Genomic DNA, 892,500 nt, shown 5'->3' on the forward strand with positions numbered 1-892,500 from the left:
GCCTTTTATACTATTCCTTGCCATCTGCTGAGCAAATCAGAAAAAGTAAATCTAAAAAAAAAAACATCACCCTTAACATAACTGAACTGTCCCCTCAGCTGTCTCATTGGTATCCATTTTTGGAACTTGTCACAGAAGCAGGACAACTGCTTCTCCATCCACAACATAATCCTCTTCATCGCTGTTAGGGAATCCCTGCTCTAGTCATGACATAAATGTACTGACGTCTGATCCTCCAATTTGACAATCAGGGGAGTCTCTCTCTCCACTTCACTTTCATCCAGCCCTTCTGAGGTAGTTGTTATTGTGGCTCCATCACTGTGTTGACTGATGGAACTACTCAGGTGGATGTAACTATCTCTTCCTTCCTTCTCACAGGTTTAGCAGTGCTTTTCAGTCACAATCCTAAGCTCTGGACTGTGAACTTAGCAGGACTTTTACCAGGATCACACAGACAGAAACTCATCAGGAGACTGTACACCCATACTTCTTTATTCAGACATAAGGTACTTTGAAAGCAATAATTTACAATATATGATCCACTGTCCTTTATTTGATCAAGTTTAAAAAGATAGTGACTAAAAAAGATTAACATACCACTAAGCTATTCTCCATCAACAGGCACAGACACACACACACACACACACACAGACACACACAGACACACACACACACACACACACACACATGTCATCTGTCCCATTGATATTTCACATTCATTTCAAGTTAAGTTTTTTGAAATCCTTTGCCAATAACGTCTCTGTCTTTCTGCTTCAAGTTGTTCAGTTAAAATAATCTGTTCTCCCAAAAGACGAATGTTTACTTTTTTCTAATTTTGTCACTCAGTGTCTCTGATAACTCCATCATGAAGCCTCTGCTGGTCCTGCCATTGCTCCAGATGCATGCTGGCCACCGTGGCTGCTGTCAGCATCACCACTGAGAGGCCCAGCAGTGCCTTCAAACTCTTCGACATCCCTGTGCCAGCTCCAAGTCCTCTTTCTCCCACCTCTCAAGGCTGGTCAGTAGCATTTAATTTAGTTCAACAAACATCTATTGACTGTCTATTATAGGTAAGGCATCAAAAGATTTACTAACTGGTGGAGGAGATATACAAACAAAAATGATCTATTTTATAAGTCAGAGTAGAATATGTGGTGGAAATAAGTGCAATAAAAGAAATATTGGGGAAAGAGAAGGAATAATATTCTGACTTGGGGACCAGATAATGTTTCACAGAACTCTAATATAAGCTGGGCATAGAACAATGAGTAGGGTTTCAAAAGCAGGAGGAGGGGAGGTATATGCAAGGTGGGGCAGAGGAAAAAAATTTCAGACTAGAGTCAAAATATGAGAAAAATCATAGTGATAAGAAAATTTATGGCCTATTTGGGCAATGTCAAGCAGTCTAGCATGACAGAAACATTTTGTCTGCGTGTGTGTTTGTGTGTGTGTGTGTGTGTGTGAGTGACTAGACCATGAAGAGCCCTGAATGCCATGCTGAAGTGTTTAGATTTTATCTCTTAAAATAGATGCCCTAAAAGGTTGCCCAGCTAGGGAATGAGATGTGCAAACTTTTGCTTTAAGAATATATATAGCTCTTGAAACTGAATGAAGAGTGATTGATAGACTGATAGAATGACAGTTAGATCTTGTGGAACAAATTCAAGCTAGGAGATCCAGAAATAAGAATGTGAGAAAGAAAACAGGAGGGCAGAGAGAATGGAGAGGGACTGATACAGAATATTGTGGAAGTGAACTCAACTGGACTTGACAACTGCCTACATATGGATAGCAAAGGAGAGGCGGGAGTTTTTTACATGGGTGATATTCACATTTTCTCAGCATTTACTCCCCTCCCACTAGGGGGTCATGCAATGACTCCACCAAATTCAGGCAGTGTCCCTGGTCTCTTCTTTAGTTTTTCCTTCCTAAATTCATTCATATTGTCGGGCACACAGATTTTGCCTCACTGCCCATGCTTTGGGCATTGATGTACATACAGGGTCTATAATCATAGAAGCAACCTTATGAAAGAACCGTGTCCCAGTGATCTTTTAATACTGATCAGTAGGAGTAGTACTTTCCCTACCACTGGATGCAGACTTGAGCAAGCTCCATAACTCGTCCATTCATCCTCAAGTAAGAGAAAGAGTTATAACCACTTTAAATGACTTGTCTCAATTAGGTAAAAAGAATGTGTAGTCAAATAACAAAACTTAGAACGTCATTTAAAGTATAAAACCATTCTCCCACCACCCCTTCCCAAGCTGGGGTCTGCTCTGCAATGGGTGCTGGAAGCTCAACTCCTAGCATTTCTTCTCTTCCTTCAATTTGTTAGACTAATGGGAAGAGAGGAGAGAGAAGGGAGATGGAAAAGTTATCTTTGTTCTCATTGTAACATGACTTTACTCCCTTGGAGCCTGACTGATGATAAAAGCTAATTCTTTAGTGGGCACTTTGGTGGAGTCATTGGAAACCCTTGTGTATCATCTCATCTATAGTTCCCTTGAGTTCCCTTGATACAGATAAAAGTTTCCCTATTTTATCTGGTCACTTACTTCCTCTGCAGCTCTTAGCAATTCTTTGGTTCACCTTGAACTCTTGTCTGCTGAGGCCTCAGCACAGGCAGTCCGTATAGGGGAGGCTCTAATACAACTCACACGCTGGCTGACCCTCATCTGGTCCATGGGAAGCATAAACACATTCTTGACTCAGACAATAAATCAGCAGATAATAAATTAGTAGTTAATAAATCAGCAGCAACATGCTCCTAAAACTGCTAGCCAGACCATCCCAAACCCGAGATTTTCTGTGTATGAGTCAAGCAATAGGCTGCTATGTCTCCATAATACGTAAGACTCATCAAACTCTAGGCAATCCCTATAAACTCCCTCTCTCCAGTTTGCGATGAGGCACAAACAGCTGTCAACTTTCTTTTGTTCTTCAAGAGGTAGGGCTTGAGGATGGAAGCAGTAATCCACAAAGATATTTTCCATGCAAAGATAGTTTCTACTTTTGCTCTCATTACTATTTTTAAACTTCAAAAAGGCTGAGACATTTGAGAGAATCATGGAATCAGTCATTAACCAAATTCATTAAAATTTTTATATGGTTTAGCACCCCCTTTCCAATGCAGAATTTTTAATATTTTGATATTTCAGTTGAAAATTCCAAATTTAACATTGGTTTCAATCATTGCCCATTTGATTCCCAAGCCCACCTTCTTCTTGGAGGTTGTTCTACTATATTCAGGTTTCTGTTCATCCAAAACCTCCAGCCACTTTACTTTCAAATCCAGCTTATATGGGATCCTGGTGTCAACATCTATACCAGAGATACGAATGATTTTCCTGGCTGGAGGGGAGATGAGCAAGTGATGGGAATAAAGAAATGTGTTGTAACTTCAGCACTGTTAACATTGTGAGTCAGATAATTCTTCGTTGTGGGAGTCTATCCTGTACATTGTAGGTTATTTGCAGCATCAGTGGCCTCCATCCATTGGATGCCAGTAGAAACCCCATGTCCTGGTTGTGAAAACAAAACAAAACAAAAAGTCTCTAGAAATTGCCAAATGTCCCCTGGGGGTAAAATCACACACAGTTGAGAACCAGTGAATAGAATAAGATAAACAGTTTAAGTTTTGCTGTTTGTGGTGAAAGTAATGATTTTGGTTGTGTATGTTAGGAGAGAAGCTAGCAATATACTTATGTGGGGTGATTTAACAGTTGTGGTCTTGCACGGATAAGCTAAGTCAAAGCTTGACTTGTGGTTTGGGAGTCATTTGTACATAGCTGATATATGTACACCAGTGTGGGATAAGTAGTGAAAAAGACTGAGGAGAAATGAGTGGAAGACCTTTGTTCAAGGAATGGACAGGTTGTAATTAGAGATTACAGTTGACTTAGAAGGGTGTGGTGGGTCAATTATAAAGCAAGAGAATGTTTCAGAAAGGAGTAGTAAGGAAAGAATGTTAACAACTGCTGAGAGGTGAAGGAATACTTCTTTCTGTTTGACTCATTCAGGCCAGACTCCAAGTAGGGCACTTAGATGGTCTTGGCCAGTCTTTATTTTTTTTATTGGAATTGCAGAAGGCCCAGTATTGAGTCTGATTTGCTAAGTAACTAAATAATCTTAAGAAAACTCATCATCTTACACAGTAACAACATGAAAATTCTCGCATACCAAGAAGTTCTTTCTTTAACAATAAAGCTCCTAGACTTTCATGATGACATTTTTTTCAGAACAGATTCTGTGAAGTCTGTTGTGTAATAGCACCATCTGATATATCATTTCCTAGGGTGGAATTGTTGACTGAGACTAATTTGTCTGTTCACAAGTAAGAATCAGAAGACACTGCAATATCTTAGACTTTGTAAAGCAACAGAAAACCTGAAGTGGAACAACATACCAAGGATGAAAATGGTTAAATAAGCTAAGCACAAAGACTAGAAGGAGCTAGAGAAAACAGGTTATGGATATTTTACATCAGTAGTTCTCAAACATTTCGTTCTCAGGATCCCTTTATACTCCTTTTTTTTTTTTCTTTTGAGACTGAGTCTCGCTCTGTCACCCAGGCTGGAGTGCAGTGGCGCAATCTTGGCTTACTTCAAGCTCCGCCTCCTGGGTTCACACCATTCTCCTGCCTCAGCCTCCCGAGTAACTGGGACTACAGGCTCCTGCCACCACGCCCAGCTAATTTTTTTGTATTTTTAGTAGAGATGGGTTTTCACTGTGTTAGCCAGGATGGTCTCAATTTTCTGACCTCGTGATCCTCCCGCCTCGGCCTCCCAAAGTGCTGGGATTACAGGCGTGAGCCACGGTGCCCGGCCAACCCCTTTATACTCTTAAAAGAGCTTTTGTTTATGTATATAATATGTGTCTTTATTATGGTAATTGAAGTTGGGAAAATTGAATATACATGTATGTGTTTAGTAATCTAAAAAGAGCAATAAGCCCATACCTGTTAACATAAATAATACATTTTTTTAAAAAATAACTATAGTGATAAAAAGCAATTAGTGAGTATGAGGGCTTTTTAAAAACATTTTTGAAATTTTCTTTAATATCTGGCTGATAAAAGACAGCTGAATTCTCACATTACCTTCTGCACTCTGTTATGATATCACATATTATGTAGTCTCTATGAAACTTAATGTACATTTAAGGAAGGGTGAGTAAAAATACAAATGATGTTTTAGTATTATTTTGCAAGTAGTTTTAACTTCCTAGACCCCTAGACAAGGTCCTGAGAATCCCAAGACCACACTTTGAGAACCGTGGTTTTAGATGATGGCTGTAAGGTTTTAGGAGGACTAATGTTAGTTTTAGCAAAGGCATCAGATTTTTGAAACAGGGTTTTAAGAAACAAAACTGATAGGAAAATATTTCCCCATATGCTTGATCTTTAAATAAGCTTGGGTCATGGCAGGAGGCAGCTAAAACTCTTATTTACTGCTAAGTTTTAGTAGCTTTTAGTTGGCTTCTCAAATTGGTTATAATTATTATCTATCCACTAATGTAGAGTGAGTAAGTTCTTTTATTTCTGTTTCAATAAAGTTCAGTCCTGGATACGACAAAAGGAGCTTTTCTAGAATGAATATTTGGAATGCAGAATTTATATTAGGTAATATTAGGTAATAAATATAAATGAAATTAAAAGAGTTATTAACATTTCCATTTGCAGTATTAATTTTGGCCAGGTAGATAATACTCAGAACATAAAATCTTTGGTAAGGAGAAAGCCGATGTTCAATAGTTTCTGAAGTATATGATAAAATAGATAGCATGGACCTAGTATTTTCTAGGAGGTCATGGCAAGTCAGTCAAGCTCATGTATGATAGAAATATCTAAGTAAATTTAAAGGATTATGAGACTATCTATCTATCCATCAATCATCTATATATCTATGTATCGTGTATTATAAAACTACTTCACTCTATACCTTATTCAACTCTTAGGAGGAAATAATGTATTTATTAACAGTATGGGCTGTGAAGCGAGATTGCTTAGGCCAAATTTTAAGTTTACATAATCTCTGTGCCTTTTGGTTCAGTTTCTTCATCTGTAAGGCTGGGGTTGTAATTTTGCAGTATTATTTTAATAGTGTAATCAATTTAATGTAGTTCTTATAGTGTTCAAAATATGCAATTAGAGATAAAATTCATAGCACACTTCCTGGAACAGAATAAATGCACTTTACCCATTGCTTTTTAAAGCTATGGTTAAGAATTATGAATTTTATAGATATTAGGTGATGGATTTAGGGTTTAAGAATATATTTAGGGATGTAAAACACTTTCTTAAAAGATAGATCTCTAAAAAGAAGAATTTGTACCTTGCATTAAGAAAGTTTCTCCAAAACTCTGGGTTTATAAACAAGTTACTTGATGATAGAGGCATAATGGAATTCATGAAATAGACTACTATAAAAAGAGCAATCCAGATGATAGTCTTGGCTTTGAAAATTGTTTTATTTTTAATTAATTTTATAAGAGCTTAGAATTTCTCATTCAAGTCAAGTTGAAGGTGTTTAATGAGTCGAGTACCTGAGCAACATGTAGGATTGCTTCTGGCTATATGTGATGGCCAACTACCATAATCCCTTGCCTCTTCCCTCCCAGCAACACTGTGAGCTCTGGGATAGCAAGATTTATAATATAATGAGCTTAGCCCCTTGCACAGGGGTTAACCAAAGCAGGATATTTTTACTTTGATGTTTTAACCGCAAGGGTATTTGACTGTTGGGTTCTATTGAGATGATGTTTAGTCAACATCAAAGAAAATTAGAACTAACATAAAGTAATTGAAAGTATACAGAAGCATTGGTTTATAAATTCTACACATATAGTAGGCTTTCAATAAATAGTTATTGCTCTATATGTAATACTTTGTAACAAGTCAAACATACAGAAGGGATTATTCAGCAATTGTTGAAGTACATTTTAAAGAATAGGCCATTTTTAATGATTCCTTTAAATCAACAATGATGATAGATTATTCTGGAAAAATTTATTACCTCTCTAGAATAGGATGGTTATTCCTGAGGCAAAGAGGTAAAGTTGCGTGTAAAAAAACTATTGCTTCACAAGCCTTCACTAGATCCACTGGGCTGGTGGCAGTATTTTTCCTCTTTATACTGCTGTTTCCATTATTGCCTTAAATTTTTATTTATACATAACGTATTTAACTTCTCTCTTATGAATAAAAGAACTGTTGCTAATTTCCTTTCAATTTTGTCTTTTAAAGAAAATTACTCCGCTACATATTTATAAATAAAATGGATTATTTTAGCGTTCAACTCACAGGATATATTTCCTGCTTAGTTCATAATTGGTGTTCTCTTGGCACACTGTTATTATTGTCCATTATTGCAGGTAAACAATGCTATGTGCAATTCCAGTTTGCAAATATAAATACTTTCTCATTCTCTTGGCCCCACAAATATAAATACATTTAATGTCTACACTGTAGTATTAAGATTCAAGATGGAAATTCAGAGGTATAGACAATGATATAAATGATTTAACTAGAGTAAAAGGTGTGATGAGTTAGTATATAATTTTAGAGAAATTATACTTGGTAAGCATTAATTAATCACCAAGAAAGTTATAAGGAGATATTTCTGTGGCTTCAATTTACTTTTTTCCAGAGTTCAAAATTATGACATAAACTGAACACAAATATTCCATTTACTGGGAACTTACAGCTATTTTTTCTGATAAAAAAATAGCTAACAAATTAGGACTAAGCTAGGACATATGTAGAACATTAGAATTATAGCTAGAACATTGCAAATTACTTTATAATGATATCACATTTTAGTGAAACAGCCAGGGAAACACACAACATAGTAAATCTACATGGTTCTGCTTGGTAGAACGGGAGAAGTGCATAATTAATGGACCAGCGTGAAGGAGCATTTCCTTCGCGTCTACAAAATTGCTCTCAAGAAAAGGCAGGATGCATTTAGAGGAGCTCATTGGTCTGAAAATTCTCCTAGCATTCACTGGCTTCATATTTTATTCTAAACTTGATAAAATAACCTAAAACATTGATTGGTAAAAGAGGTACTGTTCTCTTCTGGTTTTCATGTAGGCAGATCTGGTGAAAAAAAAAAGGATTATAATATTGAATAATATCTCAAGCTGAAAAAGATAGTTGGATCCATTTTCTTTTATTGACAATGGTATATAAATCAGTTATTTCACATGGGGTAGAATAAATAATAACAATATGAAATGCTAAATCAGAGCTACCTTGTGGGAGAAACTGTGATACTTAAATTGGAATTGTGGCTCTATAGTTACTAGCAGTATACCTTTGAATCAGTTACTCCAACTATCTAAGTGTTTCAGTTTTTAATTCCATAAAGTTGGGATAAAATTATTGTGGATATTAGATGATATCACACATATACAGCATCTAGAATAATATCTAACTCATAGTAGATGCTCAGTAAATGGTGTATTTTATGAGAAAGATGAATAGACAGAGTATTCCATAAAAATCTTTGCTGGGGTTATAGCAACAACTCAGTCTCAGTCTCTTCTTTCAAATAGCTTATAGTTCATTAAGTGTAGATAGGTATGAAAATAAAAATAAAATACATGAAATTGCAAAACTGGAATGGTGAATTTTACCTGATGATTTAGGGGAAAAGAAAGTTTTCATCTAAATGGTAATGCTTGTGAGAATTATACAATGGACTTTGGGGACTCGGGGGAAAGGCTGGGAGGGGGTGAGGGATGAAAGGCTACACCGTGGATACAGTGTATGCTGCTCAGGTGATGAGTGCACCAAAATCTCAGAAGTCACTGCTAAAGAACTTATTTATGTAACCAAACACCACTTGTTCCCCAAAAACCTATTGAAATAAAAGGAATTTAAAAAATAAAAATCCTTGAAGGTAGGAACATGTAAAAAATGATAATGCTTGAACTGAGTGTTGAAAGATAAGATGCTTATTAAACATACTCTAGAGACAGGAAGGAGAGGATGTGATGGTGGAAATCCAGGTAGAAGGAGCAAGTTCTGTCTGAAACTATAGATAGTTTAAAATTGCTGCATCGAAGATATGAAAGGGTGGCTTGGTGAAAGGTAAGAATGACAAGTTAGGCAGGGGCCAAATCACGTAGAGTCCTACAGTTTAGTATGAACTTCATCCTGTGGGCACAAGAAAGTCATTGGAGGACTTCAACTGCAGAAGTGCCTTGACTATATTTTATTGGAAAAAAAATATACTAGTTGCAGTATGAAATATATATTAAAGAGGGACAAGAATAAAGGCTGGACCACTAGTCAGAAGTCTAATGTAGCTGTCCAGCTGAGCTGTAATGACTGCCTAAACTAACCTTTTAGAGTATAATGTGTAAGAGAAGAAGCAGATTGTAGCATTTGCAGATTTTATTCATCACTTGAAGTATAGTACTGAAGGAAATATAGTACTAAAGATAGTAAAGGAGGACTTTAAGATAACTTTTTAAAATCCCTGTCATTAAACAAGAGAAATGGGAGTTTCAAGAGAGAAATAAGAAAAGGTTCATCAAATGTTAGAAGGTGCCAAGTAGAAGGTGAACTGAAAAAAATTAGTTATGATTCGTAACTAGGTTACACACACACATATCTACACATATATGTTTGTATATGGGTAAAGTTCTAGCAGAATTAGTGGCAATTATAATAACTGTGAGAAATGAAAGTATGAAAAACTCTTATTTCCTACAGTTCTACTGAATTTCAATTATACTTTAAAAACAGACATAACAGAAATTGTTTAAAAAGAGAAAATAAATTTTATTATTATTATTATTTTTGTTTTTGTGTGTTTTAAGCACTGGAATTATGATGTGATTATCTCATGGTGAAACTAGTGTGGTCCAAATTTTGGTCAATTTAAACCCCAAATTGACTTAAACATATATAAATTTACATGTTGCATTCTCATTGCATGCCATTTTGTCAGAGATTTTAAAAGAAGGTCATATCAAATTTTACATTTTAGTTTGAACTTATGTAATGAGAATTAAAAATAGTATAACTAAACCATTGAGGAATAAAGGATATTTATGTTTACAATTTTATATTAATACAATAAAATTACACGTTTAATGTAAAGGATGCAAGGATATTGGGGATATTTGCCCAAGATGTTTCTGTGCCGTGGTGTACCATGGGGGCCCATGACGTGAGTGGGAGATGGAGATGTGGGAATGAGAATGTCGATGTTTGAGGGACTTGATGTGAAGGCTGAGAGAGAAGGTGGCAGGTAGCTGGTGGATGACCAGGTTGGAGGGGACAGGAGATTATGTATTTGTTTTTAACCCAGGATAGAGCAGAGTGTATTCACAGGCTGTGGGGAAGGAGCAGGGAAAGAGATTTGAAAATCCAGAAGAGAGAGAATAATAATGAATAAAGTTCTTACTCCCTTTGAAGCAGGAGACGGTAGTTGGAATAAAGGTCACAGGAGGAGAGACTGGCTTGAAATGAGACAAAGGGCTATTTCATCTTCTGAGACTTGAGAGAAGGAGGGAAACAAGATCCTGATGTTTGTCACTCAGAGGGCAGAAGTTGAAGACTATTCTTCCTGACAGCTTCAATTTCTCTGTGAAACAGAAACAAGGTCATTGGCAGAAAGGAAAGCTGAGAGAGGGAGGGGCTGGAGTAGCCCTTGAGAAGGATGAAGAACTCTCTGTGGCTTTTGAGGACATGGAGAAGGATCTAGCCATCAAGGGATAAAAGGTTTTGCGTCAGTCCCACCTGCACAATTGTGTGGTTTTCTCTGGCAATAGTCAGCAGTCTGGGTGCAGAAATTCTTTTGAAAGGAAAGCCTGGTTTGCTAGAAATGGAGGCTCCTTCAGTCTTCTGCTATAAATAGAGAAATAGAACATCCAAATCTGTATTCTCTCTTCTTATGTACCTTTTAACTGTTTTAGGTATATTTTAACTATTGAACATGAAGCATTTGAATCAGCTCATTTAAAAAGAAACATTTAATCACGATAGTAGCTGAAGGAGATGTAATTAGGTCTTAGGTGACTGATGCTATCTTTCTGACCTATCTGTTTCTGAACATGTCTGGTGCTTAAAATAAGTGTCCCCTGTCTCCCTCATTATCTTATAAATGACATAATTCTTGCTGGTTAACTGGATAGCAATTCTTCCTCCCATTTGCACTACTTCACTGATCTGTGCCTTGTTCATCTGCCACAACTCTGATCTTTAAATGGCTCTACTTCCCTATATTTGATTTCCCCCAAACAGCAACCATAACAACTGGAACAAAACACAGCACATTTGAGTGAATCTCCTTCAGTTTGGAATCACATCTCTCTCTTTCAAAATCTCACTATGCATAAGGAGACTGCAAGAGTAGTTTAGCATAGGAGGCAGCAAACAACTGCCTTTGTGCCAGCTCTAGACTGCTGCCTGCCTGGGTCTCAGTGTATCCAGCCCACAGCTAAGAATGATTGTTACATTCCTAATGCTTGAAAAAGTCAGAGTGAAACAATATTTCACGACCAGTGAAAATTATAGGAAATTCAAATTTTAGAGTAATAAAGTTTTATTGTGACACACCACACTCACTCATTTATGTATCGTCTATGTGTCAGAATTGAGTGGTTGTAACGAGACCTGCATGGCTTGCAAGCCTAAAATATTTACTATCTGGTCCTTTATCGAAAAACATTGCTGATGCCTGGTTTAGAGGTAGTCCTTGGAAATATTATGTTACCATATGTTTAGTTTCATTCTCATTGCTCTTTCGCAGACTTAAATTATTTAAAGCAGCAAAGTTTTGACTTTGACACTTTACATTTAAGTTTTTTTGATAGACAAACATATCTGATAAATAATTTTGTGGTCTAGATACTACCTCTGCCATTAATGTGTTCAGTTGATCTTTGAATTCCTACTAGGCTCTTTGGCAGATACTATGAATATAATGTTGAGTCAGATAAATGAATATACTATACTAGTATATTGTGCTATATAGTGTACTATACAATAGTACACACAATATACTATAGTATACTGTACTATATACTATACTATACGGTACAATATATATCATATATTGCTTGACTCTGGAGTCAGATAGCCACAGTTTAAATTCTGGCTCTAATAATTTCTTGCTATGTAAATTGAGACAAGCTCATTTGTAATCTGTAAAATGTGATACTATCCATATTTATCTCAGAGCTCTCTTGTGACCCTTTAATGAGATAATCCATGTAGTGAAGTATCTGGTACATAGTAAATACTCAATGTTGTTATTATTATTATTTTTTTATTTTTTTATTTTATTTTTTTTTTTTGAGGCGGAGTCTTGCTCTGTCGCCCAGGCTGGAGAGCAGTGGCCGGATCTCAGCTCACTGCAAGCTCCGCCTCCCGGGTTCCCGCCATTCTCCTGCCTCAGCCTCCCAAGTAGCTGGGACTACAGGCGCCCGCCTCGTCACCCTGCTAGTTTTTTGTATTTTTTAGTAAGACGGGGTTTCACTGTGTGCGCCAGGATGGTCTCGATCTCCTGACCTTGTGATCCGCCGTCGCTCGGCCTCCCAAAGTGCTGGATTACAGGCTTGAGCCACCGCGCCCGGCTTATTATTATTATTATTATTAGAGTAGATAATTTCTATAATGGGAGGGGGAACCTGATTCGATGGAAACCATGAGGGAAGGCCAGCTAAAACTTCCTAGAAGCAGTTCAACTCACACTTATAATCTGTAGGAGATTACAAATATTATTTATTTTGAACTATCAGAACACTGCATTCCTGGCCAGTGTAAGGGAGGCTCACCCATTGACTGGTCGTCTTTTTCTTTCTGCTTTGAGCTTGCTTCCTCTTATGAGGCCTCAGCATTCTTTGTGATAAAGCCTCCTAGAGCTCAATGACAATCATATGCTAGGCTCTACGGTTGGCAGAAATCCATTAGAAGGAGCACTTCTTGCAGGTGTAAATTCTTGCTGTAGTGAGAGCTATGGAGTGCCAAACAAAATGCCCATCTGCCTTATTCTATTTCTCTTGATAAAATACATGATGGGAAGCAAATAGTCCCACTGTATTAGTTTGTTTTCATGCTGCTTATAAAGACATAGTGGACTGGGAAGAAAAAAAAGTTTAATTGGACTTACAATTCCACATGACTGGGGAGGCCACAGAATAATGGTGAGAGGTGAATGACACTTCTTACATGGTGGCAGCAAGAGAAAAAAGAGGAAGAAGCAAAAGCAGAAACCCCCAATAAACCCATCAGATCTCCTGAGACATATTCACTATCACAAGAATAGCATGGGCAAGACCGGTCCCCATGATTTGATTACCTGCTCCTGGGTACCTCCCACAACACATGGTAATTCTGGGAGATACAGTTTAAGTTGAGATTTGGGTGGGACACAGTCAAACCATATCATTCCACCCCTGGCTTCTCCAAATCTCATGTCCTCACATTTCAAAACCAATTATACCTTCCCAACAGTCCCCCAAAGTCTTATTTCAGTATTAACTGAAAAGTCCACAATCCAAAGACTCATCTGAGACAAGGCAAGTTCCTTCTACCTATGAGTCTGTAAAATCAAAAGCAAGCTAGTTACTTCCTAGATACAATGTGGGTACAGGTATTGGGTAAATATAGCCATTCCAAATGGGAGAAATTGGCCAAAAAAAAAAAAAGGTTACAGGGGTCATGCAAGTCCCAAGTCCCATGGGGCAGTCAAATTTTAAAGTTCCAAAATTATCCCCTTTGACTCCAGGTCTCACATCCAGGACATGGTGATGCAAGAGGTGGGTTCCCATGGTCTTGGGCAACTCTACCCCTGTGGCTTTGCTGGGCACAGCCTCCCTCCTGGCTGCTTTCACAGACTGGTGTTGAGTGTCTGTGGCTTTTCCAGGCATACGGTGTGAGCTGCCAGTGGATCTACCATTCTGGGGTCTGGAGGACAGTGGCCTTCTTCTCACAGCTCCACTAGGCAGTGCCCCAGTAGGGACTCTGTGTTGGGCTTTGACCCCACATTTCCCTTCTGCACTGCCTTAACAGAGGTTCTCCATGAGGGCCCTGCCCCTGCAGCAAACTTTTATCTGGGAATCCAGGCATTTCCATATATTTTCTGAAATCTAGGAAAAGGTTCCCAAAACTCAAATCTTGACTTCTGTGTACCTGCAGGCTGAACACCACGTGGAAGCTACCAAGCCTTGGGATTTCCATCCTCTGAAGCCACAGCCTGAGCTGTACGCTGGCCCCTTTCAGCTATGGCTGGAGTGACTGAGACATAGGGCACCAAGTCCCTAGGCTGTGCACAGCACAGGGACCCTAGACCCAGCCCACAAAATCACTTTTTCCTCCTGGGCCTCTGGGTCTGTGATGGGAGGGGCTTTTGTGCACGACTCTGATACAGGCTGGAGACATTTTCCCCGTGGTCTTGGGATTTAACATTAGGCTCCTGGTTACTTATTCAAATTTCTGCTGCCAGCTTGAATTTCTCCTCAAAAATGGGTTTTTCTTTTCTACTGCATCATCAGGCTGAAAATGTTTCTGAACTTTTAAGCTGTTTCCCTTTTAAAATGGAATGCTTTCAACAGCACCCAAGGCACCTTTTGAGTGCTTTGCTGCTTAGAAATTTCTTCCGCCAGATATTCTAAATCATCTCTCTCAAGTTCAAAGTTTCACAGATCTCTAGGGCAGGGGCAAAATGCTGCCAGTCTCTTGTTAAAACATAACAAGAATCAACTTTGCTCCAGTTCCCAATAAGTTCCTCATCTCCATCTGAGACCACCTCAGCCTGGACCTTATTGTTCATATCACTATCAGCATTTTTGTCAAAGCCATTCAACAAGTCTCTGGGAGGTTCCAAACTTTCCCACATTTTCCTGTCTTCTTCTGAGCCCTCCAGACTGTCCCAACCTCTGCCTTTTACCCAGTTCCAAAGTCGCTTCCACATTTTCAGGTATCTTTTCAGCAATGCCCCACTCTGCTGGTACCAATGTACTGTAATAGTTCATTTTCATGCTGCTGATAAGACATACCTGAGATTGGGAAGAAAAAGAGGTTTAATTGGACTTACAGTTCCAAATGGCTGTGGAGGCCTCAGAATCATGGCAGGAGGCAGAAGACACATTTTACATGGTGGTGGCAAGAGAAAAATGAGGAAGCAGCAAAAGCAGAAACCCCTGATAAACTCATCAGATCTCATGATAGTTATTCACTAGCACAAGAATAGCACAGGAAAGACTGGCCCCCATGATTCAATTACCTCCCCTTGGGTCCCTCCCACAACATGTGAAAATTCTGGGAGATACAATTCAAGTTGAGATTTGGGTGGGGACACAGCAAAACCGTATTACCCACTGCAAATGCACTTTGCAAAGTCTAATTCTTTGATGCTACTGCAACTATCTCTGGCTTCGTAAGTGCTACAATTGGACAGAAATAGGAGAGGAAAGTACAGTCAGAAGGGAATCTTGATAGAATTCTGTCTGTGAAAAATCATATCCAATGTCTGACAGCGTCATAGTGAGGACACTATTTTTACAAATGAAGAGACTCTGCCTTTTGCAAAATATCAAAGTAGCTGATTTGAATGCTGCCCAAGTCCAGGGCTGATTTGGTTGGATCATTGGATCATGGCAGCCTCAATTTTGCAGAGCCCCGAAAATATTTTAATTAGGAGGGTTCTTTTAATCCAAATATTTTTAATAACAGCACAGTCACACAGTTTACTTTGAGTAAGTGAAGTCTGTTCTTAGCTGCTTTTGAATTGTTTATCATATTTTGACAATGAAATCAACATAATGAAGTACTTAAAGGCAATTATTTTTAAAAGAAAATGAGTTGGAATTCTGGTATCCTATCAGCTGTGTGATCTTCGCAAAGCTCATTCCTTTTGTGATTATAATGTGGGACAATTAGATCCATCTCAAAGAATATTGTGTGGGGTATATGAGTAAACATATGTGACAGTCCTGGTTTATTAAATACTACCTAAATTGTAGCCATTGTCATATTAGAAATGATTGCTCTTTGTCTCAGACTTAAGGCAAAGATACAAATGTTCTGTCCGTTTACTTAATTTAGAATCATTTATCTTGGAATAATCTTCTCGAACCTATCAATGTAAACCACAATATGATGGTTTAATTATGTGTTAAAATAGATTTTAGTAACAACTTTTAAAACAAAGTTTGCTTTTAAAAAAGGAAGTCCTTATTAAACATTAACCTATGGAAAAAGATATTTTCATTCAAATGAACCAGAAACACATATTTTGATGCTTAGATGACAACTTGGTAGAAATTTAAGTAGTTTATTTATGAATATTAGAACCAAAAAAAGTAAAGTGCATATTTAGGAGATGGCTTGGTTACTGGGAGTGCCACCATGCCAGGTTGAAAAATGATGTTACTGACAAATAAAAAAACCCCAATAGTGGTTAGTAATAAAGTATGTGGATGTTATTTTTCTTTACTGTGCCAAAACATGTATTTCACAGGACAGGAATGGGAAGCTAGCCATAATCAAACATTTATACAGATTTATTTAATGTTTGACTCCATGGGTGATTCTAGCAATACAGTCTGTGACAGATGAATTTAGTACATCCATGAGAATTAGATCCACAGCATCTAAGGCCACATATTCTCTAAGTTTCTTTGACAGAAAGCAACAGAAAACAACTCTTAGTAGCTCAAGAAATTAAAACCATTGGAAGGACAGAAACAGCCAATAACATTAACAAACGTGTATTTTAAATGTTTGTCTGTACATGTGTGTGAATAAATAGTTATAAGGGCTATTAAGAAAAACTAAGAAAGAAAACATGACGTGTATACAGGGTGATTGCAATTTTAAGTAGAGTCTAGGAAGATTTTACTGACAAGATGACCTTTGGGCAAAGAGTAGAAGGCAATTAGGAACTGCATGTAGGGAATCTAGAGGATGAATGTTTCGGGTTGTATAACCGTAGAGTCCAAAGGCCTTGAAGTGGGAGTAAGCCTGGTGTATTTGATGAATGTCAAGTTGGCAGATGTGGCTGGAGAGTATAACAGAAAATGAAGTTAGGGAGATTGTAGCTGGGAAAAGTAGATATCGTAGAGCCTGATAGGTCACCATAATGACTTTTTGACTTTTTAAGCAAGAGTGAAAACCATTGCTGTCATAGGTGAAATAGCCTAAAATATTTTGAAAGGATTGCCCTGGACACTGTGTGGGTTATATATAGTAAGGGGCAAAAAAGAAAGCAGGTTGAGGATGGTGGTGGAGATTTAGGAGCCTTTGCTATATTTCAGGTGGGTTGTCATAGTGGTGTGGACATGGGTGGTAGTAGTGGAGGTGACAGGAAGAGGTGGAGTTCTGGATATATTTTAAAAAGAGAATCAACATGATTTTCTGATAGATTACATGTGAGATGTATTTTTTATATTCTGATTTTTTGAAGAATGGAGTTGCCAATTACTGTCAGGGGACAGAATGGAGTAACAAATTTGGGATAAGGTCAATAGTTCAGTTTTATAACACTGAATTTGAGATAGTATCTGATTGAGTTTTTAGTTGGGTTTCAGGGGGATTTCAGGGGAGAAATCTAGGTTGCAGATATAGATTAATAGTCTTGGGGACACAGGAAATATTTAAAGCAGTAAAACTTTGAGATCACTAAAGGCATCATCATTGATAAAGAGAAGGCCTAAGTGTGCTCTGGTATACTACAAAATTTCAGGTAGCATTTCTCAACTTAAGATGTACATCAGAAATTACTGAAGACCCTTAAAAAATACTGATGCTGGCATCCCACTCATTGGATTTAATTGTGCACTTTGGGGTACAGACTGAGTATTTGGATTTGTTGTTGTTGTTGTTTGTTTGTTTGTTTTTGAGATGAAATCTCACTCTGTTACCCAGGCTAGAGTGCAGTGGCAGGAGTTCTGCTCACTGCAGCCTCTGCCTCCTGGGTTCAAGCAATTCTCCTGCCTCAGCCTCCCAAGTAGCTGGGACTACAGGCACCCGCCACCAGACCCAGCTGATTTTTTGTGTTTTTAGTAGAGATGGGGTTTCACCGTGTTAGCCAGGATGGTTTCGATCTCCTGAGCTCATGTTCTGCCTGCCTTGGCCTCCCAAAGTACTTGGCTGAGCACAGTGGCTCACATGTGTAATCCCAGCACTTTGGGAAGCCAAGGTGGGCAGATCACCTGAGGTGAGGAGTTCGAGACCAGCCTAGCCAACATGGTGAAGCTCCATCTCTACCAAAATACAAAAAATTAGCCAGGTGGTAAGTGCCTGTAATCCCAGCTACTAGAGAGGTTGAGGCAGGAGAGTTGCTTAAACGCAGGAGGCGGAGATTGCCATGAGCCAAGATTACACCACTGCACTCCAACCTGGGTGACAGAGCTAGACTCCCTCTCTAAATAAATAAATAAATAAATAAATAAATAAATAAATAAATGCCCCTGATGTAGTTCTAAGTTATAGGCAAGATGAAGGGTTGCACAGATGAAAGAAAACTGGCAAAAGAAGATTGGGAAGTGGGAGGAAAACCAGGAGAATGGAATGTCCTGGAAGCCAAGTGAAGGAAGCCTTCAGGGAGCCAATTTTCAACTGAAAGGGAATGATCAATTGTGTCAACTATAGCTTAGGGACCAACTAGAAAACTAGAAAGAAGACTGACACTTGACCATTGAATTTAGAAACATAGAAGTTATTGCTGACCTTAATGAAATAAATTTTGGTGGAGAATAGAGGTAAAAATCAAATGGTATTCCATCAAGAGAGAAAAGGAGACCATGAATCACAGAGAGCAGCTGTCTTTTTAGGGTTTTGCTATAAAGGGGAACAGGGTAAAGGGGTGGTAAATAGAGGAAGGAATAGGGTCAAGAGAGTTTTTAAGAAGGAATAAATAATGACATGTTTGTATACTGATGAGGTTGTTCCAATAGAAAGAAAATTATTGATGTGGAAGAGGGAAGATTCTGACGAACCAGCTTCTGTGAGTGAGTGGGATCAGTAGAGATACAGTGCTTAAATGGAGGGATTGGGCTTAGATAAAACTGTAGATTCAGAGTAATAGGAAAAAAAGGCAAAGAATAAAGGTACAGAATATTGTGTGGTGTAGAATATTGTGTACAGAATAAAGATACAGAATTTAATAGCTAAACTTCTGAAAGCTATCTTCTGATTGCTTTTATTTTCTTGGAAAAGTAAACAGCAAGGAATCAGATTATAGTGAGGGTAGGGAAAGGGTTATTGAACTTTTGTGAAAAATAAAAAGTTTGAAATATTTGTGTAGAAGAGTAGAAGAATGAGTAGATTAAGTAGATGTGATCAGATTTTTGGAGCACAGAGGACCCAATTTCTCTTAAGTTACCCTTAATAGTTTTGCATGGTGATATGGTTTGGCTCTGTGTCCCCACCCAAATCTCATCTTGTAGCTCCAATAATTCTCACCTGCTGTGGGAGGAACCCAGTGGGAGATGATTGAATCATGGGGGCAGATCTTTCCTGTGCTGGTCTCGCGATCGTGAATGGGTCTCACGAGATCTGATGGTTTTTAAAATGGGAGTTTCTCTGCACAAGTTCTCTCTCTTTGCCTGGTGCCATCCACATAAGATGTGACTTGGTCCTCCTTGCATTCAGCCATGATTGTGAGACCTCCCCAGCCATGTGGAACTGTAAGTCCAATAAACCTCTTTCTTTTGTAAATTGCCCAGTCTCAGGTATGTCTTTATCAGCAGCATGAAAATGGACTAATACACATGACTGTATGGTTTTATTTTCTAGCTACATCCAGAGCTATAGAAGCAGAGAGAATGTAAATGGAGAGTTGGATTTAACCAAGTGGGGAGTTATTCAGGCAAGTTTGAAGAAGAGAGATGGGGTAATTAAGTTCAGAGTGCTACAGGGAAATTGTTATAATGAGAGATAATGAGATTTAAATTTGGCAAGGAAGGATGTGAGAAGACAAAAGAGTATATGACAATGAAATGGTGGTAGGATCAATGTATTGTGGAGTCTCAAGGTGTTGAAAAATTATTAGAGTTGTAGTAAGGAATGGGTCACCCAGAAAGCTAGGGGGCAGTTGGAAAGAGAAAGGATTGAAATTAAGATTAGGAGACTTAGGGAATGATCATTGTTATGAACGTGTAAAAAAAATTAACAACAACCACCACAAAATAATGGAAGACAGATTTATTGGAGGAGTGGAAGTTTAAAAAAATGAAAGGCTGGGATATTAGAAGAAAACACTTCATGAATACTGAAGTTACCAGTCATTATGACATGAGTAGTATTGGATGAAGTGACGGGGGTCACAAGCTAAATTATTCAAAAAATGAGGGCATGTGCTCCCAGGAGTTCTGGAGAAGATTGTAGCAAAATGGGATGGTAGGAGGTAGAGTCTAAAGACAAATTCAAACAGAAGATAAGAATGTTCTTAAAGTAGAAATAAGGCACAGAAAGGATAGACACGCCTCTTCAAGGCCCATGAGTAGAATAGAAAACCTGGGAAAGGAAAGCAGCATTGTCAGGTAGAAGAGCAAAAGGTTAAGGGAATGATCAGAAAAGAGTTTGAGGATACAGAGGACTTTCCGTTCCCACATTGGTATGCATCAGTGGAAATCTTCCTATCCTTTCTGTCTTGTGTGGGATGTCTAGCTCTTCCTTTCTTCAGATGCTTGCCTGAACATCATTTCCTAGTACCTTCAGGGACTCGTATTTCAGTCAAACTGTTTCCTAAATTAGAAAACTTGATATTTTTATATTCTTGACTGTGAGCTTAGAGACATTTATTCCTTCTGTACACAAAGTCAGTGGAAATAGTTAGCTCTAAGAGATACAGGAGAAAAGTATTTTTGCATCATTAATTATAGGAAATATTACTTACATCTCTAGGGTTACTGGGATTACATGAGATTCTTAATTTATTTCTGGAGCAAAGACCATGTAAGTTCTATCACAGTGTCTGTTTTGCTCACTGTTCTTTCTCCAATGACTGACAAAGTAAACATTCAGTAAATATTGGTACAAAGAGTGCAATAAATGCACACATACATACATGCATTCATACCTAAATGCAAAAAAAAAGACGTACTATTATTCTTATTGGAGAGAATGGCAGTAGGAGCTGCATTCAACACTATCAATTATACCTTCCTTCTGAAACACACTCTTCCTTTGGTGTCTGGGACATCCCATGACTTGGATTATCCATCTTCTCCTATCCTACCTACTTTGCCAGTTATTCCTCTTCTGTTTATCAATTATAGGTTGGAGAAACTCAAGCTCCATCCTGGGCCTTCTCTTTTCACTGTATACTTTTTTGTCCCGTCCAGCAGGATCATTAACACAGACCTTGGAGGAGGGGGTGGGAATTTAGAGAGACAAGAGACACAAGAAATGGAGACAAGACAGTATCCTGATCAAGTCTCGTTTAATGGCGGTGGTGCAATGCCTTATATAGGCTGGCAGGGAAGAGGAAGGGCTCAGAGCAGGCGGGGAGGAGAATAATGAGAGACGTCACCAGGCGCATGCTCGGTAGACTTAGTCTTTCCCGGGCATGGGAGGTTAACTAAGCGCGGGCGGGAAAAGTTCGCGCGCGCGGGTAAAGTTAATGATGAAGAACCAGGAAGTGCGCCATCTTGTCTCCACAATGTGGAGCTTAAGCAACAGAGGCCGTGGCAATTTCCGGGCCTCACGGCTCCGGACACTTTTTCCTAGCTGATTTTGTTTTCTTGGGTAGTTAAAATTAAATAAGTGCTATGACTCAAATTACAGCTCTTCTGTGAACTTCTTTTCTGAGCATAGACCTATATTTAAGACTCTAACGTTTATCTCCACCCAGATTTCTTATAAATCCTTCAAATTTACAAGTTTTGTAACTTATTCCTCATTGCTAGTTTCCTATATTAAGCAATCTACTAAGAGAAATGGAGGCCATTCATAATACCTCCATTTCCCCCAACTCATCCCCCCCTATATTTAGTAAATTTTATCTCCTAGGTATCCATTGAATGAGATCTGTCTAATTGTCAGGAAAAAAAAAATCTCTTGACCATTTGCCTCTTATTGACCCAACCCCCTTCCTGTCTGTTCTCAATGTTACAGCACAGCCATCTTTGTAAAACCCAAGTCTGATAATATCAGTTCCTTGCTGACACCTTTTCCTGATGCTGTTGAGAAAAACTCTCAAATCCTTAACCTGCCTGCAAGACCTTGCCTGCTCTGGTTCTTACTGTCTTCATAGGCACTTGTCATTCCACTTTTTTTTATTCTAAGTGACCTAAGCTTACTGGCCCTATTGGCATGTCTTTGAGCCTGAGGTTACCCTTTCTCTTGAGGGCCCGCACCCCACACACATGCTCTTTCCTCTACTCAGATATTTTTCTATCCATACTTTGTCAATTTTCATAGCTGAGCTCAAAATTCATTAATCATCCTCTTCTACCCCATGCTAAATTATATGATTTTATTATTTAGTTTCATAGCACCCTGCTGTGGGTTGCATTTTGTACCCCCAAAATTCATATACCAAAGCCCTAACTCCCAATATGACTGTGTATAGAGAGGAATTTTAGTAGGCAGTCAAAGCTAAACGGGGTCATGAGGGTAAGGTTCTAATCGGATAGGCTTAATGACCTTATAGGAAGAGGAAGTGAGATCAGTCTTCTTCTCTCTCTGTTATGTGAGGATGCACCAAGAAGGTGGCCATCTACCAGCCAGGAAGAGATCCCTCACCAGAGTCCCGCCATACTGGGGCACCCTGATCTTAGGCTTCTAGCCTCCATAACAGTGAGTAAATAAATTTCTGTTGTTTAAACCACCTCTCGATGTCAATATTTTTTTTTTTTTTTTTTTTTTTTGAGATGGAGTCTTGCTCTATTGCCAGGCTGGAGTGCAGTGGTGCCATCTCTGCTTACTGCAACCTCTGCCTCCGGGGTTCAAGTAATTCTCCTGCCTCAGCCTCCCGAGTAGATGGGACCACAGGTGCATGCCACCACGCCCAGCTAATTTTTGTATTTTTTAGTAGACATGGGATTTTGCCATGTGGGCCAGGATGGTCTCAATCTCTTGACCTCATGATCTGCCCTCCTTGGACTCCCAAAGTGCTGGGATTACAGGCGTGAGCCACCGTGCCCAGCCAATACTTTGTTATGGGAGCCCAAGCTGACTCATAGACACCTTGTACTTATTCTTCATGCCACTTAATACCATTTTATATGATAATTGTTTGATATATGCCTCCTTCATTAGTATGCACACTCTCAAAGGGAAGAAAACCTGTTTATCTTGTTGTGATCTGTATTGCTAATGTCTAGCAAGGTGCCTTTTATATTAGTGGCACAAATTAAATATTCATTGAATTAGTGAATTTATTCATCAAAATCACATCTGTACACAGATTGCACAGTACAGTATAGAAATATTTTATTAAAAGTGGCACTAGGTAATTCACTATGTTATGACAAATAACCACAGAAGGAAGTGAGAATTATGATTTGAGTTCATTCCTAACTCTGCCCTTCTCCAAACCTTTGACTTAGGTTGTTTCATTTACTTTGTAAAAACACATTGTGTCAGGCAACATTGTAAAAGTGCAGAATACCTGATGATGATCAGTCAACACATAAGGGTGTATCATACATTTGTATAGTGTAGATTAAGATGTTAGATATTAACCCAGTAGAACAAATGGTAAGAAATGTTCTCAGACTATTAATTCATAACATAGTTTAATTAAAAATCCAGCAAACCAATTTTTTTTTTAACCACATCTCAATCCACATTTGCAATACTGTTTTTGTGTAAGAGGGAATATTATAGATTTTTTCTGATAGATTCAAGTGGGACAGTGGATGACCTGTGCCATGAAATAGTGTTTAATTCTGTTTTGTGTATTATATTTAACTTTGTTACACACATGAATGAATGTTTATTGTATCCAAAGTAGTACTGATAAAGTAATTGTTTTCATAGTATTAGGCATATGAACAGTCATCAAAATTGTCATGGTAAGCAGCTCTAAGATGGCTTCCAATAATTCCTGCCTCCTGGTATTCATGCCCTTGTGTAAAACCCTACCTTTGGGTGAAAGTTGGACCTAGTAACTTATTTCTAACAAATAGAATCACAAATATATTATCTTCACAAAAACTCCCTAAAATAGACATTAATTCTCATCCTACTCAAATACGAGCAAAATTCACCAAAAACATCACTGTGAGATTTGGTTATGGGCCAACACTGACATATACTCATCTCTCTTGCTCTCTTACTCTCTCTGGTAGAAGCCAGTTACCATGTTGTGAGCTGCCTTATGGAGAAGCCTGTGTGTCAAAAAACTGAGAAAGGCCTCTACTTAACAACCAGCGAGGACAGGAGGCCTTTATTCGTATAATCCATGAGGAACTGAATCTTGTCAGAAACCAAAAAAATTGATCTTGGAAGTAGATCCTCCCCATTCGAGCTTTCAGATGAGACTGCAGCCCTGGGTAACATCTTCATTGCAGCTTGTGAGAGAACTCGAGATGGAGGCATTCAGCTGAGCGCTGCCCAGGTTTCTGACCCATAGAAACTCTGAAATACTGAATAATTGCTGTTTGATCCCACTAAGTTTTGGGGTAGTTTGTTATGCAGCAATAGATAAATAATGTATTTGTTATTACTAATCATAACAGTTGATATTAACCTAGTAATTCATAGTTCAGGAAATACAATATTAATAGCCTCAATAATAGCCAATATTAAGTTAACAAATGTTCTGAATGCCATTTTTAATGCCAGAAACTAATAACGTATAGGTAGACCAAAAAAAATTATCTCTCTTCATAGACTTTACGTAGAATGGCTTCATAGAATTATTTAGGGAGTATTTCCTCTTTCTCTGTCTTGTGGAATAATGTCAAAAGGATTGTTACCAATTCTTCCTTAAATGTCTGATAGAATTCAGTTCTGAATCTGGCTGGTCCTGGACTTGCTTTTTGCTGGCAATTTTTAAAATCACCATTTCAATCTCACTGCTTGTTATTGGTATGTTCAGAGATTCCATATTTTCCTGGTTTAATGTAGGAGGATTATATATTTCCAGGAATTTATCCATCTCCTCTAGGTTTTCTAGTTTATGTCTATCAAGGTGTCCATAGTAGCCTTGATTGATCGTATGTATTTCTGTGGTATCAGTTGTAATAGCTCTTGTTTTGTTTCTAATGGAGCTTATTTGGATCTTCCCTCTTCTTTTCTTGGTTAATCTCACTAATGGTCTATAAATTTTATTTATCTTTTCAAAGAACCAGCTTTTTGTTTCATTTATCTTTTGTATTTTTTTGTTTCAATTTCATTTAGTTCTGCTATGTTTTCCATTATTTATTTTTTTCTGCTGGGTTTGGGTTTGGATTGTTGTTTCTCCAGTGCAATGAGGTGTGACCTTAGATTGTCTATTTGTGCTCTTTCAGACTTTTTGATGTAGGCATTTAACACTAGGAACTTCCTCTTAGTACCACTTTTGCTGTATCCCAGAGGTTTTGATAGGTTGTGACACTATTATTCAGTTCAAATAAGTTTTTTATTTCCATCTGGATTTTATTGTTGACCCAATGATGATTCAGAAGCAGGTTATTTTATTTCTATTTATTTGCATGGTTTCAAGAGTTCCTTTTGGAGTTGATTTCCAATTTTATTCCTCTGCAATCAGAGAGAGTACTTGATATAATTTGATATTCTTAAATTTACTGAGACTTGATTGGGGATAGACTATTATATGGTTTATCTTGGAGAATGTTCCATGTGCTGCTGAATAGAATGTATATTCTGTAGTTGTTGGGTAGAATGTTCTGTAAATATCTGCTAAATCCATTTGTTGTAGCATATAGTTTAAGTCCATTGTTTCTTTGTTGACTTTCTTTCTTGATGACTGGTCTAGTGCTGTCAGTGGAGTATTAAAGTCCATCACTATTATTATGTTGCTGTGGATCTCATTTCTTAGATCTAGTAGTGATTGTTTTATAAGTTTGGGAGCCTCAGTGTTGCAGTCATATATATTTAGAATTGTGATATTTTCCTGTTGGACTAGTTCTTTTAATATTATATAATATTCCTTGTTGCTCTAGGTCTTTTTAAACTGCTGTTGCTTTAAAGTTTGTTTTTCTCTGAGAATAACTACTGCTAAACACTTTTGGTGTCCATTTGCATGGAATATCTTTTTCTAACTCTTTACCTTAAGTTTATGTGAGTCCTTAGGTGTTAGGTGAGTATTCCGAAGACAGCAGAAATTTGGTGAGTTTTTATCCTTTCTGCACTTCTGTATCTTTCAAGTGGAGCATTTAGGCCATTTACATTCAATGTTAGTATGGATATCTGAGGCACTATTCCATTCATTGTGCTATTTGTTGCCTGAATACCTTGTTTGTTTTGTTGTTGTTGTTATATAGATCCTGTGAGATTTATGCTTTAAGGATGTTCTGTTTTGGTGTATTTCATGGATTTGTTTAAAGATTTAGAGCTGCTTTTAACAGTTCTTGTAGTGCTAGCTTGGTAGTGGAAAATTCTCTCAGCATTTCTTTGTCTGGAAAAGACTGTATCTTTCCTTCATTTGTGAATCTTAGTTTTGCTGGATACATAATTGTTGGCTGATAACTGTTTTGTTTACAGAGGCTAAAAATAGAACCCTAATCCCTTCGGGCTTGTAGGGTTTCTGCTGAGAAATTTACAGTTAATCAGATAGGTTTTCCTTTGTAGGTTACCTGATGTTTTTGCCTCACAGCTCTTAAGATTATTTTCCTTGTCTTGACTTTAGATAACTTGATGATTATGTGCCTAGTCAATTACATTTTTGTGACAAATTTCACAGGTGTTCTTAAACTTCTAGTATTTAGATGTCTAGATCTCCAGCAAGGCCAGGGAAGCTTTCCGTGATTATTCCCCCAAATATGTCTTTCAAACTTTGAGATTTCTCTTCTTTCTCGGGAACACCAATTATTCTTAGGTTTGGGTGCTTACCATAGTCCTAAACTTCTTCGAGGCTTTCTTCATTAAAAAAAATTTTTTTTTCTGTCTTTAATGGATCGGGTTAATTTGAAAACCTTGTCTTCGAGTTCTGAAGTTCTTTCTTCTGCTTGTTCAATTCTGTTGCTGAGATTTTCCAGTGCATTTTGCACTTCTATAAGTGTATTCTTGATTTCCAGAAGTTGTGATTTTTTTAATTTATGCTATCTATTTCACTGAAGAATTTTTCTTTCATATCCTGTATCATGTTTTTGACTTCTTTAAGTTTGACTTCACCTTTCTCTGGTGCCTCCTTGATAGCTTATTAATCAACCTCCTAAATTCTTTTGTTTGGCAATTCAGAGATTTCTTCTTGGTTTGGATCCATTGCTAGTTAGCTGGTATGATCTTTTGGGAGTATTAAAGAACATTCTTTTGTCATAGTACTAGAACTGTTGTTCTAGTTCCCTCTCATTTGGGTAGACGATGTCAGAGGGAAGATCTGGGATTCAAAGACTGCTGTTCAGATTCTTTTGTCCCACAACAGGGTGCTCTTGTGATGTAGTGTTCTCCCCTTCCTCTAGGAATGGGGCTTTCTGAGAGCCAAACTGTAGTAATTGTTTTTGCTCTTCTTGATCTAGCTACCCAGTGAAGCTACCGGGCTCTGGGCTAGTACTTGAGGGTGTCTGCGAGGAGTCCCATGATGTGATCCATCTTCAGGTCTTACAGCCATGGATACCAGCACCTACTCTGGTGGAAGTAGCATGGGGGTGAAGTGGACTCTATGAGGGTACTCGTTTGTGTTTTTGTTAAGTGTGCTGGTTTTCCATTAGTTGGCCTACAGCCAGGAGGTCATGCTTTCAAGAGAGCATCAGCTGTGGTCCTAAGGGAAGATTCAGCCTTCCCCTATGGACACCTGGTTAAGTATTCAGTTTTCTCTGGCAGTGGGCAGGGTCATAGAGTTCTCAAGAGATTATGACCTTTGTCTTCAGCTACCATGGCATGTAGAGAAAGACCACCTGGTGAGGGCAGGGATAGGCATGTCTGAGCTCAGCCTCTCCTTGGGCGGGCCTTGCTGTAGCTACTGTGGGAGTTGGCCATGTGGTTCCCATTCCAATAGAGTTATATTGCCAGGGGGATTTTGGCTGCCTCTGCTGAGTAATACAGGTTGCCAAGGAAGTGGGGAAAAACCAGCAGGCTTCGGCTTCACCCCCTCCCATGTAGCCTCCAGTCCTAAAGGCTGGTCTCACTCCCAACGTGCTCCCACAACAGCACTGAGTCTATTTCCAGGCAGCCAGTAACCCCAGCTGAGAACTTGCCCTAGACCACAAGCCTCCTTGTGGAGAAAGCAGGCAGATTCACAGTTCCTTGGCTCTTTGATGGAGCCTGCAGCAGCAATCCACCTCCTTCAAAAGGTTTGTTGATTCTCTTGGCTTTCCTGGTATGTTCCTGCAGTAGTGGCACTTCCATTTACTAACTATATAGTCTTGGGCAATTTTCTGGTCTATTTCCTCTTCAGTATTGAAGTGGCTACTTTGTTTAGGGTATATACCCAGGGTTTGTCATCTTGTGCCAGGAAAATTTAGGACACAAACACTCATGAGGAGCTTAGGAGCAGAGGTTTAATAGGCAGAAGAAAAGCAAAAGAAAAACAGTTCTCTCTCTAGAGAGAGGGGCCTTCTGAGTGAAAAAGACTGGGTGGCAGCAGATGTGCTGGATTTTACAGTCTGGCTTGAGGAGGTGGTGTCTGATTTATGCAGGGCTCACAGATTGGCTTAATCAAGTATGACATTTACATAGTGCATGGGGAAGGCTGGTCTCTCCACCCTAATCTTATTATGCAAATGAACTTCCCCCTTGGCCAGCTCCATCTTGTCTGCTTCTTACTGTACATGTGACTGGCAGAGAAGGGAAGATGAAGCCACCATCTTGAAAATGTCTAGTCCCTAGTTCCTGTCAGCATTCACCGGTGCAAGCTCCCATCTTGCTTGTCTATGTCTGCAGCTAGAAGTTACAGGCTGCTCTTTGTTAGAAAATGATTTGAGGCTGCTTTCCATTAAAAATAAAAGCCTTATTGAGGACTCCCACACCCTTACTATCTGCCTAAGTGATTTCTTCTTAACTCCTGTGTTAGTCTGTTTTCACACTACTGATAAAGACATACCCGAGACTGGGCAATTCACAAAAGAAAGAGGTTTAATTAGAATTACAGTTTCATGTGGCTGGGGATGCCTCACAATCATGGCAGAAAGCAAGGAGGAGCAAGTCACATCTTAAGTGGATGGCAGCGGGCAAAGACAGGAGCTCTTGTGCAGGTAAACTCCCTTTTTTATAACCATCAGATCTCGTTAGACATATTCACTATCATGAGAACAGCATGGAAAAGACCTGCCCCCATGATTCAGTTACTTCCCACTGGGTGCCTCCCACAACAGGTGGGAATTCAAGATGAGATATGGGTATAGATACAGCCAAACCATATCAACTTCGATATCATTCCCCCACTCAGGAGTGGTAACCCTAACTGCTGTTAGAGGGTATTGGGTGACAACTCTTTCTGGCTGCTTCCTGCTGAAAAGGGGTGTTGCGTGGGGAACAACAACTAGAGGTCCTCCTGGGGTTGATCTAAGTGTCCTTGGAAGAAAGGCGTGTTATGTGTGGTTAAGTGTGTAGCACCATTTGGAGTTTGATTGCTTCTAGGTGAGAGGAAACAATTCGAGTTATAGTATTGAGTAGACAAGGTCCAAAAATTAATATAAAACACATGAGCAAGAGGGGGCTTAATAATGGAGCTAACCAGTTGTACAAAGACTGGATGACTGAATGGTAGAGGTGGAACTGAGTAAGATGAGGAGCCCTTGCTCATTTACTTATCTCTTTTGATTTTCAGCTTAAGGTCTCTTATTTCCTCACATTGGTATCCAAGACATTCCTCTGGGCTGCCAGGGATTGCTCTCTCAGCTTTTCAGGCTTTAACTTGGATGTGATGTATCCAGGAATCAATACTTGTAACTTTTACTGCCGAGGGCATTGAAAGGAGAATGATGTAAGGCCATTCCCTGCTTGGGCTTAGAGAAGAAGAGAGAGAATGTAGAGACTTTACCAATACCAAATATCCTGGGTTAAATAAAGGTGGTCCTACTTCTTTGGGTTGGGTTTCTGCTACTTGAGTTATTTCCTGTTGAAAACGAGCCAGAGTGGTTACATGCTTGACCAATTCAGAGCTCTCTTGGTCTAATAAGAAATCATTGGTGAGAAAAGGCCATCCACACAGCATCTCAAAAGGGCTTAGACCTAACTTTGAAGGGGTGTTTCTTACCTGCAGTAAAGCCATAGGAAGAAGAGTAACCCAAGGATGGTGAATTTCTTGGGAGAGTTTCCTGAGGTGTCTTTTGATGACATCATCTGTCTTCTGCAGTTTTCCTGAGGACTGGGGTCTCCAAACTCAATGGAGATGATACTGTATACCTAGTGCCTTTGAGGCTTCCTATGTGATGGCTGCCTCAAATGAGGGGCCATTTCACTTTGGAGGCACTTAAGTAGACCAACACAGGGAATAATTTCACTAACTAACATCTTTACTACCTCGGAGGCCTTTTCTGTATGTCATGGAAATGCTTCTAGCCAGTTAGTGAATGTATATACCCATACCAGGAGGTATTGAATGTCCTTCATTTTGGCATGTCGGTGAAGTCTACCAGTCCTCCCCTGGAAAGCATCCTATCCTTTGGATTTGAGGAGGAAGGGACTGTCTGTTCACATGATTACTTTTAAGACAGACTTCACAAGCATTAACAACCTGTTTTACTGTTCTTAAGAAGTTCTCTCCTGAAAACAATCTTTGGGCACATTGATAAGTTTTACCCTTTCCCAAGTGAAAAGCTTGGTGAAGGAATTTAAAGACGTTCCACTGACTGGAGGCTGGCAAGTGGACCTTGCCATCATCTGACTGCAGCCATTCTGAGGGCTGGAAGGTGTACCCTCGAGAAGTGTCCATTCTATTTCTGCAGGGGAATACTGAGGCTGGATTTCTCTTATGGAGCCATGCCAGAGTAGAGGGGCTTGAAGTGTGTTGATGTCATGAGACTTCTTTGCTGCTGACTTGGCTGCCTGATCAGCTAGCTTGTTTCCTTAGGCTATTTCATCTACACCCTTCTGGTGTCCTTTACAATGCATCACTGCTACCTCTCATGGAGGGAAAACTGATGGTAATAACTTGTTAATTTCCTTATGGTATTCAATAGAAGATCCATTGGTGGTAAGAAAGTACCTTTCCTTCCAAATGGTAGCATGAGCGTGGAGAACTAGGAAAGCATACTTGAGTCAGTGTGAATGTTAGCTACCTTTTCCTTGCTTAACTCAAGTGCTCTTGTAAGAGCTATCAGTTCAGTTAGTTGAGCACTTGTGCCTGGAGAGACAGATGTACTTTCAGTAACATCATTCAGAGTGGCTACTGCATATCTGGCCTTATGGATTCCTTGCTCTACAAAGGAGCTTCCACCCATGAAGAGGGTCCAATCTGGATTTTCTAGGGGAGTTTCCCTGAGATCTTCCCTGGCTGCATAGGTCTGTACCACAACTTGTTCACAGTCACATTTAGGTTTCCCAGCTCCCTCGGGGAGGAAAGTGTCTGGGTTTCAGTGAGAGAAAATTTTTAACTGGATGATGGAACCCTCTAACAGTAGAGCTTCATATTTAAGGAAACTGCTGTCTGTTAAACAAAGGCTTCCCTTAGAGGACAGTAAACCCACCATATTATGTGGGGTGTAAACAGTCAAGTCATTCCCAAGTTTAATTTGGAGGTTTCTGGGACTAGTAGGGCCACCGGGGCAATGGCTCAGAGGCATGCTGGCCATCCTTTAGCCACCAAATCAAGTTCCTTACTCAAATAACCCACTGGCTGTTGAGTTTGTCCTCAGGCCTGTGTTAAGACTCCCAGGGCCATCTCCTTCCTTTCTGATACATATAGATTGAAGGCCCTTCCTATGGGAAGGCTGAGAGCTGGTGCCTTAAGGAGGGCCTGCTGTAGCTGGTTAAAGGCCTTTTGAGTTTCAGGTTCCCAGGTTAGGAGATGAGTTTTAAGCTGATGGAGTTTCTCTTATGAGGTGATACAGAGAATGAGCTATCTCACTGTACTCAGCCTGCAAAATTCTGTAATGCCCAAAAATCCTCTAGTTGCCTGAGGGTTTAGGAAGGGGGAAGGAGGAAATGGGCTTAATCCTTTCTTCCTCTAATGCTTTGGTCCCTTTGGACAGCAGTAAACCCAGATACTTCACTGAGGTTTTGCAAAGCTGGGCCTTAGATTTTGAAACCTTATATCTTCTATCAGCTAATAAATTAAAAAGAGCTTCAGTGCCTTGCTGAGAAGCTTCCTCAGTTGAGGTTCAGAGCAGTATATCATCCACATACTGCAAAATCTTGACCTGAAGATGGGAAAACTCAGTGAGGTCTTTTGATAATGCCTGTCCAGATAAATGAGGGATATCTCAAAATCCCTGAGGCAGCACCATCTATGTTAACTGGATGGTTTGGTCAGAAGGATCTTTGAAGGCAAACAGGTATTGAGAGTAAGGATGTAATGGTATAAAGAAGAAGGCATTCTTTAAATCTAGGACTGTAAACCATTTAGTTCCCTCTGGCATTTGGGTCAGCAAGGTATGGAGATTAGGTACTACTGGATGGATTGGGACTTTGGCCTCATTAAAGAGGCAGAGATCCTGAACTACTCTTTATTCCCCATTGGGTGTTTGCATTCCTAATATTAGGTTGTTGCAGGGGCTGTTACAGGTTTGAGGTGACCCTGCATCTTCAGGTTATTAATAATAGCTTCTAGCCCTTTCCTAGCCTCTGGGTTTAGGGAATATTGCTCCTGGTTAGGAAAAGAAGTGGGATCCTTAAGATATATCTGAACTGGGCTAGTGGTTAAAGCTTGACCGATTTTCCCTTGGGTTACCCACACTTATGGACTGATATTAGCTTCTACCAGTGGGAGACAAAGTGATTGTCCTGGGGCTATAAGGATGCTGGCCCCCATGCAAGCTAAAACATCTCTACCTAATAAATGAGTGGGGCTTTCTGGCATGATTGAAAAGGCATGTGTAAACATTAGGTTTCCCCATCTGCACTTAAGGAGTTGAGAAAAATATCAAATTAGAGTTTTTTTTAGAAGCCCCTGATGGTTGTGTTATAAAGAGTAGGGAGGCCTGAATTAGAGAAGAAAGGAGAGAGGCTGACTCCAGTGTTCAGAAGGAGATCTACCTTCATTCCTTCAATTTCTAGAATCATCTCAGGCTCCAGTGCTGTAATGGCAGTTTGAGCCACTGAAGCCAGAGGTTTGAACCCTGGGACCCATCAGTCTTGTTGGGCCATCTGTGAGACTGGTTCTGAACCCAGTGACCTTCATCTTCAAGGGCAGTCCGAATTCCCGTGGTCCCTGCCACATGCTGAACAGGGTCATGGTAGTTTCTTCTTGCTGCCTGGGCACTCCTTCTTAAAGTGCCCTGACTTGCCACACTCATAGCAAATAGTGGATGCACCTTGGGATCCTGGACTTTGCCAGGCTTCAAAGCAGCTACTAGAGCCTCTGTTCTTCCCTTTTCTTCCTCTCTTTCTCCTGGTTCTCCTCCTGGTCCCTATTATAAAAGACTGAGGTGGTCACCTTCAGAGGGTTCTCTAAGGTACTATCTGGTCCTATACCCTGCTTCTGCAGTTTCCTTTTAATATCGGGAGCTGCCTGTGTAATAAAATTGTATTTTAGGATGAGTTGTCCCTCCACTGACTCAGGGAATAGGGTTGTGTGCTTTATTAGTGCCTCTCTCAGTCATTCCATAAAGGCTTCAGGATTCTCTTCTTGTGGACAGTTTAGAGTATTTAAGGGGTTTGGCCCTAGTTCTTTATAGGCCCTCCTATATGTACATTAAAAAATGTTTTCTTTTCCATTCATCTGTAGCACCAGTGGGATTCCAATTAGGATTGTCAAGAGGAACTGCTTCTATTGGAATGGTGTTTCCCTTCCCTATTTTTTCTTTTCCTTTTAGACCTACTATAGGAGACATATTGCTCATCTCTGAATTTCTCTGCTGCCTTCAGAGCTGCTTGCTTCTCAGTTGTGGTTAGGATTTGGCTTAGGAGCAGCATAACATCCCTCCATGAGAGGTTAAATACCTGAATTAAATTCTGGAAGGCTTCTACATATTTATTAGGGTCATCAGGAAATTAGCCTAAGTCTCCCTTTACTTGCCCAAGGTCCTGAAATGAGAAGGGAACTTGAACCCTAGTGACATCACCTCCATTGTGCATTTCATGTAGGGGTAAGAGAGAAGGTGGGGGGATGGGAAATTTTGGAGATGGTGGAGGTAGAAGAGCTGGTGGTGTGGTTGGAAGTGGCCCGAGATAAGGGGAAGTGGAACGGCTGGGATACCCGATAGCTGCCTCAGATGGTTTCCCTGGAAGTTGCTTGTCTAGTCTTAAGGAATCATTCAATTTGGTCTGGTCAGATATGATTGCTAAAAGGGCTGGGTTGATTGTGCAGTGCTTGCAAAGGTCTGGGTTGTCTCGCAGGGTAAAGAAAGCTGTGCATAAGTTACCTTTGACCATTTTCCTCCCGTCTGCAGAAAAGATCTAATTGTTGGATAATATTAAAATTAAGACCCCCTTCCAAAGACCAGGCTGGTTCAAGAGCATAAGAAGGCCATGCCCTTGTGCAAAAGAAAATGAACTACTTTTTGTTCAAAGTCTCAGGGTCAAAGAGTCCTTGTGTTTCAGAATGCACTCCAGAGGGGGGTGCAAGCTGAAGATGGTCTGTTACCCATTTAGAAAGAGAAGTGAGAAAAAGGCATCCCTTTAGTCTTCTTCCTTTCACTGTGACCCAGAGTGAATGGGAAGACAGTGGGGGTGTCCCCCGTGCTGTTTTTTCTCCATGGTTCCTGGGTACTGGTACATTGTTGAATGTGCTGCCCATGGTTGCAGGCATGACCTCCAGCTATGGAAGCAGAGGAACTAAGAGATTGGGATTAGTCATAGTCATCCATGTGATTTTACTCCTCTTACTAATTAAATTCCCTTACTAATTAAGTACTATTCTAATTGGAGACAGAATAGGTGCCTTAACAAAACATAGGGACTAAATGACTATTTTCCTGGTGATGGGACAGTATCGAGACTAAAATTTGGCTTCGCAGGATATTTTACTCCTAGTTGTTGAAGGCAGAATTTTCCTGTTTACAGAAGCAACATGAAGTCTGATTTCTAGTAGAGAAGTGCGAAAACGAGGAGAATAGGGAAGCTAGAGTGTTTTGGTCAAGGACCTACAATGTGCCTTATGGAGAGGATCCCTATTCCACTAGGTGGTGCTGTTGACCTTGAAATGCCATGTGCTCTCCAGACCAAGGGCAGAGAGTGACACTCACTGTGGGAGGGGGACCCTCTCTTCCTAGAAAATCACAAAGACACCCTTTGAGTTATATCCCTGGTTACTACAACATTCCCTGATCTTGCCAAACAAGATTACTTCCCTGAACTGTAAAACCCCACACATTGCATACACAGAGAGTATAGGAGATATGATAGTTGCAGATAGGAAAGGAGGAAATTATGATAGGAAAGTTGGAGATCTTGTTGCTGACACCCCATTGGGTGATTGGAGACTAGGGTCAGTCCAGAAGTCTTTGGATAACACTGGGGAGTAGCCCTAGCCAGAAATCTTCAGTCACTTCAAAACCTCTTCCAGCCCCCTGCAACAGCTATGTCCTCCATGAAAGGAAGCTGGTTCAAACATGGCCAATATGCCCAGAAACTCGTGGGTACTGGAGGATTCTCCATGTTCTCCCCAGCAAACCTCACATGCAAGTCTTTAAGAATGACAGACAAGCTAACTATGTTTTTAACTAGCTAACGAATGCCCATTATTGATTTGATTTGCTTCTAAAAAAAGAGGCTGACAGCCCTGAAAAGAGAGGACAAAGTTGGAGTCTACTCCTTTACTCACTGTTCCAGTGAATGTTGTACTTTGGTATCCTAGATGAGGTCCCCCATATGAAGCAGTTACATTTTCTGGGGTATACACCCAGGGTTCATTGTCTCTCATCAGGAAAATTTAGGATACGAACACACATGAGGAGTTTAAGAGTGGAGGTTTAATAGGCAGAAGAAAAGAGAAAGAAAAACAGCTCTCTCTCTATATATAGAGAGAGGGTTCTTTGAGTTGAAAAGTGGAAAAGACCAGCTGGTGGCACATGTGCCAGATTTTATAGTCCAGCTTGAGGAGGTGGTGTCTGATTTATGTAGGGCTCATGGATTGGTTTGATCAGGTATGAGGTTTACATAGTGTGTGGGAAAGGCTGGTCTCTTCACCCTAATCCTATTATGGAAATGAAGTTTCCCCTTGGCCAGCACCATCTTGTCTGCTCCTTACTGTACATATGGCTGGCAGAGAGGGAAGATGGAGCTGCCACCTTGAACATGTCTAGTCCCTAGTTCCTGCCAGCATTCACCCGTGCAAGTGCTCAGCTTGCTTGCCTATGTCTTCATCTGGACCTTACAGGCTGCTCTTTGTTAGAAAATGGTTTGGGGCTGCTTTTCATTAAAAAGAAAGCCTTACTGAAGACTCCCATACCCTTACTACCTGCCTAAGTGATTAGGCAGAGGCAGGAGAATGGCATGAACCCGGGAGGTGGAGTTTGCAGTGAGTCAAAATTGCACCATTGCACTCCAGCCTGGGCAACAGAGCAAGACTCCATCTCAAAAAAAAAAAAAAAAGAATTAATATTTGGCTTTACTATGATTACCCGGTACCAAGATATTGAGTCAAATGTTTCAAAATGCTGAGATGCCAGGCACAGTGCCTCATGCCTGTAATCCCAGCACTTTGGGAGGCTGAGGCAGGTGAATCGCTTGAGGTCAGGAGTTTGAAACCAGCCTGGCCACATGATGAAACCCTGCCTCTACTGAAAATGCAAACATTAACCAGACTTGGTGGTGTGCTCCTGTAGACTCAGCCACTTGAGAGGCTAAGGCAGGAGAATCGCTTGAACCTGGGAGATGGAGATTGCAGTGAGCTGAGATTGCACCACTGCACTTCAGCCTGGACAACAGAGCAAGGCTCTGTCTCTAACAAAACAAAAACAAACAAACAAAAACTAAAATGCTGAAGCTCACCAGAACACAGGACAGGGTCTCCTAAGGTATTCTCTAACAAGGTAAGTAATTGGATTATGATGGAAAAATGAGGAAGGTATTATTCTCTTTCTTAAATAATTATTCAGAATGTTTACTTGGGAGCTTTCTTTTCATTTCTTTACTCCCATTGCCCCAAAGTCATGAACACATTAGTAAAACCTATGGTGTTGTGATTTCTGTTAAATTATAGGACCCAAGGAGTTACTGTTACTAAAAATGTGATCTTGACACCAAAAAGTATGCCTAATTTTAAAAAGTTCTCTGAAGAATTAAATGAAATAATACCAATATCATCTATATAATTGATTAATCATAAGTTTTCTTCTAACAATTTTTTTTATATCCTGTCTGAGTTAGCATTTCGAAAGAAAGATACTGTGAAATAATCTAACAAGACTTTATAGTATTTAATGGGGCATTTCAGAGGGCTTGACAGAACTTTGGGGAGACACATTTGGGCCCACGGAGATACTTTTGGGCCCAGGGAGGAAAAATTGCCTTTTTCCTACCAAATCATTTATTATGAAAAGGTTTCAGACATGCAGAAAAGTTGAAAAGATTGTGTGATGAACACCCATAATCCCACTACCTAAATTCTACAATTAATATTTGCTATATTTGCTTAATCACACATCTTTTCATCTATCCTCACCTCCATCAATTTATCTTGGCTTTTGAATGCATTTCAAGAATTGCCTTTTAGGAACCTCTTTAATTTATATCTCAAAGACAGTTTCTCTGCTCAAGGGTAAAGTTAACTGATATGGGTTGACTGTGTCCCCACTCAAATCTCAACTTGAATTGTATCTCCCAGAATTATGTGTTGTGAGAGGGATCCAAGTGGAGGTAATTGAAGTATGGGAGCCAGTCTTTCCCATGCTAGTCTCATGATAGTGAGTAAGTCTCACAAGATCTGATGGGTTTATCAGGGATTACTACGTTTGCTTCTCTCTCATTTTCTCTTGCTGCCACCATATAAGAAGTATCTTTTGCCTCCCACCATGATTCTGAGGCATCCTCAGCTATGTGGAACTGTAAGTCCTATTAAACCTCTTTTTCTTCCTAGCCTTGGGTATGTCTTTAGGGAGCATGAAAACAAAGTAATATAGTAAATTGGTACCAGTAGAGTGGAGGATTGCTGAAAAGATACCCTGAAATGTAGAAGTAACTTTAGAACTGGGTAACAGGCAGAAATTGGAACAGTTTGGAGGCCTCAGAAGAAGACAGGAAAATGTGGAAAAGTTTGGAACGTCCCAGAGACTTGTTGAATGGCTTTGAAATAAATGCTGATAGTGAGATGAACAATAAGGTCCAGGCTGAGGTGGTCTCAAATGAAGATAAGGAACTTATTGGGAGTTGGAGCAAAGGTAACTCTTGTTATGTTTAAGCAATGAGACTGGTGGCATTTTGCCTCTGCCCTAGAGATTTATGGAACTTTGAACTTGAGAGAGATGATTTAAGGTATCTGGTGGAATAAATTTCTAAGCAGCAAAGCATTCAAAAGGTGACTTTGGTGCTGTTAAAAGCATTCAGTTTTAAAAGGGAAACAGCATAAAAGTTCAGAAAATGTTCAGCCTGATGATTCTGTAGAAAAGAAAAAAACCATTTTTTGAGAAGAAATTCAAGCTGGCAACAGAAATTTGCATACGTTGCAAGGAGCCTAATGTTACGTCCCAAGACCATGGGGGAAAATGTCTCCAGGCCATATCAGAGACCTTCACAGAAGCCCCTCCCATCACAGACCCAGAGGCCTAGGAGGAAAATGTGGTTTTGTGGGCAGGGCCCTGGGTCCCTGTGCTGTGCACAGTCTAGGAACCTGGTGTCCTGTGTCACAGCCACTCCAGCCATGGCTGAAAGGGGCCAATGTACAGCTCAGGCTGTGGCTTCAGAAGGTGGAAGTCCCAAGCCTTGGCAGCTTCCATGCGGTATTGAGCCTGCAGGTACACAGAAGTCAAGGATTGAGATTTGGGAACCTCTGCCTAGATTTCAGAAGATGTATGGAAATGCCTGGATTCCAAGACAAAAGTTTGCTGCAGGGGCAGGGCCCTCATAGAGAACCTCTGCTAGGGTAGTGCAGAAGGGAAATATGGGGTCGGAGCCCCCACACAGAGTCCCTACTGGGGCACTGCCTGGTGGAGCTGTGAGAAGAGGGCCACTGTCCTCCAGAACCCAGAATGGTAGATCCACTGGTAGCTTATACCATATGCCTGGAAAAGCCACAGACACTCAATACCAGCCTGTGAAAGCAGCCAGGAGGGAGGCTGTACCCTACAAAGCCACAGGGGCAGAGCTGCCCAAGATGGTGGGAATCCACCTTTTATAACAGCGTGGCCTAGATGTGAGACCTGGAGTCAAAGGAGATCATTTTGGAGCTTTAAAATTTGACTGCGTCGCTGGATTTCGAACTGGCATGGGCCCTGTAACCCCTTTGTTTTGGCCAACTTCTCCCATTTGGAATGGCTGTACTTACCCAATACCTGTACCCCTATTGTATCTAGGAAGTAACCAGCTTGCTTTCAATTTTACAGGCTCATAGGAGGAAGGTACTTTCCTTGTCTCAGATAAAACTTTGAGTTGTGGACTTTTGGATTAATGCTGAAAGAGTCAAGACTTTGGGGGACTGTGGGGAATTCACGATTGGTTTTAAAATGAGATTTGGAGGGGCAGGGGTGGAATGATATGGTTTGGCTGTGTCCTCACCCAAATGTCGACTTGAATTTTATCTCCCAGAGTTACTACATGTTATGGGAAGGACCCGGGGGAGGTAATTGAATCATGGGAGCCCGTCTTTGCCGTGCTATTCTTGTGATAGTGAGTAAGTCTCATGAGATCTGATGGGTTTATCAGGGGTTTCTGCTTTTGCTTCTCTCTTATTTCTCTTGCTGCCAGCATATAAGAAGTGCCTTTTCCCTCCCACTATGTTCCTGAGGCCTCCCAGCCATGTGGAACTGTAAGTCCAATTAAACCTCTTTTTCTTCCCAGTCTCAGATATGTCTTTATTAGCAATGTGAAAATAGACTAATACACTCACCTATAACAGTTTTAAACACAATAGAAAAAAGGCTATAATCAGATTTTTAACTAAGTTTCCGTATGTCAGAAGCTGTTGTTTGAGGGTATTTTTCTAGTTTGTTAGATATCTAACTTCCAGTTGTCAACACTACAACAGGAATTTGTTCTTAAGATTAATAACTTGATTATTTCATGTGATTGAAAATAGAGAGCTTTCCTTACTTATTCTTTTTCTTTGCTCCTTGAATATTTCTGCATATCCTTATTATCCATAGACAGCTGTGGCAATGCACAGGGTGAAGAAGTAGAGAAACCTAAACATACATAACTATTTGCTTCTGTCATTAAGTTGATGTGATAGCAGAGAGACAGTATAGTTTTGTGATTGCAAGAATGTTTCCATTATTTGTAATTCTAAACCACTGAAAGCCTATGAAAAGAAAGCTTGACAAAGGCTACATTCTGCAACTGACACTCACTGAGTATGGATAAATCTATGGCGGGAATGAAAAAGAGAGATAAGCAACCAATTACTACTGTATTACCAAGGATATGAAATCGGCTCTAGTTAAGGTTAAAATATGCGTTAAATGTGCTGTTAAATATGTGCATATGTCAAAAGTTTTAAGGAAAGTTGTTGAAATAATGAACAAATGAAGTAAAGTAGAAAAAAATTGCTTCGCAGAAGACCTTGGAAGCCATGTATTTGACCCAGTGAAATCAATGCTAGAGCAAATTACTTACACTTGAAAGCAAAAGGGGAAAGAAAAAGAGGTAAAAGGAAGAAAAGATCCTCTAAGAAATTGTCTTAACCTCTATAGTAGAATTTTTGTAAAAACTTTTCCTTTATAAGTAAAAGAAAACAAAGTGAACCTCCATTTCCCCATACCTACTGTCTTTTATTTTATTTTCTATCTTTGGTGAAGGAGCATTTTAAAAAAAGAAAAACTTCCTTATGTTGCAGACAAATACATTTGTAAACTACAGTGAGAATAAATAACTAGAAAAAATGAAATTCATAAAGTTTAATAGCTCCTATTTTTTATTAAACAGGTATTAAATTGCTCTGTTAAATAGCTCTAAAGATTTAGAAACCCATCCACTCAGTTCCTCTACTTGTGTAGGCCAAGAGAAAGCAGTCATGGACAACAGTGTGCAGAGTGCTGACTTAGATAAAGTGTCATTGTGTTTTGAAGGTTAATACTCAAGAAAAAGAGAGAGAAACAAATATGAACAAATCTTTTGTTTTAAATGACATGTAATCCTTCTATTTTCAACTCCTAAATAGGCAAATGGTCATTACCAGTTTCTCTATCATAAGTCAGTAAGTGTTTAATTTAGCTATAAGGGTAAATTTACATTTTATAAAAAGCCAGTATTTTCAGTAAAGCAAACTAACCATATCTGTAAGAGAATGTCTATTAGCAAACTCACTGATTATGATACAGAATTATATTCTAAAAAATGGTTGCCCTTCACAGAACTATAAAAAGTACCGTAATCAATTGACATTAATTGACGTTAATTGACATTCTCTTACAGATATGCTTGGTTTGATTTTTCTTAATATATAGTCCATTAGAAAAAGACAAATGGAAGATTTATTACCTCTCTTCTTCTCCCCTCCCTGCTCTACTCTCTCTGTTGCTTGCCAAACTTTATCTAGTATCCCATCTTTCAGACTTCAACTGCCACATATACACCATGCCTTTGATAACATACCAAAGCAGTTGAGAACACTCAATGTTTTCACTAGTACTTGACAGAAATAAATCTCTTTATTGTTCTCAAAAGACACTTATCAAAAAGACAAAGTGCAAATACTTTGAAAGCAATGCTAACTTATCTCTAATTCTGCAAAACTTATCTTCACACCAGAAGTGTTAAAACAGACAGAAACTCCATCACTCCAAAAAGAGCCAAATTAAAAATTTAGCTTTTGAGCTCAGAGCTTAGAGCCTTCACACCCGCCAGATTCACAGTGCCCAATAAAGTTTCATCTTTCATTTCTGATAAAGTTGTTTCAATAATGTGTGTTATCTTTTTATATCTTGAACATATGATTTATTGTATTTAACTGGCTATGTAATGAGATTTTTCATGAAGATTGATTAGTGTATCACTAGGCCAATTGGCATCATAAAAAGGTAAAGAGTGAAAATATTAAAACCTGAATTGCCCGTTAAAACAGTTGAGCAGTGAAATGGTGGAAGAAACAGCTGCTGTATTTATTGTAGTGTATGATAGTTTTGGATGACATCATAAACATTTCATAAATATTATACATTCTCACCTTACTTCTTCTTGAAATAAAATAAACAGTGTTTCTTTTCCAATCATTGTACCTCTTGTGTGTTTAATGGGCCTTGCTGGGGGTAGGATGGTTTTTAGCAGAAATTCATTAAATTGTAGACATTTCTGGAATTGTGTGTAGTAGCAAAGAAAAACCCTGGAGCAGCTATACCCAGCAAGAAGGAAAAGTAGCAGAGAAAATTCCTAGAAATAAGATCTTGACCAGCCAGAAGTCAGTGGACACTGTAATCTTTGTGTCCTCAAGGAACAATGTCGTTGAAATAGTCTGACATAGATCCAGAAAGTGGCTTATCTATTTATTTTGTTTATTATCTGTTTCCCCCTACCAGGGTGTAAAAATCTATGAAAACATGGGGTTTTGTCCTTTTTAACTGACCACCAAATACCCAGTGTTTGGCACACAGTACTCGTTCAATAAATATTTGTTGCATGAATGAATGGATGTCTTATCCTCCTGAATGAGTGCGTTGGGAAACTTCCCTTCCACACCAGGAACTACTTATGAGGCTGCCATGTAACACTGGGAATGAAGGCAAGTTGACTATGGGATCTTAAACATTCTCAGTTAACCAAAAATATCTTTTCAGTCAGTAGAGATCACCAAAAAGGATATAAGTAACCAATGGATCCATTTGACTGTACCTGTATCTAAAGGGGAGCTTTCTAACTAAAACATACTCCAGACTTGTTTTGTTGTGTTCTTTGTTTTGTTTTTGTAAGCAAACCCACCCCTCACTTTACCAGGATGAAATGAATAATGAAAGCACATCGACATATTCTTGAGAGAACACAGAGATTGGGGCACAATGGGTTGCACGCAGTGTGGGGTTATTTAGGGTCAGGATGACTCTAGAGCAAGCAGATGATGTGTGAGGATTTGGAGATGTAGCAAAAGCATTTTAGGACAGTAATAGTGATATCAGGCAGGATATGAAGGTTTCATATGGTTACACGGGGATTTTGGCAGTCTGATATTCTTTAGCGACAGGCTATTTCTGATTAGAATTAGCAGCAAATAATTCTGGAAATGAAAAGTAAGTAAAAAATAATCTGGGCATCCACTGTATATCCCTTGTTTGCTAGCAGTTTGATAAAAGTTCCTTAATTGTTCTGAACTTTTTAAATTTTTGCTTAATTCTCTACTCTCCTCAAATCTTGATCAATTATGGCATTGTGTTAGGGGTATAAGCTGATTATTAGTCATGAGGTTCTTCCAGTTGAGATTGGGCCATCTTAACCTATTTTATCATCTGCCCAACCTCTAATAGCAGAACAAAACGATACAAAAAAGTAAGCATAATCTAACAATCTAGTTTCTGAATTAGACAGAAATATAATGGAGTGCATCAATGAATAAGATATATTTAATAAGGACAGGTTGGAATTAGGCTAATTTAACATGATTTTTAGTGATAGTTCAGATTTAAAATATGAACACCTATTTGGGTACAAATATGGATGCCATGAGCTTAGGTATTACTGTGAGCTTAGGTATTTTTTCTGATTAATTATTTTATGTTTAGTATTAAGTATAGTAAGTATCTAAAATTCAATATATCTCTACATAGACTCTGTATAAGCTAATCTATATCTCTATAAACTGACTTCAAACCATTTTCAGAACACACACACACACACACACACACACACAGAACCACTAAATACTACCCCTCTCCAAAACATGAGTAGACTCAATCAAATTAACAAAATTTAATTCACATACTGAATTCCTAGTATTTAGTAAGTCATGTGATTACAAATATTAACCCAAATCCATCCAGGATTATAAGTGAGGTAAAAAAAAAAAAAAAAAAAAGAGCTACTTTAAAATAGGCTCTCCATTAAAGAATATTGAGTGTCTTAATTTATTAAATTATTTGGTTACATATCTGAATTTAATTGTAGTTTTTTATATGGGTCTGTATTTAACTTTAAGTTAGGTATTTCAGTATGTTTGTCCTTGTTGTTTAAATGATTAATTTCTCATATTTTCTCTTTGTTTTTGTATGTGGAAGACACTGACTTTTTGCATAAAAGTCTTGTTCCCAATCATTTTGCAGATATTTTCCATGAAGTCTAATCATTTTTAATATATTGTCTTAGGATTTTTTTTGTAAACAGTCTTATTATGTACAAAACATAATAAATTTGACTTCTTTCTTTTTTTTTTGAAGTAAAGGGAGGACTTTAATCTTTATTTATAGGACACTGTGAGATATGAAATTCCATATAGAAATAAGAAAACCATTCAGAATACAAGCTTCATACAGTATGTACAATTTGGAACTGTTCAAGTATAGTTTCAACATAAAAAGTGGTACAATAACAAACCCCATTTAAAAAGAGTTCTTAGTAGAGAAACAGTAAAACAAGCTATTCCAAACATAGTACATGACTTTAAACTATAGCAAACATAGTGCACAATTTTAAACTATAGCAAACACAGTGCACAACTTTATAGCAAACATAGTGCACAACTTTATAGCAAACATAATGCACAACTTTAAACTATAGCAAACATAGTACACAACTTTATGCCTCAGTTACATGATCTAAATATTAAAGGTCCCAGGAGTCCCCTCCTGAACTTGGAACATACAGCCTTCAGAGGTAGTTTCTGGCCCAACAACTGATCTTCCTCTTCCTCTACCAGGAAATAGTTCTCAAATTAAGCTTCACAAAGCCTTACACACAGACCTCCACACTCTTTACTCATACTAGGTTTCTCGGTTTCACCTAGTTTCTCAGCAGCCTGAAAGATATTTGAAATGGCATCCAGGATAACCAGAATAATCTTGCTATCTCTTACTGTTAAGAGGTTTATCAGTGGTTTTATTGTGCCGCAATGAATGAGGTATACGATCTGTTCAACTGTTCCACCGCTGGAATAGTTGGTCACAGCCCCTCTAGATTCCTTTTTTGTCTTAAAATCCGCCTTAGAGAGAACACTGATGAAGAATGAAACTAATCCATGATTCACAACTTGCTGTATCTGGTCCTGGTGGCCAGCTGTGATGTTTGACTGTTAGTTTTGGGGTTGATTAGCAGCCTGGGAAAGATGGTGAGCGCTCCTGCATTGATCACAACCTGAGTCTGTTCATCTTTACCAGTGACAATATTACCAATGGCTCTTAGGGCTGAAGTCACAAATGGCAATTCAGAAGCTCCTAGAGACTTCACAAGTTGGGGCAAAACTCTTGTTTTCATGAACATGTGAATTCATTCATTTGGACCATCAGAAAGGTAGGGAATAACCCAGCAGATATCTGCTAATATTTCTGGATCATCATGACACAGGAATCAAACTAAGGTAGGAAGAATTTGCTCAACAGAATCTAAAGGGGGTGTGAGTATTCTTGTTGTGGCAAAGGTTTGAAAATGTCCAAGTAAAATTATGTAAGTAACTGCATGCTAAAGATGATGTATCAGGAACTGCAAGAAGAACCAACAGTGGGTCAACTGCACCGCAGTTGATAACCAAGGCTTGGAAAACGGAACCATCACCTGCAATGTTTCCTAGAGCCCATATAGCTTATTCACTGATGTGAACATGGGGAAATGCCAACAGAGAAATGAATGCTGGGATGGCACCTCCGTCTACCACAGCCTTGGTCTGTTCTGATGCCCCAGAAACGATGTGAGTGAGTACCCAAGCAGATTCAAACTGAACGAGACTACAATCCATTCTTCCCAAGAAGGACAGAAACTTTGGAATCAAACCAGCCTGGATTATGTTGTTTATGGGGGACTGGTTTTCTCTAGAAGGTAGTTTCTTGGCAGCTTGAGTAGCTTACAGCTAACTTTCCCACGTTGTTGTTATTTATACCTTGGACAGTGTCATCAACAGATCAATTTACATTATGCTGGTTGTTGCAGTTCTTGTGCAGTGGAGAAGTGGCATCATCAGGAAATAAGCTTACATTTCTCCTTCTTAGCTTTCCTCAGCTCCACATTGACTTCTATTCTGCGATGCCTCATTTCTCTACTGTCTTTTCTTTGTTCTTGAATCTGCTAAGTCCAGCAGTTGGTGTATTAGCATTGTCATTGGTGGGCATGAATATGAGACAAAGGGAGAAAGCTTCACAGGGGGCCCAGGTTTCCATGGGATGCAACAGAGGCCTCAGCAGCTGAGGGGTGGCTGAACTAAAACGTCTACCTCAGTGCAGCCCAAAGACCGTGTCAAATTTGACTTACATCTGATGCTAAGTGACTTTCCCTTGCCTCATGGTTTTTGAGTTGTGAGCATGTCCCTGCCTGTGACTTTAAATCTTGTGGAAGCAAAGCCAACAGACAGGTCAGGGAGATTGTTTGCTGTAGCTCAAGAGCAGTTGAGAGCCCGGTGGTATAATGATGAGTGCTTGATGAAGTTGGGGGCCTCTTCAACAGATCATGGTTAGAAAAGGATCTGAGCTTTCTTCCTTTTTAAATTTCTTTCCAAATGCAGTTCTCCAGCTTTCTAGTTGATTCTGTAAACTCTCCAATATCCTTCGAATTCATTCTTTTTCTGTGTGAATTAACTGCATTTAGTTTCAGTTGTCTACAATAAGGAATCCTGACAGGGTAGAGAGTAGGGTGGAGGATGGTGATGAAATAAAATAAAAATTTAGAAAGCAATCATTACATTTAGGGGAGCAAATAATTTTTGGATTAGCTAAGTAGAGGAAATAGACAAGGATGACTGATCAGGAAAGATAAGAGAGGGCTTTAAATTAATAATCTCAGATTTAAAAAATAGCCTATGGGCTTTATGAGTATTTGATGATTTCTTTTTAAATAAAAATATGAATTGACAAAGCTAGTCTTAAAAGACTGTAAAAATGAAACTTTTTTAAACCTTAATTTCAGTGCAAATTGAGAATGACTTGATGGGGTCAAACAACCTGCTTTGGATCCTGCAGGGCTCCCTGCACTGAGCATGCCAGAAGACTGGAAACCTACTGCTGCTAGCATTTGTGAGCTCCTACTTCCACCTTTTAAATGTGTGGAGTGGAAGAGACCAGAGAGACAGGATTTTTCTGGAAAAGGGTACCTGTGTGTTATCTGTTGCCTTCCATGAGGGAATTGCATGGAATGTGTCCTGGGAACTGCAATCGAAGGTCCTAGTAGAGAAAATCTAAAAAACAAAACAACAGAACACAAAAGTGCTTTTCAAAGGAGAAGTGAGTTGAAAAAAAACAGTACTTGTGCATTCATTGCATCCAGAAATAGGAACTCTTCTATCAGCCCTGTGACACGCTTTGTTTATCTCTAATTACCTTTTCTCCCAGTACTGTCCCTCAAGGTGTCAGTCAGAATAGCCAGGACTGGGGAAGAAGTTGAATGAGGAATAGAGGAGCAAAAAAGCTCTCACCCTCATTGCAGGCACAAGCTTTATGAGTTCCCTGTCTGGGGCATGGGACTAGAATAAGAAAAGTGAAGGTATATAAATTGTGGTTGACCATATTGAGACTGTTTGTGATCAAAAGAGCCTAGAAAATTGAGAGGAACTGCCTAAAACTTGTGGCAGATGTAGCCAAGGAATTAGTTCATGAGCTTGTTTGAAGTTGAATGGAGGAAAGAATAAAGCTGTTTTCTGCTTTTATCCTACTGAATCCAGCTGATTCAATAAAATATGACATATTGTTGTGTGAAGGGGAAAGAGTCCAGTGTGAGGAGACATGGAAAACAAGAAAGTCAGACAGGATAGAATAACAGCTAGCAAGGAATGAGTTTTAAAAACCCTAAAGCTTGTGATAAAATTGAAAGAAAAAGGACAGATGTGAGAGAGATTTAAAGAGATAAAATTTTTGGTGGGGGATGATGGCTAATAGGATGGAGTAGGAAGACAGAAGATTAAAAGATTAGTTTGAGTTTTCAAGCCTGGAATATTGGTGACACCATTTACAAAAATAGAGTAATCAAAATGATCTTAATATTGGGAAAATAAAGGAGTAAAGGAGGAAAAAATGAATGTGCTTTGGGAAGTAACACTAAAAAAAAAAAAAAAAAGAGAAATATTCAGAGGTCCTTGGGTCTCAGAAACAAAATAGGACCAGGTAGAATTTCATAGAAGATTGTGAAATAGTGAAGAGGGGAAATAGTTTACCACAGAATGTGTATTATCTCCAAAACGCTCACTCCTGAATAACAACAATCATCACAATTTATATCATTGGTGCTTGGGGGAATACTAATAGATTATTGAGGGCTTACTATGTGCCAGGCATCGTGGGAGTGCACTAAATGTACTATCTCATTTAATTTAGGACAGCATTCTTTAGTCTGCAGTGCTATTATACTTATTTTATATAAAAGGAATAGGAGACAGTGAGTTTAGGGAACTTACTGAAATTAGTTATTTATTATCAATTAAAGATGCTGGTACTGATTATGTCCCAAGGGAATTATCAGATATAGAAATGATCAATTTCCAAAAGAAATAAGCAGGTAAGATTATACACAGACATAAAGATGGAACAGAGAGACTTGGGACTACTAGTGGGGTTGGAGGTGAGGCAAGGGTAGAAAACCTACCTGTTGGTTACTATGCTCACTACCTAGATGACAGGATCATTCATTTACCCATGAAACACACCTGCACATGTACTCCCTAAACCTAAAATAAAAGTTGAATCTGAAACTTGCCTGTTAATTTCTTGTTTTTAATAATAATAATATATTGTGGTTTTGGCTCCCATATCCTGATTTCGCATGCAACTATTTTCTCTGAAATCTATCTTCCAATCTCCTTTTCTTAAAAAAAAAAAAAAAAGCTTTTAATTTTAGAATAGTTTTAAGTTTACAGAATTATCATGAAGATAGTACAGAGAGCTCCTGTAGACCCCGCACCTGCTTTCCTCTATTATTAACATCATACATTTGTATATTAGGCTTGTTACAATTAATGAGCCAATATGGGTATATTATTTGCATGTAAAGTTCATACTTCATTCACATTTTTCTACATTTTTCCTCTAATGTGATTTTTCTATTCAGGATCCCACCCAGGGTACTGTGGTACATTTAGTTGTCACAGCTTCATGAAGCTTCTATGTTGTGACAATTTCTTAGACATTCTTTGTTTTTTATCATCTTGACAGTTTTGAGGAATACTGGACTGGCCAGTTATTTTGTCAAAAGTTTCTCAATTTGGATTTGTTTGATATTTACCTCATTATTAGACTGGGATTATGAGTTCTTAGTGAGGAAGGCCACAAAGATTAGGGGCCATTCTCATCACATCATATCAAAGGTACATTCCATCTACATGACTTATCTCTGTTGACATTGACCTTGATTATCTGGCTGAGATCATGTTTGTTAGGTATCTACACTACAAAGTTACTTTTTAATTTATTCCTTTTCATATTATATGCTTTGGAAGAAAGCCAGTGCATGCAGCCCACACTAAAAGCAGTGGGGAGTTATGCTCCCTTTCCTTGAAAGCAGAGTATCTACAAACATTTTTTGGAACACTTCTGCATGAGAAATTTGTCTGGACACCTTCATTTATTTATTTGTTCAACTATTTGTTATATCAGTATGGACTAATGGTATTGTTTATATTTTGGATTATGATTTATTTATTTTATTGCTCAAATTATTCCAGGTTTGGCCGTTGGGAGATTTTCAGTTGGTTTTTGTATCTCTTTGGCTTACCACTATCATTTTTGTGTGTGAGTACTTTATTTTTCTGGCTTTGGGCTCATCTTGAATACTTTTTTTTTTTTTTTTTTTTTTACCATAGACTTAGAATTAACAATTTCTCCAAGGAGCCCTGGTTCCTTTTATTGTATAAAAGCAATTAGCAATATCTAGACACTAGGTGTGTTCCTTGCTTTCTGTGTATCATTGCTTCTGAACTCTCTTAATGAATAGAACAAGGAGATGTATGTGTATGTACTAACCCATGTATATGCCCATATCTATAATGTTTTCTATGTGTAACCATCTATAGCTATATTAATTAAGCATGAGTTTGTACTGATATCTCCACCTCAAATCTAGTACCACATTGATCATTTTAGCCTCCTTTCTTGCTCTTATCTGTAACCTTCTACTCCAATCATAAGAAATCTGACTCACCATTCACCATTCATAAATTTAATTTTTCCATTCCAGTATACATGAATAGTGGTTCAATAATTGTTAACCCATACCCTTGGGCAAAAGAAACCTATTATCCAGTAGAGTATATACAGTGCTTATGAACATTTCATTTTGCCTCTAGTCTTAAACAACCCACTCATTTCCAAAGTTACTTAGATCAACATCTCACTCTCTCACTCCCTTCAGTGGGGTTTCACACATTTGTAATAAGTTTTGATGTTTTTGCCATATTCTGCATTTCATTCTGACATCTGCCAACTTCTTGAATGATTGTTTTAAAAATTGCTTACATTATAGTTTACTTTTCATTCTGTAGAGCTCTATGGGTTTTGCTTATTGCCATATATTCACCATTACAGTATTAAAAAGAATGGCTTCACTGCCCTAAAACATCCTCTGTGCTCCACCTAATCAACCATTCCCAGTATCTTTTTTATATATCAGTCACTTCAGTTCTTTGAAAAACGTTCAAAACTTGCGATTTGTCTTTGTGTGTGTGTGTATTCAACATGCACACATATGTATGCTACTGCATGCCAGATATTTTGATAGGCCCTGGCATGAAGAAAGGATCAAGAAAGGTAGTTTTCTATCTTCATGAAGCTTACATACCAGTGGAGAAAATTGCTTTTGTGGCATGTATTATAAATAGAACAGATGTATAGCATATTATGATTTTATGTTATGAGGAAACCATGATTTAACCTTTATAAGGTACTTAAAATAATCCCAGGTATATAGTTGGTAGTCAGAAGACATGAATGTCATCTACCTTCACCACTCAAGTGGTTTATTTATTGAACTTGGATTGATTAGCACCCTCTACCTGGGAGTGGAATGTGTCTTAGCAAGCATCATGGGTTATGTTTTCCCATTTATCCCAACACTGGGTATAATACTTTCATTTCACAAGGATGTGTCCAGTACTAGGGTTAGTCCAGGCTCTGTAACATTAATCTCAGTATTATTAGAGTGAAGAATATGTAAAGAATATGTAAGGAAGCAGTTGTAAAGTTAGATTGGAGGCAAATTGTGATGGCCTTATTGCCTTACTAAGTTGTGAATTACACTCAATTACATGTGATGCAGTGGGAATGCAAAGATGATCAAGATCCAATTCTTGACCTTAAAATCATGGAATCGAGCGTGCACATAAATTATCACTCCTCGAAGCAAGTTGTGAAAGAGATGGAGGGATGTGTAATGGGGGCAGTGCTGAACCTAGGATAAGTATGGAATGAGGCAGACTTAAGTTTCCATACCAGGACATTGGTGTTATAGTGTGAACTGCTTTTTAAAAGCCCAGTCCCTATGGTGTGTTTGATTGTAGATAGTCCTGCCAAGTTTGGGGGTAGGAAAACATATTGTGCACGATGGCAGCTTTAAACTGTTACTGGAATTTATACATTAGAACATTTTATCATTTTAATTCATCTTCTTGAAATGTTTATAAAATTTATAATTTTACAGTTTTTATACAAGTAAGTATAGTTTTTATTTATATAGTTCTTATATTTTTAAAATATGAAAAACTACAGGATAATTATACCCACAGAAATTTCTAGATAGTATGTTTAAAAGCACTTGTATATATCATTCAAGTTTAACAACTTTTGTTATTTACTACATTTGTCCAGTTTAAAAATAACATTAAAATCTTCAGTGTACCCATATGTTTTTATTCACTCCTCCCTCCCCAGATATAATCATATGATCATCATCCTGAGGCTGGTGCTTATCATTCTCTCACATGCTTTTATACTTTTCTGTCATAGATATTTATATAGAGAGAATATATAGAATTGTACTGAAAATTATTGTTCTAAAAATAGTATATTGTAAGTCTCTTTCTACCTTATTCCTATGTTGTTTTTGAGATCTCTTCGTGCGGCTAATTGTGAAAGTTAATTTTATAATTCATTTCCTTATTTGTTAGATGCATTGTTGGTTGATAGATACATAGATGGTTTTCCTTTTTTAGAGAAAGAATATTTCTAGCCAATCATCTTATGTACATTTTTCTGTGGAATTTTTTCTAGACTATATATCTAGGAGTGGAATTTTCTGAGTTTTAGGCTATGCACATCTTCAAGTTTCCTGCATATGATCACATTGCTTTTCAAAATGGTTGTTCTGATTTACAATCCCACTGGTAGTGTATAAACATTCCTTTTGTTAGACAGCTTTGCCAAGATCTAAAGATTGTGACAACATATGTGTGAAATCTTATTAATTTGTAATTTCCTGATTAGTGAGTAATGTATCATTTCATGATTTTGTTGGACATTTGAGTTCTATTCTGTGAATTGCCCATTGAGATCCTTTATCCACGCCTTTGTTGGATTGATTATCTTTTAAAAATAGGCTCATGAAATGTCTTTAGGTATGCTGGATTTGAATCCTTTGCAATTTATGGTTATTGCAAATATTTCCTTTAACTTTGCTCTTTTTTGTAAAGAGTATTTTCATATTAATATAGTATTTAAATATATATTTTTTTACTCTGAGTCTTATACTTTCTCTATCTTGATAAAGAAATTATTTTCTTCATTAGTATCAAAACAATTCATCAATTTATCTATATTTTTTCTTCATTGTTTTTGGTCGACTTTTCCCTTAAACCACTGATTTATTTTTGTATAGCATGAGGTAGAAATCTAGTATTTTTTCTATGTGGATAAATAATTCCTCCAGATGAATTTCTTGAATGTTTCAGTCTTTCCCACAGATTTATGTCAAAACTATTATGTATATCTGTTTCCATATATATGTAAGTCTACAGTCTCTATTCTCATTTTATTGCTTTTTTTTCCATTCATGAGCCAATAACATGTTGTTTTAATGACTGGGACATTATAGTGATTCTTGATATCAAGTAGAAAAGTAGCTACATTATCCTATTTTTTCTTCAAAATTGTCTGATTAATCTTGGTACTTTTAGTTTTCATTTAAATTTCAGGATCAGACTGTCAAATTCCATGTACACTTTTGTTTGGATTTTATTGTTATTGTATTGATTTTGGTGATTTATTTATGAATATCAACATTTTTGATAGCCAGTCTTTCCACCAACAAATATGCTACATCCTCTAATTTATATCCTCTAATTATGTTTCACAATTAAATTTCCTTCTATAGCTACAGTCCTTGCTTCATTAACCTTAAACCTTTTACATCCTCTAATTATGTTTCACAATTTCTTTATAAAACTCTTGTGCAATATTTGTAAAATTCACTCCTAAGTCCTATATAAATTTGTTGCTATTATAAATGGAATCACTCTCTCCATTATGCTTATCTATTTGTATATCTCTGATGTATAGGCATGCTATTGATTTTTATGTTATTTATGTATATATGGTAAACTTGCTGAGCTATGTTATTAGTTCTAATAATTTTTCCATGGGTAATCTTGAATTTTCTATTCAGACAATTATATCTCCTGTGGAAAAGGGCAATTCTCATTATTTCTTTTCAATTTTTATAGTTTCATGTTTTAAAAATTTTACTGCATTGGCTAGAACTTTAAAACAAATCACAGATTTTCAAATTTTGTAATTATGGTTATAATAGAATAGTCCAAAAGTTTTAGTAAAATTAGTCTATAATAGTATATAAATACAATGGGTTTTAGAGGTAGAATTTATTATTTTTGAATGGTGTTTTGTTTATTTAGTTTTAAATTTAACTTTTATTTCTTCTTGAATCAGGTTTTGTAATTTATTTTTTTCCAGAACTTATTTCATGTTTTTCATTTCATGACAATTCATTGTTTAAACATTGATTTCTTATTCTATAATGTATCTCCATTGTCCCTTCTGATATTGCTTATTGTGCTTTTTGCTTTATCAATACTTGTAGAGATTTGTTGCTTCTTAAAATTTTCTCTAAGAAACCACCTTGTTAATATTATTCCTTTATCATTAATATGATTTGTATATTTGTTCATGTTTTTCTTCTATTTTATTTATGTATAGTATTTTTTAGTTTTTGAAAATGAGTACTTAAATTTATACTTTCGGACAGTAGGTCTTTTAGCAGTTATACTAAAACTGAAAACAATAAAGTTAAATATTCCAAGTTTAGAGGGAATATATTTGTCAATTTACAGTTTTTGTTAAGCTAAAATATATTTCCAGATGAGGGCAAAATGTGGACATTATCAGGTATGCAAAGACTGATAGAACTTAGAGCCACACACTCTCAACAAGGATATAATTAGTAAGGAAATAAACCCATTGAAAAACCATGAGTATAAGAATAATGCTATGATTCATAAATTGTCTTTTTTAAGAATTCAGTAAATTTAATTAAATATTGACATTAGGAAAACTATTTTCATACTTAGTGCTAATATATTTAAAGTCAGTTATATTTTTCTAATCTTTTAAATTTCTTTCTATAGCTACAGTCCTTGCTTCATTTCTCCTTGATTTTGTTCTGTTTTTTAATTTAAAAATGATGTTAATTTTTATCCCTCTTTGAGTGTTCTGGATAGATATTTTAATGGTGGGACTATAAATTAATTTATCTAGAATGAATCAATATTCTGATAGTTAATTTGTTTGGTTTTCTTTCTTTTCACTAACTTTATAAAAGATATTTTCCTTTGCAGATTTATTTTTGTTTAGAGGATTTTTGTTTCTCCCCTTTATTTTCCATATCTTTTGACTTTGATTTCACCCTATTTGGGCTTCAGGACTGCCAGTCCAGAGTTAGGCTCTATAATGGTGGTTGGTGGTCCTGTTTTCTGAGAGTATTTAAAATGGTAAGGCTGTGTTTCTGTGTGGTGGGGGCCATAGCTCCCTGCAAGCCACTGTGACTTCACCATTGCTTACTACTTTGGGTTTTTGTTCACAGAGATGTTTTGGGTTCACAGAGATGCTTGGCTTATTTTCGAATCAGCTATGTGCTTTTGGTTTTTCTCTATTACCATTATATATTTCAAACATGGGGTTTAAAAATATGAATTTATTGCGTCTTGTTGACTGTAAGTTTTTGTGTATGTTCAGTAGAATATACTAAGCATAACTTCAACTTTTCTTCACAAGGTACGTAATTTCTGTTTGAAAATTAATTGTTGTATCATGCGATAGCACAGTTGTATTCTCAAAACATTTTTAAAGTAATTTCCCTTTCCGCTAAATAATCTCTAGTCAAATCACTAAAAGCTGCTTATTTTACTTCCTATGTATTTTTCAAATTTGTACTCTCCTCTCTGTAGCTATTGTTTCTGCCTAATTCAGACTATCATGAGATTCCTAATTTGTCTCCCTATCTTCAGGTCTGCCTCCAAAATATATATCCCATAGGTTCCTTCAGGTCTGATCATTTTATGTCTCCTCTCTCCCAGGTAGAGGTCTAGCTTCCTACTGAGGCACACAAGCCTTACACGGCCTGATCTGTTCCCATCTCTAGTCTTCCAAATCACCTGGGTTCCCCACATGCCTCCTGCACTTCCTTCTGCCCATAATTCTGGTCACTCTTTCCTTTTCCTGAACAATCCTACATGTCTTTCAGAATTGATCTCAGGTATTCTTCATTAAACTCCCAGACTGGGCTAGTTTTAAGCTTTGTTCAGTTTTGTGCACCAACGTTTGAGTTACAAAAAAAGTTGCAAAGATAGTACAGAGAATTCCTGTAAAATCTCCACCCAATTTTAGTTTCCTTAATGTGATCATCTTACATTACTGATATATTTGTCAAAACTAAGAAACTAACATTAACACTGATACATTACCATGAACTAAGCTCCATTTTTTCCCCAGATTTCAAGAGTTTATCCGTTAATGTCTTCCTGTTCTAGAATCCAATCCAGGATACTGCATTGCAGTCCTCCTGTTACAGAATCCAATCCAGAATACCACACTGCATTTAGTTGTTATTTCTCTCTACTTTCCTCTGATCTGTGACAATTTATCAGCTTTTCATTGTTTTTCTTATTCAGATTTGTAACCCAGCAACTAAGTGACCTAAACTAAGTGAGATATAGGCAATAAATTATTCTGGTTTTGGTAGCTTTTCTGCATTCTCTTTTTGCTAGCTTTTCTGCATTCTCATTTTGCTATTTGCCCTTTATTTTCTAACTGCTACTAAAAATCGCTGCTTTGCATGGCACACAAATGATCTGGCTGCCGGTCCCAGCAACTTTACCTCTGGGCTTCATGTTAGCTATTTCTGACTCATAGGCCTTTTTCATTTCTTCTGGGTTCACAGTAATTTCCTGGATGAATTTAATTAAAAGGTTTAGGCCTTTTAATTAAATAATTATTAATAAAGTAAATAAGATTAGAGGTTACAGAACTGAGAATCTAAAACATTTCAGAGGCACCATTCGACATAACATCAAGTGGTAAGATGGGATTCCAAAATTTCATGGAGGTCTAGCAATGTAAATGCTGTAGATTTCATGTCCACAAGATGAGAAGACAGCAGACCCCTTTCAGTACTTAGTACCACCAGCTCCTTGCTGGCCATAGGATGGAATAACAATGCTAAGGAGTGTCACTTTGTACAAGACAAACTTCTTTTAGGAGTTAATGCTAATATATGGACTATGACCTTGGATCAAATAGCAGTGAGAATGTGGCCCAGTGGGGTGCATATGACACCAGGGACCAATAATTCACTACTGGATTTGAGGGAACAGCATAAAGTAGGCAAGAGAAAGAATTTTGAAAATATCTGCGTGCAGTGCTGTAGTTTTAGGCTTAGATGGTTCACTCATCTAACTACTACTTCCAAGCTCTGTAAATGATAACTTTGTCCTAACAGACACACTTTTAGACAAAGAATCTCTAGTTTGGATGTTTAACTTTTATTCCCTTGAAGTCCTCAATGATACTTAAGCCTGCCGTGAAAACAATGAATAAAAAAATTACTTGGTCTAACTGGATACAGAAAGTAATTTTATAAATTTGCTAACAATATTCCAACAGACTTTTCACATTATCCACTTTATAACCCTTTGACAAAAATACAATTTAGATAAATCACAGCTTTGGAAGTACCTGCAGCTGAGAAATACAATACCAAAGATTATAGGGTTTTTCGTGAACGTCATCCCCAAAGAATTACAGCCAAATTATTTAGAACCTGTGGGGGGAAATAAAACTCAGGGTTGCATTTATATGTAATTTTATTGTCCTGAGACCAGGCTGACTACAGAGAAACAAAGGCGTTTGCTCAAGATAGATGGTGGCCTCTTGGACAATACCTGTTAGCACAGTGATTGGTACAGTTACAACACCCTAATGATTATATAATTACATGCACACAAGTTAAAAGCCAAATCTGGAAACCTTGCACACCAACACCAGACACATAATTCACTACTAGCTCTGAAGGACAATCATTTGATTCTGTCTTTTTTCCTTGTAAATGTAAATGGCAGTCAAACCCCCCATACCTTAGTGACTAGTATAGAGCCTTTCCCAGAGGAAGTAGATGCATGGTGAGAATTTTTAATTTAAAAAATTCTGACTGGGCACAGTGACTCACTCCTATAATCCTAGCACTTTGGGAGGCTGAGGTGGGAGGACCACTTGAGGCCAGAAGTTCGAGACCAGCTTGGGCAATATAGTGAGACCCTATAAAAAATAAAAAATCAGCTGGGTGCAGTGATGCGTGCATATAGTCCTAGCTACTTGAGAGGCTAAGGCAAGAGGATTACTTGAGCCCAGGAGTTTGAGGTTGACTAATTCCATTGAGTATACATTTGTGTCCTTATTTACCATCTCAATGTCTTGTCTGGTGGACTGTCTATTCAAATCTTTTCCCCGTTTTTTGTAAGTGTTTATTGTTCTTTATACATTTAGGATATACATCTTTTATTAGATGTATGCGTTGTAAATATTTCCTTCCAGTTTGTGGCTAGTCTTTTAATACCCTTGGCAGCATTTTTCAAAGAGCAGAAATACATAATTTTGATGACGTTTGAGTGGCAAGTTTTTATTTGATGGATCATGCTTTTGGTGGTGTATCTGTATCTGTTAATATTTTTCTATCTCTAAATCAAAAAAATTTCTAATGTGTTTTTCTGTAGAAATTTTGCATTTTTCAGTTTTTTATTGTAATAAAAAGATACAACATGTGATCTACCCTATTAACACATTTTTAAGTGTACAGTACAGTGTTGTTAACTATATGTGTACTGTGGTACAACAGTTCTCTAGAACTATTTTGAGTGGGTAAAACTCTATACCTATTGCACATCAACTCCCCATCCTTTCTCAGCCTGGAAACCTCAGTTCTACTCCTATGAGTTTGACTACTTTAGATACCTCATATGAGTAGAATTATGCAGTATAATTTGTCCTTCTGTGACTGGCTTGTTTCACTTAGCATATCTTCAAGTTTAATCTATGTTGTTGCCATTTGACAGGTTTTCCTTCTTTTATAAGGCTAAACAATATTCCATTGTATGCATATACCACATTTTCTTTATTCTTCAATGGACATGTAGGTTGTTTTCACCTCTTGGCTATTGTGACTAATGCTGCAATGAACATGGAAGTGCAAATATCTCTCCAAGATTCTGTTTCAAATTCTTTTGGAGAAATACTCAGGAGTTGAATTGATAGGTCACATACATAGTACTTATATGTATATAATATAATATATATAATTTTTTTGAGGAACATACATACTGTTTTCCACAGTGGCTGAACCATTTTATTTTTCCATCAACTGTGTAAAATAGTTTCAATTTCTCCACATTTACATCACTTGTTTCTTGTTTTGCTTTTGCTTTTGATCATAGCCATCCTAATATGTTTGATTTCATATCTCATAGTAGTTTTGAATTACATTTCCCTGATGATTAGAAGTAAGAATCTTCTCATATACCCACTGGCCATTTTAATGTCTTCTTTGGAGAAATGTCTGTTCAAGTTCCTTACTCATTTTTTAATTGGGTTATTTGGAGTTTTTTGCTATTGAGCTGTAGGAGTTGCTGGTGTACTTTGCATATTAATCACTTATCAGATATATGATTTGGAAACATTTTTTCTAGTTTTGTAGGTTGCCTTTTTACTCTGTTATTTCCTTGGCTATACAGAAGCTTTTAAATTTATATAGTCCTACTTGGCTATTTTTATATTTTTTGCCTGTGCTTTTGGTGTCATATCTAGGAAATTATTGCCAAGATCAATGTTATAAAGCTTCCTCCTATGATTTCTTCTAGGAATTTTGGAGTTTCACATCTTATATTTAAGTCTTTTAGCTATTTTGAATTATGTACCTGGTATGATATAAAGGTCCAATTTAATTATTTGCATGTGGATATCCCATTTGTCCACCACAATTTGTTAAAGAGATCATCCTTCCCCCACTGTGTATTCTTGGCATCCTTGTCAAAAATAGTAGACCCTATATGCATGAATTTATTTCTGAACTCTATTCCGTTCCATTGATCTATGTGTCCAGTTTTATACCAGTACTATACTATTTTGATTACTGTAGTAGGTTTGTATTATGTTTTGAAGTCAAGAAGTATGATGCCTCCATCTTTGTATTTTTTCCTCAACATTGTTTTGTTTACTTAGGGTCCTTTGTGGTTACATCTAAATTTTAAGATTGTTTTTTCTGTAGCTGAAGAAAAAGTTATTGGGATTTTGATAGAGATTGCATTGAGTCTGTAGATTACTTTGGATATTATGGGCAGTTACACAATATTAAGTCTTCTAATTCATGAACATTGGGTACCTTTCCATTTATTTGTGTCTTCTTCATCTTTCAGAAATAATTTCTAGTTTTTAGTATATGTCTTTTATCTCCTTAGTTGAGTTTATTCCTAAGTATTTTATTCTTTTTGATGCTATTGTAATTGGCTCTGTTTTTATAACTTTTCCTTTAGATTATCTGTTCTTAGTGCATAGAAATACAATGAATTCTGTATGTTGATTTCGTGTTCTGCTACTTTAGTAAATCATTTTGTGTTCTGCTACTTTAGTTTTTTAGTGAAGTCTTCAGGATTTTCTGCAAATGAGAGCATGTCCTCTATGAACAGAGGTAATTTTACTTCTTTCTTCCTATTTTGATGCCTTTTCTTTCTTTCTCTTGACTAAATCCTCCAGCCAGGACTTCCAGCATTATGTTGAATAAAAATGGTGAGAGTAATTACGCATGCTTGCCTTAGTTCTGATTTTAGTGGAAATGCTTTCGGTTTTTCACCATTGAGTATAATGTTAGCTGTGAGCTTTTCATATATGGACTTTATTCTACTGATGTATTTCTCTTCAATACCTAGTTTGTTGAATGCTTTAAAATGAAAGGGTGTTGAACTTTGTCACACACTTTTTCTGCATCTATTGAGATGCACATGGCTAAAAAAAATTTGTTTTTTAACCTTTATTCTGTTAATGTGATATAGTACTTGATTGATTTTCATATGCTGAACTATCCTTGCATCCTTTTGATAAATCTAACTTGGTCATGGTGTATAATCCTTTCAATGTGCTGTTGAATTCAGTTTGCTAATACTTTGTTGAGGATTTTTGCATCTATATTAATCAGGGATATCAGCCTGCAGTTTCTTTTCTTGTCCCATTTATAAAATGGCGTTAAAAGTAGTGTCTCCTTTACATTTTTTTTTTGGAAAAAATTTAGAATGACTGGCATTAATTCTTATTTAAGTGTTTGGTAGAATTACCCAGTTAAACCATTTATTTAGTCCTGAATTTTTTTTTTTTTTTTTATTGGGAGGTTTTACTAATTCAATCTCCTTAACTCATTATTAGTTTGTTCATATTTTCTATTTCTTCATGGTTGAGTCTGAATGACTGAATGTGTCTAGGAATTTATCTTTCTCTAGGTTATCTAATTTGTATATAATTGTTCAAAGTAGTTTCTTAAAATTCTTTTCATTTTTGTGGCATCAGTGGTAATGTCTTCTCTTTCATTTCTGATTTTATTAATTTGAGTCTTCTGTCTTTTTTTTCAGAGTTGATCTAGCTAAGGGTATGTAAGTATTGTTGATGTGTTTTAAAAACCCAGCTCTTGGCCGGGCGCGGTGGCTCAAGCCTGTAATCCCAGCACTTTGGGAGGCCGAGACGGGCGGATCACGAGGTCAGGAGATCGAGACCATCCTGGCTAACACAGTGAAACCCCGTCTCTACTAAAAAAATACAAAAAACTAGCCGGGCGTGGTGGTGGGCGCCTGTAGTCCCAGCTACTCGGGAGGCTGAGGCAGGAGAATGGCATAAACCCAGGAGGTGGAGCTTGCAGTGAGCTGAGATCCGGCCACTGCACTCCAGCCTGGGCGACAGAGCGCGACTCCGTCTCAAAAAACAAAACAAAACAAAACAAAAAAAACCCCAGCTCTTAGTTTTATTAGTTTTTTCTGACGTTTTTCTCTATTCTCTATTTAGTTTATTTCTGCTCTAATATTGATTATTTCCTTGCTTCTGCTAACTTTGGGCTTAGTTTATTCTTCTTTTTCTAGTTCCTTGAGGTATATAGAGCTAGGTATATATTTGAGATTCTTCTTCTTTCTTAATGTATGCACTTACTTCTATAAGTTTCCTTCTTAGAGCTGCTTTTGCTGCATCTTACAAGTTTAGGAATGCTGTATTTCATTTTTATTTGTCTCAAATTATTTTCTAATTTCCCCTTTGATATCTTCTTTGACTCTTTGTTGTTCAAGAATATGTTGTTTCCACATTTTTTGAATTTTACAGTTTTCCAACTGCTATTGATTTCTAGTTTCATTTCATTATAGTCATAAAAATATGAATATTACAGTGTTCTTAAGTCTATTAAGACTTGGTTAGTGGCTGAACATGTAATCTATTATTGAAGAATGTTTAGTGTGTACTTGAGAAAAATGTATATTCTACTTTTATTGGTTAGATGTTCTGTATATGCCTTTTAGTTCCATTTGGTCTATAAGGTTGTTCAAGTCCTCTATTTACTTATTCATCTTCTGTCTGGATGTTCTATCCATTATTAAAAGTGGGATTTTGAAATATTTTACCATTGTTCTATTGCTATCTATTTCTCTCTTCAGTTTGACAATTTGATTATAATGTATTTCATTGCGGACTTCTGTGAACTCTACCAAAAGTCAATTTAGATTTGAGAACATGTGAAAGGACATAAAAGATAGTCCACACAAATAGTGACCAAAAGAGAGCAGAGACGGCCATACTTATATTAGACAAAATAGAGTATATGTCAAAAATTGTCACAAGAAATAAGAAAAGACATTTTATAATCAATAAAAGGGTCAATTTACCTGGAAGACATGACAATTTTGAGAAAAGAATCAAAGCATGTCACTACCAAAAATAAATAAATAAATAAAAATAAAAACTATGAAACATGGAAAAAGAAAGAAAGAGAAGGAAAGAGGGACAAGACATAATAAAGCTACAAGATAGACAGGAAACAACTAACAAAATGGAAATAGTAAGTCCTTCCCTATCAGTAATTACTTTATTTTTATTTTGTTTTATTTTATTTTATTTTTGAGACTGGAGTCTAACTGTGTCACCCAGGCTGGAATGCAGTGGTGTGATCTCGGCTCACTGCAACCTCTGCCTCCCACATTCAAGTGATTCTCCTGCTTCAACCTCCTGAGTAGCTGGGATTACAGGCTCCTGCCACCATGCCCAACTAATTTTTGTATTTTTAGTAGAGATGGGGTTTCACTGTGTTGGCCAGGCTGTTTTTTGAACTCCTGACCATGTGATCCACCCACCTCGGCCTCCCAAAGTGCTGGGATGACAAGCGTGAGCCGCTGCACCTGGCCAGTAATTGCTTTAAATGTGACTGACTTAAAGTACCATATAAAAGATGTAAAGTGGCTGAATGGATGAAACAACCACCAAAAGAGAAAAACGATTTAACTATATGCTGTCCACACTTTAGCATTTTAGTTTAATTTTCTTTCTCTTTCTTTCCTCTTTTCATTCATTTTGTTAATTGTCTTGTAACTTTTTGGCCTTTCATTTCCTGTTTCTGTTTTTCTTTGTTTTCTATCGATTTTTTTTCATAGTGACATATTTTGATTCCTTTTGAATTTTCTTCTCTGTATCTTCTGTAGGTATTTGATTTGTGGTTACCATGGAATTTACATAAAAATATATAAAAGGTATAATAATCTATTAAAAGATGATAAAAATGTAACTTTAATTGTATATAAAATTGTATATAAAATTGTATATAAAATATTGGGGGAGCCAGCCCCCAATATTTCAATGTAAGTTCTTTCTATTTTCCCTAAGTGTTGGCTGGTCTGAGAAATAGAGAAAGAGTACAAAGAGAGAAATTTTACTGCTGGGCCTCTGGGGGTATCATCATGTATTGATAGGACCATCATGATGACCCGGAGCTGCAAAACCAGCAAGTTTTTATTAGGGATTTTAAAAGGGGAGGGGTGTATGAACAGGGAGTAGGTCACAAGGATCACATGCTTCAAAGGGCTATAAAGATCACAAGGCATAGGCAAAATTAGAATTACTGATGAGGGTCTATGTCCAGCTGTGCATGCATTGTCTTGATAAACATCTTAACAGGAAACCAGGTTCGAGAGCAGACAACCGGTCTGACTAGAATTTACCAGGCTGGAATTTCACAATTCTAGTAAGCCTGAGGAAACTGCAGGAGACCAGGGCATATTTCAGTCCTTATCTCAACCACATAAGACAGACACTCCCAGAGCGGCCATCTATAGACCTATCCCCAGGAATACATTCCTTCTCCAGGGTTGTTCCTTGCTTGGAAAATAATTCAGCGATATTTCTCCTACTCACATATCTGTCTATAGGCTTTCTGCTAGAAGAAAAATATGGCTCTATTCTGCCCGACCCCACAGGCAGTCAGACCTTATGGTTATCTTCCCTTGTTCCCTGAAGATTGTTGTTATTCTGTTCTTTTTCAGGGTGCACTGATTTCATATTATTCAAACACACATGTCTTACAATCCACTTATACAATAGTGGTCCTGAGATGACGTACATTTTCAGCTTACAAAGATAACGTGATTAAGAGATTAAAGTAAAGACAGGCATAAGAAATTATAAGAGTTTTGATTGGGGAACTGATAAATGTCCATGAAATCTTCACACTTTATGTTCTTCTGCCTCAGCTCCAGCCAGTCCCTCTGTGCGGTGTCCCTGACTTCCTGTAACATGTGTCCATTAATATATATTTATAGTTATAATTTTTTATACTTTTGTCTTTTAACTTTTATATCATAATTAAAAGTGATTTATGAACCACTAGTATAGATAGTATTACAGTATTCTGCATTTATTTATATTTGTATGTGTTTCTATATGTGTGTACATTGTGTGTGTGCGTATATATTATACACACAACTTTACAAGTGAACTTTATATTTTCATATGCCTTTGTGTTGCTGTCTAGCATACTTTCATTTCAACTTGAAGGACTCCCTTTAGCATTTCTCATAAGGCAGGTCTAGTAGTAATAAACTCTCTTAGCTTTTGTTTGTCTGAAAAGTCTTTTTATCTCTCTTTCATTTTTGAAGGACAGTTTTGGTAGATATAGTATTCATGGCTGAACTTTTTTCTTCCAGCATTTTGACTACATCATCTCTCTTCTGGTCTGTAAGATTTCTGCTGAGAAATCCACTGATAGTGTTATGGGGGATCCATGATATGGATGAATCACTTTGCTCTTGTTGCATTCAAAACTCTTTTTGTTTTTGACATCTGACAATTTTATTATGTTTCTCAGTGATGACTTCTATTTATCACAGTTGGAATTTGTTGGACTTCTTGAATCTGGGTTAATTTTCTTACCCAGAATTGAGACATTTTCAGTCATTATTTCTACAAATAAGCTTTCTGAACTTTTTCTCTTTCTCATTCTTCTCCTTTTGAAATTCTAATATACTCCAAATGTATGCTGGTTTATTTGGTTGTATCTCTTAAGTTCTTGAGGCTTTCTTCACTCTTTTATTTTGCCCCTCTGAATGAATAATTTCAGAAGAAATTATCAATTTCTTAAACTTCTTAAAGTTCTCTGATTCTTCTACTTGATCAAGTCAGCTGTTGAAACCTTTCCAGTGAATTGAACAATTTAGTTATTGTATTCTTCAGCTTAAAAATATTTTTGTTTGGCTCTTTTAAATTTTTAAAATCTCTTTGTTGATATTCTCATTTTGTTTGCACATAATTTTCTTTGGGTCATTTATGGTTTATAATGATTAGTTTGAATTTTTTGTCAGGTAGTTAATAGACCTCTGTTTCTATAAGGCCATTTTCTGGAAATTTGTTTCTTCAATTCTACCATGTCTCTTTCTACATGTGCCTCATAACTTTGTGTTGGATCCACCCATTTTAAAAAAAACAGCCACCATTTCCATTCTCTATGGACTGGATTCATACACAAAAATACTTTCACTATTTTGCCTAGCTTCAGATTCTGGGGCTGCTCTGTACTTTTCTGTAGATTCAACTCTCTGGACTTGGACATGTAATTCCCAATTAGAGGGATTTACTATTTCCTTTGTTTTGTTTTGTTTTGTTTTTAATAAGCATGTAATCTCTTCCTTTCTCTGGTGTTTATCTCTAGTACTTTACTACAGGTTTTCCTGGACTAACAGAAGCCACTCAAATCTCTTCTATTCTCAGACCCCTAGCCTTCTAGAATATGTCAGGTCCTATCATGCTTTAAGATAGGTGAGACGAAACTAGGCCCTTGAACAGCAACCCCCCAAAAAAGCCAGAACATTGGATGCAGGTTCCAACTATTTCCCTCCTCAGGGAGAAGTCAGGATTTGGGGGTTTCTCCCATTTGTTTCATGCTGAATTGTTAGGAGGGACTGCTACAAGTGAGTGCCTGCCTATCCAAACCATTTCCTTTTGTCTCAGCAGCTTCCTACCTGCACTTTTCTTAGTGTTCAGATTCAGGCAAGACAGAAACCAGTCCCTTACCAGCCCCCTGGAAAGTCTAGTCATTGAACATATATTTCAATCTTCTCTCCCATCCTGTTCCCCCAGGGAGAAGATTGGACTTGGGAGTTTTTTCCTAATTGTGCTGAGCTGACTTGCAGGGGGCTACGGTAAGTGAGTACAAACATTTTCTGTTGACATGAATGCAGCTGTTTTCCCATCATCTGGGTTGCAAAAGTCTCTTACCTGATTTCTGGATTTACCATAAAAGGAATTGGTCCATGTGTTGTTGAATCAGTGTCTCTGTGGGGAGAGAGAGTAGTCAGAGGTTTCCTATTCTATTATCTTGCTGATATTATTGTTTTACGTTTTGCATTTATTCTTACAACCCATGAGTTAGTTTTTAAAAAATGCAATTAGATAAACAGGGAAGTTGTTGTTCTTCTTCTTTCTATGGATAGTCAGTTGTTTAAGAGATTATCAATTGTCCACTGAAAACAGCATTAAAAAAATCAGTATTTGTGTAAGAGATTGTCCTTTCTCTACTGAATTGCTGTTGTATTTTTTTCCTAAACTTAAGTATGGGTCTATTTCTGACCTCTTTGTTCCACTGATCTATTAGTATGTCTTACTACAATATGACACTCTCTTGATTACTATAGTTTCATGATATTTATTGAAGTCAAGGAATATAAATTCTATAGATTTGTTATTTTTTGTCAAAGGAGTATTAGCTTTCCTAGACCTTTTGTATTTACATGTGAATTTTAATGCCGGTATGTCAGTTTCTACTTTGATTAGGATTATGATGACTCTATAGATCCATTTTGATGAGTTGACATTTCATTACTATTGTGCCTTTGTACCATGAACACAGTGTAGCTCTCCACTTATTCAAGTCATCTTTGATTTCTCTCAAGAATTCAGTGCACATTTTAGGCACATATTTTGTCAGATTTATTCCTAAGTATTTCATATTTATTATATTATTGTAAATTTTTAAGATAATTTCTTACTGTTCCTTGCTAATATGTAGAAATACAATTGATTTGTGTTTATGATCTTATATCTTACAATTTTTTCAGCTGACTTATTAGTTCTAGGAGCTTAATTTTTGTAGATTCAATATAACTTTTTACACAGTTTTTAAAATAATGTGTTTGGTTTTGGTATCAGAGGAATACTGTCCTCATAGAAAGTTTGGAAATATTCTTTCCTCTTCAAATTTATGGAAGAGTTTTTGTAGAATAGATATTATTCCATTCACAAATTAGAATTCCCCATAAAGCTAAATAGATCTGGAGTCTTCTGTGTAGGAAAGTTTTAAACTACAAATTCAAGAATAGATATTAAGTACTCATGTTATCTATTTCGTCTTTTGTGATCTTTTATAGTTTGTGTCCTTAAATGAGTTTTTCTATTTCATCTAACTTGTCTAAATTGACATAAAGTTATTCACAATTATTCCCTTAATGACCTTTTAATATATGTGGAATTGCATATTGAGACAGTTATGTCATGTCTCTCATTCCAGATATTTGTAATTTGTGTCATATCTATGTTTTTCTAATCATTTTAGGTTTAATTTTTTCTTTTATAACTAATTTGTTTTCCAAAATAAAAACTTAGTGCTATAAATGTCTTTATCTGTATCTATAGATTTAAAATTTATTGCATTCCACAATCACAGTATTTGTGTTTTGATTTTTATTTAGCTACTTTTTCAAATTTCACTTCTATTTATTTTGACCCATTAATTGTTTAGATTTCTATTATCTAGTCTTAATATTTGGTGTTTTGCTTTAAATAGTCAATCTTTTATATACTTAAATAATAAAAAATGATATATTTTATATTTACCCTGAAGTTACCTTTTCTGATGTTCTTCATAATTTTGTGTAAATCCAGATTTCTATCTGGTATCATTTTAGTTCCACCTAAAATATTTCCTTTAGATTTCTTGTATTGTTGGTCTTCTATAATAAGTTTTTAAAGTTTTTGTATTTTGTTAAAAAAATTACATTGAGTAAAGTAAAGGTATTATTTCATTGTCCTTTTGCTAGTCTTATTTCCAACAGAAAATCTATTTTTATTTTTATCTTTATTTCTGTTAGATAATATGTCTCACCCCTGCCCCCCCTACTCCCCTTTCCCAACACACCACCAGCTTCTTTTAGAATTTTTCTTTATCACTAGGCTTCAGCAATTCGATTATTCTGTGACTTTACACAATTTTATTTATTTATTTATTTATTTATTTATTTATTTATTTATCTTTTGTACTCATTGAGCTTCTTGAAACTGTGAGTTTATATTTTTTTACCACATTTTGGAAAATTATCAGACATTATTTATTTTAAAAACTTGAATAATTTTTCCTGCTTTATCCTACTTCATATATTTCAGACACGTGGACATTAGAATTCTGAAGTTATCTGATAACTCATTCATACTCTGTTATTATATTTTTAGTCTTTTCCTTCTGTTTCATTGTGGATTATTTTTAATGTTATCTTTTCATGTTCATTAATATTTTCTTCTTCAATGTTTATCTTCTTTTAATCTCATCCATTATGTATTTTGTATCAGACATTTTAGTTTTTTATCTCTAGACATTTGATTTTGGTTATTTAAAGAAAATGATTAAATGTCATTTTGAAAAACTGTTACATCTCTAAATGTAAAACCCAAAACTATAAAAACCCTAGAAGACAACCTAGACAATACCATTCTGGATATAGGCATGGGCAAAGATTTCATGACAAAGATGCCTAAAACAATTGCAACCAAAGCAAAAATTAACAAATGGGATCTAATTAAACTAAAGAGCTTCTGCACAGCAAAGGAAACTATCAACAGAGTGAATAGACAACCTACAAAATGGGAGAATATTTTCGCAAACTATACTTCTGACAAAGGTCTAATATCCAGCATCTATAAGGAACTTAAATTTACAAGACAAAAACCAACTCCATTAAAAAGTGGGCAAAGAACATGAACAGACACTTTTCAAATGAAGACACACATGTGGAGATATATATATATATATATGCTCAACATCACTGATCATTAGAGAAACATATATCAAAACCACAGTGAGATACCATCTCACACCAGTCACAATGGCTATTATCAAAAAGTCAAAAAGTAATAGATGCTGGAGAGGTTGGAAGAAAAAGGAACACATAAACGGTTGATATGAGTGTAAATTACTTCAACCATTGTGGAAGAAAGTGTGGCAATTCCTCAAAGACCTAAAAACAGAAATACCATCTGACCCAGCAATCCCATTACTGGGTATATACCCAAAGGAATATGAATTATTCTGTGTAAAGGTGCATGCACACATATCTTAATTGAAGCACTATTCACAATAGCAAAGACATGGAATCAATGTCGATGCCCAACAATGACAGACTGGATAAAGAAAACATGTTACCTATACACCATGGAATACTATGCAGCCATAAAAAGAACAAGATCATGTCCTTTTCAGGAACATGGATGGAGCTGGAGGCCATTATCCTTAGCAAATTAATGCAGGAATGGAAAACCAAATACCACATATTCTCACTTATAAGTGGGGGCTAAGTGATGAGAACATATGGAAGCATAAAGGGAACAACACACACAGGGCTTGTTGGAGGGTACAAGGTAGAAGGAGAGGGAGCATCAGGAAAAATAACTAATAAGTACTAGGCTTAATACCTGGGTGATAAAATAATCTGTACAACAAACCCCAATGATATAAGTTTACCTATACGACAAACCTGCACATGTATCCCTGAACTTAAAATACAAGTTAAATTTAAGAAAAATGTTAAGTCTTTACTTAACTTACTCAATATTTCTTCAACCTTTGTGAATATATGGAATGTTTACTTACCTATTTCTACTAATTCTATCATCTGTAGAATTTTTGGCTACATATGTAAAGGTCATATTTTCCTCCTTCTTTGCATGCCTTATATATATTTTTTTGTTGGATCTCAGACATTGGATATTTTACCTTGTACAGTGATGGATATTTTGTGTTCCCACAGATATTCTTGAACTCTGTTCTGGAATTCAGTTACGTTACTTGAAGTTTGATCCTTTTGAATTTGGGCTTTATGCTTCTTTTTGGGGCTATAGCATTGTTTAGCACTAATCTTGCTCAATCTGTGATACAAATCTCTTCTACAATTCTCTCTGATGTTCTATGAATTATTGAGATTTCTAGTATGATTGCTATAAGCAGAAACTCTTCTTGAACTTGTTTGAGTTGTGGTTATTTTTCCCTTTATTCCTTTCAAATGGCTCTTTTTCCAGGCCTAAATAATTTGTTTACACAATTGTGCTCATTACTACTTAGCTTACAATGCAATAGCAACTCCTGCAGATCTCTGAAGCATGTGTATATTCTCTCTCCCTCTTTCAATGAATCTCTTTTTTCTCCAGTGCTCAGCCCCGGGAACTCTAGCCACCTTGACCTTCCTGGACTCCTAACTCTATCTCTTCAACTCAGAGATATTGCTGGTACCTGGGTTCCCCTCCCTTGCACTGTGGCTGGAAATCTCTCTCCAAACAGTAAAGTTACCATCCTTGGGGTCATCTTGTTTATTTTCTATCTCTTTGTGGCTACTGTTCTATGTTGCTTGACGTCCCAAATATTTACAACTATTGTTCCCTATATTTTGTCCAATTCTTTGTTTCAGGCAAGAGGTTATATCTAGGCCTTGTTACTCCATCTTTTCCAGAAGCAGAAATCAGCACAAGAACTTCCAATAATATATTTTTTCTGTAACTACTTATATGCATTTTGTAAGTGAACTTTCATACAAAAGTGTGGACATAAGAACAACTACTTTAATTGAGGTGGAAGTTGGGCTCTATGCACTCTCTCCCTTGACACATACTCTTCTCATTTTTATAAACCTTGAGACTTTTTTGTGTGATTTTTAAGCTCATAGTTAGGTCTGATTCAATAATCTGATGTGATAAAGCAGAATTCTCCATATTGTACTTCTGGCATGTTTTTCCAAACTTCTTTTTCATTATTTCCCTTTCTAAGCCTTATATTTCTGCCAATAAAACTACATTATGTTCATTGTATTATTAAGTTCTACCCTTTCGTGTGTCTGTATGCTTTTATATTGTTCCCTACACTTGAAATATTTACTACCATTTCCACATGGCAATATATTGCAACACCAAGCTCAAAGAGCGCTTCCTAACCAAATCTTTCATAAAAATGCTTGTTATAAATAATTTCTACTGTTGGAATTTCATAGTATCAGTCTATATTTTCTTATCCTACTTTACATGGCATCCGAGTGCAATTGTGAATCATCACTCTTTGTGTCTGATATCTGTAATATTTGTCATGTAGGCAGTTAATACTAAATATATTTGAATGAATACATATACTTTAATGTATAAAGTGGTTATATAATGTCTTTTTCTATACGCAATATTAGCTAATATATAGCATTCATTGCATGTCAGATAGAATCATAAATGTTTTATCTGTATTTATTTATCAAAATAGCCTTGTGATGTAGAAATTAATATTTTGATTTTGTAAATGGCAAATGTTAAGTAACTTCACCAAGTTACTTTAAGTAGTGTTGCTGGCATTGGAACCAAGGCAGTCTAATTCTAGAGGCTATTCTGTTAGTCTCTGTACTAAGTACCTCTTAGATAAAAAATTAATACTTAATTTCCTATGGTATTAATCATTAGTTATTTTATGTATGCTTATCTTTTTTACATATAATTATTAAGCTGTTTGTGGACAGAACTACATTGTATACTTTTAGATCCCTTCCAATCCATTCTGGATTGTAGTATAATTAATTGAACATAGAGATATTCAGTTTAAAAACTTTTTTATTCATTAATAATTCTTCCTCTAATCATTTATTAATAACTTTGTATCCACTTATAAAAGCAATGTAGAATTACTTATAATAACATACATATATACAACTGCTTTCCCCAGCAAAACTATAAAACAATATGTCGTAAATACTATTGAGTTTGCCTAGACTTTATTTTCTTATCTTAACTTCCTAATGGCATCCCTGTTTCAGTTCCTGGAATTATCTATTCCCCATTATATCCACACTAGAGAGATTAAATCAGGTTCCTGTAACCACAAGTCAGTCATGTGACCCAAGTTTTTGTAATTTCATTCCCCTCCGACCAAACTGTCCTTGTTCCTAGATTATTGTTGTGATTCCTATTTTCAAGGCTGTAGAGTTGCCTTGGTTCCTGCCTCCCATCAAGCTTTATTCTCTGAACCCTCGATATTTCAGATGATTTTACTTTTTGTCAAATTAGCCAATTTGCACAAAATTAGAACAGTTGTGCAAACAATTGTGTAAAAAATTGTGCAAAAATTGTGCAAACAATTGTTTGCACAAAATTGGAACAAACAATTATAACTGACCTACAAGGATACAAGGGCAGAAATTAGAGGAGGCAGTAATGACATACTTCTTAATCTCAGAAAAACTAGACTGGAACAAATTAGACAAAATTACAAAACATAAAAAAACTTAGCTTTGAATTTTCTGACTACTAACATAAAAAAGCCAAAGTTTCATAACTCTTTAAATTATAGGAAAGGGGATCAAATAAAATCATTGGGGGAGACCTCCTCCTTTTTTGCTTAGAACTTTGAGTTAAAACATGAAACGGCAGAATTTGTGTATAGACACTGAGCAATATAATGGCAGTACCTTAAGTAGCAGTTTCATCAAACTACTGCAGAGCGTTTCTTCATAGAACCATTTATTAGATCAGCCCTCAATAAATGCTGAGGACATAAGGCTAAATCAAGTGCTGTGAAGACATTTCTACAATTGATTGATTTCCAATTACAGCATAAACCTGAGGAAAACATGAGAGACTTCCATGTGTCAGAACTGACAGGTTTATCTCTGAAGTGCACACTGCAGTGAGAGAAAAACCTGGAAAAAAAAAAAAAAAACTCTTTTAAATACATTACATTGTGAAATTTTAGTCAAATATTAACATTAGGTGCCTTTTCCCATTTTCCATAACTTAATACTAAATATAATTACTTCTGTATTACTTTAAAGTAACTACAAATATTTTATTGATGCATATAGATTTATGAGGATGTTTAGGGAGAAGCCATCTCAGTTAAATGGGAAGGAGTTCTTAATCTTTAAAATCTTTGTTATAATCAGAAGGAAGCAAAAATCTTTAAGCTACTTACAATTTGTAAACTCTTGAAACTTAATTTGTCAAATTCTCTATTTCTACTTTATATCATTTTAAAAAGAAGTCTAATTAGAGATTTTTATCTAAAGCACCTTAGACTAGAATTCCCAAATGAGACGCAAACAAAAAAGTAAGCAGGAAGGTAAACTCTCATTGTAATAAGGAAACAAAATGAAAAGTATGCAAAAGTGTTAGTGAGACCACAACAGGCTTCTACAATCACACTCAGGAGGGAGATGATGGCTTATGTATTGTCTCCTTTTTTAAACAAATGAGAAGGGGAATAAAATGCAGAATAATCAAAATGGCTGACACACAGCCCTTTAAAAATAGGTTTCCAATCGCGCAACTGAAGAAATAACATTTTCTCTAAAGGCACATAAGGAAATACAAGTAATGAAGCAGTAGGCAAAATAAAATAGAAAATGTGAATGAAATAAAATGGCTTGTGTTTGGGGTACCGAAATCAACTAGGCTGATTTAATAACTTACTTGGGGGAAGCCAAATGGAATTGGAAAACAACAGTACTATTTCAAAAATTTGCCCACTTTTTAAAAGAAAGCAAGGAAGAACTATGAATTCTACCTAAATATTTATTACTAACCAATTTTGAATAAGTAATAAAATGAAATGACAGAAGAAATGTGTACTGCTGCTAATAAAGAGAAAATTAAATTAAAAATGATAATGACTGGTGGCAATTATTTATTCCAGTTTTAAACATGTCTTATACTCATGATCATATGTCATCATATGATCACACATGGTCTCCAAAGCCTAAAATATTTACTATCTGGCACTTTATAGAAAAAGTTTAGACTGTCAGTTAGTATTTGAATTATCTGCCTTTTAGTTATTTCATCCATGTGAGAAATGGAATAAAATCCATTAGAATAAATTACTGTAAAGTACTTGACAATATTGGCGTCTAATACACATTTGTCATGACAATGAACAGCTTAGTAGTAGAAAAATGTTTTTTCAATTGGTTTGTTGCTGAAGGAATGTAGATACCTCTTGTTTTATAGTTTAAGTTCCAAAGTTCAATGTAGAGTAATAGTATTTTATTCCTCTCCTTTCTCGGTGATCTCAGGAGAATTTCCAAGTATTAACTAAGCCTCATGGTGAATATCATCCCCCTTTTACAAATACAAAAAGTATAGCAGTGAGAATTTAAATTAGTTATTTAGGAAGATGTGGTAAAATGATAGAGGAACTGGGAATAAAATTATCCTCATGAGTCAGTGCATTTCTTCTTTGATTATTCTCCAGCTCTAGCACACAGATAAAGTACTTTTAGAATTGTTTCCATTTATTTTTCCTTCTCCCATGATAAGGGTGGAAAGAATATTTACTGGGAAAGTTGTGACTATTTCACCCATTACAATCAATAAAACGAATCTATGAAAGAAACTTGACTGACAATTCATTCATTCTTAATCTTCCCTAAAATGTGTGAGTCTAGTTAGGACCAATTTTTTTAAAAAATGTAGCTTTTGGGGAAATTGAAATGACTTGAAACAGAATAAAGAAAGATTTTAATAAAGCTTGAAATGTGGTAAAACTTCTCTTTCATTTCTTACTGAAATGTCAGGACCCTGGTTGAACCAAAGAAAACATCTATGTATACCGAGTTGTGAGGCAAGGAGAAAGAGTTTCATAATTTTTATTTCATTCCGTAAGAGTAGAGCAAGGCCACCAAGTCACTAGGATGACAGAAGGAAGAGCCTGGAGGATTATGTTTCTTCTTGAGCCTGAAGCACATTATCTTTCAGTTTCTGAAGTTCTGCTCCTTTGTCAAAGCACAGTTCAGAGGCTGAGTCCAGCATAAAGTGTTCTGCTTTAGAAGGCTTATTATACCTTCCTTTATGTTCCCTTAAAATTCTGTTGAACTTCTATCTCAGTGGTTCACAAAGTCTGGTTCCTGGATCAGCAACATCAGCATCACTTGAAAACTTGCTAGAAATGCAAATTCTCAAACAACCTCTTGCCCACCCCACAGTCCCCTAAGTCAGAAACTCAGGGGATGGAGTCCGGTAATCTGTTAGCAAGTCCTTCAAGTGATTCTAATGCCCACTAAAGTTTGAGAACCATGGCTATCACAACTTGTATTTCATCTTGTATTTTGTTATCGTTTGCATTTTACAGTGATTCCTCCGAGGGCTCTCCAAGACTGAAAGTGTGTCTTATTCATTTTTTAGAATGAATAAGACATTCTAAAAATGGAATGATTCAATTTTTAGAATCCTGCATTCCTCATATTGCTAAGACCATGGAGTTCATAGTATTTTGCACTCAGCAGTAACTCAATGAATGTTGTTAAACTGATATCACCCTTGGATTTCGTCCTCTGTGTTAGTATATAATATTAATTGTATTTGTGAAATATATACCATTTGATAATTTTCCTAGTATTTGAGAAAATAATATTCTATATTTTCTCTTGATCATATGAATCCTCAAAAAGTAATGCAGGTTTTCACAGTCTGGTTTTCCTTGTACAATCCAGAGAAGGTTTCTCTATGATTCTGCCCTGTGCTGCTTATCTTGGTGAAACTGTAATGATTAAGAATACAAACTCTGAAACCAGACTAATAGGAATTGTATCCCAGCCTCTGTCACTTTTTCTCTGGGCTTGTTCAAGTTACTTAACCTTTTTATGCCTGAGTTTCTGTCTGAAAAATAAGGTGTAAATGAATTTTAAAAATAAACTTAAAAATACACAATTGAAAACATGTCAATTAGTAAATGTTTGCTGTTATGTATTAGTTTTATTATTATTAACTTTAATTCTTTAATTAGTTCTTTAAGAAAGAACACATGGAAATTTATTACTGCGAATAATCATAATGAACTCAACTAGTTATTCTAAAAGTAGCACATAATTTCTATACTGTGAAAGAACATAATGTTTCTATACTAGGAAAAATATATCTGGACAACTGTTTATTTTCTAAATTGTTCAATTGAGAAAATTACTTCTTTCTAAAAAAAAACTGAGTTGTTACAAATACCCTTATAAAGAGACAGCATGCTACTAGAGGAAGAACAGTAATCTTGGAATCACAAGGACTGAGTTGGAGCCCTACTTCTATTCTGATCATGATTAGTTTTTTATTTTAGGTGAAAAGTACAAGGTATAAGTTACTTAGCAAAACTGAACTTCAATTTTCCACCTCTGTAAAAATAAAAGCAATAATACCTTATAAACCAGTTAACTTCATAGTTGTTATAAGAAACAAAAAATAATTACCATGAAAATGCATCATAAAATGTAAAGTGCTACGTAAATACAAGGTGTCTTGTTGCTGTTATTATAAAATTGAACTACTGTGCTACTCATTATTTGTTAATTTGTTCTCTTGTGTTACATGGACATGGTTTATCATTGGTGGTGCAAGTTGAGAGCAAGTGGAGTAGTATTCTTCATGATGTAGTCACATCCCTTAAGAACTAGGTTCAGAATTTTGAAACATTTCACATTGGCTAATAAAACACTATTGGGCACAAATGACTTCTGCTCTGACAGCTGACCCTGCTTGGATTTAAATTGGTGTCCATGAGGTGTAAGACATTGTAGTATATCATGCAGGGCCATCAAATGCTTTGCCTTTGAAGACAAACGTATATTCTAGCTACTGTCACTACAGTCCTAGTTAATCAGTTCCCTGGTGCTTCTCTTTATGACTCCAGGCTGTTCAGTAGTTCTGTGGTAAAACTACATTCTAGCAGGGCCTTTGATTTTATTTGAAGTTTTCATGCTTCTGCTTGAGTTTTCTATGTCTTAATATTTATGAATGGTGCCCCAAACTTGATGGTAGTTTTAGAATCAACCTAGAAATCTCCTACTATCTCTGATCTGGCTGGTTTTCTAAAAGAAATCCTTCCCTTTGATTACTTTTGAAGTTAAATTAACAGAATATAATACACACATCTCAGGTTTGGAGATTCTCTTGCTCTGTAGATGTAGAACCAGCCTGAGCTTCCATGAAGCATGGGGCCCATCTCTCCCTCCCTACATGGGGCAGCAGTGTTCCTGTAGTGGAGTGTGGGCCAGCCACAGAGCTGTCTGTTTTGGGTGAGAGAGAAGGGATTCTGCCCTGAAGTCATTTCAGTTGTAGCTGTAGGACAGGCATTTTCCAGGGACTTCAGTTGCATTGTGGTCTGGAAATAAAGGACAATGTCTATCTGAACTGAAAGTCATGAACCCTGGAAGAGGGATATGATGAGAAACAGATCACTTTCTTACCTGCCAAGGATATGGGGCTGCTGCAGCCGCCTTCCCACTCTCTGTGGAGACCTCCACTCATCTGACTATGAGATCCCCCCTGTAATGCCCATCAGGACAGGTGCTTCTGCTCCTCTTTGGGGTAGCTGAGGGCAAGGTGGCTTTTACTCATAAACATCACCTACTAGATTGGAGATCAAACCACACCACCAAATAAAAAACCTGCTGACAGAGGGCATAGGGCTGAGGAAGAAGATAAGCTTCCTGAGACCTCCATACTCCCAGACCTGAAGAAGAGAATGAACTTGCTCATATTCCAAATACACTGCTACTACAATTAATGTTTGAGAAAGCCACTACACAAAAGCTATCTATAACCAAGGAACTTATACAGAGCCTTGGCCCCCTGAAAGAATCTGTAATCAAAGCAAAACAGTCATACACAACATACATTATAGTCAAAACCTCAAGGGGGAGAAAAGAACCCCATCGAAATGAAAGTAAAATAAAAAATAAGAAGTAACAGCTTATTCAGATGAGTAGGAATCAGTGCAAGAATTCCAGCATTAGAAAAAAATAGAGTGTTTTGATACCCCCAAAGGATCGCATTTGCTCACTAGCAATTGATATTAACCAAAATGAAAATTTTGAAATGACAGATAATTCAAAATATGAATTGTAATGAATCTCAATGAGATCCAAGAGAAAGTTGAAAACTAACACAAATAAGAAAAATAATTCAGAATATAAATGAAACGTTTACTAAAGGGATACACTTAAAATAAATCTTCTGGAAATAAACTATTTATTGAAGGAATTGCAAAATATAGTTGACAGATGCTAGACTGAGCAGAAAAAAATTTCAGAGCTTGAAGACTGGTACTTTCAATTAACTCAGTCAGATGACAGTAAAGAAAAAAGAATTTAAAACTAAACAAAGGATCCAGGAAATAGGGCATATGTAAAGCAACCAAACCTATGAATTATAGATATTCTGAGGGAGAAGAAGAAAAAGTAAAAAGCTTGGAAAACATATTTGACAGAATAATTCAGGAAAGCTTCCCTGGTCTAGCCAAAGAATTGGACATTCAGATACATGAAGCTCAGAAAATGCCTGGGAGGTACTCTGAGAGAGGAACCTCATCAAAGCATATAGTCATGAGACTATCCAAAGTCAATGTGAAAATAAAAATCATAAAAGCAGCAAGAGAGACACATTTAATTACTTATAAAGGAAATCCTATCAGATTAACAGCAGACATCTCAGCAGAAACCTTATAAACTGAAAGATAGTGGAGGTCTATTTTCATCTTTCTTAAAGAAAAAATATGTCACCCATGAATTTTATATTCTGCTAAACCAAGCTTCATAAATGATGGAGAAATGAACTCTTTCCCTGCAAGTGAACACTGAGGAAATTCTTCACCACTAGACTGATCCTACAAGAAATGCTCAAAGGAGTTCTAAACATGAAAATGAAAAAATGATACTAGAAATCATAAAAGTACATGAAAGAACAAGGTTCATGGATGCCATAAAGCGATTACAAAATTAAGAGTACAAAACAAGTAGGTAACAATTCATATTATGACAGAAACAAAACCTCATATATCAGTATTAACCTTCAGTGTAAATGGTCTAAACACTCCACTTAAAAGACAAAGAATTGCAAATCAGATTAAAAAAAAAAAACAAGATCCAACCCTACACTGCCTACAGTAAACCCATCTAACAGGTAAAGACATCCACAGACTCAGAGTATAGGTGTAAAAAAAGGTATACCATAGAAATGGAAACTAAAAATGAGCAGGAATAGCTATCCTAATATCAGATAAAACAGATTTTAAATAAACAATGAAAAAAAGACAAGGTCATTATATGATAAAGAGTTCTAGTCAACAAGATCATATATAACAATCCTGAATATATACACACCCAAAACCAGAATACCAAGATTCATAAAACAAATACTACAATATCACAAAAAGAGATAGAAAGCAATACAATAATAGTGGTGGACTTCAACACTCCACTGGCAGCATGAGATAAATCACTGAGAGAGAAAATTGACAAAGAAACTCTGACTGAAATTGCACTCTAGACAAAATAAACCTAATAGACTATTACAGATCATTTTACCCAACAATTGCAGAATATACATTTTTCTAATCTACTCATGAAACATTCTCCAAAATAGACCATACACTTGGCCATAAAGCATCTTAATACATTAAAAAAATCAAAGTCATATTGCGTATCTTCTTAGACTACAATAGAATAAAATGAAAAATTAATGCTAAGAGGAACTCTCAAAACTATACAAATACATAGAAACTAAACAACCTGCTCTTGAATGATCTTTAGGTAACTGATGAAATTAAGGCAGAGATTCAAACAAAATGAAACAAATGAAAATAGGGAGACAACATACCAAAACTTCTGGGATACAGCAAAAGCAGTGCTAAGAGAAAAGTTTATAGCATTAAATGCCTATATGAGAAAGATCTCAAATTAACAACCTAATGCTACACCCAATGAACAAGAAAAACAAGAATAAACCAAACAGAAAGCTAGCACAAGAAAAAAAATAACAAAGATTAGGTCAGAGCAAAATTATATTGAGAATAAAAAATGATACAAAGGATCAATGACACAAAAGTTTGTTCTTTCAAAAGATAAGTAAAATTTGTAGATCTCTAGTTAATCTAACTAGATTACCAAGAAAAAAAAGGAAGACGTTTTAAATAAGCACAGTAAGAAATAATAAAGATGAGATTACCACTGATACCACAGAAATACAAAAGATGATCACAGACTACTATGAGCATCTCTATGTGCAGAAACTAGAAAAGCTAGAAAAAAAGGATGAATTCCTGGAAACATTCTACCTCCAAAGATTAAACCATGAAGAAATTCTTAACAGACCAATAATGAGTAATGACATTGAATCAGTAATAAAAATCTCTCAATTACAAAAAGCCCAGGGCTAAATGGATTCACAGCCATATTTTACCAGATGTACAAGGACTGGTGCCAATTTTGCTGGAGTTGTTCCAGAAAATTGAGGAAGAGGGATTCCTCCCTTATTCTATGAAACCAGTATTACACTGATATTAAAATCAAGCAAGGAGACAACAAAAAAGAAAATTACAGGCCAACATATCTGATAAACATAGACACAAAAATCCTCAACCAAATATTAGCAAACCAAATCCAACAGCACATGAAATAGATAAATCACCATGATCAGGTGGGTTTTATACTAGGGATGCAATGATAGTTCAGCATACACAAATCAATAAATGTGATTCACTACATAAATAGAATTAAAACAAAAACTATGTGATCATCTCAATAGATGCAAGAAAAACATTTGAGAAAATTCAACATCCTTTCATGATAAAAACTTTCAACAAAGTAAGCATCAAAGGAACATATCTGAAAATAATAAAAGGAATGTATGACAAACCCACAGCCAGAATCGTACTAAATGGGGAAAAGAAGAAAACTTTTCTCCTAACCGGAACAAGACAAGGATGACACTTTCACCATTCCTATTCAATATAGTACTAGAAGTCCTAGCCAGAGCAATGATTTAAGATAAAGAAATAAAAGGCATCCACACTAAGAAAGAGGAAGTAAAATTATTTCTGTTCACTAATAAGATAATCTTATACCTAGAAAATTTTAAAGACTCTGTCAGAGGACACCCAGATTTGATAAATGACTTTAGTAAAGTTGTAGGATACAAAGTCAAGGTACAAAAATCAGTAGTATTTCTGTACACCAATAAGGTGAAAGCTGTGAACTAAACCAAGAACTCAGTACCATTTACAAAAGCTACACAAAATAATAAAATACCTAGGAATACATTTAACCAAGGAGGTGAAAGATCTCTACAAGTAGAACTACAAAACAATAATAAAGAAGTCATAGATGACGTAAATGAAAAAAACATCTCATGCTCATGAATTGGAAGAATCAATATTGTTAAAATGACAATACTGCCCATAGTAATATACAGATTCAATGCAATTCCTATTAAATTACTAACAATTTTTCACAGAGTTAGACAAAAGCAATCCCAAAATTCATATGAAATCAAAACAGAGCCTGAATAGCCAAGGAAACCTTAAGCAAAAATAACAAAGCTGCAGGTGTCACATTTCCTGACTTCAAATTATACTACAAGGCTATAATCACCAAAATAGCATGGTACTGGTACAAAAGTAGACACATAGGTCAATGGAATAAAATATATACCCTAGAAATAAATCCACATACCTACAACCAAGTGATATTTAACAAAGTTGGCAAAAATATATTCTGGAGAAAGGACAACCTATTCGATAAATAATGCTGGAAAAATTGGATAGCCATGTGCAGAAGAATGAAACTGGACCTCTATCTCTCACCATATACAGAATTAACTAAGATGAATTAAAGGTTTAAATGTAAGACCTGAAACTATACAAATTCTGGAAGAAATTCTAGAAAAACCTCTTCTGAACATTGACCTATGCAAAGAATTTATGACTAAGACCTCAAAAGCAAATGCAACAAAAACAAAAATAGACAAATGGCACTTAATTAAGCTAAAAACCTTCTGCACAACAAAAGAAACTTATCAACACAGTAAACCGACAATCTACAGAATGGAAGAAGACATTTGCAAAGTATGTCATCTGACAAAGGACTAATATGCAGAATCTATAGGAAACTCAAACAACTCAACAACAACAAAAACAACTGCAAATAACCTCATTAAAAAGTGGGCAAATAACATGAACAAACACTTCTCAAAATCAGACATACAAGAAGCCCAAAAACATATGGAAGAATGTTCAACATTAGTAATCATAAGAGAAATGTACATTTAAATCACGATGAGATACCATCTCAAACCAATCAGAATGGCTTTTATTAAAAAGTCAAAAAACAACCAATGCTGATGAGAATTTGAAGAAAAGGGAATGCTTATACACTGTTAGTGACAGTGTAAATTAGTGCAACCTCTTGGAAAACAGTACAAAAATTTCTCAGATTAAACCTAAAACTGCCATTTGACCCAGCAACCCCAATTCTGAGTATATACCCAAAGGAAAAGAAATCTTTATACCAAAATTACACCTGCATTGTATGTTTATCACAGCACTATTCTCAAAAGTAAAGTCACAGAATCAACCTAAGTGTCCATCAATGGATGACTGGATAAAGAAAAGATGATATATATACATTATGTAATACTACTGAGTCATAAAAAAGGATGAAATCATGTATTTTGCAGCAACACAAATGGAGCTGGAAGCCATTATTTTACATGAGATAACTCAGAAACAGAAATCAAATACTCATTTGTAAGTGGGAGATGAAAAATGGGTACACCTGTACATACAGAGGGGAATGACAGACACTGGAGACTCCAAAGGGGAGGGCAGAAGCAGAGTAAGGACTGAAAAATTATCTGTTGGGTACATTGTTTACTAATTAAGTGATGGGTACACGAAAAGCCCGTACCTCACCCCTACACAGTATATCCATGTAATAAACCTGCCTATGTACCCCCTGAATCTATTTTTTTTTTAAAGAATGACTCTAAGTTTTTTGATGTGAGCCATAGGAACGATGATAGCACCATTTCCTAAGAAGGAGAATAGTCATGAGGAGGATGTCTGAGAAGAGAATAAATAATTAATTTTGGTTATAATACATATGAGTTGGCTATTATATATAGAACATGTGCAACTAATGCAACTGTTATTTACTGAAATCTATAGTTCAGGAGATAAATCATTGCTTAGTATACAAATATTGAGTTTTCATTGAACACATATACTTAAGTCGTGGGATTGAGTAATATAGAGATGGAGACAAGGATAGGGAGGGAGTAAGGGGAGAGAGACAGAAAGATGTAACTGGGTGAAGGTCTTAGATGCAGGAGCAAAGTCCTTGAATGAACAAGGAAAGGAGCCAGGGTATAAGGAGAGTATTTGGATTTACACAAGATAAGGGACAGTGTATTTTATTAGAATGGGAGAGAAAGGAGAACGTTTACATATACATGCAGAGAGGCCAGCAGGCAGATTAGGCTGTGAGAAGATTAAGTGAGAGGGAGGAGGGGGTGTGGATATTGGCAGTTTGAATTGAGAGAAGTTCTGAAATAACATCTTGGCTTGTGGGAGAACCAAATTACTTGAGACATGCTGAGAATTGACTTGAGATTTGTGCTTAAAAATATTAGATAAACTCAGTCAGGAGGGTTGAGTGCTTTCCTTCTGCCATTCTCTGATGCTCAGATGCAGGTGTGGATTAGCCAGACAGTTGGATTTAGCCCTAACTCACATTCTGTCAAGTGGTTATCATAGAGAAAGAAGAACAAGAAAATGGAAGGGATATGAAAAGGAGTGATTAGCAATTATAGAAAACATTCTGCTTTATTGTGTAATGCGAAAATGTATGATGTCAGTCAATATTCCTACACAGTTTATAATATACCCAAAGTGTCCCAGCAATGCATAATCATTTTTTGTTGGGTATCAAAGTCAACAGTCTCATTTTTCATTTTTTTCTTTTTTTTTTTTTTTGAGACGGAGTCTCGCTCTGTCGTCCAGGCTGGAGTGCAGTGGCCAGATCTCAGCTCACTGCAAGCTCTGCCTCCCGGGTTTACGCCATTCTCCTGCCTCAGCCTCCCGAGTAGCTGGGACTACAGGCGCCCACCACCTCGCCCGGCTAGATTTTTGTATTTTTTTAGTAGAGACGGGGTTTCACCATGTTAGCCAGGATGGTCTCGATCTCCTGACCTCGTGATCCGCCCGTCTCGGCCTCCCAAAGTGCTGGGATTACAGGCTTGAGCCACTGCGCCCGGCAACAGTCTCATTTTTCTAGTAGAACTCTTCCCACCTTCAAACATGTAGAATATACTACAATAAGATGGTATTGCTTTTTCTGTGCTTACTTCAATAAACATTTATGGACTATCTTACTAGGTACCGGGGACCTTTTCTCTACAATCAATTTAACCAGTGACTTTTAAAACTGATTGTTCTTGATCAGGACAAAGTGTTTTCCTTCAGTGCAGAATTTGGCCCTGTGAAAAATCCAGAAGGCATGCATTGAGTGGAAACCATTGAGGAAAATGCTGTTACTGTCTTGGAAAAGAAGACTGCCCCATTAGACCCACCAGAGTTCTTTTTGGATTGGTAGGTGGCCCTGCCTCTGTTTTTCCTTCTCAGGTGAATGAATACTGTTCTGTGGTTGCTGCAGGAAAGCAAATCATACTAGAAGAAATCAAATCCTTAGCAATAGATAAAGAGATTCAAATTCCCAGCATCTGATGATAGGATAATGTGTGACTGACTTCATAACATGGCTGCAGTCAGGCAGAATGTGCCAACTGTTATGAAATAAAATGTGATGAGCCAACTACAAAAATAAGTTTGAACACCTCAATGTAAGGAAAACAGGAGGTTGAGAAGGGAAAGTGGCAGGGCCATTGGAAAGCCACACATTGGAGCTTCCATTAGACTTGGTTGAGGATGGGGATGTGTTTGATGGTAGCAGTATGAATTATTTAGGATAATTTAAGTTGTCTCAGGTTTATTTAGGTGCTTTTTTCCTTTATGTACTAGCCTGCCATTATGAATAAGGATTCTAATAATTTAGAGTGTCTTTTGCTTTTATAACCAAAATTACTAACTCTTTCAGGCCACTAAGAAAACATTTAACTAATTAGCATTGTTGAGGTGGAGCAAAACAGCCTTGAATGCCTGTTGACCAAAAAGATACGGGGCTTTAGCTCCCTCTAAAAGTGGTCAGAGATGTGGACAATCATCGTATTTGCTTCAGTATTCCATTTGGCTAAGGGCACAGCATGATATTTTATAGCCTGAAGGTAGGAGGAAAAGTCTCCGCGTAAAGAAGGCAATAAACAGCCAAGGAACTAGGAAGCTCTCCTTAATCTCCCTCTGGCAAACCAAGTAAGGTGGATTGTAAAAGCCTAACTTGAAGCCACACTGTTTTGAACGTAAAGGCAAGGCTCAAATGTTCTTAATTCACTCCCAGGGAGCACTCAATCCAGCTGACTGTAACATAAGGAATTTAATAAAATAAAAGCAAGTTATCTAGTCGAACCTCCTGCTGCTTTTTTTATAATATCAAAATGAAAATAGGCTTAATTTGTTGTTGTAATCAAATTCATTACAACAGCCAAACGTGTTTTATGCTGTTCCCCCCTTGGATATTGTATTGCTGCTGAGAGTATGAATTGGAAGGGGGTAAAATTGTTCACTTGTTGAATGCAAATTAATTCATGGCACTGACGTATCGTTCACCAAACCTCACAGGAGACAATTTATAAAGCAGTCATTTCAAAATGGAAACATAATGGCTTGGCTGAGTTTTTATATTTTAATTTATTTTATTTAATAAGGAGCATTTTATTTTTTGTTTAATAAAGAGCTCACCAGACAACTTTATATGAAATCTTATAAGTCCAACATAAGGAACTGTTTATTCATGCTCTCACTCTAAGTGCAAAAGGTTAGATTCCTAATTATCAGATAATTACAATATATGATGCTTTTCTGGTGCTATGTGGGCTCACCTAGGATGATAAAAGTGTATCCACTGCCCATGAGGCTGATAAATGAGACAAAGTGAGCATACAAGCAACTGAAGCTTAAAGAACACAGTAGATAACAGAAGAGTGGCAGATAAAAAGAGTTATGAGAGTTCAGATGAGTGAATTCAAGCTGTTCCTTAGCTCTATTAGTGTTGTATTATCCGTTTTAGATAATTTAATTTTTGCCACTTCCTACATGTACTTCCTACATGGTGTATATTTCTCATCTCTCATTTGCTTTTTTGAAGATTGTAATCAGCAAGGTTTCATTAAAAATAGGTGAAGAAGAAGAATTAATTCAGGCAATTAGGCTGGCTCATTGGGGCTGTACTAAAGATAACAAACAAGCTGATACTTGTAGAAAACATAAGTGAAACTTATATACAGAATAGGAAGTGATTTGTATATGCTGTCTTCTGAAATTCCCAAATGATGACAGAGCAGGAGTCGGCTAAAAAATGTTAAGCATGAATAAGGTACTGACATACTGACAGATAGAAAATTACTTTTAGTACATAATAGAAACCATCTGTCAAGATGGAGAAGATTTAGAAGACTGAGAAAATGGGTGGGACATCCCCATAGATAGATGAATAAGTCACATTGTATGTCTATAGAATGACGTTGATGATTGTTACTTTATGTGTTAGTTGATGTCCAGTTGAGGAAAGAGCAACTTCAAAATAAAACAGATACAGACTACAGCCAGCTTAGCATTCCGTGAGGCGAGTTCTTAACTTCTCTAGTCACTTCTCTAGGCACCCTGGGGAGACATTTGTTTGGACTTGCCATATTGTAGGGTGTGTGTGTGTGTGCGTATGTATGTGTGTGTGTGTGGTGGGAGATGGAATGTGGGTATCTCTCCTTCAAGCCAATGAGTAAAATTTAAAAATCATCTGTCTGCTGCCTTCCTCTCCCTCCTTATATCCCTCTATTTTGTTTTGTGGTGTTGTTCTCTTGGTAAATAGAAAGGTAGGACACTGATTTCAGAGAAGCCTTCCTTTGTCTTTGCTCTGGTTCTTAAGTAGTCTTGGGATAAAAATAATCAATTATTTACCCTAAACGGGGCTTTTGAAAGTCAAATCTGACACAGAATTTTAGGATTTGGATTAACAGAGGAAAAAGTAACCACAGAGTTGATTTGATGAGGAGAATAGAATAGTGTCTCTCAGCCAAGATAAAATGTAGCCAAGTTATCAGCAACCCGTAGAGTACAGATGGTTGCTGACTTACCGTGCTTTGACTTAGGATTTTTTAACTTTACAATGGGTTTATTGGAATGTAACTCCATCAAAAGTCAAGGACCTCCTTAGAACTTATAATGGGGTTATTGTTTCTACTGAATGTTATTGCATTCACACCCATAAAATTGAAAAAACTAGTAAGTCAAACCATCCTAAATAGAAGATGGTTTGCTCTGTTGCCAGGATAAAGTGCATTTTCGATTTATGATATTTTTTATTTACAATGGACTTATTGGGACGAAACCCCATTGTAAATCAAGGAGCACTTATACTTTGAATGTGAAATAGAAATAATAGGTCTTTCTAGCTCAACCTCTGAGTACTGCTATTCAACTCTAAGCCATCAGCACACTGATAGAATTGCAAGCACAGTAGCCTTATCTGTTATATGGGAACATTTTCTCAGTAGCTCCTAATCTAATAATAATAATAATACCATATATATCTATGGAAATTTAAAATATAAAGCAAGTTTTCACATATTTTATTATTTTGAACTACATAGTAAATGTATATCGTAGGAAAACTACAGCCACTATCCACTGGTTACCGAAAACAACTCATAATCTGTATGAAACAATATCAGCTCATATTATATTGGACATCAATAACTCATTTATTGTCTTTGTGAATCAATACCAATATCTATGGCCCTGTATTTTGTAGGATTAGGAATGCTACATACTATTCTGAAAACCAAAGAGTAAGACAGCAATTAAATCACACAGGAAAACAAAGCAATTAGAAAGAGAGCTAAAATTAGAACTCAAAACTCTTACTGTTATTCTGATGTTCACAAGAAAGATGGTTTACACTAATTATACAATATAGAAGTATGAGCTTCTGTGTATACATGGTAGACTCTGACCATTTCCTTCTCAATTCAATATTTAAGTATACATTAGCATATGACACAAATTAAAATTATAATTAACTTCCCAGTGTGTGCATTCTTCCTTATGACTTTAAACTATTTCATTCTAAAAGAATAAAAAAGACCAGAGGCAGCAGATAGATTTAACTGGACATATTTTTAGGTCACTGATGCATTCTGTTTCAACATTTTTGTTTTGTAATCAAAACTCCGTATCAGCACTTAAAATATACAGATATTAGATGAATGACATAGAACAGATAAATTATCCTCAGGTGCCCTTTTTGGCATTACAAATGAGTCATTTTAGAAAGAACTTTTTATATCAAAGCTTTTACAAAGAGCTAGTTCAGGAAAACATTTGGTATTTACAATAACTAGTATTTCTAAAACTTCAAAGCCCACATTATATTAAAAAAAATTCTCACTTCTCAGAAATTTAAAGAACCCCTAGAATACTAAATGCAAAGCTATTTTAAATAGTGAAACAGAACAGCAGTGAGAAAAAGCTGTAGCATGTTTCAGGAGATAGGAGTGATTACAAGCTCTGGGCCTATCACTGTCTAGTTGTATAACCTTGAGCAGGAAATGATATCTCTAAACCTCAACTTCTTCATCTGAAATAAAAAGGAGTAGGGCTAGATAACATATAAACACCATTTCAGCTTTAATAATCTCTGGCCATAAAACCTATATTTTGTAGTATTACTTGGCAGATCAGAATCCTATAAAGTAATTTGATTCCCTTAGCAGCCTGTGGATATAAATAAGTTTATTTTAGCATTTCTGCTCACATTTCACTGAGCATTGTTTCTTTTACCTTTTCACAACAGACTTCAGTCCTCTGAAAAGTTCACCTTTGTATTTCTGGATGTTGCTGAGATGTCTTACATATGCCTGTGAGTAAATCTCAGCCTGCCGAAGCTCTTCAAGCTTTGCTGTTGCTCTGATGGCCGATTGCCACCCTGTCCAGTTATTGTCTCCTGCAATTCCTAACCTGGAGACCTATGAGGGGCAAAAATCATGCCGTGTTTCTTGGAGGTGGGGTATCACTGCATTAGAACTAATTTAGAAACACCTTTTCCTCAGGAGGCTTTGGATTCAGCCCATGGGGCCTGAGCTGTGAAGGCATCTTCATTTTCCTGTGTCTCTCTTTTATGGCCACAGAATCCATGCATAAATCTTCCTCACTGGCTCCCTTTCCTCTTACACAAATCAATGTAAGTAGATTCCTGAGAGGTTGCTGACCCCACAAAAGCAATCTGAATTTGGACCAAGTGAAGGCCTTCTCTAGTAGTTGTGCCTGTTGGTGGGAACTAATATTTTAAAACAGTGGATACACCCCCTACAACACATTCTCTTTAGTCCTCCTAATAAAAGGGAGAAACATCTAACACAAAGAAGCCTGCACTCAGATTAGAAGTGTCCTGTTTTGGAGTCATGTGAATTTTCCTTGTTTTAGGGTCATGTTAATGAAAGTTCTTTCATTTAAGATTTACTGTTAGGACACCCTAAATTTTATAATCATTATCTGTGTGGTATGGGGTTGCCGCCAGCAACTAGGTGCTTATAAATGTGACTTCAATTTCAAAAAAGAGAATGTAAGCTTCGATAGCAGTCAGTATGGTGTTGTGGAAAGACTGAAATTTTCAGTCAGACATGGGATCAAATCTTGTCTCCACCACTACTGTAGAGAAAATTATTTATAGCTTGACCCTCCATTTTCTCACCCATTAAATGGAGATAACAATGTATAACTTGTAGAGCTTCTTGGAAAACTAAATGAGCCAATGCATGTAAAGTGCTCAGTATGGAACATTTAACAAGTGTGCTATATCTGAAGGGACTCTCTCAATGGTTGGTGATATGGTTTGACTCTGTGTCCCCAATGAAATCTCATCTCGAATTGTAATCCCAGTATGTCAAGGAAGGGACCTGGTGGGCAGTGACTGGATCAAGGGGGCAGTTTCCCCCATGGTATTCTCATGATAGTGAGTAAGTTCTCATGAGATTTGATGGTTTTATAAGTGTTTCACGATTCCTCCTTCACACTCACACTCTGTCTTGCATGCCACCATGTAATTTGCACCTGCTTCCCCTTCTGCCATGATCATAAGTTTCCTGAGGCCTCCCCAGTCATGTGGAATTGTGAGTCACTTAAACCTCTTTTCTTTATAAATTACCCTGTCTTTGGCAGTGTTTTATAGCAATGTGAAAATGGACTAATACGCATTTTATTTATTATTATTATTATTGACTTGGTATACAGTATCTAGAAGATCTAAATGTATTATATGACTTAGACAAAGTAAATTCACCTCTGTGGGCCTTAGTTTTCTCTATGGGAAAACAGGAAGATTAGTGCCAGTGATTTCTAAAGTTTCCTTGAGCTCTAAAATGAATTATTCTACAATTTAAATGTTTAATTCCTTTATTTAATGATATTGCTTTTCTCTTTGATACCTGTCAAATTCACATTAAAACTATTATCACACTTCATTTATTTTCTAATAAATTTCTGACAACATGAATGAAACCTACAAGGATCCTATTGAGTTTTGTTAATTTAAGTCTCCGTAATTCTAAGTGGGATCTGAAGATATAAAATATTTGATTGTGGTTGCCATACATGTTATTTAATGAGTCAACATATGAAGTTTCCAGGTGCTACTCATTTTTATTAGGAGGTGATAATTAGCTTTATTATGTCTATCTGGCAACACACTATATGTTGTTTCCTCACATGGTTTCATCTCTCTGTATATTCAAAAATCAACTGAAGCTAGAATCAATCATTTTCTATATGTGCCAGTTGGGTTTAGTTGTGCCTGAAGAGTTTAATTTTGAATGTAAAAGGTGACAAAATAGCTTTGACAGCAGTAGTTTGACATACATTTTTGTGGAATAGAACCACAACTCAGTCCCCTTGAAAATCTGTATTTGTTGCAACACTAACCAATGCCATTATTTTCCATTTCATTTGAAAAATGTTGAGCAAAATATATTCCATCATGATATTTCATTATATACGCATAAACAATGTGAGGATATTTTATCCTTTTTCTTTTCTAAACAAAATATTTAATTTCTGTCTTGGACAATTGTTATCATCTTGCTCTTCTCTTTTGAAAACCTATTCATTATACTCTTGTGAGTTCTTTATGTTCTCTCCAAAGTTAATAATTTAAAATAATTTTTCTGCTTAACATTTTCTTCTGATCTCATGGTTGAAAAGCAACAATTTGAATTTTTCTGTTCAAAAAACAAGACTCATGGACTTCCCTGAAAAATAATACTTTTCATTGTTAGTACTATCTTTAAAAATCTTTAGCTATTTACGCTTATGTAAAACCACAGAAACCAGAGTGTGAGGAATTGGTAATTTGCACTATTTTTAATTATTATCATGATTGTTGTATGAACTGTTTATAGTCCATATTAATAAAAATGAATGTAGTGGCAGTAACAAATCCAATGAATCTCTGGCTGTTGAGACATGGTATTTTGGCCACAAAATTATCATCTTTATGCATTTCCAATGGACACTTCTCGTTTGAATATTCTTCTTTTTTATTGCTGTTTTTCTACCATGAGATGATTTCTTAGTACAAGTATCTACCACATGGTTTCTAGTGTTTTCATGTATATAGTGACAGTAGAAATCATGATCATGACCTGTGCCAATATTCTTATTGCGACTTCCAAATATCTCTATCATGTTGCTTATAAAAGTTACACACTAATTGTATATTTGCTTTTTACCATCTACATTCAAGAGATTATTGCTTCAAACACATGTTTTTCTGCCTTTGTTGGTAAAAATTAGAGAACTCAGAAAGTGGAAAAAATAAATATCATCCATAGCTTTAAGTCCCTAATGTAGCCACTATTAATATTCACTCTTGACCAATGTGACTTTTTGGCTTTTGTATAATTAGTGTGGTGCTTCCTTCTCTTATTTTGAAAGTAAACTGCTTAAAGCATTATATATGCCCTTTGGCATTCCTGAAAAACAAATTTTTGATAAGCAAGAATTAACCTTAGTCTAAATTTCATGTGACAATCTAAGACTGAATAATACTGATTGAAATTTAAAATGATTGACAATATAACAGAATTTTATCTTGTAAAAATCATGTAAAAGAAAAAGTATTATAATATATATATATAAAGTTTGAAACAGATGAAAATATCCTGGCATTTGAGAGCCATTCAAATCCCAGAAGTTATAACTCTTTCAAGAATGCATGTTGACCTATTCAAACAAAAAAAAAATCCTGATCCACAACCCAAATATCATATATTCCCTTCTTGTGTCCTGAAGTGCTAAAAAGAGTAATGCTCATGTTAACATAAATTTTCTTTGCCATCTCCCAAAGCTTTATGACCTTTTCCATCCTTGACCTAATTGTACAAGACAAACAGAAATTGTTTTGACTGAAGGTTTACTTATCTCCTAGTAGTGAATGGAGAGGGTGGATAATCATAAATGTAAGAATTGACGATAAGAAGTATGTAAAGGAAACAAATTAGGGAGAGTTATTTGCTTTACAAAAGTAGTCATTAAAAATTATTTAAACAAGTCTTCCCTTATTTTCTTTTAAAAAGTATGGTTTAATTTAATCACAAAAATTTTAAAAGCTAATATAAAAGATGAGGTCTATTGGATTTGGAATTATAATGCAATTCATTTATAATCTATCTGGTAAGTTGAGTTAGGTTTTATTCAAGAAATAAGTATTGAGTTTATCTCTCACTTTTAAGCAATTACACTTGCTCTGTTTTGGGGGCATTATTTAATACTAATGATATCAACATTACTGACAGGGAGCTGTTTTTAAGTAAGACTTGTTTTAACAATTATTTTCTGATGGTATGGTATTAGACACCAAATCAACAACCACAAAGATGCCAAACTGATATTATTTTTCAGAAGGTCTCTCATAGGTGAAGAAATTATCTACAAAAATAACAGCGTCTAATATACGTAGAGAAAATAATGTTATTTTATATTCTGCTTGTGATTATCTGAGTTTGGGGGTTAGAAAGAAAAGTTGATAATAGTCCTTATAAGGAATCTCTTTTTGAAATTTTATCTCTCTTGGAAAAGATAGAATAAATCATATTAATATTTAAATTGCAAGCTTATTTTGACTCAAAATGTGTTTAGGAACTAAAGATAATTTTATACTAGTTCAAAAGATCCTGGTTGGAAGACTGTTCTCATTTATTAAATCTGTCTGTTGAAGTCATTGATAAAGTTGTTGAACCAGCAGGTCATAGGAGGAAATATGTCAAAAACCAATAACCTTTTCAACGGCCACTTCTGAGATAACAATCCTGGATTGAGACACTGGTTGAGAAACCAACTATATTTTGAGGTAAAGTCATGTATTGCTTAATGACAGGGATACATTCTGAAAAATGCACTGTTAGGCTATTTTGTCATTGTGTGAACGTTATAGTATAGCCTGCTACACATCCAGGCTAGATGGTACACCTTGTTGCTCCTAGACTACGAACCAGCACAGAAGGTTACTCTACTGAATACCGTGGACAACTGTAACACAATGGCAAGTATTTATATATGTAAACATATCTAAACATAGAATAGGTACAATAAAAATACCATTATAGACCGAGCACGGTGGCTTACCCCTGTAATCTCAGCAGTTTGGGAGGCTGAGGCAGGTGGATCATGAGGTCAGAAGATCAAGACCATCTTGGCTAACATGGTGAAACCCTGTCTCCACTAAAAATACAAAAAAATTAGACAGATGTGGTGGTGGGCACCTGTAGTCCTAGCTACTCGGGAGATTGAGGCAGGAGAATGGTGTGAGTCCAGGAGGTAGAACTTGCAGTGAGCCGAGATTGCGCCACCACACTCCAGCAAAAAAAAAAAAAAAAAAAAAAAAAAACCACAAAAAACAAAAATACACCATTATAAAGGGTTAAAAAATGGCATACCTATATAGGGCACCTACCAGGAGCTTACGGGACTGGAAATTGCTCTGGGTGAGTCAGTAAGTGAGTGGTGACTGAATGAGGGCCTAGAGCATTGCTGTATACTACTGCAGACTTGATAAACACTGTACACTTAGGCTACACTAAATTTGCAAAAATTATTTTTCTTTCTTCAATAATAAATTTTGGCTTACTGTAACTTCTTAACTTTAGACATTTTTATCTTTTTAACTTTTTGACTCTTTCATAATAACATATTAAAACAGAAACATATTGTACAGCTCTACGAAGGTGTTTTCTTTCTTTGATCCTTATTCTATAAGCTTTTTTCTACTTGTAAAATTTTTATCTAATCTTTTTTTTTTACTTTTAAAACTTTTTTGTTAAAACTAAGACATAAACACACACATTAGCCCAGGCCTACCTAGGGTCAGTATCATCAATTTCACTGTCTTCCACCTTTACATCCTGTGTCAATGGATGGTCTTTGGGAGAAATAACAAGCATGGAGCTGTCATCTCCTGTCATAACAATGCCTTCTTTTGGAATAGAAGGACCTTCCTGAGACTGTTTTACAGTTAGCGCTTTTTAAGTAAGTAAAATGAGTACATTCTGAATTCAGATAAAAATACAACATAATAAATGCATAAACCAGTAACACAGTAATTTATTATTGAGTATTATGTACAGTACATAATTATATGTGTGTTACTTTTCTTTGATTGGTGGTGCAGTAGGTTTGTTTATGCCAGCATCCCCACAAACACATGAGTAATGCATTGTGCTAGGACTTTATGATGTCCATGATATCACTAGGCAATAGGAGCTTTTCAGCTCCATTATAATCTCCTGGAACCACTGTTATATATGTGGTCTGTTGTTGACTGAAACATCCTTATATAGTGCATGACTGTACAAGAGATCTGAGGGATTGTTATAAAAGTTGTCTGCCTTTAGCATTACATTTATTCCATTACAGTGATATCTATAAAATACCTACAATTTACCCTTTAACAACATGAATTTGTGCTGCAAGAGTTAACTTATACGTGCATTTTTTTCCATCTCTGCCACCCCTGAGACAGCAAGATGAACCCCTCCTCTTCCTCTCTTTCCTTGACCTACTCAAATGAAAATGATGAGGATGAAGATCTTTATGACGATACACTTCCAGTTAACAAACAGTAAATATATTTTCACTTCCTTATGGCATTTTATCTTTTCTTACTGATTCAAAGTCACCACATAGGGATACAGTCACCATTCCTGCAATTGGTGACATTTTTCCTTGGAGGAAATGGCCACTACAGATGTCTCACTTCATTTAAAAAATACAAAAATTTTCAAAGCATCTTATAGGCCAAAGAGCTGAGTAAGATCCTCACTCAAATACTCAAGAATTTCTCTGAGGAAAACTCAGGGAAGGAAACAGCTTTGAAGATTTTTCCAACAGCCACAGTAAACAACAAACCCTAAAGTCATAGAGCTTTAGTGCTGAGAACGTCAACATCTGCACGAAAAGTGGCTCCTTTGGCCAGCAGAAGGGAAGACACTGTTTGGGGGAGCCACTCTGAAGCAAGTAGAACTCTGGGGCCTAGGGGCCAATGGGTCAGCATAGGGCTGCTAAGCACGGTATGACCTCCTGTTAAGGGGGAGCAGAATATGGGGTGAAAAGTGTCAGAACAACAGCTGCAACAGACTCAGAACTGTGGGACCCAACATGCCCAGTTGGCAGTGGACAGAGGACAGTGACTGGGGCACCTGTGGCTAGGCCACTGCTCACAGTTTTAGAGGTTGTGCAGCCCTGAGAGCCCAGAGCAGCAGCAGCAGAGTGTGGGACAGGGGCCATCCCAGCAGCTAAGACCCTGCACATTGTAGGGTGCCTGCCCTGGGCATCCTCTCTCCTACCCAAGGCTGTCTCTTGTCCTTGAAGATGGACATCAAAGCTGTGTCCAGCTAGTGTGTACAAACCCAGAAAAAAGGGAGTCCCCACAAGGGGGGTCCAGGCTGTGTCCACACAGCCTTCCCTGGTCTCTGTGGTCTTCCCCAGTGCCCAAGAGGACCTCCTTGTCTGTCTGAGGGTCACTGGCATTGCACATGTCCCCTAGGACTGGAAGAGAGATGGTGACTCTGACTCAAACACCCTTGAGCTTACTCTGGCCAGTGCCTAGCCAGGCTCAGATACGGTCTTGACACTGACCCCTGGGAGTGTCTACACCAGGCCCTCCCAGAAGATACCATCATAGCAAAAAGGCTTCTGCAACCCAGTGCTGGGTGTGGGCCTTGGGCATCAATGTGACGGGGGCAAGTCTCAGGAGGCAGCCTCTCTGAGAGCCCTCGAAATACCAACTCCAGCCAGAAAATTGAGAGCAAGGTGCCAGGGCATCCTCACCACCTCCTTTCCACATGTACTGGGGCAGAGAAAATCCCAGCTCTGATGTCTGTGATGACCAAGCTGGGTAGTAGAGGCCACCCAGTCAAATTAGAGCGTTGGGTCAGGGTTGTGCTGAGTCTGAAGGCTCCGCCCATGGGACTTGCTGGGTTTTCCTGACACTGCTCTTTCTTGCTTCCCAGTCCCACTTCCAGCCTGGAGCTCTCCGTACCCCGTGGCACATGCGTCCTGCTCATCCTGGCATGCAGGCCCTGTGGGCCACCACGGGTGAGGCTAGCTTGCAGGCTGAGGCAGATCCGGGAGTCTGGGGCCCAGATTTGGTCATGATCGGAGAAGGTTCCTGAGGACCTGGTGTTCCCCGGAGGCCTGAAGTTTGTTTGCCTTCTGGGGTGTTTACGAACACATCTCAAGTTCAGGCCAGGTGATTTGTGAGAGTGGGAAGACACCTGCTTTTTCCATCACCTTAAAAACACCTGAAAGCCAGCCCTTGGGTGTCAAATCCCTCTGGCGGTCTTTGAGGTGCTGAGCTCAAGGTGTCTGGTGTCAGGCCCTGCCCCAGCACGCCTCTGAGAGCTCCAGCAGAGGCAAGTGGAGAACCTGATCCCTGACACCATCTTCCCACACTGGCCCATCCCTCTGCAGTGCGCCACAGTGCCTGCCCTTCCCTATGTGGGGAGTACAAGAGACTCTCCGGGCCTCCGGTGGTCACAGGTCCTCGTCCTCCCTGGCTGCCTCTGTGCCTTGGCACTAGTGGGTGTGCCTCGTGGGGCACCGGCATCTGATGTGGCAGGTGGTGTGAAAAGAATGCCTGCCCAGCATGGCCATGCTCAGCAGATGCAGAGCTGCAGGGAACATGGCGGGCAGCAGGCCATCTGGAAGGCCATTCCACTTTTCCACAGGAGCGCCATCCTGAGGCTCCTGCCCCTGTGGGCTGGCGGTGGTGGTTGCAGTAGGGCTGCCTCATGCCCAGGAGGGCCTCCGTCAGTGCCACCAGGAAACCCAGAGTCTCCACAAACAGGGCCAAGTCATGGACAGGTACCTGACACACCCTGCCATGCCATGAAGGCCAAGGCGCACTGCCTATAGTCCCCTAAACTTCTGGCTCCAGTGCTATAAGTGGTGGGGCCAGAAGTCTGCAAAGGAGTAAGTTTTGTTCAGCTCATTTGCCACGCGGACTTCAGTGCAGAGTTTCAACATTAGCAACATGGTCAAGATCATGATTATGCTCTGCCACAGGAGAGGTGAGTCAAAATGACTTCTGAACCAGAAGAGTATCCGTAAAACATTGGCCACTAGTGGCACTAGACACAAGCAGGTAGTGAAGCCATTGGCATTCTGAGTGTTCCCTGCAGTGTACTGCAGCATACATGGGAGCACCCCTCTAAAGACCATGGCTGCAGTTGACTCCAGGAAACCTGCAGGTGCAGCGGCACCAGAAGCCAACCCGGCCCACACACCTGTGCTGCCCTGCTGGATAACTGAGGTCTGCCTGGCAGAAGCCCCTCCATTCTCATGGGCTCCTGCAACCACACACCACAGCCACGTCCCCATTGTTGCAGCTATTCTGTACAATTCTCCACCAACAGGACCCAACACAACCTCCTCCCCCCCGGGCCAGTGCACTCTGCTCGTCTGTCAGTCCTTGCCTGCCAGCGCCCCTTATGATTTTCCAAACATTTTCTTTCCTCTAGCTTACTTTATTGTAAGAATACAGAATGTAATATATATAACATACATAATGTGTTTTAAATGACTGTTTATGTTATCAATAAGGCTTTGAGTCAATTGTAGGCTATTAGTGTCTAAGTTTACAGGGAGTCAAAAGTTATACATAGATTTGCAGCTGCACAGGGGTAGGCAGCCCTAATTCTTGCTTTGTTTAAATGTTAGCCATATATTCTCTCTTTGGTTTAAAAGGTGGGTCCTTGCACCAAGCATACACAATGGGCATCACATCTACTCTAAGTCACATCATTTCCACAGAGAGTGTTCTCAGACTCATTAGCACCTTCTAACCTGGGACCAGGGAATGACAGAAGGTGAAAGGGAGTTATACTGAAGGAGCAAAGATTGAAAAATTGCTGTGGTACAATTTCTCTCTTTTCCTATGTGAAAACATGCCTTAACTTGAACCCCATAGATTGACTGTGAAGTACTAAACCAGGCAATGAATTATTGAAATTGGCCATAAGTCATTCTGCAACAACCAAGTGCCCTATAGGACAAAGTCAAATAAAACATGATATTTGCCCTTAGATAGCTTAGTTCTACAAAGAAAAATAACTACTATGGCACGACACTATATAAGTGCCATGAAATACAGATCTCTGAGAACCATACATGAATTATACTTGGTTGATGAGGAAAGTCTTCAGGAGAAAGGTAACACTGGTAAGGGAATGAGTATGGTTTAGGTAGATTAAAAAGAAGGAAAGAATGGACTTTTCAAAAATGACATAAGAGCATGTGCCAGGGCCCTAGTTCATGAATATGACACTTGGAACTATAAATATTACATCAAAGCAGGAACTCTAATAAGTGACTGTGGAAGAGTGGTGGAGCTGACACTGAGACAGATAGTCCCAGGACCAGATCCTGGAGGGGTCTCGTTATAGATGAAGATTCTAAATTTTATCCTGAAAGTTATAAGGAGACACTGAAATCCTATTTAGACCACCATGATTAAAGATATAATCTATTTTCTATAGTAAAATGATTGACATTTCTAGGAAATTATACTTTGCCTTAAATATGAAAAAGTATCCTAAGCTAATTTTATATTTGTAAGTAATAAAACCTGAAAATTAAAAGAACAGACTGTTACTTTCAGAACCCTTGTTCAGAAGCGATTAAGAAAACATTCTTGGCCAGGCATGGTGGCTCACACCTGTAATCCCAGCACTTTGGGAGGCCGAGGCAGGTGGATCATGAGGTCAGGAGATTGAGACCATCCTGGCTAACACGGTGAAACCCCGTCTTTACTAAAAATACAAAAAGTTAGCCGGGCGTGGTTGCGGGCGCCTGTAGTCCCAGCTACTAGGGAGGCCGAGGCAGGAGAATGGCGTGAACCTGGGAGGCGGGGCTTGCAGTGAGCCGAGACTGCACTGCACTCTAGCCTGGGCGATAGCGCGAGACTCTGTCTCGGAAAAAAAAAAGAAAAAAAAAAACATTTTTTTTTTTTTATTATTAGTTCATTTTGTTGAAAATAACAATATCACACTTCAAATGCAAACACACAAAACAGTATATGCTATAAATATTTAAAATATCAAAATTTGCAAACATTCCATAATGTGCATACAGATTGTTGTGAATTTATACACATACATGCACCACAAATATATATACATAATATGAAATGCTTTCTTTCTTAAGCATTTGTTAATTTTTCCCTAACATGTGCTGGCCTATAGTTTAGTTGAATTCTTAGTAATTTATTCAATTGCACTTGATAAATGATTCATGAAACTATTCACATCTTTTATCCTTTCAACACAGAAGTGCAATATTGCCCTAGCTTAATTTACTGTATCTAGTAACTTTGAGTAGAACAATACTACTGGCTAACAAATATTTTAGCCTGCTTTCCATTTCTGTGTAACCTGCTCTGCCTTTGAATAGTCATTATATAAGAGATATATAATACACTAATCCGAACCAAGAAATTGGGAAAAACCTGCAATAAAAATGTGATGAGATGAGGTGCAGTGGCTCACGCCTGTAATCCCAGAACTTTGGGAGGCCAAGCCAGGTGGATTACTTGAGGTCAGGAGTTCAAGACCAGACTGAACAACATGGTAAAACCCCATCTCTACTAAAAATACAAAAAATTAACTGGGCATGGTGATGCGTACTTGTAATCCCAGCTACTCGGAAGGCTGAAGCAGGAGAATCGGTTGAACCTGGAGGTGGAGGTTGCAGTGAGCCGAGATTGCGCCACTGCATTCCAGACTGGGTGACAGAATGAGACTCCATCTCAAAAAAAAAAAAAAAAAAAAAGAAAAAAATTGTGATGAGTTTGCAAAGTTTGTTCTATTTGGAAAGTTCTTTCATCCAGTGTTTGATAAAGCCATTTAGTTTATTATTTTAATGTATTTTAAATATAAATAATAGCTTACATTATTGAGTACCTGTGTTTGAATCACTGCTGCATCACTTACTAGCTGTGTGAATTTGGGCAAATTTCTTAACATCTCTACATCTTAATTCCAGGATCTGCAAAAGAGATAATTAGACCGATATTTTCACAGGTTTTGTGAAGATAATATGAATTCACACGTGTAAAAATATTTTAAACAACCATTGGCAGGTAATTAGCACTTAGCATTTATTAGCTTTTATTATTTTACATTGCAGTTAAGTAACTAGGTTTCTCTATCTCGTAGGCGTTAGCACAGACACTTGAATCTGCTTTCAAATTCATGCACATGTGTGTATTAGTCCGTTCGTACACTGCTGTTAAAAAAATACCTGAAACTGGGTAATTTATAAAGAAAATAGGTTTAATTGACTTACGGTTCTGCAGACTGTACAGGAGGCATGACTGGTGAGGTCTCATGAAACTTACAATCATAAGGGAAGGTGAAGGGGGAGCAGGCAAATCTTACATGGCCAAAGCAGGAGGAAGGGGTGGGAAGGTGCTGCACACTTAAAAAAAGGAAAAACAGATCTCCTGAAAACTGTATCATGAGAGCAGCACTAGGGGGATAGTGCTAAACCATTAGAAATCACTCCATGAGCCAATCACCTCCCACCAGGCCCCACTAACAGCATTGGGGATTACATTTCAACATGAGATTTGGGTGGGGACACAGACCCAAACCATATCAGTGTGATAGATTTTTCTCCAAGCTGTAATATCATCCTTTCCCTTTGCTTCGCTAGTCTTGTATAGCCTACTGAACCTATAAGGATTAGCTCAGTCTTTTGTCTTCTGCTAAGTTTCATCTGAACACATCAGCCCACAAAGCTCCTTCTTTGTTAATATCTTTTTGACATATCTTCTTTACTAGATTATATTAAAATCAGAGATTTTTAGCTTACCCAGTCCCTTGCAAGGTATGTTCTTGGTTAGTAATTCTCTCTCTCTCTCTTCATCATCATTCTATGAATGATAAATTAGATTACCTGGATCACAGAACCATTGAGTGAATTGTTATGCAAGTAATCTAACTCCTTCTATAGTGTCAACTTTGTCAGCCATAACTCACCCATCCTTCACTTGGCATATTCAGTCACTATTTTTATTCAGGTTTTTGTTGTTTAGAATTTTTAGGTGCCTGTGCCTCTAAGGTTATATTGAAAGAATTACTGAAATAACACAATTTCTTAAAGTGCTATGAATGATATGCACTGGCCTTTTCCTAAATCACCTAGTTGTTCCAGAAAAATTCAAATTTGATTGGCACTTTTTCTTCTCTAAGAAAAAAGCAGCTTTTAACTATGGAAAGCAAAAGCTTCATTTACTGGGTATCATTACAGAACTATGGCCCAGAACAGAAGCTTCCTAAAATTCTAAGAAAGCTTAATTGGATATTATAACTTATAATTATTTATTTCATCATCAGATGAGATGAGAGAATTGGATCTTTTCTGACATTCAATCAAAGCGGTTAGCTTTCTGTTTTTCTTTAATTTAGCCTTTTGATAAGGCAAGATTTATACATTCAGAGATCAAAATATTTGAACAAAATCTCATTTTAATATATTAGTGAAATTTTAGTAGAGGTTCAGTGTTTCAAAGAACAATCTTGCTGAGTAGAATCAGATGATTCTTTTATTTTTCCATTTATGAGTTATAAAAATGTCAGATTACTTAGGAGAAATGAAAGAAAAGGATGAACTTTATCTTTCAGACAAACATGTAGAATCTACCTGCTTCTATGAATAGTTTCTGACCCTCCAGATAGTGAAATATCAAAAGAACACAGGCAGTTTGGAATGCTCTTTCCTCACAGAATGTGCTAGCGGTTATGTGGAGGGAGGTCATCTGTCTTTGGTAAAAGAAACTCCATTGTCCACTTCATCATGGTAGGATTCACTCAGAAGGCCAGGATTCATAAAGGAGAAAGCAAGAATTCAAGAGTGTTGGTGCATTTTCTCTACTCTAATTAGAAGCGATGATTTTTTTACACAACTGTGGTGCATAAGAAAAAAAAATCGATTATCTCCTGCTTCATCTTGTTTTATCTTTGTACCCCTCATGGCAATTTCCCACTCTCTGTCTCAATTTCATACCTTTTCCTAAAAGCAGACTGCCTTTTTATGATCGTTACTTATGTACTCATCTATCTTCCTAACTAGGTTATGAGTTCCTGGAGGGCAGGACCAATGTCTTACCACACTTTATATATATCACAGCTTTAGGCTCAGAGAACTGCACATAGGTTTTCAATGGATGTTTGCTGAATTGAAAACAAAATAAACCCAGAATTTTTTTTTCCTATACAGAAAGAGCTAAATAATTTTATTTTCTAGCATATTTTAAAAAGTTCTTCCCACCCACCTCTTCTTTCATTATTCTTCTAGATTTGTATGTATAGAAGGCCAAAAAAGGTGTGTGTGGGTGGGGAAAATGTGGAGGCAGAGCAATTTCTGGTTCAACAGTTTCAGATTTTCTCATTACCTCCATGTTAAGTATCACTGAAATATTTTCCTGGGGATCAGAATACTTGTGTTCTTTATATAACCTAAGTTCTGACTTGGAGTTTACAAATGAACTACCCATGGAAAAGTATTTTGATTTCACCAGCCTTTCATTTCCTAATCTGTAAATGAGGCTGCTGGATGAATTAACACCAGGCATTTTCAAGCTCTGAGATTCTATCATGTTTGATCAATGATTCAGCATTGTCTCTTTCTTTTTTCCCTTTCTCTCTTCTCTCCTTCCTTTAGATGCCAGAAACTGTTCTTGGAAGAAAACATACAACAGCTCTGTCTTTGTGGAGCTTACATTAATTATATTGATCGTATGTAGAAGCAAAATAAGCGTGAGGTTGCTTAATGGCAGGTGAGTAGGGTCAGTGCAGTATGAACAGGGTAGAGCATCGTCTGTTTCGGTCAATAATGTGTTTGAAGGGAATAAAATGGACTATTATTAAGTTCGTACTTGATTTGCAGAAAAATTGCTAACAAATTTTCGATATGACTAAGAGACCTGAGACACAGCCAGAGACTCCTATTTTATTACCAATTTTCTGAAATGAGTAGCTCTCCTTTTTGAAAAAAGAAGCTTAAGAAAATGCAGTTATAATAACACTAAAAGTATGTATAATACTGTGAAACTTGTTCCAATCTGTCTTCAGTAAGCTAATTTATTATATATCTAGAGAAAGAAATACAAAAACTTTGGGAAGACTATTGAATCCTGACTCTATACTTGCACTTACTCCTGGTGTCACAGAAGATCACTGAATTCTACCAGTAAGAAGGAGAGCTTTTGTGGGCAGGAGTAGATACATGAAAATGAACTAAGTAAGCCTAAGGACAGAATCAACAGGACATAGGACTCCAGTTTCTAGAGTTCCTGATTAATACAACTACATAGGTGTGCTGGAGCCAGCTTATATCTACTCATGGAGCCGATTGTGGGCATCTCTTTCCAACTCCATGGTTTAGTGAATTTACATTGGTAGTTTGAAGCTGGACATAGTTGAACTGATTATAGAAATCAGCAAATGCTACAAATCATGACCTTCCCTTCCCAGAATGGTATTATTAACAATTTGCCAAGCACAAAACTATGAATGAATATCCTTGGCAAATAGCAAATCACTATACTGTCTCCCTTTATTTTTTTTAATATAAACTATTATATTGGGAAGGTAAAGTGGATATTATTTGAATATTTCCAAAGGCCGAATAATTATGGTTAGTTGGGGGGTATAAGCCAGAAATTGTGTGGGCTTATAGAAAGGAAGAGTATGTGTCAAGGGATAGTTAGATCTTGGCACATACTTGTGGCATTTTTGAAGTAGAATAAGTTAATTTTTGAAGTAGAATAAATTAATTAAGGAAATGCCATCATAATCACACTAAAAGTATATATAGTATTGTGAAAATTGTTCCAGTCTATCTTTAGTGGGTTGTGTGTATGTGTATGTGTGTGTGTGTGTATGTGTGCACATATGTGTATGCGAGTGTACGTGTGTTGAGAAGCCAAGTAAAAAATAATATGGAATTGGCTCATCTAGAATGGAAGGAAAACAATATATTAGACAAAGTAGGGTGACCCTTCGTGTTCAAAGTGATGCCTATGATATAGCTCTTTCTTCTTGCCATAGCTGATTAATTCTAGGGTAGACACGAGAGCCATGTATGAATAATCAGATCTGCTGTCACTGGGATTTGAATTTGAACAGAGTCATCTGGAAGATGGAGGTCATAAGATCTGTGTAATGTTTCTGCAGGATAATAGTCAACACAATCTTAGCCACACTGAATTTGCTCCATCCCTAGCAAAAAGATGGATCGCATTTTTAGCCCAGGCTTACTCATCTGAATTATCACCCTAGTAATGCATCTTTCAAAGAAACTAGGACTTACATCATATCTACTCCTAACTGAAAAGTAGAATGAAGAGTTGTCTGAACCCTGGTAATAAAAATATGGAGGAAATGGATGGGTGAAAAGTATGGAATAAATCCAGTCTCATATTATTTTCTCCTGTAGTTTTCAAATTCTTTCTTTTACATCAGATTAATGACTTTCTGATTTTTTAATATTATCTGTCTTGGGTCACCTTTTGATGTAGTTTTGCTTCAACTAACCCAAGAAATTGCTACACTCATCATGGTAGCTGTCTAAAATCTATTGAATTCCAAATCTCCGTGTATTCACTTGTAGCAAAGAATTAACCCTGATCCCAAATCATACTCTGTTCTTTATGACTGGGTATTCTTAAAATACCCATCTAAAACTTTCATTTTTAGAAATAAGGAAATTTAAATCCATGAAACTTCTTCAGAGTGTAACTCTTACTCTCTACTCTAAGTTTGCATTTCACCATTTGGGGAAATTGTGGGAATATAAGTGGTAGGATTGGGCAGATTATTAGATTTGTGCAGCAAGAAAGGCATAGGGGGAACATTTCAGAGCAGTTTGAAGGGTTGGGATTCTCTAAATCATGTGAATACTCCTAGATATCTTTATTTCAATTACCAGAATGTTTCTAATTTCCTACTGGTATCATATCTTTCATATAAAATAATGAATTGTGAATATAGTTGATATTGTAGTTAAGCCACTGATGGAATCAATATCTGCATTTGACTTTTAGCAGCTTTGGCTCTATGACTATAAGAGATAGGAGATTTGTTTGTTTGTTTTTAGCATGGTTAACATACAGTACCCACGTATCAATTTGAGCCTTGAGGTAAGATTTTTAAAACTTGCTTTTAGGATGCTTTCACTTTAAATTACTTGATGCCATTGGATGTAGCAAAGATACTACTGTGGCTGAGAAATTTTTCATCCATTGGTGTTTCTCTGGTAGCCACAGTCAATAAATTGATTGGCTAGTTTGCTGCATTGTACCATGGGCTGGTATTTTCCCATCCTGGAAAAATGAGAGAGTATCTCAATGCTTTTTGCTTCACACCAACCTAAGAAAAATTCCAGAAAGTTAACTTTCTCTGAGGATCTGTGGCCATTGCCGTGCTCCTAGTATCTACTTCTGTATTTGTTTAGGTGTTATGGTTGCAAACAATAGACACAACTGTGGTAGTGCCTTCTGATCCTAAGTTTCTATAGATTGACCATCATTACATGGTTATGTTGCATCTAATGTGGACCCAATAATATGTATTTTCATTCTTTTACAACCTTTTGACAATATAGCAACATGGCATTGGAGGCATAATGCAAAATTATACGTAGAGCTTAGGCATTAGATCCAGGTGAGGTGGCTTGCTAAATAATTTTAGCATCATAAAAGGTCATTTTAATGTAATTTCAGGGCCATAAATTGATGGTGTTAGAAGCCTGTAAGTCCCTTCTTGTGGCTTCCTGTGACCTTTGAGAATCTGAGGCATAAGTAGAATATCTTCTCCACCATTCTGAGAATATTATCCTTGACAAACTGGAGAGTCTTGAAAAGTATCACTCATCCCAAATCTTCTACCTTGTATTTCCTAGTATTCCCTCTTGATAATAAATCTTCTGTATTTTTTATAATAAATTATAACTTCTGCAAGAATGCTATGCCAGAACTGTGTTTTTTTCCCAATCTCTATCTCGCCAACTCTTCTAAAGGACTGATTCAGAAACTTTGATTCACATGATTTAAAAAATAGATCGTTTTTTGGAAGGAAAAATGGTATAGTTTACAATCAAATAGCTGGACAACCAAGTCTCAGGAAGAGCAGAAAATACAACTTAGACAATGAGAAAATCTATTGGTTAGTGTGGATGCTATAGCAGCGCATTAGCATTGGTTTTATCCAGTGCTTCAAAACTTTCTCCAAGAAATTTGCCTCTTTCTATATCTCCTTCGTGTATCATGTCTCATTCTAAAGTTGACTTATTTTGTCATGTCATAGGATAACATTCATAAGCTCCTAAAGTTACATTCTTCCTTATTCAGAGAGAGAGAGAGAGAGAGAAAGAGAGACGGAGAGAGAGAGAGAGACAGAGAGAGAGAAATTTCTGCTTTAATCATTGAATAAAAGTCTTGAGATTTACTGTAACTGAACTAATTCAGCACTTGTTCATTCATAGAATGTGAAATACTAACTAGCTGATATAGGCATTAGTATGCTGGTGTTTAAAATAATATCTCAAAAAAGTAGTAGCCATGTATATATACACAAGTTTACTATAAATTTCACTGGTATATGTAATCAATAATAAGTTTTTTATACTTTAACATTGCTAAAAGAGTAGATTTTAAGTGTTTTCACTATAAATAAATGATAAGTATGTGAAGTAATATATATGTTAATTAAACTTGATTTAATCATTCTAAAATGTACACATGCTGCAAACCATCATGTTATATACCATAAATATATACAATATTTGTCAATTAAAACAAATAATAAAAACAAAGTCTTCCAAACATGCAAAATTTTTATTGATATAAATATATTTAGCTCTCAATTTACAAAATAATAGAATATAGTATACTTTAACTGTAAATTCCATATGATCAATTAATTTCCACAGAATACATTTGTTAAACTCTTTTTTTTTTTCTTTTTTGAGATGGAGTCTCGCTCTGTTGCCCAGGCTGGAGTGCCATGGTGTGATCTCAGCTCACTGCAATCTCCACCTTCCTCATTCAAGAGATTCTCCTGCCCCAGCCTCCCCAATAGCTGAGACTACAGGCACACACCACCACACTCAGCTAATTTTTTATATTTTTTTAGTAGAGACAGGGTTTCACCATGTTGGCCGGCTGTTCTTGAAATCCTGGCCTCAGGTGATCCTCCCATCTTGGCCTCCCAAAGGGCTGGGATTACAGGCATGAACCACTATGCCTGGCCCAGCCACCATGCCAGGTCAGCCATTTGCCAAACTCTTTGAATCTGCAGCTAAACTGTGGTTGTAATTAAACCATGATTTGAAAATATCCTAATTGTTGGGAAATCTTATTGATTCTTTCATTGGTAATGTGAGAGAATTATTTGCTCATTTGGACAATAATTTTTAAATAACAGAAAGATTTATTCTGTTTGGGTACCAATACAATGTCCCTGACTCCAGAATTAGGAAAAGATGCTCAGTAGCATACCTTTATACAGTATTTTCTTCTTCTTTTTTCACTGTTAAAGTAAATATAAATAATTTCAAGATCATAAGTACTATAAAATATAAAATATTTTAAAGATATGAATTATATATATTTGCTTTAATATATTTTAGTTATAAATTCATATAATTTATTTTTTTAATAATGGCTATGTTTAATAACTGACTTGCAAATTTTCAAGAAATTTAGCAATTGGCTCTCATGAGCTGGTATGAGCTAGCTTTAGTACACTGTAGGCTGAGGTCCAGGTTATGTCCTCACCCCAAACTCAGAAACTGTGGCTGGAGGTGGATTATGCTGTTGACTTTAGCAAATTAAGACAAATCTTGAACTAGGGATCAGATAATATCATCCAAACCACATGAATGGAACACTGGGATACTGTTAAGAAGGGGAAAACTGATTCTGGGGAGGCAAGCAAAAATGTTTGCCACCAACTGGAGCCAAGGCATCCCTAAGGACTGTTGCAGCAGGAACATGGGAGCCTTTGCTAAAGTGCTGCCACAGCATAACTCAGCTCGTGTGTGTGTGTGTGTGTGTGTGTGTGTGTGTGTGTGTGTGTGCGCGCGCGCAGAGAGAGAGAGAGAAAGAAAGAGAGAAAGGGGGAGAGAGAGAGAGAGGTTTATTGTAAGGAGTTGTCTCACATCATTGTAGAGACTGAGAAGTCCAGACTCAGGAGAGTCAGTAGTATTGTTACAAATGAAGTCTGAGTCTGAAGGCAAGAGGAGACCAATGTCTCAGTTTGATGACAGTCAGGCAGCAGGAGATTAATTCTTACTCAGCCTTCTATTCTATTCTATTTAGGTCTTCAAAACATGAAGCCCACTACATTGGGGAGGGTGATCTGCTTTACTCAGTCTACCCATTTAAATGTTAATCTCATCCAGACATACCTAAAAATGATGTTTAAAAAATATTTGGGCATCACGTGACCCAGTCAAGTTGACACATAAAACTAACTATCGCACGAAGGTTGTGTGACTCTGCTCAACTTTATAGTTCCTGGGAGAAAAATATGATTGGCAACATCAGAGTTAATGGGCAAAAGCTGGAAGTATTCTCCTTAAGAACCAGAGCAAGACAGGATGCCTTCTCTCACCACTTCTATTCAACATAGTACTAGAAGTCCTTGCCAGAGCAATTAGGCAAGAGGAAGAAATATAAGGCATGCAATAGGAAAGAAGAAGGCAAACTACCTCTTTTCACTGACAATATGATTTGATACCTAGAAAACCCTAAAGACTCCACCAAAAGGCTCCTGGAACTAACAAACAAGTTCAGTAAAGTTTCAGGATACAAAATTAGTGTAAAACTATCAGTAGCATTTCCATATACCAATAATATTCAAGCTGAGAGCCAAATCAAGAATGCAATCCCATTTACAATAGTTGCAGAAAAAATAAAATACCTAAGAGTACATCTAACCAAGGAGATGAAAGATCTTTACAAGGAGAACTACAAATCACTGTTTAAAGAAATCACAGATGACACAAACAAATGGAAAAGCATTCTATGCTCATGGGTTGAAAGAATCAATATCATTAAAATGGCCATACTGCTCAAAGCAATCTACAGTCTCAATGCTATTCCTATCAAGCCCAGCAATGTTATCTTTCACAGAAATAGAAAAACTATTCTAAATTCATATGGAACCAAAAAAGAGCCTGAACAGCTAGAACTTTCCTAACAAAAGGAACAAAGATGGGAGCATCACATTATCTGACTTCAAACTATGCTATAACACATAACCAAAACAGCATGGTACTGGTACAAAAACAGAGACACATAGACAAATGGAACAGAATAGAGAACCCAGAAACAAAGCCACACAGCTAGTCATCTGATCTTCAACAAAGTTGACAAAAACAAGCAATGGAGAAAGGACTCCCTATTGAATAAATGATGTTAGGATAGCTGGCTAGCCATAGGCAGAAGAATTAAACTGAACCACTATCTCTCACTATATACAAAATTTAACTGAAGATGGATTAAATATTTAAATGTAAGATCTCAAATTATAAGAATCCTAGAAGAAAAGCTATGAAATACTATTCTGGACATCAGTCTTGGGAAAGAATTTATGATTAAGCCCTCAAAAGCAATTGCAACAACAACAAAAAAACTTGACAAGTGGGACCTCATAAACTCAACAGCCTCTGCACAACAAAACAATCAACAGAAGAAACAGACAGCCTATATAATGGGAGAAAGTATTTGCAAACTAGGCATGTGACAAAGGTCGACTATAGAGAATCTAAAAGGAACTTAATTCAAGAAGCAAAAAGCAAATAACTGCATTAAAAATTAGGCAAAAGGCCGGGTGCGGTGGCTCAAGCCTGTAATCCCAGCACTTTGGGAGGCCGAGACGGGCGGATCACGAGGTCAGGAGATCGAGACCATCCTGGCTAACACAGCGAAACCCCGTCTCTACTAAAAAATACAGAAAAAAAAAAAAAAAAAAAAAACGAGCCGGGCGAGGTGGCGGGCACCTGTAGTCCCAGCTACTCGGGAGGCTGAGGCAGGAGAATGGCGTAAACCCGGGAGGCGGGGCTTGCAGTGAGCTGAGATCCGGCCACTGCACTCCAGCCTGGGTGACAGAGCGAGACTCCGTCTCAAAAAAAAAAAAAAAAAAAAAAAAAAAAAATTAGGCAAAAGACATGAACAGATACTTCTCAAAAGACAGACAAGTGGCCAAGAAGCATATGAAAAATGTTCAACATCACTAATCATTGGAGAAATGTAAGTCAAAACCACGGTGAGATACAGTCTCATACAAGTCAGAATGGCTATTACTAAAAAGTCAAAAAATAGCAAATGCTCGTGAGACTGCAGAGAAAAGGGAACATGATACACTGTTGGTGGGAATGTTAATTAGTGCAGCCACTGTGGAAAACTGTTTGGAGATTTTTCCAAGAATCTACGGCAGAACTATCATTTCACCCAACAATCACATTACTGGGCATATACCCAATGGAAAATAAATTCTTCTACCCAAAAGACACTTGTACTAAAATATTCATCACAGTACTATTCACAATAGTAAAGATGTGGAATCAACCTAGGCGCCCATCAGTGGCAAATTGAATAAAGAAAATGTGGTACATATATACCATGGAATACCACACAGGCACGAAAAAGAATGAAATCATATCCTTTGCAGCAACATGGATGCAACTGGAAGCCATTATTCTAAGCAAATTAGCACAGGAACAGAAAACCAAATACCTCATGTTCTCACTTATTATAAGTGGGAGCTAAACATTGGATACTCATGGACATAAAAACGGCGAAAACAGACACGGGGGACTATCAGAGGTGATGGGAAGGAAGGAGGGTAACAGTTGAAAAACTCTAATTGTTAGGTACTATGCTCACTACCTGGGTGATGAGAGCAGTCATATCCGAAACCTGAGCAGCACTCAATATGCCCAGGTAACAAACCTGCAAATATATACCCTGAATCTAAAATAAAAGTTGAGATTATATAAACAACAAAATAATATAGTTGGTCCAGCTTAGAACACTAGTAGTCAACATTCTCTTAAAATTACTAGATGCAACTGAAGTAGGCCAAAATAGTTCTAATCCATATTTGGCATAACATAATTATCTCATTTTAATTCAAATAATTGATAATATATTTCCAAATTTAAACAAAATCTAAAATAATTGTATTTTTAGCAGTCAAATAATAACTGCATCATGGGTATGAATTTAAGGGACTATTTATCACTTTTGCTCTTAGATTTACAAAGTTGTCCAAAAAAAAGAAAGAGGAAGAAAATGGATAAAGCAATCTGATTGCTTGTATATGTGTATTAATTGGATTAGATTTGACTACAGCTAACAAAAAACCCATACAACAATGGTTTTAATAAGGATGATAAGTCTATTTCTTTTTTTAAAATTTAAATATTTTATTATTACACTTTAAATTCTGAGATGAATGTGCAGAACATGCAGGTTTGTTACATAGGTATACACGTGCCATGGTGGTTTGCTGCACCCACCAACCTGTCATCTACCTTAGGTATTTCTCCTGATGCTATCCCCAACAGGCCCCAGTGTGTGATGTTCCCCTCCTTGGGTCCATGTGTTCTCATTGTTCAGCTCCTACTTATGAATGAGAACATGCAGTGTTTTGTTTTCTGTTTTTGTGTTAGTGTGCTGAGAATGATAAATGGTGTTGGAGAAACTGGCTAGCCATATGAAGAAAACTGACACTGGACCCCTTCCTTATACCTTATACAAAAATTAACTCAAGATGGATTAAAGACTTAAACGTGAGACCTAAAACCATAAAAACCCTAGAAAAAAACCTAGGCAATACCATTCAGGACATAGGCATGGGCAAAGACTTTATGACTATTTCTTTATCAAGAGTATGGAATAAGTTAGTTGAAGGATGCTATGATGCTACAACAGTGTTGGAAAGCCACATTACTTTTCTCTTTTCCCTCTGTGAAGACCAGGGTTCCCAATATGAACACATGGCAAGAAATGAATGCTTCAGTTCTAACATTGTATCCTCATTCCAGCCAGTTGAAAGGGCATATTCTAGAAATTTTATACTTTTTTCTGTTTACATTCCATTGCCAGGACTCTTAGTCTACTTCCATATTGCTACAAGGAAGGCTGAGAAATGTGGCTTCTGTTCTGGGACACCATGGTTCAACTAAATATTAGAGGGAAATCTATGAATTTGGAATAAGGGCAAATATTAAGAGAAAAGTATCCATTTCTTAAATGCCACAAAATTCCACCGGTTTCTTTTTAAACAAAACTGATTTTGCCTGGTATTAAAGATAGTCTTACTGGCCGGGCATGGGGACTCACGCCTGTAATTCCAACACTTTGAAAGACCGAGGCGGGCGGATCACTTGAGATCAGGGGTCTGAGACCAGCCTGGCCAACATGGTGAAACCCCATCTCTACTAAAAATACAAAAATTAGCCTAGCATGATGGTGTGTGCCTGTATTCCCAGCTATTCCAGTGGCTGAGGCATGAGAATCGCTTGAGCCTGGAAGGCAGAGGTTGCGGTGAGCCGAGATTGAGCGGGCCACTGCACTCCAGCCTGGGCGACAGAGAGAGACTCCATCACAAATATTTATGTATAGTCTTACTGTCAAGAGTCTGCAAGAGTCTGGCTCCTGAAAAATTTTTGTTGATATAATGGTTCTTCATTTAAAAATTTTTTTAAGGTTCAAACAACTAGCAGTTTTAAAAAATTCCCAGGGTTTAAAGTTTTTAGGTAAATATATTTATTTTAAAAGAAAATTGTGTTTTACACTAATGAATGGAAAACCCATAATCACTTCCCATAATAGAGAGTAATAACACACATGAATAAAATGTAAGCAATCATGGGTTTCTGGCTTGTTCAGATGCCAATTTTATTCTACAGAGTTTGGAAAATTCCTTTTTTTGTTTTGTGTGGTTTAATTCAATTCTTCTCTTATTTTTCTTTTACATCATCTTTCTTTTCTTCACTTTTTCAATGTTACTCAATTGTTTTCAATTTATCTATTAAATATTTAACATTTTGAGTAATAATACTCTTATTTTTGTGTTTTAAAAATAGAAAATGGCCGGGCGCGGTGGCTCACGCCTGTAATCCCAGCACTTTGGGAGGCCGAGGCGGGCGGATCACAAGGTCAGGACATCGAGACCACGGTGAAACCCCGTCTCTACTAAAAATACCAAAAAAAGTTAGCTGGGCGCCGTGGCAGGCGCCTGTAGTCCCAGCTACTCGGGAGGCTGAGGCAGGAGAATGGCGGGAACCTGGGAGGCGGAGCTTGCAGTGAGCCGAGATCGCGCCACCGCACTCCAGCCTGGTGGACAGAGCGAGACTCCATCTCAAAAAAAAAAAAATAAAAAAATAAAAATAAAAATAAAAATAAAAAATATTAAGCATCTCTGAACCCATCACACAACTAAGAACTCAGTGTTACCAATAACTTTATTCTTGTCTTGTGTCCCTCACATCCCATTGCTCTGCCACTCCCCCAGAGCAATCTCTGTACTGAATTTTCCGTTTATCCTCCCTTGAATGTTTCTGATACAATAAATCCTCACTTAACTTTGTTGGGGTAGGTTCTTTGAAACTACAACTTTAAACAAAATGATGTATAATGAAACCAATTTTATCTAGGTTAATTTGCCTGAACAAGTCGAGTTCCATGACGTATTTCTGTTCGCAAAAACGTCACCAAACTTCTTAATAAAGACCCCAAACACTTCTAATATCAAACATTGAAATAAATGAATGTAAGCTCTACATACATTTAAGAAAGATTAATAAGAAGTAAGATAATCATTTACCCAATTTTGGGAGGATAAGTGAGTGATGATGGTCATAGTGATGGCTGGTTAAATCAAGAAATAGATGTTTGCAAAGAAAAATTTTAAGGAGTGCCTCCTACAACCGCGTAGTTCAAACAGATACAATAATGAATATGGGAGGCTCACTGAACACTTTTGTACCAATCATTTGTTGTCATGCATTTGTATTTTATTGTATATCTTGCAGATTTTTATTTTATAATAATTTGTATTAATTTATTCATTCATTTCCCAACCAGCTTATTCTAGTTCAGGGTCAAGGATGGTCAGAGCCTATCCCATAAGCTCAGGGCACAGGATGGAAAGCAACCCTGGATGGGACACCATTCCATTGCAGGGTGCACACGTACACACACATACCCCTACTCATTCATATTGGGACAATTTGGACATGCTAAGTCATCTAACCGTGCACATCTTTGGGATGTGGAAATAACCTGGAGTACACAGGAAAACCTACACAGACATGGAGAAAACTTGCAAACTCCTCACGGTGCCCTGCCAAGAGTGGAATTTTTTTCTCATCAAGTTTAAAACTAACTGACATTGAACAAAACATTGTTATTTGAGGAACTGCTACAATTTCATTACATACTCAAGTATCCCTAAACAATATATTGTTTAATTTTCTTGTTTTTAGTTTTCTTATTATCTAATGTAATATATTTACACCCAACTTATTGTTTGCATTTCCTGGCCAACCCATTGTGTTTCCTCTGAAAACTTGAAAAAATATCCAATAATATGCTAGCACATTTGTATCATGGAAAAAAACATATAGGGGCTATGGCCAAAAGAAGCACAATATTTTTAAGCTGAGATTCTACAGCAATTCACATTTTCTTAAAGATTGTTCAAAGATGTCTGATAATGTTATATATAAATATTTCAACATAAGCTGTCAATGTGAGCTAGATTTAGTGATTTTAATTCACTATTCAATCGTAAAATAAATAAAACAAATAGGCATATGTCTTGTTTCACTATTATCTATTTTTATATAATTTAAGAAATTGGAACCATATTTTTTTTTTTTTTTTTTTTTTTTTTTTTTTTTTTTTTTTTTTTTTTGAGACGGAGTCTTGCTCTGTCACCCAGGCTGGAGTGCAGTGGCCGGATCTCAGCTCACTGCAAGCTCCGCCTCCCGGGTTTACGCCATTCTCCTGCCTCAGCCTCCCGAGTAGCTGGGACTACAGGCGCCCGCCACCTCGCCCGGCTAGTGTTTTTGTATTTTTTAGTAGAGACGGGGTTTCACCATGTTAGCCAGGATGGTCTCGATCTCCTGACCTCATGATCCACCCGTCTCGGCCTCCCAAAGTGCTGAGATTACAGGCTTGAACCACCGCGCCCGGCTGGAACCATATTTTAATCTAACATTATCTTCATATAATTTTGTAAGCAAAATGGACATTATTAAAGATACAGAATACTGGAACACATTGGGGGAAAATCTATAAGTGAAAGAATCTGTAGTATATGGTAGATGGAAAGAAAACCTGTATTTGAGAGTAGATACATGTTCATTCATTCATTTGTTAATTATGTAATTGTTATTTTGAATCAATGATATGCTAGACATTCTAATCTGTGTGTGAGGGGTGACCAAATACACACATGGGTTTCTAGAATTTTAATAATAGACTCTAAATAGCTTAGCCAACAAAGAAATATTTGCTTATAAACTGTGATTAAGGCTGGGAAGAAAATGAGCAGATAGCCATATCAGGTGGAAAATGACCAATAAAATGGAAGATATAAATAAATTTCTATGAGGCAAAAATAAAAAATTTATAGAGAAGATTTTGATAGTCTGATAGAATTTGCAAAGATTTTGGCTAAAGATAAGCTTAGAAAGAGAATTTAAGTGTAGGAGAATCTTAAGAAAAATCACAGGCATCCAAAAATGTGGGATTTGTTCAGAGAGTATCATGCAATTCTGTCTGTTGAATACTTAAATAGTATTGACTCTACACCAAATACTAGCCTAAATATTTATCTTAGCTCATTTACTCTTCACAGTCACTATTTCAGGGAGATTCTATTATTTTTCCCATATTCAGATGAGGAAATTGAGGCATGGAGAGGACAAGAAACTTGCTTAAATTTACAGAACCCAAAGAGGATCACTATGAACCCTGACTGGACAGATAGTAAAGCACTGAGGAAGTCATCTGAGATTCTAGTTTCCTCATCTACAGTGAATATTTAGGGTAAAATGAAATAGAAGGCAAAGTTCACAATTCTTTGCATAAGAATATGAATATTAATTATTGATCCTTTCTGCAGTGGGAGATGGGCTCCAAAGGGAGTAATAAGCATTAGTGTTTGGCAATGTTTGGTAATGTAGTAATTTTTGAGAGTCCTATTGCTCAGAATTGTCATTAAGATCAAGAATTCCTAATACATTTCTTAAAATGTGTACGTTATGTGTGATTGTGTGGCTGAGGGAATCCATTGAACCAGTGGATTTCATCACCCATTCTACTCATCTTTCCTCAGATCTGACATAGGTAGTTGGGAAAATTATTTCTGGAGAAGAATCTCATTCATTCAACATTCCTTAGAGCTACATGAGATCATTAATAAAGATTTTCTCAATTAAGTACTAAATCAGCAATTAAGGCAAAGAGGTCTACTGCAAATAAAAGAATTATTGATTTTAAAAATTTCTGTCACATCTAGTAATGATGGATATTAATCACACACAGTCTTAACTGTAAACTATGACTCTCCCTGCCAATTAAACATAACAAAAAGAGGAAAAGTTAGATGGTTTTCAAGTGGTCAAACTGCCAAGACAGTAATGAGATTGTATGGTATAGCATAACACTTTTTAAAAAAGTATACATGCTTTAAAACACAATTTTAAAATAGCTTGAAATATATTTCAGCTGAGTTAAAACTGATCAGGCATGCGATACATGAGCACATTTATTTGCAGGACCCCGTAAAATTACAGTAATGGAAAGGCAGCATGATGTACAAATAGTTACAGCTACATCCTAGACTTGCATAGAGCAGCATATATGCCAGACTACGTATTAATTATTAAATATCATGTAAGAATGCTAAAAGTAGAGTACAATAACCTAGTGAATTCCTTCATGTTTAAATTTATTAAAATAAAAATATAGAATTTTAAAATCTGGGTATGTTCATTTTAGTTTAACAGGATATTTAGTCTGACAAAAATTGAAAAAGCCTACAACCCAACACCTTTCCCTCTTTGACTAGATGACAACATTTTCTTTAGCATTTTTTAATGTTAGCAGAAGCTCCAGTTATTAGCCCTGTGATGAGTGAGTTTTGGCAGTCTAGAAAAGACAGTACTAGTTCTACAGGGCAGTGTTACCATTTTTCTTAAAATTTTTCCTTGTCCATTACTAATTATATGTAGACCTTTTGTAAATTAAGAATTTCAAGTTTCATGCTAATTTATGTGACTGATAGCAGCCTTTACTCAAAGAGTAGCTTCTGTTTATATCTTTATCAAATGTTGCTCTATCTAGTCGGCTTTTTCCTGATTGCAAATCTGAAGGAGTGTTTTTTTCTGTCCTAGAAAGCATGACTGCAAATCTGAAGAAGTATTTTGTGTGTGTGTCAATGCAAACATTGCACTGGACACAGTTAAATAAGTAAGGAAGACTTTATTCAAGGCCATTACAATAGAGGAGCAAGACCTAATACAATCTGAACTCACCTTTCCTGAAACAAGGGGTGAGAAAGTTTTAAGCACTGGAGGAAGAGGGAAAACACAGGCCATTTGTATTGGCTGATTGGCTTTACCAAAGGACAAGTAAAGTTTCTTTTATTTTTGTGACTGGAGGTAGTTTTATAATTTGGAGCAAGCCACCCACTCAGGAAGTTAGGCTCCTGTGTTCTTACAGAGACCCAGAGGTAACACTTTATCTTCCTTGATAATTACATATCAAAGGGATGGCTCCTGGATCCTTGACAAAGACAATCCTGAGTTGTGAAACTGGTAAGAGGCTTTTAGAAAGATTTACTCTCAAAGGGGCAGATAAAGGATTTACAATTAAAGTTTTCTGAAGTAAATGCTCTAAGAAAAGGTAGGTCTGGGGCCTAGCTAGAGTCAAGAAAGAGCCTGTCTAAAGCTTAATCAAGCTGGAAGTAACTTTAAGCCCATCTTGATCACAAGTATTAACAGAGGTTCAGTTGTGAACACTGATGAGAACCCTATAATAATGGCAAATGGTTGGGATGCAGAAGTTATCCCAGTGATGAATCTTACCAGAGTTTATTATGATTATGATGATGTACTCATTAGATGCATTTAAGAAATCACCATGAACGCCATTCATAAGGTGAAAGTGTATTGTGTCCATGTACATGTGAGTCAGACCTTTCATTGATTCTTACCCCTGAGTCAGACCTCTCACTGATTCTCACCGCCCGCCGACAGAAATGTGTGAGAAAAACACGGAAAATTTTTCATTGCACGTGTTTTCATAATTTTTGTTAATCTGACACAAAATGGACCATATTTATATTTCGAATCCTTGTAGCCCATCGTGGACTGTTATGATGTACAGTGGACATCTGTAACATCTGAGGCTTTCAGTTAATTCTGTAAATTACCACTGGAGTATAATGGAATTAACTTAGAATTTAGGGTGGGAAAAATAAGGTGAAATTACAGGTAGATTTATATCTTTGTCAAAAAGACTTTTCTAATTTAGAATGTTCCAAAGGTAGAATTGATTGGGTTGGGAGGTAGAGAACTCTCTGTTAATCGGAGTATTCAAACTGAAACTTCATATGAGACATAATCAAAAGAATCAATAAATCGGTTGAAAAAACAGAATTATTGACCTCCAAGGCCCTCATTTTAACTTCGCAGTAATTAGATTTGCCATCTGTCCAGCCAAAGTTATTACCACTTTCTTATTCAATTATTATTACTTGAATGCTAGTTATAATTCATCTGAATTCCCATGTTTTTGTTTCATAGATTTAGTTAGAATATTAAATGAAGTATTATGCTTGAATGTATTTATCCTAAACGTACTCAAAACAAAAACAAAAGTCTTCTAGCTCTCTGTTTGCCCAAATTAACATGTAGTTGAAAAAAGTCATAATTAGTAGGTAATGTAAAGCAATAGAAACTTTGAAGGCCCTTAGCTTCCTGAAGAAAATTTTCATAACTGAAATTATCACTGGTTTGTATATACAAAGTTTCTCCCAATAATTAGGCAGTAGTTAGTATTTTAAAATCCTATCTAAGGGTGTTGTGTTGAATTTTTAATACATTCTTTTTTGTTGGATAATTTGGCTGAATATAGATTATAGTAAAATATTCTGAAAAGGTTAAAAAATTCAGTCAATTGTCCAGTACATTGTCTTTCTAATGAAAAGCACCCTGGAGTTTCCAAACATTCACATGAGCACAAACTTCATTTTCCCATACAATTTTATTGCATAAAGACTCCTTCCAAAGATTGTAAAGGAATGGGTCTTTTTTGTTCTTTTCATTTTTTCAAGAGTAGAATTTCCATTTCCTTTACTAGCCATTTTTGGCAGATAATAATCATTTGGCATATTTTTATGATGTTTTGTATCACTTACTCTAGACATAAGCATTTCCCCTTGAGAAGTTTTCTAAAGAGAGCATTTGACAACTACTTAAAAAATAATTGGATGATATTCTCAACATTTATCCATTACCCATTTTATACTGTGCTTAACAAAGAAATGCATTGAAGAGAGACTTACAGTTCACAAGAAACTCCAGGAGAAGCAATTACTTTGGCACCAAAACTATATTTCACTTCTTGAATTAATTGATTTGGGAATCAGCAAACTGGAACCATAATGCACATGCATTACACAAGACTCTTGCCCTGAAGCTTATAGTTAATGAAATAAACTATTGAAAAAAAAATGTAGCTTTGGAAAATGTTTTAAATGTAGTATTGTGTTCCAATTCTTTTTTGGTAAACTTTTTAATCTGTCAGGTTGAGGAAAATGTGATTGATTTCAAAAGTGTCACTCTGATAGAATAAAGCCATCTCAGAAAAGAAGAGATTGTCAAGGGCAAACAGGTACCAAAGCACTAGCTGATTCCACATGCAGAGTATTTGTATCATATGTGAAGCTGTAAAGAATTCCCACACAACCTAACTAAATATATTTTGTGATTTGTAGTACTGAACAAATATTTGTTCCTGCCACTTGTTTTTATTAAATATTGTAAACTCATGACCCATAGGCTGCATTTAATAAGTTTTGTTTGGTCTGCATATTTTTGTTTTTCTTTGTTCTTTTTCTGAATTTTAAAATGTGTTAACATTTAAACATTATTTAAATATCCAGATGTCTGGTATTTCTTGAAAAATTGAAACTCCAACTGTGTTGGGCCCCCTGCCGCACATGGCTTTCATATACTCATTTATGTATTGATCTTTTCAATTAGTGAATAAATGTTTGTTGGAAACTAATTATATGCCAGGCACTGATGTAGGAATTGGAAATATAGAAGGTCCCTGCTCTCATGAAGCTCCTATATTAGATAGAGAGGGAATGCATTTTTCTGGTTCATTACAAATAGCATCTCTCTTTATTTATGTGTTTTCTTGGCTTAAAATTGTAATTCCTAGTCTATATACTTGGAATGAAAGATGACATAAAGTTAACTCTAAAGCCATTTTTAAATTAATGTTTTTATTTTGCCTTGAGGACTTTTTAAGATTAAAATCTGATACCTTAAATTGTATGAGTAAAATTGTAATTTAAGAAGTGGCAAAGATTGTAAATACTTATCATATTTAACTAAAATGTCAGTTAAGTATAATCAGCTCTGATTTTTTTCTCATTTTCTGTTTATCAAACATTTATAGAGCATTAATTATGCACTATAAAATATTTTAAGTATGAAATTACATACATGATAAGACATGACTCCTCCTCTTAATGTGAAATAAATTTAACACAATGTGATATACTCTAATAGAGTTTACATACAAAGTGTAATTCAGAATATTTAAAAAAGAAAGCCAAATTTTTCTTGGGAATTCAAGGAAAGTCTCACAGAAGAAGGGACATTTGGTTCTTTCTGAAAGAAGATGACAAAAATGAAAAATAGTCATTTTCTAGGAATATAAGACCTGAGAAACAGAATGTACAAACCATGAAAGCATAAGGTGTCATAATATAGAAAACTGATCGTCCTAAAATTTATTTAGTCAGTGGTTCTGACTTACTTTTCAACAAATCTTTCTCTGGATCTGTTAATACTGTGTTACTAAATGGTTGGACTGTCAATCTCCTCTGCCGACATCAGCTTAGCTTAAGTGTACTTGTCAAAAAGAAAGGCTTTTGGTTTCATCTGAGACCTACTGAAACAGAGTGCATTTGCATTTTTTGAAAGAGTCCTCTTTGATATTTACAACAATAGGCTGGTATAATATATTTTCCCATAGAATTAACAAGGAAACAAAAAGTGTTCTATAAAATTGTAGAGCTTTTTTCCCCCCAGTGGGTTTGCCGCCAGAAAACAAGTGTTGTGAAAAGTAACCCAAGAGCCAAATGGGAGAGGAACACACTCATATCAGCATTGTTGTCATTGGACACATAGATGGGGCAAGTCCACCACTACTGGCCATCTGATCCACAAATGAAGTGGCATCGACAAAAGAACCGTTGAAAAATTTGAGAAGGAGGCTGCTGAGATGGGAACGGGCTCATTCAAGTATGCCTGGGTCTTGGATAAACTGAAAGCTGAACGTGAATGTGGTATCATCATTGATATCTCCCTGCCAAAATTTGAGACCAGCAAGTATTATGTGACTACCATTGATTCCCCAGGACACAGATACTTTATCAAAAACATGATTATAGGGACATCTCAGGCTGACCATGCTGTCCTGATTGTTGCTGCTGGTGTTGCTGAATTTGAAGCTGGAACCTCCAAGAATGGGTGGACCCATGAGCATGCCTTTCTGGCTTACACATTGGGTGGGAAACAACTAATTGTTGATGTTAGCAAAAGGGATCCCACTGAACGACCCTACAACCAGAAGAAATATGAAGAAATCATTAAGGAAGTCAGCACATACCTTAAGAAAATTAACTACAGCCCTGACACAGTAGCATTTGTGCCAGTTTCTGGTTGGAATGGTGACAACATACTGGAGCCAAGTGCTAACATGCCTAGGTTCAAGGGATGGAAAGTCACTCGGAAAGATGGCAATGCCAGTGGAACCAAGCTGCTTGAGGCTCTGGACTGCATCCTACCACCAGCTTGTCCAACTGACAAGCCCTTGCCCCTGCCTCTCCAGGATGTCTACAAAATTGGTAGTATTGCTACTCTGCCTATTGGTGGAGTGGAGACTGGTGTTTTCAAACCTGGTTATGGTGATAACTTTTGTTCCAGTCAGTGTTACAACTGAAGTAAAGTCTGTTGAAATACACCATGAAGTTTTGAGTGACTCTCTTCCTCAGAACAATGTGGCCTTCAATGTCAAGAATGTGTCTGTCAAAATTGTTCATTGTGGCATTGTTGCTGGTGACAACAAAAATGATTCACCAACGGAAACAACTGACTTCACTGCTCAGGTGATTATCCTGAAGCATCCAGTCTAAATCAGTGCTGGCTATTCTCCTGTACTGGATTGTCACACAGCTCACATTGCATGCAAATTTGCCGAGCTAAAGGAAAAGATTGATCGCCATTCTGGTCAGAAGCTGAAAGATGGTCCTAAATTCTTGAAGTCTGATGATGTTGCCATCAGTTGATATGGTTCTTGGCAAGCCCATGTGTGTTGAGAGCTTCTCAGACTATCTTCCTTTGGGTTGCTTTGCTGTTCATGATATGAGACGGAGAGTTGCCATGGGTGTCATCAAAGCAGCAGACAAGAAGGCTGCTGGAGCTGGCAAGGTCACCAAGTCTGCCCAGAAAGTTCGAAAGGCTAAATGAATATTATCCCTAATACCTGCCACCCCAGTCTTAATCAGTGGTAGAAGAATGGTCTCAGAACTGTTTGTTTCAATTGGCCATTTAAGTTTAATAGTAAAAGACTGGTTAAGGATAACAATGCCCCATAAAACCTTCAGAAAGAGAGAAGAATGTTTTGTGGACCACTTTTTTTTTTTTTTGTAAGTGGCAGTTTTAAGTTATTAGTTTTTAAAATCTGTACTACTTTTTTTTTTGGAGACAGAATCTCACTCTGTTGCCCAGGCTGGAGTGCAGTGGTGTGACCTCGGCTCACTGCAACCTCCGCCTCCTGGGTTCAAGTGATTCTCCTGCCTCAGCCTCCCTAGTACTTGGGACTACAGGCGCTCACCACTGTGCCCGGCTAATTTTTTTTTTTTTTTTTTTTTGTATTTTTAGTATAGACGGGGTTTCTCCATGTTGGCCAGGCTAGTCTCCAATGGCTGACCTCGGTTGATCCACCAGCCTCAGTCTCCCAAAGTACTGGGATTACAGGTGTGAGCTGCTTTGTCCAGCCTAAAATCAGTACTTTTTTTTTTTTTTTTTTTTTTTTTTTTTTTTTGAGACAGAGTCTTGCTCTGTCACCCAAGCTGGAGTGAAGTGGCGCGATCTCGGTTCACTGCAAGCTCCGCCTTCTGGGTTCACGCCTTTCTCCTGCCTCAGCCTCCCAAGTAGCTGGGAATACAGGCGCCCGCCACTATGCCCGGCTAATTTTTTTGTATTTTCAGTAGAGAGAGGGTTTCACTAATATCAGTACTTTTTAATGGAAACAACTTGACCAAAAATCTGTCACATAATTTTGAGACCCATTAAAACAAAATTTAGTGAGAAAAAAAAAAATAGTAGAAACCTCAACTTATAAGTAGTTGCTTATTGTAAATTATACACAATTGATTCCTAACTTATCAGAAAGTGTGTGGCCAGTTTTTTAAGTCAACTGTTTGGAACTCAGAATTTCCAACAGAAATTACTGTGTACATAGTGCTCAATTCATAATCCATCAGAGAAATATCCATATCCTTCAATCAAGTATGAAAGTAATCCACTTGCCACACTCCTTTGATGGCAATGATTTAGAGTTTTGACTTGGTCTTGCAAAAGGACCCTGAAGCAGGATCTTAACTTGCCATTCTGTTCTGCATTTCAGTTAAAACACAAGGTAAATGGGATAGTAAGGTGTCTGAAGATACATTGGAAAGAAATGAGAGAAATGGAATCAAAGGAGATAAGAAATGACAGAAAAGGAATATGTTTTTGGAAGAGTTGGATGAACTGAGTAACTAAGGACACATCAAGTTATAGTGACCTCTATCTCATCTACTGTTTTGGATTTTTGATGATTCAGAATTTTTGGAACAGGAGAGATGGTGCTCTAAAGCTGTGCTGTCCAATTTGGTAGCCACCAGACACATGTGGCTATTTAAATTTGAATTAATTAAAATTAAATGCAACTAAAATGTATTTCCTCAGTTACACTAGTCACATTTCAACTACTCAATGCTACGTTTGTTTTATGACTACCATATTGGACTGCAGAGATACAGAACATTTTCATCACTGTATAACATGTATTAGTTAAAGAAGCCAATAGTAAGTATTTTAGGCTTAGTGGGCCATGATCTGTGTCTCATACTCCCCCTTTTTTTTCACAACCTTTACAAATGTTAAAAACATTATTAGCTCATGAATTGTACAATAAAAATGTAGAGGCTGGACACCGTTGGTTAATCTCTGCTCTAGAACATCTCATCCTTTTCCTCTAATGAAGAGCAGATTAGGAGGTCAGAGGTAGGTTCATGATTACAAAGGTTTTCTTGATCCTAAAATAGGTACTTACGCTTCACGTTGAAATTTCAGCAAGAATAGGGGCATGATCCTTTCTACCTCTGCTAAGAACTGTGATTGGGTCTATATGTTTCCTCTACCGTGCCCTCATGAGCAGGGCCATATTTTTAATCTCAGTGCTCATGGGTGGTGGTACCTGAGAAAATATATTACAATGTGATTGCTTTGGAAGCATCAGTCTTTTTGACGATGGCATTTTCAGATGAATAAATTACTAAAAATACATATTGATGAAAGATTCACATGCTCTGTTACAATATCATTATAATTAATCTAAAAAGTCATTCTCTATTTAATGTAATGAAGTGGAGCATCTTATAGAGTATTTATGCTCATTTTTAAAAAGATGTGTTATATTTATAGCGAGAGTTTAAATTTATGTATATATTTTGCATCATAAAAATGTGATCATTTACTACAATTTTTTCTATTACTAAAATTCTAAATATTTTATATTTCTTCTTTAGCTATCACCACTGGTAATAGTAAATATGAAGTTTCTAATCCTAATTTTGCTTCAAAAACAGAAAAGAAAAATCTAGAAATATTTTCTAAAATATTTATGCATTCAATTCAATGAGATTTATTAAATATTAACTATGTGACAAACTCTATGCTGATAAGTAGTTAATATTATATATATGATATATATAATAGTATTTTATATATATATATATATCAGTTTGAAGCATGAATAAAATAATTCAATTGTGATTTGACTTAATAACACATTATGTGTTTGTAAAGTGTTTAAGCCTTGTTGGGTATTTGTCATTCACTGCCTAGTTTATTCCTCACAAAAATCTCATGGAGAAGACACTATTATTACACCCATTTTAGAAATGAGGCACATTTGCTTACTTCTGTCAGGATTATCTTTTCTACTACTATATGATCCAGAAAAATGCAATGAGACATGTGAAAACCTCAAGCAGTGCCTAGTTCATGATAAAAACTCAAGTATTAAAACTCAAAGCAGTATGACAGTAGAATATAGTAGTTAGGACTATAGGCTTTGGAATCAGACTGTGGTTTCAGATGCACTCCAGCGCCAAAACCAGACAATGACATTGTAAAATAGGAAAACTACAGACCAGTATCCCATGAATACAGATGCAACTATCCTCAGCAAAATATTAGCGGATAAAATAAAAGTAATTGTACACTATGACCAAGTGGGAATTATCCTGGGTATGCAAGACTGGTTTAACATTTGAAAATTAATTAATGTAATTCATCACATTAACAGGTTAAAGAAGAAAAATCACATAATCATAACAATAGATGTAGAAAAAGTATTTGAAAAATCGAACACTCATTTATGGTTAAAACTCTCTACAAACTAGAAATATTGGCGGACTTCTTCAATTTGCTAAAGAACATTTACAGAAAAAATCTATGGCTAGCATCACACTTAACAGTGACAAGCTAGAAGCTTTTTCTCTAAGATTAGGAGTAAAGCAAGAATATCTCCTCTCACTACTCATATTCCATATTGTACTGGAAGTCCCAGCTAATGCAATAAAACAACAAAAAGAAAACAGAGAAAAAAGGAAGTAAAAAGTGCACAAATTGGGAAGGAAAAAATAATATTTTCCCTATTCACAGATATCATTATTTATATAGAAAATTCCAAAGAATCAACAAACAAGCCTTAGAACTTATAAGTGATTATAACAGATTTGCAAGATACAAGGTGGTATGGGTTAGCTGTGTCCCCACCAAATCTTAACTTGAATTGTATCTCCCCAAATTCCCACGTGTTGTGGGAGGGACCCAGGGGGAGGTAATTGAATTATGGGAACCGGTCTTTCCCATGTTATTCTTGTGATAGTGAATAAGTCTCACAAGATCTCATGGGTTTATCAGGGGTTTCTGCTTTGCTTATCTCTCATTTTCTCTTGCTGCCACCATGTAAGAAGTGCCTTTCACCTCTTGCCATGATTCTGAGGCCTTCCCAGCAAGGTGGAACTGCTAAGTCCAATTAAATCTCCTTTTGTTAACATACAAAAGTCAGTTGCTTTCCTATATACCATCAGTGAACAACTGCATTTGAAGTACAAAACACAAATTCATTTATATGAAAATTAAAAACAGCACAAAATATTTGTCCAAAAATGAAATATTTAGATATAAATTTATCAAAAACATATAAAACTGTATGAGAAAAATTATAAAACTCTGATTTAAAAAATCAGACAATTTAAATAAATGAAAACATTCCCTGTTAATGTGTAGAAAGATTCAATATTGTTAAGATATCAGTTCTTCCTACCTTAATCTACAGATTCAATGCAATCCCAATCAAAATCTTAGAAAAATTATTTTGTGGATATTGACAAACTGATTTGAAAGTTGAAACAGAAATGCAAAAGACAAGGTATAACCAAAACAATAACAAAGAAAAATAATTGACGGATTGATTCTACCTGACTTTAAGACTTACTATAATGATATAGTAAGTAATAGAGACATTGTGATATTGGTGAAATAGACAAATAGGTGAATAGCACAGAATAGAGAAACTGGATATAGACCCAGTTAATACAAATGAGGTCAACTGATCTTTGACAAAGGAGCAAACACAATTTTATGCAAAAATCAGTCTTTTTTTTTTTAAAAAATGGTAGTCTATTCACATACAGAAACTGAACATAGACTCAAACCTTATATTTTTGGCAAAAATTAGCTAATAACAGATCACAGATCTAAATGTAAAATAAACAATAAAGCTTCTAGAAGATAATATGGAATAAAATCTAGGTGATCTTGTGTTTAGTGATGACTTTTTAGATACAAACTAAAAACATAATCCAAAAAATACAAAAATAATAAGTTGGGCTTCATTAAAATTAAAGGTTTCTGATCTGCAAAATATACTGTTAAGAAAATTAAAATAAAGGCTTGGAGAAAAACTTTTGTAAAACAAATATCTGATAAAGGACTCATCCAAAATAGACAAAGAATGCTTAAAACTCAGCAATAAGAAAACTAACTGTCCGATTAAAAAAACAGGCAAACTATGAGAACAGACAACTCAACAAAGAAGATATACAGATGGCATTTAGGGTGACTTGATGCTCAATATCATACTTGATCAGGGAATTGCGAATGAAAACAGCAGTAAGATAGCACTGCACACCACTAGAATAACTAAAATCCAGTACACCAACAACACCAAATGCTGATGAGCACATGGGGCAACAGAATCTCTCATTGTTTGTGGGAATGTAATATGGTATAGCCACTTTGGAAGACAATCTGGCAGATTTCTTTTCCCCCTAAACGAAGTTAAGCATTGTCTTACCACACGGTCTAGCTATTGCATTTGTTGCAGGTTAATTTGTGTCTCCCCAGAAAGGTATGTTGAAGTGCTAAGTACCTTAGAATGTGACTTTGTTTAGAAATAAGATCTTTACTGAGGTTACCAAGCTAAAATGAGGTCATTTGGTTCAGCCCTAATCCAACATAACGAATGTCCTTATAAGAATGGAAAATTTGTACACAGACACAGACATGCACAAGGGAAAGACTATGTGATGACACAGGGGAGAACTCCATGTAAAATGAAGGCAGAGATTAGCATCTACAAGCCAAGGAACACTAAAGATTGTTGATAATTCTCTAAACACTATTAGATAAGCATGATTATGGCCATAAGAAGAAACCCATGCTGCTGACATCTTGATTTCAGACTCCTACCCTCTACAACTTGACACAATAAATTTCTATTGCTTTAAGCCTCTTAGTTTGTAATATTTTGTTATGGCAGCCATAGAAAACTAATACAGAACTCCTGGATACGTATCTTAGCAGCTTTATTCATAATTGCCACAACTTAGAAACAAGCAAGATGCCCTTTAATTGATAATAGAACAATGCAATAGAATATCATTCAATGATTTTTCAAAAAGAGATATCCAGGAAAATGTGGCAAGATGGCCGAATAGGAACAGCTCCAGTCTCCAACTCCCAGCACGAGCGACACAGAAGACCGGTGATTTCTGCATTTTCAACTGAGGTACTGGGGTCATCTCACTAGGGAGTGCTGGACAATCGGTGCTGGTCAGCTGCTGCAGCCCGACCAGCGAGAGCTGAAGCAGGGCGAGGCGTCGCTTCACCTGGGAAGTGCAAGGGGGAAGGGAATCCCTTTTCCTAGCCAGGGGAACTGAGACACACAACACCTGGAAAATCGGGTAACTCCCACCCGAATACTGCGCTTTAAGCAAACGGGCACACCAGGAGATTATACCCACACCTGGCCAGGAGGGTCCCACGACCACGGAGCCTCCCTCATTGCTTGCACAGCAGTCTGTGATCTAACCGCAAGGCAGCAGCGAGGTTGGGAGAGGGGCGCCCGCCATTGCTGAGGCTTCAGTAGGTAAACAAAGCTGCTGGGTGGAGCTCAGAGCAGCTCAAGGAAACCTGCCTGTCTCTGTAGACTCCACCTCTGGGGACAGGGCACAGCTAAACAACAACAACAAAAAAAGCAGCAGAACCCTGTGCAGACGCAAACGACTCTGTCTGACAGCTTTGAAGAGAGCAGTGGATCTCCCAACATGGAAGTTGAGATCTGAGAACGGACAGACTGCCTGCTCAAGTGGGTCCCTGACCCCTGAGGAGCCTAACTGGGAGACATCCCCCACTAGGGGCAGTCTGACACCCCACACCTCACAGGGTGGAGTACAACCCTGAGAGGAAGCTTCCAAAGTAAGAATCAGACAGGTACACTCGCTGTTCAGCAATATTCTATCTTCGGCAACCTCTGCTGCTGATACCCAGGCAAACAGGGTCTGGAGTGGACCTCAAGCAATCTCCAACAGACCTACCACTGAGGGTCCTGACTATTAGAAGGAAAACTATCAAACAGGAAGAACACCTATATCAAAACCCCATCAGTACGTCACCATCATCAAAGACCAGAGGCAGATAAAACCACAAAGATGGGGAAGAAGCAGGGCAGAAAAGCTGGAAATTCAAAAAATAAGAGCGCATCTCCCCCTGTAAAGGAGCGCAGCTCATCACCAGCAATGGATCAAAGCTGGTCAGAGAATGACTTTGACAAGATGAGAGAAGAAGGCTTCAGTCCATCAAACTTCTCAGAGCTAAAGGAGGAATTACGTACCCAGCGCAAAGAAACTAAAAATCTTGAAAAAAGAGTGGAAGAATTGATAGCTAGAATAATTAATGCAGAGAAGGTCATAAACGAAATGACAGAGATGAAAACCATGACACGAAAAATACATGACAAATGCACAAGCTTCAGTAACTGACTCGATCAACTGGAAGAAAGAGTATCAGCGATTAAGGATCAAATGAATGAAATGAAGTGAGAAGAAAAACCAAAAGAAAAAAGAAGAAAAAGAAATGAACAAAGCCTGCAAGAAGTATGGGATTATGTAAAAAGACCAAATCTATGTCTGATTGGGGTGCCTGAAAGTGAGGGGGAAAATGGAACCAAGTTGGAAAACACTCTTCAGGATATCATCCAGGAGAACTTCCCCAACCTAGTAGGGCAGGCCAACATTCAAATTCAGGAAATACAGAGAACACCACAAAGATACTCCTCGAGAAGAGCAACTCCAAGACACATAATTGCCAGATTCACCAAAGTTGAAATGAAGGAAAGAATCTTAAGGGCAGCCAGAGAGAAAGGTCGGGTTACCCTCAAAGGGAAGCCCATCAGACTAACAGCAGACCTCTCAGCAGAAACTCTACAAGCCAGAAGAGAGTGGGGGCCAATATTCAACATTCTTAAAGAAAAGAATTTTCAACCCAGAATTTCTTATCCAGCCAAACTAAGTTTCATAAGTGAAGGAGAAATAAAATCCTTTACAGATAAGCAAATGCTTAGAGATTTTGTCACCACCAGGCCTGCCTTACAAGAGACCCTGAAGGAAGCACTAAACATGGAAAGGAACAACCAGTACCAGCCATTGCAAAAACATTCCAAAATGTAAAGACCATCAAGGCTAGGAAGAAATTGCATCAACTAACGAGCAAAATAACCAGTTAATATCATAATGGCAGGATCAAGTTCACACATAACAATATTAACCTTAAATGTAAATGGACTAAATGCTCCAATTAAAAGACACAGACTGGCAAACTGGATAAAGAGTCAAGACCCATCAGTCTGCTGTATTCAGGAGACCCATCTCACATGCAGAGACATACATAGGCTCAAAATAAAGGGATGGAGGAAGATCTACCAAGCAAATGGAGAACAAAAAAAAGCAGGGGTTGCAATCCTAGTCTCTGATAAAACAGACTTTAAACCATCAAAGATCAAAAGAGACAAAGAAGGCCATTACATAATGGTAAAGGGATCAATTCAAAAGGAAGAGGTAGCTATCCTAAATATATATGCACCCAATACAGGAGCACCCAGATTCATAAAGCAAGTCCTTAGAGACTTACAAAGAGACTTAGACTCCCATACAATAATAATGGGAGACTTCAACACTCCACTGTCAACATTAGACAGATCAACGAGACAGAAAGTTAACAAGGATATCCAGGAATTGAACTCATCTCTGCACCAAGTGGACCTAATAGACATCTATAGAACTCTCCACCCTGAATCAACAGAATATACATTCTTCTCAGCACCACATCGCACTTATTCCAAAATTGACCACATAATTGGAAGTAAAGCACTCCTCAGCAAATGTAAAAGAACAGAAATTATTATTATTATTATTATTATTATTATTATTATTATAATTATTATTTTGAGACGGAGTCTTGCTCTGCCGCCCAGGCTGGAGTGCAGTGGCCGGCTCTCAGCTCACTGCAAGCTCCACCTCCCGTGGTCACGCCATTCTCCTGTCTCAGCCTCCCGAGTAGCTGGGACTACAGGTGCCCGCCTCGTCGCCCGGCTAGTTTTTTGTATTTTTTAGTAGAGACGGGGTTTCACCATATTAGCCAGGATGGTCTCAATCTCCTGACCTCGTGATCCACCCGTCTCGGCCTCCCAAAGTGCTGGGATTACAGGCTTGAGCCACCACACCCGGCCAAGAACAGAAATTATAACAAACTGTCTCTCAGACCACAGTGCAATCAAACAAGAACTCAGGACTAAGAAACTCAATCAAAACCGCTCACCTACATGGAAACTGAACAACCTGCTCCTGAATGACTACTGGGTACATAACGAAATGAAGGCAGAAATAAAGATGTTCTTTGAAACCAATGAGAACAAAGATACAACATACCGGAATCTCTGGGACACATTTAAAGCAGTGTGTAGAGGGAAATTTATAGCACTAAATGCCCACAAAAGAAAGCAGGAAAGATCTAAAATTGACACTCTAACATCACAATTAAAAGAACTGGAGAAGCAAGAGCAAACACATTCAAAAGCTAGCAGAAGGCAAGAAATAACTAAGATCAGAGCAGAACTGAAGGAGATAGAGACACAAAAAACCCTCCAAAAAATCAATGAATCCAGGAGTTGGTTTTTTGAAAAGATCAACAAAATCGACAGACTGCTAGCAAGACTAATAAAGAAGAAAAGAGAGAAGAATCAAATAGACGCAATAAAAAATGATAAAGAGGATATCACCACTGACCCCACATAAATACAAACTACCATCAGAGAATACTATAAACACCTCTACGCAAATCAACTAGAAAATCTAGAAGAAATGGATAATTTCCTGGACACTTACACTCTTCCAAGACTAAACCAGGAAGAAGTTGAATCCCTGAATAGACCAATAGCAGGCTCTGAAATTGAGGCAATAATTAATAGCCTACCCACCAAAAAAAGTCCAGGACCAGATGGATTCACAGCTGAATTCTACCAGAGGTACAAGGAGGAGCTGGTACCATTCCTTCTGAAACTATTCCAATCAATAGAAAAAGAGGGAATCCTCCCTAACTGATGATGTTATGAGGCCAACGTCATCCTGATACCAAAGCCTGGAAGAGACGCAACAAAAAAAGAAAATTTTAGACCAATATCCCTGATGAACATCGATGCAAAAATCCTCAATAAAATACTGGCAAATCAGATTCAGCAGCACATCAAAAAGCTTATCCACCATGATCAAGTGGGCTTCATCCCTGGGATGCAAGGCTGGTTCAATGTTCGCAAATCAATAAATGTAATCCAGCATATAAACAGAAGCAAAGACAAGAACCACACGATTATCTCAATAGATGCAGAAAAGGCTTTTGACAAAATTCAACAGCGCTTCATGCTAAAAATGCTCAATAAATTCGGTATTGATGGAACATACCTCAAAATAATAAGAGCTATTTATGACAAACCCACAGCCAATATCATACTGAATGGGCAAAAACTGAAAAAATTCCCTTTGAAAACTGGCACAAGACCGGGATGCCCTCTCTCACCACTCCTATTCAACACAGTGTTGGAAGTTCTGGCTAGGGCAATCAGGCAAGAGAAAGAAATCAAGGGTATCCAGTTAGGAAAAGAAGAAGTCAAATTGTCCCTGTTTGCAGATGACATGATTGTATATTTAGAAAACCCCATTGTCTCAGCCCAAAATCTCCTTAAGCTGATAAGCAACTTCAGCAAAGTCTCAGGATACAAAATTAATGTGCAAAAATCACAAGCATTCTTATACACCAGTAACAGACAAACAGAGAGCCAAATCAGGAATGAACTTCCATTCACAATTGCTTCAAAGAGAATAAAATACCTAGGAATCCAACTTACAAGGGATGTAAAGGACCTCTTCAAGGAGAACTACAAACCACTGCTCAGTGAAATAAAAGAGGACACTAACAAATGGAAGAACATACCATGCTCATGGGTTAGAAGAATCAATATCGTGAAAATGGCCATACTGCCCAAGGTAATTTATAGATTCAATGCCATCCCCATCAAGCTACCAATGAGTTTCTTCACAGGTTTGGAAAAAACGGCTTTAAAGTTCATGTGGAACCAAAAAAGAGCCCGCATTGCCAAGACAATCCTAAGTCAAAAGAACAAAGCTGGAGGCATCATGCTACTTGACTTCAAACTATACTACAAGGCTACAGTTACAAAAACAGCATGGTACTGGTACCAAAACGGAGATATAGACCAATGGAACAGAACAGAGTCCTCAGAAATAATACCACACATCTACAGCCATCTGATCTTTGACAAACCTGAGAGAAACAAGAAATGGGGAAAGGATTCCCTATTTAATAAATGGTGTTGAGGAAATTGGCTAGCCATAAGTAGAAAGCTGAAACTGGATTCTTTCCTTACTCCTTATATGAAAATTAATTCAAGATGGATTAGAGACTTAAATGTTAGACCTACTACCATAAAAACCCTAGAAGAAAACCTAGGTAGTACCATTCAGGACATAGGCATGGGCAAGGACTTCATGTCTAAAATACCAAAAGCAATGGCAGCAAAGGCCAAAATTGACAAATGGGATATGATTAAACTAAAGGGATTCTGCACAGCAAAAGAAACTACCATCAGAGTGAACAGGCAACCTACAGAATGGGAGAAAAATTTTGCAATCTACTCATCTGACAAAGGGCTAATATCCAGAACCTACAAAGAACTCAAACAAATTTACAAGAAAAAAACAAACAACCCCATCAAAAAGTGGGCAAAGGATATGAACAGACATTTCTCAAAAGAAGACATTCATACAGCCAACAGACACATGAAAAAATGCTCATCATCACTGGCCATCAGAGAAATGCAAATCAAAACCACAATGAGATACCATCTCACACCAGTTAGAATGGCAATCATTAAAAAGTCAGGAAACAACAGGTGCTGGAGAGGATGTGGAGAAATAGGAACACTTTTACACTGTTGGTGGGATTGTAAACTAGTTCAACCATTATGGAAAACAGTATGGCAATTCCTCAAGGATCTAGAACTAGATGTACCATATGACCCAGCCATCCCACTACTGGGTATATACCCAAAGGATTATAAATCATGCTGCTATAAAGACACATGCACACGTATGTTTATTGCGGCACTATTCACAATGGCAAAGACTTGGAATCCACCCAAATGTCCATCTGTGACAGACTGGATTAAGAAAATGTGACACATATACACCATGGAATACTATGCAGCCATAAAAAAAGGATGAGTTTGTGTCCTTTGTAGGGACATGGATGCAGCTGGAAACCATCATTCTTAGCAAACTATCACAAGAACAGAAAACCAAACACCACATGTTCTCACTCATAGGTGGGAACTGAACAATGAGATCACTTGGACTCGGGAAGGGAAACATCACACATCGGGGCCTATCATGGGGGGCGGGGGGAAGGATTGCATTGGGAGTTATACCTGATATAAATGATGAATTGATGGGTGCTGACGAGTTGATGGGTGCAGCACACCAACATGGCACAAGTATACATATGTAACAAACCTGCACGTTATGCACATGTACCCTAGAACTTAAAGTATAATTAAAAAATAAATAAATAAATAAATAAAAAAGAGATATCCAGCCATGAAAAGACGTGGAAGCACCTTAAATGCATATTACTTAGTGAGAGAAGCCAGTCTGAAAAGACTAAATACTGTAAAATTCCAACTATATTATATTCTGAAAAATGCAAAACTATAGAGACAGTAAAATGATCACTAGTTTCTAGGGATTTGGCATGAAGGACGAACATGTGAAGCACAGATAATTTTTAAGACAGTGAAACTATTCTGTGTAACACTTTAATAGCAGATTCATGATATTATGCATGTATTAAATCCCAGGTAACTGTACAACTCAAAAAGTAAACCCTAATGTAAACTATGCATTTTAGTTAATAGTCATGTATCATCAACTGTAACAAATGTACCATACTATTGTAAGATTGTAATAACAGGCGAAGCTATGTACAGGGGAGAAAGGAGATGTAACAAGACGTTATAATGTCATTTTCTGCACTTTCCGTTCAATTTTCTGTAAACCTTAAACTGCTCTAAAAACTGAAGTATTTTAGTTTTAAATTTTTATTTTGTTTTTAAGTGATGCATAATTGTACATATTTACGGCATACAGTGTGATGCTTCAATCGTGTATGCGTGGCATAATAATCAAATCAGGGTAATTAAAAAAACTGAAGTCTACTAATTAAAGTAAAATGTAATCCAAAATTTACTAGCTGTGTGTCCTTAAATGATTTGTCTTTCTGGTAATTTGGTTTTCTCCTCTGTAAAAAGGAACTGATAACAGAACAACAACCTTACAGAGTTGTGAGAATCAAATGCAGGTAAATACAGAATCAAATACAGGCAAACACTTAGCACAATGCCTTGTACTTATAAGTACTCAAGTGTGTTGTTAAATAAAGAGAAGGAAGAATTTTATAGGTCACATACTAGTATCTATTTTTAAAGTGGAAGTTTTTGAAATAGCTAGACACTGGCCAATTAGTAATTTAATATATAGTATGAAGTCTAATTTCATTACATTTCACACTGGGCTTGTTTGTGACTGGTGCATAGTGTTGAAACAATCATCCAAAATTAGGGAATTTACTCTTGGTAATATGCATCTTCTCAAACAAGGTTTAAATGATCTTATAGAACTCCTTACATTATGCAGCAGATGTGAACATTGTGTGAAATGTACCAAGTGGAGTTATTATGACAGACAACTATAAACACAACTTAAATGCCTTATCTTCAGTGCTGTATTCAAACAATCCTGTTTGGACAAACAGAAGTTTAGAATCATATTAGTGTACATATAAGATCTTTAGGGACATTTAATAATGGCTTATATATTCTTATTTTATTAGAAATCTTGTCTTTACTAGCAAGTGAGGTTGAAAATCAGCGTTATGTTGTCTAACTCAGTTTTCAAAGCTGGCAACATAGAGCTCATAGGCTGGTAGTGGTATTCATAAATCAAGGATTACTTTCATCTTCACTGACAGAGATTTATGTAACATTGTTTTAAATTTGTGCTTCATGTGGTAAAGCAAATTGAGTCTATTTTATAAACAAAAGCAAATTGAGGAAACCCATAGAAGACTTTGGCCACAGGAGGGTATAAATGATCTTTAACTAAATTTTGTCAGTACTATATGTTGAACTATTTAGATAAAACATGTTTTTGACATTTATTGCAAAATAATACCTTTTTCTAGACTCCTGCATTCAATGAAGTTGAGTTTAAAATGAATCATTAAGGGAATTAGTAATCCTTCTCTTGACATGAATTACATTATCTGAGGATGTGAAAATCTGAATGTTTTTTTCTAAGTAAATTATTGTGAAAAAGTATCCAAACCGATGATGATGAATTTAAGGTAGGCCAAAACATTACACGACCCACATGCATAATTGCTAGGCAAATTTACTGCCATTATTTAGGATTTTTATGTATATTCATTCCCACGGGTATAATCCCACGTAGAGTCAAGGTAAGTAAATCATTCTGATGGTGGTGCCTGCTTATAGAAATAGAACAGGTCTTACAGAGCATGAGGCTTTCTGGTGGACACCCTGCCAGCAGCATTGTTGTTATTATTCCTCTGTAGAAAAACAAAAAGGCCATCCATTATGAACAAAGCTCTGCAGTAGGAAGAAAAATATATATGTTTTTAGACTCCAAGGAATATAACATTTAATGAGAAAAAGAAGCTAATGTGTATATGTGTATAAACATTAAAACACAGACAATCAGCCACAGGACTAAATAGCAGTAGGTATGAAAGATGAAGCATGCGTAAAAGTTTTTTTTTTTTTAAACAAAAACAAAAACAAACAACACTGTAACTGTATCCAGAAAAATTATTTGATAATATTAGCAATACAATTAGTGTGACACTCAAATTTATATATATACCTGTGTATATATATGTGCATGTGTGTATACATATATATAGCAAATGCCATTTATACAATTTCAATTTACATATGAATTGTTTTAGCTACTGCTAACTGGGGAAGGGATAATAGACCTTTGATATCAGTTCTTTCATTTCTCAAAAATGTTACTCTAGATAAACCTAAACTAAAACACTGTAATATATATTTATGTTATTTACATTGAACTATAGTGGCCCTGACATACATAGTAGATAGCCTTCCCTCCTAGCTAACATAATTTAAGTAACATGCCATGTCTCTGTGTCATACCAGCAGAGATGTCAGAAAAAAAGATGTAATTAATTCAATAACTAATTATTTTTTCTACTCTGATTAAATTTATCCTTCCATGGCTCATCTTAGTTCACTTGTATTATCTTTATTACTTGTACATGTGTACTTATTTCCTCCATTTTTCCTTATTTTTTATGCTCTTTCTTAACATACTTTCAACTTCTTTTCTAACTTGTGTTAGATTAGTGATCATTTCCTAATCTAACTTTTAATTTCCTGCACTGATTTGATGAAATGGACTGAATTTTTTTAGTAGTTACCTTTGCATTCCTTTAATCCTCAGTTTAAAAAATACATGGAGTGGATGAATGAATTAGGAAACAAAACCCAGTGATCTATTGCCTACAAGAAACATGCTTCACCTATAAAGACACACATAGACTGAAAATAAAGGCATGAGAAAAGATATTCCATGCAAACAAAACCCACAAAACACAGGAGTAGTTATACTTTTATCAGAGAAAACATATTTCAAGAAATAAACTATAAGAAGAGACAGAGAAGGTCATTATATAATGATAAAAGTTTCAACTCAGCAGCAGATATAATAATTTTAAATATATACACCTAACACTTGAGCACCTAGATATACAAAGAAAATATTATTAGAGCTAAAGAGAGAGATAGATTCCAATACAAAAATAGTTGGTAACTTCAACATGCCACTTTCAGCATTTGACAGATCTTCCAGACAGAAAATCAAAAAAAGAAACATCCCGGGGGCGGAGCAAGATGGCCGAATAGGAACACTCCAGTCTCCAACTCCCAGCGCGAGCGACACAGAAGACCGGTTGATTTCAGCATTTTCAACTGAGGTACTGGGGTCATCTCACTAGGGAGTGCCGGACAATCGGTGCTGGTCAGCTGCTGCAGCCTGACCAGCGAGAGCTGAAGCAGGGCGAGGCATCGCCTCACCTGGAAGCGCAAGGGGGAAGGGGATCCGTTTTCCTAGCCAGGGGAACTGAGACACACAACACCTGGAAAATCGGGTAACTCCCACCCCAATACTGCGCTGTAAGCATACAGGCATTCCAGGAGAATATATCCCACACCTGGCCGGGAGGGTCCCACGCCCACGAAGCCTCCCTCACTGCTAACACAGCAGTCTGCCGCGATCTATCCGCAAGGCAGCAGCGAGGCTGGGGGAGGGGGCACCCGCCATTGCTGAGGCTTAAGTAGGTAAACAAAGCCGCTGGGAAGCTCGAACTGGGTGGAGCTCACAGCAGCTCAAGGAAGCCTGCCTGTCTCTGTAGTCTCCACCTCTGGGGACAGCGCACAGCTGAAGACCAACAGGGGAAGTAGCGGGAGCCGGTGCAGACGCGAACGACTCTGTCTGACAGCTTTGGGGAGAGCCGCGGATCTCCCAACGCGGAGGTTGAGATCTGAGAACGGACAGACTGCCTACTCAGGTGTGTCCCTGACCCCTGAGTAGCCTAGCTGGGAGAAATCCCCCACTAGGGGCAGTCTGACACCCCACACCTCACAGGGTGGAGTACACCCCTGAGAGGACACTTCCAAAGGAAGAATCAGACAGGTACACTCGCTGTTCAGCAATATTCTATCTTCGGCAACCTCTGCTGCTGATACCCAGGCAAACAGGGTCTGGAGTGGACCTCAAGCAATCTCCAACAGACCAACAGAGAGTCCTTCTGACTGTCAGAAGGAAAACTATCAAACAGGAAGGACACCTATACCAAAACCCCATCAGTTCGTCACCACCATCAAAGACCAGAGACAGATAAAACCACAAAGATGGGGAAGAAGCAGGGCAGAAAAGCTGGAAATTCAAAAAATAAGAGCGCATCTCCCCCTGCAAAGGAGCGCAGCCCATCACCAGCAACGGATCAAAGCTGGTCAGAGAATGACTTGGACGAGAGGAGAGAAGAAGGCTTCAGTCCATCAAACTTATCAGAGCTAAAGGAGGAATTACGTACCCAGCGCAAAGAAACTAAAAATCTTGAAAAAAGAGTGGAAGAATTGACAGCTAGACTCATTAATGCAGAGAAGATCATAAACGAAATGACAGAGATGAAAACCATGACACGAGAAATACGTGACAAATGCACAAGCTTCAGTAACCGACTCGATCAACTGGAAGAAAGAGTATCAGCGATTGAAGATCAAATGAATGAAATGAAGCGAGAAGAGAAACCAAAAGAAAAAAGAAGAAAAAGAAATGAGCAAAGCCTGCAAGAAGTATGGGATTACGTAAAAAGACCAAATCTACGTCTGATTGGGGTGCCTGAAAGTGAGGGGGAAAATGGAACCAAGTTGGAAAACACTCTTCAGGATATCATCCAGGAGAACTTCCCCAACCTAGTAGGGCAGGCCAACATTCAAATTCAGGAAATACAGAGAACGCCACAAAGATACTCCTCCAGAAGAGCAACTCCAAGACACATAATTGCCAGATTCACCAAAGTTGAAATGAAGGAAAAAATCTTAAGGGCAGCCAGAGAGAAAGGTCGGGTCACCAACAAAGGGAAGCCCATCAGACTAACAGCAGATCTCTCGGCAGAAACTCTACAAGCCAGAAGAGAGTGGGGGCCAATATTCAACGTTCTTAAAGAAAAGAATTTTAAACCCAGAATTTCATATCCAGCCAAACTAAGTTTCATAAGTGAAGGAGAAATAAAATCCTTTACAGATAAGCAAATGCTTAGAGATTTTGTCACCACCAGGCCTGCCTTACAAGAGACCCTGAAGGAAGCCCTAAACATGGAAAGGAACAACCGGTACCAGCCATTGCAAAAACTTGGCAAAATGTAAAGACCATCGAGGCTAGGAAGAAACTGCATCAACTAACGAGCAAAATAACCAGTTAATATCATAATGGCAGGATCAAGTTCACACATAACAATATTAACCTTAAATGTTAATGGACTAAATGCTCCAATTAAAAGACACAGACTGGCAAACTGGATAAAGAGTCAAGACCCATCAGTCTGCTGTATTCAGGAGACCCATCTCACATGCAGAGACATACATAGGCTCAAAATAAAGGGATGGAGGATGATCTACCAAGCATATGGAGAACAAAAAAAGCAGGGGTTGCAATCCTAGTCTCTGGTAAAAAAGACTTTAAACCATCAAAGATCTAAAGAGACAAAGAAGGTCATTACATAATGGTAAAGGGATCAATTCAACAGGAAGAGCTAACTCTCCTAAATATATATGCACCCAATACAGGAGCACCCAGATTCATAAAGCAAGTCCTTAGAGACTTACAAAGAGACTTAGACTCCCATACAATAATAATGGGGGACTTCAACACTCCGCTGTCAACATTAGACAGATCAACGAGACAGAAAGTTAACAAGGATATCCAGGAATTGAACTCATCTCTGCACCAAGCGGACCTAATAGACATCTATAGAACTCTCCACCCCAAATCAACAGAATATACATTCTTCTCAGCACCACATCGCACTTATTCCAAAATTGACCACATAATTGGAAGTAAAGTACTCCTCAGCAAATGTAAAAGAACAGAAATTATAACAAACTGTCTCTCAGACCACAGTGCAATCAAACTAGAACTCAGGACTAAGAAACTCAATCAAAACCGCTCAACTACATGGAAACTGAACAACCTGCTCCTGAATGACTACTGGGTACATAACGAAATGAAAGCGGAAATAAAGATGTTCTTTGAAATCAATGAGAACAAAGATACAACATACCAGAATCTCTGGGACACATTTAAAGCAGTGTGTAGAGGGAAATTTATAGCACTAAATGCCCACAAGAGAAAGCAGGAAAGATCTAAAATTGACACTCTAACATCACAATTAAAAGAACTAGAGAGGCAAGAGCAATCACATTCAAAAGCTAGCAGAAGGCAAGAAATAACTAAGATCAGAGCAGAACTGAAGGAGATAGAGACACAAAAAACCCTCCAAAAAATCAATGAATCCAGGAGTTGGTTTTTTGAAAAGATCAACAAAATTGACAGACCGCTAGCAAGGCTAATAAAGAAAAAAAGAGAGAGGAATCAAATAGATGCAATAAAAAATGATAAAGGGGATATCACCACTGACCCCACAGAAATACAAACTACCATCAGAGAATACTATAAACGCCTCTACGCAAATCAACTAGAAAATCTAGAAGAAATGGATAATTTCCTGGACACTTACACTCTCCCAAGGCTAAACCAGGAAGAAGTTGAATCCCTGAATAGACCAATAGCAGGCTCTGAAATTGAGGCAACAATTAATAGCCTACCCACCAAAAAAAGTCCAGGACCAGATGGATTCACAGCTGAATTCTACCAGAGGTACAAGGAGGGGCTGGTACCATTCCTTCTGAAACTATTCCAATCAATAGAAAAAGAGGGAATCCTCCCTAACTCATTTTATGAGGCCAACATCATCCTGATACCAAAGCCTGGCAGAGACACAACAAAAAAAGAGAATTTTAGACCAATATCCCTGATGAACATTGATGCAAAAATCCTCAATAAAATACTGGCAAACCGGATTCAGCAGCACATCAAAAAGCTTATCCACCATGATCAAGTGGGCTTCATCCCTGGGATGCAAGGCTGGTTCAACATTCGCAAATCAATAAACGTAATCCAGCATATAAACAGAACCAAAGACAAGAACCACATGATTGTCTCAATAGATGCAGAAAAGGCTTTTGACAAAATTCAACAGCCCTTCATGCTAAAAACGCTCAATAAATTCGGTATTGATGGAACGTACCTCAAAATAATAAGAGCTATTTATGACAAACCCACAGCCAATATCATACTGAATGGGCAAAAACTGGAAAAATTCCCTTTGAAAACTGGCACAAGACAGGGATGCCCTCTCTCACCACTCCTATTCAACATAGTGTTGGAAGTTCTGGCTAGGGCAATCAGGCAAGAGAAAGAAATCAAGGGTATCCAGTTAGGAAAAGAAGAAGTCAAATTGTCCCTGTTTGCAGATGACATGATTGTATATTTAGAAAACCCCATCGTCTCAGCCCAAAATCTCCTTAAGCTGATAAGCAACTTCAGCAAAGTCTCAGGATACAAAATTAATGTGCAAAAATCACAAGCATTCTTATACACCAGCAACAGACAAGCAGAGAGCCAAATCAGGAATGAACTTCCATTCACAATTGCTTCAAAGAGAATAAAATACCTAGGAATCCAGCTTACAAGGGATGTAAAGGACCTCTTCAAGGAGAACTACAAACCACTGCTCAGTGAAATCAAAGAGGACACAAACAAATGGAAGAACATACCATGCTCATGGATAGGAAGAATCAATATCGTGAAAATGGCCATACTCCCCAAGGTTATTTATAGATTCAATGCCATCCCCATCAAGCTACCAATGACTTTCTTCACGGAATTGGAAAAAAACTGCTTTAAAGTTCATATGGAACCAAAAAAGAGCCCGCATTGCCAAGACAATCCTAAGTCAAAAGGACAAAGCTGGAGGCGTCACGCTACCTGACTTCAAACTATACTACAAGGCTACAGTAACCAAAACAGCATGGTACTGGTACCAAAACAGAGATATAGACCAATGGAACAGAACAGAGTCCTCAGAAATAATACCGCACATCTACAGCCATCTGATCTTTGACAAACCTGAGAGAAACAAGAAATGGGGAAAGGATTCCCTATTTAATAAATGGTGCTGGGAAAATTGGCTAGCCATAAGTAGAAAGCTGAAACTGGATCCTTTCCTTACCCCTTATACGAAGATTAATTCAAGATGGATTAGAGACTTAAATGTTAGACCTAATACCATAAAAACCCTAGAAGAAAATCTAGGTAGTACCATTCAGGACATAGGCATGGGCAAGGACTTCATGTCTAAAACACCAAAAGCAACGGCAGCAAAAGCCATAATTGACAAATGGGATCTAATTAAACTAAAGAGCTTTTGCACAGCAAAAGAAACTACCATCAGAGTGAACAGGCAACCTACAGAATGGGAGAAAATTTTTGCAACCTACTCATCTGACAAAGGGCTAATATCCAGAATCTACAAAGAACTCAAACAAATATACGAGAAAAAAACAAACAACCCCATCAAAAAGTGGGGAAAGGATATGAACAGACATTTCTCAAAAGAAGATATTCATACAGCCAACAGACACATGAAAAAATGCTCATCATCACTGGCCATCAGAGAAATGCAAATCAAAACCACAATGAGATACCATCTCACACCAGTTAGAATGGCAATCATTAAGAAGTCAGGAAACAACAGGTGTTGGAGAGGATGTGGAGAAATAGGAACACTTTTATACTGTTGGTGGGATTGTAAACTAGTTCAACCATTATGGAAAACAGTATGGCAATTCCTCAAGGATCTAGAACTAGATGTACCATATGACCCAGCCATCCCACTACTGGGTATATACCCAAAGGATTATAAATTAGTCTACTACAAAGACACATGTACACGTATGTTTATTGCGGCACTATTCACAATAGCAAAGACTTGGAATCAACCCAAATGTCCATCTGTGACAGACTGGATTAAGAAAATGTGGCACATATACACCATGGAATACTATGCAGCCATAAAAAAGGATGAGTTTGCGTCCTTTGTAGGGACATGGATGCAGCTGGAAACCATCATTCTTAGCAAACTATCACAAGAAGAGAAAACCAAACACCGCATGTTCTCACTCATAGGTGGGAACTGAACAATGAGATCACTTGGACTCGGGAAGGGGAACATCACACACTGGGGTCTATCATGGGGAGGGGGGAGGGGGGAGGAGGGAGGGATTGCATTGGGGAGTTATACATGATATAAATGATGAATTGATGGGTGCTGACGAGTTGATGGGTGCAGCGCACCAACATGGCATAAGTATACATATGTAACAAACCTGCACGTTATGCACATGTACCCTAGAACTTAAAGTATAATTAAAAAAAAAAAAAAAAAAAAAAAAAAAAAAAAAAAAAAAAAAAAAAGAAACATCAGACTTAATCTGCACTTTAGACCAAGTGGACTTAGTAGATATTTATAGAGTATTTCACCCAACGGCTACAGAATACTCGTTCTTTTCCTCAGTACATGGGTCATTATCAAGGATAGACCGTATGTTTGGTCACAAAACAAATCTTAAAAAATTCAAAAAAGTTTAAATAATATCAAGCATCTTCTCGACCATGATGGAATAAAACTAGAAACCAATAACAAGAGGAATTTAGGAAGCTATACAAACAAATGGAAATTAAACAATATGCTGCTGAATGAACAATGGGTCAGTGAAGAAATTTAGAAGGAAATAAAAAAATTTCTCCAAGCAAATAATAATGAAAAGACAATATAGTAAACTCTATGGGATATAGGAAAAGCAGTATTAAGTGGGAAATTTGTAAATTTTATAAATTTATAAAACTCTTATAAAACTGTCTATAGAAGGAACAGACCTCAACATAATAAAATCCATATACAACAGAGCCACAACTAGTATCACACTGAATGGGGAAAAACTGAAAGACTTTCCTCTAAGATCAGGAACATGACATAGATGTCCAATTTCAAATTGTTATTCAATATAGTACTGGAAGTCCTAGCTAGAGCAATCAGAGAAGAGAAAAAAATAAAAGGCATCCAAATTGGAAAGAAAGAAATCAAATTGTCCTTGTTTGCAAATGATATGGTCTTATATTTTAAAAAACTTAAAGACTCCACCAAAAAAACGATTTGAACTGATAAATAAATTCAGTAAATCAATAAATTTTCAGGATACAAAATCAACTTACAACAATCAGTAGCACTTCTATCACCAACAGTAAACAATCTGAAAAAGAAATCAAGAAAGTAATTTCATTTACAATAGCTACATGTAAAATGAAATATCTAGAATTAAATTTAACCAAAGAAGTGAAAGATCTCTACAATAAAAACTATAAAACATTGATGAAAGAAATGGAAAGATATTTCATGTTCATGGGTGGGAAGAATCAATATTGTTAAAGCATTCATACTACCTAAATCAATCTATAGATTTAATACAATCCCCATCAAAATACCAATGACATTCTTCACAGAAATAGAAAAAAGAAGTCTTAAAATTTATATGGAACCACAAAAGACCCAGAATACCCAAAGCTATCCTGATCAAAAGGAACAAAACTGGAGGAATCACATTTCTGACTTTAAATTATACTACAGAGCTATAGTAACCAAAACAGTATGGTATTGGCGTAAAAACAGACACAGATCAATGGAACAGAATAGAGAACACACAGGTAAATCCATACATTTTCAGTGAACTCATTTTTGACAAAGGTGCCAAGAACATACTTTGCGAGAAAGAACAGTCTGATAAATGGTGCTGTAAAACCTGGATATTCATATGGAAAAGAATGAATGTCCACAATGTATCTCTTGCAATATACAAAAATTAAATCAAAATTGATTAAAGTCTTAAATCTAACACCTCAAACTATGAAGCTACTACAAGAAAACATTGGGGAAACTCTTCAGGACATTGGTCTGGGCAAAGAGTTTTTGGTTAATATCCCATAAGCACAGGCAGCCAAAGGAAAAATTGACAAATGGGGTCACATCAAGTTAAAGAGCTTCTGTATAGCAAGGAAAGAAACAACAAAGTGAAGAGACAATCCAAAGGATGGGAGAAAATATTTGCAAATTACTTGTCTTACAAGGAATTACTAACCAGACTATACAAGTAGCTAAAAAAAACTCTATAGGAGAAAATCTAATAATCCAATTAAAGCATGAGCAATGTATCTGAATAGCCATTTCTCAAAAGATGACATACAAATGGCAAACAGGCATAAGAAAAGTGCTCAACATCACTGATCATCAGAGAAATGCAAATCAAAACTACAGTGAAATGTCATCTCACCCTAGTTAAAATGGCTTTCATCCAAATGTCAGGCAACAACAAATGCTGATGAGGATATGGAGGAAAGGGAACCCTTCCACACTGTTGATGAGAATGTAAATTAATACAACCATTATGGAGAACAGTTTGGAGGATTCTCCAAAAAACTAATAATAGAGCTACTATATGATCTAGCAATCCCACTCCTAGATATGTGCCCAAAATAAAGGAAATCAGTATATCAAAGAGATAAATGCACTTTCATGTTTATTGCAGCATTATTCACAATAGCCATGCTTTGGAAGCAACGTAAGTGTTCATCAACAGACGAATAGATCAATAAAATTGTATATATTCATAATGAAGTACTACTTTTCAGCGATTAAAAAAGAATGAGATCCAATCATTTCAACAACATAAATGGAAGTAGAGATCACTGTGTTAATTGAAATAAGCCAGGCAAAGAAAGACAAAATTTACATATTCTCACTTATTTGTGAGAGCGAAAAATTAAGACGACTGAACTCATGGCAATAGAGAGTAGAACAATGGTTACCAGTAATGGAGGAGTCAGAGGCAAGTGGGGATGGTTAATGGTTACAAACAAATAGAAAGAATGAATAAGAACCCATAAATCTAGCACAACAGAGTGACTGTAGTAAAACATAATTTAATTGTACATTATAACAACAGTAAAAGGGTATAATTGAATTGTTTGTTACACAAAATATAAATTCTTGAGTTGATGAATACCCCATTTACCCTGGTGTGATTATTACACATTCCACGCCTATATCAAAATATCTCATGTAATCCATAAATATATATACCTATGATGTACCCACAAAAATTAAAAATGAAATTTAAAAAATAAAAATTATATTTTCTCTTCAAGTCTACATAAGATTTGTCTACAATATCATTTCATCTCCCCAGAAAGATGAGAATTTAGGTATACTTAAACTTTTCACCAAACCTTTCCATTTTCTTTATCATTTGTTTTAAAACATTAGTTCTAACTTTCCTTAGCATAACATAATCAGATGTTAATTAAATATCCCAACAAATAATATATTTATCTTTTTCTGCATTTCATTCTTGGCTTTTAGGACCTCTTTTCTTCTGACTTAAGTTCTTTCTTTTGTATCTCTTTGAGCAAACCTCTGTAATTCCTGAACTCTTCTTAACATTTGAGCATCTAGAAATGTCTTTATTTCACCATTTCTCTTTCAAGTAGCTTAGTTAGATATGGAACTCTAGGTTGGAATCCTTTTCTCTCAGCACTTTGAAAATATCTCATTGTGTTCTCCCATCTATTTTAGCTCATGTCATTCTAGTGATTGCTCCTTTGTAGTTAATCTGGCCCATCTTTTAGGTTATTTTAAAGGTATTTTTCTTTATCTCTGATATACTGAAATTTTAGCATGGCACATTTCTGCTTGTTTTTATTATTGTCCATCCTTTCTAACACTCTGTTTTCACTTTCCATCTGAGGAATCATTACTTTGTTAGTCCTGGAAATTTTCAGTTATCAATTTTTCAAATTTTGCTGCACCATCATTTTTCTTATTCTTTTCTTCTAAAACTTTTATTAGATGATCTTTCTATCCTTCAAGTTTTTAATAAACTGGTTCGTATTTTTCATCATTTTATCTCCCTCACCTGAATTCAGGCTGAATTTAACAGTGTTATTATTTAATGATTTAATGGTTGATGACCATTAAACCAAATCCTTTTAACCAGCTATGGGCACCATCCCCTACTTTCTGAATGCTTTACTGCTAACTGCTTCCTGAGTTATTTTCAGAGCCTGTATCAGGCTGAGTCTAGAATTTCATATAAAACGTTTCATTTGTTTAGCTTTCTTCCCTTGAGAATTCGGATAGACCCAACTCTTGGTTCAGTGTCTTCAGGGAGGATTCTAATTAAGACAATTACTATTTTCTCATTAATTTTCTCTTTATGATTATATCCACTTTATATTTCATCTTTTGGGTTGCTATTATATGAACTCACACACACATACACACACACATGCACACGCAAATGGATTTCAGAATTTCCATTTGGTTCTTCTTTTTTTGGCAATTAGCAGAATTTGTCTAATAATCTAATAAATAAGAGGTCCCAGACTCCAAGTGGCTCCAGGATAGACTAATTCATTCACTTACAAACACAGAAGCATCAGTGATGTAAAGCAGAAATGTGAGCCAATTTCTAAAAAGACATCAGTAGGGGAAAGGTATATTGGAAATTTACTTGTCCAGGAGACTACACTAGGCCAGATAATGGACTCTCTGATTTCATTTTTAGAAATATTTTTGTAAATTTTATTATTTAAAATTATACTGTAAAATTTGTCTTTTTGGTGTGAAGCTCTCTGAATTTTAACACATATATAGATTTGTATAACCAACACTGCAACCAGGATTTAAAACCTTACCATCATATTAGTCTCTTTACCTTCCTCCCTCTTTGTTAGAGTTGGCATGCATAACATCTACTTATGTTGAAAAGCCCAGTGGACAATGGTAAAATTTTTGCACCCAATCATCAAATATACCATACAGGACCAATGGGAGAAGAATCTATTTATTTACTCAGATGGAAACCAACCTGTGAAAATGTTGAGATGGCGGTGGTAGATAGGGCCTGGAAGGCAGTGATTTTCTGTGTCATAGTGCTACAACTGTAATACCTAGATCCCAGATATTGATCACATAAGGGGAGTGACTTTGTGTCCCTAACTATGAATGTTGAGATGACAGAGCAGAGTTGTAGGCTCAGTTTGTAATACACAATATATTTGTAATTGTGGCAGGTGAGATAGTAGTTCCCCATTTTACAGTCTATAAGCTGCACAACTTATGGACTTGTTCCCTGTCTCTGAGGGCTCTGCTGGGTCTCTCTTCAGTATCCCAGAAGGCAGTGGGAAATACCAGCACTACGTAACTTCTATTGTCCCCATCTCTGTAAGCTTTATCAGTTACACATTTCAGGTCAGGTGTATATACTTTTATTTTTAAACCATCTTTTGTTTAATATTACCTATTGATACTTACTGATATCCTTATCAAGCTGTTACAGACATCTTCTTTGCTTCAATAATATTTCTTCCTGTCATGTTATCAAAGCTTATGTTATAGTAGTAGTGTTGAAAGGCTCATTTGAAAATTTTCTTTGCCTTTTTTCATTTGTAAATATAGTTGAGAATTACCATAGAAACTGGTAAAACAAACAGTTTTCACATATGTGAGAAATTATGAATTTATTGTACTTTTTTTTCACTTTGTACCCTCCATCCATTGTCTGATCCTCTCTGTGTCCTGGGAATCTGACCCCTAGAAACTCTTTGCCTTCTGCTTGATTTCAGCCAGTCATAGGCACAGAAAGGACAACAGAAAGAGAGAGAGAGAAAGACTGTGGTATTCATCTCCTCTGCTCTTTCCTGCCTTGTGCAGTTCTGTAAGTGGCTACACAGCATGTCTTGCAAAGCTTCCCTTCAATCTCCAGCTCTCAACAGGCTCTGTAATAATCTTCAAACCTCCACCTTGTCTTGCCCCATTGATATTAAGGGTAGGCCGAGGAAACAGGTGCACAAAATGGGATTCCTTTGTTTAATGAAGGCAATTGGATTCCTCTTCACCACAGGAGAAGGGAGACAGGTCATCTTTGGCATGCAATGACACTCATTTTCATTGGTCGGAGTGTGAGATGATGGTGTGCTGATAGACTGCAAGCTGTTTCTTGTGTCCTGGGAATGCCTACTTCTGATTTTCCTAGACAGTATACACAAAGAAAAACATAATGTAAACTCTTTCAACTACCAACTCAAGACATTATAGATAATCATAAAATCTTTTGAGAGGCCTTAAAGGAATTCCCTAGACTCGTGTAGCAATAGGGAAGACATGGTTAAGAATCAAGTGCAAAGCCTGATTGTCTGGGTTGATAAGTTGCAAAAACTGTTAAATATGCAAACTCTCCAAGTCTATTATACTAATATAAATGCAACACTGGGCAAAAAGAGGGATGAAAATATGAAGCTAATCATTTTGAACATCAAATCTCTGTGAACTTTCCTTGCTAGGAAAAGCAGCCTCTTTTAGATATGATGATAGTGGAAGATGCTACTGTGGATTGAGTTCCCTGATTTTAGGGAATAATGGGCTTAATACTTATAAGATACAGAGATGGTGATTTCTAAAACATGCGTGTTTAGCTCTCCTCTGATTGGTAAAAAGGCCTGATAGGCCCTGTAGAATGCCTGTGTATTATTAATCCAGTGGTGAATACAATTATAACTGTAGTCTGTTACGGTATCTTTCTTGTGTCAAATCGACACAGCTTCTATAAACTTTATGTCTTAGCAAAAATTTCCTGTTTCATATCAGTCAGCACAATCAGAGGTACTTTGCGTTGACTAATAGGATTAATTTTATGCTTTCATTTTCTCGACTCCAGGATAAGAAAGCTCCTGGTCTTGGCCATAATATAAACATAACACTCTATGGGAACTGTGACCAACCTATAGAACCTCACTGTGGTCCATTGCATGTATAATATTATGCTAATTAGATTTGGTGACCAGTAATGAGCAAGTATCTAAATGTCTCATCAAGGAACATCTAAGCCAGAGGATAGAGGGTACAATTTTAGGGGCAGGTACATGATGATATTTCCAAGGATTGCGTGGTCTCAGAAATGTCAGGGTAACTTTTTTATGTGAGAAAGAGGTTGCTGTATTTTGTACTGCTCCACACAAAAAATTACAATAATTAGTGGACTTCTTTGAGTACTAAAGTCAACATACTTCACATTTAGAAATGCTATTTCAACCTATTTACTGACCAAACTGCAGATTTTAAAGGGGCATCAGAACAAGAGAAGGATCTGCAATAGGTCAAGGTTTTCAGGACAAACTTTCTTGACCCAGTAGATCCGATTGTACTTAAAGGATAGAAAGAGATGCTACATAGAACCTCTGCTTCATGGCAAAGAGAGAACAAGAGTGCAGACTCCTAGGAATTTGGAGTAAGTTTTTTCCTGTGCATTGCATTCTGTGGCTGATGAGAAACATAATATATCTCACATCAGAACTAAAACACTTGACTTCCTCATCAAAAATAATGTCTTCTTGTTTGTTTGGATGATATCTAGATATTCCAATGTTTGACAGAATAATATCTCCGATGCTTAAACTGTGTTGGGCTGTATTGACAGTTGGATAGGTAACCTTTCTGTGTATCAGAGGCTCCTGGCTAGTGAACCCTCAAGGGATACCCTGTTGCATAAATCAGTTTATGATCTAAATCTCACAAGGAGAAGCTACAGTTTTGACATCCTTTTTATCTCCTTTTCTGGAAAGTTCTGAGCTGGCTCCTTATATGCTCTGTATCACATGTATTAAGCAGTCTTTTGTCAACTGTAAGAAATCCCCATTCCCACCTCCCAGTATTAAAAAAAAAAACCTTTTAACAGAAAATAAAGATGGAAACATTATCAGTGTCATCATATTTGGCTTTTTCATCTAAAAATCATAATTATACAGCCTTATAAGAAGGAGATTTCTTTAAAAGTCTATCTAGGAACTTTGTCAAATTACCTTGTATCCTTAGGGGTTATTTATTTTTAGGGGGTGGGGCTGCCACACAGACCGTGAGATTTAGGTCTTTTCTCTTTTCCAAGTACAATTCTATTTACATGAGGCATGTAGCACCCTAGCAACACTATCCTGCCTTAAACTAGACTGCACAGTTTCAGAAGAAGGTTAAGGGTGGAATAAAAAAGGCATGATTTCTCTGATTAGGATTATCAAAGTATAACTCTAATCCCTCCAATGAAGTCTGTTCCCTTCCAGTAAACTCCCTGTAAGACTATTACTAATAATAAAAGAATGTTATCTTTGATCTTTGGTTCATGGTAGAGTCATCACAAGAGGTATGTATCAAATTAGTAAACTATAATTTAAATGCTTAACATTGATTGACTACACTGCCCCTAGAAGATGACTTTTTAAACTTCCCTGGATATGCTATTGATCTCTAGTTCCTTGGTTCTTTTCCTGAAGCTTAGAGTGGGTTTTGAGACCATATGTCTAGCCTACTGTACCTAATTGCAAAATAAATGAGAAAAAATGAACACATGACCTAGGTCGGGCACAGTGGCCCATGTCTGGAATCCCAGCATTTTGAGAGGCCTAGTTGTGAGGATTGCTTGAGGCCAGGAGTTCAGAGTGGGCAACATAGTGAGATTCTGTCTCTAAAAACAAACAAACAAAAACAGCCAGGCATAGAGGCCTGTGCCTGTAGTCCTAGCAATTTTGGAGGCAGAGGTACTGGAAGGATTGCTTGAGCTCAGGAATTTAAGTTTACCATGAACTATGATTGGGTTACTGTACTCCTTCACTCCAGCCTGGGTGATAGTCAGACCCTGTCTCTACAAAAAAGAAACAATCCCCCGCTCCCCTCAAAAAAAAAAACCAAAAACCAAAAAACAAAAACAAAAAAACCCAAAAAACCCAAAAACAAAAACCTAGCAGCACACACAGCAAACCTGTTGTATAAACACAGCAAACTTGTTGTATAAGCCCAGCAAATGTTTATAATGAGAAAGTTACTGAAATAAGAGGACTAGTATATTTGTGGCACTCTGGAAATCCCACAGGAATCGAACAAGGCTAGATGTTCAGCCAGCGAGGGTCTCTGACTGAAAAAGCGCCATGGCATGATTTGAATTGTAGACCAAATAATGTAGTCACAGCTGTATAATGTAACAGAACTTAGGCCATCAGTACTGATCTGTTCATTTTTTGGCTGGGAGAACACAAGGCCCTCTTCTGTGATGAAGAATTGGGGCCCACGCCTTGCCCTTATAGATACATGACAAAAAAAGCCACTGCCTTCCAACCCTGATCCACCACTACCACAGCATCCTTAATATCTTTAGTAATTGGCTATCTTTATCTTTAGTACTTGGCTGTGTCTCTTTTCCGTGGAGCAATTTGGGTTTTCAGTTGGTTCTGCCTTGTAAGCAGTCCATACCTTCTCAGAAAGACCACTTGCAGGGGATCAGCTATAGAAACAATGAACTCTTCTTACCTCTCATGCAGAATTGCTGAAGAGGCCGGGCACAGTGGCTCATGCCCATAATCCGAGCTCTTTGGAAGGCTGAGGTGGGCAGATTGCTTGAGCCCAGGAGTTTGGGACCAGCCTGAGCAACATAGTGAGATCTCTTCTCTTTTTAAAACATAAAATTTTAAAAAAGAAACTATAGAATTGCTGAAGAGATATAATGAGAAATGATTCTGTGATTTGAAAGAAACAATAAAACAACTTTTGGAGATGACATGTTTACATGGTAGATGATCCCTTTGTAAAAGAAAGAAAAGGTAGTACTGAGAATGCGTAGGTTTGTATATTGATGGTGCAGCAGCAATGATAGGCAGGTGTGAAAGCTTTACACATTAAGTTCAGTTTGAAAACTCTAAAATTGAAGAGTACATTTTTCTATTCACAGAGACTCTTTTATATGTAAAGATTTGCCTGGAATTCTGGAATCCATAATAATAATGTTGTCAAAATGATACCTCTAGTAAAATTCAAGCCTCTACACTCCAATTCTATTTTTAGTTTTATTTAAAGCGATGGGAGCAGAACACAACATTCCACTGTTTTATACTGAAGCATGCTGATAGTAAAAAGGAAGAAATTTGTCAAGAGTTTGTAAATTTAAAGAATTATGTAAGAAAGTCACTATATGTAGTCCATGCTTAAGAAGTGGGAGGTTATGGTTGACCTCCATAAAGGCAAAGTATATACATAAATTATTTAAATTTATCTACATGAACTATTCCCTTTAATTATTCAATCATTTTCTTATTAGTGTGGATTCAGGTTACTTACTTTACACTTTGAGTAAGTATCTATAATACTTTATGGGTAGCTCAAATGGATCCATCTTGGCTATGGAAAGCTCTTTCACTTGACTCTTATGTATCATTGACATACTCTCATTATTGCATTTTCTCCTTTCTTCTCTCTCTCCTTACATCCCTTCCTCTGTCCTCCCACCATTCATACACCTTCTTACTTTCTGGCATTATAGTATCTTCTAGGCTGATGTTTTATATTTCCTGCCCCAATCCTAGAATCAGCTATTGTTCTAAGAAGCCCTGGTTCACTTTATTGGAGAACGGCATTAGAAACCCAGGTCTGAGCACTAGGTGTGCTCGCTGCTGCTGGAATATCCTTGTTTCTAAGACCTGTCAATTGACAGAGCAAGGAAATATATATATATGTAAATATATATGTATATATATATATATATATTTTTGGCAATTGTGAATGAAAGCTGCTATTAACCTGGAGTGCAGATTTTTAAGTGGAAGTGTTTTCAGATCAGTTAGGTAAATAGTGAGGAACGTGATTGCTGGATTGTATGGTGAATATGTTTGGTTTTGTAAGAAACTGGTAAATGGTCTTCCAATGTGGTCATATCATTTACATTTCCACCAATAATGGCTGAGAGTTCTTGTTCTGTATCTCCTCCAGCAATTGCTATTGTCAATTTTTAGACTGTAGCTATTCTAGTACTTGTGTAGTGATATCTCATTGTTTTATGTTACATTTCTCTAATAACAAATAAGGTTGAATATCATCCTATTTGCATATTTGCCATTTGTAGATTTTCTTTGATGAGGTGTCTATTCAAACTCTTGCCTACTTTTAATAGTTTTTTTCTTATTGTTGAGTTTTAAATATTTATATATTTTGTATAAAAGTCCTTTACCACATATATTTTGCAAATATTTTTGGGTAAGATCTGTGTCTAAGTTTTTTTTTTTTTTCATTTCTTTTTTCGTTTTTACATATGAATGTCTAAAGTTTCCAATACCATTTCTTGAAAAGACTATCCTTTTTCCATTGAATTGCCTTTGCACCTTTGTCAAAATCAGTTTATGTATGTATGTGATTTTATGTCTAGACCTTCTCTTCTGTCCCACTGATTTTTGTGTCTGTTCTTTCTCTAATAACATGCTGTCTTGATTACTGTAGCTTTGTAATAAGTATTGAAATTAGGTGATATAAGTTCTTCAAATTTGTTCTTCACTATTCTGTTGGCCACTTTAGATTGTTTGCTTTTTTGTATAAATTTTAAGTCAGTTTGTCAATATCTACAGAATAACCTACCAGAATTTTAATTAGGATTGAGCTGAATCTACACGTCAAGTTAGGAAAAACTTATATCTTAATAATTTTGAGTCTTCTAACCCATAAGCACAGAATATATGATCTTTATACCAAAGTACTTCATTTTTGGGATGCTATTGTAAATGATATTGCTTTTTAAATTTCATATGCCAATTGTCCAATGCCAGTGTAAAGTAAAGCAATTGACTTCTGTATGTTGACCTTGTATCCTGTGAGTTTGCTATTTCTTGCTTATTACTTAAAGGAGGCTGTTGTAGATTCTTTGGAAATTGTTACATTGAAAATTATGCCATCTTTAAATAAAGATGGTTTTTGTTACTTCATTTCCAAACTGTGTAACTTTTATTTCATTTGGTTGCCATACTCCACAAACTAGGATTTGTCTTCCAGCAATTCCTCAAAATTATCAGCATATGGCTCTAGGGGCTTTGGTTCCAGTTAAGCAGGTCTAGCCTGTGTGTATTTAGGTACACATGTTCTCTTCATGTTTGGGGGTTTTGGTTTGTCTAGTGATGTATAGTTCTATGATGGATTCAAAAACAGTCACTGATTTTCAGTTTGTCCAGGTTTTTCTTGTTAAGGTTGGGAGTGATGACTTCTAATCTGTTTACATGTCAGAACTGAAACTGGAAGTCTCTTAAACTATTTAATGTGAAAAACTTCTAAAGGAATATAAATACATTTGAATTATGGCAAAATTTTACAATATTGTATACATCAGTGAAAGACAAGGAAGAACTATTAATATTGAAGAATAATCAAACTCTAAAGTACAATTATAAGAGATGGAACTAACCAAAATCATATTAATGGAGAAAAATAAGTGTTCATTCACAGCTAAATAAAACAAAAAAATTTCTGTAATTTTCTATCATGTGTGGAAAAATATTTCTTATCGTGGTAACTACCAAGAATTTGAAGATATTGTTATTAAGATATCTTGATCAGAAATTGTGTATAGACATCACAAATGTTGAAAAAAGTATCATCATGAAAACAAACTCAAGTTTCTCATTAAATTTGTTTTAAGATTTCCTTTGAAAGTTTTATAAGTTGTTTATAAATTATATAAATTATAAAGGTTATTTATGTTATATACACAAGTAAATGTGCCCATTAATTATTAATAATTTATTTTTGTTAGAACATGTAATTAATTTTTACACCAAATTCCCTCTATTTCAAAACTCATCCCAACTTGTCCATTATGTAGTATAGGTATCATGATTTTCTCAGTGTGCCATGAAGAAAAAACTTTCTGTGAAAGACTGCTGTAGTATGAAGTATCAGGGGAAGAAAACAGTGGTCTTTATTTTGTATAGAATGTTGGACAAACACAAAAGTTCATAACCTTTTGGCATTCTGAAAAATGTCTTTCTGCCAGAGAGACCAACATCAAGAAATACCTTTTTTCAGGGGTCAGTGAAGCAGCTCAAAAGTGTTAAAACAGAGAAGTCAGAGTATGGTGGTTTTTATAAAAAAATTATTTATTAAATCTGGGGTAAGAAAAATATGGGTTTGTGTTCCTGAGGAAACACTCATCTTTGGTCTCAGGGCCCATGTGTCTCCCTTCCCACATTTTAATTTTGGTGGATTGATAGTGAAGACTAGGAAGGAAAGAAAAGCTGGCTGAATTCAGCAGTGTTGACATCATGAGATACTGAGTAACACTGAAACTATTTCCTGGAGCAGAAGATCCTTTGTAATGTAGAAAGCTGGGTGTCCCCTTTCCACTCCTTAGCTAGCTCATGAACATGTCAAATGGCATAGGACTGCATTCCCTCCACCAGCAGGTCAACGCTCTGCAGCAAAAGCACTTCTCTCCATGGAGTAGCAATGAAGGACCAGAGGATCCTTGTGTTGTGGTCTTGCATTGCTAGTCAACCTTATGAGAGCTAACCTTGTGTGTTGTTCATAGTGTGCAGCACTGTGTATCCTGTCCCTTTTCTGAACCACAGCTGCACTGATGAGGTTAACTGAGAAGGTTCTATTGGAAGGTCCGATTTCCTATTTCCCGCTTTCCACTTGGATTCCTGATGTAGTAAAGAACTCTGTGGATGATTCTTCCCATATTATTAAAAAAAAAAATGTTACTCTGATGATTAGCCTCTCATTGAAACAAGCAACCGTATTTAGAATCCTAGAAAGCTTTGATGATACATTGGAGAATGTAAGAGATGACAAGGTACTCTGATGAGAAGTATTGAAATGTAGAATGTTTCTTGGTCTGAGATAATTTAGTAGAAGGAGGCTTGAAGACCAATTCTTTATAGGTTTGACATGGTTAACAATTGAACTATGTTTCTCTTGGGAAAATAAAATACTTGATTGATTTAGCCTTTGGAAATGTCTCTCTCATAAAGGCCTTATTTGAAGTTCACTCAAAGCCTTAACTATATTCTCACCTTGTATCTTTGGTGGGCAGTACCTTGAAAGAGCATAGGTTCAGGAGTCTTGAAAATTACAACTTTGAATGACTTAAATATTTTTCTCCTAGCCATTAATGGACACATCTACCAATGGTCTAGTTTTCTGTTATAGCTTACTCTGGACCGTTTGAATATAATGTAGTAAAGTCTCTGCATTTTGTAAGGAGCTTTGAGTAACTATCTCTCTTCAAGTTGACCTTTGAAACTGTGTATTCTTGATTTACAAGTTGTATATTAGCATCAGTTTATACAGTATATATTTACCTTCTAAAACAGGTTCCCTACTTTCTTCCCTAATTAGAGTCTGTTCTTGTTATCAGGTAATATTATGTTGAATTACACAAACGAACAAAGAGTAAGCAAGTTTTTAACAAAATAAGTCCTTTATTGGTACAAAGTTCTTTGGAAAATCTACCACAAATATTTGTAGAAAAACAAGTAAAACCAGAAAAAAAGGACCAATAATATCTACTGACATCCATAAATCTACTGAAAACACAGCACCTTTCACTACAAAATGAAAGCCAGAATTTTGTGATTTAGGATTGGCTTTTACATGCCTTGAAAACTCATGTAGGAGGTTGGCTTATCTTATTACAGCAGCTTTGAGTAGGAAGAATTAGCCAAAAATGAATCAAAAAGGGCAATGTGATGTGGATGAAAGGGCCGTTAACTTTTTTTGCTAAATTCACCAAGGGCTCTATGATGTTCCAAAAGCAATCTTTGCCTCAGCCCCGGCATTTCTCTTCTTGGCTGCCCAGAAGGAGGTTGTGCTTCTCCCTAGGGGAGGAGCCTCTAATATACCTGCAGTCATCTAGTCCCAGAGCTCCTAGGCAGCAATGGACCAGCATTCCATGTAAGCATGCATATATGTATGTGTTTATCTATCCATCTGTCTTTAATAACTGAAAGACTTGAAACAAGATTTCCATGCTCATTGTGAGATAAGCTAAAGATATGGTACTTGAAATTTATTTAGTTTAAAAATGTGAAGTTCATTAAAATATGAAGTCCAGTGGTGAGCAGCAGGTCTACATAACTCTTGAAAACCTCTGTCCTTTTCAGTGTTAATGAGTGTATGGGCTTTTAAAACAACAGCAGGTAAATGAGCTTAAATGGCTAGAAACAAAGATTAGAATCTCACAAATGCTTTGTTTGACATTGTGATATTTCTAATTGTTCTCTTTATTGTGCTATACATTAGCTAGATTATTTGAGTGGGCTTGTTAGTAACAGGCTCATGCACAAGCACACTCAGTGTATGAAGCTGTTAGCATTGCACAGATTATCCACATGCAGCAAGCACTGCAGGAGGTTCTCACACATGGCTTTCCAGCTTTAATTGGAATTTTATATTAAGAGTTCCCTGTGAAGGAAATATTTAGTCTCAATTGGACAGCAACAGAAAACCATACTAATGCAATTTTTATCTTTACTGTCAATTCAACTCAAATTTATCTATTTATTTGTTTATTCCACAATATTGCTATGAAATTGAAAATAATCTTTAAGATATAGAATTTAATTTTCTATGATGTATATATTCATGTATAAATGTGTGTGTGCATATATATATACATATCATACATTAAAACTTAATATAAGGGAAGTAATGTGACAGTGGAAATGAATGAATTTTTAAATACATGATATTGACAATATTGGTTCCAGGAAAATTCAAAGTAAAATCTCACATCATACCACATACTCAAATAATTTCCAGATAAATTAAAGAGCTGACTGTAAAATTTTAAATCATTAAATGCTGGAAAAAAATTAGAAGCAGAAAGTAATGCAAAAAAATTAACCATAAACTGATAGGTTTTACAATGTAAATTTAAGAATTTCTGTAAAATACAAAAATAATAAGTAATATTAAATTATGCATTAAGTTAGAGAAATAATTTTAATATATATGTAAAGAGTTAATCTTGATATATTAATAGTCTTCATAAATGAATAAATAAGCAAAGGACTTAAGCAGACTAATTACAAAAGAAGAAATTGAAATGATTAAGAAATGGAAAATTATTTAATTTCATTTATAATAAAAGAAATAGTTGAATATTATCACTTTTTTACTCATATTGGTAAATATTTGAAATGTTCATGCAAGATATTGAATTTTATTTTCTTCATGTTAACATCTAACATTTATATGTGCTCAGTATTTGCTAGGAACTATATTCTAAGCACTTTGCATATATTCAATTTAATTCTCTTAATAAACCTATGAGACTGGTATCATTATTATTACCTGTTTACGGATAGAAAAAGTAAGAGATGAAATATTTTCCAGGATCGCAAAGGTAACAAGTGGTGAAGCTGGTACCAGAACTTGGACAGTCTCTCTTTTGCTTTTGAGCTCTCAACCTCTCTACTACCTGCTCCTCAACTCTTAGCAAGAGTGAGGTGAGAGAGACATCACGTGTGCTCATCAAAGCATATTTTGACACACAATGTCTGAAAAACAATTTACAAACATAGACACGCATATATCACAGTCCCATAGAACTTTAATTACAGAACACGACAAAAACCTAAATATTAAGTATTGAAAATCAGAGTACACAATTTTACATACAACATGATATCTATATAAAGTTAGTCATGGATAACAGGGTAAAAATTTCTGAGCGATTTTTTAAAGCACACCTTTCTATGTTTTAGAATTTTCCTAGCATGACTAACATAACCTTTCTTGTTCAAAATCTCTGTGAAATTCTATTTAAATGTTAAAATAAAAAGTAATAATAAATGGGCTTCTTAAACATTTAGAGGGATTATAGGCAAAAGACTTACTGGGTGTAAAGGGGGGGGGCTATCTCTTTAATAGTTATCCTTTGTTTAAATGCCCATTTAGGTAGGATGAAAATAACAAAAGCCTTAAGCTCATGTCAGTTATATTTGACTCACTAATTCAACAAATACTGACTGTGGACATTCCATATGGACCAAACATTCTTCTAAAAATACTGCAGGGAACAAAAATATACTGAGTTTCTCTTCTTGAGGCATTTTTATTCCAGTATGGAGAGACAAACAATAAACAAATATATGATAAACAAGAATAAAACAGGTGACTCAAAATTGATGGGTGATGCTATTTTCTGTAGGATAGTCAGAAAAAGACGTTTACATTAAGTGATATCTATGCAGACAGAAAGAAGAGAAGAAATCTAAGGAAAAACATTCCTCACAGAGAGAAGAGGAATGGATCCCTGGGGTGAGCATATGCTTAATTTGCTGGGAAACAGCAAGGTGGCCGTATGGCACAAACGAAGTTGCAAGGGGAATGGAAAGGAGATTGGAGACAAATGCAGTCTATGCAGGGCTCTATAGGTCATTATGTGTACTTTGCTTTGCTCTCTAAAGGAGTGTAGGCTTTGACAAGAGAAGTGATGTGATCTGATTTAATTACAAAAACTCATTCTGGATGTTGGATGGAGAAGAGATCTAGAAGGCAAGGATGGAAGCAAGGCAACCAGTGAGGAGACTATTGCAGTGATTTCACATGTGAGGTAATTGGAATTTGATCTGGGTTCATAGCAAGGGAGAGTGTGATTTGGGATAGATTGTGAAGGTAGACCTAGCAGAATTTGCTGGTGGATTGAATGTTGGATATGAGAGAAAAAAGAAGTCAAAAATGACTCTAAGAGGAAAAAAGCAAAGTTAACTTCACTTAAATAATACAATACCTCTTCTTGCTCTCCCACATCAGAGTCCTATTCCTCTCCATGGTGTTGGAGGCAGCATGTATGGGGATACACCTCTGTGATTCTCTGATGTCCTGAGTGATTATTTTGACCAATCTGTACATGTCTTAAGGAAAGATATTGTCCTACTATCACTTCTACCTCTAGCAGCTGGTACAGTTCCTTACATGTAGTAGGTACTCAACATAAAATGTTTTGAATGAATATGTTATTTACTTACCTGAGTGATTAATTAAGTGCATAGTTTTTGGGTTTTGTATATAATTCATTATGACAGTTTACTCTCTTTTCCAGAGTAGACTCAAATTACCTAAATTAAATGTATTACTGTGATTAATAAGGTTTCTTTCATTCTGTATTGTTTAGTTTTTCAATTTATTTTCTTAAATTACATATACTAACCAACATATACTTATTAAATTGGTCTCTAGATCTTTTGGCAAAAGTCCCAGAATCACAAGCTCAGTCAAAATCAAAATAATAAATCATTTCAGAGAGGCATAGAGCCCGTTCAATGGTGATGACTAAGTGTTATAAATTCTGAGTGCTGGGGACTTCATAAATATTTCTGGTGACTTTATTTTGAAACCTGAGATGTCTTTTTACTTAGAAAAAGCAGCCAGGAGAACTTCCAAATATTTCTTTTTAAATAAGTAGATCCCCCCCCCCCCCCCATTCTCTATTCCTCCATTCTTATATCCAGGTCATCAGAACCTCAAACACAGATTTCTGTGACTTTCTTCTGACTGATATCTCATCAGCTGCCAGGCTCCTTTTCCCTCTTCCTAACACCTTACTTACTGATTAGTCTTCCTAACCCTCAGGATTCATTGTCATTCCTCCTAGAAAGAATATAAGATAGCCCCCTTTAGCCAAAGGACACTGCTCAGTTTCCTTATCCTGTTTGTTGGGTGCCTTCCATTCTGACCAGTGTTTATGGAATGTATCCCTGGGTAATATATTTTGCTACAAACCTTGCCTGTCTTCTGTGACTACATTTCTCATACTTCTCTGCTCTAGATAGAGAACTTCTTGCTGTTTCCCTTCCTCTCTGTTATTGCAATTATCTGCATGATTCTCATTTCTTATCTACTGATATCTTCACTTGATGAGCAAATTAGAAATTCCTTTTTGCCAATCTGAGAGCTGCATAACCTTTCAGACTGTATTAGAGAATCACCTGCTGCAAACCACCAGTCATCTCAAGCTATCCCCTATGAAGCTCTCTCCTTTGAAGTAATGCTGTATTACATTCATTTCAAACTTTTAAACAACAAATTGTAAAGTTCTTAGAATTTTCATATGTGTTTTATATTTCCAAATAAATAGTACGTTCTGGGGATAAGTAAGATATATATCTTGTTTTCATTTTATCCCCAATTTTTCACAGTTACTGTGCATAGTTTAGTATACCAAGACTTGCTCATAAGCACATATTAATTTGATTAGATTTAAGAAGTATCACAAAGGATGTTAAAACATTTTATATCAAATTCCATGTTATGCTTGGGAGCGGGCTTGTGACTTACAAGATTGAGTACTGGCAGCCACTACATATGCATTCACCCTTGTGACCTCAGTGACCATTTTTATTGAACTTCCTGACACTGATTTAATCCTGGCCCACAACCTAAATAATTAAGAACCAAACTTTATAAACTATATAAAAGTGAATTTATGAAATACATTGTCCATTCATGACATCTACTGCAATACTTTGCAGAGTCAGTATAACATGGTAATGAGAAAACAGAGACTTTGGAGTCAGTTGAACTGGAAGTAAAATACCAGATTCATATTCTAGGAACAGGCAACATCATTCCTCTAGTGCTCTCGTTTTTTATTACACAATAGTACAAATAATTATTTTAACTATTTTATAGGGTTGTAATAAGCCATACATACAAGACATGTAAAACAATGCTTGACACTTAGTGGGTTCTCAATAAGTTTTAGAAATTACTATTGCTACCATATCGTCTTTATTTTTGTTAAGTTACATTAATTCAAATATTATATTTTAATAATATCAATCATATTAAAATTGTTCTCAACTCATAAGTAAGAGAGAAAAAATTGAGGGCCATGGGCCTCCAAAGAAATAGCTATCAAAACGCTTTCATATTTTCTTACTTTCTAAAATAAAACCACCTTAGTCTTCAAAATTATTTGTGAAATAAAGTAGAATAGAAGCCACTAATTCATCTGTCAACAATGGGATATAGAAGTTTATTAAAAATAAACTGAAGAATTATAGAATATAAGTATTACATTTAAAAAAAGATAGAAATTGAGGTTATTTAAAGATAACTAGCCTCACATTTAAAAAAATAAAATCTTGAGGATATCATCTACTGTACCAAAATACTACAATTAATAAGTCAAATGACCATGAATCCTCAAAAATGATAGTTATTTTATGATAAGCACTGTCTAAGAAAATAAACAGAAGAGAATAAATGTTTCTGCCAAATAACATAAGAATATTTTATTAACTTGGAGAACATACAATATATCCAGTGAAAACTCTAACATTGAGCACACAAATTTATAACACATTCTGCTGAAATACCACTAAAATGATAGAAATGGGATTTTTAAAAATGGTGTATGGCACATGGACAAAGAGTTGGGAGCAGAGAAGCGGGATGTAAAAAATTCTTGTTAGCTGGAAAAGAGATGGACAAGTGCTTCAGCAGACTGAAGAAAGCTGGATTTTAAACCAGCTCTGGAGAAGACACCTGACTTGCAAAAAAAGTTTTCCAAAGGCTCACCAGAGATTTTGGTGGCACTTGTTACCTCTGATAATAGAGATGAAGGAAGGGTTAAAATCAAAATGATTGATTGAAACACTCTTTAAGAAACAATTGCATACCCAAGCTCCCTTCTCCCATTCCACCTAACTTGGTCACTACTCTTCTTTCATACTAGCAAAAGAGTGGTTTTACATTTCTTAAATGGTAAAACTGAGGTACTGATGATTTCTGCATAATTCAAATGAGATCTCTAGTTTTCTTTCTCTACTCCAGTCTCTAGCACTGGCAGCCAGGCTTATACCTCCCAGGCAGAGATGGCTGACTATTCTATTCATACTGAACAGACAAAGGGAAAGTGTCCCTGCAAACTGACCAAAATGAGTTACCACACGGAAAATTCCATGGTCAATAAAAAAAAGACCCCAATACGTTTTCTAGTGCTTCAAAGTTAAATGAACAATAACAACAGCTCTAAGGAAGTAAATTTGTGGAGATAAAAAAAACTCCCTCAATTACTATTATATACATAACCCATGAATTATATGTAATTGTACATTATCTAGAAAGTCTGTGAATAACACCCTGATGTTTAAAAGAAGAATTATCCAAAGATCAGAAAGAGCTATTGGAAATTTAAAATATGTAATAAAAAACTAAAAACCTCAACAAAAGAACTGCAAGATAAAAATGGAAGAAATCTTCCAGACAGTAAAACAATTTCTAAAACAGAGAAGAGAAATAGAAGAGAAAATCTAAAGAAATTAGAAGGCTATTCCAGGAAGTCCAACATCTAAAAGATAGGAGTTCTAGAAAGAAAGAAAAGTAAATGGAGGAAAAGAAATCATTAAAAAAAATTGATTTGAGTAAATGTTCTAGAACAGGGATATGAGATTCCAGAATTTTCTATCAATTTCCTGAGTGGACAAAAATAACTGACCAAGCACATCACCGATATATTTCAGAACACTGAAGAAAATGAGAAGATTCTGAAACAAAAATCAGTGTGAGATAAAGTATCTCATATTAGAATGGCATGGTATGTCTTAAAAACATTATCAGAAGCTAGAAAATACTGGAGAATGGTCTCAAAATTCTAAGGAAAATAGTGACTCAGGACACTCCTGAAGGATGTGCTCCATAAAAAAGGGAAAGTAAAACCAAGAAAGAGAAGGACAAGTGATTCATAAACTTGGGACTCAATCCAAGGGAAAAGGGGAGAAAGTTTCCTGGATGATGGTGGAGGCAAATCTCAGATTAGTTTCCCTCAAAGTAGAGCCTGCAACAAGGACTTGGGTATGGTTTACATAGGAGATAATCCCAGCAGGCAGGAATGAAGGAAGGGGTGAGTGAAAAAAAGAAAGAGGAAAAGTCGATATAAGAATACCTTTACTGGGGGAAGACATTATTGAAAATGGCAGATGAGACAGCACTAACTTGTAGTTCTCACTTGGAGTGACACAGCAGTGTGTGGAGACCCACACTGTGAACTTATTCTCCAATAACTACTGCAGGAACATACCAGGACAGCTGAGAGAATCCTCAGAACCTTTGAAGGAGGTGGATTGCTGCTGTAGGCTCCATGGGACAGCCAAAGAACTGTGAGGCCACCTGCTTTCTTACCTGGGAGGCTTGTAGGCTGGGGTGAGTTCTCAGCTCTGCTCACTGGCTGCCTGGAAATAAACTCAGTGCTGTTGCAGAGACACAGTGAGAGTGAGAGTGGCCTTTTGGACTGCAGGTTGCGTGGGAGCAGAGTGAGACCTGTGGCTGCCACTTTCCCTCACTTCCCTGGCAATCTGTGTGATGCAGCAGGGATGGCCATAATCCTTTTGGGAACATAATTCCATTGGCCTGGGAACCACATGCTGGACCCCCAAAGCAGCCACAGCCAGCCTCACCCAAGGAGAGTCTGAGCTCAGAAACAACTAACCCTGCCTCCACCGGATGGTCTTTCTCTACCCACTCTGGTAGCTGAAGACAAAGGTCATAATCTCTTAGGAGCACTATGACCCTGTCCACCACCTGAGAAACCTGAATACTTATCCAAAGGCAATGTTGGGCAGGTTTGTATCCTCCCTGTATAATCACAGATGATGTGCTCTTGAAAGTGCCACCTCCTAGATGGAGGCCAACCAACACAAAACCAGAGCACTTAACAAAAACACAACCAAGGATCTTCATAGAGTCCACTTCACTCCCTTGTACCTCCAGCAGAGTAGGTGCTGTTATCCATGGCTGAGAGATCTGAAGATGGATCACATCACAGAACTCTTTGCGGACATTTCCCAGTACCAGCCTGGAGCCTGGTGGCTCCGCTGGGTGGCTAAATCAAGAAGAGAAATAACAATCACTGCAGTTTGGCTCTCAGGAAGCCCCATTCCTGGGGAAAGGGAAGAGCACATGTCAAGGGAGAACCCCTGTGGGACAAAGAATCTGGGCAGCAGCCTTAAGTCTCAGATCTTCCTTTGACATAGTCTACTCAAATGAGAAGAAACCAGAAAAACAATTCTGGTAATATGACAAAACGATGCTCTTTAAAGCCCTCAGAAGATCACAGTAGCTCACCAACAATGAATCCAACCAAGAAGAAATTTCTGAATTTCTAGAAAAAGAATTCAGAAGGTTGATTATTAAGCCAATTAAGGAGGCACCAGAGAGACGTGAAGTCCAACTTAAAGAAATCAAAAACATGATACAGGATGTGAATGGAAAAATCTCTAGTGAAATAGATAGCATAAATTTAAAAAAATAACAACTTCTGGAAATCAAGGACACACTTAGAGAAATTAAAAACGCCCTGGAAAGTCTCAGCAGTAGAATCAAACAAGTAGAATAAATCACTTCAGAGCTTGAAGATAAGGCTTTTGAATTAACCCCATCCATCAAAGACAAAGAGAAAAGAATTTTAAAAACATGAACAAAGACTCCAAGAAGTTTGTGATTATGTTAAATAATCTAAGAATAATTGGTGTTCCTGAGGAAGAAGAGAAATCTAAAAGTTTGGAAAATATACTTGAGGGAATAATCAAGGAAACTTCTTTGGCTTTGCTAGAGATCTAGACATTCAAATACAAGAAGCTCAAAGAACACCTAGGAAATACATTGCAAAAAGATGATTGCCTAGGCACATAGTCATCAGGTTATCTAAAGTCAAGAGGAAGGAAAGAATCTTAAGAGCTGTGAGGCAAAAGCATAGGCAAGCTATAAAGGAAAACCTATCTGATTAACAGCAGATTTATCAGCAGAAACCCTACAAGCTAGAGGGATTGGGGTCCGATCTTCAGCCTCCTTAAAGCAATTATCAGTCAAGAATTTTTATCCAGTGAAACTAAGTTTCATAAATGAAGGAAAGATAGTCTTTTTATGACAAACAAATGCTGAATTTGCCACTACCAAGCCAGCACTACAAGAACTGCTAAAAGGAGCTCTAAATCTTGAAAAAAATCCTCAAAATACGCCAAAATAGAATCTCTTTAAAGCTTATATTTTATAGGACCTATAAAACAAACATACAATGGAAAAAAGGTATTCAGGCAACAAATAGCACAATGAACACAATAGTACTTCACATACCAATATTGACATTGAATGTAAATGGACTAAATGCCCCACTTGAAAGATAAAGAATGGCAGAATGATTAAGAACTCATCAACCAAGTATCTGCTGTCTTCAAAAGACTCACCTGACACATAAGGACTCACATAAACTTAAGGTAAAGGGGTGGAAAAAGGTATCCCATGCAAATTGACAGCCAAAGTGAGCAGGAGTAGCTATTCTTATATCAGAAAAAACAAACTTTAAAACAACAGCAGTTAAAAAAGTCAAAGAGGGACATATATAATGATAAACGGACTAGTCTAACAGAAAAATGTCATCATCCTAATTATATAGGCGTCTAACACTGGAGTTCCCAAATGTATACAACAATTACTAGTAGACCTAAGAAATAAGATAGATGGCAACACAATAATAGTGGGGGACTTCAATACTCTGCAGACAGCACTAGACAGTCATCAAGACAGAAAGGCAAAAAAGAAACAAGACAGAAAGTCAACAAAGAAACAAACTATACCCTAGAATAAATGGACTTAACAGATATTTACAGAACATTCTACTCAACAACTGCAGAATATACATTCTATTCATTAGCATATGGAACATTCTCCAAGATAGACCATATGATAGACCACAAAACAAGTCTCAACAAATTTAAGAATATTGAAATTATATCAAGTACTCTCTCAGACCAGAGTGGAATAAAGTTGGAAATCAACTCCAAAAGGAACCATCAAAATAATATAAATACATGGAAATTAAATAATCTGCTTCTGAATGATTGTTGGGTCAACAATGAAATCAAGATGGAAATTAAAAACTTCTTTGAACTGAACAATAATGGTGACACAACTTATCAAAACTTCTGGGATACAGCAAAAGCAGTGCCAAGAGGAAAGTTCATAGCCTTAAATACATCAAAAAGTCTGAAAGAGCACAAACAGACAATCTCAAGTCACATCTGAAGGAACAAGAGAAATAAGAACAAACCAGGCCCGGCGCGGTGGCTCACGCCTGTAATCCCAGCACTTTGGGAGGCCAAGGCGGGCGGATCATGAGGTCAGGAGATTGAGACCATCCTGGCTAACACAGTGAAACCCCATCTCTACTAAAAATACAAAAAAATTAGCCAGGCGTAGCGGCGGGCGCCTGTAGTCCCAGCCACTCGGGAGGCTGAGGCAGGAGAATGGCGTGAACCCGGGAGGCGGAGCTTGCAGTGAGCCGAGATCGCGCCACTGCACTCCAACCTGGGGGCAGAGCGAGACTTCCTCTCAAAAAAAAAAAAAAAAAGAAAAGAAAAAAGAACAAACCAAATCCAAACCCAGCAGAAGAGAAGAAATAACCAAGATCAGAGCAGAACTAAATGAAGTTGAAACAAAAAAATTCAAAAGATAAATGAAACGATAAGCTTGTTCTTTGAAAGGATAAAATTGTTAGCCCATTAGCAAGATTAACCAAGAAGACAGAAGATCCAAATAAGCTCAATTACAAATGAACTGCAAGATATTACAACCCATACCACAGAATTACAAAAGATAATTCAAGGTTACTATGAACACCTTTATGCACATAACCTAGAAAACCAAGAGGGGGTGGATAAGTTTCTGGAAATATGCAACCTTCCTAGATTGAACCAGCAGGAAACAGAAACTCCAAACAGACCAATAACAAGCAGCAAGATTGAGATGGTAATTAGAAAGTTACCAACAAAAATAGTTCAGGACCAGAAGGATTCACAGCTGACATCTATCAGACATTCAAAAAGAATTGGTACCAATGCTATTGATACTATTCCAAAAGATAGAGAAAGAGGGAATTCTCCCTAAATCATTCTATGAAGCCAGTATCACCCTAATAGCAAAACCAGGAAAGGACATAACAAAAAAACCCAACAACAATAACAACAACAAAAAGAAACAATTACACACCAATATCCCTGATGAACATAGATGCAAAAATCCTCAATAAAATACTAACTGACTGAATCCAACAGCATATCAAAAAGATAATCCACCAAGATCAAGTGGGTTTCATACCAGGGATGCAGGGATGGTTTAACATTAGCAAGTCAATAAATGTGATACACCATATAAACAACATTAAAAACAAAAATCACATAATCATCTCAATAGACACAGAAAAAAACCTTTGACAAAATCCGCATCCCTTTGTGATTAAAACCCTCAGCAAAATCAGCGTAGAAGGGATATAACTTAAGGTAATAAAAGCCATCCATGACAATCCCACAGCCAACATTATACTGAATGGGGAAAAGTTGAAAGCATTTCCCCTGAAAACTGGAACAAGACAAGAATGCCCACTTTCACCACTTCTATTCAACATAGTATTGGAAGTCCTAGCCAGAGGAATCAGACAAGAGAAAGAAATAAAGGGCATTCAAATTGGTAATGAGGAAGTCAAAGTGTTGCCATTTGCTGATGACATGACTGTATACCTAGAAAACCCTAAAGACTCAGCCAAAAAGCTCCTAGAGCTGGTAAATTAATTCAGCAAAGTTTCAGGATACAAAATTAATGTACACAAATCAGTAGCTCTGCTATAAGCCAACAGCGACCAAGCTGAGAATCAAATCATGAACCCAACCCTTTTTACAATAGCTGCAAAAAATGAAAATAAAAATAAAATACTTAGAAATATACTTAACCAAGGAGGTGAAAGACATCTCCAAAATAAAATACAAAACACTGCTGAAAGAAATCATAGATGACACAAACAAACGGAAACACATGAATGGGTAGAATCAATATTGTGAAAATGATCATACTGCCAAAAGCAATCTACGAATTCAATGCAATTCCCATCAAAATACCACCATCATTCTTCACAGAACTAGAAGAAAACGATCCTAAAATTTATATGGAACCAAAAAAGAGCCTACATTGCCAAAGCAAGACTAAGCAAAATTAAAAAAAAAAAAAGCAACAACTAAAAATGTGGAGGCATTACATCACCTGACTTCAAACTATACTATAAAGCATAGTCACCAAAACAGCATGGTACTGGTATAAAAATAGGCATATAAACCAATGGAACAGAATCCAGAATCCAGAAATAAAGCCAAATATAGTCAACTGATCTTTGACAAAGCATACAAAAACATAAACTGGGGAAAAGACACCCTATTCAACAAATGGTTCTGGGATAATTGGCAAGTCACATGTAGAAGAATGAAACTAGATCTTCATCTCTCATCCTATATGAAAACCAACTTAAGGTAGATCAAAGACTTAAGTCTAAGTCCAGAAACCATAAAAATTCTAGAAGATAACATTGGAAAAAACTTTTTAGACATTAGCTTAGTCAAAGACTTCACGATCAAGAACCAAAAGCAAATGCAACAAATACCTTAAGATAAATAGATAAGACTTAATTAAACTGAAATACTTTTGCACAGCAAAAGAAATAATTAGCAGAGTAAACAGACATTCCTCAGAGTGGGAGAAAATCTTTGCAATCTATGCATCCAACAAAGGACTAATACTCAGAATCTACAAGGAACTCAAACAAATCAGGAAGAACAAAACAAACAATCTAATCAAAAAGTGAGCTGAGGACATGATTAGACCATCCTCAAAAAAAGATATACAAGTGGCAAAAAAACATGAAAAAATGCTCAACATCACTAATTATTAGGGAAATGCAAATCAAAACTACAAAGCAATACCACCTCATTCCTGTGAGAATGGCTATAATTTAAAAATTTAAAAAAAACAAACATAGATGTTGGCATGGATGTGGTGAAAAGGAATACTTTTTTTTTTTTTTTTTCTTCGAGACAGAGTGTTGCTCTGTTGCCAGGCTGAAGTGTAGTGGTGCGATCTTGGCTCACTGCAACCTCCTCCTCCCTGGTTCAAGCGATTCTCCTGCCTCAGCCTCCTGAGTAGCTGGGATTACAGGCATGTGCCACCACACCCAGCTATTTTTTTGTATAGATAGGGTTTCTCCATGTTGGCCAGGAGGGTCTCGGTGCCCTGACCTCATGATCCACCCACCTTGGCCTCCCAAAGTGCTGGGATTACAGGTGTGAAAGGGAACACTTTTACACTAATGGTGGGAATATACCACCATAGAAAACAGTGTGGAGATTCTTTAAAGAGCTAAAAGTAGTTCAACCATTTGATCCAGCAATCCCACTCCTGGGTATCTACCCAGAGGAAAATAAGTCATTATATGAAAAAAAAAAAAAAAATACTCGCTCATGCATGTTTATAGCAACACAATTTGCAACTGCAAAAATATGGAACCAGCCCAAATGCTCATCAATCAACAAGTGGGTAAAGAAAATATGGTATATATATATTTACCATGGAAGACTGCTCAGCCATAAAAAGGAACAAAATAACGTCATTCACAACAACCTAGATGGAATTGGAGACCATTACTCCAAGTGAAGTAACTCAGGAATGGAAAATCAAACATTGTATGTTCTCACTCATAAGTGAGAAGTGTGCAATGAGGACACAAAGGCATAAGAATGATACAATGGACTTTGGGGACTCGGGGGAAAGGGTGGGAAGGGGTTGTGGGTTAAAATACTAGACATTGGGCACAGTGTACATTGCTCGGGTGATGGGTGCACCAAAATCTCAGAAATCATCACTAAATAACTTATTCAGCTAACCAAACACCACCTGTTCCCCAAAAACCTATTGAAATAAATTTTAAAAAATTTAAAAAGAATACATCTACTGGTCTCACATTGTAAGCTACTGTGGTTCAATTAGAGAGGACCTCTGTGAGAAGCATCTGTAATGACCCCAAGAATTGTTACCTTGTAAGAGAGGAGGCTGAAATATTAATCCAGTGGTTACCTTCCCCATTGTTCAACATTAATACTGAATTGTTGGCTCTTCCTTACTTCTTGGCCTTATTCTGGAGTAGTTGAGGCAGAGAGTAGAAAGCCCTACCAAGAGAACTTGAGGTGGGGTGATGGCGTTAGTCTGAGATCTCAGGGCACCTTCTACCCCAGTGGCAGCTGAAATCAGAGATGTGAGAGAATATGAGGTGAGACAGCAAGGGTGGCTGCTATAGGCCCATAGATTCAGGCCCACCAAGCTGCCATCTGTGACAGAAGCAAGTCATAATTCTTCAAAAGAGCACTTCAGATTGAAATGGATGAACTATCTTGACTTTTTAATATAGTAAGTGAAGTTACACACAACTGAGGGGAAAGTGTGGGCATGAATTAGTGATAAGTAAATAGAATACGAAGTAATAAGGAAAAAAGAAAATTATTAATTCTGAGGAAAAAATTTATTAAGCAATAATGAAAAATTGTCATAGTTTCTTACATACCTCATTAGTGAATATCATTTACAAGGCAATAATGATATAAATTTTGAATACTGAGCTAAAAAATTATGATACACTGAGTATGCAATTGGGGTGGAGGGTGAAAGAGTGAGGTGTCAATAGACAATGACTAAAAAATTTAAAGTTAAGAAGTGACAAAATAAATGTATCATTTAGAAATGTTGAATACATCAGGAATATTTTCATGTTTCTGCATGGTCAAGGCTTTCTGAACAATGGAAATTGACATGCGATAAAGATGATGTCTTTTTTTCCCCTGCCCTCTCCATTTGCTCTTTACACCCTAACCACTTGTCTGCTTCATTGTGAAGTCATCTGCTCCCACTCAAAGGGTAACAGGGTAACAAAACCTTTCTTTTTTTCTTGTCCTCCCCAGCGCCTAATGCTTACATTTGAGAGTAGAGATCTTTTCTTAAACCTGCCAAAAACGCATGCTCTTGTGCTCTCTCTCTTTCTGGAGAAGAGGAGGAATGAACATGACAGCTCCTATATAATAGCCCATTTTCATAATTTCAGGGGTCCTCTACTGTAATACAGATCTCCTGGATGTGCAAGTGACATTCTCCATCTTCTTTTTAACTAGTGTGTGAATAATGGGGTGTGAAGAAAGAAAGCAAGATATTCTGTAAGTAAATAATAGGTTTGCCTCTGATGCAGAAAACTAATATTTACTGTTACAATAAATACATATAGATATATAAAAGGTTATCAGAATTATATACTGAAGTATCACCTGAAATGATTGAATTTGGTTGTTTCAAGATTGGGAAACAGATGAAGTAATTCAGAAAATGGTTTCTTATGATAAGCCTTACATATCTATTTGACTCTGGAGACTATGTACCTGTGTAACTTTGATAAAAATAAACATTAATTTAAATGTTTAAATGACTACCAATAAACTCCATTATCACAAAAGAAAAGTAACTCTTTAGTATTATCTAGCCGACTTTGCAATTTGCAGTAGTGTAATATTTCTGTGTTACAGTTTGATTTTACTTTTACTGCATTGTTTGCTATACTCTCACTAAAAAGGTATTAGCCTACATTACGCACTGGTTGCTTCACAAATGAAATCAAGAGTTATATGGTTAAAGGAGCTGGGCTCACACTGTAATTATTTAAGTTTGGCCACAAATGGCCTTCAAAGAATGCCTTGGGATTTTTTCATTTTCTCTGGGTCAATACCTTTCCTCTCTAGGACCTTTTGCTATAAATGTAATTGCAGTTTATCAAGGCAGTTAGTCATACACAAAAGGTTTCTGGGCTATCAGTATGAGAAGGTCTGCACAGTAGTTTTCTAGCTGCTATCAGCCATATAACTTGGTGACACAAAGATTTTATCCTTGTCCCACATTTTTTCTCCTTAACCTTGAACAGTATTTCTTTGTGTATTGCATTTATCTCAATAGCTTTTGTGGAAAAATAGATGAAAATGGTCTACGAAGCTGTTAATATATTTTGATATTAACATGAAGTTTGCCATTTCAAAGATGGAGAATGCTAAATAATAATGAGTAATATACATTTCCAAAATTTGTTACATTACATCTGAACTTATTACCCATACAAAATCTCTTGCTTCTTGCATAAATGCTATTTTTTCTGTAATAAAGATATTTGATTGACTATTTTGGAGATTTTGAAGGCTAAAGTTTTGGAAAGTTCCCTTTAGTGATAGATTATTAACTCTGCATAATTTAATAATATTTTGGTTTATTTTTCAACAAATTTAGCTGACTTTTATTTGAAATTCATGAATTGGTGCAGGTCCATTCTACAAAATAGAATGAGAGTTTCCACTGGGCGATGGCAGAACAGTGGGTTTTGTAAGGTGGGAACAGGGGAGGAGAACAACAGAAAACAAAAGCTGGCCTGGTGTGGTGGCTCATGCCTGTAATCCTAGCACTTTGGGAGGCTGAGGTGGGTGGATTGCCTCAGCTCGGGAGTTCAAGACCAGCCTGGGCAACACAGTGAAACCCCATCTCTACTAAAATACAAAAAATTAGCCGGGCGTGGTGGTATGTGCCTGTAGTCCCAGCTACTTGGGAGACTGAGGCAGAGAATTGCTTGAATCTGGGAGGCGGAGGTTGCAGTGAGCCCAGATGGTGCCACTGCACTCCAGCCTGGGCGACAGAGCAAGACGCCTTCTCCAAAAAAAAAAAAAAAAAAAAAAAAAAAAAGCTGACTTGTTATCTCAGGTCAGGTTACTTCAGATTAGTTTTTTGTAAGAGCTAAAGCAGAGGAATCTTCTACATTATGCTGACTCATGTAGCCTGGAATACCCTGTTTTCAAAGAAAAATTGGTATTTTGGGGGTTTATCTGCTTTTCCAGTTTGATTATGTGGCATTTAGCTTGAGTGACTCCATATCAATTTGGTTTGGTCTGCTGGGGTCCAGTTCAGGAGCTCAGACTAAAACAATTGCTTCTCAGGACTTTTGTTTAACAATCCTTATATGAACTTACTAATTTGTCTGCCATTGTAAATGTTCTAATTCTTTTTTCCAGCTTGTCATTTGCCTTTGTAGTTCTGTTTGTCCTATCTTCCCTACGTTAACAGCAGAGTTGGCTCTTTTCTATTGTTTTTATTTTTATGTTTTTCTCTTTTCATGTATTTCTTTATTTTATTGCTCCCTGACTGGGCTGGGCACTCACAGACCACTTTGTAGTTAAGAAACCAGGATCCATGAGAGAAGAAAGGTTGCCCAGGTCCCTACATTAAGAGTGTGGGAGCCAGAATTGAAACCCAGTCCCAGGTGGGGAAGAGCCTGCAAGGGTCTTTCTCAGGTCAGCTGCCTAGGCCAGAGACAATCCAGAAGAGGCTTGGGAAGTGAAGAGGAGGGTTCAAGTGACTGTGAAAATTCACAAGGGTCATGGAAGAGCAAGCCAACAGAAAACTACTGCCCACTCCCGCTGCCGGGCAGCTCTGTTCTCATACCTTCTTGTGGCATTGGCAATGGGACATCCAGAAGCTCCCCTCACTCAACAGATCCCTCACAGTGACCGTGGTACACTGGACTGTGGGCCTTTGCCTTCCAGGAGCTCACAGGTTGGTGGAAAATCCTATAGCCCCCTTCAGTTTAGACTGTCATTTTAAGAAGGTAAGTGGCAATGGGTGTGCAGGAACTGCAGTTTTAGGCCCCAAATAAGTCTGCTGATGAATGCTGGAGACTTTTGGCATCAGAGCCTGAAGCACTGATGTAGTCTGGTGTTGGATTTCAGGCTGTGTGGCCAGGGCATAAGAACTAGGAGCCCACCTCCACCCCCATCCCACTACCAATTCTTGTATCAGACAAATGGGAAGAACAGATAGATTACATGCTCAATTCCATGTCAGTTACATACTCAACAGTCACATGCCCAATTTCTAAATGTGTCGGCTCTTTCCTAACTTTCCAGATTGATAAGGTGATGCAGACGATGAAACATGTGACAAGCTATATTAATCAGGGTTCTCTTAGAGGGACAGAACTCTCTCTCTCTCTCTCTCTCTCTCTCTCTCTATATATATATATATATATATATATATATATAAATCTATAAATCTATATGTAAATATATATAAATACATATATAAATCTATAGATAAATCTATATATAAATACATATATAAATACATATATATACATACATATATATATATGGGGAGTTTGTCTGGGCATGGTGGTCACACCTATAATCCCAGCATTTTGGGAGGCCAAGGTGGGCAGATCACCCGAGGTTGGGAGTTCGAGACCAGCCTGACCAACATGGAGAAACCCTGTCTCTATTAAAAATACTAAATTATTCAAGCATGGTGGCGCATGCCTGTAATCCCAGCTACTCGGGAGGCTGAGAATGGCTTGAACCCGGGAGGCAGAGGTTGTGGTAGCTGAGATGGTGCCATTGCACTCTAGCCTGGGCGACAGAGTGAAATTCAGTCCAAAAAGAAAAAAAAAAAAAAAGAAAGAAAGAGCTGGGCGCGGTGCCTCACCCCTGTAATCCAGCACTTTGGGAGGCTGAGGTGGGCAGATCACAAGATCAGGAGTTCGAAACCAGCCTGGCAAACATGGTGAAACCCCCTCTCTACTAAAAAACAAACAAACAAACAAAAATGAGCAGGGCGTGATGGAGCGCACCTGTAGTCCCAGCTACTCAGGAGGCTGAGGCAGGTGAATCGCTTGAATCCGGGAGGTGGAGGTTGCAGTGAGCCAAGATTGCACCATTGCACTCTAGCTTGGGTGACAGAGTGAGACTCCCCCTCAAAAAAAAAAAAAAAAAAGTCGAGAGTTTATTATTAACTTACACAATCACAAGGTCCCACAATAGGCTTTCTGCAAGCTGAGGAGCACAGAGAGCCAGTCCAAGTCCCCAAACTGAAAAACTTGGAGTCTGATGTTCGAAGGCAGGAAGCATCCAGCACGGGAGAAAGATGTAGGCTGGGTAGCTAGGCCCGTCTCTCCTTTTCACATTTTCTGCCTGCTTTATATTTGCTGGCAGCTGATTAGATTGATCCCACCAGATTAAAGGTGGATCTGCCTTCCCCAGACCACTGACTCAAATGTTAATCTCTTTTGGCAACACCGTCACAGACACACCCAGGATCAATACTTTGTATCCTTCAATCCAGTCGTTGACACTCAGTATTAACCATCAGGCAAGCACTTCTGTGGACAAGCAGCACTGCGCTTTGATTCTGGTTTTGGACTGTGCTGGGCCATTTGTCTCCCCAGTTTCATCTCTAACTTACACCACAAACTTATTCAGTAACCCTAAAGGTGTAGTATCCCCCCAAAATGAGAGGGGTCTTTATTTCTGGGACCTTGAGGGATCACTGTCGGTCTTCCCTCCTTGAGTGAATCACCTCTGTGCTGGCGCACCCGCTTCCTCCGTCCTCCTTTTTTCTTTCCATCTACCTCTCTCTCAGTATGGCTGGGCAAATGATGGAGCGGGGAGAAACAGTGTGCTAGACCCTGTCAACCCTTAGACAGAAGACATGAATTTCTTTCTTTCGAAGGCAGGAAGCATCCAGCACGGGAGCAAGATGTAGGCTGGGTAGGAATTTTACCGTGGAGTTTGCTACTAGGCCCCTGCAAGGCGAGTTGCAAGGATGGGATTGTTTCAGGAAACTGCTCAGGGGCAGGTGGGCTTCCATGAAGAACCCCATTTAGCTAGACAAATGGAAAAGAAGGCTGGATAAAGCTGGAGATGCAAGGTCGGATCAGGGAGCAGCACAAAAGCCTGGCCAGGAGAAGTCACCACTATGCACAGAGAAGAATCCATTATGGGAACACAGAAATGACCAGAATAGAAATGATTGTGCTTTACTGATTACAAAATAATACATTTCTACGAAACAGTCCTCATCCTGACAAATTCCTCTCTCTGGTAGACTTTGTACATTGTAGCGCCATGTTTATTTGGTTAGTAAACGGAAGGACACACGAATTTTATAAAGTCGATCCTTTTTTCTCCCATCTAAGAAAAACCCCAAAGTTGGGTGCACCCTGAGGCCCTTCCATTCTGACAACTTTATTTCCCTGGAAAGTATGTCTGGAGGCCATTCCACGACAAAGTGTACAAATCTTGATATTCCTCTTCAGTTTTCATAATGTGAACGCTACTGAGGAGTGCAGGACACAGGCTTAGGTCATTTCCATGGGTTTGCCTTGCAGCTCCCCCAGAGGTTCAGACCCTGCAGCAGGTGCTCTGGGGCCTCCCGCGCGGGTTGGGTTAGAGAGGAAGAGAAGGAAAACGCTCGTAGCGCTTAGCAGGGCCCTGCACAACAGCGGCGGCTGTGCAGGGGCCAGGAAAGAGGCCAAGAGGCAGGATGCGGTCAGAGCTTCTGGGGCGGTGGCTGAGAGGGCTGCTTTCAGGTCGCCGCGCACCCCCCTACCCCCTCTCCCGGGCGCCTCTCCTGGCTGCCAGAACCATAATGGCTGCAGCTCCACGGTGACAGGTCCTGGGTCCCCGCAGGGGCCTGCCTCATGCTGGGAGCAGGCCAGGTGCCCTGGGACGAACTTGAGGCCCAGCACTGACAGCTTTCAACTGTGGGAAGGGCTGGTGGCAAGCGGTACCTGGAAGCAGCGTTGAGCCCAAGGACGGAGAGAAAGGGACGTCTCGCTAAAGCTGGCCTGGCACACTGGCTGCCATCTCCAGGTCAGGGTGGTGATGGCCGGAGCATTCGGCCCTGGGACACCAGCGTGCCCTCAGAGGAGAGTTTGGCCCCAAGCCTCCTCTGATTCCCAGGAGAAGTTGCCCATATTCCTCTGAACCCCTGGGAAGCTCTGCTGGCAGGAGTAGTCAGGGGCCCGCACCCCAGGCTGACCGGGGTGAGCAATTGGGGCCTGTGCCCAGACGGCCTCCACGCTGGAGCTTCCCTGGCTTCTCTTCGGTATTCAAGCTCTCTGGTTCTGAAACCAAACCTGGATTCATGGCTTGGGAATCTGTGTTTTCTGGCCAATTCTTCTATGACACTAATACCAGGATAAGCGTCCCTTTCAAAGGCCTCAATTAGAATGTGTTTCGATATTTGTCAGATTCGGTCCTCTTGCCCCTCTGGCCTTGCTCAGGTCTGTCAAGCCATGACCTGAGCTCACTGTCCACTGGGAGCCTCAGTGGAAATCAGTATTTTAAATATTTGCCTGGCACGGTGGCTCACGCCTGTAATCCCAGCACTTTGGGAGGCCGAGGCAGGTGGATTACCTGAGGTCAGGAGTTCAAGACCAGCTTGGTCCAACATGGTGAAACGCAGTCTCTACTAAAAAATACAAAAATTAGCCTGGCGTGGTGGTGGGCGGCTTTAATCCCAGCTACTGGGGAGGCTGAAGCAGAATAGCTTGAACCTGGGAGGCAGAGATTGCAGTGAGTCGAGACAGCACCACTGCGCTACAGCCTGAGCAACACAGTGAGATTCCCGTCTTAAAAAAAAAAAATTAAACATTTATAACTATACTTTTTTTAGTAGCTTAGTTGCCATTAAAATTCTGGCAGTTCATTTTAAAAGACAAGGTCATTACTACTATCACTAGTTGAGGGTAGTTGTCCAGGTGCTTGGCATTTTCAGCAAAGAATTGGACAAAATGCACAAGCAAGGCAGCGAAGGCAAAGATTTCTTTTAAATGAGCCTACACTCCACAAGGTGGGAGCCAGCTCTAGCAAGAGGCTCAGGAGTACTAACTATAGAATTTTCTGGTGTTTACATACCCTCTGGATTTATATACCCTCTAGAGGTTTCTCATCGGTTCCCCCTAGTGGTCCGTGACCAGTCTGGTTGGTTGAAGAGTAGGCCTGCAACCAGTCTGCTTGGTTGCTAGAGGGGACCAGTCAGAGGTATTTTCATTTTCCAACTTCCAGGCAGCAACTGTCACACATAAAAAGGAGGGGTTGAAAAGGGAGTAGTTCCTGATATCCAGTCAGCATGAGTCAGCCTTAGGTTTCCTGCCCCCAGACCCTTATTGCTTCTCTCACTACGACTATGTATTTGCCAGATGGAGAGAGGGAATAATAGTTGCAGGGTGGGGAGTGGCGGGGGGGAGGGGTGTGAGTAAGATAACATAACTTCTAAAAATAAACTTTTTATTTTCTGAATAATTTAAGATTTACAGAATTGCATGGATAGTATATTGGGCTGCTACATAGCCTTCATCTAGTTTCAGTTTCCTCTGTTATAAACTTAGATTACCATGTACATTTGTCAACACTAAGAAACCAGCATTGGTATATTACTATCAGCTAAATACTTCACTTTATTTGGATTTTACTGGTTTTTCTATGAACGTTCTTTTTCTCTTCCGGGAGCCAATCTGGGCTATCACATTCCATTTAGTCAACACATCTCCTTAGTCTCTTCTGATGTGTGACAGTTTTTCAACCTTTCCTTGTATATACTGACCTTCTTACTTTTGAGGATTGCCGGTCGTGTACTTTTGCTTCAATTTGAGTTTATCTGACATATTCCTCATGATTAGATCGGGTTATGAGTTTTTGGAAAGAATACTACAGGGATGATGTGCCTTTTTCATCACTTTATACCAGGGAGTACATGGAATCCACATGACGTCATTGGTCATGTTAACCTTGGTCACTTGGCTAAGGTAATGTTTTCCAGGCTTTTTCACTGTAAAGTTACTGTTTTTTCCTTTCCTGATTCTTTTCTTTGAAGTCAATTACCAAATCTGCCACACTTAATGGGAGTGGGGATGGGGAACTTAAGCTTCACCTTTGGAGAGAAGAGTATCTATCTATCTATCTATCTATCTATCTATCTATCTATCTATCTATCTATCTATATTTGTGTGTGTGTGTGTGTGTGTGTGTGTGTGTGTGTGTGTGAGATTTGGAATCCTCTTATAAGGAAACTTTGTCTCTTTTCTCTATTTAATCAATCAATACAGACTTACGCATATTTGTTTTAGACTTTAGATTATACTCTAACACTACATGATTTATTTTATTTTCCAGCTTTGGACATTAGGAGCTCCTTCAGGTTGATGTCTGTGTCCTTCTGAGATTGCTTTATGAGATTTTTTTTTTAGTGCTTTTTAATTTCTGATACTTCAAGATACTTCTTGTATTTTCCCTGTTCATTCCTAAATCAACCGAGAAGCTCTGGTTCTTTTAAAGGGAGAATTGTATTAGAAACCAAAATCTGGGCACTGGATGTAAAGTGGTTTTTTAAACGTGGGAAGTCTGTGCATATGTGGTTGGTTGAGTGAAAAGTTCCAGTAGAGGAGACAGAAATAAGAAAGGAGAATGATATAACTGGAACACAAATGATTGGCAGGGATTAACAGCACAAGTAATCAGGCAGTCACATTCATATTTCTGTTATTTACAGGAAGAAAGATAGAATAGAGTCATAGAAAGTTTAATTAATGTCAAAAACTAAAATGTATGTCATCTCTCTCTCCCTCTCTTTTTTTTTTTTTTTTTTTTGAAACAGTCTCGCTCTGTCTCCCGGGCTGGAGTGCAGTGGTGCCATCTCAGCTCACTGAAATGGCAGCCTCCCGTGTTCAAGCGATTCTCCTGCCTCAGCCTCCTGAGTAGCTGGGACTACAAGAGCCCACCACCATGCCCAGCTAATTTGTTGCTGTTGTTGTTATTTTTAGTAGAGACGGAATTTCACCATGTTAGCCAGGATGGTCTCGATCTCCTGACCTTGTGATCTGCCCACCTTGACCTCCCAAAGTGCTGGGATGACAGGCATGAGCCACTGCGCCTGGCCCTCATCTCTCTTTTTAAATAGAGGTGAAGTTATCATCCAAAACCAGTGGTATTAAATGTGGGGGTGAAGGCTTGACTTGGTTAGAAACACTTTGGAATTTGCTGAATGAACTAAAGCGAATCATTAGAGATGAGTAAAATTAGACTGCATAGCAGGGAAAGGAAGGTCCAGTTGAAATTAGAAAAGCTAGTAATGATCAAGTTAGTTTCTTGTTTCTCCAGGAACGCTCTGTAGAATGAAAGAAAAAGGACAAAAAGGTGAAGTTACTTGCCCCAGTAATTGTGTGATTTTGGTAAAAATCGATAATGAATATTTGCAAACAAAGTGAAATATTTTCCAACACAGAATTTTTAAAACATCTTCACTGTTACGTCTTCAGAAATTTTGTGACCTATTTAACATCATTTGGTGACTTGAAATTGGTTATGGTGGGAGTTTTATACCACAGACACTGGAAACACAACAAAGCAGGGCTCCCATTTCCCTGAGAGACAGTTGTTGAAAAGCTATCAAAACACCACTGCTCCTTCTCACTCACCTTACTTTTAGAGAAGGATGTATGAATTTTTTAAATCATTTTTTCCAATACAAACTATGAAGGAACAGCAAATGGGTACTTTCATGACACAAATGGGCAATATGCATTCTTTGATTTAATGTTCCCTTGCATGTGAACAAACTTGTAAGTCAGCCTGAAAGTAGTTATGCTTGTAAGACCAGATGGAACAAGGTTTTGGTAGAAAAGGAAGGAAAATGCAAGATTCTGGTAACATCACACTTCTAAAGCTCCTCAGTCAAAGGTCATAGTCCTGGGCCTCTGGCAGACATGTGGGGGTGAAGATAGTTCTAAGCAGCAGTGGGAAGCAGTTGTGTGTACACATGGTAAGAATCACATGTGTACTTGATAAGTCACAGCCCAAGTGTGCCAGCAACAATGTGAAGTTCCTTAAACTGCAGCTTCTCACAGAAAATTCCCACACACAGTGGCCTGGATAAATATATATTACAGAGTATCAAGACAGAACGGACCTTTACATGATACACTTTCACTCTTCCTTGACATGAGAATGCAATTTGGACATTTCTGTGTACATTATTCACCCATTATTTGGTGAAAGCCCAGCTAATCCTATTGATTTCAGGTTCCCTTTCTAGATACTTATAGGCAATGTAGAATATAATAAAAATGTCTCAATAATATTGATTTATAGTATATATTATTTAATTAGTATTCATTCAAATAGCAATTTATCAAAATTTTGTGTGAGAAGTGACAGGAGCACTTCCCTGGTAGAAGGGATGGCATCATGTATTCCTTGAAGGTATGTCATAAGGCTGAAGGGACAGCTGACTTGGGAGTAGAGATGACTTCATAGGCACACGACCTAAGAAGCCGCACAGAGCTCCACAGTCAGAAAGGCCCCATGCTTGGCTTGTCTTGGCTTAATTCTTTACTATTGCCATCTTGAAATTCTTAATTTATCTTTGACTTTGTTATTTTTAAAATTTTTAACTTCTATTTTTTCTTTTAAATTTTTTAATTTTAAATTTTGTAGGTAGATTATAAGTATATGAATTGATGTGATATATGGGATATTTTGATACAAGCATACAATGTGTAATAATCACATCAGGGTAAATGGGGTATCCATCACCTTAAGCCTTTAGCCTCTGCATTACAAACAATCCAATTACACTCTTTTAGTTATTTTAAAATGTACAGTTAAATTATTATTGACTGTAGTCACCCTGTTGTGCTATCAAATACTAGATTTTATTCATTCTTTGTAACTATTTTTTGTACCCACTAACCATCCCCACTTCCCTCCTATTCTCTACTATCCTTCCAAGCTTTTGGTAACCATCATTTCTACTCCTTATCTCTGTGAGTTCAACTGTTTTAATTTTTAGTTCCCACAAATAAGTTAGAACTTGTGAAGTTTGTCTTTCTGCACCTGGCTTGTTTCACTTAACATAATGACTTTCAGTTCCATCCATGTTGTTGCTAGTGACAGGATCTCATTCTTTTTTATGACTAAATAGTACTCTGTTGTATATACGTACCACATTTTCTTTATCCATTCTTCTTTTAATGGACACTTAGGTTGCTTCCAAATCTTGGGTATTGTGAATAGTGCTGCAGTGAACATGGGAGTGCAGATACCTGTCTGATACCCTGAGTTCCTTTTTTGGGGGGTGTATATCTAGCAGTGGGATTGCTGGATCCTACAGTATCCTTATTTTTAGTTTTCTGAAAAACCTCCAAGCTATTCTCCATAGTGGAATTTTAATTTTTAAAATTTTCCACATGACACTGATGCATGAACTTATGATTTTTACAAGAAGAACTATGGAACAATAGAACATATGTATAAGTAAAGGAAATACAAGAATTATAGCATGTTCAGCATTCCTTGTGTCTTAATTTACATGCAGTATTTACTATGCCTGGTAAGCACAGAATTCCAGTGGAAAAACAATGTGTGGGGGCTCAGTGAGACTAAAAGGGAATACAAGGCAAGCATAGCATGTTACATCTACAATTGAGTAAGCAGGGTTGCTAAGAGGCCACACTTTCTGTCTGTACAAGTTTGAAACTTGTCTCAAACACAGATAAAAAGCAATGGCATTCTATTATGATGTAAATGGACAGATGGCCAAGGGACTCCATCATATCCTTTTTTGCTTTTGCTATTCCCATGTATACAACCAACCACTTTTAGAGGGGAGATGCTTCATAACTAACCCTTCCACACATGTGTCACTTTTGAGATAGGAGAACATAAGGTGAATAATTTGCATCCTGACTTTTTACCTACATAAGAAACAGTGGCCTGGATAAGTATATATTACAGAGTATCAAGACAGAACAGACCTTTACATGATACAACTTCACTCTTCCTTGACATGAGAATGCAATTTGGACATTTCTATGTACATTATTCACCCATTATTTGGTGAAAGCCCAGCTAATCCTATTGATTTTCAGGTCCCCTTTCTAGGTAATTATAGGCAATGTAGAATATAATAAAAATGTCTCAACAATATTGATTTATAGTATGTATTATTTAATTGTATTCATTCAAATAACAATTTACCAAAATTTAATATTAATTCAATTTAATTCCATGTACTATGGTTTATCTGATATTTATGTTCAAGTGATATTTATATTACAATTAAAACTTAGTAATATGTACTTAATACTTATTTTTAATTTAGGATGCCTGGTTGGGTGTTATGTATGTCTTTGATGAGAATATATTCTAAGTAAAGCTAAACCTTAAACCTTATCTCTGTATTTCCAAAATCATGAGTGCAAATCAATGTATTATTATAAGGTTTATGAATCAAGTTGATCCCTTAATTTTAGAATTTAAATATTTTCAAGCTAAAAAATAACAGAATGTACTCCCAAGTTTAATTTCTCGTTAATAAAGAACTAAAACTGCTAACTGATGGATGTAAAAACAAATTTACGTCCGTCAGTTAGCAATCATCCTGCAAGTAATATATTTGGTAAAACTTCAACAAAACTGTTCTAAATGGAAAATGGAAACAGTTTTGTCATAGGTTCATATGTTTCAGCTCTAATCCCAATATCTCTGAATCTAAACTTATTTGGAAATAGGGTTTTTAAAGATGTAATTAGTTAAGTTTGGATAAGGGTATACTAGTGAGATGTGCTCCTAATTCAATACAACCACCATTCTTACAAAAAAAGGGGACAATTTGGACACAGACAAGCACATAGAGAAAGTGCCATGTGAAGATAGACAGAGACTGGGGATGCTAAAGATTGCCAACCTACCACCAGAAGCCCTCAGAAGGAACCAATCCTTCTGACTTCTTGATCTCACACTTCTAGTCCTCAGAACTGTAAAATAATGCATTTCTGTTGTGTAAACCACTCAGTTTGTAGTATTTTTGTTACGGTAGCTCTAGTAAATATATATAGCCTTTTATAAAATTGTAGTTTAGAAGGCATATGGTTTTCCTCAGTTAAATGTAGAAAAACTTTATTTTCATATATAAAATTAGGTTTGAGGCTATTAGTGAAATAAATTCATCTCTAATTTCCAAAGTCTTTTTTAGTGATACCAAAAGCCAAAACTAATGCCAAGCAAAATTCTTTGTAGTTCAGCTTTTCTGAGGGTCCTCCCTGTCTTTCTACTCATTATTTGTTTGTGACCTATTCTGATCTTTATTTCCCTATCGTAGTTTCAGGTGCCTAGTACTACATTTTATTCTTAATCTAAAAAGAGATCACAACATAAACCCTCAGTTTGTCAACAAATTTTGCAAGAACATATATTAGAATAGATATTCAATTGTGTTTCCTCTCTTAAAATTTAGGACTTAAAAATTATTTTTACCTCTTTGTGGAAAGGAAAACTTTGTTCCCACTTCATGTAGATTCAGTCGTGTTAGGGAAGTTAATAAAAAAAGAAAACTAGATATTAGGATATTGTAAGATCCTGAAATCACACCTACACTATTTGCAGCTCTGAAATATGAGGTTAGAGGTAATGATACAAGTATTGTTTTTCTAGCATGTTATAAATCATTGTACAAAGAGTAGTCATATGTGATAATCAAATGAATACTTTCTAGTGAAAATTGTATTTTTTTTGTTCTCAATATATGATTTAATTCTTTTTAAATCTCTTTCACATACATGCCCTTCTAGAATATCCAAAATCATTCCTTATTATTACAGTTTTTTAGTTTAGGGTGCAATCTGTTATTAGATTGTATCTTTGAGCAGAGAAAAATTAAAAAATATCTTGAACTCTAAAGGGATCCTTCATTCTTAATATTGTCAAGTAAAATGCTACCATAGCTATGAAAATCTTCATATTATTTTTAAATTAAAGTAATCAATTTTATTCTCAGACTTAATATACTTACTAGAAATTAAGATATTTCTAATACACATATTTTAGGGTAAATATTATGTAGAAACTTATCTGCAAAGAGTACTTTGTAATTTTTCACTATGCCTGATTTATAACAGCTGAAAAGCAAAGATAAAGCAGAATCACTAAAGGCAGCTAGGGAAAAAGAAACACTACACAGAAAGAATGAAAGATAAGAATTGTAGCAGAGTTATTGTCAAAAACTGCACAATTCAGAAAAGCAATGAAGTGACATCTTTAAAGTATCAAAAAAAAAAAAAAAAAAAAAAAGTAAACCGAGAAATCTATTCACAGTGAAAATATCTTTCAAGAGTAAAGTCTAAATGAAGATTTGCTTTTCAGAAAAAAACCAACAGGTAAGTGCATTTATTGCCAATGGGCCAATGCTACAAGGTATGATCAAGCAAGTTTTTCAGGCAAAAGGATTATGAGACCAGATACAAACTTGAATTTACCCACAAAAATAAAGAGCTCTAGAAATGGTAAAAATGAATATAAACATTTTCCCTAATTTTCAGTATCTAAACTATAAATAAGTATTTAAAGCAACAATAATAATCGTGTATTGTGATATTTATAGGTAAAATAAAATGCATAATAATAGTACAATGAATTTGAGGCAAGAATTGAAAGGATACAGTTGTAAAGTTCTAACATTATTCATATTAAAAGATAGATTGTGATAAAACCGAGATATAAATTGTAAACTTTAATGCAACTGTTTTAACAATGAAGTATTATTAATAAGACAGAAGTAAAAATTAAATAGCATCATAACAAACATTCAATTAACACAAAAGCAGGCAGTAAAAAGAAAAAAGTGAACAAAGAATATACAAGTATAGAACAACAAACAATATAATAGATTTTAACCCTGCCATGTTATTAATTATATTAAATATAAATGACATAAAATCAATAAAAATACAGAGATTGTCATAATGTGTTAAAAAAGCAAAACCTAACTATAGTCTGTCTACAAAATACATATTTTATTTTATTTTTTGTTTTTGAGATGAAGTCTCTCTCTGTCACCCAGACTGGAGTGCAGTGATGCGATCTCGGTTCACTGCAACTTCTGCCTCCCAGTTCAAGTGATTCTCCTGCCTCAGCCTCTTGAGTAACTGGGATTACAGGCACCCACCACCATGCCCAGCTAATTTTTGTATTTTTAGTAGAGATGGGGTTTCACCATGTTGGCCAGGCTGGTCTCGAACTCCTAACCTCAAGTGATCTGCTGATCTCAGCTTTCCAGAGTGCTGAGATTACAGGTGAGTGCCACTGCACGTGGCCTAAAAGCCATATTTTAAATATAAATATATTGCTAGGTTAAAAATCATAAGTATGCACAAAAACAATGGTCACTTTTGCCTATATTCTTGTCTTTCAGTATTTCATTCCAACATTTTCTATATATTAAAAATATAGAAAATAAGAGGAACAAATTAAGTTATGGAAAAAAAACTACTTCTAAGGCCTAATTTGCATACAGAGAATGCCTACATTCTTAAGAGCTGTAAGATGTTTTAGAGTGTTGTCTCTTACACAGTTGTCCAACTCCAATCCCACTGCAAGACATTTCTGGAAAGAAAACACAGACCTAGAAAAACTACAGGAAGGAGATAAAGAAATAAACAATGAGGCATAAGGTCTAAAATCTCTGCCAGAAAAATTAAGTCAATTCTTGCCTAAAAATACTAAAATAATGTCCAGGTAAGGCAGACCATGGGCCACAGAAAAGATTTTAAAGAGTTTCACAATTTAAAGAAGGAGAATTTAAAACACATAATTTCTTTGGAGGAGGAATAAACCGTAAAGGAGGTGCCTCTGGCCAATGGGATAGTGAATTAAATGAAAGAGGACATTTTTGAATCCTGCAAGACAAAGGGGGAACACCAAACTAGATAATTCACAATCCCATTGCCTATCATAAAAGCAAACAAACAAAACCATTAAAGTTTTTGAGTTTTGAAATACTGTAAGACAAGAGTACCATTACATTAAAAATCCTGTAAAACACAGTAATACCATACATAAAAAAAATAGACAAGAGAAGATCAATAGATTCAAAATGAACTTTTGAAAGAAATCTGAAAACAAAATTCAACACATATTAACTGAGGAAATTTTCCCTCAGACTAACAACCATGAAGCAGAAGAAAACTCCAAGTCAACACTATAAATGGAATGAGATAGTCTCACAAATAAATGAAGAATTGAAAAAATAATCTGAATCAGAAATTAAAAATCTAAGACTAGAAATGGACAAAAACAATAAAAATTAAAAGAAAGTTTATTGAACTCAAAAAAGAAATGGAATTAAAAGACAGAATTAACATAGCAATGAAGAATGGATTTTAAGATGTCTAGGAGAGAATTGATTTAAAACTATTAAATAAGGAGCATTGAAGAAAAACAGAAAAATACTTGAGAATAAAAATGAGTAAAGCAATGAATATGATACAAAGATAGAAAGAGAAGGAATAATATATGTATTATTGCAATCCCCAAACAAAACAAAGAATGAAAAGCAAAACTTTAGGACATTAGACATTAGAAAATAAGTATTAAGGAAAACATTGGAAAATAATATTTGAAATTATAATCACAGAAAACTTCCCAGACATTTAATAAAAAGTTTGAAACTAAAAATTGGAAGACCTCACTGGGTACTTGGGAAAATACCGTTTATGAGAAAATTTAGTTTATCATTAACCCAGACTAATAAACTTTAAGACATATTCTAATAACCATTAGGTTTCAGAGTTAAAAGAAAAATTCTCATGACCTCATGACCTAAATAAACAAATATATAACTTGCAATGACAGATATATTGGACTGACATCAGTCTTTTGATAATCAAATTTTAAAGCAGTACTTTAAAAAAAATGCTCAATGAGAAAAAATAGTGTAAATTGTGTATTTGATATTCAGTCAAACTGTCCCTCCAGAACCAAGCAAGACTACAGGAAAACAGATAATAATAAACAAGAACTTAGGTAAATCTGTATGCAGTAACCTTCTTGGGTAATCTATTAGAATATGAACTTTATATTTTTAATAACATCATTTAAAAGAAGCCTGGGACCATTTCTAAAAAATTCTTTTTAATTGAAACGTTCCAAGCATATTGAACTAATGGAAAATTTAATTTCCTGAGAAGTGTGTGCACCAATATTGGTGGATGTACTTGAGAGAAATAATTAACACAATATTCCCAATAGGGTTTTTTTTTTCTCTATTTGAGAAACATTAATAAATTAATAAATTTATTCTGGGGACTAAGGGGACTTGAAACATTCAAAGGGAAATTCACCAAGAATTTTGAAAATTATTGAAGTATAAATCAGTATGGAGGGGAAAATTATGAGGCACAAAACTTCTGTCCTCAACAGGTAAAACCAATCAGATAAGAAGTTTAAATATTTCCTATTTGGAAAACAGTAACTTGGCATCAAATCGGTATGACTAAAGGATTAACCGAGGAAATCTCTATAAAACAAAGAAAAACTCTTAAACAAAAATAGTACCTCTTTCCCCATTTCTTGTTTCTCTCAGGTTTGTCAAAGATCAGATGGCTGTAGATGTGCGGTATTATTTCTGAGGACTCTGTTCTGTTCCATTGGTCTATATCTCTGTTTTGGTACCAGTACCATGCTGTTTTGGTTACTGTAGCCTTGTAGTATAGTTTGAAGTCAGGTAGCGTGACGCCTCCAGCTTTGTCCTTTTGACTTAGGATTGTCTTGGCAATGCGGGCTCTTTTTTGGTTCCATATGAACTTTAAAGCAGTTTTTTCCAATTCTGTGAAGAATAAATGGTGCTGGGAAAATTGGCTAGCCATAAGTAGAAAGCTGAAACTGGATCCTTTCCTTACCCCTTATACGAAGATTAATTCAAGATGGATTAGAGACTTAAATGTTAGACCTAATACCATAAAAACCCTAGAAGAAAATCTAGGTAGTACCATTCAGGACATAGGCATGGGCAAGGACTTCATGTCTAAAACACCAAAAGCAACGGCAGCAAAAGCCAAAATTGACAAATGGGATCTAATTAAACTAAAGAGCTTTTGCACAGCAAAAGAATCTACCATCAGAGTGAACAGGCAACCTACAGAATGGGAGAAAATTTTTGCAACCTACTCATCTGACAAAGGGCTAATATCCAGAATCTACAAAGAACTCAAACAAATATACGAGAAAAAAACAAACAACCCCATCAAAAAGTGGGGAAAGGATATGAACAGACATTTCTCAAAAGAAGATATTCATACAGCCAACAGACACATGAAAAAATGCTCATCATCACTGGCCATCAGAGAAATGCAAATCAAAACCACAATGAGATACCATCTCACACCAGTTAGAATGGCAATCATTAAGAAGTCAGGAAACAACAGGTGTTGGAGAGGATGTGGAGAAATAGGAACACTTTTACACTGTTGGTGGGATTGTAAACTAGTTCAACCATTATGGAAAACAGTATGGCAATTCCTCAAGGATCTAGAACTAGATGTACCATATGACCCAGCCATCCCACTACTGGGTATATACCCAAAGGATTATAAATTAGTCTACTACAAAGACACATGTACACGTATGTTTATTGCGGCACTATTCACAATAGCAAAGACTTGGAATCAACCCAAATGTCCATCTGTGACAGACTGGATTAAGAAAATGTGGCACATATACACCATGGAATACTATGCAGCCATAAAAAAGGATGAGTTTGCGTCCTTTGTAGGGACATGGATGCAGCTGGAAACCATCATTCTTAGCAAACTATCACAAGAAGAGAAAACCAAACACCGCATGTTCTCACTCATAGGTGGGAACTGAACAATGAGATCACTTGGACTCGGGAAGGGGAACATCACACACTGGGGTCTATCATGGGGAGGGGGGAGGGGGGAGGAGGGAGGGATTGCATTGGGGAGTTATACATGATATAAATGATGAATTGATGGGTGCTGACGAGTTGATGGGTGCAGCACACCAACATGGCATAAGTATACATATGTAACAAACCTGCACGTTATGCACATGTACCCTAGAACTTAAAGTATAATAAAAAAAAAATAAAAAAAATAAAAAATAGTACCTCTTGAAGAACAAAACTACAATATTCAGACCAAATTTGATTTGTACCTCCTCCAAGCTTTAAGGTTTGTAAAGAAAGCTGGTGCCTTATGTCATTCCAGATTTGCAACCAGGCAGCAGCATGAAAACATGCTGACTTAGTAGTTAAAACTTCTTCTTCATCAAATGGTGGCAGTAATTCCACGCCCCTGAAAATACAAAGGAGTATTATCTTTATTAATTTGCAGCTATTAATCTGGCTTATTAACCCATGTGCAATCATTTCATTGTGAACCAGACTACCCTGACTTTCCAGAATGCTTTCAGGTTCAATTCTGTTGTTCAACTAGGGGCATTTTTCACTTTTCAGTATCTGGTTAATTTCTAATCTTTGTTCTTTCCCCCGTAAGAAAAAAATGCAGTTTATTGAAAATTAGAGCCAATTACGTTACTGCATTTTTCAAAAATATATCTAAGAGACCTTGGAATTATTATAAATGTTTTTGTCCCTTAACCTAGAAACATTTTTGATTAGCCTATGAGGTGGTGATACTTTTCCTATAACTGAATACATTTCTGTTGGTTTACATATTTTAAAAATTCAATTAGATCCCTGTCTATCCACACTTGTATATTTAGCATTGGTATTACTTCATTGAGGAGGAACAATTTATCTGTTCCCCAGCTTGTTAGCTTGCCATACCTTAGGGAACCCCCTCAATATTATTTTCCTATATCTGTGTCTGAAGTTGAAAATCCCAAGCAATTTTATGTCCTTACATACTCCTAACTATCCACCTCTTCCCAACACAATGACATCTGTATTGTCCCACATCTCTAATTTTCCTTCAAAGACATTTCTATGACCAGGGTATATGGGAGAAGTGGCTTGAATAGGGGAGAGAACAATATTGAGCATCTAAGAGTCAGATGTTTTGATGGACATTTTAAACCTGCCATCTAATTTCATCTTATTATTTCACAAAAGAGAACATTGTGTCTCAAAGAGGTTAGGTAAGCTTTCCAAGACAAACTCAAGCTTATCTTAACCCAAAGTCCAGTAGTGCAAGAACATGATATGAAAAAAAGCAAGAAAATTCTGAATGCTCTTCTAAATGATTTTTAAATCTAGTTAACCCAGACTTTCATATCCTTGTGATCTTTGACATTAGAGACTTTGAGAGAGTGTTGAGGGTGGTGGGTAACTAGGTTTAGAATTATCAGTTCCATTTGGAAGATTACAAAATAACAAAATTACTCATTACAAAGTGAGAAAGGAAAAGAGTCTTTGTGAACACTCATCTTTCCTTCAGAAATATAGTATCCTAACCACATTGAATTTTTCCTTCCTAACCACCTCTAACAACTATTATCTGAACAAAAAATCTCAGCACTAATCTAGTTAAAATGTGTATTTGTCTTGTTTTACCAGAAAAGTTCTTTGAAGGCAGCAGTCTTGATATATACAGTCATGCACCATACAGCAATGTTTTAATCAACGACAGACTGCATATCTGACAGTGGTCCCATAAGATTATGTTGTATTTTTACTATACATTTTCCATGTTCAGATATGTTTAGATACACAAATACCATTGTGTTTTAATTGCCTATAGTATTCACTAGAATGATATGTTGTACAGGTTTTTAGCCTAGGAGCAATAGGCTATAGCATATATCCAACGTATGTAGTAGGCTATACCATCTAGGTTTTGAGAAGTACACTCTAGTTACCTGTGTAATAATGAAATTGCTTAAGGATGCATTTCTCAGAACCTATACATGTTGTTAAGTGACACACAACTGTGTATTTCTTTAGTATGCTCCAATTCCCAAATGGAGGTTAATCTAATAGAATTGAGTTTTGTTGAACTAAGCTGTCCCACGTTTCAACCTTTGTTGTGATTTTGCTCACCTTCTACCTTCTCTGTTGTGAGCTGCAGCAACATTTTATAGAGTTGTTATTTTACTAAGCTGTTTCTCTGGAAGCAGTTGTAATGTCTGTGGGGATAATGTACCACTTTGTTTTTTACAGGAGCACTGAGAAATCTGGAGAAGCTTTTGGAAGGTATTGACACCGCTCAAAACGAAACATTTTAAAATGAAAACTAGACACTTGACAATTAAAGTTCTTTATGATATGACTCTGTTTTCTCATGAACCTTGAGGTTTCTGAGATGTTACCCATCTCATTCATGTATGTCTGTACCTACTTATCTATCTGAATACTGCAGAAGCACGAAGCATTTGGGTAGAGAAAAGTATTCTGTATTGATGCTCACAACCACATCAACAGTAACACTGCTGCATTGGGCTGTAACACCCAGACCTATAGGCAACATGATGAGCTCTAATGAAAACTTTCAAGGCAAGTGATTAAGTTTCATTGGTAGAGGAGAGATGATAACAGAAACAACAATGGATTTATCATCTGTCACTCGTCCCTTCTGAAAGATAGGATAGATATGATCCTGGACTGCACTCACTGTTTTTGATATGTAAATACACCTTTCCAAGGAAAAAGTAAGCGCTAGTGTCTATGGCTTTTATGACCTAAACATATCGCCAAGGTTTGGGCTTCATCTTTTTTGAAATGTAAATTCCTAGTAAGACAGTCTTCTTGACATCTTGGTTGCTTAACCTAAGGGCCTAATCTAGGCTGTAACAAATTGTTCCTTTAGGAGAAAGAAGAGAAGTTTTATCATACTCTGGGATCAGTATCATTAACCCACAAATGACTGCAGATCTAATCCTCATAATATGTGGATAGTTAAATGTTTCTAGGGGAAAGGAAAGCAAACATTATTTTTATGTTGTATACATTTATGTGTCTCAGGTGACTCAAAATTTTTACAGGAGAAATCTAGGGAAGTTTTATTTCCCCACATGCTCTCACCATCCTCTCAATATTATCACTCAGGGCTGCCCTTCATATACAGCGTGTTTGACCAGTGGGACTATTCTCTGGACATTTTATATATTTCAGGAATTTTCACTCCAACTTTGCTTATGATATTTCCTCTATCCAGAATATCCTTCTCAGTTCCAGGGGTCCTAATCCTACCAGATAGTTCAACATGCAACTCAAATACTTTCTCTTCAATGGATTATGCCAGATTATTCAGCTGGATACCTTCTCTTCCTTCTTTGAAATATAACTCATAGTCTGGTACTCTTCTATTGTATTTAATTATATTTTATTTTGGATTATTGTTATTTAGATATTATATACTTTCCCTGATAGATTTTATACTGACTTGAAGCCAGGTTTATGATTCTGATTTAAGATGGTATTGAATATTATATATATATATTTTCCAGATGAAGATGTCTCATTTATTTATTCATTTTTTCCCATGGCCTAGCATGTTTGTCCTTAACTTCATAGGAACCTGATCTTTCTATTGGAAGGTAAGTTGTTTAATTTGGGAAGACATGTTAATTTAGGTAACAAATTCTTACTTTATCACAGGCTAAGAGCTACACCTCACAGAAGTACGTACATAGCATCTGCACTCATAGAATGGTGTCTGTGACCACCAACATGCATGTACTTTTAATAATATTTCTTATGTCAAAATCTTCTTGAAGCCATTTTAGAAACTTATGTCCCATACTTAATACAATGCAAGTATACTAATTGATATGATATTAATATAATTGCTGACATACTGAATTATGTAGTTGCATGAATATTGCATGAATAAATAAAGTTTGGCTTATTGCTATTATTACCTTATGAATCATTTGTAACAACATTATCAATCATTTTTAGGGGAACTAAACATTTGGTGAATTCCAATTAAGTGTTAAGAGTATAACAAGAGTAAGGATCTGAAAATAATTATTTGTATTATTTTGATTCTTAGCTGTTAATTTTGAATATTGCTAAAGTTAGTAGGCTGATATTAATATCCAATATTCAATTTTATCATAGAATATAGGCTGAGTTTCAACTTCAAACTTTCATACCCTTAATAGAAACTTTTAATTTGGTGTGACTTTTGAGGGAGAATTAGTACTTTCTTGTTGGTATCTGCATTTGGCACTCCCCTCTAATTCTGTTCTAACCTTATTGCAATGACACTCTTCAAGTGTTGGATTATAGACTATCCGGAAAATATGAGACTGGATTTCCAATTATGAGGCAATGAAAGAACAATATTTTTTAGCGAAACCATGAGGAGAATGTAAAAGTGAATGCAAGGCCTGATCATTTTGGGGTTGTGAACATCATTGCTTTATACCATCCAACGAAATGTGTGGTATTAGGCAAACTGTTTTCCTTTTAGAACTTCCATAAAGAAAATTTCAAAGTTCAACTCCATGACTGTTTTGGAGATTTTTGGAAAAGACTTTGATCTCCTTTGAATTATAGGGATAAAAATGTGTTAATGAGATCAATAAGAGTTCAAAAATTTGAACTAAGGTTAATTATATCATAAAACATGATTATATTTCTTTTGAAATAAATGAATTTGAAAATTAGAGAACAATGCCTACAAAATTGTTTTATGATATGCCAAAACTATCAAATGTTTTAAAAATAAATGACTGCAATTACTTCACGAGTTCTAAAAGATTCAATTATGTTAATGATAATACTTATTTTTAATAGAAATAAAAATTATTCCTATTGCAGATTATCCATGGTTATAAAGTTTAAGGAAAAATTACACATATGTCTGACTAATTTGAAAAATTCAACACCTTGTGCAAGGCATATTTCATTTATATAAATAAATCTTACGACTTTATTTCATTTCTTTTTATTCCTTTGTTGGTTCATGCATCAGCAATTGCGACGGTAGAGCAATAATACTAAGCACTACATGTGAACCTGTTGGAAGATAAGGTCTTTTGTGATTTGCTGCTTTGAATAGGCTGAATTATATTGTTAGTTTGTATTATATTCAAGAGGAAAGAGTGCTTTAAAGTGTTCTGTTGTGTGAAGAGCTCAAGATACTGCAACAATCTTAGATGAAACTTTTTTATATTGAGACTTTCAAATACTTGCATACATATCCTATCTTTTACTTTTAGAAATACTCTTGGAGACAATGTGACTCTTCATTGTCTAATAAATATTTACTTTAGATTATGAGTAAGCTATCTTCTTTTGTGCTTACAAAAAAAAAAAAAGTAGAAACTTTTCTTTTTACTCCTCCTCATTTTCCTCCTCCTCTTTCCTCTTTTGGTGGTATTACAGTCTACCCAGATTCCTTGACATGGAAAGCCTTGATGGATTCCCTTGAAGTGTTTCCCTCCAGATTATATTTTGTAGAAAGTCTGAGGAGACCAAACCTAGCTATTTCTAAGGAGGAGTATTCACAGCTGAAAGATGGTAATATTAGTTTGTGCACAGTCTTCCTATCATATGACTTTTGTCTTGACATGCTTTTAGGATTTTCTCTGTCCTCTCCATTTCAACTTCATTTATTCTAGGTTGTTTCTCATTCCCTCTAACGGGATTACCACAAGCCATTCTTAATTTATTTCTCTGAACCTATGATTCTTTTCATTTATCCCATCCTTTATAATTTACCATTCTTAAATAGTTGATCCATTTACATACTTATTTGTTCATTGTTTATTCATTTGTTTAATCATTCACTATTTTTTCATACATCAAACTTTTGTCAAATATCTTCTATATGCCATAAATTCTGGTACAGAACTGAAACTCAGTTGCCATTTTCATGAGACTTAGTAATTCATTTTTCTACTCAAATCTTAAGTAGCTCCCATTTATCCTAATGCCTCAAGTCAATTTGACTGCTTACATTTCAATAAAGGCTCTCCACATTATAGCCCTTGAGTCTACCAACTCATTCAGTTATTATAGTATTAGATATATATTTATTAAACACTGATGACATTTAAGGTACTGCTCTCTGATATTCTCTTTCACTATCATTCAAAAATTTTTTTTTTTACAATTGCCAAATAAAATACAACAAACAAATTTTTAGTGTAAGAGTGTTTATAAAATGTTTGGGATATATTTATACTAAAATTGTTTGTCAATAACATTTAACTGGAAAGTCTGTATTTTCATTTTTAAATCTGACAAGGAACATTTTGGAACTTTGCTTCTTTCTATGAAGTTGTGTGATTCACTCAGAATTTCTTGGTAATAATACAATATTCTTAGCACTTTATATATCTTAACTCAAGTAATCCTCAAATATATCCAAAGCTGTAAGAGTAGTATTATCTCACTTTAAACATGAGTGTGTTGAGATGCAGATATCAAGGAACTTGCCCATTCACCAAGCTAGTAACTGTCAGTACTGGGTACAAGCCAATGACTTCGTATCCAGTGTTTTAACCATTACATATGATAGCTTCTGCGGAGCAACACACCTTTTACAGATGCCTGAAATTGCTCTAGAAAACAGTACTTGATAGTCACATTTCATATGGCACTTCCATAAATATGAACTCTTAGGAATGTAAGCACGTTTTAAAGGTATTGACATATTCATTTTGCCCAGGTATTCATAGACCCTGAGTGCATGGACACCAGAAAATTTATTAGGCCCCCTCTTCTCTGTGTCCCGACTGCTCTGGGAAGAAATCAGTGTTCCACAAAGCTGGCCTGTAAGCTGCAGACTGGCTTGTTCCAATGACCACTCTCCAGAGTTCGAGCTATTAAAGCATGTGCTCATTCTGTGTCCTGCAGTCACACCTTCTGAGACCCGCTGAAGGAGATTCCATCCTTCTTTCGCACTTGAAATCAAACTAAGTCCACAGATCAGTCCACCCCTCTGTATTTTTGACATGTGCCAGGTTATTCTGCAATGATCAGAGATTGTTCCCTTATCTCTCTCATTTGAATAAGGATCCTTTCCCTTGTTTTCCACTGGAGTCCTTGAACTAGGCATTGCTAAAGCTTATTGTACTCAACCAATCTCTGCGCATCTGCGTCTCCAGAAAAGGTGTTATTGGCTGACTTATGTCCCCACCAAATTTATATTGAAGTCCTTACCCCTAGAAATATAGAGTATAGTCATATTTGGATATAAAGTCTTTTAGGAGGTGTTTAAGATTAAGATGAGGTCTAGGGTGGACCATCATTTAATATGATAGAGGTGCCCTTATCAGAAGAGAAAATTTGTTCATAAAGAGAAATAGCAGACATGCACTCACAGAGAGATGACCAAGTGAATACTTAGTGAGAAGGGAGTCATCTGCAAGCCAGTGAGAGGGTCCTGAGAAGAAATCAAACCTGCTAATCCCTCGATCTCAAATTTTTAACCTCCGGAACTATGAGAAAATAAACGTATGTTGTCTGAACCACCCAGTCTGTGGCATTTTGTTTTGGCAACCCTAGAAAACTAATACATGAGGCTCATTGGTTTAGGCAAAAGAATAATAATAATAATCTGATTCTGACTCTACCTCTGAAAACAGACGTGAAACTAATGCAAACTAATATGCCCATGAACATGTCATTCTGCTTTGAACCCATAAAGTTCAAATTATTCAAATTTTAGCTATCCTCCACCACCACAGATATTGCTCTTACTGGCTATTACCCATGCCACTAGTTTACTATTTTTTGAACCCCTGTTATGCGCTAAATGATGAGCTAGTGATTTTCATGTGATATCTCAACTAATCCTCACAACAACTCTGGAAGTTAGAGATTATGACACATCATACTTTCAGTCAAGACACAAAAGCATAAGAACCATTATTCATTGTTGTTTCATAGGTAGAACATTGTCATTCAATTCCATTTCAGATTACATAAGGTCAGGCTTAGTATCTTAATTTACCCACAACCTGAGAATGTGCTTGGTCCTTCATACATACTGCTGAGTGATTACTTGATTGAATTGGGAGAGGAAGCTAGAACAGGTAGAAATCCACTATCTTCTTGACAATGCATCTGCCCACATCATACTTCCTGTGGACTCTGTGCTATCTTGATAGAGAGGTTGCACCATCCATGCATTCAAATATATGATATCAGAATAATCATTTAGCTCATTTAAACTTGACTCAGGAGATAAGTTTTTTCCTCCATTTGTATAAATTTAAGGGGCACAAGTGTAGTTTTGTTATGCTGATATATTGCATAGTGATGAAGTTTTAGACTTTTAGTATAACCATCACCCAATAATGTATATTGTACCCATTAAGTCATTTCTCATCCTTCACCCACCTGCCAACCTCTCACCATTCCAAGTCTTCAAAGTCTATTATTCTACACCCTATGTCCATGGATACACATCATTTAGCTCCTACTTATAAATTATTGCTTATAAGTGAGAACGTAGTATTTGCCTTTCTGTTTCTGAGTTTTCACTTAAGATAATGGCCTCTAATTCCATCCATGTTTCTGCAAAATATACGATTTCATTTCATTCTTTTCATGGCTGAATGGTATTCCATTGTGTGTGTGTGTGTGTGTGTGTATACACACACACCTGATATATATATGCCTGATATATATATATATATATATATATATATGTGTGTGTGTGTGTGTGTGTGTGTGTGTCTATATATATAGACACACACATATATACACACCTGATCATCTATTGATGGACATTTAGATTGATTCCATTTGTTTGCTATTGTGAATAGTGTTGCAATGATTTTAGTATAATCTCTATGAAAATCAGTATAGAGATTTCTCAAATAACTGAAAATGGAACCACAATTTGGTCCAGCAATCCTACTACTGGGTATTTACCCAAAGGAAAATAAATCATTACATTAAAAACATAACTGCATTCATAGGAAAAAAACATTTTGAAGTTTTGATCTAAAATTCCATACCCATATGTGAGAAGTTTGGGTAGTAGAAAGAACATTTGGCAAGAGGCCATATAATCTGGTTTATAGCACTGGTCCTATTCTGTAATAAAAGGAGCAATGTAATGTTTTCAATTTGAATATTCAGAGTCATAATAAGGGCAATCATGGAAGCTTTACTTGCTTCATAGGACTGCTGAAAGAACCAGAAAAGCAATAGGGGGCTGCTTTGAAACATTTGCTTCCTGAAACCTAGAAAAATTTAGGCTCTCTTCCTTTGCTCCTTTCCAAATTTTACTATTTTTCCCATTCCTTCCAAAACCTTGGAGTGATTGCTGAATTAGGTGGCAGACTAGACCGATTGACAATTCTCTATTTTATTGCATATACTAGATAATATTTTATTTTTTTATTATGGCAAGAACAAAACATGAGATAAACAATCTTAACAAATTTTTAAGTGTACAATACATTACTGTTGACTATAGGTACAATGTTGTACAGCAGTTCTATAGAGCTTATTAATCTTTTAAAAAATTATAATGAATGAAATTGATTGGCTCACAGTTCTGAAGGCTGGGAAGTCCCAATACAAAGGTACCAGCATCTGGCAAAGGCCTTCTTCTGCATCATTCCAGGGCAGCAAACAACAGGACAATGGAGATAGCAAGAGGGGATTGAACCTACCCTTTCATAATGCACAAATCCCACTCATAAGGGTGGAGTTCTTATGGCCTAATCACCTCCTGACAGTCCTACCTCTTAATACTTTCACAAAGGAAATTAAATTTCAACATGAGTTTTGGAGGGGACAAACATGCAAACCATAGCAATGTATAATCAGCATGGAAATAAATTTCCAGTAAACTGTTAGAAGCAGTCGATTGAGACCTGAAAATAATTCCTTCCTAGGAATAAAGGAAGACCAAGAAAAAAACATATTCTCCATCTACTACATATAAAATAAACAGAAAATTATCCAAGATATCACTTTGGGGTAGGGGGAATCTATCCCCTCAAATATTTGTTCTTTGAATTATGAACAATCTAATTACACTCTTTAAGTCACTTTTAAATATACAATTAAGTTTATTATTGACTATAGTCACCTGCTGTGCTATGAAATAGTAGGTCTTACTTATTCTTTTTATTTTTGTAGCCATTAACCATCTCTACCTCCCCCCAACTCTCCCACTCTGATAACTATCCTTCTACTCTCAACATCCACGAGTTCAATTGTTTTGATTTTTAGATTCTACAAATAAGTAAGAACATGTTTGTCTTTCTGTGCCTGGCTTACACTTCCATCAAAGTTGTTGCAAATGACTGGATGTCATTTTGTATACACAGGTGCTCCCTTGTGTATACGTACCACTTTTACTTTATCCATTAATCTGTTGATGGACACTTACGTTGCTTCCAAATCTTGGCTATTGTAAACAGTGCTGCAACAAACATAAAAGTGCAGTTATTGTTTCGATATAGTTATTTCCTTTCTTTCGAGTATGTCCCTTGCGGTGGGATTGCTAGATCATAAGGTAGCTTAATTTTTAGTTTTTTTTTTTTTGAGGAACCTCCACACTGTTCTCCATAGTGGATATACTAATTTACATTCCCACCAACAGTGTATGAGGGTTATCTTTTCTCCAAATCCTCGCCAGCATTTGTTATTGCCTGTCTTTTAGATTTAAGACATTTTAACTGGGGTGAGAGGATATCTCATTGTAGTTTTGATTTGCATTTTGCCGATGATCAATGGTCTTGAACATGTTTTCTTATCCCTGTTTGCCATTTTATGTCTTCATTTGAGAAATGTCTATTATCCATTTTAAAATTGGATTATTAGTTTTTTTCCTGTAGAGTTGTTCAAGCTCTTTATATATTCTGGTTATTAATCTCTTGTCAGATTGGTGGTTTACAAATATTTTCTCCTATTCTGTAGGTTGTATCTTCACTTTGTTGTTTCCTTTGCTTTTCAAATTGATGTCATCCCATTTTCCCATTTGTCCTTTTCTTTTCTTTTTTTTTTTTTTTGAGACAGAGCCTCACTCTGTGGGCCAGGCTGGAATGCAATGACACCATCTCGGCTCACTGCAACCTCTGCCTCCCAGGTTCAAGTGATTCTCCTGTTTCAGCCTCCCAAGTAGCTGGGATTACAGGCACATGCCACCACATCCAGTCCAGATTTTTTTTTTGTATTTTTAGTAGAGACTGGATTTTGCCATGTTGGCCAGGCTGGTCTTGAACTTTTGACCTCAGGTAATAACCCCACCTCGGCCTCCCAAAGTGCTGAGATCACAGGCATGAGCCACCCCACTGGGCCGCATTTGTCCATTTTTGCTTTGGTTGTCTATGCTTGTAGAATATTGCTCAAGAAATTTTCGCTCAGATCAATGTCCTGGAGATTTTCCCCAATGTTTTCTTTTAGTAGTTACGTAGCTTGAGTCCTTAGATTTACTTATTTAATTCATTTTGATTTGATTTTTGCATATGGCAAGAGATAGAGGTCTAGTTTTATTCTTCTGCATATGACTATCCAAGTTTCCCAGCTCCATTTATTGAAGAGATTGTCTTTTCAATCTTGTTCTTGGCACTTTTGTCAAAAATTAATTCAGTGTATGTGTGTGGATTTGTTTCTGGGTTCTCCATTCTGTTCCCTTGGTTTATGTGTCTCTTTTTATCCCGGTACCATGCTGTAGAATGATTCAAAATCAGTTAATCTGATTCCTCCAGTTTTGTTCTTTTTGCTTAGGATAGCTTTGTTTATTCTGGGACTTTTGTGGATACATATACATTTTAGATTTTTTTTTCTACTTCTTTGAAGCATGTCATTGTTATTTTGATGGGAATTGCATTCAATCTGTAGATTTCTTTTTGTAGTATGGACATTTTAACAATATTGATTCTTCTAATATATGAACATGGAATATCCATTTTTTGGTGTCATTTTCAATTTCCTGCATAAATATTTATAGTTTTCATTGTAGAGAACTTTTACTTCTTTGTTTAATTTCTAGGTATTTATTTTTATGTGTGAATATCTTAATGGGATTACTTTTTAAATTTGTTTTTCACATTGTTCACTGTTGGTATATAGAAATGCTATTGATTTTTGTACGTTGATTTTGTTTCCTACAACTTTAAAGAATTTATCAGTTCTAATAGCTTTTTGGTGGAGTCTTTAATTTTTTCCAAATATAAAATCATATCATCTGCAAACAAGAATAATTTGACATCTTCCTTTCTAATTTTGATGCCCTTTATATCTTTCTCTTTTCTGGTTGCTCTAGCTAGAGCCTCAGTTACTATGTTTAATAACAGTGGTGACAATGGGCATTTTCATCTTGTTCTATATCATAGAGGAATGGCTTTCAGTGTTTCCCTTTACAGCTAGGATACTAAGATCTGGAACAAGACAAGGATGCCCATGTGGATCTGTCATATGTGGCTTCTACCACATATGTCATATATGTTCCTTCCATCCCCAGCTTTCTTTAGGATTTTTATTCTGAAGGGATGTTGAATTTTGTCAAATTATTTTTCAGCATCAATTGAAATGATCATATGTTTTTTATCCTTCATTCTGTTGATATCATCACCCTGATTGATTTGGATATGCTAAACCATCCTTGAATCCCTGGGACAAATCCCACTTTGTCATGATGAATGATCTTTCTAATGTATTGTTAAATTTGGTTTGCTAGTATTCTGTTGAGGATTTTTGCATCAATGCTTATCAAGGATATTGGCCTGTAGTTTCCTTTTCTTGATGGGTCTTTAGGATAATACTGGCCTTATAAATTTAGTTTAGATATATTCCCTCCTCCTCCAATCATTGGGATAGTTTTAGTAGGATTGGTATTAATTCTTTAAATGGGTGGTAGAATTCAATAGTGAAACCATTGGGTTCCAGAGTTTTCTTTATTAGGAAACTTTTTATTATGGATTTGCTCTCGTTACTTGTTATTGGTCTGTTCAGATTTTGGATTTCTTCCTGTTTCAATCTTAGTAGGTTGTCTGTATCTAGGAATTTGTCCATTTCATCTAGATTTTCCAATTTATTGTCATATAGTTGCTTACAGTAGCCACTAATGATGCTGTGACTTTCTGTGGTATCAGTTATAATAGCTCCTTTATAATTTCTGATTTATTTATGTGAATTTTCTCTCTTTTTTCTTAGTCTAGCTGAAGGTTTGTCAATTTTGTTTAACTTTTCAAAAAACAACTTTTTATTTCATTGATCTTTTGTATTTTTACATTTTTATTTTTGTATTTCTGCTCTGTTCTTTATTTTCTTCTACTAATTTTTGGTTTCATTCATTCTTGCTTTTTTAGTTCTTTAAGATGCATCATTAGGTTGTCTATTTGAAGTTTCTCTTTTGTGATGTAGGGACTTATAGCTATAAACTTTCCTCTTAGTACTGCCTTTGCTATATTCCATAGGTTTTGGTATGTTGTGTCTCCATTACCATTTGTTTCAATAAATTTTTAAAGTTTCTTCTTAATTTCTTCATTGACCCACTGGTCTTTCAGTAACATATCATTTAATTTCCATGCATTTGGGTAGTTTCCAAAATTCCTCTTGTTATCTAGTTTTATTGCGCTATGGTCAGAGAAGATGCTTGATATTATTTCAACTTTTATGAATTTTTTAAGACTTGTTTTGTGACCTAACATATGGTCTATACTTAAGAATGATTCATGTATGTAGGAAAGGAACGTGAATTCTGCAGCTCTTGGATGAAATGTTCTGTAAATATCTATCAGATCCGTTTAATCTATAGTGCAGATTTAGTTCAACTATTCTTTTTATTTTTTATTTTTTTTGATTTTCTGGCCAATGCTGAAAGTGGGGTCTGTTGAAGTCACCAGTTATTATTGTGTTATGGTCTATCTCTCTCTTTAGCTCTAATAATACTTCCTTTATATATCTGGGTGCTCCAGAGTTGGGTGCATATATGTTCAAAATTGTTATAACCTCTTCCTGAATTCACCCTTTTATCACTATATAGTGACCTTCCTTTTCTCTTCGTATAATTTTTGTCTTGAAATTTATTTTGTCTAAGTACAGCTACTCCTGCTCTTTTGTGGCTTCCATTGGCATAGGATAACTTTTTCCTTCTCTTTATTTTCAGTCTGTATGCCTTTATAAGTGAAGTGTGCTTATTGTAGGCAAGAGATCATTGAGTCTTGTTTTTTTGTCCATTTGGCCACTCAATGTCTTTTGATTGGAGAGTTCAGTTCATTTACATTCAATGTTATTATTGATAAGTAAGGACTTCTGCCATTTTGTGATTTGTTTTCTGGTTGTTTTGTGGTCTTCTCTTCCTTCTTTCTTTCCTTCCTGTTTTCCTCTAGTGAAGGTGATTTTCTCAGGTGATATAATTTAGTTTCTTGCTTTATATTTTTTCGTGTAGCCATTGTATGTTTTCTGGTTTGATGGTACTACAAAGCTTGCAAATCCCATTTTGTAACTCATTATTTAAACTGATAAGAACTTAACAGTATTTGCATAAACAAAGAAGCAAAAAGAAAACTAATAAAAGCACTATGTCTTAACTTCATCTCCCCACTTTTTAACTTTCTGTTGTTTCTATTTATTTCTTATTGTACTGACTGTCTTAAAAAGCTGTTGTAGTTATTATTTTTAGTTGGTTCATTGTTTAGTCTTTCTACTTAGGATAAGAGTAGTTTACACACCACAGTTATGTGTTATAATGTTACATGTTTCTCTGTGTACTATTACCAGTGATTTTTCTACTTTTAGGTGATTATTTATTGCCTGTTTTGTACCTTCAGATGATTTTGTATTGCTCATTAACGTCCTTTTCTTTCTTTCTTTCTTTATTTCTTTTCTTTCTTTTTTTTTTTTTTAATAGAGTCTCGCTCTGTCGCCCAGGCTGGAGTGCAGTGGCCGGATCTCAGCTCACTGCAAGCTCTGCCTCCCGGGTTTATGCCACTCTCCTGCCTCAGCCTCCCCAGTAGCTGGGACTGCAGGCTCCCGCCACCTTGCCTGGCTAGTTTTTTGAATTTTTTATTAGAGACGGGGTTTCACCGTGTTAGCCAGGATGGTCTCGATCTCCTGACCTCGTGATCCACCCGTCTTGGCCTCCCAAAGTGCTGGTCCTTTTCTTTCTAATTGAAGTTTTTTCTTTAATATTTCTTGTAAGATAGGTCTGGTATTGATGAAAACCCTCAGTTTTTGTTTGTCTCGGAAAGTCTATTTCTCCTTCATGTTTGAAGGATATTTTCATCAGATATACCATTCTAGCATGGATTTGTTTTTCCTTAAGCCCTTTAAATATGCCATGCCACTCTCTTTTAGCTTTTAAGGCTTCCACGGAAAAGCCTGCTGCCAGATGTATTGGAGCTCCATTGTATGTTATTTGCTTTTTTTATTTTGTTGCTTTTAGGATTCTGTCTTTATCCTTGACCTTTGGGAGGTTGATTATTAAATGCCTTGAGGTAGCTTTTGGGTTAAATCTGCTTGGTGTTCTATAACCTTCATGTGCTTGGATATTGATATCTTTCTCTAGGTTTGGGAAGTTATCTGTTATATCTTTTTGAATAAACTTTCTACCTTTATTTCTTTCTCTTTCTCCTCTTTAAGGCCAGCAACTCAGATTTGCCCTTTGGTGCCTCTTTTCTATATTCTATAGCTGTGCTTCATTTTATTTTATTCTTTGTTCTTTTGTTTCCTCTGTGTATTTTCAAATAGCCTGTCTTCAACCTCACTAATTCTTTCTTCTACTTGACAAATTCCACTATTAACGGACTCTGATGAACTGTTTAGTATGTCAATTGCATTTTTTCAGCTCCAGAATTTCAGTTTAATTTTTTAAAAAAATTATTTCAATCCCTTCATTAAATTTATCTGATAGGATTCTAAATTCTATCTCTGTGTTATTTTGAATTTCTTTGTGTTTCCTTTAAATAGCTATTTTGAATTCTCTGAAAGGTTTCATATTTCTATTTCTTCAAAGTTGGTTCCTAGTGCCTTATTTAGTTCATCTGGTGAGGTCATGCTTTCCTGTATGGTATTTATGCTAGCAGATGTTCTTCATTGTCTGGGCAATGAAGAGCTAGGTATTTATTATAGTCTTCATTGTCTGGGCTTATTTGTAGATGTCCTTCTTGGGAAGATTTTCCAGATATTTGAAAGAACTTGGGTGTTGTGATCTAAGCAGTCTCTACTTTAGGGAGGCACAAAAAGCCCAGTAACACACTGTGGTTCTTGAAGACTTGCAGAGGTACTGTCTTGATAATTTTTGACAAGATATTGGATAATTCTCTGGATTATCAAGCAGAGGTTCTTGTTCTCTTCCCTTACTTTTTCCCAAACAGAGTCTCTCTCTTGGTTCTGAGCCACCTAAAGTTGGGGATGGAGTGACACAAGCACCCTTGTGGCCACTACCACTATGACTGCACTGGGTCAGACCTGAAGCCAGCATAGCACTGGGTCTCACACAAGGCCTGCTGTAACCACTCCTGGCTACTGCTTATGTTCACTCAAGGCCCTGGGGCTCTACAACCAGCAGGTGGCAAAGCCAGCCCTGTCTGTGTCTTTCCTTTCAGGATGGTATGGTGCCCCAGGCTCCAGTTGGGTCCAGAGGTGCCGTCCAGGAGTCAAGGACTAGAATCAAGAATGTTAGAAGTCTACCTGGTGTTCTATTGTATTGGGCTGAGCTGGAACTTAAACCACAAGATGCAGTCCTTCCCACTCTTGTCTTCCATTTCCAAAGGCAGAGAGCCTCATTCTGTAGCTACCACCACCCCAGACCATGACGAATACTGCCAGATCACCAGTCAATGTTTCCTTAAGGCCTGTGGGCTCTTAAGTTAGCTTGTGGTGAATTCTTTCTGGCCTGGGACTCACCTTTTAGGGCAGTGGGCTCCCCTCTGGCCCAGAGCCAGTACAGAAATGCCATCCAAAAATCAAGTCCTAGAGTTGAGGACCCCAAGAGACTGCTTCGTACTCTGCCCCACTGTGGTCATGCTGTTACCTATGGAACAAGACAAAGTCTCCTTTACTTTTTCCTATCCTTATCTCAAGCACAAGGATTTTTGCCCCATAACCACAAGAGCTGGTAATGTGCTGAGTCTCACCTGAAGCCAGCAAGTCCCAGAGGCTCACCCCAGGCCCTTGATATAGCACCTGGGTATCAAAGCTGGTTATTCAGGGCACAGTGGCTCTTTAGTTAGCAGGTGATGAATGCTCTCAGAACTGGGTCCTTTCCTTCAAGGCGGTGGGTTCCCTTCTGGCCAGGGTGTGTCTAGAAATGTCTGGAGCTAGGTCCTGGAATGGGGGCCTCAGGACTCTGACCCTGTCCTGCTGTGACTGAGCTGATATCCAACATGCAAGACAAAGTCCTCCCAACTCTCCCCTCTCCTCTCTTCATGCAGAAGGAAGGGATCTCTTTTGGAGCTGTGGGATGTGCTGCCTGAGGTTAGAGGAGGGGTGATCCCGGCACTTCCTTGGCTGCCAAAGCTTGTGTCTCAGTATGTTGTCTGCCCACTCAGTCTAATGTCAATGGGACTAGTTCAAGACCAAGACTGGCCTAAGAGTTGCAGTTCTCATGGCCTAGACTACCTCTCCAATTTACTTGGAGATTCAGAGTACTGTAGCCCATGGTGGTGAGGTTTGCAAACACTCAAGTTTTGACCACTGGGATCCTTGATTCCCCTCTGGCTAGGGCTGTCTTTTGCTCCCTCTGTGAGTAGACATTAGCTAATTTGGTTTGGTTTTTCTTTCTGCTTTAACAGGACACCACTGAGTTCAATGCCTTGCAATTGCTGTGCTCTCCCTCCCTGAGCACCCAAAAATGCCCTCTGCACCAAGCCACTACTGCCAGGGTAGGGGTGGGGTGGCAATGGCTATTCAGGATTGATTTTTCTATCTCTCCTAGTGCCTCTTTCAGTGAATATAAAGTTAAAACCAGGTACTATGAATGCTCACCTGGTTTTTGGTTCTTATGAAGGTGTTGTTTTCTATGTAGATATTTGTTAACTTGGTGTCTTTGCTGGGGGAAATGATCGGCAGCATCTTCTTTTTTTTTTTTTTTTTTTTTTTGAGACGGAGTCTCGCTGTGTCGCCCAGGCTGGAGTGCAGTGGCCGGATCTCAGCTCACTGCAAGCTCCGCCTCCCGGGTTCACGCCATTCTCCTGCCTCAGCCTCCCGAGCATCTTCTATTCTGCCATCTTGCTTCACTTCTTATTTATCTTTCTTGACTGAAACTTTATGCCCATTAATGAGTAACTCCCCATTTTCCCCTCCTTCCAGCCCCCAGTAACCAACATTTCACTCTAATTCTAAAGAGTGGAATTAGTCTTTCTAATTCTGAAGAGTGGAATACTTAAATTATAACAACTTAAGCATTTTAGATACCTCATATAAGTGGGATCATGCAGTATTTGTCTTCCTGTGACTGGCTTACTTCACTTAGCATAATGTCCTTAAGGAAATAAACTAAATGTTTATTGACAGGAAAATGTATAAAGAAAACATAATTTATACATACTATAGAATATTATTTAACCTTTAAAAAAGAAGGAAATTCTGCAACATGCATCAACATGGACAATATTTTATTTTTAATAGAACCTTTAAGTTTTCTATTAAAAATAGTGAATAAAAGGGCTTTTTAAATATACTAAAGTCATCCTATTTTGGTGGTAGCTGTTATATCTTGGAATTTGTTGTCAGGATTTAACTGTTTTTCTAACAGCAGGGCGTAGTGATGCTGGAATAATAGCTAACGATTATTGAACAAGTATGTACTGGGCATTAAGCTGAGACTTTTACATACATTTTAATTGCTTAATTCTGACATCAGCTGTATGAGGTAGATACCATTCCAAATATGAGAAAATGGAAAATTCACAGGCTAAGAAACTTGCCCAAAGTTATATAACTAGTAACTGTGGAGCCGGGATTTGAACACTGGCAGTCTGACTCTGTGCCCTTCTTACATATGGCTTTATTTTGGAGAAATAGAAGTTTGCCAGAAAATAAACATAATAAAGCATCCCAAGCAGAGAGGAGAATGTGAAAAACAATAGAATGCATTTAAAGCATCTGTTCTCTTACTTCATGTACATTACTATACCCTCAGCATCTGGCATGCTGCTTGGCACAAAGTAGGTATTTAATAAGTGCCTATGAATTTAATAAATGGAAAGCGGAGACTTGGAATGCTCAGGAGGCCATAAGGAAACTGATATATACAGAACTTAGAACATGACTGGAAAAATATAAAGAAGTCAGTATACAATATTAAATGAATAAAGATTTCTGGATAAAATATTATATAAAGCAAGCTCATTCATTCTTTTATTTATTCATACATTCTTTTTTTTTTTTTTTTTTTATTATACTTTAAGTTCTAGGGTACATGTGCATAACGTGCAGGTTTGTTACATATGTATACTTATGCCATGTTGGTGTGCTGCACCCATCAACTCGTCAGCACCCATCAATTCATCATTTATATCTTGTATAACTCCCCAATGCAAGCCCTCCCTCCTCCCCCCTCCCCCCTCCCCATGATAGGCCCCAGTGCGTGATGTTCCCCTTCCCGAGTCCAAGTGATCTCATTGTTCAGTTCCCACCTATGAGTGAGAACATGCGGTGTTTGGTTTTCTGTTCTTGTGATAGTTTGCTAAGAATGATGGTTTCCAGCTGCATCCATGTCCCTACAAAGGACGCAAACTCATATTGACCATTTGCCTTATACAAAATATTTAAGAATCACAGATATATAAATAATGGAGCTAGACTCTGCTTTAGAGGTGTAGACCTTAAATATTTTAAGCAAGACCTTTGAAGAATAAAGTCACAGAAATTATTGCATTTACTGACAGCATTTATAAAAATAAAAGTTATTAAGCTGTTACCTAGATAATAAAATAAAACAGTTATTTCTGTTGACATACATTAGCATTAAAAATTAAGGGAATTTTAGCATTTTTTACACCAATAAAATCACCATTATTTATTATGATATTTGCATGCCAGAAATCATTATATTTTTAATAAGATAGGTAAATAGAATTCACTATCATTTGGTGAGAAAGTAACATACATGCATAGAAATCAATAGAAAAGTGGTTTTTTGGCTGGTCAGTGACACTATCTTGCCATGATATGAGCAATGATGAGATTGAAGTGTATGTACATTAGAAAGGAAGCACAGCAATAAACAAGTAGCAATATTTTGTGTATATGCAAAAGCAACATAAAATTTTGTGTTAAAGGCTAGATATTGAGTAGAAAGCTATCCATCCTTGACAAAAATACAAATTTAAGAAAACAACAAAGTGGAATTAAATAAAGAGGAAATTATATTAATAAAAAGTGAAAGTGAATTTTATTGCCACATGAATTCTTTGTTTTACTAATTATTCCTGTTTTCTGCATAACATGGAATAAATCATCACTGACACTGTTCTAGCATTTAAACTTATATTAATCAATGTAATACTTGTAAGCAGTATTTATTGTTAGTGAGAAAATTGTGGGATTACTGAGAAATTGTGGAATTAACAACTAATGAGGGAGAAATTGTGGGATCAACCCTTTGAAAAGGAATGGAAGAAAGCAGAAATGGAGAAGAAGTCAGGCACAGGTCCAATGACAGTGTCTGCTGACCCCAAGGAGTGCTCAGGAGCTAGAATGGCCCTTAAGAGTCATCTGTTCCAAGTTGAGTTGAGATGGCCAAGCCCATCTTCAGCGTCGGTTGTTCATTAAATGTGAGCTGCCTGGAAAACTGCTTTACTTTGGGAGAAATGGCTTTCTGCATCTGAAACAATTTCCAAAGGGACTGACAGTCAAAGGCAGTCTGACAACAGCACTTCCAGCAGCCAGGGCAACAAGTTTATCACTGAAGGGGCCACACATCCATTCCTACCATACTCGCCTATCAGATAACAGAAAGAACATTTCAGAAAAAGGAATAATCTCCTTCTCCATCCTTCTGTATTACCAGTGCTGCTACCCATAACTAATCTTATTCTATGGTTTCTGTTTTGATATTTTCTAGTGGTTAGTCCTTAAGTACTAGATTACGTATCTTTACCTCTATTTCTTCAGTATTTCTTCAGTCATGATCATGTTCCATGCTTATAAGCATGGGTTTTTGTTGGAGGAATGAAAGTTTACCAGAAAATCAAAATCATAAAACATTCTAGGAAAGAGAGGGTGAATGATATGGTTTGGTTCTGTGTCCCCATCCAAATCTCATCTCATAGCTCCCATAAGTCCAATGTATTGTGGCAGGGACCCCGTGGGAGATGATTGAATCATGAGCGCGGGTCTTTCTCATGTTGGTCTCGTGATAGTGAACGGGTCTCATGAAATCTGATGGCTTTATAAAGCAGAGTTTCCCTGCACAAGCTCTCCCTTTGCCTGCCATCATCCACGTAAGATGTGACTTGCTCCTGCTTACCTTCTGCCATGATTGTGAGGCTTCCCCAGCCATGTGGAATTCTGTGAGTTCTCCATTAAACCTCTTTCCTTTGTAAATTGCCCAGTCTCAGGTATGTCTTTATCAGCAGTGTGAAAATCGGCTAATACGGTGAACAACAATGAGATGCATTTTAAGCATCAGTTCTCCCCTTCTTTTATCTGCATTATTACATCCTCAGCGCTTGAATACTGCCAGGCACAGGAGAAGGTATTTAATAAACATTTATTGACTTCTTCAGTGAAAGACGAGGATTTGGCTTACTTTTTTTACCCCTGCTCTCAAATATTTATAGCTTAATTATTATTTTTAATTTGTCTATTGATCTCTTCTCTAATTTGAATGCTATGTTTACACCATTTTTTAAAAATTGTATGTGCCCTCAACTGCTAACAGCATCCATCACTCACCTCCTGGCTCATATAATAAAGACTCCCATGACTTTCCTTTACCTTTTCCTGTTTTCTGCTTCCCAGCATCTATCTTCTATAGCTTTACTTTTATATTATTAAATTTGTTGACATTTATATTCTATTTCTGAAACCACAACCATGCTTTTCCTTCCTTGCATCTCAGGATCAAATGTGATAATGGCTACAAACGGTTCAAATAAATGAAACTTTGGAAACCACTGGTTTAAGACTACCATCTCAGAGGTTCTTACAGCTAGATAGCATCTGCTGAGTTGTCAGCTGAGGACTGTGGCCTGGACTTACCCTGTAGTTTTGTTTTATTTGGCATAGGTAATGTTTTATACATTTGAACCAGTATTTAAAAACTAGATGATTTTAGGTTGACTCTTAAAGTAAAGAGCAAGTGAACAGTATTTATCCTGTTTTTTCATTGTCAAAGAATGTGCTAGAATTAGGTTTTATTTCTATAGGAACAATGTCACCATACTTGGGTTGCTCCTAGGAGGAACGTTTCTAGCATCTTTGTACCCTTTGCATCATAATGCTGGCATGTAAAGTTCCCCTTGTCCCAGAATTTTTCCCCCTGGAGGTCGTCTATTTCCTGCTCTTGTCTGGATTAGATACTCTCCAGGTCTGCTGCATTTGAGGATGCTCCTTTTCTTCTGGAACTCCTGCTATTCTGAGGCTGTATCTCCTGGAATGTTCTTTTATCTGCCTCTTTTCATTCATATTTTCTGCCCACACTTTCTTTCCTACACTGTAAAATATATTATTGCTTTTTCATTCTAGCAATAATATTATAAATCCGTAAGAATGCTTTGACATTCCCTAGTTGATACTTTTGTCAAAAATCCTAGCTTTATTTGATCTCTCTGATCATATCAAAGGTTTCTCTTCTACTTCCTGAGTGATCTGTTTTTCTCTGATGTTAAATTTTCTATTTTCTTGTTTTGGTCATTATTGTCTTTCATGATTTGATTCTTCTCTTACACCTAATGATCCTTGGTTGTCCTTAAAGATGATTAGGTGAAGGGGTGAGTAGGTGCTTTGGGGTGTTCTTTACTATTGTGTAAATAAGTGTGTTTTTCTTTCAGGTCCCTGCCTTAATTAGTATTCTGACTAGGAGCTCTCTATGGAATGAGGCCTGGGAGTGCCAACGCATGATTTTTTATTCCTTAGTGGGAGAGTTTGGTGGATGTAGTCTAATTGCTCTCAGCATCAGGATTCACTTCTTTCTAGTAAGTCTTATTTATTTATTTACTTATTTATTTATGTACTGGCTGAAAATCTAGCAACTATGTATTCCCTAGACTCCACAGCAGACATGATTTTGGGAGTAAAGTAGGTTCTGTGCACTACATACAATTGTATCAGATTTGTAAAGTAGGAGAGAGATAAAACCATCTTCCTACTGTCTTGTGGCTCTTTTTCTGCTAGCAATAAAGGTGTTAGAGATGTATCTCTGCAGGAATGTTCCAATCTCCAATCTCCAGCTTTCTGTTTGTCAGAGCGTAGGCAGGCACTCTTTACTGAGTCCTGTTTTTTGATCTGTGAGTTCATGAGCTCAATAGTTTTCATAGTTCTGCTTGTTACAGAAGTAGCAATTGCTCTTGTAGATCAGTTCTGTACTGCTCTGGAAATCATTTCTGAAAGCCAGTTGTAGATCCTGCTGCTTCATCACTTCCATAGATTTTATAATCACCTAATTCCCTTTATTTAATCTTGAGTTGCTTTAAAAAAAAAAAGCCCAGAGTTGTTTTTATTTCAGTACTGACATCAGACAGACAGAAAAAGCAGGTAGGGAACTAGTGACACTCCACAAGCATATTCCTGATGGTTATGTCTATTCTTTCATTTCGTTAGAATGTATGGAGACAGATGCTTTTTTCCAGTCTAGACCTTCAGCCCGGGTCTTACTTGAATTACCTGGTCTGCAAGTTTCAGAAGCCGAAGCTGAAGAAGAAATGCTGTCTGTCATAAAATTGATATATTTGGCCATTTAATATGTTAAAGACTTTTCTAAATGTTAATAATTGTGAAGTTTTTAAAAGCAATCTTTTTAAAGCTTATACCTTTTTTCTCCTTAGAGGAAAAATATTTTAAACTCTTGAATGTTTTATTCCTGGCAGACAAGCAAACATCATCATTTTCTATTTAAACCTACATATCAAAATTGGAAAAATGTAAGGTTTTTTTAGTTGGAAGAAAACTTGTATGCAAATTTTGATGCTGCCACTTATAACTTTGGAAGGTGAAGCAAATTACTCCCTCTGAGCTTCAGTTTTTGAAATATTTTTAAATGTGGGTATGAATATTTACTATGCAATAGTCAAGTAAGAATTAAATATTATGAGGTAGACAAATGAAGATGACTACTATAGTGCCTACTATACAGTACTTGTATACATACATAAAGATGTCCATGAAGCATAGGAAAATCAAGTACCAAGAAAAATCTGCTAAAAACATGAAGAGTGAAGTTTACTGTTTTGCCCCAAGAGGCATCATGATAATATATACAGAAGATAAAATGGTTTAATATCTTCAAATTGTGATAGATAATAGAGACAACAATGGATTAAAAGTTCTAAGATGCATTGCAAACCTCATCTGAAATTTTTTAAAGGAAAATTGTAATCAAGCTAATAAAGTATACTGAAACTCAAAGAGATCTCTAGCTTATCTTCTAATGCATTATCCTGAGCACTGATTGAATTGTCATAGCTTCTGAAAGCTGTATAAAATCCATAATTTTGGACATAAAATTGTGGAAAGGATGATATAAACAAATATCTAGCATAAAAGATCTATGTGGTCTTCTTTTATAATTTTACTCTGAGTTTTCTTTAAAAAGTATTTAAAAAATATTTCTCTTTGGGAAAAGTGGCACTGAAAGTCGTCATCAGCATATGGTGATTATAATGACTAGAAGATAAGTTTTTATTTTTCACCATGACCTGGCCATCTAAATAAAATATTAGTTTCCCATATTATTAAGCTTAATATCTTCAGGCATAATGAAATGTTCAGCCACCAACAAATAGACCTCTACTCCCTGATTGGATCTTAAATGAGCCAATGAAAATGAAGTCCCTACTCCCGAGGTAACAGCCTAGTAAAAGGTAGACCAAGAAAGAATATGACCTGGTTTTAGTAGTTAGGAGAACTGGTACAAACTTATTAGATCTCTGATCAGGAAATACTGCTTCTGAGATCACTGCTTTTCTTCAAATGTGATATTTAAGGTACGAATGAACTCCTTTGACTTCTCCCTTAAGTACACAATTTGAGCAGGGCAATATGGGCAGATCATGAGCTAGAGACCATTGATAAAAGATAAGGCCAAAGCAGGAATACCTGAGCCCCGAGGAGATTGTACAAGTTTCCAGAGAGAGAGAAAGAGAAAAAATTTGCTTTAAAAGATCAAGAATTAGAATAGAATTTTTAGCAGTACTGAAAGCTAGAAGGCTGTTCTGAAAATGTGCAGTGAAAATGATTTCCAATCTAGAATTCTATACTATCAATCAAATGTAAACATAAAAATAAACATTTTCAGACACACAAGATGTGGAAAAAACCTCACATGTATCCTTTTCTAGGAAACTACTGAAGCATATGCTCCTCCAAAACAGAGTAAACCAATAAAAGAGAATATATGGGATCCAGGAACTGGAAGATCTAGCACAACAGAAAGATAAAGAGAATTCCTAGGATGATGGCAAAGGAGAATATGAGGAAGATATAGAGTGCAGCTTGACCAGGCTAAGCAAATAAGAGGTATCTGGAAGAGATGTCTCTGTGAAGATGGAATTGTTAGGATTCCTGATGTGTTGGGATATATTGAATAAATATTTATACAACTGGGATATTTTTTAGGGATGTAGAATAATAATTACATAAAAATTAAGCCAATAGAATAATATTTTGTGTAGGAAAGGAAAAGTATATATAGTATACTACATGGATCAGTCATAAATAGCATTTACTTAGCTATAATAAATAAATGTCCGCCCAAAGATCCAAGAAACAGCAATGTGCATCAACCTGTCATACTTTGACTTCTTAGTACATCAAAGTTTACTACTAACGGTTTGTAAATGTTGAGCATATTTCTATCAGCTATTTATAATATTTGCATAAGTAATTACTCATCAATTATTATTATTATTTTTAAAGACAGGGTCTCATTCTGTTGCCCAGGCTGAAGTGCAGTGGCATAATCATAGCTCTTGAAAATCCTGGGCTCAAGGGATGTCCCCACCTCAGCTTCCTGATGTGGCTAGAACTATGGGCTTGCACTACCACACCCAATTAATGTAAAATTTTTTTAGAGACTGGATCTCACTATCTTGTCCAGGTTGGTCTAGAACTGTTGGCCTCCAGTGATTATCTCGCCTTGGCCTCCTAAAATGCTGGGATTACCGGCCTGAGACATTATACCTGGCCAATTATTTCTTATGATCTAAGCATGATTTTAGAGAGATCAAGTCAATGACCAAATTTTTGAGGATCTATGTTACATATTCAAGATGGAAATCATAAATATCTGTATATAATGAATAATTGATGGTAATTTAAAATACATTTTAAGTGGATACTCATAAATACAACAACAATGCATGGTTTTATTATATACTTTGATGAAAATGATTTTTCTTTGAAAAGAGTCAGTGCATTTCCATTTTTGCCTGTCAATAAAATATTGTCATTCACTACAACAGAGAGGATAAAAAATTGCAAATAATTTTCATCAAGATACTAATTAAAAGAGAAAATGCCATAATGGGATGCTGTACCAAATACTGCATTAAAGGATAGCAATCATAAATATTTGTGGTTGGTAGATGGAGGTAATGGGGATATACTCCTGATTTTATGCCTAAAATAATATGATAATTTAAGACAATGCCGCTACTATAGTATAATAAAGTTATTTTTCCTTTTTTTTTTTTTTTTTTTTCCCTGAAACATAGTCTTGCCCTGTTGCCCAAGCTGGAGTGCAGTGGTGCAGTTGGCTCACTGCAACCTCCACCTCCTGGGTTCAAGCGATTCTCCTCTCAGCCCCACAAGTAGCTGGGACTACAGGTGCACACCACCATGCCCAGCTACATTTTTTTTTTTTTTTTTTTTTGGTATTTTTAGGAGAGATGGGATTTTTCACCATGTTGGACGGGCTGGTCTCGAACTCCTTACCTCTGCCTGCCTTGGCCTCCCAAAGTGCTGGGATTACAGGCATGAGCCACTGCGCCTGGCCTTTTCCTTATGTTTTCTAATCAGATCTCTTTTGGCTACCTTGTTTTAAAAACATAGTGAATTAAAGCAACATAAAAAAAAGGGAATTTACAGGGTTAGAATAGTATAATCCAGTTATAAATCTAAGTGGTTTGACCATTTTTATTTTATAGGCAAAAGACTATTGGTTAACTTTCTAAAAGCAAAACCATTTCTTTCATTTGTGAAATATAAAATGCTATATTAAGCCTTTTGTCAAGCAACTATTAAGAGAGCACTTACCGGAGAATGTATAAAAACTGTATTTTTGAGTAATTACATACCTAATGCCACTTGAACTAAAGCATGTGAGAAAAATGTGTGCGTTTTTCTTCATTTAAGGACTCATCGATGATAAAAATGTATGACTATTTTTCAAAACAAAGGCAGTGGGAACATGGGAGAAAAATGCCTTCTTTATTGCTGAAATATATATTTTCAGTGGTTATACTCTTAAGGAAATCCTAAGGCTGTAATGCATTTGGTGTATTTTTTTTTCTCCTGTGACACAATAAGAATAAAGTGGCAGCTCAGCATGAGACAACTATTATATACAATATCAGATGTATTTCAGGTATTTGAAAGCTGGAAATTTTCTCTACCATGGGTTATGGTTTTAGCTTTATAACTGCCTTGCTGTGTGAAATTGGACAAGTCATTTAACCTTTCTTCATTTTCTTCCACCAAATCGTAAATGGCAATTATAAAACTCCATAGTATTTTATCTATGCATACACTTTGCTCTTGTATACAGAAATATCCCTACTAATGGTACTTCCTGCAGGTCTGTCTAAAATGCTCAGTGAGTGACCTATAATCCAGCTCTCCACTTACTGAATGTACTTTTACCTGTGGAGTCCCTTATTAACAACGTGCTGACTCTGCCCTTCAAGTTGCCTGATATTTACACTCAAACACAACTTCCCTGTCTATGCTTTCCCCTTGTCAGTGTGGTCTATAGGTGCCACGTATAGGACACTTTTAGCAGCTATGTCAATCAGATCAAATGATTCTTTTGTGGACTTTTAACCTCAAGCAGAAATATAAGTTTTCTCACATTTACCACATTTAGGACAATCCTCTTTGATGTACCAGTCGGCAGGTAAGTGGCAACCCATTATGGTCCTTTTGCCTTCCATTAATATTTCTAAGACATTTTGCATTTTTTTAATTCCATATTTTATTTTAGATATAGTGGGAAACGTGTAGGTTTGTTACATGGGTATATTGTGTGATGCTGAAGTTTGCTGTATGGATTCTGCCACCCAAGTAGTAAGCATAGTACCCAATAGGGAGCTTTTCAATGCCTTCCCCCGAACAAAGCCCCCCCGCCATAGTCTGCAGTGTCTATTGTTCCTGTGTTATGTCCATGAGTGCCCAACGTTTAGCTCATACTTGTAAGTGAGAACATGAGATATTTGAGTTTCTGTTTCTGAATTAATTCACTTAGGACAATAGCCTCCAGCTTCATCCATTTTGCTGCAAAAAATCCTTTTTATGGCTGTGTAATATTCTATGGTATATATGTACAATCATGGTGGCCTATATGTATATTAAGAATTAAATAATAATATATATGTATAGTAAAATTATTTATGGTAGAATCATAATTTTCTAAATGAATGAGTAACTCTAATTCACGAAAAAGTTGTCATGGCTTGATTTCCTGCAAAGTCATAGGTTAGAGCCTGAATTATTACTGAAGCTAATGTTATTTTATACTTATATAGCAGGTTGTAATATGCTCACCATTTTGCAAAACATTGGGAATGAAATTTGACCTATCAAGAAATCGAAGTATGACAGTTTGATGCATGTGTTTCTTTCTTGAGGTCTTTCAGAGGTTGCATGTATGTCAGGTAATTATCTTTTATATAGCAAAATAAAGATTGCTTTATAAAGGTTTTAAGTTTCTGGAAACATGAGGAAATTTTGGTTTATTTGTAAACCTTAGTGTCTTGTCCTTAATGCTAAATTTTCATAATTCAACTCAAGTAGGCAATATCAGACATGACTCTGGAATAGGAACATACAGCCTTGTGTTAGCAATATCCTTTTTAGAAAATGCAGTTGGCATATGTAGCACCCCCAGAAAGAAAGAAACATTGTGAAGATGCTCCATTCTGTTCCTGACCACTCTGAGTATCAGACCGCTATCTACTGTTTTAAGGATTTAGATTTTTGCCAGAGCCAAATATCCAGCTATATCTATAGTAGGCTGGATTTTCTATCTTGGAGATTTAATAGCAGAATAAAAATAGTAATTGGGAATAAACATGTATTTAGGAATAAAACTATAAAATTTTTAGTATTCATTGATACATATGTAAACATATATAAAATCTATGAATATAATGGAATGATTTCTGACATCACTACCTAGTTGTCTTCTTATCTTTCAAATATGGTACTCCCAGGGCAGTAAACTCATTTTGTATTTAGATGGCACATCTTGCATTATTCTGTTCTCTTCATTTCCACTTATATATATCCCATGTAATTTTTTTTTGTACTACATTTTGATACTGGGATAGTCATTATGTATATTATTAGTTGCTCCAAATTTTCAATCTTTACATCAACAAGTACTCAAAGTTGAGTCTAATACTGTAGCTTAGGTAAGTTCTGCAGTGATTTTGCTTCTTGCTAATATGCTCTGCAAAATGCTGGCTCCCTGGTTTGTCTATTAATCCCAGCACTGACTTCTGTCTGTCAGGCTCTGCAGCCTTCATTTGATCTTGAATGTATGCTCTTGTGTTGACTTTTGATACACAGACGTGACAAGGAAAACCTTTTCTTGGGAAGAATCCCTTTTGAGTTGGAATTTTAGCTGAGGAATAGATGCAAAGGGCCATATTGCTTCCTAAATAATAATATTAAAGATGACCATTATTTTCTGCTTATCATACTACTTACTGTTTATCAAGTATTCATTTCTCACCTGGGTTTAGGCAGTCATAAGAATAGTAAAAATTCTGGCCCAAAAAATGTAATAAACATTTCTTAAATTCCATTTGGGTACTAAACACTATTCTGGGTCTTCCAACTTTTATTATCTTCCAGTCCTCAGAACAAACATGGCTGATAGATAGTAATGTTATCTGTTAAGATTAATAAACTACTTCCCTGAGAGATAATGTGAACTTCCCAAGGTCATTCAGGTGGTAAATGGCTGCATTCATGTGTTCTGACTGCCACTTCAATGATTCATCATTGATAGAGTTTGGCTGTGTCCCCACTGAAATCTCATCTTGAATTGTAGCTCCCATAATTCTTAAATGTCATGGGAGGGACCAAGTGGGAGGTAATTGAGTCATGCTGGTGGGTCTTTCCCATGCTGTTCTTGTGATGGTGAATAAGTCTCACGAGATCTGATGATTTTATAAAGGGAAGTTTCCTTGCACATGGTCTCTTGTCTGCTGCCATGTAAGATGTGACTCTGCTCCTCTTTCGCCTTCCACCACGAATGTGAGGCCTCCCCAGCAATGTGAAAATGTGAGTCAGTGAAACCTCTTTCCTTTACAAATTACCTAGTCTTGGGTATGCCTTTATTAGCAGTGTGAGAACAGACTAATACAATCATTTTGCAAAATTTGAGACGTTTTAAAATGGCGCAGAATAGGGCTCATCTCAATGAATATTCTATGTGCACTTGAAAAGAATGTAAACTTTGCAGGGTAAGTTAGGTGTTGTAACCTATACATAAAAATTATGTTAAAGTAGTTGATAGTGTTTTTCAGACTATGAATTTAGTTTTATTATAATATCAGTTGCTGAGAGAGGGGTGGTAAAATTACTATGATTGTGGAATTGTATATTTCTCCCTTGAGTTTTGTCTATTCTTTTGACTTCATGTATTTTGAAGCTCTGTTACTAGGCACATACATATTTATGATTATTATATCTTCAGATATAATAATCAGATGAATTGACCTGACCATTGTTATGAAATGTGCCACTTTATTGCTAGTAATACTCTAGCTGGTAGTCTACTTTTTTTCTGATATCTGTATAACCACACAAGCTTTCTTACCCTTACTGTTTGCATTATCTTTTACAATTTATTTACTTTCATCCTAGTTGTATTTTTATATTCAAATATGTCTCTTCTAGCTAATATATACTTGGGTCTTGCTCTTTTTTAAACCAATTTTTGATAATATCTTTCTTAATATTGGCATATTTAGTTTATTAACAATTAATTACCACTGAAAGGATTGACTTTGGGCTTCTGTACCAGTTTTTTATTTGGTTCTGTTTGTCCCATCTGTTTCTGTTCCTTTGTTTTTTTCCTGCCATCTCTTAGATTACTTTAGTAATTTTTGCATATGATTTTAATGTAACTATTGACTTTTTAGCTATATCTCTTGCACTCTTTTTTTTTGTGCTTTTTCTACAAATTACCATAGGCATCTACAAAATACCATAAGTATTTGTCAGTTAATGTAATGGGGAATAAAATTGCAACTATATAGATCTCATTCTTCTTCCTGTAATTCTCTGTGCTAGGCTGTCATATTTATTACATTTACATACATTTTACAACCCCACAGGATGATGCTACAATATTTTCTTTAAAAGGTCCTATGGATTTTAATGAAATTAAAAGGAAATGTAGCTTTTTATATTTGGCTCTCTACTTTTATAAAAACATTTTTAAGGCTTTTTATTTCTTCCTAAAGATCTAGATTTTTATATGGTATATCTTCAGCCTGTGGAATCCCCTTTATCACTTATTTTTATTTTTCCCCATTCGTATTTCTATTTTTATTGTTTCTGGGCCACTGGTTTTAAGTGTATAGTTTTTCTATAAACAACATACATCTGCATTTACTTTGTAATCTAATTCAAGACTTTAAAAAGTAATTTCAACTTCTATTTTAGATTCAGGTGGTACACGTACAGGTTTGTTACGTGGGTTTAGTATGTGATTCTGAGATTTGGGAAATGAATGATCCCTTCACCCAGGTAGTGAGCATAATACCCAATAGGTAGTTTTCTGGCCCTTCCCCTCCTCTAGTAGTCCTCAGTGTCTATTGTTCTCATCTTTATATTCATGTGTACCCAATGGTTAGCTACCACTTATAAGTGAGAACATGCAATATTTGTTTTTTTTTTTTATTTGTTTGTTTGTTTCTCCAATGATTTACCTAGGATAATAACCTCCAGCTGCATCCATGTTGCTGCAAAGGACATGATTTTATTCCTTGTTACGGGTGTATAGTATTTCTTAGTGTTCTATGTACCACATATTTAAAATCCAATGGCCTGTTGATGGGCACCTAGGTTGCTTCCATGTCTTTGCTATTGTGAATGATGCTGTGATAAACATATGAATATCTATTGTCTTTGGGTAGAATGATTTACTTTTTAAATACCCAGTAATGGGATTGCTGGGTCAATTGGTAGTTCTGTTTTAAGTTCTTTGAGAAATTTCCAAACTGCTTTCCACATCATTTGTTACAGTAATGAATTTCTGTTGACAATGAATTCTCTTAGTTTTACTTTTAGAATAAAATATTTTTACTTTTATTCTTAGAGAATATTTTCACTGAGTATAAAAATTTTTTAAATTTTTTTTTAGTGTCAGTACTTCAAATAATGCTTTTCCACTATTTTTTTGGACTTAGCCATTTCTAATGAAGAGTTATTGACCATTCAAGTTGTTCCCTTTTCATTTTTCTCTGACTGCTTTCATGATTTTATCACTCAGAAATTTGACTATGATGTGTTTAGCAATTGTTCTCTTCATATTTATTCTGCTTGGGGTTCACTGAGCTTCTTGAATATGCACATTTATTTTTGCCAAATATGGGAAAGTTTTAGTCACTATTTGTTCAAATATTTTTGTGCTTTAAAAAATTACTTCTTCTGGAACTGCAATTATGTACATTAGCACTTTTGCTTTTGTCCAAAAGTTCCCTGAGTTACTCTTCACCTTTTATCTATCTTTTTTAGTTCTGGCTTGGTAGTAGGTAACTTGCATTGATCCATTTTAAGGCTTGTTTATTTTTCTGTCATCTCCATTCTCTTTTTAAGTAAATTCAATTTAAGAAATCTCAGATATTGTCCTTTTCAGTTCTAAAATTTGCATTTGGGGTTTAAAAATTGCTTTTTAATTTGTCTCCAAGATTTTCTTTTTGAAACAATTTCTCATTGTGTTGCTATTTTTATTGAGAATAATTATGATAATTCTTTAAAAATCCATTTGTGATAATTTTACTACTTGGTTTTTCTTTTGATATGTCAGTTGATTGTATTTTCTCTAGATTTGGGCTAGACATTTCTGGTTCTTCATGTGTCAAGTAATTTAGAATTGTGTCTGGGGCATTTTGAATGTTATAGAGACTGAATTTTGCTGTATTTCTCTGAAGTATATTGTTTGTTTTACTATGTTATTAATTGGTTGGAATCAAATTGTAAACTCTGACTCTTAACTGGCAGCTCAGATCTTGGTTCAGTTTCTTCATCTTTAGCCTGTACTGCTCTGAGTTTGCCTAGTGCATTTGTAGTTTCAGGGGTCAAATACATGGAAAGAGTTTCTGAAGAGAATTTGGGGCTCAAATATGTGACTTTTCATTTCCCTGATTCCTCCCTTATTTGTGAATATTTATAATTTACTTGAACTTTTCTCTGATTTTCTAGGATAGAAAGACTGGATTTTTCCATCGAAATGTTAGCAAATTTTATGATTCCAACTTCAGTTTGCCCATAGGGAAAAAGCCATAAAAACTGAAAATGCACCCCATTCTAGTCTCTTTTGGCCCTGTAGAATCTTAGCCTTACTGGAAGCCTTATTTTGCATTATTATCTAAACTGTTGTGGGCTTTTAAAATATTTTAATATCATAACTTAAGTTTCAGAATATCATAATTTCATTTTATATTCAAATACGAACTATTTCATGACAGTTAAATCTTTCCAAAGATTCCTTTAGACACTTTCCAAAATTGAATTTTTGTAAATTATGCTCAAATACTGATAGAGTGATTTCACAAGTAGCAAAAAAGAATATTTTTTCATTTTGGACATTTAAATTAACCAACTGTATTATCACACTCCATTAGGATGCTAAACATTATGAAGCAAAGTTAAAGTTTATAAAGCAACTTTTTCAGTATTCAGAAGCTCCAATGGGAATTTTGTTTCTGTGAAGACCAAAGGTTTGTGATCTATGTTGGTGGTGATCATAGAAGAAGAATCAAGGGAATAAATTATTGTGTCAGAATTACCTGTATAGGCAGTGTTTTTGATGTCATAGAGCAATCTTGGCTTCCCTTTCTCTTGTAATTGTATCAGATTCTCATTGTTAAAGAATTCCTCATCCCCAGCTACTCTATTACTTCTGGAATTTGTAGAAAGGTCAGTGAGTCTCAGGAGTTGTGATTACTTTTTCTAGCTGACATTTATTGATCTCATTACCTTCATGCTCATATTTCAAAAAAGTTTTTTTCTTTCTGTTACCATTTCAAAGATGACAGAAATGCTGCAGTGCTCACTGTATTAGAACTGTATGTAATTAAAATTTGTACTCTGTGTTTCATCACAATCCCACTGTCGGAACCACAGTATGTGTTGTTTATCAATTAGATTGTTATAATTAGAACACACAATGTGCATAAAAGAAGGCTGAATTTATATGCTAACATATATTTTGTATCTTTTCATGAAAAATGAATGTTGTAGAATCTTTGGGAATAAAACATTTTACTAGTACTGGATGGCTCACTTGACTCTCGCCATTGCCAGTGCTTTGTCTTAAATGATTGCTTTTGCAAAATCATTTCTAAAAATGATTCTAAAGATAAGGAATATTAAAGAGATGTGAATAAAGATGATTAAATAAAATATACATAACCATGTTTTAATTTTCCTAAGACTGAGTCATAATTAGATAGGTTTATTATAAATATATAATTTATTATATATATCTATAAATACTTTCAAATATTTAACCTCACAGTTCTAGCCCAATTTTCCTTGTCTACATTTAAAAGAAAACTTTAAAAGGATAGTGAAATCATTTTTAAAAAGGTTTATTTGCATAAGGCAGATTTAGGAGCAGTTTTTCTTTTGTCTGCTTAAGCCAAAATTGTACATATTGAATTCCTTCTTCCTATTTGCCAAGAGACCATCCAACCAGAAAGATTTAAAAATTCTCTCTATGAAAGTCAAGAATAGGCGCAGGACATTCAGCTGTCATGATGAATCAGAAAACTAATCTGTGAAGCATTTCTTGGATGTTATTTTAGATGGATTAATTTACAGAGCACCCTAATTTACGGAGGCTAATAAATTATAGTTGATAGTTATGATCAAAACCGTTATTAGATAGGTATGCCATTGTTTATGTATACATCTTAATCCTTTGGACCATAGATTTGGCCTCTATTCACTTCTGAGGATTATTTATTTCTGTATTCTCATTTCTAATTTGAGAGATAAAATTCAGAGAAGCATGGTTCACCTCTCACTGACGGTTCATCAGTTTTAAGGACCTGCTGATACTCTGTAACCTAAAGTTTGTTCATATTTCTGATAAATTTGCAATCTCTTTCTTTACTCGTATTTATTTAAAGATTACTGACACATGACATTCATCAGTCTCAGGCAAAGGCTAACCTCACTGTCAAACACAAAGACATAATCATTTTTGACTTCCGCATTAGGCTCAAAAAAATTCTGGATTGAAATATTCACTAACCATAATAGAATATGCTAATTCCAAGAAATAAGTGTATTCATGTGCCATTTTATAAGGTCAGCCTAATGTTCCTGAAGAAAACACCCCTATGTTCTTTCTTATAAAGTGACTTCTTATTATTTTTAATGACAAGCATGTTTTATAACATATGGATAATATATGTGAAGTTCAGAGATTCTCTGTGTAATTAATGAATTAATCTAGGTGGGATATAAACTAGTTTACAAAAGAAAATGAGTCTATTTTAATAACATTCATGTCTTCAGATGTTGGTCAGAGACCAGAACTGTCTTTGTCAACCTAAGACATTTTTTTTCCAACAGGCATTATCATGGATAAATCAGATTATTTGAAATCAAATAAACAAATTTACTGACTAGTACCATAGGTTAGGTACTATGCTGGCTGTAGTAGAAAATATGAAGATGCTGGCACCAAGTACTGGGCCAGTAAGTTATAGATATTATTTTATTTATTCCCAACAACGTTGAAGGGGGTATTAGTTGCATTTTATAGCTGATGATGTAAGCTGATGGTTAAGAAATAGTAGGCCGGGCGCGGTGGCTCAAGCCTGTAATCCCAGCACTTTGGGAGGCCGAGATGGGCGGATCACGAGGTCAGGAGATCGAGACCATCCTGGCTAACATGGTGAAACCCCGTCTCTACTAAAAATACAAAAAACTAGCCGGGCGAGATGGCGGGCGCCTGTAGTCCCAGCTGCTCCGGAGGCTGAGGCGGAGCTTGCAGTGAGCTGAGATCTGGCCACTGCACTCCAGCCCCGTCTCAAAAAAAAAAAAAAAAAAAGAAATTTGGCCGGGCGCGGTGGCTCAAGCCTGTAATCCCAGCACTTTGGGAGGCCGAGACGGGCGGATCACGAGGTCAGGAGATCGAGACCATCCTGGCTAACATGGTGAAACCCCGTCTCTACTAAAAATACAAAAAAAAACTAGCCGGGCGACCTGGCGGGCGCCTGTAGTCCCAGCTACTCGGGAGGCTGAGGCAGGAGAATGGCGTGAACCCGGGAGGCGGAGCTTGCAGTGAGCTGAGATCCGGCCACTGCACTCCAGCCTGGGCGACAGAGTGAGACTCCGTCTCAAAAAAAAAAAAAAAAAAAAAAAAAAAAAAAAAAAAAAAAGAAATAGTAGACAAATTATTAGATGCCAGCAATGCCAAAATGCAAAGCCCTCTGGTTTATGGTAACTTCTTCATACTTCTTTGATCATATGTATACTCTGAATGAATTATGAAAACTATGCTCCCCCTCACACGTTTAAGTTGAAACCCAATTTTTTTCATCACAAATAAGTTATTAAAGATAATGTGCTTTTGACATATTGCAAATATTGGCATTTAAAAATTTATCTCCAGATCACTCACTTAAAAACGTACAATTGAATCTAAATATCACAATGATTTGATGCTCTTCATCATTTATTTTTTAGAAAGTACATACACATATTATTTATGTCATAGAAATGAATGGCTGTTAAAATTTGTGTCAGCTGGGGTTCTCCAGAAAAACAGCACCAACGGGATATACAGAGAGATATATAAGAGCAAATTTATTACCGGGGTTGCCTCATATTGTTATAGAAGTCCCACAATCTGCTGTCTGCAGGCTGGAGAACCAGGAAAGCAGAGAAAGCAGAGGGAGTAATTTGGTCTGAGGAGAATGCGGTTGAGGTTGGTGATGGTGTTAGAGCCGGTCTGAGTCCAAAACTCTGAGAACCAGGAGAACTGAAGTCCAAGGGCAAGAGAAAAGAGATGTCTCAGATCAGGCAGAGTGATCAAATTTGCAGTCTTTCTGCCTTTTTGTTATATACAGGCCCTTAATAAATTGAATGATGCCTGCTCACGTGGGCTGGTGTGATCTTCTTTACTCATCCTACTAGTTCAAATACTAATCCCCTATGGGAACACCCTCACAGACACACCCAGAAATAATGTTTACCCAGAGCTATATGGGAATTCCTTACCCCAGTCAAGTTGACCCATGAAATTAACCATCACGTAGTTATATGGTCAATAGAAATAACCTTTGGTTATAACATTTTGATCAATAGAAACAATCTTTGTTGCCTTGTTGCCTCTGCAATTTTTCTGTCCACTCAGTTAAAGTTGATACTTCTACCATTTATGCTGGTTTTTATTTGGCAAACTTTTATATGTTCTTACATTTTTAACATTCATGAAGAATTTTGTTTTACATATATCTCTTCTAGGCAGAATATATTTTTAAATTTTTTAAATTTTTAATTTTTGTTGGTATATAGTAGAGATATATATTTGTGAGTGTATATATTTATGTAATACATGATATATTTTGATACAGGCATTCAACGTGTAACAATCATATCAGGGTATATGGGGTATCCATTGCCTCAGGCATTTAATCTTTCTTTGTGTTACAAACAATCTAATCATACTCTTTTAGTTATTTGAAAATGTACAATAAATTATTGTTGACTGTAGCCACTCTGTTGTGTTATCAAATACCAAATATTATTCATTCTATCTAGCTATATTTTTGTGCCCATTGATCATCCCCATTTCCCTCTCCACCATTATCCTTCCCAGTCTTAGGTAACTATCATTCTGTTCTCTGTTACCATGAATTCAATTGTTTTAATTTTTAGCTTCCACAAATAAGTGATAACATTCTATGTTTGTCCTTCTGTGCCTGGCTTATTACACTTAATATAATGACCTCCAATCCCATCCATGTTTTTGCAAATGATAGAAACTCATTCTTTTTGTTGGCTTCATTGTAAATATTTACCACGTTTTCTTTTTTCATTCATCTGTTGATGGACACTTAGGTTACTTTGAAATCTTCACTGTTATGAATAATGTTGCAGTAAACATGAGAGTGGAGCTATCTCTTCAATATACTGATATCCTTTCTTTGGGGATATACCTGGCAGTGAGATGTCTGGATTATATGGTAGCTCTATTTTAACTTTTTTGAGCATCCTCCAAACTGTTCTCCATAGTGGTTGTACTAATTTACATTCCAATGTTTGAACCAACAGTGTACAAGGGTTCACTTTTCTCCACATGCTCTCCAGTGTTTTTTATTGCTTGCTTTTTCGACATAAAGCATTTTAATTGGGGTGAGATGGTATCTTATTGTAGTTTTAATTTGCATTTTTCTAGTGATCAATGATGCAGAGCACATTTTCCTATGGCTGTTTGGCATTTTTATATCATTTTTAAAGAAATATCTATTCAAATATTTTGTCCCTTTTTAATCAGATTTTTAGATCTTTTTCCTGTAAGATTGTTTGAGCTCTTATATTCTGGTTATTAATCTGTTGTCAGATGGAGAGTTTGCAAATATTTTCTCCCACTCTGTGGGTTGTCACATCACTTTGCTGACTGTTTCCTTTGCAGTGCAGAAGCTTTTTAAATTGATGTGATCCTATTTGTCAATTTTTGCTTCGGTTGCCTGTACCCATGGGGTATTACTCAACAAATCTTTGCCCAGTCCCATATAATGGAGAGGTTCCTTAATGTTTTCTTTTAGTAGTTTCATAGCTTGAGGTCTTATATTTAGGTCTTTAATCCATTTTGATTTGATTTTTGTGTATGTTGAGAGACAGGGGTCTGGTTTCATTCTTCTGCATATGGATATCCAGTTTTCCCAGCACCATTTATTGAAGAAACTGTAATTTCCCCAGTGTATGTTCTTGGCACCTTTGTCAAAAATGAGTTAACTGTAGATGATGGATTTGTTTCTGGGTTCTCTTTCCTGTTCCATTGGAACAGAAAACAGCTAGATGAATATTGGCACAAAAATCCTCAACAAAGTATTTGCAAAGCAAATTCAAAAATAAAATAAAAGGTAATTGGAACAGAAAAGAGAACCCCAAAACAAATCCATACATCTACAGTGAACATTAACCATTCTGTTGGATAATACCACGCTGTTTTCATGTTAATACCATGCTGTTTTGGTTACTATAGCTATATAGAATAATTTGAGGTCAGGTATTGTGATTCCTCCAGTTTTGTTTTTTGTTTTGCTTTGCTTTTGCTCTAGGTAGCTTTGACTATTCTGAGTCTTTTGTGTTTTCACATAAATTTTAGGAATGTTTTTTGTATTCTGTGAACAAGATAATTGATATTTTAGTAGGGATTGCATTGAATTCGTAGATTGCTTTGGATAGTATGGGCATTTTTGACAACATTGATTATTTTAATCCATGAACATGGTGTCCTGTTCAATTTCTTTTACCGATGTTTTATAGTTTTCATTGTAGATATTTTTCACTTCTTTAGTTAATTTCCAGCTGTTTTATTTTATTTGTAGCAATTGTAAATGGGATTACTTTCTTGATTTCTTTTTCAGATTGTTTGTTGTTGGCTACAGACATGCTGATGATTTGTGTATGTTGATTGTGTTTCCTGCAATTTTACTGAATTAGTTTATTAGTTCTCATAGTTTTTTGTTGGAGACTTTAGGTTTTTCCAAATATAAGACTATATCATCTGCAAACAAGGATAATTTTATGTCTTCCTTTTCAATTTGGATATTCTATTTCTTTCTCTTGTCTGATTGCTCTAACTAGGACTTCGAGAACTATGTTGAATAACAGTGGTGAAAGTGGGCATTATTGTCATATTCCAGATCTTAGAGGAGAGGCTTTCAGTTTTTCCCTATTCAGAATGATACTAGCCATGGGTCTGTTGTATATGGATTTTATTGTGTTAGGGTATGTTTTTTCTATAGCCAATTTTTTAGGGTTTTTATCCTAGAGGGATATTGGATTTTATCCAATGATTTTTCAGCATCAATTGAAATGATCATATGGTTTTTGTCCTTCATTCTGTTGATATGATGTATCACATTGATTGATTTACATATGTTAAACTATCTTTGCATCCTAGTATAAATCCCACTTGGTCATGGTGAATGATCTTTTTAATGCATTTTTTAATTTGGTTTGGAAATATTTTGTTGAGGATTTTTGTGCCAATATTCATCTAGAAGTAGTTTTTTTGTTCAATGTTCTTCCTTTGGTTTTGCTATCAGGGTAATACTGGACTCATTAAGTGAGTTTTGAAGTATTCCCTCCGCCTGTCTTTTATAAATGCTTGGTAAAATTTGTCAGTGAAGCCATCAGGCCCTGGGCTTTTCTTTCCTGTGAGTTTTTTAGTATAGATTTGATCCTGTTATTGATTCGTTCAGGTTTTGGATTTATTCGTGGTTCAATCTTTGTACATTGTTTATGTCTAGGAAATTATCCATTTCTTCTAGGTTTTCAAATTGATCGCAATATAGTTGCTCATAGAAGCCTCTAATGATACTTTGAATTTCTGCAGTATCAGTTGTATTATAATATCTCCTTTTTCATCTCTGATTGTATTTATTGTAATCTTTTTTTTTAGTCTGCCTAAAAGTTTGTCAGTTTTATTTTTTCAAAACAATTTTTTTTCATCGATCTTTTGTATTGTTTTCTTCATTTCAAATTCATTTATTTCTATTCTGATTTTTATTATTTATTCTACTAATTTTTGGTTTGGATTGCTTTTGCTTTTGTAGTTCTTTAAGGTGCATGGTTAGGTTGTTTATTCGAAGTTATTTTTCTTTTCTCATGTAGGCATTTGTAGCTATAAACTTTCCTCTTACTACTGCTTTTGCTGTATCTCATAGGTTTTGATATGTTGTGTTTCCAATATCATTGGTTTTAAGGAAATTTTCAATTTCCTTCTTAATTTCTTCATTGACCCACTGGTCATTCAGGAGCATATTGTTTAACTTCCATTTGTTTTTATAATTTCCAAAATCCTTTTGTTATTGTTTTCAGGTTTTATTCCATTGCAGTCAGAGAAGATATTGGATGTAATTTCATTTTCTTTTTTGAATTTTTAAGACTTACTTTGTGGCCTAACATATGGTCTATCCTTGAGAATGATCCATGTACTGAGGAAAGCATGTGTGCTCTGCAGGCCTTGATGAAATGTTCTGTAAGTATCTATTAGGTCCATTTGGTCTATAGTGCAGACTAAGTCTGATGTTTCCTTGTTTATTCTCTGTCTGAATGGTCTGTCTAATGCTGAAAATCTGGTGTTGAAGTTTCCAGCTATTATTGTATTGGGATCTATATCCCTCTTTAGCTCTAACAATATTTGCTTTATATATCTGGGTGTTCTAGTGTTGGGTGCATATGTATATTTACAGTTGCTATATCCTCTTGCTGAATTGATTCCTTTGTCATTATATAATGTCTTTCCTTGTCTCTTCTTACAGTGTTTTAAATCTATTTTGTCTGATATAAGTATGGCTACTACTGCTCTTTTTTTTTTTTTTTTTTTTTTTTTTTTTTTGGTTTCCTTTGGCATGGAATATCTTTTTCCATTCCATTATTTTCAGTCTTCATATGTCTTTATAGGTGAAGTGTATTTCTTTTAGGCAACAAATTGTTGGGTCTTGTGTTTGTATCCCTTCATTCATTCTATGATTTTTGATTGGAGAGTTTAGTCCATTTTCATTCAATATTGTTATTGATAAGTAAGGACTCATTCTTCCCATTTTGTTATTTGTTTTTTGGTTGCTTTGTGGTCTGCTTTTCCTTCTTTGATTCCTTCCTTTCTTTTAGTAAAAGTGATCTTCTCTGGTTGTATGTTTTAATTTTTTGCTTTTTACTTTTGTTTTTACATCTGTTGTCTGATTTTTTTATTTGAAGTTACCACGAGGTTTGCAAATAATATAAGCCATTATTTCATACTGATGACAGCAAATGATTGCATGAACAAATAAACAAACTAAAAAACAAGCAATGATACAACTAATAAAAACTTTACACTTTAACTTGGTCCCGCTGCTTTTTTAAAAACCTGTTTATTGTTTACGTTTATATTTTATTATACTATGTATTGAAGAATTGCTGTAATTATTTTTTGATAGGTTCATATTTCAGCATTTTTACTCAAGGTATAGTTTACACACTACAATTACTGTGTTATAATATTCTGTGTTTTTCTGTGTACTTACTATTACTAGTGAGTTTTATATGTTCAGATGGTTCCTTATTGTTCATTAACATCCTTTTATTTCAGATTGAACAACTCTCTTTTGCATTTCTTGTAGGACAGGTATGGTGTTGATAATGGCCCTCAGCTTTTGTTTGGAAAATACCTTATTTTTCTTTCACATTTCAAGGATATTTTTGCTGGACGTACTATTCTAGGATAACAATTTTTATTCTTCAGTGCTTTAAATATGTCACGCCTCTCTCTCTTCTGGTCTGTAAGGTTTCTACTAAAAAGCCTGCTGCCAGCCATATTAGAGCGTCATTGTACGTTATTTGTTTCTTTTTTCTTGCTGCTTCTAGGATCCTTTATTTATCCTTGGGAGTTTGATTATTAAATGTCTTGACATAGTCTTCTTTAGTTTAAATCTGCTTGTTGTTCTATAACCTTCTTGTACTTGAATGTTATATTTTTCTCTGGGTTTGGGAAGTTTTCTTGTTGTCCCTTTGAATACAATTTCTCTCTCTCTCTCTCTCTCTCTTTCTGCTCTTTAAGACTAATAACTCTCGTATTTATGCTTCACTCATTTTATCCTTTTTTTTCTTTTGTGTCTTCTGACTGTATATTTTCAAATAACCTGTCTTCAAGCTCACTGATTCTTTATTCTGTTTTCTTAATTCTGCTGTTAAGAGATTCTGATGCATTCTTCAATATGTCAATTGCACTTTCAACTTCAGAATTTCTGCTTGATTCTTCTTAATTATTTCAATCTTGTTGTTCAATTTATCCAATACCAATCTGAATGCCTTCTGTGTGTTATCTTGAACTTCTTTGAGTTTCCTTAAAACAGCTATTTTGAATTCTCTGTCTGAAAAGTCACAAATCTCTGTTTCTCCAGGACGTTCCTGGTGCCTTATTTAGTTCCTTTGGTGAGGCCATATTTTTCTTTTGGATATTCATTAGTGCCTGGGCGGCATCGAAGAGTTAAGTATTTATTGTAGCCTTTGCAGTCTGGGTTTGTTTGTAACCATCCTTCATGTCAAGACTTTCCAGGTATTTCAAGAAACCTGGGTATTGTGACCCAAGTTTTTTGTCATTGCATCCATATTTGCATGAGGGAGCACCCTAAGCCCAGTAACGCAGAGGTTCTTATAGAGGTACCACTTTGGTTGTTTTGGATAAGATGTGTAAGAATTCTCTGGATTACCAGACAGAGAGCATTGCTTTATTTTCTTACTTTCTCACAAACAAATGGAGTCTCTCTCTGTGCTGAGCTGCCTGGCGCTGTGGGAGAGGTGACACAAGCACACCTGTGGCCACCACCACTGAGAGTGTACTGGATCAGGCCTAAAGCCAATACAGCACTGGGTCTTATCCAAGGCCTGCAGTAATCACTGCTTGTTGACCACTTTTGTTCACTCAAGGTACTGGGTCTCTACAATCAACAGGTGGTGAAGCCCAGCCAGGTTTGTGTCCTTCCTTTCAGGGCAGAGAGTTCCACCAGCCCTGCACAGGTCTAGAGATGCCATCTTGGAGCTAGTGCCTGGGGTTGGAAACCTTAGGGATCTACCTGCTGCTCTAATCTACTGTGGCTCAGCTGGCATAAAAACCTCAAGATAAAATTCTTCTGACTCTTCCCTCCCATTTCCACAAACATAGGAGTCTCTCCCCATGGCTGCGATCACCCAAGGCCTGTGACAAGAACTGCCCAGCTATCACTGATGTTCACTCTTCAGTCAGCTTTTAGTGAAGCCTTCTCTGCCTGGGACTCTCCCTTCAGGGAAGTGGGCTCCCCTCTGACCCAGGGCAGGTCCAAAAATGCAATGTAAGAGCCAAGACCTGGAAATGGGGACCCCAAGAACCTGTTTGATGCCTTATACCACTGTGGCTGCACTGGGTGCAAAGTGTCCTTTACTCTTCCCTCTGTTTTTTCTCAAGCAGAAGGAGTCTCTCCACATATTCACCACAGCTGGGATTGTGCTGAGTCATATCTGAAGCTAGCACATCTCCAAGTCTCACCCAAGGCCCGTGGTGAGTATTGCCTGATTACAACTGCTGATTATTTAGAGTCGAAGGGCTCTCCAGTCATCAGGTGATTAATCCTGCCAAGACTGGATCCTTCCCTTCAAGGCAGAGGGCTCCCTTCTGATCCAGGGTGTTTCTAGAAATGTTGTCCAGGAGCAAGGGCCTGGAATGGGAGCCTCAAAATTCTGCCTGGCACCGTCTTCTACTGTGGCTGAGCTCGTATCCAAGTTGCAAGACAAAGTCCCCTTTACTGTCCCCTCTCCTTTCCTCAAGCAGAGGGAAGGAGTCTCTCTCAGAGCTGTGAGCTACTTCCCTGGGGTTAGGGGAAGGGTGATGCAAGCACTTCTTTGGCCACCCCAGTTGGTGTTTCACAGGGTCCCCCAAGTCCACGGGCTCCAAGTCCAGCCCAGTACCAGGACTTTCCCAGGAATTGCAGTCTTTGTGGCCTAGACTGCCTCTCAAGTTTGGGACTCAAGAGCACTTTCCCTGTGGTGGCAAGGCTTGCTAGAAGTGAGGTTCCTATTGATGAGAGGGGTGATTCTTCTCAGGCTAAGCTGTTCTAAATGCTCCCTCTGTGGGCACCAGCTGAGTTCTGTCTGGTGTTGCTTCCCACCCTGATAGGGCAGCACTAAGTTCCAAGGCAAAATCCCGTAATCACTACACTCTTCCTCCCCTAAGTGCACAGATTCTCTCTCTACACCACAAGGCTGCTGCCAGGGGATGGGGGAGGGGTAGCATCAGCAATTCAAGACTGTCTTTCCTGTCTTCTTCAGTGCTTCTTTTGGTGATAACAAAGTTAAAACCAGGTACTGTGATTAATCACCTGATTTTTGATTCTCATAAAGGTGATTTTTTTCTGTAGGTAGTTCTTCAGTTTGGTGTTCCTGTGGGGAGAATGATTGGTGGTATCTTCAATCTAGACATCTTGCTCCACCTCCTCCTCCTATTCCTTTAATCTTTAAACCAAATCAGACAAATCAATTTTTAAATAAATTCAAATGAATCATATACATTGAAATAATAGATTCCTGTTGTACTAGTTTTCAATCACTGAGTAACAAATTACTGCACACATAATGGCTTAAAATAATACCAATTTATGATCTCAGTATTATGCAGTTATAAGGTAAGGAATGGAATGACTGAATTCTCTGTTCACTGTCGAGCTGGCTGTGTTTTCATTTGAAGATCAGGGTGCTCCTCCAAACTCATTCGTGTTGTCGGCAGAGTTCAGTTCCTTAATGAGTATCTGCCAAGGTGTCACTCTAATCTCTTCAAGGGCCCTCTAGGTCCCTTGCCACATGGCCCTCTTCCTCTTCAAAGACAGCAATGGGGAACTTCCTGCATATCAAATACCCGTTCTCAAATTTGAAGCTCTTCTTTACGAACAGAGCTCACCTACCTAGGTTAAGCCCACTGAGGATAATCTGCCCTTATTAAGGTCAGCTGTGCCACTTATCATAACCTACTCATGGGAGACACTATTCCATCACGTTCACAAAGCCTGCCCACCCTCAATGGAAGGATTTATACAGAGTTGCACACTGAAAGGCGAGAATAATGGGGACATCTTAGAATTATGCCTACCACAGTTGTCTTTACTTTTGTAATCTTGCTTTACAAGGTATTTGGGCCTCTTAATTTGTTTCTAAAGAAATTTTACTTTATTAAAAACCTTTATATTATAAAGATAGTTTGAACAGTGGTCAAGAGTATGATGATCAAGGGCATAATTTTAGAGTCATTATTTAGATTTGAATCATAGCTCTTACTACTTATGTGAAATGGGGCAAGTTGTTTAACCTCTCTTGCCTCAGTGACTCATCTGAAGAATGAGAATAGTATTACCTGCTCCCTAGGGCTGTTTTGATGGTTAAGTGAATTAATGTGCACAAGACACACACAATACAGTCCAAAAGAATAACAGTTATTAAATGTTAGCTATTAGTATTTATCTTTCACAGTTACTTGGAAGATATTAATTCTGTTTTGTAATCTACTAGATTTCAGTTATACATTGAAGCTATGTTTATCTAGCTACCCATACATGCATTTGCTATTATGGATGTCCTACTCTTTATTAATATTCTATTGCATTCATATTAACATTTTTATTAATAGAATTAATATTAATGCTGATATTCTATTTTATATCGTGGCTGTATGACGGAAAAATTGAAGAAAGTGGAGGTACCAGGAAAATTATCTATACAGAAAGGAGAGGCAAAGGGAATACAGACTCCTGAGAGGAGAGATGGCTAGATGTGTCCTGAGCAACACCAAATTGTCAGTGTGGCTGGAAGTGAACAAGGAGGGAGTGGTAAGAGATAGGATCAGAGAGAGATCTTATTTGTCTAGATCATGTAGGGTCTTGTACTTTGGTTTTCACTCAGAGGAAGCTAGAAAGCCATTGATGGTTTTAAAGCAAACATGACATAATCTGTATTTTGGTTTAAAAAGAAAACTATCATTACTGTATCACACTACATTGAAACAAAGGTAAGAGAAGCAGCCCAGATAGTTGAAGTGGATCATGACAGTGGCTTAGACTAGAGTAATAGATATAGGGGTAGTTAAAATTAGATTGTCTTGAACTATTAGATTCTGGATATTTGAAGAAAAAGTTGAGCATATTTATAGTTAGTTGTATATAGTTATGAGGAAAAGCAAGAATTAAGTTATGCCTATAAATGCTTTGATCTCAGAAATTAGGGAAAAATGGAATTGCTATTTACTGATATATAGGACTATGAGAGGGAAAGATATGGAAGAGACCAAGAGTCAGTTTTAAACATGTTAAAGAGGCAACTAAGTTGCCTGGCTTCAGATGTTAAGAAAACAATTTGAACATATTAATTTAGAGTTCAGAAGTCAGGTTTGGCTTGGAGATGAAAGTTAGCAATTTTTCAGGAGATTGACAGTATTTGTAGTTATGAGTTTACATGAGATCTCTTAGGGAGTGAACATAGATAAAGAGGAGACCAGTACAGGAAAAGAGTCCTAAGGAATATCAGTGTTGTAGATAATGAAGGAAGAGAGAAAGAAAGGGGACAAACGCAGGAGTTGTGTCTCTGAGTAGACAGTAAGTGGATGGTATCCAGTGAATAGTGCATGATATCCAGTAAACTCAGAAACACCTGAGTTTAGATAGGAGAATTAACAGTTCATTCATTCCAACATGGGAGAATACAGAGTACAGTATTTGTGTATAGAAATTTTGCCCTGTGGTATAATACAGCCAGAGAAAACATTCTAGAGTAAAATGTTGTCCTTTTAGGTATAGTAATTAGGAGAATAATTACTATTAGACTCTGATTCCTTAATCTGGAATTGGAAGGAAATACAGAGAGAAATAAAGTTTTGCACTTTGAGGGGAGAGGGCTCAGTGGTGGTTACAGACTAAGGGGGAGGGTCCATGGAAAGAAAGGAGGGTAAGGGCTGTCTGTACCCCTGTCAAAAAATAGGAAGGCTGGGTGTGCATATCTTGTTTAGATGATACTTTAAAACTTAAACATCTTAAACATTTTACCTATAAAAATTAATATCCAAAGGGTTTCAACGTTATTATATTGCCTAACATTGTCATCTCAAACAAAACACATTTTTTATGAAAAAATATCTCATGTATTTCAAGTTTTTCATAGAAATCAGTAATAATATGCAATATTCTATGATGAATTCAAAATCCATTTTGATGGATGGACTAAAGGTATGTGAGGAAAACAGACAAGTGAAATATGTAGGCTAAATGATGTAAATATGAAGTTAGATTAGAAATTGTTAATTTTATTATTAAATACTATGGGTTATTGTGGATGAATCTACCCCATTTTTACTCCTAGATAAGAGAAATATAGTTTCCTGGGGACTAAGTATGTCTTCAGAAAATATCATACTCAAAATGAAATGATTGGCACTACACATCAAACATAAATATTTATAATTATTTCTTATTGATGAAAGAACAAATAAATTACTGATGATCATGTGAGAGATTTTTGTGTGGACAGAAATATCTGAACGTATTCCATTAAAGAAACTAAATAATCTCACACAAGACTCATCCAACTTAACAAGATGTGCAATTTTCGAAGACTCTACCTGAATATAGTAAATGTTATGTGTTTGGAAGTCTGCCTTTGTGGATATTCACTCCACCTGAACCCAAATCACGTACCATTATATAATGAAGAGAATTTTCAAAGGAAAAAAAATAGAAATGCTGATAATTTATGAAAAGAAGTGTTATTTGAATAAAATGTTATCATTCTGGGGTTAATGGTTTGGCAAAAATTAAGAACATCATTGTATTCTTTGTTGAAGAGAGTATAGAGAAAAGACTATCATTCAGTCCGAGGTAGAGTTTAAATTGATAGAATTTTTGAAAGCATTGTGGCAATATTTATTAAAATTTTAAGTGTGTCATTGATTCAGTTCTAGGAATTTATACAAACAAAACACTTTCACAAATGTGCAAAGATGAGTGTTCACGTATATTTAGTGAAGGACATTGGAAATAGTACAAATGTTCATTAATAGGATTCATTAAATAAATTAGCATGTGTCCAACAACCTCTACATAATAGTTTTAAAATATTTATTATTTTTAAAAATAATACAACATATGCAGTTATATTTTCTGTTTAAGAAACAAAAGAACAGTGGTAAAGAACAGAGGGTCAATGGTGGGAGCAGTCTCTGCCTTGGATTCAGGCGATATGGGTAAGAAAAGTGATACAGAATTTCAATGCATAATAAAACCAACTAAAGGTCAGTCTGCTTTTTATTATGATGGTAAGCTGGCAATTTAAACAATGTCGGTCACAAAATACTTCTCCTCACTGGGGTAGGTTGTTCCCATAGCACTTGAGAATAGAGTGGGCGGCGGGGGGAGAGAGAGAGATGAGATTGGAACAGAGGGTGGGAGAGAGAGATTGGGAGAGGAGGGAAAAGGAGGAGGGAGAGAGAATGTGAACAAGTAGTAAATTAGGGATGGCCCCATGTGTTTCAAATGTGAAATTATAATAGAAAATATTGTTATAGTTTGAATTTTTATGTGTTATGATACAGGATTTGGCAAATAGTAACCCATGGCCCCATTCCGGACAGCTGCCTGTTTTTTTTTATTAAAATGCAGCTGCACTCATTCTTTTATGCATTGTCTAGGGCTGCTTTCACCCTGCAACAGAATTCAGTAGTTGTAATAAAGACCTTATGCAAAAGAACAAAACTGGATCCTTGCCTTTCACCACATGCAAACATTAACTTAAGAAGGATTAAAGATGTAAATGTAAGACCTCAAACTATAAGAATCCTAGAAGAACACCTAGTGAACATCATTCTAGGCATTGGTCTTGGGAAATAATTTATGACTAAGTCCTCAAAAGCAATTGTTATAAAAATTAAAACTGACAAATGACACCTAATTAAACTCAAGAGCTTCAACACAGCAAAAGAAACTATTAACAGAGTAAAAATATACCCTACAGACTGAGAGAAAATATTCACAAACTATATATCCAACAAAGGAACAATATCCAGAGTCTGTAAAGAACTTAAGCAATTGAACAAGCAAAAAACAAATAATCCCATTAAAAATTGGGCAATAGACATGAACAAACACTTCTCAAAAGAAGACTGACAAGTAGTCAATAAACTATTAAACAGCCTAACGTCACTAATCATTAGAGACATGTATTTCAAAATCTCAGTGAGATAACCTCTCACACCAGTCAGAATGACTAGTATCAAAAAGTCAAAAAAACAACAGGTGCTGGCCAGGCTGAGGAGAAAAGGGAATGCTTATACACTGTTGGTGGGAATGTAAATTAGTTCTACCACTGTAGAAAGCAATTCGGAGACTTCTCAAAGAACTTACAACAGAATTACTCTCTGACCCAGCAATTCCGTTACTGGATATATATCCAAAAGAAAATAAATTATTCTACTAAAATGACATGTGCACTCATATGTTCATCACGCATCTTTCACAATAGTAAAGACATGGAATCAACCTAGGTGCCCATCGTTGGTGGATTGAATGAAGAAAAGGTGGTGCATATACACCATGAATTACTAAGTAGCCATAAAAAAGAACAAAATTATGTCCTTTGCAGCAACATAGATGTAGCTGGAGGTCATTATCCTAAGCAAATTAACACAGGAATAGAAAAACAAATACTGTGTCTTTTCACTTATAAGTGAGAGCTAAACATTGAGTACTTACATATATAAATATGGCAACAATAGACACTGGGGGCTTCTAGAATTGGGAGGGAGGGAGGGGTTGAGTACTATGCTCACTACCTGAGTGATGGATCATTTGTACCCCAACCCTCAGCATCATACAATATACCTACATAACAAGCCTGCATATGTATCCCTGAATCTAAAACAAAAGTTGAGAATACAATTATACATTCATCTGTTTATGGACATTTAGGTGGTTTCTACATCTTGGCTGTTATGAATATTGATGGGGCTGCAGATGTCTCTTTAAGATCATGATTTCAATTCTTTTGGATGGATATTCAGAAGTGGGATTGCTAGATCATATGGTAGTGGTAATTCTACTAATTTTTTTGAGAAAACTCCATATTTTATGTTTTCTTCTAATTTCACATTGAAATGTTTGTTGACTACTGTGATAGAAAACCAAGGCTATCAGAGTATAAGTTAATAGGAGATTGACGTTTATTAGCATATTCTCAGAGAAGAGCGAGTCCCCATAATTTTGCCAAATGTGCTCTGGGGTTAGGCCTGTCCAATCCTGATGTGTTTCACCCATTGAACAATTCATTTCATTATTCAATCATGTAAATGGAACATTAGCAAACTGGTCACTTTTTTTTTCCTTTTAAAATTATTGTCCTCCTCTCATTCATTTATTTTACAATTAACTACTGAACACTTAGCATGCAGCAGGACTCTTTATCTAACCACAAAGGAACAGTAAACTAGACAAAAATCTTCCTCCCCAGTGGACCTTATGTTCTACACCTATAGTGCTCATGTCTTCAAATTTTACAACTACTAACTTAAAACTTTTGCTAGGGGATTCTGAAGAAAATGACAGCCTGAGTGTTTATCAAGTCTTCAACTCCCAATCATTTGTCTGTCTAAAGAGATAGCACGTAATCTCTGCCACTCTTAGAGGGAATTAGCCCTTGTGTACTTGTGATTTCCCTGCTGGAGAAAAGTCATGCTAACCTGCTTGTGCAGAGTCCTGGGAAGGTTGACTATGTCTTGTTAGACCTTGAGGACTTGCAGGAAAGTTGAAAGTTGAAAGTATTGCCTCATAAGCTTGGTAAGTCCTAGGCAGATCCTCTGTAGTTGATTCCTGGTCAGCAGTTTTGTTTTATAAAAATTTTGAATATTATTTCAAAATACATGCACCAGTAAAAGACGAATGGAAGAAAAATGAGACAAGAATAGTAACATTAGAGATAAATTAGATGGTTTTTCTAATGCAGCAAGCACATATACGTAAAATATCACTTCAAACAGCACGTGTAAAGAAAGAAACTTTGGAAAGCCCAGGCAGGAGGATTGCTTGAGGCCACAAGTTTAAGACCAGTCTGAGAAACATAGCAAGACCTTTTCTTTACAAAAATTTTAAAAATTAGCTGAGTCTGTTGGTGCACACCTGTAGTCCCAGACAACTCAGAAAGCTGGGGTGGGAGGATTGCTTGAGCCCAGGAGTTTGAGACTGCAGTAAGCTAAGATCACACCACCGTGTGCCAGTGTGGGAGACAAAACAAGACTCTGTCACCACTGCCCCCTCCAAAAAAAGAAAGAAAAAGAAATAAACTAACAGATTCAAGGTGTTATTGAGAGGAACTATGTATGGAGTAGTCAGGCATATTTATGACTTGAGAAGACATATTGGAAAAGTAATTAAATTTGAATGAGATTTAGGGAGAGCAGTTTAATAAAGAATTGTGTTTAGCTGAACAGAACCTTAAAATGAGAACAATTTAATAGAGTTAAACTAAATTTCAGGATAAAAGTTTACATATTTTATGCAAGTACCTCAAATCTGGACAAAGTTGTGATGTCAGGAATTAGCCACAAACATTTCTACTTTGAAATTTAAAATACTTTCAACACACTTGCTTCACTCTTAATATTTGATTCAAATTATGTTTTTCGTAATTTTATATAATGCCAAATCAACTAAGGCAGATTTTACTCTTACAAATCATGTACACATATGTGTAATAATGAGACTGCATGGAGTCCAAATAAAAATTACATTTTCTTATGCACTCACAAAATAAGGAGGTTCGATCACTGTTTTGGAAATGTCCACCAAATAATACAATTTTCTCTGGAGACTTTGGAAACAGGCCAATCTAATGAAAAAGAAAAGACACATTGAAATGCAGAACATGTTCTTCTTGAAAAGATTGATGTATTAAATATTTATGCAAACACAGTAAACTGGCAAGTGTATGAAAACATTATTACATATTCATCACCTTCACATTTCATCTTTTTAAGAATTCTTTCCTATAAAACTAAAATGGATGACTATAAATTTTCCAAAGCCACATTTTTCAAATTAATAACATTAGATAGTTTTTCTTCAGAGATTATATTAATTCACATAAATAACAAAATTAATGCTGGAACTGGAAAAGGCTAATAATTTATTCAAAATAGAAGCACTAAAGTGCTGTTTCATCATTAACCTTTCTTCCCAAAACCGGAACTGGAGCCTCCTTTTATGAAAGATGCTCCCTTAGAGTGAATATTCTCTTTGAAAAATAAATGAGCTCTTTTAGGTCATGGAGTTATTTACCAAACAACTGGTTTTGTAACAACTCCAAATGTCATAACAGAATTAATGCATTTCCAAATTTCTAACTTCTCCCAGAGTGTCATAAATCTTTGTTGACTCTAAACTTTTATGATCTTTGGAAAGTGTCATTTAAATTAAAATTTAAATTGATTACACCTCTCATTAAAGCCAGAAAGTTGAAATGATTTAAATATGCTCTGAAAGCACTCAGATTTAATATAATCTGATTTGTTATGGTGATACTGTGTTCTGCATTCAAAGCTTTTTCTACTTCCCTTTCCTGCTAAATTCTTTCCCCAATTCTTTCATCTTTTTCTTACCTCATTATTTATTTGATTGAAACATATGCATTACTATTTTATTCTTTTATCTTCCTATCTTTTCACCCCCTGAACATTTTTCCCCGTCTTCTTTTCCCGCTTGCACCACTCTCCTTTTGTTCACCCTTGTTGATATTTTTAAATTTTATAATATTTTAGTCTTAATTTTTGTGGGTACATAGTACATGTACATATTTACGTGGTACATGAGATGTTTTGATACAGGCATGCAATGAGTAATAATCACATCAGGGTAAATGGGAGTATTCATCTCCTAAAGCATTTATCCTTTGTGTTACAAACAATATAATTATACTCTTTTATATATTTTAAAATGCACAAACAATGTAATTATACTTTTATGTATTTTTAAATGCACAATTAAATTATTATTGACTATAGTCATCCTGTTGTGCTATCAAATACTAGGCCTTATTCATTCATTCTATTTTTTTGTACCCGTTAACCTTCCCCACTTCCCCCTCAGCCCTCCACTGCCCTTTAACTATCCTTCTGATAACTATCCTTTGATAACTATCTGCCTCTGATAACTATCCTTCAGTCATTCGCAAAAACGTGGATGAAACTGGAGGTCTTTATGTTAAGTGAAATTAGCCAGACAGAAAAAGACAAACCTCTTTGATGTTTTAAAGATTGTTGTGTTAATTATTTCTTCTCACTTTGAGTCCTCATGATCTCTGTTTTAATAGTTTGTTCACATTAACAACCCTGGGGTGGGGTAGCAAGTTCTTGGTGTTGACTCTACTTAATTTAACTTAGCAATTCCTATCTTACAGCCTGGTAAGAAAAATCCATATTATGACACGGAAGAGATGGAGGAAGAAGAGAAAACAAAAGGTCAGAGATGCGGCCCTACATAGCTGATTTTAAAAGGAACTTAAAATTTTACTTTGGCTAAAATTGACCTCTCCTGTAATTCAATCCAAACCTCTATTGCTTATGTGTGGCCAAGTTCAGTAGTCTTTGGAGTCTCACTTTCCCTAATTATCCAAATGCATTTGTTGAAGCCCCATACCCTGCCTCCTCCAAATCCCTTAATAGGTTTGCTTCCGCTCACTGCTCATTGCTATTTTCATGGTGCCGCTGAGTTCTGCTCTCCTTCTCTGTTTCTACCCTTCTGGACATTGCTTTCTCTTCTCATCCCTGGCATGAAACACAGATGCTGGTTATTCAATCTCTAAAGCACTGTTCTTTTAAGAATAAACTTTTACTGAAGAATGGAGGATAAAAGATGGAGAGTAAGCTCAGAACAGCACAGCAGAGAAAATGTACAAGTAAAACTAAGTTATTTAGTTTAGAGCTTCTTGGTCAGACCCTCCTTAGTCCTGCTTGCCAATTTGTGCTAGATTGTTTTTTTCCTAGTGACTGTTTCCCACACCTCTCCTCCCCATTCAGGGACCCCAAAGCACGCTCTTGAATCACCAGGAAAATATTTTATATTCTTAATACTTCTTTATGGAGAATAGTTTATCTCATTTTGTATAACCATTCTGTGTTAGTTTCCCATGGCTGCCCTAACAACTTACTACAAACTGGGTGACTTAAAGCAACAGAAATTTATTTTTCTCAGTTTTGGAGGCCAGAAATCTGAAATCAAGGTGTCAGCAAGACGATGCTCTTTTCAGAGCCTCCAAAGCAGATTCATTTTTCTGCCTCCCTCCAGTTTCTTGTGGCTCCAGGTGTTCTTTGATTCTCCTTGGCTTGTGGCTGCATCACTGATTTCTGCTTCCGTGTTTATGTGGCTCTTCTTCCACATATCTTCTTTCTCTTACAAGGACACTTCATTGCATTCAGGGCCCACTCAGGTAATTCAGGATGATCTCATGCCAAGACCCCTAATTTAATTATATTTACAAAGACCCCTTATCCAAGTAAGGTCACATTCATGGGTTCTGGGAATTAGGATTTAGGCATATCTTTTGGGGAGCCATCATTCAACGCACTACATAGTCTATCTAAACAGACTCCAGTTTTCTCAGCTTTAACAGAGACAATCAAATAATTTTTATTATTTAATTTAAACATAAAAACAGTATTTTTGTCCCTCAGTTGCCCAGTTCTTAGAGCAAATTAGATTCAAAAGAATGCTTTTCTTCTCATTAAAAGATTTCTCTTTAAAAATTGTTAAAATGACCTAACATTTTAAAATATGGAAAAATAATTGTAATATCAAAAACTTAACACAACTACTATATTTATACAAATGCCTTTATAATATTTGTGTATATGTGTGTGTATATACATGTGAATGTATAAATACATACTTCTAATCATGGTGTACTTACAACTGCAGATTGTGTTTAATCTTAGCATATTAAATAAGTTTTTTCAACATTTTCATGGATGTTTTAATTTACCACTTTTTAATTTTTTAATCTTAATGATTTAAGAAAGTATTAGTCATTGTAGAAAATACAAATAAACTAAAGAAAAATGAATCACCTGAAATTATTTTAAAAAAGAAAACCAATCTGGAGACAGATACATCTGTTTTGTTTGTTTGTTTTTTAGAGATGGAGTGTCGCTCTGTGGCCAGCCTGGAGTACAGTGGTGCGATCTCAGTTCACTGCAAGCTCTGCCTCCCTGGTTCAAGTGATTCTCCTGCCTCAGCCTCTTGAGTAGCTGGTATTACAGGTGCATGCCACCACACCCAGCTAATTTTTGTATTTTTAGCAGAGATGGGATTTCACCATGTTGGCCAGGATGGTCTCAATCTCCTGACCTTGTGATCTGCCTGCCTCGGCCTCCCAAAGTGCTGGGATTACAGGCGTGAGCCACTGCACGCAGCGTCTGTATTTTTTAATTTAATTATATCTTCATGTTTGTATGACTCTATATCTGTAGTTGTATCTACATTTATTTATAGTTTTGGTTATAACCCCATCTCAGAAACTAGTTGATTAAAAAATAAATTTCTATTGTTTTTGAATTATTACATATTTTGTGGTCTTTTAAAAAGTACTGCAACTTGTTCTATGAATGAATACACTTGTTTTTATAAGTTTTGAAACATATTGTTAAATGACATTTCTCGAAGCCTAAGCACTGGTGATAATCCCTATTGCTTTATATATATATATAATCCCTACTGATTATAATGACAATCCTAGAATCAAATGTTACCAATTTTAATATTTATTAGAGAAAGTCCGACAACACTTTCTAGAGATTCTCTTATTTTATCATGTTGCCAATTTTCCTTCAAAGTGTTAAATGAGATTGTTAAGGCTATAATGGATGCAAATAATGTTAATGCTATAATGAATGCAAAATTATTAGTTTAAGCATTCTTCCATCATTAAACCTTACATATATTTCTAATTTTTTATTGTTATGTTTATACATATTGATTTCTCTGCAGCTAAGTTATTTTCTTACATAAATTTCCCAGAAATGTGGATATTCAGAGAAATTGTGGAAATAAATCTAGTCTTCATACAGATTGCAGTTTGCCTTTTATAAGGGTTATATGAAGACAGTTTCATCAGAGTGTAAGAGTAAACCGGTTTTACCCCAAGTTCATTATCATTGTTGTATTTTGATATTACCATCAGTATTTTCAATATGAAAGTAATAGAATTCTACCATAAGATTAGTTTAATTGCATTGCTTCCATCTCAAAATTGAAGTTAATGTAAGTTCCTAAATAGTTTTAAATTCATTTAATGTAATTTATTTATGTCTACTTATTTTTGGGGGGCTTAATTTGAATATATTGTGTTTTTATTGCAGATGGATCATCCTTCTAGTGATCTATATCTACTTAAATTTCCTATGATTTGTTTTTACTGAATTTAGTAGTCTATAAGGAATTTAAATTGACATAAGGTCAATTTCCACAGATTGCTAATTAATAATCTTTGTTTATTAGTAGTCCTTCTCTGCTACTTTATGTTGCCTATGTCTAAACAATTTTGTTATATAGTTTTGTTCAGGCATTTTCACTATGTTCTATTTATCGTCACACTTATTTTTGTCCTAATAGCATGCTGTTTTGATTATCACTGTTTTAAAATGTGACTTGATATCTGGCAGAGTTGGCAGCCCCACCTCACAGTTATGCTATTAAACATTTAAAAAATAATCTTTTTTTGCACTTTAAAAAAGTTTTGTGAATTGGCAAGAATATAATTAACGACTACTTTAATGGGTAGTGTGCCAACCCCACAGAGCAACTTATGTCAGAGTACCTTTAAAAATTATTAGTCAATAGTCAATATTTGCATTATAGAAGAATCAGAAAATATTCAAGGAGTATTTTCATACTAAAACAGGTATTTTTAAATGGGAACTAAGAAATATGTGATTATTTATTGGTTAAGATAAAATGAAAATTAATATTACTGTACTATATTAGGGGCTATTTTTTGTTTTTAAATTCAAATATACAGGTGTTTTGTAGGAATTTTGACTTACTTGAAATATCACCAGATGTCAGCATATCATCCCTGAAAATTGTATGAGTTTTATATTCTGCCATTCTTTTAACAACCTAGAACACTAGCAACCTAGAACACTAGATGAAATATCTTAGAAAGCTCAGGAGTTAAAGGGAAATGTTCTATATTGCAAGAAGTCAGGAAATGCAGCTTTGTTTTGGAGGAATGGAACTGCATTTATATCTGGAAGTTAATTAGATATTGTGACTTATAACCAATGTGATCTAATTCATAATGAAAGAATTCTGCAAAAAAAAAAAAAAGATTTAAATTTTCATATTTTCATTAGGATGTTTTTGTGTTGGCGATTTGCCTGTGCAGTTGATTTGCATGAAGCATGATTAATGATAACTAAGGAAATAGTTTTACCAGGTAGAAGGAGATGAAAAATTATCCTCATAAAATAACACTTCACAGGGTAAGCATTTCAACATTAAAAAATGATTCATTGCGATTTTGTGACATAAAACAACTATGTGAACTAGTAATAAGATAAACTTATTAGCCAGTGTTTATTAGTTTGATTTGTTTACCCCAGGCTTGAGTTTTCTAGGGCAAAAGCTTAAAGTTCCACTTTTTTCTAGAAACTGCACAAGGTCACGAGGCAAATTACCAGTTCAGGACAATTTGACAAGACAAATGCAAACATTACAAACCAGTTCATCTATAAGTAATTGAGGATATGAAACTAAACATAGTGAAAATTCATGTTATGTTGTATTAAATTGCTAGATCACAATCTCAGTTTCTTTACTTTGAAAGGGTGAATCCTTTTGAGAAAATGAAATCCATTTTACAACTCACACATAATGTTTTATGCTGCTGACAGCATAAATATTTTTATAAGTGTCCCATATAATATAAAATATAAAAGGCTTGGGTCATGGTCACGTGATATGAATAGTTAATATATGAGTTTATATTTAGAATACAAGAGATAGTATAACAAATGCTATTAACTCAAAATAATATTACTAAAAGTATAGAACTTATATATGGAATGAATGTATTATAAAGCTCATTTATTCAACTTTGGTTCTTGACACAGGTACAGTGGTTTAATACAGTCTTTATTTTGGTTGAGTGGCTATGGATTTTTTGTAATTCTAAGAAAAGAACTGTGGCATATTCAGTATTTTTACTTGTAATAAGGGTGGGCTTTATGGGCTTGCCTCCAATGTGGTTGCACAGGAATCCACACTCTGAGGGGACCCACACTTTAATGTTCTACTATTGCTTTCTTGAAATTCTTAATAATATTTGAACAAAAAACCCTCCTTTTCATTTTGCACTGGGCTCCTGAAATTATATAGCTTGTCCTTTCTGTAACCAAATACTATTTCCAAGACCCCCTTGTGTTATAATTCCCTTTAACCAAAAGACTTTAGTCCTCTGATATTTGGAGGGTTTTCTTCTTTATTTTATGTATACTTTCTTGTCCTTAAAGTTCAAGAAGAGAAATCATTTTGGGGAATACTGGCATGTGTGAATTGTTTTATTTTTCTGATCACATGACTTTTGGTTTTAGGCTATAACTCTTGCACTTTTCTTCCTCTTAGAAAATGTATTAATAAGATAATGTTGTAAATGCTGTTGCAACTGCAAGCTGCATTATGTGGCCTCATATTTCCTTCCACTGACAAAATATATATATAACATAATAAGTACTTTTATCCTCTTCACCTGGATTCAGTGATTATTAACATTTATACCATTTGCTTTGTCTCTGTATATATTCTCTTTTGCTCTCTCTCTCACACACATAGACATTTTTCTTCTGATACATTTTAAAAGAAATTACAAGTATTTTGACATTTTGCTCCAAAATATTTCAGCTTGCATCTCCTAAGAAAAAGTTCCTGCATAACCTCAGTGCCATCCAAAATATTTAAAATTGATAAAATATATCTATCTAATATTATTTCGATTTGAATTTCTCCAATTGTCCCCAAATATTTTTTGTTGATTTAAAAAAATCTAGGATCCAACCCAGAATTATGCATTACCTTTGGTTCACATGTCTCTAATTTAATAAAACACATCTATACTTGTGATTTTTCCTCAAGAGAATGTTGAGATTGATGAAGGTAGGTATATTTTCTTTTTCTCCAAAGTAGTGTGTGAAATTTAGAGAAAGACAAAAAAGAAAATTTTCTGTCTACTCATCTTAAAAACCTATATGTTTTGTATTATCTCCAAGGTAATAAGAACAGATTGTATAATAGCCCCAGTGTACTGAGATTTATTTTAAATGTGAAAAATATATTCAATTAGGTTGTTTTTTAAAATAAGTGTGGCATCTGGAAATCAGAAATGGCAAATTTGGAAAATGCACTTCATCTTTAATTGAATGGTTCCTTCCTTTGAATATGACATGGGAAGGGTCCAGGAAAAACAGAAGAGGGTCCAAGCTGCAGTGAATGACAACGCCATCCTTCCAGACTTCACTGGGATTCTCTGAGCCAGCAGACATGGTGGTGACCACGTTACTTGACATTTGCTAGGAGCTGGGCCCTCTTCTCTCTCCGTGGTTTTATCAAGCTGGCATCGTAACTTTGCAGACGGTGAAATGAGAACACATAAGTGCTGTGTAAACAGCAGGGACTCCTGTTTTTCTTTCTTATCATTCTGTCATCTGAAGTCTTTCTCTACCTCCTGTGTTTATGGAACTCTTCTTTGAGGAGAGGGAGGCATGTGGAATGGGATTGGGTGCTCTATTATTGGAGATATATAGATAGGTCTTATTTGGTTGGTTGTGAATCCTTGAATTATTGTGGAAAGGCAGTGTCTTTCTCTTGATGACTCAGAGCAACATCAGTCAGGATCAATGGCTTCTCGATGATGTAGGCTTAATGAATCCAAATCATTGAACTGAAACTTTTCTTTTTAAATTTCAAGGCATATAAACTCATGAAATCAGTTTTGCTTCTTATCATTTGCCGTGCATTCTCAGCTATCACTGTACAACTTTACCGTCTGACTTAACTGACAGCTTTTGCAAAATAAGTAATTGAAGCTAAGTCTGAGAAAACCTCATCCTAAATTCTTTTCTTGAGTTTGATTAAATCATCATCCCCATCTTTGTTACTTGATTTGCTAGGAGGCGGTACTAAAAGCATTGTACCTTTTGCTTAGGGACCTCAGGACTCTACAGTCACTCTCACTCCACTTTTTAACCCTGTTGGGTTCATTTCAGGAGTACACATCACTACCTTAAGGATTTTTAAATTGCTGCTAAAAAATGCCTTCTCTTTTTCCCGGTCCCTCCCTCTATCCCTTCTTTCTTTCTCTCCTTCCTTCCTTCCTTCCTTCCTTCCTTCCTTCCTTCCTTCCTTCCTTCCTTCCTTCCTTCCTTCCTTCCTTCGTTCTATTTGGAACCTAAACTGAGTTAGACATTAGGCAATTGCAAAACATTGCTTTTTCTTATTTCAAAGTTTTAAATCTCTGTTCAGTTAAATATTAGGGTGAAACAGAACAGATCTATAAAAAATGAAAAATGGTCAACATGAAGAAAGAATGCAATCAGTAAGCCAATAAGGCAGCCTAGAGTGAAAGAATTTAGAACTGTTAGGGAAAAACAAAATCTAGATTAAAATATGTAGTTTCTGAAGACTTTCTCAAAAAGTATTTTGTTCAATGAATTTATTTTAAAAATTTCATAGCTTTTCATAGTTACACTGTCATGATTATTTTAATGAAGGACAGAAACACAATGTATTGTAGTCTCTTTTGTAGTTACATCTGACAAAACTTTTAAAACACTGAACTGTTTTGGTTTCCAGTGCTCTGTAGTCCAGGTCAAGAATGGCAGTGGCTGGGTCCTGGGTTTCTGGCTTGCTTTCTTTGTCCCAGCTACAGCTGGGGAGATCTATGTATAGTGGTACCCCAGGGAAGAGGGCTCAGCTCATGTGGAAGAGCCTCACCTATTTATTGCACTTTCCTGGGGGAAAGTGAGCATGCTGAATACTTTCCTGAAGCAGTTCCTGGATGAGATCCAGGAACATCACCTACCCTATCTCTGCATCAGATCTAGGCTCTTTCCCTGGTGAGACTGTAACCAAATTCTCTTCCATAACCCTTATATGAATCTGCTTCTGATTGGCTGTAAAAGGGATAGCATTGATTTGGACCAAATGTATAATAATATGAAAGTGATACCATGAAGTAGAAACTGCGCTTTGAGCGTTTGTACACTTATTTTGTTTTTTTTTGTTTGTTTGTTTTCAGAACAGTATTCAATAAATTACATGATATAGCCAACACTTTCTTATAAAATAGGCATCATGTTAGATGATTTTGTCCAACTCTAGGCTAATGCAAGTGTTCCGAGCACATTTAAGGTAGGCCAGACTAGGCTATAATGTCTGGTAAGTTGGATGTGTTACATGAATTTTTCACTTACAATATTTTCAATTTAGGATGGGTTTCTCAGGCCATAACCCCATTATAAGTTAAAGAGTATCTGTACTGATCTTCCATCCTTTTGTTTGTGGCAAGAGATGGCATAAATAAATACATAAACTTAGATTGGTCATGAGGAAATAAAACCAAACAAACACCAGAGAATCAGATAATGGGAGATAAACTCTATTCTCAACTTGAATGACTCGAAGCATATTGTTAAGGTTCCCTAAGCCCTAGTTATTTTATCTTTAAAATTGGGTTAATTTTTAAAATATACTTTAAAAACTGATTTGTAACATATGTTAAAGAAATAGTAAATCATATCATGAATAATATTTGCCCTCAGACTCCACTTTTATTCCCCTTCCTTTACTTGCCACTAAAGGAAATCACTAACCTGACTCCTAACACCATAGATTAGTTTTTACATTTTTGAAATTTATATTAATGGCCTCATACATCATACAGTTCTTTGTGCCTGGTTTGTTTTGTTCAACTTGACATTAATTTTCTTTTGTGTAGCAGTTACTTACGTTTATTGTTATCTAATATTTTACCATATGAATATACCACAGTTTCTATTCGTGCTATGGTTGAGGAACATTTGGGTTGTTTCCATTTTGAGGTTTCTATGAATACTTCTTCAGTAAACATTCTTGTATGTATATTTTGGTGATCACCTGCATGCACACATGGTATAGAATTGCTGGATCATAGTGTATGTGAGTACTCAGCTCTAGGAGATGTTCTCAACAGTTTTCTGGAATACTTGCACTAATCTCAGTACATGCTATATGAAAATTTAAATTATTTTTCATCCTTGCCAACACTTGGTACTGTTAGTCTCTTTGATTGTAGCCATTCTGTTGGATGTATCTTGGTATCTCATTGACTCTTCAGTGTACCACTCAAAGAGTTTTTATGCACACACACACCCCCCCAAGATAAACATGTAGAGCATTGACAACACTCAAGAACACTCTCTTATATATCTTCCTAGTCAGTATACCCCTATCTCTTCCTAGTCAATATACCCCACCCAAGAAATAACAGCTATCACAACTTGCATCACCATAAATTATTTTTGTCTGTTCTTGAATTGGATATAAATGAAATAACAGTTTGTAGTTTACGTCCACGATATTAATATGTGTTAAGAGAAGAACATTGCAAGCAACTTTTATTTTATATTGTTGTGTAATATTCCCTTGATGGATGTATTACATTTTATTTTTCCCCTCTCTTGATCATGGACACTTGTGTTGTTCCAAATTTTGGCTATTAGGAACAAAGCAGCTGCAAATATTCTTATGTGTGCCTATGGTGGGTGTAAACACTCATTTATGTTTACTGTTTATCTAGGAAAAAGATTGCTGGTCATGAAATAGATAATGTAAGTTTAGCTTTACTAGATATTGCCAAGTAGTTTCTCAAATGAGTTTTTCCAACTTGTGTATTTTTTTCTGTGACAACAATTAATTTATTGAGAAAAGATGACTAGGAAGATTTCAGTTTATTTTTAACATTTTATTCTTAATTTTATTTTATTTAAATTTACGAAATTGTATATATTTATTGTATACAACGTAATATTTTGAAATAGAAATGCATTATGGCATGCTAAAATGAGCTAATTAATATATGCATTACCTCAGTTATCATTTTAGTGGTAAGAGTTTTTAAAACCCATTCTCAGCACTTGTCAATACTAAAATTTGAAATTAGATCCTGTGTCATATTATATACAAAAAAATCAGATTAGTAAACGTAAGACCCAAAACTATAATATAAAATTGCTGGAAGAAAACATAAGGGAAAAGCTCTATGGCACTGATCTGGGCAATGCTTTTTGTGGCTCTAACCCCCAAAGCACAGGCAGCAAGTAAATGGGCAAATGGGATTACATTAAACTAAAATGCTTCTGAACAGCAAAGGAAACAATTAGAAAGTAAAGAGACAACCTATGGAATGAGATAAAATATTTGCAAACCATATGTCTGATAAGAACTTAATATCCAAAATATATAAGGAATTCAACTTAATAGCAAAAAACCAAAAAAAAGTCCCGAATAAATTGATGAAAAATTAGCTAAGTATTTGAATAGACATTTCTCAAAAGAAGACATACAAATAACCAACAGGTAGATGAAAAAAAGGCTTTATATTACTAATCATCAGGGAAATGCAAATTAAAACCACCATGAGATATCACCTACATCTATTAGAATGACTATTAACAAAAAAAGCATAAGATAACAAGTGTTGGGGAGGATGTGAACAAAAGGTACACTGTTGGCAGGAATGGAAATTAGTACAGCCACTATAGAAAACAGTGTGGAGACTCCTCAAAGAATTAAAAATGAGCTACCATATGATGCAGCAATCCCAGTCTTGGGTATATATATCCAAAGGCAATACAATCAGTATGTTAAAGAGATAACTGCACTCACATTTTATTGCATTATTCACAATAGCCAAGAAATTGAATCAACTTAAATGTCTGTCTGTGGATGAATGGATAAAGAAAATGTGGTATACATACACAGTGGAATATTATTCAGCCATAATAAAGAAGGAAATTCTGTCATTTGTGACAACAGGGATAAATCTGGAAGACATTATATTAAGGGAAATAAGCCAGGCACAGAAGGACAAATACTACATGATGTCACTTGCATGTGGAATCTAAAAATGTTGATCTCATAAAAGTACAGAGTAGAATAGTAGTGACCAGAGGCTGGAGTGGTGGTGGTTGTGGGCAGTTGGTGAGATGTTGGTCAAAGGATACAGAGTTTTAGATAGGAGGACTAACTTCAAGAGATCTATCGTATAGCATTTTTTTTCCAATGTAAACTCCCACCAGCAATGTGAGATAATTCCAGATCCTGGTCATCATTTTGTACTTTGGTCTTTTTAATTTTAATCATTCCGAAGGGTCGGTAGAGATTTGTCATTGCTTTTTAAATTTGCATTTCTAAGTTGAAAAAATATATTGAGCATCTTTTCTTATGCTTCATATTTAGTGTTTCAATATCCTCTTTTGTGAAGTGACTTTGAAGTTCTTCTTTTTTAATGTTTTTCTTTCTTAGGGATTTGTAGGAGTTCTTTACATTTATATTCAAGATATAAGTTCTTTATATTCAAGACATAAATTTTTCACTGTATCTCTATATTGTCTGTATGTTTTCCCAGTGCAGTTTGCTTTTTCATTTGTGATCAAAAGAAAAACCACAGTATTAATAAAAAGATACTGTGTTAGTTACCAGTATTTAAATATTAGGAGGATTTATAGAAAAATCTGGATTTCTAATTTCTCTTAAAGTAGTAGGAGGATCCTGCAACATTTTGCTTGAGATCTCATATACTTTAGGCTGCATGGTAGCTACTCACATGAGATGCCTACTATGGCATCTCTATGCCTACTATGCCTACTATGGCATCTACTATGTTGCTTCCTACACCAACCTACTTCACAGGTTCATGATACCAGTCCAGTTCTATTGGTGCCTAGTGTGAGAGCCTGCTCTAAGGTCTCCCTTTTTTAAATTTATGAGCTCTACCTACCAGAGTTTTTTGCCTGACAGGTTCAATAGTTTAAGGGACAATGAAGGTCCCTTTTGGATGATACATACTTAAGAATGCCAAATCTCTGACTACCAGGTAATAAAAACTTTAATGTAATTGAATGCATAGTTTCTACAATACTTCGTTTTTCAAGTGGCAAGATATAAAGCATCATATCTGGGAGAAGTTGAGATTTTAAATAGAGAAAATGAGAATTTAATAATAGTGGAATTAGCTTTAATAGAGTTTAAATAGTAGAATCAGTGGAATTTGATTAGATGTTTCATAGGATGCAGATGTAAAAAGGCAAAACTATCATAACCCAAATTTTAGAATTTGTCATATATATGTGTGTTCATACACACATACATATCCCCATATCTCTTTAGGTGTTAGAACCATAGAAGTGGACATATTAGAGAAGGTCTCTGCTTTCATAGACTTGTAATTCAAAAATAATAAATCAATACATAAATATACAAGCAAAATATTAAAATATACAATAGTTTAAGCTGCTAAACAAATTTCTATAGTAATCAAGACAGTATGATATTTGTAAAAGAATAGACAAATAGATCAATTGAATTGAATAGACCCCAGAAATAGCTCACACAAATGCAGTCAATTGACCTTGGACAAAAGAGAAAAGGCAGTTTAATGGAGAAAGTATAGTCTTTTCAACAAATGGTACTGGATCAACATAAAAAAAAAAAAAGAAAAACAATCTAGACACAGGCTTTTCACATTTATAACATTTAACTCAAAAGGGTAATAGACTTTGCCCTTTACTTTTAAGGGCAGAATCATAAGACCCTAGAAGAAAATATAGAGAAAAATATAGTTGTCCTTGGGGTTGGTAATGACTTTTTAAATAGAGCACTGAAAACATGATTCAGGAAAGAAAAAATTGGTAAGTTGAACTCAAATTAAAAATATCTGCTCTGCAAAAGACACAGTTGAAAGAATGAAAAGATCAACCATGGACTTGGAGAAAATAATTGCAAAACATATCTGGTAAAGGATTGCCATCTAAAATATAAGAACTCTTAAGTTAACAACAGTGAAATAAACAACTTAATTAAAAATAGGCAAATGACGTTAACAGATAACTCAGCAAAAAAGATATATAGATGACAAATAAGCATATTAAGAGATGTTCAACATCATAAGTCATTAGGAAATTGTGAATTAAAACAACAGTGCTATGCTATTACATATCCATTTAAATTGTCAAAATCCAAAACATTGACAACAATATATGTTGATGAGCACATGGAGCAAAAGGAACTCTCATCCACTATTGGTGGGATTGAAATATGGCACAGCCACATTGGGAGACAATTTGTCAATATTTTACAAAACTAAGCCTAAGATTCAGCATAACTAAGATACTGTATTTCTTAGTATTTAGCCAAATAAGTTGAAAACTTATGTCCACACAAAAACTAGCATATGAATGTTTATAGCAGCTTTATTCATAATTGCCATAACTTCAAAGTGACCAAAATATTAATCAGTAGGTAAATAGATAAACTGTGGTGCATGCGTTTCTTAGGGATGCTGTAACAAAGTATCACAAATTGGGTGCCTTAAACAACAGAAATTAATTGTAACACAATTCTGGAGGCTAGAAGTCTGAAATCAAGGTATTGACAGGGTTGGTTCTTCTGAAGGATAATTTGTTCCTTGTCTCTTTCCTAACATCTGATGGTTTGCTAGCAATCTTCTGGCATTCTTTGGTTCATGGCATTGGCTCATGGCATAATAACTATAATCTTCATGACTACAATCTTCACATGACATTCTCCTTGTGCCTCTGTCTCTGCGTTCAAATCCTTCCTAAACATTTTTTTTTTTTTTGATATAAAGACAAGAGTCATATTGGATTAGGGTCCACCCCAATGACATCACTTCAATTTGATCATCTGTAAAAACTATATTTCCAAATAAAGTAACATTCACAGATGATTAGGACTTTGCCATTTTAGGTGGGGGGTGCAGAATTCAACCCCTAACATAGTGGAATATTATTCGTTAGCAAAAATTAAGGCGATATCAAGCCACTAAAAAGATATGGAAGAAACTTCAATGTCTGTTGCTGAATGAAAGAGGCCAGTCTGACAGAGCTACCTATTGTATGATTCCACCTACACAACATTCTTGAACAGGTAAAATTAAGGAAAGAATAAAAAGATCAGTGATTGCTAAGGATTCAGAGGGAGACAAGGAAAGATGAACAGATGGAGCACAGGGAATATTAGTGCTGTGAAACTATTCTATATGATATTGTGATGGTTAATACATGTTGTTATACATTTGTCAAAACCTATAGACTCTACAATACAAAGAGTGAACCCTAATGTAAACCATGAAGTTTAGTTCATAATATTATATAAACATTGGGTCTTCAATTGTAACAATGTACTACATAAATGCAAGATGTTAATAATAGAAAAAACCTGTGTGCTGGAGCAGTAAGGGGATATATAGGATCTCTCTGTACTTTCTGTTCAAATTTTCTGCAAACCTAAAATTACTCTAAAAAATAAAGTCTATTAATTTATTTCACAACAACAACAAAAAGTTCCAGGTTCTAAGTAGCTCCATTAGCTTCGATGGTCAGAAGGAAGGGCCTCTCTGAAGAGACAACCTTTACATCTGACCTGAAGGACAAGAAGATGTTTCCCTTGTGACGTGCAGATAGGAGGATTTCTAGTAAAAATAAGAGCTGGAAAAGAGACTCTGCAGTGGAAAGCTGCATGTGCCTGAGGAACACTGTGAGGAGCAGAGGGAGTTCCCAGGGCAAGGCAGAAGAAGGAGGCAGGCGGGGACCTGATCAAACAGGACTTTTAAAACAGAGTATAGTTTGGATTTTAGTGTGATATGAAATCATTAGATGGCTAAATAGGGATGTACTAGGATATAATATATTAAAATAAATATCACTATGGCCTTTGGATATAAAGAATAAATTGTGTTTGGAGGCAACACTGGAGGCAGGAAGATTGGTTAGGAAGATATTACAATGGCCCAAGCAGGAGATAATACTGGTTTGGACTAAGGTGGAGTCAGGGGATATAGAGGTGTGGGTATACTTAAGATATGTTGATAAAGGTAATGGAAGAGAGGACTTCTCACTGTGTCAATCATCTATGACACAACTACAAATCTGGAAATACATGGAAATATCAACTTGGTTACAGGCTGAAGTCCATGCCCTTTGCCATTCACATCCTCTTCCATGGAATGAGGACTCATCAGATAAAATATTGTTTTAAATAAATGGACTTTGTGAAATTGCACATGATAGTTGCTTTTCATAATGTTTGCTGTAATAGAATTTTACTTATATCTAAAACCAATTTATGGCTGAATAATATTCCACTGAAATATTTCACTTTTCACTGAAAATTTTTAATTACTGGAGTTGGAAAGAAAGTATCTCTTTTAGTAGAGAGAAAAGTTAATACAACTGAACAACTTGATATCTTTAGCAACTATGTAAATAAATATACACATCTTTCTTTTATTTACATTTGATGACCCACATCTAAAATATATGCTAGCAAAATGGGGAGCTGTGAAATACGAAGACAGCACACTGATAGATATCAGTCACAATGTGGCAAGGAAAAGAAGGGAGTTGCTTTTATTTTCTGTTTGTTTTTAGAATTATTCTTAAAACTAGATAAATGCGACAAATGTGCCAAATTTTTGCCTCAATATTTTAAGATGAATGGCAAAAAATTAGAAAGAAAAGGACAACCTAATATTTAAAATATGGCAAATGAACAAATTCTGTATTATCCATTTCTAAAGGAAAAATTCTTCAAAATTTAAAAATTTTTAAGAAATTCAGCAAAATTACAGTAGTCTCTGAAACATTACTATAAAAAGTAGATCATTTTGTTTCATCTGGAAAAAACTCAAATAGATGCAGGATGATAGTCTAATGAACAAGAATGTCAGGATGGCTAACAAATAGTTTGAATAAGATATAAAACAGAATAATGTGTTTGAATTTTATATTTTGATTACTCTTATCCATCCTTTCATTTTATAAAGTTATGGCTGATTCATAAAAATAATTAAGCAGTATTAGGAAGTATGTTTGTTCAATGAAGAAGACATAGCACCCTTGGGCTATTATTTACAGAAGTGACATCATTCATCTTTCTAATCCATTCTAAGTTGCTTATGCCTTGGCTCTCAATGCTGTTTGCTACCGACATTTATTTATCCAGAGTAAAATAGTAGCTATCAACTGAGCCACACTATCTTCTTTAAAAATTCCACTTTCTTCATTTTTTGGTCAAGATTTCACCAATTTTTGAAGTTTACTATTTGCAAATACATTATTTTCTTGCTATAAAATATATCTAATGTCTATACATGAGTAATATTACTTTTTCTCAGCTTCAGGAAACACCTGACAGCTGTAAGTTGAATAAACACTAAGTTGTTAAACATGCCATTGATGTGATGTTAAATACATCAATGAGAAAGGAGAAGATGGATCTGTTGCATCTACTGCCACTGCTCTATAAATTTATTTTTATTTCAAAAGTTCTTACCAACAATTTATTTAAAATAAACAATTCCTACAATATTTACGTTGCACTATCCCAGTTTCAGTAATTTTTATTCTGAAGGTTTGCAAGGAACTGGCATTTTTACCTTATATATTCAGAAGCTTTGCAAACACTTTAAAAGACTATCTAAAACCTTTAAAATCTATCTAAAAGTAGATGTACTTCTATGTATTTTTAAATAAAATATTAAGGATATTAAGTCATTGTAATGATGTAAACAAAAAGTCAAGCTTTTATTGGTTAGCTACAAAAGTTATAATTAGAGTCTTTTTTGTTCCTTTTTTGCTTAAGAATTTTATGAGTTGCCTGAATAGGAAAAATTAAATTAACAGTTTTTTTTTTTCTTTTAACCTGTTTCTGCTTTTGTGAGAGGTCCTCAATCTCAACCGGGATGCGAATGGGTCATTGTGGGAGACAGGAGAGGAGAATACTGGGGAGAATACTCAGAGCATTGGCAGTAATCTTTCATTTCCAGCACTGAAGCAACAGACTGAGAGGAGGTGAACCTTTTCCCTCTCCCAGGCACAGACAAGGCGACGTGAGGCAGAGATGGATTGCAGAACCCCATTAAACAACCGCGGGGTGGAGGAGAGTGCGGGGTGTCTCCAAGCTCTGGGAGGGCTATCTTCTCCTTTCAGAGCACATTTCTGCACAGGTCTTTTAATTCTCAGTGCAGCTCGCTCCCTGGTGGCTTAAATTACGGTAAACGAAATAACGTCCGTTAAAAACCACTTCTGAGGCGGGTGATTGTTGGGGGTTTTGAAAGCACAGAGGTCTTATACAGACCAAAAATATGTGCCTCGTTAAAGGTACAGAAAAACTTGTAAGTGAATCTTCATAACTCTGGGTACGTGCATGTATATGCACATATACGCATGCATGTCTCTTTTCTATACCTTATATAAGTTTTCTGCCCAAAACTTTCCTCGTCCGTGCGTTCCCTACCATGGCACATCTAATCGTCTGCCCTATTTGTGGCTGCACAGCTCATTCTTGCAGCCGGCTGGGGAGCTGTTGCTTCTGCCAACGCCGTCGTCAGCCAGAGCGCTGAAGAAATGCTGAAGGCCAGCAGGCAACGAAAGAGTAAAGAAAACGCTCTCCTCCTGCCCATCTCCTCCACCACCGCCTCCTCCGTCCTCCCAGGTGACTCCCAAACACAGCAGAAAGTTGGCTCAGAGATAGGGCAGACGAACCGGGGGCTTGGCGGCTGAGGCCGGGAGGTGGGAGAGGCGGGTCCCGCAGCCCCGAGAGCCCCCCGCGGCCGCCACGGCAGCTGTCACCTCCTGGCCTAGCCCCACAGCACACCTGAGCCTCCTGGGCAACCCCGAGCCCACAGTTCCCAGCCGCAGCGCTAACTGCCCTCCTCAAGCACAGGTCGCCGCGTCCCCAACTCCCTGTCCTCACCCCGGCCCGCCCGTCGCCTCCTCCGCCCTCTCCCGACTGCAGCGGGGGCAGCGCTTTGGCGCTCCCAAGGACTCCCAGCCACTCTCCCAGCACGGGCAGCGGCGGCGGCGGCGGCGGCTGCTGCTGGATCCCGGCACTGCAGCCCGCAGTCCAGGACACCTTCGGCCGGACGATGGGGACCCGCTCTTGAGCATCCCCGTGGCAGGCGCTAGGCGCGAAGGCAAGGGGCGGGAGGAAAGGGGCGGGGGAATTCCTGATTTCCCTGGCGGACCCTGGAAGTTGTCCTTAAATAAATACATCGCTGGCCCGCGGTTGAGCAGCCACCTCGTCAGAGCAGCATGTGGACTGGCTTGCTGGGTCCCCTCCGTGCTCTGTGCTGTCGCCGCCACCGCCTGTGTCAGAGCTGCAGCTGTCGGCAGCAGGAGCCCCACACGGGGCGCGGAGCAGGGACGCGCTGCCGCCGCCTCCCCCTGCGTCCTGCTGGCCGCTTCTTCTCGGGAGGTGGCAGTCGCTGTTGCCGCTAAGAAACCCGCCCGCTTTCCACGGCTGGTCGCCTGGTGAGGAGTTGAGACTCTGCGCCTCCGCCCAGACCCACATGGCTTGTTACCTGGTCATCAGTTCGAGACATCTCAGCAATGGGCACTACCGGGGCATTAAAGGAGTCTTCAGGGGACCCCTCTGCAAGAACGGATCTCCCTCTCCGGTAATGTGCGCGCGCACACACGTACACACACAAACGTTCCAACTCAACGCAAACGAAAAGATATTGAGAGATAGTATCCTGATACAATGAGTAGGTGGTGGATATCTAAAACGTAAACCTTATCCATAGGTGTGGAGGTACATTGTGTCCGTTTATACAATTTATTGACAGACTGTGACTCAGAAAGGGGTGTGTATTTACATGTGTATTTTCAATCCAGTCAGTAGGATCTATAGTGCTACGGATGTAAATATTTACTGAATGCAGTTAACTGCAGGGCTCTGAAGGTAGCTCCTCTGTGCTATGTCAACTTATGCATCTGCTGATTTGGGCAGTGTAGAAAGTTTGAGTGGCACGTTATAATGTGCTTTGTGAAGTCATCGGTTGAGATTAGTTTAATAATGCTACTGTTACTTTATGAGAAAAACTCAAAGATTTTCCCTCAAATCATTGGCAAAAGGAAAGGTATAGGTAGTGAAAACTTGATTATATCTAATGCTCAACTATGCACATTCTCTAAGGGGAAGTAAAAGAATTCTTTATGGAAATCTGAGTTGGATAGTTTATTGTATAATATACAAATATATTAACATGCAATTAGAGTGATTGCTTTTTAACTTAGTAAACTATTCAATTTAGTTACTATTCAGTTTATTCACATTCTTTTTATAAAATAATTTCATCCAGATTATATGAGTTAAATCCATTATTAATTTCTTGGTACATACTATAAACTAATGTTTTAAGGCTCCAAATGTGTTTCAAGAATATGTGTGTGAATGTGTGTGTGTGTGTGAGATATATATATATATATATTTTTTTTTTTTACATATATATATATTTTTTACATATATATACACACACACACACACACACACACATTTTGGACTACTAGTTACTAAGTATCCAAACTTAAAGACCAACTTTTGAGGTTTAATATAAAAAACAGTATTTAAGTCTGTCTATCAAGAGGGAAAACTGAAATTGCCCAATTTTAATTTTTGTATGTTTGTTATTTTCCATCATGGTTTAATGCTTCATTAGCATGAATTATTCAGAACTGCAACATATTATAAAAACCTTTGATTATTAATAAATGCTATATGTAATTTACATGAGAAATCTAAAATCAGAAAGTACAAGTGCCTAGAGATATCACTAGGATTCCTGATGACAAATTATTCCTTCACGTGCTTTTATGTACTACAAAAAGTGGGTTGCAACTGTTCCCCCCAACAACTGTATACAGTACTGAGTCAGAACTGTTAGATGGAAAGTACTGTTTATATGAGTACTTAACAATTAAACTCACAGGGTTAGCAGGCACTTGCAGAGTTCTAGTTGAATAAAGCCCACATTCAGTCCCTCTAAATAGCAGGTCTGAATCTTTCTCATTTCTAAAGATTCTCAGAATTGGAGTTCCTGCAGTCTCAGCAAACCACTGTAATGTGTAACAACTCACAGTGCCAGGAGAATCTTTCTTACAGCAAACTTAAATCCTTTAAATTCTTCTTTAGGTCCATTTTATCTAGAAATCCTACAGTGTTCTGCCTTTCTCACAGGTATTATTTTTCAACACTTTGGTAATCTCCGTGCCTGTCTTTTTTGCCCTCCTTTTGGTTATGGAAAACTAAATTGGATAGTGCATTGTACTGTTTGTGCCTCAAGACTTCTCAGTATAAAGGGAGAATTGCTTCATAATCTTACATGGTTTAGTTCTTTTCAAGTTGGTTAGACTATGGTGTTCATCTTCCCTAATCTGTAGGGCTTGCAGAGGAATTTCTGTTACATGGTCAAAAAGTGTCCTTTCTCTCCCACTTTGGTCAGTCATCTCCCAAGAGCCTGACTGACACTGTAGAGACTAGATGTGTGAATGTGGATGGGAGAAGACAGCCCACTGACCACATGGCTGTGCTGGTTGACCAGGGTTCATCAGGTACTCCCCACCCACAGGGCACTATTTTTATTCACTGCTGGGCTGGTTTTTACTAAAGTACAAATTAATTAACTTTGCTATCTGGGATCTACACTTTGACTCACTGGAAGGTTCTCTTCAATATTAATTTACACATTTGGATGTACTTAAATTACATATGCATCATCAAAAAATATCTAAATTAAATGATGTATGTACTTTCTCAACACTATTTGATTTACTTGGTCTTCTTTTACATTTTATTATGGAATTTGCATGGCTTTTTCAATATTTGAATAGTTTTTCATGTGAGCTGGGCACTGTGTGAAAATTTGTGTTTATTCATTCTCTGTCATTGGCAGGTTGTCGAGATGAGTCTTCCAACAAGTTGAGGTCCTCTTCCCATTACATAACACTTAACCTTTCTCCCTAAGTTGACATGGATCACTACCTTCTGGACCTTAGACCTTTACACATTTGAAAACTTTCCTAATCTAGGCAAATGTATGTTTGCCTTCTTTATTAATTAGTTGCAAAGTATGAAACTGAAAACTCTGATCATCTTTTTTTTTTTATTCAGCAATACACATTCCCCAGTTATTTTCAGGTTGGCATAACTTTATTGATTTTTTTTAGTTATGTAATGTTAAACTCAGAGATCCATAAAATATATTCATCTATTTTAAAAAAAACATAGCTACTCTGACATTATTCTTTTTTTCAAATTTAGTACCAGGAATGACCTAAAATTGACCACTACATCAATGACTTTAATTATTTCCATTCACTGGAACTCAGTTTATTTAGTATAGAGATATTCTTGGTTGACTTAACTCATTTTCACTAAGCTTTCCAGTACTTTAACTTTGGTCCTTGCCCTTTTAATCCAAGTGTCTCTCCTATTAATTTTGTTCCACATTTTTCTGTTTTATTAGAACTGTTTACATGTAGAACATGGTTTTAATATTCAATAAAAAAATTATTGGTTAAGACTACTTTCTACCTCTGCTACAGAAAGGAGAAAGCTACAATCCCTTTTTGACATAATAAGGATTTCTTCTTTTGTAGTTCTGATATAAATATACCTGGATATTATGGATAAAACATTCACTTGCCTATAGACATAATTCTTCAATTATATAGGTAAAGTAGTTGTGTACATTTATGTTCAAATCACATGTCTGTAAAATCTGAATATATGATATTAAGCTGAAAGTAAAAAAGAATGATTATATTTATTTCAAAGGATTTCATTTAGAAAACATGTTGAATCATTACAAAGAATTGTTATAATAAATTCTTAATGAGTTGTTTGAGAAATAAAGCATTTTACCCCCAAACAGTTTTCACAGATCAGTAAACTGAAAATCCCAGAGTGATATTCAGCTTCTATCTTCAAAGTGAAAACATGGTGATGTATTTTATCTATTACATCTCTCCTCTTTTTAGAGACTGTGTGTGAAAAAATAGCATACTGCTCTTTAAACCTAATTAAAATGCAAATAATTGAGTGGAGATAGTTTATACTACTTTAAATCCAGGGATATATTAAAGAAAGTAAAAGAAAAGAAAAATGAGAGGATTTTATGGTGCTTAATGATAAAAGTCTCTATTTTTAGAAATTGTGCATTTTCTAAATTCTACCACAATTTATGATGCTTATCTCCTATTCTATCTAACCTCTAAAATAATATGACTGCATGATGACTTTAAGAATCATTATAAGATACACATACACACATTATAGATAGATACACATTGCTATCTGTGCTCAAGTCAAATAAGTTATTTATATATTATACAGTCTTCTACCATCAAAGATATTAATGGTAAAACTTTGTTTTAATAATTGGGAGTACTTAGGGGACCCAGCAAGCCAGTCCACATGGTCTGCTCTGAAGTGGTGGCTGCTCAATTTAATAATTAAATTTAATAACTTAATCAATAATTAAGCTATTCATGGAGAACACAGTCTATAGATGAATTCAGTGTTCATGAACTTCTAAGTTCTATCACCATGTTTGAATTCAATAAAACAAATACCTTCTACATAACAAGAAAAATATATTTGACTTGATTTTTAGTTATGTAATCTAAAATAGCATCTCAAGTTTATATTTGAATGTAGTGTGGTTAATAGTGAGACTATCATTTGGGATACCTATTGATTATATGTTAATAATAATGGTAGATATATATTTTATCTGTGGTACATATTTAGCTTATTATTACTCTTTTGAAGTTTAGATAAGTTTACATTTCTTAAGAAGTGCTTATCTCTGGGAGCACCATAGAGACTAGAAGGATGTGGAATATATAAGTAAACAAGCATTTTAAATGGACCAAAAATCTTCTACATAATTCCCTTGATAAATTACAAATGTATATCTATAAATAAAAGAAGTTCTAGAAGAGATGAACTACCTTGAAGGTGCGTCCATCCAGAGAACTTCTTAAATAAGGAAATGAGTGCAGTTAAGCCCTTGTCCTTTTTTTTTTTAATGCCTATAGTATCTGATTGTGTATATTTTCATTATGCTTAATAAATACACATTAAAGACATTCAAAATTGTTCTCAAAGTGATGTACTTTTCAAGTGCCAAATATAATTATGAAGACATGCCCTCCTGTAGAGAAGTCACCTGCATCCTCTTCTTGAATTCATGAATATGTAATACTGCCTTTGATGTTGAAACTTTCAGATGTTTTCAATAAAGACGACTTTGTTACAATTCTTATAATACATGTTCTCTTTGTATGTCAAGTATCATATAAAGCAACCTCCTTTCTTCTCATTGCCTTTACAACCATTTCTTCTTTCCCCTAACTGATTTCAAAAACTTTGCAGTTAGCACTTATGCTAGTTGGTACTTTCCAGAACCTAAACAAATTTGTGTTTATTTGACTTCAGAAAGTTTCCATAGTAAGAAGACTCAAATAGGTATTTGAGTGCTATAATTTGTGGCTTATGTTAGATTATACTACATTTATTTCATAATTAAAATTTGAGGGCTTATATACCTTGATTAGTTTCTTTTAGATATATGATTTAAATGAACTCTATTTTAGTTTCTGCTCCATAATTTGGAACTAAAATAAAAATGAAACATGTTGGTATCATGGGTAGGCTAAATGTGCATGGCATTTAACATAGAACTTAACTATTTGTGGCTTAAAAGAAAACATTATGTTAGTTGTAACTGTGAAATTTTTCTGTATAACACATATGCACTAAAATACATATTTTTATGTGTTAGTAATAACAGAGCTTGAAATGCCAGTGGGTTTTAGGCTGTGTTGGAAGCAAAGAGCAAGAAGAATGATATATATTTCAAATAACTATCAAGTGCCTTTCAGCGTGAAGTTGATTTTTTCAAGATATACATTGTCATAATTCTTTGGTATATATGAACATACTTTGTAGAAATAATCTGAATGAAAATTGAAATAAAAATGCTACTTTGCTTGAAAATGCCTTTGGAATGTAACAAATGTAGTTTTTCATAAAAATTCAAGTAAATCATAAAATGACAGCTGAAAAAGCCTTTTGTAGATTGATTTTACAAATCAGGTTTACTTACAGAATAAGATCTGAAGAGAGAAATTAAATATTTGATATGTTTTCAAGAAAAAGTATAGTTATAGTGATAATAGCGATACACCAATTCCCAAGTTACGTAGTCTCTTGATTTGGAAGTACTTACTAAACTTGGAAGGAAATTCTGGAGAAATAAATTGCTTCCTACCTTAGACAGCATTTTCGGTTGTAGCTAAGACACTCTAAACTTATTGAAGACAAAAAATACAAAATAATATATGGTATTTAAATTGGAAAAAGATCTGTAATCCCAGCACTTTGGGAGGCAGAGGTGTGAGGATCCCTTGAAGCCAGAGCTTGAAGCCAGGTATTCTAGACCAGCTTGGGCAACAAAGCAAGACCCCATTTCTAACAACAACAACAACAAAAATTAGCTGGGCGTGGCAGCTCATGCCTATGGTCGTAGCCACTTGGAAGGCCGAAGAAGGAGGATCACTTGAGCCTAGGAGCTGAAGGCTGCAATGAACCATAATAAGGCCACTTTACTCCAGCCCCTAGGCAACAAAGGGAAACCTTGTCTCAAAAATAAATTAATAATACAGAAAAGGGGGTTTTGATTTGCTTTTTAAAATATTCGCTAAATATATTAATTTTCCTGAGATAGCACTCAGATAACATGTATTTGACTAATCTCTTATTTCATTCAAATTTGATATCTAAATTCTAAACTAATACTTCTGAAGAACTGATAATATATTTTTCTTTTCACAGAAAAGGATAAATATACTGTTGAGTCATTTTCTTTTCTTCTTTGGCTGGGAGGAAGAGACAAATCTGTGACTTAGCAAAGGGATAGGGATTGATGTTGGCCTTAAAAGCAACATGATATACCCATCTCTGCTCATCTCCTGTTCCTAGTCCAGCTCTCATTTTATTTACAATGGCTCTCGTTATGTTTACATTTATATTTTGCTGTTTTAATGTATAAAGTTTCTTTCAGATGACTTAGATCTGTTGTGAAAACAAGTTGGGTTGTAAATCAATAATAAAATATTGAATATCCAAAGTAAGGATGCTACTCAGGATTTTGCACTGGACAGCAATGAGAATGATTCATAGAGATTATTCAGTTTGTTCATTTCTAGCAAGTATAATTAGGACTGCCAGTTTTCTTTTTTTCTTTGACAATTGGCAATTTCCTTTTGGCAAATTTTATTTCACTTTTGTGTGGGTGTAAGAGGCAGAATATAGCTTATTTTGAAACGGATATTGCCAGTTTTTTCTTTTCTTAAAAAATCTTCTTCCTCTCTATTCTTCTTGCCATCAATCCTTATTCATTTCATTCACATAATTATCAAGTTTTTCAATATCTTTTTTTGGTTCACACATAAATGTTGGCATATACTTCTAACTCCAGAGATACTAGCCCTCGCAAATGGTAAGAACTACGCTATTCTGAACACTCTTTCACCCAACCTTACTAGTTTCTCCCCTGTTCACCATAAACACATAACTTTCATCTCTAGTTCAGAATTTACAGCTTTCCCCATATCTCCATTCAGAACCCACCTACCAGTGTTCTTCCCCTGCCCTTCTTCCCACAGCTATTACTCAGCACTTCACTTGTCCTGTGTACTCCTCAGCACCAGACAAATACAGTCAGCTTCCCCTCTTTCCACTCACATATGTCCCTTCCAGTTCTTTATTTTGCTGTGAATAATTATACTCTCTAACGTCTTCCTTGGCAAGCAAAGGCTATATGCATTTTCTTTTTGTGAATGAAATAAATGCCATATTCTAAACAAAAATGGCCATGGGTCCTCTTTTTTAGATGACAGAGAGGATAGAGGCATGCCTTAAATTAGACTTGTCCTATTCATTTGCTTCATCTGATATGAAACGAAGAGGCATGGAGGTGGCCATATTAGTTGCATTCACATTATTTAAAAACTTGAATAATATTTTAAGTGTAGGTGCATGATTCAGCCTGCACCTACATTTTCAGCTTTCACTGTTTATTATTCCACATGATTGTCTGCTTATACTGAAGAGTTCTTGACTATGACATGTTTGCAGACCTTTCTGCCATTGCACAGGCTGTTCCCTCTGCCCCCCAATTTTTTTTTATCCTTCATTTGTGGGGCCATATCTTGTATATTCTTATAGTCTTAACTAAGGAGTTTAGTCCTGAGTTTCCTTTCACAGGTCAAGTGCATCTCTTATAGCCTGCCATTACATCCATCAATTTCCATCACCTTCATTGAAATCCTTGGGATAAGTCTGCTGTCATCCTTATGTCTGCAAACTTCTGCTTTATTTTACTCAATAAATATCTGTTGAATGAATGAATGGATGTGTGAATAAAAATGAATGATGAACAATGTATTATTAGATTCTTCATCATTCAGGACATTGCCACTGATATATTTGACAACAGTGTAGCTGGTATGAGGAATATTGGAAATTTCCATTAAAGTCATTGACTTTAATGTTTATCTTATGATTTGAAAGCCACTTAAACTTAATGAATTGCTGTGACTACCTCTTATGCAATGTCATCGCAAGAAGCCTCCAGAAAATTGGGGCTAGCTCTACAGTTTAGCTATATATTTATTTGGAAATTAGTGAAATTTAAGGAAATCTTAAGTATATATTTAGGGATTAAGAACATTAACTTACAAATATTGGGCCGGGCGCAGTGGCTTACGCCTTTAATCCTAGCACTTTGGGAGGCCCAGGTGGGTGGATTGCCTGAGCTCAGAAGTTTGAGATCAACCTGGGCAAGATGGTGGAACCCATCTCTACTAAAAATACAATAAGTTAGCTGGGCATGGTGGCATGAGCCTGTAATTCCAGCTACTCAGGAGGCTGAGGCCGGAGAATCGCTTGAACCTGGGAGGCAGAGGTTGCAGTGAGCCGAGATCGCATCATTGCACTCCAGCCTGGACGACAGAGTGAGACTCTGTCTCAGAAAACAAACAAACAAAACTTACAAATACTGACTTTTATGTGTTCAGTTTCTATGATATATTATACCCAAATGTATTTCACTCTTTGGTTATTACTTTCGGCCACTGATAGGGGGACAATATCACATGAGGATCAAAAGTGAACGGCCTAGAGTTAAACTGCCTATTTTCAAATTCTAGTTTTACCATTGACTAGTAATTTTATAACTTCTCTTAACTTCAGTTTTAACTTCTTCACAGTGGGGAACAATGGTTCCTAGTATGGTGTTTTGAGCCTAGTGCTTGACATTCATTGAGTGTTCGGTAAACATTAACAATGATTATTACTCAGATTGTGTGTGTTGATATGTGTGCATGCATATATACACCTGATGTTGTAGTGGGGGAAAACTTCCAACAAGTTTTATCAAACTCCAATTGGGATAATTTTTCTTGTCTTAGTTAATTTAATGATTTCAATAGAAAATAAATAGATTTCAATGGAAATTTAATTAGTATAAATATTTTCCCTTTTGTCCTGGTGGTAGGTCCACAAAGAAGATATTTCCATAGAGATTTTTTCCCCCAGTTAGAAATTTTTAGAATGCAAACTGTTCTACTGATGGATTAAGTGGTCACTGTTTTCATGGCAATGTTTATCACTTTAAGATCTAGCAAGATCATTTGGTCAACTGCTTTAAGTATAATTTAGTGTCTCCTATCAATTCAATTTGCAGAGTGCCTTATTCTATGTAGCATTTCAGAACATCTTTTGCTGAAGGCCACAAGAAACTGAAGACTGGTATATATAAATTGATGTAATTAGTACATGAGCTAGTTAAGCCATATTTTTTCATTGGTGGCATATTTAATAGCTTCTGAGAAATGAATTACAAATTAGGAACTAGATCGTTTCTTTCCTATTTAGGAGTTTATAGGAGGTACATGAGAAGAAGGAAAAATAGTGTCTTTTAGTCTTTTTCTTTTTTTTGAAAGAGAGACAATAATTCCCTGACCAACGACCACTGTAGCCTTTGAGATAGCAACATCCTGGAAAAGCCACAGGATGATTGTTGCATAATTGTTAAGAATCTCCAATTGTCTGAATTTATCAGACACATACTTTTCAGCAAGGTTTTGTTGGCACTTGTCCCTTCTTGGACCAGTTAGGATGAGACGACAGTCTGTAAGAGAAGCTTGGTCTTCTTCTAAACAATAAATTTTATTTAAAATATTTAGTCAGCTAGGGTGGACATACAGAAAGATAGTGATACTCTTAGGAGTGAAGAGAAACTGTTTTTTTGGTATGGTCAGTTTCTTAATCCAAATAAACTTTTTATCAGTTATTAATAGATAGGTAATTTATTTGCCTTGTTTATAGAGTATAAACATTGGAAAGACCCTTAGCAATCTAGGTTTGCCTACCGATCTATATTTTAAATATATCACTATGGTAGGCAGATTAATGATATCCCCAAATATGTTTATATTAGAATCCCCAACACTTACAAATCCAGTATTTTACATGACAAAAGTGACTTTCCAGTTACGATTGAATTAAAGAGGATGAGATGATTATCCTGGACCACACAGTGGAGTCCAGCGTAATCACAAGGGTCATAAGAGGCAGGCATGAATGTCAGAGAGACAGCTTTGAGGATGCTATGCTTCTGGGTCTGAAGTTAGAGGAATAAGCCACAAGCCAGGGAGTGCAAGTGACTTCTTGAATCTGGAAAGGGTGAGTAAATGGATTCTCCCATAGGGGCTCAAGAAAAATCACAGCCTTACTAACATGTTGATTTGTGTCCAGTGGAGCTTCTGATATAGAGGACTATAATAAGATGATAAATTGATGTTGCATTAAGCCAGTAAGTCTGTTAGTTCAACCACACTCAACCTTCACATGGGTGAATATTTCCAATGGTGTGGGAGCTCCCTGCTTATCAAGGTGATTTCTTCTCCTGTGAGATGAATGAATTAATGCCAGTCTCCTATCTCTGCCCAAATGTCCCTTCCTCCTTCTTTCTTTTACTCACTGGACTTCAGTGTGCCTTTTTGAAGCAAGAGTGCAGGGAAACAAGAAAAGCTCTCTGTTCAACATAATATCCCGTTAAATATTCAGAGACAGCTGGTAAATTTCATTGTTAAGACATAAAAAGGACTGAAACATTTGTGAGAACAAAGAACATCCTATGCAATGTATATCACTTGCATTAGTTCCTTATACATTGAAGTGTATGCAACTCAAAATGCTTTACTACACATTTTAATGTAGTGCAGGTTTGAAATATACTGATGGTTCTTATATTCTTAATAAGGTGGTAAACTCAGTACAACACTATCATATATTAAGAAAAACACTGTTCACATTTTTAAATATTGCCTACTTTACCCAGATGTTTCCCTTTCATACCATCTACATCCTATATCCAGAGAGTAAACAGAAAAATCGAATCATTTTAAAGGGATATTTTAAGGCTTTCTCTTCTGTTTTTTTACTCTTCCACTTACAGATTTGTGAATTCCTAGGGGGAAAAAAGCTTTAGTTTTAAATAAAATGTGATATATGAATTGAAGTAATAGCTATAATTTCATAAAATAAAAAATTCTATTGTGGACAGAGTGACATATAAATGGAAAGTTATTTTTAACTTTTGTATTCAAGAATAAAATAATATATAAATTATCACTAATCACATGTGTATAGCTTTTTGATGCCACGAATGTAGACAGAGAACAGTACAGGCCCTGGAAGCTTTATTTTATTTTATTATTATTTTTTTATTTGTGTATTTTATTACATTTATACCTAAGTATTTCATTTTGGGAAATGCTAATGTACATGGTATTGCGTACTTAATTTTGGATTCCAATTGTTCTTTTCTCATAATTTTTTAGTTTTAATTTTTGGGGGTACATAAGAGGTGTGTATTTTTTATTGCTTGTATATACAAAAGTGATTGAATGGCTTTTGTACATCAACCTTGTATCATTCAATTCTGCTATAATTTCTTATTAGTTCCAGGATAGTCAACTTTGTCAATTTTTAAAAAAAATATTCTACATGTGCAATCTGTGAACAATAACAACTTTACTGCTTCCTTCTCAATCTGTTTATCTTCTACTTATTTTTTCTTGTCCTGTTGCATTCGCTAAGATTTGCAGTACAATATTGAAAAGGAATGGTGAGAGGGGCATCCTTGCCATGTTCCTGATTTTGGTGGTAAAATGTCTGGTTTATCACCATGGATTATAATCTTATCTGTAGGTATTTTTGAGATTCTTTATAAATTTTAGATAGTTTCCCTAGACTACAATACATTTTTATGCCTAGAAAACTTTGAGCCAGTCATGCATTAATAATTTGGTTTCCTTGAGTGTTCTTAGTTTTACAAGGCAATACAAAAATTCACACACACGGGGTCCTAGATGAGTTTTCTGCATTTTGAATTGATTATTCTGTACTGTAGGGCTGCCTAATCAGATACTACCACAGTCACTGAAAATGAACGCTTTCATAGATCCTTGCTCTCTCTCTCTTTTTTTTTTTTCTTTCTTTCTTTCTTTTTTTTTTTATTGTACTTTAAGTTCTAGGGTACATGTGCATAACGTGCAGGTTTGTTACATATGTATACTTGTGACATGTTGGTGTGCTGCACCCATCAACTCGTCAGCACCCATCAATTCATCATTTATATCAGGTATAACTCCCAATGCAATCCCTCCTCCCCTCCCCCTCCCCATAATAGGCCCCGGTGTGTGATGTTTCCCTTCCCGAGTCCAAGTGATCTCATTGTTCAGTTCCCACCTATAAGTGAGAACATGTGGTGTTTGGTTTTCTGTTCTTGTGATAGTTTGCTAAGAATGATGGTTTCCAGCTGCATCCATGTCCATACAAAGGACACAAACTCATCCTTTTTTATGGCTGCATAGTATTCCATGGTGTATATGTGCCACATTTTCTTAATCCAGTCTGTCACAGATGGACATTTGGGTTGATTCCAAGTCTTTGCTATTGTGAATAGTGCCAAAATAAACATACGTGTGCATGTGTCTTTATAGCAGCATGATTTATAATCCTTTGGGTATATACCCAGTAGTGGGATGGCTGGGTCATATGGTACATCTAGTTCTAGATCCTTGAGGAATTGCCATACTGTTTTCCATAATGGTTGAACTAGTTTACAATCCCACCAACAGTGTAAAAGTGTTCCTATTTCTCCACATCCTCTCCAGCACCTGTTGTTTCCTGACTTTTTAATGATTGCCATTCTAACTGGTGTGAGATGGTATCTCATTGTGGTTTTGATTTGCATTTCTCTGATGGCGAATGATGATGAGCATTTTTTCATGTGTCTGTTGGCTGTATGAATGTCTTCTTTTGAGAAATGTCTGTTCATATCCTTTGCCCACTTTTTGATGGGGTTGTTTGTTTTTTTCTTGTATATTTGTTTGAGTTCTTTGTAGATTCTGGATATTAGCCCTTTGTCAGATGAGTAGATTGCAAAAATTTTCTCCCATTCTGTAGGTTGCCTGTTCACTCTGATGGTAGTTTCTTTTGCTGTGCAGAAGCTCTTTAGTTTAATTAGATACCGTTTGTCAATTTTGGCTTTTGCTGCCGTTGCTTTTGGTGTTTTAGACATGAAGTCCTTGCCCATGCCTATGTCCTGAATGGTACTACCTAGATTTTCTTCTAGGGTTTTTATGGTATTAGATCTAACATTTAAGTCTCTAATCCATCTTGAATTAATCTTCATATAAGGAGTAAGGAAAGGATCCAGTTTCAGGTTTCTACTTATGGCTAGCCAATTTTCCCAGCACCATTTATTAAATAGGAAATCCTTTCCCCATTTCTTGTTTCTCTCAGGTTTGTCAAAGGTCAGATGGTGTAGATGTGTGGTATTATTTCTGAGGACTCTGTTCTGTTCCATTGGTCTATATGTCTGTTTTGGTACCAGTGCCATGCTGTTTTGGTTACTGTAGCCTTGTAGTGTAGTTTGAAGTCAGGTAGCGTGATGCCTCCAGCTTTGTCCTTTTGACTTAGGATTGTCTTGGCAATGCGGGCTCTTTTTTGGTTCCATATGAACTTTAAAGCCGTTTTTTCCAATTCTGTGAAGAAACTCATTGGTAGCTTGATGGGGATGGCATTGAATCTATAAATAACCTTGGGCAGTATGGCCATTTTCACGATATTGATTCTTCCTATCCACGAGCATGGTATGTTCTTCCATTTGTTTGTGTCCTCTTTGATTTCACTGAGCAGTGGTTTGTAGTTCTCCTTGAAGAGGTCCTTGACATCCCTTGTAAGTTGGATTCCTAGGTATTTTATTCTCTTTGAAGCAATTGTGAATGGAAGTTCATTCCTGACTTGGCTCTCTGCTTGTCTGTTACCGGTGTATAAGAATGCTTGTGATTTTTGCACATTGATTTTGTATCCTGAGACTTTGCTGAAGTTGCTTATCAGCTTAAGGAGATTTTGAGGTGAGATGATGGGGTTTCCTAAATATACAATCATGTCATCTGCAAACAGGGACAATTTGACTTCTTCTTTTCCTAACTGGATACCCTTGATTTCTTTCTCTTGCCTGATTGCCCTAGCCAGAACTTCCAACATTATGTTGAATAGGAGTGGTGAGAGAGGGCATCCCTGTCTTGTACCAGTTTTCAAAGGGAATTTTTCCAGTTTTTGCCCATTCAGTACGATATTAGCTGTGGGTTTGTCATAAATAGCTCTTATTATTTTGAGGTACGTTCCATCAATACCGAATTTATTGAGCATTTTTAGCATGAAGCGCTGTTGAATTTTGTCAAAAGCCTTTGCTGCATCTATTGAGATAATCATGTGGTTCTTGACTTTGGTTCTGTTTATATGCTGGATTACGTTTATTGATTTGCGAATGTTGAACCAGCCTTGCATCCCAGGGATGAAGCCCACTTGATCATGGTGGATAAGCTTTTTGATGTGCTGCTGAATCTGGTTTGCCAGTATTTTATTGAGGATTTTTGCATCGATGTTCATCAGGGATATTGGTCTAAAATTCTCTTTTTTTGTTGTGTCTCTGCCAGGCTTTGGTATCAGGATGATGTTGGCATCATAAAGTGAGTTAGGGAGGATTACCTCTTTTTCTATTGATTGGAATAGTTTCAGAAGGAATGGTACCAGCTCCTCCTTGTACCTCTGGTAGAATTCAGCTGTGAATCCATCTGGTCCTGGACTTTTTTTGGTTGGTAGGGTATTAATTATTGCCTCCATTTCAGAGCCTGCTGTTGGTCTATTCAGGGATTCAACTTCTTCCTGGTTTAGTCTTGGAAGAGTGTAACTGCCCAGGAAATTATCCATTTCTTCTAGGTTTTCTAGTTGATTTGCATAGAGGTGTTTATAGTATTCTCTGATGGTCGTTTGTATTTCTGTGGGGTCAGTGGTGATATCCCCTTTATCATTTTTTATTGCGTCTATTTGATTCCTCTCTCTTTTCTTCTTTATTAGTCTTGCTAGCGGTCTGTCAATTTTGTTGATCTTTTCAAAAAACCAACTCCTGGATTCATTGATTTTTTGGAGGGTTTTTTGTGTCTGTATCTCCTTCAGTTCTGCTCTGATATTAGGTATTTCTTGCCTTCTGCTAGCTTTTGAATGTGTTTGTTCTTGCCTCTCTAGTTCTTTTAATTGTGATGTTAGGGTGTCAATTTTAGATCTTTCCTGCTTTCTCTTGTGGACATTTAGTGCTATAAATTTCCCTCTACACACTGCTTTAAATGTGTCCCAGAGATTCCGGTATGTTGTATCTTTGTTCTCATTGGTTTCAAAGAACATCTTTATTTCTGCCTTCATTTCGTTATGTACCCAGTAGTCATTCAGGAGCAGGTTGTTCAGTTTCCATGTAGTTGAGCAGTTTTGATTGAGTTTCTTAGTCCTGAGTTCTAGTTTGATTGCACTGTGGTCTGAGAGACAGTTTGTTATAATTTCTGTTCTTTTACATTTGCTGAGGAGTGCTTTACTTCCAATTATGTGGTCAATTTTGGAATAAGTGCGATGTGGTGTTGAGAAGAATGTATATGCTGTTGATTTGGGGTGGAGAGTTCTATAGATGTCTATTAGGTCCGCTTGGTGCAGAGATGAGTTCAATTCCTGGATATCCTTGTTAACTTTCTGTCTCGTTGATCTGTCTAATGTTGACAGTGGAGTGTTGAAGTCTCCCATTATTATTGTATGGGAGTCTAAGTCTCTTTGTAAGTCTCTAAGGACTTGCTTTATGAATCTGGGTGCTCCTGTATTGGGTGCATATATATTTAAGATAGTTAGCTCTTCCTGTTGAATTGATCCCTTTACCATTATGTAATGGCCTTCTTTGTCTCTTTTGATCTTTGATGGTTTAAAGTCTGTTTTATCAGAGACTAGGATTGCAACCCCTGCTTTTTTTTTGTTCTCCATTTGCTTGGTAGATCTTCCTCCATCCCTTTATTTTGAGCCTATGTATGTCTCTGCATGTGAGATGGGTCTCCTGAATACAGCAGACTGATGGGTCTTGACTCTTTATCCAGTTTGCCAGTCTGTGTCTTTTAATTGGAGCATTTAGTCCATTTACATTTAAGGTTAATATTGTTATGTGTGAACTTGATCCTGCCATTATGATATTGACTGGTTATTTTGCTCGTTAGTTGATGCAGTTTCTTCCTAGCCTCGATGGTCTTTACATTTTGGCATGTTTTTGCAATGGCCGGTACCGGTTGTTCCTTTCCATGTTTAGGCCTTCCTTCAGGGTCTCTTGTAAGGCAGGCCTGGTAGTGACAAAATCTCTAAGCATTTGCTTATCTGTAAAGGATTTTATTTCTCCTTCACTTATGAAACTTAGTTTGGCTGGATAAGAAATTCTGGGTTGAAAATTCTTTTCTTTAAGAATGTTGAATATTGGCCCCCACTCTCTTCTGGCTTGTAGAGTTTCTGCCGAGAGATCTGCTGTTAGTCTGATGGGCTTCCCTTTGTGGGTAACCCGACCTTTCTCTCTGGCTGCCCTTAAGATTCTTTCCTTCATTTCAACTTTGGTGAATCTGGCAATTATGTGTCTTGGAGTTGCTCTTCTTGAGGAATGTCTTTGTGGCATTCTCTGTATTTCCTGAATTTGAATGTTGGCTTGCCCTATTACGTTGGGGAAGTTCTCCCGGATGATATCCTGAAGCATGTTTTCCAACTTCGTTCCATTTTCCCCCTCACTTTCAGGCACCCCAATCAGATGTAGATTTGGTCTTTTTACATAATCCCATACTTCTTGCAGGCTTTGTTCATTTCTTTTTCTTCTTTTTTCTTTTGGTGTCTCTTCTCGCTTCATTTCATTCTCAATCGCTGATACTCTTTCTTCCAGTTGATCGAGTCGGTTACTGAAGCTTGTGCATTTGTCACGTATTTCTCGTGTCATGGTTTTCATCTCTGTCATTTCATTTATGACCTTCTCTGCATTAATTAGTCTAGCTGTCAATTCTTTTTGCACTGGGTACGTAATTCCTCCTTTAGCTCTGAGAAGTTTGATGGACTGAAGCCTTCTTCTCTCATCTCGTCAAAGTCATTCTCTGACCAGCTTTGATCCGTTTGCTGGCAATGGGCTGCGCTCCTTTGCAGGGGGAGATGTGCTCTTACTTTTTGAATTTCAAGCTTTTCTGCCCTGCTTTTTCCCCATCTTTGTGGTTTTATCTGCCTCTGGTCTTTGATGATGGTGACGTACTGATGGGGTTTTGGTATAGGTGTCCTTCCTATTTGATAGTTTTCCTTCTGACAGTCAGGACCCTCAGCTGTAGGTCTGTTGGAGATTGCTTGAGGTCCACTCCAGACCCTGTTTGCCTGGGTATCAGCAGCAGAGGTTGCAGAAGATAGAATATTACTGAACAGCAAGTGTACCTGTCTGATTCTTAGTTTGGAAGCTTCCTCTCAGGGGTGTACTCCACCCTGTGAGGTGTGGGGTGTCAGACTGCCCCTAGTGGGGGATGTCTCCCAGTTAGGCTACTCAGGAGTCAGGGACCCACTTGAGCAGGCAGTGTGTCCGTTCTCAGATCTCAACCTCCATGTTGGGAGATCCACTGCTCTCTTCAAAGCTGTCAGACAGAGTCGTTTGTGTCTGCACAGGCCTCTGCTGCTTCCCCTGTTTTTTTTTTAGCTATGCCCTGTCCCCAGAGGTGGAGTCTACAGAGACAGGCAGGTTTCCTTGAGCTGCTGTGAACTCCACCCAGTTCTAGCTTCCCAGCGGCTTTGTTTACCTACTTAAGCCTCAGCAATGGCAGGCACCCCTCCCCCAGCCTCGCTGCTGCCTTGCGGTTAGATCGCAGACTGCTGTGTTAGCAATGAGGGAGGCTCCGTGGGCGTGGGACCCTCCCGGCCAGGTGTGGGATATATTCTCCTGGTGTGCCCGTTTGCTTAAAGCGCAGTATTGGGGTGAGAGTCACCCGATTTTCCAGGTGTTGTGTGTCTCAGTTCCCCTGGCTAGGAAAAGGGATTCCCTTCCCCCTTGCGCTTCCCAGGTGAGGCAATGCCTTGCCCTGCTTCAGCTCTCACTGGTCGGGCTGCAGCAGCTGACCAGCACCAATTGTCCGGCACTCCCTAGTGAGGTGACCCCAGTACCTCAGTTGAAAATGCAGAAATCACCGGTCTTCTGTGTCGCTCGCGCTGGGAGTTGGAGACTGGAGCTTTTCCTATTCGGCCATCTTGCTTTGCCCCTCTTATTTTAAAAATTAATATTAAAAGGAATTTTAGTAAATAACACACATATTTGCAGCTCAACTGACAGCAAACTATTGAAATAAAGCCCTCATTTCTTGGTGTGGATAGGTAACTGGACAATTTTTCTGTTGCTTCACTTTTCTGTTTCACTTTGGCCAAAGCAAACTTACTAACCATTTGAAACAAATAAATACCAGAATACTGATTAGGCAAAAATGAATGGATTTATGCTAATAAAACACATATATTATATGAAGGGTGACATCTGTGAAGTATTTCGTTATCTTTTCCTTAATATCACATGTCAATATTCAAAGATCTGATCATCATGTATATTTAGAACTCTTTTGCAAGTGGTTAGGAATGGCCCTTTGTTGAGTAGTCATTATTTGAGAGGACATGTGAATCATGTATGTAATGGCAAGACAGCAATAAATGATTAAAGGAAAGAAACCTGTAGCTTGGACTTTTCACAAAAATGAAATTTATGTGCAAATAATATGTGAACTTTATTACAAAAGTTGTTATACTTCCACAAGCACGCATGAAGATAAAATACAAATTTTTGTCACTATGGAAACAGGGTTATTGCCAAGAAGATTGTAGATAAAGCCCAAACAATGCTGACTTTAATGAATTTAAATAGATTTAAAGAATTGATCATGTATTTTAAACCACATTTAATGTTCTTCTTTCAATATTCATGTGCTACATACTATACATTTAGGAAGTGTGTATAATATCCCTGGAAGAATCCTTGGTGACCACCACTGATTTGCTTTCTTATCATCATTGAAAGAAGATTTGTGAAATTGTGTTTTAAAGGAAAAGTACTAAAAAACAATAAATCTTCTTTCTGTGTTTCTTCCAATAGCAGGTCACTTTACTGTGGATTTGTTGTTTTCGTTTTTGTATATCACTCTGTTTAAATCTCTATGATCATCAGGATGCATTCCACCCCTGGAGTGATAAAGCAAACCAGTCTTCCACAGGGAATACAGAAGGTGAGAAAGCACAGTTAAAGAGAAATGATAATTGGCCTAAAATATTCATAAAGAGTGGCCTTGGGTGGATTTATATAGTACATAAGCATTCCTAAGTCTGAAGGTCTTACAAGTAAACCAAATACGTAGTAACTGGAATACAACATGTGATCTCATTGTATGACAACTTTGGGTACATGAAGTTCTAAATTCTTCATTAAGTCACAAATATTAGGTTAGCCCTAGGATTTAATTTCTGATCTTGATGAGTACTGTGTTTGATGAGGCAAGGAAGGAACTGCAAACTCAAAATTTCTTACTCCCCTTTTTGGAAACAACTCACTAATACTTGACCAGTGTATTTCAGGTAGTGGTTGTTTTATTTTTAAAGCTATGATATCCTTTGTTCAAAGGAAATTCTAGGAGCCAGGCAAAATAGACATAAGCAGAACTACTTTATTTAAAGGTGGGAGAAAAGTCTTGAATGGTGAAAGTTTCTTTCTTTTCCTCTGTATCTCGGCAGGAAAGGTGCTTTTGGCATAAGCCCCGAACACTTTGATTTGAAAAACACTTAGATGGACCACGAAATGGAAGCAGCTGCTGTTTCTAGAACATGTTTAAAATTCATACGTCTTACCTGGAGTAATTAAATTAGCTATCTGATACACTGACAATTAATTCTATCTCTAGACATTCATTATGTATTAGTTTCATTCTGTTTGCAGTATTTATGAAAAATGTTAAAGTGACCTTGGGAGCTCATGCTGATATTGTAGAGAAGCAACCACTGGCCTGGTGCTGCTTCTGCCACCACTAAAATTCATGAGTGCTAAGATGCTAAGGCAGTTGGACACAGAAGCAGAAGAAAATTAATCATGGCTTCTTTCCTTCTACTAACTTCTACTCTCCCACCAGTCCTTTCCTTTGCAAGACCCAACCAGAAACCAGCTGGCAAGGGGATCTGGGATAGGTACTTTACTGGCTTCAAGCCAACAGTTTATAGGCATGCAGTCCCAGAGTAAAGTGGAAAGAGTGAGAATAGAGTTGAATGCTATCGGACAAATGCCCAGCACTGTATTTAGACCATTTAATATAAGATTGCAGAAACTGGCCGGGGGCCGTGGCTCACGCCTGTAATCCCAGCACTTTGGGAGGCCAAGGTGGGTGGATCACTTAAGGTCAGGAGTTCGAGATCAGCCTGGCCTGGCCAACATGATGAAACCCCATCTCTACTAAAATTATAAAAATTAGCCAGGTGTGGTGGCATGTGCTTGTAATCCCAGCTACTCTGGAGGCTGAGGGACGAGAATAGCTTGAGACCTGTAAGCAGAGGTTGCAGTGAGCCGAAATCGTGCCACTGCACTCCAGCATGTGTGACAGAGTGACACTCCATCTAAAAAAAAAAAAAAAAAAAATTGCAGAAACTGAGAGGAAGTGGCATTAACTAATGAAGGAAATATATCTGTTATAAAGAAATCTGAAGAATGGGTACAATATTTATGTTCAACTCACACCTCATGTATTAGTTTCCTACTGCTACTGTAATGAACTATCACAAATTTAGTGAAAACAATTACATAAATTTATTATTTTGCTATTCTGTGGGTCAGTGTCACTAGGCTAAAATCAAGTTATACATAAAGCTGCCCTGCTTTCTAGAGGTATTCTCTCAAAAGAGAATCCATTTTAATGTTTTTTTCCAGCTTCTAGATAGAAGTTCCCCACATTCTTAGGCTCATTGCAACTTATCTCCATTTTCAAGCTAGCAACTTCCTCTCATGCTGCCATCTCTATGATTCTCTGCAGTGGGAAAAACTCTTTGCTTTAAAGAACTGATGATTAGATTGAGTCCACTGGGATAAACCAGGATACTCTTCCCATTTCAAGGTCTTTAGTTTTAATCAGATCTATAATGTCCCTTTTGACCTGTAAGACAGCACTCACAGGTCCTGATCATGGACATCTATGAAAAGCATTATTCCGCTTACTGTATCTCAGAATTTTAGACTCATATACATCTGTAGTTATTCACTGGCTATCGTTTTCCTTAGAAACCTCAAACACATAATCTTTAAAACAAAATTACTCTTCCAGCAAACACGCTTCCCCCTTGGTTGGGGACACTGTCTTCATCTAGCAGCCAAGGCTTGAAGCTTGAGAATATTTTTCTGTAGTCCCTCATTAGATTGGGAAAACTGCTAATTTTCATTCCTAAATATATCTCCAATCTACCCCTGCCCTGCACTTCTCTTACCACTCCTATATCCTGCCAAGGAATGCAGGCATTACCCTGAAAGTATTTCTTGATTAATGGTGCCTCGCATTGTGCTGGCTGGTGGAGCAACCGATGTGCATAAGGTACCCATGTTGTCTGCTCCAATGGAATGTGCAGTCTAGCATGAAAAGTGCACATTAAACAAATAAATATGTGGTAAATGCCCATTTCTGATCTTTCTGCTCATGGCTCCCAGGTTCCATTTTCAAAAATCAGGATTTTAAAATTTCTGAATATTCTAGAGAGAGGACAATTTGTGTTATTTAAAAGTAATCAAAGTAAGTACTTTTTGTGTATGTGTGTCACTTTTCCCTGATTCTGAGATACAAAGATGGCAAAAAAGACTATTAAATGACATGTCAAGTATGGCAACTTAATTTTAATAAAATCAAGCTAGAATGGCTTTAGGGCTCATCTCCATCAATTGTTGTTTAAACAGGGTTAAGTTGAAGATTTTAGGCCCTCACACTAGACTTAATGAATCCAAATGTCCAGAGTGGGGCCTGGGCTATGCATTTTAAACAAGTATTCCATGGATTTTTTGTGTCCATTAACATTATGAAATTATTGAACCAGTATCAACTCATGAATAATCCCAGGATTTATAACACTGAGGCCAGAGGATGAGGAAGGTTTTATGGCTGGCTCACTGTCTGTTCTCTCCTTTTTCCATTAGTAACTCCTGTGAATATTCTCTGTGAAGCTTCCCTGGTGACTAAATATCTCCCTAGTGCCCAGTTCACAATCAGAGTAACATGCAGGAAGCACTCACTATATGCTGGACATACGGTGCTAAAGTCAGCCTTTCACATGTTGTCATATTTAATCCTTAACACAACCTTAAGCTGGAGACACTGTTATCTTTCATTTTGTAGATAAAATGAAACACTCGAACTTTAACTTTACATTTTATGACATTACATGACAGAGTGCTGGGGCTTCATTCCAGGGCTTTCAAATTACAAAGCTCAAATGTGAAACTACTTCTCTGAAAATTGACTATTATTCCCTCTCTGTGCCACCATGAAAATTTTCACATTCTTTTATTACAGAACAATGGCATTTAAATTGTTGGTTCACATATCTGTTCTCCTTTCTTTGATTCCCCCAGCAACAGGATCAGTGTCTTCTTTATCCAAGTATTTGATAGCCCTAAGGTGCTGCAGGGTCTATGGATTTAGAAGATACTCAATAAACTGTCCAACTGGTCATTCATTCATTCAATCTCAGTTGATTAGAGTGGGTTAAAATGTAAATATTAAGTAAAAGTAAAATTTGGGTATATACATAATCAACAAAATTAAAAGATAAACGTTATATGAAAACGTGTGCAACGTCATTGATCATCAGAGAAATGCAAATCAAAACTACAATGAGATGTCATCTCACCCCAGCTAAAATGACTTGTATCCAAAAGACAGGGAATACAAAATGCTGGTGAGGATGTGGAGAAAAGGGATCCCTTGTACACTGTTGGTGGGAACGTAAATTAGTACATTCACTAAAAAGAACAGTTTGGAGGTTCCTCAAAAAACTAAAAATTAGAGATATATTCATATCTTCAGCAGTTAATATGTATGTGTAATTAACTGATATTCAGACCCTATTTTTTAGTAAGAAATTAATGGTAAAGACTTTTTTGTCTTTTTTGTTGTTGTTTTTTTTTTTTTTTTTTTTTTTTTTTTGAGAGAGAGGATCTCACTCTGTCACTCAGGAGGGAGTGCAGTGGCACGATCATGGCTCATTGCAGCCTTGACTTCCCAGGACTCAGGTGATCCTTCCACCCGAGCCTCCTGAGTAGCTGGGACTATAGGTGCACCACTATGCCTGGCTAATTTTTTGATTTTTTTGTAGACAAAGGGTTTCACCATATTGCCTAGACTGGTCTCGGACACCTGGGCTCAAGCGATCCGCCCACTTCAGCCTCCCAAAATGCTAGGATTACAGGCATAAACCACTGTATGTGGCCTAATGGTAAAGACTCTAATTGGCAATTACAAAAAACTATAAAGACACTTTCTGAGAACCCAAAGACATCGAAAGTGGGTAACACTTCAAAAGTGAAGCAAATACTTTTCAACAATTTTATCTCACATAAACTGCAAATAATGATATAATTTGAAAGCTCTTAGTTATCTTCCTTCATAGGAAGAAATAAAAATGTGTATTTTGCTTCCCTTATCAGTATGCACTTTTACTTATTTTATAATATACTAATTCTGTTCATAGGTATGAATATTAGAGACTAATTTATACATCAGGCAATAAGGCACAGTAGTATTATCATCTTATTCTTCTAGGCACATATAGTTAAGCAACCAATTTCTTGTTAGAAACATATAATGGAAACAAAACCCCGTAAAACTGACACAAGTCTCTTTTAATCTTAGAATTTGAGTTCTTTAAAATAACAATAAAAAATCCTTCATATGTATATTAAGCCATTTAATTGAAATAGTGGGGTAATTTTCTGATATTCACATTATTATTGAAGAATATAAGTAGGGTTTCCATAATGCATACTAATAGAAGTTAATTAAATGATCAGGGTCTGGTTATCTGAATTGGTATTCAAGCGTTTATTGAAGTGTAGCTCATATTCTTCCTGAGGATATTAAGAGCAGCAGCAGAAGCCTGCTTAAGGACTTACCCTGGGCTTTGTCTTGCTAAGACATATTCTAGAGTATCTTCAGCCTACTGACTCCTTGTTGCAGAGACATTATGTATCAGCAGCTTAACTAATTGGACTAACATTCTTGAGGTCACCCAGGGACACTGGTCAGAATTCAAACCCTTTTATGTCCTTGTCACAAAGCTGATCATCATAACTGTATTATGGAACGTGTCAGCCAACAGACTATATGCCAAACACAACTTAATTCAACAAACATTTATGGAGTTGCTGATTATTTTCTTATATCATTTATTGTATTTAATATTTGTGTGCTCATTCAGTTTACAAAATGCTGAGACCCAGAGGCTAAATAAACTACTCAAAGTCACAGTTAGCGAGTGGAATATCTGAGATTTGAACGCAGATCCTCAAATGTGAAACCTGGGATTCTTTCTGCTATGTGTGAGTAGGTTGCTTTGAAAAAATCCTCAGGTTACTCTTATTGACTTCAAGAGACAAATAACCCCACAACACTTTACCTGACTAAAGCAAAAAAGAATTAATTGATTGAGAAGACTCAGGGGTAGAAAACGTTTCCAGGCCTTGGCCAAGATGGGAAAGGAAATTGGGAGCTGAGGTGACTCATTGTTTACAGTCTATTTCCAAATATCTCATCTCTGCTTCTTATGTTAGCTTCATAATTTGCTGCCTTACAAATGGGCTTTCTACACCCATTTGTAAGTAGTAACTATTCCAGCTTTTGTGTGTGTGTGTGTGTGTGTGTGTGTGTGTGTGTGTGTTGTGTAATAGGGCAAGAAAGGGGAGAAAAAGAGATTGGGTTGGGGAGGAGAGGGTGACAGGGTCACACATCTGTATCTCACTCAGGGAGCTATGGAAAGAGACGCTCTGAGAAAAGTTCATGGGCAGCTCTATCAGAAAGAGATCAGAGGAGGGACATTAATATTAATAGATATAATCTGCATTATTTACGCAAAGCCTTTCTTGTACAGCACTGTTAAACACTGATAGTTAAATCCCTGGTTCTTCCACTTGATTAGGAGCCATTTTATGAATTTTAATTGGTTTCTTTAGTTCAATATAGTTATATATACACATATATGTACATACATGCACATGTATTTATATACACTAATATCTCCATCTCTCTATATTTCAAATATGCAAATATATGTAATTTTATTTACACAGGCATTTTATTTCCATTAATCAACTAGGAGTCTTCTTCATCAAAGAGATATTTTGATGCTTCTAGAAACATAGTGGGAAAACATTGCCTTATTGTCATTTGTAAAGTAATTACTTATGTTTATGCAACCATCACTTGGTTAGTATTAGCAGGAAGAACAAGGTCATGTGAGAAAAAAGAAACAGTGCTTCTGTGAGTAGAACTTGCTTAGCTGTGGTTTTCCAGCTCCTCTGATATGGTACAGTACTCTGTGTAAATATCTTTATGTCTCTGAGAAAAATAAAACTGCTTTCCATTTCTATTAAGATAATGTCATACTTCTTTATTCCAGTTTAAATGTCTGCATAATCTGACCGCATACCTTGCTATCCAGCCTCATCTCTCATGACTCCCCTTTGTACTTGAGGTCCTGCCTTGTAGAAATTCTTTCAGTTCTCCCAACATGGTATGGATCTTCTTGCTTTCAGATTTTAGAATATCCCTCTGCTAGAATACATACATATATAGATATGTACATACAGTCTCCTCTGCCAGGAACACTCCCCTCCTACTCCTTGACTTTTAATTGGCTTACTTCTATTTAACTTTCAGAAATCTCTGTGTCTTTGTTCTCTTAGAGGCATCCCCTGATCTTCTAAATTAGGTGAAGTTAGAAAACCATTGAAACTTGGACTTCCAGCATGACAACAGTTATAATTTTTTAACTTCTTTATATGTCTGGGGTGAAGGCAGAAAGATCCTGCATACTCTCTAAGGTAGAAATTATGCTTATTTTGCTTATGATTGTACCCCTGCTGATGCTTGGCAACGTGCCTGACACCATTTTTCAGTTCATCCTTGCTGAATAACTAAATGCAGAGAGAAAATAAAATGTAATATTTGTCAGGTACTCCCAGTACCAATTGAGAGAAATAGTGGGCAAGCTATTTCAATATAATACCAAAGGACACCTTGGCACCTACATTTTAATTGCAAATAGAGTAGATGCTATACCAGTGAATTTGGGGAGGGCTACAGAGAGCCCTTTATGTGCTTGTGTCTTCCACAGTCCCTAGGATATGACTGTGCATATAACGGGCAATCAATAAATAATTCTTGGATTAATGTTTGAATGACTTTTATTTGATTAGGGGAAGAAATTAAGCTCAATAAGCACTGCTGATTTTTCTTCTCTTTACTAAATGCAGATATAAGATTAAGGGGAGATATCGGAGATTTCAGGCTAAGAATAATCTTTGGGGTAATTCCTCCTTTATTTTAATTTATCAAACTGCTTTTATTCTGTTTTCTTTCCTAGGAGTTGCTCACTTATATCAGAAAATACTGTTGGTACCTAGCTATTTCAACAAAGAATAAGACTTAATATAATTTATATGACCTACACCTCATCTGAAGATATCAATATGGAGATATCCAACCAGGAAGGAGCAATTTCTGTTTGATAAATCCAACAAAAATTATTTGATTTCCATTTCAATAATGAAAATATTGATAATGGCCTGTTTATGAGATTGCATAACACTTTTGATAAAAGTAAAATTAACCTTGTGGAATAATTTTTACAGATATTTTAAATGATTCCTTTTTGTGATGAAGCACTAAAGATATAAATGAAAAAAAGGCCATGGCAATTGTTTACAAGCTGCTGGCAGGAAGATGAGTGTGCACACAAACATGGCAGCAGAGTTGCTAGAATGCGGTTGAGTACCATGTCAAGTGAGAACAGAAAAAAGTTCCTTGAATTTGCCAGTCTTCACAGAGGACATAATTTGATTGATGAGCAGAATTTTGCTAAGAGAAGTGAGGAAGGGTGACAAAGGCAAAGAGCACGGAAAAATTAGGGAAATGTTGGAGAACAAAGTGTGAGAAAAGAGAATGAGAAAGGAGAAAGAGACAAGAGAAAACCATAAGGTGAGTCTGGGGAGCAAAGTAAGCATGGATCAGAGAATCAAGACTTCACAGATTATTTATTATGTAATTTTGCTTTTTATCCTGAAGGTGAAATGGAATCCATTGAAAAATTTTGATCAGGGGAATAACATTTATTGAGTGCTGACTATACACAAATTACTGTGAATTTAACTGTTAACCAAATAGTGAACTCTGTGAATAAGTGTTTATGGACACTTCTTTAAAGACGTTCCTTCCCATTGAGTTTAAAGGCCTTATATTACTAGGAGTTTACATGTATATGTAAAAGATGAATCTGAGAATATTACTTAAAAGATGAGAATATTACTTAAAAATATTACGAATTTTATTACTTAGAAAATTGCTATTAATTTACTTAATCGTAAAATATAGATCCTGTTATCACTCTCATTGTGCAGATGAGGAAACTGGGGTACAGAAAGGTAAAGAAACAAATTACGCTTCTACAAAGTTGTAGAATCCAGTTTCAATTCAGCAATTTGACACCAGAATGGCTCTCTTGATTAAACCTTATGCAATGCTGGCTTTATGTTTAAGAGAAACATGATATAACTGAGAAGAGAGAGTAGGAAGAAGAAATTGGAGCCAGAAAAATGCCTAAGCAGGGCACAGAAACAAGATCAGACAGTGGGAATACCCTGGAAAATAAATGAGGATTAAATTGATTGGCTGTCAATCATACAAAGAAATAAAGGAATCTAGGATAATTTTTGAATTTCTGACTTAGCAGCTGTTTGGAGAGTGGTTCATTTTATAGCAACAAGGAGGGGGTGGGGAGGGGTAGGTTGAAGGAATAGTGGCAGCAGGGAATGATGCATTCATCTAGTGCATGTGGAGATGCAGATGCCTGTGGAGTTCCAGTGGGACTTCTTGAGAAGGCCCTGCATGGGGCCTGGAGGCCAGGTGGAATTTGGTGTAGCAGTGAAGAAAACACATAGAATTAAATCCAGACCCCCTAATTAAGCCCACAAGTCCCTACATAGTGTATCTCTGGCCACTCTCACCAACCTCACTCCCCTCTTGCTTCCAGTACTCTGGTCTCTCTGGTATTCCTTCTGTCCTTCAACACACCAAGCTTGCTCCTTCCCCAGTGCCTTTGCACTTTTTCTGTCATATGGAATGTTCTGACCATTACCATCCCAGCTCTTTTCATTCAGATCTCAGTTTGAGAAGGCTTCACTGACCACCAAATGTAAACCAGACCCATTAGTCACTGTCAATGTTATGACATTTTTTAGAGCACATGAAATCATCTGAAATCATTTTCTCTATTTGTTTGCTTTTTTTTCCTCTTCCAGAGTATATGCTCACTGGAAACACTGGCCTTGTTTTTTTTTTTTACCATTGTATCTTCAGGGTGTAGGCAGCAATGCAGACAACATAGTTGTAGAATACATATTTGTTAAATGAATTAGTGAAGATATAAATATGTATTTGAAGTCATTATCTCTTAGATGAGAGTTGAGGTCATGGCATTAATTAGAATGCATTAGAGAAGCATGCAACTAGAGTGATCAGGGAAAGAGAAGAATGCCTTGACAACACTATTATTTTCTTCATATCCTCTTTAAGGATAAACGGTAATCTTTTCAACTGAAAATATAGGTGAACTAATTCTATAAATATTCACATTCAGTTAAAAATGGTTTCTTTTTCATTTGAAATTTATAGCTACTTATGCTTAAATAAAATATATTTGTCTAAATTATATGGAAAATCTCTTTTAAGTTTCTATCTATATGGAAACATACTAGCGAAAGCATTTTAATAAATCCAAAGTAAACCATTGTTAGAAATTAACAACAAAACAAATAACTAAAATAAAATGTATCGAACTTGGTCTTTCAAATAAATAAGAAAACACAGAGAACAGTAATAAGAACTAGTTTTTTTATATAGTAACTCAACATGAGGCCAGCCAATATAAAATTTTTCTCAGATACTATAAACTGCCCATACCAATTAAAAATTCTAAACTAATGAGAAAAAGTGAGTAGACAGGCATAATTTGCTTAAAGTTACTTACTTGTAGAGGAATAAATGTTGGCATAATTAGTGTGGTGAAGTTAATGATCACAAGACCCTAAATGGGAGAATACAGTTAACTTGCTTTTACTGTTACTGCTGTTACAGTTATACCAGTATACTGTTATACTTCCTTTTACCATTGACAAAACACCTTTATGTGTTTAGGTCTCAGAATCTTTACCTGTGGAATAAGAAGAGTCAAACAGATATTTGAAAGGTGCTTCTTGGGTTCTCTCTGTATGCTCTTAAAATCTGTGCACTGTATTTACTACATACATCCTGTCCACAATCAGGAAATTTAAGTAACTGACCACAAGGGGGAGAACTTTAATTCTGCATTAAATTATTTAGTACAATACGAAATGATTTGAAAGTACTTGGCTATGTGAGGTTGGTGATAGGCTGCTTCATTTCCACTTCCTTGTGGAAATTGGGACATTCAACTGCTAGTGATAGGTTTAACTTAATTGAAATGTGATTTTGTGTTTGTAGAGTTATGATACAGTCACTGGATGTCAAATTCTATTTGTATTAAGCAATGATGCTCCATGAAGGTATCCAGATGCCTTTTTTATTAAAGTGATGATAGTAGAATGTTAGAATTCACCCTGGAAGAGTTTTTCCTTTCAAATAATGTTTAAGTTATTCTGCAAGAAATCTATTACCTTCTTCAATGTCAACTCTGAAACAAGGATAGGATCATCAACAGGGCAGTCTATTGTCAAGTATTCATATAAAAAGAAAAGAATTAGAATGGTGCTAGCCACACCACTTGAATGTAATATGATCATTGGCTTTATATATGTTATATGTTTGTTTTTACATGAATATTAAATATTATATGTTCACACTGTTAAATATTCATTTTTCTGTTTGGGTTAAATTATGTACTTTTTATTGTATTTAAAATTTTATTGTAAGGCAATTATAGCTTTCTTTATTTTTAAAAATTGTTATTTGATTTTATTTTAAGTTCCGGATACATGTGCAGGATGTGCAAATTTGTTACATAGGTAAATGTATGCCATGGTGGTTTGCTGCACCTGTCTTCCCATCCCTTAGGTATCAAGCCCCATGTGCATTAGCTATTTACCCTGATGCTCTCCTTCCCCTCGTACCCCTGACAGGCTGCAGTGTGTATTTCTCTCCCTGTGTCTATGTGTTCTCAATATTCAGCTCCCACTAATAAGTGAGAACATGAGATATTTGGTTTTCTGTTCCTGCATTAGTTTGCTAAGGATAATAGCCCTCTGTTCCATTCATGTCCTTGTAAAGGACATGATCTTGTTCCTTTTTATGTATAGTATATATTCATAGTATTCTATGGTATGTGTGTGTGTATATATACACACATATAAATATATATACACATATACATATATATATACACACACATATATACATATATATATACACACACACATATATATATAACATTTTCTTTATCCAGTCTATGATTGATGGGCATTTGAGTTGATTCCATGTCTTTGCTATTGTAAATAGGGATGTGATGAACATATACATGCATGTATCTTCATTCCATTATTATTTCCATTAAGAATTACCTTATGAGTCATACTAAGGTTTAAAAGTTCACATTTTTAGATTTCATTAAGCTAAATTTGCAAGGCATGAAGATAAGATTTCTGGATTTTATCAAATATACCCAAACATACACAGCTAAATGAGACCAATTTAAAGACATTATATTAGTAACCTATATAAGTATCTCAGTAACTCATTTGTTACTGAAAACAATTTGTGCTTCCCCTTAGAAGCATTGTCACTCTCTTTTTAATATGTTCAGTGACAGCAGACCTGTCTTTGAGAGTGAGTATAGATTAAAAAAAAATTCTATATGGAGATCAAATCTTAAAGTTACTAATTAAGTTGGAGTGTAATGACAATTTGGAGATCAAAAATTAGATATAATTAAAATATTCAATCTCCCTTTGATTTATAAACCTGCTTTATTCAACTGCCATTGAGTCACAAAATGTTTTCAGCTGGACAAATACAAATCTTCCAGAAGTGACTCCTACACGGGGTAAATTTATTTGAATAAATTCATTCTGATGTATTCACAAAAATGAACAAATAAATAAGTAACTGAAATTATTTCTAGTCACAATGTGTTTATTTTCCAGTTATGTTCATAGTTGAGCCTTCATGAATTCTTTAAAATTACGATATACTAAGTAAATCAGCAATTTTATCATTGACAGATATCCTGTAACTTCTTCCAAAAATGATTAAGATTGTTAATAATTCTCTTTTTGGCTTAGTGAATTAGGTTTCTATTGGTATTTCTCACACCAAAAAGTATTATAGACCCATTAAAAAATCTATGCCAGGCAGTGTGGTGAATATATATCTTATTGCTACTTGTACATCCAGTGACTAGCACAGTGATTGGCCTACTAGTACATTTTTACCAGTAGCTATCCAATAAATTTTGGTACATAAATTAATGAATAATAAATGATACAAAGAGCTTATATACATGTATATTATTTTCCCAATTACATATGTATTATTTTTCCACAGTGCTGCATAATCATTCACCCAAACCTTAGTGGTTAAATAAACAATAATCACTAATGTTCACAGAACTCCAATTTGGGCAGGACTCAGTGGAAACAGCTCATCTCTTCTCCACACAATGTCAGCTGAGCTGGCTTCCCAGGTTTACTGGAGGCCTGAGATCTGGGGTCACATGTCTAGTGGATGATAGGGGCTGTTGGCTGCGACCTCAGCTCGGGATATTGTCTGAAATTGCTGGATTTCTCACAGCATAGTGTTTGAATTCCAGGAGCTAGCATTCAAGTGAGCAAGGCAAAGCGCACAACATTTTTATGACCTAGCCTTCGAGATCACACGGAATCATTTCTTTTGTATTTTATTGGTTGAGGCAGTCACTGAAGAGGTTTGCCTGTGTTCAAGGGGAGAGAGTTAGAAGCCACTACACAATGGGAGGAATATCAAGCTCATGTTGTAAGAAAGGCATGTGGGATTGGATATATTGCAGTAACCATTTCCGGAAAATACAATATGCCATTATTTCTTATTTATAAACATACAATTTTTTATCCAAAACCCAAACTTCTATTCACTAGTTAACTTTAGAAAATACTATTCCCAAACAAAATTCACCCTGCTAACGAAATTCTATCTGATCCAATAAACATTTATTATCCATTATTCTCTTATATATGCTAGTCTTCTCTCCCAAACCACTTTCACATTCATTCTAATCCTGGACCAAGGAGTATATCTTTGTTAAACATTTTCTCTATTCCTTTTTTGGCTGGGAAAATATTTACTTACGTTTCCAGTCAGTTTATCACTGATCATTTACTATTGATGGGCCCCTGTGTCTTTTTCACAGTTTAAAGAATAGATAGCATATTGCTGATTAATAGTAGGTTTTTTTTCTAAATTGATATAAATTTTGAAAGTTATATACTCTTTCTTAGCTAGAAGAATTCTCATTTTGTCTAAAACATTTTTTTTCTATTACTAACTTGAAAGAAACTTCAAGTTCAATTAAAAGTGAAAAACACCATTCTAATTAATGATGTATTACAAAATTTGGAAAACAGAATGGTCTTTCCTAAAATTTGATTCTGTTATATAACAATGATGCATCTCATTTGTGTATATTATATGCATGTTGTTTGTTACATAAAATTTGGTCAGTATTTTCATATGCAGAACAAAATTTTCTGCAAACGAAAAATTTGAGGTGCACAATGAGATTGGTTTTGTCCCCAAATAAGCTAAAAATTAAATAAATAACAAAAATTAAAACTATGATATAAGTATTTTCTTCATTAACTCCAAAGTCTGTTTCATAAGATATTAAGGTAATTTGGGACATATATCATTGCAGTATTCAAAATATTGATGTCAATTAATTGTTTAAACAAGCTAAAAACTTTTAAGCAACGCAAAAAGTACTCATCTGGATAAAAGAAGGGATCAACTTGAAATTGGTCATATAGAAATTATATATAATTAGCTACTTTCTAGAAAGTGAATTGAGAAAATAACCAGATTTTTTATTTTACATAAAATCATTTAGAAGTAAGTTTTAATAGTGGGCAGATAATGTTTTCTGTGTACCCTGCCATATCCCTTAGCGCCTGGCCAATGTTTGTAACATAGAGGGATGTTCAATAAATGATGTTGCATGGAGTAGCACAATGCCATCTGATAATGTATTTTCTTGTCATTCCAAATAGCTATTGTTTTCTGTAGCTTTATAATGGTCTCAATACTCTTGATTGTACAGGCCAGAATATGTGAGCTTTGGAAATATTTTTGATAATTAGATTTTGTTTTCTGAATGCAGGAATTTTACAGTGATTATTTCTTCACTTGTGCTCTCAAAGCCCTTCCTATATACTGCTACTATAATGATATATTATATTACATTACATATCATATCATAACTACTTCTACATGTACTTTCCTCTAACATTAGGTTGCAAGCAACTCAAGGGCGGGGTTTTTCTTCTCTATTTTGTACCCTCAGAACACTGTACTTCTGGTATGTAGTCATGATTATTCGTTAACTGTTGAGGGATTGGATGATAATCTGAATTCCATTCGTCTTTTTTCATCCATGTTTTTTGTTTTTGAAAAGTGTCAATTCATGAAAATGATGTTAATATTTGAGAACTTACGATAAACTTATTAAACCCATCTACCTAGTAAAATAATGTATTGAACTCTAATATCACAACAAATAGATACATTTTAAAGTTTAGCTTAACATACTCTGTGAAGATTAATATATTACCTCCATGTATATTGCAATGTTCTGTTTCTTTTCTTTTAAAAGGGACAAGTAACTTTAAGAATGTTTTCTTCTTTATTTAAGTAGCACAAATTCCTTAAGAGACATGAGCACATTATCCCTCTCAATCCTAGAAACGTGAAGGAGCAGGCCATACCACCTCAGAATCCAGAATGATGTGTATAGGTCTATTATACATGTTTATAAATGTTGCTGGGTCCATGAATTCTTCGGATTTACACAAGTACGTTATGATTTGTTCTGGGAGGAGTAGGTCAGGTGCAACTTGGTGTAAGTTATCGCCTGGTCCTTTAGTGCCTACTTTCATAGTCTTGCAAAGATAGAGTGACAGTTTATGAGTTTGTGTGAGAAAATCTGTGATGACCTCTTTTAGGGACTGTGATTGTGTCACATCATCGAGATACATAACTGGCACTTTTATCACTGAAACATGCCATTGCATAAAAAGCCTCATTGGAATGTTATGAGAAATGACTATAATTTTCATTTGTTGAATAAAAAATTCTGTTTCATCTTTGTCATGGCCAATATAATCTAAAAGCACTTGGTAGAGAGTGTCGCTGGAGGACTCGAGGATATGCAGAATGGAAGTAGGATAGATGAGCAGCAATCCTGTCACTGTTTCTCCCAGGTGATGTTTCAAAACTGACTGAAACACTTGTTCATAGTAGTCAGCAACATCTTTTCTTTCTGCCTTTGCTTGTATCTTGGCCACTAGAAACATCCTATGAAGAAGGAATTTCTTTAGGTGTAGTCGTTGTTTCTCCTCTTGAAAGTGCAGGTAATTGCTACGTGGGACTTGGAGCAAAAGATGAGGCCCCAGTGGCAAAGGCCTTTTGCTGCCCTTCTGGTTACGGGCCGAAAAGGACATGATGAGTCTTATTTATTTTACCAGATGATTCTAGTTTTTAGCTTTTCATGATATTTACGCTGTCAGGGTGCCTCTGTAGTGATGAACCCTTGTTTTCATTTCTTCTGACAAAAAAAAAAAGAGTAAATCACAGTTTGTCAAATGTTACTAAATAGCAAAATCACAATCTTTTGCCAGTTTTATCAGGAAACAATATCTTTGAAATGAAAGATAATGTTAAAACAATACTCAAACTATAGAGTTTTTGTAAAAGTTTACAATGAAAGAGCTAAATCATATCCTAGGAAAAAACTTTGTAAATGTCATGTAATGGTGATTACAGATTGTCCTTATAAGACAAATTTTTAAAAAAGGTATTTTTATGGTAATTCTTCCAATTTCTTTTATAAATCTAACTGGTCTATAACTCTTTTTTAAAAATCCAAAGCTTTCTAAGTCCTAATTAGCTATGTAACCTTTAGTCAGGACCCTAATAGTTAATAATATTCCTTGATTAATAACAGTAAACATTTCAAGGGAAAAGTTTTGGTTCTTTGTTTTTCCTCCTATCGACAAATCTCAGAAATGATTCTTTTTTTCCCCCCCTTTATTATTTTTTTTTCTTGTTGTTGTTGTTGTTAAGGGCTACATGAAAGTATTCTGCTACTTTAACTTACTCTGCTTACAAATCTCCTCAAATTGTTTTCCAGGTCAACTTACTATTTTTCTTTTTTTTCCTGTGCTTCTGTCATGTACCTGTCCTCCAGGCCCTGCTTGTCCTCCATCAGGCTCCCAACTGCCAGTTCTCTGGTGTTCTCAGCTGTCCTGTGTTCTGCCTTCCCTCGGGCATATGTGAGTCAGAATGTCAGCACCATTAAAGGACCAGAGCGCCAAGTTTCTTAATTTAATACGGGTATCTCGACAAACACTTCAAAGTCACTGCAGAGGAAGTGTGAATGGCTTATTCCTGAATGGTTTATTTTTAGTCAGGTGCATTTGTAAGTCAGACAGATGGTGAGAATCTGGACATCTTTTTCCTTTCTTATTTTCTTTTTGATAAATAAAAAGTGTGGTTGTAGAACTCCTCTGTTCTACTTAGACACTAACTAAAGACTTTAAGAACACATATCTGAATCTATGTAATGATGAATTTGTGATGAGAAACTTCTATAGTAAGATTTGGTTTACTTAATGTGAATTTAAGAGCTGCACCTCTTAAAATTGTATCTTAAAAGATGCACCTCTTAAAATTGTGTCTTAAGAGCTGCATCTCTTAAAATTGCATCCACGTGAGTTCTAAACAATAATTTTAAAAGAAGTTTAGAAAACACGTTTATTCAATTTTTAACAAACCTAAGAGTAATTTTTTCCCTGAGGTCTGTACTATCCAAACTAATGATCTGATTTTAATGAAAATACAATGATAAATTATCTAAGTAAATGAAGGTAGAGAGGTGACTTAATAATTATTTAATTGTGTAATACATAAAAATGGACTATTCTTCCTCATTGTGATTCACTTTGTCACTCCCTGAAGCAATACAATCTTTTCCAAGATGTAAACCATGGTGCCAAACCATGTCATTGTCCAGTCTAGTTATTATCTCACTCTCATTCTTCTTAACAGCTTTGCTGGAAGAATGTGTCCATGTTGACCGGAGCCTTCATTATGGCCTTCTCTCCTCTCCTGGTTTCTATGATACTGCACTTTCTTGGATTTCTTTCTAAATCTCTCTATGTGGCCTCACCCAGTAATACCTTCCCACTTCCAACTCTGGAAAATGCTGAGGCTCTGAGCTCATGCCTGCTCTACTTCTTTGCCCAGTTAGCTCAGTACCATCTATATGTCTCTTTTGTGAGGGCAGGTAAGTGGTCCTTACAGTCACTCTTGCCACTAGATTGCACGATTGAAATTGGAAAGTGATCATGGGACTTTCCTGCTGAGCTTAGCTGTGGACTAAAAATCTTTTACAATCTGAGGCTCAAGGTAGACACAACTAGTTGATTGTGGTTGAGAAAGAAGAAGAAACCGGGATCTCATTCTAGATTATTTTCGCACAGAAAATTCTCAAATTATTATCTCCAGTCACTTACTCACAACTCTTCTCTCCTTGGACGTAACTCTGTCTTTTCAAATTTAAAACGAAAACATTTAAACAATTATTTTCCCCATTGAACATGTTTTCCTTTACAAATACCCCACTTGTGTCTAAATTAACACTTTTTTTCCTCTCAGTTCCCAGGCCAAAATCCTTGGTATTATTTTTTCATGTTTCCCCTAAGTTATATACTCCAACTCTATTCTGTTACTAAGTCTTTTTACTCACTTTAATATGCCTTAAGAGTTCTTGATTTACAATATCTCTTTCATAGTCCTACTTCTTTATTTGGATTATAATAAGGGTCTCTATCCACAGTATTTCTAGGTTTCTCCACCCCAAAAATTCAGCTAAGAGTGTGAAACCGTAAGCCCTTTGACACATCTACTTTATAAGGTTAAAAAGATTCTGATTTTACAAAGTCCTCCCTGCTTATTTCCCCTCCATAGAATCCTGGGAGGCAAAGCCTCTGCCTTCACCACGTCCAGAGGGACTTCCGGTATTTATTTCCAATTCCCATTGATGGATTAAGCCAGAGAGAACATGGGGACATCCAACGGTGTGATTTGTTACCTAACACAGGTACTGATGAAAGTCAGTAGGAGAATTTATGAGACACTGCCACCCAGGAGCCCCTTTTCAGTGCACAAACTCAAACTAGTCTTTTATACACAGGTAAGATTCTTCCTCTTCATGAAACTGTTTTCCTTACTGACAGTCCAATTTCTTCCCAAACATGGTCAAGAACTACCCCTCAAGATAACGCTAACCCCAGGATGTACTCTTCCACCTCAACTTTCTGTTGATTTCATTTACATATTTTTATTATAATTATGTTCTCAAAATATAAAGAATTGCCACAGCAAATGGGAGTGATGTACTATAGAGTTTTGAACAAGATTGTTAACTCACCTGGTCTGATTCCCACTATCTTCTTGGATTCCCTGAATCTCAGAATAAATAATAAAAACTATTTCATAGTTCTGCTTGCTTTATCTTCTGGCTTTGCTCACTCTCCTCCAGATCTAGTTATTGTGCACTGCTTTCTCCAAATCTCTTTTTTAAGACTTCTATTTCCATGGGTATCACAACCTTGATGACTTCCCCCTTCTTCTAGATCATAGCTCACCACTCTGATCAATACTGCCAACACAATATCTCTCTGATATTGTCTTTCCCCTTTTTGCTCCTATCAAAAGAAGCTTAGTGGTAACCTTTCTTACCATGTGTGCTTTTTGTTTTCCTTTCATTTCATATATCTAGATTCCTCCAATATAAACCTAATAGAAGAATGATATTTCATTCTTCTATTATTCTCCCCTAACTCTATAGAAAATCAACTAAGCTATCTTTTCTTCAAAAGAGTGATAATATCTTAACAAAGCCTAATTGTTGTTATCTTGAAAAACATATGAACTATCATTACTGTAAGTCAAAAAAGGCAAGTAGAGACAATGTTGTGTCGTTCAAACTAATACATTCAGAAGCAATAGTTTGCAATATCCATGGATAGTTTGACATCTGTATTCAATTTTCGCAAAGTAATTTTACATTTTCAATGCTTTTTCTTTTTTTTTCTCTGTTGGGTTGCTTCCTCAAAATTTGAGCTTCGTTGTCACATGGCTACCTGAAAAGTTTAAAGGCAATTTATTTCCTTATCATTCATCAGTCACACTGAACTGTCAAGGGTAAGTTCTGACTAGATAGAAATAGAAGCAACATGCAATTCAGACAGTTTTTGAGTCATTGTCATGTGTAATTAGAATTGTATACTCTCTGCTCAATGGACATTCAGCATTTAAGTGCCCAGGTGCCACAATCCTTATGTGCCATCTATTAAGGGTAAGTTATTTACCCTCAGATGGCGACTGAAGAGAACTCTTTTATCTGTCTATGTATCTGGATAAAGAAGCATTTGTGTTATTCTACCCAGAATGATCTGTTTAGAATAGCTATCCAAATTCAAGTTCAAACAACCGATAAGTCACAGAACCTTAATAGAAGCTTAGGATGCCAAGTCTTCTTTCAATTATTCTACTTATCTACCTTTTTAATTCAACTTATCTCACATTAATACATAGCATGTACTTGTAACTCGTGTCAAACAGTACACCTTACTATTACTGATATACTTTATGCCCTGGTTTCATTTTTCAGAACAAAATGCTTCTGAATAAACAAACTTATCGTGTCCTTTTTGTTTTTGTAAGCCAGACAGAAAGGATTAAAACAGCTAAATACTATTTATTATTCATCATGTGCCATGCACTAGATACTTTTACATACAGTAACCAGGCTACTTTTAACAGTAACCCTATATGATAGATAGAAACTTTTCTACAATTTATAGAGGAGTAAACTAAAATGTAGAGTAGTTATGTATTTTGCACACAAAATCTTCTCTCAGCAGCCTCCATATTCTGTCTACCTGGATAAAGAGGAGGTAAATTATCTACTATTTCTATCCATGACCATAGTGTAATTCTTCCCCTTGTCTATGAGATGAGATGATATCCAAACCAAAAGATAGCTTATGGTTTGGATAAAGTAAATTTAAATAAAAACTTCTACATTATAGCTAGGTTTCAGCAGCATTTATCTACTGTTATTATGTACTCATTTGTCTCAGATTTATTGATGCCTTTGGTGTGCCAGGCAATATCATTAGGCACTATAAGAAATGTAAGTCTGAAAAATACCTACTCCCTAATTTCAGGAGCTTAGAGTCAGGTACAGGTGACGAAATGTACATGAATCTGAGATGTTCTTGAGACAGAACAGGGAAAAACAATAAATACCATGCAAATGATATTTAGTGCTTTAGAAACACCGATTTAGAAAGGGTAAATTTGGAGTTTTCTTAGAAACCTTAGTGAAAGAGTTTTCATTTGAGCATGGCCTTCAGAGAAACAGGATTGAGGGACAGCTTCATGAATTGGTCTCACATTCATTCCTTTAAAATGTGAGGTTGTGCATTTACTAAAGTTGATTTCCATCTGGGATACCAGACTTTAAACTCTCACCTGTGCTTGGGTCCTAGCAAAACAAAACACTCTAAATCATTTCCTTTCACTTTATATCTTATATCAAAATGACCAGCCAAAGAGAACTAATCATCTAAATAAATGGCTTACAACTTGGGTAGAGGCTTTCACTAAGATCACATATAACAAGCTATTGAGTAGACAAAAAATATACTTGATTTAGCAAAGGAAGTCTGAGTTAGCTTAGTTATCAAATCACTAGGTATTTGAATATTTATTGAAAAAGATACACCCCCTCCAAGAAAAAAAAATGAAAAACAAAAACAAAAACCCAAACTAGATTACTTTCTCTTTCATTGACTCTCCTCAATAGTATTATGGAACAGTGTTTGGTAATTACTTATCAAGGAGAGCGCAGGTTAGGAACATTTAGTTATTTGATTACAACATTTAACATAGTATTCATCTATCTACTATTTGTAGACAAATGTGCCAGACTCTATGGAAATATTCTTGTGAATCAGATATTCTATCTGCACATGAAAAATTTAATTCTGTTAGTGGATCTTAAGATCCCCACGACTATGTTAGTACAGGGCTGGATGGGCGTATACAAGAGTGCAAAGATATAAACAATGAAAGCACAAAATTCAGCAACATTTAAACCTGGCTGGAAGAATGAGCATTTAAGCTGGGATTAAAAAATAGATATGACGTGTGTGTGTGTGTATGTGTGTGTGTTTAAAGCATAAAGAGCAGAGGGCATATGTTAAAGATAGGAAGTGTGGCACATCATTAAGAAAATGGAAAAAATGTGTTTTAGCTAAGGCACTAGTCCTCAAACCACAGAATCTGCAAATTTTGTTAAACTGAAGATTCCTGGTCTCTAGGCCTAAAATGTCTAATTAGTAGTCTTAAAATGAGACCCCAAAATTTGTATTTTTGACCAGTAGTCTCCCAGTCTCTCTACATACCTCACTTTAAGAAAGAAGAGGCTAACTCACAGTGATTCAAATCATGACTGTCTATTAGAATAATCTAGTGGAGATTTTTTTGTTTATTTAATTTTATGTTCATAGGTGTTTGGGGAACAGGTGGTGTTTGGTTACATGAGTAAGTTCTTTAGTGGTGATTTGCAAGATTTTGGTGCACCCACCCAGCACTCAAAAAGCCAGTTCCCAGTCTTACTTAATTAGTCTGGAATGGAACCCTGGTGTGTATGTTTGTTAAAACCTCTCCAGGTGATTCTAAATGTAGCCAGGAGTGGAACTGCTAGAGGGTGAGTCGTGGGGAGGAGACGGGGGAAAAAAAAGTAAGTTGGAACCAGTTTGTGGAGGACTTCGATGCCACGCTCAGAAGTTTGAATTTTACTCTGTGGATAGTAGAGAATCACAAGAATTTCTTGAGTACCCATAATCATAACTGTGTTTAGGAAGTTGCCGTGAAGTGCAGAGGAATTGGAGATGGGAAATACTAGAGGCACCCAGAGTCCTTTTAAGAACTCTGCAGTTGGCAAGTGAGCACTCTTATCTTCTGCCGGCTTAACAATAAATTGTTTCAACTTTGCTGAAAACCAATTTGCAAATGTAAATCATAAGCTTAAAAATCTACTCTTTGACTAAGTAATGCCTCTTCTAGATCCCATGGTAAGTAAATAAAATTATGAGTTTCAAGTTGAGGCTAAGTGAAGAAAAAAATTAAAAAGAAATAAAATTACTGACAAACATTTGAAATATAAGGATAGTTTTTATAGAAAAAAACTTTTAAAAAATGAATATATGTATTAATGAACAACTACTATGATGCCCTTGAAATTAGTTTTGAAGAATATTTCAAGGGAAGAAAAACTAGTTATTCACTGAAACGAATGGCATAATATAAAAAAATTATAGATATTTAAAAATAAAATTGGGATCTGATGTGGTTTGGCTGTGTGGCCCCACCCAAATCTCATCTCGAATTATAATCTCCATGTGTTGAGGGAGGGATCTGATGGGAGGTGATTGGATCATGAGGCAGTTTCCCTCCTGCTGCTGTCGTGATAGCTCAGGAGTTCTCAGGAAATCTGATGGCTTTAAAAATGGCGGTATCTGCTGTGCTCTCTCCCTCTTGCCTCATATGAAGAAGCTCTTTGTTCCCCTTCACCTTCTGCCTTGACTGTAAATTTCCTGAGGCCTCCTCAATCATGCGGAACTGTGAGTCAATTAAACCTCTTTTGTTTATAAATTGCCCAGTCTCAGGTAGTACCTTTATAACAGTGCGAAAGTGAGCTAATAATATCTTTGTTCAGGCACAACTTTTTTTGTTTTTAAATCAGTAAAAGAAACTGGGTCCTAGAAGCTACAGTGGTCTAAGCAGCAGCAAGTTTATGCATTCATTTTTGTTTGTTTTTGTTAAAATATGTTAAAATTGTCACACTGCTGGCACACCTCATTTGCATGAAATTCTGTACCACACTTACTAATTGTAGTAAAGTTGCCCTCTATCTCTGGGACAAGACAAAAAAAAAAAAAAAAAAAAAAAAAAAAAAAAAGCAACAAAACTACTCTGGAATGTAATTTTCTCTGAGATCTAACCAAACTCTGTTTAGTGGATTGGGAGAAGATTATAAACGAAAATAACATTTTGACGTTTGTCCTTCAACTTTAAGAAAATGGTTTGCCTATATAATTTTTGGTAATTTTTTAAAAGATAATATTTTCTACCCTCATATGGTCCTCAGATTTAAATCATAATGAACAGGGAAAAAAAGGAAAAGAATGCAACTGAGTGCTAAGGCAGAACATTGTGGCAGAAGAAATTAATGAAGGTGGAGTATATACTGAATATTAAGGACAGAATTTCATAGGGCCAACAAGATAACCATCTGTATTTTTCACATATGCAGGCAAAGTGGATTTTGCAATTGCCAATTACATTAGATGCACTAAATAAAGCTCCTAACATTGATATGATAAGGCACCACCTTAAGTTTTCCAGGCTGCAACTGTGCATAATTTTAAAATGGTTTTCTGAAAGCCATTTTAAGTTTACATTGGATTCCCAATCTTATTTTTAAAAAGTCATAGAAACAAGAAAAGAGAGAAATCTAGCCATGTTTTGATTGGTAGAATTTGGGACTGCTATTTGTTTTGTATTTTCCAAATTTTTCAAGTGTGTCTATGTTATTATGTTCAGAAAAAAATAACATTAAAAAATAAGGCTATCCCTTTGGTTTGGTGAATGATGATACTTGTGTTGCTTTGTTTGTAAGTCTAGGATAGTCTAGCCTAAAAGCTTGCTATTGAGTAAAACTTGTAAAATGATGGATCATGAACCAAATTGAACAAAGAGAAACTTCACTCAGGGAAATCATGACCTACTAAGAGTCAAGATAGGAAAATATAAGGGTGTAAGACAGGGCAGTTACTAAGACACAGTCCAGGAATTTTAGTCCAGACACCTTGCATACTACCGAGTAAAAGGTGAGTCTTTAAAGAATTTGCTCCATTTGGATAGAGTCTGAACTAAGGCAGTTGCTAAGACTGAAAATGTGCGAGCCGTCACCAAGGTAGACAAGACTTGATCCACTGGATATGGGAGGTTAGGAATGCAAGGATTTAGAGATGACACTTCAGGTTTGAATATCAGTCACTGGGAAGACTAACATTTTTTCTTTAAATAAAGATGGAAGATACAGGAGGATGCCCAGATTTGGGAAGAAAAACAGTTTGTATAGATTATCTTGAAGTGGAATGGCCATGGAAAAATCCAGGTATAAATGTAACTGTGAATCTGAAGATCGGAGGAAATCTGGACTTATGATGCAATTTTGGTAGTTGTCTGCATTGAGGGTAGAACTGAAACCATGGGAAACAATGAAGTCATGAGATAGTGAAAGGAAAGAAGAAGGTGGAGAAGCACATTGTGGAACATACAGTTATAGGGAGCAGGCAAATAAGAAGCAGTGAAAGAGGCAACAACAAATCAGAAATAGGTAGAGAATTAAGAAAACACAGGCTTATGAAGGTCCCTGCAGGAGAAAGGTTTAAAAGTTGGTGGTTGAAGTAAAATTCTAAACAAAGATAAAAAAGCTTAAGGACTGGGGTGACCATTTAATATTGGGAATTACATTTCCTAGGGGTTTAAAGGAAAAGTAGATCTGGTAAAATAGCTGAGGGAAGCCAGGTTGTAAGCATTGAGTGGATCAAAGGAGAATAAGTGGTCAGAGGGTAGACCACTTCTCCACATTTGTCAGTAAGAAGAATGAAAGCACTCTGATAGTAAACTGTAGAGGAGGAAGATAGTAGATTAACAGTAGTATAGTAATCCTAGGTTTTTACCTATTAAAAACTAGCATGCTGGGTTTCTTTTTGTCTTTTCTATCATTGTGTCCAGGCAGGAAGGTGGAATCTGAAAATGGAATGCCGTATGGTATGCTTTGAAAATGTTTTAAGATTGTCAACTTCTATACAGAGATTTGGAGACTACAGATAACACTAAACTCTCAGTTATGTTTCTTTTACCTTCTTTTAATCAGTTTTTTTTTTTCAGCTTCTTTGCAAGACAGAATGCTAAAGCTTTATGACTTAACTAACACACAGTGCACATTATGATGGGGTGACATAAACACAACACATTTGAGTTTAGTTTTTTATGACTTAAAATCTTGGTGTAATAGCAAAGTTGCTTTACACATACAAATTTTATTATGATTTATTATGTAGCTTTACAGTTTCATTACTCAGGCCCATATAACCTATTATGCTAAAATGTGATATCAATAAGCTAATATCTATTTTAATGCTTCCTTTTGGTTTAGCTTTGAACAATTGTCACACGGAATGGAGAAAATTTGACTAGTAGAAGTTTAGAGCTGGAGGGGAACTTGGTACCACTGACATAACATACTCCGTTTGCAATTAAGAAAACCATGACAAAAAGAGATCAATATTACTGACTTCAGATTGCTTACATGTAAAATTGTCAAAAAGCATGTATACCTGAAATACTAAAACAGTGAGATAATAGTTCACACTAGAGTATTTTTTAATATATTATAAAAGTTGCAGTAGATAAAGTGGTGCTAGAGCTATTCTGAAAGAAGTTGTAGGAACCTGAATTTTATGACACTTAATATTGAGAACCATTAAATATTTTAAGCAATAAAGTTATATGATGAGTTACACATTTAATGGTGACTAGTTTTGGGAAGACAGAAATTTTATAGTCAGGTATGCCCTACTAAAACATCATTGTATTCCAAATATGCAATGAGGGTCTAGGCTAGAATTTAGAACTTTAAAATGTATTTATTTTTAAAATAACAGTAATATTAATCTAAGTCTAAATAACGTATTGTTTTTATTCTATGTAACTAGAGCAGCAGTACAGTAAAAACAACATAATAAAATATTTTTAAATATTGAGTATGTCCTAGATGCCTAAGCAGATTGCCTTTAATTTATCCAACAAGCCTTTATTATCCTGAAACTTTCCCAGCATCCACTAAATTTAAAGCCCCTTTGCCTATTTTAACTCAAGATACCTTCACATTTTCTTGGAAACTGTACCTACTAACATTAGCAGTCGTAGACAATTGAGAGGCTTATGTATCACTGTTTTAATATATGTGAACATAATGTACGGTCACTTTTTTTGTGAAGACTATTTTGTGAAAATTTAATAGAGTGATGAAGTAGAGCACCGTGTTGATGGTGCCTGCTTCATTAGGGACAGCACATTCCTAGGGGTCTAGAGTAAGAATGCAGTGGTATGGGACGTATAGGCACCTGTCCTCCATCATCATCATGAATGCCTCTCTGATCCATGTCTCACCTGTCATTATAGTTCTTTGTCTCAATGACGAGTACCTCTTGACTATATATGTACCACTGTTGGCCTCATGGAAACCATTTCAATAGTGGTATGTGTTCCAAGAGTTCCTAGGCAAAGCTGTTCTGGTCTCTGTGTGCCTTGTGTGCTGAAATATAGATAATAGCTTTGTGTGTGTGTGTGTGTGTGTGTGTGTTTTTCCCTAACTCAGGAGGTTTTAAGTGACACATTTTGTAAGATAGTGGCAGACCTAACTATGAGGACCTTATTTCTAACCCATTGATTTAGCTAGTAGAAATCATTATTTCTATGTATTTTCTATTTAAACTTTTTAAATTTTAAATTGTCTATATCCCTTCCACTGTTCAGTTGTGGTATACTCAGAAAAATCGAAACATTAATCATACAAGGTGAATAAAAGCATAACTATAAAGGCAAGTTCTCAAAATCATATAATTAGTTTCAGAGTCAAATATTAAAATTATTTGAATTGCCCAATTCTTAAAATTGTCGACTCTTTTAGCCATAGAACTTGAGTATAGATTGCAGTTGCTGTGATTATATTTGTTCCTAATTATCATTTTCATTAAAGATAGTTTGGATTTAAGAGAGGCCACACTTTTTTGGTTTGGTTCCCTGGGAAGAGTAACTTTGTTTTAATCATTAACAGAGTTGCAAGTGTAAGTTAACTTTCATATCTGGCATTTTCTCTACCTTAATATAAGGTAGAGAATAGCCTAGCCTAGTCATTGTTATATGGGTTAAATCTCTCATCTACTTCTCAAAATAATGCATCTGTCTACCATGGACCCATATTTAATGCCTATCTCATTTGAGTCTGTGTATGTGTGTGTGTGTGTGTGTGTGTGTTGTTAGAAAAGTTCTTAAAACTTTTCAGTAATAAGCCATTATCATAGTAGAAAGAAAGCATACTTTTAAGCTTTGACTCTTGACCACACTGAAGGCTGATTTTGGATCTCAGTCTCACAAGGTTCAGGCAGGTGATATTTAATAAGTTTCTAGAGGTTTAGGCCAACGGTGTGACTTGTGTTCAGTGACTCATCTTTGTTGTTAGAAATTTCCTCCAGTGATCTATTTGAGAACCAGGCTACTTTTACATTTTTTTTATAAGGTCATTCTCCAAGACCTATGCCTCTTAAAAAGAGGAAAATTCTTCATGGTCATGTTATTATATTGGAATTCAAGTGCAGGTCTCTAGCCTAGTGTGTATCTTCTCTGCCTTCAAAAAACTGTTTTCTTTGTGACTTAAAAAATAAAAATTATATATCTTTTTTGACTGAAGATGACTTTATACTTTTAACCTATATTTCAGAAAGCCAATCTTTAGAAAAAAATGAAATATTTTAAGGGAAAACTAAAGCATAGCTGTGCTCTGCAAACTTTTAAAACAGTTTCAGGCTGTAATTGCTATTTTCCATTTGACTTTCAAATTTGTTTTCATTGGCATAATTTTACTATTTTATAGTTAAGCATTTTTTTCTATAATAAAATATAAAGGTGAACAATAAAAGGAACAAAAATAAGTTTATGTTATAAAAAATAAAGAGAAAGAATTTTGTATGGGTAGGGTGATGGCAAAGTCAAATAAAATTCAACCACACCATACAGAAGAGCTAGATTAAATCTTCAATGCTTTGTGTTACGTGAGTAGAAAAGAATGATCGCTCTGAATACTTTATAACCTCTAAGAGGAGAGAATGTTGCTGCAGCAATATCTGGGAAATACAATCAGTGTGTCTGAAGCCAGCATCTATTTATCTTAAATTAATCTTTTAATTTTTTTCTGAGTAAGTGGATGATAATCCTGATGCTGGGTGCCAGTGTCTTTTTATTCATGGTATAGATAAAACTAGAGCACTCCTATGTTGGTGAGAGCTATAGAATTCAAAAGGTCTCAAGCTGTAACTCTTCCATAAGATTACAGACAGCTTTATAGATTTTCAGCATGATTTTGGGATTGAGAATCAGTAAATAATTGTATTTAAAGTAAAGTCTTTTGCATAATCAAGTCTATTTTACCTTTCTGCCCTCAGGAAAGTATAAACAAGGTGTTCAAAATATAAGGCAGCAATTTTTCTTCTTCACTGTTAAATTCTCTTGTCAAAAGAGTTCCTACAGCCGAAGTGGAAAAGGCTTCACTAAGCTGTAAACTATCTGGTTGCTGTTAGTGTGAGCCATAGGGTGAAGAGCAGCATGGTGGCTCTAATACAGTGAACCTCAAATGACACCACATTGAAGGCCTAGCAATCAGGCTTACATTCAAATATGTACTTGCTTTCTCTCTTCTGAAAAGAAAACCAGGCCAGGAACAGTGGCTTATGCCTGTAATCCCAGCACTTTGGGAGGCTGAGGAGGGCAGATCACCTGAGGTCAGGAGTTCGAGACCCATCTGGCCAACATGGTGAAACCCTGTCTCTACTAGAAATTAGCCAGGCATGGTGGCATGCACCTGTAATCCCAGCTACTCAGGAGGCTGAGGCAGGAGACTCACATGAACGCGGGAGATGGAGGTTGCAGTGAGCTGAGATTGCGCCATTGCACTCCAGTCTGGGGGACAAGAGTGAGACTTCATCTCAAAAAAAAAAAAAAAAAAAAAAAAAAAAAGGTAAACTAGAAAAGTAGTCTGGATTTTTTTTAAGTAGGTCTTCTTTCCTAGGCGTTGTCAGTAAGTATTATATTGTCATCTTGTCTAGGGTAGAGGGTAGAGTAGCAAGAAGGAAGTGAGATCTCCTCACCTCTAAGTTGAACAGTGTACTGAGATTTAAACATCTTCTAACTCTCACATTATATCTCTAGAATATATGTGAATATATAAATATTTGTCAGTAGACATTGTGATTAAAAGCTGTGAAAAATATGTAAAATACAATGAAATTTTGGTCCTCCTGGAAAAGCATCTGAAAAGACTTCAGAAAGGAATGCAGCAGTGACTCAACATGTTAGATTTAATTAAGTGGTACTGGTAGCAGGATGAAAGTTAAACAACTTAAAAATTAGGTAAGGCTATGTGGTTTATAAGAGTTATGAACTCAACGATTGGTAAGTTATGAAATCCCTTTTATAGACTATGCATAGGGCTCAAGGTGACCCTTAGTCACACTGGCAAAATACAGTCAGCAACTGGGTTGAAATCCCAGATCAATACAGATCTTCAATTGACTAAGAAGGTAACCTCAAAACTGTTTGTGGTGATATCATTATTTCCTTCTTAGATAAAATTATTTTAACCCTGGAAGATTTATAATTTACAGTAGAAATACCTAAATTAACTAAATTTGGCAACATATTTTTGTATTAAGAAATGGTGTACACACTTGATATTTTAAGGATTTCTAATGTGAAAGAGAATCTGCCTTACTAAGTAACGGGTTAGCTTTTTAATTCCATCTTAAAATGTATAACTGAATAATTGATTTAGATATGCTATTTTAAATAGAAATCTTTCCAAGTTTTACATGGCATTGAAACATTTGAGATTTTATGTATGTATACAGAATCTATTATTGTTTGTCATCTATCTATCTACCTACCTACCAATCTACCAATCTACCAACCTATCTACCTATCTACCTTCCTTCTGAGCTATTTGATTTGTCAGCCAGGCAATTTTAAAGGAATTGTCTTTAAAGGAAGGATTTTTAAAAATTGGGCCAATGATCCATTGAAATCCTCTTATAACATACTATTAAAATATACTAGACTAATAATTTGCAAATTGATTTTCAAAACTTAAGGGTAAGTCAGGTTTAGAATTTGCTAATTTGACAAATTTAATATTAAGCTTTAAAACCAAAGTGAATCGATGAAATTTTTTAGGCATAAAAGCTTCTCTCAAGGACACAGGAACACTTTTTATTGACAGTATTGATTTGTCTTCTCCCTTATGAGAATGTAAGGAGATAGAAGTCAACACATATAGTTAGTTAAGAGTGACTGCCTCCTGCCCCAAGTGTTCCCAGCCTTTCAGCACAGTTGCTTCTCTTAGCAGTGGAAGGTGGCCATCTTCAATATCAGTAACCATCCTGACCTTTCTGAGACCAAAGGCCAAGTAGCTATGGACCAACCTGAGAAATTGCTCTCATGTATTCATGCCAACTTTCCACTCCTTTATTGTTTTATATGACACAGGTAATATACATTTCTTATAGAAAATTTAAAGAACAAACATAGGCAACAAGAAGATGATGTTCACTTATATCTCATAACCTAGATAAATTAACCACTATCCATATTCCGTGATACTCCTCTGTAACTGCAATTGTGTATAGATGTGTTTAGTTTGAAACATGATGAATTGTAGTTAACATGTATCCCTGATGATGTTGCCCACTCTCACTCACACAGTCATGCTTTTTTTCTGCCTTGTATTATGATTATGGTTTTCTACTTTCCTTTTACCACTTAGTAACATATTATGAATTCCTGTTATTAGTAAAATAAATATAAGAACTAAAAGTACTTTAAAATATATTTAAAGACAATGTAAAAGTATATGAAAATCATAAAAAAGAGCTGAGCTCGGGGACTCATGCCTGTAATCCTAGCACTTCAGGAGACCAAGGTAGGTGGATTGTTTGAGCCCAGGAGTTTGAGATCAACCTGGGCAACATGGCAAAACCTCATCTCTACAAAAATCCCCCAAAAAAGTTATCAAGGTGTGGTGCTGCACACCTGTAGTCACAGCTACTTGAGAGGCTGAGATGGGAGGATCATCTGAGTCCAGGGAGATTCCAGTTTCAGTAAGCAATGTGAGACCCTGTCTCACGTTAAAAAAAAAAAAAAAAAAAAAAAAAAAAAAAAGAAGCATAAAAAAGTGGTAAAGCATAAACCATAAAGCAATAGCTTTATGTTTAATGGCTGCATAAATTCCAATGTACAAATGTACTTTATTAAATAATCTTCCAATCTTCAGCATTTTAAATTGCCTACTTTTTGTTAAAATAAGCAACAGTCTATGAACATCTTTAAATCTTAGTTAATTCAGTTTACAATTTAAGTAATTTCAGATGTAAAATATGTGGCAAAATAATTATGTGTTTTTTAAGGGTTTGACACATATTTTCAAGTTATCCTACAGAAAGATGAACCAGTTTATGTCCAGGAGTTGCTTCTTAGTTAAACCCTTGATAGGATAAACTGAGAAACCCACCAAAATTAGAATGCCACATCTCAGAATAAACAAACAAACAAACAAAAAACATTAAAAAACAAACCAAATAGATGCTAGTTTTGTTATCAGAAACAGTTGAGTTTAAGGTGTGAGGTGCTCTTACGTTAATTCTGACCAAACCTAGCAAAGATCCTGTTATTACATCAATCTGTTGCATTGGGGTCGTCAGAAATACCAACTGTATGGCTGTTAGTTTGCAGCCAACAAACATATGCAAAACTCAACATCACTCATCTTTAGAGAAAATTAAAACCACAATGAGATACAATCTCACACCAGTTAGAATGGAAATTATTAAAAAGTCAAGGAACAACAGATGGTGCGGAGAGATAAGAACACTTTTACACTGTTGGTGGGCATGTAAATTAGTTCAACTATTGTGGAAGACAGTGTGGCAATTCCTCAAAGACCAAGAACCATAAATGCCATTTGACCTAGCAATCTCATTACTGTGTGTATACCCAAAGGAATATAACCCATTACTGTGTATACACCCAAAGGAATATAAACCATTCTGTTATAAAGGTGAATGCACATATATGTTCATTGCAGCACCATTTACAGTATCGAAAATATGGAATCAACGCAGATGCCCATCAATGATAGATTGGATAAAGAAAAGGTGGTAATATATACCATGGAGTACTATGCAGCTATAAAAGGAATGAAATGATGTCAATTGCAGGGGCATAGATGGAACTGGAAGCCATTATCCTCAGCAAACTAACACAGGAACAGAAAACCAAGTGCCGTATGTTCTCATTCATAAGTGGGAGCTGAACAATGAGAACATGTAGACACAGGAAGGGGAATAACACACTGGAGCCTGTGGGACGGGGAGGGAGAGCATCAGAAAACATAGCTAACGTATGCTGGGCTTAATACTTAGGTGATGGGTTGATAGATGCAGCAAACCACCATGGTACACATTTACCTCTATAACAAACCTGCACATCCTGCACATGTACCCCAGAACTTAAATTAAAATTTAAAAACACCAATTTGAGAACTTTTTGATGATCATATACCATGTAATATCTTTTGTCGATAAATTCTCATATACACTGGAAATCTCCCCTTCTTTCCTCACTGCTGTTGTTACAGTAGCCTCTACCAGAGTAATTAAAATCATGTAGGAGTGGTACAGACTTTCTTAACACAGCCAATATAGATTTGATGGTATAACAGTTGAGTATTTAGGCACCAGCCAATAATCCATCTCTTTGAATCCAAGGAAGATTGTCCTTCATCCATTCCAAAAGAAATTGACCTTTATCGAGTCCAAAAGGCATTTAATTTTGTCTTTAATATTTCTGGTAATAGAGTGTCCATTACCCATGTAAATAAGTGTGCACTTAACATCCATTACGATGGCTACTATCAAAAAAAAAAAAAAAAAAAAAAAAAACAAGAAAAAGAAAATAACAAGTATTGACAAGAATGTGGACACTTTGGAATGCTTGTACACTGTTGGTGGGATTGTAAAATGGTGCAACCACCATGGAAAACTGTATGGAGGTTCCTCAAAGCACGAAAATAGATTTACCAGATGAGTCAACAATCCCACTTCTAGATATGTAGCCAAAAGAATCAAAAGTAGGGTCTCCAAGAAATATTTGCCCATCCATGTTTATAACAGCACTATTCACAATAGCTAAGAAGTGGAAGCAACACAACTGTACATTGATGAATGAATGGATTAAAAAATATGGTGTATGTATATATATGTATGTGTGTATATATGATATATACATATACACAATGGAATATTATTCAGCCTTAAAAAGGAAGGAAATCCTGTCACACACTACAACATGAATGAACCTTGAAGACATTATGCCAAGTGAAATAATCCAGTCACACACACACATACAACCAAATACTGTTTGAGTCCACATATGTGAGGTATCTAAATTAGTCAAATTCCTAGAAACAGAAAGTAGAATAGTGGTTACTATGGACCAAGGAGAGGGGAAAATGGGGAGTTGTTTAATGGATATAAAGTTTCTATTTTGCACAAAAATGTTCTGGAGATGTGAATATACCTCACACTATTGAACTGTAAACTTAAAAATAATTAAAATGGTAAATTTTATGTTAGGTGTTTTTTACTACAATTAAAAAATGGTGAATTACATGTAATGTCAATTATGTTTTAATTTTAAAATTGAAAAAAATTCCCATAAATCTTATGTAAAGTTTAAAAACATGTTTAATTCTCTATGTTCACTTTGCTAAATATTTTGAAGTGTTATTATATTTTCTTATCTAGACTAAGGTTTCTTACTGTAGTTGTTTTTACATGGCATCAATTTCTTCATGTTTTTGATATAAACTATTTTCTCTCTACCAATATATGATGTCTATATTATTCTATTGAAATTCAGCATAACAAAATGTATCTTGGATAAAGTCTAGACATAGGAAAGAAGTTTATTGTGTTAAATACTAAAAACTTTGGACAATTTTTAAAGTCATACCCATCCTTTTTAAAATGTAAGTTGGAGATATTCTCAAGATCCACATAAACTTATGTATTTTCTTATCTATAGGGTATTTTATCTATTAAAGATGCTAAATTAGTTATATAGTTGTTATACACTTGACTGCTCTAACACCCTTAGCAAGAGTCCATCATAATTACTTGGATTTTTAAATGCTAAAGAAAAATAGTGAATTTGCACTCACTAGGTTTTGTAGTGATTTCTTGACATGCATAGACGATGCTCCATCAAGCTAAATAGTACTCAGGCAGAAACAAAGATAAGACATTTCTGGAAGTGTGAAAATTCTGATTTGAGAGAAATATATGCAGAATTGATATTTATAGTACTTATTTTCTGGCTCTAATATGTTATATATTGTGCTCTTGGATATTGGCTAATTATCATGTCAGTAAATGATGTATCTGGAAAACATTTTGTCAAGTGATTAAGACTTTTCATATTTCTGGTAAAAGAACAGTATATATACTTTTATACATGTTTCCAAAGATCAAACAGTTTTAAAAGGGTGTACCTCTGGCTATTATTTAACCAGACTCAATAAATGCATGAAAGAATGCAGACTCTTTGGAATAATGTGTTATTTTAATTCTTACATGACTCTGTTACGGAGCAAGTTTATTTCCATTCTGAGGTTTGATGTATAATCTTTCTAGTCATAGAACCATATGAACCAGTTACTGTCTCTTATCTCCCTTCACACACACACAAAGGTTAATGATGACAGCACTTTTTCTACTCATAGATTATTATGAGACTCAGTTGAGGCAACTTAATTCTTTGAAAAGTAATGGATTTCATGTAAAGATAATTTGGGGTTTAAATTTGGCCTCTATATTTTATTATAATTGGATCATTAAGCTACGAATGAAATCTGTTAGACAATTTTCTAATTTAAAAAATAGGAATAGATGTCAATGCCTACCTAAAGTTGTTGTATAAAGCAAAATATGATAATATTAAGTGCCTAATGTAAACTCTGACATCCAATAAGAGTTTCTTCCTTCTCCTTCATTTCTTACAGAAAAACTTGAATTTTTTACTTTTGTTTCCCCTTAGTTTTCTTTCATGTTGAAAAAACACAAACATGTGAAGTTTATAAATGAAGACAGACAAGAAAAATTTTGAATAGTACCCTGTTTATCATCCTGAGCTTTTAGTGGAATGATTTCTGGGGATTAATCTTGTCCTGCAAATTTCTTGTTTTAAAAATAATATATATATATTCTTATATATATGTATGTGTATACATATATTCTTACATATATGTATATATGGGTTCATACATATATGTATTATGTATATTCTTACATATTCTCACATATATGCATGGCATAGATAAATTAGAATAAAATAATATTTTAAATGTTATATAATAAAATATATAAAATCTCTATATTTTTATATATCCTCTATATGTAACATTTAAAAATGTTATTTTATTATTTAATTGTAATCTCTTATCAATGCTATCCATATGATTCTGTAGAAACTCAGTATAACAAAAAACAACTTGGACAAAAGCTAGGCATAGAATACAATTTATTGTGTTTAATACCAGAAATCTAGTACAGTTTTTCAAGTAAGTTCTTTCCATATTAGAATATAAGTTAAAATTAGTATAAGGCTATGTTATTATTAGGATATGTATATAACTATATGTTAGGTATGTTATTAGAATATATTATATATTCTATATATTATTAGAATATATTATATGTAAACATATATATGTATATATATAATTATATATAATGTCCTTTGTATGTAACCAAAAAATATATAATATATAATTATATATAATGCCCCTTGTATGTAACCAATCTCACATTGTTGCTGTTTCTTCCCCCTTGTGGGCACCTTTTCCCACTTGGTCATGCTCTGATATCCCATGCAAGGTAGCCCCTCCTTGCTAATGTCCTCCTTCACCTTCTCAGGCTCTGACACCTTTCTGACATTTTCAGTGTGTAGTCCCACCCACTGGATAACACTTTCTCAGCCTGCTTAGGTTCCCACACACTGCACTCAGCCTTCCTCTTTTGCATATATGTACCTCCCTGCTCTTTTGGGGCTCTGTCTTCCCATGACAAGCTGACTTCCTCTCCCACTGCATGGTCACCATCTTTAACCTGCTCATGCTCAGTCAGGGCACTCTAGGACACCCATTCACATAGCCCTCTTTACCTTCATGAAGCTCCAAAATCCCATTTTGGTCATTCTTTCTCAAAATGTGGACACTCTTTCCACCCTTCTTGGTTTCTGTAACCCCGTACCAGTCCTCTTGCTGGTGAATGCTCTTGCTATCCTGCTCAGACTCTAATATTTCACACCAGGCAATTCCTCCCTCTTTAGGCGCGATATCCTCCTCACCCAACTTCAAATTGAACACTCCTCATTGAGCTTTCCTCTTGCATGAATGCTCTTATCACCCTGCTCAGACTCTGTTACCCCATGCCAAGCTGCACTCACATGCAGATGCCCTTTCTATTACACTGGGTTCCAAATCCCCTTTGCTCGCCTTCTTCCTGTGTGGATGCTTCATTCACCTTGCTTAAATTCCACCATTCCTTGAAAGGCTACTCTCTCTCTAGGCAGTTAGCACTGCCCCACCTAATGGCTTTATGATGGAATTGTCCATGAAGGGAAAGGAAGGAAAGGGAGAGGATACAGAAAAGATTATTAGTGACTTGCACTCTATTTTAAATATTTAATTGCATTTATAAAAATAAATATTTTATTCTAGAATAGCTTTAGGTTTATAGAAGGCTTGCAAAGGTTGTTCAGAGAGTTCTGTATACCCTGCACCCAGTATGCCTAAGATTTTCCATTGGTATGATATATTCATCACAACTAATAAACCAGTATTATGGTACATTTTGTATCAACATCCATAATTGACTGTGATTTCCAGTAACATTTTTAAATAGGAGAAAAGGATTTAATCTATTTTTTTCCATTTATCCTATATCTTACAATTTCCCCTCCTGAACTGAACTGTTACTCAAATAGAGGAACACTGAAATTACTGGTATGATAGGAATTCCCTAGGATATTGTTCTCCTCTTTATAGATTTTTGTGGAGGGTTGCTATTGTAACCTATAATCTGTAGCCCAGCATTCCTTTTTTACTGGACAGATAATTTTGTGAGATGAGGTCTGTAAAGGGCCTGGCACTGTGCCCAGGCCACTTGATTTATCAGGCACTGGAGCAGAGTGCTAGGGGAATATAGGTTTTTCAGTGACTGTAAAAGAAAAAAGTTTGAGATGAGGAAAAGAAATTGTCCCTGGAACCTATTTTTAAAAAGGCAAAATCTATAATAAATGAATAAATGTTTTATTAAACGTCCATGAAGCATGACATTATATCAACTTCATGATCTATTAAACTTAGTAGTCACAAAAATGTCATTGTACTTGAAAAAAAATCTGTAGGTTAGATTTTCTTCACCAAAAATCTCGAGTTGGCATAAAATCATTGCTGATAAATTATGGATTATCCTAATTTTATAAATAACATATAGCCAAAAATTTTAGAAGCAAAGGGGATACTAATAATTATGTCCATTTTTTTCTTAGAAAAATATATATTAATGAAAGATAGTCAATTTTAATATACTGTTATGATACATATGAAAGTCATAAAAATGTCCCATCTACAATTTAGTGAGTGATCAGCAAATTTTACTTCTTTTTCTTTCTTCTATTAAACAAATATTTTGTATCATGGGGAATTATGAGATAATAATATAGAAAACGCATGCACTGGCAAATTCCAACAGGAGATTTGATTATTTGAGTTCATTATGAGGGGATCCCATAGCATAGGATATGGGAAAAATAAACCTAGACTTGTAGTCAGAAGCCCTGGGTGACTTTCTCCTCTGCCACTTAGTTACTCATTAATGTCAGAAGGCTATGTGTTGCCTCTGAGCTTTGATATCATTATCTGTATAGTGGGAATGCTAATCATATCTGTGTATCAACACTAAAGTACTCATAAAATCACTCAATGAACTGTCATGCCTATCACAATGTTAGATGAAATTGCTGGTCATGATTCTTGTTGTACTACTATGTTCTTTCTTTAGATGTATGTCAGAACCAATAAGGTTGATATAATTAGAACATTTTAGGCTCTTCATATAGTTCTCAATGTCAATTTTTAGATAATTACAAGTTATTTAAATAAACAGCAGTAGGAGATAGTAGAGTGATTGACTATATTTTCTTCACTGCCCATTGTGATACCCTGTGAAAATATATCCACATTTTCATTTTGTTTTGTTTTGTTTTTTGAGACAGTCTCTTTCCGTCACCCAGGCTGGAATGCAAATGGTGCAACTATGGCTCACTGCAACCTCCACCTCTCAGGTTCAAGCAATTCTGCCTCAGCCTCTCGAGTAGCTAGGACCACTGGTGCATGCCTGCACACCAGGCTATTTTTTTTCTTGTATTTTTAGTAGAGATGAGATTTAACCAGTTGGCAAGGCTGGCCTCAAACTCCTGGCCTCAACTGGTCAGCCTACCTCAACCTCCCAAAGTGCTGGAGTTATAGGTGTGAGCCACCATGCCTGGCCAGTATGTCAACATTTTCTATGTCTCCTTGATTTATTATTGGCTCCAATGAAGAGGGGGGTACCTGAGGCATTTTGAGACAGGCACCTCATGATAGATCCCACCAACTTCTTTCTGTCTGCTGTCTTGGAAGATATATACCCATCTTGAATGTTTCCTCCTTACTGACTTGTCCTAGGGACATAAAAGTGCTTTGTCTATAAACTTTTATCTTAAGTTTTAAAAATCCACAAAGAACAGAAAAAATCTATTAAAATTTTTTGCCCTCAATAATTATATGAAGAACATGAGTTTCTAGGTAGAAAGTCATTATAAAAATATATATAAATTTAAAAGTTTCATTCTTTTCAAAAAAATTTAGCAAAGTTGTTCTGAAAAGTAAAACAAATTATGATTCCACTGCTTGAAACTCTGGCATTTATTGAAGGTTCCTCAAAGGAACTGACCTATATGTTTTGGCAAGGTCATAAAACTGCTCAAAGTTTTGCTCAGGAAGCATAGTTTGTCCTGTGAAGCTTCTTAAAGGTAGCTTTTGAACACATAATAAATATTTTAAATCAATTGGTTGAACTTAATGTCATTTAAGTTGTAATGAAAGCTCTACTCAAATGCTGTCCCCTGAAGGGACAAGATAATAAATAAAGATATATATTTTTGCCACTTCTTTTTTAGCAAGTCCTGCTGAAATGTGAGAATGTTTTAAATTACAAAACAATTTAAGAATCCTAAGGAGGGCATATAGATACATAACTTGTTACATCTCTTGTAGGATACAGCCAGCCCATACTTCATGATAAAAAAACATTCCACAAAAATACGTTTGAAAAGTCAAATGTCTAAAAAATACAATAGACTTTTTTATGAGATGGGTATAATATTTCACTTTCGGAAAGCTATCGATGAGTACTATTTCTTAAGCATCACCCTGCTGGCAGTGCCTTAATTCCTAGGGTTCAGGTGTTCCAGTGAGTGGGCTCAGACCTTCACAGGCAGCAGGAGAGGCAATTGCCTGCCCATTCTCTCCTGGGAAAAAGAGAAGTCACGTCATGAGCCTCCCTGTCTCACAGGAACGTTGTTTCTGTCTGATCCTTTCCATGGGGAATTGATCTGAACTGCGTGGCTTGCAGTTGTTAAATCACTTGAACTAGATGCCTGGAGTGTTCTGGTGCATGGTGAAGGGAAAAGTGAGTGGGATATCCCAGGCTTATGTATGTGGCCGCCTGTGGGAAACTCTGGCCGTCTTCTAAAGCAGCACTGCAAGTTGCCTTTTCTTATAGCTGTTCTCACTGCCAGCTGTTGAATGAGGACTGAGGAGGAGGGAAGGATTTGGAAAGGAAGAGATTAAGTTGGATAAAGGGATACTGGCAGCGATGGTGACAATGTGTGAACTGATAGGGGTCTGAGTGTCCTAGGAATCTGCATGGGTCCTCTCAGCATGGGAGAGAGAAGGGAGGGGAGAAAAACCTGTGAATATGCTGTGGTGAGAATCGTCAGAAAGCAGTTTGGTTTTTGGCTTGGCTGGTGCTGCTACAAATAATAGCCTAAAAATGTCACAGCTACCTCATGAGGGCTGACTTTTCTTCCCTGGCTCAAACGTCTATGTGTATCTCTAATCACTCTCAGTCAATTCTGGAATAAAATTTTGAATTTGGCCTACAGAAGGTGGTTTAGGGCATGACTTATAATATACAAACATATCTATTGTGTAAATGTCAAGAATCACCTTTTCCATGTGAGTGTATTAAAAAACCTGTTATATACCTTAATTCCCTGGTCACAAGGGAATAAGTCAAATCTCCATCAAATCCAAGTCTAGTGGGCATTGCTAAGTGCTCACATTAATTCCAAAATACAGTTTATATTTACTTAAATCCTACTTCAAATGAAAGAATTAAATAAATGACCAGATAGATAGGATGAATCTATATGTGACTGTACTCGATATTTTCCGTTGTTTTTCTGTGTGTTGCCAATAATTACAAATGGTGTTCATAAAATCCCAATATTTCTAACACAGATATGCTTTACATTTTAAATTGTGTTTCTTGTATATGCAGCACCATGGAAAGGAGGAGAATATGATATTGAATATAGTATCTTTAAATAATATCCTTTGGCCACATTCAAGGTTATTGTAAACTTGTAAAAATTATCGAATTAAAACCTTATAACCATCTCCTCACAGGTACTTCTGAAGGAGAAATACCAAAGTCAAACATTCTTTTAGAAAAATGTTGGCTTCTTTTCTTTCAAAATATCATCTCTAACTAATTATAAAAATCAAAGGAAACCACTGTAGTATCTGTTTTGGCTAGTTGAGGAAAGTCAGTTGTTACTCAGCTCATGTAACGTAATTCATCTTATATATGTAGCATTTTTATTACTGTTCTAGTACTGATTTCAGTTTGTTGCAATTTATGCTATTTGTGCTCTGTCTGAAACACTTTTTACTTCAGATAGAAGCAAAAAGTTTGAGGAATGCTGGAGCACCACTGTCTTTTGGAAACATTCTATTCTTTTATTGTAATGCAATAATTAATTTAAGGTAGAAATCCAAAATGTTCTCTATAGTATGGTGCTAGTATAAACTGACACTGACTCCTGTACAAATTAAGCTGCAATACTGTTTAGAAGGATTGTGGGACTGTAAGACCAACTAATTATATTTATCAATTTTCCTTTTACCACAGTGATTTATTTATCAGAGTTCTTAAGGCAATGTAACTATACAGAAAATACCTTTTATTAGTGCTAGTTGAAACTTCTGAAATAGCCTTGGTTGTATGAAGAACTTTTTAAAGTGAAAACCAAAGCCAGCTTTATTTTTATGGGAACTAAAAGAATGGATACTCAACCTCGATTAACCTCGTGATAGTTTAAAAACAACCAATCTTGGTTTCTTGTTTATCGAGTCATTTTCTCTGCTTAAAGTTTATTAACATTATTGTCATTACTGTTTATAGTTACCGCTAAATGTAGCCCACAGGCCAGTTGGTGCTGAAAGGGAAGACCTTTTGTCCTATAATGTTTAATTACTTCTTTCAGCCTGAGAAAGTATGGGCAGAAAGATAGTGAACTTTAGCATAAGAACAATTGAACAAAGTTCTATTTAGTTTGATGGTTTTCCTCAATTGTAAAATTGATTCTCTTGATCAATAGTGTAGAGAGAAGAAAATGTAATGCTGCAAAGAAGTGAGGTGGAAAATGGTACAATTCAATAGGACTTGACAGCAGCACCACAATCTTGTAGTGGCATAGATTCCAAGAATAGCTTTGTTCATGGCCACTTGTAAATACAAATAATATAAGCAAACACAATTTAAGTTATTTCCCACTTTGATTTAGTCACATCATTTGTTTTGTCCATTATTTTGAGTAATCAAGAGTGCTCTAATGAAGCATTTACTTGGTAGAAAGAATTGTGTAAGAGATGGCAAGATATATTGTTAGAATTTTCTATGTAAGTCTAGTTAGGAAAATGCAATAAATAGGCTGGGTGCAGTGGCTCATGCCTGTAATCCCAGCACTTTGGGAGGCTGAGGCAGGTGGATCACAAGGTCAGGAGTTGAAGACCAGCCTGGCCAATATGGTGAAACCCCTTGTCTACACAAAAATATGAAAATTAGGCTGGCGTGGTGGCAGGTGCCTATAGTCCCAGCTACTCGAGAGAGTGAGGCAGGAGAATCACTTGAACCTGGAAGGCAGAGGTTGCAGTGAGCCAAGATCACCATCACTGCACTCCAGCCTAGGCAATAGGGTGAGACTCCGTCGCAAAAACAAACACAAAAACCGCAATAAATATATAAATACACAAATACATTCAATGAAGTCATAGTGCATATATACACTAGTGAGCAAAATAGTCAAAACCCAAAATGCTCAGCTGTCTCCATGATGCCTGTTGCACAGGTGTAAACAGCCTGGACAGTGATTTTTCCTGAGAATGCAAGAATATGGACCTTACATGTACTTGAGATTCAGATGTATTATACTGACAAAGATGTTTGACAAATTATCTCCTGACTGATGCCACAATTCAAGATGGGATAAAGGATTTTCTAATAGATAAAAGTCACCAGGAGAATGTTAGGGGTCTGATAGGGGGTGCCAGACTCAGATGGTGGGCAGAAAGGCAGCAGGTATGAGATTTCAGTGGGGAATGGCAGTGGTTTCCAGTGCAATGAGCTGAGTAAAATTGGCTACCACCCTTCTCAGTCCCCAGGTACCATGAGCATGTGGCAAATTGTAAAGCACTAGTTGGACAAGGACAGTTTCTGCTGTTGGGGTCTAGGGATACACTCACTGATGGCTGGACACTAGAAAAGGAAGGTGTTTGCTTACTGGCTTGAGAGAACAATGAGAAGAAAAGGAAGAAAATGTCAGTAAAAAAGAAGCACTGATGGAAGCATAAGACCTGAAGAGGCCACAGAATGCAAGAGGTCCTATGGGGGCCACCCCAGAAAGAATGAGCAGCAGCCTGAATGCCCAGATAGAAAGGAAAATGGGACAGCTGCAGATGGCAACTCACAGATTGCAGCCTAGATGCTCCCTGGTCTGCTACTCTATCTCTGACCTCACATGTACAATAGCCTGTATCCTCTGGTCTCCACAGTGCAGAGAAGTCAAAATATACTGGTCTGGTTCAGCCTTCTCTACAATCCCGGTTTTTCTGAGAGCATTTGAAAAGACAAAAGAAATAGGAGTGCTAAGCATTTGGTATATGAGGGTGATATGGTTTGCCCTTGTTTCCACACCCAAATCTCATCTTGAATTGTAATCCCGTAATCCCCATATGTCCTGGGAGGGACGCAGATGGAAGTAATTGAATCATGGAGACAGTTAGCCTCATTCTGTTCTTGTGATATTTGATGGTTACATAAGGAGCATTTCCCCCACTTCCTTTGCATTTCTCCTTGCCGCCTCCGTGTGAAGAAGGACATGCTTGCTTTTCCTTCCACCATGATTAAAGTTTCCTGAGACCTCCCCAACCATGCAGAACTTTGAGTCAATTAAACTTCTTCCTTTTATAAATTACCCAGTCTCAGGTATTTCTTCATAGCACTGTGAGAACGGACTGATACCTAGGGCTACTAAATCAACATATATACAAACTTTACCTTATCTAGCACCTTCAAATCAATGTTGTTTAAACATCACCTCTTTACCTGTTCCTGTCCCTTTCATCTATTTCTTCACAATCTCCCATAAATGTGATGGTGAATAAAGCTCATTTTGTGTTATCTTTGACTTTCTGACTCTGTCCTTGATTTCAACATTGCATCTGATGCATTCCAGATCTTGGAACCCTATCCCAGAATGAAAGTTAAGTGTGCCTTAGCCTTTAGAATTGTGGAGTAGGCCGACAAAATAAAATGATCCAAAGACTTAACAATCAGCAGTAATGATCAAACAGGTCTATGAAGGAAGCTTAGAATAAATAGCTAATGAGTTATAAAAGTTCTTAATGGAGAAGGCAGTCTTAATCATGTATAGCTATATCACTGAGGGAAAATCCAAATGATCCTGGCCTTGAAAAGGGCCTTAGAAACTTCTAAGCCTAAACAAAGGTAATGACATATTAGAAATTTTCTGGTACATTTTTGTCCTCATCTGGTTCTGTACTCAAAGGCAGCACCATTTCAAAAAATTGGATGGAAGGGTGGATTGTGGAGTGCAGAAGGAGCTGAGTGGGATCCTTTGAGAGACGATAATAGTGTATAAGTGAATATATTTATCTCATTTTCCAGAATCACATTGCTCAAAATATCAGCTACTTTATCAGCAAAGCTAAAGGTCCTGGCAGTGGTGGTGGTAACTCCACAGCTTATGTACTATGGACTCTGTCATCTCCAAAAATCGACTAACGATGAGGATTTTCCTAGAGAAAGAAATGACTTTAATTTACAGAGTCCAAAGACCATAGACCACTAGTCTCTGAGCATCTAGTGTGTGGAGAAGCAGACATACCAACCAGACACTCTGAGACACCAGCAACACTCTCGGGTTGCAGCCTGGATGCTCCCTGGCCTGCTACTCTGTCCCTGACTTCACATGTACAATTTCCCGCAGATACCTGTGTCCTCTGGTCTCCACAGTAGAGAGAGGTCTAAGTAATCTAACAGAATCCAGAAGGCCTGGCCTTCAGCATCACTGTATCCCTGGCTAATACAAAGGTCAAGTCACTTTTCCTTGCTGGTCCTCATTTTTCTCACTTTTAAAAAAAGAGATTGAGTCTGGATGACTCCTCACATCTTTCCCAGCACTTTGAATTTTTAAATTTATAAATCATTTGAGAAAATTTCGCTCAGTTCCATCTGTACTTGTATGATGATGATGCTCACTTAAACTCTTCCTCTGTCCCATCCAATATCCGCCAAGTCCCATGTGACTCAGTTTCCTCTTTGTATCAGCGCTGGCTTGGGTGATTCCTGCCTCCTCTGAGATGGTGAAATATAGAACAAGTAGTTCCTATTTTATTTGTACATTTCCTTTTTCTACAGTCAGTTTTGACTGCAAAACCAGCAAATCTTCTGTGAATAACTCTGTTTGCTTTTTAATAACATAGGAAGATTTCTGATAACAGATGATTCAAGATTACTAAAAGGTTTAATAATATATGCACTTGAAATAATAAATGAATTATGTTGAAAAAGAATACTTAGAAGTAAATGATACAGAATTGTCTGAAAACCATTGTAATCTCAGCCATCATGAATAAATTCAACGATCTTAGTACTTTTCAAAAATGTTCTACAACTGATATTATATATTTAATTAGAGAAAATATTCCACAACATTTCAAAACCTTTTAACTCACATAATATATCCTACTCATAACAAATTTTAGTTTTGAAAACTGCTTCTAAACAAGTCACTTAACCTCCCTGCAACTCCTTTTCCTCATCTGTAAACTGCAGAGTTTGAAATAGCTAATCTCTAAAGTGCCTTCCAATTTGAAAATGTTATGATTCCATGTTGCTTGTCATTTATTGTATGCAGTGAGAACAGCTATTTTAGTCGCTATGCACAATCGAAAACCTAATGATAATGACTTCAACAGGGGTCTAATTGGAGCTTTTAGATATAAATTCAATTTATGCTAAGATATTTCTCATGGGTCTTAGTTGGATGGTGGCTTTACAGAATATTATTAGGGTTGGGTGAATTCCAAAGCATCTTTATTTTATAGCAGTATTTTTACTTTTCAATAGAGTCATACTAATTTATAAGTTCATAGTGTAGAAAGACTTTGGCAATGAGAATTATTTTTAAATGACAAATGATGAATATATTTTGCATAGGTTACATAATTTCAGAGCCAGAAGAGATCCTGGAAAATTTATGCAGTATTACCAGGACAAGAACAATGCTAAAATAAAGAAATATATAAACCTGATGCATTAATCAGAAGATTTATATGGATAATTTTCTAACAGAAAGAAATATTTTGGGATTTAATAATAAAAGTGAATATGTTTCCAAGATAAAACCATTGTCTCCATTATTCCTACCAGATGTCATGTGGAGAAATAAGCAACAAAACAGAAAATAATTTTTAAAATTGGATAGATACATATTTTTCAGATTATATTTTGTGAACATTATGTCTGCAAAAACCTATTGCTCAAAAATGGGCATTGTATTCAAATAAATTTGGGAAACACTATTTTAAACAAATTAAGTCGTATTTTAACTATAGAACTTTTAGAAGCCTTACTATTTTAGTGTGATATTTACTGTTAATTTCCAAGAGAAGGATACAGTATACACATTTTTTAAAATAAACTTTTTAACTAGGGAACTTTAAAAATTTTTGATACAGATTAAAATATAATTATAAACAGTATTACACAATTTTAAATTTTGATCCATGCTATCTTGGAAAACTTTCAGCTTAAAATATTTGTAGTTGCAGTTGTGCAACTATGTATGTCTTCACATTTACATATATGTGTTTTTTTAAACTAAAACACAACTTGGGAATATATTCAGGAAAACTTTTATGTTAATGTTTGTTTTTATGGTGCTGTTTGTCTTTATGGTGTTCCAGTCTGGGTTCCGGGTTATGTTTTTAGTTTTTGCGACTCATTTGGGCCCTAGGTGCACTTTTAACAGTTTGCTTTGTATCTTTACTTTATTATCTCACTTCACTTTCTCATGACCTAAAACTGAATTTGGCCCAATCTAAGTTATTTATCCATTGCCCACTCTCATATTCCCTCCACTCTCAAAATCACTTAAGGTTGTTCTCTCTACAGCATGCCAGATCTCCATTAGCAGTGCTGCAACACACCCTGCCAGAAGTGTAGGACCATTCTGAACTCCTTTCTCCACTGATTATTGCCTAAATATTTAATAAGTCTTGTTGATTTCACCTGCTAATGGATAGCTACCTGAAAAAGAATGAAACTGGAGGCTTTTCTTGTATCAGAAAAAAAGTATCTTCTTTTTTTCTATCTCTGCTGCACGATTGTAATTGCCTCCTAATTATTCATCACATATACTTTTCCAAGCTCTTTTTTCTTATTGTCACAATAAACATTTGAAACACAAATGTGATCATACCTTTTCTTCTCTTCATAGCTTCTCATAGCTTCTTCCTTAGTAGAAAATGCCAGAGTCCTTACTATGGCCTACAAGGTCGTCAATGACATTTGAACTCTAATGCTTTCTATTTTTTAAAAATCAACTTTATAGAGGTGTAATTAATATGCAATAAATGCAACCATTTTAAGTGCACAATTTGCCATTTTGACAAATTTATAACTTTATATAATTAGGGTATAGGACATTTCTGTCACACCAGAAAGTTCCCTTGGGCCTCTTCTCAGTCAACTCCAAACTCTACCCCAGGCCCTTACTGGTTTCTATGATTCAGTGCATTTTTTTTTTCTTCAATTTAAGTGGAAGAGTCCTTGATATGTGCGTGCAATGCTGGGTCTTCCCTAGTGTTGTTTCCTCTGCCTAGGATCCTCCTCTCTGCCTCTAATGCCAAACACATACCCAATTGCCCACCAACTCTTATCCATCCATTTTCAATTTAAGCATCATTTCCTGAGTCATTTGGAAGAGTGCCTGGCCACATATAAAGCACTAAAGAAATGTTAGTTATTTATGAATTATAAATTGGTAGCTTGAATAATAGGATTTTCCTGTAATAAAATTATAGAAAAATGGGTAACAGTTTAAAATAAAAATACTAATTTGCATCTATTGAGATGATCATATGATTTACAAAGTGTGACAGTTTTGATGCGGATATATTGTTCATTCTGACATTTGCTTGAAACCAGAAGAGCTCTCTGTTTTTCTTTAGTCTGTTATTGGTCAATACATTTTCTAAGATGCCATTAAAAGTAGAATTTAGAGAAAAAAACATTAGATCACCTTACAGATAATATCTTCTGTAGTTGTAGGGTGCCTTAACTCTGTGTTCCTAATACACAAAAAGAAGCTCTATGTTTATCCAGCTACTGAACTGTTATGTGGAAGAGAAAGAGAAAGAGAAGGAAGTAATTACTTTGTTGGGGCTTATCCCATCCATTATCCTTTATCTATTATCACATATCTATTGTTGAGATACTGTTTTCTATTTTTAAGACAAGATCTCTCTCTCTGTCACCCAGGCTGGGGTGCACTGGTGCCATAAGAGCTCACTGTAGCCTTGAACTGCTGTGCTCAAACTAGCTGGGACTACAGGTGTGTGCCACTGCACCTGAACATTTTTAATTTTTTTAAATGATCTATGATGTCACTGTGAAGGCTACATTGACCAGGTCATGGTTCTGGATTAATTCTCACAAAGCCACATAGATGTGAGCTTGTTCTATAATTAAATATCAATTATTTTAGGAAATCTTCCTTGGTGTGATATCCCTTCTGGTAACTAATAAATCATAAAGCTCAAAGAAGACAGTTGAAGGAGCAACTATTAAACCAAGGTGATCCTATTAAAGGGAAAGTGAGAAAAATCATTTTAGCCAGAATTTGACATTAAACTTTGTAAATAAATTAAAAATTTTAAAATATTTTTTCTAAGTAAATTGAAGAAAGTCTCATATAATAAAGCTGGATACTCTTCCACAATTTAAGGTAAAAAATTAAAGAGGAGAAGTTGCAAGTGTGTTTTGTTAGTGACTGATGTGATTTGTATTTATGTGCTCTCCAAAGACCTTGTGTAGCCTGGAAACATTCATTTGTTAAAATGCTAAAAAGTGAAATATTTATTGTTTCATATAAAATCTTCTATGAGATGAAAATAAAGGAAGATTATTTGTTTTAATCATAAATTGTGCTATAATATTTTACTCTGAATATTTGCTATTGTACTAATTTTGTAATAGTATCATCAATTATGTTGATTATAGTCATGTTTATTTACCTTGAATCAAATTTTTCACATCTCAAATACATTTCTAAACCATTTATTTCAGTTGTTTGAAGAAAGCTAGTTAAGCTGCTATTTTATCCCTTGGTTTATGATTTTACAATTTCATGTGTTTCTACTGATATTTTGCCACGGTGTGGCCCTGGCAAGATTTAAGGAGTGTGTTCAAATGAGAAAAAGAGGTAAAGAGAACATAGCGCAGATGCTGCTGAAGGCTTTCATACAAACCAAATCATACTCGATTACTAAAATATTAAACTGGGGCTTGTGTTGCCAAAGGGCATTTAAGAACTCAAATTGTGTAATTAAAGTGTTTATGCTGATCAAATTAGCCAGAGCACAAAGTGATCCATAACAAAAGTGAAAAGTTATTCAAGTTAATTCAAAACTTAACATGTACAAGTTAGAAATTCAGCAAAAAACAGAAACATCCACCTGCTACACATATACACACAAATACAAATCACTTTAAAACCCACCATATAAAGATAAGATTTCATGCTATTTCTTTTATTTCATTTGAAAGCCATGTTTTTCAACATATTGAGATCCTATATTCGTGCATTTTTATAACTTTCTTTTTATACTCAAAATGCTAACACACCCTTACATCTTTTTTAAACTTTTATTTTGAAATAATTTTAGACTCATATGAATGTTGTAAAAATAGCATGTTTTCAGTGTACCCAGCTTCTTTCAATGATAACATTTTACATAACCAGAATACAGTGACCAAAAATAGGAAACTGACATTGGTAAAACATTATTGGTCTACACTGTAGCCCTTATTTAGATTTCACAAGTTTTTATATATGCCCCTTTTGTGTGGGTGCATATGTGTGTGTGTTTCTTTGAAATTTTATCTTCAATATAGCTTTAATTTGCATTTCTTTTATGGTGAATGAGTTAAATATCTTTTCATAAGTTTAATTACAATTTTTATATCTTTTATGTCAATTATTTATTCATGTATTTGCCTACTTTTCTAACTGGTTTTCATATTCTTTTTCGCAAATTTTAACAATTCTTTAAGCGTTAGGAATATCAGCTCTTTATTTGTGATATATGTTGCACATATTTTAGTTTGTCAGTTGTCTTTAGATTAAAACATTTTTTTGAAAAAAAAAGCTGTGTTAAAATATAGTTCACATACCATATATTTCACACATCTATAGCACACACTTGAATGTCTTCCAGTATATTCAGAGTTGTGCAACCATCACCACAATTAATTTTGGAACTTCTTTCCTGGAAACAAACAAACCTTATAGTCATTAGCAGTCACTATTTCCTTCCCAAATTTTCCAGCTTTAGGTAAAGGCCAACCTACTTTCTATTCCTAAGGATTTGCCTATTCTTGAAATTTCTTCTTACATCCTAAGACTTAATAGGTCTACAAACATGATATTGTAAAGAGCTGCATTGTATTCTATGGTAAAATGCTGCCATATTTATTTAAGCCAGTGTGATTATTAAATATTTAGGTTGTTTCTAAATATCACCTTATAAATGATGCATTTGATTAACACTCTAATGAGTTATGACTACTTTTATGTTAATTTTCTAATGACTGTTTGGTCAAAGACAGGGCACATTTTTAAAGCTTTTGTCACATTTTGCCAAAAAAAAAAAAAAAATTGGAAGATGTTTTAATTTCAGCTCCCTTTGAAAATGGATAATTCTTGAACCTTTATCAAAAACTATAATTAGAGATTATTTTAAAAATTATCTTATTTGAAGATGCCTCTAACTCTCTGATTAACAGGAATTCCATTTTTTTTCTTAATCACATTAATTAGATATTCTTATGACAGACTGACCATGCTCTTTGACCATTTATAATTGAAATGATAGCTTCTTACTGATGCCTAAGAGCTTATATATGAAACATATTCACAAATTTTGTCAAATATATGGCCAATTTTTCTACATTTTTTGCCTTTTAAAATTTTGTTTCTGCTTTTTGTTCTGTAGATGTGAAAATATTTTATAAATATATTAATCTTTTTAATTTTTATCTTGAAAATTACACATATTATGTATACACCTAAAGGAAATCATTTTCTAATTCCTTTATTTTTATTTTATCCATTAGTATATGCGGAATTTATTGACTTGTATGAATATTAGGTGGAGCTCTGTGTTTCCCCAATTAAACAATTGTGGCATATGCATTCTGTAGAAGTCAATGGTGATGCATTTCCACAGGAACATGTACTATTCCTGCTCAGAAAAAAATCAGTGAAAATTGTCTAATGTACTCTTATGCCATAAATACAAACAATTATCATAATCATTTGCTTGTGCTTAAAGTTATTTCAGTGAGCACATTAGTAATAATTTGCTTACTTAGAATATCAAATATTAATCATTATATTTTGTATACCTTAAAACACATACCGAATTTTTTAAAGGTGCAGACAACTAGCACACCTTCCCACCCAAGGTAATTTGAAATTGATTTGCATCTGTATTTGGAAGATGCACGTGGCTCATTCTTAAGTTTTATGGAGAAATCAGAGAATTTTAGACCTGCACAACACAGTCTCCTTCTGTACCTGAGATTAAAGCGGGAGGTATTTTTTGTTTGTTTGTTTTTCCTTTCTGCTCTGGGTTTATAATTAGAATACAAATAGTCTTGGTCCTGTGGGGGGGGGGTGGAATCTAGGGAAGGATTATTGATATAAAATTGATTTGATTTTTTTGATGGCATTTCCTGAATCAGAATCAAATTGTTTGGTCAAAGATGTGTTTGGTCGCATCTTAAGTGTTACTGACTTCAGTCATTGCTGTTTGAAGTTTCCCATAGGCTGAACCTAGCCTAGCTCACTGCTTGCATTATCATCCTGTGGGGAAGCAAAACAAAACAATACTGGCACAGAAATCAACCTTCTCCCATAATAATGACCTTAGAAACAGGCCTGATAGCCAAATTGAAAAAAGCATAGTTACACCATATCTGATCTAGCCATTTCTTGCACTATGAACTCTGAGGAATTTAGGCTGGACCATCAATTTGAAAATACATCAGTGTCATTAATGCAGTGAGACCAGGGCAGTTGAATGGTCATCTTCATGCTAAAATCTGATTGTTTTTATTGAATGCTTTTATTTTTAACCTGTTGTAAATTCATGTTTGCATAATACAGATTTGCAATTTAATATTTTATATCCTCTTTCAGTGTTTCCTTTCTGCTTTTTTTTCACTATTCTATCTTACGCTTAAAAAAAAAAAAATAAGTATTGTTGACATTAATCAGTTCCAAGGATTATAGGAAAAAGCGGTTTGTTTTTTTAACTAGTTATCTCCCCCTTCTAACTTTAGAAGATTTGAGGATGCAATCTGACCTCTGTTATTTACTCTGGGAATCTGAGGAAATTACTTAACTTTTCTGATTCTACTTTTCTAATCCATAAAATGGGTTGAAAGCTGCTGTCTTGTAAGACAGTAGTGAGGGTTAACTGAGGTTCTTCAGCTATTATAAGAAAGTCAAGTGATTACATGTATCTGGCATGTTGCTAGGGAATTACAATATTAAATGAAGAAGGCAGAAACTCAGGGACTTGGCCCTCAATAAATTTTAGGACCAGTAAAAGATAGGAAAATTTAGAGTCTGCGAGTTTGAACGAGACTGGTTCTAGAAGAGCAATTCATTATTTCTGCTAATAATATAATGCAAAACATCAGTTGTCATCATACTCGAATATTTGTTTTGTTATTAACTTAATGGAGAGCCTTAATTCTATTCACCTCATGTGAGAAGGCCCAGCTTCTCAAATAATTTGATTGTGTCTTTGTGAATTGATTTCACTAGGGTGGGGAAATTGAGAACCAGAGACTTGCGGTGATTTTCTTAAGGCTTTAGTGATAAGATCAAGGCTAGATCGAAATTTCCATTAGATTTACGTAACTTAGTGCATTTTCATACTTATGCCAAAAATGCTTATTTTCTTTTTATCAGAAACACTATTCAGAAAACGAGATCAGATGTTTTTTCAGGTAGAGTACAATTAAAAAAGGAAAAACAATTACAGGGAAAGCTCTTATCCAGAAATGGGGCTAGTTTTCAGCATTCTATTTAGAATTTAAATACATTCTAGTGAACTCCAAGCAGATTAGCTTGTATTTGAAATATAAGCTCAAATGGGAGGTTATAATCAGAAAGAATTAGAACTCTGAAAATTAAACTTACCTTGAAAGTAAATGACTTTCTATGTGGAATTATTTTTTCTAAGATCAATTTTACACAAAATGCCTTTATAGATAACTATTATTTTAACCAAATGTAATAATATACAAATGACACGAAGGAATGTAGGCTATATTGTGAATTATTTTTGAATTGTGACTATTACAGCTATTATAACCAGGAATGTAGCTAAAAACCTAGAATTATGTATTCAGACAATAAACTGATCACACATATTAATTCATGCTTTAGAATTCCAATGTAGTCTATACAAGAAAAACTAGTCATCTCCAGTTGATTAAAAGACAATTCTAATAATCTTGTGAGTGCAGAATTGAAAATGCATGTGATAATGGATAATGGAGTTAAAGTAATAGAAAGTTCTTGAAGAAACTTATAAACCCCTTCTGAGATTTACTTTATAATGATTTATAGACTATCTTGATTGGGGTGATGGTTTTATGGGTTTTTACATTTGTCAAAATTTATTGAACTATACACTTACTTTGTGTATACGTTTTACTATATATAAATTATATCCCAATAAAGTAGATTGAACAAAACATCACCTTAAGTTGAACGATGCTATATTGATGTCAAATGCTCTGTTTGCCAAACTATTTTTCCTCATTCAGTCTCCTTGTTCTTTATACTTTGGTTACTAGAAGTGTAGCTTTTGGTAAAAAATAAAAATAATATATTCTTATAAAAGTATGATGAAATACTTACCTGAAAAATGTCCAGAACAACATATGACAGAATTTTGAAATATATGAAAGGCACCAGCCCTCTTTGGATTTCAGCAGCATTTTCTTTTGTACAAGGATATGATGCTCATATAGAAAAGACACCACTGAACTTTTAGTGGTCTCCTATGAATGGAACTGTAGTACTCATTGTGTTTTAATCAATTGGAGTTTTATTCTATTTTTATATTACTTTAAAATTGAAGTTTACACATTGGTAATGTTAACATTTTTTAGTGATAATAAAATGACATTCTGCAAGGAAATCAGGATACAGTAGCATACTCCATTAATTTTTAGAAGTTAGCATGAACCCAAGATCATGAAATCACATTTCTATCTCTGTTGCTGAAAGCTTCTGAAGCTGGCAACAGAAATAGCTACATCTTCACATCACCAGTACTCCTGATTGCCCCCTTGTGTTGATCTGTTGAATTTTAATCCAGTCAAAAAAGGGGAACCAGGCATTTTTAGAGATCTCATTCTGTTGTTGAAGGATAGATCATTCAGAATGAGCACAGAATTTTCTATTATTGCAAAAAGTGAAACGTCTTTTTAAATATATCAAATCTATTCCTGAATGGACAAAGAACCCCACTGAAGGAGGCTATCACTGGCCAAGGGATAAAAATGTAAGCTTGAATAAGCTTGAATTCAAATGAAAATAATTTGAATCTGTAAAAAGCCATGAGTTCAAAATATAATTTAAATGAAAACTTACAATAAAATTTGCTATGATGTAGTTATGATGCCAAGAGAGGGTAACTTCTATAGTAGATACTTGTTTTTTGTTTATTTTATCAACTATGTAGAATGTGTGTGTACAGGCATTCGATATATGCATATACATAGATCTTTTTTCAGTGTTTAAGATTGTTTCACACATATATATAGTTATTAGTTATAAGCAAAATGAAAGCAAAGAAAAAGCCAGTATAAATATTTGAGCTCATATAAGCTCTGCATATGCAGATTGTGTGCATATATATTTGTTTGGGTATCTTTGTGTAGCTCGTCTATAGGAAAGAGTAAAGAGGATTAAATTTGAGTAAGCCAAACATACTCTGTAAAGGTAAGAACTCTATCAATGGCAGGATATTGTAGCAGCTATTTTCGTACTAAGCAATCCTGGTGTATGATAACCACTTAGAAAGATACTATATCAAAGGGATAGCCAAGGCATATGCAAGGGATCAAGATGATCCTTTGATCACCTCTGGCGGTCATACACGTTAATTAGTTAACATTACATTTCGAGATAATAGGTTAGCCAGGTTCCAAAAGGAAGAATTGTTGGGGCAGACTTGAACCTTCATTTTCTAGTGGATAAATGGCCATTCTGTTGAAGTTACAGATAAATTTAACAGACGTTTTGAATCACAATAAGTGACTGGGTCACAACACAAGAAAAATAAGGTAGTATTGATCATTTCAAAAGTAGAGATCACATATTTTCTGGAAAAGATGTGAAAGGCTTAGACTTAAAAGTCCCATGGGGCAGCAAATTGAATCACTCTGGACTGCACAACAAATCACTTGGTGGTCAAGCAAGAACAACAATGACATTTACATTCAGATACAGTTCTTTCTATTTTTAAATTAAGTAAAATTATTATCGTTCTAGGAAATTGCCAAACGAAATATCTACTTCAAATACTCACCCTTTAGAGGGCATAAGACTAGAAATAATCAACAAATTATAAAAACATAAAAATGTATAAATGTACAAATGAGTAAATGAATGGTGATCAACATTCTACTGAATGCTCGAGGGGCTCTGGGCAGATTTCCGGAGCATGCTGTCTCTCTTTCTCTTTCTATGCAACTCTCTCTTTCCCAGTATTCTGTCCTGCAGACACTTGCCGCCTAGATTCCAAGTCTCTTCACCTTTGGAAGTCCATTAGCCTTATTCAGAGGAGTGAACAGGGGGCCGACGTAGGGATCACTTCATTTGTTTCCTGTCTGACAAGGAACTCTGTTCTTTGTTGGCTGATATCCAGTGTTTCGAAAAACCTTAATTCATAGGTTTTGGCTTTTCTTTTGTTTGTTTCAGGGAGGGCAAAACTATTTTCTGTTAGTCCTTCTTTGCCACAAGCAAGAAGGGACATATATGTTTAATATTATTGTAACAAAATAGGAAGTACTCATAAGGTTTTTCTGCTGCATACCAAAATAAAATTGTTGCCCTAAAAAAGTACTTGTCCACTTGTTTGAGTTGAGAGCTAAACAATCCCCTTTCTTCATGGTGCACAATATATTTTTTTTTGTAAGGAGTAACTGACAGACAAATTATGGTTATTCATACTTGGCTATATGGCATACATTTACTTTAAAATGAAAGAAGTGATCCTGTAACTTCAAGAGAAAGTAAGTGATCAGTATTGGTTGCCAGTGATAAAATTGATGCTTTTGAATGAAATCAAAATTTTGGAAAACTTGTGTGACATCCACTGTGAGTTGAGAGATTCCCAGTACTTAGATTTTTCTGATAAGGATGTGGTGATATTAACAAACATATTTTTTATTTTTTAATAAAATGTGTTTATATTGGAAGAACTGCATAACTGAGTGAAATCATATTTTTCAATGATCAATGGTAGAAAAGTATGCAAATATGAAAGACCATTTAAAGAGTGGAATATACAATTTAATATAACAGAGTATCATGTAACAGGGTATAATAATATTTATTGATTGGGTTTCAGATTGCACATTGTAATGAAGCTTTAATAAACCACCAACTGTCAAGTTTTAGTGTAGTATCAAGGAAGAATGTTCACAATTATCTGGAAACTCTATTAAAATATTCCTCTTTTTCCAACTGCCTGTCTGTGTGAGACTGAATTTTCTTCAAGTACTTCAAAATAACATATTGCAACAAATTGTACTCAGAAGTATATAAGAGGATTTAGCTGACTTTCGATGGCCATCCGTTAAAGAGATGTGCAAAAATGTAAAATACCACCGCTAATCTCCTCATTTTTTTTGAGAAATTTTATTTACTTTCTACTAAAATGTGTTATTTATTTAAAAATATAATACTGTATTATTTTGAATTAAATTAATAAGTATTCTAATTTTTCAAGTTTTTCTTTTATGAGAAATATTGATAAATATAACTGACTTAAAAAAATCTTTGGGATTTTCAATTAATTTTAGGGTATTAAGGGATTCACAGACAAAAACATTTTAAAATTGCTTCTTTCATCACTGTAATATCATATACAGATAAAGCCAACATTATTCAAGCATGTATCACGTGCCTGGTCCTATCAAAGTTCTGTTAAGATATGCTCAAGCCATTTGTTTGTAAGGAAAGTACAATAAGATAAATACTATTATAGCCTCCTTATAGATATGAAAAATGGGATACAATTTTCCCAAATCATAAGCTAATGTGAAAAAAGTCAAAATTTAAACACAGGTTGACCGTCTCTCAAGTTTGTATTCTTAAACACCATTTTATATTTTTCGGCTAAGTGTTTTGTTACATGTTACAGTGGTTTCAATATTTTAGAGTAGAACACATGGGATATCTTTGTTGAAGTATTTGGAAAATTATTTGAAGTATTTATTTGGAAGGGGTTTGAAAGTAGTTTTCTATAATTAAAAAGTATTTGCTTATTTTTTAAGTTAAAAATAGATTTATTACCTATACTAGTAAGTAGATTTTAGAATACTAAATATCTTTTATTACACATATTTTACTTTCTCCTAATTTAGAAAGTACATTATAGTGGTGAGAGCAGGGGCTCAGATTTTCTTGATTTGACATTGTAGGGCCATGGTCAAACCCTGCAAACTCTTTGTGCCTCTGTTTTGTAATCTTGAAAACTGAGAGAAATAGAACCTACCTTGTAAAGAACTTTTTTAAGTTCCTTGAACTAATAAATATAGAAGTCTCAGAAACCTGCCCTTAGCATGCTAAGCTTTCCAATAAATACTAACTGTAATTATTATAATAACTAGGTAGTGTTAGGGAGTTATGATTGTAACCTCCATAAATAAAGTCTTTTAAGTAGAATGAGAACTTGCACCCTTTGATTCATAATTTCAGTTATTAATTACATGTAACTAGACCACATACAATCACAGTTAACTTCAGTTTCCATCTTCAATGCCTGATAACTACATAGTTGGCATAATCGCAACTCTCAATTTGTTAGCTTTATAAAAATAGTTGAGCCAATAGGTTAACATATGCTTAGCTTATCCTCACTCCTTTTCCAGTAGGATTGAGACCAGTTTATGTCTACCTGCAGTTTAAACAGTTATAGAAAAACCTGGGTTCCTAGCATCTAACCTTAATCAATTCTCATTGTGGAGTCCCTTATATTTGGCACCTTGAGAAGCTGCTAAGTTGTCCACACCTTACTATTACGCACATGCTAAGTGCTTTATATACTTTTTTGTATTTAGTCAATAGAAAACCCATAAATTGGTTATGTTATACCTACATTAGGTGTAACATAAGGTATACCTCTTAGTTTCCTTAGAAGGAATACTGTAATATGTATTACAAAGTAGAGTAATATGCTCAGTGTTGCACAGCTATTAGGTGGCAAATCTGAGGTTTAAGGCTAGGCTGATCATCTCATTCTTTGAAAGCTAAAGACTTTGACTTTCTTAGCTTCAAGAAATTGAAATAATTAGATTGAAATTGAAATAATTAGTTCCATCTATAAGCTTATTTGCAGTATTAGATCCTGTGATTCTGCAACAGTTGAAACAGGAGTATGGGGAATAACACAGTCTTTGGAATCCTATAAAGTGAAGATTGAATAGTTTACCAGCCATGTTAGCAGTTTAACTGAAAGCAGGTTCTTCAACCCTTATGTACCTCATTTCTACATCTAAAAACAAAAATAGGCATAATAATTTTACCTCACAGGATACTCAGGAGGACTAAATCAAACAATCTATACTTAGCACGTGGCATATAATGAGCATTGAACATATAATATCTCACCTCCTGTTAACGGGGACTATTTTTAGTTTGGCTACTTGGGTACTAGCCTTTTTGTATTAGAAGAGAGTTTGTAAAGAAGCCATTTGTTCTCCAGGTTTCTAAAAGCTCTGGTTCTTGTGATAGTCCCTTCATGGTAGATGCCAAAGAATTTTAGATAATGCTATAGAAAAGTACCATACAAATTTATAGCCACTGAGAAGGCACATTTTAGAGAAAAATGTTCCCACAGACCAGAACAAAGTTCTGGCACAGAGGCAGAGTTCTGCAGCTTTCCACAGACACAGGCATTTTTCTTTTTCCCTGTCCATGGCAAAGCTATGCTCTGACCTCATCATCCTTCAATCAGTTGTTCATCTAAAGCATTTCCTTTCTAATGATCATCGTCATGAAGGCAATTTGTTTGATTGGCAGCTTATTATTTCCTATTACCAGGTCCTCTGCTAATGAGTATTTCCCATCTGGATAAATATGTTCTAAATGGAACTTCTTCTGGAAGAGTGACAATATCTAGCCTTTTTTATGCAACAATTGTCTGTAAAATAAGAATGCCATGAATTTTATTTACTTCAGAATAGCAATAGATAATATTAAAAGTACTATTTTGAGTAAATCTCCTTAAAATTGAGGATATTAGTAGTTGTGTTGAAACCAGCCAACTCAGTAAACAAGATTCTCAAAATATTTAACTCAGCTTCATTTGTAGGACATTAACTATTAACTCATTTTCTATCAGATTAACTTTTCAGGGATAGTTTTGAACTGAGATGAGATTGAATTGAATACATTAACTAATAAGCCACTAGATTGGACATACAGAAAACCAATAATTAGTATTGTAGTATTTGTGTTTGGGAAGATGAGATAAAGTGTGATGAACAAGGGTTCTTAATGAGTGAGAAAACAGCTCAAAGTACATATTGATCTACAAACAAAATTGACTGACTATAAAATACAGTGACTTGAGATTATAATGCTTTCATAAGTCCCAAATTTGGAAGGGTTATATATCAGAATACTTAAAATACTCATTGACTGCTAGGGAATATAATATTAAATAGCAGATTATTATACTGTCCTAGCTAAAATCACATGGGTAAAACTAAAGATATTCTAGTACATTTAACTCTTATCTATCTTCTTTAACTTCACACTTAGATATGAAATGATTGTTAATATTCATTGTGTAGCACAGAATTTCGCCTGTCCAAAGAAAGATCTGGCCTTTGCCCTAGGCTTTTGGGAGGTTATTTACATCATACATAATAGGAATGTCATTGTTTAGGATGAATCTGGATCTGGATTCACACTGGATCTTAGAGTGATGCCAGCCACACCCCATAGTCTTAGAGTGGGAGCTATTCATGCCAGGAAGACCAACAATGTGACTTAGAGTGAGGACTTTTGGTCACGTTGTATCAGTTGGTATGGAGACTGAGTCCAACCAATGGCAATCAATCTATTAAGAAAGCCCACATAATAAAGCCACAATAAAAACTATGGACGTAGAAACTGGGTGAGCGTTCTTAGTGGTAATGTGTGCATTTTGTTACACATCAATTCTGGGAAGGTAATATGTCTAGACTCCACTGGGAGAAGACAATGGAAATTTTTATTTGGAACCTTCCTAGACTCTGTAGCTCTTCCTTTGGCTGATTTCAGTTTGTGTCTTTTCTCTGTAGTAAACAGTAACCATAAGTACAAAAGCTTTCAGAGAATTGTGTAAATTCTTCTAGAAAATCATTCAACCTGAGGATGATTTGGGGACCCCTCCTTCCTGAGCTTTTAGTTGGTGTCAGAAGTAAGGACAGTTGAGGACTGTGCTCTCAAACCTCATAGTTTGGTTAACTCCAGGGATTCATAATAAACATTATAAGCATCACTAAATCCTGTATTGACTTCTGAATTTTCTCAGCCTAAATTATATTCAGTAGAATTTTGCAGTTATTTTGGGCGTATTATATTTCTCAGAAAGAGGTAATCAAACACTTATGTAATACAGAATTTATCAATTGCCTACTAGGCATGTCTAGCTAACATGTAAGATTATTTTATTAGTCCAGATATTTCATTGATTGAGATATGTCATAATCTCAGCTATGCTCTGCTTTCTGATTGGACTAAACAATATGTACTTTTTCATTAAATGATTCAGTACAAATATTTAAGTAAAATAGTCTTATTCTATTCCAGATCCATCTCAATTTTTATATTTTTAGCATGGGGCAAATCAAAGTTTGTATATTTTTCTGTCGATTTTCCTTAAGGTTGTCTTAATGACCTGTGAATAGCAAGACTAATTATTTTGTTATGTCCTCATCAATTTTACAAATAAATTGAACCAGCCAAATAAGTTGGTTCCATTTGATTAGCTCCCACTCATTCCGCTTCAGCCATTGTCATTTGTTGGGAAGTGAGATTACAGAAACCAGCTCTCCCGTGAAGTGGAACACTGCCAACTCTGTTGGGGGAACATATATCACAGTTATATCTCAAATCCATTATTAATAAAACCTTGCACTGTGGGTTTCAGCCTGCAGCAGACATTTTTGAACAGGTCAGAAAATGAAGAGTGTAAGTGGAAACACTGTACCTTTAATTACAGCTCCACAAATGGCAGCACTAGAGCTACAGAACTGTTAAAAATCAATTAAGGAAGGTTGCCACCTGATCTCTATGCACATAATCTTTTTAATTAGGTAGTCTGTTTCTGAAATCTAATGTTTCTGGAAACTAAGACTTTTCAACAGTATGCAATTTTCCTTAGAAGAAATAGTTCAGAGATTTAGTGGGCTCTGCTGCTTCAAAAGAACTAAGAATTTAAGAAATAATTGTACTCCTTTGTACAAATGGTACAACCTGACCCAAGCTTGTTAAATAAACTCACTTGGTACCCTCTTAAAATGTAGTATAACTGTTTTAAGATTCGTCCTCAAATCGTTTGGGCATTTTATAATTTTTATTTTACTTGTTCACTAATAGAAATAATATTCATGATTCTGCAGTACAGAAAATACATCTCTAGTTGAAATATGTTTATAATAATTTCTATAATCCTTAAATTGTAGGAAAAAAATTGAATTTTTATTCTGCTTTTTAATTAATAATTTGACATGTGCAATAAAGTTTGCTGTTAGAAGCAAAAGCTGAGGAATGCTTTGTAATAGAAAGTATCTTTTGGAAAATACTCTAGTAAGGGAACATTTAAAATTGTATTATTGGTGTTCATAGTATCCCTATTTACAACAGTTCAATTATTCACTTGTTATTGTTGAATTCTAGCACTATTTACTTATTAGCTCATTTATTCCTCATGTAATTATGAGGAATTTATTAATATTCTCATTTTATAGTGAAGAAATTGAAACTCAAATGATTTTGGTAACTTAAGTAAGTAGATCTATGGGCATCAAAATAAAAAATTCATTAATTTCCTGAGAATGTTTTTTAGGATGTCACTATAAATAACTTTTTAAATAAGTAGAATAAATAAATTAATAACAAAGGCTGGGTGCGGTGGCTCATGCCTGTAATCCGGGCACTTTGGGAGTTGGAGGCGGGCAGATCACGAGGTCAGGAGATCGAGCCCATCCTGGCTAACACAGTCAAACCCTGTCTCTAGTTAAAATACAAAAAATTAGCTGGGTATGGTGGCGGGTGCCTGTAGTCCCAGCTACTCGGGAGGCTGAGGCAGGAGAATCACTTGAACCCAGGAGGTGGAGGTTGCAGTGAGCCAAGATTGCGTTACTGTACTCCAGCCTAGGTGACAGAGTGAGACTCTGTCTCAAAAGAAAAAAATAATAATAAATAATAAAATAACAAATGAAGAAAATGTCAAACTTATTATATCTTACTTCTGAATCACAATGGCAATTGTAGTATTCTAAGTTAATTTAAAAACATTTTATGCAAAAAGATGCCTATTGATGCCATTCATCGATCTAGAAAAAAATAAACTCTTTTAACAATACCTGGTAAACTTCTAATTGTTTATAAAGGTTAAAAAGTCTTATTTTTTAATATAAAAATGTTCAAACATGTGGAAAACATATAGATTCTAACATGACTCCCATAAACCCTTTATGTAGAATTAACAAATGTTAATATTTTGCAAATTTGCTTCTATAACCTTTTTGCTAAATTATTTTAACATGAATTGCAGATATGATACCTCAAACCTAAATTTTTTTATCAACTTAACGTTTCTCCCATTATAATGCCAAAGAGTATCATTGCTATACCAAAAAAGGTTTACTAAATTTCCTTAATATTGTCTAATATTCTTTGCATTTTTCAATTTCACTAATTAACCATGAATGTCTTTTAAAGTTAATTTGTTTAAACCAAGATCCAATTAATAAGGCATTATTTTTAGCTAGTATGTTTCTCTGGTCTCTTTAGTTTCTGCATCACCCCCAACCCTCTTTTTTGTGACATTGACTTGTTGAAGAGAAAGTTCCACCTATTTGTCTTATTTCTTCTTTGGCTTCATAGTATCATCCAATCTGTTTCTCTACTCCCTGTATTATTGATAAACAAGAAGTTAGATTTAGCAGCTTGTTTAAATTCATATTATAGTATTTTGGAAATAATTCTTCACAAGTGATTCTGTAAACCTACTGCATTGCATCTGATGCATACAATGTCCAATTGTCCCATTATTCCTTTTGCTAAGAGTGATCTGGGAATTCAGGTGGCTGCAGCGTGATTCCTTCGTGGTAGATTTGTGCTTTTCCCTTCCCCATCTGAATATTGCTGTGAAAAATACAGTTGGAGGCTGTACATTTTAAAATTTTAGTTTTGTGTCAATCTCTGTAATACCAATACCATATTCTTATATTTCCCCTGGTTTAACACATAATTTTGAGATTTATAATAGGATATATGGGGAGTTAAATAATCCTTAATTGTTGCAGACCATTTTATCTCTTGAATAAACCTCTGTACAATGTGAAACTGCTCTTAATGTTTGTGGATCTGAGAGATGGAAGTTCTCTCATTAAAGCAAAACCATCATAGAAATCCTTTTCTGTGAGTTTATTTTTTTTTTTTTTTTTTTTTTTTTTTTGAGACGGAGTCTTGCTCTGCCGCCCAGGCTGGAGTGCAGTGGCCAGCTCTCAGCTCACTGCAAGCTCCGCCTCCCGGGTTCACGCCATTCTCCTGTCTCAGCCTCCCCAGTAGCTGGGACTACAGGCGCCCGCCTCGTCGCCCGGCTAGTTTTTTGTATTTTTTAGTAGAGACGGGGTTTCACCATATTAGCCAGGATGGTCTCGATCTCCTGACCTCGTGATCCGCCCGTCTCGGCCTCCCAAAGTGCTGGGATTACAGGCTTGAGCCACCGCGCCCGGCCTGTGAGTTTATTTTTAAAATAACTTAGTTTCCTCCTCCTTTCCAAATCCATGAAGAGCAGGATTTGCTTCTGGAAAACTTAACAAAGGGAGACATTGATGTTTTAGTAAGGCAAGGGGTGATTCAATGGAAAAGCATGTAGCAATAGCTCTTGCCTTAGCCAGATCAGTTCCATTTTCATCTATTATGTGTTGAACTTCTGATTCTGTGTAATATTTGGTTTACAAGGTAGAAAGGTATAAACAGAATAATAAAAGCACACACATATGTGCGTACCCGCACACATACACACACAATAACAACACACACTATACGAAATATGCCACCTCTTGTCCACCTGGATCTTAGTACATGGTGTAGGAGCCTTTGAATCATCCAGATGGTATTGTCCCTGGAGAAGAATCTGGAAATCCTGAACCTAGCTCCTCTCCAGATGAGGGACAATGGGTAACCATGTGTGCTTTGTATGCTTTGCTAGTGTAACCCACAGGCATGGTCCGTAAAATGTTTCTATTATTTTTCAAATGGAACTGGCTATTTCAAGCTGCTGACTTTTGCTCAGGATTTTTTTTTTTCTCTTGCTACAGTTCTTCCTTTTTTTTTTTCTGCCAGGAAAACTTTTCTTTTTTCTTTTTGAGATAGGATCTCACTTCCTTTGAAAAAATCTTAATTATCCTTCAAAAGCAGAATACAAGTCACCTCATTTCTAAAATCTTCCCTGAGCCTCTCTTTTGTCTTTTCACAAGAACTTTCCAATTTGCAATTGATTGCTGGTATAATTATTTTCCTCCCTGAAGGGAGAGGCCCTCAAAGTTGGGTGGCATGTCCTTTTCTTCTCTGTTAGTTCTTAGGTTATAATAAGCAATACGTATTTGTTTATTGGTAAAAAAATATTGTAAGCCTTCTGTAAAACTGGAAAAGAGAAGAAAGGAAAGAAAAGGGGAGAAAGAGAGAAGTCATCAACATAAAAGTCTGAGATCTTATTTAAGTCTCTGACTTTGGAATATCACCAGCTTGCAGTGCAGAAAGGCACTGGTGGTCAAAGATGTGCTGACACTGGCAGAACATTTTGCATTAAGTTGAAAATTTAATTTATTTACTTATGACATTAACTTAATAATGCCATAACTCTTGATGTCCAATAAATCTCTTATTGTTTTACATTTTCAAATAAGTATTATTTGCAATATGATTTACTGGAGCCAAGTCTAATACATTTTGCATCTGTAAAACCACCCACAGAGTCACTGGTAGGTACTAGATAGGCTTATTGAGCTGAGTAGGAAAAACTATCTGCCAAAAAAGAATATTCATGAAAAAACAATTCCAATGAGAAACCAGATAATCTCTAGCTTTCTGGAAGTTTATAGAGCCGCTACAAAAAGGAGGATTGAAAAGTGGGGGATAAGAAACACCTCAGGGCAAATGTTATATGTTATCTCCTCAGTGCCACCAGGGATGTGCTAGTCAGAGTGTGGAAGTAGACATTTATCCACACATTGACTTTAGACGCCTTGAGGCCTGGCACAATCAGATATGACCTGGGGAAAAATAACCTGGGATTGGAACTCAACTGCTCACACACAATGCTTATTTCCTAAGGCCCAGGGAGGAACAGGAAGAATGGAGGCCCATTTCCTTTTTGGTATCACATTCTTTTCAGAGGGAAGATGAAAAACAAAAAGGGTTATATGTCTATATGTGAGACTACCATATATATGTATATATGTGTGTATATATGTCTATATGTGAGACTACCATATGCGTATATACATATGTTGTTATTGTATATGTATATGAGTGTATATATACACATAAATACATATACACATTTTATATGTAATTATATACACATACATACATATATAAATGTGTATATACACACACACCAATGATTATTTAAGGATATGCAGTAATTATTGTTCTAGAAACTAAGAAGAAAATAGAAAATGGCAGCAAAGAAATGGAAAGCAATCCTTTGATTTTTGGCAAACTATTCTTAATTTGACATGGTATCTGGAATACTTGAAGATACTCTCAGTGTAAATTAGTTTATTAAATTTAGCAGAATTAACTATCTTTTAGAAAATATAAGAAAAAATATTACTATATATCAATGAAGTGAAAAAGCAAAGCACAGAAAACTCTTCAGCAAAATTCTCTTCACTCTGATAGTATTCAGTCTCATTCAGTGAGCACAGCCTTTTTCTCAGCTATGTTAGTATTCCATCAAAAAATATTTGTTTAAGAAAAACTGTGTTTCCAATGCCTTGTTAAGAAATCAAAATATTTCTTCCTTGAATAAGAGGTTCCTTTTAAAAAATATATATTTAGCTTTAGAAGCTTATTTTTAAAACCATTTCTTTAGCTACTAATTTTTTTTTTTTTTTTTTTTTGAGACGGAGTCTTGCTCTGCCGCCCAGGCTGGAGTGCAGTGGCCAGATCTCAGCTCACTGCAAGCTCCGCCTCCCGGGTTTACGCCATTCTCCTGCCTCAGCCTCCCGAGTAGCTGGGACTACAGGCGCCCGCCTCGTCGCCCGGCTAGTTTTTTTTGTATTTTTTAGTAGAGACGGGGTTTCACCGTATTAGCCAGGATGGTCTCAATCTCCTGATCTCGTGATCCGCCCGTCTCGGCCTCCCAAAGTGCTGGGATTACAGGCTTGAGCCACCGCGCCCGGCCAGCTACTAATTTTTAAGCTGAATTTTAAAACCCTCTGAATTATTAAAATATAAAATAAGAGGATGTTTTTAATAAACTTGGAATAGTGTCCACACAGGTTTGATCAGGAGAATCAGTGAAATAGGTAATATTAAATATTGTCTTCCATAAAGTTATCTAGGTGTAGGGGTACAGGGATGGTCGGGGCTCATATTATCTTCACAGTGTTTGTATTACATGAGGTGAGGTAGATTTTAATAAAATAAATTATGATAAAGTGTGATGAGTGCAGCAGTGGGGAAATATGCAAAATCTAAACGTACTTAGCATGGAGAAGAGAAAAATAAATTCTGTCTAAGGACCTGGCTATGCTTCCTGAAGTGGTGACACCTAAACTATTGTGGTTGTTCTTGTTGTGGTTGTTTTTCAGTAGTTGTTTTGGTTCTTAGTTGGTTTGTTTTTGAATATGGATACAAGTTCTTTAAGCTTTCCTATATAGGAATAATATAAAAGGGAGGAGGAACCATGTTGAAAAAGGCACAGACATGAGTCAGCATATAGCACTTGGGGAATTATTACTAATTTGGTATGGCTAGAGCAGTAGTTTCCAATCAGAAGTGATGTTACCCCCACAGGGAAATTTGGCAATGGCTAGAAACATTTTTGGCTTTCACAAAAGGAGTAGGGGAACAGTACTACAGCATCCAATAGGGAGAGACCAGGGATGCTGCAAAAACATCCTACAGTACAAACAGGACATCCTCCACAGCAAATAATTACGTAGGCCAAAATGTCAAAAATATCAAGGTTGAGAAATGCTGGGTTAGAGCATGAAAGCTTAGGTGATCAAAAGAGATGAAGCTGAACAGACAGAGAGTGTCCACATTATGGGGGCAGAAGGAGGAGTTGGGATGGCTTTGAATACTTGCTTCAGGAGCAAATGAGTAGCGTGAGTATTGTCAGTGATGAAGAAATAAAAGGAAAGATGCAGGCCCAAGCACAACTGCACAGGTGTGAATAGCACAGCTAAGGAGTGCACTCACAGAGGTTACCGTGCACCTAGTTTTTCCTGGAGTTGTGCAGTGAGCAAACCGCACCATCAGTCTCAGGGAAGAAACCTTTTTGCAGATATAAAACCTGAAGAAACTGTGAAATCCGAAATGACTGTACAGTATATTTATATTGAAATGTTTCATATGAAAATGCATTTTCGTTTTCTTTTTTTTTGAAAATAAAAGGTCAGTGTCTAATTTTAGAGATTATGGACTTGATTAGGAGAAAGGATTAAGAAGGGCATATAGATTGGTAAAAAAATGGGAAAGAGTCTCAGGGACAAGAAAGGTCAATAATTATGTCATAAAAATGGTGACACAAATAGAGGAACTAGTATGGGAGGTGCTGAGCCATGAGGCAGAAAAGTTTAACATTACTTGACAAAGAGATTTGGATACTAGTTGTTGGAAGTTTAGATTTGATGCAGTAGGTTAGAAAAAGTCCTTTAAGTTCCTGAACAGGAGAGAGATGGATGAAAATGGCCTTTGAGTAATACTGTTTTTCCAGACCTGTGTTAGATAGATCATAGCATGAAGAAAATGAGGCATGTGACAGGGTGATCAGCTAGGAGACTATTGAAGTTCTGCCCTCAATTTACAAACAAAATAGCTGCTCACTGCTCCCCATAAAATATTCCTTTATATACATGAAACATGCTATTAAGTTTCCTTTCAATTTTCTTGGGTATGTACACTTAGTCCTTTAGCCTTTTCTCATCAGGCACATTTCCCAACACTGCGGTGATTTATTTTGCTTTTGCCTTTGTACTCTCCAATTTTATTTTTCCATATCTCACTTCATTTACCATGATTCAAATTGAACAGAGTATTCTAATAAAGTTCAGATCAAAACTGAGTAGAAGGAAAGGGTCTTATCTATTCAAAATAAAATATTTTTTATTTTTATTTTTTAAAGAATTAAAGATTAAGAAAAACGAGAAGAGTGGGCTTAATCCAACATTTTATATTTTTAATCATAAATAATGAGTAACAACATATAAATAACTGATTAGTAAATGTATAAACTATTGTATTTAAAGTTTTTTTTTATTTTTATTTTTTGGGACAGAGTCTTAGTCTGTTGCCTAGGCTGGAGTGCAGCGGCACAATCTTGGCTCACTGCAACCTCCACCCCCTGAGTTCAAGTGATTCTCATGCCTCAGACTCCCAAGTAACTGGGATCACAGGTGCCCTCCACTGTGGCCAGCTAATTAAAAGTTGTTTCTTAAAATTAAAATTTCAATTTTATTAATTTATTATTTAAATTTAAATTTTCTTAAAATTTAACTTGTCTTCAGTGTTTATAGAAGGACATTTCCATTCAAGCCTCACTTTGATATGTGAACATTTAAAAAAATAATTGCAAGGTTATTTTTTAAAAATCCTTGCCTTATTTAAAAATAAGGCAAAATTATTTTAAACTTATGGAGTTAAGTTCTCCTTGTATTCAGGCCTAGAGAAAAAAAAAATTGACCTCCTTCTGCCTTTCATTATAAATATAATAAAAATGTACCAGTAAAATACCTGAGTATAAATAAATGCAAAGATTTTTTTCCACAAGCCTAGGATGGATTAAATGATTCAAACAATAGGAAGAAATTCTGTATCAGATAATAGACTAGATTTATCTTCCTATTTGAAATAAGTTTTTTAAGTCAAAATATGGGAAACAGTAATTCTCAAGACATTTTACATCAGGCAAAGAGAGCAAAGGTCCCTCTGAGGTAAAAACAAACACGGTGAGCCTTCTGTCATGTGAGTGCTTCAGTTTACTTCCTGGATAAAGTTTCCAGGCACAACATGGGGAGAGGGAACTCAGGTAGAGCCTGGCTCTTTTCTGGAGTTAAGGAGATAAAATTGGTCATCCAGGGAATATAACGTGGCTAAAGTTTGCAGAATAGAATATTAGAGGAGAGAAAGACACAGCCAGAAACCTGAAAAATCTATATACACTCTCCCGTGATTATTCAGTAGAGTTCTGATCAGTGCATGTATATGTGAAAATCATCTGAGACTTGTGGAAAAAACACCCAAAAGGATTAGCGGAAACATCTGGGAATAGTACTATTCCCATCAACCAGAGTGAAAAATCTTGTAATTTACAGGGGACGGGTTCTCAGAAATCTTTGCCCCAGTGGGGTAAAATTTGCCCTAGACAAAATGCCTAAGCAGCTTAATAGCAAGATCCAAAAAGACCAAACCGTTTCTAAGAAATTTAAACATACTATAGAACAAAGATCAAGAATATTTATAGAAAAAATATTTATTACCCAATAACTTAAACATTTACAATGATTGGCATTCAAACAAGAAGTATCAAGCATACAAAAAAGCAAAACAACAACAAAAAAAGAACGAAATCATTCAAAACTAATCCATAAATGACATAGATGAGAGAATTAGTAAAATGGTATTAAAACATTTATTATAACTATATTCCATATGTTTAGAAAGCTAGAGGAAAGGTTGAACATGTTAAATATAGTCATGAAAGATCTTTAAAAAGATTCAAATCAGACTTCCAAAGATGAAAAGTTTCAATGTCTGAGATGAAAAATACACTGGTTGAGATTAACAGAAGATTAAACATTGCAGAAGAAAATATTAGAGAACTTGGAAACAGCAGTAGAAAATATCTGATGTGAAGCATAAAGCAAAAAGCCTGGAAAAGAAAAATAAGCAGATTGTTGGTAAGTTGTGAAACAACTTCAGGTAGCCTAATATATGTATAAATGAAGTGCCTGCAGAAGGGGTAGGGCATAAAAATATCTCAAGAAGTAATAGCTGAATATTTTCTAAATTTTATACAAGCTATACATCTGCAGATCTAAGAACCTCAACAACAAACATAAGAAACATAAGAAAGCACACGAAAGCACATTACAATCAAATTGCATAAAAGAAGTGATAAAATCTTAAAAGCAGCCAAAGGAAAAAAGACACATTTTGGAAGAGAGGAACAAAGACACCAATGACAGCAGATTTCTTTGGAAACAATGCAAGCTAAAAGACAGTGGAGCAACATCTTTAAAATAATGGAACAAAGAAACCAAAATCTAGAATTCTTAACCTACCAAAAATACCATTTAAAAACAGAGATGAAATAAAGATTTTTTTTTCAGACAAGCAAGGGCTAAATGAGTATAATACTAGCAGACCTACATTATAAGAAATAGTTGAAGGAATTCTTAAATAGAAGCGAAACATTACCACATGGAATTCTGGTTCTACAGGAAGAAACAGCATGAATCAGTAACTATATGAGTAAATATAGAGAGTTTTTCTTATTATTTAATACTCTTTATAGTCACCTGTTTACAGCAACAACAATAATAACACATCATGGAATTTATATGCAGAATTGAAATGTGTGAAAATAGTGATACAAAATTTGGTAAGGGAGAAATGGGTGCATACTTGCTTCTTACATGTGAAGTGGTATAACACTGAGTACCATGTGATATGAAAAACGTCAGAGATGCAAATATCTGCTCTGAGAAAAAACATCTCTTGCTTTCCAGTGATAGCTTCTTCAAATCTAATTGGCATATGGTGGTGGTGAAAAGAGGGCAGGGAGTTTTTCCCTAGGTAGATAACATGGAAGAAATGAAGCCCAAGATGAAAAGATAAGTTTTTAAAATTTTATCTTGAAGAGGGAATGCAAAAGTCAAAAACACAATTCAGCATCTGGTTGTCCTTGCATACAAGGCAAAGTTTAAGCCTGACACCCCAAGAACATGCATCATGATGTATTATCAGAGGACTAGTCAAGTTGTATTTGATCCCTGGCTTCCAACTAGCATGTATGTTCTAGTTGCAAGGTTAGATATATTTCTTACTATGAGTCACAGTCAGAATAGTTGGAGAGCCAGTGGTCTGAGATGCATTAAAAGTCTTTGACCTTAGCTATAAAAATCAATGGATATAAGCAAATTGCAGTAGAGCACTTTCAATTTAGGCAACTAAGCTATGTAAAAATTAGTATGTGATCAACTTTTAGCTATGTTTTAAAATTTTAAATTAATTTATTTTCTGGGTAAGCAGCAAATTCTAAAAGCAGAGAATACAATAAAAATGTTACATCACACCTCTCTGTCTTAGACTTAGCTTCCCTTCCAAGAAGCAACCAAGAGACAGTTTCTTGTGTATGCTTTTGAGGATATTCTACTCAGGTGTTTTAAGACAGCTTCAGGGATTTTTCTACCTAGACTGATTAAGGCCCTAGAAGGCTGAATACCTTTGTATTGCTCAGATAGCCTGATTTATGAGTACCCAACAATCACATTGTAATTCTGCTGCCCAACCCTTGTTACCTGGCCACTCCAAATAAGACTCAGATTAAAAATGACTGACCGCATGAGGAAAAGGATCCACTGACCGACTCTCTAAGACACACACGTGACTTATGCCCTCTTCATGATGGAATCCAAGAAAACATCTGATAACAATGGCTGACATGTAATGAGTGTTTACTCTGTTCCATTATGATTTAAGCAGTGTACAAGACATCAATCCTCATATAAACATCAAATAATCCCTTTGAGGATGGTGCTAACATTTTTTTGTTACAGATGAGAAACCTGAAGCACTTAAGTAACTGCAAATTCACGCAGCTAGTAAAAGATGAGGTTTCGATTCAAGCCAGGCAGCCTGACTCCAAGGTTATGCACTTTATCCCAATACCAAACTGCCTCTTCTCTAAACTGGTAAAAACTGCTCTCTTTTCTTGCTGAAATAGAAAAGATACAGCTTTTTGAGGACCCATGTCTCCTCCAACCCATTTCTGTACCAGAGGTGTGACCCTCCCCTGCTTGGAGTGATAAGAAGCTATACCCCTGTACTCTTCTCTAGCTCAAACTAAAGAGGAATGAAAGGCAACGCTAGGTAGATATTTGTGCATGTGTGTTTTTATCCATATTCTGTGAATTGGTGTCTCTGTTAAAAGATTCAATCATCTGGAGAAAAGATAACCTGCTTTACCTTCTTCTGGAATTAAAAAGTCAGTCTTTCATCAGTCAGACAAACATATTCTGGGACAAGCTTAAGTAGTGGCCCTCAGGCAGTGTGAGATTTTCTAACAGCTGAAGGGTGAATAAGGAGGAACACAATTGGAAGCAGAGTTAATGGAGTTGGCAGAAGAGATACGTAAAGGATTTATTTAGTTTTGTGTTGAGGGTTATGTGATGTCAAGGCGCCATAAAATCTTAACTAAAATTGGCACTGCTCTCCAAGAGTTCTTGGTAAAGTGAATTTATTCTAGGAAATGTAGAGATGCCAGTTTCAAAGAGGTGGTCATTGAAAGATAGCTGGATTATGCTAACATTGATTTTTCACATTCTATTCAAAGATTTTTTTGTGCTCAGTAGTCAATATCTCTCTAAAATGCTTAACTTTAAATATGTGACATTATATCACATTAAAATGCTATATATAACTCCCAAATATAGAAAGTTAGTCCCCAAATATTGTATAAATATGTATATATATTTTCACTGAACTATCAATGTACCAAATTTCTCCAAATTTTAAATTTAAATTTTGGCTAAAAATTTCACCAATGTATTATAACTTTCATAAAGATGAGTATGCATAGAACCATAGATACTAAGATGGCATGACCTTCTTGAAAATAGATTGTGCTTATTTAATTCTAACAGAGCTTTAAACATGCATGAGGACTTAATAAATGTGTGTTTATTGGTGCTAAGGATAAGATTAAAATGTTTTGAAGGCTGTTACAATTAGATTTAGCACATTGTTTAAAAACTACAAATTCCATAAGGAAAATATTTCAAGTACGTAGTTAATAATATTTTTAATGCTGTTTTCAACTATTTTTAGTTTTTTGACTAAATGTAGGAATTAACATTTTAATATCTTGGTAGTGGTTTCCATATTTCATGGGTCTTTCAATATAATAATAATAGCGAATATTTGTTTATTTTTACTATAAGCCAGGGAAATGTGTTAGACATTTGACAAGTTATCATATTTAAACCTTAAATAACTCGATGATGAATTCCCATTTTACCTTCATTTTATATGTGCAAAACAGAAGCTTAAGTCATCATTTAGCTATTTTCACACACACAGAAAATGAGAGGAACCAGATTCAAACCAGGAAGTTTTATTCCAGAGGCTGTGCTCTTAAGTAAGTACTGCATTTCTTTCTTTCTTTTTTCTTTTTTTTCAAACAGAGTGTCACTCTGTTGCCCAGGCTGGAGGGCAGTGGCACAGTCTTGGCTCAGTGCAACCTCCACCTCCCAGGTTCAAGCAATTGCGTGCCTCATCCTTCTGAGTAGTTGGAATTACAGGCTTGTGCCATCATGCCCAGCTAAGTTTTCTATTTTTAGTAGAGAGAGGGTTTCTCCACTGTGGCCATGCTGGTCTGGAACTCCTGACCTCAGGTGATCCGCCCACCTTAGCTTCCCAAAGTGCTGGGATTGCAGGTGAGAGCCATGGTACCTGGCCTGCATTTCTTTACCTATAATTATCTATTTCTCTTGACCTCCAGTTTCACTAATTCATAAACAGCAAAAACGTCTAAATACTTCTTCTCCTCACATTAGGCTAACCTCTGACTTTGTCTTGATGGATATTACTTTCTTAGTTTCCTTTCTTCAAGGTACTTTCACCAACATAAAGCCTCTTGTAGCAATAGGAGTTAAATTTGATAAATTTTATCACTTATTGGAAGGATAGAAAGTAACTTTGGCAACAAAAAACATGAAAATAACCATGAATATTACTTGAAATCAAAGGGTAGACAGAGATGGGGTGATGATTCTTTGTTTAAAATTAAAGCCATTACTTTTTATACAGTTGGTGATTATCAGAGAGGGACAGAGAGAATGGGACATGCAATAGAATCTGATGAACATTTTATAGTTGATGAAAATAGAAAACCAGTTACTAAACGCTGCCAGATGATGTGCTACCGCAGGATCCCTGAAGTGGTAGAGCACAGCGAACACACTGGAGTACTTTGAGGCAAGTACAGACATGATAAAAAAAAAATCATTAACAGAAAGGCCATAATGAATTATAGTTATACTAATATTGAGATTAATAATATATCATTTGAAAGACTTTTGGAGAGATTATAGCATGGAGAAACATAGTTATTTTCTAGAATAATGGTTTTGAAAATAACTGTTAGCGTTATGCATTTGAGAAAACACAGCGGCAACAACTGTGAACTTAATGATGCCAATATTTTCTGGCTTTTTGTTTTTCGGGTTCTATAGCTATAAGGTAGACATATTTTCAACAGTAATTTTAGGAAATAAAGCAGCTTGAGATGGAAGATTATTAATGAGGAGGCTTATAAACATTCCCTGAATGTGTAGGAATGAATATATAAATGAACACCATTATGAACGCATTAAATATTAATATTGACATTTAAGTATATATTTTGCATATCATTGGACCTCTGTCTAATGAACAGATAGGTTTTATTGTTTTTTTTTCAGGCAACGCTTCTCACCAATCCAATTAATAAGAATGAGGAATTTTTGCTTACTTTAGGAGCTGTGGGTGTATGTGCACGTGTGTGTGTGTCTGTGTGTGGTGTTTCTGTATGGGTAATATATGGGTTTAGTGTTTTGTCTATATTTATTTAAAAACTTATGACTTAATGACAACTCATCAGATACAACCAATGAGTTTAGCAGGAAAATTGGATTAGGCCACTTTTTCATCTGTTTTACAAAAACTGATATAAGCCAGTTTAAAAAAGGGCATGAGCTTTTTTCTAAATGGTAATTTTATAAGACATTTAAAAATAATAATTAATTCAGTCTACTTTTATGTGGGTCTTGATTTATGTGAGTTATGTGAATCATGATTTAGCAAAATTTTATTTGGGGAATAAGAATATACTATTCTCTTTAATTCTCTCTTTCACTAGTTTTGAGTAACTACTTAGTACCATAATTTACAGTCATAATGTTTTCCAGTTTTGATCTGACAACTTACATCTGACAATTAATAAGATAATTTATAAATAATCAGGCCCATTAGGACAGAAATGCTTCCCATAGCAATTATGTGCAGCTCAATGTTTCCTCAAGGAAACATTTGACTCTGTGTCCATGTGCATGCATGTGGAAATATAGTGTTGTTTAGATATAAACTAATATCTATTGTTTAAACTAATATTATATAATGGATATTTGAGTATTCACAAACAATTTAAAAATGTGCTTTTAGTCAAAAGGATAATTTCTGAAATTTATTACATTCATTAAAAAACTATAAATTTCCTAATGTACTTCAAAAAGAATAAAGTTATGGAGTTGTATAAATTTCTCTATTGAGAAAAAATAAATATTTTATAAATATTTTTAAATTATAGAAAAAGTAAGATTAATATTTGATGTTTTATATCTAAACTTTCTAAAATATAATGTTCACTCGTGTCTTTTTTTTTAAAAATCTGGTTACACTGACTTCAGATATAATTAAGAACTCTGCTTTGTAATATTTGGAAAATTGAAACCAGATTTGAGCTGATAGAGAAAGAAAATGCTCTTGCTCAGAGTATTACAACATAAAATATTCTAGAGGACAATAGTATATTTGACAACTTTTTCTTTCAAGAAATAAAAAATGGGTAAAGACTTATGTTTATAGTTTTTACATGTATCTTTTAGCTGATTTAATATTTTAATTTTTCAGTTGTTTGCTTGACATTGGAGTATATTTTATCCTTCCTTTAAATTGTTACAGGTGATATATTTATTTTTGATACATTAAGTGAATTAAAATGGGATTTATTTGAATATTTTTATGTATACACTGGTGGGTAGCAAAATTATGCCTGGAAATTTCTGACTTCAGTAAGTTTTTTACTCTTCATATCCACAAATAAATAATCTCTTTAACTGGATCAAAGCAAGTTACCCAAGCTTCATGTGAATTCTTTATCAGCAGGATTATTGTGTTATGAGAATCTGAGTTTCATATTTACAATCCTGTGTCTGAGATAATTGGATTGTTTTGGTAAAGAATTGGCTAACAAAAGGAAAATGAGGCAGAGGAAGAAAAGAAGGAACTTGATACTTACAAATAGAAAGACATGAATAAAAGAAATATGTTAGGCACTGCATTAACCAATGTGAGATATAAAGGAATATGAATAATTAATTTGTTTAAAACAGTGTACCTCCAGAAAAACTTTTGGTCTGTATTTGGTATCTTCAAATGCCATTTAATAAAAATAGGACCAGGACATTGATTAAGTAATGTTGTTTTGAATGGTACAGTTTTATGCTTTTTATTCCATGGGCAAAGTAAGTTATTATTCCTGAAAGAAATAAAGTTGGGCAAAGTCTATTACAGAATCACACTAGTCAATTATGCTAAATTTCTGCCCAGGATGCTGACTGACTGCCTTGGTTTAAACTGTTAATCTTTACCTCATTTACAGTTTCTTTTCATTCAATAGATATATATTAATCTACTAGAGTGTTCCAGATATATTTTTAAGTGCTAGAGAACATAAAGATGAGTGAGATGCGGTCCTTGTCGTTATGAGGATCCCAGTGTAATAAATGAGAAGTATTGTAATTTTTAAAAATGGGCTTATAACATTAATGGCTACCATTTTAATCACTAGTCATGTGCCAGACATTGTTAAATGTTTTCACCAACTCCGTTAACATTTCCATGGAATTAAAGAAAAAGATGAAGTCAGGAGGCTTCTGAAACTAGCCAGCAATGCACAAGAAGGAAACAACCTTGCCAGCAGAGCTGCTGAGGAAAGACATTAAGACATGTTCTGGAAGGATCCAGTGGCTGGAACTGGAATAGTACAAATACCAGTTAATAGCTAAGTGATAAAGTAAGACATTTAATATAGAGTGCTTAGAATTTCATACTTTATCCTCAGCAGAGGTGGGAAGCTACCACATATTTTTGTATGGATTTTATTGATCTCTCAGCGATATGTGTCACATTTTCTACTGTGGTTCCTAAAACCTTTGATACCCACTGTCTCCAGTACAGTGTCACTGTAATAACATTTCTTCTGTCACAGGTCTGCACTTATTCTTTACACTTTCAGTATACTTTCACATAAAACATATCTTATTCTTACAAGAATCTGAGATATGTAGAATATACTTTAACCATTTTGGAGAAGGGAGAAATGCTGAGTGTTCCAGCAGCTATCATTAATAACCCTTTCATATTGTTCAGTAGCATAAGATTAGAATTATGGGAACAAGAAGGAGATGCAGCCACATGGCATGGAGGGAGAAGCAAGAGAAGTGAATGCTGTGTTGGGGGGACCCAATGCTAAGGACAACTGACAATCACTTCAACATCTCCCATCTGCCAGCCTCACTAGCAACATCACCGCTACAGTAAACTACCATCTGGCATGGCTGAGAAATGGGATGTTTTACTAAATAACTTACTCAGTTTAATAGAGCTTTTGGATTGAATTATGTGCTTTCAAATAAGTAGACTAAAGAGCATGTAGTATAGAATTATGCAGCCCATATTTTAACCTTTTTTGATCATCTAAAATCTACTTCAGGCCTACTCAGTCCCCTTGGAGCTTCATAAATTTGGGGGGAAAAACCCCTCATACTTTCAAGGCACCATGTCTGGCACTGGGAATGCAAAGATGAAATGCTAAGCCCCTACCCTAAAAAGCTCACCATTTAGCCAATAGTAGAATAATTACACTGATTATAGAGCATCTGAGTATTTATGTCAAGGTAAATGACCAGCCTAGGAATAATGATGGAGATATACAAGAAGGCAGAACGGAAAATTAAACCCAAGGAACATGGGAAACAATGTTATGAGCTGTAGCTAATACTGTAGATACACCAAAATCTAGAGTAATAGAATTTTCTAGTTGAAAATTTGTTCCATGGGTCCTAAAGTCACCCCTTTGTAGATTACTTGTAATGATACTTTTATTTTTGTGAAATATATGATCACTATGTAATTTTTGCATGGCATTGACTAAGACAAGAGAGGAATTACCCAGTCAGGAAATGTCCACTGGCCTAACCCACCCTCTTGTACTGGGCCTAACCCACCCTCTTGTACTGGATAGGTGCCAACTATGAACCCAGGTTTTGTTGCTTTGATTCATGGATGTTTACACTGTCATTTTTTTCAGCTTTTCCTGCTTCACACTAATTATACTATTCACTGTCCTGCACTCTGCTTTTCACTTTGCTTCCACTCCTCTCTCATGCTAAGAACCCAGCATTTCACACCTGTACCAATGCAGTGGTCTCTATTCATCTCCCCACATCTCACTGCAGTTAAAGTAAAATGTTTTTTTTTATATACTTTAAAGTCTAGGGTACATGTGCACAACGTGAAAGTTTGTTACATATGTATACATGTGCCATGTTGGTGTGCTGCACCGATTAATTCATCATTTACATTAGGCATATCTCCTAACGCTGTCCCTCCTCCCTCCCTCCCCACAATAGGACCTGGTGTGTGATGTTCCCCTTCATGTGTCCAAGTGATCTCATGGTTCAATTCCCACCTATGAGTGAGAACATGTGGTATTTGGTTTTCTGTTCTTGTGATAGTTTGCTGAGAATGATGGTTTCCAGCTGCATCCATGTCCCTACAAAGGACACGAACTCATCCTTTTTTATGGTTGCATAGTATTCCATGGTGTGTATGTGTCACATTTTCTTAATCCAGTCTGTCACTGATGGACATATGGGTTGATTCCAAGTCTTTGCTTTTGTGAATAGTGCCGCAATAAACATACGTGTGCATGTGTCTTTATAGATATACCTATATCTATAAAGGATCTATATATAGATATACCTATATCCTAAAGGATTATAAGTATAATCCTTTAGGTATATCCCCAGTAATGGGATTGCTGGGTCAAATGGTATTTCTAGTTCTAGATCCTTGAGGAATCACCACACTGTTTTCCACAATGGTTGAGCTAGTTTACAATCCCACCAACAGTGTGAAAGTGTTCCTATTTCTCCACATCCTCTCCAGTACCTGTTGTTTCCTGATTTTTTAATGATTGCCATTCTAACTGGTGTGAGATGGTATCTCATTGTGGTTTTGATTTGCATTTCTCTGATGGCCAGTGATGATGAGCATTTTTTCATGTGTCTTCTTTTGAGAAGTGTCTGTTCATATCCTTTGCCCACTTTTTGATGGGGTTGTTTTTTTCTTGTAAATTTGATTGAGTTCCTTGTAGGTTCTGGATGTTAGCCCTTTGTCAGATGAGTAGATTGCAAAAATTTTCTCCCATTCTGTAGGTTGTCTGTCCACTCTGATGGTAGTTTCTTTTGCTGTGGAGAAGCTCTTTAGTTTAATTAGATCCCATTTGTCAATTCTGGCTTTTGTTGCCGTTGCTTTTGGTGTTTTAGACATGAAGTCCTTGCCCATGCCTATGTCCTGAATGGTATTACCTAGGTTTTCTTCTAGGGTTTTTATGGTTTTAGGTCTAACATTTAAGTCTCTAATCCATCTTGAATTAATTTTCGTATAAGGAGTAAGGAGAGGATCCAGTTTCAGGTTTCTACTTATGGCTAGCCAATTTTCCCAGCACCATTTCTTAAATAGGGAATCCTTTCCCCATTTCGTATTTTTGTCAGGTTTGTCAAAGATCAGATGGCTGTAGATGTGTGGTATTATTTCTGAGGGCTCTGTTCTGTTCCACTGGTCTATATCGCTGTTTTGGTACCAGTACCATGCTGTTTTGGTTACTGTAGCCTTGTAGTATAGTTTGAAGTCAGGTAGCGTGAAGCTTCCAGGTTTGTTCTTTTGACTTAGGATTGTCATGTCAATGCGGGGTCTTTTTGGTTCCATATGAACTTTAAAGCAATTTTATCCAATTCTGTGAAGAAAGTCATTGGTAGCTTAATGGGGATGGCATTAAATCTATAAATTACCTTGGGCAGTATGGCCATTTTCACGATATTGATTCTTCCTATGCATGAGCATGGTATGTTCTTCCATTTGTTTGTGTCCTCTTTTATTTCACTGAGCAGCGGTTTGTAGTTCTCCTTGAAGAGGTCCTTTACATCCCTTGTAAGTTGGATTCCTAGGTATTTTATACTCTTTGAAGCTATTGTGAATGGGAGTTCATTCATGATTTGGCTCTCTGTTTGTCTGTTAGTGGTGTATAAGAATGCTTGTGATTTTTGCACATTAATTTTGTATCCTGAGACTTTGCTGAAGTTGCTTATTAGCTTAAGGAGATTTTGGGGTGAGACGATGGGGTTTCCTAAATATACAATCATGTCATCTGCAAACAGGGACAATTTGACTTCTTCTTTTCCTAACTGAATACCTTTTGTTTCTTTCTCTTGCCTGATTGCCCTAGCCAGAATTCTAACACTATGTTGAATAGGGGTGTTGAGAGAGGGCATCCCTGTCTTGTGCCAGTTTTTGAAGGGAATGCTTCCAGTTTCTGTGCATTCAGTATGATATTAGCTGTGGGTTTGTCATAAATAGCTCTTATTATTTTGAGATATGTTCCATCAATACCGAATTTATTGAGAGTTTTTAGCATGAAGGGCTGTTGAATTTTGTCAAAGGCCTTTTCCGCATCTATTGAGATAATCATGTGGTTTTTGTCTTTGGTTCTGTTTATATGCTGGATTACATTTATTGACTTGCATATGTTGAACCAACCTTGCATCCCAGGGATGAAGCCCACTTGATCATGGTGGGTAAGCTTTTTGATGTGCTGCTGGATTCGGTTTCGGTTTGCCAGTATTTTATTGAGGATTTTTGCATCGATGTTCATCAGGGATATTGGTCTAAAATTCTCTTTTTTTGTTGTATCTCTGTCAGGCTTTGGTATCAGGATGATGTTGGCCTTGTAAAATGAGTTAAGGAGGATTCCCTCTTTTTCTATTGATTGGAATAGTTTCAGAAGGAATGGTACCAACATCTCCTTGTCCCTCTGGTAGAATTCGGCTGTGAATCCATCTGGTCCTGGACTTTTTTTGGTTGGTAGACTGTTAATTATTGCCTCAATTTCAGAGCCTGCTATCGGTCTATTCAGGGATTTAGCTTCTTCCTGGTTTAGTCTTGGGAGAGTGTAAGTGCCCAGGAAATTATCCATTTCTTCTAGGTTTTCTAGTTGATTTGCGTAGAGGTGTTTATAGTATTCTCTGATGGTAGTTTGTATTTCTGCGGGGTTGGTGGTGATATCCCCTTTATCATTTTTTATTGCGTCAATTTGATTCTTCTCTCTTTTCTTCTTTATTAGTCTTGCTAGTGGTCTATCAATTTTGTTGATCTTTTCAAAAAACCAGTTCCTGGATTCATTGATTTTTTGGATGGTTTTTTTGTGTCTCTATCTCCTTCAGTTCTGCTCTGATCTTAGTTATTTCTTGCCTTCTGCTAGCTTTTGAATGTGTTTGCTCTTGCTTCTCTAATTCTTTTAATTGTGATGTTAGGGTGTCAATTTTAGAGCTTTCCTGCTTTCTCTTGTGGACATTTAGTGCTATAAATTTCCCTCTACACACTGCTTTAAATGTGTCCCAGAGATTCTGGTATGTTGTTATCTTTGTTCTCATTGGTTTCAAAGAACATCTTTATTTCTGCCTTCATTTTGTTATGTACCCAGTAGTCATTCAGGAGCAGGTTGTTCAGTTTCCATGTAGTTGAGTGGTTTTGATTGAGTTTCTTAGTCCTGAGTTCTAGTTTGATTGCACTGTGGTCTGAGAGACAGTTTGTTATAATTTCTGATCTTTTACATTTGCTGAGGAGTGCTTTACTTCCAACTATGTGGACAATTTTGGAATAAGTGTTATGTGGTGCTGAGAAGAATGTATATTTTGTTGATTTGGGGTGGAGAGTTCCGTGTCTATTAGGTCCACTTGGTGCAGAGTTGAGTTCAATTCCTGGATATCCTTGTTAACTTTCTGTCTCGTTAATCTGTCTAATGTTGACAGTGGGGTGTCAAAGTCTCCCATTATTATTGTATGGGAGTCTAAGTCTCTTTGTAAGTCTCTAAGGACTTGCTTTATGAATCTGGGTGCTCCTGTATTGGGTGCATATATATTTAAGATAGTTAGCTCTTCCTGATGAATTGATCTCTTTACCATTATGCAATGCCTTCTTTGTGTCTTTTGATCTTTGATGGTTTAAAGTCTGTTTTATCAGAGACTAGGATTACAACCCCTGCTTTGTTTTGCTTTCCATTTGCTTGGTAGATCTTCTTCCATCCCTTTATTTTGAGCCTATGTATGTCTCTGCATGTGAGATGGGTCTCCTGAATATAGTAAATTGATGGGTCTTGACTCTTTATCCAATTTGTCAGTCTGTGTCTTTTAATTGGACCATTTAGTCTGTTTACATTTAAGGTTAATATTGTTATGTGTGAACTTGATCCTGTCATTATGATATTAGCTGGTTATTTTGCCTGGTAGTTGATTCAGTTTCTTCCTAGCATCGATGGACTTTACATTTTGATGTGTTTTTGCAATGGCTGGTACCTGTTGTTCCTTTCCATGTTTAGTGCTTCCTTCAGGATCTCTTGTAGGGCAGGCGTGGTGGTGACAAAATCTCTAAGCATTTGCTTGTCTGTAAAGGATTTTATTTCTCCTTCACTCATGAAACTTAGTTTGGCTGGATATGAAATGCTGGGTTGAAAATTCTTTTCTTTAAGAATGTTGAATATTGGCCCCCACTCTTTTCTGACTTGGAGAGTTTCTGCCGAGAGATCTGTTAGTCTTATGGGCTTCCCCTTTGTGTGTAACCTGACCTTTGTCTCTGGCTGCCCTTGACATTTTTCCCTTCATTTCAACTTTGGTGAATCTGACAATTATGTGTCTTGGAGTTGCTCTTCTTGAGGAGTATCTTTGTGGCGTTCTCTGTATTTCCTGAATTTGAATGTTGACCTGCCTTACTAGGTTGGGGAATTTCTCCTGTATGATATCCTGAAGAGTGTTTCCCAACTTCGTTCCATTTTCTCTGTCACTTTCAGGGCACACCAATCTGACATAGATTTGGTCTTTTCACGTAATCCCATATTTCTTGGAGGCTTTGTTCATTTCTTTTTACTTTTTTTTCTCTACACTTCTCGCTTCATTTCATTCATTTGATCTTCAGTTGCTGATACTCTTTCTTCCAGTTGATCGAGTTGGTTACTGAAGCTTGTGCATTTGTCACGTAGTTCTCGTGTTATGGTTTTCATCTCTATCAGTTCTTTTAAGGACTTCTCTACATTGGTTATTCTAATTATCCATTCATCAAATCTTTTTTCAAGGCTTTTAGTTTCTTTGCGCTGGTTACGTAGTTCCTCCTTTAGCTCTCAGAAGTTTGATCAACTGAAGCCTTCTTCTCTCAACTCCTCAAAGTCATTCTCTGTCCAGCTTTGTTCCATTGCTGATGATGAGCTGCGTTCCTTTGGAGGGGGAGATGCAGTCTGATTTTTTGAATTTCCAGCTTTTCTGCACTGCTTTTTCCCCATCTTTGTGGTTTTATCTGCCTTTGGTCTTTGATGATGGTGACATACTGATGGGGTTTTAGTGTGGGTGTCCTGTTTGTTAGTTTTTCTTCTAACAGGACCCTAAGCTGTAGGTCTGTTGGAGTTTGCTTGAGGTCTACTCCAGACCCTGTTTGCCTGGGTATCAGCAGCAGAGGCTGCAGGAGATAGAATATTGCTGAACAGTGAGTGTTGCTGTCTGATTCTTGCTCTGGAAGCTTCGTCTCAGGGGTGTACCCCGCCATGTGAGGTGTGAGGTGTCGGTCTGTACCTAGTGGGGGATGTCTCCCAGTTAGGCTACTCAGGGGTCAGGGACCCACTTCAGCAGGCAGACTGTTCGTTCTCAGATCTCAACCTCCGTACTGGGAGATCCACTGCTCTCTTCAAAGCTATCAGACAGGGGCATTTACATCTGCAGAGGTTTCTGCTGCTTTTTGTTTAGCTATGCCCTGTCCCCAGATGTGCAGTCTACAGAGGCAGGCCAGCCTCCTTGAGCTGTGGTGGGCTCCACCCAATTCGAGCTTCCTGGTGACTTTATCTACTTAAGCCTCAGCAATGGTGGGTGCCCCTCCTCCAGCCTGGCTGCCACCTTGCTGTTAGATCTCCAACTGCTGTGCTAGCAATGTGGGAGGCTCTGTGGGCGTAGGACCCGGACCCTCTGGGCCAGGTGTGGGATATAATCTCCTGGTGTGCCATTTGCTAAGATCCTTGGTAAATCGTAGTATTAGGGTGGGAGTTACCCGATTTTCAAGGTGTTGTGTGTCTCAATTTCCTTTTGCTAGGAAAAGGAATTCCCTTCCCCCTTGTGCTTCCCAGGTGAGGCGATGCCTCACCCTGCTTCAGCTCTCGCTGGTTGGGCTGTACCCGTGGACCAGTACCAACTGTCCAACATGCCCCAGTGAGATGAACTCGGTACCTCGTGGAAAATGCAGAAATCACCCATCTTCTATGTCACTCATGCTTGGAGCTGGAGGCTGGAGTTGTTCCTATTTGGCCATCTTGGGCGCACCCTAAAGTAAAATTTTTGAATGATAAGCCTAATCATGTCACTTCCCCTCATAATATCTATTAGTGGCCATGATGATAAAAGCCTATAACATGTCTACAAGACCCTGCAGTGGTCTAATCCATGCCTGTCCTTCTAGCTTCATCTTATACTACTGTCTCCTTGCTCATGTTGCTACAGCAAAACTTGCCTGTTTTCAAACCCTGGAATACATCCTATGGCTTCTTGTCTCATAGCTTTTCACATGCTGTTCCCTCTCTCTACAATGCTCTGATACCCCTGCCCCCGAACCCTACCTCGGCTTCCTTAATACTTGTTAATCCTGATGTCCGTCCAAATGATCTTCCTATGCAAACATTTCCCTTGTCCTCCAGAAAAAGCTGGTTGTCTTTGTTGGTGTGCCATGCCCATTCATAGCTTGAATATCAATCTGTTTTGCCACTTTAATATAATTATATTTACTCATTCAACAGGTATTTATTGAACATTTACTATGTTCCAGACACTGGCGTTACATGGTCTTATGTCCATGTTACATTTAACTGGAGTTACAAAAGATAAAGAAGCCCTGTTTTGTTTTGTTTTTTCTTTTACGGAGTTTATAGTTTAATGGTGGAAAAAATGAAGTGAATAATACTTTAAAAATTGAATTTCACATGTAGTTTCTGAAGATGAAATAAAACAAAGTGATTTGGTAAAAAGTAGCACAAAGTAGAGAGGGACCAGTGGGCTATTTAGAGTGGATGTCAAGTAAGGCTTTCTGAGGAAGTGGCATTTGAACTGTGATTTTATTGCTAAGAGAATGCCAATCACAGGACTATCAGGTGGCAGAACTTTCAAGGAAAGGGAAAGACCAGTGAAAATGTCTGTCTGGAGGCAGAAACAAGCTTGGCGGTTGGAAGAGGAAGACCGGTGTGGCAGATTTAATTATAATTGGCTATCATGTGCCTGTCTCCTCCACTAGACTGTAAGTGTCTGTAGGATGGGGCTCTGTGTCCTTTATCTCTGAAGTTTATTGCACAAAATCACACTTGAAAACTCTGCTCAGCAGTTAATTCTTTTGGGAAGAATTTGATGTCTTCTCTCCTACCCCCTGCCCATCCCCACTACAAAGACACACACCTGCATTTATCCTGGGTAGAAATGACTGTTTTCTTTTTGTAATTCAATGCTACTGCCTTCATCTTTTTTTCTTAACATGTAGAACTCTTTCTCATATTTGTTTGTTTTTATACCTCTCACTTCTAACACAGTCATGAGAGTAGGGCTATTTCTGATTCAGTTACATGTTTCAAATGCCTAGTGTAATAAGCTCTTAAGCATGCAATCAAATTTTGTTGCAATGAATGAGACAATGAATGTATATATGCCTTATCTCTGCTATGGCTTCTATTTTTGTCTTGGTCAAGGTTTCTTGGAAAACAGAACCTGAGGTAAGGTACCTTAAATGGTAATGTGGTTATTGAGATGTGCAATTTCAGGGTCAGGCAAATGGAAGTGATGCTAGGAAGGATGAGAATGAGAATGTGTTACACAGCTGGCTTTCAGAGACCAAGTAGTTGCTTGGCCATATGAGATGTCTCGGGATAGGCTGTTTGGAAAATCCACCCCTAGAGGAGTATTCATCAGAGGGCTGATGGAGAGGGAATTTGTCTGCTGACTTTCTCTTGCCTCTAGTTTTCTATTATTTGTCAATGTATTGATGTTAACTCCCCTGGGTCAACTGGCCCCACAGGTATCCTCTGGAGAAGTAAGATCTCTTGCCTGTACTTCATCTGAGACCAAAAGCAATGGGAAGAACTGGAGATTCAGTGTTGGTCTCAGGCAGTTGGTCGACAGGGGCCCACAGGGTCAGTTGTGGCAATGGCAGCTATGGTGGAGCAAATGGCCAAGGACCTGAGATGGCAGGCAAATTTGAGCTGCTCTGAGAAAGTGCATAAGAAGTGACTAATAAAATCTGCAAACTTGATTTTCTTCTAGTCTCTTTCTTCTCCACCCATAAAAATGTTTAACTTGGCTGGACGTGGTGGCTCATGCCTGTTATCCCAGAACTTTGGGAGGCTGAGGTGGGTGGATCACCTGAGGTCAGGAGTTCGAGGCCATCTTGACCAACATAGAGAAACCCCATCTCTACTAAAAATACAAAATTAGCCAGGTGTGGTGGTGCATGCCTGTAATCCCAGCTACATGGGAGGCTGAGGCAGAAGAATTGCTTGAACCCAGGAGGCAAAGGTCATGGTGAGTCAAGATGGCACCATTGCACTCCAGCCTGGGCAACAAGAGCAAAACTTCATCTCAAAAAAAAAAAAAAAATAGGCCAGTTACGGTGGCTTACACTCATTATCTCAGCACTTTGGGAGGCTGAGGCAGGAGGAACACTTGGGCCTAGGAGTTCTAGATCGGCCTGGGCAACATAGGGAAGCCTTGTCTCTACAGAAAGTAAAAAAAACTAGCTGGACATGGTGGTGTGCACTTGTGGTCCCAGCTACTCCTGAGGCTGAGGTGGGAGAAATGCTTGAGCCCAGGAGGTCAAAGCTGTAGTGAGCTATGATTGCACCACTGTACTCCATCCTGAGTGACAGAGCAAGACCCTGTTTCTTCAAAAAATTTAAATAAATACATACATGAATACATACATAAAATGAAAACAAGAAACAAACTTCTGTGACCTCGAATTCCCTTTTAATTTCCACTTAGTTCTCTCTCTCCTTTCTACCAAAACTTTTGTTCCATCTATCTATGCCTCACCCTTGACACACCATGGAGGGCCAGCCCCCTTTAGGGTTTTACATCAGCTGTGCTCTTATATGGCTCCCATCTCTTTGATCTTGCTGCCATCTGTGCCTAGAGTGACCTTTTCTACTTCTTTACATCTTTGTAACTCAGACCATTTAAAATGGCATCTATGCCATTTGCTGACCCTTTTCCCAGCTTAGTCTGAATGTCATGTGCCTCCTTACTTAAAATGGCATCCTGCCCTTCCCTGAATCATAATACTTATTACATTGGTGTAATATGGTATATTTTATACATTCTTCCAAAAATATTGTGAGAGTGAATTCTCTCACTGTTTTAAATTCATCTTTATGTATCGATTTTTGGTTCAATGTCTTGTCCACAATGAATAGTAAATAAATGTTGGCTAAGCAAACAAAACTATACTAGTTAAGACTAATAGAATAGGTGACTGACCAGGAGATCATTTATCTTATTTAATTTTAACCTGGACAAAAAGGCCAGAAAATAATACATATAATTTCACCTTATAATTAATAAACTTTTGATTTAATTGTAATTTAAAATAATATTATGAAAATAAGTTAAAGCGATGATTATCTGTGGTACAGTCTTTCAAGATGGCCATGATCAATTATTTCCTTTCCTTTGTGACTTTGTTTCTTTTTCATCAAGAGGCTGTGTTTATTCCCTTCCCCTTAAATTCAGAATTCAGGCTGGGATTATAACTTACCTTGCTCAACAGAGTGTAAAAGAAGTGCCTGAGATGAGGTGAACAGCTTCCACTTTCTCTTTTGGGGCATTCAGCTGCAATATAAGTGGTGTATCTTCCCAATATCACCATGTAGTATTGTGAGCATGACTAACCTAGTCGTATGAAGAGAAGGAGGTCACATAAAAAACAAAACAAAACAAAAAGCCCTGACATGTGACCCTGACATGAAGCTTTTTGAACTTTTCTGCCCAGGTCTGCAGTCAAGTAAAATGCACCCAAATGAGTAATCCCAGCCAATGCCACCTGAAGCAGAACAACTTCTTAGCTCAGCTCATCTAACCTACAGAACCATGAAAAAGTAATAGATAATTGTTCTAATACACAAGGTTTAGGGTGATTTGTTGAATATTGATAGATAATGGACATACCCATATTTAGCTTGGCATTTCCTTTAAAAATGAATCTTAACTTTATGACTTAGTACTAAAATGGTTGGCTTCTGATAATGACCCTAGAATTGATTATAGTCAAGCCTGGTCATTTAGTTTACAAGAGTCCACCAAGTGTTTCTGTGAAAGTGGAGCATTATAGAATGCCTTATAAGATGGGCACAACAGAATTGTGCACATTGCTTTGTGACCATATGCACACAGTAGACCCTCATTAGTGGAACGATGAGTACGTAAGAAATACGAGAAAAATAATAGCTGGTGGAGAAGACTCTAAGTAAAGGAAAAACCTTGACATCATTAGGAGTAAACTTGCTATATTAGGGTTCTCCAGAGAGACAGACCAATAAGAGATATGTATATGAGAGAGGCGATTTTTTTTTTTATTTTTATTTTTTTAGGGAAATTGGCTTACAGTATTATGGAGACTGAGAAGTCTTACGATAGACAATAGGCTGTCTGCAAGCTGAAGAACCAGGGAAGCCAGTTGCTTTGCTGTCCAAGGCTGAAAGCCTTAGAAACAGGGAAGCCTGTGGTGTAACTCAGTTTGTGGCTGAAAGCCACAGAGTGCAAAGACCAGAGAACCTGGAGTTTTAATATCCGGGGGCAAGAGAAAAAGGGTGTCCCAGATTCAAGAAAGAGTAAATGAATTTGCCTTTTCTCTGCCTCTTTGTTCATCTGCACCCTTCGCTAGTTGAATGGTGCACGCCCACATTAAGGGGGGATTTTCCTCACTAAGTCTGCAGACTCACATGCCAATCTCCTCGGGAAACACTCTCAAAGACACATCTAGAAATCATGTAGTACCACTTCTCTTGGTATCTCCTCATCCGGTCAAGTTGACACCTTGCTTACTTCCAATAATGCAACATTCTAACAATATGTTTAATATAATGCTAGTAATGACAAGAACAATAAAAAATCACATTTTACTGAGTTCTTATATATGCCTAGAAAATAGTATCTCATTTAATGCTCAGAATAACCACATGAGACGGTTGCTATTATTATAGCTACTTCACAGTTAATTAAACTGAAATATAGAGAAATTAAGTAACTTGTACCAAGCCACATGACAAGTGATAGAGTCTGGCTGAAAATTGATCATCTGATACTAGACCCCTCAATATTAACTGCTGGTTTATACTAATATATAATGTCTGTTAGCATAATCACCTATTATATATATGTATATAAATGTGCAATATTCATAATTCTACTGTGTGTGTGTGTGTGTGTGAGTGTGTGTCTATTATGCTTTTCTTTAAAACAAATACTGCCATGACAAGATGTTTTGGAATGCCAAGGTCCTCTATATTTCAGTGTCAAAGGTAGTACATAGCTTTGGTAAATGACTTCCCTTTACTGATAGCCTGACTGCATCTACCTTCCCCTTCTTTCTATCCCTTATTTGGATGTTGGAACTAGAATTACCTTCTCCAGTCCTCCTCTCTGCTCACTGATCAGCTCATGAACCAACTGGGCTATGTATATCCATTACTAAAGAACAGTAACCTGATGTTAGGACAGAGTAAAGGTACTTGAGTATAATACATAATTTATTGTTTTCTCATTACTTCTACCTCAACTATTATTCCTTAGTTCTCCAAATAGGAGAAAATAATTTTTACCTCTTTTCAAATCACAAGAGGGGTTGTAGAAGTGATTTTAAGCATTCAGGCACATACTCCCATGCACACATAACAAACTCTATTCCACCCATCAGCTTAATGTTCTTGGCAATCTTTTTAACTCACACTGTGGGCAACCACTGCCAGCTTCAATTGGCTTGCTGCCTTTATTGATGTTTTCAGGACCCAAGACCTTTTTATTCATGTTTCCCATTAATCTCAGATGCTTTACAACATTTCTAAAGACAGGAAAACATATTGGGTCAAATTTACAGCTATCTTTGAACTCAGTAGTTGAATCTGCTAAGTCAAACCCAGGTTTCAGCCAGCAAAGTAGCTTTGAAATGCTGAAAAAGACTCAAAAGCTTTCTTAGGTGTCAGTTCCTCATGGGAGAAAAGAGAAGGGAATCGCATTTTAATGATTCAAGTCTAGGTATATCACAAGTGCAGCCTGTTTATTTTATTTTTAGTGGAGTGAGAAGAATCACCTATTGAAGATGCTTTCTTATATCCGCATATTTAGTCTGTTTTTTTAAAAAGTTTCAACCCACCACACACTACAGAGGCAACATATTTTTATAAATCACATGCTTTCATCTTATATATCTTAGTAATACAGTAATTCTTTAATATAAGGCTTACAAATATTTTTAAAAACTTTTCAGCATAATTCTTTGGAGAATAGGGCTAGTATAGGCCACAACTATAAAACATGGCATTTATTTTTGCTTCCCTTTCATCTTTCTTCCAGTCCTTTGTATTACCCACCAGGTATACCTACCTTGGGTCCCATCCATCAGTCCTTCAACTCTCAGCAATAACTTGTTACTTTTAAAACAAATGGTATTTTCTCTGGGCAAAATTAAGAAGTTAGTCAGCCCTCCTTTGATCTTTATGACACTTTTCAACATTTCCCACCCCTGCTTACTTTCTCTTCCTTTAGGTGTTAGAAAATCTCCTTTTTAAAATATCCCCTCTCACTCCATCAGATAGGGAAAGTAAATAGCAATATTTATTATTTTATTACCTAATCATAAGCTAAAACAAATACATTTTGACCAAATATATATCAAAAATTGTACTTTAAGTTCAATTTCTGAGTTTTAATGGTGGCAATGTTAGGTTTTAACCTCCTTTAAATGTACTTTTGAGTATGAGAATATGTGTGGGGGTATGTTTCAAAGATAAAGGACCCCTGGAGTTACATGTTTAATCCAAAGGTAGACTTGCAAGTATTACTGACTTGAGAATGAAGCAGTGTAGTGGGGAAGGGAAAATCTCCTCAAAGGAAGACAAGCAAGTGCAGGGCCAGCCAAGGCTTCTTACCTAGGCTTCTCTTGTATTTGGAAAATGTATCAGCCAGATGTCAGCCACAGATAAATCACTAAAACCAACCTAGCAATTTTAAGAAGAAATGGCTTAAATATAGGGAAATATATAATTATAAGATAGTTGGAAGTACTGAAGGACAGGCTCTGGGTTGGCCTCTGTAATTCTACCACGGACCAGGCCCTCCAGGGATGCTGCCAACTGTCACCATTAGAAAGGTGGGTGATTGGAAAACAACCACTTCCTGATTGTCTTAGATGAAATTCCAAGATCAGGAAGCTGCCACACTATCTCTTTAGAACTGCATCAGCTGACATTGAATTCCTAGAATCCACCGGCTTCCCTCTCAATCTCAATTCACTTTCAAATAAATGATTTTTCTTTAATGACAAATGATAGTCAGAACCTAAGTCACTTTCAGAGGTGTAGCTGCAAGGGAGTCTTGAAAATGCATATTTTTAGCTTTCCAGGCCCTATGGTACAGAAAAAGGTGAGAAAAGATACCAAAGGGAGTCAATCCTGATATGTTAAGAATGCAAGTGCTTGAGTCATTTTATGACCCCTGATCAAAACAGTTACGCATTGCAAAAAAAAGGCATTGCCTAGTTAAACAAAATATTCTTGAATCATTTGCTCTGAACTAGGATATTATTTCTAGGCCTGTATTCTATTTATTTGAAACACTTTTTCTGTCTATATTATTGATGACAGCAATTAGATATTAACATCTAATATGTCTGTCATAAGGAAAGATATTGTGTTAATAAGATTCAGTAATGATATAATTTAATGTCATTTGTTTTTGATATTAAGTTCTATATTTCAAAACATTTTTCTATTAAAGGATTGATAATTCGGAATTCTGCAAGGAAGGGAGAACAACATAAACTGATTTTTTATTAAACTGGAGAAACATTTAGGAATAAATGATTGATATATTGATATGTTGAATTGTCTCTTGCAGATAGGTAAAGGTACTTGAAAAATAAAACATGCTATCTTTCATTCTTAGTGAGGTGATTAAATGAGATCAAGTATGGCAATCTGAACTATCTCTGTGAACTTTAATAAGCTACTCTTAGGGAATCTGAACTGAAGACTGTGCAAGCATATAGAGGCTCCTAAGTTCAGTACAGTTAAGGGAATAGAGGAGAGAACACATCGTTATTATAATACAAGAGTAAAAGTACAATTTACCCTGGTAAAAAAAAAAAGGCACTACAAAAACCTGAAAACAGTAGGGAAAAATGTGCTTTTTAAAATTTTCAATTATTAATAACAAGTGAAAGATAATATAAAATGCATGAATTATATAGCTGAAAATATATGCTAATAAGAGAATAATTACACTATACTTTAGTGGACCTGAGCAAAATGTAAATATTGTAAAGAAACACAAACATAAAATATATATTTAAACTTCAGTACACAATATGGTGCTATTGTAGAATTTTTCCAATTGTTGAAGACAATGATAAAAGTGAAAACTGGGCTGGCTGCTGTAGCTCACACCTGTAATCCCAGCACTTTGGGAGGCCGAGGCTGGCAGATCACCTGAAGTTGGGAGTTCGAGACCAGCCTGACCAATATGGAGAAACCCCATCTCTACTATAGAAAAAATACAAAAATTAGCTGGGTGTGGTGGTGTATACCTGTAATCCCAGCTAGTAGGGAGGACTAAGGCAGGAGAATTGCTTGAACCCGGGAGGCAGAGGTTGCGGTGAGCCAAGATTGCACCATTGCACTCCAGCCTGGGCAACAAGAGCGAAACTCCGTCTCAAAAAAAAAAAAAAAAAAAAAAAAAAAAAAAAAAAAAAAAAAAAGTGAAAACTGAAGTGAAAGTGGTAACATGCAGGAAATTTTGTGTTTTTTTCCCATATATAACGGATTTCCATGGTGAACTGTGTTTTCTATTCAAACACAAGAAATTTTAAAACTTAGACAAAAATGCATTATTTCTTTAGTGTCTCAGGGGAACTTAACTGGAAATTTTGTGTATCATCTTATTTATTGAAATGCTATAAAATAGGTAAACACATTTAAGTGGGATTCAGGGCTTTAAACACAGTTCAGTATTATGCAGATAAATAATGGACCTGTGCAAAATTGAACTGGTGCTTTAAAATCCATGATCATGCCTGTAATCTGAACACTTTGGGAGGCCGAGGCAGGAAAATGGCTTTAACCTAGCGGTTTGAGGTTGCAGTGAGCTATGATTGTGCCACTTCACTCCAGCCTGAGTGACAGAGCAAGACCCTCTCCCTAAAAGAAAAAATAAAATAAAGAATCCATGATATTTCTATCATGCTTCTTGCATACCCTTTTAGGAGGAATTGATTTGCATTTAGTCTAATAAAATAATGTCCCCTCTTTACTTTCTCTCAAGGCTATTTCTTTTCCTTCTTTCCCAGCCTACCAAGACAGTTCAGTTTTAGCTTGCCATAGCAACCTCTTGGACTTGACCCAGTCTTTGCAGACCTGTCAGATCAGTGATCTCTCTTGAACAAATTCCTTAAGTGACTCTTTCCTATCACGTTAGATCTAACTTGCTCTTTCTGAATTCTCTAATATAGATTTAAGTTAGTTGAATTAATTTTCGCTGTTCTTTCTGAATGCACTCCTGTGAGTCTAATGAATCTAGGCCTCTTTAATTTAAATAAAACTATAATGCTTATTCCAGCATCTATACCTTTATTTACAATTATCCCTTTGATCAAAATATCTGTTTGTCATTTATTCAGGGACCAAAAATCCTAGACACTTCTGGAGATCCCAGGCCAAACTTTTCCTTATCTATCAATGAGTTATCTGACCACTTGGTCTATTTTAATCCACCCACTCCCTCACTTCTCTACTCTTGTTGCATTTAGAATAATTCTGTCTTGTATTGTTTGCTGTTAAGTTCATGTGTTTTAATCAATTGTCCTGCAAAAAGTTGTAAACTCCTTGAAAACCTGGGCTATGCTTTCATCATCTTCTTAATTAAAAGCAGTGTCTAGCTCATAGGTCAATTTCCAGGAGTTTTCAATGTATGCTTTAGCTCTAATAAAATCATTATAAGAGAATATAAATGACCTAGAAATGTTAATAAAATATATACCACTTAAAAAGTATGTTGATTAAAGTGAAATTTTAGAAATATGAAATAAAAATAAGTAATAAAGACAAACATATCACAGTGAGCTTTACCTTAAAAACATCATCTGAGGTAGTACAGGAAATTATACAGAGAATATTTGAAAAAATATAATATATATATATATATGTGTGTGTATATATATATATATATATTTTTTTTTTTTTTGAGACAGAGTCTCCCTCTGTCGCCCAGAATGGAGTGCAGTGACACGATCTCGGCTCACTGAAACTTCCACCACCCAGGTTCAAGCAATTCTCATGCCTCAACCTCCTGAGTAGCTGGCATTACAGGTGTGTGCTACCAGGGAAAATACAATTTTAGAAAGCAAAATGACTAATCAAGTCTTTGTAGATACTGACTGATAAGAACTAGAAAGTAGAACATTTCTCACTCTTCCTCAGCATTAGAACCCTGAGATCAACATTAGCCAGGTCATGAATTTGTGGGTATGTAGGATTAGAAAGCAGCAATTTGGAAACAATGAATTGTTAAATAATTGATTAATTTATATTAAAAGAGATGAAATCTGTAATACATATCCATCTGAAGGTATTATAATTTGAATTCCAGTCTTTCTTATTTTAGGGGTTAAATGGATATTAAGAGAATGTGAACCAGTGGTTAAAATCTCTTTGGGAGTTGGAAGTATCTGAGATAAAATCCTGTCTACTCTCTTAATTATGGTGTGATTGTGGCCTAGTTACTTAGCTTCCCCCCTCAGTTACATTCTTTATAAAATAAGCATAATAATAGTGTCTACCTCATAGAATGAGTAGAAGATTAAAAGCGAGACTGAATTTATAGCAGGGGAAAAATTCTTGGCATATCAAAAACATTAAATAAATGTTTGCTGTTATTGCTATTATTATTTTCATAAGATATATTATCTTTTACATTCACTCATAACAGAGCCTATATTTCTGTAAACCTTATTGTTTCAGAATTAAATGAAAAGTTGTGTGATAATATGTTACTCGTTTCAATACATAAGGAATTTATACTTCTTCCTTACAAAAATAGAGCTTTTGAGAATATTCCTCATTACTTGAAAGGTGAAACAACAGAATATGACAGAAAATATTGAAAAATACTATTGTAAAAGAGATGGGGTTAAATAATCATTGGCTATTGCAAGTAAAATTTTGGGATTAAGTATATTGTTAAATTAGTCAATATGTACATTTTAACTGAAATAAATAATTAGTTTAGATATTACCTCTAACTTAAGATAACTCATTAATCTCATTTGAACTTAAAATTCTTCCAGTGGTGGTAATTTGAAATGGGCTATAAACCCACTGGTACTTTTTACGTGACTTTGGGTCATACAAGGGTTTCGGTCATACTTTGGGTCAGAAGGGTTTCGGTTCCTTCTGTCAGAATTCAATTCAGATTTCAAACCAGACTCTGGTCTCACCTTCTCCGTTAGATAACACCAAAGATTTCCCTATTTCCCTTTAGAATTTATTGTTTATATCACATTTTTAAAATTTGATAATTTGAGGCCTTGTCTTGCAACTTACTACCTCGTGGATATATGTCTTAACAACTCAATTTTAATTTTATAGAAGATAGGTTGCTCAGTATTCTCATCTGTATAATGCATATAATAAGGGTGTCTGCCTGATGAGAATGGTATAGGAATCAAAAGTCAATATATGTAAAATCCTTAGAAGAGTGTCTGGCATATATTCAAACCTATTTGTTAAATAGAAACTAGACTTCTTTTGCACTTCTTTAATCACCTATACTATGCTATTTTTGGCAATGAAAACAAAATAGTACTTGAAATAATCATGAAGAAATTGGCGATTTTGGATAATAATGTACTTTTACACTGAAAGCTACTTTCAACTAATACACACACATCCAATATAGATAAATTAGTAAACTCTTATTATTATTATTATTATTATTATACTCAGAAAACAATATAAAAAGGACCAGGTGGTTTGCAAGAGATTACAAAGAAGTCTTCCTTGTAGATTGAATGTTAGTGCCAATTACTGATATAAACATCTTTGGAGGAGACATTGTTTGAGCAAAGTTAATGACTTCCGTTCTCGATGTGTACAATTTAAAGGGCCTGTAATATGTTTTACCCATGCATCCTTAGCAAGGATGATATTGCAACCAAAGGGGATAAACATTGGTTGCTGGGGAGTAAAACAATCTTACTTTTTATGCACAAAGTATGGAAAGGCATATAGTATATAAACATTTATGTGGTATATTTATATTATCAAAATTTCATGGAGGGCAATTAGAAAAATATTGTCTATAACACTTATTGGGAAGCACAGATAATAGTAAAAAAGTATGAAGTTATTCAAGAAGTATGGAATTTATGTGGGAATATGTTTGGGAGATCATATGTGTGTATGTATGCACATACACATATACATCTAAAGGGAGTCAGTGTACACACAAGAATTGAAGCCACGTGCATAGAAGAGTTTACCAGGGTCGGTAAATTCCAACTCATATTAAGAACATTAGGAGAGGATTTAATAATCTTTTTGGACTCAACCCTGTGGAAATTCAATTTTTAAAGCTTCCCAAGTTATGTCTAAAGTGTAGGTAGAATGAAAAGCCACTTAAGGGCGGGCATGGTGGCTCATGCCTGTAGTGTCAGCACTTTGGGAGGCTGAGGCTCAGAAGTTGGAGACCAGCCTGGAAAACATGGTGAACACCAGTTTCTACAAAAAATACAAAAATTAACCAGGCTTGGTGGCAGGCAACTATAATTCCAGCTACTCAGAAGGCGGAGGCAAGAGAATTGCTTGAGCCCAGGAGGTGGAGATTGCAGTGAGCTGAGATCGTGCCACTGCACTCTAGCCTCTAGCCTGGGCTACACAGTGAGACTGTCTTAAAAAAGAAAAAAGAAATCCACTTATCTGGGGAGAGGAGTATTTAACGAATAAAAGTTGTTCTGTGACAGTCTTATGGAATTTGTTCCCAGAGCAACTGGTATGAAAGATAATTTGGAACTTCAGAAAATATGGTGTTTTGCTAGCAGAGTCAAAGGAAAATTTGCTATAAAGAGGCTGAGTTGTACAGTTTGTAATCTGAATTGTACAGAATCTGCAGTTCATAATCAGTTTCAGCTTTTGGTGAGAATTTGAAGAATGCCATAAAAATATTTACTGGATTTAACAAAATGGAGATCATTGGTTTTGGCAAAGCAGATGACAAGTTGAAAACAGATTACAGTAGAAATAGTTTATTGTATATAGATGAACTAATTTCTATTTTTTCCCAGAAACACCATGGTTATAATCTTTTGTCTAATATCTGTTGGATTGTCACTTTCTTATTGATACATAACAATGTCTTGTAATTTAAAAATTACTGAATTTATTACATATTTTAAACTCTTTATAAAACTTGCTTTGTTGTTTTAATTTTATTTTTAATTTAATTTTCTTTTGGTTTTGTCATTTCAAAGTTTAAAATATTGTGCAGTAGAATTTACCAATGTGATTCAGTAAACTAAGGAAAGACACTGGGCAGGAGCAATTTATACACAATGAGACAAACCAAGGAAGAAAATTTTAATTAAATTTTTCTTAAATGTAATTGAGGATGTTGATTAAAAATTGATGACTTTCCATTTTCAATATGGTGATTATTGATTTTGCTTCTTTTGTCTTCCTTTCATGTATGAATACTTGTACTGTTCTAACATCTGTTACCTTAATTTAATGGCTAGTGAACATTATTCTAATTGAAAATTCTTTAAACATTAAGGCATTTAACGAGGTAGATTAATAGAAGCAAATAAACACTATTTAGTTAAAGATGTATATTATTATCTAACCATTACACAAAAGGCATCTCATAACTCTAACTCATAGTAAAATGAGCATATTAATCTTTCCATTTCCCAAATAGTGTTTTAAAGATAAATGAAAGAATATATCTTCATCGTTATTAAATTATTATGGAGGTATTTAAAATTATGATAGAAGGTTTATGATTCTTACTGGACTATATGTTATTTATAAAAATAAATGAATAGATTGCATTTGGAAAGAATATTTATAAAGCTAATTTTCATACAACTTTCTTTTGCTGTCCAAATAATATTTTTTGGATAATCGAAACCTAGATCTCTGAAAAAGAACTTCAGTCTGTACTCATAAAAATACTATGAGATTATATTGTTGAGTTAGGACCATGAGAACAGTGTTTCTGCAGATTTTTTCTTCTAGGTGCCCAGCCCACAGCAGATTCTTCATCAATATTTGTTAGAATTTAAATTTATCCCAATTCTTTAAATAAGAATGCAGAGATTTCATGGTATAAGAATAGAATAATCAACCCTCTTTGTGTTCTAACTATTTTACTGCTTCATAAATAAAGTTATTGAGTCCAAGACATGTGAACATGTATCAGAATATTCACTAATTATTGTGAACGTATTTTAAAATGGCTTAGGCTACAGATTCTTTCCTTATAAATCCATCCAATTGTTTGGGGAATCCAATTGTAGGGTGCTTCTTATTAGGCCAAAAAAAATTAGTAAACTTGTTCTTTTTCTAAAAACATCATAATAGATTTGCAATTTTCCATTATATATTTATTTAGCTTATTTTTGGAAGATGTTGGTGTTGGTAAGAGATCACTAAGAATACTAGATTACTATGTACAACTTATATTCTGGGAACTGTAAGTAACATTTAGCTGCTTACCCCAAATGGCCAAGTAAATGAACAACTGTTGCGTCTTATCTTAGAAATAAAGGTTCACATAATCGTCCTTCAGTGCAGAGTATTAACATTTGTTTGAGAAGAGCTCTTCAGTAGAAAAAATAGCTAATATAGATGCTATTATTTTTGTCTCAATAAAACCAAAACAAAGCTCTGAGTCTGTTCTCTTTCACCCCATTGCCTCTGTTGGAGAAAACACAACCAAAGCTCCAGTGTTCAGCACCAGCTCATGAGCACATTTGCCTCACTTAGCGTTTAAGATTGTATGCAGAAGGGCTTCATTTTTAGAGTTAACGCTGGTGCAATTCTTCATTAAAACATGTATGCCTAAAGAACATGAGCAGACACTTTTCAAAAGAAGACATACAAGTGACCAATAATATATTTAAAAATGCTCAACATCAGTAATCATCAGAGAAATACAAATTAACACCACAATGAAATACCATCTCACACCTGTTAGAATGGCCATTATTAAAAAGTACAAAATTACAGATGTTGGTGAGGCTGTGGAGAAAAGGGAATGCTTATACATGGATTGTGGGAATGTAAATTAGTTTAGCCACTGTGGAAAGCAGTTTGGAGATTTCTCAAATAACTTAAAACAGAGCTTCCGTTTGACCCAGCAATTTCATTACTGGGTATATACCCAAAGGAAAATAAATTGTTCTACCAAAAAACCACATGCATTTGTATGTTCATTGCAGCACTATTCACAATAACAAAGACAAGGAATAAACCCAGGTGCCCATCAGTGGTTGATTGGATAAAGAAAATGTGGCACATATGCATCATGGAAAAGAATGAGATCATGTCATTTGTGGCAACATGAATGCAGTTGGAGATCATAAATCTAAGTGAATTAATGCAGGAATGGAAAAACAAATATTGCATTTTCTCGCTTACAAGTGGAAGCTAAACATTTAGCATTACACATGGACATAAAGGTGGGAACAATAGATACTGTGGACTATTACAGTGGGGAAGGAGGAAGGGGACAAGGGTTGAAAAACTACATATTGAGTACTATGCTCAGCAGCTGGGTCACAGGATCATTCATATCTCAAACCTCAGTGTCACGTAATATACCCGTGTAACAAACCTGCACATGTACCCCCTGAATCTAAAATAAAAATTGAAATTAAAAAATGTCTTCTAAATAGTCTTTTAAATGACTATGCTTTATACAAAATTAGAAGAAAAAAATTAAAAAAAAAAATTCCCCCTGGGTTAAACATGGTAAAGAATTGTCACACAAAAGAAGCATTTGCCAACTACCATCATTCGCAAATTTCAAGATATCTAGGAATCTCATAAGGAAATTGTTTAAAATGATTATTTACAGGCCCCACTGCCAGAGATTTTGATCTCATCAGGTTGGGATCTAGGGAACTCCAGAGACTGCATGCACCACACTTTCACAAACATTGAAAAATAATCTTTTTTTTCTTTGTCTTCCATGTGTTTAAAATTAGACAGAGAGTTGTTTCTTCTTTGTGCGTACAACTAGACTAGACTTACAAGACACTGTTACATATAGCATGGCCATATAACTGAGCTGTAGACAACTAAAAGTGAGTGGAAGGCAATTATCAGTCCTGACTCATAAAACCTTACTCAACACACTTGTCCAAGCTCTTTTTCCCTTTCAGGCTAGCTTAAGTGGAGGTGACCACCATGGTGGCGGTGAAAGTCAACAAAATGTATAGGAGCAAGTAAGTAGTTCTCTAAGTAAGCAGTTCTCGACTTTAGCATGCATACAAATCAAATCATGTGCTCATTAAACCCACAGATTATGAAATTCTACCACCAAAAATTTTGTTTTGATAGGTCTAGAAGAAACACATGAATCCGTATTTTAAAAATCATGAGGCAATTCTGATTTGTGTGCTTCTGGCTCTATAAGTTGAGAAACTTGTGTGTTTTAGTAATAGTCAATATACTTAATGCTAGTATTGGTTACCAATTATATGTCACTTATCAAACTACATCTATTTCTGCATCTTTTTATATGTTTATTTTAGAAGACAATAGCATTATAGATTACAGAAAAAACTGGATCTCCAGAAATCACATTCTAGATTACAGAAAAAGAAAACTGGATCTCAAGAAATCATCTAGTTTAATGGAGATTCTAATGAAGGCAGATGTCTAATCTCACTTTTTCGCAAACTAAATAATACCAGCTACCTCAACTCTTCCCTTAGGGTATTATTTTATATCTCTATAATGATTTTATCTTTTTTTTTTTTTTCCTGAGCACTGTCCATATTTTTTACCTCCTTTAAAAAATAAGGAGAGCAAAGTAAATATATTGATAAATGTTATGAATGCAGAATATTACACAAAAATAATTTATAGGCTTTACATAAGTAGCCATTATTTATATTATATGTATTTTAAATACAGAGGATATCACTTAATTTCCTGAATGTATTGGAGACTTTAAAATGAAGAGTACATGTATCTTGTTCATTTTTACATGCCTGACTTATGTAGGTTATCTTTTGCTTCTTACATATTTATTTATTTTGCTTTATATCTATATATCTATTTATCATCTATATCTATCAATCTTCTATCTATCTAATTTTGGCTTTTTATCTTAATGTTTAAAAAAATCTATGGCACTATATACACCTATTTGACCTTGATTCTCCTCCAGTGGTTTCCTATTTGTATGTTGAGGTACTATTATATTTTAAACAAGAAACGTGGCATTTTATAAAAAATTTCATATTTGAAATGGCAATTTATATTACCTACTATAGGACAGATGGAGAAATGAGATTGATATATAATAACTCTCTTGTCCAATATCATTTACCTAGTAAATTGCATTGTAAGTTAACATTTTTTCATGCTCTTTTGTCTTAAAAAAATTAAATGTTGTGAGAAAAACTTGTATAATGATCATCCTTATATAGATATTCTTTATTTCATTATGAAATGAATTTTAACCAGAATTCTGTTGTCTTCGAGTGGAAGTCACCATAGTGGCAGTATACAATTATATTTATTAGTTTCATCCATTGAATCAGGGTGCACATATTTCCCTTCTAGAAGGCTACTAATAATAATTTTCTCTCAATGTTTTTCCACTTTGAGCTTAAAGTGCTCCTGAATAAATTACTACACTAAATCCTGCCATCAACCAATGCAAAAGAGGAAACATTTCAATGCATATATAATTTGTAACCCTACTTGAAATGCAGCATTAGATTTCTAGTCACCTCATATTGGATTATTCTTATTTTTGAGTAAAATTCAGTTTATGTTTATGTACTAAAGATTCCATCACCAAAGTGAAAATAGTTGGGCATCATATTATGTTATCTGCTACCTTTCTGAGAGCAGGAACTTTTATTTTGGATTAAAATGTCTTTTGTTTTTCCCTGAGTATTGAAATGTTTATGGTTTAGAGTCCAATTGTCTAAATGAGATCACTAACTTGTATTTATTATCCTAATTTATCTTTTCTCATAAAACAATACTGGGTTTTCTCTGTGACTGCTGCCTCTTCAGTGAGGTATTGATCTGATTTTGGCTAAACAATACAATATTGCTAAAATCTGGCTAATAAGAGGACCGTATCAGATAATTCAGTACAACTGCATATCATTTTCTATTAGAAAATTTATGTTTTCCCCTTGAATAGTCTATTTTTCCTCAGTTGGACCATATTAAATGTGCAGATGTACAAAGAACAACTACGAACAATTACAATATACTAGATATGAAAAATGTTGTGATAAAAAGTCTATTAGGAATTATATCTCCTTTCTGCATCTTTCAGAAATTAGGTTTTTACTTTTCATAAGCTTTCTTAAGATTAAAGAGAGAATATCTTCTTTTCATTGTGAAATCAGTAACATATAAAAGCCATCTTATATGCATCTGTTTACACCTGATGAAACATTATAATGAAATTGAAAATCACCATACATTATGTGCAATAAAATAATGCATTATTAATTAATATTAGCACTCAGATCATTAAGAAAATAAAATGCTCATTATCGAATTTTTCAAGTTAACCTTTTGCTCTGGAATTTATCACTGCAGAAAATATTTAAATGGGAAGTCTGAATTTAATACTTTTGTATCTATCTGTTCTTTTCAGGAATTTGAGGCATTTTGTTAGTTTTCCATTAACCACAGATATATATCTTACATTTCACCATAAGATATGAAAAGAATTTAGGAGATGAATTAGTCCAAAACAATGGACCATATTTATAGGATCATTAATGCAAATAAAGGGACAGTTACATATTTATTCCCAAATTTTTTTGTTTTGTTTTGTTTTGTTTTGTTTTTTTTAGGCGGAGTCTCGCTCTGTGGCCCGGGCTGGAGTGCGGTGGCCAGATCTCAGCTCGCTGCAAGCTCTGCCTCCCGGATTTACGCCATTCTCCTGCCTCAGCCTCCCGAGTAGCTGGGACTACAGGCGCCCGCCACCTCGCCCGGCTAGTTTTTTGTATTTTTTAGTAGAGACGAGGTTTCACCGTGTTAGCCAGGATGGTCTTGATATCCTGACCTCGTGATCCGCCCGTCTCGGCCTCCAAAATTTTATCTGAAATTTAGGAGGTTTTGTGGTAAAGGTAGATGGATTAGGGATGATACTCTTCCTATACAGATTTCCTGCTCTGAAAGAATGTATATTTGTAGGTGCGGTTAGGTTTTGATGTTACTCAGAGGCCCTACCTGCTAACAGACACTTCGCACTCTAAGCCATTTGGCAAGTTACCGTGAGTATTAGCTATTGTCTTCCCTGCGAAAACTCAGGAGTTAACAGGAATTGTTTTTCTTTGATAGTTGAACAAATTTTGGCTTGAACTATTGATATGGTTTGTCTCTGTGTCCCCACCCAAATCTCTCATCTTGTAGTTCCCATAATTTCCACATGTTGTGGGAGGGCCCGAGTGGGAGATGATTGAATTATGGGAATGAGTCTTTCCCATGCTGTTCTTGTGATGGTAAATGAGTCTCCTGAGATTTGATGCTTTTAAAAACTGGAGTTGCCCTGGACAAGCTCTCTTTTTGCCTGCTGCCATCCACGTAAGGTGTGACTTGCTCCTTCTTGCTTTCTGCCATGATTATGAGGCCTCCCCAGCCATGTAGAACTGTAAGTCCAATAAAACTCTGTCTTTAGTAAAATGCCCAGTCTTGGTTACGTCTTTATCAGCAGCATGAAAACAAACTAATACAGCTATATTCAATGGGGATCCCTATATTATCTTTCTAATGTTTCAGAAAGGTGTAAAGAATCCCAAGTTCCTCCTGGTATCTTCTGACTGGAACTTTCTCCTTGTTCTTATCTAACTTATGAGATGGTTAATTTTATGTGTCAACATGACTGAGCTAAAAGACGCCCAGATAGCCAGTGAAACATTATCTCTGGGTATATCCATGAGGATGTTTTTGGAACAGACTAGCATTTGAATTAGTAGACTGAGTTAAGAAGATTTGCCTTCACTCATGTTGGCAGGCATCATCTAATCCATTTATTGAGCATCTGAATAGAACTATTTGGACAAGAACAATAGGGCCAATGTTCTTTTTCTCCTCTTGAGCTGGCCATCCGTATTCTCCTGCCCTTGGACATCAGAGTGCTAGGTTCTTAGGCTTTCAGGTTTAGAGATGCACACTGGTGCCATCCTATGTTTCTTAGGACCTTAGAGTTGGAACTGCGTTACACCATTAGCTTTCCTGGTTCTCCAGCTTGCAGATGTTGTACTCATGTGCAAATTTAACATGCAAAAGCTTGAAGTTATACAATATTTTTACCGTCTTCCTTTTAAACCAAAGATCCTTGTCATGCGTTACTTCCAGCCACCCTACTGTTTACATAAATGCCTTTACTGTCCAGAAATATATTTAAATATATTAATTTTGATGCTACAAGTTAGTTATTGTTGTTGTTGAATGCAGTAAGTGTTTATTTAGATCTACATATTTTTTCTAATTTGTATGATCTCTATTATTTCCAGCATCATAGACCTTCCTTCTCAGATATTTTTCTTCATACTTCAAGTATTGAAGTTATGTGGTGCTTTAGGGAGTATTAGTTTTTTAGGTTTATTTATGATGGGTTTGTGTCTGTCTGTAGATATCTTAATTTCCACTCTAACTTGTAGAAAATAGTTTTTTTGGGGATTATCTTTCCAGCTTTATAAACAAGTTTTTTCCTTCTCTCTTATGTCTCTGGCTTCCATTATTGTTGAAGAATCACTGTTTTTTTTTTGTTGTTGTTGTTGTTGAGACAGTCTCGCTTGTCACCCAGTGTGGAGTGCAGTGGTGCAATCTCGGCTCACTACAAGCTCCGCCTCCTGGGTTCACCCCATTCTCCTGCCTCAGCCTCCGGAGTAGATGGGACTACAGGCGCCCACCACCACGCCCGGATAATTTTTTTTTTTTTTTTTTTTTTTTTTTTTTTTTTTTTTAGTAGAATCGGGGTTTCACCGTGTTGACCAGGATGGTCTCGATTTCCTGACCCCCTGATCCGCCCGTCTCGACCTCCCAAAGTGCTGGGATTACAGGCACGAGCCACACGCCCAGCCTGAAAAGTCATTGTCATTTTAAGTGTTCGTTCTTCATATAGAGTATCTTTTCTCTTTTACTCCTTTTGTAAGTTCTACAGTTTCACTACCATTTGCCTCATTGCAGACTCTTTTTAAAAAAAAGTATCCTTGGTGATCTTTGAGATTCCTAAAAAGGCAAATTCACATCATTAATCATTTCTGGAAAAATCCTAGCCATTATTGTATTTCAGTGTTAACTTCTCCCTCTCATCTTCCTCCAAAATGTTTTCTGTTTCTCTTATGTTTTTGTTAAACTTCTGTACCTTTCATCTCCTGGTCACTTTGTTTCTGGAAACACACATTAGTGGAAACACTAATTTGGGATCAATTAAAAGAGAATTTCAGATTTGAAATTTCAGATTTCAGTTCAGGCATTTTGAACTATATTGGTATTGTTACTTATAACTCTAAACTTGTTTAAATGTTGAATTATGGTCAGAAGTTCTTAGAGGAAACTTTTTAATTATTCTCCCATTGTCTTCCTATCAGAGTAACTTTTTAACTTAGTTTATTTGAAGAATGTGTTGCCTTTTGTGGGGGCTTATATGGGGTTTTAATGTGGGTTTTAAATTTAACCTGTTTGCTGAGGTCCTAGGTTTTGCTTCATATCCCTCAAGCACTTTGGTCATTATATCCCAAATCTAGGTCAGTCAACAGCTATCAAAAGATACCTCCAGGGTAAATGCCAGTTTCAGCATTTGATATGGTAAGCACATATGGATTACTATTTTATTATAGTTTCTGACCTCCAAGGAATATAGTTTGCTTTCTCACCATCTAAGCAAAAATTTAAAAAGGCATTTCAAAAATATGTCATCTACCATTTTGGGACATACTCATTTGAACATCTATCATCCATATTGCTTTATTATACACATTCAAAATTTTATTTTTGAAATATGAACCCATTATTTATATAAATTCTTTAAAAATTATTTTTAAAATATTGAGATATATATATTTAACAAATACATACTCTGCCTGTCTCCTTTAAGTTTTTAAAAATACGGTATGTAAATTATAGCATTATCAAAGTATGGATAAAATATCAAAAACTGTACAGTAGAAAGTAAATTATACTAAAGCTTATGCAAATAATACTTATTAAAATACAGTATTGAACTTAATAGATTTGACTTAAAAGTGTGGCTACCGAAGGTAATAGGCATAAGGAAACTTAATAAGGAAAAACACTCAGATACCAGCACTTCCCAGCATTTAGCTCGAAAAACTGTGTGTCATAATGTGAAGCGACATTTTGAAAGATATAACAGACAATAGCTTCCAATAACTTTATAAAACAGAGGAAACAGTAATTACATGGCTCTTTTAAACTTTTATTCTCAGTGTCCATCAGATAATTTGAAATTAACATTCATTGGGGACATTATTACAGATTAACTTAATGTGGAAAAAGGATGAAGCGTTCTGATGATTTTCTTTAAAGTAAGCAAACATCATGGAAAATTAGATATGTTTATTATTAGCATGTCTCTAAAATAAATAAAACCACCCAATCTATTCTCCAAACAGACTCTTTGTAAGTGTTGGAAAATAGTTAATTTTAGATTAAGCATTACAGTGAATTTCTCAGTTGTGGGCATCAGTGAGTTAAATTTAAAAACTAAGCAATCCTTTTTTTTTTTAAGATGGAATTTTGCTCTTGTTGTCCAAGCTGGAGTGTAATGGCATAATCTTAGCTCATTGCAAACTCCACCTCCCCTGTTGAAGTGATTCTCCTGCTTCAGCCTCCCAAGTAGCTGGGATTACAGGCATACACCACTACGTCCAGCTAATTTTGTATTTTTATTAGAAATGGGGTTTCACCATGTTGGTCTGGCTGGTCTCAAACTCCTGACCTTAAGTGATCCACCCACCTCAGCCTCCCAAAGTGCTGGGATTACAGATGTTAGCCACCACACCTGGCACAATCACATATTATTAATGGCATATTTTAGTTTGAAAATCCTAAGAAAAAACATCAGATAACATTTTATTTATCAAAGAATGGAGGCAACCAAGATATCCTTCATTAGGTAAATGGATAAACAAACTTTGGTAAATCCATATATCAAAATACTATTCAATGATAAATAGAAATGAGCTATCGAGCCTCAAAAAGACATGGAGGAAACTTAAATGCATATTGCTATGTGAAAGAAGCCAGTCTAAATAGGATATATACTGCATTGTTTTGATAATATAACATTCTAGAAAAGATAAAATTATGAAGATAAAAATAGATCAGAGGTTTGGGGAGGGGAGTGGTTATAAATATATGAAACACTGGGGATATTTTAGGTTAAACTATCCTGTATATTATTGAACTGGTGGATACGTGACCCTATGCATTTTTAAAAACTTCTAGAACTGTATAATAACACAAACAGTGAACTTTAATGTATACAATTAAAAATTAAATTAAGAAGTCAGGGTACACCTAATAAAGTGCCAAATGACAAAAAAAAAATCTGTTAAAATGTATAAAACAATCTCACTGAAGGTGGTATAAATTTTTTATTTTGTCTTGCTTTTCTTTTTAAACTGACCTAAGTAATTTTGGAAATGAATGGAGATTGTTGAGAGTAAAGCCAAAAGAAAGTGTATATAACTACTATGTTCTAGTTGACAAAGTTGGTTCTCACATTAGAAATTTAACAATTATGAAATCACTATACTTATACATGGAAATGGAACAAATAAGTAAATGGATGGCAGATGGTAGAAGCCAAGCTTCTCACTGTTGAAGTGGGAAGTTACAAATAAGCAAGGAGGAAGGCTAGAATAAACCTTGTCATACTGGATTAGAGTTGGATGCATCAATATGACTTCATGTTTGGCTTAATTAGATACTGACAGATATACCTAGCAATATTTATAGATCTCTGCTGGTATACATGTGAATTAGTGTTCATGCATATATTTCCTAGTGCTTTCCCTTCAGAAGTCCTAGAAGTAATGATACCCCATTAGCAATGAGCACATCCTTGGTTTCTAATACCATTCTCCAACAAAAGATACCAGTGTTCCTTCGAGAAATGCATGGTTATGGGACCAGGGCAGGGTATATACAAGATGAGGCTATCCTGTCTTGTCTTGTGATACCAGAAAGTAAGGATGTGCTCAGTAAAGAAAACTGTGAAGATTTGTCAAAAGGACACAGAAGACAACTGAAAGAGCTCCCAGTAGTCAAAGCTGGAACAAGTTGTGCAACAGAATAAACCATATTGGATTATAACCAAAAGTGTAAAATAAATATCTATGAGTTTGTACTTATATAAATACATTATTGAATAATTAAACAGATGGAGGAAATAGACAAGTTTTCATGCAGAAGAATGCCAAATAAATTATGTAGACATTGTTCCATCAAGACATTGGATTATAATTCTTTACTGCTTGTGTGTAGACTATACATTGTGATTTAATTTCAAAGAGTAGAGTAATGAGCTGGAGGAGAGATAGTAATTATATGGTAGAGAAACCTGACAAGCACTACCTTAGGCAGGTAGTTAGTGATAAGTCATGTTGATAACATGTACCTTTAATATGATGTGCTGAGAATGATTATCTCTCTGGTTTATGTCTCCAAAATTCACTACCCTAGTGTAACCATGTGAAAAACTTCTGAAGAAATCCAAATGAAGCATAGAGTTTAGTTCATAGTAATTTATCAAGATGGATTCATTAGCTATGTCAAATATATCATACTAATATAAGATGCCAGTAACAGTGGAAAAATGGGTGAGAAGTACAAAGGAACTCTCTGTACTGCCTCTGGAACTGTTTTGCGAATGTAAACTATTCTAAAATGGAAAGCTCATTTGCATAGAAAACAAGAAGAATAATGAAACTAAAATTCAGGATATTGATTACTTTTGGCAGGGGAGGGAAAGGAATAAGGCACATGGAGCCTTCAAAAAGGTTAGCAATATTTCATAAAGTGGGTGATGTTTACATTTTTATTTTTTATTTTTACATTCATCTATACTTCATGTATGATTTTGTATATTGATATCCCAATTATTTATAAAGTAACAATTGCCTAAAGAATACGTGATACAGAAATGGAAGAAATTCTAAGAGATAAGTTTATCAGAGAGGTTTCTCTGGGAGGTAATGCTTAATCATTTGGCCAAAGAAATAATTGGAATGCTAGAGCTATAATTGATGGGGAATTGAAGATAGAATATGACATTGCAATTATGTGTTGTGCCCAGTGCCTTTGTAAGAGGAAAGATAGGTTGTCTTTCAGAAGTGAGAAATTTATTTGGCAGGGCATTTGAAAGGGTATGCTCTGAGAATTATGCATATTAATTTTTCTCCTAAAAGTGAATAATGCTCATAGTGATAATAATAGCTATAATTCATGCCTATTATGAGTTAATCACAAGTTGACTGCTTTCCAATTCTTCTCAAAGGCTGTGCATGGATAATTGATAGTCAAGAGAGATGTTCAATAAACTTATTGCTTGTTGTTGATATTTTACTCTTACTGTACATAAACTGTGATAGACTGACTAATGCCACCACTAAAGATATCCATGCATTAACCCCAGAACCTGTGCATGTGTTACCTTATGTAGCATAAGGAACTTTGCAGAGAGGATTAAGTTAAGGATCTTAAAATGGGGAGATCATCCTGGATTATCTAAATAGGCCCAAATAATCACATGGGTTCTTATAAGAGGGATGCAGAAGGAATGGGAGTCAGCAAAAGATGTCACAGTGGAACCAGAGGTTGAAGTCATGCGTCTTAAGGACCACGGAAGGGGCTTGAATGCAGGCATGTGGGTGGCTTCTACAGACTGGAAAAGACAAGGTAACAAATTCTCTCCTAAAGTCACCAGAAGGAACACAGTCTTACTGACACCTTAATTTTGGACTTCTGAATTCCAGAAATGTAGGGGATTAAATATGTGCTGTTTCATACCACTAACTGTGGTAATTTGTTACACTACAATAGGAAACTAATACATTATGTCATGGAACCTCACCAGAACTCTATAGATTGGAACTTGGATTCCTAAATTTACAGATAAAGAATTAGAGTCTCAGCTAAATTAAGGAACGTATTTGTATTCAGCTTCTCTTCTCCGGTGAGTGACAAAGCTGAGATTTAAATCAAAGTCTCTCTTCCTCTGAAGCCTATACCCTTTCAGCTCTAATACTGCCAGATTAGTGCAGTGGTCCTGGAGTTAAGCTGTCTCTATTGGAATCCTACTTTACCACTTGCTGGTAAAGTTAGTTAACAGGTTGGGGGAAGAATAGTACGTTTTTTCTTTTTTGGCCTCAGATTCATGAACAAAATGGGTAAATAACAGTACTTAACCCGCGTTATTGTCAAAGTAATTTAACTATTTAGCAGCATACCTTCATATCTACTGAAATAGCCTGAACGTCTTTTAAACCAGAAATGTCTAAAATTGAATTTATTATCCAAACTCTCAAGCTCCCCACCTCCTTCCTATATTATTTCTCCATTCTTATGGCTGCATCATCTTAACATTCTCTGCATCTCATCTTCTCTTCTAACCTCCTACTAGATACTTTGTTATCCATGACTCCCCTGCACACACATGATAGAAATCTGCTGCACACACATGATAGAAATCTAATTGTTCACATGTAAAATTCTTCACTTGGAATCCAAATGCAGTTATGTATCATTTATATGGTCACACATCTCCCCGCTTCTCTCTCCCACAGTCTAGAGGACTCTCCCACTGTTATTAACAGTATTTCCAACATCTCAGTCTTCAGATCTTACCTTCCCCTTGATATGGTGGAAGATAATTTTCTTCAAGATGATTCAATTTACTTTTGCTTCCAAACGCTAGATGCCTCACTGCCCTCAATGTTGGTGCTGAAGAGAGGCCTAAGTGCTTGTTTGCTCTGCAGTGATGCTATTGCTGGTCTAGTCCCAACACAGGTCACACGTGCCTCTGGGCTCCTGCTCCAGGGTGATAGCTTCACTGGTTCACATCATCATGCTTGGCCATTGTTTCCTAGAACTGCACACAAAGGACAGAGTGGTGGGTCCTGAATGGTCACAGTCTTAACCCTTGTCTCTTCTAGAGCCATCCAGAGCCAACCCTTAAGTTCCAGTTCTCAGTCTAAGTAAACAATGCAGGTACACATCCCCATCCCAAATTTTTGGTGAGTTCCATTTTAGAGCCCTTTCCTTTCTTTAGATTCCATTCTGGTCCACAGTGCCAGAGCTTCTGATATTTGATCAGTGTAAAATAGATCCAATACTTAATTCCTAAGATGTTCAAGAGGTTGAATTCAGAGAAATTCTGCATTCTTTATATATGATATCTTCAACAATTTTTTTCATACACTTCTTATGCACACCAAGAGGTATTCGAGAAGAGCAGCTAAAATAAGCCAAATAAATGATCCTATCAAAACTTTCTGGGGACAGTGGTTACCTAGTCACCTTATACAAAATCCCATAAGAAAAATCTACTCTAAGGTTACATACATTTCCAAATATGGACAATAAATAGGTGACAAGGTTTCTAAAACTGAGCCTTATTAGACATTCTGTTTCACCTTGTCACTATATCGCCCAGCTCTGATCTCTATCTTCACTGTCATATTCTTCATTCAAGCCTGCATCACCTCTCACTTAAGAATTGCCTCAGCTCCTAGACAATCATCTTGCCTCCAGACTCTCCTTTTTTTTGTCTACCCACTACTTTAACAGTTCTCAAAACAAACATAATGGAGTATTTGCTTTTTTGTTTAAAAGCCCTTTTTTACTTCTCATTACTTCTGAGATCAATTTCAACTTATTTCAATCAATTCAAGACAAGGTCCTCTAGAAAGGGGCTACAACCTAACTGTCTACTGTTAGCTCCCAGTACCACCATCCTTAGATACCCATATCTCCTCCTATGTACATAAAATCCATTTTGTCCAAAGTATGTATATAGTGTAAAAATCTACTTTTGAGAAGGAAAAGAAGGCAAGTCCTTCCTTTCTACATTGCTAGTTTACATATTTTATGAGATATAATTAACATATGGATTTCATATGTAGATTAAAATGCATTCGGGTTGAAACACTGAGTTTTACTTGACAAAAGGTATTGTGAATTGGTGTTTCTAAAAATTCAAATTTCTTGAATAGTACAATGAAACAGTAAACGTGTTCTAAGGCTATGTTTAACATTGCAGGTTGGGAGTTACGATTTCTTTTGAGATTACAAAAAAGATATATATTTAAAATACTTATTTTAGAACAAGATTGGCATACTTTATGTATAAAGATTTAAAATTTTGTAAATTCATATGATACAGCAATAAGATTGTAATGAACAAAGATCCTGAGTAGACTTACTATACTATAAAAGGTCTTATAGAAAATAACCCAAGGTGCCTTCCTTACTGAGTTTTTTATTCACCCAATTAAAAATATACAGATTTTAAAATAACTTGTTATATTCTTCAATGAGAAAGCAATTAATTCAAGTTAATTCACTGAAAATAAGTCAAAGTAAACATATCTTCAGAGTAAATACGGCACTGACTTAGTTTTGTCTGTGTTATGAAACACTAACATCTCATTATAAACTCTAATGATCTCAGACAGAAAATTTTGTTTTCCTATAAAATATAAGCTATTTGAATATTAGTGACTTCAGTAAGAAAGATTGTTAAAGTCATGTTGAGTAGGCTTAGTTGAGGCAATCAACAGAAAAATATATGTATTAATATTTTCGTTGCCCACAGGAATCAGATAAGAAATTATTTTCGGTTGGGCATGGTGGCTCATGCCTGTAATCACAGCACTTTGGGAGGCTGAGGTGGGTGGATCATGAGGTCAGGAGTTCGAGACCAGCCTGACCAACATGGTGAAACCCCTTCGCTACTAAAAATACAAAAAATTAGCCAAGCATGGTGGTGGGCGCCTGTAGTATCAGCTACTCTGGAGGCTGAGGAAGGAGAATGGCATGAACCCAGGAGGTGGAGCTTGCAGTGTGTCAAGATCACTGCACTCCAGCCTGGGCGACAGAGGAAGACTCTGTCTCAAAAAAAAAAAAAAAAAAAAAAAAAGCCAAACAAATTATTTTCAGGTGATAAACTCAAATTAGACCAAACTCTATTTCTACGCTTGTAGTAATTCCTTCTCCACTAGAATTTTTAACTGAGGAACAAATAACAAATTATATAATTAGAAATAGCATTTTACAGTTTCTCTACCTAGACTTTCTTGCTCACCTTTGTGTTTAAAGACAGAAAAGAAAAAGTGGCCAAATGGCTGGCAACGATGAGAAGTAAACCAGAAGTAAAGACCTGACTGGATAAGTCAAATGCTGGATAATCAAATCTGAACTCAAGTCATGGCAAATAAAAATGCAAATAACAGAACAGCAAATCAAAATGCAAATATGAATGTGGGGAATATGTAGTTTGGATGTGTCAACCTTATTTGAGGTAAATGGCTAGAAAAAAAGTATACCTGTGAAAAGCATGATGGTATTTGGTCAGTTCAAATAGAGAATGGAACCAATAGTGTGAGCATCTTCTGTGCCTCTGCTTCTTACCTCTTCTGATCACGTTGGTCCGAATTCTACTCATATATTTTAAATTCCTGGCCCTTCGCCCTATGCCCCTCACTTCAGTGAAGTTATCTTTTAATGTTCCAAGTAGAGTTGTTAGATCACTATCATATATGTTAACATTTCATGTTAGAATTGTGACTGCTTCTTTCTCTTCCTAGCACTTTTTACATGGTTTGGACATTTTAGGGTTTCAAAAAATGTTTGTTGGATCAAAACATGCAAGAATACATTAATATTCTTGGAGATGAACAGGTAGACAAAAATCAGTGCTCTTAGTGGCACTATAAGAGGGACGTGGAGAAACTTATCTAACGTAGAAAAAAGGTGTTTATCTCTCCATATCACACCTTCTGGGAAGGCTGGATAGGTCTCAGGGAGCAGCAGGAAGCAGGGAGAGTGATAGATTGTGGCTACAGTCACTAGCAACACAAACCAGCAGACAGAAATCACCTAGAGAATGAACTGTCTCTCAGCCCAGGGATTTCATGACACAGGAGTCTGGACAAGTAGGACAGTGCAATCCATGTGGATCTGTGAGTACCTGGTTTATTTATGATGGTCAGTACCATGTTGCAGAAGAAATGATAGGCCATGCAGTGCAGAAACTCAAGGCTCAATGCAGCCCTTCCCTATAGGATCCTAAATATTGTCCTGTCCAGAGCACTTCCCAAACTCCACTCTCTCTCACCCTTTCTTGCAAACACAAACCTCTGAAGCATATCTCATTTTATTGGTTTAATTCAATTTATTTCTCCTAATAAAACTCAAAAAGAATGTACTAGTTAACATGCATGACCACAGAGAACCTGCTACCACTCGCATTCCTATACATATTAGCTTAACAACGTATTTCAATCCTTTTTTAATTCCCTTACTCTTTCACATCAAAATTTAGTCCTATCCATCGTTTGGTGATTTTGTGACAAGTGACGAAGAATCATTGAACATAATTCTATAAAAAATTATATAAAGTTGATTACACATTTAGTATATAATGTATGGAACTGTTCAATATTTTATCTGAGGTTCCCAGTAAGAATACATTTTATATTGCAAGTTATACATATACCTACATAAAATATATGGCTATTTAAAACAACTTTCAAATAATATTTAACATATATATAATAAAATCAAGCCAAACTTAATATAAAATTATTTAACTACGGTCTGGAAATATGCCATTTAAATAATTTAAAATACATGTCATGAGCCAGTAAATTGATTTTGTAACTAGTAGGTGATAGACTGTAGTTAAAAAAAAAAAAAAAGCACAGACTTTATAATGAAAAATATTGCACCTTGCCAGTCAGTGGTTTAAGAAACTGACTAGAGGCAATTGTTTCTTCCTTTTATAATTTGTTCATTTAATGATGAGTAAATTAAAAATAATTAAATGATATTGGGCCTGTATATTCTGTTAATTATGTTTCTGTGTTTCAGCTAAGACTATGTGAGTGTGCATATATTCAATTAAAAAAATTAATACTTGTGTTACTCATTCTCAAAATTAATTTTATTATTCAATGATTTATTGTTGTAAAACTTGGTCGATTGTAAATATATGTTTCAATCTTTACGACTTGATTTTATGTAAGAGAGACATAGTCAAATTTATCACATATGTAGTCTAATAACTGAGCTCACTTGCTGGTCAACAGATAAAAATTCTTCACCATCAAGAAATTTGATGAGTCCCAGCTACTTGAGATGCTGGGGTATGATCACTTGAGCCTGAGAGGTTAGGGCTGCAGTGACTGTGATTGAACCACTGCACTGTATGCTGGGTAACAGGGTGAGACACTGTTCCAAAAATAAATAAAATAAATAAATAAATAAATAAATAAATAAATAAATAAATAAATGAAATTTAATAATTCTTCCCCTTTCATAGGCATTTACTTCTAATGACTCTTTTAGCACATTTAGGAATTAGTAACTTATAACTAATACGCACATCAACCTGAAGAATCAGTAGGTGTCTAAGTCGTAAATAATTTAAAATTTTTCTTAAAAACAAAGATGAAAGAAATCTCCAAGGCAGAGTAGTTCTGGAGAAGATAGAGAAGGTAAAGATTATGAATAAGTGGAGGGAATAGAAAGAACAAAAATTAGAAAAAGTCTTCTGGGTCCTGTGGGCTTTTACTAGTATCTCCGGCTCTTTGTGACGTTTGCTCTCATTAGCTGAGCATGTTAACACAGTTAAAAGGCAGTCACACACTTTACACACTTAAACCTAGATTGTCTTACTCAAAGTCCCTCTTACCTATAGAAGATGTCAGAAGAAAGTGGTTCAAGAGAAAGCAAAAAGGAAAAGAGAACTTCATATAAAGAAGAAAAAGAAAAAGCAATGGGAAGTGTAGAGTGGACTAGGGGAAGACAAAAAGAAGAAAAAGCTGAGAGATAGAAGCCAGAAAACAAAGAAGGACATTTCACTGAAAAATTCAGAGTATTTGGACAAAGTGTACTTGAACTGTCTATGGGATTCTAGAAGCTCTTCTGCAAACTGACTCTCCTTGAAGTGCAGAGGAAAGTGTCCAGGCATTAAATGAGAGAGCTGAGTACATAGCTGTGCAACTTTAAGTGTTAATCAGATTTGAATTGCAGTCATCTCATATGTAAAGGGAGGTTAAAAATATTCAGCTTGTTGCTTTGATGCAGGGATTCTATGCACATGTAAATCACTTGGCATGCCAGGCTCTCAGAAACGTGAGTCTCTCCTTCTCTTCAGAGAGTTTTACTGGATCTTTGTTGGCATGTTGGAATGGACTCATAAGTTACCACTTGTATAATCTAATAGTGGAACCTGCTCAGGTATATGTGGACAATGGAGTGCCTTAATTAAATATTAATTTGATAAAATGGGTCCTCTGAAGTTGACTCAATCAGGTGCTTACTTCTAATGACTTATTTTTATTCCTGTAAAACGTTTTTTTTTTTTTGTAGGCAGGTTAGAATCCTATTAAAATTTGAAACTAAATAAGATCAGGCAGAGTACATTTTCTCTTAGTTATTAGTAGTTAACAATTTAACCCTTCCCCTTCTGAACTGTACAGATTTGTTACTGCTTTGAAGCACTGAGTAAACTTTACTATCAGACAACATGCCACTTGGCAATCACATAATTTTATAATGTCTTGAAAAATGCGGCCAGGTGCAGTGGCTCACACCTGTAATCCCAGCACTTTGGGAGGCCAAGGAGGGCAGATCACAAGGTCAGGAGTTCGAGACCAGCCTGACCAACATGGTGAAACCCTGTCTCTACTAAAAATACAAAAATTAGCTGGGCATGGTGGTACACACCTGTAATCCCAGCTACTCAGGAGACTGAAGCAGGAGAATCACTTGAACCCAGGAGGCAGAGGTTGCAGTGAGCCAAGATCGCACCACCGCATTCCAGTCTGGGCGACAGAGTGAGACACTCAAGAAAAAAAGAAAAAAAGAAGAAAAATGCCTGTTACATCATAGCATCTCTTCTCCTGACTGTAAGGACAGAGCCATTTTCCTTCTGTTCAACTTAATACCATGTAACTATGAGGATATGTGTACAGAGAAGACAATGATGTCTGGGATTGCTAAGAAAAAAGTTTTTTTTTTAAAGATTTAGAAAAAGATGTATTCTTTTGTAAGGCTGTATCCTCATGTTTCCTCCATTCAGTCAAAACATCCATTCCATTCTGCCTGTTGAAACTACATATGCTTTTTCTTATGTCACAAATGGACTTTGTCTCTGATTGAAATAAAATAAGAAATGTTCTTCAGAGAGGTTTGTTGAGTCACAGCACTCACTCTTCAGTTTTAAGAAATATATCAAATGACTTTGTGAGAGCCAAGCTCTAAAGCAAAGTAGCAAGAACATAAGAAGGTTGAGTACTTTTGGGAGAAGATATGGTTAAGAGAAGAAAAGGATGCAGAATAGAGAAAATTGGTGGGTATTGCAGGTACTATGTCTTTGAGACAAATTAATGGAGTGCAGTTAATCTATAAAAATAAATATACCATGCTGTTAAATATATAATCTAAATCCTAAAAATCAAAGGGTACAATTATTATATTGCATCCCAAAGGATTTTGATATAAGAATATTTCACGGGACAAGGCACATTGTATAGGACAAAAAATTACATGTGATAAGATAAAAAAAATTTCCATTCAAAGTGCTAACAACTACAGTGTTTGAACTCTCTTTCTCTGCTGTTTGTCCTACTATAGTCTATTCATAGGGAAGCAGAGTGATCCTTTAAAAATGTGTCCAGTTATGTCACTTCTCCTCAGTCGCTTCCCAGCTCTCTGGGAGTAAAAGAGCACATTCTTATAATATTTTGCCAGGCCTGCGTAGTCTGACCTCTGTTGTCTCTTTGAGGTAATTTTCCATCTCAACTCCTTCCTTCATTCTGCTTCTGCCATTCTGGTTTTCCCGGAGTTCTCAGAACAAACCAGGTCCGCTTCTGCTTCCTACTCTCTTATCTCTCTGAAATCCACTTCCCTCATCTATCTCCATAGCCAAATTTCTCATCTCTTTCCTGTCTTAATTCAGTGAAGCCTTTGCTGAACAAGTAACATAAAATAAAATAAAAAAACTCCTTTGTTTCATTTTTTAACAGTATTTATTACGTATTTAACAGTATTTAATACTGTTGTTTTCAACAGTATTTAATACTTTCCTGTCTGCTCTTACTACAATGTAAAATTAAGTAAGCTTTGTTTTGTTCAATGCTGTATCATCTAGAAAAGGCTTGACATGCAGTAGAAATTCCATAAATATTTGGTGAAAAAATAAGTGAAAGAATTAGGATGGTATTCTAGTTGACCTATTCTATATTTTTATGCTTCCTTTAAATACCTAAGGATTATCCCTATGCTAAAAATATTATTTTCACCCAACCACCATGAAAGTATAAACTTATACACGTAGGACAAAATTTTTAAGAGTTCAATATAAAGAGAGGCCTTTACTGATATTAAAACCAATATGTTTAGTAACTCAAAGCCATGTGCAAAATGATCCACGATATGATACAACAATAATGAATATTCAAGTAACTTGATCGCTTCTCTTATCTTTAGTTCAGTGCACATTTTTCTTTAGATTGCTTTATTTGATTCTAGGATTTTTAAAAATTGGCAATCGTTACACATGATGAACTATTCAGAGACCTTAAAAACATATTTAAATGGAAATGAATAAAACTATGGATATTGCATTCCTATTAGATTTTACTTGCTTTAAAAAAGTATGTAGAACAAAATATTTCCAAAGATTTACATAAGCCAGAAACTTAAGAAATAGTTTGAGATTAAAGACTATTTCAAATAGACAATATTTTTCCATTTTGAGCTATTAAATTTTCAACAATAAATTTCAATTAAATTTGGTCATTCCAAAAGCATTGGTCAAGCATCTAGTGTGTATCAGACACTGTGATCGGTGTTTGGGAAAAGAGAAGAAAATCTCTTTATTATTGAGGAGTGTGCAGTATACTCCCATGTGGGTTTAGACAGATATTTGAACAAATATTTAATATATGAACTAATAATTCCTATAATAGAATGATATAAAAAGTATTTATGCAATGTCTTTTGTACTTTAGATGGCCATCATATTTTTCTTTCTTTCCTGTTAAGTTAATGGAAATAAATTACAATGCAAAGAAGATTAGTTGTGTTATTGAATTGACCCATGAAAAAAACATTCTATAGAATTGCTCTGCTTTTTGCTTATGTTCAAGGCAAACAAAGGTAAAATATTATATTTAAAATGGCCATACTATATACCGAATGCCCAAAAAGTAATTTAATGATAAATGCTTCTAGAAGTTGTGACCTCCTATTTTCAATATAACATTTATATACTCTATTTTATTTTGCTTTTTCAAGTTATTAGTGGCTTTTTCAGCCATTATCCAGACTAATTTTGGTACATAAAAGATATAAACCCAGTGAAAATGGACTTTTTTCTTCAACAGGAAAAAAGTGTTGTGAAAGTTATTTTCCATATAATTCATTAGAATTAGAACTTAACAGTTTTCCATTTTCAATATTCTTTCAAAGTTAGCATTTCAATCTAAAATAAAAGTGAGCATATAGGACATTAACTCTACTTGCCTGAAATGTAGTTATCTAAACTGAAGGCTTTAAAATAATTATTTTCCATTCAGTATATTAAAAATTCATCTTCTCATCTCATTTAATTACTTACAATTTTCAAGGACTTTTAAATTATGTTTCTATGAAATTCAACACATCTTAGGATGAGTGTTTGTTTCTTATTCCATGAAATATCCATTATCAGCATAAACCAAGCTTCCAAATTCAAAATAGTAAAAACAACTTTACTATTTGCATTCCATTATCCTTATACATGGTTTTAGGCTTAACTAGAGAAAGTATTTGCAATTCTCTTGATAATTCTTTTTCTCTACCATCACCCATCCAGATATTTATGTGATCTTAAAGTGGTTATATTAGAGACAGAGAGAGAGAGAAAGAGAGAGAATGAGAGAGAGAGAAAAAAGAGAGAGAGAGAGTACTGATTTTGGTTAGATTTGATCCAAAGACAAATTTTTAGAAAATGAAGCTAGAAGCTAGGGGACTTGAATAAACTGGCCTCACAATATATACTCAGTTAAGCTGAAAATAGAATTTGAATTCACATATAGTATTTAGTATTATTGGAATAATTATAATAAGCACTTAGAGATATGTTTTCTTTTGATAAGCTTTGTCCATGTATCCCAATTAATGCTGGCTTGGTATGTTACTAAAACCTAAAATAACTTATTTTGAACCTATGTCCTTATTGTAATTCTAGAGGAAACCTCTTATAAAATGTGATTAGAACACAGTCATCTAAGCCTCTCAAAGCAGGGGATCATTAAAAAAATGACATATACAAAACTTAGATATTCTAACTTTAGTCATAATTGCATAGATATGACTGCATTCACTGTTCTTTTGATTTAGCTCTAAACCCGATATACTTTCTCTTGAGTTTGGGGGACTTGCAAAGACTTTCTTGGCTAAGCCACATCCCTAATACATTGTACATAAGTTTTCATTTTGATTTTTTCGAGTGGGATAAATGACTATTAGAATCAATTTCAAGATATTATTCTAAGTTTTTATTATTTCCACAAACATTTCGTAGTTGTCTTAGGCACGTCTGTTTTTCAGCAGCTCACCTCTATAGAGACTTCCCACAGCATTCGGGTTAATACCCTAGAGTTATTACTTCCATTTCTCATTCTAGTACATTTGCTCACTTTATAATTAAATTATTTAAGTACAATAAAAGAAAAATTGGTAGTTTATTTGGGGAAACACAGGCTACTGATTCTGGATGCCCAAAATTCACTTTACAGGAACAGGAGTAAGTGAGCATCAGTGAGTATATAGCAGTTTTTCTTTCCTGAATAAATACATAAAAAAGAGACATTTTTATTTTGAGCAAAAGTTAATGTGTTGAGTCCATTAAAGAGAGAATGATTATATTTTTTTTTCAGGAGCTTAGATTTTAAAATCTATGTTTATAAGAGAAAATGTAATTTCCCAACTCTTTCTACTTTAAATATAATCAATTCTGAAAGTAAATATATTTGAATAAACTATGTTATAAACGAAAGTTTATTTAAATGCATAAAACTGTGCCTACATTATTTTAAAATATAGATATGTATGTATTTCTGAGATTCAGTAAAAATAAGAAACAAATGCAGTAAATTCCAAGATGGCATTTGCTATTTTTCAGCACAAATAAAACTATGCCAATTTTCTGTTTCAAATGTAAAATGCCAGTTTGTGATTTTATTTATGTTATTTTTTTTTTAATTTCAACTTTTATTTTAGATATGGGAGTACATGTACAGGTTTGTTACATGGATATATTGCATGATGCTGAGGTTTAAGGTATGGATCCTGTCAAACAAGTAATAAGCATAGGACCCAATAGATAGTTTTTCAACCCATCACCCTTCTCCCTTCCTCCCTGCTCTAATAGTCTCCAGTGTTTATTGATTCTATCTTTATGTCCACATGTGCTCAGTGTTGCTCCCACTTACAATTGAGAAAATGTGGTAGTTGCTTTTCTGTTCCTGCATTAATTCTCTTAGGATTAGGGCCTCAAGTTCCCTCCATGTTGCTGCAAAGGACATGGTTTCATTCTTTTTAATGGCTGTATAGTATTCCTTCCATAGTGTATCTGTACCATGTTTTCTTTATCCAGTCCACCACTGATGGGCACCTAACTTGATTCTGTATCTTTGTTGTTGTGAATAGAACTGTGATGAACATGCACATGCATGTGCCTTTTTGATGTAACAATTTATTTTCCTTTGGCTATATACCCAGCACTGGGATTGCTGGGTTGAATGGTAGTTCTATTGTAAGTTATTTGACAGCTCTCCAAAACTGCTTTCCACAGTGGCCGAACTACTTTACATTCCCATCAACAGTGTAAAATCTTTCTCTTTTCTCCATAGCCTCACCAGCATGTGTTATTTTTCGGCTTTTTATTAATAACCATTCTGAGTAGTGTGGGATGGTATCTCATTGTTATTTTGATTTGCACTTCCCTGATGATTAGTGATGTTGACAATTTTTTCATGTTTGTTGGCCACTTGCATGTACTTCTTTTGAGAAGTATCTGTCCATGCCCTTTGCCCTTTTTTAATGAGTTATTTGGTCTTTTGGTTGTTGATTTAACCTCCTTATAGACTATGGATATTAGACCTTGTTGATGCATAGTTTGTGAATATATTCTGCTATTCGATAAGTTTTCTGTTTACTCTGCTGATAGTTTCTTTTGTTGTACAGAAGCTCAGAAAAAGAGCTTAACTAGGTCCCTCTTGTCAATATTTGGTTTTGTTGCAATTGCTTTTGGGGCTTAGCCAAAAATTCTTTGCCATAGCTGATGTCAAGAAGCGTATTTCTTAGGTTTTCTTCTAGGATTCTTATAGCTTGAGGTCTTACATTTAAATCTTTAATCCATCTTGACTTAATTTTTGTATATGGTAGACGATAGGGCTCCAGTTTCATTCTTCTGCATTTGGCTAGTCAGGTATCCCAACATCATTTATTCAATAGGGAGTCCTTTCCCCCTTGCTAATTTTTGTCAGCCTTGTCAAAGATCAGATAGTAGTAGGTGTGTGGACTTATTTCTGAGTTTTATATTCTGTTCCACTGGTCTGTATGTTCATTTTTGTAATGGTATCATGCTGTTTTGGTTCTTGTAGCCTTACAGCATTGTTTGAAGTTGGAGGGTGTTGCTGCTTCCAGCTTTGTTATAATATTTTTGCTTAGGATTGCTTTGGCTGTTCAGGTCCTTTTTGGTTCCACATGAATTTTAAAATAGTTTTTTTCCAATTCTGTGAAAAATTACATTAATAGCTTGATAGAAATGCAGCTGAATCTGTAAATTGCTTTGAGCATTATGGCAATTTTAATTACATTGATTCTTCCAATCCACGAGCATGGAATATTTTTTATTTATTTGTATCATCTCTGATTTATTTCAGCAGTCTTTTGTAGTTCCCTTTGTAGAGAATTTCATCTCTGGTTAGCTGCATTTCAAGGTATTTTATTTTACTTTTTGCTAGTTACAAATGGGATTGTGTTCTTAATTTAACTCTCAACCTGGATATTATTGGTATAGAAATGCTACTGATTTTTATACATTAATTTTGTATCCTGAAACATTATAGAAGGTGCCTATCAGTTCTAGGAGTCTTTGGGGAGTTTTTAGGGTTTTCCATATAAAGAATTATTTTATTGGTGAAAAGAGATAGTTTGATGTCTTTTCCTATTTGATGCCTTTTATTTCTTTCTCTTAACTTATTGCTCTGGCAAGGACTTGCAGTCCTATGTTGAATAGGAGTGGTGAGAATGGGCATTCTTGTCTTGTTCCAATTCTCAAGGGAAATGTTTTCAACTTTTGCCCCTTTAGTATGATGTTGGCTGTTGATTTGTCATAGATGGCTCTTGTTATTTTGAGTCATGATCCTTTGACACCTAGCCTGTTAAGGGATTTTATCATGAAGGGATGTTGGATTTTATCAAATGCTTTTTCTGTGTCTGTTGAGATAATCATATGGTTTTTGCTTTTAATTCTATATATGTGCTGAATCACAATTATTTATTTGCATATGTAGAACCAACCTTGCATCCCAGAGATAAAGCCTACTTGATTGTGGCAAATTAACTTTTCGTTGTGCTGTTGAATACAGTATGCTAGGTTTTGTTTTGTTTTTTATTATATGGAGTCTCACTCTATCACCCAGACTAGAGCACAGTGACACGATCTCAGCTCACTGCAACCTCAACCTCCCAGATGTCTGGGATTACAGGCATCTGCTACCATGCGTGGCTAATTTTTTGTATTTTTAGTAGAGATGGAGTTTCACCATGTTGGCCAGGCTAGCCTTGAACTGCCGACATCAAGTGATCTCTCTGCCTTGACCTCCCAGAGTTCTGGGATTACAGGCAAGAGCTACCACACCTGGCCACAGTTTGGTAGTTTTTTGGTAAGTATTTTTGTATCTACATTCATCAGGGATGTTAGCCTAAAGTTTTCATTTTCTGGTGTGTCTCTCTGCCAGATTTCGGTATTGGCTGTTGCTGGCTTCATAGAATGAGTTAGGGATTAGCTCCTTCTCCTGACAATTTGGGATAATTTCAGTAGGACTGGTACCAGTTCCTCCTCTTGGTACATCTGGTAGAATTCAGCTATTAATCCATTTGGGTTGAGGCTTTTTTTTTTTTTTTTTTTGGTTGTAGGTTTTTTTAAAATTACTGATTCAATTTCAGAATTCAATATTGGTCTATTCAGGGTTTCAATTTCTTCCTGATTAAATCTGGGAGATTTTGTGTTTCCAGGAATTTATCCATTTTATCTAGATTTTCTGATTTGTTGCACATAGAATTGTTTGTAGTAGTCTGAAGATCTTTTGTATTTGTGTAGAATGGCTTGTAATGTAATATTTTCCATTTCTGATTGTAATCATTTCTGATTATTCGTATCTTTTTTTCTTTGTTAGTCTAGTTTTCAGTCTGTCAACCATTTTTATTCTTTTGAAGAAACTAACTCTTGATTTCATTGATCTTTTGTATGAATTTTTGCATCTCAATTTTGTTCAGTTATTCTCCACTTTTAGTTATTTCTTAGCCCTGGGATTGGTTTGTTCTTTTTTTCTAGTTCCTTTAGGTACAAAGTTCAATAGTTAATTTGAGATCTTTCTAACTTCATGATGAAGACAGTTAGCACTAAAAATTCCCTTTTAGCGCTGCCCAGAGATTTTGGTAAGTTGTGTCCCTATTTTCATTTATTTCAAAGAATTTTTAAATTTCCACCTTAATTGTAATGTTCACCCAGGAGTTATTCAGGAGCAAGTTGTTTAATTTCAATATGTTTATGTAATTTGGGGAGATTCTCTTGATTATGGTTTCTATTTTTGTATTATGGTCAGAGAGTGTGCTCGGTACAAATTATATTGTGTTGAATTTATTGAGATTTGGTTTATTACAAAGCATGTGGTCAATCTTAGAATATGTTCCATGTGCAGATGAAAATAATGTATATTCTGGTTGTTCGGTGGAGTGTTCTGTAGATGTCTAGTAGTTCTAATTGGTCAGGTGTCGAGTTTAAGTCCAGAGTTTCTTTGCTATTTTTCTGCCTCAACAATGTATATAATGCTGTTAATGGCATGTTGAAGTTTTCCACTATAGTGTATGACTGTTTAGGTCTTTTCATAGGTCAAGAAGAATTCATTTTATAAATCTGAGTGCTCCAATGTTGGGTTCATTTATATTTAGGATAATTAACTCTTCTTGTTGAATTGTACCCTTTATCATTATGTAATGACTTTCTTTGTCTTTCTTGTTATTGGTTTATCTGTTTTATCTAATATGAGAAGAGTGACTCCTGTTCTTTTTTGTTTTCCATTTGCATGATAGATATTTACCTTCATGCCCAATACAAATTTGGTTTTACTCACATATTTCATATTTCTACTATTAGCTGTCTTTTAAAAAATAATTGCCTCTTTAATGCAGTTTTAGACATAATAATAGTTTAGAGAAGCCTGTGGGTGTTGTTATATGTGAGATAGGTCCCTCAAAGATAGCACAGGGTTGAGTCTTGTCTTTTTATCCAGTTTTTCACTCTGTGTTTTTTAACTGGTGTGTTTAGCCCGTTTAAATTCAGGGTTAATATTAATATGTGACTTTGATTATGTCATCATCTTGTTAGCTGATTGTTATGTAGACTTGATTTTGTAGAAGTGTGATTTTAAAAAGTCATTTAGTTTTTATATAATTAAATACATGACTGCTGCTACTACTACTAAGAAGAACAACAGAAGCTAACGTTGTTATATAGCATAGCTATGTGCTGTGAACTAATTTAATCCCTTAAGATAATTTTAGGAGTGAGGTACTATTACAATGATCGTTTTGTAGATGATGAAACTGAAGCACAGACTAACTAAGTAGCCCAAAGTTTGGGGCCTTTAACTTTGTAAGTTTAGAGGGAGCACTGAAAATGAGGGAGCATGGCTTCATCATGTTCTAAACCATTACCTATAGCACATTTTTACAAAATATGGAACCGAATTCCATGTGTTTGAATTTTAACTTCCAATTGTCTTCTACCAAACTCTTGTATTTACTAAAAAGATTAATTTACTCACCTGCTAAATAAATCCTTGCTAACTGAATTATTTCATTCACTTAGAAAAATCAGGTTGTTTAGTAAAAGAGCAGGTTTAACTTTAATTTTTTAAAACTGTATTGACTATTTGACTAAACTGGCTGGGTCTATATGCACAAACAACTTTGTTATTAGAAACTTGGGAACAAGCATTCTTTCTGAGATTCCTTAGTTAGTCAGTTAATCAATAGCATTTACCAAATGCACTCTGAGGGGTTGGGAAGGTAAAAAAGATATATTAGACATGTAGTCTCAGATGATAAAGTAATTACAATCTAGTAGGAAACTTATATTCTTGATCTCTAAACATTTGAATTTGATGCTTGATTGGTGATATTATTCTGAGATCTTAAGATACATTATACAGATCATAGCTTTGAAGATTTTTTTGCATAACTGAAACATAATGTGTAAATGTGTTGTACTCTGGTTGTTTTTCTACTCGTTTGGTCCTTTTTTTAAATGAATGATAGTTATTCCCAGAAAAATAATTAACACCTGTATATATAATTTGAAAAAGTAACACATATCATACCTTTTCTTTCACAGATGACTAAAACAATAAAATTAAACTCAGGCAAGCGCATCTTTTATTATGAATAAATGTTGAGAATAGGTTTCAAACTGACAAAAAATACTTCTATCTTCATTTACATATTCATGCATCATTTTCAAAGAATATTTGCAAGAACTTGAGAGAATCTTCCCAGTGTTGTTTTTTTTTAAGAAAAGAATGAACCACTTTTTCTTTTAATGCTGACTTAGTAATACTTTCAAACACCCCCACCCCTATTTGACTTTAGAGAAGATGTTTTAGAAGAAGGGGAACATTTTTGTTCATTGCAAGTGTCACCTGACTATTTTTAAAGATTTATTTATCATTCATTCAAGGTAGCATAATGTCATAAGAATGCCAGCTTTGAAATAAGTAATCTGTCATGTCTTCTACTGGCCACTCTCGAAGTTTGATTAGATGCAAGTTTGCTTCTCTTTGAACAATTCAATTTATTTTTTCTAAGAAATGATTATATTGTTCAAGATAAAGTATAAAATTATGTTGCTATCTGGAGTATTTATTGAGATATATACTACTGCAGATGTGAGAAATTCAAATATTTTTATGACAAGTATCCTGACCTGAAAAAGCTTACTACTTACTGAAGATAGATGGAAAAAATCAATCTTTGTTTTTAAGAAATTACTATTCAACCTAATTGACGAGTAAGCCTATGGCAGATATTGGTGCATATTAAATACAGGCATTGTCAGAAGAGTTACAGAACCAAACCAAATTCTCTCCCTGTATGTTCTTCAGTTATAGTTTTTGCTTTTCGTTAGGAAGATGATTATAATTTAAAACATGTTCATCTCATGAAAAACTATTTTTCCTCATCTACATGAGAAGATTAACAAAGGTGAAGAATACTGTTTCTCTGATACTTGTAGGTGCCTATATTCCAATTGCTAATTATTTTTCAATCTGATGGGAATGCATAAGGATGAAAGAGCTGTGTTACTAGAGTGTGTTTCATTTTGCTTCAGTAAGTGCTGAAAAGGCAGAAGATGGCAGGGTAGGTCTTTAAATAGGTGATTTAAAAAAAACTTCCTCTTTGTTTTTCTTCTTCTAAAATTACAGAGCAGACTTCATTTCCTAGTAAATATTCCAATGCCGGAGTTAGCTCATGTTTTGTTATTAACTCAAGTTGTTCACCAATTTGCTTGTTCAACTTTCTCTAATTCAGGAGATTTTATGTTGCACAGGCTTGGAGTTTTCTTGATTGCCTTGTTAATGCTCTTATTCCCTAGCAATCAATTTAGTTTGATTGATATTTGTTATGCAGTTGATTGATATGTTCCTTCACTTGAATTTCATTTACAGGTTTTTTTTTTTTTTATTTATGTCCTTAACTATCAATTTATCTTGATTGCTATTTACTTCCTGACTTGTTGATATTGCAAGACTGCATAAACATCCTAATTACCTTTATGTCCACTGCAAATTTAGTTTTACCCACATATTTCATATTTCTATTATTAGCTGTCTTTCAGTAAATAATTGCCTCTTTAATGCAGCTTTAATGCATTTGTTGTCAATATAGACAATGGTTTGAATGTATATTTGCTTTTTATTTCTAACTTAGAACATAAAACATGTATATATTATCATGAGATACCTTATAACTATTATGAAAAGTAATACTTTCAAACACCCCCACCCCCATTTGACTTTAGAGAAGATGTTTTAGAAGAAGGGGAACATTTTTGCTCATTGCAAGTGTCATTAGATTTAAAAACATAACCAGGGCAGAGTGAATAAGTAGATGGACAGACTGTGGTGACAGCCTTAGGCTCCCTTAGAACACAGCAAGCTTAACCTGCACGTCAGGTTGTTATGTCTCACCATTGTGAATTAAAAAACAAGAAATACCAAACAAAAACTAGGTCACTAATAATGTCCTCTGTCTCTGAGAGTAATTTCAGACAGCACTGATAAACTGAATAATGTCTTCAGGGAGTCTGAAGCAAAGATCTCCCAATTTAAATTGCTTCAAGGTGAAGCAGAAACTTCTTTGGAATGCCATATTTCTAATAGTTCTCTAAGAAAGGTCACTGAATATCTATTAGATTAGAAAAAATTGATTTGCTTAATTCTATGAACTGTTGTATTTATTTTAATAAATATTTTAACATCAAATAATCCTATAATGTCTTAAAAACATGAAAAATTAATTTTCTAGAGGGCTCCATTCAGTGGCTGGTAAATAGTAGATGCTCATTCAATGTAGATAAACTGTTCTCGGATCTATTTTACCGTTTAAGACACTTAAGCTGTGAATCTTTGCATGTTCCTTCTCCACAGTTAGGTGATAGAATGTTTCATCTGCTCTCTACCTTAAGCAGACTGTTGTATAATCATCCCTTCTGTTCAATATTTATGGAGACTAGATCCAATTCAAGTGTGATTGAAGAATAGTAAGGGAAGATGTTCTACAAAATGAGGGCCATGTCTCTACATCTAGTAACGTTATCAGTAGTTGTAAAACTCACAATGTTCTTCCAGCAAGCCTTTCTGCATGCCAGGGTATGCAGGTGCCATAAGAGCTAAAAAGTTTCAAATTTAAGAGTAATAAATAACTGTATCATTGAAGTAATTTTAGAATCAAGGCAATAGGTTAACTGGCATTTGTATCAGGAAGTAAGAGGGTGGTCAAATAATCAGAGAAAACTTAGAGAATGTGATTTGTGGTTTTCATTCAGGTCTTGAAGAAGCTTTGAATGATTTGGTGTTAAGGAAAGGAACAGTGAAACAATGTTAGGATAACAGTTTATCTGATGGCAGAGAGGTTAAAGTGGGCGCAAGAGCCTAAAATACAGGAATTTACCTAAGCGTGAAAGGACATTTGCAGAAAGGTTCAGAATCATATCCTAAGTAGGATTTTACCTTAATCAACAATAAAAGGATGCTTTTTTTTAATGACATGAAAAACTTTGTAGTGTATGAATGTTTCTTTCTTCTCTTGTCTTTTGAAAGAAGTATTTTTGCCTACACTCTACCATTCAAATTCTAGTCCTTCTTTAAGGCTCAGTACAAATGTATATATCATTATATAGGTAGTTATTATGTCTTACTTATATAATTTATATATATTTATATCATTCTTATGTATTTATATTTACACCAACATTATTTTTATATAATTTACATATTTTTTCAAACTTTTTTTCACCTAATATATTGTAAGGCTACACCACCAGCACAGAGTGATATCTCTTTCTGGATCACTCGGCAATTAATCATTTATTCTATTGAGGCAAGCTTTTTGTTTTGTTGTTTTTTTAATTGAGGAATACTTTACATACAAAATCAAACAAAGGTCTTAAGTGTTCAGTTCTATGAGTTTTATAAATCATACACAGCCATATAACTACATCCAGATCAAGATTCGAACATTTTCATCACCCAGAAAGTTCTTTTGTGCCCTTTTCTAGCTGATGTCCCTTCTCTGAATTTTATTTTTATAAGATTAATTTTTCTGGTTATTTATATTTATGGAATTGCATTATATATATGTTATATGTGTATATCTAGTATGTTTTAAGTGACATGTTTTTAAAGTTCATGCTTATATTTTTAAGTTTTTCCTGTGTATTTCCAAGTAGTATCTTATCCTATAAATATACAGTAATTTACTTATCCATTTTCCTTTCACACATTTGTAATGCTTTCTAATGTTTCCAATGAGAAAATGGTTGATGCATGTTAATTGTATAAGCAACCACAAACACAGTCCTCCAAAGTAACTCTACTATTTCACACTCTCATCAGAAGTACGTGAGAGTCCTTTTTGCTCCATATAGTGATCAACATTTGTTTTTGCTAGTCTTTCTTACTCATTGTAGTCTTCTGTAAAGTTTCTCTACAAGGCTTTAGTCTATTTTTAATTGGGTTGCTTATCTTTGGATTATTGACTGCTAGGAATTTATTATATAATCTGGATATAATCTTTCATTGGATAGGTATAGGAAATATATTTTTTCTAATCTATGTCATGCCTATTCATTTTCTTAAATTCTTAGGTTTCATAACATTGTTTGTTGGTGAGCAAATTTTTTAATTTAGATAAAGTACAATTTATTAATTTCTTATATAGTTAGTGTCATTGCTGACACTAAGTTCACAAATATTTTATTCATTCTTCTGAAAGCTATATGGTTTTGAATTTCACATTTTGTCTATGTTCATCATAGGTAAATTTTTGTGTACAGAGTGAGATAAAGGCCAAAGCTTATTTATCTCCAAAGTTTATGTTTTCCATGAAGCTTTGTGAGTTTTTGAAACAAATGTACTAATTCGGCTCTTCATTTTTGTTAGTCAAATTTTCACATAAAAACCTATCTTCTCAATATGTTTGTAAGTATATTGAGAACCAAAATTTTAATATTTTTCCATATATTTACAGTGTGGTTTTTTTACTTTGTTTTTAAAAAGCAAATTGTATTTGAGTCAATGATTCCAAATGCTGTGTGCATTAATATTGATTTGTGACTGATTAAATAAATCAAAAATTCTAATAGGAGTGTTAGATGGAACAACTAAAGAAAACTAGAAAAGGAAAGAGTAGTATTTACAAGATGCTTTCTTTCAGAAGCAACCTTTTGCATTTAGATTGTTTCCGATGTTATCAGAACATTAGATAAGGTTTTTCAAAATGTCAACATAGGTAGCTTCCTGGTCAACAAAGCCAGCATTACTCCTTTATTTACACAAAAGAAGTGGGTTCACAGACTGGCAAAGAGTGATATCTAGTGGGATTACCTTAATGTCTTGATGGCATATATTCTCGTTTATTTAACTTTCACTTTGCTGTATGATTCCTACCAGTTAAGACTGGAATGTAATGTGCTAATGGAATCATTGAAATAGTTAAGTATATTATATCTCTTTTTATGGAGAAATCAGATGTAGTGTATTTAGGAAACTTTATTACTTAAATTCAAATTCATTGCTTCTGCAAGTTTCTCTGGAGATAGCACAACGAGCAGTATCTTTTATATTCACAAGGAGGTTATAGTCTGATGCTTTTTTTTGGAGACAGAGTTTTGCTTTTGTTGCCCAAGCTGGAGTGCAATGGTGCAATCTCGGCTCACTGCAACCTTTGCCTTCTGGGTTCAAGCGATTCTTCTGCCTCAGCCTCTGGAGCAGCTGGGATTACAGGTGCCTGCTACCAGGCTCAGCTCATTTTTTTTTTTCCTTTTTTTTTTTTTTTTTTGTATTTTTAGTAGAGATGGGGTTTCACCATCTTGGCCAGGCTAGTCTGGAACTCCTGACCTCAGGTGATCCACCTGCCTGCCTCGGCCTCCCAAAGTGCTGAGATTACAGGCATGTGCCACCACGTCTTGCCAGATTCTGGTGTATTTTTAAGCATAATATCTACTCTTAAACAGTATGTTGTCCTCTCCTCTACACGACACAAGTGTGTTTGCTGATGAAATAATTTAGATACCTGTCGAAATGGTAATTATTTCTAGCAAAAAATAGCAAAAGAAAATCTCTTTTCCAAGAACCCCAACTTTACTTTTATGAATGCCTGAGGATTGCTAAGAGGCAATGACATTATAAGTATTGCTAAAATGGCAGGCTGTAAATAGAGCTGACTGAGCAAAGTTGCCATGGGAAACTTGTAGACTTTCCCAAAAACGGAAACTGAACCAAAAGCATTGATTGTAGTTGAAGTCTGGGTTCTGAGAGAAAGTCCTTCTGCTTCCTATTGAATGTGCCTACCAGGACTGCTAGAGAATAGGTGGGTTTGTGGACATATGCTCTGCTTATCTATCTCTTTGCAAATTCCCTTATATCAGTTTGTCTTCAAACTCAGCACATCAGGTAATGAACACTGACAAATGAAAAAGAAGTTTGGAAATGGAAATGAATCTTCTCATGGAAAATTTGTCTTGAATTTAGTCCAGTAAAGGGTAATCTAAAATAGCTTACAGAGAGGATTTTATAGGACTTTTTTTAAGTTGCCATAGGGTCCATGTTTGGCATGCTCTCTCCTGCTCCTTCATTTGTTTTTTCTTTCACAATTGCTCCTGCTAATACTCTCCCTCTAGTTACAAAGTGAAAAACACGTGACCTGAAGAGGGTTTCTTTCCTGAGGACAAATGAGCAACACTTAAGCTGGAATATCATTTTTTGGACTCTAGCTAGAAGTGCTTGATTATTCCCTCACATATTTTAGCAACTCCTCTGCCTGCTGAACCACTAACATAGTGAATAGTAGAATCCTGCTCTCAAATAATGGCCAGAAAATGTTCAATTTTGGTTTCCTTGCACAATTCACTAATACAGTATATGTTTCAATAATTATGTTTTACAATTAAGTTATATAAAAACTCCTGACAATAATTGATAAACAAAAAAATGGAAACAGTACATTCTGAAAATTAAATGTAGGAGCTAATTATTTCAAAGGACATTGTTGACAGATTTCATTTTAATGTAGAAAGGATATTTATTATTTTGGTTTATAAGCTTTGTTGAGTTTATTAAGCAATTTAAGTTGAGAAAGAAAATGTGAATCTAAAGATTTAGTTGAACAAAGTATTATCTTACTATAATAAAAATCCTTTAAGTTAAAATTTAAGGTGTTTCTAATTTGGAACCTCATTTCTGAGCTGTTTAGATTTAACCGAATCTATTTTTAAAAAACTTAAGCAGAATATAGCACATTATCTCTTCCCACCCTTTTTTAATGAGTAGTTTTTGTTTGGACGAACGGAGGCAAGATGGCACACTTCCGGGTTCTTCATCACCAACTTTTCCCACACGCGCGAAAATGCAGCGGCGTCCGGGAAGGTGCAGATCAACCCGGCATGCGCCAGGTGACGTCAATCCGAAGAGACCAAGATTTACCTGGTCGCCCCTATGGAACGCCCCCTGACACACCCGTGCCCCGCCTATTGCCCTTCCACTCCCAGAAAAGCCGCTCCTGGCAAGCGCTCCACGCGGACTTTCCTCAGCTCCCCCGTCCTGTTGGGACTGCATCAGGAACTCCGCCCGAGAGCTCCACTGGGAGACTCTCTCGGCCTCCTTTGCCGGAGGCCGACAGACCTCACCCTCCACACCTTCTTCCCTGAAAGTAGGTGACCAAAAATAAATTTGCAGTTTTGCTCCTAGCCTTGCCTACTCGCTGGTTCTTTTGTGCTCGCTCTGGTGGTCTTCGAAAAACAAATCAGTTGGTGCCCTGAAGCTAGGTGACCAAAAATAAATTTGCAGTTTTGCTCCTAGCCTTGCCTACTTGCTGGTTCTTTTGTGCTCGCTCTGGTGGTCTTAGAAAAACAAATCAGTTTTTATTTATTAATCTAACAGGAGTTGTATTAGAAATATTATATATGTACTTTTAGGTAACTGAGCATCATTTTGATATTAATCAAATTTTAAGAGAAAATAATTGCTTATCTTTAATGAGAGTTTCTTCTATTACTGATTTTTATTTTAAAAGTAAAATGTTCTGACAACACATTTTTTCAGATAACATGTACTTATACTGTACACTGCCTGCCAGTAGATTTTGCCTTTCCTGATTAATAATGTTGGCTTGTGAATTCTAAATTCCAAAGGTACATATTTTCACAAACAGAATCAGTGACATATTAAAAATAGTTGGGGGTTAACTCATGAAATGCTCTCACAAGATATTCCCAATAGATTCGATTCCAACTTAACTAGAAACTTAAAAATAAGTTCACATGATGAACAAATTAAATAGATGAACTTAATGATTGAGATGGCCTATACTTTTATAAATAGATGAAAATTAATGAAATAAATTATATTAGTTGTGTATTAATGAATTATTTAATTTTCAAAAACAGATTTTTTGCTTCATAATGACTATGTAAAATATTTTGTAGAAGTTGTACTCTAAGTGTGGGTTAATAGACACTAAATTATTTTCAGTAGACAGAACTTAGCCACATGATCCTGAAAACATATTCCAGGAAAAATTTAATTTTTTTTTTATTGGAAACAGGGAAGAATTGGAAGAATGGCAATAAAGTTATTTATTTAATGTTAAGATTCATTACTAAAAATTAAATAGATATTTGCTGACATTATAGTTTTATCATAAAAATAAGGATAGTGTAACAATATCTATGATATATTTAAAATCATATATTTAAACATGTTGTGAAGGAATTTGTTTCTCACTACAAAAGGTTTAGTTAATTCATATTAATGAAAATAATTCAAATGACTCCTATAATATATATTTCGAGTGAATACATTTATGATTATAAATCACCTTAAATTTTTTCCTGTGAAGAAAGCAAAACGTATCTGTGGGCTTAACAAAAATATTGATCACTTAAAATGAAAGCTCTTGTGAGAAATTCTTGAGCAATGTTGTTTTCAAAGGCCCTTTGACTTCAGGAGAAAGAATATGAAAGGCTATTGAATTTACATTTTTCATTATTTATTTTCAAAATTAATGAATAGAACTAGATCCCACCTTCTTTATAGTTGGGATGTATTGAATATTGGATGAATATATGGAGAGCTCAGATTCATGTACACTCACCTAGGAAATATGAATGGATAATGACCATTAACTCTCACCAACACAAAATTATTTTTTAAATAAAATTATGATTATAAGGTATTTTCTGAGATTCTTGTATATTAAAATCTGGCATAGTGGTATTGGTAATGAAAGCAATGCCTGAGGTTCCAACTGACCATAACTGCACACTCTATTGTACTGCTAGTGAACCGTTTAGCAGATTCCATGCATCTTAGAAGCCTTAGATTGATTAAAAAATTAATGATTGATGACAATTAGGACTTAAACTGTATAAAACAAGTTGGAAGTGTCATGGGTTGCTGATTATTTCATTTTACTATTTAGAAAGAGGAATGCTTATTTAATATATACAAGTTAGATTATATTAAACTTTTCTGTGCCTTTTATTTCTGTCATATGGAATTGAAATATAGAGTCTTATAGTAACACTTTAGGATATTATATTATGAAACGTAATACTCTATATTTTCAATGACATATTGTACTCTAAATCCCCAATATCTACCTGAAATTTAAGAAAATTGGTTTTGAGAGGAATATCATTTGTCTTAAGTGTATATATATATATATATATATATATATGAGTGTTAATAATACTTTATTTAGTGTTTTCAATGAAAGATGATGTGTTGAAATATGCAGGTCTAGAAGCTTCAAAATTAGCTGAAATATAATGTGTTTCAAAAAAATTAATATTGGGCTGGGCACAGTGGCTCATGCCTGTAATCCCAGCATTTTGGGAGGCCAAGGTAGGTGGGTCACCTGAAGTCAGGAGTTCGAGACCAGCCTGACCAACATGGTGAAGCCCTGTGTCGACTAATAATACAAAAATTAGCCCGACGTGGCCGGGCGCAGTGGCTCAAGCCTGTAATCTCAGCATTTTGGGAGGCCGAGACGGGTGGATCACGAGGTCAGGATATTGAGACCATCCTGGCTAACACGGTGAAACCCCGTCTCTACTAAAAACTACAAAAAACTAGCCGAGCGAGGTGGCGGCGCCTGTAGTCCCAGCTACTTGGGAGGCTGAGGCAGGAGAATGGCATGAACCCGGGAGGCGGAGCTTGCAGTGAGCTGAGATCCTGCCACAGCACTCCAGCCTGGGTGACAGAGCGAGACTCCGTCTCAAAAAAAAAAAAAAAAGAGCCCGACATGGTGGTAGATGTCTGTAATCCCAGCTACTTGGAAGGCTAAGGAAGGAGAATTGCTAGAACCTGGGAGGTGGAGGGTGCAGTGAGCCAAGATAGTACCATTGCACTCCAGCCTGGAGGACAGGGCGAGACTCCATCTCAAAAAAAAAAAAAAAAAAAAATACAAATAAAAATAATATTCAAATGGTCTGAACCATGTTGAATGCCATAGTGTCATTGTTATGGTTGGAACATGTTAAAATGTTAAGATTTTTGTCTACGCTACAGTTGTACATGTTGAAACTAATGAAGAATATGGCGATTCTACAGAAAATACAGTTGAACATTTCTGTCATGAACCTTCTGTAGTCATGTACAATATTTTGGTATGGTGTACTATTGACTCAAGTGGAAATAAGAGTGACTCAACAGCTTACTCTTTTAAGTGTGTCTTTGGAATCAGGGGCCTGAGATGCTATTCTCAGAATAGAGAGGCATCCATTATATGGCCCTCATAACACTCAACTATTTTCTGAGTAAAATAGTGATTATAAGACATTTTTCTGGGAATTTTGCAAATTACATCAAGATTGCCAGGCTAAATGTAAGAGTGAAGGACTAAATTTTGATGTTACAATACACAAAAAAGGGATGGGTTGTTCATTGCCACATTATTTTAGTGACAATAAACCCTGACGTTTCCATTCTATTTTAGTAGAAGAAGAAAAACGTGAGCAAATTGAAGGAAATCCAGAAAAGATTTAAAGATGAGAATTACTCAGAATACATAGATAGATCAGGAAATGAATAAGATAGTTAAAAATTAGTCTATATCTGAGAGGAAAGCACTATTTAAGGAAGGAAATTAATGATTTGAAATTTATTCAGAAATAATAAAAATAACATAAGAAATGTGTGGGCATTATTATCAGGAAAAACTAACTTGGTAATGAAGCTTGAATAATAAGAGAGAATAATCTCTCATGGAAAGATAATGGAGTTTCTTTTCATTTAGAGAATCTGAAACTCAGCAAGCTTATCCTTCAGCAGCAGGGCCAGTGTGGTACCAAAAGGACTAGATAAGCAGTGAGTCTTAGTTCTAGTACTCATGGTTCGATAAATACTTTCAAATAAACATAATCTGTTGGCATGTGCTGTTAAAGATGTGTATTGTATTAGAATTATTGGCACTACTTGAATTATATAAGCTATTGTATTTGTAATTTTCTGGTTCAGTTATAACTAGGGAACTTTAGATCTCTTACTGTCAAGTCAGAATTCAGGAGCATTGCCGGCTGGTTCAAGGGGCATCTGTTACATTAAATTTTATGATTTTTTGCATGAGTTATTGCTCTATCTGTTGAGAGTGTCTTGTTTCACTTGAATTTAATTTTAAACAATTGTAGAAAATGTTTATATCACAATAAAATTGTACATAAGGTTTAAAATGTCATAATGGAAAATGAATTGTATGTTGTCTCTCATGTCTCTACATAGCCAAAAGTAATGTAAATAATGGTACAATTTTGGACTGTTATATAGCAGTTTTCAGAATGCAACTTAGACTTGTTTTACACATATTGGAAAATCAAAATGAATTTTTATTTCAGTTACATACTTCCTGGCATCAGTATCCAAGGCCCAAGAGTGGGATTGAGGGGTGAGGGGGATGATAGATTCTTCCTGATTCTATAATAAAATGACTTAGCATTTCCCTGTGAGCTTGGATATATACACATATGTTTGTGATAAATTCTCTGAGTATATTTCTTACATACAGTGTGAGGAGCAATTGAAACACATCAAAGAAATATGTGTCCTTCATCAGCAACAGACAAGAAAAAGGGATGATGGACAATTTTCATTTTACTTGGGGCACGAAAATCAAGTTACTTAATTTTTTTTCTGTGGAAGGAGTGTTTATACTACTCAGTTTTCAAACTTCAATCATGTATTTTATTATGTCTGGATATGTTACATTTCACATTAAAGCTATATATTTAAATATAACCAAGGAGGCATCATTATAAACTGTATTTCTAGATGCCTTTCTTATCTGCTTGGGGTGTCTTGGATCGAGCTGAAGCTTATTCATGTAAATCGTTGATGATGCCTTAAGCCATCCTTACAAAAAAGTGTAGTGAAAATAACACATCTTAAAATATTTGTGATTGAATTGATGGGTAATATGAAACTGATTCATTCATCGCAATAAATAAGAAAAGAAGTTTTAATGACTCATGAGAAAATAGAAGTTAGGTTCGATTGTTAACCAGAAAAGGATGTTGTATTCTCAAATAAAGGCATGATGATAAAGGAGCCTATACATTGAGAGGGACAGTCTTTTTAAAGCAAGACATTTTGACATCCATTTGATCTCTTCTAGAGGAAGCACGCTCCATTAAAACAAAGAATATAATTATTTTAAGCCTATACATGTCAGGAGAATGAGATATATTTTGACTTGTTATTTTGGCTAACAAGTATACTTTCATTTCTGTGATTCCTAATTTGCAAATTGATTAAAGTGGTTTTAGTACAGTGTTTCCTGTGGTCACGTAGGACTGTCTTAGGCTGACTCAGAATCTATGATCCAGGCACATTGCTATGGTAGCATTACTTAAACTGCAAAAGTAACAGATTTCCCTACTATAGTAATTCTGATTAACAGCATGAGTTCTGAGACAGGCCTGATTCTAAATGTCAGTCATGACCTCTTATATCCTAATCATTACACAATTCAGTAGAGAAGAAAAGTAGTTGAATTTGTACTCAGACATGTGTCAAGTACAGAAGCCACCAGAGGTGAAGGTCTATCCTTCAAAGCAGTTCAAAAGAGAAAACATCCAAGAGCTCTGAGCCTGCATATTATGAGGGAGGCTTGACAGATGTACAAAGAGGAACTTTGGCTAAATACAATTCAAGTATAGTAAAGGATAACATTACTTCTCATCACTAAAATACAACCACCCCACATCCTGGAATTTGATGCACAAGGTTAAAAAAGCAAAACAAAACAAAACTTTAAAATGTAGAATTATTTTAAAGAATTATCACAAATCAGAACTCGCCTTCATAATGGCCTGATAATTTAGAGATTATCATCTATACAATTGTATTGTTATTCAAAGGAAATTAACTCCTGGCTTATAGTACAGTATTAATTTTGCATAACTGAAATCACACTAGAAACCATGTTACTGCTAGCAACATTACTACTAACACTTACTTGGCGATTTTATACTAGTTTACCTGGATAGCCTTATGAGTAAAATGCATTGTACAAATACATGTAAAGTAGAATAAACCCTTAAATTTGTGAATAATTTCTTTAATAATGTATTAAACAAATTTCAAATTTAGATTTAGAAAGCAACTTATTGAACCATCTAATTCATTTGCTTTTAAACCTGGTTTATCATTACCATATCCTGGTTCATCATCCCATATTATATTAAAAAAAAGAGTTCCAGGCTTCATTACCAATCTACTGAATCTGAATCTACTTAGTGGAAGGGGCGTGGCACATAGGAGAAAGAGGTTGGGATGGAAAATACTAGAAAATTGAAATTTGAATAAATCACTAGGAGATTTTGATGATTTTAAATATATAGAACATTAGTAAAAAACTCATAGATACAGTTATTAATTCATCCATGCATAGATTTACTCAGCATTTTGATGCAAATATGTAATTAAAATAGTTAAAATAAAAATTATATATCATCTCTATCTGCAGAGACTTTATAACGTAAAGTCATGAGTTATGTAAGTATTTGCATGATAACCCATGTCAACAAATAATAAATTATCAATTTATTGTCAGTGGTGTGGATAGCAAGAGTTGTGATATCGTGGAAAAGATCTGAACTAGATATCATGATTGTAGCTCATGCAACTTTTCTAAAAATCAATATCCTTGCTGATAAAATGAATGCACTAATTTAGATTTTTCCAAGATTCTTTTTAGCTCAATAATCTTAAAATTATGTTAGAGAAGGATGAGTGTGAGGTGGAAGGATCGTGGAATTGTGAAAAAGTAGAACGCGATACTGGTAGATGGGTAAAGCAGGAGAGATAGTTGGGAGAATGCAAAGTTGGTGGAAGGAGAGGAGTGAGTTAAGACAAAAAACTGGATGGTGAAGTATCGAGTTTTACTAATAATTTCAAAGACACAAGCGCTCGAGAGACACAGGTGAATAGGAAGACCCAGGACTCCAAAGGGAGCTCCCAAGGTCTGTCCTTCTTTCATTAAATTCACATTTTTGGCCCAGAGTAGTGGAAGAGGTTCCTCTGAAAAGTGTGTGCATTACCTCACCCAGAAGGGAATATTTTAAATTATAAAACATTTCTATTGTATGCACAAATAACTATATAGCTTATGTGACATTTATAGGGAACCATATTCCACAAATTTATAGACCCTAGATTTGTGTTGTAGAAGAAATCCAGAAATCCTAAACCATAGACCACCTAATAAAACATTTATATGCATTAGGATTCTTAATTCATTTGTTCCCCATGAGGATGATTACTAGCATGTTTACTAGAGGGTGAGACTAGGTTAACCTGCTTTCTTTCATTCTCATTAGTGTCCCCAATAACAGGTAGAAAAATAGGTCATAGACTAGCTTCTAAAATCTTTCTTTCCCAGGGAAAAATGTACATGTTTACGAATAAACACGGTATAGCAAGATGACAGGATGTAATTTGAAGATAAATCTCTATTTTAATTGTATCAACATTTAAAAAATTGATTGGGGTTAATTTCTACTGATATATAACTAACTGTCCCTCACTGAGTAAAGAAGAATTTAAAGTTTGAAAATGTAAAATATTGTAAAAGAAAAGAGATTTTATTTAAAATTGATTCTTCTAACTTTATTTCAGAATACATGCTTAGATGGCACTTTTTGGGAACAGTTGGTAGGGAGAAAGAAATGACTCAAGATTATGGCACAACTTCAGGATCAACAGAATTTGATTCTGTTCAGAATTTTCAGGTTCAGAATTTTCTCAACCTGTCTATTAGTCCCATTCTGTTACTGTCTATATTTCGTTAAAGTTAATATCCAAAGTAAAGCATGAGATGTGCATTTATTATGCATTTTATCACTATTAGCTTTTACCACTGGAAAAAGTTATCAGAAGTTTTGCTGGGAACTGTCATATTCCTGAATTTGATGTAATAATTTTAAAATATGCCTTTTTTATTAGATTTCAACTAAGAAACATCCTCTGTCCCTTTAACTTTATTGTGTGGTCACCAGAACTCACATATTGAACTAAAGTTTACATTTGAATTTTTACTTTTCACGAATTAGATTAATTTTTACTAAACTGTTGCATTCTTAAAATTATTTTAATGAAATTCCAAGAATGTTGTCTCTATAATTCATATGTATAGACATTTACATATTAAAGGATATTTATGTACCACAGCTAATTCTTGTCAACCCTTATACAAAATGGCACTTGTTTTCATTGAAGCTAAAAGCTAATTACAGCTAATATACTTTTTCTAATTAGCCTCACAGATAAATATATCACATAATCTGTAAGGAATGTATGATGTGCTCTTTACCAAAGTGACAGCAATCAATCTATTATGTAATTTTGATTTTCATAATAGTAATGATTAATTAAAAAGACCAACATCAGATGCTGCATTTAGGCATTTTTTTCAATTATGACTTCATTTTTTAAGGATAACGATTTCAATGTATAGTCTTTCAATACATCAGACAGATTCAAGTTATTCCTCTTACATCTCTAAAATTGGAAAAATATATTTGATTATCAATCAAGGAAATAAAACTGTGTAATTTTAAACCACATCCAATTCTGCTAATTAAGTAATTATTGAAGACCAAATAACTCGTAGAGAAACCCTATATATTCCATATTTTTCCTGTCTCTCCTCATTTTGCATTCTTATTTAATTATGAGGTATAGCATATTAGGATTTCATTACTGGCACCTGGAAGCAAAGATAAGATGGTTGCAGGCTTTCTGGTATGACATTGTGTGTGACATGAGCTCACTCACAGCATAAAGGGAAATGAGTAAGAGTGAGTGTTCCTTACTGAACTTAATTGTACATAAGAGCTACTCTGCAGTGTTGTTTCTGGGGTCTCTGCCATAGAACTCTCTGATAATGATTTCTCCTCAGTGGACCAAGATGCCATTAAGTCATTCTCCATGTTAAAATCTGCTTATGGATGAGTTTCACTTAAAAATTAAATTTAGGTCACTTCTGGACAATTGTCTTCTAATTTTTTGTTCTCTACATAAATGGAAAATAAGTCTATAAAGTTTGTCATCCAATTAAAACTTTTATATAATTAAGGCTGTGTTTATCAAAGACAAAGTAACTGATTCAATTTGTTCAAAATGGACCATTCATTGAAATGTTCAACCTAGTTATATGATGCTGTAGAGACAAAAATATGGTTGACAATGTTTGCCTTCTTAAATCTCTGAAAGGATATGATTTAGTGCAAATGTCTCTCAAATATGTTTTTCTTTTAGTTAAAAGTAATAATGATTAATTCTGTCATCTTTCTCATTTTCCCTGAGGTAATAGATATTATCAACTTGATATATATCTTACTACACCTTTTTCTATGCTAATAAATGTAGAAATATGTATAGACATATATAAAATAGAAGTGTCTTTAAGTTTATTTTACAAAAATAAGTTCATAGTAGATAAGTTTGCTTTCTGTTTTTAAGATACCATGATATCCCTCCAGGTCAATAGAAATAATTAAAAACATTATTTTAAGCAGCCACATAGGATTTCATAAATTGGATGTAATATAATTTGTGTGATCATTCTAGTGATACCAATTTGTGTTGTTTTTAGATTTGTTTTGGCTTTGCTGCTATAAATATACTTCAATAAACACATCTCCAACTAGTACACCTTTTTCTCCAGGGTAGAGTTCCACTAATGGAGTTTCTGGGTCAGAGGATGTATATATTTTTTTAAAATATTACTGTATTACCTTCATAAATGGCTGTAGTAATTTATATCCCCACCAGTCATGTGTGAGATTTACAATTTATATATGTTCTTATCATTCTAAATGCTGTTAATGATTTTGTTTTATTTTCCTTTTTCTTTTTGACTAACCTGATTGGTTAAAAAAAACTATCATATCTAATTATTATTTATATTTGCAATTCTTTGTCTGCATGATACCTTGAGCATGTGTTTTTGCTTTCTTTGACATATTAGGTTTCCCTGTGTCTGATTTTCCTGTTCTTATACTTTAGTTTGTACTTTTCTTATCAATGTATAGATTGTCTTTTATGAGACATTAATCATGTATCTCAAATGTGTGACAAGTATTTTTCCCTGTAAGCGTTTGTGGTAGGGGACTAGCTACCTCTCCTACATCATACCTTTACCTCTATACCCCCTGCGTTTACTTCTAGCCAATCTAATTTCCTGACTAACTGTCAAACAAGACAAGCCTTTGTATTAAGTCCTCAACCTGAGAAAGCTCTTCCACAAGAAGTTTACATGGCTCACTCATTTCATTCAAAACTAAAATAACACTGTTGTAACTCTCTCTCCTCATTCAGTGTTATTTTTACTCATAGAAGTAGTATTTCTCATTACTGTTTATTATATATCTCCTGTGTGCTGTCACTTCTGTTATACAATCTCCATGACAACAGGAATGTCTATTTTGTTCACTTTGTGCACCCCCACACCTAACATTTAAAACTCTGCCTAGTACACAGTAAATACATATTTAGATTTGATGAATAATTTGTTTTTTGTTTTTATTGATGATATCCCAATTTTAAAAAATCTAAAAATCACTGGAATCTCTCAAATAAGTTGTATTAAAACTTCTGGTCTAGCACTGTATTATACCTGTACATTTAGTTAGGGCATTTCCCTTTCCAAATCTTTGTTTGTAGTAATGTAGGCACTACTCAGTATTCTCAAATACCTATTGGTGGACTCTTCATTATTTACTAGTCCTTAGTCTCATATCGTAAAGTTTTTAGCAATAATTAGATCTTAGAGCTGAGCATAAGTACCCTAGTCACTCTCCTCTGAGGCCATCACCATTTACACATCACTTACTCTGACACTTACACATCGCAATCTCAGGCCCTGTGCCACTGCTGAGGTGACTGCTGTCTACAACTACCTGTTGTAGACAGAATCTTGTTCCCCCAAAATTCATATGTCAAAGCCCTAACCCCAGTATCTCAAAAAGTAACCCTTTTGAAGATAAGATCTCTAAATAGGTGACTACATTAACATGAGGCCACTAGGGTGGGTTCTGATTTAACCTGACTAGTGTTCTTATAAAAAGAGAAAATTTGGGTTTACAGAAAGGGACGCTAAAGATGCATGTGTGCGGTGTAAAGACCATGTGAGGACACAGAGAAAGTGGGCATCTGCAAGCCATGGAGAGAGGCCTTGGGAGAAGATAAACCTGTTGATAGCTTGAATATGATGAATGCTAGAATCTTAAAAGCCAATGATAATAGAAAATCGAAAAAAGTCTGCAGCAGCCAGCTTTGTAGGAGCAGGTGTCATTGAACATTGAGAATAGAAAGCACGGTGCTGGTTAGCTAAAGACAGTCCAGTGTCAATGTCAAAGATTCTGATCTAACAGGCAAAGGAAAGCATGGCAGAAGAGGAAGTTCTGAAAGTAGGGAAGTCTAAAATTAGATAAAGTGACAAAGTTATGATGCTAGGTGATCTTCAGAATTGTGACATGCTTCCTATGCAGGAGAGTAAAGTAGAAGGCTTGGGGAAGAAAATCTAGGCAGGATGTTGGGAGACCTGCCCATATACTGGAGTCAGGTACCAGAAAGAAATGGATTTTCTAGGTCAAAAATGTAAAACAGAAATCTTGTTCTAGACCAAGTCATCAAGGAAGGCAGCAGATTGGAAATACTGTGACTATGGAAATATGTGACAATTTAGAATTCATTTTACTGCATTCTGAATGTTAAGCTGAAGCATCTGATAAACCTTTTTAATGCAGGCACAGCTTATGGAAAAAGGTAGAATTCTTCTGTTATTTTAGTCACAAAGATCTGGGAAATCCTAGGCAGACATGTTTAATTCTGTTCTATTCTTTTATTTAAAATCAAAAGAGGCTGGGTGTGATGGCTCATGCCTGTAATCCCAGCACTTTGAGAGGCTGAGGCAGGCAGATCACTTGAGGTCAGGAGTTCGAGAGCAGCCTGGTCAACTTGGCAAAACCCCTTGTCTATTAGAAATACAAAACAAAACAAAACAAAACAAAACAAAACAAACAAACAAAAAAAAAACAGGCGTAGTGGTGCATGCCTATAGTCCCAGCTACTTGGGAGGCTAAAGTGGGAGAATTACCTGAACCTGGGAGGCAGAGGAGGTTACAAGCCACGGCACTCCAGTCTGGGTGACAGTGCGAGACTCCATCTCAAAATAAGTAAGTAAATACATAAATTAATTAATTAAAAGAAACTGTCCACATGATATGCAAAGCCCCACATGGAAGTGGGAGGGGAGTAAAATCGTGTCCCAGTTTTCTTAGCATTTCCTAATCCATCTTTCCCCATATGCAACATTGAAACATACATGACGCCAGCTGCTAGGTGATTTTCCTAAGTCCTGCTTCAGAATTACCCTTACAGCCAATGTAAGATAACAGTAACTAGCAATTGTCTAGACTTTTATTTTTTACTAAATGTTTTTTCTCATTTTAAAATAAATTATAGACCATACTTGGATGTCTGCCAAGTGATGGGGAGCTGGGGAAGCTGTTCCATAGTTTGTTGCACAAGTGCAGGGCTCCTCAAAAGAATTAAAAAGTGAATGGCAGCGCATACAATTTGAGGGCTTAGCAAAAAGAAGTGTCCTTCATGGTATTGTTGGAAATGTTCCTGTATTCCCAAGTGTGCCTTGACTATGAAAACAGTGCCAAAATTAACAGACATGTTTTTTAGCATCTATAAGCTGCATATGGTAAGTCACAGAGGAGACTTTCACAACGGCCCTATTGAAAGCAATCATTGTAAGAGTGGCATTTTAGAATAAAATGCTGTTAATTACTTCGATTAAATTAGACATATAAATAAAGATGTTGTTCAAAAGTGTTTCAGATAATCAGATACATTTCTGAGAAAAACAGTCTCATTCTAGTAAAAGCACAAATTACTAACACTTGAAATAGCAAACAATATTGTAGTTTGATATGAGAGGCATTTTTATCTAATACGTTCAAACACATGAAGAGAAACATTACGTATTGAAGGCCTAAGACACCATGTTCAGTCTGAGTTGCAATTTGAGCATGTATAGAGAACTGCTTGGATCCTAGACCCTGTATGTTACTCATCTGATAGGCAGCCTGAAAATTGCCTTATCCTGTCCTTAAGACAAGTATTGTCATAGGACTCAAGTTCATTGACATTGATTCTGCAGAATTTTTCTTTCTCTCTTGCTCTCTCTCTGTCTTGTTCTCTCTTTGATCTAGGTGTTACAGTTTCCAATAATTGGTTTCTAGCCCCTTCACCAAGTGATCAACACTTCTCTTTCAGCCACCCTTATTTCTCTAACTTTTGTTCCCTTAATTATTTCACAATTATATCCTCATTATCTTCTCACCTACAATGATATAAACTGTATTCCTACCTTGTCCTTAAATTACCATGCATTTATGTTTTTTTGGCTGTGCATGCTTAATTCTTCTTATAACTGAATTAATATGTGGACCAGTCTTCTAGGAGCCTGCACTTTCTGTCCCTGAACCCCAGTTTATCCATGACGCTATCCCCAATATCTCCTACCAAACCTCATCAGAGGAGTCATTGCCCATTTGTATATCTCCAAGTTTCTTGGTCTACTCTGGCTGCTACAGACAGGTCTACTTAACATTTTGTTGACCAGTTTTCCAGAAGCTGGTCAAATCAACCTCTTCTTTCTTGTAGAATACTGTTAACTTTTGGTACGGTCCTTTAGATTTACAGAGTCTGTTGTCTGTCCTAAAATAATCCACTCCAGACTTTATTTATCTTTAGAACAGGACCTCTTATCCTCCCCTCTTCCACTCTGAGCCATGTGTAGAGAACTGCTTGTATCCTTGACCCTATGTGTTTCTCTTGCTTCCACCTGAGCTCTAATTAGGAAAACTTATTCTGAATAAATGACACTTGGAAGAACAAACTCTGACTTACAAAGTAGCATTATACAGTTTTTTTAGCTACCAGCTGTGCAAGCAATAAGTAAGAGACTTTGAAGTGCTAAAAATATTTGAGAAGTGTCAAGTGGGAGTTGGCAAATACCCTGGAGTGAGAAAAGCCCTAGATAGGATACATCTGGCACACATTTTTAGAATGTTCTATTTTTAGTCTGTGTTTTGATTTCTGAAGAGATCCAGGGGTGTTTCCCTTAAAAAGAATCAAAAGTGACAGAAATGCCTTTAGAGAACAAGCTAATCTCTGAAGTATTCTTTCTGTCTTCCCTCTGCCCTTCAAATTAAAATTGGCATGATGCCTGGCATTATTCTTAAATCATAAATCACTCTGAAATCTTTAGGAGGAAAACGCTCTGTAATGTCCAATTATGAATAAGAAAACACTGCTTGTAACAGTAAACTATCTTGCTTTTTGGTTACAGCTCTGAGGTTATCACTGCCATTATTGTTTTCCTAGTTATTATTATTGACTAATCATTACAAAATCTTCTAGTTAATTCTTTTTAGTTGGCTCATATATGACATTTATTTTGGACAGTGTATTCAATTGAGCCCTTGTCATTGTCACTCAATACATAAAGAATATAACCAAAGGAAAAATAAAATTTAGTGATGCAAGTTTGTCTTTTGATTCAAGTTGTAATATTACCAACCCTCAGAATATTTCCTGACTTCTAGTCTCGGGAAATACAGTAACTTGAATACAGTATTGAGCTCCTAGATAAGCTCTCTTTATCATACACAGATCTCTTGCTGGAAGATCTCCTGTGGCCCTCAATGGAAATTTAACTCCCAAGCCTCCTAATTAGTATGAAAAATGGGGAGAGAGACTGGGGATGGGTGTGAGTGTGCTCATGTATTGAATTGGGGTAAGAGGCAACAGAGTCCAGTCAAAAAATCTTAGTGCATCTTACTTTTCTACTATATCCCTAAGGTTCTGAGAAAAAAAAAAAAAAAAAAAAAAAAAAAAAAAAAAAAAAGCTAATGGGTTAAGAAATGCCTGAAACTTATACACTTACCAGAACAATTTGTTAATTAATAGAGTTTTCAGATAAAAGCTTATCAGCAAGTCTTTATACAGTTATCACCTCTGATTTCCAATAATGCCATGGATTATTAATCATTTTATTTCTTGTCAGCCCCATATCACATCTCGTACAGTTTGTATGAGGACACTTGATATCCCAGACTTCCTCAAGGAATCTGTCACTTTCTCTGTATGTTCTTAAAGTTTTCAGTCTCCTCTAGTGATAGTATTGGTTTGCTGTAAACATTTCCTGATTCTATCTGACAAGAGACTGTTAGTTTTTGAACAACAACATCAAAATCTCTGTTTGGAAAATAATCTGAGAAATCCTATTGCCATACTATCACTAGTGTGATGGTGATTTAAAAATACTTTTTAGATATTACAATTTTGTGATGTCTTTTCATAGAGATTTAATTTATAAAAATATCCAACTCATTTGTAAATATCATAAACTGTTTGTTAATATATTTGTCTTTACAACCATTTCAAGTTTTTAATGACTCAGTATTTTTTCTCCAACTTTAGAAAAAAAAATGTATCTTAAAAATTTAGATTGTTTTTAAAGAAAGGTGGTTCCAAAATATATGTTTTGGTTCTACTCAGTGTAATTGTGGAGTGTCCACATAGTCTTAGATTTACATATTCAATTATTTTTTAGACAATTTGTAGAGGAGATCATTAAACAAATGTTTAGTTTTCAGAATTCACTAGGAGGTGAATTATAGGTATAGGCACCTACAATATTACCTATTTACTTTTTAGTTTCTATTTTGATATTGTGTTACAGATGTCTCAGGTTTTAAATCTCCTTTAAAAACTCAGCAGAGACAGAAGTTTTATTTGATTATCTGTTGGGATATAGTTGCAAAAATTAATCGATAATAGCAATGAATGTTGACATTTGGCCAGTGATCTGCATTAACTAAGGAGAAATGCAAAGTGTTTCTGTGTCATCACAAACAACTTGCTAAACCTCCAACAATTTAAAAGGCAACCTACTTCATCATCTTTAAGGTAGAGAGAAAGTTGGCAAGAAGTATGCATCAGCAATATTTTCTAGTTGAACAAATATCTGAATATAATTCTAGGCTTATGTTTCCAAAAAATGTCCCAGACCATATTTAAAAAGTGCTTCAAATTATGTCTCTTAAATTTTGTTTATGATTCATATATTGAACTTTCATTACCGTTAAAGAGACTTATTGAATGTGTATGCATGAGTTAATTAAGATATCATGTTTGTGGTAGTTGATAAGACAGAGAAGGAGAGTTAATGGCCTAGAATGCTGACTTTCCATGGGTTCTTCAAGACAGCGTTCACCAGGGAAAGGAAAACTTTCTATGGCATTCATCAAATTTGTCGAAGAAAATAAGAATTATAAAATCTTCCTCTCACCAACATGCAGAATCATACAGATGTTCCTTTATTTTATAGATACACTTATGATAATACTGCAAGTGCTAAAATAATGAGAGCTATCAAATGATTTTTTTCCCCTGCAAGGAAATGTCCTTCCTGTAATCAGTAGATATTATAGCCCAACCATCACTAGCCATTATATTAGCCTTCTCTTTTCGGTCAGTAGCTTAAGAATTGAACCATAGCATTTATATATAGTTTCTGCACACCTGTCTACTTTATCACTGGCTCAGGGGAATTTGATGTGCATGTTTTGCCTCCATGAGTCAGTTTTATTGATGTTCTTGCAAAAGTTGCGTACACAGTATAAACTTTCCTGAGAAAGATACTTCTTTGCCATGAGGCCTAAAACTATTCACAAATAATTCTAATTTTAATCTAAATGATCTAAATTTAAGAACAAATACCAAAGAATCAAACCCATAGTTAATTCATGCATGATAACTCAGATAAGTAAATAATTGGTATTTATATTTGAAGCAAGCTCGGTGTTTCAATGCAAAGGTTTTATGCATCTGTCTGTAAAATTGGGATTGTTGTTATTGTTTTCTGAGTTCATGAAGGTCAGTTTAACTAAAATGCAAAAGTTGTTTATAGCATTATTTACATAAGGATACAGGTGGAATGCAAAGAAAGGCTGCATCTGCCATCACGGAAATAAGTTTTATGAATCTTTAAATACTACATTAGTTGTCTATGTATATTTATTTTCCTTATTAAGAAAAATTGATAAGGGATAATGGACCTATCTCCCCAGTGTAATCTGGCATAAACATCTTATAGCTCTGACTTCAGTTTTATGTTTACTTGTGTTATCATACGATTATCTGTCTCCTCTGTTTGATTGTATGCTCCATAAAATTAGTCCAGTCAGATTTTGCTAATCATTGTATTCCTTGAACCTATCACCTTGCCTGAAATCTAGTAAATGATCAATAAATGTCTGTTGAATTAATGAGCAAATTATAAGAAAAGTGATTCAATGTTTATTTAAAAAAACTTCAAAACACCTGTTCACACTTGATCAATTGAAACTTGTTAATAAAAAAACAAAATTCGACTGTGTAATTTAATGCTAGTACTATTGGTGTTTCCCAGAAGCAGAAGTATATACAGGAGAGGAAAAATATGTTTTCTGTCTGCCCTTCTAAGTTCTTGGCAGAGGCCTCTGTAACAAAAAGCATATTAACAAGAGAAAAGCGTATAAATGCCTCTAATATAGGTTAATATGATACAGAAGTCTTCATAAACAAATGAAGAAATGATTAAACTTGAGTGCTTTTATGCTAGGCTTGATAAAGAGTGGAAAGTCACAGACAAAATGGGTATGAGCTAAGAGTATTAAGCTGACTGAAACTTGGCAAGGTCTGTTCCTTCACACCCCTCTCAGCATCCCTCTGTCACTGCACATATGAATACTCATTTCCTAGTTCATAGCATTAAATGACTACATCAAAAAGTCTGAAAGAGTACAACTAGATGACCTAATGTCATACCTCAAGGAACCAGAGAAACAGAACAAACTAAATCCAAACCCAGCTGAAGAAAAGAAATCACAAAGATCAGAACAAAAGTGAATGAAATGGAAACAAAAAAATACAAAAGATAAATGAAACAAAAAGCTGATTATTTGAAAAGATAAAATTGATTGACCATTAGTGAGATTAACCGAGAAAAGAAGACAGACAATTAAAATGAGCTCAATTAAAAATGAAACTAGAGATTTAAAAACCAACACCATAGAAATTCCGCAGATCATTCAAGGCTACTATGAACTCCTTTATGCACACAAACTAAAAAATCTAGAGGAGATGGGTAAATTCCTGAAAATATACAGCCTCCTAGATTAGGAAGAAATAGAGACACTAAGCAGACCAATAACATGCAGCAAGATGGAATCAGTAATAATAATTTTTAAATCCCCACAAAATGTCCAGAACTAGATGAATTCACAGATGAATTCTATCAGACATTCAAAGAAGAATTGGAACATTCCTACCGAAATGATTCCAAAAGATAAATGATTCCAAACGATAAAGAGGGAATCCTCCCTCAATTTTTATATGAATCTAGTATCACCCTAACACCAAAACCATGAAAGGATATAACAACAACAACAACAAAATTTACAGACCAATATCCCTGATGAACATAGATGCAAAAATTCCCCCCAAAAATTAGCTAACCCAATCCAACAGCATATTAAAAATATAATACACTATGATCAAGTGGGTTTTATATCAGGCATGCAGGGATGGTTTAATATACACATGACAATAAATGTGATATGTCACATAAAGAGAATTAAAAACAAAAACCGTATGATTATCTCAATAGATGCAGAAAAAGCATTTGATAAAATTTAATATCCTTTTATAATAAAAAAAACCTCAACAAAATAGACATAGTGGAAACTTACCTCAAAGTAATAAAAGCCATATATGACAAACTAACGTCATATTGAATCAGGAAAAGTTGAAAGCATTTCCCCTGAGAACTGGAACAAGACAAGGATGCCCACTTTCACCACTGCTATTCAACCTAGTACTGGAAGTCATAGGCAGAGCAATTAAACAAGAGAAAGAAATAAAGGGCATCCAAATTTGAAAGAGGACGTGAAACGGTCGCTAACCACCAATGATATGATTGTGTACCTAGAACACTCTAAAGATTCATCCAGAAAGCTCCTATATCTGATAAATTCAGTAAAGTCTCAAGATACAAAGTCATTGTACATGAATCAGTAGCACTGCTTTACACCAACAATGACCAAGCTGAGTGTCAAATCATGAACTCAATCCATTTTATAACAGCTTCAAAAACAAACAAACTTAGGAATATACTTAACCAAGGAGGTGAAAGATCTCTACAATGAAAACTACAAACCACTGCTGAAAGACATCATAGATGACACAAACAAAAACTCATGCCATTCTCATGGATGAGTAGAATCAATATTGTGAAAATGACCATATTGCCAAAATCAATACCTACAAATTAAATGCAATAATACCATCGTCTTTCTTCCAGAACTAGAAAAGCAATCGTAAAATTTGTGTTAAGCCAAAAAAGAGCCCACATAGCCAAAGCAATACTAAGGAAAAAGAACAAATTTGGGGGCATCACATTACTCAACTTCAAACTATACGACATGGCTATAGTTACCAAAACGACATGGTACTGGCATAAAAATAGACATGTAGACCAATAGAACAGAATAGAGAACCCAGAAATAAAGCCAAACAGAAGGCAATGAATAGACAATTCTCAGGAGAGGATTAACAACCAACAAACATATGAAAAATATGCTAAACATTACCAATTATTAGGGAAGTGCATATTAAAACCACAGTGAGATACCACCTTACTCCTGCAAAAGTGGTGATAATTAAAAAGTAAAAAACCAATAGATGTTGGTGTGGATGTGGTGAAAAGTGAACACCTTACATTCCTGATGGGAACGTAAACTATGAAAAACACTGTGGCAATTCCTTAAAGACTAAACGTAGAAGTACCATTCAATCCAGCAATCCCACTACTGGGTATCTGCCCAGAGAAAAAGACATTGTTATAAGAAAAGACACATGCACATGCATGTTTATAGCAGCACAATTAATAATTGCAAAGATATGGAACCACACTAAGTGCCCATCAAACAAAGAGTGGGTAAAAAAAGGTAATATATATATGAATACAAATATATAGATATGTGTGTGTATGTATGTGTGTGTGTATATGTGTGTGTGTATTTACACACACATATACACACACACATACACATACCATGGAATACTATTCAGCCATAAAAAGGAACAAAATAATGTCTTTTGCAGCAACTTGGATGGATTGGAGGCCATTATTCTAGGTGGAGTAACTCAGAATTGGAAAACCAAACATATCTTCTCACTTATAAGTGGAAGCTAAGCTATGAGGACGTGAAGGCATAAGAATGATATAATGGACTTTGGGGACTTGGGGAGAAAGGTGGGAGTGAAGTAGGGATATTGGATACAATGTATACAGCTCAGGTGACAGGTGCACCAAAATCTCAGAAATCACCACTAAAGAACTTATCCATGTAACCAAAAACTACCTCTATTCAAAAAACTATTGAAGTAAAAGTAATGAAAGAAAGAAAGAAAGAATACACCTTTCCTGGTCAGCCATGGTGACTCGCAGCTGTAATTTTAGCACTTTGGGAGGCTGAGGTGAGAGGATCACTTGAGGATGGGAGTTTGAGACCAGCCTGAGCAACATGGTGAGACCTCATCTCTATTTATTATTATTATTATTTTTATTAAAAGGAATGCTCCTTACTTTCAAGTGTAGGGTGGGCACCTTCCACATGAGGGTCAGAAAGTCTTTCCTACACATGATGTATCTCAAATTCCTTATTTTGAGTAGTCTGTCTAAAATCCTATCAAAGAGAAAATTAAATATATGTATTAATTCTAACTCCTCATTTTCTTAGTAGGTGCCATAAGTTTTTAGGAAAATTATTTAAAATTTTTTTTATCCTATTCGGAAGTTCATTCAACTACTAATGACAGTTAAAAGACTGAACCTCCTTAGAATCTCTTCTCTTCTTTTCTCTGCTTCTTTTTTTTTGCTTGTTTTCTTTTCTTTCTTTTTTCTTTTCTCTTCCTTTCCTTCTTTCTCTTTCCTTTTCTTTCTTTCATCTTCCCATTTCCTATTTTTTATTTTTTCTCTCTCTCTCCCTCCCTTCCTCCATTTCTTTTTTCCTTCCTCCTGCTCACCCTCCCTCTTCCTTCTCTTTCTTCCTTCCTTCCCTTTCCCCTTCTCTCTCCTTTCTTCCTTTGTCTTTCTTCCTTTTATTTTTTTAAATAAAAATAACATATGCCTGTGGTCCTAGAATACCATCGCGGAAATGGCCTTGGAAAGCACTTTAAGAATAAAAAAGTTTTCCTAACTGAATACTCTTGATTTCTTTCTCTTGCCTGATTGCCCTAGCCAGAACTTCCAACACTACGTTGAATAGGAGTGGTGAGAGAGGGCATCCCTGTCTTGTGCCAGTTTTCAAAGGGAATTTTTCCAGTTTTTGCCCATTCAGTATGATATTAGCTGTGGGTAAGGACTTCATGTCTAAAATGCCAAAAGCAATGGCAGCAAAAGCAAAAATTGACAAATGGGATCTAATTAAACTGAAGAGCTTCTGCACAGCAAAAGAAACTACCATCAGAGTGAACAGGCAACCTACAGAATGGGAGAAAATTTTTGCAATCTACTCATCTGACAAAGGGCTAATATCCAGAATCTATAAAGAACTCAAACAAATATACAAGAAAAAAACAACCCCGTCAAAAAGTGGGCAAAGGATATGAACAGACATTTCTCAAAAGAAGACATTCATACAGCCAAGAGACACATGAGAAAATGCTCATCATCACTGGCCATCAGAGAAATGCAAATCAAAACCACAATGAGATACCATCTCACACCAGTTAGAACAGCAATCATTAAAAAGTCAGGCAACAACAGGTGTTGGAGAGGATGTGGAGAAATAGGAACACTTTTACACTGTTGGTGGGATTGTAAACTAGTTCAACCATTATGGCGATTCCTCAAGGATCTAGAACTAGATGTACCATATGACCCAGCCATCCCACTACTGGGTATATACCCAAAGGATTATAAATTATTCTACTACAAAGACACATGTACACGTATGTTTATTGCGGCACTATTCACAATAGCAAAGACTTGGAATCAACCCAAATGTCCATCAGTGACAGACTGGATTAAGAAAATGTGGCACATATACACCATGGAATACTATGCAGCCATAAAAAAGGATGAGTTTGCGTCCTTTGTAGGGACATGGATGCAGCTGGAAACCATCATTCTTAGCAAACTATCACAAGAACAGAAAACCAAACACCGCATGTTCTCACTCATAGGTGGAAACTGAACAATGAGATCACTTGGACTCGGGAAGGGGAACATCACACATCGGGGCCTATCATGGGGAGGGGGAGGGGGGAGGGATTGCATTGGGAGTTATACCTGATATAAATGATGAATTGATGGGTACTGATGAGATGATGGGTGCAGCACACCAACATGGCACAAGTATACACATGTAACAAACCTGCACATTATGCACATATACCCTAGAACTTAAAGTATAATAAAAAAAATAAAAAAATAAAAAAAAATAAAGAATAAAAAAGTTAAAAGCAATGATGTTCCCAGCATTACACTATCATTTTAACATCAGAATAAAAACTTGGAAAATAGCTAATGATTCCTAATTTAAAGATATCTTTATTATGTAGGGAAGTTTATTTAGAGGAACTTTCCCTCTGAGGTTTCGATAGCAGAGTCATCCTGCCAAATTAAACTGAGAATACACAGATGATCAGAGCAAAAGGCATAGCAATTTATTAATATGCATACAAACATTGGACACCTGAAAATGTAAGACTTGAAGGGTCAGATAACTGAAGCTCAAATAACCTCTTCATAGAAGAGAGGGAAATGGGGGATGTAGGCAATTGAGAGGGGTAGTAAATGACCTTTAGGAGAAATCAGTGGGCCCAGGAGACAGAAATTAGCTTGTAAATGATTCTCTTTGGAACGTGAGAGACACTGAAAGAGACAAGGCCTTGTGACAAAGTGTGTGCAGGTGTTGGTTACACTCTTCAATCTTCCTTCTTGTGTTAGATAATGAAATTTCAGGGAGAGAATGGAAAGAAAATGCATTCCTTCAGGAAGAGCTTCCAATAAGGGAACTTCATAAATAGAGTTCTACCTTGTGCTTGGTGGGGAGAAACAGGAGAAGGTCAAAAGGTTCTTGGTGCTGAGGTTGCTTCTAAGGCCTTTTAATTTCCTTGAATTCAAAAGTGCTCAGCATGCCAAAGCACCATACTATGGAGCGTTGCTCTCTGAGCTTCAACAATGACATTTAAGCTAGACTGAAAAATGTAGCCACAAAATATAAATAAATAAAATAGATGTAATGAGAGAGAACAATGTATTTAAAGACCTGGATATAAAGATATATTGGAGAATTCTAGCAAAATAGCAGATTAGGCTGTTGGAAATAGGCCTGCTTCCTGCCTCAAACACATAAATACTTTTTAAAAAACTAGGAGAATAGCAAAAACAAAGTGTTATTGCTATCCACATAACTGAATTTGACAGAAAGAGATTTCCCAGGGTGAAGAACAAATAATTAAAAAGAAAATGACAGGGGAAGACCAAATCTCTGATGGTCTGCTGGCATTCTGGCATTAGATACAGGCAACAGTACTGTAGGCTACAGTCCCTAATGCCCATTTATAGATAAAGAAATATTTCATTTCAAACAATGGACTAGAATCTAGGCCTCTACATCAAATAAAGAGCCTAAGCTTATTCTTTGCTCTGAATAGGAAATACCTACCCATCGACCTGCAAAGTATCAGGGAAGTTATTTAATCTAGGGGTTTGAGTCAGTGTGAGGGAGAATCACTGACAAGCATCAAAACCCCAGCTTCACTATAAGTGAATGAAAGTTTTGAAGTTATCTTAACCATAGAACACAGTAATCTACAGGATAAGATATGATATAAAAATAGAGTTGGGGTAACTGTTGCTATTTGAGCTCTGGACAATAGCAAGTTTCATAAATAAATTAATTTCTTGTAAGATATCCAAAATAAAAAAAAATCAATAAGAATCAAAAGTCAATGACATAGTGGCAAACAATGTTTTCAGAAAAGAAAAACCAGTATGTGTGCACCTTTCATACTGAAGGGTCACAGTGAGTCCCAAATAGGACAGTCCAAAACCCTACCCAAGTTTAACTGCAGCATGTTAAAACCAAAGAAAAAAACTTTACATCTTTGAGAGAGAGGGATTAAGAGACGTATGTCGACAAAAAGAATTGAACTGTATAAAATATTGGAAGAGATTTATTCCGATCCAAATATGAGTGACCATGGGCTGTGACAGCCCTCAGGAGGTCCTGAGAACATGTGCTCAAGGTGGTTGGGGCGCAGCTTGGTTATGTACATTTTAGAGAGGCATGAGACATCAATCAAATACACTTAAGAAACATACTAGTTTGTTACAGAAAGGTAGGCCAATTCAAAGCAGGGTTGGCAGGGGGGTGGGGGAACTTTCCAGGCTATAGGTGAATTTAAACATTTTCTGGTTGACAATTGGTTGAGTTTGTCTAAACATCTAGGATTGATAGAAAGAGAATGTTCAGGTTAAGATAAAAGATTGTGGAGACCAAAGTTCTTTTGAAGTCTTATAATAGTTGCCCTCAGAGAAAATATATGACAAGTGTTTCCTATTCAGATCTTAATTTCTTTAGGATTGGGAGGGTCTGGAAGAAAAAGATCTAGCTATGTTAATAGAGATTCTTTATAGATGCATGATGTTCCCCACAAAGAACAACTTTGCTTGACTATTTCAAAATACGGCAAAGAAACACGTTTTGGGGTAAAATATTTTTATTTTCTTCCTTGTCTCGTAATGTTATACCAGAGTCAGTTTGGAAAATCACGATATATAAGGTTAAATAAAACCCATCTATATATATATAATGGTAGGTACATGTCAGTATGCATTTGTCAAAATCCACAAAATGTACAATACCAGGAATGAACCCTAATATAAATTGTGGACTTTAGATGATAATGTTGTGTGACTGAAGGTTGTAATAAATGTAACACTCTGGTGTGTTATAGTCATAGTGGGAAAGGCTATACCTTTGTGGGATTCAATTTTGCTATGAACCTAAAACTGTTCTAAAAAATCTATTAAAGAGTAGAGCATATCAAGAGACTAATAAAATAGGAAAACCTGGGATAAGACATCACACACAAAAAGAGAGGGAAAACATAATTTAGGTGTGAAACAGGCAACATAACCACAGATTCAGTAGTTGTCACTATATATTTCCAAATTTATTAAAGATGAGATTTTAAATGTCCTCACTTTAAAAAATTGATACATAAAGTGATAGGTTAATTAGCTTGTTAGTCATTTTGCAATGTAAACATATCAAAATGTCACATTGTACCTTATAAATATATACAATTATTATTTGTCAATTACAAATAAAATTTTAAAAAACTATAGAAAATTCATTTTGACTAGGCAAAAATTAGATGAAACTACTCATGAGAATTGACTCATGAAGAAATAAAAACCTTGCTAGTTCTATAATCATTAAGGAGAATGAACTGTTATATAGATACATAACACTTTATTATCATAAAAACTTGTTCCAAAGAAGAAAAGGAAAGGAATGTCCTCAATTCTATTTATGAAGCTACCTACCTTAATCTTGATATCAAAAGCAGATTAGTGGCAGTTTGAGAAATAAAAAATTCCTCCATTTTTGATAAAAGATTTAAAAACCTAAATAAAAATTAACTTGCTAAATTCAACAATACATGTGAACATCCATACAATTATATTTAACAATAAGAAAAAAGAGGCTTTTCTTTTGTCAGAAATATGTGTACAGAATGCTACTTGCAGACATACTTTTTCCTTACTCCCTGAACCTCTTATCTCTGACCCTCATGCTGTTAGTTTATGTCGGTGTCTAGCCGGTGCCTTTCCCTTATTTCTCAAACATCTTTGCTACTGGATCTTTGTCATTCTCTCTAATACTCTTCTTTTTCTTAGAGGACTATTAGAGGAGTTCTTAGAGACTTTAATCTACTTGTAGATGATGCTTCTGATATCTGGACTGCTCTGATCCTTAATTTCTCCTCACTTAACCTTGTCTTTTCCCCCACTACATCCACTCACTTCTATGGTCATACCCCACAGTTTTTGTTATCAATAACTTCACACCTTCATGATTTTGACTTCGTATGTCACTCACTCTCTGATCATCTACATTTTATTTATTATGTTTCTTCTTTCAGCTTCGTTCCTCTATTACCTGTTATAAGTCTGCTGCACACAAATTCTCTTAGTTTTCCTTTATCTGAAAATGTTTTCTTAACCCTTAATTCCTGAAGGACATGTTTGGTATGGGATAGAGAATATCCCACACAAAGGAGATAGTGATCTTCCTTCAGCACTTGAAAATTCTAATGCTATCTCCATAGTTGTTTGCTGAGAAATTCACCATCATTTGAGTTGTTTTTCTCCTGTAATGTATCATTTTCCTTTTGCTGCTCCCAAGATTGTTTTCTGTGTTTAGTTTTCAAATTTTGACTATCATGTGTTTTGGTATTTGACTTGTTTGGATTCATTCAGTTTCTTGAATCTGTACCTTTATGTCTTTGTCAAAATTGGGAAGTTTTTACCTATTATTATTATTATTATTTGAGATGGAGTCTTGCTTTGTTGCCCAGACATGAGTGCAGTGACACAATCTCAGCCCACTACAACCTCCACCTCCCGGGTTCAAGTGATTCTCCTGCCTCGGCCTACCGAGTAGCAGGGATTATAGGCACATGCCACCACACCGAGCCAATTTTTTGTGTTTTTAACAGAGATAGGGTTTCACCATGTTGGCCAAGCTGGTCTCAAACTCTTGACCTCAAGTGATCCGCCTGCCTCGGCCTCCCTCAGGTCTCTGACGTTGGTTTCTTTTCCTCAACCTATTTTTTATCTGTTGTTCAGCTTTGATATTAGTCATTTCTATTCTTTCGGTTCACTGACTGTTTCATCTGTCCTCCTCATTCTGCTGTTGAGCCCACAGATTGAGTTTTTTATTTTGATTATTTTAAGTTTTATAATTTCAATTTGATTTCTTTATATCTTTCATTGATCTGCTGAAACTTTCTACTTTTTCATTTATTTCAAGCATGCCCATAATTGCTTGTTGAAGCATTTTTTATGACAGTTTTAAAATTTTGAAAGATAACTCTAACATCTTTGTCATCTCAATGTTGTCATCTACTAATTGCCCATATTCATTTACTTTGAGATATTCTTGTTTCTTGCTACAATTGATATTTTCAAATGAAATCTGGACATTTGAGTATTATGAGAGTTTGGCTCATATGTAAACCTTGTATTTTGACTGCTTTTCTCTGACCCTACCCTGGCAGGAGATGGGGAAGTGACCACCTTGTTAATTCCAGGTGGGAGTAAATTCCTGGTTTCTTCCTGGCCTCCACTGATTCTTGGGATGTGGGATCCTCGTTATTGCCAGGCAGAAACTGGAGTTCTGGCTCCCAACTAGGCTTCCTCTAATACTGCTCTGGCAGGAGTGGAGAGGAATGGATACCTCTTTACTTCTTTACTGCTTTGTGGAGTTGGAAGTCTAGGCTTCCCTCTCTGCTCATATCAGGAAGAGGGGATGGTGGTGGTGAAGGTGATGAAAGTCTGGATTCCCTACTTGGCTTTTTTTGTTTTAACTACATTTTTGCATTTTCCTTTGCCTTCCTGTTATTTAGTGAAGCAAAATTGATTTTTTTTTTTGAAACTGGAATGTCCATTACTTGGCCTTTTTAATTTTATTTTATTTTACTTTTTGACACCAACAAAACTGAAGGGGTGGGTGCTTTATTATTGCCTTCAGAGGGTAGATGTCTAGTGCTCCTCACTTGGTCTTTTAAAGCCAGCTGAAACGTCTCATAGGCAGTTGCTTTTGGATAAACATAGAAATGGACACTTCTGCTGTTAAAACTTGAAACTTATACTTATTTTATCTGAGTTTCTTCCTCAGGTAAAGACCTTCAGGCCTGTCATAAAAAGCATCAAAGAACTGAAAGCAGATCACCACATCACATGCCAGACTCCTAATTTACCATGATTGGTTCCTTGCCCCTCCCAAGTTCCTATTTTCTTACACGTTGTTTTATTTATTGCCTGCTATACAGACCCTTAGTTTTAGGCAGTCGGGGAGATGGATTTGAGACTGAGCTCCCATCTCCTCAGTTGTAGCACGTGATTAAAGCCCTTTTCCTCTGCAGTACTCAGCATCTCAGTGATTGGCTTTCTGTACAGCCAGCAGCAGAACCTAGACCAAACCCCCTCTTGTTTCAATAACCCTTTGATGATGTGGGTGTGGATGGTGCTATAGTTGTTTCCTCTGATTTGGGCTGAACTGGAGTGGTTCTTTCTGCCATGGTAGTCAGCTTCTTTCTTGGTCCTTTGGCTAGAGAGGACCAAGATCTTTGATTGACTTTTTGCGGTTGTGCCCATTGGCATTTCTGGGTTGTCAACATAAATTCAAGGATATACAAGGCAAAAGGAAATCCAAGGTAACTTATCCTCATGTTATTCCTTGAGCCGTGAAGTCCCTTAGAGTTTTGTTATGTTGATTTTATAGATAATATCTAAGGTTTTTAGTTGTGCTTAGATGAAGGAAGCTCTTCCATTTTCTCTGAAATTGAAGTTCTATTTCCCACTTTACCAAGAAAATTAAAATAATCCTAAGAAAATCTACAAAATCCCATGAAATAGGTATCTACTCATAGTTATCTGTGTTAATATACTCTTATCTCATATCCTAGACTCTCTATGGTCTTGTATAAAAAAAATCCCCAAATTCATCAAGATTTTGAAAGGATCTGAGTGCTTCTACCTCCTCATTAGACTCATTCATCTTTTTCATTTTGCCATCACAGGCAACATTCTGTCACAATTGGTGCTTAGTAAATCATGACAAAAATTAACAAATCGTGCATGATAGTTTTCATAATATGTATAAGAACATTTAGGAGTTTCCTTTAAGTTTTATGAGTTGACTTTATCTGTTTAAATGAAGAGAGTTAGTGAAATAGAGATTGAAGTAGAGTAGAATAGAGTGAAGGGAGATTATGTTTTGGCATAAGCGTTTGCTTTTATTTGGTGTGTGTATGTTCCATTGAATTTTTGTAAGGTCTTCATACTATTCACTGATACATCTTTTAAGCTTGGGGAAAAAAAGCCTGGCATATTCTAGGTGCTTAATTGATCACTTTGAATGAATGCATGAATAAACAATGATATATTACACTTGAAAAAACCAATAGTATTTAGGTTAGACCAAGTGTTACCATCAAATGAAAATATAAAGTCTTTTCTAGTCTTGGGACCATATATATTATGTGTGTTGGTTCTTCTTGGCATTTATTTCTTAAACATTTCCATTCTCCTTTAAGTGATTTTATCACTGCTGCTTTTATATTCACCACTGAGTAGCCTATGGCACTAAATACAGCAGACCTCATTTATAGGAGCAATATTAACCTGTATTGATTTGCAGTCGTGTAACATTTAAATGCAATAAGGTTTATTAATGGCATTCTTTCCCAAAGAGCAGAAAAACAGTTGCATACTTAAATGTATGGGTGTGACTTGTCATGCGTGCTGATGTGTTCTACCATTGTTATGCTTGCAAGCTGCAAGCTACAATCAGAAAACCCCTAGTAATTGTAATAGAACAAATTAAAAAGAGGAAAAGCTTCTTTCTCTCTGCTTAGCGTTCATAAATACAGGAAGTCAAAAATAATTTATCAGGACTTAGTAAATTGTTGTTGTTACAGATAAGGTATTTCTCTATTTTATGTATTAATAATTGAAATTGGAAACAGTTTCCACTGGAGCTTATTACACAGCAGCTTCCCTTTCGTGCATCTCCAGACCTTGAAAGTAGTGGTGTGTAAACTACAGGAGTATGATTACCAGCATAGGTACTGAAGGAAACACACCACAATATCCTTTCCATATGATAGATTCTATTCAGACTTCTCTGTTAGCAAGCGCTTTCTTTAGTATTTCTGTAGTATTTTTCTTTGTAATTTCCAATTATGTAAAATCTCAAGCCATACAGCAGTAAATTAAATTTGTTATAAAAAGTTTTGAGTTTAACTTCCTCTGCCCTGAAGTCTTCACTTTTGTAGAGAAACAAAAGTATAGCCTTTTGTTTGCTTGCTTAGTTTAGTTCATTGAGATAATACAAAGTAAAACACATCCTTTACAGAGTACATTTCAATGAGTTCTGATAAATATAAACAATGTGACTACCACTACAATGAAGATATGGAGTATTCTCATTACCCCAAAGAGTTGCCTTGTGACTGTGTGTTTTCAGTCTCCTCCCCACAGTTAGCCCCTGGAAAACACAGGCCCGATTTCTGCATCTATAACTTTGAATTTTCTAGAATGTTATGTAAATGGAAGCCACATTTTCTTTTAAAAGAACATTTAAAGGGCTATGTACCTTTCTGTGTTTGTCTTCTATCACTTAGCATATGCTTTTCATATTCCTTCATGTTATCGTATATATCAATTCCTTTTTATAGCTGAATAGTATTGCAATGTGCAGATGTATGAAAATTTATCCATTTACAGTTTGTTAGACATTTAGGTTATTTTCAGTTTGTGATCATTATGTATAAAAGTACTATAAATATTTACAAATAAATTTGTGTGTAGAAATATATTTTCCTTTATGTTGAATAAAAATCCAGGAGATATTTATGGGATTTTGGTGAGTAAATGTTTAACATTGTACTGATATCTCAGAGTGTTTTTCAAAGCGGCTGTATCATGTTGCATTCCCACCAGTAGTCTGTGAGAGTTCAGGTTATTCCATATGGTTGTTAGGACTTGGAATTGCCATTAAAAAATTAATTTTTGCCATCGTAAAAAGTACGTAAAGGTATCACGGTTCAATTTTTGTTTGCATTTTCTAATAACTAATGATATTGAGTATAATTTATTTGTTTCACTTTTGTATCTTTGTTTGTAAAGTGTTCAAATATTTTGTCTATTTTTATTGTATTTTTAAATTTTGTAATTATTGAGTTGCAAGATTAATATTTACATTATGGATGCAAGTTCTATATACACATGCATAGGTAGCCATGGGTTCTGCATCTGGAGATTCAACCAACTGCAGATGGAAAATATTCAGGAAAAAAAAGAAAAACACTAAAAAATAATAATACAACAATAAAAAAGATAAAAATACAAAAATATTGTAAAAACTATTTACATAGTATTTACATAGTTTTAGGTAATAACAGTAACCTAGAGTGGTTTAAAATATACAAAAGGATGTGTGTTAGTTACATGCAAATATAGGTTGAGCATCCCTAATTTTAATTCAAAAATAGGAAATATGAAATACTCCAAAATCTGAAACTTTTTGAACGCTGACATGACTCAAGTAGAAAATTCTACAATTGGTACTTAATAAAAACTTTGTTTCATGAACAAAAGTATTAAATATATTGTATAAAATTACCTTTGGGTTATGCATGTAATGTATATATAAAACATAAAAGATGGGGTTGGTTTTTCTTGTAAATTTGTTTCAGTTCCTTGTAGGTTATGGATATTAACCCTTTGTCAGATGGATAGATTGCAAAATTTTTCTCCCATTCTGTAGGTTGCATGTTCACTCTGATGATAGTTTCTTTTGCTTTGCAGAAGCTCTTTAGTTTAATTAGATCCCATTTCTCAATTTTGACTTCTGTTGCCATTGCTTTGGTGTCCTAGTCATGAACTCTTTGCCCATGCCTATGTCCTGAATGATATTGCCTAGGTTTTCTTCTAGGGTTTTTATGGTTTTAGGTATTACGTTTAAGTCTTTAATCCGTCTTGAGTTAATTTTTGTATAAGGTGTAAGGAGGGGGTCCAGTTTCAGTTTTCTGTGTATGGCTAGACAGTTTTCCCAACACCATTTTTTAAATAGGGAATCCTTTCTCCATTGCTTGTTTTTGTCAGATTTGTCAAAGATCAGTTGGTTGTAGATGTGTGGCATTATTTCTCAGGACTCTGTTCTTGTTCCATTGGTCTATATATCTGTTTTGGTACCAGTACCATGCTGTTTTGTTTACTGTAGCCTTGTAGTATACTTTGAAGTCGGGTAGCATGATTCCTCCAGCTTTGTTCTTTTTGCTGAGGATTGTCTTGGCTATGTACAGCCTCTTTTTTGTCTCCATACAAAATTTAAAGTAGTTTTTTTCTAATTCTGGGAAGAAAGTCAATGGTAGCTTGATGGAAGTAGCGTTAAATCTATAAATTTGGGCAGTATGGCCATTTTCACGATATTGATTTTCCTATCCATGAGCATGAAATATTTTTCCATTTGTTTGTGTCATCTTTTATTTCCTTGAGCAGTGGTTTATAGTTCTCCTTGAAGAGATCCTTCACATCCCTTGTACGTTGTATTCCTAGGTTTTTTATTCTCTTTGTAGCAATTGTGAATGGGAGTTCACTCACGATTTGGCTCTCTGTCTATTATTGGTGTATAGGAATGCTTGTGATTTTTGCACATTTATTTTGTATCCTGAGACTTTGTTGAAGTTAATCATCCACTTAAGGAGACTTTGGGCTGAGATGACGCAGTTTTCTAAATATACAATCATGTCATCTGCTAACAGAGACTATTTGACTTCCTTTCTTACTATTTGAATACACTTTATTTATTTCTCTTGCCTTATTTCCCTGGCCAGAACTTCCAATGCTATGTTGAATAGGAGTGGTGAAAGAGGGCATCCCTGTCCTGTGCTGGTTTTCAAAGGGAATGTCCATCTTTTGCCCATTCAGTATGATATTGGCTGTTGGTTTGTCATAAATAGCTCCTATTATTTTGAGATACATTCTGTCAATACCTAGTTTATTGAGAGTTTTTAACATGAAGGGGTGTTGAATTTTATCAAAGGCCTTTTCTGCATCTATTGAGATAATTATGTGGTTTTTGTCATTGGTTCTGTTTATGTGATGGACTACGTTTATTGATTTGTGTATATTGAACCAGCCTTGCATCCCAGGGATTAAGCCAACTTGATCATGGTGGATAAGCTTTTTGAAGTGCTGATGGATTCTGTTTGCCAGTATTTTATTGAGGTTTATCACATCGATGTTCATCAGGAATATTGGGCTGAAATTTTCTTTTCTTGGTTGTGTCTCTGCCAGGTTTTGGTATCAGGATGATGCTGGCCTCATAAAATGAGTTAGGGAGGAGTCCCTCTTTTTCTATTGTTTGAAATAGTTTCAGAAGGAATTGTACAATTTCTTCTTTGTACATCTGATAGAATTCAGCTGTGAATCCATCTAGTCCTGGGCTTTTTTTTTTTTTTTTGATTGGTAGGCTATTAATTACTGCCTCAATTTCAGAACTTGCTATTGGTCTATTCAGGGATTTGATTCTTCCTGGTTTAGTCTTGGGAGGGTGTCAAAGAGTGGGCAAAGGATATGAACAGACCCTTCGCAAAAGAAGATGTTTATGTGGCCAACAAACATATGAAAAAAAGCTCATCATCACTTGTCATTAGAGAAATGCAAACCAAAACCACAATGAGATACCATCTCATGCCAGTTAGAAGGGTGGTCATTAAAAATTCAGGAAACAACAGATGCTGGAGAGGATATGGAGAAATAGGAATGCTTTTACACTTTTGGTGGGAGTGTAAATTAGTTAAACCATTGTGGAAGACAGTGTGGCAATTCCTCAAGGATCTAGAACCAGAAATACCATTTGACCCAGCAATCCCATTACTAGGTATATACCCAAAGGATTATAAATCATTCTACAATAAAGATACATGCACACGTTTGTTTACTGCAGCACTGTTCGCAAGAGCAAAGACTTGGAACCAACCCAAATGATCATCAGTGATAGACTGAATAGAGACTATGTGGCATATATACAGCATGGAATACCCTACAGCCATTAAAAAGGATGAATTCATATCTTTTGCAGGGACATGGATGAAGCTACAAACCATGATTCTCAGCCGACTAACACAGGAGCAGAAAACCAAACATTGCATGTTCTCACTCGTAAGTGGGAGTTGAACAATGAGAACACATGGAAACAGGGAAGGGAACATCAAACACCAGGGCCTGTCAGGAGCTAGGGGAAGGGAGGGATAGCATTAGGAGACATACCTAATGTAGATGACAGGTTGATGGGCGCAGCAAACTGCCATGGCACATGTATACCTAAGTAACAAACCTGCATGTTTTGCACATGTATCCCAGAACTTAAAGTATATATATAAAAGAAAAAAATAATAAAAGAATTTTGTGTTTAGACTTGGGTTCCACCCCCAGTAAATTTCATTTGTATATGAAAATATTCAAAAATCCAAAATAAATCTAAAATTCCAAACAATTCTGGTCCCAAGCATTTCAGATAAGGAGTACCCAATCTATACTGTGCCATTTCACATAAGCAATGTAAGCATCTGTGGATTTTGGTATCCGCAGGGATCCTGGAACCAATTCTAAAGGATACTGAGGGACAACCATGTGTTTTCACACATTTTATCTCTTTGTAAATTGTTTTTTAATTTTCTTAAGAATATCTGTAGTGTGCTATAAGTGATATTCCATGGTTATAAAATTAGTGATAGACAAAATATCTAATTAAGTGTCTTACACGGACAATACTATCTGCTGCTTAATGGTAGATGGTAAAAGAGCCCAGGAGACTTTCCAGATCTCCATAATAACCAGAGCTGGGGACTTCCCAGAGACCCCACCAGGGTGGGACTTTAAGACTCTCATAGCAAACATGCCGTTATCTCTGTGATAACGAGTCCTAAAAAACCCTAGTTGTCCTAGAGACAAGTCTACCTCTGCACAGAAACAACCTTCATGTACTAGCCTCCCGTCCTTTTTTTTTTTTTTTTTTTTTGAGATGGGGTCTCTGTTGTCCAGGCTGGAGTGCAGTGGCACAATCATGGGCCACCACAGCCTCAACCTCCAAGGCCATGAACCTTAAAACAAAGCTTACTCTTAAAAGAATAGCTTAAAGTCCCTTTATGGAAGAAATACCTGGTAACTGACCTAGACTGAATGCCAATATAAGAAGAGAAGAATCCCCCAAACTCTGGGAATAGCCTCCAAACAGAGATCCTCCCTGACTGACCCCCTGCCTGTACCTGGCCCATGCCACCAGCCTGCTCCTGCTATCCATCTGATAAGAGCCCTCCCTAAATAGACCTCTTGAGCATTAGATGATGTCTAAGACTCATCTTTCATGTGTAATGGATGGAAGAAGAGAAGTCACCCCAGGGAAGCTGGTTAACTAGGACCACTAGGAACCACAGAAGTGACATTATCTTTACAAAAAGGAGAGGTGTTTTTTGTTGTTGTTGTTGCTATTTCTAATGCTGATGAAGGCCTATTTACTAATTTATATTTTAGGTTTGTGCTTTTTGAGTCCTGTTTAGGAAATATTTTTCTAGTCTGCGATCACAGAAGTTTTCTCTTAACTTCTCTAGAGTTTTAGATTTAGATTTTACATTTTGATATCTGACCATTTCGAATTATTTTTTAAAATTAATTTTGTATGTGATTACTTTTGTATATTATGTGAAGTATGAGTTGAGAAAGCTTTGGTGTGTTTTTGAAAATTAATGTCATACATATTTGGATTTATTTTTGGATTGTTCCATTCTGTTCTATTAATCTTTACAACTGCTTTTACACTAATACCAGAAATCAGGTAATATGATCATGTAATGTAAGTCATCCAATCTTGTTCTTTTTCAAAATTGTTTTGGCGATTCTATCCAAGGTTTCTCAACCCTCAGGACAATTGACCATTTTCACTTGATAATTCTTTGCTGTGGGAGGGTTGCCTGGGACACTTTAAAATGTTTAGCAGCATCCCTGGCCTCTACTCACTAGATACTAATAGCATCTTTCCCAATTGTGATCACCAAAAATATCTCCAGACAATGCCAAAAATCCCTTGGGAAACAAAGCTGTCCTCTGGTTGAGAACCATTATTCCAGTTTTTTGCTATTTCATTTACATTCTAGAATTGGCTTGAAAATTTGTCAAAGAACCAACATAACATTAGTAACTTTTCTAATCCATGAACGTGGCATATCTTCCATTTACTTAGGTTTTTTATTTCCTTTAGCATGGTTTTATAGTTTTTATTATATGGAAATTACAGCTTTATTGACCAATTTATCTAAAAATACCTTATATATTTGATACTATTATAAATGGTGCTTTAAAATTTACTTTCTGATTGTTGTTTCTAATATAGTCATGTGCTACATAAAGATGTTTTCATCAACCACATATATGAAAATGGTCCTGTGAGATTATAATGTGGTATTTTTACTGTTCCTTATGTTTAGGTACAGAAATATTTACCATTATGCTACAATTGCCTACAGTATTCAGTACAGTAACATGCTGTACAGGTTTGTAGCCTAGGAGCAGTAGGCTATATCATGTGGAGTGTAGTAGGTTATGTCATCTAGATTTGTGTCAGTACACACTATCACGTACACACTATCATGTTCACGCAGGTTTGCCTAACGATGCATTTCTCAGAATGTATCCTTGTTATTAAACAATGCATGACTTATATAGACATGCAGTTTAGTTTTGTATATTAATCATTTATCCTGCAACCTTGCTAAACTCTCCTGTTAGTCCTGGTAAATCTCTGATAGGTACCTTAGGATTTTCTACTTTGACAATCATGTCATAAGTGAATAGGGATATTTTTTCTCCAACAAAAAGATTTACATTGTATCTGCAGCAGTAGAAATATTTCCATGTTGTTTGTTTAATTTTTATCTATTTATCTGTCTAAATTGTTTATCAGTTTAATTGCATTGTAATTAATTTAATTAGATTGTCTGTTTATGTAACTAAACTGTCTCTGTCATTAAGTAGTTCTAAATAAGGCATTTCAAAAAATAGATGATTCGATAAGATAGCTAACTAGAGTCTGTTTTAAGTTAGAGGTTTAGCATATTTTCTAATTATTTACTATCTCATTCTTGCCTTGAGAGATAACAGTCACATAAATTTTGAATTCATGAAAACAGACATATTATTTATTTCCTCCCAATGGCTGATGTAGACTGTACCTCAGTAGAACATATAAGATTTAATGCTCATTTTCTTCTATTTTTAAGCCTCTGTGCTATTTTGTAAGTCTTCATACACAAACAGAAGTTCAGTCAAAGAAGTAAGAGAATCATATTATATACATATAGAAAATACGTTTTTTCTCTTTATGCGTTTGCAGATTTTAAGAAATTGCTAGCCATATTTGAATTCTTACATTTGATATAAGGATCAAATTAGATTATGTATATAAAATCATATTTTAAGCTGTAAAATGAGAGGCAAGTGCTAGATATGTCTTACGCATACAGTAAATACTCCATATATACTTTTTGAATTGCTAATGCTTCTCAGATATATGGAAAATTTCCATTGGAACTTAAAAGCCTCAAGAAGAAAGAGAAGTGAGCTATTTTTTTGTGTGTGTGTGGCTCTGCTTTTACTCTAGTTACTGTTACATAACATACCTCTGAAAATATTACTAAGCAATTAGGACAGAGTTGTTTTATGAGATTAACAGTGTTCTTTTAAATGCCACCCATCCAATGGGTGTTCTTTTAAATGCCACCCATCCAATCATCCAGTTGATTTTTGCTACTTTGCAGGAATTTGTGCAATTTCTCCGAATAAGAAATATTTGGAGGACTCTAGCATAGCAGAAAACCTCAGTGGGTCTGAATTGTCTGGGACTATACATCGGAAGGATGATGCTTCTTTTCTATGCTAGTGCTTAGTCACTGCTATTCCGCATTTAATGCTTTCTCTATCTCCTTGAAAACATTTCCAAATAAAAAATTAAAGAAAATTTGATAGGTATGCACTTGTGGACCTTGCTTCAACATTTTGTATTAATATAGAACCATTGGTCAATAATTATGCTAAATATGATTTGGAGTAGAAACTGAATTTGAATTGTACCTGTTACCTTTACGTTCCTTCTTCAAAGGAAAATATGTTTTGTGTACACACACACACACACACACACACACGTGCATATGTAATGTCTATTATTTTCTGTCATTGATTCTGCAGTGAGAGCAATAATATCTTTTTTTTGATAATATCTCCAAAAAAACCTTGAAAGTTTTAACATGTACGTAACTTTCTGTTGCAAAAATTACTTTTACATTCAAGAAGTTCAACATCTGTATTACAAAAGATTTCTGGGAAAAATATAGATTTCTATAAACTATATATACACAGACACAGGAGATTGGTTTATGGAGATGAGCAAAATGACCATCAGACACTCACCAAATGTACTGAACTCAAACTTTAAAACAAAACAAAACCCATTAATGCAAATGTAGGCAGCTCCTGCATTCTTTAACATATTTCTGAATAACTTCTAAAAGGATAAGGTTTTTTTTTTTTTTCAATAAATGATGAAACTCCAAGTTTAAAATATATAAACACTAAAAAAATTGATTTCATATCCAAGGGTGAATTTCTCTTTATTTATATCTGTATCCAGCTGGTAGTGGGTGGTATCTCATTCCTGGAAATTCATACATTGGAAAGGACATGCTTAAGAGAATATTCATTTAGCTATAAAGCAATGGCATTTCAAGCACTGAAATGTCATTTGGAGGAGTCCCTGATTCCATGGGAGAGAATGCGGCTGTTCTTTGGCAGACTTGGTAAAGCTCACTTCTCAGATTGATGGGTCTTGTAAAGTCCTATTGGCTTTGTTGACTGAGCTCTACGTATCAGTATGATTTGACTGGGCTTGTGCCATATTCACATTGCAAGAATTATTGTCATTAGTATTATTAATGCGCATCATTCTCCTTGTTCTTTGCATCTGTCTGAAATTTTTAGAGAAATAGAATACTGACAGGTCCTCAAACTTATGACTGTGTGCATTTTTATTTTTAAAATGAAAGCAATTTATTAATAGCCATGCATGGGACCAAGGTGGATAAGTAGGAAATTCATACTACAATTATGTGATTCATAACAAAATCATTTTTATGTGCAAATTTGATTTGTGATAATTTTGTCTTATCTGTTAAATATCTTTTTATGTTTTAGTACTTTGATGTAGCTGATTATAATGATGTAATCAGGTTTTTATAAATCTAATATTAATGCAGGTTATAGAAGGGGAAAGACCTTCCTTTTATTGATTGATTTTTAACAGTTTTTATTCTTAATGATCAAAATAAAACAGTTCATGCCAGAAAACTTGGAAAGTACTAGAGCAGGGAACTCCAAACAAAAGACACTATAATCTATAATTCCCATAGATGCCTTTGATATTTTGATCTGTTTGTCTTTCCCAGCTTAGGCAAAAAAGTTGGGTTTCTAAAGAATAAAAGCACTCACAGTTTTCCTTGATTTTTGTTGGGCCGAGTCCATCTCACACAATGAATGGATACATAGAAGAGTGGCAACTACAGTAAGAATACTGATCACATGGTACCTGATTGGTTTGCAAGTTTTACTTCTGGGTACAGGCAATGGGAAGAATCCTGTTAACCTATTATATAAAAATACCTGCATTGGTGTAGGAAGTCCAAGCACTTCCTACCACCATAGACCAACTCTTATCTGGTGTTACGATTGAATCATTTGTCTGGTCATCTAGACTCAGTGTCTCCTAATTTTTTCTTTCCTTTATGTTTGTTGTTCCCTTGAACCTTATGGAGACCTAAAGGCCCTATGTGATTCGATTCCAGTATTCCACTCCAAATTTATGAACTTTCATTCTCTAATTTGCTCAATCAGATACAATCATACATTCCTTCTTTCTGATTTGCTCTGGAAAATGTCAAACTCATTCCTTGTTCAGAGATCTTAAGCTGTATTAACATAATCTAGGATGTCCATTTCCCTGACTTTTACCAGTCCCCAGCTCTAATGTCACTTTCTCAGATAGATCTTCCTTCACTACCCTCTCTAAATAAACCTCAAATTAACACCTATCATTTTGTTTGACCCCATTTAAAAAATAGAACACATTATTTAAAATTGCTTTGAGGTTTTTATTTATGTATCTATTGTCTGTCTTGATTTTATATCACGTTCCCTCAACCTCTGATCTTGTGATATTAGAATTGAGGTTGTTTATTTTGTACATCCTTGTATCTTCATTGTTTAGATAATTTTAGCAAAGAGGCAATGCCTAATAAGTAAATACTGAGTGAATATTGGATAATAGAGCTTGGTTATCTGTTTGCATGAATGTGATTATTAGATAAGTTCTGGATCATAGAATCTTAAGAGTCTTCTTTATACTCACTCAAGACAAAGAGGACCTAGTCTCTGAAAACAAAAAAGTTGTCTACCTTCCCCAGAGAAAATAAGAAGGATTTCCATTCCTTCATAATATAAATATATGTTTAATACTACACATAATTTTTAATGATTGCATTATATTATACAGATAAAAAATATTTTTAATCACTAATGTTTTACTGTTGATCATTTTATTTTCTTCCAGTTGTTCTGTATTATGCATGTCACCTCTGTGGATATTTTTGTGCACCTATTTGAGTAAAACTCTGATTATTTCCATAGACTACATTTGTTGAAATGAAATTGCTATATTAAAATATATGCCCCTCTTTCAATATTTTCCATACTATCATTTGAAAGTTTGATAAAATACTTATGATTTAAATACTTATAAGGAAAAATAGATATTTTCAGAAAAGTTTGAAATTCTTGGATACAATTGTTTAACTTTTCAATTTTTTTTTTTTAATTTAACTGCATTGTTAAAGTGGATAAAGATTGTTGTTTTTCCAAAGTGAGAATCAGAGAAAACTAATTTGGCTGTCTCACTCTAGCCATTTTAGCCAAAATAGGAATGTTAATTGTTTCGAGTTATCATTCCTTCTTCTGTTTACTGTTACTCTTAAAATAATTGAGGGTCAGCCAAAAATAAGGCTTGAAACATATCAGCAAGAGATTGTATTCATATTGCTCGTTGTTTTAATGAATAGAATCCTTTAAGCTAACTTTGAGGGATGAGTATTACTTCTCTTAAAAGTTAAATGTTACCTTTTATCTCCCAAAGATGTCAATTAGCATGCTATAAGAGAAACTCTTTCTAAAACATGTTTTGTTTTTTTTCCCCACCTGTTGGCATGAGCAGATATTTAATGCACCTGCTGCCTTGCAAAAATATCAATCATATTGTACTCCTAAAATGTCCAAGTAAAATAAGAGCAACATTTAAAATGTGTGGTTTTGGGGTCACCTGTTAAGTAAGGTATCTTTAGTTTTCTTTCCTAAGAAAATTATTTTCTTCACTGATAATATTTCAGCTTTGCTCTTAAGAAAAGGTAATGGGCAAAAGGTGAATTTTAAATTCTTAACAGTGGGTAATTCACTTATTTTCACTATTTGGCTTTACAATTTGAAAAATGAGCATATTTTAGAAGACACTTCCCCGCGATAAGAATTATGTGAGTCTGACAGGAATTATTAAGTATAGTGAGAGAAGATTAGAGAACAAAGTCATTTTGAATACATCTTAGAAAGGAGATTTTTGGACAGTAGTGGCTCATGCTTATAATCCTAGCTTTTTGGGTGGCTGAGGCGGGAGGATCTCTTGAGCTCAGGAGTTCGAAACCAACATGGGCAACATAGTGAGACCTTGTCACTATTAAAAAAGAAAAAAGAAAGAAAAAAAAGTTTTTTTTCTTTTTAAAATAACTATGTGGTAATGAGTTTATATAGCAACCTGATGCAATATATTTTCCATGAGGAGCCCCATATTTCTTAGTCCTTAATAGAAAAAAAAAATGAGTTTTTAAAGGATATTCCATATAAACAAGCATGTTGCTTTTCACTATAAAGAGTAGCTAAAATTTCTCCTTAAGAAAAGTATTATTTTATCTGCATGAGAGGCTTTAAGGTCTTTTTGGAACTGAATATTATCCAGAAGCCCTCAAATGTATAGAACAAATGTGAAGAATATTAAGAATTCTATCTAGCTGGAAAAGCAAGCCTTTGTCTTAGAAACCTGGTGTATATTTCAATCTCATATTCTTAACTTTTCTGTAATCCAAGTCCCAACTGATTATGATTTATAGCTTTTAAATTTTTTCCTTTTCATCATTTTACATTCTACCCAAATCTTTACTAAAAAGCCTATTTTTGGGTATTAAACTATTAACACTTAAAATTGAATTCAGACTCATTTAGTTAAAATACTAGGGAAACAGTCCAGGACATTGGTTTAAGTCAAGATTTTGTGGCTAAGACCTGAGAAATACAGACAGCATAAACAAAAATAGACAAATGAGTTAAACTAAACTAAAAGGCCTTCTGCGCAGCGAAGGAAACAATCAACAGAGTGAAAAGACAATCTGCTGAATGAGAGAAAATATTTGCAAACTATTCATACAAAAAGGGACTAATATCCAGAATATACAACGAATTCAACTCAAAGTCAAAAAAAAAATTAATTTAAAAGTAGGCAAAGGATCTGAATAGACATTTCTCAAAAGAAGACATACACATGGCAAACAGGTAGATTAAAAGATGAGCAACATCACACATCATCAGGAAAATGCAAATAAAAACCACAACGAGCTATCCTCTTACTCCAGTAAGAATGGCTATTATCAAAAAGACAAAAAATAACAAATGCTGGTGAGGATGTGGAGAAGAGAGAATTCCTATTTCCTGTTGGTGAGAATGTAAATTAGTACAGTCATTATGGAAAACAGTATGAAAGTTTGTCAAAAAACTAAAAATGGAACTACCGTATGATCCAGCAATCCCACTATTAAGTATTTGTCCAAAGGAAAGAAAATCAGTGTATCAAAGGGATGCATGCATCCTTATGTTTATTGCACCTCTATTAACAATTGCCAAGATATGGAATCAATCTAAGTGTCCTAAGTGTCTTTTACATCAACCAAATTATATCATTGTTAATTGCACACATACATAAATAAAAGAACATTTCAAAAACTTGGTTTATGTCATTGGCTTTGCTATTAGCACCTTGCTCATAACACTAAAATTAATAACATAGCAATGATAATGTTCATGGCACTCTCTATTTCCATATTTCAAAATTTTAGTTTTATATTTAAAAATAAAGAAAATTGGCTGGATGTGGTGGCTCACACCTGTAATCCCAGCACAAGGTCAGGAGATCAAGACCATCCTGGCTAACACGATGAAACCCCGTCTCTACTGAAAATACAAAAAATTAGCCGAGTGTAGTGGCGGGCGCCTGTAGTCGCAGCTACTCAGGAGGCTGAGGCAGGAGAATGGTGTGAACCTGGGAGGCAGACCTTGCAGTGAGCCAAGATTGTGCCATTGCACTCCAGTCTGGTGACAGAGTGAGACTCCATCTCAAAAAAGAAAGAAAGAAAGGAAGGAAGGAAGGAAGGAAGGAAGGAAGGAAGGAAGGAAGGAAGGAAGGAAGAAAGGAAGAAAGGAAGAAAGGAAGAAAGGAAGAAAGGAAGAAAAAGGAAGAAAAAGGAAGAAAAAGGAAGAAAAAGGAAGAAAAAGGAAGAAAAAGGAAGAAAAAGGAAGAAAAAGGAAGAAAAAGGAAGAAAAAGGAAGAAAAAGGAAGAAAAAGGAAGAAAAAGGAAGAAAAGAAAGGAAGAAAGGAAGAAAGGAAGAAAATGATATCTTATGTGTTAGAGAAATTTCTGCCATCTAAACTTTTAATTTTCTAAGCTAAATTAGTCTGAAAACAGAGAAAATTGCCCTCAACTGTACTACTTCTAACTTGGATATAGTTTTTTAATATGATGGACCAAGGAAAACAGAAAAAAATTAAATATAGTATATTTCCTTCTGGAATTAATTATGAACGTGTTAATATAAAATGTTATCTCATACTGTGAAAATCATATTGGTAAGACACCATGCCATTCTGTGCTTTTCTAAAATTCTGTATAAATGCTAACAACTCTATTTTACTTTTGTTGCATATGCTTTTCTTGTAGCATGAAGCTTCAATTTCAGATAGAGCAAACTGTACCTTGACTTATTCATGCTGCATTAATTAGAGCAACTTATTTTCTTCTTATAGATGAATACTGCCTAAAAATAGGAGTTCTGACAATCTGTCTCTTATTGATGAAAAAAAATTTTTGATACACTTTGAATTGCAAATGAATAAAATCTCAATGATTAGACTTTGAACACGTCACTCTACCATTCCTCATTTTGTGACTCAGCATTAATATTTTCTGAGTATGAAAGGAAGCCCATTTAAAGTAGAAACTTCTGGCCCCTTCGGCGCTTTATGTTCCCCCCATCTTAGAGTTTTTCCAGAATGGTATAATAAGAGAACATACTCACAGCTTGTGTTTATTGAGATGTCTTAAACCTTGCTTTCTTTCTAATTTGATACATAAGAAACCTTAGATTGACAACTATCACATTATGATTTTCTATTTGAACAATACTTCTAGCATCAGTGCATACTTACTTCAAGGCAGAATAAAGAGGCTAAAGTGAATTCATGTTGGTAACCTCAAGCACAGTTATACACTGATAGAGTATCATTGTATAAATATTACCTGAAAAGTAATCTGTGTGTGTGTGTGTATTTCTTTCATGCAGAGGTTATCAAACGCATGAATTAAGCAAATACATATTCAAGGTCTATAATAAGTAGATAAAAATATTTTCTGGTATTCTTGCATTAATTATGAAAGAAAATTGTAACTAAAGTTTTCAAATATTTTATATTATTCTCGCAATTGAGGAATTTGACCTTTAGGTGGATGAGATTTTGAGAAAAAAAAGTATTATTTTGAACTGAAATTTTTCTTAATATGTATGATTAAATTCAACTCTAAACTGTTGTTTTATTGAGTTATTTAATTGTTCTTCTTTCTCTGCGTCCATTAACTTTCTTCTTAGTCTTAAAAAAATATTTAATAGCAAAAATAAACATAAAAGGAGATGATAATTGATCATTTACTTCTAAAATACTTAGCTAGTCTCTTGATTTATATAAATACATAAGTAAATGTGTGTGCATATGTGTGTGTACACAAACATAAATGTGTATATACACACAGAGTACTGTGATATCTGTAGTTATAGATTTGCTCAATATGAAATAGAAAAACAGAAGACCATATTTTGTTAATGGCAGATTGTATCTCACAGCAGTGAATCTGAAATCAGGTGATTGCTTTCTAGATTTCTGAGCGACAAAAGTAAGTGTTCAATACAAAGTATTCATTTCTGTGAATACTTATCATGGAAAACATGAGCTAAACAATTGGAACCCACTAGAATTTTCCTTAGAAATTCAAAAGATAATGACAGTAATTTCTTTGTATGTTTTTATTTCTTTCATATGAAAATTTTATTTTATAAATTCAATGAATACAAACACATAAAATATATCCAAGAAGTTCATTACCTTGAAAATTATTTGTAAAAATGGAGACTCCTCATGCATAAGACAAATCCACAATTCAACAATAATTCCAATGCTTATGTTACATATTTTAGAACCAAAATCTTTTCATATATCTTATTTTATTTATGTAACTAATTTTGACGTGTGGCAAGTAATAATAGCTTGGGCTGAGTCACACAGAGCCATCCATAGATATCACCATGAAATCTGGCTGGTGTCTTGGCATTTGCCTTATGCTGTTGTCTCTAGTCACTATTAACTATGTATAGTACTCTTAAAATGGCTGGCCACCTTGTGGCTCACCATATGTGTGATTATAATATTTCTGACTTTGAAGTGAAGGAAGTGTCACACAGTTTGGCCTTTAATCTACTTCTGGAGACTTTCAGATTTAATGTCACATCGAAGAGTAACTTTTTGCATTTTAGATACTGATTCTCATGACGTAGGATGCTTACATTATTCATTACCCTTCACTTGCTCAAGACAAATACAGACTAATGATAATGTTGGGAGGAATTCTACAGCACTCATTTCAATTTTCATTAATCTAAAAACTGGAGAGGTGGACATTTTCTTTCTTTCATATTGTCTTCCCACTAAGGAATTATAATTCCAACTAAATCTCTGAAAGTGGAGTCTTTGTTCCTGTATAGAGATATAGTATTCTTTCAAGGTTTCACCTGTGATTGAAAAGAGTTCATTATCTTTGGTAGTGAGTATCATTCACCTGCCTGATGCATTCAGCTTTGTTGGCTGCTTTGTAAGCTCTCTCATTCTAGAGATTGTCTGACTTTTGACTTTTCATTTGTACACCAAGATCATCCTCTCTGAAGTGTTCTCCTTCAATTCGGTAAGATTCATGGATCTTTCTTGTTATATAGTACACATTTCTTATGTATTGTCTGTTTATGGCAAGTTTACCCTTACAGGTGAACTTTGTGAAGAGGACTATTCAAGTGTGTTATATTACCTTGTTACTACATTTTACACATAAGCTTAACTATTAGTTAAGTAAATTTGTGGGTTCAGATTGTTTGAGGGAATGTTTTGCTGGTTATTAACTAGATCCAAGACATTAAAACTTTCTTAGACTATAAATGTTTATGTGTTTTTAATATACATAACTGCATTCTTACTGTCCTGAAACCTTTTAGCCTCCTGGAAACTCTTATTTTTATTTCAATATTTAAATAATATGGCTGGAACCTCTATTCTACTTTCTTGAGAATATCTGAGAGCTGTCATTTCTCCTTCTCAGCTCTTCCTCTGATACCTGGTTTCTGCCAATTTCTCCATCCCCACACTGAATCTCATCTGCAAGTGTTCCCTCATAGATTTATAACATGTTTGCATACTGATAGCTGCTCTCACCTCCTCCCACCTCTATTGATACAAATTCATGATAGTTGTGTATAGTCAAAATATTAACTATTTGGAACAATGGAGTGGTTTACAGCACTGTACACTATGGACAGCAGCTTAAAATGGCATATTAGCTACCACTGAAAAATTTATCCATCCCATGCCAGGGGAAACCTCTTACAGGTCATGCTCCTTCTGTGCCCCAGTTTATTGCTATCTTCTGAGCCTCTGTGAAATTTTCCTTCTAAGTTTGGCACAAATATTCTTGACAACTCCTTGTATGCAAAAATTAGCTTGTGCTGTGCACTCTAATGAAAATTTTGACCTTTAATAATTTACCCTGAAGAAGACAAAAAAGTCATTAAAATGTTTTTTAACAAAGACTGCTTCCCTTTTTAAAAATCAAATGTGTCTATTATACAAATTATTACATAAATTTTGTTATACATTCATTCTTACAGTTGTTTATTCAATTATTTTAAAAATATATTTCAAAATATATTTTAAAAATAATTAGGTGAAGATGATGGGCTATGATCTATGCTAGGTTCTGAAAGATAGCACCAGAAACAAGACCCCACCCTGTCATCAAAATGCTCACAGTCTACTGATTGGCAGATGGAGAAGTGGTAACACAGAACTATAATGTAGCTTGACTTGAGCTATACCAAAAATAATGTGGAGCACCAGTGGTGTTATCTGGCCCGGAAAGGAAAATGTGTGTGTGCGGGAGTAGGGCTGGTGCTCACAGAAGGCTTCTAGGAGAGAACGTTATCTGAGATACTCGGGCATGAGAGGGAGGAATAAGAGAAGGTACAAAGGAGAAATGTAGAAGTAAGGAGGGATAAGAAATGAGGCAAAGTACTGTCTTAGGTGAGGGCTAAGTTAAAAATATACATAGAGTATTGTTAACTCTCTTAGAGATCCATTTATTCGACATATTATCTTTGTGTTTTTTTTAAGTTAATAGTTTCTTCTGCTTATTTCCATGACGTCAAGATACTCTTTTCCTTTCTGAAATATAGTACTGAATTCCATGAGCTTTGTGAAATGTGTTTTGTTGAAAAATTACTTACATGGTATAATTAGTGTGCCCGAGTAGATTTTCCATCTCCATCAGACATGGTGTAGCTGTTTTTTTGGAACAAATATTTAATGAAGAAAAGAAAATATTCAACTGGCAGTCAGTTTTCTGTTTAAACAGAAACAAAACAAAAAGTTTGATACTTTTTCCTTCTGTATCCACCAATGATTTTGTCATTGACAAATAACCTTGGATAATTAAGATTTATTCAGGATGAAAACCTCTGCAAGGGTAGGAACTTCAGAGAGTTTTAGTGTATGAAATATAGTTTACACATTAAAGAACTGAATGTGAATCAAAACCCCTGATTCTACCACAAGTGCTCTTAGGCATAATAAAATAATGAAAAAACACCCAATTCTATTCCAAAAAGCTTTTAACATGAAATTGAACACGTCTATTGCAGTTTAAAGGAAAGTTTTCTAAATAAACAGTAAGTATGTTGTGTATTGTATAAATATATTATCCATATATTTTTAAATTACTGTTAGAATTTTTAGTGTCTTCTTATTTTAAAGATGTCATACTTTTTCTTTGGGTGGAACCATCATTCACTAATCTTCAACGTGGTTGTTTGCTGGTGTTCTCCAATTAAGCCTCATAGGTTGTGTGATTTATGAATGTTTAGATGCTAAATGAAGATTGATTACTGTCCTGCACTTGAATTTGAGGTATCCACAAGGGAAACATCTTTAGTATTTTTTTTTCTTCATGACTATTTTTGAAGTTTTTATATCCCTATATACAGCAATGACCTCTTAATAGCTTTTAAATTGAAAAGAAAAAATTCAAGCATTGATTTGTAAAGTACCTAGCTGAAATGAAATTCCTCAAGAAGAGCTCATGAGATTGAGTTTTTCCATATCTCTTCACAGAATTTGCCCTCGTGAGCATGAGGTAAAAAAGGAGAACTCAGTGGCTCATGATTAATGTCAGAAAACTCTGATCCTGGCATGACACAAACTATATCACCAAAAGCAAAAGGTAAAGAAAAATGATGATTGCTCAGCAATTTACACCAGAGAATGAAAAGGAAAGGCATTTTAAATTAATGGTCCCAAAGCCTTGATGCCGCTCTGCCACATTTCATCAATCTTGTCTGAGACGTATCTCCTATGAAAAGGGGAGTTCATAGTCACTTAAGGAATACCAAACAGTAAATTTTTTAAACAGAGGCCCCTTTTACATTTTATGTTGGAATTTTCTCTGTAGTATACAAACTTTTAGGGTAGAATTTGATTAAAATACACTCTGCTGCCTGGAAAAGCTTTTCCTTGTGAAAGCTGTCTAGTTTTATTGTCAAAATGGTATTTGACTGCAATATATTTAATTGCATTGAAGAAACTGGTAGTGACAATTCATTGTCCTGAGGTTTTTATAGACCTGAAATGGATTATCTCTGCACTCACTTCTTTAAGGACCAGAAGTTGTCTTGTAGAATTTGTATAGAACGCTGTTGTACTGGTAAATTGTGGTTTCTCTTCACCAGCATCATAGTGCTCTTCTCGCCACTCAGGATACCATCTAATTCTACAGTTTATGTAGCAAGCAGTCAGCCACATGATGATATGTAGTTGTATCGGTGTAACAGTCATGCATTGCTGTTCAGGTTTCTGAAAAGGAGTAATATGATGGGCAGTGATCTGATTTAAACTTGCTCCTCATTGAACTCAGTATTGCTCCATTTTAGGTCATTTTTGAAAAAAACGCAGAAAGAAGAATTCCTAATGGGTGGCTGCTAATTGATAATTAGAAGGAATCATTCTCCATGAATGTCTTGCTTTAGGAAGTGTGCCTAAGAATTTGGGTCTAAGAATATATAAACCATGTTTTTGAAAATGTATTTCATTTATAGATGTGTGCACTTAATGAAGTGACCTTGTGGGATTGTCTGCTTTTCACAAAAAAAATTCTAAATGTTCTTAAACTCACATATATATAATGTATATATGAATATGTATTTATATAATTATAAATTTATGACCTTAAAAAGAGAGAAAATATTTTATCTAAACATTAGCTTAGTAGTTTTTCTGTAACAGAAATGTGTACAGTGCTATTATGAAGGTATGCACCCAGTATGTACAGCCACTTTTAATTTTATAATCTATCTTCATAACATAACACAGAAAAAACCCTAAACAATTAACATGTTTAGCTTCTGAATTACATGAATGCAGCTCAATTAGAAAGCTGCCATCTCAGACGATCTCAAAAGCAAGGAAGAGGGAAGGACATTTCCTTTTCATGTACTGGAAGATTTAATATTATGAAGATGTTAGCACTACCCAAAGTAATCTACACTTTCAATATGATTTCTACCAAAATCCCAATGATGTATATTCAGGAGTAGAAAAATAATACTAAAATTCATATGGACTCTGAAAGGGGTGCTGAATAGCCAAAACAATCTTGTGAAAAACAAAGTTGGGAGACTCATACTTCCTAATTTAAAAACATATTACAAAGGTACAGTAATCCAAACAGTGCAGTACTGGTGTGCCAGATATATACACCCATGGACTAGAACAGACAGCATGAAAATAAGTCCTCATGTATATGGTCAAATGATTTTTGATAAAAGTGCCAAAAGTTTTCAATGAGGAAAAGGCAGTACTTTCAACAGATGGTTCCGGGGAAAAATGGCTATCTACATGCAAAAAAATGAAGTTGAACCCTTTATCTTATACCTTATACACACATCATATACAGAGATTGACTCAAAATGAATGAAAAATCTAAACATATGAGTAAAATCTATGAAAGCCACAGAATAAAACATGGGACAAAATGGTTATAACCGGATTTAAGGGTTATTTCTTGGCTATGACTCCCAAGACAAAGGCAACAACAAAAAAAAAAAGAATGATAAGTTGTATTTCATCAAAATTAAAACTTTTTTTATATCAAAGAATCTTGTTAGGAGAGTTAAAAGGCAACCTATGGAATGAGAAAAAGTATTTGTAAATCATATACCTGACAAGAGAGTAACAAAATATCAAGGATTTCTACAAATTGTGAGCAAACAAATAAAAAGTAAATTAAAAAATGACAAAGAATTGAATACACTTTTCTCCAAAAAAGATAAATGGCCAACAAATGCATGAAAATATGATCAACATCATTAATCAATAGGGAAATGCAAATCAAAACCACCTTACAACTATTAAAATGGCTATTACTAAAGAAAAGCTAAACAATCCCCAAGAAAACAGAATATAAGAAGTGCTGACAAGGATGTGGAGAAATTGAAACACTTGTGCACTGTTGCTGAGAATGTAAAATGGTGCAGCTGCTGTGGATAAAAAGTATGGCAGTTCCTCAGCAAACATAGAATTGTCATATGATCCAGCAATTCCATTTTACTAGATATACACCCAAAATAATTGAAAGCAAGAACTTGAACAGATATTTTTACACCAATCTTCATAGCTGTATTATTCACAATTGCCAAAAAGGTGGAAATTACCCAAATGTCTATCAACAGATGAGTGAATAAACAAAATGTGGTATATACATACAATGAAATATTTTTTGATTTTGCAAAGAAATTCTGATCTATAATACAACATGGATGAACCTGGAAAACATTATGCTAAGTGAAATAAGCTGCACACAAAATGGGAAATATTATATGATTCCATTAAGTGAGATACCTAGAATAGTCAAATTCATAAAAACAGAAAGTAGAATAGTGGTTTACCAGAAGTTAGGAGGAAAGATAGTAAGGAGTTATTGTTTTATGTGTACAGAGTTTCAATTGGGAATGCTGAAAATTTCTGGAGATAAACAGTGGTGATGATTGTGCAGCAATGTGAATGTACTCAGTGCCCCTGAATTGTAAACTTAACAACAGTTAAATGGTGAAGTTGATGTTGTGTATATTTTACAACAAAACAAAAAGAAGAAAACTCATGTGAAACAACATGCCTGGTATTCATATAACCAGTGTTGTGAGCACTCACCTTTGCTTTCTGTACTACTGTGGGAGCAAAACAGGCTCTCAGAAACTCACCTGAAATTTGAAGAGAGCAGAGCTCCACAGCTACAAGGAAATCTTGCATACAGCAGAAACAATTATATAAAGCTTCTTAAAGAATCTACCCCTATGATTTCCATAAGTATATATTGTAGTTCAGAGAGAAATGTTGGGCAAAATTTTACTGTTGGAGAAAATTTATTTTATAGGCTATGAAGATTTATAACATATAAGGTGTCACTACTTGAATAGAATATTGTTTTAATAACCCAGGAAATAAAACATTTGAACTCTTAAATATTAAAGGGTAGAAACAACAAAACTAATAGAGATAATTTTCTTGGTAAGACAATATCTTCATTCTACCTCTACCCCATCATGATGTCTTCACAAACTTCACTTTGATTTAGTACCTTGTTTCCTTAAAAAATAACTTTTTTCCTGCATTATAATGGAGTGAAATCATGTGTTCAGAGGACTTGGAAAGAGAATAGGTTACAGAGATTCTCTCTCTTGTTTCTCTATTTGCATTGGAAGCTGGAATCAATGGAATTTCTCAACCCTGTTATGTAAAAATAGCCCTGCATGATCTTTGTAAGTCCACTCACAGAGTGGATATAGGGTTAGAAGCTATTATTTGCACTTAGAAAGTTGAATCTTCACCCATAAGGAAGTTTAACCTTGAAAGAGTGACAATCAGTGATGAGGAGCTTTATGTGAGGATTACCATTTTTCCATTTACATTTGGCTATCACAAATATGTCCGAGCTATAAAGAGATGAGAAACTTGAAAACAGATGGCCCATCTGTTTCTGTCTGTATGAATTGTGGAGCATTTGATAGAAATGCCAATCATGTAAATTGAATTCTAAGAGCACTCTACAGTTCCATAAGTTTGTCCTTACAAGCCATTGTGAATCACTGCCATATCTTTTCCTTATTGCAGTGAATTGAGAGTATTTGCTGCTTGTTAAGATTATTTTGCTATCTAATAGCTTATAATTTATCTTTAAGCAACACAAAGCAAACAAGGATTAAGATGACAATCAGTCAGAATCTTTTCACCTTTCTCAAATGTCTTTTAAAAGTGCATAATCCTGAATGACAAACAACTATGAAGTAGTAAGTATGGGTGATTAAGAGGAAAAATTTTTTGGGGAAAAAAAGCCCTAAGCTTAAATCACCTCAATTAAGTAAAATTCTTTTACTATCTATGTTATCTTCTGTTAAGTGGGAATTGTGAAATTCTAATACATATCTAATTCATAAGTCAGTTCCAGAGAAAAGATAAAAGCTTTCATAATTTTTGCATTGGCTAAACCATGCAGTAGCCCACATCTCTCTAGCATGTTTTGAAGGAACTCCTTATTAATATTATCATATAATAATAACTAGAATTATATGTGTGTACAGATATAATACTTTCCTAAACAATATAGTGTTATGTGTAATTTTTGCATATACTTTTTAAGTATTATTAACGTATGTGCAATAAAATCGGCTTTTTGGTGAGGTGTAGAAAGAGCAGATTTAATAATGGACAAAATGGGTGATTGTAGCATTCATCTACAACTTTTGCAACTAATCATAACTGTACATCAAAACCACAAGAGTAGCCTAGACGTCACTTCTTGAAATTGGTTTGATATGTTTGGACTGATGCCAAGTATGCCCTTTAGTTTTAAAAGAACTCCTGAAAATTCTCAATGCTCTTCCTCCAGTTAGTATTTATTGATATAGAAGAGTGATGGCTCAGCCTTTCTGTATTAGATAATTGCACCCTAACGTATGTGTTATTGTTGTAACCTATATGTAGAATAAGTAAGAGAAGATGAGTCATTTATTTCCCTTCCTGTCCTTCTAAACTCATACCAAGGAGCTAGTCCTTTCCTGTCTGTGTGTGAAGTTGAGGGTAGTCTACATGACTTTTAGAGTCATTTTCAAATAATAAAAGTAATCTAGACACACACATACATACCCACACACAGACACACACAATACATACACAGAGAGAGATAAAATAATTCTCAGTTCAGTTACTAATATTTTGAGACAAGTGAAATGTTGCAAGTGAGTCTGAGTCTCCCTTTGCTCCACCATGGATGTACTGATTCTATTGTAGCATGTTGCACTTCAGAGAAAGTCTGACACCTACAGGATCTAGAATTCTGACTTTTTTTTTTCAAGTATAATACACCAGTCCACTGTGACCCCCAAACTCTGGGAAACACCAAGCTTTTAAATGGTCACTTTGGAGTCCCTTTAATTTTACTTACATATGCCTTAGAGAGTTAAATAGAAACCTTTTAGTTTTTGATAGTATAAAAGGAAAGATGAAGACCATAGATTTTGGATGAACTAAGGAGACGATGCACACTGCTATGAAGAACTACCTAAGACTGGGTAATTTATAGAGAAAAGAGGTTTAATTGACTCTCAGTTCCACAGGCTGTACAGCTGACATGGCTGGGGGAGCCTCAGGAGACTTTCATTGCAGAAATGTGAAGGGGAAGCAAGAACATCTTCACATGCTGGCAGGAGTGAGAGCGCAAAGGGGGAAGTGCTACACACTTTTAAACAACCAGATCTGGTGAGAACTCACTCACAATTACAGGAACAGCGAGGGAGAAATCCACCCCCATGATCCAATCATGTCCTACCAGGTCCTTCTCCCAACACTAGGAATTACACTTTGATGTGAGATTTGGGTGGGGACACAGAGCCAAACCATACCAATGGACAAGGGAAAGACCACTTCCTGTTAATGTCTAAGGTTGATGAAATAAGCAGAAATTTAAGAATATGATTTAAATTGCAAAGGTAACCAATAGTATTACTAATACAACAGTAGTAAAACACGGTGGGGAGGCAGCAGAGAGCAGCTGATGAATAACAAAGGAATACGTTCTTATGTTTCAGGGTAGGAAGTCATGAATGACGACTAGAATTTAAAAAGCAAAAAAAAAAAAAAAAATAAAAAAAAAAGTCATGTGTAAACATGAGATTATAATTAAGAACTTTAACATGAGAAAATTTACTGTTTTTCAACCATCCTCACCCAAAAGTGTTCCTGGAGCCAGAGAAGGGTGTAACAGAGTACTGTAGGCCTTTGCTACCAGTAATTTCATTAGAGTTAATGGAAATATTCAGTCTACAGCCATACCACCCCAAATACACCTTCATCTGATCTTGGAAGCTAAGCAGGGTCTTTGGCCTGGTTAATACTTTAACCGGACACTGCCTGGGAATACAGGACACTTTTTTAAAAAAGGAAACATTTTAAAAATAATAGTGTGACTATATTCTAACCTTTCAAAAAAAAAATTCATGGGGAGAGTCTTCTAGATATTCTTAAAAATTTAGTAACAAAATTAGTCAAAGTTAACTGAATTTTTCAAGAAATAATTACAAAAAATGATGTTAGAAATTTGTCATGTTAATGATACTTAATAGGGCAGTATTAAGTTGTTAGGGACCTTATGTTGAAATTTACTAATACTGTTGTCCTTTTTTAAGCAATAACTTTTGTCAAAGTGGCAAGGAGGTTTGGATGGACAGAAATTAGTGCACATGTTGTACCTTCCTTGATGCAGAAAACCCTGATTCATCATCTTTTTCTGATTGTATCATTTTTGCTCTTGTCACTAATTTGTATTCTTTTTTCCTTCCTGAAAATGTGAATGCTTTCCAAATAGCCTTCTTAACACTTTGCTCTCTTACTATCCTGATGGATCCATCCACCTTCCTAGGTTTAAACATTTTAATTTGTTGTTGTTTCATGTCTTTCTTTGCCTGCAACATTGTGTTGAGACTGATATGGTGAGTGCCTTGAACGCAGTGCCTGGAACTGGTTGTCTAGAATGAATAAAATGAGCTAGATTATGAATGAATGAATCAGTCGATGCATTTATGGAAGAACAAGGTGCATACATTGCTTTCAAATTGTAAGGACATTTTTCAGATGGGAAATGTTACACCAAAATATTTAATTACAGCGTTAAGACTGGACTGATGAGAACTAAACTGCCTCCTTATCGAGGGTTATAAAAAAAAGTACCGTGCTACCTCAGGTAGTTCACAATATACTGTGTACATCCTTAATCCATATTCCATAGGTTAGATTTATTTTTGAATATATGTAATTCTTCTTGGACACATATCTTTTCTACATATGTTTATTATTATTTTTTTATTTTTATTTTTATTTATTTATATTTTTTGAGGCAGAGTCTCGCTCTGTCGCCCGGACTGGAGTGCAGTGGCCCGATCTCAGCTCATTGCAAGCTCTGCCTCCCGGGTTTACGCCATTCTCCTGCCTCAGCCTCCCGAGTAGCTGGGACTACAGGCGCCCGCCACCTCGCCAGGCTAGTTTTTTTATTTTTTAGTAGAGACAGGGTTTCACCGTGTTAGCCAGGATGGTCTCGATCTCCTGACCTCGTGATCCGCCCGTCTCGGCCTCCCAAAGTGCTGGGATTACAGGCTTGAGCCACCGCGCCCGGCCATGTTTATTATTAAATGCACATTTTATATATTTACAATTACAGTCTCACATACACTGTGTTTACATTAACCCTTTATCCCATCAAATAATTACTTTCTCACTGTCAACTGAAAATTGGGTTTTTGTTAAAGCAGCTAATGTTTCTCTAATTTCCTTTATCCAGGTTAGAAAGTGTCTATCTCTTGGTTTTACAGATCAAAGAACCTATAACTTCATCAAAATAAAGCATATTTGCTACTGATTACATTTAGTATATAGTGATATTAAATTCATTTTCCATGAAGACTCTATTACTGAGGCTTCATTTAGTTAATAGTAATAAAGATTCTGGTGGTCTTACCCTCCTGTTGTTATAGCAGTTCATAGCTTTTAAAAGTGAACGACTTGATGTTCAATTCCGTTTTATAAAACATCAAGGTGCATTTACTTTGCCTTGTATAAGAAACTGATGAGTATGCAAGATGAGGTTAATGCAATGGGTAAAATAAATCAATTCCATGTTACAACTAATAGCCTTAATAGTTTAGCAAACCACATAAAAGTTTGCTTTTAAATGGACACTTAGGCTAATTTGACAGCAGGCTGGCCATTAGGCAACAATTACTGTCATTAGAGTGATGACATTTTTTCTTCCATCCCCACTCAATTCTAGAAAAACAAGAGGGAGGAAGAAAGAAGGACAAACTGTTTACTTCTAACATTAAATTGTGGTGCCTGTGAGTCAAACTAATTATTCTTTTGCAGCTGAAACAACCAATAAATTTTCACAGCCAATACTTTGCACCTGAAACACTTTGCATTTATTAGCTAAAATTATTTGCTATACACATGATTGCTTAGAGAGAGGAGAATTTTTTCTAATGCTGTGTTTTATATCACACTGTAGTCATTTTCTTCCAATTTGAAACAAGATATAAACCTTCTATATAAATTGCATAAATATCAGGGGTTTAAAAATTGTTTAGCTTAGTATTGTAATAGAACATATAATGGAATTATTTCCAAAAATGAGAATCTTGACTGGCAAATACATCTGAATACAGTTATAAAACCTGAAGAGGTAACACTCAACTGGTCTCTTCCTCCTTTGCTCCTTTTCTCTTTCCCTTCATTTCTCTTTTCTCCTTCCTTTCCTTCCATTTTACTTCTCCATCCACCTTTTTTCCCCAAAGCAGTGATGGTACAATGTCTATGCTGTTTTCAATGTTAGTAGATATTTAAGTGACATTATCATATAATTATTTTATTTTATTTTATTTTATTTTATTTTATTTTGTTATAAGTTCTGGGATACATGTGCAGGATGTGTAGGCTTGTTACATAGGTAAACATGTGCCGTGGTGGTTTGCTGCACCCATCAACCCATCACCTAGGTATTAAAGCCCCACATGTATTAGCTATTTATTCTGATGCCCCCCCCCCCAGCCCCACAACCCCCTACACTGTTGTATACTAATTTTATCTATGCCTCTGGATCAAATGACACAGGAAAAGAAAAACTTTATTTTCCAAACATTTTATAACAAGTAAACCAGATATTCTAAGATTTCCTTTTGTAATTTTGAAGGTCTGATATTAATTTTTCTTTTGCAAAATCAAAGCAGATTTTACTGATATAAATTAAATATTTTAAAATTTTATTTCTTACCTATATCGTTAAGAAAATTGTACAAAATGTACAGGGTTGGGAAACTATAGCCCATGGAAGAAGTCTTGCCCACTTCCTGTTTCTGTAAATAAAGTTCTATTGGAACACAACCTTGCCTATTATTTCTTTACTTATTGCTAGGCTGTTTTCACACTTCAAACAATGGCAGAATTGAGTAGTTGCAACAGCTAGCAGATGGCCTTAAAAGCTTAAACTATTTACTGTATAGCTCTTTCAGCAAAGATTTGCCAAATGCTGCACTAGAGTGTTCACTTAGCTTGATATTTTGACCTTTTGGTCAATGACTGAAGTTTCATGTAGCATTGGTTTAAAAGTCATTGCTGCATACTATATAAGTCATCATGTAAGTATTCCTTCATCCAACCATATCAAATGTTTCTTTTACCAGGTGATAAGAAGACAAAACTTGATAAGACAGTTTTTGACAAAGAAATGTATAAATATATATCATCATGTACAAAACTCTGAGATATATTCTGTCACTCTTCTACAGTTTGTAAGGAGTACTATGGAAGTCATACTTGTTCCGTTCACCCTTCCAATTATCCAAAATAATTATCAGTGGCCTTTAACTTCTGAAATTACTGTTCTGCAAAATGTTGAGATATGGAGATAAATTTCATAGCTAATGGTCCACATACTTTAAGATAAAAATTGTGTTATTCTTTTTAGTGGCATAATTTTTCTGATTTGTGCCTGCCTCATCTACCTATATTCCACTCACACATGAAGATACATAATTTTTACAATATTACCCTTTTATTATTCTTTAAACAGAAAATGCATTGCACCAGAATTTCCTTCTAGCAGAACATGCATTCACTCTGTGAGGAGATTCTCAGTGTTCATTGAAGAAAAGGGATACTCTAGGGATCTGGAGTGGAAGAGATTAAGTAGGACTCCATTTACTGTGTCATTTGGTTTATCTTTTACCCCTTTTCCAGTTTACCAGAGCTATAGATCTAGAGCTGCAGGTTTTTCTAAAGGAGATCAAATTTGACATGGTGATATATTGAGAAATAAAAACAAGATAAGGAAACTGTATTTCATTATCCCAGTTCCTCCAGAAGTATTTGGTCGTAAAGTCTTTGTTGAGAAGCTATTACATGTCCAGCATTTTGCTAAGAGAGGACATTGAGCTCAAAGCTTCACTAAAAATGGAATTTTAATTGTGTATTTTATCTCCATTTTTCAATGACTTGTACATCACAAATGTGTTCCAGTCTACTTATGCTGTCTCATTTCTCACCGGCTTAAAATGTCTACTCTTTTAAACTGTTTCCAAATTCTCCAGGCAGTTTTTATTGTTCTAATCTGTCTTAAAGTAGCCTATTATTTATCTCTTGGTAGTAATACCCAATTTATTTTATTATAAATCACGTATTTACATGTCAGACTGTCTTCCTAAATGGCTAGCTTTCCAAGGTTAGGAAGCTGTATTTTATTCAGCCCTTTTCCCTGCCAGGTTCCAACATAATGTGTCCTAGGTGTACCTAGCATAGCCTATGTACTTAATGAAGATTAGTGTAGGATTGTGATAGAAAACAAGTCCCTTGTTAATTATCAGTTTTTCGTAAACACACATTTAATCACAAAATACAACATTCTTTTGAGAAATGGAGGAAAGTGTTGATATAAGAGGATACTTTCAGATTGAAATTCTGATCATCCTTGCAACTCATTGTCATTTAAGAAAATACGTGGTTAGGAGTGATAATCTCTACACTATTTAAAGATTACTGAGTCTGACAAAGACGTCAGAACTCCAAGGGTTCTATAATTCTTCTTACTAGCAGTTTACCTGACTTTAAGTCAAAAATAGAAGATGTATTTGGGAAAAGAAGGAAAGCAGAAATACAGGATTAAATGTAGCATTATGAGTGACAGTTAGACTTGCAGATTGAATTTCTACAAACTTCTTTGTTAACTAGGCCTTAATATGGGATTCTGCCCTCTGATACTATTCTTATTTCATAATTTCTAAGAGGTAAATATCCATATTTTCCAAACACAGTGAATGACACATAGATATCCTGCAGTAAGAGATTACTAATGCAAGTTATTGACTGAATATTGAAATAACTATTGGCATTTTAATGTTCTTCTCTTTAAGAAAATTCTGCCACTCTCCACACTCAAGCACTCAAGGTTGTTTTTTTTTTTTTTTTTTTTTTTTTTTTCATGACGCCAAGTTTTACATATTCATTAAAATAGTGTGCAAGGTTTTTCTTATGTATTGTAATCCATTACATACCTTAAGTGATATAAAGCTATTGTCTCTGGGGGGAAACTTGTATCCTTGTGAATAAGGTTTAGTTTATTATAGAAAACACAATGTTGCTTACTTCAGAGCTTGTAAGACATAGAATAATAGGTACTAAAAGCCACAAGAAGAATATTCAGGGAAAACAGGCCCATCCTGGTATGTTTTCTGTAAATCTCTCTCTCTTTTTTTAAATCTGAAGTATGATGTGTTTTGATCAAAGACAAACATGTATGAATAAAACCTAGAAACATATTTAATTGTGCTTTTTAATTTTCTAGCTAACAATATTCTCTTCTAGAACACTTCCAAGTATAATCCTTTTTTTTTTTTTAAGGCTGTTGACTCAAAGTTATAAGCTGTAGATATGCCATTAGCAGGAGATTACAAAGTGAATTATTTGCACACACTTTCATGCTTAGTGACCTACTCTCTTGATCTTGGGAGAAAAGGTGTTATTTTTTTCACTATGTATGAGACCATGATAAAGTTCATTGTTGAACTTAATAGTCAGTGGTTTCTTTTTGTGTCTAGCATTTTGCTTATTGGAGGAAAAGAAACAGGAATATGATGTGTACAGCTCTTTATGTATTAAATGATCTTGTTGAACAATAATTCATAAGATGCCATCATCCCATTGACACAACTTTTTTTTTTTTTTTTTTTTTTTTTTTAATTCCCTATGGCTCTTTTTCCTGTTCTGATGAGAAAATAGTGAGATGTTCATTACTTTTCTGGGATACCATAGAAAGTACAAAGCCCTGAGTTTAAGTCACACACTTAGTACAGTTCTGAAGTTTGAATATCTAATTTCTGACAATAATCCAAAGTTATATGATAAAGGTTGCATAGTCATTCCTCCTATAAGGGATATATAGGGATTCCCGAAGTGGCATATAGGGATTCCTGAAGTGACAGAAGTCATCTTCTCCCTGATTGCCAACTGCAGATAGTGAAGAAAAGTGTTTAAGACAGTTTCTTAGTGAAACTCTCTGGGCCTCATGAAAATATAAAAAACAGTAAACACAAATATATAAATACATGTATATGAAAATATATCAGATATAAATATAAAATCTTTAAAGATATTTAAAATACTCAAGTTGGACAGCATGTTGACTACAGCTGACAATACATTGTGTTGTGGAAAGATGTTAAGAAAGTGGATATAAAGTGTTCTTACAACACAAATGATAATTATGTGAGGTAAAGGACATATCAGTTAGACTTAATCATTCCACTAATGTATATATACTTTAAAGCATCATGTGGTACATGATAAGTATATATAATTTTATCTGGCCATTAGAAAAATAATTTTTAAAAACCTATATTGATAGTTTATCTCATGTTATAGTCTGAAATCTGAAGTTAAATCATACTTACTATGAACAAAATGTTTAAAAATTAAAATTCAAGCTGATTCTTTAAAAAGTTTTAAAATTATTTTTAATTTTTATGGGTACATAGTAGGTATACATATTTATAGGGTACAGGAGATATTTTCATACAGGCATACAGTATGTAATAATCACATCAGGGTAAATTGGGTATCCATCACCTAAAATATTTACCATTTCTTTGTTATAAACATTCCACTTATACTTTGTTATTACAAAATGTATAATAAATTACTGTTGACGGCAGTCACCCTGTTGTGTTAGCAAGTACTAGATCTTTTTCTTTCTTTCTAACAATTTTTCTGTGCCCATTAACCGTTTCCACCGCCTGACTTTTCCCAGCTTCTTTTAACCATCACTCTACTCTCTACCTCCAGCAGTTCCATTGTTTTAATTTTCAGCTCCCCAAAATAAGTGAGAATATATGAAGTTCGTCTTTCCATGCCTGTCTTATTTCATTTAAAATAATGTCTTCCAGTTCTATCCATGTTATTTCAGATGACAGAATGGCATTTTTTTAATAGCTGAATAGTACTCCACTGGGCATACGTACCACATTTTCCTTATCCATTCAGTCTGTTTATGGACACTTAGATTGCCTGTAAACTCTGGCTGTTGTGGATAGTGCTGCAGTAAACATGGGAGGGCAAATGTCTCTTCAATATACTGATTTCCCTTCTTTGGGGCATATTCCTAGCTGTGGGATTGCTAGACCATATGGCAGTTCTATTTTTAGTTTTTTGAGGAACCTTCATTCTGTTCTTCATAGTGATTATAGTAAGTTATTTTCACCAACAGGGTACTAGGGTTCCCTTTTTCCCATATCCTCAGCAATATTTGTTATTGCTGGTCTTTTAGGAGAAAAATGTCCTTTTAACAAGGATGAGATAGTATCTCATTGTTGTTTTGATTTGCATAACTCTCATGATCCTTGACACTGAGATATACCTGTTTGCCATTTGTATGTCTGCTTTTGAGAAATCTGTATTCAGATCTTTTGACTATTCTTAATCAGATTATGAAATGTTTTCTCGTTGAGTTGTTTGAACTCCTTATATATTCTGGCTATTAAGCCTTTGTTGGATGGATAGTTGGCAAGTTATTCTTCTATTCTGTGGGTTGTCTCTTCACTTTGTTGATTGTTTCCTTTGCTGTGCAGAAGCTTTTTAATTTGATGTGGTTGCACTTGTCCATTTTTGCTTTGGTTGCATACAAAGTTGAGTAATACCCGCAAAGTGCGTGCAACAAAATCCAATGTCCTGCAGAATTTCCCCCAATATTTCCTTTTAGTGGTTTAATAGTTTGGGGTCTCAGATTTAGGTTTTTAACCCATTTTGATTTGATTTTTGTATATGGTGAGAGAGAGGGGTTCATTCTTCTGCATATGCATATCCAGTTTTCACAGTGCCATTTATTGAAGAGACTGTCCTTTCTCCAGTGTATGTTCCTGTACTTTTGTTGCAAATGAGTTTACTGTGGATGTATAGGTTTATTTCTGAGTTCTCTATTCTGTTCCATTGATCTATAGTATAATTTGAAGTCAGATATTAGTTCTGTAGTATATTTTGAAGTCAGGTAATGTAATTCCTCCATTTTTGTCCTTATTGCTCAGAATGGCTTTGGATATTCTGTTTTTTATAGTCCTATAAAAATTTTAGGATTATTTTTTCTATTTCTGTGAAGAATGTCTTTGGTATTTTGATAGGGATTGAATTGAATTTGTAGATTGCTTTGGTTAGTATTGATATTTTTAACAATATTGTTTATTCTCATTTGTAAACATGGAATATTTTTCCATTTTTTGTATCCTCTTCAATTTCTTGCATCAATGTTTTAAATTTTCATTGTAGAGATTTTTTTTTTTTTGGTTAATTCCCAGATACTTGATTTTATTTGTACTTACTGTAAATGAGATTATTTTTACATTTCTTTTTCATACTGTTCATTGCTGGCATATGGAAATGCTACTGGTTTTTGTATGTTGATCTTATATCCTGCAACTCTACTGAATTTATCAGTTTTAATATTTTTTGGTGAACTCTTTCAATTTTTCCAAATATAAGATTATGTCATCTGAAAACAGGGATAGATAATTTGACTTCTTTCTTTCCAGTATGGATGCTCTTGATTTCTTTCTCTTGTCTGATTGCTCTAGCTAGGGCTTCCAGTACTATGTTAAATAACAGTGATAAGAATGGGCACACATGTCAGGTTTCATATCTTAGAGGAAAGGCTTTCAGGTTTTCCCCATTCACTGTGATACTACATGTGGGTCTGTGATACATGGCTTTTATTGTGTATGGTATGTTCCTTCTATATGCAGAGTTTGATGGTTTTTATCATGAAGAGATGTTGAAGTTTAATGGTTTTTCAGCATCAATTGAAATGATATATGGTTTTTGTACTTCATTCTGTTGATATGATGTATCACATTGATTGATTTGTGTATGTTGAACCATTCTTACATTACTGAGGTAGCTCTCACTTGGTCCTGATGAAGGACCTTTTTAATGTGTTATTGAATTTGGTTTGCTAGTGTTTTGTAAAGGATTTTTGCATCAATGTTGATCAGGGATATTGACCCGTAGATTATTTTTTTGATGTGTCTCTGTCTCTGCCTCATTTTGGTATCAGGGTAATACTGGCCTTGTAAAATGAATTTGGAAGTATTCTCTCATCCTCTATTTTTTTTTTTTTCTTTTGGAATAGTTTGGGTACCAGCAGTATTAGTTCTTTTTTAAATGTTGGATAAAATTTTACAATGAAGTCATCAGATCCTGAGCTTTTCTTTGATGTTAGACTTTTTATTACAGCCTCTATTTCATTACTTGTTTTTGGTCTGCTCACGTTTTGAATTTCTTCATGGTTCACTCTTAGTAGGTTGCAATGTCTAGGAATTTATCCGTTTCTTCTAGCTTATTCAATTTATTAGCATAGAGTTGCTCATGGTAGTCTCTAATGATCCTTTGAATTTGTGTAATATCCATAGTAATGTCTCTATTTTATCTCTGATTTTCTTCATTTGGGTCTTCTCTCCTTTTTTATCAGTCGCTGGAGTTTTGGCAATTGTGTTTTTCTTTTCAAAAAACTAACTTTTTATTCTGTTGTTATTTTTTTTATTTCAATTTCATTTATTTCTGATTCGATCTTTATTTTCTTTTTCTTCTACTAACTTTGGGTTTGGTTTGCTCCTGCTTTTCTAGTTCTTTAAGATGCATCATTAGGTTGTTTATATAAAGTTTTTTCTTTTTTTTATGTTTGCCCTTATTACTGCAAACGTTCCTCCTAATACTGCTTTCTCTGTATTCCATAATTTTTTGTGTGTTATGCTTTGATTTTCATTTGTTTGAAGAAATTTTAAAACGTTCTTCTTTATTTCTTCATTGGCCTAGTTGTCATTCAGGAACATATTGTTTAATTTTCATGTCTTTGTGTAATTTTCAAAGTTTCTCTTGTCATTGATTTCTAGTTTTATTACACTGTGGCCATAGAAGACACTTGATATTATTTTAGTATTTTTAAATGCTAAAGCCCTTTTGTGGCTTAAAGTATGGCATATCTTTGAGAATGATTCTAGTGCTGAAGAGACTAATGTGGATTCTGTAGCCATTGGGTTAAGTGTTCTGTAAATTAGGTCTATTTTTCTATAGTGAACATTAAGTCTGAGTTTTCTTTGTTGATTTTCTGCCTGGAAAATCTATCCAATGCTGAAAGTGAGGTGTTGGTCTTCAGCTATTATTGTACTGGGGTTTATCTCTCTGTAGCTCTAATAATATTTGCTTTATTTATCTGAATGTTCCAGTTTTGGGTGAATATACGTTTGCAATTGTTATATCCCTTTGCTGAATTGACACCTTTGTTATTTCTTTATCTCTTCTTACAGTTTTTGTCTTGAAATCTATTTTTTTTTTCTAATATATCTACCACTGCTCTTTTTTTGGTTTCCATTGACATGGAATATCTTTTTCCATCCCTTTATTTTCAGTCTATGTGTGTCTTTTTAGGTGAAGTGTGTTTCTTCTAGGCAACAGATCGTTTGCTCTTGTTTTTTTTTTTTTTTTAATTTATGCGTCTACTCTGTGTCATTTAATTGGAAAACTTAGTCTATTTATATTCAATATTAAGTAAAGACTACTGCCATTTTGTTATCTGTTTTCTGGTTGTTTTGTGATTCCCTCTTTCCCTGTCTCCCTCCCTCCCTCCCTATCTTTCTTCTTTTGGAGATTATTTTCTATGGTGATATTTTTAGTTTCTTGATATATGTGTTTGTGTATCCATTGTGGGTTTTAAATTTGTAGTTACAATGAGGCTTGCAAGTAACATCCTATATTCCATTATTTTATACTAATGACAACACTGATTGCAAAAACAAACAAAAAAACCAAATATGCAAGAGAAAACTAGTAAAACTGCACACTTTAATTTCATCCTCTGCTTTTAAACATTTATTGATTCTATTTATAATATATATGTCTTGAAAAGTTATTGTAGTTATTATTTTTGATCAGTTCATTTTTTAGTCTTTCGACTCAATATGTGAATAATTTTTATACCACAAATACAGTGTTGTACAAAAGACCCATGTTTTCCTTTGTATTTAATATCATCAGTAAGTTTTGTAACCTCAGATGATTTCTTTTTGCTCACTAATTCCCTTTTCCTTCTCATTGAAGTATTCTCTTTAGCGTTTCTTACAGGACATATCTGTGATGATGAAATCCCTCAGCTTTTGATTTTCTTGGAAAGTCTTTATTTCTCTTTCATGTTTGAAGAACAATTCACTGGATATACTGTATATAAAGGTTCCCCACCTCCCCGCACTTTGGCACTTTAAACATGTTATGCTACTCTCTCCTGGCCTGTAAAGTTTCCACAAAAAAGCCTGCTGACAGATGTATTAGAGCTCCTTTTTATGTTATTTGCTTTTTTTTTTCTTTCTTTCTTTCTTTCTTTCTTTTTTTTTTTTTTTTTTTTTTTGCTGTTTTTAGAATTCTTTCTTTATTCTTGAACTTTGAGAGTTTGATTATTAAGTATCTTCAGATAGTATTCTTTAGTTGTATCCACTTGGTGTTCTATAAACTTCTTGTACTTGAATATTGATATGTTTCTCTACGTTTGGAAAGATCTCTGTTAATATCCTTTTGAATAAAAATTTTCTATCCCAATCTCTCTCTCTACATCCTATTTAAGGTTAATAACTCTTAAATTTGCCCTTTTGAGGGTATTTTATAGATCTTTTAGATGTGCTTCATTCTTTTCTATTCTTTTTCTTTCTTCTTTCTCCTTTTACTGTGTATTTTTAAATATCCTGTCTTTAAGCTCACTAATTTTTTCATCTGCTTAATCACTTGTGTTGTTAAGAAATTCCTATGCATTCTTTGGTATGTAAGTTGCATTTTTCAACTTCACAATTTCTGCTTGATTCTTTTAGATTATTTTAATCTCTTTGTTACATTTATCTGGTAGCATTTGAATTCCTTCTCTGCATTTTCTTGAATTTTGTTGAGCTTCTTCAGAAAAGCTATTTTGAATTCTCTCTCTGAAAGGTCACGTATCTCTGTTGGTCATGGGTTGGTCACTGGTGCCTTATTTAGTTTGTTTTTTGAGTTCGTGTGTTCCTGGATGGTCTTGATACTTGTGTATTGTTGGTGTCTGGGCATTGAAGATTTAGATATTCATCGCAGTCTTCACAGTCTGGGCTGGTTCATACCTGTCCTTCTTAGGAAGGTTTTCCAAATATTGCAAGAGAATTGATTGTTGTGATCTAAGTCTTTGGTCACTACAGTCATATCTGCAATAGCAGGTATTCCAAGACCAGTCATGTTGTGACTCTTGCAGACTCTTAGAGTTAACCATCTTTGTTGTCTTGGATAAGATCAGGAAGAGTTCCCTGGATTTCCAGGCAGAGACTTTTGTTTCCTTCCCTTACTTTCATTCAAATGGAGTCTATCTCTTCATGCTGACCTGCATGAAGCTGGGGAAGGGGTGACACAAGCACCCCCATGGCCATCACCATTGGGACTGTGCTAGGTCAGACCTGAAAACAGTTCAGTCCTGGGTTTCACCTAAAGCCCACAGTGACCGCTGCCTGGACACTGCTGATGTTCATTCAGGGTCCAAGTGCTCCACAGTTTACAGGTGTTTATTCCAGCCAGCCTATTGTCCTTCCCTTCAGAGCAGTGAGCTTCCCCCAAGCCCAAGGCAGGTCTGTAAATGCCATCTGGAATCCAAGGCCTCGAGTGTGGAAACTTAGGAATCTACTTGGCACTCTGCTCTGCAACTGAGCTGACACCCAAACTCTAAGACAAAGTCCTTTTCACTCTTCTCTCTCCTTTCCTCAAACAGGAGTCTCTTCTCATAGCCACCACAGTAGGAATGTGCTGTGTCACACCTGAAGCCAGCATGGCACTGGGTCTTACCCAAGGTTCACAAGCACATACTGCCTGCCTACAACTGATGTTTATTCAAGGCCCAGGGGCTCTTGGTCAGAAGATGATAAATCCTGCCAGGAGTGAGTACTTCCCTTCAAGGCAGTATTTTCCATTCTGGCCCATGGTGTGTCCAGAAATGTCTGGGAGCTAGGCTCCAAAATGGGGGCCTTAGGACTCTACCTGATGCCCTATTCTACTGTGGTTGAGCTGTTATCTAACTTCCAAGGCAAAGTCTTCTTTCTCTCCCCTCTCCTCTCCTCAGGTGGAAGGAGGGAATCTCTCCCCGAGCTGTGAGCTACACTGCCTGGCGTTGAGGAAAGGGTAACATAGCACTCCCTTGACTGCCCTAGCTGGTGTCTCACTGGGTTACATGCACCCCAAGTCCACTAGCTCTGAACCCAGCATAGCACCAGGACTGCAGACCTAGTGGCCTAGACTACCTTCAAGTTTATTTAGAATGCCAGAGAACTTTAGCCCACAGTGGTGGGACTAGCCACAATTTAGGTCCTGAGTACTAGGGTGGATGATTCCCCTCTGGCTAGGCTGGTCTAAATGCTTCCTCTATGGAAGCCACCTGAATTCTGCCCTCTGTTGCTTTCCTTGTGATTGGGCAGCACTGAATTCTAATGCAAAGTCCCAAAATCACTGTGCTCTCCTCCCCCACGCATATACAGATTCTCTCTCTGGGCCAAGAGGCTGCTGCTGGGGGATCGGGGAGAGGTGGTGTAGACAATGCAAGACTGTCTTTCATACCCTCTTTAGTGCCTCTTTCCTTGATATTATGTTAAAACTAAGTACTCTGCTGACCTCATTTTTGATTCTTACAAAGGAGCTTTCTTGTGTGGGTAGTTATTCAATTTGTTTTTTATTCTGGGGAGGATGATCACTAGATGGTTCTATTTGGCTGTCTTGTTCTGCCTTCTTTCAAGCTGATTCTTTCTCTCATGTGTGCTCTCTGGGACTTGGGGGCTCCCTTGTGAGGCCTTCAGCTGCAACTCCCATATGAGGCTGGGTATCTTCCATGGTTGCCCACCCATAGCAGCCAGCAGTCTTCTATGCTCTATTGAATGCAGGCTCTGGCTGTAAAGTTGCCTTGCAACTTTAATAATGTTCTCTTGGTCAGCACTTTAATAGCCTGAGGTTGAGTTTCTTTCTTGTACAGTTCACCTTTGGACCACAAGAGACCCATGGGCATCTTTAGTTGTAATATTTTTCACTGTATTTGTTTTCTCAGTCTGCCATAACAAACTACCATAAACTGAACGGCTTAAACAACAGAAATTTATTTTCTCAATGCTTCTTGAAACTAGAAATCCATGATTAGGGCATTGGAAGTTTTATTTTTATTGAGGCCTCTCTCTTTGGCATGCAGATGGTTGCCTTCTTACTGTGCCCTCACATAGTTTTCCCTAGGTCTGTGTTGTCTGGGTCCTAATCTTTCCTTTTTATAAGGACACCAGTCATATTAGATTAGAGCCCACCCATGAGACCTTATTTTACCTTAGTTACACCCCTCTAAAGGCTCTGTGTTCAAATACAATTCTCATTCTGAGGTACTGAGGATTAGGACTTCAATTTATGAATTTAGGGAACAGTATTCAACCTGTATCACCCACATTATGACAGAATGTATTCCCAGAACTAGCACAACCCACCTTGGCTCCTCTGCCAGAGTGACTCGCCTTCAACACTTCCTGTCATGGGAAGGAATCTGACTCCAGATCACCAAGTCCTCCAAACTCCAAGAGAAACAGCTCAAGAGCTTCTAGTGATATCCATAAAGTCCTTCTTACTAAGCTTTAGGTGGAAGAAATAGCATTCTATCTTGCTATGGGAGGAGAAATGGGACTAGCAGCTCTCACTCCAAAACTCCTCCTCATAAAATTCTCTCACTCCACTCTCATATTCTAAGCCTGTGATTTTCAACCTTGGGAATGCCATTGAGACTGAGCACCATTGCTCAGACCCTCAGCACTACTACTGTGGTCTGGACCAAAAGCCTCACATTCCTGGAAGCTTGCCAGCAATGAAGATTCTCAGGTCTAGCATGAGACCTGTTGAATCAGGTTCTACATTTAACAAGATCCTCAAATGATATTTGTGCCCATTAAAATTTGAGAAGTATGCTGTTATAGACTAGTGGTTCCCAAATTTTAGTGGACATCATAATCATCTGGACAGTTTTTTAAAACACAGAATGTTAGGCCCCATCTTCAGAGTTTTCAATTCAGTGTATCTAGGATGGAGGCCGATAATTTGCACTTCTAGTCATGCTGATGCTGCTAATTTGGGAATCACTCTTTGAAACCACCCAGTGTAGATACTACACTGTCCAATACTGCAGCCACTAGTCACATGTTGTAATTATTTGAAATGTGCCTTGCATTGAGGTGTGCTATAAGTATAAAATATACATCAGATTTCAGAAAGACAGTATGACAAGGCAGCATACCACATTTATGATTTTGTATTGATTATATGCTGAAAGGCTAGTATCTTAATATTGTTGAGTTAAATACAACATTAAAATGAGTTTTACTTTTTAATTTTTATTTGTAGTGTGACTACTGGAAAATATAAAGTTACATATATGGTTCACATTATATTTCTATTGATTGGCACTGTTCATCTTGATCTCCATTTGGCTCAGGGTCCCTGAAGTGTTTCTAAAGCTGATTCTTGGTCATTTACCTTGAAAATTTATTATTTGCTCTTGTGTCTTACTTGAATAGGCTATATCTGACAAACCTTGGTACCTCAGTGAAAATTCCAGTTTTAACATTCCAGGTTACATGTAAATATCTTGGGTAATCCTCATCAAATCCCATAAAGAAGACATTATTATCTGCATTTTTCCAAATGAGAAACTTAAATGAAAATAACTTACCTAACTTTCTCTAACTAGCAAGTAAGATGCAAATATAGATTTGTCTGACTTCCACGTCCATGCTTTTCCAGTTAACCATGCAGCCTTCACTCTAGCACAGAGATATGTGGATGCTTAATTTTGTGAATTTTTTGAAAACTGTCTGCCTAAGTTTGTATAAGTGCACCTTTGTAGGAGGTTCGTATAAAAGTAGACATATCTAGCAGCAGCTTAGTGTTTAACAAGACAATCAGTTCTTCTTAATGGAGAAACCTACCTAGATTGCAAATGTTACCATCTTTAAGGGTGGTGTAATCAAGTAATTGTGTTTTTGCATGTTTTTGTTTCTTTGTTTGTTGTTTACTTAGACTGTTGCCAGCTCAGACTGTTCTCAGACCTGGGGCAATACTAGGTGTGTTATATTATTATATTTATAATAATTATTTAATAGAAGTATATTCACTCTGTGTAACTGAATGCTAACTTTGACTCTTTCCCCTTTGTTTGTGCCAGACTTCTCAGTAGCCCTTTTTTCTCTGACTTTATGAGTGGTACAGACATAAGTAATAATGCGGCACAATAGGGAGTATCAATGCAAAAATTCTTGACTTCTGCGTTCCAAGTTAGCTCTCCAGAGCAAATTGACTCAAGCCAAATATATTTTCTCTCTGACACTTTCTATAACAAGGTAGGCAGTATCTTTACTAAGATATTAGATTGTTTCTTTTTAAACTTCTAATTAAATCACTTAGAAAACCATATTGCAGTTGTCCATTGTATGTCAATATCCCTGATTCGATGGTGAGCTTGAGGAAAAAATTCGTATTTTTTTTAATCTCCAGAGACACGTAGGCATGGAATAAATGGTCTGCCTTGGACTTACCTTACACTAAAATAGTTTTAAATCAGAGAAACCCTTGACACTAGAAGTGGGTGATTTAAAAAGAAATAAAAAAATAAATAACTCACAGAAACTCTTTACCTTCATTCATAGTTTTGATTTGACTGTTCAAGAGGAATATCTAAAGTCTTATGATAGTAAAATTTTCTTATTCTTTAGAAAGTCTGAGTGTATCTATTTTAGAAGCCCTATAGTCTATAGTAGTTTTTAATAACTATATGAATTAATGGATGAATGAATTTCCAAAAAATTATTGGAAACTGGATTTTTAAATTAACATAAGAGACCAGTAAACATTTGTGTTTGTTTAACCAAAAAAAAAAAAAAAATTCCATTATCTTTGTCATTTTATAAAGGAAATTCTAAAACTAAAGTATAGAAAAGATATAAACTCAGAATAAAAATCAAATTTTGAAAGCATAAATTTATTTTTACTTTAAAATTCAAGACACTGCCCTATCACATTCATTTTTCCATGGACTCTACTTGTTAGTTGTCTGTGGACTATTAGGAGAGAACTGCTTGTTTGAGATGCAAGGTCAGAGTGTAAAGGATGTGAAGGGCCATGGGGGAGTCTCATGATTCCCTCTCCTTTGTGCGGCCTCTGTTCACTACACACAGCAGGAGTGCTTTCATTGTCAGCTCCCCTATTTGAGCTAGTTACACTTTTATCTTTGGCTTAGTGAGACTGCCATTATAGAAAAAGGGAAAAGCCACAAAAATTTAAGCTCTAAAGCATTAGCTTCTCCTTTAATGGAAAGATGTGAACCAACATACTTTGTATATAGGGCAAGGATCAGAGATACTGGAAGATTTTAATAGGCAGAATAACCATAGACTCTTTGAAAGGAGAAAAGTGGTCTATAACCACCATGGGTCACCTGTTGATCCTTCCTCATTGATAAAGTCATTATATACTTGCCAAGATTAACTGAATGGAAGCAGAAGTAAATTCAGATGTAGATAATATCATTATTGAAAGCATATACTTTCTTCTAATAGGAACTAATAAACTCTCATAGTCTTTCAAAATGATTCATCACATGCCTCAAATATTTGCACAAAACTGGAAACATAATTTACAACTAATTATTTCTCTGGGTAGACCCTCCATTTATAAAATGCTAGCAGGAGATCTGCAAATTCTGGCAAACATAGAGGCTTTGATGGCCACCAACTACATTAATATAATATTCAAAGCAACAGAGCCAAGACAGACTGCCTAATTATCTAAATTTCTTCTGCTTTTCTCTAGTTCTATCCCAATAATTGTTTTCCAACATAATTTACTTCCTCTCATACCTCACTGTATTTATTCTCATACTTCCAACCTCTTCAAAGCAAGATGGAGCTAGTGATGATTGATGATTTGTGACTCATCTTACTTTGAACAATTATGAAATTTATTTCCTATCCCACAGTATAAAAAAATACCTTGTCTATTTCCCTACTTTTGCTGTTTAGTTTTTTATCCAGAGAAGCAAAACTGAATGTCCTCCCAAAGTGCTTCATGCTCCTGCCAACACAGAAGTTAATACAGTTTTTATGTCTAAAAATTAAAAACTAAAAATTAAAAACAGTCCACTCTACCTAATACACTTGGATCTGGTGAAAATAAACTGCAGGGATCCTAGTGCATTGACAGATTTCAGCACTCTCTCACCTTGCCTTCTCTTGTAGTGGGCTTTGCTCTCTGTTCCTGACCTCGTGCAATGCTGTCCTGTTTGGCCTGGTGCCTAGTTTACCTTTTACTTGATATAGCTTCTCTAGCATTCACCTTTGATTCACCAGAGATCTAAATGTGCATTTGTCCTCTTCATGGTCTATTTCTAGATCTTTGTGTATCTTCTTTCCTATCCCCAAAACTAGTCCTGGATCTTGGGACCCCATCCCAAGCCTTTTCCATTCTACAGAAGAAGAGTGGGCTCAGAGCTGAACAAAGTTGAACAAAGCTAAACTACTCGCCAAATAAAGTGTTTTGTTTTGTTTCAACAGCACCTCATTTCCAAGTAAATCAGTGTTTGAAATAACAGTGATTATTTGAGATAACTTGAGTCATTTATTTCTTTGGAACCTATTATTGAAAATTCTCTATCAAATAGCTCTATGTAATATTGTCTGACTTTTTTGTGCCTTTCCCATAAGGATGGCTATTTACTTCTCCCTCAACTACTTGATTATTACAATTGCATGAAATTTTCTTCCTTATTAAGCTCTCTTCATCAGACAATCAAGCATACCCTCACCACAACATCCACATGACCTCAGCTGTTTCTGAGTGAATACTGTAGAGCTTGATTTGTACAGAATTTATATTATTACACCATTGTGAGGAAAATTGTTAAGACTAAGATTTCTCTCCTGAACTGGGCTCCAAGTACCAGAAAGAAAATAACTGTGTCCATTTGTCTCAGCATGGGTTAAAAACCTAACACATTTCTGGATCCTCCCTGATAGGAACATAATAAACATTGAAGTCTGGCTTTGTAAGGAATCGTTAGTCTTTCTTTGTAAAGAATCATTAGTCTCTCTTTTCATATTTAAATTGTTTTATGAGAACATATTTCTTTTTCCCTAGAACTTAAAGTACTTTAATTTCTTTTGTAATTTCTTTGAAGTATAGGCAGGGCAAGATAAAAAACACTTAAAAAAAAAAAAACACTAAATAGGCATTCTATTTTTTAGTTTTTAATTTTTAGGCATAGATAATTATACACATATTTGAGGTACATTTTATATTTTGATACAAGCATACAATGTGTAACAAATAAGCCTGAGTAATTGGGATATCCATCACCTGAAACATTTATCATTTATTTGGGTTGGGAACATTCCAAATCTTCTCTTCTAGCTTTGAAATAGACAATAAATTATTCTTAACAATAGTTGCCTTATTGTGCTACTGAATGCTGGATCTTATTCCTTCTAACTGTATTTTTGTACCTGTTAACCAAACCTTGTTAATCCCCTCCTCTACCCTTTTCTTCCCAGCCTCTAGTAACCATTATTTTACTTTTTATATCTATAAAATCACTTTTTTAGCTCCCATTTAAGAATGAGAACATGCAATATTTGTCCTTGTATGTCTGGCTTATTTCATTTGACATAATGTCCTCCAGTACCATCCATGTTCTTGTTAGTTTATTAAACAAAATTTGTTTGTAACCTAATGAGTAAGAAAACAGTAAAACACATTTTGCCACCAAGAAAAATAAAAACGTAAAGGAGCTCTCTAGATCATGAAAGTGTGGATTCAGATACAAATAAATGAAGTATGTAGTAAAAATAAAATGTCACCAAGGGAAGATCAGAATTTTATTTTCTCTTTTGAAAATGTGGAGACTTGATTTCTCAGCGTTATCATCTGACTTGTTTGTCAGCAAGAGAGAGATGTGCTGCTGTCTTTTGCATATGATGACACTTGATCAGTTGATATATCATTGTGAAAAAGGCAAAGGGCATTATGCATTCACTGACATGTATACAGCATCAACAGTTGTTAATAGCAACTATAGCAAATACTTCATAGAATAACAAAAGGAGCATAGATAACACAAGGAGCATAGATGGTCCTCAACTGCTCTTTTGAGAGGGATTATGTCTAATACAAAGAATTATTTCATTACCACTTCCAGTACTCTTGAAAAACAACAACAAAAGAATGTGAGGTTTAGAGACTGATTGATTAAACTGCTCTGAAAATGTGATTTTTAAAACTGCAGAAGAGGGGAATGACATAAAAATGAAGAAGGGTATCTCTATATGAAGAAGGAAGGTTAACATATGAGTAAGACTAAAGGAAACTTGGAGAAGTGAGAGAAGAACCTTTTAAAACCAATTCATGCAAGAAGGATTTATATAACTTGTTGTCTATGTAAACATGACTGGACCTCCCTTTAAATCAGTGGATTCCAATCTTAAATGTATCTTAAAATATCCAGGGGAAGGTTTGCAAAATACTGATGCCGAAGTCACACTCTCAGATATTCTGATTCAATTAAAATTTCCCAGGGTTTTATTTATTATTATTACTTTTTGAGATGGAGTCTTGCTCTATCACCATGTTGGAGTGTAGTGTTGTGATCTCGGCTCACTGCAACCTACGCCTCCCGGGTTCAAGGGATTCTCCTGCCTCAGCCTCCTGAGTAGCTGGGATTACAGGCGCATACCACCATGCCCAGCTAATTTTTGTATTTGTAGTAGAGACGGGGTTTCACCATGTTGGCCAGGATGGTCTTGATCTCCTGACTTCATGATCCACCCACTTTGGCTTCGCAAAGTGCTGGGATTATTCCCAGAGTTTTAAATTATCTCCAGGGTTGGCAACCATTTCAATAGGTAATTTCAAAGGAGATTTTGTTTTGTTCATACTAGGTGAGACTATTCCTCAGTCTTTATTCCTATAAGATAACAAAACACTGAGCCATGTTGGCATCTTTGCATCATACTGCCTGTCCAACAGAGACAAAACAACTATACCATTCTTCTAAAGCTAAACTCCTGTTTCTATCAAGGAATAGCCTGAGGTGCACTTCTGGTCACTCTAACCGAGGGCCGCAGAATGCTGACGCTTAGAGTTTCTACAAAAGAGTGATAAGTAATGCGACTCCTCTTCTCCCCAGGTGATTTGAGAATATGACCGTCACCATAGTCAGATGCCTCCATTGGCCATTTTCCCAATGATACCTAATGACATTCAGAGATAGCTTATAATTTTGCTCTTTTATGATAAAACACCAAAGTAGCACTGTCATGAACCATTGTAAAAATCCACTAATTAATGACCTGGCATCATGGATATTTTCATCTGAAGCCCAAATGAGTCACTAGGAAACCTAAAATTGACCTTTCCTAATTCTTTCTCATTTTTTCCTCTTGCCTAATCTTCCCTCTGAGGAAGCATTATATCATCTTTCTATTTATCTACGTACCTACCTACCTATTATTTATCCCTTCTATCATTTTTTATTATGAAGATAGCAAAGTTTATAATAGCATATTTGGAAAACTCAGAAAAATGAAAAGAATGTAAATCATCTATTGTGGTTCTAGCCAATGATAACTAATATTACATAGTTGTCCACCTGGTTAGTAATTTTAAAATAATAGGATGATACTATATATATATAATTTTATATCATATGCTTTTCATGTAACAAATGTATAAAAATATTTTTCAATGTAATAAAAACTTGATGCTTATAAGAATATCTACTGTAGAAATGTATATACTTATTGGGCATATCATGGGAAGCATGAGATTTAATTTTAGTTACATAATTAGTATGAATTAGGTCTTTGGGTATTTTTTAAAATAAGTAGATTGTGTCCTTTTCCAAATTTAGTTTTAGAAACACTTGCACAGACACACACACATGTTTTCTGTCTCTCTGGATATACAGATAAATAGATATCCATCACTGTTAAACTCGTTTGCAGATTATCTCGTTTAATCCTCCACCAACCCTTTGGGTTAAGCATTGTTATCTTTACAGAGAAAAAAATGGAGGTTCAGATCAAATAAATTTCTGAAGATCAGGTTCCTCTGACGTAACGTTCAAAACATTTTCACCACTATACCATATTGTATCCCAGATATTACTGCTAAATATATTTTATCTTAATTTTTTTCAACAGTTTCATATAAATATTTCGAAGCAAAGAGTAAAGGTGAAGAATTTTCTAGTAAGAGTGAGCACTTCCATCCTTATTATCTGTATTTTGCCATTAACACTTTCACTGTATGAGTTTTATCACATACCTGTGTTTCTACTCATTTCGATATCCATCCATTTATCCATATTTTTTTTTAGGTGTATTTTTTGAGCCCTATTATACCACTGTCTAAACTAAGCAATGGCTGTGATAAATATATTTTGGCTGTTTTAGTTTTGTTTCCTTTTTAGCCTATTGTTCTTTGGTCATAGGTAGGAATGATCAAACCCAAATAATATTAAAGATATAGAAAATCACAAAGTTATTTTGCATCAGTATCACCAGTCATTGATCTTCCAGGAATATAAAAATTAAGAAATACTATACTGGGTAAAGTAAAAAATATGCTTAAAAACACTGGAGTTGAAAATGTAGTCATTCTACTACTCTTAGGTGCAGAGGAAACAATTTTTTAAAGCTATTTAACACTGATTTGGTTTTCCTCATGATTTTAGTCAGAGCCTGGAAGCCAGTGCCACTGCTGGTCCTCATGATGCCTTTACGTATGTTTGAAAAAGTATTTCTGCCTCAAGATCTTGATTTCCCTCTGTCAGAAAATTATCGTTATGAAGGTACAAGCCTACAATGTGAACATAGCCCCTCTGGATGTGGTTCCTGTGTAGTACACTACCACTGCTGCTGACTTCAGAGATCCTCCGGGAGGTTCCTGGAGCAGATTCAGCAGATGATGTATCTGCCCCCCTGGGCTTGACTCTGTGACACTCTGGAGGGGATCCTTCCCATGAGCCTGCTGCTTAGGTACCTGGCTCTGCCCCAGCAACTTCTCTGGTGAACTTCTGAGCCGTGTTCTTCAACCAGTTTCGCATAGAATCCAGGAATCCAACCTACAACATGAGAATCAAGAATGGCTTAAGGGGCTACTCTCTGCCTATGGGGTAGCCCTCCTCTGCAGGAGCAGTCACGGAGCAGTAACACTGGCACTTCAATAAAGCTGTTTTCTTCTACCCTGCCACTAGCTTGCCCTTCAATTCTTTCCTGCGCAAACCCAAGACAAAAAACAAAGTGGGTCCATGAAGCTACATGCCAGAGCCTTTTACCTCAACATTTCACATTATGAGGCTTACATATGATATGGCCACTACCATGAGGTCTTTCATTCACTGGCCTGAAACATAGGGCTGAACACACAGAATCCCTTGAGATAATTTTCTAAAATGATGCAAAAAATTACAATATTGGCGTTTCTTTTTCTCTACATTTATTTCCTTCCTTTGCTGTACTCTTCCACAATTCTCAGGTATCATAAACTCTTGGCTATTCTTTTACTTCTTCCATATCAGCTCCTTCTTTTTTTCTGAGTCCAGTCACAGATTAAACCTGAGAATGGCAGCGATGAGAAAAAGTTTAATGTGAGAATTAGCCATTGATGGCTTAAATGGTGCTAAAGAATCTTAGAAAACCCTCAATCTCTCCCTCTTCCAAAAGTGTGGTTTAAGGCGGATTATGTTGCTTTAAAGTCCTATTTTGCATACCAGTATTAAATATTAACTCTCCTTTTTCTCTTTACATTGCTTGTCAATTTCTCCTACCTTTCTTTCTTTCTACCTTGAACTAAAGAGAGGGTCATGTGCTTGTTTAAATTTCCATGCAGGTTGAAATAAGTTACCCTTCTGGATTACATGATTATGGTTGCTTAACAAATCACTGTGCCACAAATTTAGTGGCATACAAGAACACCCAGTTATTATCTCATAGTTCTATAGACCAAAAATCAGTGTGGGTTCAACAGGGTTTTCTGCTCAGGATGTCATAAGATATCATCTGGGCTGGCCTTACATAGAGGCTCTGGTTTAAAAAATCTACTTTTAAGCTCATGTAAGAGAAAGTAACTTTTAAATGGCTGATGTGATTAGATTATACTCAATGGGATAATTTGCCTTTTCATTAACTCAAAGTCAGCTGATTAGTAACTTTAAGTACAACTACAAAATCTTTTTGTCACATAAAGTGATAAAATCAAGGTATGGTATCTCATTATATTCACGGTCCCAGATATTAGCATACAGAATCTTGGTGGACCACTTTTAGAATTCTGCCTAAAATAATTTCTTATTTTAAATCAGAAATCTAACTCTTGGGACTTCTATAACTCTTTTGTTTATAATAATCAAAATAGCCCCTCTCAGAGTTCACAGTTACTTGTGAGGAGATTATTCTAGTGATATAATTGTATTTATACTTTTTTACCTTTTATTTTAAAAATAAGAATTTTTTATTTGTATTTAATTATGAGTGATATTATAAAGATCACATTTTATTAAAAGAAGAAAGCAGCACAACATAAGAAAATGCCTAAACTACTTATAAAATACGAGCTTTTAAATATTTACTTTTTTGGTATTATTTATATATATGCTTTATCCATTATGAAATCTGGCATATAATTCTAATGCTTTTAAAATATAGAAAATATATTGATTTTCTTTCTTTGAAATACTGTTATATCCATTAGGAAGAAGGTAGGAAAGAAATAGCACTATATTTTGTGTAATTTGCTTATTAATTATTCCAAAGATCACTTGGACCACCTTCTGAGAATGTTGAAGTCTAGAAAATTTGAGCCAGATTGTGTTGATATTTTACCAAATCCTTGAGGAGCAGATTAATGTTTTGCAAAGTGAGTATAAGACTACATTGACATTTGATGACAAAAAAGTTATGAGAAATAAAAAAGTAAATTTAGAACTAGTGAATTAAATACCTTGTTTATTCACTACTTGGCTTGCATAATTTAATGAACGGGAAAAGTCAATGACCCAAAAGGAAGAGTTCCTATCTGCACCAAACAAATGCTAGAATTCTCCTCTTCCAATTACTTTCTACAAAGCTTACTATCCAACTTCCCAAGCAATGGTAACAAACAAAGCAACCAGAATTAAGCATTTGTTTATTTAAAATATGTGAAAATTCATATACATGCCAAAGCATCTATGTATTGTATAGACATAAATATAGGATCTCACTAGAGGATTTTGAGAAAAGCAATGATATTATTAGATTAAGGCTCTGCTATATTTATTAAAAATATTTATTTGATTTATTCTTAGTATAAAACTGATCAGTGTATATTCTGAACAATAGGAAAAAAATAGAAAATTTGAAAGAAACAACTAATTATACAGACTCTCCCAAAATCATTTACTGTCACTATAATATTAGATGTGTTTATTCTAAACTTTTGAAGCAGGTTTTTGAGTTTTGATCATATACATATAGGCTGATGTATTCACTTAATATTGTAACAAGTGTTTTTCTGTTATTACAATCTCTTCATAAAATCAATTTTGCTTCATTGATTCTTCATCTTACATAAATTTTATCATAAATATTATCTTACACTTAATTTTCTCTGTGCTTGAGTTAATGTCTTTATATCTGAGTGATTTAATTCTTTCATCATATGCTAACTCTTCTACATTAATTTTTTTAGTCAACTGCCTCCTGCCTAATGCTTTCAGTTCTAGAAATCATTGAACTATGATGTGGCACAGGGTGTTTATGTAAAATTGAGGGGCAATGTTTTTATAAAATAGTTTTCCCATTTATTTGTGCAAAAGCTCTTTTGTACTCATTAAACATGCAAAGATGATGGATATGCATTTATTTATGTACCTTTGACACTTTGAAACATGCAAGTGACAGTGTTTTTCAACTATTTCATGACACAATCAATTTGATTCCAGAAAACAAATGCCAAAAACTGATGAATTCTTAGAGAAAATTTAGGTTGGTGATTTTTAACTTTCTCATTGTAGCCTTTGGCTACTTAAGTCACTAGTTGCTTCAACAAAGATAATACTATTATATTTATTCAGGTTATATCCAACTCAAGTTTACACTTCAGTAGTCTTTCGTAAAAGCTATCCTATCTTTAACACCATCTTTTAGGAATAATAATTCTGTTTAGAGGTTTTCCCTACTTTGTTGGTTCATCATAGATTTCATGCTACAGTTTCTCAACATTGGTGTTTGCCTTGTTTTAATCACATTTATTTATTTTTATCTTATTCATTAATTGAATTGGGTCATGTATGAGAAGTTTATAAAAATAACTTATCCTCTTCATGAATTTCCCCTGGGTTCATTTTGCATAGAGTGGAAATCAACCATAAAAATTAATTACAGAGTATATACCAGCTTCTGGAACTGGAGTTGCATCAACACACATCAGAAACGTTAGATGGTCTGGGCTAGATTGTTTCATTTTGTTGTTATGTCATTGGCTTTTTTTTAATTCCTGGAAAAACAATGGATAAGGGATGACTACTCCTTTAAGAGCTTCAGATATTCAGAGGTCCTTGCATATCGCCTGCCTATCTATTGCCATGTCTCTGTTCTCCCTGTGCACATCACTGGTAAGCAGGAGCAGACTGAATGAAAGAGGGATAGAGGTGTTGTAGGAGGGAAGGCTCTTTGATTTGCAAATGGAAAAATAGATAGGTCAAGGATGAGAGTAAGTGGGTAGAAAGTTGAATCTATATCAGAAAACCAAAAACTTGTAAGTAGCTCTGAAACTTGTCATAAACAATATATATGTTATTTGCAGAGCATATAATAGATATACTTACAAATTGACAAGATTTTAATTTTATCAAATTATGTTTCAAAGATATCTCTAGGAATCCCTTAGGTGTAGAAATTCTAACAAAAATGATGCATGGTATTATTTCACTATCAAAAAAAATATGCATCTGACTCAAGATTGTTTTTGTACAAATAAGACAGCTATTGTACGTTTCTTCCCCAAGGCCATCCTTTCCCTAAATCCCAAGCATTCCCACCTCCAGTTGGACTGAAGGTACCAATTCCTGGCTGGAGTGTGGTATTATGACTTATGTTATAGAACATAACTCCTCACTCTCTAAGTGGGAGATGTGCTTCATGACTTCCTTCCAAAGAGTGCTGTATGGAAATGTGAGAAAGAGTAACTTCACGGTAGAGAAACCTGAAAAACACCACCCGATCAAAGTGAGAAAGTTGAGCATTAGTAGTGATAGATTATGTCTATAATATATGCCTTTGTTATTTGCGATGAGAATTTTTACCTCTGTTTTCCTCCTCCCCAAACTTTATAACCCTAGCTTAATCATGAGAAAAACATGAGACAATTCTCAATTGAAGGACATTCTGCAAAATACCTGACCAATACTCGAAGCTGTGAAGATCATCAAAAACAAGCAAAGTCTGAGAAATTGTCAGACCTTAGAGGATCTAAGAAACCATGACAGCTAAACATAGTGTGGCATTGTAGATGGGATCCTGGAACAAAAACAGAAATTAAATTAAATCTAAGGAAAGCTGAACGAAGTATGGACTTTAGGTAGATAATTTCTGTATCAATATTGATTCATTAATTTTGTTATGAATGTCCCATACTAATATAATATTAAAAATAGGAGATAAAGGAAAATTTCTCTAACTGTAGATTGTAGGCATTTTAAAAAACAATACCTTGTACTTCCTTTCTGTGTTTTCTGCATAGAAATAGTGACCTATGTTATATATTTCTGCCTAAAATAACTTGTACCATACAAAGTTAAACGTTTCATCCTTTTGGAAGAACGTTGCATTAATTTCTACCAGTCTACTCGATTGTTCTTCTCTTATGTTCTTGTTTGCTGGCTCTTGATTGCAATTCTTCCTTATATTCAGTGCTGCTGGAGTATCCCTCTGACACATCTTATTGAACAGATTTATGGTTGTCTATCTTAGGAGGTTTTCAGCTGTTAACTTTGTCTTTACTATGTGTACTTAAATCTTGAATTGTTGTGGTTTTGGATGATAACTCTAATGCAAGGTTCTGAAATAATACAGTTTAAACAGAACAATTTAAATTGGCAAGTGTTTAAACTCTGTACTAAAGAGTGATTATCACATGCTCTTTACTTTAAAGCTATATAGAGCTTTGTCTTGTATGTGAATTAAAACATTTATAAAAGAGAATAACTTAGAAAACAGTGAATCAGAGGTACTTGACTAAAAGCAGCAAAGTAGCCTCAGAAGGAATCTGAACAAACTTGACCTAGTGAGGTATAAAGTATAAAGATGGTTGAAATTGAGCTAGGAGTGAAGCCCTACCTACCAGGACATTTAGGTTGGAAGATGTCCATATCTGGAGTTTCCTTCCATCAGACTCGACAGATGGACATGGTAAAAGGTATGTGTGCATGGTGTGTATGAGACTATGTGTATGTGTGTGTAAACTGGACATGCTGTAGCATGCAAAAATTGAATTACTTCTTAGAAATATTTGCATAATGCTTTTAAGTCAATATGTTTAACTGATACACACTTGGAACGGTGAAAGTGTGAATTAGGGCCAATGTTCCAAACTATTAATAAAGTGGTGGTTTCACCCACTAGTTCCAGATTTGGGAGACACCTTGAGAATTATCTAATCAGTCATTAAGATAACATCTTTTTTTTAGAGTTTGTTGTCACTTATTTATTTAAAGTGATCACGTCATTTTGTAGTTATCATTACATCTAGACAATAAGGGATGTGGTTGAATTTCAAAAGTATTGTAACTTAACAAGTCTTATTTTTTTTTAGCTTATCCTCACTTAGGGCTTCATATAAATTTTTAACTATTTCTTCTGAAGACATGGAGTTTAATTTAAACTACTGTCTTTTTTGTTTTACCATAGAACAACAGAATTCTTATAACAGAAGTTGAAAAATTTTAATCACTATTGGATATTAACTAAAGTTCTGTTTCCAATTGTAATGATACATTTAAGTGTTTACATGTGGCATATATTTCTAGATTCCTTGAGTAAAACGTTTGTATGCCATCAACATCTGTACTGCCATCAGGAGTGTCAGTTTTAGTGGCAGGGGCATCTACCTGGAAACCTAAAGGAATCATCTACCCAGAAAAAGTGATAGGGTATATCTGTGGTACTAATTTTTGCTTTGATTTGTTTCTATTGTTCGCAGATTGGCTTATCCAGTCATTTATTCATTCAGAAGTTTTCTCTACTAAGGCACCTTCCTCTCCTAGTGCGCCACTCAAAATTTGGCCCATCTTTCGGAACTCAGTTGAAATGCCATTTTACCTTTAAGTTGATTGAAATCCTCTCAAATACTTATGATCTATCCCTTTTCAGAATGCTAGTAACTTTTTTACTCTTTTGAAAGTCTCTTATGTTGTGCTTTGTATGACAGTTGTTCCCGTACAGATCTTAGCACTCCTATTAGCCTACCACATCTGGAAAGGGCTGTCTGCCCCTTTGTCATCTTTGGCCTCATCTGGCACAGAACACTATGCCCTGCATGTGAGGTCACTGCCTGTCACCTTATGTTTCTATCCTGCTTTGTATACTCATGTTCTTCTTTCTCACTTTCCTGCTGTCTCCTGTCTTTCTTTAGAACTACATTTTCCTCTGGTCCTCCTTCTTTGAGCATGTATTATTTTTAATATGCTCCCCATCCGTATAATCTTGGCTAGCCTCTACTCACTTCGTATCCATAACCCTCATCACTTTAAGGGAAGATATCTTAAACTGAGAGGGTTTGGAATAAAGTGGGGAAATGGGATTTGTCAAACACAACGAAAGCATGCATGCAGGTGACAGTCCTGAATGTGCATAAATGACATTGGAAGAAAGCAGAAAGACAGTGGATGGAAATGTGCAAATGAAAGAAGATTCCATGGATTGGGAGATGCAGAAAAAGCCCTTGACAAAATTCAACAGCCCTTCATGCTAAAAACTCTCAATAAATTCGGTATTGATGGAACGTACCTCAAAATAATAAGAGCTGTTTATGACAAACCCACAGCCAATATCATACTAAATGGGCAAAAACTGGAAGCATTCCCCTTAAAAACTGGCACAAGACAGGGATGCCCTCTCTCACCACCCCTATTCAACATAGTGTTGGAAGTGCTGGTCAGGGCAATCAGGCAATAGAAAGAAATAAAGGTATTCAGATAGGAAAAGAAGATGTCAAATTGTCCCTGTTTGCAGATGACATGATTGTATATTTAGAAAACCCCATCGTCTCACCCCAAAATCTCCTTAAGCTGATAAGTAACTTCAGCAAAGTCTCAGGATACAAAATCGATGTGCAAAAATCACAGGCATTCTTAGACACCAGTAACAGACAAACAGAGAGCCAAATCATGAATGATCTCCCATTCACAATAGCTTCAAAGAGTATAAAATACCTAGGAATCGCCACACAGTTTTCCACAACGGTTGAGCTAGTTTACAATCCCACCAACAGTGTATAAGTGTTCCTATTTCTCCACATCCTCTCCAGTACCTGTTGTTTCCTGACTTTTTAATGACTGCCATTCTTACTGGTGTGAGATGGTGTCACATTGTGGGTTTGATTTGCATTTCTCTGATGGCAAGTGATGATGAGCATTTTTTCATGTCTCTGTTGGCTGCATAAATGTCTTCTTTTGAGAAGTGTCTGTTCATATCCTTTGCCCACTTTTTGATGGGGTTGTTTGATTTTTTTCTTGTAAATTTGTTTGAGTTATTTGTAGGTTCCGGATATTAGCCCTTTGTCAGATGAGTAGATTGCAAAATATTTCTCCCATTCTGTAGATTGCCTGTTCACTCTGATGGTAGTTTCTTTTGCTGTGCAAAGTTCTTTAGTTTAATTAGATCCCATTTGTCAAATTTGGCTTTTGTTGACATTGCTTTTGGTGTTTTAGACATGAAGTCGTTGCCCATGCCTATGTCTTGAATGGTATTACCTAGGTTTTCTTCTAGGGTTTTTATGGTTTTAGGTCTAGCATTTAAGTCTCTAATCCATCTTGAATTAATTTTCGTATAAGGAGTAAGGAGAGGATCCAGTTTCAGGTTTCTACTTATGGCTAGCCAATTTTCCCAACATCATTTATTAAATAGGGAATCCTTTCCCCATTTCTTGTTTTTGTCAGATTTGTCAAAGATCAGATGGTTGTAGATGTGTGGTATTATTTCTGAGGGCTCTGTTCTGTTCCGTTGGTCTCTATCTCTGTTTTGGTACAAGTACCATGCTGTTTTGCTTACTGTAGCCTTGTAGTATAGTTCAAAGTCAGGTAGCATGATGCCTCCAGCTTTGTTCTTTTGACTTAGGATTGTCTTGACGTTGTGGACCCTTTTTTGGTTCCACGTGAACTTTAAAGTTATTTTTTCCAATTCTGTGAAGAAAGTCATTGGTAGCTTAGTGGGGATGGCATTGAATCTATAAATTACCTTGGGCAGTATGACCATTTTCACAATATTGATTCTTCCTATCCATGAGCATGGAATGTTCTTCTATTTGGTTGTGTCCTCTTTTATTTCACTGAGAAGTGGTTTGTAGTTCTCCTTGAAGATATCCTTCACATCCCTTGTAAGTTGGATTCCTAGGTATTTTATTCTCTTTGAAGCAATTGTGAATGGGAGTTCCTTCATGATTTGGCTCTCTGTTTGTCTGTTATTGGTGTATAAGAATGCTTGTGATTTTTGCACATTGATTTTGTATCCTGAGACGTTGCTGAAGTTGCTTATCAGCTTGAGGAGATTTTGGGCTGAGATGATGGGGTTTTCTAAATATACAATCATGTCATCTGCAAACAGGGACAATTTGACATCTTCTTTTTCTAACTGAATACCCTTTATTTCTTTCTATTGCCTGATTGCCCTGACCAGCACTTCCAACACTATGTTGAATAGGAGTGGTGAGAGACGGCATCCCTGTCTTGTGCCAGTTTTTAAGGGGAATGCTTCCAGTTTTTGCCCATTTAGTATGATATTGGCTGTGGGTTTGTCATAAACAGCTCTTATTATTTTGAGGTACGTTCCATCAATACCAAATTTATTGAGCGTTTTTAGCACGAAGGGCTGTTGAATTTTGTCAAAGCCCTTTTCTGCATCTATTGAGATGCAGATCATGTGGTTTTTGTCTTTGTTTCTGTTTAATTGCTTTATTATGTTTATTGATATGCGTAGGTTGAACCAGCCTTGCATGCCAGGGATGAAGCCCAGTTGATCATGGTGGGTAAGCTTTTTGATGTGCTGCTGGATTCGGTTTGCCAATATTTTATTGAGGATTTTTGCATCAATGTTCATCAGGGATATTGGTCTAAAATTCTTTTTTTTGGTTGTTGTGTCTCTGCCAGGCTTTGGTATCAGGATGATGTTGGCCTCATAAAATGAGTTAGGGAGGATTCCCTCTTTCTGTATTGATTGGAATAATTTCAGAAGGAATGGTACCAGCTCCTCCTTATACCTCTGGTAGAATTCAGCTGTGAATCCATCTGGTCCTGGACTTTTTTGATTGGTAGGCTATTAATTATTGTCTCAATTTCAGAGCCTGATATTGGTCTATTCAGGGATTCAACTTCTTCCTGGTTTAGTCTTGGGAGAGTGTATGTGTCCAGGAATGTATCCATTTCTTCTAGGTTTTCTAGTTGATTTGCGTAGAGGTGTTTACAGTAATCTCTGATGGTCGTTTGTGTTTCTGTGGGCTCAGTGGTGATATCCCCTTTATTATTTTTTATTGCATCTATTTGATTCTTCTCTCTTTTCTTCCTTATTAGTCTTGCTAGTGGTCTATCAATTTTGTTGATCTTTTCAAAAAACCAGCTCCTGGATTCAATGATTTTTTGGAGGGTTTTTGTGTCTGTATCTCCTTCAGTTCTGCTCTGATCTTAGTTATTTCTTGCCTTCTGCTAGCTTTTGAAAGTGTTTGCTCTTGCTTCTCTAGTTCTTTTAATTGTGATGTTAGGGTGTCCATTTTAGATCTTTCCTGCCTTCTCTTGTGGGCATTTAGTGCTATAAATTTCCCTCTACACACTGCTTTAAATGTGTCCCAGAGATTCTGGTATGTTGTATCTTTGTTCTCATTGGTTTCAAAGAACATCTTTATTTCTGCCTTCATTTTGTTATGTACCCAGTAGTCATTCATGAGCAGGTTGTTCAGATTCCATGTAGTTGAGCAGTTTTGATTGAGTTTCTTAGTCCTGTGTTATACTTTGATTGCACTGTGGTCTGAGAGACAGTTTGTTATAATTTCCGTTATTTTTACATTTGCTAAGGAGTGCTTTACTTTCAACTATGTGGTCAATTTTGGAATAAGTGTGATGTGGTGCTGAGAAGAATGTATATTCTGTTGATTTGTGGTGGAGAGTTCTGCAGATGTCTATTAGGTCTGCTTGGTGCAGAGCTGAGTTCAATTCCTGGATATCCTTGTTAACTTTCTGTCTCGTTGATCTGTCTAATGTTGACAGTGGGGTGTTAAAGTCTCCCATTATTATTGTGTGGAAGTCTAAATCTCTTTGTAAGTCTCTAAGGACTTGCTTTATGAATCTAGGTGCTCCTGTTTTTGGGTGCATATATATTTAGGATAGTTAGCTCTTGTTGAATTGATCCCTTTACCATTATGTAATGGCCTTCTTTGTCTCTTTTGAACTTTCTTGGTTTAAAGTCTGTTTTGTCAGAGACTAGGATTACAACCCCTGCTTTGTTTTGCTTTCCATTTGCTTGGTAGATCTTCCTTCATCCCTTTATTTTGAGCCTATGTTTGTCTCCGCATGTGAGATGGGTCTCCTGTATACAGCAAACTGATGGGTCTTGACTGTATCCAATTTGCCGGTCTGTGTCTTTTAATTGGACCATTTAACCCATTTACATTTAACGTTAATATTGTTATGTGTGAACTTGATCCCGTCATTATGATGTTAGCTGGTTATTTTGCTTGTTAGTTGATGCAGTTTCTTCCTAGCATTGATGGTCTTTACATTTTGGCATGTTTTTGCAATGGCTGGTACCAGTTGTTCCTTTCCATATTTAGTGCTTCCTTCAGGAGCTCTTCTAAGGCAGGCCTGGTGGTGACAGGATCTCTCAGCATTTGCCTGTCTGTAAAGGATTTTATTTCTCCTTCACTTATGAAACTTAGTTTGGCTGGATATGAAATTCTGGGTTGAAAATTATTTTCTTTAAGAATGTTGAATATTGGCCCCCACTCTCTTCTGGCTTGTAGAGTTTCTGCTGAGAGATCTGCTGTTAGTCTGATGGACTTCCCTTTGTGTGTAACCCGACCTTTCTCTCTGGCTGCCCTTAAGATTTTTTCCTTCATTTCAACTTTAGTGAATCTGACAATTTTGTGTTTTGGAGTTGCTCTTCTCAAGGAGTATGTTTGTGGCATTCTCTGTATTTCCTGAATTTGAATGTTGGCCTGTCTTGCTAGGTTGGGGAAGTTCTCCTGGATAATATCCTGCAGAGTGTTTTCCAACTTGATTCCTTTCTCCCCATCACTTTCAGGTACACCAATCAGATGTAGATTTGATCTTTTCACATAATCCCATATTTCTTGGAGGCTATTCATTTCTTTTTACTCTTTTTTTCTCTAAACTTCTCTTCTTGCTTCATTTCATTCATTTGATCTGCAATCTCTGATACCTTTTCTTCCAGTTGATCGAGTCAGTTACTGACACTTGTGCATTTGTCACATAGTTCTCGTGTCATGGTTTTCATCTCTATTAGGTTGTTTATGGACTTCTCTGCATTGGTTGTTCTAGTTGTACATTTGTCAAATCTTTTTTCAAGGTTTTTAGTTTCTTTTCGCTGGGTTTGTACTTCCTCCTTTAGCTCTGAGAAGTTTGATCAACTGAAGCTTTCTTCTCTCAACTCGTCAAAGTCATTCTCTGTCCAGCTTTTTTTCTGTTGCTGGCGAGGAGCTGCATTCCTTTGGAGGTGGAGAGACACTCTGATTTTTTGAATTTTGAGCTTCTCTGCACTGCTTTTTCCCCATCTTTTTGGTTTTATCTACCTTTGGTCTTTGATGATGGTAACGTACAAATGGGGTTTTGGTGTAGGTTCCTTTCTGTTTCTTAGTTTTCCTTCTAACAGTCAGGACCCTCAGCTGCAGGTCTGTTGGAGTTTGCTTGAGGTCCACTCCAGTTAGGCTACTCCCAGTTAGGCTCTCCCAGTTAGGCTACTTGGGGGTCAGGGACCCACTTGAGCAGGCAGTCTGTCTGTTCTCAGATCTCAACCTCCGTGCTGGGAGAACCACTACTCTCTTCAAAGCTGTCAGACAGGGACATTTACATCTGCAGAGGTTTCTGCTGCTTTTTGTTTAGCTATGCCCTGTCCCTGGAGGTGGAGTCTACAGAGGCGGGGAGGCCTCCTTGAGCTGTGGTGGGCTCCACCCAGTTCAAGCTTCCTGGCTGCTTTGTTTACCTACTTAAGCCTCAGCAATGTCGGGCACCCCTCCCCGAGCCTCGCTGCAGCCTTGCAGTTTGATCTCAGACTGCTATGCTAGTAATGAGGGAGGCTCCGTGGGCGTGGGACCCTCTGAGCCAGGTGCGAGATATGATCTCCTGGTGTGCCATTTGCTAAGACCCTTGGTAAAGCGCATTATTAGGGTGGAAGTGACCCAATTTTCCAGGTGTTGTGTGTCATGTTTTCCCTTGGCTAGGAAAAGGAATTCCCTTCCCCCTTGTGCTTCCAGGTGAGGCGATGCCTTGCCCTGCTCCGGCTCTTGCTGATGGACTGCAGCCACTGTCCTGCACCGAGTGTCTGACACAACCCAGTGAGATGAACCCAGTACCTCGGTTGGAAATGCAGAAATTAGCCGTCTTCTGTGTCGCTCATGCTGGGAGCTGGAGGCTGGAGCTGTTCCTCTTCAGCCATCTTGGCACCCCCCTACCTAAATAACTTTTAAGCAACTATTGGATGAAAGATTTGTGAGTACAGTTTATAGATAGGGCACTAATGTTTGTGTTTAGTGCTTAATTTAGTTAAGCTAGAAATAAAATGTAGATTTATTGATATTCACATTGAAAAATAGTTAAAAATTTTTTTTTTTTTTTTTTTTTTTTTTTTTTTTTTTTTTTTTTTTTTTTTTTTGAGACGGAGTCTCACTCTGTCACCCAGGCTGGAGTGCAGTGGCTGGATCTCAGCTCACTGCAAGCTCCTCCTCCCGGGTTTATGCCATTCTCCTGCCTCAGCCTCCCGAGTAGCTGGGACTACAGGCGCCCGCCACCTCGCCCGGCTAGTTTTTTTTTTTTGTATTTTTTAGTAGAGACGGGGTTTCACCGTGTTAGCCAGGATGGTCTCGATCTCCTGACCTCGTGATCCGCCTGTCTCGGCCTCCCAAAGTGCTGGGATTACAGGCTTGAGCCACCGCGCCCGGCTTTAAAAATTTTTGAGAAATTCACATACAAGGCTGGGCGTGGTGGCTCAAGCCTGTAATCCTAGCACTTTGGGAGGCCGAGACAGGCCGAGACAGGTGAAACCCCGTCTCTACTAAAAAATACAAAAAACTAGCCGGGCGAGGTGGCGGGCGCCTGTAGTCCCAGCTACTCGGGAGGCTGAGGCAGGAGAATGGAGTAAACCCGGGAGGCAGAGCTTGCAGGGAGCTGAGATCCGGCCACTGCACTCCAGCCCGGGCGAGAGCGAGACTCCGTCTCAAAAAAAAAAAAAAAAAAAAAAAAAAAAAGAAATTCACATACAAAACCTAATCCTTTAAACCTCAAATATTTTCCCACAATAACATGTTTGCATTTTTCTTGCTTTTCTTATTATTGAATATTCACTATGTTTAGGCCCTGTTTTAAGCACTTTACATGTAGTGTGTATTGTCTCATTAATTTATAACAAGCCAATTAAATAGATAGCAATTTTCATGGAAATACACTCTAAATGACAAAAGTTATGTTATGAAAGGTGACATCCTTTTTTATAACTACTAGAGAAGGGGGTGGAATGTAATCATTTTATCTAGTATCGTATTATATACCTCTAATTGACAATTTTCACAGATTTAAAAGCCCTCATATGGTGTTTAGGGACTTAAATCATCTAAGCCTTCTTATCTCACGTTAAATAGTATCTTCAAGCTGGCTCTTGAAATAATAAACGAATGGATGAGAAAAAAGAAAGTGAACAAAAAATGTTAATGGAAAAAATATTACAAAAAGTTAGAGGATTAATGAATTCAACAACTTACAAAATCAACTGTTCAAATTACTTTGTGTGTCAGTACAGTTTGAGTCTATTCTGATACAGAAGTAAACTCAATTCTTGAATGTGAATTCAGTATAATTCTGAAGGAGCCTTCAATTGTGATTAAAGGCACAGTTATTGCACAAGATTACCAATTACATTTGTTTTCACACAGCTATATACGTTTTTTTTTTTTTTTTTCAAAATCCTTACCAATTTTCAGAGGCAAGGGTTTCAGTAAGCTAATGTACCACTAGATCCCTTTCAGTTTCATTTTCAGAGTGATAGTAATTATTTCTTATCTAGGAACGTTTTCTGAGACTATAATAGTACATGCGTGATTTTGTGTGATTTATTCAGAGGCTCATCAGCTTCTTTAGGAGGCAGCAATGTAACATAGTTCTCCAGAGGAGAAAGTGCCGTAGTGCAATGTGGGACTAAGGCACTGCAGTTTTAGCCCAGACCCTTGACTGTGAAAAGTCAGAATAATACCTTTAGCTGTTTTGCTGGACATTGTGTAAATATTGTGGAAGAGTATCCTTTATTTTACTAAGTTCAGAATGCACAGTGGGATAATGTGTGATCTGGAACTTGCCCAATGTTTGTAAATGCTGAGGCACATCAACAGAGAGGAGATATTGGCAAACCTTTACTTGCAGTTCCTAGAAACTGAAGAGCTATGTAACCAGAATGTAGAATTACTTTCAATCATAATACTTTAGTATGAGAATGAGTCATTTAGCATCAACTCTTTCAATTTATTGATGAAGAAACTAAGGCTCAAAGAAGTTAAGTGACTTGCTGGAAATTATTACTAAATGGATGCCAGAATCAGAATGAAATCAAAATGTTCAGATTCAAAGCCAAGTGCTCTTCTGAGTGCCTCATACTGCCTCTTACATTAGACTACCTCTGACCCACAGATTAAATTCAACTATTCGACTTATAAATAGTGTTCTCTTTTCATGGCCACAACATCAATCATACAGGTGAAAACCCATGCCTTTGTGGTACTACTTCCTTTATGTCAATTATGTTTAAAAGTGGTAAAATCTACCCTATTTGTGAGTGCCATAGTTTCAGAAAGAGTAGTTTTGTATAGGCATTCTTAAAACAAACTTTCATGCATAATTTTTTATTTAAATTAAAAAAAGTATGTAACAAGAAGAGAGGAGTTTTGCAGTATAATGTGAAAATGTGATACTGAGTAAGCAAAAAAAAAAAAAAAAAAAAAAACAGGTCAGATTTTATTTTTATGGTGGGCAAGGATTGGTGGACTTGGCATTGGTAATATCTGGTTAGAGATTTTAAAATGTATTGAAAAAAGCAAATCAATGAAAATTAAACAATCTATAAATAATACTTAGCCATCATAATTAAAACAGCTACTATTATAAGACAGACCTATTTAAGAAAGGGTGGTTTCTTTTGTTTCCCATCTGACTTTCGCTATATCTTTTCAGAAAATACTTTATAAACTTTGGAATCTCATGAATAATTTAGTTATTATTCATATAAAATATCATAAAATTAAGAGGATGCATATAGAACAGTTGAATTACATAGGGAATGTGACTTTATTTTATGAAGCTGTGGGTCTTGTTGATTTAAATAGTTTCTGGGGGTTTTTTGTATCCTGGTTGAAAGATTATGTTGTATTATGTTAGGCTATAATTGTGTTATTCATAGGAATGAATTGTATAATCATAGTGTGGTGACGGCATGCAGGTAACCATGACTACTACTATTGTTCCGTCAATTTTTGCTTCTTTATGCAATGGTGAATATTTTTAGTGGTTCTATTATTTGCTCTTTTAAAACTTGGAACCAAAATTATAAGTCATCTCTATTAAAAAAAATCTTTCATGATTTTACAGGGTCCGCCTTTTAGATACTTAGGTATGCAATATCAATAAGGAAGTTCATGGAAAGAGATTTCTAATTTAAACAAAAATGTGTATCAGTGGGGCCACCATCTTCATTTTTATGACTATAATATTTGCATTTCTGGACATTTTTTTCTAGCCTTCTCTGTGTGATCATTAATTCCTAGCTATATTTTGTGTATCAGATTTCTGAAAAGTTCTTTTGTTTCATTCACACAAACACTATTATTGTTTAGGCCTTCACCACTCATACTTGGATTATTGAAGTATCATTCTGAGTGGCCTTCATTTCATTCTTAACAGTATCTATCCTTGGCTTCATCTTTTCTTACTAATCCTTTTGGCTTGACTGCATTCTAAAGTAGTATAAAACTCATAACAACTCATCACAAAATTCTTCCAAAGCTTAACATTTCTTCTATGAGAGATTGTAGATCTCAAAGTGAATAAAAATATTTATTTATTTTGTAAGGAGCATTGTTTTCTTTACAGAGACTCCCACTGATGGGGTACAAAGCACTGAGTGTCAGAAGCCTTGGAGGCTTTTTAGGCTACACAGCAATGTATGTCACAGAGAACATCACAGATTTTTTGTTGTTGTTCTTCCTTCTATAGTTATGAAGTCTACAGCAAGCAGAATCACAAGGTCAAAGTCAAAGGTTATAGAACATTTTCAATACTACTATGTATGTAGATGGAAATACAAATAAGTTATAGCTGCTAATTTTGATGTGCCAATTTTTTATTCTCAGGTAACATAAATTACTCAAGATAATAAAATTCTTCATTATTGAAATTTCATATTGAGGTAAAATTTTTCAGTTATTGCAGATGTAGAATGTTCCCTTCATTACTTGAAAACTACTCTTACAAATCCTAGATCCACTTATTGACTCTGATAGCAGAGTTATGACAAAATCTGATAATCAAAAATTGTAGCAAATAGCTCAGTCTTTACTTGCACATCTCAAAAAGTGGAAGTGTTTCCAAACCCAATACTAATAAAATTCTCTTTCCTTCTCACCTCTTTCATTACATTGCAGACCTTCCACACTCCTCAGAGACTTATTCTTTCACCGGCTCTGAGCAATTTTTCTCCTTTTCTACCCCAGATTATTATGTAAACATAACTGGCAGTTCTCTACAAGACATAATTAGTCTTTAATTTACAGAAGAAAGGAGCAAATGGGACTAGATACTCTGTTTGGCTGGATGGAAAAGGTGGATGTCTATGAACAATTTCCAGTTAATTATTTTCAATCACAAAAATAATGGTTTTTGTGATTAGATTTTTGAAAACAGACAATTTTTATAAGAACCTATATATCATGCAACAGTATAGCTGACTGTGCTGGGATTTGGTAACAAAACCTTTACATTTAAAGAGGTCTCAAAGCAAGGGCATTTTTTTTTTTCTAGGTAAAATAATGGCTTTTATTTTCACTACAAAATCTTTTTCTAATCTCTCAGATTATAATCCAGAGAGATCTCAATTCTCTTCCTCCATTAAAAAAATCTTTTAGACCAATATTTTTCCTCTGCTTAATTCTCTGTATTTGGAAGGTAATAACAGTATCATGCCTCTTATCATAGATGGGAGAATTTATCAATCCATTTTTAAAACACCTCATGTTTTATCTGTTTACAATTGTAAATCCATTCAGAAGAATATGCAGCGACATTATACAAACTAACCTTGAAACCTCATTTATATCATGCATTGTGAAGAATGACCATGTTTTCTTTGTCTGATTTTCAATCTTGTATGGAGTAAAACTTTGAAAAATATAACAAAAATTAAAATAATAGTTACTATATGTATCATATTAATAAAGTATAGCACACTTGATGTGGTTAGATGCCATGGCCATATTAAAGTTTTTAAAGCTACTTTCGATGTCGGTAAATATTCACTTAAGAGGTAAGACATAGTTCTAATAAATAGTTCTCTCACCAGCAAACACTGTTAACAGAGACTTCACAAGGAGGCATATTTTCAGGAGAGGCTTCTCCAAACTATTGAACTCACCTGAGCTCCTCCGCAAATGTAGATTAAATTTTTTTCTCTTAACTGATCATGTTATTATTTTCTTAGGGTGCTAGCAATATCACCACAGGACATTGAGCACTTCTCTGTGTACTGACAAAAGGTGTTCCTTCTTCATGACAGGGTCAATACTGCACTGGGCAGGTGGCTTGACCAGCATATGAAGTGCGTGTCGGCCTCTCTCATCTTCCAACTGCGTGCTTCTGGGCTGGGGCACGACCTTCAGCACTGTATGCAGCAGCTGTCTTACCTGGTCCCTCTTTCTGATTTCAGTGCCTAAGTTTCCTTTAATTCATTCTCAGCCTCCACTGCAGGGGAAAGCTTGGCAGTCTTTGGGCAAAAGAAGTTGCATATAATGGATGAGGAATGATGTTTTAAAATTAGATTTTATAAAGAATCTAGAGGAGTCATCTCTTACTACCTATGCTAAATGAGACTCCATCTCTTAATTACATTTTACAAAACATGAGGCATTTTACAAAATGTTTACAAAGTATATCTTCTTGTTACGCTAGTTTATGTCTCTATTTAATCCAGCTGAAAAAGTTAGAGTGCGTATAGGATTGGGTTTTCCAGGTTCAGGAAACACTTCAAAGGAAGTCATACTTTGAACATGTTATCTAAAGCTATCCATGATTTATATATATATATAATAATTATATATATGATTATATATATTTATATATTATAATTATATATGATTATATATTTACATATATATTTGTAAAAAGCTTTGAAGAACTTATGAATAGCAGCTGTATAGAAGCAAATATTCACTGTCCTATGTTGACAGCATGGAACAAAAGGCAAAATCATGACTCGTGAAACTGTAGGATGAATATATGTCAAAGCTTTTATTTAACTCATTAATTAATAAGAGATTCAGTAAAATCTTAGGACCAGCTCGAAGGAAAAATTTAAAGAATATAGGCTGCCAGTAAGTGGAAATAAGTTTGGTAGTATATGCAAAATTAGTTAATAACCTATAGAGTAATAAAATGTCACTTTTCTAGAGAAGGAAAACCAATTATATCTCAATTTATCAGATGTAATTTATTTGCATTTCTATGAACAATAATTATTTGCATGACAATCAGTTTTGTGCAAGTTAACTTCTTTTACATTAGTCTAGTTAATAGAAAATCAGTTAAAATTATTCATCCCTATTGAATCAGATAATCCCCAGATATTCCATCTGACAGCTTCTACCACCTTGTTGAAATGATGCCCAGTAATTTCATTTGCTGATTTCCAAATCTTAGACATTTTTCTTGACACAACCAAATATATTGCATCAGACAACCAGTCTCTAAAGTTAAAAAAAAAGGATAAATCATGGTTTCTATATATTTTTTAATTACACAAAAAACAAAACAGGTTCTTGAAGTCCTACTCTGAATCATATAGTTAATCTGTGAGCACCCAAAAGAAACAGACTATCCCCAGTATGCTCGCCATTCACTGAGAATTTCACAGTTGAGCCTTGCTCTCTCCACAGATACTACATCTGCCCATGCTACTAAGTCTCAGATCAGTTCTGAGAAAGACAAAGAGCTGTATTTATCTAACAAATGCATATTATTGCCACACATTTCTTACCAAGTCTTTCCGGATGCTCATAACATTCCCCCAACCCTGCCTCTCAACCACTCACTGATTCCAGCACAGTTCATGCAGCTGGTGGCAGACTTGATTCTCTCTCATTAGCTTCCAATATCTCACACTCTCCATATTCTCACCCTTATGAGAATACCTTACCCCTACTTAAGAAGAAATATTGAGACCAGCTGGCATGATATCCTGCCTTTATTCCCATCTTTCACTCAGAGCATTGCTCATAGAATCCTACCAAAGAGGAAAGGCTTTCCTTTCACTTTCAAGTAGACCCTTACACTCTATCCACTCCCATCTTCTTGAATGTAGCCCATGTTTAGCCCCTGTGTCTTAAGTAATTTTCATTTTTCTTTTCCAATGACATTTTCCTTTTTACCTTTGAACATGTTCAGGTTTCTCTCATGTTGGATATTTTTACCTAGATTACCTCCACCTGGTCCTGCCCTTGACACATGGGAATTATTACAATTCAAGATGAGGTTTGGGTGGGGACACAGAGCCAAACCATATCATTCTGCCCCTGGCACCTTCCATATCTCATGTCCTCACATTTCAAAACACAATCATGCCCTACAAACAGTCCCCCAAAGTCTTAACTCATTCCAGCATTAACCCAAAAGTCCAGATTAAATGTCTTATCTGAGACAAGGGAAGTCTCTTCCACCTATGAGCCTGTAAAATCAAAAGCAAGTTAGTTGCTTCCTAGATATAATAAAGATACAGGCATTGGGCAAATACACCTGTTCCAAATGGGAGAAGTTGGCTAAAATAAAGGAGCTACAGGATTCATGCAAGTCTACAACCCAATCAGGCAGTCATTAAACCTTGAAGTTCCAAAATGATCTCCTTTGACTTCATGTCTCTCATCCAGGTCACACTGATGCAATAGGTGGGTTCCTATGGCCTTGGGGAGCCCTGTCCCTATGGCTTTGAGAGTGCAGTGCCCCTCACAGCTTTTATGAGCTGACTTTGAGTGTCTGTAGCTTTAACAGGTGCACAGTGCAAGCTGTTGGTGGATCTATTGTTTTGGGATCTGGATTATGGTGGACCTCTTCACACAGCTCCACTAAATAGTGCTCTAGTGAGGACACTAGGGGGTATCAAACCCCAAATTTTCCCCTGCACAGCCCTAGAAGAGGTTCTTCATGAGGGCTCCACCCCTGCAGCAAACTTCTGACTGAATATCCAAGCATTTCCATACATCCTCTGAAAGCTAGGCGGTGGCTCCCAAACCTCAATTCTTAACTGCTGTGCACTCACACTTCCAATACCATGTATAAGCCACCAAAGTTTGGGACTTGCACTCTCTGAAGCAATGGCCTGAGCTGTACCTTGGCCCTTTCAGCCATGGCTGGGATACAGGACACCAAGTCCTAAGACTGCATAAAGCTGCAAGGCCCTGGGCCCTGGCCACAAAACCATTTTTTCCTCCTAATCCTCAGGGTCTGTGATGGGAGGGCCTGCCATAAAGACTTCTGCCATATCATGGAGACATTTTCCCCATTGTCTCGGTTATCAACATTTGGCTCCTTGTCACTCATGCAAATTTCTGCAGACTGCTTGAATTTCTCCTCAGAAAATGGATTTTTCTTTTCTATTGCATCATTAGGCTACAAATTTTCTGAACTTTTTTGCTCTGCTTTCCTTTAAGCTTTCCAAGCCATCTCAAGTTCAAAGTTCCATAGATCTCTAGTACAGGGGCAAGATAGCATCAATCTTTTTGCTAAAGCGTAACAAGGGTGATCTTTGCTCCACTTCCCAAGAAGTTCTTCATCTTCTTCTCGAGACCACCTCATCCTGGACTTCATTGTCCATATCACTATCAGCATTTTGGTCAAAGCCATTCAACAAGTCTCTAGGAAGTTCCAAACTTTCCCATATTTTCTTGTCTTATTCTGAACCCTCTAAACTCTTCAGATTTCTGCCTATTACCCAGTTCTGAAGTCACTTCCACATTTTGGGGTATTTTTACAGCCAATGCCCCACTACGCCCAGTACCAATTTTCTGTATTAATCTGTTCTCATGCTGCTATGAATAAATATCCAAGACTGGGTAATTTATAAAGAAAAGAGGTTTAATTGACTCACAGTTCCACATGGCTGGGTAGCCCCCAGGAGACTTAATCATGGCAGAAGGCACTTCTTTACAGGGTGGCAGGAGAAAGAATGAATGCAAGCAGGGGAAATACCAGACACTTATAAAACCATCAGATCTCATGAGACTCACTCATTATCATGATGACAGCATGGGGGAAACCGCCCCCATGATCCAGTTACCTTCACGTGGTCCTGCCCTTAACACATGGGAATTATTACAATTCAAGGTGAGATTTGGGTGGGGACACAGAGGCAAACCATATCAAGTTATTTCAATATTTTGTACTGAAAGTGGTAAGATTTTTATCAGAGAAAGGTAATTTTAAATAAGTCATGCTCCTGAGAGCAATTAAGAGAGAAGAAACATGTGAGAATTAGAAAGCTAATATTCACCATGAAAAATCTAGTTAATGAATATGCTTCACTTAAAAATGTATCACTTAAAAACGAGATATTGAATCTACCAGCATGATCTCTACTTTTGGCATGATGGTGGAAAGGTAACATCTATATACAATGAGAATCCATTTATGTAGAACATACCTTCCTTTCTGCACTTAAGTTGGAATATCTGAGATTCTTTATTTTTATTTTTTTAATTGACACATAATAATTGTGAATATGGGGCACATAGTGATGTTTTGATACATGCAATTTATAGTGATTAAAACAGGTCAATTAATATTCACAGCATCTCAAACGTTTATCATTTCTTTGTATTGGGAACATTCAATAGTCTCTCTTTAGCTATTTTAAATTATATATAATTGATAACTCTAGTCATTAGAATGTATTTCTCCTATCTAGCTGTAATTTTGTGTCCTTTGACAAATCTCTCCCTTTCCCCTCCTTTCTCCTACCCTTCCCAGCCTTTAGTAATCTCTGTTCTACTCTTTACTTCTGTACGATCAACTCTTTTAGGTTCCACATATGAACGAGAACATACACTGTTTAACTTTCTGTTATCAGCTTATTTTATTTAACGACCTCAGGGTCATTTATGTCACTGTGAATGACAGGTTTAATTCCTTTTTGAGAGTTAAGCACTTGAATTGACTCTATATCTTGGCTTTATGAATACTGCTGCAATAAATATGGGGCTGCAGATATGTCTTTGATATTTTCATTGCCTTCCTTTGGATAAATACTTAGTAGTGGAATTGTTGTATCATATGGTAGTTCTATTTGTAGTCTTTTAGGATCCTCTATACTGTTCTTTAGAGTGGCTATAATAGTTTACATTCCCACCAACAGTATATAAAAGTTTCCTACTCTCTGCACCCTCACAAACATTTATTTTTTTCTTTTTGATAATAGCCATTCTAACTGTGGTCAGATGATATCTCATTGTGATTTTGATTTACATTTCCCTGATGATTAGTGATTGAACTTTTAAAAATATATTTCTTGACCATTTGTATGTCTTTGGAAAATGTCTGTTCAGATAATTTGCCGATTTTAAAATTAAATTGTTTATTTGCTGTTGAGATGTTTGATATCCTTGTATATTCTGGATGTTAATGATCATCAGAGGAGTAGTTTGCAAACATTTTCTCCCATTTCGTAGGTTGGCTTTCCACTCTGTTAATTGTTTGCTTTGCTGTGCAGAAGCTTTGTTACTTGATATAATCACACTTGTTTTTGTTTTTATCACCTATGCTTCTGAGACCTTATTCCTAAAACCTTTTCCCAGACCGATGTTTTGAAGCATTTCCTCTATGTTTTCCCCTAGTAATCTTACAGTATGGGGACTTACATTTAAATCTTTAACCCATTTTGAGTTGACTTTTTAATACAATAAGAAATGGAAGTCTGCTTTCATTCTTCTGCATATAGATATCAAGTTTTCCCATAACCACTTAACAGGGTATACTTTCCTCAGTGGATATACTTGATACCTTTGTCAAAAGTTAGTTGGCTTTTGCTATGTGAATTAATTCCTGGGTTCTTTATTCTGTTCCTTTAATCTGTGTTTCTGTGGTTGAAAGTGAAGAATGTTCCATACACTGATGAAAATAATGTTTTCTGCAGCTGTTGGTTGAAATGTTTTGTAAATATCTATTGAGTCCATCTGGTCTATGGTGCACTGTAACTTTGATGTTTCTTTGTGGATTTTCTGTCTAGATGAGCTATCCAATTCTGAGAGTTGTGGGTGGGTTGAAGTTCCTAACTATTACTGTATCGTGGCACAACTCTCTCTTTAGATCCAGTAGTATTTGCCTTATAAATCTGGACCCTCCAATGTTAGATACATAGATAATTGTTATATCCTCTGACTGAATTGATTCTTATTTATTATACAATGTCCTTTTTGTTTCTTTATACAGTTTTTGACTTAGACTGTTTTATCTGATATTAGTATAGCTACATTTGTGCTTGTTTGGTTTCTATTTGTGTGAAACATATTTTTCAATAACTTCACTTTATATGTTTCTATACTAGTGAGCTGAGTTTCGTGTAGACAGCATGTAATTGGGTCTTATATATTTATTCAGCCAGTGGGTATTTTTAACTGTGGAAATATAATCAATTTATATCCAAGGATATTATCGATATGTGAACACTTACTATTTTTTATTCTTTTCTCATTATTTCACTTCATATTTTCTCTCTATTTTTGAAGTTTGATGGTTTTTAGTAGTTATAAGTTGTGACAATGCTGCCACTCATGTGGGCTTGCTGTAATAAAGATAGAACTTTTTCTTTTTTGTGCATAGGCAATATTAGTGAGTTTCATAATTTAATGTGTTCTCATGATGATATTTATTGTCTTTTTGCTTCCAGATGTAGGTCTCCCTTAAGCATTTCTTGTAAGGCCAATCTAGTAATGATAAATTTGTTTAGTTTTTCCTTGTCAGGAAAATAATTAATTTACTCTTCATTTCTAAAGTTTAGTTTTCCTGGGTATAGCATTCTTCACTTTCAATTTTTTTGTTTGTCTGTTTGTTTTAGTATTTTGAATGTATCATTCCATTCTCTCCCAACCTGTAAGATTTCTGCTGAGAAATCTGTTAGTATAATGGGGATTTTCTTATATGTGACTTGATGCTTTTCTCTTCCTGTTTTTAGAATTATTTCTTTATCTTTGACTTCTGACAATTAGACTATAATCTGCCTCAGAGAGGGTCTCTTTAGGTTAAATCTATTTGGTAATCCTTGAGCTTTCTGGATATGGATATACATCTTTCCCAAGACTTTGGAAGTTTTCAGCTATTATTTCATTTAATAGGTTTTCTATACCTTTTCACTTATTTTCTTGTTTTGGAATTCCCATAATGTGAGTATTTGTTTGGTTAATGGTGTCCCATAAATCTTGTAGGTTTTCTTTGTTTTTTATTATTTTATGTTGCATATTTTAATTTTACTCATTGAATTCTTTAGCTATAAGTGTTTTGGGTTATTTTTATAATATCTATTTCTTGGCTTAATTTCTCATTCAAAACATGAATTGTTTCCCTGCTTTCATTTAATTATCTATATTATATCACACTGACTTTCCTTAAGATTATTATTTTGACATTTTTTCTGGCATTTCATCTATATGCTGATGATTATTGTCTGTTACTAGAAAATTATTGTGTTCTTTTGGATATATAATGTTTCCCTGCTTTTTCATATTTGATGCATTCCTATGCTGATATCTACACATTTGGTAGAATAATCATCTTTTCCGGTTTTATGGAGTTGGGTTCATAGAGAAAGACTTATTTCTATAGATGGCCTTAGAATATCAATTGAATGAGGTGCATGGGCTTTGGTTCTAGGTGGATGCAGTAGTGCAGTCTTTGTGCATTTTCTTCAGCAGTAATCCACTTTAGTGATGTTTTCAAATGTCTCAGTGGACTGGGCTAAGTACATGGTGGCAATGCTGTGGCTTTGCTGGAGGTGAACTCACAGGACTATGTCTCTGGCCAAGGGTACAAGCATGAACATGATGGACCAGCCAATTGAGGGTGTGATTCACTATGGTTGGGGCTGCAGGGTGGTTACTCTGGCTAGAGCCACTGTTGCTTGGTTGTCTCAAAGGTGTGTCCACTGGGCTGTTTCTCAAGTCCTAGATTTGGGCACAAGGCCACTCAGCCAACATGATGGTGCGTCTGCTGATGATGGGCATGCCAGACTGTTTGTCACATTTTGGGCACAGGTACATCACTGCTAGGCCAGTCTGGTGGCATGTTTGCTGGAAGTAGGCTGTCAGGTTATTTCTCAGGCCCTGGGTGCAGCTGCAGTGGGTACTGGTTTCCCTGCTGTGTAGGACAAGAGTCAGTCAATCTTGGACTTAGGTTTCGAGCAGCCAGAGTTACGACAATGCAGCCACCCATGTGGGCTTGCTGGGATGAAGATAGAGCCCCAGTGCTGGGGAGGTAAAGTGGCTATTGGCTCCCAGAGCATAGTACTCTCTAGAAGTAGCTCTAGTCTTAAGATTGTACCATGCTGCAGTGGATTGGGACACACAGGGTCAGTAGGGAATGGGGAGTGCACACCTTGTTCTCCTAATCAGTAGTAATGCTGCTGTGTGAATTCCTGGCAGCTCTCTAAACTGGGCTCAGGACTTTCAAGGACTGTGGGATTCTCCTGTTGTAAGGACTACAAGTGTTTGTGGTGACAGTGGAGGTTGGTGGAGTTTCTCCAGTTACTTTTTTTCCACAAGGGCAAGTCTCTCTTGACTTCAGGTTGATCTAATCAGAGGAGACAGGATAGCAGAGGCAGGGTGATTCATTAATCTCTCTACAGTGCCCTCCTGGACTTCTGAGCACAACAGGGGCCTCTCATCTCCCCTGCTGCCTTCTAGTTCTCTCTCTTCAATATTCCAGTTAAATCCTGTTTGTTCTTTGCTTTGATTCTTTTTTTGTGGGGAGGATGAGTGTCATGTGCCTCTAGTCAGCCATCTTGCTGACTTTACATGAGGAACTTTTAAATAGGTATGTTTTATATAGTTTATATGAAATCCCAGCAAAATCTGTAAACAAACAACTGGACCTTGATGAAGGTGGAGATGATCCTGATCTTTTTTTTTATTATCCGGATATGTCTTAGTTTTTGTTGTTGTTTCGTTTTGCTTTCAATTACTATATATTTTTCTTAAAATTTCAAATTGTTTATGAAAATGCGATTTACGTATGTCAGTGTGCTTTTGCTCTGAAGGATTACTAAAGGGCACATAGGTTTGTGGGACAGTGTTTTCTTTAACTCCCTAGAAAGAAGGTTTCTTCATCAGGAGTGTCATTCTATGAAAGGAGGCTTATGTGTTGCTTTCCTAATTCTTAAATAAGAGCGAGAGATCACAGAAATACTTAACTTTTGTTGACATCTACCTTTTGCTCATGATGAAAGAGAACATGAGCTATCACATGTGAGTGAAGCAAGACATAAAGATAAGTAGAAGAAAAGAATGGTTAGATAGGAAATGAAACTAGAAGGGAAAACTAAATGGGAACTCGAGTATTTTAAGTAATCTATCTTAACCCATATTTATCAATAAGAAAAATCTTACACATTAGGAGAAAAAATTAAATAGATGGATAAATACACATGCACATAAAAATTACTTTCACAGAATTTTGTCATTAAATACATTTAGAGAAGTTAGTCTGACCCATACTTCTGATTTCAAAATCCATAGATACCAACATATATAACAAAATGAGGTAGTATAGGAATTTGATAGGAATATTTGTTTCTTCATTTATTAGTGATATTCTACTTCTACCATCCTATTTCTAATATTTGAATAGATGGGTGGTGGCCACCTTAGATATTCATTTTATAAATGCAATTTCTAACAGTTAGCTGTATCATGATGAGTTCTCCTCTATAGTGCTGACTTTTTCACCAGTGAACTCAATTGGCTGTTAGTTCAAATACTCTACTGAAGAAACTAAAGACATGTATTTAAGTTCCTAGTGTAAAAACGTGGTGAGACAACAGATGAATTCATTTACTGAATATGATGGCCCGTATGACTTGACACAGATTAACATTCTCCTACTTCTGTGGAAAATACCACAAATACTTTGCTCTGTTGGTGGTATATAAATAAAATAAGACGATACATGAAGTTTGTCTAAACTATGGAGATGGCATTTTGGTCCTTAAATTGGTTAATTTTTCTCTAATAACCATTCCAGAATATTTGAGCATTTTGCTAGAGTTTATATTTTTACTGGGTATGTAGACTTGCGAAAGTCTTAAAAGTCTCTCCATATCACTAGATAAGGAAAAAATTCATTTGTTCCTAACCATAAGGTTCAGCGTTTATATAGATTTGCATGAGAAACACAGAAAATCCATGCAGAGGCAATGTTCTGTACAATGCTTTTTCATTAACCATCTTTCATCTCTGTTCTTGATTCCTATTTAGCTGCTCCTTGCTTTCAGACCTGAGCTCCTGTGCCTGGGAGTTTTTGGCTACAGCACAACATCACTCTTGCCTCATTTTTCATGTCACAATTTTCTCACAGAATAGGAAGTTTTAAAATGATAATAAATTACAATGAAACCAAGCTGACAGAGAATTCCTAGTTTGCTAAATTGTGGGCGGCACCCTGCCAAGTGGAAGGTGTCTAGAGCTGCACTTTGACCAGCACATATGTTATCCTACACTCCATGACTATATTTCTTAATGCTTCACATTTTACATTAAAACAGTGAGGACCTCTCTGCCAAACAGCTGTGATTTTGCAGAGCTCTCATGTCTAATAATATCCCACTGACTAGATGAGATATAACATAGACTATGAGTAACCACTTATTTTTGATTAAGAAAAAGCGTCCATGGCTTCTACTTCTGATAGAGTCCACTCTCTACTTTCCTTTGCAATATTAGATAGCTATTAATTTTTCAGGATAATAGGGTACAGAGAAGTGTATTTCATTGCTTAACTCATGTCAACTTATTATGGGGCTTTAGCTTCTCCCTACTCACTTGATAATTTTAGCTCACAAACTTAATGTTTCCCTTCCTTTTATATGTCATGACACATGCAGATGATAATATTTGTTTGGCATATTGGCAGTGGGGTAAAATGAGACTGTCTCTAATGTTCTGTCCACTCCAAAGTCTGGACAATCATTATATTAGTATACTTTTGGCTGTTTATTAGTGGCATATCCATTAGGAGGCTTTGTAACTACCTCTTTACTAAGAGTTCCTGAGAAATATATTACTTTTTTTTTTTTTTTTTTTTTACAAATGTTTCCAAAGTCCTCTCAGAGAAGAGTATCATTGTTAAAATTTAAAAAAAAAAAAAAAAAAAAAAAAAAAAAAAAGATGTGAAATTAAGTGTCCAATCCTTTAGGTTGTCTAGAAGTCCTGGCTGTCACATTCCATGGGCCTGCATAGTCTATGGAGCCATCAACTCCCCATTTTTCTGGTTATAAAAATGGTATTGAAGATTCTCACATGTTAAAATTTATGGAGTGTAATCTCCGATACTACTGTCCTACCTCAATCACAATTATCCCAGAATATAAGAAATGAAAAAACAAACAAAAATGTTCCCCATTTCTGTCCAGTAGTGAATGGGGACAGATGAAAGCTTTGAGTGACTATTTATACCCATACCTGTAGATGCAGCCATACAACCCACATGACCAGTATGTGATTTACTTACTTATACCACTGCACTCCTCTTCTAAAGTCTTTCCAATTTTCTTTTCAAAGCTTACTGTACATTTAAATTTGTGATATAATGATTAGTCTTAAGCATTTTATTGATTCTCAAGTACTCATAAACTGAGTTTGAATTAGCAGAACTCAGAGTCAGAGATGTTTTAAATTAACTCAATTATGGCAACAGACATAGACTCTTTGCTCTTACGTGGAATTTAAGTGGGTGAATACTGTAATTATTGAATGACATAGGTTTTGTTATTTGTAATTAGTTAAAATCTAAATGCAAACTTAAACATATTACAGTTTGAGTCATTAGCTTATTAATTTTTTATGAAGCTATTATCTATCTTAAGAGCTTGGAGTCTACCAAGTAATTAAGGCAATGTCTCTAAAAATTATATTATTATAAAAAATGAAATTTCCTTATTTTGTAATCCTTCAAAAGCAATTATGCATGTTCATCACTGTTATTTAAAACAAACTTCCTGATATTATAAACTTCCCAGAAAATCTTGTTTTTAAAAAACAGACATATTACATGTTATCTGACATTGTCCATTCTATATACTACTCTTAGCTATTGGCATATTGTCAGTACAAAGTGCCGATAGTCCATAAATAATTTGACTTGTCTTCCTCTTCCATCTTCAGATCAAAATATTCCCTAAGTTCAGTTATTATGTCTCATGTATTTTTTGAATCCATCACACTATTTAAATCCTTTTGTTTCCACATTGATTCAGTTTCTTGCCCTCTTGCTCTTGGATCATGGTGGTCATTAACTAGTGTCCAAACTATTTTTTACTCTACTGTAAGTATGATTTTTTAAAAGGCAAAGCTCATTATATTATTTACTGACTTAATTATAAATTCACTGCCAAAGTTTCCTATAATCTGCAAGATACGTTTCAAACTCCTTAGCAAATTTATTAATTAACTGGTCCCTGTCTACCCCTTGGCTGTGAAACCACAACTTCCTTCTCCTTATTACGTGGTTTACTTCTAATTACATCAACTGTATGCATGATCCATTCATTCAACAAATGTGCATTAAATCCCTGTAATGTGCCAAGTGCTATGCTAAGCATTGGTAATGTAATAGCAGATAAGTGAAATATGTCCTCAGGAAGCTACAATGTTCCAGGCATGAATATAACAAAATTGGCAATAGTAATATACCATAACAAGTGATACGATGTGCTTGGGAGTAATGTTCAATAATTAGATAGGTCAAGAGAATGGAACAGGGTTGCCCTTGTAGGAGACAGTAGCTTACACATTTATAATTATGTTTGTACTAGAAACAGCATAGAATATACAAGGAGCTGGGACACTTTGTTTTGCTAAAGCACAGGGGTACACAGAGGGGGAAGAGCACAGTGAAGTGGCATAATATGATTACATTTGTATTTTTATCAGGTTTATTTGCTTTCCTTGTAGAGAATAAATTGAAGAAAGGCCACATTAGATGCAGGAAGACAAAATGGAAACTATTCAAGAAATTTGGTTATGAGATAATGGTGACTTGACCTGGATATAACCCTGGATGTGGTGAGAAAAGGATAAATTTGGTAAACATTTCAGAGGCACAAGTGATACAATCTAAAGACTGAAATGATCTTGGGAAAAAAGGAGAATGAGATAGAGAGGATATTGTCCTGGTTTGTGGCTTAGCAAATGAGTTCCCTGATGGTATTACACAGTAGTAGAGCAAACCCAGGAGAAATGAGAAGTCTATAATGAAAGATAGAAGTTCAGATTTAGACACGATTTTAAGATTTGGTTGGATATCCAAATGGAGCTTTTGGTGAAGAGATGAATATGGTGGTCTGGCTCTTAGTAAAAAAGTCTGAACCACTGATTTATATTTAGAAATCTTTAACATAAAGATATTCTAAGAAAGTGGATAACAATATCCAAAGATAATTTAGAGTAAGAAGAAAAGTTGGCCTTAGAATAAAATTCCTGAGAAATATCAATATTTGGAACATCAATAAGAAATAAAGAGTTGACAAATGAAATAAAGGTGAGGCAAGAAGAAAGTAAGTTTAAAAAAACCTGTGAGGAAGAGTTTAGAATAATAGATCAAAGAAAATGAAACACTGACTGAAAAGTATCCTTTTGATTGTATAAAAGCAAATCATTTTTTACATGCAAGATAATGATAAAGTTGAACATGTTTAAATGCTGCAGAAAGAGAGTCAGAGAGAGAGAGAGAAATAGAGAGAGAGAGAGAGAGAGAGAGAGAGAGAGAGAGAGAGAGAGAGAGAGAGAGAGAGAGAGAGAGAGGGAATCTTCTCTGGAAGATACAGGGAATAAAAATAAGATCCCTTAAAGCTAGCTCTCTGAGGATGTTGAATAGGAAAAGGATTCTGCACAATGGTAGATGGACTAACCTTAAAATAAGAGAATTTCTTCCATTGTAATAAAACAAATAAAAAATAAAGATACAGTTGAGATTGTTAGCTTAGCATTTATAACAGAAAAACAATAACCTTAGATTTCTCAGCCCTTCTTTCCACCGTACATGAGGCTAATTACATTTTATACTTTCAACATCTATTCAGTAAATCTCTAGACCCTTTTATGAGAGTTCAGTGACCAAAATAGAGAATAATATTCTCATTCATTTTCTCTCTCTCTCTCTTTCTCTCTCTCTCTTTCTCTCTCTCTCTTTCTCTCTCTCTCTTTCTCTCTCTCTCTCTCTTTCTCTCTTTCTCTCTCTCTCTTCCTCTCTCTCACTCTCTCTTTCATTATCTGTAGGAAGAGAGGACCTCTCCAAAGTGGGTCTGCGCTGTTATATGTGAGCCTTCAATGTGAAAAAGAAGAATGTCATGAAAGAAGCTCTTCTCAGACAATACAATACTTTTTGAATGGCAAAGCCCTAAAATCTAGAGATCAGTTCAGGGAAGATGCAAATTTTGTTCTCATCTCTGAACTGGTCAGATGACTCTCCAGCCCGAGGTCCCTTATATTACTTGCTGCAAGTGCTTATGCCCTGGACGTTCTGCTTTTTCTAGTGGGTAAAATTAGGCAGTTGGGTCATCTCCTTGTTTGCCTTTTTTGCAGACAAGAAGGCTGTACTGGAATGTCAGTTTGTGTATCCTTCAACCTTTTACCATTGGAATTTGTTTGTTCTTGCTTGTCTAGCAAAGTGCTTTCTTTACATATTTACTCAACCCATGATTCCTGACCTCATCATGTTTATCTAGCATGTGACCTTTGAAACATTTGATTGGTACATAATTATAGAGTGGTTTGCTATGATAGTGATATATTTTTAAAATGTCAATATATAACATAAATAATATAAGTAGTAAGGAATACCCTGAAGTGAGCATTTTATACAACAATCTTAATCCAATATTGGCAGGAATTTGAGGTAATTACAAACAGCAACTTGATTAACTTGTGAAATAGAAAGCGGTCATATGAAAAGAGTGAGCAAGAAAGTTGTGCATTTGGAGTTTTCATGATGATAGAAAACATTAAAATGGCATTGAGGAGAAAGTTCTAGGAAGGTAAACAAGATTGCTGGGCAGCTTCAAAAGCCAGTTGAGGTTGGAAACTATGAAGATATAGTTACTTACTGTGCACAATTATAAAATATACTGTGTTGGTTGTGCATTTGTAGTGCCATTTTGTGGTTTTTGAATGCCATTTTCTACTTCATCAGTTCACGCATGTAGAGAAACTTAATCCGTTAAGAATCAACTTATGTGCTTCATTCTCTGTGAGTTCTCTAATCATCAAGCAGGGCATGCCATACAGTGGGCGTGCCATAAATGTTTGTTGAAATGATTAAAATTATGCTTTGTTTGTGCTGACCCTTTTACAGTGATTTTGGTCAACTGCTTATGTTCTTTGTTCTTCAGCTTCCTTACTTGTCAAACATGAATAATAACAATGCCTATTTCATAGGGTTGTTTTGTGGATTAAATGAGTTCACACATATAAAGAACCTGAAGTAGTATCTGGAACAATTTAAGTACTCAATTAAAATTAATCATGATGCTTATTATTATCAAACAATTATTATTATATTTAATTCTATGTCCATTATTTATTTACAGGAATTGATCTCCTACTAGCCTGCAAATTACTTAGCAAAGTTGTCCTTTTATTTTCAAGAGCTTAGTATGAGCTTCGCATAGAACCAGCACACATAAGTGCTTATTGAACAAATGAATTACAATGAATAATAACTGGATGTTTTTTGGAAAAGCTAATATTTGTTTGTTTTTTTGTTTGTATTGAGGCAGAGTCTTGCTCTGTCACTGAAGATGGAGTGCAATGATGTGATCTCTGCTCACTGTAACCTCTGCCTCCCAGGCTCAAGCAATTCTCCTGCCTCAGCCTCTCGAGTAGCTGGAATTATAGGCATGCGTCACCACACCTGGCTAATTTTTATACTTTTACTAGAAACAGGTTTCACCATGTTGGCCAGTCTGGTTTTGAACTCCTAACTCAAATGATCCACCCACCTCAGCCTCCCAAAGTGCTGGGATTACAGGTGTGAGCTACCATGCCTGACCTGGAAAAGCTAATATTAACAGAAGAAGAATATCCTGAGATGTAATATGGGATTAAGCGAAAACATACAGGCTTTGGAATCAGACTAAGTTTCTAGCTGGGAAGTCTTAAGCAAACTACTTAATTTCATTAAGCCTCAATTTGTTCATCCGTAAAATCAGTATAATTGTACTCAACTCATAGAGTAATGATGATTGCATACATTTTACACTAAAGATGTAGACGTTTGGTTATTACTCTCATCACCATCACCAACTTCATCAGCGGGGTCATTATTGTCATTGTTATGGTCATCAGATTGACCTTTTGATTACCAAACTTAACATAATGAAACAAAACACCTCAGTAACAGTGAAGTTTCTGCTTCCTAAAATGTAACTTTCATTTTAATTAGATTATCCTTCCGGGAATGTAACTGAGTGTTAGAAGCTGGAATGGGGGCTGCTGCTTGGGAATTTCAGGTGGTACCATGTTAGTAATATTCTGATATTTGTCTACTTAATGAGAACAGCAATTCGGTACAGAAAGAAAAGACTATTTTGATGTAAAAATCTGATATATAAAGAATCTTATTTTGGGAAGAAAACAACTAAATATATCAGGGTTGTGCTTAAGTTACCAGCTGCAAGCATTAGTCATGACTGTGTTATAAAAGAGTTAATTAAATTCTTTGGGTGAGGGAGGTGCAGAAGGAAGTCAACACAGTCTTCTGATGAGATGAGTCACTGTGATCATATCAGAAAAAAGCATAGGAGCTGAAGAAAGTCCTGGCTCCCAGACTGATGCCATATTGCAGGATCAGCCTGTCTGAAAAGCCACTGACCAATAGGAAGCTCAGACAAAATAGTTTAGTTTCATCTGAAGCCTCATCAGTACATAGGCAGTTTAAATGTGTATATTTAGGCCAGGCGCAGTGGCTCAAGCCTGTAATCCCAGCACTTTGGGAGGCCGAGACGGGTGGATCACGAGGTCAGGAGATCGAGCCCATCCTGGCCTACACGGTGAAACCCCGTCTCTACTAAAAAATACAAAAAACTAGCCGGGCGAGGTGGTGGGCGCCTGTAGTCCCAGCTACACGGGAGGCTGAGGCAGGAGAATGGCGTAAACCCGGGAGGCGGAGCTTGCAGTGAGCCGAGATCGCGCCACTGCACTCCAGCCTGGGCGACAGAGCGAGACTCCGTCTCAAAAAAAAAAAAAAAAAAAAAAAAAATAATAATAATAATAATAATAATAATTTGTATATTCAATTTTATTTAGCATGTTTTCAAGGACCAGGGAGAATAAACGTCCTTGGATTCATGACTATTGGTGTTGAAGAGAGGGCATTGAGTATAGTGAGTAATTTCTTACCATACTAAATAATGTTGCTAGGTCAGAGAGTATATTGATTTATTAATTAGTATGTATGCTTGATCATGACAAAGAAAACAAGATGAAAACATGTAGATTTATCAGTACTTCTGTTAGCCTCATGACTTTCCATTCTGTTGCTGTGTGTTGCCTGCTTCTCCCTCACTCATCGATCTTGAGTTTTATGATTCTAATCTGTCAAAAATCTTAACTTGTTTTGGTCCAGACTCATCTCTCAAGTAAATTTTAGAAAACGGTGCTTTCCATTTCCCTTGTCCTTTTCCTAAGTTATTTTCCACAATATGTGAGAAATATTCTGAAACCCAAATCAGCCACATAATTTCTATTCAGTTCCTCCCTTTTGTCTTATGGGTTCACTTAGCACATAATAAAGGGTCATTTGTGATCTGACCTTGACTCCCTCTCCAGTTTTATTGAAGTGTGGTTTCTCCCTCCAATATTATGCTCCAGCTATAGTGGTAGCTGCTGAAAGTATTCTTCAGTTTCTTGCTGATGTTCCTTTGTAAATGTTGTGATCTTTTCTTGGAATGCCCTTCCTTTGGCCTTCATCACTTAGCAAATGATGGTTTTCCCTTAAAAACCCTGCATCACACACCATGGCCTTTTGGGGACTGGGAGGTTGGGGGAGGGATAGTATAAGGAGAAATACTTAATGTAAATGATGAGTTGATGGGTGCAGCAAACCAACATGGCACATGTATACTTATATAACAAACCTGCATGTTGTGCATATGTACCCTAGAACTTAAAGTATAATAGTAATATATGTATGTATGTGTGTGTATGTATATATGTGTATATATATCTATATCTGATGTGTGTGTGTGTGTATCTCTCTCTCTCTCATATATATATATAAGAAATTGAGGGAAAAAAAACCCTGCTCAGACATTTTCTCCCTGTAAAACTTTCCCTGACACTACCCACACAGACTCAGTTAGCCTTTGTACATGGCCCTTGTGTCACCATGCACAATATTTCATTATGGCAGTCTTCACACACTCTTATAATCATTTGTTTGTACAACTGCCTTCTTCAATAAACCCCGAGCTATTTAAGAACAGGCAACATTTTTCTCTCAGTCTCCAAAAAGCTTGTTACAGGGTAGAAGACAAATAAAATTGTGTTGAACTTAATTTCTAAGTGATAAAATATAGATAATGAAAAACTTTTTCAATGGAGTAGTGTAAATTGAAGCAAAAACATGCATCCTATTTTTTTTTTCCTTGTTCTGCCATTAACATTTACAGGATGTGGAAAAGGCAAATATTTTCTTTAGGCTTCTGGGTTGTTGTTTTTTTTTTTTTTTTTTCCAAATTTACATTGAAAGATTTGAATAACTAATACCCAAGTCCCCTTTTTACAAACATGTATTATGACTTTGTCTATACTAAGACAGTCTCTTAAAATAGTAGCATGACCTTATTTTACAAATTAATTTATATCATTTCATGCAAATGTACAATTTCAGAGACTAATGAGTTACTCCATAAGAAAGGCTGTTGATGGTGAATTTACATCTTTAGGTAATAGGCAACCTTTTCAAAAATCAATGCCGTTCTGAGGCTGAGATTCATAAAGCAAATGGAATTGTTTAGAGTAGCTAGATTTTATTTCATATTGGCAAATGCTTATACTATTTGTGCAATAGGTTTGCTTTTTCTTAATACAACCTGTTCAGTGGCATGGAGGCAAATACTGTGTGATCTCATTTATTTGCAAGTTTTCCTTTTTGGTGAATAAATGATATATCAGCTCAAGGTCACACAGCTATTTTGTTTTGAGTTGAAATAAATCCTAAGATACTAAATATGATAGGGTTAGTTAATCATTTGCAACATTATCAGAAAGTTGATTTTTTTCCCCTCAAGTTTTATGTCATAGTGATAGGAGCATTTGAAAGTAGACCAGAAATGGTTTTAAATTTTTGTGGCTTTAGGTGTGGGAAATGTATGCCCCCCAAATTCTTTATAATACATTCTTGTGTTGGGGGCACAGGATGTGGGGTGGGGGAGAGAATGAGTCAAGGGGGAAAAATTCAGACTCAATAAATATTTAAATGTTTCTGGAAAAGATTCAACTACATTTTAAAGTAAATGTTACGTGTCAGAAACTAATAAATGAGATATAAGATTAATGAGTCTTTAATTTTATGTGAGATAGTACAGGTTTAGCTGCTTTCTTTTCTTCATTTCAGAATATTTTCAAAATTATGAGATTATCTTTACTTCAATAAAGGTGTTTACATTTAAAAGTCTGTCACATTGAGAAACATGAAAATATAAATAAAGCTAGATTTTAAGAGCAATGTAAATACCCACATCATTGGTGAAGGCACAGAGGCTTCACAAGTTGATCAGCCTTGAGGATGAAAGTCAGTTTGAAAATAAGAGAGACATCAGGGAGTAGAAGGTATGCACGTAGGAAATTGTTAGGTTTCCAAACATAACCTACCTGGGAATGAAGAAACTTTTACTTTATTTAAATTTTTTTTTTTTTTTTTTTTTTTTTTTTTTTTTTTTTGAGACGGAGTCTCGCTCTGTCGCCTGGGCTGGAGTGCAGTGGCCGGATCTCAGCTCACTGCAAGCTCCACCTCCCGGGTTTACGCCATTCTCCTGCCTCAGCCTCCGGAGTAGCTGGGACTACAGACGCCCGCCACCTCGCCCGGCTAGTTTTTTGTATTTTTTAGTAGAGACGGGGTTTCACCGTGTTAGCCAGGATGGTCGCGATCTTCTGACCTCGTGATCCACCCGTCTCGGCCTCCCAAAGTGCTGGGATTACAGGCTTGAGCCACCGCGCCCGGCCTAAAATTTTTAATTAATTATAAATACACAAATATGGTTGCATATATTTATGGCATACAAGGTGATGTTAACAATTTATGAATATAATGTGGAATAATTAAATGATTCTAATTAGCATATTCATTACCTCAAATATTTATAATGTTTTGTGATAAAAACATTTGAAATTTATTCTCCTTGTTATTTTAAATATACAATAAATTATTTATGACTATGGTCAATTCTTGTGCAATATATCTAAAAGGAAAAAAAAAGCGTATCCCTCCTGTCTAACTGAGGCTTTGTATCCTTGGACCATCGTCTTTCCATCACCACCCAACCACTTCCACTCCTACTCCCCTACCTCTGGTAACCACCATTCTACCCTCTGCTACTTTGAGTTCTATTGTTTTAGGCTCCATATGTAAGTGAGATCGTGTGGTATTTGTTTTTCTGTACCTGGCTTATTTCACTTAGCATAATGTTCTCCAACTCACCTTGCCACAAATGAAGGAATTTCTTTATAAAGGCTGAATAGTATTCAGTCAGGTATACATATTTCATATTGGTTAGCCATTCATCTGTTGATGTACACTTAGGTTGATTTCATAACTTGGTTATTGTAAATAGTGCTACAACAAACATAGTGCAGTCTTCTCTTGACAAACTGGTTTCAAATCTTTTGGATAATTACTCAAAAGTGGGAGTGCTGGATCATATGGTAATTATATTTTTAGCATTTTGTGGAACCTACACACAGTTTTCCATAACGAATGTACTAACTTAAATTCCCTCCAGGTACAAGCAGAACCCTCTATGCTAATAAAAAAATATATATATTTCCTTTCCCATTTAATGTGAAACTTAAAACATGAATTTGTAAAAAAAAAAAAAAAAAAAAAAAAGTATGTAAGTGTATTTTCAACAGAGGAAAAGAATGCCTTTCCTGATGAATGACATAATTAAATAAATATGAAAAGAAATATTGTTCCAAAAACTAATTAGGGTTAAATTTAAGAATTTAAAGAAGAAAATATTGAAAATTTTTTAATAAATAGGTGAAAGGTCTGTCTTTCTGCTTTGTGTCTCATTTTTATCAGTTATGTTATTTAGAAGATTAATCATTATCTGATTAAAGAACTAATTATGATCATTTATTGCATTATTTTTCATAACTTATTATTAGTGTAGCATCAACATTTACAATACAAGTTTCATTGTTCTTTTTTAAACACAAAGAAAACATAATGATGTGTTAATTTTTTAGGTCTAATTGATCTCTTCCTACATATTCATTTGCTGTAGTTGTATCTATTGTATTTATTTGTTATTGAATCCCAACTGAAGAATTTCAAAGTTGTTTTATGTTTAATTAACTCAATAAGCATTTATTGAGTACCGCATATATAAGGTGGAGATCACAGGTTAATAAAACAAAGTTACTGCCATATAATTAGACAGAAAACTTTTTTTTTGTAGTTTTACATTTATTTATTTATTTTTGTTATACTTTAAGTTCTGGAATACATGTACAGAACGTGCAGGCTTGTTACATAGGTATACATGTGCCATGGTGGTTTGCTGCACCTATGAACTCGCAATTTCTCCTAATGCTATCCCTCCCCTAGCCCCGTACCCCCCGACAGGCCCCGGTGTGTGGTATTCCCCTCCCTCTGTCCATGTGTTCTCATTGTTCAACTCCGACTTATGAGGGAGAACATGCGGTATTTGGTTTTCTGTTTCTGTGTTAGTTTGGTGAGAATGATGGCTTCCAGCTTCATCCATATCCCTGCAAAGGACATGAACTCATCCATTTTGATGGTTGCATAGTATTTCATGGTGTATATATGCCACATTTTCTTTATCTAGTCTTTCATTGATGGTCATCTGGGTTGGTTCCCAGTCTTTGCTATTGTGAACAGTGCTGTAATAAACATACGTGTGCATTTATCTTTATAGTGGAATGATTTATAATCCTTTGGGTATATACCCAGTAATGGGATCGCTGGGTCAAATGGTATTTCCGGTTGTAGATCCTTGAGGAATTGCCACACTGTCTTCCACAATGGTTGAACTAATTGACACTCCCACCAAAAGTGTAAAAGCGTTCCTGTTTCTCTACAGCCTCTCCAGAGTCTGTTGTTTCCTGAATTTTTAATGATCACCGTTGAGATAATAGTCTGTTATACTCTAAGTGTTCTATTGAGAAAACTGCAATATGAATTTCTACAACTGTACATTGCACATTCACATATCACCATAGACAGTTACATTTTGGGTGAAGAAATTACATTTGAATGAGCATTTTGGAAAAATATGATGGTGAGAGGAGTGTTTTAGAAGACGGGATTTTACCCAGATTTTCAATAAGTGTTCTAAACTATGTATCACATTTTTCATTAGACAGTATTTGGAAAAGACCCACCTGCCGAAAAGAAAGAACAAACATGATTACTGTTATAATTATTGCTTCATAGGGGATGTTATGTATGTAGGAAAATCACAGGCAATTCATTAAAAACGCTTTTGGTAGCTTCTGTCACCAGCAAAGAACAGAGTTTAATTTCATTTTATTATAGTTCAAAAGCCTCCCCAGGATGTAATTCTGATATTTTGTCACAGGATCCAATTGTGTTATTAGAATAAGAAAATGGTGTATTTAAAAAAAAATCACCTGCGTTGGCTTTTTATTCTGATGATAGTGAGGAAAGTATGTATATATGTTTCATGCATGATGGAAAAAAATGAGTAAGACATAAATCTTCAGAATTAAAGCCTGGAAGCAAAGTTTATGTTCCAGTGAAGACTTTAAGTGACAGCGTGACAAATTTTTGATCAGTGTTTCTTATCATGGAGTATTTTATTGATCAATTAACAATAAATTAGAATTTCAGACATGGCTTAGATGGCATGATCCAATTTCAAAAATGTAATGAGCCAAAAAAACGGGTTGGCAGATTCCAAAATCTATGAATATACTGATTTAAGAACAGTGAAAACATTCAAATGTCATATTTTTGTTAGTACATTGGACCTCTAGGGTATGGGAAAAATAATACACTGGAATATTTGCAGTCATTCCACATATATATATATATATATATATATATATATATATATATATATAATATATATAAATATATGTTACACAATATAAATATATATTATATATAATATATAAATATGTTATATAAATATATTATATATAATATATAAATATTTAATATATATATATCCAAGTAAAAGCAATAGAACAAAACATAGTATGTGTTACCTGCACTGCTCACTGCAATTGAACATTCAGTATTAACTCTTAATTCCCTTGAAACAAAACCAAATGGGTCATGTATAGAGATGTATAGTTCTTAAGCTGCCTGAGGGAAAATTCTGAATTATCCACTTATTAGTTATTTGCAAATTATTGACTTTATCCTTGGCTAAACCTTATCCATAAAAAGAGGAAAGAATATTACCTTAATCATGAGGATATTGTAAGAATTTCAGGTATTACTACACATAAGACCCTGAACACTGATGTGCACAGACAAAATGCTTAATATTAATAAATATTAGCAGTTAATAATGTTATTAATGTTAGTATTATGATAAATAAAAGTATAGTAATTTATATGAGGAGATTCCTTCTTCCTGCTTCTCCTACCCCAGCAACTAAATTTAAATAAAGCATTTATGATAAAAATAAAATGGAAAATAAATTGGTTAATATGATTTTTATTTAAGTGTGGTTTTTAAAAAAGACAAGTGAGTGTATTTTACAAAACTATGTTTCTTTTATCAACTCTATACAGAAACTGAGACCTTAGTCTTAATGTATAACTTAGAAAAGAATTTTCATGACAAAGTGCTGAAACCATATGGTGTGGACACCTGATTTCCTGGTAATCTAATTTAATACAATAGTAAAACTTGGGGAACTTGGATGTTGGACACATGATACTTTCCCTTCCAATCACTAGGATTCTGAAGTAGCCAGTGTTTGGTTGGACTCACTTCCAAGCTGAATTATTTTTAATAAAGGGCCAATATTATTTGGTGACAGTGGTAAGATCTGTATGCTTAAATTGTCAGACAATGAAGAGTCAGAATTGCTGTTTTGTTGTGAAGATGTGGAAATCAAATTTGGTTCTTGCTCTGATGTTTGATCTACTATTTCACATCAGTGAGTCTCCAAAATGCCTCTGGGTGTAGCTGACATTTTCCTGCAAAATGAACTTTAAATCTTTTTAATGACTTGCCACAATACATGAATGAGACAATTTTAACCTAAAGAAAATTTAAGGGCGGATGTTACCAGTAAATCATTCTAACCATAAAGAAAAAAATAATTCCTGTGAGTCCTATGAACAATGCTCACATTTCAGTAGAAATGTATTCAGGTTGACCCGCCAGAATGAGTTGGTTCCTTAAAATACCGATAGAAAATCAAATATAGTAATCATTTAGAATGTACAGATCACCAACATACTTAAGAATGTCCACTAAATAGCATAATTATTGCTTTTAGTTGTGTTTTACCAGTGTATATATCATCACACTAGAAAAAGCTGTTGGTTGTGGTATTTGTTGTAATCAAACCAAATCAATTTAACACATATACCAATTATTTAAATATAAACTTAAAATTTGAGGATGCACATCTAATCTATAGTATTAGTTATATACATATATACTTATTTTTACTCAGCCTTATTGACCTATAATTGACAAATAAAAATTGGATGTGTTTATAGTGCACAACATAATGCATGGACATATGTATACATTTTGAAATGATTACTACAATGAAGCTAGTTAATGTATCCATTGCCTTACATAGTTACCGATTTTTGGTGTGTGATAAGAACATTTAAGTTCTACTCTCTTTGTAAATTTCAGGTATACAATACATTATTAAGTATAGTCACCATGCTATATATTAGATCTCCAGAACTTGTTCATCCTGCCAAACTGGAACTTTCTACCCTTTGACCAACTCTTCCCACTTGCCCTATACCCCAGCCCCTGGCATCTGCCATTCTAAATGGCAAATGAACTTTTATAAGTTCAACTTGTTTAGATACCACACATGAATAAGATTATGCAGCATTGTCTTACTATGCCTGGCTTATTTCACTTAGCGTAATGTCTTACAGGTTCATTCATGTTGTCTCAAACGGCTGAAATTTCTTTTGCAAAGCTGAATAATATTAAATTCTGTACACACACACATGCATATCATATTTTCTTTATCCATTCATCCACTAATATGCACTTGCATTGATTCCATATCTTGTCTAGTGTCAATAATTGTGCACTAAACACTGGGGTGCAGGTATCTCCTTGATACGCTGATTTTACTTGCTTATTTTAGATGTATGCTCAGAAGTGGGATTGCTGGATTGTTTTAATTTGTAAGAAACCTCCATACTCTTTTCCATAATGTGTATACTAATTTACATTTCTACCAACAGTGTATGAGAGTTCCCTTCTCTCCGCATCCTTGCCAATACTTTTTGTCCTTTTGATAAAAAACATCAAAACATGAGTGAGGTGATATCTCATTGCAGTTTTAATGCATATTTCCCTAATGATTAGTGATGTTAAGCATCTTTTTACATATCTATTGGCCATCTGTATGTATTCTTTTTTTAATTTTTTTTTTCTATTATACCTTAAATTCTAGGGTATGTGTGCACAATGTGCAGGTTTGTTACATATATATACATGTGCCATGTTGGTGTGCTGCACCCTTTAGCTCATCATTTATATTAGGTATATCTCCTAATGCTATCCCTCCCCCCTCCCCCCACCCTACAACAGGCCCCAGTGGGTGATGTTCCCCACCCTGTGTCCAAGTGATCTCATTGTTCAATAACATATTTACATTTAAAGAACATTTTTTTTTATACTATATGTTCTAGGATACATGTGCACAACGTGCAGGTTTGTTACATATGTACACATGTGCCATGTTGGTATGGTGTACCCATTAACTCGTCATTTACATTAAGTATATTTCCTAATGCTATCCCTCCCCACTACCCCCACCCCACAACAGGCCCCGGTGGGTGATGTTCCCCTTCCTGTCTCCAAGTGATCTCATTGTTCAATTCCCACCTATGAATGAGAACATGTGGTGTTTGGTTCTCTGTTCTTGGTGATAGTTTGCTGAGAATGATAGTTTCCAGCTGCATCCATGTCCCTACAAAGGACATGAACTCATCCTTTTTTATGGCTGCATAGTATTCCATGGTGTATATGTGCCACATTTTCTCAATCCAGTCTGTCATTGATAAACACTTGGGTTGGTTCCAAGTCTTTGCTATTGTGAATAGTGCCACAATAAATATACGTGTGCATGTGTCTGTATAACAGCATGATTTATAATCCTTTGGGTATATACCCAGTAATGGGATGGCTGGGTCAAATGGTATTTCTAGTTCTAGATCCTTGAGGAATCACCACACTGTCTTCCACGATGGTTGAACTAGTTTGCAGTCCCACTAATAGTGTAAAAGTGTTCCTATTTCTCCACATCCTCTCCAGCACCTGTTGTTTCCTGACTTTTTAATGATTGCCATTCTAACTGGTGTGAGATGGTATCTCATTGTGGTTTTGATTTGCATTTCTCTGATGGCGAGTGATGATGAGCATTTTTTCAGGTGTCTGTTGACTGCATAAATGTCTTCTTTTGAGAAGTGTCTGTTCATATCCTTTGCCCACTTTTTGAAGGTGTTGTTTGATTTTTTCTTGAAAATTTGTTTGAGTTCTTTGTAGATTCTGGATATTAGCCCTTTGTCAGATGGGTAGATTGTAAAAACAGAGCTATAGACCAGTGGAACAGAATAGACCCCTCAGAAATAATACCACAAATCTTCAACCATCTGATCTTTGACAAACCTGACAAAAAGAAGAAATGAGGGAAAGAATTCCCTATTTAATAAATGGTCCTAGGAAAACTGGCTAGCCATATGTAGAAAGCTGAAACTGGATCCCTTCCTTACACCTTATACAAAAATTAATTCAAGATGGTTTAAAGACTTAAATGTTAGACCTAAAACCATAAAAACCCTAGAAGAAAACCTAGGCAATACCATTCAGGACATAGGCATGGGCAAGGACTTCATGACTAAAACACCAAAAGCAATGGCAACAAAAGCCAAAATAGACAAATGGGATCTAATTAAACTAAACAGCTTCTGCACAGCAAAAGAAACTACCATCAGAGTGAACAGGCAACCTACAGAATGGGTTTTTACAATTCTGTATGTGTTCTTTCGAGAAACATTTATTTAGGTCCTTTGCTCAGTTTTTATTGGGTTATTTGTTTTCTTGCTATTGGACTGTTTGAGTTCCATATGTATTTTGGTTATTAACTCCTTATCAGATATATGGTTTGCAAATATTTTTGCTCATTCTGTAGGGTGTCTCTTCACTCTATTGATTTGTTGCCTTTGCTGTGTGGAAGTTATTTAGTTTGATATAATCCCATTCACCTAGTTTTGCTTTTATTGTCTTTACTTTGGGGTTATATTCAAATCATCAGACCAATGTCAGGAAGCATTTCCCCTATGTTATCTTCTAGAATATTTAAAGTTTTAAGTCTTCCTGTTAAGTTTTTAATCCTTTTTCAGTTGATTTTTGCATGCAATGTGATACAAAGGTACAATTTAAATCTTCTGCAAGTGGAATCCAGTTTTCCCAGCACCATTTATTAATGAGACTGTCCTATCTCCACCTTGTATTTATGGCATTTTTACTGAAGACCAATTGACCATAAAAGTGATGACTTATTTTTAAGCTCTTTATTCTGTTTCACTGGCCAGTATGGCGATTTTCTATTTTTTTAAATTGCCAATATAATGACATTTTGATTACGGTACCTTTGTAGTGCATTTTAAAATAAGGTATTGTGACACCTATGGCTGTGCTCTTTTTTCTTAAGATTTGTTTGGATGTTTGCTGTCTTTTGTGGTTTTATACTACTTTTAAGAATTTTCTTACTGGTTCTGTGAAAAATGCCATTTCCATTTTAATAGGGATTTTATTGTATCTGTAGATTGCTTTGTGTAGTATAAATGTTTTACAGTATTAATTCTTCTAATCAATTAACATGGGTTATCTTTCCATTATTTTGTGTTCTTTAAATTTCTCTTATTGTGTTTTAGTTTTTAGTGTACAGATCTTTCACCTCCTTGATTAAATATATTTCTAAGTATTTGGTTTTATGCTATTATAAGTGAAATTGTTTTCATAATTTTTTAGATAGTTTACTGTTAGATGCTACTAATTCATATATGTTGATTTTGTCTTCTGCAAATTGAATTTATTTATTCTCACAGGTTTTTTTTGGTGGGAATTTTAAGGTGTTCTCTATAATCATCTAAAAACAGAAAAATTTTATTTTTTTCTCTTCAATTTAAGTGTCTTTTTTTCTTGTAGGCTCTATCTAGAATTTTCAGTACAGCATTGCAATAGAAGGAAAGAACATTCTTATCCTATGTCCTCCAGCTTTTCTGGGTATAGTTTTTTTGGTTGCCAGTTTTTTTATTGTAGCGTACTGAGTTTATCATCTCATATTCCCCTGGAGTACATGAGTACTGTTGAGAAATTCACTGATAGTTCTAATAGAGTTTCTTTCATATGTGATAAGTTGCTTTTCTCATGCTGCTTTCAAAATTCTCTTTGACTTTTGAGAATTTTGTCACCATGTGTCTTGGTGATGATCTGTTTATGTTTAATCTATTTCGGGTTTTTGATCATCATGGATCTGGAAATTCATTTTCCTCTCCAGATTTGGAGATTTTTCTGTTATTATTTATTTAAATATACTTTTATACTTTTCCTCTGCTCATTCTAGGAGTTCTATAATGCATGCATTGATTCATTTAATGATATCTCATAAATCCCATAGGCTTACTTTACTCTTTTTTATTCTTTATTTTTTTAACTCATAAATCTCTTATTTTTATCTCATAAATCCCATAGACTTTCTTTACTCTTTTTTATCCTTTATTTATTTTTATTCTTCTGGATAATTTCAAATGACCTGTCTTTGAAATCACTAGTTCTTACTTCTACTTGATTGAGTCTTGCTTCCACTTGACTGAGCTATCTGTTGGATTTTTCAGTTTAATTATCGTGTTTTTCAGCTTCAGAATTTTTGTTTGGTTCTTTTCTATGGATTCTATCCCTTTCTTAAAACTCTCATTTCATTGATATATTGTTTTCTTATTTTTGGTTAGTAGTATGTCTATGTTCTCTTGTAGCTCGCTGAGCTTCTTTAAGACAATTTTGAATTATTTGCCAGACAGTTTGTAGATCTTCATTTCTTTAGGGCCAGTTAATAGTGATTTCTTTTATTCCTTTGATGGTATTGTGTTTCTTTGATTATTTGTAATCCTGTGGACTTGCATTGGTATCTGTGGTTTTAAAGAAGTGGACACCTCTTCTAGTCTTAAACTGGCTTTACCAGGGAATGTCCTTCATCTGTCAGCCTTTCCAGTTATTATGTGCAGCTTATCTGATGGGGTCTGTGTGTGCCAGCCTGGTGCTGGGACAGGGCCTAGAGCCTGAGTCTATGGAAGCTGGCCTGATGCCAAAGTGAAACTGTTAACTGGGTCTATGGCGATGTCCTGAGTTTGTGGGAACCATCCTGTGCTGAGGTCAATTGGGGCAGGTCTGGTTGTTGGGACCATAAAGGTGTGTCTGGAGTCTGGGTCTGTGGGACCAATCTTGTGAAGATCTCCTGGGGTAAGTCTGAACCCTGGGTCTAGTGGAGCCTTGGTCCTTGGTGGCTGGCCTGTAACCTTGGTCTATAGGAACTGGCCTGAAGCATGGGTCCATGAGGACTAACCTCACACTAGTTCAGGTTTTAAGCCTGATTGGGAGGGGCTTGGCCTGACTCTGAGATGTACCTGGAAACTAGATCCAAGGAAACAGACCTGGTCCTGAGTCTGTGGAAGTCAGCCTGATACTGCAGTTTACTAGAGTGGGCATGGAGTCTGGGTCTGCCCTGGTGGGCCTCTTACCTGTATCTTTGTGGGCAGGCCTGATGCCGGGGAACCACAAGGGTAGTTCTATTCCTGGGTCCACAGTGGCCAGACTGATGCTGGGACAGGTCTTAAGCTTGAGTGTGTGAGAGTTGGCCTGGGGCCTTAGTCTGTGTTGCAGGAAGTCAGGGACCCCGAACAGAGGGACCGGCTGAAGCCGCGGCAGAAGAACATAAATTGTGAAGATTTCATGGACATTTATTAGTTTCCCAAATTTAAATTTTTATAATTTCTTGTGCCTGTATTTACTGCAATCTCTGAACATAAATTGTGAAGATTTCATGGACACTTACCACTTCCCCAATCAATATCCTTGTGATTTCCTATGCCTGTCTTTACTTTAATCTCTTAATCCCATCATCTTCTTGGTAAACTGAGGAGAATGAATGTAACCTCAGGACCTGTGATGGTTGTGTCAGCTGCACAGATTGTTTGTAGAGCATGTGTGTTTGAACAATATGAAATCTGGGCATCTTAAAAAAGAACAGGATAACAGCAATGTTCAGGGAACAAGAGACGTAACTTTGAACTGGCCGCCAGTGAGCCAGATGGAACAGAGCTATATTTCTCCTCTTTCAAAAGCAAATAGGAGAAATATCGCTGAATTCTTTTTCTCAGCAAGGATTATCCCTGAGAAAGAGAATGCGCCCTGAAGACAGGCTTATAGATGGCCCCTTTAAGGCCTCCCACCTTTTACAGTGGAAGCCTAAGGGATGAAATAAGCCCCTGTCTCCTGTAGCGCTTCCAGGCTTGTTAGGACAGGAAAATACCCACCTAATAAATTGTGGTCAGACAGGTTGTCTGCTCTTAAACCCTGTTTCCTGATAAGATATTATCAATGACAATGCGTGCCCAAAACTTCATTAGCAATTTTAATTTCACCCCATCTGGTGGTCCTGTGTTCTCAGTCCTGTGATCTCGCCCTGCCTCCATTTGCTTTGTGATATTTTATTACCTTGTGAAGCATGTGATCTCTGTGACCCACACCCTATTCACGCATTCCCTCCCCTTTTGAAAATCGCTAATAAAAACTTGCTGGTTTTACAGCTTGGAGAACATCACAGATCCTGCCGACATGTGATGTCTCCCCCGGACACCCAGCTTTAACTTTCTCTCTCTTGTGCTCTTTCCCTTTATTTCTCAAACCAGCTGAGACACCTAGGAAACAGAAAAGAACCCACGTTAAATATTGGAAGTGGGTTCTCTCGATAAGTCTGCAAGTGCCAGCCTGGAGTCTGGTGCTGAAAGAAATCAGGCACATTCCTCAGTCCTGGGCCCAGTACAAACACCATATATCTCTCAATTTCTTGGGCCCAGTACAAACACCATATATCTCTCATATCTCTCAACTTCCTGAGCCCAGTACAAACACGTCCCACCATATATCTCAACTTTAGAAAAACACCACCTGGAAAAATCCCTGATAACGACATAGCCGTTTGTAGTTTTACTGAAAGCACAGGAACCAATAGATCACCGCTAAATGTATAACTTAATATGTTAACCAATTGTAATGCTGTAACCTAAAGAATTCCCTTGTTCCTCTGTAACTTTACAAGTCCTATTTACATCGGGCTATAAAAAGCGAGCGCACGCATTGTTCGGGGCCCTCTTGTATGCTGTGGAACGGAGGGACCAAGTTCAAACTTGCAGTAAAGATCCTTGCCACTTGGCTTTGACTCTGGACTCTGGTGGTCTTCTTTGGGGAATAAACGGTCTGGGCATAACAGGGCCATGAGGGCTGACCTGGCACGGGAGTGTCCTTGGAACCTGTGCTCACGTGAGTGAGTCTGGAGCCTTGGCTTTAAGGACTGGCCTGGCACCAATCTAAGCCTAGATTCTGGGACCATGGGGCCTTGCCTAACACTGGGCCACTGGGGTTCACTAGGATGGGGCTGGTGTTGAAGTTTGTGGTAACATCAGGTATTCACTTCCCTTTTCTTTTCTCGAGCAGAAGATAACTCTTTTCACACTGTACTGTCCAGGCTTGTGGGAAGGGTTTCATGTGTAATGTGAACTGTCCTTGCTACTTTTTGCAATGTATATTTTCTTATATCTGTGCCCCACCACTTGCTATAATTTGTCAGCTAAATTTCTTAGCTTTTGTGAAGGTAATTTTATCCATAGATAGTTGTTCAAATTAATGTTTCTGTAAGGGAATCAGCACTGCGAAGTCTTATTTTACCATCTTGCAGACATCACCAGTATCATCATGTATAACTTAAAGTAAGGATTCAAAGTCATTTTTAAAATAAACTATTCCTATCAGAGGAGTCAAAGTGTTATAACAGATCAGTGAAGGCTGAGAAATGTGTTATGCTTTTTGTATTTCAGCTTAACTATAAATAGTAGCACATATTGGTAAAGAATAGATTCTAGCTCTGCAACCAGACAGAGAAGGAGATGGACATGAGTCTCAGCTTTAATATTTACTTTCTATGCACTTCGAACAAGTTATTTATTCAATGTCGATAAACTTCGTCTAACAATAAAATGAGGGATAATAATGTAACAATGTTTCAAAATGCATTCAGAAATGTTACAATATTTCTGAAACTTCTATTTGAAGTCTTCTAACTTTGGGAGATGAAAGAAACCAGTTTGTGGTGTTTCATGAGGGTTTTTCACAGAGAATATGAAAAGTGGTTCAAGTTATCTCACTTGAATACTATGTAGAACACACACTTAGTATTAGTTCAGACACTGAAAATGATTTGCCCTAAAATATTTACCAAATCTGAGATTTTTTTTCACTACTGATACTGAGCCAAATTTAAATGTTTGAATTTCTAATGATATCTAAACTTTTTTCTTATATAGTTAAGTTGTAACCTCTCTGAATAGATCTTAGGGTAAAAAGCTTTCACTGTAAAATAAGTCCTTATTTCAGCTATCATAATTTGGGACTAATGCAGAGCTAGCCCTGCTCTGAAGGATTGGATATGAATGTGTTTTACCCATTGAATTCTTCATCTTATCCAAGATTCTACCAGTGAATCAGTCACAACTTTGAAATCTAGAGTTTCTGAATGAGTTTAATCCTCTCCTGTTTCCTAGGCAAAAATAGTTCAAAACATTTTTTTTTCAGAGATCTGAATATCCTGTAGTTATATTATGGATATGAGATAGGAGCAGGTTTTTAAAATCTGGACTACAGGTAATGAAATAATGCGTATATTATGTACGCAGGACAATTTAAATAAGCTATTCTGTTTTAAAATACAATCTCATAGTCATTTCTATATACCATTTCATAAAATATGCATTTTTATTGACTTCTTTGAGCAGGAATTGTATGTGTAAAACAAATATGGAAATCAAGGACAGCTGTACAATAAATCAAAGTCACAATGCTGAAAGAAACTTGAGATGCTCCTTTAAAAAAAAATGACTTCTAAATCAACTCGTGGTTGCCTGACATTTCCACTGATTAATGCTGGTGTCCTTTGAGGCATACTAATAGGATAAACAAGGAAAAATGGAATTTCTTGCCCTAAGATGAAGATCAGTTTGAAGATATTCATGACCCAGTCACATCACTTAATCACAAATATTTGCAACCTGAAGCAGAAATTAATTCAATGTGAATTTTTTACAATTAAACACAATAGTTTTTATATTGCAGCACATAATTAACCTTCATTGTCTCAAATTTTGCAAAATAAAACTAATTTCTACTTTTAATTACAAACATGTAATTTTTGTGAGTTATAACAAAATGGAGTATTTTCTGACTAGGTTATAGAGTAAATTTAGTTACAAAAGTTCCTGGAACAATGTCATTGCCAAACATAATATAGCATCAGCCATAAAATGTCATGGTTGATAAGATGCTCACTGAAAGCTATTCAAAGGACTTCTCTATTAACTTTTGCAAATGCACACTTTGAATCCATAAATCTTTATGGGAACACATTTTAACAAATGTACTGTGATTTATATTTAAAAGCACTATGTGGTTTATAGTTAAAAGCAATTATGATTGTCTGCTGAACTGAACTGACTAAAGGGAAGGTTTTCACTGAACACAAAACACTTAAGAACAGTAAAGATTGTTGTTAAAATTCAGAGTATCAGCTCCCTCCAAAATGGGTCACGACCTCCTTTAATAAGACCAGCTTCAGTGAATATATGCTAAGAGATATCAGGAGCTAAAGTAAGTTAATAGAAAAGAAAACATCAGAAGAGTACATTCTAAAGAATGGGAGGTATATATACACAATAGAATACTATTTAGCCATAGAAAATGAAATCCTACTATTTGTAACAACATGGATTATGATATTATCACAAGTGAAATAAGCAAGACACAGAAAGGCAGATACTGCATGATCTCACTCATATGTGGAATTTAAAATAGTTCATCTTATAGAAGTAGAGAGTAGAATGATATTTACCAGGGGCTGGAGTAAGATTGGTGGGATATAAAGGGATGGGGAGAAGAATATATAATTACAATTAGATAGGAGGAATATTTAATAATATAGAGACAGAAAGTAGATAAGTGATTGGTTGGTGCCATGAGAGTGGTTGCAGGGGAAGAGCATAGATTTGTGGGGAGAGCCATGGGAAATGTCTACTAATAGTTATGGAGCTTCTTTTTTATGTGATGGAAATACTCTAAAATTTATTATGATTATGGTTTTATAACTTTGTGAACATACTAAGAACAATTTGTTCATTTTAAGAATTGTATAAGATGTGGATTTTATCTCAGTGAAGCTATTGAAAGGAAGAGGATGTATCCTGTATACACCAGCATATTCTCACAGGTGCCTCAGATTTAGAAAAATCACATTGTCTCAACCTCTTCTGAATTCTCCACATATTGTGTCTTATTTTTCCTTTTTCTGCGTCAGATAGTGGCATCATTCTATAACCAGTTGTTCAGTTAGAACATCCTGAAGGTCTTTCTCATTTTTTTCTTCTCCCATATCCAACCAAATTCAGATCTTGAATTTATCTTGTCCTTTCTGGTTTTGTTGCCTTTTCTGGTTCTCCTTCCTTTATTTCTGACTCCCTGCAATCCCTTCTCCAATTTGGAGCATGATTCTCTCGTTGCTTCCAGATCTTTACACATCTGGAGTGACCTCCTCTCTTTTGCTGCCTGGTGAAATATCTATTATTTAAATTACTTTAAACTGTTCTCATGTACATTTCATTAAGAGTTATTTGAGCTCTACTTTGTGTATTTTGTAGCTCTTTTTACATGGCAGTGTTGTATCAATTAGTTCAGACACTGAAAATGATTGTGAATGATCGTCTGAACTAATACTAAGTGTGTGTTCTACATAGTATTCAAGTGAGATAACTTGAACCACTTTTCATATTCTCTATGAAAAACCCTCATGAAACACCACAAACTGGTTTCTTTCATCTCCCAAAGTTAGAAGACTTCAAATAGAAGTTTCAGAAATATTTCTGAAAATATGTTGTATCAATTATCCCATTAATGATCACTTACTTATTTGCTTCTGAAATTCCTGTATTCTGACAAAATAAGTATCTTATCCAACATTGTATTTCAGAGGCTACGTTAGATATTGCCTGGTTTAACACATATTAATTGACTAAGAAGTTAACTGGCAATTAGGAAGCCTGGATTTTTATACTGAATCTTGCAACAAATGCAGGTTTCTCAAACCTACCCCTATATAAGGGTCAAATAAGTAAGTTTCGAGATTCCAGGATCTATGTTCTTAAGATTTTCAGGTGATTTTGATTTACAACATCTAGAGACTACTATGAAAACCCTAACACTGCATAATTTATAGGGAAACATTTAAGGTTTTCCAATGGGATCTTCTAGGATTTTCTTTAGATTTCCATTTTATATTTAAGTCTATTCATTCTGAGTTGATTTTGGTGAAAAGTGTATAGTCAGTGGGCTAGATTAAGATTTTTGCATGTGGATATCCAGTTGTTCTAGCACCATTTGTTAAAATGACTGTTTTTGCTCCATTATGTTGCCATTCCTAATCAATCAATTGGCTCTATTTATGTAGGTTTATTTCTGAGATCTCTATTCTGTTCAATTGATCTATTTGTCTATTCTTTCACTAATATCCACTACCTTGGTTACTGTAGCTTTATAGTAAGTTTGAAGTCAGGTAGTACAGCCTTCCAACTTTGTTTTTCAATATTGAATTTACTATTCTGGGTCTTTTGCTCTCTCTATAAAGTTTAGAATCAATTGGATGATATCTACAATATAACTTACTGGAATTTTGAGATCACATTGACTCTCTAGATTAAGTTGGAAAGAACTGATATCTTCACAATGTTGAGTCTTACTGTCCATGAACATGGATTATCTCTTGATTTATTTGGTTCTCCTTTGATATCTTTAATCAAACTTTTCTATTTTTCCTCATATATACCTTATGTATTTTGTTAGATTTATACCTAAGTGGTATAGTTTGGATATTTGTCCCTACCCAAATCTTGTTGAAATGTAATCCTAAGTGCTGGAGGTGGGGCCTGGTGGGAGGTGGTTGTATCATGGGGTCAGATCTCTCATGAAAGGCTTGGGCCATCCCCTTAGTGATAAGTGAGCTCTGGCTCTGAGTTCATGTAAGATCTGGTTGTTTAAAAGGGTGTGGCACTTTGCCCCCAAGCTCTCTCTGTTGCTCCTGCCATGTGAGATGCTTATTTGCACCCACTTCACCTTCTGCCATAATATTAAGCCTCCTGATGCCTCTCCAGAAGCAGATGCTGCTATGCTTCCTGTACAGCACAGTGAGCCAATTAAACATCTTTTCTTTATAAATTACCTATTCTCAGATATTCTTAATAGCTATACAACAACAGCCTAATACACTAAGAATTTCATATTGTGTGTGTGTTTATGTAAATGGCTGTCATTTAAATTTCAAATTACAGTTGTCTATTGTTGGCATATAGGAAAGCAACTGAGTTTTGTATATTAACCTTCACTCATGCAACCTTACTAAAATCACTTATTAGTTCTTGGCATATTTTTGTCAATCTTTCAGATTTTCTACCTAGATGATCATGTCATCTTTGAACAAAGAAACTTTTTATTCATCCCAAATCTGTATACCTTTTCTTTTCTTTTTCTTTCTTTTCTTTTCCTTTCTTTCTCTCTTTCTCTTTCTCCTTCCACTTTCTTTATTTTCTTTCTTTCTCTCTCTTTCTCTTTCTCCCTTCCCTCCCCTTCCCTTCCCTTCCCTTCCCTTCCCTTCCCTTCCCTTCCCTTCCCTTCCTGTCCCTTCCCTCCCCTCCCTTCCCCTCCTCTCCCCTCCCTTTCCTTTCTTTCTTTTGTACTTAAGACTTCCAGTAAAATGTTGAAAAGCAGTGGTAAGAAGGGACATCCTTACCTGTTCCTGATCTTACTGGAAAAGCTTCATGTTTCTTGCCATTAAATATGATATTAGCTATAGATGTTTATAGATGTTCTTTATCAAGTTGAATAAGTTTTTCTTTATTTGTATGATATGCTTTGGCTGTGCCCCACTCCAAATCTCACCTTGAATTGCATCTCCCAGAATTCCCAATTGCAGAAGGGACCCAGAGGGAGGTAATTGCATCATGGAGGCCAGCCTTCTTGTGCTATTCTTGTGATGGTAAATAAGTCTCATGAGATCTGATGGGTTTATCAGGGATTTCCACTTTTGCCTCTTCCTCATTTTTCTCTTGCTGCCGCCATGTAAGAAGTGCCTTTTGCCTCCTGCCGTGATTCTGAGGCCTCCCTAGCCATGTGGAATTGTAAGTCCAATTAAACCTTTTTGTTCCCAGTTTCAGGTATGTCTTTATCATCAGCATGAAAACGAACTAATACATTGTAGTTTTCTAAGAGATATTATCATAAATAGGTACTGGATTCTGTCAAACACTTTTCTATATCTGTAGATACAGTCATGTGGTTTTTATTTATTCTGTTGATATGATGGATTCCATTAATTGATTTTCAAATGCTGAACTAGGATTACCTACCTGGGATATATCCTACCTTATTGTGGTGTATGATTCTTTTTAAACATTGTTGGATTTGATTTGCTAACATGTTGAGGATTTAAAAATCTATATTCATGAGAGATATTGATTTAAGATTCTAATTTCTGGTAATGTTATTGTTGGGTGTTGATATTAGGGAACCTTCCCATGGCTCCTCTAGGCCATAGAAATAGTTCAATGTTAACCTTAAGTTGTTAGATCCATACAACTTAATAGTGGTAGTTTACATGTGCTGTCCAACATATGTTACTGTATCATTCCAAATATTTCAAATATAACAGAATAATCTGAGAGTTTACTGTGGCATCTTGGAGCACCTTAACACATAGTTTGGGAGTTGTAGGTATAAACACAACTTCCACCTATTCATTTCTACAGTATTCTATTTACATCTTTATTAGGACACGTATTTTAGACTGGCGTATGATATACTATCAATGGGTGGATCTATTTCTGAAATTATGCTGTGAACTGCTCAAGAACAGTGACTTTTCTTGTTTATCTTAATGTTTGCATGTTCCCTCAGAGTAGACAATGTAGAGTGCTTGCTTGTAAATTAGAAATGTAATTGAATGTTTAATTCAAAATTTAGGAAATAAAATCAGGTAAAAATGAAGTCACTCAAAAGATGCAAAACAGTACAAGTATGAGACACAGAAGCCAAGTGTCATGAGCAGTATGGAAGTAACAGAAAAAAGGATCATTAATAATTATAGCAACAGAAAGAAAGAAATTGAGGCAATCATTGGTATAGAGAGAAAAGTTTCTGTATTTGTGATGAGAAATATGCGAAAGAATGTGAGATCTGAAAAAAATCAGTTGTAAGAAAACACATCAATAAAATATTTCAAATCACTCTAAATAGAAATGAGTAAATCTGGGCCAGGCATGATGGCTCACACCTGTGTTCCTAGCACTTTGGGAAGCTGAGTCAGGTGGATCATGAGGTCAGGAGATCGAGACCAGTCTGGCTAACATGGTGAAGACCTGACTCTACTAAAAGTACAAAAATTAGCCAGGCATGGTGGTGCGCACCTGTAATTCCAGCTACTTGGGAGACTGAGTTAGGAGAATTGCTTGTACCCGGCAGGTGAGGGTTGCAGTGAGCCGAGATTATGCAACTATACTCCAGCCTGGGCGACAGAGCAAGACTCCATCTCAAAAAAAAAAAAAAAAAAAAAAAAAAAAAAAAAAAAGACAGAAAAAAAAGGGTAAATTTGGCAATAAAAACACATTTTTATATTGACTTACATTAGGGGGGTGAAACAGTTTGTCTGAGAACAGTTTGTCTGAGAAGTCTTAATCCTGAATTCCAGTTCCTTTCATTTCAAGGGACTGAGCATGATTAAGATTGAGGTCTGATTGGGATGCCAACATGTTGCAATTTATTCTATACTATGTGATAAATGTAAACAGGTTTTTCATTTTTTTTTTTTTTTTTCTGAGATGGAATTCTGGTGCTGGTTTGAAAAATACGAATAATTTTATAAAATAATTTTGCTTTGCCTCTTAAAAGATCTCGACTGTTGTAATTTGTTTCTCATTTTTTCATTAAAAATCAAAAGTTATAGTTATATCCATTGCTATCAAATCTATGACTTGTTTATTAAAGATTGGCTCCTTAGGACTTTTGTCTAAGCGTCATTTTGCCTCAATTAAAGACATGATTATGGTTTCTGAAAAATAATGAATTTACCTGAGCAGCCTTTATGAGATAAGTGTGTATGATATATACATATACTTAAAGCCTATTTAATTAAAGTTTCAATAGAAAAAAAAGTCATAATTTGCAAATATCCATCTACTAGTATTCATTTTATACATCTGTGGATATAATAAAGAAATAATTCTACAAATATTTAGTGAGAGACTGCTCTGTACTAGCACTTTGCAAGGTACTGGGAAAATAATGATGAGAAAAGCAAAGTCTCGTACAGCTTGAGCTTCCAGTCTACTGTGAGACCCAGACATAAATCAAATATTCATATAAGTAAATACAAAATTAAAGTCCTGTTCATGCTCAGAAGGTGAAGGATTTGACACTAAGAAATTTTGACACAGAAGGATTTGGCTTCTAGTGAAAATGTAGGAGACTTCTCTAGAGTGTCATCAATTACATTAAGTTTGCTAGGAGGTAAATGACAAATACAGTTGCCTCAAAAGAGTCTAGTGAGAAGAATGGTATGTAAAATACATTGAAAAGACGTGGGGGTGAAACTGAAGAAGGTTTTAGGAGTGGTACAATGTAGATTGTTGGATGCCATTTTAAAAGTTCATATTTGTCTTAAGAGTAATGGGAAACTATTAAAAAGCACAGAGATGACATCATCATATTTGTGTTTTGAAAAGATAGCAGAATGGAATCAAGCATGTGTATGAGTGACAGTGCGGGGTAATTGCTGGAATACCAGATAGTTGGCTACTGTAGTAAGAGCAACAGAAGATGGTGGTATGGAAGGAGTGGATAGATTTGATATAATTACGAGTTAAAATGGGCAGAACTTTTACTAAAGAAGGAATGAGCAAGAAGGAAGTAGTGATCTGTACAAACAGATGGATGATGGTTTTATTCACTGAGATAGAGAATCTTGAAAGAAAATTAGATCGGGGGTGAGGTGTAGTTGGGAGGTACGTTTTGCCTTTGCAACATCAAATAAGAGATATCAAATCAGAAATAGGGTATAGAGGTCTAAAGTGAAAAAGAAGAGTTTTTCTAGTTAGTTTGGAATAACTTCCTTTAGTGTCACTTTAACAGAATTCCTTAAATTTCTTTCTAATAAAGAATATTATATTTTTATAGAAATTAGTATAAATAAGAATTATATTTGGATCCAAAATTCACTAAAAAATATAATAATTCAAAACAAAGAAAAATATTTTTGAATAATAACTCTTCCCAACATATTGTGTTACATTTTTAAGACCATTTTCAACTGGAAAAAAAATGTATTCTCTACGACTATCAAATCAAAAGAGCAATTTTCACAGCAAATATTTAATATAAACTTTATCAGCAAATTGACCACTACTTATCAATATTGCCATTAATACATATCAAAACCACTAAGATACAATCTCATGCCAGTCAGGATTCTGATTATTAAAATATCAAGGAGCAATAGCTGCTGGTGAGAGTGTGAAGAAATAGGAATGCTTTTTACACTGTTGATGAGAATGTAAATCAGTTCAACCATTGTGGAAGACAGTGTAGGAATTCCTCAAAGACCTAGAACCAGAAATACCATTTGACCCAGCAATCCCATTACTGGTTATATACCCAAAGGAATATAAGTCATTCTATTATAAAGAAACATGCATGCGTATGTTCACTGAAGCACTATTCACAATAGCAAAGACATGGAATCAATCCAAATGCCCATCAGTGATAGAATGGATAGATAAAATGTAGTACATATACACCGTGGAATACTATGAAACCATAAAAAAGGAATGAGATCATGTTCTTTGCAGGGACATGGATGGAGATGGAAGCCATTATCCTCAGCAAACTAATGCAGGAACAAAAAACCAGACACCAAACCTTCTTACTTGTAAGTGGGAGCTGAACAATGAGAACACATGGACACAGAGAGGAGAACACACACTGGGGCCTGTTCAGTGGGGAGTGGGAAAGGGAGAACATGAAGATAAATAGCTGATGTATGCTGGGCTTAATACCTAGGTGATGGGTTAATAGGTGTGCAAACCACTATGGGATATTTTACCAATGTTACAAACCTGCACAACCTGTACATGTATCCCAGAACTTAAAACTTAAATATATATATATCTATATATATCTATAAATATATATGATATATATAAGGATATATATCCTTATACATATATAGTCATATATATATCCACTAATGAACAACAAATTATATCATCTAGTGATGCCAACTGGTTACTAAGAAAGTCTCTTATGGCTGGAATGGATGATATGATATCCAAGAACTGAGCCTTACCTTTGAACATGAAGGAAGTTGATTCTACCAGTCAATTCAGACATATTTCTGACTGGAGAAATGGATTCATATTTATAATCCTTCTCCCTGGATATGGATTGGCTTTATGTCGCTACCCAAATCACATCTTGAATTGTAGTTCCCATAATCCCCACATGTCCTGGGAGGGACCCAGTGGAAGGTAGTTGAACCATAGAGGTGGTTACCCCCATGCTACTGTTTTCCTCGTAGTGAGTTCTCATGAGATCTGATGGTTTCATAAAGGGCTTTTCCCTCTTCGCTCAACACTTTTTCCTGCCATCATGTGAAGAAGGATGTGTTTGCTTCCCCTTTTGCCATGATTGTAAGTTTCCTGAGACCTTCCCAGCCCAGTGGAACAGTGAGTCAATTAATCCTCTTTCCTTTATAAATTACCCAGTCTTGGACTGTTCTTAAAGCAGCATGAGAATGGACTAATACAGTAAACTGGTATCACAGAAAGTGGGGTGCTGCTGTAAAGATACCCAAAAATGTAGAAGCAACTTTGGAACTGGGTAACAGGCAGAGGTTGGAACTGTTTTGGGGGGGCTCAGAAGAAGATAAGAAAATGTGGGAAAGTTTGGGACTTCCTAGAGACTTGCTGAATCACCTTGATCAAAATGTTGATAGTGATATGGACAATGAAGTCCAGGCTGAGGTAGTATCAGATGTAGATGACGAACTTTTTGGAAACTGGAGTAAAAATGACTTTTGCTACGCAAAGAGACTGGTGGCATTTAGCCCCTTCCCTAGAGATCTGAGAAACTTTGAACTTCAGTTAGATGACTTAGGGCATCTGGCAGAAGAAATTTCTAAGTGGTGAAATGTTCAAAAAGAAGCAGACAATAAAAGTTTGGAAAATTTACAGCCTGACAATGTGATAGAAAAGAAAACCCCATTTTCTGGAGAGAAATTCAAGCAGGCTACAGAAATTTGCATAAGTAACGAGTTGCCGAATGTTAATCAGTAAGACAATGGGGAAAATATTTCCAGGGCATGTCAGAGACCTTCACAGTAGCCCCGTCCATCACAGGCTGGGTGACCTATGAGGGAAAAAGGTTTCCTGTGCTGGACCTAGGGGCCCCCTGCTCTCTGCAGCCTTGGGACATGGTGTCCTGTGTCCTAGCTGATTCAGCTTGAGCCATGGCTAAAAGGGACAAAGGTACATCTCAGGCCATTGCTTCAGAGGGTGTAAGTCCGAAGCCTTGGCAGCTTCCAGGAGGTGCTGGGCACCTGTGGGTGCACAGAAGACAAGAATTGATGTTTGGGAACCTCCACCTAGATTTCAGAGGATGTGTGGAAACGCCTGGATGTCCAGGCAGAAGTCTACTGCAGGGACAGAACCCTCATAGAGAACCTTTACTAGGGCAGTGTGGAGGGGAAATGTGGGGTTAGATCCCACACAGGGTCCCCACTGGGCACTGCTTAATGGAGCTGTGAGAAGAGGACCACCATTCTCCAGACCCCAGAATGGTAGATCCATCGACAGCTTGCACCATGTACCTGGAAAATCCACAGACACTCAATGTCAGTTGTGAAGGCAACCTGGAGGTGGGCCTTGTCCTGCAAAGTCACAGGGGTGGAGCTGCTGAAGGCGGTGGGAGCCCACGTCTTGCATCAGCATGACTTGAATGTGAGACATGGAGTCAAAGGAGATCATTTTGGAACTTTAAGGTTTAATGATTGCCCTAGTGTATTTCAGACTTGCATTGAGCCTGTAGTGCCTTTATTTTGGCCAATTCGTCTCATTTGGAACTGGTGTATTTACCCAATCCCTGTACCCCCATTGTATCTAGGAAGTAACCCATTCGCTTTTGATTTTATAGGCTATTAGGTGGAAGGGACTTGTCTTGCCTCAGATGAGACTTTGGACTTGGACTTTTGGGTTAATTCTGGAATTAGCTAAGACATTGTGGGACTATTGGAAAGGCCACAATTATGTTTTGAAATGTGAGGACATGAGATTTTGGAGGAACCAGGGGTGGAATGATATGGTTTGGCTCTGTGTCCCCACCCAAATCTCATCTTGAATTGTAGTTCTCATAATCCCCAGATTTCATGGGAAGGACCCCATAGGAGGTAATTGAATCATGGATAGTGTTACCCCCATGCTATTCCCATGATAAGTGAGTGAGTTCTCATGAGATTTGATTTTACAAAGGGCTTTTTCCTCTTTGCTTGGCCCTTCTCCTTCCTGCCATCATGTGAAGAAGGATGTTTTGTTCCTCTTCCACCATGATTGTAAGTTTCCTGAGGCCTCCCCAGCCATGCAGAACTGTGGGTAAATTAATCCCCTTTCCTTTATAAATTACTCAGTCTCAGGCAGTTCTTCATAGCAGCATGAGAAGGGAGTAATACACCTCTGAAAAAAGCTGTGTAAAATAGAATGCTGCTATATTTATTACAAGAGAAATAGAAGATCAAAGACATGGGACCATTTGTGTCTCTTGATAAGTTTATTCTTTCTATATTTCAAAATATCACAAATAAAAGAAATTATAAACAAAAAGTTCGTAACTTAAAGTCTGAACAATAGGGTTTTGATGGACTAAATAAAGGACTTTCTTCTCTCGTTGTCTGAAATGCTGTCTAGATAGTTGGACATTATTATGGTTTGTTATCTAACCAATTATACCGCCTTAAAACATTCAGATTTGTTAAAAACATAATGTTATTGTTATTGTCAGTGATTTAGAAGATATGTTTCTGATATGGAAAATTTTGATTTTGATTTTCCTTTTTATCCAATTCCAGAAAAGGAACTGGAAAGTTTGAGATAGTTACTCATATAGTTTCTGGTCCCCTAAACATTGTTGGAGATACCCTATTACTTACCTTTTTTTTTTTTTTTTTTTTTTTAAGAATCCATAGAGAGTGATTCTGATGCAAGTATACCCATAAATAGAATATAATCAATTATATCACTGGTGCAGTCCAGCTATTATGATCAATTATTATTTATTTCTTGTAATCATTCCTCATTTATTTTAATAGTTTTCTATAACTTTACCTGCATTACTTAAATAACTTAAATTTTGACGTTTGCTTGCAATCATCTATTTTCTGGCTATTCTTTAGGGTAGATAATTTTTATAAATAGCTGAATTTATCCTTTGAGCATTTTAAAATTGCATTCAATTCCCATGTTTGTCTGCAAGTTACAGATTATGTCACTTTACCATATCACTCCTTTCTGCAGACAAGCATTAACGTCTATGGGTGATTTTGTATCAACAGCAAACAACTTCATTTTAGTATTCTCTGCGTTGGACTTTGTAAAGTTAAGGAAGTGGTGTAGTAATATTTACTAGTTGTGTGATTTTGGATGTTAATTAATTTATCCAAATTCAAATTTCTTTCACCAGATTATAGGGAAACTTACAATTGCCTAGTTGATTGTCCATATAAAAATCGGGATAATATATATTAACATGCCAAAGATAATGATTGGCATTTGTTACATATTATCAACTGAAGGTGAAATTTGAAAGGAGTGCTTTATTACTCATAAAATGTTGCAGCCTTCAGGGTAGTCATTCTGACTGGCTGGGAAGCATAGCCTCCAGCCAGAAGTAAGAAACAGATATTTCAAGGGTGGAAATAATAAGATAGTAATTTATGCTGAATGAGGTAGCCAAGTATAAGTATTCAATAAGCTATGGGAGGAGTTGTAATTGTTCACAAATGGAGAAACAGGCACATGCGCAATTGAGCTTCATGCCTCTCCACAGGACCCATGTTCAAAAAATGGTGACAACAGCATGAACTCAGGGCACTCTCTGATGTTAAAAAGTGAAGCAGAAGGCATGAGAACCCTCACTGTGGATTCTCTCTAGACTGTCTAGAACCACTCAGTCATCAGTGGTCTCTTAGGCAAAAAAAGGAGTGGCAGCATCAGGCGATTGGTTGATCTCAGTGGCGAAGTCTTTTTTTTTCCCCCCCTTTGGATATAGAGCCTTTTGGCTTGTTTTATTTTTCTCTCCTTTTCTTTTTTTTTAATTTCCATAGATTATTTGGGAACAGGTGGTGTTTGCTTACATGAGTAGGTTCTTTAGTGGTGATTTTGGTGCACTCATCACCTGAGAAGTATACACTGCACACACTATTTGTAGTCTTTTATCCCTTACCCCTTTCCCATCCTTTCACCCTGAGTTGCCAAAGTCCATTGTGTCATTCTTATGCCTTTGCATCCTCATAGCTTAGCTCCCACTTATTAGTGAGAACATATGATGTGTATGTGTGTGTGTGTGTATGTGTGTGTGTATATATACACACACACACAATGGAATACTACTCAGCCATAAAAAGGAATGAATTAATGGCATTTGCAGCAACCTAAATAAGATAAGAGATTATTATTCTAAGTGAAGTAACTAAGGAATGGAGTCTTTTTAAAAGGTCTGATTTCTGTTTAACCTTCAGGGAAGAAAGCCTAAGAGCTGTTAGTCACCTGGGAGGGGATATAATGAGGGGTCTGTAACCTCCTATCTAGTCATGACAGGGAATTCAGCTTTCATGGTCTTTTTGTAGCCCCGTTGGCCAAGAGATGGTCTGTTCCATTGGTTGGGATGCTTAGAATTTTATTTTTATTTCTCAATATTATGATTGTTGCAATGAATGATAATATATTATCATTACAAATAATAAAAATAAGCCATTAATTCAGTTACCTTAATTAGGTAATTTTATTAGAAATACCTCTGCTACTATTTTGAAAGATGGTCTTGAAACACAGAATAAATTATGTAAAGATTATAGAGACTGTTTGATTTTAAAAACTCATTTCAATTAATTGGTTTTAATACAAGTCTTGTCATTCCTCAAGTACTGCTCTTAATTATTTCCTTACTTGGATTGGCTAATGGGTTTTCTCTTCACATGAATTTTATGAAATAAATCAAGGTCAAGTTTAAGATAGAGAAAGGATGCTTTTAGAGAAGGCAAAGTGGGGTCTTAAATATGGAATTTGTATGACAAATTATCTTGCCCTTTGCTTCTGTTTCAGGGGCATACTTCTTAAAAAATATTTGCTGACAAGGTAGAAACACAATTTTAGTTTCTTGTAAATAGCCAAGAGTATTTGTAGTCAGTTCTCCCAAGTGCATTTGCTTTATATTGTACCAAGTCGCTATTGTCTATCATTAACATATCATTAACAATCATATTATGTGAACACTTAATAATTATCTACCTTCATGCTGAGATTCCTTGACTTACTATATGTACAATGAAAATGTTGAATCAGCTTTTTTAGTACAAGGTCATTGACAGGCCATGTGGGAGACACTGACTGATAAGAATGGAATCTTCTCACTCAGCCCAATGCTCCACCAAAGGGAGATTTTCACTTTGTTTCTTATTAGCACGATTCACAATTGAGATGTGGGGATGATCTTATGGTTCACTTCTCTAATGTGCTGAGTTGGCCTTCATGGGTTTGCAAGAGCTGGCTTAAAATTTTAGAAAACTTGCTAACTGGTTTTTGAATACTTGGTACCTTGAAATTGGTCATAGTGTGAATACTTATACCACACAAATTGGAAAATGCCTCTGACCCTCTATTCCCCAAAGATCTTATTGGTAAACATTTATTAGCACATCTGGTTTACTTCCACAACTTTAGTACTCAGCTAGTACTGGAAAAGTCCCTGGTGAATATATTTGTTCTTTACTATAAAGTTTCAAGTGACAGAAATTTAAAAAAAAAAATACTGCAGAAACTACACTGCTCTGGGTATAACTTCCTTTGAACAGTTAATAATTTCCTACAGTCTGGCCAGTCACAGTGGCTCAGGCTTGTAATCCCAGCACTATGGGAGGCCAAGGCGGGCATATAATCTGAAGTCAGAAGTTCAAGACCAGCCTGGCCAACATGGCGAAGCTTCATCTCTACTAAAAATACAAAAATTAGCCATGAATGGTGGTATAAGCCTGGAGTCCCAGCTACTCGGGAGGTTGAGGCAGGAGAATTGCTTGAACCCAGGAGGTAGAGGTTGCAGTGAACTGAGATCATGCCACTGCACTCCAGACTGGACAGCAGAGTAAAACTCTGTCTCAAAACAAAAATAAAAAATTTCCCACTAGTCTATACTAGATGGAAAAAAATAGTTTTTTTTCTAGTTATGAGAAGTTTACCACAACATGGCTGTTCTAGGTCCAAAGTACTAATGCTTTCTATATAAAATCATATTTCGGAAGATAAAGTTTTAAAAAAATTTTAAAGACAATGACAAAAGAAAAGATTTTAGTATTATTACCAAGTGACTTCAATATAAAATTTTATCCATTAATGCAGCATCACGAACTTCCTGTAATTTCCTTTCTTCTCTCAGATGAAGGGATTATAGGTTATTGCCACCTAAGAAAGCATGGGATCAGAGTCTTAAAATAAATCAATATTCATGTGGTCTAAAATGATTCCTCCTGTAATAAAGTCGTACCGTTTTCAATTAAAAATATAATTCAAATGGGGAATTGGCAAAATTCCAATGCTTGCTGTATGGTTAGTGGTTTTACAACTAATTCCTTGTATCATAGTGCATGATCCTTGGATTCATGTCCCTGATGATCAGTCACTTTGTTAATTCACCTGTCCATCAGGACTCATTTGTGATACCTTATTCTTCCTTCAGATGGTTTAAATTTTAATAGAGAATACAATTCTCATCTTCTAAAAGTGCATTAGATATCATCATCTACCAGGGTCTTATTTATTAAAAGACCTTCCAAGAATATAGCTAGGAAATTTTCTTCCTCTTTCTGCTTTTAAAAAACTGTTTGTTTTCATATATCAAAACCTGCTCATTATAACAAGTGAAATGATAGAGATGAACAGAGAAAAAGCTAATAATTCCCACCTAAGTCCCTCTTAATGATTACCTTTCTGTCATAACAACCTTTTATATACATATATTATTTCATGTCATTTTCCAAGTTCATGAATACATATACAAATGGATATAACTCATTATCATTTTGTTGAGGTTTTATGAAGGTGGAGGCACAAAATAAACCTCATTTTATGACTTTTTTTTTTTTTTACATAAAATGTATTATGGATATCACTCCTGGACAATAGATACAGATCCTACGCATTCTTAATGACCAGACAATATTCCATAATATAGATGTGTCAATGTTTTCAACTATTCATTTATGTATAAACCTTCAGATTATTTTTGCATTTTATCTCTTCTACAAGAAACGCTGCATTAAAGATCTTTGCCTGTGTGTAGGTGTGTGTGCATGTATACAGTTACTTCAGTGAATAAAAAAATTCTAGAAGAGTTACTACTATACATTTTAAAATAGATATTATCAAATTGTTTTTCAAATAATTGTATCAGTTGACATTCTCAAAAGTAAATGTTTAGAAACTATTTACTTTCAATGACCAAAATAAATCGATACTATTACCAACTGATTTAAATGTAGAATTTCAACCATTAATACAGAATTATTAAAAGGATATGAGAATGAATTTCTCCACATATTATCAAGTGCTGGATTTTATTGTTCCTGTTCATTTTTGTTGGATTCAGAAGCCTGAAGTTTGCCATTTTACTGTTCATGCTTCTGAGTCCAGCAAATATCAATTTTAATATATGCCAATCTGATAAGAATCAAAATGTGGTCTTCATGCCCACTAGTGAGATTGAACATCTTTTCATATACTAAGATTCTAGTTTGAATTTTATTTTGTGAATTATGTTTCAATTAATTGCTCATTTTCCCTTTAATCTTTTAATTTTTGAGTTTTCTTTCATCTCATAAATTTATGAGTTTCCTTTATCAAATATATTAACAATTTTCAGTATACAGTCATGGTTACAAATACAGACTGATGCCATACTACCTACCTTCAAATCCTGTCTTCCACATCTCTTACCAGTATGTCTTTGGGGAAGTGTCCCGTCTTCCCTGTTTTCAGTTTCTTCATTTATAAAATGGAAAGAATACCAAGACCTCCCTCACTGGGCTGTTGTGAAGAAGAAGTGTTAGCTATTAATATATATACATTAGCTCTTTCCCCCTGTGATTTTGTTTGTCTTTGGACTTTGGGATATCTTTCATTTTACCAACTTAAAGGTTTTTTATGTTGTTAAATATGTCTATTTTGTTTTATGGATTATGCATTTTCTTTCAGTTAAACATCTCTCTCCTAACTCTTTTATTTTTCAGGTATTAACTTTTATTTTATTTTATTTTATTTTATTTTATTTTATTTTATTTTATTTTATTTTATTTTATTGAGATAAGTTCTCGCTCCGTCACCAAGGCTGGAATGCAGTGGAGTGATTATGACTCACTGCAGCCTCTAGCTCCTGGGATCAAGCGATCTGGCCACATCAGCCTCCTGAGTAGCTGGGGCTACAGCTGTGTGCCACCATGCCCAGCTAATTTTTTTTAATTGTTTACATTCAGTTTTATAATTTTTCTGTATAGTTCCTATGTTTCTAAATAGCTAGTAAATTACAGGATAACTAAAACTATGCTCAGTGATTGCTGGTGCTAGATTGCATATATGAAATAACTGTAAAACAAGAAGTAATTAAAATAATAAATAATTTTCATTATTATAGATTTTGAAGCTAAGTTAAAATTGCTACGTTGAACATTACAATTTAAAAATGCACATCAAAGAAGCATTTATTATTTTACTTATTTTGGGATCATTTTCACCAAACTAGCAACCTCATGGGTGCAAAACATTGAATGGTGTATAGTTTCTCATTTTGTGTCCTTGGTTAATGACAGGAAGCACAGAACTCAAACCTCATACACAAGCAACCCATCTTACTATGGCTTTCCTATCCAGGCATTGCCTCGACAAAACATACTCACATTTAGCCCAATTCATTCTTTTTCATGCATGTGGAATAATGATAGTCAGATTTTCTAAGAAAACTGATATTTCCCACACTCACTTCTTCACACTGCAGTTTAAGAGTGTATGAAAGCTAATTACCCTTTGGTCATCCAAGCTTGAAAGAGTTATTTGGGCTTTCACATTTTTCTCTTACCTTGTTAGTGTGAGACTTGTCTATGTTCCTCCAGCTTAATTAAGATCAACTGTGCTTATCAAAGTCATTGATTTCTTCTTTAACATTAAATCGTATTCCAAAAGAATTGCAAACTTCTCTTGATACATACAATTTAATTGAGTATAATTATAATAGTTTTATGGTATATTGTTTTTATAAAATTAAATAGAATGTTTCTTACAGAATTTTGTGAAAGACGTTCTGGTTGTGATTTCTATAATCAAGCTGTCAGAAGGCTAGTCTGTCAAATGAAGGAATAAGTGACATTATTTTAGTCAAAACTACACTTTTATTGCTTTTACCTCCTTGTTGTATTTATAGCACCTAGTCATAATTTCTAATTTGACAGACACTTGAGTCTTGTTGCTGTATTCAGTGGTGTTTCTTGTCACTTTCTTTTTACCTCAGGTGCTTTCATTTCTGCGTTTGACTCCAGTATCCAGAAAATCATACATAATGGCAATTTACACTGAATAATAAAGTAGATTTGTGTGAATTTTTTCCTGAGCTATTCATTTTGAACTTCAAGTCAATATTGAGAATAATATTAACATTAAAAGTAAACTAATTTGCAGCTGAACTTTGCAGTAGGGATCAAGGAAAAGTTTTGCATAAATGTTACTATATTATTTTTCACTATCATAACTTTTTTATTATTTTTGGCTATAGTCATAGTTTTTACTGTTTCAGATTATCACTTTTCATTTCCTTCCTCTTCTCTTTTCTTCCTTCCTTCGTTTTTTCCTTCAATCGCTTTTCTTCCTTTCATTTCTCGCTCTCTTTCTCTCTCTCTCTCTCCGGTTGAATATAATTGATTGTACACTCTTATGCACTCAGAAAAAATCTTAAAGCTTCTTATCTGAACTGATCTTTTTGTACTGAAGAGAGTAATATGAAAATTGAAGGCAGAAATGGAAGCTCTGATATAATTGGATGTTGAATGTTGGTCCTGTCTTGTCATAGATGGGGAGCATATAGGTAATAGGTTCTGTCTATGTTGAAGTGTTGTCACTCAGTATTCAAGTTCAGTACTCCTATATAGCCTTAACGTCTTTTTAACCTACACGATTACATTTTCACAACTATAGCTATGCTGCCACTTAAAATGTGGTTATTTGTCTTAAAATTGTTCACCAAATTTCATGCAGAATTCTAAGCCTGATCTCCTTGGAGATATAACTCATTTGATAGGTAGAGGCTTTCATAAGTAATTAGCCCGCTTCTGTCCTGCTGTGTTCTTCTCTTCCCTGGCATTTGCCCTGTCTTTTAGGAATTAATTGCTGCCTTATATATGCCTATTATACAAGAATAAAATAATTTATTCTTATATGTTCATTTATGTTTATTATATATAATATAAATATATATTGTTAATATATATTTATATATTATTTGAAACCTTATATATTCTTACTATATAAGAATAAAACACTTTCTGGAGAGGAAAAAAAAAAACAGACATCAGAACAGTGCCTGGGATAGCCTATTGGATAAATATTTGTTGCATTATTTCATACATGAATGAAGGCACAATAAATTTTCTTTTAAAGATTAGCATTTCAGAGAGATGCTCAGACCATATCACTTCTAAGGAAATGATTGTGGCTTAGAAAGGAAGTAAAGATGAACAAGAAGTAGTAAAGGATGGTCAAGCACTGAGTAAGCTTTTTTCATGTTTGTTATCTGGCATAAAGCATTAGGAAAAAGGAACTCTTTTTTTCCAGATGTCCCAATCTTTCATTGGACATATTTACAGCTAGAGCAGTCTTATTCATTTATTCTTTTATTTTTGGAGAGGAGGAAGAGGAGGTAGTAAGGTGATTTCCAAAATGTGGATCTCTAAGTCTCTGTAAATACAGAACAACCCTGCTGTACCTCATACTTTTTCCTCTTCCTCCCTCTCATCCTCATTTTCTTCCTTTTCTTCTCCCTTTCTTTAAAACTATGTTTTGAATGTCTACTTGAACACCTGTTCAAGGCATTGATACTTACCAGTAAATACAATGGCCAAGAACTTTGCTACCATGTAGTGATTATCTTCTACCACCTGAAGAAAGACAACTAAAATAAAGCAAACATTCAAATGCTAAAATTTAAGATAGTAATAATTACTATTACAAACAGGATAATGAATTAAAGAGAGGTGGAGTTTCAATGATGTTAAGCATTGACGTAGATTGACTGGCCATGGAAGACCTACTTGAAAAGATAAATTTTGAGGGATGACTCGACCAAGAAAGTTTGGTTATGGGGAAATCTGTAGCCGAGGGAAGAATCCTTCTGAGGAAAGACTGAGTACAGAGGAGGATCATATAACTGGAACTTGGAAAGTGAAGACAAGAATGGTAGAAAGTGAAAGTCCAGGTCTTCTAAACCTTGAAGACCTCTGTAAGTTCAATGAGAAGCCAAAGGGCTGTTATAATAGCATAACACTCAGATCTGATTTGTAGTTTGGATGCTGTGTGGAGAAGGGGTTAGATACAGGTTAAAAGAATGAGCACTGGGGTTGGGATGATTAGGTCCATCAGTAATATTTGTGGGCCTACTGCAAGAGGAAAAATGGAGGGAAATAAATGGGATGGAAGGTTAATAACATGTCGCAACAAGGTTGGATCTTACCAGTTTTGTCTAATTCCTGCTAACAACTTCACGTCTAAGCAGATAGAAGTAGGAGAAAGACTGCCCACCCCCTTCCTTTGTCCAGTGAAAAGTCTCACACATGTGAGTGAACATTGTAGCCATTTAGGCAGAAAATTCCATGGTCCTTTGCATTTGGAAAGTGGCCAGGGAAACCTTTCCCTTAGAGCTCTGGAGGTTTCCTGCAAAAAGTAATCAGAAAAAGGTGAGGGGTAGAGCTGCATAGGAACAAATGTATAATTATGCAGATTCATTCCCTTAAGTAATTTATTTGTGCTGCTCTTAGAAGAATAGATGAAGACTCTGTTTGGGTGTGGTGATAACTTCAAGTCTCTTCTCAGGTGGTTGATTTTTTCTGGTTATTTTATAAGATCACTAGGGTGAGGATTTAAGACAATTGCATTTCTTTTGGAAGGGAGCTTTCTTGGTCAGATAAGGAAATTCCACAGAGACTCTCTCCCTGTAATTGGAAGTGGGGACACAAGACAAAGTTAGAGGAGCATTGATTCTGGGGCATCTTCAAAAGCCTCTCAGAATATCAGAGTGCCAGTCTTTGGGATATTGCCTTTTGACTTCCAACAAAAGGGATGGATAAATGGCATTGTGAACTTTCAAGGATGTAAACACTCGGTCTCAAAGATTCCTTGTCCTGTAGCATAGGATAAATGCTGTAGCATAGAGGTGGGCAAAACTGGCCCAATAAAGCTGGAAGCCCGGGGGCATATACACTGGTTGCTCAACTCTGAGGGAAGTGTCATTACTGATAACATTAAATATGGAGAAAAGTAGAGAGGTGCTATGTATGTTTAGAAGTAAAATGAACCAAGTTGAAAACTGGTTTAAGGAAAATAGGCAGTATGTATCTTCTTAGAGCTTATGATGTGACAAGGAAAGGAGATGTAAGGTCAGGGGGAAACCTGTTAAAATTGAATACAGCAAAGAAAATCCCTCCTGCCTCCAGTCCCAGATGTCTTTTTCTTTCAGTATTTTTGATATGACACCGAAATAGGACTAAACTTCGTAGGAAAAGCATAATACCAACCAAATTTCAAATAGTCAACATAATACTTTTCCAGAAAATAAATGGGATTGAAGGTTAATAACCTGTCACAACAAGGTTGGATCTTCCCAGTTTTGCCTAATTCCTGAAATCACCACACCTCTAAGCAGGTAGGAATGGGGGAAACACTGTAATGGGAATAGGTTCATCGCCTGATGCACACAGCAAGTCAATACACTAAGACTCTGGGTTGCAACAGAGGAAGAGGTTTAGTCATAGTGTCACTGAATGAAGAGATGGGAAGAAACCTCAAATCTATTTCCGGGGGAATTTGGGATTAGGGTTTTAAAGGTTTTGGAGTGGGCCAAAGTGTGAAGATCATTGATTGGTCAAAGAGTGCAGGGAGAAGTCATGAGACAGGGAGAGGAAGAAGCTGTATTTTTATGCTGGTCCCATTTCTCTGAGGGTGTCCTCAAACTTGTTGCTGGAATTTGGAGTCTGAAAAACATCTTAAGTGATAGATTCTTAAACAAAAGCCTTATGATTGTAAAGTCAGAGATCCTGTCTATAGGAACAATGGGGATGAAAATCAATTCTTTTTTTTTTTTTTTTTTTTTTTTTTTTTTTTTTTTTTTTTTTTTTTTTTTTTGAGACGGAGTCTCGCTCTGTCGCCCAGGCTGGAGTGCAGTGGCCGGATCTCAGCTCACTGCAAGCTCCGCCTCCCGGGTTCACGCCATTCTCCTGCCTCAGCCTCCCGAGTAGCTGGGACTACAGGCGCCCGCCAGGTCGCCCGGCTAGTTTTTTTTTTTGTATTTTTAGTAGAGACGGGGTTTCACCATGTTAGCCAGGATGGTCTTGATCTCCTGACCTCGTGATCCGCCCGTCTCGGCCTCCCAAAATGGCTGGGATTACAGGCTTGAGCCACCGCGCCCGGCCGAAAATCAATTATTAAACAGTCTTATGACCCTAGTGTCAGAAAACCTGTGTGTAGGAACAATGGGGATGCAAATGATCAGTAACCAATGCTAACATGACTTTCAGCAGCAAGAAAATGGGTCAAAGTGCAGCCAGATTAATGCTTAATTATAACTTCATTTCTGTCCAGAAAGTGGCATGCAATTCTTATCAACCCTAGGGAGAGGGCAGTTTCAAGACTAAAGAGACAGGGAGGCCAAAAACAGTTTGTTCAGACCATCCAATGACTGGAGCTTGGAGTGAGGGCTACAGTTCTTTGATGGACTAAGAAAGAAAGAAAAAACTCTCTTCATTTATTTATTTTTTTTATTTTTTATTTTATTTTCTTTTTTTTTATTATACTTTAAGTTCTAGGGTACATGTGCATAATGTGCAGGTTTGTTACATATGTATACTTATGCCATGTTGGTGTGCTGCACCCATCAACTCGTCAGCACCCATCAATTCATCATTTATATCAGGTATAACTCCCCAATGCAATCCCTCCCTCCTCCCCCCTCCCCATGATAGGCCCCAGTGTGTGATGTTCCCCTTCCCGAGTCCAAGTGATCACATTGTTCAGTTCCCACCTATGAGTGAGAACATGCTGTGTTTGGTTTTCTCTTCTTGTGATAGTTTGCTAAGAATGATGGTTTCCAGCTGCATCCATGTCCCTACAAAGGACACAAACTCATCCTTTTTTATGGCTGCATAGTATTCCATGGTGTATATGTGCCACATTTTCTTAATCCAGTCTGTCACAGATGGACATTTGGGTTGATTCCAAGTCTTTGCTATTGTGAATAGTGCCGCAATAAACATACGTGTGCATGTGTCTTTGTAGTAGAATAATTTATAATCCTTTGTGTATATACCCAGTAGTGGGATGGCTGGGTCATATGGTACATCTAGTTCTAGATCCTTGAGGAATTGCCATACTGTTTTCCATAATGGTTGAACTAGTTTACAATCCCACCAACAGTGTAAAAGTGTTCCTATTTCTCCACATCCTCTCCAACACCTGTTGTTTCCTGACTTCTTAATGATTGCCATTCTAACTGGTGTGAGATGGTATCTCATTGTGATTTTGATTTGCATTTCTCTGATGGCCAGTGATGATGAGCATTTTTTCATGTGTCTGTTGGCTGTATGAATGTCTTCTTTTGAGAAATGTCTGTTCATATGCTTTCCCCACATTTTGATGGGGTTGTTTGTTTTTTTCTTGTATATTTGTTTGAGTTCTTTGTAGATTCTGGATATTAGCCCTTTGTCAGATGAGTAGATTGCAAAAATTTTCTCCCATTCTGTAGGTTGCCTGTTCACTCTGATGGTAGTTTCTTTTGCTGTGCAAAAGCTCTTTAGTTTAATGAGATCCCATTTGTCAATTTTGGCTTTTGCTGCCGTTGCTTTTGGTGTTTTAGACATGAAGTCCTTGCCCATGCCTATGTCCTGAATGGTACTACCTAGATTTTCTTCTAGGGTTTTTATGGTATTAGGTCTAACATTTAAGTCTCTAATCCATCTTGAATTAATCTTCGTATAAGGGGTAAGGAAAGGATCCAGTTTCAGCTTTCTACTTATGGCTAGCCAATTTTCCCAGCACCATTTATTAAATAGGGATTCCTTTCCCTATTTCTTGTTTCTCTCAGGTTTGTCAAAGATCAGATGGCTGTAGATGTGTGGTATTATTTCTGAGGACTATGTTCTGTTCTATTGGTCTATATCTCTGTTTTGGTACCAGTACCATGCTGTTTTGGTTACTGTAGCCGTGTAGTATAGTTTGAAGTCAGGTAGCGTGACGCCTCCAGCTTTGTCCTTTTGACTTAGGGTTGTCTTGGCAATGCGGGCTCTTTTTTGGTTCCATATGAACTTTAAAGCAGTTTTTTCCAATTCTGTGAAGAAACTCATTGGTAGCTTGATGGGGATGGCATTGAATCTATAAATAACCTTGAGCAGTATGGCCATTTTCACGATATTGATTCTTCCTATCCATGAGCATGGTATGTTCTTCCATTTGTTTGTGTTCTCTTTTATTTCACTGAGCAGTGGTTTGTAGTTCTCTTTGAAGAGGTCCTTGACATCCCTTGTAAGCTGGATTCCTAGGTATTTGATTCTCTTTGAAGCAATTGTGAATGGAAGTTCATTCCTGATTTGGCTCCCTGCTTGTCTTTTACTGGTGTATAAGAATGCTTGTGATTTTTGCACATTAATTTTGTATCCTGAGACTTTGCTGAAGTTGCTTATCAGCTTAAGGAGATTTTGGGCTGAGACAATGGGGTTTTCTAAATATACAATCATGTCATCTGCAAAGAGGGACAATTTGACTTCTTCTTTTCCTAACTGGATACCCTTGATTTCTTTCTCTTGCCTGATTGCCCTAGCCAGAACTTCCAACACTATGTTGAATAGGAGTGGTGAGAGAGGGCATCCCTGTCTTGTGCCAGGTTTCAAAGGGAATTTTTCCAGTTTTTGCCCATTCAGAATGATATTAGCTGTGGGTTTGTCATAAATAGCTCTTATTATTTTGAGGTACGTTCCATCAATACCGAATTTATTGAGCGTTTTTAGCATGAAGGGCTGTTGAATTTTGCCAAAAGCCTTTTCTGCATCTATTGAGATAATCATGTGGTTCTTGTCTTTGGTTCTGTTTATATGCTGGATTACGTTTATTGATTTGCGAATGTTGAACCAGCCTTGCATCCCAGGGATGAAGCCCACTTGATCATGGTGGATAAGCTTTTTGATGTGCTGCTGAATCCGGTCTGCCAGTATTTTATTGAGGATTTTTGCATCGATGTTCATCAGGGATATTGGTCTAAAATTCTCTTTTTTTGTGTGTCTCTGCCAGGATTTGGTATCAGGATGATGTTGGCCTCATAAAATGAGTTAGGGAGTATTCCCTCTTTTTCTATTGATTGGAATAGTTTCAGAAGGAATGGTACCAGCTCCTCCTTGTACCTCTGGTAGAATTCAGCTGTGAATCCATCTGGTCCTGGACTTTTTTTGGTGGGTAGGCTATTAATTGTTGCCTCAATTTCAGAGCCTGCTGTTGGTCTATTCAGGGATTCAACTTCTTCCTGGTTTAGTCTTGGGAGAGTGTAAGTGTCCAGGAAATTATCCATTTCTTCTAGATTTTCTAGTTGATTTGCGTAGAGGCGTTTATAGTATTCTCTGATGGTTGTTTGTATTTCTGTGGGGTCAGTGGTGATATCCCCTTTATCATTTTTTATTGCATCTATTTGATTCCTCTCTTTTCTTCTTCATTAGTCTTGCCAGCAGTCTATCAATTTTGTTGATCTTTTCAAAAAACCAACTCCTGGATTCATTGATTTTTTTGGAGGGTTTTTTGTGTCTCTATCTCCTTCAGTTCTGCTCTGATCTTAGGTATTTCTTGCCTTCTGCTAGCTTTTGAATGTGTTTGCTCTTGCCTCTCTAGTTCTTTTAATTGTGATGTTAGAGTGTCAATTTTAGATCTTTCCTGCTTTCTCTTGTGGGCATTTAGTGCTATAAATTTCCCTCTACACACTGCTTTAAATGTGTCCCAGAGATTCTGGTATGTTGTATCTTTGTTCTCATTGGTTTCAAAGAACATCTTTATTTCTGCTTTCATTTCGTTATGTACCCAGTAGTCATTCAGGAGCAGGTTGTTCAGTTTCCATGTAGTTGAGCAGTTTTGATTGAGTTTCTTAGTCCTGAGTTCTAGTTTGATTGCACTGTGATCTGACAGACAGTTTGTTATAATTTCTGTTCTTGTACATTTGCTGAGGAGTGCTTTACTTCCAATTACGTGGTCAATTTTGGAATAAGTGCGATGTGATGCTGAGAAGAATGTATATTCTGTTGATTTGGGGTGGAGAGTTCTATAGATGTCTATTAGGTCCGCTTGGTGCAGACATGAGTTCAATTCCTGGATATCCTTGTTAACTTTCTGTCTCGTTGATCTGTCTAATGTTGACAGTGGAGTGTTGAAGTTTCCCATTATTATTGTATGGGAGTCTAAGTCTCTTTCTAAGTCTCTAAGGACTTGCTTTATGAATCTGGGTTCTCTGTATTGGGTGCATATATATTTAGGAGAGTTAGCTCTTCCTGTTGAATTGATCCCTTTACCATTATGTAATGGCCTTCTTTGTCTCTTTTGATCTTTGATGGTTTAAAGTCTGTTTTATCAGAGACTAGGATTGCAACCCCTGCTTTTTTTTGTTCTCCATTTGCTTGGTAGATCTTCCTCCATCCCTTTATTTTGAGCCTATGTATGTCTCTGCATGTGAGATGGGTCTCCTGAATACAGCAGACTGATGGGTCTTGACTCTTCATCCAGTTTGCCAGTCTGTGTCTTTTAATTGGAGCATTTAGTCCATTTACATTTAAGGTTAATATTGTTATGTGTGAACTTGATCCTGTCATTATGATATTAACTGGTTATTTTGCTCGTTAGTTGATGCAGTTTCTTCCTAGCCTCGATGGTCTTTACATTTTGGCATGTTTTTGCAATGGCTGGTACCGGTTGTTCCTTTCCATGTTTAGGGCTTCCTTCAGGATCTCTTGTAAGGCAGGCCTGGTGGTGACAAAATCTCTAAGCATTTGCTTATCTGTAAAGGATTTTATTTCTCCTTCACTTATGAAACTTATTTTGGCTGGATATGAAATTCTGGGTTTAAAATTCTTTTCTTTAAGAACGTTGAATATTGGCCCCCACTCTCTTCTGGCTTGTAGAGTTTCTGCCGAGAGATCTGCTGTTAGTCTGATGGGCTTCCCTTTGTGGGTAACCCGACCTTTCTCTCTGGCTGCCCTTAAGATTTTTTCTTTCATTTCAACTTTGGTGAATCTGGCAATTATGTGTCTTGGAGTTGCTCTTCTCGAGGAGTATCTTTGTGGCGTTCTCTATGTTTCCTGAATTTGAATGTTGGCCTGCCCTACTAGGTTGGGGAAGTTCTCCTGGATGATATCCTGAAGAGTGTTTTCCAACTTGGTTCCATTTTCCCCCTCACTTTCAGGCACCCCAATCAGACGTAGATTTGGTCTTTCTACATAATCCCATACTTCTTGCAGGCTTTGTTCATTTCTTTTTCTTCTTTTTTCTTTTGGTTTCTCTTCTCGCTTCATTTCATTCATTTGATCCTCAATCGCTGATACTCTTTCTTCCAGTTGATCGAGTCGGTTACTGAAGCTTGTGCATTTGTCACGTATTTCTCGTGTCATGGTTTTCATCTCTGTCATTTTGTTTATGATCTTCTCTGCATTAATTAGTCTAGCTGTCAGTTCTTCCACTCTTTTTTCAAGATTTTTAGTTTCTTTGCGCTGGGTACGTAATTCCTCCTTTAGCTCTGAGAAGTTTGATGGACTGAAGCCTTCTTCTCTCATCTCGTCAAAGTCATTCTCTGACCAGCTGTGATCCGTTGCTGGCGATGGGCTGCGCTCCTTTGCAGGGGGAGATGCGCTCTTATTTTTTGAATTTCCAGCTTTTCTGCCCTGTTTCTTCCCCATCATTGTGGTTTTATCTGTCTCTGGTCTTTGATGATGGTGACGTACTGATGGGGTTTTGGTATAGGTGTCCTTCCTGTTTGATAGTTTTCCTTCTGACAGTCAGAAGGACTGTCTGTTGGTCTGTTGGAGATTGCTTGAGGTCCACTCCAGACCCTGTTTGCCTGGGTATCAGCAGCAGAGGTTGCCGAAGATAGAATATTGCTGAACAGCGAGTGTACCTGTCTGATTCTTCCTTTGGAAGTTTCCTCTCAGGGGTGTACTCCACCCTGTGAGGTGTGAGGTGTCAGACTGCCCCTAGTGGGGGGTGTCTCCCAGCTAGGCTACTCAGGGGTCAGGGACCCACCTGAGCAGGCAGTCTGTCCGTTCTCAGATCTCAACCTCCGCGTTGGGAGATCCACGGCTCTCCCCAAAGCTGTCAGACAGTTGTTCGCATCTGCACCGGCCCCCGCTGTTTCCCCTGTTGGTCTTCAGCTGTACGCTGTCCCCAGAGGTGGAGACTACAGAGACAGGCAGGCTTCCTTGAGCTGCTGTGAGCTCCACCCAGTTCGAGCTTCCCAGCAGCTTTGTTTACCTACTTAAGCCTCAGCAATGGCGGGCGCCCCTCCCCCAGCCTCGCCGCTGCCCTGGGGATAGATCGCAGCAGACTGCTGTGTTAGCAGTGAGGGAGGCTCCGTGGGCATGGGACCCTCCCGGCCAGGTGTGGGATACACTCTCCTGGTGTGCCTGTTTGCTTAAAGTGCAGTATTGGGGTGGGTGTTACCCGATTTTCTAGGTGTTGTGTGTCTCAGTTCCCCTGGCTAGGAAAACGGATTCCCTTCCCCCTTGCGCTTCCAGGTGAGGCGATGCCTCGCCCTGCTTCAGCTCTCGCTGGTCAGGCTGCAGCAGCTGACCAGCACCGATTGTCCGGCACTCCCTAGTGAGATGACCCCAGTACCTCAGTTGAAAATGCAGAACTCACCGGTCTTCTGTGTCGCTCGCGCTGGGAGTTGGAGACTGGAGCTGTTCCTATTCGGCCATCTTGCTCCGCCCCCCCATTTATTTTTTAAAATTAATTAATTAATTAATTAAAACTATAACATCCCAAGTGCACTGCTGGGCACAGAGAAGTGTAAGTGGAATTTACATTGTTTCTGACTTTATCGATGTCCAGTGTAATAATAGGGTATTCAGAGGGGGTGTGAGGGATGAAGAGAGGTGAGGCTGAGTAGAGGCAGAAAGGAGCCCAGTGGCAAAGGGCCAATGAAGGAAGCAGGCCACTGTGGAGTGTGGTTAGAGTAGAAGCAAGTGATGTGATGTGATTTCTTATTCTGTGCTATTAAATTTTTGGTTTAAACCTCCTTGATTTCCTCCCTAGATCAAGAAGTTGATTACCTGCCTTTGAGGAGCTTGGTCAAGGGATCCTAATTTCAAACATTATGAATTGCAGGCATGGACAGAGAAGTACATTATTACAAAAACTGATCTAGAAAATGACACAGATTAAGTGTGCAAGTAAAAAGAACAACTGAGGCATTTATCAATATTCTATCCCAGAAAAAGAGAAATGTTCCAGAGTCGCTTGGGGGAGGTCAATTCTCAGGCCAGTGGTTTAATAATACAAAACAACTTTAACATAGCAGCCAATTTCATCAACTTTGATTACACTCTGGATGCTTACTTGCCCTTATTGACTGTTTGTAAGATGTTTTCCCTATATTTATTAGAAAAGCAACATTTATATTAAAGATCTGCAAATAAAATAATGTGTTGAAATATGGGGATATTTTGAAACTGCTTAGGTATGGTGAAAGTTAATGATTTCAGTTACATCCTTATAATTACTGTCATCAGGTTTCTACCTTTATGGCTTCTTAATTGTTTAAAGATCATAAAACAGAAAATTTAGCATAAGCTTGAGAAAGATATTTTATGGTATAACATAATTTTATATTGATATTATCACTATAAAAAGATTAACAATGGATTTTATTTTCCACACCTTTGATTATTATTTAAACTATAATATACTATGTACTCTGTAGCATAACATTCCTACTAAATAAACATTCTGTTTTTATTTAGAAACAAGCATTTCTTAAGGTTTTAACTTTTACCAGGCTTACCCTAATGATGCAAAATAAGGAATGGGGCGTCTGGTAGTATATGAAAGGAAAAAGACAGGATGACACTTCCCACTGGGAGAACTCAAATTTACCCCTCAGAAATGTGGCAGTGAAGGATTTTCTTTGTTTGTTTGTTTTTAGATAGGGTTTCACTCTTGTCCATCTGGAGTGCAGTGGTACAATTTCAGCTCGTTGCAACCTTGACCTCCCAGGCTCAGGTGATCCTCCCACCTCAGCCTCCAGAGTAGCTAGGACTACAGGCCTGGGCCACCACATTCAGCTAATCTTTGTATTTTTTGTGGAGACAGGCTTTCGCCATGTTGTGCCCAGGCTGGTCTCTAACTCCTGAGCTCAAGTGATCTTCCAAGTTCGGCCTCCCAAAGTGCTAGTATTACAGGCGTGAGTCATCACGCCCAGCTGGAATGGTTCCTTTCAGGCTAAATAATTCTCTTTTGGTCAAATTAATTTGCCTCATTCTAGTGTATTAATACTGTAGTCATGAAACCTGATGCCTATCATAATCCCAAAAAACAAAATCCTAAATATAAATATTGAAATTCTGAAACCCGAGTTCTGGGGAAGGGATTATTGCATTTTCAGTTGTATGCAGGATAGTTGCTTCATGTTAGTTTCATCACATTAGGTGAAATCATTACTTTGTGCATTAGTCTGTCCTTTCATTGCAATAAAGAAATACCTGAGGCTGGGTAATATATAAAGAAAAGAGATGTAATTGGCTCACATTCTGCAGGCTGTAAAGGAAGCGTGGCATGGGCTTCTACTTCTGGCGAAGGCCTCAGGAAGCTTACAATCATGGTGGAAGGCAAAAGGATAGTAGGTGTGTCACATGGTAAGAGTGGAAGCCAGAGAGAGAAAAGGAGGAGATCTTAGACTCTTAAACAACCAGATCTTAGACTTTTAAACAACCAGAGCAAGAACTCATTCGTCACCAAGGAGGCTGCAATAAGCCATTCATGAGGAATTCACCATGATCTAGTACCTCCCACTAGGCCCCATCTCACCAAGGATCACATTTCAACATGAGATTTAGAAGGGGCACACATCCAGGCCATATCACTTTGTTATTGTTTTTTTTCTGGAAATAAAATATAGTTTAAAGACATATATATGGGTACCAAGTTGACAAGTGCTAAACTTGTGGGATGTTAATTTTGGATGTCAACTTGAGAGGATTAAGGAATACTTAAAAACCTGGTAAAGCATTATTTTGGGTGTGTCTGTGAGGGTGTTTCCAGAGGAGATTAGTGTGTGAGGTTGAGCAGACTAGATGGGACATGCTCCCAATGTTGGAGAGCACCATCTAATTGGCTGGGGCCTGGAGAAAATGAAAACAGAAGGTGAATTGGTCTCTCTTTGAGACTTTCTTCTGCTGCCTTGGAAATTAGAGCTCTGGACTGACTCACCAGCCTTTGGACTCCAGGACTTGCACCAGTGCTAACCTGGGTCCTCAGGCTTTCAGCGCCCTCTGACTGAGAGTTACACCATTGGCTTCCCTGGTTCTGAGGTCTTGGGACTTGGACTGATACTATTGGCATCCCAGGGTCTCCAGCTTGCAGATAGCCTGTTATGGGACTTCTCAGCCACCATAATTGCAAATGTCAATTCTGCTACTAAGTCCACTATCGTATATCTATATACTTGTCATATTGGTTCTGTCTCTCTGAAGAGCCCTAATTCAGATTTGGCATTGGGAAATCTGAATATCATTTCTTCTTACTGTATTCCTTACAATGTAATGGAAGAGATCTGTGAAATTGTTCTCTTGCAAAAAGGCTGTGATAAGTGAAGGAGTCTACTTAATGGTGAAAGATAAAAGCTTAAAAGTGAATTATTATTGGTGCCGTGAAAGCAGAAAATCACTTAATTGCAATGGCAGAGCAATAACCAGACTTTCAAGTGGACAGCATATACTTACAAAATGTGTAGATCACAACCACTCTCCCAATCTATATGCAGTGGTTTAAAGATAACAGGAGAGGAAAAAATGCAGGTGAAAAATACAAGAAATCTCCCTTGCCAGATTATTTAATCATACATTAATTCTACTCCTCCACACATAGTGCCAATTTGATGTGCTATATAGTTCATCTTTGCATCATTTCCAGTACTGAGATATATATTGTGCAAAGATTTTTAGAGTTTTAATTTATCTTATACATTTTTGCAAAATTGACTCCACAAAAGTGTGCTAACACAATATTGACTTCGTGTGTAAGCATTGTACATGTACGTAAAAACCACTGAAACTTAATAGAGGAAAAGATCCTTTATGTACATCGGCGTTTGTGAAAGACAACATTTCTCGATATCCTGGCTTTGTTGGCAACTACATATGGAGTGGTGACACAATGCAGTTTTTGGTCAATGTCGTCAAGATTTTGGTTGTCTGTCCTGGTATTTCAGATGACCACAGTTAAAAAGCTGGGTGCACACAATTACCAACCATAGTGATATGTATTTATGCATTTCACTATTTTCCTTTTTTCTTTATCACTATGGTTTGTCTGCTCATAACTATTATACCCTTATAACTGTTGTTAGTATACCTGAGTGGTTATGCTTGCAAAAATATGTATGTTATTATTGCCTATTTCATAGTTAATGTAGCCTATAAAGTGTTCTGTTGTGTTTGCATATGATTCTCAAATATCTCCCTTTTAAAATGTAAATATGTGTCTTTCAAATAATTTAAATTTTTTTTTCCAGAATTATATTTAGAAATTTTGATCTTTTGGGATTTTAGCATTTGAAATTATGGTGTTTGGAATTATGTCTTTTGTAACTCTGGCCCAAACCCCATGAAAATATGTGTGTGTGTTTGTGGTATATACGTATCAGGGAAAGGACACATTAGAAAGTGCAAATTTAAGCTTATGTTCAAAATTTCATCTACCACCTATGCACTTTATAACTCTGAAATGTATATACTCAAAACAGTCCATGCCCTCTCCTGGGACCCACATATATTTCCTAGAGGCAGCACTATTGTGGATAAGAGCAGGGATTTTGAAGTAACAGTTCTAACCATGTCATAACCCAGCTGTGTAACTTTGTGTGAGTTACTCATCCCTTTGTGCTTCACTCAGTTTCATTTCATAAGGTTGTATACAAATTAAGAGATTTATATAAAATGCTCATATCAGGGCCTGGTAATAGCACCATATAAATTATCACATTTATCATTATTTATATCATATCTTACTGTCTATTGCACATCTCCGTCATCAGGATGTCTCATAAACAACTAAACTCAGTATGTTCTCAAATTAACTTTATCTTCTTACTCTCTACCTCTCTCCCAATCTCCTCCTCTTCTGTATACTATATGTGTACTCTTGCCCAAGTCAGTTTTCTTGGTTTCCTTCAAACATTCATCACTCCCAATTCCTAGGGGGTCAGATTATTCTTCATATACTCATCAATAACATCGTCTTTGTCTTCCCAGCTGCTAGTGCTTGAGGCAGACTCAATACCATATCCAGGAGGCATCACCATGATATCTTCCTGATGACCACTACTTCCAGAAAGAAGGCCCTCCTCATCTATCCTTTACTCTGTCAATAGGATGTTTTTCTTAAATAGTAAACAGAAATATACAATCCTGCCACTCACATACTTAGAAATCATTCCGTGTATCTCCATTCTTTACAGAACATATGAACTTCTAGACATGGAGTACAAGGCACTCATAGTCACCCCTGTAATTACTTCTTCCACAGCCTCTTGCTTTTGCTCCCATCTCCAGCTGGAACTTGTTACCTCCCCTCAAACCCAATTTTTACCACTCCCAAAACTCTTGCCCTAAGCAGTATTGGCCTGACTTCTACCCAGCTTCCACCTCAAAAAGAGTCAGCACTCCTCTCTGCGTTTTCTTGGCAATCAGTCTCTCCAAAATGGCTTTTGTCATATTATTTTGTTATTTTTTTTATATATTGATATTTTTTCTTATTTTGACGATTAGCTCTTTGAAGGCAAGACTATACCATATTATTTTTGTTTCCTGGTACTTAAAATAGAGCCTGTTACACAGTAGGTGTTCAGTTAATATCTTTTCAATTAGTGAAGGGAGTAGTCTGTGGTAAGTCAGGGAATTGACTGCTGATGACTAACACATCATCTCCTGCCCATTATTTCCTATTGAGTGGACACAATCAACTCAAGTTTTTATTTTCCAGGTTCATCAAGGTGAGTATAATAACTCAAAGTGACTTGTAATTCCTAAATACTTAGTTATATTTTTATGCTTTTTTCCTACCTTCTGGTATTGTAAGGATTCACTTATGAAATAATAAATTTACATTATCAGAAGAAACTTGCTATGAATAGAAGCTTAATAGTGGATTAAAGTCAGAGTTGTTCTGAAATTTTACTTTGCCCTTACTAGCTTTTGACCTTAGGATAGCTACTTTAACCTTCTAAGATACACCTGAAAATTTGACATAATAATAATACTTTACTTCATGATTGTTGTAAGAAGTAGGATAATCTATTTACAGTACTTAGTACAATGTCAGACATGAAACTAAGTACAGTGTAAGTATTAGCAATTGTTATTAATTGTTCAACTATAGTAGAACTGTACCTCCCAGCTAGAAAGAAATGACACCAAATTGCTGGTCAAACTAAGCTACTTTTTGTTTCTTTATCATCACGAAAGTGGTTAAATTTGGGGCATTTTGAGGACCTACTGCTTGTCTGATGCTGTGCCAGACTTGGAAACATATAGCTACTTATTTATGGGAATAAATTCTTTAGTCAATTGGCTCATAGTCTATGGTTTCAAAAATGTTCATCTTTAGAATACATATTGGAAGCAAAAGAAAATAGGAACCTAGCTCAAATGTAAATCAAACTGAGGTGTCAGTAGAACAAATCACCAATCAACAGATACCTGTTAGGTATCATGCTATGCGGAACTCATAGGAAGAAGTTTCATGCCACTCAGTTAATTATTAGAGAGAAAAACTGGTAGTAATCAATATGGGAAACAGGGGGAAGCAAATATAGAGCCCCCTGTGTTTTATGATCTATAGGAAATGAGAATGTAGAATAGCTTCATGTGAAGAAAGAGGAAAACCATCACAATGTTGAAAATATTTTCCTTGCTTTCAAATTATTTAACTAAAATTGTCTGCATCAGTAGAGGAAGACCCCAATATTTCATTCAATCACCCGTTCATTTGTTCATTCATTCAATAAACGTGTACTAAGTACCCAGGCAAGTAGAATACACTGAATCACAATTGGTTGAATGAATGGGTGAATAGCTAGGACTGTCCTTGGTGTTGGTTACAGCCAGTAGAGAAATCAGACAAAGTGCCCTCAGAAAAAATATATTTTCAAATTAGTAGTATTGTGTGTTACTCTCAATAAACTACCAACTAAAATGTATTGGGTAGTTTAGAGGTGGTTGTGTCAGTGCAGCAGGTTGGGTTCTCAAGGAAGCAGACTCTGAGGCAAACTTTAGTGTTCAGAATATTTATTAGAGAAGGAGCTGAAGCAGTACTGGGCAGAGGGAGAGGTCAAGCTGCACTGCAGCATTGGCAGACCCTCCGTGGAGCTCCGGACCTTTAATGGTTACCCAGAGTTGTCCTACCTTGGGTCCAAATGACTGGGCTTTTGTAAGATTGCCTCAGCCAGCCACTGGATATTGTCTGCTCCAGAAGAATATAACTTTGAATGAGGCTGTTCTCTCTCCTGGAACAATCCCTTGAGGGCGGACAGCTGACTATCCACTCACAGCCCTCCCTGAAGCTGGGGCAACAAGTTCTTCCTTGACAAGGAAGCTGCCTGGTATAACCCATGTCTACCATAGTCGCTTAAGGTTTCAGGAGCAATAACCTAAGAACAACTCAAATTGGCTTATATAATAATTAGCTCACATAACTGAAAAGTTGAGAACTAAGTAAAGTTTAAATGTGGTTTTGATTAGAGCTCACATCTTGCTGTTTATTTCTTGGTTGATGGATTGATTGTTCCTTTATAAAAGTCCAGTCATACAATCATGGAACAAAAATCCTGATCCTTTCCCCCTTTTTAAGATTTCTAACCCTAAGGTTCCTTTCTGGTGGGACGTGCAATGTGCACATTAAGACGTTTGACAGAATTCCTATTCTCCACCCAACAGGTGCCTATAGCAAACTGGAGGCTTCTTTGTAATTATCTCTCATCCTCCCTGAATGTTGGTGGTAAATATTCTTAACTTCAGTGAAAGGTGCTCACATCATAAGTACCAGAAGCAGAATTCAATTGTCTGGTGGACACCCATGCTGATTACCTGTTCTCTGCATCACACTAGCTTCACTTAAGAGTCATCCAGAAAGGCAAGAATCAGGCTGGGCACAGATTTTCATGATTGTCTCCAGAACAGAATTAAGGAGAAGGCTAGAAGAAAAATTGCCTGGGGTGCCAGGCCACAAAAGCCACTAAAATATCACTGGAAACAGTTTAGAGGAAAAAAATGACTAGAATTTCTCTCAGGGAAGGTACTGTTTGTGGTCAGAAGAAATACTTCCATGAGCTGCCTGACAAGAGAAAGAACCCTCTGATAGGAGCTTGCCAGAGCAGCTGCCCTCTAGGTCATGTGAGCAAGTAAAGTGCAGAGCATGTGTTTGGATGAATGAGGCCTGCACTGTGAGCTAGAAGTAAATCATTCAGTGGTATTGCCACTGGCTGCCTTTATTCTCAGCCCTGAAGGCAGCCTGCTGGTGCCAGCATTGAGCTTTCTTCTTACACACAGTGGAACGAATGTATTGATTGGAGTCCCATATTACCAGCTGGGCCAAAGTAATCCTCACCCTTCCTCTCAGCCCATAGGACTTCTGCAGGGATGCATCATATGTGTTTGTTTTTCTTTTTGTATTCTGGTGATGCAATAAAGCTTAGGCTTCAGGACCCCTCACCAGTATGGGACCCCTTTAAAACACTGAAAGGGGCCAAGTAATTTATACACATGTTTATTAATTAGTCTTTTCTTACTGCTGTAACAAATTTCTACAAACACAGTGTGTTAAAACATCAATTTATTCCCTTATAGATCTGGAGGTCAGAAGTCTAAAACCAAAGTGTTAGAAGCCTGTGTTTCTTCTAAAGGCTTCTGGTGGGATTGGGGAGGGGTTTTGCTTCCTTGCTTTTTCCAGCTTCTAGAGGCTGACTGCCTGCATTCCCTGGGTTGTGACTCCTTCACATCATCTCAACCTTTTACTTCTATCCTCAGATCCTCTTTTGTCCTTCTGATCTCCTGCCTCCTTTTATAAAGACTCTTACCCTTTCATTATGTCCATCTCCTGATAACCCAGGATAATCTTCCCATTTCAAAGTGCTTAATTTAATCACATCTGCAGTCTTCTGTTGTAGATAGTGACTTGTAAATTTTGGGGATTAGAAAGTAGCCATCTTGGGGAGCCATTATTCTGCCCACTACAACACAATCATATGTTTAGGTACAATTTGTGGAAAATATTACATGCACACTCAGTTAAAATGGCCATCTCTAATAACTTCTGATGTCACACTTTACCTAAGGTTTGGTAGCGTTGGATAGTTTCCAGCATTCAGGGTTCTAAGGGGAATTTGGTTTGAGAACACATTTGGTTTGTTTTCCTGGGACATACTGATCACAGTTATAGCGTATATTTTTAAGGTGTTGCTGGCTAGCTGGTGTAGGAATGACTTCCCAGGAGTAGTCCTACTGCCTGTTATGCTAACTCATTCAACATTGTGCCCTGAAGGTCCTGGACCAAGGATCAAAATGCAATAAAATCATGTCCTATGGTGCCTGGAACTTTTTTTTTTTCTTTCTTTTTTTTTTTTTTTTTTTTTTTTTTTATTATACTTTAAGTTCTAGGGTACATGTGCATAACGTGTAGGTTTATTAAATATGTACACTTGTGCCATGTTGGTGTGCTGCACCCATCAACTCGTCAGCACCCCTCAATTCATCATTTATATCAGGTATAACTCCCAGTGCAATCCCTCCCCCCTTCCCCCTCCCCATGATAGGCCCTGGTGTGTGATATTCCCCTTCCCGAGTCCAAGTGATCTCATTGTTCAGTTCCCACCTATGAGTGAGAACATGTGGTGTTTGGTTTTCTGTTCTTGTGATAGTTTGCTAAGAATGATGGTTTCCAGCTGCATCCATGTCCCTACAAAGGACACAAACTCATCCTTTTTTATGGCTGCATAGTATTCCATGGTGTATATGTGCCACATTTTCTTAATCCAGTCTGTCACAGATGGACATTTGGGTTGATTCCAAGTCTTTGCTATTGTGAATAGTGCCACAATAAACATACGTGTGCATGTGTCTTTGTAGTAGAATAATTTATAATCCTTTGTGTATATACCCAGTAGTGGGATGGCTGGGTCATATGGTACATCTAGTTCTAGATCCTTGAGGAATTGCCATACTGTTTTCCATAATGGTTGAACTAGTTTACAATCCCACCAACAGTGTAAAAGTGTTCCTATTTCTCCACATCCTCTCCAACACCTGTTGTTTCCTGACTTCTTAATGATTGCCATTCTAACTGGTGTGAGATGGTATCTCATTGTGGTTTTTATTTGCATTTCTCTGATGGCCAGTGATGATGAGCATTTTTTCATGTGTCTGTTGGCTGTATGAATGTCTTCTTTTGAGAAATGTCTGTTCATATCCTTTCCCCACTTTTTGATGGGGTTGTTTGTTTTTTTCTTGTCTATTTGTTTGAGTTCTTTGTAGATTCTGGATATTAGCCCTTTTATCAGAGACTAGGATTGCAACCCCTGCTTTTTTTTGTTCTCCATTTGCTTGCTAGATCTTCCTCCATCCCTTTATTTTGAGTCTATGTATGTCTCTGCATGTGAGATGGGTCTCCTGAATACAGCAGACTGATGGGTCTTGACTCTTTATCCAGTTTGCCAGTCTGTGTCTTTTAATTGGAGCATTTAGTCCATTTACATTTAAGGTTAATATTGTTTTGTGTGAACTTGATCCTGTCATTATGATATTAACTGATTATTTTGCTCGTTATTTAATGCAGTTTCTTCCTAGCTTCGATGGTCTTTACATTTTGGCATGTTTTTGCAATGGCTGGTACCGGTTGTTCCTTTCCATGTTTAGGGCTTCCTTCAGGGTCTCTTGTAAGGCAGGCCTGGTGGTGACAAAATCTCTAAGCATTTGCTTATCTGTAAAGGATTTTATTTCTCCTTCATTTATGAAACTTAGTTTGGCTGGATATGAAATTCTGGGTTGAAAATTCTTTTCTTTAAGAATGTTGAATATTGGCCCCCACTCTCTTCTGGCTTGTAGAGTTTCTGCCGAGAGATCTGCTGTTAGTCTGATGGGCTTCCCTTTGTGGGTAACCCGACCTTTCTCTCTGGCTGCCCTTAAGATTTTTTCCTTCATTTCAACTTTGGTGAATCTGGCAATTATGTGTCTTGGAGTTGCTCTTCTGGAGGAGTATCTTTGTGGTGTTCTCTGTATTTCCTGAATTTGAATGTTGGCCTGCCCTACTAGGTTGGGGAAGTTCTCCTGGATGATATCCTGAAGAGTGTTTTCCAACTTGGTTCCATTTTCCCCCTCACTTTCAGGCACCCCAATCAGACGTAGATTTGGTCTTTTTACATAATCCCATACTTCTTGCAGGCTTTGTTCATTTCTTTTTCTTCTTTTTTCTTTTGGTTTCTCTTCTCGCTTCATTTCATTCATTTGATCCTCAATCACTGATACTCTTTCTTCCAGTTGATCGAGTCGGTTACTGAAGCTTGTGCATTTGTCACGTATTTCTCGTGTCATGGTTTTCATCTCTGTCATTTCATTTATGACCTTCTCTGCATTAATTATTCTAGCTATCAATTCTTCTACTCTTTTTTCAAGATTTTTAGTTTCTTTGCACTGGGTACGTAATTCCTCCTTTAGCTCTGAGAAGTTTGATGGACTGAAGCCTTCTTCTCTCATCTCGTCAAAGTCATTCTCTGACCAGCTTTGATCCATTGGTGGCGATGAGCTGCGCTCCTTTGCAGAGGGAGATGGGCTCTTATTTTTTGAATTTCCAGCTTTTCTGCCCTGCTTCTTCCCCATCTTTGTGGTTTTATCTGTCTCTGGTCTTTGATGATGGTGACGTACTGATGGGGTTTTGGTATAGGTGTTCTTCCTGTTTGATAGTTTTCCTTGTAATAGTCAGGACCCTCAGCTGTAGGTCTGTTGGAGATTGCTTGAGGTCCACTTCCGACCCTGTTTGCCTGGGTATCAGCAGCAGAGGTTGCAGAAGATAGAATATTGCTGAACAGTGAGTGTACCTGTCTGATTCTTACTTTGGGAGCTTCCTCTCAGGGGTGTACTCCACCCTGTGAGGTGTGGGGTGTCAGACTGCCCCTAGTGGGGGACGTCTCCCAGTTAGGCTACTCAGGGGTCAGGGACCCACTTGAGCAGGCAGTCTGTCCGTTCTCAGATCTCAACCTCCGTGTTGGGAGATCCATTGCTCTCTTCAAAGCTGTCAGACAGAGTCGTTCGCGTCTGCACAGGCCTCTGCTGCTTTTCCTGTTGTTTGTTTAGCTGCGCCCTGTCCCCAGAGGTGGAGTCTACAGAGACAGGCAGGTTTCCTTGAGCTGCTGTGAGCTCCACCCAGTTCAAGCTTCCCAGCGGCTTTGTTTACCTACTTAAGCCTCAGCAGTGGTGGGCACCCCTCCCCCAGTCTCACTGCTGCCTTGAGGTTAGATTGCAGACTGCTGTGCTAGCAATGAGGGAGGCTCCGTGGCCGTGGGCCCCTCCCGGCCAGGTGTGGGTATAATCTCCTGGTGTGCCCGTTTACTTAAAGCACAGTATTGGGGTGGGAGTTACCCGATTTTCCAGGTGTTGTGTGTCTCAGTTCCCCTGGCTAGGAAAAGGGATTCCCTTCCCCCTTGCGCTTCCCAGGTGAGGCAATGCCTCGCCCTGCTTCAGCTCTCGCTGGTCGGGCTGCAGCAGCTGACCAGCACCGATTGTCCGGCACTCCCCAGTGAGATGACCCCAGTACCTCAGTTGAAAATGCAGAAATCACTAGTCTTCTGTGTCGCTCGCGTCGGGAGTTGGAGACTGGAGCTGTTCCTATTCGGCCATCTTGCTCCACCCCGGTGCCTGGAACTCTTAAGTATATAGGCAGTGGAGGGGAATCAGTGCTCAAAATACCTGGGAGCCTGAAAAGAAGTCTGTAGAAAATGATGGGAACCATTAGCAGGTTAAAAATGTAAGTGAAGAAGTTGTTTTTCATTGATGGCTAGCAAAAATTATCCTTAATTAAAAACCAGTTTTAATCAAACATGCTAGAAGACAGACTGGACTTTCTTTAAAAAAATTGTCTTTATATAAAATGATATTACCAAATATTTGTCATCTGGGGTAACAATTAATGAGTATGCAGCCAAAAATTGTAGAGAAAAAATTATTTTTAAGCTATGTCAGGCAGTTCATAATAAAAAAATTACATTCTTTTGCTTGTTTGTTTTGTTTTGATTTTTTGAGATGGGATTTCGCTCTTGTTGCCCAGGCTGGAGTGCAATGGCATGATCTCAGCTCACTGCAACCTCCGCTTCCTGGGTTCAAACAATTCTCCTGCCTCAGCCTCCTGCGTGTTCTTATTCTGGTTTATGTGATGTTTGTGGTATTTTTCAATTTCTAAATATATATATATATATCTTTCTTATGGTTGTTTTATCATCCTAAATATTTAATACCTAGATATCTAACTATTTTTTCTATACCAAACTGTGTAAGCTTCACATCTCACAAAATTGGGATCCAACACTGGTTACACTTGTATCAGTCAGGGTTCAATCAGAGAAGCTGATAAGCTACCAATCAATCTATCTATCTTCCAACCTACCTACCTATAAATAAACATGTATTATAAGGACTTGGCTTGTATAATTGTGTGCAGCTGCTGATTAAGCAAGTCTGAAATGAACAGGGCAGGTGGTTACGAAGGGAAGATCCAGGAAAGGGGAGGCAATTGTAGACCAAGTTGTTGATTGGAATCTCTATCACCAGCAGGAGCCCAGGCCTTCGTAGGGCTTACTTGGTTGAGTTAGGCCCATCCAGGATAATATCCTTCATTTAGTGGCAGATACACAGAGACTTTCATTATGTATGTACAAATTTCTTGGCAGCATCTCAATTTGTGTCTGATTGAGTAACTGGCAGAAGGTGTATGCATGCTACCAAATGGTTGCTGTCTTCCCTTTCATAAGCCTAGCCTAGTCCAGCTGACACAGCAAACACCCATGGCAACACTCCTAGTGTTATTGGCCAAAGTTGTCTCTTCCTGGAACACCGAGAGTTGGAAGACTTTCGTTCTCTTGGGATTCATTCTCATTACCTTATTAGCTGCATGTGTATTTTAGCTGGTAAAATTTTACAAAGGGAAGTAGGTCAATACCAGTAGTTAGCCACAGGGGCTGTGAAGTCAAACAACCTGAATTCAGAGTCAGGCTTCATCATATTCTATCTGTGTGACTTTAGGCACATGTCCAAACTACGGTATCTTTTTTTCTTTCTTTTTTTTTTTTTTTGAGACAGAGTCTCGCTCTGTCACCCAGGTTAGAGTGCAATGGCACAATCTCGGCTCACTGCAAGCTCCGCCTCCTGGGTTCATGCCATTCTCCTGCCCCAGTCTCCCGAGTAGCTGGGACTACAGGTGCCCGCCACCACACCCAAACTATGCTATCTTTTTTTAGAGAGTGTTTATGTTAAAATATTTTTTAAAAGGTTAAACAAGATAATCCATGAAAAATGCTTAAACCAGTGTGGATGACAGTGCACTCAAATGTTAGTAGTTAAGAGTTAAATATCAACTATTTTCAACCAGAGAGCATACTAGATGCTTTTATTTATGCTAGTTCATTTGGTATTTATAATTAGTGTTGGGAAGTTTTTAAGACAGAATTGGATAAATAAGAAAAATACTGTGAGCTTTTTCCTCTTAAAGTTGTAGCAATATATTCCCATTTTGTTGCTTTCTAAAATAAGGGTACATATGTCTAGAATATTTTATATACTACTGAAGCCTGATATCATTTTTAGTATATTCTTAAGATGTTTTATTATATGAATGTTTTATGAAATAGAAACAATGTCTCTTAAAACCAAACATCTGCATCAAGTTATTACCTATTTATAAATATTTTTATTCACTGATTTTTCTGTAAGGAGAGTAAATGTGATCACAATGTTTAATGTATTACTAAAAAGAAACACATGATGTTTAAAAAGTTACCCTGACATTTTCAAAATGCTCTCTTATGCAAGGCATTGGCTGCATTCTATATTGGGAATAGAGAGCAAACTACTGGAAGAGCAAGAGATAACATTATAAACGGGAGATGCTATAGTACTGGTGTGTAATAGGGCTACCTGGAATGTTTTAAAATTTTTAATTTGCCCTTTATAAATCTACATAGTGAATGAGACTCTGTTAAGCACTATATGAATAGATTAATTCAAAAGTTATCAGAATGTATCATTGAGAAAAGAGCCAATGTTTTGTTAGCCTAGTCTAGGAAATTTGGACTGTGAGGGATCAGACACTAGAGACACTTAGAAGACTACAGATGGGTCTCCATGAGCCTGTTTAGAAACAGTCTTCAAGGCTAGAACTGAGATGAGTTTGTGCCCCAGGGGAAGGGGCCAGTGCCTCTGAAATATCAGTACTATGCTCAGGAATGGTGACTTGGAATCGTTGAGCATGGCTTGTGATTGGACAACAAAAAGCATGAGCAGGTACTCTTTTATGTCAATAAAATCAGTTGTGACTCCCGTACCCTGTAGGTAAGAGACAAAAGAGGGTGATTCTCCAGGACTGACTTACTTATTCGTAATGTGACTGTGCTTTATGAAAGAAGAAAACTTGTAAGGCCTGCCTGCCATAATTACTGTGGCCAAGATGACAAGAGAAATCTGTTACGCACCTTTACCTAGAGAGCTTCAGTTAAATGGAGTTTGATGGGGCACAAAGTGTTAAAGGGCAGGGCCCTCCCCACAGAAGGAAAACTCATGTACCATTAAAGTCTAAATGTCTCAAACGAGACTATGTATGTCAAATTAAAATCACACCATTACAGAACTAATATGAGCTTATTAAGGATAATTAGGGAATTTTTAACCAGAAAAAAGAAATATCATGTATAGTTTAATCATCCAAATACAATCACTATTTGATTTATTCCTTTAAATTTTTTAAATGTAGAATCTGTTTATTTCAATTTTGGAATTATATCACATATAAATTTTTGTACTGTTAAAAGTATGATATGCAATAAGCATTTTGAATGTTATTCTATGATATTTTATGAACATTATCTTAATGATTACACAATGTTCCATTTTGTGATTGTGTTATGTTTGGAACTTTATATACTATGGTCTATATTTACACTTCTGGAAATAGTCTGCTATATATCTTTTCAGTAGAATTTTTCCCCAGTATTTAGCAATATACTTAAAAGCCTAGATGCTAAAATTGAGTAAACTCAATTTTAAGACACTTAATATTTGAATGACTTTGAAAGATTATTTCTTTTTAAAATGTTTCAGTATCATCATCTGAAAATTAAGATAATAATACCTGCTGGCAGAATTAGAGTGAGGTTAAATGAGATATGCATGAAAGCAAGATGCCTGCTACAAATTTAGTGCTTGATAAGTGGTACCTTATTATTAAGTTTATTTCCCTAGGGAAAGGCAAAATTATTGTGTCTAAGGGGTGTAAAGGTTTTATTTAATATGTTTCTTGTTACCTACTGCCAAAGTGTGTTTTCAAACATCCAGACAATTAACAGCAAACAAATCAGTAGACAAGCTTTTTAGACTCTGTTCTGTGTTATGAAGTAAAGTGGCAAGGCACATTAGAAGGTAACCTTACTTGCAGGAGTAGATGGCAGATAGAAATTCCAAATACTATGGTCCCAAATATCAAGATTCTTATTTTTTATTTTTGAGAGAATAGCAAATGCAAAAAGCACTGGCTTGAGAATAAGCTTAGCAAGTCTGAGAAACAGAAAATTGATTCAGATGAAGGAGCACACGCAGAATGAGCTGCGGTGTGACAACGGGGGTCCAGGCTAGACCTTGAGGTGCCCCCAGGTCATGATAACAGCTTCAGGTCTGGCTCCCAGAATGATGTAATAACACTGGAGGGTTTATGCAAGATGAGGTGAATGTTAGAATCAGGCTGCTGTCTGCTGATACCATCTCAGTTACTTTTTAGCTGTGTGAGCTGAGAGCAAGTTAAGTTCTCTGAGGCATGGTTTCTTCGTCTGTAAATTGATGGTAATAATAGGATCTATGTCCTTGGTTTGTTGTGAAGACAAAATGAGATGCAGCATGTCACAATTCAAACCACTGTGCCTGGCCTACAGTAAGAATTTAGTAAGATTTAACCTCAGGCTCAGTGGCAACTTTTATAAAGTCAGTAGACCATTGACTTTTTTTCTTGAACTCAAGGAGCTCGCTGCCCCTTAATGGGCATTCAAGTCTTCATTTGTAGAGAAAGAGAAAAACTGTGTACTATCTTATAATGGTATTTCTCCATTCCTAGTTATCAAGATTTCAAAATATAGTCATCCCCCAGTATCGAGGAGTGGGGGATTGGTTCCAGGACTCCTGTGAATACCAAAATTCATAGATGCTCAAATCTCTCATATAAAATGGTATAATATTTGCATATAACCTATGCACATCCTCTTGTATAATTTAAATCATCCCTAAATTACTTATCATACTAATACTATGTACATATTTGTTAGACTGTGTTGTTTAGGGAGTATTGACAAGAAAAACTATGTATATGTTCAATATAGACACAGCTGTCCTTTTTCTGAATGTTTTTGATCTGAGGTTGCTTCAACCCATACATGTGGAACCCATTCAATTCAAGAGTTGTCTGTATTGTATTGTGAAGACCAACTCAATCCGGAAATTTCAGTACCTAAATAATGCTTTGACAAAAATATTAATTTGAAAATGTATGTGTCTGACTTAAATGTGTTTTTATTTATTTTTATTTTTAAAAGATTTCACTCAAGTATAGAAAATGTGTTTTTAATTAATTAAGAAAGTCTTTACAGGGTCATTTCATGTGATTGAGAGGTAACGGCACTCACTCAAAGGCATAGTTATAAAAACATATAAATGAAACTGTGATATCAGAAAGCAGTAATGCCCACAGAACAAACAATCCCAGGAATAATCAGTAAGTGGCCAATTCCATCACTAACTTCTAGCCTGTTTTCTGACTCATTCAATTACAATGTTCTCGTTCTCAAATTTAGTTCAATTTTGCTATTATTCCAATTTAAAATGCCAATTTTAACAAAAGGAAATATGCTTCTCTATGAGCAGAAATATTTGAAATTTTTTTAAGTAGAGATTTTTCAAGTATGTAGTAGATATTGTGCGCACACATATGTACACACACACCCGCGCCACCTGCCCCCCCCCCACACACATTTAATTTGTCTTCCAAAAACGTAACATGGCATCCTACTAAGAAATACTTACTTTTCCTACCCTAATTGTGAGATCCTTACTGTTACTTCTATAAGTTTTCTTACAAATCCTTCTTGTTCTGGCCAAGTTTTCAGAGTGGTGACCTATCTCAAGCTGAGTCAAAGACCATAATCCTTGCTGCAGGTGATGAAAATGGGAAAGAGAAGCTGATAGACGCTAGGCTGATAGAGGTCATTCTTCAGAGTTTTGACCTTGAAAGAAAGGGTCTGACTTTTAGCTCTTTTCTGTAGGTACAGATGTGAGGCTTTAGAGAAATGGTTTCCATGATCTTACCTTTGGAATAATTCAATCTGCAATAGGGAGAATGAGATCACTTGGCAAAGGAGAAAAGCCCCCACAAATGATAGAAGGAGAACACATGTCTTTCACAGTCCCAATTCCAGCTTTCTCTGAGGCCGTGGTAACATTTCTTTCTCATAGTTAGAATGATTTGACTCACTGCCACTTTAAACTTTAGGAGTCAAGACTATTTGAAATTACTATGCCTTATTTTCCTTTTGTGGTTTCTACTTGCCATAAGATTGCATAACTACTCAACAAATGCCTTTTAAATTAAAGAATGAACTCTGAACTACATTTCAACTATTCTTTGAATAACTCTTAAACATTTGGATATCTGATATAGTATGGACTTGCACTATCTCATCCAATCTGAGCTTTACCTGAAATTTGGGGCTACTGCCTCAGAGGGACCAGATCATGTACTCTCTTTTGGAGTATATGAATAAGTTATATAAAAATAACAGTATGAATAAATAATCTATACAAAATAAATAAGGGGCCTCCAAATAAAGGATGAAATTCAGGAGAGTGACGTGAGACTACGTAAATATAGCCAGGAAGGCAACACAGAATAATATGTTGTTTAAGAAGAATTATAAAGGTTATTTTTGCCCTTATTTCACCTCTATTTAGATAATTAAAAAAACACAATGAAGAAATAAGGCTACTGCTTGGGAATTGCAAATGTGAGCTCTTTTTATTTCATCTTCTCTGAAACTATATATCATAAAGAGGAAACAGAGCTCAGAAATGCACCTGGGCAATAAACCATTAGGTTTCTGAAATAAGTTCAAGCCAGGGTATCAAAGAGCTTATTCAATTAGGACATAGTTACTAGCCCTCAATCAGAGATTATGGAGAATCTAGTTTGAAATAAAGACTATTGACCCATTATTAACAACTGATAAAATAATAAATTTCAGAATAATTTCTAGTAATTTCTGTCAAAACATCTCGTGGAAATTTTTAAAAGATTAGTTATCACTACCTGAAATAAATTATTGAGCACTAGAAGTCAGCATAAGCAACCCAAGAACCCATTCAACTGAGTTTCTAATTAATTGGTAGGAATTGTTTCTTATATTCTCCACAATAGCCTTTTATTAATACAGATTGGAAAATAAATTTTCACCTTGTATTTAATTTAGAAAGTGAGTCATGTCCTACCATGGGGAAGGGTTTTCAAGTACGTTGAGTGAACAAAAATATGTTCACTCTGATAGATTTTCAGCGGAAAGAAATTATTCTATTTTTATTCTACTTAAAGTTTTTATTAGAAAAGACTGCTTATTTTTATATAATAGGTTTTCTGAATATATTGACATAATTATCTTATCATCCTATTTATTTTGCTAGATTTCCTATATCAGATCATTCTTGAAATTTTGCATTTGATATGTTGATATATTCTTATTTTTTAAGAACTTTTTCTATATTCATAAGTAAAATTCATCTATTATTTTGTTTTATACCACCTTCAATTTTGTGGTATTGGTGTCACTAGATTTATAATCAAATGTGATATTTGTAGCATCAGAATTACTTTTTCTTAGAAATTATGTAGAACTCATCTGTGAAATAATCTGTTTAGATCTTCAAATACTTTTGATATGTGTTTAATTTCGGGTCATTTAATTGTAATTAGAAAATCCTCTTTTTATTCTAAATTTTTAACTTTGTTAATAGGGGTTCAGGTAATATTCTAAATGATATCAATCTCAGAAGTTCCTCTGATTTTGAGATGATCACATAATACAAGACAGGCATTTAGCATCAACCCAGAGCTTGTCATAGTATTAAAAGAATTTTTCATTTTGTAGGACTGCCAAAGCCCACCACAAGGGAAGGATCAATTTATAGAGGGTGGGGTGGGAGGAATATTGAGGGAAGTAAAGATGAGAAATGGGGAAGGTAGAGTACTAATGATATTTGTTAAGTGTCTGGATACAGCCATTCTTGAAGCAAAAACTGCCTCCTAGAGTGTTCATTTCTGTGAGCCAATAAATTCTAATTGTTTTATGCCAAATTGAGTTGAATTTCTTGTAAAGTCAAAGGAGTTGGATTAAAATATTCTTCCATCTCTTTCTAGGAGAAAATAAATACATATTCCAGGCAAATGAAAAAATCAATAATATAGTTTGGCTGTGCCTCCACCCAAAACTCATCTTGAATTGTAACTCCCACAATTCCCACGTGTCATGAGAGGAACCCAGTGAGAGGTGATTGAATTAAGGGGCAGGTCTTTCCTGTGCTGTTCTTGTGATAGTGAATGAGGCTCATGAGATCTGATGCTCTTAAAAAGAAGAGTTTCCTTGCACAAGCTCTCTCTTTGCCTGCCTTCATCCATGTAATATGTGAATTGCTCCTCCTTGCCTTTCGCCATAATTGTGAGGCCTCCCATGCCATGAGGAACTATAAGTCCATTAAACCTCTTTTTCTTCCCAGTCTCTCGTTTGTCTTTATCAGCAGCACAAAAATGGACTAATACAGTAAAATTGATGCCAGTAGAGTGGGGTGCTGCTGAAAAGATACCTGAACATATGGAAGTGACTTGGAACCGTGTAACAGGCAGAGGTTGGAATAGTTTGGAGGGCACAGAAGAAGACAGGAAAATGTGGAAAAGTTTGGAACTTCCCAGAGACTTGTTGAATGGCTTTGACATTCAACAATCAAAATGATGATAGTGATATGAACAACAACTTCCAGGCTGAGGTGGTCTCAGATGGAGATGAGGAACTTTTTGGGAACTGAAGCAAAGGTGACTCTTCTTACATTTTTGCAAAGAGACTGGCAGCATTTTGTCATTGCCCTAGATATTTGTGAACTTTGAACTTCAGGAAGATAATTTAGGGTATCTGGCAGAAAAAATTTCTAAGCAGCAAAGCATTCAATAGGTGACTTGGGTACTGTGAAAGGCATTCAGTTTTATAAAGGAAACAGAGCCTAAAAGTTCAGAAAATTTGCAGCCTGACAATGCAATAGAGAAGAAAATACCATTTTCTAAGGACAAATTCAAGCTAACTCCAGAAATTTGCATAAGTAATGAGGAGCCAAATGTTAATCCCCAAGATAATGAGGAAAATGTCTCCAGGGCATGTCAGATGTCTTTATAGCAGCCCCTCCCATCACAGACCCAGAGGCCTAGGAGGAAAAAATGGTTTTGTAGGCCAGGCCCTGGGTCCCTGTGCTGTGTGCCATCTAGGGACTTGGTGCCCTTCATGCCAGCCACTCCAGCCATGACTTAAAGGGGCCCAGGTACAGCTCAGGCTGTGGCTTCATAGGGTGCAGGCCCCAAGCCTTGGCAGCTTCCATGTGGTGTTGAGCCTGCAGGTACACAGAAGTCAAGAATTGAGCTTTGGGAACCTCCACCTAGATTTCAGAGGATGTGTGGAAATGCCTGGATGACCAGATAGAAGTTTGCTGCAGGTGTGGAGCTCTCATAGAGAACCCCTGCTAGGGCAGTATGGAAGGGAAATGTGGAATCAAAGCCCTCACACAGAGTCCCTACTGGGGCACTGTCTAGTGGAGTGTGAGAAGAAGGTCACAATCCTCCAGACCCCAGAATGGTAGATAACACTGATGGTTTGCACTGTGTGCCTGGAAAAGCCACAGATACTCAACACCAGTCTGTGAAAGCAGCCAGGAGGGAGGCTGTACCCCTAAGAGCCACAGGGGCAAAGCTGTCCAAGACCATGGGAATCTGCCTCTTGGATCAGCATGACCTGATGTCGAAGGAGATCATTTTGAAGCTTTAAGATTTGACTGCCCTGCTAGACTTAAGATTTGCGTGGGACCTGTAGCCCTTTTGTTTTCGCCAATTACTTCCATTTGGAACACCTGTATTTACCCAGTGCCTATATCCCCATTGTATTTAGAAAGCAACTAACTTGCTTTTGATTTTACAGGCTCCTAGGTGGAGGGGCCTTACCTTGTCTCTGATGAGATGTTGGATTGTGGACTTTTGAGTTAATGCTGAAATGAGTTAAGACTTTGGGAAACTGTTGCGAAGGCCTGATTGGTTTTGAAATGTGAAGACATGGGATTTGGGAGGGGCCAGGGGTGGAATTATATGGTTTGGCTGTGTCCCCACCCAAATCTCATCTTGAATTGTAACTTCCACAATCCTCCTGTGTCATAGGAGGAACCCAGTGGGAGGCGATTGAATTATGCAGGCAGATCTTTCCTGTGCTGTTCTCATGAGAGTGAATGAGTCTCATGAGATCTGATATTTTTAAAAAGGGTAGTTTCCCTACACAAGCTCTCTCTTTGCCTACCTCCTTCCACGTAAGACATGGCTTGCTTCTCCTTGCCTTCTGCCATGATTCTGAGTCCTCCCCAGCCATGTGGAAGTGTAAGTCCGTTAAACCTCTGTTTCTTCTCAGTCTCAGGTATGTCTTTATCAGCAGCATGAAAACGGACTAATACAGTCAGTTGTAAAGAACCTCTCTTGTGTACATAAGAAAAATATTGTCAAGTAATACAACCAGTTAGATCCAAATAACTTCTGATAATATGACTGTGACATTTACAGAAATTTTTATTCAAAGATTAAGAGAAATTTTCATATAAAATAAAATATTGTAGCTAGTAGAGTGATGTTGTACCAGAACTATTGTTAAAAAATAGTAAAGGCTTAATTAAGCATACATGCAAACTGAAAGGGTGGATAACATTCAGTATTAGTGGGTGGACATACAGGAGATAGGAGGATGCTGAGAAGGTCCCTGAGAATAGGAGGGATTGACAATTAAAGCACTGCTGAGGGAATAAGCCTCAGGGCAATGGGGAGAAGAACACAGGGGTGACCCACATAGCAAGAATATGGTGTCATATGCCAATGGGAATGGCCCTGTCTAATGGCTTCAATATTAGGTGACATAATCTGCAGAGTCGGAGCATATATGTGGAGACTGAAGTTGAGGGAGAATGGAGGATCCCTGAAATGGTGATGATGAAAAGCTATCTACACAGCCAATGTTGAATGCTCCCTTGATGTTGCTTTCCCTGTCATCATGGTCACTAATCAATCCTATTGTGTAATGTTCTTCAATAAACTTAACTGCTACAAGGAAGGTACAGGGAAAGCAGGTTCTTGCGATCATCTAAAGCTGGAGTTCAGAAGTGGAGGGAAAGAGTAAGAGCATAGAGGTAAGGAATTCTAGATTTTTGGCAGAAGGGTGATTGGCTGAATAATGGGTCATGGTATGTTAGTAAATGAGGAAAGTGAAGAAAGAAGGTTGACTTTTTTCAAATGTGGACGTTTCTGATAGCTATAAGATATAAAATCACTTACAGAAATTACACATTTTTTATCAACCTTAATTGCAATCTTAATTAGAGCAACCTGTGTTTTGATTAGGTATTGTTTAGAGAAAGATAATTTAACGAGATGGTTTATTCTTGAGTAAGATTTCTGAAATAATTGAAAGAAACAGGAAGATAAACTTTGTGGTGCCTGATGCTGTAACACTTTATGTTCTGCTCAAGTTCAAAAGATAATTTTTTTAAAGTACTGAATTTGAAAATATGATTTCAAGATACTTAAAAAAAATTCTGTCTTTACAATTACATTTAAAATGTTGCTTCTTCCTAACTTTATATTTTTGAATAAAAAATACTATATTAGCTTCTCCAAGGTTCTCTCTTTCTTAAGCTAATCAGTGGGATTCAAGTGAAATTAGGTGAATAAACAATTAAAACTACTTAACTATGTCAATATAAATATAAATACCTAAAGTGCTATTCACCTTAAAAATATTTCCAGAAAAACCACAGGGGTTTTTATCATATGACCTCTAATTGAATTATTGTACTCACTCTTATTCAGGTTAACCAGTTGAAAGTTTTCTTGGGACCACTTTGTATTAAAATATTTTTGTAATATATAAATAAGGTTAATAAGAGCAATACTCTAAAGGCATTACTCTAAAATGTTCTATGGCTACTGAGAGTTAAGAAGACATAATTTTATCAATTAACATTAAATGTTTATGAACTTAGTAATGGGATAGTGAGCTCTATTTGGAATTCCTTCATGTCTAAATATTTTGCATTATTAAGGTAAGTCTCAGTGTGAAGACTAATTTTTTCAGACTTGCTCAGTACTTTACAATATATTATTGCATCAATGACTTGAGCACTGAGGGAAATCAAGTTTAATCAGTACATTCTGTGCTAGGAAAAACAAATCCTAAGCTTTATCTCCCTTTAGCGTAGCATGTGCTTATGCTTACTAGAAATGCTCAATTAACAATTCTGAAAATTGTTGGTCATGCTTCTAATTTGATGCAGCCTCTAAAGACCAGTATGCAAGAGTCTTTGAAATTAATATATTGCTGAGAAAATGAAATTCTTCTTCATTTGGGCTAGGAAAATGTGTTGTATTTGTTTTCATACCATTCTTTTACCTGGGGGAGGGTTTTCCTTTCACTGCAATATTACCTAAATATTTTGCAATCAGATAAATAAAAGGATAAAATGAGGTGTTAGGGCAATATATAAAAAAAAAAAAACACAATATTGCAATTTGTCTAACACGATTTTTTTTTTCAGTTTGTTACCTCTCTAACATATTTTCTTTCTAACTAAGATTTTTCAACTGCCTCCAAAAGTATGTCCAGTATTATTTTCTCCTCTGAAAGGGAGTAAAATGACAAATTAAGAAGAAGGAATTAGGGAGTCTGAGAAATGTCATTGGTCTTTCTGTATTCCCTTCTTCTTTCTTCCACCATTTACTCCTTAAAATATTTTAAACTTTCAAAAATTTTCACTGGATTCAGACCATGATATTATAAGATATAGCAAGGCCCACTTTATTCATTCAGGAGGTTAAAGGAGATGGAGTATGGAGCCAATTGTTTATTACGGCAATTCTGACGTAGTAGTTGTAGTTCTTGTCACTCTTCTTCCATGCTTTTATACTTCTAATTTTTAAAATCCATAACTCTTTCAGCTTTGAATGGCTCAAAATGTACCTGCCACTTTTACTTTTGAGTATATCAAATTCCCAATGATTTGTCAAAATATACGTATCCATTTAGCAAAAAATAAATTTCACAGAGGCCACAAAATATAGAGTCACCATTTGTGAATGAGAGATAAGATAAAATGAGCTTCTTGCAGTAGTTCTAGAACATGGCTATTAGATATTCTAACTGCAGTTGAAGCATTAAATATTACCTGGTCATATTTTTTTCTACCCAGGGACAGCCTCTAGGCTAAATGTTTTATATTTTGGCATTCCCTTTGCAGTTCTATGTTTAGCAGGTAAAAAGTAAAACATAAGACAGTTTGGCAAGTGTCACAAATTAATAAGTAGAATACCATTAAATAAAGATCTGATTTGAATACAGAGTCCTTCACTCTTAGCCATATAGCCCTTTGGTCAATTTTTCAATATCTGGGAACTTGACTTATTTACTCAACACATGTTAAACACTTACTTTTTCCAAAATTCTCTTATGGGTGATATAGATACTTCAGTGAATAAAACTGATAAATATCTTACTTTATGAGGCTCACATTCCAGTTGGGGCAGACAGGCATTAAAAAGGGTGAAAAATATGAAATTTAGATAATAAGTGTAAGTCAAAAAACAAAAACAACATAGGAGACAAGAACTAATATAGGAGGACTAATATTTTAGATAGTGTGTGCAAGAAAGGTCCTTCTCAGAGGTGACTTTTGTGTAAACATGACTTGCAGACTTCCAGGGGAAAAGCTTTCCAAATAAAGGAAAGAGATGTCCAACAACTCTGAGATGAGATCAATACTGGCATATCCAGGGAGCAGTAAGAGGCCTGTGTGACCATTACACTGTGAAGAGTATTAGGAGATAAAAAGATGAAAATAGAGAGTCATCAGGGAATTAGCTTATGGAGCGCCTTGGCTGTTATGAGAAATCATGAAGGCTTTGAGTATTGGTGTGACAGGATAACTTACATTTAAAATTTTTTTTTTAGAATCACACAACCTACTAGAATGAAAATAGAGTGAAGGTAAGATAGTCCTAAAGTAAGGAATCTGATTAAAAGGCATTGCAATAATCAAGGATAAAGATGGTGGCTTGGACCAGGGCAGTGGTGGTGGTGACAGGTAATCAAAGATTGGGTCTATTTTGAAGAAATCTCATTCAAATCCTGTTGAAGTTAATTAGATATGCAAGTAGACTATTGTGTTTTTGAGAGAATGAGAAAAATCATGTAGCTTCAGTCTCTTCACCTGAAACAAAATAGTATATCATTTGCTCATTTGCTTTGTGGATTGTTGTAGAAAACATATTATAAAAATTAAATAAATGGTAGTTATTATTTGGGCTATTTGTACTAGTTATATTTGGACTATGCCAAAGACTGAACATGCCATTTTATAACATACCTTTTAGGAAGTAATACTTCCTTTCTGAGTGTAGGAGAACCTCTAATTAGCTCTTTATGTTCAAGAAACATGTCTTCTTCTGTATTTATATGATTTTGATTGGTAAAGGTCCAAGTGACTCTTCATAATTGAGCCTTTTATCAATGGAAGGCGTCTCATCCAGTCATTTTCCATTTGGTTGCATGTCTTGAGGAAGAGTCCCTTTCACTAGTGAACACAGTGAACTATTCATTTCTGTCTCAGCATGCTCAATCTAGAAATCCCAAGGAACAGGAGATGACATCTCCCGTGACGAGCTGCCTTATTCCTATAAATTTTAAGTGCATTTTGTAGCAAGTTAAAGCAGGATATTTTGATGCTTTTTTGTCATAATAATGAATTTCCCACACATCCCTACATTTTTAGGGAAAAAAGTCTAAATCCTAAATATGTGCTAAAATCCATCTACAGAATCTGTCAACAGATAATGAATAGAAAATTTTCTCCACACTGAAATATGAAAATTTTGATGCATTCTGAATATTTTTGCTTGTTATATACAATTTGATAAGGAGAATCTACAGTTACTATTACAAAGCTAGGCTTTCAGAGATAAAGAAGAGTTAACCGAGGGATGTTGGAACAACAGAGATGAATTGGGCTTTGCTATCCTGTATCTAATAGACCCAAGGTTGCTCTGTATGATTGAGAAAAAAAAAAAAAAAAAAAAAAATCAGCCTTCTTCAGGGACACTAGTCAGCTCAGGGCTAGAAATTTGAAACTTATTCAGTGCCAAGAATATAGAAAATAATAATTAGAATTGAAGGGAGAACTGAGTCTAATTAGATATTAGGCAGGGTAGGAACTGAACAGGGTCAGGTGTTCTTCAGAAATATTTCTGGACCCCTCCAGTTAGATATACTACCCCGCACCCCCAACTGGGTGTTCTCATAACTTGATGTACTTGTCCTTTTTAGAGTAAGAGATTTATGTTTATTTTGTTATCTGATCAATATTGCTTACTTTCAATCCATTCTAGGTCTATAAGTTCCCCTAAGGCTGGTTTAGATCCCCATTATGAACTAAGAATAAGCACAATACATGGTATATATAACTCAATCACTTATGGAAGAAAGTGAGGAAGAGATAAAAAGAAAAACAAGTCATCAAAATTTAAGCAGATTAAATGAAGACCATTCTGAGATATAGCTGGGGATTCACATAATCTCTAACATAGACATCTTTGGAAACTGGACTTTTCTTACACCCCTTCACTATTTTAAAATCTAACTACTCTCATTCTTTACCCTTTCCTATGTCTATTGACCAAATTGTTCATCTTGTTGTATTTGGCTGTTATAGATCATGTTGTCAATGACCTATGAAAAGCAAATGACCTTATTTTCAACTTTCTATACTTTAGTTTCTTCTCTGAAACTATTCTTTTCTTCAAATCCAAGGGAACATCTTCACTTCCTTTCAATTTCATGAATTTACCTAAATTATTTCCAGGTTTCCTGGAAAAAATTCACCCATTCTAATAGTTATTTTTGATAGGATATGAAGTAAATGTCAGTTTATTTTTCTGCTTAGAAATTTTGCAACTGAGTTATGTCAATAGTTTAAGAATTATACAACACTTATCTTACCAAAATATTACCCAGCTTTGTGTGAAGAACATTGATAAAAGCTTCCTATAGATTATTGATAAATACAACTAATAATATTAAGCTGATGAAAGGGAACAAATGCCAAATGACAGCTGAACAGTCATCCTAAATTATATTAAAGTTTGAATATAAATAGATGTTCAAATGCAAAATAGATAATTTTTATCCACATACATTTCCTGGTTAGGCTTTTTAGAAATCAAAATTATAAAGTAGGCAAACTTGGTTATAAGCATTTCTTATCTGATATATTAGTGTTTTTTATTATTACTTTTTCCCACAAGCACCTATTATAGTAATGTTCTCTATTTTCCATTCAAATTTGAATTTTGGATTCAAATTCAAAGCAAAATTCAAAATTCAAGCAAAACAAAATTCAAAGCAAAATTCAAGGCAAAACAAAATACCTTTAATACAAATTACACTAAGAAGTAGAAAATTATATTACACAGTTTGTTGCATGACTCACATATAGTAAAAATAATCAAACTAATAACTCTTTTTCTTTTGAAATGCCATCTATCACCAGGTTGCAGATGAGGTAGAGGTGGACTTATTCCTGATTTCAAAATCTTACCATTATTCTCCTTCTTATTAAACTAACTTTTATGACTGATCTAAGTAGCTAAACACAAAATAAATCACCAACTCATATGTAACTCTCATTTGCATGGTACCCAGGGAATACCCAGTGTGGGATTACTACATGTGTAGTGATCTAAATAAGTGTAAGATGGTAATTCTTCTGGGAGGCAAAGGAAATGAATGACCTAAAGATAATTTTTGTTTTTCTACTGTATTACTTGTAGTTGAAAATTCTTTTAATGTTTGATATATAGATAATTACATATTATAGGCACTTTGAAGATTGATATTTACTATTAAGAGAAAAAGTATTTTAATAATAATCTGTGTTTTGTTCATGTAATATTATTTTGAGAAAAGGATTTCCAAGGGCATTTTATTTTCGGAAATTCCCTTTGAAATTTTGTAAATGCCTTTTGTAAGTGCCTCTTGAAATAAAGATCCCCTTTACAGCAAATAAGACTTTAAAGAGGAAACTATGATTGACTGCCACAAAATTTGAAATTCTGCTAATTAACCTAGAAACTGAAAATGTAGTTTACTGTTATGGAATCTATCTTTACACACACAGTATAATATTACAAGGATTTTTCGAATGACTATGTGCAATTATTTGAACTTTCTAAAACATCATGAGCTCTACAAGAAATAATGCATGTTTATAATCATATCTGTTAATAATTTCTGTTCCTTGACTGCCTTTTTTTTTCTCCAAATGCAGTCTCTTGGTTCTGGGTTTCTAATCATTTGGGGGAATGTCTATAATGTTAGTGGCTCAGCAGGAACAAAAATAAATGACTAAGGCAAGAATAAATGGCATTGATTATTATTGTACATTCCTAATAATCTTATATATTCAGAAACACATGTATTTGAGGATGTACCTAACTGTATATGTCTGAGTAATACTCATACTCAAGCAGTATTCCAAGTGTACCAAAACTATTACACTTTGGAAAGAACTGAAACCAATATAAAAACCAAATTTCCTATAACTTAAGTATAATAATAAAAGTGAAACATTTTGAGACAGTTAAACTTTGAAGATATTTTTGTTTTCAGAAATTAAAAGCTATAACCTATGGATTAAGTTTATACCTGAAAAATAGCTTATTTCTTCTATTTGTCTTTGTGTTGCATCCTAAAGGATTGGAAGATATGACCAAATGGCTCCAAATGTACTTCAGATATGAGTAGGACCCATTTAATGATGCCTGAGGCCTGGAGTCAGTATAACACTGTGATTTTAGCCACATTATTGTTTCTTCATTGGGTTCATTTACAAAGCCTCATCAGAACAGTCGAAGAAATGGCAGAAGCCAGGGATAGATGGAATAGGACAAAGATATCTAGACAGGATGTAGGTCTGGCAAGTCTTGCTGAGCTGTCAAGCTGTCTAAATCACTGTGATCAAAATCTGGGTGGACACACAAAGAAGCTTGATCTATAGGCAGAGCACAGCAAATGGATTTTCTCAACTGTAGCAATGCCCTGAGTTATGTGAGGAGTACGGTTCCAGGAGATTTGCACAGCCAGTGAGAATCTGTTGCCAGTCTCAGGGAGTGGGAGTGGGAAGCAGAATCTTAGAATCCTTAGAATCTTAGAATCAGCAAGCTGATTGAATTTCAAGAGAAAGCTCAAATCCCAGGAGGACCAACCATAGTGAAGTCAAGATATTGAAAGAGAAGTTAAATGATACAGTATAAACCGTGCTATAGGTTTAAGCAGAAGTCTACAGATCATAGCTCTCACCCCAGGCACATTGGATACCAGGTTATACCAGGTTTTTCAGGTATTGGCTGCTAATAATATTTCCCACTGTGGCAAGTGTTTACAGTAGTAAGCATGGAAAATTGGTTTCAATGACACCAGCAAATCAGCTTATTCCATTAGTATTAGAACTCTAAACAATTATATTAATACTTCCAGATCTGACTTAGATTTTTGTATCAACAAGGTCAGGTACGCAGGATACATTGCAGAAACTGATTTCTTAATGTCTATAAATGTCTTCAAATGTTTAGATAACAATAGTTATATACACACACATATATTTAACTACCTACATAGATATAAAACCATCTTCTTTAAAACAAATGAGTTCTCTAAAATAATTACTATTTATATGATTTCTATTTTTCACATTTTTATTCTATTCAGACTGGATTTTTACTTCTTCAATAAAATGTTATTTATTACTAATTTCTAATAAGTAAAAATACTATGGTGAAAAACTGCAGCATGACAATTTCTATAAATAATCATTTATACAATAATATTACTGAAAGAAAAAGACAAATATGGACTTTGAAAAATTGCCCTGAAGCTCTTTTTATTTCAAGGGGACAGACTGTTTCCGTACACAATTTCATTTTCCTTGAACTTTCTTTAGGTTAATCTTTCCAAATCAAGTAACCCTGTTCAGCATTCATTCTGTAAGTTTAGAATATGCTCGTCAAAATCAAAGCTCTTTTGAAAAATCGAAGCTGCCTTTGTTGGTGAACATTCATAAATTGACATGTTTTCTATGTTTGAGAATTTCTACTTTCTTTCCTTTCATCTGCACACTTCAAGATTTATTATAGATTGTCAAAAGAAATGATTGCCTTCCTAGTTTTATAGAACTCCAAATAAGAAATCTAATTTGTTGTTTCTCTCGGATCCCTGGTTAAAGTTTCTGAATGGTTTGGGGCAGAACTCTTTTTCCTCCATAAGTAAGCCTGTTTCAGTAGTTGAAAAATGCTCTTGGAGTTGATGAATTGAAGTACAATTATTTTTTGGCTTTTAATTGCTCTCCAAGTCTGCTATGTTCACTCTGCAAGAGTGAGTATTAATCCATGGAACCATGGTTAATTGTGAGGTTGGTGAATTCAATGATGATTGGTTATTTCACTTGGATGCATGAACACTCTATATGCCACTCAAATGACCTCATTCCAGATGCCTTACAAGTGTATCTATGACACTTTGCAGGATTTTTTTGTCTATGTGCGAAGGAGGCACACAGCTGTTAATTGACAAGGTAAGTAATTGTCTTCTGATTACAGTAGTTAAAGGCTGTTCTCTAATGGATTTTACTTGTCACTTTTAATTCTTTTTAATCTTTGTCTGCATTTCATTAGAATGACTTTATCATTTGGATTGCCCTCCTGTTGATTGGTTATTCTGATAAGATTTAATGGGCTATCTTCCAACTATGGCAATCCCTCAAAAATATAATAGAGTGATACTTAGATTCTTCCGGAATTTTTAAAACATGATTGCTTTTCCAACCCATTTTTTCTTTTTTACACTTCACATTTTTGCAAACCAAGTACTTTGCATTTTCTACATGCCCTGAGCAAGTTTCTGCTTTAATCTTCCATGACTTAATCTATTGACTAAATATGAGATAGTTGGTGAAGTAGTTAGGAAAGAGTCTGTTATCATTTTCTATTCTGCTTACCTGCTGTGATTTTATTTATTTATTTATTTAATTTACAAGCAATAGGCTTTCACTGCAGTTTTCTAAGAGATGATTCAGGTACTGACAAAAATATTTGTAAACCTTTTAGGATCTAGGGATAACAGAAAAGTAAATTTGTAAACATGGTTTATTATGCATTTCTGAGGCAGAAATATAATGTTAAGTCATCATTTATTCTATAATAGAGCATTCTTAGGTCTTGCATATGTTCCCCTACATATGAAAATGACAATTTACATACAAATGCAAATCTCTGATCATATCTCACTCCTCTATAGCTAGTGCATTTACCAAACAGCTCTTTATAAGATATACTGTAATAACTGAATTATGCAGTCAAAGTGTCCGGTTAGTGGAAATAATGTATTGATGTAATAACAACTATTGAAAATAAAAAAATGCAAACATTTGTGGGAAAGAAATAAGATAGAATATCTGGTCTTTTTAATGTTTAATAAATTGGGATAAATTGTCCTACCTTGGTTTCAAATGCAGTTGAGTCATTTAGCAATCATATCTGGCAAAGGCTATATGATGCTGAACCATGCAGCAGATGGTGGAATTACAGGATGCAAAATTTTATGGAATGCTTTTTCGAAGCTTGCTAAAGCAAGATCTAGTACATGGTTTTTATAACAAGCTAATTCTTCCTAGAAGCTTGTATGTAAGTAATTTGACAAAACAGTTATAATAAAAATTTGTCATTGTATACAATTGAATCCATGCCTAATTGTTCTTTTTAGTATTCACAGCATAGATTAAAAAAAAAAAATGAAAGGAAGCACAATTTTCAAAGGACTCAGTGCAGTCATTCATTTTTAAGATGTACCGGTGAAGTGGCAAGTCAAAATTGGTGTATGTTTGGAAGCTTAAATGGATTTCATTTTTGGTAATGTAACTAAGAGTTTTAAAGCATAAGTATGAAAATAAGTAAGACAAACAGTGATCATTTTCAATTCTTGATTTGCTCTTTTTTAAATTGTAGCTGACCAAAATGGTTGTGTGACTCTAACCTCAATTATCCTATATTTTCTGATTATAAAAAAAGGGTCCAAATGTTAAGTACTAAATGTGCTTATGAGATATTATAATGCTTCAGAGTCCCAGAAGTGACCTCAAATCATTTAAGTAATTATATAGAAGAGGAATACATAAATATTAACATGAATAACACATAAACAAATACAACATCAATATACACTAAGTAAATATTACAGTTATTCACATATGCAAGTGCTTTGCAAATTTAACTAGTTTTGATATCTATTTAAATTATTTTCATTCATAGATTCATCAGAAAATCATATATTTGATTCTATATGTTAGTGTCTGTTGAACTTTATATATTAAACTAAAATTTTGTTAAAATGTAGAACCCATTGGTAGAAGACATTGACTCTCAAGTATTTCATTTATGTTTGTCTTCTCTGTGACACATAAAACTGGTAATTCTACTTTCTACTTTCTTTCTTTCCCCAAATCTTTCATTGCTTTCTTCTACTTTCCTACCATAAGAAATATATGTACTGGCCGGGCGCGGTGGCTCAAGCCTGTAATCCCAGCACTTTGGGAGGCCGAGACGGGCGGATCATGAGGTCAGGAGATCAAGACCATCCTGGCTAATACGGTGAAACCCCGTCTCTACTAAAAAATACAAAAAAAAAACTAGCCGGGCGACGAGGCGGGCGCCTGTAGTCCCAGCTACTCGGGAGGCTGAGACAGGAGAATGGCGTGAACCCGGGAGGCGGAGCTTGCAGTGAGCTGAGAGCCGGCCACTGCACTCCAGCCTGGGCGGCAGAGCCAGACTCCGTCTCAAAAAAAAAAAAAAAAAAAAAAAAAAAAAATATATATATATATATATATATATATATATATATGTACTATGTACTGGGCAGAGTCCTCTATTCTTGGCCAAAGCTAAATTACAAGAGGTTATGGAGGAAATATCCATGTTCAATTAGAAAATCTCTGGAAATAAAGATCTCTCAACAAAATCATAGTAGTGATTATAAATATATATAAGCTTACACATATATGTATATAAATATATATATTAATTTATTTCATGTCCACCATAACCCTTCAAGAGATCATATTTGATTTTACAGACAAGAAAATTAATTTGCCCAGGATCACACAGTTTCTAAGAGGAAGTACCACAAATCCAATCCAGTCTGGCTGACTCAAGAATTGTTCCTCTCAGTGTTCTGTTCTGATTCTCTATTAAGTTTATAGTTTCTATTGTGAATAGTGCCGCAATAAACGTACGTGTGCATGTGTCTTTATAGCAGCATGATTTATAATCCTTTGGGTATATACCCAGTAATGGCATGGCTGGGTCATATGGTACTTCTAGTTCTAGATCCTTGAGGAATCGCCATACTGTTTTCCATAATGGTTGAACTAGTTTACAATCCCACCAACAGTGTAAAAGTGTTCCTATTTCTCCACATCCTCTCCAGCACCTGTTGTTTCCTGACTTTTTAATGATTGCCATTCTAACTGGTGTGAGATGGTATCTCATTGTGGTTTTGATTTGCCTTTCTCTGATGGCGAGTGATGATGAGCATTTTTTCATGTGTCTGTTGGCTGTATGAATGTCTTCTTTTGAGAAATGTCTGTTCATATCCTTTGCCCACTATACCTGATGTAAATGACGAGTTGGTGGGTGCTGACGAGTTGATGGGTGCAGCACACCAACATGGCACAAGTATACATATGTAACAAACCTGCACGTTATGCACATGTACCCTAGAACTTAAAATATAATAAAAAGGAAAAAAAAGTTTATAGTTTCATGATTATTACTGTTAAACCATGAGAAATAAGGCCCAACTGAAAGGTAGAAATATCTAGAAGCAAGAACAGACCCTCAGATAAACACCAAAAGGGAAATGACATGTAAATAAATTCCCATTTATGAAAACCTAGACAACAAAGGCAAGGTGGATATAGGAGCTGAGAATGAGATCTGGAACCCTTAAAAAGTCTGGAATATGGTAGCCACTTGAAATCTATCACAAGCTATTGCTTATTTGTGACATGCTTTTGCTCACTTTTGAAAATTATTTATAATTAATTTTCAAAAAGAGCAAAGCAATGTATTGTGAGTCAGATCTATGAGTAAAGGCCTCATGTAATGAGGATTGGATTCAGTTTATTCATCACCCTAGGTCCTTGCACTTGCCTTGCTTTGCTCTCTAGCCAGAATATCCCTGGTACTAACTTGTACCGCTCCTGTGTCTTACCTAAGAGTTACAGCAGGCCGGGTGCGGTGGCTCAAGCCTGTAATCCCAGCACTTTAGGAGGCCGAGACGGGCAGATCACGAGGTGAGGAGATCGAGACCATCCTGGCTAATATGGTGAAACCCCGTCTCTACTAAAAAATACAAAAAACTAGCCGGGCGAGGTGGCGGGCACCTGTAGTCCCAGCTACACGGGAGGCTGAGGCATGAGAATGGCGTAAACCCGGGGGGCGGAGCTTGCAGTCAGCTGAGATCCGGCCACTGCACTCTAGCCTGGGCGACAGAGTGAGACTCCGTCTCAAGAAAAAAAAAAAAAAGAGTTACAGCTGCTGAGTTACAGCTACTGCCTCTAATGTTACTCTTGTTTGGGAGCAAACCCCCGTCATGCTCCATGTCCCCTACCTCTGGACCTCCTCGTTGCCTCAGACCACCTCTGCACAATATGGACATGCTGGGAGTTAACACCTTGTGGAGGCAAACATTGAACAATGTGAAATGTGAGGCAGTTGATGTTTTCTTCCTTCTTGTTCCCCTAGCTAGACTTTTCAAAAGTGTAGTAGCTACATAAAGCCTCTCTAAAGATGTCTGGTGAGACTGAACAGTCATCTTGCTACAGAGCCATGGCCAGCCCAGCAAGGCTCTCCTTCTTTATGTTTGCTATTCCACCTCCCTTGCCACATTCCCCTTTGCTCTCATTTCTCTCCATGTGCTCCTGGGTAAAGTGTTGTCATATAAGCCTTTTTTCCTTTTTTTTTTTTTTTTTCTTTTTTTGTTTTTTTCTGGGGAGTCTAAGGAAAGCTAAAGTATAGAATACTAGCTTGAATGTAGTTTAATTTCTATGAAGATTACATGTGGTTGCCTTCAAAAGTTTTCCTTAATAACTACTTTTTATTGATTTTTATATGGTTAACTCTATTTCTCAGCTCATTGCTAATTCTTGAACAAGGAATTCTTCAGTGTTAAAATTACCAGTCTCTTGATGTAACAAGACATAATATTTAATTATGTTGTATTTGTTACCTAAAAATGTGCTGTGCTCAGATACACATAGCTATGTTTTGGGGAAAAAGTTTTTCCCATTTCTCTGAATAGGTATTATAGAACCACATGTGTAAGTATATAATGTTTATATATATATAAACCTTTGGCAGCAAATAATGTCTTAACAATTTCTTAATAGCCTCCTCTGTAAAGTGGAAATGAGTGGTAATTTAACTCAACCACTTTAAAATGCTTCATAAGAGGCAGGGAAAACCTTTTTAATTTTTTGCACCCATACATACTAATACAAATGCACACACATACCCAAACACACTTACCAATCACAAAACCAGAAACAACATCAAAGAAACCATCTAAATATATTAAAGTAGAAATATTCAAATATAATTAAAATGAAATTCAATTTATTTTTAAGTCAAAGTTATTTTAATTTGATACTACCTGAAAATGTGCAGGTGGCAAGTACATATTTAAAATACAGGTGTTGTATTTTCTGCTAACTTTACTTTTGAAAGACTTTCAACATATCGTTTCTTATGGAAAAATTATACTCAATAATTCTCAGCTACACATCATTGACTTAGAATGGATTGTAGGCGTGCTAACTGAAATATAAGGTGAAGAACCCAAAGATCTATGTGTTTGGATTGTTTAAAGAGAAACAAATAGCCTACAATTTTTTTCTCAAATTTTAAAAGTAGTTGTTACATTTAGAGACAGTAAAATAAATAGATCTGGCCATTACAACTGTGAAACACAATAGGAAAATAAGCACAAAGGATATTCTTAGTTTCCAATATCTAATTGCAATTGGGCTTTCTCTTCCCATCAGCATTAATTAATAGTAGATAACATTTATGTTGTATGTACTGAATATTTCTCATCACATCCTCAATATTTAAATACAAAGGGAATAAAAACTTCACTGGGATACCATTTTTGTCTGTTTTGTTTATTGCTACATCTTTACCTCATAGAAGGTTCCTGGAATGCAGTGATGTTCAGTGATTTTTTTGTGGCCTAAGTAAATATGAAAATATTTTTAAATGCTAGAAAAAAATATAAGAAGAAATGAAATGTATCAGGGGAGAATAAGAGAGACTTGGGATGTATTTTCAGGACATGATTAGTTAGTTCCTCTTTAGCTCCTAAATAAATAGTATAATGTTTGGCACAAAAGAGAACAATCAACATGTATTTGATAAAATAAATGTAACCCAAAATATTGTGTATAGGTATAGTTTTAGTTCGTTGACTACTTCTAGGTATTCAATAGCCTCATGATATTAGATTATAAAGATGAAAAAGTAGGAAATTCAGCATTAGTAATTGTCTACTTTATTGAAAAAACAATTCCCTTCAAAAAATACAAAAATACTATTCTGGTCTTTAAAGATTTTTGATTTGTTTTGGTAGGCTGCCTATAGGCACATGTATGCAAGTAAAAATATATACATACTCACAGAGAGTATAAAGGAAATGAAAAATATTTAAAAAGCTATTAAGAAAGACTGATACAGACTATACCAAATGCAAAAATGCTGAGAATTGCACATGTAATTAAAAATATAGAGGTGATCAGAATCAGGCAACAAATAACACATTTGGAGGAAAGTTTGGATGTAAGTATTGAGTATGTGGACGAGCTGTCCTTACATATTGCTTCATCTAAATTTATCTTTCCTATTTTCTTCTTCATTTTTTATCATCAAATTTAATGATAGATTTTATCATTGAATAACATGAAAGATTGACTTTAGCAAACCACAGCATATCTAAAAATTCACGAGTTTAGAGATGCTAATTATCTCAGGATAATAAAGCCAGTTAGGAAAAAAAAGTGAAGTCTTTCAAATTAAGTCACTTAGATGTAAATTAGATGTAAATCACACATCATTTTAAGGAGAGAAAAGCAATTTCCTTTCAAACATGGTGAGACCTAGCCAAGTCAGCAACAGAAACAAATATGTTTTTACAGGTGGCAAAAAGTTTATTATTTTACAATATTTTTCTATCAGATTTGCCTCAATTTCTTGGGTTGAGTATTTTCAGAGCTTTCAATGAATACTGGAATTTAAACAAGTTTTCTCAGTAAAAGTAGAAAGTAGATAACTAGCCTCAGTAAAGCTAAAAGTATGTGCAAAAGGGAATGAAAGCATGATATGGTGGGCTTGGTCATAATCAAAAGCAAATAAACAAGCATTTGATTCCTGAGGATTTTAAATTTTTCAAGGATAGATAATACATCCCACAAAGAGCACAAATAAAACATACTTTTATCTTTCCACTTTCCCTTGTGGCTCATTCTCCCTCTCACTGTAACCACCTACAAGGATTCAATGCCTTTCTATGGCACTTCCTACTGAGGGCTCCCCTCCTGGGGTTTCGGTGAATGAGTGACACCATGAGTTTCAGACATTTTCTTCTCTCCTTGTCTCCATCAACATGTGCCTATTCAGAGTCTTGTTTTACCTCCTTGAGAGGCAACAGCTATATAAGTTAAGGGGAATTAGGCACAGGAGTTTTTTCTATTCTTTAAATTTATTTATTCAATCATTTATTTACATCTGTTAATAAATATATCTCATATGTCTTAGTTTGTATAGGTTGTTATAACAAAATACCATAGATTGAGTGCCATATAAACAACAGACATTTATTTGCCATTGTTCTGGAGGCTGAGAAATGCAAAATCAAGGGGCCAAAACATTTGGTGTCTGATGAGGGCCCTCTTCCTGGTTATTAGATGGTGCCTTTTAGCTGTGTCCTCACATGGTGAAATAAACAAAGGATTTCTCTGGGGTCTTTCTACGGGCAGTAATCCCATATGAGGGCTCTACCTTATTACTAATCACCTCCCAAAGTCACTCCCTTCTGATACCATCACTTTAGGCTTAACATTTCAACATATGAATTTTGGGGGAACACACATTCAGACGATAGCATCATGGACACTTATGTTATACTTTGGATTTTACTCTAACATTGATTTCTTTTCTTTTTCTTTTCTTTTCTTTTTTTTTTTTTTTTGAGACTGAGTCTCACTCTGTTGCCCAGGCTAGAGTGCAGTGGCATGATCTCGGCTCACTGCAACCTCCGCCTCCCAAGTTCAAGTGATTCTCCTACCTCAGCCTCCTGAGCAACTTGGACTACAGGCACGTGCCTCCATGCCGAGCTAATTTTTGTATTTTTAGTAGAGACAGGGTTTCGCCATATTGGCCAGGATGGTCTCGAAATCCTGACCTTGTGATCCACCCGCCTCAGCCTCCCAAAGTGCATTGATTTATTTTTTTGCTCAAACTGTACCAACTGTGGCTATTGGAAGCTTTTGCAATTGTCTCCTCAGCTCCTTTGACATAATCCCATTATTGTGATTTTTGATTATTTTTGAACAGTTCTTCACTTGCTCACAGCACAAGATGGTACAGCTCATCTTATGTATTTCTAAAAAGTCCTGGTTCCTTTTACTGGAGGGTGGTATTAGAAACCAAGATCTGGGTGCTAGTTGTACTCACTGTTACTGAGGTATCATTGCTTCTAGGCCCTTTTTCCTGAAAGAGCAAGGGAATATTTATGTATATACTAAATCATACATATACATATATTCATAAATCTTTATATATGTAATCGTTTGTATTTATATGAACTAAAAATGAGTTCATGTTATTTCCATTTCTAATCCATTACTACATGGATTGTTCCAGCTACCTCCTTTCACTTATTTATATCCTGCCACTCTAACTGAGAAAACTGACTCTAACTATCTTCCACTTACTTAAAGACTAACACTGGTAAACTTGACTCTGTCTTCGGCCAAGAAAATGTTCCTTCTTGGGAATAGGAGAGGGAATTCAATCTGCAAACTTTTATGCACTGAAGTCCATGTGTCTGAAGGAACTGCCAAATTGTTTTGCAGGTCTCCTGGAGAGGACCCCCTTCAGCAGGTGTAGAAAGGTCCAATTATCCAAGGTCGGTTATTTACTAGTTCAGATGTTGAAACATATTTTAGCTTAGGCATTCAAGCAAATGACCTCAGTTTGCTTGGAAGTGAGTTAGAACTTTGTGAAACCACTCAAATTGTTGTGGGATAGCTTCCTTCACTACTGGTTGGCAACTTACTCTGAGCTCACAGGCCTCAGAAGCCCACCAGGATAGGTGACCTACTGTTAGCTAGTTAAACATCTTTAGGCAATAATTCCGTATACAAATAGACAGATTTTAGTCAAAGACCTTACAAACACTTTGTAGTATTGTCAAACATTTGGGAGGACAGAAAAATGAAGATAGGGCTAATATGTATTGCAAGCTATTGAATTGTAGATATCATTCTAGGCCATTTAGGTCACATGTTCATTCTAAAAGTTCTAAAAATCTCAAGTAACAAAGATTTTACTTTGTTGAACCAATGTCAGGATGCCTGTATAAATCATTATCTCCCATACTCCCTTCTTCTGAATCAGTAGTGTGACTTTTTTTCCAAATGTTTATTTAACCTGTGTGTGTGTGTGTGTGTGTGTGTACAGTTGCCTTTTTGAAGTTTCCTAAATGCTGAGAAAGTCCACTTTTCTTATGCCTACTAAACATTGAATTCTCTGCTTTTTCCTCTTCGAGTCATATGAAATTGCCTCCACTGCTGTCCACGAGACAAATCTTGGAGAAGATATGGGTACATTCACTTATTTAAAAAAAAATCCTGGAATTTTAGTACATTCGTCACTGAGATGCAGTAGTTTTCCTACCCTGATTGATGGAAACTCTTCTCGTTTGCTACAATGTATTTCTGATGAAAACCAAAGAGTAGCTCACACATGTTTTTTTATTTTCAGTTTGCAGACTTTTTCAAAACAAAAATGATGATTAATTTTCAGTTAAATTATTTATTTTGTTTATGCAAGTATTGATAAACCTATTCACATTAAAAAGTCATTACATGTGGAAATAGACCTAAAAAGAATAGTTGCCTTACCATGTCAGTAATTGATTCAATTAAAACTGATTGAAAAACTTTGAAGGGGAACAGCAGAAAATAATATTTGTTTTAAAGTTGAATCCCTAGCAATATCTATCATGGCCTTCATTTATATTCAATAAGTACAAAAGTTAAAATATAAGTATTACCCCCAATAATATGAGCATGTTTTAAAGTTGAATCCCTAGCAATATCTATCATGGCCTTCATTTATATTCAATAAGTACAAAAGTTAAAATATAAGTATTACCCCCAATAATATGAGCATGAAAACTCTTATAATGTGCTGTTCTCATGATACGTGTTTTTGCTATGGTTTGAATGTTTTTGTTGCCTCCAAAGTTCATGTTGAAACTTCATCCCCAATGAAATAGTACTAGGAAGTGTGGCTTTTGGGAAGTGGTAGAATCATGAACCCTCCACCCTCATTAATGAGATTAAATGCCCTTATAAAGGGGTTTGATGAAGACACTTGCCCTTTCTGTCCATTCCACCATGTGAGGACACAGCATTTCTCCCCTCTGGAGGATGCAGTCACAAAATGCCATCTTGGAAGCAGAGAACAGCCCTTGCAGACTTCCCAGCCTCTAGAACTGTGAGAAATAAAAATTTATTTTTTATGAATTACCCAGTCTGTGGTAATCAGTTGTAGCACACAAACTAAGACAATGTTCTATTTTGTGTAACTGTGCAAGAGACAATTATAACAAAATGAGAGCATGCGTTGAAAAGATATATCTGAACCTTGTCTGGCATTTAGATTAGTGATTATATAGTCATGCATAAGTCTAAAATATAACACAGGTCAATGTAAATCATCAGTATTTTTAATAATAAGTTTGTGAAGGTGTACATATATGCAATGGGAACCGTGGAAAAACTCTGTTACTAGTTTAGCGTAAAACTAAGTTATCAGATAATTGCAAAAATTAACAAATGAGAATCCCAACAAGTCAAAATTTGATATAAAACATTTACATTTACATTTGTTTCCTGTTAAGTTTTTAAACTCTTTAAAGATAGATACAAAAATATTTTTAGTCAAACCTTTGCCACTCCCGTAGAACTTCTCTATTGAACTAATCAACAGTGCATCTCTACAGAACTGAGATTGAAAATCAACTCACGCCTGTAATCCCAGCCCTTTGGGAGGCCAAGGCCAGCAGATCACAAGGTTAGGAGATTGAGACCATCCTGGCTAACATGGTGAAACCTGTCTCTACTAAAAATAAAAAATAAAATAAAAAAAAAAAAAAAAAAAAAAAAAACCGGGCATGATAGCGGGCGCCTGTTAGTCCTAGCTGCTCAGGAGACTGAGGGAGGAAAATGGTGTGAACCTGGGAGACGGAGCTTGCAGTGAGCCAAGATTGCACCACTGCACTCCAGCCTGGGCGACAGAGTGAGACTCCACCTCAAAAAAAAAAAAAAAAAAAAAAAAAAAAAGTAAAGGAAAGAAAAGAAAAATTAGTACCTCCGCAGATTAGAGATGGATCAATCTATGGTTTGACCAGGCAAGTAACTTTCAAAACTGAACACTACGATGATGCATGGCAGTTCTAACAATACAAGTAGTATCAGAATGTAAGTGTGGAAATTCAGTGTCACTAGGGAAGAATGAGCTGAGAGAAAGTTTAATAGGTAGAGAATAATCATGAAGGAAACAGTTGCCCAAGGACTGGAGGGGAAGAGCTGATCCGAGATAGATGTGACCGATGATTCTTAACAAATGCTCCTCTTTGCTGGCCTTGCTTAGACCCTTCTTTAGTTGTTTTTAGTGGTTGCTTTTGACTCAAAAGTGATCTGTTTATTGTAGTGTGAGAGACCATATATTTGCCGTCATTGCTGTCCACGTTATTAGTTGGATGGATGTTTTTCCCAGTTCCTGATTTTACGATAATCCAGTTCAAAGTATTATGCATGGAATTTCAAAAACAGATGTCATAAACTTTTCTTTGTTTTTGAAATCATTAGATTGTCTAGCTCATTGATATTTTTGAACATAGGCTTTCTATTGCACTCCTCATCAAAGTAATTTTCATTATATGTTGTTTTTTCTAAGTTTGTTTATTTTTATTGTAAGTGGCCAAATGATAGGCCCTTTCTAGGGAACTACGTTTATACAAAATAAAATAAGGTTAAAATTATGCAATGAAACTGGCACTTCAGTGAGCTATAGTCCTTCCCTGTAGACATTGTCCTTAGATCATCCTCACACCTGTAATGTTAAATTATTCCCTCCCTAGGTTTCATTCCTATTATTTCTGATCTTTAATCTCTGCTTATCCAGAAAGTCATTTTCAGTTGCAGGGCTAACTTCCTGAAATCCTCAGATTGAATTAGGCTAAATCCTGTATTCAGGTTCATGTTGAATCCCCAACTAAAATTAATAGGATACGTGTAGCTGCATCTCTGGACAGACCACACCTCCTCTCGATTTCTGCAATCCCTGTCCCTCACTTAACTTTTAAGTGCTTTGAGAACTGTTGTGACTACTTCAGAATGAACTATGTTTCTGGGACTCTTTCTTGCTGGCTCATTTCACCGGAAGCCTGAATTTACTTGTACGTGGCTCACAGATCAATTTCTGCAGTGTGCATGTTTGTAATATACATAAATGTGTTGGATGAAGGCACTGAAATAAAATTTTTGAGTCTGTGAATTAAGCTGAAATTGAAATCAAAGAAAATAATGAAAGGTAATGAAAACCAATTCAAGGAGAAGTTTTGAGTAAGAGTGCCAACAGGCACCAAATCATTTTAAATGAAGGCAAATATTAAATAATTTAAGAGTGAAGAACCAAGCTGGAGACTATCTGTTAAATAGAATAATGAATCAGCAGTTTGATCATTATATGGTTTGAAAGTTATTATGGAAAAATCACAAAAGCTATCAACTCAAAACCTAACAAGAAATTAACAGAAATATAATAATAGTCTGTATTTCAAAAGTGATAGGATACCTATCAAAACATTAAAAAATTATAATACAGGACTCTGATTATGTTACTGTAGAAATATTCTCATTTGCTTAAATTTGTAACAGTGTTTCTTCAGTTGGAAAGCCCACAAAGATGCAAACTCTGATTTATTTTATAATGAATCTTCTTTCCAGAAATTCCTTTGATTTTACTACAAATGCATCACCCACTTTTTTTCTGTAAGTTGCTTGTCTTAGTACAATTATCTACTTTGATAAGGTTGTGCTTACTATACCATATCGCTTAGCCGTCATTTACTTAGCAGGTAAAATACATATTCAGAAGCTATATAATAACGTAATAATTTTAGCAAATTTTTATAGTACACTACCTTGGATACAGACCTAAGCACTTTACATATAATTTATAAAATTTATTTAAGGTAGGAACAATTAAAATTTTATTTTATAGGTGGAGAGACTAGGAAGTTAAGTAAGTTGTATAAGGCTCTACACAATAAGAAAAAGAGCCTGGATTCAAACCCTGGCAGTTTCTGCTTCAGAATCCATGTTCTTAATGTTATTATCCTTACATGTTATCCTTACAAATTCAGTGCAAGGCAAAAAGCATCATAAGAATTTTTTTTTTTTTTTTTGAGACAGAGTCTTGTTCTGTTGCCCAGGCTGGAGTGCAGTGGTATGATCTTAGCTCACTGCAACCTCTACCTCCCGGGTTCAAGCAATTCTCCTGCCTCAGTCTCCTGAGTATCTGGGACTGCAGGTGCGTGCCACCACACCCAGTTAATTTTTGTATTTTTAGTAGAGACAGGGTTTCACCATGTTGGTCAGGCTGCTCTCGAACTCCTGACCTTGTGATCCTCCCACCTTAGCCTCCCAAAGTGCTGGGATTACAGGCGTGAGCCATTGCGCCTGGCCCATAACAACTTTTATTAATGAAGAAACTGAGATGAGGACTAGCTAAAAACAAAGAAACAAACAAAAAACAATGCTAAGGTTATAAAGTTCTTAAATAACTTTGGATTCAAATTTTATTCTAGCTTTAAACTCCATGCTCCTCCTACATGACATTTGCCTCATCTTATCTAAAACTTGTCATTCCATATTGCTTTTTAAATGGGGATGAAGGAGACGAATTAATGACTCTGAACTGTAAACTGCCAAAATAAATAATTTTATATGCATTTATTTGTTTATAAGCTCAAGTACCTGCCTAAACTTCACTAAATTTTGTATTTTTATACCTGGTCGTAAGATGAAAATTTCTTACTGAAAAGTAAATTGTATTGTTTTAACAAGCAAACTGAAACGAAATCTTGAATGAAAAGTATAATTCTACAGTGCAGTATAATTATATACATTTGAATATTTATATTATATATGTACCTATTTGAATATGTATTATATATATAATATTCACACACACACATGCACATACACACACGCACACCTTAAAGGTGGCATGGGAATGGTATGTTTAAGAAAAATTTAGGCTAATTTTAGCTGTGCTGATTTCATCCTTGAGGACACCTCCAGAAGGTGAGATTACAAGAGCTAAAACCCATGGAACTTCCAACTCACTACTGTATCGTAACTTGAAACCTACAGCTCTTTCTTTGAAAGGATGATCTAAGGACAGCTATATACAAATATATAATAAAAAGGGAAGAAAAATAATGTAAAGCAAAAATTATTTTCCCAAAAATGTTAAAATAGAAATCCAGTGTTTCACAGTTTGGGTACATGGCTTAAAATCCACCTGCTCACTGGGAAACAGCAGCCACTAAGAAATAGACGCACCTCTAGGGACTGGGAAAAGGCCCAGTTCAGGGAAAGGTATATGATATTCTGATGTGACAAACAAGAGGAGTTCGCCATTCAGGTAGATGGTGGGCTTCATGGATATCAAACCACCATAATGGAAATGTTGCAACTGATAGGCATTGTGATCAAGAGTTCAAAAGTCACGTCCATAATTTGGGGGTTTTTAGAACTCTACATAGGGGAAATTTCTCAGTAAGGGTTGGGTTGGGGTTTTGAGGTAAGCCATCATCTCATCCATGTAGACTTGTAAGAATAACTTTAGTTTTAGAAGTATTAGGCAAAACTAAAACTTTAGTTTTAGGAGTATTAGGCAAGTCATAAAGACAAAGATCAGGCTTAGAGATGTAATGCAGAAGCAGCTCATGACAATACCGGGTGACAGTGAGGACTGGACTGAACTAACTGCAAGAGTGACCTCATGTTGATACCCAGACTGGTACCCTCCTTGATCTTGAGAGGATTCAATTTTTTAGGTATTGGGTCATATGGCTCATCTGAAAGAAGAGGTAAATCTCTAAGGCTAGAACCTAGGTAGAGGTTAATAATGTGTATTTCAGAAACCTCAGATTAATTAAATGAGAGTTTCAAATACATGTATTTTATTGACAGTTTTTCCCTTGGGAAAAATGACAAGAAACCATATTTTGTAGACCAATGGAACAGAATAGATAACCCAGAAATAAATCCATACTTACACAGTGAACTCATTTTCTACAAAAGTGCCAAGAACAGACATTGGGGAAAAGAGTCTCTTCAATAAATGGTGCTGGGAAAACTGGATATCCATATGCAGAAGAATGAAACTAGACCCGTATCACTTACCCTTTATAAAAATCAAAATATATTGAAGACTTAAATCGAAGCCATCCAACTATGAAACCACTACAGTAAATCATTGGAGAACCTCTCCAGGACATTGATCTGGGCAAAGATTTCTTGAGTACTACCCCAAAAGCACAGGCAGCCAAAGCAAAAAAGAACAAATTGGATAACATCAAGTTAAAAGTCTTCTGTGCAGCAAAGGAAACAATCAACAAAGTGAAGACACAACCTATAGAAAGGGAGAAAATATTTGCAAACTATCCCTCTGACAAGAGATTGATTATGATAATATATAAGGAGTTCAAACTATTCAATAGGAAAAAATCTAATAATCTGATTAAAAATGGGTAAAAAACCTAAACAGACATTTTCTCAAAAGAAGACACACAAATGGCAACCACATTCACAATATAAATGTGGTTCATATTGTCACCCATAAAGAGACATGAATGTGTTCTATTTTAATCAGTTTTCTTCAAACTTAAACTCATTAATGCAATATTCCATTGTATGTCTGTATCAAAATATCTCACATGCTCCATAAATACATATACCTACTATGTACTCAAAAATATTAAAAATTTTAAAGGAAACCATATTATAAAGGAAGTTTCAAGGTTATGTGTGTGTGTCTGTGTCTGTGTCTGTGTGTATGTATACGTACACAGGTATGTATACATTTAACCTCTGTTCCATTGGAAAACCAAATGTGATTCATATCAAACCACCCACAAAAAAGAAATAATACATTCTATTTTCATCATTTTTCTTCAAACTGAAATTCATTAACGTAATACAAAAAGCAATGCAATTTCGAAAGAAATCACTTAATGTAGCAGTTTTAGTGCACACAGTCTGATTCAAGAGCATTTCATTTACTCATGGGCACTATGGCAAAACTCCATCATCGGTATTCATTATATGAAACAGTTCCTCTAGCAGGCATGTTTAGGTTTGAGCTATTTTCACGGTGTGCATATCACCAATTTGGCAAGGTTGGCATTCAAACAGAAGTGTCAGAAATGAATACTTTGTATACTTATCAGATATGTTCATTTATGACAATATTGCTATTTTTATAAATCTCTCAAAGTGATATTCTCTGATATAGAGTAGTTTTAATGATGAACATAAACAGCTACTCCTGTTTAAAGTATAAAATTGGATCTACTTATGATAATAAAATATCTTAATTATTTTTCACTTTTAAGACTATAAAGAAGTCTAACTCACATTTATAAAAAGTGTGAAAAATTCAATTTCTCACAACCTAAAAAGCACACAAAATTTTACTAATTTTATTATGTAAAATCAGAAATAATTGATTATAAGTAACTGATGTAAAGGTAATGTAAAAACTACCTTTCTTTTCACACTTAATTTATATATGATATTACAAATTTATTTATGTATTTATTCATTTATTTGTTTTAGATTCAGGGATACAAGTGCTTGTTTATGCATGGATATTACATGCTTAATGGTAGGGATTGGGCTTTTAGTGTACACATTATTTAAATGTTGGATATTATACCCAATAGGTTATTTTTTAATCCTCATCCCCCTTCCTTTTTCCCTCCTTTTAGAGTTTCCAGAGTCTATTCCTTCCTTCTTTATCTACATGTGTGCCCTTTGTTTAGCTCCCACTTATACGTGAGAACATGCGATATTTTATTTTCTGCTTCTGTGTTAGTTCACTTAGGATAATGGCCTCCAGCTCCGTTAATATTACTGCAAAAGATAGGATCTCATTCTTTTTTATAGCTGCATAGTATTCCATGGTATATATACATCACATTTTTTAAATCCAATCAACCATTGGGGACACAGGTTGATTCCATGACTTTGCTATTGTAAATGGTGCTGTGATAAACATATGAATGTAGGTGTCAGTTTTACATGATTTCCTTTCCTTTGGGTAGATACTCAGTAGAAGGATGGCTGGATAGAATAATAGTTCTATTGTCAGTTCTTTGAGATATTTCCAAACTGTTTTTTCCATAGAGGTTGAATTAAATTGCATTCCCACCAACAGTGTGTGAGCATTCCTTTTTCTTCACATCTGTGCCAATGTTTATTTTTCTGTTTTGTTTCGTGTTTTTACATTTTAATAAAATCCAATATGGGTGGTATTAAGATGATATCTCAATATAGTTGTTGCATTTCTCTGATTAGTAATGTTGACCGTTTTTTCATGTGTTTGTTGGTCACTTGTATTTCTTCTTTTGAGAAATGTGTGTTCATGTCCTTTGCTCAGTTTTGAATGGGGTTGTTTATTTGCATCTTTTTTTTTTTTTTTTTTGAGACAGAGTCTCGCTCTGTCGCCCGGGCTGGAGTGCAGTGGCCAGATCTCGGCTCACTGCAAGCTCCGCCTCCAGGGTTTACGCCATTCTCATGCCTCAGCCTCCCAAGTAGCTGGGACTACAGGCGCCCGCCACCTCGCCCGGCTAGTTTTTTGTATTTTTTAGTAGAGATGGGGTTTCACCGTGTTAGCCAGGATGGTCTCGATCTCCTGACCTCGTGATCTGCCCATCTCGGCCTCCCAAAGTGCTAGGATTACAGGCTTGGGCCACCGTGCCCAGCCTGTTTGCATCTTTAGTTGTTTTGGGTTCCTTGTAGATTGTGCATATTAGTCATTTGTCAGAGGCATAATTTGTAAACAGCTTCTCCCATTCTGTAGGTTGTCTGTTTATTCTGCTGGTTATTTCATTTGCTGTGCAGAAGCTTTTCAGTTTAATTAGATTTTATTTGTCTATTTTTGGTTTAGTTGGATTTGCTTTTGTAGTCTTTATCATAAATTATTTGCTTAGGCCAATGTCTAGACAATATTTTCCTAGGTTTTCTTCCAATATTTTTTATAGTTTCAGGTCCTACATTTAAGTATTTAATCCATCTTGAATTAATTTTTGTATATGGTGGGTGAGAGATAGGTGTCCAGCTTCATTCTTCTGCATATGGCTAGCCAGTTTTCACAGAACCATTTATTGAATAGGATGTCCTTTCCCAATTGTTTATTTTTGCTGCCATTATCAAAGATCAGTTGGTTATAGATAGTGGCTTTATTTCCGGGTTCTCTATTATTGCCCATTGTCTATGTGTCTATTTTGTACCAATACTGTGGTGTTTGGTTATTATAACCTTGTAGTATAATTTGAAATCAGGCAATGCAATGTGTCCAGATTTGTTCTTTCAACTTAGAAATACTTTGGTTATTCAGGCTTTTTTTTTTTCTGTTTTTTTTTTTTTTTTTTTTTTTTCTGCAATGAGCTTGAAAATTGTTTTTTCAAATTCTGAGAAAAAATGCTGTTGGTAATTTGTCAGAAATTACATTGAATCTAGACGTTGCTTTGGGTACTGTGATTCTTCCAATCAATGAACATTGGGTATTTTTCCATTTATTTGTGTCATTCATAATTTATTTCATCTGTGATTTGTAGTTCTTCTTGTAGAGCCATTCCATTTCCTTGGTTAAATGTATTTCTAGGTATTTGTGTGTGTGTGTGTGTGTGTGTGTGTGTGTGTGTGTGTGTGTGTGTTTGTGTCTATTGTAAAGGGGACCAAGTCCTTGATTTGGTTTTCACCTTGAATGCTATTGGTATACAGAAGTGCTACTGGTTTTTGTATGCTGATTTTGTATCTTGAGACTTTTTGTATCTTGAGGTCTGCGAGTCTTCTAAAGAAGTCTTTAGGGTTTTCTAGGTATATGATTATGTTATTAGTGAATAGAGAACTTTGAATTCCTCTTTTAATTTGGATTCCTTTTATTTCTTTCTCCTGCTTGATTGCTCTGGCTAGGACTTCCATTATTATATTAAATAGGAGTAGTGAGAGTGAACATAATTGTCTTGTTCTAATTCTTAGAGGAAATGCTTTCAACTACTCCTCATTCAGTATGACGTTGGTTATGGGTTTGAAATATATAGCTGTTATTATTTTGAGGTATGTTTTATGTACACCTAGTTTGTTGAAAGTTTTTAATCATGAAAGGAAGTTTAATTTTATTGAATGCTTTTTCTGCATCTAATTGAGATAATCATATGGTTTTTGTTCTCAGTATTGTTTATATAGTGGACCATGTTTATTGATTCGCATATGCTGAACCATCCTTGACTCCCTGGAATAAAGACCTCTTTATCATGGTGATCTTTTTTGATGTACTGTTGGACTCAGTTTGCTAGTATTTTGTGGAAGATTTTTACATCTATGTACATCAGGGTTATTGGCCTGTAATTGCCTTTCGTTGTTGTTGTTGTGTCCTTGCCTGATTTTACTATTAGGGTTATACTGGATTCACAGAATGAGTCAGGAAGGGATTTCTCTCCTCTTCAATTTCTCAGAAATAGTTTGAGTAAGATTAGCACCAGCTCTCCTTCATACACCTGGTAAAATTCAGCTGTGAATCTATCTGGTCCTGGACTTTTTTTGTGGGAGATATTTTTTACTACTGATTCAATGTTCTTCATTATTGGTTTGTTCAGGGTTTCTATTAATATTTCCACCTGGTTCAATCTTGGGAGTTTGTGTGTTTCCAGGAATGTACCCATTTCCCCTAGGTTTTCTAGTTTGTGTGAATAGAGGTGTTCATAGTAGTCTCTGATGATGTTTCATATTTCTTTGGTGTCAGTTGTCATGTCACCTTATTTTTCTGCTGGGACGAGTCCCATGACTCTCTCCTTTTTTCCCCTCTTAGTTTCACCTCTATCAATGTTTTCTTTATTTAACTTATTTTGAAATAACCTTTAAATTTTTTCCACCTTCCTGGGATGAGTCCTTTGACTCTCCCCTCTACCCTTCACTCTTTTCTTGTTAATTAGCCTTAATATTTGTAAGATCTGTGAGGGAAATCTGAGGCCACAAATTTGACAACGCTTCTGGAACTGTTCTTTGATTCGGCGGGAATCAAATACCCATCGGTGATTGTTCAGTAGTGAGCTGTGTGTCCTGCATCAATGCAAACACGTTCTTCTACTCTGCAGCATTAAGAACCAAAGACACTGCTGCCAAATTAGTTACTCACAATCCATTTTACTGAAGGTTTCTCAGGAAGCTGATTATGTCAATCTAAAGAATGGAACACTTCCCTTAAACTATACCTTCTGATTTCAATGGTTACTTGATTTTGCCCTTCCCCTACATTTACTACCTTCTTGGTAGCCACAGGTCTCAGAGGTAGTTTCTGTTGTCTCTGTATAATTCTGCCCTTGGGGGGTTGTCTCTGAGGCTAGCTTGGAAAGACTCATATCTGAGCATGGTCCAGTCTCAAGGCTTGACCCAGCACTCTCTTTTAATTCCATTGTAACTATTATAGATAACAATAACCAAGGAATTAAACATTTCACTTTTTCATTAGTTTGCATTTCCTTATGCATCCAGTGAATGGACTCCTTGGGAGTCAGATTTATCTCTAAATTCCTTGGGTAGCTTTTACCTTTAGTAACTGAACTAAAAGCACAGTTGCCGTTTCATACCATGGATGACCACGTGGCCACCCAGGAATTTGAGGTTTTTTATTCCCTACCCTTATATGCATTCTTTTCCCAGCCCATATGTTTCTTTAAGCCTGGGTCAGTCCAGCAAATCCAACTTCTCTGACACCAACTGGGTAGGGGAAAACTATCTCAATCCATGTTTTCCTCCACTCTCACACAACTACAACCATCATCAACACAGAAGACTTACGTAACCAGAGTTACGGGGCTTTTGTCTCACACAGCAAGCAGCAGACACGTTTTGGGTGTTTTCCAACTCAGTTTTGTCACTATTTAACTCGGAAATAGTTTCTGATCTCACAGTTCCCTAAGGATACCTCCAACATTCCCAGATACCAGTAGCAAGCCCAGCCAGGCCTCTGAAACTTCTAACCAACCAGCATCATGTTGGGGTTCCCATGACCCCTTCATTAGGTTCAATTAATTTGATGTAGTGGTTCACAGAACTCAGAGAAACACTTATATTTGTTATTTCATTATAAAGGATATTACAAAAGATACAGATGAAGAGATGCATAGGGCGTGGTCTGCGAGAAGAGTCATGGAGCTTCGATGCTTCCCCGAGTACAACCCTCTAGGGGTTGTACAACGCACCCGTGTGTTCAGCTCTCTGGAAGATCCATACATTTATTTAAAAGCATTTACAAATAAAATATAAGTTCTAAATGGCAGAAATGGTGTCAGTACTATTCCCTGTTTTACACCTAGTGTGTAGTGTGGAGCCCAGCCTCTATGGATACTCAAGAAAAACTTGTAAGATGTATGAATTCAAAGAAAATTTCAAATATTTATGATATATCACTTACTGTTATATGTTTTTGTTTTCCCAGTCAACAGGTGCTAAAGGCATAGCCATTATCCTGAGCTTGTCTATGAAACTTTATATATTTAAAGGAGTTTTTTTATACTTTAAAGGATTGGGCACCAGTGTTTATACTACAGAATTAGTAATGACTTTTAGTATTATGCGCTAGATCCTCTGTGTTTTAAACTGGATGATACAGTAATGAATGCTTTTGGAAACTAGCCCGAAATTGATGGCTTGTGTAGAGAGATTGGAGAGTGAGATGAGAAAAATGGATCCGTATTGATCTGTTACACTTCTGAATGAAGATTTGATAATACAATTAAAATCTAATGAAGAGAAATACAATTAGAAAAAGCCATTCTTTAAGAAAGCCCCTTAATTCCACCAAAAGGAACTAGAAGATAGCAAGATAACATAGAAAAATCCTATAGCAATGTAGGACTAAGGTTTAAAACAGACTGGGCTGGGAGGATGGTTAGAGAAATCTGTGAGTAAAGAGATGGGTAAGTGATATGTTTTAGAATATGAAAACAAGACCAAACTAATATGGAGGAAGAACTGGAGTGGGAGAATAGAGAATATCCCATGTTTTCAAGAAGGAGATAGATTATATCATTGAATAAACTGAGGACAGCAGGTTGTTGTAGGGAGTAAGATGATGAATTTGGTTTTGGAGCTGTAAGGATTTGACAGCTATGTGACTCACAGAAATATTTAACAGGAGTTGTAAATACAGTACTAGAACTTAGATAAAGAACATATATGGAGATGTAATTACAGTTGTTAAAGGTACAGTTATTAAAGGGAAAATGAAGTGAAGAAAATGAATGAATTCTTCAAGAACATTCCAATTGGAAATTACTCTGGTAGTTTTACATATTAGTTAATAAGTAAACCACTTTTTATTTATAATTTATTCATAAAGTTTTGGATTATAATAGTGGAATGGTTTATAATTCTTTTAATATTTAGAATAGCTTTTTGATATCATGCATGATGATATTTTAATGTGTGTGATTTGAGAATATATTGATGAATTATAAATCTAGTGATCCTTTTACATGAATTTATGTAGTCACTGCTGCTAGATACATCAGTAATAGTTTCCATATGTTTGAGATATCTATGATGGAGTGGACTGTAAAATATAAATTGATGAGTATTTTCCAGCTTTTCTATTTCAGCCACCACCCCTCCTTTCTTAGCAAATCTATAGAGGTACTCTTAGTGCCTTAGGAATTATCCATAGCTGAGAATAATCACTTCACATCTTTTTAGTATTCTAAGTTTAAAAGACAGAAATTATAAACTCATTAGGGGATACATGTGAACAGGAAAAATCAGCATTTCTCTTTGTGTCAAGAAATTTGACCCTTGAACTGGAGAGAAGCAGTTTAAGTATGTGCATTCTATTCCTTTACCTTATGAATCTGGGTGGCTTGAAAAGAATTATAATTTCCTTGAAAGTGTTTATAGAACAGTGGAGTTGTATCCTATGTCTCAGACATAATCTGTACAAAAAGGACAAGCTTAGAGAGCCAGAGACAATTGCCAAAACTTCTCCACTATTACTAAGTGGCATGGGAGGTAATCTCTGAATTTCTTTTGGGCTCTATGTGGGCTGGAGAATTGAGATGAGAGAAATAGTGGGTCCTACCCAGAAGGTCACCAGACTGCAATGAAGAGATGAGCATTAAAAAGTTGTACTGTGGGCCACAAGCCTGAAGCTAGAGAAGGAAATGTCTCAATCTCCTAAGACTGTCACAGCCAGGAAGTCAAAGAGGGGCTGAACCCCAGAGGGAAGAGAAGGCAATCATGAAACACCTGAACCGATTGGTTAGAGTGCAGTTTTACTGTATGAAAAACAGGAAATGTAGGCAGAAACAACTTAAGATTAGAACTGATGATTTTCCTCCTTTTACCTATTTGTGGACATTAGTTATGAAGTTATATAATTAGCTGTTTTTTGTTTGTTTGTTTCCTTTTCTTCCACCTGCTAGAGAGTGATGATAGGTGGCTTTTATCTGAGGCAGAAAGTACACAGAGGGAAGAACATAGGCTTAGAGGCGGCTGCTTCTGGGTATTCTCAGCTACAGAGAGAGGAAGAAGCTGTGGAGTCTGTGGCTTCTAATGAAAGACAGATAATGACTGACCATCTACATATATGAGGAGGGAAGGAAAAGTATCTTACTTTTAATATTATAGAATAGTTTTCAGATCTTAGTTCAAAAGGGCCTCACTTTTAGAAAAGTTTGATTATTCTAGAATGATTTCACTCTCTTTAAGCAATCTTACAGGTCATCTCTGGAAAGGTGATCTTATTTGGAAATATAGTAGCAATGCAACAGACACTTTTAATGTCTCTCTGACACGACAAAAGGCAAAGGAAATTGATCCTATTGGATGTGGCAAGATCTAGGTCAATGGTGACCTTTTAGAGAGACATTTCTGTAGAAGGCCTGGCAGAAGACAAATTGCAAGGGAATAAAGAAGAAATAAGTGAGAAGAGTGGAGAAGAAATGACTGAAGATCAAGAAGAGTGCCCACAAAAAAAGTGGTAAGCAAAAGGGCAAGAGGTAGAAAGGTTAACCTATATAAAATTCAGGCTAAAAAGGAGAAATACATTGCTTGAAAACACCAGAGGAAGAAAAGAAAATTAGTTTCTGAATTTCTGTTACATTTAAACTGCAGATGTGTTTAAGAAGTGTAGGCTTTCATGCAGAGCTGTGTCATTAGTATTGGAAGGGAAAAAGTCCAACTAATAGTTATAATCTATTAATAGGCATGAAGTAAATCATGTTTGGGTATAATTAGTAAGAGAACATCAATAAAGGAGAAAAATTTTAAAAATCTAATAGACCTAGAATAAATCACACATTAGGTGTAATTACCAGGAAAATACTTGGATCATGGCAAATGATTTGACAGCATGGTTATGTTTAATTTACCAACCTATTTTAAATGGAAACATAACGCTTGCAATGTATTTTACTGTCTATTTGTTATACCAGCATATTGAGATAATAATGAAAATACCATGAGATAGTAAAGAACTACTTGTTCTCTTGAAGAGTTATGAGACTAGCCAAAATGTTCAAACTTTACATTAAATTTTGTATCATGATATTAATTTATTTTGAATTTACTCTGTCATTCCAATGAGAATGGCTTTCTCTGCAAAGGTTTCTGCAAACTGTCAATTGTCCCGGTGCTGGCTGTTGATCTTCTAGGTAGATTTGGGCCATAACACAGCCCTTTGCACCCGGTTACCAGGAATAATTGAAATTTTGATTTCATTTTCATGGTAAAATCTCTTTCATAGACTCTCATTGCCACATTTTTGCTTTACTGCTGAAGTCTGGAAATTAGTCTTCATCACATTGTTCTTTCATTCTGTCTTTAATCAAATGCCTAATTAATCTTCTTTAAGCATAGCTTAAATCATTCTGCTCTCTTTTTTAAAAATCAGTAGCACCTCTGAGCTTCTATTTTGTTAGCCTTTAGTTGAATTTTTGTTTTGCTCTTTTCTGACAGATGAAATATTTTGTCACTCTACTCCTACAGTGAATTTACATGTCTTACCGGTGCATAATTAATCTCACCTGATACACCTTTAACTTATTTATATGTTGAAATTAGTGCATTATATAACTATTTGGACCAAACTCTATTCTCGATCCCAATAATATGAGGTGGATATGCAGTTGAGGGGGAAAAAAAAGACAAAAATACACAGCATTTGCCTTTGAAGAGGCCACCAGGTTGGTGTGGCAGCAGATGAGAAGACCAGTGATTCCAAAATAGAATTTAGAAAAAATGAGAGTGCAGACAGGAGAGGATAATGTTTCAGAAAATTTTCAATGGTAGGTGGGGTGCTAGGTAAAGGTGAGCCACCAGGGGGTGTACCAAGCAAATAAAATAGCACAAAACTGCCATACAATATAGTATATTCAGAAGATTAATTACAGGAGTTCAATAATGCGAATTCATGAAAAACCAGCTGGATTAGCTAGTGAGCTGATGGGAGGTCCTCACAGAGTACCATGGTAAAATTTGCAATTTAAAAACATCATTTTGGAAGCAATGTGGTATATGGGTTTGAGTTGAATGAACCAAAGGCAAGTTGACTAGGTAGATGGCTATCACAGCAATGTAGGAAAGGAATAATGTGGTTCTGGACAAAGAGAGTGTCAGCATGAACAGAGTTAAGGAGACAGATATAAGTGACAACTCAAAGACTTTAAAAATAAATATACTTTATATTTCGTAGTAATTTTACATTTACAGAAAAATTGAACAGAAAGTATAGAGGGTTCTATATGTTTTCTTAAATGCTGGCCGAGTTTCTCCTATTATTAACATATTGGATTAATGTGGTACATTTGTTACAATTAATGAACCAAAATTGATACATTATTAACTACAGTCAATAGTTTACATTAGGTTTCACTCTCTGTATTATTCAATTTTATGGGATGTAGAGTAACAAAAATGCACATTATAATATGTGCACCATTACAGTCACAGTATTGTGCAGAATAGTTTTCCTGCCCTAAATATCTACTATGATTTTTTCATTCATCTCTCCTCTCCTCCCATCACCACCACCCCAAATCTCAGGCAACCACTGATCTTTTTACTGTTTCTATAGATTTTCTTTTTCAAGGTTGTCATATAGTGGGAATCAATATATTACACAGCCTTTACAGATGGCCTTCTTTCATTTAGTAATATGATTCTAAGTTTCCTCCAAGTCTTTTTGTGGCTTGGTAGCTCATTTCTTCTCATTTTTAAATAATATTCTATTGGCTGGATACACCACAGTTTATCTCCGACCATTGAAGGATATCTTGGTTGCTTCCAAGTTTTGACAATTATGAATAAAGCTACTATAAACATTTGTGTCAAGGTTTTTGTATGGACATAGAAGTATTTTTACATTCACCTGGATAAACACCAAAGAATGAATGCTGAATCATTTGCTAAGGGTTTTATTTCACTTTGTCAGAAACTGTCAAACTATCTTCCAAAGTGACTGGTACCAATTTGCATTCCCACCAGCAACGACTGAGAGTTCTCGTAGCTCCACAACCTCTCCAGCATTTGGTGTCAATGTTCTGGATTCTAGTCATTCTAGTAGGTGTGCAGTATTGCCTTGTTGTTTTAATTTGTAACTCTGTAATGACAGATAACATTGAGTATCTTTTCATATGCTTATTTGCCACATGAATGTCTTCTTTGGTGAGTTGTCTATTGAGAGTTTTTCATACTTTTTGTTGTATTTTTATTGTTGCATTTTAAGAATTGTTTGTATAGCTTAGATAAAAGTCTTATCACATATGTGTTTTGCAAATATTTTCTCTCAGTCTGTAGCTTATCTTTCCATAATTTTAAGTTTCTTTCTCAGAGTAGAAGGTTTTCATTTTAATAAAAATCAACCTACTAATTTTTTCTTTCATGGATTGTGCTTTTAGTGTTGCATCTAAAAACTGATTGCCAACACAAAAATGTGAATATATTTAATGCTACCAAATTGTATTCTTTTTTTTTTTTAAATATGTACGCAGCTGTGTGTTGTTTTATTCAGATAGGCTTCATGCAAAATATTTATGAGGCTATAAATCAGTAATTCAAAACATGCAGCAGGAATTGCGTCCAGTAGCGAAATTCTTTTCTTCTTCTTCTTTTTTTTTTTTTATTATACTTTAAGTTCTAGGGTACATGTGCATAACGTGCAGGTTTGTTACATATGTATACTTATGCCATGTTGGTGTGCTGCACCCATCAACTCGTCAGCACCCATCAATTCATCATTTATATCATGTATAACTCCCCAATGCAATCCCTCCCTCCTCCCCCCTCCCCATGATAGGCCCCAGTGTGTGATGTTCCCCTTCCCGAGTCCAAGTGATCTCATTGTTCAGTTCCCACCTATGAGTGAGAACATGCGGTGTTTGGTTTTCTGTTCTTGTGATAGTTTGCTAAGAATGATGGTTTCCAGCTGCATCCATGTCCCTACAAAGGACGCAAACTCATCCTTTTTTATGGCTGCATAGTATTCCATGGTGTATATGTGCCACATTTTCTTAATCCAGTCTGTCACAGATGGACATCTGGGTTGATTCCAAGTCTTTGCTATTGTGAATAGTGCCGCAATAAACATACGTGTGCATGTGTCTTTGTAGTAGAATAATTTATAATCCTTTGGGTATATACCCAGTAGTGGGATGGCTGGGTCATATGGTACATCTAGTTCTAGATCCTTGAGGAATTGCCATACTGTTTTCCATAATGGTTGAACTAGTTTACAATCCCACCAACAGTGTAAAAGTGTTCCTATTTCCCCACATCCTCTCCAACACCTGTTGTTTCCTGACTTCTTAATGAGTGCCATTCTAACTGGTGTGAGATGGTATCTCATTGTGGTTTTGATTTGCATTTCTCTGATGGCGAGTGATGATGAGCATTTTTTCATGTATCTGTTGGCTGTATGAATGTCTTCTTTTGAGAAATGTCTGTTCATATCCTTTGCCCACTTTTTGATGGGGTTGTTTGTTTTTTTCTTGTATATTTGTTTGAGTTCTTTGTAGATTCTGGATATTAGCCCTTTGTCAGATGAGTAGGTTGCAAAAATTTTCTCCCATTCTGTAGGTTGCCTGTTCACTCTGATGGTAGTTTATTTTGCTGTGCAAAAGCTCTTTAGTTTAATGAGATCCCATTTGTCAATTTTGGCTTTTGCTGCTGTTGCTTTTGGTGTTTTAGACATGAAGTCCTTGCCCATGCCTATGTCCTGAATGGTATTACCTAGGTTTTCTTCTAGGGTTTTTATGGTATTAGGTCTAACATTTAAGTCTCTAATCCATCTTGAATTAATCTTCGTATAAGGGGTAAGGAAAGGATCCAGTTTCAGCTTTCTACTTATGGCTAGCCAATTTTCCCAGCACCATTTATTAAATAGGGATTCCTTTCTCCATTTCTTGTTTCTCTCAGGTTTGTCAAAGATCAGATGGCTGTAGATGTGTGGTATTATTTCTGAGGACTCTGTTCTGTTCCATTGGTCTATATCTCTGTTTTGGTACCAGTACCATGCTGTTTTGGTTACTGTAGCCTTGTAGTATAGTTTGAAGTCAGGTAGCATGACACCTCCAGCTTTGTCCTTTTGACTTAGGATTGTCTTGGCAATGCGGGCTCTTTTTTGGTTCCATATGAACTTTAAAGCAGTTTTTTCCACCAAATTGTATTCTTAAAATAGTTAAGATAGGGCTAGGTGCACTTTGGGAGGTCAAGGTGGGCAGATCACTTGAAGTCAGGAGTTTGACACCAGTCTGGCTAACATGGTGAAACTCCATGTCTACCAAAAAATAGAGAAATTAGGCAGGGTGATATGGGGTGTGCCCGTAGTCCTAGCTATTCAGGAGGCTGAGGCAGGAGAATCACTTGAACCTGGGAGACCCAGGTTGCAGTGAGCTGAGATCACACCACTGTGCTGTAGCCTAGGTGACAGAGTGAGACTCTATCTCAAAAAAAAAAAAAAAAAAAAAAAAAAAAAGAAAGAAAAGGTTAAAATGGCAACTTTTATGTCATGTACATTTTACAATGCACAGACTACACAAAAACTCATTGCCAAACTGAAGATCACATAGATTTTCTCCTAAGCTATCTTATAAAATTTTCATAGTCTTAGATATTACATTTAGGTCTATGATTTATTTTGAGATAATTTTTCTGAAAGGCATAAAGGTCAGTGGCTAGGTTCATTTTCTTGCATGTGGATGTCCAATTATTCCTGTACCATTTGTTGAAAAGGTTGTCTTTTCTCCGTTGAATAGCCTTTGCTCCTGTGTCAAAAATAAGTTGACCCTATTTATTTGGGTCTATTTCTGGGCTCTCTGTTTTGTTCAGTTGATCTGTTTGTCTGTTCTTTTGCCATTACCACATTGTCTTGATTACTGTACCTTTATAGTAGGTCTTGAAACTAGGTTTTGTCAGTCTTCCAACTTTCTTCTTTTTATGTAATTTTGTGTTTGCTATTTTGGGATTTTCGCCTTTTCATACAAGCTCTAGAATCAGTTTGTCGATAAACACGGAGTAACTTGCTGGGAGTTTGATTGTAATTGTGTTAAATCTATAGATGAAGTTGGAAAGAACTGACATCTTAATAATATTGAGGCTGCATAGTGCTTATTTTAAGTGAAGAGTGAAGAGAGAGGAATTAGGGATTACTTCTACATCTCAAATTAGGACAACTAGGTCGGTCTTGACACTCAGTTGGGTATAAAGGGAGGTACAGATTTTGAAGTGATGATGATAATTAGATATTAGATATTTAGAATTTGAATTGCCACAGGGCAACCAGATAGATATAATCACGGTGCAATTGAATAATCAGATATGGAATACAGGGGCCTGGCCTGGATATACAGATTTTAAAAATGTTCAACATACTTATAATTGATTGCCTATGGAGAAAATAGATGTGGGAGAGAATATGTGAGGATTTGTTGGGAAATATAAATTTTAACATTTTTATATAGAAAAAGTTGCTCTGGAAGGAACTATAGTGAAAATGTCAGAGGTGAAATGAAATAAAACAATCCACAGCAGGTGAGGTTATTTTGGAAGCTACATGAGAAAATGATTCCAAAAGGAACTTGTCAGTATGCCAAATTAAAATAGCATGAAGATAGTTGGCTCACTGTATCTGGGTGATGGGATCGTCGTACAATGAGCCTCAATGACATGCAATTTACCCATGTAATAAACCTGCACATGTACCCCTGAACCTAAAATCAAAGTCATAAAAGAAGAAAAAAAATAGCATAAAGAGTGAAAGTGTAAGGGCAAACCAAATTTCATGGACATGAAATAATGGAGACACGAGTATGAATAACTCTTATAAAATGAATGCTTAATTTAAGAGAGGGAGCAATATAATTAAAGGAGGATGATAAAAGGACTAGGGAGGGTCTTTTATAATCATCTCACCCTCATTTTCATCATTACCATCATTGCCATCAGTCTCATTATTTAGCTGGGACAAATTGGAGTTTATTTATATATTGAGGGCAAATAACTAGTTCAAAATGGAAAGGTAAAAAACAAGCCAAGCGCTGTGGCTCACACCTGTAATTCCAGCACTTTGGGAGGCCAAGGCGGGCGGATCACGAGGTCAGGAGATTGAGACCATCCTGGCCAACATAGTGAAACCTCATCTCTACTAAAAATACAAAAATTAGCCAGACGTGGTGGTGTGTCTGTAATCCCAGCTACTTAGGAGGCTGAGGCACGAGAATCACTTGAACCAAGGAGGCGGAGGTTGCAGTCAGCCGAGATCGTGCCACTGCACTCCAGCCAAAACCAAAAACAAACAAACAAAATAAACAGGAAACACATTTTCCCAAAGTAATGAAAAAGAATTTCCTTTCAGGGATAGGGGCAAGAATTAAGCTTAAACTGGACAAGACACCTTTCTCTTAAGCAATTAATAATAAGTAAACAGAAGTGGTTGAAGAAGGAGAACAAGCGAACAAGCTTGATGTTTAAACCATAGCCAAAAAAAAAAAAAAAAGAATATAAATTATTAGTAACTAATAATCGTTTGGATACTAATCATTTGATATTGGACACTAGTAAAAGTTAATTAAAAGTAGATTAATAAATTTTAATCAAAATATCTCTCCTCTCAACCTTGAATAAATGTTCAAGAAAATATTTAACTTACTTCCAATATATTTTACTTCAAAATTTAGCTTTGACATATCGGATATAAAGTGTGGAAATTTTCAGCTCCTTCTCCCTAAAATCATGCAAAATATGCAATGAAATTGAGCCATGGTTCAATGACACAATTCACCGGCTCTTTGTCATTACTGAGAATAATGACAATGCAGAGACGTCAGACATTGCAACACATTTGAATCTCCCAATATACTTTGTACAAATCTCACATAGATGCATGAATAAGACATTAAGTTGAGATATGGGTTTGCTCCTTGAATGATACCTGGTGCCACTAGTTTCAATCTTTCTTCTTGATGCTCTTTTTGCATTGCTCTTTGTCAGTCAGGATTCACTCATAGAGAATTTAATGCAGGTAATTGATTACACAGATGTGAAAAGGCCTGGAAAAAAACCAGAATAGAGGAAAAAGAAACATTCAAGATTTTAACTGCATAGTCATTCTTAAGGCTGAGGGAAGAATAGTAGGCTATGGGGTCACCAATGCTTAGAATCATGGAAGGTTGAGCCAGTGCTGAAACCAGGAAAGGTAAATTCATGAAGGTGTTGGAACTTCAAGAGGGTCTGAGCACTGGTGGTTAGGCTAAGATAAGTGTTCTGTGTTGTAGCTGCTAGAACTGCAAAAAACAACAAAAAAAATCTATTAAACATTTAGCTTTACATGTTTACAGAGACCATAACCAAGTATTTTTTTTCCCTCTATCTTCCTGCTTTCCTTTTTCCTGTGACTGCCTCTAATGGAAGAAACTTAACTACAAGTCAGCTGGCCAAGGAATGTGGAAAACATAGTTAACAGGGCCCTAACTCCCTTAAAATGCATAATAGAGCATAGAGGGATAGAAGAGGGAACCAAGGACAAGCAATTTTATGATTGGCAAAATGAACTCTCCACTAGGAGCATTCTTTGCCAAGATTCCTGAATGAAAGAGGGTTTTAAATGAAAATAACCATTACCTCTGTCATCCACTCAACAGTATATTTGAATTCAAGACATTCCAAACATGGGCCAGAAGACCTAATTTTTAATGACAGCTTTACCCTTAACAGGAAAATAAGGAAAACATCTACAACAAGCATATACTCAGGAGGATTCACAGAGACTGTATTTTGAACTGGATCATTGTTTGGTGTCCTGAAGGTTTTCCCACCGCAGAGAGATGCATCCTATTAAGATAGCACATAGATGAGATTAGACCAGTATTGTGTACAGTAGGAGACAGGGTGATACAGCAGAGAAGAGTAAGACATATTGAGCCCAGCTGTGTTTTTAGGCACATACATTTAGGAAAGATAACAGATGGAAATTGAGGATGTAAACATTGATTTCTATAAAAACATCACAATCCTGTACCTCTTGGAAAGTCTTATGAACTTCTACATGTATACTTCACCTTGAAAACTACTCTTATAGATGATTAAGAAATTGTGTATATTTAAATAATAATAAAGCTCTAAAAGGTTGTGCAATGAACTTTAGTATGAAATGATAGTTCTGTGTAGTGTTTAGCCTATTGTAAACATGTTCAATTTCTGAAGGGAGAATCAAGATTTTGCCTCATTAAAGTCAAGTCAATATTATTAGTGAGCATTAATTAATCATGTATTTAAAGGTCAACGGCGATTTTTTTTTTTTTTTTTTTTGACAAGAGTCTCACTCCAGTTGCCCACACTGGAGCAGTGGCATGACCTTGGCTAACTGCAGCTTTGACCTCCCGGGCTCAGGTGATTCTCCCACCTCAGCCTCCTGAGTAACTGGGACTATAGGTGTGTGTCACCACACCCGGGTAATTTTTTTTTTTTTTTTTTTTTTTTTTTTTTTTTTTTTTTTTTTTTAGTAAAAACAGTGTTTCACCATGTTCCCCAAGCTGGTCTTGAACTCCTGGACTCAGGCAATCTGCCCAACTAGGCCTCCCTGAGTCCTGGGATTACAGGCATGAGCCACCATGCCAAGACACGGTTTTTGTTTTTTTTTTGAGACAGAAAGTAAAGACTGTGATTCTTGAATAAGGCATTTGTGATATCTATGGTTCAAATTGTTTATGATTTATGACAGCTATGGCTATTAAAACACATATTACTCCTTAAAAACAGAAAATACAAGGTTGTTCAATTATAATAGTATTCTGCATTTCCTGCTCCAAATAAAAAGACGTTGAAAGAGTGGGTCTCCATTTCTATATTTATCCCTTAGAACCTCAAACAGGATGTTTTGAGTCTTCCTGAACCCTGTGAGAAAGGAAACAACCTACAACTACTTCTTGCATAGCTTTGAAATATAATGAAATCAATTGGACCTAAAATCCATTTTAAAGGTTCAAATATTAAGCTGTAGTTATAAAATTATAAAGCCTTTCTCACCAATTAGTCTGGTTTATAGTGTAGATACTCCATTTTCATAAAGGTTAATGATATACACCCATAGTCTTTATTTCTATTTTATTTACCAGCATATTTCCTTATCTGTGCTTCTTCTAGCAACTACATTTCGGCATAATTATCGGGAGATACTTTTTACAAGAATTTTAAATTACCTAGATTCCACTAGAGTGCTATATAGTAAGTTGAATAATGGCACCAGAGATATAAAGTCTATTGTCCAGAACATGTAAATATTACCTTATATGGCAAAGATATTGCAGATATGATTAAGAATTTTGAGACAGAGTTGTTATCCTGATTATCTGAGTGACCTTAAATGCAATCACATGCTGAATCCAAATTCAGTATTACCCAATAAGAGGGAGGAAGAGGCAGCTTTGACTACACAGAGAAGGCAACAGGAGAAGATGGGACTGAGAGAGGTTTGAAGATACTAACCTTGAAAATTGGTTGATGTGCTAGATGATAAACCGAGGAATTCTAGCAGCCATCACAAGCTAGAAGAGGCAAGGGACAAATTCTCCACTAGCGCTTCCAAAAGGAGTGTTGTCCTGCTGATAATTCGATTTTGTCCAAGTGATACTGTTTTAGACTTCTGGCCTCCAGACATACAACAGAATAAATTTTTGTTGTTTCAAGTCACCAAGTTTTGGTAAACTGTTACAGCAGTCATAGGAATCTAATATAGGTACAATGCATCATTTATAGAGAAAACTATAGTAGCAACTGGGTTAAGTTAGGCCAATATAATTCTCATACGTCTCTTCCAAATTCAGTATTAGCCAATAAGAAAATTTTCCTTCTAAGTTTCTATTATTCTTTTAAAAGCCTGCATTCTGTGCTATTATGCTAACTTACTCTAATTGATTAACTCTCTTGTTGTTCTTTTGAAAGACTATATCCAATCACTAATCAAAAGACAGCCATTACCCAGTATGATACCCAGTTGGATGATTTCAAGCAATTTACTCAATGGGGAGACATCTGAATCAGTTTAAATTGTGATGGCCTTTTAGCCATAATGTTGATGCTATATTGACTAAATTGTAATTGTATTATACTTATGCTATTTTTGGCAGTGAGAAAATTTTTATTCAAATTATCATACTCATTATCTACGTAACTATTGAAAAATAAGTTTTGAAGGCTTGTAATTGTGTTGTTTTATTTCATAGTTGGCAAATAAATGTAAAATCACACTTTGAAACTTTAAAACTATTCCAGAAGAGTTTCTACAGTTTGAGTTTGGTAAAAATTTTCTTAAGACTGATCATGAATACTTTGTCTTTTTTTCAACTACTCTTAAAAAATGATGGAAAATGTATCATTTGTCAGCAGACTTTTGAAAATCCTGTAGGCCTGATATACAATAGCATGAATTATTTTGTGTCTGTAAGAAGGTTTCTACATTTGAAAGCAGCAAAGTACAATCAAGGAACAACTAATCTTAGACCAGAAAGAAACTGGATGAACCTTCTTTCACATGCAAACTGAAAACTAACTCTGACTTTTTTTGAAGATCAAACTTTTTGAATATCAACTCATGCTAAACTCATAATCTTACAATTGTTTTATGACATAATTATTCATATTCCCATTTTAAACCTAAAATAACTAAGTCTCAGAGTAGTTAAATATCTTCTCCTTGGAGTACTAAGTCAGAATTAGGTACCAGGTCTGCCTATGTCTTTTCTGTCTCCATGCAGCACTATCTTAAGTAATATAGCCACTTTATCAATTAGTGAGATAATCTCCATAGTTCCTAGACCCTTTATTTACACATAAGAAATTAAATTTTGAATACCCACACCTCTTTCAAAATCCATCTTCTTTCAGAAACTACAGGGAAAATGTCATTCAACAGACAGTAAAATGGTGCCCAGTGTAGATTAAATAGATTAAGTAAAAACAAAATGTTCTGTTCTGAGTTTTACAATGTGGTATAATGAGTTTTTCACAAGAAAAAAAAAAATGGCCGTAATGTGAAATGCCCCCGGCTCTCATACTTTTAATGTTATTAAATTAAGTTCCTTTGGCTTAGAGCACACTAACAAGCTATTTGTTACTTTTTAATTATTTCAGTTGTTATCTGAAATGTGAGCAAGGTTAAATTTTTTCTTGGGAGAGTTGTAAAACTTCGAATTCTCATTAAGAACTGCAAAATTTGTCCCTTCAGTCTTCTGACCAACATTCTCCATTCATTACTTTAGAGTTTCCTCCTGGAAGAGGACTACAGAGATAAGATGAGGTCAGTGATAATGGCGATGATGATGGTGATGATGATGAGAAATCTGACGTTGAAGAAGTTCAACTGTAGAGAATTCTATTGTGCATTTCCAGTCACCTCTAGGTCAAAGTCAGATTTTTTTCATATATACTTTTTTGATCTTATGAGGCAATTGTATCAGTTAATTCATCATCATCAGACTGAATTTAATGAAAGACTAAAGGGGTATAACATTTTGAGTGTAATTATTATGTTTTAAGCACTGGGCTAGCCCCTTGACTTACCTGATCTCAAATGGCCACTGTCATCTTTAGTATCATTAATGGTGGTTTTCTGCCCTTGTTGCATGGTAGGCTTATCTAGGGACACTGAAAATTATTGATGCCTGGCTTAGGTTTTATGACAGAAAAGTTACAACAGAACATTTCAAAAGGTCAGTTACAGCCATCATTATTTTTTAAAAATTAAATTAAAATTTGAAACCAAGGGAAGGGAAGTATCATCAGCTTCAAGATAAAAATGTTATTCCCTCTTATCTATATTTGGTCAGTTTAGAAAATTCAAGAAGACTTTCTTCACTAAACTACCTTTCCGGCAAAAAATAACCCTATGAAGTTTGAGATATTGAAATATTAATTTGCTTTGCTTTGCTCCATTCTTCCTCATAGTCAAAATAAATCAATAATTATGAAATTACTCACCCAAAGGACTCTCACTTCTGACTCTGATATGCTTTTGTATGTCTTTTCTGTACTAAATTCACTGTTTGCTTCTATAAGTCAAAAGCATGTGTCTGGTCTGGGGAATTCAAGTGAAGAGAATTCAAAATTAGAGTGAGGAACATAAAACATAGCACCTGGCTGTGCCCAGTTACTTCAGTCAAGCAAGCTAATAACTCAGGCAGAACCAACTAGCCTTCTTTGATAATCCTGGCATGGAAAGTTACTAAGACACAAAAATCAATTAAAAATACATAATTTTAAACATACATGTTTTATATGAGTTTCTATAGTGTTTGTTTGTTTATCTAGCATGCTCATATGGCTAGCAAGGTTTGTTTCCAAGTAGGTTGAGTTCCTTTGACTTGTGTAGCACCTTTTTTTATCTAAACTTTTTTTAATGGAGTAGACACAAAGTTACTAGAAAAATTCAGTTAATGCTTTTCACAAAGCACAGAAGAGATCTCACAAACAGAAAACCAGCCATTGTAATACGATACTGTCAGGTGCACCTTTATCTATCTATTTTAAAATGAAGTTTACACACTCACCTGTAATCCCAGCTACTCAGAAGGCCGAGGCAGGAGAATTGCTTGCTTGAACGTAGGAGGCAGAGGTTGCAGTGAGCCAAGATCGCGCCACTGCACCACAGCCTGGGCAACAGAGCAAGAACTCTGTCTAAAAAACAAACAAAGAAAAACAAAAAAACAAAACAAAACAGAAAACACACTTACCTAAGATTTTTTAAATATTAAAAATCCAAAAATCTACTGTTAGTCATCAGCACCTTATATCCAATGAATTGGTTTTTAGCTTTATTGTTTTTAATTTCCATTTTGTTTGTGTGGCAGAATATACTCCTTTTTAATTACACTTCAAATAGTTTGCAAAAGAAAATAATAGTAACAGTAATGATTATTATTTTAAAGTGGGCTTTTCAGTAGTGGTAGATGTTCAAATATGTTAATGACTAACATGTTGAGACAGATAGTTGAGAAGCTACATTTCTTTATCCAACAAAAATATAGCCACCTTTTCTGTGACACCTACTGTCCAAGACATTTTGCATATATTAAATGACTTAGTCATCATAAAATGTGCTCCTTATTTCCATTTTGTAAGGATGATAAACGAAATCCAGAGAGGTGAAGGAACTGCCTGAGAGGTAGACCAAGTGATTCCCTGCCTGTATCACACCCCACACCAGCAGGCTTTCTGCTCCTCAAGGCTTTATGGCACATTGGTAGAGAGCTCATTGCTGGCTGCCTAGATCAACTATTTGCTTCTTTGTTTAGGAGTCATGAAACCCTCTTTTACTTTCTACTGGGTTGGACTATGTATAAGACTAATGTACTTCCTACAATTTTACCTGGGAATAAACATATTCTATAAAGACTGTAAGTTATTAAGATGTCTCTAACATGGTGAAATACCTAGCATATTTGAAAGCTCACTTTTAACATTTTTTCCCTATAATACAAAATTATTTTCATTAATAGCCGTGGAACAAAATAAATGATAATGGCCATAAAAGTAATACAGTTAAAAAATTATTGAACTTTTATGTATAATCTGCCAGAAAAATACCTAAAATAAATGATATTGTATAAAAAAAGAAAGTAACATGTTAATACTTTTAAATTCCATTAATGTATTGGATTTACAATAGATTTTTTTCAAAAACTAAGTATTATAGTAATGGATTAAAATATTGAAATTTCTGTTTCTAGTTTTAGTTTCTGAAAATTTCTATACTTTTAATCAATAAAGAATCTAAAGGTTTACACAGAGGTATAGAATTAAAGTAAATCAAGCCCTTCCTTTATTTTGATAATTGTTGTGTTATTAGTGTTTATTTCTAATTTATCATTTAAATGCAGAACCAAGTGGTACCAGAGAGACACAAAATGCACAGCAAAAACTATGATGATTACAAAATATTATGAGCTTACTCTAAAGACAATTTTTAGGTAGCTGGGTCTGTGAGTGTTGGATAGCAGCTGTATAAGTAATAGTTATTTGAATTAACTTCCAGGTACTATACAGTGTTTATTAGAAGACTAATAAAAATGTGCTAATTTAAAATGTATGAGCCCATGTATTTATAATGTATATGTAAACATGAATTATGTTATATGTTAAAGCATGTGTAAAGTAATATATATATTAAACTATTTATTTATATAGTTAAAATACAATAGTAACCACAGCAGTTTTTTAGGACTGTCCTGTCTGATATGACAGCCATTGGCCACATGTAGCTACTTATATTAAACTTAAATTTGTCAATACTTAAAGAAAATCGAGAATATTAAAATGTACTTAAAGAAAATAAAATTTGAATTCTTCAGTCACATTAGCCATGTTTCACATGCTACATAGCTCATGTGGCTAGTAACTACTGTATAGGACCTCATAGATACAAAACATTCCCATTACTGCAGAAAGTTTGTTGGGATGCATTGATTTAGAATTTATATCATCAAAGATTTTCTTGATTAGAAATACTTTATTACTAACATTGTTGAGAATTACCAGTGGAAGAAGATAAAAATCAAACTGACTTTTAGTAGGTATTATTATTATATAACATTTCTCTACAGACAATGCAACCTTTATTCCTTTCATTGGGGGCCATCCATTCCCACCACCTTGTCCTGAGGTTGCCACTGCTCCAGTGACCCATGCCTCTATGGCTTTCACATTCTTGTAGACAACTGGTGCCTTGCCACCTAATCAGACCTTATGCAGAACATTATTGGTGTAGATCTGATGCCAAGTTGTTCTACCTCCTCAGAGGACACACCCCATCAATGATTTTCCATCTTTTCTTTCTTTACTGCCAATTCACCATGAATTGAAGCAAGCTGTGTCTTACCTTTGTACAAATTCACATTATTTTGCCATGGCTTTGTTTTCTCTCTCCAGTCAACTTTGAACCATTTTCATATCCTAGTTCTCTGAAATTGAATTTTATGGTTCTGTTTGCCTCCCAGTCATTCCTAGTTCCATTATAATTTACCTTCCACCAAATCTGTCCTGGCTATTGCCATGCCAGTCTCTATAGTAACTCATCCCTGACCAAACCCTGTGGACTGAACCATTACACCATGATCCCGTGGTGTCTGTAAAACTTGTCACAGTATACTTGAAAGGTGGATTTTATCATCTCTTATGGGCAGGAAAATGTAAACTCCTAGAATACGTAAGTAATTCTGAGCCCCAGGACCAAGTTCAGCATTTGTTTTTTTAATGTAGAGATCACTAAGCAAATATTTGTAGAGGGAATTTTGATATTATTTTGAATAACCTAGTTGTGAGCTCAAGTAGGGGGCAAGAGGACAAGCAATTAAAATAAAGAGCATGCATGTCTGCTATCCTCAAGACTATGGAGTCCTCAAGAAGATATACTATGATGGCAAGCAAATTATTCTGCATGTGTGAAGATGCACCTCCTCCAATGTTCAGATGTATTACAGATGCATCAATGATGCACTGTAAATCAATACCTTGAAATTGTCCATGGCTCTATTCATTTAATGTAAAAAGCATAATAAAGAATTTGCTTTATGCAAAGCATTGTGCTAGACACTGAGGATAGCAAGATGACTAAGACATTTCACCTGCCCTTAAGAGGAACATTTATTTGTTAGGAACAATACATAAATATTTAAAATAATTATGATGATAATGATAGTTATTGTTCATTTAGCACACATAATTTTCCAGCCTTAAATGCTTCTCATATATTTTATCATATAATTTACTTAACAGTGTATGAGATAAGTATTGATGTTATTACCATTTTATAAGTGAGGAAACTGAGGCAGAGAGGATGAATAAGCTGCCAAAGATGATACAGATAGTAATTGGTTGACTTGGAATTGTATCCGGTTAGCTTGGAAATTTGGAATATTTGTAAGGACTTATAAGACTCCATGGAATATATTTATATAAGACTTTCATTTTAACCCAAATATATGATGTGGCAAGTGAAGGAGTGTACAGTCAAGCATGGGAAGTCTGAAACACAACCAAGTGCAAACTCCTCCCAGGTCCTTAGTCACACATGGATAGACTTTGCCTCCAGAAGGAATCACTGTGAACTGCGCTGTAACTCTTGGCTCCAGGTGAGTTCAGAATAGAAGTTACCAGGAGGATATGTCATTTCCCTCTGGCTTCTGGTCAAGCTGGACTGTGTAACAGGTTATGCTGGGTGCAAAGCATTGGTAAACAAACTTGTACTGCAGATAGCTAGGGAGTTCTGGACTTTAAACAGCACGTCATAAATCCCACTGTTCTTATCTTGAAAAAGATTCAAAGCCAGTCATCTAGGCTGCTCCAGAAATAAGAAATAATAATGCCCAGCCTAGCTTTGCATTTACGCTATCCTACACGGAAGAGTTAATAATGGTGATGGGGATACAAGGGAGAAAAGTTTAGGAAACAGCATACTGATGATCCATAAGTGAAAGCATATGCACCACTGCAGAAACAAAGACTGTTTTCCTAGTGCTTTGCTGGGGCAAGGGGTGGACTTGAAATAACATTAATTACTCTAAGACAGTAAATGTGTTGAGCACTTCAGGTATGTAATATTTATCCACATAACAACCCTGTGAAATCAGTTTCCCTTCATTTATAACTGAGAACATTGAGGCTTAGTGAGAAGAAGCAATTTATCAAAACTTAGATGAAGAGAAAATAGAGAAGCACTATCACCCTGTCTCAAAAATAGGTGATTATGGTTTTTACAATGTTGTCTGCAGGTAAATTTGGAAAGAATTGAAGGGTTGTAGATGAAGGTCAAAAGAGACTTGTGGTTTTATTTATGACCAAATGCAGTAAAGGATCTTGTTGGTGACTAACAGAATTTTTTTTTCAGTTCTTGATAACTTTAAAGACCTTGATGAAATATTGGGAGTAGTCTCAGCTCAGAAAGACTTGTTCTCATTCAAGAGTCCATTCTCTTTTTGTCCATCAGGAAATGTCAGGACTGGCTGGATAGTGTTATGTTTTTTATTGCTCCCATACCAATGTTTAGCATTGTGATTGACCGCCACTCTCCTGAAGAATAGGACTTTGGAGACTTTTTTTTTTTTTTAAGTTTTATCCAGCTGTATTTAATTTTGGTGTGTCAATATGACAGATGTCAAGGAAACTTCTTGGCTTTTTTTTCTTAATCTCTTAGGCTTAAGGGGGTGTCTGACAGCCTGATTTTGGTGATGAGATGGCTGTCACAGCTGTAAGTAGCACCAAGGAGAATAGATAAAAAGGTTTTTGAAACTTAAGGATATATTAGTAGAATTATTGTGAACAGAAGTAGTCCATTTTCTGAAATGGTTTCATGAATATACTCTATCATGTAGATATTGATATGAATATATGTATATTATGTATCTATGTGTTTGATATATGTAAAATAATCAAAATAATTTATGCCTGAACTAACTTTCAAACTTCTTTTTATTATTTTTCTTAATCTTATATCTCAAAGAAACCAATTTCTACCAATTTTTGCTTTCATTAAAAAAATTCTAACAGTCTTACCCATAATTGATTACTATTGTCCATTCATAAGCATTCCACTAAAAAAGGAAGAAACCAGGCCATGGGTTTTAGTTTAAATTTTCTTGGCTTAAAAAATAAAATTTAAAAATTGAGTGAATTGTTCTTCGAATGCTTAAAAAGTAAGATTTTCTTATTTCCAGTGTAATGGGTGCTATTTTTTCCTTCAGTGTCATAGTGTGTTTATTACAGAACAGAATGAGTAAACAACAACAGTGGCCTGTCTGTGCTTCCTTTGTTCAAATGACTGCAACTAACTGCAAATTTTAGAGGGCCATGCTGAAACTCCAATAATCTAAAATAATTAAAAATGAATAATACATAGTATTTATGATTACATAAAATGCATTTTATGCTGGATATATATTTCAATGCATGTCAGCTACATGCTCAAAACTGTGGAGCACTCAAGAAGTTATACTATGATGGCAAGCACATTACTCTGCATGTGCCAAGATTCCCTCTAATGATCAGATATATTACAGATGCATCAATGATGTATTATAAATCAATATCTTCAGATTGTTCATGGCAATTCAATTGGTTTGAGTTTCTGGCAAAAAAAAAAAACACTTGACTAACATATTAGTATTCTGGTTTCATGAAATGTTAATATATATATTTTTTAAGAAAATGAATTTCTTGGAGGGAATTGAGTAATTTGACATTTCAAGTTTTTTTTAACATATTCGTCTATAATACGACAATTTTCCTTATGAATATCAAAGAGAACAGCGCCATATACTGGCTTTTCCCAATATATTTTTTGAAGAAAGGTATTTTTCAAATCTCTCTTTAGGGGGAACTTCTTGATGGCTGAGCAAACCATGGCCATGGGATATACTTTGAGAAATACTGAATTACACAGTCTTGAGACTAGTGGGAAGTGCAGCTAACAATATTTTGGGTTAAAATCAGTCTCCAGTCAATAGACAAAGTAATCCCTACAGAGATTGTTGAGTTTCTGTTTTATTAATAATCTCTACTGTCTTACAAATAATATACTTTGGAACTTCTTCATGTCAAAAACTTAGAATATCCATCAAGAGAATATCATTAATTATTGAAAAAGAAGTACCAGAATTTTACATCTCATTGTTAGAACATTTTCTTCTGCTTTCTGCAGATTTTTGCATTAGGGTATTTTTTTGTGTGTGTGGCCCCCGGAACACATAAGACTCCACTAATTCACATCCTTCTGCAGATTCAGAGTACAGAGATTCTTTATTTATCAACCTTTTCTGAAACTAAGCTATTTTTCTTCTTTAAATTATACACTGTGTGATCCACATGAAGATTTGTAGGCCATAAAAGCATCATTAGTGTACTGAGATAGTAACATGATAAATACATCTCACACAGATAGATTTACCTTTTGCAACTCAGATTTCTCACAGGGAAATGATACCTGCTCTGCCTACCTCACAGGGATGTCAGAAAACAAAAATGAAAATAATGCAGTATATGTGAAAATCTTTTGTAAATTGCAAAGCAGCCTACAAAGACAAAGAACTTTAATAATGATAATGATCATGACTCCCAACTGTACCTGATCATTTCTGGAAAACAGAACAGCTTATAAATTAGTCAAAGACAAAACGTCCGCTGGCTCAAATAGAGATTGTGTCAAAGAATATGTTTACTTTAAAACATAATTCATTTTGGGAAAACACTAGAGGAGAAAAATAAATATTGATACTGATGTTCAAGGTATTTCTAAAAATTCAGAAATCAACTCTCTAAGAATCTATGAATACAAAAAGAATTGAGATGAGTACTTTTTGTTTGTTTTTGGTCTGTTTTTCAACTATTTTTCTTCTTATAACATTGGAAGAGCACAAACCCAAAACAGTTTTTTTTAACGTTATTGTGTTGTTCAAGGTAGAGTTATCTTAAGTGAAAAATCTCTGAAGCAGTAAAGAAAAGATACTGAAGGTGCCTCAGTGATCAGAATGTTTTCTTCTTGCAAAAGTTATATAGTACTTTCAAAAGTACAGGTCAGAGTATGTCTGTGCACTCAATTTTGATTTCTCTATAAATTTCTAGATGTTTCTACCACAGCTGGATCTCTAAGGAAGTAGTTAAGAAAAGAAAAATGTAAGCACAGATAACATATAGTTCTTTTTAGTCCCATAGGAAGGCCATAGTGTCATGTTACTGAATAAAATATTTTGAGGTTCACACAATTCACATATAAATCTGTCTTAAATATAATTCATATATTTTATATTTTTTCAAAATCAACATGATGGTATTAGGTTTGCCATTAAGTAATGGCAAAACAGCAATTACTTTTGCACCAACCTAATACTTTCTGATGATAAATTCAGACAATAAAAAAGGTAAAAGATTATTTAAAATCCATTTTTATCTGCAAGTATATATAATTATTATTTTGATTTAAAAACCTCATGTTTTTTTCTACCATTTTTGATCAGTTTTACTTTAGAAAAATCAAATAATACTATGTATAATCTTTTATAACTTGTTTGGCATTGAAGTACTTTTGTAGGTATTTTGTGAGCATCATAATTATGGAGCATAGAATTTATTATGTATATCTGAGTCTATTCCAATTAATAGTGTAATTTTTAATAAATTCCTATTGTTGGGCATTTGAATGTTTTGATTTGTTTTAGTATAAAACCTAATTGGTGAACATTGTTAAACTAACATCTTTGTACTTTAGACAATTATTTGTTTGGGTTAAAATCCTAGACATGTAGTTGTTAAGCAATATTAAAATTGGGCACATATAAAATTGTATACATATTGCTAGATCTTCATTAAGAAATCGTAGTAATTTCTCTCCAATGAAAGCTAGATTTAACCATTTCACAATGTATACTTTAAAACATAATATTGTACACAATAAGTTATATACAATTTTATGTGTCAATTTAAAATAAATAAATGAAGTTGAAAAGTATACGAGAATGGCCTTTAGCCCATCCTTTTATCACTATGAAAGTATTAACAAGCATGTTTTTTCCTTTCCCAGTCAGATGCATAAAACGTGAAATCTTATTAGCTCAGTGTGCATTTATTTTATTAATAACGAGGTTGAACATCTTTTTATGTTTATCAGCCATTCTTTTGCTGTGTGTGAAATATGTTAATTTCTATTTGTTCTCTTTTTCATATTAATTTGCTTATATTTTTCTAATGGATATTAACACATAACTAGTTTAACATATTTTCTCATTTCTCTGTTTTTTCTACTTCTCTGTGTAACTAAAATCACTACCTTTGCATTTGATTAAAAATTAAATACTCTTTTTATTCTGAAAATGACAGGAATCCCTAAGGGAGTAAGAACCAGTTCTGTAAAAGAGACCCTGATACACGTAAAATGAGACCCTAGTTGTATCCTGTCTGTGGCTAAGTGCCTCATGCCATGGTGAAAGCAGTGGCGCTCACATTTGGTTGAGTGTTTCTGAAAGTGTGGTCTTAGCCCTCCTTGCAGCAGAATTCATTTTGGTGACTGCTCCACAATAGATTCCTGTTCCCTCTGTATCCCTGTTATTTCCAGGGATAGGCCTAGAACCTGCATTTAATAATTAGGTATTTCTTATACCTGCTAAAGTTTGATAACCCCTAAGTTGAATAATTCTTGAGTATTAATCTTGAGATAAATTCAGGATATCATTTGAGGACTTTTTTTTTTACCTTCAGTGCTCCCTCCTCTATGCATGGATCATTATGGAAAGAGATCCACCTTATATATTCGATACATTAAAACATTTAAGTAATTCAATAAAGTGATATTATTGTTTTGTTAGATGAGAATAATATATCATCATATTTCCCTTGTCAGCATGGCTTCCATTAAGTCCACAATTAAAATTAATGCTCAGTTTTAGGAAATCTCATTGACTTACATTTCTTTAAACCACAAAGTACAACAAAACATTTGGGAAGCCAGCAAGAAATGAAAATAAATGTGCACTTCCTAAGCAACCTAACATAACAGGATATTAAAAATGGGCTCCTCTCTTTCTAGTTAGACTAAGGCTTCCAAGATTGAGAACAATACAGTAGTTGTCAGAGTCTTATAAGAGTAATAGCTAACATTTTCAGTGCTCATTACATGCAAGACACTCTGCTAAGACCTCTAAATGTATTAACCCCTCAAATGATTTGATGAAGTAGAATACTATTATTTACTGTTATTTCCATTCACGGATTAGAATATTAGGCAGAGAGTTTCAATAACTTCCTCATGGTTATTAAGCAGTTTGCTGGGAAAGCTGTGATTTAAACACAGGCCACTGGGCTCCAGAGCATGTGCTCTTAGCTACCAATCCATGCTTTATATCCTGGGAGATTGTAAAATTAGTGCCGGTGACATTAGCCCATGAAGACAAAAATATATATTTGGGTGAGTAAGAAGATTCTTAAGGCTAATAGTGAGGAATTCATTATTCAGAGAAGAATTATATTACCTTTAATTTCTCATGGTAAAATTCTGTGTAGACTTCTCCTTCATCTTAAATAAGGAAAAAGTTTAAAGTGAACCTCTTGGAAACTGAATATATATTCCCAACAGTTGGGGGGTTATACAGAGATTATTGTCAGTTTTCACCAAGAGAAATTGAAACACAAAAGACTACTGGAGTGGTTTTCCTGGCCATAGAGTGAAGAGAGAGGATCTGCATCCCAATTGAAAGGTGGCTGCGTGTCGCTTTATCCTGGAGGCTGTATGAGAGAGTTATGTTTGGAAGCTGACTGTGGCCCACTTGCCCTCCTAAAGGGGACTTGCTCCTGGAGAATGGCTGAAACAGAGGTTACCCAGGAAAGGAGTAGGAAGCCAGCGTGGAAGAAAGCAGCTTTCTGAAGGAAACGTTGACCATAGTAAGGGAATGGTAATAAGGAAGATGACCTAGAGGAAGTGTTCCTTAGAAACCCCAGATGAACCCCAAAAAGGAACTAGAGATGGGGCATCTGTCACATCTGCCTATGAGGCAACTGGCAACCAAGCCAGCTCCATGAAACTTTGCTCATCTTCGTGAATCTTCTATTTCTCCTTGTTCTGACCTCTGAGGGTTAGAAATAGCATCATGAAGAATAAAGGGGGTGAAATGAATATGAGAGAAGACACATCTTCAAATACAGCATTACGAGACTGGGACTGGCCCATGCTGAGGAGATGGGAAGGTTTAAAGAATATATTGAACATTTTTAATAAGAATGTATTTGATTCCTTCTTTTCATTTTAACTAGAAAGCAAAATGACAATATACTTTTTCAGAATGACAGGAATAACTAAGAAACATGAGGTGATTTTGTTGTTGTTGTTGTTGTTGTTGTTGTTGTTGTTGAGACGGAGTCTTGCTCTGTCGCCCAGGCTGGAGTGCAGTGGCCGGATCTCAGCTCACTGCAAGCTCCACCTCCCGGGTTTACGCCATTCTCCTGCCTCAGCCTCCTGAGTAGCTGGGACTACAGGCGCCCGCCACCTCGCCCGGCTAGATTTTTGTATTTTTAGTAGAGACGGGGTTTCACCATGTTAGCCAGGATGGTCTCGAACTCCTGACCTCGTGATCCGCCCGTCTCGGCCTCCCAAAGTGCTGGGATTACAGGCTTGAGCCACCGCGCCCGGCCGCATGAGGTGATTTTTATACCAAGATAGAGAAGATCATCCCTACAAAGCATCTAGGGGATGTCTTGTTACTAAAGAAACAATCATCTAAGCAGTCTTATCCCAATCTTCCTGTATTTTAGGAACTGAACAACCAAAGTTGATGAAATTCTTTTATTAGCTTTTGTGTAAAACTGGGATATAGCTTATACTTTTGAAGAAGTGTTACATCATCTACTTTTAATCTGACTCATTTCTATTTTCTGTATAGAAGCGGGGAGCACATTTCCTAAGTTCCCCTTCTTCAGAATCTTGTCTGCCCTCCTTATAAAGGGAAGTTCATGTATCTGAGATCTTTGATTTGTGGGAACATAAAAATCAAATTGACTTTATGCAGCATTTTTATAGAGAATTAGGTTTTTTGAAAACCCAATATCAAAGTCTGCTTTGTTCTAATTTAAAAGATAATCAAAATATCTTCAACACTGTGGGAAGTCTCCCAGTAAACATGGATTTATAATTAGCACAATTTATTTTAAAACCAGAAAGTCTGCCAAAGTGATATAAACATTAACTTATTTTGATTTTAGAAGACAGATATTAGTGAGAAGTAATAAAATATTGCCAGCCTTCATCGGCAACTAACCAGCACTGTTAAAACTAAATAAGAAAAGACCCAGTTATGCCTAACATGGGCCAATGTTGGTTGAAAGGTAGATAGACCCCATAACTGGCTAGCCACATTTGAAGGTTAAATAGAAGATAGGTGAAGGATATGCATAATACCAAAAGTTGCAACGTGGACTCATTTGATGAAGGGGAAAATATGGGACATTTTAAGGAAAATGTCAGAGGAAATTGCTTGATAGTAAGAACTACTTATGCGTGACTCTTAAGAAAATTGTCTCCTTAGGAAATTGTGTTCTCAAAATGTCTTTAATAAAAAGAGACATAATTAAATATTCTATATTATGGTCAGACATTAGAAAAATTGTTTTTACCTGTCATAGCTCCTCATTCTCCTGAGGAAGACTTAGGATTTGTCTGAGTTTGAGGGTTCTGGAGACGTACTCAACCTGTTTCCCATTCAAGCCTGATAACGTGAATCTGAGGCTAAGACCCCATTAAAACCTAATTGGATAATTTTGTACATGAATAATTAAATGCAAATTCAAATGAAATAGCATATATAAACTGCATAAAGCCAAGGTGATATTACATATATGATTATTATATGCATATAACAATCTCTAATTATTCACTGAGAGTTTATTGAAATAAACCCAATACTGTTCTCTTCATGGGAGAGATAAGGAAGTCCTAGCTTTCAATGTGCTGAAAGGCCCCTAAGGAAAAGAAAATAACAGGGATGAGAACACACGCACACACAGTTTGATGCAATGAGTAAGTGCTACATTATGGAACACAAGTCTATAGGTGTTCAGAAAAAAATAATGAGAACTGGAATACTGCAGAGGAATTTTCTGAAAAAACAAAGCGAAAAAAAAAAAACACCCCAAAATGACGCTATCTTGAAGTGTGCCTTGAAAAGTGAGTAAGTTATAGAAAACCAGAGATTGGAAGTGAGGAAATTTCAAGAAAGAGAAATAGAAGCCCACAGGTCCAATGGAGAAAATTACAAAGAAATTGGACTAGGGAAGCAGCATAGCATAGCACAGTGGCTACAAACAGAGTCATGAGCCAGATTTACCTGAGAGTCCTAGCTCCACTACCTACTGCTGTGACCTTAGGTATCATGTCATCATTCTGTACCACACTTCCATTGTCAGTAAAGTGGAGATAAACTATCATATCCATTTTTATGTGAGCATTTTGAGAATTAATGAGTTGATATATGTAATGAACTTATGCTAGGACCTAGAAAGCATTCAACAATATTGTCATTATTGTTGTGCAATGGTAGAAGATGTGATTGTCATGGCGAGAATGAAGCCAAATTATGTAACAATAGCAAATATCACTTGTTACAGACTGAGCAATAGACCCTAGGCTCAACACTTTGTGTACATTTTCTTCATTATTCCCAACCGCAGTCTCCAGAGGGAAACATCATTTCTCTCACTTTAGAGAGGAAGGGGCTGAGACTTCAAGAAACAATTTTCTTAAGGATTCCACTGCTGGTAAAATACAGCCAAAGAGTTGCAGTCAGATCTGTTGGCCTATGCACCAGTGTTTTTATCTGCTGTGTTATGATACCTTAACCTAAATCTCCCAGGGCCCCGAGATTTAGGCGGGGTGTGTGTATCTCAGACCGAAATTTACTGGATGAGTTTGAAGCAGAAAAGAGTGAGGCTGTTAGAATACTCTAGGAAGGCAGGTAAATGAGCTTCTTGTCTGTTGGCAGTGCTGAGACCTGCAAAGGCAGAACCAGGATGCTAGATTTGTTCACCACAAATTTTTCACCCTATTTTTCACACTAATTTTTCAAATAAAATTTACACTATTTTATTCTGGGCCCTGAAGATGAGACTTCAGTTAAGTGTGACTCTTGTTTGTGGAGCCCACCTGACTAACGATATGGTTGCATCTGGAAGACCAATACTGCAAGAGAGACCTAGGTTTCTTTCATATAAGGCCAGGGCTAAGGGAGTCTGGTGTTAGCCTGTATACTTTTCACAATGGTGGCTGAGTGCATCTACCATTGCCTTCATGAGACTGCTAATTAGCTTTCCTGTTACCTTGTATTGCATTTCACTTGCCCGGTGGAGGTGGGAGCTCATGTTCACATTCTCTGAGCTGCCTTCCATACATAAGTCATTTAAGAAATAACAAAGTTGTCCTGGAAGACAATGATTGCTCCTAATACAGTTGAGAATTCTATGCTTTGTAGCCTTAGACCCTTTACGAGCAAATAGTAGAAAAAAAAGTCATGGCTAATGCACTTCGGTAATATAAAAGGTTTCTACAAGGAAAATACTGCTAACAGTAAACTGTTTATAGATAGAAAAGATAAATCATAATGGAGTGGTAATTTCAGTTTATATTCTATCTCATTGTGTCTCTCCTTTGGGAACTCCAAGTGCTCTAAAGACACTATCTCACTACTATTTTGAGTACCTCTGAGAAATATGCAGGAAGCATTTTCTCCAATTTTTGTTTAAGGATCTAAGTCACAGGGAATTTATACGGCTTTTCAGTGGATGAAAGTGGATTATTCCTTTTCACAGAGAGGATTGTTTCAGTGAATGGCTGATTGTCTGGTAAGATTAGTCACTCAATTTAAGAAAAACAAAAAAGAACAATGTCCCCAACAAAAACAAATAAGCAAACAAAAAATACCCTGTTAATCTGTTTTGATACATGTTTTGGCAACATTTTGTAGACTTGTTTGAACTTAATAAATACAGCCAGGAGCAGAATGTATTTTTCTGACTTTATCTGCTAAGTAACCAACCACATTGTTAGGTGAAAGTTGTTGATAAGTAAGACGAAATTTTTAAGAAAACATTTAGGAGACTTGAGGTTTCTAGGTAAATGTGTAAAACAGTGGGAATGGAACTGCTTTTTTCTGCTTTCTACTATCTCAGTGAGGCCAACCCTAATCAATGACATGTCAACATCCCTACCAGAGCATAATCTCTTGACCCAGAAACAATGAAAGAAGAACAGTAGGTCACTTCCTTAGAGTTTCTAAAAATTGTAATGGAGTCTACTAACTCTTTTAGGCATGTGATTCCCTAAAGCACTTACCTCTTCATGCATAACTGGAGGGTTTGATGATGCTGCTTCTCTGCCCACCTTTCCCACAGCATTCCTGCTTCCCCAATTTCCTTCCTTGACTCAGTTGAATAGATTCAGAAATTTCTTAAGTTGCAGCATAGTGCTGGAGGATTCTAGTGCTTGTCTTCTTGGTTGATCCTTTTGGGTAAATTCTATATAGAACAACTTAACTAATCTTTATTCCCAGATGTAATAACCCATATTTTATTGCTCTCAAATTCATGTATAACCTAACATCCTGTTTTTTTCTTAACTGTCTTTCAAAGAGAAAATGTTTTTGAGCTACTATGTACTACTTTATGAATGCTGATCTCTGGCTAATAATTAGGAAAGGTAATGCCCCTGTTATTTTTAGTCAGTTTTATTACCTTGACCTTATCTCTTTCAATAAATATTTCAGTGGTGGAAAAAGAGGTATCTGAACTGTAAATTCTGCATTAGTGTTTTGTTAAATCATTTTACATAGGCACTAGTTTTCAGCTACAAAGTGATTAGAAAATATTGGTTGTATTTGGTACTTAATGAACTGTTTCAAAGTGAATCAAGACCAAGCTCAAGCATTCATCACCATTTCTTTTCCATGACTGACTTACAAGAGAAATCTACAGATGTTAATCACCAAGATACTTTTCCTGATTTGTAAAACCTGAGAAAGTTGGGCATTCTCTTATGCCTGCTTTAATTTGCATATTTCTGTACAGTGTAAAGCCTAATAGAAGCCAAGAAATTGCTTAATTATTTGCTGATCTTGAATACAGCCCAAATGTTGCTTGAAGTATCTGTGCAATGGTCTTCTCTGCATGATCACCCACTTAGTCTGCTCCATGACTCCTCTTTCACATCTATTGATAGTCAGATTTTCTTCTGTTTGTGTCAAGGTTTCATGTGATTTATCATATTTTTTACTTGAAAACATCATAATTGAATAACATTTGTTTTAGCTTATGTAGGTATTTCCTATCATATTACAAAGGTCTTTGTTAGGTTGTAAATTATTTTAACTACACAAGCCATTAGATGTGTAGATACTCTTACATCTTTCTTGTTCTTTCCATAAAACATGTGTCCTATCTGATACACAAGGATGATATTAAGGTGAAAGCTTTTTATTATCTAGTTTTCATTTTGCTTTCATGGTCAGACCTGATTTTCAATATATTTTTGTTATAAAAAAGTATTGCATATCTCTTATCTACTTTTGGCATCATTCCACCTATTCCAATATAACAGGAAATATGAATAGGCCTCTCACTAGCTTAGATGAATGTTCTATAAGACAGAAGACAAGATCCGTTACTTTTATATTTCTAAACATATTTGAGACTGATGAAAAGAATATAAAGCTCTCTTTTGGCTTAATATTCTTTATTGATAGATCAGATAAAGTAGAAAACTGAGAAATAGCAAAAATTTGTGTTTTTGAACGTTTTAACCTTCAAAAAATTTCAAAATTTATAAACTTTGAATTTATTTTTAGTTTGCTAACTAACATCATGTCCTGAAAAATAACGATATAGCTGTAGATAAAATATTGATTATTAGAATTTATAAGATTTTTAGTGTAACTTCAAATATTTTAAATATTCTTCTTTGCTTCCTATTGAAAACAAGCTCAGACATTAGTATCTCCTTTAGTTGAAGATCTCTTGCCTGTTTGTGTTGTGTGCAGCCTAGTTAATTCCATTTAAAAGAATACTTATCATATTCACTATATTCAGGTAAGAATGCTATTTCTTTGTGTGTGTGTGTGTGTGTGTGTGTGTGTCTGTGTTTTTTTGGGGGTGGTCTCAATTTATTTACTGTGATAAAATATATATAACATTTGTTACTTTAATAATTGTTGAAGGTACAGTTCAATGGCGTTAAGTTCATTCATATTTTTGTGCATTCATCACTACTATCTATCTCAAGAAAGTTTTCATCTTTCTAAACTGAAACTCTGGATTCATAATACAATAATCCCCCTGCCACCTTTCCCCCAGCTTTTAATAAGCACTGTTCTACTTTTTCCTGTGTAATTTGATGATTGTAGGTGCTTCACATCATCAGTGGAATTCTACAAATCATACAATTTTTTTTTTTTTTTTTTTTTTTTTTTTTTTTTTTTGGAGACGGAGTCTCGCCCTGTCGCCCCAGCTGGAGTGCAGTGGCCGGATCTCAGCTCACTGCAAGCTCCGCCTCCCGGGTTCACGCCATTCTCCTGCCTCAGCCTCCCGAGTAGCTGGGACTACAGGCGCCCGCCACCTCGCCCGGCTAGTTTTTGTTTTTTTTTTTTTTTTAGTAAAGACGGGGTTTCACCGTGTTAGCCAGGATGGTCTCGATCTCCTGACCTCGTGATCCGCCCGTCTCGGCCTCCCAAAGTGCTGGGATTACAGGCTTGAGCCACCGCGCCCGGCCCATACAATCATTTTGTATCCGGCTTATTTCACTTAGCATAATGTTTTCAAGGGTCATTTTTATTGTAGGATCTATCAGAGTTTTTTTCTTTTTAAGGCTGAATAATATTTGTGTGTGTGTGTGTGTGTGTGTGTGTGTGTGCATGCATATGTGTGATGATTTGGCTGAGTCCCCACCGATATCTCATCTTGAATTCCCACACGTTGTAGGAGGCACTGGGTGGGAGGTAATTGAATCATTGGGGGAGGGCTTTCCTGTGCTGTTCTCTTGATAGTGAATAAGTCTCATGAGACATGATTGCTTTATAAGGCAGAGTTTCCCTGCAAAAGCTCTCTCTCTCTTTTATTTTTTTTTGCCTGCTACCATCCATGTAAGAAGTGACTTGCCCTTCCTTTCCTTCTACCATGATTATGAGGCTTCCCCAGGCGCATGAAACTATAAGTCCAATTAAACCTCTTTCTTTTGTAAATTACCCAGTCTCAGGTATGTCTTTATCAGCAGCATGAAAACAGACTAATGCAATAAATTGGTACCAGTAGAATGGGGTGTTGTTGAAAAGATACACGAAAATATGGAAGAGACTATGGAAGTGGGTAACAGGTGGGGGCTGGAACAGTTTGGAGGGCTCAGAAAAAGATAGGAAAATGTGGGAAATTTTGGAACTTCCTAGAGACTTCTGGAATGGCTTTGGCAAAAATTCTAATAGTTATATGAACAATAAGGTCCAGACTGAGGTGGTCTCAGATGGAGATGAGGAACTTGTTGAGAACTGGAGTTAAAGGTTACTCTTGTTATGTTTTAGCAAAAAGACTGGCAGCATTTTGCCCCTGCCCTAAAGATTTGTGGAACTTTGAAATTTAGAGAGATGATTTAGGGTATCTGGTGGAAGAAATTTTTAAGCAACAAAGCATTCAAGAGGTGATTTGGGTGCTGTTAAAGGCATTCAGTTTTAAAAGTTTTAAAAGGGTAACAGAGCATAAAAGCTAGGAAAATTTGGAGCCTGACAATGTGAGAGAAAAGAAAATCCCATTTTCTAGGGAGAAATTTAAGCTGGCTGAAGAAATGTGTATAAATAATTAGGAACCTAATGTTAATCACCAAGGCAATGGGGCAAATGTCTCCGGGGCATGTCAGAGGTCTTCAGACAAGGCAGCCACCCTCATCACACACCCGGAGGCCTAGTGGAAAAACATGGTTTTATGGGTCAAACCATGAGTCCCCATGCTATATGCATTCTAGGGACTTGGTGCCCTGTGTCCCGGCTACTCCAGCCATGACTAAAAGGAGCCAAGGTACAGCTCAGGCCATGGCTTCAGAGGGTGCTATCTCCAGCCTTGGCAGCTTCTACGTGGTGTCGAGCCTCCAGGTACACAGAAGTCAAAATCTGAGGTTCAGGAACCTCTGCTTAGATTTCAGAGGATGTATGGAAACACCCGGACATCCAGGCAGAAGTGTGCTGTAGGGGGAGGGCTTTCATGAAGAATCTCTGCTAAGGTAGTGCAGTGGGATGAGAGCCCCCACACAGAGTCTCTACTGAGGCACTGCCTAGTGGAGGTGTGAGAAGAGGGCCATTGTCCTCCAGATCTCAGAATGGTAGATTCACCAACAGCTTGCACCGTGTGACCTCTTGCCTCAGCGTGACCTGGATATGAGATACAGATCAAAGGAGATCATTTTTGCAGCTTTACGATGTGACTGTTTTATCTAGGAAGTAACTTACTTGCCTTTTATTTACAGACTCTTAAGCAGAAGGGACTTGCCATGTCTCTCAGATGAGACTTTGTACTGTAGACTTTTGAGTTAATGCTGAAATGAGTTAAATCTTTGGGGGACTGTTGGGAAGGCATGATTCGTTTTGAAATGTGAGGACCTGAGATTTGGGAGGGGCTAGAGATGGAATGATATGGTTTGGCTGTGCGCCCACCCAAATCTCATCTCGAATTCCCACATATCATGGGAGGTACCTGTTGGGATGTAATTGAATCATGGGGTGGGGAGGTCTTTCCCGTGCTGTTCTTGTGATAGTGAATAAATCTCGTGAGATCTGATGGCTTTGTAAGGCAGAGTTTCCCTGCACAAGCTCTCTTTTTTTGCCTGCTGCCATTCACGTAAGACAAAACTTACTCTTCTTTTTCTTCCACCATGATTGTGAGGCTTCCCCAGCCACATGGAACTGAAGTGCTGTTTGATAGCATTTCATCCACAGCAGAACACCTTTAAAATGAAATGAACCCTTTCAAATCCTGCCACTGCCTTATTAACTAAATTGAGGTAATATTCCAAATCCTCTGCTGTCATTTCATCAGTGTTCACAGCATCTTCACCAGGAATAGATTACATGTCAGAAAAAAAAAAAAAAAAAAAAGAAAACTTTCTTTGCTCATCCATAAAAAAAACACTCCTCATCCATTCAAATTTTATCATGTGATTGCAGCAATTCAGTCATATCTTCAGGCTCCACTTCTAGTTCTAATTCTCTTGCTATGTCCACCACATGTGCAGTTACTTCCTCTACTGAAAGCTTGAACTGCTCAAAGTCATCCATGATGGTTCGAATCAACTTATTCTAAACTCCTATTAATGTAGATATTTTGGTCTTCTCTTATGAATCACACACGTGCTTGATAGCATCTAGAATGGTGAATCTTTTCTGGCAGGTATTCAATTTACCTTGCTCAAATCCATCAGAGGAATGGCTATCTGTAGCAACTATAACCTTACAAAATGTATTACTTCAATAAGACTTGAAAGTTCAAATTACTTTTTGATCCATGAGCTGCAGAATGAATGTTTGTGTTAGTGAGCATCAAATGGCACTAATCTTGTAGAGATCCATCAGAGAACCAGGATAACCAAACATGTTGCCAATGAGCAGAAATAGTATGAAATAAATCTCTTTTTCTGAGTACAAAAAATATCCTGGACTTAAAATTTATTAAACCATGCTATAAAAAGTTGTGCTGTCTTCCAGGATTTGTTCTTCCATACATAGAGCACAGGCAAAGCAGATTTACCATGATTCTTAGTGGCTCTAGGATTTTCAGAATGGGAAATGTGCATGGCTTCAACTTAAGGTCACCAGGTGCTTCAGCCTCTAACAAGAGAGGCAACCTGTCACTGAAAGCTTTAGAGCCAGATTTTGACTTTTACTCTCTAACTATGAAAGTCCTAGTGCTTTTTATCTTTATCCAATAAAAGGCAATAGAAGGTTCCTTATGCTACATTGAAAATGTGTTGTTTAACGTAGTCTCTCTATCAATGATCTTAACTAGATCTCCTGGATTACTTGCTGTGCTTCTACATTATCACTTTCTACTTCACCTTGCAATTTTATGTTATGTAGGTGGTTTCTAATGAACCAACCTCTGCTAGCTGCTGACTTTTCCTCTGCAGATTCCTTCTCTCTCTGTCTTCATAGAATAGAAGCGAGTCATGGCCTTGCTCTAGATTGGGCTTTTGTTTAAGGGAATTTTGTGGCTGATTGATCTTCAATGTAAAACTTTCTTGTTATCAGCAATAGGCTTTTTTTACTTTTTTGTCATTCACGTGTTCATTGTAGGAGAACTTTTAATTTTCTTCAATATTTTTTTTTTTACTCTAACACCTTGGCTAAGTGTTTGATAAAGAGACCCAGCATTCAACCTATGTCAGCTTTCAATATGCCTTCTTCAATAAGCTTAATCATTTCTAGCTTTTGATTACAAATGAGAGAAGTGCAACTCTGTTTTTCATTTGAACCCTTAGAGGACATTGTAGGATTATTAATTGGCCTAATTTCAATATTGTTATATCCCCAGGAATAGGAGGGCCAAAGGAAAGGAGGGGAGATGGGGAAACAGCCTGTCAGTGGAGCAGTGAGAACACACATGACTTATGGATTAAGTTTGCCATCTTATATGAGTATGGTTCATGTCATCCCAAAACAATTACAATAGTAACATCAAAGATCACTGATTAAAGATCACCACAACAAATATAATAATAATTAAAACACTTAAATATTGCAAGAGTTACCAAAATGTGACATAGAGAGAAGTGAGCACATGCTTTTGGAGTAATTGGGCTAATATTCTTGGTTAACACAGGATTACCACTGACCTTCCATTTGTTAAAAAAGACAGCTTCTGTGAAGTATAATAAAGTGAAGCACAATAAAATGTGGTATGCATGTTCATATATGTGTGTGTGTACTCCATTTTTTATTGATTTATTCATCAATGGACATTTGGGTAATGCTCACCTTTTGGTTATTGTATATAATGCTGTTATAAACATTAGTGCTCAAGCATCTGTTCAGTCCTTACTTTCAATTCTTTGGGGAATATGCCTAGAAGTGGTATTGCTGGATTACATGGTAATTCTATGTTTAATTTTTTTGAGGAATCACCGTATTGTCTTTTGCAATAGCTTTACCACTTTATATTCCTACCAGCAATGCTCAAGAGTCCCAATTTTTCCACATCTTGCCAACACTTATCTTCTGTTTTTCTCTTTTTAAGTAAAGAATTTTAAGTGCCAAAACAATATATGGGAGATTCGCAAGTATATTTTTTTCTAGAAATTTTGACCACAGCAAAATCTAGGAGTGGACTTCCAAAAGCTCCTGAAATAATGGAATGCAAAGATAAAAACTAATAATAATAATAATAAACTTCATTTCTCAACATAAGCTTCATCAAGTTCAAGATACTTTTGTAAACAATGATACCAGACATTTATCCTATCCCTAAAGAACTGAGGGTCCTGAGAATGTAACCATGTCAATGATATCTTTTTTTTTTTTTTTTTTTTTTTTTTTGAGACGGAGTTTTCGCTCTCTCGCCCAGGCTGGAGTGCAGTGGCCGGATCTCAGCTCACTGCAAGCTCCGCCTCCCGGGTTTACGCCATTCTCCTGCCTCAGCCTCCCGAGTAGCTGAGACTACAGGCGCCCGCCACCTCGCCCGGCTAGTTTTCTGTATTTTTTAGTAGAGACGGGGTTTCACCGTGTTAGCCAGGATTGTCTCGATCTCCTGACCCCGTGATCCGCCCGTCTCGGCCTCCCAAAGTGCTGGGATTACAGGCTTGAGCCACCGCGCCCGGCCAATGATATCTTTTTTACATTATTGATGGAAGAAAAACGAGTGCTCGTTAAAGATTTTTTTAAGATTGAGAAACAAAGCAGTAGCCAGAAGGCACCAAATCAGGACTGTAAACTGATGCCTAATGATTTCCCATCAAAACTCTTGCAAAATTGCCCTTATTAGATGATAGGACTGAGACGGAGCATTGTAAGGATTCTCTGGTGAAGGTTTCCTCAGGGTTTCTTTTTGTTTGTTTGTTTTTTGTTGTTTGTTTTGTTTTTTGTTTTTTTGGTTTTTTGGGGTTTTTGTTGTTGTTGTTTGTTTTTGCTAAAGATTTGGCTAAATTTCTCAAAGCACACTTATAATAAGCAGATGTTATTGTTCTTTGACCATCCAGAAAGTCAACAAACAAAATGCCTTGAACATTCCAAATACCATTGTCATGACCTTTGGTCTTGGCAGATGTGTTTTTGCTTCAACTGGAGCACATCCTCCTCTTGGTATCCATTGCTTTGATTGTGCTTTGTCTTCAGGATTGTACCAGTAAAGCTATATTTCATCTCTTGTTGTGATTCTTGGAGTAAATTCTCAGGATCTTGATCCCACTTGTTTAAAATTTCCGTTAAAATCTCTACTGTTGCCTGTAGCTTGCCTGGGCACAATGGTTCTGGCACCCATTCAGTGGAAAGTTAGTTCACCTTTAATTTTTCAGTCAGAATTGTGTTGAGATGTCTACGATGTTGGCTATTTTTTTCTGCTATTAATTATTAGTTCTCTTCAGTTAGAATACTGATGTTACCAGGAATTCTGAGTTGAGATGTATTCTTTAACTGAGGACATCAACAGAACTGGAGCACTGAACCAGCAATCTCAGTTCTTGTGATAGTGAACAAAGAATTGCAAACTAACACCAAAATGCAAGTTCAAAGCAGAGTTTATTGGAGCACTGTAATACACTCTCAGAGGGAGAGCAGACTGATTTCTGTGAATTGAAATCAGCCCCTCTTTACAAAACTTGGAGGACTTTCATGGAGGTTTTGTGGGGAGGAGTTGAGGTTTGGGCTATGTGTGAGTGACAAGATGAAGTCATTTGATTGGCAGTTTATGGACATATAGCTAAAATTAAACTGTGCATGTTTTTACCCATAATTTGTTAAGAAAAGAGGGTGTGGGGGGGTGGTAAAGCCACATGTAAATTTTATTATAATGATGGTATAATGAGCTTAGGACGAACTTGAGGACACAGTTCTATGTTGGGGGATTTCCACCTGTGCACTAGTTTCTCCTTCTCCAGGATATGTTGGCCACAGATTTTATCACAAGCTCCATCCTTTAGGATGGATAGAGTTAGGGCAGTTCTGGGGCTGAACTTAGGTAAGCTATGGGCTGTCTTGGTGATAACCTTTTTGTTCTCTTTTCTTACCCACTCCCAGCTTCTAACATCTATCTAACTACCTAACACTAACCAAATTATATTTTTAAAGAAATAGTTGTGGATGATCTGTCACTGTGGGATTCATCTTCAACATCTCTTATGCTTTTTAAAATGAGTTACCCATTTGTAAAGTGCTTATTTCTTTAGAACATTTTCCCCAAAAGCTTTTTTAAGACATAAGTGATTTCACATTATTCCACTAATCTTCACCATAAATTCAATGTTTGTTCTTGCTTTAATTTTAGCAGAATTCAATTTGTTCTGACAGGAACTCTCTTCAAGTTGATGTCTTATTCTTTTTAGTGTCTCAAACTATATTCTGTTCGGATATGCTATAAGAAGTAAGTATGAGTTTATTTAGGTATAAAAATGTTTAAAATGCATGCATAGTTTTTTCTAATATGCATTTTCCATGAACTTTTTGAAGACCCTTTGTACCACATTCTCTTCCCATTATTCTAACAGGGGCTGCTGGCAATAGGCTTAAATTAATGCTAGTATAAAAGTCAAACCAAGTAGCTATATTTTATCCAATAATATTAGCTACATCTTATTACACCCATCTCCTTTTCTAAAAAGTGTCTAGTCATAATTACTACTACTGAATGAAAAAAAGTAGATATTTGTGTAAAATCTTATAATGCAGTATTTATGAAACTGCCACAATTCTCCAAAAGCAGAGAATATACATTTGAATTCATTTAAAGAAACAAAACAATTTCAATTTGATTCAGATATGTCACATAAACTTAATCTCCTCTTTATAGTTTTCTTTATTTTCAATGGATCCTATAACATATACATGTCATTTCTGTTTTGAGAAAAAAGTCATACAAATAGTGGTAAGCTTTAAGATCTGGACTAATATGCATTATTTTATTTTAAAGTAATGAGTAGGTGAAAGTCAATATTACTAGCATGGAATTTGATCTCATTCTGCTCTTTCAAAAAAGAAATCACAACTGGAAGTAACATTTTTTAAGAAGACTATTAGCCAGGCATAGAAAGATAAATACTGAGTGATCTCAGCTATATAGAGAATTAGAAAAAGTGGAACTCATAGGAATGCAGACTAGAAAATTGTTATCAGAGGCGGGGAAGGGTGATGGACAGGGAAAAGGGAGATGTTGATCAAAAGGTATAAAGTTTCAGTTAGACAGGAGAAATAAGATTTAGTGATCTATTTATGCAACATGGTGACTAGAAGAAGTAATAATGTAGATTTCAAAATTGCTAAAATAATAGATTTTAAATGTTTTCACTAAAAATTAAGTATATGAGTTAATGAATTTGTTAATTAGCTTAATTTAATCATCCACCATTATAAACATATATCAATATGTCACATTGTATCCTATGAATATATACAATATTATTTGCCAGTTAAAAATAAAATTTAGGCTGGGTACAGTAGCTCATGCCTGTAATCCCAGCATGTTAGAAAGCCAGGAGTTGGAGCTCAGGAGTTATAGTCCAGCTTGGCCCAAATGGAGAAACCGCATCTCTATAGACAATATAAAAATTAGCTAGGTGTGATGGTGCATCCCTGTAGTCCCAGCTACTTGAGAGGTTGAGGTGAGAGGATTGCTTAAGCTTGGGAAGTGCAGGTTGCAGTGAGTCGTGTTTCTGTCATTGCACTCCAGCCTAAGTGACAGAGTGAGACTCTGTCTCAAATAAAATTTCATTTAATTAAAAAAAAACTAAAATAAATGACATAAACTACAAAAAATAACTGAAATCTAAAATGACAATATAATTTTAACAAACCAAATTACACATAATTATATATTTAATAGTTCAAAAAATATTGCCAATTAACTGACGACTGGAAGGCAGAGAAGGAGCCATTATTCATAGATAACAGATGGGTACATTTAAAGATTCAGGAGTAGAACTATAGCTATTTCTGATAAGACAATAATATAAACAGGGGCTTTTCCACAAATGAAGACACTATCTTAAAATAGAGATATTTTAAACATGAGGTTTTGATTGCTTTAATGACCTAATGCATTCATACATTTAAAATTTACTTAGTATCTTCCAGGTGTCCAGTACTGTGCTAGGCAAGAGCAGACTCAAACAATTCTTTGGTTTCCTAATTCAGGTATTATTCAATTATTTGCAACCATCATATTTTTATTTAATAAATGGCTTGTACTATCTAAACTAATTGTAACTTTACATGAAGTAACAACTTATAATTAATTTAATACATTCATTGATTAATTCCACAAACTATACTTATTTCCCACTGTGGACCAGACTTTATGCTCCATGTTAGTGAGCAGGGATGATGCTTTTCACTCCTTAAATAGTTCAGAGACATTCATTATAATTGATTCCAGATCAGTGTCCTAATACAGAGGATAAATCCTCTTTTTTCATTTTTGGTTAGTTATATAAGGAATTAAAAAAAAAAAAAAAAAAAAAAAAAAAAAAAAAAAAAAAAAACTTGTTTCTTAACCTTTAAAGACACAAGAGTTGGAGAGGTTTTCTATTTATTTTCTCAATTCTATGCTGCATTAGCTAATCTCAAAAACTTTCTGGCATGATACCAAAATGAACTGAGATCTTCAGCATGCTTTGAATCAGTCTCCAAATAAAGAGATCATTGAGCTTCCAAATGATGTTGAAACTCATTATCCTCCAACAGGAAAGCATTATTCCATTATCCCCTAGAAACATTATTACTATGAAACATCTGCAAACAACAGTACGTGGTCAGAGATTGATGAGATCCACTTTTTTGTAGATTTAAATATATTGTAAAGATGAAAAAAATTAATAGTAATGAGACATAAAAAAGATCTTATAGATTAAGCCCATTTTCTAGGATGTAGTAGTGTACCCATAAAACTACAGAATTACTTATAAGCCTATTAGGATGTGACGTTAATGTAAATGTGGGGATAATGAACATAGCTGTAGAAATTGACAATCAGGAATTTGCAAGAGTGAATACATTGAAATGATGAGCCATCTAAATGAAATAAATTGGAAATCAACAATGGATATAATTGACAAGCTGGAGGTAGCTTCCCTGTTAGAGGTCGCATAGACTTCTGGAAATAAGATAAAGTCATTCAGATATTAATAGTCAATTTTTCTTCCTAAAATCTTTCAGATAAATAGAAAACTCAAAATGATCAACCTTGAAATATTTCAAAGTTCTTTCAGCTTTCCTAAAACTAAGGAAATCAAAATATTCAGAATAACTGTAAATGAGATAGAACTATATTCTATGGCTCAGTTGAATTAGGATAAAATGAACTTTATGTAAATTAAATTAAGATATTAAAAATAAATAAGATAATTGGCCAGGTGTGTTGATTCATGCCTGTAATCCCAGTACTTTGGGAGGCTGGGACGGGGTAGGTTGCTTGAGCTCAGAAGTTCAAGACCAGCCTGGGCAACATGGCAAAACCCTGTATCCACAAAAATATTAAAAATCAGCTGGGCGTGATTGTGTGCACCTGTTCATTCCAGCTACTCAGGGGTTCAAGGTCACTTAAGCCTGGGAAGTGGAGGTTGCAGGGAGCCAAGATTGCGCCACTGTACCATAGTCTTATGTAGTGAGACCCTGTCTCAAAAAACAAACAAAAAACCCCAGAGTGAGACTTTGTATCAAAAAAAAGGATAATCAAAAAATATATATATATATATACATTTTAAAATGTTTAATATATTAACATTAATATACATTTAATGTTTAAAAAGTACACGACCACAAAGTGATTCTGTGAGCTGTCCGTAAAAAATATCTGTCATATTACAGGTACACTGTGAGTATGTTTCAAAATGTTGGACAATTTCACCTGAATGTCTAATGCAGATATTGGAGAGCAATGACCAGGTCCCTATTGGCTTTGTTAGCAATTAAAATGATGGCAAAGATTTCTTTCCTTATCTTAAAATTGTGTTTACTTTCCTACTAGCAAGTATTAACATAATATAAAAAGTGATCTAATATTACAGATCAAAGTGTCAAAATTATTTTCATGTGGAATTAAATCATTGTTTTAAATTATTGAATGTAGAAACTAGCAATTATTACATATTTTACATACACAGAGCAAGAAAAAATGTAGAGCATGGAGCAGTGTTCCCCATGCCCTGGGCTGCTACCAGTCTGTGGCCTGTTAGGAACTGGGCCATACAGCAGGAGATGAGCCCTGAGCGAGCAAATCTTCATCATTATTTACAGCTACTCTGCATGGCTCACATTACCACCTGAGCTCTGCCACCTGTCAGATCAGCGGCAGCATTAGATTCTTATAGGAGAACAAACCCTATTGTGAACTGTGCGTGCGAGGAACCTAGGTTGTGCTTTCCTTATGAGAATCTAATGTCTGATGAACTGTCACTGTCTCCCATCTCCCCCTGATGGGACCATCTAGTTGCAGGAAAACAAGCTCAGGGCTCCCACCGATTCTACAATATGCTGAGTTGTATAATCATTTCATTATATATTACAATCAAATATATAATAGAAATAAAGTGCACAAGACATATAATGCATTTGAATCATCCCGAAATCATCCATTGCCCTGTCTGTGGAAAAACTGTCTTTCATGAAACCAATCCCTGGTGCCAAAAAGGTTAGGGACTGCCTACATACAGGCTATGCTTAGGAGTCATTTTGATATAGATCAATATGCCAGCTCTGCTATTTTTTATACCTGTAATCTGGGACAAATCTATCAAACTTTCTAAATTTAAATGTTCTCATCTGCACAAGGTATATAATATCTATATCTTAGAATTGTTATATATGGTTAAGTTACTTCTTATAAAATACTTAGTAGACCACCTCACACATAGTACTCTTCCAAAATTATTAGCTATTATTAGTGATTATTATTTAATCATATTAGTTACTAGTGAAAGTGTTTGCAGTGTGTATGGTGTAACTGTGGCTTCTAGATGTATCATATAGATAGCAAATAAGAGTATCTGAGCAGGGAAGGAAAGAGAAATAGGCAAGGCATTCATTATCTTAGAAAATTCAATGTCATTCTATTTGCATTTTACATTAAACTATCTCTGCTTGAAACACAGAAAAATGTCACTTATATTACTTGAAGTTATTCTAAAATAATGTTATGTATTTTAAAATATTAATATAAGTAGTCAGTTGAATAAAATAAAACTAATTTGAAAATTAAATCAATATTATCTCTAAAGACATAAAAATCCTGGATTTACCCAGGAAAACTTCTGCTGTTGAAATGTAGTCTCTTAAGAGGTTTGTGAATACAATTTTTAAAAATCCCATTCCATAAACCATCATGTCAGAGAGACAATACCTAGAAAATCTAATAAATTATGTTCTATTGACTACATCTGCTGAACAGTCCCTTATGTGAATTCATTCAATCTTTTCCATTCTCTGATGAATATCCTTGTTCTAAAAAAAGTTTCAATTTTTATTTTTTTTCTTTCTGTTGTTGGCTTAAAGAAGCTAGCCATAAACAATCAGGTCGACAGCTGCCTATGAGAATTATGAGTCTTTCAGAGTTACTCCCGGAGCTTCTTTGGGAAACTCTGAGTTGCTGCCCTGCAGACTTAGGCTGATTTTTTGCTTTTGGCTCCTTATCTTGCCACTCAATAGAAGAAGGCATCAGAATGTTACCACCAAGCTGAAATTGAAATAGACTCCACTGACCCCATGGCATGAACCTTTCGTTTTGTTCTCTAGGATGGGTCACGTCTTATTTGTCCATTGTAAATTTTTAGTGTGTATTCACTGAATTCCCATTCAGTATTTTATTTTATTTTTTATTTTTATTTTATTTTATTTTATTTTTTTATTATACTTTAAGTTCTAGGGTACATGTGCATAACGTGCAGGTTTGTTACATATGTATACTTGTGCCATGTTGGTGTGCTGCACCCATCAACTCGTCAGCACCCATCAATTCGTCATTTATATCAGGTATAACTCCCAATGCAATCCCTCCCCGCTCCCCCCTACCCATGATAGGCCCTGGTGTGTGATGTTCCCCTTCCCGAGTCCAAATGATCTCATTGTTCAGTTCCCACCTATGAGTGAGAACATGCGGTATTTGGTTTTCTGTTCTTGTGATAGTTTGCTAAGAATGATGGTTTCCAGCTGCATCCATGTCCCTACAAAGGACACAAACTCATCCTTTTTTTATGGCCGCATAATATTCCATGGTGTATATGTGCCACATTTTCTTAATCCAGTCTGTCACAGATGGACATCTGGGTTGATTCCAAGTCTTTGCTATTGTGAATAGTGCCGCAATAAACATGTGTGTGCATGCGTCTTTATAGCAGCATGATTTATAATCCTTTGGGTATATACCCAGTAGTGGGATGGCTGGGTCATATGCTGCATCTAGTTCTAGATCCTTGAGGAATCGCCATACTGTTGTCCATAATGGTTGAACTAGTTTACAATCCCACCAACAGTGTAAAGGTGTTCCTATTTCTCCATATCCTCTCCAGCACCTGTTGTTTCCTGACTTTTGAATGATTGCCATTCTAACTGGTGTGAGATGGTATATCATTGTGGTTTTGATTTGCATTTCTCCGATGGCGAGTGATGATGAGCATTTTTTCATATGTCTGTTGGCTGTATGAATGTCTTCTTTTGAGAAATGTCTGTTCATATCCTTTGCCCACTTTTTGATGGAGTTGTTTGTTTTTTTCTTGTAAATTTGTTTGAGTTATTTGTAGACTCTGGATATTAGCCCTTTGTCAGATGAGTAGATTGCAAAAATTTTCTCCCATTCTGTAGGTTGCCTGTTCACTCTGATGGTAGTTTCTTTTGCTGTGCAGAAGCTCTTTAGTTTAATTAGATCCCATTTGTCAATTTTGGCTTTTGCTGCCATTGCTTTTGGTGTTTTAGACATGAAGTCCTTGCCCATGCCTATGTCCTGAATGGTACTACCTAGGTTTTCTTCTAGGGTTTTTATGGTATTAGGTCTAACATGTAAGTCTCTAATCCATCTTGAATTAATTTTCGTATAAGGAGTAAGGAAAGGATCCAGTTTCAGCTTTCTACTTATGGCTAGCCAATTTTCCCAACACCATTTATTAAATAGGGAATCCTTTCCCCATTTCTTGTTTCTCTCAGGTTTGTCAAAGATCAGATGGCTGTAGATGTGCGGTATTATTTCTGAGGACTCTGTTCTGTTCCATTGGTCTATATCTCTGTTTTGGTACCAGTACCATGCTGTTTTTGTTACTGTAGCCTTGTAGTATAGTTTGAAGTCAGGTATCGTGATGCCTCCAGCTTTGTTCTTTTGACTTAGGATTGTCTTGGCAATGCGGGCTCTTTTTTGGTTCCATATGAACTTTAAAGCAGTTTTTTCCAATCCTGTGAAGAAACTCGTTGGTAGCGTGATGGGGGTGGCATTGAATCTGTAAAACCTTGGGCAGTATGGCCATTTTCACGATATTGATTCTTCCTACCCATGAGCATGGTATGTTCTTCCATTTGTTAGTGTCCTCTTTTATTTCACTGAGCAGTGGTTTGTAGTTCTCCTTGAAGAGGTCCTTGACATCCCTTGTAAGTTGGATTCCTAGGTATTTGATTCTCTTTGAAGCAATTGTGAATGGAAGTTCATTCCTGATTTGGCTCTCTGTTTGTCTGTTACTGGTGTATAAGAATGCTTGTGATTTTTGCACATTAATTTTGTATCCTAAGACTTTGCTGAAGTTGCTTATCAGCTTAAGGAGATTTTGGGCTGAGACAATGGGGTTTTCTAAATATACAATCATGTCATCTGCAAAGAGGGACAATTTGACTTCTTCTTTTCCTAACTGGATACCCTTGATTTCTTTCTCTTGTCTGATTGCCCTAGCCAGAACTTCCAACACTATGTTGAATAGGAGTGGTGAGAGAGGGCATCCCTGTCTTGTGCCAGTTTTCAAAGGGAATTTTTCCAGTTTTTGCCCATTCAGTATGATATTGGCTGTGGGTTTGTCATAAATAGCTCTTATTATTTTGAGGTACGTTCCATCAATACCAAATTTATTGAGCATTTTTAGCATGAAGGGCTGTTGAATTTTGTCAAAAGCCTTTTCTGCATCTATTGAGATAATCATGTGGTTCTTGTCTTTGGTTCTGTTTATATGCTGGATTACGTTTATTGATTTGCGAATGTTGAACCAGCCTTGCATCCCAGGGATGAAGCCCACTTGATCATGGTGGATAAGCTTTTTGATGTGCTGCTGAATCCGGTTTGCCAGTATTTTATTGAGGATTTTTGCATCGATGTTCATCAGGGATATTGGTCTAAAATTCTCTTTTTTTGTTGTGTCTCTGCCAGGCTTTGGTATCAGGATGATGTTGGCCTCATAAAATGAGTTAGGGAGGATTCCCTCTGTTTCTATTGATTGGAATAGTTTCAGAAGGAATGGTACCAGCTCCTCCTTGTACCTCTGGTAGAATTCAGCTGTGAATCCATCTGGTCCTGGACTTCTTTTGGTTGGTAGGCTATTAATTATTGCCTCCATTTCAGAGCCTGCTATTGGTCTATTCAGGGATTCAACTTCTTCCTGGTTTAGTCTTGGAAGAGTGTAAGTGTCCAGGAAATTATCCATTTCTTCTAGATTTTCTAGTTGATTTGCGTAGAGGTGTTTATAGTATTCTCTGATGGTAGTTTGTATTTCTGTGGGGTCCGTGGTGATATCCCCTTTATCATTTTTTTTTTTTTTTTTTTTTTTTGAGATGGAGTCTCGCTTTGTCGCCCAGGCTGGAGTGCGGTGGCCGGATCTCAGCTCACTGCAAGCTCCGCCTCCTGGGTTCACGCCATTCTCCTGCCTCAGCCTCCCGAGTAGCTGGGACTACAGGCACCCGCCACCTCGCCCGGCTAATTTTTTATATTTTTTAGTAGAGACGGGGTTTCACCGTGTTAGCCAGGATGGTCTCGATCTCCTGACCTCGTGATCCGCCCGTCTTGGCCTCCCAAAGTGCTGGGATTACAGGCTTGAGCCACCGCGCCCGGCCCCCTTTATCATTTTTTATTGCGTCTATTTGATTCTTCTCTCTTTTCTTCTTTATTAGTCTTGCTAGCGGTCTGTCAATTTTGTTGATTTTTTCAAAAAACCAACTCCTGGATTCATTGATTTTTTGGAGGGTTTTTTGTGTCTCTATCTCCTTCAGTTCTGCTCTGATCTTAGTTATTTCTTGCCTTCTGCTAGCTTTTGAATGTGTTTGCTCTTGCTTCTCCAGTTCTTTTAATTGTGATGTTAGAGTGTCAATTTTAGATCTTTCCAGCTTTCTCTTGTGGGCATTTAGTGCTATAAATTTCCCTGTACACACTGCTTTAAATGTGTCCCAGAGATAGGCTCAAAATAAAGGGATGGAGGAAGATCTACCAAGCAAATGGAGAACAAAAAAAAGCACAGGTTGCAATCCTAGTCTCTGATAAAATAGACTTTAAACCATCAAAGATCAAAAGAGACAAAGAAGGCCATTACATAATGGTAAAGGGATCAATTCAACAGGAAGAGCTAACTCTCCTAAATATATATGCGCACAATACAGGAGCACCCAGATTCATAAAGCAAGTCCTTAGAGACTTACAAAGAGACTTAGACTCCCATACAATAATAATGGGAGACTTCAACACTCCACTGTCAACATTAGACAGATCAACGAGACAGAAAGTTAACAAGGATATCCAGGAATTGAACTCATCTCTGCACCAAGTGGACCTAATAGACATCTATAGAACTCTCCACCCCAAATCAACAGAATATACATTCTTCTCAGCACCACATCGCACTTATTCCAAAATTGACCACATAATTGGAAGTAAAGCACTCCTCAGCAAATGTCAAAGAACAGAAATTATAACAAACTGTCTCTCAGACCACAGTGCAATCAAACTAGAACTCAGGACTAAGAAAACAAATCAAAACCGCTCAACTACATGGAAACTGAACAACCTGCTCCTAAATGACACTGGGTACATAATGAAATGAAGGCAGAAATAAAGATGTTCTTTGAAACCAATGAGAACAAAGATACAACATACCATTCAGTATTTTAAATCAGTTTCTCAAAGGCTTCCTAGGAAAACAAGCACAAAATAACAGAATTTGAGCTGCCACTCATGAACTTATTTGTCTTGCCTTTGCAAGTAGAATCCATTCCACATAAAAGTACAAAGGCTTGGTCAAGAATTTCAGTTTTTTAAACCTTATATAAAGAAACTCACAAATCTGTCATTCCCTTAATTATAGTTAACCTATGTTTGCAAGCCTTGTAGTGTATATAAAATTGGTTATAATTTAATAATACTAATAAAGTTATTATTTTACTTCTTTGAAAGTAATTAATTGATATATAGTGAATTAATATGCACAGGCAGTTATATTTCATCAACTATTCTATTGCAAAAATACCAAGTCATTTTTCAAATCTTAATGTTAGAATAGTCATTATCTAAAACTTGAGATAAGAATTTCATTACTTAACATACAATAAAAAAGAATTCTTAATTCTGTTTTCATTGTAAGTACTTACTCTCTGAGATTTCACCCTTCCAAAAGTTCCCACATTCCTGACACAATGAAGCAAGTGGTGATCCCCACTTGGGCATACCAGATTGGCAGCAGCAAGGGGCTTGTGCAGGCGTTCCTAAAATTACATGAAGTCATTACTGATATTGGCCCAGGAGGTACTTCTTTCACATATTCACTGTTGACAGTTGAACTCAACTACTGGTCTCCTTTAGGACCAGACTTGATTCCACCCTCATTGGTCCATATCTGTGCCATGATAATTGTTAATTTTGAATGCAGTAGTCTGTCCCCCGTTATCCATGGTTTCAGTTGCTTGCAGTCAACCTTGATCCAAAAATATTAAGCAGAAAATATCAGAAATAAACAGTTCATGTTTTAAATTCCACACCATTTTCAGGAGTGTGATGAAATCTTGCACTGTCCCACTCCATCCCATTCAGGCATGAATCATTCTGTTATCTGGCATATTCAGTTGTATTTGCTATCTGCCCAGGAGTCAGTTTGGAGCCATCTAGGTTACTAGATTGAAAAAACCTAGTAGATATAGAGTTTGGTACCATCTGAGATTTTAGGTATTTACTAGGGATCTTGGAATATATGCCCCTAGGGTAAGGGGAAGCTACTGTAATGGGTATTGTTGCTCCACTAGAAAACCTGAGGCTCTGTTGAGGCCCAGGAAGCTACAAATGTATATACACACACACTATTTGTCTTTCAGGTTCTAATGAGCGCACTTAGAGAGAAAAGCTTTGTCTTGTTAGAAAAAACATGGGGTGGGGAATTTGTCATTCTGGCATCCAGACACATTTTTGCATTAATTAAATTTCTGCACTTAGGTAGATCATTTAACCCTCTCTGCATTCCATTTTATCTGGAAAGTGTGAAAGTTTTAAGTGTAGTTAAAAGATGTAGGATTTATAGAGAGGATATATGTCCCTCTAATATCCTTTTCATTTTAAAATTATATTTCCATTTTTGGTCATTACTAAGTAGAAGAGATGCAGTTGAGAAATGAAATGCTTACTCATCAGCGAACAAAATAAGAAATGTTGAAAAGAGTCAAAATGAAGAGTGAGAGGCGTTGGAGGGGAAGGAAGGACAAAGAGCTTGGCTGAGGCTTTTTAAGAGGCCAGTCCTTCCCAGAGAGCGTAGTAGGCTCTTCGCATGGTATACAAATATTGTGAGGCCTTTAATTATCATTTGGCGAGTTTCTACTTCAGTAATTAGTGCACGTTTTGAGCACTTAAAGAACTGGACTCCCGTGCTTAAGGTGTAATTAGTCTAAAGAGCAAAGGAAATATTATTAAAAATAAAGTTGACTTTGTACATCAGAACTATTAATAGTATAGCGGCTATTGCCTATGATGTAGTAGGTGCTTTAGAAAGGAAAGAAAGTTTAGATGTAAGAGATCTGGAAATCAAATGGTTAGATTATAAAATATAATTATTTTGCTCTTTTTTTCAAAGTAATTTAATTTAAAGGCAGCATAATCAATTAAATATATCTGGCCGTCACTGAATCTGAAATTTGGAATACTACAATTGATGCTCTTCTAGCAATTTAGGGAAACAAAATGTGGTATTTAATGACCATTGGACATTTATCATTATTAGTAAAGTCTGAAGAGGAGTTGTATTGCTTTTATTTTATTACAAACTTCATGATGCCATTTATTATTTATTCACTTAAAAATAATCTAATATAGCATTAACATCATTATCCACCCATCCCCATATGATTTTGAGACATATTATACAATCTAGAAATAACAGTGGTAAACATCAGAAATACCTGTAATCACTTCACGACTTAATCATCAACGTAGAATTGAACTCACAGAAAATAATTTGTTTCATTGAGAAGAGAGACCATGGATGTTGTCCATGATTATTGCCATTAAATGTCATCATTCATTATGTGTTTCTTGCTACAGAATGGTAAATGAATTTACTATGAAATGTAAAACTGCTACATATTCAGGAATATAAAACAAAATGTGGTCGAGAATAAGCAGCTAAGTAAACTTCTTCAGATCTTCTGAAAAAAAGTAATTTTCCTGAAAGTGAGTGGCACAGCCCCATAAGCCAAATTTAAAGAACCTTTTGTTAGGCTCTTTAACATGGCAATGGTATGAGGTTGGGGGAAGAGGGAATACACTCACATCATAGGCTATAATCTACCTCCTAGGCAGGAACTACTGTCTAAGGGTCACATAAGATGCCTAAGTGGGTTTGTTTGTTGGTTTCCCTGTTCTGGTCTTGTATGCGTGTGGAATGTTATTGAATGTTGGGCTTTTTTGGCATCAATTTTTATTATCGTTTGTTCCTGTCTTCTCTCTCTTTCTTTCTTTCTTTTTTTTTTTTTTTTGAGACGGAGTCTCGCTTTGTCTGTCGCCCAGGCTGGAGTGCAGTGGCGCTATCTCCACTCACTGCAAGCTCCGCCTCCTGGGTTCACGCCATTCTCCTGCCTCAGCCTCCCAAGAAGCTGGGAATACAGGCCCCCGCCACCACGCCCGGCTAATTTTTTTGTATTTTTAGTAGAGATGGGGTTTCACTGTTTTAGCCAGGATGGTCTCGATCTCCCGACCTTGTGATCCACTAGCCTTGGCCTCCCAAAGTCCTAGGATTGCAGGCATGAGCCACCTTGCCCCGCCTCTCTCTTTATCTGTCAACATATGAATGGAGATAGAAGAAATATCAATGTTAAACTACCCCAGTGTTCCTGGGATTAACCCAACTGGTACATTATGCAATACTATTTACATGGATTTGGCTTACTGTTTTTTGTTTAGAATTTTTTCCATCTATTTTAAGTGAGATAAGATAGCTAATTTTTAAAAACATTTCATAGCAAATAGTCAAGCAATGTTTCAGACTTCGGCATAGTTTTTTTTTCTTTTTGTATTTGTATGCATTTATGGGGTACAAGTATGATTTAGAGTCCCTGAAACTACCAATTTGCTTTGCAAAAATTTTCTTCTTACTTTGGAGAGATATTTTAGGAACTAATAGGTCTTTTTTCAGAAAACAGTTGTCTGAAGTTTAGAAAATTTTTCAGCTTCAGTTTTTTCTATTAAATTCAATTAAAATTAAAACATTTTTATTAAAAAATGTGTACAAATGTATCCCATTTTTCAATTCATTATGCATTCTATCTGAACATATGCAGAAAGAGGTGTCTAAATAATGTTTACACATTTTTATGACCTTTATGTTTCAGTTTTAGGTGATTCAAAATTTTATTTAGTCTTTTCTAGTGCATAAATTTATGTCATAATAATACATAGTTTTATCAGCAAAGAAAGCTGTAATTGTTTTTAAAAATATATATATAGTTACCTGTTTTCTTGCCTTTAACATCAATATTGAGTCAATTTGCCTCAATATTTTCTTTTTCCACAATTAAACCTAAATTATTATCACTGCAAATTGATATCTTTGTGTGTATATGCTGGGCTGATGTACCAGTGACAAGCACCCTTAGGGTCTGAAGGCTAGGGTCTGCTTGAGATCCATGGCCATCTGTTCTGATTGGCCTTTGCCGCTACCACCTTAGTCTTTAAACATTTTTGGTATCATCTACAGGTGTATGAAAAAAAAATTAACTAAACTTAAAATGTCATAAATCTTTGTAGATAAAGATTATAAACTATTTTACTATTATTATAAACTAAGACTCAAAAGCAAATGCTATATTTTATTTTTCACCATCAGCATGAAAGTAATGTGTGATCTAAGAGTTCATTTATCATTTGTTTGTTCGAAACCTGAGGAAAACTCTGACCAGATGACCCGGCTCATAGTTCTAGCAGAATGAGGCACAGAGGAGGAGAAAAAAAGAATCATGGGCCGGGCGCGGTGGCTCAAGCCTGTAATCCCAGCACTTTGGGAGGCCGAGACGGGCGGATCACAAGGTCAGGAGATCGAGACCATCCTGGCTAACATGGTGAAACCCCGTCTCTACTAAAAAATACAAAAAACTAGCCCGGCGAGGTGGCGGCGCCTGTAGTCCCAGCTACTCGGGAGGCTGAGGCAGGAGAATGGCGGGAACCCGGGAGGCGGAGCTTGCAGTGAGCTGAGATCCGGCCACTGCACTCCAGCCTGGGCGACAGAGCGAGACTCCGTCTCAAAAAAAAAAAAAAAAAAAAAAAAAAAAAAATCATGAGGAAAAAATGACTTGAGTTCCAGATTTGAAACCAACAGAGGTCACCAAAAGGAAAGAGGGAGAAGTTATCAATTACCGTAGCAAGATGTTGATTCTGAGTTAGCTCTCAGATCTTCCTGTCTCCCTGCTCCTTTCTTTCTTTTTTTTTTTTTATTTTTTTTTTATTTTTTTATTATTATTGTTATACTTTAAGTTCTAGGGTACATGTTCACAACATGCAGGTTTGTTACATATGTATCCATGTGCCACGTTTGTGTGCTGCACCCATTAACTAGTCATTTACATTAGGTATATCTCCTAATGGTATCCCTCTCCCCTCCTCCCACCCCTGACAGGCCCTGGTGTGTGATGTTCCCCTTCCTGTGTCCAAGTGTTCTCATTGTTCACTTCCCACCTATGAGTGAGAACATGTGGTGTTTGGTTTTCTGTCTTTGCGATTTGAGAAAAAATTCTCTCTTTGCTGAGAATGAGGGTTTCTACCTTCATCCATGTCCCTACAAAGGACATGAACTCATCCTTTTTTATGGCTACATAGTATTCCAGGGTGTATATGTGCCACATTTTCTTAATCCAGTCTATCATTGATCGACATTTGGGTTGGTTCCAAGTCTTTGGTATTGTGAATAGTGCCTCAATAAACATACATGTGCATGTGTCTTTATAGCAGCATGATTTATAATCCTTTGGGCATATGCCCAGTAATGGGATAGCTGGGTTGAATGGTATTTCTAATTGTAGATCCTTAAGGACTGGTGAATCTGCTTCTTTCTGTGATGCCAGTACTTTATTTTAACACTACTACTAACGATGATGATGATGATGATGATGATGATGATGATGATGATAATTTTTGCTCTATTTTCTTTTTCTGAATAGAGGTTTACTTTTGTACCTTACCCAAGATCAAAAAAGAATTTCTGAAGCCTGATTATTAGTCTCTACAGATATAATAAGGTTTTCCACTACTAGCAATAATAGCAAAGAAAAGTTTAACATTTCTAGCTATCATAAGACAAGTGGTTTTGATGAAAACTGGAATCGGACCTAGGACCAGTTTCACGGAAGAGTAGAATCACTTTCTCACATCAGATTTTACTTTTTAGTTCTTTGCTTGCTTCTACTTGTTATCTCTCTTCTGAGACCATTCTATTAAAAGTCTTCAGTTATATCAATGCAAGAATTAAGTATATACACCTTTCAGCTTTTGACTGAAATTATTTCATTTCTCTAGGCACTTGAGACAGTAGCCTATTCCATTATCTGTGAAAGGTTCTTCATAGATGCTGAGACACCTTCTCTCATTTTCTTCCATTTTGACCATTTACTCAGATGCTTCTTTGCTTATATGCTGCAGCCTTCCCCATCACCTTTTAAAAATTATTCTCTTTAGAGTATATAAGGAGCACAAACAGATCCATAGGAAAAAATCTAATAATCCAGTCAAAAAATGGGCAGAAGATTTAAATGGATATTCTCAAAAGAACACATACAAATGGCAAACAGGCATATGAAAATGTGCTCAACATCATTGATTATAATAAAAATGAAAGTTAAAACTACAGTGAGATGTCTTGTCACCAGTTAAAATGACTTATATCCAAAACACAGGCAATAACAAATGCTAGTAAAGATGTATAGAAAAGGGAACACTTATACACCCCTGGTGAGAATTTGAATTAGTACAACCACTATAGAGGACAGTTTGGAGTTTCCTCAAAACACTAAGATCAGAGCTACCATATGATCCAGCAATCCCTCTGCTGGGTATCAGTATATCAGAGAGATATCTGTATTCCCATGTTTGTTGCAGCACTGTTTACAATAGCCAACATTTGGAAGCAACCTGTCTCCATAAACAGATGAATGGATAAAGAAAATGTGGTACTTACACTTACACACAATGGAGTACTATTCAGCCATAAAAAACAATGAGATTCTGTCATTTGAAACAACATGGATGGAACTGGAGATCATTATGTTAAGTGAAATAAGCCACCCACAGAAAGAAAAACATCACATGTTCTCACTTATTTGTAGGATCTAAAAATCAAAGCAATTGACTTCATGGACATAATGAGTAAAAGGATGGTTACCAGAGGCTAGGAAGAGTAATGGGGGGATGGGAGGGAAGTAGGGATGGTTAATGGGTACCAAACAAATAGTAGGAGAGAATGAATAAGACCTACTATTTGATAGCACGTCAGAGTAAATATAGTCAATAATAAATATACATTTAAAAAATAATTACAATACTATAACTGGATTTTTTGTAACACAAAGGATAAATGCTTGAGAGGATGGATACCCATTTCCCATGATATGATTATTACATATTACATGCCTATATGAAAAATGTAATATGCCCCATAAATGTATATACCAACTATATACACAAAAAATTAAAAATTAAAAAATATTCTATTTTTAAAATCCATATATCTTATTATTGTATGTTTCTTCTAGAGGCACCTGCTCTACCCTTATGCCTTCAAAAACTACCTATTTGTTGATAAATTATTTCAGATTTCTCTCTTGGGGTTTATAACTGTCAATAGCTACTCATTTTTTGGTTTGATATCGCTGACTAGCTGCTGCATGTTACTTCACACTGGATAAATCCAACAGACCCATTTGATCATCCAACAAGAAAAAAGGAGTTAGCCCAGTTTTTTTCCCTTTGCTGAATGTTCCACGTTCGAACAGCCTCTAATTTTGTAAATGATATGATTTCTCATCCATAATATCTCATCTTTCACCTAAAAACCCATGCTGTTCTCTTTGCTCAATATCTCACCATCTCTCACCTGGATAATTGTAATGGACTCCTACCTGGTTTCTCAGCTTCAAGTCTTATATCCTCAGATCTGTCCTGTACTCTGCTGTCAGTAAGGCTTCTAAAATACAAAACTGATAATTTTGTTCTCTTTCATTGTTTTGGTCCATTTTCTCCTGAATCAGGTATGTATCATGGCAAATGGGGGCCCTTCATTATCTGGCTCTGTGCCTTCCTTTCACTCTGTCCCGCCTTGCGGTTTGAACTTCAAGCACCCTGAATTCTTACCAGTTTTCAGAAGATAACAAACTCTGTTGTGTTGTTGTGTCTTTACATCATTGCCAATTCTATTATCTTTCTCTAGAATGTCTTCCTCTCAATAGGAACATTTGCTTTTTTTTCTTCCCAGCACTTTGTTTAAATATTGCCTTTTCTAAAAAATTCCTTGACCACCCTTTCCTTCCTTCCTTCCTTCCTTCCTTCCTTCCTTCCTTCCTTCCTTCCTTCCTTCCTTCCTTCCTTCCTTCCTTCCTTCCTTCCTTCCTTCCTTCCTCCCTCCCTCCCTCCCTCCCTCCTTCCCTCCCTCCCTCCCTCCTTCCTTCCTTTCTTCCTTCCTTCCTTTGTCCCTCCCTCCCTCCCTTTCTTTCTTGCTTCTCTTTCTTTCTTCTCTTTCTTCCTTTCTCTCTCTCTTTCTTTTTGAGACGGAGTTTCACTCTTGTTGCCCAAGCTGGAGTGCAATGGCACAATCTCGGCTCACCACAACCTCTACCTCCCGGGTTCAAGCAATTCTCCTGCCTCAGCCTCCCAAGTAGCTGGGATTACAGCCATGAGCCATCATGCCCAGCAATTTTTTTGTATTTTTAGTAGAGACAGGGTTTCTCCATGTTGGTCCCGCTGATCTCAAATTTCTGACCTCAGTTGATCCACCCACCTTGGCCTCCCAAAGTGCTGGGATTACAGGCCTGAGCCACTGCACCCAGCCAACCACCTCCTTCTCAGAAGGAATTTACTCAGCTTTATTTCAGTATTACTTACATTGTAACATTTGTGTGCATCAATATTGCAGTCCTAATAATTCACTTTACAACTACAAAATGGGAATAACACAGACCTCTGAAAATTGCTGGGAGTATAAAATGAGATCAGTATGTGAAAATGCCAGGAACATAGCAGGTGCTCAGAAAAGCAGGAACTTTTTTTTTTTTTCTATCTGTATATTTGCAGAAACTGACTATCTCTGGAGGAATTTTTGTTATTTTTATTAGTTTCTCTAATTAAACGGTTGCTTTTGCACCATTTCTCTAATATAAAAATTAAAAAACAAATTTTATTTTGAAGTGTCTGTATGTTTGGAAGATAATGACAGAATTGTGAATGCTGGTGCCTGGATATACAAAGACCAACACCTATCAAGGTGTTTCTTACATTTCTTTTCCAAAGATAGCAATTACTGAATATTTAATTGCTGCATTAAGAATTGCTGGTTATCGGAACTTGATAACCAGTAAGAGAGGAGGGAAAAGGAAGAAGGAGTCGTGGGGTCTACCCTTTTTGCTTATCTTTTCCTTTCCAACACACCTGCCACTTCAAATCACCCTCATTTACCCGAGACTGGCACAGATGCAGGAGAAATAGTAAGAAAATCTTTTTTAGTCCAGGCTCTCTATTGGTGATACTGTTTATATTTAAGACACCAGTAAAATGAGGTTTGCTTAAAACAAATGCCTAGGGTAGCTTCCTGTGAATATGAGATACATTTAGGTTGGACATAGTTAGGTTCAATATTTCTCTTATTCTGTAAAGTCACTTTAAGTCAAAATCATGTTATCTGAAATACAAATTAATTAACACATCCTATTTAACAAAAGAAAATGTCAAGGTCTCCTAAGCTAATTAGTAATTCATCTTTCTCAACTATCACTTTTCATCCACAATTAGAGAGAAAGCTTTTGATTGTTGTAGCTGTCATTTTTCTTTTCATAAGTTGCAAAACATGTACTAGGACACATCTTTGGTGAACATATTGTCATCTACCAATATAATGGCACATTCATTTTTTTCATCAAAATGATAAAGTCTTTTGATGAACATATCCTTTGATTTTATAAAAGTGATCAGGTTTCCAGTCTAGTGACTGCAATTTTAAAGGGATTCATTAAACACAGTGGACTAATTATCTTGAGCAATCATCTTTCTCTGAGTTTTGAAAAGCCAGTCCAAAAGTGAATTTTATTATCGAGTTATTACAGAGAAAGATCTTAAAGTACAAAAGCAGTATTTGAAAGGCAGTGTATAGTGAAATAAGCATAGCTCTATAATCATGTTAGGATCACAAAAGTTTAATCCTAAATCCACCATTAAATTGACATTGACTCTTCAACATGAACGAGTTACAAGGTGATGTGCAATAAACAATGTGTAGATGAACATCAAGGGTTTTTAGACTGAACTGTGATGTACTTCAATCAACTCCCCAGGTATGCCTCACTTTGAAAACAGACTCATAAATTAACTCCATGGGAGGCAAACACAACCAAATCTTTCTCTAGCATCTGGATCAAATGTTTTTCCATCTTTTCTTTGGTTTGTGCACACTTATTTAGAGAAGGTAAAAGACAGGTCAGGCGTGTGACTGTGACCTGTACTAGAATGTACTAGAACTGTCAGGAAAGCAGTTTTGATTTGAAAAATTGCTTTCAAAAGAGTCTGAAAATAAGTAATTGAAACTAAAGTGGAAAATATACTGAAAGTTAATAGTGTAAGTTGAGTGAATAATTTCTTGCTCAAATATACTTGGTTTAATGGCTCACAGTATAAAATACAATTATTGTAAATTAATAGCCTATTCTTCTAGTGTTTTGGAATATGTATGTTAATTTCAGGAAGCCTCATAAGTGCTGTTTTTCTCATGGCAATGAAACCAACTTAACCCTAACCTTAAATTGGGACTTAACAAAAGGATGCATCTCAACAATCTCATAACACGATTCTGGTTTGAATCACTTTCTTGGCTTTGGCCTCAGACTCTCTTCAGCTCCAGACCCTGGTTCAAACATCTTCTAAATGCTCTAAAGTTCTTCAAAGAAAAAGGTTTGTCACTGACTTTCTTATCTTCTTAATGCAAATCAACAGACTGCATTCTCTTTAAATTAATGGCACTGCCCTCCGAATAATCTTCCCTGCTACAATTCTCAGAGTGCTCTTTAGTCCTCTTCCTCCCTTAGCCCTCCACACCCATTCCCTCACCTGCTAGCTTCATCTCTGAAATACCTTTCAGATCATTTTCTCTTTTCTAGTCTCAGGACCATTGTGTCAATTCCTGCTCTCACCTTCTCTGACCTTGATTATTGCTCTTGTTTTCTAACTGATGTATTTGCTTCACCCTTACCTATGTTAGTTTTTCTTTTAACTGCCACCAACTTAATGGAATAGAATACAAATCATCTTCATCTTGCTTAAATGCCTACTTTTTCTTGATGAATTATAGTTTACACTCATTAACATGTAAGTTAGTGTATGACCCCAAACTATTTTCCTAAGGGCATCTCTTGCACTTGTTACTTCTCTTTTCCAGCCCAACTTTTCATCCTCCATGTCTCTGCACAACCTTTCTTTCTATTAAAAATTCCCTTTCATGACTTTACTTATACCTTTCTCTACCTGTCACATTGATAGTCATTTTAAGACAGTTAAAATGTTCCATCTCTGTGACACATTTATTAAGATCCCAATAAAAATTGAACCTCCCTCTATATTGTGAACCTCATCAATAGTTTGAGAAAATATTTCTCATATCATATAATACAGAGATTATCCCTAAACTTGGTAATGCCCAGAATAACTTGAGGAATTTTAAACAACAGAATTTCACATATAGATTCCACTATAAATTTATGAGTTATTATTCTGAAGATGAGGTCCTAGAAGCTCCCCAATACCTTGAAAGGTATGAATTTACTAGGCCATCTCTCTATTCCCAATCTCCTGGATGATTCTTTGCACAAAAAATGTATGTTAATGAGTAGTTGTAAAATAAAAGATGAACTCATTAGTTATTTAGTTTTTCATTCAAATCTACAAGCTCATTCTTCCCTACTCTCCAACCAAAATCTGGAGGTAGGTTGGGCTAGTGTCTACTGAAACTTGACAAGGGTATTTGGAGATCCTTTGGCTAACAGACCTCTGTAGTGTCCAACAGACCCTGTTAAAGTGAATTGAGCAGGGGCTTTAGAAGTAGAACTGGATTCATGCTTGGCTCTACTTTTTTTAATACTATGATCTTGGACACATTACCTAATCAGACTGAGCCCCAGTTACTTCACATGTAAAATGGTGATTACATTAAATGCTACAGAGAAGAGAGTAGGGATAATTAAATTAAAAGAGATGGTGAAGGTAAAGCATGGAACAGGGTGGGCATGTATCATATGGAGGTTCCTGTTACAACAAATCTTTAGTCATTTTCACTAACTTCATGAGTTAATGTCTGATGATAGTCCATCAATAAACACTTTCTTCCAATATTTAACACATTAAATCTGTAACTATAGGCACAGAATTTTGCTCACCAACTTGAAATAAGATATACAGCTCTCACTCAATTATCATTCAAGAGGAAAACATCAAGGGTAGAATAACTCTGCATCTGTGGTCTACAATTCTGCTTTAGTCTAGGGAAGGTTAAAGAATGAAGACCAATTTAGGGAATATAAAATATTTGGGAAAGTCTTTAAACACCTATGCTTTGTACATGGCCGCTGGAACACTTTCTGAGCTCCCAAAGGAAAGAAAAGTCCACTCATACTAATATGTGGTTAAAGACATCTCTAGCTGAGCGATGATATAAGAACATTTGTATGATGGAATCATGTTGTAGCATTTATATCTACTCATCACTCTCCCAATCTTGATACATTTGAACAATAGTAATTCCAAGGTCAGCCATATCATTTAGAATATTCCATTGTTAAACATATTTCAGAGGAAGTTATTAATTGATAATTGTTCCATTTTAATTTGGCTAAGAAAACCTATCATTTTGGCAACTGTACTTTGAGACCATGCTTCACATATTTTTGTTTACATTCTACATGTGTGCCTGTGTGCAGTAAATCAGGCTCAATAGTGTCTTTCCTGTCACATTCCATCATGTCACACTAATAAAATTTGACATGCTCAGGGATGTGGTGATGAGTAACCATATGTGATGACACCTTGGGCAATGCTTAAAAATGATGTTCTGTGGTGGTTTCAAAACCTTATGTATACTTCCAAGTTGTCTAAGTAACCCTAACTAAATACATTGTTCCAGCCATGAAAAGATTAATTTAGTTCTTTAGCACCAATGTCACTAAAAGAAATCAACATTTAAACTGATTAGTCATCACTAAATAACACAGGATCATAAAATAGAGTATACCTAATTTTTCAAAAAAGCTATACCATATCTCATGTGAATGAGCAGACCAAAGCTGTAAGACACTGATAAGGAAAAACAAAGACATTTATCACAGGTTTAAAATAATAATCATTTGGGATTTTTGTGGTTGTTGTTAGCTTTTTTATTATAATGTCTCCTAATATAGTCATTATTTCTATAACTACTAATCTGGCTTCTGAGCTAAATCCCCTCTTCATGCTAAGAACATCATATCATCTAGTCTTTGTCAACATTCTGCATCATTATTCCCATTTACTAGTTGACGAAATAGAGGCTGAAGAAGTGAAATTGACAAGCTGAAATTCACATAGCTAATAAGCAGAATTAAAACTAGGATTCAGATATTTTGTGCTGTGTCCAAACACTGCAATTTCCAGATCCTGCCAGTCTCTTGTGCCCCTTGGAGCTGAACATTTTCCCAGGACACCATATCCTTGTGTGGGACTCTAACCACCTTTCCTGGAGAGATTGCCTTGTGGTTAGGAATCTCTTCACCAAGAGAAGAAGGGCTAGAGACCTCTATCTGAGAACTGAGAGCTGACTCCTACAACTGTGCGGAGAAACCTCCGCAGCCTGTGAAAGCACATTGGGCAAGCCTGCTCTGATTAATAGCATATTATGATTTCTGAAGTGAAGCAGTCTCTAAAACCCAGGAGGATACATCTAGAAGAAGTCCTGTTTACACTCTTCTTGAACCTATATATAGTAGATTTGGTGCTAAGCTTTGAAAATGAAGCCAACAGAACATTACCTGGGTGACATGATCTCAATAGTCTACATTTTTTTTTTTTTTTTTTTTAACCTCGCCCGGCTAGTTTTTTTTTTTTTTTTTTTTTTTTTTTTTTTTTGTATTTTTTTAGTAGAGACGGGGTTTCACCGTGTTAGCCAGGATGGTCTCCATCTCCTGACCTCGTGATCCGCCCGTCTCGGCCTCCCAAAGTGCTGGGATTACAGGCTTGAGCCACCGCACCCGGCCAATAGTCTACAGTTTTATATCAAAAACCACTTCCCCATTGGGATAAACTAATCCACATGAAACAATGACTTATAATATAAATATAAGTAATATAAACCATTCCTGATTTTACTACCATTTAACTTGGAAGTATGAAAGTGGAATATATACCGTAGACTATTGAGATCATGTCACCTAGGTAATGTTCCATTGGTTTCATTTTATACATATTCTTTTACAGAGATGGAGTTTCACTATGTTGCCCAGACTGGTCTCAAAGTCCTGGGCTCAAGCAATCTTCCCACCTTAGCCTCCCAAAATTCTGGAATTACAAGGCATGAACCACCACATCTGGCCTTAATAGGAAAGATTTTGTAAAGAACTTTTTGCTTTTTATGGATAATTGGTAAAATATCGTAATATCTGGTTCAAAGTTGACATTATATATTCCAGTTTGGAGAGATATTATCAAAACATTCACTCATATGTTTGTTATTTGTAATACTTTTTCTGATCTAGAAAATGCAATATCATGGTGATTTTTAAGGGTAATTTCTGTAGCAATATGAGATAGTAAATTTTATGCACATTATATATAATTTATCATAAAGAGCATGTTGATAATGATCTACACAGATAATGAATGGATAATGTGATGAATAAGAGGAACACATTTAGGATTTGTCATATGCTATGTAATCTTTAAAAAGCTAATAATGTTCTTCATTCTCTAGTTTCAAATTAGTATCTGTGTATTTCAGTCTGTAGCATGTGGACAACATTCCTATTTGGGGGTGGGGGGGAAGTCTTATTGAATGTGAATATAATTTACTACAACTGGTCACCATTTTGTAACAAGTATAGACACACATCTCCCTAGCCCACTTTCTTTTACTTTTTTTAAAACATTCAATTCCCCAATGAGTTCTGAAGATTTATCATGATTTCATCTCATAAACAAATGCAAAACTTCAAATATTGGCATTGAAAATGACTATGAAGATACCATCTTACCCTGTAGTTTTTCCAAGCGCATTTTATCTGTCTAACCAAAGTCAAATTCCTAAAGAGCTTTTGGCCTAAAAATAGAATCTAGAAAAATATAGTTCATTTGTTGATTCAATGCAATGTAAGGTAGATCTGAAATAAAATTCCCAGTTGTTTAGGAAAAATATCCTAATACTTTTCATTTACTACTACCTTTAATTTTGTTCCTAAAGTGAAACCACAGCTACCAGCAAAAGCATTTGTTGGGTTGAACTTTCATAGTTAAAGTCACGCATGGGAGCTCAGTATTTTTTAACTTACAAGCTTTGTTTGTTGAACGCCACTTTATGAATTGTGAAATCTTGTTTCTGTTATTCCTTTTTTCTTTTGATTTTTTTGGCGGGGATGAGAAGTAAAGGGCTTAATTTATCAATTTTTTGCCTTCAGGACAGAGAAATTATTAAAGAATCAGCCAAAGGCAATGGCTTATTATGTGTTTTATGAAAAATAGGAAAGAGAGTTAACTCTAATGTTTCCATTTCATTTAGTGTTATCTTTTTTTCTTTGCTTATCTGTTTGATTTCTATCACTTGCGGGTTATCAGTAATAAGTCTAGTCAAAAGCAGTTACAACAGAAACAGTGTTGGTCATTTTTAGCAAAAAATATATTTTTAGTAATTTATGAATTTTCAGTGACTAAAGTTGAAGTGGGTAGTAGAGCAGTGTGTTGAACCTATAACTGTTTCATAAACATTTTCTGCATAGATCTTCAATTGAAAAGAGATGATAATTCTAAATGCAGGCATCATCCTTTAAATCAATTAGATATATTTTCTTCTTTTCTTTTTTTCTTCTTATTTCCTTCCCCTATTCATTTTTTCTTCCTTTGTTTCTTTCTTCTTGCTCTTCTCCCTCCATTCCTTCCCACTAATAGGTTGGCAAATATTAGCTGATATTTTTACGCAAGGGAATGACCATTTTTACATTTTGTTAGTTTGAAAGGATTTATTAATTCTACATCTAAATTACTATCTCTCAAATAATGCTTTTTCAAGCATTCTTCAAGAGCTTTAAAATGTACCACCCAAAATACTCATTTTGTTATAAAATGAGCTTTGATAACACTACATATTCTACTATACAATAACCTCATTAGCATGCAAATGACTCCTAGAATTACTATAGTAAAAAAAACTAATTAAAAATACCCCTTTCTTGACTATTACCATCATGTGACACTGTGTTTCCAGGACAGTAATTTGAAAAACACTAAACTGAGCCAATTGTAGTTATATGTCAGGACCCATATGTTCTCACAAGTGCCCTGTTTCTTTTTACTTTGAAAGAAACTATCATGGAAAACTGGGGGGAAAGTGGGTAAATAAACTTAGGTGGATTGGTATTTTGTAAAGCAATCAAAATGCTAGACAATTCTGTGTCTGTTGCCATAGACTGAATGGTCAACTTACAGGGAGAAGAACTCAGGAGTTTACATGAAGCTCTTATTTTGGTGGTTGGCATAGAGACACAATAGGTACACAATCTTTGGTTTTGTTACTCTTGATGATGATGTTACTTACTGGTAACACTCTCCACCATGTCTTTAAACAATACTGAAAATGTGTTCCCATGTGTTTACTGTATATCAAAATTAGCTTTATCTTTACCATTTTTATTAAGAATTTTCTAAAATTTCTTCTCTTTCATGTTGTAATCATATAATTCTGATGTATTAGATATACAGTGTAACATTGTATTGCTGTCTGAAGTATTAAAATAATATCTATAAACTATTAGATATCGGTACCATTGTCTCTAGGCTAAATAATGAGATTAAGAATAATAAAAGCACAAATGTATTTAGTGTTTTTTTATTTGTCTTGCTCTATACCATATATTTTACATATGTCACATAACATATGTTATTTAATCCTCAGAACAGCCATATGAGGCACATGTTTCTGTGTTACTTCAAAATATGAAGAAAATGTGATGCATTAAGAGTTAATAACTTACCCATTGTCACAAGGCTGTTGGGTAGAACTTTCAGTATTCAAATCTTGGTCTATCATATTCAAAATTGGTGTTCTAAACTGATTATTCTGCTTCATGCTACAACTAGATGGCTAAAAACAGAAATCAGTTTGACTTTGGAGTGCTTTTCTGCCATTCTTATGGTATGAAATTTTAAGCATAATTGGGGTATTACATTTACCACTCAGCTATCTCTGAATTTCGAGTGTTCTGCTAATGAGACATAGACTATACAGATGGTGAAATGTCTCGGGTTTATACAATAGATAGAGGATACACAAAGAATGACTTCAGAAGGTGATACATGCAAGCAGGTTAAATTGAATTGAAGAATAAAATGATAAAATTGTATTTCACAAAAAAGAAAAACATAAGAAAATTGCAAAGCAGAATGGGAGAAACCAAGAACAAATGAGAAAGCTTTTTTGGCACATTTGTCAAAAAATGTATATATTTTAATTTTTTGGAAGGCAGAATCCCTTAAGACAGGAATTTTATCATGTAACTTAAGGGAAGACATATGTGCTAACCCGTGTCATGCTAAAATTAATAAACACACTATACATAAAATTAAATGTCTTTATATATACAGTCTGTAAAGAACTCTTGCACTTCAAACCGAAGATTTGGTTTAAAGAATGTGATTATGAAGTACTATATCTAGTTTAGACTCCCGGAACCAGAATTAAAAGGAAACTTCAACTTGGTTCAACTTTTCTTAGGAACCAGGAAGTAAAACAAACTAAGCATACAGTTATACTGTTAGACACTTTCAGTAAAGAAATGAGATTCTAAACAGAATCACTGTATCTCAATGTTGACCTATTGTATATCATACCATGTGTTTGTTATCAGAATGTGTTTTGGGAAAGTTTTACAAAACATTTTAATATATACCTTGAAAATGACATTTTATTTGTATATAAGTTTTATATTACTGGTGGCTATTTTCTGTTAAAAAATGATTTCAGAATGTCATCATAGTTTCCACAATTGTGAAAAAGACTTTCTAGATTGTATCCTATCCCCTGGCATCCACGAATGCAATGTCTTCAAGTTAGACTGCTTAGTGTGCAATTATTTTATTGAATATTCATTTTTGTGCATTGGGTTTCCAACATAAAGTGAATTCCTCTGCTTCAAGAAAATATAGAACTTAATCACCAAATTGTACATTTGACCTTTGAACAATGTGGGAGTTAGAGGCACCAAACCCCTGCACCGTCGAAAATCCATGTATAATTTTAAAATATAACTATTAATAACCTGCTGTTGACAGGAAGTTTTACCACTAACAATCAACACATATTTTATATGTTATGTGTATCAAATACTGTATTCTTGCAATAAAGTGAGCTGGAAAAAAAAATGTTAGTAAGAAAATCATAAGGAAAATAAATTTATAGTACTCTAGTATATTTATCGACATCTTAAGTTTGTGTTGTCTATTTGCAAGACGAATCGTCTGTCTGTAATAGTATGCAACCACAGCTGCAGATTTCAATCCATGGTACATATCAAGCAATTCAACTTTTTCTTGTAATATCATGACTTTTCTCTGATTTTTGAGAGTACTTCCAGCATCACTATTGGTGCTTTATGTAAGTCCCACAGCATGATTTAAGGTTTATGGTATTGCGCTAAACATGACAAAAAGTATGTGAAAACTGGAGAGATCACTTTTTATTTCTATACACAATTTATTGGAGAGATGAACTTCCCAAGTGGAGATGATTAGCAGATTCTTGTAATATTTGAGCTCACCATAATAGTAGTGGGAGAGGGCTATTAAATTATTACAGCAGTATATATGTACCACAGTTATTGTTTATCCAGTTATGATTTAATATTGCATCTTTACATTTGGTTATATTTCTCTGGGCTGTGAATGGTACCATGTAGGGTCGGTATTTGTGTGAATGAGTTTTCATAAATTTTAACTTTTTAAAATAGATTTGTGTATATCTTAAATGATAAAATTGCCTAATTTTTGCATGTATTTTATGCATTTATGACATACCTTTTTCCTTTTTATCTATATTCTTAGACTATGTGGTTTGTCTGCTAGTTTTTTTGAATTGCCACAAATCTCCAAAAAACTTTCCAGTATATTTCTAGAAAATAATTCATGTATGGGAGGCCGAGGCCGGTGGATCACCTGAGGTCAGGAGTTTGAGACCAGCCTGGCCAACATGGTGAAACCCTGTCTCTACTAAAAATTTAAAGAAAATAAATAAATTAGCCGGGCGTGGTGGCAGGTGCCTGTAATCTTAGCTACTGGGGAGGCTGAGGCAGGAGAATTGCTGGAACCCAGGAGGTGGAGGTTGCAGTTAGCCGAGATTGTGCCATTGCATTCCACCCCGGGTCGACAATAGCAAGACACTGTCTTAAAAATAAATAAATAAATAAATAAATAAATAAATAAATAAACAAACAGATAGATAGATAAAATAATAATAATAATAATCCATGTATAAGGGAACTCTCGCAGTTCAAACTTGTGTTGTTCAAGAGTCAACTGTATTTTGAACAAAGTAACCAATTCTTGAAAAATGAAGTTGGAATATAAGCAGGGTGTACTTTCTATAATGCTTTTAAAGGATTGTGAACAATTGGGAAAAGAGTTTCTAGAATTAAAGAATGACTTTTATGAGGAGAATAAAAGAAAAATACGGTAGTAAAAATGCCTTAGAGTTTGAACTCTGCATTTTCCAGCTCAGGTGAAACTGCAAATTATGGTAGCTATTATTGAACTAAGCTAGAATCTCAAACAGAACAATGAGAGGTTCAAATAGTGACTGCTAATTTATATAACTTGTCATAAAGTTCCTTATTATATAAGTAACCTCATCTTTTATTGTATCTTAAATACAAACTAAAGAAACCACAAAATAAGATCTTCTGTAGCAATAACAGTAAAGCAAAATAATCATTAAAGCATAGAGATGAAGATTTAACAATATCATACCGTGTCTATTTAAACAGAAATAGTACATTGTACTTGACTTGGAGTACCAATAATGTTTATTTAAGCTTGCTTCTATTCAGTGAAATGATTAGGGACACTAACTGTCTTGTTAGCAAAGAAAGCCTTATCCACAGAGAAAAGAAAATAACTATCCCAGTACTCTTTCTCAGAATGGGCATTTTTCTTCTATTTTTCTCTTTGTAGCCTTTATAGTATTTATAAACTGATTATCATAAGCTTTTTCAGTAGTAACTCCTGTTAAGAAAACACAAATCAATGGTACTAAAATAACTTAAAGCTACAGGAAATCTTTTTGGTGTGTTTGTGCATATGTGTGTGTGTGTGTGTATATATATATCTATATATGCAGATATATCTATATATGCAGATATATAGTATATATACAAACTGTTCCACTGCATTATTTTAGCATATCTGTGAGCTAAACTGAAGGAGGGAAAAAGTAAAATGATTCAGCTATAGTTCTACTAATATACTTAATTTTTATTTATTTTAGGTGTTTAGGAGCAAATTTTATATTCCTTGCTCTGTGCCTCAAAAGTCCTAGTGGGCAGAGAAAACTTTTCTAGCTAATGCTATTGGAACTTGTGGTCAGTTGGTTAATAAAAAGTAACCCCTTAAAGCTGTAAATTTTGAGATGCTATATACAGAGCTTACCATTTTAACTTAGACTATCCCTGAATCCCTTGTAGTAGAGCTGAATTTTTTTTTTTTTCCCCCACGGGCCTGCTCATGCTCAAAGTGGAGTTGCACGTTGTCTTTTCTTGCATAAAGCATATCCTTATTCATCAAAAATAACTACTAATTTGGGTTCTTCAAAGTACAATGAGAACTTAATTGATACTTGTGAAGCTATATTTTTACAGGCGGTTCTTTGTTCTTAGAACTCCCAAGATGGGGGTGGGCTGCTCCCAAGATGGCAGCAAGCCTTTTGTTCTCTGACCTGGGGTTCTTGGCCTCACGGATTCCAAGGAATGGAAACTTGGGCCATGCAGTGAGTGTTATAGCTCTATTAGAAGCCATGGGTCACAGAAGAGAACCGTGGAACCCAGTGACTAGGGTTCAGCTCAATTAGGACGAACCTGGGCACTTAGCCTTGTGGGAACAATGGTGAGCCTTTAGCCTGATTGGGAGCAGCAATGGGCGCCTCGCTGGATCAGGAGTGCAGCGGACACCCTGCCAGATCCAGGGGGGTGAAAGTCAATGATGGGTCTGCGATGGTGGCGAACAGCAGTGGTGGACAGTGAGCAAAAGCTCAGCTTGAGCCGGAACAAACACAGACCAGAAGAGTGTGCAGTTGCAAGATGTAATAGAGTGAAAACAGAATTCCCATAGGGGACCCAAAAGGGTTTCCCCCCAAGAGGGGTTGCCACTCCCAGCTCAAATGCCTGGGGTTTATATCCCAATCATTGTCCCTCCACCCGTGCTCTTAGGCAATATATGATTTGACTATTTCTTTACCTCCTGCTTTTAGCCTAATTTGTATTTTAGTGAGTCCTTTTTACTACCTGATTGGTCGGATGTGAGCTGAGTTACAAGCCCTGTGTTTAAAGGTAGGTGTGGTCACCTTCCCCAGCTAGGCTTAGGAATTCTTAGTTGGCGTAGGAAATCCAGCTAGTCCTGTCTGTCAATATGAATGTAAAATCTTTCTAGATTAATACTATTTCCTCAATATTCTAAGGTCATTGTTCTCATACGTAATTCAATAATATCTATTCCTGAGCCTTTCCAGAGCACTGAACCTAGTTTTCATAGAAATAACTCTTTCATTTCAAAAATATTTTCTCAATAAATGAAATATTCAATTAAATTATATAATTAGAAGTAACAAGTATAACTGCCACAAACAGGTTGGGGAAGAAATATATATTCTTATAAGCATACAGGCTTGGATGGTGGGAAGTCAAGTTCTCAAGTGCCCAAGGATGGTATAGTCTTCACCTCATCCAAGCTCTAGATACTGTGGTTTACAGAGAAATAAGAAGCTATTGGTAAGCCTGCAAGTCAGTTCTTTAGGGATAAGTTAAGAGAGTTTTTACTGAAAAATTTCAAAGACCTTGGATAAAATAAGTAACCAACTTTTAATACACTTCAAATATACTTTAACATTCTGTTTGGACACTTAGAACCCAGACAGAGAAGATCTGTGGAATAGTTATTTAGAAGGCATGCATTTACTGATTTTAAAATGAAGTCACTAAACACTTTATTTTCTTTATGAAATTTTGTATGAAAACACATTTCAAGTTGAAATAGGTATGACCAGAAATACAAAATTTTACTCATTTCAAAATAGGGAAAAATGGACATTTTATCTCATTTAGGCCACAGTGATATTTTAAGTTTTATGTCATGGCCCGAATTGATTTACCTAACCAATGAAAGTGTCAATCCATTGCCTTTGTAGATGCAGAAACTATGACCTTGTTCTTTGCAATAGTGAACACAAATGACAAACTACTTCTAGAACTCCCTGAGCATGGGTAAATCATTGTTATTAAGCCCATGAAATGTGAAAAGTAGAGGTTTCTTTCTTTTAGTTTTTATCTGCAGTGAGCTGGGAATATTGAAGTTGAGGAAATTGTAGGGAGAAGTGTTGGACAGTCTACCTCCTTCAGTAGAAGGACTCGTGAGTCTCCAGCAGAATCAAGCTTTGTAACACAGCCTCTTACTGAGGCTGAAGTTTTTGTTTTCTTGTTGCTTTTTATGTGCTTGTTTATTTGGTTTTCCCTGAGGTCCTTGCTGTGGTGGTAGGTTTGTAAAGAAAAAGTCACATGATCCCCATTAAACTGTTTGAAGGAAAACAGAACACTCAGCTCTGCTTCAACACTTTCTCCCCTACAGGTGCCACCAGCAGCAGCACTCTGCCAGTGGGCTTTCCCAAGTTACCTCTGTTCTTCTGCCTTCACAGTTCACAGATGGGTTTCCTCTGCTTCAACAATACTTTGCCCATTCAAAAACCAACCATTTTTTTACTCATCTTTCACCTCTCAGCCCAAAAACAAACATCTCCTGGCCTTGCATTATTTACCCAAAAAATCTGGCATGATCAAACCCTGGGCTTATTCTTGGTAGGATTAACACTATGGAATAAAATGCACCAGGAAGAAAAGTGTTTATATGAATGACCTGTGAGGCTGGTCTGCCTCTAGCCTGAACTGAACTGTGGTTTCTGGTCAATTTATAACATGTGGTTATTGTGTAAATTTCTGTTTAAAAATGCAACAGCAGCAGTAACAAATTATTTGGGGTTCAAAGTATGCAAGTCATTAGGGCATTTACATCTATTACTTTATTTGTTCCTTGTAGTAACTCAGTGAAGTAGGCACAAATAATAGCTCCTTCTTATTATTATTATTTTGAGACAGAGTATTGCTTTGTTGCCCAGGGTGGAGTGCAGTGGCGCTATCTTAGCTCACTGAAAACTCCACCTCCCGGGTTCAAACATTTCTTCTGCCTCAGCCTCCAGAGTAGCTGGGACTACAGGCTCATGCCACCACACCTGGCTAATTTTTGTAGTTTTAGTAGAAACTGGGTTTCATCATGTTGGCCACGCTGGTCTCAAACTCCTGACCTCAAGTGATCCACGCGCCTTGGCCTCCCAAAGTGCTGGGATTACGGGTATGATCCCCATGTGTGGGCAGCTCCATATTATTATAGATTAAAAGACTATGGCTTTGGGGGATTAATTTGTTCAAATTCCCAATAGCTAGTGTCGGCAAATGCGATCTGAGCCTGGGTCATCTTATTTTGAAATCAGATCTTAATCCTGAAAGACGGTTGCTTTCTCTAATTAATCATTGAGTTATTTTAGACTTGGGGGAACTCTGAGATGCCAAACAATAGGATTTTGAAATCACAGAAGGATCTATTTGAAAGACAGTCCCTGACACTTAGAGAAATGGATTTGTTGTATAATTAACCTAAAGTAAGGGGTGATTGGCAAAAGATGTCATGGTCTCATCAAACCCTATAGCTGAAAGGGCACTTTGAGTTCTTGGCACTATATAATAAAATCAGACAAAGAAAGGAAGCATGACAGGTTGTGAGTTAGTAACTATGACACTCAGAGACCAATTGAAGAGAGAACATTCTAGAATATCTGGATGAGGATTTAGAGTATGTCATTTGATTTGTAAAATATGACTTTTTGACAACATTCAAGAGAATAGTTCCAGCAAAAGATGGAAGAGGGCACCAGTTTGCAGTAGTAAAAGAGTAAATGGGAAGTGAGAAAATGACAGCAGTTAGTATAATCTACCTTTCAAAATGTTTAGCAAGATATCCCACGTATGCACTTCAGTTAAGCCAAAATCATGTTGAGAGTGATTGTGGCTATGTCAGTCAAGTCAATCTGTACATAGGAGGTCACCTACCATACTCCTTATTGATTTTTCCCTCCTATGAAATTCTGTTCTTTTGCCTTGTCAAGTGTTTTCCTAACTGCACAGCCACTTTTTCTCCTTCCTGAATACAGTAAACTAAAAATTTCTTTCTGTCATGTTTTATAGCAATGTAGCAAATTTAATGTTGTTAATATACCCTTGTAGAACTTGAAAATTGAAATATAGGTATTTATAAATAACCAGAATTTATTATGGTTAGGCAAAACTCAGGGAATTGTATCTCACTTATAATTTGAAATTTAAATCATTTGAATCTTCCTTTTTCCATCTCATTTTGAAGTAATAAAACATGATCTTAGCTTTGAAATTGGTCTTTGACTAGAATAAACATTTAAGTAAACATTTTGATGCACTAGTAGTGTATATTTCACTCTCAGCTGCCCTCAAAAGGAATAAGCTTTAATAAGCAGAGCTAATTTCATCACAGTACTTGGTGAAAATGCATTCAACAGAAGGTAAGGAGTACGTCTAGTGGTACCATAGAAAACCAGGGCTTCGAGAGATGATAATTCAGGGCAGTGATTACAAAAAAAAAAAAAAAAAAAAATGAGGCTGCTGCATGAGCCCTCCTGGGGTATGAATGAATCCTTTGAACCTTTCTGTTTCACATTATTTAACAAAGGACCTAAAATTAATGGTAATACCTCTTTGACTCAAAAAGTTAATCCCTGACTGTGTGAAACATGTGTCTGGCTCGCCTTATAAAGCTAGATTCAACATTATGAGATTTTACTTTATAATCCACCCCACACCATTCCACAGTAATTTCCTCTCTTCCCTGTATTTATTAATTATTATAGAGGTAGCTTTTTAAAATTTACTTGATTTTTAATATTTGACTAAGTTAAATTATCTTAAATTTTAGAATATCACATAAGTATGAAACTAATTATGCTAAATCTATACATCAAGTATTTAATAAAGCTGATCCTATGTATACCCTGTGACTCAGCAATCCCACTTTAGAAAACAAAGAATATTTGTTGCAGCTTTGTTCAATTTAGTTTCAAACTGGAATTAACCTGAATGTGCTTCAAGAATGAAATAGATAAACAAATAGTGCTATATTTCTAAAATAGAATACTGTATCAGAGTGAAATGAACAAAATATAATCACAGGCAGTAATATGAATGGCTTGGAAAAACCACAAATGTGAGCAAAAGAAACCAGACACATATGCTGATAAGTCCGCCTGTTATCTATCTATCTATCTATCTATCTATCTATCTATCTATCTATCTATCCATTATCTATCTATCTATCTATCAATCATCCATCCATTTCTCCATCCATCCATCCATCCATTCATCCATCCATCCATCCATCATCTAGCTATGTATCTAATCCACACAAGCAAAATTGGCCTATAGTGGAATGAAAAGTTAGAGTAGTGATTCTTACAATGCAAAGGGACTGTGACACACCATGATGGATATTACAGAACTCTAACAATGTTCTATTTCTCATTTTTTAATGTTCAAATGATATTTTTATTTATATTTTTAATTTTTACAGGTACTTAGTAGGTGTATATATATTTATGGGGTAGGTGAGATATTTTGTTACAGGCATTCAATGTGTAGTAATTACATCAGGGTAAGTGAGGATCCATCACCTCAAGCATTTGTCATTTCTTTGTGTTTCAGACATTCCGATTATACTGTTTTAGTTCTTTTAAAATGTATAAGAGATCAATGTTGACTGTATACAACTTTTTGTGCTATCAAGTACTAGGTCTTATTTATTCTATCTAACTATATACTTTTCTGCCCATTAACAATCCCCACTTCGTCCCATCACACCACCCACTACCCTTCCCACCCTCTGCTAACCATCCTACCTCCATCTCCGAGTTCAATTGTTTTAATTTTTAGCTCCCATAAATGAGTGAGAGCATGCAAAATTTGTTTTTATGTGTCTTATTTATTTCACTTAATGTATTCTACAGTTCCATCTATGTTGTTGCAAATAACAGGATCTCATCCCTTTCCTTCTTATGACTGAATAGTACTCCATTGTGCATATACCACATTTTCCTTATCCCTCTGTTGATGGACACACAAGTTAATTCCATATTTTACCTACTGTGAATAGTGCTACAATAAACATGGGAGTGTAGATATCTCTTCAGTATACTCATTTACTTCCTTTTGGGTATATACTTAAAAGTTACATTGCTGGATCTTATGGTAGTTGTATTTTTGCTTTTTTGAAGAACCTCCATAGTACTCTCCGTAGTAGCTGTACTAATTTACATACCCACCAACAGGGTATGAGGGTTCCCTTTTCCATATCCTTGCCAACATTTGTTATTGCCTGTCTTTTGTATAAAAAACCACATAACTAGGGTGATACTATAACTCATGTTAGTTTTGATTTGCATTTCTATGATGTTCAAGGATGTTGAGTGCCTTTTTATATACCTGTATGCCATGTTTATGTCTACTTTTGAGAAATGTCTATTTAGATAGTTTGCCAATTTTTAAATTGAATTATTATTTTTCTTTTTGAGTTGTTTGAGCTCCTTATATATTTTAGTTGTTAAATGCTTATCAGATGGATAGTTTGCAAATATTTTCCCTCATTTTGTGCATTGTTTCTTCACTTCATTGATTGTTTCCCTTTGCCATGAAGAAGCTTTTTAAGTTGATGTGATCTTATTTATCTATGTTCACTTTGGTTGCCTGTGTGTGTTGGGTATGACTCAATAAATCTTTGCGTAGACCAATGACCTTCTGAGTTTCCCCAAAGTTTTCTTTTCATATTTTTATTGTTGGAGGTCTTAAGTCTTTAATTCATTTTGTTTTGATTTTTGCATATTATGAGCAATAGGGGCCTAGTTTTATTCTTCTGCATATGGATATCCAATTTTCTCAGCACCATTTATTGAAGACTGTCCTTTCCCTAATGTATGTTCTTGACAACTTTGTCGAAAATGAGTTCATTGTAGATGTACGGATATTTTTTTTCTGGGTGCTCCATTCTATTTCATTGGTCTGTTTGTCTGTTATTATGTCAGTACCATGCTCTTTTGGTTACTATATCTCAGTAAGATAATTTGAAGCTAGTAATGTGATTCTTCCAATTTTGTTCTTTTTGCTCAGGATAGCTTTTGGCTATTCTAGCTCTGTGGTTCCATATACATTTTAGGATTACTGTTTCTATTTCTGCAAAGAGGTTCATTGTTATTTTGGTAGGGATGCATTCAATGTGTAGATTGCTTTTGGCATTATGCACATTTTAACAATATTAACTCTTCCAATCTATGAGCATAGAATATCTTTTCACTTTCTGTGTCCTTTTCAATATCTTCCATCAATATTTTATAATTTTTATTGTAGCGATCTTTCACTAATTTGGTTAAATGTATTCCTAGGTATTTTATTTTATTTATAGCTTTTGTAAATTGGATTACTTTCTTGATTTCTTTTTCATATTGTCCACATTTAAATGCTACCAATTTTCCTGTAATGACTTTGTATCCAGCATCTTTAATGAATCTGTTGATCAGTTCTAATAGGTTCTGGTGGAGTATTTAGATTTTTCACAAATATAAGATCATATCATCTGAAAACAAGGATAATTTGACTTCCTATCAAGTTTGGAGGCTCTTGATTTCTTTCTCATTCTAACTGCTAGGACTTCCAGTATGATGTCGAATAACAGTGCTGAAAGTGGGCCTCCTTGTTGTGCTCCAGATCTTAGAAGAAAGGCTTTCAGTTTTTCCCAATTCATGATACCAGCTGTGGGTCTGTCATATACAGCTTTTATTGTGTGGAGGTATGTTCATTCCATACCCAGTTTTTTGAGGGATTTGTTTTTCATCATGAAGGGAGGTTGAATTTTATGAAATGTCTTGTCAGTATCAATTGAAATGATCATATGATTGTATTTTTCATTCTGTTGATAGGATGTAGCACATTGACTGACTTGCATATGTTAAACCATCTTTTCATCATTGGGATAAATCTCACTTGGTTACGATGAATGATCTTTTTAATGTGTTGTTGAATTTGTTTTTTAAAAATATTTTATTGAGGATTTTTGCATCAGTGTTTATCAGAAATATTGGCCTGTGGTTCTCTTTCTTTTCTTTTCTTTTCTTTTCTTTTCCTTTTCTTTCTCTCTCTTTTTCTTCCTTCCTTCCTTCCTTCCTTCCTTCCTTCCTTCCTTCCTTCCTTCCTTCCTTCCTTCCTTCTTTCCTTCCTTCCTTCCTTCCTTCCTTCCTTCCATCCATCCTTCTTTCTTTCTTTTTTTTCTTTTCATGTTTCTTTGCCTGGTTTTGGTATTAGCATAATACTGACCTCATTGAATGAGTTTGGAAGTATTTCATTTCTCTCTATTTTTTGGAATAGTTAGAATAGGATTGGTATTAGTTCTTTAAACAATTGGTGTAATTCAGCTGTGAAGTTATCTGATCCCAAGTTTTTTATTGGTGGGAGACTTTTTATTACAGCCTCGATGTCATTATTTGTTATTAATCTTCTCAGGTTTTGAATTTGTTCATGATTCAATCTTGGTAGGTTGTATATATGTAGAATTTTGCCATTTCTTCTAGGTTTTCAAATTAACTGGCATATAATTGCTCATAGTATTTTGTAATGATCCTTTGAATTTCTGTGGCATTAGTTGTAATATCTCCTTTTTCCTCTCTGATTTTATTTACTTCAGTCTTCTCTCTTTTTTGTTAGTCTGGCTAAGCTTTTGCTTATTTTGTTTATCTTTTCAAAAAGAAACTTTTCACTTCATTGATATTTTGTATTTTTTGTTCAAATTTATTTCTGCTCTGATTTATGTTTTCTCTACTAATTTTAGGAATAGTTTGCTTTTGCTTTTTTAGTTCTGTAAGATGCATCATTAGGTTGTTTATTTGAAGTTTATCTTCTTTTTTGACATAAGCATTTATAGCTATAACATAAACTTTCCTCTTAGTACTACTTTAGCTGTATCTCATAGGTATTGGTGTGTTGTGTTTTCATTTTCATTTAAGACATTTTTAAAATTTTTCTTCTTAATTTCTTCACTGGCTCACTGGTCTTTTAGAAGCATATTGTTTACTTACCATGCATTTGTATAGTTTCTGAAGTTCCTCTTGTTAGTGATTTGTAGTTTTACTCCCTTGTGGTTAGAGTAGATACTTGATGTGATTTCAATTTCTTTGAATGTTTTAATGCTTGTTTTGTGGCCAAACATGTTATATCCTTAAGAATGATACATGTGCTGAGGAGAATGTGTATTCTGCAGCCATTGAATGACACGTTATATAGACATCTATTAGGTCCATTTGGTCAATACTGCAGAATAAGTCTTAGGTTTTTTGTTGATTATCTGTCTAGGTGATCTGTTCTGTGATGAAAATGGGGTGTTGAATTATCCAGTTATTATTGTGTTGAGGTCTCTCTCTTTAGCCCTAGTAATATTTGTTTTATATTTATAATTACTATATCCTCTTGATGAATTGACCTCTTTATCAACATTTAATGACATTTTTGTTTCCTTTTTTGTTTGTTGTCTTGAAATTTATTTTATTTGCTGTAAGTATAGTTGCTCCTGCTTTTTGGCTTCTATTTGCATGAAATATCTTTTTCTATTCTTTCATTTTTAGTCTTTGTGTGTCTTTATAGGAGAAGTATATTTCTTGTAGGCAGCAGAATGTTGGGGTTGCATTTCATCCATTTACATCTTCTATGTCTTTTGATTGGATAGCTTCATCCATTTACAGTTGAGGTTATTATTGATAAGCAAGGATTTACTCCTGCCATTTTTAATTTTTTTCTGGTGGTTTTGTGGTTTCTTTCCTTCCTTTCTTCCTTCCTCTCTGTCTTCCTTCTTATGAAAGTTATTTTTATGGTGCTATATTTTAATTTCTTGATTTTTATTTTCTGTGTATCTGTTGTAGTTTTTAAAATTTGAGAGGACTATGAAGCTTGCAAATTACTTCTTATAACCCATCATTTTAAACTGAGGGCAACACTGATTGCAAAACAAACAATAAAACATTCAAAGTGAAAACTAATAAAAACTCTACACTTTAAATTCATCTTTCCACTTTTTGACTTTTGTTTCTTTCTGCATCTTATTATACTGTTTATATCTTGAAAAGTTGTCAGTTATCATTTTTAATCATTTCATCTTTAAGTCTTCCTACTCTTTATATGAGAAGTTTAGATACAACAATTACAGTGTTATGATATTTGTATTTTCCTTTGTGCTTGCTATTCCCAGTGAGCTTTTTCATTTAGAGGATTTCTTATTGCTTATTAACATCTGTTTCTTTCATGTTGAATAGCTCTCTTTAGCGTTTCCTGCAAAACAGGTCTCCTGTTTATAAAATCCTTCACCTTTTGTTTGTCTGGGAAAGTCTTTAACTCTCCTTCATGTCTGAAGGATATTTTCCTGGAACAATTGATTCTAAAAGAAAATATTTTTTCCTTCAGCATTTAAAATATGTCATGCGATTCTCTCCTAACCTGTAAGGTTTCTATTGATAAGTCTGCTGCCAGATATTTTGGAGCTTCTTTGTATGTATTCGTTTCTTTTCTCTTGTCACTTTTAGGATTCTTTCTTTCTCCTTTGCCTTTGGGAGCTTGATTACTAAATGTTTTGAGATAGTTTTATCCGGGTTAAATCTGCATGGTATTTGATAACCTTCTTGTACTTGGATATTGATATCTTTCTCTAGGTTTGAGAAGTTCTCTGTTATTATCCCTTTGAATAAACTTTCTAGTCCAATCTCTCTACTTATGCTTTAAGGTCAGTAACTTAGATGTGCCCTTTTGAGGCTACTTCCTACATCTCATAGGCACGTTGAATTATTTTATATTCTTTTTTTGTTTTTCTCCTCTGTGTATACATTTTCAGACAGTCTTTAAGCTCACTTTTGCTTTCTTCTGTTAAAAAAAAATATGCTATTGAGAGACTCTGATGCATTCTTTGGTATAGCAATTAAATTTTTCAGCTTCAGAATGTATTTGATTTTTTTAAAGTATTTAAATCATTTTATTAAATTTATCTCATATAATTAATTCCTAATCTGTGGTATCTTGAATTTTGTTTAACTTTCTTAAAACAGCTATTTTAACTTCTCTGTCTGAAAGGTCACATATTTCTGACACTCCAGGATTAGTCACTGGTGCCTTACTTGGTTTGTTTTGTGAGGTCGTGATCTTCTGGATGATTCTGATGCTTGTGGATGTTCATCAATGTGTGGGCATTGACGACTTGGGTATTTGTTGTCGTCATCACAGTCTGGGCTTGTTGTACACGTCTTTCTTTAGAAGAGTTTCCATGTATTCAAAGGGAACTGAGTGTTGTGATCTAAGTTTGGTCCCTGCAGCCATATCTGCATTAGAGGGTGCCCCAAGCCCAGTAACACTGTGACTCTTATTGACTTGTAGAGATACTTCCCTGGTCATCTTGGCTACTATCCTGGAGAATTACCCAGAGTATCATTCAGAGTCTCTTGTTATCTTCCCTTACTTTCCTCTAAACTAACTGAGTCTCTTTCTCCATGCTGTCCTGCCTGGAGTTTGGAGAGGAGTGAAACAGTAATCCCTGTGTCCACCACACTAAGACCATGCAGGGTCAGATTTGACATTAGCACAGTACTGAGCCTCACCCAAAGCCTGTGCTGACTATTGCTTAGCTACGATTGAAATTTATTAAAGGTCCGAGGGCTCTTTAGTCAGCAGATGGTAAAGCCAGCCAGGGTTGTGTCTTTCCCAACAGGGCAACAGGTTCCTTTCTGGCCCAGGGTTGGTCTAGAAATGCTGTCTGGTAGCTAGGGCCTGAAGTGAGGAACATTAGGAATCTACTTAGTGCTTTAGTTTACTGTGGCTGAGCTTATACCCAAGTTGCAAGACTAAGTCCTTTTTACTCTTCTCTTTCCTTTCATCAAGTGGAATAAGTCTTGCCCCATGTTCACGCCCACCCCAGGCCAGTGGTGGGTAATGCCTGAATCCTGCTGATGCATATTCAAGACCCAAGAAAGAACTGGGTCCTTTCTTTCAAGGCAATGGGCTCCCTCCTGGCTCAAGGTGTGTCTAGAAAGGTTGTCCAAGAGCTAAGGCCTAGAATGGGGGCTTCAGGACTCTGCTTGGTGCTTTATTTTAACTGTGGCTAAGCTGTTATCCAAGTTGTATGACAAAGAATTCTTTACTCTCCCCCTCCTCTGCTCAAGTGGAAGAAAATAGTCTCTCCTGGAAATGTTAGCTGCACTGCCTGGGGTCAGGGGAAGGGTGGTGCAAGCACTTTCCTGGCTGCCCTGGCTGGTGTCTCACTAGGTCATGTGCCCTGTGAACCCAGGACAGCACCAAGACTTGCCCAAGAATTGCATTCCTTGTGGTCTTGAATGCTTTTTGTGTTTATTTAGGACACCAGAGTGCTTTAGCCAGTGGTGATGAGGCTTAGTGGAACTCAAGTTCTGACAACTGAGATGGGGAGCTCCACTCTGGCTAGTTCTGGCCTGAACGCTCCCTCTTGGATATTGGTCTGAAATGGGGGCCTTAAAACTCTGCCTGGTACCCTACTCTACTGTGGCTGAGCTGGTATCCAAGTTGAAAGGTAATGTCCTTCTTATTCTCCCCTATCCTTTCCTCAAGTGGAAGGAAAGAGTGTCTTCCTAAACTGTGAGCTGCACTATCTAGGGTTGGGGAAGGGGTAACATAAGCACTCCCTTGGCTGCCCCAAGCTGGTGTCTCACTAGGTTGTGTGTACACCAAGTCCACTGACTCCAAGCCCAGCATGGCACCAGGACTTGCCTAGGAATTGCATTCCTTGTGGCTTAGACTTTCTTTCAAATTTGTATAGGACCCCAGCGCACTTTAGCCCATGTTGATGGGGCTATCCATAACTTATGTTCTGACTTCGGGGATGGACAATTCCTCTCTGGCTAGGGCTGGTCTAAATGCTCCCACCATGAGTGCAGGCCATATTATGCCTTGTGTTGCTTTCTGCTGTAATAGAGCAACACTGAGTTCCAATGCAATGTCCCTGGATCCCTGAAGTTTCCCTTCCCCAAGCACACAGATTCTCTCTTCATGCTATGCAGACACTTCTGCGGGATGGGGGAAGGGTGGTCTCCACAATTCAAGACTGTCTTTCTTCAGTGGCTCTTTCCTTAATATGATGTTAAAACCAGGTACTGTGATTGCTCGCCTGGTTTTCTGGTCTTATGAAGTTATTTTTTGGTGAGGATAGTTGCTCAATTTGCTATTCCTATAGGAGTTAAAAATCACTGATGGATTCTATTTAGCTATCTTGTTATGCCTACTCCTCTAAAGTTCTATTTATTGATCAGGTTGCTGGCTATAAGGATGTGTTTACTTCATGAAAATTCATTAACCTTATGATTTGTTCCCTTATTGTGTGTAACTTATGTTTTAATAAAATATGCGCTTTAAAAAATGTATGTGCTAAGAGCAGCATCCTAAGAGATCTTTTATATGCCAGTGTATTCTCTACTATGATCTAGACCAATAGAATGCTTTAATATTTCAACCTGTAATCTTTCAGAATTGATTATTAATTGAAATGGGAACTATAACAAATTAACATTGAGCAGATGTCATTTAATGTAAACAGTATCAAATAGGAAATTACCCTTTCTTTAAGGTGCTATTATAAAGAGGTGTGCTACCTAATCATAGATACTAAATCACTAACTTTTATTCATTCTGTTTTTAAGAAGCATAGTATTATGGATAGAATTTATGCATCTAAAATTGAGATACCATGCAAAAGACACTTAGAGATATGTTAAAGCACTTAATTCCAAAGACTAAGCTAATCTGAATTTGACTTTTTCAGCAATCCAAATTCTGCTAATACAGCATATTTTACTGTTCATAAAATTATATGTGACAGTAGAACAATTTGGTTCAATATATATCAAAACATGGTAAGGGAAGACTAACACAGTTGTAGCTACTGTCCTTGACAAGCCAATAATAATAAAAGCCCCATTAACATTACCCTCTTGCGCTTGACCATCACTCTTGAGGGAATGTGTTTTGTAATTAATTATCAGAAGCACAATTTTGAAATTACATAAAAGAAAATAAGTTCACTTTTTCTTGATGACTTTGTACAAAATAAACTTGCCCATTACTCCAGAGAACTCAAAAAGAGAGCTGAGTTTCTTCTTCCCATTACTATCACAGTATGTAGTATAGAGTTGTGCAATGGTTATGGAAAATTATTATTCTCTGGAAATTATTAGAATTGGATGGTATATTTTTATTGCTGATTCACACACTCTGAGCACCAATCATCTGCTTCTGCACAGGATCATACTTTGACTACACCTAGAGTTACTTTGCCTATATCTTAGGGGAAGATATTTTTTAAAAAATACATGCAAGTACATTGCATGTCTACTCTGCACCAGAAAATTTGTTAAATTCTAGCAGGATGCTGAAACGAATGCATTATCTGCGTTTTCAATAAATTTATACTAAAGACAAGGCATAAATGCAAGGAAGAAATTAAGAAATTGATATAGGTTATATGTAAAGAATAAAATACAATGGGGGTTCATGTCTGGTAAAAATTAGTTTTGTCAAAAGTGACCAGAGAAGGCTAATAAGTTGAGCCTTTCATGTTGACTAAAATATAAACATGTGGCACTATGAGAATAGCATTCCTGGAAGAAGAGTTAGAACAAGGTGCAGAGGAGAAAAAAAAATGGGTATTAATAGTAATAATGAGTCATAAACCTTGACAGGAGCATAAGCTACGTATAGGAGCACCCTGAGGAACAGACTGAAAAGTGTACTGAAGCCAGATCCTGGAGAAATTAAACATTTGTATGTTGTTCACTAGTTAAGTGACCTAAATGGTATTTGTTTTATGGTAATTATATATAAAATAAACTAGAGGGTAAAAAAAGAAAAGGTCCTAAAAACCCCAAAAAAGTAATCCAATTTGGTCTGTTCATCTATGCAGGAGAAAAATAAGGATAAATACTGATAGTAAAAAGTCTGCAAAATCATTTTCTTTTAAAAATTATTTCTTCTTTCTCTAAGGGAGAAATGCTATAGATTTCTTTCCAATGTGCCTCAACATTTTTCCCCTTAGTTTCAAATACTGCATTCCTAAGTACATCCACAAGTTCCGGTAGAGCAAATCTTAGATGTGTATAAAAAGTTGATTGATTTCAATTTTCAAATAATACCTTCTTTTATGGTACAATGGCTGTGACAAGATTAGCCAGAATCACAGCACTTATTTTATGAAGAAAAATAAGAAGTCAGTGATAGTCATTTTATTTATGCATCTGTCTGCACATTCACATCTAAATCCTTCTGGCATTTGAATATACAGCTTCCAAATTCAGGATCTTGTTGGGAGGCATGAGTCATTCAGAATACAGCAGAAATGACAAGTACTGGAAATTCTTTTTGTGGGTCCTTAATTTCAGTCTTTTATAGAGTTAGCCTTTTTATAAGCTGATGTCACTGTGAAACCAAGCAAACACCAATAAACGGGCAAACAGCTTCTTGGCTTTCTAACATGCAAAGGCTGGTCTGGTCTAAGATTAGACAGATGGAGGCAGGCTCCAAATAAATCAGAATAGAATGATGGAATCATTTAGTTTGTGATGTAAGGAGCCCTTAGAAATGGCCTACTTGAGCATTGACAGTGTGCAGACATGTTGTGGAGTACTTTGGACAAACTTATGGAGCGGTAGGACTGCAATCTTACACACACATATTTTAATCAAAGCAATGTCCTCTGATCTGATCTAATTTAAATATATTTCTAGATTTTCATCTGATGAATAATTCAGAAATCTGCAAACCAAGTCCAGCAGCTTATGGAATACAGGTTCTAGATTCATTTTATAGATTATGCAACAGTTAGAAAAAGAATAAATGGCTTGTATAGGATCACAGCTTATTTCTCCTCAGCCTTCCCTTGGAGAAGAAAACATAGTTAACAATGTAGTCTATAGTGTTTATGATAGCGTAAGTTAACTTTAAATGTCAGTTCTTTCCCTTGTTAAGTTCTTTATCAGTTTGATGTTCATGTCATTTCATGCTTTCTATTTATTAATAATTTAGTGTGTATGTTTCTCTGGTATTTAAGGAATATTCATAATTCTCTCCCTTTACTACAGAAATGGATTTGATCGTTGATTTCTGTTGTTTCTATGAGTCCGTGTTATCTTTATGCAAGTTGTTCTATCAACTCTTTATCATGTTTAGAAAGTGACTCAAGTTCCTCTAGAGAACCATATTTGGGACAACCCACAAGTTATGTATGAACTTAGATACCAATTTAATGTCCATATTATAATTAACATATTTGCCAAACCTAACTGAAATGTACATTTTGACAAAAATGCGTATATTCCTATGGGCAACTAGACAGGATATTTGGCTATTCTAGAAAATCTGGGAGAAACTTTCAATATATTTATGTGGATTCAACAGTGACTTGGCTTAGACAGGTCTTAAGTCAACAGTGACTTAGCTAATGATTTAGGCTGAAAAGTATTGATCAATGATAAGTATCCATTATGTACTCTAAGTCTCATTTGTGGTAGAGATACAAAAGTAGCAGCAGAATCTTCTCAATTTTACAAAATAATGAGCAAAATAAGGCATATTTAAAGAAAGCAATTAGAGAATGGTACACAAATGTAATTATGGCTTACTATATATGTGAACAGATCAATTTCAGAAAGTGAAAGAGAGTTTGGGACAAAGAGTCCAGTAAACATATGGCTGAAACTATAAACTTGATTTGGACTTTGAAGGAAAAGTGTAGTTTGGATATAGTACCTAACACACAAGTCTTACACATAGAAGAAACAAAATATTTGTTGAAGTAAACATTCTTCCAGAGAAGCAGGAAAAGCATGGAGTGACCATGCAGTTTCACTGTTCCTATAAAACAGTGGGAACAGAGAGAACACTCCTGTGCCATGGTAATTCTGCACCTTTTCTGTGTACCTTAGAGTTACCCATTTATAAAACAGTTAGTCCAATAAATAGTAAAGGTGAGAGAAAGTTCCTCTTCAAGTCTCAAAATAAGTTACTAAAAAGACATATTGAAAAGAGAGGATCTGGTCGGGCATGGTGGCTCATGCCTGTAATCCTGCACTTTGGGAAGTCGAGGCAAGTGGATTACCTGAGGTTGGGAGTTCGAAAACAGCCTGGCCAACATGGTGAAAACCTGTCTTATTAAAATTACACAAGTTAGCCAGACATGGTGGCTCACACCTGTAATCCCAGCTACTTGGGAAGCTGAAGCATGAAAATCGCTTGAATCCTGGAGACGGAGGTTGCAGTGAGCCGAGATCACACCACTGCACTCCAGCCTGAGACTACTGACTGCACTCCAGCAACAGACTGAGACCCTGTCTCAAAAAAAAAAAAAAAAAAAAAAAAAAAAAAAAAAAAAAAAAGACACAATTTTAAAAAGTTAGTGCTTATACGAGACTTAGTGCATTCAAAACTGTGGAAGTCATGTAGAATAATATGGTCTTAGATTGTGGGTGCACACAGATATTGGCAGGAAAAACTGACCATTTGAAGTTGATACTTATATAGTGAAAAGTTAACTCTTGGAAAGAGAAATATGAAAAGTTAACAATCAGAAAGAATATGCACATATTATCAATTTAAATAGTGATAAAATAATTTTGTAAATAGAAATTATAAGAACACCATTTATGCATAAAAAATAAAAGTATTTATAAAACAAATTATCCCTACCACAAATGAGACTATCTTAGAAATGTTATACACAGTATAAAGGACTAATTCCTATTCTATCTAAAAAAAATTAAATAAAATGGATGCATTTTTAAAAGCATGTTTACTCTGTCCTACCTAAAAGTTAGACTTTGGGTGAAGAAGAAGATACAACAGCTTTTATATTTTATATAGGGAAAGTCTTTGCTTGTTTGATATAGTAAGATTTATATGATACTATTTTATAAGAATTAGCCCCATACTAGCAGAAAAAAGGTGAAAACAAAGAAATAAAGCAATTTCTGTCATGTGGCCAAATGTATGTAACCAAAACTAAACCCTTAAGTATGAATACTTTCAGATTTTATTTTTCCATTGCATTGCTTTTAAATGTTACTTTTTTTTCCAATCTTCTTTTGTATATAAAAGGGCAAAGAACTTTGTTCATGTCTGAAGAATAGTTCCTGGTAAACCCTCTTTCAGCCACCTGGTTTTGAAATAAATAACTTTCACTCTTTCTGCAATAGTAATCTGTTCTTGATTTAAAAAAAGATGTTTAGAAAAAGAAAACAAAATACTTGTTCACCCACATGAGCCTGGAGGAATATGATTTAGTAGTTGTGTTGTGCTTATAAATACATTTTTGGGGAACTGAGAAAATCATTTTTCTTCTGCTTACTTTGAAAATAATAAGAGCCCTTTGCAATGTAATCTCCCAGAGGAAACAATCAACACAGGGACCTCCACAGGCAAACCACTTTTCTAGCCCCTGCCTTTCTAATCTAAATTGTTCCATTAATATATGATATATTCTATCAACCTTGATGACTGTCTTAGAATGTAATTCCAAAGTTACTCTCAGCATTTTATTTGCAAAAGCACAAATATCAGAGTCCTTTTCTTTTTTAGAGATTGGCTTAATTTTTAACACTAGACTTGGAATGTTGCTATGTGGGGCTCTACATTTGAAAGCAAAACACTTGGCAGGAAATTAACTTTAGCCTGTAGTGGTTGAAATTGACTCTTTCAGTTGCCAAATCTTTTTTTGTTTGTTTGTTTGTTTCTGACATAGAAACTCATTTAAATGAAAGAGAATATATTTTCTTTTGTACAAATTTTGATGGATCATATTCTTTCTCACCAGTTGATTGCAAATGGGAAAGTACATCAGTAAAATCATTACATTTTAGTCACTTACCTTGAATGAGTAGAAACTAAGGGAGCTCCAAACAAACAAACCATCAGAAAACCAAAATAAAGTAAAAACAGTCTAAACAAGTACTTTTCACACATTGAAATTATAATTGTAAATCAGATGTCTTTTGGCACAAATTATTAGATTGAAGATATTTGGAAGATTTTAATGTGAGACATAAAATTTACTGTAATCTCTTCTTGTGCCTTGGGTTTTGTCTGCAGTGGCAAAAGTTTGGAGAAGCAAGTGAGTATTCATTTTTCTGCTGAGTAAATCGTTGTGGAAACTAGTGAGCCTGAATCTTCAGATTCCTTTCCCTCGAATTCTTGTGTCACTTTCATATTTTATTGTCAAAAATATTAACTGAGTTCTTTTTCTCCTCAAACGTAACTTGGACATGTAAGGATCCTGTTCCAAAGTAACAAAAATTAATGACACTGTTAGAGTTCAAAAGAAACTTGTCAATTAACCAAACCCCTCTTTTGGAGGTAGGAAAATTGGGAATGAAGGAAATCATACACTTCTAGCTGGTAGTAAGGCCAGATATAGACCAGAAGTCTCCTTGATCTCCTACCTGAAAACAGGACTTATACTGCATTTGCTTCTGTGGGTTGGGAAAGTAATTTGATTGTGTTTCATTTTATTGTATTTCTCAAATATTGCATTTCTTTTTTTTTCTTTTTTTTTTTTTTTTTTTTAACAAATTGAAGGTTTGTGGCAATGCTGCATCAAACAAGTCTACATGTGCCATTCTCCCGACAGCCTGTGCTCACTTCTTGTCTCTGTGTCACACTTTGGTAATTCTCACAATATTTCAAACTCTTTCATTATTATTCTATTTGTTATGGTGAGCCGTGATCAGCGATCTTTGATGTTTATATTGTAATTGCTTGGAGGCACCAAGAACCATGTTCATATAGAACTGTGAACTTAACCAATAAATGTTGTATATATTCTGACTGCTTCACTGACCAGCAGTTTCCCCATCTCTCTCCTTCTCTTTGGCCCTCCCTATTCCCTGAGACACAATAATATTGAAATTAGGTCAATTGTTAATCCTGTAATGACCTCTAAGTGTTTAAGTAATAGGAAAGTCAGACTTCTCTCACTCTAAACCAAAAGCTAGAAACTATTAAGTTTAGTGAGGAAGGCATGTCAAAAGCTGAGATAAGCTGAAAGCTTGCCCACTTGAGTCAAACAGTTAGCAAAGTTCTGAATGCAAAGGAAAAGTTTTTAAAGAAAATTAACAGTGCTACTCCTGTGAACGCATGAATGATGAGAAAGCAAAACAGCCTTATTGCTAATATGGAGAAAGTTTGAGTGGACTAAAGAGAAGATCAAATCAGTCACAACATTCCCTTAAGCGAAAGCCTAACCCAGAGCAAGGCCTTCACTCTCTTCAATTCTATGAAGGCTGGGGGAGGTGAGGAAGCTGTAGAAGAAAAGACTGAAGCTAGGAGCAGGTAGTTCATGAGGTTTAAGGAAGGGAGCCATCTCTATAACATTAGTTACAAGGTGATGATATAGAAACTGCAGCAAGTGATCCAGAAGATCTAGCTAAGGTTATTGATAAGTAAAAGGTTTTCAGTGGCATATAAAAGAGGCTTCTATTGGAAGAAGATACCATGTGCAACTTTCATAGCTAAAGAGAAAATTCCTAACAGGAATAATGTAGCTGGTGACTTTCAGTTGAAGCCAGCATTCATTCACCATTCAGAAAATCCTAGACTCTTGATAATTATGCTAAATCTGTTCTGTCTGTGCACTATAAATGCAACAACAAAGCATGGAAGACAGCACAACATTTTACATCATGCCTTACTGAATACTTTAAGCCCACTGTTGAGTCCTATTACTCAGAAAAAAAAAAGATTAATGTCAAAGTGTTTCTGCCCATTGACAACGCACCTATTCACCCAAGAGCTCTGATGAAGATGTATAAGGAGACTATTGACGTAAAGGAAGAAGCCAAGGCACAAAATATAATTTTAGGTAATTTACTTGAACCAAGATGAGGCAGCTGCTTGGAAGCCTCAACCCAAGTAACCTTGTGGTATGAGCCCGATTTGGCCTTTGTTACAAGCAGGTTTTTAGAGGCAAAAAAGACAAGGAGAGGGCTGATACAAAGTTATTTTTTAGGAATCCTAATGGTTTACAGAAATGACAATGATTAGTGATTATCTATACATTGTGAACTAGAGTGTATGGGCTATAGTGTCCAGCATGTGGCATTCTTAGGTTAATTTACAGCGATTTGTGGTGACAGTCTAGAGTACATACTGCAAGCAGCTTCAAGCGGGGAAGCAGATTGTTGACTGCTGCCTCATTCCCATTTCTCTCTGGGACTGATAATTAAGTGGTTGGAATTCCTCAGATAAATTTTTTTCTTTCTTAAAATTATTGTTTTTATGCCTGCTAACACAACATCCACTCTGGAGCCTATGAATCAAGGAGTAATTTCAAATATCAATTGAGCCCTGTTATTTAATAAAATACCTTTCATAAATTTATAATGCCATAGATAGTGATTTCTTTGATGGATCTGGGAAAGGTAAATTGAACACCTTCTCCAAAGAATTAATTATTCTAGATGCCATTAAGAACATTCATGTTTCATAGAAAGAGGTTGAAATATCAATATTAACAGAAGTTTAAATAAGTTATTTCTAGCCCTCATAAGTAACTTTGAGGGGTTCAAGACTTCAGTGGAGGAAATCACTGCAGATATAGTTTTAATAGCAAGAAAACAGCCGTGCACGGTGGCTCATGCCTGTAATCCCAGCACTTTGGAAGGCCGAGGTGGGAGGATCACCTGAGATCAGGAGTTCCAGACCAGCCTGGCCAATATAACGAAACCCTGTCTCTACTAAAAATACAAAAATTAGCTGGGCATAGTGGCACACGCCTGTACTCCCAGCTGCTCAACAGGCTGAGGCAGGAGAATCACTTGAACCCAGGAAGCAGAGGTTGCAGTGAGCGGAGATTGTGCCATTTCACTGCAGCCTGGGCAATAAGAGCAAAACTCCATCTAAAAAAAAAAAAAAGAGGCCTGAAGACATTACTGAATTATTATAATTTCTTAATAAAATTTTAACAGATGAGGAGTTGCTTCTTTTGGATGAGCAAAGAAAGTGGTTTCTTGAGATGCCTGAGATGAATCTAGTTCTGGTGAAGATGCTGTGAACATTGTTCAAATGACAACAAAGAATTTAGAGTATTACATAAACTTAGTTGATAAAGCAGCTGCAGGTTTTGAGGGGATTCACTCCAAATTCGAAAGAAGTTCTACTGTGGGCAAACTGCTATCAAACAGCACTGCATGCTTCAGAGAAACTTTTCATGAAAGGAAGAGTAAATCAAAGTGGTCAACTGTATTGTTATCTAATTTTAAGAAACTGCCACAGATACCCCAATCTTTGGCAACCACCACCCTGATCAGTCAGCAGAAATCAACATCAAGGCAAGAAGACTCTCCCTCAGGAAAAAGATTTTTACTCACTGAAGGCTCAGATGATTGTTAGCATTTTTTAGCAATAAAGTATTTTAAAATTCTGCCTGGTAGCTTGCTTTATGGACCTAATGCTATTTCACACATAATAGACTATAGGATACCATAAATATAACTTTTGTATGCACAGGAAACCAGCAAATTAATGCGACTTGCTCTATTGCAGTGTTTGCTTTATTTCCAGTGATCTGCAACTGAACCTATGATATCTCCGAGTTATGCCTGTGTTGCATTTTCTTCACATGAATACATTTTTAAAGTTATACATATGATTTAGGAAATATAAATGTTTGCTAAACACAGAATCTAAAAAAAAATAGCCAACCTAAATAGAAACAAGTCTTCAAGAACAACATAAATTAAAAATTAGCTATGCAAAATATTCACATAAAAGACAAATTTATCACATATATTTAAGAAACATAAATTTTTAAATTATAAATATTTGTCAATGTTTAATTTCCAGTATTATGAATCTATGAAATATGCAAACAAGTGATTAATTTCAATATGATTGTTGATTAGCTCAGCAGCCACTGACAAGTGGCCATAAGGTACAAGAAACTATCTCTAATAACACAAAATTGCCATCTGAATGCTTTTAAGGCCTCATAAACCCTGCTAGAGTATAAGAAATAGCACACAAATTATTGCGTTTGCTATCAACTAAATTCTGAATAACTCATCAACTCTTAAGGTTATGACTAGAGGGTATCGATTAGCTGTCTTATCCACTGAAGCAGTTGTTATAACTTTAGCAATATTTTAATCTATATAATGAATCATGAAATCTATATTTTAAAAAAGTATTTGAATGACATTCAGTGGTATTTGCATCATGAAATTAAACATTCATTACCACTCCCATGAAGTAAAAATAAAATATACCACCAGGACAAACAGCCTGTATGAAAAAGGAGAAAATTAATTGCCTGAGGACATTATGTAGAAAGCAGAAATGTCAAAGTGTTATAGTCAGGTGGCAGAGAGAGAAATCTAAACTGGATGTTTTAGCAGTTCATCCTGTAAGAATATTTTGCATGTTAAATTATACTTTGCTCACAGAAAGGTATAATTTACAAAAACTATGCATGTAATTTTCATTTTTAGAATGAAATAAGAAATAATTATAAACTCTAAGAAAATATTGATTCTGTTATGTATAAGATCATATCTGTCTAGAGCTTTTCTAAAAATGGGAGATTAAGTGTACTTATTAGCAGGATGAAAAATAGACTCATCATTAACTGTTAACAGTTTGTGGAGATATAACACACTACACATATTTAAAGGGCACAGTTTAACCAGTTGTGACATATGTATACATCGATGCATCACTAAAATCAAAATAGTTTAATGTATGTATCATCCTCGAGAGTTATCTAATGCCTTTTAAAAATTCCTTTCTTCTCTCTTTTCACCCCCTTTATCCCATACCCCTTCTTTCCCTTCCATCCCTCCCTAAGTTCAGAGTATCATCCTCGAGAGTTATCTAATGCCTTTTAAAAATTCCTTTCTTCTCTCTTTTCACCCCCTTTACCCCATACCCCTTCTTTCCCTTCCATCCCTCCCTAAGTTCAGAGTACCACTGAAAACAAGCTAATTACTCATCCACAGGGGAGTGGATAAAAAATGGTGGCATATCCATATGAGAGAATGCCATCCAACCATGGAAATGAAGAACTGATATACACAAAATGGATTAAACTAAAAAAAAAAAAAAATGCTAAGTGAAGTCAGACAAAAATAGTACATATTCTATGATTCTGTTTATATAAAGTCTTATGAAATGCAAAGTAACCTGCAGCGACTTACTGTTTTTGGAACTACCAGATGTACATTACCATTACCATTTATACTGAAACTATTCCAGAAAAATGGGAAGGAAGGACTCCTGCCCAATTCATTCTATGAGGCCATGATCATTCTGGCACCATACCTAGCAGGGACACAACAAAAAAAGAAAACTTCAAGCCAGTGTCCATGATGAACATCAATGCAAACATCCTCAACAAAATACTAGCAAACCAAATCCAGCAGCATATCAAAGAGCCTATCCGCCATGATCAAATAGGCTTTATCCCAGGATACAAGGTTAGTTCAACATTCATAAATCAATAAACATGATTAATCACATAAACAAAACCACAAACTAACCACATGATTATCTCAACAGACACATAAATGGCCTTCAAAAAATTCAACATCCCTTCATGTTAAAAACTCAATAAACTAGATATTGAAGGAATATGCCTCAAAATAATAAGAGTCATATATGACAAACCCACAGCCAATATCATACTGAATGGGCAAAAGCTAGGAACATTCACCTTGAAAACTGGCACAAGACAGAGATGCCCTCTTTCACCACTCCTATTCAGCATAGTATTGGAAGTCCTAGACAGGGAAATCAGGCAAGAGAAAGAAATAAAGGGCATCCACACAGGAAGAGAGGAAGTCAAACCATCTTTGTTTGCAAATGACATGATCCTATATCTAGGAAACCCCATCATCTCAGCCCAAAAGCTTCTTAAGCTGATAAGAAACTTCAGCAAATCTTAGGATGCAAAATCAATGTGCAAAAATTTCTAACATTTCTGTACACCTACAGTAGGCAAGCAGACAGCCAAATTATGAAATAATTGTGAATTCCATTCACAATTGCTTAAAAAAAGAAAATACCTAGAAATATAGTTTACAAGAAAAGTGAAGGACCTCTTCAAAGAGAACTATAAACCACTGCTCAAAGGAATCAGAGAGGACACAAGCAAATGGAAAAATATTCCATGTTCATGGACAAGAAGAATCAACATTGTGAAAATGGCCATACTGCCCAAAGTAATTTATAGATTTGATGCTACTCCAATTAAACTATCATGGACATTCTTCACTGAATTAGAAAAAACTATCTTAGACTTCATATGGAACCAAAAAAAGAGCCTGAATAGCCAATACAATCCTAAGCATAAAGAACAAAGCTGGAGGCACCACACTACCTGACTTGAAACTATACTTCAAGACTACAATAACCAAAAGAGCATGATACTGGTACTAAAACAGACCCATAGACCAATGAAACAGAATAGAAAACTCAGAAATAAGACCACACACCTACAACCATCTGATTTTTGACAACATGCAGACCAATGGAACAGAATAGAGAATTTGGAAATAAGACCACACCTACAACCATCGGATCTTTGACAAACCTGACAGAGACAAGCAATAAGGAAGGGACTGCTATTTAATAAATGGTGCTGGGAGAGCTGGCTAGCCATATGCAGAAAATTGTACCTGGACCCCCTGCTTACGCCTTATACAAAAATTAAGATGGATTAAAGACTTAAATGTAAAACCCAAAACTATAAAAACCCTAGGAGAAAATCTAGGCAATACCATCTGACATAGGCACAGGCAAAGATTTCATGAGAGAGATGCCAAAAGCAATTGCAACAAAATCAAAAATTGACAAATGGGATCTAATTAAACTAAAGCGCTTCTGTATAGCAAAAGAAACTATCATCAGAGTGAACAGATAACCTACAGAATGGGAGAACATTTTTGCAATCTATCCATCCAAAAAAGGGTAATATCCAGCATCTACAAGGAACTTAATCAAAATAACAGGAAAAAAAAAACCCTATTAAAAAGTGGGCAAAGGACATGAACAGACATTTCTCAAAAGAAGACATACATATGATCAACAAACATATGAGAAAAGCTCAACATCACTGATCATTAGAGAAATGCAAATCAAATCCACAATGAGAGAGCATCTCATGCCAATCAGAATGGCTACTAGTAAAAAGTCAAAAACAACAGACACTGGAAAGTTTGCGGAGAAATAAGAATGCTTTTACACTGTTGGTGGGAGTGTAAATTAGTTCTACTATTATGAGAGACAGTGTGGTGATTCCTCAAAGACCTAGTGGCAGAAATACTATTTGACCCAGCAATCTTAAAACCTAGGCCATCGATGGGATGATTTGTGCAGCAAACCACTGTGGCACATATTTACCTATGTAACAATCCTGCACATCCTGCACAGGTAGCCCTGAACTTAAAATAAAAGCTGAAGAAAAAAAAAATTTCTTTATATATTTCAACTACTAACACCTAAAACAAAACAGAACAGAACAAAAAGGCCTCAGTGCCTGACTGTAGCAGTTTTAAAAGTTTTTCCAGGGACAATATGGGTTGCCACAAAAATCTGACAGGAAGAAAACAAAACGCAGATGCAAAATATGTGAAAATAAAAGTCACACTACCAGCTCTCCCTTTGTTGATGGCTTCCTTTTGCAAATTGTCTTCCACTAAATAATGTAATCTGCATAATCCTTTCATTTTTCTTCCTCTTTTCTTCCATTGGCTATTTGATGAAAATATTTTGTATGTAAGAGTTTTCATATTATCTACTTTTTTGTCACTGCTACATGAAAATAAAGAGAGAAGTGTTTTTGAAGTTTTAATTATGAGAAAACCAGGATTCTTAGATATTGATTCAATCTACATCACTTGGTTACTCATTAGGATTTATATTTTTGTCTTAACAGCACCCTTAGATTCTTGGTTTTTCTTTTTCTTGTTATAATAGTTTACACACAGGTTAGTGGATTTAGATTTAGTTTCGTTATATAAAGCTAAAAATATCTTTAGTTGAAGATAGTTGACATTTTTGTACACTTTAGTTTTGAATACTGAAGAAGTATTTCTATGTGAATACATTATTCTTCAATTGATTAGAAAATTGGATGCTTAGACATTACTAAAAGTTATTTAAATAATGACATCTTATTAGTATGTTTCCACATACAGATCTGGCCATTAAAGATTGATGAGTAGAACACTGACTTTAGAATGTCCAAGTTTTCATGAAAATATTCACTAAATGAACAATATGATTAACAAGCAGATTACTAAACTTTGCAAATAAGTATTTTTATTGCAATACTAGCTTGATCGACTAATGAGATGATTTAAGGCATATAGGTTAAAATGGGGATCGTTTATGGAAATGCTACTCTCACACACATATAGAGACATATGTAATTTTTTAAACTTTTAATTGTTAAATAGACAAAATAATTGGTGTGAATCTAGACATTCTTTTTAGTTAGAAATGTTAAAAATTGATACCTTTCGTTTTACTATTTGTAGTAAATGCATAAAGCCCAAGGTAATTTCTGATCACTTTGCATGTTCGTGCTCATTCTGAGTATTTATCTTTACAATAATGTTAATAGCATTTTTAAGACTACATGTTTTCTTCTAATGAAAGCGTTATATAATCAATTAGATCACATTGCAATTCGTGAAAAATACTATAACCTAGTGTGTTTTATGCAAAATAAAAAAATAATGTGACCTTGAGGTTATCTGTCATTATGCAAGGACTATTTTCACTGTAAATGCAATAAAAGTTAATACATGTCATTTCAGGGTGATTAAACATTATTTATTAATCTTTGGGGTAGATTTCTCTGTTATAAATTGATAAAATTCTAAAAACTGCTTTTTTATAAACTAATAAGAATATAACAGAAAATATATAAAGCTTTCTATCAAAAACACAAGCCAAAAAAAAAAAAAAAAACCTGGTCCATCTGTACTCCAGCCAAAGGCAGAAATCCAAAAGACATAGTAGCAAAAGGTCAGGTCAGGAAGCTAGCTCACTATCTGTAGTAGAAAGCAGAGCCTGTTTTCAGTAAGGAAAATGTATGTTTAATGCAAAGAACATTATTTCTAACAAGTAACTTATCCAAAGTATGGAGCCATAGGGAGTTTAGAAATTAAAAAAAAGTCAGCAATAAAGGGCACTGGTATCCCCAGAAGGCCATGATTAAGTGTCTAGCTGAGGCTTCTGCTTGCACAGGATTTTTTCTTCCCCCTCTTAGTTTGCAACACAAAGACTGGTCCCATTGGAAGAAAAACTTGTTATCCACATAGTAGATCACTCAGTTGGGTACAGATAACTACATGTCTTCCCTGTGGGAAGAAATCCTTGTTATTAGGCTTTGTAGGCCCATTCTTTATTTACTTATATTGTTTGGGTGCCAGTTATAGGAGGCCAGGCTTTCCCTTTCCCTCTGGAGTCAGCATTCCTCAGGGCAATCGTCAAAACTTCTGCAAGACTCCATTCCCAAACCAGACTCTTCTACTCTCACCTGCAAATTTTGTTTTAACTATCAGAGTACAGCACATTCAAATCTAATGTCATGTTTTTATATTGCTGTTGAAATCTGAAAAAGACAAAATAACCCAAAACAAAACTTGGAAAATATAAACAAATTAACACCACAATAGAAATATAAGGCTTTTACTATAGTATTTATTTGAATTGTTTCTATAATCAATATATGGCCTGATAGGTTACACTTATACATTTGATTAACAGATGACAAAAAAGATCAAATTGCTGAGTGTCCCACACCCATGAGAAACAGAAGCTCTGATTTAAACTCAGGCTGACTCCAGAACAATACTCCTAACCACAAGGATGTACTGCCCCTTTCATTTTTAATAACTAGTTTCAAAACTCAGATCTTCCTAGACATTGTTCTCACTGGCATCTTTCTATTTTGGTCACTTACGCAGAATTTATGACATTTTATATACATATACACACATACATATACATATAAACATCCATATATGTGTGTATATGTATATGTGAGAATATATATAATACATGTATATATTATATATTTAGTATATTATATATCTGTATGTGTATAATATATAGGTATATATGTATATTATAAAATATATGTATATGGGGCGGAGCAAGATGGCCGAATAGGAACAACTCCAGTCTCCAACTCCCAGCGCGAGCGACACAGAAGACCGGTGATTTCTGCATTTTCAACTGAGGTACTGGGGTCATCTCACTAGGGAGTGCCGGACAATCGGTGCTGGTCAGCTGCTGCAGCCTGACCAGCGAGAGCTGAAGCAGGGCGAGGCATCGCCTCACCTGGAAGCGCAAGGGGGAAGGGGATCCGTTTTCCTAGCCAGGGGAACTGAGACACACAACACCTGGAAAATCGGGTAACTCCCACCCCAATACTGCGCTGTAAGCATACAGGCATTCCAGGAGAATATATCCCACACCTGGCCGGGAGGGTCCCACGCCCACGAAGCCTCCCTCACTGCTAACACAGCAGTCTGCCGCGATCTATCCGCAAGGCAGCAGCGAGGCTGGGGGAGGGGCGCCCGCCATTGCTGAGGCTTAAGTAGGTAAACAAAGCCGCTGGGAAGCTCGAACTGGGTGGAGCTCACAGCAGCTCAAGGAAGCCTGCCTGTCTCTGTAGTCTCCACCTCTGGGGACAGCGCACAGCTGAAGACCAACAGGGGAAGTAGCGGGAGCCGGTGCAGACGTGAACGACTCTGTCTGACAGCTTTGGGGAGAGCCGCGGATCTCCCAACGCGGAGGTTGAGATCTGAGAACGGACAGACTGCCTGCTCAGGTGTGTCCCTGACCCCTGAGTAGCCTAGCTGGGAGAAATCCCCCACTAGGGGCAGTCTGACACCCCACACCTCACAGGGTGGAGTACACCCCTGAGAGGACACTTCCAAAGGAAGAATCAGACAGGTACACTCGCTGTTCAGCAATATTCTATCTTCGGCAACCTCTGCTGCTGATACCCAGGCAAACAGGGTCTGGAGTGGACCTTAAGCAATCTCCAACAGACCAACAGAGAGTCCTTCTGACTGTCAGAAGGAAAACTATCAAACAGGAAGGACACCTATACCAAAACCCCATCAGTTCGTCACCACCATCAAAGACCAGAGACAGATAAAACCACAAAGATGGGGAAGAAGCAGGGCAGAAAAGCTGGAAATTCAAAAAATAAGAGCGCATCTCCCCCTGCAAAGGAGCGCAGCCCATCACCAGCAACGGATCAAAGCTGGTCAGAGAATGACTTGGACGAGAGGAGAGAAGAAGGCTTCAGTCCATCAAACTTATCAGAGCTAAAGGAGGAATTACGTACCCAGCGCAAAGAAACTAAAAATCTTGAAAAAAGAGTGGAAGAATTGACAGCTAGACTCATTAATGCAGAGAAGATCATAAACGAAATGACAGAGATGAAAACCATGACACGAGAAATACGTGACAAATGCACAAGCTTCAGTAACCGACTCGATCAACTGGAAGAAAGAGTATCAGCGATTGAAGATCAAATGAATGAAATGAAGCGAGAAGAGAAACCAAAAGAAAAAAGAAGAAAAAGAAATGAGCAAAGCCTGCAAGAAGTATGGGATTACGTAAAAAGACCAAATCTACGTCTGATTGGGGTGCCTGAAAGTGAGGGGGAAAATGGAACCAAGTTGGAAAACACTCTTCAGGATATCATCCAGGAGAACTTCCCCAACCTAGTAGGGCAGGCCAACATTCAAATTCAGGAAATACAGAGAACGCCACAAAGATACTCCTCCAGAAGAGCAACTCCAAGACACATAATTGCCAGATTCACCAAAGTTGAAATGAAGGAAAAAATCTTAAGGGCAGCCAGAGAGAAATGTCGGGTCACCCACAAAGGGAAGCCCATCAGACTAACAGCAGATCTCTCGGCAGAAACTCTACAAGCCAGAAGAGAGTGGGGGCCAATATTCAACGTTCTTAAAGAAAAGAATTTTAAACCCAGAATTTCATATCCAGCCAAACTAAGTTTCATAAGTGAAGGAGAAATAAAATCCTTTACAGATAAGCAAATGCTTAGAGATTTTGTCACCACCAGGCCTGCCTTACAAGAGACCCTGAAGGAAGCCCTAAACATGGAAAGGAACAACCGGTACCAGCCATCGCAAAAACTTGGCAAAATGTAAAGACCATCGAGGCTAGGAAGAAACTGCATCAACTAACGAGCAAAATAACCAGTTAATATCATAATGGCAGGATCAAGTTCACACATAACAATATTAACCTTAAATGTTAATGGACTAAATGCTCCAATTAAAAGACACAGACTGGCAAACTGGATAAAGAGTCAAGACCCATCAGTCTGCTGTATTCAGGAGACCCATCTCACATGCAGAGACATACATAGGCTCAAAATAAAGGGATGGAGGAAGATCTACCAAGCAAATGGAGAACAAAAAAAAGCAGGGGTTGCAATCCTAGTCTCTGATAAAACAGACTTTAAACCATCAAAGATCAAAAGAGACAAAGAAGGCCATTACATAATGGTAAAGGGATCAATTCAACAGGAAGAGCTAACTCTCCTAAATATATATGCACCCAATACAGGAGCACCCAGATTCATAAAGCAAGTCCTTAGAGACTTACAAAGAGACTTAGACTCCCATACAATAATAATGGGAGACTTCAACACTCCGCTGTCAACATTAGACAGATCAACGAGACAGAAAGTTAACAAGGATATCCAGGAATTGAACTCATCTCTGCACCAAGCGGACCTAATAGACATCTATAGAACTCTCCACCCCAAATCAACAGAATATACATTCTTCTCAGCACCACATCGCACTTATTCCAAAATTGACCACATAATTGGAAGTAAAGTACTCCTCAGCAAATGTAAAAGAACAGAAATTATAACAAACTGTCTCTCAGACCACAGTGCAATCAAACTAGAACTCAGGACTAAGAAACTCAATCAAAACCGCTCAACTACATGGAAACTGAACAACCTGCTCCTGAATGACTACTGGGTACATAACGAAATGAAAGCGGAAATAAAGATGTTCTTTGAAACCAATGAGAACAAAGATACAACATACCAGAATCTCTGGGACACATTTAAAGCAGTGTGTAGAGGGAAATTTATAGCACTAAATGCCCACAAGAGAAAGCAGGAAAGATCTAAAATTGACACTCTAACATCACAATTAAAAGAACTAGAGAGGCAAGAGCAATCACATTCAAAAGCTAGCAGAAGGCAAGAAATAACTAAGATCAGAGCAGAACTGAAGGAGATAGAGACACAAAAAACCCTCCAAAAAATCAATGAATCCAGGAGTTGGTTTTTTGAAAAGATCAACAAAATTGACAGACCGCTAGCAAGGCTAATAAAGAAAAAAAGAGAGAGGAATCAAATAGATGCAATAAAAAATGATAAAGGGGATATCACCACTGACCCCACAGAAATACAAACTACCATCAGAGAATACTATAAACGCCTCTACGCAAATCAACTAGAAAATCTAGAAGAAATGGATAATTTCCTGGACACTTACACTCTCCCAAGGCTAAACCAGGAAGAAGTTGAATCCCTGAATAGACCAATAGCAGGCTCTGAAATTGAGGCAACAATTAATAGCCTACCCACCAAAAAAAGTCCAGGACCAGATGGATTCACAGCTGAATTCTACCAGAGGTACAAGGAGGAGCTGGTACCATTCCTTCTGAAACTATTCCAATCAATAGAAAAAGAGGGAATCCTCCCTAACTCATTTTATGAGGCCAACATCATCCTGATACCAAAGCCTGGCAGAGACACAACAAAAAAAGAGAATTTTAGACCAATATCCCTGATGAACATTGATGCAAAAATCCTCAATAAAATACTGGCAAACCGGATTCAGCAGCACATCAAAAAGCTTATCCACCATGATCAAGTGGGCTTCATCCCTGGGATGCAAGGCTGGTTCAACATTCGCAAATCAATAAACGTAATCCAGCATATAAACAGAACCAAAGACAAGAACCACATGATTATCTCAATAGATGCAGAAAAGGCTTTTGACAAAATTCAACAGCCCTTCATGCTAAAAACGCTCAATAAATTCGGTATTGATGGAACGTACCTCAAAATAATAAGAGCTATTTATGACAAACCCACAGCTAATATCATACTGAATGGGCAAAAACTGGAAAAATTCCCTTTGAAAACTGGCACAAGACAGGGATGCCCTCTCTCACCACTCCTATTCAACATAGTGTTGGAAGTTCTGGCTAGGGCAATCAGGCAAGAGAAAGAAATCAAGGGTATCCAGTTAGGAAAAGAAGAAGTCAAATTGTCCCTGTTTGCAGATGACATGATTGTATATTTAGAAAACCCCATCGTCTCAGCCCAAAATCTCCTTAAGCTGATAAGCAACTTCAGCAAAGTCTCAGGATACAAAATTAATGTGCAAAAATCACAAGCATTCTTATACACCAGCAACAGACAAGCAGAGAGCCAAATCAGGAATGAACTTCCATTCACAATTGCCTCAAAGAGAATAAAATACCTAGGAATCCAGCTTACAAGGGATGTAAAGGACCTCTTCAAGGAGAACTACAAACCACTGCTCAGTGAAATCAAAGAGGACACAAACAAATGGAAGAACATACCATGCTCATGGATAGGAAGAATCAATATCGTGAAAATGGCCATACTCCCCAAGGTTATTTATAGATTCAATGCCATCCCCATCAAGCTACCAATGACTTTCTTCACAGAATTGGAAAAAACTGCTTTAAAGTTCATATGGAACCAAAAAAGAGCCCGCATTGCCAAGACAATCCTAAGTCAAAAGGACAAAGCTGGAGGCGTCACGCTACCTGACTTCAAACTATACTACAAGGCTACAGTAACCAAAACAGCATGGTACTGGTACCAAAACAGAGATATAGACCAATGGAACAGAACAGAGTCCTCAGAAATAATACCGCACATCTACAGCCATCTGATCTTTGACAAACCTGAGAGAAACAAGAAATGGGGAAAGGATTCCCTATTTAATAAATGGTGCTGGGAAAATTGGCTAGCCATAAGTAGAAAGCTGAAACTGGATCCTTTCCTTACCCCTTATACGAAGATTAATTCAAGATGGATTAGAGACTTAAATGTTAGACCTAATACCATCAAAACCCTAGAAGAAAATCTAGGTAGTACCATTCAGGACATAGGCATGGGCAAGGACTTCATGTCTAAAACACCAAAAGCAACGGCAGCAAAAGCCAAAATTGACAAATGGGATCTAATTAAACTAAAGAGCTTTTGCACAGCAAAAGAAACTACCATCAGAGTGAACAGGCAACCTACAGAATGGGAGAAAATTTTTGCAACCTACTCATCTGACAAAGGGCTAATATCCAGAATCTACAAAGAACTCAAACAAATATACGAGAAAAAAACAAACAACCCCATCAAAAAGTGGGGAAAGGATATGAACAGACATTTCTCAAAAGAAGATATTCATACAGCCAACAGACACATGAAAAAATGCTCATCATCACTGGCCATCAGAGAAATGCAAATCAAAACCACAATGAGATACCATCTCACACCAGTTAGAATGGCAATCATTAAGAAGTCAGGAAACAACAGGTGTTGGAGAGGATGTGGAGAAATAGGAACACTTTTACACTGTTGGTGGGATTGTAAACTAGTTCAACCATTATGGAAAACAGTATGGCAATTCCTCAAGGATCTAGAACTAGATGTACCATATGACCCAGCCATCCCACTACTGGGTATATACCCAAAGGATTATAAATTAGTCTACTACAAAGACACATGCACACGTATGTTTATTGCGGCACTATTCACAATAGCAAAGACTTGGAATCAACCCAAATGTCCATCTGTGACAGACTGGATTAAGAAAATGTGGCACATATACACCATGGAATACTATGCAGCCATAAAAAAGGATGAGTTTGCGTCCTTTGTAGGGACATGGATGCAGCTGGAAACCATCATTCTTAGCAAACTATCACAAGAAGAGAAAACCAAACACCGCATGTTCTCACTCATAGGTGGGAACTGAACAATGAGATCACTTGGACTCGGGAAGGGGAACATCACACACTGGGGTCTATCATGGGGAGGGGGGAGGAGGGAGGGATTGCATTGGGGAGTTATACATGATATAAATGATGAATTGATGGGTGCTGACGAGTTGATGGGTGCAGCACACCAACATGGCATAAGTATACATATGTAACAAACCTGCACGTTATGCACATGTACCCTAGAACTTAAAGTATAATAAAAAAAAAAAAATAAAATAAAATATATGTATATATGTTAGATATACACATAGGTATAAGTACATCTATAAGACATGTATGTATACATATTTAAAAATGTATTTGTTCACCTTCGTGTGGTGCTCAGAACTGTGTTTTGTGATTTTCACATTTGAACTTATTTAATCATTACAGCCATTCTGTGAGAGTGATCTTATTATCCTCATTTTACAGAGGTTAAATGATGCACTGAATATCATTGAGTTTGCATGTGGTTGAGTTAGGATTGAAAGATTTTTGTCCCAATCTCTGTACAACCCAAATGCTCTTACTCCTAATTAGATGTAACATGCTTCCTTCTTTTCTCAAGTTTTATCTCTATGAGCTAACTATACATTCTTTTAGTATAGGGGCAATACCTTCCAAGTCATATAAAATTCCTGTAGCCCCTAACACAGTAAGAGTTTAATACATAGTTGGTGAATATATTCCTAACCTTAGGATTCCTGTCCTGGTTTGTAAAATCTCCAACTGAGATCATAAATCTCCTCTTAAATTTACTACAAATACTTAGACTCCTGAAAAATATCTCATGACAACGAGCTTCTTACGAAGGAGCACTGATGATTTTGATCAGACCCAGAGAATGTCAAGGTCAAGATTGATACAACAAAATATTGATTCCCATAGATGTAAATATTGTTGACCTTCCTATACTCTCAAGTTTCTACCAATAAATTTCAAATCATGAACAATCTTAGAAGAGATATGTCCCCTACTCCCACACAAATAGACTTTGGCTAAAATATTATTATCTAGGACTGAGGAAATCATTTATGGTTTCTTTCTTCTGTCTCCCCCAACATATTATTTTTAAATTCTACTTTACAGCACCACAACCGTGATTCTTTCCTCCATTCATTTTCTTTTCTACCCTTTCACAAGGGAAATATGGATTCTTTTGCCCACCTGAGCCATCTGTTTTCTCTTTCTATCTCCATGTTTTCATCACACTTCTCATATATGTTTTACTTCCCCTTTTTTCTGTCACTTGGCATTCCTCCCTATATGGGCATTCCAGTGTGAAACCATAGTGATATTCAGGCATGCACTAATGAAGAGGCAGACTCTTACCTGAGCTTTTGCTGACACTCTTCGGGAAAGCTTCATGGTATTTATTTAGATTTTTAAGTTATAGTTGTTTCTTATCAATGAAAGTTATTTTTTTCATTTTATATTACAGAAGAGATTCTACTAAAAAGAGTGTAAATGTTCCCTGCCATCACTGCAGTTTCACAGAATAGAGATTTGCTTTTTAATATAACCACTAATGAGGACACAGATTCCAACTTAGAGTAGTAACAGAGCATGCAAGCTGACAAATTCCAGAATCAGAATTTTTTATAGCGTAATGGACAGAAGCAAAACATTCTATAGAAATCAATTTTTAAAATCACTTACTTGTGCTTTGACAAATTCAGAGTGAACTCAGGACATACAAAATGGAATAACAGACACTGGAGATGCCAAAACTGTCTCCACTGGGAGGAGAGTGAGGGATGAAATACTACCTATTGGATATATTGTACCCTACTTGGGCGATTGGTCCACCAAAAGCTGAGACTTCACCACTACACAATAAATCCAAGTAACACCACTGTACTTGTACCCCTAAATCTATACTTTTTTTAAAAAAAAGCACACAATGTAAGTTCAGACTTTGTGTGAAGGCTCTGAAACAAGAAGCAGAAAGTCCAAGAAAGAAGTGCTGGGAAAATAATCAAAAGGAGCACGTAGTGGAATAATATGAAAAGGATCGTAATTACTACCTAAGCTACTGGTCAGAAATAGTGACCGGCTGTAACAGAAGAGAAAATGGGGGATAGTAATAATATACTCTCTAAAGTTTGTATGACTTCCTCTTTATTAATACATGGAGTAAAATCTGTATCATTCTCATGACCAAATGTAGATTTATTATTTCTCAGGAATACTTTGGTCACCTTCTTAAGCCCCAGAATTGAAAAGCTCATCAAGTGTCATTCATTTCTTTTATATCTCAGAGTCAAATTCAAGCCTATTAATTTAGAACCATTATAAAATTGTAATTTAATGAGGCTTATTCTGCTTAGGTATGTACCTGTGTTGCAGAGCAGCATGTCTGTTTCCTTTCTCTAAATATACACAGTACTTTAAATACCTAACATATGATTTTGTACCCGTTTATCTTGTCCTTTGTATCTTACTAATTAATCCTAACCTTGCAGGTGGTCTGTGAGTTTCTTGAAAACAGGGATTGTGTATTTTTATCATGCACAGTAAAATAGCACAGTAACTCATCCAAACATTCATAACATAACTAAATCCCTACCCTACACCAAGCTCTTTCAAGAGCACTATAGAAATGTGAAGACAATTAAAAAAATAATTTTAGGTGTGAATTCTTTATCTTTTGATTTGATGTTTTCCTTTCATGTTAGATATCTCTCCTGTATCAGAGAAAGAGGTAGCTTCCTCCTTTCTAAAACCAGTTTTTAGAACTGGCTAAGTTCAGTGCTGAATTTATTTTAGCTACAACTAGTCATCTATGGACTAGCAAAACTCTAAATGCATTTTTTAAAGCTTAGGGGGATAAAGGAAAGAGGAGGTCTCTACTGGGGATGATTCTGTCTTCCTCTCTAGGAGATGGCTTGAAACAGAAAACTTTTTTCTATGGCATCCAAAGAATATTAATGTTATTTCTAAATATGTTGTTAAATAGATGCTGATTTTGATTACATGGTTTGAGAAAGAAAAATTTATACATCTATATTTTAAAGATTCCAGAGATCCATGTATATGTCTTGATTTTTAGAGACACAAAAATTCTATTCCTTAGACCAACCTCATTTTCCAGATGAGGAAATAGAGCCTCCTGAATTAATTGCTCTGCCATTGGTCTCAAAGACAGGAGTCAGGACTTGAATTCTCATTCCAGATCTGCTGTTTATCATCCTGCATAAACCTTTGACAAGCCAAAGAACTTTTCCTGGATTAATTTTCTTAAAAGATTGTTGAGATTGCTTCCAATTACCTGCCTGTGTGATTATTCTAACTTTTCTATTTTACTTTTTTCACAATAGGCCCACAACTTCTCTTCTATTGCAGCTACAATACATCTCCTTTTAGACTAGTTCTCTACACAGCACACGCACACACATACACACACATGTACATACTCACACAAATGCACATACAGAATAGACTGGAGCCCAGCTCAGTATGACTTGCTGAGTTGACACCAGTGGTAACAATAAGTGTGGATTCGCCAACTGCTGAAGCAGCTGTGACACTCTTGGACAACTGTAGGCTCTTTGCCACAGACTGGGTGGGCTACATCATCAGCACTGCCATTATGATACACATAAATATTGACCCCAGTTTCCAGCTAACTAGGCTATCTGACTCCAGCTCACAGACATTTTTAGTTAGTTCTCAGAAAAGCAGGTATATGTGCATGAGCTGATGTACAGACCTTGTTTTTGACGTTTTCTCAAGTCACTTATCCAAGTTTTGCAGTTATATGCGATGATTATTTAATAGACAAGCATAAGTATTTTAGAGCAGCTCTTTTGACCCTTGTGAATGTCTTTCTCTCAAAGTGAACTAGCATTTTTTAATGTTTTTTTTTCTTACTTTGACACATTTTCTCAGCTTAAAGTTAGTATTTAAGATTTAAGACACAGAGCTTCTGTGAACATACTTTTTTCCCAACTTCTAGTATTCTCTAAGTTTGAAATTAAATTACCCACTAGAATTTCAACAGATAGAAGCCTGGAGCAGCCAGTTTGAAATAATGGTGTGCCTTTATGAGCACAATCACTTTTTAGACATCTCTGGTACAGAACAAGTAAACCAAGCAGCAGACTTATTATTAGACATGATAGCAGACATTCATGAGAATAGAGAGAATGTCCTTGGTGTTTTGTAATTCATCTGACTTGCTTTTTCTTAAAAGCAAAGCCATTGGCTTTATACTATTTTAATACATCATCTCAGGAGTTTGCAGGCTTCTGTTTAGCACATGTAGAACATAAACACAGCAGAGATTAATACCTGAAAAATATAAGAAGTTCAGAGAAGAAAAACTTACTTGAAATTCACTGAATCTATTTGAAGGGAACATATTTGCAATCAACTTCCAAGGAAAGGTGAAGCAATGGCTAGGTCAGCATTGCTTAATGGTCATTTCTTTCTCCACAGCACATGAATACACATACACACACATGTACATACTCACACAAATGCACATACAGAATAGACTGGAGCCCAGCTCAGTATGGCTTGCTGAGTTGACACCAGTGGTAACAATAAGTATGGATTCGCCAACTGCTGAAGCAGCTGTGACACTCTTGGACAACTCTAGGCTCTTTGCCACAGACTGGGTGGGCTACATCATCAGCACTGCCATTATGATACACATAAATATTGACCCCAGTTTCCAGCTAACTAGGCTATCTGACTCCAGCTCACAGACATTTTTAGTTAGTTCTCAGAAAAGCAGGTATATGTGCATGAGCTGATGTACAGACCTTCTTTTTGACGTTTTCTCATAGAGGGCTCTCACAAATTTTAAATTAAAAGAAAAATGATTTGTAACTGAGCAGACGTCACTAGTAACTTTCCAGAAAACTTAGTTGTCTGACATTTTTCATTGCTTTTTCTTATATTAGAAAATGAAATGTCACACGCTATTAATTGCATTTTTACAATGAATAGTTCCATCAGGAGTAATGGCTAAATGAAAGTACTTCCTGTCTAATGCACAATAGATATATTCGTTTAAATGTATTCAATTTAGATGAAAGCAATATGTCTATATTCATTACAGTTATACCCACCTGTGGGCTGAATTGATGAGGTGGTAATTACTACCTTTATAAATGGAACAGCATTGTCAGTCTGGAGGAAGAAAACCCATTTTCTTATCATCATATTTCACACACCCACACAATAGACACATTCCAAAAACTTTCTTCAATCATAAAAATTTTACCCTTGACTTTCCAGTGGACCTAATGATTATAAACATGCTCACTCAGTAGGTCCTGCTTTTCTGGAGGGTTGCAAAGGGTTGGTTTCATAGGACATGATGGAGGGGAACTGAGCATCTCAAAATCTCTTCATGCAAAGTAACTCTCATGTTTGTTATTCTGCATGCCTGCAGTGCAGCTGTAGGCATCATGTGGCATGGATTTGATTATTCTTATATCATGCATTGTTTTCTGAGTTCAATGAAGGTAGGACAATTAAAATGTGACTTTGTTGAATATTTTTATTTTTAGAACATTGTTCTAAAAATAAAGTATTAATTAGAAAAAGCAAGTACACATAGTTCCTATACACTCTGCCCAGTCCTAAATAGTTTCTCTTAGTATTATTTTGTATCGTGTGGTGAGTTAGTGTATTAGTCTGTTCTTACGCTGCTAGCAAAGACATACCCAAGACTGAATAATTTATAAAGGAAATAGGCTCAACTGACTCACAAGTCCACATGGCTGGGGAGGCATCAGAATCATGGTGAAAGGGGAATGAGGAGCAAGGTCATGTCTTACATGGCAGCAGGCAAGAGGGCATGTGCAGGAGAACTCCCATTTATAAAACCATCTGATTTCATAAGATATATTCACTATCACGAGAACAGCACAGGAAAAACCCACCCTCCATGATTCAATCACCTCCCACCAGGTCCCTCTGATGATATGTGGGGATTATTATAATTCAAGGTAAGATTTGGGTGGGGACACATAGCCAAACTATATCATTCTGCCCCTGGTTCCTCCCAAATCTCATGTCCTCACATTTCAAAACCAATCATGCCTTCCACTGCCCCTCAAAGTCTTAACTGATTCCAGCATTAACCCAAAAGTTCAAGTCCAAAGTCTCATCTGAGAAAAGGCAAGTCTCTTTCACGTATGATTCTATAAAATCAAAAGCAACGTAGTTACTTCCTAGATACAAAGGGGGTGCAGGCAATGGTTAAACACATCCGCTCCAAATGGGAGAAATTGGAGAAAACAAAGGGGGTTTTAGGCCCCATGCAAGTCCAAAATCCAATGGGGCAGTCAAATCTTAAAGCTTCAAAATGATATCCTTTGAGCTCCTGTCTCGCATCCAGGTCACATATTATGTTCTCTTGACTATGTCTGGAATTGTTAAATATGTGAAAGTAAAAAAAAAAAAAAAAAAAAAAAAAAGAGAGAGATTAAAAACTCCTGAAAACTCTAATTATGCAAAGAAAATTAAATTTTCTAGCTTTATTTTTATTTTACATTCCTGGGTACATGTGCAGGTTTGTTACATAGGTAAACATGTGCCATGGTGGTTTGCTGCACCTATTAACCCATCACCTAGGTATTAAGCCCAGCATACATCGTCTATTTATCCTAATGCACTCCCTCCCTCAACCCCACCCCCAGACAAGCCCCAGTTTGTGTTGCTCTCCTCCCTGTGTCCATGTGTTCTCATCATTCAGCTCCCACTTATAAGAACATGTGACATTTGGTTTTCTGTTCCTGCATTAGTTTGCTGAGGATAATGGCTTCCAGCTCCATCCACATCCCTACAGAGGACATGATCTCATTCCTTTTTATGGCTGGATAGTATTCCATGGTGTATATGTACCACATTTTCTTTATCCAGTCTATCATTGATGGGCATTTGAGTTGATTCCATGTCTTTGCAATTGTGAACAGTGCTGCAATGAACATATGTATGCACGTATTTCTGTAACAGAATGACTTACATTCCTTTGGGTATATAACCAGTAATGGGATTGCTGGGTCAAATGGTATTTCTAGTTCTAGATCTCTGACAAATTACTACACTGTTTTCTACAATGGTTGCTAATTTACATTCTCACCAACAGTGTAAAAGCATTCCTATTTCTCTGCAACCTTGCCAGCAACTGTTGTTTCTTGACTTTTTAAGCATCTCCATTCTGACGGGTAAGAGATGATATCACATTGTGGTTTTGACTTGCATTTCTCTAATGATCAGTGATGTTGAGCTTTCATTCATATGTTTATTGGCCACATGAATGTCTTCTTTTCAGAAGTGTCTGTTCATGCCCTTTGCCCACTTTTTAATAGGGTTGTTTGCTTTTTTCTTATAAATTTGTTTAAGTTATTTGTAGATTCTGGATATTAGACTTTTGTCAGATGGATAGATTGCAAAAATTTTCTCCCACTCTTTAGGCTGCCTGTTCACTCTGATGATAGTGTTTTTGTTGTTGTTGTTGTTTTTCCTGTGCAGAAGCTCTTTAATTAGATCCCATTTGTCAATTTTTGCTTTTGTTGCAATTGTTTTTGGCAATTTCATCAACAAATCTTTGTCTGTGCCTGTGTCTTGAATGTTATTCCCTAGATTTTCTTCTAGGGTTTTTGTGGTTTTGGGTTTTATATTTAAATCTTTAATCCATCTTGAGTTAATTTTTGTATAAGGTGAAAGGAAGGCATCCAGTTTCAATTTTCTGCATATGACTGGCCAGTTCTCCCAATCCTTTCCCAATTACTTGTTTTTGTCAGGTTCATGGAAGATCAGATAGTTGTAGATTTGTGGTCTTATTTCTGATTAATCTGTTCCATTGGTCTATGTGCCTGTTTTTGTACCAGTACCATACTGTTTTGGCTACTGTAGCCTTGCAGTATACTTTGAAGTCCAGTGGCATTATGACTCCAACTTTGTTCTTTTAGCTTAGGATTGTCATTGCTATGCAAGCTCTTTTTTGAATCTATATGAATTTTATAATAGTTTCTTCTAATTCTGTGAAGGATGTCAATGGTAATTTAATGGGAACAGCACTGAATTTGTAAATTACTTTGAGCAGTATGGCCATTTCCATGATATTGATTTTTCCTATCCATGAGCGTGGAATGTTATTCCATTTGTTTGTGTCCTCTCTGATTTACCTGACCAGTGGTTTGTAGTCCTCCTTGAAGAGGTCCTTCACTTCCCTCATTAACTATATTCCTAGGTATTTTATTCTCTTTGTAAATTTGCTAGCTTTTGTATGAGACAGTGGGCTAAAGATGGTAAAAAATTCCTCTTACCTGCCCAAATTTCCATCAGGAATTTGCTTTGTAGACTCAGGGGAAAATGGTATTTTGTTGAAAATAATTTTATACTGTCACATGCATTCAGTGATACACACACACACACACACACACACAGAAACAGACCCCAGAACATCCAAACATTGAGTACCTATATAGGGGAAGAAAAATAATTTTCTTCTTCTCAAGTATTTTGCTGTGACTCCCTGTAACAAAACACAAATTAACAAGATAAGAAACAGAAGTTTGATAACATGTATACCTCCTGTGCACATGGGAGATAACCTGGAGAAATAAATAAATTTCTAGACTAAATTTCAAAGAGTTGTCTTAGACTTCAGGCTTGAATATCATCGTTCTCTGAAGCAAAGAAGTATGAGGTGAAAGGTCAGGTTAAGACCCATGAAACGTGCTACTACAAAACAGGAAAATGTTTGTTATGCAGATTTAAGTCTATGCCTTTACCATTTATTAAGAGTCTCTAGTAATTTAGAGCTAGCCTTCTTTTAGGTTGTCTTAGGTGTCTTAGGAGATACCTTTACAAGTAAAGCTTTCCTTTATAGGTGTAAATTTATCTTAGAAAAGGATAGATAACTTTTCAAAGCTTCTCCTGTGTCTATAACTTCTCAAAATAACTAGTTCAAAATTATCCTTATGCTAAGGAGGTGTACTAGAGTGGCATACTTAAGTTTCCTAGTCATATTTTGGGGTGGCATATTCTGAGCCCCATCACCTGTATTTGCCATGTGGTGTACTTAGTACTTCCATAAAAAGATTTTTTCTTCACAACAATCTTGTAAGCTGCTTATTATTATCCCCCTTAATTTATTCTGAGACAACTGAAACCTTTAGAGTTTGAACTTCTGTAAGATAGAGGCTGACATTCAAGCTAGTCAGGTTTCAAAGACTAAGATTATTTTTCCTATTATAAAAATAGAATAAATAAGTGAATGAAACCTCTAAAGCAAGTTTTCTGTTATCCAAGCTGTTACAGAAATGCAGGAAGATGAAGGGTACCAAAAGAGTTCTGACTCAGCAGCAGCCACTTGATTGGAGGAGGGGGAAATTCACTCTCTTTGAAGCAGGATTTCATTTGGGGCTAATGTAATAGAACAAGTTAGAGAATATTAGAATTCTTAAAGCAATCTCTTACACATAACAGTGAAAGGTCAAATGTGGGCCTTCATGCAAAGACTATGAATTCAATTCTCACAGCTCTGTGCTGGTATTACCCATAAGGAGCTATGAAGAACAGCAATTGATTTCTTCTCTTTCTTTTTTATGATCAGAGAACATATTTACAACCAATGCAACAAGACTACTACCTTGCATTTTCCTAGTACCCATCTCTCAGCTTGAAGAGCATTATACATTTTTAAAATTACAATTAGTTATCTCACTCTTCCTGGGAGTTAACTGCTCCATATCATCCTGAACCCACAAATGAGTTAGCAGAGACAGCCTGGACTTATGTGGCATCTGGATAAACGCTAAGTAATTGGAACAGCCTTGAGTATGTTGAATCATGCCTCTGAAGTCAGGCAGATCTGAGCTTTAATCTAGTGAATGCATTTCTAAACATGTGTGTGCCTTATTTTCCATATCTTTAAATGAGATAATAATAGAATATACTTCATAGGGTTATTATGAAGATTAAGTGAGTGAACAAGTGTCAAGTGCATGGCACATTTCTAGTTTGCAGTGTAGTTCATGAGGAGTTAATGTGTCATAATAATTACAATAATAACAATTTGATAGCAAACATTCGTACTTCTAAATGCATTACTCTAGTAAGAATACTTGGCACTTTAAAAACATACCTGTTTTATGCATTAACGTACACTTTTTCATGTGAAAAAGTACATATTCTCTCCTTGCACCCAAAACATTAAGTATAAAAAGTAGTTAATTACTACAGAATTCATACTGAATGACAACAAAAAATTCCCCTTGGTATTACTGAATGTTTTAAAAATGACTCTTGTTAAGATAATTGTCGTATTCAATTTGTAATTTATTTTCAACCTTTAATGAATCATTGAGAGTGATCAACAAGAAGGTTTCTTTTATGTTACACATTTTTATTCTGTCAGATAAGCTTTCAAAACCTCTTCCTATGCAAACTGTAAGAAGGGAAATTTAAATAACTGACAAATGAATGAATGAATTATATATCAAATCTTGTACTATAATTCTTTATTTTAAAACTTTACTGATACTGAGAATAGGTCATCATTTTTTACTCTTTCATACTTACACTCCATCTCTAAATATATTTAAAGATTGTATAATTATTTCAGAGAGTGAGTCATCTTATTTACCTTCAGGACTATTTTTTTTTCAGTAAAAGCATCGTGTCATTCAGCAAAAAGCCAAGAAATAATGTGTGCTAATAATGTGTATATAATGCTATGTAAGAGAGACATTAACTTCTAATTATTCTTGAGTAGTCTGATCTAGGTAACCCTCTATAGCAACTTGTGATTATCACTCTATCACAACTTACAGTTTTTACCTCTTTACATGTAATTCTTTCCCATTAAACTGTAAATTAATCAGTATAAGACCCAGTAAGAAATTGACATTTAGAAGTTGCTAAATAAGAGATAATTGAATGTATGAATACTTAATAAACAGTTGAATGAATGGATGGTTACATGTGTGGATAGATGGTTGGATGGATGAGGTAGCATGAGACAGTGACAAGCATGCCCTCCTTTACCGTAATTACCTAGCCATTAGACTTTATACAAAACATGAAATTACTAAATATCAGTTGCCTCTTTTGAAAAGTAATAGAGATTTCTACCTTTATAATTCAGTCTATGTCTGTATGTTTTATGGTAGGATTTATACTCCACTGGTTTACTCTTTCTCTCTTAATAAGGAGGCCAGAATATGCCCTAGAGATTGTCATTAGCACCTTAGAGGTAAGAAAGATAAGGATATCTGCATAATTTCCTGGCAAGAATAATGAAGCAAGAAATGTGATGTGTAGTTTAGTCTAACGACCTTGTAAAATAGAAGTGTTCAGAAAAAGATGGTATAAAACTTAAATTTTGGTGAAGCTGTCTTAAAATTATAAAATTTTGAATTAAAAATCATCAATATGATACTTAAAGAACAGTTTAGAAATATAGAATGTGTAGATGAAGGTAAACATTCATTCTTGACCATTGAACTATTGTCATAAAATCTTCTACATAATCTGAAAGAATATAAAATACATTTTTAGCCTCAAATCTATCCTGAATTTTCAGTTGTTCCCCTACCCCAATTCATGAGGCTAAGGTATTTTTGAGCACTAAGGTATTGTTGACCATTGTATAAGAACATGGTCAGTTTTCTAAGACTGTTGTCATAAAGAAGTAAGAAGAACTATGATCAGGCTGGGCGCAGTGGCTCACGCCTGTAATCCCAGCACTTTGGGAGGTCTAGGCGGGCAGATCACGAGGTCGGGAGATCGAGACCATCCTGGCTAACACGGTGAAACCCCGCCTCTACCCCACCTCTACTAAAAATGCAAAAAATTAGCTGGGTCTGGTGGTGGACCCCTGTAGTCCCAGCTACTTGGAAGGCTGAGGCAGGAGAATGGCATGAACCCAGGAGGCAGAGCTTGCAGTGAGCTGAGATCATTCCACTGCACTCCAGCCTGGGCAACAGAGCAAAAAAAGAACTGTGATTAAACCAAACTAATCCCTAGTGTCAATCCAGTCCCTGTGATTATACTAAGAAAGGACATGAAAAATAAATAAATAAATAAATAAATAAATAAATAAATAAATAAATAAATAAATGCCAGGTGTAGTGGCTCACACCTGTAATCCCAGAGCTTTGGGAGGCTGCAGCAGGTGGATCACCTGAGGTGAGGAGTTCGAGACCAGCCTGGCTAGCATGGTGAAAACCCATCTCTACTAAAAATACAAAGAAAGTAGCTAGGCGTGGTCGCACACACCTGTAATCCCAGCTGCTGGAGGGGCTGAGACAGGAGAATCTCTTGAACTCCAGGAGGAGGAGGTCGAGGTGAACCGAAATCGCGCCATTGCACTCCAGCCTGTGTGACAGAGTGAAACTCCACTTCAAAAAAAGAAAAATAACTTAGTGAGAAAGAGTGCAGAAATAATGGTTTCCTTTGATTCTAAGTCTACTAAATCAAGGGATTTAGCACCACTTCAATGCTGTACTCCTGTCTCACTTCTCAATAGTGACTGTATCAGCTGGCAATTATCCTAGTTCTTTCAGCAACTGGATTTTGACCTTGAAATCAGAGTCTCCATTCTCATTACTGGCTACAGCCTGTCCACTAGTTTTTTATATCAGCCATTGTTCTAGAATGGAACCGAATTCTTACTTTAACTCTCTTAGATAGGCAATCCATATACTTGGTCTAGTTGTGCTGTTAGTTAATGGTATCATGCCCTTCTTTCTTTTTGCCATGTGTTTTGCCCTCTTATATTTGGGCTTAAATCATTACGTTACACACATATCTAAATTAATTGTCCCATTACTTCACCCTACTCTGAAAATATGCCTACATTATTTCTGCTTACTTTCTTTTCTGGTCAGCTATTTGCCTATGATGTACACTTATGACCCGATTTCTTTCTATCGAGGGTAGTTGTTTTGGAGAAACAAGGATAAAATCCATTCTTTAGTTTGTTCGTTCAGTGTATATGCATATTTACTTGGTATTCTCAAAGTGCCAGTCACTCTTTTATTTGGTATTGGGATAATAGAGCAAAAGCTGTAGAATGGTATGAGGCATAAATATATAAACCATTATTATCCATTAACTTACATAATGCATATTAAGTAGCACATATTCCAGGCTAGACAACATGTTGTTTAGCATTGTGTAACAAAAATGAATAAAATAGCTTCTTCCCTCAAAAAATTGGTGGAAAAAATAGACATGAAAACAGATAATTTAATGCTGTGTGACATATCTGGTAATAGAATTAAAGAGGAAAATATAGAAGCAGGGTTTGACAAAATATGATACAGGCAAGGTAAGAAGTTTTTCTGGTATATTAAGAAGGTTGGCATTAAAGGAATATAGCAAATCACAGCTGTTTACTAACAAAGGAGCCAAGCATAGGTTGTTTAAATTCAAATTCCTTCTCCACTTGTTAACTTGGAGACCATGAGTATGTAATCTCTCTAAGCACTGGTTGATGCATCTATAATGCAGATGAAAATAGAACCTAACTCATAGAGTTGTTGTGAGGAGTGATGAGATAATTCATATACCTTGTGTATAGTTTATACTCAGTAAACATTTGCCACTATTATTCTATAATCAAAGAGAGAGTTAAAGAGGATTTTAAGCAGGAGAATTATGTATCCAAAACTGTTTTAAATGGAGCATACTAAAAATTTTAAGGAGAATATTTTGAAGAACATGGACGTAAATCCATTGGTAATGTGTAGCAGGAACTGATGCTTGCGGAGGAGGCTTAGGCAATGTTGAACATTGTGGATACATCAAGCTCTATCTACAGTGTGAATAGGGACACCCATGGAAGAGCATATGAAATGGATAAATCATTTGGCTGAAGATGGAATTGCATAGAACACTAAAATTTAAGGGATAATATCAGAAAAACAGAGGCCAATGAAGGATATAAAGAAGAATGACCAGTGATGTGCTTGGTAATAGGCACAATCACAACCTAGAAATGGGTGGCAAGAAGGATGAGTAAAAAACAGGCTTCAGGCCAGGGCTACTTTAGAACTTATTATATGTCAGTTGATAAGTTAGGGATGATGCTAAACTAAAAGTTACTTTCACAGTGTCATGAATTCCCAGAAAATAATGTGCTCCATCATATTTCTTTAAGTTAAATACCATCTTGATTAATATGAGATCTGGTTATACTATTAGAGAGAAGTCTAACCAACATTTTTGTATTTTTTCTTAAAGGATTTTGCAGAAAAGGAGAAGTCCACAGCAAAGGCCCTGGAAGATGTAAAGGCAAACTTTTACTGTGAATTATGTGACAAGCAGTATCACAAACACCAGGAGTTTGACAATCATATTAATTCTTATGATCATGCTCATAAGCAGGTAAGCCAAAGTGGGAAAAGTCCTTCATATTCCTGTATTTGTACCTTCAGAACAGAACCGTATAAATTTGACCTTATTTACTGTCATATAAGACTATGAGGTGAGAACATTTTATGTCCTTTTTTTCCCCTGGAAAGGTTGTGTTTTGTGTTTAAATGTTATCCAAAGTCATTTTTTCCTAGAAGTACTGTACTACTAGAGGTAAACTTAGAGATAATCTAAGAGTAGACTGACATATTTATTTTAGAATTATATTCAGTTAACCCTTAAACAACACAATGGTTAGGAATGTCAGTCAAAAATGCGCATGTAACTTTTGCAGTTCAAAATTCACATATAACTTTTGATTCCCTCAGAACTTTACTAACAGCCTACTGTTGACCAGGAAGAAGTTTTACTGTAACATAAACAATCCATTAATGCATGTTTTATATATGTTATATATATTATATACTGTATTCTTACAATAAAGTAAGCCAGAGAAGAGAAATTTTATTAAGAAAATAAGGTAAAGAAGGGAAAATATAGTTAGTATTCATTAACTGGAAGTGGATCATCATAAAGGTCTTCATCTTCATTGTCTTCATGATGAGTAGGTTGGGGAGGAAGAGAAAGAGAAGGAGTTGGTCTTGCTGTCTCAGGGGTGGCAGCGGTCGAAGAAAATCCACATGTAAGTGAACCCATTCAATTCAAACCTATATGTTGTTCAAGGGTCAACTGTATGTAGGGAAACCAGGACCCAGGAAAAGTAATAATGTCTTATTCAAAGTTACTTAACTAGTTAGTGACAGGTTTAGAATCCTGGACTAGTGCTAGGACAGAATCTATTACAGAATCGATTATAGTCTACATCTTTCAAGGACTCTAAGTTATAGGAAATATTAGGTCTTTGGGAAAGCAATTCTCAATAAAAGATTACATTTTCCTAAGCATACTCTCTTAAGAAAGTCAAAGTTGTTTTTTAATAAATGGAACACTGAAAACAGGCAAACAAAAAATCCAAAAGGGAAAAAGCCTGGGGTGATCACAGGTGAAAACATTTCAGTTCATTTACTTGAAAGATCATATGGGCATCTACATTATTAGTGTTGATATACTACATGTGGCTGCTTATATTACCTACTCTCCAAATGTGAAAAAAGAGGCTATTGTTCTCATCTGGTTAGATGTTATCCTTGCTGATTGAGGTATGGCGATACTGGCAATTTAGGAATGTTAAATACCACCAACTGAGAAAAACAATTTCATGTGGCCAAAGATTATTGCTAACAGCTGTAATAAGGTACACATTCCTGATGCCAAATGTACCTGGCATGTTGGAATATGTGGGTAAGTCTTGTATACTCTATCTTAAATATTTATTCAGATTAAACAAAAATAAATATTTTGTCAGACATCACTAGCATTTTATTGAGTGTATACTAAATATATATGTATGTGCATATATACACATATATATGTATGTATATGTGTGTGTGTGTATGTGTGTATATATACATAAATGTATGTATATATATCTCCTTGGGAAATGCAAGCCTGGCAAAGACACAGCCTTTATCCTTAAAAATAAGATATATGTATATAGTTGGCTTCATTTCTCTGACAAGGGCTAGATAATGAGATTAACCGTTTTAGGATTGTAATTCCCAAATCCTAGTGTGCGTAACAATGAACTCAGAATATGTTAATTGTTCAGATTCCCAGAATCTTCCTCAGATATTCTAGTTCAATAATTCTGAGATAGGGTCTAGCAATCTATATTTTAAAATGAATTAAAAATGAAAAACTTAAAACATATATAAATGTGAACTAATGGCTATCACCCAACTTCAGTGATAATCAGTCTTGCTTGATTTATACCACTCACCACACCTCCGCCATTATTTTGAATCAAGTGCCAGATGGTATATCATTTTATCTAAAAGTATTTCAAGATATATGGGGATGCTTTAAAATGGATGCTTTGGTTATTATGTAACCTAAAAATCAACAGTAAATTTTTAAATACCAGTTAGTGCTCTTGTTACCTTAACGGTCTCATAAATGATTTGTAAATTTGAATTCATTGAAATTAGTATCCCTAAATATCCACACTTTTGGTTGACATGTCTTGAAGTCTCTTTTGATATATTTTAATCTATAGGTTTTTCTGTCCCTTTTAAAATTGTACATTTTGCAATTCCTTTTCCACATTTGGGATTATGCAAAATTCTACTCACTGTTATCTTTCAACATTTTCCTTGGTTTCCTTTTGACTGGTTTTTATGGATAGGGATTTGGCCAAATTCAGACATATTTTTTCGTGGCAAGAATATATTAGAGGGTATTTTGTGTCCTTCCATAAGGAGGCATATAATTTCTGGTTGGCTCTCTTCTTTTTTTTTTTTTTTTTTTTGAGACGGAGTCTTGCTCTGTCACCCAGGCTGGAGTGCAGTGGCCGGATCTCAGCTCACTGCAAGCTCCGACTCCCAGGTTTACACCATTCTCCTGCCTCAGCCTCCCAGGTAGCTGGGGCTATAGGTGCCCGCCACCTCACCACCAGCTAGTTTTTTTGTATTTTTTAGTAGAGACGGGGTTTCACCGTGTTAGCCAGGATGGTCTCGATCTCCTGACCTCGTAATGCACCCGTCTCGGACTCCCAAAGTGCTGGGATTCCAGGCTTGAGCCACCGCGTCCGGCCTGTCTCTCTTTTTATAATCTTAAGTTTGATGAGTGAGTTGAGGTACTATCAGATTATTGATCCATTTGTCATTAAGTTTCCACTGGCTTTTTTCTCATTAATGATTTTGTAATGGTCATTTGCTCAAATATCTTTATTTGTATTTGTAAAATGATGATTCAAATTGTTTTACCCCTTCTAAATGTATTAGATGGATTATGTCTGTAAAGAGAAACTTCTTCTAAGCACCACTCCCTTTGGGATTTTATGCAGATGGTCTTCAGGCTGAATATTAAGAAAAAATTATTCGGGGATTCGGAGAAATAAAAGACCAGGAAAGGTCTTATGCAATAGTGGGATTTGATTTGTGTCTTACACATGTATAAGTAGATGTTCAAATAGAGGATCAAGATGAGATGTCATTCTTGTCAGTGGAAATATAAGAAGCTAAGGTAAGAAAATTGAAGAGCATGAGGCATCTTTTGAGAACTGTAGGAAGTATTGAACTACGTGGGGTGAATCCCCCATACCAGGTCTGCAAGCCACAGCATCTCTTGGACTCTGGAATCCTGCCTAATCAATTTCTGTTTTTTATCACTTTCTTCAATCTTATTTCTATTTGCTATCTAACATGTTGATAAACAACCTTCCTCAATCATTCTATTCTATTCTATTCTATTCTATTCTATTCTATTCTATTCTATTCTATTCTATTCTATTCTATTCTATTCTATTCTGTTTTCTATTCTATCCTATCCTATTCTATTCTATATGCACATTTCTGTCTTTCATCTATTTGCTTGTTTCATTTGTTTGTTTATTGACTTTCTGACATTCTAACTTTCCTGGTTATTCTCTTTCATCAAACAATGATTCGGTTTCTACTGTGTGCTACTGTGTTCATTGTGAAAAATTGACACATTTGGTCTCCACCTTCAGGGAGCTGGTAATCTAATTGAGGAGAAGACAAGTCAATAGATCTTGTGATACATTGTGTTGTAAAAAATTTATACCTAGGACACTTAAAAGAGAGCACAAAAAAACTGATTCTGGAAAGAAGAGAAGATAAATGAGCTGGATTTCATGAAGACTGAATAGAAGCTAACTGTGTACTCAAGAATAATAGGTCATATATGGTAGAAAACCTATTATCAAGGCATGGGGGCAGTAAAAAAGTGTAATCTATGAAGGAGCAAATGATTCACTATGACTGCTTAAGGCCATCATCACTCTCTTGGGGATCACTTTAGAAATCTTTGAAACTGCATCCTATTTACCTCATTCTCTTTTTGCAGTGCATCTTGCCCTCATTTTTCATTCTGCATTCTGATTTCCACCATCATAATTAATCTCACATCTAAATCATTGCTGAGGTCTTCAAACTGGACCCCCCACCTCCAGTATTTTTCCTGCTCCACAGCAATCCATCCACTTATGGCCAGATAAATCTTTTCATACAACCCCATTTATATGATCACTCTTTTCCTAGGAAATATTTAGTGCTTGATGACTGATTTTTGAAAGGGTCTGAACTACTTATCATGCTATTCGAATCCACAATCTAGCTCTTGCCTCCATTTCCAGATTTATCTTCTGCAAATCCAGAATTTCCTTACAGTTTCTTTAAACATGTCTTATGCTTTCCCACATGCTCATCTTGGATCATTATCTTCCCTCTCCCTGAAGTGCCCTCATGTCTTGTTTCTCTTTTTCAGCACATACTTCTGCATATTTAATGCAGAGATTGACAACTTATATGGGATATTAAAATAGCTGAGATTTCATGGTAAACTAATTTATTTTAAAAATACCTTTTGCTTGAAATCTATTAATATTATGGAGAATTTTTGTACATGCTTCCCACTTTAAAAAAACATTGGAATAATTAAATTTGCTATAAACTTTGTTAGACTGCTTTCTTGGATAATGTTGAAATGCTTCCATTTAAAAATTTATTTTAGCCCAAAATATTTTGAAAATTACCTCAATCTTGGATGAAGCTGAGTTTAACATTTTTCTTTTAAATAAAACTGAATTTTATATAAAGGAAAAGGAATTATGCACTGAAGTAAATCATGCAAAAGTATATATTTTTTTTCAAATTTCGAAGCTAAATTTGTCCATTTGGTTCTTCTTTAAGAGTTCTTCTTGATTGTGATGATGATTATAATGGTGGTGGTGGAAATTTGGCTATTTTTTGGCCTGAGTAATGTGAACAGTTGCCACAATTTTATTTTCCATGTAGGTACAGATGAACTAACTGGCTTCTTCTGTTGAACTTCCAAAAATATGCTTTTTTTGGTACACTTAGAAGTAAATCCAAACTCTCATGAAATACATTCTATTACTCATCAATAGAACATCTTAGATCTGATAACAAAATAATTTTTGAATACTCTTCTCTGCTTTTCCTTCATTCATGTATAATTACTCAGGATCCCACCACTTAATAAGTAACTTCTGAAGCATTTGTTATTGTCTTCAGTCAGCATCATGTGTTTATTTTATCACAAAGATTATATTTTTCATGGTTATATTGTAATTCTAGATGAGTAAGTCAACACACAACTTCAAGAAATAAAGTAAAAGAGTATGTGATACATATATTTAAATAAATTCCATTGGAGCTTTAAAAATATTTTTCTATAATTGAATAAAAAGTAAGATTATTTTTATTTATTTATTTATTTATTGCCTCATGGCACTCCAGTATAGGCAATCCAGAGTCAGACCTGTCTCAAAAAAAAATTTAAGATATTTTCTTAGGTATTATTTGTAGAGAAAGACAGCTCATCAATAACAAACCTAATTTTTAAAATTTCTTCCAATGAGGAAAAATCATGAATTTCTGACTTTGACAAGTCATTCTATATTTGGCTCACATTTTTTGAAACAACTCAATATCTTAGCTATTGCCTTGAACTTAAAATTCGGTGTAAATGTTGAGTATTATTCCTAATGCAATTCGAATGTGTATACAAATTATAATCAGTTAAAGACAGAACTGTAACTGTTAATATAGGTAACATGTCAATAACAACTAATTCCTTTTGAGACCACCTACAAGTCATAATCTCTTTCTCAAGATTATTAGCTGCAAATGTATTACTGGAATGAATAATACACATCCTCACATGCAGCAGCAGTCTCTCCTGCCCCAGGGACATTCTGACTCATCTCAATTTTGAAAAAACAAATGAGCCAGATCCCTGTACAATTAACCCATAAAAATATCTTTAATAATAAAAACAAAGCCAATTTGAAACCCTCCACGTGTGACACTTAATCCTTCTAATCTCCATTTACTTCACAATAGGATTTACTTTTACGCAGAAGAGCTGTTAACTTGTCAAGCCCTGGATTTGAACTCCAATGGATTCATTGTTTAAAATACTGTTTCGGATTCACTGCATCTCTACTTACTCTGGATAACATATCAAAACAGAGCTACCATTGTCATCTTGACTTTAAGAGGAAAAGACCCCAAAATTCATAAAAGAATTTAATCTAATTACCTTTTTTGTTTCTGCAATTTGATTTATATTTTCCCCAAATACTGCCCAAATGATATATAGTATGTGTAAGTTATTAGTCCTCTAAAAGTGGTAACAAAATGTCAAAGTGTAGATGATTGGTGGGGTCAGCAAGATTGAAGAAATAAAGACCAGAGTGCCTGGAATGAATACTTTCAGTAGCATGAAATAATACTATCTCCTGCTCTGTTTTGCATTCTGTAAACCAAGATTTCTGGTAAAGAGTGTGTGTGTGTGTGTGTGTGTGTGTGTGTGTGCATGTGTGTGTGTGTGTGTGCGTGTGTGTGTGCGTGTGTGTGTGTATCCTGGAATCACCCAGTAGTTTCAACCTTTATTAGCAGAGAAGTACGAGACAAAAGAACCAAAGGTGATCTTAGCTTCCTGCTCATATTTAACTCTCCCAAATTACTGTCTGTATCTTACCTAAGAGGCTTTTTGATCTCAAGATTCTCCTAACTGAAAATAAATTAAAAATTCTGCATTCTGGCTCCTTCTGACTTCCAAATATATCAAGTAATTTCCTTCTACCTTAGGGCACTGGCTATAGCGGACTTTTCTGTCTGGAAAATTATTCTATCTGACCTTCAGTGTTCTCATTCTCTTCATTTGTGTCTCAGCTTAAATGTCACCTCTTCAGTGGAACACTTCTCTTTTACCTTAAGTATTCAGTTACCAGTTTTCCAGTTCTAATATCTTGTTGCTACTATCAGTGGGGATGTACCTTGTAATGACTCTTCAGAGCCAGCTGTTCAATGTTTGAGAACTTTGTGAGCTGGTTGTTCCCACTGGTAGACTGAAATCAGCCACAATGGGATATCTACAAACACTACAAGTCAGGGTTTTCTGTGTTTTATTTGGTTTTTCTAAAGAGTTGATAATCCAGCAGAAAACTGCTTATCACTCTCTAAAAAGAAAAGAAATACTTTTTAATTTTGTCATCATACTCCACTCCCAGCTATTAACCTCATAAAGGGAAGGGCATGGATGGTTCTATTAGCCACTGTGTCTCTAGAACTTAGAGAAATTTATGGCACATAGTAACATTCAATAGATTTTTTAATGAATAAGTAGCTGAATAACTTACTTTTTAGAGTAGACCATTTCACTCTGTCCTACGTCAATATATTGACCAATCATTGACTAATCATTACTTAAGTGAACAGAGTAAATACTGTGGTAAACATATGGCATGGCTAATCTCAAGTTATTTGTGATTATTGAACAAAAGGTGTCATGAAAGCACATTTTTATAATTTAAGAAAATATTTGATCCCATATTAATGTTGACAAGGTGTGCCACCCTAATATGTTCAGACTTGACTTTGTGGAAAATTGTTAATCTTCAAGGACTTTTAAGCAAGCAAATGATATGACTAGATTTTTGATTTAGAAAAATAATCCTAAAAGCAGTTTATGTTAGTACACAAGAAGGAGAGCTTGGCTCTGTGATCAGATAAGCATTCAAGAGTTCAAGAAAGACAATAGGGGTGTTTATAACAATGACAATGAAGGGAAGAGAAAGGGATAGATTCTGAATTTGTCAATAGATTGCAAAATGTGAACACATGTTTTGCATAACTAGTAATCAACTAATACAAATTTGAGGAGATTTTAAAAGATAAATTTGTCAAGCATGAAAAGAAGAATCATACCACCCGGTGTTGACAAGGTGTGAGAAAACATTGCTTATGGGAGTGTAAATTGTCTTAATCCTTCAGTGTTCCACTTTTGATTATTATGAAAAGGCTTAAATGTCAATTTTTCCTATTAACAGTTCCATTTGGCTAGTATCCTAGGAAAATAATCAGATGAGTTTCAAATATTTATGTACAAGGGTATTTAAACTAGAAAAACACTGGAAACAATCTAAATATACAATGAAGAGAGAGTGGCTAAATTATGGTGGACTTAAACTGGAGTAATGTGCTAGAATTAAACTTATGTTTTGGGTCTATTTTTATGTAAAATTTAATTCTTAAAAGTTACTGGATAATTATATTAAAAATCAAGAAACATAGAAGTATAGAAAAATATTTAAAATTATTTAGTAATAATTTGGTTCACATCTTTTCAGATAAGTCTCTAAATGTTTACTATCCAATCACAAACTTTGATGTAACAATATAAAATGTGGTTATGCTATACATAGTATTCTGTCTTCATATATTTTCACTTAATGTTTTATCTCACAAGTCCATAGAGATCTATATTTTATTGTGTGTTAAATAAATACTCAGAATTTACATTATTGTGACTTGTAAATATTTTTCCAACTGAGCTTCATAACATACTATGATGACTCTATGAGTCTATCTTCTTTCTTGTGCAGGTATTTTTTCCTGGAGTTAGAAATTGCTTTACTAACTGGAAAGCCATCCAAAGGCAAGTCATTCTAGAATGTTAATGTGTTAGGGGTATTTAATCAATATTGCATCTTCCTCATTCTTTCCTGAATTATATACCATATATAAGAACAAAGTTTCACCACAAACATCACATAAGTTAGATAATCAATGAGTCCTTTCTCCCTCTTCCCTTACACATATACAGTAAAGGCCTCCATCTTTCTGCTCCAATCCTGACAATTTGTCCATCAGGTCAGTTGCATAGCTATTATTCTAGGACTTATTTTCACCATCATTTTGTAAATGCTTTTGCTTCTATCCTGGAATATACTTCTTGTTTCTATGATCCCATGGCTTTCTATGTTTTCTTTATTTCCTTATTTTGGTGGAACCTATCCTCTAGGATGTGTTCCTAACAAAGGATACACAAGATACAAAATGTGGGTATTCGTTTCTATCAGTAAAAGTAAATGTGTTTATTCTACACTCACAGTTGATTATTTTCAAACTGAGTTGCAGTTTTCAGTTTTATTGTTGAGAAGCTATATGCCATCTTGTATCCTAATTGTTTCTTTCAGGAAACTTTTAAACTTTCCATCATTTCTTCCTACAACAAAAATTGGTCTAGTGCCTTCTGTATGCCCAGTACCATTCCAATTGCTAGAGATTCAGTATGGAGTGAACCAATCATCTCCATCCTCATGGAGCTAACATCATAGAGAGTATATAAAAAAGAAAGTGAACATATAAAATAAGAAAAATATGTATCATATGTTCTATATGCTATGGAGAAAGGAGTGAAGTGTACAGAGAATACTGTGGGGTAAATAGCATTTTAATTAGGGGTTTTAGTAAAGACCTTAATTAAATAGCAATTATGAACAAGGGCCTAAAGGACATGAGGGAGCAACTCATAGAGCCATGTCTCTGAGAGAGAGTGTTCCACAGAGGGGATGCCAATTATCAAGTTTGGGAAGTAGGGCCATTTAGTGTTCCAAATACCCCTAACACATTAACATTCTAGAATGACTTGCCTTTGGATGGCTTTCCAGTTACTGTGCAGGGCATTCCATGAGATCTCTCAGTAGGGAAAACATGTCATTTGTTTTAGAAAAGTGGTATTTTAATATTATTTCTTTGATAATATCTTCCTCTACAATCTATTTCTGTTTCCTTTCAAAATCTGAATACACAATTAAAAGACAAAGAGTGTCATAATTCACAAAAAAGACTCAACTCTGAGATGTCTACAAGAAACCTACTTCAAATATAAAGACAGATTAAAAGAAAAGTAATAGAGAAACATACAACATGAATACTAGCTGGAAGAGCAACATTAATTTCAGGCAAAGCTGAGTTGAGAAGAAGCAAAATTTTCAGAAACTAAGAGGAACATTACATAATGATAAAGGAATTATACCTCTAAGAAGACATAACAATCTTTCATGTGTATGTATTCACCTAACAACAGAGCATCAAAATAATGTGATGCAAAACCTGATAGAAATGCAAAGAGAAATAGATGAAACCACTGTTTTACTTGGAGATACGAATACCTCTTTGTCAGTAACTGACAAATCTAGCAGGCATAAAATCAGTAAGAACATAGTTGAACTGAACAGTCCCATCAATCAATTGGATCTAACTGATACTATAGAATACTTCATCGAACAGCATAAGAGTACACATTCTTCTCCGACTCACATAAAACATTCACCAAGAAGGCTAAATTATGATTTTAAAATACACTTTAAAATTTTTAAATAAAAAAGTCATACAAAATATGCTCTCAAATCACAATGTAATTAAAGTAGACGCCTGTAATAAATAGTTGGAAACTCTCAAAACCCTTGGATATTAAAAACACATGAATTAAATAAGTATCAAAAAAGTAAAAATATTTCAAGTCAAATGAAAATGAAAATATATCTTAGTAAAATTTGTGGAGTGTGGCAAAGAGTGTTTAGAAAAAATTATAGTGTTGAATGTCATATTGAAAATATAAATATCAGAAATTGATAATCTAAGCTCTTACCAAAAAAACTGCAAAAAGAATAGCAATTAAATTCAGAGTAAACAGAAGAGATAAAAATTAGAGCAGAAATCAATAACACTAAAAATAAGAACCAATTGATAAAATCAATGAAACTAAAAGCTGGCTCTCTTAAAAAGATACAGTTGATATATCTTTAATCAGGTTAACTAAGGAGAGAGATAGACATGGGGGATGGAGAGAGAGAGAGACAGAGAGAGAGAGAGAGAGTTAGGATAATAAATAGTATAAGTGACTCTATGCCCCCAAATGTGATAACTTTGATGAAATGTCAATTTCTTAAAGGACACAATCTATCAAAACTCATACAAGAAGAAATAGATAATCTGAATATTAAAGGAGAAAACCAAAGTTGGTGAGCTAACACAATCCAGTTTCAAAATGTACTATAAAACTACAGTAAATCAGAGAGTATGGTATTGTCAAGAGAATAGATAAATAGATCAACAGAGCAGAGTAGAAATCCCAGAAATAGACGTGCACTAATATAGTCAACTCCTACTCTTTGACAAAGAAGTAAAGGTAATTCAATGGAGAAGATATTCTGTTGAACAAATGGTGCTGAAGCACCTGGACATCCACATTCATCTGATTTTCTAGAAGAAGCTACAGGCCTTTTCCTAATTGTACATTATTCAATCATCATAGTTTGTATGTAGTGGTATCTCACTGTGATTTATTTATCTTGATTCCTCCAAAAACTAATAATATGGAACATATTTTCATTTGCTTATTTGACATTTACGTATCTTCTTTGGTGAAGTTTCTATTCACAAATTGTGCTAATTTTCCTAACTTGGTTGCTTGCCTTATTGTTTAAGAATTGTTAAAGTTCTTCATATATTTTGAATGAAAATCCTTTATGAGATACAAGATGTATAAATATTTTCTCTCAAGATTGCAAAATATTTTTATATTTCTCTGAATATTGTATAATTTTAGTTTTCTAATGTAGATCTATGATCTAATTTTGAGTATTAATTTTTGTGCATGGTGTGAGGCAAGGGTCCAAGTTCAATTTTTTTCATATAGATACCCAGTTGTTCCAACATAATTTGATGGAAATGCTATTTGTGTCTCATGGATTTACTTTGGAAGCACTGTTTGAAGACTATTATTCATAAATGTATAAGTTTATTTCTAGATTCTCTATTTCATTACTTTGACTTACATGTTTATGCTTATGCCAGTACCACTCTATCTTATTTGCTGTAACTTTATAGCAAGTTTTGAAATTAGATAGTATGGGTTCTCCAAATTTGCTCTTGTTTTTAACAATTGTCTTAGCGATTCTAAGTCATTTGAATTTTGATATAACTTTTGGATTCTGTTTGCAATTTCTAAAGCAAACCTATTGGATTTTGACAGAAATTGCACTAAATTTAGATTAATTTGATGGAATTTTAATACTTAATCATATTGAGTCTCCCAATTTATACATAAATGTCTGTTTACTTAAATTTTCTTTAATTTATTGCAGAAATCTTGTGTAGATTTATTTTACACATTTTTTCTTGTTAAATATATTGCTACATATTTTAGTGATTTTTATGCTGTTTGAAAGGGAATTTTAAGTTCACTTTCTGATTGTTACCACTACATGAATATCCAATAGATTTTTTATATTAATATTACTATTTTATATTAATCCTGTAATTTTGTTCGACTTGGTTGTAAATTCTAGCATCTTTTTTGTTAGACTTTTAGGATTTTATGTATATAAGAACATGTCATCTGCAAATAAAGCCAGTCTTCTTTCTTTTTGAGCTATATGCCTGTACTTATGTTGTTGTTTCTTGCACAGAATTCCAACATGTTGTTGAACAAAAGTTGCAGAAATGGCCATTTTTGTGTTCTGAAACTTAGGTAGAGATAATTCTTTTGGCATTGAGTACGATGTTAGTTACAGGTTTTTTAATAGCTATCCTTTATGAGAATGAAAGCATTTTTTTACTCCTAGTTTATTGAGAGGGTGTTTATTTTGAAATTATAAATGGGATTCTGTTTTGCCAGATGCTTTTTTTTTTTTTTTTTTTTTTTTTTTTTGCATCTACTGAGATGAATATGTGGTGCTTGCTCTTTATTGTGTTAATGTGGTATAAGATATTAATTGATTTTTTGAATATTAATTCATCTTTGCATTTCTGGAGTAAATCTCACTCATGGTATATAATATCTTTTCACAATTTATAGGATTTAAAATTGATGACGATTTGTTAAGGATTTTTGTGTTTATGTTCATGAGAGAAATATAGTTCACTTTCTTGAGATGTGTATGGGGGGGTCTGGTATCTGAATACTAGAATTAGAAATGAGTGGGAAATGTTTCTTGCTCTCCCAATTCCTAAATTTCTGTAGAGTTCTTATTCATTCTTTAAATGTTTAATAGAATTCACCAGTGAAGCCACTTTTAGTTACTCATTTCTTTACTTAATGAAAATTTATTGAGACCCTTCTATTTCTTCTTGGCTTGTAGGTATTGTCCAGTTAATGTATGTTGTCAAAGTTTTTGGCATAAAATTTATTTATTACAATATTTTCTCGTGATACATTTAATATACCCTATCTAATATCCCCTACATTATTTGCTTTTGGTGACACGTGTCTTCTCTATTTTTCTCAGTAAGTCTAGCTAAAGGTTTATGGACATTAGTAATCTTTACAAACAAAACCTTTGTTTTCATTTCTTTTCTACTTTAAAAAAATCTACTTGAAGTTGATTTCTGATTTGTCTTCTGACATGTATAAAATACTTTGTCTTTATTTTGTGTATAATTTATTCTTTTTAAAGGTTTATTTGCTTTTAAACAATCCTGAACCCTTTTATATTATATTAATTATTGTATTAACAGTAACTGTTAATATAATAATGGATTTCTTAAAGTCATTCTGTGGGAACCAATAAAATTGTGCCAGAGCACACAGACATGTGGTTGTCTGACTTACTGAGAAAGTAACTCTGAACAGAAAAATAAATATATAGTATATTGTTTATGACATCCTCTTTTGATATTTTATAATCATGAATTTGATATTTTCTTGAGAAGTATTGATTATAGCCATTTTGTTTGCATTTTAAAGGTGTACTTACATGGTTTGGTCATATTATGAAATAAATGAAGGCCAAATAAGCCTGCCTAAATGTGGGGGTGGGCTTCTGTTTGAGGGGTAGGCTGGAGGAACACTGAAAAACAGAGCCAAGCTTTTTTTCTTTGAGATGGGGTTTCACTCTTGTTGCCTAGGCTGGAGTGCAATGGCGCGATCTTGGCTCACTGAAACCTCTGCCTCCTGGGTTCAAGTGATTCTCCTGCCTCAGCCTCCTGAGTAGCTGGAATTATGCCACCATGCCAGCTAATTTTGTATTTTTAGTAGAGACAGGGTTTCCCCATGTTGGTCGGGCTGACTTCAGGTGACCCGGCTGCCTCTGCCTCCCAGAGTGCTGGGATTACAGGTGTGGCCACCACTCCCAGTCAGTTTTTTAAGAAGTAGTTTTGTATCTACTCCAGTGCGTAGAGCAAAAGCCTCAGCATTTTCCTCAATGGAGTGTGAATCTATTAATTTTAGACATAATGTCATACCTGTTTGCAAAAGGGAGCTAATTCTTCAACTTAGCCAAAAAGCCATGTAAGTAATCATTAGGAGTTTTAACTCAATATAATTTTTTGACTTATAGTCCAAGATAAGCCTAGCTAATATAATGAGCTTGTTTTTAAACAGAAATATTAAATAGATGGCATTTAATTGTTGAAGTGTATATATGTTAAGTGATCTGTTTCTTTTGAATTATACTTCTGCGATATTCCCTTTTCTTTTTTTATTGTGATCAACTCCCTTTTCTTTCATAATAGCCAAATGGGAGGAAGTGTTTTCAATTGACTGCTACTCCATACCCAGAGTCTTTACCCACTCTTAATATCAAACTAGATTCTAACTCTAGATGTAATCTACTTAATCTCTTTGAATGGTAAATGATACCTACTATGTAAGATCTCCATGAAATTAAATACCACCTGTGATGGTTAATATTAAGTGTCAGTATGACTGGCTAGAGGGATGCTGAGATGGCTGGTGAAGCATTGTTTTGGGGTGTGTCTGTGCGGGCATTTCCAGAGGAAATGGTTGTGTCATGCAGGACCAATAGAAACAAGCAGATGAAAGCGAGGGGTTTCTGTCTCTTTCACTTTCTGTTTCCTCCTCTCTCCCCACTCCCAGTTCTCTCTCCCCACTCTCAGTTCTCTCTCCCCACTCCCATTCCTCTCTCCCCACTCCCATTCCTCTCTCCCCACTCCCATTCCTCTCTCCCCACTCCCATTTCTCTCTCCCCACTCCCATTTCTCTCTCCCCACTCCCATTTCTCTCTCCCCATTCCGTAAGGAAACATCTTTCTCCTCCTTTCCTTGGACATCAGACTCCAGGTTCTTTGGCTCTTGAACTATGTGACTTGAATTAGCAGCCTCCTAGGGTCTCTTGGGTGTTCAGCCTCAGACTGGGTGATGTACTGGTGTCTTTCCTGGTTCTAAAGCTTTCAGACTTGGACTGATCCACGCCACTGGCCTCTCTGGTTCTCTACCTTGCATATGGCCTCTCATGAAATTTCCCTGACTCTGTGAGCTCATTTCCCTAATAAACCCTCTCTCATATTGGTTCTATCTCTCTGGAGAATTTGGACTACTACACTGTCATAAACTCTCTCAATGCAGTGCTTAATCCAATAAATACTTCTATAGTAAAAATATATTTTTTAATTATTTTTTAATCTGCATGTAATTGTATCCTTATCTTTTTATTCTCTATGACAGCATCAGTTTTCCAGTTTATCCAATATCATAAAATGACAAAACAAAAAGTAAAAATATAATCAAACCTTTCCTCACTCAACTAGAAATTTCTGTTTATTTTGTCCAGAGAAATATAAAATGATCTGATTCTTAAAGAACCTTATAAAACCTTTAGGTATTAACAGAGGCAAGAGTATATTGCACTTTCACATACTAGATTATTGTCAAGTCGTCTCCATAAAGTCAAAAGCTAAATGGAAGTAAACGAAAAGAGACTTTCCCACGAAGTAATGGTGGTACACATGGACTAAATCCACATCAAAAGTCTGAGTTACCCTCCACTTTAAATAATTCCATATGTTTCAAACATAATTAAGGAAACTGGAATACATTTGAGATTCAATTTTGAACAACTAATATGTGTTAAATTTGAGCAGTATAAAAGCGGCCCTTTGCAAAAACATCCTGGATCCAGATATACATTTGAAAAAAGGAACTTAATTGGCTATAATAAAAACAGTGATGATCACTTATTCTTTAGGATAGTTTTTTAAAAAACAGTTTGAGGATGATATTTGCCTTCTGCAGGCAAAACCTGATGACCATATTAATTTGGGCCCAAACTGTTTTTTTCTGAGGAACGTAACAATTGACTAAACAAATAAAATACTCTTATTTAAATGCTTCCCACAATGCCCTTGTACTCAGAACAAATATTTAGAAATAGGTAGTAAATAAATGTATATCAAAAAATAAAGTCTATTAACATTAAAATAAAAAGATAAAAAGAAAATTTTAAACTAATTTTATATCAAAACCACCCATCAAGACCATATTCTTTATGTATTTTTTTGTGGGAGGAACCACATATCTATTTTCAAAGTTGACTCCCAATTTTTGTAGCTTCTCAAATACACATCAAGTTATAATGCTAAGTAGGTATAATAATATTTGTGAATGACCTCAGCAGGTAAATTTTTATCCTTACTTGGCCTCCATATTTGATTAAATTTAGTCAACATTTATTTAGCTCCTACCATTTGCAAAGATCTGCCTAAAGTGATTTGAGGAGAAAACCAGAGTAAGATATGCCTCTAGTCTTCAGGAAGCTTCCATATGCACAGTGACCAGATATCCAGATTTCGTTCGGGAACCAGTAGACTCTTGAGCATGTGTAATGATTCCTAGAGTGGTGAGGTGAGATGAGGAGAGCATGTAAGACAAGTATACATGTAAATCTAATATATTGAGTCAACTGTTATGAAAATTATAAAATTCCCCATGGTGATTAAAAAAAGAGAAAATAAGATCAACATGCAAATCATTAATGGACAGCAAAGTTCCATTCATACAAGTATAGAGAAAAGAATTAATTCTCAAGGTAATTAAAATTAGAACTTTCCAATTTATCTAATGCACATGTGACATTCACCTGGTCCTTTAGTATAATTAGAAATTCACATTAGTCATATTAAATTCATGGTAAAATACAAAGATTTCAGAATCCCAAACTATAGTGAGATTTAAAATTATATTTATGTTTAAGAGAACAAAGTGTAGATTAGCTTACATAATTTAAGTTTTAGTGAGATTTAAACTTCTGTTTGAGAGAATAAATTGTAGATAAGCATACAATACGTAAGTTGTATGAAATCATTTTCTTAGATTTCAGAGATGGTGCTTTTATATAAGGAAATGAACATGGCTCATCTCGCTGTATTCTTTTTGCTTTTCCATAAAAATATTCTGACCAGTAATTTTGGAATCTGGAAGTCTTGTTTTTAGGGCTAGATGATTGTTTTCTAATTAATGTAATTTTACAATTTAAATTTATTTTTCAGATTTTACGTGTGAAACATTAGGAAAGATTAATACATTGCTAATTACATGAAGGTAGTATGGAAAAGTGGGCAGAATAGCAACCCAATGTCTAAAGTTATGACTCCACCACTAATAAACACTTAGAATTTGAGAATGTCACATTGTGTTTCCTTAGTTTTAATATTCATGTGAAAATTATGATAACACCTATCTCACCCAGTAGAAACAAAATTGTGAAGAAACTTAGAAGTTCTAAAAATATAAGGTATAATGCAAACATGAATAACAATAACATTTACAGCTTGATGTTTATTTAGGCCTTGTAATTTTCAAAATATGTATATATAGTTAGCTGATTAGAAGAAAATGATTGACTCATTACTGTGGAAATAGCCTGGTACAGTGAAAAGGCCATGTTTTCAGTTAGAAGAGTTAGATTTGAGCCCTAGTCCAATCACTTTTTAGTTTTCTGGTTTCTGTCACATCGTTCATCCTTACTGAATCCCTTCAGTTCCTTAGGTGTGATCTGAGGCTCATAGATCTGTCCCATCCACTTGAAAATGTTGATGTGATGATGATGATGAGTTCAGATGAGGCATGTTAAAGTACTTCATAAGTTCCTGTACAAATATAACTTTATTTTTCTCATCATGATTTTCTAAACAAATTCATTTGTATAGTATGTTAGCTCTAGGCACAGGGTGCAGGGATAAGTACAATTCAGAGAAGCTGTAGTGGTGTAGTCAATGGCTTCCAAACCTGAGTCAGAACTGTGAATCTCAGGTTCACAGCTGGGTGTGCTCCAGAGAAACTGGACCATAGGAACTGCCTGTCATAAAGTTTTGTAACTATTCCAACTATTTGGTGCAAGATGATTGCTGCCAGCACTTCTCTATATGCTACTGGGAAGATCACACACCAAAGATCTGTCATATACAATTGCTTTATTCAAGATACTTACAACCCAGATGGAGAGATAATAAACACAAAAGTGCTCTAATAAGAATAAAGAGTTTAAAATCATTGACCAAGTTTCACAAAGAAGAAACTGTTAATTGACAAATGACAAGTTAAGAAAATATTTGCCCCTCTCACAAGTTTTAGAGATCTGCAGATGAGAAGAATCAAGTAGGAAGAAAAAGATTCAAGATGCACGAACGAATGCAGGTGAGGAGAGGGAGGATAATAGAGCAAGAGGTTTTCAGTAGGCAAAGTGAAATTAGATCAAAGCATAAGTAAAGCAGACATGGAAAGGAGGAGGGGGAAGAACTCTGAGAACAAGGGCTTTAATGAGGGAATGTTTATATGAATGTATATTTCGAAATGGAGAGAGGAAAATGAGAAAACTGATGTCTGATGTTGATTTTATGAATCATCTGATGAACATCATCGCTAAATTCATGAAACTAGTAGTTTTCTAAACTAAGGGTTGTGATCTATGAGTGGGTCATGACTCATTATGGAGTCATTGAATCATTTTAGTGGGTTGCAACTAGTAATGTTCAAAAATAAAATAGACTGAAAGAGACAATATTACATCCCACTGCATTTTGTAAGAGCAAGTTTGTTTTGTGAAAGTTTGTTGCAGTTAAATTTATATGTATGTGTATCCTGGGTCATGAAATAAAAAGGATATTTTCTGTGAGGTGCAGTTAAAAAAATCCCAAAAACCACTCAACTAGAGAATCTCTATAAACTGAACAAAAATATTGCCAAGGGGCAAATAAAGCTTGTACGTATCATGGTGGTTTAGATTTGTGTTGAGTAGTTAATACAATGTCTGCCTTTTTCCAGTGGTTCTCAGAAGGCCAGAAGCACACATAAAGGAACTAGTGATGTTGATCAAAGGTTAGAAATTGGACCCAGTGGAGTTAGGGCTGTGGGGAACTGAAGATGCCCTGGTTGTTACTGAGGCTAAGTCAAGGTGGCAGACCTGACTTTCCAGACTATTGTGGGGGGGGGGGGGGGATCCTCAATTACTAAAGCTTCAGTTGTTGGAAAATATCTTTTCCATTGGGCTTCAAGTCTATCTTATTGTAATATCTACTTTTAATATCTATGATTTTGTCTTCTGGTGCCACACACCATAAATCTAATCACTTCTCTACAATGAGCAGTTTTATGTTTTTAAAAATAGCTATTGTCATTTGGGTTCACTTGGGTCTAAATGTAACGCTAGTTCAGGGAGCCTCAGAGGCTTGGAAGCTGTAGGCATGATAGGAGACTGGTTTGTGCAGGACAGAGTCTATCAAATCTGAGGATGCTCAAATTGAATGGGACAGATGTGTGGATCAGCAGAGGCCAGACAAGTATGCATAACTGCAAATCAAGAAATGAGATGGCAACCACATCATTTCTGAACTCTTCACCCTCTCTATGAATTGACAATATGCCTTGAGAGAGGGCCTGGTACCCCAGAATTCAAGAACATGACACTCTTAAATCTTTATTCCTGTTTTTTCTTCAGCTTTTTCTTAGGGGTTTTCAGCCCTTCATATGTCCTCAGAACAGCACAGCCCTTCAACTTTTCTAAATCCAGCTATTTAGAATACCTTAACTGTGTATCACTGGCCGGTTTACTGTGCTTCTGAACATGAAAATAATTTCTCAATTGAATATATAATTAAGCTACTTAAAAATATTTGGATAAATCAACTGTTTTTGAATGACTGCTTCGGTGTTTGTTCTCATCTATAGACCCATTTGTCTATAAGGGCTCCTATATGTAGATTAGTTTATTTATATATACAAATACACCGAATGGGGAATATAAGTTTTGCCTATAATTTTACTCAATTTTAACAATGTGGACTTTCTGTCTATATTAAGTTGTTTATATATATATGGATTTAATAGACGGACATTTTTATTCCATGAGTTTTGAAATTTTCATTGAAAAATCCAATGTTTCATTGAAATAATTATATTATATATGGTCTCTTATAAATCAACTGAGTGTTTAATATTGGGCAAATACATTCTTATGTCATTAATGGTATCTAACTTCTCAATTAAAATAAATTATCTATTGTGAATTATGTATTGCACATTAAATTAGGATAAAATAATAATTCATTAATTGTAAAATATTTTGAATAAAATATCTTGATTTCTAGTTACTAGTAGTATTTTTAAAAGAGAAGCATGATTTATTTTTCAGATAATTTACAAATCATCATATTCAAACTGTCATCTTGTAAGTAGGAAACTGAGTTCTACAGATGTTTAATAATTTTCAAAGTCATTTTGCTAGTCAGTAGTAACAGAACCTAGCCTATATTTCTAGCTCGAATACGTACTTTAGCTTCCTCAAACTGTTGTGAGTTAGGTCTGAAATTCCATTAGAAGGGATATATCTATCAAATTCCCTTTTGGTTATGTGAGGTTTGGGTGGGTTTGTTCATATAAATCCCACACTGAGGTGAAAGATTTTTTCTTCTCTCTCTCTTTTTTTCTGTAAAATGAGTGTTTTGTGCTGCTAACATAATTCTTATATATTTTAAGTGAAAAATCACTACATAGTTGGCAATGTATCTCACCTCTCCCTAAATAACCTCTACTATTTATGATTTAGAACTGAATTCTCTCCTTACTTGACCTCTTGTTTGATTTATAATTGACATAGTTCCTATATTTTCTGGTTGTATTCTTCATTTTATGTTTGGTGAATCTCAATTGATTTTTCTTTTTTACCTTGCATTTTTTTCCACTTTTATATTCATCTTCCTTGGCTCTCTACACTGAGTATAAATACTAGACCATAGTCTCAACCTGTGGGAGCAGAGCATAATTTCTTGCTGAGTACTTAAAATTTTCCTATTTCATTCTATTTTATAATTGCTTTACCCACTGGTTTTCAGTAGATAGGCCTTCATTATTCCAAAGTATGCTTGGTTTATTGTTTAAAAGACAGAATAGGCTCACCCCACTTTAGTCCATTTCTAGCCATGCTTTATTCTTTGTTTAGCTTTTAATTGCTATTCCAAACTCTACAGTGTCTGTAGCAGATGCTGGCACTGCCCTGTCCGTATTACTCAAGCCGTTCAAGTGTCCTCTAACTTTCTCCCAACTGTCAGTACCTACATCTCTGTCTCTGTGTCTGAGGCATTTTTGTTTTTAACTGTTGTTTTACTTCCTAAAATCACTGAAGGCCATTCTGCTCTTATGTATCAGATATATAAGGCTGGACTTAACACAACTTTACTCCCCCAAATCCCTAACAAATAACCCTACCGAATATAAACATTCCATGCCCTTTATAAATGGGAGAATTCTGAAGCATAGGTTTTATCCCAATTTCCAGTACTTTTCCATGAGATGAAGCTTCAATTACTCACCTGAGGTAGCTGATTTCATAACACACCCTTCGTTGGCGATTTTTTCCTTCTCCGAACCACTACCCCTACTCTCTGCCAGTGTTTCCCGGCCCTCTGAAATACACTATTTTCCCTTAAATCTTTGTTTCAGAGTCTGCCTCACTAATTTTCTTGTCTGTCTCACTAATTTTCTTGAAGTTATAGTTCTATGATTTATAAAGTAGTGAAAACACTTCAGTTTTGGCAGAATTAAATAAATGTACAGAACCTGATTCATAATAGGTACTCTAATACTACTGCACCTAGTTAAAATAAATGCTATCTTTAACCTCTGAGTACTTTCTCCCAAATATAATTTTGCCCCCTCTATATCTCAATAGAATGAGCTATTTTTTTATTGCCTGGACAGAGCCATGCCAGTGGTCAACAGTGTGATAAATCTGAGGGTTGCATATGAAGAGTTCACACATTTTTCTGTCTTTTATGCCTGCAACTCCATCACTAGTCACACATTTTCATGCAGTGAGAATAGTCTTTTTTTCTTGCAGTCCTATTTTAATCACTACAAACACTACAGAGTAATGTTCAGTGAATGGTTATTGGAAGAGTCTATATTTTTCTTTTTCTTTTTTTCCCCTAAAGGAACAATATGCTATGATCTTTCACACTTTCCACCAACTTCTCTTCTCCAGGCTTTTCCTACTCATCCTGCAAAACTTCATTTACAGGTCTTCTACAAAGCTTGACCTCACCCTCCAAAGCTTTTTAGTTACCTTTACTCTAAGTTGCCATAGTTTTAACATTTATTTCAATCAAAGTGCACAATGTACTGAGCTGTTAACTTACTTATCTCATTAGCAAGATCCTTAATTGGTGAGACTGGGTTACTTATTATTGCAACTCAACACCTAGAACGATGTTTACACATACTGACACTCAACTGTTAGATGAATGGATTACATTTATAAATATTGTTGGAAAGAAGTAAGCTACTGTTAGGCCTTAAAGTGGCTTTAATTGAATCTAAATTTTAATTGAGTAAGTTGGTGCATCTCAATTGATTTTGCTTTTTTCCCTTGCTTTTTTCCCTTATATTTTAAAATTACTTTTAATTGCAAAAATTGTAATTTTTCACCAACCTAATACATAGTTATGGAATATGTATGATTCCACTGCCTCAAATAGACACTACTGACTGCCTATTTCTCATTTACCACCCCTACTTTTATGTTATCATGTAATTAAACCATATTCTTCTGTTTCCAATGTGTGGACAACATTTAACTTGCTAATGGCTGATCTGTGAATACTTTTGCTTTAGATACAAAGAAGTCTTTAGGTCATATTATACACTGAAAAAAATAAGGATAACTTAAAATAATACAGTATTTGGATTTGACTCAATTTCTGCTTAAGAAAAGGAAAGAAACTAGATATCAAAATGCATACTCTTTCCAAAGCATATATTATATAAAATTACATTTATTTAATTTTGTTATATTTGTCATAATTTATCACCAAATTTATAATGTATTGGTCTTCTAAATGTTGGAATACAAAGCATATTCATTTAATAAAAGGTTGAATAATGTGTTTTACTTACCAATTAAATGACTATATAGTATAGCAGTGCTGTAGGAGAAAAACTTAAATTATCAAATGCCATTGAACACAAGCCGGTGATTGCTTTTGTCTTATGGCAACAAATTCTAGTCTTAAATGTCAGTTTACATACTTCTTTATTTTAAACACACGCATTTATGAACACCCTTAGGCTTTACTAAGAAATGTTATACCTGCCACACTAGGGAAAGTGTTTTCTTATTAATGACAAGGAAAGTGAATAAATTAGTAGTTTTAGTATTGTAAAACAGTATGTTTAAAATGAGTTTACTTGAGGCACTAGTATCTAAAAAATATCTTAACAAAGCAATGATCTCTTTACATTTAATGGTTAGATAAAATAAGTTTGTCATTAAATGGATTTCAGAGAAATTACATTTGCCACTTTTTAAAGTGAATGCCAATCAACATGTAAATGAGCAATTCAACCCCCTTTAAATTGGAAAAAAAAATCCTAGGGACAGTTAATTTTATAGTTGTTAGTGATGGTCAGATTATTGTAAAATAATCCTTTGTATTTCATTATAAAAGAAATTATAGAAACACATAATCAGACATTCACAGTTAAAACAGAATGAATGATAATCCTGCCTGGTAGAGAATATTGTTCCATTTTGTTTGTGTACTGATGTTTTAGTTATCCTCAAAGAGTAGAAACAAAAACATTAATAGCTGAAATCTGTGTATATATTAGATGGGGAGTGGTACTAGAAGAAATGTTGTGATAATACTGTTTTGCATTACAGTGAACCACTACGATTGGGGTTAATTCAGGTATCAGAGTTATCCTAAGCACTGAGGTTTTCACTCAGACACAAAAAGCAGCTTACCCTGCTCCTTGGACTTTCAGGTTCTTGCATATACAGCTCTCACTGACAAAGCCCCATAAGATTCAGATGCCAGCATCATATTTTTCAGACTAGAAGGTGCTAGAATATCTGATACGCCAGTGAGATCCACTATGTCAATCTGTCTCTCAGGTCTTGATCTCTACTTTTATGCTGGTTTGAGAACCGTGACCTAGTCAGTTGTTCATTTGATAAATATTTCTTTCAACATGTACTCAGTATGCACTTAACAATACTGCAGATAGTTTTGGTCCCTGTAAATCCCAGATGAGAAAAGCTAACTTAAATTGATAACTAATGGAATTAACCTAAATGCCCATTACTAGTAGACTGGATAATGAAAGCGTTGTACAGACACACCATGGAATGCTATGCAGCTATAAAAAAGAATGAGATTATCTCCTTTGCAGGGACATGGATGAAGCTGGAGGCCATTATTCTTAGCAAACTAACACAGGAACAAAAAATCAAATACCATGTTCTCACTTATAAGTGGGAGCTAAATAATGAGAACAAATAGACATAGAGGGAAACAACACCCACTGTAACCTTTCGGTGGATGGAGGGTGGGAGGAGGGAGAGCATAAGGAAAAATAACTAATGTATACTAGGCTTAATACCTGGATGTAGTAGTCATGGTTCTCGCAGAGGGACAGAACAGGGTGTGTGTGTGTGTATACACACACACATATATATATACACATATACATATATATACACACATATATGTATACATATATACATATATATGTATACATATATTTCTTCTCAGCATCCATTAAAAAGAAAACAAGAATCTTCTCCCATATAATGCTGTGACAGACAACTCTTCTAATATATATGAAAATTTTTATTTTTGGAAGAACTAATGAGAACTAATAGGAGATATATATATATATATATATATATATATATATATATATATATATCTTCTCTTAGAGGGACAGGATATATATACATACATATATAATGTATAATTATATTATACATATATAATATATATATTATATATGTGCATATATATTAGTTCTGTCCCTCTAAGAGAACCCTAATACATCCAGTGAGTTTATTAAGTGTTAACTTATATGAGCACAAGGTCCCACAACAGGCTATCTGCAAGCTGAGGTGCAAGGAGAGCCAATCTAAGTCCTGAAATTGAAGAATTTGGAGTTCGGTGTTTGAGGGCAGGAAGCATCCAGCATGAGAGAAAGATGTAGGCTGGGAGGCTAGGCATGTCTCATCTTTTCACATTTTTCTGCCTGCTTCATATTCGATGGAAGCTGATTAGATTTTGCCCACCAGATTAAGGGTGGATCTGCTTTCCCCAGCCCACTGACTCAAATGTTGATCTCTTATGGGCAACACCCACACAGACACACTCAGGATTAATAATTTGTATCCCTCAATCCAATCAAGTTGATGCTCAGTATCAACCATCACACCGGGTGATGAAATAATCTGTACAACAAACCCTCACGAAAGGAATTCAGCTATATAACAACCCTGCACATGTGCCCCTGAAATTAAAATTTAAAAAACAAACAAGAATATTCTGTAGCTTTGAATCAGACACTCAGGGATGCCATATGATTGGCTAACTTACGTCTAAGGCTTTCTAGGCAGCCACTGAAATGTTATACTACCTTTTCAGCAGCCCAAGAGGCTGAGGCAGGAGAATTGCTTGAACCCGGAAGGCAGTGGTTGCAGTGAGCCGAGATCATGCCACTGCACTCCAGCCTGGGTGACAGAGCCAGGCTCCATCTCAGAACAAAAACAAAAACCCCTATTTTGTTCTCAAGTGAAAGCAACAGATAAAAAGTGGAAACCAAAAGACAAACTATTTTTATACAAATGAAATAATTTGAAAGATATGTTCTTTCTTCACAAACCTTTCTATGTTTAAATAAATTGCTTGGAAGATGTTGAGAAGCAAGCTTTGATATGATTTTGATATTTAAGTATGACCTGAATGTTGAGAAAAGATAAAGATTATGAAATTCAAATTACCCATGTTTGTATAGGGTATTTCTGCTCTACTTCCTTGTATTTCTTAGATGATATGGAAAGTTTCCATTATCCTCGATCTTTATGGCACTTATGTAGCAATAATAAAGACCATAGGTAAAATCTGTCATATATATGCATATGTATATAATTACATACATATTTGCTATTAAGATTATGACAGTAGTCTTCCAAAAATAAAATCTTCATATATATTGGAAGAGTTGGCTATCACAGTGTTACATAGGAATAGATTCTTGTTTTCTTTTTAATGGATGCTGACAAGAATGCCTGAGAATCCTACCTGCTGGCACTGGAAGATTTTACACAATACAATCTGATAGTATTTTCCCTACTTAACATTAATCTTCTTATATAAGTACCTGGTCTTCTATAAAATTGTTAATTAAAAGAAGTCATACCATTACTCTTAATATTGCAAAAAAATGGCCTTTATGGGTAAACATAAATATGTAACTAAAACATAAATGAAATCAGGCAGTTACAAATAAGAAAATTAGTCATTTGGGGCAAGCTAAAGAGTTAAGAAAACACGGGGATGTAATTTGCTGGCACTTTAGAGAAAACAGAAAGAAATAATGGGGCTCCTCTCCAGGTGTACATATTATAAAATTATAGTATGTTGGCATATTGGAAGGGTTGCTATTTTTAGCAAACCAGAATGCAGCATTCTCAGCTATATTTGAATTGAGAAGTACCAAATAGTTTTTAATATTGAATGTTCAAAATATTGCATGGGATATACTTATACTCAAAAATAATCATTATTCATCTGAAATTCATATGTGACTGGGCCTCCTGTATCTGGCAACCCTACCTAGTAGGAAATAATGTTGTATACATTTTTTGAAAACTGATTAACCTAGTAATATGATTATTTGTCATTTAAGTAAACATAAACAAAGGACTATTTCTGAGATATTTTCCAGTAAAGTTTGGAAAGCAATCTTATCCATTGTGTTAAGATAAAGAAGGGGGAAAGTCATATTTTGCTTTGTTTTATTAACTTCTATTTCTTATCACTATTGAACATAGAATATGTATTTACTTAGCAGTGAAAAGTTCATGTGGTAAATAAACACTATAAATGTAAACCAAGGATCGATGCTTCAAAAGCAAATTTATTCAGTATAAAATGTCAGAGCAGCTTTTATACTTCCAAATACATAAGATGTAAATTGGAAAGTGTTTGCATTCTAACTAGCTTTAACACATCCATTATATAATAACATGAAAGGAAAAAAGATTACAGCTTCTCTTTTATTACCCCTTTAAAATTCCTTCATTTTCATTTTCGTGTAATGTGGTTTAGAGGAGAAAAATCAGAACTGACAATATTATTTAACAAAACTGTTTTAATTATGTAGATAATGTAAATGTAACACCAAGTCTGCACATTTATAATGCTGTTTTCAACGTTGTAAAATTGTGGTATTCAACAGTTGGGAAATCCAGAGTAACGCTTGTTAGCTCTCAGAATTTGCTATACAGCTTACGACAAAGAATTCAATGTGAACCATTCTGAATTATGATGATTATATATAGATGAAATGCTTCAAAACTTACTACATGTGAAGCACATTGCCTCATGCTTTGCAAACATTGTACACTTTAATATTATACTATATATGTTTTAAAATATTAGTATATTTGAAAAATTGTAGAAACACTGCCTTTTCAGACATGTTTTGCTAGATAACCCTCTAATGATAATGCTGAATAAAAATCCATTGCTGAAATTGCACAAAAATAAAAGGTATGCAAAATCTAAAATAAGAACAAAGCTATAATTCTGAGTGAAAAGTAAGGATTGAAGATGGTCATCACTTAAAGAATTCTGTATTATCCTAGAAGACTTCACCTTTTTAAAAACAGCTTCATGTCACCTGGAGACAAAAGATAAATACTGGGGAATGCATAAGCTATAGACTCTAAGAAGATAAACCCAGGACATAAGGTTTACATCCTCAGCTTCGAAGGAGATGGTGCAAAACCAAGGTATGACAAAGTATGGACCAAAACATTACAAAGAACCTTGTCCGTCAGCCACGGTGCTAAGGGAATGTGAAAAAACAATCAATCTGAGAATTATGTTCTCAGCAGAGTTTTAGTATAATTCACAATCTTTATGATATGAAGAATCTTAAATTTACTTATTTTAAAACTGTGTCAGGCAACTTACACTGGCAAGAGTCAAATGTTTCCTAGAGGAATGGCAAATTAAACTATGACATCACATAATACGGTAAAGTTCTAAGAAAAATAAAAATCTCATGGACAAAATTCAGAAAGTGCAGCAAGAATAAGGTACCATGAATAAGTGAGATTAATACAAATATCAAAATCATACCCACAAAGATGTTAACATACTGAAAATACTATAACCCAAATTATAAACAGAACTATGATTAGGAGATTTTAATAAATGAGAAGCTTGAAAATACAAGCAAGTAAATAGAATCTCAGAAATATTTAGAAAATACAAATAAACTTCCAGGATTAAAAAATATAAATTAAAATCAGAAAGAAACCTCAATGAATAATTAGCTGTGACCTAAAAAATAGACTTGAAGAAATTTCACAGAATTTCTCACAGAGACTTTTGTTGGAAAAATATGAAAAAGGGATAATAGACATACCACTCTTAAATAGCTAAGGGAAAATAATAAAATTAAAAATTTTAACTGTTTAAATAGCAGAAGAGTTTCAAGTGGGCAGTAATTGAACACAATGAAATTAAATCAGAAACCAGTAAGTTTTAAATAGGAAATTTTACATAGTTGGAAATTATAAAAATTACATCTAAAATTTCATGAATCAAAGAAAATATCAAAAATAATGATGGAAATTAAGATATTTTATTTTTCCAAGATGGTGGATTCGAGGTTTTCAGTGTGCTTCAGCTGCTTTGAAATAGCAACAGTGCATAAAGATTAACTCTATAAGGACTGATTAAAGAGAGAAAATGAGAATCCACCAGAATAATGAAGGACACTCTAAATCCTGGAAAGGAGAACATGAGCAAAACGCCCCTGTGACAGCATCCAGCTGATAAGAGTGAGTGAAACCCTAGCACGCGAGAAAGGCAGACAGCCTCCTTCTGTGACTCAACCTTCCACTGAGGATCTAAGCAGCCCAGAGAGAGGGAGAGCCCTTTGTTTCTCTCAAGCCATGGAGCTAACTTGGGGAGAGGCTTGGAGGTGCTGTGAGGAAAAAACAGTGGGAAAAGCTGCAGACATTTTCCCAGACCTGAGACTGAGAGCAGGATGTCATTATAATCTGGGTGCACACAAAGTTAGCCATTCTGTGGTGACTCAGCAATGAGGTCACATGGGCATTTTAGTCTTGGGGCAGAGATAGAAGTACCTGCTGTGGACCAGGGTGGGAACCTCCACATCCAGAATAGAAAGTGTCTCAACAGTAGATGCTGGAATTGTGCTCCCTACTGTAGGACAAGAGGAGATATATGACAGCTGCAGTTTCTCCTGGACAATGAGACTTGCAGCCAGGGGCAGTTTGTCAACCTGGACCTGTCATTATTCAGTGTCCCAGCCGTTCCCCTGAGATCATGGTGCAGCAGGCCCCTTTCTGCTCCGTCACAAGACAGAAGTCTAGGCATTTGGAGCACCTGTGTGCCTGAACCAGCAGCCTAAGCCTCCCCATACTTCATAGACATAGACTGTGGTGCAGCAGGGCCCTCTCAGATTTCCAGACATTTGAAGCAGCTACTCATCTGGATTAGCAGTCTCACCTGCCCCACCTTTCCTATGTAGAGATCCTGGTATAGGGAGCTCCTCTGTGTTTCATGCCCAGTGAGATCTCCAGGCATTCGAGCTCCTGCTCACTTGATTCAGCAGCCTGAGCCGTTTCATTCTTCCTGGGAATAGATCATGATGCAGTAGGGTCCTCCCTGCTGCCCACCCAGGCAGATCTCCAGACATTCTGAGCAACCACTCACCTGGATAAGCAGCCTGAACTGTCCTACCCTTCCTGGGCATAGATTATGGTGAAATAGGACCCTCTCTACTCCATACTTAGGCATATCTCCAAACATTAAAAGCATATACTTGACCAGACTGGCAACCTGAGCTGCCCCTCCCTTCCTGTGCAGAGATCTATATGCATGGATGCCATCTCTGCTTCATGTCCACACAAATCTCCAGGAATTCAGACCACCCGATTGCCTGTTTCAGCAGCCTGAGTTGCCCCACCACTCCTGTGAGGAGATCTTGGTGCAGGGGGCTCCTCTCCACTACATGCCCAGACAGATCTCCAGACATCTGGAGTACCCACTTTCCAGGATTAGGAGTTTAGGCTTCCCTCATACCTGTGCAGAGAACTCAGGGATGAGGAGATTTCCAAGTTCCACACACCCAGGCACACCTCTGGGCACTTGGTGACTGCCCAGTGGATTCTCCTTTGACACTGGTGTTTATGCCTGACATCAGGAGAACAGTAAGTGGACCTGCCCGGTCTAGCCTTGCTCATCAGGGCCCCCACCCCTCCAGGGATGAGTAGGGTGTTCAGGCCACTGTGCACTCCACAAATCAAGACATTGCCTGAGGCAACAGAGACCTTCTACCATTAAACAAGGCTCAGGTGTATACCGAGCTGTTAGTCGCAGCTAGCTCTTAACTATAAGCACCATCTACTGGCTGGTAGGTCCAACCACACAGCCCAATATTCAACTGCTGACAGAAGCGCATAAGGCTATAGAAGTAAAATCAAAACACCCTACCCAACATTCTCTACAATCACATAACCAGGGATGGGTAAAGGGAAAGGGAAATAAAAAAATAATAATAATATTACAGAGAAATAAAGAAAAAGAAAAATATTCTACCCACACTACTATAATTACAAAAATTAGAAGTGCTAGTCTCCAGATGACAAGGAACCAGTGCAAAAATTATGGCACCATGAAATATCAGAATGTAGCAACACCAAAGGATCACAATAGATCCTCAGCCACATCCCTAACCAAAATGAAAACTCAGAAATGACACAAAGAATTCAAAGCGTGAATTATAAGGAAGCTCAACAAGATCCAAGACAAGGTTGAAAAGCAATACAAAGGAATTTCAAATGCAATTCAGGAAAGGAAAGAAGAGATAAGCATATTAAAGAGAAATTAATCAGATCTTCTGGAATTGAAAAACTCACTTAAAGCAATTTCAAAATACAATGGAAAGCTTTATCAACAGACTGAACCAAGACAAAGTAAGAATTTTAGAGCTTGCAGATTGGTCTTTTGGAGTAAGCCAGTTAAACAAAAATAAATAAAAAGTTTTAAAAACAATGAACAAAGTTTTTAAGAAATATGGGATGATGTAAAGTGACCAAATCTATGAATTCCTGGCATTCCTGAAAGAGATAGAGGAAAGATAAGCGACCTAGAAAACATATATAAGGGAACACTTCAAGAGAATTTTTCCTAATCCTACTACAGAGTAGACAGCAAGATACAAGAAATCCAGAGAACATCCATGAGATACTACACAAAACGAACAACACCAAGGCATATAGTCACCAGTCTGTTCACCGTGAGAGCTAAAGAAAAAATCTTAAAGGCAGCTAGAGGAAAAGTTCAGATCATGTACAAAGGGGACACAATCAGGCTAACAGTGGGAGTTCTCAGCAGAAACCTTACAAACCAGGAGAGTTTGGAGGCCTATTTTCAGCATTCTTAAAAAAAAAAAAGAAAGAAGAAAGAAAGAAGGAATGAATGAAATTCCAGCCAAGAATTTCATATTCTCCCAAACTAAGCTTCTCAAGCAAAGGAGAAATAATTTTTTTTTCAGAAAAGCAAGAAGTAAGGCAATTTATAATCACTAGATTTTTCTTACAAGTAATACATAAGGGAGTTCTAAATAGAGAAACAAAAGTATAATACCTGCTACCACAAAATACACTTAAGTACATAGCCCACAGCCCCTATAAAGCAAATACACAATTGAAACTACAAAGCAACCAGCTAAAAACTCACAACAGGATCAAAATCTCATATATCAATATTAATCTTGAATGTAGGCTAAATGCCCCACTTAAAAGTCATAGAGTGGTAGATTGAATTAAAAAAAAAAAAGCACACTACAAGATCCATGTATCTGCTGTCTTCAAGACACCCACCTCACAGTAGCAGCACTTATACTGTCCAAGTAAAGAATTGGAAAAAGAAGTATCATAAAAACAGAACACACAAAAAAAGGCAGGGTAGCTATTCTTATATGAAATAAATCAGATTTTAAACCAATAACAGTAAAAAAAAAAAAAAAAAAAAAAAAAAAGCACAAAGAAGGGCATTGCATAATAATAAAGTGTTTGATACGAGAAGACTTAACTATGCTAAATATATACGCACCTAACATTGGAATACCCAGATTCATAAAATAAGTACTTCTAGACCTACAAAAAGATATAGACAGTCACACAATAATAGTGGAGGACTTGAACACTCCACTGACAGCATTAGGCAGAGAATTAACAAATTCTCAGTTTAAATTTAACAATTGGCCAGTTGGACCTAATATATATGTACAAAAAAAACTCTACCCATCAACCACAGAATATACATTATTCTCAACCGCACATAGAACATACACCAAGGTTGACCACATGTTCAGCCAAATAGCAGGCTCAACAAATTTTTCAAAAAATCTGAACCATACCACACATACTCTTGAACCAAAGGGGAATAAAAACAGAAATCAATACCAGGAAGATCTCTCAAAACTACAAAACTCCATGGAAATTAAACACCTTGCTACTGAATGACTTTTGGGTAAATAACAAAACTAAGGCAGAAATATAAACATTATCTGAAATAAATGAAAACACAGATACAGTATACTAAAATCTCTGGGATGCAGCAAAAGCAGTATTAAGTGGAAAGTTTACAGTGCTAAATGCCTACCACAAAAAGTAAGAAATATCTCAAATTAACAATCAAACATCACACCTAGAGGAAATAAAAAACAAGAACAAACTACTAAGGTAGCTGGAGAAAAAAAAAAATAACTAAAATCACACCAGAAGTAAATGAAATTGAGACCCCAAAATCTACCCAAACTATTTATGAAACCAAAAGTTGTATCTCTGAAGAATAAGTAGGATTGGTAGACTGCTAGCTAGACTAACAAAGGTAGGTATGGTGGTTCACATCAGTAATCCCAGCACTTTGGGAGGCTGAGGCTGGTGAATCACAAGGTGAGGAGTTCAAGATCAGCCTGGCCAAGATGGTTAAACCCTATCTCTACTAAAAATACAAAAAAAAATTAGCCAGGTGTGGTGGCAGACGCCTGTAATCCCAGCTACTCAGGAAGCTGAGGGAGAAAACTGCTTGAACCCAGGAGGGGAGGTTGTAGTGAGCCGAGATCGCGCCACTGCACTCCAGCCTGGGTGACAGTGCAAGATTTTGTCTCAAAAAAAAAAAAAAAAAAAAAAAAAAAAAAAAAAAAAAGATCCAAATAAGCACAATCAGAAATGACAAAGGTGATGTTACAACTGATTCCACAGATACCAAAGACCCTAAGATATTGTTATGAACACCCCCATACACACAAATTAGGAAATCTAGAGAAAATGAATAAATTCCTGGACATACAATCTCCCTAGATTGAATTAGGAAGAAACTGAAACCCTTAATACACGAATATCATGTTCTGAAATGGAATCAGAAATAAAAAGAAAAAAATCTACCAACTAAAAAAAGCCCTGGACCAGACGGATTCACAGCAGAATTCTACCAGACATACAAATAAGAGCTGGTACTAATCTTACTGAAACTATTCCAGAAAATCAAGGAGGAGGGACTCCTCCCCAACTCATTCTACAAAACCAGCATCCCCCGATACCAAAACTTGGCAAAGACACAACAAGATAAGAAAAATACAGACCAATATCCCTGAAGAACACAGACACAAAAATTTCTCAACAAAATAATAGCAAAGTGAATCCAGCAGCACATCAAAATGTTAATTCAGCATGATCAAATAGGCTTCATTCCTGAGATTCACAACTGGTTCAATGTATGCAAATCAAAAAATGTGATTCACCACATAAACAGAATGAAAAACAAAAAAAAAATGATCATCTCAATAGACGTGAGAAAAAGCTTTTGATAAAATCTAACATCTCTTCATGTTAAGAACATTCAAGGAACTAGGCATCGAAAGAGTGTACCTCATAATAATAACAGCTATCGCCAACATCATAGTGAATGGGCAAAAACTAGAGGCATTCCCCCTTGAGAACTGGAACAAGGCAAGAATGTCCACTGTCACCACTCTTATTCAACATAGTACTAGAAGTCCTAAAGAGAAAGAAATAAAAGGCATCCAAAGAGGTAAAGAAGAAGTAAAACCATCCCTTTTTGCTGATAATATGATTCTATACTTACAAAACTCTAAAGACTCTACAAAAAGGTTCTTGGAAACACATAAATGACATCAGCAAAGTTTTAGGATACAAAATGAATGTACATAAATTAATAGCACTTCTATATGCCAATAATATTCAACGTGAGACCCAAACCAAAAACACAATTTCATTTGCCATATTCACAAAACAAAAAACAAATAAAAAACAACTAGGAATACATCTAACCAAGGAAGTGAAAGACACAAGACATCTACAAAATACAGCTGAAAGAAATAATAGGTAATACAAACAGAAAATAAATCCATGCTCATGGACTGGAAGTACCAATATCATTAAAAAGCCAAACTGCCCAAAGCAATGTAAAGATTCAATGTTATTTCTATCAAGCTATGAATGTTATTTTTCACAGAGATAGAAAAAACTATTCTAAAATTCATATGGAACCATAAAAAACCCAAATAGCTCTTCAAACCATACCATTAGGCTACAGTAACCAAAACAGTATGGTATTGGTACAAAAATAGACCAATGGAACACGATGGAGAACCCAGAAATGAAACTGCACAGCTATATCCATCTGATCTTTGACAAAGTCAACAAAAACAAGCAATGGGGAAAGGAGTCTCTAGTCAATAAATGGTGGTGAGATACGTGGCCAGCCACATGTAGAGGAATGAAACTGGACACCTACATTTTACCATACAAAAATTAAGTCAAGATGTATTAAAGATTTAAATGTAAGACTTCAAATTATAAAAATCCTAGAAGAGAACCTAAGAAATGGCATTCTGGATGCCAGCCTTCAGAAATAATCTATGACAAAGTCCTAAAATCAATTGCAACAAAAACGACATTTGACAAATGGGATCTATTTAACTCAAGAGCTTCTGCACAGCAAAAGAACCTATCAATAGAGTACACAGAAAATATACCGAATGAGAGAAAGTACTCGCAAACTATGCATCCACCAAAGGTCTAATATCAAGAATCTATAAGAAACTTAAATAATTAAAACAGCATAAACAAATAATCCCCTTAAAAAGTGTGCAAAAGACATGAACAGACAATTCCTAAAATAAGATTTATAAGCAGCCAGCAAACCTATGAAAAAGTGTTCCTCACAAATTATCACAGAAATTAAAATCAAAACCACAATGTGATACCATCTCACATCAGTTAGAATGGCTATTAAAAAGTAAAAAACAAACAAACAAAAAACAAAACAAACAAATAGATGCTTGAGAGGCTATGGAAAAAAAGGAAATGCATATACAGTGTTGGAGGGAACATAAATTAGTTCAGCTACTGTAGACAGAAGTTTGGCGATTTCCCTAGAACTTAAAACAGGACTACCATTTGATCCAGCAATCCCATTAGCGGGTGTTATGTACCAAAGAAAAGAAATCATTCTACTAAATAGACACATGCACCCATTTGTTCATCACAGCACTATTCACAATAGAGAAGACATGAAATCAATCTAGGTGTCCATCAATGGTGGATTGGATAAAGATAATGTGGTACATATACACCATAGAATACTATGCAGCCATAAAAAGAATGAAATCTTGTTCTTTGCAGCAACATGAATGCAGCTAGAGACCATTATCCTAAACAAATCAACACAGAAGCAGAAAATCAGATGCCTCATGTTCTCACTTACAATTGGGAGCTAAATACTAGTTACACATGGAGGTAAAGGTAGCAACCATAGACACTGGAAACACTGGGTAAGGAGGCAGGCAAGGTTTCCAAAACTACTGGATACTATGCTCAGTTACTGGGTGACGGGATCTATAAATCCCAAACCTCAGGTGTCAGATATTCCCAGGTAACAAACCTGCACGTGTACCCACTGTATCTAAGATGAAAGTTGAAATTATTAAAAATAAAAAGTTGACATAAGGACAGAAAAAATATCTATAATTAAATAAATATGAAAATGCTGCTTTTCAAAACTTCTGGGATATAGCTAAGGTAATACTCATAGGTATTTTAGTTTTAAGAGCTTGTTTTAGAACAGAAATAATGCTAAAAGTTATATCTAGAACTAGATGTACCATATGACCCAGCCATCCCACTACTGGGTATATACCCAAAGGATTATAAATTATTCTACTACAAAGACACATGCACACGTATGTTTATTGCGGCACTATTCACAATAGCAAAGACTTGGAATCAACCCAAATGTCCATCTGTGACAGACTGGATTAAGAAAATGTGGCACATATACACCATGGAATACTATGCAGCCATAAAAAAGGATGAGTTTGCGTCCTTTGTAGGGACATGGATGCAGCTGGAAACCATCATTCTAAGCAAACTATCACAAGAAGAGAAAACCAAACACCGCATGTTCTCACTCATAGGTGGGAACTGAACAATGAGATCACCTGGACTCGGGAAGGGGAACATCACACACCGGGGCCTATCATGGGTAGGGGGGAGGGGGGAGGGATTGCATTGGGGAGTTATACATGATATAAATGATGAATTGATGGGTGCTGACGAGTTGATGGGTGCAGCGCACCAACATGGCACAAATATACACATGTAACAAACCTGCACGTTATGGACATGTACCCTAGAACTTAAAGTATAATAAAAATAAATTAATTAATTTAAAAAAAAGCCTACAAAAGAAAAGAATGATTGTAATAAAAAAAGTTATAAGCTAAGTATTCAACTTCAAATTTGAATATTTTTACAAATGACAGTAATTTAAGCATAAAAAAGTAAAATATAAAAACTAATAATAATTGAGAGAGGATCAATAGAGTCAAAAGAAGGCAATTTGTATAAACTAAAAACATGTCTTGTTAAATAAAAAAAAATCAGCCAAAAGTATATTAATATGAAAGACAATATAGGTATAAGTAGAGATGCTATTGATGTTATGCAGCTAATAAAGAATATTAGGAAAAACTTTATTCATGTAAATGTATACATGAAATGAATACATTCTCATAAAAATTAATTTCACTGAAACTGATTCCAGAAGAAATAGTAAACCTTAATGGTTAAATCAGAATCAAAATAACTGAAATTTCTTTTGAAATCCTCTCATTTTGTAAACACCAGTTCCAGGTGGTTTCAAGGTAAGATTTTCAGGTAATTCTAATATTACACAAAATTCTCCAGACCATTTAAAAAAGAAAGACAACAAAAACAGATTATAAAACATAAAAAAATGTATATTACAGGCCCACCTAGTCATTAGTAGATACAAAAATAGTAAATACATTACTTGAATCTAAATCCATCAATTAAAAAAATAAAAATATATAGGTATAATCTAAGCTGGATTTCTCCAAAGAATGCAAACCCCATTTATACTAGAAAATGGATGAATGTCGTTCACCTCATTATTCCTACTTTAGATGGGGGAGAAAAATTAACATTCAATATCCATGCAGAATGAAAACCCTGAGGAAACTAAAAAGGAAGGGAACTCCCCTACATAGTAAATTATTTTTACTAAAAAAAATGAATATGTTATTAATGGCACATGCTGAAACCTCCTTTTAAAATTGTGAACAAGGAACAAGTCAGTGGAAAGTTTCTGCTATCACAATTTCTATTTAACACTGAATTGACGGTCCTAGCTAATGCAGTGAGATAGGACTAAAATGTTTAATAATCAGAAAGGAAGAAACAATACTGTCACTATATCTACAAAACATAAATAAACTTACTGATTATTAGAATAATTTAGTCATGTTACTGGATAAATATTAATATTCAGAAGAAAAGTGCATTTCTAGATAACAGTAAAAAATCACTTGCAGAATATAATCGTATTACAAGAAAATTACAATAACATCAAAAATATGAAATACTTAATAATTAAACTACCATAAGATGAGTAAATCCTTTAGAAAGAAGATTATATATAATTTTATCGAAGGATATTAACACCTGAATTTTTAAAAATCCAACAACATATTCTTAGAAAATTTCAGTAATATAAATGCATAGATAGTCTCATAATTTAAAATACTCCTTCAAATGAAAATCCCAAAAGGATTTCCTGTGGAATGTGGAAAATGTACTCCATATGGAGGACTGAAAACAGCCAAGACACTATTTTTTAAATTTTTATTTATTTATTTATTTATTTATTTATTTATTTTTTGAATCAGAATTTCACTCTGTCGCCCAGGCTGGAGTGTGGTGGTACAATCTCAGCTCACTGCAGTCCCCGCCTCCCAGGTTCAAGCAATTCTCCTGTCTCAGCCTCCCAAATAGCTGGGATTGCAGGTGCATGACACCATGCCCAACTAATTTTTGAATTTTTAGTAGAGACAGGGTTTCACCATGTTGGCCAGGCTGGTCTCGAACTCCTGAGCTCAGGTGATCCACCCACCTTGGCCTCCCAAAGTGCTGGGATTACAGGCGTGAGCCACCACGCCCAACCAGGACTGTTAAAGAAGAAAAATAAAGAGAAGAATTTTCATTTGAAATGTTATAGTGTATTAGTCTGTTCTTAAACTACTATGAAGAAATAACTGAGACTGGCTACTTTATAAAGGAGAGAGATTTAATTGACTCACAGTTCCGCATTGCTGGGAGGCCTCAGGAAACTTACAATCATGGAGGAAGAAAGAGGAGAAGCAGGCACCTTCTTCACAGGGATGGCAGGACAGAGTGAGTGCAAGCAGGGGAAATGTCAGACGCTTATAAAACCCTCAGATTTCATAAGACTAATTAGCTATCATGAGAACAGCATGGGAGAAACTGCCCCCACGATCCAGTCACCTTCCCCTGGTCCTGCCCTTGACACGTGGGGATTATGGGGATTACAATTTGAGGTGAGATTTGGGTGGGCACACACAGCCAAACCATATTATAGTGATTAAAACAGAATAGTGGTAAGATAGAGCTAGGCAAGTGAAAAAAAGGGACAAAACAGCAAGCCTCGAACCTATTCCATTCATGGATGCAAATTGGATTTACAGCCCAGTGGGTGTTGCTGGTTAGTGTGGAAAAAGAGAGCCCATTTCATTAATAATACTGGAAAACATGACCATTTTTTGAACAATAAAATAAAATTGGACTTCTACATCATACTCTACACAAATAAATATCATGTGGATTAAAGACTTATCTGCAAGGCTATAGGAAAATATCTTTATAATTGTGGTGGAAGAAATAATTTTTAATAAAATCATAAAAAGCAGATAGCCTAAAAAAAGATAATTTCAATGATACAAAAAAACTAAAAACTTTACAGAAAGAGAAATATAATAATCTGTAAAAAAAAAATGTTTCTAGTATTTACAACTGTCAGAGAATTAGTATTCAGACTATAAATCGGTAAAAAAAATTCACAAAAATTAGTAAAAGACAAAAATAGGCATTTTGTAGAGGGGGTAATATAAATTGCTCATAATTTTTTAATTCTTAAGCTTAATAGTAATTAGCAAACTTCAAATTAAAACTACAGCCCAATTCGAAAACATAACGACCTGATTGCAAAAATTATTAAAACCACATTAGTATTTGTTCAATAGTAATGTGCTGGGATGAGTTTAATGATTAAAAAAACACTTTATTTTTCTGAAAATGATTTAGCATGGGTCTGCTTTGTGACCAAGCAAATTCATAACCGTGAATATAGACTATAGTAACTTTTTCACATTTGTACCAAGAGACATCTACATATTACATTCTTATCAAAACTGTTTATAATAGTAAAAAATTGGAAACAATTCAAATAAGCCATTAAAAGGGTCTGGCTGCTGGGCACAGTGGCTCAAGACTGTAATCCCAGCACTTTGGAAGGCTGAGGTGAAAGGATTGCTTAAGTCCAGGAATTCAAGACCAGCCTGGGAAAAATAGCAAGGTGCTATATATATATATATATATGTAATATACACATATATATGTAATACACACACACACACACACACACACACACACACACACATTGGGCATGCTGCTATGTGCCTGTGGTCCCAGCTACATAGGAGGCTGAGATGGAAGGATTGCTTCAGCCCAGAAGATTGAGACTGCAGTGAGTTGTGTTTGGACCACTGTACTCTAGCCTGGGCAACAGAGCAAGACTTTGTCAAAAAAAACCAAAAGTGGATTAGTTATACATTGAAATACTATAAAGCGCTTAAAATAAACATTCTATCACTACCACATCCAAATAGATGAAGCTTAAAAACATAATACTCAGCAAACAAGCCATCACAAGGATGCATAGGATATTATTTCATTTGCATAAATATCCAAAACATATGAAACAACACATCTAGACTTGGTCGAAGGTGGAAAATTAATAATGAAAGTTAAGTGAGTGATTTCCATACTCCAGAATTATAATTTCCTGTGGAGGAGGAGGACGGTGCAGCTGGCTACAACAGAGGCCTTTATGGCACTAGCAGCTGGTGACTTTCATAATATCTGGTGGTGATTATTCAGGTGTGTTTACAATTATTCTCTAAAGTGCATATGTTTAATATGTTTCATTTATGATAGATATAAGAATTAAAACTTTTTTAAAAAGAGAACATATATATGAAACTTAAAATGCCATTGTGAGACAGGTGATTGAGTTTGACAAGTTGCTGCTGCTCCTAGTAAAATGGCTCATTAAAGATCAAATTTTGTGATGTTTGCTTCTCATCATCTGTGTTGAGTTTAATTAAAAACACACTTATTATACTGAGCTATAGGATGGAGTATCTCCTGTAGAGGGAGAAATGTCCCTCAGTTTTGTAGTGACTAAATACTGGAGTCAACTTCTGAAGGAAATTAGAGATTATCCTTCCATGAATTTTTTAAAATATGCTTTGAATATAGCATATTATATGTACAGTTCTGCATGGTTGTTCCTTCATAAAATACTATTATTTTATAATGCACTAGAAAGAATATTGTGATAGAAATCACAAAATTTCTGTTCTTGTTTTGCTTTTATTTCGTATAAGCTTAATCTCTGAGTCCTAATTTCATGCATTATCTATCCAATTCCCAGATCATGTTGTATTACATAAATGTTCACATGAAATTATGCTAATAGTAATGTCCTTTACATATAAAAGGAGTCACTGCTCTTTGTATTTAATCACTCTTTTAAATGAATAATTGGCATATATTTATAATTGTATATTTTTTTAACTTTTATTTTAGGTTAAGGGATACATGTGCAGGTTTGTCATAGAGGTAAATTGCATGTTGTAGGGCTTTGGTTTGCAGATTATTTCATTACTCCGGTAATGAGCATAGTACCTAATAGGTAGTTGTTTTATTCTCACCTTCCTCCAACTCTCCACGATCAAGTTGGCTCTGGTTTCTGTTATTCCCTTCTTGTGTTCCTATGTACTCTATGTTTAGCTCCCACTTCTATGTGAAAACATGTGACATTTGGTTTTCTGTTCCCATAATCACTCTTTTTTTTTTTTTTCCAGTGAGAAGTTTTACATGTTTTCAGGTGCATTATACAGATATTGATATCTCGTAAAGTCACCTCATCCAAATTTGCCAACCTTGTATAATATGTCATCAAAATATGATCGGTCCTTCATATTCATGGGTTCCACATCTGTGGATTCAACAAACTGAAGACTGAAAATATTTGGAAAAAAATACAATAAAAATAACAATACAACAATAAAAATAATATAAATAAAATACAGTATAAATATTTATATAAACTTTACATTTTGTTAGGTATTATAAACATCTGGAGATGATTTAAAGTATACAAGAGGATGTGTATAGGCTATCTGAAAATACTACACCATTTTATGTAAGGAAGTTGAGCATCTGCAGATTTTGGTAACCACAGGGATCCTGGAACTAATCCTCTGAAGATACCAGGAGCAACTGTATATATTTTTCACCCCCTTAATTGCTCAGAATCCTGCTCTGCTAGTCTAATGCATAATGAAAATTTAGCTGTGTCAGTGTGAGTATGTGTAACAATAGTATGGCAGCTTAATTTTGGTTACATAGTTGAATTATAACAAAATAATTTAGGAAAAGCCATATAAGTTGAGTAAATGGTTATTCCATAAGCTGCAATGCTCTGTAATTGTAGAATCAAAAACAGGTGAAGATGGTAGCAATAGATATACAATTGGACCTTGCACAAATGGGGGTTAGGGAAACCAGCCCCTCTCCCAGTCAGACATCCGTATATAACTTTTAACTCCCCAAAAACTTAGCCATTAAAAGTCTGCTGTTGACCACAAGCCTTACCAATAACATAAACAGTTAACACATATTTTATATATGTATTATGTATTGTATTCTTACAATAAAATAAGGTTCATCTTTCTGTCTTAGGGTGCCAGAGGTGGAAATAGTGAAGGAGGTGGAAGAGGAGGCAGGAGAGGCAAACATACTCACTGCAAGTTTACAAAAATACACTGTAATTTCTGTCTGATTTTTTTTTTTTTTGCTTTCTCGTTTCTAAAAAAAAAAAAATGTTTCTACAGTTATCAGTCCTTTCTCCACAATTTGCCCGTATCATAGAAGGGTTCATGTCATAAGATAAGTCAAAAGTAGTCTTGAATAATCAGAACCCTTCTACCAGATTGTCTAATGTCAGTTTTGTTTTCTGTCACTGCTTATTTTATGTTTTCTTCCTCATCATCTAGCTGTGGTTAATTTCCATCATTATCTTTTGTTAATTCCTTTAGTGTGGTGTCTATTAGCTCTACTTTTTCTAAGATCCATATCTTGTAACCTTGCACCCCAACTGTTTTGTTGTTGTGGTTGATTTTGTTTTGTTTTTGTTTTTTGCCACATCCACAATATCTTTCATGATTTCCTTGATTGACTCTGTTGTAAATCCTGTGATGTCACTCACAATACCTGTGTACAGTTTACTCCAGCAGTAATTTATTGTTCCAGACTTGATGACTTTCACAGTTTTTTCTATAACAATGATGGCATCCTCAATGGTATAATCCTTCCAGACTTTCATGATGTATTCTCTATCAGGGGTCTCTTCTATTGCATTGACAATCCTTTCCATAGAATGCCATATGTAATGAGCCTTAAGCGTCCTAATGACCCCCTGATTTAGCAAGCAGACTAAGTCATTGCCTTCAATGTTGAGCTTATGAAGTTCTGGGTGCTAGGGTCATTGTCCAATATCAAAAGAATTTTAGAAAGGCAGTCCTGTATTGGATCCCAGCACTTTGGGAGGTCAAGGCGGGTGGATCACCTGAAGTCAGGAGTTCAAGATCAGCCTGGTCAACATGGTGAAACCTTGTCGCTACTAAAAATACAAACATTAGCCAGGCATGGTGGCAGGTGCCTGTAATCCCAGCTACTCGGGAGCCTGAGGCAGGAGAATTGCTTGAATGCATCCCAGGAGGTGGAGATTGTAGTGAGCTGAGATCATACCACTGGACTCTGACCTGGGCGACAGAGCAAAACTCTGTCAAAATAAAATAAAAGAGGGAAGGGAAGGGAAAGGAAGGGAAGGAAAGGGAAGAGAAGGGGGAAGGGAAGCTGGAAGGGAAGGGGGAAGGGAAGGCAGAAGGGAAGGCGGAAGGGAAGGGGGAAGGGAAGAGGGAAGGGAAGGGGGAAGGGAAGGGGGAAGGGAAGGGGGAAGGGAAAGAGGAAGGGAAAAAAGAAAGGCAGCCCCTTACTGGAAAGATACTTGTGTCTTCATGGACAAAGCATCAGTGAAACCGATCCAGAATTCTCATTGTTCAGGCTTTCTTGTGCTACAACGAAGACTAGCAGCTGCTGCTTATTTTTTTCCTTTCATGATTCTGGCGTTAGCAGCTTTATAGATAAGGGCAGTCCTAATAATAAACCAAGTGCATTTGCAGGAAACAGTAAAGTTAGCCTAGCCCTTCTTGTCTTAAATACTAATGCTCACTTCTCTTCCTTACTATAAATGTCCTTTGTGGCACTTTTTTCTTTTGAATAAAGTACTTTTTTCTTTATTAAAAACCTATTTAGGTAGATATACTTTCCCCTCAATGATTTTCTTAATGAGGTCTGGGAATTTTGCTGCTGCTTGGTCTGCAGATGTTGTTTTCCCTGCTGTCATGACAGTTTTTAAAGACTAAAGCTATCTCTATAATCATCAAACCATCCTTTGCTTTATATCCTTCACCTTCCTTTTAAGTTTTCACATAATGACTTCATTTTTTCTCAAATCACATTAGAATTTATAGACATGCTTTTTGTATGCCAATCCTGAAGCTGCATAAAAGCTGTATTTTCAGTAAAAGGTAAAACAAGTATTTCACAAAAAGAGTAAGATTTTGTGTCTGCTGGTATAACTGCAATGATAACTTCATGAATTTCTTATTCTTTCTTTACCATGGTTCTTATGTTGGATTCATTTATCTTGTAAAAGTAGGCAACTGCAGATGTATCAAGCAATTCAACTTTTTCTTGCAATGTCATGAGTTTTCTCTGCTTCTTGGGAACACTTCCGGCATCACTAGTGGCACTTCATATGGGTTCAATATTGTTATTCAAGGTTTATGGCATTTGCACTAAGCACAATAAAAATATGAGAAAACCATGATAGTTTACCTTTTACTGCTATATGCAATTTACTGTAGAGAGGAATTGCTCACTTGAAATGATTACTGTTACAAGGGCATTTTAAGCAGATAAAACACTTCAGCTAAAGGCAATAGCAGCAGGAGTTGACTATAAAATTATTACAGCAATAGAGTAAGTACTATAGTTAATTTTATGCAGTTATGATTTAATATTGTATCTGTACATTTGTTTGCATTTCTCTGAACTGCAATACAGCCATGAATAATCCATTGGTATGTATAAGTTTTGATACATTTTAACTTTTTATAATAGATTTGTGATATTTTTAGTGGTAAATGATAAAGCAAACTAGTATATACATATATTTTATGCAATATGACATATATTTTTCTTTATTTTTGATATATTTTGACCTATTTTTATATATGTCTTCAAGATGTTTCAAATTGTCCAAAGTCTCCCCAAATTTTTCTTATATAGTTATTGAAAAAATGCTGTGTGTAAGTGTAGTCCAAATCCGTGTTGTTCAAGGGTCAATTGTACATATACAGTCATGCATCATTTTAAAGATATGCATATGTTTTGAGAAATGTGTTGTTAGGCAATTTCATCATTGTGGGAACACCAAAAACTGCACATAAAAAAACTTGATGGTATAGCCTACTACACACCTAATCCATATGGTATAGCCTATTATCCCTAGGCTAAAAACCTATACAACATGTTACTGCACTGAATATTGCAGGCAATTGTAACACAATGGTAAGTATTTGTGTATCTAAATGTATCTAAATGTTGTTTATCTAAACATATCTAAACATAGAAAAGGTATAGTAAAATACGGTATTATGGGACCATTGTTGTACATCCAGTGTGCATCAACATCCAGTGTGCATCAACATCCAGTGTGCATCAAGAATGTGTGAAACATTCTTATGTAGTGCCTGACTTTATTTTCCATGAGGTGTGTTATTCTATAGCTTAGTCATTTCAATCATCAGAATCGCTCTCACTTTCTAGGTTTACTATAATGCTTGTATTTATGTTTGCATGTTGATTAATAGAAATATTTGTGGAAAGTACAACTCTAGAACTCACATACTCTACCTTAATGAACTTTAATTTTAAAGAGGGAGTTTTAGAAAATCTTTTAAAGAAATGAAAATGCCTTGTGAACTTCTAACACACTCATATTTCCCCCTTTTTCAACTTTGTTGATTGGCCTGGAACTCTTAAAGTTTTATTTTTTGATACTTTTTTCTCTCAGGGAAGTTTCATGTCTTTCTTCAGTCATGGGAGTTTCTCTACTATCATTTATTCAATTATGCCTCTGGCCTATGCTCATTATTTTCATGCTCTGGCAGTTCAGCCTAATGGTTAAGAGCATGCCCTCTTGAGCCTGATTGTTCAGGTCCAATTCCTGGCTTCTCTATTTATTAGCTATGTGACCATGGGTAAGTTAATTTCTTTCTCTTCCTCAACGGCTTGCTGCAATGAGTAAGTAAATGAATATATGTAAAGTGCTTAGACAGTGCTCCATATATTTTAAGTATTATGTAAGTGCGTGCTCTTATTATAATGATTACTTTTATATAGAGTTGTAAATCTTTTTATGTTTTTTTCCATTCCTCTTTCATACTTTCTATCTGTATAACATTTGGAATTGCATTATGAGTTACTAGGCTTGGTGCTCCAGCATATTTGTGTGCCCAATAACTGTGTCCACCTTTCTTTTTTAGTCTATGTAATTAGGATTTGCTTAGATTTTTGTTTCAATTTCAATCATTATATTTTTATACTTCAAAAATCTCTAATAATTTCTTATTGTACAATTGCTTAGTCTTATATGGGTATAATATCTTCCTAATCTCTCTCCAGATATTTGGACATATTTTGGACATTTTATTAAACACACTTTTTGCTAACTCTTTCAACACCTGTAAGTGTCTCTGTCATAGTTCTGATATTTGCTGCTTTCTTGTGCAATTTGTAGCTTAGCTGTCCTGTATGATTATCTCCTCTCTTCATTCAGGGAGATGGCTATGAGCTGAAATGTGGCTTGGATTTGTTTGTGACTGTGAGAAAGTGACATCCCTTGGAAGCTGTTTTTCTGAGTATGGGCAATTGCAACCAAATGTTGTGAGCCATTCAGGACACATTATGCCTCCGTCTTCCTGATCTCCTTCAGTTAGTATTCCTACCTGGGGACTTTTCCATTGTTGTTTGCCAAGGTTAACTTACCTGACTGCTCTAGCCGTGAGACCACACTAATAATTCTGCTCATTGCTTCTTAGCCTCTTATTCACTGGTTCCATGCCCTACTAGCACAGACCAGTTAATGTTAATGCTTTATTTTAAAGCTGTGCTTTGATATGGCTTTTTCCCCCCTGCTTTTTGTTTCTCGGGATTCTCTAGAGTCTGTAGTGCATCTAGAGTGACTTTTTGTTTTTAGTGGAGCTATGTTTTTACTTTTACGTGTGACAAAATAATGTCTATGAATTTGATGCAGGAGGAGAAAATCGCATAATGTATTCAAGTCTGCTATGTTGAAACAGAATTCAATAGTGACCTTCAAAAAGATGTTCTAACCACATGAACCTGTGAATGTGACCTGTTTTTTTTTTTTTTTTAAAGGTGACTTATGCAGGTGTCATTAAGTTAAGAAACTGGAGATCAGGTCATCCTCAATTATCTGGGTGGACCCTAAAGTTAGTGATAAATGTCCTTATGGGAAACACACAGGGAGAAGGAACAGAAGATCATGTAAAGATAGAGGCAGAGATAGGAGTTATGTGGCCACAAGCCACGGAACTCCATTAACCACTGGAGCTGGAAGAGGCAGGGAAGGATTCAACTTTAAGCTTTTAGAGGAAGTATAGACCTGCTGACATTTCGATTTTGGACTTCTGGTTGCTGGGCTGTGAAATAATAAATTTCTCTTGTTTCAATTAACCAAGTTTGTGGTAATTTTTAAATGAAGTCCTAGGAAATTGATAAAGGTATTTTCTTCTATTAATACCCAATTTTAGCAGAAAGCATTGTCTCTCATTTCACAGAAAATATTAAGACAGTACATGAAAACTTCCTTAATTTCCTCTTTGTCACTTACAAACATGTTTATATCCACATCTATACCTATCTTCCAGGTCCCACTTACTGTTCAAAGTTAAGTTTGTGTTAGGGACCCTCTGCCACTTCTGCCTCTGCTTTACCGGCAAAACTCTTTGTAATCTAGTAGACATTTTCCTTTTACTTATAAACATAGCCAAGCCTCTTTGAAATAAAAAATTCCTGCGGGTTTAACAGATCACCCTTCAACTTCTGCTCTGCATTCTGTCTTCATTTTATAGCCAATCATTGAGGGAGAGTAGCCAGCACACACCGTCCTGTCGGTATCACATATCTCAAACTAATGCAGTCTTTCTCTGGAGCCTAACATGCCACTGAAAGCTAACAGTACCAAGGTCCTTCACATTGCCAAAGCCTGCATATATTTTCTATGCTTATTTCAATTGCCCTCACTTTGATATTTGACTCCCATCATTGCACACCACCCTTCAATCTTTGTTTACCCTCTTCTGTTTCTTCTGACCGGCTGTTTTCTTCCTAATCTCACACATAGGTTTCTTTCTCTCCCCAGTGCCTTTTAAATGTCAGGAGTATAATCCAAGGTTCTGCCTTTGTCCCTCACTTCTTGCTACATTGCATGATCTCAAGGTCAGCACATTCATACTCATGATTTTATCTTTATTGGATACACTGGAGAGTCTCAAATATATTCTCATAATTTAGAACTCATTTTTGGGCTTCAGTATTGAACATCCAAATGCCACCTGCACATCTCCATTAGGATGTCCCAAGGACACTTTAATCTTTGTTTTTGACATCTTCTCATCCTGACTTCAGACTTGTTACTCTGTATTACCCTGTTTACTCAACAGATTCTTCATTCAAACAACTGAAAACAGAATATTGTTATTATCGAGAAGTCGTTTTTGCGTTCTCTCATATATATCTTTATACTTGATTTAAGCAATCATTTTATTCTGCTGTATGTCATGTAAAATTGGATCTAGAATGATAAATAGTTTTTATCTCAATCACCATGTGCCATTGATTTGTAGGGGCTGCCAAGAGTACAAAGTTGAGAAAGATAGTGTGATCACCTCTAGAGTGAAAGGAAAGACTTCCACAGTTGATGATAGATGAAATGGCAAGGGTAAAGTAAAGTGAAGCATGAATGTATTATCATGATCTTAAATTATGAAGGTCACAGGTTAAGTCAGAGTGTGTGTGTGTGTGTGTGTGTGTGTGTATGCACATGCGCACACTTGATTTGGGATATTTTAGTAAATAAACAGATAAGCACAAAAAGGATGCTTTAGGCAGGAAGAACAAAGTCAGAGAGGAGTCAAGTGGAACTCAGAGAGGAGTCAAGTGGAACTGAGGGGATACTAATGAGAACTCCATAATTTAATCTGCATAGAGGGCAGTGTATAGTTAATGAGAGAAATTTAGATTGGACTCAAATTAGTTAAGGCCATTTGTGCCAAGTTAAATAACTTTTATTTAAGATAATACAAAAGGATAGTAAAATCCCATTCTTTCTGGCATTGTGGAATTTTAAAAATTCCATTTAAATTTATTTTTAAACACTTCCCTTACAGGGTAATCTGAAAATAAAATGATGCAGTTTTAAACAATAATAATTATTCAAAAAAATAGAGACATATTGTGAAAATACAGTTTTTCTATTTTAATTAAGAATGGTAGTAACAGCAGTAATATATCTTCTGCCTGCAGTGTCACCCACCATCTGTGTGTTTCTTGACCCCTGGCAATAGTCCCAGGCAGGGATAGAAATCATCCCTGGAATGGGTGCAGCCACATTGCCACATTAATTTTCACTAGGGCTTGATAGTAAGTTTCCATATTGCAGTTCTTTTAGGGAGAGACCTCTGGTCACTCGACTTCATGGCAGACATCTCAGCTAATTGAAGAAGTGATAATATTCTCTACAACCATGAGTACAATTAATGAAAGTATTCTACTATTGCCTAGGCTTAGATTTTTTTTTTTTCTTCCCATAATTTATCAGAGAATTTGAGGTTTGCAAATAGATTTTTAAGATATCATTCAGGACTTTCACTGACCTCCAGAACAGGGCCATTTCTATTCTTCTTCTGAGCAGCTTGCCTGTTTGACTTTAACAAGCCACCAGAATAGCTGCCCTAACACCCCTGCTGTTGCTATTTCTAATATTACCAGTCTAGCACCAAGGTTTACTTATTTTTTCTCTTTTCTCATCATCTGCCAGCTATGAACAAAGAACTGTTCTTCATGATAAAGGTCATATTTACATTTCAAAGTTTTGAGTGACTGTACTGCCTGACAGTAATATATATTATAAATAATATGGACTCAAATTTCCAAGTAGCAGTATTGACGATAAATAAATATATCTAAGTAGGAACAATAGGAGGCTCACCTATCAGTAATTATTTCCAGTTTTAAGGATATACATTTAATAAACTGTAATATGTTTCCTCTAAGATACAGTTTTTCACATAAACACCAAAATGTCAAGTACAGTTCAAGCAATTCCAAAGTTCCTCTTGTATGAATCACCTTCTCACATATGTTATCCTAACATTGATCTTCCATTTAACATCAAGGTATGCTCTATTTCACTCTGTGAAATCAGACTTTGTACTTCATTGGTCATTTTATTCACATATGCTTTCTCTCTCTGTTTCTTTATTTGGTTCCAAAAATATTGGCATTGTAAGAAGTAAAGTTTTTATCAGGTATACCATAAAAATAATTATTTCTCCTTTTCAGGAAATCAAAAAAGTGAGAAAATGGCTCCAAAAGCTTAGTAATACTAGTGTGTGTGTGTGTGTGTGTGTGTGTGTCTTTGGGTGTGTTGGCAATGGAAAGAAGTTAAACTAAAATTGCATACACTGAGTTGTACCAACATTTTGTGAATCAATTTAAATAATTCTGTGCTACTAAATTGGAAACATTATTTATTAGAAAAAGGACTTCCCTGAGAATTGAGGAGTTGACTGCTTGGAGTGATTTGGACAACTGGTTATTTTATCATTCTGCAGACTTTGATTTAAACCACATTTTATGTCCTTGTATTCCTTCCTTTTCATTTGTTGATATTGATCCTTTGTTTCACCTTTTTATCCTATTCCCTCAGAATATGAAATGCTTCTTTCTTCTTTCCAAGGCCATATTTCCCACCTGCTAGGACTGGATTCCCTCTCTCCTTTGTGAACTTGCTCTATCCATTGTAATTTCTCTGTTTTGTATATTCTACACCTTTTACAGTAGCTATTTGATATCAGCCTATGTTATCAGGATTCTGGTGGTTGCAAGTGACAAATCAAATTTGTAAATGTGAAAATGTATTGGTTCACAAATTTGAAAAGACCAAAGAAATAAGTAGTTTTAAACATGACTGCATCCATGGGCTCAGATGATAACATTTTCTTTTTCGTCTCTTCACTCTAATTCCCTCTATGTGTTATCAAACTTACTTCCACCAAATACAGTCTAGATACACATGAGACCTGGACTGACCATAGATATCTTCAGACCTTATCCTACAAGCCAGGCATTGCAGAAGACAGGACTTCTGGTTGTCCACAGTCAGTTAATGGTTCTTAAGTTATTGAACTGCTCAAATCGGTAGCGAGGAAGGAGTCATTTTCCAACAGAAGGATGTTTTTCTTTTTCATTTAAATAAGAAGAAATGCTGAATAGGCAAGCAATAGGTGTCCTCTAAATATGTTCGTTTCTTAACATAGAAAGCATATTGAGTAGGATAGAAACATAGAAAGAGGAAGAGATTTTGGAGTGATTATTAAAAATCTGTTTTGTGACATGTTGTGGGGTTTGTGTATGCCTGGTGATAAGTAGCTGGAAATACAGATTGCACTTTAGGATAATGAAGTTCACTGTCTTCAATATATTATTCTTTATATAATTATATCTTTTCTGGAAATAATCTCTCTTTGGTAACCTAAAGGCTGCCCACAGTTCACTTCACTCTTCCTACACGTGTTGCTGTGATGAACCTTTTGGACCAAAAGTCGAATGAATATCTTTCTCCTATGTTTATTAAAAACATCATTTTTACTAAAAGTAATGACTACTTTTCTTTCTTCACAGTACTTGATTATATTATCTTTGGCATTATTCAAGACGGTATTTCCAACTCCCTATCAAAGACACACACAAATTATAATGTATCACGAATCCAATTTTTAATAATCACTTCCAGATTCCTCTTCTTCCTATGTTTTTATTATATTCAACGATTTTATCAAATTCCTCATTAAAGTATCTAGGGAAGTCAGTCAGTATTGGCTTTTCTCTTTCTCATCTGTACATTCAGCATCTCAACAAATCCCATTTATGTTAGACTTCTTTAGTCTACTCTCTGCTTTCCAGCAACATTGGAAACATGTCATGATGAGATCTTCCTTAAACTATTTCAACAGCTTTTTAATGTGTCTGCAGTCTTCATTCTTTCCTATTCCAGGCAGCAAGGCACAATGCTATTTGATTTATTTTTCTACATGAAAAAATTTGTCTTTTAGGAAGTTAAGGATTTTTTAAAAACTTTCATTGTGTCTTTTTAGCTTACAACATAAGGGTCAAAATTCTTAGCATCAAATTTTTAAATTATTCTCATTTTTTATCAATAGACTTGCAATTCCACATTCCATATTTCAACCGCATTCAGAAATTTGCCTTTCTCCCAACATATCATCTCCTTAACGCTTCTGCATCTGCACTCATACAGTTCCTTCCACTAGGAGCACCCTTTTTTATTGAATTTGATCTCAGTCTTCTAAGCCATAGGACCAAGAAAGCACCTAGCACATAGCAAATGGTCAATAAATATGTGTTGCATGTATGAATAAATTTGATCATACTTAATTTATTTTAGCTTTACATTTTCTAAATTGGACACATAATTTATGCCATGAGTACTTCACAGGCAAAATCAAGAAGGTTTTGTTAAAATTGATTAATTAAAACGTATGTCTTCATTAGCCTGATATGGTGAAATTGTTCCATAAAACAGAGATAGAACAGGAGCCAAAAATACTGTGGGAAAATCATTAGAAGGCTGTTCTTGAAAAATCAAAACAAAACAAAGGTAATTGAAGTTAAATGCAGGGTTCTAAACAACAGATACATTCCCAAAATATGACTTTGAGTACATTTCACAAAAGAACTAAGTTTTGCAGCTACCCCTTTATGTTCCTGTCACTTTTAAAAATGATCTTTTGAGCTTTATTTGTAGCACAGCAAGTATCAGAGAGTTGGAGAAGGGAAAAAATGCTTTAATCTTCATCTTTTCCCCTCTTATAGATGTATAGGTGGAAAGTTTTCTTAAAAGAAACAATGTAGGCCGGACACGTTGGCTCAAGCCTGTAATCCCAGCACTTTGGGAGGCCGAGACGGGCGGATCACGAGGTCAGGAGATCGAGACCATCCTGGCTAACACAGTGAAACCCCGTCTCTACTAAAAAAAAATACAAAAAACGAGCCGGGCGAGGTGGCGGGCGCCTGTAGTCCCAGCTACCCGGGAGGCTGAGGCAGGAGAATGGCGTAAACCCGGGGGCGGAGCTTGCAGTGAGCTGAGATCCGGCCACTGCACTCCAGCCTGGGTGACAGAGCGAGACTCCGTCACAAAAAAAAAAAGAAACAATGTATACACCACCCACCATCAGATCAAGAAAACAAAACAAGCATTTAATTAACTGTCTTAGAACACTGGAAAGGCCAACTCCGGTTCTGTTTACCTATTCCCCAGCTTTGGGACAAATGTTGCCTTTATACTGCCCTCATGTTTTCTGACGGTGTTTGTAACGCAGGGAAAAACAAATACTATTACATTGATTTTCAAATGCTACATAGCTGCAGTTTTAAAAATAAACAGTTGTTTTTTGTAATCTTAAAGAATGCTTTAACTGATTAAAAGACTACTTCTCACATATAGATAATTATAAAAACATGTAATCGATTTTTATAACAAACCTAAGCACTGTGTCATCATAAAAATGCACAACACTTCAAAAGTATTTTTGAGGATATTTTACTAAAACCAGAACCTAAAAGAAAAAATTAAGAAGATAGACTAAAGCAGTGACCTCATGCTACTCACTACGAAGAGGCAACATTAGGCAATAGGATCATCAAAATGAAAACCATGCCAAGCTAAATGAAAGGAAGACAATAAGCTTTCTTTCTTTCAAAAAAATGGTTTCGTCAGGATTTCTAATGACGTCTCAAAGGTTATAGATGAAAGGTAAACCAAATGGCTAGGCGGAGTTGCTGGTTAAATGTTTTGTTACAATTAATTTTCAAGTTAAAATTATTTAAAGTGGTCCGGTCAAGTTCTAATTAAATATTAGAATTTTATTCAGTTGTTGCCAACTTACAAATATTTACTGCTAGAAGCTCACAAACAACATGCTCAGTTTAATATTTTCCATTTGCAAAGTATGAAATAATTGAAGAAACAAATGGGACCCAAATCATTATTTCTGGAATATTATTTTCTATTTATGAATCTTGTTTTATAAATATCACCTTGATGTCTAGCACATATTAAGAGCTCAGATACTTAATGTTTTATTAATGTGCCACTGCATGGCAGATGTTCTGAGTGGCAGATTTAAATTTGCTCCCAAACCTCAGTTTAATTCTCATTTCCTAGGCCATCAGCATTTCTAATAAACAAAACAAGGCTTTGACTTTTCTCTAAATAATAATAAAATTGTGTCCAGAATTGGTGGGTTCTTGGTCTCACTTACTTCAAGAATGAAGCCACAGACTCTCATGGTGAGTGTTACAGTTCTTAAAGATGGTGTGTCTGGAGTTTGTTCCTTCTTCCCGGTGGGCTCGTGGTCTTGCTGGCCTCAGGAGTGAAGCTGTAGACCTTCGTGATGAGTGTTACAGCTCATAAAGGCCGTGTGAACCCAAAGAGTGAGCAGCAGCAAGATTTATTGCAAACAGCAAAAGAACAAAGCTTCCACAGTGTGGAAGGAGACCTGGCTTGCCTCTGGCAGCCTGCTTTTATTCCCTTATATGGCGCCACCCACACCCTGCTGATTAGTCCATTTTACAGAGAGCTGATTGGTCCGTTTTGACAGGGTGCTGATTGGTGTGTTTACAATCCTTTAGCTAGACACAGAGTGCTAGACAGGAAAGTTCTCCAAGTTCTCACTAGGTTAGCTAGATACAGAGTACCAATTGGTGTATTTACAAACCTTTAGTTAGACACAGAGTACTGATTGGTGTATTTACAAACCCTGAGCTAGACACAGAGTGCTGATTGGTGCATTTACCATCCCTTAGCTCTACATAAAAGTTTCCCAAGTCCCCACCAGACTCAGGAGCCCAGCTGGCCTCACCTAGTGGATCCCTCAGTGGGACTCCAGGCAGAGCTGCCTACCAGTCCCGAGCCACACCTGCACTCCTCAGTCCTTGGGCAGTGGATAGGACCGGGCCTCACGGAGCAGGAGGCGGTGCCAGTTGGGGAGGCTTGGACCACATGAGAGCCCATGGCGGAGCGGGGGTGCTTGGGCATGGCGGACTGCAGGTCCTGAGCCCTGCCTTCCGGGAGGCAGCTGAGGCCCAGTGAGAATTCAAGCGCAGTGGGGGGACCCTGCGCAACCTCCGCAGCTGCCGGCCCGGGTGCTAAGCCCCTCACTGCCCTGGGCCGGCAGCCCGGGCTGGACGCTCTGAGTGTGGGGCCTGCCGAGCCTGCACCTGCGCCAATGACCCCCAGAACTCGCACTGGCCCAGCGAGCCTGGCGTGCAGCCCCAGCTCCCCCGTGCCTCTCCCTCCACACCTCCCGGCAAGCAGAGGGAGGCGGCTCTGGTCTTGGCCAGCCCAGAGAGGGGCTCCCACAGCTCGTGGGGGGCTAAAGGGCTCCTCAAAAGGGCTCGTGGGGGGCTAAAGGGCGCTGCCAGAGTGGACCTGAGGCTGAGGCCCAGAAGGCGCCGAGCGAGGGCTGCTGGCACGTTGCCACCTCTCAAAACGACTTTACATGTTTAAAACAGTTATTTTTCTGTATCAATAATGTTAAACATTAATCTCAATAAGAGATTTTTTCTTTTTCTCAAGTCAGTAGCTACATTCTGCTTTCTCTGTTTCAGATAATGGTCTTTCAAATTCACCTCTTGGCCATGAAGAGTAGACATACTAAAAATCCATTCTTTTTTTTTTTTTTTTTTTTTTTTTTTGAGACGGAGTCTCGCTCTGTCACCCAGGCTGGAGTGCAGTGGTCTGATCTCGGCTTACTGCAAGCTCCGCCTCCTGGGTTCAGGCCATTTTCCGGCCTCAGCCTCAGGAGTAGCTGGGACTACAGGCGCCTACTATCACGCCCGGCTAATTTTTTGTATTTTTGGTAGAGATGGGGTTTCACTGTGTTAGCCAGGATGGTCTCGATCTCCTGACCTTGTGATCCACCTGTCTTGGTCTCTCAAAGTGCTGGGATTACAGGTGTGAGCCACCGCGCCCGGCCTGAAAATCCATTTTTAATGCACTCTTCCCCTGTGACTGATGACTATTCCAAAACCTTTCATCTCTACCAAAACCTCCAGTACTATCTCCCTGCTTCATTCTTAACTGGTGACATTTTTCCTATTTAAGTGAGAAAATACACATAATGATCCTTAGAAGAGATGTTCCTCAGACTCCCAACACCATGTAACTGTCCTGCTTACTTTTGTACTTATCTCTTCTAACTGCACTCTAGTTATTATGAAAAAGTTTGTATATCCATCTAGAGTCTTATATCAACTCTTCCACTTGCAGTTCTTCCCTTCTCATTTACTTATTCAGGTTTCCCTTCCAGTACTTCACTGTACCCTGACTTTCCTCCATTGTTGCTAGTCACTCTTTTTCAATCTCACTGTGGATTCCTTCACATCTCCCATCCTCCAAATATTGGAGTGTTCTTGGGCTCAAGTCATGGTGTCCTCTCACTTCTATCATTATTTATCCTTAGTAATATCTTCTGGTCTCAGTGAGATAGAGAATAGAAAACTCTCAAATGTGTAGCTCTGAAATGAATTTGTCTCTTGATTCCAGACTTTTATGTAAGTGAACAGACTTGCATCTACATTTGGAAGTCTAATAGGCATCTGAAAATGATCTACATCTTACTCTTGATCTTTCTTCTCAAAAACCTGTTTTTCTTCAAGTCTTTCCATTCCAAGAAAATGGAAAGTTCAGCCTTCCAGCTTCTCTGGCCAAAAGCTCCAGTTTCGCTTTTTCTTTCTCATTACACTTCAAATCAGGAAAACATGTTTCTCTACTTTAAAGATTTAGCAATTTCCAGTCAACTTGTTAACACCCAGAAATACTATAATAGCTTTATAACCAATCTACCTGCTTCTGCCCTTGTACATCCTGCTTTTAGTCTATTCCCAAAAGAGTAGTCAACTTATTCTTATGATTGTGTCAAAACCCTCCAGCTCTTTTCCATCTCACCCAAAGTAGAAGTCAAAATGGATAATGATGTGGTGCTTCCTGATGCTTTCTTTGAATCCAGTGCTGTCTAGACACATCAACCTTCTAGCTACTCTGTCCTCCAGGCTCTTGCACTTGTAGTTCTCGTTGGCTTGAACATTCTGGTCACAGATATCTACACAGTGTATTCCCCTCTCTATTTCAGAACTCTGATCCAATTTCATCTTTCTCAATATAGTCTTTTGTACCTATTAAATTTGCAATCTATCTCTTTGCCATTTCACATTTCTCATTTCCTACCATTTTAAATAGATTTTATTGTGTTATGGTAGATATTTTACTTATGAACTTTTTATTTTCTCCCTACAAGAAAGTGAGCTATATGAAGATAAAGCTCACTTTCTTTGTCCCATTTATGAATATATCCCCATCACCTAGAAATTTTACCTGCACGTACTAGGCATTCTAAAGTACAAAACCTCTTGGATTTGCAAAGACACGGAATCAACCCAAAGGCCCATCAGTGATAGACTAGATAAAGAAAAGGTGGTACATATACACCATGGAATACTATGCAGCCATAAAAAGGAAGGACAGCATGTTATTTACAGAGACACGAATGGATCTGGAAGTCATTATCCTTAGCAAACTAACAAAGAAACAGAAAACCAAACCCCATATGTTTTCATGCATAAGTGGGAGATGAACAATGAGAACACACGAACACAGGGAGAGAATAACACGTTCTGTGTCCTGTGGCAAGGGTGTGAGGGGAGGGAGAGCATCAGGAAAAATGGGTAATACATGCTGGTCTTAATACTTAGGTGATGGGTTGATAGGTGGAGCAAACCACCATGGCACATGGTTGCCTATGGAACAGACCTGCACATCCTGCACATGTAACCTGGAACTTAAAATAAAATTAAATAAAAATTACTCCATGTACAGTTATATAGGTAAAAGACCCCTTGGATATACACACATGTAGTATATATAGGTTGAGTGTTACACTGGTTCAGAATACAAAGTCTCAGAGACTCTATTGTGTTTTTATAAGGGGTTCACTAAAATGTAAACACAAATAATTTCAAATTTACAATATAATATGTGCTTGTTTGGGGCAATACAGTGGAATTCTGAGATAAATTATGAGATAAATTGAAAATATATTTTTAAATGCTATTTTATGCATGTTTCAAAGGGAACATTTAACTATGTCTGTGACAATCAAAATAAAATCATAAAAAATTCAGTAAGTATACTTGAGTTTTACTTTCTTTGAAAGTATATTTGATAATAATCACAGTACCTCTTTAACTGGATATTTGACTATATTTTAAATAACATTAAAATTAACTTCCTAGCATTAAAATATTTGTCAACTATATCATTGTAAATGTAATCATATATTTGTACTTAGTATGACACTAGGGGTATTCTGGAGTCTTTTTATCGCTTTAATCTACTAAACAATGTAGGCAGCATACTGTACATCACCAAGAAGTGTTCATAAGTTGTTTTTTCCCTCCTTCTGAAAAATATTATGTCTGTATTTTAGTGTATATGTTTGTGTCTTTTGGGCTATAGGTATACATCTGGAATTTGCTAACATTAGCACACAGAAATATACACTCGAATGATTTGAAGCAATTTTGGTCTGTTGTCAAATTTAATAGACTTTTTCAGTTTATTATGTATACAAATATTCATTATATATAAATATATAATATATAAAAATATAAAATATATAAACACATAAATATAAAATGTTATATATAGATATAAAATTTTACATACACACAGAAGATAAATTCCTCAAATGCACAGCTAACGCACCAATAAACAAACATTTGTGAGTATATTTAGCTTATTAGTCGTTTCTGATGCTAAGATCTACCATCAAAAACATCTAAAGGAGTTTTTTTCCAAGATGTTTATATTTCAATGTCTGTAACATGATGTCTAATCTTTGTTCAACCATCAGTGTTTAGTAATAAATTTCAAAAATATGACCATCTGCACAATTCTTTCACTTCATGATTGATGTTGAAAATTTAACAGCATAATTGTATTCTGAAAAGCTAGTCGTATCATATATCCTATTGTTCATGGATTTATATTGTAGAATGCATTTCTTTAAGGGATACTTCTTTAAGACCTGTATATAATTATGATTGCTATAGATGATAAGTTGGGATGGTTATAAATTTATTATCAAAGTAAGGTTTAAAATATTAATTAATACTGTTTTATTTGGCTCCCAGGGGAGAAAAACCAATAGCTCTCTATTAATTATTTTATGAGAGAGTCTTACAAATTTTGAAGAACTGCATTTTCATCAGCATTTTCTCAAATGATGTGAAAACATTTAAAGGTTCCTAACTAGTGCTACATTACAGTGGAACACCTAAGAAAATATTTGTCTGATATTAATATTGAATTTATTTCAACCAGAATAATTTAGGATGATTTGTAAAAATTTATAATATTAGGAGTTTTTTAGATAATACAATTAAAAATGTAAAATAATAAAAACAACTAAAATTTCTGCTCTAAATGATGTTTATAAGCCTATATTACTACACAACTCTCTGCTTGAAGCATATGGCAAAGTCAAGTGTAATGTGAATATAGATAACAACAAAAAATGCCATAGCAAGGATCAAAATGAAATAAATATCTGTAGACTTTATAGACAAGGTGTTTCTGTGTTTCCCAGACTGAAGTGTAGTGGTTGGATCATAGTCTATAAACTATAAACAGATAAGAAACCCAAAGTATGGTATAGTATTAATGGGCTCTGGATCCAAGAGCAAGCAAAAGTACTTCCAGAATTGTAAAGTAAAGGATAATAAATATAATCCACTCAGACAGAGTCCAGATGTCTCTGCTTAAGGTGTGACCCTGGGGTAGGCTTTCCCACAGTAGAAATAAGAGAGCCTAAAACAATGTAACAAACAGTGGCAAAGCACAAACTCTGGTTACTGCTTTTAGCAAGTTCCCTGCCTATGGAGGCTACCTAATTCATGACTATGAAATGGCACATGTGCCTGTGATATTGCTAATATCATCATAACACAGAGAGGCTAATTACTACCTATGACATGATTTGGACAGAGGCCCCAAGGAGAGGTAATTTATAAACTTATTTTTAAGAAGTTGACAAAAATAACAAAACAACAACAGCAAAATAAAGACTTTCCACTCAATGTGAACCTCAAAATGAAAAGCCAAAACAAGGAAGAAATCAAATAATAAATGTGATGGGCTGAATAATACCCCCTCTCCTCTCAAACAGGAGGTCCTAATCTTTGCAACCTGTATACGCTCTCTTATTTGGAAAAATGGTCTTTGCTCATGTGATCAAAATGTGTGTCTTGAGATGGCACCATTAACCTGGATTTGGGGGGTTGTAAATAAACTAAAATATGTCCTTATAATAAGAAGCAGAGGGATATTTGATGATACACAGAAGAGCCTCTTTTCTGGTGTGATCATGGAGGCAGACACTGGAGTGATGCAGTCACAAGCCAGGGAATGCCAGCAGCCACCAGAAGCTCTAAGAGGCAAAACTCAGATTCTCCCCTAAACCCTCTGAAGGAAGCATGATCCTGCCAATACCTTGATTTCAGCCCAGTGAAACTAATTTTATACTCCTAGCTGCCAGAATTGTGAAAGAATAAATTTCTGTTGTTTTAAGCCACCAAGTTTGTAGTGATATGTTATATCAGCCATAGGAAATTAGTACAATAAGAGATACAGCTATGGAAACCAATCAGAACATGAAATTAAGTAAAATTTATTGTCTCCATAATGAATTCATACTCTGAAAAGACAAAAATTTGAAATATGTTCAGGATACTTTAAAAATGCGATAAATTAACAACAGAAGGTTCTGAAAGTAATCAAAATGTTGTCATACAAAATTAACGAATTTTATAAAAACAGAAAATTTAAGTATCCAAGAAGAATCTCTAAAATTGACACTACTGAAGGAAGTATTAATAAATTAAAATGTGGTATTGAGAAGCATTAAAAAAAAAGAGATGAAAGTTTTGTAAAAAGCAGGTCAACATCAAGTGGTTCCAATTATCACATAATACTTGGTAACACACATATGCTTGCAGTAAAAGACTATAAACTATATGTGTATGTGTATTAGATCCCATTAACACTGTACCTTGCTTTGTGTTTCTGATGTATTTAGAGCCTATGGGCTATAATTGAGCCACTGCACTCCAGCCTGGGTGGCACAGCAAGAACCTGTCTGTATAATCTGCAGGGCTATTTATTTCATTTGATCACTGCTATGTCACTTTTTGTTGTTATTTATATTCATATTGTACTTGGCTTTGCCATGTGTTTAAATCAGAGCGTTGTGTCATGATCTCAGCTTATAATATCATCTAGACCAGAAATTCTAATTGTTTTTCTTTTATATTTTTAATTTTATTAACTAAAAATCCCCTAATATTATGAATATATACAAATTATCCTATATACACATACATATACAGTTGACCCTAAATAGCATAGATTAGTATTTCATGGGGCCACTTAGATGTAGTTTTTTTTTCAGTAAATATATTAAAACATTTTTTGGAGACTTTTGACAGTTTAAAAATCTTAAGTCTCAGACATACTATGTAACTTAGAAATATCAAAAAGGTTAAGAAAAACTTAGATATGTCCTAAGTGCATAAAATACAAGGAGATACTAGTCTATTTTATCATTTACTGCCATAAAATATACACAAATCTGTTTTAAAATATTAAAATTTATCAAAATGTACACACACAGACCATACATAGCCCCATTCACAGTTGAGGTAAATGTAAACAAACACAAAGATGCAATATTAAATCATAACTGAATAAAAGTGACTGTAGTACATACTATATTGCTGTAATAAATTTATAGCAACTTCCTGTTGCTATTGCAGTGAGCACAAATATTGTGAGTATCCACTTAAAAATGCCTTGTGATGCCGATCATCTTCACGTGGGAAGTTTGTCTCTCCAATTGCATCTTGCAGTGAAAAATGATATCTCTCGGTTCTCACACATTTTTTATTGTGTTCAGTGTTGTACCTTGAATAACTCCATGGGACCCATATGAGGTAGCACTAGTGATGCTAAAAGTGCTCTGCAAAGGAAAAGTCATGACATTATAAGAAAAATTTAAATTGACATGTACCATAGATTGAGGTCTGCAGCTTGGTTGCCCACTATTTCAAGATAAATGAACGCAGCATAAGGACCGCTGTGAAAAAAGAAAGAAAGAAAAGGAAACTCACAAAGCCATCACTGCAGCTATCCCATCAGCTGGAAAAACCTTGCAGTTTTTGTGAACTACCACTTTTATCTCCTCTGGAAAGTGCAACTTTTATATGGGGGCAGGATTGCTATGAGAAAGACACATCTATAGACTCTAACAGGATTTGGAGAAAAAATGAAGTTATGATATGACAACTTCAAGCAAAACTAAGGTGAAGGATCTAAAGCTAGCTAATTTAATGCTAACAAAGGATGGTGTGATAATTTTAGAAACATTTTTGGTTAAAAAAAAAAAAAGTCAAGAAATCAGGACAAACGGCTTCTGGCAACCAAGTGGCAACAGATGAGTTCTGAGGGGTCATTAAGAAAATCACTGGAGGGAAGGGAGTGGCAGCTCATACCTGTAATCTCAGCAATTTAAGAGGCGGAGGCAGGAGGACTGCTTGAACCCAGGAGAGCAAGGTTAGTCTGAGTAACATGGTGAGACCCTGTCTCTACAATATAAAAAAATTAAAATTTGAATTAAAAAAAATAGCCAGGCATGATGGTGCACTCCTATAGTCCCAACTATTTGGAAGGCTGAGGCAGGAGGATAGCCTGAGTCCTGGAGGTTGAGGCTGCAGTGAGCTGTGATCATGTGACTGACTGCACTCAAGCTTGGGCAACAGAGCAAGACCCTGTCACACACACAAAAAAGAAGAGTTTCTGATCAGGACTTGACTTATCTACAATGCTTTTAACCCTCAAGTCTTGAAAGAAAAGATAGACACCAGCTACCAGTTTTTGTTTGTACAACAAGAAAGCCTGGACAAAGCCTCTACCTTTTTTGCTTCTGTTACCCTGAGACAGCAATACCAACCCCTCCTCTCCCTCCTTCTCAGCCTACTCAATATGGACATAGTGAGGATGAAGATTTTTGTGATGATCCACTTTCACTTTATAAACACTTTTTCTGGATTGGTTCAATCAGTGTTTTCTCCCTGAAGTCAGGAAAGTGTTTCCAGTAAGAGACTACATTTCTTTTTGTTTGTTTGTTTGTTTGAGACGGAGTCCCGCTCTGCAGCCCAGGCGGGAGTGCTGTGGCCGGATCTCAGCTCACTGCAAGCTCCGCCTCCCGGGTTTACGTCATTCTCCTGCCTCAGCCTCCTGAGTTGCTGGGACTACAGGCGCCCGCCACCTCGCCTGGCTAACTTTTTGTATTTTTTTTTTTTTTTAGTAGAGATGGGGTTTCACCGTGTTAGCCAGGATGGTCTCGATCTCCTGACCTCGTGATCCGCCCATCTCGGCCTCCCAAAGTGCTGGGATTACAGGCTTGAGCCACCGCGCCCGGCCCTAAGAGACTACATTTCTAAAGTCCTTTTGATCTTGAAAAATGCCCCAGGCTTCCCAGAATCCCATGAATTCAGCAACTAAGGTATTGAAGTGGTCTGCTTGTCCTCAAACACAACATCTCTTATGTAGCCTCTAAATCAGGACTTTAGGACTTTATCACTAGGACTTTAAGTCTCATTACACACGATCCTCTATGGAAAGCACAAAATGCGACTGTCTCAAAAGAAAAAGAAGAAGAAACAAACAAACAAACAAACAAACAAAAACCGCTGCCAATAGTATGAAAGATAACCCTGAAAGTGAGAACAACATGAAAGTCTGAAAGAATTATACCACTGAAGATGCCAACATTGTTACAGAAAAAGCTGTGAAAGCTAGCAAGCCTGAAACAATTAATTACTACTGGAGAAAACTGCCCAAATGTTGTGCATGACTTCATAGGATTTACGACAGAGCCAGTTAAGAAAATGACAAAATAGACTGTGGATATGGCAAAATAGGGAGTCGGTGAAGGTTTTCAAGATATCGATCCTGGGGAAATTCAATAGCTAACAGACACTTATGAGAGGAGTTAACAGAAGACAGACAACTGGCTGAAGATGAATGTTTCCAAAAGCCAATGCTGGACAATGAGGAAGAAGACATAGAAGAAGCAGTGCCAGAAAAAAAATGACATTAGACAATCTGTCTGAAGGGTTCTGATTATTTAAGACCACTTTTGTGACATGGGCCCTTCTATCATATGAGCATTGAGACTAAAGAAAATGGAAGAAATATTGATACTAAATAAAAACATTTTTTAGAGCAAATGAAAAAGCAAAATATAGGCAGAAATGCAATGTATTTCCATAAATTTACACTGGGTGTTCCGGTCTCTCCTGCCTCCCCTTGCACCTTCTCCACTTCTTTTGCCTCTGCCACCCTGAGACAGCAATGCCAACCCCTCCTTTTCCTCCTTCTCAGTTTACTCAGTATGGACACAATGAGTATGAAGATTTTTATGATGATCCACTTCTGCTTAATGAATAGTAAATATATTGTATTTTTCTTACAATTTTCTTAATAACAATTTATTTTTCCAGCTTTAAGAATATGATACATACTATGTATGACAAACAAAATATGTGTTAATGAATGTTTATATTATTTATAAGACTTCTGGTAAAGAGTAGGCTATTAGTAGTTACGTTTTTGGGGAATCGAAAGTTATACTCAGATTTTTTAGTGCATGTGGGATTGGTACCCCTAACCCCTGCATTGTTCCATGGCCAACTGTATATATACATATGTATACACACACGTGCACACACACATGTATGTGTGTTTTCAGACATTAGATAACTTAAGGCTATTGTCTTGGTGAGAAAGGAGGTAAGTAATATGAATCTCAAATTTTCTCAGATTTTCTCCCTGAGGTCATTTTTTGAGGGTTATGGTGCCTAAAAGTAAAGCTAAATCTGGCAGCAACCATCTTGCTGGGTGTCAGAGACAAATAGTAAATTTCTGGACTATTAAATAAACTAATGATTAGAGGATAAACTATTTGCTGGGGGTACCTAAAGAAAACTCTAGAAAACTGGATAGGATAGATATTTCTCTCAGGCTTTGGCTGACTTTTGAGCTGCTCACAAACATAGTGAGACTCCATAGTACTAGATAAAACAGTCAGACTAGGAGGCTGAGAAATGAGTAAAAGTTACACAATGCTGAGGAGACACTAACATGTGGATCCAGCCAAAGGGAGAAACCTCAGTGAACACTGGCCATTTATGTGCAAACTCAGAAAAAAAATCTTGAAATAAGATCAAGTATCTAGGAGTAAGAACAATGCTAAAATAAGTTTTCCCTAACAAAGCCTAAAACTAAGTCTCAACAGCATCAAAGTATTTCATATAATTTAATAGATTTCAGAAAAACAAAACACATACCACTTTGTAGCAAAAGATAAATATCCAGAGCCTATGCAATATATCATTACAATGTTCAGCACACCATCAAAATTACTAGATATGCAAAGAATACAACCAAAGATTATCCATATATTACAGTTATCAGGTAAGGACTTCAAAATAATTATGCTTAATGAGTTGAAAAAAGAAAAATATGAATAAAATCTATGTATGAAAGTGTAGCAATTTACACAGCAGAAGGTAAGAATACTTTATTTAAACAGAAAATGTTTATTGTGATGCACAAAGATAAAAGAATGGAAAGAATTGATAAGAACATGAAAATGTGGGTAAGACACAGTCAGAAGATCTAACAGATATATAACTGGAGTTCCAGAAGGAAAGAAGAGAGAGAAAGGGACAGAATTAAAATCTGAAGAAATAGTAGCTGATAATTTTTCAAATCTGATGAAATATATTATCTCATGGATTCAAGCAACTAAGTAAACCATCAAAACAATAAATCCAACAAAAACTATAACTAAGCACCAAACATAGCTGACAAGATCTAAGAAAAAGAGAAAACTTGATAAGACAGATTGCTTTTAAAGATGCGATAATCAACAATAAAGCTTTTGGCTTACTTTCTAGCAGTAAACATAAAACAATAGAAACACATCTTTAAAATGTTGAAAGAACAAATAATTGTCAACCATAATTTGACACTCAGATGAATCCTTCCAAAATATTGTAAAAATATTTACATTTCAAGAAAACAAAAAAATAAAACTGAAGGGATTTTCACCAGCCCACATGTGCATAAAAATACTAAAGGGAATGAATCACAATAAAGGTTAACGATGGCATGTAGATGCATGAACATGTAGAAAAAAGTGAAGAACATCAGAAAGGATATGTTGGTAAATATAAAAGATTATTGACTTTTGAAGAATGAACAATAAAATATATTTTTGCATCTGTAAAGTATGATAATAATAGGTCCATGTGAAGAAATACAATTTCATTATGGAAAAGCAAGTGTTATTAAAAGTTTCTTGCATTGTTTTTAGAAGTGATAAAAATGCTAACATATGATAGACCATAATAAGTTAATTGTTAAAATACTTTAATCTCTAGTTATTTACAAAGAAAAATAAAAGAAGATACTAATTAAAAGAAAATAGAGGAGGTAAAATGTAATGATAAAATGATTCGGTTAATCTTTAACAATGTAAGAAACAAAGAATGAAGAAACAAAACAGGTAGTAGAAATTTTAAATATTAGCAAAGTAGTGGCCATAAACTCAACTGCAATTGTCATTACATTAAATATAAATGCAGGAGGAGTGGAACAAGAAGGCTAAATAGAAGTCTCCGTTGATCATCTTCACCATAGGAACACTAAATTTAACAACTGTCTACACCACCCCCCCCCCCAAAAAAAAAGAAAAGAAACCTTCATAAGAAGAAAAATCAGGTGAGCACTCACGGTATCTGGTTTTAAATTCATATCCCTGAAAGAGGTACTGAAGAAGATAGAAAAGGTAGTCTTAAATTGCTAATGCCACCCCTTCCCCACCCCTAGCAGCAGCCATGTGGTGCAGAGAGAATCTGTGTACTTGAGAGAGAGACAGTACAGCCATTGAGAGACATTCCATTAAACTCAGTGCTGCTGTGTCACAGCAGAAAACAAAACCTGACTGAACTCAGCTGGTGCCCGTTCACAGAGTATTTAGATCAGCCCTACCCGAAGGGGAAACACTCTTCTCAGTGGTGGGAACTTGAGTTGCTGCAAGCCTTATCATCATGCGCTAAAGTGCTCTGGGTCATTAAATAAACTTAAAAGGCAGTCTAGGCCACAAGGACTGTAACTCTTAGGCAAGGTCTAGTGTGAGATGAGCTCAGAGCCAGTGGACTTAAGGGACATGTGACCTACTAAGATACCAGACTGGTGGCTAAGAAATTACTTGCACCACCCCTTTCCCAATCCCAGGAAGCACAGCTTGTGGCTCCAAGAGAGATTTCTTCCTTCCACTTGAGGAAGGGAGAGAGAAGAGTAAAGAGGACTTCGTCTTGCATCTTGGATACCAACTCAGCCACAGTAGGATTGGACACCAGTCAGGATTGTGAGGCCCCCCTTCCAGTCCCTAACTCCCACATGATGACATTTCTAGACATACCCTAGGCCAGAAGAAAATCTGCTGCCTTGAAAGAGAGGAACCAGTTTCAGGAGGATCCATCACTTTCTAGCTAAAGAGCACATGGGCACGGAATAACCAGAAACAATACCCAGTTAGTATCATAGACCTTTGTTGAGACTCTGAGATGTGCTGGCTTCAGGTGAGACCCAGCACATTCCAAGCTCTGATGGCTACAGTGAAAGAGAACTTTTGCTTGAGAAAGGCAGAGGGAAAAGCAAAGGGAACACTGTCTTGCACTTTAGGCACCATCCCAGCCACAAGGGAGTATAGCACAAAGTGGGCTCTTGGGGTCCCCAATTTCAAGCTTTGACTCTTTGATGGCATTTTCTGGGCCTTCCCAGAGCCAGAGAGGAGCCCACTTCACTGAAAGGTGGGTCCCAGGCCTGGCAGCATTCACCACAAGCTGACTATAAGAGCCCTTTGGCCTTAACTGAACATCATCAGTAGCCTGGCAGTACTCCCCATGGGTTTGTAGTGGTGGTAGCCATTATACCTTTGGTAATAGAGACTCCTTTGCCTGTAGAAAGGAGAGGTAAGAGGGGGAAGGACTGTGTCTTGTGGTTTGAGTGCCAGCTCAGCCATGGTACAACAGAACACCAGATAGTTTTCTAAAGTTTCTGACCAGTCCCTGGTTCCTGGATGGCATCACTTCTGAGAGCCTTGAATGAACATAGGCCATAGTTGGGTAGTAGTTACAGTGAGCCTTGGGTAAGACCCAGTGCTGTGCTGGCTTCAAGTATGGCCTAGTACAGCCACAGGGGTACTACAGTCACTCCAACCCAGCTACAAGTGGCTCACCACAGAGAGACTCCATTTGTTTGGGAGAACATAATGGAAGAAGTCAAGAGTTTCTAACTGGTGATCCAGAGAATTTTTCTAGATTTTATCCAAGACTACTGTGGCAGTACCTCTATAGGTCTGCAAGAACCACAATGTTACTGGGCTTGGAGTCCCACCTAATACAGATACAGCTTAGGTCACAACACCCAAGTCCTGTCAAACACCTGGAAAATCTTTCCAAAAAGGTCAGGTATGAAGAAGTCCAGACTGTGAAGAATACAATAAGTACTCAACTCTTCAATGCCCAGACACTGACAAATAACCACAAATGCTGACACCATCTAGGAAAATGTGACCTCACCAAACAAATTAAATATAATACCAGAAAACAATCATAATAAAACAGAGATATGTGACTTTCCAGACAGAGAATTTAAAAATAGTTGTTTTTAGGAAACTCAGACATTCATTATAACACAGAGAAGGAATTCAGAATTCTATAAGGATAATTTAACAAAGAGATTGAAATAATTAAAAATAATTAAGCAGAAATTTTTGAGTTGAAAATTGCAACTAACATACTGAAGAATGGATCAGTCTTTTAATATCAGAATTGATCAAACAGAAGAAAGAGTGAGTTTGAAGACAGGTTATTTAAAAATACACAGAGGACACAAAAGAAAAAAGAATAAAAAAGATGAAGCACACCCACAAAATCTAGAAAATAGCCTCAGAGGGGCAAGTCTAAAAGTCCTTGGACTTAAAGAGGAAAGAGAGAGAGAGGGATTAGGGTAGAAAGTTTTTTCAAATGGGTAATAATAGAGAACTTCCTAAATCTAGAGAAAAATACTAATATCCAAGAAAGTAATATAACAATAAAGTTATACAATACCAAACAGGTTTTACCCAAAGAAGACTATCTTGAGGCATTTAATAATCAAACTCCCAAACGTCAAGGATAAGGAAAAAATCCCAAAAGCAGCAAGAGAAAAGAAACAAGTAACATACAATGGAGTTCTAATATGATTGGCAGAAGACTTTTTAGGGAAACCTTACATGCCAAGAAAGACAGGCATAAGATATTTAAAGTGCTGAAAGAAAAACACAATACTTTCATCCTAGAAGAAGAAAAAAATCCTAGTTAAAAAATTCTTCAAAAATGAAAGAGAAATAAGGACTTTCCCAGACAGACAAAAGCTAAGGGATATTATCAACACCATACCTGTCTGTCCTACGAGAAATGATAAAGGAATTCTTTTCAATCTGAAAGAAATGGATGTTAATGAGCAATAAGAAATCATGTGAAAGTATAAAACTCAATGGTAATAGTAAGTACACAGAAAAACACAGACTATTATAACACTGCAACTGTGGTGTGTAAACTACGCTCACCTTAGGTAGAAAGACAAAAAGTTGAACCAATCAAAAATAATAGCTACAACAACTTTTCAAGACATTGACAGTAGAATAAGATATAAATAGAAACAAAAAAATTACAAAACAGGGGACAAAGTTAAGGTGCAGAATTTTTATTAGTTTTCTTTTTGCTTGTTCATTTGTTTGTTTAAGCAGTGCTAAATTATCAGCTTAAAGTAATATTTTATAATATAGTATTTGCAAACCTCATGGTAACTTCAGATCTAAAAACATATTACAAATACACAAAAAATAGAAAGCAAGAAATTAAATCATACCGTGAGAAAAAATCACCTTCACTTAAAATAGACAAAAAAAGAAGTAAAGAATGAAGAGAACACAAAACAACCAGAAAACAAACAACAAAATGGCAATAGCGGATCCTTACTTACCAATAATAACATCAAATGTAAATGTTATTTACATTCTACAATTTGTTAAAATTATCTTAATGTAATGAAATAATTGGATGAAAGGTCAATATATTAAAAATTAATTGTAGGCAGCTTTCTCTCTCTCACTCTGCTAGATGGTTATTTCACACCTCTTCTCTCTCATCAAGTATCCACAACTTCTCCTTGCCTCACTCTGCTGATTATTTTGCTTCTTGTTCTCCAGGGAAATGAGAAGCAAAATGGATGAGAGAGTTTTCACATGCTCCCACTAACAAATCTATTTATTTATTTATTTATTTATTTTTTATTTTTTTTTTTTATTATACTTTAAGTTCTAGGGTACATGTGCATAACGTGCAGGTTTGTTACATATGTATACTTATGCCATGTTGCCTACAGAAATATGGTAGGAATTCCCTGAAGTGATAAGGTCATGATACTGTGTATTCTGTCTAGCCACATGCTGCTGTTCCCCAGATTGTCAGATTTGGCTTCAAACGGTATTGGTGTTTTCCTAAATTAGTCTGACAAAGTAAGAGAGGAGTAAGGGAGAAGGGGTCTCTTCAGGGAGCGATTATGATTATTGGAATCTGGATGAGGTAAAAAAAAAGACAAGAGCATGGTCAATGATGCTCATAGTTAATAGGGTCTCACGTATTCGTGGAATTATGGAAACTGAAATACTAGAAAAAAGGGTAAAAAGATAGAATATAGAAACAACAAGAAGGGATAAGGGGTGATGTATTCAAGCAATTAACTTCAAAAAGATGAGATAATGAGGTAGAAGGAAAGGACAATAAGTGGTCTCAATGCCACAATGGGCAATAAGTAAGAGACCGACCCACCTTTCCTTCAACATCCATGACATCTGAGTGCTCCATGGGATGGATACAAGAGAAAAAATGGCCAGTTTAGGAGGGGCATAAGACATTTAGTCTTCTGCATGGATAAACAAAGTTCAGAGCAACTGACAAGAGAAATCACGCACATATATCTTAGAATATATGTTTGAAATTGGGATTTAAGTATACAATATGTCACACTTTTTAAAAATTGTATAAATATATATAATAATTTTTTCTAGAAATAAACACTTCTAAAGATGAAAAAAAAAAAAATTAATTGTATTTTTATATATTAGTAATAAGCAACTAAACTTTTTTTTGTAACATCTGAACTAGCATCAAAAAACCTAAATTTAGAAGCAAATTTAACCAAAGGTATGTAGGACCCCACACTTAAAACTATAAAACAGCGGTGAGAAAAATTTAGAGACTTAAATAAATGGAAGGATATTTCATAGTTATAATTAAAAATATGAGTCCTGTGATTATATATATCTGTAGTTATTTCTACTCTATTGTTTCATGCTTTACTTGCTACATTTTTCTGGAGGTCATTTTTTATCTTCTGAACTGCTTTTTGAATTTTTTAATATATCTTTTTAATGATTTGGAAGTCATATATCATTTTTTCTATTCATTCTACAGTTACCCACAGTATTTAACCAACATGTTTAATTATACCCTTTTCTTTTAGCGTTTTTGAAATGTATAATATACTATTAATAAGTATGGTCAAATGTTCTCACCACAAAGAAGATGAGTGTTAGAGGTGATGGATATGTTAATTAGATTGATTTGATAATTCCACCATATATACATGTATCAAAATATGACATTATACTCCAAAAATTATACAATTGTTATTTGTCCCAATTAAATAAAATAAATGTAAATTTTTAAATAAATGAATAAACTGTTTTCTTTCAATGTGTGGAATTACTAGGTATTTATATCCTCCATCAGTAAGAATGCAGAAATGGGCCGGTTCTGGTGGCTCACGACTGTAATCCCAGCACTTTGGGAGGCCTAGGCGGGTGGATCACCAGGTCAGGAGATCGAGACCAGCCTGGCTATGTGGTGAAAACTCGTCTCTACTAAAAATACAAAAAAAATTAGCCGGGCGAGGAGAATGGCGTGAACCCAGGAGGAGGAGCTTGCAGTGAGCTGAGATTGGGCCACTGAACTCCAGCCTGGGTGACAGAGCGAGACAATGTCTCAAAAAAAAAAAAAAAAAAAAAAAAAAAGAAGAAGAAGAAGAAATGAGAAACATGAGAAACTCAATTGCATTTTCCAATCTCCATTTCTTATTTTGGGATCACATGCAATATTATTTCCATTTTTTAAAATTTGTACACTATTAGTTAATTTTAATTAAAATTGTTTTCCGTTTTTTTTGTTTGTTTGTTTTTTAAAGTTTGTTGCAACATTCTTTTAGCTGAAATTGTCCTACCCATTTCTATGGCAACTCTGTCATCATGTGGTAGTCTGCCTTAAGTGAGTCAAGACTCACTTCTTTCTCTTCTTGGAGGCTCTTCTCTTTCCTTAGATTTTGGTCTAATTGGTTAGACACTGCAACTCTTTGATGGATTCAAGAAAAGTAGTTACGATTCAGTAGATTTTCTAGCCTTTTTCTCACGGTTGGTGGGCAGAATGACCTTACCAGATTTCTGCATTTTAAGTAGAAACCATAAGTTTATTTTGAACTTCGTAATGCCAAATGTCTTTGTAAATAGTTACATTTTACCCTCAAGTGCAAATGCTAATTTAACCAAGTAAAAAATTTGAGATTCAAAATGATTTTCCCTCAGAATGATACTGCTTCATTGTATTCCAGTAACCAGTTTCGATAGTGAGAAATATAATGACACTAATTCTTGCTCGATAAGAGATCAGTTGGATTTATTTGTCCAGTGTTTGTTTTTTCAGAGAGTTTAGAATTTTTCTCACCTATGTTCTGAAATCTCACTTAAAATATGTCTAATTGCTTTTCTCTCTTGTTACTTTTATTTTTAAAAAAATACTTCTCTACACCTGCTGGGTCTTCTTAATGCTTCCCTTCCGTTCTGATCAATTTTCTCCTGTTAATTCTTTGATAATTATTTTCCTGTCTCTCTTATTTCCTTTTATCACTCTTAATTCACTGATATTAAAATGTTAGCGCCTTAGTTTCATGTCTTAATTCTTTATATTATTTTTCACATATATTAATGTATATACTAATTTTTTAAGTTCTAGGAGAATTCCTAGTTTTAATCCTTAGCTCCATTCATTCTGACATTCAGTTCTATCTAATTTTTCCTTACACACAATTTTCAATACTTATTTTTGTTTTTCCAGTTAATGGGGATTCACTTTCATATATCTAAGGACATTAATTATAATATGTGTTTACTTACTCTGTTTCCTCATGTTCTTTGTGTGAGAACTTTCATGATACTAGTTTTCCTCAACTGCATGCCAGTTATTGCCAGTATATTAATTTTGTATTTGAGAATTCCTGCCGCCTGTTCTTTGGATGGTAGTTCAATATACCTTTCCTGCCTCTGGTAATTATATGAGCACCCTGAATGTATTATTATCTGGGGATTCTGATAGTATTTATTTATTTATTTATTTTGAAGTTGAGAGCTTCTTGCTTCTTCTGAGAGTGAGTAATTATCTGGGCCCATTTTTACATCTCTCTGGTCTCAGTGCGTGCACCATATATTTGATGTAGGAGAAAACATCACTGCTGCCCACTGCTCAATACAAGATGCTATGTAGTACGGTTGCTCAAAATGCAATTCTGCCTTGACTCACCCTTCAGATTGCCTCAAAGCTTTCATGTTGACTCTGACTTTGCATATTCTCTGGGAATTTTTCTCACCATGAAGACCATCTTTTCTTGCAAATGCTTTGTACTCCTATTTTATGCTGACTGGTTTTTCTCCAAATCTCTTTTTGTTTCCGTCACTGTCTCTTATTCCTGAAACGGTCAAAATAATCAGTCTGTTAATGGCACTCTTTTTTGTTTGTTTTTCACAGTTATCAATAATTTATATTTTATAAATTGTACTTTGTTCTCATTTTATTTGATTTGGCACATATTGAAAAATACAGATTATGTACACAGTCTGCAAATTTGAATTGATCTCAGGGTCCTAAAAATATATTTGACTTATTTAGATTAAAATAGTCTCTTTTAATGTGAAGTCAATCTCAGTGTCCATTAACTAATGAGTAGATAAAGAAAATGTGGTATACATACACTTTGGAATACTGTTGAGCCATTAAAAGGAACAAAACAATGTATTTTGCAGCCATTTGGATGGAGCTGGAGGATATTATTCTAAGTGAAGTAACACAGGAGTGGAAAACCACAAACTACATCCTCACTTGTAAGTGGGAGCTAAGCTTTCATTACTCAAAGTCATACAGAGTGGTATAATGTACTTTAGAGACTCAGAAGGGGTAGGGGGGAAGAGGGAAGGGATTAAAAAAAACTACACATTAGATAAAATGTACACTACTTGGGTGATGGGTACACTAAAATGTCAGAATTCATCACTATATAATTCATCCATGTAATCAAAACCACTTGTACCTAAAAGCTATTGAAACAAAAATAAATAAATAAATCAATTAATTAATAAAATAAGCTCTTTTGGAACACTAAGCTTCCTTGTTAAATAAATCAGTTAATATTGCAAAATTCGATTATGCAGCAAAAAAAACTCTACCTGTTGATATGATGATCCTTAATTTATCTAGATTTATATATATATAATGTTAAAATAAAATTTTTGTCCTCTTTCTTTTCATATAATTTTTGGTGTTATGAAGCTTTCTGCTTGGCTATTAGGTCTAAAAACTAGGATATATGATGGATATCCTTATTTAAGTTACGTCTTGTTAGACAGTCTTTGGGAGGACCGAACTCTTTCTATTTTTGAGAGTCACATTTTCCCTGGCTCTATACAATAAGATGACTATCTTTTTCTTATAAATTGCAGGTCTTTCTACAAGGCTCATTAAAAATTCCTTTCTGAGCTCATTTTCCTACAACAGGAAAATACATAGGAAATCTCAGTGTCCTAAACCAGAATAAACTTTTGAATTGTTGCGTGTAGTGGACCCCATCATTGACAAATTATACACTCCAATTAACTATTCATGTAAGTTCTTTAGTGAAGAGTCTCAGCATGTAGCCTACTACAGTTTTTTAAAAGAGCCACCTTTCCTCTCCCTCAACTGTGAAACAGATAACTTAATAGGTAATTCAGTAATACTTTGTGATAGCTTTATCCTTAATGAGCTGCTGGCCTGAGTCTCTGAGTCCGATTCCTTAAATGAGAAGAGCACAGTTTTCATCTCAACTATTTTAATATTGGCTTCTTTTATACTCACTTTTTTAAGAAATCAATTGAGTCAAATACGACTACTTGTAGTTTTTATTGCTTTGCATTAACTAATAATTATGTATACAAAATTGAACTAAGAGTCAAGAAATATAAGCTTAACATAGCCCCTCAGCTGTAAATGTTTTCATGAATTCTAAATCATATACAACTATCTTAATCAGTATAGGTAGATGTGTTCTGCCTGACTAGGTCACAATTTCAAGTAGCATATGCTAAAACTATGTTTTAATTCTCGTTCTCCAGCTCTTTTTTAATGGCTTCCTACCAAGTCCAATTAATTGGACACATGCTGTCCTAGAGTAGCAAACTTAAAAATATGTGTTTGTTTGTTTTTTTTACGTCGATGAAATGTTTTCTCCTTTGGGTCTAAAAGTTATTGCCAGAGACAACTGGTCTTGCTGTCTAAATAGATAAGAATTGCTTACTATTAACTATGCTAAGTAATGAGCATCGTCCTTAAAAGCTATTCTCCAAAAATGAAGTGTTCATTTTAGTCATACATCAGTTCTGGAGAAAAATGTAAGATTATGCTGACTTCTATCACCCACAGTCCACAGAAGCCAATGTTGCTCTATCTATGATAGGTAAATTGTAATATATTTTCTGAAAGAGTTTAGGCCCAAATTAAATATGCTGCAGAACTTTGACATTTTCAGCTGAGCATTTTTCACTTTATTTGGGGATAGGGTACTTTTCCTTTGGATGTAGTTTCAGATTTACAGGAATAGTAAAAAGAACTTTCATATATCCCTAGATTTACCAGTTATTTATATTTTATCTATATTCTGTATTATTCTCTTTCTATGAAGATATGGATGTAATTGTTTTCCTAACCATTTGAGAGGATATTGAAGACCTCATTCCCCTTTAAGCCTAAATACTTCAAGTGCACTTGTGAAGAGTAAGCACATTATTTTACATAAACACAGAACAATTCCAAATTCAGGACATTTAGATAGCATTATTTTTAACCCTCATATTCAAATTTCATAAGTTGTAGCAATAATATTCTTTAGATATATTATTTCCTGGGCCTAGGATCTAATATAGGATCAGGCATTATATTTACTTATTTTTTTTAGTTCCTCTAATGTACGACACTGTTAACCTATGCCCATATGTGTGCAGTTTTTTTTTTTTTTTTTCAGGTAAAATTTCCATAACAGTGAACTACAAATATTTAGAGAGTTTTGACAAAGGCCTCTATCTCACATATATATATATTTATAAATACATGTATATGTATTTATCATATAAATATATATATGTATATGTATATATATGCACTTTAAATTCTGGGGTACATGTGCAAAACGTGTGGGTTTACTACATAGGTATACACGTGCCATGGTGGTTTGCCACACCCATCAACCCGTCATCTACGTTAGGTATTTCTCCTAATGCTATCCCTCCCCTAGCCACCACCCCCCGACAGGCCCTGGTGTGTAATGTTCCCTCTATTTCTATAATCAGCACTACTATTAATATACAGGACATCTCTGCTGTCCTCAAAAGTGGGATCACATAGTACATGCTATTTTATGTTTGGCTTTTTTAACTCAGCATAATGACTATGTAATGATACATCTATGTTTTTGCATGTATCTGTTGTTCACACCTTGTATTACAAAGCAATTCTTAATTATCTGTATATAGCAAAAATTATTTATTCCTGTGTTGGCAGCTGTTTAGACTGTTACGGAAAAACTTCTTTGAAACTTTTTATACAAATTTTATTATATTTGGTGCATATGTATTTTCATATATATATATTGAGTAAATAGAAATGGAATCACTGTATCATAAAGTAAACATATGTTCAGTTTTACAAAATCCTGGCAAAACTGTTTTCAAAGGGGTTGGTCCATGTTACATCCCCACCAGCTATATGTGAGAGTTGCTAGTTCTAAAGAACAGGCAAAATGAATCGATGTGAAAAAAAAAAAAAAAATAGGAAATGGATTTGTCTCAGGGTTGGGATAATTTCAGAGTGACGAATTAAGTGAATTTTGGACTTGACTTGGAGACCTTTAGGGCCCATTTTCTCAGATACCACACCTATATCTTATTAAGATTTCCAGTCAGACTTCTTAATTTTCATAATAAATATTCTGTCCTCCTTTTCACCTCTTTGTTTTCCAAAGCTTAAGAACTACCAGTTATATAGATTGCTAGCATTTTAAACTCTTGTCCAAGATTTTATGAGCAAATTGTCTGCTTTTCAGTTTTTAATCACAAACTTAACTAAGAGAATTGATATTTAAGGAAGATGGTCTATTTGACCAACTATTCATGTATTACTCTAGGAATTCTATGCTATGTCCTATTATCAGGTCACACAACCCAAATATCAGTTATCTGTAACACATTATTTTCCACATAAAAACATATGTCACTAGATTGCAATTTAAAATAAAAGTTCTTGTTTTTTATTTGCTTGACAGTTGAAACTCTATTGATGTTTATTATGAAAATACTTGCTTTTTTCTCCTCTCTAGGATTCTGATTTCCCATTACTATTTAAGTTTTATTCATATATGCCAACTAAAGACATTTTTGAAGTGAGGTATCACAGTTTTAAATCTTCAAATACAAGTTCAAAAAAAAACAAATATCCAAAACAACAGCAACAAAACTCAGCTGGCTTATTCAGAGTGCCTTTCAACAATTTACTCACTTCGGGAATATCTAGTTTTCATTGTGGATTAAACACCTCTGACCTGACTCACTGCTGTAAAATTCCCAGTTTTGAAATAATATTTTGTTATATTTGTCCTAAGAGACTGAGGGTTAACTGCTTTCTCCCATTTAGCTCTTAAAATATATCAGTTTATTTACAGTATTTAACATACATATATTAGGACCTTGTTATTCTATAAAAATAGAACTACTTGTTTAATTAAACCACTAATTGCCTTAACCAAAGGAAAACATCTTACTGAAATAAATGGTTTGTCTTGGTAATAGAAGTGTCAAAAGTGCAAATAGATCCCTAATTGATAGATAATTTCGCGACAATTAATTCTGCTGCCTAAGTATTCCCCAGCTAGCTCCACGTTGCCTCTCATTTTAGATCAGCACATCACCATCTCTTGCTTGATTCTTTCTTTCCCTCCAGTCTTGCCCACTTTATCTACACTACTACCTTTCATCTTTGTAAAGTACAATTATGGCCATGTTACTCTGCTGCATGAGACGTCCCATTGTCTTCCTTCTCATACCACTATACAGTTCAAAATAAAGCCTAACCTCTTTATGTTGGCTTAAAAGCCTTTCAGAATTCAACTTACTTCTTCTGTCTCATCTTTTACCTTCCCCAGTTTGCACCCGTACTCTAATTATAATTATTTACTAGACTTATAAGTGTCCTTCTCTTCCATGTGAATCTTTGTATACGCCCTTTTATTTTAATCTGGAACACTCTACAGCAGCTTTTATACTTCACTTAATGACTACTCTTGCTGTGATGTACTACTGCCTAGAGGAAAAAGTTAGAACTATTTTTAATTAGTGGTGAAGGTAAGCCTCTGACAGCATGACATTGGATTCTGAAGATGAGAAAACAGCCATCTAAGGAGAAATGAGAGTAGTCTAGAAAGGGCAGAAGTCCTGAACTGGGAAATATTATGGCTTATTTGAGTCATAGAAAAAATTCAGCATAGCTGGAGAGCATTGGAATGGAGAGAGAGACAGAGAAGACAGAATGACAGAAGATGAAACTGGAGAGGTATATACCGAGTGTCTAAATTATGTGTGATATCACAGACTATTCCAAAGACCTTGGATTTTAGTCTAAGATCATTTCTAAGCCACAAATAAGCTTTAATCAGGCAAAAGGTTTAATCTGAAAAAAGCGATCTCTCTGTTTCTATTGTAAACAGCGGATAGAAGTGGAGGAGGGTGAAATTGGCAGCTGAGAGATCTGCTAGAAAGTTACTGTATGTGGCATCTAGGAAGAAAATAATAATGGCTTGGGTAGGTATAAGCACTGGAAGGGGATAAAAGCTACTAATACGTAACTTAGGGGATGAGCTAAACCAAACTTGCTGAGGAATAGGGAGTTGATAAAAATTCTCTTACATTTATGTAGAGAATTTCAGAGACTGGAATTTTTCTACAAGTGTTTTTTGTTTTGTTTTGTTTTGTTTTGTTTGTTGTTGTTGTTCTCTCTCTTTTTTTTTCTGCAACAGTAACAATGCATCAACAAAAAATTCTGATAGATACCTTAAACTTACCACACACTTATTTTGACAGCTTTTCATCTTATTGTTTAGAGTTTAGCTGATCTCCTTGATAAACAGTTTATTCATGGATGGCTGAAAGATGCTTATTATTTATATCAACTAAATAAAGTGGCCTGCAGTAGTTGATCTTGACAGGATAATGCAATAGATTTCTCGCTGATCCTTGTGACTCATTATTTTCTCTTCCAAACTCACCCCTGCGAACCCTATGCACCACCATCACGATTTCCTCAAGAACCATTTCAATTAATTTTCTTTTCTGCTTAATATAGTTTTTATAGCCCACTACACTCAGGACTAGATTTGTCTTTCAGGCTTGATTTCTCTTTTCTTTTCCTCATGAACCCAATGTTTCAGCTAAAAATAGCTATTTAGTGTTCCTTGAATCCTCTAGAATTTTATCATTATTTTGTCTTTACTCTTGCAGTCTTTCACAGGACATAAGAATATCCTCTCTAAAACAAAATTCTGCCACCCTCAGGACTTGGAATGAGAGTAATGCGTAGTAGTTAAGAGAATTAGCTTTGCAGTTAAAGAAACATAGGTGAGAATTCTGCCTCTGTCACTTAACAGATGTGTGACCCCACCAAGTTCTTAGCCTAAGGACCCGTTTCCCTTTCTCTGAGATGGGGAAGATGAGAGTATCCACTTTGCGATATTGCACTAAAAATTAAATAAGACCTTGCTTGCAACACATTTTATAACATTGTTTGACATAAATTAAGCACTGAACAAATGACAGGTATCAATATCTTTATTAAGGTTCACTTTAAATGCTATGACTTTATATGAAAAACTCCTGGCATCAGCTTGAACTATCAACTTGAATGTGATGTTATATATTCCCATTGTTGTTATATATATTATGAGACATATATACATAAGCACAAACAATGTCTTACATGTTCATTATCATAACCAATTGTCTACATCTGTTGCATCATTCTTACCACATTCTGCTGTGCAATAAGATTGTGTGTGTACCAAATATATAATAATTTGCTGTCTATATATTTTCTTTTTTGTCCCATATCCAATTCTTAGATAACTGATTTATGCCCTCCTTTCACATTGCTTACACCTGTACGAGAGTTAAGCCTCAGCTCACTGAACTCTATATGAGAGTTAAGCCTCAGCTCTCTCCAACCCTGTCACAGCTATCGGGGACATGGATGGACCCTTGGTGTTAGTTGTTCCAGGTACATTCTTTTCCTCCATTACTTAGAAATCAGAGCCCAAAAACCTCTTGGGCAATGTTAAGCTAGAGCTTGAGAATGGCCGTACTCAGATATAATGCATTCTAAAAGAGAGGAAGTTATGCTAGAGAGAGAGAGAGACGGAAGAATGATATAGTTGATCACAGAAGGAGAGATGGGAGACCATGCAGTCCTCTATTGACAGATAAAATAATTTCAATTCATAGCTTCCTTGTTCCTGTTGTCAGTCTATTTTGCAATCTAGCTACACTTCCTGAGAGGTCTTTTGGTGAAATAGCCTATAGTCTTCCATGAAATTATCTTCAGGTTTAGTAGATTTGCTACTAACACATAAACCATCTTTGTAAGAGGCCACGTGCCTATCTCCATTACCTTCAAGCACTATAGCTGCATGCATATCTTTTTCATCTTCATCTAGGTCAGTGCCTAACACAGAGCAGCAGTAACAACCTGACAGCAATAAATTGGTTTTACCATTGCTCATAGTCTAGGATTTAACACAATACAATTCAGGCACAAAATCAGGCTGATTTAAAAATTAATTTAAATTAATTTATTTGAAAACATTAGTAGTGTTTTATAAAAATCCTTGAGATTTTCTCTGAGATCCTGGGCTGGGAATTACTACATTAAACCAAAGTGTAGTAAGTACCAGAGTTGGCTTTACTTATGAGCGTGTCTCATGCATTTGGAAAAAGTAAAGATGTTTCTGGATTGAGATATTATTCTAGTAAATAATAGCTTCTTTGAAGCTGTGTTGTATTCCAGACATTTCACTTATTAACCAAGGAGAAGGCAGATATTTGTATATTGCTGCCATGAAGACATTCTGAATTTCATATTCTAAATGTCAAATGGATATTTCAAAACTTTCATAGTTGTGTTTTTTGAAACTTCAATTTATGTAGTATAGAAAATATAACTATTTTGAAATATAATTTAAAGTTTTTGGTCCTGCAAAGATGGCAATGTCATGATTCCAAGGGAGACTAATGATGTGTTAAAAGGTACGCAAAAAACTAATCAGATACAATAGATTGCAGAGGTTACCAGCTAGGGCTCAGGAGTCAGGCAGCTTGGACCTCAAATAAATTCTGTAAAACTAATTGCTACTTGTATAATTCTGAGCAAGTTATCCGACATCTCTTAGCCTCAATTTTCTTATCTTAAACATCAGAATGTAGATGCAAGTAGTACTCACAGAGTTTGGGAAAAAATAAATCAAGTTGTTTAAGCAAAAGTTTTGGTGTTATATCTGACATGTAAAAATCCTACAATTCATGTGGGCTATTGGTGGCATTTCATTGCAGTAGTCATCATAGACAGATTTTCATCTGATTTTACTTCTTTCCTGTCTTCAGTAAGAATTAGATGAAAAAGACTACAAAACCTCATCTATGACAAAAATTATATTTATAAATTAATGATGCATAAACATTGAAAGGGAAAACTCCAATATTTTAACAGAGATCTTTGCTAATAAAGATAAGAAACATTTTCAATTATTTCTGCTGGTGCACATATATTTTCCGAGGCTCTACTAACCAAGACAGACTTAATTTGCCCTCAGCTCAAGTGAACTTTAGACAGGTTTATTCCCGACTATAGGAACTTGACTTGACCTGCCTTTTTAGAGCATTTTTTAATGAAAACTTTTAATTATAAATTCTTTATCTGCCTCTTTGAAATGTAAACATTTTATAATCCATAAATGTTTTTCCCAAAGACCTGGGAGTCACCCCTTTGAAATATAATCATGGAAGGACATAGGATCATTGTGTCCCAGTCTCTGTGGGACCATAGGAACTTAACTTTAATAAGCAACAGCTGACAAACACAGGTGGCCTAATCTCACTGATGGACATCTTCCAAAACACCCTCCAGTATTTTTCCATTAGTTCACTCCTGCCTTTAAAAATTACCTGCCCGAGTTCAATGGGGTTGAGTTCAATTTATCTCCCCTATTTCAATAGTCTCTCTCCTTTATTGCAATAGTCTTGAATGAAGCTTTCCTTGCTTGTTTAATTTATCTGGTGCAATTTTGTCTTTGACATTACAAGGATCATATCTATGGTAAAATAAAAGTGCAAAGGATGTGTGGCTATGTGTGTGTGTGTGTCTATCTGTCTAGACATAAGAAAATTTTTGTTAGCTAAAAAAGCTAAAGCAGAATTGAAGTTCAGTGTCGTTAAAGTGTTTGTCTTCAAACTTATTTCTTAATAGATTACAATGATAGTATTTTAGGAGAACCTGCCAAATTCAAACACTCAGCTATGTCGTGGCAATGTAGTATCAGCCCCAGAGACTTAGCAGCTAATAGATTTCTTTTAAAACACAGACCTCCCATCTAAGTCCAAGTCCCCACCAGCTACTGATTTGTAGAGTAGCATTTGACAAAAGACATGGTCTTAATCTTACCTGGGTCTCATTTTCCTGTTTATAAAATAGAAAAAAAAAAGTTCTGAGAAGAAGTACAAAATTAGAAATTGAAAAAAGAATGAAATATTTTCACCTAGAAAGATTTTTCTCTCCTTCGGTATGTAAGACAGACTTGCATTAGAGACAGCATAGCGTGGCTGGTTAGAGCCACTCTCTGAAGTGGGCTGGCTGCCTGTTTATGCCTCTAAGTCTCTGTGCCTCCACTGTGTAATGAGAATGATTATAACAGCATTTATGTCATATTTTTCTTGTGAAAATTAAAGGGATTAATATGAATAAAGAACTTGCATTTTTAATATGCCTTGTACATAGCACTTTGAAGTCATCCTAGCTTTGTATGTTTGCTCTTATATCATTATTATTATGAAATATTTTGATACACATTAAGGAAGAACACAGTGACCACCAGTCAACTTGATTTAAACATGAAAACAGAGTCTATTAATGATTTTCTTTTGACAAAATTGTGGGATTTTATTATAACCATGACAAGATCAGGGTCACATGCACTTCTGAGATCCATAAATTACTACATCATATAGTTTGAAAGAAAAATTGTGTTAACAAAGTAGAAAAGGCGCTGGTGTAATTTTGAGTAAGTAGTATCTCTGTCATAATGCCCATTTCCAAGGTAATTGGGTGTTCTTCCTCAACGTAGTTTGTTGTTGTTGTTGTTGTTTGTAGCATGTCTTTTATTAAATGACTGCAATAACAGATTTCCTGTAGTTGAAATATTCTGGATGGTTTCCAATTTTTTATCATTAGGATAAATGAGATAAACATAAATGTTATACATGCACAAGGGAAATAAAAACATATGATGATAAAATCTCAATCTTCAGCAGATTATTTTGTCAATTTTTTTCCTTATACTTCTGTTATTAATTTTTGAAAGAGGATATTTTTTGATACACATATTAATTTGCAGATCCAATGACATTTATTCATCCACAGTTTTACATCCATCTACATTGAATAAAGATGTGTACTTTTTCACAGTAGCCATTTTTATTCTGATATTTTGTAAAGTTACTAAAGGTTAGATTGCTTTGTTTAGAAAAATTAAAATGTATATGGCTTTCTGAAATTATCATTTTAATAGATGTAATAATTGTCCCAATTTTGAATTAGTGTAGTTAATACAACTTAGGGATTTTGTTTTAAAATAGACTAAACAAAATAAGGGATATATAAAGAGCACCACTAAGAAGCACCAGATAGCTGACTTATCCAAACAAATTTCATCTCCAAGCATAATTTGTTTCCAATCAGTAAACAATTCAGAAGTCAAAGAAGATGATTTTTACTTGAATTACAGATTACATAATCATATTAACAAAATATCCCATTATCATTGTGACTTCACAATAGTTTTCTGAGATTTGAATGTGAAAGTAGGTCAAATACTTCATAAGGAAGGAAGTAGAAAGAGGCCCATGATGTTTTCACAAAGTCAAGGATTCCACGCATTACTATGCCTTTATCTCACTCTGCTCTTATTAAAACTCAACACCTGCAATCATTATTTTTGCTTTGACACATAATATTGAGTTTTAAATTTTAGTTGCTTAAAACATTTTCATCTCAACTGATCACATCTTTTATTTTATTTTTTTCTGGAAGTATTGAAAACTGTGAAATTATATGAGTCTGGCCTCGAAAAGGAAAATTTTGGGGGCCACTGATACTTCAGCACTGACTTTGATGATTTCTGCTCTACAGTCAAATATGTCTGAAGGCAACAAAAACAGCAAAAGTGATGTGGTTGACTTTCTTTTTTAATTTAAGCTAATTTTAGGACTGAGGGTAGGGAATGAAGAAAATACAGTTTATAGAAATGGTTATAACTTGTATATCACTCCCCAAAAGAAGCAATCACAGGCAACTTCAGTAGCAGTTTAGAACACAGGTTTAGGAATTATACAGACATTTCTCCCCTAAACTTCGTTCCATCACTATTACAAGGAACAGCCATTGTTCAGACGTGTAATGATATGTGAGATGCATTTTAGACATGGAATTGCAGAATCAGGATCATGATACGTATAGAAATGTAATTGCTGTTGCCAAATTACTCTCTACAAGGACTGCATGCATCCGTTTACACTCCCAGGAGTAAATGAATGTGCTTGTTTCTTCATACACTGAATGCTACTAGGTTGCATAAAAACATTATGACTTAGTTTAATGAAAGAAAAACATGAAGTCGCTAGTGTTTACATTAAATTTCTTTATGAGTAGCATTATTTTAGTTTTAAAAGTCAAAATAAGTCTAAGGAAACTTTCTTAGTGCTTCTGCATTTCAAACTAAAAGTTTTACATAATAAATATTTGAAGATATAAAGCACACAAGGAACCATGCATAGAGTATTAGAAAAAGTATAGACATAATCCAAAATGTCCTTTTAAAATAGTATTTTAAAGTGGTTAGTTGCATTCATGAAATTATTAAGTCAATTAAACACTATCCAAGTTTTATATAAACATTCAAAATTTGCATAAATGCACATATGTTTATATTCTGCTTAAATGTCATACTTTACTGGAAAATCTGAGAATGGCCAATATTGGAACCATGCAGCTCTTTCCATGTATTTATGAAATATATTGCCACTTAAATTATATGTTTTATTCTAAGCAATTCATTCATTTAGAGTATCTTTTCAAGAGGTTTTTTGCATTGACTAAAAGAAACAGTATATAAAATCTTATTTTTGAGCAATAATAGCTATATATGTAGATAAAGTTTTATTCAAATAATTTTAATTTTAAAAACAATACATTTCCAGTCAAGTTATTTGCCTTTACATGAGGCACTAATTATTGAGAAAATAACTAATATAAACTTATAGAAACATTTGTTTTTATAGTTCAGAAAATGAGAAAATTAAAAAGAAATTCCACTCTAAAGATACAACCCAGTTTATTTAGGAACATAGATAACTCAAGAGTTCATTTAAAGGAAAAGATGCTTGCAGAGCATTGCCTAATCACCTTTTTTCCTCAAGTAAATACTCAACTAAAACCTTAGATTCCAAGGTTCTTGCTATTAGTAATGAGACATATGACATGAGTTTCCCAAATGTGCTTAATAAATAGAGTTATACTTTTGAAAAACCAAAACACAATGAAAGTATTTTTAAAAGACTTCTGATCAGTTTCACTTGCAAGAAAAAAAGTGAGTCTTTTGAGTATTTTTCAAATACAGTGCTCCTTACTCTTGGAATATTTGAACATTCTTGACAAAACTATACTTTCCTTATTTCTTTGCTCTGTAGTACCTTCATGCAAAAATAAGCAAGGCATTAGAAAAAACCATGAATCTCTCAACTGCCTCATGCTGTCTTCTGTGAGCAATACTAGTGAAATGCTGAAATGCATGAAATAAGAGATGATTCATTCTTTTGAGTTCTGAAAATTAGTTGTGCATATAATAGTTCTGTGAGATCCTATTCAGTCAGAATATTCAGGGCTTGTTTTGATAACAAAGTCAAATTTGATTCAGTTAGACTCCTGAAGGAAGTTGAGAATATAAAGGCTAAGTCAACATCCTAATAGGAATTCTAAGTTATTCCCTATATGCACTGGTATTTCTGCATTCTAGAGACTCAAATATATCACTATCAGTTAAATAATACTGATATTTTTCTCCAAATATAATTACCTCTTTCTTTTACCACCATCTGCTTTTCTACTTTTCCATTCACATGGATATCACTCTCAGGAAAATTATCCCATGTGGAACTAACCACCTCCCTCATCCTGAACTAACAAGAACAGGGGTGTTTCTCTACCCAGTGTTGGCAAACATCTTGGAAAGGCTCAGATAGTAAATATTTGTGGTTTTGCAGCTCATACAGTTCCTGTGGCAAGGAATCAACTCTGCCAGTACAGTCTGAAAGCAGCCTTAGGTAAAAAAGGAGAAGTGACTGTTTTTATATTTATTTACAAAAGCAGGCTGAAGGTCAGATTTGGCCCATGGGTCTTAGTTTGCTGACTCCTACCTGTAACACAACATGCCTAAGAAGAAACTAATCTCAAAACTTTTTTTAGAGAATTAGTAATTTTATTTTTTTTTAACTTTTATTTTAGTATCAGGGGTACATGTGCAGGTTTGCTACATGAGTATATTACCTGATGCTGTGGTTTGGGCTTCTAATGATCCTGTCATCCTAGTAGTGAACATAGTACCTGATAAGTAGTTATTTAACCCTTGCCCCTCTCCCTTCCTTCCCCCTTTTGGAATCCCCAGTGTCTATTGTTCCCAGCTCTGTGTCCGTGCGTACCCAATGTTTAGCTCCTGCTTATAAGTGAGAACAGAACATGTGGCATTTGGCTTTCGTTTCTGTGTTAATTCACTTAGGATGAGGGCCTCCAGCTGCGTCCATGTTGCTGCAAAGGACATGACTTCATTTATTTTTATGGCTGCATAGTGAGAACTATAATTTGTAATTAAAGATGTGGAGTAAAATGATCTAGAAACTTCTCTATATTTTATTTGGGAGCTTAATGACTTAAAGCATGTGGAGAGGAGTTTTAGATTTGAAAGAGGGAGTATGCAGAGGCCAGGCGTGGTGACGCATGCCTATAATCCCAGCACTTTGGGAGGCCGAGGCAGGCAGATCACAAGGTCAGGAGTGGAGACCAGCCTGGCCAATATGGTGAAACCCCATCTCTACTAAAAATACAAAAATTAGTCGGGTGTGGTGGCATACCTGTAGTCCCAGCTGCTCTGGAGGCTGAGGCAGAAGAATCTCTTGAACCCTGGAGGGAGAGGTTACAGTGAACCGAGATGGCACCACTGCACTCCAGCCTGGGCGACAGAGTGAGCCCCCATCTCAAAAAAAAAAAAAAAAAAAAAAAGAAGCAGAATGCTTGGTTGAACACTAACTGACTAACTGTAACCCTTCCTTTTGGCAACATTTAATAATTTTAGTAGGGCAGACGCTGCTGGTCACTTAATCAATGTCCATTCCACTCTCTCTCCTCACGGACAAAACCCAGATTTGTTTTGAGGGATGGCCATATAGCTAGCTAAAAGCCTGGATGTCTCACATTTCTTACTTAAATGTCAATAGCATGTGAAGTTCTTCTAACAAATGGTGTAAGAGTGGAAGTCTACTCAGGTTGACTTTCAAAAGCTGTTGTTTTTAAGGCAGAAAAAATAAAAGAGTCAGCTTTTGCTCTGAGCCCTTCTTTCTGCCTTCATGGAATGCACTTCTGATGCTTGACATTTCTCAGGCATATTGTGACCTTGAGGATAAAGCCACATGTTTAAGTTGAAGGAAACTGATAACTGGGAGGAGACTGAGCTGTGGACTCCCTTGAGGAGGTGTAAGTATCATGGTGTGATTGAATATAGATTCTTGGTTAGGAGTAAAAGAAACCTGATTTGATTAAGCTACTGAAGCCAAGATTCTGATACGTAGAGGTCAACTCAATACTATCTTTAGATTTAAAATAGTGTCTTTATTTTATATAAGAGTAACATGATACAAAATTCAATTTTACACCACAGTCTAATTTCATGTTTCTCTTCCTGCTTCTATTTTAATAGTTATTTTTTCAAAGAGAGTTCTATTTCAGAACATTTAGGTAGGAAATTAAGGAAATTTCAAAAACCCTTTCCCTGTGCAAAGGTGCTCTTACTTTGCAGGTATGTTCAAACTAAATACTTCTGTCTGCAATATTCTCAGCAGCAGGCATCGCTGACCCTAAACTAGAGTATAAAAGAGTGGGAGGATGAAGTAGAAATTGAAAAAGCTCTTAAAAATCAATATAATGTTAGGTTGTACAAGATACTGAAATACAAGACATTGCTCTTAAGAAAACAGCTAGATAGCTAGGTCAGAGTGCAGTAGGTCAAGTTCTTTTTATGAACTGAGCAGAGAGGATGTGACCATGAAGGAGTTGCACAGCAGGGAAAGATTGCGGCAGAATAACAGCCTGCCAGATAAAGATGGCTTCATGTCAGGAACCACAGAATCTGGGAGGGCAGAAGTTTGCCAAAGGATTCTCTTAAGATTTTTTTTTTAATTTTTGGGGCCTAGTACAAATGTGTTTCTTTCCCACAAGAAGCATGATTAATTCTCCTGATCTTTACAAATAAATAAATAAAGATTCCCTTAAGACCTTGGTCTTGTCCACACGTGACTTGAAGCAATAGAGGTAGAAATGAATCTCACACAGAAAAATATCCTTACTGATTCTCTTTACTCTACATTCTAATGCTTGGAAGTATATCTGATAGAGATCTGAGAAATGTATTTGAATACTTTGTTAAAATGACTAATACTTTTCAAATATTAATTGTAAGGAATTTATAAGATGGATTATATACTAGACTCTAGAGAATATATGTAACATTCAATCACTCTCCACTTCATCTCAAAGAAATGGTGATAAGTTTGAAACGCTGTTGCATGAGAAACTGTCTGAATTTTTCTGTTCTGGAATCTTTCCTTTTTTTCTCACATTGAATTTATTCTCCATGGTATAGACTGTGATGGAATGCCAAATTATTTCTTCTGAAGCCTGATTAGTAAATATTAGTCTAATCAAATATTTACTCGAGACATAATCTTTCATTACTGAATTTTTATTTGTTCATTACAGAAATGCTGGATATTTCCAAACCTGAACACACTATCTGTAGATACTTCATGGGAATTAATATTATTGCACTATCACATGTATGTTCTTATCATGCTATAAACATAGCAATTAAAAGTCCTGTGACTACTACTACTAACTCAGTTGGAAAAGCAGTTATCCTCTTACTCATCACCAAGGCACTTCTTAGGAATGCATTTCAGAACAGTAATCAATAGAGATATTTATGTTGATATAGTATTGGTTATATTCATGTCTGATATAATATGGGTTACAATGGCACTACAAAGTTTAACTTTGGATATGCCATGGGTAGAAATTAAATAAACCTTGTACTTAAAACCAGATAAAAGTCCATGCTTTGTACCATAGCTGACTTGGATCTTGGCCATAATAGCTAAAATATGAGAGGATCTGGGTAACGTCTCAGATGTGGTGGGACACTAGAGCTACCCATTTGCCATTTGAGAATTTGTCAGATGATCCTTGGCCTTGAAAAGGAATGGTGTGGCTTGCCTGGGGCACATACCTTCAACACCTTACCATATGCCACTCCCTCAGCCAGGGAGGTGACCCTAGTCCACCCTGAGTTATAAATAATTTTTTCTCTTTCACACACCACATTTTCAGCTTGTCCTAAAATCTAGAAATATCCTCAAACTAACATGTTAACCAACAGCGGTATCTGTAGGCCTGGCTGTATCTCTGCAGAACATTGGGCTCAGCCAGTTAAACTCTAACAAGGAATCTTTATGTCCTGATTGTCCAAGCAGAAATGGCTGACCATCAGCAATTAAACATAGCATTCAGCAATTCATATTCTAGCACATGTCAAAAGAATCCTCCAGGAATTATAACCAATTTAACTCAACATTTCCAAGGAAGAGGATTAAGGTGTTCACACCCAGAGTAATTTCTTCTCACTCATTGTTTTAGCTTGCTTGTGGCACAACTGGTCCTTAAAGCAAGAGTTACATCAGAGAAAGTATGCTTGGATGCATTTATTCCAGCAATGTTAGGAAACTCTTCCTGGTTAGTAGCCCAAACTATAGCTTCTAACATGGGAGATCTTTTAAAAATATTTTAGCCCATTTCACTATGTGTTTGTATTGCAACCAGAACATATAAAAAATAATGGAATGCAGCTAGGTGCTGTGATGCATGCCTGTAGTCCTAGCTACTAGGAAGGCTGAAGAAGGAGGATTGCCTGAGGCCAGCCTGGGTAACATAGCAACACCTTATCAAGAAAAGAAAAAGAAAAAAAAAAAAAGATTATATTCAAAGAAGCAGAAAATAAAGAAAGTCCCATTTTAATCATGAGAATTCATCTGGGAAATAGTAGACTTTTTAATAGAATTTAATTCTTTTATTTTGATTGTAGGATTATTCAAATTACAACTTGTCTTGTTCTAGATTATTGTCAGTGATCTGTAAATGTCTTCCAAATCATTTGATATAAACATTTTCAAACAATGAGCAGTATTTTGGAACAGGCTAGACTTTTAAATCCACAAAATGACACTGTTATAAATGTCCAGGATTCTGCATAAACTCTGCTTATTTTTCCTTACTCTTAGGAAGATTAGATATTCTGTTTTCAAGTCCCAGTCCTTTTGCTGGTCTCTCATTTGGTGTGGATCAAGTCACTTAAACTTCTATGTGTTTGTTTCTTCATCTTTAAAATTAGGTTAATAATTTTGACATTTTGCCTTGGGGTTTTACTCTGAAGTAAAGAAAAACATTAACACATGGAAGTTATCCTGGGATCTATAGATGAAAAGTGCAGAGATGGAAGGAGTTATTCTATTTAAAAGAGAAAAAAGTAGACACACTTGAGTGAATTCACTTCACATGCACTTTCTGCTTCAGTGAAGTTGAAAGAACGTAGTTACTGGGATATGCAGATGTTTACATGCATGTTTGGTTTGGTAAGCAATGATATTGAGAATATTACTATTCCTAACACATAGAGACTGACTGGCCTGATCAATTTGATTCCTCACTTATATATTCACAGCTGAATTCTGCTTGCAATACACATGCAAAGCATTCTTGCTGGCAGGTAGGGAAATAAAGATTGTTTAGTTTGTGTTTTTAACATGAACTCAAGAAGAAAATTAAATTGCAAATACTTCATAAATGTATTTTTACAAATATGTTTCTATAAGTTTTAGTTTACCTCTTGCTGAGAGAAAGTCAAATGCATTGTGAAAAGTGGAGAGGCTATGTGAAGACCACCTTCCCTTTCTTTTCCTTGACCTCTGCGACTGTCCTTTATTGCATTGTTTTTCATCTGGGTAGAGGTAATGGAAGGTAACTACTCTCTAGAACTATGAAACCTATTTGCTTTGTCATTTCTCTTTAAGTCTCTTTAAAATATCCAAGGACGTGAATTAGATGTTTAGACATGTCTTTTACTTTACATACCTGTTTTTCCCTACTTCCCTCTAGGAAATATAAGAAATCCAGTTTTTCTCTCTTCTCTGATTAGTATCAATTTTGTATGGTATTAATACCCAACAGCACAATTCAAATAAAATTTATCAAAGAAAATCCTGACAACAAATCACATTTTAATTCAAATTTTATAATTTTCCTCAATAGTGACATGTAATCTTCAATTTATGGAAATTATAGATGTTTGGATTAAAAACATAAATTATGTAAGACAAGAAAGACCATTTCTTATATAAAATTGATGATAGACAACTGACAACCTTAAATTCTTATGCTCAAATCTAAAGTGTGACAAGGTAGAAGTATGCCCAACATGCTTCCTTTTTTCCAACTTCTCCTTTGCAAAAGAAAACTACACCTACCAGTCATACTCTCCAGATGAAAGCCACTCAAACAGTCTACTTTCAATAAGAACATAAATTAAATACTCTCAGTGGAATCCCACTGCTGGTTGAATTGAGCATTCTTTGCACATTCTGCTTCACAAAGTTCCACAAAATCTGACCATTCCTTATATTTTAACATGATTATAGTCCATACATACTGAGCATTTGCTATATATCAGGTGCTATGCTAAACCATTTACCTTTCCACACTTAAATAATAATCCCAATAATTCCACAAGGTAGATACTGATAGTTTGCTAAGTTACAAATGTGTAACTAAATCTGGAGAAAATTGAATAACTTTGCAAGAGTCTCAAAGTTAGTAAGTGACATAAACAAAATATCAACTCAGATCTACCTGATTTGGGATAGTTTTCTTAATACTTACACTGTCTTGTCTCCTGTCCAAATAACTCTGGAAATACTTTGTTTTATTCTCCCTATTGTTAGTTGCTGCTCTCTGTCTTCCTCACTTCCACTTCCAGAAAACGTCAAGCTCTTAACTGCTCTAACCTGTTCACCAAGTTCCTACTGATGCTGGCATCAGCTTGGCTTCTGGGGCAGCCTCAGGAAACTTACAATCATTGTAGAAGACAAATGGGGAGCAGGCATGTCACATGGTGAGAGTGAGAGCAAGGAGAGGGGTGGAGGTGCTACATACTTTTATACAATCATGTCTCATGAGAACTCACTCACTATCATGAAGACAGCACCAAGTTGATGGTTCTAAGCCATTCATGAGGAACTGCCCCCATAATGCAATCACTTCACATCAGGCCCCAGCTCCACCACTGGGGATTATAGTTTAACATGAGATTTGGGTTGACACAGATCCAAACCATATCAAGGTAAGCAAGTGATTATTGTTCTAGTAATTTTTGAAAAAGTTTATAAATGATTATCTATGAATTATACCTCTGTATTTGATTATAGATGCTAAGCAGTTTAGGAATCTGAAGTTAGTAAGTTTTTCTTTTTAAAATATTGATACATCCAAGAAGAGAAGATAATAATTAAATATAGCATTGTTTCAGTTTAGTGCTTATTATATATTATTGATTTTTATATTATATACGTTGATTTTATTGATTTTAACAGAAAATTTAGCTCTGATGGAGTTTTGTCATCTTGATAGTGAAAACAGTCTCATCATCCTTTTAAATGAGTCACTGCTAAAAAAGTATCTGAATAGACACATGGCTCTAAATACACACACACAAACACACACACAGCTGATCATGTCAAGTTATCTAAAGTCAGAAGACTTACCAGTTGATCCTGCAATAGCAGAATTTTATCAGTTTGGGAAATTAACTGGGGCCTGATCATCATTGGTAAAAATATATGCTATATAATGATAATTTCTTTGTCTTATGAAAACACTGAAATTCCTAGTAGAACTGGCTAACTTGTATTTATTATCTGCATTGTAGGAATTATGTGGAACCAGACAATAAGAAATACCTCTGTACAATTGTGTGTGTGCGTTTGTGTGTTTGTGTGTGTGTGTGTGTATGTGTGTGGGTATCACCAAAAAATATTAAAATATTTTCCAAACAAAACTAAACATGTGCCAATATTAATTCTGTTAGTCTTCATGCCCATTAAGATGTTTTTAATCAGTGGATCTCTGTGTAACAAAGGTGGTTCTGGATGTGGGTTAGCAAGGTTAACATGTTGAAGGGAAATATAAAAATGAAACTGTCTTCTTCCTAACATTATGAGGCAGCATATTTGAACCCTAATAAAATTCTAGTAGAATTTTCCTCTTTTCAATTTCCCTAAATGTACTGCTATCTCTAACCTTCATCATCCTGGCATTTAAGTCACAGTGTTGACAGAATCTAATCAGAAAATGTCAACCTATAAATTTTGTGGACCAATGTAAAAGGGTTCCCTTTATCATAATATATACCTGGGGTCCCCAACCCTTGGACCACAAGCCAGTACACACTTTTTTCGGAGATTGCAAAAATGAAGGGAAAAGCCACAAGCACAGAAAAAGGAAGGAAAATTAAGATATGTAAGCTGAGTCTTCCACTTAGATTATGGAAAATCACAACAAAAGTTCACCTCCCATCACAACAAGAACACGCTAGGTGTTCTACAAAACCTAAATTTTATAAAGACCATCAGAAAGCTGAGGTTGCCATGTAAACTCATGAAATGAACGGCCCATCATGGACTAGTTGAGAAGAAATCCTTCCACAGGCAAGTCTGCACTCATCCACACAACCCACTCTTTATGTGGTCTTTACTTAAAAGAGAGCTCATGAAGATTCTGAGAAGCACAGAGGCATGAAAAAGACCCTTTGTACTGCTAACAGGAGAAGTTTGCCTAAGTTTGAGGGTGAAACAGGAAAAACAAGGAAAACTCTCCCATATTCTGGATTCTGCATGAGTTTAAAGGCAAAGATCTTTTGTCACTTAAAGAGGGGCCAGCAAACGCTCCCTTTACTTTCAGCCTAGCAGCAAGTACAGAGAAATTTTACCTACAATGGAGAGAGGTCAGGACTATTGAGAAAGCCCAACTCCAGGGCACAGGTACACAGAGACTAAAACTAAGGCTGAAACTAAAAAGCCAAAAGAAGTCTTCTTGTGATTTAGATTCTGCCTGAGAGTGAGGTAGGAGGTCATTAGCCACTATGGGAGGGACAAGAATTCTATTTACATTTCAGAACTTGTACAGAGAAGAAGACAAAGGTTATCTCCTGCCTATAATCTGGATTATACATTGACCATGAGGCAGAAGTCATCTGTTACTAAGTGGAGGGGTGGAAAACATGCTCATGGTGTCAAGTCTGCAATGACTAGGAAGAAGTGTATGCTTCTGGGAAAAGAGCAGAAAAGTTGAGAGTGATTTCCTCTGGGGTGTAAATGTATACGAGCCTGCACCCAATATGACTAAATGTGAAGCAAAGAACTGGACTAAATGAGTTACTCCCAATGAGCAGTTAACTAGAGCTATTCTATGAGAGAGGATATCAAGTAAGAAGGAGCATTCTAAGACAAAGCACCTGGCTAAGAAGCTGGAAAAGACAGATGGAATGATAAAGAAACAAGACGCATTTTGCAAAGAGCAGCTGGCTAGACTAGAGGAAAGGAACTTAGAGTTCTGCAAGGTCACCACTCAACATAATTAGAAAGCTGATGAAGAGGTGGCAGGGAAGTTCAAGTACATAAGTATCATCCAGTCTGTACTGATCCATATGCCACAATTCTCCCGTATTATCACCAGGACACCCATGAAGCTCTCAGCTGCTCTGCTCTGCCCAACCAGTATAGCCAGAGCAAGATTGTGAAGGAAAGATAAAATGAACTTTTAGAGCATGCAAAACTTCTTCAACATTAATTCAAGGGATGCAACATATTTTTTTCCTAGTAAGAAAATAACCTATTTGAAGAGAAGAGCATCAAAAAGTATTATGTAGCAGATTCAACAGAATTATATCACATCTTAATCAGAAACAATTTAAAAAGCCAAGACCTAGATCAGGGATCAGTCATCAAAGAACACTCTTCAATATTAGTAAACATCATTTATGGTGATTAAAAGAGAAGGACAGCTCTCTCCACATTTTTGTATTTTTAATTTAACTTCTACTGATTATAAATTATTTCTCTTGTAATTAAGCTCCGTCATTTGGTGAACCTACATTCTAACAAATTTGGAGTTTGGGTGGCGGGAGCTAATAGGAAGGAAAGAAGAGGAGGCAAACAATATTGGGGCAACAGTGCTATGTGGAATTGTCTGGACTGTGACATGTTGATTTTCTCTCTTTTGCTTTTTTCCTTTGATGATGTAAGAGCTATCTCATTTTAACTTCTAATAGTGATCACGCAAGCAAAAAGATAAAAAGGAGAAAAGATGTACCTTTTTAATGGAATAGTATTTATGATTACAAGTCAAACAAGGCATTTTTGTCAATATAAAGGCAATTTTGGCCAAGCACGATGGCTCACACCTATAATCCCAGCACTTTGAGAGGTCAAGGTGGGCAGATCACCTGAGGTCAGGAGTTTGAGACCAACCTAGTCAACATGGTGAAACCCTGTGTCTACTGAAAATACAAAAATTAACCGGGTATGGTGGCGAGCACCTGTAATCCCAGCTACCTGGGAGACTGAGGCAGGAGAATTGCTTGAACCCGGAGGCAGAAGTTTCAGTGAGCTGAGATGGTGCCACTGCATTCCAGCCTGGGTGACAGAGCAAGACTCCATCTCAAAAATATATAATTAATTAATTAATCTAAAAAATTAAGGGAATTTTGGGTTACACAACTTCTCCTTTACCATAAATACTGTTATATTCACACTATTCACTATCAATAATAAATGTTTTGTGATTAATATTGGCATTGTAAAACCAAAAACTCAAAAACCCTCATCCAAAAACCTTATGGGCAACTGAAAACCCCTCCCACACAGGGAACTGCACAGAGTAGCAAGAGGTAGCTGTCTGCCACTGGTAGACAAGAGCACTGAGAAAGATAGAGCTGTACTCCTGTGCCCACGTCACAGGTGCACAGAGCCTGTTTAAGCGTGAAAACATACACATTGAAACAAAACGTCTCACAAACACACACTCTAGGCCTTTTAGCAAGTACTACGCAATAGCAATGTGCTTCTGAGACAGAAGAAGAATGCTGATAGAAAGTCCTTCTGTGGTGCAGGCACAAGGGGCCAGCTGAAGTATTAGGGTACAGGACTAATGATAAGATAGTGTCTATATGCAAATAAAGTACTTGAAGGCTGTGGACACTGAATTTAAATAAAGCAACAAAGACCAAATGTAGCTCAACTAGAGACTGGGTTTGCCCAACACTCGTACTTCAGGGCTCACAGAAAAAGAAGCACGTCTATTTCTGGGTATAAATATTTTATGCATTAATCTCTACTGTTCATCTACAATGTTCAGTATTTGATTAAAATTATTTGGCATAATAATTATAATAAGTCAAGGAAATATTACTCATCATCAAGAGGTATAATATTCAATACAACTAGATTCAGAAATGGGGTGGGGGTTTAGGGGAGGGACAGCATTAGGGAAATACCTAATGTAGGTGATGGATTGATGCGTGCAGCAAACTACCATAGCATGTGTATATCTGTGTAACAAAACTACACATTCTGCACATGTACCCCGGAACTTAAAGTATAAATAAATGAATAAATAAATAAAAACCAATGGCCTAGATGTTGGAATTATCAGAAACTTTAACAAATAATAACATGTTAAAGGATTTAGTGGAAAAAGTAATGATATACATTAAAAATGAAAAAGTTTTAAAGTAGTACTATAAAAAAGAATAAAAAATGCTGGAAACTAAAAACATGGTATCAAAGATAAAAAAATTTTCTGATAGTCTTATTGCTGATTGGATATAGAAGAGGAAATAATGAACTTGAATCCATGCTTATAACTTAACTAAATAAAAACACACACAGAAAAATCAGTGGCAAAAAAACTGTAATGGTGCACTTGTGATATTTAGCACAATATAAACTCATTTAACATATACACTATCGGAGTGCAAGGAGGATAAGAGAGCATGAAGTAGAAAAAAATTGAAAAGATACTATTTTGAGGATTTACCAAAATTAATAAAAGATACAATACTACAGATTCCAGAAGCTCAGAGTATCCTTAAAAGGACAGATACAATGAAAAACATGCCAAGGTACATCATAATCAACTTATGAAAAATAAAGAGAAAATATTTAATCCAACCAAGGGGATAAAAAAGAAACTTTACATACAAGAGAGCAATAATAAGAAGATAGCAGACATTTCAGAAAAAGCATGCAACTAAATGATGTTTTTAAAGTGCTTCAATTTAAAAAGAAATTAGAAATACATATCCAAAAAATATGTTTCCTAAAAAGTAGGTAAGATGAAGAACTCATACAGAAATGTAGAAATAAAACAAGACAGAGTAAACATGTCAGGAAATATAAAAGTTACTTTAAAAGTATTATTAACATATGATTTTTGAATGCATCAAGTAAAATAATAAGATATAGTTTACCATTATACTGAAATGAAGTATATGACACCAAAACATGACATATTGAAGAGTATTAGTTGAAAATATACATTAATATCATTTTAAGTGGATCATATTATAGAATTTTAATAAACTAATAAATTTATGATGCATATTTTAATGTCTAGTGCAACTATGAAAGTAACATAGGTAGAAATAACTAATCAATAGAAAAGGTAAAATATAATTCTACAAATGTTTGATCCACTCAAAAGCATATAGAAAAGAGAGAAAAGAGCAGATTCACCAAGTATATAGATGGTATTTTAAGTATATAGATAGTATACACAAATACAAACATTGAAATAATTACATTACCTGTAAATAAAGTAAATGGCTCAATTAAAAGGAAAAAAGTCCTGAATGAATAAAAACACAAGATCCAAATAAATGGCTTTTAAAATAAATACGCTTTAAAGACACAATCTATTTTAAATTAAATGAATAAAAAATGATATACCATGTCAATGCTAAGAAAAGAGATATGACAGTACTAATATTAGACAAAGTGAATTTCAAAGGAAAGAGTATTTTGAAATGACAAGTTGGATATTTCATAGTTATAAAAAGTTAACTGAATAACAAGATATAGCAATTCTAAATCCTTGAATATGTATGCATCTGATAAGAAAGTTCCCCAAAACACATAGTAAAGACTGACAGAAACAAAGGGAACTATGGACCAATCACAAAATATAAGTGCAGAATTTTATATCTTCTCACTAGTAATTGATAAAACAAGTAGGCAAAAATTTCCATAAGGTAATACATGATTTAAACAAAACTGTTAACCACTTGACATAATGATATTTATAGAATTTGAAATACAGCAAATAGAATAAATATTTTCTGCTTTCAAGTGCACATGGTATATTTGCCAAGATAGACCATAGGCTGAGTCATTATAAACATTTCTACAACTATCTTACAAACATTTATGTAACTGTCTAAGACCTGACATCATGCAGAATATATTCTCTGACCAAAATATTATTAAATTAGAAATTGGTAACAATAAGATATCTAGAAAATGTATGAATATTTACATGTTATTGAAAGCATACTACTAAATAATATCTGGTTCCTTTAAAATACTAATAAAATCAATAATCACTCGGAAGATTGGTGAATAATATAGAATACACAAATTGCCAATATCAGGTTTAAATGAGGTAACATTGCATTAGATGCTTCAGATATCAAAAGAATAGAAAGAAAATATTTGGAACAATGTTTTGACAATAAAAAAGCTAATTTAAATAAAATTCAAAACAATCTTGAAAGAAACAAATTACCAAAACTCACTCAAAAAAGAATAAAAATTCTGTTTTGTCTTATGTATCTTGCATAAACTGAATTCATGATTTAACAAGTTCCAACAACAACCAGAAAAAATACTCCAGGAAAACGTAGCTTCAGTGGTGACTCTAGTATTTAAGGAATATGTAATATTAATTTTATGCACAATCTTTTAGAAAATAGAGGATAAAACATTCTCCAACTCATTTTATGAGGCCATTGTTACGATGGTACTTATAGACTTAAGTTTATGTTCCCTCAACCCCCAATATAACAGCATTAGGAAGTAAGTAGACTCTTTGGGAGGTGACTGGACATGAGGGTGCAGCCTTCATGAGTGGGATTAGTGCACTTACAAATAAGACAAGAGAGCTTGCCTCTTCTCTCTGGCCTAGGCCATGTGAGGATATAACAAGAAGATGGCCATCTACAAACCAGGAAGAATTTCATAACTAGACACTGGATCTGTCTGCAGGCACCTTGATCTTGAACTTCCCAGCTTTCAGAACTGTTAGAATTCAATGTTTGTTAGCTAAGCCACCCAGTCTATAGTATTCTGTTATAGCAATCTGAATTGACTAAAACCACACTGGAATGACACAAGGACTTTGAAAGATAATACAGGCCAATATCACACGTGAACATAGATGCAAAGTTCATAATGAATGTTAGCAAATCAAATCCATCAATATTTCAAAATATTAATATAAAAAACAAGCAATATTCATCCTATGAATGTGAAGTTTAACACAATAAAACAAATAGAAGTTATTCACTACATAAAGGGAAATTAATAATGTGATCCTTTTAAATAGATGCAAAAAAGTAATAATACAACACACTTGTATCATAATTGTGTTGCTTAGTTTTCTTTATGGCCATCTACCTTTATCATTAAAGGATAAGAATGCAAGGTATTGTTCTAATCTTACCTATGCTACCTCTTTGTTTATTACCTAGATTGTACAGTAATAAAGCAGATTCACTCTTTACCACCTACTTTGCACAATACCGTATTTGTTTTCCCATTATTATTTGTAAACGTGTAAAGTAGCATTTTTTTTTCTGAAATATGTATGCCATGTGCTGTCTGTTCTCAATAAGAGCTGATTAATTACACACCCTCAAAGAACATTTTTCTTCCCAAATGGATTATGTTCTCTTTAAATGGAGGAAGGTTACTGACAATCATTGTATGTGCCATGGCTGAAATAAATGAGTTCTTGTCAGAACAAGGGGAGAAAAATAGAAATTTGGGCTAAGCCAAAACATGAGGCTGGCAAATTTTGGCCTCTGGATTCTTAGAAATCCTCCCCATCTGTCCGGTGATTGATAGTCCTCTTTTCATCAGACAAATACACTTTTGGAAGGGTCTTTTATAAGAGATACAATCACTTTGGTGTAACATTTTCCATAAGTATTGGATTTGCAATTAGTATTTTGTTGATGTTTAATAGCAAGGCATTGAAACATTCTTTAATAATTGTCCATTTATTTCCTCCATGCGGCAGGTATCCATTTTTGCTTTGTGTATTTTAATGCTCCGTTATCATTATGAAGAAACCTTCCTTATTCCTGGTAAAATATCTTTACTCTGAGATCTAATCTGTCTTACAGTGATATGGCCCCCCAGCTTTCTTTTGACTCGTGTTGACATAATATATGTTCTTACATTCTTTTCTTTTAACTCATTTGTCCTCATTTTTAAAAAAGCTTGTTTGTGTAGTCAACAGAGTTGAACTCACATTTTTATCCAAAGAATACTCTCTTTTAATTTTGGTGTTTAGACCATTTACATTTAATATTATTATTATGTTTAGATTTGATTTATTATTTTGCTATTTATTTTATAATTGTCCAGTCTACCTTACTTTTTTTTTTTTTTTTGCATTTTCTTGCACTGAGTACATTTAATGATGTTCTTTTATCTCCTTTGTTGTCCTCCTAGCTAAAACACTTTATCATTTTAATGGCTGCTGTAGAGTTTATAGTATATTTTTCTTTAACTTATAGACCAGTTTCAACTGCGATTACATCCTGATAATATTTGATTGGATACAAGATATTAATTTTTCTCATTTTTTTTGTATTGCAATACATATCCTAGTGTTTAGTACTATGATTCAGTTAAGTTACTTGGAGTCAGTTTTATACTTTTATTTCTTGCTTTTATGATTTTTTTAAGCAACTCCAAAGTAGTGCTAAATCTATGACTAATTATTCTCTACTGAGGCATGACTTTTCTGAATTATCTATTCAATATCCTATTATTTTTTCCAGTTTTGTTAGTGAAAACAACCACTATTCCTGGCCTTATATGAATGCTAGACACTGTTTCTCTTACATTTTTTCAGATGATTTTTTTTCCCCTAAACTGGAACAGTTTCCTCATACAGATGCATTGTTCAGTACACTGAAAACTTGAGGCAGATATCTGGGGTTTTTTTCTCTGCTTAAACTTGAGCACTCAGAACTGACTAAACCAAATTTGTGGCTAGATGTCTTTAAACAAAATCTCTTCTTCCAGTTTTCTGTGTTCCCTAAAAACATTTTAACTTTGCAAACTTCCTAAACACAATTAATCTTTTACTATTCCTGTATATTTCCAAAGCACATTGTATGCACCCTTATTAAGAAACTCCACTCTATCTTATAGAAGTGTAACCACTTGTCTGACTTCCTTGAAGGGAAAAAAATTGATATGTTGATTTGTATATTTATACATTTCATAGTAAGAATAAGGATTAACATAGTAGCAATTAACAATATTTGTTGTTAGATAAACAATACAGAATTCTCAATCATTTCTATAACTCAAAAATAAAAGTCTAGTTCTGGAATCTAGAAGGCTAATAAAAGAAACAGAGGTACCCCAAATTTTCAAACATGATTCCAAAAATGAGTCAAGTGTCAATTGCTGTGAGTAAATGGATCAATTTCCTCCTCTGCATTATACAAGTTTTGTGTGCTGATAATACCTAATATTAAATAAATATAATATGGAGTATTTATATTCAGTACTAACAGAGTATTAAAAAAAGCCTCTCTTTTTTTTTTTTCCAAATAGCAATTTTCTCTCTCTGACACAGTTGAACTATAGTTTATGTGTGTTCTTAAATCATGTAGGACAATTTCCAAAAGGTCTTTGCTTGTAAGACAAGGCCTCATTCTAAGAACTAGGCTTTCAAGTACATAGGGTCTGAGGAAGTGAGTAGCACGGTATGTAGCAATAAGGATTTCATAAGCCTTTCTTCCTGTCTTCTGACCAACGGTATCCACTCTTTAATGCTCAGATTATCTGTTCTTTATAATTTCCAAAGGACTATTGATCTTTTTTTTACTGATAACATATAGAGCATAATTATATTTCTTGAAATTTTCTATTTTTAGAAGGATTTGAAGTATTTGTCAAAAATTGAATTCAGGTTGAGTCCACTGTTCTCCCTGTAGCTATTTCTAATTCTGTGAGGTTCTTGTTCTTTGTGCTCAGAATATTCTCTCTTTGAAAGACCGATCTGCCTTCTTCTTCAAATCCTTAGCTTAGATGTAGTTATCTGACCACTGTCTACTATGAGCATGTTTCCTTTAAAGAATGAAGCTAATGAAAGGTTTTGGCACTTGCTCTGAGTAACAGTCAGCTACAGTATTATTACCTCACGTGATAACTATGTAGTTTTCTCCATACCTGGGAAACATTTCTTATACTTAATATGGGAAATGAAAATAATTTCAACAGATACATATTTTAGACTGTTTAAAATCACGTTGTATGAGTTAAGAGGATAATCTTTAAATACACTTCCAATTCAGGATTAAGCCCTAAACTTCAAGAGGTTCATTTGATTTTGGCTGTTTCTCAGTTCATTCAATATCATTAGCTGGTGCTTAGTGGCGGATTCTAAATAAGAGGTCTTACTTGCATGTAAGTCCATTGTTTTAGAGAAAATATTAATTAAAATAAGTGGTGGGTGAATTTAAGTCAAACAGGGCCATGCCTCTATTCTGAGTTTAAATCCCTGACTCATTTTTTTTCTGTCTTCCTGGATACAATATAGAAATATGTATTTGATAAATATCTCCATCCAAAAGAAAAGAATTCAAAATCACATTTAGAGCTTTGAACTAAATCTTTCACAGTAACAGATGCTCTTTCCTGAAACAAGCTCATCCCACCCAGTGTATTTAATAGAATCAATTTTACAAGTGAGGGGCAGGTGGGTGGAGGAACATGCATCTCATAACCTGCCTCCCTTCATACTCATTCATATATTGCATATTTTTCCCATTTGTGTTTTTATAGGCACACAGATTATTATAGTTGCATAGCCAGAGTGATACCAGCAAGGCCTGGGGCCCAGCTTTGCAGCACATTTTTGCAGTGACTGTGACAAGCTTGGAAAAATAACCTGGTTGACAACTACATTTATCTGCTAAATGTGTCTTGGAGCAAAGAATAGCAACAATGGAGAAGATACTTTTACTCTTTCTGTCCAGAAAGTCACCTCTGCACTTAGGATAAAGAATAATACGGAGCCTTGTGGATGGAAAAGAATATATTATTTATTTATAGTACCTTTTTGGTTTTTCTTCTTTTTCCACAGAGACTGAAAGAATTAAAGCAAAGGGAATTTGCTCGGAATGTAGCTTCTAAGTCATGGAAAGATGAGAAGAAACAAGAAAAAGCACTTAAACGACTCCATCAGCTGGCTGAATTAAGGCAGCAATCTGAATGGTAAGCATTAAAGGTGTCTGGAATGGTTCAAAACCCTCTTCAACCTATTGGGAAATTTTAAAGGCAAATCTACTGTAACAATGTAAACAAATAATAACTAACTAACAGATATGTCTGAAGGGCAAATATAGTTAAACATACATAAATTAATTACTTTTGGCCTTTGATATTTTTCTTTCCTAATATTGTTAATTTAATGTACCCTATAATGAAATGATCCCAGAATGATTCAAATACATTAGCATTTATTCTATCCAGTTGAATAAATTGATTAATATCACTTCTTAATATATGTTCTAAATTTTGTAATAATACTTTTAAAAACCATAATTAACAATACATTTTAGGGGGTGGAAAATACGTCTTCTGAACATTTCCCTGTACATACCAGAGTCGAGTATAAATAACACGATCATTGTCTGGCTGACAAACAAGATGTAATTAATGCAGTTAACTTTACCACACAGTGCCATTTAAATTGATAATTATAATATAACAAGCTTTATACTAATACGTTTTTGTAGCTGAAAAATAGCAGTTTTACAAACGCTTGGAACCACTGGATGTTTCAAAGTTGTTACCTGGAATGCAATTAAATTTGCAGATTGTGATTTGTGTGCATATGAATCATAATGTAAAACACTAATGTAGCTAATTAATGTGTTTGACAGCAACCTAGTGAATTGTGAAATTTATGCCTCTGTGCCAGAATTTAAACCCCTGTTGCTTAAATGGAAAGTAATATGTAATAAACAGGAGTGAGTAGCTCAATTAGTTACCACAAATTATTAGACTTAAAAGGTAATTTTAAGGAAACACTTATTTTTGTAGGACCAATTATGAGTAAAAATACTATTAATATTCAACTTGCATGTATTTATGTATTTGTAACTCTTAAAATAATCTATGAAAATACATAAAAATCATATTAAAAATAAATGAGAAGTTTAGTATGAAGACAAAATAAAGATACAACACGTAGTCAGAAGTAACGTTAATACAAAAATGCATGGTCTGGGGTCTTATAGAACCCTAGAAGCAACATATACATTTGCTACTGAGCTTTCTACAGTCAACACAATGAGGGACTTACAATATGTTTATTGTCATTGAGAACTCAGACAGTCCTTGCCAAAACAGGGCTTAGAAGGAAAAGTTCTATTGTTGTTAGGGCAGCATGCAGGAAACAATCTAGGGAAAGAGTCAATTCCTGTAGTGATTAATGATGAGATGCAGTAAGTCAGATCGTAACAAATGGTACAAGTTCGACCATAGATAGACATCTTTAGATGGGTCCTTTAAGGCCACAACAGCAAATCTAAATAGTCTTAATAAATATAATTTTGGTTGTTAGTTATTATGAAAGTTGTCACACTTCTACATTTCTACTTACCCATTCTATATTTTCCTCCGGCATAAATAACAAAACATCAGAGGTGCCTTGCTGATGGCGGTGGTAATGGTAATGGTGATGATGATAATGATGGTGATGATGGTGATGGTTTGTTTAGAAGTTCTAAGTTTGCCAGAGCTACCCATTAAGTTTCTTCCAAATAAAAAAGTCCACTCTATTAAGTTTCAGCTATCCCTCTGTAAGCCTTATTTACTGAACAATCACAAACCTAACCACTCCTTTTGGTGATTTGATAAAATAGGCAAGCTCTCTGGATCATAATGTGCCCATATTGTTAGGGAAAAGACAAGTGTTCAGCTTTCTAGGTATAGAGCGAGAAACTAGAAAAATATTTTTTTATCTTCTACTATCCATCACCTGCCTCCTAGCCAATTGCTCTCTCTGCTTAAACAGCCTCATGGCTGAAGGAAAGTCACTTAACAAATACTTTATTTTGGTAGGTGAATTGACAAGTGAAAGTTAAAAATAAAAGAAAAATAAAAAAACATTGGCATTACTCTTCTCCCAGACAATCTTTCTTTGTCCTTTTTCCTCATAATGAGGGCTTCTGAATAGTATGATCTAGGTAACAAAATTCTTCCGTGACCCTTTGGGAGAAGAAAGGTGAATTTACTGGTAGTGCGTAAAATGATGGCAAAAAAATAGTAATAGATCTTATAAAGGGTCATCAAATTTGACCGTCTCTTAACTAGTTCCAGCCAACCTGTTTCCTTAGCAATATCAGTTATTATATGGGGATGAGGGGATAGTCACTCTCTGTATGTGAACTTCTTATATATATAAGTTTAAGTACATCTTAATATTACAATTTTTCCAAACTTTAAAAAAGTTTAGGGCCATTGATTCTGAGACTATGAATTCTTTAAACGGTGTCATTTCTTAATGTTCCACATTATCTAGCTCTTATATTTATGAAGTTTTTCATATAAGAGCTGGAAAATGGAACATTAAAAAATGACACCATTTAAAAAAATCATGTTATTTTGATATGTTTTGCTGTTTGGAAAGGATGCTTTTTGAACAGGAGAGAATAAAATTGTGCATTTGTTAAGCTGCAGAGTATTAGAATTTTTGGAGAACAATTTGAATGGATAATCCATCAATAAGAATTAAAAGCCAAACTCTACAGACATTTTATTAACCATTATTTTAATATAAGTAAGAAAATATTTTAAAAACTAAAGGAAATTCCAAAGAAGTGAGGGAAACATTAAATGTGGAGAAAACTATAAAAATTGAAGCTTCATTGAGAATGCAAATGTGGTTTCCAGGGGCTGGCTGGTGGGAGAAATTTGAAGGTATTGTTCAAAGTTTATAAACTTTCAGATGTAAGATGAATAAGTTTTGAGGATCTAATGTAGAGCATGATTATCTTCGCTAATAATACTGTATTGTTTACTTGAAATTTGCCAAGAGAGTGAATCTGGTGTCCTTATCTCACACAAAATGGTAACTACGTGTATGATAGATGTACAAATTAATTTGTATGCATACATCAAACGATCACATTGTGTACCTTGAATATATACAATTTTTATTTTCCAGTTATATCTGAATAAATCTAGAAAAAGTTAAAGCTATAATAATGTTATAATACATAAACTTGTATTAAAATAGTAGAATTTAAAACCCCACAAAGATAAAAACAGGGTTTTCCAAAATAATAAGAATAACTTTGATTTAAGAAAAAGCAAATTAAAGTTTATAAAGCAACAAGATAAAAAGTTTAAAGAGTAAAAGTAAGAAGTATCAAAGTTTAACAATAAGGACAAAATGTTAAAACTTGTGAAAAACCTATAATTATAAATGCAATTTAAATTGCAAAATGAGAACTAGAATTAAGGACAAGAAGCTAGAGAACAGTATATTACAAAAACAAGAAGAGCAAAGAAATTTTAAAATATTTAAAGGAATGTAAAATGAAGAAGCTTGCACATTAGAGAGCTAAATGGTAAAATAAAACAGCAGTACAGAAAAGAACATTTAGATTAGCGTAAAGCAAGAAAATGAATAAAATAGTGTCAGGATGATCAGCAAAATTATTATTAAGAAAAGGATATATATAATATATATAACATGGTATAATAAATACTAAAATCACTGCATAATAATGGAATTGGGAAAGGAAGAACAATAGTATCCATACACTAGACTTGTGGAATAATTTCAACCTGTATGAGTTTCATACAGGTGATAATGTCAGATTGATTGAAGCTGCTGGAGAAGGTTAACTTAATCCAGAAGTATAGTTCCTACTTAATCCAAATGGTGGCTACAAATATGGGAAATCATCTCTTTGGTACCAAGGCAAAGTTGAATGCGGCAGCTGTTTCTGGATCACTTCCTTCTATCTGCAGGCTGGAGGCATTTTCAAAGACCAATAATGTTGTAATAAAGTCTCTACACTCTTTATTTACTTTTGTGCTTGAAAGAAACATTCAGTAACTTATATGCCATCTTAGAATGCTCCTCACTATTCATTTTATTAAATATGCCTAATGAACATAAAAAGATGACTCAAAAAAAGGAGATTAGTGTGATGAATAAGAACTTTCTATTATGAAAGAGTTACTGTAAGGAAGAGAATACAGCTTTTAAAAACTTCTAAATTTAGTTTTTTACAAGATTTAAAGGAACTCTGTAATTCTAAAATTACAACCATTCATGAAGAGGAGACATTCTAAAATGACATTCATGAAAAGGAGACATTCTAAAATCATTAAAAACTAAATAGTGGCTAAAATTAGTGTTTGCAAGTTAAAATCCATATGGTCATAATTTGTAAACAGATTGAATATTGTAAAAAAATTGAGTCAGTAAAATAGAAATTAAATCAAAGAATTTCTCCCTGAACTATAGACAAAGACTGAACACAGAGTAAGGTACTGAGATAAATATCAATACCTAAAGGATATATTCAGGAGAACCAATGATTTTAAAAAAACATAAATTCCAAAGGAAGCAATAATCAGATAAATCGAGGAAAAAAAATGTATCTGAACTGAAGAAAGTTAAATTCAAAGTGCCCAAGAACTACTAGTAAAAATTCACCCAAATTAATCAGCCTGTAACTATGTTCTGTTAAAATGTTATACATACATATATATATATATATATGTATTAATATATATACTCTTTATGTAACACATCTAATAAATTATATGTATTTATATTTTTACACTTTATACAAAGGGAAAAGCACACAAGCAGATTCATCTCAAAGATAAATAAAGGGAAGTTAATTCAGTATGTCTGTAATATTAGACATCTAGAGACAATGAAGCAAAGTACATGAAATTTGTACTTTGTGATTTTAGAATTCTATGCTGATTTGCCAAAGAATGGGTAAAAGAAACCAACAGGAATTTGTTAGACAAGGACTCAGAAAGCACTACTCTGCATTAGAATTTCAGCAACATATGGAAGAGATATCAGTTGGCTTAGAATTTTATATTCAAGCAACAAATGACTAGATGAAAGTAAAATAAAAATCAAAATTAGAAATAAGCGAACAAACACGTCCAAGCATATGGAACAAGAAAAAGGAAAATAATGCCAGTTCAAAGCAAACAATAAGAAAAATGATGTGATTTGTATTGTCTTCTTTCCAGTGAAGCCTTTTTATAGTAGAGGTTATATAGATAGACTGTTAAAGGGCACATAATTTTAATCTAAAGAATTTTATCTCTTATATATGTTGGTATTTTCAGTCTTCTGTACGAATTGCTAATGAAGCTCAGTAGAACAAATAACCTTTTAAGACCTTTAAAACCTAAAACATATAATACAGAAATAGTAGAAAAAATATTTTGGTGAGCAAGAAGCAAAGGAAAAGATTTCAAAATCATTGAAGACATTTAGATAGATTGTACATATCTCTTATTATGCATTTATTATAATTAGTCAAATTACTGACAAGTCATAAAGAAAGAACTTATCACTGTGTTTCAAAGGTAAATGAATATGAGGGAATTTTAAGACCAAGGAACTAAACATTATAAAATGTTAGAACTAATACATAAAAGCAAATTTTAAAAATATTTTTATATTTTTAAAGTGACTTAATTCTATTTAATTTCTTATTTAATGTGAATGCACTGATCGGAAAACTATTAGTGAAACAATGTTAAATCTGTATTCCTAAGATTGACAGATTCTGTAGGACATATATTGTGATGTAAATGCTTTAGAAGCACTAGCATAAGATATTCACTTGCTATTGCTTTTTGGTAATTGCAAAATACTACATGTAAACAATTCATTTTAGAAATAGCCACTATAAAATTTATGCTAAGCTACATAAGCACAACAAAAGGTTGTATTTTAGAAGATGTAGCTCATAAATTGTAAAACAACTCATCTTAGAAACACTAGGAAATGTTCATATGTAGATGTGATTCCAAAGCTAGTATCTTAATCATTTAAATATTTATTGTATTTACAGTGTTTCTGGAAATGGACCAGCATACAAAGCCCCCAAGGTAGCCATAGAAAAGCAACTCCAGCAAGGAATTTTCCCCGTTAAGAATGGCAGAAAGGTATCATGCATGAAGAGTGCTCTTCTCCTTAAAGGAAAAAATCTCCCCAGAATCATTTCCGATAAACAGCGGTCCACCGTGCCAAATCAACACCAATTACAATCAGACAGGCGTTGTTTGTTTGGAAATCGGGTACCTCAAACATCTTCAGATCTCAGCAATGCAAATCACAGAACAGGAGTATCATTTTCTTTTTCCAAAAAAGTGCACCTAAAATTAGAATCTTCAGCATCAGTTTTCAGTGAGAACACAGAAGAAACTCACGATTGTAACAAGTCACCCATTTATAAAACAAAACAAATTGCAGATAAATGCAAGTGCTGCAGGTTTGCAAATAAAGATACACACCTTACCAAGGAAAAAGAGGTAAACATCTCACCAAGCCATCTGGAAAGTGTTTTACACAATACCATCTCCATAAACTCTAAAATTTTGCAAGACAATAACAACTCTATTGATGAGAGACTAGAAGATTCAATTGGCATTCATGCTTCATTCTCTAAATCTAACATTCATCTTTCAGATGTAGATTTTACTCCTTCCAGCAGAGAAAAAGAAACTAGAAATACATTGAAGAACACTTTAGAAAACTGTGTGAATCACCCATGCCAAGCAAATGCTTCCTTCAGCCCACCAAACATTTACAACCATAGTGATGCCAGGATATTTGAATGCCTGGATGAGTTTTCATCAGCAGAGCCAAGTGAACAAAAGAGTACAGTGCATCTGAATCCAAATTCCAGAATAGAGAACAGAGAAAAATCTTTAGATAAAACAGAAAGAGTTAGCAAAAATGTTCAAAGACTTATAAGAGAAGCATGTACCCATAATGTGGCATCTAAACCACTACCTTTTCTCCACGTTCAAAGCAAGGATGGCCACACCACTCTTCAATGGCCTACGGAACTTCTACTCTTTACAAAAACAGAACCCTGTATCTCTTATGGCTGCAACCCACTATATTTTGATTTTAAGCTTTCTCGGAACACAAAGGAAGACCACAATCCAGAGGACTTAAAAATAGAATTGGGTAAGAAGTCCTTGGAAGTGAAGACTAAAAGAGAGAGCCAAGTCTCAGGTTTAATCGAAGACCAACAAAAATTGATCCAAGAAGATAATCAATATCTGAAACCAAAGATGATGATAGCTAATCCGGATTGGGAAAAATTCCAGAGGAAATATAATTTGGACTACAGTGATTCTGAGCCAAATAAGAGTGAATATGCTTTTAGTGCAAATGATTTGGAAATGAAAAATCCTGAAGTGCCTCTTTACCTCAATACATCTCTAAAGGATTATGCTGGAAAGAATAATAGTGAGAACGAACTTAAGGAAGCTTCAAGGGCCCATTGGCAAGGCTGCAGAAAGGTAGTTCTCAGTGATACAGATGAGGACGTATCTTGTCCTTCCTACATCTCCAGGACTAAAAAGAATAAATTGATTCCCTGCAATCCTCATTTGGAATTTGAAGATGAAAGACAATTCAACTGCAAGTCCAGTCCTCATACAGTAGGGGGTAACAGTGACCATGGGAAAGACTTCAGTGTAATTTTAAACAGTAACCACATCAGCATGACCAACAAGGTTTCTGGATGTGGAAATCGAAGATACAAGAGATGCTCTCCAAAGTCATCTTTGAGTAGATATTCTTGCTCTTCGGACACATCCCCTAGCAGCATGTCTAGCTTGAGAAGTACTTGTTCAAGTCATAGATTCAATGGTAATAGCAGAGGTAATTTTCTCTGCTTCTATAAAAGAGAACACCACTCAGTTGAAAGGCACAAACGGAAATGTCTGAAGCACAACTGCCTCTACTTGTCTGATGAAATAGCAAAGCGCAGTCAAATGCAGTCTGAACCACAGAAAGAGAGGAACTGCAAATTGTGGGAATCATTTAAAAATGAAAAATACTCAAAACGTAGATATTGTCACTGTAGAGAAAGACAAAAACTGGGCAAAAATCAACAACAATTTTCAGGGCTAAAATCTACGAGAATCATCTGTTGTGATTCTAACTCACAGATTTCCTGTACTGGAAGCAGTAAAAAACCACCTAATTGCCAGGGAACTCAGCACGATAGATTGGATTCTTACTCAAGGGAGAAAATTTATTACTTGAATAAAAGCAAGAGAAATCAAGAGTCTTTGGGCAGCCCTCACATTTGTGATCTGGGAAAAGTCAGGCCCATGAAGTATAACTCCAGGAATATCAGCTGCCTTCTAAAGAACTGTTCCAGTGGCCCTTCAGAAACTACAGAATCGAACATTACAGAAGGAGAGAGGACCCCTCTGACAGCAAAAAGCCTTTTAGAAAGAGTACAAGCCAAGAAATGTCAGGAACAATCAAGTAATGTTGAGGTCTCTTCAAACAGTTGTAAAAATGAATTAGAGGCTCCTTCGCAAGTCCCATGCACAATTCAACTTGTACCATCAGGCTGTAACAGACAAGCATTGCCTTTGTCTGAAAAAATACAGTATGGAAGCGAGAGCAGAAATGATCAAGACAGTGCAATTCCAAGGACTACAGAGAAAGACAAAAGCAAAAGCTCACAGACAAATAATTTTACAATTTTAGCAGACACTGATTGTGATAACCATCTCTCTAAAGGTATAATTCACCTAGTAACAGAGTCTCCGTCACTAAACATAAAAATGAATCCAACAACAAAAGAACAATCAAAACCTTTAATTAGTGAAATCCAACCTTTTATTCAAAGCTGTGACCCACCAAATGAATTCCCTGGTGCTTTTCCATCTAATAGATATACTGGTGTTACTGATTCAACAGAGACCAAAGAAGACCAAATAAATCTAGACTTACAGGATGTAAGCATGCATATAAATCATGTAGAGGGAAATATAAACTCTTACTATGACAGAACTATGCAGAAGCCTGACAAAGTCAAAGACGAATTAGACATGTGTCATAAATCTCTCTCTCCCCCTTTAATTCAACAACCCATAACATTTTCTCCTGAGGAAATAGATAAATATAAGTTCCTACAGCTACAAGCCCAGCAGCATATGCAGAAGCAACTCCTGTCAAAGCATCTTCGAGTTTTGCCTGCTGCAGGGCCTACTGCCTTCTCTCCGGCCTCAACCGTACAGACAGTTCCAGTTCACCAGCACACTTCTATCACTACCATCCACCACACGTTCCTGCAGCATTTTGCTGTTTCTGCTTCCTTAAGTTCTCATAACAGTCACCTCCCTATTGCTCATCTACATCCTCTTTCACAGGCACATTTCACTCCTATTTCATTTTCAACTCTGACTCCAACCATTATCCCTGCACACCCCACTTTCTTAGCAGGTCATCCCCTGCATTTAGTAGCTGCTACCCCCTTCCACCCATCTCACATAACACTTCAGCCCCTGCCCCCTACAGCATTTATTCCTACATTGTTTGGCCCTCACTTAAATCCAGCCACAACTTCTATCATCCACTTGAATCCTTTAATCCAACCAGTATTCCAAGGTCAAGATTTTTGCCATCATTCTTGCTCTAGCCAGATGCAACAGTTAAATGAAGTGAAAGAGGCCTTAAATGTGTCCACACACTTGAACTAGTAAGTGTTAAAGCCCCTCTTGTGGATAATTTTTTTAATTGTCACTACCTATACAATAATATATTTAAAGAAGTCTATCGATTATAAGATTTAAAATGTTGCTGCCAATTCAAAATGTGACCAATATATAAATATGAACTGAATTGCTAATATTAAAACGAGCATTTTAATAATTTTTTAGCTTGCCAAAACAATAGGCAAATTTAAATAATTTTATGAAAGTGTTGAGGGAAGAGGGAAAGGGTTAAAGATTTGTTTTGGATGGGTTCTCACGTGTTATAAAATGCAACTGAAAACCTTCAAGCAGAGCATTAAAATTAAAAAGAAAAATCAAACGAAATATGGCACCCTGTGTCCTAAGTATTTGTTGCGCGAATGAATGAGTGTTGATTTGGCTTATTTGTTAGACAATAAAAGGTCAGTGAAATGAAGTAATTATTTAAAGTAATTTCTATCGTTAACTATTGACTAAGTTTTCGATTAATGTAGTCTGTTACTGTATTTTCATAGGAAATAAGAACAAGACATTTTCTGATTAATTTAGGTTGAAAATTACACTTTAATGAAAAACAATCTTTATAGATTATACTTTTGAGTTTCTGTGAAAAATAAATTATCTTCATTTCACACAAATCTATGTCAAGGTAATTTTGTAAGTGTAAGAATCAGCAAAATCTAAAACTAAGAATGTTTAACTTTTGTATAAAAAACATATACAAACTATTGTTAGTATTTGATGATACAAACTCAAAAATAAATTGTGCTCAGAATAATCTTTTAAATATATTGATCAATCTGTCAAATATTACAGGAACTAAAATGTTTATTATTCTTCTACTCAAAAATTTTACTATGTTCAGCCAATACATGTATAAGGATAGAGGTAAAGGTTTGAAAATGTCAGTGTTTTTACATGTTTATTGAGGATATCTTATTAAATATCTGGTGTGTTTTATTCACTTGTACTAGATATTTATGAAACAATGAATGATGAGGAATAAAATCACCATCCATGTAATTTTGCAAATAATTTCAAACATTCATTCAAAATGGTTTTCGGCCCCCAAAATTTGTATTTCATACATCTATATTGGTGCATAATCCTACAGTTAGGTTTATTATTTTATGTTCTTAAGCATGAGTTTCAGAGAAAATCAAACTTAACAGAAATGGAGGTAATCATTTATCTAATGCTGTCTATACAAAGATGCAAACTCCTCTACCACTAGAAGATTTGAGGATGCCTTCTTCAGCCTTGGCTTCAAAAGGAAGATGGCTATATTTACTTAAGGCCTGTTGTGATTCAGGTAGAGGTACCCTAACCACTTGTTTGCATTATCTTCTTTAATTTTCACAACTGTATTTTGAAATCAGTATTATCATTCCTCATTACAGATAAGGAAAATGAAGTAGAAAGGTTAAATACTAAATACTTGGTAAACAGTAGGAAAGGACATCATTGATTCAGGAGAGACAGCTGAGAGAAAAAGAGAAAGAAAGGGTGGAGGGAAGAAAAATAATAAAAGGGGATAAAGTAAATTTGAAGTTTTAACAGAAAGAAAAACTGCAGTTTCCAAGATATCACCAGAAACTTGCGAGAAGAACGTTCTGACTGGTATACAACAGTGACAAAATCTAATTTATTTAAAATGAATGGAGAAATGAAGAAAAACCATCAAATAGCAAGGAGCTATACTTGCATGGAATTCCATAAAAATGGTTATAAAAGACCATTGATGAACATTGAGTAAATCCAAAAAGAAGTGAGACAAATGAAATATTTCTTATAAAATGGATGACAAATGGTCTAGCAGGTTTTTTTTAAGTAATGTGGATAATTATTTCCTAAAGCAAATTATGAAGCTGATGCAGAGCCAAGATAGAGTAATCATGGGAACTCACTAGAAGTCCTATTATAAAAGACACTGACCACCTGATTGATTTTTATAATTGCCTTGGTGACAATTTAAACTCTCATAAGGTTAGACCTGAGCACCTCTACTGAGCACTTAATTTTGACTAACAAAGACAGATTGATATGAATGGATGGCATGGAAGTGACTATTCCGTCTTGTATTAACAGTGATGAAGTGTTCACTGGACGGACAAACTAATTTGGACTATGTGGAAAGCAACCGTCTCCCTTTAAATAAAAGATAATTTGTACTCCAAGGTGAGAAATTGGAAAAGTTGTGGCATCACATGAGGAAATATGCAATTATGCAGCTTACTTCCCCCCAAATCAGTAACTGTAGGCTGAAATACTGTTCTATTTTCCATTTTACCTTAAGATAAACACATTCTGGGAAAAGAAAAATAAACAGAATTGAAAATATATATTGAACCCTAAAATAGTTCAATTATAAAAAAAATTGTCACTGTGATGGATTTATTTTTAGCAGTGTTTCCCTCCATTTACATAATTATTTGACAGGTGACTTTTAGCATTAAATTTATTTTATGACTAGTACCTGATATTTACAGGTTAATTCTCTTCATGGGATTACTGTTTCACAAGTGGCTCATGGAGGCAGTTTTGTAAAAAATCTGTCTTAAACTCTAAATGCTTAAGAAAGGCTGTGAAATCTTTACACACATGCATGCACAAACACACATTTATCTATCTATATGTCTTTCTTACAGATTATGAACCAGTCTAGCCTCAGATAGTATCATTGGATTCGAGGTAAACAAAATAAATACTTTGTATGAAGAACTGAAAATGTGGGAAAGTTCATCTTCTTAATAATTCCCTGCCAAATTCAGCAAGAAAAAAATACAATGGGCCTATAAAAATGCAAAGGTAAACTTAAGGTTTATCTTTAAGACGTTATAAATATTGGAAGTGATTAGAATATAGAGAATGATTTAGAAAGTCTCCAATTCCCAAAGTTTTTGCTTAGGTAGACATTTTACAAAATCCCTTGAAATTTGTTTCACTTCCCAAAAATGGATTTAACAGTGACTCCTTTTCTTTAGTTTCTGCCAGGACTTAATGGAATCTCTCTGTTATCTCTAAATGGAAATATACTTAAAGAAACTAATTCTGTAAAATGTTTCTGTTAAATGAAACACTTAACCAGTACAATTACTCAGGATTCTATTGCTGAATCTGACTATCTCCTTAATGCGTGAAGTTATTACTTACCTAGCTCCAAATGCTGGCAGCAGCACAGCTTTCTGAATTTTACCACCATACAATGAAATACATTGAAATGTATTTCAAATGATTTGAAACAATAATTGGAGATATGGAGATGGCGCTACCCATTAGGATACCGCTTAGTGTTCAAGTATTCTACATATGTATGAATGAAATGTCCAGATCCCCCCCTCCACCCCAGGATATATGGATAGTTAACTCCTTAGTGGTGAAATAATACTGCTGCTCATCTCAAATCAGTAGCGCATTTCTTAATCATCCCTAAAAGTTCTGCATGTTTTCAGAGTTTCTGAGTTTTCAGAAACATAGTTAACATTCTGAAAAAAAAAAATGTAAATATCAGATTCAGTTTTGTAAAAACACAATTTAAAGGATCCAAATCTTACACATCAATGTATGCAGATAAGATATTTAGGGGCAAAATGAACCTAGCGCTCATCTCTGGCCCAGCAAAGCTCATGAAAAGATTTAGTTTTGATTCTTTAAATTAGATGGAATTCTGAAGGAAAATGTGCTCTCATTGGCAAATAGAAACATTATTCAAAAGCATGTGAGTGACAAGTTCCACACAATAGTCAGGAAAACAGATAGTTGCCCTTTGTGTTTCAGACTGAAACCACTTCACTAAGATGAGAATTTCCTACTAAAATACAAGTTCTCCTGCCAATAAGCCTGGGTCTAGAGGATTTTCCAAGGTTATCATTTCATTCCAGCAAAAATATTATCCACTTCTATTAGGTAGACATTGAAGGTGATTGTTGTATTTTTGGATTAAGCTATATTAAAATGGAAGCAGCAGCTGAATGGGTTAGGTTTAGAATAAGCCAATATTAGAAAGGTAAGCCAAAGGGGTCATTTTCATTCTGTGGAGTTATATATAGGAGGGAGAGCTCCCAATCCACTTTTTAAATTCTTTTCTCAAAGTCACTTCCTCTTTTTGCAAGCCCCTATTTTTCTTAATTAGCAAGAGTAAGAATATCTTGTGAGAAACATTAAAATAAAATCAGGCAAACTGGAAAACTTAAAATATGTATGAGTGCACATGTGAGTGTGAATCTGTGTGTTTTTAATAAATATACTCTTTAGTCTTTAATTGTAGATCTTGATCTTTGTTGAAAATAGTGTTTTCAAAAACATATTCACATATTGAAACAATAACTCCAAGAAGAGATTTCTTATCCCCAAGCAAAATTGTTAGTTACTTCCATATGTGAGATAAAATAGTTGACAATGTAAATTAGTTGTGTAGCTGTTTAAAGCAAATTCCCATCTTACTCAATTCTATTTAAAGTACTTAATTTGTAATTAAACTTGGTGATCCTCTGGCAATATGACACATAAACCAATAATTTTGTGTTGCATTTTCTGTATAAATTGTCCTTTTAAACTATACTGTGGCTAAGTAAATTGCACTATTGTACATGCAAAGCAGCTTTTTTTTAGGTTATTCAATAAATTACTTGGACTGTAGTTCAATGCAATAATATTTTTTTCAATAAAAAGCTTAATGATATAGGAGTGTTAGTCATGTATTTCTAACAAAAAGCATACCAAAATATAAGAACAAAATCAAATGCAAGATGGTGTGGAAATATTCTGTATTTTACACTGCTGAATTAAAATGCATTTGTCATTTTATTTATTACTGTATGTATTTATATTATATATTTAAAGGCTGGGATTTCTTAGACTATTTCTTAAAATTTTAGTGTTATTAAATTAAGCTGTTTCCTCAAACTGAAAATAAATATAACTTTAAAAATTCTATAGATGTATTCTTTGTTGAAACCTATCATATATATATAAATACTATAAAATCTGTTTCTTTTTATTTGCTTTTAAAAATGTGAACTAATGCTTTGCAATGTTCTAACAAAGCTTCATAAATAGTCTCAGGAATGTGTTCTCTAACTGGTAATATAATATAATATGGTAGCATTCTATACATTTATTATAACTTTCATGTGAACTCTAGAGATACTTTAATTAAAAGAAACCCCAATAAGCTGTTAGTCTCAATAGGACTCAACTCACTAGGAAATCTCTTTAATCAAGCATGACCAATGTCGTGGGAAAATGACATTTCATACAACTCCCACTTATCTTTACTTTCTTAATCGTTGCACCCCATGTTTAATAAACCCTCATCTGCTGGATGCTACTCTGATATTTGTGCAAAATATCAGAACAGGCATTGTTAGAAATAAGCACTAGATACTCTCTTGTTCTTGAATTACATCTACCCTTATCCTTCCCTATACCCTTCAATAAGCTTTAACCAAATGCTAAATCTCCTTACTTTTGTGTTTTAATTGAATGAGGTGTCACTACCTGTGCATTTTAATGGAGGAGAACTTTGCAATGCACCCTAAACTAGTGGTAGAGTTTGAGTTTTCAGTAGATAAATGTTTCAGATGTCAGTCACCTGCCTCCCTACACTTCCAGCCTAGATTCCCTACTTTTATGCTAGATCATTGATCAGAATTCTGCTTTGTAATAAAGTATCTTTTCACACAATACGTACACACCCACACACAACTACATGCACACATGTGCCTACCTACATTGTTGGTGGAGTCGTGATAGAAACTCTCCTTTCTTAATCAAATTGTCACCATTTATTGAGTACCTAATATATTAGAGCCAAATACTGTTTATGTCCTCCCCACTAGCTATATTCCTGGATTCCCCCGAGGAGGAAAATAAGTTTCTCCTGAAAATGAAAGTAGATGGTATTAATAATTACACTGAGACAAAGGAGCAAATGGTAATCTATGGTCTCTATACTCAGAGCCTGCTCTTCATAATGTGTGAGCCTTCTGCCTTTGTTCACTCTCTGTGTCATTTTTTGGTCCATCATAAAAATTTTTATACCAATAGAAAATGACTGTCACATACTCTTTTTCTTTTTTCTTTTTTCTTTTTTTTTTTTTTTTAACAGACAGGACCTCTGTCACCCAGGCTGGAGTGCAGTGGCACCATCATAGTTCACTGCAGCCTCAAATTCCTGGGTTCAAGCAATCCTCCTGCCTCATTCTGCAGAGTAACTGGGGCTACAGGCACATGCCACCACACTCTGGCTAATTTTTTAAAATTTTTTCTTGAGACAGGGGTCTCACTGTGTTGCTCAGGCTGGCTGCAAACTCCTGGCCTAAATTACACTCTGAGCTCTTCATCCCACAGTGCTGGGATTACAGGTGTGAGCCACTGTGCCCAACCCATCACATATTCTTGAGGTTTTTTTCTTTTACTACCTTTACTGGTAGATTTGAGTCATTTCCCAAATGCCAATCTATTAATACTTTGAATTCTAGGGAGAAAGTGTAGCAGAACTTTGTAAAGGTGCTTAACAATAAATAAATAAGTGAAAACCACTCAGCAGACTGGCACACTCAAGAGAATACTATACTTTATAAAGAATCATCAGTCAAACACCTTACAAATTAAACATTTTCTTTATATTCTGTTTATCAGAGAGATATTTCAAAGACACAGGATTTCAGTTATTTGGGATATAGCATGACATGTTCAGAAGAGGAAGCAAACTCTGATATCTCTTCATGGAATTGCTTCATTCATTATCAGGACATTTTAACAGATGCTTTTGTCTTTTGTTATATTTTATTCATAGTTTGTGGTCAAAAAATATTTCTTCCATATTTCTAAGACTTAAAGAGAGTAAAGAAAATATATTCTAAAAATAGACAATTAGGAAATAACTGGGATGTAACTCTCTGTTCTTTAAACCCCTAACTCCCCCAATAGTTTTTCGGGAATTGTATTATTCTGTTTCACACTGCTATAAAGATCTACCTGAGACCGGGTCATTTACAAAGAAAAGATGTTTACAGATATATACAGTTCCATAGGCTGTACAGGAAGCATGGCTTGGGAAACCTCAGGAAAATTACAATCATGGTGGAAGGGTGAAGGGGAAGCAAGCATGTCTGCCACACGGTGGAAGGAGAGGGAGCAAAATGGGAAGTACTACACACTTTAAAATAACCAGAACTCATGATAACTCACCATGATGAGAACAGCAAGGGGGAAATCCATCCCCCATGATTCAATCACCTCTCAACAGGTCCCTCACCCAACACTGGGAATTACAATTTCACATGAGATTTGGGTGAGGTCACAGATCCAAACCATATCATTCTGTCCTGGCCCCTTCCAAATCTCATGCACTTCTCACATTTTAGAATACAATCTTGCCTTCCCAAAAGTCCGCCAAAGTCTTAACTCATTTCAGCATGAACTCAAAAGTCTAAGTTCAAAGTCTCATCGGAGACAAGGCAAGTCCCTCCCACCTATGAGCCTGAAAAATCAAAAATAAGTTAGTTACTTCCACTATACAATGAAAGTATAGGCATTGGGTAAGTAGCCTCATTCCAAAAGGGAGAAATTGGCCAATACAAAGGGGTTACAGGCCACATTCAAGTCCAAAACCCAGCAGGGCAGTCATTAAATCTCAAAGCTTTGAAATAATCTTCCTTGATTTCATGTCTTACATTCAGGCCACACTGACACAAGGAGTGGGTTCCTGAGACTGTGGGTAGCTCTGCCCCTGTGGCTGCTTTCACAGGCTGGCATTGAGTGCCTGCAGCTTTTCCAGGTACACAGTGCAGGCTGTAGTTGGATCTACATTTCAGGGGTCTGTAGGATGGTGGCCCTCTTCTCACAGCTTAATAAGGCAGTGCCCTAATGGTGACTCTGTACGGGAGCTCCAATCCCACATTTCCCCTTCACACTGCCCTAGTAGAGGTTCTCCATGAGGGCTCCATCCCTGCAGCAAACTTCTGCATGGACATCCAGGCATTTCCATACATCTTTTGAAATCTAGGTGGAGGATCCCAAACCTCAATATTTGCCTTCTAGCTACCTGCAGCCTCAATGCCATGTGGATGCCACCAAGGCTTGGGGCTTGCACACTCTGAAGCAATGGCCCAATCTGCACCTTGACCCCTTTTAGCCATAGCTGAAGCTGGAATGGTTGGGATGCCAGGTTCCATGTCCTGAGGCTGCACAGAGCAATGGTGCCCTGGGCCTGCCCCCTGAAACCATTTTTTCCCTTCTAAGCCTCCAGGGGCTACCACAAAGGTCTCTGAAATGCCCTGGCAGCATTTTCCCCATTGTCTTGACTATTAACATTAGGCTCTTCTTCACTTATGCAATTTTATGCAGCCTAGTATTTCTCCCCAGTATATGGGTTTTCTTTTTTACTGCATGATCAGGCTGGAAATTTTCCAAACATTTATGCTCTGCTTCTGTTTCAAACGTAAGTTTCAATTTCAGGTCATTTCTTTGCTTATGCAAATAAGCATAGAATTTTGAAGCAGCCAGGCCACATCTTGAACATTTTGTTGCTTAGAAATTTCTTCTGCCTAAATGATACCCTAAATCATTACTCTCAAAGTGACCTTTACTCCAGTTCTCAATAAGTTCACCATCTCCATCTAAGACCTCCTTATTCCAGACCTCATTCCAGACTATCTGCATTTTGATCAAACCACTCAACAAGTCTCTAGGAAATTCCAAACTTTCCCTCATATTCCTGTATTTTTCTGAGCCCTCCAAACTGTTTCAACCTCTGCCCACTACCCGATTCCAAAGTCACTTCCATATTTTCGGTATTTTATAGCAATGCCCCACTTCTCCGGTACAAATTTTTTGTATTAGTTCCTTCTCACATGCTATTAAAAAACTACCTGATACTAGGTAATTTATAAATAAAAGAGGTTTAATAGACTCACAGTTCCACAGGCTGTACAGCAGGCATGGCTCGAGAGGCCTCAGGAAACTTATAATTGTAGCAGAAGGGTGAAGGGGAAGCAAGATCATCTTTACACGGCAGCAGGGGAGAGAGTGTGCAAAGAAGGAACTGCTACTCACTTTTAAACAACCAGATCATGAGAACCTGCTCACTATCATGAGAACAGAAAGGGGGGAAATCTGCCCCCATAATCCAATCACCTCTTACCAGGTCCCTCAGCCAACACTGGGTATTACAATTCAACATGAGATTTGGGTGGGGACAGAGAACCAAACCATATTAAAGATTTTTCAATGTTGACTAAAATAAAGATAAAATTAAATGATCTGTGAAAATGTGATGAATCTAGTTAACTTGAATATTTTTTCTTCTGGACATTTGTCCTTATCTGTATGTGATAACATTGACTACCAATTCTCAATTTAGCACAAGGAGCATATATCATTAAGGTAAAGCTAAAATTTCCTTTAGTTTGCCTAATTATAATATCAATATAAATATACAAATAATTTTAGAATTATATAAATTTCACAGTGACAATCAACTTCCATAGTTCTAATCCAAAGTCAATAATGTTTGCAGAACTGAAGCTTTCATATGCTAAATAGAACGTTTGGCATAGTTCAGTTTCAGGAATTGGGTTCATATACATTGTATTTAAAGTACTTAGAATATGAAATGAATATATATATCATTGCAATCAACCAGGAATTTTATGAGAAAAGTTCATTTCAGACCCCATCATACACTATTTATTCTCAAGAAAATTTATCAGTCTTCCTAATTTGAAGCAATTTATTCATTTGACTCTAGTATTCTGTGTACTTTGATTTTCCTCAAGTCTAACTCATTCCTTCTTTGCAGCCTTTTTTTCCTCCAGAGTTTCTGTATGCTACCAGACTCTAAAAGGTGGAGTGACCCAGGATTTTACTCTTAGAAATTTTCTTACTTCTATTGTACACATTATATGATTTTATTCAGCATCAAGCATTTAAGAACCATTTACACACTGATAATTCTCAACTTTGTATCTTCAGGTATGATTTTCCCTTGACCTCTACACTGTATTCAACAGCTTAGTCAAAACTTGCATAGAATATCTGTTAGTCATCAGAAAGTTAATGTCCTAAAAGGAAGTCTTGGTTTGCTTCCACAAATCCGCATCTTCCCCAGTACTCTATATCTCAATAAAGATCTCTATCAGTCCCCCAGTTTCTCAAGCTAAATTCTTGAGCATCCTCTTTGATTACTTTCTCATATCTCCCTTTCTTATCACCAATTAACCATCAGGTTCTACGAGTTCTACCTTCACAATATATCCAAACAGACCTCTTCTCATCATCTCTGTTGCTGCCATCATAATACATTCCGTCATCTTCTTTTACCTGAATACAGAAGTAACCTCCTAACTGGCATTTCTGCATTTCATGTACTTACAGACTAATCTACAGAGAGGAGACAGAGTGCTATCCTAAATACAGAAATATCGAATAGTTTCCAGCTATTTTTAGAACAAAAACCAATGTTCTTTCCACAACCTTTAAGAGCCAGTTTCATCTGGCTTCTGACAATCTCTATAACTTTATCTTCTTCATTCTTTCTTGCTCACTCCGATTTTGCTGCTTCTCAAACAAATCAAGCATCTGCCATACAAAGCCTTTGCATTTGCCATTTTTTCTGATTAGAATGCTCTTTCCTAGGTATTCTGATGATTCCTTTTCTCTTTCACTCAAGTGTTTTTCAAATGTCTACTCCTCAGGGAGGTCATACTTAACCACTGAATCTAGAAGATACCTACTTAAATATGGAAGGTTATACAATTAACCTTGAATTATTTTATAAAAATTAATAATATACTGTTATACACACTAATATTTATAGTTGCATTTGCATTTGTATATTTCTGAAGTCCATCTTAGAAATAAACATTTTGTGAGGAGGAAATTTGTGAGAGGAGAATTTTTTTCCTCTTTTGTTCAATGCTATATTTCAATTTCCTAGAATTATACTGGAAACACAGAAGACACCCTGTAAATATTTGTGGAGTAAAACAATAAATGAATGAATTGAAGAAGACTTTCAGCTTATTGGTTGACTTGATGCAATGATCTTTTACCGAGTGTCAGTGTGCAAAGTTTGATGCAATTTATTAAACAGATTATAATTTGGGAATCAAAGCCTATAATTTCATCCAAAGAGTAGAAGTAAAAAAAAAAAAAAAAAAAACTTGTTGAAATTGATAAAATATTTGTTGAAGTGTTGTTTAGTTGTTATTTTAACTTTTAGAATATCCTTAGGACATAATATATTATTTCCTTGAAGATGTAAACTGTACATGGATATATAAAATATTAATATATATTTTAATTATTGCATTGATTAGCACAAATATGTATCATATAACCTCTTTCAGTTGAGGGATTGTCTTCAATCCCTATAGTCAGAGGCAGTATAATCAATATTGTTTGGGTACATATATCTACTCCTCCATATGTAATGTTCCCACTGCTATTTACAGTTGGTAGGACACGTTGGAAATTCTATGGAGAGTGAATCCCTTAACCATTTAACTAACATGCATTAGGTAGCTACTACATGCAAGGCACAAACATAGCAGTACATAAACTATCTAACCATTTTAGTGAAGGTGGAAGAAAAAGAACAAAATAAATAAGCAAAATATGTGATCAAAAATAGTAAGTGCTGAAGAAGTTAATGGCAGTCTACACATAATGGAAGAGCCTATATTTGTACCAAAATGTTTTATTATGAAATCTATGCTTATTCTTCTACATGAAATGGTATAAGATAGCGATGGCTATCTGGGCAATGATGAATGTTTGTTTGGTTGCTCCACTAAAGAAGAATGGTGAGTTTAAAGAAATTCATCTATTTTGAATAGCCGGTAGAGAATATTTATAAAATTTACCCTAATGTTGGCCATGTTAAGCCTATTTTGACTTTGAGCCTGGAATTCTGTAATTGCACTGCTTCAAAATGTGTTGCTGTTGAATAATTTAAAATGCAACTTAGGCTTGTAGGAGAGACGATGGCATATTTACAAAGATATGAACGCAATATTGTAGTCATCAGTAATTAATGCATGTTCAAAAAAGGAAAAATAAACTTGATTTTAGAGAATGACAGGTGTAGTAGTCTTCTGAGTTCTCTGTTTTAGGAAAGCAGTTAGGTGTGATGAAAACCTTTAGCTTTTGGCAAAATCTACAGGGAAATTCCATTTCATCAAGAGGATAGGCTCCCCAGGGTTTGCTGCCGTTGTCTAACTAGTGGCTGTATTTATGAAAGTGTGACTGTTTCATGTCTCTTTGATGTGAAGCCATTTCCTTCAATCACGCAATCAATAATTATTTACTGGGCTTTTTGTTTTCTGTTATCCTAGTTATTTCTCCCCTCCCCCACACCCACTGACTTAAACAATAGCACAATTCCTTTTTTCTCTGTCTAGGAGCAGAATGAAAACTGTAAAATCATCCCATATGAAAATCGAAACTACATGAGAAATGTTACTTCTTGATTTCAGATTATCTTTCAAATGATAAATAAATTAATTAGCAGTTAATGAGGCTATCAAATGAAGCTTTTTGGATTGTTGTTACACAGAAAAATGTATCTTTGGGGATGATATCAAGTGTTTCTCCTTGGAAAGCCAGCACTGAATTGCAGCACTGCCTGGCCTTGGTTTCTTACTTCAAATTGAGCTGTCCTATTCTTGATGGCAGCATGGGGTTGGTTGTCACCACTTATATAGATGTTTCAGTGCTTCAGGCTGATTTCTGCCATGTGCTTGAAGCATTACACTGACCCTCGTGGGCACATCTGTTCTCCTTCTGCTCCTTAGATATTCTGCCCTCATCAATTTTTCTCACATGCCAATCCTATTGGAATTGAGTTTTCACAATCATTATGACAAATATGAAGAAGCAAATACATCCTGAACCCTGACCAGTGAGAATTTTATTCTGCCTACTAAGGTTGCATAGGTGGTAGTTGCACTAGCATTTAGTTACCAGCTGTGACAAGGAGACAAATTCTTATAAATTGAAAGTGTTTGTGACCACAGAGTTACTTTGTCAACTTGAGACTTGATATATGATAGTGTTCTATTAGAGAAAATGAGTTCATGTGCCAATTTGAGGGGCATGTCATTAATGAAGATTTCAGAGAGATACGAGCTTAAATATTTTCATAGAGAAGTGAGCTTATCCAAAAGTTTTCAATGTTATTCATGTTTCCTCAGTCAAGATGTACAGACATATCACAGGAAAAACATAGCAATCATAATTTACTAACAGGTTAAAGAGAAATGGTCACAATCTATTTGTCTCATCTACTACCACAAGATTGATAAGCATTAATTGGCTATGCCAGGATTGTCAAGCTCTAGAACAATGGTGTACTTGTGATTTTGCATCCTACTTTTTTTTTTAACTTACCATTATAACATTTTCCTTCTTGCTACATTGTTTCTTAATTAGCATTTTGAATTAGGAAGAAAAGTGCATGGGGTGAATATACTGTAATTTACATAACCATTCCCCATGTTATTGTTATTTAGACTTTCCCCCAGCTTTTTGCAAATATATAGAATGCTTCAATGAACATTTTTACAGATGTAGTACTTTTTCTTCTTATCATTACTGAGATATGGTTGGTTCTTGGAAATGGAGATCAAAGCACACATATTAAAGTTTTGTAGCTATTACCAAATTGCTTTCCAATGAGTTTTATCAAAGTCATAAATATAAATATATCAAAAACCATGACAGTAATGTGCTGTAATTCATTCCACTCTTCCTTCTCCTATCATTATCATTATCCTCATCATCATCACTATTATTATTCTATCTATACTATAATTATACCATAATTAAACAGCAATTGAAGATTAAAAAAGACTTTTGTATGTTCTTTTTTCCTTTATAAATTTAAAAAATAGTTACAGTTTCTACTTTTTGAATTATCTGTCAATATCTTTGGGAATCTACATAAAATAAGATTGTGTGTGGGAGTTTGTAGCTCTTGTTCTTTAACGGACTACAAATAAGCCTTAATCATTATACTTCACAGTTTTATTCCTAAGCTTGCATACCTACACTTTATACCCCCATCTGAATGTCTAATTGCCTGTCTAGGAATCAAATATCTTCCTGTAGGATCTTGTCTCTTATCATTGTATTACACATATTTCCTTTAGAAAGAAAAAATTATACTAACAATAACTGCTAACTAGTTCTTTCAAAGATATCAATAATGATAAAAATGCTGTTCGCATATAGTAGAGAATCACAGAATGTTACAATTAGGAGAGACTTTAGAGATCATTTGGGGCCAAGAACAGCAGCTACAATCTTGTAGACACTCTTTGATTTATTGAATGAATGACTGAATCTAATATTGTGCTTTCATTTTAAAAATAATGAATTTTCTAAAGTGTGTCCCAGGAATACAAATGAATTTGCCAATGTAAGCTGGTATTGAATAAAGAAATTTAGTTCTTCACTATAATACTGTGCCATCCAGATTTAGGTTGATGGCAAAAGTAAAGAGCGTTAGTAATAACTTAGATAATGGACCTTAGAACTGAACTACTCAGTTTCAATGCCTCTTTCATCTTCTAGATGTGTGACCTGCAGCAAATCACTTAACCTTCCATAGCCTTAGTTTCTTTATTTAAAGATATATATAATGATAGCACAATCTGTGTAATAAGGAATTTGACTGGAATGTAGCCTCTAAACCCTTGGAATAAGAAATTTGGCTGGCCTATATCCTGAGTTCCTAGAAGGTAGTCTCTAAATTCTAGGACTTCCCTGAGTGATATGTGTGCCTTTGATATTTGTGGTTAGCCTTGATAGTTTATCCTTATGAGGTGACTCATGATCTGCTCCTAGATAGTTTAAAGTAATGAGATGACTCAGGATGGAAGCCGGCCACGCCAGAAAGACAAATCATGTGGTTAGCGGGTTGTGGCTTTGAGCCGGTGATATCGACCCAATCTCCAGGGAGGGGAGAGGAGAAATGGAGGTTGAGTGACATGGGCAAGGATTTAATCAATTGTGCCTATGTAATGAAGCCCTGATATAAACTATGCATACAACATTCTGGTGTGCTTCCTAGGTTGTTAACACTCTGTGTCATGACTCCAGGAAGAGAACAATGGAAGCTGTGCATTTTGAATCCTCTTAGAGGTTGTTCTATGCACCTCTTCTTTTAGCTGGTTCTGATTTGCATCCTTTTTGCTATACTAACATTGTCATCAAATGTATAGTACTTTCATGAGTTCTGTGAGTTGTTTGTTGTGAATTGAGTCTGAAGGGGTAATAGGAATCCCCAGATTTGTTGCCAGTTGGTCAGAAGTGAAGATGGCCTATGGACCCTTGAACTTTCAGCTGGTGTCTGAAGTGAAGGTAATCTTGTGAAGGATTGTGTCTTTAACCTTTGAAGCTTATCACAACTCTCAGTAGTTGGTGTAAAAAATTGCAATATCTCATAGAGTTAGGAGAATTAAATAATGCTTAGAATAGTAACCATATATAATAAACACTGTGTGTTAGATATTGTAATTATCATTAAAAGTTCAGGTTTTCTCATGACTGATGAATATAATGTCCATATAATAAGCATTGGTCATTTTTTACTTAGTACTTTTTATTTAACCATTAAAACCGTTCTATAAAATGTTTCTATATGGCTATTTTCCCAATTGTCTGTTTTAAGGAAACATCCATTAAGTGGTAGTTCTGACATTAAAAAAAAAAACAACCTTAAAAGGTCTGTGTTCCTCATAGCAATGTAACATATAGCCTTTCCCACTTATTCTAACCAAAGGCTAAAATCTCATTTTCTAGAAAGAACTATTACATGTATAATCACTTAAAAATGTTTTGGGTGATCTTTTGCTGCCAAAAGAATGGAAAGTTTACTTCTAGATTTCTATATAATCTAAGCTAACTGACTCACTGTACTGAATGTTCAGCTATCTGTCATAGCCAATAGATTCCAGAAATTATAATAGTGCAAACTCAATAAGTGACTATTTTAAAATAAAATTTATTAAAATGTGTTTGTAATAGAAGTACTCAATGAGTAAATAAATCCACAAAGCTCTTGAAGCCTGCGGGCTGATAGGAGTTCTTACTCTTCAAATTCTGCCTCCCACTGCTTTCTTGAGTGTCATCTTTAATTCAACTGAACAGAGGTGGGGAAGGAAGTGGGGAGTAAGAGGACATGCAGGAGAGGAATGGGAAAAAAAATATAAAACATTTAATATGGTTTAAGCCTAGAAGTCATTTCAGCTCACATTCCATTGACTAGATCTCAGTCAGATGGACACATCTAACTGCAAGGGAGGCTGGGAAATATAGCATGTCTGTGGAAGAAGAGGAGAAAATGTAATACTACTAGTTTAATATTTTGTTCTTAATGTTTCATATGCTTTGCAGCCCTATCAAGTCCATGCAGGAAGTAGTCCGTAACAGTTTAATGCTGATTATTTTATTAACACCCTTTCCTTCAGTGAAATACCCTACTTGCCTATCACAACTAAAAGTCTCTCTTTTTCACAGATATCTCATGCCTAAAATTTCACCATTGAATTTTCATTATAGATATTCACTATATATGTTTTTGGCTTTTTCCCCCCTATTACAATGCAAATTATATCAGGGATAAATGTTATCAGTCATTAATATCTTGGAAAGAATGAGTTCATCAGACACTTTCCTACTGACTCTTGTTAACAGAAAGAGTTTTTCACTGGTGGGAGTGGGCAGAAACCGGACGACACAGGTTACAAAGAAAAGTGGGTAAATGCAAAAACTCCATCATGTCCATTTCTCATTGCTCTGTCTAGAGCAAGCCTAGATTCATTCATAAATGCTCTGTCATATGCACAGGGTGCCTTATGTTTTATGAAGGAGAGTGAAACTGTAGTTCTGATTCTGGCAAATTTAAATATTTGTTCCTTCTTCTGAGTGAGTGACAAACAAAGTGTTTAAGATTGTGCTTGCCCTTTTTCTTATCTTTTCTGCTTCTTATCTCAAGCCTCAACACTTGCTTCTGTTTCTCCTTCTCTTGGCCCATATCATGTGATAAAAAAGGATGGGGAAATGATGTTTGCTGATCCTGACAAAATGCAAATGTGTAATTTCAGAATCCCAGGGTTTTCTAAGGGAATGTTGTGCTGTCTAAGAGCATGATCCAAGCCTCTATTTTATAGCAGGTCAGTTATTCAGTATCTGACCCTCACCCCTCTTTCTTCTGACACTTCTTGTCTTTTGGTTTCAAAATATTACTTTAGAAAATTGTAAAATAATAAATACCTAGCGCTGTCCTGTTGCAGAGCAGTTTCTTAAACACTGCACTCATTACTGAATTTTCCATACCGCACCTGCCAGTTCAATGAGAGATAGCCTATTTCATTGTATAATTCCTCATCTTGCAGATTTGCTTCAAAAGTTTACAAAATAGACAAGCACAGGCTTTATAAAAGTCCTTACCTTTAGGTTCTTGGTGATGTTCAATTGACCTATGAAATTACATATTTATAATTGATAAACTGCTTATGGTTATAGTGCTTTCTTTTGTTTTATATTCCTAACAAATGAGCATATATAGTCACCTGAATTCCCTGTCAACAGGAACTTTATTGTTCTTGAAATAAGGAAAGAAAAAAAATCACTGAAATGATCACTTATAATGTCACAACTACACTGTACCCTTTGCAGTATGTGACCTATGCTGGGGGAAGGCATATTCTAGTCAGAATGTTGCCCTGAATCATCATTTTAGAACTGTTATGCCTGGGAACCGATACTACAAGTATGGAGTAAAAATGAAGACCAAGAGAGGAAGGAGAAACAGTAAGAATTAGGTTTCATCTCTGATTTCTAGGAAAGTGGTGCATTGTTATGATGAAATGTAGACATTCCCACAATTTGATCAATAAAACAAAAATTAATAGGATTATGAAATATAATAAAAATCAAGGCAAAAATGTATAAATCATCCAAGACACTCATTATTATTTAGAGCTTTTGGATGCTTGGAAAACTACTTGACATTTGCTAACTTCCATTAAAAAATAAAAGCAATGAACTTTCATATTAAAATTTTCCCCCAAAGAAAGTGTGTACATTTTAAGTGTCTGGGTACATTTTAGTTAATGTGAAAATGTTTCTATCATTTTTATGCATATATTTTACTTTTTTATTTAGAATTCTGTAAACACACACACACACAGAGTATGGTTTTTATTTCATTTTGTTTTGTTTTTCATATAGGCTTGTTTTCAACCAGGCATAAAGGTAGGAGAAAAATAGAGATTCATTTTTAAAAAAAAATAGTTTGAACTTTAGTTCAAGTTTTAGATTAGTGGAGAGACTATTTTGAAGTTGTTTCTGGCTTTTTAGTCCAGTACTTTTACAAACATGTAATTTTGCTTTCTCTTCATTCTGGTTCATTTGAGTATTATTTTTAAAAGAATAACTTTGGACAAAATAAAACCTGCAGCAGGTCACATAAGTTAGCATACTATGCTAATAGCTGATATTCAAGTTAAAAGATATATATTCAGGTCAAGTCCTTACTGATTTTAAGACTGAGTGACCTGGCTAGGTAGACATTTGTCCTCACAAAAGTGTCCCTTCAGTATCTCTAGGGACCAACGAGACTGCAGGTGCTATAGGAAGCTATAAATAATAATGAGTGTCTCAGATGATTTATACACAATATGACTAAAATAAATTAAGAGGTGATAGTTGAAAATTCTAATTTTTTTTTGACCTCCACATTTATATCTTAGAAAGTATGCCTCCTAACAGGCAGTGCTATTAAGTAAAGAACAAAACCTTTAAACTGATACTGTCTAATTTCAGATTCCAGCTCCATCCTTTACCAGCTATGGATACTTGGGAAACTACTAGACCTTTGTTAACTTCCATTTCCTCATCTAAATGAAAGTAATAAGCATAGTTTCTACCTTAGGAGGTTGTAGTTAGCATTTTGTAAAAGTGTTTGGTACATACAGAGGTGTAGTCGTATTGGCTAATGGATTGATTAAGCAGCATACCAATTTAAAAGCATATTTTAAAGCATTTCCTTCAATTAAAAGCAATATAAGCCAAGATAATAAAAATGGGAAGGAAAAACCTATAGTTTGGATTTTTCAAAAAGGAAAAAGCCATGCCCCTCACTGCCACCTTAGATAGATTCACTCACTCATTTGTTTCCTGTCTTTTGGCTTAGTCTATGGACTTTAGCGTAAGGTAAGAACAGAACTCCTGCTTTCCTGAACTGCCCTGAGTAACCAGGCCTTAAACACACATGCTTCTTCATACTGCACACTGCTATGAATATATAAAACAGCATCCTGATATATCCTGGAGATTTAGCCTTTATTATTTTGCAGAAAATCTCTAATTGGGCAACTTACTATCCAAATTATTAATATCTGCAAGGATCATAAAATCTTATTATTAAAAATTATTTTCTTGTTTTCTGTCTTTCCACCTGTGCTTGTCACCTGAGAAGCAGATGCCAGATTGGTAATTAGATGTATAAACGATTTCTTGGAGAAAACATCTGTGAGGAATATCACCAGGAGGGAGTTAGAAGGGATCAGGAGAATTGTCAAAGATGTAGGTATAATTCCTGTGAAAGACGGAAAAAGGCAAGGAAAGTTGTGTAGGAGAAGTTGTGCAACTCTGAGACTGTTTCAGCAAAGCTAATGGGGAGCACTTGAGCCAAAGCCATTCATTATTGGAATCTTATATTTCCTAAAATAAGGCCTCGCCTAGATTCCCTGTTGTATTTAATCATTGGCTATGAGCACCTGGTGGGAGGCATGACCTCTCATCAAACATATCCCTGGATTTCCTAGCACATCAGCTGGGCCCATCTTTCAATTATGCTCCCTTCAATGGGAGATAGAGAATATTTAATGCCACCAAACCACCTGATGCTTGAGTCTCTTCTACACTATCTCCTTTCTGCAATGCTAGAGTTCCATTACCCCCTCTACTGAGGTGTCAGTTTAGCATTTACCCTTTGTTCCCTCCCTCTGCCTTTTAATCTATCTCATATGATACCCAGATCATCCCTTATGCTGTTGAATGTACCACAATAAATTCCAAAGAAAACAGCAATGTTTAAATTTTTTTTTGTTTAGAATTAGCTATTAGTCAAGAGATACAGAACATAAATAATAATTCCCAGAGTAAGCAGTCTCCAGTTGTTATTAATCTTTGCCAAGACTGATAAATGATTGACTAATTACATGAAATATTATAGACTCAGAAAAACAGAGCAGAATGTTAAAACAGGGTGTAAGCAACGGTCCCATTAATATTGTGTTTTATTCACTGATGTTGCTTGTGATCTGATTGTAAAAACAAATCAGCATTTATATATTCCAAAGTTTCTCCAAACCTATAAAAATACCATTTAGTTTTATATTTTTACTCATTAGTGTTTATAGTGTAAATAATTATTTAAAATGATAATCAATGATAATAAAGTCATTTTCAAAACAAATTTACAGCAAAGGGTATTAGACATTATAAATCAGTGACAATAATCAATTTACCATGCTTCCAAATATACATAGACTAAACTTTTCTCATGAACATTTCAAAACATTCAAATTTGGTATAGTTTTGTAACAAGTTATAATAATTTATGAAAAGGACCATTGGTAGTCAGCCACTGTCTACAGAAACAAAGAGAGAAACTCAGAGCTATGTTTAGAGTGCTATGCAGTTAGTTTTATTAATTCCATTTGCCTAAATAAGGTAAAGATTTGCCTTTTTTTTTTCTAGAGTGTTTTAGTCAGTTCATGCTGCTATAACAAAATACTATACACTGGGTAGCTTAAACAACAGAAATTTATTTCTTACCATTCTAGAGGCTGAGAAGTTCAAGATCAAAGTTCCAGAAAAGTAGGTTTTATTCTGAGATCTCTTCTCTTGGCTTGTAGGCAGTCACTACTATCTCACTGCTCAAATGACCTCTTTGTACACACCCACAGAAAGATAGAGAGAGAACAAACTCTCTGGTGTCTCTCTTTTACAGATGCTACATGAGGCCCCCACCCTCATGACATCATTTAACCCTAATCATCTCCCAAAGTCCCCTCTCCAAATACTATCACATGTGTGATTAGGGCTTCAATATGTGAATGTGGGGGTGGGGGCACACAAACATTCAGTCGATAGCATAGAGGAACTGCCGTAGCCTCAGATGTCAATCTGTAACACAGCACAAATTCACAACATGATCAAATGACAGTATTTCCCAGGTCAATGGGAGGCACACTCTTTTCCCTCTGCAGTTGCTCTTCGCAAATTCTCCCATGGTTCCCCAGGGTTCTTTACAAAGATCAGTTTCATTCCTCCTTTGTACTGAAAACTATCTGCTGAGAGATGGGGATTTCAAGGATATTCTTCAAAGCCAGTTGATGCAATAGTGACCTCCTGGTCTGTTGGTCTTGATTACTTCCAGGGCCACCATAACCAAATTGGAATCCTGGGTTACTGAGTAAACCATTATAGCTTGATACAAAGCCCTATGTATAGCACAGCTTCCCTGCAGTCCCGGCGTCCTCTTACTGCTGCCATGGTGATGATGTGCATCTCTGCGGATTCTCCCAGGACTCTGTGAGTAACTCTAGTGTCAAACTCAGGCAGCAACATCCTACAGCAAAAATTACCTGAACCGCAACTATTACAGCTTTCATCCATACAAGTACAGGTGTACACAAGTATGCGTGCGCGTGCACACACATAGAGCTGTTTTCTCAAGAAGATGTCTAGGATGACATCACTGGGCACTTGCAAGGTAGACCCCAAACTACCTCTGCCCTAATACATGGCTGGTATAGAATGTTGAGCACAAGTCCAGACTCTTCCTTCCTTATGGTGAAGCTTACCTCTGAGGTCTTATTTTCTTCTGTATATCTTAGGCTGGTTCCTCCTCTTTAATCCTGTAGATTTCAGTACACTTAAAATTTCAGAGAGAGGCTGGGCACAGTGGGATTAACTCACTGGGCACAGTGAGACTGTAATCCCAGCACTTTGGGAGGACGAGGGGGCGGATCACCTGAGGTCAGGACTTCAAGACCAGCCTGGGCAACATGGCAAAAACCCATCTCTACTAAAAATACAAAAATTAGCCTGGTGTGGTGGCTCACGCTGTAATCCCAGCTGCTCAGGAAGCTGAGGAAGAATTGCAAGGAGAATTGCTTGCACCCAGGAGGTGAAGTCAGCAGTGAGCCAAGATTTGTGCCACTGCACTCCAGCCTGGACGACAGAGTGAGACTTCGTTTCAAAAAAAAAAAAAAAAAAAAAAAAAAAAAAAAAAATCAGAATCTTTTGACAAAGTTTGTCTAATTCCATGTATCAGCCAGAAGTTTCTATTATATTCTTCATAATGAAATGAATACATTCCTTACACCAACTTGATGTAAGACATATCAACATAGAGATAGAGAAATAGATAGATGGATAGATGATGAGAGAGAGAGAGAGAGATGATAGATGTGGGTTCTTACTTTGAAAATTTAATGTGATAAAAATCACTGCATTGTATGAACCAAAAAGTAACAATGATAAAGCCCTATTATAGTCCTTGATGCCCTAGAGAAGTAGCTCTGATACCCTGGACGTCTTTGCCCCTGACTCCCACATTACTGCTACATTACAAAGTTGAAATACAAAGAAATAGAAATCATGACACTTCTATTTTGAGATGTGTTTTCCACCAATTTGCTTTGAATTCTTCATTCATAGGGGAAAATTCTAAGCTCACTGAGTCTTAGAATCAATAGGTCTGACTTTTTGGAAAACTTTCTAAGTTAAAGATACCCACAGGCAAGTATCTGAGCTCCAAAGGAATGTACTCTTCTGGCTCAAATATTGCCTTGCAATGCTTCTGCCTAGTGTCTAAGGGAATACTTCCCCTACTCAATACCCAAGCACTGAAATTCTTTCATGGCCCAAAGCCCAAAACGATCCTGAGCAGTATGGGGTCAAGAGCAAGTGGAGATCTGGAGATGAGGCTGATGAAGCACTGCTCTGCAGGAGACCCGGGCATCTTTGCTTTTGTCCTTTGGAGCCTGTCAGGAAGAAGGTTCTAGGTGAAAAACTGTCCTTCAGTACTTGTCACTTAAAATTAAATGTGGCAAATCCCACCAGGCTCTTGTTAAAAAACCTAATGATGCATTTCCATTTTCAGTTTTATTTCTTCTTCCTGAACCATTGGCATTTCTTTAACATCAATCAGGAGGAGGTTGCTGTGAACTTTACCTGTTTGAATTCAGTCAATTCTGAATTTGTTTTCTAGGTAGTCTAATTTTATCATTAAAAAAACCTCAGCTCTGAAATTAAAGTTAGGTTATATCGGGTTTCTTGGGAATCTGAAATGTATGCCATATTGGCCTCCTTAAGCTTTATTTCTTAATATGAAAATAAAATCTCACATTTTAAACTTTAAGAAGAGAGAGTGCACAGGCCTTGGGAATTCAACAGCATGTAGCCACAGCAGCAATACTTGTAGCAGCAAATTTGTAGATGCAATGGCATGAAATTTCAACTGCTTATTACTCTCATTAATCTTTACTGTTACTTTTGCTGTCTTTGTGCCTCTGACTGTCTTGTTGTCCTCACTGGAGTAATGCCAAGCTAGCACCCATTTTCAAAGCTAACATGTTGGCCTCATTTCCTAAACTGTAGGCCCCTCCAGGATAGAGGCCACATCCTCTTGTTTACAGCTCTGTAGCACCTAGCATAGTTCCTGGGACTTTGTAGGTGATCCATAAGTATTTAATTTTTAAAAATGAATTTTAAAAGACTTGCCAAACTTGCATTTAAACTGCTTCCTGGAGGCAACAATGCAGAATTCCCCGTCCAGGTGTCAGCATTTACCTGTGACTAATCTGATAACAGTGTGCTGGCCACGCCTCGGCCTTCTGCCTGGGTCGGGTACGGTTGGAGTAGGGGGACCTGTGAAATCTTGGACTCCTCATGACGTGCTGCAACTGGGTATTTGAGGGGTGTAGGCATAGATGTCCTCCTTTTGATCTCCAAATGGAGAAGTATACAGCTTGTTATATTGTAATTAGGGATCTGATGTGATCTGCCCACCATTAGGATGAAGGTATAGCACATGTAAATAGAATTCAGAGTCATTTTGAGTAATGTTAAGTATTTATGTTGCTGTGAACACTTAACATTTCTGAGCTTTAGCTTCTTTTTTTTTTTTTTTTTTTTTTGAGCTTTAGCTTCTTATCTGCAAAATGAGTACACTAATATCTTCTTTTCTCTGGATTTTTATGTATCTGATGTGAAATAATACAGAAAAGCTTTGCAGATCATAAAATCCTATTCAAATATAAGATATCAGTATTACTATCTTATCTATAGCAAGTCTATGAGTGGTAAGGCATCTGAAATTTTCCATCAGAGACTTCAGCAAAGCAGGTAACTATGTATAAATTATGCAAGAATTTGGATAATTTTGTAGTAAATTTGGAAATAAATGCAAACTCCACCAGTTGCAGAACAGGAGCACATGTTAGCATTTGGGTTACATGTTGAAGTGCAAGTGAAATAAGTACTCCCAGAAAATGAGGCAATGATGGAGACCAATATCTCAACTACCCGATTCCAGTTAAAATACCAATAACTTTTTTCAAAGAGAAACTTCTGCCATCAAAACCACAACTGCTTACCACAGGATGATATGACTTAGTAAGACCATAAAATAAGAGCTGATGTTTTGTCTTTACATGTAATGAAAAATGACAGAATTGCAATGGGGACAGCCCTAGGAATCACACCCCTCCAAAATATTCAGGAGCCCCAAATAATCAGGGATGCCACTAAAAACAGGAAATGTCCTCATATAAAAGATGCAACAGCCCCTGTGGCATCCTGAGACTCACCGATGCCCAGACGAATCCTTCCCTCATCCAGGGTCAGGCTTGCAGCAACTGCAATCAAGCCTTCTCACAACTATCCCCCACTTCCCTCTACCTCTTGCCTTCAGCAAGTGTTCAACCTGTCCCCTAACCATATGAATTGTTTTCCATGAGGATTTCTTATACTTAGATCTCTATACATAAAGATCAAGAAATTATACTTTGTAACAAAGCATACTCTGCATTCTCAAGCTGAGGTAGTTAATAGAAAACAGTATTGAAATACACATGCCATATGAAGTATCTCAATTGTATTGAGAAAGGGTAATATCATAAACTGTTTAGTCATAAAGAGACTTAGCTTTTCAGGTCAAGTGCTGTGTAGTTTTTTGTTTTGTTTTGTTTTGTTTTTTGGATATTTCTCTACTTAAAATGACAGTGGAATTACACTAACTCATCAAGACAGAAACCTAGAAATAAAGCACAAAGCTCCATAACTTTGTTGGAAGTTATCTTTCTGCACACTAAACAAATTATCCAAATGTGTCGTTCTTTGATTACAAAATCATTTTTCCTAAGTCAATTTTCTCTGAGTGTTAAAATGTATATCCAACAGGAGTATCAATAAAGTGCCTAAGAATCTAGGGTTCTAGGGTATTTAT

The 892,500-nt window shown here is 35.7% G+C and overlaps 2 protein-coding genes and 2 pseudogenes across 2 annotated transcripts; 2 read left to right on the plus strand and 2 right to left on the minus strand.

The window, feature by feature from the left end:
• Positions 1 to 45,006: 45,006 nt before the first annotated feature.
• Positions 45,007 to 46,509, minus strand: LOC104658700 (annotated as a pseudogene).
• Positions 46,510 to 122,598: 76,089 nt separating this feature from the next.
• Positions 122,599 to 123,988, plus strand: LOC104658701 (annotated as a pseudogene).
• Positions 123,989 to 266,147: 142,159 nt separating this feature from the next.
• ZNF804B (zinc finger protein 804B) lies at positions 266,148 to 868,461 on the plus strand. The gene is made up of 4 exons (XM_030933033.1): positions 266,148 to 266,869; positions 751,951 to 752,094; positions 857,317 to 857,447; positions 863,306 to 868,461. The coding sequence occupies exons 1-4, from the start codon at positions 266,762 to 266,764 to the stop codon at positions 866,967 to 866,969; spliced, it is 4,047 nt and encodes a 1,348-aa protein (XP_030788893.1). The 5' UTR covers positions 266,148 to 266,761; the 3' UTR covers positions 866,970 to 868,461.
• TEX47 (testis expressed 47) lies at positions 300,866 to 302,502 on the minus strand. Its single transcript, XM_010353059.2, has 2 exons — positions 302,405 to 302,502; positions 300,866 to 301,809 (listed from the first exon to the last, which is right to left on the minus strand). The coding sequence occupies exon 2, from the start codon at positions 301,703 to 301,705 to the stop codon at positions 300,944 to 300,946; it is 762 nt and encodes a 253-aa protein (XP_010351361.2). The 5' UTR covers positions 301,706 to 301,809; positions 302,405 to 302,502; the 3' UTR covers positions 300,866 to 300,943.
• Positions 868,462 to 892,500: the final 24,039 nt, after the last annotated feature.

This window comes from Rhinopithecus roxellana, chromosome 6 (assembly GCF_007565055.1).
Source record: "Rhinopithecus roxellana isolate Shanxi Qingling chromosome 6, ASM756505v1, whole genome shotgun sequence".
NCBI classification, from domain to species: Eukaryota; Metazoa; Chordata; class Mammalia; order Primates; family Cercopithecidae; genus Rhinopithecus; species Rhinopithecus roxellana.

What these genes read in the sequence shown, in the direction of transcription:
- ZNF804B (XM_030933033.1), top strand. Translation starts at nt 266,762, where the DNA reads ATGGCTTGTTACCTGGTCATCAGTTCGAGACATCTCAGCAATGGGCAC. An exon ending in AGAACGGATCTCCCTCTCCG is followed by an intron (nt 266,870 to 751,950) that starts GTAATGTGCGCG and finishes TTTTTCTTAAAG; the next exon opens with GATTTTGCAGAAAAGGAGAA. An exon ending in TTAAGGCAGCAATCTGAATG is followed by an intron (nt 857,448 to 863,305) that starts GTAAGCATTAAA and finishes TTGTATTTACAG; the next exon opens with TGTTTCTGGAAATGGACCAG.
- TEX47 (XM_010353059.2), bottom strand. Translation starts at nt 301,705, where the DNA reads ATGTCCTTTTCGGCCCGTAACCAGAAGGGCAGCAAAAGGCCTTTGCCA.